A 1,153,433-nucleotide genomic window follows, 5' to 3' on the forward strand; every position below is an offset into this window, starting at 1 on the left:
CCTATGCAAAATTTCAACTAAATCGGAGCAAAAAATTGGCCTCTGTGGGCAAATGAGTGTAAATCGGGCGAAAGCTATATATGGGAGCTATATCTAAATCTGAACCGATTTTGCTGATATTTTGCAAGCTTTTCGAGACTCATAAAATATTCGGATGTACGGAATTTGAAAAGATAATGTATTTGACAGTTGTCAGATAGGGAAATTGCAAATTTTTCGTACAGCTTTCATACATGTCCTACATGTATATATCTCATTTTACATCTACAGTATTAGTATTACGGTTGCAACTCGTGCCAAAAACAATCCACTAAATTTTATGCAAATTTTACCAACAATCTACCAAATTAAAAAAAATATTTTCAAGTTGTTGATCAAATTTTTGTGGTTAGTATATGCAAAAATATTGTATTATCCGAAAGAAATGTTTTATATCGAAAATTTTTTTAAAATTGTATTTCTATATAAATTTCGTCAAAATTTTATTTCTATAGAAAACTTCGTCAAAATTTTTATTTCTATAGAAAATTGTGTCAAAATGTTATTTCTATAGAAAATTTTGTCAAAATTTTATTTCTATAGAAAATTTTGTCAACATTTTATTTTTATAGAAAATTTTGTCAAAATTGTATTTCTATAGAAAATTTTGTCAAAATTTTATTTCTATAGAAAATTTTGTCAAAATTTTATTTCTATAGAAAATTTCGTCAAAAAAAAATATTTCTATAGAAAACTTTCCGAAAACTTTATATCTGTAGAACATTTTTGCACATTTTTATTTCTATAGAACTTTCTTGCAAAAATTTATATATTATAGTAATTTCTTGCAAACCATTATTTCTACGAAAATTTTGGAAAAATTTCATTTCTAAGGAAATTATTGCAAAATTTCATGTCTATAGAATATTTCGTCAAAATTTTATTTCTATAGAAAATGTTGTCAAAATGTTATTTCTATAGAAAATTTTGTAAGAATTTTATTTCTATAGAAAATGTTGTCAAAATGTTATTTCTATAGAAAATTTTGTAAGAATTTTATTTCTATAGAAAATTTTGTCAAAATTTTATTTCTATAGAAAATTTTGTCAAAATTTTATTTCTATAGAAAATTTTTGCACATTTTTATTTCTATAGAACATTCTTGCAAAAATGTATATATTATAGTAAATTCTTGCAAAACATTATTTCTATGAAAATTTTTGCAAAATTTTATTTCTAAGAAAATTATGGCAAAATTGCATTTCTATAGAAAATTTCTTCAAAATTTTATTTCTTTAGAACATTCTTGCAAAAATTTATATATTATAGTAAATTCTTGCAAAACATTATTTCTATGAAAATTTTTGCAAAATTTTATTTCTAAGAAAATCATTGCAAAATTTCGTTTCTATAGAAAATTTCTTCAAAATTTTATTTCTATAGAAAATTTTGTCAAAATTTTATTTCTATGGAAAATTGTACCTCTTAATTGGATAGTCAATCAATAAGAGTTTTATCGTCAAATTTTGGAAAATCGGGCAACACATACGGAAATATTAAAGATCTGCATTTTTATTTTTAAATGAAAATATTAATGAATTAGTAACTATATATTAAAAAAAGCATTTTATATTATTTTTTGAATTGTATAGCATAGCATTGTATAAACATGTTTTTTATGTTATTTTTATACAAAACTGAATTCCTTAAGCTTTTATTGTTGAAATGTATAGTTATGTGTGTTAGTTTTCTGTTCTTTATATGAAATAAATACTTTTGTTTTTAAACAAAAAGCTTGGATTTAATATAATTCACATTGTAGATTTATTTGACGAGTTTTATAATGGAAGTAATGATTATGACGATTTCTTCGGAAAAATGTGGCGATTTTTCTTGAAATTTTATTGGCAGCTCTGAATCTGACCTTTAAGTTTTCTCCTAAGTTTCCTCATGTAGTGGTGACTTTGCAGTTCTCTGTGTCACGAAAAATATACTCTTTGAAAATAGCTCTCATCTTGCGAATCGTAATCATTCGCATTTAATACCCCATAAACTTTTTCATAACAGTTCAAAACTTCATTGAAATCTTGTCGACAACTTTATTTCTTGTGTTAACTTGATTTTTCACATGATTTGACACGAAATTATAAAGGGTGATTCTTTTGAGGTTAGGATTTTCATGCATTAGTATTTGACAGATCACGTGGGATTTCAGACATGGTGTCAAAGAGAAAGATGCTCAGTATGCTTTGACATTTCATCATGAATAGACTTACTAACGAGCAACGCTTGCAAATCATTGAATTTTATTACCAAAATCAGTGTTCGGTTCGAAATGTGTTTATCGACAAATTTTGTTCAGCGATGAGGCTCATTTCTGGTTGAATGGCTACGTAAATAAGCAAAATTGCCGCATTTGGAGTGAAGAGCAACCAGAAGCCGTTCATGAACTGCCCATGCATCCCGAAAAATGCACTGTTTGGTGTGGTTTGTACGCTGGTGGAATCATTGGACCGTATTTTTTCAAAGATGCTGTTGGACGCAACGTTACGGTGAATGGCGATCGCTATCGTTCGATGCTAACAAACTTTTTGTTGCCAAAAATGGAAGAACTGAACTTGGTTGACATGTGGTTTCAACAAGATGGCGCTACATGCCACACAGCTCGCGATTCTATGGCCATTTTGAGGGAAAACTTCGGAGAACAATTCATCTCAAGAAATGGACCGGTAAGTTGGCCACCAAGATCATGCGATTTGACGCCTTTAGACTATTTTTTGTGGGGCTACGTCAAGTCTAAAGTCTACAGAAATAAGCCAGCAACTATTCCAGCTTTGGAAGACAACATTTCCGAAGAAATTCGGGCTATTCCGGCCGAAATGCTCGAAAAAGTTGCCCAAAATTGGACTTTCCGAATGGACCACCTAAGACGCAGCCGCGGTCAACATTTAAATGAAATTATCTTCAAAAAGTAAATGTCATGGACCAATCTAACGTTTCAAATAAAGAACCGATGAGATTTTGCAAATTTTATGCGTTTTTTTTTTTTAAAAGTTATCAAGCTCTTAACAAATCACCCTTTAGTTATGCCCAGGCTCAGGAGAGAGACTTACACTTTCGAGACATGCTGATGTTTCTTTTGTCGTTGTTGTAGTGAGCACCTTAGAGCAAGTGAGGTGATAATGTTGTTTCTCTTATGTTGTGTGGATGTATAATTATCTGTTACTGGATAGCGGTTTCTCCACTAGATTCGCTGTTGTATATTCTAATGCTTTTGTTGTCATTAAGAAAGTTGATATATTCGTCTCCGCAATTTTAAAATTTTAAATAAAATAAATATTTCTATAAACAAAAATCGGTAAGAACCATTACAGTCATTGTATGTAGGAAAACAAAAAATTAAAAACTACGCAAATGGATTAACATTTTCTAACCAATTATAGAGAATTTTTTTCAAAATGTTACAAAATACCATTTGGAATTAAAAAAAAAAAAACATGTACTCAATTATATATTGTAGTTACAGCTCTTTCTTCAATATTTTAAGTATAATTCGTCAAAAAAATAAATCAGGTAACTTCAGATGCTCTGATAAAAATTGTAATTCGTTTTCTTTTGTCATATCAAATGATTTTATTTAAATAAAATCCATTCCCAGCCGTTTTCAAAAATTTTTATTTTTTTATGTTTCAATATTTTCTAAATATTCTTGTTTTGTTTTTTTTTTTTTTTGTTTCTTTTCCTTTTGTTATAAAATTATAATTAACATTTGTTACATTTTATGCAATAATTATTATGATTTTGTATTTATATTAAAGGTATTTATATTTCTGTATGTTGGTTGTTTTGTTTTGTTTTTATTTTCACATATACTTGTAAAATATATTTTCCTTGAAACGCATGAAAAATTTGTCTGAAATTCTCAGTTGATGATATGCATTTTTCCTACGAGTGTTTGTTTTTCTAAAATGTTCCTATGAACTTTTATGTAGTATATGTATGTGAGTATTTCTCACACAGAGATTTAGATAGGTAGGATACTGAGAGTAAGAGTAAGTATTGAGAGATCAATATAAATATGTGTTTGTTCAGAGAGAGAGAGAGGGAGTTGTAATTTTACTACAATTCTCTTTAATTGATCTACTACATTTTGTTATTGTGGAGAGTTTGTGGGGGTTTCTATGAACTCTACTACTCTACTTTGTTAATCGTTGGATATTTTATGATGATTTATTTATATTAATATGAGTATTTTTCCTTGTATATATTGTTTTTTTTTTTTATAATCCTTAATAATAATTTTCATTGTTTTTTTTCTTGATGTTTTATTTGCTAATACGTAATGGTGACTTGGATTTATTTTCAAATTCTCCAAAATATTGTTTTGTTGTTTTCACTTCACATTTATTTATTTTCAATTATTGTCTGCAATTGTAACACTAAACTTCGTGACAATTGCAATATCGATTGGGCATTATGCCTTTCTGCCATTTCTTTAAAACAAAAGGGAAATAAAAATAAATTCAAAATTTACTATAGTTTTACAAAAAATTGATTTTCTTCTTACCATTGAAAAATTTAATGACATCTGTGAAATCCATACTATTTGATAGTATTATATCTCGATACGTTTCTAATAAAGCCAATGCCAAAAATAAAACAAAATGTCCTGAGGCCACATGTTTTGCCGCCCAAATGACCTCCCATGTAGCAAAGACATCATCGTAGACCAGTTCACGTTTGAAATCCAATAAAAACCAACGATAACAGAAGTAGAAATGGGTATAATCACCATTGGAGTCCATTAAATCATACATTTCGGAATCCAAAATTTGTATGAGAGATCTGTAATAAGATGCAAATTAAAAAAAAATACAAAAAATAAGCAAATTTATGTGAAACACAATGGAGAAGAGGGAAAATATATATCCCAAATGTCTGAATCCCAAAACTATTTATCCAGCCACCATCTAATTATATGTTTAGCTCACACCCAAAAAAAAATCGCTTCTGTAACTTATACCCCAAACACATTTTGCTTCAAGCATATATATTTTCAGGATAGGTTCAAACAAAATATTGTTTGTATTGTTCAAACATATTATGTTTCACCTTAGGACATACACTGGTAGTAAAAGATTTTAATTAAATTTTCTTTGTGTGGATATATTTTTAAGGCGCCAATTGGTTACTTCCATTATTTGACTTGCAGCATACTCTCAAGGTCTCCCTTTCTAAACACATATATGTTTACAGGCTATTTCTAAATTAATATATGTTTACATCTAATCATATTATATTTAAAACAGTTTATGTTCCAAACATAATATGTTGTAACATATTAACATATATGTCCCAAACATGTTATGCTAGTTTATGAACATTATATGCTTGCACTTAAAAATATTGTGTTAAAAAATTTGAGTTCCAAACATATAATTTTCACACCCAAACATATGAAAAACAATCTTTTTCGTCCGTGCACCTCCTTGGAGTTCGACTGAAAATTGAACCAATGACCTTTTGTACGCCAGACAGGCATTCCAATCATTGGTCATTTTATTCTATTTTTAATTTTTAAGTAAATTAAGTTAACCACCATACATAGCCATCATGAGGCGGGGAAATTAGACTTTTTTACAAAATTACAAAATTCGACCTGTATATGTAGGAAATGGGGCATTATAGGCAAAGACTATGGTAGTATATGTGCCAAACACCGGCAAATTAGATCGCTAACATAGTGAGAAAAACATTAAGAGAGTTGTGAGAGATCAATATATAGGTGTTTGTGGGGAGAAATGGGATTTCACTAAAAGAAAATTAGCGAAACTGTCAAAGAGGTGAAAGCGAAAAGTAGAATGGAATGACTCAAATGAATCGAATTCACCTCGCTCTCTAGGCAATACAAATCCACATTTCTATATTTTGTGGTGAAATGTTGATGGGAACCCAACTCGTATGCATTAGCAAGGGATATGTTTTGTCATAATCTTTAATATAAAGAGTTTTCCAATACAAGGGTTGTCTTTTATATTTCGGGATTGGGCAACCCTAATGTTCCAATCTGACTACTGAAAGCTCTATCGCAGAGCTAGACATTGTAGAAATAAAATTTTGACACAATTTTCTATAGAAATAAAATTTTGATATAAATTTCTATAGAAACAAATTTTTGCATAGGAACAAAATTTGACTAAATGTTCTATAGAAATGAAATTTTGACAAAATTTATTATAGAAATAAAATTTTGTCAAAATTTTCTATAGAAAAAAATTTTCACAAATTTTGTATAGAAAAAAAAATTCACAAATTTTCTATAGAAACAAAATTTTTAAAAAATTTCCTTTAGAAATACAATTTTGACGCAAAAATTTCAATAGAAATAATATTTTGATAAAATATTCTACAGAAATAAAATTTTGACAAAATTTTCTACAGAAATAAAATTGTGACACAATTTTCTATAGAAATAAAATTTTGACAACATTTTCTATAGAAATAAAATTTAGAGAAAAAAATTCTATATAAATAAAATTTGACTAAATTGTCTATAAAAATAAAATTTTGGCAAAACTTCTGAGAACATTTTCTATAGAAATAATATTTTGATAAAATTTTCTATAGAAATAAAATTGTGACAAAATTTTCTCTTGAAATAAAATTTTGATAAAATTTTCTATAGATATGAAATTTAACACAAAATTTTCTATAGAAATAAAATTGTAACAAAATTTTCTATAGAAATAAAATTTTTAAAAATCTTCTATATATAAAATTTCCTATAGAAATAACATTTTGAGAAAATTTCCTATAGATATAAAATTTTGACAAAATTTTCTAAAGAAATAAAATTTTGACAAAATTTCCAAAGAAATAAAATTTTGACAAAATTTTCCAAAGAAATCAAATTTTGACAAAATTTTCTAAAGAAATAAAATTTTGACAAAATTTTTTATAGAACTAAAATTTTGACAAAATCTTCTGTAGAAATAAAATTTTGACAAAATTTTCTATAGAAATAAAATTTTGACAAAATTTTGTATAGAAATAAAATCTTGACAACTTTTCTATAGAAATAAAATTTTCACAAAACTTTCTATAGAAATAAAATTTTGACAAAATTTTCTATAGAAATAATATTTTGACAACATTTTCTATAGAAATAAAATTTTGACAAAATTTTCTAAAGAAATAAAATTTTGACAAAATTTTCCATAGAAATAAAATTTTGACAAAATTTTCCAAAGAAATAAAATTTTGACAAAATTTTCTAAAGAAATAAAATTTTGACAAAATTTTCTAAAGGAATAAAATTTTGACAAAATGTTTTATAGAACTAAAATTTTGACAAAATCTTCTGTAGAAATAAAATTTTGACAAAATTTTCTATAGAAATAACATTTTGACAACTTTTCTATAGAAATAAAATTTTCACAAAACTTTCTATAGAAATAAAATTTTGACAAAATTTGCCACAGAAATAAAATTTTGACAAAAATTTCTATAGAAATAAGATTTTGACAAAATTTTCTATATAAATTTTCAATGGAAACTAAAAAAAATTGACAAAAATTTCTATAGAAAGAAAATTTTGACAAAATTTTCTTTAGAAATAAATTTTTACAAAATTTTCTATAGAAATAAAATTTTGATAAAATTTTCTATAGAAATAAAATTTTGACAAAATGTTTTATAGAACTAAAATTTTGACAAAATCTTCTGTAGAAATAAAATTTTGACAAAATTTTCTATAGAAATAAAATTTTGACAAAATTTTCTATAGAAATAAAATTTTGACAACTTTTCTATAGAAATAAAATTTTGACAAAATTTACCACAGAAATAAAATTTTGACAAAAATTTCTATTGAAATAAGATTTTGACAAAATTTTCTATATAAATTTTCAATGGCAACTAAAAAAAATTGACAAAATTTTCTATAGAAAGAAAATTTTGAAAAAATTTTCTATAGAAAGAAAATTTTGACAAAATTTTCTTTAGAAATTAAATTTTTATAAAATTTTCTATAGAAATAAAATTTTGACAAAATTTCCTATTGACAAAATTTTCTATATAAATTTTCAATGGAAAATAAAAAAAAGTTGACAAAAATTTCCATAGAAATAAAACTTTGACAAAATTTTCTATAGAAATAAAATTTTTACAAAATTTGCCACAGAAATAAAATTTTGACAAAATTTTCTATGGAGATAAAATTTTCAATAGAAATAATATTTTATTAAAATATTCTACAGAAAAAAAAATTTTACAAAATTTTCTATAGAAATAAAATTTTGATAAAATTTTCTATAGAAATAAAATTTTGACAAAATTTCCTATCGAAATAAAGTTTTGACAAAATTTTCTATATAAATTTTCAATGGAAAATAAAAAAAAATTGACAAAATTTTCCATAGAAATACAATTTTGACAAAATTTCTATAGAAATAAAATTTTTACAAAATTTGCCACAGAAATAAAATTTTGACAGAATTTTCTATGGATATAAAATTTTCACAAAATTTTCTATAGAAATAAACATTTGACCACATTTTCTATAGAAATAAAATGTTGACAAAAATTTCTATATATATAAGATTTTGACAAAATTTTCTACATAAATTTTCAATGGAAAATAAAAATAAAATTGACAAAATTTTCCATAGAAATAAAATTTTGACAAAATTTTCTATAGAAAAAAAAATTGACAAAATTTTCTATAGAAATAAAATGTTGACAAAAATTTCTATAGAAATAAAATTTTGAAAAAAAAAAATTATAGTAATAAAATTCTAACAAAATTTTCTATAGAAATAAAATTTTGACAAAATATTCTATTGAAATAAAATTTTGACAAAATGTTATTAGAAATAAAATTTTGGCAAAATTTTCGAGAGAAATAATATTTTGACAAAATTTTCTATAGAAATAAGATTTTGTCTAAATTTTCTTCAGAAATAAAAATTTTTACAAAATTTTCTATAGAAAAAAATTTTTGACAAAGTTTTCTATAGAAATAATATGTTGACAAAAATTTCTATAGAAATAAAATTGAAAAAAAAAAAATTATAGAAATAAAATTCTAACAAAATTTTCTATAGAAATAAAATTTTGACAAAATATTCTATAGAAATAAAATTTTGACAAAATGTTTTTAGAAATAAAATTTTGGCAAAATTTTCCAGAGAAATAATATTTTGACAAAATTTTCGAGAGAAATAATATTTTGACAAAATTTTCTATAGAAATAAAATTTTGTCTAATTCTTCTACAGAAATAAAAATTTTTACAAAATTTTCTATAGAAATAAAATTTTGACAAAATTTTGTATAGAAATAAAATTTTAACAAAATTTTCTAGAAAAAAATTTTCTACATAAATAAAATTTTGGCAAAATTTCCTATAGAAATAAAATTTTGAGAATATTTTCTATAGAAATAATATTTTGACAAAATTTTGTATAGAAATAAAATTGTGACAAAATTTTCTCATGAAATAAAATTTTGATAAAATTTTCTATAGAAATAAAATTGTGACAAAATTTCCTCTTGAAATAAAATTTTGATAAAACTTTCTATATATATATATATATAAAATTTTAACAAAACCTTTTATAGAAATAAAATTTTGACAAAATTTTCTTTAGAAATAGAGTTTTGACAAATTTTTCTATAGAAATAAAATTTTGACAAAAAATTTTTATATAAATAAAATATGACTAAATTGTCTATAGAAATAAAATTTTGGCAAAACTTCCTATAGAAATAAAATTGTGACAAAATGTTCTCTTGAAATAAAATGTTGATAAAGTTTTAACAAAATTTTCTATAGAAATAAAATTTTAACAAAATTTTCTAGAAATAAAATTTTAACAAAATTTTCTATAAATAAAATTTTAACAAAATTTTCTATAAATAAAATTTGTAGAAATTTTCTACATAACTAAAATTTTGGCAAAATTTCCTATAGAAATAAAATTTTGAGAATATTTTCTATAGAAATAATATTTTGACAAAATTTTGTATAGAAATAAAATTGTGACAAAATTTTCTCATGAAATAAAATTTTGATAAAATTTTCTATAGAAATAAAATTGTGACAACATTTTCTCTTGAAATAAATTTTTGATAAAACTTTCTATAGATATAAAATTTTAACAAAATCTTTTATAGAAATAAAATTTTGACAAAATCTTATGTAGAAATAAAATTTTGACAAAATTATCTATAGAAATAAGATGTTGACAAGATTATCTATAGAAAAAAATTTGACAAAATTTTCTATAGAAATAAAATTTTGACAAAATTTTCCATAGAACTAAAATTTTGAGAAAAATAAAAGGCAACCCTGTTATCAAGGTTGGAATGCTTCATATAATATAAACTCCCCCAATGACTTCCATGGGTACTTACCTCATATTAGCAAAATGCATATCCATGGCACCACCATTTGGAAAATTTTCAATCATACGTTCCATTAGCTTACAGAAACAACCATAAGTCAATACTTCATCATCAAAAATTACCAATAGGGGAGCAACCAAATCGCACATGCCTTGCATATAGCCAACTTCCAAATGTTCCCAAACATAACTGCAAAAAAAAAAACAATCACCAATAGAAATTAAATTGAAAAAAAAATCTTAGTAAGAAAAAATAAACAACTAAACTCACGTGGTTATGACATTGCGAAGTTTATCCAAATTTTCATTGGCAAAATACCAATAGTTACGATCACAGCGTTGGACATCTTTCTCTATGCGATGGAGATTCAAAGCGAAATTTTCCAAAAATTCACACTAAATAAAAAAAAAAACAGAAAAAATTTAATCAACTCTCCCATATGGATTTTCCTCCTAATTCATTTACTTACACTATAAACTCCTCCATTGGAACTGGCCGGTGAGACACAAGCCGATTTAGGCTCTTGCAATGCATCCAACGAAGCCACAACTGTGATATCTTCATTCATGGGTGACATTAGACTTGTTTTGCGGGATGTTTCATCGGTGGGTTCATCAGTACACTCTAAAGCATCTATGGAAGCAGCCTCGGTGATTATGACAGCATGAGGTGTACACTCGTAATCCTTCGATTGACGTCTCAGATCTTCCACACTATGGCATTTTCGTGTTGTATTGCTCAAGTCCTCCGTATCTTCGATAGCTTCATTTGCCATCTCTTCCAGTTCTGCAGATTCATTGGCTACATTGGCCTCTTCGACAGCTGTCTCCACAGTTACATCATCTTCCAATTCCATATCATTTTCGTTCGCTGTCATTTCAATCATATCGGTAAATTCATTACCCACAGTCTCATAGGATGAAGTGGAAGGAGAACTTTTAATACTCAATAACAACATACCACTCTGATCGGGTGTTAGACCTGTTTCGGGTTCCGATTCGGCAAAGCAATTTTCATTTAAGGGCAAAGGTTCGATGTCTTCAAATGCCAATATAACATTTTCCCCAGTGGCAGCAACATTTTCTAGGGATTCCGATTTAACCGGAGGTGATGGGGAATTTTCTACCTCTTCTTCTTCTTCGTCTTGAGGAATATCCGATTGCTGCGCAATATCTTCAGCATCCTCTTTCTCACTAACCTCAATAGCTTCTTCAGCTTCCACATCATCTTCAGGTTCATGTTCACCTTCTTGGACTTCTTGAGCCTTTACCTCTTCTATATTGGCCGATATTTCTTCGTTAATTTCCTGATCGCTAGCCTCGTTCATAGCATTTTGTTCTTTCTCCTTTAGCATACTATCCATTTCATCCTCTTCTTCCTCCTCTACCAGATCATCATCATCACAATTGCCAGAATCTTTTTCCTCTTGTATGTTACCAACGAGATCATCATCGAAATCAATACCTGGATCTGAGATATCCGAAAAGTCATGATCATCGAAAACATCATTGTCCACATCATCAGCATCCATTTCGGTTTGACGGCACATATGCTTCTCATTAACTCCCATGACACCTTCACTTTTACGCTTATTCTCTGCTGATATTTTGGCCATAGCCTTGGCATTCTTTTCCTTTTCTCGTTGACGTACAATAGCTTCCACAGCCAACCATTCACTCATGGTAGTTTCGTAATAATGTTTGCTGGTATCATCCAATTTTTGGCGTTCTTCGGTGGAGGAACCAAAGCTGATCAAAAAAAAATTTAGAGAGAATTTGATGTCCAGATAGGGCAGGGAGATAGGTCAAGCTTGTTGGAAACTTACCTATAATGTCCCAAAAGATACGGCCACACTTCTTTGCGTATCTCATGGACAACCCCTCCGAAATACACCAAACGGAATACTTCTTCGTGACTGGTTATAATACCATCTTCATGTAATGCCATCCACTTTTCTTTAGTTAATCCAGATTCATTGACAGCCACTGGAAATTAAGTTAAGAGATAGATATGTTCATAATGAGTTCAGTGAATATGGAATCGTCCATATGTTACTCAAGTGGTGGTGGAAAATGCATTTAAGAACTTTGAAAACCAGAAATTTTCTTCTAGGATCGTCAACCTTTATTTTATATCTAACGAATCTACTAACTAACATACCGAGACTTGGTTATCAACTCTTGGTTCCTTGCCTAACCTGACATGGAAAGACTCATACAAAGCAGAGAATAGACCCGGTACACCGGTACCACCCGCTTTAAAAACACATCGAATACGGAATATTAATACAAACTTTTATATTTCTTCTTCTTTTTCCAGTACTTGCTTGTGAAAGAGGGTCAACAGTTGAATCATTGAGTTTATTAAAAAAAAGAAACAACAAAAAACTATATGGAACGAAGGAACGATATAAAGTCTCTAGTTCCTCTGATGGTAATAGACGACAGTGGTGGCAAATATTAAAACCGGCTCGAATTATTAGAACGAGATGGAACGATAAGTCCAAATCACTACGGTGAACGATTTTGCCCAAGCCCAGTGACGAGTGTCACGTGGCCCTTGATTGCAGATGGGTTACATGTCAGATACGCTGCTATCAACCACTGGTAGGTAGGAGTTCAGTTGGCTGTACTCGTCTGATCATAGTTGTGCCAAAACCACTCTAGTCTGTCGCAGGAGGTCTCTTTCCTCCGGTGCTACGGGCGGTGGTAAGACTCCGACAACAGGATTAACCTTATAGCAGATGGATTACATGTCAGATACGCTGCTATCAAACACTGGTAGGTTGGAATTCAGTTGGCTGTACTCGCCTGATCATAGCTGTGGCAATACCACTCTAGTCTGTCACAGGAGGTCTCTTTCCTCCGGTGCTACGGGCGGTGGTACGACTCCGCCAACAGGATTAACCTTGTAGCTTTTCACCGCTTCAACTACGGAATCCTCATGAATCCTGTTCAACTTCTGACCAATTCAGCTACAGTATCCTCATGAATCCTGTTCAGCCCTGCCTGGTAGTTGCATGATCTAGAGTCTCTCATTAGTAGCGCTGGATCTCGCGCTCTAGATGTATAACAACCCTCACATTCCTATAAGATGGTTGTTTGGATGATTTCTGCGATAACTCTGGGTTGTTGTAGCAGATACTACTTTGACAAAATATAATTGTGTCTACCCACTCGGAGGATCTTGGTCTCCAAATAAATTAGATCTTGGCGTGTGCTGTGAAGACATCATGTCGCAGTTCTAAGGGCAGCGTTCTGGCAGGTCTATATGTTATTCCATTGCGTATCACTTGACTGAAGTGTCCACAATGGCGCTGCATAGTTTACTACTGGCCAGCAAGTTGCCTTATAGGTACAGTGAAACCTTCCAGAAATGGGCACTCACGGTGGCTAAAATTTTGTCCACATTTGGGAGGTATCCACTTATGAGAGACTAATTTTAATGTGAAATGGAGTGAATGTGTCCACTTTTAGGTTAGGTTAGGTGGCAGCCCGATGTATCAGGCTCACTTAGACTATTCAGTCCATTGTGATACCACATTGGTGAACTTCTTGGCATTACTGAGAGGGGATAATCCGCCGCTGAAAAACTTACTGGTGTTTGCAAGGCGGGTATGCTAACCATATACCACGGTGGCTCCGAAGATCACAAAAGTAGACGTTTAATCGATCGCAGATGTGATCAACAATGGGCTTGGATGCCAGGATTGTACAGTAGTCCGCGTACGATACAATCTCGACGTCGTCAGGAGAGGTGGAATATAGGATAAGTTAAACATATATCACATCACATACGACTGGCGCCCGAACAGATAATTTAGAACCCAGCGCTTGGTTCCTGCTGGTAGGGACGTATTCTCGAATAGCCTGTCATGGTTGGCCATATTGAATATCTTCGACATGTCAAAAGCCATAAGCACCGCTCTGTGAAACGAATTGGGCTCATTGAGTCGTGTGTACTTCCAGTGCTCTGCTGTAGTGAATAGTGTGGCTGAGGATTTGATGACAGATCCTCAAACTTCTAGAAGTGAAATAACTGGTAAAATCAGCAAGGTTAGGTTAGGTGTAGTGCTGCCCGATATTTCTATTCAGTCCAATGTGATATCACAGTGTTGAACTTCTCTCTTATCACTGAGTGCTGCCCGATTCTTGCCATTACTGAGAGGGGATAATCCACCGCTGAAAAACTTTCTGGTGTTTGCTCGAAAGTGGATTTAAACCCACATCCCTGCGTATGCAAGGCGGGTATGCTAACCATTGTACCACGGTGGCTCCGAAGATCACAAAGGTAGACGTTTAATCGATCGCAGATGTGATCAACAATGGGCTTGGATGCCAGGATTGTACAGTAGTCCGCGTACGATATAATCTCGACGTCGTCAGGAAAGGTGGAATAGAGGATAAGTTAAACAGATATCACATCACATACGACTGACGCCCGAACAGATAATTTAGAACCCAGCGCTTGGTTCCTGCTGGTAGGGATGTATTCTCGAATAGCCTGCCATGGTTGGCCATATTGAATATCTTCGATAGGTCAAGAGCCATAAGCACCGTTCTGTGAAACGAATTGGGCTCATTGAGTCCTCTGAAAGGTCATGCAAAGCTGTCGTGGTGCTATGTATTTTATGTTGATGTTTGATGGTTGGTAGCTGGAAAATTATCCACAAATTGGGGAGGCGCAGTGCCTCAAGTGTCTTGGCCACTGGCAAGAGAAGGGGATTCGGTCTGTATGATTCACCCGTGCTCGAGTCTTTGCCTGGCTTCAGTAGTGGGATCACCCTATCATTTTCCAGATATCGGGTATAATGACTGATTCCAAAGACATATTGAGGAGTCTGGTCAAGTACATAACTTTCAATATTCGCAAATGATTCAGCTACTAGTAACCAAGTGTCTTGGCTACTGGCGAGAGGAGGGTAATCGATCTGTATGATTCACCTTTGCTCGAGTCTTTTCCTGGCTTCAGTAGTGGGATCACATTACCCATTTTCCAGACATTGGGTATAATGAATGAAAATTGAAAAGTCTGGTCAAGTACTCAACTTCCAGTATTCCAGATTCCAGATGCTTCAGCTTTAGCATAGAAATTCCGTTGGCGCCCTATGCCTTGGATGGTTTCACGCTGTTGATGACATTGGGAACTTTGGCTGTGGTAAAATGTGGTGTATCACTGGCTCGAAGACCTCGAATGCAGCGAATGGCTATACGTTGTGCTCTATCACTCGACAAACTGTCGGTTTGGGTCTGTATGGTCTCCCTTTTCTTTCTAAGGAAAGCAAATGATTGCATATCTATAGTGATATTTTTGATAATGCCAACTGATTGCGCAATATTGCCAAAAACAGTAGATGCAATTTAGCATTAAGGGCTTCTGTATGTATTCACTAATGAGACAAGCGCCACGAGCACCGTCCTTTGAAACGGCTTGGGGTGATTCAGTCCTCTATTTATAAATGCAGAAAGGGCATGCAAAGCTGTCATGGTGCTATGGACGGAATGGTCGTTGATGGTTGGCAGCTGGAAAATTAACTTGGCTACAGGTGTGAGAAGGGAAATCGGTGTGTATTATTAACCCATGGTCGAGTCCTTGCCTAGCTTCAGTAGTGGGATAATCCTACCCATTTTCCAGACATTGGGTATAATAAGTGATACCAAAGACAAATTGATGAGACTGTTGGCGCAATATCTCTAAAAGCAGTGGATGCAATGAGGCGTTAAGGGCTTCTTTATGTATTTACTAATGAGCCAAGCGTTACGAGCACCGTCCTATGAAACGGCTTGGACTGATTGAGTCCTTTATTTATAAATGTCGAAAGGGCATGCAGAGCTGTCAAAGGGCTATGCAATTTACAGAATAGTCTTTGATGCTCGACATCGGGAAAAATACTGCACAAGACTGGCTACTGGCGAGAGAAGGGGAATCGGTCTGCATGACTCACCCTTGCTAGAGTCTTTGCCTGGCTTCAGTAGTGGAATCATCCTACCTATTTTCCAGACATGGGGTGTAATAAGTGATTCCAAGGACAAATTGAGGAGACTGGTCAAGTACTCAACTCCCAATATTCTCAGATGATTCAGCTTTAGCCTGGCTTCAGTAGTGGAATCATCCTACCTATTTTCCAGACATAGGGTGTAATAAGTGATTCCAAGGACAATTTGAGGAGTCTGGTCAAGTACTCAACTCCCAATATTCCCAGATGATTCAGCTTTAGGATAGAAATTCCGTCGGCGTCCAGCGCCTTGGGTGCTTTCGCGATGTTGATTACATTGATAATTCCGGGTGTGGTCAAATGTGGTGTATCGCCGGATCGGAGACCTTGAATGCAGCGGCTATATATTTTGCTCTACCACACTCGGGATGCTCGACAAAATGTCGGTTTGGAGTCTGTGTGGTCTAGCATTAGGGGCTTCTGTATGTATTTACTAATGAGCCAAGCCCGACGAACACCGTCCTGTTAAACGGCTTGGAATGATTGGATCCTCTAGTTATAAATGCTGGATGGGCATGCAAAGCTGTTGAGGTGCTATGTTGACGGTTGGTAGCTGGAAAAATGATGCAAAAGGCTGGGGAGGAGTGGTGTCTCAAGTGTTTTGGCTACTGGCGAGGTATCGGTCTGCCACCCTTGCTCGATTCTTTGCCTGGCTTCAGTGGGGCGATCATCCTACCCATTTTCCAGACATTGGGTATAATAAGTGATTCCAAAGACAAATTGATGAGTCTGGTAAAGTACTCAACTCCTAGTATTCACAGATTCTTCAGCTTTAGCATAGAAATTCTGTCGGATCCCAATGCCATGGATGGTTTTACACCGTTGATGACATTGATAATTTCGGGTGTGGTCAAATGTGGTGTATCGCCGGATCAGAGACCTCGAATGGAACGGCTATATATTTTGCTCTACCGCTCTCGGGTTGCTCGACAAAATGTCGGTTTGAAGTCTGTGTGGTCTCCGTTATTTTTCTAAAGAAAACAAGTGGTTGCATATCTATTTTGATGTTATTGAGAATGCCAACTCTTTGCGCAATATTGCTAAAAGCAGTAGATGCAATGTAGCATTAGGGGCTTCTGTATGTATTTACTAATGAGCCAAGCCCGACGAACACCGTCCTGTGCAACGGCTTGGAGTGATTTAGTCCTCTAGTTATAAATGATGGATTGGCATGCAAAGCTGTTGAGGTGCTATGTTGACGGTTGGTAGCTGGAAAAATGATGCAAAACGCTGGGGAGGAGTGGTGTCTCAAGTGTCTTGGCTACTGGCGAGAGAAAGGGTATCGGTCTGTATGACTCACCCTTGCTCGATTCTTTGTCTGGCTTCAGTGGGGGGATCATCCTACTCATTTTCCAGATATTGAATATAATAAGTGATTCCAAAGAGAAATTGATGAGTCTGGTAGAGTACTCTACTCCCAGTATTCACAGATTCTTCAGCTTTAGCATAGAAATTCCGTCGGAGCATTGATAATTTCGGGTGTGGTAAATTGTGGTGAATCATCGGATCGGAGACCTCGAATGCAACGGCTATATATTTTGCTCTACCACTCTCGGGTTGCTCGACAAACTGTCGGTTTTTAGATCCTGTGGTCTCCGTTCTCCGTTGCATATCCATTATGACATTTTTGAGAATGCCAACTGTTGGCGCAATATTTCTAAAAGCAGTGGATGCAATGTAGCGTTAAGTGGTTCTGTATGTATTTACTAAATGAGTCTGAGATTAAAAATAAAATTTGCTGAATTACTATTCGATTGCTGAAATACATCCACTGATCCCACACTGTCTATATGGGATTTACTTCTAGACCATCTTCCTGCTATCATTTAAAATTGACATCTCCTTAATAACGAGTTTGAATTCACCATATTGAATGATCCTACGATATTTGGAAAAATCAGTCTGAGTATGCATCGTCAACCTTCAATGAGGCCAACTAGTTCCTGAAATTCAGTCTCAACATAGCTGCTCTTGAAGCTTTGAGAAACCCCTTCATACATACTTATATATATATTTGTCTCTCCACAGTCTTAGGGACAAATGAGGATAATCGTATTGCATGGAAATTCTAGCAATTATCCAAAAACTTTCCTATCATAAATAATGGGCTTTTGGTTTCAGTTTTAAACTTACAATCTGGTGTAATGCGTCCATTAACTAATCCCGATAAATGAGTTCTAACCGTAGATAAATGGCGGCAATAGGCCAACCATCCATAAAATGCTCTCGATATGATTTGTCTTCTCATGGTGGAACAGACCAATTCTATGCTAGCTGTTTGACTAGCCTGGATCTGAAAACAAAAATTACAATATCAATAGAAAAACGCTTACGTTCAATCAGATTTCTTGCCATTCACTCACCATAGGTGGGTCAACATTAATGCTTTGTTCCATGGATAAACTTTTGCTGGAGCAACCACTACTACCAGTGGTAGAGCAACTGCCTAAATGCTTGCGTCTGGGACTAGTACGGCCTAGTTCTAAAATGGGATGAGTAGCCACTAAAAATGAAAACAAGAAAATTTTACTTTGGGATCCATGATCACTCTGCAGTGCACTTACAAAATTCTTCATGTTGGCTTTTGCTAACAACTCGGAAGACATAATCGATAGGTGTTTCGTCGGCAGATTCCATTACTGAGGGTAATATACGACGTCTAACACTTTTTGGCCAGGGAAACATTTTGCCTATGCCACGTTGTGACCACAAAGGTGGATCCAATTGACCATGGGGCAAGAGACCCGTTTCCAAACAACTGAGAAACGATTGCATATGTCCACCTTCGGGAAAATGTATAGGAGGACGTTGTACACCATCTTGACCCACCAGTATAACAGTTCCCCCAGTATCTTCACCACGATTCTGATGACAATGGACATAGACAATTTCATCGACATTTATGTTGAGGGCATAGGTCCAATATGAGCTTAGATCCTGGCCATCATTATCTGTATAGCCATTCATTAATTGATTTGGTGTCCATTTAATCGTTAACGATTGAACATTCTGATGGAGGCTTAAATAGCCGGGCATGGGTTCACTGACATCTTTCTGTAAATTTGATTAAATCCAAAGCATACCTTTAAGAGGAGGAGGAGGTTTCAAAATCTTCTTGTGGCATACTTACCGGCAATACCAAAACATTATTCTTGCCATATAGCAAAGTTGTACGAGAATTTTGATGCAATGACTCTACATAATCCTTGGCAACACTGGCCGGGGAGCTTGCCTTAAAGGAGCCACTGCTGGTATCCTCTGAACTTGTGTGAAGACTACGTTTGAAATTTATAATGGGTCGATGACAGGTGGGAGGAGTACGATTGCCAGAACTAATGCGATGTCTTTGGACCTTTTTCCAAAAAAAATCAAAGGGAATCATTAGGCCCTCTTTATTCAACAATCGTTCGCACATACTTACCAATTCATCAGCTGGCGGATCTGACCAATAGTGATCCGTCTTGGCTCTGGTAAATTCCAATGCACATGGACCCACCAGTAATGAACTTAATATGGAACCATAATCCGGATCTGCGACCAGCGCATCACGATCATAGTAATTATTTGCATTGCTAACCAAATGCTCGATTATTTTCGATAAGCGTTTCTCGTATAAAGCCACCCGTATCCACAGGTACCTGGTGAGTAAAACGAGCTTGGTTAGAACAGTCCCCATTACCCGCCGACACAATAAAGCAAACATTTGAGCTGAGAAGCTGTCATTAAGCCAATAATACTCACTTAACCACCGGTCCATTTGGTGGCGATCCAGTGGACACGGTATTTATCGTTGTCACCGAACTACTACTACCTTTGCTTAGGAGTTTAGGTTTAATTATGCTATCACTACTCGAACAGGAACGTTTGCCTGCCACCGTAGAACTTTCAATGGCCACTTCAATTTCCAGTAAACGTCGACTAACATAATCGGCCTCCGGACAAGCTTTGGCGATTTTCTGTATTAAAGCTGTAGTTGAGGATGTTTTGAAGAGGCCAAGTGCTCGTCTCCGAAGACCATGACTGAGGCATGCTTCGACAACACCGCATAGAGATGTAACAGAACTGCTGTCCTCATGAATGTATTTTTTTGTAACAGCTTCTTCCATAAGCTGTTTCACCTCTTTTTTAACCGAAGCTATGAGGCGTTCTTTCAACTCGATTTCTGTAAAGAGACAGACGAGAAATATAATTTAACAACTTTAATAATCTTTATGGCAATTTTACAAATCTTTTCCATTCAGAGTGTCTAAGTTTGAGTGGTTTAACTGTATATACAATGCGAGTTATATTTGTTTGCTGTATACTCCGGGTAAGCTCGGAAAGGGCTGAACCGATTTACTTGGAAATTTCAGAGAATGCAGAAGGTGATCATGTGGTGAAAATACAGTACCCCATTTTTTGGTATCTGACCGGGAAGAGGAACCCTTGCCCGGTCCAAAGTCTTTTGCTTGAAATTTTTGGGAAAGATTCGGGGTGGTGTTTAGACAAAGATCTTCTATTTTTTCGTTATTTGATTCCCTCTCGCAGTTCCCACAGTTGGTAGGAATCTACCAAAAATGGTAGATTTTTTGCTGTTTGACAGATTGGTAGAATTCTTGATGTTTTGGTAGATTTTGCAAAATATTCTTTTTCAACTAATAGGTACTTCACAAATTTCCTCTAGAAATAAAACTTTGACAAAATTTCCTATAGAAACAAAGTTTTGAAAAAATCTATGGAAATAAAATGTAAAAAAATCTACAGAAAGCAAATTGAAAAAAAATGGTACAGAAATATTCTATAAAAATTTCCTATAGAACTAAAAGTATGAAAACATGTTCTGTGAAAATGTTCTATAGAAATAAAATTTTGACAGAATTTTCTGTACAAATAGAATTCTATAACAAACATGAGTTTGACAAAATTTTCTATAGAAATAAAATTTTGATACAATTTTTTACAATTTTGCTAACATTTTTTATTGAAATAAAATGTTGACGAAATTTTCTATAGAAATACAATTTTGACAAAATTTTCTATAGAAATAAAATTTTGACAAAATTTTCTATAGAAATAAAATTTTTAACAAAATTTTTACAGAAATAAAATTTTAACAAAATTTTCTATAGAAATAAAATTTTGACAAAATTGGCTATAGAAATAAAATTTTGACAAAATTTTCTATAGAAATTAAAGTTTGCCAACATTTTCTATAGAAATAAAATTTTGACAAAATTTTCTTTTTTTAAAGTCAGTTTTTCGATTTGCTTAAAATATTAAGAAAAGGTTAAATTGGCGTCTACACAATGATTCGTTACTTCCGATCCTCTCATTTGTCCGACTTTTTTTAAGGCAATACGTTTTTAAAATTTACAGAGGACGTGGATGCAAGCTAGGAATTTAATAGGGGCTACGTGAGTTTTTAATATTTGGAGGAGGACATCCACTGCCCGCCTTTTTAAAAATTGTACCAAAATTCTCAGATTTGCTTCAAATTTTCAGGGAACCTAGCAGTTGGTTTCTAGACAAAGGTTCGCCACTTTATCTTTCGATATTTGGTCGGGGAGGGGGACCCTCCCATGACCGACATTTTGAGTCTTGAAGAAAGGTTCCCCGAATCTTGAAAGAACAGAAAAATTAATTTTATCTATAGACAAAACACCCTAATTTGTTTTTCGATATCGGGTCGAGGAGTTGCACCTTCTCCTTGCCATTTTTTTTAAATTTAAAGTTTCAGATTTTCTTGAAACTTCTCTGATTTACTTGAAATTTACTGGGAACGATAGTGCTAGAGGCACGCCTTTTTTCCCGATTTTTGTGAAAATTTAAAGTGTGGTCATATGACGATTTTCCACAGAAGTCCAAGGTGTAGTCCGATTTATGTGAAATTTTGCACAGGGAGTAGAATTGAAATACTAAGTATGCATGTCAAATTTGGTTGAAATCGGTTCAGATTTCTATATAGCTTCCATATATATGTTTTTCCGATTTGGGCAAAAATGGCCAAAATACTCAAATTTTCCTTATAAAATCGCCACTGCTAAGTCGAAAACTTGTAAAAATGACTCAAATTTTCCTTCATTTCTAAAACATATCTATCGACCGATAAATTATAAATACACTATTACGAAGTTGCCTCAAAATTGGTTTAGATTAAAATGTTTCCCATATTTTTTTACTAACATAGTGTACAATCCCAGGGCATTAGCCGACTTAAATTTTAAGTCTATAGATTATAAATTTTGTTCAGATGTAGTCAGATTTAAATGTATGTATTTGGGACAAAACCCTTTATATATAGCACCCAATACATTTGACGGATTTGATATAGTATCGAAAATGTGGATTTACAAAGTGGTACAGGGTATAATATAGTCGGCCCCGCCCGACTTTAGACTTCCCTTATGCTATGTTCCCATCGACACGTTTTCCTCATTCGTTTTTCCAAAACAATTCACCGTTCACACCGGGTTGAGATGTTTTAGTTTGACAGTTACCATGGAAACTAGAAATTCACATTTAAGATGGGTATTAAGTTCGAGTTTAGCCGCTAAAATCGTGATTTTTTCACGATTACTTTTCATTAATAATCCATTTTAAGCAATACAAACTTTGTGAAAATTTGCTTTGGGCAATTCCCCATCAAATTATAATAAAATGTGTAACAAATATGTACAATTTTATGATTTTTTTACTGATTTAGTTTTCACTTTAGCGGCTAAACTCGAACTTAGTACTCACCTTTACTCGAAATTCACATATATGCAACATATGTCCAAATAATTACCGCGAGCGCAAAGGAAAAAAAAATTATGTTATTTTCACATGTCCATGTTCTGAAAAGCCTTTGCTTATTCTTTTTTTTCTATGAAACTTATTTCAATATTTTGAATAGGGTATGTTCCAAATTAGTTGGGCTCACATTCTAAAATTTACGTGTTTTGGACGAAAACTTGTGTTTTGAACTTGTTGCTTATAAAGGGAAAACATTTCAAACCCCAAAACATGCTTGGTGAGAACACCGTATTACTTGTTTTTATACCCTCCATCATAGGATATATTAACTTTGTCATTCCGTTTGTAACACATCGAAATATTGCTCTAAGACCCCATAAAGTATATATATTCTGGGTCGTGGTGAAATTCTGAGTCGATCTAAGCATGTCCGTCCGTCCGTCCGTCCGTCTGTTGAAATCAGGCTAACTTCCGAACGAAACAAGCTATCGACTTGAAACTTGCCACAAGTAGTTGTTATTGATGTAGGTCGGATGGTATTGAAAATGGGCCATATCGGTCCACTTTTACGTATAGCCCCCATATAAAGGGACCCTCAGATTTGGCTTGTAGAGCCTCTAACAGAAGCATATTTCATCCGATCCGGCTGAAATTTGGTATGTGGCGTTGGTATATGGTCTCTAACAACCATGCAAAAATTGGTCCATATCGGTCCACTTTTACGTATAGCCCCCATATAAACGGACCCCCAAATTTGGCTTGCGATTGCTCTAAGAGAAGCAAATTTCATCCGATTTGGCCGAAAATTGGTACATGCTGTTAGTATATGGTCTCTACCAACCATGCAAAAATTGGTCCACATCGGTCCATAATTATATGTAGCCCCCATATAAACCGATCCCCAGATTTGGCTTGCGGAGCCTAAAAGAGAAGCAAATTTCATCCGATCCGGCTGAAATTTGGTACATGATGTTGGTGTATGGTCTCTAACAACCATGCAAAAATTGGTCCATATCGGTCCATAATTATATATAGCCCCCATATAAACCGATCCCCAGATTTGGCTTGTGGAGCCTCTAAGAGAAGCATATTTCATCCGATCCGGCTGAAATTTGGTACATGGTGTTGGTATATTGTCTCTACCAACCGTGCAAAAATTGGTCCACATCGGTCCATAATTATATATAGCGCCCATATAAACCGATCCCTAGATTTGGGTTCTGGAGGCTCTAAGATAAGCATATTTCATCCGATCCGGCTGAAATTTGGTACATAATGTTGGTATATGGTCTCTAACAACCATGCAAAAATTGGTCCACATCGGTTCATAATTATATATAGCCCCCATATAAACCGATCTCCAGATTTGGCTTGCAAAGCCTCAAAGAGAAGCAAATTGCATCCGATCCGGTTGTAATTTGGAACATGGTGTTAGTATATGATCTTTAACTACCGTGCCAGAATTGGTCCATATCGGTCCATAATTATATATAGCCCCCATATAAAACGTTCTCCAGATTTGACCTCCGGAGCCTCTTGGAGGAGCAAAATTCATCCTATCCGGTTCAAATTAGGAACGTGGTGTTAGTATATGGTCGCTAACAACCATACCAAAATTGGTCCAATCACACAAAAATTGCTCCATATCGGTCCATAATCATGGTTGCCACTAGAGCCAAAAATAATCTACCAAAATTTTTTTCTATAGAAAATTTTGTCAAAATTTTATTTCTATAGAAAATTTTGTCAAAATTTTATTTCTATAGAAAATTTTGTCAAAATTTTATTTCTAGAGAAAATTTTGTTAAAATATTATTCGGTTCATAATAAAATTTTCATCATTGTCAAAATTTTATTTCTACAGAAAATTTTGTCATAATTTTATTTCAAATTTTATTCGGTTCATAATCATGGTTGCCTCTCGAGCCAAAAATAATCTACCAAGATTTTATTTCTATAGAAAATTTTGTCAAAGGTTTATTTCTATAGAAAATTTTGTTAAAATTTTATTTGTGTAGAAATTTTTGTCAAAATTTTCTTTCTATGGAAAATTTTGTCATACAATTTAGAAGATGGTGTTAGGAGGTTTTAAGATGCCTTGCCATCGGCAAGCGTTACCGCAACTTAAGTAATTCGATTCTGGATGGCAGTGTTTAGAAGAAGTTTGTACACAATCCATGATGGAGGGTACATAAGCTTCGGCCTGGCCGAACTTACGGCCGTATATACTTGTTTTTCTTAAAGATGTTATATCCAATCAAATACACCTACATACAAGTCAATGTACCAAATTGAAAAATCTTAATAATCTCACACAATGAAATTCCATATAATCCTTTCCAACATTCTATTTCCATTTCCCGCTAATTGATCTTTTGTGTGAGTTTCTTCACATTTCACACACACACAATCCAAATTGTACTTTCAATTTGGCCTTTCTTTTATACTCACAACATCCTACACATTGAAATCCATTGGTAATTTAGAGGTCGGTATTTTATTTTACACATCTGTGTCATTATCAACATTAAGCTTTTCAATGTGTGGACATTTGTTTGGCCATTTCCGTGATAAGTTTTTTTTGTTGTTGTTATAATTCAATTCATTTCATATCATATACGCGTATGTGTGAGAGAGAGAGAGAACACGCCATTCCTCTTAGTAAGTCTTGCATAAATATGAGTGTATGCGATTGGCTACATACGAGTGTGTTAGGGTAGGTTGGTTAGTTCCGAAATTGTCAATTATGGCTTTAATACCCGGACTAACATTTCTCTACTTTGTATAAAACTACGACAAGAAGTGTTACCAACTCTAACGATGTAATATTTTTGTGTGTGGAAGTGTAACCTACTAATCTTCAGAATAAATTAAATTAATAACAAATCCCACAGCATAACTAAAATCACTTCATCCCCCAAATCAAAAAATTATAAAACTTCTCCCTATTTATCCCTAAACTAAACGAGAGTACATAACTGAGAGATATTAGAGAGAACAAAGAAATATCACTTGCCTACAGATTCAACAGAACCATACGATAGCTTCTCTTTTAACATACATGAAAACGAAGATAGAAAAAAGAAAAAACACAACAGAGTAGTATACTTTAACATGAATAGGCAAGAAAAAGGGAAACTTACGAATCGCCAAGCTAAGCTTAACCACAAGAATATCCAATCATCAAGCATACATAAAAAAGAGAATTAAAACAACTCCACTAGTCTAGCATTCCAATGAATATCAATACACACCTGACTGGAAAGGAGTGAAAATATTACATAGCAAACAAAGAAAAAAGAAAAGGTATAATCTCTATAGTCTATGAAACAGCAATGTGCAGTAAAACGATAAGAAGTATAAGGCAACACCAATACAGTCTTTCAAATTAAGGGATTGGGCAGTGACAGCTCTATCGTAAATCTTGATATTGTTGATGATACATACTCAGAACGTTTTGAACTTTATTTGTGCTGTTTATAGTAACTTGAAAGATTCATCTCATCCAAAAAAATGGAATTAAATCGTGAACATTTTCGTGCGATTATTTTTTACAACTTTCGAAGTGGGCAAAAAAAATTGGAAATTGTTCCACAAACATTTCTTTTAAAGGCTCTTCATTTACATTGATGTTAAAAGATAGTTTTTTTTCACTTCCGATGCAGTCCTTTTGGACAAGTCCACAAACAAGTCTTTTAAAACGCATCCCGGATTCTTCTATCACTTTTTTCATTTGCAGTCCTTGTGGACAAGTCGTAGAAAGTACTGAATTATGCCGTTTTAAGTGAAAATTTAAGTTTTGGACAATTAAATTTCGCAAAAAGAATAGAAAATCAATAAAAAAAGTAAAAAAAAAATATTAAACAAGTATATACGGCCGTAAGTTCGGCCAGGCCGAAGCTTATGTACCCTCCAGCATGGATTGCGTAGAAACTTCTTCTAAACGTACCAGGAGGCTCCAAAACCAAATCTCGAGATCGGTTTATATGGGGGCTATATATGATTATGGACCACTTTTGGCATGGTTGTTAAATATCGTATACTACCACCACGTACCAAATTTCAACCAGACCGGATGAATTTTGCTTCTCCAAAAGGCACCGGAGGTCAAATCTGGGGATCGGTTTATATGGGGGTTATATATAATTATGGACTGATATGAACCAATTCCTGCATAGTTGTTGGATACCATATACTTACATCACGTACCAAATTTCAACCGAATCGGATGAATTTTGCTCTTCCAAGGGGCTCCGGAGGTCAAATCTGGGGATCGGTTTATATGGGGGCTATATATAATTAAAGACCGATTTCGACCAATTTTTGCATGGGTGTTTGAGGCCATATATTAACACCACGTACCAAATATCAACTGCATCAGATGAATTTTGGCCTTCCAAGAGGCTCCGGAGGTCAAATCTGGTGGTCGGTTTATATGGGGACTATATATAATTATGGACCGATGTGGACCAATTTTTGCATGGTTGTTAGAGACCATCTACTAACACCATGTACCAAATTTCACCAGGATCGGACGAAATTTGCTTCTCTTAGAGGCTCCGCAAGCCAAATCGGGGGATCGGTTTATATGGGGGCCATATATAATTATTGACCGATGTGAACCAATTTTTGCATGGTTGTTGGAGACCATATACTACCACCATGTACCAAATTTCAGCCGGATCGGATGAAATTTGCTTATTTTAGAGGCTTCGAAAGCCAAATCGGGGGATCGGTTTATATGGGGGCTATATATAATTATGGACCGATGTGGACCAATTTTTGCATGGTTGTTATAGACCATATACTAACACCATGTACCAAAATTCAGCCCGATCGTATTAAATTTGCTTCTCTTAGAGGGTCTGCAAGCCAAATTTGGGGGTCCGTTTATATGGGGGCTATACGTAAAAGTGGACCGATATTGCCCATTTGCAATACCATCCGACCTACATCAATAACAACTACTTGTGCCAAGTTTCAAGTCGATAGCTTGTTTCGTTCGAAAGTTAGCGTGATTTCAACGGACGGACTCAGAATTTCACCACGACCCAGAATATATATACTTTATGGGGTCTTAGAGCAATATTTCGGTGTGTTACAAACGGAATGACAAAGTTAATATACCCCCATCCTATGGTGGAGGGTATAAAAAGAAAAATAAAAAAATCATCCGTGCTGGGATTTGAACCTGTGCCGTTTGACTTTTTCACTTCCATGGAAGTTGTTTTGAGAAGGTATTGCAAATTACGATAATTTTAAATTTTTTGTTAATTTTTAATGAAAAAAAAATATATTTATACAAAAATATATGCCGAAAAAAAAAATAAAAACGATGTATAACATAAAAAAAAAAATTTTTTAGAAAAATATTTAATAAAACTATTGCAGCTGGTGTTTTCCAAGAAATAAGAAACACCAACCGCCGAAGACGGATCACTCTTTAACACCACAATACGAGCTCTAATACATCGGATCAAACTACTGAGTTTTTGAGCACTCAAAACATCGATTTTATGAGTCTTCCGCCGTATAGTCCTGACTTGGCACCGAATGACTTCTTCCTATTCCCGTACATAAAAACTAAAATGAAAGGTCAACGTTTGTTGATGCCAGAAGGAGCGGTTGATCCGTCTAGACATACCTCAATCAGCATGACAAAAGTGCTTCGACAAATAGTTCAAACACATGCAAAAATATGAAAAAATGTATAGATCTTTTCAAAAACAGTAAATTGATTTTCTATAATTAACTAATATTTGTTTTTATACCCTCCACCATAGGATGGAGGGTATATTAACTTTGTCATTCCGTTTATAACACATCGAAATATTGCTCTAAGACCCCATAAAGTATATATATTCTGGGTCGTGGTGAAATTCTGAGTCGATCTGAGCCTGTCCGTCCGTATGTTGAAATCACGCTAACTTCCGAACGAAACAAGCTATCGACTTGAAACTTTGCACAAGTAGTTGTTATTGATTTAGGTCGGAAGGTATTGCAAATGGGCCATATCGGTCCACTTTTACGTATAGCCCCCATATAAACGGACCCCCAAATTTGGCTTGCGAATCCTCTAAGAGAAGCAAATTTCATCCGTTCCGGCTGAAATTTGGTACATGGTGTAAGTATATGGTCTCTAACAACCATGCAAAAATTGGTCCACATCGGTCCACTTTTACGTATAGTCCCCATATAAACGGACCCCCAAATTTGGCTTACGAGTCCTCTAAGAGAAGCAAATTTCATCCGATCCGGTTGAAATTTGGTACATGGTGTTAGTATTAGTGGTCTCTAACAAACATGCAAAAATTGGTCCACATCGGTCCATAATTATATATAGCCCCCATATAAACCGATCCCCCGATTTAGCTTGCGGAGCCTCTAAGAGAAGCAAAATTCATCCGATCCGGCTGAAATTTGGAAGAGAAAAATTCATCCGATTCGGTTGAAATTTGGTACCTGAAGTTAGTATATGGTATCCAACAACAATGCAGGAATTGGTTCATATCAGTCCATAATTATATATAGCCCCCATATAAACCGATCCACAGATTTGACCTCCGGTGCGTTTTGGAGAAGCAAAATTCATCCGATCTGGTTGAAATTTGGTACGTGGTGGTAGTATATGATATTTAACAACTATGCCAAAAGTGGTCCATATCAGTCCATAATCATATATAGCCCCCATATAAACCAATCCCGAGATTTGGTTTTGGAGCCTCTTGGAGGAGCAAATTTCATACGAGTCAGTTGAAATTTGGTACATTGTGCTAGTATATGGCCGTTAACAACCATGCCTAACTAGGTCCATATTGGTCTATAGTTATATATAGCCATCAGATAAATCGATCCCCAATCACACAAAAATTGGTCCATATCATTTTTGTGTGATTGCTTCTGTGTCAATTTTGCACCACTTCCGGATCCGAAAAGAACATTTTCATTACTTTTTTGGCGACGCTTTTTTTGCTGGCATACCACGTATGGACTAACTCACAATTTAGAAAACGATGTTAAGAAGTTTTAAGATACCACAACCCAAGTAATTCAATTGTCGATGACAGTCTTTCGTAGAAGTTTCTACGCAATCCATGGTGGAGGTACATAAGATTCGGCCTGGCCGAACTTACGGCCGTATATGCTTGTTGTTCTCTAATCCCGAAAAGGCCACCGTAATTTATACAACATGACGGAAGATGATTCAATCATACACGCAAAGAAAAAAAACGTTTGCGAAACGTGTACCGAAAACGTTTTTCTTTTGTTAGGGTTTTTTGAATTGCTTCAAAAATTTTAAACTTTTATCACCAAAAAAATTCGTTTGTTACAAAATTTTTATTTTTCAATAAAAAAAGTTATTTTTGAAACAACAACACAGTCCATTTCGTTTATATCAAACACTGTTCTTTTCTGACTTTAGGTTTTTAATAAGACACATTTTACAGTTCAAAATTTAATATAGTACAATGTAATGTTCAACATTTTTTCGGAATGAACATATCTGGAATATATGTAAAAAAAAATTTTTGGTCGAAGCAGGGATCGAACCCATGACCCTTGGCATGCAAGTCGGACGTAGCAACCACTGCTCCGCGGTGCCAAACTAAATGTTTGTTTCTGTTAAATAAACTTTGTTTATTCGGTTCGTGGGCGCCGCAAGCTATGCTATATAAATATAACTTACATGGATAATTATCTATTGATGACCATAACAGGTACATAGCTCAGTGGTTAGTGTGTTGGCTTACAAAGTGCATGGTCCGCGGTTCGATTCTCCCTCCAGGCGAAAGGTAAAAAAAATTTAAAAATTTATAAAATCGTATAATTTCTTCTACATTGTTGGTATTACGGGAAAAGGTGTTAAGAACTAAAAAACCTCGTGGATGTGAGAAAGATGTGAGGGAAAATGCAATTAGCAAGAAAACAATGTTTTTTTTTTGAGTTAGTCTTTATGAAATTGTTTTTACATCCTGGAAAAGAATAAACGTTTATCACAAAAAGTATATACTTTTCTTCCAAATACACTTCCTTACAGCGAAAAGCAAATGAGAAACTAACTTTGTTTGTCTAAAAATTCGTTTGGGAGGAAATAATTATTTTTTTGCGTGTAAGTAAACATACTGTTCTTTTCGAATATTTGCTTATGTCGTTTCAACAAAGTAAATCCCTGAGGAAGATGGAAATCCCTCTCCAAATGTAGAATACAAATATGGAATAAATAATTTTTTATTTGCAACCTCCAAATGCTGGATATGATCAATTTTCCATGAATATTGCTCTGAAACGGTCAAAAACCAGTATCATTTGCACCATTCCCGTGCAATGACTGTCTTTAGCTCAGTTTTGAGCCATTTCCGTTTAATAGAAAACAATTTTTCAATGCATACACCATGTCTAAATGTTCTCTCCATCCTTATATTTAAGTGTACATTTGTTTTTTTGTACATTTGAGTTGTGTGTTCATGTGGTATTAACCCATGTCAATCATTGTCAGTGTCATCATGAGGTTGTAATTTAGCCTTGTCCAAGAGCACGTAGTAAGAGCTTTTTATGATAATCCCAATACGTGTGTGGGCCTTAGTGAGACTTCAAATCAACTTTATCAGCATTTTCTCGTCATTTCCAATGGAATAACATTTGATGTCATCTTAGCAAGGATAATGTTATTTCATGTCACCTGCCATTGTTAAAGTTTTGCTATTAATAGACCTATTCTGTTGTTGGTTAATTATACGTTTCAAGTTTTCTATTTTTATTTTACTCCAAAACCACGTAATAGTCAGGGTACAATATCATTGATCTACTAGAATATGTGCCTATCAGAAATATTGGATGTAGATCCCATAAATATATACAAATGGACCCTAAATTACCACAAAATGGCCGTGTCTCTGCTGAGTCACTATTTTGGGGAACACACCAAATACCATTCAGATGAAGACGCAATTTTGTCTTTTCAATACTGAAGCTTGCCAACATAATGTCATGATGTGTCTCTCAAATTCAATCTTATATTAGTTCCGTTCGAGTACCCAATCATTATACCCACCACCATAGAATGATGACGGGGGTATAATAAGTTTGTCATTCCGTTTGTAACACATCGAAATATAGATTTCCCACTATATAAGGTATATATATTCTTGATCAGGGAGAAATTCTAAGACGATATAACCATGTCCGTCTGTCTGTCTGGCTGTCTGTCCGCCAGTCTGCAGGCGGGTCAAGTTCGAAGATGGGCTATATCGGTCCAGGTTTTGATATAGTCCCCATATAAACCGACCTCCCGATTTTGAGTCTTGGGCTTATAGAAATCGTAGTTTTTATCCAATTTGCCTGAATTTTTTGAAATCTAAAGGTATTTTATGACCGTAAATAGGTGTGCCCAAAATGGTGAGGATCGGTCCATGTTTTGGTATAGCCCCCATATAGACCGATCTCCCGATTTTACTTCTTGGGCTTATAGAAACCGTAGTTTTTATCCAATTTGCCTGAAATTGGAAATCTATAGGTATTTTCGGACCATAAAGAGGTGTGCCAAAAATTGTAAGTATCGGTCCATGGTTTGGTATAGCCGGTCTACCGATTTTACTTCTTGGGCTTCTAGAATCCACAGTTTTTATTCAATTTACCTGAAATTTGAAATCTAGAAGTATTTTAGAACCATATAAAGGTGTGCCAAAAATGGTGAGCATCGGTCCATGTTTTGGTATGGTCCCCGTATAAACCGACCTCCCGATTTGGGGTCTTGGGCTTCTAGTTTTTATCCAATTTGTCTGAAATTGGAAATCTAGAGGTATTTTAGGACCATAAAGAGGTGTGCCGAAAACGTTGAGCATCGATCCATGTTTTGGTATAGCCCCCATATAGACCGATTTCCCGATTTTACTTCTTGGGCTTCTAAAAAACGTAGTTTTTATCCAATTTGCCTGAAATTGGAAATCTAGAGGTATTTTCGGACCATAAAGAGGTATGCCGAAAACGGTGAGTATCGGTTCATATTTTAGTATAGAGGAACGATCTTCCGGTTTAACTCCTTAGGTTTGTAGAAACCGTAGTTTTTATCCGATTTGCCGGAAATTGTAAATATTCTGGTATTTAAGGCTCTGGTATTTAGGGAGCCACCGCGGTGCAATGATTAGCATGCCCGCCTTGCATACACAAGGTCGTGGGTTCGATTCCTGCTTCGACCGAACACCAAAAAGTTTTTCAGCGGTGGATTATCCCACCTCAGTAATGCTGATGACATTTCTGAGGGTTTCAAAGCTTTTCTAAGTGGTTTAACTGCAATGTGGAACGCCGTTCCGACTCGGCTATAAAAACGAGGTCCCTTGTCATTGAGCTTAACATGGAATCGAGCAGCCCTCAGTGATGAGAGAGAAGTTGACCAATGTGGTAACACAATGGACTGAATAGTCTAAGTGAGCCTGATACATCGGGCTGCCACCTAACCTAACCTAACCTATGGCTCACAAAAACGTGTATCGGATTAAGTTTTTATCGGTCCATTTGATAATGCCTCCATATAGACCTTCTTGAGGGTATAGAAGGTACACTGATCATGAAAATTGTTTGAAACTCAATGTAAAATTTCCAGATTTTACTTCTCGGGGGAAAATCTACAGATTTAAGATGTCAAATCAAGACGTTATTTCTTACACACTTACAAGAGATGTTAATGATTCCTCTAAAGCTCAAACAAAAATGGTTCTTATAAATCCAGAATCTGATATATTCTTCATAGGTAAAATCTTTAAATTTATCTTCGTGAAGTGTACTGGTTGAACTGGTCTGCTTGATCTGTCCTCAAACCCCCTGAAATTTCAAAGGAAACCCTAATATTTGATTCATGGTGGTGGGTATTTAAGATTCGGCCCGGCCTAACTTACTTGTTTTTAATAAATATCAAAAATTTTTACTGTAAGTTGTTCGTTTACTCCGAAAAACCAGCAAAAGAGAGCCAGAGAGAGAGACCAAATTTGACATTTGAGAAGCAGAGAATTTGCTAGTTTTTCCTGGATATTTTTTTTCAACAAAAAGTTTTACAAGTTAGCACATAATTACTAGCTGCTTTTAGTCATAAACAAATCGTACATGTAATATATTTCACATTTCCTCTATACCTTGGCCCTTGTTCGCTCATTTTTACAAAGCAAGAGGCATCCTAACTAGATTCTCTCTATGTTATTGAAATCTTTACAATTCAAACCACGGTTGCCATGTATTTTATTTAACATCTCGAAAAAGTTTTACAAATGTGAACACACCGTTCACATTTGAAAAACATGTGTATAAGTAAAATGATGATCATTAAAGAATTTTCTAAAATCTTGTATTGAGCTTAAGAACAACAAGTGGCATCGATAGAGGGAGAAATTCCTTTTCTATACTACCAAAAATGGTAGATTTTTTATTGTTTGGTAGTCGTTGTAGTCTGGTGGCCGGCACTTCAGAAACCGACATGTTTAGATAAACTTCAGCGTATGGCGAGCTTATGTATCTCTGGTGCATTTAGTAAGACAGGAACAGTCTCCCTTAATGTCATGCTGCATCTATTGCCTTTAGACTTTTTGGCCAAACAGTCAGCTGCAACAACGGCTGTGCGGTTGCGCGAGCTATCGCTGTGGTCGGAAAAAATGTATGGTCACAGTTCGGTCCTCAAAGTAATGCCAGATGTGCCTAACGTAGTGGATTACACCCTGGCAAAACCACTTTTCGACAAAAAATTTGAAACTCTAATTCCCAACAGTGAGGCGTGGTGTACACAGACCCCGGGGAATAAAAGATATATAGATTTCTATACTGATGGTTCCAAATTGAATGGACAAGTGGGGTTCGGAGTATATTCTAAAGATCTGGAAATTCGAATAGCGAAAAGATTACCTAATCACTGTAGTGTTTTTTAGGCTGAAATATTGGCAATAAGAGAGGTGGTGAATTGGCTGAGAAGTAATGTTCCAACAAATATTGGCATTAATATATACTCAGACAGTCAACCTGCAATAAAATCCTTGGACTCGAAAACGGCCATAGACTGCCGCAAATCTCTCAACGAGATGGCTGAGCAGTACAATATTCACCTAGTATGGGTGCCTGGCCATAGGAACATACCGGGGAACTGATGTGTTAGCAAGTCTAGGAACTACCTTACATATTCCAGGGGAACTAGAATCTGTTGGTATGCCTCTGGCCACCTGCAAGCTCTTACTGCGTGAAAAGGCTGTTATGATGGCCAATATTCGATGGGAGAATTGCAAGGGTTGTAACGACACCAAGCAAATATGGCCCCATTTAAACTTAAACCGCACACTAGATATGCTAGTGTTCTCAAGGCGTCAGATAGCACTCCTGATATCTGCTTTAACGGGTCGCTGCCTGATAGGCGAATTTGCAAAAACTATAGGTGCCAAGTATAATGACTATTGTATAAGCTGTCATAATGTGGAGGAAAATGGATCAATTAAACACCTCTTGTGTGAGTGTCCTGCTTTTTGTGTAAGGAGCATATAGCTTTAGATTACTGGCGGACCTGGAAAACGTTAACTTAAGCAGTTTGTTAATGTTTTTGGAGCAATCTGGTTGGTTCAACAAAAGTAAATAATAGAGAAGGTTCAGTGGTTAAGAATAGAAGCGCCCATATGTAATAGGTACTTTTAGTTAAATGTGGTATCACAATGTACTGAGTAGTCTAAGTGAGCCTGAAATTTAATCGGGCTGCCACTTTAACCTAACCTTTGGTAGATTGGAAGAATTCTCGATGTTTTGGTAGATTTTGCAAAATATTTCTCTCAAACTAAGAATAAATTCCTAAATATTCAGACAATTTTTTTATATAGAAATGAAATTTTGACAAAATTTTCTATAGAAATGAAATTTTGACAAAATTTTCTATAAAAATTAAATTTTGACAAAATTTTCTTTAGAAATAAAATTTTAACAAAACTTTCTATAGAAATAAAATTTTGACAAAATTTTCTATAGAAATAAAATTTGGCAAAATTTCCTATAGAAATAAAATTTTGTGAACATTTTCTATTGAAATAAAATTTTAACAAAACTTTCTATAGAAATAAAATTTTGACAAAATTTTCTATAGAAATAAAATTTGGCAAAATTTCCTATAGAAATAAAATTTTGTGAACATTTTCTATAGAAATAAAATGATGACAAAAGATAGAAATAACATTTTGACAAAATGAAAAATCTATAAAAAATTTTAATTTTCTTGTTATTTCGATCAATTCGATCAAATTCGGCTCATTTACAAGTTAAGGGATATTTACACCCAAAAAATTGTCGCAAATAGGAGGGATTCATGCGAAAAACTTTTTTTATATAACCACAAAAAATTTAACAAAAACTTCAACAAAAGATTTTTTTAATTTGGTAGATTTGTGGTAAACTTTACTTCAAATTTGACAGATTATTTATAGCACAGGCCATATAACAACGTAATAACGAGTGGCAACCATGATTATACGTCGTAAATGTACGAGGTTTGCCTTTTATATTTCGGGATTGGGCAACCCTAGTATTGCAATTCATCTCGTCCAACAAATGGAATTAAATCGTGAACATTTTCGTACGATTATTTCTTTAAACTTTCGACGTGGGTAAACTCAACAACAGTGCTTCGATGAATTTAATTAAATTTTTGGCGATGAAGGTTTTTCAAGGACACGTGTTTATCGATGGGATAATAAATTCATCCAAAGTCGTAGTTCACTCCAAAACTAATTCCGTGGAGATCGCCCAAAATCAGCTGGTGTTCCGGAAACCATTTATGCCAACTGTTATTGCAGGATCACCACGTGACCTATCATGAGTTTGGGACAAACTTTTGGGATTAGTGGGACCAGCATTTATCGCCAATGGCCCCTAGGTTAGGTTAGGTTAGGTGGAAGCCCGTTGTATTAAGCTCACTTAGACTATTCAGTCCATTGTGATACCACTTTGGTGAACTTATCTCTTATCACTGAGTGCTGCCCGATTCCATGTTAAGCTCAATGACAAGGGTCCTCCTTTTTATAGCCGAGTCCGAACAGCGTTCCACATTGCAGTGAAACAACTTAGAGAAGCTTTAAAGAACAATCCACCGCTGAAAAATTTTTTGGTGTTCGGTCGAAGCAGGAATCGAACCCACGACCTTATTTATGCAAGGCGGGCATGCTAACCGTTGCACCACGGGGGCTCCCTGATTTAGAGTTACATTATGCTGTTCAGAGAGAACCTAAGCTCTCTATGACAGCAGCTGACTACCTTGACCTTTATGTCCGCATTGCCCATGTATGTAGGTTGAATTTAAATTTGAAGAAATTGTGGCTCGATTCTGTTGTTGCTCCTATTCAAAAATAATTTGTTATCTTATTTTCAAAATTCTTCGAAGTTTCCATAAGATTTCAGATAAATCGGATGCAAGTTTTTTATTAAAATGAAGATCCATCCAATTTTATTAAGCACTGACGCCATATTTGGTTGTCAGCTTTAAATTTCGATTAAGAAAAATTAAACATTACAAAAATTCGACGCAATTTAAACCTATAAATCTAAAAGAAAGTGAAGCATAGAAATTAACATTTTAAATCAAAGTATTTGAATTTAACACCTTACTACGTTTGTAGAAAATCTTATTGTATAATTCTTAGTTATTGCGTTGTAGAAATAACCGTAAACTTAAGAGGAAAACAAAATAAAAAATAAATAGAAACTTAGTAGTTAATGCTGTGTATGCACAATAATGAAACAAAACACACACAGAACATATAACAACGTAATAACGCTTCTCATTCCCAGAGAACCTCATTAAAACAAAATTTAACTTTGTATCAAAATCTCATTAATTATACACCCACACTCAGTATGTCACTAATTTGGGGAAGACCATCAACATCACTCTACATCACTTAATACTAAACCAAAGCAACAAATCGCGGTCTACCAATGCATTGCAACAACTATGACCAAAAACAAAACATTGTAAGGGATGACTAACATGAGTAGTGTAGAAGAAAATACCACCAAACTAATAACTCAACAACATAAACTCTCTCACACACACGCACACACCATATACTCATTTTACTCAGTTGTTAAAAACAAATCTGTAACAGTGGGTGATGAAATAAGTGTGCTGAGAGCAGAGAAAAAACCCCGAATATTGAAAAACAAGTAAACCTTGACATTCACACAATGAACGAAACCATTTAAATGGATTCATGTTGAGGAAAACATCATATAGTTTCAATTTAAGTAATTGACGTACATTTAAACATTCGCAAAACATTCATAGAAAAAGTCCATTAAGTTTATCCTCCCACATATATGTATGCATATATACTAGCATTATGGCGAGAGCCCAATGAGCACAAAGAGAACAAACGTCATATTTTTTCCATTTCATTCTTTCTATTTAAAAAAAAGCGAAAAACGTTTCATAAAACAATGAACAAAAGTAGCGGCTTTAATAACAGCTGATTCGAGCAGAAATTGTGTTATATGTGTATGTAGTGTAAAAGTAGATGAAATGTTTACAAATTTACATACATACATATATACTTAAGTTGTTTTTCTTTTTTAGATGTGGAATACTCGTGCATGAGGCTTAGTGAATTATTAATGTAGAGATAAGAAGCGTGTGTAGCTAGTTAAACCCGCGTATACAAAAAAAAAAACAAGTTAAACAAAACATTAAACCTACATTTACTATAGAAATTCATTTGATAAATTAACTGCAGTTCACGAAATTACATCCTCTCATAGCAGAAAAACTGAACTAAAAGTAATGAAGAAAATCATTGGCGCTCAATCGTAACCATTTTAACCACACAGTAATTCATTCTTAATAATTTTGGGAAATTTTCTTTTGCGTTAGTTCCTATTGAACTTATTTGTCATTGAATTTTATACCCACGTTTAGTTCATAAAATGTTTGAGACATACTTATCAAAATGAAAACTTCATTGGGCTGTTTCGATAAAAATAATAAAATCTAACTACAAACAAATAATTTTTTTGTAATAAAAAAAATTAAATTTAGCGTTAGTTTAACTACAGATTTTATATATTTGTGAGCCCAAGTTATTCCTAATTACAAATTTCATGCAAAACGAAAAAGCATGAATTGAACCACCTGGCGTATGAGTGATATATGAAGAAATCTTACAATGTTCATCATACGCACAGGAGATCCTAATATGAAAATTAACAACAGTGTTAATACCCTGGACCACTGTTTGGAACAGGGTCCCAGCAACGGTTGCCACAGTTGGTAGAATTCTACCAAAAGTGGTAGATTTGTTACTGTTTGGTAGATTGGTAAAATTCTTGATGTTTTGGTAGATTGTACAAATTATTCCAATCCATTTAAGAGGTACTTCAATTTTTTATAGAAATAAAAACCAAATTTCCAAATAGAAAATATTTTGGCGGAAACTGTTAAAAAAAAATTTGACGAAATTTTTGTTTATTTTAATGGGCTGTTTAGGTCACAGTATATAAATGCAAATAAAACAAGTTTATTTAATTTTTTCCCCGACGTTTCGTCGGCTCTTTTCCGACCTTTTCCAGAGAATTTTTTATTTGAAATATAATTGTTTTACATTTGTTTCATTTATAAATTATTAAAACTGGACATCACAAACAATAATAATAACTAAATAAATAAATAAAATGTAAATATTGCAGCAAAACTTAAAATCTATATCACATAACTATGTATGTTTGCTCTTTAAACTATTGCAATGGAAATTTCTATAGAAATAAAATTTTAACAAAATTTTCTATAGAAATAAAATTTTGACAAAATTTTCTATAGAAATAAAAATTTTAACACATTAAAATTAATCTCTCATAAATAGACGCCTCTCAAATCTGGACAATATTTTGGCAACCATGGGTATCCCCTTTTGGGAGTATCAGTGAATCCTAAATATACGACCGACCGCCCAACCATCCTAATATAAGAAGAACTAACATTTTATAGACAATTTAATCTGAAATGGCCTTAGAGAGTAAAATTGACATTCTAATGAAGAGCCCCACATTTTGTCCAAATCGGTTCACATTAAAATATATATGGACATATACACATGTGGACAGAAAAATAGGTGTAATATTTTTTTTAACAAGGCCATGGTTTTTCTATTTTATGTTTTTTATTAAATATTTCGGAGTTATTTATAAAGTGGACATATGTCGTGTATTTAAAAATTAGTTTAGAATTCAGGTCAGACTAAATAATAACTTAAAATAAATTAATTTCAAAAAAATCATCGAATTTTATGTGGACAGTAAAATAGGTGTATATGAAAAACCATGGAAATACCACAAGAATTTGTACATTAAAGTTAGTGTTGCACTAAGCATCAAACTAGGTCGCTAATATCCTGGATATTCATAGGGATTTTTAAGGACTTCTTCAATTCTCTTAGACATGGATAAAATAAACTTATGGCATATCTCGACCTGTATATTATAGCATACTTTTTGAATATTTCCCCTCAATTGTTTTTTGTACCTACAGGGAAGCTTGAAGAAATCTCTCTTGAGTTCGCCCCAAAGGTTTTCAATGCGATTGAGGCCGGTGGACTGACTTGACCACTCAACACCGTTCGATTTAGGATCCCGAAACCATTCACTCACCGACTTTGATTAGTGTTTCGGGTCGTTATCTCCAAACAAGTGGCATATTTTCCTCAGCGTATGGTAGCATAACTGTCTCCAACATATTCTAGTACACAAAATAGAATAGTTCGGAAAATTCCTTTAAACATTTAAGCAAACATAAAGAGGAGGTTGAGATTTGCTTTGGTACATAAAACAAGGTGCTGAACAAAACGAGGAAAAAAATGTGAAAAATCATTTGGATCGACGAAACTAAAATCAATCTGTTTGGTACTGATACAGAAAGGAATGTTTGTCGTCCGAAATGAAAAGAATTGCATATTAGATTTACAAAAATAAACAGTTAAACATTGAGGAGGAAATGTCTTGGTATGGGGTGGTTTTTCTTGCAAGGGAGTAGGTCCGATACATCTTCTATAAATACAATTGATGAATTTTTGTACCAGAATATGTTGGAGACAGTTATGCCACCATACGTTGAGGAAAATATGCCACTTGTTTAGAGATAACAGCCGGATAACGACCCGAAACACTAAACAAAGTTGGTTAATGAATGGTTTCGGGGTCATAAATCGAACGTTGTTGAGTGGTCTAGTCAGTCCACCGACCTCAATCGCATTGAAAACCTTTGGGCGAACTCAAGAGAGATTTCTCCAAGCTTCTCTGCAGGTACAAAAAACAATTGTGGGAAAATATTCAAAAAGTATGGTATAATATACAGTCGAGATATGCCATAAGTTTATTATATCCATGTCTAAGAGAATTGAAGCAGTCCTTAAAAATCCCGGTGAATATCCAGAATATTAGCGACCTAGTTTGATGCTTATTGCAAACACTAACTTTAATGTACAAATTCTTGTGTTATTTCCATGTTTATTCATATACACCTATTTTACTGTCCACATAAAATTCGATAATTTTTTTATACCCTCCACCATAGGATGGGGGTATATTAACTTTGTCATTGTAACACATCGAAATATTGCTCTAAGGCCCCATAAAGTATATATATTCTGGGTCGTGGTGAAATTCTAAGTCGATCTGAGCATGTCCGTCCGTCTGTTGAAATTACGCTAACTTCCGAACGAAACAAGCTATCGACTTGAAACTTGGCACAAATAGTTGTTATTGATGTAGGTCAGATGGTATTGCAAATGAGCCATATCGGTCCACTTTTACGTATAGCCCCCATATAAACGGACCCCCAAATTTGGCTTGCCGATCCTCTAAGAGAAGCAAATTTCATCCGATCCGGCTGAAATTTTGTACATGGTGTTAGTATATGGTCTCTAACAACCATGCAAAAATTGGTCCACATCGGTCTATAATTATATATAGCCCCCATATAAACCGATTCCCCGATTTGGCTTGCCGAGCCTCTAAGAGAAGCAAATTTCATCCGACCCGGCTGAAATTAGGTACATGATGTCAACATATCATCTGCAACAACCATGCAAAAATTGGTCCACATCGGTCCATAATTATATATAGCCCCCCATATAAACCGATCCCCAGATTTGACCTCCGGAGCCCCTTGGAAGAGAAAAATTCATCCGATTCGGTTGAAATTCGGTACGTGATGTTCGTATATGATATTTAACAACCAACAACCAAAAGTGGTCCATATCCGTTCATAATCATATATAGCCCCCATATAAACCGATCCTGAGATTTGGTTTTGGAGCCACTTGGAGGAGCAAATTTCATCCGAGTCAGTTGAAATTTGGTACATTGTGCTAGTATATGGCCGTTAACAACCATGCCTATCTAGGTCCATATCGGTCTATAGTTATATATAGCCCTCAGATAAATAGATCCCCAATCACACAAAAATTGGTCCATATCAAGTTCATAATTGTATATAGCCCACATATAAGCGACCCCCATATTTCAATTCTGGCTCTCTACGTACCGTGCAAAACTCCATATCGATTCGTAATTATTTGCAAACTTACCTATACATACCTTTTTTGTCTAATATATACCACGAATGGACTAACTCACAATATAGAAAACGATGTTAAGAAGTTTTAAGATAACACAACCCGATTAATTCGATTGTGGATGACAGTCTTTCGTAGAAGTTTCTACGCAATCAATGGTGGAGGGTACATACGATTCCGCCTGGCCGAACTTACGGCCGTATATACTTGTTGAAATTAATTTATTTTAAGTTATTATTTAGTCTGATCTGAATTCTAAACTAATTTTTAAATACACGATATATTTTTTAATTAAACTAATTTTTAAATACACGATATATGTATAAATAATTCCGAAATATTCAATAAACAAAAAAAATAAAATAGAAAAACCATGGCCTTGTTTAAAAAAAATTATTAACCTATTTTTCTGTCCACATGTGTATATCTTTATTGTATTTTCCATTTTTTTGTTTTTGATTAGCTTTAGTCATGCTATTTTTTGTATGCATCCCATATGCAACATAACTATAAAATATGTTCAAGTATCCATAAGACAGGCACGTCACATCTTCTAGAAATTCAACAGCATGGACATTAATCTCCAATCTAGTATAATCCCCAACTAAATATACTCATATATTTGATTTTTTTATAGTTTTTTAAATATTCCGGTATATGTATGTATGTGTACAATTTTTCTGCTATTTTGTTTTGATCCTTTCTTTGTCGTCGCACCAAAATGTCTATGTATGTGTAAAGTTTGTGTATGTTTTAGGGCATATGTATTAAACACATATGGTCTTCCATATGTATATGGGTATGACGACAGTCATACCATATGTTTGACATTAAAAAACCGTTATATGTAGTAAAAACCCAAAAGTATTTGTTATACATACACAGTATTTGCACAAACAAACACAAATTGAAAACAAAAGAAAAACGACAAAAAAGCAAAGAAACAATAGGCAAAATTTCAAAGGAAAAAAATTGAGTAAATGTCAAGTCCATTTAAATGAGTTCTTAGGAATTCTTAAGAATTCGAATGAGTTTCTTTCATATCCCATCAAATGACAAAAAAATGGGACATTGGAAATATCATTATATACATAGTACTTAGTGGGTTAGTAGTAATGCCACTTAAGAATATTAAATAGATATTAAAGCACAGACTTACCATTATCACCACCTCCAAATGTCTGCATGATATTCATCTTGAAAATATGTTGAAAATTTTCTTTTATTATGCGACGTTAATAAAAATAGCTCTTTTAATTTATTTTCTTTTGAAAAAAAAATATATATTTTTTGTAATTTTTAATATGCGTTTTTTGTGATTTTGTTTATAACAAAATTTAACTATAAAACTAAAATGAATTCGTTGTAAATTTTTCCCTTTGTTCTGGTAATCGCTTTTTGTGCCCTGTTTGCACAGACAAAGGTATTTCTTTAAATTATACACATTTTTCTCATCAAACTTGAATACAATTTTCTTTCATATTTAACCATATTTTTGGAAATATTATGGCGTAGAAGACATTTGGAATTTTTTTCTTTGGTTTACAAAATAGAATCTTCTTCTAATTGCAATTATTTACAAAATATTTTTTTGTTTTAAAAGCTTTTTTTCAATTATTTCCAGTATTATAAAAAGAAACGATTTTCACTTAATTTCACACTCTGCTGTGGTCTGCTACTGGCTAGCACTGACTCCCATATTTTTTCTGTATTTAGTAAATTGTGGTGATATCCCGTGTCATATCCTTACTCAACCAAAAAAACAGAGAAGAAGACCACCAACAACACCACAATCATATAGAGTTCTACACTCAACTCAACAGAGTACTAGTGTTCGATGTTCTGATTCGAAAGTAAAATAGCAACAATGTCAATGAAAGTCTTTTATTATTGCCATGCTTTGCTCTCTTCTCTCATACAATCTATTCTACTCGCTCTCTCCCTCTACATTAGCGGCTTTGATGACGACTACGACCCACATTCAGGTATTAGTTGTTATCCTCCGTTTTTATGACCGTTATCTCCTGCTTTCCCAACGTTACTGAAGCCAACACCATTGTCTTATATACAACATAGTACATACCATACAGCAAGCTCTAGTTGCTTGTATGTGTATTTGTACCAGCTGTTATGGTTTAGCTCTTGTTTTTCTTTTTCTTCGTCTTATCCTATGTGCTAGGGTAGAGTGTGCCAGACAAAGTTACCGTTAGCCGTTATGATTGTTTATGATGTACTTGACATTTGTTTTTGAGGGTTGATATAAATGACAGTTGGTGTTATATCGTCTCTCTTTATGTCGCTCACTCTTCCAGTCATTGTTATTGTTTTGTGTTTTTGGTTTTGTTTTGAAAAATTCTATTGACCTTTAATTGGTAATAATGACAATGATGTGAAAACTTTTTTAAAATGTTTCTTAGCGTGTGTGTGTTTGGAATGTGTGCATTTAAACACTATATAGTGTGAAAAGCTTTTCCTATGTATAAGTATTTATGTGTAATTTAAATGGGACTGAAAAGGTTAAGTGGCTACAACGAAACCGGAAATGTTCTGAGTGGCACCACAATGTCAGATATATACAGATTTTAAGGAACGTTTAGTTATATCCCGTAATATAAATGGAATCAAATTATCAGATGTTTTAACAGACTTTATGAAACGCATAATAAGATCCAGCGATATAAATATTTAGACAAAAACATATTTTTAGGGTCACTATATGGTATATCCATGTCTACTTTTACTACGAATTTTACTAAAGGCATACCTTGACTAGCGGCCAAGTTTGCCATACGATGAGGCCTTCCCCCTCATGTTTAACGGTTTGCTAGCCGTGGTGTTTTTGGAAACCTAGTCGTTACCAAGTCATTACCAGTAATGTTCTATTGCATGGAAAGCGGTTCATTTTTGTTTCATCTGACCATATAACTTATTTCCAATCTTTGTGGGCTTAACTAAACATTTTCTATTTAATAAAGATTTCAAAAAATAAAAACCCCACTTTAGTTCGAACTTTATATGCCGCATGCTGAGAACAGTAATTTCAGTATTATGTCTTTATTATCAATTAAAATAATATAACAGTCAAAGTTTATTCACGAATATAGTTAGGAACAATATTCTTGAAGACATTTCTTATTTTTATTACTGAATCATTTTTTTTAAATATTTTTTAAATGATTTTTCAATAAAACAAAATGTGAAAAGGAAATTATGTTCAATATATAATTTTCATATACATATAAAACGTTGACATCTTTAAATGCATAACGCTAGACTTTTCGCATGGCCAATCACCCATATTGATGAATGGCAACGTCATACTAACACAATGAGCTTTTCAACACGATAAGCTTTTAGGTTGAATTACACACCATGCGTCAATCCGTGCGTTGATGGAAGGGTTGATTTTTTTCTGTTTGCGGCAGACTATTCGAGTTTTTGATTTCAAAGAGAAATTTCAACTCTTCAATCATCGGACGCATTGTACGCATTGAACGTATGGTATGTAATTCTACCTTTTTACATGCAATGATAGAGCTTTCGTCTGCAAAATGTGATGACTTCGCATAGCAATAACTATCGATTTCAGTTTCAATTATCGTCAATGGTGGAAACTTCTCTTTTAAAAAATCTACGTGCTTTATGCACCGTCCAGACTATAAGGTTAAGGCCGGTATGCACCTCTAGCGAAAAATTTCATTCCCGTAAGAAATGCATTGCTATTTATGCTAACGAAATTTTCGGTAGCGTTCAACTTCGAAAGCTGGTACGCACCTCTAATGAAACTAACAGTGTTGTCAAAAGCATATTTTGGCAGCAAACATTTAATTTATTACAATCATTGTGTGCGTAAAAGTTTTAAAAGGTCTGTAAATAATAAACAATTTATTTGAGGAATATTTGGAACATATATTAACAATTTTTAAAAGCGATTAGCTGGTTTAAAATTTGTGTTCACAGCCCTGTTTCTTTTGTTGTAGACTTAAATAAATTTTTGCTACCGAAAATTTCGCTAGAGGTGCATACCGGCCTTTATCCGGACGGAATGTCTATGTTCGTATAGAATCTTACAATGTGAACGAATGCTAAGAATTGCCGGAGATAAATAAAATTTCGATAAATGAGTTATAGACACGTTTGCCACAGTTGGTAAAATTCTACCAAAAATGGTAAATTTTTTACTATTTGGTAGATTTGTAGAAATCAAAATATTACAAAATTTTTTAGAGAAAATCAAAATATTTTTTTTTTTTTAAATTTGATAGATTTTTGGTAAAATTTTCTTCAAATTTTGGTAGATTATTTTTTGGACGAGTGGCAACCGTGGTTATAAATCCCATTAACAAGCTGCAGTATCGATTATGTCTTCGAACACAACTTATGTGTCTTGCAGAGTATAAGTTTATACGGACGACAGTGGTCGTGTCGAACATACCCCATATATTGGCCAAATTATAAGTTAAGTCCAAAGACATAATCGATACTGCTGCATGTTTATGGGATCGATAACACATTTACCGATTATTTAGTCATCAACGAATTGTCGTATCGATTGGACACACCGTAAGATTCTTTAAAAACACTTATAGACTGCAAGACGCATTACGCGGACCTTACACGTTCGCATAAACACTATGACAGAGGTTCGCCTGAACACCAAAAAACGAAATTAATTGATCCAATTAATATTTTAAATGGAATGTCTTCAATCACAGAAGTGATAGTCATCTCCGACAATTCGTATCGATTGGACACACTGTAAGATTCTTTACAAGCACAAATTAAAAAAATGCAAGAAAACAATAAACATACACACATAGATGGCGTCGCTAGTATTAAATACATATTATTTTTATATATTACCAACCTTCAAATGATTCGTGTCAAAATTTGACGTCTGTAAGTCAATTAGTTTGTGAGATAGAGCGTCTTTTGTGAAGCAACTTTTGTTATTGTGAAAAAAATGGAAAAAAAGGAATTTCGTGTTTTGATAAAATACTGTTTTCTGAAGGGAAAAAATACGGTGGAAGCAAAAACTTGGCTTGATAGTGAGTTTCCGGACTCTGCCCCAGGGAAATCAACAATAATTGATTGGTATGCAAAATTCAAGCGTGGTGAAATGAGCACGGAGGACGGTGAACGCAGTGGACGCCCGAAAGAGGTGGTTTCGTCGGTAAACATCATAAAAAAAATCCACAAAATGATTTTGAATGACCGTAAAATGAAGTTGGTCAAGATAGCAGAGGCCTCAAAGATATCAAAAGAACGTGTTGGTCATAGCATTCATCAATATTTGGATATGCGGAAGCTCTGTGCAAAATGGGTGCCGCGCGAAAACAAAATGGGTGCCGCCATAAAACAACAACGTGTTGACGATTCTGAGCGGTGTTTGCAGCTGTTAACTCGTGTTTTTCCGTCGATATGTGACAATGGATGAAACATGACTCCATCACTACACTCCTGAGTCCAATCGACAGTCGGCTGAGTGGACAGCGACTGGTGAACCGTCTCCGAAGCGTGGAAAGACTCAAAAGCCCGCTAGCAAAGTAATGATTATGCGCATGGAATAATTTTTATCGATTATCTTGCGAAGTGAAAAACCATCAACAGTGACTATTATATGGCGTTATTGGAGCGTTTGAAGGTCGAAATCGCGGCAAAACGGCCCCACACACAAAAAAATTATTTTCTGGTTCAATCACGAAATTAATTGATCGAATTAATTTTTTAATTGAAATGTCTTCAATCACAGAAATGATAGTATCAATTAAAAAATTAATTGAAGGTCAATTAAAAAATTAATTGATCCAATTAAAAAATTAATTGATACTATTAATTTTTGTGATTGATTTTTGTTTCAATTAAAAAATCAATCACGAAATTAATTGATCCAATTAATTTTTTAATTGAAATGTCTTCAATCACAGAAATGATAGTATCAATTAAAAAATTAATTGAAGGTCAATTAAAAAATTAATTGATATTATTAATTTTTGTGATTTTTGTTTCAATTAAAAAATTTGTTGAATCAATTAAATTTTTAATTGAATATTTTTTAAAACTCAATTAAAATTTTAATTGGAAAAATTTTCGTGAAATTTTTTTCTGTGCATATGAAGAAGAAAAAAGTGTTGTTCCACCAAGACAACGCACCGTGCCACAAGTCATTGAGAACGATGGCAAAATTCATAAATTGGGCTTCGAATTGCTTCCCCACCCACCGTATTCTCCAGATCTGGCCCCCAGCGACTTTTTCTTGTTCTCAGACCTCAAAAGGATGCTCGCAGGGAAAAAATTTGGCTGCAATGAAGAGGTTATCGCCGAAACTGAGGCCTATTTTGAGGCAAAACCGAAGGAGTACTACCAAAATGGTATCAAAAAATTGGAAGGTCGTTATAATCATTGTATCGCTCTTGAAGGGAACTATGTTGAAGTAATCCACATGTAATAAATTACAAAGTACTTGATGAATTCCAAAATACTTTTCGCCTAGTTTTCCATTGAATGGAAGGGGAATTTTTTCTATGCTTTTTCTATAATTTTGCTTTAGATATTTCTTAAATTTCCAAGTTTTGGCAAATTTTATTATAACTTGGTGTTTGTTCCCATATCATATACATATTAGCTATGGTTAGAGTATGGTGGTGTTCACTAGGGCCGCCCCGAAATCCCGGGATTTTTCGGGATCCCGAAAAAATAATCAAATTTTTTTAATTTGCAGCTTTTTAGGATTATTTTTAATAAGTTGGTATCTTCATTCAGTATAAATGACCCTTAGACCAGTGTCGACTGTGAGAGATGTTTTTCATTGGCAATAAGATAGGACCGCGTGTGTAGGTAAGTACTACGTTCAGTTTTCAAGCTGAAAATCAGAATTAAAGAATCCCGAAATTTTCGGGATTCAATATTAAGAAATCCTGGGATTTATAAAAATCGATCCCGAATGACAGCCCTAGTCAAAGACTTTGTAATTATAACAAGACGTCCAAATTGCCTCTTGTTCTTGAATAGATAAAAGTGCATGAATTTAGGTTCGCACGCGTTCGTTATCTATTTTGCTTGTTGGAAGGTTTCTTTGAAACATTTTTCTCCAATTCCTCTTTAGCTGTGTTCGGGAGACCAATAATGTATAATAATTTGTGACTCTAAAATTTTTCGTTTAGACAATAACACGAAGAAAAGAGATAAAAAAGACAACAATTGACAAATAAAGAAGTTAAAAATGAAAACATTTTGAATTGGCCGAGTGTTTCCAAAATTAAAACTGTAAAGAAAAAATTCCTGTTTTCTCAGAAAAACTGTAGAAAACTTAACGCAGAAAGAACACCAGGGAGCATAATAGACATCTCTTAATGATTTAATGACTTAGGGTGGGTATTAAGTTCCAGTTTAGCCGTTAAATTGCCATTTTTATCATCATATAATTATAAATAAACCATATTAGTCATTATGTCTTGTATGACAATGTAATTTGTAAAGATACGGTACCAATAAAGACACAACAAAATAAAAATAAACACAATTTACTTGAAGTAGTTTCTTTTGGCATAAATGTTGAATGAAAAAGTGTGCAAAAACAGGCGTATTAACCAAGTTGAAAATTCTTCATTAGATTCGTAACATCATACCCATTTTTTTCCAACTCTCTCATACATGTATGGACCTAAACTCATGAGCCTATGGAAAAAATAGGAAGCATACCCAATAAACACAGGATGAGCGTTTTTCAAATGCAACAACTTTTCAGTTTGAGGGTAAATATAATTTTCAACATAAATTCAACTTGACTTGAAATAGCTCATCTTCAATACATCTTCAAATTGTTTGCGAATTACTTCCAATTTGCCAAAATGTTGACGAAATCTTTGAAAAGTTGTTAAAGATAATATGAGAAAACTTTGACAAAACACTACCCTAAAATGCAACGAAAAAACCATGTGGTTTTCAATACTTATTTGTGCAACGAAGTTCGTGGTCAATTGCAAGAAATAAAAAAAATGGAAAATTTTAGACAAATAACCAAATAGTTTATAAAAATAGGTAAGTGAAAATAAAAAATGAAATAAAACTTTAAGGAAGTCACTAAATGTATATCTCTTTGCAGAAAACTAAAATTATGGATTCTACGTTCGTGAAAACATTAAAAAGCTGACCGATGAAAAAATGGTGGACAATTAACTGGAACTGCTTCAAATAGTTTATAATAATTGGTACGTCAATATGAAAAATTAAATCAACACTTTAGAAAAGTCACTAAATTTAAATCTCTTTGCAGAAAACCAAAATTTTTGGATGCTACATTCTTGCAAACATTAAGAAGCTGACCAATGAAAAATGAGTGGCTTATCGACAAGAAAATGTTTCCAGAAACATTACAAGTGCAACCAATTAAAATTGTTAAAAACAACAAATTGTTGAAATCAACAACTTCTGGATGAAAATGGGCATCACATCGTCAGTTTAATTCATATGCTATTATCAGTTTAAAATGGATATTTTGTGAATTCCTTCTGCTGGAAATCAATTCTAACACGCGGTCCAGTACGTTCCTAATTTCAAATTGCCCGCTTGTTAATAAATTTTAATGCTGTTTTATGACACCAAAAGGAAGGAAAACGAATTATCAATGCAAAAGTGTTTACTAATAATGTTTAAGATATTTAAAGTTTTGTTGTTTTTTTTTTTTTTTTTTTTTTGTTCTTATTTGTTGATATGTTTAATAAGATTATTATTTATCAATTGATATTGTAGTGTATTATGTAGTGTAGTGTATTATTATATATTTTATTTTGATGAAAATGAATAAATTATACAAAATTCATAGAATTTTGGCTTTGACTTTCAATTTGAAGTGGGGATATCATTCATACAAATTTAGGTTGAAAAGTATTTGCAACGATGTTAATTTTGAATTTGACTCGCATCGAAAATTGTTTGACAAATTATTGAGTAGCGATGCATTTCAATTTAAGGATAACACTTGAGATATTATTGCTAATGTGTTGAATTTCACTGTTGAGGGTAATGTCTGTTTTTTGTTGAGAACGCGATTTTCTCAACAATTTCTCAACTTGAATATTACTCTAATCCTTTGAAAAAATGTTTGAAAAATTGTTGAAATTTAGCATTTTTCAAACGTTTGTGTTTATTGGGTATAGACATCTTGTTATTTCAGATAATCTTTGGCCCTAATGTTCACACACCTAAACAAAAGAAACAACCGACAGCCGCTATAGTTGTGTTTGCATATAAACGGATAACATAAACTATGTATAATCGATTATCCAATATTCTCTGTTATCGCGGCCACAATGACGGCGCAGTTGATATAAGTTGTTGTAGCCGCAGATAATGTTTCCTAGGTATGTTCTTCGCGCTATATGGTTTTTAGTTGTTATTTGCCTTTTGGTGGCTGAAGTTTGATTTTTTGAAACGGAAATTTGAAAACGCGGTTAGCTTTTTCTTCTGCCGGTCTCTAGAAGAGAATACAAAAATATCTAATTTATTGTTAGTGTTGTTTTAATTTATATCAAATAAAACTTAAAGGTGAGTACCGCAAGATAAGTAAATATGTAATATTGTTTGGGAATCCCACATTGTCCAAAGGAGGGGAATCTATGAATAATGCGGAATCATGACTCAAAACCATTGGAATTGTTCAATAAATTGTGTTTTGCAAAAATATATTGTCAGATAGTAATGGCTAAGGGGCAAACAAAGAGAACTTTATAGAAAATTTTCGAATTTCATTTACAGTAACTACAAAAACAACAACTAAGTTTAGTCTGTACTGATAGATGTGCATCGTCATTGTTCTGTTTCGCAAACTAAAAAGAAGGGAAAGATGACGATTGTTGCGTCTCTCATACGTCTCCTCCATTTCACACTATTCGCCGCCATCCCTTGCATGCGTTTTGTTTTTGCAAAAAGCTCAAATGGCCCCACTTACACATTGACAAACAGCCGTTTTTTTTGCGACATGGTTTTTCGATTTCTCAAACTATTGTGTTGGTCCCTCATTTTATTTGCAAATATTTGTTCCATCTCATAGCCATTGTTTGCTGCTTTATGATGGAAAGAAATTTGGGAAGTTTTAGTTTTGAAAGAAAACTTTCGACTACCTAAAAACCGGTTTGATAAAAATCTTCAAAAGTTTGATTTGTGAAGGGAAGTGACCTTTGCTAACCGGCAAGTATTTGTTGCGTAATTATTTGGGGAAGATTGACGACCATTATAGGCATACGAAAACAGTTCGAACTTTGTACTACATATAGAGTATTATGTGAACTAACAATTTCCCGAAAGGGTCATATCTTCAACACTCGTCCGTGAAACCATCAAAATTAAAAATTTGAGATGAGCACGTTTGTGAAATGTCACTCACGAAATTTTATTGAATCACGCATGACATATTGGGATCCCCCGTCGACAATGTTTTGCCAGTCAGGGACCAGAAATGAAGCCGCCGACTATTTTTTGCCGCTCGGCGCCTCGCCGAATATGTCAACTAATCTCGACTCAAATTTAGCCGCCAATTAAACTAAAATATAATTTATATCAGATAAAGTTATTAATAATTGTATTTTTGCCAAAATTTTGAACCTTTCATCCATAATTAGTATGAATGAAGTTGTTATAAGTTTGCTAAAATTCAGCTCAGAAAATTTGAATGATTTTATTGATTTTAATATTGGCTGTACAACTAGCCTCATTGCCATTCGGATAACTTCAAATTGATTTTATAATGGATAATTGTCCGCACCCGAATAGACAAATTTATATCGGCTTAGCCATTAAGCCGCCTCGCTGAAGGCAAAAATTTTGTGTCAACGGCCGCCGACAGAAACGGATCAGATTCATTTTCTGAGTGAGACATACATACATGGGTCGTGTAAATTGGAAGAAGTCACATGTACGAATGAGTTTTCGTGACTCACGATACCTCCAGTGCGACTTGCTCCATGCGACTTCTCTTTGTTTCAATTTCAAAAAAAGCCACTCGTCATACGTGTCTCGAAAAAAGACGACTTTTTGAGTTTTTCAACTTTCTCGACTTTTTTTATTTTAATTTTTATAAAGTCGAGTTTTTGCATTTTTGACTTTTTACAAACTTTTCTGGTATTGCAAACAGCGACTTTTTTTTAGAAAAAGTAAACTTTTTGCAAAATTTCGGGTTTTATTTTTTATAACTCTATGGAAATAAAATGACTCACGATACCTCCAGTAAGTCCCAACTAAATTTCCGATTAACCTGAATCACGGAAATAATTAATTCTGTAGTTCCATTTGAAATTCACATCATATTTAAACATTTGTAGATGCAAATAAATGTTGACAATTCTGTTCGTCACTGTGGTTAATAGATGGGGAATCACAGCATCATTGAACATCTATATGATGTATACTTATTGCGAGATTTATAGATATTTCAATGATTAATTCAGGCCCGTTATTATAAATAATATGGCTTTGGTTTTTCGAATTTATGGAATAAAAAAATAATGGCGTAGGTGTTACTAAATTCGTTTGTATGGGTTAAACTGTCAGCATAGTTAACATCGTGAGCATTATGAAAGCAGTAGATATTTCCCTGCAAAAAAATTGCAAACATTTCTACACACACCAGCAGATTTTTTTTTGTTGAATAACGCACAACGATTGTCTGATCTCGCAAACGACAACTAGTATCACGTGCACATCTCTAATTGAAATACGCATAATAAAAATCACAACACCCTATTGCATATTTGATTTATTTTGGAGGAGATAACATAAGTGGGTTGAATTGAAATATGAGATTGAATATAGATTATAGTCTTGTTAGTTGACACAAACAAAAAGTTCGATAACCCGCAAACATAGTTTTTGGAAGATTTTATGATTCTGGATTGTTCCATTTAGAGAAATGGTCATGATTTTATGGAGCCAAATGAAACAGTAGAAACTACAAATTTTTACTGGTTAAAGGCTCATCCGATAATCGGGTGAGGACTGAATAGTCTAAGTGAGCTTGATACATCGGGCTGCACCTAACCTAACGCCATCATTCGTCATTTTGAATACGGTTTATTTCAAGACGCTATAATTTACATTGTCAGCAAAAATGAAAACAAAAATTGAGTATTTTCTTATTCAATTTATTTTTAATTAGTATAAAACAAAAATTCATAAATTGCTTGAAAAAATATAACTGAAATTTATCATTTCATTTATTTAACAATACAGTAAGCCTTCGTGGCCAATAAATTGTATTGTTCTTAAAAATAGTAATACATTAATACTAATTGTAAAGTTATCAATACTAATCATTAATACTTAAATTACCCTACAATGCCTACCACTCCACCTTCCTCACTTTGGCCAAAGTCACATAGAAAACTAATATTAATAAAAATAAACTAACACCTACCATTGGTAAATAACAGCCACCATTAAATATATTCATTCAAACTAGTCAGTAGCAAGTTCCTAAATTGATTCTCAGGAAGCCCAAAATCCCTTAGTAGCAATAAACCCCCTCTCAAAAAGGGAACAATTTATTCGGGGTATAATTACCTGGGGATTTCTCACCCATCTGGAAAGAACAAATCCCTGAAGAAGTTCATGTAACAACCCATTTCTTTTCATCCTATGGAAAAACATTAATCTCCGTGACAAAACGTAAGGTTCAAATGAAGAACCAAGAAAATCAATTACCTTATCTGTCACATGTTCAAAAATACGCAACCCAAAAACATAACGCACTACCCTGTTCAGAATCAGAGCAATCTTTGACCTATTATATTGAAACGTACAATATACCACCTCGGTACAATAGTTAATCTGAGACATCAGCAAAGCATGGGCCAATATACGCTTGACACGCTCAGTGAAGTATATACCACAATTGTATAATTTCCTTAGTCCCAAAGTCACTCTCGCTGAGAGGGAAGATATATGTTGTCCAAAATCCAAATTCGCATCACTTGTAATACCGAAGCATTTTACCGTCTGAACAAACTGAATAACCTCACCACACATTCTGATTTGCGGATAGGTCACATTGCGATACCCCGCCTGAAACATAATCGCCGTCGTCTTACGTGCATTAATAACCAAACTATTATCAACCATCCAGGAATAAACAATATCAAGAGCAGAATTCATGCGCCCCTCCAAACTATCCGGACCTTCCATCCCACCTGTAAATACAATTTGAATGACATCCGCATACATATATACTCTAACAAAATTAGGTTCAAAGCATCCAACAAAATCATTCAGGAACATGATAAACAGGAGCGGTCCAAGTACAGAACCTTGGGGTACTCCTCAACTCAAGAATGCAGTACCCGAACTCCGCCCATTCAATTCCACGAACTGCGATCTTCCATGCAAGTATGACAGAATCAGTCTACACGCAACTCCTGAAAATCCATAGTTCGCCCTAAGCTTGTTAATTAATAATGCATGATTTAGACGATCAAAAGTCTTAGACAGGTCAAGCGACACCATAGCACAGTTCTCCCCTCGATTAAGACTACATCTCACATGTTCAGTCAAACAAAAAAGCAAAGCCGTCGTACTATAACCCCTCCTATATGCATACTGATTACTATTCAATAAATTCCTAGATGTGATATACCCCACTATCTGATACTTAAGTATATGCTCCATAACTTTAGAAAGAGCAGGAAGTATACTTATAGGACGAAGGTTTTCACATTCATAAGAGTTACCCTTTCCCAATCCCAATTTCCCAATCGACTAAAATGCAGTTTGGATCGAAAATGAAATTACTCGTTGTCATTTTGATGAACGATGACTGTCTAGGGTTAAGGATTATCTCATCAGCTTCTTCAAACATATAATTTCGACAATTCGGCTAGATTGGAAGAATATTATTTTTACTTGGGGAAGCACAGAAATATTGCATATACTACACGCTGAGTTGAGAATGTTCTTTCACAGTCTCACAACTCCCCACGTCAAATTGGGTTGCTAAGAATTGCCCCCCTCATCCAAATTTTCATGGTTTGGCTTGCTCCATGCGACTTCTCTTTGTTTCAATTTCAAAAAAGCCACTCGTCATCCGTGCCTCGAAAAAAGACGACATTTTGAGTTTTTCAACTTTCTCGACTTTTTTTATTTTAATTTTTATAAAGTCTAGTTTTTCATTTTTGACTTTTTACAAACTTTTCTGGTATTGCAAAAAGCGACTTTTTTTAGAAAAAGTAAACTTTTTGCAAAATTTCGGGAAGTCGATGGTTTATTTTTTATAACTTTATGGAAATAAAATATTCATAACAAACTACTTAAAACTAAGAATATATTAAATGTAGAATATTTACAAATTTACCAATATCCTCATTGTATTATTAAAATTTTGACTTATAACGTAAATGAATTTTCTACTATTATGAAAAGTTGATGTTGGTCAAAATTAAAGATCGATTAGTCGAATTTGAAGATTACGAAAAGTTCACTCCGATTTTTGACATATTCTTAATATTTCACCATTACAACCAGAAAAGGATCATTTTCCAGATTAAACCATAAATGAAACTATTTGCTTTCCATTTTTTAGTCTATTTGGATGTAGATAATATGAGGTTCTAAAATTTTAGAAATTTCCTGCAGAAATTAAATAATTTTTTAACAGCAAATATATTTTTAACCTTGTATATTTACGACGAAAGCTTAGTATTGCTTAATGAAAATCAATAATAATTAATAATTCAAACAATAAAAGAAATATATTTAAATTTGTTTAAAATAAATTCAATAAAATTTGCATTAGGTTGCAACGATTAAAATAAAAAAAAAACAGTTTGCAATACATTCCAATTGAACATGTTATTATGAAATGTACAAATAAAATATTGAAGGGTTTAATATCCAAAAAAGAACATATCGTGTGAGGATCCTCCCAACTTGTAAATAAAAGTGTTGTTAAAAAACATCCATTTGTTTTTAAGAAACTTTTTTTATATGATTTTTAATTCAGTTTTGGAAGAAAACAAATGAAGGAAAGTAGAGAGAGTGAAATTTAACATAATCGAAAAGTCATACATGACCTTAATATGTTTCCTTTTTCAAAATCCTAAGGATCCCTTGGGTGTTATTCCATACATTTGGAAAATATTTACTACTTGATTATTAATGTCCGTGCAATTCTTTTTTCCTCCCATTTCAGATGCCTAAATTGACAAAACCAGCTCCCCAATTCAAGGGTACCGCCGTCGTCAAGGGTGTATTTAAGGATATCTCTTTGGCCGACTATAAAGGCAAATATGTAGTGTTATTCTTCTATCCATTGGATTTCACTTTTGTTTGCCCTACTGAAATCATTGCATTCTCTGATCGTGCCGCTGAATTCCGCAACATTGGCTGTGAAGTCATTGCCTGCTCTACTGACAGCCAATATACCCATTTGGCCTGGATCAATACACCACGCAAACAAGGTGGTTTGGGTGAAATGGATATTCCTTTGTTGGCCGATAAGTCAATGAAAATTGCCCGTGACTATGGCGTATTGGATGAAGAGACTGGCATTCCATTCCGTGGTCTTTTCATCATCGACAAGAATCAAGTTTTGCGTCAAAAAACCATCAATGATTTGCCCGTAGGCCGTAATGTTGATGAAACATTGCGTTTAGTGCAGGCATTTCAATTCACCGATGAACATGGTGAAGTCTGTCCAGCTAACTGGAAGCCCGGACAAAAAACAATGGTCGCCGATCCCAAGAAGTCTCAAGAATATTTTGCTGCCGCTTCATAAATGTTGTTGTAATAATCGAATTTACGATGAACAGCAGATCCTATCACAACAACAACAACCTATACAATAATAAGATGTGATGGAAACGATTGATATGACTCACTCATCCATCATTAAACAACCTATACCAGTTTAGTTTGTTAAAAGATAACTACGTATATACATATTTAGATTTTAACTCTGGCAGTTAAACACTTTTTAAAATAGATTTTCTTTTTCTATTTGAAATTTCGAATCACACACGTATGCCCCAAAAAAACAAATAATCCTCATGTCACTACATTTTTTTCCATGTATGATGATCTTAATTTCCATTGAACACATGCAAAAAGAGGCCCTAGATAAAAGTTTCACAACTTTGTTTAGGTTTTTATCATTTTATATATATTGCAATCCATATGATTATATGTAGCGCTGTTAATCCCTATGTAATAGAATACACCTATAATAATCACCTGTATTCACCAAATCGGTGATTACATGGGTATTTGCAAAGTATATCAATAAATGCACTTATCTGTGCTTACAAAAAAAACTGGAAATATTATATCAGTGGCTCTCACATATACTACATACAATAATAAATTAAAAAATAACTACATATATTAAAACAAACAACTGGTAGTGGTTTCATTTATTCCAAGTGGACAATAGTTACTAACCAAAGGTATGCCATAAAGCCACGAGTATTGTACCTACCTAGATTGATTTTTCTCGTAGTCACTATTTCATATGTCTTGGTGTTGTTCCATTGCTTTATTACTATTGCTGAATTTATATATATTTTAAAATCGATTTGTTTTTATCGGTGAATGTGTCATTTTACTACACCCCCTTTCTAATTGATAAAAACACATTGGGAATTCTCACTTCCTTAAAGCCCATAATTTTACTATGTTTTTGATAACTCCGGGTGCCGGTTGAAGTGCACACGGTTCTGATTCTTTTGATAGGCGGAGGGCAAACGTCATGTCTCGGCATTATTAATCTTTATAATGGTTTTTATGAATGTATCGCCATCACATAGCGTGGAGTATTTAAACTTTCTAGATTTGTCATTAAACAAATGGTAATGTATTCCATTCAGTTGTTGAATACACTATGGGTATTCGCTAATATTATGCTGTTGTTGTATTACTCAATAGCGTCATATAATTGCGAAATAAATTGCTCAGTACACAGTTTCCTAGTAAATAGTTAGGAAATTCTAGTTATAAACAAGTAATACCTGAACAAAATGTTCAAAATGTCAATGATTTTTATACCCTCTACCATAGGATGGGGGTATATTAACTTTGTCATTCCGTTTGTAACACATCGAAATATTGCTCTAAGACCCCATAAAGTACATATATTCTGGGTCGTGGTGAAATTCTGAGTCGATCTGAGCATGTCCGTCCGTCTGTTGAAATCACGCTAACTTCCGAACGAAACAAGCTATCGACTTGAAACTTGGCACAAGTAGTTGTTATTGATGTAGGTCGGATGATATTCCAAATGGGCCATATCGGTCCACTTTTAAGTATAGCCCCCATATAAACGGACTCCCAAATTTGGTTTGCGATTGCTCTAAGAGAAGCAAATTTCATCCGATCCGGCTGAAATTTGGTACATGGTGTTAGTATATGGTCTCTAACAACCATGCAAAAATTGGTCCACATCGGTCCATAATTATATATAGCCCCCATATATACCGATCCCCCGATTTGGCTTGCAGAGCCTCTAAGAGAAGCAAATTTCATCCGATCCGGCTGAAATTTGGTTCGTGGTGTTGGTATATGTTCTCTAATGACCTTGCAAAAATTGGTCCATATCGGCCCATAATTATATGTAGCCCCCATATAAACCGATCCCCCGATTTGGCTTGCGGAGCTTCTAAGAGAAGCAAATTTCATCCGATCCGGCTGAAATTTGGTTCGTGGTGTTGGTATATGTTCTCTAATGACCATGCAAAAATTGGTCCACATCGGCCCATGATTATATATAGCCCCCATATAAACCGATCCCCAGATTTGACCTCCGGAGCCTCTTGGACGAGCAAAAGTCATCCGGTCCGATTGAAATTTGGTACGTGGTGTTAGTATATTGTCTCTGACAACCATGCCAAAATTGGTCCACATCGGTCCATAATTATATATAGTCCCCATATAAGCCGATCCCCAGATTTGACCTCCAGAGCCTCTTAGAGGAGCAAAATTCATCCGATCCGGTTGAAATTTGGAACATGGTGTTAGAATCTGGTCTCTAACAAACACGCAAGAATTGTTCCATATCGGTCCATAATTATATATAGCCCCCATATAAACCGTTCCCCAGGTTTGATCTCCGGAGCCTCTTGGAGGAGCAAAATTCATCCGATCCGGTTGACAATTGCAACGTGGTGTTAGTATAAGGCCGCTAATAACCATGCCAAAATTGGTCCATATCGGTCTATAGTTATATATAGCCGATCCCCAATCACACAAAAATTTGTCCATATCGGTTCATAATCATGGTTGCCACTCGAGCCAAAAATAATCTACCAAAATTTTATTTTATAGAAAACATTGTCAAAATGTTATTTCTATAGAAAATTTTGTCAAAATTTTATTTCTATAGAAAATTTTGTCAAAATTTTATTTCTATAGAAATTTTTGTCAAAATTTTATTTCTATAGAAAGTTTTGTCAAAATTTAATTTCTATAGAAAATTTTGTCAAAATTTTATTTCTATAGAAAATTTTGTCAAAATTTTATTTCAATAGAAAATTTTGTCAAAATTTTATTTCAATAGAAAATTTTGTCAAAATTTTATTTCTATAGAATTTTTTTCAAAATTTCATTTCTATAGAAAATTTTTTCCAAATTTTATTTCTATAGAAATTTTTTTCCAAATTTTACTTCTATAGAAAATGTTGTCAAAATTTTATTTTGTCAAAATTTTATTTCTATAGAAACTTTAAACTTAATTATATACGTATTTAATCGGCCTTTTTTAGTTTAATATATACGACGTATGGACTATGTGGTATATATTACGGTGTTAGGAAATTTTAAGATACCTTGCCATCGGCAAGTGTTACCGCAACCCAAGTAATTCGATTGTGGATGACAGTCTTCAGTAGAAGTGTCTACGCAATCCATGGTGGAGGGTACGTAAGCTTCGGCCTGACCGAACTTACGGCCGTATATACTTGTTTCGTTTTAAGTTCTTCCTAAGTCATTACTTTTAAAGTGCATACAAAAATACTCTTCTTGAGATGAATTTCACTGCACAAAAAGTTCTTTTGAGGTGATGTATAAAAATTCTTTTTTTTACACAATGTCCACAATAAATTTAAAATTTCTGAATTTTACTGTGTTCCATACACAGTAAGGATAAATAAAATAATGGGAATTTTTTACAAAATATTTGAAAAGAGACATGAAATTTACAATAAAATATGTACTAGTATTATTCGAAAAGTCTTTAAATATAATTAAAAATCGAAAATTTAATGTTTTTTAATTTTTGGTTTTTTAGATTAATACTAAATCTAAGGTCTCTAAATATGCAAATAAAATGATATTTTATTTCATATTTTTATCCCTTTTTTATTTTTGTTTAAGTGTATCCAATTTTTTATACCCTTCACCACTACTGTGGTACAGGGTATAATAAGTTTGTGCATTTGTATGTAACGCCAAGAAGGAGTAATCATAGACCAACCTTTTAGTATACGGATCGGCTTAGAAATTCTGAGTCGATTTAGCGATGTCCGTCTGTCTGTCCGTCTGTCTGTCTGTTGATGTATTTTTGTGTGCAAAGTACAGCAATTTTAGTCCGATTGTCCTAAAATTTGGTATAGGGTCCTGTTTTGGCTCAAAGACGATCCCTATTGATTTTGGAAAAAATCGGTTCAGATTTAGATATAGCTGCCATATATATTTTTCACCGATCTGGTCATAATTGGCGTGTATATCAACCGATCTTCCTCAAATTCCGTAAATCCGAACATTTTATGGGTCTCGAAAAACTTGCAAAATATCAGCCAAATCGGTTCAGATTTGGATATATCTCCCATATATAGCTTTCGCCCGATTTACACTCATATGACCACAGAGGCCAATTGTTTGCTCCGATTTATTTGAAATTTTGCACAGGGAGTAGAATTAGCATTGTAACTATGCGTGCCAAATTTGGTTGAAATCGGTTCAGATTTGGATATATCTCCCATATATAGCTTCCGCCCGATTTACACTCATATGGTCACAGAGGCCAATTTTTAACTCCGATTTAGTTGAAATTTTGCACAGGGAGTAGAATAAGCATTGCTATGCGTGCCAAATTTGGTTGAAATCGGTTCAGATTTAGATATAGCTCCCATATATATCGTTCGCCCGATTTACACTCATATGACCACAGTGACCAATCTTTTACCCCGATTTAATTGAAATTTTGCACAGGGAGTAGAATTAGCATTGTTGCTATGCGTGCCAAATTTGGTTGAAATCGGTTCAGATTTAGATATAGCTCCCATATATATGTTTTTCTTACTTCGACAAAAATGGTCAAAATACCAACATTTTCCTTGTAAAATCGCCACTGCTTAGTCCAAAAGTTGTAAAAATGACTCTAATTTTCCTAAACTTCTAATACATATATATCGAGCGATAAATCATAAATAAACTTTTGCGAAGTTTCCTTAAAATTGCTTTAGATTTAAATGTTTCCCATATTTTTTTTTACTAACATTGTGTTCCACCCTAGTGCATTAGCCAACTTAAATTTTGAGTCTATAGATTTTGTAAAAGTCTATCAAATTCTGTCCAAATCGAGTGATATTTAAATGTATGTATTTGGGACAAACCTTTATATATAGCACCCAACACATTTGACGGATGTGATATGGTATCGAAATTTAGATCTACAAAGTGGTGCAGGGTACAATATAGTCGGCCCCGCCCGACTTTAGGCATAACTTACTTGTTTGTTTTTTTTTTTTTTAATTTCCGTTAAAAGTCGATTTTGGTCACTATCAAGAGTCGATTATAGCATAATAAATGTATTCTCTGTGGAAACTATCGAGTCAATTGGAGGAAACTCCCATTGAAAATGGGTCTAAAATATGAAACATTCTACCCTATTTCCCCTACTCTGGCGTACATATATATGGGAGCTATATCTAAATATGAACCGATTTTAACCAAATTTGGCACACTGAACGATACTCTTAAACGTACTCCTTGTGCAAAATTTCAAGCAAATTAGGGCAAAACTCTGGCTTTTGAGGTCATATTAGTCCAAATCTGACGAAAGATATATATGGGATTTCAACCAAATTAAGCACAATTAACAATACTATTCAACGTACTCGTTGTGCAAAAAGCAAATCAGGACAAAACTCTGGCTTTTTTGGTCATATAAAGGGTGATACGGTCAAAATTTGGTCAAGGGAAAACGCGTGTAAATCGGTGAAATCGTTTATTTAAAAAATCAAATTAAATTTCTTTTTCAAGTTCAATTAGTATAAAATTCAGGAAAAATATTCAGTTAGGCTTTCGCTTTTCCAAATCCGAATTGCCGGGCCTCACGCTTGACACCTGCCATCAGATTTTGTACAGCCACCTTGTCCACCTTCTTCGCCGCAGAAAGCCAGTTTGCCTTGAACTGCTGCTCGACCTTAGCAGTTTTTTGGTCTTCTTTAGGTTCCGCTTGACAATAGCCCAGTATTTCTCAATTGGGCGGAGCTCTGGCGTGTTGGGAGGGTTCTTGTCCTTGGGAACCACCGACACGTTATTGGTGGCGTACCACTCCATGGCCTTTTTACCGGCCAAAACAGTACGGAACAACCGTGTTTCTTCAGGAAAGGCAGCAGACGTTTATTCAAACATTCTTTCACGTAAATTTCTTGGTTGACAGTCCCGGAAGCTATGAAAATGCTGCTTTTCAAGCCACAGGTACAGATGGCTTGCCAAACCAGATATTTCTTTGACAGTTTTATGTGCTTGAAAATATCTGCTACCTTTCCCCTTTCTTTTGCCGTATAAAACTCCTGTCCCGGAAGCTTCTTGTAGTCGGCTATGACGTAGGTTTCGTCGTCCATTACCACGCAGTCAAACTTCGTCAGCATCGTCGTGTACAGCCTCCGGGATCGCGCTTTGGCCGTCGTATTTTGTTTATCATCGCGATTTGGAGTCACTACCTTCTTGTAAGTCGATAGTCCGGCTCGTTTTTTGGCTCGATGCACGGTTGTAGACGATACACCCAGCTTATTTGCGGCATCTCGGAGAGAGAGGTTAGGGTTTCGCTTGAAACTACCGGCAACTCTCTTTGTCGTCTCAGCGGCTTCCGGTTTTCGATTTCCCCCCGATCCAGACTTCCTGGCTGTCGACAAACGTTCCCCAAACACTTTAATTACATTTGTAACGGTTGATTTGGCAACTTTAAGCGATTTTGCCAGCTTTGCGTGCGAGTAGCTCGGATTTTCGCGATGCGCAAGCAAAATTTTGATACGCTGCTCTTCTTGCTTGGACGGCATTTTGACAACTGAAGAGTGAATTCCAAAATCAAAATAGGAGCAACATTCTACACACACACACACCTTCAAAATGAGGGGTGTTCAGGTTTTTTAAATGCAAAATTAAAAGAAAAGTTTATATTGACCAAATTTTGACCGTATCACCCTTTAACCGATTTGGCTGATATTTTGCATATCTTACGAAAGCCCCAAAATATTTGGCTTCCGGAAATTTTGAGAAAATACTTTGATAAATACGTGAATTATGATCAGATAGGTGATAAATATATATGGCAGCTAAATCTAAATCTGAACCGATTTTTTCAAATTCAATAGCGATTGTCTTTGAGCCAATGTAAAACTCTGTGTCAAATTTGAGGACGATCGGACTTAAACTGCGAGCTGTACTTTGCACACAAAATTACATATACAGACAGACGGACGGATAGACAGACAGACGGACATCGCTAAATCGACTCAGAATTTAATTCTAAGACGATCGGTATACTAAACGATGGGTCTCAGACTTTTCCTTCTTGGCATTACATACAAATGCACAAACTTATTATACCCTGTACCACAATAGTGGTGAAGGGTATACAAATTGATTAAAAAGTCGAAAATGTGGAAAAAGTCGGAAATAAGTACAAATCTTAAAGAAACTCAAAAACCTTCATAAACTATAGAAAATATCATTATTGTCTTCATTTTAAATATGCCGGGAGAATATTTGCTGGTTGAATTCGAAGAAATGTAAATTTTTTCAATAGTAGACCTATTTCTACACACATAGAAAAAAGTTTGCTAAAAACTGCGGTATTACTATTATATTTTTGTACATTGTTATCTAGCGGATTATTCGTCAATCTTTTAGGTTCTAAAATATTAAGCAAAGAAAGAACCAAAAAAAGTTTTTTTGTATGTTCCTGCGCTTTTGTACTTTTAACCCTCTAATGCCCCAATATTTTTGTCAGCTGATTAAATATTCAATGTTAACGACACAAAAGCAAGAAAGCTAATCAAGAAAAAATTATACGGTTAAATTCAGTATATGCTACAAAGGCTCTTGAGCAGGTTCAACTAAGTTTTCTTATTATTTTATTCATTTTTGTTGTCTTAAGGTGTGTTTTACTAAAAGCTTCCTTATTTAATGAAGCCCGCCTAAAGGCGGGATTTGTCATTAGAGGGTTATAAGCTGCTAAATGCGATCAGCAAACATTTTGCTTATTGTTATTTAGGGCCGATTTCTCAATGTCTTGTTGCTATTTATGGTGTCGATAAAACAGCTGATCAATCCCAATGTTTAATAATCGGTAGCGTATCCTCCGGGTAAGCATTATTTAGAAGATGAGAAACTGGCCATTATTTTGTTACGATAGCCCCAAGTTTAGTTTTTTTCTTCGTTCCCAACTAAGAAATATTTAAAGGTAATGTTCGTTAAAAAATAGCAAGTATTTGTTGCTATTTCAGCAAACAGTGACTGCTAGCTCTTTTTCAGCAGTTTTTTTTAGCAGATTTTTCTACTAAGAAATTTCTTTGTGTTTATGAATTGTGTTTGACTTGGTGTAATTCTCTCTGGAAAAAATGCAGTAGAAATTCTAATTTTTTCTGAATATTCAATCTTCTTAACATTAGGTTTTCGCACAAGCTTAACTAAAACTAGCCACTATAGCCATATAATATCCGCGATCATTGTACTCAACTCATTCATTTGCTCTCTGACGTCGAAAGACAACGATACGACCACAACCATGTGCCGCCTGACACACAAACCCACTAAGAAGCGCACACATTTATCAGGTGCCGGTTTTCTTGGCAGTCAATGTTAAGTGCAATGTGAATGTTTCCTTGGCGGCAGCGTGCATAATTTAACAAGAGGCGAGAAGACGTAAAGCTTTCGGTATGGCATGTTATCCTCTCTTGTTTTGTGATGGGGTCTAGTCTATATTGCGTGACTAGATATTAAATTCACTTTTTATTGTGGTCTCTCTCAGAAGGTATTTCATAATCTTGCACTTTCATTTGTTATAAATCGCTGCGGAGAATTGGTTGTAATGTCACCCACCAATTATTTGAAACCGGTTTCAAAATGCGCACCTAATAGATTTTAATCTACTATGGAAGATATATTCACTGAAAAATATATTTACGTTGTAACAAAGAAAGTTTCTTTGCTTCACTGCAAAATACACCCGAAAAAAAAACAAATTCCAAAAAGATGTTCTTTCAAATGAATGGCAAACACGGTTGCCACAGTTGGTAGAATTCTACCAAAAATTGTAGATATTTTACTGTTGGTAGATTGATAGCTTTTGCAAAATATTCCTCTCCAACTAAGATATACTTAAATTTTTTAGAAATACAATTTTGACAAAATTTTGTATAGAAAAAATTTTTGACAAAACTTTTTATTGAAAAAAAAATTGATAAAATTTTCTATAGAAATAAAATTTTGGCAAAATTCTTTTATAGACAAAATTTTGACAAAATTTTGTCAAAAACAAATTGAGAAAATTTTCTATAGAAATAAAATATTGGCAAAACTTTTTAATTGAAAAATGTTTGAAAAAGTTTTCTATATGAAAAAATTTTATCTAGAAAAGAAATTAACACAATTTTATCAAAAAAAAAATTGAGAACATTTTCTAGAGATATAAAAATTATGCCAACAATTTTTATAGAAATAAAATTTTGACAAAAGTTTCTAGAGAAATAAAATTTTGACAAAGTTTTCTGTTGAAGTAAATTTTGACAAAATTTTCTATAAAAAAAATGACAAAACTTTCTATTGAAAAAAAGAAATGATAAAAATTTTATATAGAAATAAAATTTTGATAAAATTTTTATAGAAAAAATTTTGACAAAATTTTCTATAGAAAAAATTTTGACAAAATTTTATCAAAAAAATTGAGAACATTTTCTGTAGTATTAAAACTTTGGCAAACATTTTTATAGAAATAAAATTTTGACTGAATTTTCTAGAGAAATAAAATTTTTACAAAATTTTCTATAGAACCAAATTTTGACAAAATTTTCTATAGAAGTAAATTTTGACAAAATTTTCTATAGAAGTAAATTTTGACAAAATGTTCTATAGAAATAAAATGTTGATAAAATTTTCTAGAGAAAAAAGAATTTGCTGTAAAATTTTGATCAAATAAACTTCGAAATAAAAGTATTTCAAATTTGGTAGGTTTTTGTAAAATTTTCTTAAAATTTTGGTAATTTATTTTTGGCACGAGTGGCAACCGTGCTGGCAAAGCAAAAATGCAATTTTTTCACATAAATTATCAGCTGTTGATTTTATAAAAATGATATGTTATTAATTATAAAACACAATGTCAGCCAAATGACCACCATGACCACGCTTACAGGACCACATACAATTTACATAACAAATTAGCTACTCTACATAGAAAAAAAATCACGAAAAATTTTCCAAGTAAAATTTTAATTGAGTTTTAAAAAATATCAATTAAAAATTTAATTTACGGCAATTTTCATGTAGCTCCGTTATGCTTTAACTGCCAGTTAACAGAAAGAAAACTGAAAATATATTTTCTCTGGTTAACTTTAACTGAAAAAATTTGTGCAGTTAAGTTTCTAACTGGTATATGGAATATATATGCAAGATGACAGATATGTACATAGCACGGTTTAGAAGTTCGTTAGCTAACGTAGCACTAACGGAGCTTCATGAAAATGGGGGTTAATCAACAAATTTTTTAATTGAAATAAAAATCAATCAAATTAATTTTTTAATTGATCTTCAATTAAATTTTTAATTGATCTTCAATTAATTTTTTAATTGATACTATAATTTCTGTGATTAAAGACATTTCAATTAAAAAAATAATTGGATCAATTAATTTCGTGATTGAATCAGAAAACATTTTTTTTGTCTGGCTGTTGGCATAGTCTTTATGTCGCGAAGTGTCACATAAGTAACAAATTGAAGAAATAACTCATATTTGAAGAAATAAGATACAATGACTGCGCCAGACACCGCACCAAACAGTCGAACGTTGAGGCTCCATGAACGATAACTCTTGGATTTTCCTCCTTGGTAGAAATGGGCCTCATCAGCCAAGATGTCACATCGAAATATCGATTGCCGAAGACAATTTGCTGTGCTTACTAAGAAATTTCTTTGAGTGTATAGTTATTTCGAGAAACTTAAAATTTTCTTCACGTATTAAAATGTTTCACTACTTAAACCTTAATTCGAAAACTTGATGATTTTCTTTATATGACAAGTACACGATTTTAACGACTTTTTGATTAAGGTATTTAAACATTATTAATATCTTGAGGTGTTGAAAAGCAGGTTATTCATATGTATGATAGTGCAAAGAAAAACCCATTTTATTGTCATTACATTCATTAGATGAATTGATATGATTTTCAACCAACACCAAAAAGGTCCACATTTATTTCAAAGTGAATCCTCTTAATTGATTTATTAAAACAGCTTGTTAACCAAAGTATTAAATTATCCATTTAGGACACTCACATATGGCTTTAGACATTAAATAGGGGTCGTGTTCTCTGCACCACCACCCATCTTAATAAGTCAACACCTTTCCTATGTTAAATGCCATATGCCAATATTTTCCCTTAATATTGAATTGGTATTTAATTATAAATGTGCATTTTGTTTCCTATATATACCAGTATTATTCGATGATGGTTAATGGAAAACATGTTATGTTTAGCGATAAGAATGGCGGGAAATACCTATTTCGAGTACACAAAATTTATTGTTGTGTTAGTCAAGATACTTGTTAAATGCAATATTGACTCCATTCCTGAATACACTAGTATACAATTTTCCATTTTGTTATATGAACTAAATCTATCAGCACTTTTAACCAAATTGTCGATTTATATGATGATACAGGGATGGAAAATACAATTTTTAAAATAGTACAAAAAAGTTTTTTTTTGAGCGAAAAAATAATTTTCACTAAATTTCAACAAAATTGCATTGGAGGACTATTGTCAAGAGCTCCTTTAGACTGCATTTTAAAGAAGAAAAGTTTTATATCCGCTTACAAAATTGTCTATAGAAATAAAATGTTGAAAAAATGTTCTTTAGAAATAAAATGTTGACAAAATTTTCTATAGAAATAAAAATTTTACAAAATTTTCTATTGAAATAAAAATTTTACAAAATTTTCTATAGAAATAAAATTTTGACCACATTTTCTATAGAAATAAAATTTTGAAAATATTTTCTATAGAAATAAAATTTTTACAAAAGTTTCTAAAAAAATGAAATTTTTAAATTTTCTAAAGAAATAAAATTTTGAAAAAATTTTCTATAGAAATAAAATTTTGACAAAATTTTCTATAGAAATAAAATGTTGACAAAATTTTAAAAGAAATAAAATTTTGACAACATTTTCTACAGAAATAAAATTTGGACAAATTTTTCTATAGAAATAAAAATTTTACAGAATTTTCTATAGGAAGAAAATGTTGACAAAATTTTCTATAGAAATAAAATTTTGACAAAATTTTCTAAAGAAATAAAAAAGTTGTTCCTTTGGTGAGATTCGGATGCTCAACTGAAACAGGTTCTTAAGAGGATGTCCATTATTGGTTCAATAGGACCTGTCATGGGCTTGTCCAACTAAAATGCCCCAGGATGCGTGGTTTTGAATGAATTTGTACAAAATTTTCTATAGAAATAAAATTTTGAGATAATTTTCTATAGAAATATAATTTTGACAAAATTTTTTATAGAAATAAAATTTTGTCAAAATTTTCTATAGAAATAAAATTTTGACAATATTTTCTATAGAAATAAAATTTTGACAAAATTTTCTATAGAAATAAAATTTGGACAAAATTTCTATAGAATTAAAATTTTAACAAAATTTTCTACAGAAATAAAATGTTGACAAAGTTTTCTATAGAAATAAAATGTTGACAAAATTTTCTATAGAAATACAATTTTGAGAAAAATTTTCTACAGAAACAAAATTTTGACAAAATTTTCTATAGAAATAAAATTTTGACAAAATTTTCTATAGAAATAAAATTTTGACAAAATTGTCTATAGAAACAAAATTTTGACAAAATTTTCTATGGAAATAAAATTTTGACAAAATTTTCTATAGAAATAAAATTTTGACAAAATTTTCTAAAGAAATGAAATTTTGACAAAATTTTCTATAGAAATTAAATTTTGACAAAATTTTCTATAGAAATAAAATTTTGACAAAATTTTCGATAGAAATAAAATTTTGACAAAATTTTCTATAGAAATAAAAATTTTACAAAATTTTCTATAGAAATAAAATGTTGACAAAATTTTCTGTAGAAATAAAATTTTGACAAAATTTTCTATAGAAATAAAACTTTGACAAATTTGTCTAAAGAAATGAAATTTTTACAAAATTTTCTAAAGAAATAAAATTTTGACAAAATTTTCTATAGAAATAAAATTTTGACAAAATTTTCTATAGAAATAAAATTTTGACAAAATTTTCTAAAGAAATAAAATTTTGACAGTTTTGTATAGAAATAAAATTTTGACAAAATTTTCTATAGAAATAAAATGTAGGCAAAATTTTCTATAGAAATAAAATTTTGACAACATTTTCTACAGAAATAAAATTTTTACAAATTTTTCTATAGAAATAAAATTTTGATAAAATTTTCGAGTGATAACTGAAATTTTATTTCTATACCTATCCTAAGGACAATCACGGATTTTTATGCGAATAAAATCGGTTGCTTTGGCATATGTGCTAATATAAAATGTGTGAAATGTATCAATGGTAATTGAAAAGAAAGTCAATAATTTAATTATTAAAGAATTAAAGGGGGTTACATATTTGAATATTAAGGAAAACAAACAGGCACAAATAGAAATACACTAAAACGATGAGCTACTTGCTATTTAGATGACGCAAAAATATTGATTAAGCACATTATAGATATAGAATATTCAAGGAAGCATACTTACTGCTAAAAAGTTTGTAGTTTGGTGAAAGTGGTTCTATTTCTAGCTAGATACAAATTTTATATTTCATCTTTTTTGGATTTAGGTCTTAGCGAGAAGATGACAAAATAACAATTTAACAATTACATTTAATTTCTACATCCAAAATTATATTGAGTGTAACCCAAATCATTTCATTTGTGTTTTCATATATAGTTTTGGTATCAATTATGGAGGCAGTAGCATCGATACATTTTGTCTTCTATCTTCAAAGTCATTCATCACCATAACAAAGTAGCCTTATAGTTAAAAATCTTTCTGTTGGTGAAAAAGCTCAATAATTTTCTATTTGTTCACGATAATTTGACTATCATAATATGCTGCCAAATGATGTAATTTATAAAAAAAATATGTATAACGATAAAAAACAATTATTTTCCTTTGCTGGATACGATTACAAATTAACATGAATGGGTCACAAAATTAAAAAAAAAAGTTGACAGAAACAAACGAATATTATCTAGGGTTAAATACACAATGAAGAAAGCTATAGATTAGGGATATGCCTTGTTTTATTTATTATTTTTTTTTTTCAAATTCAGACATAATCGCAAATAAAATATTTCGACTACATTCAGTAGTTTTAAGGAACATTGAAGTAGACAATTTTGTTAGCCGTCAACTCTTACACATTTATGTTCGGTTGACCGACAATAATGAGGCAGCAGATATTTTGGATAAAGGATTGCCCACTTATTTATTCAGACCCATACTATTGGAATTAGTAAAGATTTTTTGAAGGAGATATTCCAATAGGTCAACGGACTTTTGTATTATAATTTATGAATAAATGAAATGAAATATTCACTATACTCTTGTGCACAATGTGGCCCGGTAGTCATTTTATCTGCTATTAAATTTAGTTTGGTAATTAGTAAATAGCATGACAATTTGCATTTAGTTAAACTCACAATGTCCACCAAATGTTGCATAGAACATAAGAAGGCCAAAATCAAGATGTTTGAGGAGTTAGTTCGTTTGTTGTTTGCTTGACTTGTTGTTAAAAGTGCTCAAAACATAAGCATAGCAATTTATCAATACTCGAGTAATAAAAGTTATAATAAAAGCAATTACTTTTACACCACTATTAAAAACTAAATGTAAGGTGTAAACGTACTTTTACTTTTACACACAGTGAACAAAATTTGTTGTGCATATTAATTCAAATGAATAAACGTTATAATTTGTATTAAAATTCAATAGTAGAAAATTAAAGCATATTTTTTGGCGAATGTATTTAATTATAGCCCAAGAATATTTTAACAATTCCTATGAGCATTAGTAAGAGAAATTACATTAATTTTTATTAAAATAAATTTAAATTTGTGGAAATTGTCACTGGCGGACCTATCACAGTACTGGTACCGTTGATCTATTTTATCGGAATTTTTAAATGTCCATATTATTTAATAAATTCTTGATATTAATTAAATGCAACTATTAACATATTCTAAAAGTTGTTCCTTTGGTGAGATTCGGATGCTCAACTGAAACAGGTTCTTAAGAGGATGTCCATTATTGGTTCAATAGGACCTGTCATGGGCTTGTCCAACTAAAATGTTCCAGGATGCGTGTTTTTGAATGAATTTTGACAAAATTTTCTATAGAAATAAAATTTTGAGAAAATTTTCTATAGAAATATAATTTTGACAAAATTTTTTAGAGAAATAAAATTTTGACAAAATTTTCTATAGAAATAAAATTTTGAGAACATTTTCGATAGAAATATAATTTTGACAAAATTTTTTAGAGAAATAAAATTTGGACAAAATTTTCTATAGAAATGAAATTTTAACAAAATTTTCTATAGAAATAAAATGTTGACAAAATTTTCTATAGAAATAAAATTTTGAGAAAAATTTTCTACTGAAATAAAAGTATGAGAAATTTTTCTACAGAAACAAAATTTTGACAAAATGTTCTATAGAAATAAAATTTTGACAAAATTTTCTAAAGAAATAAAATTTTGACAAAATTTTCTATAAAAATAAAATTTTGACAAAATTTTGTATAGAAATGAAATTTTGACAAAATTACCCGTGGGGCTAATTATACTTTACATGCTTTATTTGTAATTTCAAACAAATAAAGTATGAATATGAAACTAAAGAAATACAATTTTGACAAAATTTTCTATAGAAATAAAATTTTGACAAAATTTCTATTGAAATATTTTGGCAAAATTTTCTGTAGAAATAAAATTTTGCAAACTTAGGTTCCTTTTGTTTAGTACTATTTTCTCCAAATTACACTTGCCAACAGTCGTTTTGTTATTTGGTTCTAGCATAATTTTTATACCCACCACCATAGAATGGTGACGGGGGTATAATAAGTTTGTCATTCCGTTTGTAACACATCGAAATATCGATTTCCGACTATATAAAGTATATATATTCTTGATCAGGGAGAAATTCTAAGACGATATAACCATGTCCGTCTATCTGTCTGTTGTAATCACGCTACAGTCTTCAATAATGAAGCAATCGTGCTGAAATTTTGCACAAACTCGTCTTTTGTCTGCAGGCAGGTCATGTTCGAAGATGGGCTATATCGGTCCAGGTTTTGATATAGTCGCCATATAAACCGAACTCCCCATTTGGGGTCTTTGGCTTATAGAAATCGTAGTTTTTATCCAATTTGCCTGAAATATGAAATCTAGAGGTATTTTATGACCATAAAGAGGTGTGCCAAAAATGGTAGGTATCGGTCCATGTTTTAGTATAGCCCCCATATAGACCGATCTTCCGATTTTACTTCTTGGGCTTATAGAAACCACAGTTTTTATTAAATTCACCTGAAATTGGAAATCTAGAGGTATTGTAGGACCACAAATACGTGTGCCAAAAATTGTGAGTATCGGTCCATATTTTGGTATAGCCCCCATATAGACCGATCCCCCGATTTTACTTCTTGGGCTTATAGAAACCGCAGTTTTTATTCAATTTACATGAAATTGGAAATCTAGAGGTATTGTAGGACCACAAATACGTGTGCCGTGTGCAGAAATTTTGCACAAACTCGTCTTTTGTCTGCAGGCAGTTCATGTTCGAAGATGAGCTATATCGGTCCAGGTTTTGATATAGTCCCCATATAAACCGACCTCCCGATTTGGGGTCTTGGACTTATAGAAACCGTAGTTTTTATCCAATTTGTCTGAAATTGGAAATCTAGAGGTATTTTGGGACCATAAAGAGGTGTGCCGAAAATGGTGAGTATCGGTCCATATTTTGGTATAGCCCCCATATAGACCGATTTCCCGATTTTACTTCTTGGGTTTCTAGAATCCAATGTTTTTATCCTATTTGCCTGAAATCGGAAATCTAGAGGTATTTTCGGGTCACAAAGAGGTGTGCCGAAAACGGTGAGTATCGGTCCATATTTTAGTATAGCCCCCATAAGAACGATCTCCCGATTTAACTCCTTGAGTTTCTAGAAACCGTATTTTTTATCTGATTTGCCTGAAATTGTAAATATTCCTATATTTTAGGCTCACAAAAACGTGTATCGGATTAAGTTTTTATCGGTCCATTTGGTAATGCCTCCATATAGACCGACTTCACTTCTTGAGGGTGTAGAAGGCGCACTGATCATGAAAATTGCTTGAAACTCAATGTAAACTTTTCAGATTTTACTTCTACAGATTTGTTAATGATAATTTTACTTCTACAAGAGATGTTAATGATTCCTCTAAAACTCAAACAAAAACGGTTCTTATAAATGCAGAATCTGATATAGTCCTCATAGGTGAAATCTTTAAATTTATCTTCGGGAAGTGTCCTCAAGTCCTCCTGAAATTTCAAATATTAGGGTAGTAGGATCAAATAGGTCAAAGAAGGCGAAATATATGCTCAAAATTGTAAGTCTACCTCCAAAAATTTAAAAAAACCTCCAAAAAATTGTATCCCGAAAAGCAATCGACAGAAAATTTTTTAAAACTCATTTTCTTGTTTAGTAGGTCAATATCAAGGATGAAAAAGTATGCTAGAAACAAATAAGAGAAAATTTTGTTATTTGTGACCTAGTGTTATTGTAGGCTCGATTGGCAACTGTGCTAGACAGTCATCCTTCGTCAAAATGACGACGCTTTGCCAAACCTACCCGACTCACCACAAAATCACTCTGGACTCATCGGATCTTAGTCAGAGTTCATGGATTTGAATACAAGCTCATGTACCAAAATTAGACAGATATGAACCATCTTGATGGGTAGCCCATAACAATAAAATTACAAGCGGCACCATATAAGTAGATGAAATATTCGAACTACCATATGTCCTCCATAAACGTGATAAATTATTTGTGGGACGAAAAGAAAACAAAAAAAACTAATTTTCACAAAAGTACCCAAGGATAATGTTTTCAATATTGAAGTTTTCGTTCGATTGTTCGGGCATTTTTTAACGAACAGGGGCCGAATCCGTAAACTCGGTGAAATACGAACAATTGCAGATGTTCTTTACGGCACTTCTAATAAATATTTAAAAACACCCAGTCATATTTCCAATGTCCACCATCCAATTCTCATGGGTAGTTACAATTGATAGAGGACACTTGAACTGTATCATACTATGCGTCAATTAACCAAGATCATGCGATACGCTCTATTAAATTTGCATTGTACCAGTGATAATTTTGTAAATTCTTTCACTTAATTTTTCTTATATCGTCACTGCATTTTTACTTGGAACACCAAAGGATAACTTCATTTCGTATTTTTTTAAGTTTTTTTTATTATCCTCCTTCTATGCTTAAAATTAAGCAAAAATCACTTTATAATTTATAAAAAAATGTTTGTTTTCCTTGTTTTTGAAAAAACAAACACATCAAACACATGTTGGTGTATTGTGTTTGCTGCTGATGGACGACGCCTCCGCTTTTCATTTGAAATCAACAGAATTTAAGCGTAGATTGTGTTGAATATTGTATTATTTGTTGCTTAGAAGAAGAAGCCCAAAATTTTACCACCCAAATGTTTTCTTCTGGCTTCTTCGTGATCCATAATGCCTCCGGAGGTGGTCAAGACAACATAACCGAACTGACGAGAGGGCAACAAATTGTTGGTCCACTTTTCAATGTCGTTGATGGGAACATCGAAGCGGGGAGAGATGACTCCGCATTTGTTCAAACGACCGGTGAGGTTGACAACAATTTTGCCGGAACGGTGATCATCGACAATTTCGAATTCACCAATGTAGCCATGCTTCATCATGACAGTCAAGAACTTGATGATGACCTTGGAGCAGGGGCGGAGGAGGACCTGACGCTTACCACGCTTTTCAGCGTTGTTAATGCATTTCAAGGCATCGGCCAATACGTTCATACGCACCATGGCTGCGAAAAAAGAGAAAAATCCAAATTAGCACAATCAATTGAAAGTCTAGTGTAATAATTGACATGTAAACAAATAGCAATTTGTAAGAACCACACATTAGTCCTATATTTGAGAATATCCACTGCCACCATAGCTAGTGTCAACAAACTGTCAGCCAACGCTCTAGACAAAATGTCAGAACCAACAACAATGCAAAACCACCGGTAAACAAGCATTTGGTTTTTTGGAGGGGATTTGCAAGTATTCTCTTTAATGGCTCTCGCATAAGCAATATATCCATTAACATTATAAACCTTAACTTCATTTCAATACTTTTCATTATTTACAAAAAGAAAAACATCTAATGTCATCTACGTTTAGATTGTATAGCTTTAAGTAAATTGCAATTTTTTCACACATTCCCCATCTACATTGTGGAAATTCTATCACACTATCATAGACAACATATTGCTCAACAATTTGCACATGTATTTTTCGAAATATCACATAATTTTCACAAAGATTACCTAAGATTTATTTTGTGAAAATTTTTAACAATTTTACACGAACGCGAACGTATCGAAAAAGAGGAAGTCCATTTTACGTCAGTTGTCAGTACTGATTTTTGACATTTCGTAGCTGTCAATAACAGATGTTTGTATGGGCGACATCTATATGTGATTGTATTATTTGACAGCCCAGTAAGAACCCAATAAACAGAAGCATTGAAGAAATGTTTATATTCAATACGTTTTCAAACATTTTTTCAAAGAATTAGATTAGAATTCATACCCTGTTTCTGTATGTCGAACAAGAGTATTTCAAATGAAAAAAAATTGGGTTTTCTATGTCGAAAGGCAAGTCATTCTAATTTTGTTGTCGAGTAACAAACGAACATATACCATAAGTGTCAAGAAAAAAGTAAAAACAATTTTGGAATTCGAATCAATTCTCAAGCCAAAAATTTGAAAATACTCATTTTTGATAATCAATGTACTGTAAACGATATGAACTTTCAAAAATAGAGAAACCCAAATTGATTCGAATTCGAGTGACTGCTTTTCAGTCGACTGGGTTGTCGTTCGACATACAGGAACAGGGCATCAATTTGAGAAAATGTTGAGAAAATCGCGTTCGCAACAATTTCTCAACATATTAGAAACAACTTTTCAAACTAAATTTTATTTTAATGCTTCAAACCTATTGGAAATTTGTTGAAAGCAAGCAGTTTGCAAGGGATTCACTATCAAATTGATATGGCGTTAAGGCCGGTACTCTGTTTGTTGGTGCGAAAAAAGTTCCACTCAATCATTGTTTCGCGTTGAAAAATGATAGTGTTGACAATATATTTTGAAGGAAAAAAAAACATCCATTTTGGAACTTTTTCGCGTTTATTTCATCGAAATGTATTGACAACATCGCAAAATGTCACGAAATGATTACATATACATAGGCAACTAGTGGCTCGATTTACACACACACGCATACAAAATAAATAATTTGAAAAAGAAGAAGCAGGCGAAGTTATTTTACAAATATCTTTGGAATTATAAAAATAAATTTTACAGTGCTGCATTTTATTTTTTGGAACATAGCAATTAATTCTTGTGATTCCATTCATTGCTACCTCGGTACTATACATGTTGGTTGAAGTGCTAATGCTTGTTTTGGAACATCAATTGCTGTGCCTCCTTTTGTTTAAATTATGTTTTGTGTTTATTATCCCGATGCCCAGTACAAATGAAACGATTGTAAAATATAATTCACCAAATAAAGCTTTTATTTTGTTAACATTTGTGTTTAAATTTCATGTTATATATGTACATTATTTATATTCTACCATATAGTAGGGAGCGGCTAGATATTGTTGCTAGTTTATTATGGAAATACAACTCCATGTTATACTTTGTTTTATCAATCATCAGATTACATTTTTAAATAATAATCAGATCCACTTTTGCGTTATAAATTCACAAAAATCTGTTTAATAAATAAATTATTTCTTAATTCACATTGCAAATGGCGCCATGTTATGAAATATTGACTACGCGAGTTACGTCAGTTTTTCAACTCGAAAAAAAAAACAAAGTACCACAAATGGAAAAAATTTCGCTAGTTTTTCGCATGTTTTGGTTTTGTATGGAGTTTCAACGCGAAAACCGAACAGAGTACCGGTCTTTAAGGTAAGTACTATGTTCGCTTTTCGAATTGAAATTTTCGCGGTTACTTTATTAAAACAGTTCAATATAAAGCAGATAAATTAACTCAATTGATGCGCAGTTTCTTGTTCCTCTAAATTTCGGCAAGACTCTATGGGAATATGTTTGTTTTCATCTATAATTTTAATTGTTTCAGGAAAAGTAATCGCGAAAATACAGTGATTTTCAACTCGAAAACCGAACATAGTACTCACCTTTACCTGTGAAAAATGTTGGAATAGAAATGTTGTGTTTGTTGGAATAGGTTCCTATCGCATTTCCTATCGCATCTGCACGCGGGAAAAAGAAATTTTAAGCAGAAAGAAATTTTAAGCAGCTTGGATTTTTAAAGAACATTCAGAGTATTGTTCATCTAGCTTTTGAATTTATGTACCCCCGACTTTTTTGGACTGTTAAGAGTGTTAAGAGTGTAGATATAACAATAGCGACAGGTGGTAGGCGAAACAGTTTTTTCGGCGACAACAAATTCTATAAACTTTTGGGAAAATATTTCTTCTTTTCTTGTTTCCAAGTGTTTTCGATTATAAATATAGCAAGGTTTTCAATATTGAATAAAAAAATATCTTGAGTTTTGCTAAGTTATTTGAATGAAAGAATTTCCACGTGGCCAGATAACTACAACGCTTGGTAGTAGTTAATTAAGCGGTGGCATCACTGTCCTATTATTCGCCAAGGAATTATTATTTTATTTTGACCTCTAGCGGTCACAGTATTTTCTGGCGGAATTTGTGCTTCCCATAAAGCCTAGTACTAAGATCACGTTTTCGCACGAAAAACTGTTATACTCCATATAAAAAACGTTTCCAACAAATATTTATACAAACCTGGATTTTTCGCACGAAAAAATAAACAGGCATATTATTTCGCATAAATAAGGTAACATCCCTGTAGTGGGATTCTGTATTTCTTCACGACAATCGCATTGTTAACGTTGTCTACGAAAAAAATTGTTTGCACTAATGTTATGCGCTTTACAGACTATCAGTTATTCCGGACGGAATGTCGGTGTTTGTAAAGAATCTTACAGTGTGTCGCATCGATACGACTTGTCGGCGATGACTAAATAATCGGTTAATGTGTTATCGATCCCACAAACATGCAGCAGTATCGATTATGCCTTCGGACTTAACTTATAATGTGCACAATATATGGGGTATGTTCGACACGAGCACTGTCGTCCGGAATAACTGATTTTCTGTAAAGCGCATTATAGTGTGTCGCATCGATACGACGTGTCGGTGATGACTACATAATCGGTTAATGTGTTATCGATCCCATAAACATGCAGCAGTATCGATTATTACTTCGGACTTAACTTATAATGTGCACAATATATGGGGTATGTTCGACACGAGCACTGTCGTCCGGAATAACTGATTGTCTGTAAAGCGCATTACAGTGTGTCGGATCGATACGACTTGTCGGCGATGACTAAATAATCGATAAATGTGTTATCAATCCCATAAACATGCAGTAGTATCGATTATGCCTTCGGAGTTAACTTATAATGTTCACAATATATGGGATATGTTCGACACGAGCACTGTCGGCCGAAATAACTGATATTCTGTAAAGCGCATTAGGGTCATTCTGCAAGTAACCCTCTAAGAAAAACGGCATGAAAACGAAACGCTGGCGAAGTCATTTTTTCATACAAGACTACGAAAACGCTCCCCTTTTGCGATACGTAATTGAACCGTAAACGTTAAGATCGGAATAAGAGAATTAGACAAAAAAAAGTAGTCATTTGAATGTGTTGGTAGTACGCCAAGGCTAAGCTAAAGTGGTACGTTTACGTAACACTAAAGCAGTCCGTTTTTGTAACGCAAACGCGGAACGTATACGTATCGCTAAGGCCGTGCGTTTCTGTATCGCCAAAACGTGCAGTTTCCGTACTGAATTTTCCTATTGAAATAATATAAGCTTTTTTATACTGAATAATTATTGTTACATTTATTGTCAATGAATTATTTGGCTATTACAAAAAGTATATACATATGTATATATTAATGTACTACAAACGTATTATAAATATACTATAACCATAGTTAAATTTTAAATTTGCAGTCAGTCCATTATTTCTTTTTATCAGGTTTTCAACTCTACCTGTGAGTACTTTAAATTTAAATTTATGGTGTAATTTATGGTGTATTGTAATTTAGAATATAGTTAATATATGTGTTGTAAAATTAAAAACTAAAACTGGCAGGATTTTACTTCAACCTGATGAAATTTAATTATCACTAAAATATAATTAAAATATTAACCGTTTGTTTTGACTGTGAGTTTCCGTTGCCGATCCTTCGCATATTGGAACCACTTTTTGGCGACAGCAATAAAATCGGTGATCGTCGCGTTGGGAAATTTAGCCATTGTACATTCTGTATTAAAAAATGAATGAGACGTAATGATCAGTAATTCCGTATCACATTTAAAATTGTTTACCTTTTATTATATTCATTACTGTTAGTGCATGGACAGGTGTATTTCCATGGTGCCCAAACCAAGAAAAGCTACATGCTGCTCGATCTAGAAGTACGGCTTTAAGGCAATTCCGCACATATTTTTCTAATGATATGTCCGTTAGTCCATTTAATATCCCTTTCTAAATAATAAACGATAAAATAATTTGTTATTTTGACTTATAAAATGTAGATTCTGACATTTTCATACCAAAGCATTTTCACCGTCTTCTGTTTTGACTTGTTCTTCCAATTCTAGAAAAGACTCTGCGGTAGATCGTGGAATTTGAAGGGAAAAATTGGACTTAGTTTTTGCACCGTTGCTGGTGCAAATAGCCTTAAGCTCTTCAATTTCTCGGCGCATACATTTGTTCTCCTGCCGTAAATATTTGAGCTCTTTCAGCGTAGCCTTTAAAAGATTGTTGTTTTGAGTGAGTATTTCATCTATGGCAACTATTGGTTGTATTTGTAGTTGAGAGGAGTCACTATTATCCGAGTCCAAATACTGTTTTCCTGTGTTCTCTTCTGTTGTGAAATTATTGCTTGGGTTCTGCAGTCCTGTTGTCGCAGATGTTATAATCGTAGCATTCGGTTCCATAGATTTTAAGAGATGTTTGCTTGTACTGCTTTTGTTGTTATTTTTGTAGTAAAATTTTTTTTCTGCTATTGTTTTTGGTGTGCTTGAAATCGGTTTAGTTGTCATTTCTTGTAGTAAACGAAGAGTATCTTTCGAAGTCTTTATCTTTGAAATGTAGTAGTTCCGATAATTCTGGAATTGAAAAAAATGTTTATAGAATATTTTAGAAAGCTTGAACAAATTCAATTTGCTTTGCGACTTTTTTCAAAGGATTTTCAACATTTTCTCAAAAAAATGAATTTTTAATTGTATATTCAAAATATCTTACGGTATGCAGTTTCTTCGTCACTTGCGGTGGCCATTATCTGCAATAAGATGTGGGTGTTACAAATTTTGTAATGGTATATATACACAAATTTCTTTTAATTGTAATTTAACCACTTTGGTTTTAATTTCACTGATTACAAAACTTTCGAAATATTCACACAGTACTTCTTCATTGCATGAAAATATAGATAAGTTAGACGAAGACACAGGATAGGTAAAAAAGTCTTTTAAATTCAATACAAAGTTCCCCTTCAATATATCATTATCAAATTGTACTATTTTAGAAACTTTGTTATTGACAACACAGTAATTGTTTGGGTATATTGAACCAATATTGAAAATTTCGGTATACGTTAGCTCAGATTTTGCCTCTTGTAAGAATTCAATTGGGAATTCTTTTTTTAGAATTTTAAGCAATCCATTCCCAGCTGCTTCTGATATTCCAAATTCCACGCACCACGAAGCAATATTGGAGCACAAACTTTTATCACCAATATTATCGGTTGCGTCAGTCGTAATTTCTAAACCAACTTCACTTTCACTATAATTAAATTCTGACTGTTCTTCTTCAACATGTATTACATCTGTCCTCATGAACTTATCTATTTCTTAATTTTCAATGTTATTTTTCACATCTTTAACTTTTTTGATTGTTTTTACACAACCACTTATTTTACAAACACTTTTAATTTCCTCGTAGTATCCTTTGTTGTCCATTTTTATGTTAGAAATTACATTAATATGCTTACGTTTCAAAAAAAATTATTGATTTGCTGAAAATAAACACACTTCAAAGGTAATAAACAAAAATAATTCAAGTTTCTGTCATCATGGCGCCCAAAAACAGTTAATGCAGTCCGTACCCATTCAGAAAAATCAGTTCGTTTTCGCAACGCAAGAGCGGCACGTAAACGGGCGGTTTTCAGTACTTTAAGGTTGAAATCAGTTCGTTTCCATTACGCAAAATCACTTCGCTTTCGTACCGCAAAACCGGCAAGTTTGCGAAGAAGTCTTATTTTTACATGAAAAAATATGCATGTGTTAGTGAAATGGTGTTCCGTATGCGGTTCGTTTTCGCTTCGCAAAATACGTTACGTTTATTTTTCTTAGAGGGAATCATTGAGAATTGTTGTTTAAGCTGGGTTGCGCTTGGCAACCCTGCCACGAAAAGAGGTGGAATGAAAAAATAGCACAAAAACAGTTTGCAAAATTGGAAATTGTTTGCTAATTTAAATGAAACACACTTAGCTGGAAGAGAAAAATGGGCAATATTTTCAATCTATATAAAATTCCTTTTAATTTAAGACCATATAATCCTTTGGATTTTTAAAAGATTGCAGAAAACTCTTTTGCAATAGAAAACGAATCCATTTATTCCTATTAACAGTAACCTACATAATTAAAGACACTATTTTGCATAAATGGAATTTTCTGCTGATAACGTCAATCTATTTGAGAAAATAAACAACCAAAAAATTTTTGTTGTTTACTTATGCGCTTTACAGACTATCAGTTATTCCGGACGACAGTGCTCGTGTCGAACATATCCCATATTTTGTGCACATTATAAGTTAAGTCCGAAGGCATAATCGATACTGTTGCATGTTTCTGGGATCGATAACACATTTACCGATTATTTAGTCATCGCCGACAAGTCGTATAGATCCGACACACTGTAAGATTCTTTACAAACACCGACATTCCGTCCCGAATAACTGATAGTCTGTAAAGCGGATAGGGGCAAACGGGGTTAAATATATCAGACAATCTTTGCTCCTTCAGTACACAGTGACTGCTTTCCCCTTTTCAGCAGACTTTCTTCTCTTTTCCTACACTCATAGAAAAAAGTCTGCTAAAAACAGCAGTCGATGTCTGTTGTTATATTTTTGTACTTCAGGGCCAAATGAACAACAATTTATAAAATTTGTAGGTTATAAATTTTTCCCCAAAGCATATTTAAGAACCAAAAGTAGTTTTTGGTATATTTTTGCACTGTAATATACTTACAAGCTCCTAAATACGATCAGCATACATTTTGTTTGCTGTTATGCCTCAATTCGATAAATATTCAGATTTTTTCAAATACTATAGATATTCATAAAATATTGTTTTAATTATGTTAGGATAGCTCCTAAGTTGACATTTTTATTTGTTTTAGCCAAAATAAAACATGTTTTAGTTTAATCGAGCTTCAAAAATCGCAGGAAATGTTTGCTATTTCAGCAAACTGTGACTGCTGTCCCTTTTTCAGCAGATTTTCTGCTGTTTTAACAGACTTTTCTGCTGTCCCTACTAACAAATTTCTTTGAGTGTATGGGTAACTATATTTCTATAAAATTGTACCTTGTTATATCCCACAAAAAGAAAAAATCAAATGGATCATCATATTCTTAAGTTTATATTTCGACTTTAATTTTTTTAAATACATATAAAATCTACATATTATTTTATTTAATATTGACGAGATTTTTTGGTATTTGCGACTAAACTTATCTATTTGTTATACATACATTTATTAGCTGCGATATATATGTTGGGAATGCATCTGCATTAAAGCTGGTTGAATTGTCCTATTTTCATAGCATAATACTCATATTTGTAATAAATTTTCACATTCTGTAGTTAAGAAGATTAATATAATTTACAATGTACTAAAATTAGTTATTTAACAACGAATTTGAGCCCGTTTTGCCAGTCTCAGGAGGAGAAAACGGGCGACAGAATTACATGATGGGATCGTGGGATATACATATTTTATGACTAAATAGATGCATACAATATAACTATTTTTAGTTTAAATATTTTAAATATAAAACGTTATAAGCGTAGTAATTATGCAAAACTCTTCGCCTAGTTCATTTAGATATATATTTGGTATTATTGATTAAACTAAATCCCGGTATGCACATCTAGCGAAACTTCCCGTGAAAATGACTTATTCATCTTCATTCCTCAGATAATTTTGCGAAGTGTATCTAGAGGATTATCCTCTCATAATAAACACTTAAAACTGTGCTATCGACATTTAAAAGAAATTCCTATAGAAGTGCATACTGGGCATTTGAACCGTTGTCTAATTTGTATAATCGATAAAACTGTTGCGCCTATATAAACAATTTAGTAGCTGGTGATACTTAAATGATAATCATAGGCTGAGATAACGCTCGTAACATTCATACATTTTTAATTATAATGATTTTTATATTCTGAAACCATTTCTGTATTGTATAAATAACAAGTATGCACCAAACGCATATGCTGCACTATTAAAACATCCAAATACGCCGGCTGCAATATTTGCTGTATGACCAGGGGTATGAGGATACCCTGACCATGTTGCCAATTGAATAACAAAGGTAATGAAATACAAAAGGAATGATACGGCTGTTGCAACGAACTCCTGAAAAGAGAATAATAAATATGTTGTATGTTATTAAAGGCAAAATAAGAATTTGCAAAAAAAAAAGGATTAGTTCAGAAGCGCTGTAAACACAATTTTAAAACCGATATCAACTTTTTATAACATAATGATTAGACAAGAGATGCCAAATATCGCCAAATATTTCGTCTGCAAAAATATATACATGCATTTCTTAGAGCCAAGTATGCAGCTCTTTCGAAAATTCCCATTACATGCCGATAAAACAGTTTTCCATGTAAAGGGTGATTCTTTTGAGGTTAGGATTTTCATGCATTAGTATTTGACAGATCACGTGGGATTTCAGACATGGTGTCAAAGAGAAAGATGCTCAGTATGCTTTGACATTTCATCATGAATAGACTTACTAACGAGCAACGCTTGCAAATCATTGAATTTTATTACCAAAATCAGTGGCAGAAAATCCGCTTTTTTATCGACAAATTTTGTTCAGCGATGAGGCTCATTTCTGGTTGAATGGCTACGTAAATAAGCAAAATTGCCGCATTTGGAGTGAAGAGCAACCAGAAGCCGTTCAAGAACTGCCCATGCATCCCGAAAAATGCACTGTTTGGTGTGGTTTGTACGCTGGTGGAATCATTGGACCGTATTTTTTCAAAGATGCTGTTGGACGCAACGTTACGGTGAATGGCGATCGCTATCGTTCGATGCTAACAAACTTTTTGTTGCCAAAAATGGAAGAACTGAACTTGGTTGACATGTGGTTTCAACAAGATGGCGCTACATGCCACACAGCTCGCGATTCTATGGCCATTTTGAGGGAAAACTTCGGAGAACAATTCATCTCAAGAAATGGACCGGTAAGTTGGCCACCAAGATCATGCGATTTGACGCCTTTAGACTATTTTTTGTGGGGCTACGTCAAGTCTAAAGTCTACAGAAATAAGCCAGCAACTATTCCAGCTTTGGAAGACAACATTTCCGAAGAAATTCGGGCTATTCCGGCCGAAATGCTCGAAAAAGTTGCCCAAAATTGGACTTTCCGAATGGACCACCTAAGACGCAGCCGCGGTCAACATTTAAATGAAATTATCTTCAAAAAGTAAATGTCATGGACCAATCTAACGTTTCAAATAAAGAACCGATGAGATTTTGCAAATTTTATGCGTTTTTTTTTTTTTTTTAAATTATCAAGCTCTTAACAAATCACCCTTTATATGGAAGGAGTCTATTGCTTATTTCAGTTGTGCGTGCTTTTGTGAATTTAATAAAAACGTTTTTAATGACATCTTTACCAAATTCAAAAATTCGACACTCATCGCTCTACTTTCCTACAGAATACCCTAAATAACAATATTAATTAAAAAATAATCAATACCAACTTCATAACAATCAAATTCTATATTTGGCAATAAATTTGAGTTTCTTCGGCTCTTGAAAGTCTAGTCAAAATTTTTGTATCAATTAAACTTAATACTGTTCAAAATATAAAAAAGCACCAATAGCACTAAATGAAAATGCCAAAAAGCACCAAGTTGGTGCTTTTTTTGAAAAGGCACTAAAAATGCAATTTGGTGCTTTTTAGAAATCAAAAAGCACTAAATTTGGTGCTAAAAGCACCAAATTGGCAACACTGTTTATTGACGTGCAACAGTAATTTTCGTTAGAGCTACATACCGGGCTTATGATAAATGTATAGGAACTTTTGCTAGCGAAACTTTCGTTAAGACGATGTTATCGATCGACTGTTAAAACTGTATAGTTGTCATATGCATGCAAGTTTCGGAAGAGTTGCAGGAGGATCCTGAGATTGGGCTGTATGCGTTACACGAAATTGTGGTGATACGCAGGAATCATGTGAGTCGTGAACAAAATGCATAGCAACGTGAATGAGACTTAAATGGAAACTTTCGTTCTTGAGAGTGGAAAACATGAAAATATTCATGTTCATGAATTACACCCTCATGGTTCCCTTTTCAGTTATGTTCGTTAGTCATAGGTTAGGTTAGGTCGCAGCCCGATGTATCAGGCCCACATAGACTATTCAGTCCATTGTGATACCACATTGGTGAACTTCTCTCTTATTACTCAACAAATTTGGCAACGAAAATTCCGGCCTTTGTCATGACTAACGAAGGAACAAACGAAGGGAGCCACCGTGGTGCAATGGTTAGCATGCCTGCCTTGCATACACAAATAAAATTTTGACCAAATTTTCTATAGAAATATATGTTTGGTAGATCTGTGGTAAGATTTTCTTCAAATTTTGGTAAATTTTTTGGCATGAGTGGTAACCGCAGAGAGAATAAAAATACAAGACGACGAACATTTTTCTTCTAAAGGGTGATTCTTTTGAGGTTAGGATTTTCATGCATTAGTATTTGACAGATCACGTGGGATTTCAGACATGGTGTCAAAGAGAAAGATGCTCAGTATGCTTTGACATTTCATCATGAATAGACTTACTAACGAGCAACGCTTGCAAATCATTGAATTTTATTACCAAAATCAGTGGCAGAAAATCCGCTTTTTTATCGACAAATTTTGTTCAGCGATGAGGCTCATTTCTGGTTGAATGGCTACGTAAATAAGCAAAATTGCCGCATTTGGAGTGAAGAGCAACCAGAAGCCGTTCAAGAACTGCCCGTGCATCCCGAAAAATGCACTGTTTGGTGTGGTTTGTACGCTGGTGGAATCATTGGACCGTATTTTTTCAAAGATGCTGTTGGACGCAACGTTACGGTGAATGGCGATCGCTATCGTTCGATGCTAACAAACTTTTTGTTGCCAAAAATGGAAGAACTGAACTTGGTTGACATGTGGTTTCAACAAGATGGCGCTACATGCCACACAGCTCGCGATTCTATGGCCATTTTGAGGGAAAACTTCGGAGAACAATTCATCTCAAGAAATGGACCGGTAAGTTGGCCACCAAGATCATGCGATTTGACGCCTTTAGACTATTTTTTGTGGGGCTACGTCAAGTCTAAAGTCTACAGAAATAAGCCAGCAACTATTCCAGCTTTGGAAGACAACATTTCCGAAGAAATTCGGGCTATTCCGGCCGAAATGCTCGAAAAAGTTGCCCAAAATTGGACTTTCCGAATGGACCACCTAAGACGCAGCCGCGGTCAACATTTAAATGAAATTATCTTCAAAAAGTAAATGTCATGGACCAATATAACGTTTCAAATAAAGAACCGATGAGATTTTGCAAATTTTATGCGTTTTTTTTTTTTAAAGTTATCAAGCTCTTAACAAATCACCCTTTACAAAAACAACAAATGTCAACCGTATAGATGTCGCACAATGCCTGCAGCTTTGGTATTACCGACGTTGCGGTCGAAGCGCTGCTTTGATAAATTGCTTATAAAGGCATTGGCAGTTATAATTTCAAATTGTCTGCAAAAATTTTAATAGAATGAAAGCATTAATAAAAAATAACTTTTGTTAATACAAAGTGGGCTTTAAATCCTATTTTATTTACGTTTCGTAAAGTCGGCAGAGAACTGAACTGAGTGACGCCGACGCAAACTGTATTATAAAGGGTGATTTGTTAAGAGCTTGATAACTTTTTTTTAAAAAAAAACGCATAAAATTTGCAAAATCTCATCGGTTCTTTATTTGAAACGTTAGATTGGTCCATGACATTTACTTTTTGAAGATAATTTCATTTAAATGTTGACCGCGGCTGCGTCTTAGGTGGTCCATTCGGAAAGTCCAATTTTGGGCAACTTTTTCGAGCATTTCGGCCGGAATAGCCCGAATTTCTTCGGAAATGTTGTCTTCCAAAGCTGGAATAGTTGCTGGCTTATTTCTGTAGACTTTAGACTTGACGTAGCCCCACAAAAAATAGTCTAAAGGCGTCAAATCGCATGATCTTGGTGGCCAACTTACCGGTCCATTTCTTGAGATGAATTGTTCTCCGAAGTTTTCCCTCAAAATGGCCATAGAATCGCGAGCTGTGTGGCATGTAGCGCCATCTTGTTGAAACCACATGTCAACCAAGTTCAGTTCTTCCATTTTTGGCAACAAAAAGTTTGTTAGCATCGAACGATAGCGATCGCCATTCACCGTAACGTTGCGTCCAACAGCATCTTTGAAAAAATACGGTCCAATGATTCCACCAGCGTACAAACCACACCAAACAGTGCATTTTTCGGGATGCATGGGCAGTTCTTGAACGGCTTCTGGTTGCTCTTCACTCCAAATGCGGCAAGTTTGCTTATTTACGTAGCCATTCAACCAGAAATGAGCCTCATCGCTGAACAAAATTTGTCGATAAAAAAGCGGATTTTCTGCCAACTTTTCTAGGGCCCATTCACTGAAAATTCGACGTTGTGGCAGATCGTTCGGCTTCAGTTCTTGCACGAGCTGTATTTTATACGGTTTTACACCAAGATCTTTGCGTAAAATCTTCCATGTGGTCGAATAACACAAACCCAATTGCTGCGAACGGCGACGAATCGACATTTCACGGTCTTCAGCAACACTCTCAGAAACAGACGCAATATTCTCTTCTGTACGCACTGTACGCATTCGTGTGGTTGGTTTAATGTCCAATAAAGTAAACTGAGTGCGAAACTTGGTCACAATCGCATTAATTGTTTGCTCACTTGGTCGATTATGTAGACCATAAATCGGACGTAAAGCGCGAAACACATTTCGAACCGAACACTGATTTTGGTAATAAAATTCAATGATTTGCAAGCGTTGCTCGTTAGTAAGTCTATTCATGATGAAATGTCAAAGCATACTGAGCATCTTTCTCTTTGACACCATGTCTGAAATCCCACGTGATCTGTCAAATACTAATGCATGAAAATCCTAACCTCAAAAGAATCACCCTTTATTTGAGAAGCGCCGACAAAAACTGCATGATATTAGAGAAATTTTCCTCATGACTGCAACCTACTGACGCAGTTTCGCTTCACAGTTTCGTTCTCTTGTTTTCTTAATACTCTCTGAGTGTGCAAACACCAGTGTTGCCAGGGAAAAATTTCGGTTTACCCTACAAGAACAAAAAAGTTCCCTACTTTCCCCTACATTCCCAAAAAATTTTTCGTTATAAAGGGTGATTCTTTTGAGGTTAGGATTTTCATGCATTAGTATTTGACAGATCACGTGGGATTTCAGACATGGTGTCAAAGAGAAAGATGCTCAGTATGCTTTGACATTTCATCATGAATAGACTTACTAACGAGCAACGCTTGCAAATCATTGAATTTTATTACCAAAATCAGTGTTCGGTTCGAAATGTGTTTATCGACAAATTTTGTTCAGCGATGAGGCTCATTTCTGGTTGAATGGCTACGTAAATAAGCAAAATTGCCGCATTTGGAGTGAAGAGCAACCAGAAGCCGTTCAAGAACTGCCCATGCATCCCGAAAAATGCACTGTTTGGTGTGGTTTGTACGCTGGTGGAATCATTGGACCGTATTTTTTCAAAGATGCTGTTGGACGCAACGTTACGGTGAATGGCGATCGCTATCGTTCGATGCTAACAAACTTTTTGTTGCCAAAAATGGAAGAACTGAACTTGGTTGACATGTGGTTTCAACAAGATGGCGCTACATGCCACACAGCTCGCGATTCTATGGCCATTTTGAGGGAAAACTTCGGAGAACAATTCATCTCAAGAAATGGACCGGTAAGTTGGCCACCAAGATCATGCGATTTGACGCCTTTAGACTATTTTTTGTGGGGCTACGTCAAGTCTAAAGTCTACAGAAATAAGCCAGCAACTATTCCAGCTTTGGAAGACAACATTTCCGAAGAAATTCGGGCTATTTCGGCCGAAATGCTCGAAAAAGTTGCCCAAAATTGGACTTTCCGAATGGACCACCTAAGACGCAGCCGCGGTCAACATTTAAATGAAATTATCTTCAAAAAGTAAATGTCATGGACCAATCTAACGTTTCAAATAAAGAACCGATGAGATTTTGCAAATTTTATGCGTTTTTTTTTAAAAAAAAGTTATCAAGCTCTTAACAAATCACCCTTTATTTAAACAAAATTTACAAAATTCTACCAAAATAGAAAATTTTTTTCTGTTTGGTAAATCTCTATAGAAATAAAATTTTGAGAAAATTTTCTATAGAAATAAAATTTTTAGCAAATTTTCTATTGAAATAGTTGTTTGGTAGATTTGTGGTAAGATTTTCTTAAAATTTTGGTAGATTTTTTGGCACGAGTGGTTCAAGCCTTGCCAGCATCTAATTTCCTCCTCTAGAGCCTCTAATATGTACAAATTATTAAAAATTGTGTTGAGTAAAAAAGTCCCTACATTGTGCCCCCACGTCCCTACAATACGCTAAATATTAGAAACAAATCCATAGACTTAAATAAATAAATAAATAAAGCCTACATGTAGGGAATTCTTCTGGCAACACTGCACACAAAAAAAATTCTGATTCAATCACGAAATTAATTGATCCAATTAATTTTTTGATTGAAATGTCTGCAATCACAGAAATGATATTATGAATTAAAAAATTAATTGATACTATTAATTTTTGTAATTGATTTTTGTTTCAATTAAAAACTTTTTTGAATCAATTAAATTTTCAAATGAATATTTTTTATGTTATCGTGAGTCACGAGAACAGTTCGGAATATAATTTTTTTAGATTCGATAACATTCCCTCGTTATTTTGAAAAATTTCCAACTTAAGGACGGAAATTTCGTCGTGAAAATTTCGCAGGCACCTTATTAAAATAATTAATATTAATAGGAATTTGTTCATTTGTAAATTATTTTAATTTATTAAAGTAACGGCCAAATAGATTGATTTTCCAATCGAAAATGGAACATAGTACCGACCTTTAGTTTTAAAAGCTGCTAACTAATGTTTACAAAATTATTTTCATTTGTATTTTGTTTATTAAAAAATAAAAATTTTACAATTGTAAAAAATTGCAGTTATTAGACATACTTCGTAAAGTTATTGTGTATAATTATTAACAAAATCAAATGATCATTTCTTGATAGATCAGAATTTAACTATTAAAAAAAAAACTTTCAAAACAAATTTATTTAGAAATTAAACAAAAACTAAATGATTTTTAGTCAGAAAAAGAATTATAAACGAAGATTGAAATTAATTCTATTTAAATTATTTTAACAAAAAGATAATGATAAAAATTGTGAATTTTTTTGTTTTCGTTTTTAATTGTAACTTATTGTAAAAACTATTTTTTTGACAATGACTATGATACTGTACTCATTTCTTTGTTTGTGTAAATGTGATGTTTATTTATTACAAAATATTACATTATTCCACTTTATTCATACATTTATAAGCTTAAAACTTACAATAAAGTAATAACTATTGTGTGTTTTTTAGGTTAAGTCAACAAACAATTAAAAGTTAACAATATATATTAGGCGTTACAGAGTACAAGGTACTCTTTTTTATTTCAGTTGAGCTGTGTTTTTTAAATGTTTAAATTTTTCTTTCAAATTTTGTTCTTGATTCTTTGTGGGGTTTTTATTGATGAGGTTATCTGCATATATAATAATAATTATTGGCCACATTTAATGCGGGCATTAGGGTGTGCACGCATGCGTCGTATTTATTATAAGAATTGACGGGTTAACTGTTGCTGCTGCTGTTTTGTTTATATTTCCTCGTCTTATGTTCTTTTTTGTATGGCAGAAATTTCGAAATGTTGGCTGATTGAATTTTCACAATTGACCTAAATTGTGGCGCCACTCTTGTGTTCCAAGTACAGGAAATAGGTTCCGGCAGCATAGGCCAAAAAGTTGAATAGACCAAAAACACCTGCGGCAATGTTGGAACCATAACCGTAGCTCGCAGAGCTGTATGAGGACCATTTAGCCAATTGCACAACGAATGCAATGAAGTACAAGACTGTTGCAATGCCAGTATTAATGAATTCCTGAAGGAAAATTAAAGAAAAAAAAAAACATGAAAGAGAAATTAAAAGATAATTCATAGTTAAAGCAATATCTGTTAGGAAATTTAATGAAGTGTAAATAGACCAATGGTTAAAACTGGCTAGTATAAGATTAATTTCGGTGTTATTGTTTTTATGGAGATTCATGTATGAGTTCAAATGGTGTACACAGATACTTGGTTGGGGATATTGATGAAAAAGACGATTTAATTTAGAAATCTATTGAAACGGTTTCTTTTTTAAGCAGACAGCAGCAACAGCAATTTAACGGTCGATTTCTCTTATCACGAACGAATGCTGGGTTGGACATCGCAGTTAAGCGAAATTTCTGATATGAGAATTTGGAAGTAGAATTAATACTGATTACCTTATTTTTCGTGTAATAAATTAATAATGGATTCGTTATTATTGATGGTATACATAGTGCTCCCATAAGAAAAAACATTGCAAAACTGTGTTATTGACATGCAAATGAAATTTCTGCGGCATACCCACAGAATGAAGCCGACCCATTTTTGTCGGCGGCGGCTGACACTACATTTTTGCTTCCGGCTGCAGAGGCTTGAGAGGCTAAGCCGACATAAATTTTGATATTCGGCGTCGGATAACTAGCCCTAAAAAATCCCATTTGAATCTATACGAATGGTAACGAGATTATATGTGTACAACCAATCATACAATCAAATTTACATTTCATTCAAATTTTCTGAGCTGAATTGTTGCAAAATTATTATAGCTGCTCTATATTGATTAATTGTGGGTGGATTGTTAATTTTTTTTGGAAAAAATACAACAATTATTAATACATTTCTCTGATTTTAATCTATATTTTTCATTAATTGGCGGCTAAAATTGAGTCGAGATGAGTCGACATCGACTCGGCGGCTTCATTCTCTGGGTATGCCAGTCTTAAAGGTGATTACCGGGCTTTAGCGAACTATTTGCCCAATTTTATGCCGGCATCCACATTTAAGCCATAAGGAATGCATTGCTATATTTGCTAATGCTATGTTCCCACCGACTCGTTTTTCCAAAACATTTCACCGTTCACATCGGGTTGAGATGTTTTAGTTTGACAGTTACCATGGAAACTAGAAATTCACATATATGCAACCTATGTCCAAATAATTACCGCGAGCGCAAAGGGAAAAATTTTTTTTTTTATTTTCACATGTCCATATTCTTAAAAGCCTTTGTTTATTCTTATTTTCTATGAAACTTATTTCTATATTTTGACATATATTTCGAATAGGGTATGTTATTCGGGGTATATTCCGAATTAGGTGGGTTCACATTCTAAAATTGACGTGTTTTGGAGGAAAACTTGTGTTTTGAACTTGTTTTTTAGTATGGTGAAAACGACTCGTTTTGAAGCGCTTATAAAGGGAAAACATTTCGAACTTATCGCTCTATTGCGAAATTTTCGCTATCTCTAAATACAGAGACCATGGTTGCCACTCGAGCCAAAAATAATCTACCAAAATTTGGAGAAATTTTTACCAAAAAACTACCAAACCAAAAAAATTATTTTGCAAAAATTTTATTTCTATAGAAAAGTTTGCCAACATTTTTTTTTTAATTCTAATTCTATAGAACATTTTGTCAAAATTTTATTTCTATAGAAAATTTTGTCAACATTTTATTTCTATAGAACATTTTATCAAAATTTCATTTCTATAGAAAATTTTGTTAAAATTTTATTTCCATAGAAAATTTTGTTAAAATTGTATTTCTTTAGAAAATTTTGGCAAAATTTTATTTCTGTTGTTTTTGATTTCAGCTTAAACCAAGCACTGACTAAACTACAAGTGTAGCTTAACCAACAGAGGAGAAGTATGCTTGTCAAATTTATTTTATTCCGAATCAGCTGTACATCCAACCATCTCGCAGACTATAGGGCTTTGCCCAAATAAATTTGACAAGCATACTTTTCCTCTGTTGGTTAAGCTACACTTGTAGTTTAGTCAATGCATGGTTAAATCAAAAACAACAATAATGATTGAAGAGAAACCAATAATAACAAACAAAACGAATGAAGATAGAGGAATCACGCTCAAAAACAAACCCAGCCAACTACATTCAAATCGATGATTTGAGTTTGGCAAAGGAAAAGAGATATGCTTGCAAATTTGTTTAGGTAGTAGCCGACTATCAAACCTATTTTCGGAAAGTTCAAGTGTAGTTCACTTTGGGTTGAGTGAATTACCCGAATTTATTCCGATAATTGTTTCATAGTTTTGCTGCAAGTAGAGGATGCTGATGAGGAATGTGGTAATTCCGAAACAGCTGTACATCCAACCATCTTGCAGTCTATAGGGCTTTGTCCAAATTGCCCTACAAGTGTAGCTTAAGCTAGTTAGTAAAAAACTTTGGCAACCGTGGGCAGAGACAGTTTTGAATATAAAAATTCAGTAAGACGTTTCTATCGCCTGTTTATATTTTCCTCTCATAAGAAATACATACACAATCGGAGCAGAAATTTCCCTAGAGCTGCTTTAAGAAAGATGCCTATGGTTTTTTCCAATGTATTTTTTTAGAATAATTTCATCGATTTTTGTGTTTGAAAAAAAAACTCAGTGGGATTTTAAGAGAGTCTGAGTAGAATAACAGTATACCAGTTTTGTCTCGAGACAACGTGGTCCTAATACTTTGGTCAGTGTCTATTATAAGGTAGAATAAATAAGGATATAAAAAACGCGGCATATTTAGCATATAAAAATGCCGCGTTTATTGTAGAGAAAATTTGTTAAGCTTTCAATTATATCAAGGCATATTAATTAAAGGTAAAGTCACGAGCAAACGTGTGTACACCCCATGATATTTAGAAAGTCAAACTAAAATGACAGGTCACTTAAGTTGACATTTTGTGTATGTGTAGTGTTGTTGCATTGTAACACAATGTAAATAAAAGCAATATTTACGTACACAAAGAATGTAAACAAACCTACTAAACGTAAACAAAGCCTTTGACAAGATGAATGTCGATATTAGTCACCTGATTGCATGACTTTACCTCTTTAATATGCCTTGCAATTATATGTAGTACACATTTACACGTCATTAAAATGTCAGTCTGTATATCCTTGAAATAGTGTATCCAATTTGAAAATTTATTCCCCTTTGTGAACCCATATGAACTTTGTTAATTTTTGTATAATTATGCTCGTTGTTTTCTGTATTATTTGAAAAAAAAACTATAATTTGATATATCACAAAATTGTCATGAGTAAAATGATCCATTCTGTTTAGGTCAAATGATATCTGATAATTTCCATCCTCGTTCTGCATGGTCTAATAAGGTAAGTTATCATTAACTTTATATATACATATATGTATGTGCAAAATTTAATATCTTTAAACAAATTATAGATATAACATTAGCGACATAAAATTAGAAAATTTGATAGTAAATACACATTTAGAAATAATAATAGAAATTGATGGAAAACATTTGGTCAATTTTCATATTGATTTGTTATTTACACACATACAATTTCCCACATAAAACCATATACCAATCATGGCAAATAAAAAAAAACGGAATTTTGACCAAAACTAATAATAGCAATTTGCTAATGGAATTGCTTGAGTGCTGTTACATACCTTGAAAATGAAATCGATTTGTAAAATATTCATATCTAAGAATATAAGGAATTTAATATGTTGAACATGAAAAGAAATATAATTTTCAAGTTCTTACCTATTTTCGATATAATCCCAATGACATAAAACAACAGAAAATGCTATTATATATTTAACATTCAAATACACTTGTAATTGTTTTGAAATTTAATGGTTGGTATGCAATCTTTGACATGTCGATAAGATAGTTTTACTATGGGAGCATATATAAACAGTTGATAATCGTCATAAGGAACATTTCGATAGCAATAGTTTCTCGATGCAAGTATTGCGGCCAAAATTGCGATTTTCAGAAATTTCAGAACGTTTGGTTGTTGAGTTGTGTCATAGCAATATTGTATATTATAGCTGAAAAATCATAGCATAGTTTTCGGCGAAGCAGTTATTTGTAAACTACAAATAACTTAACCTGTTGCATGATTTTAGGCATTGGAATATTTGTTTCAACGAATGCTTAAAGTTTGCATGTGTTTTTCGTTTTTTTATCACTAATTCCTTTTTCACTATTGACTGAATCACTTTAATGAAATGACAAAATCACACAACATACATGTATATGTTATCAATCAAATCATTAATATAGAACTTTGTAAAAAGAATTTACTGATAATATGTCCCAACCCAATTTACTACTGTCGTCTACGCTCAGTATGTTGACGCAACTTCATTAATCTACTTGTACTTCCCCCAATTAATTACAATGAATATATATAAGAAAAGGCTAAAAGGTATATGATTCCTATAACAAATATCTTCTCCATATCTGGTTATTATATATCGTGTCGATAAAACAGTTTTCACATAGAAAATTTTTAGAAATCGGTAGGTTGTCTTCCAGATATGGTAAACGCCAATACGAATAATGAGAAACTGACACAATTCACTTAAATGACAGTAATTTCTGATGCTGAAAATTAAGCCGACCTATTTTTGTTGCGAATAATGAAAAATGGACACAATTCGCTTAATAAAAGCAATTTTTGATGATTTGAGAATGAAGCTGGCGGATGACACAAAATTTTCACTGTCAGCGGCGGAGGTTTGGCGGCTAAGCCGATGCAAATTTGTCTATTCAGCTTCAGTCAACTATGCCCATAAAATCATATTGAAGAAATCTGAAGCATTATGGGAGTATACAACCAATGTTACAATCAAATTAGATTGTTGAAAATAAACATAAGGATGAGCGTTTCTCATAACAATCCTCAACATATATTCAACTGGCCTTACAATCTGCTTGCCTTCAACAAGTTAAGTTCTCCAATATGTTTGAAATATTAAAAAGAAATTTCAATCTGAGTTGTTGCTAATGCATTGAATTCTACTGTTGCGGGTAATGTCTGTTTTTGTTTTGCAAACGCGATTTTCTCAACTTGAAATTTACCATACTCCTTTGAAAAATGTTTGAAAGCAGTTTGAATGCAAACATTTCTCACATTGTTTATTAGGTATACTTCTTTATTGTGCATGATTTTTGTCAAATTATTATATAAACATCGTCTTGAACAAGGTTGGTTGAATGATTTTTTTTTTTTGCAGAACAATTCAGAAGAGATGAACCGATGAAATGGAACAGACAGAACTAAATTTTTAACTCGGGCGCGGAGGATTGATATCCCAGCAAAAAAATTGGAAGTTCTTCCAAAAGCACAGCTTTAAAAGCACTTCCAAAAGATGTTATTTTTTAACTACACAGGAAGTTCTTTTTATTCAATTATTTATAACTCGCTTTTTTCTTATTTTGAATGGGTAAAATAATTTTTTTGTTTCAAAAATGTTAAAAACAGAGCAAGCATTAATAAAATCGTACAAATTATTGAAAATTTGTCGAAAAAAATTCTAAATCCATTCAAGAAATATTGCGAATTTTTCGAAATATTTTAATTCAAACGTTTCACTCAAGCGTAAGAATGCATTAAAAATCATAAAAAAATTATAACAAATTTTTCAAGTTTATTTAGTTTTTCCTTAATTATTAGCTTTTGTTTTTTAATGGGCTTTCAAGGTAACTTTAAAATGCGAATAAAGCAAGAAATGAATTATTCCATTATTTCCATCCAACGTTTCGCTGGGATTATTTCCAGCCTCATCAGGGATGATTTATTTATTGGATATGACAACAACATATGGAATTACATTAGAGCTTAGCCTATATTCTGTTATTTGCCATAAAAGTTTAACTTACACTCAATTTTCGTCAATTACTTATGCAAAAAAATATATACGTCTATTAATACGACACTATTACAGCACGACATAGAACACATATTTACTAATTGCAAGAATAATTAACTTAATCTAATATCACAGTCAAACTTGTGTTGTTATCAATTTTTATTGGACAAAATATGACATTTTTCAATTCACATCCAAAACACTGAATTCGAATCACAGCGTACGAAGTAATGCAAATTCAGTGCAAAGGCTGTTGAAATGGTGGGCATCCGTCCTATGACAAGCCCATGTTAAATTCATCGCTTCTGCGCCAATTTTGCACTACTTCCAGATCCAAAAAGAACATTTTCACTACTTTTTTGACGACGCTTTTTTGCTGGGATAAAAAGTTCTCCATTTGCGGCAGACAATTGTCGATTATAAAATAACCTGTTACTATTTTTTTTACACCATTAACTGTGTTATCGACATCATAAATAATAACCAGGTACTCTGAAAAATTATCATGAGGCCAAATATTTCTTGTCCTTAAAATACGAATGAGTTTTTGCTTAGGATATGTTAGAATATGCATTTCTCTGATAGTTTTTTTTTACCTTGTCCAAAAGTCGATAAAGTTCTCAATGATGTCTTGCAGGGATGGAAAATACAATTTTTAAGAAAGTACAAAAAAGGTATTATTTTGAGCGAAAAAGTACTTTTCACAAAATTTCACCAAAAATTCCATTGGAAGATTATTGTCAAGAGCACCTTTAGAGTGAAATTTTAAGAAAATAAAATTTTGTTTGTCGAATCCACAATTTAAAATTTTTTTTAGTATATGTCCGCTTACAAAGACTACAGTATTGTAATCACGGTTTGGTAGATTTGTAGAATTCATGGTATTTCATAAATTTTCTGTAGATAAATTGAAATAAATTTTTAACAAAATTGTATATAGAAATACAAATATTTTCTATCGAAATATAATTTTGACAAAACTTTCTATAGATATACAATTTTGACAAAATTTTCTATAGAAATAACATTTTGACAAAATATTCTATAGAAATAAATTTTTTACAAAATTTTCTATAGAAATCAAAATTTTGACAATATTTTCTATAGAAATCAAAATTATTTATTTATTTATTGTTTATTTTAATCATACAGTAAATGTATGATAAAAACAAAGAAAAGAAAGAAAGAAAAATTTAACAATAATGTAATAAGAAATTAAAATTTTGACAACATTTTCTATAGAAATAACATTTTGACAAAATTTCCTATAAAAATTTTTTTTTGACAAAAATTTTTAAAAAAATAAAATTTTGCCAAATTTTCTATGGAAATAACATTTTGACAAAATTTTCTATAGAAATAAATTTTTTACAAAATTTTCTATAGAAATCAAAATTTTGACAATATTTTCTATAGAAATCAAAATTATTTATTTATTTATTGTTTATTTTAATCATACAGTAAATGTATGATAAAAAAAGAAAAGAAAGAAAAGTAGCATTAGCTGCTAAGGCCATCAGCTATACAGATGTATAAATTTAACAATAATGTAATAAGAAATCAAAATTTTGACAACATTTTCTATAGAAATAAAATTTTGACAAAAATTTTTATAAAAATAAAATTTTGACAAAATTTTCAATAGAAACAAAATTTTAACAAAATTTTCAATAGAAACAAAATTTTGAGAAAATTTTCTATAGAAACAAAATGTTAACAAAATTTTCTATAGACATCAAAATTGTGACAAAATTTTCTATAGAAATCAAAATTTTGACAAAATTTTCTATAGAAATCAAAATTTTGACAAAATTTTCTATAGAAATCAAAATTTTGACAAAATTTTCTATAGAAATCAAAATTTTGACAAAATTTTCTAAAGAAATCAAAATTTTGACAAAAAAAAAAATAAAATTAAATTTTCCAAAAGAAAAAAATTTACAAAATTTTCTGTAGAAATAAAATTTTGACAAGATTTTTGCAAAATAATATTTTTTGGTAATATGTTCTCCAAATGTCGGTAGATTATTTTTGTCTCAAGTTTCGACCTTGAATGGTTCGTATTTTTTTAGTACGCGATCAATAACTTCTCATCTATAAAGCATTCGTGGGGAAGCGTAATATACAATCACATGCTTTTTTCGACTAAAACATTATTGAAATTCAATAAAATCGTGTTTTTGACTATGGCTTTTACAAAATCGAGATTTTATTCCCGCATGAACTTGTTTGTTTTGCTAAAATTGTAAAAGACTACTAGTAAATAAGTTTCTTAAAAACTTTCTCAAAATATTAACATATTTTGTCAAAACTAGTGTACCATAAATCTGATATCGGCTCAAAAATGTCTACACAAAAGGTACTAAATCATTCGCGGGGGTACTACGGTACTACCCAGGTTGAAAAAATATTGAAAATAGTACTATAGTACTACATTTTCCATCCCTGATTTAATCACATGAAGCATGATTACTTGATTCATTACAATTTAGAGATATGACACTCTTACACGATATGCAACCTAGCCTTGTATTTCATGCTACTAGAATTACTGCAAATCAGCGACTCTGAATGACAGATACCAACAGAGGCGTGTAGAATAATTCCCCGTACTTACAATGTCTATTTACAGTTTGGTTTTAGCGTTTTTATTGCAATAATTTGCGGTTTTATTTAGATTTTGTTTGCCAAGTACATTTATTAATATCACTGTCGTCCAACATGCATGCATAATAACAGGTTTGAGAGCTACGCTTAAATGAAACCCCACGTATAATGCAAATGTGGTCTAAAGAACCGTATTAACTGCATATAGATTTTTACTATTACAGTCTTTATTTCAAAGAACTCAATTTTGTTTTTATCGTTAAGACAAGTGGGTCTTTGCTATAATTTATAGTATAGCTAACGTATGGTTGTAGTGAACAATTATAAAATAATTAGAATTTATATTTAAATTGTTTGGATTTGGGCCTATGTGTTTGGTAATTTGTTGCTTGTTATTATAGATTTAAAATTTTTTTTTTTTTGATTTATGAATTTTGTTCTTTAAACTTTATACAGCAGAGAAGTACATTCTAATTGGATAAATAGTCTACTGACGTAGAGTATGTTTGTTATTGTGTTATTTGTTTCAAAACATAAGTAAAGAATCATATTAGAACTTACCGTGAATATCCAATTAATGGCAAAATTCAATGCTTCTCTGATGCCCAAGAAATAGGCAAAGATCCACAAAATGGTGGCAATAAATGTGACAACAGCAACGAAAAGGAAGAAAGCTGTAGCTGAAATGTAGGCAGGTGATGCGCAGGCCAAACAAATAATACCCAGGAGCTAAAAAATATAAAAAAAAAAATTATATTCAAATAATTGTATATCAACACACAAAAAAATAATTCTTTCCTACCAAACGAAATTTTAGACAAACAAAGTTCGTTCGCTCATTTGCTTTTCGCTGTAAGGAAGTGTATTTGGAAGAAAAGTATATAGTTTTTGCGATAAACGTTTATTCTTTTTCAGGATGTAAAGACTAACTCAAAAAAAAAAAAACATTGTTTTTTTGCTAATTGCATTTCCTTCACATCTTTCTCACATCCACGAGGTTTTTTAGTTCTTAACACATTTTCTTGTAATACCAACAATATAGAAGAAATTATACGATTTTATAAATTTTTAAAATTTTTTTACCTTTCGCCTGGACGGAGAATCGAACCGCGGACCATGAACTTTGTAAGCCAACACACTAACCACTGAGCTATGTACCTGTTATGGTCATCAATAGATAATTATCCATATAAGTTATATTTATATAGCATAACTTGCGGCGCCCACGAACCGAATAAACAAAGTATATTTAACAGAAGGTTAGGTTAGGTGGCAGCCCGATGTATCAAGCTCACTTAGACTATTCAGTCCATTGTGATACCACATTGGTGAGCTTCTCTCTTATCACTGAGTGCTGCCCGATTCCATGTTAAGCTCAATGACAAGGGACCTCCTTTTTATAGCCGAGTCCGAACGGCGTTCCACATTGCAGTGAAACCACTTAGAGAAGCTTTGAAACCCTCAGAAATGTCACCAGCATTACTGAGGTGGGATAATCCACCGCTGAAAAACTTTTAGGTGTTCGGTCGAAGCAGGAATCGAACCCACGACCTTGTGTATGCAAGGCGGGCATCCTAACCATTGCACCACGGTGGCTATTTAACAGAAACAAACATTTGTTTGGCGCCGTAGAGCAGTGGTTGCTACGTCCGACTTGCATGCCAAGGGTCGTGGGTTCGATCCCGGCTTCGACCAAAGTTTTTTTTTTACATATATTCCTGATATGTTCGGAAGATTCCGAAAAAATGTTCAACATTACATTGTAATATATTAAATTTTGAACTGTAAAATGTGTCTTATTAAAGACCTAAAGTCAGAAAAGAACAATGTTTGATATAAACGAAATGGACTGTGTTGTTGTTTCAAAAATAACTTTTTTTATTGAAAAAATAAAAATTTTGTAACAAACGAATTTTTTTTGGTGATAAAAGTTTAAAATTTTCGAAGCAATTTAAAAAACTCTAACAAAAGAAAAACGTTTTCGGTACGCGTTTTCCAAACGTTTTTTTTTCTTTGCGTGAATATGAAATAGAAAGTGAGTTTTTGGAAGTAAATATTGAGGTCCGGTTTCCGGAAAGCGAAATAAAAAGAAATAAAACGATTTCTCAAACTTCTATTGCCAACTATTGGCAACAAAATGAAAACTTCATTTGTCTACTTTTTTTCAATCCTTAGAAAAGAAAATAATTGTTACAGTATAACTAAAAAACTCAAAGGGTTCAATATGTCAAATCATACTTGGAAAAAGTCGCAAGGACAATCAATTTTCGATTTTTCCAAAATTTAAAAATGTTCGACTTTGGAAAAATTTTAAAATAATTTGAGAAAGTTGAAAAGTAGGTTAGGTTAGGTTGTTTGTAGTGGCAGCCCGATATTTCAGGCTCAGTTATACTATTCAGTCTATTTGTGATACCACTGAGGTGAACTTCTCTTTTTATCACTGAGTGCTTCCCGATTCCATGTTTAGCTCAATCATAAGGGACCTCCCTTTTATAGCCGATTTCGAACTGCGTTTAACCTTACGATGAAACCATTTAGAGAAATTTTGAAACACTCAACTTTACGGAGAGGGAATAATCCACCACTGAAAATCCCACGACTCTTTGTATGTAAGGCGGGCATGCTAACCATTGCACCATGTTTGTGGCGGGGAACATTAAACTGGGTATTTGAACACATCACCACTGTGGTATCACAATGGACTGAATAGTCTAAGTGAGCCTGACAATATGGGACTGTCACTGTACCTAACCTAACACATCACAATCAAAAGGCAACTAGCAAATTTTTTTTTTATTAAAAAAAAAAACAAATGCCAAATAAAATGTATTCATTATTGTCATTCAAATTGTTTTACATTTTAAACTTTGATTTTATTTTTGATAATAATTTAATAATTAATAATAATTTTCCATTTGCCAAGAAATTGTAATGAATTTTGTTTTGTTTTTCGCCTCCAACCGAATTTTTAAAGAGTTCCGTATTGGTCATCCTACATTTCAATCTATGCTCTATAAAATTAAAATTACATGCAAAGATAAAGACATTTGGAACATCGTTTGTAAGAGGGGGGCATACTAAAGTGTTTTTTTTTTAAGTCTCTTTACATCGGTTTGTGTGTGTCCAACAATGCGGTCTACAAATAGAACTGATTGGCTGTATGCGTTGCTTGTGCCGTGATGGCTATAGCGATAATTATGAAAAATTTATAAAATCGAAAATTTGCTTCCACATTTTTCGTGCCAGCTGATCAACTTATCAAAGTTTATGCACGCCCAAAAAAAAAAACGTTTGGAAAATGTGTACCGAAAACGTTTTTCGTTTGTTAAAGATTTTTGAATTTCGTTTTGTTTTGTTATTGTTGGTTATTTCCTTTAATCATTGTTGTTGTTTTTTTGATTTCAGCTTAAAACCATGCATTGACTAAACTACAAGTGTAGCTTAACGTTTCGGAATTACCACATTCCTCATCAGCATCCTCTACTTCCGAAAAAATATTTTACATGATAGCCGGCTTATGCCGAAATAAATTCATACAAGCATATCTCTTTTCCTTTGCCACCGTCAAATCATCGATTTGAGTGCAGTTGGCTTGGTTTTTGAATTTCTTCAAAAATTTATCACCAAAAAAATTCGTTTGAAATTTTATTTTTATTTTTTCAATAAAAAAAAATATTTTTGAACAAACAACACAGTCCATTTCGTTTATATCAAGCACTGTTCTTTTCTGGCATTAAGTCAACACATTTTACGGTTTCATAGTATGAAAAAGAAAACTTTTTGGTGTTCGGTCAAAGCAGGGATCGGACCCACGACCCTTGGTATGCAAGGCGGACGTACTAACCATTGCTCCACGGTGCCCAAAAAAATTTATAAAATTTTTTTAATCGCCTCGTAGGCGCCGAAAAATATGCTATATAAATATAACTGTATGACTGTTTGCGTTGCTTGTGCGTTGGTGGCTATAGCGATAATTGTCTGCTGATGACAATAACAGCTACGTGGATAGTGTGTTGGCTTGCAAATTGAATGGTCCGCGGTTCGATTCTCCGTCCAGGCGAAAGGTAATATCTAAAAAAATTATAAAATCAAATAATTTCTTCTACATTGTTTGTTTTTACATTCTGGAAAAGAATAAACGTTTATCACAAAAAGTACGTTTTAATCCAAAGATATATGAATATCTCAGATAATTTAAATATTATTTTTTAAACTAAAAACGTTTGTCTTAACTTTATGGAAATTTGCCTTCATTCAAAGACATACAACTTTAACGAAGGTACGAATGAGACAGACAGCATTACTATATAATACAAAACTACAAATTGTAACAGATCCTTCAAAATAAAAATTTTTTTCTTAATTAAAAAAAAAAAAACTTTACGATAGATGTAAAATCTTCTAAATAAGTCTTAGCCTATGTTTGAAGCCTTTTTAAAGATTATTATTATTATACTTATTTTTTTAAGATAGTAAAATTATTGTCCTTAATATTGTGTAAATTTAATTTGTATAATTAGATATTTTTTTTCAGTATATTGAGGTAATTATGAATTACAAAATAAAACATTTTTCATCACGATATTCATATCTGTAGGTGGTGATTGTGGTATTTGCATGAGTCAAAAATATAATTCAAACAGAAAACATTTATATATTTTATTTCAACAGGTGATGTAGGTGTTAAAAAAATGACTGTACTCTAGCACTTATATGTACATCAACCAGTATTTGTAAGATCAATTTTGTTTTAAATATTTCTAAAATAACAATTATAAATTTTATTATAAAAATAAATAACGATGTCTTCAACTTGACATTAGTTCATTCATAAATTGTTAATTATTTCGTTGAAAACCTGTTTCACTAATGCAATGCAATTTTATGTTTTTCAAAAAATGTTTGTGAAGATTATTTGTATTTCTTTGCTATGCATTTTGTTTTTATTGTAAAAAAATTTGTTTTTTTTTTTTTTTTGCAAAATGTATTGAATGAAAAAATAAACAAAAACTCATTAAAACCGCTGAGCTCATCTGCTGACATAAACAATGCGGGCGAATAGAAAAATATTCACCCGTCATTCTCGCCATGCATACCACGCCGCGTACATTGAAACCTAATTTTTAATCGTCGTCATCGTCGTATTGTTAACATGCTAAGAAACCAGTTTTTGTGTTATCTGCTAAAATTTATGTATGTAAACAATTGTTTAGCACTTTTTAGTCTCAGATACCAAATATCCGAAATACATTTGAGAGAAAAATATAGCACTAGTCTAGGGTTTACATTTAAACCTTATTTCGGTTGTATATTCATATGCCAGATAGGAATTTAAGTTTTTCCTTAAAGGTGGGTATTAAGTTCGAGTTTAGCCGCTAAAAACGTCATTTTTTCAATATTACTTTTCTTTAATAATCCATTTTAAGGAATACAAACTTTGTGAAAATTTGCTTTGGGCTTTTCCCCATCAAGTTATAATAAAATTTGCAACAAATACGTATAATTTCAAGCATTTTTTTGCTGATTTAGTTTTCACTTTAGCGATTTTAGCGGCTAAACTCGAATTTAATACTCACCTTTAAAGTTAACCGAAGAGAAGTTTTTTCCAATGTATTTTCTGTTAATTGACAGTTAAAGCCTAGTGAAGGTACATGGCATTTATCTTAAAGAGAATTTCACATTAATTTACACTTTTCTCATTTTACTGCTATTTAACGAAACACCAATGTTATTTTTTTATCTTACTACGAGTATCTCCAATGTCTAAAAGAGAAGAGTGTGAGTGAGTGTTTGTTTGCAAGTTCTTTTGTTGTTGGCATGAATAGTGTTAAAGTTTACGTCACACCTGTTGCACTGCGAAAATTTCATTCGTGGTGTGCTCATATTTGTTGTTGGATTTTCGGCTTCTTTGTTTTGTGCAAAGACTATTAATAAAGAAGACGTGAAATGGGCTTTGATAGTGTTAGTACTAGAAAACAGAGATTAATATCATACTTGTTGGAAAAGCGCTCCGAACTTACTGGTTTGATGCAGACAATTTTTATTTAGCTATTTTCTCCAACATTTCACGCAAATTTCTGTGTCGGTTGCACTAAATTATTAATAAAATGTTTCACAAAGTGTTTTTGTTCGTTTATGAGTTAAAAAAATTGCTAAAATAAGCGAATTAAGTTTTGTTACGAATGCAAAATGAAAAGAGAAACCGAAAAAAAGTTGCAACGTCTCATGGAACATGTATGATATTAATCTCTGTTTTTTCAAGAAAAAGAGGAAGAGCAAGCTTATCTCATGTCTTCTTTATTAATAGTCTTTGGTTTTGTGTATTGTGCCTATTCGAAACCACCTCGCTCAGCACAACCACCTGAGAAACTTGTTTAGATTATTTTTGCTTAGCTCATGACTTTTTATCTTCGATATTAATACCATTGACTGCATTCTGTTCTTTTGTGTTTTTTTTTACTTTATTTTGAAAAATTGTAGAAAAATTCATACATAGACACAGTAGTAACCAGACAGATTAAATTGAGGCAACATGTGGCGCTGAGGTACAGCATTTTGTCGCATGCGTTTATACTGAATTAAAAAAACATTAGATGCAAGTTAGAGAGGAAAGGCGCTAATAAAACCACATCCGTTGAAATCATTCTTGGGCGATTTTTTGCTTGCTTGTTTGTTATTTTTGTACTCAACCCACATCTGTGTGATTATTCTTAACGCAGAGAAAAATAAGATTTAGTGGTTTTCCTTCAAATTGTGGCTGGTACAGCTGAATTTTTACAAAAAGAAAATAATTTTTTTTTTGCATAGACAAACTTGCGTTTTATTTGAATGCTGACTGTATGTTAAATAATATTTGAATTTTTTTATTGCATTTAAAACAAACACACACATACAAAGAGACGTCAATGTATTGCACAAATTGAGGGTTTATTAACCTAGTTTGTAAACAAGGAATTTACTTTTTCATTTATTAAAACAACTACATGAAAAAAATGTTTTTTTTTTCTTAATTTCTTGAAAAGTTCAAATTTAAATTACAAAATTTGTATTTAAAAAAATTTAATATACAATTATATTATTTCCATTTCTAAAATTTGTAGTTGTTACATCGTTTGTGAAGGGTTCAACTAAAGTGATTTGTTTTCTTTAAATAAAGTTTCTTTACATCGGCTTGTGTGCACCCAACAATGTGTTCTATAAATAGACTGGTATAGCGATAATTGTCCGTTGATGACAATAAGAGCTACACATGGTTGCCAGATTTTTTCTAGAGAGATCCCCAAAATTTCGAAATTATATTCCCAAAAAATCACCAACTGAAATATGTTTCTCCATGAAAAAAACCCCAACGGAAAATTTATACGTACGTATGTAAATTTAATTCTATAAAAAAGAAAAACAATCTCAGATTATCGAATTCTTTAATAGGTAAGGTCTTCAGCATGTCTGCCAGGTGGTCAACTGTTGTAATCGATGTGTATGTTTTGCAATAAAAATTTTAGAGTTTTTTTCAAAAAGATATACTATCCCGTCTGTTCTGGTTGACGAATTCGCAAAACGCAATTTTTGATTGTCTAAAACTTCTGAACCATTTCTTAAACATAAGAACATTGTGTATAAACTTGGTGTTATATATCTTTATAGTTCGGAAAATAGATATTAAGGAAAATTTTGCGTTTTGCGAATTCGTAAACCATATCATGGAGGCATGTTTTATTGAAAACATTTATGTTCTGGTTACTTAATAAGATCGTTTAAGACCGGACAGATACACGGATGAAAAAGACTGTTTTTCATATGTTTGGCTATAAACATTATATGTTTGGAACACAATATTTTTGAGTGCAAGCATATAATGTTCATAAACTAGCATAACATGTTTGGGACATATATGTTAATATGTTAGAACATATTATGTTTGGGACATAAAATGTTTGTAAATATAATATGCTTGGATGCAAACATATATTAATTTAGAAATAGCCTATAAACATATATGTGTTTAGTAGCTTGGAGCGCTATTTAACAGGGAGCGATATTGAATTAAGTTGGTGGTTGTTGTTTGTTATTACAAAATTAACATTTTATTTTTCCTTGGGCAATTGATCAGCTACTTCTTGATCCTTACAAACTATGTGGTCCGCTGTTCGAATCCCCGTCCGGCAAAAGGTAAAATTAAAATAAAAAAAATTGAATAATTTCTTCTACAATGTTTGTATTACAGAAAAAGGTGCTAAGAACTAAAAAATCTCGTGGAACTGAGAAAGATGTCGGGGAATATACAATTGGACAGAAACAAAATTTTGAGCATTCAGGTCGAAAACCTATGTTGTTAGCACCTATATTACCTGTTTATTTTAATAATTCATTATGATTTTAAATATATAAATAAATAAATAAAATTTTGAGCACAATATTGTTAGCGATAATTTTTTTTAAGTATATAATATTTTTGGGTGCAAAATGCTTCCAAACATATTATATGGTCACATAATAACATATTGTTTTTTGGAAGACAACATTATTGAATTTGGATGCAAAAATACAAAATGTTTGGAACTTAGACTAACCAAACATATATTGTTTAGACCAATATGCTTTCAAACATATTATATATTGGAAGAGATCAAACTTATAAATGTTTGGGCAATACCCAAAAATGTATATGCTTGAAGCAAAATATGTTTGGGAGTATATGTTACAGAAGCGATTTTTTATGAGGGTGTATATAACCCCAAGTAATAATGGAAGTTATGCCTTCCCCTAATCTGACAACGCTGGAGCTACATGGCTACATACATTGCAGGCAAAAGGGCTGAGAACTAAATAAACCATGTGAATGTGAGAATGATAAGAAAAATTAGCTAGAAAATTAAAAACAAAATTGAGTTAGTCTTTGCTGCGTCTGCAAACGAGATCGTTTTCCCGTTTTCTTTTTGGAAGAAAGGAATTGAGATATTGGATACTGTGCACGGTGAACTATCGTAATTTATAAAATACATAATTGTACAGACTAATGTGATTTTATTTAAATTTGAAAAAATGTGAGAACATTTTTCTAATCTTAATTATTATTTGCTTACTTTAATGTTAACATTTTTGGAAAAACCTACATCTTACAAATTAACTTTGTAAATTTTATTTAAAATTTTTCAACTCCAATCATTTTGTAAAATATACAAATTTGTTTATAATATACTACAAAAATATGGATAATAGAATTAAATATTCTAGAATTGGTTGGAAAAGAATTGATTCAGTTTCATTTTTATTATTACACATTTAACAAATTTGGAAGCACCCCCAGAGGTTAGTTTCTTTAACAATGTGCTATTAATGATTTTATTGAAATACCAATAATAAAAAAAATCTATACGAAAACCGCAAAAATATCACAACACCTCTGTAAAATATTTCAACCACAAATTCATAAAGTCAATTAACATACACCAAATAAAATAGACGTTACCAAACATAGTTGATGTTATATGACAAATATTTTTATAATGGCTCTTAAAGGGTACAACGCTATGAATTTTAATACAAAACAAAAATACTTTGCTTAAAAAAAAATAAACGAAGCTATAAGAGCTCAAGAATTTCAAAAATTTGAATACATGTCGGCTTCTTATTGCTACAAATGGGGTTTAACATACACACATACCTCGGCTATGTTATGCTTGTGAAAAATATACACACACATACTAACAGACATATTCTGCTTAAAGCCTGAAAAGTAGTGTGAATTTAACCCAAAATATGTGAACTCTTTATCTCTCGCTCTCTCCTTCTCACTCTTACACACATATTAACTTCTCTGCTAAGCCCCAAACAAACTTAAAGATCGACTGGAAAAATGTATAGGTATAATATGCTAATTCTTTAAAATTTAAAGTTATACAAATTTGTAATATTCTTGTTTTTGAATCCAAAGTTCATAAACATTAAAAATATTCCGTAGATTAAAAAATGTTTATGGTGGGGTATTAGATTTTACCCACTTTCGATATTTGGGCATTTTAAAAGTGAAACTAACTTAAAATTATGAATACGAAATGTCTAACAATAGGTTTGTTCGCTTACATTTCCAATAAAAATGATCTAATTCGAGATTTGCGGACGACTCAAATTACAACGAACAAGAATAATTCGATATAAAAATAAGGTCACAAATAAGCACATGTTTTATTTGTAACCTTATTTTTATGTGTGTTTTGAGGAGTAAATTTAAATTTATTGGGGAGAACAGAAAGAGAGTTGGAGGGATAAATGAACTAAATCATATACATATGTTAACTATCCATCAAACTATGATTATCATTTCAGATAATTGATGATTCACAGTAATTTTGAATCGATAACTCAGCTGGATACAAATACACAATCACAAATTTTTTATTACAAATTTTAAAAGGATAAATTCAAATTTATTCACTAGTAATAACTAGAAATTTCTAGATATTTTATGTTCCGAAGTGACTATTAGAATATAAAATTAAAGTCTTTCTAAAAATCGTATAAAATACACTTCCCCTTGTTTGGCGACAATCTTGAAAAAAGATGATTTAGGGTATATAGATAATTTATAAAAAATAGTCAATGACCTGCGAAACAAATATTGTTACCTCGAGCTGAAGTTCTATAATCGAATTTGATTTTCTTTGTTCCAATCACTTTCAGAATTTTTTTTTCATAAAATAATGTTAGCCCAATATAATGGAAGAGAACACTCTTCCTTATCAATCCTTTGTTAATATTTAGGAATTTTAATCTTATCGCGACCATTTACCATTTGCATGTGAGCATATGTTTCCACTCTTCTTTTTGTCCAATTATTAACATATTATTCTTCAGCGATAATAATAAAAATCATATTGATATAAATGATTCATCCAAATTATATGAGGGGAATTAGTTTTGTTTTCGCAAATTTTTTATAAATCAATGGAATTGATCATAATCGAAAATTGAAAATTCATTTATTGTAAATGACCAAGTGATTTCCATTTCCAATATGGCATTTAGACTATCAGTATTAAAATAAAATAAAAACCCAAAACAAAACAAAACTATAAAATAATTATTAGATTTGTTTTATGTTAAAAACTTCATTCACTGAAGTTGAAGTTTAATAGAAAGAAGTAATTCTGAAAATAAACGCGTTACTAATTTGCCATTCAAGTTTTCTCAATTCTCCTTATAAGCTTATGCCATATATGGTTTATTACAGCCGTGTAAGGAAATTATTTAACTTTGACAGTGAACTTTTTAAAAAGCGAAATTAAAACAAAATAAGTTTCTTTCTCCTCCATTATTGCTATATATGGAGGGGCAGTGCGGCTATGGACATGGACAATTATTGTGTATTAAGTTTCACTACCTAAAGTTGTTCGTATTAGTAAATCAAAAAAGTAAACTGAATGAAATTAAATTGCCAGAAAATAAAAATAATACAAATAACAATATAAAACATTTGAGAAATTTTATTTGTTTTTTTATTTTAATTACAATTATTTTATGTGGGAATAATTGAGATACTAGTATATTAACCTAAAGCATTTCCCAATTCCCATTATTTTTCTTATCTTATAACTTTTATAAAATTAAATGTTAGGATTTAAGACAAAAATCAATATTTGAAGTTGTAGCAAATGTTCGGCCAATTTCGTGTCTCTCTTGCTAGGAAATACCCTTTAATATGAATCATTTATAGCCAACCCACTTTTGACGATTACACAAAAATTTACTATTTACTCTCAAACCAATTGTCATGATGGCTTCGTATATAAAAACTTCGCAGTACTTATTTTTACATTAGGGTGTAGCGTAAATTTAGAGTTTGGATTATTCGATTAACAAAATTTCGGACATCATTAACAATTATTGTAGACCATGTGAGCTAAATTAAAAATATATTAATACATTAACAGAACACAGAAAACAATTTCACGAACATTTTTCCATTTAAAGACTAAATAAATCGGGCGAAAGCTATATATGGGAGCTATATCTAAATCTGAACCGATTTCAACCAAATTTGGCACGCATTGCTACAATGCTAATTCTACTCCCTGTGCAAAATTTCAACTAAATCGGAGCAAAAAATTGGCCCCTGTGGTCATATGAGTGTAAATCGGGCGAACGATATATGGGAGCTATATCTAAATCTGAACCGATTTCAACCAAATTTGGCACGCATAGCTATAATGCTAATTCTACTCCCTATGCAAAATTTCAACCAAATTGGGGTAAAATTCTGGCTTCTGGGACCGTATTAGTCCATATCGGGCGAAAGATATATATGGGAGCTATATCTAAATCTGAACCGATTTCAATAAAATTTGACACACTTGACTATAGTACTAATTGTTCTTCTTGTGCAAAATTTTAAGCAAATTAGGGTAAAACTCTGGCTTCTGGGGCCATTTAAGTCCATATCGGGCGAAATATATATATGGGAGCTATATCTAAATCTGAACCGATTTCTTCCAAAATCAATAGGGATCTATTCTGAGCCAAAACACATACTTGTGCCAAATTTGAAGTCGATTGGACTTCACGGACAGACGGACATGGCTATATCGACTCAGGAGCCCACCCTGAGCATTTTTGCCAAAGACACCATGTGTCTATCTCGTCTCCTTCTGGGTGTTGCAAACATATGCACTAACTTATAATACCCTGTTCCACAGTGTGGAGCAGGGTATAATTAATAATAGTATCAATTATGTTTTTATAGATACTATCATTTACTTGATTGAAGACATTACAATTAAAAATTAATTGGATCAATTAATTTTTAATAATTGAACACAAAAAATATTTTTTTGAAAGGTGAAAGGTTGTACGGATCTAAAGATTTTTGCTCGTTTTTAATAATAGAGACAATAAAAAATTGGCTTAAAATATAAAAAATAAGACAATAAAAAAATTGACTTAAAATATAAAAAATAAGACAATAAAAAATTTACTTAAAATATTTTAAGAAAAAAATTTTTAAAAATTACGAATTTATTAAACCATGGTTGAGTATATAAATTATTTATCTTACATTTTAAAACTTTAGTGGTACATAAAGACCGATACTATGTTCATTCTTGCGAAAAAATGTTATAGAAATCATTATTTCACACGTAGAAAGCGGTGCTTATTTAGGTAACAGGGAGCGCTATTTAACAGGGAGCGATATTGAATTAAGTTGGTGCTTGCTGCTTGCTGTTACAAAATTAAGATTTCATTCTTCCTTGTGCAATTAATCTGCTACTCCTTTGATTCTTTGTATATTTTCGGAACAAAAATATGATCCGTGTTTGCGTTATAAACCCACAAAAATAGTTTTAATAAAAAAATTATTTCTTAATTCACATTGCAAATGGCACCATGCTCTAAACGTCAGTTTTTCAACTCGAAAAAAACAAAGTACCACAAATGGAAAAAATTTCGCTAGTTTTTCGCATTTTTTGGTTTTGTATGGAGTTTCAACGCGAAAACCGAACAGAGTACCGGCCTCAAATCGTAAAAGGAACCATTAATTGGTTAATCGTTGTTTTCAAAAGCACAATTTTCAAATATTTGTGAAGCTTCGATTAACCGTATGACGATGAAACGAATTGACTCCCTCCCTAACATTAAAGTTTATATTTTCCGTTACGGTCTACCACTCAAGCAAATTGTTGAATTCATTCAAAAATTACTTTAGTTTTTGAGTTACGTCTTGCAATTTGACACGTTTGTTACTCAAGTAGAGTTTTTATTTTTATAACCGGAGCCCTATGATAATTTACTCACTAACTAGCAAAGAAGAAAGGTAGATTTAATTTAATGATACGACACACAAGAATCATTAATGGTGGGGTACTTATAAGGCCTCAGTGATCCGTTACAGGGTTACGTTATGAAATGGTATGGGTATATGTGAATCTATTCAAGCATTACATTTTCTTTATTCGAAAAAAATATATTGTGGAAGTGGGCATAAAAGCCCTATGAAAATCTTTTTATTCTTTTTCCCTGATTTATTTTTCCCAACCTAATAGCAAAACATAATATTGTATTTTTGTCTTATTCTGACGCAAGTGCGAATACGACATTCTTGGAACAATGTCGTATTCGGTCCGAGCGATTTTCCTTCAAATTAGATTTTATGTCTTAACTAAATATAGTTTTTAACATTTTCTGTAAAAGTCGTATACATTTTTTTTAATTTTGTTATGTTATCATTTGCTTATCTCATTTTCGGCAATGAAGCATTTCTATTTTTTTAAGAAGTTTTCATAATTTAACACAGTGGAAACTCATTAAATAATTACCCTAGGTTTGAGGGATAAGTGATCGCATAAGTATACACATCAGAAATATAAAACTTGGACCAACAAAAAAATTGGTTATACAATGGAGTTGCTTAAAAATTTATAAAATATTTTTATTTGACCATAAATTCTAAATAGGCCCGTTTTTGCCTTTTACTACTTGTATGAGATCCAGTGGTGTTTCGAGAACCATAAAGTTTTTGGTATATTCTCAAAAACGTTAAACAAACAAAAATTACATTAAAAATTTCATATTCATATTTTTCAAATTACATTAAACCGATATTAAAAACAAGATAAACATCATCCCAACTTAGGAGGCAACTCTGTTTCCAATATTGTTTGTTTTTTTTTTTTTTTTGTTTTAAGCGTAGGAGCTACATTCATGTGAGTATGAATATTTTTTAACATACCCAATTGTTTGTGATTTTATTTTTTGGAATTTAGCCAAAAACATGATTCTAAAAAAGTGTATGTCAAAAAACATGAATACATAGATCTTGTGTATATTCGCTCATATAACAAAGTATGTACATAAACCACTATATAGTATAAGGAAGGAAATCAAATAAAAACAAGTGTTTGTTTTATTGCTGTTTTTAGGTTAAATTTTTGAGAGAGTACATGATAATTTGATTAAATGCATGGTCATATCAAATGATTTACATTTTATGTGGGTTATTTCAACATAAATGGGAAATCATAACAATCACGGTTGCCACACTTGCCAGAATTCTACCAGAAAACAAGAGGACGAAAATTTCTCTTCTACAAAAACAACAAATGTCAACCTTATAGATGTCACACAAATCCTGCCGCTTTGGTATAACCGACGTTGCGGTCGAAGCGCTGTTTTCATAAATTCTTTATTAAGGCATCGGCAGTTATAATTTCAAATTGTCTGCCAAAAAAATTAATAGAGTGAAAAGATTTATATAAAAGAACATTTGTTACTACAAGGTTAGGTTAGGTTAGGTTAGGCTCACTTAGACTATTCAGTCCATTGTGATACCACATTGGTGAACTTCTCTCTTATCATTGAGTGCTGCCTGATTCCATGTTAAGCTCAATGACAAGGGACCTCCTTTTTATAGCCGAGACCGAACGGCGTTCCACATTACAGTGAAACCACTTAGAGAAGCTTTGAAACCCTCAGAAATGTCACCAGCATTACAGAGGTGGGATAATCCACCGTTGAAAAACTTGTAGGTGTTCGGTCGAAGCAGGAATCGAACCCACGACCTTGTGTATGCAAGTCGGGCATGCTAACCATTGCACCACGGTGGCTTTGTTACTACAAAGTAGGTTCTAAATCCTATTTTTCTTACGTTTCATAAGGCCGGCAGAGAACTGAACTGGGTGACGCCGACGCAAACTGTATGATATTTGAGAGAAGCGCCGACAAAAACTGCATGACATTAGATAAATTTCCTCATGACTGCCTCCTACTGTCGCAGTTTCGTTCTCTTGTTTTCTTAATACTCTCTGGGTAGAATTCTTGATGATTTGGTAGATCTTGCAATGCATTTCTCTCCAAAAATTTTCCATAGAAATAAAATTTTGACAAAAATTTCACTAGAAATAAAATTTTCTCGAAGTTTTCTATAGAAATAAAATTTTGTCAAAATTTTTTATAGGAATAAAATTTTGTCAAAATTTTCTATAGGAATAAAAATTTGACAAAATTTTCTATAGAAATAAAATGTAGAAAAAATTTTCTATAGAAATAAAATTTTCTATGCACGCTCACAAAAAATCGCTTCTGTAACATATACTCCCAAACATATTTTGCTTCAAGCATATACATTTTTGGCTATTGCCCAAACATTTATATGTTTGATCTCTTCCAATATATAATATGTTTGAAAGCATATTGGTCCAAACAATATATGTTTGGGTAGTCAATTTCCAAACATTTTGTATTTTTGCATCCAAATTCAATAATGTTGTCATCCAAAAAACAATATGTTATTATGTGACAATATAATATGTTTGGAAGCATTTTGCACCCAAAAATATATGCTTAAAAAAATTCTCCCAAACAATATTGTGCTCAAAATTTTATTTATTTATTTATATACTTACAATCATAATGAATTATGAAAATAAACAGGTAATATAAGTGCTAACAACATAGGTTTTCGACCTTAATGCTCAAAATTTTGTTTCTGCCCAATTGTATATTCCCCCACATCTTTCTCACTTCCACGAGATTTTTTTGTTCTTAGCACCTTTTTCTGTAATACAAACATTGTAGAAGAAATTATTCAATTGTATGATTTTTTTTATTTTAATTTTACCTTTTGCCGGACGGGGATTCGAACAGCGGACCAAACAGTTTGTAAGGATCAAAGAAGTAGCTGATCAATTGCCCAAGGAAAAATAAAATGTTAATTTTGTAATAACAAGCAACAACCACCAACTTAATTCAATATCGCTCCCTGTTAAATAGCGCTCCAAGCTACTAAACACATATATGTTTATAGGCTATTTCTAAATTAATATATGTTTGCATCCAAGCATATTATATTTAAAAACATTTTATGTCCCAAACATAATATGTTCTAACATATTAACATATATGTCCCAAACATGTTATGCTAGTTTATGAACATTATATGCTTGCACTCAAAAATATTGTGTTTAAAAATTTGTTTTCCAAACATATAATGTTTATAGCCAAACATATGAAAAACAGTCTTTTTCATCCGTGTAGAAGATTTTTTGTTTGGTAGAATTTTCTCCAAATTTTGGTAGAAATATATATAGAAATAAAATTTTGAGAAAATTTTCTATAGAAATAAAATGTTGGCAAAATTTTCTATAGAGACAAAATTTTCTATAGAAAATTTTTTTGTTTGGTAGTTTTTTGGTAGAATTTTTTACAAATTTTGGTAAATTATTTGGGGCTCGAGTGGTAACCGTGATAACAATCCCATTTATGTTGATATTTAGAAGTACATGGCACTGATGGATAATATCCACTGCAAATCACAGCCAATACTTGATTCACAATAGTATTTGATTCACAATTTTAATTTAAAATTAAATAATTTATTTAACATTTGTAACAGCAAAAAAGAATTATTTTATTAATTTCAACATTTTGGTAAAATTTACAATTCCTTAAATTTAGCAAAATCAATGTTTCTACGATTCCTAATATCAGGCTATTGTGAATTACTATTCGCTTAAAACAAATTGAACTTAAAGTAAAATTAAATAAAGTATAATAAATTCCATACCCAGCAAAAAAAGCGTCGCCAAAAAAGTAGTGAAAATGTTCTGTTTGGATGCGTAAGTGGTACAAAATTGACAAATTGATGCCCACCATTTCAACAGCCGTTGCACTGAGTTTGCATCACTTCTTAGGATCACACCTTAAAAAGTGATGTTCAATGTTTTGGATGTGAATTATGAAATTTTGTGATATTTTGCTAAATAAATCATTTTTACATTTTTTAAATGATTTTTTAATACATTCTAAAGCTTGTCTAAAACGTTTGACCTCAAATATTTTCAAAAATTTGCAATTTTTCTAGAATGCATTTAGAATTTTGTTCGACAAAATTTGAATAATTTGTACCATTTTATTATTAATTCTTACTCTCTTTGTAACCTATTTGAAACAAAACAATTTAAAATGTCTTATTAAAAATATGAAAAAAGCGAGTTTTAAAAAATTGAATCAAAATAACTTCCTGTGTAGTTAAAATAAAGAACATCGTTGGAAGGGCACTTTTGGTAGTGCTTTTATATCGTGCCTTTAGAAGAACTTCCATTTTGGATCAATTAATTTCGTGATTGAATCAGAAAAAAATTTTTTGTGTGTGGGTATAAAAAATATTTGACTAAAAAATTATTTGATTTGATTTGAAAATTTCAATTAATTTTTTAATTGATTCAATTAGAAATTTAACTTAAGTTGACTGCAAAACACTATTAACTTTTTGAATTAAAAGGTATCTAAGTTTAATTACTTTATCTAGTTTTGTGTTTTTAGTGTAATTAAATAATGGATTGTTTGATATAAATTTTAATTTAAAAATTAAAAAATTTTCCATTACTTTTGGTAAATGACATAGTCTTCCGAGTTTGATTAACATGATAATTGTAACAATTAAGTTTTTAATTAAAAAAATTCAATCATTGACTTAATTAACTTACTGCTTCCATCTTGATTAAAAAGTTAATTGTATCAATTAATTTATTAATTGAAGAAATTTTCAACATGTACCAACATGTACCCTCCAAAAATAACATTTTGCTCTTGAAACAGCTTTGGGATGATCATATTCCTTCTCTGCGTGTTCTCCAAACCGATATAAATTTGACATCTTTTCTCTCGGTGTTTAATACAGTATATGCCGTACTTTTAAACTTTTTGCTAAGTTTTCTTGTATAAAAGTTCATTGCGATGTTGTCTAGGATGAACACACAAAATTATTAACTGCCTTATTTACTTTAATTATTGAGACTTTTTTCCAATTTAAATAAATATGATTTGAATTAATTAAATAAAAAAAAGTTAAGATAAACAATGTAAATTAATTAAAAAATATAATTTTCCTTTTCAACAGCAAATCCAATCTAACTACTTTTTATTCATGGGACAATCGATATTGAAACAAACGTCAAGACAAACGGTCTTGTTGTAATTCGTTCAGATACTATATCAGTCGGGTTCAATGCACCTTTACGCATGCGCATAGATTATTAAATATGGCATTAATTATGTGACGTTATGTAGTGTGTTGTTGATGTAAGCAAGAGTTAAGTTCAGTGATTTCTTTTTTCCCTCCGGCTAGGTTGAACGTTTTGTTATAATGAACAGTGGAGCATTGTAAATTATTTATTTGTATTCTCATATATGGTAGTACATATACATTGGTATTGTGAATGTAGACTATTATCTTTTGTTACTTTCCCATTTCACTGGTGGATTGTTGGTGTTAACGCTATTTTTGTTTTTATCAACTTTGTATTTCTTTTCTTACCTTTTTCCCCTTACTTCGATTTTCTTCTTTAGTTTTAACATTTTTATAGGTACTAATCAACAAACGGCAACAACATTTTTAATTATATACATACACACATTTACACAGGGTCACCGCTTTGTATTACAGGGTGGTTACAAATATGTGTACACAATTTATTAATTTTTTAAAAAAGAGCATTAGAATCTAAACCCCATCAGAAATTCGTGATTCAGTGCTGTGGTCTGGCAAACTTATTGTTTTGGGCAAATTTTAAAATTTTAAATTTAATACTAATGAATATAATACGATAATAAATTCTTTCATATGTAATTTTAAATAGAACATTAGAAACTAAGCCCCATCAGAGATTCGTGATTCAGTGCAAGTTACGAATTAGACCTATTGCTCTATGGTCTGGCGAACTTATTGTTTTGGGCAAAATTCAAAATTTAATATTTATGAATTACATGCGATAATAAATTCAGATATCAGAAAATATAGTCGATTATTATATACCTTAAAAATCCATTATTCTCGAAGACATTTTTGCTATTAAAATAAGAACTTTTGTTTTGGCCAAATGTTGCACTCTTTCGCCACACCCCGTTTTTTCAGTATATAGTAAATACGGTGTTTACATGCCCCTCTTTACAACCCTCTTTACATTATACCACAAAAAAGCTAACTAATCAACTAATGCTTGACACTGTCCGTTCCCATCCCATAGGCCAAAAATGGGTCAATATACAAATAATCACAATCAAGTTTTATTATTCAATATTTACTGCATTGTCATAAATTGTTTTAATCAGACTTTTCAACATTTCGTTTGTTGGTAACAAAAAAGTTTTTATTTAAGGGTGGTATTTATTGGGTGAAAGAAGAATAACTGGTACTACTATGCAAGAAATAGAAGTTAAAAAATCTTCGAACCGTTTTATGCGAAATTTGATTACCTGTCGACAAAGAAACAATACTTTCCTCCGGAACGAACAAACGAAATTCTCTTTTCATGTAAAATATTTTCTTTAAATTTAAATTTTTGGACAAAATCTTTTATAGAAATAAAATTTTGATCAAAATTTTCTATAGAAATAAAATTTTGATAAAATGTTGACAAAATTTTGTGTGGAAATAAAATTTTGACAAACATTTTTATAAAAATAAAATTTTGACAAAAATTTTTATAAAAATAAAATTTTGACAAAATTTTCTAGAGAAATAAAATTTTGACAAAGTGTTGTAGAGAAACAAAATTTTCTAGAGAAATAAAATTTTGACAAAATTTTCTATAGAAATAAAATTTTGATAACATTTTCTATAGAAATAAAATTTTGACAAAATTTTCTAGAGAAATAAAATTTTGGCAAAATTTTCTATAGAAATACAATTTTGATAAAATTTTCTATAGAAATAAAATTTTGACAAAATTTTCTATAGAAATAAAATAAAGGCAAAATTTTCTATAGAAATAAAATAATGGCAAAATTTACTATAGAAATAAAATTTTGACAAAATTATTTATGGAAATAAAATTTTCTATATGAAAAAAAAAATATATAGAAATAAAATGTTGACAAAATTTTCTAGAGAAATAAAATGTTGACAAAATTTTCTAGAGAAATAAAATTTTGACAAAATTTTCTAGAGAAATAAAATTTTGACAAAATTTTCTATAGAAATAAAATTTTAACAATATTTGATATAGAAATAAAATTTTGACAATATTTTCTATAGAAATAAAATAATGGCAAAATTTACTATAGAAATAACATTTTGACAAAATTATCTATGCAAAATTTGACAAAATTGTCTATATATGTTTGAAAAAAAAAATATAGAAATAAAATTTTCACAAAATTTTCTATAGAAATGAAATTTTCACAAAATTTTCTGTAAAAAAAAATTTTGACAAAATTTTCTACAGAAATAAATTTTTGAAAAATTCTCCTTCCATGTAAAATATTTTCTTTAAATTTAAAATTTTGAACAAAATCTTTTATAGGAATAAAGTTTTGACAAAATGTTGTAGAGAAGTAAACATTTTACAAAAATTTCTAGAGAAATAAAATTTTGACAACATTTTCTAGAGAAACAAAATTTTAACGAAATTGTATATAGAAATAACATTTTAACAAAATTTTATATAGAAATAAAATTTTGACAAAATTATCTATAGAAATAAAATAATGGCAAAATTTACTATAGAAATAAATTTTTGACAAAATTATCTATGGCTAAATTTGACAAAATTGTCTATATATTTTTGAGAAAAAAAAATATAGAAATAAAATTTTCACAAAATTTTCTATAGAAATAAAATTTTCACAAAATTTTCTATAGAAATAAAATTTTCACAAAATTTTCTATAAAAATAAAATTTTGACAAATTTTTTTATAGAAACAATATTTAAAAAAAAATATTCTATAGAAATAAAATTTTGACAAAATATTTTATAGAAATAAAATTTTTACAAAATATTCTATAGAAATAAAATTTTTACAAAATTTTTTATAGAAATAAAATTTTGAACAAATTTTTCTATAGAAATAAAATGTTTAGCAAAATTTTATATAGAAATAAAATTTTGACAAAATTTTATAGAAATAAAATTTGACAAAATTCTATAGAAATAAAATTTTTACAAAATTTTCTATAGAAATAAAATTTTAACCAAATTTTATATAGAAATAAAAAAAATTCTATAGAAATAAAATAATGGCAAAATTTACTATAGAAATAAAATTTTGACAAAATTTTCTAGAGAAATAAAATTTTCACAAATTTTTCTAAAGAAATAAAATTTTGACAAAATTTTCTATAGAAATAAAGTCTTAAGAAAATTTTTTATAGAAATAAATTTTTAACAAAAAATGTTGACAAAATGTTCTATAAAAATAAAATTTTATCAAAATTTTATATAGAAATAAAAAAATTTCTATAGAAATAAAATTTTAAGAACATTTTTTATAGAAATAAAATTTGAACAAAATATTCCATAGAAATAAAATTTTAACAAAATTTTATATAGAAATAAAATTTTGAAAAAAAAATTCTATAGAAATAAAATTTTGACAAAAGTTTCTATAGAAATAAAATTTTGACAAAATTTTTTATAGAAATAAAATTTTGACAAAATTTTCTATAGTAATAATGTTTTGACAAAATTTTCTATAGAAATAAAATTTTGCAAAATCATTTTTTTTTTTTTTGGTTTGTTAGTTTTTTGGTAAAATTGTCTCCAAATTTTGGTAATTTGTGTTTGGCTCGAGTGGAAAAGCAACACTTTTCCATAAATGGCAATGATGTGGTACAGTCCTCTATGATACAAATATTCAAGGTACTAGTACTACAATTTTGTAAAATAAGTTAAAATTAAAAAAAATTGTTTTAACTTTCTGGCCTCGAAATTAATTTCAAATGTCAAGTCCAAGGAAACATTGACCTAAATCCTATTTGTCCATATGCCGTATATTTATTTATTATATTCTAGGATTTGTCACACTTTTCCGCTCTTTAATACACCATCAGCAGACATTTGGCAACAAAAAATAATAATAAATTACAATTAATAATACCAACGAACGTAATACAGTCAGTCAGAATATTTGTTCAGGCGATTACTAAGGCCCATAAACTTAAGAAAATATAAAGCGACCCAAAAACATACATTTGCACATAAAGAAAAAATAACAATAACAACAAAAATCATACATATTTATTTAATGAATTCAGCACAATTTCAAAATTTATAAGTGGGTGTTGTGTGCGATTAAGGCAGAAACCTCCACTATTTGGTAGACATTAAAATTTTGGAGGAATATCAAAAGATCGTCATCATCTTGTCGTTGTCTACAAAAATTATGCAATGGTTAAAGTAAATATGCAAACGTTTTTTAATGTATGAATGCTTTCGACTTTATTGGTAAAAAGTTGGAAATGTTTACAATAAAATATGAAAATTATGCTAATTCTGATAATGCTAATCTGGTGCCTTTCTGTTTTTTTTTATCAGTGTACAATAAAATTAAATTAAGAATAACGAATTCAAATAATTTTTTTCTTCACCAAAATTTCATTCATGAGATGCAAAAGAAAGTTTCACTAAAATATGGCTCAGGGCTCTGTGTATGCTGTTAATTTGTGATACTTCAGAACTTAGCGAACAAAAAATTGTAAAATTTTTTAGGTTTTAAAATGTTACCCAAAGAACCAAAAATAGTTTTTCGTATTTTCCTGCGATCAGCAAAAATTTTGTTAGCTTAATTGGGTAAGTAGTCAAGTCCCTTTGTTTAACTTTTTTGTATGTTTCACTCAAACTGATGCCGGTTTTATTGTGATTGAGCTTTAAGAATAGCAGACAATGTTGCTATTTTAGCAAAAATTTAAATAAAATAACTTCATGTTTAGTTAAAATAAAGAATCTTTGGGAGAAAATATTTGAAAATGCTGTTAAAGCTGTGCCTTTGGAACAACTTCAATTTTTTCTCAAATTTCAACCGGATCGGATGAAATTTGCACCTCCGCAAATGAAATCTGGTTATCGGTTTATATGAACTGATATGTACCAATTTTTGCATGGTTGTTACAGGCCATATACTAACATCACGTCATTTAGGGTCCTCCGGAAATCATATCTGGGGATCGGTTTATATGGGGGCAATATATAATAACATAATGAACCAATACTAACCCATTTTTCAATGGTTATTAGATATCAACCGGGTCGGATGAAATTTGCTCTTCCTACACCCTCAAACCCAAACACATTTTGCTTCAAGCATATATATTTTCAGGATTTGTCCAAACAAACTATTGTTTGTATTGTTCAAACATGTTATGTTTCACCTTAGGCATACACTGGTAGAAAAAAATATGTACCAATGTGTATATATATTTCTAAAGCGTCAATTGGTTACTTCCATTCGCTTACTTGCAGTATACTCTCTACGCGCTCACAAAAAATCGCTTCTGTAACATATACTCCCAAACATATTTTGCTTCAAGCATATACATTTTTGGGTATTGCCCAAACATTTATATGTTTGATCTCTTCCAATATATAATATGTTTGAAAGCATATTGGTCTAAACAATATATGTTTGGGTAGTCTAAGTTCCAAACATTTTGTATTTTTGCATCCAAATTCAATAATGTTGTCTTCCAAAAAACAATATGTTATTATGTGAACATATAATATGTTTGGAAGCATTTTGCACCCAAAAATATTATAGGCTTAAAAAAAATTCTCCCAAACAATATTGTGCTCAAAATTTTATTTATTTATTTATATATTTACAATCATAATGAATTATGAAAATAAACAGGTAATATAGGTGCTAACAACATAGGTTTTCGATCTGAATGCTCAAAATTTTGTTTCTGCCTAATTGTATATTCCCCCACATCTTTCTCACTTCCACGAGATTTTTTAGTTCTTAGCACCTTTTTCTGTAATACAAACATTGTAGAAGAAATTATTCAATTTTATGATTTTTTTTATTTTAATTTTACCTTTTACCGGACGGGGATTCGAACAGCGGACCACACAGTTTGTAAGGATCAAAGAAGTAGCTGATCAATTGCCCAAGGAAAAATAAAATGTTAATTTTGTAATAACAAGCAACAACCACCAACTTAATTCAATATCGCTCCCTGTTAAATAGCGCTCCAAGCTACTAAACACATATATGTTTATAGGCTATTTCTAAATTAATATATGTTTTCATCCAAGCCTATTATATTTACAAACATTTTATGTCCCAAACATAATATGTTCTAACATATTAACATATATGTCCCAAACATGTTATGCTAGTTTATGAACATTATATGCTTGCACTCAAAAATATTGTGTTTAAAAATTTGTGTTCCAAACATATAATGTTTATAGCCAAACATATGAAAAACAGTCTTTTTCATCCGTGTAGGTCTCTCTTTCATAACACATATATGTTTATAGGCTATTTCTAAATTAATATATGTTTGCATTAAAACATATTATATTTACAAAAATTTTATGTCCCAAACATAATACGTTCTAACATTTTAACATATATGTCCCAAAAATTTATGAACATTATATGCTTGCACTTAAAAATATTGTGTTACAAAATTAGAGTTCCAAACATATAATTTTTACACCCAAACATATGAAAAACAGTATTTTTCGTTCGTGTAGAGGCTCCACAAGCCACATCTAGGGATCGGTTTGTATGGGACCGATATGGATCAATTTTTGATTTCATGTAAAGCACATGGCAATTGAAATCATTAGGAGGCAAATCAGATTTTGGGGAATGAATGACAAAATTTTGTATCCATTAATTTTATTTAAATTAATTTGGCATATCCCTATTTAAGTGTTTGACAGATTGATACCCAATTTCACAGACCAATATGATATGCCACAATACTGTACAATTTCTACAACAAAAATGGTCTTGAAATAAACCAATAAATACTAATTTTTTCAGCCTCATGGATGATTATGATCTACGATTTTGGGCCCTCAATTGAAACTGTTTTCCTGTGCAGTTAGTATTCACATATTGCTAACCCATTCTAATATACCCAAGATTGAATGAATGCATTTGTTGATGAATGACTAACTGATGGACAGACTGCAAATCCATGCTGATATCGCCAAACTAAACTAAAATGCAACTGATTTTGAGTGATGTAATGTGATTGCCATGAACTCATCACTTTTTTCTGGGTAGAATAAGACATATTTCACAATGTGATTACTTGAGGAATTTTTGTATATTTTTGAAAAATAATTATAAATAGTTGAACATTTTATTGCCTTTCTTGCAAACGGCATGTGAAAGTAAATTCATAATAGTTGGGAAACGGCTGTTTTGGATTTCAACATATTCATCAGTTCCCTTTATTGGATGACCTATTCATTTCATTTAAACAAAATTTGTCTGTCATCGAACTAGATGAAGAAGTGTATCGATGAAGCAGTTCCTGTTTTGAAACACTGTGACTAACGATGTCACGTTTTCTTTATTTTTGACATCATATTTTTTAAATCTCGTTATTATAGATTTGATTTTTTTTATTATTTTTCATATAGCTTCTATAATTATAAGATGATGCACTGTCCAATTGGTTAGCGAAGCATTTGGCGCTATGATGTAGTCATCTTCAAAACAAATCATAAGTATATATGTACCTATGTATATGATTAGCTGAAGGTATATGGACACAAAGCATCTTGTGAAAATTTGTCAAATTAGCTTTTGATTTCACGGTTATGCTGCTGAATAATGTTTTGTTTTATATTTTTTTTTCTAAACATTTGTTCTAACATTTCTGGTTAATATCTTTTTGTTTGTCTTGACTTCTAACATGATCTCACTGTGCCAACATGTTATTTTTCAAAATTTCAGGGTTAAAAAATAATCTGTTAATAAAATTAACCGATTTGAATTCTTCTGTAGTAACGTAATGTGTTGATATATACATATTATTTTTATTTTGTAAATAAAGACAACAATGATTTACTATTATGACCATTTATTTGTTTTTTATTTAAATATAAAAACGTTTTTGGATTGAACATCAACAAGTTTTTTATTTTACATTTTTTTGTATAATTTAATGAAACTATTTAACACTAAACGACAATATTACAAATTTTGGGTATTGTTATATATATTTCACCTAAATTTTTATTCTGCATTTTCTTAAACCACAAAAGGGCCGTTTGGAAAATGGACCCCAGGAAAATGAGCCCCGAAATGAAATAGAACCAGAAATGTGCACGCAGAGAAGGAATATAATCGCCTTAAACGTGTTTCAATAGAAAAATGTTTTTTGTTTTTGACGGGAAACATGACCCGGGCTCAAAAATATTATTTTATCGCCAAAAATAAAATGTTTGCAGAAATCAGATACATAATTTCCAAGAAAATAACATGGTTGTGACAACCGTATTACATATTTCCCATCCAAAAAAAAAAAACATTTTTCTCTTGAAACATTTTTAAGGGTGCTCGTATTCCTTCTATGGGTGTGGGACGATGCTTCAGAATGAATATGAGCCCCATGAAAATGATCCTCAACAAAATATAACTGAAGCATGAAAATCGACCCCAAAATAAAATTAGGGCCCAATTTTACTACTGATTTAAAAGGATATTGAAAATTATGATGTGTGATGTATGTAGGTTAGGTTAGGTCAGGATAGGTGGCAGCCCGATTTATCAGGCTCACTTAGACTATTCAGTCCATTGTGATACCACATTGGTGAACTTCTCTCTTATCACTGAGTGCTGCCCGATTCCATGTTAAGCTCAATGACAAGGAACCTCCTTTTTATAGCCGAGTCCGAACTGCGTTCCACATTGCAGTGAAACCACTTAGAGACATTTTGAAACCCTCAGTAGTGTCACCAGTATTACTGAGGTGGGATAATCCACCGCTGAAAAACTTTTTGGTGTTCGGTCGAAGCAGGAATCGAACCCACGACCTTGTGTATGCAAGGCGGACATGCTAACCATTGCACCACGGTGGCTCCCGTATGTAAACTGATGTAAGAAAAAATTAAGTATGTATTTTGCAAACAATTTATGGACAAACTGTATGTATTACTGAGTACGAATCTTTTGGGAATCGCTTAAGCCCCATTTGGTCTCTTTTTATAGGAAAAAGTTTTAAACCCCGAAGTTCGGCCACAAATGTGTGTATAGTTGCCAACATTGGAAAATCCGAGAAATCGTAAATAGGCCCCACGTGAAAAAGAAGGACCACCTCTAAAAGGAAATTGGGATTCATTTGAAATTTTGGGGTTTATTCTCATAATGCAAATGGGTCCCTTATATAAAATAAAGTTACTCACAAAAAAACATCAAAATTGCATGTTCTTGCTTTACTCACGGTTGCCATAGTTGGTAGGATTCTACCAAAAATGGTAAATTTTTGTACTGTTTGGTGGATTGATAGAATTATTTATGTTTTTGCAAAATATTCCTCTCCAATTACGAGATATTTCACAAATTTGCTATGCAAAATAAAATTTTGACAAAATTTTCTATAGAAATACAATTTAAAAAAAATTCTATACAAATACAATTTTGACAAAATTTTCTATGCAGCATAAAATTTTGACAAAATTTTCTACGTAAAATTAAATTTTTACAAAATTGTCTATAGAAATAAAATCTTGACAATTTTTTTTAAAGAAATTAAATTTTGTCAAAATTTAATTTCTTTAAAAATAAAATTTACAAAAATATTCTATGCAACATAAAATTTTCTCTAGAAAAAAATTTTGACAAAGTTTTATATCTATAGATATAAAATATAAATTTTCTATAGATATAAACTTTTGATAAAATTTTCTATAGAAATAAAATTTTGTTGTTGTTTTTTATTTCAGCTTAAAACCATACATTGACTAAACCACAATTGTAGCTTAACCAACAGAGGAAAAGAATGTTTGTCAAATTTATTTGGGCAAAGCCCTATAGACTGCAAGATGGTTGGATGGACGCACGTTTCGGAATTACCACATTCCTCATCAGCATCCTCTACTTGCAGCCAAACTATCAACCAATTATCAGAATAAATTCAGGCAGTTTATTAAACCCAACAAAAACTACACTTGAACCCTCCGAAAAAAAGGTTTTACATTGATAGCCGGCTTATGCCGAAATAAATTCGAAACAAACATATCTCTTTTCCTATGCCACTGTCAAATCATCGATTTGAATTCACATGGCTGGGTTTATTTTGAGCGTGCCTCCTCTTCTTTTTCCATTTACAAAAAGAAGAGGAGGCACGCTCAAAATAAACCCAGCCATGTGAATTCAAATCGATGATTTGACAGTGGCATAGGAAAAGAGATATGTTTGTTTCGAATTTATTTCGGCATAAGCCGGCTATCAATGTAAAACCTTTTTTTCGGAGGGTTCAAGTGTAGTTTTTGTTGGGTTTAATAAACTGCCTGAATTTATTCTGATAATTGGTTGATAGTTTGGCTGCAAGTAGAGGATGCTGATGAGGAATGTGGTAATTCCGAAACGTGCGTCCATCCAACCATCTTGCAGTCTATAGGGCTTTGCCCAAATAAATTTGACAAACATTCTTTTCCTCTGTTGGTTAAGCTACAATTGTGGTTTTGTCAATGTATGGTTTTAAGCTGAAATAAAAAACAACAACAATGCTTAAAGAACAAAACCAACAATAACAAAACAAAACAAATGGAAATAAAATTTTGACAAAATTTTCTATGCAAAATAAAATTTAAACAAAATTTTCTTTAGAAATAACATTTTGACATACATATTAAAAAAAATAAAGTTTTGAGAAAATATTCTATAGAAATAATATTTTGAGAATATTTGCTTCTACATTGTTTATGTACCAGAACAAACATGTTAAGAACTAAATAAACCACGAGGAAGTAATAAATATGTGAGGGAAGAAGCAAATAAATATAAAGTTTATTATTATTATTATTATTATTATTATTATTATTATTATTATTATTATTATTATTATTATTATTATTATTATTATTATTATTATTATTATTATTATTATTATTATTATTATTATTATTATTATTATTATTATTATTATTATTATTATTATTATTATTATTATTATTATTATTATTATTATTATTATTATTATTATTATTATTATTATTAATATTATTATTATCATTATATTTTTTAATTTAAGTTTAAATACTAAATTTTTTTTAGGAAGTTTAAATACCATATGGATTTCAATCTCTTTGCGGAAGCTTCCTCGGGTTATAGGGAAATCGAAACTTTGCTTTTACGATATTCCTGCCTGCTTTACTTTCTTCACCCAGGAAACAAATTTGGCACAACTTTAAAAGCACTTCCAGAAGATGCACTCCCAAAGACGATCTTTATTTTAAATACCCAGGAAGTTCTTTTAATTCAATTTTTATAACTTGGGTTTTTTCATACTTTTAATGGGTAATTTTAACTTTTTTGTTTCAAATAGGTTAAAAACAGAGTAAGAATTCATAAAATTGTAAAAATAATTTAAATTTAGTCGAAAAAAAATGCTAAATCCAATCTGAAAAAAATTGTGAATTTTTGAAAATATTTAGGGTCAAACGTTTCCGACAAGCGTTAGAATATATTAAAAATTATAAAAATTATTTATTTTACAAAATATCACAGAATTTTTTAATTTACATCCAAAACATTGAATTCACCTAAAGAAGTGATGCAAATTCAGTGCAACGGCTGTTGAAATGAAGGACTTCTGTCCTATGAGAAGCCCATGTTAAATTCATCGCTTCTGCGTCAATTTTGCACCACTTCTGGATCCAAAAAGAACATTTTCATTACTTTTTTGGCGACCCTTTTTTGGATTGGTCATAAATATAAATTTATTATATATATATTTTTTTTAAATATGTGTTAACAAATTTTCTATGTTGAACAGTGTAACTATAGACTGAAAGGTGTATACAATATTTGTCATCAATATCAACGTCATCTTTTGTGTTTGTTGTCGATGATTCAATTGTTTACTGCATTACCCTATGTTTCATGGTGTTTCGATCAATGTCGATTATTCGCATCGAAACTTCCGTTTTAACTATTGCTGAAATTGAATTCTAACCATATATGGGAAGTGGATATCGATCTATGGAAGTCTTGTTTTCGATTGTTCGCATTTCTCTTTTTCCGGTTTTGTCTTTGTGATATTCTTCTAAATAAAAGTGAAACTTGTGTTATTGTCTGTGGCCCGAGAATTTGTTTTCGTTTTTATTGTTAATATAATCATGGTTAATTGAACTGTTAACCTTAACTGAAACGAAAGAAACATCCATCGGAATGTCTAGTATCTTCATTAAATTATGTTATAATACTTCTTTTGTTTTATATATGATGATCTAATATTAAGTAATAATTGTTTGTTCGGTTTTAATAGAGATGAGATAATAGAGGATAGAATTGGAAAATGTTAAGTGATTCTTTGAATAGGGCACCCGCAGAGAAACCACAAACAATCACAAAAATAAGTAAATAATTTTCGAAAAAAAATTTAAGGAAATTTATTAGAAATAATTCATTTTCTCACGCGCTAAAAAAAGGAGAAAAAAATAGAGTTCAAAATTGCAAACATGCCCTTAGCACTATACGCTGTTCAAGATGGACGCATTTGTGGTAAAATTGTAAAAATTTTGAGAAAATTGGCTTTAGAGCCCTGTTTTTTGAGTGTAAGTAGATTTTCTCATTTTAATACATCAACCATTCACAATGGGTCTTAATATTTTATCAACATGGTATGAATCACTTAAAAAACACATATATTTCCTACAATAATCAAGCTCTCGTTTTTTAAGTATGTATATACAAATGGCAGATGTTTGTTTTCACACGTTTTTACAACGTTCATAGATATGCATAAAGGTAATCAATGTACCCCAATATGTTATATTATATGACTTATATAGTTGGAATAGGGTTCTAACAGAAAAATAGACGTGTGTTTCCAATCTGGATCTGAATTTGAATATGTTTTCAGTATTTCAAGTTTTCCGATATTTTTGGTATTTAAAGAACCTTGATGTCTGCTTATTGTCACAAGAATTTTAGAACAAAGGGCACCGTCCATCACCATAGCAAGTTTCAATGCCATGGATGGATGATTGAGAAACAAAATAGAATATAATCAGAATATCTAATAAATTAAAATTAGCCAAGTGATGTCAACTCTTAAAGGCCAGAGAAATAAGCATTAAACTTTTTCATTATTTCATGGATATGAGGCTCGTATGATGTGTTGAGTTAATTATGAAGCAAAAAATACCAAATTTAAAATTCGGGTTTTTGGTTTTCTTTACGTATTATTATTACAATTTAATATTTATTGGACATGATTGAGCAATTGATTGATTATGAAGCTATTGAAAAGAAAACGCCAGATACCAATCCACAAGCCTGACTAGGCAAATGTTTCTTTGCTGGCAAATGCAAGTTTCCATAGTCTTCATTGTAGATCTGGCGGGGTGAGAGATGATTCAATTTGTCTTATGTTATATGCTAATTTCCTAAGAAAATTACATACGAGAATTATTCCTTTCTCACACAGCTACAATTCCTTAATCGTATTTTTGATTTTTTTGATATTAAAAAAAAAAAACATGATATCGGTTTAATCCAATAAAAAGAGAGACTTATAAATTCATTTAACGACAAGGAGATTGATAGACCATTTACTCAAATGCGCCAATTATGCTGAAAAGAAAGAGAAGTGCTCGTCATCTGATGGTAGATACTATCGACTATTGAATCCAGAAGCTAGAGTGGATTATATGAAAGATATAGGAAATCTAGAGAAAACTTGGGCTTTTCATAGGACAGAAGTACTTCGTTTTCGGATACTTTGCATTACTTAAGAAGCTGAGTCTTTTGGATGAAGAAATTAAATTTTGTTGCCAATTGCGATTTTTATTTTTATCAATATTTTTATTACACTTTTTATACCACACACTGTGGAACAGGGTATTATAAATTAGTGCATATGTTTGCAACACCCAGAAGGAGACGAGATAGACACATGGTGTCTATGGCAATAATGCTTAGGTTGAGTCCCTGATTCGACCTAGCCATGTTCGTCTGTCCGTCCGTCTGTCTGTGAACACATTTTTGTGACCAAAGTCTAGGTCGCAGTTTAAGTCCAATCGCCTTCAAATTTGGCACAAGTTCCTGTTTTGGGCCAGAATGGAACCCTATTGATTTTGGAAGGAATCGGTTCAGATTTAGATATAGCTCCCATATACATCTTTTGCCCGATATGCACTTTTCCACTGATTTGCTTGAAATTTTGCACAAACATAACACTAGTCAAGTGTGAAAAATTTGATTGAAATCGGTTCACATTTATATATATATATATATATATATATATATATATATATATATATATATATATATATATATATATATATATATATATATATATATATATATATATATATATATATATATATATATATATATATATATATATATATATATATATATATATATATATATATATATATATATATATATATAATTTTCTTGAAATTTTGCGCCAGGAGAACAATAAGTACTATAGTCAGGTGTGCCAAATTTGATTGAAATCGGTTCACATTTAGATACAGCTCCCATATATATCTTTCGTCCGATATGGACTTATATGGCCCCAGAAGCCAGAGTTTTACCCTAATTTTCTTGAAATTTTGCACCAGGAGAACAATAAGTACTATAGTCAGATGTGCCAAATTTGATTGAAATCGGTTCAGATTTAGATATAGCCCCCATATATATCTTTCGCCCGATTTTCCGTCATATGACCACATAGGTCAAAGTTGTAGTCCGATTTACGCACAAGGGCGTAGAATTAAAATACTAAGTATACATGTCAAATTTGGTTGAAATCGGTTAAGATTTCTATATATCTATATATGTTTTCCCGATTTGGGCAAAAATGGCCAAAATACCCACATTTTCCTTATAAAACCGCCACTGCTAAGTCGAAAACTTGTAAAAGTGACTCAAATTTTTTTATTTCTAATACATACCTGTCGACCGATAAATCATAAATACACTTTTGCGAAGTTGCCTCAAAATTGGTTCAGATTAAAATGTTTCCCATATTTTTTTACTAACATAGAATACCATCCCAGGGCATAAGTCGACTTAAATTTTAAGTCTATAGATTATAAATTTTGTTCAGATGGGTTTGGGTCAAAAACGTTTATATATAGCACCCTACACATTTGGCGGATTTGATATAGTATCGAAAATGTTGATTTACAAAGTGGTGCAGGGTCTTTAGACTTTCCTTACTTATTATGATCTAATTATCTAATTTTTACACTTTGAAAAACTTGTTCGGTCCGACTGGGTTTTTGACACCATAAAAGTACGTCTTAGCACAGTTAGCAACAAACGCCATTGAACACAGAGCATCGAAACGTCAATTCAAATGTTTTTTTGATATGATCGTAATATGACACCAAAACATAACATTCAAACTACTTCTTGCAATGTTCTCTATTAGTATGACCAACAAAATAAAGAACACAGGTTCAAATTTCTCCAGCGGCAAATTTGTTTATCAACTATTTTTCCAAAAGAATTTCTTTATCGTTTACATCGTTTTTATTTTGTTATTTTCTGCATATATTTTTGTAAAAATATATATTTTCCCATTTAGACTCAATAAAAACTGAAAATTTTAGTAATTTTCAAAACATTCTCAAAAGAACTTCCATAGAAATGAAAAAATTTACAGGCACAGGTTCAAATCCCCGCGGGGTTGAAAATTAATACTTTCAACAAAGATTTTCTTTTTTGTCACATTTAACTGTTCAAATTTTAAATTTTGACTTTAAACGGTCAAATGGCGCATTTTCTAAGACTGATCCAAAATAACTTCATCGGAAGTGGAAAAAAATTGATAAGAGATCCCGTAAAGCTCTTAAAAAGAAATGTTTGTGGAACTACTTCCTCCTGGTACACATTTTTATAATGGTCAAAATTAAAAAAAAAATATTTTAGATAAATTCATTAAATTACGTTAATTTATATTAAAATTTAACCATTAAAAAATATAGTGCTAAATTAAATTTATTAACAATTTTACTAAGTAAAGTATCCTAGTCGAAAATATAATAAGGCCCGTCTACGCTTCTAAAATATTTTACTAATTTTAACATGATATTAACATCCCAGTAAAAAAACTTGGAAGTTGTTGCAAAGGCACAACTTTAAAAGCACTTCCAAAAATGTTCTCCCAAAGATGTTCTTTATTTTAACTACACAGAAAGTTCTTTCAATTCAATTTCTAATAACACGCGTTTTTCATATTTTTAATGAGTAAATTTAACTTTTTTTGTCTCAAATAGGTTAAAAACAGATTACGAATTAATAAATTGGTACAAATAATAAAAATTTGCGAATTTTTGAAAAAAATTGAGGTCAAACGTTTCACACAAGCATTAGAAAACATTAAAAATCATAATAAATTATAAAATTACTCATTTGGCAAAATATTATAAAATTTTTTAATTCATATCAAAAACACTGAATTTGAATCATACCTTAAGAAGTGATGCAAGAAGAGCCACTGTGGTGCAATGGTTAGCATGCCCGCCTTGCATACACAAGGTCGTGGGTTCGATTCCTGCTACGACCGAACACCAAAAAGTTTTTCAGCGGTGGATTATCCCACCTCAGTAATGCTGGTGACATTTCTGAGGGTTTCAAAGCTTCTCTAAGTGGTTTCACTGCAATGTGGAACGCCGTTCGGACTCGGCTATAAAAAGGAGGTCCCTTGTCATTGAGCTTAACATGGAATCGGGCAGCACTCAGTGATAAGAGAGAAGTTCACCACTGTGGTATCACAATGGACTGAATAGTCTAAGTGAGCCTGATACATCGGGCTGCCACATAACCTAACCTAACCTAACCTAAGTGATGCAAATTCAGTGCAACGGCTATTGAATTTGTGGACATGCGTCCTATGGCAAGCCCATGTTAAATTCATCGTTTCTGCACCAATTTTGCACAACTTCCGGATCCAAATAGAACATTTTCACTACTTTTTTGGCGACGCTTTTTTGCTGGGATGTTAATATCTTTTGTCATATTAAAGAAAGTTTACTAAACAAATATTTTTTTATGTTATTTTTTTAAGAAAAAAAAAATGGAGTTAAAAATTGGTATAATTTCTTTAGAGCTATACGAATTTCAATACAGCCACAATTTAACTAAGATGTAAGTTAAAATCGGCTATCGAAATTGATGTTAATTTTTTTTTTCTAAGGGTACTGCATATTTACAGCCTAACTTATGGATACCCCCTCTCGAATCTTTTTTTAAATACATATATTTAAATAAATACAAAAAAATGTGTATTTTACTATTGAATTTGTATGTTTTAGTAAATGAAAGCAAGCGAAAATATATACAGTAAGCAGCAAAAGTCATGGTAATTCCTCAAAAGCACACTTAAAAAATCTGTGCCTATTTTTATTATAATTATTGTCTTATATATGTAAGTGAATAAGTAAAAAATATGCACTATATATTTTTTTAAGCGTGTTTTGAAAAATTACCATTACCATTACAAAATTACTAAGCGTGTTTTGAAATGTACCATGACTTTTGCCGCTCACTGTACATAAATCTAATTTTATCAAAAAAAAGTGCTTTTGGCAGTGAGCTCATTTCGTGGCAAAAGTTACAAAACAAACGAATAGATAAAACAAAAATATACATATAAAGAACCCGACAAGTTAACACATTTTAGAGAATTTTGTCAAATGGTGAGACATGGAATTTGTCAAACCACTTTTTGTGTAAATGGTAATATGTAGTTAATATTTGCATTTAGAATAAGATATATGTATTATGGAAGTTCAAATATTTTCTTTAAATTCACAAAGAAATTATCTCTACACAATGAAAAAAAAAAACCAATATTCTTTATTAATAAAATGCCAAACACACAAAAATATATTCTATAAAAAAATAGTTTATCAAAAAATCAGTTGTATGTTATTACTAAAGCCTCAAGCTGCAAGTAAGTGTCAATCGATTGTTGGACATTTCCCGATAATCAAACCTTGAATAAAAAAGAAGGTTTGTAATGAAAGAAAGGATGGGCAATGTCCTTTGGAATGACTCCTGTCGTTTTAATGCCATTAAATATGTAGAAAACTGTTGTAGAAAATTATTGTAAACCCTTTCATATCAGGGATTTGTAAATAGGCAAAATAGAATTGTCATTGTATTGAGTATTGGAAAATAGTGATAACAATTTAAGCTTTCCATAAGAAATACTACAGCGTCGTAAAATTTTGACAAAATTTTTTATATACTCATAGAAAAAAGTCTGCTAAAAACAGCAGTCGATGTCTGCTGTTATATTTTTGTACTTCAGGCCAAGTGAACAACAATTTATAAAATTTTTAGGTTATAAATTTTTCCCCAAAGAATATTTAAGAACCAAATGTAGTTTTTGGTATATTTTTGCACTGTAATAAGCTCCTAAATACGATCAGCAAACATTTTGTTTGCTGTTATGCCTTAATTCGATAAATATTCAGATTTTTGGTCAAATACTATAGATATTCATAAAATATTGTTTTAATTATGTTAGGATAGCTTCTAAGTTGACATTTTTATTTGTTTTAGCCAAAATAAAACATGTTTTAGTGTAATCAAGCTTAAAAAAAGCAGGAGCTATTTCAGCAAACAGTGACTGCTGTCCCTTTTTCTGCAGACTTTTCTGCTGTCCCTACTAACAAATTTCTTTGAGTGTAGAAATAAAATTTTGGCAAAATTTTCTATAGAAATACAATTTTGAAAAATTTTCTGTAGAAATACAATTTTGACAAAATTTTCTGTAGAAATAACATTTTGACAAAATTTTCTATAGGAATAAAATTTTGACAAAATTTGCTAGAAAAATAAAATATTGTCAAATTTTTCTATAGAAATACAATTTTTAAAATTTTCTGTAGAAATACAATTTTTGGCAAAATTTTCTATAGAAATAAAATATTGACAAAATGTTCAATAGAAATAAAATATTGACAAAATTTTCAATAGAAATACAATTTAGACAAATTTTTCTATAGAAAAAAAAAATTTGACAAAATTTTCTATAAAAAAAAATTTGACAAAATTTTCTATGGAAATAAAACATTGGTAAAATTTTCTATAGAAATAAAATTTTGACAATATTTTCTGTAGAAAAAAAATATTGGCAAAATTTTCTATAGAAATAAAATTTTGACAAAATTTTATATAGAAATAAAATTTTGAAAAATTTTATATAGAAATAAAATTTTGAAAAATTTTCTGTAGAAATAAAATTTTGAGAAGCAAAATCTTCAGACTCCCACTCCACAGCCCTGATTTTCTATAGAAATAAAAGTTTGACAAGATTTTCTGTAGAAATAAAATATTGGCAAAATTTTCTATAGAAATAAAATTTTGGCAACATTTTCTATAGAAATAAAATTTTGGCAAAATTTTCTATAGAAATAAAATTTTGACAAAATTTTCTATAGAAATAAAATTTTGGCAAAATTTTTTAAAGAAATAAAATTTTGACAAAATTTTCTATAGAAATAAAATTTTGAGAAGCAAAATCTTCAGACTCCTACTCCACAGCCCTGATCGTAACAACTGAAATCTTCAGCATTGACAGTTGAATTAAAAAAATCCACTCCGCACTCTTTTTTTCCCTCTTGTACGAAGTATTAAGCTTTTTATAAATATGTTTCTATGCGCCCAATTAATTTAATTGAATACAAACATTTTCCGAGATATAATAACAACAAAAACTAGAAATTTATCTAATCTCTTAAATTTAATTTAATGTAAATAAAACAATAGTAACCCATTTAAAAGTTTTTAGGCGTTACAAGAGATTAAATTCTTTCAATTTTTTTAACCCAATATACATAATTGGTAAAAAGTCTAAAATACAAAAAAAAGAAGTTTCATTCAAAACCAGAGCATGTGACATCATATCACCACAATATGTCCTAAGAATATAATTTCTTTTATGGCTTAAAGCATTAAACTTTCAGTGAGATACGTATAATATGAAAAAGAGTGTTATGATTTTCAGAAATATAATTAAATAAATATATATGTATGTATGTGTTGATAGATATGATATGACGTGTGGATATCTTTAAACATGAGTGGCATCTACGGTTAATTGTAAACCCAAAGAAACTTGTTAGTGATAGCCTTGAAGTCTTCAAAAGGTTCGAACTCCGAAGGTTCAAATGGAAAAATAGAACATTATACTTTAATTATTTAGAACTGTTAAGGAAATTTGCTGTTAGCAAACCAAATGTTTGCTGAACGCATTTAGGTGTTTTTAAGGACTTTTATAAAAAAAAACTATTTTTATACACTAAACCACATAGTGGTCAGGGTATAATAACTTTGATCTGCCAAAAAATGTACCTACCAGAAATATTGATTTGGACCCCATAACATATATACCGATCGACTCATTGGTGTCCGCCCGTCTGTCCAAGTATTTGTTGTTCGCAGGATTCCGGTCGCATTTATTAACCGATTTTGATTAAATTTGGTTTAGGCCGTTTTTTTTTTTTTGGCACAGGGACTAACGCTATTGAATTTGGTAAAAATCGGATCAGCTTTAGATATAGCTCCATATCAGATTGCACTTATTTACTAACCGAATTTGCCACAAGGTAATCTAATTTACCAACCTTTAAGTGTGGCAAATTTCATCGAAATCGGTTCAGATATAGCTCCCGTATATATGTATCGCCCGATTTTCCCAAATTTGGCCATAAGTCCCTTATTTATCAACCGATCTTACACAAAGTTGGCCAAATCTAATTTTCTATAGCAGTTACTATACGTGCAAACAATCATAGAAATCGGTTCAGATTTAGCTGTAGCTCCTAAATATATGTATCGCCCGTTTTATACACATTTGGCCATTATACGCTTATTTATCAACCGATCTCACTCTAATATTCTATAGAACTGACTATATGTGCAGAATATCTTGGTAATCGGCTCAGATTTAACTATAGCTCCCATATATATGTATTGCCCGACTTTCAAAAAAATTGCCCCTAATAACCTTATTCTTGACCATGAGGCCTCATTTATTACCGATCTTTCTCAACTTCAGTACAAAGTAACCAAACCTGCAAAATATAATCCAAATCGGTTCAGATCTAGATATAGCTCCCATATATATGCATCACTTGATTTTCCCAAATTTGGCCTTAAAACAGTGGCATATCTGATTCATCTGTGGCATCTGTAGATTCAGAATCAACTACAGCTCCTAATATCAGACATTTCTGTTCAGATTGTGATAAAACTCCCATAAACATGTACACACACAGAAAAAAACATGTTTGACCATGGTTACCGCATCCATTTAATGCTTATCTAGAGTAGGTAATTGTCGCGAAAACCATGTATTTTGTCTTTGTAAAAATATTTTTCGAGCGGAGAAAAATATATGTTGGCAATAAGCATTTAAATGGTTCCCAAATGCGGCAAACAGAATAGAATTAAATGATATAAATGATAGAATTTGAGACCATTACATGGTCGGGAAAATCATGTACCTGACCATTCAAGTTTTTTACTTTTTTGCAGAGAAAAAAGTATTTTTATAGGTTACATATAGACATGTCTAGAATCATTGCATGGTCATAAAGACCATGTACATTGTTTTCGTGACCTTTTAATTTTTTATTTTTTTGCAGCGAAAAGAATTTTATAAAAACATTGAGCAGGTGTACACACGATTTTCATTTTGCGCGTCAGTCGTGTGTTGATTGGTTCTTGGAATGGACGGAGAATAGGGAATTACTGTGTTTTGTATTAATTTATTTATTCAGAAGTGGCACGTGGTTTTATGTGAACACAGAAAAGGGAAGTGTAATTGAAAAAATGTACAGATCAAAACATTTTAGGCTGTGACCATGTTCTTTTAACTGGAAGAAAAACATTTTTGGCGAATACCATAACATTTTAGATCGTGACCATTGTCTTTTAATGGAAACAAAATTCTTATTATCAATATAATAACATTTTAGATGAGGACAATTTTATTTTTCTTAGAACCGTGTTCACTGAGCCAACATGGTTGCAGGTGAAAATGTTACATGGTCGCCGCAAAAATAGCTCCTATCATATTATTTTGCTCTTCTAATATGAATGTCGCAATCATGTTTCTTCTCTGCATGTACCCCTCAATTTTCTTAAATATGGAAATACGCTTTAACTTCTAACCCTATTTCAATGATACCCAAAAAAATACGTATGTTTACTAATTCAATAGGGGTGGTTTAGGGTATGATATAGTCGGTCCCGCCCGGCTTTCTACTTTGCTTATTTGTTAATTCTTAAATAAGCTGTGTCTAAGATTTTGAAACCTAAAAACTTAACAAGTTGTCCACTAGACCTTGAAGTACAAATACAGCAGACACCGACGGTTGTTTTAGCTGAATTTTTCTATGATTGTAGGTTAACATTTCGCGCCAAAAAATAACGAAATTCGGTGATGTCTTTTTTTTAAATTATAAATTTCAAAACACTTAAAACTGTACTCTATTAATGCATTGGAAGCTTCCCGTTAAATATTTAACATGACGTTCGGAAACACACTTTACATCACGATACCTCGAAATATTTCACACTAGTGGAAAAAATTTTTACTAGTCATTATTTGGATTTCAGTTAAGAAAACTTTTTTAAGCCACAGTGACTGCGTCAAAAAAACCTCTCAATGTCTGAGATAAGGGTTGCCAGACTAGCAATCATATCGAATGTAAACAAACATCAGATATAACGGATTACCGTAAATGCAATAAATTTTTATTCCCAACGAGTCTCCTCAAGAAAGTCAAATAGTAATAATCGCATATTTCCTATTTGCAGGCATATATTAACATATGTGCAGTTATCGCAGCGAAATGATAATTGCACAAAATAATTTATACTCATAAAATTATACAAATAAAAAAAAAACTCGGTGGAGTTTAATTTTTAAAAAAATGAAAGATTTAAATCAATACATTTCTGTTTTCAATTTCAGCAGTTAAACTTACAAATTGTACAATCTTTATAATGCCTGGAACGGTTTGGAAATATCCAATGTTAATCCTTAAAGCGCTTAATCCGCCACCACCAGGGGCAGTGGTTTGTGTAGTTTGGGTGCGTTCAACGGTAATTACGGTTTCCACCATTTTGTTAATGTGTTATTATTTTAATTTTCAATAAAATTTCTTTAAAAAAATACTTTAAATGCTGCCCAGTGTGCACGAATTATGTTGAATTTAGTTTTATTTATATATTCTCGATTATTTTCTTTTGAAACGATTAAACGGCTAAATGGTTCACCCTGTTTTTTTTTTTCTTTTCTATAATTTTCTTTTCTCCCGTAAAATCCAACAAACACAACCGATGTGAGCGACGCACGTTATATTACTGGTTCGACGTTCATAGTCATTTGTCCCGTCTCGCTTGTCTGACAAAACAAACACTCAACCCTACCTATACTTTTACTACTACACAGTGCACGCAATAAAATAAGTTAACAAAATGTGGTCTCTGCCGACGTCGATGTTTTGTGGGGGCTCTAAAGATGTAGTAGTATCCCCATTACTTCTCAATTCTCTCACAACTGAAAATTACTACCGAACATTGACGACGACAACAACAACAGGTATTGCTATTTTGGATTCTCAAAATATTTTTATCTTTACTCTCTTTGAAAGTTTCAATACGATTCTCTGTTGATACACATATATTTTATATACTATATGGATCATATTAAGATAACAAAAATGTATCTTTGTTTTTTTTTCTAATTCAATGTATAGAATAGTTATCCATATTTACAGTTTTTTTGGTATTTCACAATGGGTCGAAAAATGCCAAAGACCGTAGAAAAAATATTCATTTACAATTTTACAATATAGACAAGGTTATAGGAACTGATACAGAAGTGACATCATAATCATGTAGAATGCCTCAAACAAAAATGTTTTAGTGATCTTTGAAACCACTTTCTCAATGCACCACCCTTCGTCTATTGAATGTCTACAACTTTTAATTCCAAAATGAAATATATTTAGATTCAAAGCTATACAAAATATATACATTCTCTAGATATTGGGGATACAAATTAAAAATACATTTTCTTTTCAATGATTCAGATTTTTTTCTAAAAATTTAGAATAAATTCTCAAAGATTACTTACTGCAACATACGGATACCGCGACGAAAAAGCGAGACGAATCTTTTGACTCAATCCGGGAACCGACCCAAATTTTGACTTCCTTATAAAGGTAAGTACTATGTTCGCTTTTCGCGTTGAAATTTTCGTGGTTACTTTATTAAAACAGTTCAATATAAAGCAGACAAATTAACTCAATTGATGTATAGTTTCTTGTTCCATTAGTTTTCGGCAAGACTTTACAGGAATAAGTTTGTTTTCATTTATAATTTTGATTATTTAAGGAAAAGTAATCGCGAAAATAATGTGGTTTTCAACTCGAAAACCGAACATAGTACCTACCCTAAGAATGAAAATGCTGATCAGTCAGGTCATGCGACATCGATCGGAACGAATTGTAATCAGAAGGAGAAATACCTGGGCTCTATGGCGGGTGGGGTAGGAGAGGTTAGGTTTACTGGCTGCCCTTTTATTTCAAGCTCACTTAGACTATTCAGTCCATTTCACTGAGTGCTGGCCGATTCCATCGTTAGCTCAATGACACGGGACGTATTTTTAAAGGGTGATTTGTTAAGAGCTCGATAACTTTTTAAAAAAAAAAAACGAATAAAATTTGCAAATTCTCATCGGTTCTTTATTTGAAACGTTAGATTGGTCCATGACATTTACTTTTTGAAGATAATTTCATTTAAATGTTGACCGCGGCTGCGTCTTAGGTGGTCCATTCGGAAAGTCCAATTTTGGACAACTTTTTCGAGCATTTCGGCCGGAATAGCCCGAATTTCTTCGGAAATGTTGTCTTCCAAAGCTGGAATAGTTGCTGGCTTCTTTCTGTAGACTTTAGACTTGACGTAGCCCCACAAAAAATAGTCTAAAGGCGTCAAATCGCATGATCTTGGTGGCCAACTTACCGGTCCATTTCTTGAGATGAATTGTTCTCCGAAGTTTTCCCTCAAAATGGCCATAGAATCGCGAGCTGTGTGGCATGTAGCGCCATCTTGTTGAAACCACATGTCAACCAAGTTCAGTTCTTCCATTTTTGGCAACAAAAAGTTTGTTAGCATCGAACGATAGCGATCGCCATTCACCGTAACGTTGCGTCCAACAGCATCTTTGAAAAAATACGGTCCAATGATTCCACCAGCGTACAAACCACACCAAACAGTGCATTTTTCGGGATGCATGGGCAGTTCTTGAACGGCTTCTGGTTGCTCTTCACTCCAAATGCGGCAATTTTGCTTATTTACGTAGCCATTCAACCAGAAATGAGCCTCATCGCTGAACAAAATTTGTCGATAAAAAAGCGGATTTTCTGCCAACTTTTCTAGGGCCCATTCACTGAAAATTCGACGTTGTGGCAGATCGTAAGTCTATTCATGATGAAATGTCAAAGCATACTGAGCATCTTTCTCTTTGACACCATGTCTGAAATCCCACGTGATCTGTCAAATACTAATGCATGAAAATCCTAACCTCAAAAGAATCACCCTTTATAACAAAGACCAAACGGCTTTTCACATTACGTACACGCAGAGAACACCTAGAATGAATAAACACTCCTAGCAAAAAGTTTAGGAAGTTGTTCTAAATGCACTTCCGAAAATGTTCTTTATTTTAACTACACAGGAAGTTCTTTTACGACCATTTTCATGTATCTCCGTTAGACTTTAACTCCCAGTTAACAGAAAGTAAAATCGAAATATCTTCTCTCCGGTTAACTTTAACAGAAAAAATTTAGCAGTTAAGTTCCTAACTGGCATATGAAATATATAAAAATGATGACAGACATGTCCATAGTACGGATTAAAAGTTCGTTAGCTAACGTAGCACTAACGGAGCTTCCTGAAAATGGGGATTAATTCAATTCTTTATAATTTGCGTTTTTATACCCACCACCATAGAATGGTGACGGGGGTATAATAACTTTGTCATTCCGTTTGTAACACATCGAAATATCGATTTCCGACTATATAAAGTATATATATTCTTGATCAGGGAGAAATTCTAAGACGATATAAGCATGTCCGTCTGTCTGTTGTAATCACGCCACAGCCTTCAATAATAGCGCTATCGTCCTGAAATTTGGCACAGATTCGTCTTTTGTTTGCAGGCATATAGCCCATCTTCGAACTTGACCGAATATGGGCTATATCGGTCCAAGTTTTGATATAGTCCCCATATAAACCGACCTCCTGATTTGGGGTCTTGGGCTTATAAAAACTGTAATGTTTATCCAATTTGCCTGAAATTGGAAATCTAGAGGTATTCTAGGACCATCAAAAAGTGTACCGAAAATGGTGCCTATCGGTCCATATTTTAGAGGTGTGCCGAAAATGGGGTGTATCGCTCCATGTTTTGATATATCCACCATATAGACCGATCTCCCGATTTTACTTCTTGGGCTTCTAGAAACCATAGTTTTAATCCAATTTACCCGAAATTTGAAATCTAGAGGTATTCTAGGACCTCAAAGAGGTATGCCAGCAATGGTGGGTATCGGTCCATGTTTTGATATAGCCCCCATATAGACCGATCTCCCGATTTTACTTCTTGGGCTTCTAGAATCCGTAGTTTTTACCCAATTTGCCTGAAATTGGAAATCTAGAGGTATTCTAGGACCTCAAAGAGGTGTGCCGACAATGGTGAGTATCGGTCCATGTTTTGATATAGCCCCCATATAGACGGATCTCCCGATTTTACTTCTTGGACTTCTAGAATCCGTACTTTTTAACCAATTTGCCTGACATTTGAAATCTAGAGGTATTCTAGGACCAAAAAGTGATGTGCCGAAAATGGTGATTATCGGTCCATGTTTCGATATAGCCCCCATATAGACAGATCTCCAGATTTATTTCTTGGGCTTCTGGAATCCGTAGTTTTTACCTAATTTGTCTGAAATTGGAAATCTAGAGGTATTCTAGGACCATAAAGGGGTGTGCCGAATATATTGAGTATCGGTACAGTTTTTGATATATCCCCCTTATAAACCAGCCCTCCGATTTGGGGTCCAGATTCTAGAACTACAATGAAATGTGCTGAATACTTTCGTATCCTTCCATGTTTTGATATTGCCCCTATTACACCGAACTCCCGATGTAACTCCTAGGGTTTCTAGAAATTGTAGTTTTTATCCGTTTTGCCACAAATTGAAAATATACTGGCATTTTAGACCCATAACAAAGTGTATATGATTTAATTTTATTGGTCCATTTGGTAAGGCCTGCATACAGACCGATTTCACTTATTGAGGGTATAGAAGACGCACTGATCATGAAAATTGCTTGAAACTGAATGCAAAATTTGCAGATTTTTCTTCTCGTAGTCATTTAAATAATTGGGATGAAAATCCACAGATTATAGATTTCAAGTCAAGGCGTTATTTCATCATTTTCTTGCACACTTACAAGAGATGTTTATGATTCCTCTAAAACTCAAACAAAAATGGTTCTTATAAATTCAGAATCTGAAATTTTGCCACAAATTGAAAATATACTGGCATTTTAGACCCATAACAAAGTGTATATGATTTAGTTTTATTGGTCCATTTGGTAAGGCCTCCATATAGACAGACAAGCGTTGGAATACATTAACAATCATAATAAATTATAAAATTTATTTATTTGACAAAATATCACAAACTTTTTTAATTCACTTCCAAAACACTGAATTCGGATCACACCTTAAGAAGAGTTACAAATTCAGTGCAACGGCTTTTAAAGTGGTGGACATATGACAAGCCCCTGTTAAATTCATCGCTCCTGCGCCAATTTTGCACCACTTCCGTATCCAAAGAGAACATTTTCACTACTTTTTTGGCGACGCTTTTTTTGCTGGGCTGCTAAATTACTAAAAATATTTTAAGCTGTGTTTGTTTGATCTATGGATTCTACTTTTTAAAAAGTATACACATTTCACCATATTAAATTCACCACAAATATATGCACGTTGATACGTTTTTTAATTCATTTTATTTTTACCTTTTTCTTTACATATAACTTGTAAATTTTTTTTATGAAACGGTTTTCAATTGTTTTTTGATTTTTATTTTTAGAAAAAATAATTGAAATTTAACGCCAAACATGGTGGTATTTTTTCAATTAGTTTTCAAAAAACAAAAAGATTAATTTTTATTTTTGTAATTCTTATAGGACATGGTTATTATAATATTAATAAATTGCTTAATTATTTTATATAAATATATAATTTGTTGGTTTTTTCTGTTTTTTTTTCGTTCATTTAGCTTTATAATATTCTAAACACTTTACAACATATTTTATTTTTTTATTCTTATAAGTTGTATCGTTCTTGTTTTATGCATTAATATACTAGAACACAAAAATAATTAATTTTACAAATATAGTTAAGTATTAAATTATTAGTATTAAATTTATTTTGTTAAAAATAAAGAAATAAATAAAAATAAAAAAATTTATAATAAATTTTACATTTAATGTAAAGAGGAGCAGCAGCAGTAGGAGAATATGTTATTTAAAAAAAATGCAAACTCCTCTATAAAACAACATACACACATTTTTAACGTAAATTGTAAGGCCTTGGAAATAATTTTTTGCTGTTTTTTGCAGCTTACTAAAATAAAATTTAGTACAATTAAATAAATAGGGTTATATTTCCGCTATATAAAAATGTTGCGTTTTACGGTTTCCAACAATGTGAGGGTTTCTTGACTACAAAGAAGACCTTTGAAGTAGTGAAAAAAAGAACTGTTTTGAAAATATTTGCGAGTTAAGAGTTGCATTTTTTCTTTATAGAGATAATCCTTAGCACTAAATTCATTTTTAAACTACTATTTAAATGTTGAAGACTTTTTTCCCAATAAAATCAAAGGAAGAAAGAGGGTAAGAGATACTCGCTGCTATTTTTTAATTTTAATAATAATATTTTTTTTTAAGTGAATGTGTTGTTATATTAAAAACGTGTGTTAAGAAAAAAAAGGGTTTAGTGGTTTAATTACAGTATGCAAAGTGTCTTTTTGGGATATTTGTAAGTTCATTAATAAACGGAATAAAATAAATACAAATTAGTTTTTAAAATATTGCCGTTTTCTTAAGAAAATTTATATAAAATAGCTAAGTGTTTATCATATTTTCGTTTGAAAGTTTTGGTTTTTTGGATCTAGGGGGAATGTTTAACGATTACCTTGTGAAAGTTTAAAGATAGTCTAGTTCCAAATCAATTTCCCATTATGATGGATTCATGTTTTTGTGTGAAAATGGCGTTTACTTTTCTTTAATAATTCATTTTAATGAATTGATGCTTATGTTAAGATTGTTTTTTTCAAAAAATGATTTTAGATTTAGTTTCATTCAATTTTTCAAATTTTCTCTTTTTCATTGTGAAACGTGAATTTAGTATACAATTATATACAATCTAACATTTAATTTCTTTCTATTGGGAGCCACGGTGTTCAAATAAATAGCATGTCCACCTTGTTCCTAAGGGCTGGGGAAATTAATCCCAACTCTGAAATAAATAGTAAAAAAAAAAAATTCCAAGTTCTCCCTGGTGCTTAGGATGTTCGAGGTAATTATGTAGAAATAGAAAAAACAACTTTAATCAACTGATGTGATTCATATTTTTATAACATTTTTATATAAATGTGGTAGAATATGGGTCTTAATAAATTATCGGATCTAGAAATCACCAAACTTTTTATTTTTTTATTTTATTTCGATTTATTTATTTTTTTTTTTTTTCAAAATCGACTTTTTATGTTTTTTTTTTAATTCTAAACAAATTGAACATCCTGGAATTTGAATGTTTGACACTGGCCAATACACACCCAAATAAATGAATCGCCAAAAATTGATAGCAACTTGAGTAAAAGGTTTTTTTTACATAATTATATAAAATTATTACTCCTTCAATAGATGTCGATAAACCCCTTTTGTTGAAAATCAACGAAACGTCCACAGGAAATTTGTTTTATTTGCATCTTTTAAAAACTTGACATAAATAATCCAACAAAAGAACTAAAAACATTAAATATTATAATGGTCATAGAAGAAAAATAAAACCTTAATTTGTTCCATTTTTGAAAAAGTTGACTTCAATGTACACGGACGAAAAAAAGACTGTTTTTCATATTTTTGGGTGTAAAAATTATATGTTTGGAAATCAAAATTTTTAACACAATATTTTTAAGTGCACGCATAAAAATGTTCATAAACTGGCATAACATGTTTGCGACATACATATATGTTAATATGTTTGGGACATAAAATGTTTGTAAATATAATATGCTTAGATGCAAACATATATTAATTTAGAAATAGCCTATAAATATATATGTGTTTAGAAGGAGAGACCTACAGAGTATGCTGCAAGTAAAATAATGGAAGTATCCAATTTGCGCCTTAAAAATATATCCACACAAAAAAATGTAATTAAAATTTTTTTCTATCAGTGTATGCTCTAAAGTGAAACATATTATATGTTTGAACAATACAAACAATATTTTGTTTGGACCAATCCTGACTGTTTTTCATATTTTTGGGTGTAAAAATTATATGTTTGGAACTCAAATTTTTTAACACAATATTTTTAAGTGCACGCTTATAAACTAGCATAACATGTTTGGGACATATATGTTAATATATTAGAACATATTATGTTTGGGACATAAAATGTTTGTAAATATAATATGCTTAGATGCAAACATATATTAATTTAGAAATAGCCTATAAATATATATGTGTTTAGAAGGAGAGACCTATAGAGTAAAATAATGGAAGTATCCAATTGGCGCCTTAAAAATATATCCACACAAAAAAATGTAAATAAAATTTTTTCTACCAGGCTGTACATTTTTTTGTTTTTTGAGGGTGTACATTGATGTAGATTTTTCCATTTTTTATATCCGTCACGAAAACTTTCCACTTTTGAGAAGTGTCCGGTTTTCAGGGATTTCAAGTTTGAAAAATTTCATGGTAGTCGATTTTGATTTGTGATTCTAAGGGCCAGTTTCTCAATGTCTTGTTATTATTTATCGTGTCGATAAAACAGCTGATCCCATACAAAAATTTTACTAACCGGAGGTCTATCCACCGGTTAAAATTAATCGGAGGATGAGAAACTGGCCATAATTTTTTTAAACATTTGTGAAACTGCATTTTTGAATTGATAAATAAAAATTCTAATTTCGAAGTGGCTGTGATTGGATTTTTTCGAAATCAACTGCACGACATCTACAATTATGAAATGCCGATTTGATTAAACGATATTCAACTTTTAGACCTGTACTGTAGAGTTTTAGGCTATTAAATTTATTTAGACAATGAAACTCTTATAATTTTGTATTATCATTATCGGCTACAATTTCTTCATAATTTCGAAAAAACAACATCTTCAAGATATACAGCAAAAGGTTAGGGTTTCAATCTGCCACAGTGTTTTCCTATACATTGTAATGCTGTGAGTGACCTTGTTCATTTAATAGCCCCTTCGGGTATTGAAAATCTATATTTTTTATCAAGGGCCTATTGTTAATAAAATATTATTTTTTTCGACTTGACTAAAATTTTACTAGTAATAATTTTAAGTACCGATTGGAAATATATGACGTCTATCATAAATTTCGTAGTCAACAATGAGCTTAGTTGGAAAAAAATTGTATTTGTGCAAATGTACAAAACAAAAACTACTAGCAATACACAAAATATTTAAGATATAAGGGAATTTCTATTACGGCCATTTTCATGTAGCTTCGTTAGCCTTTAACTCCTAGTTAACCGTAAGTAAATTGCAAATATCTTTTCTCCGGTTAACTTTAACTGAAAAAATGTCATCAGTTAACATAAATTCCTAACTGGCATATGGAATAAATAGGCAAGATGACATATATGTTCATAGTACGGTTTAAAAGTTCGTTATCTAACGGGTCACTAACGAAGCTTCATGAAAATGGGGGTTAATCTTAGAAAGCACACCAAGTCAATTTTTTTCTTATAAGAAAACATGTGTATTTTGTTAAGTTTCTTATATTCGTTACCCACTGTACTGAACTCTGAATATCCTATGTTAGGTTAGGTTAACATAAATTCCCGGCGATTTCAATTTGCATTATACAATTCTTGTCTTCATGAGATTTTTTCTATTTTCCAAGCATAGAATGTTTTAAAAAAAAATGTCTTCCATTTATACAAATACGTGTTTTCTATATTAATTGCTCTATGCCTTATATCAGCAATTAAAAACACGAAACATTAAAAAAATGAATGACTATTTAGTTTTAAAAAATACTTTTCTTTTTATTATTCAGCCATATTAACAGTTGTTTTTTTTATAGAAAAAGTGTTGATACCCTTTTTTCTATTCGTTTCGTTTTACATTTGTAAAGTTATGTGGACAATACTTTATAATTTGATTAAATGAGTTCTCTGTTAGACAAATATTTAATAATCAATTAATAAACAGCAAAAGAAATTAAAAGAGAAAATACTAATAAAAGAAATAAAAATTGGGGAGAAAAGGAAATAACTGAGCACAATTTTAAAAACTATTAAAAAAAATATTTATATATAGTAATAGATAACAGTTATGGAGCAGGCATTGAAAAATAATTTAAAGTAGATTAATTTTATATAAACATATGTAAAAGATTTATATAGGAAATTAAATTCATGTGGACATTTTTTTTTTGTAGTTGGTTACTTTTTCTAGTACGATTTTGGTTTGTTTATGCTTGCTAAGTATCTTTAGGTTTATGAGTAAGGTAGGCTTTAAAGTACGGATGTATAGTGTGTATACATAGTTATATAAATTGATTATGAGGATTGTTAGAAAGGCCTTAAGGATGTTCTAATATTGATTTATCTCTTAATATGTTGTTTCTTTTTTTTTGTTGTTGTTGAGTTTTCCTATGTATATAAAAGGGAATTTCTATCCACTATATTTAAAACTTCTATAATTTTGTTGATTTGTTTAATATATTTTCTTTTTATAATTTTGGGTATGTGTTGTTGTTATTTTTTTTCACTTTTTTTGTGTAACAAATTTAGGAGTATCTCGAAAATTAGTTAGTGCCTCTTCTTTTGAATGCTATTATTTCTTTTGTTGTGTTGTGTTTCTCTTTAAATTGAGTGTTGCTCTATTTTGTTGTTTTGTTATAGTGGTTTTTCTAACATTCACTTTGTGAAAAATCTACATCTTTCTTTACACTTCTCGCCAAACGATCCAATTCCGCAGCAGCATCTGTGCGTACTGATAATTTGTCGGGAGTAAGCAGGCTATCGGAACCATTAGTTCTGGGTGTGCTCATTGCTCCGGGTGGTGTGGCTGGGGAGCCAGATTTTTTGTGCAACAATGAATTGAAGAAATTTGCTAATACACCTTCACCACCAGGTGTTGCGGGATTCATTTTAACATCAGTCGGCTAAATATTTAAAAAAATAGAAAAAATAAAAATTGTGATTAAAATTTGATTATTTATAACACGATTAGAAAAATATGTTTTTTTCTTATTTAGTAACTGTTTAGTTAATCCGTTTTAAAACTATTAAAAAAAATTAAATATATGTAGCTGATACATGGGATATACAGAGTTGTAATGGATTATAAACTATTACGAGTCTTGCAGATCTCATTTTAGGTATAAAATGTCGAGAATCGATATATTATAAAACAAGTAAAAGGTGGTTAAATTGTAAGGGCCGATGTTGAATGTGAACCACACCTAACGTCAAGTTTTTCTCCGAATTTTATTTGACATTTCTCTATTTCAGACTTACTCAATTTGAACCATGGAGAGATACACAATCCAACAACGTGTTAAATGGTTCCAAGAAATGGCAATAGTGAATGATCAAGTTTCGAAGAAAATCATCTTCAGTGATGAGGCACATTTTCAATGTGCGATGTCAATTGGCCGCCAAGATCATGTGATTTGACACCGTTGGACTTTTTTCTTTGGGGTTATTTGAAAGAAAAGGTGTACGTCGATAAGCCAGCAACAATTCAAGAGCTAAAGGATGAGATAATTCGGCACATTAACGGCATAGAACCTCCATTATGCCTCAGCGTCATTGAAAATTTGGACCATCGGATGAAGGTGTGCCATTTGGCCGATATTTTGTTCCACACATAATTGAGTAATACCAATATATCATAATAAAATAAAATTAAAATAATTTCCTAAATAGTTTGTATTTTATTCAAAATCAACATCGGCCCTTGAAATTTTAACCACCCTTTATATACAGTAAGTTCGGCCGGGCCGAATCTTAAATACCCACCACCATGAATCAAATATAATAGTTTACTTTGAAAACTCTTCGTCGGTGCGGGTATCTTGACAGATATTCTCCCGAGCAGATCAATTCAACCAGTACACTTCCCGAAGATAAATTTAAAGATTCTACCTATGAAGACTAGATCAGATGTTGGATTTATAAGAACCAATTTTGTTTGAATTTTCGAGAAATATCGTGTAAGTGATGAAAAAAGCCTTGATTTGAAATCTCAAATCTGTAGATTTTTACCGCCATTTTTTCAATGATAACGAGGTGTAAAATTAGGAAATTTTACTTTTGGTTTCAAGCAATTTTTATGATCAGTGCTCCTGATATGCCCCCAAGAAGTGAATCGGTCGATCGATCAATGTCTTACATAATGGACCGGTAGAAATAAATGCGATACAAAATTTCGAGGGTCTAAAATACCCGATGTATCAGGCTCACTTAGACTATTCAGACCATTGTGATACCACATTGGTGAACTTCTCCCTTATCACTGATTGCTGCCCGATTCCATGTTAAGCTCAATGACAAGGGACCTCCTTTTTATAGCCGAGTCCGAACGGCGTTCCACATTGCAGTGAAACCACTTAGAGAAGCTTTGAAACCCTCAGAAATGTCACCAGCATTACTGAGGTGGGATAATCCACCGCTGAAAAACTTTTTGTGTTCGGTCGAAGCAGGAATCGAACCCACGAACTTGTGTATGCAAGGCGGGCATGCTAACCATTGCACCACGGTGGCTCCCAAAAAAAAAAAAAAACAGTATATTTACATTTTCAGGCAAAGTGAATAAAAAACTACAGATTCTAGCAGCCCAAGAAATAAATCCGTGGGGAGGTAGGTCTATATGGGGGCTATACCAACACATGGACCAATACTCAAAATTTTCGACACACCTCTTAATGTTCCTCAAATACATCTAGAATTCCAATTTCACACAAACTGGAAAAAAACTAGGAATTCTAGAAGCACAAGAAGTAAAATCGGGCGATCAGTCTATAAGGGGGCTATACCAAAACTTGGACCGATACGGACCATTTTCGACACACCTCTTTATGGTCTTAAAGTACCTATAGATTTCTAATTTCTAGCAAATTGGATAAGAACTACGGATTCTAGAAGCCCAAGAAGTAAATTTGGGAGATCGGTCTATAAGGGGTCTACACCGAAACAGGGACCGATACACCCTATTTTCTGCATACTTATTTGTGGTCCTAAAATAAATCTACATTTCCAATTTTAGGCAAATCGAATAAAAACTACGCTTTCTAGAATCTCAAGACCCCAAATCGGGGGACCGATACTCCCCATTTTCGACATCTATATTTGTGGTCTTAAAATACCTCTAGATTTTCAAGCAAATCGGATAGAAAATAGAGTATCTAGACGCCCAAGAAGTAAAATCGGGAGATCGGTCTATATCGGGGATATACCAAAACATGGACCGATACATCCCATTTTGTGCACACCTATTTGTGGTTATAAAATACCTCTAGATTTAAAATATCAGGCAAATCGGATAGTAAATACAGTTTCTAGAAGCCCAAGAAATAAAATCTGAAGATCGGTCTATATGGGGGCTGTACAAAAACATGGACCGATACGGACCATTTTCGACACATCTCTTTATGGTCCTAAAATACCTCTAGATTTCCAATTTCAGGCAAATCAGGTTGTAAATACAGTTTCTAGACGTCCAAGACGCAAAATCCGGAAATCGGTCTATATGGGGGCTATACCGAAACATGGACCGTTAGGCATCATTTTTGGCACACTCTTTGATGGTCTTAAAGCATCTCTAGATTTCCAATTTCAGGCAAATTGGATAAAAACTATGGGTTTTAAAAGCCCAAGACCCCAAATCGGGTGGGCGGTTTACATGGGGACTATCAAAACTTGGACCGATATAGCCAATCTTCGAACCTGACCTGCCTGCAAACAAAAGACGAATATGTGCTGTAGCGTGATTACAACAGACAGACAAACGGACAGACGGACATGCTTATACCGTCTTAGAATATCTCCCTGATCGAAATCGATATTTCGATGTGTTACAAACGGAATAACTAACTTATTTTACCCCCATCACCATTCAATGGTGGTGGGTATAAAAATGGCATCTTTTTGAAGTGCATATTGGAATATTATTTTGCCTAATTAAGCGAATTTTTATGTTGGCGAAACCTAACAGAATAATCAATTTTTAACTTAAAACAAGTGAGTAAAGTAGAAAGTCGGGCCAGGCCGACTATGTCATACCCTAAACTACCCCTACTGAATTAGTAAACAATGTTTGTGGGATATCTTATTCACGCACACTCACGCACGATATTTTTTGGTAGGACTCACGCTCAAGAAAAGAAAATTTGTACTCACGCACGAAAATCTTTTAAATGTCGTGACGCACGAAAAATGTCGTGACTCACGAAAAACCTTGTGACTCACGAATAATTTTATGAGTGATTTACCTTTAGAACCTGACTGAAAACATGAGTATGGTTAAAATCGAGTGCGTTATAAAACTCTTACCACCTAGGATGTCACTAAAAATTCGTTACGCACACTCGCGAAGATATTATGGGTAATAAATAAAAATTTGTATAAATTTGTATAAAATAAATATTTAAATAAATTTGTGAAACTTGGGAAATATATTTATGTAAGAGCTACATGTAACAATCAGCTAATACTTCAATATTAGAAATTTGAGTAGCATTAGTTAATAAATAAGTCTTATGGCCAAATTTGGGAAAATCGAGTGATGCATATATATGGGAGCTATATCTAAATCTGAACCGATATGGATGAAACTTTCCAAGTTTGGTTGATACAACAGTAGATCACCGTGTGCTAATTTTGAGTAAGATTTGTTACAAAATAAGGCTATTATGATCAGAAATAAAGTTATAAGGGGTAAATTTTTCAAAAACGAGCGATACATATATGTTGTAGCTATATTATAAACTGAAGCCAAATTTGGGAAAATCGGCGACACATATATATGGAAATTACATCTAAATCTGAACCGATTTCGATGAAATTTTGCAAACATAAAGGGTGATAAAAAGTTTACTATGTGCAAAATTTGACGACGATCGGTTTGTAAAAAAGGGCAACGTGACTACATTTGTCGAAATCAGGCGATACATATATATGGGAGCTATATCTAAATGTCATCCGATTTCTTCCAAATTCAATAGCGTTCGTCCTTGTGCCCAAAAAACACTCTGTACCAAATTTCATCCAAATCGGTTCATAATTGCGACCGGAATCCTGCGAACAACAAATACATGGACAGACGGACGGACGGACACCAAGGGCTAGATCGACTCCGGAGGTGATTCTGAGTCGATCGGTTTATATTTTATGGGGTCTAAAATCAGTATTTCTGGTAGGCACATTTTTTGGCCGATCAAAGTTATTATACCCTGACCACTATGAGTTTTAGGGTATAAAAACATATTAAAAAGTCGGTTTTGATCGCAATCTCTACATCTTGGAAGGGATTTCAATGAAATCGATTGATTTTTAAATTTTGGAAAAATTGACTTTTGGGTTAGATCGTTTATAGTATTAAACTCTAGGAATCTGTAAAAACTTTTTGTTTTTGACTAAAATCGATACAAATCTTAAGCAATCATGACAATCGATGCCATGACATAAAACCCACACTTTTTAATGGACTAAAAAGCTATTTACTGCTGGATGAATAAGAAATTGTAATTTACATAAATTGGCCGCTATGTGGCTTCAAATTACATAATGAAAATAAAATAATAAATAAAAAGAACCAGGTTAGACTGCGGACATTAAGTAAGATAAACATGTCAGAAATTTTCAGTAAACTGGTCACATTGTACTGGGGGGATTAGTACAGGTGATAAAGTTCTCCCCAAGAGTCTGAGAAAAAAATTACATTTGAGTGCTCAAATTTGCTCTCGAAGAAGGGAATTCGTGTTTCTTATATTATGTTTAAAGAAATGTCATTATATTTGCATTATTTATAAATATAAAATTAAAATAATAATAATAATAATAATAATAATAATAATAATAATAATAATAATAATAATAATAATAATAATAATAATAATAATAATAATAATAATAATAATAATAATAATAATAATAATAATAATAATAATAATAATAATAATAATAATAATAATAATAATAATAATAATAATAATAATAATAATAATAATAATAATAATAATAATAATAATAATAATAATAATAATAATAATAATAATAATAATAATAATAATAATAATAATAATAATAATAATAATAATAATAATAATAATAATAATAATAATAATAATAATAATAATAATAATAATAATAATAATAATAATAATAATAATAATAATAATAATAATAATAATAATAATAATAATAATAATAATAATAATAATAATAATAATAATAATAATAATAATAATAATAATAATAATAATAATAATAATAATAATAATAATAATAATAATAATAATAATAATAATAATAATAATAATAATAATAATAATAATAATAATAATAATAATAATAATAATAATAATAATAATAGTTACCTTTCTACTGGGTGAATTTTGACCAGCTGAGCCAGGAGTTCGAGGCATAGCTTTGCTAGCCTGTGAGCGTAAAGGCGATTCGCTACGTACTTGGCCGCCTTGTTTAATGATTTCCTGCTGTCGCGCCAAAAAGGTCTGTTCATCTTCTGTTTGAATTTCAATTTCACGATTTGAAACAGCCTATAAAAAATAAAAAAAAGATTATTTTTATCAAGTTAATATGTTTCTTATACATTTTAAAATATTAATAAAAAAATGATGAGCTTTTCAGAAGGAGACAAAATTCAACGAATTTAAGAAGAAATTTTCATTATTTAAGTCTATAACAACTAGAAAAGGATTTTCAAGCTTGGGGTTTTTCTATTCGATACAAAAAAAATGATTGAATAAAATCAAATTGTCTAATTTAAGTTTATATTTAAATACGAGTTTGTTCTTGGTTTCATATGAAATACTTGTATGGAATTGTTCCCCTAGGGGTTGTTCTGTAAGCTACTTTTCCCTTAAAAGACGGGAAATCTTTTCACGGATTTTTTAGTGGAATCTTTCTTATTTTCAAAAATAAAGATTTACATTTTGTCACGAACTTAAAATAAAAGAATTGTGCAACATATGATTATATATTTACATTTTCCTTTTCAAGTCATATGAAGTGCAGACTTTAATTTTTTGGCAAGCGATTTCGAAAAACCTAGCTTCACGGGAGACCAAGAACATCCAAAAATTTTAGGGGGGAAATTAAAGTGGAATGTGAAATCTATTTGAAGGGAAAATCCAGAACATACTCGATAGTATGCCGATAGCCTCTAGTTGCTAGAACACGTATAAATAAGTTTATTATAATTTGTAATTATAATAAATTAAACAATAAATAAATAAAATAAATAACATTCATATACATTTTCTTTCTATATATGCACACATCAGAGTTTTACGATATTTTTTATGAAAATTGAATAACATCAATGTTCTTCCACCTGAAGCACAGCTCTACTTCTCGAAACCAATCCCTATTTATTTTATTTTAATAACAACATTTTTCTTACTTTTCTGGAAGGTGGCGCCGTTATAATATCTGTGTAATAATCTTCAGCTTTACAAGAATGCATATTCTCATATAAAATACTTATTTTCTTTAAGCTATCCCAACCGGCAGGACTGAAAATATATAAAAACATAAAAATAAAAATTATGATCAAGATCTATAAAAATGGAAAACATACATTAGAACTGCATCTTTTTCAACGACTAGGGCAGGTGTACGGAATGGTAGTCCATAGATTCGATGTGTTAAATATTTATAAAGGAGATCACAGTTTTTGTCTTCTTTGACACTTGTATAGAAGAGGGAGGTGCCATGTTGTAAACAAAAACGCCTTATCCACTGTTGTATAAAATCAAAGTGCTCATCTCGATAGTCGTATTCTTTCTCCAGTGTGGTCATGTAGTCCGTCTTAAAAAGAGTATAAAATATTGTAAATATGTAATTTTTGATATGCACATATGTTTCCCGTTTGTTTTACCTTTGTAACCACTACAACAATGTCCAAACCCAAATTTGTGATTAGCGCCCCATCGGTAAGAGGCAACAAATCATCATCATCTACAGAATTATTTCTCATCGTGCGTTTTACAGGTGATCCGGGATCTAAATCATCACCAACTTCACAATAACTTTGCCATGAGGTTATTAAACGTTGGCGGGCTTCTTCTTTTTCTCCAGGTTCTAGTTTCAGTGTCTCTATGTGATCGGATAACACCTTAATCCAATGGTTAAGTTGCTCCAGCCAATACCATGGCTGTGTCATAGATACTGTTAGTATGACCAATGTGTGTGCATAGTTGGTTTCATTCAAAGCGAAATGTAAGAGATTTTTATGGCCTGGATCCCCATCTAAGACCCACACGCTTAAACGGGTCATGTCTGTAAAGAGAAAAAAAATGTTAAATAAATTTTTGTTTTATTTTCATTCAAATCAGAAACCCTAAATTGGTTTAAGAGCTAAAACTTAGTTTGAGTAACTTTTTGAATACAATACCTAATAAAACAATCACCCTCTACTTTTTCAAATTTTAAGATTTTCGACCTTTTGGAAATAATAGATTTTTCAAAATTTTGGAAATCATCTTTCGACATTTGCAATGATTGATTTTTTTAATAAATTATGATAACTACAGACATGTAAGTATATTAAACAGCCAAAAAACAAAGCAAATAAGAGAAAAAAAATTGAAAACCCTCGAATTCATGTGGGAATATGCTCGTAGCATATTCAAATGAGTACAACATTTTCATTAAATGTTAAAATTTTAGCCATATCGGAATAAACATGTACGGTTACAGAGAATACTAATGTTTTAAAATAAAAAAATAAGAATGCAAACAAACACTGCAAATATTGACGAAATTAGTATTGTAACCTTGCAAAAACTTTCATTTGATTTGAAAAGGATCACATATGACAAAAATAATCTACCAAAATTTGAAGAAAATCTTACCAAAAATCTACCAAATTTAAAAAATCTTATTTTGAAATTTTCGATACAATTTGTGTGGTTAGTATGAAAAAATGTTTTTTTTTTTTTTTAAATGTTCTATATTTTAGCACCATATTTTTTAGCTTGAACCAACAAGGGAAAGTTACTACTTCTACACAAAAAGAGAACTTACAATGGACTTTGATAGTATGACCGAAAATATAAAAAATTAAAATTTTTAAAGATATTTAATTTATAAAAAAATTTCGTAAAAATTTTATTTCTATAGAAAATTTTGTGAAAATTTAATTTCTATAGAAAATTTTGTCAAAATTGTATTTCTATAGAAAATTTTTTCAAAATTTTATTTCTAGTGAAAATTTTGTCAAAATGTTATTTCTAGAGAAGATTATCTCAAAACATAATTTCTATAGAAAATTTTGTCAAAATTTTATTTCTCTAGAAAATTTTGTCGAAATTTTATTTCTTTAGAAAATTTTGTCAACAAAATTTTTTTTCTATAGAAAATTTTGTCAAAATTTTATTTCTATAGAATATTTTGCCAAAATTTTATTTCTATCGAAAATTTTGTTAAAATTTTATTTCTATAGAAAATTTTGTCAAAACTTTATTTCTATAGAAAATTTTGTCAAAATTTTATTTATATAGAAAATTTTGTCAAAATTTTATTTCTATAGAAAATTTTGTCAAAATTTTATTTCTATAGAAAATTTAGTCAAAATTTTATTTATATAGAAAATTTTGTCAAAATTTTATTTCTATAGAAAATTTTGTCAAAATTTATTTGTATAGAAAATTTTGTCAAAATTTTATTTCTATAGAAAATTTTGTCAAAATTTTATTTCTATAGAAAATTTTGTCAAAATTTTATTTCTATAGAAAATTTTGTCAATATTTTATTTCTATAGAAAATGTCAAAATTTTATTTCTAGAGAAGATTTTCTCAAAATTTTATTTCTAGAGAAAATTTTCTCAAAACTTTATTTCTATAGAAAATTTTGTCCAAATTTTGTTTCTCTAGAAAATTTTGTCAAAACTTTATTTCTATAGAAAATTTTGTCAAAATTTTATTTCTATAGAAAATTTTGTCAAAATTTTATTTATTTAAAAAATTTTCTCAAAACTTTATTTCTATAGAAAATTTTGTCAAATTTTATTTCTATAGACAATTTCGTCAAAATTTTATTTCTATAGAAAATTTAGTCAACATTTTATTTCTATAGAAAATTTAGTCAAAATTTTATTTCTATAGAAAATTTTGTCAACATTTTATTTCTATAGAAAAATTTATCAAAATTTTATTTCTATAGAAAATTTTGTCACAATTTTATTTCTAGAGAAAATGTTCTCAAAACTTTATTTCTATAGAAAATTTTGTCCAAATTTTATTTCTCTAGAAAATTTGGCAACATTTTATTTCTATAGAAAATTTAGTCAACATTTTATTTCTATAGAAAATTTAGTCAAAATTTTATTTCTATAGAAAATTTTGTCAACATTTTATTTCTATAGAAAAATTTATCAAAATTTTATTTCTATAGAAAATTTTGTCACAATTTTATTTCTAGAGAAAATTTTCTCAAAACTTTATTTCTATAGAAAATTTTGTCCAAATTTTATTTCTCTAGAAAGTTTGGCAACATTTTATTTCTATAGAATATTTTGTCAACATTTTATTTCTATAGAATATTTTGCCAAAATTTTATTTCTATCGAAAATTTTGTCAAAAAAATTTTTTCTATAGAAAATTTTCTATAGAATATTTTGTCAAAACTTTATTTCTATAGAATATTTTGTCCAAATTTTATTTCTATAGAAATTTTTTTAACATTTTATTTATATATAATATTATAAAATTGAGCAAATAAATGAAAAATTGAAATATAATGATAATAGTATATTAACCTATATTCGAATAAAAACAAAATCATTTAAAGAAACAAAATACTACTCACCATCTCTGTATTCATCTTTGACATCAATGTAGGCATATTCCAAACCTGAACCTTTTTTGGGATTTTCTACGCCCTGCAGTTTGGCAACTAATGTCGTTTTACCAGTAGCATTATCACCCAATACTAATACCGATTTGTTCGATGGAAGTTTTGTGCTGCCTTGTTTCTGAACTTCGCTCAGAATAGAAGACCTGAAAATAAAAATAGGATAGACATTTTAAAACATTTCTATATAAAACATAATTACAACCTGTGAAATCACCATGTCATATTAATAGAACTGCCAATACCTTCGGTTTGTCTAATAGTAGAATGCTTTACCTCTTCTAGTAATTCTTTGCTATTCATTCATACCCAAACATAATTTTATTGTTAAAACTTGTCGGAGAAATAATTGAGTCATTCCACCCACTTAGCTTCTAATAAACCTTCTATTCTAGGTATACAAGGTTGTGATGGTAACACTAAGTATATTTATTTTTGTGGTCAGTTTGCAACTAACCTAAGAGGAAGGGGATAACTGTATTATTTATTATATATGAACCTCCTCTTCGTTATTTGCAATTCCATTTCAATTTCAAGACTTGTTATCAAAAACAGCAAAAAGAAATCAACAACGTTGCTCTGGCCAAGGACATAGTTTCATACATTTTTAATGGATCCATTATAATTCGCAATCCTCTATACTTACTTCCTTCTCCGTTTATCATTTTCTTCGCTTGACAATTGTAATTTGGTTATTTCACTGCGAAGCATTTGAAAAACATTTAAATCATCATTCTCGTGAGCATTTGTGTATTGTAAAGGTTGTTTGGATTTCATCATTGATACATCCAACACGCACTGACTATATCGAACATGCAAATTTTATAAGAAATATTGGTCAAAGCCCGTAATTAAATGGTTACGGGCACAATTTATTATAATTTAATTTCAATATTCAATTACTTGGAATTATTTGACCACTGTATGTCCTTGTCACAAATGGTTTTGTCATTCTCCGGCTCTGATTGTTAGGTGTAGCGTAGTTAGTAACGACCAGCCAAGATATCAAAAGGACAATGGCATAGGGGTAATTTTCTATTCACTTCCGTTTTATGACCATAGTCAGTTTTGAGTTCAACTACCCATTGAAATATTAATGTGAGTGAAATGTTGAAGACTTTTTCTAACATTATTTATCCACAACTCAACTATAATTTGGAATGTTTAGTCTACAACACATTGAGTATTTGAATTTATGGCATTTGTTTGTATATTTCAGAGTTTCAAGAAATTTGTAATTCCATTGATTTTTGCTCCAAATGGGAGTTGTTGTATAAATAATAAGAGAACACAAAATATGTTGTATACAAAATCAGTGGTGTGGGAAAATGGGTGGAATAGAAATACAATTTTCTACAAAATTTTCTATAGAAATAAAATTTTGACAAAATCTTCTATAGAAATACAATTTTGACAAAATTTTCCATAGAAATAAAATTTTGACAAAATTTTCTATAGAAATAAAATTTTGACAAAATTATCTATAGAAATAAAATGTTGACAAAATTTTCTCTAGAAATAAAATTTTTTAAAAATTTTCTATAGAAATACAATTTTGACAAAATTTTCTATAGAAATAAAATTTTGACAAAATTTTCTATAGAAATAAAATTTTGACAAAATTTTTACAATATTTTCTATAGAAATAAAATTTTGACAAAATTTTCTATAGAAATAAAATTTTGACAAAATTTTCTATAATAAAATAATAAAATTTTGACAAAATTTTCTATAGAAATAATAAAATTTTGACAAAATTTTCTATAGAAATAAAATTTTGACAAAATTTTCTATAGAAATAAAATTTTGACAAAATTTTCCATAGAAATAAAATTTTGAAAAAATTTTCTCTAGAAATAAAATTTTTTACAAATTTTCTATAGAAATACAATTTTGACAAAATTTTCAATAGAAATAAAATTTTGACAAAATTTTCTATAGAAATAAAATTTTGACAAAATTTTTACAATATTTTCTATAGAAATAAAATTTTGACAAAATTTTCTATGCAAATAAACTTTTGACAAGATTTTCTATAGAAATAAAATGTTTACAAAATTTTCTATAGAAATAAAATTTTGACAAAATTTTCTATAGAAATAAAATTTTGACAAAATTTTCTATAGAAATAAAATTTTGACAAAATTTTCTATAGAAATAAAATTTTGACAAAATTTTCTATAGAAATAAAATTTTGACAAAATTTTCTATAGACATAAAATTTTGACAAAATTTTCTATAGAAATAAAATTTTGACAAAATTTTCTATAGAAATAAAATTTTGACAAAATTTTCTATAGAAATACAATTTTGACAAAATTTTCTAGAGAAATACAATTTTGACAAAATTTTCTATAGAAATGACATTTTGACAAAATTATCTATAGAAATAAAATTTTGACAAAATTTTCTATAGAAATAAAATTTTGACAAAATTTTCTATAGGAATACAATTTTAACAAAATTTTCTATAGAAATAAAATTTTGACAAAATTTTCTATAGAAATAAAATTTTGACAAAATTTTCTATAGAAATAAAATTTTGACAAAATTTTCTATAGAAATAAAATTTTGACAAAATTTTCTATAGAAATAAAATTTTGACAAAATTTTCTATAGAAATAAAATTTTGACAACATTTTCTATAGAAATACAATTTTGACAAAATTTTCTAGAGAAATACAATTTTGACAAAATTTTCTATAGAAATGACATTTTGACAAAATTATCTATAGAAATACAATTTTGACAAAATTTTCTATAGAAATAAAATTATTACAAAATTTTCTATAGAAATAAAATTTTGACAAAATTATCTATAGAAATAAAATTTTGACAAAATTTTCTATAGAAATAAAATTTTGACAAAATTTGCTATAGAAATAAAATTTTGACAAAATTTTCTATAGAAATAAAATTTTGACAAAATTGTCTATAGAATTAAATTTTGACAAAATTGTCTATAGAAATAAAATTTTGACAAAATTGTCTATAGAAATAAAATTTTGACAAAATTTTCTATAATAAAATAATAAAATTTTGACAACATTTTCTATAGAAATAAAATTTTTACAATATTTTCTATAGAAATTAAATTTTGACGAAATTTTTTATAGAAATAAATTTTTGACAAAATTTTCTATAGAAATAAACTTTTGACAAAATTATCTATAGAAATAAAATTTTAACAAAATTTTCTATATAAATAAAATTTTAACAAATAAAATTTTGAAATTTTCTTTAGAAATAAAATTTGACAAAATTTTCTATAGAAATAAAATTTTGACAAAATTTCTATAGAAATAAAATTTTGACAAAATTTTCTATAGAAATAAAATTTTGACAAAATTTTCTATAGAAACCAATTTTTGACAAAATTTTCTATAGAAATACAATTTTGACAAAATTTTCTAGAGAAATACAATTTAGACAAAATTTTCTATAGAAATAAAATTTTGACAAAATGTTGACAAAATTATCTATAGAAATACAATTTTGACAAAATTATCTATAGAAATACAATTTTGACAAAATTTTCTATAGAAATAAAATTATTACAAAATTTTCTATAGAAATAAAATTTTGACAAAATTTTCTATAGAAATAAAATTTTGACAAAATTTTCTATAGAAATAAAATTTTGACAAAATTTTCTATAGAAATAAAATTTTGACAAAATTTTCTATAGAAATAACATTTTGACAAAATTTTCTATAGAAATAAAGTTTTGACAAAATTTTCTATAGAAATAAAATTTTGATAATATTTTCTATGGAAAAAAAATTTTGACAAAATTTTCTATAGAAATACAATTTTGCCAATATTATCTATAGAAATACAATTTTGACAAAATTTTCGATAGAAATACAATTTTGACAAAATTTTCTATAGAAATACAATTTTGACAAACTTTTCTATAGAAATAAAATTTTGGCACAATTTTTTTATAGAAATAAGATTTGGTATTTTTTTTAGAAATAAAATTTTGACAAAATTTCTATAGAATTAAAATTATTATTGTTGTTTTTAATTTCAGCTTAAAACCATGTATTGACTAAAACTACAAGTGTAGCTTAATCAACAGAGGAAAAGTATGCTTGTCAAGTTTATTTAGGCAAAGCCCTATAGACTACAAGATGGTTGGATGTACAGCTGTTTCGGAATTACCACATTCCTCTACTTGCAGCAAAACTATCAACCAATTATCAGAATAAATTCGGGTAGTTCACTCAACCCAAAGTGAAGTACACTTGAACCTTCCGAAAAAACAACAATAATGATTGAAGAATAAACCAACAATAACAAACAAAACGACTAGAATTAAAATTTTGACAAAATTGGCAAACTTTTCTATCAATTCTGGTAGATTATTTTTGGCTCGAGTGGTAACCGTGGCAATAACCCTGTAAGAGATTATTGATGAGTGCAAATTTTGTGTCTTCATGATTATGGTGGTAGTAGTTCACCATATATAACCTTTCGAGATACGCCCGATGAATGAGCCGACTTCAGACACTAAACCAATTGCTACTTTTTTTCTGAATCCTCTATTGCTTAATTTTTTGTTCTGCTGGAGCGGGCTTTTCACACAGGTTCCAAAACAAAGTACGAAAAATTGATAGGTAAAATTCAGTACATTCTGCAAAACTTACAGCTAATTCCTAGCTTTGTATTTATTTTAATCATTTTTGTTGTCTGGCGAGTTTCGTGAAAAGCTTCCCATTTTTACAAATACAGCCTCAAGGTGGACTTTGAAATGGTCTATCATGCCACTTTTCGAGGACAGCGTTAAAACATCTCCGCGTTAATTATGCGTGTGTACGTAGAACGTGTGTTAAATTTTGCGATTAGATGTCCTAGACACAACAAGAAGTTCAGGCAATAAAGGACATAAGTAAGGGCAGTGGTATAATTTAAACTTTCAATAATGCCCTCGAGATTTTAGTTTTTCAATATCATTACTTTGTTATGTTGCAACTTTCAACTGTGTATGAAAAACCTACGCCTCTGGTCTTTGCATGTTCTTAACGTTTAAGTCTTGGCTAACTGATGGAAATTAGCCTGTTTTCCAATGAGTGCATATTATCCTGGCCATAAAACTTCGAATAACGACTACTACAACGACCATGTGAGTGAGTTTATTGTGTTCATTCACTCAGTGCTCGCTATTAAAAAAGAGCGGTTGTTATGGTGCCCATAGCTAGTCAAAGTAGAACTTTACCATTAAAACGATAGAAATTTTCATTCGAAATATTTCTGTATTGGCTCTCCGAGGAAAAACAAGTAAAAACAACCGATTAGTGATATTAAGATTCAAGGAAAAATATAAATTGGTGGAATGAGTAGATTGTGAAAATTTGAAAAAGTAATTTTTTAAGCCAAAAAAAAAACGACAATGAGTCTTTTACCAAAACGTAGATCACGTAGTGAAACACGAGATATTGCAACAATTTCTGATAAAAATTCAAATATAAATCAAAACAATACAAAGAACCTATGGGGAAAAGTTCAACAAAATGTCCAATATTCAGATATGGACAATTCCATTCTAATGGGTATGGGAAAACGTCGAACTTCGGCCGAAATGATAAGTGAAGCCAGAACCTTTTTAAGTGATGTGGGCAGTGGTGGAGGCTCTACGAATACCTTAAATAACCACCACCACCAGCAAAAATACCAACAACCCCAACCAACTAAAAGTGGTAAATATGTTATGACCAAAACAAAAGACAAATATGCATTACCTTCAATGAAAAAAGAAAATTATTAATGAGTACAAATATTTCAGTGGTTGGTGGAGTCCGAATGGTTAGTACTCGTCGTCCCGTAACCCCCCGTGAACCGGGTAGGGTATTATATGGGAAAGTGGCAATGGCCGGCCGGCCTCCTAGTTCTTTTTCGTAAGTTGTGAAATCATTTGGTGAAAAATTCGCACATGCAAATCATTTTTATTTATAATGTAAATTATTTTTAGTTTGCGTTATTTGCGAAATACCGAAGCGATTGGAGGTGGTGGAGGTGGCCCGACACCACGAACACCCAATTTAGAACCCATAGCAAATGAGGAGGAAGGTAATTCTAATACTGAACAAAAAGGAGTTAAAGATTCAGGTGATAAGAAATCAGGACAAGAACAAATTACAGTATCTCCAGGAGGAAATAGCATGGCAGGAGGAGGTGCTGTGAGTTTTACACGTCGAACTCAGTCTCTTGAATCACCATTTGAAGGCAACAATAATGTAACAGCAAACACTTTGACTGGCAAAAATACCTCCATCAATAACAACACAACAAAACCATTGCCTGCAGCAAATAGCAAACCATTACCTCGCAAATTGCCGGCACTGGAGGTGGTAAAAGAGAATTCATTGAAAAAGGGTAATACCCCACTAGCTAAAAACTGTACAAACTGTAATGAGTTGATATTAATTTTTTCTATTTGTAGATAATGCCCATAATTTTCGCAATCAAATAAGAGCTAAAACTGCATCACACAATAAAAAGGATGAAGGTGGTGTTATATTGATTGATGAAAATGGGTCAAATAATAGAGCTTTAACCCTTTTGGAGACTCGTAAAATTTTAACACGTTCAAATGATTTATTGGGTCAATCCTCTTCGGAAAAGTTAATCGATATGCTAAAGGAACATTCTGGTCTGAAGGATTGTACAGAAGAAACTGCAAATCACATTAATTCGGTAAGTTATGACGTACATAAACTAATATACTTTTGTGTGAATAAATCGTGACTTGTGCTAAATAAATTTCGTACGGAAATCCATTCGCCGCATTTTGAGGCAGACAAAATAGCTTTTCCAGAATTAATAAAGAATTTTGGAATTATTAATAACAAAGTCTACTATTTTTCGACCACATTGGTTAAAATGAGAAATTTTATGTTAGTGCCACAAAAGCCAAAAATTGGAATTTCTAATTTTGAATAAATTGAATTTCCATAATATTAAAATGTTAATAATATTGAGCTTTACCTCAGCGCTAAATGCAAATATAATAAAATAAAACCACAACAAAATAAGAGTGCATGGATAATCCATAAGGCATGAGTTTCCATCACGGTTGCCACTCGAGCCAAAAAAATCGACCAACATTTGGAGAAGATGTTACCAAAAACAAATCTTATTTAATAAAATTTTATTTCTATAGGAAATTTTGTTAAAATTTTATTTCTATAGGAAATTTGTTAAAATTTTATTTCTATAGAAAATTTTGTCAAAATTTTATTTCTAAAGAAAATTTTGTCAAAATGTTATTTCTATAGAAAATTTTGTCAAAATTTTATTTCTAAAGAAAATTTTGTCAAAATGTTATTTCTATAGAAAGTTTTGTCAAAATTTTATTTCTATAGAAAATGTTGTCAAAATTTTATTTCTATAGAAAATTTTGTCAAAATTTTATTTCTATAGAAAATTTTGTCAAAATTTTATTTCTATAGACAATTTTGTCAAAATTTTATTTCTATAGAACATTTTGTCAAAATTTTATTTCTATATAAAATTTTGTCAAAATTTTATTTCTTTAGAACATTTTGTCAAAATTTTATTTCTATAGAAAATTTTGTCAAAATTTTATTTCTATAGAAAATTTTGTCGAAATGTTATTTCTATAGAAAATTTTGTCAAAATTTTATTTCTATAGAAAAATTTTTCGATATTTTATTTCTATTTAGTTTCGTTAGTTGACCTTTGGAAATTTACAATTTTGGGATTATTCGTTTGGCTTGAGGTCATGAACTTATTATTTTCTATAGAAAATTTTGTCAAAATTTCATTTCCATAGAAAAATTTCCCAAATTTTCGTTTCTCTAGAAAATTTTTTCAAAATTTTATATCTATAGAAAACTTTCTCAGCCTTGAGTTTCTATAGAAAATTTTGTGGAAATTGTATTTCTATGGAAAATTTAGTCAAAATTTTATTTCTATAGAAAATGTTAAAATTTTATTCCTTTAGAAAATTTTGTCAAAAATTTTCTTACTATAGAAATTTTTTTTCAAAATCTTATTTCTATAGAAAATTTTGTTCAACATTTTATTTCTTTAGAAAATTTTGTTCATAATTTTATTTCTATAGAAAATTTTGACAAAATATAGAAAATTTTGTCAAAATTTTATTTCTATAGAAAATTTTGTCAAAATTTTATTTCTATTGAAAATTTTGTTCAAAATTTTATTTCTATAGAAAATTTTGCTAAAATTTTATTTCTATAGAAAATTTTGTCAAAATTTTATTTCTATAGAAATTTTTGTCAAAATTTTATTTCTATAGAAAAATTTCCCAAAATGTTATTTCTGTTTAGTTTTGCTAGTTGACCTTTGGAATTTTTACAAGTTTGGAATTATTCGTTTGGCTTGAGGTCATAAACTTATTATTTTCTATAGAAAATTTTGTCAAAATTTCATTTCTATAGAAAAATTTCCCAAAATTTCGTTTCTCAAGAAAATTTTATCAAAATTTAGTTTCTATAGAAAATTTTGTCAAAATTTAGTTTCTATAGAAAATTTTGTAGAAATTGTATTTTTTGTATTTTAGAAATTGTAAATTTTGTCAAAATTTTATTTCTATAGAAATTTTTGTTAATTTTGTTTCTGTAGACATTTTTGTCCAAAATTTATTTTTATAGAATTTTTGTGAAAATTTTATTTCTAGAGAATTTTTGTGAAAATTTTATTTCTATAGAATTTTTTGTGAAAATTTCATTTCTATAAAAATTTGTATAGTATCTCTTAATGGGAGAGGAATATTTGGCAAAATCTACAAAAACTTCAAGAATTCTACCAAACTACCAAACAGGAAAAAATCTACCAGTTCTACCAATTGTGGCAACCGTGGTTTCCATACGTATTTCTTTTTCGATCTTAAGATGGGATTAGATGATCAAAAAATCTATTACGTGACAAAAATAATAATATATAGGGATGTAGGATCAAATTCCTATATATACCGATGTTCCGATGATTTTTAAATCATCGAGACTTCCATGCCAACGTTCTCATTATATCTCGTCATAGAGAATATTCGAATTCCGAAATCAAAATTGAGACTCATAGAACTCAAGAAGTAAAATCGGGAGATGAATCATTCAGTCAATCAAACTATACCTTATAGAGGCTTCTTTCGAATACTTATATTTGAGTATAATTTTACGCCATATTCTGAATGTCATGTGAATAGAATAAAAATTGAGAGTCCGATGTGAAAAGTCGCACGAGTTGAAGATAACTTTTTGAAATTGGAACATTTACCACTTTCGTGTTTATTAAAGTTGTTTCTCTTTGTCTTATGAACACTTGTTCCGATTTTGAAATCTGTATTTGTGGTCCGATTTCAATGATTCCCGATTTTAAATAATTTTACATCCAAATTGTTACAGATTGTTTTAGTGGTTAATTTAATGCTATGTTTTCGAACTGGACCTGCAATAAGCTTAACCAAACACGATTACAACAGGCGGATATTGCTAGATATTCGCTACATTCATGTGTTAAAAATTTTGTTTTAGAATTTGCCATGTGGATTCCTTGGAATTATTTTCTAACCTTTGATCATTTAAGCAATACTACTTTCTATGAAAACTTTTAGGCGAAACTTAAAAAAACTGAGAAAGATTTATATTTCTTACTGCTTTCCTATTGCCAGTGCGGATAAAGAATTTTGAGGAGGAGGAAGAGATGAATACAAGCTACTTAAATATTAACTGTCTTGTGTTTTCAGATTTTAACGGAATTATACAATCGAGTATATAAAAATGGAGATAATTTCAAAAAAGGTTTCATATTGGGAGGACTTTATGGTTTAGTAGAATGCACATCACCCAAAATTTTATTATCTGTGGCCCGAGTGGTATTGGCGGTAAGTAGTTTTTTTTATAAAACCCAATATTACAATTGATCAAATTTATTTCATTTAGCTACGTGTTTCGGGAAGCAATTTAACGGGAGCCTGTAAATTAATATTCAAAGTGGCTAGAAATGAACAAAACGATAATTTGTTCCATGAAAACGATATCTTAGAATTACTTATCGATGGCCTGGGTCGCGCTAGTCCTCTAGAAGATCCCGAAGCTTGTATCTACGGTTATGGCTCCATACGTTTTCTAACGTGCAGTACAAATCAAGAGAGAGCTGAATTAACCGCTATAAAAGATCTCAATCGTAATTGGTCAGAGAATATGGAAGTGCCACGCAAACCCAATACAGCCCCTAATTTGGGCGAGTATCCCAAAATTACCTATGAAAAAACAAAAACTGAATATGTCCAAAAGCTATCAAAGCAGGATGCATTAGTATTGCGTTTGTCACGTCATGGAGCAGTACAATTGATGATATTGCATTTACAAATGTTAAATGAAGCTGGAGCTGTAAGAAAATTGGAAGGTCCTCCACTGCATTCATTGTATCAATTATCGGCAGCTCTACGTACTTTGGCCGATGTGCGTAAAATTATTTCGTCATTGGAAAACTTGGATATTTCACGACCACAATTTGATAATACTAGTATACATTTGGAATTGGCTTGTCCACATTTGATAAAAGCTGCCGAAGTCACTATAGGCGAAGTGGAAGTACAAGCAAATATAATAAGGACATTAAGGTAAAAATGAAAATTTGCGAAAAAAGGTAATTCTTGAATAAAATAAATTTTTTATCGGTTTACAGTGTTCTCTCCGAAGACTGGGATTGTTGTCATGCCATGGAAAAATTTGCCCCACGCATTGGTATGCTATTGGGACCTTTCTGTACTGACCACAATACCAGCAATGCTGAAAAATTATTATCGATAATTAGTCGTGTGGGTTACATTTTGGGTAACATAATGACCAACTATGATTTGGCAAGAACTCAAGTGAGGAACAATTTTCAGATTATTGTAGAGTTTATAGTCAACCCTTTATAAAATATTTCAGTTCTTTCACAATGATGTGGCCATGGAATATTTGCTAAATGTTTTGGAAAATTATTCCAAGGAACCTTTAACTTTACACAATTCATTGGGAGATACTGTATTAGATGTCCTTATAAAAATGATACGTGTAGTAGCAAATATGAGTGTAGATTCAGAGGTGGGTCATGGTTTGGGAGATACAAGATCGTTGGGAGCAATTTTACTGGAAATTTTGAAAACTACACAACAACTTAAAAGCATTAAAATGGTAAGTCTTTGGGAATATTTGATAAGAGCAAAAAAACGAAGTTGTATATTTTCAGAAACAAGAACTACAGGAACTTTGCCATGCCACATTGGGTGCCCTTCATAATCTATGTTTTTACCAAGACCAAAATACAACTACCTCAAGCTCACCAGAAGAAGAAGCCAAGGGTAGCCTACGTAGCATTCTGCCCGATTTAGCCACACAATTAAGTGTTGTTTTGAAAAATAACCAAGATGAAATGTCTCAAGTTGAAGCTGCTAGAGTTTTAGGAAATTTGACAAGAAACGAGCATGCTCGCAAATATTTTTGTCGAGCCAAAGGCCTAAAACTGGTTGTTAAAATATTAAATAACCCACAGACAAGAGAATCGCATGACCTCCAAGCCTGTACCATTGGCATATTGGTGAATTTACTGGGCGATATAGAAAATCGCATGCCATTCATACAACTGAAAGGTCCACAAATTCTTTTGGATCTTTTAATTGATGCCCTAAAACGAAATGAAGATTGGTTTTTGAGCACCATCATATGTCAAGCCTATTGGAATCTGTTTATCGATACTCCCCATCTGGAGGATGTGTGTGATGACACAACCTTAGACGATTTAATTGATTTGCTAAGCGAGTATTTGGATGACGACAAACCTATTCATATGGATCAAACGTTTCATCACCATCAAGTATGGGAAGATTTCACCATGGTATCCACATATCTTTTGGATCATTTACAATCTCACTATGGCCAGCAAAGTGAAGGTCTAGAATCTGTGGATGCGAGCGATATGGAAAATGATGAAGATGATGTTTACATAGAAGGAATATAAAATAGAAGAACTTGATTTAAAAGAGAGAAAACAAAAAAAATCATCTATTGGAAAAATACATGCTGAAAGCGTGGCAATATTGTTTGTTTTATTTATACTCTCTATTTTGACTACCCCAAAATAGGTACCCCCATTACTTGCCAATATGATGTCAACACAATCATAGGTTACTCTACCTAAACAACAATAATTTATATTTATAGATATATATTTAAAGAGAGAGAAATATGAGTATTAATGGTTTCATTTGGTCACAATTATTAAAATCAATATACACAGGGCTAGACAAAAAGCAACACATATTGAAACTTGTTTCATCGTTTCTCTTTGTTATCAGCCGTTTTTACTTCAATGTCTTGTTCGCATTTGTATTTTAATGAATATTTTTTTTTTTGTCATACGCATACCATTATTGAATACTAATAAGCTTTAAAATAGTTCCAATAACTGTCCTCTTAAGGTATCTTTTAAAACTTATGGGAGGGGATTCAGATTGTAATGATTCATATTGTAATGATGCCTTTGGCTATATTGGAGTGTGAAAATAAATTCTAACATATTCATAAAAGTTAAAGCAAATGTTAAACACATTTACGACACAAAATTATTTTAATAAAAATACATAACATAATTTTGGAATAAGCTAATTTAAAAATTTTAATCAGAATCCTTAACTTTTTACCAACTTTGGTAAAAGAAAAGTCGCAGTTCAAATGGGAAAACATTTGAATACAATTGCTGGTGTAAATTGAATGAAATTCATATATTTTTTAAACTGAATAAAACCAGCTTTAATAGAATCCATTTTAATTCTAAATATCATAAACTTGGTGCAATGGGTAGCATGCGCGCCTTACATACAGACATAGGGTCCTTGGTTCAATCCCATCTTTTGATATAATTTTATTTGGTTTTGCTTTGGTCCAAAAGAGCTACAGAACACATGTGCAATATGTTCTTAAGAATTCGTCCATTCATACACAACTGCAAATAGACCTGCATTAAGCCTTGGGCGATCCATATCCATTTTGGACTCGTATGGACTTACATACGAGAATGCACCGGGTCTGCCGAGAGATGTACCCTTCTCCTCGGGTATTGCCAGTAAATTCTCCTTTCGATAAAAAATCGAATTCTCACATCGTTTTTCGTGTTCACCGCTCTTTATTTAGAATCAAAATATACCACAAAGAAAAAAAATCAAGGCTAGCCATTTTCGTTGGCAGCGGCTGGGACAAAATGTTTGCCTCCGGTGGCGGCTTGAGGCTATTCGCGGAGGACAGTTATCCATTATAAAATCAATTTTAGGTTATCCGTATTGTAATGAGATTAGTTGAAAAACCAATTTGAAAATCAAATTTACATTTCATTCATATTTGCTGCGCTAAATTTTTACAAACTTATTATAACAACTTGATACAGATTGATTGTGGGTGGAAAGTTAAAAAATTTTGACAAAAAATACAACAATTATTAATAATCTATATAAGTATAAATCAATATTTTTGAATATATTTTGCTCGGCTCCATTTTCTGAAGTGGGGATGTCTCGCACTGAAGATTATGAACATCAACACCGGCATTCTCGACCTCGATTTTTCTATCGATAGAAAAATCGACGGTCGATGGATCCACAAAATCTATATTATTCCAATGTATGTCATTCACTTATATACTCCTTGTTTTTGTAGCCCCTTGAATGTGTTGATGTGATAATCCTTATACCTTACGAGGGTTGCCTTTTATATTTCGGTTGTGGGCAACCCTAGTTGTTGTTGTTTTTGTTGTTGTAACAGTGTTTAATGTACTTTCATCCATTTTGTTCTATGCTTGTGTAGTTCAGCTGGTAGCCAGATCAAGGAACTCTGCGACAAGGATGGGGTGTCTCCAGAGTGATCTGGTAGTGAGACGGGTAGGCTTAGCTGGGCAAGCAAAAAGGTGACGAGTGTCATGTGGCCCTTGATTACAGATGGGACACACGTCAGCTACGCTACTATCAATCACTGATAAGTATGAATTGAGGCGACTGCACTTGCTTGATCTTAGTTGGCCCAAAACTACCCTTGTCTGCCGTGGGAGGTCTCTCTCCTCCGGTGCTATGAGCGGGTGTCGGACTCCGAGAACAGGATTAACCTTGTAGCTTTTCACCGCTTCAGCTACAGTATCCTCATGAATCCTGTTCAGACCTGTCTGGTATGCTGCCTGATCTAGAGGCTCTCTTTTGTAACGCTAGATCTCGGGCTCTAGAAGGTGAAGATCAACCCTTACATTCCTGGGTGGAGGTTGTCTATCCACAAGATGGTGATTCGGATGACAACTTCGATGGCAACCCAAGAGGTACTGCTTTGACAACATGTAGTTGTGTCGACGCACTGGGATGATCTTGGTCACCGCATAAAGGTGATCCAGGGGTGTAATGCGGAGACATCCCGTTGCGGTCCTAAGGGCAGGGTTCTGACAGGTCTGTATGTTATTCCACTGCGTATCGCTCGTTTGAGGTGCCCACACTTCCGCTGCATAGTTTACCACTGATCGCCTCCGCAAGGTTTCTTTGTCCGCACCCCATGTGCTGCCGGCAAGCGACTTGAGGACCTTGTTTCTACCGTGGAGCATATCACAGTCCGCATGAGCGGACGACTTATAAAGGCTGTCGAATGTGACCCCGAGAATCTTGGGGCAACCCTAGCATTTCAATCTGCCAACTGACAGCACTATTGTAAGGCTTCACATTTTCAGGTTGTACGTACTTAGAACGTTTAGACATACAAACAAAAATTCACGAAAATTTTTCCAATTAAAGTCTTAATTGAATTTTAAAAAATATTCAATTAAAAATTTAATTGAAACAAAAATCAATAACACACAAAAAATTTGTTTTTCTGATTCAGTCACGGAATTAATTGATCCAAATTATTTTTTTAATTGAAATGTCTTCAATTACAATGATAGTATCAATTAAAAAATTTATTGATATAATTAAATTGTAAAAAAAATTGTTCAATCAATTAAATTTTTATTAGCTTTTGTTTAATTATTATTTTTTAAAACCCAATTAAAACTTTAATTTGAAAAATTATCTTGATTTTTTTCGGTGCACAAAAATTAATAGTATCAATTAATTTTTTAATTGGGTCAATTAATTTTTTAATTGACTTTCCGTGATTGAAGACATTTCAATTAAAAATTATTTGGATCAATTTATTTCGTGATTGAAGACAAAAAATATTTTGTGTTGTTTACAGCAGGTTAAAAGATTCATCCCGCCCAAAAAAGGAATTAAATCGTGGATATTTTCTTGCGAATGTTTTTTACAACTTTCTGTGTGGAATAATTCAACAACAGTGCATCGATGAACTTAATTCAATGAAGAAGCTCCGTCAAGAACCAGTGTTTATCAATGGTATGGTGAATTTAACCGCGGTCGCAGTTCGTTATGGTCGTGCAAAATCTGTTGTTTCGGAAACCATTGATGCTGTGCGCCAACTGATATTGCAAGCTCGTCATGTGACCTATCGTGATATTGACACAAACTTAATTGTTAGAGGGACCAGCATATATATTACATGAACATTTGCCCGTCAAAAAGATTGTTTGCGTTCGATCCCACACAATTTGTCAATCGCTCAAAAAAGGCTCGTGTCGATTGGTAGAAAGAAATGCTCCATAAGTACGATCGCGGTGCTTCGAAACATGTTTATGACATCGTGACAGGTGATGAATCGTATATTTACGCGTATGAGCCCGAAAGCAGAATGAGACTGAAGAGGCGATTGATGCGTTCAGAATGCATATTTTGAAGATAGTTCAATCAGAGTGGCAAAAGTGTTTCGATGAATATTTTGAAAATCAATAAAGCGATTTTCGATGATTTGTAATTATTTTTGTTCTCGAATTCCGAATTATATGAAAGGCAACCGTCGTACTGTTTAATTTGATCCGGCTTCAATGTAGTGGATTATCGGGGGAGCCTATTTCTCCACGAGTTTACTGGTACCTTTAAATCAATTGAAAAGAACAGTCTTCCATGAAGAATATGCTTCACTGCTCATTTCCAATTTAAATATTAGCAACAATTTGAATTCTATAACCAGCATAACCATTTGCATGCACATTACTGTTATGGCATAAGAATTTGAAAAACGGAAATTAAAATGAATCGCATAGGCTCTCCATAAATGGGTACAAACATACTATTTTAACCTATTAAAATAAATGAGTGCTGATACAGCTGATATCTTTCACACCTCGTAACAGCAAATATTCAAAAGTATATGAACAACAAGTGGAGGGGACGGTTGTTTGTTAATGACGATAAACCCTGGCGTTCGCTCGTATCTCAAGTAGCCACGAAACAGAGAAAAGAAGACAGTATTCTTTCTCATCAACATTTTATGCCAAGCACCCAACCATCCATAACGTTTGTGGCCCAGATGCATTTATTTAGTTCACAAATTTTACTCTTGCAAAAAAATCTATCAAACAATGAGAATTCACAACAATCAGGGGGAAAATAATGATGGGTGGCGGTGGGACTACATGGGAACCTAAAAACCAAATACATTCAAAATAATCCCCATGGCCAAAAATTAGAAAATTGAATTGAGAGCAAAATAAATAATTAAACCAACATACACAAGGGTTGAAACACGAGAGTTGAAATAAAGTGGCAAGCAAGACAAACCAAAAAAAAAAACAAAATCCACTATAAACGTCAGCTCCTATAACGACAACTATGATGATCAACATCATCATTGTCGTTTTGCTGATGATGACACATCGTGCTAGGCCCGCTCTTTCCCGGCGAGAGAAGACCCCAACAAATCAAACAAATGTAGTCAACAAAAAATATGCGAGAAATGTTAAAACAACGTACTCCGACAAACAATAACAACAACAAACCACAAATTTTGGTTAGAAAGGTAAGAAATTAACAACGAATTGTGCAAAAAGAAAGAAAATATGGACAAAAGGTATTATGAAGATGATGATTGAATTTCGCTAGTGGTTGTTTGTGGCTAGTTGGGTTATATACAGATTGGTATTTTTGGGGTTAGAATTCCAGCTTAACCAAAAGAAAGAAATGAGCAATAAAAACAAAACTATCAGAGAAAACGGAAAGCCACCTCCCCTGTAAGAAAATACACCCACACAATCTGCTCTAACTTACAGCGCAGTAATAAACAAACACAGAAATGTAACGCAGAAATAATGAATGCAAAGTGCAAGTTTATGGCAAAATAGAAACAAAAAAAGAGAAACAGGTATTTCTTTTTCCCCCCATTCAAACCATCCCAATGATGAGTAATCTCTTTTTCATCTTGATGATTTCGGGCCTAACATATTGCACTAGGAAACAAGATGATCGGAAGACTTACCATAAGTTTTCTTTGTCAGCATTTGAGGCAGCATCCTTTTTCTTTGAAGTAAAGGATGATGTCAGAGCAGCATTGCTGCCATTCACTTGTATACCCATATCCAACGCCATCTTCCACAGCTATCCGAAGACGAGGATGGATGGATAAATGTGGCAAGCACTTTTTTCGTGGTCAGTAGTATTCTTCCGGTAGTGGTTAATTACAAAATTACTTTTGTTTGACGCACTGAATTCTTTTTATTCACTTTTTTCGTTCTGGTGACGATGGAAAGTCCAATCTACTGGTTACGTGTTCCCGTTTTTTGTTGCTATTTTGTTAAGGCGAACAGTGTATCGTATGCTTATTTGTTACTTGACAATTGAGCCTGGCATTAAAGGTGTAAATTTATGTAAATCTTTCAAGATAGACTATGATTTTTCAGGACTACGGACCACTTTTTCACAATTTCGTTCACAAAAATACGACCAATCTACTGGTTACTGGTTATTGTAGTCCTCCAATAAGTATTCTTGTCATTCTCTAATTCCCGACAGTTTGCTAGTGTTGTTTGAAATGGTTATATTCAGTATTAATGAACATGACCACACAAACTTCAGAAAGTGGCAGTGTTGCCAAGTGTAAACCGTCGAAGCTTATTGGGTTAGTTCGTGTTCAAAGCAATATCATTAAGCAAACAGATAAGAACTTATTTGTCAGCAAATCTCGATAATTACGAATGCTTTAAATCATGTTCAACGCGTGAAAATCCAAATTGTTCACGATTAATTTTGTGCCACTTTTTCAGTGTTTGATTTTATTTCCATCGCAACCATAAACTCTTGAGTGACACTGTAACAATTGTCAACTGCGATGGAAAATGAACCAAAAAATTGAAAGTAGTTTGCATCACTATTCGTAGAAGAGTCATGGCGTTTTCTTTTCTTATAAAAAATGCGCACTTTTTTGCATTTGTTCGGAAAATTTACTTTTTAGGTTCTGTTATAAAAAAAAAACAGGCAAAAGTACGAAAAGGCTTCGAATTCTGTTGTGAAAATAGCGCCGTGCACTGCCAACAAACGAGAGTGCTGCGATTGCCCTGTTTTCTTCTTTGAATTCTTTTCTGTCCGCTGAAATTATGGCATTTTTTTAAGTTGCTGGTAACATTTTAAAAATGCTATTTTCACAAAAACTTTTTTCAGAAAAGAAAACACCATCAGTTTGTAATTCTGTGAAATATCATTTGTAAACAACTTCAAGAACTTCTTATAAATTATATTAAGTTAATTTTATTTATTACAATATCCCTGCCAACATTTTTTGAATTTGGGGGCGCTTCTGTGAATCCCCAGTACGTCGAAAACAATCATATACGATATCAAAAACTCGTCGGAAAAGCGCCGTCACTATTGAGAAGTTGTACCACGCCAAGTTACTACAAAAAGGTTTCGCATGAGTGCAATTATTAGGTGCCTCTATAGATCAATTTAGAACGACGCCAATAAGAGACCCTCCAAACAATCAGAAAAAGCACATTTTAAGATAGTGGTAAAAGAATCATTGTGGTCGAGTAAAACACGTTTGTTTAGATATTTATTAATTTGATTAATCATTTACAAATTCTTAAAAATATAACATTTATACCACTATCACATCACATTTAACATAATTTTTTGCATTAATGATGATGTAGAGTTACAAGTAGCGAGTTACATGTTGCAGCGTCTATCAGCCAGTGTTTTTTTTCCGATGGAGGCAGCGTGTCTGTAAAATATTTGAAAAACAATCACTTTATTCCATTTGGAAAATCTAAAAATTGTTCACAATACCTTTCACAATTTTAAGCGTAAAATCTGTTTTCAGAACTTTATTTTCGTTTTTATTTAAATAAAATATAACAAGCTGGTTGCGCTTGGCGTTTCACAAAAAATAAAATGGCTTTTGTAAAAGTAGTGATGGCAAAATACATGTATGAAGTACATTTTGTACTTTATGATACGCTGCCCCCCATCACAGTAGGATGGTTGTAGTGACATTTACGAGTCTGTGGTAGCGATGAAGATGAAATGGAACTTTGAAATGCTGGCAGGGATTTAACCAAGATTTATAAAGGCTTTATTTCAACATTTCAAAATCTTCTCAAACAATTTTGGTATAAAAACAAACCAAATGCGCTGAAAACTTTATGTTTACTTTACTTTAGCATTTCATTTTAAAGAAAATGAACTTTTTCAATAGTTGTTTTGGATCATTCCCTATCAAGTTATAACCCTGCCAGCATTTCAATGTTCCATTTCATCCTCATCGCTACCACAGACTCGTAAGTGACACTGCAACAATCGCCAACTGTGATAGTATTTTGCCATCACTATTCGCATGAAAGTATTTTGCCATCACTATTGTTATAAGAGCCATTTTATATTTTGTGAAACACCAAGCGCAAGTGGATTATTATAATTTATTTCAATGAAAACGAAAATAAAGTGCTGAAAACATAGTTATTACGCTTAAAATTGTGAAAAGTAAATTGGTGAACAATTTTTGACTTTCCAAATGGAATAAAGCGGCAGTTTTTCAAATATTTTTCCAGACACGCTGCCTCCATTGGGAATAAAAGTACTGGCTGATAGACGCTACAACATTCAACTTACAACTTGTAACTCAACATCAATATCTTATTAATGCATAAAAATGTGTTAAATGTTATGTGATAGCCGTATAAATGTTATATTTATGAGAATTTATAAATGTTTCATAAAATTAATAAACATCTAAACAATTGTGTTTTACTTGACCACAATGATTCTTTTACAACTATCTTAAAATGCACTTTGTCTGATTGTTTGAAGGGGCTCTTATTGGCGTCCTTCTAAATGTATCCAGAAGGGCTCCTAATAATTACACTCATGCGATACTTTTTTGTAGTAACTTGGCGTGGTACAACTTCTCAATAGTGACGGCGCTTTTCCGAGGAGTTTTGGATATCGTATACGACTGTTTTCGACGTAGTGGGGATTCTCTGAAGCGCCCCCAAATTCGACAAATGTTGGCAGGGAATATGGCTGTTTTCTTGGTGCACTGGACACACTAAACCTTGAAGGACTAAAAGAAAACATAGTACTCTTTTATCCAGGACATCTCCATAAATATGCAACACTGTCATCAGCTGTTTAAAAATAATCACAGAAAAGAAATGAAATATTAAATTTTTAATGTACGAAATACTCAAATAGTAATAAATATTTCCTGCTATGATTATTTAATGTTTTTCCACTTTGAATTTAAAGTTTTTCGATAAATTAGTCACAACAAATTGCTATTGTGAATCGAAGAAGCGTCAATTTATCGAAATACAATCTGGTGCTACTTGCACTGATGAGATGTTCTGGATAGAACACCAGTGCAACGATGTTCTGGATAGCTCATACAAATGTTGCATCCCGTGCTAAATGAGAACAGCCCTAATTATATTTTTCAAAAGTATTTGTAAATTAAATCTTCTTTTTAAAATTATTGTCGACTGCAAGTTGGATACGATGTTCGGTTTTCGAGCCGAAAACAGATTTTCTCACGGTTACTTTTTTGAATCAACTAGTTTTAAAAGATGAAATTGTACGCAATCAAAAATGTACAACATTTCTCCACAAGTTATTAGAAAATTGCATAAAAATATAATATCCCTGCCAAAAGTTTTTAAAGTTGATTCTCACCACGTCGAAAGCAGTCGTTACGATATCCAAAACACGTCGCAAAAGCGCCGAGAGAAATAAAAAATCAGATTTCTCCCGGCTATCAATGCTTCAACACACTATAGTCCAAGTTTTGGCAAGATTTGATATAAATGTAATTTACCTGTGCAGATCGTTGTGGTTTTGTTGATTTCTAAAAATTTGTATATTTTTCCACCAACAAAAGTGTCTACCAACTTGGTTGTATTCAGATGTTAAAGTCTATTTTTGTCATTATTTGGCAATATTTATTCAATATTGGAGCGAATTTGAATTTGGTTTCCATATGATGATAGTTGGCAACTTTGTTAAGTCATATGACAGTTGAAGGCGATAAAAAAAGAAATAGAGAAAAAGTGTTTTTCCGTCACCAGTCAGCTCAGTGGAGAAAAATTCCTTGTTCTTTATTAAAAATTAGCCTCGTTTAACCACCATTTAGAGGATTTTGAAAGACAATAGATCTTGAAATCTTCATAAATTATTCATTTTTCTAAAGTTCGACGAAACTTAAAGGACTAAAGATGACTGGTTCTGGATTTATGTTCAACATTGATGGTGGTTACTTGGAGGGTTTGTGCCGTGGATTCAAGTGTGGTATCCTCAAGCAGTCCGACTACTTGAATTTGGTCCAATGTGAAACATTAGAAGGTGAGAAGAAATAATAAATATATGCCAAAAAAAATAAAATATTTTTCGGATCAGGAATCTGAGAGAAGAAAAAATACAAGGGCAAGTCATGTGATGATAATATATGTGTGTGTATGTTCGTAGGGGCAGCTTTTTGTGTGTGAATCAGTGTTGTCAGTATTGCTGATTATTGCGAATGGGGATGTAATGTTTATATTGGGGATTTGTTAGCAAAACTTGGGGAATTTTAAATAATGATTACAAATATGAACATCTTCATATATTCTGTTTTTTCTTTAATATTTCTTTAGATGTATAAATATCTAAATATACATCACTTTATTTTATTTTATGTGTTTAGTGTTACCAAAATATACATCACTTCATAGCTTTATTTTTTTGATTGATAAAAAAATACAGATCATATTTACGGACATTTTCATACTTAAGGTGGGTATTAAGTTCGAGTTTAGCCGCTAAAATCGTTTTTTTCACGATTACGTTTCTTTAATAATCCATTTTAAGGAATACAAACTGTGTGAAAATTTGCTTAGGGCAATTACCCATCAAGTTATAATGAAATCTTAAACAAAAATGTATAATTTTATGCCTTTTTTTACTGATTTAGTTTTCACTTTAGTGAAAAAAATGACGATTTTAGCGGCTAAACTCGAACTTAATACCCACCTTTAGAATTAAGTTACAGATATGGAATTAATCAAAATCTAAATTTTGATTTTTTTATACTTAAGACCGATTTTTTATACTTCAGAGTAATCGGAATACTACTCAGAAAGTTGAATGTCGGCAAAAGTTTTAAAATCGACCTTTTCATTCGACATACAATCTCTACGGTTTACTCCATGGCAAACTATTTCCCACTTCGATTTTCGGTATATAATAAACTTTTTAATAAATAGTATCTCCAAGATGGAGTAAACTTGGAGATATTTGGAAATGAAATACATAAAATAATTAGCATAGGAATGTTAATCATTATACTTATTATTTATTCTTTTATTTATATTTATCTGCACAATTGTTATCAGATTTTTTTTATCGAAATTCGTTTTATTTTCTCTTTACAGATCTGAAATTGCATTTGCAAAGTACAGACTATGGTTCTTTCTTGGCAAACGAACCCTCCCCTTTGTCTGTATCAGTTATCGATGACAAATTACGTGAAAAATTGGTTATTGAATTCCAACATATGCGTAATCATGCTGTCGAGCCTTTGGCTAGTTTCCTTGACTTCATCACTTATGGCTATATGATTGACAACATTATTCTGTTGATTACTGGTACCCTTCATCAACGTCCCATTTCCGAATTAATCCCCAAATGTCATCCTTTGGGTAGTTTTGAACAGATGGAGGCTATTCATGTAGCCGCCACTCCAGCTGAATTGTACAATGCTGTCTTGGTAGACACACCATTGGCTCCATTCTTTGTGGACTGTATTTCAGAACAGGATTTGGATGAGATGAACATTGAAATTATCCGTAATACCTTGTACAAGGCATATTTGGAAGCTTTCTATGAATTTTGCAAAAACATGGGTGGCTCAACAGCTGATGTTATGTGCGAAATCTTGGCTGTAAGTATCGATGACAAATTACGTGAATGAGAAATTTTATTTTAATCTATACTCTTTAGTTTGAAGCTGATCGTCGTGCTATTATCATCACCATTAACTCTTTTGGCACTGAATTGTCCAAGGATGACCGGGCTAAATTGTACCCCCGTTGCGGTAAAATGAATCCCGATGGTTTGGCCGCTTTGGCTCGTGCCGATGACTATGAACAAGTGAAAACTGTTGCTGAATATTATGCAGAATATGCTGCCCTCTTCGATGGTTCCGGTAATAATCCCGGTGACAAGACTTTGGAAGACAAATTCTTTGAACATGAAGTCAAATTGAATGTTTTTGCTTTCTTACAACAATTCCACTTTGGTGTGTTCTATGCCTACTTGAAACTGAAAGAACAGGAATGCCGTAATATTGTTTGGATCGCTGAATGTGTCGCTCAGAAGCATCGTGCGAAAATTGATAATTATATCCCCATCTTCTAAATTGTATTATGAGTCAAAACCTCACAAAAACAAGTGGTGTTGGCGTGAGCATGAAAATGGCCTTTAAGGAAACAAAAATGTTTTTTTGATTAAAGCCCTACAAGTTGGTTTAAAACCTTCCGTTCAACACCCGTTTCATTGGTACATTTAAGTATTTTTGTTGTTGTTTTATTTAAGTTGTATTATCATTGCAACTATCTATTTCGCTTTGATTAATTTTGTCATTGTGTCTCCCTCTTATTTTGGTCTGTGTAAACATTTTGATGGCGGTAAATTAAAATTTTTACAATCTACCATTCAACACACATTCATTTCTTAAAATGATAAGCGAACTTAATTCTCTAACTATTATAAATACATACTATAAAATAAAATTGTATACATATTGTTAGCAAATTATATTAATTATGTAAAAAATACTTAACTACTTGTGCAAATAATATATGAAATATATAAACCGTTTCCAAACATTCCTCTACACAAACAATTTTATTGATTATTTCATCGATTTGTTGCTAGTATCGATATCTAAATAAACAAGAAGGGGACCAAAGAGATGATGTGGGGTATTGTGTCTATATGAAACTCTGTTGGTGGAGTATTGTAATCAACAATATGGTATGTATGCTGTCAAACATGCTGATAAACATAATCATTTTATTTATCGTTATTTTGATGATTTTCATATCAAAAAGTAATACTGAAATTTCTTGATTTCGGCCCATCCCGAAAGCCTTATTTTGATTCTCGGCTTTTAGATGTGTTTTGAATATACATATGTAGATAATTTTTCTATTTTCGATTATTTGTTTTTGGGTCCCATTTTTGACGGATTTTAACCAAAAGAATCAGCCAATAGTTCTCATTATGGACTTTCACGAGATTTTGCGACATTTTTATTCGATTTAGTTTTAGCAGAGATGAATATATAAAAGAATTCTAGTAAATTTTTATACCCTGCGCCACACTGTGGAACAGGGTATTATAAGTTAGTGCATATGTTTGCAACATCCAGAAGGAGACGAGATAGACACATGGTGTCTTTGGCAAAAATGCTCAGGGTGGGCTCCTGAGTCGATATAGCCATGTCCGTCTGTCCGTTTGTCCGTGAACACAGTTTTGTAATCAAAGTCTAGGTCGCAGTTTTAGTCCAATCGACTTCAAATTTGGCACAAGTATGTGTTTTGGCTCAGAATAGAACCCTATTGATTTTGGAAGAAATCGGTTCAGATTTAGATATAGCTCCCATATATATATTTCGCCCGATATGGACTTATATGGCCCCAGAAGCCAGAGTTTTAGCCTAATTTGCTTAAAATTTTGCACAAGAAGAACAACTAGTACTATAGTCAAGTGTGCCAAATTTTATTGAAATCGGTTCAGATTTAGATATAGCTCCCATATGTATATCATTCGCCCGATATGGACTAATACGGTCCCAGAAGCCAGAGTTTTATCCCAATTTGGTTGAAATTTTGCACTAGGAGTACAATTAGTACTATAGTCAAGTGTGCCAAATTTTATTGAAATCGGTTCAGATTTAGATATAGCTCCCATATATATTTTTCGCCCGATTTACACTCATATGACCACAGTGGCAAATTTTTAACTCCGATTTAGTTTAAATTTTGCACAGGAGTGGAATTAGCATTGTAGCTATGCGTGCCAAATTTGGTTGAAATCGGTTCAGATTTAGATATAGCTCCCATATATATGTTTTCCTGATTTCGACAAAAATGGTCAAAATACCAACATTTTCCTTGTAAAATCGCCACTACTTAGTCGAAAAGTTTTAAAAATTACTCTAATTTTCCTAAACTAATAATACATATATATCGAGCGATAAATCATAAATAAACTTTTGCGAAGTTTCCATAAAATTGCTTCAGATTTAAATGTTTCCCATATTGCATTAGCCGACTTAATTTTTTAGTCTATAGATTTTGTAGAAGTCTATCAAATTCTGTCCAGATCGAGTGATATTTAAATGTATGTATTTGGGACAAACCTTTATATATAGCCCCCAACACATTTGACGGATATGGTATCGAAAATTTAGATCTACAAAGTGGTGCAGGGTATAGTATAGTCGGCCCTGCCCGACTTTAGACTTTCCTTACTTGTTTTTTTGTAAAGTTGTGTTTTTTGTTTTTCAGAGACATGATTTGCCCGAACTTGACTTAGGGGAATGAGAGTTGATGTTGTTGATGAGATGCGATGTCTTGGGGTAATCCTGGACAACAGGCTGGACTTTTCTTCGCATATAAACTACATAACTTCTAGGGTCATAATTACTCTGCGTAAGGTTAACTCGACTAACATCTTTCAACCACAACATATTCGGTCTAGGATTGCTTGGGCATTGCTTATGTCTCCTATTCTTTATGGAATTGAGGTGGTATCTGGAAGTACTGCTACAAATTTTTTAAAGCTTCAGCGCATATTCAATACTGTAGTTAGATATGTGTATAATTTGCGACGTTATGATCACGTATCTCAGCACGCCATATCTTTTATAGGATTTGCGTTCAGATATCTTCCTGATGTTCGCATGTTAGTATCACTCTACAAGATCATGGAAACTGGGTTTCCGCCATTATTACGTGCAAAATTTGTGTTTTGCAGAACAACCAGAAATACCCAACTGTTAGTTCCGTTGATGTCCTCTCAATTCTATGAACGATCTTTTCTGGTTCGGCTGACTAGAATATGGAATACACTTCCACAAGAATAACACCATTTTCACATTTGTATGGACAATTTCGTCGACCACTGACCACTTTTCTCATTTTTGTCATAATAAGACTATTAGTCATCATTCTTATTTGGATAAGTGCATTGTTGCCGCTTATATTTCACGATATTAAGATTCCTTTAAACATGTTATGTTTTTTTATATCTATCAACTATTGTTAAGTAAATATATAATATTAATGTATTGGCCACGTATATGGCCAAGTTCTAATTCAGAAGTCATCATGTAGTAATTGTTACCTTATCTGACTTATAGTGCGTTCCAGCCCAGATTCTAATGGTTTCCACATTTTGGTAAATTAGAGTTAGTCCTCCTAAGTTAAGATTGTAATATTTACAAAATATTGTTTTTTCATTTACATTTGATGAGAGGTGACTTTTTCATCTGCTGAATTCGAAAATGAAAGTTAAATTTGTTTTTTAGATATCCCGTTATTTTTGGTTTGTCGTCCTTTTTTCATTATACAAATCATATATCCAGCTAGAAATGTCCGATTATATCGTTGGTACTTAAATGCAAGGTATTAGGATCCCAGCGGGAAATGGAAGCGACGTGGAATCGATGATGGAAGTGCTGTTCGGGTAGCTATAAGGCCTGGGCGCTGGATTACGTGTTCATTTCAAAATAACATTGGATTGGATTGGAGACCAAGGCCTTGCCTCTCGCTTCTATTCGTATGCCTTCTAGAGGTGGTGTCGTCGATGCCATGTTATCAGGCCTTCATACTAAGTACAAAAATCATGCCTTCCAAAGAAGGTCCTAAAACAGGCCTGGACAGGAAGGCATAAAAGAAGGCGTGTAAAAATAAATATTTTGAAGGCAAGGTTGTCTATGAACTGAACATTTGCCCTCATACCTTTTACGTTAGAATTTAATTTGACTTACTTTTCCTATACAGTTTATCTTATTTTTGTGATTTTAATATTTACCTCAAGTGTATTTTTATTTTTCTGCTCCGTCGGGATTTGAACCGGGGTCCTCGTTATTGGTAGTCCTACACTCATCCACTGGCCTACGACACATTTATGTGATGTGGGCGCCAAAAGGTAAACTTAAGCTACACGTGAGGTCATTCCGCGTTCCCTTCTGTTGGAAGTGAACGTATAATGGGTATCGGATCTTTTATATGTTACAGAGAATGTCTTATAGAAGGACAAAGTTAGGAGTAACTAGACATAAGCAAATTAATAGCTTGGCAGCCAACAAAGAATGAGTATAGGATCATTGGTGGGTTCGAACAGATTCTACCATAGGCAAAGTTATAGATTTTTGTTATTATTAATTTTATTATTAATTATTTAGAAAGAATTATGTTTATTTATTTAACAGCACTATACAAATAAGTAAATACGACCGTAATGTCAGGCAGGCCGAGTGTTATGGACTATCCACCATGTATTACGAAGAAAGTTCTACTAAAGACAAGGTATCTTAAAACCTCTTAACATTGCCTTAATTTACATGGAGGTAGATGAAATACCTATATAAACAAAATCAGTTCTTGATCGGTTAACATAAAATTTCCAATTTCGATTGGATCGTATGAAATATGCCCCTGCAGAAGCGCAGGAAATCAAATATGGAAATTGCTTAGGCCGATAGCCTCTAGTTGCTACTGCCCGTATAAATAAGTTTATTGTAACATAATTTATAATTATAATAAAATAATAAATAAATAATGGAAATTGCTTTTTATGGAGGCTACATATATTTTTTGACCGATATGGGCCACTTTTGCATCGTTGTTAGAGGCCAGTTACTAACACCACGTATCACATTTCAACTGGATCGAATGAATTTTTCACCTCCAGAAAGCGCAGGAAATAAAATCGGGGGATCGCTTTGAACTAATTTTTGCCTCGTTGTTACAGGCCACGTATCAAATTTCCACCGGATGTGATAAAATTGTCTCCTCCAAGAGGATCGTGGGCTACACCTAAATGTGGTCCGATATAGCTCATTTGCAATACCATCCGACCTACATAAATGGTAGCTACTTGTACAAAGTATCCCGTCGCACAGTGGGGTATTTGACCCCCAAACTGGTATTAATTCAAGGGAACAAAACGTTTGCTCTAGTCAATAGTAGTATCTCTGTCAATTTTCAAAGAGATCGTGTCAGGTATATAAATAGCGCCCGTATATCTAATCGTCCGATTTGAGTTTATATCCCATATTACTCAGCCAATTTTTTGAAATTTTGAACAAACATTTTTTTTGAGTGGCAAGCACTTTTTCTATGTTTAGTTATATATATCTCCCCATATTGATATGTAATAAAAAAAGTGCTATACTTTCTATTTTTTTTTAATTTTATTTTTCAAAAGCAAGGGAGAACAAACTATAGTAACCATGTAGAGATAAAACTGCACATATACAAAAAAAAATTGAAAAAAGTTCATAATCTTAAATTAAAATCTATTTTATTTAAATTTAGTACACGAATCTTTGAAATGTTCGCGCCTCTATCAAAGTTATAGGACCTTAAAGTAAGGCTAATTTCACTTAATAATAATTAATAATAATTAATAATTTTTGGTTAAAAATTTATTTGAAAACATGAAAATATTTGTTGCATTAAAATGTATTTTACAATTTGGATTTTTATTCGAAATTTATTTATATATAGCTGTATACCTGTGTTGATATATCGCAAAACGTGAACGAAAATTCAATAAATGAGACCTGTATCCTAGCTTTAAATTCACAGAGCCTAGATCTAGAGCTAGTTAGCTTCCAAAAAAGTGATTTTATATTAAAAAAACAATATCTCAGATTCAATAACGAAATCCTTAAGGAAAGGTCAAAAGATTTGAAGTCAAATAAATTTTTCTGTGTGTATGCTCTCACAACAACATTACAAAACTGTGTTATAACAACAACAACTAATATAGAAGACAAATAGAAATATCACGATCAAAACAAACGTATAATGTAAAACCAATGGAAAATATGTGGGTAAATTGATCTACAACTAACTATATGTCCAACTTAATCCAAAAAAATACTCAAATTTTAAGACATCGCCAGAAACGCTGTTTCGAATACAAAACTTCACTTTTCTACTGCTTTTTTTGTTCCTATGGTGGAGGGTATAAAGATATATTCTATTTTAAATCCACTGGAAGGCGGGGAGGGATACTCATTTCCAAATTTCTGCCAAATGGATGAGAATAGCGCATTACATGCTCTAGAACTAAAATCAAGAACTAAATCTAAATATAAATAATCTTGCGAAATAACAGCAAATTCTAGTTTTGATGCAAATCGGATTAAAACCGTGTCCTGTTAAAAATGTTGATATAAATGTTTGTTTGATGATTATATAAAAAAAAAAACTCAATTTTCGTTCTTATAACAACAATGTAGGTCCTTCTTTTTCCAATTCCAAAAGAAGGCACAGAATAATGTTTGCGGGCATTTTTTAGAAAGGAAGTGCAAGGCATTTTAGCACGCATGATAGGAGAAGGCATATGGGAAGGTGTTAAGGATCCCAAAATCATGGGTTAAGAAGGCATGATTTTTGCGGTACTTCGCAATTTTCCCGCTGGGATGACGAACAAACGTCTACAGTTGGATCTGTGATAAGTTAAGTGTTCTTGCGGTCGCTAATCAGAAAATAACAATTTAAAATGGGAATAACCTAATTTATAAACTATAAAGATATACAACATTTATAGAAATAATATTTTGACAACATTTTCTATAGAAATCAAATTTTGACAAAATTTTCTATAGAAATAAAATTTTGGCAAAATTTTCTATAGAAAAAAAATTTTGACAAAATTTTCTGTAGAAATAAAATTTTGACAAAATTTTGACAAATTTTGACAAAAAAAAATTATATAACATGAATTATTTACACACCTTTCCTTATGTAAAGGGTGATTTGTTAAGAGCTTGATAACTTTTTTAAAAAAAAAACGCATAAAATTTGCAAAATCTCATCGGTTCTTTATTTGAAACGTTAGATTGGTCCATGACATTTACTTTTTGAAGATAATTTCATTTAAATGTTGACCGCGGCTGCGTTTTAGGTGGTCCATTCGGAAAGTCCAATTTTGGGCAACTTTTTCGAGCATTTCGGCCGGAATAGCCCGAATTTCTTCGGAAATGTTGTCTTCCAAAGCTGGAATAGTTGCTGGCTTATTTCTGTAGACTTTAGACTTGACGTAGCCCCACAAAAAATAGTCTAAAGGCGTCAAATCGCATGATCTTGGTGGCCAACTTACCGGTCCATTTCTTGAGATGAATTGTTCTCCGAAGTTTTCCCTCAAAATGGCCATAGAATCGCGAGCTGTGTGGCATGTAGCGCCATCTTGTTGAAACCACATGTCAACCAAGTTCAGTTCTTCCATTTTTGGCAACAAAAAGTTTGTTAGCATCGAACGATAGCGATCGCCATTCACCGTAACGTTGCGTCCAACAGCATCTTTGAAAAAATACGGTCCAATGATTCCACCAGCGTACAAACCACACCAAACAGTGCATTTTTCGGGATGCATGGGCAGTTCTTGAACGGCGTCTGGTTGCTCTTCACTCCAAATGCGGCAATTTTGCTTATTTACGTAGCCATTCAACCAGAAATGAGCCTCATCGCTGAACAAAATTTGTCGATAAAAAAGCGGATTTTCTGCCACTGATTTTGGTAATAAAATTCAATGATTTGCAAGCGTTGCTCGTTAGTAAGTCTATTCATGATGAAATGTCAAAGCATACTGAGCATCTTTCTCTTTGACACCATGTCTGAAATCCCACGTGATCTGTCAAATACTAATGCATGAAAATCCTAACCTCAAAAGAATCACCCTTTATAATGAAATTCATTGGGAGAACATTTTTGGCAAATGATGAAATGGTTCAGAAGTTATTGACAATCCAAAATTTTGTTTGTTTGCGGCTCTCTTTTGTTGGCTTTTTTCTATAAACTAAAAATTTTCTATAAAAATAATATTTTGATTTTCTATAGAAATCAGATTTTGACAAAATTTTCTATAAAAATAAAATTTCAACAAACTTTCCCATAGAAATAAAATTTGACAAAATTTTCTATAGAAATAAAATTTGACAAAATTTTCTATAGAAATAAAATTTTGTCAAAATTTTCTATAGAAATAAAATTTTGACAAAAATTTTCTATAGAAATAAATTTTTGTCAAAATTTTCTATAGAAATAAAACATTGTAAAAATATTCTATAGAAATAAAATTTTGACAAAATTTTCTATAGAAATAAGATTTTGACAAAATTTTCTATAGAAATAAAATTTTGACAAAAATTGTCTATAGAAATACATTTTTGTCAAAATTTTCAATAGGAATAAAATTTTTACAACATTTTCTATAGAAATAAAATTTTAACAAAGTTTTCTATAGAAATAAAAATTTTCTATAGAAACAAAATTTTAACAAAGTTTTCTATAGAAATAAAAATTTTCTATAGAAACAAAATTTTGGCAAAATTTTCTATATAAATTTTGACAAAAATTTTTTATAGAAATAAATTTTTGTCAAAATTTTCTATAGAAATAAAACTTTGTAAAAATTTTCTATAGAAATAAAATTTTGAAAAAATTTTTTATAGAAATAAGATTTTGACAAAATTTTCTATAGAAATAAGATTTTGACAAAATTTTCTATAGAAATAAAATTTTGACAAAAATTTTCTATAGAAATAAAAATTTAACAAAAGTTTCTATAGAAATCAAATTTTGACAAAATTTTCTGTAGAAATAAAATTTTGGCAAAATATTTTTTTTGTCAAACTAAGATTTTTTATATAACATAACTGAATAAAATAAATAAAAATTTTCTAGAAAAACAAAATTTTGGCAAAATTTTCTATATAAATAAAATTTTGGCAAAATTTTCTATATAAATAAAATTTTGTCAAAATTTTCTATAGAAATAAAAATTTAACAAAATTTTCTATAGAAATCAAATTTTAACAAAATTTTCTATAGAAATAACATTTTGGCAAAATTTTCTATAGAAATAAAATTTTGGCAAAATTTTCTATAGAATAAAAATTTAATAAAATTTTCTATAGAAATAAAATTTTGACAAAAAAATGTTTTGTTTTTATATAAGATGAATTATTTACACGCCTTTCCATACACAGAAAAAAAAATTCACAAAAACTTTTCCAATTAAAATCTTAATTGAGTTTTAAAAAATATTCAAATCACAATTTAATTGAATCAACAAATTTTTTAATTGAAATAAAAATCAATCACACAAATTAATAGTATCAATTAATTTTTTAATTGACCGTCAATTAATTTTTTCTGTGATTGTGATCATTTCTGTGATTGAAGACATTTCTATTAAAAATTAATTAGATCAATTAATTTCGTGATTGAATCAGACAAAAATTCTTTTGTGTATGGATAAGGAATTCATTGGGAGAAAATTTTGGCAAATGATGAAATGGTTCAGAAGTTATTGACAATCCAAAATTTTGTGTTTTGCGGCTCTCTTTTGTTGGCTTTTTTCTATAAACTAAAAATTTTCTATAGAAATAATATTTTGACAACATTTTCTATAGAAATCAGATTTTGACAAAATTTTCTATAAAAATAAAATTTCAACAAAATTTCCCAAAGAAATAAAATGTCAACAAAATTTTCTACAGAAATAAAATTTTGTCAAAATTTACTATAGAAATAAAATTTTGTCAAAATTTTCTATAGAAATAAAATTTTGTCAAATGTGATAAAATTTTGACAAAATTTTTTTATAGAAATAAATTTTTGTCAAAATTTTCTATAGAAATAAAATTTAGACAAAATTTTCTATGGAAATAAAATTTTAACAAAATTTTCTATAGAATTAAAATTTTGACAAAATTTGCTATAGAAATAAGATTTTGACAAAGTTTTCTATAGAAATAAAATTTTGACAAATGTGATAAAATTTTTACAAAATTTTCTATAGAAATAAAATTTTCACAAAATGTTCTATAGAAATAAAAAATTTAACAAAATTTTCTATAGAAATAAAATTTAGACAACATTTTCTATGGAAATAAAATTTTAACAAAATTTTCTATAGAATTAAAATTTTGACAAACTTTTCTATAGAAATAAAATTTTGACAACATTTTCTATAGAAATAAAAGTTTGTCAAAATTTTCTATAGAAATAAAATTTTGATAAAATTATCTATAGAAATAAAATTTTGACAAAATTTTCTATAGAAATAAAATTTTGACAAAATTTCCTATTGAAATAAAATTTCGACAAAATTTCCCATAGAAATAAAATTTTGACAAAATATTCTATAGAAATAAAATTTTGACAAAATTTTCTATAGAAATAAAATTTTGACAAAATTTTTTATAGAAATAAAATTTTGACAAAATTTTCTATAGAAATAAAATCGTTGATCGATGGAAGAACTCAGTGGAATCAAATTTTCGTAAGTATTTTAGTTAAAAAATGTGAAAAAAAGTGTTTTTAAATCTTTAGACTCCGACTCCACAGCTTTGAGTGCAATAATACCTTTGACCTTCATTGTAATATGATCAAAAAATGTAAAAAAACATGATATTTTAATTAGAATATATCCTTTATTTGCATACAAATTTTTGTTGTTATTATATATATGTCAGATAACTCATACACATATCCATACTTCAATTTATAAACATTCTTTAAAAACTATTAGTTTTTAGATTTCTACTAAAAAAACATTAAAAAAATTACTACAAATTCATTACATCCATTTTATTTCTGACTCTAGCCATTTAAATAAAATTATGATTATCTATTTGAGTGTAAAAAAAATATTATATACGTATTTGCTTTTTTGTATATATGGCAATTTAGAAAAAATTATTTAAAAATTAATACAAGTTTTATTCAATAAGGGAACTGTTTTAGAGACAAATTGGAATTGGAAACTGGAATATTTTCATTACAATTCGATAGAAATATTTTAGGGGTTATCTTGTATAGGGGTTTATCTGTTCAAACTGTGAATATTTTGCATTTTATTTGGAATATAAGTTTGGATATATATTTAGGGCCCAAGCAAATAAATTAATTAATTGGTAATTCCCTAAGTTTTTTTTTACGTTTGAATTTTTGTTATATTGTTATATTATTTTATAGTTTATCGGCAGTGAGAAAAAATAAAATGTCTCTTGAATATCATAGTTTATATTAGCCAGATTCTGCTTTAGCTTTTTTTGGGGGTTTTTCACTTTAAGTTAAAGTTAAAAAGTCGTTAGTTGTTTAATTTTCAATTTAAAATGTTTTTTTTATATTTAAAAATTAATTTGAGTAATTTACTTTATCATTGACTATATTTTGCATGTGTTTCATTTTCAAATTTAACAAATCACATTTAAGTTTTATTCAAAATTATTTTCTCTTAGATTTAATTCACATTTATTAGGGTTATCGTTGTTTTTTTTAATGGATTTAATAAAGGAGCTGGTTATAAGTATACTCGTATATTTCAAGAAAATTAATTCTAAATATTTTTTCAATTGAATTTCAGTACCATTATATATGTTTTTAGAATATTTTTATTTATGTAAAATTTTCCCAATATATATATTTTTTTAATATTGTAACCTTTAAGATTTTCAATGTATAAATGTGTATTTAAAGAAATCGAAAATATGTTTTCTTTTATATATGTATATGGATTAGGATTTTCTTCATTCTATATTTTGTTCCTTCAGTTTTTTTATCCAGTTTCAGTACATATTGTGAATATGTTCCTTTTGTTATTTGTTTCCATTAATGTGGTTTGTTCGTTGGGATATGCAGGTGCAGGTGTCATATGTGTGGGGCTAATAAAATAATTGGTTTTTATTATTTTTTTTTATTTTATGATATGGGTGAGAAGTGATTAGCTTTAAAAAACAATGTGAAAACAAAGACATATATTTTGGAAATTACAATAAAACAATACATGTTGGTTGGAACTATACAAGGTAGTTGATGTTTTACGAAAACAAGATCCAAGTACATTGTGGAGGATATTTCCATTAGAATTCTGTTATTAACCACATCCAGAGAAGGAATATGATCACCCCAAACATGTTTCAAGTGCAAAGTTTTTGAAGTATACAAATATAAGAGCAGATACTTACTGCTGTTTTTAGCAGATTTTTTTATTTATGTATACTTTAAACTCAAAGTCTTAACATGGATTATTTCGCTGTATTGAAGTACACCCTTTTTTATAAAAAAATGATAAAAACAGAAAAATAATGAAATGTTGAAATATAAAAAAAATCCATGCTGTGTACCGGCAAACATTTTAGTACTCACCTGTTGTTTTAACAATATAAAAGTCGACTCTTGAATTTTTCTCAATGGGTCCAATCTAATATATATTCACATGACAAATCACTTCCTTTCTACAGTCGAAAAAAAAAAAACGTTGTACTAAAATTTTATTTCTATACAACATTTTTTCAAAATTTTATGTATATAAGAAATTTTGTAAAAATTTTATTTCTGTAGAAAATTTTGTCTAAATTTTACTTCTGTAGAAAATTTTTGTCTAAATCTTATTTCTGTAGACAATTTTTGTCTAAATCTTATTTCTATAGAAAATTTTTGTCAAAATTGTATTTCTATAGTTTGTTACAGAAATAAAACTTTGACAAAAATTTTCTATAGAAATAAAATTTTGACAAAAATTTTCTATAGAAATAAAATTTTGACAAAAATTTTCTATAGAAATAAAATTTTGACAAAAATTTTCTATAGAAATTCAATTTTGAAAAAATTTTCTATAGAAATAAAATTTTCTATACAAATCAAATTTTGACAAAAATTTCTATAGAAATAAAATTTTAGCAAAATTTTATATAGAAACAAACTTTTCTTTAGAAATAAAATTTTGACGAAATTTTCTGTAGAAATAAAAATTTTTTTAAATCTTATTTCTATAGAAAATTTTGTCAATTTTTTTTTCTATAGAAAATTTTGTCACAATTTTATTTCTATAGAAAAATGTGTCAAAATTTTATTTCTATAAAAAATTTTGTCAAAATTTCATTTCTATAGAAAATGTTATCAAAATTTTACTTTTGTAGAAAATTTTGTCAAAATGTTATTTGTATAGAAAATTTTGTCGAAATGTTATTTCTATAGAAATTTTTTTAAAAATTTTATTTCTGTAGAAAATTTTTGTCTAAATTTTATTGGTATAGAAAATTTTTGTCTGAATTTTATTTCTATAGAAAATTTTTTTAAAATCTTATTTCTATAGAAAATTTTATTTCCGTAGATAATTTTGAATAAACTTTTATAGAAAGTTTATTCAAAATTTTATTTCGGTTGAAAATTTTTTTCAAAATTTTATTTCCATAGAAAATTTTGCTTAATTTTAGAAAATTTTGTCAAAATTTTATTTCTAAAGAAAATTTTAGTCTAAATTTTATTTCTATAGAAAATTTAGTTAAAATTTTATTATTCTATTTATTTAAAATGTCTTCAATCACGAAATTGAAATTTTGTCAAAATTTTATTTCTATAGAAAGTTTTGTCAAAATTTTAATACTATAGAAATTTTTGGTCAAACTTTTATATCAATAGAAAATGTTGTCCAAATTTTATTTCTATACAAAATTTTGTCAAAATTTTATTTCTGTAGAAAATTTTCGTCAAAATTGTATTTCTATAGAAAATTTTTGTCTAAATTTTATTTCTATAGAAATTTTTTTTCAAAATTTTATTTCTATAGAAAATTATGTCAAAATTTTATTTCCGTAGATAATTTTGTTAAACTTTTATTTCTATAGAAAGTTGTGTCAAAATTTTATTTTGGTTGAAAAATTTTTTCAAAATTTTATTTGTATAGAAAATTTTGCTTAATTTTAGAAAATTTGGTCAAAATTTTATTTCTATAGAAAATTTTGTTAAAATTTTAGTCTAAATTTTATTTCTATAGAAAATTTTGTTAAAATTTTATTTTTCTATTTATTTGAAATGTCTTCAATCACGAAATTGAAATTTTGTTAAAAATGTATTTCTATAAAAAATTTTGTTCACATTTTATTTCTATAGAAAATTTTGTTTTTGAAATTTTGCTAAAAAATTTTGTCAAAATTTTAATACTATAGAAAATTTTGGTCAAACTTTTATTTCTATAGAAAATTTTGTCAAAATTTTAATACTATAGAAAATTTTGTTTAAAAATTATTACTATAGAATTTTTTTTTTAAATTTTATTTCTATAGAAAATTTTGTCAAATTTTATTTCCGTAGAAAATTTTGTCAAAATTTTATTTCTATAGAAAGTTTTGTCAAAAATTTATTTCGGTTGAAACATTTTTTCAAAATTTTATTTCTATAGAAAATTTTGCTTAATTTTAGAAAATTTGGTCAAAATTTTACTTCTATAGAAAATTCTTGTCTAAATTTTATTTCTATAGAAAATTTTGTCAAAATTTTATTTCTAAAGAAACTTTTAGTCTAAATTTTATTTCTATAGAAAATTTTGTTAAAATTTTATTTCTCTATTTATTTGAAATGTCTTCAATCGCGAAATTGAAATTTTGTTAAAAATTTGTTTCTATAAAAAATGTTGTCAAAATTTTATTTCTATAGAAAATGTTGTTCTTTGTTTTTGAAATTTTGTTAAAAAAATTTGCCAAAACGTTATTTCTATAGAAATTTTTTGTCAGAATTTTATTTCTATAGAAAATTTCGTCAAAATTTTAACACTAACAAAATTTTTTCAAAATTTTATTTCTATAGAAAACTTTGCCAAAATTTAAATACTATAGAAATTTTTTGTCTAAATTTTATGTCTATAGAAAATTTTTATTTAAATTTTATTTATATAGAAAATTTTAGTCTAGGTTAGGTTAGGTTAGGTGGCAGCCCGATGTATCAGGCTCACTTAGACTATTCAGTCCATTGTGATACCACATTGGTGAACTTCTCTCTTATCACTGAGTGCTGCCCGATTCCATGTCAAGCTCAATGACAAGGGACCTCCTTTTTATAGCCGAGTCCGAACGGCGTTCCACATTGCAGTGAAACCACTTAGAGAAGCTTTGAAACCCTCAGAAATGTCACCAGCATTACTGAGGTGGGATAATCCACCGATGAAAAACGTTTTGGTGTTCGGTCGAAGCAGGAATCGAACCCACGACCTTGTGTATGCAAGGCGGGCATGCTAACCATTGCACCAGGGTGGCTCCCAATTTTAGTCTAAATTTTATATATCAGAAAAATTTTGTCAAAATTTTATTTCTATAGAAAATTTTGCAAAAGTTTTATTTCTATAGAAAATTTTGTCGACATTTTATTTCAGCAGAAAATTTTTGTCTAAATCTTCTTTCTATAGAAAAATTTTGGCTAAATTTTATTTCTAAAGAAAATTTTGTCAACATTTTATTTCTGTAGAAATTTTTTTTTTTAAATTTAATTCTATAGAAAATTTTGTCAACATTTTATTTCTATAGAAAATTTTGTCAAAATTTTATTGCTATAGAAAATTTTGTCAAAATTTTATTTCTATAGAAAATTTTGTCAAAATTTTATTTCTATAGAAAACTTTGTCAAAATTTTATTTCTATAGAAAATTTTGTCAAAATTTTATTTCTATAAAATTTTAATTTCTATAGAAAATTTTGGTAACATTTTAAATTCTATAGAAAATTTTGTCAAACTGTTATTTCTATAGAAAATTTTGTTAAAATTTTATTTCTATAGAAAATTTTGTCTATCTTCTATTTCTATAGAAAAGTTTGTCAAATTATATTTCTATAGAAAATTTTTGTCAAACTTTTATTTCTATAAAAAAAAATTTGTCAAAAATTGTTTTGATAGTAAATTTTTTTCAAAAATTGTTTATAGTAAATTTTGTCAAAAATTTTTTATAGTAAATTTTGTCAAAATTATTTTAATAGAAAATTTTGTTAAAATTTTCATTTCTATAGAAAACTTTTGTCTTAATTTTATTTGTATAGAAAATTTTTGTCAAACTCTTATTTCTATAGAAAATTTTGTCAAATTTTTATTTCTATAGAAATTTTTATTTAAATTTTAAGTCTATAGAAAATTTTTGTCTTAATTTTATTTCTATAGAAATTTTTTGTCTAAATTTTATTTCTATAGAAAATTTTGTCAAAATTTTATTTCTATAGAAAATTTTGTCAAAATTTTATTTCTATAGAAAATTTTGTCAACATTTTATTTCTATAGAAAATTTTGTCAAAAAGTATTTGTAGTAATCTGCATTTTTAAACTGGCATTTGTTTGTACGTAACGACTTTATTAATAAATTGTTAATAAAGAATTAATTTCTATAGAATATTTTGCCAACATTTTATTTCTATCGAAAAATTTTTTTAAATTTTGTTTCTATCGATTTTTTTTTTAAATTTTATTTCTATAGAAAATTTTGTTAAAATTTTATTTCTATAGAAAATTTTGTCAAAATTTTATTTTATAGAAAAGTTTGTCAAAATTTTATTTCTATAAAATTTTAATTTCTATAGAAAATTTTGGTAACATTTTAATTTCTATAGAAATTTTAGTCAAAATGTTATTTCTATAGAAAAGTTTGTCAAATTATATTTCTATAGAAAATTTTTGTCAAACTTTTATTTCTATAGAAAATTTTTGTCAAAAATTGTTTTGATAGTAAATTTTTCTCAAACATTTTTTATAGTAAATTTTGTTAAAAATTTTTTATAGTAAATTTTGTCAAAATTATTTTAATAGAAAATTTTGTTAAAATTTTATTTCAATAGAAAATTTTGTAAAAATTTTATTTCTATAGAAAATTTTGTTAAAATTTTATTTCTATAGAAAATGTCAACATTTTATTTCTGTTGAAAATTTTTGTCTAAATCCTATTTCTATAGTAAATTTTGTTTAAATTTTACTTTTATAGAAAATTTTGTCAAAATTTTATTTTCATAGAATATTTGTCAAACTTTTTTGCAACGGCTTGTAACGCTATGTAATGCAATGTAAGAGAAATTAATAGATGGAATGAAATGAACGGTTGTTTTGAATTTTTAATTTTTTATTAAGATGTATTTGTGTTTCGGGTTTTTTGTTTTTTGTTTCAGTTACTGTAAGGGAGGTTACTATTAAATAAGATACTTATTGTATAAATAATATTACTTATAAATGAAGTTGTTATAGTTTTTGTATTTAGCATTGTAATAAATAATTAACAATTAATTCGTTTATAGTGTATGGTGAACAAAATTAAAATAAATAAAAATTTGTATAAAACTAATTAGGAAAGCTGACTTATTATATATACAAGAATTTATCAAATATAAATAATAATAAATTTTAAATTAATCTATGGACGTATATGACATAATATCAAGCAATAATTAATAATAATCAATTTTTTATGATAATATTTAATAATTAAGGGATTTTTTTGGTATTTGTGTTTGTAGAGTGAGAATTTAAAAGTCTTTAAAACGTCTAATCAAAAATAGGAAAATTTATCATTAACTGACAATTGCATAGAGTTACTGGGTCATTCCGACGATCATATTTGTTTTTTGGTAATTTTGAGGGACTTTATTTAGAAGGATGGTACACTTGGGTACCTTGGTTTCAACAACTAATAAAATTTTTTGTGAGTTTTTCTTGTGGTTTTTTAGTTTTTTTGAGAAAATAAACCCATATGACATAGTCAGCTGATTTAGCAATGTCAATTTCATAGAAAAAAAAAATCACCAACATTTTTCTAATTAAAGTCTTGAGTTTTAAAAAATATTCAATTAAAAATTTAATTGATTCAACAAATTTTTTAATTGAAACAAAAATCAATCACAAAAATGTATAGTATCAATTAATTTTTTAAAATGATCAATTAATTTTTCATAGACTTTCAATTAAATTTTCATAGACTTTCAATTAATTTTTTAATAGACTTTCAATTAATTTTTTAATTGATACCATCATTTCCGAGATTGAAGACATTTCAATTAAAAAATTAATTGGATCAATTAATTTCGAGATTGAATCAGAAAAAACAAATTTGTGTGTTCTTATAAAATCCCACATAAATTGTGGGGAAAAATATTTTCATCGGAACCCCTTAGAGTATAATACAAAAAATTAAATATTGTTTTTCGTTAATAGGAATATATGCACAATTCCCTATTACACTTGAAAAACTATTTTCGAAATGTGTATATAAGAATCCCTTACTGCTGATGCAAGCAATTAATGATTAAATTAAAATTTTAATATTATTTATATTTTAAAGTGTATACAAAATTAGTTATTGTGTGTAGTTCTGTTTGTTTTTTTTTAGTTTATAAACTATATTAATTTTTCTTTTATTACAAAATACATTTTGGGTTTTGTTTTCTTTTTAGGCAACATAAATTTACACAAAATTAGCTCGAGTGTATTTTTATATTATTTTTTATGTTTAATTAACTAATTCCCATATAATTATCGTTATTACATATTAAGCATACAAAGAAAACTGAAACAAATATTTTCTTTATATCAATAAATATTTTATATAATTTTCTGCATTTTATTTATGTTTATATTGATAACATAAAAATGTTAAATTTCGGTTAAAGTATCGAAGACATTGGTGCGTTTTTTTTTTCTGTTCTCCTTTATACGGAAGATGATATTAAAATGCTAAACGCTTTGCCAATTCGATAATAAACTTAATAAACTTATTTTTTAATTTTTTTTATACGATATTGTTTAGAACCTAAAGAATTTAATAGATTCTGTATTACCAGTGTGGGTGTATTTTTTTGGAAACACATATTATTTGAACACAACATATTAAGAGTTTGAATTTAAGATTCTTCGTAATTTGCAAATTTCTGGGTTGCTTATAATTAAAATATATATTTTTTTTTATTATTACACACAATCCTCTTCTTTTTTACTTAATATGTATTTTATACATATGTTAAAAAATTCTTTTTCATTTTAATTTTCTTTCATAGTTTTTGTTTTTATATAAATATGTATATTTTTAATAACTTTACACTTAGAAAAAAAGAAAAAAATCCTAGAACCAAAATCCTAGAACCAAAATCTAATCAATTTCAAAGTAAATTCTAATTTAAATCGTATGAATGGATATCGTTATTACTTTTTCGATGGTGTTTTATTTAACCCATTAAGTAACGATAAACGAAATATTTTTCCGCAACAAACGAATAAAATAATACATCCCTTTATTTTCCTCACGTTTTTTATGTCACAAAAGCGTTTGCTTTATATGTCATACAAGCAACGAAAATATCGTAATTTTTTTTTATATATTCACATTTATTTCTGGTTCAACTAATGCTGCACCCAGAGAAGGAATATGATCACCCCAAACATGTTATAAGATTAAAAATGTTATTTTGGCAAGCACGTTTGCTAATTCAGCAGTAATTGTTTGCTATTTCAGTATAAAAAAATGTTTGCTGTTTCAACTAACGGATGATTGTTGAAACAACTACTTTGACTGACTTCCCTTTTTCAGCAGGCAAAAACTGCCGTTTCAGCAAATACTTTTGCTGTTGTGAATAACAAAATTGTGTTTCGACACCGATTAAGTCGGCCTATCTCGACTGAAATTTTAATTAACAGAAAGTTTATAATCTTTGATTCAAAATTTTTTCATTAAATTTAGGATACGAATATTGGGACGCATATTCCTTCGTTGATGTCGTTTGTCTTTAAAAATTTCCTTAAAGTTAAAACATATTTTTGATTTAAAGAAATCGAATTTGAATCTTCGTCTTTAAAGTTTTTTTTTGGTTTAAGATTTTATTTTATTTAATTTTGAAGTATTTGTAGTAATCTGCATTTTTAAACTGGCATTTGTTTGTACGTAACGACTTTATTAATAAATTGTAAATAGAGAATTTTGTCAAATTTTAATCTATAGAAAATTTTGTCAAAATTTTATTTCTATAGAAAATTTCGTTAAAATTTTATTTCTATAGAAAATTTTGTGAAAATTTTATTTCTATAGAAAATTTTCTCAAAATTTTACTTCTATAGAACATTTTGTCAAAATTTTATTTATATAGAAAATGTTGTCAACATTTTATTTCTATAGAATATTTTGTCAAAATAGTATTCCTTTAGAACATTTTGTCAAAATTTTATTTCTATAGAATATTTTGTCAAAATAATATATCTATAGAAAATTTTGTCAAAATTTTATTTCTATAGAAAATTTTGTGAAAATTTTATTTCGATAGAAAATTTTGTGAAAATTTTATTTCGATAGAAAATTTTGTCAAAATTTTATTTCTATAGAAAATTATGTCAAAATTTTATTTCTATAGACAATTTTGTCAAAAATTTATTTCTATAGAAAATTTTGTAAAAATTTTATTTCTATAGAAAATTTTGTCAAAATTTTATTTCTATAAAAAAATTTTGTCAAAATTGTATTGCTTTAGAACATTTTGTCAAAATTTTATTTCTATAGAATATTTTGTCAAAATTTTATTTCTTTAGAACATTTTGTCAAAATTTTATTTCTATAGAAAATTTGGTGAAAATTTTATTTCTATAGCACATTTTGTCAAAATTTTATTTCTATAGAAAATTTTGTCAAAATATTACATCTATAGAAAATTTTGTGAAAATTTTATTTCTATAGAAAATTTTGTGAAAATTTTATTTCTATAGAAAATTTTGTGAAAATTTTATTTCGATAGAAAATTTTGTCAAAATTTTATTTCTATAGAAAATTTTGTCAAAATTTTATTTCTATAGACAATTTTGTCAAAAATTTATTTCTATAGAACATTTTGTCGAAATTTCATTTCTATAGAAAATTTTGTAAAAATTTCATTTCTATAGAAAATTTTGTAAAAATTTTATTTCTATAGAAAATTTTTGTCAAAATTGTATTCCTTTAGAACATTTTGTGAACATTTTATTTCTATAGAATATTTTGTCAAAATTTTATTTCTTTATAACATTTTGTTTTTTTTTTTCAAAATTTTATTTCTATAGAAAATTTTGTCAAAATTTTATTTGTATAGAAAATTTTGTCCAAATTTTATTTCTATAGAAAATTTTGTTAAAATTTTATTTCTAGAGAAAATTTTCTCAAAACTGTATTTCTATAGAAAATTTTGTCAAAATTTTATTTCTATAGTAAAAATTATCAAAATTTTATTTTTATAGAAAATTTTGTCGAAATTTTATTTCTATAGAATATTTTGTGAACGTTTTATTTCTATAGAAAATTTTGTCGAAATTTTAATTCTATAGAACATTTTGTTAAAATTTAATTTCTATAGAAAATTTTGTCAAAATTTTAATTCTATAGAACATTTTGTTAAAATCTTTTTTCTATAGAAAATTTTGTCAAAATTTTATTTCTATCGAAAATTTTGTCAAAATTTTATTTCTATCGAAAATTTTGTCAAAATTTTATTTCTATCGAAAATTTTGTCAAAATTTTATTTCTGTGGAAAATTTTGTCAAAATTTTATTTCTATAGAATATTTTGTCAAAATTTCATTTCTATAGAAAATTTTGTCAAAATTTTATTTCTATAGAAAATTTTGTCAAAATTTTATTTCTTTAGAAAATTCTGTCAATATTTTATTTCTATAGAACTTTTTTTTTAAATTTCATTTCTATAGAAGATTTTGTCAAGATTTCATTTCTATAGAAAATTTTATCAAAATTTTAATTCTATAAAAAATTTTGTCAAAATTTTATTTCTATAGAAAATGTTGTCAAAATTTTATTCCTATAGAAAATTTAGTCAAAATTTTATTTCTATAGAAAAGTTTGTAAAAATTTTACTTTTATAGAAAATTTTGTCAAAATTTTATTTCTATAGAAAATTTTCGAAAATCGAAAATCGAAATTCAAACTGCCCTTCAAGTATAAACTACACTGAAAAAAATATAGCTTTTACCACAGAAATGATAGTATCAATTAAAAAATTTATTGAAAGTCAATTAAAAAATTAATTGATCAGATTAAAAAATTAATTAATCCAATTAAAAAAATAATTGATCCAATTAAAAAATTAATTGTTATTTCTATAGAAAATTTAGTAAAAATTTTATGTCTATAGAAAATTTTGTCAAAATTTTATTTCTATAGAAAATTTTGTCAATATTTTATTTCTATAGAAAATTTTGTCAAAATTTTATTTCTATAGAAAATTTTCTCAAAACTTTATTCCTATAAAAAATTTTGTCAAAATTTTATTTATAATAAGTTATTCGGAACAGCTGATAACTTTGAAATTGATTAGATCTAAGTTGAAAATTGTTACGTACGTATGCGTATATGAAAATTAAATAATTATTTTTTTGCAATTTGCACTTCTTTAAAATTTGAGTATATTGAATCTAAGACAAGTTTATGCATTTAATATCGCCACTATCCATGTTTTGGTTTGGTTTTGTCTTATAAAACTAAATTAATTTACTTTATTTTTTGTTTAATTTTCTTCGTTTTTCGGAATTTGTTATTATAAATATACATACAATGGTTTTTATTTTTTTTTGTAAAGGCTCTTGTGTTCTCATGTGATTCTTTTGTTAGATTTTTTTTCTGGTTTTTGTTTTTTTTTTTTGGTTTGTCTTATTTGGAAAATTTTAGAATGTGTTTTTTGTGTATTCAAAAGCAAACTAAGCCAAATTATTTTTTTTTGTAAATAATAGTTTTTTTTAAGCATTTTTCAAAAAAAGCAATGGTTGATTTTTGTTTGTTCTTAAAATTATTTCATTCGGCTCCTTCTAATTCATCTTGCATTTGTCCCTCAATTGCGCTTCTTATTTAATTTCTTTTCTTAGATTTAGGAATCTACTTCGGTGAATGGACTTTTTATGAATTTACTTGCTTAGATTTTCGATTTTCACTTTCATTTCAATTTATTTAAACATAAGTTGCCACAGCACCTGTATTAGTACCTGTTGTTGTTGCATTGGTATTTGCTCCTGCTGCTCCACCAGCTACAGTTGGAGCTGAAGGCGCTGTTGGTGTATGTGAGGCTGGAGTATTATTTGCCGGTTGTGGACTTACAGGAGGTTGCAGTTTACCCGGCACATATTGTCCAATAAATGAGCCATCTTCGGTAAATTGTCCTGGAAGAGAAAATAGAAAATGATTCGATTTGAATTATGCGCTATATATAGGAATTTGTTCATTGATTAGGGTCTTTTTAGTAGGGATTTCAACCACCAAGTTTAGTAGGATTAAATGTAATCAGATAAAAACAAGTAAGGAAAGTCTAAAGTCGGGCGGGGCCGACTATATTATACCCTGCACCAATTTGTAGATCTAAATGTTCGATACCATATCACATCCAAAACTTTTATCGTAAAATTCCATACATATCCTAGTTAAATATAAACTTTTGTACTATTTTTGGTACTTTTTGAGTACACAAAGCACCATGATACAGTATAGACTTTGCTTCCAATCTTTATGAAATGCGGAGTAACTAATTGTTTTTAATTTTGATGATGAATTTCATTCAGATTTAAGGACTATAGTAATGTTTGTTGGTGGGACCACAGTGACATAACTTCGATCATTTCTGGATTACAGGAAAATCTCTTCATGTACTTGTAAAAGAAACTTTTTTAACTTCATGAATTAAAGTTCACTCGCTAGAAAATAATAATTTATAATAATTGATCTTTTGAATAAAAGAGCCTAGCTTAAAATTGGCATAGAAACCAAATATGGGTATTATTTTCACAAAGGTGATAAAGTACCATTTGGCATGGGAAAGTACTTTTTCCTTTAAGCTATGATATTTATCATCCCTATTGTAGAACTTTTAGGGAGTTTGCCGGTATCTGCTGATATACATTAGATTGCCGGTATTTTCTGATACATTTTAGAAAAGTTCATACTACGAACAAATATATACAGCAGTAAGTTCGGCCGGGCCGAATCTTAAATACCCACCACCATGAATCAAATATTATAGTTTCCTTTGAAATTTCAGGGGGATTTGATGACAGATATTCTCCCAAAGCTTTTACCTATGAAGACAAGATCAGATTCTGGAGTTTGTTAGAGTTTTAGAGGAACCATCAACATCTCTTGTATATGGGCAAGAAACTGATGAAATAACGCCTTGATTTGAAATCTAAAATCTGTAGATTTTCATCCCCATTATTTAAATGATTACGAGAAGTAAAATTTGAAAATTTTACATTCAGTTTGAAGCAATTCTCATGATCAGTGCGCCTTCTATACCCTCAAGAAGTGATACGGGTCTATATGGACGCCTTACCAAATGGACTGATAAAAAGTACATCCGATACACGTTTTTGTGAGTCAAAAAAAATATCATAATATATAGAATTTTAGACAAATCGGATAAAAACAACGGTTTTCTAGAATCCAAAAAAATAAAATCATTTCTTACACACCTATTTATAGTCCTAAAAACCGTCCTGATTTTCAGGCAAATTGGACAACAACTACGGTTTCTAGAAGCCCAAGAAGTAAAATCGGGAGATCGGTCTATATGGGGGCTATATAAAAACATGGACCGATACTCACAATTTTCGGCACACCTTCTTATGGTCCTAAAATACTTCTAGATTTTCAATTTCAGGCAAATTGGACAACAACTACGGTTTCTATAAGCCCAAGAAGTAATATCGTCAGATCGGTAAATGGGGGCTATACCAAAATATGGACCGATACCCATTTGTGACACACCTTCTTATGGTCTTAAAATACTTCTAGATTTCCAATTTCAGGCAAATTGGATAAAAACAACCGTTTCTATAAGCCCAAGAAGTAAAATCGGGAGATCGGTCTATATGGGGACTATACCAAAACACGGACCCATACTCACCATTTTTGGCACACCTCTTTATGGTCTTAAAGTACCTCTAAATTTTCAATTTCAGGCCAATTGGGTAAAAACTACGGTTTCTATATGCCCAAGACCCAAAATCCGGAGGTCGGTTTATATGGGGACTATATCAAAACCTGGACCGATATAGCCCATCTTCGAACTTGACCTGCCTGCAGACAAAAGACAAGTTTGTGTAAAATTTCAGCACGATTGCTTCATTATTGAAGACTGTAGCGTGATTACAACAGACAGACAGACGGACGGTTATATCATCTTAGAATTTCTCCCTGATCAAGAATATATATACTTTATATAGTCCGAAATCGATATTTCGATGTGTTACAAACGGAATGACAAACTTATTATACCCCCGTCACTATTCTATGGTGGTGGATATAAAAACGATTTGTAAAGTTTAAAATTTTTAAATATGATCCAACGATTGTTCAAGGACCAAAAAACTACACTGAAAAAAAACAGTGAACCCACCAGGAAAGAAAATTTTAGTTAATTGTTGAAAAATTTGATTAATTGTAGAAAATTTTAACTAAACAGTATTATAAACGCAGATGTCGCTCCGATTTCGCAAAAACAAGTAAAAAACTTTCGACAAATTTGAGAAGATTTATCAGACAAAATTATTATTTTTCACTTATTAAAGAAAATTTCGTAGTTTGAAGGAAAAAATTGGAGTTCAAAATTGCAAAAATGTCTTTAGTGCCATACGAAGTTCATGATGGACGCATTATTCGTAAAATTTACAAATACTAAGGAATTCTGAACTATTTTGTGGGAGACACGAATTTAGTTCATCTTTATACTTCAATTGTGTATAATTTTTTCTTCTGCTTTAGTTAAGTTCACTTACGTACGCAAAAAATTGTTAATGGCATGGAAACTTTCTTAAAACGTAATTATTCCATGAACTAAAAGAGAATTAAATCAGCTTTAGTGAAATATAGGTTTCACTTTTTTTTTTGAGTGTAGGATGTTCAAATAATCGTTTTTTGTTTTTGAAAAAATAAGTTACGATTTATTCAAAAAATTATTTTTTTGAACTTAAAATAAGTCTCCTAACAATAGCAGTCGGTGTCTGCTGTTATATTTTTGTACTTCAGGGTCTAGCGAACAAGAAATCGTAAAGATTTTTGATTTTGTAGTGTTACGAAAACGGTATTTATTTTGTTTGTTGCTATGCCTAAATTATTGTGTTATTACATTTTTGTTCGTTTCAGCCAAACTAAAATATGTGTTAGTGTACTCGAGCTCCACAAATAGCAGACAATGTTTGCTATTTCAGCTAACAGTGACTGTTTTTTCCTTTTCTAAAGAATGTTTGCTGTTTTAGCAGACTTTTTAGCAGTGTGTACGTAAAAATTTTATTGGGTGTACCCATAATTGCCCAGATTTATATGTGAATAATTTTATAGGAAAACAAAAATCCTGATCAAATTTTTCTTGGTTACAATAGGAGTATCATAACCCATTCAAATATATATTTCCGACCATATAAAGTATATCCTTGATTAGGGATAATGTGAGGCTAAAGTGCTGAAGTTTATAAAGGATTTCTTCTCTGCAAGCAGTTCGAAGATGAGTAGAGGTCATGATTGCTACAGGAGCCAAAAATAATCTACCAAATTTTACCAGAAAATTACCTAATAAAAAAATCTTATTTTGCAGTGTTCGATCAAAATTTTGTGGTTATTATAAAAAATGTGTCTTAGGTTTTATTTTAATATTGTCCTTAAAGAAAATTTCGTCAAAATTTTATTTCTATATACAATTTTCTCAAAAACTTATTTATATAGACAAATTTCTCAAAATTTTATTTCTAAAGAAAATTTTCTCAAAATTTTATTTATATAGAAAATTTTGGCAAAATTTTATTTCTATATAGAAAATTTTGTAAAAATTTTATTTTTATATCGAAAATTTGTCAAAATGGTATTTCTATAGAAAATTTTGCCAACATTTTATTTCAATAGAAAATTTTGGCAAAATTTTATTTCTATAGAAAATTTTGTAAAAAATTTTATTTCTATAAAAAATTTTGTCAAAAAGTTTTTTCCAAAGAAAATGTTGTCAAAATTGTATTTCTATAGAAAATTTTCTCAAAATTTTATTTCTATAGACAATTTTCTCAAAAACTTATTTAGAAAATTTTCACAAAATTTTATTTCTATATAGAACATTTTGTCAAAATTTTATTTCTAGATAGAAAATTTTGTCAAAATTTTATTTTTATATTAAAAATTTGTCAACATTTTATTTCTATAGAAAATGTTGTCAAAATTTTATTCCTATTGAAAATTTCGCCAACATTTTATTTCTATAGAAAATTTTGCCAAAATTTTATTTCAATAGAAAATGTTGTCAAAATTGTATTTCTATAGAAAATTTTGTCAAAAAGTTTTTTCCAAAGAAAATTTTGCCAAAATTGTATTTGTATAGAAAATTTTCTCAAAATTTTATTTATATATAGAAAATTTTGGCAAAATTTTATTTCTATATAGAAAATTTTGTAAAAATTTTATTTTTATGTAGAAAATTTGTCAAAATGGTATTTCTATAGAATATTTTGCCAACATTTTATTTCTATAGAAAATTTTGGCAAAATTTTATTTCTATAGAAAATTTTGTAAAAAATTTTATTTCTATAAAAAATTTTGTCAAAATGTTTTTTCCAAAGAAAATGTTGTCAAAATTGTATTTCTATAGAAAATTTTCTCAAAATTTTATTTCTATAGACAATTTTCTCAAAAACTTATTTATATAGACAAATTTCTCAAAATTGTATTTCTATAGAAAATTTTCACAAAATTTTATTTCTATATAGAACATTTTGTCAAAATTTTATTTCTAAATAGAAAATTTTGTCAAAATTTTATTTTTATATAGAAAATTTGTCAACATTTTATTTCTATAGAAAATGTTGTCAAATTTTATTTTTATTGAAAATTTTGCCAACATTTTATTTCTATAGAAGATTTTGCCAAAATTTTATTTCAATAGAAAATGTTGTCAAAATTTTATTTCTATAGAAAATTTTGTCAAAAAGTTTTTTCCAAAGAAAATTTTGCCAAAATTGTATTTGTATAGAAAATTTTCTCAAAATTTTATTTATATATAGAAAATTTTGGCAATATAGAAAATTTTGTAAAAATTTTATTTTTATGTAGAAAATTTGTCAAAATGGTATTTCTATAGAAAATTTTGGCAAAATTTTATTTCTATAGAAAATTTTGTAAAAAATTTTATTTCTATAAAAAATTTTGTCAAAAAGTTTTTTCCAAAGAAAATGTTGTCAAAATTGTATTTCTATAGAAAATTTTCTCAAAATTTTATTTCTATAGACAATTTTCTCAAAAACTTATTTATATAGACAAATTTCTCAAAATTGTATTTCTATAGAAAATTTTCACAAAATTTTATTTCTATATAGAACATTTTGTCAAAATTTTATTTCTAAATAGAAAATTTTGTCAAAATTTTATTTTTATATAGAAAATTTGTCAACATTTTATTTCTATAGAAAATGTTGTCAAATTTTATTTCTATTGAAAATTTTGCCAACATTTTATTTCAATAGAAAATGTTGTCAAAATTTTATTTCTATAGAAAATTTTGTCAAAAAGTTTTTTCCAAAGAAAATTTTGCCAAAATTGTATTTGTATAGAAAATTTTGTCAAAATTTTATTTTTATAGAAAATTTTCTAAAAATTTTATTTCTATATAAAAGATTTTGTCAAAAATTTATTTCTATATAGAAAATTTTGTCAAAATTTTATTTTTATATAGAAAATTTGTCAAAATTTTATTTCTATACAAAATGTTGTCAAAATTTTATTTCTATTGAAAATTTTGGCAACATTTTATTTCTAAAGAAAATGTTGTCAAAATTGTATTTTTTTAGAAAATTTTGTCCATACTTTATTTCTAGGGGAGTTCAAAAGTAAGCACAGCCAAACTAAATATGTGTTAGTGTACTCGAGCTCCACAAATAGCAGACAATGTTTGCTATTTCAGCTAACAGTGACTGTTTTTTCCTTTTCTAAAGAATGTTTGCTGTTTTAGCAGACTTTTTAGCAGTGTGTACGTAAAAATTTTATTGGGTGTACCCATAATTGCCCAGATTTATATGTGAATAATTTTATAGGAAAACAAAAATCCTGATCAAATTTTTCTTGGTTACAATAGGAGTATCATAACCCATTCAAATATATATTTCCGACCATATAAAGTATATCCTTGATTAGGGATAATGTGAGGCTAAAGTGCTGAAGTTTATAAAGGATTTCTTCTCTGCAAGCAGTTCGAAGATGAGTAGAGGTCATGATTGCTACAGGAGCCAAAAATAATCTACCAAATTTTACCAGAAAATTACCTAATAAAAAAATCTTATTTTGCAGTGTTCGATCAAAATTTTGTGGTTATTATAAAAAATGTGTCTTAGGTTTTATTTTAATATTGTCCTTAAAGAAAATTTCGTCAAAATTTTATTTCTATATACAATTTTCTCAAAAACTTATTTATATAGACAAATTTCTCAAAATTTTATTTCTAAAGAAAATTTTCTCAAAATTTTATTTATATAGAAAATTTTGGCAAAATTTTATTTCTATATAGAAAATTTTGTAAAAATTTTATTTTTATATCGAAAATTTGTCAAAATGGTATTTCTATAGAAAATTTTGCCAACATTTTATTTCAATAGAAAATTTTGGCAAAATTTTATTTCTATAGAAAATTTTGTAAAAAATTTTATTTCTATAAAAAATTTTGTCAAAAAGTTTTTTCCAAAGAAAATGTTGTCAAAATTGTATTTCTATAGAAAATTTTCTCAAAATTTTATTTCTATAGACAATTTTCTCAAAAACTTATTTAGAAAATTTTCACAAAATTTTATTTCTACATAGAACATTTTGTCAAAATTTTATTTCTAGATAGAAAATTTTGTCAAAATTTTATTTTTATATTAAAAATTTGTCAACATTTTATTTCTATAGAAAATGTTGTCAAAATTTTATTCCTATTGAAAATTTCGCCAACATTTTATTTCTATAGAAAATTTTGCCAAAATTTTATTTCAATAGAAAATGTTGTCAAAATTGTATTTCTATAGAAAATTTTGTCAAAAAGTTTTTTCCAAAGAAAATTTTGCCAAAATTGTATTTGTATAGAAAATTTTCTCAAAATTTTATTTATATATAGAAAATTTTGGCAAAATTTTATTTCTATATAGAAAATTTTGTAAAAATTTTATTTTTATGTAGAAAATTTGTCAAAATGGTATTTCTATAGAATATTTTGCCAACATTTTATTTCTATAGAAAATTTTGGCAAAATTTTATTTCTATAGAAAATTTTGTAAAAAATTTTATTTCTATAAAAAATTTTGTCAAAATGTTTTTTCCAAAGAAAATGTTGTCAAAATTGTATTTCTATAGAAAATTTTCTCAAAATTTTATTTCTATAGACAATTTTCTCAAAAACTTATTTATATAGACAAATTTCTCAAAATTGTATTTCTATAGAAAATTTTCACAAAATTTTATTTCTATATAGAACATTTTGTCAAAATTTTATTTCTAAATAGAAAATTTTGTCAAAATTTTATTTTTATATAGAAAATTTGTCAACATTTTATTTCTATAGAAAATGTTGTCAAATTTTATTTTTATTGAAAATTTTGCCAACATTTTATTTCTATAGAAGATTTTGCCAAAATTTTATTTCAATAGAAAATGTTGTCAAAATTTTATTTCTATAGAAAATTTTGTCAAAAAGTTTTTTCCAAAGAAAATTTTGCCAAAATTGTATTTGTATAGAAAATTTTCTCAAAATTTTATTTATATATAGAAAATTTTGGCAATATAGAAAATTTTGTAAAAATTTTATTTTTATGTAGAAAATTTGTCAAAATGGTATTTCTATAGAAAATTTTGGCAAAATTTTATTTCTATAGAAAATTTTGTAAAAAATTTTATTTCTATAAAAAATTTTGTCAAAAAGTTTTTTCCAAAGAAAATGTTGTCAAAATTGTATTTCTATAGAAAATTTTCTCAAAATTTTATTTCTATAGACAATTTTCTCAAAAACTTATTTATATAGACAAATTTCTCAAAATTGTATTTCTATAGAAAATTTTCACAAAATTTTATTTCTATATAGAACATTTTGTCAAAATTTTATTTCTAAATAGAAAATTTTGTCAAAATTTTATTTTTATATAGAAAATTTGTCAACATTTTATTTCTATAGAAAATGTTGTCAAATTTTATTTCTATTGAAAATTTTGCCAACATTTTATTTCAATAGAAAATGTTGTCAAAATTTTATTTCTATAGAAAATTTTGTCAAAAAGTTTTTTCCAAAGAAAATTTTGCCAAAATTGTATTTGTATAGAAAATTTTGTCAAAATTTTATTTTTATAGAAAATTTTCTAAAAATTTTATTTCTATATAAAAGATTTTGTCAAAAATTTATTTCTATATAGAAAATTTTGTCAAAATTTTATTTTTATATAGAAAATTTGTCAAAATTTTATTTCTATACAAAATGTTGTCAAAATTTTATTTCTATTGAAAATTTTGGCAACATTTTATTTCTAAAGAAAATGTTGTCAAAATTGTATTTTTTTAGAAAATTTTGTCCATACTTTATTTCTAGGGGAGTTCAAAAGTAAGCACACAAAGAAATATTGTTTGTGCTCAATCACGAAAATAATTGATCCAATTAGTTTTTTATTGAAATGTCTTCAATCACAGAAATGATATCAAAAATTAATTGAAAGTCAACTAACAAATTAATTGGTCCAATTGATTGATACTATTAATTTTTGTTTCAATTAAAAAATTTGTTGAATCAATCAAATTTTTAATTGAAATTTTTTTAAAACTCAATTAAGTCTTTTATTGGAAAAATGTCCGTGAATTTTTTTCTACGAGGCAGTAATTTTATCCCTCATGCCTAACTTCAGGCTTTGTTTTTGGAAATGGAAAGGGAGGCCTTGCTTCCCTATGTTACATGGGAAGGGAGATGGAATGTGTTTAGAAGGCCTCCGGTATAGCTAAGAGGACCTGAAATAAGTTTTTACAGCTCATGAATTTTTCCCGCTGGATAAGAGCTGTACCATATAGCACCCTTATACACCGATATCCCGATTTGATTTCTTGAGAACATGGAAGCTCCAACTTCCATCCGATTTACTTGAAATTTGCAACCTACAGGTATTTTAGCTTGCGAATCTGGGGGCTAATCACGGCATTCGATATCGAATTCATAATCGTATCGAAAAAATTGTCGGTACGATTAAAAGTTTGGATCACGGGATTCGATCGAAATTTGATGCAATTACTCTAGTATTGCCAAGAGCAAAAAACGAAGTAGAACAAAATGAAATGACAAAATTAAGTTAGCGTCACAAAATAGAATGGAGATGGAATTATGTTTTTGGAGGTTTCAAAGTAAAAAGTAAATTGTATTGCATTATACCTTATGGTATGGTCACCTTTTGAAGGCTCAATGGACGATTTCAGCTGACGAAGGAGGCGTTCAAATGGAAAATGATTTTTGGTGGCATGCCAACGTCAATTCTATCGCTTTACAATTGTCTGCCGTCTTAAATCTTTTTGCGAGTGGGAGCCTTCATAATTCACTATTCTTACAAGGTGGTCCAGAAGCGTTATGTTGTCACGGAATGGTACGGTAATGGGTTGATCACAATCTCTTAGATATCGATCTAGCATGTGCACTTTATGTATGGTTCTTTGCCAAGCTAGGATGCTCGCTCCCGAACTCGACTATTACCAATTTTTGTTTAACTTTTATTGGAGTTGCATTAGTCCTAAATATTCGAAATATGTTCAATATACGTAAATTTACTACAAATTAGCAACAATTCGAACTAAAACTAATATATTTACTATTCATATATGGCGAAAACAATGTAAAAAACAAGTGAAAAACGTTTTAAGATTGCGATATCGATTCCCGTGATCCGAAAAATTTAGATTTCGATCAAAAGTTCTCGGTATCGAATGCCGTGATTAGTCCCTGGTTTATATCCTCCATGCATTTTTCATCCGTTTTGGTTGAAATCTAAAATGGTATTTTAGGTCCCTATAAGCCTATGCCAAGTTTGGTATATGTCGATTTCTATATATTTTCTAGAAGCTTCGATAGATATTAAGGGTATAAAATCTGATGTAGCAAAAATTTTATTTCGAATATCAAATTTTATTTTCAATTTTTTAAACTCAATGAAAACAAAACAAAATGGGATTGCAACAAATCGAATTAAAAAGGGTTACAAAAACTGAAAAGACAAAAAAAGAGTCTACCTTGTGAAAAAAATCTTCTCCATTAAAATTCAAAAATTAAATAGTATTTACAGGCTACAGAAAAAGAAACGAAAATGTTTAATTAAAAAGAAACAAAAATAAAAAAATAAAATAGACAATATAGGTTTTTCTCATTTTTATTTAGATTTTTACGATTTTTTGTATTTGTTTTATTTATTTTAAAAATTTATGTATATTTGTTTTTTTTTTTAATAATACGAAAAAAGAGGTACAAATTTAACTTAACTAAAGTTAAATTTACTTTATACAAAAAGGAAAACATTACACAATATGTTTTCTTTTTTGATGATTTTTGTTGTTGTTTTTCATATGATTTCTGAAGTTTTAAAACTAAAACAAAAGAATTACGTATAATGTTAAGCTTTCCATATTATATAAAAACTATATATGCAATTATATATAAAAAAAATTTATAGAAAATAAAAAAATACACATAGCATTTATACTTATTACACATAAAAACGAAGAGATTACAAAAAGAAAAGAGGATACATGGGAAGAATTGGAAATAGGGTGCGGAGAGACGGGGATTGGTATGGAAAACGAGTTTACATCTTAAATACACACAAAAAATTCTTATACAAAACAAAGAGAAAAATAAAATTATAAATAAAAAATTATATGTAATAATTACTATTATTATTTCCTTTTTTATTTAGAAAAAAACAAAACAATAAGACATACTTTTAAGATATATAAGGACGAAATTAAAAAAAAAAATTAAAAATTACATTAAAAAACTTGTTGTTTGATGTACATACATAATTACTACAGACAAAATAAATTTATATGCAATAATGATTCGTAGCTTTTAAATAATTTCTATTCGAGATTGCTGATTGAATTTCTAATTTTCAATAATATATATATATAAAAAAACATAAACAAAAAATAGCTGCTGGCAGTATTTTTTTTAATTTTAATTTCTAAATACAAAATAAACTTGAATTACAGCAAAGTAGGGAGGGGTGATGATAATTGTAGTTGATTTTTAACAATTTGGAATTTATATTTTTTTTCGTCAAATATCTTGGCGTTGGTGGTTATTCATTCACATGGGTTTCTATTGCTATTATTTTGCTTTATTTTAAGAAGAGATTTTACTTTTACAATTAAACTAAATCAAAGTTTACGTCCATATTGGCCTATAAAAGAACCATCTTCATTCAAACCTAGAGTGTTTTTCCAAAAACATACAAAATTTCCCAAGAATATTAACACATATACGACATTACAGATATAACAATAAGCCCCATTTTAATGGATCCATAGCAATATATGTTGTTGTGGGTGATATTAGCGGAGATAACCATAACGTTGAGTGAGTGTTGGTTTTTTTTTTTGGGTGGTTTATAGATGGTGATTGACAACAGAGTAGTGATTGATTTTGGTGGTGTTTACACAAGGTGAAGGATTCATATAACCAAACACGTACGCATATAAAAAATGAAAATTATATGAAAAAACAAATAAAAATAAATTATATTAAAAAATTACACAAATAAATATACATATATATAAATGATCAAAATAATTAATATCATTAAATTTTGCATTTGAGCTTAGTTCTTGTTGGTGTGGTTGCAATTTGATGAAAATGAGCTGAGTTCGTTTTAGTCCACAGTTGAGCCACACGCTTATTTTTGCTGTTTTTTTTGGGGGGAAGGATGACATTTTTTTTGTTTTTTGCTCATTGCTATTATGAATGTGGTTGATTTGATTGAGTATGACAGCCAAAAAGAAAACCAAGCATTGAAGTAGTATAATTTAATAGAAAATATGAACAAAACAAAGCCATAACATGAAATTAAATACCAAGTTGCAGTTTGCTTGATAAATATTTAGAATGGTACTTATATATATGATCCCACAATTTTACATTTTAGTTAAAACATTTTCTAAAGAAATAAAATTTTGGCAACATTTTCTAAAGAAATAAAACTTTGACAAAATTTTGACAAAATTGTCTATAGAAATGAAATTTTGACAAAATTTTCTATAGAAATAAAATTTTGACAAAATTTTCTATAGAAATAAAATTTTGACAAAAATTTTCTATAGAAATAACATTTTGACAAAATTTTCAATAGAAATAAACTTTTGACAAAATTTTCTATAGAAATAAAATTTTGATAAAGTTTTCTACAGAAATAAAATTTTGACAACATTTTTTACAGAAATAAAATTTTTAAAAAAATTTTCTATAGAAATAAAATTTTGTCAAATTTTTCTATAGAAATAAAATTTTGTCAAAATTTTCTATAGAAATAAAATTTTGACAAAAATTTTCTATAGAAATAAAATTTTGACAAAATTTTCTATAGAAATAAAATTTTTATAAAATTTTCTATAGAAATAAAATTTTGACACCACTTTCTATGCAAATAAAATTTTGTCAAAATTTTCTATAGAAATAAAATTTTGACAAATTTTTCTAAAGAAACAAAATTTTGACGAATTTTTCTAAAGAAACAAAATTTTGACAAAATTTTCTAAAGAAACAAAATTTTCTATAGAAATATAATTTTGACAAAATTTTCTATAGAAATAAAATTTTGACAACATTTTCTATAGAAATAAAATTTTCCATAGGAAAAAAATTTTGACAAAATTTTCTATAGAAATAAAATTTCAACAAAATTTTCTAGAATTAAAATTTCAACAAAATTTTCTATAGAAATAAAATTTCGAAAAAATTTTCTATAGAAATAAAATTTTCATAAAATTTTCTATAGAAATAAAATTTTGACAAAATTTTCTATAGAAATAAAATTTTGTCCAAATTTCCCATAGAAATAAAATTATGAGAAAATTTTCTATAGAAATGAAATTTTGACAAAATTTTCTACAGAAATAAAATTTTGACAAAATTTTCTATAGAAATAAAATTTTGACAAAATTTTCTATAGAAATAAAATTTTGACAAAATTTTCTAAAGAAATTAAATTTTGACAAAATTTTCTATAGAAATGAAATTTTGACAAAATTTTCTATAGAAATACAATTTTGACAAAATTTTCTATAGAAATACAATTTTGATAAAATTTTCTATAGAAATACAATTTTGATAAAATATTCTATAGAAATGGAATTTTAATAGAAAGAAATGGAATTTTGACAAAATTTTCTATAGAAATAAAATTTTGATAAAAATCTCTATAGAAATGAAATATTGACAAAATTTTCTATATAAATAAATTTTGACAAAATGTTCTATAGATATACAATTTTGACAAAATTTTCTAAAGAAATAAAAAAAAATCTGTAGAAATAAAGTTTTGACAAAATTTTCTATAAACATAAAATTTTCCCAAAATTTTCTATAGAAATAAAATTATGAGAACATTTTCTATAGAAATAAAATTTTCACAAAATTTTCTATAGAAATAAAATTTTTAAAATTTTCTATAGAAATAAAATTTTGACAAAATTTTCTATAGAAATAAAATTTTCACAAAATTTTCTATAAAAATAAAATTTTGACAAAAATTTCTATAGAAATAAAATTTTGACAAAAGTTTCGTAGAAACAAAAATTTCGACAAAATTTTGTATAGATTTCACAAAATGTTCTATAGTAATAAAGATTTGACAAAATTTTCTATAGAAATAAAATTTCGACAAAATTTGCTATAGAAAAAAAATTTTGACAAAATTTTCTATAGAAAAAAAATTTTGACAAAATTTTCTATAGAAAAAAAATTTTGACAAAATTTTCTATAGAAATACAATTTTGACAAAATTTTCTATAGAAATAAAATTTTGTCAAAATTTTCTATAGAAATAAAATTATGAGAACATTTTCTTTAGAAATAAAATTTTATATAAAAATAAAATTTTGACAAAATTTTCTATAGAAATAAAATTTTGACAACATTTTCTATAGAAATAAGATTTTAAGAAAAGTTTCTATAGAAATAAAATGTGAAAGGTTTACAACTATGAAATAATAACTTCAGCAGACTTTGTAGCAGAAGATATGAAAAAGGAAAAGCAGTTGCTGTTGATGAAATAGCAAACATTGTCTACATTTCGACAAAATTTGCTATAGAAAAAAAATTTTGACAAAATTTTCTATAGAAATACAATTTTGACAAAATTTTCTATAGAAATACAATTTTGACAAAATTTTCTATAGAAATAAAATTTTGACAAAATTTTCTATAGAAATAAAATTTTGTTAAAATTTTCTATAGAAATAAAATGTCGACAAAATTTTCTATAGAAATAAAAATTTCACAAAATTTTCTATAGAAATAAAATTTTAACAAAATTTTCTATACAAAAAAAAAATATATAAAAAAAATATAAAAATAAAATAAAATTTTGACAAATTTTTCTATAGAAATAAAATTTTGACAAAATTTTATATAGAAATAAAATTTTGAGAAAATTTTCTATAGTAATAAAATTTTGAGAAAATTTTCTATAGAAATAAAATTTTTAGAAAATTTTATATAAAAATAAAATTTTGACAAAATTTTCTATAGAAATAAAATTTTGACAACATTTTCTATAGAAATAAGATTTTAAGAAAAGTTTCTATAGAAATAAAATGTGAAAGGTTTACAACTATGAAATAATAACTTCAGCAGACTTTGTAGCAGAAGATATGAAAAAGGAAAAGCAGTTGCTGTTGATGAAATAGCAAACATTGTCTACATTTTCATAAACTCTGCCAAAACAACCCAAAAAGGTAATGCAGGGAACTATCGTTGCGATGTTCTCCTATGGGTCTTGTATTGATACAAATAATCTTGAAATTTATTAAAAGTTTAAGTGTTTAAGTGATCGATCTTGAAACACTCAACATTTTCAGCAAACTTCAGACTTTTTAAAAGTAAGTTTGCTTTAACAAAATTGTATATACTCAATGTATATAGTGGCTCGTCTACTAATGTATGTAGTGGCTCGCCTACAGCAACCGGCATTTACCGGCTATTATTATCAGAATTTTTACTTTGAGTGTAATTGGCAAAAAAGTAAAACAGAAATATCGAATGTTGTAGTTTGTGGTTGTAATCAGATTGCTTGAAATTTGAAAGTTCCATAAAATGAATATCCTTTTTAAGAACACAATAGTAAACTGATGTAGCATCAGTCGGGGCGAAGAATTAGTTTATTTGAATTGTAGAAAAATTTCGTGGTCAAACTTATTCTAAATAAAAATTAACAGCAAACTTGGCATATTATTAATGGCGGGCGGCAATAAAAACACTAATTTAATTTTTGTTGAAAAAACGCATTAATAACTCAGAAAAAATGGCATGCACAAACTCTTTCTTTACCTTGGCGATGTATTTTTTATGATTGTTTTTAACTTCAACATTAAAAAAATATGTAAATGAAAAAATACTCAGAACATGTTTACTTCTTAATACCAAAAGATGTGGGGGCGGAAGTTTCATCTATGTGCTCTGATAAAGTGGGTAAAGTTTGTTGAAGTTTACGCGCCACAGCTGAGCTCATTTTCAACATAAATGCAAAAGAAAAAGAATTTTTAAATCAATAAAGTTAAACAAAAAATAATGAAAAAAAAAACACTCAAAAAGAATAGAAAAAATTAATTAAACACAAATGGTGATCAAAGTCTTATAAAATATCGAATATCATACCTGTATCACCATCACCGTATTCGGCCATGGAATCGGTATCACTTTCCAGACCAGGTTTTGCTGAACTAACAGACTGGCGACCAGCGCTCTTATTGTCCAATCTAAAACAAAAGCAAGCGAAAAATGAATGATAATGGAAAAAATATCATCACCTAATAATCTATGCAAACTTACGGCTGCGAGTATTCATGGAAACCACCTTCATCGGGGTAGTCGCGTCTGCCATTCGCCATTTCACGATCGTGGACATCATATTTACCACCACGATTGCGACGTATGATACATATGATAATGAATAGAATGATAATGATAGCCAAGGCCAACATCATGCCGATAAACCAGCCGGCATTGGCCAAATTTTCATTGGGCACTTTAATTGGTCCCTCAACGGCACCAATATCCACCTCTCGTATATCACTTTCCCTTGTGAAATGACCATCAACGGCCACTACACGGAATTCATAGACAGATTCGGGATCTAAGCCGGCAATCTCTTGGTAGTCACGGTTTTTTTCTTCGGGAGTTTGATTCCATTCAGTTTCACCCTTAATCCTGTAAAGAAAATGGAAAATAGTTTTTTGTTTGTATTCTCTAAAAAGCAAAACTTATCACACGGAAATAGACTATATTTTAAAATTGGAAAAAGTAGTTGGTTTTTAATCGGACAATGATACAAAAGTCGAACTTCGATTTTTGTCAAGAAATGACCAAAATGGCTACACCGAATTTTTAATAGTGATCAAAATAGAATTGATTTTAATAAAAAAAAAATCAAAATGACCAATGTTTAATGAAAGAGGAATGCGAGGTAAATATTCCTATGTTGACTTCTCATGAAAAAGTCGAAAACTAAAAAAACGAATTGTATAAGTCGGCTTTTCGTATAACAAAGTCGAAAAGTACACAAGAACAAAAAAACAAAAAAAATCGACATGGGGACTTCTGCAAAACTCAAAAGTCCACATTTGAAATTTTTGAACAATTGTGTATGTAGTTTATGATCGTCCTACCGATGATTGGGGTACTAGCGGTACGTAATCTAGCAAAATTTGGAGGAAATTTTATAAAAAAAAAAATAACAAAAAAATCTAATTTTGCAAAGATTTATTTCTATAGAAAATTTTCTAAAAATTTTATTCCTATAGGAAATTTTTCAAAATTTTATTTTTATAGACATTTTTGTCAAAATTTTATTTCTATAGACATTTTTGTCAAAATTTTATTTCTATAGAAAATTTTCTCCAAATTTTATTTCTATAGAAAATTTTCTCCAAATTTTATTTCTATAGAAAATTTTCTCAAAATTTTATTTCTAAAGAAAATTTTGTCAAAATTTTATTTCTATAGAAAATTTTGTCAAAATTTTATTTCTATAGAAAATTTTCTCAAAATTTTAGTTCTATAGAAAATTTTGTCAAAATTTTAGTTCTATAGAAAATTTTGTCAAAATTTTAGTTCTATAGAAAATTTTGTCAAAATTTTATTTCCAAATTTGGAGAAAATTAAAAAAAAAAATACCAAACAAAAAAATCTAATTTCGCAAAGATGTATTTCTATAGAAAATTTTCTCAAAATTTTATTTCTATAGAAAATTTTGTCAAAATTTTATTCCAAGAAAATTTTGTCAAAATTTTATTCCAAGAAAATTTTGTCAAAATTTTATTTCTATTTCGCTTTTGAAAGCCATTTAATGGAGAAAATTTTATAAAAAAAAATACCAAACAAAAAATGTTCTCAAAATTGTATTTCTATAGAAAATTTTGTCAAAATTTTATTTCTATAGAAAATTTTGTCAAAATTTAATTTCTATTTCGCTTTTAAAAGCCATCTAATGGAGAAAATTTTATAAAAAAATTACCAAACAAAAAAATGTTCTCAAAATTTTATTTCTATAGAAAATTTTGTCAAAATTTTATTTCTATAGAAAATTTTGTCAAAATTTTATTTCTAATTCGCTTTTGAAAGCCATCTAATGGAGAAAATTTTGTAAAAAAAAATTACCAAACAAAAAAATGTTCTCAAAATTTTATTTCTATAGAAAATTTTGTCAAAATTTTATTTCTATAGAAAATTTTCTCAAAATTTTATTTCTATAGAACATTTTCTCAAAATTTTATTTCTATAGAACATTTTCTCAAAATTTTATTTCTATTTTATTTCTAAAGAAAATTTTGTCAAAATTTTATTTCTATAGAAAATTTTGTCAAAATTGTATTTCTATAGAAAATTTTGTCAAAATTTTATTTCTATAGAAAATTTTGTCAAAATTTTATTTCTATAGAAAATTTTCTCAAAATTTTATTTCTATAGAACATTTTCTCAAAATTTTATTTCTATAGAACATTTTCTCAAAATTTTATTTCTATTTTATTTCTAAAGAAAATTTTGTCAAAATTTTATTTCTATAGAAAATTTTGTCAAAATTGTATTTCTATAGAAAATTTTCTCAAAAGTTTAGTTCTATAGAAAATTTTGTCAAAATTTTATTTCCAAATTTGGAGAAAATTTTATAAAAAAAATTACCAAACAAAAAAATTTAATTTCGCAAAGATTTATTTCTATAGAAAATTTTCTCAAAATTTTATTTCTATAGAAAATTTTGTCAAAATTTTGTCAAAATGTTATTTCTATTTCGCTTTTGAAAACCATCTAATGTCGATATAGAAAGAACTTTTACATCCTCACTATACTTTGATGAAACTTGTGCTCACGACATTACCTGTATTGTGTGAAGAAATGTGTACCGGCATGACCTTCGCTATTGGGTTTCCAGTTGATGCGGAATTTAGCCAAACCATTATCTGAGGGCTCTTGTTGATATTCGAAATAGGGTACAGCGGGTTCCTTTGATTCTTCAGTAAGTGTACGTTTCTCAATGAAGTGCCTGTAAAATTACAACAAAATGTCAAATAGCAGAACTTCTTCATATATTCCAACATCATACTTACAATGTTCCCTCTCCAGCTTTGGTGGTGGCCGCAATAGAAATACGATATTTGGTATTGGGTTTCAAACCGGCCATCTTCATACTGCTGATACGTGGATCAGTGATATGGGGATCATATTCACGTCTCTCACCCACATAGCTGCCTTTAACTTCTTCATAGTAGATTTTGTAACCAGTAAGCTTGCCGTTGGGGTTTAAGGGTTTCTTCCATACCAACCAAAAGGCTGATGAACCCATGGGATAGGCATCCAAAGATTCGACGGGTGAGGGTACACCTTCAGGTGTATCGAAATCAATAACAGCACTAGCGGGACCATTGAAACGTCCATTGTAAGCCAAAACACGGGCAAAGTTCTTGGAATCGGGTTTGAATTGTGTAACCAAGACCTGATTGGAATCTTTCTTAACATGGATTTCTCGTAAACCTTCTTCGCCTTCTTTTTCAGTCCAGGTTTGTATCTTATAACCCTTGAAGTGACCACGAATGGATTCTTCATTGACAGGGTTCCAGTTCAAAATGGCCGAGGTAGCTCCAACAACCTGGGTCATACTGAAATTGGTGGGGGCTTCCAAAGGACCTATGAATTAATATAAATCTGATTAGTTACTGATTACTTAGCAAATGTTCACCTAACACTTACGATCTTCACCGGACCAGCCTACAACCTCTTGGGCAGCCACATTAGCTTGACCATTCTGATTGATGGCCACCACTTTAATGAGATAACGTACAAATGTTGGTTGTTCACCAATTACCAAACTGTCCTGTTTCCAATCGTAAATATCCTTGTTTTCCCAGCTGGCCGCAGGAATATCACGTTTCCATGATACGCGATACTGGAAGTTGGGACCATTGTGATCGATTTCTGGCATAGGAGTCCATGTAATCACCAAATTGGTGGGTTCAGTTCCCTGGCCACGGACATTGTCGGGATTTCTATAGGGCACATCGGGTTGGGTGGTACACACTTCACTATGACCCGATGGAGGAGAGGGTCCAATTTTATTAAAGGCAATCACACGGAATGTATAGTTGGCCCAGGGCGACATGTCGACGACAAACGAGGTGTCAGTTGAAGGAACCTTTTCGTAGGCCACATCCCAGGAAGCCGGAGTGAATGAGGTATTGAACTGAATGGTATAATGGAGGATGGGAGAACGATTATCGCCGCGTGGTTCCCAGGTGATGGCAGCTGTAGTAGGACGGCAATGGACTTCCTTTAGGGAAGGGGCATTTGGTACATCTTGGACAATAAGATTGGCACTGCTGGAGGCTTCATCCAATTCGGTCCTGGCAACACAAGTATATTCGCCTGAATCCAATTCGATGGTCTTGGCAATGGTCAAAGAGTTATCGTTGGTCTTTACAAAACGGGCTTCGGCTTCAAAATCAATTTGCTGGGAGTCCTTCCACCATTCAATCGTCAGATTCAAAGTATCGTCGTGAGCTTCGTTACAACGGAAAGTGGCTGATTGGCCAGCAGCTACTTCATAGTTTTGTGGTCCCTGAGTAATGCGTGTGGCTTCCTTAACCTCCAATGAGCCATTGGCTGTCTTCTCGCCAAATTTGTTTTTAGCATAACAGGTATAGTCACCAAAATCATCATGGATAACCGATTGAATCTGTAGATCACCCGAGGGCAAAACGGTGAAACGTCCACCAGTCAATTCACGGCCATTGTGCAACCATTTAACTTGGGGCTTTGGTGCACCAAATACACGACAACGCATGGTTATATCTTTACCGGCAACAGTGGCTTCCTTGCGTGGAGGTTCATCAATCTCTGGTGGCAAGGCCAATACATTTAGATAGACATCTTTGTAGACATAGCCCAAGGAGTTGGTGGCGTTACAACCGTAATTGCCTGTATCGGATTTAAGCAAATTAGTGATTTTAATGCGATTTGTTTCCACAGTACGTCTGGGATTGGGAGGAGCTTGGCTTATGGGTTTGCCATTGTGTATCCATTGAATGGTGGGTTCTGGAGTACCCAGAGCTTCACAACGGAATTCGACTTCCTCATCTTCGGCAGCATTTTGAATTTCAGGTTCGACAGTGAAATAAGGGACGGCTTGTATCTCAAGATTAATGGAATAGGATTGACCTTTGCCCACACCGTTGAAAACATCGCAAGTGTAGGTGCCAGCATCTTCAAAGGTGGCATAACGTATCACCAAAGATTTGCCATAATGACCCTGAGATATACGATCTCCCCACTGTATGGGAGCTCCATTCTTTTTCCATATGGTTTCGGGCAAAGGAGTACCACCATAGATACAAAACAATTCCACATATTTACCACGTAGAGCCACTTCATTCTTTCTGGTCACATACTGTTGGCGAGGTTCGAACTTATTCTGGGAAGCACTAATACCAGTCTGTTTAACATCCAAAAGGACACGGTTACCGATCTTATATTCATTACGGAACACTGAGGTAGCTGAGCAAGTATAGAATGTGTCTGTTGAGGCATCATCACGGGTAACATTAGAGAACCACAAGGTACCCTCGGGATCCAGAGTCATACGTGAGCTGTTGATGGTTTTGATGCCAGCATCGAAAGTATTCTGAATCAACCAATTGACGGTGGGTTTGGGCCAGCCATCGGGAGCCTGGCACTGCAACGAGAAGGGTTCACCCTCATTGGCTTCGACAATCTTCTTCTCATCCTCCTTGAACGCATTTAACTCGGCCTTGCGCACAAACACCGAGTTCGAGGTGGCAATACCAAATTCATTCTCAGCGAAACATTGATATTGGCCCAAATCTTCGTCTTTCGGCGAGGTAATGACGAGTGTACCACGACCGGGTTGTTGTAGCATACGATTATCATAGGCTTGCCAATCGAATTTTTTGCCGTTCTTAATCCATCGGTATCTGCAAAAAAGAAGGAAATACGAGTTACGGGTTAATTGCTTGTTGACCATTGACTGATAGGCAATTATAAAAATATTGTATGGTTTAAATAAATGTATACATGACTTTCCATTTTTGGCTAAATGACTCTTTGGGTTTAATTTATAACTTAAGTTTTATGTTTCCTGTTCTTAAAAAAAAAGAAATGTGTTTGGCTCTTTATGGCCAGTTAGTTGTTCGCTGGGACAGAGTGGAATGAGGTTGTGGGTGGAAAGAAATGAGGAAAATTTAAGTCGAATAATATATGCATAAAATTAATCAAATAATTTTGAGATATATCATAAATGTACGAGGTTCATTGCAATGTTGAAAAACTCCAGAAACGGGCAACCATAGTGTTTATGGCAGGGATCGGTTACACTGGTTTTGCTTAAAAAAGTCTGGCAAGATGGAGTTTCCCCTTCTGTACAAATATCAAAAATGTAAGCTCTTAGTTCCCATACAGGAACAACCCTCTACCTTGACTGCATATTTCAAGAAAATCGCAAAACTTTAAATTAAAAAAAAATCTGGCGATGCCGCTCTCTATCGTTCCCAGTAAATTTCAAGTAAAGTAAATCTGAGAAATGAAATCTTTCAATTTGCAAAAATCGGGCAAGGGGAGGTATAACTCCTCGACGAGAAATCGAAATATCACGTTCCCTATATACACACAAAATTTTTTTCTGGTTCAATCACGAAATTAATTGATCCAATTAATTTTCAATCACAGAAATGATAGTATCAATTAAAAAATTAATTGAAGGTCAATTAAAAAATTAATTGATCCAATTAAAAAATTAATTGATCCAATTAAAAAATTAATTGATACTATTAATTTTTATGATTGATTTTTGTTTCAATTAAAAAATTTGTTGAATCAATTAAATTTTTAATTGAATATTTTTTAAAACTCAATTAAAATTTTAATTGGAAAAATTTTCGTGAAATTTTTTTGTGTACACTGACCCACGTTCATTGTAAATTTCAAGTAAATCGGATAAGTTTAGATTTTGTGCTATTGCATTAAAAAAATAGACGTCCCCTTTCCCGATCGAAAAACCAACCAGAATTTTTTTTTTGTCCAGAAACAACAGTGAACTTCCCAGGAATTTCGACCAGATATCGTCACGAACCCTATGTTCATTTACTGACCCATGTTCACTATAAATTTCAAATAAATCGGAGAAGTTTAGATTTTGTCCTACTGTTTTAAAAAAGGGACGTCCCCTTTCCCGATCAAACATCGAAAAACAAATGACAAGATAATCGGGGACAGTATTGCCAGTATTGGGGATTTTCCTCCGAATTTGGGATATTTTTTCGTGGATGGGGACGAAAATTTTGAGTTGGAGACTTGGGGGGTTTGGTGGGGAAATTCCATAAATTTGGGGATTTTTTCGAAATCTGGTCAGTATAATAAACCAGGTTGCAATAATTATTTTCAAGATCTTCTCTTCAAGGGTCAAAATGTAGGACAAGGGAGGTCTAATTTTCACAAGGTCTAACGGGCAAGGTAGAGGTCCAAATATTAACAAATCAGGTACCCCATATTAACTTCATAAATTGTAAATTTCAAGTAAGTCGGAGAAGTTTAGCTTTTTCACTGCACTTTAAAAACTCGAGCAAAAGGTCCCCATCCCCGACCAAATATCGAAAAATAATATAGCGGATCTTTGTTTAGACGCCATCTTCAACCATCTCTGAAAATTTCAAGCAAATCGGATAACTAAAATCCCTACAAATATTAAAAAACAGGTACCCCATATTAACTTCGTAACCTAACCCGGCCTCTGTAAATTTCAAGTAAATCGGAGAAGTTTAATTATTTTATAGTACTTTAAAAAATGTCTGGCAAATTGGAGGTCCCCCTCTCCGACCAAATATCGACAATATTTGTCTAGACGATACTCCCAACCTTACCTGAAAATTTCAAGTAAATCTGTTCAGCCGTTTGGGTGTCGTCTTGGCAAGAATTAATGAGAGAAGATAATTAACCGTTGAAAAACTTTTCGGTCAAAACTGGGATTGAACCCATTTATTATTTGCAAGGCGGGTATGCTAACCATTGAATCACCGTGGCTAGCAGTGTTGTCAGTATTGGGTTTTTTTTTCCAAATTGGGGATATTTTTTCGTATTGGGGGTTTTTTTCCCAAATTGGGGATATTTTTTCGTGAATGGGGACTTGGTTAGGTTAGGTTAGGTTATGTGGCAGCCCGATGTATCAGGCTCACTTAGACTATTCAGTCCATTGTGATACCACAGTGGTGAACTTCTCTCTTATCACTGAGTGCTGCCCGATTCCACGTTAAGCTCAATGACAAGGGACCTCCTTTTTATAGCCGAGTCCGAACGGCGTTCCACATTCCAGTGAAACCACTTAGATAAGTTTTGAAACCCTCAGAAATGTCACCAGCATTACTGAGGTGGGACAATCCACCGCTAAAAAACTTTTTGGTGTTCGGTTGTAGCAGGAACCATTGCACCACGGAATGGGGACTTGGGAGTTTGGTGAGGAATTTCCATAAATTTGGGCATTTTTGCGATTTTTTTTTTCGAGAAATCGGTTTAATCTTTTTACCAATATTTCATTTCTAAATAGAAAATTTTGTCAAAATTTTATTTATATAGAAAATTTTTTAAAAATTTTATTTGTAAATAGAAAATTTCGTCAAGATTTTGTTTCTATAGAAAATGATGTCAAAATTTTATTTCTATAGAAAATGCCAAAATTTTATTTATATAGAAAATTTTATTTCTATAGAAAATTTTATCAAAATTTTATTTCTATAGAAAATTTTGTCAACATTTTATGTAGAAAAAATTGTCAAAATTTAATTCTAACATATGTAGAAAATTTTTGTCAAAATTTTATTTCTAAATAGAAAATTTTGTCAAAATTTTATTTCTATAGAAAATTTTGTAAAAATTGTATTTCTAAATAGAAAATTTTGTCAAAATTTTATTTTTATAGAATTTTTTTTTTTAAATTTTATTTCTATATAGAACATTTTGTCAAAATTTTATTTCTATAGAAAATGATGTAACAATTTTATTTCTATAGAAAATGATGTCAAAATTTTATTTATATAGAAAATTTTATTTCTATAGATTTTTTTTTCAAAATTGTATTTCTATAGAAAATTTTGTCAAAATTTTATTTCTATAGAAAATTTTGTCAACATTTTATTTCTATAGAAAATTTTGTCAAAATTTTATTTTTATAGAAAATTTTGTCAAAATTTAATTCTATGTAGAAAATTTTGTCAAAATTTTATTTCTATAGAAAATTTTGTCAAAATATTATTTCTACAGAAAATTTTGTCGAAATTTGATTTCTATAGAAAATTTTTTCAAAATTTTATTTCTATCGAAAATTTTGCCAAAAATTTATTTCTATAGAAAATTTTGTCAAAATGTTATTTCTATAGAAAATTTTGTCAACATTTTATTTCTATAGAAAAATTTGTCAACATTTTATGTAGAAAAAATTGTCAAAATTTAATTCTAACGTATGTAGAAAATTTTTGTCAAAATTTTATTTCTAAATAGAAAATTTTGTCAAAATTTTATTTCTATAGAAAATTTTGTAAAAATTTTATTTCTAAATAGAAAATTTTGTCAAAATTTTATTTTTGTAGAATTTTTTTTTTCAAAATTTTATTTCTATATAGAATATTTTGTCAAAATTTAATTCTATGTAGAAAAAATTGTCAAAATTTAATTCTATGTAGAAAATTTTTGTCAAAATTTTATTTCTAAAAAGAAAATTTTGTCAAAATTTTATTTTTGTAGAATTTTTTTTCAAAATTTTATTTCTATATAGAACATTTTGTCAAAATTTTATTTCTATAGAAAATGATGTCAAAATTTTATTTCTATAGAAAATGCCAAAATTTTATTTATATAGAAAATTTTATTTCTATAGAAAATTTTATCAAAATTGTATTTCTATAGAAAATTTTGTCAAAATTTAATTCTATGTAGAAAAAAAATTGTCAAAATTTAATTCTATGTTATGTAGAAAATTTTTGTCAAAATTTTATTTCTATAGAAAATTTTGTCAAAATGTTATTTCTATAGAAAATTTTGTCAAAATTTTATTTCTATAGAAAATTTTGCCAAAAATTTTATTTCTGTATATAATTTTGTCAAAATTTTATTTCTATAGGAAATTTTGTCAAAATTTTATTTCTATAGGAAATTTTGTCAAAATTCTATTTCGATAGACAATTTGGTCAACAATTTTATTTCTATAGAAAATTTTCTAAAAATTGTGTTTCCATATAGAAAATTTTGTCAAAATTTTATTTCTATAGAAAATTTATGAAGTACATCTTTGGAAAATCTACCAAAACATCAAAAATCCTACCAATCTACCAAACAATAAAAAATCACCATTTCTGGTGGAATTCTACCAACTTTGGCAACGTGTCTACCACCCAATTTTACTTGAATATATAGAAGTAAAATTTCCTTCATAAATACAAAGTGACCGAACTCCCATTTTCATATCTTCAGCATTTGGAAGACAATCATCAGTCTCTTGGTGTTGTGGTTCGAAATTGTAATTTTTAAATTATTACTTTATTTTCTTTTTTCAAAAAAAAAATTGTGAAAAATGCATTGGAGATTCTTGTGAGGAATTTAAGTGTAAATTTGGGATTTTTGGGGACGAATACATCATAATTTGGGGACAAGAACCATAAAAATACTGGCAACATTGGTGGCTAGTTCGATTTAATTAAATTGTCTTCAATATGAGACCAGTTTTCTTGATTTTAATTACAATAAGTTTTACTTACTCTCCCCTAATTGTATGGAGCCGTTATACAATTAGGGGGATTTTATAACAATTTTTTGTTAAAATTTTTATGCAGACCGTACTAGGCTTTTATCGACTACTATAACTATATAAATCAATATCTTCATTTACAATCACAATAACAGAAGAAAGTAAATTTTCTAAAAATAATATCTTTCAGTAATACTGTATTTTTCAAAAAACCGCTAAATTTAATTTGCCTTTGGCCGCAGTGATTTATCGTTGAGTGCCCCATATATACTAGACCGTTATGTTTGCCATCGCTGCTGAGCTTAGCTGTCGTTAACTATAACTAATAGCTATGATGTTTTTCTTGCCATACATAAAATTTACGGGTTAATTGGGTATGAAACTTATGGTTTAGTTACGAGTAGTGCATAGTGACCACAATTACACCACAATTCGTGGAGCACAAAAAAACAAACTGACTGGTATGACTGCTTGCCTGTTGTCCATCTTTTTCATCCATATAGAGTAAAGAGGGCGGCTGGTAAGTAATATTAAGCAATAAAATAAGTAGAATAGAAATGTAAATGAATTGCAAAAAAACAACAACAAAAATAAATGCTTGGCATACATAATGGAATATACAACATAGCCTCTTCCATGTTAGCAGCTAGTCGCTCCGGCCTGTTTTTTGTTTTATTGTTATTATCATCATAGTCATTACAAGTATTTTGGAGTGTTGTGTACTTCACGACTTTCTGTGTTTTTTTTTTAAGACGACATTGGCTAGAAAGGACGCAATGTATGGGAAGGAACCAATGACGACTATTCCTCTTATTCTATAATGGCAAAATTACCATTGTCCATCTATGTTAGGTCTATGGCTTATCATCGCGAATACATAAGGAGTGGCAATTTAAATGATCGAGTGAAGTTAACTATATTGGGGCTATGGAGTTCGCAAAGGTTAAACGTTGCCTCGAATTGTTTTTAAGTGGAATATCATGGATGCCTTGGATGGAAGATGGATGGTCTCTTTAAATATTCAATTTAACGGTTAATAAATGATGATGTTCCTATGGTCTTGTATAAGAATGAACAATAATAATTGAATTATCATGAACCATTTATGTTAGAAATATTAGCTCAATTCAGAAATACTGATTTTTTTTATGAATGATGTAGATTTTTCAGAGGATTTATATGATGTCCTAAACTAAACCTGGGCAAAACTATATCACGGTTAGACCCAAATAAAATGGATTAGGAAATTCCCAGTAGCAAATTTCATGAAAATTGCATAGAACTACCTTATCTACCTGGTGAACGATATATAAATGGATAGATGGACGGGATGTCGGGGCTAGAACGGTATAGGTATAGTGGCAGCCTGATATTTCAGGCTCACTTAGACTATTCCGTCCATTGTGATACCACAGTGGAGAACTTATCTCTTATCACTGAGTTCTGCCCGATTCTATGTTAAGCTCAATGACAAGGGACCTCCCTTTTTAGCCAAGTCCGAACGGCGTTTCACATTGCAGTGAAACCGGGCATGTTAACTATTGCACCACGGTGGCTCCCTAGAACGGTTCAGGGGTTCATTCTGAATCTTGGGGTTATAAAAACACTCCACTCTTATGAGTTTTGATATCGAACTATCGACATTTCTTTTTGCACAAACTCCATTAAATAACGTTCAACGCCGTTAAAATGAAAAATGCCAACTTTGAATTACTCTCTGATGACATAGAGAGGAGAGTGCAATTTTATTTTCTCTCCATGCCAAATTTTCCCCATTAATTGTGCTTTGAAAAACTAAATTGGCTGTTGTAAATTAACATGGACCATGACTGTGAAATGCGAAACCTCTGCAACCTGGGGCTAATGATGACTACATTTCAATTCAATTTGATCACCCCCAACAATAAACGGGATACAAAGAAAGCTAACAAATACTATTGTTACACACTCAATGCAACAACTTGAACTTTGGAGGTCTTTTTGTTCAAGCATATCGGTGTTCGGTCATTGTGCGAGTTAGTTGTTAGTCTACAAAAATTCATAGCAATCAACTGTGGCGATGAATGGGAAGAATCAACTAGCCAGGTTGTATTATTGGAAGTCATCGGCATAGTCACAAACAGGCAGGCAGGCAGGTAGGTCGAACCCAATTTAGCCTTGAGCATTTGAATAATTTATGCATATATATACAAATTTAGATTTGCATATATGTATGTGTTTAAGTATGATTCCATGTAATGATGATATAGAATTTGAGTTTAATTCCAGTAAACTTCAATACAATTGTAAATGTATGTAAATGACATATAAGTTACATGCTTACATACTCGCATTGGTAGATACACACAACAATCAAATATTGTAGAACCCCCCTTTTCTTCATCACGTTTTTAGGCTTTGTATTACAGATATACACATATGATTGGCTTTGTATTGTATTTGTCAGACACTCTTTTTTGTTGTGTTCAATTCAATTCGTATTCAAAGCCTTCAAATTCAATAGCAACACCAACAACTCTCAGTGTAAGCCACCTCAACAACATGCTCTTAGGTTTGAGTAAGTAGGTCAAGTGAAGGTGGAGGGTAGAGAAATGGCAGACACCATATGAACCCCCGCCCCCACATATGTGTACACCACATTGAGTAATGAAGTTGGCGGCTCTGTTTATTATGCCGCCAACAACCATATATACAAAATAGTATGAAATTTCGAGAGATCCCGATAGAGAGAGATATGTGAGAATAAGAGATAAATAGAAAAAGCAAACATTGTTGTTGAATGCGTAAACTAAGATTAGTCATGGGACATATTCTAAAAAAAAAAATAATTACAGCTTATATAAAGAAAAACAAAATGTGAAAATTAACACAATTTCTCCAGAACAAGAACTTGGAAATATTAAAAAATAAACAAATAATAATAATGGCATGTAAAAACAAGTTATGCCATTGCGAAAAAATGCGATGGGTTCTAAAATTTAATTTTTTGTTGTTGTTGTCCAGTTACTCAAAAAGAGGATTATTTGGCCACCGAAGTACTACGCCAACGCTACTAAAATTTAATTTAATTTAATTTCTGAGTATAGCTTGATACGCTGTTCGGATCCGACTGCTACTAGGAGGAGGGGTAAGACAGATGTTCACTACCAGTGATTAATAAGAGAGAAATTCATCACCAGATACACGTAGAGAAGGAATATAATCACCATCAAAATGTTATTTTTGGATGGGAAAAAAGCAAACTTTTTGCCGTAAAAATATCTATTTCTCTCCAAACATAAAATTGTTGTTGAAATCAGATACACATGATGTCCGAGAAAATAACATGGTTGCTACACATGTTACATTCCCACCTTCAAAAAATAACATTTTGTTGCAGGTGATAATCGCATTCCTTCTCTGGGTATAGAAGCAGACAAATGAAGTTATTCGGGTGCAAATCATAAAATATTCATAATATTAAGTAATCCCCCCAAAATACACTGGCATATATTTTTAACTCAAAATTTCAGAGTAACACAATTTTAAAAATTCTTATCTAGATTTTAAATGCATCAAAGCGTTATCGCCCATGTCCCCCTCGTTAACCATTGTGCATCGTTATTCTCACATGCTAGAATGGTGTTCCATTATATTTATTCATCCGTATTGCGTCCAGAGCATAGACCCATATTCCCAAAAACACTAACATGACACGCGACACTATGGTTGGCTGGTAATGGTCAACCACATCCAACATAAATACTGCAAGAATTACCTCATGGTGGACTTGCAAGCAAGCCTATGATTTATTTTTCCATTCATGCAGCTTGTAAGTAAGGGGATGTATGTGGTTGGTTTTATAGTACACTAGTAACATTTTTGTCCCCATGGCACAACGCCGAATTTTGCATTTTTGTATTATTTATTCAAAGATATGAATTTCACTACTGGATTAACCACCATTTAGGTTTAGAGTTTGGTTTTGAAACTTTCCCGTTCATTGTTCTGTACAAAGAGGGCCCATTGCAAATGTGTGGAATAAATCATTCGTTAAGGTTCAAGGCTTGAATGACGAACGACGCAAAGAGGCGAGTGAATGATTATCAAGGAAGATAATGAATCATTTTATTTAGGAATAGTCATCAGCAGTCGGCATTAACCACCACAGCACCACCATCAAGCCGCTGGGCTAATATTACATCTTCCGTTGTTTGTGGCTCAAACCAACTAACCACTTTTTAATGTAACCTCTGGGCGCTTGTGCTCCCTGAAGTTGGAAATCTTTTTTGTACTTTCTATGACTCTTGTTTTTTGGTTTTGGATGGTAACATAAGTCATCATCACTAAATGAGACCGACCCTCGAACCAATGTACAGACCTGAGGTTACTTTGATTTCATTCAAATGTGGTTTTACAAATCCTCTCCTCGACGGCATATTCGAATGTAAAGAAATTAAAATTTGATGCGAAATTTGAGAAGCTTTAAAAAAAAAAAAACGTTTTTACAATTAATGACGGGTGGCCCATAGGAAATCGACAGGCGTAACCTTTTAAAGGATTATATTTCATTGGTTGCCATTTGTGTTGTTTTCACTTTTATGATAGCCTATTAAAGATACTACTGGTAGTAAAACTTTTGGACTAACAGGAAAAACAAAGGGGAAGAAAGCTGGACTCAATACAAATGCTTACATTTTGAAAATTTAAAAAAAATGGAATACGTTGTAAGATATTTTATATTGAAATAAAATTTCCAAAAAAAAAAAAAATCTCCCTGCAAGCATCAAAGACTTTTCTTTGAGTCCTCACAATTTTCATAAAAAGCTTCTTCTGCATTTTTGTGAGTTAAATTAAACCTACCATAACAGTTGTCGCTAACAATTTTAACTTTATGACATTTGAATTTTTAATAATTAGTTTTATTTAGGAAATTGCGTTTTGATTTTAGTTTTTGATATCTATATATAAGTCGCATGTTGTATATCTTTTAAAAAGTAGTCCAAAATGGGTCTGAATTTATTAATAAAAATTGAATTTAAAAAAAATTGTCTATTGAAATAGAATTTTGAGAAATTGTTCTGCAGAAATAAAAATTTCAGAAAATTTTCCATAGAAATAAAAATTTCAGAAAATTTTAAATAGAAATAAAAATTTCAGAAAATTTTCCATAGAAATAACATTTTTGAGAAAAACTTCTATAGAAATAAAATTTTGCAAAAGTTTTTTTACAAGATTTCTACAGAAATAACATTTTGTTAAATTGGAATAAAATTTTGCAAATTTTTTTCAATAGAAATAAAATATGAAAGAAACTATTGGTAGTAAGACCTTTGGGCTATTCGAAGGGGAAGCAAAGCTGGATTCAATACAAATGCTTACATTTAGAAACTGGAATATGTTGTAAGAAATTTTATATAGAAATAAAATTTTCAGAAAATTGTCTTTAGAAATAAAAAATTGTGTTTTATAAATAAAATTTTCTATGGATATACAATTTTCAGAACATTTTCGATAGAAATAAAATGTTCTATAAGATCAAATTTTTGAGGAAATTTTTCTATAGAAATAAAATTTTGATAAAATTTTCTATAGAAATAACATTTTCGACAGAAAATAAAAATTGATAAAATTTCCCATAGAAATAACATTTTGACAAAATTTTCTATAGAAATAAAATTTTGACAAAATTTTCTATAGAAATAAAATTTTGACAAAATTTTCTATAGAAATAAAATTTTGACAAAATTTTCTATAGAAATAAAATTTTGACAAAATTTTTTATAGAAATAATATTTTGATAAAATTTTCTATAGAAATAAAATTTTTACAAAATTTTCTATAGAAATAAAATTTTGACAAAATTTTCTATAGAAATAAAATTTTGACAACATTTTCTATAGAAATAAAATTTTGACAAAATTTTCTACAGAAATAAAATTTTAACAAAATTTTCGATAGAAATAACTTTTTGACAAAATTTTCTATAGAAATAAAATTTTGACAAAATTTTATATAGAAATAAAATTTTGATAAAATTTTCTATAGAAATAATATTTTGATAAAATTTTTTATAGAAATAAAATTTTGACAAAATTTTTTGTATAAATGAAATTTTCAGAAAATGTTCTATAGAAATAAAATTTTGAAAAAAAAAAATATGTATAAATAAAATATTCTATAGAGATACAATTTTTGAGAAATTTTTGTATAGAAATAAAATTTTGATAAGATTTTCTATAAAATAAAATTTTTTATAGAAATACAATTTCAATAAAATTTTCTATAGAAATAAAATTTGATAAAAATTTCCATAGAAATAAAATTTTCAGAAATGTTGCTAAAGAAATGAAATTTTCGGAAAATTGTATATATAAACAAAAATTTGAGAAAATTTTCTATAAAAAAAATTGAGATAATTTTCTATATAGATAAAATTCCAGAAAATTTTCTATAAAATAAAATTTTCTATAGAGTTAAAATTTTTCGAAGTTTTTCTAAAGAAATAAAATTTTTAGAAATTTTTCTACGGAAATGAAATTTTGGGAAATTTGTATGTAAAAACAAATTTTTAGAAAATTTTCAATATAAATAAAATTGCAGAAAATTTGCTATAGAAATAAATTTTTCTATAGAAATAAAATCTTTGAGACGATTTTCTATAGAAATAAAATTTCTAAAAAAATTCTATAGAAATAAAATTTTTAAAAATTTGTTTATAGAAACAACATATTGAGACATTTTTATATAGAAACAAAATTTTCAGAAAATTTTCTATAGAAATAAAATTTTCAGAAAATTTTCTATAGAAATAAATTTTTCTGAAAATTTTCTATAGAAATAAAATTTTAAAAAATTTGTCTGTAGAAATAAAATATTCAGAAAATTGGCTTTAGAAATAAAAATTTCTGAAAATCTGCTATAGAAATAATTTTTGACAAAATTTCTTTAGGAATAAAACATTGATTGAAATTTTCAATAAAACTGATTAAATTGGTCTAGCTAAAAAACCCCTCAAATCTCCATAATTCAGTCTGGGAAATTTACATACAATTTACCCATCATTGTAGTATCTATTGCAAAAGGGTTGTTTTCCGCATTATCATGATTTTAGATTCAGAATAAATTATTTTTCGCATTACCATATTCTTGAAACCTAAATATCCTTAAATTGTAGCTTTGGGTCTGAATGTAGTTTTGTAATGTCTCGGTCTCTACGATGGTCCCAATGCACTTGCTAGCTTTTCACATATGTAAGGTATGTTCCAATAATGATGGGTTGGAATGGCCGGGGTAGCTCCCTACTATGTGATGGAATTTTGTTTTTGTGTGAACAAAAAATGTTCCTTCCAATGTTTGGGTGTTATTTTGTTTTTTGTTCTGGCTATGTGCTTTGAATTGTAAGCATTAAATACTTCGCATTATTATTATGATCACCATCATGAACATATGTGTGTGTGTTGTCCATGATAGTGAACTAACAATCATAGCAGAATGTTCCATCCAAGTTCCGAATGTTTCCGTAACCAGTCATATGGTTTGTGATGATGATACTTCAGGGAGAGACTATAGTCAGTATACAGTAGAATATTCTTTCTATATTTTGCATATGACCAATAAGGTGGTGGTGGAGTGGGCTTAGACAAAATGAGTCCATATGGACAGACCTAAGGGGGCTGACTGTCAGAAATGGAGCTGGTGCTGGTACTGGTAGTATATGCAATCATGCCAATTCCAAATATGTCTGTTAATATTTATATGCCTATGGGGGTATAACTATTTCCATATTAAATACTTTGCTTATTATTACTATTATTATTAATACTCGTAATAATAAAAACATATTTTTTATGTATTTTATGCTTATTCTTTTGTATAGCTTTCATATAGCTTTTTGTTGAACAGGCTTTGTTTATTTTATGCTGCTTCCAATGGATTTTGGGTTATCCCTATAGTTGTCGGCTATTTCTGTGAAGTGACTTTCAGGACTTGATTAGTATTCATAAATGTAAATGCCATGAAAATAATAGAAGTAATAAAAGGAATAAATAAAACCAATAAGTAATTATGAAATTGGGGATTTATTTATAGAAAATATGGAAATAATTACAATTTTAGGTGATATACAAAGAAATCGATTATATTTGCATAAAAGTCAAGGCTTTAACTTTAGTATGAACTGAAGTAGGCCAAATATGCCCCGTTTTGTTCGATATCTTGTTTCCATTTGAAAGATTTAAACCTATCTCACAAGTGTTCTTGGGGGTAAGTACTTTTCCACAGAAGTAGTGAAAATGTTTGTTTTAGATCCGTAAGTGGTGCAAAATTGGCACAGAAGCGATGATTTTAACATGGGCTTGTCATAGGACGGATGTCCACCAATTCAACAGCCGTTGCACTGAATTTGCATCACTTCCAATGATGCGAATCGAATGATTTGGATGTGAATAAAGAAATTTTGTAATATTTTCACGAATAAATAATTTTTAATTTTTTTTATGATTTTTAATGAATCGTTTGACATCAAATATTTTCAAAAATTCGCAAAGGATTTAACATTTTTTCGGAAAAATTTAAATAATTTGCACTATTTTATAAATGTTTAATCCGTTTTTAACCCATTTGAAACAATAAAATTTTAAATTTCCCATTAAAAATATGAAAAAAACGAGTTATAACAAGTATAAACGGCCGTAAGTTCGGCCAGGCCGAATCTTATGTACCCTCCACCATGGATTGCGTAGAAACTTCTACGAAAGACTGTCATCCACGATCGAATTACTTGGGTTGTGGTATCTTCGTTTTCTAAATTGTGAGTTAGTCCATACGTGGTATACATTAGACAAAAAAGTATGTGTAGGTAAGTCTACAAATAATTACGAATCGATATGGACTTTTGCACGGTACGTAGGTAGCCAGAATTGAAATATGGGGGTCGCTTATATGGGGGCTATATAGAATTATGAACTTGATATGGACCAATTTTTGTGTGATTGGGGATCGATTTATCTGAGGGCTATATATAACTATAGACCGATATGGACCTAGTTAGGCTTGGTTGTTAACGGCCATATACTACCACAATGTACCAAATTTAAACTGACTCGGATGAAATTTGCTCCTCCAAGAGGCTCCAAAACCAAATCCCGGGATCGGTTTATAGGGGGGCTATATATGATTATGGACTGATATGGACCACTTTTGGCATGGTTGTTAAATATCATATGCTACCACCACGTACAAAATTTCAACCAGATCGGATGAATTTTGCTTCTCCAAAAGGCACCGGAGGTCAAATCTGGGGATCGGTTTATATGGGTGCTATATATAATTATGGACTGATATGAACCAATTCCTGCATGGTTGTTGGATACCATATACTTACATCACGTACCAAATTTCAACCGAATCGGATGAATTTTGCTCTTCCAAATATACTAACACCATGTACCAAATTTCAGCAGGATCGGATGAAATTTGCTTCTCTTAGAGGCCTCGCAAGCCAAATCGGGGGATCGGTTTATATGGGGGCTATATATAATTATGGACCGATGTGGACAAATTTTTGCACGGTTGTTAGAGACCATATACCAACACCATGTACCAAATTTCAGCCGGATCGGATGAAATTTGCTTCTCTTAGAGGCCTGGCAAGCCAAATTTGGGGGTCCGTTTATATGGGTGCTACACGTAAAAGTGGACCGATATGGCCCATTTGCAATATCATCCGACCTACATCAATAACAACTACTTGTGCCAAGTTTCAAGTCGATAGCTTGTTTCGTTCGGATTTTAGCGTGATTTCAACAGACGGACGGACGGACATGCTCAGATCGACTCAGAATTTCACCACGACCCAGAATATATATACTTTATGGGGTCTTAGAGCAATATTTCGATGTGTTATAAACGGAATGACAAAGTTAATATACCCCCATCCTATGGTGGAGGGTATAAAAATTGACTCAAATGAACTTCCTGTGCAGTTAAACTAAAGAACATCTATGGGAGGACATTTTTGGAAGTGCTTTTAAAGTTGTGCCTTAAGAAGAACTTCCAAATTTTTTTGTTGGGGAGCTAAGTTGTAAGCGTTAGTGCGATATTAGCAACCAGTGCAGTTTGGATGAAATAAAATATTTGAGAAAATTTTCTATAGAAATAAAATTTTGAGAAAAATTTCTATGAAATAAAATTTTCAGAAAATTTTCTATAGAAATATTTTTTTTTATAGAAAAACAATTTTGAGAAAATTTTCTATAGAAATAAAATTTTCAGAAAACTTTCTATAGAAATAAAATTATTTTATAGAAATAAAATTATTTGATAGAAATAAAATTATTTGATAGAAATAAATTTTTCAGAAAATTTTCTATAGAAATAACATTTTGAGAAAATTTTCTATAGAAATAAAATAAAATTTTCAGAAAACTTTCTATAGAAATAAAATTTTTAGAAAATTTTCTATAGAAATAAAATTTTGAGAAAATTTTCTATAGAAATAAAATTTTGAAAAAAGTTTCTAGAGAAATAAAATTTTCAGAAAAAAAATTTTTGTCGACATAACATTTTGACAAAATTTCTTTAGAAAATTGATTAAAATCTTCAAAAAATTGAAGTTTGGTAGTTTATTTCTACCAAAAACGAATCTATTTGGTAGGTTTGATTAATTTTTTGTCTTAATTAATTGAAGAATTTGTTGAATCAATTCAACTTTTAATTGAATGTTTTTGAAAATTAAAATTTTAATTGGAAATATTTTGGTGAAAATTTTTTCTGTGTACATTTTATTATTTTTTCCACAGCCCAATGAAATTTTCCTTTTTCAAGTATGTCTAAAATATTTTATGAAGTAAACGTTAGTATGAAGATCAATGATCGTACACATAAGTCCAATATGAACTAAGGGTGAAGATAATATTCGTACGATTCCCAGAAATAGTACTAATGAACTACAGTTATGATTTGGAGCCAATGATTTCGTTCTTTACCTTTACTTAATTTTTTCTATGAGAGGGTGTATTTTCGTAAATTACAGTTGAAAAGTACAGCTTTGTCGAAATCTCAAAATACGGGGGAAAATTTAGTTAAATTTTCGCACGAGTTAGTTCATTCTTCCTAAAAAGAGTTGCCTCTTTTTCGGTGCATTTTGTTCTACGAAATATTATATTCGGTACATCGTTTGTCAGAAAAGAAGTGTAAGATATTTGCCACTAAGTTTTTGTTGTTTACTTTAAATTAAGTTTCTTTAAATCCTCTTGTGTGTGTATTACATATTGGTCTATAAATAGATGTATGCGCTATGTAACACATACGTATTGCTGATATTTGTGATATTTGTTTGTTTTTGAGTTGAAGTGATACATAGATTTGGTGGATAGTGTGTTGGCTTACAAAACGGACCGTCCATAGTTCGAGCTCTGTCCTGAGAATTTTGCCTCCCTACCTTCATTAGTTAAGGGGCTATATGAGTTTGTTCTGAAAACTTGATTCTTGAATTGTGACAAATTGCTTTACGAAAATAAGAGTTACTTGGCCTACAATGTTTGTCGAGAATTGATACAAAAAAAAAGAACTGAAATAATATCAGTTATAGTTTTTGTATGAATGTCCATTTACTAGAAACGGACAGTAGAAAAATATTCTCGAAATTGATTATTTCGGTTAATTATTAAAGAAGTTTATAAAAATGCAGTACCCACCAATATGGAATATTGGATTACAGCCTTATACTTTAAAATAACATCGAGAAATAAATCGAAACTAAGTCGGAAGCTAGTAAGTGCGAGTTTGGTGTCGTTTTCGAATGTCTTCTGTAGTGGGCAACGGTAGTCAAAGGGTTAAGATGTTTGCCGATAGCTCACTTCCAATTCAATCGCCACCAAACAAGCAACAAATCCTTGACAGGTAGTCAAACCTTGCTTCAGCAATAAGTCGGTTTAGTTTTCGATGATTATTTTCGGGTTAACTCGAACCTATACAACGCGAGAAAAACGCCTAAAGGCCGGTACTCTGCTTGTTCTAGAAGCCTAAGGTGTTAAATCTGGAGATCGGTCTATGTGGAGGCTATACTAAAACATTGGTCGACACACACCATATTCGGCTTACCTATTTCTGGTCAGCCGGATTCTAGAAGTCCTAGAAATAAATTCGGGAGTTAGGTCTATATGGGGGCTGTACCAAAACATGGACCAATATTCACGACCTCTTAATGTTCCTCAAATACCTCTAGAATTCCAATTTCACAAAATTGGGTGAAAACTACGAATTCTACAAGCCCAAGAAGTAAAATCGGAAGATCAGTCTATATAGGGGTTATACCAAAACATGGACCTATACGGACCATTTTCGACGGACCTCTTTATGGTCCTAAGATACCTCTAGATTTCTAATTTCCGGCAAATTGGATAAAAACTACGGATTCTAGAACCCAAGAAATAAAGTCGGGAGATCGGTCTATATGGGGGCTATACCAAAACATGGACCGATATGCACCATTTGCGACACCCCTATGTTTGATCTTAAAATACCTCTAGATTTCCAATTTCAGGCAAATCGGATAGTAAATAAGTTTATAGAAGCCCAAGAATAAAAATCGGGAGATCGGTATATATGGCGGCTATACCAAAACATGGACCGATACGGACCATTATTGACACACCTCTTTACGGTCCTAAAATACCTCTAGATTTTTAATTTCAGGCAGATCGGATAGAAAATACAGTCTCCAGACGCCCACGTAGCACAATCGGACATCGGTCTATACCCAGCAAAAACTCCTATTACCAGGTATGAGTACAAGTATGCCTGCGCCAAATTGGTAACAACTTCCTCGTACATATATCAGAAGTAATACTTTTACACGGACATGACATTGGAGGAAAGTACTTCCGTGCAAGCATACCAGAAGTCGAAAAATAAGTACTTCTTCGCAAGCTTACCAGCTCTCCAACAATAATATTTTTACCATAAATATACCCAAAAAGCGCGAACTCACCCCTGTTGTTTTGTAATCCAACAAACTATATGACGCTCCACGACATGGATCTATTCAATGATGTTATTTTGTAATATAACTTGTGTACTATACAACTTTATAAAACAAAGGTATATTTTATTGGCAATTTTTTTCTGAAATGTAATTTGGCATTACTTATCGCAACTATTAACGGTGCCCACTGTAGAGCCGAACCCGGACCTCAAGATATGATTTTGATTACCGGTATTAATAGAAAGAATCACTTTTTGCCTACCCAGGTAAGTTATTATTTTTAAATCCCAGGTAATACTGCAAGTAGTAACTTTTTGATTTCCGGTATTACTGAAAGAATCAATAGTGCTTGCCCAGTTTTCGCTGGGATATGGACGATATATCCCATTTTCGACACACTTCTTTATGGGGTTAAAATACCTCTAGATTTTCAATTTCAGGCAAATCGGATAGAAAATACAGTCTCTAGACGCCCACGAAGCACAATCGGAAATCGGTCTATATGGAGGATATACCAAAACATGGACCGATATACCCCATTTTCGACACACCTCTTTATGGTCTTAAAATACCTCTAGATTTTCAATTTCAGGCAAAAAATACAGTTTCTAGACGCCCAAGAAGCTAAATCGGGAGATCGGTCTATATGGGGGCTATACCAAAACATGGACCGATACGGACCATTTTCGACACACCTTTTTATGGTTCCAAAATACCTCTAGATTTACAATTTCAGGTAAATCGGATAGTAAATACAGTTTCTAGAAGGCCAAGAAGTAAAATCGGGAGATCAGTCTATATGGAGGTTATACCAAAACATGGACCAATGCACCCCATTTTCGACACACCTCTTTATGGTCCAAAAGTACTTCTAGATTTTCAATTTCAGGCAAATCGGATAGAAAATACAGTTTCTACACGCCCAAGAAGCAAAATAGGGAGATCGGCTTATATGTGGGCTATACCAAAACATGGATCGATGGGCACCATTTTTAGCACACCTTTTGTGGGTCCTCAAGTACCTCTAGATTTCCAATTTTAGGCGAATTGGATAAAAACTACGGTTTTTATAAGCCCAAAACCCCAAATCGGGAAGTCGATTTACATGGCGACATGACCTGCATGCAAAAAAAAAAAAACGAATCTGTGCCAAATTTCAGTACGATAGCGCCATTATTGAAGGCTGTAGCGTGATTACAACAGACAGACGGACATGCTTATATCGTCTTAGAATTTCTCCCTGATCAAGAATATATATACTTTATATAGTCGGAAATCGATATTTCGATGTGTTACAAACGGAATGACAAACTTATTATACCCCCATCACCTTTCTATGGTGGTGGGTATAAAAACGCACATTTAACAAAACTAGTGCATTTACAATTTTTCATATATTAAAAAAAAAATACAGCAATTCTTTAATCCTTAAAAAACAAATACGCAATTTCCTTTTAATTCTTTAATAAATTTCATATTTATTATTCATATATCCTTTTGATAACCTAATAAGGCTTATATTTCCCATACATCGCATATATCCCATACATCGCACACAAAAGACAAAAATCCCCAAGGATACCAAAAAATAATAATCTGGCGTTGAGTATGAGAACACACAGAAAAAAAGAAGGCTAACCAAAAAAAAAAATCCAATTAATAATAAATCATTTTTACCATCTTACTCAAAATTAGTTTCATTTCTTTGTTATGTTCATTTTTCTCCTATTTCCTTGAGAAATAAAATTAGTCTTATTTTCCGCTACTCTTCCCGGTCGCCTGCTGGCGTTTGTCGAAAAAAAAAAAGAAATCCTTTTTTCTTTGGTAATATCCTCATCTCATTGTACTCCTGTGCCTGTTCTCTATTTATTCTAATGGTATTTTACTTTGAATTGTTGATATCTGTATTTACTTTTGTCCAAAATAACAATTCGAGTGTTTTGTTATGATAATATTTTCATTTTTCCCCCAATTTATCCTTAACGTAAGCATGTCTAAGGACTTTTTTTGGGGGGGAGCCCAACATTAACACACGTGCCTGAGTAGTCTGAGAATTTTTATTGAACATCGTTCAGGCACGTGGCACCTCTCTCACTCCTTGAGATGAGAAAGAAAAGATGAGGTTGGCCTTCGAACGTGTCAGAATTGGTTAAAGAGTGCGCAACATGGTTATATTGCTTTAGCAATATGCTGCTGATATTGGTGTTGCTTACTATTCTGTGGAACGTGTACGCGTTTGAAGTACTTGAGATTATCCTTTAAAGTTGTACCTCAAGTAGGCAAATAATTGTTTTATTTCGAATAGATGAATGCCTGCAAGCGGTAGGGGGAATGCTATTGTGAAAAGGGTGAAAAGCTAAATAATGATTTTTGGAGTAGTTGGAACTTTTCAAATTTGATCCCTTTGTTGATTTTGTTATTTTTGTGTATGTTGTTTGGCATCACACAACAAAGACCTACATAGAGTTCAAACTATGATGTTTATTGCCTTTCGTGTTTGTCTTGTAGAGCAATCATCCGAAAATGCGTCAAAGTCTAATTAAAGTTGATAGCAATATGTTTAATTTTTGATGTGGCTTTTAAGCTATGCGTGATACAAACATATTATTCATTTAGAAATTTCCAAAAATATATAATATATTTTTATAAACGTAAGGGATAACGTGAGATATAGATGGCGAACATAACACAGTGAGCGAATCAAATGAGAGTGCTCTGTTCATTTTGCTATGCGTCTGTAACATGAATAATGTTCCCAAAAAATTTCAAATGTTAAAATTCAATCATAATCCAATTGTGTATTTTTCTTGTGAAACATAATATGTTTGCACACTACGAACAATTTTTTGTTTGGGAGTATATATTACAGAGGCCATGTTTTGAAGGAGCATACATCAGATTTGCATGAGTATTACCACGTACCAACAATTTTTTGTTTGGGAGTATATATTACAGAGGCCATTTTTTGAAGGAGCATACATCAGATTTGCATGAGTATTACCACATAGCAAACTTATTCGTTGTTTATTTCTCGCAAATTACATTGTTTGCTCTCATCTCCGTCTTGCTTACAATTTAGCTGATGGTAATGTTGCAAGCATGTAGCATTGGAATTCAATCGTAATTGCTCAAAAATTTTGATCTGTGTTACCCCCAAGATTATATGGCAATGAGAGTTTTTGTTGATGTTCAAAAGCAAAATATGTCGGAAGAAGACATCAAATTGGTTACCTTTGGCACGAATTATCACCTTTAAACGGCCTATAAAGCCATCACATGGTGATGGCTTTATCGGCCTTGAGAAAATAACTTGGTTGCGACAACATTTCCAAATATAACATTTTGCTCTAGGAGGTGATCATATTCCTTCTCTGGGTGTAAGAGCAGAGAGCGACCATCGGTCACACCATTACCAAAGGCGGCCTTTGAGTTCTGGTGGCTAATCAAAGGTGTAAATTGACCACTTTGGCAAGCAAACCGATTATTTTGGTTGTTCACAAACCGCTCAATTTGTTTCAAGGTTGGGGATATTTATACCCTGCGCCACACTGTGGAACAGGGTATTATAAGTTAGTGCATATGTTTGCAACACCCAGGAAACGAGATGGACATATGGTGTCTTTGGCAAAAATGCTCAGGGTGGGCTTCTGAGTCGATATAGCCATGTCCGTCTGTCCGTGAACACATTTTTGTAATCAAAGTCTAGGTCGCAGTTTTAGTCCAATCGACTTCAAATTTGGCACAAGTATGTGTTTTGGCTCAGAATAGAACCCTATTGATTTTGGAAGAAATCGGTTCAGATTTAGATATAGCTCCCATATATATCATTCGCCCGATATGGACTAATACGGTCCCAGAAGCCAGAGTTTTACACCAATTTGGTTGAAATTTTGCACTAGGAGTACAATTAGTAGTGTAGTCAAGTGTGCCAAATTTTATTGAAATCGGTTCAGATTTAGATATAGCTCCCATTTATATCGTTCGCCCGATTTACACTCATATGACCACAGTGGCCAATCTTTTGCTCCGATTTAATTGAAATTTTGCCCAGGGAGTACAATTAGTATTGTAGCTATGCGTGCTATGAAATCGGTTCAGATTTAGATATAGCTCCCATATATATGTTTTTCTGATTTCGACAAAAATGGTCAAAATACAAACATTTTCCTTGTAAAATCGCCACTGCTTAGTCGAAAAGTTGTAAAAATGACTGATGAATTTTCCTAAACTTCTAATACATATATATCGAGCGATAAATCATAAATAAACTTTTGCGAAACTTCCTTAAAATTGCTTCACATTTAAATGTTTCCCATATTTGTTTACTATCATTGTGTTCTACCCTAGTGCATTAGCCAACTTAAATTTTGAGTCTATAGATTTTGTAAAAGTCTGGGAGCCACCGTGGTGCAATGGTTAGCATGCCCGCCTTGCATACACAAGGTCGTGGGTTCGATTCCTGCTACGACCGTACACCAAAAAGTTTTTCGGCGGTGGATTATCCCACCTCAGTAATGCTGGTGACATTTCTGAGGGTTTCAAAGCTTCTCTAAGTGGTTTCACTGGAATGTGGAACGCCGTTCGGACTCGGCTATAAAAAGGAGGTCCCTTGTCATTGAGCTTAACATGGAATCGGGCAGCACTCAGTGATAAGAGAGAAGTTCACCACTGTGGCATCACAATGGACTGAATAGTCTAAGTGAGCCTGATACATCGGGCTGCCACATAACCTACCTACCTACCTTTGTAAAAGTCTATCAAATTCTGTCCAAATCGTGTGGTATTTAAATGTTTGTATTTGGGACAAACCTTTATATATAGCCCCCAACACATTTGAGGGATGTGATATGGTATCGAAAATTTAGATCTACAAAGTGGTGCAGGGTATAATATAGTCGGCCCCGCTCGACTTTAGACTTTCCTTACTTGTTTTTCTTATTTTTGGTGATCAGGGGATTTGGCTGCACTGACAAAAATATTGGCATAATATGGAAGATTATGCAACTTAAATTTTAGGACTCAAAATTTACGCAATGCTAAGGACAAAAGTCTTTATAACAATGACATTTTAATTACAATAAAGTTTATAATCCTTGCTTCAAAAATTGTTTCATTAAATTTAGGACACAAATCTTGAAATTTTGCGTCTCTCTGCTGAAGTTGTAGATCTTTGAAGTAAGGTAAATTTTCCTTTAATTCAAAAAAATCGTCTTTAACTCAACTGACATATTGAATTTTTAAATTTAAGATAAAAACGCTTCAAATATAGGATAAGACTTATTTGAAGGATAAGAAAACTGTTTTTACTTTGAAGTACCTGGCATAATTTGGATTTTGAAATTGGAATTTGTTTGTACATAAATTACTTTATTAATATATCGCAAAAAGAAAATAAAAACTTGACGAATGAGATTTGTGTCCAATTTTATTTATTTGATGATTTAAAGCTAGGGAGGTCCGTAAAAAATGTCTTTATTTTAAAGAAGCCGCATCTTTGGCTCGGAATCAATACCAAAATCCTTAAGGAAAGGTCAAAATCTTTGGATCCAAGTAAACTTTTTTTTTGAGTGTGGGGGTAAAATAGTGGTTTGGGAATTTTTCTGGAGATTTTTTATTTTCAATCACATAGTATTAAAATTACTGTAGAAAGTGAACTCATATAGGTTACGCTAAGTCACCTTCTTGTTTTCCATCATATTTTAGTAACAAATTGGAAAAGATTCAATTCCCATTGGGAAAATTAGAAAACTATTATAATTTTTAGAAAACTATTATAATTTTGTTCTAAATGTTTTCTCGTATTCTAGATTACGAATTCGCAACACATAAAATTTTGTATAGCCAAAACTCGAAAACCATTACAAATTTTTGTTAAAACTTATTTTTTTTGTTGTTGTTTTGATCTCAGCTTTAAAACCATTGTGTTGACTAAACTACAAGAGTAGCTTAACCAACAGAGGAAAAGAATGTTTGTCAAATTTATTTGGGCAAAGCCCTATAGACTGCAAGATGGTTGGATGGACGCACGTTTCGAAATTACCACATTCCTCATCAGCATCCTCTACTTGCAGCTAAACTATCAACCAATTATCAGAATAAATTCAGGCAGTTCGCTAAAACCAAAATGAACCACACTTGAACCTTCCAAAAAAAGGTTTATGATAGCCGGCTTATGCCGAAATAAATTCACACAAACATCTCTCTTTTTCTTTGGCACCATCAAATCATCGATTTGAGTGCAGTTGGCTGGGTTTATTTTGAGCGTGCTTCCACTTACTTCATTCGTGTTGTTTTTCTAATTGCAATTGTATATAAACTTTTTGTAGTTTAATTATATGGAGGGGTGAATATATTACGTTTTGCGAATTCATAAACGCCAGAATGAGCACAGAAAAAAATTCACGCAAATTTTTCCAATTAAAGTTTTAATTGAGTTCTAAAAGAATATTCAATTAAAAATTTAATTGATTCAACTATTTTTTTTTAATTGAAACAAAAATCAATCACAACAATTAATAGTATCAATTAAATTTTTATTTGGATCAATAAATTGTTTAATTGACTTTCAATTAATTTTTTAATTACTGTGATTGAAGAAATTTCAATTAAAAAATTAATTGGATCGTGATTGAATCAGAAAAAAAAACATTTTATAACTTTGTATACATTCTCATTGTAAGCCTTTTTGTAAAAAAAAACTTTTGGAATTTTGAATTCTTTATATAAAGCCGGAAATTTTTATTCAATTATTGGCCATCTGACAGACTTGTAGAAACCTTTAAAATTTCCATTTAAAGAATTCTATACTTTTTTGTTTCTATAAAAAAATCCATATACATAAAACATTTATATAAAATTTGGGATTTTACATGGGGGAAAATGTTTAGGTTGGGGTGTGTCTTTGAACATTTGGAAATCTCTCTTGAAAAAATTTGACAAACAATGCGGCGTAGATTTCGATAAAATCTGGTCTTCACTTTTCGGATGGATTCTAGTGTGGTTAACTTATTTTGTGTTCTTTTTTTTTTTGAACAAGATGCAACACTGCTGCCAGTATCACGATAACTAACTAAAGATTTATTCATATTTAAACGCTGCAAGGCTCAGAAGGTAGTCACTTGTGATGCTTTAGTTAAATATAAAGTGATCACACTATCACACTTGAATTCTATCGCGAATAACTTTTTATGTGAATGCAATAGAACAAAATGTTTTTGTAAGCTTGTAAACAATAAAATGAACTGTCATTGAAATAAATCTATCAGCTGTCATACGAGTGATTTAGAAATGATAGCAACCTTAAGTTGGTTGGAATACATATCACCTACTCTGTATTTGATTGAATTTACATTCTTTTGTCTCCCCATAAAAACAAAATTTGTATTGACAAATGGAATGAATGCCCAATGTTATATTTGTCGTAGTTTCGCAAGTTCCGTCGCAGGATAATACAATGTCATCAAAAGTCACATATGTGTTTATATTTAATGTGGAAATAGTTGAATGCTATGTAATATGGAAACACTTAGAAAGGAACATAGAAATACAATCAGATGACGTTAAAGTTTCGAATGTTTTTCTTTTTTTTTTTCTCCCACATATGAGTCAACAAAAGGACATTCAAGTTAGGTTTTCCATCCAAAAGGGCCATGCAATCAGAGAAGGTTTTCATAAAAAGAAGAACAAATATTGAATTGTAAACCAAGTTGTGAAGTTGTAAAGGCAAAAGGAACAATAGGAAAACTCGTGATGTGAAAACTCAAACATGGATATTGGAGAGTAAAGGACAAAAATGATTTTTTGCGGGACAAGAAAAGCTGTTTTATTGTCATAACTTTTTAAACGTTTAAGGATCTAAAAACTATACACTGAAAGGGAGCAAAAACAAAGAATTTTATTTCATTACTTCTCTAAACAACAAGTATAACTTCTTGAGGTCTGGAGGCATGTGGTCGTTTTTTTTTGTTTTAGTTTCTAAACCAACACTGGAAGACAATGGTGTTTCCGATGTCTGCTAGAGAGCTAGACATTTCAATGTCTCTTTGTCTTCTTTAAGAGGTCTCTATGTACTATGATGGGTTTCTTTACATATAAGATTGTTTTGTTGTTTGTCCCCTCAAAAAATAATGTTGAGATTTTTTTCTTTAAGATAAATAAATAGGAAATGCAAACGGCTGTCATATTTAAATTTGAACAATCTATTCATCATTGTCATGTTTATATGCGATTTTGTGTTTTTTTGAAAGATGATGTCACATTCCAACATAATAATAAGTTTCAAGGAATTTTGGAATCCTGTGTTTTTTCTAAGCGATTAAGCTGTCAAATAATTTGCTTTGTTTTTTTTATGATGACTTTTTTTATAAGCTTAACAGCCTGGAATAGCAGACATCAAAAATGACTAATGGATTTTTGGAAGTGATGAATATCTTTTTCAGCATAAATGCAGGTAAGCATTTATTAATTTTAAACAACAATTTAGAATCAATTTAATTATGTGAGTGAAAATAAATTCATATATGAGTATTCGTTTTAGCGCAAAATATATGTGGACAAAATTAAAAAAAAAATTTAAACTAATTAACAGGTTGGCTGATAAGTCCTCGGTCTGACACATAGATGGCGTCGCTAGTATTAAATGCATATTATTTTTATATAGTACCAACCTTCAAATGATTTGTGTCAAAATTTGACGTCTGTAAGTCAATTAGTTTGTGAGATAGAGTGTCTTTTCTGAAGCAACTTTTGTTATTGTGAAAAAAAATGGAAAAAAAGGAATTTCGTGTTTTGATAAAATACTGTTTTCTGAAGGGGAAAAAATACGGTGGAAGCACAAACTTGGCTTGATAACGAGTTTCCGGACTCTGCTCCAGGGAAATCAACAATAATTGATTGGTATGCAAAATTCAAGCGTGGTGAAATGAGCACGGAGGACGGTGAACGCAGTGGACGCCCGAAAGAGGTGGTTTCCGACGAAAACATTAAAAAAAATCCACAAAATGATTTTGAATGACCGTAAAATGAAGTTGATCGAGATAGCAGAGGCCTTAAAGATATCAAGGGAACGTGTTGGTCATCATTCATCATTGTTTGGATATGCGGAAGCTCTGTGCAAAATGGGTGCCGCGCGAGCTCACATTTGGCCAAAAACAACAACGTGTTGATGATTCTGAGCGGTGTTTGCATCTGTTAACTCGTAATACACCCGAGTTTATCCGTCGATATGTGACAATGGATGAAACATAGCTCCATCACTACACTCCTGAGTCCAATCGACAGTCGGCTGAGTGGACAGCGACCGGTGAACCGTCTCCCAAGCGTGGAAAGACTCAAAAGTCCGCTGGCAAAGTAATGGCCTCTGTTTTTTGGGATGCGCATGGAATCATTTTTGTCGATTATCTTGAGAAGGGAAAAACCATCAACAGTGACTATTATATGACGAAATCGCGGCAAAACGGCCATATATGAAGAAGAAAAAAGTGTTGTTCCACCAAGACAACGCACCGTGCCACAAGTCATTGAGAACGATGACAAAAATTCATGAATTGGGCTTCGAATTGCTTCCCCACCCAACGTATTCTCCAGATCTGGCCCCCAGCGACTTTTTCTTGTTCTCAGACCTCAAGAGGATGCTCGCATAGAAAAAATTTGGCTGCAATGAAGAGGTGATCGCCGAAACTGAGGTCTATTTTGAGGCAAAACCGAAGGAGTACTATCAAAATGGTATCAAATAATTGGAAGGTCGTTATAATCGTTGTATCGCTCTTGAAGGGAACTATGTTGAATAATAAAAAAGAATTTTGACAAAAAATTGTGTTTTTCTTTGTTAGACCGGGAACTTATCGAACAATAAATCATAAATGCACTTTTGCGAAGTTGCGTAGAAATGGCTTTAGATTAAAATTTTTCTATATTTTTTACTAACATTGGGTTTCATCCCCGAGCGTTAGCCGATTTAAATTTTGTGTCTAGAGAATTTGTAGAAGTCTAAAATTTTTTGTTCAATTCGGTATAGATTTAAAGATATGTAGATCCGGAATATAAATCTTTATATATCGCACCCAACAAATTTGAAGGTTTTGAAATGGTATCACAAAGTGTTGCAGGTTATAAAGGGTGATACGGTCAAAATTTGGTCAATATAAACTTGACGTATTTCAATTTTGCATTTAAAAAACCTGAACACCCCTCATTTTGAAGGTGTATGTGTGTAGAATGTTGCTCCTATTTTGATTTTGGAATTCACTCTTCAGTTGTCAAAATGCCGTCCAAGCAAGAGGAGCAGCGTATCAAAATTTTGATCGCGCATCGCGAAAATCCGAGCTACTCGCACGCAAAGCTGGCAAAATCGCTAAAAGTTGTCAAATCAACCGTTACAAATGTAATTAAAGTGTTTGGGGACAGCCAGGAAGTCTGGATCGGGGGGAAATCGAAAACCGGAAGCCGCTGAGACGACAAAGAGAGTTGCCGGTAGTTTCAAGCGAAACCCTAACATCTCTCTTCGAGATGCCGCAAATAAGCAGGGTGTATCGTCTACAACCGTGCATCGAGCCAAAAAACGAGCCGGAATATCGACTTACAAGAAGGTAGTGACTCCAAATCGCCATGATAAACAAAATACGACAGACAAAGCGCGATCCCGGAGGCTGTACACGACGATGCTGACGAAGTTTGACTGCGTGGTAAAGGACGACGAAACCTACGTCAAAGCCGACTACAAGCAGCTTCCGGGTCAGGAGTTTTATACGGCAAAAGGATTTTTTCAAGTACATAAAACTGTCAAAGTTCGCAAAGAAATATCTGGTTTGGCAAGGCTTGAAAAGCAGCATTTTCATAGCTTCCGGGACTGTCAACCAAGAAATTTACGTGAAAGAGTGTTTGAATAAACGTCAGCTGCCTTTCCTGAAGAAACACGGTTGTTCCGTAATGTTTTGGCCGGATTTGGCTTCTTGCCATTACGGTAAAAAGGCCATGGAGTGGTACGCCGCCAACAACGTGCAGGTGGTTCCCAAGGACAAGAAGACTCCCAACACGCCAGAGCTCCGCCCAATTGAGAAATACTGGGCTATTGTCAAGCGGAACCTAAAGAAGACCAAAAAAACTGGTAAGGCCGAGCAGCAGTTCAAGGCAAACTGGCTTTCTGCGGTGAAGAAGGTGGCTGTACAAAATCTTATGGCAGGTGTCAAGCGTGAGGCCCGGCAATTCGGATTTGGAAAAGCGAAAGCCTAACTGAATATTTTTCCTGAATTTTATACTAGTTCATCTTGCAAAAGAAATTTAATTTGATTTTTTAAATAAACGATTTCACCGATTTACACGCGTTTTCCCTTGACCAAATTTTGACCGTATCACCCTTTAATATAGTCGGCCCAGAACGACTTTAGACTTTTCTTACTTGTTTTTTTTTACTTCTGTATTAGTTTGCTATTCTTTTTTGTGACAATTAATTGGCCAAAATTTAAATTTTGATTTTAATCGGCCAAGTGATAACTCATCCAATGTAACTTCACTGGAAGTGGAGAAAAATTGATGGAGGATCCAGGGATGATCTCATACAAAAAAAAGTTTTTTCTGATTCAATCACGTAATTAATTGATCCAGTCAATTTTTAAATTGAAATGTTTTCAATCACAGAAATAATAAATTAATTAAAAAATCAATTGATCCAATTAAAATTTTTTTAATGCTATTAATTTTTGTGATTGATTTTTGTTTCAATTAAAAAATTTGTTGAATCAATTAAATTTTTCATTGAATATTTTTTAAGACTCAATTAAGACTTTAATAGGAAAATTTTTTGTGAATTTTTTTTTTTCTGTGCTTAAAAAGAAATGTTTGAGAAACAACTTTCATTTTTTTGCTGGTATATTTTTAAATATAATTAACCCCCATTTTCAGTAAGCTCCGTTAGTGCTACGTTAGCTAACGAACTTTTAAACCGTACTATGGACATATCTGTCATTTTGCCTATATATTCCATATGTCTGTTAGGAACTAAACTTAAGAAAATTTTTCAGTTAAAGTTAACCGGAGAGAAGTTATTTGCAATTTACATTCTGTTAACAGGCAGTTAAAGCCACGGAGCTACATGTAAATGGCCGTAAATGTTATTAAATTATATATTCCAAACAAAAATGTTAATACTAAAAATTCAAAAACATTTCTGGTTAATAGCAAATTTCTTTAGAACTCACTTCAAAAATAAATGGCAACGTAACCATAAAAATGACATTAATTTTGAACATCCAAAGGGAATGAATAGTAATCCAAATTCTGTATAATTATTACATCTTTTATATTCTTCCAAGTATCATTTTCTCTAAAGTTACATATTTCCTACGGGGATTTGTTTTTAATATAGTCCCTTAAGAATAATTTAAAATATAGTTAATGAGCTAAAAAATCCCATATAAAAAAATTCAATTTACCCCATCCACAAAGACCACAACATAAGATGATGGCATTTAACCACTGTAAAATGGCTAGTAACACAAATACCTGCTGCTGCTGCTATGTGGCATGTGTTGAATTGAATTGCTCCAATGAAAAACACATTCCAAGTCATTATAAACGACCATAATGAATCATTTGCAAGGAAAGATATTTACAATAAAATTAAAATGCCATTAAACAACAGCACACACTTGGGCCAAAACCATAAAACATCCACCGACACTCTGAGAGAGAAAGAGAACAAAAGTAAACAACCACCCACACCCCCCAAAAAAATTCGAATCCTTGACACTTTTGTAAATCTTTTGGGGGTGGGGCAAATCTAGAACAAATGTTACTGTGCGAAAGGAAAAATATTTAAAATTCCTTTAATGCAAGAAATAGTATATGAAACTACAAAAATGACATCACAGCTAAGGCACTTCCTCATAAAGTAAGGGCCTGGCAGAAGACCAGGAAAAAGAACATTGAGAATAGGTTCAAAAACCTAGCATGACAATAAAACCCTCATCCCTAAAAGAAGATCCATTGCCACATAGATATGTAATCTTCTCATTTTAATATGACAAAATTCACATTAAGTTTTGCGTAATGCGTTGGAATGGGATGTCGTGCATATGAAACATTCAAATGTCATAGCACAAATTCCATAGACATTTCTTTCTGCAATTCAGTCATTGTGACACAAGCAACGTTGACTGCGACAACCACAATGAAAAAGAAGGGTAATGACACGCTAACTGGTATCTGAATAAGCTACATTGGAATATGTATCTACCACCCAACATTTCGATGACATAGAAGATGATATGATATCAGGATTTAGTGGGTTGGTTGTACTATGAAGTTATGTCAGTTATTAAATTGGGTTTTCATTTCCTAGTTGAAAAAAAAAAAAAATAGTAACACTATAACAATGCTACCTACTTTTTTATTGCTTAATCTGGGTTATAACATTCGTAAGCCATTAACTATGAATCACCCAGTCTAACTGCAGAATATATAAGGGGTTCGACTTAATTGAAGGCTAGGTGATTTCAAAAACAAACAGATAAAGAATATCGGATAAACTCTTTCTATAATGAAATGTTATAGGATAAACTTGTTCTATAATAAATGCAATAAGAAAAGATACACGTTAATAAACGGATAAGTTTTTCTATAAGAAATGAGTATGAACTAATCTTTCTCTATAGTAAACGTTTATCGGATAATCGTTTTCTATAAGAAAAGTTTAGCGGTTAAACTTTTTGTATGAAATGAGTATCAGATAATCTTTCTGTATAGTAAAAGTTTATCAGATAAATTTTTTATATCATATAACCTTTTTCTATCGTAAACGTTTATCGGACAAACTATTCCTATAAGAAAACTTTATCAATTAAATATTTTTATAAGAAAATATTGAATAAACTTTTTCTGCAAGAAAATTTTATTGTATACATTTTTTTCTATGAGAAAATATAAAGGGTGATACGGTCAAAATTTGGTCAAGGGAAAACGTGTGTAAATCGGTGAAATCGTTTGTTTAAAAAATCAAATTAAATTTCTTTTTCAAGTTCAATTAGTATAAAATTCAGGAAAAATATTCTGTTAGGCTTTCGCTTTTCTTGAACTGCTGCTGGTCCTTAGCAATTTTTTTGGTCTTCTTTAGGTTCCGCTTGACAATAGCCCAGTATTTCTCAATTGGGCGGAGCTCTGGCGTGTTGGGAGGGTTCTTGTCCTTGGAAACCACCTGCACGTTGTTGGCGGCGTACCACTCCATGGCCTTTTTACCGTAATGGCAAGATGCCAAATCCGGCGAAAACGGTACGGAACAACCGTGTTTCTTCAGGAAAGGCAGCAGACGTTTATTCAAACACTATGAAAATGCTGCTTTTCAAGCCACAGGTACACCCTCACAAAAAATCGCTTCTGTAACATAAACTCCCAAAAATATTTTGCTTCTAGCATATACATTTTTGGGTATTGCCCAAACATTTATATGTTTGATCTCTTCCAATATATAATATGTTTGAAAGCATATTGGTCTAAACAATATATGTTTGGGTAGTCTAAGTTCCAAACATTTTGTATTTTTGCATCCAAACTCAATAATGTTGTCTTCTAAAAACCAATATGTTATTATGTGAACATATAATATGTTTGGAACCATTTTGCACCCAAAAATATTATATGCTTAAAAAAAATTCTCCCAAACAATATTTTGCTCAATTTTTTTTTTATTTATTTATATATTTACAATCATAATGAATTATGAAAATAAACAGGTAATATAGGTGCTAACAACATAGGTTTTCGACCTGAATGCTCAAAATTTTGTTTCTGCCTAATTGTATATTCCGCCACATCTTTCTCACTTCCACGAGATTTTTTAGTTCTTAGCACCTTTTTCTGTAATACAAACATTGTAGAAGAAATTATTCAATTTTATGATTTTTATTTTATTTTAATTTTACCTTTTGCCGGACGGGGATTCGAGCAGCGGACCACACAGTTTGTAAGGATCAAAGAAGTAGCTGATCAATTGCCCAAGGAAAAATAAAATGTTAATTTTGTAATAACAAGCAACAACCACCAACTTAATTCAATATCGCTCCCTGTTAAATAGCACTCCAAGCTACTAAACACATATATGTTTATAGTCTATTTCTAAATTAATATATGTTTGCATCCAAGCATATTATATTTACAAACATTTTATGTCCCAAACATAATATGTTGTAACATATTAACATATATGTCCCAAACATGTTATGCTAGTTTATGAACATTATTTGCTTGCACTCAAAAATATTGTGTTTAAAAATTTGTGTTCCAAACATATAATGTTTATAGCCAAACATATGAAAAACAGTCTTTTTCATCCGTGTACAGATGGCTTGCCAAACCAGATATTTCTTTGTGAACTTTGACAATTTTATGTGCTTGAAAATATCTGCTACCTTTCCCCTTCCTTTTGCCGTATAAGCTGTCCCGGAAGCTGCTTGTAGTCGGCTTTGATGTAGGTTTCGTCGTCCATTACCACGCAGTCAAACTTCGTCAGCATCGTCGTGTACAGCCTCCGGGATCGCACTTTGGCCGTCGTATTTCCGGTTTTGAATTTCCCCCCGATCTAGACTTCCTGGCCGTCGACAAACGTTCCCCAAACACTTTAATTACATTTGTAACGGTTGATTTGGCAACTTTTAGCGATTTTGCCAGCTTTGCGTGCGAGTAGCTCGGATTTTCGCGATGCGCGAGCAAAATTTTGACGGCATTTTGCTTGAACGGCATTTTGACAACTGAAGAGTGAATTCCAAAATCAAAATAGGAGCCACATTCTACACACACACACCTTCAAAATGAGGGGTGTTCAGGTTTTTTAAATGCAAAATTGAAAGAAATACGTCAAGTTTATATTGACCAAATTTTGACCGTATCACCCTTTAGTTTACAAACATTTTATCGAAGTTTTTATAAATATGGAGGTTAGAATGTTGACTCGTTGTATTCAAATAATAATTTTACTTATTTCCCATGAATATCGAGGGACATGTCAAGCCATGTTATAGTCAAATCTGAGCAAGCTTGTGTGAGTTGTCCTGATTGTGAAGTTCTCAACTTAAATTCTGAAAATATTGGCAGTAAGTATCCATCCACCTTCGTTATATTACAATTTAATAAATTATTGGTATTTTTTCGGTTACTATATTCCAATCTATTATTTTTGAAATTTGGTACAATTTGAATCCAAAAGGTACACTTTTTTATTCTTGTTGGTACAGTTTAAAAATTTAATAATTTTCCATATATAAAGTTTATCGGATAAACTTTTCCTACAACAAAAGTTCATTAGAAAAACAATTTCAACAAAAGAATTTAAATAATTGTATTTGGTTTTGGTTACATCTAATATTACGATTATGTATATGGGAGCGACGTACTCTATACGCTGTTGAACATAAAAGTGTAACAGTCTCACTATGAAGGATTTACCAACGTCAGTGAGTACCACCAACCATCCTTGAAAGCACATTCTATGTAATATGCCTAGCCCTAGCTAGGAGGACAACGATACTATTTTTACTCTTCATCCTTATCGTAATGTTTCATCATAAAATGTGAACACAATTCTAAAGTAAAGAAACATTAGTTTGTGTTTTGCCTAAATGCATGAAAATGCAATATTTTCTCACACACATTTATACTTTAGTTTGCTGGTATTGCATGTATGTACATGACACGCAAGGGGAATTGTGTAAGTAGTTTTTCTCTCATTTTCACATTATACAAATCCTTTTAAAATTATGACATTTTGATGGTGAATGCAGTAACACGGAATTCCCAAGGTGTAGTGGTGCTTCTCACTTAGTTTGAGGGAAGAAATTTGAGGACGTTGACTGTTAGTGTGAAACTATTACAACTACTTAGAAACAGTTTTCCTCAAAAGGTGAAGAACCTTTTAAAGGTAGCCTTTGTGTGTCATGTGTATGAGCCAAAGAGAGTGAGAGAAAGAGAGAAGGAATGAGCCAACAGTAGAAATCCCTCAGACCACCCAATTGAAAACCGCCAATATTTAGGTGTGCAATGAGCCACTCTTTTTTGGTGGGGAGGTTGTTATTAGCAAAATTGCATATTTGAATGTTCATGTTTTTATTTTCGTTACGTTGTTGTTGTTTTTTTTCGGTTTATTATTTTTTTTTTTCAGAGTTGAATGTTCATTTCTTTACGTTTGATTCATTTTTGACGATTTGTGGTTGAAACGGCCGCTTGGTCGGCGTTTTTATTGTGGCAAATGACAGGCTAAACATACAACTTCTTGCTAAATTGCCTTCGAGCACGGCATTGAATATAATTTATTTTGTTTGTTTTTAGGTCTTATTTCTAAAGGAATTTTCTGAAAAACGGGGACATGATATATTCTTTTCACATGTAACCATTACAAAAAAATGCTTTTGACGTGAGGCACAGCTATCATTTCCATATAATCTTGACATCTATATCAAGAAAAGTAAAAAAATTGGAGTTTTAAAAAGTAGAATTCGTGACTTCAAGGTGTATACAAATGAAAATAAAGGGACTACTTACTGAGAAATACATGAAAATTTTGCATAAAAATACTGGATAATTAAAATCAAATTGAATTTGAAAAAAAAAATAATAATAGAAATTACATAATTAAATTTAATTAAGGAAAAATTGTTTTGTTTTCAAGGGCAGTATCCAAAGAAATAAATATAGAATTGAGGGATATGAAGAGATGACGTATGTAATGATATAAAGGTTGGCCTATCATTACACAGAGAATACAGATTGGTTATGACAATCGAATTTATTGCCAACCTCCTTTTGGCAGTTATAGCAACTACCAGTTGGCAGTTGTGTCACCCGACTGATTCGGTCGACACAACTAATATCTCATATGGTGTAGGTTGGGTCTGCAGACGACATCGGTTGTTGCTACCTTCATCATTCGGTTGTGCTGCCCGAACTTAATAGTGCTCATGACCAAATTAAAGACCAATTTCTTCTCAATTAAATATTTTATTTTATTTAAATATATATAGTATAAATCGAAAAACAATGTATTTGATCAAATGTCTTGTAATTATGCTACAGCCTTCAATAATGAAGTTATCGTGTTGAAATTCTTTTGTCTGCAGGTAGGTCAAGTTTGAAAATGGGCTATATCGGCCCATAGTTTGCGTTCTTTATCATCGAGACATTGCAATTTCTATCCGATTTGCTTGAAAATTGAAATCTTAAGTTATTATAGGTTCGCAAATGTGTGTGTGGTATAAGAAGTGTATCGGTTTCGTCTAACCTCAATAAAGGCCGATCTTCCGATTTGAATTCTTGAATCTAGAAAACCGATATTTTTATCCGATTTGATTAAAATTTGAAATCTACATGTACTTTATTTTCCTGAAATTGTAAATCTAGAACCATTAATTGATATATCAAATTTGCTTTATACCGGTATGGGTTTGATATATTCCTCATTTACACCGCTCTCCCGTATTAACTTCAGTGAAAAAAGCGTACTAATCACCCAAATTGGATGTGACTAGAAGTAAAATTTCCGAGTTTAGTTTTGGTTAGATTTGACATCATATTAAGTCCAGAATCTTATGGAGACAACATATGTATAAACTTTATATTTATCTTCGGGAAGCACACCATTTGAACCAATATCTTTGGGAGAGTACCGGAACCAGCAGGATTCAAGTTAAACCACTCCTCCATGTTTGTTTGCCATACATGCTAGAAATTCGGTACATGGAGTTATTTTGAGTTATCTAAAAAAAATATTTTCAATACAAACCAATGTTTTGTTTTTTTTTTTTGTCCAAGGAAACATCCCTTTCATTATGTGTTACGATCCCATCCATGGTGAAGATTCCACATTCCTCGATTTAAAATTTCGATATTAAATATGAACATTTTTCTTCTTCAATTAATTTTAATATCATCAAATGACATTTAAAAAATATTTGAAATATCATTCGGCTGTAACTACTATATGAAAATGGTGGCTACTAACTGATACTTAAGAAATGTTTTTACGGTTGGTCGTATCAACCAATTTGAATCAAAATTATTAAAAGGAGGTAGATTTGGTTGCCACAACCATTTATCGTGTGACACGACAGAAAATTTGTTGAAAATCTCACCAAATGGTTATAAGTACGTACAAATACATGTAAATACTGAAAATTGATATGAACAACTTATATATATTTCTAAATATAGAATGTTCCTAGCTACAACCGAATTCCAACCAATCTCTTCTCTGTGTGTACACACACAAAAAAATTTTCTGATTCAATCACGAAATTAATTGATCCAATTAATTTTTTAATCGAAATGTCTTCAATGATAGTATCAATTAAAAAATTAATTGATCCAATTAAAAAATTAATTGATCCAATTAAAAAATTAATTGATACTATTAATTTGTGTGATTGATTTTTATTTCAATTCAAAAAATTTGTTGACTCAATAAAATTTTTAATTCAATGTTTTTTAAAACTTAATTAAGATTTTAATTGGAAAAATTTTCGTGAATTTTTTTTTTCTTTGTACTGGTTATTTTTATGATGTATGGTTGGCATTCATTATCTAGTAAAACAATTGCCGACAGCAATATACTGGAGTGGTGCACTTGGAAAGTAAAAATGTTTCTTCTGTATTTCTTTTTTTTGGTTTATTGGATAATTTAAAGCTTGTTCTTTGCAAGAGAAGAATGGTTGACAAATTTTGTCTAATAATTGAAATGAGTAGATTGTCCAATAAAGGGAACTGATGAAGATGTGGAGATCCGAAACAGTTTGGATAACATTTGTACGTTTACATCATAAAAATAACCAGTAATGATATACTAAAAAAAATGGGGCTCTAATGCCAATTTAACTTTAAATTAGTTCATATGAAAATTAGTTGATTTTAGTTAAATTTTACCCAATGTGACCAAATGTGCCCTATATGAATATTTTTTTTTTTTTGGTTTTTAATAACGTGAACTAAAAATGAGAAAAATATGAAATTTTCTTAAACAACAGAAAAAAATATTATTTTTAATAAATTTTCTCCAATTTGACAAAACTACGGTACACTATAAACGAACGAAAAAAGAATGTTTTTCATATGTTTGGGTGTAAAAATTATATGTTTGAAACTCACATTTTTTTAACACATTTTTAAGTGCAAGCATATCATTTTCATATCAGCATAACATGTTTGCGACATATATGTTTATATGTTAGAACATCTTATGTTTGGGACATAACACTTTTGTAAATATAATATGTTTGGATGCAAACATATATTAATTTAGAAAGAGATACCTAGAGAGTAAGTTGCAAGTAAAAGAATGGAAGTAAGCAATTGGTGCCTTAAAAATATATATACACAAAAAATGGCATTACAATATTTTTCTACCAGTGTCACATAGATACCACATGGGCCAAACCAATCTACAAACCAATCCTTTAACCGGTTGTTTTCAATCCATCAATTAAGGAGTTCAAACAGACATGTTAGGGAGATAGTCCAAAAAAGATTTTTTTTCCTTTTATTTTTTTATTATCTAATTTTTACAATTTGAAAAATTGATTTTAATTGATTCCTTTTCCTCCGCATCATGACAGCGCATACAGTAGTCATTATACCTCACACCAATAGTTTTTGCAAATTCGCCTATCAGGCAGCGACCCGTTATAGCAGATATCAGAAGTGATATCTGACGTCTTGAGAACACTAGCATATCTAGTGTACGGTTCAAGTTTAAATGGGGCCGTATTTGCTTGGTGTCGTTACAACCCTTGCAATTCTCCCATCGAACATTTGCCATCATGACAGCCTTCTCACGCAGTAAGAGCTTGCAGGTAGCCAAAGACATACCAACCGAATCTAGTTCCCCTGGAATATGTAAGGTAGTTGCTAGCCTTGCTAACTCATCTGCTTCGCAGTTCCCCGGTATGTTCATATGACCAGGCACCCTTATTAGGTGAATATTGTACTGCTCAGCCATCTCGTTGAGAGATTTGCGGCAGTCGATGGCCGTTTCCGAGTTAAGGAATACAGAGTCCAAGGATTTTATTGCAGGTTGACTGTCTGAGTATATATTAATGCCAACATTTTTTGTACCATTACTTCTCAGCCAATTCGCCACCTCTCCTATAGCTAATATTTCAGCCTGAAAAACACTACAGTGAATAGGTAATCTTTTCGATATTCGAAGTTCCAGATCTTTGGAATATTATCCGAAACCCATTTGTCCATCCAATTTTGAGCCATCAGTGTAGAAATCTATATATCTTTTATTCCCCGGGGTCTGTGTACACCACCCCTCACTGTTGGGAATTAGAGTTTCAAACTTTTTGTCGAAAAGTGGTTTCGCTAGAGTGTAATCCACTACGTTAGGCACATCTGGCATTATTTTGAGGACCGACCGTACATTGTTTCCGACCACAACGATACTACACCGTTGAAAAACTTTTTGATATTCGGTCGAATATTGGGATTGAACCCATGACGCTGTGTATGCAAGGCAGCCATGCTCAACATTGCTCCACGATGGCTCCCGTTTCCCTCTCTATTTTATTTCATGGAATTATTATGACTTGATAAAATGTGCATGACTTTAATATTTTTTTTTTTGCGTACGTTAATTAAATGAACCAATAAAAGGGAAAAATTATATACAAATGAGGCATAAAGAATTTCTAAATTCATATATCCACTGTAGAATTTCTTAAAGAAAAATTACCATAAATGCGTAGTGATACAGGCATTCGTAACACAGTGAAGTTTAAATTTTGTAAATTAAACCTAAACATTCTAAAACTAACCAAAATGTCTGTATGTCGGTTCACTGTGAACAGATAGGTTAAGTTAGGTTACACTGAAAAAAAACATGTCCGGTTCCAAAGATTTTGTCTTTACTTTAAAAATTTTGGCATTGATTCCGAGCCAAAGAAGCGGAGAATCCAAGTAAGGATACTTTTAAGAAACAATTCTCTTTAAAATTTGGGTTTTGTGTACTTGCTTCTAGGAAGCAAATTTTAAGTTTTCGCTTTTTCAGCTTTTTTTCTTCATATGCTATCAAAGTCCTTTAAAAACGAGTTAATTACAGCTTTATTTACCAAATTAAGACTTGACTTCCAGTAGAAATTATGATATGTTTCAAGTAATAAACGGCTTTAAAATAAAGTGTTGAAAAATATGTTCTATATTTGAACGATTTTTTGCTTTGTAGTAAAGATGCAAAAAGGCAACAAATTTAAAGACAATTTCATTAACCCTTTCACTACCGATGTCCACCTAGAAGGACATTCGAAAAAGACACCAAATTCTATTTTCCCACTTAGTTTCGATTTATTTCTCGACGTTATTTTAAAGTAGAGGCTTCAATCTAAATAAGCTATACATATTTTCCATATTGGTGAGCACTAAAATACATTTTTATTAACTTCTTTAACAATAAACGAAAAATACGTAAATTTGAGACAGTTTTTCTACTGTATGTTTCTAGTAAATGGGCATTTATGGGCATGGGCTCACACTGTGAAAGATATTATAGGCTAAATGTCGCTTATTTTCGTAAGGCCATTGAGTCACAATTCAAGAATCAAGTTTTCAGAAGTAATTGAGGTAGGTTCTCAAATTGACAATTTTTGTTCTACATGCTGTTAGTACAAGTAAAAACAGAAGAAAAATTAAAGTTTTTAATATAAGGTCTATTTCGGTAGTGAAAGGTTTAAATGTAAAGAATTTTTCTGAGTTATTAAAGTCAAGTTGACCTTAGCCCAAAAATTTTTTCTTTCATGTTATGATACCCATTACCACGTGAAATCACTTAATTATAAGGATAATACGACTTCATTGAAAAGTTTATCGACTTTTGGACAAGGAAAAAACTTTATGGTAGAGAATTGCGTCTTCCGTGCTAAGCAAAATTTGCATTCGTATTTTAAAGACATGAAATCTTTGACTTCACGACAATATTTTTTCAGTGTAGGTGGCAGCCCGATGTATCAGGCTCACTTAGACTATTCAGTCCATTGTGATACCACTTTGGTGAACTTCTCTCTTATCACTGAGTGCTGCCCGATTCTATGTTAAGCTCAATAACAAGGGACCTCATTTTTATAGCCAAGTCCGAACGGCATTCCACATTGCAGTGAAACCACTTAGAGACGCTTTGTAACCCTCAGAAATGTCACCAGCATTACTGAGGTAGGATAATCCACCGCTGAAAAACTTTTGGTGTTCGGTCGAAGCAGGAATCGAACCCACGACCTTGTGTATGCAAGGCAGGCATGCTAACCATTGGACCACGGTGAACAGGTACTTCAAAGTAAAAAAAAAAACGTTAAACAAAAGATGCAACATCCTCAATGTAGAACCAAGCCTATATTTGAAGTTTTTCAACTTGAATCCAAAAATTCAATATTTCATGAATTTTCACACTTTAATGGAGGGACGCAAAATTCAAAGACTCTTTTCATATATAGTTAGTGAAAAAAATTTAAAACAAATATTATAATTTTGTAATTAAAATATTTTTGTTTTAAAGAAATTTACCTTTAATATTGTGTGAATTGTCTTAAATTTAGATTGCAATAATCTTTCATATTAGGACAAAAGTGGTTTTCAGTGCAGGATCACCCAAATTCCAAGAAATGTTTGGAATTGATACAGACAAACATGGAATCAAATGATACATGGTCTCTATCTTTAGAAACGATGCAAAATCTTTGTTCTAAATCAGCATTTCCAATGCCAATTGATATTACAATAATATTAACGTTCCCCCAAATACCAACCCTCATATTTTTATTCAGCCTATTGTGATGTCTGACAATTAATGTTGGATGGATTCTAATTGAATTAATTTATCCAATGACCATAACAACATTCGACCATTGTAAATAATAAGAGCCAGTTCCATGGCATCTAGTCTCAATCAAATGTTAATGGCAGATGAAATCAACATTGTTGAACATTCCAAATAGTTTAAGTTATGGCATCACTTCATCATCAGCCCTATAATCAACAATTGATAACAATGGTAATTTGTAAAATTTACAATTTACCAATGTAGAGCCCTGGAGCCTTGGGGAATTAAATGCAGGTCATTTTATGTCTACTACCAGGCCATTTTTGTATGAAAAACATACAGATGTGGTCATCCAATGGTTATCGTCTGGTAGCAATTCATTTAATGATTTTATTTCCCAATGATCTGGGTCCACTCTTTAGTTGGATGAATAGTTTGAAATGACTTAATAAAAATTTCAATTACATTTCATTGCATGCGGTACTTCCTTCCTCCCACCCTGTCCTCACCAGAGCAAGAAACTTTGTTTCCACAGAATTTAATCTTAATATTCTTAACCAGCGCCAAATGTAAGACTTCTGTGGTTTTTCGATAAGGTCCTCTATACCGGCGCAATCAGATAAAATGTTTTCACTTGCTTTGTGGCAGGCAACAAGAAGTGATTCCTTCATTGTTTCTTTATGTTCATCAACAAAATATTTAATTATGTGCAAATTTCTTGTTAATTTTTACAAACGAGAATATTGCCTGAGAATTTAACGATTTGCTAGGGGTCCTCGTTTTGGTTTCCTTATCGGAAAAATTCCCACGGGCTTATTTGTGGTTATTGAGAAATTGAAGTTGGAAAGATGGAAGAATAGTGACGGCTTGTAGTTGGAGGGAAAAGCGAATACAAAAACTATTTTATAATATAATGACAGTAAAATCTACATCCAAATACATGTTGGCTTGAATCCAAAGAATTTTATATGTACTCCCCAAGATGGGGAAAAAGTAGTGGCTAGAGATGGATAATACTGCGATTTATCAGTCTGGTCTGTAAAAATTTTTTTCGCAGTAATTTTTCAAACATTTGAAGAAATCCTGCATTTTTAATTTCCGCTCCCAATATTATATACAAATTTAAGCTATTTCGATTTGTGAACTATAATTCCAATCACGATTTCTATTTTGATAAATTAAGGGATCGCCTGATTGGGAAGCATACCCAGCTAAGCCCTTTTTACCGAATGTCTATACTAAAACTGATTGACACCTACAAAATATAATGATTTTAGACGTGATTGAAATATCTTATATATTTAATAAATTATTATTAATTCAAGTGTGTCAACAAATTCTCTTTTTAACAACATTCCTTTATTCACCTACCTACATGTGGAATTTTTTAATGGTGGTGTTATTTTTTTAATTTTGTGTTGATGGTGGTGCTGTTCTCTACATCCGCCTGTGAACTTTAGGCGGCTTTTAACTTTTATATTTTTTCGCTCAAAGGAAATGTTTAAGTAAACTCATTTATTTCCTGGAAATTTCTTGTAATTACATTTGAAAGGCTTAAAAGCCTTTAGATTATGTGTGGTGAACATTCGATTTTAATTTTTGTTTTATTTCATTCGTTTGTAAGGTGAAGAAATGGGGTTTACTTCAGCTATAAAGGTTTTAATGGCACAGTGGGGATGGGGTAGGTTAAAATATACTGCTATTTCACCTGCAAATTGGGATCATCTCAGGCCTTTGAAATAAATGTAATGATTTTTTTTAAATGTTTCCTTATTTGAACAAAATTTTCTATAGAATAAAATTTTGACAAAATGTTCTATAGAAATAAAATTTCGACTAAAATTTTTTATAGAAATAAAATTTTGACAAAATTTTCTATAGAAACAAAACCAATAAAACCAAATTTTCTATAGAAATAAAATTTGGACAACATTTTCTATAGAAATAAAATTTTGACAAAACTTTCTATAAAAATAAAATTTTGATAAAATTTTCTATAGAAATAAAATTTTGACAAAATTTTCTATAGAAATAAAATTTTGTCAAAATTTTCTATAGAAATACAATTTCGTCAAAATTTTTTATAGAAATAAAATGTTGACAAAATTTTTTTATATAAATAAAATGTTGACAAATTTTTTTTATATAAATAAAATGTTGACAAAATTTCCAATAGAAATACAATTTTTACAAAATTTCCAATAGAAATAAAATTTTGACAAAATTTTCTATAGAAATAAAATTTTGTTAAAATTTTCTATAGAAATAAAATTTTAACAAAATTGTCTATAGAAATAAAATTTTATCAAAATTTTCTATAGAAATAAAATTTTGACAAAATATTCTATAGAAATAAAGTTTTGACAAAATTTTCTATAGAAATAAAATTTTGACAAAATTTTCTATAGAAATAAAATTTTTCAAAATTTTCTATAGAAATAAAATTTTGTCAAAATTTTCTGTAGAACTAAAATTAAAAAAAAAAAAATTCTATAGAAATAAAATTTAGTCAAAATTTTCTATAGAAATAAAATTTTGTCAAAATTTTCTATAGAAATAAAATTTTGACGACATTTTCTATAGAAATAAAATGTTGTCAACATTTCTATAGAAATAAAATTTTGACAAAATTTTCTATAGAAATAAAATTTTGACAAATTTTTCTACAGAAATAAAATTTTGACAAAATTTTCTATAGAAATAACATTTTGACAACATTTTCTATAGAAATAAAATGTCAAAATTTTCTATAGAAATACAATTTTGACCAAATTTTCTATAGAAATAAAATTTTGAAAAAAATTTTCTATAGAAATAACATTTTGACAAACTTTTCTATAGAGATAAATAGAAATAAAATTTTAACAAATTATCCATATAAAAAAAATTTTGACAAAATTTTCTATAGAAATAAAATTTTAACAAATGTTCCATAGAAATAAAATTTTGACAAATTTTTCTACAGAAATAAAATTTTGACAAAATTTTCTATAGAAATAACATTTTGACAACATTTTGACAAATTTTTATAGAAATAACATTTTGACAAAATTTTCTATAGAAATACATTTTTGACAAAATGTTCTATAGAAACAAAATTTTGTCAAAATATTCTATAGAAATAAAATTTTGTCAAAATTTTCAATAGAAATATAGAAAAAAAATTTTGACAAAATTTTCTATATAAATAAAATTTTAACAAAATTTTCTATAGAAATAAAATTTTGTCAAAATTTTCTATAGAAATAAAATTTTGTCAAAATTTTCTATAGAAATAAAATTTTGACAAAATTTTCTATAGAAATAAAATTTTGTCAAAATTTTCTATAGAAATAAAATTTTGTCAAAATTTTCTATAGAAATAAAATTTTGTCAAAATATTCTATAGAAATAAAATTTTGACAACATTTTCTACAGAAATAAAATTTTGACAAAGCTAAAATTTTCTATAGAAATAAAATTTTAACAAATGTTCCATAGAAATAAAATTTTGACAAATTTTTCTACAGAAATAAAATTTTGACAAAATTTTCTATAGAAATAACATTTTGACAACATTTTGACAAATTTTTATAGAAATAACATTTTGACAAAATTTTCTATAGAAATAAATTTTTGACAAAATGTTCTATAGAAACAAAATTTTAACAAAATGTTCTATAGAAATAAAATTTTGTCAAAATATTCTATAGAAATAAAATTTTGTCAAAATTTTCAATAGAAATATAGAAATAAAATTTTGACAAAATTTTCTATATAAATAAAATTTTAACAAAATTTTCTATAGAAATAAAATTTTGTCAAAATTTTCTATAGAAATAAAATTTTGTCAAAATTTTCTATAGAAATAAAATTTTGACAAAATTTTCTATAGAAATAAAATTTTGTCAAAATTTTCTATAGAAATAAAATTTTGTCAAAATATTCTATAGAAATAAAATTTTGACAACATTTTCTACAGAAATAAAATTTTGACAAAATTTTCTATGCAAATAAAGTTTTGACAAAATTTTCTATAGAAATGAAATTTTGACAAAATTTTTAATAGAAATAAAATTTTGACAAAATTTTCCATAGAAATAAAATTTTGACAAAATTTTCTATAGAAATAAAATTTTGAGAAAAGTTTCTATAGAAATAAAGTTTTAAAAAATTTTCTATAGAAATAAAATTTTGACAAAATTTTCTATAGAAATAAAATTTTTACAAAATTTTCTAAAGAAATAAAATTTTAACAAAATTTTCTATAGAAATAACATTTTGACAAAATTTTCTATAGAAATAAATTTTTGACAAAATTTTCTATAGAAATAAATTTTTGACAAAATTTTCTATAGAAATAAAATTTTGGCAAAATTTTCTATAGAAATAAAATTTTGACATTTTCTATAGAAATAACATTTTGACAAAATTTTCTGTAGAACTAAAATTTCAAAAAAATTTTCTATAAAAATAAAATTTAGTCAAAATTTTCTATAGAAATAAAATTTTGTCAACATTTTCTATAGAAATAACATTTTGTCAAAATTTTCTATAGAAATAAAATTTTGACAACATTTTCTATAGAAATAAAATGTTGTCAACATTTCTATAGAAATAAAATTTTGACAAAATTTTCTATAGAAATAAATTTTTGACAAAATTTTCTATAGAAATAAATTTTTTGACAAAATTTTCTGTAGAAATAATATTTCAAAAAAATTTTCTGTAGAAATAAAATTTCGGCTAAAATTTTCTATAGAAATAAAATTTTGGCCAAATTTTCTATAGAAATGTTGGTGTATTCTTCAGCTTTTGTTGATTTATTCTTCGGCATGTTCAAAATTTTTAATATTAATTATTAACTATTTTTTTTCAATGCCATACCACTGTGCCTTTGATCACTGACAAAACGGAAACATTACAAGCACTAAATAAAGTTATAAAGGTATATGGGGGGACATTCTATGTTAATTATTATGTATTTTGTTGGCTTACGCACAAGGAATATCCAAATTACGCCCAAAGAAAGTTGACATTTTCTCATGGAAATAAGCCAACACGCCTTCATAAAGTCATCCATCATTTTTTTTATTTTGGTTAAAAGACTACTTACCTGCAAAGAGAGAATGGGGAAAAAAGAACAAAAGAAACAAAATCGATTAATTTTATGCATTTTCAGCTTTAAAGAGAAGAATACACTAAGAATAAAAGCTACAAAATTACAAAAGAAGTTACACAAAAAACAGCTTAAAGCTAAATGGGATTCTTTGCATTAAACAGCCACACACACGCAGACACCCAACACTCATCCACCTGAATAAGGGATGCTTTTTGAGAGGTTTCATTTCATTTTGGTATCCTTATGTCGCATTCTCTTTTACTTTATCGTACACTAATCCAAGCGATTTATTTCTATAGGAAAAATTATACGCACCCTGTCATTTTGCTATGGTTGCAGGATGTGCGTTAAGATACAGGTGGTAGTGATGGTGGTGTTGTGGTGACATTAGAGGGTGCCAGAATTGGGTATTAAAGTGGGTATAATTAAATCATTTGTAATTACAAATTATAGTTCACTCTACGCTACTCAATCTGTAGCCAAGAAGAAGGTAATAGGATATGCGTAAATCTCACATAGGTATGAGGATGAGGTCTAGTGACTCGGATACGGATCATATCTGGAGACTTATATTTTGAGTTTTAATGGATATTGCATGACATTTTTTTTTTGTTGGACCTTTTTTGTTGTCACCTTAAGGTTCTCTATGTATATGGGATTTTTTGCAACTAATTGGTTTGTCAGGAGATATAAAAGCAATTAATTTTTGTCCATAGGCTATGAAATAGAAATCGTTAGTTAAATAAATAAAAATAAATATTTCACATAATTTTCTGAGGAAAACATATTTTATAGACAATTTTGTCAAAATCAAAATTAATTTTATAAAAATATTTATTGACTATTTTGACACGATTTTCAAAAGAAAAAATTAAGTACCATTTTATATTAAAGAAATTGACCAAATTTACTACAGAAAAGAAAATTATGACAATTTTTTTTTAAATTAAATATTAGACAACATTTGCTATAGAAAAGAAAATTGTGACAAATTTTATATAGAAAGAGAGAATTTAAAGTATGACTTTGACAAATTTTATATACAATAAAAAAATTGCAGAAAATATAATTCTACAATTATAAATATAATGTTTCTATCCATAGACTATATGGCAATATTTTCTATAGAAAAGGATATTTTGACAAAATTTTCTACAGAAATAAATATCAAGATTTTCTATAAAAAAATTAGACATTTTTTTTCTAGAAATTAAATTATGACTAAACCAACATGTTGCTCTTAATTTTTTCTCAACTTATTAGTGAGACTACGAAGCACTAAGGTCATTGAAATATGTTTATTTCTTTTGCATTGCATAAATACCCCCCTAATGCGTGCTTATCCATACTGTGAGCCGGCAATAACAACCATCTCTATACCTTGACTCGTTGAAACTTCAACCTCAATACTCTCGGTGGGTGTATGAAGAAAAACTGTGGTGAAAATGTAAAAGAAAGTTCAATGCAATGTCTGAGTTCAGTGATGGTATGCGCCCGCCACCCAATATGGAGCACCATGGCCAAATGGATGAGTCATCATGGTATACCGACGAGGAAAAAAATGAAAAGAAGAGATGATGAAACCTATGCAGGTTTTTAACCCCTTATGCAGAGTTTCAACTGAATTTTTTTGTTTTGTATACAAAAAAGGACAAGGACGTTGTGCTGCTGTATAGGATTGCATTTGTCAAGCAGCAGGAGCATCAGTTTCCGTGAAGAGTTGGCATTTACGTTTCGGTTTAGAGGTTATCCTCTATCGCAAACGAGCTAACGTGGAAATTCAAGATGTTAAGTACAGTAGATGTCGATGTAGTATTGATGCGTAGTCTTTCTCGGGTAGGTGGACTTAAAAAGGACTCTTGATAATGGAGGAGGGTAATGGGGGGATTTTTTGTATTTGTACTTGGTCGTTTGTTTTTATTTGTTTTTTTTTTTTTGTTGTATACACTTTTGAGTCTTTTTTTCTTTTTTTTTCAAAATCACTTACAAAGGATATGCCTCTAGATGATGAAACAACGTCAAAGAAATAAGGACGACATTAAATCTGTGTACAAAAAAAATAAGACTGCCGGCATTTGTGTAAAACGATTTTATTTTTATGTTTTGTAATTCCTTTGCTAACAGAATTGTAAAACATTTCGTCTGTCAGAAGACAGAAATCCTTGGCAGCACCATTCCCTATTTTGTGCCAAGGATGATGATATCGATGTTTGTGTGTAATGTTTTACTTTTGGATATTACACCAATGAACATTACTTTTTAAAATGGCTTGTAGCATAAAGCCGTAGTCCTAGTTTTATTTGGCAAATACAATGTGAAAATGTGGAAGACGTAGGAAATAAGCAGACATTAAAAAATTTTTTCTTGTTTAACTTGTACGCCAAAAGGGGAAACAACATAGCCTCACAAATGAAGAAAATTCTTTTTGGATAAACTAACTAGACTTGTTTGTTTTAAATTTATATCATATTAAAGTATTTTCGTACTCAGTGAAAATATCGTAAAATTAACTTACATTCATTGCCAAAAATGGGAAACCATTTTGTTAAATTATAGCAAGAGATTGTTCTTTTCTTTCTGTGTAAAGATCTTCCGGAAGATTTGGATTTGCAAAGAATAAAATTTAGAATGAATTATGATTTTTATTATGAATAGTTTCTTAAATGTTATGAACAATACATGACACATATGGACTTGTTCATAGTATTTTATAAGAAACGCAATAAATATATGATTATGAAAAAATGTTCTACAAATACAAGGACAGCTATCATAAAATATATGAAAAAGTTCATGAAACAAATAAACTTTAGCCAAATATAGTATTAGAAATACACAGACAATATCGTTATGTTATAAAAACAAATAAATTAAATATTTTTAATAAGAAAAGGGACTGATAGGTCCCCATTGTTAGGTTTTTTTAATTACAAATTTTAATTTCCCTGATTTGCATGGAAGTTACGGAACATCTAGAGAGATCGGGTGGACGAAAATGGGTATTTGAAGGGAAAGGTTCTTACTTGGCTTGACTTTTTGGAAAATCAACCTAAGTACCTCGATTTACTTAAAAATGTTTTTCTAGTGGTAAAAAAAATTGGTGCTCTATGAATATGGGTCCCATAAAAAAAAAACTCAAAACCTTGATGAAAAATTATACTGAACACAACCCCAAATGTTTATGTTTTTTGGGAGTAACTTTAGTATATTTTTAGGGCCCGTTTGCATTATGGAAATAAACCCCAACATTTTCAAATGAAAATTAGCTCCAATTTGCTTTTTGGGATTGTGCTGCATTTTTTGGGATCGTGCTGCGTATATTTTCACATTTTGGGATTTGAAAATGGTGGCAACTGTACACACTTTTGTTGGACAGAAAGAAGATGGAACTTAATATTATTGTGGTTCGATTTTCATGCTTCATATTCATGTGGCTCATATTCATTATGAAGCGTGGCCCCACATTTGTGGCCCTCTTTCCTTTAGTTTTTGGGTCTCATTTTTTTGGGGCCACGCTTCCTAATGAATTTGATCCCCAACAAAATGAAGCACAAAAATCGACCCCAAAATAAATTTAGGGCTCATTTTAAATTAAAGGACCGAGTGAAAATTAACCCTACCTGATACCAAAATATTGGACTTGTAAAAATAAGATTAAATATTTGTTACTGATACGAATGTTTTGGGAATCGCATTAGCCCACGTTGAACACTGTATATAGGAGAAAGTCTTAAACCCCGATCGAAGGTCTACAGCGAAAAAAGGCCGAACCTGAAACGCAATCCCAAACAGGAAATTGGGGTTCATTTTCATTTGAACTATTGGGGTTTATTTTGCAAACAGGCTGCAAAAATAAAATGAAGCTACTCCCCAAGAAACATAAAAATTTGGTGGTGTTGTTTTGCCTACAATTTTTTAGGGTTCTATTTCACATAGGCTTTGGGGCTAATTGTAATAGGGCCCATATTCATATCTCTCTTTTGTTTTTTCCGAATAGCATTACACTGCAGCAGATTTCTTTATTGCTTGACTGGGCTTTGGCTGAGATTCCATAGGAGATTTCTTTCTTCTATGGACCGAGTCCAATGTAAGATAGTGAGAAGACTTTTTCCTATAAATGTATGCAAAGTCGACTAAACCAACACCAACCTAAAACGACAAGGGTGGACGGCCCTTGGTCGGGGTGCTGTGTTTTGTCTTATAGACAGAGCCCTAATGAATGAGCTCTAATTTTGCTTTGGGACCACGGTTGCTACTCGAGCCAAAAATAATCTATCAAAATTTGAAGAAAATGTTACCAAAAAAAGTACCAAACAAAAAATATTACTTTGCAAAATTTTATTTCCACAGAAATTTTTTTTCTATAGAAAATTTTGTCCATGTATTATTTCTATAGAAAATTTTGTCCATATTTTATTTCGATAAAAAATGTCAAAATTTTATTTCTGTAGAAAATTTTGTACATATTTTATTTTTGTAGAAAATTTTGTCCATATTTTACTTCTATAGAGAATTTTGTCCATATTGTATTTCTATAGAAAATTTCGTTAACAGCAAATTTTGTAAAAATTTTATTTCTATAAAAACATTTTTCCATATTATATTTCCATAGAAAATGTTGTAGAAATTACTTCTTTTTTTTATTTCTATAGAAAATTTTGTTTCTATAGAAAATTTTTTTATTTCTATAGAAAATTTTTTATCAAATTTTTATTTCTATAAAAAAATTTTGTAAAAATTTTATCTCTCTAGAAAATTTTGTCAAAATTTTATTTCTCTAGAAAATTTTGTCAAAATTTTATTTCTATAGAAAATTTTGTCAAAATTTTATTTCTACAGAACATTTTGTCAAAATTTTATTTCTATAGAAAATTTTGTAAAAATTTTATTTCTATAAAAAAAATTTTGTAAAAATTTTATTTCTATAGAAAATTTTATCTCTCTAGAAAATTTTGTAAAAATTTTATTTCTCTAGAAAATTTTGTAAAAATTTTATTTCTCTAGAAAATTTTGTAAAAATTTTATTTCTCTAGAAAATTTTGTCAAAAATTTTATTTCTATAGAACATTTTGTCAAAATTGTATGTATATAGAACATTTTTTTTTCAATTTTTTATTTCTATAAAAATTTTTGTAAAAATTTTATTTCTATAAAAAATTTTGTAAAAATTTTATTTCTATAGAAAATTTTGTCAAAATTTTATCTCTCTAGAAAATTTTGTAAAAATTTTATTTCTCTAGAAAATTTTGTAAAAATTTTATTTCTCTAGAAAATATTGTCAAAATTTTATTTTTATAGAAAATATTGTCAAAATTGTATTTCTATAAAAAATGTGTCCATATTTTATTTCTATAGAAAATTTTGTAAAAATTTTTTTTCTAAAGAAAATGTTGTCAAAATTTTATTTCTATAGAAAATTTTGTCAAAATTTTATTTCTCTAGAAAATTTTGTCAAAATTTTATTTCTATAGAAAATTTTGTCAAAATTTTATTTCTATAGAACATTTTGTCAAAATTTTATTTCTATAGAAAATTTTTTATCAAATTTTTATTTCTATAAAAAAATTTTGTAAAAATTTTATCTCTCTAGAAAATTTTGTAAAAATTTTATTTCTCTAGAAAATTTTGTCAAAATTTTATTTCTCTAGAAAATTTTGTCAAAATTTTATTTCTATAAAAAATTTTGTCAAAATTTTATTTCTATAGAACATTTTGTCAAAATTTTATTTCTATAGAACATTTTGTCAAAATTTTATTTCTATAGAAAATTTTGTAAAAATTGTATTTCTATAAAAAAATTTTTGTAAAAATTTTATTTCTATAGAAAATTTTATCTCTCTAGAAAATTTTGTAAAAATTTTATTTCTCTAGAAAATTTTGTAAAAATTTTATTTCTCTAGAAAATTTTGTAAAAATTTTATTTCTCTAGAAAATTTTGTCAAAAATTTTATTTCTATAGAACATTTTGTCAAAATTTTATGTCTATAGAACATTTTTTATCAATTTTTTATTTCTATAAAATTTTTTGTAAAAATTTTATTTCTATAAAAAATTTTGTAAAAATTTTATTTCTATAGAAAATTTTGTCAAAATTTTATCTCTCTAGAAAATTTTGTAAAAATTTTATTTCTCTAGAAAATTTTGTAAAAATTTTATTTCTCTAGAAAATATTGTCAAAATTTTATTTTTATAGAAAATATTGTCAAAATTGTATTTCTATAAAAAATGTGTCCATATTTTATTTCTATAGAAAATTTTGTAAAATTTTTTTTTCTAAAGAAAATGTTGTCAAAATTTTATTTCTATAGAAAATTTTGTCAAAATTTTATTTCTCTAGAAAATTTTGTCAAAATTTTATTTCCATAGAAAATTTTGTCAACATTTTATTTCTCTAGAAAATTTTGTGAAAATTTTATTTCTATAGAAATTTTATGAAGTACTTCTTAGTTGGAGAGGAATATTTTCCAAAATCTACCAAAACATCAAGAATTTTAACAACCTACCGAACAGTAAAAAATCTACTATTTTTGGTCGAATTCTACCAACTATGGCTATCGTGTTTCTGATGCAATTTCATGTATCAGTTACATTTTATTACGGTCAGTTTTCATAGGGTCCCTGTTTTATTTGGGACTCATTTTCCTGGGGACTAGCCTTCTCGATTACTACTTCGGGGAGGCTATGCGATAGAGTTTGGGTATTTTAAAAACTGAAAATTCAGGATTTTGTCGAACTTTGGATTACTGAGGTTCCTGTTTGCAATTGAAATTTAAAAAAATAGTTTTGTAAAATTACATGAGCATATATCTAAATATTATGAATTTTTCATATATCTTATGTACAACATACATTGATATTATGAAATATTTCCTAAAACATTTCATAGAACATCCCATCCTTCACAATTATACTACGGGGTGGCCATGTGGACGAATTTGGGTATTTTAGAGATACTCGTAATACCTAGCTTTAATTTGTGAAAAATTGAAAGGGGAAAACAACATTGCACTGAGCCTTCGTTTTAGACTGCAACCAGTAAGGTATTGGTCTGAGGACAGAGAACTGAGGATTTTGTCTGTCTTTGAACCATTGACAATCCTGCAATTGAAATTGAAATTCAAAAATTTTTTTTAAAATTACATGAACATATTCCTAAATATTATGCATTTTTCATAAATGTTATGTATAATATACATCGATATTATGAAACATTTCATAAATCATCCCATCCTTCCCAATTATACTACGGGGGTGCCATGCGGTAGAATTTGTGTATTTTAGTGATGACAACTAACTTTACTTTTTGAAAAATCAAATCCAGAGGGCGAAACCACATTACACACTAGAGACGTCGGCCTGTAGATGAATTACTGAGCCTTTGGTTTAGACTTTAATCACTAAGGCATACGTCTAAAGACTGAAAACTGGGAATGTTGTCAGTCTTTGCTCCACTGAGATTCCTGTCAGCAAGTGAAATTGAGATACACAAATTATTTTGTAAAATTAAAAGGACATATTCGTGAATATTAAGAATTTGTTCATAAATGTTATGTAAAATATACATTGATATAATGAATTATTTCATAAAATTGTAGGACAATTTTTGTAAACTATACCAGGACAACGTCTCTCGGTTTACTTGAACTTTGTAGGAGAATGAAAGGAAAATAATTTTTGAACATTTTATAAACAGAGACTTGACTGGGCCCATGTCCGATTTTTGTTCTGAATCATCATACTTGAATAATGCAAACATTTTATATAATTTAATAAAAAAAAAAACTCGTTTCCAATAGAACAATTCTGGGTTCAAAGCAAAAATAATAGAAGTGGAAGATAAGAAATTAACAACAGAGCTCATCAAACTATTGACGGGGTTGGGTTCAAACGGGTCGTTTAAGATATTTTGTACCACAAATAAAACTAAGAAGAATTGGTGTCACTAATATTTCTCAACATAATTTTTGAGTTTTTCTGCAAAAACATTGTAAAATAAAATCAAGTTCGTTGATTGTATGTATCGAAATCCGTAAATGCAGCTTCCAATATCCTTCTCCCTCTTCTATTGTTTTTGGTTCAAACTCAAGTAATGTCGTTATAGTGCTTTTGTGGTCGTACGTTTGAATAAAGTAATCGATAAAGATGTTAAGGATACCCACAAAATGGAGAAAAATGACTATGACCAAAAGCCACAAATTATTTCATTTATAACATAAGGACCATAATGAAAATGTTGATGCCATATTACGCATTTCCATTGTTCCATTGAAAAACAAGACATCCCCATAAACAGAAACGTTTGGAAAAATTTCATTGAAAGAAATTTCCAAGAATATGGGTAAACTATTTTCAAACTGCTGAGTTTATTGGGTTGCCATTCAAACAGAAGAAAAAATTATAATCTCGATGACGGCCTCCTTTCCATTATTAATAAAGATTTGATGCTGGTCAAGTCTGAAGTCTATCCCCAACTAAATTTATTTGAAATTGAATAATTTTTCGGGGAAAAAATCTCATAATATCTGGCATTTGCCGTTTGTCTGTCTGCTTGGATATTTAATAATTGTCGACATCTGTTTGTACATTGAAGACAATTCAAAATAATTATTTCCATAAGCATTAAATCTTTTATTGGTAGTTAATTGATTTATTTCTTTTTTCGTCAATATTTTGTGGTATGCCATTTTTAATTATAAAATAAAATGATGAAATTTTTATTTTTGATTTATCCAAAAGATTTTCTTGGAATTAAATCTAGAGAGAATTTGAATCACCATATGCTTTTAATTTTGTAGAAATACAAAAATTATTTGATTTGTCATAGAATTGATTTGCAAGAACTTGAAGAGGATGTAGAAAAATATGAAGAAAGAAGATCTCATTATTTGGGACGAGATGTTATATCGTAATTACAACTAAAAATAAAGTTTTTAAATAAAATCATTTTGAACGTTGATGATATTCACAGAAAAAATATCACCAAAATATTTCCCATTAAAAAGTTTATTAAAGTTGAATAATTTTTCAATTAATAAATTAATTGATACAATTAACTTTTTAATCAATATAGAAACATTAGGTTAATTTAGCCAATGATTGAAGTTTTTTTTTTTTTTTAATTTTTAATTAAAAAATAATTGATACAATTAAGACTAACCCCCATTTTCATAAAGCTCCGTTAGTGTTCCGTTAACTAACCAACTTTTAAACCGTATTATGGACGAAGCTGTCATCTTGCCTTTATATTCCATAGGCCAGTTAGGAACTTAACTGACGAAAATTTTTCAGTTAAAGTTAACCGGAGAGAAGATATTTGCAATATACTTTCTGTTAACTGGCAGTTAAAGCCTAACGGAGCTACATGAAAATAGCCGTAAGTCAGTTAAAAAAGGTGATGGATTTTTTTTTATTAAAAATTTATTTGAAACAATCAATCTTTTAATCAAACAAACACAAAATCAGTTAAGAAAGTTACGTTTTTAACAAAAAAAAATATTGAGTTTTTCAATCAACATCAATTAAATTTTTAATTGAATCAATTAAAAAACAAGTATGGGAAGTCTAAAGTCGGGCGGGACCGACTATATTATACCCTTCACCACTATGTAGACCAACATTTGTGTTAATATCTCAACTACTTCAAATTTGCTGGGAGCTATATCAAGGTTTGCATTTTCAGATACAAATACTTATAATGGAGAAAATTTTTTGTACTTATACAAAATCTCTAGAATTCATATTTAAATCAGGAAATATGGAGCGAGAGAAATTTTAATACAACTGTACAAAAAAACATTTATGATTTATCAGGTGAGGTCATATGTATTCGAGATATAGGACAATTTGAGTAATATTTACAATTTTTGCTACTTAGCAGTGGCTATTGGTTAGATCTCGCCAAGATATGTGGTCAAGTATTGGTTGTGATATATTATTTGGTCAAGAGGGAGCCACCGTGGTGCAATGGTTAGCATGCCTGCCTTGCATACACAAGGTCGTGGGTTCGATTCCTGCTTCGACCGAACACCAAAAAGTTTTTCAGCGGTTGATATTTTGGCCATATTTGTATAAACCGGAAGAACAAATATATGGAGGCTTTATCTAAATCTGAACGAAATTATATCAAACTTGACACACTTATATATCATATTAAATATATAGTCTCTGTGGAAACTATCCAGTCAATTGGGGTAAAATTCCATTGAAAATTGTTCTAAAATATGAAACAGTCTACCATATATCCCCAACTCAGGTGTACATATATATGGGATCTATATATAATCTGAACCGATTTTGACTAAATTTGACATGCATAGCTAGAATAATAAATCTGCTATCTCTGCAAAATTTCACGTGAATGGGAGTATAACTTTGGCCCCCGTTGTCATAGGAGTATAAATCGGGCGAAAGATATATATGGGAGCTATATCTAAATCGGAACCGATTTTAACCAAATTTGGGACACTTACCGATACTATTAAACGTAGTCCTTGTGCAAAATTTGAAGCAAATCACGGCAAAAGTCTGGCTTTTGAGGCCGGGCTTTTGCAAATCGGGCGAAAAATATATATGGGAGCTATATCTAAATCGGAACCGATTTTAACCAAATTTGGGACACTTACCGGTACTATTAAACGTACTCCTTGTGCAAAATTTGAGGCTAATCACGGCAAAACTCTGGCTTTTGAGGCCGTATAAATGCAAATCGGGCGAAAGATATATAAGAGAGCTATATCTAACTCTGACCCGATTTTAACCAAATTTGGGACACATAACGATACCATTAATCGTACCCCTTGTGCAAAATTTGAAACAAATCACGGCAAAACTCTGGCTTTTGAGACCATATAAATGCAAATCGGACGAAAGTTAAATCTGAACCGATTTCCATCAAATTTGGCACATTAAACGTACCCCTTGCGCAAAATTTGAAGCAAATCACGGCAAAGCTCTGGCTTTTAAGGCCATATAAGTGCAAATCGGACGAAAGATATATATGGGTGCTATATCTAAATCTGAACCGATTTCAATCAAATTTAGCAAGCATTGGTAGAATGTCAATACTATTCTCAGTGCAAAATTTCACGAAAATTTGGAGTAAACTTTGGTACCTGTGGTCATATGAGTCTAAATCGGGCGAAAGATATATATGGGAGCTATAACTAAAGATATATATGGGAGCTATATCTAAATCTGAACCGATTTGGCTAATATTTAGCATATCTTACGAAAGCCCCAAAACATTTGGCTGCACGAAATTTTGAGAAAATACGTCAATTATGACCAGATCGGTGATAAATATATATGGCAGCTATATCTAAATCTGAACCGATTTTTTCAAAATCAATAGCGATCGTCTTTGAGCCAATGTAAAACTCTGTGCCGGATTTGAGGACGATCGGACTTAAACTGCGAGCTGTATTTTGCACACAAAATTATATATACAGACAGACGGACGGACGGACAGACGACAGATTCAAAGCCGATCGGTATACTAAACGATGGGTCTCACACTTTTCCTTCTTGGCGTAACATACAAATGCACAAACTTACAGCTTGTTTCAGTATGTCGAACGATCTCTATCGATCGACCGAAATGCATAAAAACAGCTGATTTTTGGTTATAAATTCATCTGTTTGTTTCCACTTAAGCCGATCGAAATACTGAAACAAGCTGTAATTGAAATTTGCTCATGAAATCAGTTAAATATTTAATCAAGTATTTTTTACGCCCAATTAAAATTGTGATTGATGATATCATTTTTGTGATTGAAGGCATTTTAAATAAAAAAAATTATTGGATCAATTAATTTCGTGATTGAATCAGTTGTGTGGGTTCATAAATGTATTGAACGTATGTATATATGTTGTGAGTGCATTCATAAATGTTATGAATTATTTCATAACTTTCATAAAACTTTTCTTGAATTCTGACATATGATTCATGACACTGCTATTCAATAAATTTATGATTCATTATATCTTCATTTCGTCTAAAAGTTTTATAAATTCTTTGAATATGATTAACGCGTCTATGGCTTTAGTTTTATGGCTATGTACTATAAAATATGTACATTTTTATTACATATATTTTTTTATTACATTAGCTACAATGTTGCTTCAATCGTAAAACCATTGTGTTGACAAAGTCTCGTTGAAAAAAGTGTACATAAAATCCAAAATAGTCTATGAAAGAAAATCCAGGGAAAATGTTAAGGTTACATGACTACCATGTATGCACAAACAGTTAATAGAGTTTAAGCCAGGTGTTTTTTTTTTTTGGTTTTTTTACCAAAGAGGCCATAACCCATATATAGAGATATGTGTAAATTAGAAAAGCATATAAAGGTAATTTACAAATGAATTAATAGTCTAGAAGTGTATATGATAATTGAAAAGAATAACAAACTTTGTAATTGAACTATACAAAAGTAAATTTTGCACTTTACTCCCAAGAGACGAAATAAAACATGAATGGAGACGACTTTCTAATCTGAAAGAACTGTTAATTATTTAACTTAATTTCCGGAATTAAAATAATTCAAAATTTATTATATTAAAAAAATTCAATTTATTAATAATAACAAGTATATACGTAAGTTCGGCCAGGCCGAATCTTATGTACCCTCCACCATGGATTGCGTAGAAACTTTTAAGAAAGACTATCATCAGCAATCGAATTAATTGGGTTGTGGTACACACAAAAAATTTTTTTTCTGATTCAATCACCAAATTAATTGATCCAATTAATTTTTTAATTGAAGTGGTTTCAATCACGAAAATGATAGTATCAATCACAGTTTTAATTGGGCATAGAAAAAATTCTTGATTAAAAAATTAATGGATTTTTTCAGCAAATTTTAATTAATTTTTTAATTGGTTCGATTAAAAATTTAATTGATGTTGATTGCAAAACTCAATTAATTTATTAATTAAAAAGGTAACTATTCTTAATTACTTTCTGAAGTGGCTTAGAGTTTTTATTTGAATTAACAAATGATCGTTTGAAATACATATTTAATTAAAAATTAAAAAAAAATAGCACTTTTTTAACTGTATTAATCTTCCGAATTTGATTAAAAAGTTAATTGTATCAATTAATTTTTAATAAAAAATTTTAAAATTTTCAATCATTGACTTAATTAACTTAATGTTTCTATCATGATTAAAAAGTTAATTGTATCAATTAATTTATTAATTGAAAAAATTTTCAACTTCAATTAACTTTTTAATTGGAAATATTTTGGTGATATTTTTTTCTGTGTATCTTAAAACTTCTTAACAACGTTTTCTAAATTGTTAGTTACTCCGTACGTGGTATATATTAGACAAAAAAGGTATGTGTGGGTAAGTCTACAAATAATTACGAATTGATATGGACTTTTGCACGGTACGTAGAGAGCCAGAATTGAAATATGATATGAACCAATATTTGTGTGATTGGGGATCGATTTATCTGAGGGCTATATATAACTATAGACCGATATGGACCTAGTTAGGCATGGCTGTTTACGGCCATATACTAGCACAATGTACCAAATTTAAACTGACTCGAATGAAATTTGCTCCTCCAAGTGGCTCCAAAACCAAATCTCGGGATCGGTTTATATGGGGGCTATATATGGTTATGGACTGATATGGACCACTTGTGGCATGGTTGTTAAATATCATATACTACCACCACGTACCCAATTTCAACCAGATCGGCTGAATTTTTCTTCTCCGAAAGGAACCCGGGGTTAAATCTGGTGATCGGTTTATATGGGGGCTATATATAATTATGGACCGATGTGGACCAATTTTTGCATGGTTGTTAGAGACCATATACCAACACCATGTACCAAATTTCAGCCGGATTGGATGAATTTTGCTATTCCAAGGGGGTCCGGAGTTCAAATCTGGGGATCGGTTTATATGGGGGCTATATATAATTATGTACCGATTTCGACCAATTTTTGCGTTGGTGTTTGAGGCTATATATTAACACCACGTACCAAATTTCAACTGAATCAGATGAATTTTGGTCTTTCAATAGGCTCCGGAGGTCAAATCTGGTGATCGGTTTATATGGGGGTTATATATAATTATGGACCGATGTTGACCAATTTTTGCATGGTTGTTAGAGACCATATACTAACACCATGTACAAAATTTCAGCCGGATCGGATTAAATTTGCATCTCTTAGAGGATCGGCAAGCCAAATTTGGGGATCCGTTTATATGGGGGCTATATATAATTATGGACCGATGTGGACCAATTTTTTGCATGGTTGTTAGAGACCATATACCAACACCATGTACCAAATTTCTGCCGGATTGGATGAAATTTGCTTCTCTTAGAGGCACCGCAAGCCAAATTTGGGGGTCCATTTATAGGAAGGCCTCTGGGGAGGGGGCTTAGAACCCCCCAGAAAAATTTTAGCCCCCCCCAGAATTTGAAACTCTATTTATGATTTTCCATTTTTCAATAAATGTCAATAGTTTTTTTTTTTTAATTTTTATAAAAATTAAACAAGTATATACAATCGCACAAAGTTCCGCTAAAGACTTTCATGAACAATCGAATTACTTCGGTTGTGGTAGCAGTTACCGATGGCAATGTTTGAAGTCAGATATTTATGAAATAAAGCTTTGGTTGAACTTATGATTGATTTAGTTTAGTCAATTTAATTTAAAAAATAGTAATTGATATTAAAACTATTCTTTCTTAAATTAATATCCTAATAATGCTGCGAAAAAGCGTTGCCAAAAAAGTAGTGAAAATGTTCTTTTTGGGTCTAGAAGTGGTGCAAAATTGGCGGAGAAGCAATGAATATAATATGAGCTTGTCATAGGACAAATGTCCACCGTTTCAACAGCCGTTGCAATGAATTTGCATCACTTCTTAAGGTGAGATCCGAATTCAGTGTTTTGAATGTGAACTAAAAAATTTTGTGATATTTTCCCAAATAAATAATTTTTATATTGTATTTATTTTTTTAATGCATTGTTTGAAACGTTTTTCCCCGAATAATTTCCAAAATTATCGATTTTTCTATAATGGATTTAGCAGTTTTGTGGCAAAATTTTAATAATTTGTACCAATTTATTTATTCTTACTCTTTTTTTTTTAAACTATTTGAAAAAAAAAGAAAACAATAAATTACACATTAAAATATGAAAAAATGAAGTAAAGAAACTTCCTGTGTAGTTAAAATAATTGAGGACATTTTTGGAAGTACTTTTAAAGTTGTGCCTTTAGAACAACTCACAATTTTTTTGCTGGGAAAAGTGTGGAACTACTTTTAGTTTCTTTATTATAAATTAATTGTCGAGTTATTTTGATGTCTAATTTTTTTATTCAATTTTATGAAATAAAACATTAATTGAACCTATAAGTTCAGGCTATAAATTTTTAGCTAGGGGGGCTATAGCCCCCCCAAGGAAAATTGTCTAGCTACGCTAATGATGGGGGCTATATATAATTATGGACCGATGTGAACCAATTTTTGCATGGATGTTAGAGACCATATACCAACACCATGTATCAAATTTCAGCCGGATTGGATGAAATTTGCTTCTCTTAGAGGCACCGCAAGTCATATCGGGGGATCGGTTTATATGGGGGCTATATATAATTATGGACCGATGGTGACCAAGTTTTGCATAGTTGAAATTTGCTTCCCGTAGAGGATCGGCCAGCCAAATTTGGGGGTCCGTTTATATGGGGGCTATACGTAAAAGTGGATCGATATGGCCCATTTGCAATACCAGCCGACCTACATCAATAACAACTACTTGTGCCAAGTTTCAAGTCGATAGCTTGTTTCGTTCGCAAGTTAGCGTGATTTCAACAGACGGACGGACATGCTCAGATCGACTCAGAATTTCACCACGACCCAGAATATATATACTTTATGGGGTCTTAGAGCAATATTTCGATGTGTTACAAACGGAATGACAAAGTTAATATACTCCCATCCTATGGTGGAGGGTATAAAAATGAACTAGCTTCTGAAAAATATGAAGTATGATTTATACCAATTTTGGGAGCCACCGTGGTGCAATGGTTAGCATGCCCGCCTTGCATACACAAGGTCGTGGGTTCGATTCCTGCTTCGACCGAACACCAAAAAGTTTTTCAGCGGTGGATTTGAAACCCTCAGAAATGTCACCAGCATTTCTGAGGGTTTCAAAACTTCTCTAAGTGGTTTCACTGCAATGCGGAACGCCGTTCGGACTCGGCTATAAAAAGGAGGTCCCTTGTCATTGAGCTTAACATGGAATCGGGCAGCACTCAGTGATAAGAGAGAAGTTCACCAATGTGGTATCACAATGGACTGAATAGTCTAAGTGAGCCTGATACATCAGGCTGCCACCTAACCTAACCTAACCTATACCAATTTTGAGAAAATTAACGTCTGGAAAATCTTTCTCTTGAAGATCATATATGTTACAGTCGAACTGCACCGTACCGAAAAATTACTTCATTAGATTCGGTTCATCGGTTACTCTGATAAAATGACTTATTCTAATATGAATATTTTTTTTTTGATTAAAAAAAATAGACAAACGAAATTCCCCTTTTTTATAAAATATTTTCTCCACATGTATGCTAAGTGATTCAACGATTGCAGCTAAGCTTTTTTATTTGCTTCCAAATAAATGGTTTAGCGTTAAATGAAAACTTTGCTTGTCTGAAATTTGTTTCCTCAGAAAAGAAAACTCTGCTTGCACTTGTGCACGATTTTTAAATAATGTAGAAAAGTAATAACCGCTTAATGTAACATAGAAAACCGATCATCAATATTATTTAAATTAAAATTCTATTTTTTTAATTTAATTTAATTTTTATTTAATTTTTTTTTTTTAATTGTTCATTAAATATTTAATCGTGATTGATAACAAAAAAAAATATTTTTTCCCTGAACCCATATAGCTCGAACTTGGGCAGTGGAATTTTTTTCTCAAATAAAGATTTTTACTCCACAAAGTTCTTCTTTAGTTCGCTGCTGTAAAAATTAACTTCAATGGCTTCTAAAAAAATACAGACTTTATTAAACTTAAAATATATTCATTATCAATACGATTGCAAACCACCACCACCAGCTAGCCTTCATTATGATCATCATCAGCTTGGAATGACTTTATATAAGAAATTAAAACACCAAACGCCGCTTATGGTATGGTGAATAGCAGGTGTTCGTTCGTTCATTCATTGATACTTGAACACGTTCTAAACGAGTAGTCCGACTTATTCAATAAAAACGAAAAATAAAGAAAAAATAAAAAATTCTAAACTTGAACTAAGAGAAAAAAAGCGTAGATGAAGAAGCAGAAAAAAAACAAAAGCGAAATGTATTTTGAAATTAAAACCAAGCAAATAATACCTAAACAAAAATTGGGTTAGCTGGCTCCGGAAAGTGTAGAGGGCGGCAGAAGGCCATCATGATTCATTGCGAGTGACTTTACTAACTCACGGAAAAGGGCTACGTGTTCTATCATCCCTCCTCCTTTTCTCGACAAATAAAGGCCAAGTGAAAACGTGTTGACATTTCCGTTCGGATGTTATTCAAGCACAAATTGATTTGGCACTTGAATATCCCCAGCAGAGCAAGAGCTTGTAGAGACATGTCTTATCTAAGCGTTGACACATCATCCATACTTTATTTACTTCTGGGGGGACGGGGGTTTGCATTTCAAGGAATATATGTGGCCATGACTCACATAGCTTTAAGGACTAAAAGAGTCTTTAATCCCTAAAAAGTCTAGGAAAAAATAATGAAGTGGAATAAGAAATCAAATTATCATTTTAGACGACACAAGTGTTTCGGGGTGGTGCTATTTGGCTAACTATTGCAAAGCAACCCCCAAAATTGTTGCCCCCCATCATTGGTAATATTTCCCCTGCAAACACCAAGAAAAACTTTGTCGAGCTTGCCTTTATCTTTTGTTTGATTTTCAAAATTTTTCATGGGTGTTACTTTGGTTCCACCCATTCCCCCTTTTGTGTAAGTTGGTCTTGATTGCGTTTTAATGGAAATTTAAGCTTCAGGCGAAAAATGCCACATGTTAGCCGTTTGCTATTCTGTTGTACTTTCTATGCATAAGACGACTGACTGCATTTTTTTCTTGGCTACCAGAAAATTGAGAGGGTGTTACCAAAATCCTATGGACAAATGATGTGAAAATATGTAAATGTCTGCAGTTCACTTTTTTTGTTGATTTGTGCGAATTTTTTGATTTTAGTTTATTTGGGGGGTATGATTTTTCCATTGTTCGCAAAATATATATAAATGTTGCAAAGGGCTTTGGAACTTGGAGTAGATCTATGGCATTGGATAATATTTTATTCCCCTTAAATTGGTCTCGAACTGAGAATGGGGTCCATTTCACGCTTGCCACAGTTGGTAGAATTTAACCAAAAATGGTAGATATTTTACTGTTTTGTAGATGGGTAGAATTCTTGATGTTTTGGTAGATTTTACAAAATATTCCACTCCAATTAAGAGGTACGTAAATTTTTTTATAGAAATAAAAACCATATTTCCAATAGAAAAAAAGAAATTTTGAAAAAAAAAATTCTATAGAAATAAAATTTTGACAAAAGTTTTTATAGAAATAAAATTTGGAAAAAAGAATTATAGAAATAAAATTTTGACAAAGTCATCTATAGAAATAAAATTTTGACAAAATCTTCTATAGAAATAAAATTTTGACAAAATTTTCTATAGAAATAAAATTTTGACAAAATTTTCTATAGAAATAAAATTTTGACAAAATTTTCTATAGAAATAAAATTTTAACAAAATTTTCTATAGAAAAAAAAATTTTACACAATTTTCTATAGAAATGATATGTTGACAAAATTTTCTATAGAAATAAAATTTTGCAAAAATTTTCTATAGAAATAAAAAAGTTACAAAATTTTCTATAGAAATAAAATTTTTCAAAAATTTTCTATAGAAATAAAATTTTGGCAAAAATTTCTATTGAAATAAAATTTTTACAAACATTTCTATAATAAAATTTTGACAAAATTTGCTATAGAAATAAAATTTTGACAAAATTTTCTATAGAAATAAAGTTTGACAAAATTTTCTATAAAAATAAAAATTTCTTTAGAAATAAAATTGTGAAAAAATTTTCTATAGAAAAAAAATGACAAAATTTTCTTATGAAATACAAATTTGACAAAATTTTTTTAAGAAATACAATTTTGACAAAATTTTCTATAGAAATAAAATTTTGAAAAAATTGTCTATAGAAAAAAAATTACAATTTTTTTTTATGAAATACAATTTTGACAATATTTTCTATAGAAATCTAATTTTGACAAAATTTTCTATAAAATTAAATTTTGTAGAAAATTTTCTATAGAAAACAAAATTTTGACAAAGAAATAAAGCTTTGACAAATTTTTCTATAGAAATACAATTTTCATAAAATTGTCTATAGAAATAATATTTTGACAAAATTTTCTATGGAAATAAAATTTTGTTGAAATGTTCTATAAAAATAAAAATTTGCAAAAAATTTCTATATAATTAAAATGTTAACAAAATTGTCTTTAGAAATAAAATGTTGATAAAATTTTCTATAGAAATAAAAGTTTGACAAAATATTTTATAGAAATAAAATTTTGACACATTTTTCTACAGAAATAAAATTTTGACAAAGTCTTCTATAGAAATAAAATTTTGACAAAATTTTCTATAGAAATAAAATTTTGCAAAAATTGTCTATGGAAATAAAATTTTGCAAAAAATTTCTATAGAATTAAATTTTTTAAAAATTTACTACAGAATTAAATTTTTTAAAAATTTTCTACAGAATTAAATTTTTTAAAAATTTTCTATAGAAATACAATGTGGATAACATTTTCTATAGAAATATAATTTTGACAAAATTTTTTATAGAAATAAAATTTTGACAAAATTTTCTATAAAAATAAAATTTTGACATAATTTTCTATAGAAATAAAATTTTGACAACATTTTTGTATAGAAATAACATTTTGACAAAGTCTTCTATAGAAATAAAATTTTGAAAAAATATTTTATAGAATATTTTGACAAAAATTTTTATAAAAATAAAATTTTTATTGTTGTTTTTGATCTCAGCTTTTTTAAATTTTGACAAAATTTTCTATAGAAATAAAATTTTGACAAAATTTTTTTATAGAAATAAAGATTTGACAAAATTTTCTATAGAAATAAAATTTTGACAAAATTTTCTATAGAAATAAAATTTTGACAAAATTTTCTATAGAAATAAAATTTTGACAAAATTTTCTTTAGAAATAAAATTTTGAAAAAATTTCTATAGAAATAAAATTTTGCAAAATGTTCTATAGAAATAAAATTTTGACAAAATTTTCTTTAGAAATAAAATCTTGACAAAATTGTCTATAGAAATAAAATGTTGACAAAATTTTTTTAAAGAAATACAATTTTTCTCTAGCATAAAATTTTGACAAAATTGTCTATAGAAATAAAATTTTGACAAAATTATCAAACTATTGCAGCGCGCACGATGGTACAACAAAAACTTTAATCTTTTTTTAATTTTTACAGTATTTTCAATTATAACTGATTTTCTACAGCAGAGCCTATTTCTTTATTTATTTTGTTATTAAAATACATTCGGGATTTTTGTGCAGAATTTTAATTTAAATAAAGTTTTTTGGAAAATAACATATATGAGGGAGGATGCACATTTTGACAAATTTTTCTATAGAAATAAAATTTTGACAAAATTTTCTGTAGAAATAAAATTTTGCAAAAATTTTCTATAGAATTAAAATTTTGACAAAATTTTCTATAGAAATAAAATTTTGTAGAAAATTTTCTATATAAATAAAATGTTGATAAAATTTTCTATAGAAATAAAATTTTGACAATATTTTCTATAGAAATAAAATATTGACAAAAGTTTCTATAGAAATAAAATTTTGACAAAATTTTCTATAGAAATAAAATTTTGACAAAATTTTTCTGTAGAAATAAAATTTTGACACATTTTCGATAGAAATAAAATTTTGACAAAATTTTATATAGAAATAAAATTTTCTATAGGAATAGCATTTTGACAAAATTGTCTATAGAAATAAAATTTTGACAAAATTTTCTATAGAAATAAAATTTTGACAAAATTTTCTATACAAATAAAATTTTGACAAAGTTTTCTATAGAAATAAAATTTTCAAAAAAATTTTCTATACAAATAAAATTTTGACAAATTTTTCTATAGAAATAAAATTTTGACAAAATGTTTTTTTATAGAAACAAAATTTTGCTAAAATTTTAATTTTCTTGTTACGACCAATTGTGATTCGAAATCTTGACTTTATTGCAGCTCGCACGACAACAAAAAATTTAATATTTTTTTAATTTTTACAATATTTTCAATTATTAGTGATTTTATTTAACAGAGCATATTTCTTTAGTTTTTTTTTTTTATACCAATTTTGCGAAAATATATATTTGGGTTTTTTGTGAAGAATTTTAATTTAAATTGGGAATTTTTGGGGATGAAAGCATCTTAATTTTTGGGTAAGGGCCAAAAAATACGTGCAACACTAGTCCGCCGTTCGATTATCCGTCTGGACGGAAAGTAAAATTTTAATTTGTTTTATAAAACCGACTAATTTCTTTTATATTGATTGTGTAACAGAAAAAATTGCTGAATAAATAAACCACGTGAACGTGGGAAATATATGAGTGAAGATGCAAATAGCCAGACAATTCTTTATCAAATTGTTTCCACATCCTGTAAAAAAGAGTCAAGGTTCATCGGAAAAAGTTTATACTTTTCTTCTAAACAAACTTTCTTACAACGAAAATTAAATGTTTGTTTGTCCAAATTTTCGTTTGGGAGAAAAGAATATTTTTTGAGTGTATTTTTTCTACTTACTGATCTATATATACTGGTCAGAAATTCTTTTGAACTTACCTAAAAAGAGAATAATAAAAAATATAAATTATTAAAGAACATTTTACAAAACAAATAATAATAATAATATAAATAAACAAAGTATAACATAAAATTCTTCCTTCCACTGTGTATAAATTTATTAAATGCATATAAAATGGAAATGATTTTACTAAACCCTTTCCCCAGTACATAAAAGAAATGGCTCAAAACCAAAATGGGCCATTTATTTTTATAGTTCATTCTCCTCCCTAGAATATGGTATAACACCTTATGCATGCCTTCCAAGATTTGAAAATTATTAATTTATTCCAACACGCTTGGATGTCATTAAAGACGTTTACGACAGTCTCCCCCCATACCAAAAATCCAGGCCAAAGATGTAGAGAATATGATAAAGGAAAATTTATGAGACTAACCAGCTCATATCCTTCACAAAAACGAAATGGCAAAAAAAGACAGTGAAAACGTGATGTCTATCCTTGGTAAAAAAACGGGGTTTTTCACATTGCATTTCCCCACGAACACATTTCTGCCAATTTAGCATATTCTTGGTTCGTTTTGTTTTTTATTTTTTTTTTTGCTGTAATTTTTCTTTGCATTTTTCGGAGGTTAAAATGATATCAAAAAGTCATATCTGGGTAATCATTCATTGTGGGAGGTAAATATATTTATTTAAGCTAGGCGTAAAAAGACAAAGGGACTTGCTTCCTTCCTTCCCAACATGCAAACATTATTTTTATTTTTTATCTATTTTTAACTCATTTTGTTTTACACTTGAAAAAAAAAATAACATATATTTTTAAACATGATTACAGCAATCATTCAATGTTTTCTTGAGATATGATCATATGATTTTTTTGCGAAAAGACATTGTGATGGCTCCTCTCATTGATGTGAAATATGGGAAACATTTACATTTGAAGCAATTTTAAAGAAACTTCGCAAAGTTTATTTATGATTTATCGCTCGATATATATGTATTAGAAGTTTACGAAAATTAGAGTCATTTTTACAACTTTTCGACTAAGCAGTGGCGACTTTACAAGGAAAATGTTGTATTTTGACCATTTTTGTCGAAATCAGAAAAACATATGTATGGGAGCTATATCTAAATCTGAACCGATTTCAACCAAATTTGGTACGCATAGCTACAATACTAATTTTACTCCCTGTGCAAAATTTCAACTAAATCGGGGTTTAAAAATTGGCCTCTGTGGTCATATGAGTGTAAATGGGGCGAAATATATATATGGAAGATATATCTAAATCTGAACCGATTTCAAGCAAATTTGGCACGCATAGCTACAATGCTAATTTTACTCCCTGTGCAAAATTTCAATTAAATCGAGTAAAAGATTGGCCACTGTGGTCACATGAGTGTAAATCGGACAAACTATATATATGGGAGCTATATCTAAATCTGAACCGATTTCAATAAAATTTGGCACACTTAACTACACTACTAATTGTACTCCTAGTGCAAAATTTCAACCAAATTGTGGTAAAACTCTGGCTTCTGGGACCGCATTAGCCCATATCGGACGAACGATATATATGGGAGCTATATCTAAATCTGAACCGATTTCAATAAAATTTGGCACACTTATATATATATATATATATATATATATATATATATATATATATATATATATATATATATATATATATATATATATATATATATATATATATATATATATATATATATTTATTTATGTATATTTATATATATATATATATATATATATATATATATATATATATATATATATATATATATATATATATATATATATATATATATATATATATATATATAAATCTGAACCAATTTCTTCCAAAATAAATAGGGTTCTATTCTGAGCCAAAACATATACCTGTGCCAAATTTGAAGTCGATTGGACTACAACTGCGTCTAGACTTTGATTACAACAATGTGTTCGCGGACAGTCGGACATGGCTATATCGACTCAGGAGCCCATCCTGAGCATTTTTGCCAAAGACACCATGTGTCTATCTCGGCTCCTTCTGGGTGTTGCAAACATATGCACTAACTTATAATACCCTGTTCCACTGTGTGGAGCGGGGTATAAAAAGGCCGATTAAATACGTATATAATTTAGTTTAAAGTTTCTATAGAAATGGGAGCCACCGTGGTGCAATGGTTAGCATGCCCGCCTTGCATACACAAGGTCGTGGGTTCGATTCCTGCTACGACCGAACACCAAAAAGTTTTTCAGCGGTGGATTATCCCACCTCAGTAATGCTGGTGACATTTCTGAGGGTTTCAAAGCTTCTCTAAGTGGTTTCACTGGAATGTGGAACGCCGTTCGGAGTCGGCTATAAAAAGGAGGTCCCTTGTCATTGAGCTTAACATGGAATCGGTCAGCACTCAGTGATAAGAGAGAAGTTCACCACTGTGGTATCACAATGGACTGAATAGTCCACAATGGACTGAATAGTCCTGATACATCGGGCTGCCACATAACCTAACCTAACCTAACCTTCTATAGAAATAAAATTTTGACAACATTTTCTATAAAAGTAAAATTTGGAAAAAAAATTTCTATAGAAATAAAATTTTAACAAAATTTTCTATAGAAATAAAATTTTGACAAAATTTTCTATAGAAATAAAATTTTGACAAAATTTTCTATAGAAATAAAATTTTGACAAATTTTCTACAGAAATAACATTTTCACAATGTTTTCTATAAAAATAAAATTTTGGTAGATTTTTGGCTCGAGTGGCAACCATGATTATGAACCGATATGGACCAATTTTTGTGTGATTGGGGATCGGCTATATATAACTATAGACCGATATGGACCAATTTTGGCATGTTTATTAGCGGTCTTATACTAACACCACGTTGCAAATTTCAATCGGATCGGATGACTTTTGCTCCTCTAAGAGGCTCCGGAGGTCAAATCTGGGGATCGGTTTATATGGGGGCTATATATAATTATGGGCCGATGTGGACCAATTTTTGCATGGACATTAGAGAACATATACCAATACCATGTACCAAATTTCAGCCGGATCGGATGAAATTTGGTTCTCTTAGAGGCTCCGGAGGTCAAGTCTGGTGATCGGTTTATATGGGGGCTATATATAATTATAGGCCGATGTGGACCAATTTTTGCATGGTTATGGTCTGACAACCATACAAGAATTGGTCCATATCGGTTCACAATTATATATAGCCCCCATATAAATCGATCCCCAGATTTGTCCTCCGGAGCCTCTTGGAGGAGCAAAATTCAGCCGATCCGGTTGAAATTTGTAACATGGTGTTAGAATGTGGTCTCTAATAAACACGCAAGAATTGGTTCATATCGGTCCATAATTATATATAGCCCCCATATAAACCGATCCCCAGATTTGTCCTCCGGAGCCTCTTGGAAGAGCAAAATTCATCCGATCCGGTTGAAATTTGCAACGTGGTGTTAGTATAAGGCCGCTAATAAACATGCCAAAATTGGTCCATATCGGTCTATAGTTATATATAGCCGATCCCCAATCACACAAAAATTGGTCCATATCGGTTCATAATCATGGTTGCCACTCGAGCCAAAAATAGTCTACCAAAATTTTATTTCTATAGAAAATTTTGTCAAAATTTTATTTTTATAGAAAACATTGTCAAAATGTTATTTCTATAGAAAATGTTCTCAAAATTTTATTTCTATAGAAAATTTTGTCAAAATTTTATTTCTATAGAAAATTTTGTCAAAATTTTATTTCTATAGAAAATTTTGTTAAAATTTTATTTCTATAGAAATTTTTTTCCAAATTTTACTTCTATAGAAAATGTTATCAAAATTTTATTTTGTCAAAATTTTATTTCTATAGAAACTTTAAACTTAATTATATACGTATTTAATCGGCCTTTTTTAGTTTAATATATACCACGTATGGACTATGTGGTATATAGTACGGTGTTAGGAAGTTTTAAGATACCTTGCCATCAGAAAGTGTTACCGCAACCCAAGTAATTCGATTTTGGATGACAGTCTTCAGTAGAAGTTTCTACGCAATCCATGGTGGAGGGTACATAAGCTTCGGCATGGCCGAATTTACGGCTGTATATACTTGTTTTTTTTTTTTTTTTTGTGAGTACATTTTTGTTTTTACAACTTGTCGAATTCTTAATTTCCAACAAATTATTTTAGAAGATTTTGACGCCATTCTTCCCATCTATTATGGAATTTCCCTTAGACTTTTCACTTGGAATTTTTTGCTAAAACATTTTCCTTCCTGATGGATTCACTTTGTTTTGAGTGTTGTTACTCTTTTTTTTTTAGTATATTGACATATTACCACATACCCACATTACCCCATTTGGAGTGATTGTATGCAAGCATTTGACTGAGTCATGTCCTGCCAGAGCTTTTACTATCGAAATTGTCGGCTATAAATTCAAAGTCATTATTTGGCGCCAGCCGACATTTACTTTGATGAAGGACAATGGAAAAAAAACTCGAGAGACAAAAACTAAACACATATGCATGGCAACCAAAAACACTGTGAAAAAAATCTGTTAAGGTTACAAATCAGCAAACGTAAGGATATAATTCACTGGCTACATTAATACTTTGCTTCGTAAATAAAAATGTCTGCAACTTAGGGTTATATTTTTGAATTTTATTTTTGTCTAAGGACCACAACCACAACATTATGATGTCATAAAATTTGTAATACTGCAACAGCTCCTATAAAAGTGGGATATTGGTTGCATTTAAGGCTCTTACCAACCGTCATTGGATATTGAGGTAAGAAATCGGGAGTCCTTTTATTTTATTATACTTTTTGTTTCTCTTCTTTTATGCTTTTAGCCAACTTTTATGGCCCCAAAACAAAAGCAATAAAAGTCTGCTGTGAATGTATATGGTATATCCTGAGAGTTTTATATTGTTGTTGGTTTTTTTCTCTCTCTCATTTCTTATGTTTAAGGAGTATTAAGAATTTATGAAACAATGTTCAGTAGAGTAGGTGCTTGCTCCTTAAGCATGATACAGGCGAATAGAAACAAACACACACATACAGTATATGTGTAAGTTTCGTTTTACAAGAACATGAGTGTGTATATGTTTTATATATCCTTGGGCATGGAACAAGAACAGCTGTTCAAGGATACATTTATTTCCCACATTGCAGAGAAAAATTCAAACTTTTCCTCTTGTTACCAAGCACTCAAGCTCAAGATAGTGGAGGGAAAACATGAAAAATAAATTTACCATGCAATGACGCCATCGGGATATTACAAAAAAGAAAAAAACAGACAGACGTAAAACCTAAAGTAACGAAGAATATAACCAAAAAGGAAACTGAATTGCCCCTAAAACGAAGAATCTTTCAAAGCAACAACGTCTGCGGACAATTACTTTAAGAAAATACAGAAGTAGTGTTTGCTTTTATGATACAGAATTTTTATGTTTATGCGTATCGTTGTCTCGTCTGCCTTGTTTACAGACTTTTCTTTAATGTGTGGATTATTTGAGTGAACTTTAGTTAGAAATTCTTACTAATTCTAAGGACCAACAAAGCATTTGACATTTTTGTTTTGAGAATATTTAAGTTGATTAATTCATCTTTTATTTATGAAATTTTATTTTGTTTCTCTGAGAAATGTATCCGTTTAGCACTTTGGAGCAATTTTCTACTTGGCTGCATGTCAAAAAGGATAAAAAGGAAATATTCCCAAAAATGTTATTACACACATTGAGCACATCTGGGAAATTTTAAATTACAATTTTTAAAGAGCTTAGGGAGATTTTGCAATTCGTAAATATTCTTAATTTAAATTCTCAACTCTGATAAGAGGGGTTAAAGCATATAGATACCGAAAAAAATTCGGCCGAATGTTAAATACCAATCGCCAGGGATCACATACAAGAATTTTACAGATTATAGGAAGACATTTGTTTAATTTCTAGAAGGAATCCTAAATTTCATGTTTAAGTATTCATAGGAAAATAACTCATTTTAGCTAAGATGAGGTCTAAATTCTGTAGATTAATATATTATAAGGATCCCGGAAAGTCTTCCCATTTTTTTAATTTCTTCGAAATTTACAAAATTTTTTTACAAAATTTTTATTTGTGCAATCAAAAAGACGCATTTTATCACAGTCCATTTTTATGTTTATATATGAGAAAGGCACCGATTAAAGTGGTTTGTTTTCTTTAAATAAAGTTTCTTTACATCAGTTTGTGTTTGCCCGACAAAGTGGTCTATAAATATGACTGTTTGACTGTATACGTTATTTGTGCGTCGATGGCTATAGCAATAATTGTGTGTTGATGACAACTAGAGTTAACAGGTTGGCTGATAAGTCCCCGTTCTGACACATAGATGGCGTCGCTAGTATTAAATGCATATTATTTTACAGGTCTAACAAAGAAAAACACATTTTTTTGTCAAAATTCTTTTTTATTATTCAACATAGTTCCCTTCAAGAGCGATACAACGATTATAAAGACCTTCAATTATTTGATACCATTTTGGTAGTACTCCTTCGGTTTTGCCTCAAAATAGGCCTCAGTTTCGGCGATCACCTCTTCATTGCAGCAAAATTTTTTCCTGCGAGCATCCTTTTGAGGTCTGAGAACAAGAAAAAATCGCTGGGGCCAGATCTGGAGAATACGGTGGGTGGGGAAGCAATTCGAAGCCCAATTCATGAATTTTGCCATCGTTCTCAATGACTTGTGTCACGGTGCGTTGTCTTGGTGGAACAACACTTTTTTCTTCTTCATATGGGGCCAAGTTTTTGCTTCCTCCGTATTTTTTCCCTTCAGAAAACAGTATTTTATCAAAACACGAAATTCCTTTTTTTTTCACAATAATAAAAGTTGCTTCACAAAAGACGCTCTATCTCACAAACTAATTGACTTACAGGCGTCAAATTTTGACACGAATCATTTGAAGGTTGGTACTATATAAAAAAATATGCATTTAATACTAGCGACGCCATCTATGTGTCAGACCGGGGACTTATCAGCCAACCTGTTATTTCTTTATTTTTTCAATGAGAACTTGTCAAAAATGTTGGTCAATAATTTAAATTGGGTATTTTTGGGGACGAAAACATCCTAATTTGTGGAAAAGAGCCAGAAAAATACTGGTTACGCTGGCTGGCGGTTCGATTCTCCGTCTGGGCGAAAGGTAAAATTTTCAAAATTAGAAAAAAAATCGAATAATTTCTTACATATTGGTTGTATTACACAAAATATTGCTGAGAAATAATTAAATCAAGAGAAATATATGAGGGAAAATGCAATTAGCCAGTGACTTCTTTATCAAATTGTTTTCACATCATCTAAAACAGCGTTAAAAACAGTCTATACTATTATATTTGTTTGTCCAAAAATTTCGTTTGGGAGGGAGGAATTATTTTTTTCGTGAATTTAACCACGATACAGAACTACTGAAGAACTGGTAGGAAATGTATGCACCGGATGCTTAACAGAATGACTTCCAGACTATAAGCCTGTGAATCCAAAAATTGATTTATTTTGGCTGTAAAAAGGACATTTGGAAAAAAAGTAAAGGAACTTGATCGGTTTCAAAAATTACACAAAGAATTTTTGTATTGATTCCGGGATTAAATGTCTCCGTTAATTCAAGGATTAATTTTTTAAATAAAAATGAGTTTTTTTACCTTAAAGACAATTTGCTCTATTTCAAATATATTTCTTTTAATTAAAATTTCTTTATTTTAACGAAGTTTGCTCGTAATATTGTATAAATTGCATGCCTTAAAATTTAGGTGGCATAATCTCTCTTATTCCGTCAATATATTGTTAATATATGTCTGTTTTTATCAATTCTGAATTCTTTGCTAATTTTTTTAGAAAAATGTCCCGCTATTCCTCCCATCTATTATGGAATTTACCATATATATAGAGATGTATATAACCTTGATGATTCCCTTTGCAAAACCTCAAATAAAATACCTATCTATACCTATAAGGCCCCCCTGTTGATTACTATTAAAAAAAGTCAATAAAATTATCCATTCATTTAGAAATAAGAAGCAGGTGACAATATTAGTGAGTGTCTCATGTAAAAAAAAAAAATAAATTCAAATACAATTGACTTGATTTCCATTTGTAAATACAAAACTGAACACATACAAGCATTAAATACTTGGGGAAATTTGCATATTTTGTGAACGAAACAAAAAAAAAAAAGAAAAACTAGAAATATGATAATATAATGCTACCTATAGAGTAGTCGGCTGCATGTCTATTAAAGACAACAATTGCTCTCTTAGTTTGTTAAATAAAAAAAACAAAAACAAAATAAAATCTTTTGTTTGTTTACTTAGGTGATTCAAAGATCAACCGAAAAATAATACTTTAGCCGACCGAATTTTATGTCTTAGGTGAGACGAAAAGGCTGAGTATGGCATAAGCTTAGCTTGAAATAGTGATTTTTGCCACTTTTTACATGTGCTCTTATTTTTTACCCAGTGTTACCATTAGGAAATTTCTAAAAAAAATGGCAGTGACAATAAAAGGTGGCATAGACAATTTAAAAAAAAAAGGTGGCACACGTTTTCATAAAGAAAAATCAAACTAAATTAAACATATTTAGGGTTGTCTTTTATATACCGGGATTGGGAAACCTCGGTGTGGCAATATGTCAACTGACAATTCGAGCTCTCACACATCGGCTCAAATAACTTAATTTTTGAGCTCTCAAGACATTGCTTTGATGGGTCATCTGCCGTAAAATCCTGATTTGGCACCGGATGACTTCTTTTCATTGCCGAACGTAAAAAATAAAATGAGAGGACAACGGTTTTCGGCACCCGAAGAAGCGATTGATCCGTTCAGAATGCATGTTTTGGACATACCTTAACCACAGTGGCAAAAGTTATTTGTCAATTGGTTCAAACACGTGCAAAAATGTATAGATCGTAATGGCGAATATTTAAAAAAAAGTAAAGCTATTTTATATGGTCAATATTTTTTTATTCTCTAATCCCGAAATATTAAAGGCAACCCTCGTATACCAGGGTATAAAAAAGCCCTTAGATCCTTACTAATGTAAAAATCATTTTATTTGAGTTTCATGTAAAACTATTCCTTCCAATTTAAGATTGAGAAGATTAACCCGGTATATCCACTATAGAAATAATTCTTTGCATACTTTTAGGCGGAACACTTGTCCACTGAGAACAGTACGATAGAAAAAAGAAAATTATTCGCAAATATAATATTAAACTGATAAACTCGATTTTTTTTTAAGACACAAATCATGTTCGCAATCGAATTTGAAATCAAAATGTATAAAAAAAAAACTTACAGTACAAAAGAATGTAATTAAAAAGTGGCACAATATGATGACTAGGTGGCACAAAAATGTAAAAGGTATCTTATGTAGTAGCACAACAAAAACGTGGCACAAAAGTATCTCCGCTTAAAAACAAGTGGCACAACGATAACACTGATTAACCCGGTATATCCTCCATAGAAAATGTTCTTTGCATATTTCTAGGTGGAACACTTGGCCACTGAGAACAGTATGACAGAAAAGGGGAAATTGTTCCTAAATATGATATTCGACTAGTAAACTCGATTTTTTGTTAGGACATCGGCCAGGGAAGTTTCAGATCAAACAAAAAAATCGTACAGTCCAAACTATAGGACATTTTCTTTGCATACTTTTAGGCGTAATACATGTCGACTGAGAACATTAGGACAGAAAAGGGACAATTGGTCACAAATGTGATGCTCGACTAGTAAGCTCGATTTTTCGATAAGACGTCCATCATATTCTTACACAGAAAATACTATTTTTTTTGTCTTCAATCCCGAAATTAATTGATACAATTAATCCTTAATTGAAATGTCTTCAATCACAGAAATGATAGTATCAATCATCACCAAAGTCAATTAAAAAATGAATTGCTACAATTAATTGCTGTGGTTGATTTTCCTTCCAATTAAATTTTTAATGAAATATTTTTTTTTTAATCAATTAAAATTTTAATTGAAAACATTTGTGATATTTTTTCTGTGTAATCTTGAAGGAATTTGAGATCAAAACGTATAAAAAAACTAACAGTACAACAGAATGTAATTAAAAAGTAGCACAATATGATGAGAAGGTGGCACAAATATTTAAATAGTATCGCGTTTGGTAGCACAACAAAAAAAGGTGGCACAAAAGTATCACCGCTTGTTCTTACCACTAAATGCCACAATTTTTATATTTTTGTGCCACTCTTTTGTTGTTTTGTGTGCCAATAATAAAAAGGTGGTACACAATAACAACAAAAGAGTGGCACAAACATGTAAAAAGTATCGCGTTTGGTAGCACAACACAAAAAAAGTGGCACAAAAGTATCACCGGTTGAAAAAAGTGGCAGAACTGTAATGCTGTTCTTACCACCAAAAGCCACACTTTTTACATTTTTGTGCCATTCTTTTGTTGCTTTTGTGTGCCACATTTTTTTAATTCCTTGTGTAATAAATAAATATTGCAATATTTTGGTAAAAGTAAATATTTTGAAATTACGAAAAGGTGCATAATATTTGATTTGTTTGGTTCGTGATCATAAAAAAATCGTATTTACTATAAATTTGAAAATCATTGGCAGAAAACATATGCAGAATATTTATATACAAAATATAAATTGGTCAAAAACCTTTGTTGTTAGAATCTAATTTTTTTATATATATATATTTTTTTAATGTTTTTTTTTTCAGAATTTTTTATGATTGTAAATCTTGTAATAAATAAATATAAATTATTAAAAACTATAACTTTCATAACTTTAAAATTTATGGATTCGAACGGATGATTGTGCTCACTTTTAAAACACCCCAAACTTTATTGGAGCTCATTCGCACATTCACAGATAGATCTTTGTTCTGATTCTAGGTAGCTGATTACACTTGAAATATTTGAATTTATTGATGGAACTTGTCTGATCTATGGCCATCTCTATGTGGCTGCATCATCAACGTCCATCCATTCTCCAAGCTCTCTCATCGCATATCATCGTCATTGTACAATCCGTCGACCTCTGACAATACGCCATATATTACAGGGTATCTCAGATTGCCCGTCTGTCCATTTCATACACGTTCGACTAACTGTCAGGGTGTACTAGCAGCAGCGTTAATCAGATGTCATCAACAATGACAGCATTTTGCAATCATTTGTTTAGTTGTTCAGCCGTGAATGTCGGCTTATATGACACAATTATTTTTATTTGAGTTTCGTATTTTTTTCTTGCTTCTTTTCCTCCGTAATTTTTTCCATTTTTTTTTTCTAAATTTACTTTAATTGGTGTCGTTTTTTTTTTTGTTGGTATTATTGTAGAATCAAATGGGTAAACTTGGAAAATAGAAAATGTGCATAACTATGCGTAAAAGTAGTATAATTTTATAATTAAGTGAAAATCTACACAATACGGTGGTTGTCATATTACAAGGGGAAAAGCAAAAGGGATTAACAATCAAATAGCGGAATAGTACGCCTGATTGCATGTATCGTGAATGCACTGGGGACATGGCTCTCCCATGGCCAATGGGTATGTGCTTGAGGTGAAAGGAAAGGAAAAAAATAAAATTTGAGAAAATTTTCAAAGGAAATAAAATTTTTAGAAAATTTTCTATAGAAATAAATTTTGACAAAATTTTCTATAGAAATAAAATTTTGATAAAATTTTCTATAGAAATAAAATTTTGATAGAAATTTCCATAGAAATAAAATTTGAGAAAATTTTCTATAGAAATAAAATTTTGACCAAATTTTCTATAGAAATAAAATTTTGACAAAATTTGGACGAAATATTCTATAGAAATAAAATTTCGACAAAATTTTCTATAAAAAAAAAAAAAACATTTTGACAAAATTCTCTTTAGAAATAAAATTTTAACAAAATTTTCTATAGAAATAAAATTTTAACAAAATTTCCTATAGAAATAAAATTTTGACAAAATTTTCTATAGAAATAAAATTTTGACAAAAGTTTCTATAGAAATAAAATTTTGAAAAAAAATTCTATAGAAATAAAATTTTGACAAAATTTTCTAAGGAAATTAAATTTTGACAAAATTTTCTATAGAAATAAAATTTTGACAAAATTTTCTATAGAAATAAAATGTTGACAAAATTTTCTACAGAAATATAATTTTGACAAAAATTTCTATAGAAATAAAATTTTGACAAAATTTTCTAGAGAAAAAAATTTTTGTCAAAATTTTCTATAGCAATAAATTTTGACAAAATTTTCTAAAGAAATACATTTTTGACAAAATTTTCTATAGAAATAAAATTTTGACAAAATTTTCTATAGAAATAAAATTTTGACAAAATTTTCTATAGAAATAAAATTTTGACAAAATTTTCTATACCCGTGTAAAAATTGAGAGATCTAATCATGTCTAATAATATCAAAGTATATATAATTATATCTGCTCAGATATGGTTGTAGATATAAATAGATCTATGGAGATATGTTATGTATAGTGCTATATATGATTAGATCTGATTCAAGATCTCATTATATATGTTGTTATATCTATTTATATCAGTCATATCTGGTAAGATCTAATTATATATCTTCATATATGACATCATATCTAATTATATATACTATATATAGCTCCATATCTAATTATATATATCGCATTAAATCATGAACCAGCTGTGTAACACGGATAAAAAAATATTTGTATATGTTTGTGTGTAAAAATAATGTGTTTGTTACGAGAATACTAACGTGATATACTTGGTTACAAGCACGTATGTTTGGTCGCACATCAAAACAAGTGTCTTCATGAAATGCTTAACTTTCAGACACAACTGTCTTTTTGTTTTCAAAAATGTCACCCCATAACTATCACCATTAGCAACGCCTGTTGTTATTAAATTTGAAAAAAAAAAATATATCAAATATTTTATAATGCGAGTTTCATATTTTTATTTCATTTAAAATCTCATTTTTCGAGGAAGATAAAGGAGTATGAGAAGGTAAGTTTATTGTTTTGTTCCTATTTTTATATATTGAATATTTTCTCTGTTTTAGGAGGATGAATTTGTGGTAGTCCAGGAAAAGATTAAAAGATGACAGCGGAGCAACGTAAAGATTTGTGACCAGGCCATATCCGAAGTTGCGATAGAAGGAAGTATTATCCAATTTCAAAAAGAATACAAATTTGGAGATGATTTGGATTGTGAACCGGATACATTCCCGTGCAATTTTTCATAGTATGGTATTTGGAGCTTCGCACAAACCATTCAATACAGTGCTGGTTTAAATTATTGGGTACGAGAAGCAAATTTTGGTAATTATATGTATTATTTGCAAATATATCTTTAAATATGTTAGACTGATAATTCTTCTGTATATTTTATATTTTTCAGAGTTTTCATTCCGAGTAGCCAAATAAAGGAATTACGAGACTCATTTAAAGAAATGTTTGCAGAGAGCAATGTACAAACGCCTTGGGAAATTTAAATGCCAGAACCCTTGGTGGCTATGTATATATATTTTGTTTTTGCTGTTGTTGTTGTTTTTTTTTTTTAATTCGTAGACTTTTATACCTAGACATATATATAATGTACATATGTTTGATCCAACTTATAATATTAAATACTCTTTTCATTATAAAAACATAAAATAAATCTATTTTATTAATTACTGTAATTTCACTAATTTTGGAAATTTGTAGATAAAATTATATATAATTAGATATATTAACATCTAATTATATCAAATTAGATATAATTAGATGTGGGCCAAATTTGAGATCTGGTCAGATCTAATTCCTTTAGAATTAGATCTGATCAGATATTACCATTTTTCGGATCTGTCCAGATCTGCCTACATATCTAATCAGATATGGCAGGAGATCTAATAATATCTGGCCAGATCCACCAATTTTTACACGGGTAGAAATAAAATTTTGACAACTTTTCTATAGAAATAAAATTTTAACAAAATTTTCAATAGAAATAAAATTTGAGAAAATTTTCTATAGAAAAAAAAAAATTGTGAAAAAAATTCTTGTGTAAATCAGTAACTAATCAAGCTCGAGGTCATTTCTTTGTTGTTTTTATAGTAATAATTTACTTTATTTTTTCTTTCCGATATTTCGCAATTACTTGAATTGCATCTTCATTGGGATGTACACTACAAAAATAGATAAATATTTAACCATGTAAATATCACAGAACAGATTAATGTAAAAGAAAATAATTTTAGTTTATAAGTACATGTAAACGATCACTCACATAAAAAGATGTTTACAACACAATTAACTTATTCTACAGTAGTTGCACTACTCTTGTCAAAAGTCTATATTGCACTGCTTTCTTCTATGTGTTTTTTGTGTTCGTTTCATGTTCTTTCTCTTCTCTATGAGTTGTCTATAGCTTTTAGCATTTCCTTCGATGTCGGCTTTGTAGTTGATTCTCTTTTCAGAAGGTGTATTTATGATATGTAGCATCTCTTGTGTGAATCTCTTGTTGTAGTTTGACTCTCTGGCTAAGATGCGTACATTATCAAAGTTGGGGATGTGTTTTGTGTTGCACAGTGGTTTGCTAGTGCAGTTTTTTGTATTATGTTATTTCCTCTTAATTTGTAGTCCGATTTATGTCCAGCGATCCTCGTTTTTAGTTTGTTGCCAGTTGTTCCCACGTAGACTTTTTCACATGATTGTTGATCATTGCCATCGCATTTAATTTCGTATACCAGGTTGTGCTTTTCCATGTTTGGCAATTTGGTTTTTGGATTTGTAAATAATTCTTTTAACGTGTTGTTTGTTTTGTGTGCAATAGTGAACTTCTCTTTGTCAAATATGTTTGAATTTTCTATTCTCTCTGAAACATTAGGAATGTATGTCAATGATTTGTATGATTTTGTTTTCGTCTGGTGTTCGTCAAATTCTTTATTATTCTTTTTTGAATTTATTAAATTATTCGCTAAATACTTGGGAAAGTTATTTTTGGCTAGTATCTGTTTTATCCTCTCTTTATTTTTTGCGTGGAATTCCTTATCACTGATAGTTAAAACTCTATGTATTAAATTATTGGCCGTATTTATTATTATTCTTTTCGGGTGTTTTGAATAGAAATTTATAATTCTGCCAGATGCTGTGTAAAACTCGAAATACAACATAAGGGATTCAGTGCAATTTAGGAATAAGATAAAAGATTTGACGACCGAAGAGGACGAGAAAATTGTATCCTTTGACGTAATATCCTTATTCCCTAGCATCCCAGTGGAATTAGCATTGACTATCATTGAACAAAGATGGGATGAAATTAAAGAATTCACAAAGATGACACAGAATACATTTCTTAGAATATTAAAATTCTGCATAATGGAGAATAGATATTTCCAATTCGAGGAAAAGATCTATAAACAGAAGAAAGGTCTGCCAATGGGATCACCAGCATCGCCGATTGTGGCGGATATAGTAATGGAAAAGTTGTTGATGGATTGTGAAAACAAACTAACAACAAAACCGAAAATATTACTGAAATACGTAGATGACTTGTTCGCAGTAACTCACAAAAATGCGATTATGAATATGCTAAATACCCTCAATAATTTCCATTCGAATATAAAATTCACTGTAGAAGAAGAAGATAACGGACAGTTGCCTTATTTGGATACATTGGTTATAAGAAAGAATGGAAAACTTAACCTAGACTGGTATCAAAAACCTACAGCATCTGGCAGAATTATAAATTTCTATTCAAAACACCCGAAAAGAATAATAATAAATACGGCCAATAATTTAATACATAGAGTTTTAACTATCAGTGATAAGGAATTCCACGCAAAAAATAAAGAGAGGATAAAACAGATACTAGCCAAAAATAACTTTCCCAAGTATTTAGCGAATAATTTAATAAATTCAAAAAAGAATAATAAAGAATTTGACGAACACCAGACGAAAACAAAATCATACAAATCATTGACATACATTCCTAATGTTTCAGAGAGAATAGAAAATTCAAACATATTTGACAAAGAGAAGTTCACTATTGCACACAAAACAAACAACACGTTAAAAGAATTATTTACAAATCCAAAAACCAAATTGCAAAACATGGAAAAGCACAACCTGGTATACGAAATTAAATGCGATGGCAATGATCAACAATCATGTGAAAAAGTCTACGTGGGAACAACTGGCAACAAACTAAAAACGAGGATCGCTGGACATAAATCGGACTACAAATTAAGAGGAAATAACATAATACAAAAAACTGCACTAGCAAACCACTGTGCAACACAAAAACACATCCCCAACTTTGATAATGTACGCATCTTAGCCAGAGAGTCAAACTACAACAAGAGATTCACACAAGAGATGCTACATATCATAAATACACCTTCTGAAAAGAGAATCAACTACAAAGCCGACATCGAAGGAAATGCTAAAAGCTATAGACAACTCATAGAGAAGAGAAAGAACATGAAACGAACACAAAAAACACATAGAAGAAAGCAGTGCAATATAGACTTTTGACAAGAGTAGTGCAACTACTGTAGAATAAGTTAATTGTGTTGTAAACATCTTTTTATGTGAGTGATCGTTTACATGTACTTATAAACTAAAATTATTTTCTTTTACATTAATCTGTTCTGTGATATTTACATGGTTAAATATTTATCTATTTTTGTAGTGTACATCCCAATGAAGATGCAATTCAAGTAATTGCGAAATATCGGAAAGAAAAAATAAAGTAAATTATTACTATAAAAACAACAAAGAAATGACCTCGAGCTTGATTAGTTACTGATTTACACAAGACAATTAAAAAGGTCGAATAAAATAAAGAAAACAAATTATTAAAAAAATTCTATATAAATAAAATTTTTACAAAATTTTCTAAAGAAATACATTTTTGACAAAAATTTCTATAGAAATAAAATTTTGACAAAATTTTCTACAGAAAGAACTTTTTGACAAAATTTTCTAGAGAAAACAATTTTTGACAAAATTTTCTATAGCAATAAAATTGTGACAAAATTTTCTATAGAAATAAAATTTGACAAAATTTTCTATAGAATTAATATTCTGACAAAATTTTCTGTAGAAATACAATTTTGACAAAATTTTCTATAGAAATAAAATTTTGACAACATTTTCTATAGAAATAAAATTTTGACAAAATTTTCTATAGAAATAAAAATTTTTACAAAATTTGGACAAAATATTCTTTAGAAATAAACTTTTGACAAAATTTTCTATAGAAATAAAATTTTGGCAAAATTTTCTATAGAAATAAAATTTTGACAACATTTTCTATAGAAATAAAATGTTGACAAAATTTTCTATAGAAATAAAATTTTGACAAAATTTTCTATAGAAATAAAATTTTGACAAAATTTTCTATAGAAATAAAATTTTGACAAAATTTTCTATAGAAATAAAATTTTGACAAAAATTTCTATAGAAATAAAATTTTGAAAAAAATTTCTATATAAATAAAATTTTGACAAAATTTTTGTCAAAATTCATACGAAGAAAAAAACATTTTTTTTTTATATTTTAACCACAAAACTTTGAGTAAAAACTTCAAAATAAGAAATTTCTTAAATATGGTAAATTTTGGCTTCAAAGTTCAAATTGCACCCGTGCATGAGATACAAATTAGTAACGTCATCTATTGCAAAAAAAAAAAAAATAATAAATTTCTCTTTGCCACAGATTTAATGGTATTTTATATATTTTTTTTATACTAATTTATTTTATAATACTAAACAATTATTTTAATTAGATCATATGGCAAATGTTTCTTATGCCCTTTAGCATTTTAACTGTTGCAAAATGATTTCGAATTGTCTGTCGGTGTCGCGACACTACATCGCAACTGCCTAGAAAATGTTTATTGCAATTGAATGTTGAAAAACTACTTTTGTTGTAAAAATAGTTTTATATTGACATCATGACACACTTTTCTTTGATTTTTGTTATTTTACTTTTCTGTATTTTTTTTTTTGTACTTAATGGGGGTACAGAATTTGAAAATTGCTTTTAGATTTTTTTGTAGCAAAGTTGACGGTGCAATTGTCTAGGCAACATTACGCATAAAATACCAAAATACTGACGACAGATCACATTTTTGTGGTAAAGATCAAAGTTTTTTTTTTCGAAAAAAAAAAACACTATCATTAAATTTATTATGATTAATATTTTTTTTAACATTTTTTTTTGCAGAAGAAAAAAAATGTGTTTTTAAAGAGTATATGAAATGCAATAGTAAATTGACAATTTTAATTTGTCAAATATATTATTACTGAGTAATCATTTGAGAGATACTATTAATTAAGTATTAAATGAATCACCTATCTCAATTCGATGATTACATGTTTGGACAAGAGATCATTGACCATTTATTTATTAATGTTTATAAAATGAAAAAGAATATGGCAATTATATCAATTATGAATATTCAATAAACAATAAATGTACATTATTTGAAAAAATATATATATTCAACAACTATTGATTTGTTCTCACAGCTATAACATGAACCCATCAAGGGAATTGTTTATACGAATGTGGAGGTTTCAATTCCCACCATAAAAATCGAACAAGAAACCATTTCAAAATAACAACAACTATATAAATATTTTACCGGCTTTAGTTATAAACAAATATCACAAAAAACTAGAGTTAATATCAAAAGGCTAATATAAATATGAAAAATTTTTTTTTTTTTTTGAATAATTCGAAACATGTGAACAAACTTTATCGAAGAGAAAAAAAAAAACTTGTTTCTATATTAGAAAAATAATGGCATAGGCTGAACCATCCATAACGCCAACGGAAATTCATACAAATCCAAAACTCGACGTGTGATGTGACAAGGGAAAAAGCCAATCAATGACATCATCATCGTCATCACAATAACCCATTGTATATCTATCAGTCAAACATTCTACTATGATGCCATTAAAGTTTAGTGCTTTATGGTTATTTCATGTTTTCGATTTGACTTCATAATGAATTTCAATGAATGTCATGAATATTTTAAAGAACTTGGAGAGATTTACAAAAAAAAAAAAAAAAAAATAGAGTAAAAAATATGGAATTTTAAAATATTGTTCATTAGTCTAATATTTTTTTTCAGTTATATTAGGGGATACCAGAAGGACATGACCAGCACTGAAAAAAAAAAAAATAAAATATTGTCGAAAGCACAAATACTATATGTCCCTAAAATACGAATGGAATTTTTGCAACATCCCAGCAAACAAAGCGTCGCCAAAAAAATAATGAAAATGTTCTTTTTGGATCTGCAAGTGGTGCAAAATTGACGCAGAAGCGATGAATTTAATATGGGCTTGTCATAGGACGGAAGTCCTCTATTTCAACAGCCGTTGCACTGAATTTGCATCACTTCTTTAGGTGTGAGCCGAATTCAATGTTTTGGGTGTAAATTAAAAAATTCTAAATAATTTTTATAATTTTTAATGAATTCTAACGCTTGTCGGAAACGTTTCACCTTAAATATTTTCAAAAATTCACAATTCTTTCAGATTGGCATTTAGCATTTTAGTCGACAAAATTTAAATGATTTGAACCATTTTATGAATTCTTACTCTGTTTTTAACCTATTTGAAACAAAAACAAGTATATACGGCCGTAAATTCGGCCAGGCCGAAGCTTATGTACCCTCCCCCATGGATTGCGTAGAAACTTCTACTGAAGACTGTCATCCACAATTGAATTACTTGGGTTGCGGTAACACTTGCCGATGGCAAGGTATCTTAAAACTTCCTAACACCGTCTTCTAAATTACAAGGTAGTCCATACGTAGTATATATTAAACTAAAAAAGGCCGATTAAATACGTATATAATTAAGTTTAAAGTTTCTATAGAAATAAAATTTTGACAAAATTTTCTATAGAAATAAAATTTTGACAAAATTTTCTATAGAAATAAAATTTTGAAAAAATTTTCGATAGAAATAAAATTTTGACAAAATTTTCTATAGAAAGAACATTTTGACAATGTTTTCTATAAAAATAAAATTTTGGTAGATTATTTTTGGAACGAGTGGCAACCATGAATATGAACCGATATGGACCAATTTTTGTGTGATTGGGGATCGGCTATAATTACTATAGACCGATATGGACCAATTTTGGCATGAATATTAGCGAACTTATAATAACACCACGTTGCAAATTTCAACCGGATAGGATGAATTTTTCTCCTCCAAGAGGCTCCGGAGATCAAATCTGGGGAACGGTTTATATGGGAGCTATATATAATTATGGACCGATATGGACCAATTCTTGCGTGTTTGTTAGAGACCACATTCTAACACCATGTTCCAAATTTCAACCGGACCGAATGAATTTTGCTCCTCAAAGAGGCTCCGGAGGACAAATCTGGGAATCCATTTATATGGGGGCTATATATAATTATGGACCGATATGGACCAATTTTTGCATGGTCATTAGAGACCATATATTAACACCATGTACCAAATTTCAACTGAATCAGATGAATTTTGGTCTTCCAAGAGGCTCCGGAGGTCAAATCTGGTGATCGGTTTATATGGGGGCTATATATAATTATGGACCGATGTGGACCAATTTTTGCATGGTCATTAGAGACCATATATTAACACCATGTACCAAATTTCAGCCGGATGGGATGAAATTTGGTTCTCTTAGAGGCTCCTCAAGCCAAATCGGGGGATCGGTTTATATGGGGGCTATATATAATTATGGACCGATGTGGACAAATTTTTGCATGGTTGTTAGAGACCATATACTAACACCATGTACCAAATTTCAGCCGGATCGGATGAAATTTGCTTCTCTTAGAGCAATCGCAAGCCAAATTTGGGGGTCCGTTTATATGGGGGCTATACGTAAAAGTGGACCGATATGGCCCATTTGCAATACCATCCGACCTACATCAATAACAACTACTTGTGCCAAGTTTCAAGTCGATAGCTTGTTTCGTTCGGAAGTTAGCGTGATTTCAACAGACGGACGGACGGACATGCTCAGACCGACTCAGAATGAAAAAAAAACAAGTTATAAAAAATTGAATTAAAATAACTTCCTGGGTAGTTAAAATAAAGAACATCATTGGGAGTGCATCTTCTGGAAGTGCTTTTAAAGTTGTGTCTTTGGAAGAACTTCCAAATTTTTTTGCTGGGAAACTTATTTATACGGGCACTAGCAACTAGAGGCTATCGGCCCAAAATATAAAGTGTTTTTCACATTTTGGTTTCACCGGAGTCGAAGTCGAAAAAACAACTCCGGCTCCGACTCTAGCAAAATATTCAGACTCCAACTCCAAGACCCACTCCGAACTCGAACTCCACATCCCTACTCATTACAATTTCCAGTCTTTTGTTGTTACCCAAACTCGACTAAGTAACAATCGCCTAGATGAATTTTTATAAACATAATCTACAAGTAGAAAAGCGATTTTTCGAATAATCGACTTTTTGTAATCTTCAAATTCATAAAAATGACTTTGAAAATCGACTTTTGAAGTTGACCACAATTAATTTTTTAACCTCAAAATCAAAAACTCGACTTTGAATCGAAAGAAGGACTATGATATAGAACTTTTTGTGCTCACATTAACTCATCAGAATGTCAAAGGGAAATGTCCATAAAAAATCTAATTCTCCAAACTTTGGAAAATCAAAATTTTGAAAAATATGAAAAGTCGTTGATTGAATTCTTATTTTTGGAAGTTGAATTGCGTAGTGAATTCAACAGCCGAATTTATTACCAACCACCTATTGACAGTTACTATCTATCTGTCTTCATTATTCAATACTTTAAACCTGTAAAGTTTGAGTATAAAAACCAGTAAGGAAAGTCTAAAGTCGGGCGGGGCCGACTATATTATACCCTGCACCACTTTGTAGATCTAAATTTTCGATACCATATCACATCCGTCAAATGTGTTTGGGGCTATATATAAAGGTTTGTCCCAAATACATACATTTAAATATCACTCGATCTGGAAGAATTTGATAGACTTCTACAAAATCTATACTCAAAATTTACGTCGGCTAATGCACTAGGGTGGAACACAATGTTAGTAAAAACCAGTAAGGAAAGTCTAAAGTCGGGCGGGGCCACTAGGGTGGAACACAATGTTAGTAAAAAAAATATGGGAAACGTTTAAATCTGAAGCAATTTTAAGGAAACTTCGAAAAAGTTTATTTATGATTTATCGCTCGATATATATGTATTAGAAGTTTAGAGTCATTTTTACAACTTTTCGACTAAGCAGTGGCGATTTTACAAGGAAAATGTTGGTATTTTGACCATTTTTGTCGAAATCAGAAAAACATATATATGGGAGCTATATCTAAATCTGAACCGATTTCAACCAAATTTGGCACGCATAGCTACAATGCTAATTCTACTCCCTGTGCAAAATTTCAACTAAATCGGAGTTAAAAATTGGCCTCTGTGGTCATATAAGTGTAAATCGGGCGAAAGCTTTATATGGGAGATATATCCAAATCTGAACCGATTTCAAGCAAATTTGGCACGCATAGTTACAACGCTAATTCTACTCCCTATGCAAAATTTCAACTAAATCGGAGCAAAAAATTGGCTTCTGTGGACAAATGAAAGCTATATATGGGAGCTATATCTAAATCTAAACCGATTTTGCTGATATTTTGCAAGTTTTTCGAGACCCATAAAATATTCGGATGTACGGAATTTGAGGAAGATCGGTTGATATACACGCCAATTATGACCAGATCGGCGAAAAATATATATGGCAGCTATATCTAAATCTGAACCGATTTTTTCCAAAATCAATAGGGATCGTCTTTGAGCCGAAACAGGACCCTATACCAAATTTTAGGACAATCGGACTAAAACTGCGAGCTGTACTTTGCACACAAAAATACATCAACAGACAGACAGACAGACGGACATCGCTAAATCGGCTCAGAATTTAATTCTAAGCCGATCCGTATACTAAAAGGTTGGTCTATGATTACTCCTTCTTGGCGTTACATACAAATGCACAAACTTATTATACCCTGTACCACAGTAGTGGTGAAGGGTATAAATATGGGAAACATTTAAATCTGAAGCAATTTTAAGGAAACTTTGCAAAAGTTTATTTATGATTTATCGCTCGATATATATGTATTAGAAGTTTAGGAAAATTAGAGTCATTTTTACAACTTTGCGACTAAGCAGTGGCGATTTTACAAGGAAATTGTTGGTATTTTGACCATTTTTGTCGAAATCAGAAAAACATATATATGGGAGCTATATCTAAATCTGAACCGATTTCAACCAAATTTGGCACGCATAGCAACAATGCTAATTCTACTCTCTGTGCAAAATTTCAACTAAATCGGAGTTAAAAATTGGCCTCTGTGGTCATATGAGTGTAAATCGGGCGAAAGCTATATATGGGAGATATATCCAAATCTGAACCGATTTCAACCAAATTTGGCACGCATAGTTACAATGCTAATTCTACTCCCTGTGAAAAATTTCAACCAAATCGGAGTTAAAAATTGGCCTCTTTGGGCAAATGAGTGTAAATCGGGCGAAAGCTATATATGAGAGCTATATCTAAATATGAACCGATTTGGCTGGTATTTTGCAAGTTTTTCGAGACCCATAAAATATTCGGATGTACGGAATTGGAGGAAGATCGGTTGATATACACGCCAATTATGACCAGATCGCCGAAAAATATATATGGCAGCTATATCTAAATCTGAACCGATTTTTTCCAAAATCAATAGGGATCGTCTTTGAGCCGAAACAGGACCCTATACCAAATTTTAGGACAATCGGACTAAAACTGCGAGCTGTACTTTGCACACAAAAATACATCAACAGACAGACAGACAGACGGACAGACAGACAGACGGACATCGCTAAATTAAATTCTAAGCCGATCCGTATACTAAAAGGTTGGTCTATGATTACTCCTTCTTGGCGTTACATACAAATACCCTGTACCACAGTAGTGGTGAAGGGTATAACAATTTGGAATAAATTTACAAAAGCCTATTTTGACACTTGACCTTGTCACTGAAAACCCACTGCCTGATTGCTGCTAACTTGACAAACTTATTAAAATATTGTCTAATACAATAATCGCTTACTATAAAAAAATCGATTTTTCCCCTATTAAAATAAGAAAGGAAGTACATATAGGGTAAAGGTTTTGTGCGTGAGATTCACACTAATCGTTGACAAATTTTGTATTATCCAAAATTTATGCCTTAAGGCTAAACTTTTTAAATGCCATAAAAATATTAGAAATTAACATACATATAAAATGCTATAAAAATTAATGATCCCTATATTGCTAGCTAGTCATAAACTGCAAAGCGGGCAACCAATTAGATAGAAATATTCTTCATATTTATGAATAAAAAAAAATTACACAGTGCTCATGAATGATACTCGCATAATAAAAACCGTAGACTTTAAACGCTAGCCGGGCATAGAATAAACGCCTATGAGTATAGAGAATAATTTTTCTTAAATATCTTTTTTTTCACAATGAGACATGGGTATTGGTGTAGACTAAGAGAGAATAGATTTTTTTCTTTTAATTTAGTGGGCAGAATTTAGTGGTGTCGACAAACTAAAATTGAAGGTCAATCCAATAGAAAACCAACATAAAGTGACAAGTTTATTTTTGTATTTGAAAATTACAACAAAACATTTTGGACAGATATGGTCTAAAGTTTTAAAATAAATTTTAAAAACTTTAAGTTGTAATTCTTTTGTTTGTTGCTGTAAAATCCAAGTTTTCTTTTCAACGACATGCTTCAATAACAAAACTGAACGCCTACAAACATCTTCGACAGCATCATGACTTGTTAGTTTTAGTTTTCTATTTCTTCTACTTCTAAACTAGTCTAACACCCCAGGGATTTTTAATAAATGTAAAGTTGTTTGTCTTGTTGCCAAGGCTAAATGTTACACATTTACACAGTTAAGTTTTGAGAACGTGATACGAGAAAAATATCTAAAAGGGAAAAGGTAAGAAAAACTTCAGGGTCATTAGAAGAGGTTAAGGCCTTAAGTTAAGATTTCTTTATTTCGAAAATAGGAAATCAACATGGCTATAGTATTTTGCCATGAACTTCATAATTCTATTTATCTTAGAAGAAGATTAGAGAATAAATGAAGAGAAAGTAAGGGACAAATGTGTAATATACTGCATGCAGTACTGACAGAATATACGAAAAAAATTACTTTTATTGAATTTAAATAAATTAATTTTATTTTCCGATGCAATTTAATGTAATGTCTTAGCTATTAACTTTAGAAAATTTTGTCAAAATTTTATTTCTATAGAAAATGTTGTCAAAATTTCATTTCTATAGAAAATTTTGTCAACATTTTATTGCTATAGAAAATTTTGATCAAAATGTTATTTCTATAGAAAATTTTGTTAAAATTTTATTTCTATAGAAAATTTTGTCAAAATTTTATTTCTATAGAAAATTTTGTCAAAATTTTATTTCTATAGAAAAGTTGTCAAAATTTTATTTCTATAGAAAATTTTGTCAAAATTTTATTTCTATAAAAAATTTTGTCAAAATTTTATTTCTTTAGAAAATGTTTTCCAAATTTTATTTCTATAGAAAAATTTGTCAACATTTTTGTTTCTATAGAACATTTTGTCAAAATTTTATTTCTATAGAAACTATTGTTTCGAATTTATTTCGGCATAAGCCGGCTATCAATGTAAAACCTTTTTTCGGAGGGTTCAAGTGTGGTTTTTGTTGAGTTTAATAAACTGCCTGAATTTATTCTGATAATTGGTTGATAGTTTTGCTGCAAGTAGAGGATGCTGATGAGGAATTTGGTAATTCCGAAACGTGCGTCCATCCAACCATCTTGCATTGCAGTCTATAGGGCTTTGCCCAAATAAATTTGACAAACATTATTTTCCTCTGTTGGTTAAGCTACACTTGTAGTTTAGTCAATGCATGGCTTTAAGCTGAAATCAAAAACAACAACAATGCTTAAAGAACAAAACCAACAATAACAAAACAAATTTTTTTTCTATAGAAAATTTTGTTAAAATTTTATATTTATAGAAAAATATATCATTATTTCTACAGATTTTTTTTGTCAAAATTTAATTTCTATAGATTTTTTTTTTTAATTTTATTTCTATTATTTCTATAGAAAATGTTGTCAAAATTTTATTTCTATAGAAAATTTTGTCAAAATTTTATTTCTATAGAAAATGTTGACAAAATTTTTTTTCTACAGAAAACTTTGTCAAATTTTTATTTCTATCGAAAACTTTGTCAAAATTTTATTTCTATCGAAAACTTTGTCAAAATTTTATTTCTATAGAAAATTTTGTCAAAATTTTATTTCTATAGAATATTCTGTCAAAATTTTATTGCTATTGAACATTTTGTCAAAATGTTATTTCTATAGAAATCTTTTTCCAAATTTTATATCGATAGAAAAATTTGTCAACAAACTGTTCTATAGAAACAAAAATGTTTCTATAGAACATTTTTGCTAAATTTTATTTCTATAGAAACTATTGTCAAAATTTTATTTCTATAGAAAATTTTGTAAAAATTTTATATTTATAGAAAAATTTATCAATAATTTATTTCTATAGATTTTATTCCTATAGAAAATTTTGTCAAAATTTTATTTCTATAGAATATTCTGTCAAAATTTTATTTCTATAGAATATTCTGTCAAAATTTTATTGCTATTGAAAATTTTGTCAAAATGTTATTTCTATAGAAAGTTTTTCCAAATTTTATATCGATAGAAAAATTTGTCAACAAACTGTTCTATAGAAACAAAAATGTTTCTATAGAACATTTTTGCTAAATTTTATTTCTATAGAAACTATTGTCAAAATTTTATTTCTATAGAAAATTTTGTCAAAATTTTATATTTATAGACAAATTGATCAATATTTTATTTCTATAGAATTTTTTTTTTTTTTAATTTTATTTCTATAGAAAATTTTGTCAAGAGTTTATTTCTATAGAAAATTTTGTCAAAATTTTATTTCTATAGAATTATTTTGTCAAGATTTTATTTCCATAGAAACTTTTGTCAAAATTTTATTTTTATAGAAAATTTTGCCAACATTTTATTTCTCTAGAAAATTTTGCTAAAAATTTAATTCTATAGAAAATTTTGCCAAAATTTTATTTCTATAGCATTTTTTTTTTTCTTAAAAATTTTATTTCTATAGAAAATTTTGTCAAAATGTTATTTCTATAGAAATTTTTCCAAATTTTATATCTATAGAAAAATTTGTCAACATTTTTGTTTCTATAGAACATTTTTGCAAAATTTTATTTCTATAGAAACTATTGTCAAAATTTTATTTCTATAGAAAATTTTGCAAAATTTTATATTTATGGAAAAATTTTTTATTTCTATAGATTTTTTTTGTCAAAATTTTATTTCTATAGATTTTTTTTTTTTTAATTTTATTTCAATAGAAAATTTTTACAACATTTTATTTCTCTAGAAAATTTTGCTAAAAATTTTATTCTATAGAAAATTTTGTCAAAATTTTATTTCTATAGAATATTCTGTCAAAATTGTATTGCTATTGAAAATTTTGTCAAATTTTATTTCTATAGCACTTTTTTTCTTCAAAATTTTATTTCTATAGCGAATTTTTTCAAAAAATTTTTTTTCTATCGAAAATTTTCTCAAAATTTTATTTCTGTAGATAATTTTGTCTAAATATTATTTCTATAGAAAATTTTGTCAAAATGTTATTTCTATAGAAAATTTTTTCCAAATTTTATTCCTACAGAAAATTTTGTCAAAATTTTATTCCTATAGAAAATTTTGTCAAGATTTTATTTATATAGAAAATTCTGTCAAAATCTTATTTTTATAGAAAATTTTGCCAACATTTTATTTCTCAAAATTTTCTCAAAACTTCATTTCTATAGAAAATTTTATCAAAATTTTATTTCCAATAGAAAATAATTAATCAAGCTTGAGATCGTTTTTGTATGTATTGGTTTCTTTATTTTTCAATATATCGCAATTACATTGAATTGCTTCATCAGGAGTCGATGTATGCAAAACATTCAAGTGTAACACAACAACAACAACACATAAAGCTTAAAACTATAGTATCACTACGTTCGTCTATTACTTTTATTGCACTGATTATTTCTATAGAAAATTTTGTCAAAATTTTATTTCTATAGAAACTTTTGTCAAAATTTTATTTTTATAGAAAATTTTGCCGATATTTTATTTCTCTAGAAAATTTTGTAAAAAATTTTTTCTACAGAAAATTCTGTTAAAATTTTATTGCTATTGAAAATTTTGTCAAATTTCTATAGCAAATTTTGTCAAAATTTTATTTCTATAGAAAATTTTGTTAAAATTTTGTCAACATTTTTGTTTCTATAGAACATTTTTTTTTTCAAAATAGTATTTCTATAGAAACCATTGCCAAATTTTATTTTTATAGAAAAATTTGTCAATATTTTATTTCTATAGATTATTTTGTTTAAATTTTATTTTTATACAAAAATTTTGTCAAAATTTTACTTCTATGGAAAATGTTGTCAAAATTTTATTTTTATAGAAAAATGTTGTCAAAATTTTATTTCTCAAGAAAATTTTGTTAAAATTTTATTTCTATAGAATATTCTGTAAAAATTTAATTGCTATTGAAAATTTTGTAAACATCTTATTTCTATAGCAAATTTTGTCAAAATATTAGTTTTATAGAAAATTCTATCAAAATTTTATTTCTATAGAAAAATTTGTCAATATTTTATTTCTATAGAAATTTTTTTTTACACTTTTATTTCTATAGAAAATTTTGTCCAAAAATTTTTTCTATAGAAAATTTTGTAAAACTTTTATTTCTATAGAAAATTTTGTAAATATTTTATTTCTATAGAGAATTTTGTCAAAATTTCTATAGAAAAATTTGTCAATATTTTATTTCTATAGATTTTTTTCACAATTTTATTTCTATAGAAAATTTTGTCCAAAAATTGTTGTTAAGAAAATTTAGCCAAATTTTATTTTTATAGAAAAAATTTTCCAAATTTTATTTCTACACGCTCACAAAAAATCGCTTCTGTAACATACACTCCCAAACATATTTTGCTTCAAGCATATACATTTTTGGGTATTGCCCAAACATTTATATGTTTGATCTCTTCCAATATATAATATGTTTGAAACCATATTGGTCTAAACAATATATGTTTGTGTAGTCTAAGTTCCAAACATTTTGTATTTTTGCATCCAAATTCAATAATGTTGTCTTCCAAAAAACAATATGTTATTATGTGAACATATAATATGTTTGGAAGCATTTTGCACCTAAAAATATTATATGCTTAAAAAAATTCTCCCAAACAATATTGTGCTCAAAATTTTATTTATTTATTTATATATTTACAATCATAACGAATTATGAAAATAAACAGGTAATATAGGTGCTAACAACATAGGTTTTCGACCTGAATGCTCAAAATTTTGTTTCTGCCCAATTGTATATTCCCCCACATCTTTCTCACTTCCACGAGATTTTTTAGTTCTTAGCACCTTTTTCTGTAATACAAACATTGTAGAAGAAATTATTCAATTGTATGATTTTTTTTATTTTAATTTTACCTTTTGCCGGACGGGGATTCGAACAGCGGACCACACAGTTTGTAAGGATCAAAGAAGTAGCTGATCAATTGCCCAAGGAAAAATAAAATGTTAATTTTGTAATAACAAGCAACAACCACCAACTTAATTCAATATCGCTCCCTGTTAAACAGCGCTCCAAGCTACTAAACACATATATGTTTATAGGCTATTTCTAAATTAATATATGTTTGCATCCAAGCATATTATATTTACAAACATTTTATGTCCCAAACATAATATGTTCTAACATATTAACATATATGTCCCAAACATGTTATGCTAGTTTGTGAACATTATATGATTGCACTCAAAAATATTGTGTTTAAAAATTTGTGTTCCAAACATATAATGTTTATAGCCAAACATATGAAAAACAGTCTTTTTCATCCGTGTATGGAAAATTTTGTCAAAATTTTATTTCTGATTTTTATCTCATAATCTCGGCTGTAGGTCTATAAATTAAACTCGAAATTGTTGGTTTCTAGTTTTTTATTTTCCGATATTTCGGTTGACTTCGTCAGTAGAAAACCAGACAGCGAAGTAACAAGACATCGGATAAAATCCTTGAAAACGGTCTGACGAAGTCAACCGAAATATCGGAAAATAAAGAACTAGAAACCAACAATTTCGAGTTTAATTTATAGACCTACAGCCGAGATTATGAGATAAAAATCATAAAAATTAAAATAAAAGGTCAACAATATCAACAAAAAACATAAAAAAAAAATTTATTTCTATAGAAAATTTGGTAAAAATTTTATTTCTATAGAGAATTTGGTCAAAATTTTATTTCTATAGAAAATTTTAATTCTATAAGAAATTTTGTCAAATTTTATTTCTATAGAAAATTTTGCCAAATTTTTATTTCTACAGTTTTTTTTTTTAAAATACCTATTTATAGGAGATAACTATTGTTAAATATTAAATGGGAGCCACCGTGGTGCAATGGTTAGCATGCCCGCCTTGCATACACAAGGTCGTGGGTTCGATACCTGCTTCGACGGAACACCAAAAAGTTTTTCAGCGGTGGATTATCCCACCTCTGGTGACATTTCTGAGGGTTTCAAAGCTTCTCTAAGTGGTTTCACTGCAGTGTGGAACGCCGTTCGGACTCGGCTATAAAAAGGAGGTCCCTTGTCATTGAGCTTAACATGGAATCGGGCTGCACTCAGTGATAAGAGAGAAGTTCACCAATGTGGTATCACAATGGACTGAATAGTCCAAGTGAGCCTGATACATCGGGCTGCCACCTAATCAATTTTTCTTAAAATAGAAAAAAGTTATTCCCTATACCTTAGGCCATATAATTATGGTAATTGTCACAATATGGTATATTGATGTCATTAAAAAAAAACACCAATAATTTGTATACATTTCTGTTGATAACATAGATTGTCAATTAATGTCAAGTTCACTTCAAAACATTGAAAGTGATCAATGAAATGATTCATTATTAGAATCTTTTTCCTTTAGAGATGTGATTGATTTCTGAGTATGATGCTTTGTTTTTTTTGCATCAAATTTAAAAATTAAATTGAAAAATCAAATCCATTTTGGTCTACTATAAATAAGTGACTCATGTTTACTTAAAGTGATTGTATTTGTTTCTAATAGACAATATTTTCTTTTCAATTTGTTTATTTTTATTTATTTGTTGTTGTTGTTTTTTTTTCTTGTCTTCAATGAAAAAATAATAAATGTGGGTATATTGTATAGAGGATAGAACGGAGAATAAACTTTTGTATTGTATTGTGAGGTGATGATGATGATGATTCCTTGCATTGTGTTTAAATTAAAAGCAAAACATTATTTATCAAATACCAGCTATCATCTGTAGTCAGGCATTCTTTAAACAATTCTAGAGAAGGAATAAAACACATGCTGCGAATGAACTCAATAAACCTTGTTTGTGCAGCATCATCTATTGCTAATAAATTCGATGACTAATAATAATAAATACAAATTGCACTTAAATGATATTTGGATGCACTAATTTTTATTATTTCATAGAAAAACAAAGAGGACCTACCGTAACAAATTGCAAATTTGTATTTAGAAAAACTATGGATATCAAAATATAAAATTGATTAAAATCAAACTAATGTTGATGAGTTTGGACAACCCTATTAGTGCAATCTGCCAACTGTTAGTTGCAAAGTTAATAGAATTATTCTCGTTATTGAAGATAAAACATAATCACTATATTTTTCTATTTTTTAACTTACTATCGGATATATTTAAAAATACAGGTAGCATTGTGAATTGTGAACTTACCTAAAAAGAAAAGAAGAAGAAAAATATATTAATATAATTTTAATATTAAGACATATAATTGATTTAAAGATTCGTTTAAAAATCATTCGAAAAAAATCTTGATCTAATGGTCAAAACGCTTCTATAAAAATTATTATGAGATTACCAGAATATATTTCAAACCATTCATAAATTTGCTTCTTAAACTGGCAAAACTTCAATAAACAACTTTACGTTTTCGAATTTTTCTGGTCAAATGAGGAAGAGAAAGAAAACAATATTCTCTTGATTGGATTGATTTTCCACTACAATAAATAAATTTGCCGCATTTTTCAAGCTTGGGAAAATAATTTTCCAAGTTTACAACAAATCTTGCTAAGAAAGTTATAATGCCGAAAATGTAATCTATAGGCGGCAGTTTAGGTTCACCAAATGAAAAATGGAAAGGAACCAAAGATGAAATTCTATGAAATATAAGCTAGTTGACTTTTATTTTTTTTTTTGGGGAAATTCTCCCATTGCTTGCACTTTGAGTTTTTTGCAAAGTATATTTATGAACCGAGCGACATGAGAGGTTAGGGATTTTTTTCTGTTATCAATCTCATCTTGTTTTGTGGTTAAAATACGTGAAGACTTATACCATGAAAAGCTGCAGCTACATAATAACTAGTAAACCAGACTCCCTTGAGCAATGTATTTGGTTTGCATTGCAATACAATGTTGGATTCACTACACTCAAAAAAAAGTGAACTCTCTATTTCACTAAAGCCAATTAAACTTTATTTTAGTTCATGGAATTATTATGTTTGGAGAAAGTTTTCTTTACCCTAATAAATTTTTGTGTACGTTTGTTAAATTAACTAAACCCGAGGAAAAAAATATACTCAACTGAAGCATAAAGATTAACTAAATTCGTGTCTTCCACAAAATAGTTCAGAATTTCTTAAAATTTGTAAATTTTACCAAAAATGCGACCATCATGAACTTCGTATGTCACTAAAGACATTCTTGCAATTTTGAACTCCAAGTTTTTCCTTCAAACTACAAAATTTTCTTTAACAAGTGAAAAAACTTAGTTATGTCTAATAAATTTTCTTGAATTTGTCGAAAAATATTTACTTCTTTTTATGGCATCGGCGTGATGCCAGCGTTTGTTATACCGTTTAGTTAAAATTTTCTACAAATATTAAAAATTTTATAAAATTAGCCAAAAGCTTTCTTCCTGGTGGGTTCACTGTTTTTTCAGTGTAGAACTTCTTACGTACATGGAGAAATATTTTAAAGGGGTGATTTTTTTTAAGACAATATGCAGGGTATGAATTAATAATCTTAATTGTGATATGAAGAAATTCATAACAGCCATGAACAAATTCATAGATGCTCTGATAAACTAATAGTCTTAACAAATGTTTTAATATATAATATAATGTGTAACAGATGATAAGAAACTTTGAATGTATTCATACATTTCATATCGATGAGACCTCACTAAATTCGTAGAAATGAAATATATCCATACAATTATGAACTTGATATGGACCAATTTTTGTGTGATTGGGGATCGATTTAGGGCTATATATAACTATAGACCGATATGGACCTAGTTAGGCATGGTTGTTAACGGCCATATACTAGCACAATGTACCAAATTTCAACTGACTCGGATGAAATTTGCTCATCCAAGAAGTTCCAAAACCAAATCTCGGGATCGGTTTATATGGGGGCTATATATGATTATGGACTGATATGGACCACTTTTGGCATGGTTGTTAAATATCATATAGTAAAACCGCGTACCAAATTTCAATCAGATCGGATGAATTTTGCTTCTCCAAAAGACCATATACTAACATAATGTACCAAATTTCAGCCGGATCGGATGAAATTTGCTTCTCTTAGAGGCTCCGAAAGCCAAGTCGGGGGATCGGTTTATATGGGGGCTATATATAATTATGGACCGATGTGGTCCAATTTTTGCATGGTTGTTAGAGACCACATACTAACACCATGTACCAAATTTCAGCCGGATCGGAAGAAATTTGCTCCTCTTAGAGGCTCCGCAAGCCAAATCGGGGGATCGGTTTATATTTGGGGCTATATATAATTATTGACCGATGTGGACCAATTTTTGCATGGTTATTAGAGATCATATACTAACACCATGTACCAAATTTCAGCCGGATCGGATGAAATTTGCTTCTCTTAGAGGGTCTGCAAGCCAAATTTGGGGGTCCGTTCAAAAAAGTGGACCGTAAAAGTGGACCGATATGGCCCATTTGCAATACCATCCGACCTACATCAATAACAACTAATTGTGCCAAGTTTCAAGTCGATAGCTTGTTTCGTTCGGAAGTTAGCGTGATTTCAACAGACGGACGGACATGCTCAGATCGACTCAGAATTTCACCACGACCCAGAATATATATACGTTATGGGGTCTTACAGCAATATTTCGATGTGTTACAAACGGAATGACAAAGTTAATATACCCCCCATCCTATGGTGGAGGGTATAATTATACAAAATACGTATTGTAATGAAGAATTACTTCGTTAACTCTCTTTCATATATATATTATGAACAAATTCATAGAGAATAAGAACAATTTCAACAAAAATTTGACATAAATTAATTAATTGGAAGAGTCCATAAGAATTTTGCAATCACTCATAGACTATGTAAAAATCGTAGGTGCCATAAATGATAAGAAACTATGAATATATTCATACATTTTATGACAAAAATCGTTGAGGTCATGAATAAATTCATAGAAATGAGATATGTCCAAGACATATTAGTGAAAACAAAATATAATTACTTCGTTATCTCTATTTCATAAATATTATGAATAAATTCATAGAGAATTAGACACAATTTCATTAAATATTTACATACATTAATTAATTGAAAGAATCCACAAGAATTTTGAAATCACGCCCAAATGAATATAGACACTATGAACAATTCGTAGCTGTCATGAAAAATGTCATAGAAATTATGAAAAATTCATAGACAATATGAATAAAAAATTTTCAAAATTTTATATAAATTAAATAATCAAATATGATGATGACAAACTATATATATTCATACATGTTATGATAGAAATCGTTGAATAAATTCAAATAAATGAAATATGTCTAAAATATATTTTCCAAAAACCATTTAAAAAATATATACAATACAAAAATCGTAACAAAATAAAACAATGGTTCATAAAGTATTAGAAACAATTTCATTAAATTAAAAAAAAAAATTTTTCAAAGGAAATAGTCCACAATAATTTTGAAATCACTGAAATATAAATATATTCATAGAAATTATGATTTTTTCATGAAAAATAAAAGTTAATTCAAATTTTTATAAAAAAAAACGAACCAGATATTTTAAACTTGGAAGCCATTGCATATAGCGGATAAATCAAAATATATTTTGATACGTGTAAAAATATACATATGATTAGAAGTTATGAACATATTCATAAATTTGATAATAGAAATCGTAGATGCCATGAATAAATTGAATGAAATGAAGTATGCATAAGAAATATCAGTCTATAAATCATTAGAAACAATTTGATTAAATTTTTACATAAATTACTGAAGTGGACTAGTACACAAGTAATTACACAAACAGGAATATATGAACAGATATAACAAAAAATTCGTGAACCTAGTGAAATATTTCATAGGAATTATGAAAAATTCATAAAGTATGAAAAATTCACCGAAATTACGAACAATGCATAGCAAGCATGAAAAATTGATAAAAATGATGAAAAATTCGTAGAAAAAATGCATTAAAATTTTATATAGGGTATGTAATTATGTAATTAAACAAGAAAATATGTAAATATAACAAATGAAAAATATTTAAGAAATGTTGCAAAAAAAAAACGGAACCTCGTTCTACCTCCTCAGCCCACCAAAATTAGTTCGTAATATATTTTTTTTATATAAAATTACTTCATCCCCTCCGCCCTCCTAAATTAATTTGTAATATATTTTTTTATATCCGAATTGTTTACTGTGTTTTTAGAAATATTTTTATTTATATATTATTAAAACTTACAATTTTGTCATAAGATCTATGAATGAATTCATAAGAATTGTCGGTTTTATGACAAACTTTTAATTCCTTGACCATCCAATATTAAACTATTCCAAAACCTATGAACTTTAAAAAAATATTTAGGAACAGATGCATAATTATGAAAAAAAGTTAATGCTTAAATTGAAACCGAATTTTTTAAAGAAAAATCTAAAATATAAAAAATCTAAAATATAAGAATTAAAATAAAAAAATTTGGGCATACTTTTTATAACGGAATTATTTTTTGTTATTTGCCATTTCATTCCATCTACAAGAACTTGGGAATTTTTCATGGTATCTATGAACGAATTCATAAAACTTTCTAGTTTTATACAAACTTTAATATCGATAATCTTAAGTCTTAAAAAGATATCAACGCAAAAATATTAAAAAAAAGTATAATATTTATGAACAGATTCATAAAAATGCAAAATGGTTATACCTACAATTTAAAACCAGTTTTCTAAATAAAAATCGGGTGCATAGTATATTATATTCAAAATTAGAACATAATTTTTATATTTGAATTATTTACTATTTTCTTGTGATTGTGATTCCACATGAACTTGGGAATTTTTCATGGTATCTATGAACGAATTCATATGAATTATTAGTTTTATGACAAATTGTTATAGCGATAATCCAATTTCCTAAAAAATAAACCAACACTAAATTAATCAAAACCATATGATTTTTTACATTATATTCATGAACAGATTCATAGAAATGAAAATTTGTTATTTAAAATCTATTTGTCTATTTTCTAAATTAAAAATCTCTAGGTTTTTAATCAATTTCTTCTTATGTTTGTTTTAGTATCCTATACACAAAAAAAATATTTTTTGTCTTCAATCACGAAATTAATTGATCCAAGTAATTTTGAATTAAAATGTCTTCAATCACAGAAATGATAGTATCAATTAAACAATTAATTGAAAGTAAATTAAAAATATAATTAGTACTATTAATTTTTGTGATTGATTTTGGTTTCAATTAAAAAATTTGTTGAATCAATTAAATGATTAACTCAATATTTTTTAAATCTTTAAAAATTGGAAAAATTATCGTGAAACTTTTTTCTGTCTACAACTGGCCCGAGTAATCATTCCCCTCTTGTGGTTAGTGTTTGGAGGTAAAAATAACATTCCGGTACATAGAATATAAAAAAAAAATTATTCATAAAAAGACTACAACATAATTTTTATATTCAAAATATTAACGTTTTTTACGAAATATGTTCTTTTCATATTAATTGATATAATTTCATCCATTCATAAGAACATAGGAATTTTTCATAATATCTATGAACGAATTGCACTATCTGCATTCCTATTTTCTAATGAAAAATCTAATTTTGAGATATATTTCACATAACTTATGTATATTTCATAATTTCTATGAACGAATTCATAAGACTTGACAAACTATTTAAAAACTTATTATAATATTTATGAACAGATTCATAAGAATGAAAATTTTTGATTTAATACATGTTTTCCTATTTCCTAAATTAAAAATCTGTAATTTCTTCAAGTGTTTTTGTGCTACTCCATTTGTTTTCCCCTACCAATGACCAAAGGAACCATTCTCTTCTGGTGGTTAGTATTTCGAGGTGAAAAGTACATGCCGGTACATGTCTTGGTGTTTCATAAATTGCAATGGTATAACATTTGTTTCCCATTCTCTTTCTAAGCCTGGGAGTGGCAGATCATAGAGCTCCAACAATTTTCCTCGGTTGAGTGTTTTACTCCTTTTTTTGTTTTTTGGTTTGGTGTGATTGTTTCTATATTCATTGTTGCAAGTACCTAGATGGAGTTAAGAGTATTACGCCACAACTAGGTGGAAATTGGATTTCAATGGTGTTCTTGCAATATTTCCAATTCTAAACAAGCTTTTCTATGGATGAAACACTGGGTTGGTTGGGTTCGCTGGTTGTAGAGTTAAACCAACAGCTAAGAGGTTCTATTGCAATGGGAATCCATGCTGCTTCGTACCACCAACCGAAATGAAGAGTTGTAATGGGTTTACCCCAAAGGATTTCCATTGCTACACAATCACTTACTTTTGTGGCTTAGGAGTCGTTTTGTTAAAGGTTAAATCGATAGATAACACAAACCATTAATTTGAGTTTTTTTCTCTCGTTTGTTTCAAGAGATTTAAATATCTCTGATGACTTTAGTAATTGCTGTCAAGGTAAAATAACAAAAGTCATGTTGTTTAGAATTAATAGGGTGACGTGAGGATATAATGTTGGATAATTTTTCATATGAATATGTGTAAAAAAGAAATATAAAAAAAAGCATTAGTCATATCCCAGCAAAAAATAATTGTAAATTTGGGAGCAATAAAATTATAGTGTCCATACTGTAGGCACTACTATTCCTCACAATATTTTCAGTGCAGAATTCAACGCTTCATTCTACACATATAAGACGAAAAACGTAATTAAAATATGTAAATAAATCGTGGTGCGGAAATTAGCGCAGGTGAGTTGCACTAAGATGCTTCGTCTCTCGCTTACAAGATTGCACTCCTGTAAAGAAGAATTGTTTGTGTATTTTATGACGACTTCTTACGAACTATGTGGAAAGTTACGATTTCGTGCTTTCCACATCCGTATTTTGTGTTTCTGAGAGCGTTGAAATTCATACATAGAAAAAGCGCATTTAAGTGGGACATTTAGAATTCTCAAGAAATTTTGTTCAATACTCAATCAAGACAAATTTGTTATAAAAATATAAGTATAATGTTTCTCATATACTTTCCCTGTAGGAATGTCTCGAACTCACTCAAAATCAAACTAACTTTTTACTAACTAATTTGAGGCGACTTTAAGCTAACTCATTATTTATGCAGTCTTGAGTCAGTTGAATTTTTCCCAAATTCACTTTTTCTCGATCAGCAATGAGTTACCTTTTTACTCACTCTAAGCTGATGCATATTTAAGTGAAGTAAACACTGTTAGAAAAATATGTTTTTCATATGTTCCGATATAAACAAAATGTGTTTCGCGCACAATTTTAAAACACAATATATTTAAGTGCAAACATGTAATGTTCCTAAACTAACACTAAATGTTTGGGACATCTATATTAATATGTTAGAATATATTATGTTTGGGGCATGAATGTTTCATAAAAATCATATGTGTGAATGCAAACATATATAAATTTACAAATTTCAATTAAACATACATATGTTGTGATATTTTATTGACGCTTTGTCAGAGAGAGTATAGAGAAAGAAATAGAGATGGAAACCGGGAGAGTTGACGTAAGATATCAACATAACACAGCGAAAGAATCAAAAGAGAACAATTTCTGTGAAACCGCTTGTATGTTGTTTTGGAAAACTGTTTTATGATAAGGCCAAAAATTTGATATGCTTAAGTATAAATATTATTTAATTTGAATAAAGAGAATAGACATTCGGAACCAAGAGAATAGACATTTGAAAAACAAACAGCATATGTTTTCGCCTTGAGAGCAGCATTTTATGTATGTGTGGACATGTGTTTTGTTTATCATTTTGGCATTATAGACACAATTTTTTTTCTTGGTTCGTTAAAATAAATCAGGGGTCTTCATAAAAATAACGAAAGGGCACAATACTCTTTTTAGAGTTGGGACAGTAAAATGAAATAAGGAGGAAATAGTGAAGTATAAAAACAAAGTTTAGTTCCTCTTTATTAATAAGTAGTCCACGAGGAGTTGACGGACACCTTCAAATATAAAAGCGGGCATTAAGTTCGAGTTTTGCAGCTAAAACAATTTAAAAAGTTTATTTTCTTTAAAATTAATTATTAAAGAAAAATAAAAGGCATTTTAGAGCGATGGTGTTAAATTCTAGTAAAAAACTGTTCACGCCAGTTTTTTGTTACAAAATTGTTATTTTTGCAAAAAAAAAATAATATTTTATCCAAAAATCAGTCAATTTCGTTTATATCAAGCACTGTTACTGACTATAAATCTTTAATAACCCACATTTCGAAGTTTCATTATAAAAATTTAAGTATAAATACAAATGTTATTTTTTGGGCTCAAAATGCTTCCAAACATATAATATGTTCACATAAAACAAACATATTAATGTTTCGGCAGTATCCCATAATATATGTGCTTCCTGCAAAATATGTTTGGAACATATGTTAAAGAAGCGATTTTTTTTGAGGGTGAAGTCATGGAAACAATTCAAATAAACAAACAAAAAATATGTATTGGCTTCTATAACTGTCAATTTGGATTTGGCTTTTTATATTTGTTTCAATTTAGCTTTTATTTTCAGAGAACTTTTGTAATTTTTTGTCACGGTTAGCGGTAAGTAGCATAGAAATGCATAATTCAAACGCAATTTAATAAGTAAACTTTCCTTATTTTTACTAGAACCCATCATTATCAGTGAAGGAATAAATGGAAACTTCGAATAAAAGTGTTAAATGGCTGTTTGAGGACGAAGATATTGGGAAATACACTTAAGCCTTTTGGACCTCCCTGACGAATGCCACTTCCATTCAGTGTGCGTCATTACAAAAGTAGGTACAACTCCCTCTGAGTTAAACGAGAAAATTAACACAACACTCAAACTCAAGACAAGACGAACTCAACTAATATTATCCGAATTTTTACTTACGTTATATTTTATTTTTTGTAAAATAATTTAAAAAAAATCTGAATTGTTATTATTTTTTAATTAATTCAAAATAAAATGAATCAAAAATAATAAAACAAAAACAAAATATTTTATTATCCACAAAGAGCTCACCATAAACTCAGTTAAGAGCTAACTCATAGTATGCTCATATATTATCAGCCCAAAGCTAACTCACTTAGAGCTAACTTTTGGTTAGCTGAAGCTTATGCAGGTTTGAGTGAGGACTGACTCGTTCCAATGACAACACGTGTTAAAACTGAATAGGATTTTACATGGGAAATGAGTTAGGATTTAAGTCACCTATGACTCAGTTATGATTAACAATTTATTAACTTAAAGTCACCTCAATTTCCTACAGGGTTCCCTTATACAGACATTGATTCAAATTGCAATGTATCTTTGAAGAATTATAAAAGTAAGTCGTAACTCATTACCAAAGTGATGGTAAGGTAAGTAGTATGGAAAGTGGCCAGTTCCCCAAATTGGTCTTCTTCGATGACAAGCCATTGCAAATTGAGTAGTTTGTGAACAAGCTCCAGCGGCGCCAATAGTAATGGTGAGGGCCTCCGTAACGGCCAACAGTCGCTCACCGGTTGTATTCATAGACCATGGGGTCAAACTAAATTCCCACGATTAGCGGGAGAATGCCGTAAAGACGGCCGCGGCAATAGTTATTCCAACGGGACTCGCCTGCATCGCACTCAGCACGCGCCTACCAAGAATGACTTAAAAGAGGTTTGTCGCTTCATTACTACCGCACAATGAGCGCCAAATCTCCCGTTGGGCATTTCGGAATCAGATTGGTACTAAAGAATACCAAAGTGTCGATCATTTCAAGACGGCGCTTCAACGGAAATGGACCATAATACTGCAGAGCCACTTTCATGCAGTGTGTATGGTTTTGCTGGCGGTTTGAATGCCACAAAGGTAGCTAATTCGAACAAATTTAAACTGATTCTAAAATTTTATGTTAATTCCGATACATTTTGCTTTTAAACAAAAAATTTTAACAAATATACCGCTTTACTTTGATGTTTGATTGTTGAAAATCTTAGTCTTCTGAATGAGAGATTTCCGGCAGTCTATCGCTGCCTATCATTACAAATTACTCGGAAAATATATCTAGGTAATATAACACTAAGGGCATTTGTACCTCATTTACTTTTGCATACAAAAATATGACAACTATGTGATACATAAAGGAATTTTACTCCGACGCTTGGATTAAAATCCAAGTTTTAAAGTTCGACCAATTAAAAAAATTAAATATCCTTCTAAAGTGGGATATAGTTTCACTTTCAATAAAAAATTGATTTACGTAGTGTTTCTTGCCATGAATGTTGACCCAATCTGAAACCAAATATATATTAAATCTCCAAATTTTCATGACACAATAAATGGACAAAAGAAAACAAAAAAAAAAATCATATTTATTACTATCATCAATCATTAAAAACTTTCCTCGTTTTCCTATATCTTCAGCCTTCCAACGGTTGAAGAAATTTAATATTTTCTTTGCAATTATCTTGGCTTTGCTCTCACACAATTTCCTGTTTCCGTTTCCTCTCAATGACGCACGCATTACTTTTACTTAAATGACCTCTTCTCTTATATTTGGCATTGATATTCCTCTTTGGCCTCTTAAGCTAAAATGGTTTTCTTGTTTATTTCCTTTCCTGCTTGCAGAATACTTGATTCCGTTTTTTTTTTCATTTTAATCTCGGGTACACAAGTATTTATTCTTTATCACGAAGATAAAAAGAAATAGAAGATAAAGCTAAGAAATCAATCCAGAGACAGATAGATGTATGTACTCGTATTACAAAGTACATATCTCCGTTACAATATAAGGCCATTATTCAATGTCAAACCTAGATAATGGACCAGCATTGTAAGTTTGCAAGTTACTGACTGGCCACGAACTATAGACCACAAGTTTTCTGGGTAAATATCTTGCCAATAATTTCTTTGTGAAGATAAATAAATCATTTATGTGGAAAAACACATTGGACAATAAAGTGTTCTAATCACGGTTGTTAGAATTCAACCACAAATGGTAGATTTTTTACTGTAAAAAAAAGTATTCCTCTTCACAAATTTTCTATAAAAATACAATTTGACAATTTTTTTCTATAAAAATAAAATGTTGACAAAAATTTCTATACAAATAAAATTGTTTAACAAAATTTTCTATAAAAATAAAATTTTGAAAAATTTTTCTATAAAAATAAAATTTGACAAAATTTTCTATAAAAATAAAATTTGCCAAAATATTCTATAAAAATAAAATTTGACAAAATTTTCTATAAAAATAAAATTCTGACAAAATTTTCTATAAAAATAAAATTTTCTATGGAAATAAAATTTTGCCAACATTTTCTATAGAAATAAAATTTTGGCAAAAAATTTATAGAAATAAAATTTTGGCAAACATTTACATTCACAGTAAAACAGAGTGTGAAGCTGTGCACACCAGAATAAATCCTTGAAAACGGTTTTGACGAAGTCAACCGAAATATTGGAAATAAAACATAAATAAAAACATCAATCCTATGTTTTTTAATCGACCTATAGCCGAAACTATGATAAGTATTGCTTAGAAATAAATTTTTGACAAAATTTTCCATAAAACTATAATTCTGACAAAATTTTCTATAAAAATAAAATTTTCTATAAAAATAAAATTATGACAAAATTTTCTATAAAATAAAATGGAAATAAAATGCTGCCAACATTTTCTATAGAAATAAAATGTTGGCAAAAAATTTTATAGAAATAAAATTTTTGCAAACATTTTTATAAAAATACAATTTTGACAATTTTTTCTATGGAAATAAATGTTTGCAAAATTTTCTATAAAAATAAAATTCTGACAACATTTTCTATAGAAATAAAATTTTGTCAAAATTTTCTATAAAAATAAAATTCTGACAAAATTTTCTATAAAATAAAATGGAAATAAAATGTTGCCAACATTTTCTATAGAAATAAAATGTTGGCAAAAAATTTTATAGAAATAAAATTTTGCCAAACATTTTTATAGAAATACAATTTTGACAATTTTTTCTATGGAAATAAATTTTTGGCAAAATTTTCTATAAAAATAAAATTCTGACAAAATTTTCTATAAAAATAAAATTTGACAAAATTTTCTATAAAAACAAAATTCTGACAAAATTTTCTATAAAATAAAATGGAAATAAAATGTTGCCAACATTTTCTATAGAAATAAAATGTTAGCAAAAAATTTTATAGAAATAATATCTTGGCAAACATTTTTATAGAAATACAATTTTAACAATTTTTTCTATGGAAATAAATTTTTAGCAAAATTTTCTATAAAAATAAAATTCTGACAAAATTTTCTAAAGAAATAAAATTTTGTCAAAATTTTCGATAGAAATAAAATTTTTACAAAATTTTCTATACAAATAAAATGTTGCCAAAATTTTCTATAGAAATAAAATTCTGACAAAATTTTCTATAGAAATAGTTTTTTTGTTTGTTTTGTTATTGTTGGTTTTGTTCTTTAATCATTGTTGGTGTTTTTTGATTTCAGCTTAAGCTGAAATCAGGGTTTAAGCTGAAATAAAAAAAAAAACAACGAAATAAAATTTTGCTAAAATTTTCTAAAGAAAAAAAATTGGCAAAATTTTACTTTTGGCAAACTTTTTTATAGAAATACAATTTTGAAAAATTTTTCTATGGAAATAAAATTCTGACAAAATTTTCTATAGAAATAAAATTTTGACAAAATTTTCTATAGAAATAAAATTTTGATAAAATTTTCTATAGAAATAAAATTTTGACAAAATTTTCTATAAAAATAAAATTGTTTAACAAAATTTTCTATAAAAATAAAATTTTGACAAAATTTTCTATAAAAATAAAATTTTGAAAAAATTTTCAATAAAATTAAATTTGCCAAAATTTTCTATAGAAATAAAATTCTGACAAAATTTTGTATAGAAATAAAATTTAGCCCACATTTTGTAAAGAAAAAAATTTTGGCAAAATTGTCTATAGAAATAAACTTTTGGCAACATTTTTTTATAGAAATACAATTTTGACAAATTTATCTATGGAAATAAAATTTTGACAAAATTTTCTCTAAAAATAAAATTTTTTAACAAAGTTTTCTATAAAATTAAATTCTGACAAAATTTTCTATAGAAATAAAATCTTGACGAGATTGCTTGAAATTTTCATTAAAGGTTGGGGTTGGCATCTAGACAAAGATCCGCTACTTTATATTTCGATATTTGGTGGCGGAGGGGGACCTCCCTTTTGTTCGACGTTTTTTAATGTAACATACAGTGAAAATAAAAACTGAAATTCTCTAAATTATCTGAGATTTACAGAGAACATGCGGTGAGGTTATGGAATTAATGTGGGGTACCAGATGATTTCATATGTGGACGGGGAGGGGGCCTCCCCCTTGCCCTACTTTTTGAAACTTGGAACAAAATTATGCGATTTGCGTGAAATTTTCATTGAATGTTGGGGTTGGCATCTAGACAAAAATCCGCTACATTATTTTTCGATATTTGGTCGGGGAGGGGGACCACCCCTTTGCCCGACGGAAAATTGAAATAAACTTTGTCGATTTACTTCGATAGAATTTATAGGGACCATTGAGTAGTTGTGAAATTAATATAGGGTGCATGATAGTCCGATATCAGGTCGGAGTGTAGCGAAGGTGGGGAGAGGGTTCCCTTTTGTCCGTTTTTTTTTCTTAAATTGAAAGTAGAGGGTTATCCATAAATGGGAACTCGGTACATAATTTTATGATTTTTGCACAGGCTTCTGCCACACTTCTTTTTGTAAAGAACTTAAATTTACATGAAATTGGCAGCCAACGCAGAGGGTGCATCATTTTCCAACATTTTAGCAAATGTTAATATGGTAAAATGTTTTACTACTTTTGCTTTTTCCGATTTATTGGATGGGAAACAGTAATTCTTTGTATGTTATTATAATATAGTGCTTTCAGATATGTTAGATATGGAGAAGGATACATTCCTTGACAAACCACACTTATGTTAAAATTCACAAGAAATATAGAAGATTGTCCAACTACTTGGATACAGAACATTATTTAAAAAATTTGGAGGAAAGGGTAACCCTCTCCCCGAAATTTTTTAAGATGAACCGTTTTATATATGCATATCCGCCGTATTTGTACCTATAAACGAAAAAGCAAGTAGTCCGATTTGTTTGAAAGAATTCAAATCTTTTCGAATTTGTTTTCAGCACGAAGGATATGGTTGACTAAGTTAACGCAAAATGTTCCTAAAAATACGCTTCGGAAGGCGCAGCGAAGCGGGCGGGGTTACGCTAGTTTTCTATAAAAATAAAATGTTGACAAAATTTTCTATAAAATTAAAATCTCGACAAATATTTCCATAGAAATAACATTTCTTTAAATTAAAACTTTCTATAGAAATAAAATTTTGACGAAATTTTCTACAGAAATGAAATTTTGAAAAAAATTTATAGAAATAAAATTTTACAAAATTTTCTATAGAAATAAAATTTTGAAGATATTTTCTATAGAAATAAAATTTTGAAGACATTTTCTATAGAAATAAAATTTTGACAAAATTTTCTATAGAAATAAAATTTAGACAAAATTTTCTATAAAAAAAAATAAAATTTTGAGAAATTCTCTGTTCACATAAAATTTTGACACAATTTTCTATAAAAATGCAATTTTGACAATTTTTTCTATAGAAAAAAAAATTTTGCCAACATTTTCTATAAAATAAAATTCTGAGAAAATTTGCTATAGAAATAAAATTGTAATGCGAGCTCTCACACATCGGTTGAAACAAATGTATTTTTGAGCACTGAAAATATCGATTTGATGGGTCATTTGCCGTATAGTCCTTGAACTTATTTGTATATACCCATCTTTAGTTTATAAAATTTTGGTTGGGATTAGGAAAAGTATATCGTAACATACTCGCAAAAAAAGTTTATTTGGAATCAAAGATTTTGACCAAATCCAAAATCCACTTTAACTTTGATTTTTCTTATAAAATGGGGAATTTCACTTTAGTAGTATTTATTCAAATGATTCAATATCTCAGTAAATTTAAAGATCATTTCTTTAAATTAAAAATGGAGGGATATTCATGTCTTAAATTTAATGAACAAAATGTAAAGCAAAAAAAAATTTAATTATATTTTCTTAAATTTCCTTATTGTTTAAATTGGGTATCTTACAATTTAGATTGCATAATCTTTAATATTAAGTTAATATTTTTTGTGTAGGCTGTGGTAAATTTCGGAAAAAAATTAATTAAAACCAAGTATTTGTTATAAAATGAAGCCAAATTTAGCATACATTTAACGATGATTTTGTTTTCATGGGAATATACTTTTATTTTCCTTTATATTTTTTTACATTTAAATCTGAATATAATTTGAATAAATAATTTAATATCCTCTTATAACAACAACTACACATTTTGGTTTTTTAATTATTTAAAATTTTTCAAGACACACCCTTCCAATTAATATCTTGAAGATTTGCCATTTTAAAGAATAAATATGTGAGTCATTATTCCTACATATGAGGAGGTTGATTTACTTGGCCACTGGACAACTCAAAAATGACGTAATTTTCTGACTTCATTTCTGATAGTTGTTGTTTTCTGTCTACCTACACTTATATTTCAACTCCAGTTGATTTACTGAAGCCAATAGAGTAAACCTTTTTTAACCAGAAAATTAATATATAAATTTCATGTAATATGGAGCTTTGAATAATTTAAAATTTTTTTCGATCATATAAAAATCACCAGAACCGGTTTCCTTTGAAAATATTGTCTCTATCAAATTCAAAATCAAAATCCATTCAAATCTTTGTGGAAATACAAAAAGATACAATTAAAACATAAAAGAACCTTCAAAATGATAATGACCCTGAAAATTATTCTAGTATTTAGTTTCTGTAAAGATTATCTTTTGAATTATGTGAAATGGATTCAATTGAAATTTTACAAAAAAAAAAAAAAAAAAAAAAAAAAACAACAAAAAAGATTTATTAGAAAAAGAACTATGGACGTGTTGTAGAATTGAAGAGTTTGTGTTTACATCTACATTCTATAAAGTGCTAGATTGTTTCACATCTCAAACCTGAAAACTTCAAGATTCAAATCTCAAAGTCTGAGCATAAACTTTTAGCTAAAGTGTACTCTAGTACTTAAACATAATTCTGGCAAAGACATAAATGTATCTGCACATCCATTCAACATTCATTTCATACAATGGCATAATACAAGTGCCACTGATGAGCATGGCGATGATGATGATGATGATGTGCCTCCTCCACTTATGATTACTATGGCCATAATGGCACTGTGCTCTGTTTAATGTCTGTCTACTCGGTTGGTTGTCTGTCTGCCCATCTGTCTGTCTGGCGGTTTGTTCGTTCGTCCGTCCGTCCTTAGAAAAGCCACTTGTTCGAAATTTTCAAAAACAGACATTTGCCGGTTTATAAAGTCGCTACTGTTTGCTCTGGTGCAATGGGAAATTACTTAAGGCCAACCCCTTAGGCAATGTGAGGGAGGAAGATAAATAAACATAAACTTGTGGCCAGGCATATCTGTCGATGTGACTTCTGCTGCTGTGAGACATATCAGTGAGACATTTTGAAGTTAAAGGCATTTATAATGCTCATATTTACAAGAATGTAATAAAAATCATAATCAGTACATGGTTAATGGTGGTGGAGTACTTGTTCCTTTGCATGACATTTGAGAGGAAACATAGGAATGCCCATTATTTGCAAAAGCATACACATAGAGAATATGATTATTAATATTGAAATTCTACCAAAAATGGTAGATTTTTGACTGTTTCGAAGATTGGTAGAATTCTTGAAGTTTTGGTAGATTTTCCAAAATCTACTTCTATTTTGACAAAATTTTCTGTAAAAATAAAATTTTCTATCGAAATAATATTTTGATATGTTTGTACGAATTTATTTCGGCATAAGCCGGCTATCATGAAAAACCTTTTCTCGGAAGTTTCAAGTGTGCTTCATTGTTGGGTTTAATTTAAACTGCCTGAATTTATTCTGATAATTGGTTGATAGTTTTGCTGCAAGTAGAGGATGCTGATGAGGAATGTGGTAATTCCGAAACGTGCGTCCATCCAACCATCTTGCAGTCTATACACTATTAGAAAAATATGTTTTTCATATGTTCCGATATAAACAAAATGCGTTTCGGGCACAATTTTTTATATTTAAGTGCAAACATGTAATGTTCCTTAACTAACACAAAAGGTTTGGCACACATATGTTAATATGTTAGAATATATTATGTTTGGGGCATGAATGTTTCATAAAAATAATATGTGTGAATGTAAACATATATAAATTTACAAATTTCGACTAAACATATATACGTTGTGATACTTTATTCAGAGAGCGACAGAGAGAGAGAGAGTTAGTATAGAGAAAGAAATAGAGATGGCAACCGTTAGGGTTCAATGAAAATATATCAACATAACACAGCGAGAGAATGAAATGAGAGCAATTTCTGTGAAACCGCTTGTATGTTGTTTCGGAAAACTGTTTCATGATAAGGCCAAACTTTTAATATGCTTAAGTCAAAATAGTGAAAATTATGTGAGGGAATGAATACAATGTTCTTTGGGGAATTCTTCCAAGCATATACTATTTTTGGACTCAAAATGCTGCTATGTTCACATAAAACAAACATATGAATGTTTCGGCGGTATCCAATAATATATGTGCTTCCTGCAAAATATGTTTGGAACATATGTTAGAGAAGCGATTTTTTTTTTGAGGGTGTAGGGCTTTGCCCAAATAAATTTGACAAACATTATTTTCCTCTGTTGGTTAAGCTACACTTGTAGTTTGGTCAATGCATGGTTTTAAGCTGAAATCAATAAATAAATAAAATTCTGACAAAATTTTCTATGGAAATAAAGTTTTGGCAAAACTTTCTATAGAAATGAAATTTTGACAATATTTTCTATAGAAATAAAATTTTCACAAAAGAAATAAATTTTAATAAAAATTTCTATAGAAAAAACATTTTGACAAAATTTTCTATTGAAATACAATTTTGAGAAAATTTTCTATAGAAATAAAATTTTGAGAAAATTTTCTATAGAAATAAAATTTTGAGAAAATGTTCTATAGAAATAAAATATTTGACAAAAATTTCTAAAGAAATAAAATTTTGACAAAATTTTCTATAGGAATAAAATTTTGACACAATTTTCTACAGAAATAAATCTTTGACAAAATTTTTTATAGAAATAAAATTTTGACAAAATTTTCTATAGAAATAAAATTCTGACAAAATTTTTTATAGAAACAAAATTTTGACAAAACTTTTTATAGAAATAAAATTCTGACAAAATTTTCTATAGAAACAAAATTTTCTATAGAAATAAAATTCTGATAAAATTTTCTATGAAAATAAAATTTTGGCAAATCTTTCTATAGAAATAAAATTTTCACAAAATTATCTATAGAAATAAAATTTTGACAAAATTTTCTATAGAAATAAAATGTTTGACAAAATTTTCTACAGAAATAAAATGTTTGACAAAATTTTCTACAGAAATAAAATTTTGACAAAATTTTCAAGAGAAATAAAATTTTGACAAAATAAAATTTTGACAAAATTTTCTATATAAATAAAATTTTGACAAAATTTTCTATATAAATAAAATGTTTGACAAAATTTGCTATGGAAATAAAGTTACGGCAAAATTGTCTATAGAAATAAAATTTCGACAAAATTTTCTATAGAAATAAAATTTTCTATACAAATAAAATTTTGACAAAATTTTCTATAGAAATAACATTTTTGACAAAATTTGCTATAGAAATAAAATGTTTGACAAAATTTGCTGTGGAAATAAAGTTACGGCAAAATTTTCTATAGAAATAAAATTTCGACAAAATTTTCTATAGAAATAAAATTTAAATAAAATTTTCTATAAAAATAAAAATTAAATAAAATTTTCTGTAGAAATAAAATTTTAACACAATTTTCTACAGAAATAAAATTTCGACAAAATTTTCTAAAGTTTGACAAAATTTTCTATAGAAATAAAATGTTTGGCATTTTCTATAGAAATAATATTTTGACAAAATTTTCTATAGAAATAAAATTCTGACAAAATTTTCTATAGAAACAAAATTTTGACAAAATTTTCTATAGAAATAAAATTCTGACAAAATTTTCTATAGAAACAAAATTTTGACAAAATTTTCTATAGAAACAAAATTCTGATAAAATTTTCTATGAACATAAAATTTTGGCAAAACTTTCTATAGAAATAAAATTTTCACAAAATTATCTATACAAATAAAATGTTTACAAAATTTTTTATAGAAATAAAATTTTGAAAAAATTTTCTATAAAAAAAAAAACTTTGCCAAAATTTTCTATAGAAATAAAATTTTGACAAAGTTTTCTATAGAAGTAAAATGTTTTGAAAAAATGTTCTATAGAAATAAAATGATGACAAAATTTTCTATAGAAATAAAATGTTTGACAAAATTTGCTATAGAAATAAAGTTACGGCAAAATTTTCTATAGAAATAAAGTTTTGACAAAATTTTCTATAGAGATAAAATGTTTGACAAAATTGTCTAGAGAAATAAAATTTTGACTAAATTTTCTATACAAATAAAATTTTTACAAAATTTTCTATAGAAATAAAATTTGTACAAAATTTTCTATAGAAATAAAATTTTGACAAAATTTTCTATAGAAATAAATCTTTGACATTTTCTATAGAAATAAAATTTTGACAAAATTTCCTATAGAAATAAAATTTTGACAAAATTTTCTATAGAAATAAAATTTTGACAAAATTTTCTATAGAAATAAAATTTTGACAAAATTTTCTATAGAAAAAAAATTTTGACAAAATTTCCTATAGAAATAAAATTTTGACAAACTTTTCTATAGAAATAAAATTTTGACAAAATTTCCTATGGAAATAAAATTTTGACAAAATTTTCTATAGAAATAAAATTTTGACAAAATTTCCTATAGAAATAAAATTTTGACAAAATTTTCTATAGAAATAAAATTTTTAGAAAATTTTCTATAGAAATAAAATTTTGACAAAATGTTCTATAGAGATAATATATACTACAAAACCCATTGAGAGCAAGTTATTCTTTTTTGTAGAAATAGTAATTTTCTTTTGATGGTGCAAACTAAAATCAAACGTTTAAAATTCGACACATTTACTACTATTCAAGGGATATTTATAAAGTCAAAAACCCAAAAAAAATTTTGGTTAATAAGAGAGATCAATATATATAATAAACTTCTAAAATAAACTAATAAAACACTTCTCTCGAAGAACAAAAAAATTCTTTCATACTAACTACAAAAATTTGATCAAAAACTTTAAACTAATTTTTTTTAAAGTTGGTAGATTTTTGGTAAAAGTTTCATCAAATTTAAAATTTTTTATCAGTGTTTCTATATTCTCTTGTTCATCTAACCACAGTAAAAATCATAAGATATTTGTAATGTGATACAAAATTCAACATCATTAAAAGTTCTGGCATAGCTTTCTTCTATTTGGTAGAATTTCTACCTTGCTATACCATGGTGTAGAGACGGCAGAATTCGCTGCAGACATTAGGAGAAATTAAAAATTAATGAGGTAAAAATGAAAGCAAAAAGGGAACTAAAGTGATGTGATTCACAAATTGCATTTGCAGACACTAAAGTAAATAAATAAATGAAAAGACTTGTAAATAATTACAGATTATGTATTTTGCTATGGTACCATGGGGAATTAAAAATTTTCTCTTAAAAAAAAAATATTGGAATATGTTGGGGTTGTTTGTTTTTTTCTGGAATACAAATTAATTGCTTGTGACATAGGTTAACATATGAGCTGTAATATAAATGAATTATACCTAGAAAATGAAATTTGTTTTGATATACAAAATATTGAAGATAAAAGTTTTATAATTTTCAGGGATTTTATAAATGTTGGCAACATTTTCTATAGAAATAAAATTTTGACAAAATTTTCTATAGAAATAAAATTTCGACAAAATTTTCTATGGAAATAAATCGTTGAAGAAAATTTTGACAAAATTTTCTATAGAAATAAATCTTTGACAACATTTAGTATAGAAATAAAATTTTGACAAAATTTTCTATAGAAATAAAATTTTGACAAAATTTTCTATGGAAATAAATCTTTGACAAAATTTTGTATAGAAGAAAAATTTGACAAAACTTTCTATAGAAATAAATCTTTGACAACATTTTGTATAGAAATAAAATTTTGACAACATTTTCTATAGAAATCAAATTTTGACAACATTTTCTATAGAAATAAAATTTCGACAAAATTTACTATAGAAATAGAATTTTGACAACATTTTTTATATAAATAAAATTTTGACAACATTTTTTATAGAATTAAAATTTTGACAAAATATTCTACAGAAACAAAATTTTGATAAAATTTTCTATAGAAATAAAGTTTTGGAGAAATTTACTATGGATAAAATTTTGACAAAATTTTCTATAGAAAATTTTGGAAAAATTTTCTATGGCTAAGATTTTGTCAAAATTTTCTATAGATATAAAATTTCGACAAAATGTACTACAGAAATAAAATTTTGACAAATTTTTCTATAGACATAAACATTTGATAAAAATTTCTATAGAAATAAAATTTTGACAAAAATTTTCTGTAGAATTAAAATTTTGACAAAATTTTCTATAGAAATAAAATTTTGACAAAATTTTCTATAGAAATAAAATTTTGACAAAATTTTCTATGGAATTAAAATTTTGACAAAATTTTCTATAGAAATAAAATTTTTGACAAAAATGTGATCAAAAACTTCAAAATAAGATTTTTTTAATTTAGTAGGTTTGTAGTAAATTTTGGAAGAATATTTTTGGCACGAGTGGCAGCAGTATTTACATGAGATAAAACTTCAAAAGATGAATCTTAATTTTATATTTGATTTTCTGATTTTCTACAGCAAATCATATCTTATGTTTTTTGATAAAACTATGTCAATAAAAAATAAAAAACTCTGTCAATTGGGAATTTTGGGGACTAAAGGATACCAATTGGGGGACAGGAGCCAGAAAAATACTGACCAAGTTTGGGAGGTTTGTTACTTCTTCAGACTTTTTGATGAGTACTAAGTCCTGATCTATACTTTTAGGACTACCCAATATATGTCTATCTGGTTAATTTACATTATAAAGTATATTATTTAAAATTGTTTTCCTCATCCACTAATTATTTCAGATTTTATAAAATTTTACTCTCATCTTCTCCCTCAAAACCCATACTCATTTTTAGGGGCATTTGCCTTTTTTGTGATTTTAAAAGCACCCAATTATCCTATAAATATAATTTAAACACATTTCGCTTTCTTTTTTATTGTTTAAATAAAAATAGTCAAAATGATGATGGCATACTGAATTTAAAGCGCCACCACAACACCTCTGGCCTCTGTCACACCTTCCTTGCTTTTTTACCCCATAAAGACACATTCATCTCTATTTCTCAGACACACATTCACTTTTCCCACTTTCCACAGTCTTGGCAGCTGATGTCAGGCGAAAGCCAACCCAAATTAATTTCTATGCTATTTTTCATGAGACGGCGACTAACATAATTTGTTCCCCTATTTCACAGCAAGGTGTTTGGTGTTATGGGAATTTCGGTTATTTTTAGAAGGTTTCACAATCAAAAAAAAAAAAATCCTTGTTTATTTATTTTTTAAAGTTAGGCAAATTTATGAGATGTTTTAAAGAATTTGTTTTTTTCTTCAAAATGAGAAAATATTTGTTGTGATGTGTAATTACTTACGTTGGATCTGGTGTTCCTTCGGCCTCACATTCAATGATGAATGGTTTATCACTTTCCTTTGTGGCCTGGGCTACCTTGAACAGTAGTTCATCTGTGGGGGGTTGTTTGATAATGCGGGGAGGTGAATTGACTGTAAAAAGGAGGGAAATTTATTAAGTTTTTGTATCAAAAAATTAATATTTACTTAGATAATAAAAAGAAATAAACCTATTCTAAATTAATTTAGTTTAACGAAATGAATTAAACCCTGATAAAATATAAAAACAATATTGAATGAATTCAATTTTCGAATATTTTTAAAAAATAGTATCCTTGTCACTCGTGCCAACAATAATCTACCAAAATTTGCAAAAAATTTTATCAAAAAATCTACCAAATTTAAAAAATCTTTATTTTGAAATTTTTGATTAAAATTTTGTGGTTAGTATGAAACTTTTATTTCTTCGAAAGAAATGTTTTACAATTTTATTTTAAAAGATTATTTCAGTATTTGCAATATAATACTTTTTGATTTAGTTGAGAGTTGTACCGATTTTAGCTTGTACCAACAGGGAAAATTTTATTTCTTTAGAAATTTTTGTCAAAATATTATTTCTATAGAAAAGTGTATAAAAATTTTATTTAGAAAATTTTTTCAAACCTTTACTTCTATAGAAAATTTTGTCCAAATTTTATTTCTTCACAAAATTTTTTTTCTATAGAAAATTTTGTCAAAATTTTATTTCTATAGAAAATTTTGTAAAAAATTTATTTCTTTAGAAATATTTGAAAAAATTTTAATTCTATAGAAAATTCTGTCAGAATTTTATTTCTATAGAAAAAATTGTCAAAATTTTCTTTAAATTTTGTCGAAATTTTATTTCTATAGAAAATTTTGTCAACATTTTATTTCTATAGAAAATTTTGTCAAAATGTTATTTCTATAGAAAATTTTCTCAAAATTTTATTTCTATAGAAAATTTTGTCAAAAATGTATTTCTATAGAAAATGTTCTCAAAATTTAATTTCTATAGAAAATTTTGTCAAAATTCTATTTCTATAGAAAATTTTGTTAAAATATTATTTCTTTAAAAAAAATTGTAAAAATTTTATTTCTATAGAAAATTCTAGAAAATTCTATAGAAAAATTTGTCAAAATTTTATTTCTATAGAAAATTTTGTCAAAATTTTATTTCTATAGAAAATTTTGTCAAAATTTTATTTCTAGAGAAAATTTTGTCAAAATTTTATTTGTATGGAAAATTTTGTCAAAATTTTATTTCGTTAGAAATGTTCCTCAAAATTTTAATTCTATACAAAATTTTATTTCTATAGAAAATTTTGTCAAAATTTTATTTGTGTAGAAAATTTTGTCAAAATTTTATTTCTAGAGAAAATTTTGTCAAAATTGTATTTGTATAGAAAATTTTGTCAAAATTTTATTTCGTTAGAAATGTTCCTCAAAATTTTAATTCTATACACATTTTTGAAAAGTAAAAAATTTTGTAAAAATTTTATTTCTATAGAAAATTTTGTAAAAAATTTTTTTGTATAGAAAATTTTCTAAAAATTTTATTTCTATAGAAAATTATGTCAAAACTTTATTTCTTTATTTCACAATGGATTTTGATAGTATGATCCAACAAGAAAATTAAAGATTTAATTTATTAAATTTATAGTACATTTCGGCAATAATTTATTTCTAAAGAAAATTTTGTCAAAATTTTATTTCTGTAGAAAATTTGGTCAATATTTTATTTCTATAGATTTTTTTCCAAAATTGTATTTTTTTAGAAAATTTTGACAATATTTTACTTCTACAGAAATTTTTTTTCAAAATTTTATTTCTTTAGAAATGTTCCTCAAAATTTTAATTCTATAGAAATTTTCTCAAAATTTTAATTCTATAAAAAAAATTCTTAAAATTTTATTTCTATAGAATTTTTTCTCAAATTTGTATTTCTTTAGATTTTTTTTTTTTTCAAAGTTTGAGTTCTATAGAAAATTGAGGTACCTCTTTGATGGAGAAGAACATTTTGCAAAATCTACCAAAACATCAAGATTTCTACAAGTCCACAAAACAGTTAAAAATCTACCATTTTTTGGTAGAAGTCTACCAAATAAGGCAACACTGCACTCCCGAGAAAATCTTAAACTTTATTTTTTTTTTAATTTAACTTTTGTTAATTATTTTTTATTTATTTTGTCAAAATTTTATTTCTTTAGAAATGTTCTTCAAAATTTTAATTCTATACAAATTTTTGAAAAGTAAAAAATTTTGTAAAAATTTTATTTCTATAGAAAATTTTGTCAAAATTTTATTTCTATAGACAGTTTTGTCAAAATTTTATTTCTATAGACAATTTTGTCAAAATTTTATTTCTATAGACAATTTTGTCAAAATTTTATTTCTATAGAAAATTTTGTCAAATTTTTTTTTGTATAGAAAATTTTGTCAAAATTTTATTTCTACAGAAAATTTTTCAAAATTTTATTTGTATAGAAAAATTTGTCAAACTTTTATTTCTATTCTTCACAATGGATTTTGATAGTATGATCCAACAAGAAAATTAAAGATTTAATTTATTAAATTTATAGTAAATTTTGGCAATAATTTATTTCTTAAGAAAATTTTGTCAAAATTTTATTTCTGTAGAAAATTTGGTCAATATTTTATTTCTATAGATTTTATTTCTTTAGAAATGTTCCTCAAAATTTTAGTTATATAGAAATTTTCTCAAAAATTTTAGTTCTATAAAAAAATTTCTTAAAATTTTAATTCTATAGAATTTTTTCTCAAAATTATATTTCTTTAGATTTTTTTTTTCAAAGTTTTAGTTCTATATAAAATTGAGGTACCTCTTTGATGGAGAAGAATATTTTGCAAAATCTACCAAAACATCAAGATTTCTACCAATCCAGTAAAAAACAGTAAAAAATCTACCATTTTTTGGTAGAAGTCTACCAAATAAGGCAACACTGCACTCCCGAGAAAATCTTTAACTTTATTTTTTTTTTAATTTAATTTTTGTTAATTATTTTTTATTTATTTTTTTGGATTTAAAATTTCATTAAAATTTTGGCATTTGTCATTGGTAAGGAACAATATTCTTTGAAACGAAGAAAATATTCATTAAGACTGCGAAAAGTTTCATAACTGAATAGAAAAATCATTACATTAACGAAAAGTTTCATTGTATTTATGAAATTGTTTGTCTTGGCTCAATTTTGACAAATTTCTTTAATATTATGCAGCTTTTTCTGCCATTGTATATTTCCCAAAGGCTGCCACATGATTGATGATTTAATAACATCAGTTCTAGGCACGTGCCGCCACTAAGATGTTGCACAAAAATATACACCAAAGTTAGACAACATCTGAATGTGAGGGGTATGCCTATGTCCGCGTATACTTCAACCATCCTATCAGTAAGGATTAGTGGAAACATTTAAGGATTCACACTATTACAACAAAAGAGATTAAAAGATTTCATAATAAATTCTAGGCACGAAGGAGCCACAGAAGGGGAAAAAAGAATAATGGTTGAAGTGGCAAATAGGCGCTCCATTTGTTTCGCAACTAAACTAAACATAGCATAGAGAAAAAGTAATTAAATTAGAAACAACCAAAAAGTTTATGATATAAAGACGAAACAATGTCACAAACTAATCTACATAGACAAAGGCAGATTATATGCTCAGCTTAACTTTTGACAAACTGCTGCTAGTCACGAGGAAAAAGAGAATTTGTTTTGTAAAAAGTAAAACTTAATTTACGAGGCTAACATGAAGGATATTGAAAAATATCAGAAACTTTTAGTTATCTGTAGTCTGCCATATATAACTTCTTATTCATAAATTTCACGAGCATTTTCGTAAAATTTTTTTAAGCTTAAGATGATATTTAACTTTTTAAATAAAGACGGGATTGATTAGTTAGCGAACCAATTAACATTTCACTGATATGGAAACAATTCTGTGGCGTTGTTAACCGAGCATCCTTATGAATCCATTTTCGAAATTGTTGCAGATTTTAGGCAAATCAGATTATCTCTATAGAAAATTTTGTCAAAATTTTATCTCTATAGAAAATCTTGTCAAAATTTTATCTCTATAGAAAATTTTGTCAAAATTTTATCTCTATAGAAAATTTTGTCAAAATTTTATCTCTATAGAAAATTTTGTTAAAATTTTATCTCTATAGAAAATTTTGTCAAAATTTTATATCTATAGAAAATTTTATCTCTATAGAAAATTTTTTCAAAATTTTATCTCTATAGAAAATTTTGTCAAAATTTTATCTCTATAGAAAATTTTGTCAAAATTTTATCTCTATAGAAAATTTTGTCAAAATTTTATCGCTATAAAAAATTTTGTCAAAAATCTATCTCTATAGAAAATTTTGTCAAAATTTTATCTCTATAGGAAATTTTGCCAAAATTTTATCTCTATAGGAAATTTTGCCAAAATTTTATCTCTATAGAAAATTTTGTTAAAATTTTATCTCTATAGAAAATTTTGCCAAAATTTTATCTCTATAGGAAATTTTGCCAAAATTTTATCTCTATAGGAAACTTTGTCCAAAATTTTATCTCTATAGGGAATTTTGTCAAAAATTTTATCTCTGTAGAAAATGTTGTAAAAATTTTATAGAAACTTTAATTTTTACTCAGTGTATTTTCTAAATCATAATAATCGATTTCCCTCTCGATTTTAAACTTAATCTCCATCCCAAATAAGATACAATATAAACAAGATGTTTAGACCCCCAAAACAAAATATCCCACACCTATAAAATTCTATATGCAAGACAAAAACTTGCTACATAGACAACTCCAAACTAATTTGCTAATGGGCAATGCAACAACAGCGGCAAATATTTGCAATACAGCATTCTAGACAATGTTGGGCATATCCACGACTCCCACCCATTTCCCCATTTGCCAAAGGCTGAAAATATGATTACATTACTATGGGTTATGGATGTTGCTGTCGATGATAGCTCACGAATAATAATGGTCAATGTTATAATTGCCGATTACGATGGGGTCTTTACAGATCTTAACACAAAACAGCAAGTCCCTTCAGTGCTCTTCATCCTTTGCCCACAAAATATATGCCACCCATAGGAATCTCATCCATGTAGAACTGCAAACTGCAGATGCTGTGGTCATAAATCCAATTTAAAATCATGTTGCACAAGCGAGAGATATGCATGCGATGTGTAACAGAAATAACAGAAAAATCCCAATCATCCTATGAAGAAGTGATGGATGCATCTGTCCCCGCCAGGCAGCAAGCGAAACATAAACATTTTATCAGTGTGTGGGTGATTGAATACATATCGTGTATATGTGTGTATGTGCATTTGGCTTGGGGTATGGGATTTGTCAAGAATACTAAACGTTTGCCCATTAATTGGGACCAAGGGGAACCTAGACGCAGGTATTGGCTTCATTCCTCTTGCTGTTCTTATTGTTGTTGTTATTATAGACGAGCTCTAGCATCATAGTTTGTTGATCCAAATCTATTGACACATCTGTGTACAACGATCTATAGAACGTGGCATCTTTGAGTGGCATATTGAGGGGACTATGCTCCCATTTGTTATTCTCAGTTGCGATATTTTTATTTGGTTTATTTTGATTATTGGTTTTTTTTCTGTAAGATTTGGGGATGTATTACTGAATGGGAGCATAGCAAATAGCTTTAGATACAATTTGTTTGTTCTGTTCTATTGAATTTGATTTGTAAACAATCTGTCAGATACAAATTTGCCAAATTTGAAACATGTATCTACTATCAGATCAACTTTAACAATGGTTTGAGCATTAGGAAATCGATTTGAGATTGCATTTTTGCACAAAGTCAATTCTATAGCCGATTTAATCTTATATTAGTTCATGAAAATTAATCAATTTCAGTTAAATTTTACCAACAACATTTGACAACATTTTTTTAGAAATAAAATTTTTACAAAATTTTCTATAGAAATAAAATTTTGACATTTTCTATAGAAATAAAATTTTGACAAAATTTTCTGTAGAAATAAAATTTTGACAAATTTGTTTATAAAAATAATTTTCTATAGAAATACAATTTTAACAAAACTTTCTACAGAAATAAAATTTTTACAAAATTTTCTATAGAAACAAAATTTTGACAAAATTGTTTAAATAAAATAAAATTTTAACAAAACTTGTTACAGAAATAAAATTTTGACAAATTTGTTATACAAACTAAAATTTTGACAAATTTGTTATACAAAATAAAATTTTGACAAAATTTATTATAGAAATACAATTTTTACCTAATTTATTATAGAAATAAAATGTTTACCAAATTTTCTATAGAAATAAAATTCTGACAAATTTTTCTATAGAAATAAAATTTTGAACAATTTTCTTTAAACATAAAATTTTGACAAAATTTTCTAAATAAAATAAAATTTTAACAAAACTTGTTACAGAAATACAATTTTAACAAAATTTATTATAGAAATAAAATTTTTACCAAATTTTCTATAGAAATAAAATGTTTACAAATTTTTTTATAGAAATAAAATTTTGACAAAATTTTTTATAGAAATGAAATTTTGACAAAATTTTCTATAGAAATAAAATTTTGATAACATTTTCAATAGAAATAAAATTCTGACAATATTTTCTATAGAAATAAAATTTTGACAAAATTCTCTATAGAAATAAAATTTTGACAAAATTCTCTAGAGATATAAAATTTTAACAAAATTTTTTAAATAAAGTAAATTTTTAACAAAATTTGTTAAAGAAATCGAATTTTGACAAATTTATTACAGAAATAAAATGTTTAGCAAATTTATTATGGAAACAAAATGTTTACCAAATTTTGTAGAGAAATGAAATGTTGACAAAGTTTTCTATAGAAATAAAATTTTGACAACATTTTCTGTAGAAATAAGATGTTTTCAATAGAAATAACATTTTGACAAAATTTTCTGTGGAAATAAAATGCTTTGACAAAATTTGGTACAGAAATAAAATGTTGATAAATTTGTTATACAAAATAGTATTTTGAAAATTTGTTATAGAAATAAAATTTTTACCTAATTTATTACAGAAATAAAATGTTTACCAAATTTTCTATAGAAATAAAATTTTGACAAATATTCTACATAAATAAAATTTTGACAAAATTTTCTTTAGAAATAAAATGTTTTGACAATATTTTCTATAGAAATAAAATTTTAACAAATTTTAACAAATTTTAACAAATTTTCTATAGAAATAAAATTTTGACAACATTTTCTTTAGAAATAAAATGTTTTGACAAAATTTTCCATAGAAATAAAATTTTAACAAAATTTTCTATAGAAATTAAATTTTGACAAATTTTCTATAGAAATGAAATTTTGACAACATTTTCTATAGAAATTAAATTTTTACAAAATTTTTTTTATAGAAATAAAATTTTGAAAAAATTTGTTATAGAAATAAAATGTTGACAAAATTTTCTATAGAAATAAAATTTTAACAACTTTTTCTATAGCAATGGAATTATGACAATATTTTCTATAGAAATAAAATTTTGACAAAATTTTCCATAGAAATAAAATTTTGACAAAATTTTCTATAGAAATAAAATGTTTTCTATAGAAATAAAATTTTGACAACATTTTTTATAGAAATAAAATTTTGACAAAACTTTCTATAGAAATAAAATTTTGACAAATTTTCTATAGAAATAAAATTTTGACAAAATTTTCTTTAGAAATAAAATGTTTTGACAAAATTTTCTAAAGAAATAAAATTTTAACAAAATTTTCTATAGAAATTAAATTTTGACAAATTTTCTATAGAAATGAAATTTTGACAAATGTTCTATAGAAATAAAATTTTGGCAAAATTTTTTATAGAAATAAAATTTTGACTAAATTTTCTATACAAATAAAATTTTGACAAAATTTTCTATAGAAATAAAAATTTGACAATATATTCTAAGAAATAAAATTTTGACAATATTTTCTATAGAAATAAAATTTTGACAAAATTCTCTATAGAAATAAAATTTTGACAAAATTCTCTAGAGAAATAAAATTTTAACAAAATTTTTTAAATAAAGTAAAATTTTAACAAAATTTGTTAAAGAAATCGAATTTTGACAAATTTATTACAGAAATAAAATGTTTAGCAAATTTATTATGGAAATAAAATGTTTACCAAATTTTGTAGAGAAATGAAATGGTGACAAAGTTTTCTATAGAAATAAAATTTGGGAACATTTTCTGTAGAAATAAGATGTTTTCAATAGAAATAACATTTTGACAAAATTTTCTGTGGAAATAAAATGCTTTGACAAAATTTGGTATAGAAATAAAATGTTGATAAATTTGTTATACAAAATAGTATTTTGAAAATTTGTTATAGAAATAAAATTTTTACCTAATTTATTACAGAAATAAAATGTTTACCAAATTTTTTATAGAAATAAAATTTTGACAAATTTTCTACATAAATAAAATTTTGACAAAATTTTCTTTAGAAATAAAATGTTTTGACAAAATTTTCTATAGAAATAAAATTTTGAAAAAATTGGTTATAGAAATAAAATGTTGACAAAATTTTCTATAGAAATAAAATTTTAACAACTTTTTCTATAGCAATGGAATTTTGACAAAATTTTCTATAGAAATAAAATTTTGACAAAATTTTCCATAGAAATAAAATTTTGACAAAATTTTCCATAGAAATAAAATTTTGACAAAATTTTCTATAGAAATAAAATGTTTTCTATAGAAATAAAATTTTGACAACATTTTTTATAGAAATAAAATTTTGGCAAAACTTTCTATAAAAATAAAATTCTGACAAATTTTCTATAGAAATAAAATTTTGACAAAATTTTCTTTAGAAATAAAATGTTTTGACAAAATTTTCTATAGAAATAAAATTTTAACAAAATTTTCTATAGAAATTAAATTTTGACAAATTTTCTATAGAAATGAAATTTTGACAAATTTTCTATAGAAATTAAATTTTGACAAAATCTTTTTATAGAAATAAAATTTTGAAAAAATTTGTTATAGAATTAAAATGTTGACAAAATTTTCTATAGAAAAAAAATTTTAACAACTTTTTCTATAGCAATGGAATTTTAACAATATTTTCTATAGAAATAAAATTTTGACAAAATTTTCCATAGAAATAAAATTTTGACAAAATTTTCTATAGAAATAAAATTTTGACAAATTTTCTATAGTAACAAAATTTTGACAAATTTTCTATGGAAATAATGGAAATAAAATTTTGACAAAATTTTCTATGGAAATAAAATTTTCTATAGAAACAAAAATTTCTATAGAAATACAATTGTGACTAAATTTTCTATAGAAATAAAATTTTGAAAAAAAATGCTTATAGAAATAAAATTTTTACAAAATTGTCTATAGAAATAAAATGTTTTGACAAAATTTTCTATAGAAATAAAATGATTTGACTAAATTTTTTAAAGAAATAAAATTTTGACAAAATTTTTTATAGAAATAAAATTTCGACAAAACTTTCGATAGAAATAAAATTTTGACAAATTTTCTATAGAAATAAAATTTTGACAAAATTTTCTTTAGAAATAAAATGTTTTGACAAAATTTTCTATAGAAATAAAATTTTAACAAAATTTTCTATAGAAATGAAATTTTGACAAAATTTTCTATAGAAATAAAATTTTGACAAATTTTCTATAGAAATAAAATTTTGACAAAATTTTCTTTAGAAATAAAATGTTTTGACAAATGTTTCTATAGAAATAAAATTTTAACAAAATTTTCTATAGAAATGAAATTTTGACAAATTTTCTATAGAAATGAAATTTTGACAAATTTTCTATAGAAATGAAATTTTGACAAATTTTCTATAGAAATAAAATTTTGACAAAATTTTTTAGAGAAATAAAATTTTGAAAAAATGGTTATAGGAATAAAATGTTGACAAATTTTTCTATAGGAATGAAATTTTGACAAAATTTTCTATAGAAATAAAATTTTGACAAAATTTTCCATAGCAATAAAATTTTGACAAAATTTTCTATAGAAATAAAATTTTGACAAATTTTCTATAGAAATAAAATTTTGATAAATTTTCTATGGAAATAAAATTTTGACAAAATTTTCTATGGAAATAAAATTTTAACAAATTTTCCATAGAAATAAAATTTTGACAAAATTTTCTATAGAAATGAAATTTTGAGAAACGTTTCTATACAAATAAAAGTTTGACAAAATTTTCTATAGAAATAAAATTTTGACTAAATTTTCTATAGAAATAAAATTTTGACAACATTTTTTGTATGGAAAGAAAGAATATAGAAATAAAATTTTGACAAACTTTTCTATAGAAATAAAATTTTGACAAAATTTTCTATAGAAATAAAGTTTTCCCAAAACGTTCTATAGAAAGAAAATTTTGACAAAATTTTTTATAGAAATAAAATTTTGACAATATTTTCTATAGAAATAATATTTTAACAAATTTTTCTATAGAGATGAAATTTTGACAAAATTTTCATAGAAATGAAATTTTGACAAAATTTTCATAGACTCGAAATTTTGACAAAATTTTCTATTGAAATAAAATTGTGAAAGAATTTTCTATAGAAATAAAATTTTGACAAAACTTTTTATACAAAATAAAATTTTGACAAAATTTGTTATAGAAATAAAATGTTGACAAAATTTGCTATAGAAATAAATTTTTATATAATTTTCTATACGAATGCAAATTTGAAAATGTTTTCTATAGAAATCCAATATTTACAAAATTTTCGATAAAAATAAAACTTGGAGAAAATTTTGACAAAATTTTCTATTGAAATAAATTTTTGTCAAAATTTTCTATAAATTCAATATGTCTAAGATTTTTAATTTTTGTGCTAGGACGTACTATCAAAGACTATTGTAAGTAGGTTGTCCCTTTTTCTGGAAGTAGTTAATTTCTCTTGTTGGTGCAAGGTAAAATCGTTAAAACATTTAAAATTCGGAACATTTACAATTAATATATTTTCATACAAGCTACAAAAATTTAACCATCAACTTTAAATGTAGAAAAAGTCCTACACCGACTTATGTATATACCGGCTAAAAAATATTCGTTTGAAAATAATGCAAACTGGCTAGACTTGATTTGAATTCTATGTTAATATTTCACATCAAATTAAAAACAAAAAAATGTTTTAAGAATTTCAATAAAAACAAATCAATCATATAAGTTGAATGAATTGTGATTTGCATTTTTAATTGAATTAATAAAAGTTTTATTTAAAATTGGTACGGGCGCCAAATTAAGATTTTGAATAATTAAGTAATTCGCCAGGTAAATCAATTTTTGAGGAATGGTATAGATTTTTTGATTAATAAAAGCCGACCTATAATAAAAACCTTAACTCTTTCTTACTATTTAACGGATTACATGCACGGGCGCCAATAAATTTCGTTTTAGAATTATTATTATTTATTTTTTTTATGGTACAACTGTCTACCGATCTCAAAGCCTAAAAATCTAGGTGACTTTTCCACAAATAAAATACTCAAATATTTCAAAAATAATTTTTTAAATTAAGAACTGATAATTTCTAAAGTAATTAATTGATTTATATTCATGTACTAGTCAACTTACCCAATGCTGTTGTTACGCCTAAAACGACAACCAACAGGACGACGGCCAGCGTACTAGACGACTGCCGTCCCATTTTGCTGATGGTTGCTCTTTTCTATAGATGGATGGAATGAAGTGTTATTTCAGTATTATACTGGGTCTAACAAAGATTCGCACACACACCGGCTCACACAAAACCCCTTAGCCTAAGACTGGACCTGAAGGCGGGGTGTAAATGTTATAATGTACTTTTTCAATTCCTTTGCTTACTTTCACTTTGTGCGTTCTATTTTATTCTATTTTCGTTCACTTAATAATTAAATAGGTAAAATTTTACGTAGAAAATCTGGATAGATAAACAAAAACACAAAAAAAATATAGAAAACCACATTTATTGAAGGTGAGCTGTAAAGAGACAAAAAATAAAAACAAAATTCAGATTAGTTAATTTTATTTGTAAATAGGCGTTTTTTATTATAAGGTGAGTTAAGAAAGACACATTTTGTTGTTGTAGTTCAAAGTGATCTAATTTCGTTATGATCTAATTTCTGTCCCATTGTGTGCAACAGTTGTGAAGTGACACTGTCTCTGTTAGCTAAGGCTAAAAGCCGGCCCTGCTCCCACAAAAGGTGTTAGATATATGAGACCACAAGTAACCGCAAAAGCATAGAACAATAATACAGTAGCTAACATGTGGTTTTCAAATGGGTTTTGAAACCACAGAGACGTAGTTTGATGGGGGGGTAAGCAAATGGAAATAGAGTCTCAATGGATTAGTTCAAGTAATCGTGTACCACAAACATAGAGCGGGGGACTAGTATGGAAAAGGGTTAAATTCTGGTAGTGAGGGTGAGTCATCTATATCAATTTTCAATATGGTTAGGTTAGGTGGCAGCCCGAAGTATCAGGCTCACTTAGACTATTCAGTCCATTGTGATACCACATTGGTGAACTTCTCTCTTATCACTGGGTGCTGCCCGAGTCCATGTTAAGCTCAATGACAAGGGACCCCCTTTTTAAAGCCGAGTCCGAACGGCATTCCACATTGCAGTGAAACCACTTAGAGAAGCTTTGAAACCCTCAGAAATGTCACCAGCATTACTGAATTTTCAATGTATGGCTTTATTTGTTCGTGTCTCGCATTGTATAACTCTGATCAGTTCCCCGTAGATGGAATAAGTGGGAAAACCGGATTTCGAATTTTCTATCTCTTCAACAATCACAATGAATTAACTCGAAATAAATGATGGACCGATTTTCGATCTGCGAATCTAATTTTTGAGAATTTTCGATTGCAACACAATGAGCATTTTTCCGCTAATTTGCCATTAATAGTTCTGCGACTTCGTTTTATGGTTAAAAGTGAAATCGATAGGTCAGAATCGTCGAGCTTTGGCGAGGAATTGTGTTCGATTAGGACACATGGTTTTGTCCACACACATCGTTGTGATTGGCCAGAAGGTCCGGGAGCTTCTTAACCCTATGATGACCGACCAATCCCGCCTTTAGACGTTTTTATTAGGGCAAAATAGAAGCAAATGGATTTTTCTCTCCCAATAGGCGACGAATTGTGTACGATTAGGACACATGGTCTTGTCCACACACATCGTTATGATTGGCCAGAAGGTCCGGGAGCTTCTTACCCTACGTTGGCCGGCCAATCCCGCCTTTAGGCGTTTATATTAGGGCAAAATAGAAGCAAATGGATTGTTCTCCTCCAATAGGCGACGAATTGTGTTCGATTAGGACACATGATCTTGTCCACACACATCGTTGTAATTGGGCAGAAGGTTCGGGAACTTCTTAACCCTGTAATGGTCGGTCAATCCTGCCTATAGGCAGTTTTATTAGGGCTAAATAGGAACAAAAAGATTTTTTGGCAAAACATGCGACATTAGAGGGCTAATGTTTTTTTTTTTTTTTTTTAATATAAAATGTCGATTTTTGGAAAAGGTGATTTTCGACATTTGCAATCACTATATGCAACTCAATGAGAAGTTACACCCAAAATTAGGTTAGGTATAGTCGGTGTATTGTGATACCACAGTGATGAACATCTGAGTGATGCCCGATTCAATTTTTAACTAAATGACAAGCAACCTTCATTTTTATAGCCGAGCCCGAAAACCGTTTCACATTGCCGTGAAATCACTTAGATACACAGAAAAAATTTCACGAAAATTGTTCCAATTAAAGTATTAATTGAGTTTTAAAAAATATTCAATTAAAAATTTAATTGTTTAATTTTTTAATTGAAACAAAAATTAAGAAACAAAAATCAATCACAAAAAAAATTCACGAAAATTGTTCCCATTACAGTCTTAATTGAGTTTTAAAAAATATTCAATTAAAAATTAAATTGATTCAACAAATTTTTTAATTGAAACAAAAATCCATCTCAAAAATTAAGAGTGTCAATTAATTTTTTAATTGATACTATCATTTCTGTGAAATTGAGGAAATTTCAATTAAAAATTAATTGGATTAATTGATTGAAGACAAAAAATATTTTTGTGTGTGTATGCTTTGAAACACTCAAAAATGTCACCAACATTACATAGAAAAAAAGTTCATGAAATTTTTTCCAATTAAAATTTTAATTCAGTTGTAAAAAATATTCAATTAAAAATTTAATTGATTCAACAAATTTTTTAATTGAAACAAAGATCAATCGCAAAAATTAATAGTATCAATTAATTTTTTAATTGACTTTCAATTAATTTTTTAATTGACTTTCAATTAATTTTTAATTGATACTATCATTTCTGTGATTGAAGACATTTCAATTAAAAAATTAATTGGATCAATTAATTTCGTGATTGAATCAGAAAAAAAATTTTATGTTACTGAGAAGGGATTATTTTTAAAATGTCATGGACTTTTTTTTCAATTTTTATTGATTAAAAGTCGATTCGTAACCCTCTAATGGCTGACCAATACCAAGCAAAATAAAAAGATTTCTACGACTTCGACCTTTTTGATAGAAAGTTGATTAGTGGAAATTTAATTGATTCAAATTTTCTATTTAAATTTTTTAATTGAAACAATGATCAATCGCAAAAATTAATTGACTTTCAATTAATTTTTTAATTGATACTATCATTTCTGTAATTGAAGACATTTCAATTAAAAAATTAATTGGATCAATTAATTTCGTGATCGAATCAGAAAAAAATATATATTTTGTGTGTTACTGAGAGGGAATTATATTTAAAATTTCTTGGACTTTTTTTTCAATTTTTATTGATGAACCCTTTCACTACCGATGTCCACTTAGAAGGACATTCGAAAAAGACACCAAATTCTATTTTTCCACTTAGTTTCGATTTATTTCTTGATGTTATTTTAAAGTAGAGGCTTTAATCTAAATAAGCTATAAATATTTTCTATATTGGTGAGCACTAAAATACATTTTTATAAACTTCTTTAACAATAAACGAAAAATATGAAATTTTGAGACAATTTTTCTTCTGTATGTTTCTAGTAAATGGACCTTCATACAAAAACTATAGCTGATACTTTTTCGGGATCTTTTTTGTATTTTTTCTCACACTTTGAAAGATATTATACGCCAAAAAGAGCTTATTTTCGTAAGGCCATTAGGTCACAATTCAAGAATCAAGTTTTTAGAACATGCTCATATAGCTCTTGAAGGAATTGAGGTAGGTTCTCAAAATGACAATTTTTGTTCTACATGCTGTTAGTGCTAGTAAAAAGAGATGAAAACTTAAAGTTTCTAGCATCAGGTTTATTTCGGTAGTGAAAGGGTTAAAAATCGATTCTTAACCCTCTAATGGCCGACCAATACCAAGCAAAATGAAAAGATTTCTACGACTTCGACCTTTTTGATAGAAAGTTGATTAGTGGAAATGGCGACGTCTATCTTTAAGATTTTTAGAGGCGTCGAGGACTTTAAAAAATCGACTAGAAATCCTCCCCCAATTTGCATCCCTATAAGCTGAAACAAAAATTCCCAACCAATTGGGAATTTCGCACTACATTTCATGCATCTATACTGCATGAATTGGTTGCAATAACGTAAACGAATGATCATAAACTAGTTTGATTACTCGTTTACGTTATTGCCACCGATTCATGCAGTATGGATGCAATGCCTACTTTATTGTAGATCAAAAAGCGCAACTAAAGTCTGACTGCTGAAGTATTTTTTGCTGGGAATTTATCTTGAAGATTTTTTCGACTTAAAACTTTGAACTTTTGTATGCCTATAAGCAACTTAATCAAAAATTTCCCGCGAATTTATCATTTTTTCTTCGACTTCGACCATTACAATAGAAATTCGATTTGTGGAATCGACTATTTTCCACTTTTGTATGCCTATAATTTTTTTTTTAAGATTTTTTCGACTTCAATTTTTTTTATAAAAAGGCCATTAGTGGAAATGGCGATTTTCGGTATTTGCATCAATCAAAAATTTTTCTACAATTTATCTTTAAGATTTTCAAAAATTTTCGACATTGACTTAAAAAAAAAAAATCAAAAAATTTTCGGCTTTATATACCCCTATAATTTATTTTTAGATGTCTTGGACTATATTTTATTACTACCTACACAGATAAAAATTATTTTTTGTCAAAATTAATTGATCCAATTTATTTTTAATAGAAATGTCTTCAATCACAGAAATTATAGTATCAATCACCAAAGTCAATTAAAAAATTAATTGATTCAATTAAAAATTAATTGATATAACAAATTTATGTGCACAGAAAAAAATATCACCAAAATATTTCCAATTAAAAAGTTAATTGAAGTTGAAAATGTTTTCAATTAATAAATTAATTGACGCAATTAACTTTTTAATTAAGGTAGAAACATTAAGTTGATTAAGTAAATGATTGAGAATTTAAAAAATTTTAATTAAAAAATCAATTGATACAATTAACTTTATAATTAAATTCGAAAGACTAAGTCAGTTAAAAAAACTGATGAACATTTTTTTATTTTATAATTAAAAATGTATTTCAAACAATCATTTGTTATTCCAAATAAAAACTCTAAGCCAGTTCAGAAAGTAATTAAAAATACTGACCTTTTTTAATTAAAAATTAATTGAGTTTTGCAATCAACATCAATTAAATTTTTAATTGAATCAATTAAGAAATTAATTGAAATTTGCTAATGAAATCAATTACTTTTTTAATCAAGAATTTTTTCTGTGCCCGATTAAAACTGTGATTGATACTATTATTTTCGTGATTGAAGACATTTCAATTAAAAAATTAATTGGATCAATTAATTTCATGATTGAATCAGAAAATATTTTTTTGTGTGTGATTGATTTTTGTTTCAATTAAAAAATTTGTTGAATCAATTAAATTTTTAATTGTATATTTTTTAAAAACTCAATTAAAATTTAATTTGGCAAAATTTTCGTAATATTTTTTTCTCTGTACCCCTAGTAAAACTCTACGGCTCTGTTCTAAGACCGCATTATGCTAGCATGGCTATTCCTACAATTACTTTCAGCTAGACATCCTATCACACTGCTGTGTGAATCAAAGAAACGAAAAACAGTTTTTCACATTCGATTTTCAAAAAGCGAGGGAGAAAAATAGCATGAAAATGAAAACGAAAACAACGTCAACAAAAGAAAAAACCCAGCGAAGAAGACGCTGAATAAGACCAAAAAACTGGAGAATAGAAAACTACAAAAGAAATGTTGGGAGCGGCTGTCGTGGGGGATGACGAGAACACCAACAACTTGCTAATTCAATTAGCCCCATTGACAGAAGAAAACAAAAAAATCGCACAACAACGCATCCATCATGAATGGCAAAGACGAAAATTTTGCAAAAAGTGAATCCGAGTCAAAGGGTTAGATTCACTAAAATGTTCTCAGACACGTTAGTGAACGGTAGTGGTGGTGGTGGAAATTCAATCGCTATAATTTTGGCTTTAATAATAATTTTAAATATTCTAAAAATAATAAGGCAATATTTAAAAATTCATAAAGAGCAAAATCAATAGATAGCGAACTAAAATAAATAAAAAAGAAACAAAATCAAGGGAAACTCCCCGATTAACTTGATGGTGGTATGTGGTGGTATATGAAACAAGAAGTTGATAATGGATTTTAAAAGTATATGTTCCAAAATCGATGTGGATTCAATACGAGGTGAGTGATTGGGGGAAAATCAATATTTCAAGGTTTGTGAGGGGGAGGAACCAATTGGGCCTAATGATGATAATGCAATGTGCGTGATTTGATTATTTTTTTATATAGACCTAATCAATGTCATTTGAAAGGAAGCCTTTCAAAACATTAGCACGGTCTATTCTCATACCTCCCAATCGGCTTCATCAATACAGAAAAAAATATTTTTTGTCTCCAATCATGAAATTAATTTTTAATTGAAATCATGGAAGTGATAGTACACAGAAAAAAAATTCACGAAATATTTTTAACTTAAAGTATTAATTGAGTTTAAAAAAAAAATTCAACTAAAATTTTAATTGACTCAACAAATTTTTTAATTGAAACAAAAATCAATCACAAATACTTTTTTAATTGGATTAAATAATTCTTTAATATTAAATATTTTTTTTTAACTTAAAGTCTTAATTGAGTTTTAAAAATTGTCCAATTAAAAATTTAATTGACTCAACAAATTTTTTAATTGAAACAAAAATCAATCACAAACAATTTTTTAATTGGATTAAATAATTTTTTAAGACTTTCAATTAATTTTTTAATTGACACTATCATTTCTGTGATTGAAGACATTTCAATTAAAAAATTAATTGAATCCATTAATTTTGTGATTGATCAGAAAAAAATTGTGTGTGTGTGTATCAATCACAAAAGTCAATTAAAAAATTAATTGTTCTAACTAAAAAAATAATTGCCCCAATTAAAAAATTAATTTTTCCAATTAAAAAATTTATTGATACAATTATTTTTGTTTTTTAAATAAATAAATTGTTGATCCAACTATATTTTTAATTGATTTTTTTTAAATTCAATTAAAATTTTAATTGAAAACATTTTGGATACTTTTTTTCTGTGAACCTTGATTTTTTAAGTTTTTTTTTTTTAATGTCTTGATTCTAATAAGATTTTGATTTTTTTTTCCCCGCCACCCGCCCCTCCCGACAGCTAAAATTCCACCTTTGCCTGATATGGTAACCCAAATTAAGTTACCAAAGTCAATGCCAAAGCTAAAATCTCGCAAGATATTCCGTAGTTCAAGAGATGATCTCAGTTCCCCCCATGCCAAACGTTCCAGTTCGAGAAGATCAGAGACAACCGATATAGCCCAGCAACAGCAAGCTGTCACCATACCACCCTCGGATTTCGTGGATCATACACCCAAGAAAATTTCAACAATTTCTTCATTGGTCAATCAGCCGGGCGGTAAACATCCCAGATCAGCAGGCATAAAACGTCATAATTTCGATGATGATGATGACGATGAGATTAATTCCTATCGCAGTGCTGGAGGTATAGAGGATTATTGTCCGTCCCCTCTACATAAAGAATCTTCGACGATGTTTCGTAGTGTCTCCAAGCCCAGAGTTTCTGAGGATATGTCTCCTGGTTCACGAACTGCTTCAGAACCTCAAGCGAAAAAATCCTTTTTGCAAAAGGTGCAAAAAGGCTACAAAGATGTCTCGGAGTTTCGTCTGAAACATATCTTCGTCAAGAAGACAGTGGTACGCCAGGACACCATTCAGGTGGACAATTATGTGAATACCTATGAAGAAGATCGACGTAAACAGCAACTCTATGAGGCTCGCCGTAATAGCGGTTTATCGGATGATTATGATTTTGAATTTAAAATTTCCAGCCGCAAATCTGATGAATCTTTTGGTGTTCCATCTCCCTCCGACTCACCCGATAAGCCACCAAGGCGACAGGGCAAGAAAACTCTGAGTGAACAAAGTGGTGATGAGAGTGGTATGGAACAATCACCACCCAAAAGAAAACCGGGTATAGCAGCCACTAGATTTGCCCGGGTACGCAAGGAACCCTTAAGGATGTCCTTGGATGAGGACGATGGTATTCAACAGCCTGGGCCAAAATCAACGAACCAGACTGCGATCAAAGAGAATCATGATGATCATATGCAAGAAATTCCTTTGCATCCATTGGAAAGTGCCTTGCAACAGAGATTGAGTGAGACGAGGGTGAAGTCCTTATCGCCCCAACTTAGCAAATCCAAGACGGTCAAAAAGGGTTTGGGAGATATTAAAAATACTAGCCAAGAGGAATCTTTGTCTTTGGATGACGATGATGAAGAAGAGGAAGATGAAGAATTGGAAATGGATGTTGTTATAGATAAGAGACCAGAACCTCCGAGACCCACTAGCAGACCACAACACCAACAAACCCAAAACAAGAAAAAACCTGTGGCCAATATTAGAGGTACTAGTCAAGAGGAATCCTTATCCATGGATGATGGAGATGACGAAGATGAAGTGGCCTACCAAAAGAATCCCCACAAAGGTTCGCAAATTCTAAGCCCTATTCAATCCAGTCTCTATAATATCACAGGCAAAAAAGACAAAGGATCTTTATCGAAAAATAGCAGTCAAGATGATTCTCTATCCAGTGGTTCCACTAAACGCCGTAAAGCTCCCTTGAGATCACAAAAATCTGAAGACTCCGTGAAATCTCCTTCCTCGGATAAACCCACTGCGGATAAACCCAAAATGGAAATGTTTAAAGAAAATATCAAACGTTTCCAAAAATCCATAAAATTACCTTCCAGGTCGACACAATCTGCTGCTGAATCCGATGGTGAAGATAATGCAGAAGAAAAAAAGAAACCCTCAAAGAGCCAACAATTTGCCGAAAAACTTAAACGTTTCCGTTCAGTCGAAAATGTGGATAAACACACCGAAGATGAGACGACTGAACCAAAAGCTCCCGGATCGCCTTTACAGAAACTCACCTCAAAACTTCAGGATTGGAAGAAGAGTTTCCGAAAGCCAGCAACGGATCGGGTTACCGATGATGATGAAATGAATTCGCCGCAACAGGGTAAAAAGCGAGGAACCCTAATAAAAAGACTTCAGCATATACGTATGCGTAAACAGCAAAGCACTGAAGATCCCGATGATGATGAAGAGGGAGGCAAAACTTATCGCGAAAGTTTCCGCTCTCGAGCGAGATTACAATTGGAGAAGGGTATGGCAGCGGCCAGTCAAATGCCTCAGATGACTATGGGAAAAATCAAAGAATCCAAAAAATATTTCCGCAAGCGCCAAGAGAAGGATAAGGAAAATGATGAAGAGAAGGAAAAAGAAAAGGACAAGGAGAAAGAGAAGGAAAATGCCAAAAAGATGGCCTACGCCAGTGGCGAATCCGATTTGGAAGACAGTGATGAAGAACAAAAGAAACGTCCACAAGGTAAAGCCCAAACGGCTAACCGAACTTCTCACTACTACAGTTCTGATGAAGAACGAGCTGACGATGAGGAAGATCTTACCAAAGTCACTTTGGAACCCTATCAACCGAATGTATTGGTGCCTCTTTCACGGGCCGCTTGGACTGCCAAACCCATACTCTCCGACTCCACGGGTGACGAAGAGGATGATGTGCTACCTAGGGTCTTGATACACCAAGACAACTCGGATGTCTTTGAATCCACGCTGATAATAGCTGTCACAAGGCCTGTATCCTCCAGATCTCACACTGCTTCACCCTACATCACAGAATTACCACCGGATTATCAAGAATCCCCTAGCGAATCTCCCAAAGCTTCAACTCCTGAAACTCATGCTGATAATTGGGTACCAAATCGTGAAATTATATCAGCCTTTAATGCCGTCAAACGTCCCAATGCCATGAAAAGGGATTTGTCCAAAGATTCGCTATCCTCAACAGTCAGTCCCACTGCAGGGACATATTCCCGTAATCATTCTATGGATTCGAGTTCAGATGATTCATGGATGAAAGGTGTATCGAGAGAAGAGGCATCAAATGCCATTGGCCTTATAGGTACAAGTCCTGCTGCCGGTGAAGAACCTTGGAAAGTGAATGGCGCAAAGGATAAGGCCAAAGGAGGAAATCTTTATAAGACCAAGAGTATCGATATCTTTGAGTTACACAAACAGCAGGGTGATAAGAGTTTGCATATTTTTGAAGATTTCGATGATGAGTTGAAAAACACACCGGTGGTGAAAATTCAATCGGAGGTGGAAGGAAATGCTACGCGTTCAACAGATGATGAGGAGGATAGTAGTGAGGAATATGATAATGCTGCAGATGATGACAACTCTTCGAGGATAACGAAGATACTAAGGCAACAAAGTGATGAGGACGTTAAGGTGGGAGAAGAAGTGAACAACAAAACTGATCAGATTCAGAATCCATCGGAAGAAGTTCTTCATATAACCGAAGAGCGGTCTCAAGAAAAATCGCATTCAGCAGAAACACCAAAAGTATCTGCGAGTACCCCTGATTCAAATGGCAATGTGGAGGAAACATCTCCTCAATATTTATCAACCAATACCAATGTGGAATCTTATACTTTGGGAGGCAGTAGAGAATGCCTTCTCAATGAAGAGAATACCACGAAAAATATAAAACCTCTGCACGAGATAACCCACGCTGATGCTGCAGCAACTAAAGCCAAATTGACAAATTTCCAATATGCCAATAGCCAAGAAAGCCTAATGGGTAATGTAGATCCAAATGAAACTCCCAACGATGATGGCGAAGAGGAGGAAGATGCTCCTGATTCCAGTTACAATGAAGGTGACGACGAAGAAGATGAAAGTGAAGATTTGGATAGACCACCTTCGGCAGCACCTTCACCTCCTCCCTCTAGATCACCTCCACCACCTCCACTACCAGTAAGACAAATATCTCCGAGAAAATCAATCCCTGTAACAGCAGCAAAAGAAAGATCACCATCACCGATCCCACCTGTGCCTCAGACTAAACCACCTTTACCACCCAATAGACCTGTGGGGGCTCCCCCCAAAATACCTGAAAGAACACCATCTATGTCTAATGTGGCAAGACCTTTGGTAAAAACTGCATCACTTCGGTTAGCCTATTCGGAGCAAGTAAATCCTCAGGATATAGGGAAAGTGAATAAGTTGATATCACGATTTGAAGGTAGACCACGTATAATACCCAGGAGACATTATATAAGTCAAGATTCCGAAGATACCAGTGACCAAGAAGACGATAACAAACATTCCCAGCGTAATGATAATGAGAAACCAAAAGATTTGAATAGAAATTTCATCATAGAAAATGAGCCTCAAAAGATTCTCAATATAATCAAAGATGATGATGAAGTTATTATACCATCACGAAATATATCCAGGGATAGAACTCCCACTAATCTAATCGATAGTTCGAGTCCCATAGAAACTATAGCAAAATTGAAAAATCTCGAGGATACCACCAAGAATAATAATCATCTGAAACTTCCAGCGCAAAAAGATAGAAAATCCAAGAAAACCTCTATGGCTCCAACATCTCAAATGCCAAACCCTGAAACGAGAGATCAGCCCACAACATCTCCTAAGGCCAATAGTACAACAAATTCATTTAATCAATACGATCGAAATTCGAATTATAGTCAATCGAATTCCGAATATGGTTCACCCATGGAATTTCCCTCTAGTCTAATGGGTTCCACAGAAGTTACCCCCATATCGGAACGTAGAGAAACAACAGAATTTTTGAGCGCTCACCGTAGTCGACGTAGTATGACACGAGATGATGATCGTTTCTATTCATTTGACAGTGATGATGGTAAGCTCTTCTTCGTAAATACACTGATAAAAAATAATTCTCATTTATTTTTTTCTGTTTTATCTTACAGAGAATAGTTACTATTCCATCAGTTCAACGGGTAGTAGTCGTTATGTAGTGGAATTGTAGAACTAGAGCAAACAGTAAAATGCAATATTTCCATAAAATAATTATTGTTTGTGTGTAAAATGTTGTATTGTTATTATTATTGAATAGCTGCTAAGTGTAAATTGTAAGTTTAAAATATAATATCGAAGAGATTTGAAGAAAATTGTTAAAAGAAATCGATTAAAAATTAAAGAAAAATTATGATCTTAATTTTTTATTTTATTTTAATTATATGGAATTGTAATTAGAGAGAAATAGATCTCCATCCTGGGACTCCAAGGTCGAAGCTCATTCGCGAGATATAGATCCCCATACATGGAAGAAATGTGGTAATTCAAAATCTCGTCCAGTTTAAAATCAGATTGTGATATTTAGCCGAGACGAGTAAGAGAAAACTTTCAATGTCTCGATCCTTCGACGACATAAAAGCGCATTCGCTAGATATAGATCCCCATACATGGAAGAAGTGGTAATGCAGAATCTGGTTCAGTTTAAAGTCAGATTGAGAAATTCGAAAATGAGACGAGTTACAGGGCATACAAAATATACTGTATCACAAAAGATTCTATATCCGGTCAATGTAAGCCCGTGGCACGGTTGCCAAAGTTGGTAGAACTCTACCAAAAATGGTTGATTTTTTACTGTCTGGTAGAGTGGTAGATTTTTTTGGTAGATTTTTTAAAAAAAATTCCTTTCCAACTAAGAGTTACATCACAAATTTCCTCTAAAAATAGAATTTTTTAAAAAATTGTCTGTAGAAATAATGTTTAAAAAATCCAGAGAAATGAAATTTTTAAAAAAATTGCAATAGATTTGCAAAAACAAAATATAGAAATAATTTTATAGAAATAAAATTAAAAAAAAAAATGTATAGAAATAAAATTAACAAAATAAAAATTTATACAAATTAAATTAAAAAAATTTATAGAAATAAAATCAATAATATTTTTAAAACATTATAAAATTTTTCTATAGCAATTAAATTTAAAAAACTAAATTTAAAAAAAAAATATATAGGAATAAAATTTTTGAAAACTTGTCTATAGAAATAACATTTTGACAAAATTTTCTACGGAAACAAATTTAAAAATGTTCTTTAGAAATAAAATTAAAAAAATTACAGAAATAAAATTAAAAAAAAATATAGAACAAATATTAAAAAAGGTCAGTAGAAATCAAAAAAAAAATTAAAAAATTTTCTATCTAACATGCCCGCCTTGCAAAACTGAGGTTCAAACCCAGTTTCGACCAAACACCAAAAAATTTTTAAGCGGTGGATTATCGCACCTCAGTAATGCTGGTGACATTTCTGAATGCTTCAAAGCTTCTCTAAGTGGTTTCACTGCAATGTGGAACCCCGTTCGGGCTCGGCTATAAAAAGGAGGTATCTTGTCATTGAGCTTAACATGGAATCGGGCAGCACTCAGTGATAAGAGAGAAGTTCACCACTGTGGTATCACAATGGACTGAATAGCCTAAGGCGGACTGAAATATCGGGCTGCCGCTATACCTAATCTATAGACCTTCTATAGAAATAAAATTTTTAGAAAATTTTTTATAGAAATAATATTGTTTTAAAAATTTTCTATAAGAATAAAATTTAAAAAAAATTCTATGAAATTAGAATTTAAAAAAAACTGCTATAGCAATAAAATTTTTAAATATTTTCAAAAAAAAAAAAAATCAGTAGAAATAGAATTTTTAAAAAAATTGCTATAGAAATAAAATTAAAAACATTATAGAAATAATAAATAAAATTTTAAAAAATCTACAGAAATAAAGTATTTATAAATTGCTATAGAAATAATTTTTTTTTTAAATTTCTATAAAAATACAATTTTTAAAAAATGGTGTATAGAAATAACATTCTGTAGAAAGAACATTTTTCTTTTTATAGAAATAAAATTTTCTATATAAATATTAAATTTTATTTATATAGAAAATTTTATTTCTATAAAAAGAAAAATGTTCTTTCTACAGAATGTTATTTCTATAGACCATTTTTTAAAAATTGTAAAAATTTTTGATTTTGAAATATAAAATTTTCTATAGTAATAAAATTTTTAAAAGTTTATCTATAGAAATAAAATTTCTAAAAAAAATTCCAAAGAAATAAAATTTCTAAAAAATTTTCCAAAGAAATAAAATTTCTAAAAAATTTTGTATAGAAATAACATTTGTTAAAAAATTCTATAGAAATACAACTTTTAAAAAATTGTCTATAAAATTTTGACAAAATTTTCTATCGAAATAAATTTAAAAAAAATCTTTAGGAATACCATTACAAAAATCTATAGAAAGGAAACTTTTAGAATTTTTTTTTATAGAAATAAAATTTTGAACAAAATTTTCTACAGAAATAAAATTTTGACAAAATTTTCTATAGAAATATAATGTTGACAATAGTTTCTATAGAAATAAAATTTTGACAAAATTTTCTATAGAAATAAAATTTCTAAAAAAGTTTTCCACAGAAATAAAATTTCTAAAAAAAATTGTATAGAAATAACATTTGTTAGAAAATTCTATAGAAATCCAATTTTTAAAAAATTGTCTATAAAATTTTGACAGAATTTTCTATCGAAATAATTTTTTTTAAAACAATTTTCTATACAAATAAAATTTTTAAATAATTTTCTATAAGAATAACATTACAAAAATCTATAGAAAGGAAACTTTTAGAAATTTTTTTATAGAAATCAAATTTTGACAAAATTTTCTATAGAAATTTTGACAAAATTTTCTATAGAAATAAAATTTTGACAATTTTTTTTTTTTTTTTTTTAAATAAAATTTTGACAAAATTTTCTATAGAAATAAAATTTTGACAAAATTTTCTATAGAAATAAAATTTTGACAAAATTTTCTATAGAAATAAAATTTTGACAAATTTTTTTTTAAGTAAAATTTTGACAAAATTTTCTATAGAAATAAAATTTTGACAAAATTTTCTATAGAAATAATATTTTGACAAAACATGTCTTTCGAAGGGAGGGTAGATTTTCATGTAAATATGAAAAATGTTTCGCCTATCGCTATAGTCGTTTTGCTCCACTAATAATGTCTAGATTCCTTAGATGGATGCCCAATCGGTGTTGCCAGTATTGGGGATTTGTCCCAAAAATGCAGAATTTTCTTCAGGAATAGGAACGAAATTTTTTGAGTTAGTGACTTGTGGTGGGAATTGATGGAAATCTGTTCAGTTCGGAAACCTTTCGAAAAGTAAGAGGATATTTGAAGCAGTCTAGGAAATTGAAAGTCTTGTAAGTATAGATGAACCACTTCATTTATAACATTTTAATAACATTTGTGTGCATATGTACTATGTATGTACATATATTCCCAATTTTCAAAATCATAATTTTGTCTAATGACATTATTATTGACTTCACATTTGCAATGCGATTTAAACAGATTTTTTTTTGTGTGGTAAACCACATTTCAATCACATCCCAATGTAATAATTGTCTATCGCCACAACATTGGTGTTTGTAATCTACGAAAAATCCCTTAACTGGGAAATTTGGCAAAATGGCGTCAAATGTCGTACTTCATCATCATATAGAGAGTGTTGGATTTCATCTTGTGAAAAATTCCCATATATACAAAATAAGGAATGCGAAAAATATGGCAAATGGCATAAATTCCATGTCAATTGACGATTTTGTTGTTGTTTCATGCCTTTGATGAAAGTACGTCTGTCCGTCCCTCCGGCGCCCACTTATTTTCGCAATGAAAATTGTTGCCTCATCATCGTGGTCCTTTTGTATGAAATGATGTACGCGGATGAGTGAGAGGAGTCTATATAACAGAGAAATGAAGGACATGCGAATAAAAAAAATAAAACCGTGGATAATGATAAAGTACAAGAGAAATTGCAAAAAACAAACAAGTAAATGAATTTTCATTTCATATACATGCAAACGAGAACAATCCTGGCTAAAATACAGTTCCTCAAAAGTGAGAGTGTATTCTGTGCGTGTGTGTGTGTGTGTATACAAATGTATTGGTGATAGGCACACAAAAGAGGTGCAAGGACCCGTCTGTGTGATTACATGGCATTATACTCAATTCTAGCCATTTATGAGTCATTCCATCCGTGAACAGAGAGTTTGTTTATGTTTTTATGGCTCTTTTATTTGTTTTGTACACTACCAAAAGGACCGCCAACAAGGACATACATCGATTATCACCATGCATGCCTTTGAGTTCTTTTTTATTTTTGTTTCGAGTTTTCAACCCTCTTCATTTAAGGGAGTCATCATCATGCCGGACTGTGGTACGGCATATAAAGGCACGAGTCACAAAACAAAAAAGCCTCACCACCACATCACATCATCGATGACTCTGTCATCATTGTCGTCGCAATCATCTGAAAATGATGTGAACAGCTATCGCCGTTAAATTGTCTATAATTATGTAGAATATTTTGATTGAAGTGGATATTATTAATTAATAGGGGTACCAGCACATCTGGAAATGCAATTAAATTTCAATGGATCGTAATAATTAATAGTTTTCATTTTACAAGAAGAGTGGTGAAATAAGGCTGTAAGGCGTAAAAAAACGACCATTTATGATGGTTATTGAAAATCCTAATAGTAATGAAGTAATTTTGACAAAATAATCTCTGGTATCAAATGAAAAACAATTTTCATATTGGGGTAGTCGAAAAAGGCTTTTCGTATTTTGCCTAGAGAGGTAGTTGGAATTGCCTAGCTCCAAAGCGACCAATCGCATTGTCTCATACCATACACACAAAGAAAATTTCATTAAAATTGAGCCAACGAAAATTTGTCATTGATACAACGAAACATTTTCATTAATACAATGAAAATATTCGTTAATAGTACGAAACGTTACGTTGATTATTAGAAAATTCGTTATAATAAGGAACAATTTCGTTGTATTAACGAATTTGTTTCATTGGCTCACTTTTAATGACACATTTGGTTAATATAACGAAATGGGAGCCACCGTGGTGCAGTGGTAAACATGCCCGCCTTGCATACCCTGTGTATGGGTTCGATTCCTGCTTCGACCGAACACCAAAAAATTTTTCAGCGGTGGATTATCCCACCTCCGTAATGCTGGTGACATTTGTGAGTTTCTCAAAGCTTCTCTAAGTGGTTTCACTGCAATGTGGAACGCCGTTCGGACTCGGCTATATAAAGGAGGTCCCTTTTTATTGAGCTTAACCTTATATTACGAAACTGTTTCTATTAGGGTATGGTGTTGAAAGAGAATTTCAATCTTCATTTAACCGAAAATATATATAAATTCGGAGAAGAGGGAAAACGATTACAGTTTGTACTATGGTACTTGTACTATTAATGAAAATGTTCATTGTTCAATGAAAACGTTTCCAATAAGAAAATTTCATTGGCTTAAATTTAATGAAATTTTCTATATGCATAAATAGAGTGTTAAAAAAGTTTTTCAGTTTTTTTCGGTTAAAAAAAAACGAACTTTTTTTGAAACAAAATCAACCAGATCAAACAGTTTTCGTAAAAACGTCTAATTTCGAAAGGAAAATATAATTTTGTGGTCATAAACAATCAACGAACGTACAAATTGTTTATGGAATGGAATATGGTAATTAAAGCAAAAGTTTATATCAGGACAAAAAGCTATAAAATCTTTTTGGATCCCAAAGTGGTGCAACAAAGAAGCAACGACTTTTACACGGGCTTGTCATAGCACAGAAAAAATATCACCAACATAACTTCAATTAAAAAGTTGTTTCAAGTTGGAAAATTTTCAATTAATAAATTAATTGATACAATTAACTTTTTAATCAAACTCGGAAGACTAAGATAAAAAAGCGATGTATTTTTAATTTTTAAAATTTATTTCAAATAATAGGTTTTTTTAATCAAACACTAAGAAAACAAGTAAGGAAAGTCTAAAGTCGGGAGGTGCCGACTATATTATACCCTGCACCACTTTGTAGATCCAAATTTTCGATACCATACGAAATCTGTCAAATGTGTTGAGTGTTATATATAAAAGTTTATTTCCCAAATACATACATTCAAATCTGACTCCATCTGAACAAAATTTGTTAGACTTCTACAAAATATATAGCCTTAAAATTTAAGTCGGCTAATGCCCTGGGGTGGTTAGGTTAGGTTAGGTTAGGTTATGTGGCAGCCCGATGTATCAGGCTCACTTAGACTATTCAGTCCATTGTGATACCACATTGGTGAACTTCTCTCTTATCACTGAGTGCTGCCCGATTCCATGTTAAGCTCAATGATAAGGGACCTCCTTTTTATAGCCGAGTCCGAACGGCGTTCCACATTGCAGCGAAACCACTTAGAGAAGCTTTGAAACCCTCAGAAATGTCACCAGCATTACTGAGGTGGGATAATCCACCGCTGAAAAACTTTTTGGTGTTCGGTCGTAGCAGGAATCGAACCGACGACCTTGTGTATGCAAGGCGGGCATGCTAACCATTGCACCACGGTGGCTCCCGTAGATATGTATAAGAAGTATAGGCGAATTGAAGTCATTTTTAAAAAGTTTTCGACTTAGCAGTGACCATTTTTGCCGAAATCAGAAAAACATATATATGGGAGATATATCTAATCCCACCTCAGTGATGCTGGTTACATTTCTGAGGGTTTCAAAGCTTCTCTAAGTGGTTTCACTGCAATGTGGAACGCCGTTCGGACTTGGCTATAAAAAGGAGGTCCCTTATCATTGATCTTAACATGGAATAGGGCAGCACTCAGTGATAAGAGAGAAGTTCACCAATGCGGTATCACAACGGACTGAATAGTCTAAGTGAGCCTGATACATCGGGCTGCCACCTAACCTAACCTATATCTGAACCGATTTCAACCAAATTTGGCATGCATAGTTGCAATGTTAATTCTGCACCCTGTACAATATATCACGTAAATCGGATTACAACTATATCCTCTATGGTCAGAGTTGTTGTGCATGCCAAATTTGGCATGCATATCGGGAACGTTATGCAAAGTTTCATGTAAATCGGAATAAAAGTGTGGCATCTGTGGTTATATGAGTGTAAATCGGGCGAAGGAATTATATGGGAGATATATCTAAATCTGAACCGATTTAAATCAAAATTGGAATGTGTACTCAGAAGGTTAATTCTACTTCCTGTACAAAATTTGAAGCAAAGGGCAAGACTCTGGCTTCTGGGGCAATATAAGTGCAAATCGGGCGAAAGATATATATGGGAGCTATATCTAAATCTGAACCGATTTCAACCACATTCGGCACACTTTACGCCACTATCAATTGCACTCTTTGTGCAAAATTTAAGGCAAATCAGTGTGAAATTCTGGCTTTTGGGGCCATATTAGTAGATATCGTGCGAAATATATATATGGGAGCTATATCTAAAACGGAACAGATTTCTTCCAAAATCAATAGGATTCTATTATGATCCAAAACGCATACGTGTACAAAATTTGAAGTCGATTTGACCAAAATTGCGACTTAGACTTTGATTAAAAAAATGTCTTCACAGAGAGACGGACAGACGGAGGTGGCAAGATAGACTCAGGGGTCGGCCCTGAGCAATATTGCCAAACACTCCATATGTCTATCTCGTCACCTTCTGGGTGTTTCAAACATATGCACTAACTTATAATACCCTGTACACAGTAATTAAAAGTTAATTAATTTTTTTTACATAATAAATTTTTTAATCGAACTAAAAACACAAAGAAAACAAGTAAGGAAAGTCTAAAGTCGGGCGGGGCCGACTATATTATACCCTGCACCACTTTGTAGATCTAAATTTTCGATACCATATCACATCCGTCAAATGTGTTGGGGGCTATATATAAAGGTTTGTCCCAAATACATACATTTAAGTATCACTCGATCTGGACAGAATTTGATAGACTTCTACAAAAACTATAGACTCGTGCTTTAAGTCGGCTAATGCACAAGGGTGCAACACAATGTTAGTAAAAAAAATATGGGAAACGTTTAAATCTGAAGAAATATCTAAATCTGAACCGATTTCAACCAAATTTGGCACGCATAGCAACAATGCTAATTCTACTCCCTGTGCAAAATTTCAACTAAATCGGAGTTAAAAATTGGCATCTGTGGTCATATGAGTGTAAATCGGGCGAAAGCTATATATGGGAGCTATATCTAAATCTGAACCGATTTCCAACAAATTTGGCACGCATAGCAACAATGTTAATTCTACTCCCTGTGCAAAATTTCAACTAAATCGGACCAAAAAATTGGCCTCTGTGGTCATATGAGTGTAAATCGGGCGAAAGCTATATATGGGAGCTATATCTAAATCTTAACCGATTTCAACAAAATTTGGCACGCACAGCTACAATGCTAATTCTACTCCCTCTGCAAAATTTCAACCAAATTGGGGTAAAACTCTGGCTTCTGGGACCGTATTAGTCCATATCGGGCGAAAGATATATGTGGGAGCTATATCTAAATCTGAACCGATTTCTTCCAAAATCAATAGGGATCTATTCTGAGCCAAAACACATACTTGTGCCAAATTTGAAGTCGATTGGACTAAAACTGCGACCTAGACTTTGATTACAAAAATGTGTTCACGGACAGACGGACATCGCTATATCGACTCAGGAGCCCACCCTTAGCATTTTTGCCAAAGACACCATGTGTCTATCTCGTCTCCTTCTGGGTGTTGCAAACATATGCACTAACTTATAATACCCTGTTCCACAGTGTGGAGCAGGGTATAATTAAGAAAGAAATTAACAAAATAGTTACATTTATAATTGAAAAAAATAATAGAGTTTTCCAATCAAAATTAATAAAATTTTTAATTGAATCAATTAAAATATTAATTGAATTTTGCTAATGAAATCTATTATTTTTTTAGTCAGTTTTTTGTTTATGCCAATTAAAACCATGATTAATACTGTAATTTTCGTGATTGAAGACATTTCAATTAAAAAATTAATTGGATCAATTAATTGCGTGATTGAATCAGAAACAACATTTTTTGTGAGGGCAGAAGTTACCTTTCTCCGATGCCATGCCAGTATTTCATAAAAAAAGAACGGCTTGTTTTTTGTAATTTTTCCGACTTTTATCTCTTTGCAAACGAATTTAAACTCCACAAATACTAGCAAATTTGTACGTCTTACGAGAAATGGATCGGTATTTTTTTTTTAATATTTTGTAGAAATGCCCATTATCTTTTTTCGTTGTGTTTTATGCAGAGTAAAATTTTAAGGTAAAAAATTTCATTGACATTTTAACGCATTTCTTAGGAAAAAGTTTTATAACCCCTGTAGGAAGTCTGGGGACATGTGTCTCTATGTCACCTATTATGGTGACATTGTCGATAATTTGTCTACAAATATTTCTCTGGCTTTAATGTGTAGAGAAATGTATGCCAAATGAGCGTTAATGCCTCTTCTTCATTTTCATTGTTTCGCTTTGTTATGGTGACATTGTCAACAATTTGTCTACAGGCTTTGATGTGTAGAGAAATTTATGACAAATGAGAGTCGCTTGTTTTTGGATGTGAAAACACGAGGTATCGTAATAATTGGACAATAGTTTAAAAAGAAAAGTGGGTTTTATAAGTGAAATAAAATATTAATAAAAGAAATTACAAAAGACTTGTGAAAAAGCATTTAAAATTGTACTAGGATAGAGCAAATGCTGAAGAGGAGTTAATTTCTAGAGAGAGCACTTTCAGTGATTTTGTGCTGCAAGAAGAAAATTGTGAAACTTTTGAAGATTTTGAGTTAGCTGATTTGCCCATTAAAAAGACTGAACTTTTATTTAATTTAATTAAATATACATAATAAATATGATTTTAATTTCTAATTTTACGCCTTTTTATTTGGTAAAAAAGTGTTGACAAAATGGTGATAATGGACTACTGATTCAATGTCTCCATATGGTTCCAAAAGTACCACCTAGTCAGTAGTTCTTGTGTCAGTAGTTCATTCTCAATGACAAGTACATGTTAAATGTCAATAGAATTCTACATTGTCTGGGGTATATTTGGTCAGTAGTACTGGCGACACAGTCAATAGTAAGTCAGTACTGTTCACTACTGACATTTCCTACAGGGACATGTTTCATTGTCTACTTTGGAAACAAAACTTTTTTTCGACATGGAACATCTATCTATACATATTAAAAGAAAGTTCAATAACCCTTTTTCTTATGAATTTAAAATTGAATTTTAACGAGTTTTGTCACGGTATTTGACAAAGGCAAATGCAGTTTTCAAAATTAATTTACATAATTTAACAATTCAAAATTATGACCAGCAATAACACATATGGTTCTCACTACTACTACCATAATTTAGAGGAACTGCCGACTAGTTACTTACTGCTAAGGCAAAATCTAAATAAAAATAAAAAATATCGGTCGACATTTCCAAATATATATATGGCATGTTAAAACAGGATATTTCAACAAGAACTCCCTTATGATTTGGCTTGGCTAATAAAACCATAGGGCATATGTGATCTAAACAAAATTATCACTAAAGGATGTAAAAAAAGGATAGACAGACAGACAGATAGCCAGAAAACACACCCCAAAATGCACCCTATTCTCGAATTCAATATTATCACTCAGGTATCATGAAACCAAGCGTCAGCTGTTCACTATGATATTTTGTTATGCGGAAGCCATTTGCGCCTGCGCACATAACAATCCACCACCCTGTGAGTGGTTTTGTATTTAATTTTATTCCTAAAAATTTTAATCAATCACTTAATCAAGGGCACATAAAGTTAAATTTGCAACAACCACCACCACCAGCAATAATATCGGCACCACCCGTTTGGTTTTTCTACATTTTATGAGTCATTTGGATCTACCTTGTTAAAAAGGTGTTAAGCCGTAGGGGTTGCAACTCTGGTCTATGGAAATTTCCTCCTTAGTTCGAATTGAAAAATGTCCTTATTTTAGTCTCGCTTAAACAGGACAAATGTGTCATATCCGTTTCCGCCTAACATACCATAAATAGCCCAAACGCCTATGAAAATGCACAATTAATTTAATCGACACACCTTGAAGCACGTTCTCTTGGTTGGCTATGTATTTGTATTTCCGAATTTCACAAACAATTCACAAAACTCTGAAAATATTGTGAATTTTTGGCATTAATCTTTTCGAACACAAAGAAACCAAAACCACATATGGCTGGTGTGACCTCCCACATTTCAATTTCGAATTTAAAGCACGTGCCTAATGAGGTTACCACAATAATATCGTTATTCTCTCTAGCATTCACATACACATCCTTTGTTAGGATTCCCTACCAATTGTTCTAAATTTTATGCACCTCCTGTGTTGTGTCATTTTAAAATGCATTTTATGGTTTTCAAAATAAATCTCCATTGTTCTAGTCATCATTGATGTTTGTTCAGATATGCGGCTAATATCTGGTTTTGCTAGCCTGTTTCTATTTCTAGTTGAAATCACGTAGAGTTATTGATGGCTTCTCACCGGGTGAAGCCTTTCAAATGCTTAATATTCTATGTAGATTTGTGGTTTTTTTCTTAAGATTCTATCTGTTGGCTAAGAAGTAAAAAATAAATATAGATGACAACAATGTTTATGCATACGAAAAAAATCTGTGAAGAGAATTTCTGCTTTTATAAAGTGAAGAAGATTTTTCCCATCTAAACTGGATATTAAATAACAGAATAAGAAAATTATTAGGCCTAATATTCCTGGAATAATTGTGCTTCCAAGTAAAATCAAGTTTTTTCATTTATAACAAAAAAAAATAAAACTCTTGAAATGTTCGTATACAAAAAGATTTCTAAGAATTTGAAGTTTCAAAGCTTTTATAATCTGGAAATTTTATACAGATGTTATAATTTTCATAGAGTTCATGAACTTTCAAAATTCTAATAACTTGTAAAAGGATTTTAAAATTGACACTCAAAAATATGTTAGATTGTGTCCAACGATTTTAACCCACCCTTAGGGATTTTAGTATTGATTCAGAGCCTAAATGCTGCTTCGTTAACCCTTAAATGCACACTGTATCTTTTAAGATACAACCAGAAAAAAAATTGTACGTCTTAAAATTTTGACCGAATTCTATGAAATAAAATGTGTTGCATTTAAACCACCATAAGGCTATTTAAAAAAAATATATATATATATATATATATATATATATATATATATATATATATATATATATATATATATATATATATATATATATATATATATATATATATATATATATATATATATATATATATATATATATATTATCTACTAAAATCAAATTGTTTATTTGTAAATAAAAATTTAGCTTAACCCTCTAATGCCCAATTTTTTTTGCCAGCTGATTAAATTTTCAATGTTAACGACACAAAAGCAAGAGAACTAAGCAAGAAAAAATTATACGGTAAAATTCAGCATATGCTGCAAAGCCTCTTGAATAGTTTGAAATAAGTTTTCTTTTTATTTTGCCCCTTTTTCTTGTCTTAAGGTGTGTTTTACTAAACGCTTCCTTATTAAATGAAGACCGCCTAAAGGCGGGCTTGAGCATTAGAGGGTTAATGCGCCCAGTATTTTTTAACCCATGTGTACTCCTTGGGTCAATTTGACCCAACTTTGATTTTAAAACGTAATTTTTATTCCTTAAGTTATTGGATATTTTTTTGGAAACTTTTTTATCCATTACAGGGACGAAATGTATGTTTTTAGAAGATAATAAAAAAAATAAAATATTTCCATAATCCGCTATAATAATCCGCAAGTGGAAAGGGCACTTGTCCATGGAGTGCACACGGGTTAAGATACAACCACTATTTAAATAAAAAAACACACATACGTTTTTTTTTTAACTGTGGTATGGTGATTTTGTGGGTTTAAGGGTTAAAATAGGGATATTTTCTAGGGACCTATCTAGGATACAGATGTCATTCCTGTAATTTTTATTCTTTTTCCGATATACCAATAAAGCTATGTTATTCACGTACAAACAAATGGCACTTTAAAAATCACAATTATAACAGATACTACAAAAAAAAATTTTTTCTTAATTAAAAAAAAAACTTTAAGCCAAAGATACAAAATCCTCAAAATATGTCTTAGCCTTTATTTGAAGCGTTTTGATATTAAATATAAAAAATTCAATATTTAATTTCAGGACGATTTCTTTAAATCAAAAATCTTTTTTCTTTACTTCAAGGAAATTTGCCCTAGTTCAAAGACACACGGTTTTAACGGAGGGATGCAAATTTCCAAAATTTATGGCCTAAATTTAATAAAAAAATATTTTTTTTAAATAACGATTAGAACATTTATATTAATCAAAATTTCATTATTTTAAAGAAGTTTGTCCTTAATATTGTATAAATTGCTTGTCCTAAAATTTAGGTTGAATAATCTTTAATACCAATAAATATTGGTAATAAATAAATATTTTTGTCAGTGCACGTAATAATTTTAAGGGTTTATTTGTTCTATTCTCATTAGGTCCTGAGACCTGAGAGAGAGCACAGATATGTCGTTGATTACAATAAGAATATAAAATAATTTTATAAATAAGAATAATAAATTTTTATAAAAATCATAAAATTTTATTAATATCAATATGAATACGTCGACTTTATGGGATTTTGTAAATATAGCTTTTTAGCTTCGGCCGAGTTTATATAATTTTTTTAATTTTTTATACCCTGTGCCACACTGTGGAACAGGGTATTATAAGTTAGTGCGTATGTTTGTAACACCCAGAAGGAGACGAGATAGAGACATGATGTCTTTGGCAATAATGCTCAGGGTGGGTCCCTGTGTCGATATAACCATGTCCGTCTGTCCGTCCGTCTGTCTGTGAACACATTTTGAGATCAAAGCCTAGGTCGCAATTTCAGTCCAATCGCCTTCAAATTTGGCACATGTTCCTAATTCGGGTCAGAATAGAACCCTATTGATTTTGGAAGAAATCGGTTCAGATTTAGATATAGCTCCCATATATATCTTTCGCCCGATATGCACTAATATGGACCCAGCAGCCAGAGTTTTATACCGATTTGCTTGAAATTTTGTAGAAACATAACACTTAGTCGTATAGTCAAGTGTGCAAAATTTTATTGAAATCGGTTCAGATTTAGATATAGCTCCCATATATATATTTCGCCCGATATGCACTTATATAGCCCTAGAAGCCAGAGTTTTGGCCAAATTTGGTTGAAATTTTGCACTAGGAGTACAATTAGTAGTATAGTCATGTGTGCCAAATTTAATTGAAATCGGTTCAGATTTAGATATAGCTCCCATATATATGTTTTTCTGATTTCGACAAAAATGGTCAAAATACCAACATTTTCCTTGTTAAATCGCCACTGCTTAGTCGAAAAGTTGTAAAAATGACTCTAATTTTCCTAAACTTCTAATACAAATATATCGAGCGATAAATCATAAATAAACTTTTGCGAAGTTTCCTTAAAATTGCTTCAGATTTAAATGTTTCCCATATTTTTTTTTTTTACTAAAATTGTGTTCCACCCTGGTGCATGAGCCAACTTAAATTTTGAGTCTATAGATTTTGTAAAAGTCTATGAAATTCTGTCCAAATCGAGTGATATTTAAATGTATGTATTTGGGACAAACCTTTATATATAGCACCCAACACATTTGAGGGATGTGATATGGTATCGAAAATTTAGATCTACAAAGTGGTGCAGGGTATAATATAGTCGGCCCCGCCCGACTTTAGACTTTCCTAACTTGTTTTTAATTAATTTTATTTTTTTTAATAATTTTTTTTTAAATTAAATTAAACATTAATGTATATATCGTCCACGAACCAAATTAATAAAAAATATGCATTTTTTATTTAATAAATCATAAAAAAAATAATTTATTACATTAAAAAATAATTTAAATTTTATAAATTGTAAAAATGTTCATGCTGTTGAAATTATCATATATTTTATGAACTCACTTACACATATTTTGTCTGTTCGTAGATTTTATGATTCATCGTACAAACAAAAAATTTTTTTTTGATTCAATCACGAAATTAATTAATAAATTTTTTAATTGAAATGTCTTCAATCACAGAAATGATAGTATCAATTAAAAAACTAATTGAAAGTGAATTAAAAAATTAATTAATCCAATTAAAAAATTAATTGATACTATTTAATTTTGTCTTAGATTTTTGTTTCAATTAAAAAACTTGTTGAATCATTTAAATTTTTAATTGAATAATTTTTAAAATTCAATTAATATTTTAATTGGAAAAATTTTTCTGAAATTTTTTTCACAAAAATTTTTTTCCGATTCAATCACAAAATTAATTGCTCCAATTAATTTTATAATTGAAATGTCTTCAATCACTGAAATTATAGAATCAACAAAAAAAAATAATTGAAAGTCAATTAAAAAATTAATTGATCCAATAAAAAAAATAATTGATTCAATTAAAAAATTAAAAAATATGCTGAATCAATTAAAATTTATTTAATACTTTTTATTGAAAATTTATTGAATATTTTTTAAAAATCAATTAGGAATTTAATTAGAAAAATGTTAGTGATTTTTTTTTTGTTTTTTTTTTTTTGATTACTTTTTATCTATGTAGATCCCATGAAGTTCCTTAAATTTTACATTTCGTACAGTTTATCATTTTTATATAATTTATTTCAATTTTTTCGCAAGTTTTTAAAACCTATAAATACCTGCAGTTTCTAAAAATTTGTCCAAAAAAGTTTGGGTTTTTTCACTGATACTGCCACTCTTCTCAATGTTACAAAACGACTGTCTACATTCCCTTAAAAGCAGCATACAAATAAATGAAATAAGGAATATATTCTTTGCCTGCCAACTTCCATTAGAATTAGGGTCAGGTCATTCACACAAAACAAACTAAATGACACACTCAACATGCGGAAGAATACACCCTTTAAAATGAATAACAAATAACAATAAATTAAAAAAAAGAAAAATGAAATAATGAATACGAACATACAAAAAAATGCAATAAAAAGAAATTATCTAAAAATAGAAAAAACATAAAACTCATGATCATAAGTATTTGTAGAGATATTAATGGGAATTTATATAAAATGGATAAATACTAAGTCTGTGAGTGCAACCACTATGAATTCTGCAATTATTCTAAATGTTCTCCAAACCCAAGATCTTTCTGTGAAGAGAGGGCCATAGAAAATATTTCTTTATGGTAGGTTAACAAAATTAGAAAATTCCATAAATAACATATCCAATAATTATGATTGAGCTACAAACGTACTCGCCATCCTCCCCAAAATCGACGATTCTGCCGTTAGTAGCAATTCCAAGAGTTGCGACAAATTCCTAATGACGTCGTCGATGACATATAAAGCTCATGAAAATGCCATTGATGCGGATCGAAAATTAAGAATTACTCACTTGGGTTTGATTAGAGATTGCGACAAAGCAAACATGAGGGTTCCCATGCAATTCCAATGATTCACAGGGTCCAGCCAGTACAACCATAACGGTAATGACGCTGATGATGATGCTGGCAATGCTTAATTTGTAACTTTTATTAAATTATGAGGGTCAAAAGGCAAATATGCCTCAAGAATGTGACTCTACTAGATGCATGAAACAATGCCAGCAAATATTGAATAATAAAATACTAATTAAAAACTCTTGAAAAGGCCAATGGAGTCTTTTTGACTCAGTTAGATAAAAATCAATAGTATTTTGTGTGTATAGAAGCAATTTATATTTGGCTTTACTTCAACGAAATTGTTGTTCTAGGCTAAACCGAAAATAAAAGGAAACCGCATGGTTTTGGATACATGCGGGTTAGTTTATTTAATCCTTTAAAATTTACTATATGTTCTCGTTTGCTTTAGGTTCAAGGTTAGGTATAATGTCAGTCTGTTTCAGACTTAGTTAAACTATTCAGTTCATTGTGATACCATATATGGCGAACTTGTCTATTATCACTGAATGATGCCCGATTCCATATCTAGTTCTGTGACAAGGAACCTAATTTTATTGCCAAGATCGAACGGCGTTTCTCACTACGATGAAGCTTTGAAACACTCAGAAATGTCACCAGTATCATTGAGAGGGGATAAGCCATAACTGGAAATTCTATTGGTGTTAGACCGATACTGGGATTGAAACCAAAACACACCGTATGCAAAGCAAGCGTATGCATTTTCATAATTTCTACGATTTCTTTAAATTCTATGAATTTTAATAAATTCTATAGATTTTCACAAACGCTACCAATTTTCATAAATTCTATTAATTTGTATAAATTCTATACATTTTCTTAAATTCTGTGAATTTTGTATGAATTTTCATAAATTCTATGAAATATCATAAATTCTATGAAATTTTATAAATTCTATGAATATTCATAAATTTTATAAAACGTTCATAATTCCACCAATTTTCATAAATTCCAGGAATTTTTATAAATTTTCTTAAATTCTGTGAATCTGTATGAATTTCCATGATTTTGCATAAATTCTAAGAATTTTATGAAATTTCATAATTTCTATGAATTTTTGTAAATTCTATGCATTTTCATAAATTCTATGAAATTTTATAAATTCTATGAATTTTCATAAATTTTATGAATTTTCATAATTTCTATGAATTTTTATAAATTCTATGAATTTTCATAAATTTTATAAAACGTTCATAAATCCTACCAATTTTCATAAATTCTGGGAATTTTTATAAATTTTCATAAATTCTGTGAATTTGTATGAATTTCCTATGATTTTGCATAAATTCTAAGAATTTTCATAAATATTAAGAATTTTCATAATTTCTATGAATTTCATAAATTCTATGAAATTTTATAAATTCTATGAATTTTCATAAATTTTATAAAACGTTCATAAATCCTACCAATTTTCATAAATTCCAGGAATTGACCTTTTTTTCAAATTTCAACCAGGATTTTTTATAAATTTTCTTAAATTCTGTGAATTTGTATGAATTTCCATGATTTTGCATAAATTCTAAGAATTTTCATAAATTCAAAGAATTTTCCTAAATTTTATGAATTTTCATAATTCCTATTAATTTTGTAAATTCTATGAATTTTCATAAATTCTATGAAATTTTATAAATTCTATGAATTTTCATAAATTTTATAAAACGTTCATAAATCCTACCAATTTTCATAAATTCTAGGAATTTTTATAAATTTTCATAAATTCTGTGAATTTGTATGAATTTCTATGATTTTGCATACACAGAAAAAAATATCACCACAATATTTCCAATTAAAAAGTTAATTGAAGTTGAATATTTTTTCAATTAATAAATTAATTGATACAATTAACTTTTTAATCAAGATAGAACATAAAGTTAATTAAGTGAATGATTGAAAATTTTAAATCAAAAAATTAATTGATACAATTAACTTTTTAATCAAATTCGGAAGACTAAGTCAGTTAAAAAAAAGTGATGAACATTTCTTAATCCAAATAAAAACTCTAAGCCAATTCAGAAAGTAATTGAAAATAGTTACCTTTTTAAATAAAAAATTAATTGAGGTTTGCATTCAAAATCAATTAAATTTTTAATTGAATCAATTAAAAAATTAATTGAAAATTGCTAATGACATCAATTAATATTTTAATCAAGAATTTTTTCTATGCCCAATTAAAACTGTGATTGATACTATCATTTTCGTGATTGAAGACATTTCAATTAAAAAATTAATTGGATCAATTAATTTCGTGATTGAATCAGGAAAAATTTTTGTGTGTAAATTCTAAGAATTTTCATAAATATTAAGAATTTTCATAAATATTAAGAATTTTCCTAAATTTTATGAATGTTCATCATTTCTATGAATTTTCATAATTTCTATAAATTTTTATAATTTCTATGAATTTTTATAAAGTCTATGAATTTTAATAAATGTTATAAAACGTTCATAAGTCCTACCATTTTTTATAAATTCTATGAATTTTTATAACTTTTATAAAATTTTCATAAGTTCTGTGAATTTGTATGAATTTTCATAAGTTCCATGATTTTGCATAAATTCTAAGAATTTTCATAATTTCTATGAATTTTCCTAAATTTATGAATTTTCATAATTTCTATTAATTTTTATAATTTCTATGAATTTTTATAAATTCTATAAATTTTATACAATTTTCATAAATCCTACCAATTTTCATAAATTCTATGAATTATTAAAAATTGTATATAATTTCATATATTCTGTGAATTTTGTTTGAATTTTCATAAGTTCCATGAATTTTCATAGATTCTAAGAATTTTCAAAATTTCTATGAATTTTTATCCTTTTATTTTTTTCTATTCCTAAATTCTATGAACTTTCATAAATCTTTCCAATTTTCATAAATTCTATGAATTTTTATAAATTCTACGAATTATCATAAATTCTATGAATTTCCATAGATTCCATAAATTTTCATAATTTCTTTGAATTTTTAATAAATTCTATGAATTTTTATAAATCCTACCAATTTTCATAAATTCTATGCATTTTTATAATTTCTATAAATTTTCATAAATTCTGTGGATTTTCAAAAATTTTACAAATATTCATAAATTATATGAATTTTCATAAATTTTATAAATATTCATAAGCTATATGAATTTTCATTAATTCTATGAATTTTCATAAATTCTATGAATTTTCATAAATTCTATGCATTTTCATAAATTCTAAAAATTTTCATAAATTCCATGAATTTTCATGAATTTTAAGAATTTTATAATTTCAATTTTCCTAAATTCTATGAATTGTCATACATTCTAAGAAGTTTTATAATTTCTATAAATTGTCATAAATTCTATGAATATTTACAAATTCTATGAATTTTCATAAATTCTATGAATATTTACAAATTCTATGAATTTACAAATTCTATGAATTTTCATAATTTCTATGAATTTTCCTAAATTCTAGGAAGTTTCATAATTTCTATGAATTTTCATAAATCCTTCACGTAAAAAGACAGTGAACCTACCAAGAAGAAAAATTTTGGTTAATTTTAGAAAATTTCAATTATTTTTAGAAAATTTTAACTAAACAGTATTACAAACGCTGAGATCACGCCGATATCACAAAAATAAGTAAATATTTTTCGACAAATTCAAAAAAATTTATAGTTTGAAGGAAAAAGTTGGAGTTCAAAATGGCAAGTTGAAGATGGGCGCATTATTGGCAAAATTTACACATTTTTTTAAACTAATTTATGGGATACACTATTTTAGCTAATCTTTATGCTTCACTTGTGTATAATTTTTTTCCTCTGTTTTAGTTAATTTAGCTAACGTACGCAAAAAAATATTAAAGTCATGGAAACTTTCTTAAAATGTAATAATTCCATGTACTAAAAGAGACTTAGATCGGCTTTAGTGAAATATAGGTTTCACTTTTTTTGAGGGTACCAATTTTTATAAATTCTATGTAATTTCATAAATTCTATGATTTTCATAAATTTATGGTATTTTATAAATTTTTAAATCTTTCTAAATTTAAGGATTTTTCCAAATTTCATGAATTTTTCGAAAAAGCCTTTGTTTGAGGAAATGAGACATTCAAGGATTTTTTGCTCTAAAATATCTGCAGTGTATACGCATACATTATTATGGCTACATTCCTCCAATTTTCTTTCGATTACAGCATGTTAAGGCTGCATTAGTCATAAATGTTTTTTTTTTTGTGCTCTTTTATGGTCCACCAAAAGAAATCAATAATCCTTTCGTGCTGCTTTGCTCTCAACTCGTGCCAAAACCATCGAGGTCGCATTATCAGAAGTCTGCGAGGAGCAAAACCATAGATAACTAAGCATGGCTGGCGGGCTTACTTGGTCGCCTAGCCTTGTACTCAAGGTTGATGGCATCGTCATGTGGCAGATAAAGCAGCAACATTGGGTCAAGGATTGGTTTGGATGCAGAGCCTTGTGGAATGAGAATGTTGATGACGTTACAAATGAAATTTAGCTAAAAATGCTTACATAAAAGAAAGTTTCTGTTTTTTGGTCCAAGGCTATGGGGGTAATGGAATGAAACACTGACTGGTTTTCGCAAAATCTTATTGCTTGGCAACATACTCGTACGTATAGCAAATTGGGACATTAGGCTATGGCCAACGAGTGGCGGTTTGATATTATCTATGGTCATGGATAAATTATATTCATGGAAAGCAAAAAATATAAGACCTCACTATTTTTTTTTTTCACTTATGTGATGAGTATCAATTGACCGATAAAAAAAAAATACATTACATCATTAAGCTAATGAAAATGTTCATTAATAATACGAACATTTTCATAATTTCCTAAAATATAACATGAATAACTCGCTTAATTTTAATGGTAAATTTCGTTAATAATACAAGGCTCCCGCCAGGTACTTTCCATATTAAGAAGAGTACGATTACAATTATCAGAACATGTGGGATTATAATTTTGCATGATTTCGTATTATTAATGAAAATTTTCATTAATAATACGAACATTTTCACAATTTCCTAAAATTATGTTTCATGAATATAACATGAATAACTCGCTTAATTTTAATGGTAAATTTCGTTAATAATACAAGGCTCCCGCCAGGTACTTTCCATATTAAGAAGAGTACGATTACAATTATCAGAACATGTGGGATTATAATTTTCCATGATTTTTTAGGTTTATAACTTTTTAATTTTTTATCATTGCATTTGAAAGTCACAAAGGGTATTACAACTTAACCCCCTTCGGCGTTGAAACCTACAACTTTCTCTTTCTGTACTGCACAAAAAAGAAAAAGGAACTCCTAGACTTTCAAATCTTTTCCTGTTTTAAAGTATTTCCTCCCTTCGAGGAATATTGGAAAATAAGGGTTAGTCATTCGATTTTTAATGATGTGTCAGCGGGAACATGTAAATATTTTTTCCTGGCACAAAAAAAAAATAAAGCCATTGGTTTGGAAAATACGTGACATCTGGCGAAAACTTTTTCATCTTGATTCCTATGGAATTATGACAAATCCGATAACAAAAGGCCAGGGACGACAACAATTTCATTAAATCCAGCCATACTTGAGGCGGCACTTGGTAGCAATGATGATGTTTTGTGGTGGACAAACAATTGAAAAATGCCTATGTCAGGCGGCAGCAATCAGTCCATTCTTGCATTCTTCTTCTATCACCATCCCTGGTGACTTTGAAGCTCATGACATAACACAGCTGGACGATGACAATAAAGTATCAGGATTATCAATGCCAATGGATAGATGAATAATAACGAATTTAATTTAGTCATTCAACAATGACTCCACCGTAACAAACAACATCATCATCATCAGATGCATCGACTATACATCCAAAATTGCATACAATGTCCAGTAATGAAATTTTACAAATTACCGAAAAACATAACAAATTGCTGACAAATGACTTTTCAACCCAACTGTAACAGGACTACACCCACTTTCCTGGGCTATTCAACGATGCGTCATCTATAGTCAGAATTTGTAGTTGGAGCATTTGGAGATGAATATGCGAAACAATTATTCATCCCCTTTCCTATGAGAAGAACCAGAAAATGCAATTCATTATAGTCCTAGGGCTTCGCCACTTAGGTGGATACATAAGTGGTGCAAAACTGATTTACATTTCGTTCTCTTTGAGGGAGGACAAAGAAGAATACCTTCAAGCTGTAATATCTACACGCACGAAAAAGACTGCTTTTCATATGTTTGGGTGTAAAAATTATATATTTGGAACTCAAATTTTTTAACACAATATTTTTAAGTGCAAGCATATTATGTTCATAAACTAGCATAACATGTTTGGGACATATATGCTAATATGTTAGAACATATTGTGTTTGAGACACAAAATGTTTGTAAATATAATATGCTTAGATGCAAACATATATTAATTTGGAAATAGCCTATAAACATATATGTGTTTAGAAAGAGAGATATAGAGAGTATGCTGCAAGTAAAATAATGGAAGTAACAAATTGGCGCCTTAAAAATATATCCACACAAAGAAAATTTCATTAGAATTTTTTACTACCAGTTTATGCCCTAAGGTCATTGAGCTTAACATGGAATCGGGCAGCATTCAGTGATAAGAGAGAAGTTCACCAATGTGGTATCACAATGGACTGAATAGTCTAAGTGAGCCTGATTCATCGGGCTGCCATCTAACCTAATCTAACCATGCCCTAAGGTGAAACATAATATGTTTGAACAATACAAACAATATTTTGTTTGGACCAATCCTGAAAATATATATGCTTGAAGCAAAATGTGTTTGGGGTATATGTTACAGAAGCGAGTTTTTTGAGGGTGTATATCCAGAGACGAAAGGTTTCTATTTACATCACAAATAAAAATTTTAATAACATCTCTGAATTTTCATACATTTTATGAATTAAAAAAAAATTATGAATTTTCATGTATTCTATGAACTTCCATACATATATGTTTTTTTTTTTTTTAATTAAGTCAAAGTCGACTAAAAAATCTGTTTTCGGGAGGTTCGAGTATAATACAATTGGTTGATAGCACTAGTTTACACTGAAAATGTACACTTGATGAGAGTCAACTTTTCTTATGTCTTTTGATCTAATGAATTCGAAAAAAAAAAATGTTTAAAAATCGTTTATGGAACAGTTTTTTGAGATATCCCGTTATTTTTCGCTTTCGCTCTTTTTTCACTAAACAAATTATATTTCGAGTTAGAAATGTCCGATTATATCGTTAATGGCATGAAAGGTTGTTAAATGAAAGGTATTAAGATGACAAATAATCGTGTATAATTGGATCTGTGAAAAGTTAAGTGGTTGAAAAAATATCGATGTAAAAATGTCAAATTTTCAAAAAAAAAATCGTATTTTACAATGGACCTTTTCCGCCAGAAAAGTATTTTTCAAAATTTTTTCGAATTCAGCAGATCAAAATACATAAGAAAAGATGCCTCTCATCAAGTGTACATGAATTTTATTTTTTTGTAAACTAGTGTAGTTTGAATTTTCATAAATTCTAAAAATTGTCATAAATTCTTTAAATTTCTATAATTTCCATGAATTTCATAAATTCTAGGAATTTTCATAAATTCTTTAAATATTCATAAATTCTATGAATTTTCATATATTCTATAAATTTTCATAAATTCTATGAATGTTCATAAATTCTATGAATAAATGAATAAATTCTACGAATTTCTATAAATTCTATGAATTTCTATAAATTCTACGAATTTCTATAAATTCTGTGAATTTCTATAAATTCTATGAATTTCTATAAATTCAATGAATTTTCATAAATTCTATGAATTTTAATAATAAATTTGTATAATTTCCATGAATATCATAAATTTTCGTAAATTCTCCGAATTTTCATAAATTCTATGAATTTTCACATTCTACAAATTTTCATATATTGTATAAATTTCGAATATACGAATTTTCATTAATTCTATGAATTTTCATTTATTTTATGAATTTCCATAAATTCTATGAATTTGCAAAAATTCCAGGAATTTTTGTAGAAATCATTCATTGGTAAGATTCTATAAATATTCAAATACATAGTCTATTCTTCATTTATTCTATGAATTTTCATAAATTCTATGAATTTTCATAAATTCTATGAATTTTTATAAATTCTATGAGTTTTCAAAAATTCTATGAATTTTCATAAATTCTATGAATTTTCATATAACGCTATGAATTTTTATAAATTCTATGAATTTTCATAAATTCTATGAACTTTCATAAATTCTATGATTTTTTATAAATTCTGTGAATTTTCATAAATTCTATGAATTTTTATAAATAAATTTGTATAATTTCCATGAATATCATAAATTTTCGTAAATTCTCTGAATTTTCAAAAATTCTATGAATTTTCACATTCTACAAATTTTCATATATATTATTAATTTTGAAATGATCTTGTATAAATTCTACGAATTTTCATAAATTCTATGAATTTTCATTTATTTGATGAATTTCCATAAAATCTATGAATTTGCAAAAATTCCAGGAATTTTTGTAGAAATCATTCATTGGTAAGATTCTATAAATATTCAAATACATATTTTATTCTTCATTTATTGTATGAATTTTCATATACGCTATGAATTTTCATAAATTCTATGAACTTTCATAAATTCTATGAATTTTCATAAATTCTATGAATTTTCATAAATTCTATGAATTTTCATAAATTCTGTGAATTTTTATAAATTCTTTGAATTTTCACATATTCTATGAATTTGTATAAATTCTATGAATTTTCATAAATCCTAGGAATTTTCATAAATTCTGTGAATTTTTATAAATTCTGGTAATTTTCATAAATTCCATGATTTTTGACATATTCTATGAGTTTGTATAAATTCTATGAATTTGTAAAAATTCATAGAATTTTCATAAATTCTATGAATTTTCATAAATTCTATGAATTTTCATAAATTCTATGAATTTTCATAAATTCTATGAATTTTCATAAATTCTATGAATTTTCATAAATTCTATGAATTTTCATAAATTCTATGAATTTTCATAAATTCTATGAATTTTCATAAATTCTATGAATTTTCATAAATTCTATGAATTTTCATAAATTCTATGAATTTTCATAAATTCTATGAATTTTCATAAATTCTATGAATTTTCATTTGTATAATTTGTAATTTGTATAAATTCTTTGAAATTCATAGAATTTATGAACAATTCTATGAATTTCCATTAATTTTATAATTTTTTTTTTTTAATTCTATGAACTTTTATAAATTCTTTTATTAATTTTCTTATATACCACTTTTTAAATTTTAACAAATAAATTTTTATACTCCATTGAAATGACACATTAATTCCAAAAATGTTGGTAAATAAGAACACTGTAGAATCTTTCATAACATCCAATGAACGCTCTACAAATAACTCAAGTAGATTACAAGAAAAGAATTACACTGGTAAATACCTAGCCTCCCTCCATGTGGCACAGAATAACATAATAACGAGCAAAGAGAGACAAAACTCTCCATTATCCTTTTGTTAACTCTTTGATTGTGTAAAAGATATTAAGGAAAAAGAAACTTGTAATTAGTTGGCATTTCAATGGACTTTCCACTGAAAAGCTTAACATCCCAAATATTTGGGATGTACGGTCGGTCGGTCTATAGTCTATAAAAATAAAATAAACTTTTTTTGAATGAGAAAATGTTGAAAACTCTTGCTAATATAGGTCAGAAGGATTCACTATGCCAGTGTATACTAAGATAGTATTAACATACTTACAATCAAACAAACAATTCGTTTCTATGGAAAATTTAAGGAAAAGTTTCGTGACCTGCTTATGCTTACCTGGAAATATACAAAAAGAGAAAATTTATTAAGTTTTGTGAATGTATTACAATAAATCAGAAATAAAAGGAAAATAAAACAAAACATAACAGAAGTTTATACAATATTTACAAAAGAATGTTTTTCTGGATGTATCTTAAAAGATACAGCGTGCATTTAAGGGTTAAAAGAATGGAGAAATCCATTTCACTAAAATTTATTTCAGGAGAAATTATTTTTTTCTTTGGGTGTATGTATTTACTATATAAGACTATCCTTTACGAACAGAAAATTATATTTTATTAAGATTCGGCCAGTCCCTATATTTTGGCGTATATACTTGTTTTGTAATAAATCTTCTCCATATAGCAATCAACTCATGAAAAGTTTATTCACCTCTGTGATGACATGGATCCTGTTAATTTAATTTGTTTATCGTCTTAATTACGTAGACCGGTCGGGAAATATTATATTAACAAAATCTAGACGCCACTCATGTAGTCAGCAAGTCACTAGAGATTGCTATGCTCCGAGGAAATTATAAACGAAGCTAGTTGCTCAAATAATATTAACTAGAATTCACAACAATTATTTCATTAAACTGAAATTACGACAAATTGTTTTTGTTTTTTTTTTTTTGTTACAACATAGAAAGACCAACCCACTATTCCAATTAATTTTCTACATAGTTTTTTTTTTTTATATAAAATGACTCTTCTGGCTAGATATCTCCGCTTGGTATTTTTAAACAGAACTAGAAATGTCTGTTTGTAGATATTCTTAATAACTTGTTGACCTTTCAAGAGTTCGAGTTGAATATGTAGTTACATTTGTCACAACTACATAGACTCCACATGTATCTTTTGAAGATACATTCCATTCAGTCTGAACTGGTCACATTCACCCATATGATGTTATACGACAACATTTTAAGATCCCAAGTAGTAATAGAAAAAAAAAATCAGTCAATTTATTTTAAGATCTCCTAAGACTGATCTCGTTTATTGGTCTGAATAGCAGACATCTCGGTCTATATTTTCTTTTTTAAAGACTGGCTCTCCCAAATACTTTAAATGAAGAAAAATATTTAACATTTGTTTGTCTTCATAACCATAATCAAACTATGTTTGTCTTAAGGTTCGAGTTTAGTTTTTTATTTTCATTTCGTTTCGATATTGAATTCTATCTGAACACCTAACAATGACTAGTTTAACAGACCCACCCAATTTGGTTAACATCATCAGTATTTTGCCCATGGAATTTATAATTGGAAAATAGCATAGTCACAACAAATATGAAAAAAAAACACAATACAATTGAAGAAAATTACAATCCATATATGTTATGAGATATGCTCATTGTAAAAGCATGCGAAATTGACAGCCACAATGGATTTCTTCTATAATAATAAAGCAATTAAACAGGGTGATCATTTTCTCACACTCGTAATGGAATTTCTTGTCAAAAATTTTTTTTCATAGAACATTTTTATCAAAATTTTATTTCTATAGAAAATTTTGTCAAAGTTTTATTTCTATAGAAAATGTTGTCAACATTTTATTTCTACAGAAAATTTTGTTAAAATTTTATTTCTATGGAAAATTTTGCCAAAATTTTATATTTGGTTAAACTTTAATTTCTATAGAAAATTTTGTCAAAAGTTTATTTCTATTGATAATTTTATCAAAATTTTATTTCTATAGATTATTTTGTCATAATTGTATTTCTATAGGTAATTTTGTCAAAATTTTATTTCCATAGAAAATTTTGTCAAATATTTATTTCTATAGAAAATTTTGTCAAAATTTTATTTCTATAGAATATTTTGTCAAAATTTTATTTCTATAGAATATTTTGTCAAAATTTTATTTTTATAGAATATTTGGTTAAAATTTTATATTTATAGACAATTTTGTCTAAATTTTATTTCTAAAGATAGTTTTGTTAAAATTTTACTTCTCTAGAAAATTTTGTCAAAATTTTACTTCTCCAGAAAATTTTTTCAAAATTTTATTTCTATAGAAATTTTTGTCAAAATGTTATTTCTATAGACATTTTTGTCAAAATTTTATTTCTATACAAAATTTTGTCAAAATTTTATTTCTATGGAAAGTTTTGTCAAAATTGTATTTCTATAGAAAATGTTGTCAAGATGATTATATCTATAGAAGATTTTAATTTCTATCGAATATTTTCTAAAAATTTTAATTTCTATCGAAAATTTTCTAAAAATTTTATTTCTATAGAAAATGTTCTCAGAATTTTATTTCTATAGAAAATGTGCTGCAATTATTATTGCTATAAAAAATTTTCTCAAAATTTTATTCTAAAAAATTTTGCAAAGTTTTATTTCTCTAGAAAATTTAGTCAAAATTTTATTTCTATAGAAAATTTTGTCAAAATTTTATTTCTATAGAAAATTTTGTTAAATTTTATTTCTATAGCAAATGTTTTCAAAATTTTATTTCTATAGAAAATGTTATCAACATTTTATTTCTATAGAAAATTTTATCAAAATTTTATTTCTATAGAAAATCTTGTCAAAATTTTATTTCTATAGAATATTTCGTCAAAACTTTATTTCTATAGAATATTTCGTCAAAACTTTATTTCTATAGAAAATTTTGTCAAAATTTTATTTCTATGGAAAATTTTGTCAAAATTTTATATCTAAAGACAATTTTGTAAAAATTTTATATTTGGTTAAACTTTTATTCCTATAGAAAACTTTGTCAAAATTTTATTTCTATAGAAATATATTATATATAAAAGAAATAAAATATTTCTATAGAAAATTTTGTCAAGATTTGATTTCTATAGAAAATTTTGTCAACATTTTATTTCATTAGAAAATTTTGTCAAAATTTTATTTCTATAGAAAATTTTGCCAAAATTTTATTTCTATAGCAAATGTTGTCAACATTTTATTTCTATAGAAAATTTTATCCAAATTTTATTTCTACAGAAAATTTTATCAAAATGTTATTTCTACAGAAAATTTCGTAAAAATTTTATATCTATAGAAAATTTTGTCAAAATTTTATATCTATAAAAAATTTTGTCAAAAACTTATTTCCATAGAAAACTTTGTCAAAACTTTATTTCTATAGAAAGTTTTGTCAAAATCGTATTTGTATAGAAAATGTTGTCAACATGATTATATCTATAGAAGATTTTTATTTCTATCGAAAATGTTCTAAAAATTTTATTTCTATAGAAAATTTTGCCAAAATTTTATTTCTATAGAAAATGTTCTCAGAATTATTCTTATATCAATTTTTGTCAAAATTTTATTTCCATAGAAAATTTTGTCAACATTTTATTTCTATAGAAAATTTTGTCAAAATTTTATTTCTATAGAAAATGTTCTCAGAATTTTATTTCTATAGAAATAAAATTTTGTCAAAATTTTATTTCTATAGAAATATTTGTCAAAATTTTATTTCTATAGAAATTTTGTCAAAATTTTATTTCTATAGAAATTTTTGTCAAAATTTTCTTTCTATAGAAATTTTTGTCAAAATTTTATTTCTATAGAAATTTTGTCAACATTTTATTCTATAGAAATTTTGTCAAAATTTTATTTCTATAGAAAATGTGCTCAGAATTTTATTTCTATAGAAAATTTTGTCAAAATTTTATTTCTATAGAAATTTTGTCAAAATTTTATTTCTATAGAAAATTTTGCCAAAATTGTATTTCTATAGGAAATATTCTCAGAATTTTACTTCTATAGAAAATGTGCTGCATTTATTATTGCTATAAAAAAATTTCTCAAAATTTTATTTCTATAAAAATTTTTGTCAAAATTTTATTTCTATAGAAATTTTTGTCAAAATTTTATTTCTATAGAAAATTTTGTCAAAATTTTATTTCTATAGAAGTTTTTGTCAAAATTTTATTCTTATAGCAATTTTTGTCAAAATTTTATTTCTATAGAAAATTTTGTCAACATTTTATTTCTATAGAAAATTTTGTCAAAATTTTATTTCTATAGCAAATGTTCTCCGAATTTTATTTCTATAGAAAATTTTGTCAAAATTTTATTTCTATAGAAATATTTGTCAAAATTTTATTTCTATAGAATTTTTTGTCAAAATTTTACTTCTATAGAAATTTTGTCAAAATTTTATTTCTATAGAAAATTTTTTCAAAATTTTATTTCTATAGAAATTTTGTCAAAATTTTATTTCTATAGAAAATGTGCTCAGAATTTTATTTCTATAGAAAATTTTGTCAAAATTTTATTTCTATAGAAATTTTGTCAACATTTTATTTCTATAGAAAATTTTGCCAAAATTTTATTTCTATAGAAAATGTTCTCAGAATTTTACTTCTATAGAAAATGTGCTGCATTTATTATTGCTATAAAAAAACTTCTCAAAATGTTATTTCTATAAAAATTTTTGTAAAAATTTTATTTCTATAGACAATTCAAGTGTGGTTCACCATGGGTTTAGTGAACTGCCTGAATTTATTATGATAATTGGTTGTTAGTTTTGCTGGAAGTAGAGGATGCTGATGAGGAATGTGGAAATTCCGAAACGTGCCTCCATCCAACCATCTTGCAGTCTATAGGGTTTTGCCCAAATAAATTTGACAAACATTCTTTTCCTCTGTTGGTTAAGCTACTCTTGTAATTCAGTCAACACAATGGTTTTAACGCTGAGATCAAAACAACAAATATGATTGAAGTACAAACCCACAATAAAAAACAAAACACGAAAATTTTCTTTCAAAATTTTATTTCTATAGACAATTTTGTCAAAATTTTATTTCTATAGAAAATTTTGTCAAAATTGTATTTCTATAGAAAATTTTGTCAAAATTGTATTTCTATAGAAAATTTTGGAAAAATTTTATTTCTATAGAAATTTTTGTCATCATTTTATGTTTAGTTAAACTTTTATTTCTATATAAACAATTTTGTCAAAATTTTATATTTTGTTAAACTTTTATTTCTATAGAAAATTTTGTAAAAATTTTATTTCGATAGAAAATTTTTATCAAAATCTTATTTCTATAGAAAATTATGTCAAAGTTTTATTTCTATAGAAAATTTTGTCAAAAGTTTATTTCTATATAAAATTTTGTCAAGATTTTATTTCTATGGAAAATTTGGTCAAAATTTTATTTCTATATCAAAATTTTATTTCTATAGAAAATTTTGTCAAAATTTTATTTCTATAGAAAGTTTTGTCAAAATTGTATTTCTAAAGAAAATGTTGTCAAGATGATTATATCTATAGAACATTTTTATAGAAATAAAATTTTGCCAAAATTTTATTTCTATAGAAAATGTGCCGCAATTATTATTGCTATAAAAAATTTGTCAAAGTTTTATTTCTATAGAAAATTTTGTCTAAATTTTCTTTCTATAGAAAATTTTGTCAAAATGTTATTTCTATAGAAAATTTTGTCAAAATTTTATTTCTATAGAAAATTTTGTTTTTTCAAAAAGTTACATTCAACTCCCACAATATCATAAATATCCACAAATCTTATAAGCTTAGTTGTTTCCATTTGTCATGGAATATCAAGACTATAATTATATCATTCACGTTATTAGCCATCTTTATTCGTGAATTATCTCAATTAAATCTACAACGGTTACTTTAAGTATTTGATGTATAAATGTTATCACAAAGTGCGTGGATTCTTTTGATGTTGACAACACACGCATACCCTAGAAGTGCTAAATATATTCTTTTTTGTCGTGGTCATTAGAATATGTTATTCGTTTATGTATATATGCAAAAGCCGGCATAATTAAATTTAATAGCAGAATATTTTGTTAAAATTATGATGTTATGAAGAAAATACTCTACTACTAGAACCTTATGATGTCACTTGCATCATTCATTAAGAGCGGTGATGATGATTAATTATTTTTTCAATGATTTTTTTTACTTTGGTACATTCAGAAATGTGACTCACATTTGGAATTTAATTGAAGAAAGGAAAATTATTTAAATTTATGCTTCGGCTAATATAAAATTGTAATTTTTTTAGAAAGAAATTAAAACGATACAAAATTTTTAATAATTGTCACGTTTGTTACAATACTCAGTTGTTGAGTAATTACCCTTTGTATGCCCTCTAAATATACGATTGTGTCATATTAACTCCTCTAAGAATTTTTGTTTAGAAAAAATTCTATAAAAATAAAAAAATACCATGAAAATTTTTATATTTTATTGGAAGTTGTAAATTTACATATAAAAGTCTCTACGAATAGAAATAGTTACTTAATAAATAAAGAAAAGGCATGTATTTGTTAAAAATGCTCTTTTTTTATAAGAAACAATTACGGAACCTGGATACCAATTTTTGAGATTTAAGAATTATATTTCAATAGTTTTTTTAAGCAAATCCTGATTTTTTTTTCAATTTTTTTAATTTTTTAACATATTTATTTGCAGTGAATTTTAATTCATATGTACAGAGTTACGAGATCCTGATAATATACTACAGACTTGAAGCAAAATATATTTATGATATGTTTTGTAGAAATTAATTTTGAGGGTGACAAAACAGTCTGCGGATTTCCATAAATATCCAAGTATGTTTCTTCAACAATTAGTTTATAATCCACAGAAACCTTCAGTTTCTTAAAATTGTTTTTTATTTCAATAAAAAAAATATTTTTTTAATATTCCTACACTCGAAAAATATATCCTTTTAAATATATATTAAATAAAATAAAATATTTTAAATATAGTTTTTAAGCCAATTTTGTTTTTTTTTTTACATTTCCCACAATTTTATACGTGGTGAGTTTACCTTTTTAAACAGAAAATTCAAAATACTCAAAATCAATTAATGTCTTCAACAATGAAAAGAACTATACGGAATTATAGATATTACCATTGTAAAAAAAACTTCCATTACAAGCAACTTCCCATAATCATATAATTTTTTTCTACAACAAATCTCTGCAATCGATCGAACTTTTCCAAAGTAAAAATTAAATTTAACTAGAATTGCAATATATTTTACTAGGGACAACCAAATAGGCTTGGCATTTGGTATACAATTGTATTGAAATTGTACGAAATCTTTAAACATATAATTTGATTTCGTTATGAAAACTAGGGGAGTTCACCGCCAAACGTTGGTCTATTGATTGGTAAATTGATGTGGTCTTTGCAAAATAACTACATTTGAAAAATAAGCATTCATTGAACTGAAACCAACAAACATAATCGATTTAATGCTGAGGTAATTGCTAGGGAAGAAATCCAAGTTTTGCAGTAACTTGAAATAAAAACTTATTAATAAGCAGAGAAGGAAGCACATACTTCAAAACTATGTGGAACCACGATCGTATTTTTGAATATTCTGCAAATGTTCATGAAATCTACGAATTTCTAGAAATATTCATAAAAGCTATCCAGATTTAAATCATTGCATGAACTTCCATAAAATTCTATGAACTTTCTTATATTCTATAAATTTTCATAAATTTTATGAATTTTCTTTAATTCTAAAAATTTTCATAATTTTTATGAAATTTCATAAATTCTATGAATTTTCATAAATTTTATGAAATTTCATAAATTCTATGAATTTTCATAAATTCTATGAATTTTCATAAATTTTATGAATTTTTATAAATTCTATGAATTTGCATAAATTCTATGAATTCTGAGAAATTCCATGAATTTTCATAAATTCCATGAATTTTCACAAATTCCAGGAATTTTCATAAATTCCATGAAATTTCATAAATTCTATACACTTTTATAAATTATAAAACTTACATAATTTTCCATGAATTTTCATAAATTGTGTAAAATTTCTGTGAATTTTTAAGAAAAACTTGTGTATGAATTTCCTATGAATTTTCATAAATTCTATGAATTGTCTATAAATTTTCATAAATTCTATAAATGTCGATCATTTCTATGAAGTTACATAAATCCATTACTTGAAATAAAAAATTATAGAGAAGCAGAAAAGGAAGTACATAATTCAAAACTATGTGAAACCACGACCGTACTTTTGAATATTCTGTGAATGTCCATGAAATCTACGAATTTCTAGAAATAAAAGTTTTTCTTTTTTTCGAGTTTGAGATCATATCTCATTTGGAAAATAAAGATCGGAAAAAACACAAAATTTCTAGAAATATTCATAAAAGCTATCCAGGTTTAAATCATAAAGTTTATGAATTTTCTTAAATCGAATTGGATGAATTTTCATAAATTTATTTTCAATAATATTATGAATTTTCATATATTCTATTAATTATCATAAAGTTTATGTATTTTCACAAAATCTATGAGTTTTCATAAATTCTTTGAATTTTTATAAATTTTATGACTTTTATCAATTCCATGAATTTTCACAAATTCTATGAATTTTCGTAAATTATATTTTCGTATTTCGTAAATTCTATGAATTTTTATGTAATCTATGAATTTTTATAAATTTTATGACTTTTTGTAAATTCTACACGCACAGAAAAACCATGTTTGGACATGGTTGCCGCATCCATTTTATGCTTATCTAGAGCATGTAAATGCCGCGAAAACCATGTATTTTGTCTTTGTAAAAATAGTTTTCGAGCGGAGAAAAATGTATGGTGGCAATAAGCATTTGAATGGTTCTCAAATACCGAAAACATGTTCTATCATTTAAATGATAGAATTTGAGACCATTAAATGGTCGGGAAAATCATGTACCTGACCATTCAATTTTTTTTACTTTTTTACAGGGAAAAAAGTATTTTTATAGGTTAAGTATAGACATGTCTAGAACCATTACATGGCCATAAAGACCATTTACATTTTTTTCGTGACCATTTAATTTTTTAACTTGTTTGCAGCGAACAGAATTTTATAACAACATTGAGCAGGTAGACACGATTTTCATTTTGCGCGTCAGTCGTGTGTTGATTGTTTCTTGAAATGTTAATTTATTTATTCAGAAGTGGCACGTGGTTTTATGTGAACACAAAAAAGGAAAGTGTAATTGAATAAATTTACCTGTTTTTGTTCTGCATTTTGCTATATGGTATAATTTATTTTTATTTGCAGTTACATGATGTCTGCGTTTGTACATTTGATGGGCACGATGTAAATATGGAATAATTACTTATTGTTGAAATTGAAATAAAATAGTGTGTAAAAATATATGATGTTTGCTTGAACGGCATTATAAATACAAATAAACAATGAATTAGTTTATAAATAAATAAAAACAAAGTTAATTTTGTGTTTTCTTTTCTCAAGTGGCGTCCTTTTTTCGACGATGAAAAAAGTTTTTTCATAAAGATCAAAACATTTTAAGTTGTGACCATGTTCTTTTAACTAGGAGAAAAACATTTTTAATGAATACCATAACATTTTAAATCGTGACCATTGTCTTTTCATTCAAACAAAATTCTTTTTATCAATATAATAACATTTTAGATGAGGACAATTACATTTTTCTTAGAACCATGTTCACTGAACCAACATGGTTGCAGGTTAAAATGTTACATGGTCCCCGCAAAAATAGCTCCTATCATATTATTTTGCTCTTCGAATATGATTGTGACAATCATGTTTCTTCTCTGCGTGTATGAATTTTCTCCAAATATTCATAAATTCTGTGTATTTTCTTAAATTCTATAAATGTTCATAAATTCTATGAATTTTCATAAATTCTATGAATTCCCATAAATAATATGAATTTTCATAAATTCTATGAATTTTTATAAATTCTACAAATTTCCATAAATTCCATGAATATTCACAAATTCCATGAATTCTCATTAATTCTAATTTCCATAAATTTTCATAATTTCTACAACATTTTTATAAATTCTATGAATTTCATAAATTCTGTGAATTTTCATGTAATCTATGAATTTTTATAAATTTTATGACTTTCATAAATTCGATGAATTTTCATAAATTCTATAAATTTTCATAAATTCTATGAATTTTTATAAATTCTATGAATTTTTATAAATTCTATGAATTTTCATAAATTCTATGAATTATCATAAATTCCATGAATTTTCATAAATTCCATGAATATTCATAAATTCCACGAATTTTCATAAATTCTATGACTTTTCATAAATTCTAAACAATTTCATAAATTATAGGAACTTACATAATTTTCCATGAATTTTCTTAAATTGTGTAAAATTTCTGTGAATTTATAAGAAAAGCTTTTCTATGAATTTTCATAAACTTTATGAATTTTAATATATATTATATGAGTATTGGTAAATTCTATGAATTTTCATTACATTCATAAATGTTCATAATTTCTACGAAATTTTTATAAATTCTATGAATTTCATAAATTCTGTGAACTTTCATAAATTTTCTGAATGTTCATAAATTCTATAAATTTTCATAAATACCATGAATTTTTATAAATTTAATGAATTTTCATAAATTCTATGAATTGTAATAAATTCTATGAATTGTAATAAATTCTATGAATTGTAATAAATTGTATGAATTTTAATAAATTCTATGAATTTTCATAAATTCTATGAATTTTCAAAAATTGTATGAATTTTCATAAATTCTATGAATTTTCATAAATTCTATGAATTTGCATAAATTCTACAAATTTTTATAAATATTGCGAATGCTCATAAATTCTATGAATTTTCATAAACTCTATGAATTTCATAAATTCTATGCATTTTCATAAATTTATTGTAATTTCATAAATTCTATGACTTTTCACCACGTCTCCAATTCTAAGCACATTTTATTGGAATTCATGCTTTTCAGTCTCATCTTCTTCAATTCCCATGTGTATACGAAAACATTTTTTGGGGGAATTTCCTCCCATTTTACTTTACTACAGTTTTTGTAAACATGGCTTTTTGATCAAATATTTAAGCAGACATCCAGCCAACCATTAAACTTCACAAATAAAGGGGAAACAACTTGAAAGTACAACGACGTTTGTAGTGATGACCAAAAGTCAAATACCACACACCTCTGTTTTTGGGCCAACGAACGCGCTTACTGAATATACAAACTCTCCCTTGTTTTCTTTTCAGGAACAGTAGTTCCGCGCTATGGTCACAATCACATGTTTGCCAAGAAATACGATCGAAAGAAACCCACGGAAAGAAAAAAAATTAGTTTTTCAATTAACCCCAAATGGTAGTGGCGGCTGATGATGATGATAACAGTGGCCAAGACAATGCAATTGACTGACATCCAACTTGATTGTCGACATCAGCAATACAGTGTCATCGCCATGAGCTCTGATGATTTGGTAGTCATGCAGCACTATCATCACCCTACCCTCTCGGTCCCAAACCCAATTTCAATAGCCCATATGGTTTTTCTAACTTTTCAATTTATTAACTTGGCCTCAAGGGGAAATTATAGAGAGGAAAACCAAAGAAAATGAAAGTCCCAAAAGTAAAACAAATGAAAAGGAAAACTAAAGTAAGGGAAAATAGCCAAAAACCAATGAAATGCAATAATGAAGAGTTGATACACAAAATTCCCAAACTAATGTGACTGAGGGGGAGCGCCTAATGTCATGGCATTAACCCATTGTTGACACTGGCCATATTTATTACATTTTATTATTGGAATTCTTGGGCAAACCATGACAGACACCTACACACAAAACTTTTGGCTTTGCGTAAAGCATATTCACTCAATTTTCATGCCTAAGCAAACATGAAAAAATGTGAGATATCAACAATTTACCTCCTCCCAAAGGCACAATGAAGGCCAAAATCAGGTTACGTCTTAACTAATAGGAGAGAATACGAAGAATAAAAATTTATAACAATAGTCATAAATCCCATGAATTTGTTTATTTCTTTGATTTTCTATAAGTTCTTAGAAATTGCATGCGTTTATGAATTTTCATAAATTCTATGAATATCAATGAATTCTTTGAATTTTCATAAATTCCATGAATATTCATAAATTCAATGAATTTCCATAAATTCTATGAATATTCATATATTCAATGAATTTTCATAAACACTGAATATTCATAAACTCTATATATAAATTGTGTAAAATTTCTGTGAATTTTCATAAAGAAAAAATTGCTATGAATTTCGATAAATTCTAAAAATGTTCATATTATTTTCATAAATTTTATGAAGTTTTATGAATTCTAGGAATTTTCAAAAACTCTATTACTTTTTATAAATATATGAACTTTCATTAATTCTACGAACTTTCATTAATTCTATGAACTTTCATTAATTCTATGAACTTTCATAAATCCTATCTATGAATTTTCATAAACTCTCTTAATTTTCATAAAGTGTGTAAAATTTCTGTGATTTTTTATAAATCTTCATAAATTGTCTGAATTTACTTAAAGTCTATGAATTTTCATTAAGTCTACGATTTTTTTTAATTTATGACCTTTCATTAATTCTATGAACTTTCATAAATTCTATGAACTATCATAAATTCTAGGAACTTTCATGATTTCCACGAATTTTCATAAATTCTATGAACTTTCTTAAATTCTATGAATTTTCATAAATTCTATGAACATTCATTAAATCTATGAACTTTCATTAATTCTATGAATTTTCATAAATTCTATGAATTTTCATAAATTCTATGAATTTTTTATAAATTCTATGAATTTTCATAATTTCTATGAATTTTCACAAATTCTATGAACTTTCATGATTTCCACGAATTTTCATAAATTCTATGAACTATCATAAATTCTATGAATTTTCATAAATTCTATGAATTTTCATAAATTCTATGAATTTTCATAAATTCTATGAATTTTCATAAATTCTATGAATTTTCATAAATTCTATGAACATTCATAAATTCTATGAATTTTCATAAATTCTATGAATTTTCATAAATTCTATGAACATTCATAAATTCTATGCACTTTCATAAATTATAGAAACTTACATAATTTTCTATGAAGTTTCATAAATTGTGTAAAATTTCTGTGAATTTATAAGAAAAACTTTTCTATGAATTTTCATAAACTCTATGAATTTTAATATATATTTTATGAGTATCCGTAAATTCTATGAATTTTCATAACTTCTATAAATTTTCATAGTTTTTACGAAAATTTTATAAATTCTATGAATTTTCATAAATTCTATGAATTTTCATAAATTCTATGAATTTTCATAAATTCTATGAATTTTCATAAATTCTATGAATTTTTTATAAATTCTATGAATTTTTTATAAATTCTATGCATTTTCATAAATGAGTTTTCGTAAATTCTAGGAATTTTCATAAATTCTATAAATTTTCACAAATTCTATGAATTTTCATAAATTCTATAAATTTTCACAAATTCTATGAATTTTCATGAATTTTGTGAATGTTCATAAATTCTATGAATTTTCATTTAGACATTTTTTTACAAATTTCCCTAAATTCTATAAATTCTTGGAATTTTCTTAATTTCTTTAAATTTTTATAAATTCTTTGAATCTTCATAAATTTTATAAATGTTCATAATTTCGATGAATATCCGTATGAATTTTAAAATTGCTATGAATGATTATCATCATTAAATTATCTATGAATTGGAATATATCTTTAATTTAATAACGCAACACAATTCTTTATTCTTATTCCATGCTCTAGCATGTCTATGGCCAGGGGAATCTCATTTGATTTCCCCACAAGATACAAAATGAAGAAATATGAGCAAATACAAACTAAGGCCGCGATAACTTTCCCTTATAGTAAATAAAGTCATACTACATAATTCCAGGCTTGTATGGGCCATAATAAAGTCACTCTGGAATGGCATGACGTCAACTACCATGAACTATAAGAGAAAATTTATCGATTTTATGTTCTTGTGTTTTTTCGTTCTTTCGTCTTGTTTGCTTTGCGTGTCCTTTACTTATTATCCTTTAGCTTCCAAATGGAACGCTAGTAACAAAAACAAATGTTCTCCATTCCAAAACGACAAAAAACAATTTGATTGAGGAGTTCATATGTACTTTGGCAGTAGTCGACAGTCGGCAGTTTGGCTTTTTGCCTGGCGACAAAAGGTTTATTTTCAGCATTCATTATTCCAGAGTGTCGTATTATTGTGGGAGTAAGATGGAGGTTGAATTCCGCCTTTTAACAGTCAATAGAGTAGTCACTTATATTCATTTGTATACTGAAATGGAATGACATCATCTACTTTGTTTCTATATGAAAATTCTTAGTGAAAGCTTAGCATTGACGTTGAAGGGTTTGGAGTTGAGCATATATTTAAGAATTTATGTTAATTTAAAAAAAAAACTTGGAGCCTCCAAAATTGGAAAGAAATTTAAATGTAGAACTAACTAACAAAACTTCAAGAAAAATAACATAAACATTCCAAATTTATATCGTCATATAAATTCCATTATGGTGCCCTCTGTTGGGCGCCAATTACTTAAATAATGATGTCATAAAAATGTCATTAAAAAAGCTATTAAACTTAAACTTATTGTGGTCTTTGAAGTATTGATCTCGTCAACAAGTGACACACGTTGGGCGCCAGTTACTTAAGTACTGATTAATGTGAATATTACAACATGTACAATGATACCCAATCACAGTGTGGTCAATCAGGTCTCATTCATTAATACCTTGGGCGCCGAATCTTTGAAAGTATTTTATATCGAAGAACATATTTTTTGATGTCACACATCGGGCGCCACTTGTCAGTCAAATATGACGACCAAAGACAATAGAAGAATAGAAGATGGGAAATTGGCTGCTGAGAACATCAAACCATTGACGGCTCTAGGTCCCTACTTGTCGTTTACGCTTTCAGTTCGAAATGCAAATAAAAAGAAATTAAAAGTTGGAAATATCTTGGAACAAGCGAGAAAATATTTTTTTTTTTTATTTATTGCTCAAAATTCAACATTGTTCAATTTAAAAAATTAAGTTTTTCATGAAAAAATGCAAATAAAAAAATTACTAACATGGACCTGGTGTCGTAAATGCAACATTTGATATGACTTGCGTCAATTTCCCATCTTCTAAAGTATATTGTTTTTGATGACAACCCTCTGCTATAATTTAGATCCTCATAAAAACTTTCACTAGCATATATTTGTCTGATGTTTGGCCTTATTTGTGAATGCTTACTTCGAATGCCGCGCGTTGGGCGCCACTTGTCTGTGTTTATGTAGATAGTTGCCCCATAAAATATCCATAAAAAGGACCTACTTTTTGTCACTTGTCATTGAGATAAACATACAAAACATAAGAGAAGTTCGCCACTGTGGTATCGCAATGGACTGAAGTGTCTAAGTGAGTCTGAAATATCGGGCTGCCCTATACCTAACCTTGGACGCCAGTTTCAATTTAATAGATGAGTGTCAAACTTTTTTGCCAGGAGCATTTTCTAAATATCTGAATACCATTTTTAGAAAATTCTCCTATGGTGATATACTCAATATGAGCCAAAAATGTTTGCTAGTTTGAATTTGGCAACGAATTCTCTTTTAATTTCTATCAAATATTTTCCCAATACCCTTAGTCTTTGTGATCAAGTAATAAAAAAACCTTAGGTTAGGTTAGGTTAGGTTATGTGGCAGCCCGATGTATCAGGCTCACTTAGACTATTCAGTCCATTGTGATACCACAGTGGTGAACTTCTCTCTTATCACTGAGTGCTGCCCGATTCCATGTTAAGCTCAATGACAAGGGACGTCCTTTTTATAGCCGAGTCCGAACGGCGTTCCACATTGCAGTGAAACCACTTAGAGAAGCTTTGAAACCCTCAGAAATGTCACCAGCATTACTGAGGTGGGATAATCCACCGCTGAAATACTTTTTGGTGTTTGGTCGTAGCAGGAATCGAACCCTCGACCTTGTGTATGCAAGGCGGGCATGCTAACCATTGCACCACGGTGGCTCCCAAAAAAGCCTTAGAATGGGTAATTTCGAGGGCAAATGACTATGCATAAACTTCTACCGTTGGGCGCCAGTTTTTAATTAGTAACTTCCGGTTATATGGAATGCATTTCTAAATCAAAACATATAAAATTTCGTGATTATAAATTTATACGTTGGTTTGCCATAATTTACTTCATCACTTAATATTTTATTTCAAAAAAAAGAGTAAACATCGAAACATTGTAAGAATTATGGCAACATTTTGAGCAATTATCAAATTTTTGTAATATTCATTCTAGACTACTTTTCTTTATAAAAAAGGGAAATTTTATTCTTTCCCTAAAATAAATTTCCTACTATTTCCGCATTCCGTATTATTCCCACCTTTATCAAAAACTTTCCTTTTTAAATGTAGACAAGCATATCTCCTTAGCACAGGGAAATAACAAAACAATCTCACCCTAGTTTTTCCTCTAACACAAAAATTGATATAAAATCTGAGATTTGCATAGGAAAAACAAGGTACCAGCGTTCACTATGGCAATTTAGGCGCTATTTACATAAAGCCAAAGCAATTAACCTGATTTCTAGACGCTAAGCAAAAAGGTGTTTATTCGCTGTTGTTCACTGATTGTTGGGTTTATGGGTATGAAGCGACGTTAGCATATGGTATGGAAAAGTATGAGGGGTACAACGATCAAACCCCCCCGCCCCTAGTCCAAAGTTGGTATTCATTCATTTATTTTTCCATTCATATCTACGTGGAAAAAAGCTCAGTCTTCGTCTGTGTATTGAAGAATTTATGCACTTTAAAAGTATAAACAAAGACGCTGGCGTTAGCGAATGGCTGCAGTTGCTGCCATAGTCTCCTCCCTCGGCAGCATCGGAAAATTCACAAGCATATTTCACAATACAAAGCCTAGAGCTTTTCCAGCCAGTCAACTACCATCAGTTATAGCAAATAGTTTTCAGTAGTGGTATATCCACAAGTACTTGTTGGTGCAATAACCTCTGCCGCAATAGCAGAAGCAACTATGGCACAGAAGCAACCTGCAAAAATCCACGGCTACTGTTTACCACCTCAGAGGAACACAAGTCCGAGAGGTAGGAGAATAGAACAGCGCAACAAAAAAAGTCCAGAAACCAAACAACCCAGCAACAATCGCTGGAAAATAAATATTAGGTAGTGGACATTGTTTGTTATTACATTTTTTTTTTTATGAATGGATGAATGGAAGTAGAGCAAAGAAAAAATTCATAATTGTTTTCATAGAAAGCTAAACAAAAATGTATGAATACGCAAATAGTAAAGTTTATTTTGGAAAAAAAGGAAAATATTTAATTGTTTGCCAAAGAGAGCCTATTTAGAGTTTATTCTGGCGCCCAACGCAAGAAAATAAAATCATACAAAAGGAGAAAGATAGTTAGACATTTAAGAGACTAATAATAAATTAATTGATAAAAAAAGGTCGAAGAAAATCAAAGAAAACAACATTTAAGAGACTTTCAGAACATATGTAGCTTGAAAAAGAATTCTGCTATATCTTAATTGGCGCCCAACGCGCCAAAACCCGTTTTTTAATATTTAACTAAGAAGAATATTCAAAACCTTGATTCTATTGTATTTCAATTAGTTAAATATTGAATTCAAATAATTCAATATTTAACTAGGAAGAGCAGTTGGCGTGAATCTGGCGCCCAAAGCGAATAGTCAGCGGTGTTTGATTTATCATGAAAATAAAATCCCTCACAAAAGATAGAAGATAGATTTAATGAGATTTTCTGCACACATATAGCTTGAAAACGAAAGCTGCTTCTTTCTGGATATATCTTGAACATCATGTGCTTGGCGCCCAACACGCCAAAAAACCGTTGTTTAATATTTAACTAAGAAGAACATTCAAAACCTTGATCATATTGTATTTGGAACCCAACGCGAAAATCTTATAAAACGTTATTCAATATTTAACTAAGAAGAGCAGTGTGCGTGGATCTGGCGCCCAACGCGGGTTGGCAGCGGTTTGATTTACCATGAAAAGAAAATCCCATACAAAAAGATTAGACATTTAATAAGATTTCCAGCACACATTTAGCTTGCTACTACATTTACGGCCATTTTCCAGTAGCTCCGTTAGACTTTAACTCCCAGTTAAAAGAAAGTAAAATGGATATATCTTCTCTCCGGTTTATTTTAACTGAAAAATTTTTAACAGTTAAGTTCCTAACTGACATATGGAATATATAGCCAAGATGACAGATATGTCCAAATTACGGTTTAAAAGTTCGTTAGCTAACGTACCACTAACGGAGCTTCATGAAAATGGGGGTTAGAATGTCTTGATAATATTGCACTTGGCGTCCAACGCGAGAATCTTAAAAACAGTTGTTCAATATGTATCAATATTTATCTAAAGATTTTCTATTGAACATTAAGTCGGCTAACAAAAAAAATTGTAAGTTTTGGGAGGCCAATCTAAAAGCTTGATACTATTTTCTTCGGACCTCTTTTTAGCCTTTTTGCTAAGTCATTTCGCTTACAGATGGACTTAATTTCACTTCACAAGTAGCTCTTTTGAGATGATAAATAAAAATCATTAGTTTTACGCAGTTTTCGCTATAAATTAAAATTTTCTAAATTTTACTTTAAATAGAAAACCAGTAAAGGCAAAAAAAAGGAAATTTCCAAAAAATATTTATATTTTATTACCATTTTTTATTTTTTAAAAAGAACTCCGAAAGCATCATATTTGAAAAACTAATGCGAAATTAATACATGGTATTTTCCGTCCTATGACAATATTATTTAAAATTCATTTCTTCTGAGCATCACTTCCAGATTGAAAAATAACATTATCGTTGCTAAATTTTTTGATGGGTGGATATTAGGGTGTCCAAATAAACGGGGTGTTTGTGAAAATTCGGTTTATCCGAAAATCCATTTTTTTACCGTTTTCGGGTTTTTATTTTGCTCAAACCTTCTTAGGGTGTCCAAATAAACGGGGTGTTTGTGAGAATTCGGTTTATCCGAAAATCCCAAATTTTTTTTTTACCGGTTTTCGGGTTTTTATTTTGCTCAAAACCTTCTTTCTCTCCCAACAAAAAAAAATAGACTTTCAGAAGAAACACATGACGAAGTAGATAGAAATTTCATTGAAATACAGAAAAGGTGGCCAAATCCGGTTTTTGCGGTTAACTGAAAATGCCAATTTTTCTATATCCGATTTGGGTTTGCGTAATTAAATCCGATTAACCAGTGTCGGTTTTGGACACCTTACTGGATATATGCGGATCTTTGTATGTAATTGTAATGGTTGAAATACTTCCTTTTTGGAAGGACATCACACGTTAAGAGGTGCAGGATTTTAATTCAAAAGGCACTAAAACAATATATTGGTTCTCTAAAAGGAACTGGCGCCAAACGCAAACAAGTGAGAATTTTTTCTCCAAAATTCACGTTTTAGAATTTTAGGAAATTGAGGAAATATTTGACAATTACTGGCGCCCAACGGAGCGAAACTGAGAAATTTTAAGGTAAATCGTCAAGTTACCATTTGGAAACCCTTCAAAGTACTTTTCCATTGGGCACCACAATTAATTTTTAGTACAAACGGAGCTAAAAAAATTGGTTCTCGAAAGTGGACTTTTAGGATTCAAAGGAAATATTTGGCCATTATTGGCGCCCAAGTGAGAAAATTCGCTCGCAGTTTCTAGAAAATTGACTTTTTAGAACTGAGAACATATTTAATATTTACTGGCGCCCAAATACGAAAAATATCCAACAAACAGATGGATTGGAGTTAATTCAATTAAACATTTATGCTCAGGCAACTGGCACCCAACGGAATGTAAATCGTCAAACTATGCATGGAATGTTCTCATTATTTTTATTATTTTTTATATTAAACACTACCATGATCCGCAACATCGCTCTGTCAAAAAGCAAAAATATTCAACTGTAATTCTAAGAAACCGAATCTTTGTCCATAAATTTTTAATAAATTTATATACATCGAGCAAATTTGGCGCCCAACGCAAGGTAAATCGTCAGCTTGCTAACAAAAACCCTTCAAATTATCATTCTATTGGGCGCCACAATTAATAGTAAATGTATTTTTATTATTTTTAGTACAAACGGAGCTAAAAAAAAAACAAAAGGGACTTAGAGCTCAAGGGAAATATTTGGCCATTTCTAGCACCCAACGGAGATGAACTGAATTTAGCTCGATGTTTCTTGAAGTTTGATTTTTTAGAAACTACAAAACGTAGTGGGAACTACAAAAACGAGTACCAGCAAACAAATAGATTTGAGAGAATTATAGATTTCATCAAGCATATACGTATGCTCAGGCAATTGGCATGCAAATGGTCAAACTATTCATAATATTGTTTAAATTATCTTTCTTATTTTTAACAGGTTGGCTGATAAGTCCCCGGTCTGACACATAGATGGCGTCGCTTATATATAGTACGTTTTATATAGTACCAACCGTCAAATGATTCGTGTCAAAATTTGACGTCTGTAAGTCAATTAGTTGTGAGATAGAGCGTCTTTTGTGAAGCAACTTTTGTTATTGTGAAAAAAATGGAAAAAAGGAATTTCGTGTTTTGATAAAAATACTGTTTTTTGAAGAGAAAGAATACGGTGGAAGAAAAAACTTGGCTTGATAATGAGTTTCCGGACTCTGCCCCAGGGAAATCAACAATAATTGATTGGTATGCAAATTTCAAGCGTGGTGAAATGAGCACGGAGGACGGTGAACGCAGTGGACGCCCGAAAGAGGTGGTTACCGACGAAAACATCAAAAAATCCACAAAATGATTTTGAATGACCGTAAAATGAAGTTGATCGAGATAGCAGAGGCCTTAAAGATATCAAAGGTCATATAATTCATCAATATTTGGATATGCGGAAGCTCTGTGCAAAATGGGTGCCGCGCGAGCTCACATTTGATCAAAAACAACGTGTTGATGATTCTGAGCGGTGTTTGCAGCTGTTAACTCGTAATACACCCGAGCTTTTCCGTCGATAAGTGACAATGGATGAAATATGGCTCCATCACTACACTCCTGAGTCCAATCGACAGTCGGCTGAGTGGACAGTGACCGGTGAACCGTCTCCGAAGCGTGGAAAGACTCTGTTTTTTGGGATGCGCATGGAACGGCCCAATATGAAGAAGAAAAAAGTGTTGTTCCACCAAGACAACGCACCGTGCCATAAGTCATTGAGAACGATGGCAAAAATTCATGAATTGGGCTTCGAATTGCTTCCCCACCCACCGTATTCTCCAGATCTGACCCCCAGCAACTTTTTCTTGTTCTCAGACCTCAAAAGGATGCCCGCAGGGAAAAAAATTGGCTGCAATGAAGAGGTGATCGCCGAAACTGAGGCCTATTTTGAGGCAAAACCGAAGGAGTACTACCACAATGGTATCAAAAAATTGGAAGGTCGTTATAATCGTTGTATCGCTCTTGAAGGGAGTTATGCTGAATAATAAAAACGAATTTTGAAAAAAAAAAAGTGTTTTTCTTTGTTAGACCGGGGACTTATCAGCCAAACCGTTATTTATTTATTATTCTATATGAAATGCTACCGTAATCGGCAGCATTGCTATGTAAAAATGGTCTTATTTCAATAACTCGATATACATCTAGCGCATTTGGCGCCCAACGCAAAGTAAATTGCCACGTTACTAATAAGAAACCTTTGAAATTATCATTATGTTGGGCGCCAAATTAATAGTGGATGTATTTGTAGTTATTTTTTCTTTTTCCATAAAACACTAACCGATTTGCCAAAATCCTTGCAATATCACCACATATAAAGCCCCCAAAAAATGGTTGCTATGAAACAAACCAATATATTATATCACTTCGCTTTTTTTTTTTTTTTTGTAGGAAATGATCTCAGTTCATCCTCCTCAACCCATTTCAAGACAGTCGTATGTATATACTTCAATTATCCATTAAACAGAAGAAATAGACCTACAAAAAAAAATTAAAGAACATTTTCGAGTGTGTGGTCGCTTCTCTATTTGTGGATAATTTCAATTGAAATTGTCTACATAGCCACAATTTCCCCCCAAGATGGTGGGAGGCAATAGGGTTGAGGTTGTTTAGGTAGCAAGTTAAAATGTACTGAAGTCAATTTAAAATGACATGATCTCGTGTCAACTTTCAGTAGAATTGAAGACAATCGGTAGGACAGACATTTAAGTACTTGTAGCCAGGCAAAAGGAAGATGAAAGCTAAGAGTAGTAGAAGGAAAAAGAGAATGATGAATGGTAAATGAATATAATCGCAATCAATTAAGATGGACATAGGCTTTAATGTGGTTCTTTACACGACTTGTAATTGCGGAAATAAAATAAAAAAAAACAAAAACGTGTTACAAAAATTAAGTCAATCTACAAGATCAAAAACAAACAAATCTCAATCATCCATAATGAAGTCATGAAAAAAGTGTTTTTTTTTTTTAACAAAATTCAAAATTAAGGTCATTATTTACAACAACACCAAAAAAACCGGTATTATTTCTAAACCCAAAAAAAATTGGTTCTATGGCCAACTAGCCAAAAAAAATCATAAATTTTAGGCAATATCAGATGTAAAATTGTTACGACAAATGTATGCTTTTTACTCTCGAAAATGACGTAATCTTTAGCATGGTCACAAAATGAAATACAAAAAAACTGGCGATAGACACATGGATGGACGAACAAACTGACAGACGGACATAGCGTCTACAAAAACATTTTTTTTTTTACACCATAGACTACAAAAGCAGCTGAAGCGACCATAACAAGAGCCACAACATAACCATCATCATTTTGCCATCATAAACTGATGGAGAATATGGAACTTAGAACTCAGGGTGAATGTTGCCGAAGCGATAAATTCCACATTCCGCCCAAAAACAAAATCAAAATTTTTTAAAAGCAAAAAAACGACAAGCCGCCAGCAATGAACTGAAAACTAAAGCAAAGCATCAACAAAAAAACAGAACACTTGGCTATTTCAAATAGACGAGCGACTAGCCAGTCAGTGAGTGAGATTATTGAAATTTTAAAATTAGACGCAACAAATTGTACGAAAAAAAAAACACCCAACAAAAATATATATGAAATGTCCAAAAATTGAAATAATACCAAGACCAGGCATTTCTGGGCCAGTCGACTGACCGTCCGTCCACATCGATTCATGCGTTCATAGTTTTTTTTTGTGCTCTGTGTGTGCTATGATGTTCTCAATTCGCAAGCCAATGCAGATACTAAATTAATGATGCCAAATCCAAATTTATGCTCATAGACTTGAATTATATTTATTTAGCGAGGGGTATAGGGAGATATGCTATTATAAGGTTAATGTTTACTTTTGCTAGATTTATACAACTTGATAGTAAAATCGTAATGGAAGGCATATAATTTTAGGGAAAAAAAACTTTATGGTTATTGGCGCCCAACGTGGGTCTGCGGATTTCCCTACGCCTATATCGTTTACAATTTATTTGTTTATGAAAAAGAGCAATAGAATGTTATAAAGTTATAGAACACAACATGTACAACTCTTTCATTATTACGACAATTAAAATTAATTTGGCGCCCAACATGGGCCAGGGAAATTTGATCGATTCTAATTCTTATTGTTTAAAATAAAAAAAAAAATCCAAAACCATTCATAAAGAATAGTCGCACTTATTACTAAAAAAATAAATTACGAATTTGGCGCCCAACGCACAGAACCATATGAATTAACTGAATGTGAGTTGGAACTGTGTACTAGCGAAAAATTAAGATATGTGTATGAAAGCCGATTGGTTAGAAGATCACAAAATGTTCCCCGACTTGTCAGCTAACATAAGTCATGGGACATGTAACGTAAATCGAGTAATAGTTTAACAAATTTTAGCATAGAATTTGCGAAAAATCGAAACTCAAAACTCAACTGATCGTAAAATAAACGCAAAATCGAATTTCGACAAAACACATCGATTTTATAAAATTTGATTTTTGTATAACATTTTTTTCCATGAATTTTGCTTATCAAAGAATCGAATAATCGAAAATGGGTTGGAAGAAATAATTGAATATCGGATTTTCATTTTAAAACCAATATTTGAAAAGTCTAAAAATCGATTTTGCATTGCATTACTCACACTCACAATTAAATGAAAACAGTTTATACCATTAAATTAGGTATCATTCAAATGGTATAAACTGTTTTAATTTAATTGTGAGCGAATTTGGCGCCCAACGCAGAGAACCATAAAAATAGCTTGAGCTTGAAAATAAGTACTATGTTCTGTTTTCAAGTTGAAAACCAGCTTGGTTTCACGGTTACTTTTTTAAATCAATTAATTTAGATATATAAAATGTTTCGCATTTCAATGCCTTGGGTCTTTTCTATCCATATTTTTGAAAATATTCGATAAAAATATTATCGTCTTCTCATATACAGTGAAACCTCTCAAACTTGGACACTCTGAAAACCGGACATACGTGGACAGTTGTCTGGGAACGTTTGCTATATTAACACATTAAAATTAACCTCTCATAAATGGACACCTCCCAAATGTGGACAAAATTTAGGCGACCGTGAGCACCCACCTTTCCGAAGTTTCACTGTATATTTTTGGCCTTTTAATTTAGTGTTGCGGTGAAAAAACTCACCTTAAGATAGAACTCTATACTAGCGAATAAATAAACTATGTAAAAAATATGCGTTATATAAAATGGGTAGAAGTGCACAAAATGGACTCAAATTGTCAGATATCACGAATCATGGAATACTTAGGTTAGGTTAAGGTTAAAGTGGCAGCCCGATAAAGATTCAGGCTCACTTAGACTATTCAGTCCATTGTGATAATACTTAACAAAAGGACCTTTAAATGGAATAATCGAATTTTTGCATGAAAGTCTCGAAAATTCGATATTCGTTATTGGCCTAAGAATACTCGCAAAATCGATTACTATAAAATATTTTCGAATTTGTATAATTTCTATTTTATTTTGATTGATCATTACTTCTATGACTTCCAATTATAAAAAAAATGGAATATTCCTATTTTGGTTGGTAAAAATAATCGAAAATCGATTTTTCCTTTAAAGACAATAATGGAAAAGTCGAGAAATCTATTTTTGGATTGCACTATAAATCCCTAAATTAAGGGTTTAAACTGTTTTCATTTAATTTTAAGAGTTAGAGAATTTGGCGCCCAACGTGGAGTCTTTGAATGTCCTGTGTATTTTTGACTATGGTTGGAGCCTCGACTAGACTAGACCCCTTTGGAACTGGCACTTCCGCTCGTACACTGAAAAAAATATTGTCGTTAGGTCAAAGATTTCATGTCTTTGAAATACGAATGCAAATTTTGCTTAGCATAGAAGACGCATTTCTCTAATATAAAGTTTTTTTACTTGTCCAAAAGTCGAAAAATTTTTCAATGAAGTCGTATTGTCTTTATAATTAAGTGATTTTAATTAAAAATGGGTATCATAACATGAATGAAAAAATGTTTGGGCCAAGGTCAACTTGACTTTAATAACTCAGAAAAATTCTTTAAAATTAATGAAACTGTCTTTAAATTTGTTGTCTTTTTGCATCTTGACTACAAAGCAAAAAATCGTTCAAATATAGGACATGTTTTTCAAAACTTTATTTTAAAGAAGTTTTTTACTTGAAACATAGCAAATTTCTACTGAAAGTCGAGTCTTAATGTGGAAAATAAAGTTGTCGTTAACTCGTTTTTAAAGGACTTTGATAGCATATGAAGAAAAAAAGCTGAGGAAGCGAAAAATTTAAATTTGCTTCCTAGAAGAAAGTACACAAAACCCAAATTTAAAAGAGAATTGTGTCTTAAAAGTATCTTTACTTGTATTCTCCGCTTCTTTGGCTCGGAATCAATACCAAATTTTTTAAAGTAAAGACAAAATCTTTGGAACCGGGCATGCTTTTTTTTTTCAGTGTATGTGTGATCATAAACTCATCCATATCAAAGAAGTCAAATTTGTAAAAAAAATTTATTCACAAAAAATAAATGGTAAACTGATTCGATCGGAGGAGCGAATTCAGTATGCCGAAAATTTCAAAACATGACATTCGTTTCTATGAAGGCTAAAAATCTAACTTTTTAATATTTTACTTAATTGTACTTACAATTAAATATTTCACAATAAAAACACGCATCTTACCTAGAAATAAAAAGAAATAAGAATAAAATTTAAATACATTATTTTACATATTAGTATCTTCTAATAGATTAAAGACCAAATTTTAGTGCACATTTGGATCATTTGCAATGATTCTTTTTCTTAAGGTGGAAATACTCTATTTTCTTATCCCAACGAAAAATGATATTTTCTATTTTTTCTTTAACCCTTAAGTGCGCACAATATATTTTAAGATACAGCCTGAAAATTTCTTACCTCATCAAATTTTGACCGAATTCTATGAAATCAAGTTTATTGTATTTAACTCATCATAGCGCTATTTCTAAAAATATGTTTTTTCGGAAATTTTTTTGTATTTCTGAGTAATCTGCTGTCAAAATTAAAAATAAAATTTTGATCAAAAATTAAAAAAAAAAAAAAAAAACAAGTATATACAGCACTAAGTTCGGCCGGGCCGAATCTTAAATACCCACCACCATGAACCAAATATTAGGGTTTCCTTTGAAATTTCAGGAGGGCTTGAGGACTTGAGGACACTTTCCGAAGATAAATTTAAAGATTTCACCTATGAGGTCTATATCAGATTCTGGATTTTATATAACCATTTTTGTTTGAGTTTTAGAGGAATCTGGAAATTTTACTTTGAATATCAAGCAATTTTCATGATCAGTGCGCCTTCTACACTCTCAAGAAGTGCAGCCGGTCTAAATACCAGAATATTTACAATTTTAGGCAAATCATATAAAAACTACGGTTTTTAGAAACCCAAGGATTTAAATCGGGAGATCGTTCTTATGGGGGCTATACTAAAATATGGACCGATACTCACCGTTTTCGGCACACCTCTTTATGACCCGAAAATACCTCTAGATTTCCAATTTCAAATAGGATAAAAACTTCGGATTCTAGAAGCCCAAGAAGTAAAATCGGGAATAGGTCTATATGGGGGCTATACCAAAATATGGACCGATACTCACCATTTTCAGCACACCTCTTTATGGTCCTAAAATACCTCCAGATTTCCAATTTCAGACAAATTGGATAAAAAATACGGTTTCTATAAGCCCAAGACCCCAAATCGGGAGATCGGTCTATATGGGGGCCATACCAAAATATGGACCGATACTGACAATTTTTGGCACACCTCTTTATGGTACTAAAATACCTCCAGATTTCCAATTTCAGGTAAATTGAATAAAAACTGCGGTTTCTATAAGCCCAAGAAGTAAAATCGGGAGATCGGTCTATATGGGTGCTATACCAAAACATGGACCGATACTCAGCATTTTTGGCACACCTCTTTATGGTCATAAAATACCTCTAGATTTCAAATTTCAGGCAAATTGGATAAAAACTACGATTTATATAAGCCCAAGACCCCAAATCGGGAGGTCGTTTTATATGGGGACCATACCAAAACATGGACCGATACTCACAATTTTTGGCACACATATTTGTGGTACTACAATACCTCTAGATTTCCAATTTCAGGTAAATTGAATAAAAACTGCGGTTTCTATAAGCCCAAGAAGTAAAATCGGGAGATCGGTCTATATGGGGGCCATACCAAAACATGGACCGATACTCACCATTTTTGGCACACCTCTTTATGGTCATAAAATACTTCTAGATTTCAAATTTCAGGCAAATTGGATAAAAACTACGATTTCTATAAGCCCAAGACCCCAAATCGGGAGGTCGGTTTATATGGGGACTATATCAAAACCTGGACCGATATAGCCCATCTTCGGACTTGACCTGCCTGCAGACAAAAGATGAGTTTGTGCAAAATTTCAGCACGATTGCTTCATTATTGAAGACTGTAGCGTGATTACAACAGACAGACGGACATCGTTATATCGTCTTAGAATTTCTCCCTGATCAAGAATATATATACTTTATATAGTCGGAAATCGATATTTCGATGTGTTACAAACGGAATGACAAACTTATTATACCCCCGTCACCATTCTATGGTGGTGGGTATAAAAATAAAAATTGGAAGTTAAATAATATTTACCAGAGATAAAAATAATGTCGGTAAAAAATATGTGTAGTGTAAAGATATCTCTATATAAATAAAATTGTTTATTTGTAAATTTGTAAAAAACTTAGTTTAATTTGCACCGTATTTTTTAAGATACAACCACTATTAAAAAATAACGCATAACTTTTTGTATATGATATGCAGATGTTCTTAATTTACCATTTTAAGGGTTAAAACACCGAAAAAAAATTTCTCCGTCAATCACAGTATTAGTGGAACCAATTAATTTTTAATAAAAATCACGAAAATTATAACATCACTCACTAGAGCCAATAAAAGAATTAATTGATGCAAAATTGTGCTTATAATTAAGAATGATTAATTTGAATGATTTGTAAACTTCGATAAAAATTAATTGAAAAATTTTTAGTAATAATTTTTTAGGTATGATTCTACTTCAAATTAATATATTCCCTTCAAATGTATAAAACTCTTGATTGTTTTTTTTTTTTTCATTTGAAGTTTCTTATTTTTTGCTGGGCTATTAAATTGTTGGCCTTCTTTACCTAGAAAAAATAAAGTATCGAACCATGTCCAACAAGAAAGCCACCAACTGTGCTATCAGAATAATTGAAGTGTAGAACGCAAAAAAAAAATTGAAATACGAGAGCACAACAAATTAACAATTAAAGCACGTATGCAATGTTTTCTTTAATTCATTTAAATGTTATGAAGTATATTTGCACTCAATATCTATAAATATATAGAAATTCCACAAAAAAAAATCCATTCACATAATTTTAAAATTCCAGGGAAAAAATGTGACATCATTGACCACAAATTGTCACAATATAGACTAGAATAAAAAATGGTCAACATTTTAAATAACATATGAAGAAATAATCCTTGGAAAAAAGAAGGCAGAATTTAATTTAAATAACAAAAAATTAATACTAAAAGAAATTTAAAATAAAACGTTTAAGGTTATGGTCACACTAGGCAAATATTTGACCAAAATGAAATGGTCAAATGAAAAATCAAACATTTTTCCAGAATCATTTTCCGAATATCTGGATATCGTTTTTGGATAACAATCCTACCATGATGTTATATATATCAAATATGAGCTAAAAATATTAGCTGGTTTGACTGTGGCGATGGATTCTTTTTTTGAATTTCTGTCAAATATTTGCCCAGTGTGACCACAGCATAAGGGGATTCTGTTGCTTCACATACAAATCTTGTGAAGAAAATATTGTACAGTCCAACGCGTTTATAAAGAACAAATTTTCAGGTCCCCATGATTGTTCTTGAATAGTTTTTTATTACTACTACTAATGAACTAAGGACATAACGAACTAAAATTACCGGTCAAAAGGTTTTTGTTATAACCGTATTTAATAATTATTTTTAAAGAGAATTTCTTAATATTTTTTTCACATTTCTATATTTTCAAATTGAAAATTTTTAGTATGAAATAGTTTTAATTTTATTTATTTTCATTTTTTAATTTCTGGTCACATAAATGTGCCAATATTGTTGTTAAATATAAACCGAAAAAAGAAAATTAATTATAATTAATTTGAAACAGACAAAAAATCTACAACAAAAATGAAGAAAAGCTAAATATACCAATGAATTTAAAACAAAAAACTACAGACAAAACTAAATGCAAAACAAATACAAAATACATAAAAACAAACTTATATACGATTTTTTTTTTTCAAAATTAAAATGTATTAGCCAGCAATTTTTGTGTTGTGTGGCGTAGGTATAGACAATATTTTTTTATTTTATTTATTTATTTTTTTAAAGCTGACGTCATTTTCTTTTGTGGTGATGTGAAGAATCGATACCTAAACTACTACAAAGAAGCATCTGGGATTTGATTGGTATGTTAAAAGATCACAGTTTTGTGAAACGAGGAGCACAAGCAAAATATTGGAAAACATTAAAAGAAATTGTATTGTTAGTCCGAAATTAAAATATACAATTAACACAAAGAAGAGTAAAAAATAAAACATTTTTAAGTTATTTTTAATGTTTACAAATTCAGTTTTAGAAATTCAAAAAAATTCGCTCACGATTGAAAATTCATACGCACCCATTCAAATGCATACTTATACTCACAAACAACAAAATTCTCACGAACGAGCCAACATAAGAATGATTTCTATAAAAATTTTAGGTCGACAAAGTATGCCCTCATGTCCATTTGGAAACCGTCAAAAATAATGTTCACCTATTTTAGTATCGTGAAACCTCTAAAACTTTGACAATCTGAAATTTGACAATCTGTTATATTTTCACATTAAAATTAACCTCTCGGGAATGGACACCTCTCTCATGTGGACAAACCCTGCAAACATTTTCTATCGAAAGTGTATCGAAGTAGTTTCGCCGCGGAAGATAAAACTTTCGCAGGCGATATCATCTTCTTATCGAATTAGGGTCCCCGTTCGGGAACAAATGTCCCACTACGCGATAGTGTTCTCGGGGAATCGAATCAGTGACTAAAAGTAGTTAGAAAAGCGATAGTTATTTTTTAAAAAATAAAAATGATGATCGGATGCACCGAGCATTGAACTCGGAACCTTTCGTTTTCAAGTCAGAGGCTCTCCCTCTGTGCCACCCACGCTCGTTGGTTGATAGTGGCTTTTTACACACATGTACTCTCAGAGAGGTGCTATTGAAAAATTAGCTATGTCGATGTATGGAGTCTATATTTAGATTTTTGATCGCTGTTAGAGTCGAATTTGTTTCGAAACGGAAACACCCCACGCGATAGTTGTTTTTATTGTTACTGTGCTTGAGATTTTACTGCCAGAAAACTTCCTGGCGATCCGAAATAGTGACATCTTAGCGAAAGGCGATAAAACTATCACCCAAATGTTGGCAGGGAAATTAAGGCATATGTGGATTTTTACTTCTCAGAGTTTTCACGGTAGAGCTTTTGCCACATTTCTCATACCTCCCCTTTTTATATTTTACCTAAATTCTTTTTGTCATTTTGTTACGTACGAAATAGCGGCAACAACAACAAAAAACTATAGCAACAAATACCATTAAAGTTTAGGTATGAGGGGCTCACATATATATAATCTTATGTGGGTGTATTTGTTTCTGCTTGTACTTCTCAATTTATTGTGCTAATTTCAGGGGAAGAAACCGAGGGGAAAACTTAATCATCAACACAAATAAAAATCGGCAACGTGTTTTCATATGACGGGGAGCCCTGAAAGATCAACTTAACCGCCAACAAATAAAAGCTTCAAAACAAGAAAACAAGCAAAAAAGAATGAATGAATAACCAGAGAATAAAAGAAACACACATTGGCCACATTATCATCAAATAACAACAATACGATATTCCATCATTTCTGGTATCCATTGAAGTTCATCAAAATATTTCTCTTGTATTTGAGTTTGTATATATGCACGGATGTGTGTGTGTTTGTGGAGCCATCTACAAACCATGCTTGGGGCTTTTGTGAATTGACTCTCCAAACATCGTTAGATGTTGACAGATGTTTTTGCTCATCACAATAATCATGATGACGATGATATGATGACATTTATAAATGTGTATGTGTCATTCTCTCAATACATACATAGTAATTTTTTTGTTGTCTATGGTGGGATTAATCGGGTAGCTCATTAACATTTGAAATAGAAATTCAACACAGTTTTCGCTATTTGGGCTTGGGACTTTATACTCTCTATCTTACAAAGAATGCTATGATGTTGAAGCGCGCCTGCCCCACCTTAACACTAATTGAGTTTGAATTGTTATTCATTCTCAATCTCTCTCGTTTCACCATCTCGAAAGAGAATATCTATTTTTCACTCAGATACATTATCGAAGAAGAAGAGGAATTAGACTCAAATGAATGTTTTGTTTTTTTTTTTCTTTTCAGCCTTAAGGCCAACATTAGAAGATGGAAAACCTGTTCGTTTCTTGGAATTCTAGTACTCTTTCATTTCTTTCCTTAGTTGCTTCCACCATAACAGCAAATTGTATTGTCATTTTTGTTTTGATGTTCACATTTCCAGCTCATTTACTTTATGACTGAATGAGCTATTAAGAAGATACAAAACAAAGGATGAAAAGGAAGCTGTTTCCACACAACAACTAATTCCTTGTACAACGTGTAGGTATGTTAACAGAGCTCAGTGCAAATTATTTTCATCTAACACTCTCTTTGGAAATGTGTAAATATACCACAGGCTGTTTGCAACGTTGTGTGTGCGTTTGTGTGAATCTTTTCCATTGTATTTGGTTTGCATGAAAACCACTTTAAGGCAACAACTTGTTTTACTGCTTCTGTCGCTGGTGTTGGTATTTTTGTTTTTCTTGTATTTTAGGAAAATAATTTTCACAGACTCTCTCTCGCTCACCTCACACCACACCACCTGTCAGAGTTTTCCCAATAAACCCAGATAGATTGCTATGGCCATGTGTTTGTTTGTACATGTGGGCGAATGCATGTCTGTCTTTTGCTACAAGAGGATTTATGGGAAAAATCGTGTGCCATTTTTTCGGGATTTGTTTTAAATGAATAGTAAGATTAATGTGGAAATAATTATTTAGGCTTAAATGCAAGAAGTTTATTGATAGATGGAAGTCTCACACAAGATATGAAGGAGTCTGCATGTATTCACAATCAAATGAAAGAAACAGATAATATTATCGAGGCATCCTAAGCTAATGTTTGGATTATTGAAACTTGAGGTATTTTTTGAAGCTCGGTCAAAAATTAGAGAATGACTTAACAAAATCTCTAATCGGTGGAACCGGTAGGTTTTGTAATTAAATTGACAACGAAAATATAGCAGTTTTTCAAAAAAAATTTTTTTTTGTTTCACGAAATTATGTAATTATATAATTTTTAATGGAAATTTCTTCAATCTACTAATATTGAATAGACGATTATCGTAATTTTTGTGATAGAATTTATTTATTTTGATTAAAAAATTAGTGGAATACAGTAACATCAATTTTATATTATTTTTTGATAGTAATTTCATTGTTTGAATAAATTCACTTTTCACAGTAATTTAATAATTACTTTTTAAGAGTTCAGTTACATATCACAACTTTTTAACTTGAACATATTTTTGTTTACAACGCGTAAATCTTCCAGAAAATAATGTCAAAAGAGTAAAAATTTGATTAACATTTTAAATAATAAAATATTGATGATATTGTTTTCTTTGAGGGACTAGCACTTTTTCGTACAAGTTTTATCTTAAGAGTAACGTGGGAAATACTTTTCTAGAGTAAAAATAAAAACGAAAATTTTATTATATATTTACAATTGTAATAATGGCTGACAATATCTCTGGTGCAACAAAGTTTTTGTCAAATTTTGTCAAAGAATGTCAAATTTAACGCATATTAAGATAATGTGGTAAACTTGTTATTCATTTAAATAGAATATTTTCAGAAAAATAATTTTTTTTTTATATGTTCATACTCAAATTATCCCCTAAGAAAATACTTATTATGTCGTCCAAAAATATTTTTTTTAATCCAAAATATAAATGGCAAAATATCATTCTAAATTATGGAATATTGCAGAATCACAATTTCTAAATTGTCAGCAGGGGATGAGATACAAAGGACAAATGACAGAAACTGTGTCATTCTATGATGATTAATTTAAATTTTCTAGACCACTTTCTCTATAAAACAAATAAAATCGACTTTTTCATCAAAAAAAATGTATATAGAATATTTCAAAAAAAATATTCGTCATTTCTTTACAAAAAAGAAATATTTTATTTTTTTCTGCATTAAAGGTTTCTACTAGAAATAAGAGGTTTCCTTTTCTTTATATTTTTTTATAAAAAAAAACCATGCCAACATTTTCTCTGTACCCAGAGAAGTGAACCCAGCTTGGTCCGATTAAACATTTAATTGATTTTGGCCGAAATGCTTACATGCAAACGTAATTTTTTAATTAAGGCAATAATTTTTATTATTTATTTATAACTTTTTCTTTAATACACTAATAGAAAATGTTTCGTTATATTAACGAAATGTGTCGTTAAAAGTCAGCCAATGAAACAAATTCATTAATACAACGATTTTTTTCGTTAATATAACGGATTTTCTGCCAATCAACGTAACATTTCGTACTATTAACGAATATGTTAATTGTATTAATGAATGTGTTTCGTTATATCAATGAACATTTTTCGTTGGCTGACTTTTAATGAAATTTTCTTTGTGTATAGAAATAGAAATTTATAGAATTTATAGAACTTTATTCATAATTATTTTTCCTTTATATAATTTTATAAGATTTCATACTTTTCACGTATTTTCCAATAATTTACTAGGAATTTTCTTTAGTATTAAAATATTAATTACTGAGACAATGAATATTTTGATACTATTCATTGAAAAAATTTAATAAAAAACATTATTTTTAGTTATAAATGTTCTTTTATTTGATATGGTAATTACGATATTTCATATTTTAATAAAATTTTAAACATTTTCAAAAATTTTGTTAGCCGACTTTATTTTTTAATTTGATTACAAAATACTTTTCAGCTAATTTTGTTATTGATAACGCTTGAAATCGACAATCAATTTTATAATTGGAAATATTTTGGTGATTTTTTTTCTGTGTATAAAATAATTGTATGTCTACTTTTTCCATAAAAACAATTGAAGACAAACAATTTAATAACCTGCGTTGTCAAAAAATAAGAAACTATATATATTTTTTTCTCTATTCAAGTAGAATCCTCTATCCTCTATCCTCTATAGAGGATTACTACTCTATTACACGGCCATGAAAAATTCATTGGAGACCATCCAAATGTCCACTACTTTACTATTATAGTCTGGAGATGCAAACATTTTGTTAATCTCTTATTCTATCTTAAACTTTAACTTGACATAAACATACGTTTTTTTGGTACTCACCTTTAAGAAAATTTAATTCTTTTTCCTGGACTTTTAGAAAATAAATCCACAACCACAACATTCCTATTCTCTCAATGCTTGACAATTTTTGGCACCAGAATTCGCAGAATTACGACAGATGAGAACAAGCAGAAAAAAATGACATCACAAACAAGAATCCCACACACACACCACAAACGCCAACAGCACCAATAACAACAACAACAATGGTAGAGCATAAAAACCACACACAAAACATCAACAGAGAAATGAGATGATGAAATGAAAGGCAAGCATAGAAAGTGCGTGCGCAAGTTCTCAAAGAGGTTAACAGAAATAAAGTTGGAAATTTATTTTGGAAGAAAAATATTTTATTTAATAAAATTAATTATAAAATATTTTTTAGCTCAAAAAATAGAACAGATTAATTAAAAACGAAATGAAGCAGCTGAACTCGTCTACGTTAAATCTAACACACACACAGATACTACACCTCAACTCTAAGAGAGAATGGCTCCGGTGTGCTTGTGTGTTTTACGAATTAACTTGAGAGACAAAGTCGTACTCAGGTGAGTATGAACCAAATACAAGGGTGTCCGAAGGGGAGAAGTTCATTTGTGAGAGAGAAACACTTTGAAACAGTGTTGCCAACTCCCCAAGGCCAAAAAGCACCAAAAATATATTATAAATTCTAACATACCACCTTCCGCCACAAAATCGAAAATTAAATGATCTTCCAAAAAAAAAAAAAAAAAAAAAAAAAAAAAAAAAAAACTTCCGAAGATGTATTATAGAACTTTTGTAAATTTAATTTTAATATAGTTTTCACTTTAGCGGCAAAACTCGAACATTTTGATCAGTGATGTTTTTCAACTTTCAAAATATTAATATATGGAAGGAGTCTATTGCTTATTTCAGTTGTGCGTGCTTTTGCGAATTTAATACAAACGTTTTTAATGACATCTTTACCAAATTCACAAATTCGACACTCATCGCTCGACTTTCCTACAGAATACCCTAAATAACAATATTAATTAAAAATAATCAACACCAACTTCATTACAATCAAATTCTATATTTGGCAATAAATTTGATTTTCTTCGGCTCTTGAAAGTCTAATCAAAATGTTTGTATCAATTAAACTTAATACTGTTCAAAATAAAAAAGCACCAAAAGCACTAAATGAAAATGCCAGAAAGCACCAAGTTGGTGCTTTTTTTGAAAAGGCACCAAAAAGGCAATTTGGTGCTTTTTAGAAATCAAAAAGCACTAAATTTGGTGCTAAAAGCACCAAATTGGCAACACTGCTTTGAAAACGAAGTTTGGTGGTGGAGAGAAATACGTATTTCGAGTTGAATTTTGCCATCAACAAAAACTACTTTACTACGTTTTTTTTTGTATTCTTTTTCGATTTCTTCTTTTAGTTCAGAGGAATTACATTCTCTTCCGTAAGATAATTTCAATCTTAAATTTTGTTGGTTAATGTTTGGATATGACTTGGTTATATTTTAGAAGAAAAAGAAAAAAAAACAACTTTAAAGACAATCCCAAAACTTTGTTGTTGGTAGATAATGATGACGATATGTTTGAGCTGCTTTTGTTTTTGCCTTTACTCTTTTGTGGTTACTTGTATGTGGTTATTGTTGTTGTTGTTTTTATTACTGTTGGCTTGCTATTGAGGTAAAGTCGTTCGTTGTTGCTAATGTTTTGTTGTGGTTGTTGTAATCGTAGTTGCATTGAAAAAGGTGAAAGAGTAGTACAGCCACTTGGCGAGTTTAGTTATTTTTTGTTATTTTTGTTCAGAATTTTTATTCAAAATGTTTAACTTGATTTCTATTGGTATGAGGAACATTTTTCGTTATTTAAATAATTTTGTCACTTATTTTTTTTTAATTAAAAAAATCTTAAAATTTCCCACATTTTTCATTGTAATCAAATAATTTACTTTCTCATTTTGGTTTCATATGCCTTTGCTTGGCTTTTTATATTTTCATTGAACTATTGGATGCTTTTAGCTTTCAACGGCTCTCGTCATTTCTTTTAATTTTTATTAAACAAATTTTGGGTGCGGCATTCAAATCCACTACTCTTCTAAACAACAATAAGATGATGTGTAGGAAAACGACGAACGATATCAACGGTGGCATTTAACGATTCATTAGTTTAATTAAAACAATTCAATTTTGTTTATTCTTTAATTTGCCGTTCATAATTCCCGCATATTATTGGAGGCTAAAGGAGCCGATTCCACTACAAAAACACAATCATCGTCACCAGCAGCAAGTATTCTTAACTCACTTTTTTAGTTTATTTTTCGCAAAAGCCACTCAGCAACTAATTAAATTTCTTTCGTTTGAACACATGTGTATTTTCTTGTTTATTAATAAATAAAAGAAACTAATAATTTACTTTTGATATTCCTTTCGGCGGTATTTTTGGGATCCGTCTCGCACACACACTCGACACTCGCAACCAACGCGCTCAACGGCTTTATTTCGAATGAACAAATGAAACAAGCATTTGAAATTGTAGAGAGAGCCACTCAAAGCATAGAGAGAGAGGCAGAGTGTGTGTGTGTGTAAGATTGTTGAGCTCATCATTTGCCAAATTCACCACAGTGGAGAAAATATTGTAGGGTTGTCATGCCACAATTCCAAACTAAAATCCGAATACCATATTTTTGGAAAAATTGTAATATCCTCAGAAAAAAAGATAAATTAAATAATTTTCATTAACTGAGATAATGTGAGACCATTTTCTTAAAGTTATAATAATTTATGCTTACTTTATTGACATGACCTAAAACTGAGAAAAAATACTAAATTGAAAGATTGGAAAAAATATTTAATGTTATTCTAAAATAAGTAATTATTACAGTAACTGTGTTCATAAGCTTCCAAACTCAGTAAAATTTACTTTTATTAAATACATTTTTTACTTCGATATATGAAAGCTAAACATGAAAAAAAATATTTTTAATATTTATTTTTATTAATTTTCTTTTTATTCGACCTATATCAAGATAAATTATTTCATTATATATTTTTTTTTTTTGCAAATTGACAATATGTAATAACTTATTTGTATTATGTTGCAATTAACAATATTTAAACTTTGGAACTTTACAATGGAATTTTACAACTTTGGAAAAATGGTCCAAAGACCAAATTACTAATTTTGTAAAAATCAACCTTTGGTCTTTTTATACATACGTCAATGTCGAAAAATACTTTTTTATTATGACAACTTTTATATGCCCATGGATGTGCTATTAGAAAATCGCGAAAAACATCGGTAAATTCGTTTAGTCATTAAAATCCGATTTTTATCACATCCAAAAATCGATTAGTCAATTTTCGTCAACTGCACAATTTGACTTAATTTTCGTAAAACATATGAAATGAAATTGAAGACAACTGAAATTCCATTTTATTTCAAAGATATTTTCTTTAAGAGCAAATAGACTCAAAACAAGAGTTAAAAAACGAACTTCGTTTATCTAAAGTTTCGTAACTCGAAAAAGATAAAAATATTTTTCTGTGTTTGAATATTTTTTTGTGATTGAAGACAAAAAATATTTTGTTTTTTGTGTGTAATTGCCGTGGGAGTCATTTTTGTCACTGCTACCATTATCCGAATTTGCACACAAGAATACAATTGGTTTCTCCGAAACGAACGTTCTACATGTGGCTTGTGTACTTAATAAGCACACAATCAACCTCGATCATCACGATTCCGGTGACCGACTCGTTATTTTTCGGCTTGATGAACTTACCAAGATCACATCTGGCTTGTGCACTTACTCAGGTCGCAGCCACCTGGAGTCTCCGTTGCCGTCACGGTCATACTTTATCCTGGACGTCACCAAACCGCGCTATAGCCCGTTTGGCAGTACCTTCGGCTTGCAAAGGCACAGCCATCCTCGATACTTAGTTGTCTTCTTGACTCTAGTATATCAGGTTAGGTTTCATGCATACACTGAAAAAAATATTTACGTGATATTAAAGATTACGCAACCTAAATTTTAGGATGCGAAATTTACAAAATATTAAGGACATATTTCTTTAAAATAATGAAATTTTAATTAAAAACAGTTTATAACCTTTGCTTCAAAAAATTTGTTTTCATTAAATTTAGGACACAAAGTTTGTAAATTTGCGTCCCTCCGTTAAAGCCGCATGTCTTTTTAAACTGGCATTTGTTTGTACGAGAGTACCTTTATTAACATACCTCGAAAAGAAAATGAAAATTTTATAAATGAGATCTGTATCCTAATTTTAATTTTATTGGTCCTAAATTTAAAGCCAGATAGGTCACTAAAAAATTTCTTTATTTTAAAGAATCCCTTAAGAATCCTTAAGGGAAGGTAAAAATTTTTGGATCCAAGTACATTTTTTGAGTGTAGGGGTATTTTTAGGGGTAACATTTATTTAGAGGGATTTTTAGGGGTAAAAAAAATACTTTAGACCTAGTAAAATTTAACAAATCTCTGCAAAATTCGAAGCATGAATTTGAAGAAAAAATGTTGTGGGAGGTCAGCCCAAGCAATATAAACAAGTATGCATTAGCATTACATTCGCTACATTTATCAAATGCTTCTGTTGGCAGGGCATTTTCGAAATAGTTAAAAACAAATTAAGTAATCGTATGTTAATGGATGTTAAAGTTTTACACCTACAAATGAAACGATTAATATATTTACTTACAACAAATTGTAAACTGCAACTGCAGAAGATTTAAAAATTTTTGGCTCTTTTGGCAAATAATAAATGATTTTTATTTTTTCCACTTCATAAACCGAATTATTATACCCACCACCATAGGTTGGTGACGGGGGTATAATAAGTTTGTCATTCCGTCACATCGAAATATCGATTTCCGCCTATATAACGTATATATATATATTCTTAATCAGGGAGAAATTCTAAGACGATATAACGATGTCCGTCTGTCTGTCTGGCTGTCTGTTTGTCTGTCTGTAGTAATCACGCTACAGTCTTCAATAATAAAAATCGTGCTGAAATTTTGCACAAACTCGTTTTTTGTCTGCAGGCAGGTCAAGTTCGAAGATGGGCTATATCGGTCTAGGTTTTGATATAGTCCCCATATAAACCGACCTCCCGATTTGGGGTCTTGGGCTTATAGAAATCGTAGTTTTTATTCAATTTTTAATTTATTCTCCTCGTCGTTGGTACGTTGTTTATGTGTAACATTTCTAAGGTGTATCTCTTGTTTATGTTGCTCTCTCGTTGTAACACACGAACTCTATCAAAGTTTGGATGGTGGTTAGTTGCTGCACAGTGGGTCGCTAACGCAGTTTTTTGTATTTTGTTGTTGTTACGTGTTTTGATGTCCGATTTGTGTCCGGATAACCTTGTTTTTAATTTGTTTTTGGTGGTCCCAATGTATCTTTTTTGGCAATTTTCTTCTGACTTTCCATCACACGGAATCTCATAAATTACATTTGGTGTTTCGGATAAGGGGATACGGTCTTTTGTATTACTAAACAATTTTTTCACCGTATTGTTGGATTTATGTGCCAAGCTGTATTTATTTTTATCAAAAATATCGGATTTTGATATCCTTTCTGAGATAGTTGGTACATATGTCAAGGATCTAAATGTTTTTTTGTCGTTTTCATCGTCCCTCTTTTTTGATGATGGTTTATACTCGGCTATTAAACTTTTTATAAAAACTCAACTAAAACTCAAACAAAAATTGTTCTTATAAGTCCCGAATCTGATATAGTCCTCATAGGTGAAATCTTTAAATTTATCTTCGGGAAGTGTCCTCAAGCCCTCCTGAAATTTCAAAGGAAACCCTAATATTTGGTTCATGGTGGTGGGTATTTAACATTCGGCCCGGCCGAACTTACTGTTGTATATACTTGTTTTTAAGTAATTTGATTTATACCTGCCTTTTAAATTGATATTGTGTTATTATAATTTTTGCAAATTTATTACCTAAAGCTAAATTCGATCGTCTAATATTTCGATTCGAAGAAAATAAATTATTAAATTAAATTAAAAGTTACTGTTAATGAAGAAAGGGATTGGGGTTTTATTGTTTTTGCCACAAAAATTCAGCGGATATCTTGTATTGGAAGTACTTAATTTTAACGTGGTTACAACATTTTCAAACGTGTTGGTTTACGCTTATCGATGTCGCTATGATTGTGTTTACACACATAACTGTGTAAATTGTCTCCTTTGTACTGTATACTTAATTGGACTGTATACTCACTTAAAAGACAGGGTGACCACAACAAAAATTTATATTTCAAAGTGGTTGTGGGATGAGTTTTTATTATCGACAGTCGATAAAACAATTTTTCTTTTTAAGGCATAACATTTCCAATGATGCTGTACAGATATGCAGAATATGCTCTCTACGTAGGTGTTCGCCTATCGATGTTGCTATGATTGTGTTTACACTCTTAACTGTTAAACACATGCTGTCTCTTCTGTACGGTATACCTAATTAGTACTGTATACTCAATTCGAAGACAGGGTGAGCATTACAAATTTTAAATTTGAATGTGGTTGTTGGCTAAGTTAATTATCGACAGTCGGTAAAACAAATGTTACGTTCTAAAGCCATCAAATTTCAAAAGATGTCGTACTTATGCGCCTTGCATATTATAAGTTTATCCGGACGACAGTGGTCGTGTAGAACATATCCCATATATTGGCCACATTATAAGTTAACTCCGAAGGCATAATCGATACTGCTGCATGCTTATGGATTTACCGATTATTTAGTCATCAACGAATTATCGTATCGATTGGACTCATTGTAAGATTCTTTACAAACACAGATATTTCGTCCGGAAAAACTTATATTTTGTAAGACGCATAAGATGCAGAATATCCCAGGAAATGTGATGTATCTGTAGACATATCCAATCTTATAAATTGTATTAGGGAATCTGTCGAAAATTGTACAACGCGTATTGCCAGGAATTGTGAACGTGAGCTAACACCATGGGTGAATGGAAACCTAAAAAAATTAATGAGTTATAAGGAAAAGTTGTTGAGACTGAGAAGAAGAAGACCATGCGACAGTGATGTAGCTGAGAGATTGAAGAGAATTAGCAAAGTTATTAAGAGAGCGTACAAAGAGTCTAATAATAACTATTATATCATAAAGTTATCAGATACTCGGTCTGATGCGCGTAAAACGTGGGAATTTTTGAATGGTACTCTGGGTAGAAGCCCTAATAAATTCACAACATTAATGGACAGTAACGGTGAGCCGATTTTGAGTGATGCCAGGAAGGTAGCAGTATTGAATGATTATTTTTTGGATTCTGTGAATCAGATTAAAGGGAACATCATAAGTTATCCGGGGGATGATTGTAATTCATTAGGTACATTACAAGTTAGTTCGGATATTTTTCGCTTACAATATGCTACGGAAGAGGATGTGAGAACTATAGTATCAGAACTAGTATTAGGGAAGAGCTGTGGGCATGACGGAATAACCCCTAAGGTTATTTCGGTATGTAGTGAAATTTTGTCACCCTACTTCGCAAGAATTTTCAACAATATGATCGATACTGCCACATATCCTAATATATTGAAGATTCATAAGGTAATTCCAATTCCGAAGGAGAAGCGTTCGTTAACGGTAGATAAATTTCGACCGATATCAGTACTGCCAATAATTGGCAATATATTTGAGAAGCTGATATATAGTAATCTGTTCTCATTTCTAAATAGCACTGGTTTTCTCAATGACTATCAGTTTGGTTTTCGAAGGGGATGTGGTACCGAGGAAGCAGCTGTGAATGTTATTAACTTTATATGTCGTGGACTTGATAAAGGGAACAGTGGAGTCGCTGGAATTTTTTATGACCTCAGTAAGGCATTTGATCTTATTGATCATGAGATTTTGATACGAAAGCTTAGTTTTTGCGGTGTTCGCAACAGGGAACTTTCACTTATTGGTAGCTATTTGGAGAATAGGAAACAATTCGTACAAATTAATGGAGAGAAAAGTGATTTCAGGGGTTTAAGTCATGGTGTTCCCCAGGGTAGTGTGCTAGGTCCACTTCTTTTTTTAATTTATATAAATGATATAGGTAGATTGCAGTTGTATGGGAGGATGTTTATTTACGCTGACGACATATGTCTACTATATCCATATAAACATGAAGACGGTATTAGGCCTTATATGGAGCGAGATTCCGCTCTAATATTGGAGTACGCTCGTCTTAACAGACTTTTCATAAATGCTTGCAAGACAAAATTAATACGTTTCAGGCCACGGTTTCGATTTAGTGACACGTTTAGAATAAATGTTGATGGGAAGGAATTAAAGGAGACAGGTTCACTGAAATATTTAGGATTGCAATTACAAAGTAATCTAGCCTGGGATCAACATATACGGTATGTGAAATCCAAAATTGCCCCAGCTGTAGGAATTTTGCGAAAATTTAGGAATAGATTTGACCAAAGGACTAAACTTTTGATTTACCAGGCTCTGATTCAAAGCCATTGTAACTATTTGGCTATAATTTATGCGCACAGGAAGAGTGCGGAGTTAAGGACTCTGCAAAGAATGCAGAATAAGGCATTAAAAGCAGTGGCAAATTTGCCTATAGGATACCCTACGCTTGCCCTGTATAAAGATGTTTTCCCTCTTATTTTACCAATTCACGGAACTTATAACCTTCAACTATTGTTATATGTATACAAATGTTTGCATAAAATAGGACATCATACAATTTCGTTCTTGTCCAATAGTCACAACATAAACACTCGTAATAATAATATGCTAAATGTGGTTTTATGCAGAAGTGAAACAACTAAACAAAGAATTGAATATTCTGGCAGTTTAAGATTTAATAGTTTGCCCAGTGAAATCAAGTCTGTTTCAAGTATCTCTGTTTTTAAAGTGAGAATAAAGGAATTTTTGAAAACAAACATCGATGAACTCCTAATATAATTTTAGTTCTAACCTCGAGTTTTTTTTTTTTTTTTTAAGTTAATGTATTGAATGAAAATTTAAAAATCTAAGATTATATTATATGTTGCCAACGAGCCTCTACAATGCCTTAAGGCGCTGAGGCCATACTATGAAATTTGTAAATTTATAACGTTATAAAGAAACAATAAATAAATAAAAAAAAAAAAAAAAAGATTTTGGAAGTTCTTCTAAAGGCACAACTTTAAAAGCACTTCCAGAAGAGGCACTCCCAATGAGTTTCTTTATTTTAACTACCCAGGAAGTTATTTTAATTAAATTTTCATTGGGTTTTTCATACTTTTAATGGGTAATTTTAACTTTTTTTCAAATTGGTTAAAAACAGAATAACAATTCATAAAATTGTACAAATCATTTAAATTTTGTCGAAAAAAATGCTAAATTCAATCTGGAAAAATAATTTGAAAATATTTGAGGTCAAACGTTTCCGATAAGCGTTAGAATCCATTAAAATTATAAAAATTATTTATTTGACAAAGTATCAAAGAATTTTTTAATTTACATCCAAAACATTGAATTCGGATTACACCTAAAGAAGTGATGCAAATTCAGTGCAACGGCTGTTGAAAAGAAGGACTTCCGTCCTATGACAAGCCCATGTTAAATCAATCGCTTCTGCGTCAATTTTTAACCACTTCCGGATTTTTGGCGACGCTTTTTTGGCTGGGATGCATAACAAGGACTCTAATGACTGAATGAAGCCGCCGAGTCGACGACGTCGACTCATATCGACTCAAATTTAGCCGCCAAATTATCGTTTATATCAGCAAAAATTTTGTTAATAATTGTTATATATTTTGCCAAAATTATTAATTAGGCAAAAATTTAGTGTCAGCTGCCGCCGACAAAAATATATAATGCGTCTTACAAACTATAAGTTTTTCTGGACGGAATGTCTGTGTTTGTAAAGAATCTTACAGTGTGTACAATCGATACGAATTGTCGGCAATGACTAAATAATCGGTAAATATGTTATCGATCCCATAAACATGCAGCAGTATCGATTAACAGGTTGGCTGATAAGTCCCCGGTCTGACACATAGATGGCGTCGCTAGTATTAAATGCATATTATTTTTATATAGTACCAACTCTCAAATGATTCGTGTCAAAATTTGACGTCTGTAAGTCAATTAGTTTGTGAGATAGAGCGTCTTTTGTGAAGCAACTTTTGTTATTGTGAAAAAAATGGAAAAAAAAGAATTTCGTGTTTTGATAAAATACTGTTTTCTGAAGGGGAAAAAACGGTGGAAGCAAAAACTTGGCTTGATAATAGGTTCCGGACTCTGCCCCAGGGAAATCAACAATAATTGATTGGTATGCAAAATTCAAGCGTGGTGAAATGAGCACGGAGGACGGTGAACGCAGTGGACGCCCGAAAGAGGTGATTACCGACGAAAACATAAAAAAAATCCACAAAATGATTTGGAATGACCGTAAAATGAAGTTGATCGAGATAGTAGAGGCCTTAAAGATATCAAAGGAACGTGTTGGTCATATCATTCATCAATATTTGGATATGCGGAAGCTCTGTGCCAAATGGGTGCCGCTCGAGCTCACATTTGACCAAAAACAACAACGTGTTGATGATTCTGAGCGGTGTTTGCAGCTATTAACTCGTAATACACCCGAGTTTTTCCGTCAATATGTGACAATGGATGAAACATGGCTCCATCACTAGTGAGTGGACAGCGACCGGTGAACCGTCTCCGAAGCTTGGAAAGACTCAAAAGTCCGCTGGCAAAGTAATGGCCTCGGTTTTTTGGGATGCACATGAAATAAATTTTATCGATTATCTTGAGAAGGGAAAAACCATCAACAGTGATTATTATATGGCGTTATTGGAGCGTTTGTAGGTCGAAATCGCGGCAAAACGGTCCCATATGAAGAAGAAAAAAATGTTGTTCCACCAAGACAACGCACCGTGCCACAAGTCATTGAGAACGATTACAAAAATGCATGAATTGGGCTTCGAATTGCTTCCCCACCCAACGTATTCTCCAGATCTGGCCCCCAGCGACTTTTTCTTGTTCGAGCATCCTCAAAAGGATGCTCGCAGTGAAAAAATTTGGCTGCAATGAAGAGGTCATCGCCGAAACGGAGGCCTATTTTGAGGCAAAACCGAAGGAGTATTACCAAAATGGTATCAAAAAATTGGAAGGTCGTTACAATCGTTGTATCGCTTTTGAAGGGAACTATGTTGAATAATAAAAACGAATTTTGACAAAAAAATGTGTTTTTATTTGTTAGACCGGGGACTTATCAGCCAACCCAAGGCCGTAGCCAGGATTTTAATTCGGGGGGGGGGTTCAACTTTAAAAAAAAAATATTCATATAATCTCATGTGTAGAAAATTTTATTTATGCATAGGTATGTATACAATATTTTTATACCCACCACCATAGAATGGTGACGGGGGTATAATAAGTTTGTCATTCCGTTTGTAACACATCGAAATATCGATTTCCGACTATATAATGTATATATATTCTTGATCAGGGAGAAATTATAAGACGATATAACGATGTCCGTCTGTCTGTCTGTCTGTTGTAATCACGCTACAGTCTTCAATAATGAAGCAATCGTACTGAAATTTTGCACAAATTCGTCTTTTGTCTGCAGGCAGGTCAAGTTCGAAGATGGGCTATATCGGTCCAGGTTTTGATATAGTCCCCATATAAACCGACCTCCCGATTTGGGGTCTTGGGCTTATAGAAATCGTAGTTTTTATCCAATTTGCCAGAAATTTGAAACCTAGAGGTATTTTATGACCATAAAGAGGTGTGCCAAAAATGGTGATTATCGGTCCATGTTTTGGTATAGCCCCCATATAGACCGATCTCCCTATTTTACTTCTTGGGATTATAGAAACCGCAGTTTTTATTCAATTTACCTGAAATTGGAAATCTAGAGGTATTGTAGGACCACAAATACGTGTGCCAAAAATTGTGAGTATCGGTCCATGTTTTGGTATGGTCCCCTTATAAAACGACCTCCCGATTTGGGGTCTTGGGCTTATAGAAACCGTAGTTTTTATCAAATTTGTCTGAAATTGGAAATCTAGAGGTATTTTAGGACCATAAAGAGGTGTGGTGATTATTGGTCCATATTTTGGTATAGCCCCCATATAGACCGATTTCAAGATTTTATTTCTTGGGCTTCTAGAATCCGAAGTTTTTATCCTATTTGCCTGAAATTGGAAATCTAGAGGTATTTTCGGGTCATAAAGAGGTGTGCCGAAAACGGTGAGTATCGGTCCATATTTTAGTATAGCCCCCATAAGAACGATCTCCCGATTTAACTCCTTGGGTTTCTAGAAACCGTAGTTTTTATCTGATTTGCCTGAAATTGTAAATATTCTGGTATTTTAGGCTCACAAAAACGTGTATCGGGGATTAAGTTTTTATCGATCCATTTGGTAATGCCTCCATATATACCGACTTCACTTCTTGAGGGTGTAGAAGGCGCACTGATCATGAAAATTGCTTGAGACTCAATGTAAAATTTCCAGATTTTACTTCTACAGATTTAAGATTTCAAATCAAGAATTTATTTTATAATTTTCTTGAACACTTACAAGAGATGTTAATGTTTCCTTTAAAACTCAAACAAAAATCGTTCTTATAAATCCAGAATCTGATATAGTCCTCATAGGTGAAATCTTTAAATTTATCTTCGGGAATATCCTCAAGTCCTCAAGCCCTCCTGAAATTTCAAAGGAAACCCTAATATTTGGTTCATGGTGGTGGGTATTTAAGATTCGGCCCGGCCGAACTTAGTGCTGTATATACTTGTTATAATATTAAATTGAGCCGACGGGCTTTTTGGGCAGCAAATAAATCAATGACTTCTTCAGTAGGCACATTTATTCGGCGATGAACCGACATTAATGCCAATCCTTTGAGTCTACTCTCGCTAGTCGAATTTCTAAGATACGTCTTTAATCTCTTCATTGTTGAAAATTAACATTCGGATGAGCACGTAGTAACTGCAGGGATGGAAAATGCAGTACTATAGTACTTTTTTCAAACCTTTTTCACCCCGGTCAGTACCGTAGTACCTCCGCGAATGATTTAGTACCTTTTGTGTAGACATTTTTGAGTCGATATCAGATTTATGGTACAATAGCTTTGACAAAATATTTTAATATTTTGAAAAAGTCTTTATCAACCTTATTTGCTAATAGTCTTTTACAAATATGGCAAAACAGACATGTTCATGTGGGAAGAAAATCTCGATTTTGTAAGACATAGTCAAAAACAGGATTTTATTGAACTTCAAGAAAGTTTTAGTCGAAAAAAGAATGCGATTCTATATTATAGATTTTTTATTTCAGTAGAAAATGTTGTCAAAATGTTATTTCTATATAGAATTTTTGCAAAAGTTTAGTTTTATAGAAAATTTTGTCAACATTTTATTTCAATTGAAAATTTTGTCAAAATTTTATTTCAATTGAAAATTTTGTCAAAATTTTATTTCAATTGAAAATTTTGTAAAAATTTTATTTCTATAGGAAATATTTGCAAAATTTTATGTCTATAGAAAATTTTGTCAAAATTTTATTTTCTTTAAAATTCAATCTCTTGACAATAATCTTTCCGCTCAAAAAATACCTTTTTGTACTTTCTTAAAAATTGTATTTTCCATCCCTGAGTAACTGGCAAAGTGACCGAAATTCTTAAAAGAATATGCACGTTTGGAAATATCTCTTTATTGCTTCCATCGCTGAATTAGGCAAGTTTTTTCGCAGGTTTTGCGCCATTTCATTTACACTTGTGTGTTTGGCTGTTTCGTTGTTGTTGCTATGGCCAAACAAAGCGAGTCATGTTCACAAAAAGAACAACAAACACATATAAAAAGCAGACATACATTTTCCAAAAACCAAATTTGTGGTGCGAGAACAAAAACAATTTGTTTTTTTTTTCGACCGTCGTTTGACAGGCTTTTCAACTAGTATTCTATGATTTGTGCAAGTTTTATAGGTAAGCATTTTTCAAAATAAAACCTCCAGCTTTTCTTCAACATCTTCGATAAGATTTTTCTATGCAGCTAAAAATATATATTTATTTATATCAAAATATTCATTCATTTCGGGGGGGGGGGGGGTTTGATCCCCCTCATCCCCCCCCTGAATACGGCCTTGAGCCAACCTGTTATGCCAATCATGCCTGCACGGATGAAAAAGACTGTTTTTCATATGTTTGGCTATAAACATTATATGTTTGGAACACAAATTTTTAAACACAATATTTTTGAGTGCAAGCATATAATGTTCATAAACTAGCATAACATGTTTGGGACATATATGTTAATATGTTAGAACATATTATGTTTGGACATAAAATGTTTTTAAATATAATATGCTTGGATGCAAACATATATTAATTTAGAAATAGCCTATAAACATATATGGGTTTAGTAGCTTGGAGCGCTATTTAACAGGGAGCGATATTGAATTAAGTTGGTGGTTGTTGCTTGTTATTACAAAATTTACATTTTATTTTTCCTTGGGCAATTGATCAGCTACTTCTTTGATCCTTACAAACTGTGTGGTCCGCTGTTCGAATCCCCGTCCGGCAAAAGGTAAAATTAAAATAAAAAAAAAAATCATACAATTGAATAATTTCTTCTACAATGTTTGTATTACAGAAAAAGGTGCTAAGAACTAAAAAATCTCGTGGAAGTGAGAAAGATGTGGGGGAATATACAATTGGGCAGAAACAAAATTTTGAGCATTCAGGTCGAAAACCTATGTTGTTAGCACCTATATTACCTGTTTATTTTCATAATTCATTATGATTGTAAATATATAAATAAATAAATAAAATTTTGAGCACAATATTGTTTGGGAGAATTTTTTTTAAGCATATAATAACATATTGTTTTTTGGAAGGCAACATTATTGAATTTGGATGCAAAAATACAAAATGATTGGAACTTAGACTACTCAAACATATATTGTTTAGACCAATATGCTTTCAAACATATTATATATTGGAAGAGATCAAACATATAAATGTATGGGCAATACCCTAAAATGTATATGCTTGAAGCAAAATATGTTTGGGAGTATATGTTACAGAAGCGATTTTTTGTGAGCGTGCGGCATTGTGCACCACACACAAAGTTAGTTGTTCTGGTTCACACGTGTGAACACTTTTTTCGGACTTTCAATCGAAAAATGTGACAGCTGATTTTTTCTGCAAGCCATATTATTTGCAGACAGAAATTATAAACAAAACATATTTTGCCGGTATAAACATAAAAAATTAAATGTAAGTGTGTAATTCAAAGCCATAAAATGCCTGCCCGATTTTTGTTAGCAGTGAATAATGTAAGGACAAGAGGAATTTATCAAGAACAAATAAGAAGGCGACAATTGCGTGATGCTTCAAATCTGTTTTGATTTGTTTTGTTTTTTCTATCCCTCCTCAATGTTACTCATGAACAAACGATCGCCGTGTCGTTCTCTCTTTTGTTTTCGACGGCGGAGAAGTTTTTATTTTGGTTTTGATCAAACAGTTTACAACATCCATACATTGAAGGAAATTTAATTATAGTGGGCATAATTAACTATTCTGTTTCTGTTCATTTGTATTGCTTAAATATTTACAATAATATTGCAAACAAATTTTCTATCGTGGCGGCCTCCATGTGCAGAAAGATATTGGCGGCGTTAGTTTTTTTTTTGTAATTTGCTCAGTGATTTGGGCACCAAGAACACTTTGCAGAATTGAAGATGCCATATTTTTCATGCAATAAATTTGGTAAAATTCACTTTTCTTAGCCCATTGATTTTGTAAAAGTTATAATTTAATTACCTTATATTTTCAAAAAGACCTTTGATTTGTTTAGGAAAGCGGATATTATTCACAAAAATCAAAGATAATTTTGCTTAAAACTTTTTTGTGTTAACTTTTAAAAATTGTGGCAACATTATATTTTCGAACACACTGAAAATCAGCTGATTAAAACAACCCCAAAATTTATACACCAATCAGAGGAAATTTCAGTTCAAATTTTAGATGGATTCTTAAAATCGTGGTTTCTGCCATACATAAGTGACTTTCCCAATAAAATTTGCAAATATTTATAAAAAAACATAATAAAGTTTCAGAATCTGTTATTTATTTGTTATAAAAACTTCTAACTTTGCATACGATGGCTGTACACTAAGCCTACACAAAAGAAATGTTCGTGTTCATTTTTCAGGTCTATGACGGTGTATAGTGTTGGCCAGAACACCTTTTAAGTGTGACACCACACTAAAATTGTACATGTGTGTACCAGAACAGACACGAATATATGGGATATATTCGACACGAGCACTGTCGTCCGGAAAAAACTTATAGTCTTTAAAACGCATAACATGTCGTCACGCCGTCAATATCGAGCGTGTCGGCTTCAATCACCCGCCACGTCGCTACATAAAAGCGTTCCAACCGCACCCCCACTACCGTCTTACCAATCACCGACAGGGTGTCAATGATCGTTGCTGGGCCTGAAGTATTCAATAATGAGGTGAGGATGGAACGCTTTTGAATTTAGATGTGAAGGCAGTACAAGGGAAGCAGAAGTGGATGTTTTTGAATTTAATTTTTAAATTAATTACATTACATTCTCCAAACATGGACAAACATAGTAAGAGCTACATTTTCAGTTGTTAAAAACTTTTTTGTAAACTAAATTCTATTGTTTACCATCCCTGTCAATAAGAAACAAGTTACGATTTTATTATATGCATTTTATTTCATTTAATGGATAATATTTTGCACAGGAATGAATTTTATATTCCAGGAGATATTTGTTTTTTTTTTTTTGTAATATATAATTTGTTTTATATAAAGTTGACTATGTTTTAAGTTAACCAGAATGAATCAGACACAATGGACAACTTGCTTTCAACTTAGAAAAAACACATACTTGGTCTATAAATATAAAACTAAAAACAAATTTCTTTTGGCAATTCAAAATACAAATTGTCATATATTAAAGGATGTAATTATAATTACCATTTATTTTTAAATTAAAAAATAATAATTTGAAATGCTATTGGAACTAAACGAACATATGGAACTAAAACAAATCTTAACACTAAACTCACACTAAATTTATGTCTTTTCTTAATAGTGGGTGTTTTTTTTTATTGTTTAAATTATTTATTTAATAAATAAATTGATTTTTAATTAAGTTAATTGCAAATTCGTTTTTGAATATGCCTTAACACTAGAACGTTTTAAATATTTTGTGTTTTTTAACTAGGTAGTGGAAAAGTTCTTCTTGTATGTATTTTTTGTTTAAACTAGAAAAAGTACCATATATGTATGTATGTATATAAATATCTATGTAAGTATGTTGTAGTATATATGTACAGTGGAGAGTGGTGTGTATTACATCTAGGTAAAGGTTTAGGGACGATCATAGATTGAAACAAAAGTTTTGTTTTTTTTTATATTTTTGTCGATTTTGTTTTCAAATGATGTGTAGTTTTGTGTAGAGACCTTTGACTGGATATTTTCCTGCTTGGAATCTTCTTTCACATTTGGGGTCTTGTCCAGAGTTCACTCAAATCTTTTGGTCGTATTTTACCTATATCTGCAAATAAACATAGATTGATGGAGTTTAGTAAAGTAATATATTTTCGATATATTATCAAAGGAGTTCTAATGATATTTTGGGCATTTAATATTCTTCACATCGTAAACACATGAGGGAAAGCGGTCTAATATCAGTCTAAGCCTACTACGTCCTATGCCAACTTTACTACAGACGATGTCTCGAACTTCATGAACGTGTATACGTTACAAAGCCTGATATTGATAAATTGTTACAAAGGTGGATGTTAATCATTGAAACGGATACAATGTCCTGCGTTGGGGCGCTCTAGAAATGGTGGTGGGGACCTAGACTTTGTATTACACCATTCCCTAATGATCGCTACAGGAATCCCTAAAGCAGTTCCCTTAGAGTTCAGCTCCAGTGCAGTTTGTCTTAGAAGAATTTAATGCTCACACGGTCATCTAATAAGCAATGATCAGAGGGGGAGTAAATTGACGATTCTATGTTCTGCACGTTGAACGGGGAGGCTTCCACGGCCAGTGTAGATATATATTTCCCTTCATATTTCTTTTCTTACATATTTCTCATCATTTAATTTAATTAACCCCATTCCCCCTTCGTACTACTTTACCTACTTACGTGTTCTGTGTCACTGTACGGAAGGAAAGTTACTTCCACCACTCAACGTTTATAACTTGTACGTTGGGAATTCTCATTTGGTTGCGATCGCTACCGACTTAAAAATGCGGACTTGTCGGGGCGATGGCATGAATCAATCGAAGCTTGCCGACTCGTAAATCGAGTGGCATCAACCGCCGCCGATAGCAGCGCCCGATTCATCCTAACGCGATTCGTTCACATCAATACCCTTTAGAATTAACGCGATCCGTTCGCTGGAAAATTCTCCACAAGGCTGGGGAGGAGTAATGCCTCAAGTGTCTTGGCTACTGGCGAAAGAAGGGATATCGGTCTGTACGATTCACCTTTGCTCGAATCTTTGCCCGGTTTCAGTAGTGGAATCACCCTTCCCATTTTCCAGACATCGGGTATAATGTGTGATTCCAAAGACAAATTGACGAGTCTGGTCAGGTACTCAACTCCCAGTATTCCCAGATGCTTCAGCATTAGCATTGAAATTCCGTCAGGGCCCAGCGCCTTAGATGGTTTCGCGCTGTTGATGACATTGGTAACTTCGGCTGCAGTAAATTGTGGTGTGTCATCGGCTCGGAGACCACGTACACGACGGGTGGCTCTCCTTTTCGCTCTATCACTCTCGGGATGCTCGACAAACTGTCGGTTGAAGTATTTGGCGCACCTCTTCGGATCAGTCACAGTCACGTCGCCAAATGTGACTGAAATCCCATCATCCCTTGTGGAGGGGTTCGAGAGGGCTCTAACGGTTGACCACAATTTACCAGTTCCTGTTCCTAAGTTACATTGCTTCAGGTGCTCTAACCAAGTGTTCCGCTTGTGCTCGTCGACTATCTTACTAATCTCTAGATTTAGTTCTCTGATTCTAGGATCAGCAGGGTTAGCACGACGGCGTTCATCACGCTCGTCTGCGAGTCCCGCCGCTTCGGCTGGGAAGTTGGGCCTCACTTGGGCAATTCGACCAGCGGGTATGAAGGGAGCGGCTGCTGCGTTGATGATGTCCCGGAACTCCCTCTGAGCAACATGAACATGTGAGGGGGACGGGAGCTCACTGAAGCGGCGATCGGTGTATTCTCTGAAGCCTTCCCAGTTGGCTTTCTTTTGATTAATAAACGTCCGGCGTTCAGAGGTTATGAAATCGGAGGGTCGGTTGATGGTGAGAATTATGGGGAGGTGGTCCGAACCCAATGAAATGACGGGTTGCCAGGAGACGTCATTTATCAGACCAGGCGATGCAAACGATAAATCTGGCGAACTGCTGCAGTCACCCATAATTCTCGTGGGGGCCTCTTCGTTCACCGTGCAAAATGTGGAGTCGTCTATCTGCTCTGCCAAAGCTATGCCCCTCTGGTCATTACCCAGGAGAGAATGCCAAAGTTCATGGTGGGCATTAAAATCTCCTAGAACCAATCGGTTATGCCCGCTCAACAACCACTCAATGTTTGGGCTATAACCAGGAGCACAGCTACCAACCGGCGGTATGTACACATTGTATAGCTCTATCTCGGCAGCCCCACACTTTACTGCTACCCCCATACATTCCATGTACGGGTCATTAGTGTCTAGCACAAGCGTGATAGGTCTATACTGCACGGAACGGTGTAATATGAAAGCCAGGCCACCACCTCCATTTCTTGTGCGATCCTTCCGTAGGACATTGTACCCATCACAATGTCGTAGGCTGCAGGTGGGATTCAGCTTTGTTTCCTGGATCGCCGCGACCCTTATCCTTTTCCGATTCATAAAGTCTACGATCTCACTAATCTTACCACGGAGCCCGTTGCAATTAAATTGCAAAAATGATGCACTCTCCGGAACTGGTACACCAATATTCGGTGTAAGATGCTGCGGCGGAGAATATTGTTGTGCGGGAGAAGTCGGTGGGGTCACATAATCAGATGACCCACTGCTGCTGTCATTGGCACAGCATCCTGCCACGAAGTCAGTTTGACTATACTCCCGCAGCGATGTTAGGCCGGAGCAGTTCCGGAAGTGCACCCATTCCATGCACCGGTTACACCTCACCGAAACCGAGCGATGGTGAATTCGATTTCGGCAGACGGCACAGTACCATGGTCCGGGGTTTTCCTCTATCCCGGCTCGGACCAAAAGCAGGCGGAGAAGGCTCCCCGGGATGCACCTTCTCCAACACGAAAAAACGGACGAGACAACACGTACACTGAGGTGGCAGCCGCTGGCCGATGGCTGGTATCCATCGGGTCAATCCGGTGCGTAGAACCCGCCGCCGTGGGATCGCTTCCGTAGTTCAGCTGCTTCAGCGGTTCGTCCGGATCAGCGATTCGTTAGCTTCCGCAGTTTGGCTGCTTCAGCGGTTCGTCCGCTTCCGGGATTCGTTCGCTTCAGCTGTTCGGTTAATTCCGCGTTTCGTCCGGATCAGCGATTTGTTAGCTTCCGCAGTTTGGATGCTTCCGCAGTTTGGCTGCTTCCGCGATTCATTCGCTTCAGCTGTTCGGTTAATTCCGCGTTTCGTCCGCTTCAGCGATTCGTTCGTTTCCCCAGTTTGGCTGCTTCGGCGGTTCGCCCGCTTCCGGGATTCATTCGCTTCAGCACTTCGGCTGCTTGCGCGGTTCGTCCGCTTCCGTGATCCATTCGTTCAGCTGTTCGGTTAATTCCGCGCTTCGTCCGCTTCCGGGATTCGTTCGCTTCCGTAGTTCAGCTGCTTCAGCGGTTCGTCCGGATCAGCGATTCGTTAGCTTCCGCAGTTTTGATGCTTCAGCGGTTCGTCCGCTTCCGCGATTCATTCGCTTCAGCTATTCGGTTAATTCCGCATTTCGTCCGCTTCAGCGATTCGTTCGTTTCCCCAGTTTGGCTGCTTCGGCGGTTCGCCCGCTTCCGGGATTCATTCGCTTCAGCACTTCGGCTGCTTGCGCGGTTCGTCCGCTTCCGCGATCCATTCGCTTCAGCTGTTCGGTTAATTCCGCGCTTCGTCCGCTTCCGGGATTCGTTCGCTTCCGTAGTTCAGCTGCTTCAGCGGTTCGTCCGCTTCAGCGATTCGTTAGCTTCCGCAGTTTTGCTGCTTCAGCGGTTCGTCCGATTCAACGATTCGTTAGCTTCCGCAGTTTGGCTGCTTAAGCGGTTCGTCCGCTTCCGGTATTCGTTCGCTTCAGCAGTTCGGCTGCTTCCGCGGTTCGTCCGCTTCAGCGTTTCGTTAGCTTCCGCAGTTTGGCTGCTTCAGTGGTTCGTCCGCTTCAGCGATTCGTTCGTTTCCCCAGTTTGGCTGCTTCGGCGGTTCGCCCGCTTCCGGGATTCATTCGCTTCAGCACTTCGGTTGTTTGCGGGGTTCGTCTGCTTCCGCGATCCATTTGCTTCAGCTGTTCGGTTAATTCCGCGCTTCGTCCGCTTCCGGGATTCGTTCGCTTCCGTAGTTCAGCTGCTTCAGCGGTTCGTCCGCTTCAGCGATTCGTTAGCTTCCGCAGTTTGGCTGCTTCAGCGGTTCGTCCGATTCAGCGATTCGTTAGCTTCCGAAGTTTGGCTGCTTCAGCGGTTCGTCCGCTTCCGGTATTCGTTCGCTTCAGCAGTTCGGCTGCTTCCGCGGTTCGTCCGCTTCCCCCTAGTTCTAGTATAGCCGAACCTCCTCCTTCCCTCTTATCGTTTCAGGGACCGAACCGATACAATAGTCATCCCCTTCACGAACGCAGTATGTCATCTCTGAATTCAGGTTTCATTTCGAGTCCAGCGCGTCAGTTTATTTATTTACTCCCTACAATCTTCAAATCGAAAAAACTGGCCGATTTCATAATTTCTGAAGTCCTTGATATCGGCCAAACCTAAAACCGTTTCAGTGAACTTTCTCTCATGTAAGGCTATTTTTTTATCTGTTGGTCGAATTTCAATTTTGAGTTCTAACTTCCCAGCAGAAAAGCGTGATGAAAACTTTTTGATTCCAGGGCAGGGAAACTGAGATCTCCAGGTGAATATACGAACACATACGGATCGCAGGGTTAAGACAATGAACAACAGGCTCAGGTATTAGCAAGTTATGGATCTCTGAGGGTGACCTCTGGAAACTCGTCAACTGGTACAACAGGATTTCGTTGCAATCGGGTCCACGGTCCGGGGCGAACATTTGGGTTTCAACTCTGTCCAAGGACTGAAAACCGCCATTTGGAGTACACATGTATATTTCCTGAAAAGCTCTAATATACAAACTCCAAAGGGCTACAACAACAGAATTTCAGTCACCTTTGACGACGTTATTATATCGTTACCATAACGTCGCCAACAGTGAGGTAGAGGTAGGCAAAGGCTATGTGCCTGTTGGAACAATCTATTAATTAGTGTGGTCGGTTAATGGAATGTTGTCAGGTAGTCAACCGCGGTCCGGGATCCGGCGCCCTGAAACTTATGGCTCTGATCCAGATCGGGGAACTCTGCGACTAAGGTGGGATGCGGTCAAGCGAAATAGATGAGGCGTATCATGTGGCCCTTGATTACTGATGGTAGACACGTCAGTCACGCTGTGATCAATCACTGATAAGTAGGAATTGAGGCGATTGCACATGCTTGATCTTCGATAGGAGAAAACTACCATGACATGGGTGGTCTCTCCTTCCATGCCAAAGGAGGTGCTCACATTGCGAAGTTACAGTATTAACCTTGTAACTTCTCTCCGCTTCAGCTACAGTGTCCACATGAATGATGTTAATACCTGCCTGGTATGCTACGTCATCTAGATGTCCTCCTTGCAAAGCTCTATCTCGCGTCTTAGAAAGTAAATATCAAAAGATTACATTCCAGGATGGTGATTGTTAACCCACAAGATGGTGACTTGTATGGTAAATGTGATCAATGAGTATTCTATCAATCGGTCAAATGGAAATTTTCAATAGAAAAACCTGCAGAATTTGTTTGAGCAAGTGCCTATATCTATCTATATATCTATACCAAGTCTAAACTTGCATTACAAATCGACCATGGAAGATCTTTCTCCTCTAGTGCTATGGGAGGTATTTGAACTCCGACAACAGGATTAACCATGTCAGGTCAAAGATCAACCTCCTGGGTGTTGATTGGTGACTTCGATGGTAACTGCAATAACATCAGTGAACGTGTTGCTTCGTTTGAAGAATGATTATTCGATCTATCACTCGATCAAGATCGAAACCTTCAATGAAAAACCCTACGAAATTTCTTTCGGGAAGTGCTATATTCTATAAAGTTCCATTACAAATCGTCTTTCTGCTCCACGTATTTGCCTTCAAAATAAAATTAGATCTCCCCACGATCACGATTACCTTTGGCACTTACCCATCTGTCCCGGCTTTGGTGATGGCCATACAATATCAAATCTGTGCTGCATTTGTCCTCCTTGATATGGTCTCATTGATGTGCTACGAATGAAAATTATCCATAAAATTTTTTGACCTTTTTCCCGCGAATTATTATACAAACCTGTAGGGGTGTTTAAGACAACCGTAAACCTCCCGATAACGGCCATATAGGGTACCATAAGATACTCCCAGAATACGAGCAGCCTTTTTCATTTCAAGTCTTTTATTTTTAATGGCATCCAAAACCTTAAGAGAGAAAGAATTTTGCAAATTATTTCCCAAAGATTATATGAAATTATTCCCACTACTAACCCTCCTTGTGAATGGTTCCTCCCAGAATTGAGGACGTCGACCTTTGGCCAAATAATCATCCATTTTAATAACATCCTGCCATTCGGACATTTCCTCGCTGGTTAAACGAAAATCGGCATCATTGAATTCGTCTGCTTTGATATCGCTATAGTCTTCGGCATGATTACCATTCGAAGTACTTGCACCCGTTGCCGATGAAGATGTGGGTATGGTGGCCGTGGGAGCATGTATGAAATCATGAGTCATTAGAATACCATGTTCATTGATCATATAACCATCGGGTACATATTTTCCATACTGATGCGGATGATGGGGATGATGCAGGGGAGGAGGTGGTAATGCATGATGACCATGTGACGAGGACTGATGATGATTTGAAGAGCTTGCTGTGGATGCCGAAGCACTTGAGATGCTTGAACTGTGATGATGGGAATGTCCAGAGTTGGCGGTGGCTAAAGATGTAGTCGTTCTATGATTTGCTACACTCGTAGAGAGCGATGTGGGTGTTGTGGCCGATGATCCTGTGGATGATGTGCATGGAGTGGCCCTGCCACTATTTGCGTTTGCCGATTTTTCTCCAGTCTGTTGTTTATTTTCCATTTCTTCCACCGTTTGTGGTACACTGCCAGTTTCTTCCGGCTGTAAATCATCTGGTTGTGGGCTGCGTGGGGATTTCCTTTGATCTTCATCATTGGAATCTTTACTTGGCATTTCAATGCTTCTGGCATGCTCTGACGTTGAATCCTCTGAAGGTTGTTCTGTTTTTATCTTTACTACTTCATCTTTGTCATGGGATAGTATCTCTTCCGAGTTTCCTTCATCAATGGGTAGCTTTTCTGGTTTCTCAACTTCCATTGAGCTGGTAATCCATTCGGGCTCAGTTGCTGCATCATCATTGGCGGGATGTGAATCATGCTCCCTGTGCATTTGAGATCTATATCGCATGCGATGTTTATGCTGTTGCACATGGTGTTGATAATATTCGGCTGCTGATGGAGAATTTGGTCTGGAATGTTCTGTTGGTGTACCATGGAGGAGATTGGCTGATCGTTCATCAGCGTATTGAGATGCATCCAAATAGGGCGATTGTTCACTTCGATGCGAGTATTGAGCTAATTTACGTCTGCAAATAATCATACGATTAATGGTCTAAGATGGTCCATTTGCCTAAACGGATCATACTTACACATTGAAAACATCATAGGAATCATCTAGAGGAGGTCTTCCTCTCTTTCGCTTGGGTCCCAAATAGGCATCATTTGGTGACACGGCTGCCACCACTGAGATGGCACTTGTTGTTGGTGGTATGGGTGTTAGTGTGGGCATTCGCGCATTCATTGCTATGCCATGTTTGGGTGATGGTGTTTTATTATGCTCCCCCTCGGGACTGTGAGATCTTTGTTGGTGGTCACGACCATACGGATGATAGAGGTGAGAAGATTGTCTATTGCGTGATATGGGCGGGGAATGAAATTCCGTTTGTGGAGTTGGTGGTGGTGGTCCATCATCCTCATCGCGCCATGTTACTTCAGCTAGTCCTTTGATTTTGAGATCATCGGCTGTTTTCAGGAGTGATGCTAAGTTAGCCTGGAAAACGACAGAGAGAGAGAGTACAAGTTGAGCGGAGGTAATATACTAGAGATCCTAACGCAGTGTTCTAACTAACTTTGTTAGTTCGCTATGATTTGGAATCGTAACAAGTAACAATAATGGTGAGTTGAAAAAATCGGAATCAATGGCAACACTATGTCAGTTGCTTTTGACGAATTAGAATTGGTCGTAATGACAAAAGTCGCCAGACAGCTCGGTTTTAACCCAGAACAGTCTTCCCCATGACTTTTAAAGTAAAGTACAATTTTTCTAATACTTTTCATTTGCAAATGGTTTTATTATTGATTCGGTCATTATACAAAACTATTGTTTTGTTTTAGTTAAATTAAAAGAAAATTTAATAATGCTTCCTTTGAAGTTAAATTTTAAATGCAACGAAAAGGAAGGTAGGATAGCGCCATCTATTGGAATTGAGTGCCAATGACCAGTTGGGGAGTCAGCGTTTTAACATATGAAAGCTGATGTGTGTGTGTGGCGACCACATCTATAAAAGGAGTAGCTGGGCAACATACTGGGCAGTAGGTTGACTATCGCGTAATTTTACAAACTCCTTTCCCCGCGACTTCGTCAGACAAACTGCTTCCCCTCCACGTCTACAAAGTATAATCTTCGTCAAACAAAATTTCTTCCTCCCGAGCCACCGAAATATAATCTTCGTCAGACAAACTTGTTCCTCCGCGTCTTCGAAGTCTAATCTTCGTCAGACAAACTTCCTCCGCGCCTGAGAAGTAAAACCTTCGTCAAACAAACTCCTTCCTCCAACGTCTTCGAAGTATAATCTTCGTCAGACAAACTCCTTCCCCGTGCGAGGAGTAAAATCTTCGTCAGTCGTACTGCGTTTCTGTGGACGATTTCCAGTCCAGCCTTGTCACCATCAGTAGAGACAAACCCCGAGAATTTCTATGAAATTTTCTCTAAATATAAAAATTCTATAAAATTGTCTTTAAAGAAAAAAGTTCTATGCAATTTTCTTTAAATATAAAATTTCTATGGAATTTTCTCGAAATATAAAATGTCTATAAAATTTTCTTTAAATATAAGATTTCTATGAAATTTTCTCTAAATATCAAATTTCTATGAAATATTCTCTAAAGATAAAATTTCTATAAAATGTTCTCTGAATATAAAATTTCTGTGAAATTTTCTTTAAAGGTAAAATTTTCTCCTCCTTTCCCCGCGCCTTCGAAGTACAATCTACGTCAGACAAACTGATTCTCCTCCACGTCTGCAAAGTATTATCTTCGCCAGACAAATTTTCTATGAAATTTTCTCTAAAGATAAAATTTCTATAAAACTTTCCTTAAAGGTGAAATTTCCGTGAAAATTTTTCTAAATATAAAATTTCAACGAAATTTTCTCTAAAAACAAAATGTCAATGATTTTTTTAAGCACAAAATTTCTATGAAATTTTCTCTAAATAAAAAATTCTTTAAAATTGTCTTTAACGAAAAAATTTCTATGCAATTTTCTTTAAATATAAAATTTCTATGGAATTTTCTCGAAATATAAAATGTCTATGAAATTTTCTTTAAATATAACATTTCTGTGAAATTTTCTCTAAATTTCTATAAATTTTTCTCTAAAGAGAACATTTCTATAAAATTTCTCTGAAATTTTCTTCAAAGACAAAATTTGTATGAAATTTTATCTAAAGACAATATTTCTACACAATTTTCTCCAAAGACAAAATTTTTTTCTTTAAATATCAAATGTCTATGAAATTTTCTCTAAATATAAAATTTCTATGAAATATTCTCTAAAGATAAAATTTCTATGAAATTTTCTCTAAAGACAAATTTTCTATGAAATATTCTCTGAATAAAACATTTCTACGAAATTTTCTCGAACACAAAACCATTTTCTCTAAAACGAAATATCCACAAATTTTTGCTCTATGAAATTTATTTCTATAAAATTTTATTCCAAACTTCCAAAGACAAACTTTCTATAAAATTTTCTCCAAAGACAAAATTTTTTTCTTTAAATATAAAATTTCAACGAAATTTTCTCTAAATATCAAATGTTTATGAAATTTTCTCTAAAAATAAAATTTCTATGAAATATTCTCTAAAGATAAAATTTCTATAAAATTTTCTATGAATATAACATTTCTGTGAAATTTTCTTTAAAGACAAATTTTTCTGCAAAGACAATATTGCTATACAATTTCTATGAAATTTTCTCTAAAGACAAAATTTCTATGAAATGTTCTCTGAATAAAAAATGTCTATGAAATTTTCTCGAATACAAAACAATTTTCTCTAAAACAAAATATCCATAAATTTTTGCTTTATGAAATTTATTCCTATAAAATTTTATTTATGGACAAAATTTCTATGAAATTTTATCTATGGAAAAAATTTCTATGAAATTTTATCTATGGACAAAATTTCTATGAAATTTTCTCTAAAGAAAAAATTTCTATAAAATTTTCTCTAAAGAAAAAATTTCTATGAAATGTTCTCTAAAAAAATGTATATAATTTTCTGTAAATACAAAATTTTTATGAAATTTTTTCTAAAGACTAGATTTTTATGAAATTTTCTCTAATGACAAAATTTCTATAAAATTTTATCTATGGAAAAAATCTATGAAATTTTATCTATGGAAAAAATTTCTATGAAATTTTATCTAAAGAAAAATTTCTATAAAATTTTCTTTAAATACAAAATTTCTATATAATTATATCTAACGAAAAAATTACCTTGAATTTTTCTGTAAATACAAAATTTCTATGAAATTTTCTTTCTATGAAATGTTCTCTAAAAAAATGTGTATAATTTTATGTAAATTCAAAATTTTTATGAAATTTTTTCTAAAGACAAGATTTCTATGAAATTTTCTCTAAAGACAAAATTTTTATGAAATTTTATCTATGGAAAAAAATTTAAATGAAATTTTATCTATGGAAAAAATTTCTATGAAATTTTATCTAATGAAAAATTTCAATAAAATTTTCTTTAAATACAAAATTTCTATATAATTATATCTAACGAAAAAATTGCCTTGAATTTCTCTGTAAATACAAAATTTCTATGAAATTTTCTTTAAAGAAAAAATTTTCTCTAAAGAAAAAATTTCTATGAAATGTTCTCTAAACAAAAGATTGTATATAATTTTATGTAAATACAAAATCTTGTCTCTAAAGACAAGATTTCTATGAAATTTTCTCTAAAGACAAGATTTCTATGAAATTTTTTCTAAAGACAAGATTTCTATGAAATTTTCTCTAAAGACAAAATTTCTATGAAATTTTATCTAAAGAAAAATTTCTATAAAATTTTCTTTAAATACAAAATTTTTATATAATTATATCTAACGAAAAAATTGCCTTGAAATTTTCTGTAAATACAAAATTTCTATGAAATTTTCTTTAAAGAAAATATTTCCAAAATGCATTGATCATCTTCCATAACATCATAAAAAAAAACAAGTAAGGAAAGTCTAAAGTCGGGCGGGGCCGACTGTACTATACCCTGCACCACTTTGTAAATCCACATTTTCGATACTATATCAAATCCGTCAAATGTGTTGGGTGCTATATATAAAGGTTTTTGTCCCAAATACATACATTTAAATCTGACTCCATTTGAACAAAATTTATAATCTATAGACTTAAAATTTAAGTCGGCTAATGCCCTGGAATGGTACACTATGTTAGTAAAAAAAATATGGGAAACATTTTAATCTAAACCAATTTTGAGGTAACTTCCCAAAAGTGTATTTATGATTTATCGGTCGATAGATATGTATTAGAAATAAAAGAAAATTGGAGTCACTTTTACAAGTTTTCGACTTAGCAGTGGCGATTTTATAAGGAAAATGTGGGTGTTTTGGCCATTTTTGCTCAAATCGGAAAAACATATATATGGAAGCTATATAGAAATCTGAACCGATTTCAAACAAATTTGACATGCATACTTAGTATTTTAATTCTACTCCCTGTGCATAATTTGACGTAAATCGGACTACAACTTTGACCTCTGTGGTCATATGACGGAAAATCGGGCGAAAGATATATATGGAAGCTATATCTAAATCTGAACCGATTTCAATAAAATTTAGCACACTTGACTACACTACTAATTGTACTCGTAGTGCAAAATTTCAAGCAAATCAGGGTAAAACTCTGGCTTCTGGGGCCATATAATTCCATATCGGGCGAAAGATATATATATGAGAGCTATATCTCAATCTGAACCGATTTCTTCCAAAATCAATAGGGTGATATTCTGACCCAAAGACATGATTTTTATGATTTGTTTTTGTTTAATTTTAATTTTTCTAGAAATACCAAAGTTTTTGAAATTTTCTCTAAATACAAAATTTCTAAGAAATTTCCTTAAAGGACAAAATTTGTATAAAATTTCTAAATACTCACATGCTCCACATTGATTTCTCCTTTGTACATGAATTCAATTAAACACTTGATATCGGCAAATGATATATCCTTCATGATGATAATGGGATCACGTTCATTGGAATAATTTGTAAGGATGGTATCGAAGAATGTACTACAGGCACACAAGACCACACGATGGGCCTTTATCAATTGTCCATCACAGGCCAAGGTGACATCACAAAAACAGCCACGATCCAAAAGCTGTGAGAACATAGTCTGTAAATTACTATGGTGATATTTCCACCTCAGGCAATACTGTTGCGGCAACATGATGATGGTTCTAGAGTGATGACGAAGTGAAACTGAAATGAAAACCAAAAAAGCGTCATCTTAATAAAGGGGGGTCTTTCATATTTCAGAATGTAATAAAATGAAATTGAGGAACATCACTCAGTTTAACTTCTCCTTTTTGGGTTTATACAAACCCTAGCACCTTACGTTTATATGACCAAGGGAGAAATGGTCAAAAGTCTTAATAATTTATAACCACCACTACTATAATCAACCCTTTTTCATACTAATCCCTTTGACCATATCCTGTTTGTTTTTTTTTGTTGACCAGTTTCCTCAAAATGGATATTTCCTTTTTTTCGTTATTTTTTTTTTGTTCCATAAAATTGAAAATATTTTCTTTCATTTCCTTAAAAGCAAAATAACATTAGAAATTCTCAAGATTTTTTTGTCAGTTTTTCTTTTTGAAAATAAAAACACAAAGAAAGAGTGACCATTTTTTGCCATTTAAAAGAATCCAGCCAACGACTTGCTTACATTTAACCCTTCCTTTTGCCAGCTTAATAACCATCCCCCCTCCCTATTCACTAACTAGTGATTTTGGCTATACTGCGAAAAGGATGAACACACTTCATATAAACCTCTTCTTCTTTTAGTTCCATAAAAACATCACATTTTTTCTCTGAAAAAAAAGAGAAGAGTAATAAAAAATAAACCCAAAAGGACTGGGGTAAAAATTCTATCGTAAAAATTCAGGATAAAAACCTTTTCCAGTTTGTGTCGTTTTTCTTTTAGCTGATTTTCTTTTATTTTTTATTTCCCAGAAAAAAACATTTTTCTCGTTAAAAATACAAAATGAAACATAAAAAAGTAAATGGTAATAATTTCAAAGATTGTGAAAAAGAAAACAAGATTTGAAGGCTTCGCAACGACCATGTGAAACAGACTAAAATTAAGAATGATGCTAAATATATAGCATACTTTAGGGAGCCTACAAAAATAAAATGTGGCTAGTAAATACAGAATAGGTTTTAGTAAACAAATGTATTTATTTATTTTATTTATAATTAATACTGCATTTATAGTAAATATAATATTAGTATAAAATAGAAAAAAGCATTGGCAACTGAGGCCATCCGCAATTCGTGAAAAGAATTTTATTTCCGAACTTTCGGAAAATTTTACAAATCTTTTCGCTATTCTTCAAAATTTGGAAATATTTATAAAATATTAAAAATGTTCACCTCTGTCCATTGTAAAAACATCGCCCTTTTGGATGAGCTATAAGTGTTAGCGTGAGTAAAATTTATTTTTCATAAATTTTTTTCATTTAATAAAAGAAAAGTAATAAAAAATAACCCCAAAAGGACATGGGTAAAATTTGTATCTTTTCCACTTTTTGTCGTTTTTCTTAGGGCAGTTTTTTTCTTTTTTTTATTTTCCAAACAAAAACCATTCTTTGTTGTGAATACTAAATGAAACATAAAAAAGTAAATGGTAATAATTTCAAAGATTGTGAGAGGGGTTCATGAAAAAAAAAACAAGATTTGAAGCGTGGAAGGAAAATACAATTTTTAAAAAAAGTACAAAAAATGTATTTTTTTGAGCGAAAAAATACTTTTCACTAAATTTCAACAAAAATTCCATTGGAAGATTATTGTCAAGAGCTCATTTCTACTGAATTTTAAAGAAATTAAAATTTTGTTTGTCAACTCCTCAATTTTAATTTGTATACCCTTCACCACTACTGTGGTACAGGGTATAATAAGTTTGTGCATTTGTATGTAACGCCAAGAAGGAGTAATCATAGACCAACCTTTTAGTATACGGATCGGCTTAGAATTAAATTCTGAGTCGATTTAGCGATGTCCGTCTGTCTGTCTGTCCGTCTGTCTGTCCGTCTGTCTGTCTGTCTGTCTGTCTGTTGATGTATTTTTGTGTGCAAAGTACAGCTCGCAGTTTTAGTCCGATTGTCCTAAAATTTGGTATAGGGTCCTGTTTCGGCTCAAAGACGATCCCTATTGATTTTGGAAAAAATCGGTTCAGATTTAGATGTCCGTCTGTCTGTCTGTCTGTCTGTCTGTCTGTCTGTCTGTCTGTCTGTCTGTCTGTCTGTCTGTCTGTCTGTCTGTCTGTCCGTCTGTCTGTCTGTCCGTCTGTCTGTCCGTCTGTCTGTCTGTTGATGTATTTTTGTGTGCAAAGTACAGCTCGCAGTTTTAGTCCGATTGTCCTAAAATTTGGTATAGGGTCCTGTTTCGGCTCAAAGACGATCCCTATTGATTTTGGAAAAAATCGGTTCAGATTTAGATATAGCTGCCATATATATTTTTCACCGATCTGGTCATAATTGGCGTGTATATCAACCGATCTTCCTCAAATTCCGTACATCCGAATATTTTATGAGTCTCGAAAAACTTGCAAAATATCAGCAAAATCGGTTCAGATTTAGATATAGCTCCCATATATAGCTTTCGCCCGATTAACACTCATTTACCCACAGAGGCCAATTTTTTGCTCCGATTTAGTTGAAATTTTGCATAGGGAGTAGAATTAGCGTTGCAACTATGAGTGCCAAATTTGCTTGAAATCGGTTCAGATTTGGATATATCTCCCATATTAAGCTTTCGCCTGATTTACACTCATATGACCACAGAGGCCAATTTTTAACTCCGATTTAGTTGAAATTTTGCACAGGGAGTAGAATTAGCATTGTAGCTATGCGTGCCAAATTTGGTTGAAATCGGTTCAGATTTAGATATAGCTCCCATATATATATGTTTTTCTGATTTCGACAAAAATGGTCAAAATACCAACATTTTCCTTGTAAAATCGCCACTGCTTAGTCGAAAAGTTGTAAAAATGACTCTAATTTTCCTAAACTTCTAATACATATATATCGAGCGATAAATCATAAATAAACTTTTTCGGAGTTTCCTTAAAATTGCTTCAGATTTAAACGTTTCCCATATTTTTTTTACTAACATTGTGTTCCACCCTAGTGCATTAGACGACTTAAATTTTGAGTCTATAGATTTTGTAGAAGTCTATCAAATTCTTCCAGATCGAGTGATATTTAAATATATGTATTTGGGACAATATATAGCCCCCAACACATTTGACGGATGTGATATGGTATCGAAAATTTAGATCTACAAAGTGGTGCAGGGTATAATATAGTCGACCCCGCCCGACCTTGGACTTTCCTTACTTGTTTTAGTTGTATTTCCGCTTACAAAGACTACCCAATCACGGTTGCCAAAGTTTGTAGAATTCTACTGTTTGGTAGATTGGTAGAATTCATGGTGCTTCATAAATTTTCTGTAGATAAATAATAATAAAATGTTGACAAAATTTTCTATAGAAATAAAATTTTGACAAAATTTTCTATAGGAATAAAATTTTTACAAAATTTTCTATAGAAATAAAATTTTGTCAACATTTTCTATAGAAATAAAATTTAAAAAAAAAATTCTACAGAAATAATATGTTGACAAAATTTTCTACAGAAATAATATGTTGACAAAATTTTCTATAGAAATAAAATTTTGACAAAATTTTCTTTAGAAATAAAATTTTGACAAAATTTTCTTTAGAAATAAAATTTTGACAAAATTTTCTATAGAAATAAAATTTGGCAAATTTTTCTATAGAAATAAAATTTTGACAAAACTTTCTATAGATATAAAATTTTAACAAAATTTTCTATAAAAATTAAATTTTGACAACATTTTCTATAGAAATAAAATTTGAATAAAATGTGCTATAGAAATAAAGTTTTGACAAAATTTTCTACAGAAATAAACTTTTGACAGCATTTTCTATAGAAATAAAATGTTGACAATATTTTCTAAAGAAATAAAATTTTGACTAAATTTTCTATAGAAATAAAATTTTGACAAAATTTTCTATAGAAATAAAAATTTTCTACCGACATAAAATTTTGACAAAACTTTCTATAGATATAAAATTTTAACAAAATTTTCTATAAAAATAAAATGTTGACAAAATTTTCTATAGTTTCAAAGTTTTGACAAAATTTTCTATAAATATAACATTTTTACAAAATTTTCTATAGAAATAAAATTTTGACAAAATTTTCTATAGAAATAAAATTTTAACAAAATTTTTCTATAGGAATAACCTTTTCACAAAATTTTCTATGGATATAAAATTTGGACTAAATTTTTTATGAAAATAAAATTTTGACAAAATTTTCTATAGGAATCAAATTTGGTTAAAATTTTCTATAGAAATAAGATTTTGACAATATTTTCTATAGAAATCAAATTTGGTTAAAATTTTCAATAGAAATAAAATTTTGACAAATTTTTCTATAGAAATAAAATTTTAACAAAATTTTCTATAGAAATAAACTTTTCACAAAATTTTTTTCTGGATATAAAATTTCGACTAAATTTTTTATAAAAATAAAATTTTGACAAAATTTTCTATAGAAATTAAACTTGGATAAAATTTTCTATAGAAATAAGATTTTGACAATATTTTCTATAGAAATCAAAATTTAACAAAATTTTCTATAGAAATAACATTTTAACAAAATTTTCTATGGATATAAAACTTGGACAAAATTTTTGATAGAAATAAAATTTTGACAATATTTGCTATAGATATGACAAAATTTTCTATAGAAATAAAATGTTGACAAAATTTTCTATAAATATGAAATTTTGACAAATTTCTATCGAAATAAAACGTTGGCAAAATTTTCTATAGAAATAAAATTTTGACAAAATTTTCTATAGAATTAAAATTTTGACAAAATTTTCTATAGAAATAAACATTTTCTACCGACATAAAATTTTGACAAAACTTTCTATAGATATAAAATTTTAACAAAATTTTCTATAAAAATAAAATGTTGACAAAATTTTCTATACAAATAAAGTTTTGACAAAATTTTTTATAAAAATAACATTTTTACAAAATTTTCTATAGAAATAAACTTTTGACAAAATTTTCTATAGAAATAAAATTTTGACAAAATTTTCTATAGAAATAAACTTTTGACAAAATTTTCTATAGAAATAAAATTTTGACAAAATTTTCTATAGAAATAAAATTTTAACAAAATTTTTCTATAGGAATAATCTTTTCACAAAATGTTCTATGGATACAAAATTTGGACTAAATTTTTTATGAAAATAAAATTTTGACAAAATTTTCTATAGAAATCAAATTTGGTTAAAATTTTCTATAGAAATAAGATTTTGACAATATTTTCTATAGAAATCAAATTTGGTTAAAATTTTCAATAGAAATAAAATTTTGACAAAATTTTCTATAGAAATAAAATTTTAACAAAATTTTCTATAGAAATAAACTTTTCACAAAATTTTTTTCTGGATATAAAATTTGGACTAAATTTTTTATAAAAATAAAATTTTGACAAAATTTTCTATAGAAATCAAACTTGGATAAAATTTTCTATAGAAATAAGATTTTGACAATATTTTCTATAGAAATCAAAATTTAACAAAATTTTCTATAGAAATAACATTTTAACAAAATTTTCTATGGATATAAAACTTGGACAAAATTTTTGATAGAAAAAAATTTTGACAATATTTGCTATAGATATGACAAAATTTTCTATAGAAATAAAATGTTGACAAAATTTTCTATAAATATGAAATTTTGACAAATTTCTATCGAAATAAAACGTTGGCAAAATTTTCTATAGAAATAAAATTTTGACAAAATTTTCTATAGAAATAAATTTGTATATTATGGATGTTTTTATTATATTCGACCTGTATATAGATTTTCCAATTGATAATTGTTGATAAAAACGAAAAATTCAGACAGTTCACCAAACCCAAAAGTAAACCACACTTGAACCATCCGAAAAAAGGTTTCCACGATAGCCGGCTTTTGCCGAAATAAATTCGTACAAACATATCTCTTTTCCTTTGCAACAAAGATTAAAGAAAACAAGTAAGGAAAGTCTAAAGTCGGGCGGGGCCGACTATATTATACCATGCACCACTTTGCAGATCTAATTTTTCGATACCATATCACATCCTCTGTGGTCATATGAGTGTCAATCGGGCGAAAACTATATATGGGAGCTATATCTAAATCTGAACCGATTTCAATAAAATTTGGCACACTTGACTACACTACTAATTGTACTCCTAGTGCAAAATTTCAACCGAATTGGGGTAAAACTCTGCCTTCTGGGACCGTATTAGTCCATATCGGGCGAAAGATATACATGGGAGCTATATCTAAATCTGAACCGATTTCAATAAAATTTGGCACACTTGACTATAGTACTAATATAGTACTAAACTCTGGCTTCTGGGTCCATATAAGTCCATATCGGGCGAAATATATATATGGGAGCTATATCTAAATCTGAACCAATTTCTTCCAAAATCAATAGGGTTCTATTCTAACCCAGAACACATATTTGTGCCAAATTTGAAGTCGATTGGACTAAAACTGCGACCTAGACTTTTATTACAAAAATGTGTTCATGGACAGACGAACAGACAGACATGGCTTTATCGACTCAGGAGCCCACCCTGAGCATTTTTGCCAAAGACACCATGTGTCTATCTCGTCTCCTTCTGGGTGTTGCAAACATATGCACTAACTTATAATACCCTGTTCCACAGTGTGGCGCAGGGTATAAAAACCAACAATAACAAAACAAAACGAATAAAATTTTCTATAGAATTAAACTTTCGACAACATTTTCTATAGAAATAAAATTTTGACAAAACTTTCTATAGAAATAAAATTTTGACAACATTTTCTATAGAATTCATGATTCTTTATAAATTTCCGTAGATAAATAAAAATAAAATGTTGACAAAATTTCTATAGAAATAAAATTTTGACAAACATTTGAAAATGTTATATGATTTTCGTGAATAATGTACCCAATCACATTTCATACTTGACTTTTTATAATCACGACCATAATGTTCTCTTTTCTCATCTCACCATGTTCTAATAAACTATGAACCTTAAATTTTGTTTTATAAAAAAGATGTATTTTATTATGCCTTCTAGGCTAAAAAAAATCAAAATGAAAAAAGCTCATAAAGCTCAGGCCAAATGAAAAAAAAAAAACACATAAGCACATATAAAAATAAATAAAAAAAGTTGGAAAATATAAAATGGCAAAACACATAAAAAATATTTAATATAACCAAGCTAAGAGTGAATGACATTGCTACCTTGCAACCCATTCAATCACAAAATAAACCCAACTACACCCGTCAAAAAAAAAAAACAGGTGAATCCACCATGAAGGATATGTACGTTTTAGAAATTGTTGATTTTAAAAAATTGTAACTACACGCAAAGAAGGAATATGATCACCTCAAACATGTTCCAAGAGCACAATGAGAAAATTACGTATTTCAAACAACAACAAAAATAGAGTTGCAAATTCTTAAAATATCTATACAAAGTTCAAGACAGTACTAAGATCGACTTTAGCTGTTAAAATCAAGAATATGTCTGTAAAATTATACAGAAAAAATGTCACCAAAATAGTTCCAATACAAAATTTTAAAAGTTATCAATTAAAATCTTAGTTAAATGCACATAAAAATCGATTCCTCCGATAAAATGTATAATATGCAGTATAGTAAAAAAGAAACATCTGCATAACACATTTTTATATACCCAGCACCATAGAATGGTGACGGGTAGAGATGTGCGCGTGAGTGAAATTTCACTCACACTCACGCACATTCACGAAGTCAAATATTTATTCACGCACGCTCACGCACGATAAGTGTCGTAGCCACTCCCAGTCACGCACATTCACGAAATGAAAAGCAGTAATCACGCACGCTCACGCACGAAGTACTTTTACAGACTAACGCTCACGCACGATTCACGACAATTCACGTGACTCACGACAAATTCACGAGACTCATGACATTTTCCCATCGGGAATGAGCAAGGGTAATAAAATTCATAAATAAAATATAGTTCGACAACTAAATCAATTTCAGTTAACATACGAGTAAGAATTAAATCTTAATTTTTTTTCGTGAGCGTGATTTTGCAGAAATTTTATTCACGCACATTCACGAACCGATTTTATTACTCACGCACGACATATTTGTTTTAGTCCCATTCACGCACATTCACGAGAGTTGCTTCAGATTTTATTCGCGACTCACGTAATTCACGCGTGAATCACGCGTGTCACGATAATTTCGTGTCACGCGCACACCTCTAGTGACGGGGGTATAATAAGTTTGTCATTCCGTTTGAAACACATCGAAATATCGATTTTCGACTATATAAAGTATATATATTCTTGATCAGGGAGAAATTCTAAGACGATATAATCATATCCGTCTGCCTGTCTGTCTGTTTGTCACGCTACAGCCTTCAATAATGACGCTATCGTCCTGAAATTTGGCACAGATTCGTCTTTTGTTTGCAGGCAGGTCAAGTTCGAAGATGGGCTATATCGGTCCAAATTTTGATATAGTCCCCATATAAACCGACCTCCCGATTTGGGGTCTTGGGCTTATAAAAACTGTACTGTACACTGAAATTGGAAATCTAGAGGTATTTTAGGACCATCAAAAAGTGTCTATCGGTCTATGATTTGGTATAGCCCCCCCATATGGACCGATTTCCCGATTTTGCTTCTAGAGGTATTCTAGGAAAATAAAGAGATGTGCCGAAAATGGTGATTATCGGTTCATGTTTTGATATAGCCCCCACATAGACCGGTCTCCCGATTTTACTTCTTGGGCTTCTAGAATCCGTAATTTTTACCCAATTTGCTTGAAATTGGAAATCTAGAGGTATTCTAGGACCATAACGAGGTGTGCCGAATATATTGAGTATCGGTACAGTTTTTGATATAGCCCCCTTATAAACCGGCCCTCCGATTTGGGGTATAGATTCTAGAACTACAATTAAATGTGCTGAATACTGTGTGTATACTTCCATGTTTTGGTATAGCCCCCATTACACCGAACTCCCGATTTAACTCCTAGGGTTTCTAGAAATTGTAGTTTTTATCCGATTTGCCACAAATTGAAAATATACTGGCATTTTAGACCCATAACAAAGTGTATATGATTTAGTTTTATAATTATGGACCGATGTGGCCCATTTTTGGCACGGTTGTTACAGACCATATACCAACACCATGTACCAAATATCAGCCGGATCGCATGAAATTTGCTTCTCTTTGAGGCTCCGCAAGCCAAATCTGAAGATCGGTTTATATGGGAGCTATATATAATTATGGACCGATGGGAACCAATTTTTGCATGGTTTTTAGAGACCATGTACCAACACCATGTACCAAATTTTAGCTTCTCTTTGAGGTTCCGCAAGCCAAATCTGGGGATCGGTTTATATGGGAGCTATATATAATTATGGACCGATGGGAACCAATTTTTGCATGGTTTTTTATAGACCATATACCAACACCATGTACCAAATATCAGCCGGATTGGATGAAATTTGCTTCTCTTTGAGGTTCCGCAAGCCATATCTGTTGGCCCGTTTATATGGGGGCTATACGTAAAAATGATCCAATATGGCCCATTTGCAATACCATCCGACCTACATCAAGAACAACTACATGTGCCAAGTTTCAAGTCGATAGCTTGTTTCGTTCGGAAGTTAGTGTGATTTCAACAGACGAACGGACATGATTAGATCGACTCAGAATTTCACCACGATCGAGAATATATATACTTTATGAAGTCTTAGAGCAATATTTCGATGTGTTACAAACGGAATAACAAAATTAATATGGGGGGGGGATCCTATGGTGGAGGGTATACAAATTATTTGATTTTACTAATTTTTTTATTGAAAAAGTTTTCAATCGACTTTTTAACTAGGAATATTTTTTTCTGTGTAGGTTAAACATACACATTTAAGAAAATTATCAACCATTTCTTATGAAATTTAATTAATTAGTTAAGATGTATATTTACACTCCAAACAAAAAGTGTCCTGGAATTCAAAGATTTGATATTCCCTTAAGTATTCCGAGCCAAAGATGTTGCTACTTTAAAAGAAAATCATTTTTTAGGATCTATCTAGTTTGAAATCTAGGCTCTATAAATTTAAAATTAGGACACAAATCTAATTTATCGAATTTTCGTTAAATTTTTTATATATGAGAACCAAGGTATTTATGTACAAATAAATATCTCCTTAAAAATCAGTTTTAAAATTCTTCTTTAAAGAAAATTTTCCTTACTTCAATGACGTATAACTTTACTACGGAGGAACGCCAATTTCAAAGTTCCGTGTCCTAAATTTAAATAAAAATAAAACTAAGATTATGCACTTTCTTTTCATTAAAATTTCTTCATTTTAAATAAATTTATGCTTAATATTGTATAAATTATATATTATATATACATAGGTTTTTTTTTCAGTGTACTTTGTGTAATATATATTTTCTTATTTTCAGTTCATGTTCTTGAACTAGAATAAAGTTAAATTGGTTTTGAAATTTTCATTTACATTTTTTTTTTGTGAGGGTACAATAGCAACAGCCCTTGCCTTAATAGAAATGTACCCCTACTAGTTCTTCAACATATACGGCACCCACTCATCTTGTAAAGGACCAAAAAAAAAGAAAAATTATATGACAATGGGTTACGAAAGGAAAAACGACAGGTCGAAAAAAAATTTCCACATAATTTTTATGTTTTCTCCCTCTTGCTACTGCTCCCAGACATGGGTATAAAGAAAAACTATAAAAAAAAGGGGTTGCCTCGTTGTTTTTTTTTTTTTTTTGGTTTTTTGCTTTATTACAGAAAGAAAAATTCACTGAGTAGCAACAAGGATAATGCCAGAAGAAATAAAAAAAAACATATAATAAAAACTTGGAAAGGTAAAGGGAAAAGATATAAATCCAAAAAAAAGAAAAATGTTATATGACTGCCACAAAAAAATGAGAAAAAATTTATAATAATAAAAAATAAAGCATGAAAGGACTAAACATTAATAGAAGCTGGCATTTTCTTCTGACATTCCTTGTCAATGTCCCCCTATGAAGTGAAGATGTTTTTGTAACAAATTTTTCTTTGTTTATTTTTGTATCGTTTTTTCCTCCTCTGCCAGAAATGCTGAGCTCCTGGCCTTTTGAAATATGTTCGTTGTTATTTGCTGTAGGTTTTTTTGTTTTGGTTTTGTGTGTGCTGTTTTTTTCGTTTTTAAGACAAGGATGTTCACAAAGATTACCATTTTTACTCTTCAAAAAACAAAAAAAAATATTTTTTTTTTTGTTTACTTTTTTCCCTTGTCTTGTTTATTTTAGTATTTTCTGTTCCCTTCGTTTTTGTTACTGTTTTTTTTTTTTGTCTGTTTAGTTTAAGAGGAAACGGATGTTGGCGTTTTATGACATCATATTAAGAGTTTATGGCATATATTTCTTTAAACTTTGTGTTAAATTGCGGGGGTTGCCAGGAAGGTTCAATGAAAAAAAATTTCATTCCAAGTTTTAAAAAGAAATTTTTCAAAGCAAAAACAATAACAAGCAATAAATTAAGAGCATATATGTGTGTAGTTATAAACAAACGCAAACATATACATACCCACATGCACAACTTCTACAATCAAAAATTGGAAAAATGGAAGTTTTTTTTGTTTTGTTTTATATCTCAACAAAAAAAAAAAAAAATCTAATCAAATTGTGTTTTTTTTTTGTTTCTTCAGGGCTATAATTTAAAATATATTGCCTCTTATCACAGGGGTTGTATGTTAGAATTTGAGATGAGTTATTGTCGTATAAGAAATTATGGTAGTGTGAGATTTCAAGGATATATGGAGAATGAGACATTTTTTATTTATTTTTGTTTAGCAATTTCTCAAGCTAAGGTATCCTTACCGAATACTCTTTAAGACAAAATTCTGTTTTACTCTAGTCTTAAAAATTAAGTTTACTTGGATCCAAAGATTTTCACCTTCCCTTAAGGATTTTGGTAGTGATTCCCAACCAAAAATGCGGCTTATTAAAATAATGACATTTATATGGATCTATATACACACAAAAAAATGTTTTCTGATTCAATCACGAAATTAATTGAAAATCAATTAAAAAATTATTTGAACCAATTAAAAAATTAATTGATACTATTAATTTTTGTAGACTTTAATTGCAAAAATTTTCGGGCGGGGCCGACTATATCATACCCTAAACCACCCCTACTGAATTAGTAAACATAAGCATTTTTGGGGTATCATTGGTATAGGTTTTGGAGAACATAAAGGGAGTACATGTTTATGGGTGTCTTGTCACAATCTGAGCAGAAATGTCTAATATTAGGTTAGGTTAGGTTAAAGTGGCAGCCCGATTAAATTTCAGGCTCACTTAGACTATTCAGTCCATTGTGATACCACATTTAACTAAAAGTACCTATTACATATGGGCACTTCTAGTCTTAACTACTGAACCTTCTCTATTATTTACTTTTGTGGAACCAACCAGATTGCTCCAAAAACATTAACAAACTGCTTAAGTTAACGTTTTCCAGGTCAGCCAGTAATCTAAAGCTATATGCTCCTAAAATTCGCTTACGCCTTACACAAAAAGCTCACACTCACACAAGAGGTGTTTAATTGATTCCTTTTCCTCCACGTCATGACAGCTTATACAATAGTCATTATACTTCGCACCTATAGTTTTTGCAAATTCGCCTATCAGGCAGCGACCCGTTATAGCAGATATTAGGAGTGCTATCTGACGCCTTGAGAACACTAGCATATCTAGTGTGCGGTTTAAGTTTAAATGGGGCCATATTTGCTTGGTGTCGTCGAAAACTCAAATCTCACAAAATTAACATAAAACGCATTACATGACCCAAAAACTCGTTCATCCAAAATCCCTTCGTTGTTATAAATGAGGGGTTTTTACCAAAACTATATTCCAAAAGCAAGAATATAAAAAAAATCTAATCATAAATAACATAATTTTATTTTTTGATTCAATGATATACTCTATAATTAACCCAAAAAATAGTGTCCGTCCTCTGTAACAACATTTTCTGATTCAATCACCAAATTAATTGATCTCATTAATTTTTAATTAAAATGTCTTCAATCACAGAAATAATAGTATCAATAAAAAAATTTAAAAATTGAATTGAAAGTCAATTAAAAAAATTAATGGATCCAAATAAAAATTAATTGATACTATTTGTTATTGATTTTTTCAATTAAAAAATTTGTTGAACCAATTACATTTATAATTGAATACTTTTGAAAACTCAATTAAAATGTTAATTGGAAAAATTTTCGTGATTTTTTTTCTATGAAATTATCCTTTTTGCATCCTCTGTTAATTATCCTTTTTGGGTAGAAAAATCAAAAAAAAATACAAAATTGTTTTTCTATGAAGTTATCCTTTTTGCATCCTCTGTAAGTTATCCTTTTTGGATAGAAAAATCCCAAAAAGAAATTTACAAAATTCTCAAAATTTTAATTTGTTCAAATTGACTTTTTTTTGGTTTTTGTTCAAAAATCACTACCAATAGCTACAGAGAAAAAAATTTCATGATATTTTTTCCAACTAAGGTCTTAATTGAAAATATTCAATTAAAAATTAAATTGATTCACAAAATTAACATAAAACGCATTACATGACCCAAAAACTCGTTCATCCAAAATCCCTTCGTTGTTATAAATGAGAGGTTTTTACCAAAACTATATTCCAAAAGCAAGAATATAAAAAAAATCTAATCATAAATAACAGAATTTTATTTTTTGATTCAATGATATACTCTATAATTAACCCAAAAAATAGTGTCCGTCCTCTGTAACAACATTTTCTGATTCAATCACCAAATTAATTGATCTCATTAATTTTTAATTAAAATGTCTTCAATCACAGAAATAATAGTATCAATAAAAAAATTTAAAAATTGAATTGAAAGTCAATTAAAAAAATTAATGGATCCAAATAAAAATTAATTGATACTATTTGTTATTGATTTTTTTCAATTAAAAAATTTGTTGAACCAATTACATTTTTAATTGAATACTTTTGAAAACTCAATTAAAATGTTAATTGGAAAAATTTTCGTGAATTTTTTTTTCTATGAAATTATCCTTTTTGCATCCTCTGTAAATTATCCTTTTTGGGTAGAAAAATAAAAAAAAAATACAAAAATGTTTTTCTATGAAGTTATCCTTTATGCATCCTCTGTAAGTTATCCTTTTTGGATAGAAAAATTCCAAAAAGAAATTTACAAAATTCTCAAAATTTTAATTTGGTCAAATTGACTTTTTTTTTTGGTTTTTGTTCAAAAATCACTACCAATAGCTACAGAGAAAAAAAATTCATGATATTTTTTCCAACTAATGTCTTAATTGAAAATATTCAATTAAAAATTAAATTGATTCAACAAATTTTTTAATTGAAAAAAAAATAATAGTATAAATAAATTTTGTTAATTGTATCAATTAATTTTTTAATTGACTTTCAATTAATTTTTTAATTGATACTATCATTTTTGTGATTGAAGATATTTCAATTAAAAATATATTGGATCAATTAATTTCGTGAATGAAGACAAAAAATATTTTTTGATGTGTACACAAAATATTTAACTTAGCTAAAATCGGACAATTCGTTCTTTTACACCATCCACGCAATTTAACCCAATTTTTGTCTCAACAAAAGGTTTAACATTAAAATATTTTTTTAGAAATAGTTCCAGTCAATTACACAGAAAAAAATGCCCAAAAATTTCTCCAATTATAATCTTAATTGAGTTTTAAAAAATATTCAATTAAAAATTTAATTGATTCAACAAGTTTTTTAATTGAAATAAAAATCAATCACACAAATTAGTAGTATCAATTAATTTTTTAATTGGATCAATTAATTATTTAATTGACTGTCAATTAATTTTTTAATTGATACTATCATTTCTGTGATTGAAGACATTTCTATTAAAAAATTAATTAGATCAATTAATTTCGTGATTGAATCAGAAAAATTTTTTTGTGTGTATAGCAAAATTGTATTTTTGTATTCGAAGCTCGATATCATAGACTATTTTAAACAGAAATTAGAATAAAAATCGGAGCACATTTTTTTTTGCACTGTGCAGCTCCCCCTAGCTACACACAAAAATTTTTTTTTCAGATTCAATCACGAAATTAATTGATCCAATTAATTTTTAATTGAAATGTCTTCAATCACAGAAATGATAGTATCAATTAAAAAATTAATTGAAGGTTAATAAAAAAGTTAATTGATCCAATTAAAAAATTAATTGATACTATTATTTTTGTGATTGATTTTTGTTTCAATTAAAAAATTTGTTGAATCAATTACATTTTTAATTGAATATTTTTTAAAACTCAATCAAAATTTTAATTGGAAAAATTTTCGTGAAATTTTTTTGTGTGTATACACAAAAAAATATGTTTTGTCTTCAATCACGAAATTAATTGATCCAATTAAAACATTAATTGATCCCATTAAAAGATTCAATTAAAAAATTAGTTGATCCAATTAAAAAATTATTGATCCAATAAATTTTTGTGATTGATTTTTGTTTCAATTAAAAAATTTGTTGTATAAATTAAATTTTTAATTGAATATTTTTTAAAACTCAATGAAGACTTTAATTAGAACATTTTTCGAGAAAATGTTTTTCTGTGTACGCCAAATTTTAAAATTTTAATTACTTTAATTTTTTTTCTGTGCACCCAGTGGAAAGTAAAAAAGTTTTGTATGGACCAAACTAAAAACATTTTCCAATTTGTAGTGCAAAATTGTGAAATTTTCATCACGCCCTGCGTACATTCTACGTAATTTGTTTCAATGCAACAAAAAAACGTATAAAACACATGAAAAAACACTCTTTGCAGGTGTACTATAATTAAACACAAATGAGAAAAAAAAACAAAACAAACAAAAAACGCACATAAAAAGGTACCCTTTTTTAAAATAACCAACAAGCATAGGATACGCAAAAAAAATACTCCATAAAAATGTAAAATTTTTGTTTTTGTATGATTCTCTTTTGGTTTTTTGACTTGTTGTTGTTTTTTTTTGGTTTATTATATACATGGACATAAAACATTTACACACTCACACAAACACAAGAATATATACAAATGTATAATAATGTCATCGCTTGCAGGTCCTTACAACAACAACAACAATAACACCCAACAAGGACTCGACGATGATGAAGGAAGAATGGCACATAAAAACGCTCTCAACTAAGGTGAATGAATGTGACCGTTTCTCTGTGTCGGTGTGTGTGTGTGTGCAACAGTGTTCGCTTGTAGATAGGTAACTTGGCTGAAAAAAAATATAACCATAGCAAAGAAATGAAACATTAAAATAAATTCAAAATAATTTACAGTGAAAAAAAAAAATAACAGAAACGCAAAAAATACAAAAGCAACATCGTTAAACAAGGCAGCTATGGTAAGCACAAAAAACAAACGCTACTGTTGGGAAAAAACTACGCAAAAAAATTGGTGTCCCTTTTGTGAGGATTGTTGCTTCTCATCCTCATCCGCATCCTTATCCGTTTTGCTTGCTTGTTGGCTGTTTTTTTTGTCGCTGATTTCTGGGTACTGGGAGTTGCAATAATGCAGCAGGCTGTTTGCTATGCTGGGTGAATGAACAGACAAAACCAGCGAGGACGCTTTTTTTCGCGCGAAATGAAAATAAAAATGGGGGAAAATGTTAAATTCGAACATTGACTGCAGCAGCAGAAGCTTTATCCATATCGAAGCACTTATTTCAGTTTTTTTGTTTTTTAATAATGCGGCAATTTTTTAATCCTTTTTCTTTGTATTCTTTACCATTTTTCACAGGTTGTTTCTTAATTTAAAAAAAAAGCCATGGGTTTTTTTGAATTAAAATTGAACAAGTGGAAGTTAACATAAATTTTTATTCTGGTTCAGATGTATGTGCGTGTACGGGAAAGAGAGTGTATAAACGTGTATTTGCGAGTATGAGATATTCCACGAGAAATTATGACATAAACCAGTACAACTTTGGCACCCAACATGGAGCAGGCCAATATTCTATATTAGTGTTGCCAGGGAAAATTGTCGGTTTACCCTACAAGGACAAAAAAAGTTCCCTACTTTCACCTACATTCCCAAAAAAATTTCCCTACAATTTTTTTTGTTAAATTTAAACTAAATTGACGAAACCAAAATGGTTCTATGTGCTTTATTATCTTAAAACATATGAAAATGCAACGTATGTTACGTAAAAAAAATGTATTACCACCACTGTTGGTAGAATTCTACCAAAAATAGTAGATTTTTTTCTGTTTGGTAGATTGGTAGAAGTCTTGATGTTTTGGTAGACCAAATCTCTAAAGAAATATGTTTATTTTTGAGAAATTTTTCTATAGAAATAAAATTTTTTTGAGAAATTTTTCTATAGAAACAAATTTTAAAAAAATTTCTACAGAAATAAAATTTTGTAAAAAATTTCTATAGAAATAAAATTTTGAAAACATTTTCTATAGAAATAAAATTTTGACAAAATTTTCTATAGAAATAAAATTTTGACAAAATCTTCTATAGAAATAAAATTTTGACAAAATGTTTCTATCGATATCATAGACTATTAAAAATTGAAATTAAAATAAAAATCGGAGCACATATTTTTTGCACTGTGCAGCACCCCCGTAGCTACACACAAAAAAATATTTTTTGTCTTCATTCACGAAATTAATTGATCCAATTAATTTTTAATTGAAATGTCTTCAATCACAAAAATGATAGTGTAAAATAAAAAATTAATTGATACCATTAATTGTTGTGATAGATTTTTGTTTCAATTAAAAAGTTTGTTTTATCAATTAAATTTTTAATTGAATAGTTTTAAAACTCAATTAAGACTTTAATTCGAAAAATTTTCGAGAAAATTTTTTTCTGTGTACGCCAAATTTCAAAATTTGAATTAATTTATTTTTATTTTTCAGTGCACCCAGTGGAAAGTTAAAAAGTTTTGTATGGACCAAACTGAAAACATTTTCCAGTTTGTAGTGCAAAATTGTGAAATTTTAATCACGCCCTGCGTACATTCTACGTAATTTGTTTCAATGCAACAAAAAAAAAATATAAAACACATGAAAAAACACTCTTTGCAGGTGTACTATAATTAAACACAAATGAGAAAAAAACAAACCAAATCTCTAAAGAAATAATTTTTTTTTTTTTGAGAAATTTTTCTATAGAAATAAATTTTTTTTGAGAAATTTTTCTATAGAAATAAAATTTTTTTTAAGAAATTTTGAGAAAATTTTCTACAGAAATAAAATTTTGAAAAAATTTTCTATTGAAATAAAATTTTGACAAAATTTTCTATAGAAATAAAATTTTTACAAAATTTTTCTATCGTAATAAAATTTTAATAAAATTATCCATAATTTTCTATTGGAATAAAGTTTTGAGAATTTTCATCTCTAAAGAAATAATTTTTGTTTGTTGAGAAATTTTTCTATAGAAATAAAATTTTTTTGAGAAATTTTTCTATAGAAAGAAATTTTGAGAAAATTTTCTACAGAAATAAAATTTTGTAAAAAATTTCTATAGAAATAAAATTTTGAGAAAATTTTCTACAGAAATAAAATTTTGAAAAAATTTTCTATTGAAATAAAATTTTGACAAAATTTTCTATAGAAATAAAATTTTTACAAAATTTTTCTATCGTAATAAAATTTTAATAAAATTTTCCATAGAATTTTTTACAAAATTTTCTATTGGAATAAAGTTTTGAGAATTTTTTCTACAGGGATAAAATTTTGACAAAATTTTCTATAGAAATACTTGTTTGGTAGATTTGTTAAGATTTTCTTCAAATGTTGGTCGAGTTTTTTTTTTGGCACGAGTGGTAACCGTGATTACCGCACAATGTTAAAGATCAAGCCTAGCCGGCTTCTAATTTCCTCCTCTGGAGCCACCGAAATGTAAAAGTTATTAAAAATTGTGTTGAGTGAAAAATTCCACAAAATGTTCACTGAAGTATTTCTAATAAAAATTATAATTGAATTTTCAAATCTTTTAGTTAAAAAAAAATCCATAACAAAAAAATTATAGTATCAATTAAATTGAATCAATTAATTTTTAAATTGACAATGCTGATTGATACACATAATTTTTTTTTCTGATTTGATCCAATTAATTTTTTAATTGAAATGTCTTCAATCACGAAAGTATCAATCACAATATTAATTGCTTAAAAAATTAATTGGTCTCATTAGCAAATTTCAATACATTTTCTAATTGATTCAATTAAAAATTTAATTGATGTTGATGGCAAAACTCAATTAATTTTTTAATTAAAAACATAACGATTTTCATTTATTTTCTTAACCGACTTACGGCCGTTTTCATGTAGCTCCGTTAGGCTTTAACTGCCAGTTAACAGAAAGTAAATTGCAAATGTCTTCTCTCCGGTTAACTTTAACTGAAAAATTTTCAGCAGTTAAGTTTCTAACTGACGTATGGAATATATAGGCAAAATGACAGATATGTTCATAGTGGGGTTTAAAAGTTCGTTAGCTAACGAACCACTAACGGAGCTTCATGAAAATGGGGGTTAGTGTTTTTAGTTTGATTAAAATTGATAGTTTGAAATAAAATTTTATTTAAAAATTTAAAAAATCCATCATTTTTTTAACCGACTTAGTCTTCCGAGTCTGATTAAAAAGTTAATTGTATCAATTAGTTTTTTAATTATAAATTTTAAATTTGTCAATCATTGACTTAATTAACTTAATGTTTCGATCTTGATTAAAAATTCAACTGTATCAATCAATTTATGTATTGAACATTTTTTTTTACTTCAATAAATTTTTTAGTTGAAAAATTTTTGGTGATATTTTTTTGTGTCTACTGCGATTGATGACATTTCAATTAAAAATTAATTGGATCAAATAATTTCGTGATTGAATTAAAAAATGTATTTTTGTGTGTATAGAGAGTTGAAATTAATATATATATGTCTGTTTAGTTGTATGTGTGTATAATAAGAGGGGGGAAAGTGTATAATATTGCAGGGGATTTGGCGCCCAACGTAGGATATGAAAAAAATGATCAGATATGATTTTAGTCAGATGGCACCCAATGTGCAGCAATAGTTGAATACGACTTTATAACATAAAGAATAATTCAGTGAGATTTTTATTACAGAGTCTCAACTACTTGTTTGGGAATTTTGACACAAATGGCACCCAACGAACGAGTTAATATAAAATTAACTAAAATAAAAATAAAATAGTGTCATGGGCACAAAAAATCGTTGTCATTCTCATCACTACTGTAGCAGTGAAATTGGCGCCCAACGTACACCTTGCGTGGATAGAAAACTGCATAAAATTTATTAGCTATATATTTTAATCAGATGACGCCCAATGTGAACATTGTGATGTGGTTAAATACAACTGTGTAAAGAAGTTCCAAGTAACAAAATTTGGAAGTTGTTCTAAAGGCACAACTTTAGAAGCACTTCCAATGATTATCCTCCCAAAAATGTTCTTTATTTTAACTACACAGGCAGTTCTTTTAATTCAATTTTTTTTCTTAAATACATCCTTCACTCAAAAAAGGTTTACTTGAATTCAAAGATATTGATATTTCCTCAAGGATTTTGGTATTGATATTTCAATATATTCCATACATAAAATATACTCATCTGTCGCCCAATGTGGGGCAATAGTAAAATTCCTTTAGATAATTAGATTTTGAATAACCGAGTTATTATCGTTTATTTCTTGTGTGCTCGTAACACAAATAACTGAAGTGTGTGGTAGTATTGTAATAGTATGCGTGCCCATTAAACCAATTTACTCATAACAGATACGATTTTAACAATGTGACTTTTTACTCATCTGGCGCCCAACGTGGGCCAATAATAAAATTTCTTTAGAATTTAGAAAATTTCTTGTGTACAACTTGTATCGTGAGTGTAATCACCGCCGTCCTTTTTTGGTAAGTTTTGCGAGCTCAATTTCATATCACGAATAGCATCAGTGAGTAGAAGATTATAATAGTAGACATGCCTGAACCAAATTTCATCCCAAAATTAATATATCATTGTCTCCGAAACGAAATAATTGTGTAATATATGTTGTAAGATGCAATTATTAATGGCGCCCAATGCGGGGCAATAGTAAAATGTTTGAATGAAAGACTTTTTTCGTTCATGAAGAGTAGCCATTTCATACTGGATCATGAGGATTTCTGAGCATAAACCACAAATCCATAATACGTTGCCTTAAAAACTAAACGACAAAATTTCTATGTCTCATAAATAATAAAATAAATGGGTCAAAAATAATAAAAAAAACACACTAAAATATTAGCAATTAAAAAATTTTCATTTGTTCAATTCATATAAGGATTGCTTCGTATATATATTAATGTCTGTACACGTTTATTTATTTTTGAATGAATTTTTTAAGCTGTAAAAATAAAAATTAATTTTGAAACTGGCAAGTTCCAGAGAAGTTGGAAATCGTTAATAACTTTTTTTTGGTACGGAGCAAAAAGAATGAAATGAGTTGTGAGGCAGTGGTGGTGGTGATGATGATGATGGTATTTGTGTTATTTCTTTAGGTCGTTAGCCATTGTGTGCCATATTCACGTATACTCGTACAAGTATTTATGAAATGCATATAAAATAATATACATTATATACTTTTTGTTTAATTTATATATATGTGTATATAAACATCTATCCACATACTTGCTTAACTGATGGAATGTTTCTCTTGTTTTTCTTTTTTTGCGTAATGAAAATTTTATTTAATTTTGTTGTTTTTCTTTTACCCGTTTTTTTTATAGGTTTAATATTTTTTTTATTTTTTTTTTAATTAAAGCCATGAGAAAATATTAATATTAAATTTCGTTTTGAGAAAAAAAAACAAACAAATGGCTGTTAACTATTAAAATTTTATATTGCAATTATTTAATCTATATGGGGATAAAAAAAACGTGAATTTAATGCAGAAACATTAATTAAATATTATGTTCAATGTGATTTATATATAAATGCATTAAAGAGAAATATATAATCCATATATCGGAAATATTACAGATTTATATTTCCAATATTGTTCAACGATCCCTTCTGAACCACTAAGAATTAGCATCCAACGAGGTAGAAATTTTAATAATCTAGATTTCGCGATAAAATTCTAATTTTATACAATTTTTGAATTTGAATGATTTATACATAAATTCCTTATGAAAAATTAAAGGGAAATATTGAAGAATATTTGTAAAGTCTGTAGAAAGATGTAATTCCTAGTTCTTATGTCGGAAATATTAAAGAAGTATGTTTCAGATATTTTTAAACGATTGTTTTTTAATCACCATGAACTGGCACCCAACGTGGTGCCGATATTTATAGTCAAATTTCAACATATATAAATACAACATACATTTCAACATAAATAAATAATTCTTAACGGAGGAATATTATTCAAATTTCTGTTGCAGAAAAATTTAAAATAAAGCTGGTGTCCAAGGAAATATTTTATTGAAACTTTTAAAAGAACTCTATAGGTCAGAGAAAAATTGACTTGAATAAATTCCTGAAAGATAGTAATCTTTACTACTCCATCTAATAAATATTTATATTGCAGTCAGAGTTGATACTTATCTTTTCTAATAACATATAATCTAAATAATATTTACATATGATACCTTTTTTATTTGTTGTAATTTTTATAATAATATATTAAAGTTCACACGTGTATCTTTTTTAATGAAGTTTTCTCAAACATTCTTATACAATACTTGTCCCGAATCACAAAGCTTAAGATGTCATAGCTTATCCCCCCTTTCGCTTGTAATTTACTTATAAGTATAAATATGAAATATATAAAACTGGCACCCAAATGGGGGCATTATTACAATTTTGCAGAAATTTCAAATAGCACCAATATTTATAACTAGTCAACAAAATTTTTTATTGATAAATAAATACAATTTATTCTATTTCTTTTTTTGGGCCGTTAATAACTTTGTAAACTTTTCTCACAGGACAATTTATTTTTTCCGGGGGACGTAGAAAAATACACCAAAAACCTTACAATAGGAAAATGCCTAAATATGTTCAACTAAAAGGTTTTCCAACAAAAGTTATTTCGAATTCATTAATGAAATTTAGTCAAATTTTTGTTGCAGATAGATAGATAAAAAACTAGCGCCCAACTGGGGGCATTACAAAAATTTTAAATAGCATCAACAAAATGTTTGTTAATAAATGAACACAGATTATATTTTTCAGTGGCACACTGCGAAGTGATCGCCGTAGAGGTAGAAAACTAGCTCCTGAGCTGAACATATCACGAGAACGGATGCAACACATATTTAAAAATGAGCTTGGGCTAAAGTCATAGAAGTTTCAAACCGAAGCACAAGAAAAGGCTAGAATGAAAAGAGGCAAAATGTTGCCTCGCTTGCACTAGAATGGCAAGTTATTGAATTTGGTTTTCTCCGATGAGAAGTTATTCCAAATTGAGCAGTTTGGGAAAAAAACAAAATGATCGGGCTTACTTGCCAAAGAGGTTAGATGAAAATTTACATCTTCGATTTGCCACCAGAACTCATGAATATAGGCCGTCGTAACGGTTGATTGTCCCTCGTGCTCGTTTTCATCGTCCATGGGTTCAAAATAAATACCGAATATTATCGGGGCAAATGTCCTAAAGACATTATTGATGCCCTAGGCAGATAAACATTTCAGCCGCAAATCATGGACACTCCAATGGAACTCCATCACCATTGCACTCAGGGGAAGGCACCGTCATTCAATAGTTAGCATGTTCCCCCTGCATACAAATGGTCGTGGGATCAATCCTAGTTTCGACAGAATACGAAAACATTTGCAGCGGTAATGCTGGTGACATTTCAGAGTGTACAAAAGCATCCCTAAAAAAAGGTTGTTTGCTTCAAAGTAGAGTAAGGTTGGCAGTAAACAATACCAAAGTATCGATCATCTCAAGACGGCGCTTCATCGGGAAGGAACCTAAATACCACAGAGCCACTTTCGTGTAGCTTTGAAAATTTATTTCTATAGAGAATCTTGTCGAAAATTTTTTATATCAAAATTGTATTTCTATAGAAAATGTTTGTCAAAATTTCATTTCTATAGAAAATGTGGCTCAAATTTTATTTCTTTAGAAATTTTTGTGCAAATTTTATTTCTTTAGAAAATTTTGTCAAAATTTTATTTCTATGAACAATTTTGTTAAAATTTTTTGTCTATAGAAAATTTTGTCAAAATTTTATTTCTATAGAAAATTCTGTTAAAATTTTATTTCTAAAGAAAATTTTATTTCTAAATAAAATTTTATTAAAAAGAAAATTTTGTCAAAATTATATATCTCTAGAAAATTTTATTTCTAAAAAAAATTTTATTAAATTTTTTTTTCTATAGAAAATTTTGTCGAGAATTTTTTTTGTCAAAATTTTATTTCTGTAGAAAACTTTTGTCAAAATTTCATTTCTATAGAAAATTTCGTCAAAATTTTATTTCTTTAGAAAATTTTGTCAAAATTTTATTTCTATAGAAACTTTTTGTCAAAATCTTATTTCTACGAGTATAGAAACTTTTTATCAAAAAATATTTCTATGAAAAATTTTGTCAACATTTTACTTCTATGAACAATTTTGTTAAAATTTTTTGTCTATAGAAAATTTTGTCAAAATTTTATTTCTATAGAAATTTTGCCAAAATTTTATTTCTATAGAAATTTTGCCAAAATTTTATTTCTATAGATATTTTGTAAAAATTTTATTGCTAGAAAATGTGTGTCAAAATTGTATTTCTATAGAAAATTCTGTTAAAATTTTATTTCTAAAGAAAATTTTATTTCTAAATAAAATTTTATTAAAAAGAAAATTTTGTCAAAATTATATATCTCTAGAAAATTTTATTTCTAAAGAAAATTTTATTAATTTTTTTTTCTACAGAAAATTTTGTTGAGAATTTTTTATGTCAAAATTTTATTTCTATAGAAAATTTTTGTCAAAATTCAATTTCTATAGAAAATTTCGTCAAAATGTTATTTCTTTAGAAAATTTTGTCAACATTTTATTTCTATGAACAATTTTGTTAAAATTTTTTGTCTATAGAAAATTTTCGAAAAATTTATTCCTATAGAAATTTTGCCAAAATTTTATTTCTATAGAAATTTTGTCAAAATTTTATTGCTAGAAAATGTGTGTCAAAATTTTATTTCTATCGAAATTTTGTCAAAATTTTATTTCTATAGAAAATTCTGTTAAAATTTTATTTCTATAGAAATTTTGTCAAAATTTTATTGCTAGAAAATGTGTGTCAAAAATTTTTTTCTATAGAAAATTTTTGTCAAAATTTCATTTCTTTAGAAAATTTTGTCAAAATTTTACTACTGTAGAAAATTTTGCCAACATTTTATTTCTATAGAATTTTTTGTCAAAATTTTATTTTTATTGAAAATTTTCTCAAAATTTTATTTCTATAGACAATTTTGTCAAAATTTTATTTCGTTTTGTTTTGTTATTGTTGGTTTTGTTCTTTAAGCATTGTTGTTGTTTTTTATTGCAACTTAAAACCATACGTTGACTAAACTACAAGTGTAGCTTAACCAACAGAGGAAAAGAATGTTTGTCAAATTTATTTGGGCAAAGCCCTATAGACTGCAAGATGGTTGGATGGACGCACGTTTCGGAATTACCACATTCCTCATCAGCATCCTCTACTTGCAGCAAAACAATCAACCAATTATCAGAATAAATTCAGGCAGTTCATTAAAAATTCCGAAACGTGCGTCCATCCAACCATCTTGCAGTCTATAGGGCTTTGCCCAAATAAATTTGACAAACATTCTTTTCCTCTGTTGGTTAAGCTACACTTGTAGTTTAGTCAATGCAGGGTTTTAAGCTGAAATCAAAAAAAAAAAAAAAACAACAAAAATTTTATTTCTATAGAAAATGTTGTCTAAATTTTATTTCTATAGAAAAATTTTGTAAAAATTTTAGTTCTGTAGAAAATTAGTCAAAATTTTATTTCTATAGAAAATTTTTATCAAGATTTATGTCTATAGAAAATTTTGTGAAAATTTTATTTCTATAGAAACTTTTTGTCAAAATTTTATTTCTACGAGTATAGAAACTTTTTGTCAAAATTTTATTTGTATAGAAAAAAATTTGTCAAAAATTTATTTATATAGAAAATGTTGTCAAAATATTATTTCTGTGGCAACCGGGTTTGTGGGTCATTTGATCTAATGACCCACAATTATAAAATATATAATTACCGACATTTTTTTGCTTTGAACAACAAATTAAAAAAATATCGAATGCTTTAGTTTGTTGCATTACTTTTCAGCATCCCTATAATTCAGATTCAAAAATCTCTTAATTAAATAATTAATTAGTAGTTATTAAAGTACACTGGTAGAAAAAGATTGCAATATAACAAAAAATATTTTTCATTGAAATTGAGCAAACGAAAAAAATTTGCAAAATGCAAACTTTCTGTATTGTAATAAATTACCTATTTTTATAATGATACATGTCATACCGTCAATGAATATTTTCATTGCCTTAATGAACAAATTTTGTTGGCTTAATTTTAATGACATTCTTATTTTGTGTATTTCTTAAAAATCAAAAAGGTTTTTACTAGATACAAATTTCATTCATCACAATGTTCGTTTTGTAATCAAAATTAAAATAATGTGTGCAGACATAATTCAACCTTCTTCATTTTAATATTCCCCAGTGTCAAAAATTCAAAATTAAATTCCATTATCCCATTTTATTAAAAAATATTTTTATTAAAATATTTTTCTGATTTTTCTACTTTAATACTCGTATATTCTTCATAAAGCTTCTAGTGACTATAGATGTTTTTATTACTTTGTGAAATATTCTTCTTTTTTGTTCTTTATGGGAGAAAAGGGATGGAATGGAAGAAAACTTGTATGGCATATTTCGAAAGGCAAAAATCGTCACAAAAAAAAAATGAAAATATTTTTCCCTCTAGATCAAAATTCTTTTCATATATTTTCCATTTTTTGTTTGTTATGTCCTTTCTTTTGAGTTCGTTAGTCCGTTTTATTTAGCCTAATCTCACTCCCCACCTTAACACCCAAACTCATAATATCGTCTATCCATTTAACGTTTATGGTATTTTTGAAAAGTTGCCAAAGCTGAACACAAAAATTTTTTTTTTTTGAAAATTATAAACTCAAAAAAAGCAAGAAGAAGGAGAAGAAAGGACCCCAACCAAAACGAAATAAGTAATTTTCAAAAAACAAAAAAAAAAAAACTGTGGGGAGCAGAGGCATATTTTAGCTTTGCCAAAAATGAAAGAGGAGGCCTGTTTCGAAAAAAAGAAGGAAAAAAATTGTATCCTTAAACAAATAAAAAGGCATGTCTTTTTTTAACCTAAAAAACACACAAATGCCCAAAAAACACACATACAATTGTATATATATATCCCCACACCGCACACACACACACACACTTGAAGCGACACATACATATTCCAAGGATATGCAGCAGTGGAATATTTGCCATACAAAGAATAACCACCCACAAGATTTAGCCCAATTTTTTCGTTGTCTTGATGCTGTTGTTATTGTTTGTTTGTTACGAGAATAATAAAAAAAATCCAAAACTAAAAATGTTTGCCAAAGGATTTCCCCCTCCTCTCTATATAAGGGGTAGATGGAGAATTTTTCCTTTTTGAGAACATATAATGTAATTCTTCTTTAACATCCCTTTTTTCAAAAAAAGCCTTAAAAAACATAAAAGTTTTGAGGGGTTTTGTGTGCCAAAGAATTATTGGAAATTTTAAATTGACAAGGAGAGATGTTCTATTTGTTTAAATTGGAGTTCTCACACAGAAACAAATATTTCCAATTCAAATTGGAATTGATTGAAAAAAACTGAAAATTTAATCAAATAAAAAATTGTTATTTTTAATTAAATTAAAAAATAAAGTTAGTTAGGAATTAATTAAAATATTAATTTTTAATTAAAATATAAATTATTCCAATTAACATTTTAAACAAATATTTCCAATCAAAAACAAAATATTGACCTAATATGAAACTTTATGCAGTCTAGATTTTAATTTAAATTAAATTAAAAAATAAAAACACTTAAAAAAATATTTTAAATTGTTTACGTTTTTAATAACAACAAGTAAGGAAAGTCTAAAGTCGGGCGGGGCCGACTATATTATACCCTGCACCACTTTGTAGATCTAAATTTTCGATACCATATCACATCCGTCAAATGTGTTGGGTGTCCCAAATACATACATTTAAATATCACTCGATCTAGACAGAATTTGATAGACTTCTACAAAATTTATAGACTCAAAATTTAAGTCGGCTAATACACTAGGGTGGAACACAATGTTAGTAAAACATATGGGAAACATTTAAATCTGAAGCAATTTTAAGGAAACTTCGCCAAAGTTTATTTATGATTAATGGCTCGATATATATTTATTTGATGATAAGGAAAATTACAGTCCTTTTTACAAGTTTCGACTAAGCAGAGGCGATTTTAAAAGGGAAAATGTTGGTATTTTGACCAGTTTTGTCGAAATCAGAAAAACATATATATAGAAGTTATATCTAAATCTGAACCGATTTCAATCAAATTTGGCACACATGACTATACTACCAATTGTACTCCTTGTGCAAAATTTCAAGCTAATCACACTGAAAAAACAGTGAACCCACCAGGAAGAAAACTTTAGGTTAATTTTAGAAAATTTTGAATATTTGTAGAAAATTTTAACTAAACTGTATTACAAACGTTGGCATCACGCCGATGTCATAAAAATAAGTAAATATCTTTCGACAAATACAAGAAAATTTATTAGACATAACTAAGTTTTTTCAATTGTTAAAGAAAATTTTGTAGTTTGAAGAAAAAACTTGGAGTTCAAAATTGCAAGAATGTCTTTAGTGACATACGAAGTTCACGATGGACGCATTTTTGGTAAAATGTACAAATTTAAAGAAATTCTGAACTATTTTGTGGAAGACACGAATTTAGTTAATCTTTATGCTTCATTTGAGTATATTTTTTTCCTCGGGTTTAGTTAATTTAACTAACGTACACAAAAAAGTATTAGAGTAAAGAAAACTTTCTCCAAACATAATATTTCTATGAACTAAAATGAAGTTAAATTGGCTTTAGTGAAATAGAGAGTTCACTTTTTTTTGAGTGCAGGATAAAACTCTGGCTTCTGGGTCCATATAAGTGCATATCGGGCGAACGATATATATGGGAGCTATATCTAAATCTGAATCGATTTCAACCAAATTTGGCACGCATAGCTACAATGCTAAATCTACTCCCTGTGCAAAATTTCAACCACATTGGTCCCAAACTCCGGCTTTTAGGACCATATTAGTCCATATCGGGCGAAACATATATATGGGAGCTATATCTAAATCTGAACCGATTTCAATCAAATTTTGCACACTTGACTATAGTATTATGTTTGTACAAAATTTCAAGCAAATCGGTATAAAACTCTGGCTGCTGGGTCCATATTAGTGCATATCGGGCGAAAGATATATATGGGAGCTATATCTACATCTGAACCGATTTCTTCCAAAATCAATAGGGTTCTATTCTGACCCAAATTAGGAACATATGCCAAATTTGAAGGCGATTGGACTTAAATTGATCACAAAAATGTGTTCACAGACAGACGGACGGACATGGTTATATCGACTCAGGGACCCACCCTGAGCATTATTGCCAAAGACACCATGTGTCTATCTCGTCTCCTTCTGGGTGTTACAAACATATGCACTAACTTATAATACCCTGTTCCACAGTGTGGCGCAGGGTATAATAACCATGTCCGTCTGTCTGTCTGCTGTAATCACCCTACAGTCTTCAATAATGAAGCAATCGTGCTGAAATTTTGCATAAACTCGTATTTTGTCTGCAGGCAGGTCAAGTTCGAAGATGGGCTATATCGGTCCAGGTTTTGATATAGTCCCCATATAAACCGACCTCCCGATTTGGGGTCTTAGCCTTATAGAAACCGTAGATTTTATCCAATTCGCCTAAAATTGAAAATCTAGAGGTATTTTAGAACCATAAAGAGGTGTGCCAAAAATGGTGAGTATCGATTCATGTTTTGGTATAGCCCCCATATAGACCTATATCCCGATTTTACTTCTTGGACTTCTAGAATCCGTAGTTTTTTATCCGATTTGCCTGAAATTGGAAATCTAGAGGTACTTGACGACCATAAAGAGGTGTGTCAAAAATTGTGAGTATCGGTCCATGTTTTGGTAGAGCCCCCATATAGACCGATCTCCCGATTTTTCTTATTGGGCTTCTAGAATCCGTAGTTTTTATTCAATTTATCTGAAATTTAAAATCTAGAGGTATTTTAGAACCATAAAGAGGTGTACCAAAAATGATGAGTATGGGTTCATGTTTTGGTATATCCCGCATATAGATCGATATCCAGATTTTACTTCTTGGGTTTATAGAAATCGTAGTTTTTATCCAATTTCCCTCAATTTGAAAATCTAGAAGTATTTTAGGACTATAAAAAGGTGTGCCGAAAATGGTGAGTCTCTGTCCATGTTTTCATATAGCCCCCATATAGACCGATCTCCAGATTTTACTTCTTGGGCTTATAAAAACCGTAATTTGCCTGAAATTGGAAATCTAGAAGTTTTGTAGGACCATAAAGAGGCCCGACGAAAATGTAGAGTATCGGTCAATGTTTTAGTATATCCGTAGCTTTTATCCTATTTGCCTGAAATTGTAAATATACTAGATTTTTAGACTAAAAAATAATTTAGTTTTTATCGGTCCATTTGGTAAGGCCTCCGAATAAACCGATTTCACTTCTTGAGGGTATAGAAGGCGCAATGATCATGAAAATTGCTTCAAACAGAATTTCAAATTTCCAGATTTTACTTCTCGAAATTATTTAAATAATGGTGGTGAAAAAAGAGATGTTAATGATTTCTCTAAAACTCAAACAAAAATGGTTCTTATAAATCCAGAATCTGATATAGTCTTCATAGGTAAAATTGTTTCTAAGAGGCAAATTTTTTCTTATATGCTATGAAAGCCCAGTGCCTTGGATGGTTTCGCGCTGTTCGGCTATGGTAAATTGTGGTGTGTCATCGGCTTGGAGACCACGTATGCGACGAGTGGCTCTCCTTTTCGCTCTATCACTCTCGGGATGCTGGACAAACTGTCGGTTGAAGTATTTAGCGCATCTCTTCGTATCAGTTATGGTCACGTCGCCAAAGGTGACTGAAATCCCATCATCCCTCGTAGCGGGGTTCAAGAGGGCTCTCACTGTTGACCACAATTTACCTGTTCCTGTGCCTAGGTTACATTGCTTCAGGTGTTCTAACCATGTGTTCCGCTTGTGCTCGTCGACCATCTTAGTAATCTCTAGATTCTGTTCCCTGATTGTAGGGTCAGCAGGGTTAGCGCGACGGCGTTCATCAGGCTCGTCTGCGAGTCCCGCCGCTTCAGCTGGGAAGTTGGGCCGTAACACCCTCTGGTCAACATGAACATGAGAGGGGGGCGGGAGTTCACTGAAGCGGCGATCTGTATATTCTTTGAAGCCTTCCCAGTTGGCTTTTTTTGGTTTATAAATGTCCGGCGCTCAGGGGTTATAAAATCGGAGGGTCGGTTAATGGTGAGAATTATGGGGAGGGGGTCTGATCCCAATGAAATGACGGGTTGCCAGGAAACGTCATTTATCAGACCAGACGATGCTAAAGATAAATCTGGCGAACTGCTACAATCACCCATAATTCTCGTGGGGGCCTCTTCGTTCACCGTGCAAAATGTGGAGTCATCTATCTGCTCTGCCAAAGCTATGCCTCTCTTGTCATTACCCAGGAGAGAATGCCAAAGTTAATGGTGGGCATTAAAGTCTCCCAGAACCAAACGGTTAGGTCCGCACAACAGCCACTCAATGTTTGAGCTATAACCTGGAGCACAGCAACCAACCGGAGGTATATACACATTGTATAGCTATATCTCGGCTCTATGTCGGCAGCCCCAGACTTGACTGCCACCAGTCAAGTCTGGGGCCACCAGACCAGTATCTGGCACAAGCGGGATAGGCCTATACTGCACGGAAGCCAGCCACGACCTCCACTTCCACATTGTATCCATCACAATTGGGCAAGCTACAGGTGTCATTTAGCTTCGTCACTTGGATTGCCGCGACCCTGATCCTCTTCCGATTCATAAAATCTACTATTTCGCTAATCTTACCACGGAGCTCGCTGCAATTAAATTGCAAAAATGATGCACTATCCGGAACTGGTACAACAATAGTGGGTTTTAGATGCTGCGGCGGAGAATATTGTTGTGCGGGAGATGTCGGGGGGGTCGAATAGTCTGATGACCCACTGCTGCTATCACTGACACAGCATCCTGCCACGTAGTCTGTATGACTATACTCCCGTAGCGATGTTGAGCCGGAACAGTTCCGGAAGTGCACCCACTCCAAGCACCGGTTACACTTCACCGAAACCGAACGATGGTGAATTAGGTTTCGGCAGACCGAACAGTACCATGGTCCGGGGTTTTCCTCTATCCCGGCTCGGACCAAAAGCAAACGGAGAAGGCTCCCCGGGATGCACCTTCTCCAACACAAAACAAACGGGCGAAACAACACGTACACTGATGTGGCAGCCGCTGGCCGATGAATAAAATCCATCGGGTGCAATCCGGTGCAAAGAACCCGCCGCCGTGGGATTGAGTGCATAGTCGTTTTGAGACATGTCATTATAAAAAATCTAAGAATCTACTTATACATCTTTAAAGTAAAAAAAATGGTTTTCTTAATTTCAAAAACACTTCAAACCAAAGATTCCAGATGCTCAAAGTAGAATATAACCCATATTTGAAACTTTTCTATTTTTAATTGAAAGCTGCAATATTTCAGTAAATTTTAAAACTATTTCTTTATAGCAATAATATTTTTTTCTTTATTTTAAGAAAAATCGGCCTTACTTCAAAGGCATACAACTTTAACGGAGGGATGCGAAGTTCAAAATTGTGTGTTCAAAATTTAAAGGGAAACATTTTTAAAGCTAAAATTATGAACTTTCAATTAATTAAAATTTCTTCATTTTAAATATATGTGCCCTTGGCATTGTTTAAATTGAGCATCCTATAATTTAGGATGCATAACTTTTCGTATTAGGTCAATATTTTTTATCAGTCCGGAGTTGGTTGCCATATAAATATCAGCTACGCAGTACATATGTTTGCTGCTGTAAAGAAGAACAATGTGGCCAAAATCCAATCAACATTTTTATACCCTCCATCATAGGATGGGGGTATATTAACTTTGTCATTCCGTTTGTAACACATCGAAATATTGCTCTAAGACCCCATAAAGTATATATATTCTGGGTCGTGGTGAAATTCTGAGTCGATCTAAGCATGTCCGTCCGTCCGTCCGTCCGTCTGTTGAAATCACGCTAACTTCCGAACGAAACAAGCTATCGACTTGAAACTTGGCACAAGTAGTTGTTATCGATGTAGGTCGGATGGTATTGAAAATGGGCCATATCGGTCCACTTTTACGTATAGCCCCCATATAAAGGGACCCTCAGATTTGGCTTGTGGAGCCTCTAACAGAAGCATATTTCATCCGATCCGGCTGAAATGTGGTATATGGTGTTGGTATATGGTCTCTAACAACCATGCAAAAATTGGTCCACATCGGTCCATAATTATATATAGCCCCCATATAAACCGATCCCCAGATTTGGCTTGCGGAGCCTAAAAGGGAAGCAAATTTCATCCGATCCGGCTGAAATTTGGTACATGGTGTTGGTATATGGTCTCTAACAACCGTGAAAAAATTGGTTCATATCGGTCCATAATTATATATAACCCCCATATAAACCGATCCCCAGATTTGGCTTGCGGAGCCTCAAAGAGAAGAAAATTTCATCCGATCCGGCTGAAATTTGGTACATGATGTTGGTATATGGTCTCTAACGACCATGCAAAAATTGGTCCATATCGGTCCTTAATTATATATAGCCCCCATATAAACCGATCCCCAGATTTGGCTTGTGGAGCCTCTAAGAGAAGCATATTTCATCCGATCCGGCTGAAATTTGGTACATGGTGTTGGTATATGGTCTTTAACAATCATGCAAAGATTGGTCCACATCGGTCCATAATTATATATAGCCCCCATATAAACCGATCCCCAGATTTGGCTTGCGGAGCCTCAAAGAGAAGCAAATTTCATCCGATTCGGCTGAAATTTGGTACATGATGTTGGTATATGGTCTCTAACAACCATGCAAAAATTGGTCCACATTGGTCCATAATTATATATAGACCCCATATAAACCGATCTCCAGATTTGGCTTGCGAAGCCTCAAAGAGAAGCAAATTGCATCCGATCCTGCTGAAATTTGGTACATGGTATTGGTATATGGTCTCTAACAACCGTGCATTGGTCCACATCGGTCCATAATTATATATAGCGCCCATATAAACCGATCCCCAGATTTGGGTTGCGGAGCCTCAAAGAGAAGCAAATTTCATCCGATCCGCCTGAAATTTGGTACATGATATTGGTATATGGTCTCTAACAACCATGCAAAAATTGGTCCACATCGGTCCATAATTATATATAGCGCCCATATAAACCGATCCCCAGATTTGGCTTGCGGAGCCTCAAAGAGAAGCAAATTTCATCCGATCCTGCTGAAATTTGGTACATGGTATTGGTATATGGTCTCTAACAACCGTGGCAGAATAGGTCCATATCGGTCCATAATTATATATAGCCCCCATATAAAACGTTCTCCAGATTTGACCTCCGAAGCGTCTTGGTGGAGCAAAATTCATCCGATCCGGTTCAAATTAGGAACGTGGTGTTAGTATATGGTCGCTAACAACCATACCAAAATTGGTCCAATCACACAAAAATTGGTCCATATCGGTTGATAATCATGGTTGCCACTAGAGCCAAAAATAATCTACCAAAATTTTATTTCTATAGAAAATTTTGTCAAAATTTTATTTCTAGAGAAAATTTTGTTAAAATTTTATTCGGTTCATAATAAAATTTTCATCCTTGTCAAAATTTTATTTCTATAGAAAATTTTGTCAAAAGTTTATTTCTATAGAAAATTTTGTTAAAATTTTATTTCTGTAGAAATTTTTGTCAAAATTTTCTTTCTATAGAAAATTTTGTCAAAATTTTTATTTCTATAGACAATTTTGTGAAAATTTTATTTCTGTAGAAAATTTTGTCAAAATTTTTACTTTGTCAAACTGAATTATATACGTATTGGATCGATCTTTTTTGATTTAATATATACCACGTATGGACTTACATACAATTTAGAAGATGGTGTTAGTAGGTTTTGAGATACCTTGCCATCGGCAAGCGTTACCCCAACTTAAGTAATTCGATTCTGGATGGCAGCGTTTAGAAGAAGTTTCTACGCAATCCATGATGGAGGGTACATAAGCTTCGGCCTGGCCGAACTTACGGCCGTATATACTTGTTCTCTAATTAACCTTATTTAAGAACATATTAATTGATAAAATTTTTATAAGAAAATATCTGTAGAAGTTTTTTTTTTAATCTGAACATTTAATATGACTAATTAAGAAGTTTTTACCAATCGACATTTTAATTGCTGCCTTTAATATTTGGTGAGATCTCCTCGAAAGTTTGGATATAAACAATATTTAGATCTGCTTTCATTTGTTAGTTTGGATTTCCATCTTTCAACCATAAACCTCCATGAAAAGCAAAGGAAAATTTCTATTGTTTTTTTGTTTTAACGCCAGACTTTCTTGGCGTTTTTGCAACAATCATCGTTTCCATCATCATCACCATCATCGCACTGCACTAGCAACAGCAGCATCGTCCTTCTGTTGAACAGGAGCAATACAAAGTCCTCACAAAAGCTTTTGGATTTTCATTTGGGCTCTTTTTCAACGTTTGAGAAGAAATTCTCTGCCTGACGCAACAAACAGCCAACAGACATGCCAGGGGTAACAGGATTCCATGGAAGGATCCCCACAATACAAAACAAAACAAAAATCCGAAAAAAAAACCGGAAAAATGTTACAGGGAGTGGGGTTGGATTTGGATGGATGAAGGTTTTGGTCTGCTATGTTTGGAATGGGGTGGTAGAAATTCTATTTTTTTTTTCTGTTTGGTCTTCTTTATAAAAATAAAAATACCATTCCAACAATATGTATTATGGATGTACGTATGAGTGTGTACGTATATGTGTGTGGGTGAAATGTGTAAAAAATGACAGCAACAACATAAAATATCAAAAAAGAGGAGAGATTTTTTTTTCTTCAACATTCGCAAGGAATAATTTAACGACCTTTTTTCATTATTTTGTATTTTTCGCTATAATTTCATATCGGATGTTTTTCCTGTTGCTGAGGTGATTTTTCCTCCATATTTTAACTATGTAAGCGAGTGTGTGTTTGTTTTCCGTTTTATTTTTCCTTTATTATTATTTCATTTTATTTTTATTTATTTTTTTTTTTTCATTTTTGCTTCAAGATATTTTTATGTTGAATATATATTTCTCCCCTCTTGGAAAGGTTGATGAACAAAAAACAAAAAAAAAACAACAAGCTACGCAAAAAAAAAGAAAATTTCCCATTTTTACCCTGTTTGGTTTTTTTGTTGTTGTTGTTGTTTTTTTTCCTTTACAATTTTATCCTTTTTTTCAGAAATATCGATTTTTATGTCATGTTAATATGGAGAACAAAAAACTGTTCCCCATTTTCTTTTACCAAGTAAATATACATGGAGAGAATTTATTTCATAATTTAAAATGATCAGTATCTTATAAAATTAATTATGAAGGATTTTTTTTTGCTACAATAACAAAATCTATTAAATTTGAAAATTCGCAATAAATTTCTATATAGTGTTGAGAACAGGGCTGTGGAGTCGGAGTCTTGGAGTCGGAGTCTGAAGATGTTGCTGGAGTCGGAGTCGTAAAAATTTTGCTCGACTCCGACTCCGGCTAAATCAAATTTTTTAAAACACTTCACATTTTTTTAACTAAGCAAGTTTTTACGCAAATTAGTTTCCATTGCTTTATTCATTCGATCAATGTACAGCATGATTGTAAATGAAAATCAACTTCCAATTACGGCTATCTTTTTATGTTTCCTAGAATGTTAGACTAGCAGATGGGCTGGATCGATCCATTTTAATGCTCATATCAATTTATTTGAAATATTTCGAACAATCGAAATTATTTTTTTTTAATTTTATTTTAAGGCCATATACGTATGTGGAATATTGACAGAAAATTTTTCAAAGTTGTTTTTTATAGAAAATGTTGTCAAAATTTTATTTCTATAGCAAATTTTGTCAAAATTTTATTTCTATAAAAAATTTATTCAAAATTTTATTACTATAGAAATATTTTTTTCTATAGAAAATTTTGTCAAAATTGTATTTCTATAGAAAATTGAGTCAAAATTTTGTTTCTATAGAATATTTTGCAAAATTTTATTTCTATAGAAAATTTTGCCAAAATTTTATAGTAATAGATTTTTTTATTAGAAAATTTGGTCAAAATTTTATTACTATAGGAAATTTAGTCAAAATTTTGTTTCTGTAGAATATTTTGCAGGATTTTATTTACTACACAAAAATTTTTCTAAAATTGTACTTTTATTGATAATTTTTTCAAAATTGTATTTCTATAAGAAAAATTTTTATTTCTATAGCAAATTTTCTCAATTTTTTTCTTACTGATGCTCACTGATACTCACTGCTATAAAAAATGTATTCAGATTTGTATTACTATAGAAATATTTTTTTCTATATAAAATTTAGTCAAAATTTTATTTCTATAGAAAATTTAGTCAAAATTTTGTTTCTATAGAAAATTTTGCAAAATTTTGTTCGCTACACAATTTTTTTAAAATTGTATTTCTATTGATAATTTTTTCAAACTTTTATTTCTATAAAAAATGTTGCCAAATTTTATTTCTATAAAAATGTTATTCAAAATTTTATTTCTATATATTTGGTCAAAATTTGATTTCTATAGAAAATTTTGCCAAAATTTTATTTCTATAGAAAATTTAGTCAAAATTTTGTTTCTGTAGAAAATTTAGTCAAAATATTATTTACTAGACAAAAATTTTTCCAAAATTGTATGCTCACAGATACTCATTGCTAAGTCGAAAACTTGTAGAAATGACTCAAATTTTAAAATTTTTCAATGAACGAATCATAAATGCATTTTTGCGAAATTGTCTAAACAATTATAAATATTTCCCAAATATTGACCGAGTTTTGTAGAAGTCTGATTTGAGATTTTATCAAAATGTAGATCTAAATACAAAGTTGTGCAGAGTATATTATAGTCGGCCCGCCCGACTTTAGACTTTCCTTGCATTTTTAGTTTTTGTTAAAATTGTGTTACGTCCCATAACGTTAGATTTAAATTTTAAGTACATGGATTTTGTAGAAGTATATACAATTTTGTCTAAATCGATTCAGATTCAAATTCATGCATATGGGAATATAAACCTTTATATAGCTCGCAAAAATATTTAAAGGATTTGAGATAGTATCAATAATTTTGGTCCACAAATACATATACTGTTGGTATCTTCTCATATTATGATGGGTATTTATATCATTATTTTATTTATTAAACATTGCCCTAAATTTGAAATATAGAGTTCAATTGGCATCTAATATGAAATTAAGACCTTTTTTTTGCACACATAAATAAATATGATACTTTATATCGATCTACTTACGGTACCCCCACAATAGAACTACAAATTAGTGGTATTAAAATGAGATTTAGTTATATTACCCGGAGTCGACTCCGGAGTCGGAGTCGAGCTGATGAAAAATGCTGGAGTCGAGCAAAATTGGCTCGACTCCACAGCCCTGGTTGAGAAGTTCTAAAAAGTGGCAAAACAAAAGTGTCACTTGCAATAAATGGTGGCATATTTTTCATAGAGAAAAAGTAACAACTAATCGCATTTATATCATTGTGTTTGTTTTTTTATCATTTTATTTTCATTCCATTGAAATTCAAATATTCAGGGCTTTAGCACTGTTTATTTAATACAACCAAATTTATTTGCATACTTTTAGGCGATACACTTAGGCACTGAAGGACTAAGGTTATGGTCACACTTGATAAATATCTGGATACGGTTTTTGGAAAATAATCCTACCATGATGTTATATATCCAATATGAGCTAAATATGTTTTCTGGTTCGGCTGTGGCGACGGATTCTTTTTTGATTTCTGTCAAATATTTGGCCAGTGTGACCATAGCATAAGTGAGCCTGAATCTTAATCGGGTTGTCACTTTAACCTAGGCACTGAAGTCACAATGGACTGAATAGTCTAAGTGAGCCTGAATCTTAATCGGGTTGCCACTTTAACCTAGGCACACCCAGAGAAGGAATATAGCAAAATGTTATTTTTGGGTGGTGACCATGTAACATGGTTTTCGCAACCATGTTATTTTCTCGGAAATCATGTATCTGATTTCGGCAAGCAGGTTATATTTGACGAGAAAATAACATTTTAGTGACAAACATGTTACATGGTCACCACCTAAAAATAACATTTTGCTCTTGAAACATGTTTGAGGTGATCGTATTCCTTCTCTGCGTGCACTGAAAACATTAATGCAAGAAAATGGGAATTTGCTCACCAACTAGTCTCATTTGCTATAAAAGGTGACACATTTTTCATAAAGAAAAAGTAACAATTAAATGCATTTATATCATTGTTTTACATAGAATTTTATCATTTTGTCGTCGTTTCATTGAAATTTAATATTCAGGACTTTAGCATTGTTTAATTACTATGGCCAAATTTATTTGCATACTTTTAGGCTATACACGTGTCCATTGAAAACATTAATGCAAGAAAATGGAAAATTGCTCACCAAATATTTTATTCGACTCGTACATTCGAATATTATGTACATTCCACCGTGGCATGTATTGTAAGTTAGTCCATATGAAGTCTATGTTAAATAAATTAAAACAGAATAAATAGTAACAATAAAAACGAGTGACCCCACTCGTAAGAAAAATTTTAGTTAATTTTACAAAAATTTGGTTATTTTAAGAAAATGTTAACTAAATTGTATTACAAAAGCAGATGTTACGCCAATTTCACAAAAATAAGTAAATATGTTTCAAATTCAAGAAAATGTATACGACATAATTTTGTTTCCTCTTTTTTAGTTAATTTCACTAACGTACGCAAAAAACTTATCGAAGACTCTTAATTTTACTTTAAACTTTGAATTTTGATTAAAATTTAACATTTTGGTTAATTTTAGAAAATCAACCAAAAATTAAAAATTATCGTAATTTGCAAAGCCTTCACAAAAGAACTTCCATCGAAGTGAAAAAGTCAAACGGCACAAACGGGATGATTTTTTTATTATTTTTATACCCTGCGCCACACTGTGGAACAGGGTATTATAAGTTAGTGCATATGTTTGCAACACCCAGAAGGAGACGAGATAGACACAAATGCTCAGGGTGGGCTCCTGAGTCTATATAGCCATGTCCGTCTGTCCGTGAACACATTTTTGTAATCAAAGTCTAGGTCGCAGTTTTAGTCCAATCGACTTCAAATTTGGCACAAGCATGTGTTTTGGCTTTGAATAGAACCCTATTGATTTTGGAAGAAATCGGTTCAGATTTAGATATAGCTCCCATATATATATTTAGCCCGATATGGACTTATATGGCCCCAGAAGCCAGAGTTTTACCTTAATTTACTTAAAATTTTGCACAAGAAGAACAATTAGTACTATAGTCAATTGTGCCAAATTTTATTGAAATCGGTTCAGATTTAGATATAGCTCCCATATATCTCTTTCGCCCGATATGGACTTATATGGCCCCAGAAGTCAGTTTTTTACCCCAATTTGGTTGAAATTTTGCACAGGGAGTAGAATTAGCATTGCTATGCGTGCCAAATTTGGTTGAAATCGGTTCAGATTTAGATATAGCTCCCATATATAGCTTTCGCCCGATTTACACCCATATAACCACAGAGGCCAATCTTTTACTCCGATTTAATTGAAATTTTGCACAGGGGGTAGAATTAGCATTGTAGCTATGCGTGCCAAATTTGGTTGAAATCGGTTCAGATTTAGATATAGCTCCCATATATAGCTTTCGCCCGATTTACACTCACATAACCACAGAGGCCAATCTTTTGCTCCGATTTAATTGAAATTTTGCACAGGGAGTAGAATTAGCATTGTAGCTATGTGTGCCAAATTTGGTTGCAATCGGTTCAGATTTAGATATAGCTCCCATATATAGCTTTCGCCCAATTTACACTCATATAACTACAGAGGCCAATTTTTTGTTCTGATTTAGTTAAAATTTTGCACAGGGAGTAGAATTAACATTGTAGCTTTGGGTGCCAAATTTTATTGAAATCGGTTCAGATTTAGATATAGCTCCCATATATCTCTTTCGCCCGATATGGACTTATATGGCCCCAGAAGTCAGTTTTTTACCCCAATTTGGTTGAAATTTTGCACAGGGAGTAGAATTAGCATTGTAGCTATGCGTGCCAAATTTGGTTGAAATCGGTTCAGATTTAGATATAGCTCCCATATATAGCTTTCGCCCGATTTACACTCATATGACCACAGAGGTCAATTTTTTGCTCCGATTTAGTTAAAATTTTGCACAGGGAGTAGAATTAACATTGTAGCTTTGGGTGCCAAATTTGGTTGAAATCTGTTCAGATTTAGATATATCTCCCATATATAGCTTTCGCCCGATTTACGCTCATATGACCACAGAGGTCAATTTTTAACTCCGATTTAGTTGAAATTTTGCACAGAGAGTAGAATTAGCATTGTAGCTACTCTTGCCAAATTTGGTTGAAATCGGTTCAGTTTTAGATATAGCTCCCATATATAGCTTTCGCCCGATTTACACTCATGTGACCACAGAGGCCAATTTTTGCTCCGATTTAGTTGAAATTTTGCACAGGGAGTAGACTTAGCATTGTAGCTACGCGTGCCAAATTTGATTAAAATCGGTTCAGATTTAGATATAGCTCCCATATATAGCTTTCGCCCGATTTACACTCATGTGACCACAGAGGCCAATTTTTGCTCCGATTTAGTTGAAATTTTGCACAGGGAGTAGACTTAGCATTGTAGCTACGCGTGCCAAATTTGATTAAAATCGGTTCAGATTTAGATATAGCTACCATATATAGCTTTCGCCCGATTTACACTCATATGACCACAGAGGCCAATTTTTTGCCCCGATTTAGTTGAAATTTTGCACAGGGAGTAGAATTAGCATTGTAGCTATGCGTGCCAAATTTGGTTGAAATCGGTTCAAATTTAGATATAGCTCCCATATATATGTTTTTCTGATTTCGACAAAAATTGTCAAAATACCAAAATTTTCCTTGTAAAATCCCCACTGCGTAGTCGAAAAGTTGTAAAAATGACTCTAATTTTCTTTAACTTCTAATACATATATATCGAGCGATAAATCATAAATAAACTTTTGCAAAGTATCCATAAAATTGCTTCAGATTTAAATGTTTCCCATATTTTTTTTACTAACATTGTGTTCCACCCTAGTGCATTAGCCGACTTAAATTTTGAGTTTATAGATTTTGTAGAAGTCTATCAAATTCTGTCCAGATCGAGTGATATTTATGTATGTATTTGAAACAAACCTTTATATATAGACCCCAACACATTTGACGGATGTGATATGGTATCGAAAATTTAGATCTACAAATTGGTGCAGGGTATAATATAGTCGGCCCCGCCCGACTTTAGACTTTCCTTACTTGTTTTGAGTTAGGCTTTATCACAAAACGTATATACTTTTCTTCCAAACAAACTTCCTTACAGCGAAAAGCAACTGGGGGTAAGAATTATTTTTTTACATTTACTTTCTTTACTTTTAGTTCGTTTTTTCTTCTATTAGAGGATGTAATTTCGTGAATTGCAGTTAAAAAGTACATCAGAGCATCAAAATGTCCCTTCCTTTAAAAACGCTTTGTGAAAATCTCGAAATGTGAGGTACAATTTAGTTCAATTTTCGCACCAGGTACCTGATTCTTCCTATGAAAATGTACTTTTTTCTGTACAGCGCAATATTTGAATATGTTTTTAAAAAATTATCGGTTTATTTATTTTTAATTATACATAATTAATATTCTTATTTTTGTTTTTTGTCAATGTATTGATAATACTGATATATTTTCCATTCCTTTAGCTAAATACTCCACAAAAAAAGGAAATCTGGAATTTTTCATTAAAAAAAAATCACGTTGCCAACAGTTTTTCCGTTTTTTTTTTTTGTATGAAGAATCAGTCTGATATGTATGGATGTATGGCAGTGAGGATATTGTACTACTTAAATATGTATATATTTACGATTGTAATACACATACATACATATGTATGTATATAGTGAATATTATAGTCGTATACAATAATAATAGCATGGTTAAAATGTACAAGTGTTTTTATGTGCGTATTCACATTGTTAAATGCGTTGGAATTTATATGTCAGGCAAAAGAACAACAAAAAACAAACCAGGTCCTTTATCAAAAAAAAAAATGGATCTCTGTAGCATAATTTTTATACTTATTTTTTATTAAATAAAAAAAAACATGTTCATATGCAATCATCAACGTTTTTTTGTTTGAACAAAAATTAATATTTCAACAATTAAAAATAAACAATATTAAATATTTGTTCAAATATTAAGACAGTTTTGTAAAGAAATAAAATACATATGACCATTAACATTATAAATACTTCATAGTAGGAGTATGTGGAGGAGCAAATACGTATTTTTAATAACCTTTTTGTAATTTTAAATTCAAGATGGCCATCTTTATAAATTTACAGATCTGGGTGATTGTTCAAGCGACATAAAACCGAATTTTGTAATGACTTCTTTAGTGACTATTTTAACAAAAGGACATACATTTCAAAAACGAGTATCATAATTTAGATGAGAAGAATCTGAGAAAAATGTCTTCAGAGAAACTTTTTCTTAAAATCGATTTTAGGGATGAAAAATTCAGTACTTAGTACTTTTTTCAATACTTTTCACCTTGGTCAGTACCGTAGTACCCCAGCGAATGATTTAGTACCTTTTGTGTAGACAATTTTGAGCCGATATCAGATTTATGGTACAATAGTTTTGACAAAATATTTTAATATTTTGAGAAAGTCCTTAACAAACTTATTTGCTAATAGTCTTTTAAAAATTTGGCAAACCAGACAAGTTCATTCGGGAAGAAAATCTCGATTTTCTAAAAGTCATAGTCAAAAACATGAGAATGTTTTAGTCGAAAAAAGCATGCGATTCTATATTACGCTTCCACATGAACACTTTCTAGATAAGAAGTTATCGATCGCGTACTAAAATACTGCGAACCATTACAGTCACGGTCGAAACTTGAGACAAAAATAATCTGCAATCATATCTTACCAAAAAATATAATTTTGCAAAAATATATTTCTTCAGACAGTTTATTCAAAATTTTATTTCTACAGAAAATTAAAATTTTTTTTCTTTTGGAAAATTTTATTTTAGTTTTTGTCAACATTTTATTTTTATAGAAAATTTTACCAAACTTTTATTTCTATAGGAAATTTTGTCAACATTTTATTTCTTTAGAAAATTTTGACAAAATTTTATTTGTATAGAAAATTTTCTCAAAATTTTATTTCTATAGAAAAATTCTGTCAAAATTTTATTCTATAGAACATTTTGTCAAAATTTTATTTCTATACAAATTTTCTTTTAAATTTTATTTCTATAGAAAATGTTTAATAGAACATTTTTCAAAATTCGTTTTGTTTTGTTATTGTTGGTTTTGTTCTTTAAGCATTGTTGTTGTTTTTTGATTTCAGCTTAAAACCATGCATTGACTAAACTACAAGTGTAGCTTAACCAACAGAGGAAAATAATGTTTGTCAAATTTATTTGGGCAAAGCCCTATAGACTGCAAGATGGTTGGATGGACGCACCTTTCGGAATTACCACATTCCTCATCAGCATCCTCTACTTGCAGAAAAACTATCAACCAATTATCAGAATAAATTCAGGCAGTTCATTAAACCTAACAATGAACCACACTTGAACCTTCCGAAAAAAGGTTTTGCATGATAGCCGGCTTATGCCGAAATAAATTCGTACAAACAAATTTTATTTCTATAGTAAATTTGGTCAACATTTTATTTCTATAGAAAATTTTGTCAATAGTTTATTTCTATAGAAAATTTTGTCCAAATTTTATTTCTATAGAAAATTCTGTCAAAATTTTATTTCTATAGAAATTTTTTTCAACATTTTATTTCTGTAGAAAATTTGCCAAAATTTTATTTCTCTAGAAAATTTTTTCAACATTTTATATCTATAGAAAATTTTGTCAATAGTTTATTTCTATAGAAAATATTGTGAAAATTTTATTTCTATAGAAAATTCTGTAAAAATTTTATTTCTATAGAAAATTTTGTCAAAATTTTTGTCAAAATTTTATTTCTATATTTCTATCTAATTTTGACAAAATTTTATTTCTATAGAAAATTTTCTCAAAATTTTATTTCCATAGAAAATTTTCTCAAAATTTTATTTCCATAGAAAATTTTGTCAAAATTTTATTTCTATAGAAAATTTTGTCAAAATTTTATTTCTATAGAAAATTTTTGTCAAAATTTTATTTTTATAGAAACTTTTGTCAAAATTGTATATCTATAGAAAAATTTTTAAAAATTTTATTTCTATAGAAAATTTTGTCAAACTTTCATTTCTCTATAAAATGTTATAAAAACTGTATTTCTCTAAAAAATTTTGCCAAAAATTTATTTCTCTAAAAAATGTTGTCAAAATTTTATTTCTATCTAATTTTGACAAAAATTTGTCAAAATTTTATTTCTCTAGAAAATTTTGCCAAAATTTTATTTCTCTAGAAAATTTTGCCAACATTTTATTTCTCTAGAAAATTATTTCAACATTTTAATTTTATAGAAAATTTTGTCAACATTTTATATCTTTAGAAAATTTTGACAAAATTTTATTTGTATAGAAAATTTTCTCAAAATTTTATTTCTATAGAAAAATTCTGTCAAAATTTTATTCTATAGAACATTTTGTCAAAATTTTATTTCTATACAAATTTTCTTTTAAATTTTATTTCTATAGAAAATGTTGTCGAAAGTGTGTTTCTATAGAAAATTTTTGTCAAAATTTTATTTTTGTAGAAACTTTTGTCAAAATTGTATATCTATAGAAAAATTTTTAAAAATTTTATTTCTATATAAAATTTTGCCAAAAATTTATTTCTCTAAAAAATTTTGTCAAAAATTTATTTCTATCTAATTTTGACAAAATCTTGTCAAAATTTTATTTCTATAGAAAGTTTTGTCAAAATTTTATTTCTCTAGAAAATTTTGCTAAAATTTTATTTCTCTAGAAAATTTTGCTAAAATTTTATTTCTCTAGAAAATTTTGCCAAAATTTTATTTCTCTAGAAAATTTTTTCAACATTTTAATTTTATAGAAAATTTTGTCAAAATTTTATTTCTATATTTGTATCTAATTTTGACAAAATTTTATTTCTATAGAAAATTTTGTCAACATTTTATATCTATAGAAAATTTTGACAAAATTTTATTTGTATAGAAAATTTTCTCAAAATTTTATTTCTATAAAAAATTCTGTCAAAATTTTATTTCCATAGAACATTTTGTCAAAATTTTATTTGTATAAAAAATTATCTCAAAATTTTATTTCTATAGAAAATTTTTGTCAAAATTTTATTTTTATAGAAACTTTTGTCAAAATTGTATATCTATCGAAAAATTTTTAAAAATTTTATTTCTATAAAAACTTTGTCAAAATTGCATTTCTCTAGAAAATGTCATCAAAATTGTATTTCTCTTGAAAATTTTGCCAAAAATTTATTTCTCTAAAAAATTTTGTCAAAATTTTATTTCTATCTAATGTTGACAAAATTTTGTCAAAATTTTATTTCTCTAGAAAATTTTGCCAACATTTTATTTCTCTAGAAAATTTTGCCAAAATTTTATTTCTCTAGAAAAGTTTTTCAACATTTTATATCTATAGAAAATTTTGACAAAATTTTATTTCTATAGAAAATTCTGTCAAAATTTTATTTCTATACAAACTTTCTTTTAAATTTTATTTCTATAGAAAATTTTGTCAAAATTGTATTTCGTGATAAAATTGAATTTCTATAGAAAATTTCGTAAAAATTTTATTTCTACAGAAAATTTTGTTAATTGTTTTTTTTTTTTTTTTTGGAAAATTTTATTTTATTTTTTGTCAACATTTTCTTTTTATTGAAAATTTTGTCAAAATTTTATTTCTAAAGAAAATTTTGTCAATACTTTATTTCTATAGAAAATTTTGTCATAATTTTATTTTTATAGAAAACTTTGACGAATGTTTGTTTCTATAGAAAATGTTGTCAAAGTTGTATTTCTATAGAAAATTTTGTCAAAATTGTATTAACATGAAATTTTTCTAGAAAATTTTGTCAAAATTTTATTTCTATATTTCTATCTAATGTTGACAAAATTTTATTTCTATAGAAAATTTTGTCAACATTTTATATCTATAGAAAATTTTGTCAATAGTTTATTTCTATAGAAAATTTTGTCAAAATTTTATTTCTATAGAAATTCTGTCAAAATTTTATTCCTATAGAACATTTTGTCAAAATTTTGTTTCTATAATTTTGTTTTTTTAATTTTATTTCTATAGAAAATTTTGTCAAAATTGTATTTCTTGTTAAAATTGTATTTCTATAGAAAATTTCATAAAAATTTTATTTCTACAGAAAATTTTGTCAACTTTGTTTTCTTTTGGAAAATTTTATTTTATTTTTTGTCAACATTTTATTTTTATTGAAAAATTTTATTTAAAAAAAATTGTCAATAGAAATTAAATTTTGAGAAAATTTTAATTTTCTATAAAATGTAGACAAAATTTTCTATAGAAATAAAATTTTTACAAAATTTTCTATAGAAATAAACTTTCTGACAAAATGTCCTATAGAAATAAAATTTTGACAAATTTTTTATACAAAGAAAATTTTGTCAAAATTAGATAGAAATAAAATTGTGACGAAATTTTTTAGAGAAATACATTTTTGGCAAAATTTTCTAGAGAAATATAATTTTGATAACATTTTCTAGAGAAATGAAATTTTGACAACATTTTCTATAGAAATAAAAATTTTAAACATTTTTCTAAAGATATACAATTTCGACAAATTGTCTATAAAAATAAAATGTTGACAAAAATTTTTATACAAATAAAATTTTGACAAAATTTTCTACAGAAATAAAATTTTGACAAAATTTTCTTCAGAAATAAAATTTTGACAAAATTTTCTATAGAAATAAAATTTTGACAAAATTTTCTATAGAAATAAAAAAAAAAATAAAATTTTGAAAAAATTTTCTATAGAAATAAAATTTTCTATAGAAATAAAATTTTGATAAAATTTTCTATTGAAATAAAATTTTGACAAAATTGTCAATAGAATTTAAATTTTGACAAAATTTTCTATAGAAATAAAATTTTGATAAAATTTTTTATAGAAATAAAATTTTGACAAAATTTTCTATAGAAATAAAATTATGACAAAATTTTCTATAGAAATAAAATGTTGACAAAATTTTCTATAGAAATAAAATTTTGACAAAATTTTCTATAGAAATAAAATTTTGATAAAATTTTCTATAGAAATAAAATTTTGACAAAATTGTCAATAGAAATTAAATTTTGAGAAAATGTTAATTTTCTATAAAATGTAGACAAAATTTTCTATAAAATGTAGACAAAATTTTCTATAGAAATAAAATTTTTGACAAAATGTTCTATAGAAATAAAATTTTGACAAATTTTCAATATAAAGAAAATTTTGTCAAAATTAGATAGGAATAAAATTTTGACAAAATTTTTTAGAGAAATAAATTTTTGGCAAAATTTTCTATAGAAATACAATTTTGATAACATTTTCTAGAGAAATGAAATTTTGACAAAAATTTCTATAGAAATAATTTTTTAAAAAATTTTCAATAAATATACAATTTTGACAAAATTTTCTATAAAAATAAAATTTTGACAAAAATTTTCTATAAAAATAAAATTTTGACAAAAATGTTCTATAGAAATACAATTTTGACAAAATTTTCTATAAAAATAAAATTTTGACAAAATTTTCTATAGAAATAAAATTTTCGATAAAATTTTCTATGAAATAAAATTTTGACAAAATTTTCAATAGAAATTAAATTTTGAGAAAATTTTAATTTTCGTACTTACCTCAAAAAAAATATTCAAAAACTTCAAAATAAGAATTGTTTAATTTGTTAAATGTTTGGTAAAATTTTATTCACATTTTGGTAGATTATTTTTGGTATTTGTTGTATTTGTTTTATTTTTTTCTTAATTATGTGTTATATAAATACCAGAAAAAATGCTAAATGGTCCTTGCGAGAAAATGCTCTTCTCTCTCTTGTGCGAGAAACGCTTTTCATCGCCTTTTCCACTGTCATTTGATTTCGGCTTTTCGACATGAAGACCCATTTGAAGCAAAAACTTTTTTTTTTTTTGTGTTTTTATTTACCTCAAACCGTCAGACTTCAATATGTAATTCATCATAGGAATTATATATTGAAGTAATTCCTATGATGAATTCAAATCACTTCTCTTAATTCCCAACAAAAACTAAAACATTTCAAAAATTTTAAACCTAACTGTTTCTGAAAAAATATCATTGATTCATCCATTAGCAGTCAAATGCAGACAGTTTTAACCATGGCATAAAACTGGAGATTTCTACAAACAATCAGATGTAAAAATTTCCAATGACACTTCAAAACATTTTTAGTTTTACTCCACGAAAAACAATAAAACTTTTCAAAATTTCACAAAAAAAGTATACAAAAAAAAACCAGTAAAATAACTACGAAATACAAACACATAACAAATTCTATTTGTATATAGTTAAACTACTCACCCTGAGTATTAGAACTCAAATTTACATTTTGTTTTTATAAAAATATTTACTTAAAAAACAATTTTTAATTTTATAAAAATTGTGCTGCTTTACTCTTGTTACCACCTATTAAAAGTTTGGCCGTCTGTGCATAAACACGGTTGCCAACAGTAACAATTTATTTTGATATTTTACTATCGATATATTCGTTAGAAGATCCCGTCTAGAAAATATTAAACATTTAAAGTTGAAAAACTGAATTTAAATTAATATACTCTATGCTTAGGTTATGAAATATTCTCTATATGTGAGTCATTATTCTGATAAAATATTTTTTTTTATTTTAATTTCAACGATTTATTGTTATAATTCCAAAACTCTCGAACTGCTTTCCCACTTTTTAGCCTTATTGCTCTTGATTCCCCAAACCCACAAACTTATGCAGTTGGGAATAACCCATTTGCCTTCCCAAAAAGGTAGAAATAAAATAAAATGCTTCTACTTTAGTTCAATGTTGGAAATTTCCTAGAATGGAAAAAAAAAACAAACAACGCACACTCATTATACATGACCGACCCGTTCATTCCAGAACCCTTTCCATTTGTTTTGACTACGCCAATGTTTTTTCGTTTCGTTTTTTTACAATAGGTTTTTGTAATGTTGCCAACTCTACCTTTGCCAATCAGTGTGAATTTTTTTGCTTGAAAAGTTTTACTCGTTTATTTTAGTTGCTTCACTTTTTCACCTCAGACATACTGGGGGAAATTTGAAAATGGATTTTATTTATATGTATAAACTACAAGCAGAGAAAAAATAGTTTTTCCCCAAATTAAAGGCCAGTCGTAAGCTTATTTGAAATGACATGACGCGTTGCCAAGTATTAAAGTTTGTTTACGAAAATATTTGATATTGGATAATCGTGAAAGAAGTACCAAAGGACATTTTCCAAATTACTTCAAGTAAACATAAATGAAAACACTAAGACCAATCCGTGTGTCTTTCTCCTTACAATCAATATCGATACTTTTTCGAAATCGGATGATTTGGGCATCGTACAATACTAGGAATATCCAGTCCAATTTTTGCATGGTTGTTAGAGACCATATACTAACACCATGTACCAAATTTCATCCGATCCGGCTGAAATTTGCTTCTCTTAGAGGCCTCGCAAGCCAAATCGGGGGATCGGTTTATACGGGGGCTACATATAATTAAGGACCGATGTGGACCAATTTTTGCATGGACCATTAGAGACCATATACTAATACCATGTACCAAATTTCAGCCGGATCGGATGAAATTTGCTTCTCTTAGAGGCCTCGCAAGCCAAATTTGGGGGTCCGTTTATATGGGGGCTATACGTAAAAGTGGACCGATATGGCCCATTTGCAATACCATCCGACCTAAATCAATAACAACTACTTGTGCCAAGTTTCAAGTCGATAGCTTGTTTCGTTCGGAAGTTAGCGTGATTTCAACAGACGGACGGACTGACGGACATGCTCAGATCGACTCAGAATTTCACCACGACCCAGAATATACATACTTTATGGGGTCTTAGAGCAATATTTCGATGTGTTACAAACGGAATGACAAAGTTAATATACCCCCCATCCTATGGTGGAGGGTATAAAAAAGTTTTTGCTTCAAATGGGTCTTAAAATCGAAAAACCGTAAACAAATGGCAGTGGAAACGGCGTCAAATTTTTATTCCTATAGAAAATTTAGTCAAAAAGTTATTCCTATCGAAAATTTTGTCAAAATTATATTTCTATAGAAAATTTCGATAAAATGTTTATTCCTATAAAAATTTTTGTCAAAATTTTATTCCTATAGAAAATTTATGAAAATATTACTCCTATAGACAATTTTGTCAAAATTTTATTCCTATAGAAAATTTTGTCAAAATATTACTCCTATAGAAAATTTTGTCAAAATTTTATTCCTATAGAAAATTTCGTCAAAATTTTATTCCCATAGAAAATTTAGTCAAAATGTTATTCCTATAGAAAATTTTATTTCTATATAAATTTTTGTTAAAGTTTTGTTCCTAAAGAAATTTTATTTCTATATAAAATTTTGTCAAAATTTTATTCCCATAGAAAATTTTGTCAAAATTTTATTCATATAGAAAATTTTATCAAAATTTTATTCCTATAGAAAATTTTGTCAAAAATTTATTCCCATAGAAAATTTTGTCAAAATTTTATTCCTATAGAAAATTTTGTTAAAATTCCATTCCTATAGAAAATTTTGTTAAAATTTTGTTGCTAAAGAAATTTTTGTCAACATTTTTTTCTACAGAAAATTTTGTCAACATTTTATTCCTATAGAAAATTTATCACAATTTTATTTCTATATAAAATTTTGTCAAAATTTTATTCCTATATAAAGTTTTGTCAAAATTTTATTCCTATAGAAAATTTAGTTAAAATTTTGTTCCTAAAGAAAATTTTGTATAAATTTTATTTCTATAGAAAATTTTGTCAAAATTTTATTTCTATAGAAAATTTTGTCAAAATTTTATTTCTATAGAAAATTTTGTCAGAATTTTATTTCTATAGAAAATTTTGTCAGAATTTTATTTCTATAGAAAATTTTGTCAATTTTTTTTTTATATAGAAAATTTTGTCAACATTTTACTTTTATTCGTATAAAAAATTTTGTCAAAATTTTATTCCCATAGAAAATTTAGTCAAAATTTTATTCCTATAGAAAATTTTGTTAAAATTCCATTCCTATAGAAAATTTTGTTAAAATTTTGTTGCTAAAGAAATTTTTGTCAACATTTTTTTCTATAGAAAATTTTGTCAACATTTTATTCCTATAGAAAATTTATCACAATTTTATTTCTATATAAAATTTTGTCAAAATTTTATTCCTATATAAAATTTTGTCAAAATTTTATTCCTATAGAAAATTTAGTTAAAATTTTGTTCCTAAAGAAAATTTTGTATAAATTTTATTTCTATAGAAAATTTTGTCAAAATTTTATTTCTACCGGTGTAAAAATTGGGGGATATAAGATATAAGCAGATATACCCACATATGATGAGATAGAACTAGATATAAAAGTATATAATTCCATATATTACCACATCTAATATCAGATCCAATTATATAAAGGGATAGATATAATAATATCTACGACATTAGATCTAGGCCAATATTGAGATCTTGTCAGATCTATTTCCGTAGTAATTAGATATGATTAGATCTTACCATTTTTCGGATCTACTCATATCTAATTGTATCAAATTAGATCTCTCAATTTTTACTAGGGTATAGAAAATTTTGTCAGAATTTTATTTCTATAGAAAATTTTGTCAGAATTTTATTTCTATAGAAAATTTTGTCACATTTTTTTTCTATAGAAAATTTTGTCAACATTTTATTTTTATTTCTATATAAAATTTTGTCAACATTTTATTTCTATAGAAAATTATGTCAAAATTTTATTTCTATAGAAAATTTTGTCAACATTTTATTTTTATAGAAATTTTATTTCTATTTTTCACAATGGATTTTATATAATCCATATTTAGTTAAAATTTTGTTCCTAAAGAAAATTTTGTATAAATTTTATTTCTATAGAAAATTTTGTCAAAATTTTATTTCTACCGGTGTAAAAATTGGGGGATCCAATCAGATATAAGTAGATCTCAAAGTTGGCCCCTTAAGATATAAGCAGATATACCCACATATGATGAGATAGAACTAGATATAAAAGTATATAATTCCATATATTACCACATCTAATATCAGATCCAATTATATAAAGGGATAGATATAATAATATCTACGACATTAGATCTAGGCCAATATTGAGATCTTGTCAGATTTATTTCCGTAGTAATTAGATATGATTAGATCTTACCATTTTTCGGATCTACTCATATCTAATTGTATCAAATTAGATCTCTCAATTTTTACTAGGGTATAGAAAATGTTGTCAGAATTTTATTTCTATAGAAAATTTTGTCAGAATTTTATTTCTATAGAAAATTTTGTCACATTTTTTTTCTATAGAAAATTTTGTCAACATTTTATTTCTATAGAAAATTATGTCAAAATTTTATTTCTATATAAAATTTTGTCAACATTTTATTTCTATAGAAAATTATGTCAAAATTTTATTTCTATAGAAAATTTTGTCAACATTTTATTTTTATAGAAATTTTATTTCTATTTTTCACAATGGATTTTGAAAATAGAAAATTTTGTCAAAATTTTATTTCTATAGAAAATTGTCAAAATTTTATTCCTATAGCAAATTTTCTATGTCAAATTTTTATTCCCATAGAAAATTTAGTCAAAATGTTATTCCTATAGAAAAATTTGTCAAAATTATTTTTCCATAGAAAATTTCGATAAAATTTTTATTCCTATAGAAAATTTATCAAAATATTACTCCTATAGAAAATTTAGTCAAAATGTTATTCCTATAGAAAATTTTGTTCCTAAAGAAATTTTTGTGAAAATTTTATTTCTATAGAAAGGTTTGTCAAAATTTTATTCTTATAGAAAATTCTGTCGAAAGTTTATTCCTATAGAAGATTTTGTCAAAATTTTATTCCTAGAAAAAGATTTGTCAAAATTTTATTTCTATAAAAATAATATTTTGCCAAATCTACCAAAACATCAAGAATTCTACCAATCTACCAAACAGTACAAAATCTACATTTTTTGGTAGAATTCTACCAACTGTGACAACCGTGACTATTTCCCGACAAAAATGTTTCTTATAAAGTATGTTGTATTAAAACTTTATTTTCCTACCTTGGTTAATATTTCGCTTCGATATCGATTCCACATTACTGTGCAAGGGTTTTTATAGTATAATTCCAAAAAACTATATAATTTAAAAATGGTTTCTTTCTCATCCGCTTCAACTCTATCACATGCATACTCATACAAACACCATTAATATAATTCATATTTTTTTTTTCGAAAAAAATTATCGCAAAAAAACTTATAAACCATGTTTTTGTTGCATTTGAATATGTATGCGTGTGTGTATGAGAGTATGACAACATTTATGGCTTTTTGGAAAGCGGCAGTAGGAGTGATAATGTCAGCCGCAATAACTCCAATCGCCCATAGCCCCATCAAGGTAAACAGCAGTAAAAATGTTATGAAAAAACGTGGTAAAAATAACCTTTTTTCACAGTATTTTATAAATCATTTGTATAAATTATACAGTGAGAGAGTAAAAAAAAACATAGCACATACACACTTGTTCCTAAACTTGCATATATGCATGCCGGGTATAATATGCACACACACACACATACAAACGATTGTTATGAAAACGAAGAAAACCTCAGGAAAGTTTTTGGCGAAGAGAGAAAAAATGCGAAATTAATGTCAACATAATGGAAATGTAGAAAAACTTAAAATTTTTACGTTGAACAAAAAAAAAACACGTAGTATGCAAATTTAAAAGGAAATATACCCAAGGGTTTGTTTTATTTGGAACGGTGTAATTGGAATTTTTGAATAGTGTTTTGAAAAGTCCAAGAAGTTTTTCTGGTTAACAAAAATTAAGTAGAAGTAAAAAAACTAACCCACTCCAACACTTTCAAATGAGTAAACTGACAAAACAAAAATTCATATCCATGACCTGCCCCCGATACTCTACATTGCTTTTTGCAAAAAAAAACGATGTAATTTACTATGGCGCCCGAGCAGGGAACCGTTTTCTTTACTGAATACAGAGGCCTAAAGCAATACCCCATAGATAGTGGGGTTTGAGATAGATCTTCAGCACTGATAGACCCCCGATTCGTCTTCGACTAAGTACTTTGACGGAAAAAACTGCTGGAGTACATGTAGGAACTGGCTAGTATACATAACATTATCCTTTCCATGTTATTGAGAATAATAGAAGCAACAAAAACCAATCAAGAAAACGGAGGGATAGAATCAAGCAACGATAGGTTGAGTTGAGAACAACGTATGCTACTGTGGCGCCCGAGCAGGAAGCCAAGTTCTCGACTGGACACATCGTTCATTAGCGCTATGGGTGCAGAACACCATGGATAGTGAGGCTTACCTTCAGCATTAGTAGACGCCAGAGCCGTCGTCAACTGAGTACATAAGTGGAATATCAGACTTGGAACAGCTGGAGATTATGGAGAACTGGCTACTATGTAAGCCTTCTCATGTTATTGAGAATGATACCAGAAAGGAAATTTTTGAAACTTAGTCAGTCCGTGAAGCAACAAAATCAATCAAGAACATGTATATACGGCCGTAAGTTCGGTCAGACCGAATCTTATGTACCCTCCACCATCGATTGCATAGAATCTTATACTAAAGACTGTCATCCACAATCGAATTACTTGGGTATTTTAAAACTTCTTCTAAATTGTAAGCTAGTCCATACGCGGTATATATTAAACAAAAAAGGCCGATTAAATACGTATATAATTCAATTTGACATAATTTTCTATAGAAATAAAAGTTTGATAAAATTTTCTATAGAAATAAAATTTTGACAAAAATATCTATAGAAATAAAATTTTGACAAAATTATCTATAGAAATAAAATTTTGACAAAATTTTCTATAGAAATAAAATTTTGACAAAATATTCTATAGAAATAAAATTTTGACAAAATTTTCTATAGAAATAAAATTTTGAAAAAATTTTCTATAGAAATAAAATTTTGACAAAATTTTCTATAGAAATAAAATTTTGACAAAATTTTCTATAGAAATAAAATTTTGACAAAATTTTCTATAGAAATAAAATTTTGACAAAATTTTCTATAGAAATAAGATTTTGACAAAATTTTCTATAGAAATAAAATTTTGACAAAATTTTCTATAGAAATAAAATTTTGACAAAATTTTCAATAGAAATAAAATTTTGAAAAATTTTTCTATAGAAATACAATTTTGACAAAATTTTCTATAGAAATAAAATTTTGAAAATATTTTCGATAGAAATAAAATTCTGACAAAATTTTCTATAGAAATAAAATTTTGAAAAAATTTTCTATAGAAATAAAATTTTGACAAAATCTTCAATAGAAATAAAATTTTGAAAAAATTTTCTATAGAAATAAAATTTTGAAAAAATTTACTATAGAAATAAAATTTTGAAAAAATTTACTATAGAAATAAAATTTTGAAAAAATTTTCTATAGAAATAAAATTTTGACAAAATTTTCTATAGAAATAAAATTTTGACAAAATTTTCTATAGAAATCAAATGTTGACGACATTTTCTATAGAAATAAAATGTTGACGACATTTTCTATAGAAATAAAATTTTGACAAAATTTTCTATAGAAATAAAATGTTGACGACATTTTCTATAGAAATAAAATTTTGACAAAATTTTCTATAGAAATAAAATGTTGACGACATTTTCTATAGAAATAAAATGTTGACGACATTTTCTATAGAAATAACATTTTGACAAAATTTTCTATAGAAATAACATTTTGACAAAATTTTCTATAGAAATAAAATGTTGGCAAAATTTTCTATAGAAATAAAATTTTGACAACATTTTCTATAGAAATAAAATTTTGACAAAATTTTCTATAGAAATAAAATTTTGGTACATTATTTTTGGCGATATGAACCAATTTTTGTGTGATTGGCGATCGGCTATATATAACAATAGACCGATATGGACCAATTTTTGCATGGTTATTAGAGACCATATACCACATACCACGTACGAAATTTCAACCGAATTGTATGAATATTAGGTTAGGTTAGGTTATGTGGCAGCCCGATGTATCAGGCTCACTTAGACTATTCAGTCCATTGTGATACCACAGTGGTGAACTTCTCTCTTATCACTGAGTGCTGCCCGATTCCATGTTAAGCTCAATGACAAGGGACCTCCTTTTTATAGCCGAGTCCGAACGGCGTTCCACATTGCAGTGAAACCACTTAGAGAAGCTTTGTAACCCTCAGAAATGTCACCAGCATTACTGAGGTGGGATAATCCACCGCTGAAAAACTTTTTGGTGTTCGGTCGTAGCAGGAATCGAACCCACGACCTTGTGTATGCAAGGCGGGCATGCTAACCATTGCACCACGGTGGCTCCGAATATTGCTTCTCCAAGAGGCTCCCGAGGTCAAATCTGGGGATCGGTTTATATGGGGCTATATATAATTATGGACCGATGTGGACCAATTTTTGCATGGTTGTTAGAGATCATATACTAACACCACGTACCAAATTTCAAGCGGATCGGATGAATTTTGCTCCTCCAAGAGGCTACGGAGGTCAAATCTGGGGATCAGTTTATATGGGGGCTATATATAATTATGGACCGATATGGACCAATTTTTGCATGGTTTTTAGAGACCATATACTAACACCACGTACCAAATTTCAAGCGGATAAACTTTACTCCTCCAAGAGACTCCGCAAGCCAAATCGGTTTATATGTGGGCTATACGTAAAAGTGGTCCGATATGGCCCATTTGCAATACCATCCGACCTACATCAATAACAACTACTTATGCCAAGTTTGAAGTCGATAGATTGTTTCGTTCGGAAGTTAACGTGATTTCAACAGACGGACGGTAGGCCATGCTTAGATCGACTCAGAATTTCACCACGACCCAGAATATATATATATACTTAGAGCAATATTTCGATGTGTTACAAACAGAATGACAAAGTTAATATACCCCCTATGGTGGAAGGTATAAAAAGGCAAGTATAGTCTTTGAGTTGAGTTAAGTGGACACCAGTGACTATACATTGATGTGACGTGCGTATTGGAGTAATTAAATTTTCCTCTGTATATTCTCTAGAGGATTTTTGCCGTCGTTTCACACAAAAAAATTTTTTTCTGATTCAATCACGAAATTAATTGATCCAATTAATTTTTAATTGAAATGTCTTCAATCACAGAAATGATAGTATCAATTAAAAAATTAATTGAAGGCCAATTAAAAAGTTAATTGATCCAATTAAAAAATTAATTGATATTATTATTTTTGTGATTGATTTTTCAATTAAATTAAAAAATTTGTTGAATCAATTAAATTTTTAATTGAATATTTTTTAAAACTCAATTAAAATTTTAATTTGAAAATTTTTCGTGAAATTTTTTTGTGTGTTCCATAGGAAACATAGTTTCTACGACGTATATTGGCCAAACAATGTATATTTAGCAAGGACAAACGCATAACTTGCGGCAATTTCAATTGGGGAAAAAAAGGGCAACCTTCTCGAAATTGATTGCAAAATATGAAGGACATTGTCATAGATTTTGGATATTGTATCCCTCACAATATTAAGAATTAACAGTAACTTTAGAGGGACACTATCCCGTAGGCAATGGAAACTTGATTTCCCAGATTCACCGGATGCACAACTTATGCCTTTTCATGGAATTCAAAACCAGAATATCACCGCGTGATTATTGACGAACGCGAGGGTAAAATAATTTTTATTAAAAACCTGATTCGCCAGATGCGTTGAGAACATATAGCTCACAATTTACCAAATGGTTGCTAAAACTCTTCGACGTAGACATAATTGAACGTTGTCATACTGTTCCTCGGCAATCCCGAAATATAAAAGACAACCCTCGTAAAACGTAAAACTATCAAGATTTTTGCTATGTGTTATTAATTCTTGAACTACTGTGCCATGTAAAAACGACAAATGTATCTCCGCCTTCTTACATGGATTTGCACAGTGTAGTGCTCTTCTCACACACACACACCGATGTATGTATGCCGAATTGTTTTTGTGCATAGAGTGTTAATCTCCAAAGCTCTTAATTTATTGTTGTTGTTGTTGCTACTATAATTTCTTCCGACATTCATTCGATGTTCTATGCGTACAAAGTTTTCTTTACAAAAACAGCCAGGGAAAAATTTGTGGTAATGACTCCAAACCATAGGAGGATATGGGGACATACTCCAGCCAAAGATGAGAAAAGGGAATATGAAACAAATGCGGCTGGAAAAAACGCATGTTTTTGCTAAGGTTGGATGTGGATATGCGCTAAAAGTTTAGTGTCACAGTATTTCGTCAACAAAAGGGTGTTGCAACAAAAGTTATTTCCCAGTATAACGGTGGAAAGATACACGCTTCAAAAACGCATTGAAATTATTAATCTACACTAGAAAAAAAGTTTGACAACTTTTCATTTGAAAACTCACCTTGACTGATGAGGAAACCTCTCCATCATTGCTATTTATGGTGGAGTCATTGGACTTTTCGAAATGTTTACATTCCAATTGTTCTTTTAGGGCAAAATTTTCCGGACATTGATATCTCTCGAAGAGGTGATAACAATTGTCCACCGAAATCTTGGGATTTAACGCCTCGTGACTTCTACTTTGGGGCCAAGTGATAGACAAGGTCTACACCACGAAGCCTTCAAACATAAATGAGCTATCGAGGACAGAATATTTTCCTGTAAACGTGGTCGTTTTGGGCATTTTGACAGATATTGTTTTTCATTATTAACGACATAATTTTTTCTATCATTTGATATGCATATCTACCATTTATAACAAAAATTTATTTATTTATTTATTTTTTTTTTTTTTGAATATCAATAAAACCTCTTATTGGAAATATCTTTACTTAATTGCCGAAATAGGGAAAACCGTGGTCAGTGGTGCCAACTATCTCATTTAATTCAAACTATATTTTTGTAATTAAAAAAGTTTTTCTTTATTTTAAAGAAAATTTGTCTTTCATTAATGAGATACGACGGATTCAAAGATTCACGTCCTGACTTTAATGAAAAATATGTTAAAGCAATATTTACTTTTTTTATACCCACCACCATAGAATGGCGATGGGGGTATAATAAGTTTGTTATTCCGTTTGTAACACATCGAAATATCGATTTTCGACTATATAAAGTACATATATTTTTGATCAGGGAGAAATTCTAAGACGATATAAGCATGTCCGTCTGTCTGTCTGTCTGTTGTAATCACGCTACAGCCTTCAATAATAGCGCTATCGTCCTGAAATTTTGGCACAGATTCGTTTTTTGTTTGCAGCCAGGCCAAATTCGAAGATGGACTATATCGGTCCAAGTTTTTATATAGTCCCCATATAAACCGACCTTCCGATTTGGGGTCTTGGGCATATAAAAACCATAGTTTTTATCCAATTTGCCTGAAATTGGAAATCTAGAGCTATTTTAGGACCATAAAAAGTTGTGCCGAAATGGACCGCCTATCGGTCCATGTTTTGGTATAGACCCCATATAAACCGATCTCCCAATTTTACTTCTTGGGCGTCTAGAAAGTGTATTGTCTATCCGATTTTCCTGAAATTGAAAATCTAGTGGTATTTTAGGACCATAAAAAGATGTGTCGGAAATGGTCCGTATCGGTCCATGTTTTGGTACAGCCCCCATATAGCCCGATGTCCCGATTTTATTTCATTTTATTTTTATTTCTAGAAACTGTTTTTACTATCCGATTTGTCTGAAATTTGAAATCTAGAAGTATTTTATGACCACATATTGGTGTGCCGAAATTGGGGTACTTCGGTCCATGTTTTGGTATAGCCCCCATATAGGCCGTTCTCCAGATTTTACTTCTTGGGCGTTTAGAAACTGTATTTCCTATTTGCTTAAAATTGAAAATCTAGAGGTATTCTATGATCACAAATAGGTGTGTCGCAAATCGAGTATATCGGTCCATGTTTTGGTGTAGCCCCCATATAGACCGATCTCCCGACTTCACTTCTTGGGCTTCTAGAATCCGCAGTTTTTATCCAATTTGCATGAAATTGGAAATCTAGAGGTATTTTTGGGACCATTAAGAGGTGTGTCGAAAATGGTGAGTATTGCTCAATTTTTTGGTATAGCCTCCATATAGACCGATCTCCCGACTTCACTTCTTGGGCTTCTAGAATCTGTAGTTTTTATTCAATTTGCCTAAAATTGGAAATCTAGAGGTATTTTAGGACTATAAAAAGCTGTGCCGAAAATGGCGCCTATCGGTCCATGTTTTGGTATATCGCCCATATAGACAGATTTCCCGATTTTGCTTCTTTGACGTCTAGAAACTGCATTTTCTATCCGATTTTCCTGAAATTGAAAATCTAGTGGTATTTTTAGACCATAAAGAGGTGTGTCGAAAATGGTCCGTATCGGTCCATGTTTTGATATAGAATTTAATCTAGAAGTACTTGATGACCACAAATTGGTGTGCCGAAATTGGGGTACTTCGGTCCATGTTTTGGTATAGCCCCCATATAGGCCGATCTCCAGATTTTACTTCTGGGGCATCTAGAAACTATATTTTCTATCCGATTTGCTTGAAATTGAACAAATTAGAGGTATTCTATAATCACAAATGGGTGTTTCGAAAATTGGGTGTATCGGTCCATGTTTTGGTGTAGCCCCCATATAGATTGATCTCCCGACTTCACTTCTTTGGCTTTTAGAATCCGTAGTTTTTATCCAATTTGCATGAAATTGGAAATCTAGAGGTATTTTGGGACCATTAAGAGGTGTGTCGAAAATGGTGTGTATTGGTCCATTTTTTGGTATAGCCCCCATATAGACCGATCTCCAGACTTCACTTCTTAGCCTTCTACAATCCGTAGTTTTTATCCAATTTGCCTGAAATTGGAAATCAAGAGGTATTTTAGGACCATCAAAAGGTGCGCCGAAAATGGTGCCTATCGGTCCAAGTTTTGGTATAGTTGCCTATATAGACCGATCTCCCGACTTTACTTCTTGGGCTTCTAGAATTCTTAGTTTTTACCCAATTTGTCCGAAATTGGAATTCTAGAGGTATTTGAGGACCATATTAAAAAGTGTGTCGCAAATCGGGTGTATCGGTCCATGTTTTGGTATAGCCCCCATATAGACCTAGCTCTCGAATTTATTTCTAGGACTTCTATAATCCGGCTGACCACAAATAGGTCACCCGAATATGATATACGTCGACCCATGTTTTGGTATAGCCCCCATATTGACCGATCTCCCGATTTAACTCCTTGGGCTTCTAGAATCCGTAGTTTTTATCCGATTTGCCCGAAAATATAAATATACTGGTATTTTAGACCCTCCAAAATCTGTATCGCATTTATTTTTATCGATCCATTTGGTAAGGCATCTATGTAGATCGATTTAACTTCGGTCTACATCGATTTCATTGCTCCGGAATGAAAATTTTAGACAAACAAAATTCCCCTTTCGTACAAAGTATTTTCGTTGAGAGCAAATTAATTCGAATTTTGGATAAGCGATTCAACGATTGTCTCTAAAATTTGTGTCAAAAGAAAAATTTGCTAGTCTAAAATTTCGTCCCTCAGAAAAGAAAACTCTTCTTTCAGTGTATAGCAGGCGCACTGATTATGAAAATTGCTTGAAACTAAAAGTAAAATTTCCAGATTTTACTCCTCATAGTCATTTAAATGATGGCGGAAAAAATCTACAGATTTAAGATTTCAAATCAAGGATTTAGTTCATCATTTCCACGATATCCCAGCAAAAAAAGCGTCGCCAAAAAAGTAATGAAAATGTTCTTTTTGGATCATAGGACGGAAGTCTTCCATTTAAACAGCCGTTGCACTGAATTTGCATCACTTCTTTAGGTGTGATCCGAATTCAATGTTTTGGATGTAAATTAAAAAATTCTGTGATATTTTGTCAAATAAATAATTTTTATATTTTTTAATGGATTCTAACGCTTGTGGGAAACGTTTGATTTTATGAATTCTTACTCTATTTGAAACAAAAAAAGTTAAAATTACCCATTAAAAGTATGAAAAAACCAAGTACTAAACAATTGAATTAAAATAACTTCCTGGGTAGTTAAAATAAAGAACATCATTGGGAGTGCATTTTCTAGAAGTGCTTTTAAAGTTGTGCCTTTGGAAGAACTTCCAAATTTTTTACTGGGATGTTTATGATTTATCTAAAACTCAAACAAAATTGGTTCTTATAAATCCAGAATCTGATGTAGTCTTCATAGATAGAATCTTTAAATTTATCTTCGGGAAGCGTACTGGTTGAACTGATTTGCTTTGGAGAATAGTTGTCATCAAACTCCCTAAAATTCTAGTAACCCGCTGCGATGAAGAGTTTTCAAAGGAAACTATTATATATGATTCATGGTAGTGGGTATTTAAGATTCGGAGCGGCCGAACTTACTGCTTTATATACTTGTTTTCAATTAAAATTGTTTTAGTTTAAAGAAATTTGTAATGTAAATTGAGTGTGCTAAATTATAGGCTTCAGTGTACTGGTCTTTAATAAGATATCGTTACAGATGCATGCCAAAAGGGGATCGCAGAGGATGATAGAAATGTTAAATCAGAGTTTTTAAAGTCTGTTAGTTATTTGAGGGATTGTTTTTATGTCTATAAAATCGAATTAACATTAACTAAATTCATCTTGTATCGATTCATTTGTATTTATGTATTTTAATTTAGTGGTTATTTATGTATTTTAATTTAGTGGTTACATGAATTGTTCTTAGAAATCACGTTACATTTAATATTACCTGTTAGATTTGTTTGCAATTAAAATTCCCACAGTAAAAACTAAAAGTTGTTTAGAAAAAGTACCTGAAAATAAGAAGAAATTGAATGACATTATTAATTAATTGAAAACTAAATAAATATCGTCTTAATTTAAGAAAAACTAATATCATTGTTACAAATATATTAGGATATATAAATTTATATGTATACTAAAAAATATGTGTTTAAAATCATTTTACATGTGTACATCAAACGGGAATCCAGTACACAAACAGGAAACTTGTATTGCATTTTTTTTTTTGTAACAAAATATTGCATTTGGTATTTTAAAGAAAACACCACATGTAAGTAAGTTTATGATAATTCTAATATTTCTATTTTTTATTGTAATAAAGAAAAGGTAATTGCCGATACAACCTATGATAATAAAGGGAACACCCTATTCTATATGCGCATCACAATTAGTTATTGTAGTTGTGTTTTTTTATTATTAATTTGCATGGGTATGTATGACTTGATTGATGCATTTATTTTTCAATTGAAATTAATAATGAAGGAATAGAAATCACAGAGAATGCTTCAATTTTAATAGAGACAATTATTTAATAATTAACACTGATCTATATACAGAGTGCACTAGACGTGATTTTATTATAAGGACAAATATATATTCAAAAATATATCGCGGAAAGCAAATTATATTTCTAGATAACAAAGTAAAACTCTATATTTTTATTTTTTTTTTATTTTATGTCGGAAATAAAATCAAATTTTAGTATCAGTTTAAATTTGTTCGAATTGGCAACCTTTCGTATGAATTATGGTATTCAAACGGCAGACAACATCATCACCAATTTTGCTCGACTCCGACTCCAGCATTTTTCATCAGCCTCGACTCCGACTCCACTTCTACAAAATCTATGTACTAAAAATTCAAATCTAACGTTATGGGACGAAACACAATTTTAGTAAAAATCAAATAAGGAAATTCGGAAGTCGGGTGGGGCCGACTATAATATACCCTGCAAAACTTTGTCTTTAGATCTACATTTCGATAAAATATCAAATCCTTCAACTTTGTTGAACGCTTTATATAAAGGTTTATGTTCACATTAACAAATATTTAAAACTGACTCGATTTGGACAATATTTTGTCCGATTTCTACAAAATCTTGGTTACAGCTAATGCCTTGGGCACAGTGTGGTGCAGGATATAAATATGGAAAATATTTATAATTTTTTAGGCAATTTCGCAAAAATGCATTTATTATTCATCAGTCGATAAATATGTATTAGAGGTATAGGAAAATTTGAGTCATTTTTACAAGTTTTCGTCTTAGCAGTGAGTATCAGTGAGCATAAGTAAGAAATAAAAATTAAAAAAAAAAAAATCTATAGAAATACAATTTTGAGAAAATTTTCTATAGAAATGAAATTTTGAGAAAATTTTCTATAGAAATAAAATGTTGTCAAAATTTTCTATAGAAATAAAATTTTGACATTTTTTATAGAAATAAAATTTTGATAAAATTTTCTATAGAAATAATTTTTTGAAAAAAATTATGAATAGAAATAAAATTTTGAAAAAAAAATTATATAGTAAATAAACTTTTACAACATTTTCTTTAGAAATAAAATTTTGCAAAAATTTCTATAGAAATAAAATTTTGCAAAATTTTCTATAGAAATAAAATTTTGACAAAGTTTTCTATAGAAATAGAATTTTAACAAAATTTTCTATAGAAATAAAATTTTGAAAAAAAAATTACATATATTATACATAGTAAATAAAATTTTGCAAAATTTTCTATAGAAATAAAATGTTGACAACATTTTCTATAGCAATAAAAATATAGGAATAAAAATTTTCTATAGAAATAAAATTTTTAAAAACTGTTTATAGAAATCAAATTTTGAAAAAATATAAATTGTTGAAAAAATTATCAGTAGAAATAAAATTTTGAAAAAAATTTATAAAGTAAATAAAATTTTGCAAAATTTTTTATAGAAATAAAATTTTGACTAAATTTTCTGTAGAAATAACATTTTGACAACATTTCCTATAAAAATAAAATTTTGAAAAAATAATTATATAGTAAATAAAATTTTGAAGAAATTTTCTATAGAAATAAAATTTTGACAAAATTTTCTATAGAAATAAATTTTTAAAAAAAATATCAATAGAAATAAAACTTTGAAAAAATTTTTTTATAGATATACAATTTTGATAAAATTTTCTATAGAAATAATTTTTTGAAAAAAATTATCAATAGAAATAAAATTTTGAAAAAAAAGTATATAGTAAATAAACTTTTACAACATTTTCTTTAGAAATAAAATTTTGCAAACTTTTTTATAGAAATAAAACTTTGACAAAATTTTCTATAGAAATAACATTTTGAAGAAATAAAATAATCGCCTCATCAATGCCCCCAACCTCCCAAGTTGTAATTGTATTGTGCCTAATAGAACACTTGATCATATTATGCGTGAATCCAATGACACGCGAACCATACAACATAATGCATTTAAAGGGGAAACCCCTATTTCATTTATATCCAATCCTACTACACATAACGTATCCATTTTATTAAAATTTTTAAAAGAATCAAACCTGTATAGATAGATACATCTAAGACATAACCAAAACTAAAATCTAACTTAACAACTATGTACCTAACTATATGTTAAGCTTAAGGCCTATGTAGCTATAGCTAACATTAATTAACTAATAATTTCATATTATTTGTCAATAAAGTTAAAAACAAAATAGAAATAACATTTTGAAAAAAAATTATATAGTAAATAAAATTTTACAAAATTTTTATAGAAATAAAATTTAAAAAAAAAGTATATAGTAAATAAACTTTTACAACATTTTCTTTAGAAATAAATTTTTGCAAAAATTATCAATAGAAATAAAATTTTGACAAAATTTTCTATAGAAATAAATGTTTGAAAAAATCATAATTAGAAATAAAATTTCGAAAAAAATTATATAGTAAATAAAATTTTACAAAATTTTTTATAGAATTAAAATTTTGATAAAGTTTTCTAAAGAAATAAATTTTTGAAAAAATTATCAATAGAAATAAATTTTTGAAAAAAATTTATATAGTAAATAACATTTTGACGTATTTTCTATAGAAATACAATTTTAACAAAATTTTCTATAGAAATAATTTTTCGAAAAAATTATCAATAGAAATAAAACAATTTATATAATAAATAAACTTTTGAAAATTTTTTCATAGAAATAAAATTTTGATAACATTTTCTACAGAAATAAATTTTTGAAAAAAATTATCATAATAAAAAAAATTTGACAACATTTTGTATAGAAACAAAATTTTGCAAAAATTTTTATTGAAATAAAATTTTCTATAGAAATAATATTTAAACAAAAAATTTATATAGTAAATAAAATTTTGCACAATTTTCTATAGAACTAAAATGTGACAAAATTTTTTATAGAAATAAAATTTTGACAAAATTTTCTAGAGAAGTAATTTTGTTGTTGTTTTTTGATTTAAGCTTAGAACCATGCATTGACTAAACTACAGTGTAGCTTAACCAACAGAGGAAAAGAATGTTTGTCCAATTTATTTGGGCAAAGCCCTATAGACTGCAAGATGGTTGGATGGACGCATGTTTCGCATGTTCTACTTGCAGCAAAACTATCAACCAATTATCAGAATAAATTCAGACAGTTCATTAAACCCAACAATGAACCACACTTGAAACTTCCGAAAAAAGAGATACAAACGTATCTCTTTTTTTTAATTATCAATAGAAATAAATTCTAAAAAAAATTTATATAGTAAATAAAATTTTGCAAAATTATCTAGAGAAATAAATTTTGACAAAATGTTCTATAGAAATAAAATTTGATAACATTTTTATAAAGTAAATAAAATTTTGAGAAAATTTTCTATAGAAATAAAATTTTGATAAAAATTCTATAGAAATAAAATTTTGACAAAATTTGCTATAGAAATAAAATTTTGGGAAACTTTTTATGTAGAAATAAAATTTTTACAAAATTTTCTATAGAAATAAAATTTTTACAAAATTTTCTATAGAAATAAAATTTTTACAAAATTTGTTATAGAAATAAAATTTTGACAAAATTTTTTATAGAAATAAAATTTTAACAACATTTTTTATAGAAATAAAATTTTGACAAAAGTTTTAATAGAAATAAAATTTTGACAAAATTTTCGATAAACATAAAATTTAGACAAAATTTTCGATAAACATAAAATTTTGACAAAATTTTCTATAGAAATAAAATTTTGACAAATTTTTTTATAGAAATAAAATTTTGCAAAATTTTCTATAGTAAATAACATTGTGCAAAATTTTAGTTAGAAATAAATTTTTGAAAAAAATTATCAATAAAAATAAAATTTTGCAAAATCTTTTATCAATAGAAAAAAATTAGCAAAATTTCATATAAAAATAAAATGTTGGAAAAGTTTCTATAGAAAAAAATGGACAAAATTTTCTATAGAAATAAATTTTTATATAGTAAATAAAATTATATTTATTTATTTACTATATAAAATAATTTTTATATAGTAAATAAAATTTCGAGAAAATTTTCTATAGAAATAAAATTTTGACAAATTTTTCGATAAAAATACAATTTTGAAAAAAAAATCTATAGAAAAAAAAAGTGAAAAAAATTCTATATAGTAAATAAAATTTTGAGAAAATTTTTATATAGTAAATAAAATTTTGAAAAAATTTTCTACAGAAATAAAATGTTGACAAAATTTTTTATATAAATAAAATTTTGACAAAATTTTTTATATAAATAAAATTTTGACAAAATTTTTTATAGAAATAAAATTTTGACAAGATTTTCTATAGAAATAAATTTTTGAAAAAAATATCAATAGAAATAAAATTTTGACAAATTTTTCGATAAAAATAAAATTTTAACAAAATTTTCTATAGAAATTAAACTACACTTGTAGTTTAGTCAATGTATGGTTTTAAGCAAAGACCATTAATAAAGAAGACGTGAGATAAGCTTGCTCTTCCTCTTTTTCTTGAAAAAACAGAGATTAATATCATACATGTTCCATGAGACGTTGCAACTTTTTTTCGGTTTCTCTTTTCATTTTGCATTCGTAACAAAACTTAATTCGCTTATTTTAGCAATTTTTTTAACTCTTAAACAAACAAAAACACTTTGTGAAACATTTTATTAATAATTTAGTGCAACCGACACAGAAATTTGCGTGAAATGTTGGAGAAAATAGCTAAATAAAAATTGTCTGCATCAAACCAGTAAGTTCGGAGCGCTTTTCCAACAAGTATGATATTAATCTCCGTTTTCTATTACTAACACTATCAAAGCCCAATTCACGTCTTCTTTATTAATGGTCTTTGGTTTTAAGCTGCAATAAAAAACAACAACAATGCTTAAAGAACAAAACCAACAATAACAAAACAAAACGAATGAAATAAAATTTTGACAAAATTTTCTATGGAAATAAAATTTTGACAAAATTTTCTATAGAAATAAAATTTTGCAAAATTTTATTTAGAAAAAAAATTTTTGAAAACATTATCAATAAAAATAAAATTTTGCAAAATATTTTATCAATAGAAAAAAATTAGCAAAATTTTATATATAAATAAAATTTTGAAAAACTTTCTATAGAAAAAAAAGACAAAATTTTCTATAGAAATAAATTTTTGAAAAAAATATCAGTAGAAATAAAATTTGAAAAAATTATAAATATAAATAAAAATTTGATAAAATTTTTATAAATTAAATAAAATTTTGACGAAATTTTCTATAGAAATAAAATGTTGACAAAATTTCCTATAGAAATAACATTTTGACAAAATTTTCGATAGAAATAAAATTTTCTATAGAAATAAATTTTTGAAAGAATTTTCTGTCAATATTCGACATATGTATATGGTCTTAAAATAAAAGTAAGAAAATAAAATCGATTGTTCGAAATATTTAAAATAAATTGTTATGATGGTAGGCATTAAAATGGGTCGATTCAGCCCATCTGCTAGTCTAACATTCTAGAAAACATAAAATGATCTCCGTAATTGGAAGTTGCTTTTCATTTACAGTCATACCGTACATTGATCGAATAAATAACGCAATGGAAACTAATTTTCGTAAAAACTTCTTTTACAAAAAATGTGAAGTGTTTTAAAAAAATTTAATTTAGCTGGAGTCGGAGTCGAGCAAATTTTTACGACTCCAAGACTCCGAATCCGACTCTACAGCCCTGGGAACTACGGTCCTTTCGTTATTGCCACATAAAAAGTAATTGCCACTCTGGCTTCTACTACCATAACTTTCTGATTAAAACAACTTATATATTGAAATTTATCAAAAGCCCAATTTTAATTGTTCATAATTCAATAACAAAATATTGCATGATATTTATTATGTTATTAAATTTTTAGTTTATTGTAAAAAAATACAAATGTTTATCATTTAAGTACATACTTATCGATGACCTTACATTTTCAAAAATCTACAATTTAAAAAAGATGAAAATGAAATTCATAATTACAAATTTACACTTGTGTATAAATTTTAATTTTCGAAGACATTTGTGAACATTTTTTCAAATTAGAAAATTTTTTGATATTGTTAGCAAATGCAATATGACAATTAACATGACAACACAAATATTTGTCAAATGTGTTTATCACATTTTTATTATGTTCTAACAAGTGCACAACAAATTTTTATTTAAAAAAAATGCGCAAAAAAATTAAGCACTATTTAGAAAATAAATTGATTTTTTCTTACACCAAGAGATTAGATGTAAGAAAAACTTAAAGAGTATTCAAACCATATTGGTTGAATTTCATGACTTCTGCAGTTGTATTTCTGAGTTGAATTTTTTATCCGATTCGGGGATTGAACCTATTGAGCCATTTATAAAAATTCAAAATTTACACCAGCTTAATTTTTATGAACTTTATGTTGTGATTTTTAATTTCCCCCACTTTCCATCAACTTGACCAATATAAAATTTCTTATAGCATTATTTTATTTTCAGATAAAACATTTCTTATATAGTCAATAAATCGTATTCTTTAAATTTTATTATTGTTATTGGTGTTCTTTAGTGTTTTTTTTTCAAAAAATTTTATGTTTACGGTATTTTTTGGCATTTTTATGACTTAAATATGGCAAATGGAGAATATAAAAGAGAATAACAGCGTTTTCGTTTCGTTTGTGGCTCAATTCTATTGTTGGCTTAGTGAAGTCTTATTTAGCTGTTCTTTGTTTGGTTTTGATACTGTATAGTATAGTATTTTGGCCATATAGTATTTTGGCTTTTAACCACTTTTGGCTTTCAACCAAAAAGTCTAATAAAATAGCAACAAAAATCATATGATGCTAAAAAAAAACTCATAGTTTATTTGTTTTTGGAATTGTATTTTTTGGTACAACTTATTTTTATATCAAAAAAAAAAACTTAAGTCTTAATGAAAATAGAATGCCAATAAAATAGAAGAATTAAAATCACAGGGCATTCAAGCCGAACAATAAAAAGACCGTTTAGTAGCCAACATAAAGTAGAGATTTTCGCACTTTTTGAAAAATATTGAGTATGATTTTAGAGATTTTAGAGAATGACTGAGAAAAGTAGATCAACAAAACATCTACATAGATAACATAATAGATCCAACTAATTTATAAACTGAAACTGCTGAAATTACAAAAATGATTTTGTTTTTTCAATTTTCAATTTTTATTCATCCAAAATCATCTTATTGAGAAAAATGATAGTATCAATAAATAAAGCCAATTAAAAAAATTATTTGGACGAGCTAATATCCGTTTTTGATTGTTGGTTTGACAATTACTTAAATTCCTTAAAAAACGCGTATTTTAGGAGTTCTAGATGGATGAATGAATTGGCGTTGGTGGTTTTTGATGATGATGATGACCACGATGAAGTCTCTCCCCAATATTTTCCCACATCTCACACATATTTTGCAAATGAAGTACAATACTAAAAAATTAATAAAAACAAGTATATATGGCCGTAAGTTCGGCCAGGCCGAATCTTACGTACCCTCCACCATGGATTGCGTAGAAACTTCTACGAAAGACCGTCAATCGAATTTCTTGGGTTGTGGTATCTTAAATCGTTTTCTAAATTGTGAGTTAGTCCATACGTGGTATATATTAGACAAAAAATGTATGTGTAAGTCTACATATAATTACGATTCGATATGGACCGGGATCGGTTTATATGGGGGCTATATATGATTATGGACTCATATGGACCACTTTTGGCATGGTTGTTAAATATCATATACTACCACCACGTACCAAATTTCAACCACATCGGATGAATTTTGCATCTCCAAAAGGCACCGGAGGTCAAATCTGGGGATCGGTTTATATGGGGGCTATATATAATTATGGACTGATATGAACCAATTCCTGCATGGTTGTTGGATACCATATAATAACATCACGTACCAAATTTCAACCGAAGCGGATGAATTTTGCTCTTCCAAGGGGCTCCGGAGGTCAAATCTGGGGATCGGTATATATGGGGGCTATATATAATTATGGACCGATATCTACCAATTTTTGCATGGGTATTTGAGGCCATATATTATCACCACGTACCAAATATCAACTGAATCAGATGAATTTTGGTCTTCCAAGAGGCTCCGGAGGTCAAATCTGGTGATCGGTTTATATGGGGGCTATATATAATTATGGACCGATGTGGACCAATTTTTGCATGGTTGTTAAAGACCATATATTAACACCATGTACCAAATTTCAGGCGGTTCGGATGAAATTTATTTCTCTTAGAGGCTCCGCAAGCCAAATCGGGGGATCGGTTTATATGGGGGCTATATATAATTATGGACCGATGTGGACCAATTTTTGCATGATTTTTAAAGACCATATATTAACACCATGTACCAAATTTCAGCCGGATCGGATGAAATTTGCTTCTCTTGGAAGCTTCGCAAGCTAAATTTGGGGGTCCGTTTATATGGGGGCTATACGTAAAAGTTGACCGATATGGCCCATTTACAATACCATCCGACCTACATCAATAACAACTACTTGTGCCAAGTTTCAAGTCGATAGCTTGTTTTGTTCGGAAGTTAGCGTGATTTCAACAGACGGACGGACGGACATGCTTAGATCGACTCAGAATTTCACCGGGACCCACAATATATATACTTTATGGGGTCTTAGAGCAATATTTCGATGTGTTACAAACAGAATGACAAAGTTAATATATCCCCCATCCTATGGTGGAGGGTATAAAAATTTTAGTGATATTTTTAAATATATTTAGTGATGTTTCCAAATATTTTTAGTGATATTTTTATACACTGTGGAACAGGGTGTTATAAGTTAGTGCATATGTTTGCAACACCCAGAAGGAGACGCGATACACATGGTGTATTTGGAAATAATGCTCAAGGTGGGTCCCTGAGTCGATCTAGCCATGTCCGTCCATCTGTCTGTGAACACATTTTTGTGATCAAAGTCTACACGCAAAGAAAAAAAAACGTTTGGAAAACGTGTACCGAAACATTTTTCTTTTTTTAGAGTTTTTTGAATTGCTTCGAAAATTTTAAACTTTTATCACCAAAAAAAATCGTTTGTTACAAAATTTTTATTTTTTCAATAAAAAAAGTTATTTTTGAAACAACAACACAGTCCATTTCGTTTTCTGACTTTAGGTCTTTAATAAGACACATTTTACAGTTCAAAATTTAATATAGTACAATGTAATGTTGAACATTTTTTCGGAATCTTCCGAACATATGTGGAATATATGTAAAAAAAAAGCAAACACAAAAAAACTTTGGTCGAAGCAGGGATCGAACCTACGACCCTTTGCATGCAAGTCGAACGTAGCAACCACTGCTCCACGGCGCCAAACTAAATGTTTGTTTCTGTTAAATAAACTTTGTTTATTCGGTTCGTGGGCGCCGCAAGCTATGCTATATAAATATAACTTATATGGATAATTATTTATTGATGACCATAACAGGTACATAGCTCAGTGGTAAGTGTGTTGGCTTACAAAGTGCATGGTCCGCGGCTCGATTCTCCGTCCAGGCGAAAGGTAAAAAAAAATTTTAAAAATTTATAAAATCGTATAATTTCTTTTACATTGTTGGTATTACAGGAAAAGGTGTTAAGAACTAAAAAATCTCGTGGATGTGAGAAAGATGTCAGGAAAAATGCAATTAGCAAGAAAACAATGTTTTGTTTTTGAGTTAGTCTTTATGAAATTGTGGAAAAGAATAAACGTTGGAAAATAATAAACGTTTATCACAAAAAGTATATACTTTTCTTCCAAATACACTTCCTTACAGCGAAAAGCAAATGAGACACGAACTTTGTTTGTCTAAAATTTCGTTTGGGAGGAAAGAATTATTTTTTTGAGTGTAATATAGTCGGCCCCGCCCGACTTTAGACTTTCCTTACTTGTTTTTAGATATATTTCTGTGTGCGAAGGATATGTTTCAATTCTATTTTACTTATTTCGAATTAATCCACTTCTATTAGTTTTGCTTTCAATTGGTTCAGCTCAATTTTTATACAATTCAATTTTATACAATGAAATTATTTTATATTATTTTTCAATTAATTTCATTTCAATCCAGGAAATAGACCCTCGATCTATCTATTGAATTATATTACTTTTCGTTTCATTAGTAAACTTATTTTTATTTCAAAAAGAAAAAGCTGTTCAAATATACACATAAAAGTACTAAACAAAAATTAAGTATTTGTGTCAAAAAAAAATTTTTTTTGAGTTTTTTTTTATATGAGGAACACGAAATTTTTTTTAATGAATACTCAAACACCTGTGCAAGCGAAAAAAATGTTTCAGAAATGACATAATTATATTACGATATTGATATTTATTTTAGGAAAAAAACAAACAAGTATATACGACCATAATTTTGGTCGGACCTAATCTTATGTTAAATGCCCACCGCCATGAATTAATTACAATCGTTTCATTTGAAAACTCTTCGTCGTAACGGGTTATTTAAAAATGCATATACACACAAACAATAATTTTTGAATGCAATCAAGAAATTAATTGGTCCAATTAATTTTTAATTGAAATGTCTTCAATCACCGAAATGATGGTATCAATCACTGAAGTCAATTAAAAAATTAATTGATCCGATTAAAAAATTAATTGATTGACTCTTAATTTTTGTGATTGTCTTTTTTTAATTTCAAAATTTGTTAAATCACTTAAAATTTTAATTAAGTAGTTTTTAAAATTCAATTAAAATTTTTATTGGAAATATTTTGTTGAAAATTTTTTCTGTGTATAGAATTTTAGGTGGATTTGGTAACAATAATCCCCCAGGCAAACATATATATCAAAACATGAAGCATAATAAATATAGAGATACAAAAATGGAAAATTAGTCAATTTTTTAATCTCTATAATTATTACGCTTCTCCTCCAAACATTGATCTCAACCTTACCCTATTTTTTGGTTATGATGGGATACTTACGTGAAACTGCATATATAACAAATAAATAAATAAAATTGTGAGTAAATTTTACACAATTTTTTTTTTAAATATTAAGTCGAAATTTCTGTAAAAATTACAAGGATTGTATCAAAATGTAATCAAAATAAAATAAAATAAAATTTCTTTAAAATAACGAAATTTTAATTAAAAGAAAGTTTTTTTTTTGAAAAAAAAAACTTAAAGGGTGATACGGTCAAAATTTGGTTAATATAAACTTGACGTATTTCTTTCAATTTTGCATTTAAAAAACCTGAACACCCCTCATTTTGAAGGTGTGTGTGTGTAGAATGTTGCTCCTATTTCGATTTTGGAATTCACTCTTCAGTTGTCAAACTGCCGTCCAAGCAAGAAGAGCAGCGTATCAAAATTTTGCTCGCGCATCGCGAAAATCCGAGCTACTCGCACGCAAAGCTGGCAAAATCGCTAAAAGTTGCCAAATCAACCGTTACAAATGTAATTAAAGTGTTGGGGGAACGTTTGTCGACAGCCAGGAAGTCGAAAACCGGAAGCCGCTGAGACGACAAAGAGATTTGCCGGTAGTTTCAAGCGAAACCCTAACCTCTCTCTCCGAGATGCCGCAAATAAGCTGGGTGTATCGTCTACAACCGTGCATCGAGCCAAAAAACGAGCCGGACTATCGACTTACAAGAAGGTAGTGACTCCAAATCGCGATGATATACAAAATACGACGGCCAAAGCGCGATCCCGGAGGCTGTACACGACGATGCTGACGAAGTTTGACTGCGTGGTAATGGACGACGAAACATACGTCAAAGCCGACTACAAGCAGCTTCCGGGACAGGAGTTTTATACGGCAAAAGGGGAAAGGTAGCAGATATTTTCAAGCACATAAAACTGTCAAAGTTCGCAAAGAAATATCTGGTTTGGCAAGCCATCTGTACCTGTGGCTTGAAAAGCAGCATTTTCATAGCTTCCGGGACTGTCCACCAAGAAATTTACGTGAAAGAGTGTTCGAATAAAAGTCTGCTGCCTTTCCTGAAGAAACACGGTTGTTCCGTACTGTTTTGGCCGGATTTGGCATCTTGCCATTACGGTAAAAAGGCCATGGAGTGGTACGCCGCCAACAACGTGCAGGTGGTTCCCAAGGACAAGAACGCTCCCAACACGCCAGAGCTCCGCTCAATTGAGAAATACTGGGCTATTGTCAAGCGGAACCTAAAGGAGACCAAAAAACTGCAGTTCAAGGCAAACTGGCTTTCTGCGGCGAAGAAGGTGGACAAGGTGGCTGTACAAAATATGATGGCAGGTGTCAAGCGTGAGGCCCGGCAATTCGGGTTTGGAAAAGCGAAAGCCTAACTGAATATTTTTCCTGAATTTTATACTAATTGAACTTGAAAAAGAAATTTAATTTGATTTTTTAAATAAACGATTTCACCGATTTACACGCGTTTTCCCTTGACCAAATTTTGACCGTATCACCCTTTATTTGTTATACAATTTTGAAAAAATGTGATAAAAAAAACTTAAATACTTCTTTTTTAAATGTTTCTAAATTTCATTTAAATATACAATATCAACAAAATGAAATTTTCTCTGAAAAAAGCGCATCTCTCCAAAGATAATAGAATTTACTTGCACTGAAAAAAATATTGTCGTGAGGTCAAAAATTTCATGTCTTTAAAATACGAATACAAATTTTGCTTAGCATAGAAGACGCATTTCTCTAAAATAAAGTTATTTTCCTTGTCCAAAAGTCGATAAACTTTTCAATGAAGTCGAATTGTCCTTATAATTAAGTGATTTGACTTAAAAATGGGTATCTTAACATGAAAGAAAAAAATTATAGGCTAAGGCCAACTTGACTTTAATAATTTAGAAAAATTCTTTAAATTTAATGAAATTGTCTTTAAATTTGTTGTCTTTTTGCATCTTGACTACAAAGCAAAAAATCGTTCAAATATAGGACATGTTTTTCAAAACTTTATTTTAAAGAAGTTTTTTACTTCAAACATAGCATAATTTCTACTGGAAGTCGAGTCCTACTTTGGAAAATAAAGTTGCAGTTAACTCGTTTTTAAAGGACTTTGATAGCATATGAAGAAAAAAGGCTGAGAAAGCGAAAAATTAAAATTTGCTTCCTAGAAGCAAGTACACAAAACTTAAATTTAAAAGTGAATTGTGTCTTAAAAGTATCCTTACTTGTATTCTCCGCTTCTTTGGCTCGGAATCAATACCAAATTTTTTAAAGTAAGGACAAAATCTTTGGAACCGAGTATGCATTTTTTTCAGTGTGAGAATTGATTGCTGAGTAGAACTTCTTCAGAGAATTTCGTCTTAAAGAAAATTTAATTTTATCCAAATTCAAACATATTCTTCGAAAAGCAAATTAAATTTATATTTCCATCATCATAGTAGTAAAAACACCTACCCCATTTTTATGCAAAAAAAAACAAGGTCTCATTCCTATGCAAAATTTCTAATTTAGAAAATTCAAGGAATATACAAAATTTAATTCAACTTTAACGAATATCAAATTTCTAATGAATTTTTCAAAATGATACGAAAAAAAATCATGAACACACCAGCAAAGAAGAGACAAGCTGAACCGAAAAAACGCGTATTTTAGGAGTTCTAGATGGATGGATGAATTGGCAATGGTGGTTTTTGATGATGATGATGGAGATGAAGTAGAGGTGTGCACGTGACACGAAATTGTCGTGACTCACGACAATTTCGTGCGTGAGTCGTGAGTCACGCTCATGACAACAGCGTGAGTGTGCGTGAGCGTGATTAACAAACCAAAATGTCGTGCGTGAGCGTGAGTCACGAAAATAATATCTTCGTGAGTGTGCGTGAGTAACGAATTACACTCACGAAAATATTCCTGCTCACCAACATAAAACGCTTAAGAGTTAAATTCAATTATAATTTTAGTGACACCTGGGAAGTTAAGAGTTTAATAAAAATCTCGATTTTAATAATGCTCATGTTTTCAGACACTTCGGTAATCATAAAATTATTCGTGAGTCACGATATTTTCCGTGAGTCACGATATTTTTCGTGAGTCACGGTATTTTTCGTGAGTCACAGCGTTTCCGTGCGTGAGTGTGCATGAGTACAAATTTTCTTTTCGTGATTGTGCGTGAGCGTAAGTCCAACCAAAAAATATCGTGTGTGAGTGTGCGTGAGTATGATTTTTCAGTCGTGAGTGTGCGTGAGCGTGAGTAAATTATTACTCACGTGCACACCTCTATGATGAAGTCTCTCCCCAACCATTTCACACATTTCACACATATTTTGCATAAAGCAAGTAAAATACCAAAAAATGAATAAAAAAAATTTCGAGCTTTTAGAATTTAATTTTTATAAATTTTTTTGGCGCTAACATACAATTTTAAATGTTTATTTAAGTGTATGGGCAAGTGGGAGGGAAGTTGCGAACGGCTGGCAAGCAAAAGTAAAAAATTAACAAGAAAACTTTTTTATGCGGTCCTCTTAATTCTAGGTTTTTTTTTACTTTTTGTTATTTACCAAAAAATATAAAAAATAAATAACAAGCAAAATTCTAAAAAACTAAAGTTAAGGAGAAAATATAAAGCCAACATTTAATATGGCAAAAAACGGTAGATGAGTATATCAAAAACAAAAACTAAAAACGCACAGAATTTCTTTTGAAATTAAAAAAAAAATAAAAACATAAATTCGAATAATTCTTATTATTAGCTAATTGGACAACATTATCAGAAAAAATGTATATGAATTAGGAAGCAATTTTTTATTTATCTTAGAAATGATATTGGAAGAATAAATGGTGAAATGGCCACGAACAACAATTATAAAGTTGTATGGTAAATTTTTGTGATGCAACACCCATGGCCTACATTAAAAAAAATTGGCCTAATATGAAAGATTATACAACCTTAATTTTAGTACAAACAATTTATACAAATTAAGGACAAATTTCTTTAAAATAACGACATTTTAATTAAAAGAAAGTTTATATTTTTTTTACGATTTTTTTTTTTTCATTGAATCATTGAAATTGGCGTCCCTCCTTTTAAAGTCGTTTGTCTTTGAATTAAATTAAATGTTCCTTAAATAAAGAAATACAGTTTTGATTTAAAGAAATAGTCTTTAAATTAAGAGAAATACTAAATCATTGGATTAAAGATAAAAATGCTTCCAATATAGGTCAAGATTTTGTATTTTTTATCCAATTTTTTTTATAAAAAACAAGAATATACGGCCGTAAGTTCGGCCAGGCCGAATCTTATGTACCCTTCACCATGAATTGCATAGAAACTTCTATGACAGACTGACATCCACAATTAAATTACTTGGGCTGTGGTAATACTCGTACTTAACGATGACAAGGTATCTTAAAACTTCTTAACATCTTCTTCCATATTGTGAGTTAGTCCATACGAGGTATATATTAGACAAAAAAAGGTATATATAGGTAAGTGTACAAATAATTACGAACCGATATGGACTTTTGCGCGGTAATTAGAGACCCAGAATTGAAATATGGGGGTCGTTTTATATGGGAGCTATATACAATTATAAACCGATATGGACCAATTTTCGTGTGATTGGGGATCGGTTTATCTGAGGGATATATATAAATATATACCGATATGGTTCTAGTTTGGCGTGGTTGTTAAAGACCATATACTAATTTTGCTCCTCCAACAGGCTCCGGAGGTCAAATCTGGGGATCGGTTTATATGGATGTTATATATAATTATGGACCGATGTGGACCAAATCTGGCATGGTTGTTAGATACCATCCCAGCAAAAAAATTTGGAAGTTCTTCCAAAGGCACAAGTGCTTTTACACTTCCAGAAGATGCACTCCCAATGATGTTCTTTATTTTAATTACCCAATAAGATCTTTTAATTCAGTTTTTTATAACATGGTTTTTTTCATACTTTTAATGTATAATTTTAACTTTTTTTGTTTCAAATGGGATAAAAACAGAGTAAGAAATAAAAAAATGGTACAAATCATTTAAATTTTGTCGAAAAAAAATGCTAAATGCAATCTGACAAAATTGTGAATTTTTCAAAATCTTGAAGGTCAAACGTTTCCGACAAGCGTTAGAATCCATTAAAAATTATAAAAAAATTATAAAAATTATTTATTTGACAAAATATTACAGAATTTTTAAATTTACATCCAAAACATTGAATTCGGATCACACACCCAGAAAAAAGTGACCCCTTCTTTAAGTTAAAATGAACTCATTGTGAAGAAAGTTGAACTTCGTATAGCGCCAAAGACATTTTTATTTGTTTGAACGATGTGATTTTCGTAGAAATTAGGAATAATGCATTCCATATATTAGTTAACATTTTCCTATATTTATATACCACTATACTACAGAATGAAAAAATTTAACTAATTTGAATTCATATATGGAATGATTTTATTGAAATTTTTTCATTCATTTCGACAAATCTTACACATTTGTGGTAAAACTTTTACTTCATAATTAGAACTGCTTACCTTCGTTTTTAAATACAATTTTATTTATTTCTATAAGCAATTTTATCTTCAATAAAAGACATGTTTTATTAATATATTGAATATATTTATTAAGAATCAACAGCATCGAATCTCTTTGAAATATTAGTTTATTATTCCACTATTTCCAATTTCCGTGTGATATTATCAACTGTAAAACGCACTTTTTCTTCTTCTTGTACTTTTCACTTTTAATAAGTTGCTGCCTGACGATTTTGTCCTCCTTTTACAATTTCAATACCTACAAATATAAAAAATCATAAAACATTTTTGTTGCAAAAGGTTAGCGTCACTGAATATTACCTGATAATTGAAGATTCCAAAATGAAGACAGGGTTGAAAGGGTTGTTATCCTGCTGGTGTTTTCTTTCTTTATACACTATCACGAACATTGATAGATTTATTTAAAAAAACGAAAATTTTTCTCACTAATTTAAAATAACTAATATTTTATATATTTTATTTGTTATTTATTATATTATTTTACCATATTATTTTTTAACAATCTCTCCGTATACCAAAACAACGCGATTCCAACTAAAAAAACAACCGACGCGCAAATATATCGATTACACCCACGCGCAAACACATCGATTACGATGACAGGTATCGATTACAGGTAGACAATAGAAATTTAGGAAAATTTCCTATATTCTAACAAGTGTGTTTCCTTAAGTTTTGAAAGGATTGCATACTTCTTAGTACGAATGAACTAAAATATTTTTCTATGCCAAGTGTTGTTCGTATGTATGAAAAACTTTCTATTATAAAGGAAGTCGCAATTATCATTTTATAAGAAATTTTACTAATTTTGAGGAAACTTGGTTTTAGTTCGGTTTTTGTTTATTTTTACGAATGCTTTGTTATCGGTGAATAAAATTTTCTTTTTCAGTACTAAATTCTTATACCCAGCGAAGAAAATAGTATGAGTAAAATTCCATGCCTTATTCTAGTTAATGAACTATTCCTAACTGCTTACAGTTTAGGATTTTTTTACTGAAACGAGTAATTTTTATTATTTATCACAAAAATTTACCTTAATGGAAATAAAATGGATAAACTATATTGATGAAAATTTTTTCCTTTAGTTTCGAAGGCACTTTTTTCTGGGTGCACCTAAAGAAGTGATGCAAATTCAGTGCAACGGCTGTTGAAATGGAGGACTTTCGTCCTATGACAAGCCCATGTTAAATTCATCGCTTCTGGTGTCAATTTTGCACCACTTCCGGATCCAAAAAGGACATTTTCATTACTTTTTTGGCGACGCTTTTTTTGCTGGGATATATAACACCACGTACGAAATTTCAGCCGGATCGGATGAAATTTGCTTCTCTTATAGGCTCCGCAAGCCAAATCTGGGGTCGGTTTATATGGGGGTTACACTGAAAAAAAAGCATGTCCGGTTTGTCTGCACTTTAAAAAATTTGGTATTGATTCCGAGCCAAAGAAGCGGAGAATACAAGTAAGGACACTTTTAAGACACAATTCTCCTTTAAAATTGGGTTTTGTGTACTTGCTTCTAGGAATCAAATTTTAATTTTTCGCTTTCTCAACTTTTTTTCTTTACATGCTACAAAAGTCCTTTAAAAACGAGTTAACAACAACATTATTTTCCAAATTAAGACTTGACTTCCAGTAGAAATTAAGCTATGTTTCAAGTAAAAAACTTCTTTAAAATAAAGTTTTGAAAAACATGTCCTATATTTGAACGATTTTTTGCTTTGTAGTTAAGATGCAAAAAGACAACAAATTTAAAGACAATTTCATTAATTTTAAAGAATTTTTCTGAATTATTAAGTCAAATCACTTAATTATAAGGACAATACGACTTCATTGAAAAGTTTATCGACTTTTGGACAAGGAAAAAAACTTTATATTAGACAAATGCGTCTTCTATACTAAGCAAAATTTGCATTCGTATTTTAAAGACATGAAATTTTTGACCTCACGACAATATTTTTTTGTCAGTGTATGGGTGCTATACAAAGGGCGATATTTCGATGTGTTACAAACGGAAAGACAAATTTAAAATACCCCCCATCCTATGGTGGCGAGTATAAAAATAGGTGTACCGAATAGGGTGTGTGTATCAGTCCATGTTTTGGTATAGATCCCATATATACCGATCTCCCGATTACAGTTTTTGGGCTTCTAGAAACCTGAACTTTTATTCGATATTCCTGAAATTGTAACTCGAAAGGTATTTTAGGTCCAATTTGTCCACGTTTTGGTATATCACCCATATAGACCTATTTGACTTCGTAGGCGTCTAGAAACCCCAATTTTTAATATATTTGCACTGAAAACGGATATCTATAAATATTTTAGATCGGAAAATATATGTGCCGAATGTGATGTTTATTGGTCCATGTTTTGCTATAGCCCTCTATAGACCGATCTCTCCATTTGACTTCTTAGGCTTCTAGAAACCAAAACAAATCAAATTCACTTGAAATTCTAGACACTCAAACAAAGTTTACTTCTATCGAAAGATTTTGAGCTTTTGGTATTAAGGATTTTGGTATTGATTCCGAACCAACGATGAGTATTCTTTAAAATAAAGACATTTTAGCGACCTCTCTGGCTTTAAATTTAGCATCAATAAAATTAAAATTGGGTTACAGATCTCATTCATCAAATTTTTTAAGGTAATCCGTGACGACGAAGAGTTTTCTATGGAATCTTTTATATTTGATTCATGGTGATGGGTATTTAAGATTGGGCCTGGCCGAACTTAAGGTCATTTAACAAGTGAACTTGCATTTACTTTTACGTGAATAGGTTTCTTAATATATCACAAAAAATGTCTTTATTTCAAAGAAGCCGCACCTTTGGCTCAGAATCTATTAGGTTAGGTTATGTGGCAGCCCGATTAGGTTAGGTTATGTGGCAGCCCGATGTATCAGGCTCACTTAGACTATTCAGTCCATTGTGATACCACATTGGTGAACTTCTCTCTTATCACTGAATGCTGCCCGATTCCATGTTAAGCTCAATGACAAGGGACCTCCTTTTTATAGCCGAGTCCGAACGGCATTCCACATTGCAGTGAAACCACTTAGAGAAGCTTTGAAACCCTCAGAAATGTCACCAGCATTACTGAGGTGGGATAATCCACCGTTGAAAAACTTTTTGGTGTTCGGTCGAAGCAGGAATCGAACCCACGACCTTGTGTATGCATTGCACCAGGGTGGCTCCAAGTAATGATGTTTTTTCTGGGTGTATATATTGGGTCATAATTCTGGTCGTTTTAGACAAACTGTTGCAAGTCGCATAACACTCAAATAATATTCCTTATTAACCCTTTCGACCATAAAGTTGCCTGTGGGCAACTTTTTGTGTTTTGAGACTCACTGTCAGCGTTGTTTTTGTTTTTGTTCATAAAACTGTAACGGTATCGAAAGCTACAAGTGTTTTCTTCAAGTTGAATGAAAAATCAGCTAATTTGGTTGTCAATTAGCAAAAAAATTTTCATTAATACGCACGTACCTCAAGAAAAAACTATTTGCGAATTTAAAAAGAGGTTTTTATACATGTGACTTTTTTCAAAAATTACAACTAAAATGTTGAAAGTTTTTATTAAATCTATTGTAGTACATGTCAAATAAAATATTTCTGGAAGTCAAATCTTAGAATTGCAAAAAAACAACAGATGGGAAATTTTTAAAATTGAAAAGTTGCCTGTGGGCAACTTTGGGCAATTGTGGTAGTAAAATTACATATTTTTGAGAAAAAAGGTTTGAAAAACAATGATTTTGAAAAAATTTTGAACTTCAATTGGGATGTCCCAGTCACGAGAAATGCGGCGATGATGTGGAAAACATATCTGCAGTGCAGTGGGGAAATTGGAAGGAATCGTAAAAAGGGAGGAAGCCACTTCTTGGCAACATACTAGTGGATTAGCACGAATATTGACGCTTTATAATACTTTGGTTTTTTACACCGCCAGTTAAATTGACATGGGTTAACAACAAAAAAAAAAAACAAAACATTTTCGTGAGTCACGCGTGATTCACGCGAAGCCGTGAATGAAATTTAAACGAAATCTCGTGAATGAAATTTAAACGAAACCTCGTGAATGTGCGTGAACAGGATTAAAGAAAAATGTGTGGCGCGTGAGTAAAAATCAAATTGTGTTCGTGATTGTGAGTGAGTAAACTTTCTCCAAAATCACACTCCCGATAAAAATTTACTTTCACGATCCAACCCACGCTCACGAACCAACTCACGCTCAAGATAAAATTCACGTTAACAATAAAATTCATATTTACGATAAAATTCGCACTCACGGTAAAACAGACACAAAAAGTCACTATCAAGAACAAATTCACGTTCACGATTAAATTCAAGCTCACCGATTTTAATCACCTTTACATATTTAATCACGCTTCAGATTTCAATAGTGTGAGTCACGAGAAATTTCGTTCATTACCAGAATTTTATTGAGCCACGAAAATTGTCGTGTTCCGAAAATATTCGTGACTTACGAGATTTGTCGTGAATTACGAAAATTGTCGTGAATCGTGCGAAAGCGTGAGACATAAACATTGTTCATGTGTGAGCGTGTGAGAGTATGACTTTCCATTTCGTGACCGTGAATTCCTACCCACATGGCATGCGTGAGTACAACTATTTCTTCGTGAATGTGTTTGAGCGTGATTGAAATTCCACTCACGCGCGCATCTAATTATATATTTACTGTAAAATAACAAAAAACTTAACAAAAATCCAATAAAACGTAATACGTCTATCATTACAAAACAAACTATTTTGTAGTCACAATTGCCCACAGGCAACATTCTCTACCGCCTAAACGAATGAGCGTGGCGACCCGAAATTTTGACTAGACGCTTCTTAAATGACTTCAACATGATTAAAAGTAAAAAAAAGCGATACCTATAAAAATTCGGGGTCGAAAGGGTTAATAGTTTGAGCACAATTTTGAGTACCAATTTTTGATGCGTTGGTTAAATTGAAAATCCAAAAAGAAATCCCCCACACATTGAAAAATATAGTCATGAGGCTTAATATTTCATGTCCTTAAAATATATATTTAAAAAAAATCTTTAAATTTTTTGACTTTTTGTATTTTGCTTACAAACCACAAACGCATTAAAAAATAGGAAATGTTTTCCAATACTTTATTTTAAAGATATTTTTTACTTGAAACATAGCCTAGTCTAAATGTGGAGATTTAAGTTGTCGTTTTTAAAGGACAAAATTCAAAATTTAAAGAGAATTGTGTATTAAATGTATCCTTACTTCAATTTTTCGCTTTTTTTGGCTCGGAATAAATACTGGACATACCTTTTTTCAGTGCATATCTCGGCATTTTCCCCACTGTGACATGCCTCATTATTGATTACCATAAATATTGATTATAACAAAAATATATCTATTAACATCATTACTTGGCAAAAAGAAAAACAGCAAATAAATGAGAAAGGTTAAGAATGGCTGTGATTGAAATTTCGTTTTTTATGAGATTTTATCTTATACGCATATTAAATCCAAAGCGTATATTTACACACACACAATCAATACATATGAACAGATAGTAGATAAAGGTGCATATGAGTAAAATATGATAAAAAGCACAAATAAAAAACGAAATAAATAATTGCTGTAATATTTGTATCTTTCAACTATAACGTCATCATCATCATCATTCAACCATGGTCATCGCTCTTGACTGACTAGCAGCAGCAGCAGCAGCAGAAATACCCATAAGAACCCAACCTATCCCAATAAAAAACATCTACAGCGAAGAGAACAAGATTTGAAGAATCAAAACAAAACAACATTAAAAAAGACACATCTTTTTCTGTGTCGTCATCAGCATCACAAAACAATCATGATGTTCATTCAGTTCAGTTTAGGACCCCACCCCTCACACCACATCGGCAATGTTATTTCTCTATTGCCATTACCTTATATTGCATCAATTACCCCTCTCGATCGTTATGGCAACAAACATAATATGGATGTGAGAAGCTTAACTACCAATCCTTTCTCTCTGTCTCTCTGTCTCTCAGGCTCTCTTAAACCCCTTAACTTTTTTACTCTATATCAATTTGATAATATTACGAATATGAATGCGTTTCTTGATTCGTTTCTTTTTTTTTCATTTTGAAAATAGAAACTTATTCGTACTATTCGTTTTCTTTAATTTTTTTCGAAAAAAAAAGCAAAATAAAAATGCTGTAAGGAACATAAAAAATAAATAAAAATCATGATACAAGGAAATGAAAGGAAATTGTAGCTGCAAAAAAAATGTCTGTTACTGTGTGTAATGTCGTATTGTTCATTCTAGAGAGGAGGGAGGTGTGGACTATAAATTCTATACACTCGAGGAAAAATAGCAATTGAAATAGAATCATAGACAAGAAACCTTAGGAGATAATAAAATAAAACAAGTATATACGGCCGTAAGTTCGGCCAGGCCGAATCTTATGTACCCTCCACCATGGATTGCGTAGGAACTTCTACTAAAGGCTGTCATCCACAATCGAATTACTTGGGTTGCGATAACACTTGCCGATGGCAAGTTATCGTAAAACTTTTTAACACTGTCTTCTAAATTGTAAGTTAGCCCATACGGGGTATATATTAAACAAGAAAAGGCCGATTAAATACGTATATAATATAGTTTGACAAAAAAAAAATTTTGACAAAATTTTCTATAGAAATAAAAACTTGACAAAATTTTCTATAGAAATAAACGTTTGACAAAACTTTCTATAGAAATGAAATTTTGACACAACTTTCTATAGTAATAAAATTTGACAAAATTTTCTATGGAAATAAAGTTTTGGTAGATTATTTTTGGCGATATGGACCAATTTTTGTGTAATAAGTCATCGGCTATATATAACTAAAGACCGATATTGACCAATTTTTACATGGCTGTTAGAGGCCATATATTGACAAAATGTACCAAATTTCAACCGCATCGGATGACTTTTGCTATATATAATTATGGACCGATATGGACCAATTTTTGCATGGTTGTTATATACCATATACCAAACACCATGTACCAAATTTCAACTGGATCGGATGAATTTCGCTCCTCCAAGAGGCTCCTGAGGTCAAATCTGGGGATCGGTTTATATGGGAGCTATATATAATTATGGACCGATATGGACCAATTTTTGCATGGTTGTTAGAGGCCGCATACTAACATCAGGTACCAAATTTCAACCGGATCGGATGAATTTTGCTGCTCCGGGAGGCTCCCCAAGTCAAATTTGGGGATCGGTTTATATGGGGGCTATACGTAAACGTGGTCCGATATGGCCGATTTTCAATACCATCCGACCTACATCAATAACAACTACTTGTGCCAAGTTTCAAGTCGATAGCTTGTTTCGTTCGGAAGTTAGCGTGATTTCCACAGACGGACGGACAGCCGGACAGACGGACGGACATGCTTAGATCGACTCAGAATTTCACCACGACCCAGAATATATATACTTTATGGGGTCTTAGAGCAATATTTCGATGTGTTACAAACGGAATGACAAAGTTAATATACCCCCATCCTATGGTGGAGGGTATAAAAATGAATTAAATGCTCTTGAATGGGGGTTGCGAAATGAGCAAACTGTTTGCGAAAAAGAGTCTACCATTAACAAGGCCGTATTCAGGGGGGGATGAGGGGGATCATTTCTGCTTTTTATGTGTGTTTGTTGTTCTTTTTGTGAACATGACTTACTATGTTTGACCATAGCAACAACAACGAAACAGCCAAACACATATGTGTAAATGAAATGGCGCAAAACCTGCGAAAAGAACCTGCATAATTCAGCGATGGAAGCAATAAAGAGATATTTCCAAACGTTCACATTCTTTTAAAAATTTTGGTCACTTTGCCAGTTACTCAGGGATGGAAAATACAATTTTTAAGAAAGTACAAAAATGGTATTTTTTGAGCGGAAAGGTACATTTTACTAAATTTCAACAAAAATTTCACTGGAAAATTATTGTCAAGAGACTGAATTTTAAAGAAAATAAAATTTTGACAAAATTTTCTATATAAATAAAATTTTGCAAAAATGTTCTATAGAAAAAAAAATTTTGCAAAATTTTTTCTATAGAAATAAAATTTTGCAAAAATTTCCTATAGAAATAAAATTTTTACAAAATTTTCAATTGAAATAAAATTTTGACAAAAATTTCTATAAAAATAAAATTTTGCAAAAATTCTATATAGAAATAAAATTTTGACATTTTCTACCGAAATAAAAAATCGATTGATTTTCTTCCCACATGCACATGTCTGTTTTTCCATATTTGTAAAAGACTATTAGCAAATAATATTAAAATATTTTGTCAAAGCTATTGTACCATAAATCTGATATCGACTCAAAAATGTATACACAAAAGGTACTAAATCATTCGCAGGGTTACTACGGTACTGACCGGGGTGAAAACGTTTTGAAAAAAGTACTATAGTACTGCATTTTCCATCCCTGCAGTTACTACGTGCTCATCCGAACGTTCATTTTCAACAATGAAGAGATTAAAGACGTATCTTAGAAATTCGACTAGCGAGAGTGAACTCAAAGGATTGGCATTAATGTCGGTTCATCGCCGAATAAATGTGCCGACTGAAGAAGTCATTGATTTATTTGCTGCCCAAAAAGCCCGTCGGCTCAATTTAATATTATAAAAATATTGTATACATACCTATGCATAAATAAAATTTTCTACACATGAGATTATATGAATATTTTTTTTTTTAAGTTGAACCCCCCTAAGGATTGCAATAAGAATAAGGACTAAGGATTGCAATAAGAATAAAACGGTCGACTATACGACTTAGAAAAGTCGACATTTTGAAAAAAAAAAATGTAGGCGTTGACTTCTAAAAAATTTGACCAAGGAAACAACCATATCTGTACCTTATGTCGTGTCATAGTTTTCTTCAAGCATGTGCTTACCCATAGTAGGTTAGGTTAGGTATAGTGGCAGTTTCAGGCTCACTTAGACTATTCAGTCCATTGCGATACCACAGTGGTGAACTTGTAGGCGTTTACTTTTTACGCCGTGTTCCACCGATTAAGATCATGTTACTCAACTTAGGATTCTCATCCATTTGCTCGGGCTGACCCCTAGTACGTCGGGCAGGGTATAATATAGTCGGCCTCGCCCGACTTTAAACCTTCCTTACTTGTTTTGTTTTGGAAATGAAGTACCAGCGATCATCCTTTCATACGAATGATATACATTCGTGTTCTGATCTCAACCAGCAATTCCGCAGTATACTTTGATCACAGCTAATGTTTCCTCGGGCACAATTATCATAATACGAGGCTTGCCCTTTATTTGTCAGGATTGGGCAACACTAGTATTGCAATCTGCCAACTGATAAATCTTGACATTTTTGAAGTTACTCAGAACATTTTGACATACGAGCGCTATTTTTGTTGTTGAAGGTTAAAGTGGCAGCCCGATTTATTTTCAGACTCAGTTAGACTATTCAGTCCATAGTGATAGGTTAGGTTAGATTAAAGTGGTTTACAGTAACTTAAAAGATTCATCTCTCGCAAAAAATGGAAATTAAATCGTGAACATTTTCGTGCCGTAATTGTTTAGAACTTTGAATTCTACCGATTTTGGTTCACAATCATGTGACCTATCGTGAGATTGCGACAACATTAGAACCAGTACACGCAAAAAAATAATTCTTTCCTCCCAAACGAAATTTTAGAAAAACAAAGTTCGTTTCTCATTTGCTTTTCGTTGAAAGGAAGTGTATTTGGAAGAAAAGTATATACTTTTTGTGATAAACGTTCATTCTTTTCCAGGATATAATAACAATTTCATAAAGACTAACTAAAAAAAATTTTCCTGGCTAATTGCATTTTCCCTCACATCTTTCTCACTTCCACAAAGTTTTTTTAGTTCTTAGCACCTGTTTCTGTAATACAAAATATGTAGAAGAAATTATTCGATTTTAAACATTTTTAATTTTTTTACCTTTCACCGGGACGGAGAATCGAACCGCGGACCATGCAATTTGTAAGCCAACACACTATCCACTGAGCTATGTAGCCGTTATTGTCATCAATAGACAATTACCCATATAAGTTATATTTATATAGCATAGCTTGCGGCGCCCACGAACCGATTAAACAAAGTTTATTTAACAGAAAAATACATTTAGTTGGGCACCGTGGAGCAGTGGTTGCACATCCGACTTGCATGCCAAAGGTCGTGGGTTCGATCCCTGCTTCGACCAAAGTTTTTTTTTGTTTTTTTTACATATATTCCAGATATGGTCGGCAGATTCCGAAAAAATGTTCAACATTACATTCTACTATATTAAATTTTTACTATGAACTGTAAAATGTGTCTTATTAAAGACCTAAAGTCAGAAAAGAACAGTGTTTGATATAAACGAAATGGACTGTGTTGTTGGTTCAAAAATAACTTTTTTTATTGAAAAAATAAAAATTTTGTAACAAACGAATTTTTTTGGTGATAAAAGTGTATATTTTTCGAAGCAATTCAAAAAACTCTAACAAAAGAAAAACGTTTTCGGTACACGTTTTCCAAACGTTTTTTTTCTTTGTGTGTATATATTCAATATTGCATGAACATTTGATTGTCAACAGAATTTGTTCGCATTGGACCCACGGTTGCCACTCAAGTCAAAAATATTCTACCAAAATTTGGAGAAAATTTTACCAAAAAAAAAAAACTACCAAACAAAAAAATCAATCATATCTTGCAAAATTTTATATGTATGTCACTAAAGATATTCTTGCAATTTTGAACTCCAATTTTTAGCTTTAAATTACAAAATTCTTTATCAAATGAAAAAAAAAATTATTTATGTCTAATAAATTTTCTTGAATTTGTCGAAAATTATTTACTTATTTTTGTGATACCGGCGTAATGCCAGCGTTAGTAATACTGTTTACTTAAAATTTTCTAAAAATATTCAAAAAATTCTAAAATTAACCAAAAGTTTTTTTTCTAGTGGGTTCACTGTTTTTTCATTGTATAGTAAATTTTGTCAAAATTTTATTTCTATACAAAATTTTATTTCTATGGAAAATTTTCGCAAAATTTTATTTCTATAGAAAATTTTCTCAAAATTTTATTTCTATAGATTATTTTGTCAACATTTTATTTCTATAAAAAATTTTGTCAAAATTTTATTTCTATAGAAAATCTTGTCAAAATTGTATTGCTATAAAAATTTTATCACAATTTTATTTCTATATAAAATTTTCTCAAGATTTTGTTTCTATAGAAAATCTTGTCAAAATTTTATTTCTATAAAAAATTTTGTCAAAATTTTATTTTATAGAAAATATTTCCAAAAATTTTATTTCTAAAGAAGAAAGATTCTCTAGGCGCTTTCACGCTTGGCGTCACAAGCACGATTACCACTCAATCCAAAAATATTCTACCAATATTTGGAGAAAACTGTACCAAAAAACTACCAAACAAAAAAATCATATTTTGCAAAAGTTTATTTCTATAGAAAATCATGTCAAAATTTTATTTCTATAGAAAATCTTGTCAAAATTTTATTTTTAGAAAATTTTGTCAAAATTTTATTTCTAGAAAATATTTTCAAAAATTTAATTTCTATAGAAGATGTTGTTAAAATTTTATTTGTACAGAAAATGTTATTAAAATTGTATTTCTATAGAAAATACAAATAGTTTTTGCAAAATCTACCAACACATCAAGAATTCTACTAATCTACCAAGCCGTAAAAAATTTACCTGTTTTGGTAGAATTCTACCAACTATGCCAACCGTGATTGGACCCCATGCAATTTGGCAATCGCTAAAAAAACTCGTTTCGGTTGGTCCAAAGAAATGCTCTAAAAATATGAACATGGTGCTTCGAAACACTTCATGATAATTGAGAAATCGTAGATTTACAAGTAAATAGCAGTGGACTGTATGGATATTTCAAGATGAGCCAAATCCAATAAAAGTTGCTTGCTCACGAAGCAATTCCAACCAAATGATCGCCTGTTTTTTTCGGAAAAACTGGTCATATCGCAATCGTACAACACACAAACATTCTGTTCTGAGTGGTACACAATAAATTGTTTGCCAGTTGTCTTCCAAGAAATCAGGAAAATCAACCACGGCAATCCGAGCACTTACATCAAACATCGATTTGATGGGTCATCCGCCGTATAGTCTTGACTTGGAACCGAATAATTTCTTTTTATTCCCATACGTAAAAAAAAATAAAAAGAGAGGTCAATGTTTTTCCGACACCTGAAGAAGCGGTTGATGCGTTCTGAATATTTTGGAAAAACCTGAATCAGAGTATCAAAAGTCTACCGATCTTAATGCAGAATATTTTGAAAAACAATAAAGCATGTTCGATGGTTACTATTTGTTTTTGTTCTCTAATGCCGAAATATAAAAGGCAACCCTCGTAAAAAAACTAATTGATATAAAAAATTTCTCAGATTTTTGCCATGATTCAAAATTTATTGTAAGTTTTTTTTAACCCAATACCTATTGATTCTAAATAAATTACAGTATTTTTTTCTTCGAGTGTATATCGTTTATGGTTTGTAGTTCTTTCTACGACAATCAACAACAACAACAGCAACAGATAAAAAAAATACTGACCAGTTTATTTATTGTCCGTTCTACTCCTTGTGTAGCAACGGCAGTCACTTCTTCGTATCGAGGTATTTTCCTTTCATTTGCCATTACTTTTTTTTTATAGCAACAACAGCAATAACTTTCAAAGATGTTAAATTGTATCTTTTGTAGATATCTTCTTCTTCTCTTCTCCAGCCCCTCCTTACTCCTTGTGTACCTTTTGCTGGTCAACACAATTTTTGCAATTTAAAAAAATGCCAACAACAAGAATTCTATTAAACTTTGAAAAAAACAAACATAACTTAAAGAAATCGTAAAAAAGAGCTTTTACCCATATATCCAACTTCTAATGTCCATCTAAACCATATATGGATGGGATAGCATCTATACTCGTTAATGGGGAGGAGCGGCAAATAAAAATAGGTAGTGGTGATGATGATAAAAATGGGTAGCAAATTGGAAAGGTGGCAGAATGTAAGCTTAGATAAAGTCCCATTATAGATGAGGATAGTGATGGCATGTGTTTCTTTTCTATGATATTGTTCTTCAAGATTTTTTATTAACTCTATAGTTGCGGGGGAAAATGATCAATTTTGAACTTGGCATATTGATTTTTTATGAAATCTTGTATATATAGAAAATTTTATGATTTTGAATGGATGCCACTCCAGCCAAAAATATTCTACCAAAGCTTGGAGAAAATTTCCACAAAAGTACCAAACAATTGTTTTTTTATATAAAATTTTGTAAAAATTTTATTTCTATAGAAGATTTTTTCAAAAATTTTATTCTATAGAAAATTTTTTCAAAAATTTTATTCTATAGAAAATTTTTTCAAAAATTTTATTTCTATAGAAAATTTTCTCAAATTTTATTCATATAGAAAATTTTGTCAAAATTTTATTTCTATAGAAAATTTTGTCAAATTTTATTTCTATAAAAATTTTTTCAAATTGTATTTCTATAGAAACTGTTTTTCAAAATTTTATTTCTATAGAAAATTTTGTCAAAATTTTATTTTTATAGAAAATTCTATCAAAATTACTTTTCTATAGTAAATTTTCTCAAAATTTAATTTTTATAGAAAATTTTGTCAAAATTTCATTTCTATAGAAAATGTTGTCAAAATTTTATTTCTACAGAAAATTTTGTTAAATTTTGATTTTTTTAGAAAATTTTGTCCAAATTGTATTTCTATAGAAAATTCTATCAAAATTCTTTTTCTATATCAAATTTTCTCAAAATTTCATTTCTATAGAAAATTTTCTCAAATTTTATTTCTATAGAAAATATTGTCAAAATTTTATTTCTATAGAAAATTTTGTCAAAATTTTATTTCTATAGAAAATGTTGTCAAAATTTTATTTCTATAGAAAATTTTGTCAAAATTTTATTTCTATAGAAAATTTTGTCAAAACTTTATTTTTATAGAAAATTTTGTCAAAATTTTATTTTTATAGAAAATTTTGTCAAAATTTTATTTTTATAGAAAATTTTGTCAAAATTTTATTTCTGTAGACAATATTGTCAAGATTTTATTTCTATAGAAAATTCTGTCAAAATTTTATTTTTATAGAAAAAATTTTTCAACATTTTATTTCTATAGAAAATTTTATCAAAATATTATTTCTATAGAAAATTTTGTCAAGATTTTATTTCTACAGAAAATTCTGTCAAAATTTTATTTTTATAGAAAATTTTGTCAAAATTTTATTTTTTAGAAAATTTTGTGAAAATTGTATTTGTATAGAAAATTCTATCAATATTCTTTGTCTATAGCAAATTTTCTCAAAATTTCATTTCTTTAGAAAATTTTCTCAAAATTTCATTTCTATAGAAAAATTTCTAAAATTTTATTTCTATAGAAAATTTTGTCAAAATTTTATTTCTATACAAAATGTTGTCAAAATTTTATTTCTATACAAAATGTTGTCAAAATTTTATTTCTATACAAAATTTTATTTCAATAGAAAACTATCTCAAAATTTCATTTTTATAGAATATTTTGTCAAAATTTCATTTCTATAGAAAATTTTGTCAAAATTTTATTTCTACAGAAAATTTTGTTAAAATTTGATTTTTTTTAGAAAATTTTGTCCAAATTGTATTTCTATAGAAAATTCTGTAAAAATTCTTTTTCTATAGCAAATTTTCTCAAAATTTCATTTCTATAGAACATTTTCTCAAATTTCATTTCTATAGAAAATTTTGTCAAAATTTTATTTCTACAGAAAATTTTGTTAAAATTTGATTTTTTTAGAAAATTTTGTCCAAATTGTATTTCTATAAAAAATTCTATCAAAATTCTTTTTCTATAGCAAATTTTCTCAAAATTTCATTTCTATAGAAAATTTTCTCAAATTCTATTCTATAGAAAATTTTGTCAAAATTTTATTTCTATAGAAAATTTTGTCAAAATTTTATTTTTATAGAAAATTTAGTCAAAAATTTATAGAAAATTTTTGTCAACATTTTATTTTTGTAGAAAATTTTGTCAAAATTTTATTTCTATATAAAATTTTATCAAAATTTTATTTCTATAGAAAATTTTCTCAAATTTTATTTCTATAGCAAATTTTCTCATATTTTATTTCTATAGAAAATTTTGTCAAAATTTTATTTCTAGAGAAAATGTTGTCAAAATTGTATTTTTGTAGAAAATGTTGTCAAAATTGTATTTCTATAGAAAATTCTTTTTCTACAGCAAATTTTCTCAAAATTTTATTTCTATCAAAATTCTTTTTCTACAGCAAATTTTCTAAAAATTTTATTTCTATAGAAAATTTTCTCAAATTTTATTTCTATTGAGAATTTTGTCAAAATTTTATTTCTATAGAAAATTTTGTCAAAATTTTATTTCTATAGAACATTTTGTCAAAACTTTACTTTTACAGAAAATTTTATCACAATTTTATTTTTATAGAAAATTTTGTCAAAATTTTATTTTTATAGAAAATTTTGTCAAAATTTTATTGTTATAGAAAATTCTATCAAAATTACTTTCTATAGAAAATTTTGTCAAAATTGTATTTCTATAAAAATTTTTCTCAAAATTTTATTTCTATAGAAAATTTTTTTCACAATTTTATTTCAACTGAAAATTTTGTCTAAATTTTGTTTCTATCGAAAATTTTTTCAAAATTTTATTTCTATAGAAAATTTTGTCAAAATTTTATTTTTATAGAAAATTCTATCAAAATTACTTTTCTATAGTAAATTTTCTCAAAATTTTATTTCTATACAAAATTTTATTTCTATAGAAAATTTTCTCAAAATTTCATTTTTATAGAAAATTTTGTCAAAATTTCATTTCTGCAGAAATTTCTGTCAAAATTTTATTTTTTTTTGAAAATTTTGTGAAAATTTGATTTTTTTAGAAAATTTTGTCAAAATTGTATTTTTATAGAAAATTCTATCAAAGTTCTTTTTCTATAGCAAATTTTCTCAAAATTTCCTTTCTTTGGAAAATTTTGTCAAAATTTTATTTCTAAAGAAAATTTTTTCAAAATGTTATTTCTAAAGAAAATTTTGTCAAAATTTTATTTCTATAGAAAATTTTCTCAAAATTTTATTTCTATAGAATATTTTGTCAAAATTTTATTTCTAGAGAAAATTCTATCAAAATTCTTTTTCTATAGCAAATTTTCTCAAAATTTCATTTCTATAGAAAATTTTCACTCGTTTGTCAAGATTTTATTTCTACAGAAAATTCTGTCAAAATTTTATTTTTATAGAAAATTTTGTGAAAATTTGATTTTTTTTGAAAATTTTTCAAAATTGTATTTCTATAGAAAATTCTATCAAAATTCTTTTTCTATAGCAAATTTTCTCAACATTTCATTTCTTTAGAAAATTTTCTCAAAATTTTATTTCTAAAGAAAATTTCTCAAAAAGTTATTTCTAAAGAAAATTTTGTCAAAGTTTTATTTCTATAGAAAATTCTATCAAAATTATATTTCTATAGAAAATTTTGTCAAAATTTTATTTCTATAGAAAATTTTCTCAAATTTCATTTCTATAGAAAATTTTTCAAAATTTTATTTCTATAGAAAATTTTGTCAATATTTTATTTCTATAGAAAATTTTGTCAACATTTTATTTCTATAGAATTTTTTTCAAAACTTTTGTTCTATAGACCATTTTGTCATAATTTGATTTCTATAGAAAATTTTGTCAAAATTTTATTTCTATCGAAAATTTTGTCAAAATTTTGTTTTTATAAAAAAATTTGTCAAAATTGTATTTCTATAGATAATTTTGTCCAAATTTTGTTTCTATAGATAATTTTGTCAAAATTTTATTTCTATAGAAAATTTTGTAAAAATTTTATTTCTATAGAAAATTTTGTAAAAAATTTATTTCTATAGAAAATTTTATCAAAATGTTATTTCTATAGATAATTTTGTCAAAATTTTATTTCGATAGATAATTTTGTCAAAATTTTAAGCACTTAGCACCATAACATAACCGAAGCCACGCCCAAAATGATGCAGAACAAAAACAAACAAATTTCAGCTATGATTTATCCCGCAACGTTCCTCGGAATTTCGATCCCTTTACCATCCCTGCGCCAGATGGGAATACTATGTCTTGCACCATGGTAGTTTTTAAATCGCCTTTATATATAAAACAAAATAGACAACCTGACATCGTCTAAGATAAATTTTCCTGATGCTAGAACTTTAGCGTTTATACCAACATGAAGGTATCTAAAACCCGTTCCATCTTAATAACGTTTCATCATTCCAAATAACTTGTCAAGCAATGTGCTGCTCACCAAAATGGAAACTGCCACTCAACATGAAACATTTTTTTCCTCTAGCGAAACGAAAACCCTTTGTCATCTTTTGCAAGGCAATTTATGCAATTTCTAAAATTCATTTTGTGAGAGAAAAAAAGAACTTTGTAATTTAAACATTATTTCCCTCTACAACCAAATTAGAGTGAAAAAAGAAAAACTTTTTATAGAATGCAGAACATCCACATAGGGGGAAAAAACTTCAAAATCCCCATGAGATGAAAATGAGAAAGAACAGCCATACAAAAGTCCCAAGTTAAAGAAAAATTTTCTAAGCTTACAAAAAAAAAAAACATGAAAAACATCGACGAACAAAGAATAATGAAAATTCAAAAGTGCCAAGACATAGAAAGAAGTAAGACAACAATTAAAATTCTAGACTTTTTTTCTCAAAATGGGAAATTTTTAATATTTTTTTTCCAACTTTTTTTTCTAAAAGAAAAATCCATAATGAAAACAAAAAAAAAACGAAAACAAACATAAAATTCCATATAAAAGCAAGTGGTTGAAAAAAAATATGGGGAGCTACAAGCATTGAAAGAAGAAGGAGGACAAGAAGAAGAAGAAGTGAGGACACACACACCCAGAGAATTTAACAAATACGGTATAAACTTCATAATCATTGCCATCAACATCCATCATCACGACCATGGTGGCGATATTGAAGCAGCGATTGTGATGAAGCGATAGCAATGTCAGTGGCACGGCCAAAGGCAGATCTAACGTAGCACATTGGTAATGGAATATAGATATAAAAAAATATAAAAATTTTAGAATTTTAGAATTTTTCTAAAAAAAAAATATTTTAAAAGATAATTTCGTGTAAATGAGAAAGAAATTTATTCGCGATGGAGTTCAAGCGCAATATGTATATGTGACGAAGGAATATTTGTGACAAGCCGAACATATTGTTTGTGTATCCCACTATAAATCGTTATAATGAGTATCTCATTATAAATCGTTATAATGATACTGATAGTGTTGTCAAATGATGGTGTAAATGAGAAAGAAAATTATTCGTGATTTTGCGAAAACGGCCAAAATTTGGTCAATATAAACTTGGCGTCTTTCTTTCAATTTTGCATTTAAAAAATCTGAACACCCCTCATTTTGAAGGTGTGTGTGTGTAGAATGTTGCTCCTATTTTGATTTTGGAATTCACTCTTCAGTTGTCAAAATGCCGTCCAAGCAAGAAGAGCAGCGTATCAAAATTTTGGTCGCGCATCGCGAAAATCCGAGCTACTCGCACGCAAAGCTGGCAAAATCGCTAAAAGTTGTCACATGAACCGTTACAAATGTAATTAAAGTGTTTGGGGAACGTTTGTCGACAGCCAGGAAGTCTGGATCGGGGGGAAATCGAAAACCGGAAGCCGCTGAGACGACAAAGAGAGTTGCCGGTAGTTTCAAGCGAAACCCTAACCTCTCTCTCCGAGATGCCGCAAATAAGCTGGGTGTATCGTCTACAACCGTGCATCGAGCCAAAAAAACGAGCCGGACTTACAAGATGGTCGTGACTCCAAATCGCGATGATAAACAAAATACGACGGCCAAAGCGCGATCCCGGAGGCTGTACACGACGATGCTTACGAAGTTTGACTGCGTGGTAATGGACGACGAAACCTACGTCAAAGCCGACTACAAGCAGCTAACGGGACAGGAGTTTTATACGGCAAAAGGAAGGGGAAAGGTAGCGGATATTTTCAAGCACATAAAACTGTCAAGGTTCGCAAAGAAATATCTGGTTTGTCAAGCCATCTGTACCTGTGGCTTGAAAAGCAGCATTTTCGTAGCTTCCGGGACTGTCAACCAAGAAATTTACGTGAAAGAGTGTTTGAATAAACGTCTGCTGCCTTTCCTGAAGAAACACGTTTGTTTCGTACTGTTTTGGCCGGATTTGGCATCTTGCCATTACGGTAAAAAGGCCATGGAGTGGTACGCCGCCAACAACGTGCAGTTGGTTCCCAAGGACAAGAACCCTCCCAACACGCCAGAGCTCCACCCAATTGAGAAATACTGGACTATTGTCAAGCGGAACCTAAAGAAGACCAAAAAAACTGCTAAGGACGAGCAGCAGTTCAAGGCAAACTGGCTTTCTGTGGCGAAGAAGGTGGACAAGGTGGCTGTACAAAATCTGATGGCAGGTGTCAAGCGTGAGGCCCGGCAATTCGGATTTGGAAAAGCGAAAGCCTTACTGAATATTTTTCCTGAATTTTATACTAATTGAACTTGAAAAAGAAATTTAATTTGATTTTTTAAATAAACGATTTCACCGATTTACAAGCGTTTTCCCTTGACCAAATTTTGACCGTATCACCCTTTATTAGTAGCGCGACTTCCTCTTATACTTTGCGGTATGCTGAAGTGATTCCCAGAGCAGCCGTTCTCTGTACTGAAAGCAGTTTTTTCGCTCTAGTTCATCTCTGTAGCGTCGACGCCGAGATCTCACATCCATAGAGGAGTATACTGTTAGCCATTCCCTAGAGTATATTTCCTCTGCTTGGAAAAGGGTATCCTATCTTTGTCATCAGCCTGCTCATTTGCGATGTTACCCTAGCAGCTTTTTCCGTTGCATACTCTATCTGTTTGGATTTAATTTTGAAGCCAGTCTTAGTCCCAAGAACTTGACTGACTGTTTTGTTGGGATTGTCCAGGTCTGCTTTGAACATTTTATTTCTAGAGGCAGTTACCGCCTCGTTAGTAGTAGGTTTGGTTAGGTTAGGTTATGTGGCAGCCCGATGTATCAGGCTCACTTAGACTATTCAGTCCATTGTGATACCACAGTGGTGAACTTCTTTCTTATCACTGAGTGCTGCCCGATTCTATGTTAAGGTCAATGACAAGGGACCTCCTTTTTATAGCCGAGTCCGAACGGCGTTCCACATTCTAGTGAAACCACTTAGAGAAGCTTTGAAACCCTCAGATATGTCACCAGCATTACTGAAGTGGGATAATCCACCGCTGAAAATCTTTTTGGTGTTCGGTCGTAGCAGGAATCGAACCCACGACCTTGTGTATGCAAGGCGGGCATGCTAACCATTGCACCATGGTGACTCCCTCGTTAGTAGTAACAGGTCCGTCTTTTGCATGGCTAATTATAGGGCATGCGTGTCTAACCAGTCTTTCGAGCGTATCATGGTTTGGCGAATTTTGCGTTAGATCTCTTCAGTATTTCTCACTTTTATCACATGATTAATGTCATTAGTCTAGCCAACAAGGAATGTATCGTCTGACATGGGTATCTTCAGTATCCCGTCTTTAGTTGCATTCGAGAGATCTGAAGCGACGATTGAGCCTTAGGTTAAAGTGGAAGCCCGATTTGATTCAGACTATTCAGTCCATTGCGATAAAGGATTGAGGCTTGTGCGGCACCTAAAGTTACTTCCATACTTCTTGGGCCCTGCATACACCCAGAAAAAAGTGACCCCTTCTTTAAGTTAAAATGAACTCATTGTGAAGAAAGTTGAACTTCGTATAGCGCCAAAGACATTTTTATTTGTTTGAACGATGTGATTTTCGTAGAAATTAGGAATAATGCATTCCATATATTAGTTAACATTTTCCTATATTTATATACCACTATACTACAGAATGAAAAAATTTAACTAATTTGAATTCATATATGGAATGATTTTATTGAAATTTTTTCATTCATTTCGACAAATCTTACACATTTGTGGTAAAACTTTTACTTCATAATTAGAACTGCTTACCTTCGTTTTTAAATACAATTTTATTTATTTCTATAAGCAATTTTATCTTCAATAAAAGACATGTTTTATTAATATATTGAATATATTTATTAAGAATCAACAGCATCGAATCTCTTTGAAATATTAGTTTATTATTCCACTATTTCCAATTTCCGTGTGATATTATCAAATGTAAAACGCACTTTTTCTTCTTCTTGTACTTTTCACTTTTAATAAGTTGCTGCCTAACGATTTTGTCCTCCTTTTACAATTTCAATACCTACAAATATAAAAAATCATAAAACATTTTTGTTGCAAAAGGTTAGCGTCACTGAATATTACCTGATAATTGAAGATTCCAAAATGAAGACAAATGAAAGGGTTGTTATTCTGCTGGTGTTTTCTTTCTTTATACACTATCACGCACATTGATAGATTTATTTAAAAAACCGAAAATTTTTCTCACTAATTTAAAATAACAAATATTTTATATATTTTATTTGTTATTTATTATATTATTTTACCATATTATTTTTTAACAATCTCTCCGTATACCAAAACAACGCGATTCCAACTAAAAAAACAACCGACGCGCAAATATATCGATTACACCCACGCGCAAACACATCGATTACGATGACAGGTATCGATTACAGGTAGACAATAGAAATTTAGGAAAATTTCCTATATTCTAACAAGTGTGTTTCCTTAAGTTTTGAAAGGATTGCATACTTCTTAGTACGAATGAACTAAAATATTTTTCTATGCCAAGTGTTGTTCGTATGTATGAAAAACTTTCTATTATAAAGGAAGTCGCAATTATCATTTTATAAGAAATTTTACTAATTTTGAGGAAACTTGGTTTTAGTTCGGTTTTTGTTTATTTTTACGAATGCTTTGTTATCGGTGAAGAAAATTTTCTTTTTCAGTAGTAAATTCTTATACCCAGCGAAGAAAATAGTTTGAGTAAAATTCCATGCCTTATTCTAGTTAATGAACTATTCCTAACTGCTTGCAATTTAGGATTTTTTTACTGAAACGAGTAAATTTTATTATTTTTCACAAAAATTTACCTTAATGAAAATAAAATGGATAAACTATATTGATGAAAATTTTTTCCTTTAGTTTCGAAGGCACTTTTTTCTGGGTGTAGTGTCATATATCAAAATTTGATCCCCAATAGAGTCTTTCAATATTCTCGTTAAGTATTTCGGTATGTGAAATATTGACTCTAGGGTGAATTATAGATGTCGAAGCCTGACTACCCTGTTGTGTCGCCTGGACGGCATATGATACTTCCTTGAGGGCTCCTAGTGTCGGTTTTCCAGGTCTAAAGGATGGTGTAAATGATAAAGAAACTTATTCACGATGGAGTTCAAGAGTCCTTTCTTCGAGATCAAATAAACCTGAATTTATGAGAAGCGTTGTGCAAAGCGTTCTTACAAAGGGAACACTTTAACGGCGTTCAATTTTTCTTTCACTTTGGAATTTTGTTTTAAAATGGTCATTTTATTACAATGAATTGTTAATTCTTTGTTTTTTAGAATAAAATGAGCGTTTAAACCTCATTTTCACTAATTTTTATTTTTTTTTCGGTTTTAACCGGTTAACCGGGTTTGTGTAAACAAAAAAACCGAAAACCGGGTTTTAAAAATTGTTATTCTCGGAAACCGATTTTGCAAAAAAACGGTTATTTGGAAACCCTAACCTGAAGGTACGACAGAGAGAATAAAAACACAAGAGGACGAAAATTTCTCTTCTACAAAAACAACAAATGCCAACCGTATAGATATCGCATAATGCCTGCAGCGTTGGTATAACCTACGTTGCGGTCGAAGCGCTGTTTTGATAAATTATTTCTAAAGGCATCGGCAGTTATAATTTCAAATTGTCTGCCAAAAAATGTAATAAAGGGTGATTCTTTTGAGGTTAGGATTTTCATGCATTAGTATTTGACAGATCACGTGGGATTTCAGACATGGTGTCAAAGAGAAAGATGCTCAGTATGCTTTGACATTTCATCATGAATAGACTTACGATCTGCCACAACGTCGAATTTTCAGTGAATGGGCCCTAGAAAAGTTGGCAGAAAATCCGCTTTTTTATCGACAAATTTTGTTCAGCGATGAGGCTCATTTCTGGTTGAATGGCTACGTAAATAAGCAAAATTGCCGCATTTGGAGTGAAGAGCAACCAGAAGCCGTTCAAGAACTGCCCATGCATCCCGAAAAATGCACTGTTTGGTGTGGTTTGTACGCTGGTGGAATCATTGGACCGTATTTTTTCAAAGATGCTGTTGGACGCAACGTTACGGTGAATGGCGATCGCTATCGTTCGATGCTAACAAACTTTTTGTTGCCAAAAATGGAAGAACTGAACTTGGTTGACATGTGGTTTCAACAAGATGGCGCTACATGCCACACAGCTCGCGATTCTATGGCCATTTTGAGGGAAAACTTCGGAGAACAATTCATCTCAAGAAATGGACCGGTAAGTTGGCCACCAAGATCATGCGATTTGACGCCTTTAGACTATTTTTTGTGGGGCTACGTCAAGTCTAAAGTCTACAGAAATAAGCCAGCAACTATTCCAGCTTTGGAAGACAACATTTCCGAAGAAATTCGGGCTATTCCGGCCGAAATGCTCGAAAAAGTTGCCCAAAATTGGACTTTCCGAATGGACCACCTAAGACGCAGCCGCGGTCAACATTTAAATGAAATTATCTTCAAAAAGTAAATGTCATGGACCAATCTAACGTTTCAAATAAAGAACCGATGAGATTTTGCAAATTTTATGCGTTTTTTTTAAAAAAAAAAGTTATCAAGCTCTTAACAAATCACCCTTTAGAATGAAAAGATTTATACAAAAGAACATTTGTTATTAGAAAGTAGGTTCTAAATCCTATTTTCCTTACGTTTCGTAAAACCGGCAGAGAACTGAACTGGGTGACGCCGACGCAAACTGTGTGATATTTGAGAGAAGCGCCGACAAAAACCGCATGATATTAGAGAAATTTTCCTCATTACTGCCACCTACTGACGCAGTTTCGCTTCACAGCCTTTTTATTCTCTCTGGGTACGATACTGGCAGTATTGCCAAACTAGTTGGCAAATTATGGTGTAAATGAGAAAAACAATTATTCTTGATAGAATTCGAACGTAAAAGTGAGATTTTTTGTGTATATGTCTAGAAGATAATAACGGACTATTTGTGACGAGTTCAAAAACACCTGAAAGTGAAGATAATGGTTGTGTAACCCACCAATCGTTATAATGATGCTGGTTGTAGTGTTGCCAAACTATATTATGGTGGTTGAAATAAGGCGAAAACTCGTTATTACCACAATCTACGCCATGTAGTAGCAATCAAATGGCTAACGATCTGAAAATGTCCTATGAAATCAAGCGTCATATATTGAGACACGAACTCAATGTAAGGCTTTACTTTACAAGGGTTACCAGAAGTCTCACCAAAGCAAAAAGTTGAAATCGAAAAATCAAATTGCATGATGAGAACGTGGTGAAAGTCTGATTTTCGTGTTTCCAATTGGGCAAATCTCCATAAGTTATCAAGCATGCAGGAGAATTCGATCTTCGATGGATAAGTAACCCGAAGTAATTTTCCAGCGTCTAAACGCTAGCCGCCGTTTTCAGCCCATTGTGCAACCCTGCGGCTGGTTGATGACTTTGATGGAGAACTTCAGCTACACAGAAAAAAATATCACCAAAATATTACCAATTAAAAAGTTAATTGAAGTTGAAAAAAATTTCAATTAATAAATTAATTGATACAATTAACTTTTTAATCAAGATAGAAATATTAAGTCAATTAAGTCGATGATTGAAAATTTAAAAATTTTTAATTAAAACATTAATTGATACAATTAACTTTTTAATCAAATTCGGAAGACTAAGTCAGTTAAAGAAAGTGATGAATATTTTTTAATTTTTAATTTAAAATGTATTTCAAACAATCAATTGTTAATCCAAATAAAAACCAATTCAGAAAATAATTGAAAATAGTTACATTTCTTAATTAAAAAATTAATTGAGTTTGGCTATCAACATCAATTAAATTTTTAATTGAATCAATTAAAAAATTAATTGAAATTTGCTAATGAAATCAATTAATATTTTAATCAAGAATTTTTTCAATGACCAATTAAAACTGTGATTGATACTATCATTTTCGTGATTGAAGACATTTCAATTAAAAAATTAATTGGATCAATTAATTTCGTGATTGAATCAGAAAAAAATTTTTTTGTGTGTACCATCAAGCCACCGAATAGACTCTCATCATTTCACACACCATACAACATTGGAACGCCCCCCAGTTTTTATTTTATTACCTATTCTCGATGTTGCTGCAACTTCTACGTTTTTCCCAAAGAAAAATCAGAAGCAAAAAAACAAAAAAAAACAGCAACAAACCAACGATAGAAGAAACGTAAAATAATCTTCATATGGTGAAAAGAAAATGTACATATTTACATCAAGAAAAATGTCGTTGGTTTTTTTTTTGTCAATTTGTTTTTCTAGCTTGGGAGCATCTTGTTTTCCTCCTTCTCTAGGTTGTAGAGTCCAAGTACCAACATCATCATCATCACCATATTCATCCTTCTCGTAGGTTGTGAAGCAGTAGCTATAGTTATAAGACTTGAAGCTAACAAAGGCACGTGTGTATATTACCCGCTTGATTTTGCAAAAGAAAATTATCTGGAAAAATCGTACAACAAGGAACAATCTCATCGAACAACGAAAAACCAAATAGATGCAACAACAATACGAAGAAAAACTCTAGACAACAACAAATGTTGTAAATTGAAGACTTACCAAAGGAATGGCAGGGAAATCAAGACGGAAAAACATCATAGAAAACATGACCCATTAGGAAATGATGTTAGAAATTTTTGTCGCAAGGTGAGTACATATGAGGGTTAACTTTTAACATATATTTCGATTGGAGATAAAAAAACATTAATACTCGCAAATAGCTTTATTGCTTTTCAAAATATATAACTTAAAAAAAACATTGATCAGCTATTTACATTTAAGATCAATACATGCATGCGTTTGTACCAATTGTCGAAGCGCTTTTGCCACTCTGATTGAGGTTTCTCTGCATTCTGAACGCTTCAACCGCTTCTTCATTCGGTTCCAAATCAGGGCTATATGGCGGATGAGTCATCAAATCGATGTTTTGATTGCTCAAAAATGCAGTTGCCGAAAACTGGCAAACAAATGGTTGTGTACAGGGATGGTATGTATCAATTTTTTTTAAGTTTGCGACTGTCGCAAAGTTGTATACGACGTAAATGTAGAAAAAGTAAAAAAACTTCGCAAACTCAAAAATATTCGCATTTTTTTTTAATCTAATGCTGTTATTAGTGCGCTTTGCGCTTTAAACATTCATGCCCTATTTGAGACTACAACTAAGGCTAATCTGGTTAATTACAGGCGGTTCACATGACTTCAGTCTCATTTTTCAGGAGTGTTAAAAGAAATTCCTATCAAATTTAAAACAAGTAAGTAAAGTAGAAAGTCGGGCGGGGCCGACTATATCATACCCTAAACCTTCCTTACTGAATTAGTAATCATAAATATTTGTGGGGTAACATTGATATAGGTCTGGGAGATAAACCGCAGTTGCATATTTAAGAAAATTAAGGGGTACATGTTTATGGGTGCTTTGTCTCAATCTGACTATAGCTCGTAGTCAATGTTGCCAGGGAAAATGTTCGGTGTTCCCTACAAGGACAAAAAAAAGTTCCCTACTTTCCCATACAATTTTCCCTAAAATATTTTTCGTAAAATTTAAAAAATTTTACAAAACAAAAATGGTTCTAAGTACTTTATTATCTTAAAACATGAATATGTAACGTATATAACTTAGAATATAAATTTGTATTTCAACCACGGTTGCTACAATTGGTAGAATTCTATCCAAAAAAGTAATCTTTTTTGTTAAATCTCTATAGAAATAAATTTTTGTGAGAAATTTTTCTATAGAAATAAAATTTTGACAATAAATTTTATAGAAATAAAATTTTAAGAAAAAAAATCCATAGAAATAAAATTTTGAGAAAATTTGTATAGAAATAATATTTTAAGAAAAAAATCCATAGAAATAAAATTTTGAGAAAATTTTTATAGAAATAATATTTTGACAACATTTTCTATAGAAATAAAATGTTGACAAAATTTTCTACAGGAATAAAGTTTTGACAAAAATTTCTATAGAAATATTTGTTTGGTAGATTTGTGGTAATCTTCAAATTTTGTTAGATTTTTTTTGGCACAAGTGGTAACTGTTGATACCACACATTGTTAAAGATCAAGCCTAGCCGGCTTCTAATTTCCTCCTCTGGAGCCACTAAAATGTAAAAATTATTACAAATTGTGTTGAGAGTGAAATGTCCCTACATTATAGCCCTAAGTCCCTACAAGACGCTAAATATTAGAAAAATTTCCCCTACTTCTAGCAACACTGGCTGTGTTGATATTGCACCTACGGAGTTAGTATGCCACTAATATTGAGCCCATTATTAAAAAAAGAGAAAATCGTTCAATTAGTGTGGGTAATAAATCCAAATTTGTAAAAATCGAGCAATATTCTTATGGAAGAGCTACAAGTACGTATAAATACGATCGGCTAGTACATCAAAATTTGAAATTTGAGTAACATTGGTTAATAAATAAGAGTACTATTGCCAAATTTGTGAAAATAGAGTGATGCATATATATGGAAGCTATATCTAAATCTTAACCAATGTACATAATATTTTGCGGAATTGATTAATACCACAAAAGGTTGCATTGTGCAAAATTTAAGTAAGATCAGTTAAGAAATGAGGCCTCTATGGTTAAAAATAAGGTTATTAGGGACGAATTTTTCAAAATCGGGCGATACATATATGGGAGCTATATCTACATCTGAACCGATTTCGATGAAATTTTGCACATACCGTTAGTACTATAGGGGACTGGATCTAGCCAACTTTGAGTAAGATCGGTTAATAAATAAGGGTTCTATGGCCAAATTTGGGAAAATCGGGCTATACATATATATGGGAGCTATATCTAAATCTTAACCGATTTCGATGATTTTTTGCACATATAGTTAGTGCTATAGAAGACTACATTTAGGCAACTTTGAGTAAGATCGGTTGAGAAATAAGGGTTTTATGGCCAAATTTAGAAAATTCGGGCGGTACATATATATGAGAGCTATATCTAAATCTGAACCGATTTCGATACTTTTTTGCACATATAGTTAATGCTATAGAAGATTACATTTAGCCAACTTTGAGTAAGATCGGTTGATAAATTAGGGTTTTGTGGCCAAATTTGGGAAAATCGGGCGATACATATATATGAGAGCTATATCTAAATCTGAACCGATTTCGATGATTTTTTGCACATATAGTTAGTGCTATAGAAGATCATATTTAGTCAAATTTTAGTAAGATCCGTTGATAAATAAGGGTTCTATGGCCAAATTTGGGAAAATCGGGCGATACATATATATGAGAGCTATATCTAAATCTGAACCGATTTCGATGATTTTTTGCACATATAAGTAATGCTATAGAAGATTACATTTAGCCAACTTTGAGTAAGATCGGTTAATAAATAAGGGTTCTATGGCCAAATTTGGAAAAATCGGGCTATACATATATATGGGTGCTATATCTAAATCTGAACCGATTTCGATGATTTTTGCACATATAATTAATGCTATAGAAGATTACATTTAGCCAACTTTGAGTAAGATCGGTTAATAAATAAGGGTTCTATGGCCAAATTTGGGAAAATCGGGCTATACATATATATGGGAGCCGATATCTAAATCTGAACCGATTTCGATGATTTTTTGCACATATAGTTAGTGCTATAGAAAATCATATTTAGCCAATTATTTTAGTAAGATCGGTTGATAAATTAGGGTTTTGTGGCCAAATTTGGGAAAATCGGGCGATACATATATATGAGAGCTATATCTAAATCTGAACCGATTTGGATGAAATTTTGCAGACTTAAAGGGCGGTGAAAAAGATTACCTTTTGCCAAATTTGGTGACGATCCGTTTTAAAAAAAGCACAACGTGACCCTATCGGGCGATGCATATATATGGGAGCAATATCTAAATTTGATCCGATTTCTTCCAACTTCAATAGCTTTCGTCCTTGTGCCCAAAAAACTCCCTGTACAAAATTCATCAAAATCGGTTAATAATTGTGACCGGAATCCAGTGAACAACAAATACATGGACAGACGGACGAACGGACGGACACCAAGCGCTAGATCGACAAAGGAGGTGATTCTGAGTCGATCGGTATATATTTTATGGGGTCTAAAATCAATATTTCTGGTAGGCACATTTTTTGGCCGATCAAACTTATTATACCCTGACCACTATGTGGTTTAGGGTATAAAAAAAGTAAATCTGGAGAATAAGTTTATTGCAATGGGACGCTCTAAGTCAATATTACGATGGCGCAGTGACGGACTGTCCTGGCTCATTAATAAATGAAGCAAATTTCTGCAGAAATTGCCAGTTGCCACACTAAATGAAAATTATCAAAACTCTCTGTTTTCGACAAAGCAAACACAGTAAAGCATTTTTTTAAATAAATACAAGACAATAATAAATGCAGAGTCAAACTAAAGAAAAACCAAATCGAACTTCCGTAGGAAGCTTGACTAATTTTTTTGTAATTTGCATTAATATATGTTGATATATGTATAACATATTATCAACATTATTTGGTATTGTTTATGTTCAATATTTATAAATAAAATTATGTAGAATAAATTACCTGTATATTAAAAGTAATGGATGAAATTATCATTTACCTGAAAATACAAAAAATTAAATAACGTTTTTAATAAAGAATGTTTAAATGTTGAGTCACAATATATATGAGATGCAGATATTTTAGGGCACACATCATTCGCTCTTCTGTCAGTTATTTTTATATAAGATCGAAGTCCTTCACACAAATGTTATTTTTGGCCCATCTGGCCTTAAATCTAGGATCAATAAAATTAAAATTAGGATACAGATCTCATTTATCAAATTTTCATTCTCTTTTCGCGGTTTATTAATAAAGCTATTCACGTACAAACAAATGTCAGTTTAAAAATCCAAATTATAACGGATACTTCAAAGTAGAAAATATTTTCTTTGTTCCAAAAAAAAACTTTAAACCAAAGATGCTAAATCCTCATAATAAGTCTTAGCTTATATTTGAAGCGTTTTTATCTTAAATCTAAAGTTTCAATATTTCAATTAATTTAAGGACAATTTCTTAAAATAAAAAGTGTGTTTCCTTACTTTAAGGAAAATTAGACTTAGTTCAAAGACATGCGGCCTTAACGAGGGACGCACATTTACAAAATTTGTGTCCTGAATTTTATGAAAAAAATGTTTGAAGCAAAGATTATAAACTTTATTTTAATTACAATTTCATTATTTTAAAGAAATTAGTCCTTAATATTTTGTAAATATAATAGTACGTAAATATTTTTTCAGTACACAAATTAAAATTTCAAATTTAAACTCGACTTTAATTGATGTAAAAACGTCTTTTAAAAAATCATCGAATTGAAGGACCATTTCAACAATGTTTAAAATTAATTATCAATTTTGAAAGACAAATTGACCTTAGTTCTATAGAATTAATGATACCCATATTAAATTAAAATCATGTAATATTATCCTCAATGAAAAGATTATCAACTTTTAGTCAAGTAAAAAATCTTTTTACAAAGAAATCCATCTTCTATGCTAAGCAAGCATACACCGAAAAAATTCTCTTCGTTAATTTTACGAAGAATTATTTATTAACTACACTGAAAAAAATATTTACGTGATATTAAATTTTAGGATGCGAAATTTACCAAATATTAAGGACAAATTTATTTTAAACAATGAAATTTTAATTAAAATAAAGTTTATAATCTTTGCTTCAAGCATTTTTTTCATTAAATTTAGGACAAACATTTTGCAAATTTGGGACCCTCCGTCGCATGTCTTTGAACTAAGGCTAATTTTCCTTAAAGCAAAGAAACACATTTTTGATTTAAAGAAATTATCCTTAAATTTACTGAAATATTGAACCTTTTATTGTTCGTAGATTTAAAGCCAGATAGGTCGCTAAAAAGTTTCTTTATTTTAAAGAAGCCGGCTCGGAATCAATACCAAAATCCTTAAGGGAAGGTCAAAGTCTTTGGATCCAAGTAAACTTTTTTGAGTGTATTCTTCGTGAATTCTTCATTAAAACAACGAAGTTTTCATTCATTTTCGTAAATTTTACGAATATACGAAACGTCTACAAAATATTCTACATTTACATTTTTCGTACTTTTAACGAAATTTCATGACTTTTGTGAAGAAGTTTTTACGAATATTTTACGAAACATTCTGCATTAAAATTTCTTCATAAAAACGTAGGAAACTTTTTCTTTAAAATAAAGAAGAAATTTCTTTAAAATAACGAAGAAGTTTCTTTAAAAAAACGAAGAAGTATATAAAGCGAAGTTGTTTCTTACAAACAACGAAAAATTTTTAATAACTTTTCTTCGTAAAAAGAACGAAATATTTCGTACTTTTAATGAAAAGTTTCTTTGGTTGTAAAACAATGACATATTTCGTACTTCTAGCGAAATTTTTCGTTCTTTTTACGTTTCAGTTATAATTAACCGGAGAGAAGATATTTCCATTTTATTCAGCGTTGCCACAATGAATTTTTATTTTGGACCAACATTTTTCCAAAATTCGACCAAAATTGGAACCAGTGGACCATTTATCCAAATTAAATTAATATAATTTAAAAGTTTTTTTTTTTTTTTTTGTTAATTTCTATAGAAAATTTTGTCAAAATTTTATTTCTATTCAAAATTTGGGAAAATTTTATTTCTATAGAAAATTTTGTGAAAATTTAATTTCTATAGAAATTTTATTTCTATAAAAGATCTTGTCAAAATTTTATTTCTATAGAAAATTTTCTAACAATTTTACTTCTATAGAAAATGTCGTCAAATATTTAATTCTATAGAAAATATTGTCAAATTTCTGTACAAAATATTTCTGTACAAAATTTTGTCAAAGAAAATTCTTTCGGTGTAGGATATGAAATCTTTCTGCTTACGACAAGATTTCGTTCAGTGGTATAGTATCTAGAGGTGTGCACGTGACACGAAATTGTCGTGACTCACGAAAATTTTCGTGACTCACGCGTGAGTCGTGAGTCACGCTCATGGCAACGGCGTGAGTGTGCGTGATCATGATTAACAAACCAAAATGTCGTGCGTGAGCGTGAGTCACGAAAATATTATCTCCGTGATTGTGCGTGAGTAAAGGTTTACGCTCACGAAAATAATCCCGCTCACCAACATAAAACGCTTAAGAGTTAAATTAATTTACAAGTTTAGTGAAACCTGGGATGTTAAGAGTGAAATAACGCTCCCGATTTTAATAATGTTCATGTTTTCAGAGACGTCGTTAAGGTAAATTTGTTCGTGAGTCACGACATTTTTCGTGAGTCACGATATTTTTCGTGAGTTACGACATTTTCGTGCGTGAGTGTGCGTGAGTACAAATTTTCTTTTCGTGAGTGTGCGTGAGCGCGAGTCCTACCAAACAATATCGTGCGTGAGTAAAATTTTTCCGTCGTGAGTGTGCGTGAGCGTGAGTAAAATATTACTCACGTGCACACTAGATAGGGTCACGAAAAAAAGTTTATGCGGTCACCCCCCAGTTTTGTAGCATATTCGAAGACAATTTCAGAACACCAAAACTTTTTATTTTTCGTGCACCCTACGACCCCCCGAAATACAATTTATTGTGCTGTGTCGTCATTTGAAGTCCGATCGAAAAGAAACGCATATCGTTGTTCGTGGTTGATCAGGGGCTATATTTCGTGCATTGGTCATTTTTGACTCCGACGTCAAATTTGATTTTTAATATTTTTATTTCGCTTCGTATACCCCTATAATGCCCATTTCTTATAACCATTATAAAGATCTTAACAAAATATGAAACTTTTGTTTTTGAAGTATTAAGTTATATTCATAAACAAAAAAGTTAGAGATTTTAAAAGTCAATAGGTCACCCTACACACCACCAAATAGTTTTTGATGTGTTGTCATGATGTCCGATCGAAACCACATGCACATCGTTATTCATATCTACGAAATTAATTTATAAGGCATTTAGAACACAAAACCTATTTATCTGTAAATTTCTAACGGTACCTTTGTATACATACTCGTTGTTTGCACTACGGCATTTTCTGCGTTATGCAAAGTGCATGTGTTTTTGCAAGAACAATTTGAAAGCCTACTGTTTTCATCACGTTTATTTATAAGGTTTATTATGGCCTGTTCCTGTATATCGAACGAAAGCTTTCTTTCGTAGGGGTATACGAAGCGAAATAAAAATATTAAAAATCAAATTTGACGTCGGAGTCAAAAATGACCAATGCACGAAATATAGCCCCTGATCAACCACGAACAACGATATGCGTGTCTTTTCGATCGGACTTCAAATGACGACACAGCACAATAAATTGTATTTCGGGGGGTCGTAAGGTGCACGAAAAAAAAAATTTTTTTGATGTTCTGAAATTGTCTTCGAATATGCTACAAAACTGGGGGGTGACCGCATAAACTTATTTTTTCCTTTAGGCCGTGACCCTATCTAGTGCACACCTCTAATATTATCCTCAATTTACGCCTTCAAGTTCTCCATTACCATACCATATTTTACTTTTTTTTATTTTCTTTATTTTTCTTATGGATTTTCTTATTTTTCGTTTATTACAATTTTCATAACTGAACGACATGAACGACCAACAGATATTAGCTAGACTCAAAAAAAAGGATATTAAAGAAGAGTATGGAGAATAAAAACCCACGATATAATTGAAATACCATCGATAGGAGATGCAACAACTAACTACCAAATATAACGAACACGATATGACAGCTATTGAAACCCCTTAAAATACAAAAGAAACTAATTCGACAATAAAACAAAACAAGGATCTTGATACTTATAAACGAAAATGTGTTTAAAAAATATTGTTAAAAACAGCCTTTCAAGCAATAAATTTTATTTTATCTTCAATATTTCCCCCCAGAGATAAACCTCATACCAAAAAATATTCATTATTAGTTTCTTCACCACTATTGTTGCATTCTTTTGCATTTAAACTTAGCAACATACATTTATGGAATATTTTGTTGCTATTGCTGTTTGAATTGCGTTTGTATTTTTTGTAATTTATTTTTTGTTTTGTTTTTCCTTTAACTTGGCCAAGAATCTTGACGTCAAATGCCAATGTGTTTTTTTTTAGGTTTTGCCGGTTGTTGTTGTTGTCTCAGCTATGTGTACTGTTGTTGTTGTGCGTTGGTTTTTGTGTATTGTTACAACATTTAACATAGGAGAGAGCAAACAATATTTTTGCTCTGTACAGAGAACCCCAAGCAAAAACAATAACACTCCAGCAAAAAAAAGCCCCCCAAATGACAACAACAGCAATAGCAAAAACAAAATTAACAGCCAAATAGCAGTGGTTTGAGAGTTCACAGTACACTTCAGTAGTAGTTGAGGAATTCTATAAAAACAAAGCAAAAACAAAACAACAAACTCGGTACTCGGTTCGTAACTATGACTAGAGTGGTGGATCACCACTAGTGGCGCACATAACATACATACATACATACATACATGCATATCTTCGCAAACATCGTCTTAGCCCATTCGAAGGTCTCATAAACAAACAATTTTTTGATATTGCACAGTGATTGGGGGATAGTTTTTATAACAAACATACAGTATGTCAAGAAAGTCTTTTGACATTGCCAAATATTTCAAATTCTAGAAATAATTGAAATATTAAATATTTTATTAAATTTTTAGTTCTGTGTACGTATGTATACTTTGCAAAATACATAATAAAATATTTTTTTAAAATTTCATTATATTTAATTTTGGAACAAAACATAATTTTTATCCCATTGTCAAAACACTTTCTTGACAAACTGTACATATTTTTAAAATAATTTTAATGTACACATGCATTTTAATTATTTATAGGTCTGTTTGCATGATTTTTTTAGTAAAAATTACACAAAAAAAAGCTAAGTAGCGAGTTACAACAATAACATAGATCTGTTCGCTAACATATTCAGTAAAATGATCCATTAGAGATAGAAAGCTGCACAGAAAAAGTTAAACTTTTTTATGGTGAAATATTGAACTACCTCGTACGAAAATTTAACAAAATTATACTTTGTTGACAATGCCCTGTTAAAACAAGGAAAATGTAATGACCTTAAATGCTTTTTACCAGCCATTTAAGAATTTTATAGCTACTCATAAATAAAAAAAAAAATAACTAAAATGAATAAATAAAGGGTGATTTGTTAAGAGCTTGATAACTTTTTTTTTTTTAAAAACGCATAAAATTTGCAAAATCTCATCGGTTCTTTATTTGAAACGTTAGATTGGTCCATGACATTTACTTTTTGAAGATAATTTCATTTAAATGTTGACCGCGGCTGCGTCTTAGGTGGTCCATTCGGAAAGTCCAATTTTGGGCAACTTTTTCGAGCATTTCGGCCGGAATAGCCCGAATTTCTTCGGAAATGTTGTCTTCCAAAGCTGGAATAGTTGCTGGCTTATTTCTGTAGACTTTAGACTTGACGTAGCCCCACAAAAAATAGTCTAAAGGCGTCAAATCGCATGATCTTGGTGGCCAACTTACCGGTCCATTTCTTGAGATGAATTGTTCTCCGAAGTTTTCCCTCAAAATGGCCATAGAATCGCGAGCTGTGTGGCATGTAGCGCCATCTTGTTGAAACCACATGTCAACCAAGTTCAGTTCTTCCATTTTTGGCAACAAAAAGTTTGTTAGCATCGAACGATAGCGATCGCCATTCACCGTAACGTTGCGTCCAACAGCATCTTTGAAAAAATACGGTCCAATGATTCCACCAGCGTACAAACCACACCAAACAGTGCATTTTTCGGGATGCATGGGCAGTTCTTGAACGGCTTCTGGTTGCTCTTCACTCCAAATGCGGCAATTTTGCTTATTTACGTAGCCATTCAACCAGAAATGAGCCTCATCGCTGAACAAAATTTGTCGATAAAAAAGCGGATTTTCTGCCACTGATTTTGGTAATAAAATTCAATGATTTGCAAGCGTTGCTCGTTAGTAAGTCTATTCATGATGAAATGTCAAAGCATACTGAGCATCTTTCTCTTTGACACCATGTCTGAAATCCCACGTGATCTGTCAAATACTAATGCATGAAAATCCTAACCTCAAAAGAATCACCCTTTAGAAGTATCGCGAGGTAGTTTCTTCTTACTATCTATAAGAATCGAACGAAAAAAAATTTTTTTTCTAATGTACACACAAAATAATGTTATAATTTTTGAACTTACAATAAATTGTTGTTAAAGAAAATTTTTAAGTTAAACTAATTTTTTGTTGATATAACAAAATTGGTTGTTAATATGACAAAATATTGCTGAAATCGTAATTTTATTTACAAATTAGGTTGTTGTCTCAAATATAAACGTAATTTTAATTATATTGACAAGAAAATTAATTGATAGTTTTTTGTGTGTAGTCTACATTAAATTTATTTTTTGTACAGGCATTGATTAAATTTTTGAGACACATATGGGATAAGAAAATTGCATTGGTTAACTTCGTAAAAAAAAATAAAATATTATTTTATTGAAATAAAATTAAGCTAAGTTTACCTATTTTTTTGTTTGTATAAAACAACAAACATTTTGATACTTTTCCAATAATTAATGCATAGATTTTTTTCTGATTCAATCACGAAATTAATTCATGCAATTAATGTTTTAATTGAAATTGCTTCAATCACGAAAATGATAGTATCAATCACAAAATTAATTAGAAATAAAAAATAGACCTCATTAAAAATTATTTGATTTCTTCCGGCAATTTCAATTAATTTTTTAATTGGTTCTCTTAAAAATTTAATTGATTTCGGTCGAAAAACTTAATTAATTTTGTATTTGAGGCAATCAAATGTTTTTTGTATTATAGTTTATTTATTTATAATTTTTTTTCCTTTAGATTAAATAATTTTCTTATAACTTTTCAAGAGTTAGTTGGATTTTTCTTTAGTCAAAATTTAATGAACCAATAGTATGAAAGTAATTATTTCCGAATAATATGTTCAACTATTTTTTTTATTTGAAAATATTTTTTATTTACATAAAAAGTTGATTGGTATAATTAATATTTTAATTAAATGTACACATTTTCAATAATTTTCAAAATCGATTTTATTTTTTAATTTGATTAACCCCAATTTTCTTGAAACTCCGTTAGTGTTCCGTTAGCTATCGAACATTTAAACCGAGCTATGGACATATCTGTCATATTGGCTATATATTCCATATGCCACTTAGGAGCTTAACTGCAGAAAACGTTTCAGTTATAATTAACCGGAGAGAAGATATTTCCATTTTATTCAGCGTTGCCAAAATGAATTTTTATTTTGGACCAACATTTTTCCAAAATTGGACCAAAATTCGAACCAGCGGACCATTTATCCAAATTAAATTAATATAATTTAAAAGTTATTTTTTTCATGAATTTTACTCCGATAGAAAATTTTGTCAAATTTCTATTTTTATTCCAAATTTTTATTTCTATTTATTTCTAAGAAAATTTTGTCAAAATTTCATTTCTATAGAAAATTTTGTCAAAATTTTGTGAAAATTTTATTTCTATAGAAAATTTAGTGAAAATTTAAGTTCTATAGAAATTTTATTTCTATAGAAGATTTTGTCAAAATTCTATAGAAAATATTGTCAAAATTTTATTTCTGTACAAAATTTTGTCAAAATTTTATTTCTATAGAAGATTTTGTCAAGATTTTATTTCTATACAAAATTTTGTGAAAATTTTATTTCTATAGAAAATTTTCTCACAATTGTACTCCTATAGAACATTTTATTTGTATAGAAAGTTTTGTCAAAATTTTATTTCGATAGAAAATTTTGTCAAAATTTTATTTATATAGAAAATTTTGTCAAAATTTTATTTATTCGTTTTGTTTTGTTATTGTTGGTTTAGATCTTCAATTCAATTCAAATCAATTTCAGCTTAAAACCATGCATTGACTAAACTACAAGTGTAGCTTAACCAACAGAGGAAAAGAATGTTTGTCAAATTTATTTGGGCAAAGCCCTATAGACTGCAAGATGGTTGGATGGACGCACGTTTCGGAATTACCACATTCCTCATCAGCATCCTCTACTTGCAGCAAAACTATCAACCAATCCGGCATAAGCCGGCTATCATGTAAAACCTTTTTTCGGATGGTTCAAGTGTGGTTCATTGTTGGGTTTAATGAACTGCCTAAATTTATTCTGATAATTGGTTGATAGTTTTGCTGCAAGTAGAGGATGCTGATGAGGAATGTGGTAATTCCGAAACGTGCGTCCATCCAACCATCTTGCAGTCTATAGGGCTTTGCCCAAATAAATTTGACAAACATTTCCTCTGTTGGTTAAGCTACACTTGTAGTTTAGTCAATGCATGGTTTTAAGCTGAAATCAAAAAAACAACAAAAATTTTATTTATATAGAAAATTTTGTCAAAATTTTATTTCTATAGAAGATTTTGACAAAATTTTGTGAAAATTGTATTTCTATAGAAAATTTTGTTACAATTTTATTATAGAATTTAATTTCTATAGAAATTTCATATCAGAATTTCATTTCTATAGAAAATGTTGCCAAAAATTTATTTGTATAGAACATTTGTCAAATTTTTATTGCTATAGAAATTTATCGCAAAATTTTATTTCTATATACAATTTTCTTCCTATACAAAATATTTGCATAATTTTATATCTATACAACAATTTTTTAAGTTTTTTCTGTACGAAATTTTATTTCTATAGAAATTTTAGTCAAAATTTTATTTCTATAGAAAATTTTGTCAAAATTTTATTTCGGTAGAAAATTTTGTCAAAATTGTATTTCTATAGAAAATGTTGTCAAGATTTAATTTCTATATAGATTGACGAAAATGGACCAAAATCAACCACAATTCATTTGGTCCGACCACCAGACCAAATTTCAAAATTAATAATTTTTGGACCAATTTTGGTCCCATCGGACTAAAATGGCAACCCTGATTTTATTTTCTGTTAACTGGTAGTTAAACCCTAACGGAACTACATGAAAATGTGCGCAAAAGGGTAAATTTTATTTATATAGAGATTTTTTTCAAATTTTTTTTTCTATAGAAAATTTTGTCAAAATTCTATAGAAGATTTTGACAAAATTTTGTGAAAATTTTATTTCTATAGAAAATTTTGTAACAATTTTACTTCTATAGAAAATGTCGTCAAAACCTTATTTCTATAGAAAATGTCGTCAAAATTTTATTTTTGTAGAATTTCATTTCTATAGAAATTTAATATCAGAATTTCATTTCTATAGAAAATATTGCCAAAATTTTATTTCTATAGAACATTTGTCAATTTTTTTATTGCTATAGAAATTTATCGCAAAATTTTATTTCTATATAAAATTTTTACAAAAATTTCTTCCTATACAAAATATATGCATAATTTTGTATCTATACAAAAATTTTTTCTGTACGAAATTTTATTTCTATAGAAATTTTAGTCAAAATTTTATTTCTATAGAAATTTTAGTCAAAATTTTATTTCTATAAAAAATTTTGTCAAAATTTTATTTCTATAGAAAATTTTGTAAAAATTTTATTTCGGTAGAAAATTTTGTCAAAATTTAATTTCTATATAAAATTTTGAAAAAATTAAAGATTTGACGAAAATAGACCAAAATCAACCAAAATTCATTTGGTCCGACCATCAGACCAAATTTCAAAATTAATAATTTTTGGACCAATTTTGCTCCCATCGGACCAAAATGGCAACACTGATTTTATTTTCTGTTAACTGGTAGTTAAACCCTAACAGAGCTACATGAAAATGTGCGCAAAAGGGTAATTGTATAAGATTAAATTTTTTATTGATTACGTTTTCAACTTCAATCAACTTTTTAATTGGAAATTTTTGGATGATATTTTTTCTGTAGGGTGGATAGTCCCGCAATGTAAGTCGAAGGCTCTTTTTTTTTAAATCTGTCCAACAAAAACTTACCTTTGCCAAATAATCTCGAAGATAAGTACTTCTCATTTTTGATATATAGACGGAGAGGATTATCTACGCACTTGGCCTTTTCTAAGGGTGCCTCCCCCAGGACCAACGAAAAAGTCAAATTTCTTAAGGCTATTTAAAATTGTCGTCGAAACCTATCCTGTTATAAAACCGATCATAACAAGTGGGTAACCGATTGTTTGACATTACGGGGTGCAAATGAAGGTATTTGATTTGTTTATTGCGTTATTGAACTAATTTGTCTATATCTGTGTAGAATACGGAATGCTGTCCACTGTGTTCCATTGCCAAGATTGTGCGAATTCCCTCACCTACCGCGTACACCTTGTTCTCCTCGAACTCCATGATTCTCAGCATTGAGTCATTCACTTGGCCTTATCTTCAAGATACACATACATGCCTACCATCTTGCCGGCATCAAAAACCGGGCTAAAAAAGTAGTAATATTTTATTTTCTTTTCTTTGGGCTTTTTTCCTTTTTCTCTCACCTTTTTGCACATTTTTCAAAAAACAAATTCAAGTTTTTCTTTTTCTTATAGATGTTTACGATGTTTGTCGTTGTAGTCTTTTGCCACCACCACCATCGGTCGCACTTTGCCGCCCTAAGTTCCAAAGCTCTTCAAGACTTCAAGGGAATGTAGAGGGCCGATGTGGCGGGAGATTTTATTTTGTTTTTTTTTTTTAGTCTGTTTTCATTATAGAATTTCAGCCTGTGATTTTGTAGTCAACTAAGGAGATGAGATGGTTGTGGGGTAAAAAACAAAAAATAAAACACGCGTTTTTTGCTCTATTGCTAGGCTGTCGTAAAATAACGATTATTTTATTTATTTTTTTTTTTTTTTGTGCTAAATATTAGATGGAAAAAAATAAATAAACGCCAAGAAAGCTGACTTGGAGTCTGGACTGGGTGGCCCTGTAGGGAGTAAGGGAAAGGCAAGACCCTATATGCCTCTAACATCTCCATATTAATGGCCCATGGTAGCCTTCCCTTCAATTCTTTGGAGCTAAGTGTAGAGTAGTAAGCTGACTCTGGCTGATTGCCTGGTGTTTTTGTCGTTTTTCTTATGTAGATGTTGTCTTTTAAGATTACAACTGCAATTTATATATATTTATGTACGGGATCTAGTCGGCCCAAGTGCATGGATGATATTTTTCTAGTCTCTGTTGAGAGGTTTGTTCGTCTTTTTTTCCGGGCAGATATTAGTTATGATTTTTTTTTTTTGGGAAGCCAGAACCTACGGAGATTTTTTTATTATACAATGTTACAAAAATACACCCAAAGAAAAAACATTCGGAAAATTGGTAAAATGAATTTATTAATTCTCAAAATTATTTTATGAGACGTTAACATCTGACTTTGTGATTATATATTGTAATTTTCTTTGTCTCAAAAAAATCGGGCTGCTCGATTCTTTGTTTAGCGCAATGACCAGGGACCGCCTTACATACATGGTTGCCACTCGAGCCAAAAATACCAAACAAAACAATTTAATTTTGCAAAATTTTATTTCTATAGGAATTTTTGTCAAACATTTTATTTCTATAGAAAATTTCGTCAAAATTTTATTTGTATGGAAAATTTCGTCGAAATTTTGTTTCTATAGTAAATTTAATTTTATTTTTATAGGAATTTTTTCTAAATTATATTTCTATAGAAAATTTTGTCAAAATTTTTTTTTCTATAAAAAATTTTGTCAAAAATTTTTTATAAAGAAAATTTTGTCGACATTTTTTTCTATTGAAAATTTTGTCAAAACTTTTTCTATAGAAAATGTTGTCAATTTTTTTTTCTATAGATAATTTTGTAAAAATTTTGTTTTTATAGAAAATTTTGTCAAAATTTTTTTTCTATAGAAAATTTTGTAAAAAATTTGTTTCTATAGGAAATGTTCTCAAAATTTTATTTCTATAGAAAATTTTGTCAAAATTTTGTTTCTATAGGAAATTTGTATAGAAAAATTTTTCAACATTTTATTTCTTTACAATTTTTTTCCAAATTATTATTAGTATACAATTTGTTTTTCAATATTTTAGTTTTGTTTTTTTTTGCACTTTTTTTACTGTTAAATTTTTTTTTAAATTTTTTTCAAAATTCAAATAGAAAATTTTATTTCTATAGACATTTTTTTTCAAAAAGTTACTTCTATAAAAAATTTTTTTCAAAATTTTATTTCTATAGACATTTTTTTTCAAAAAGTTACTTCTATACAAATTTTTTTTCAAAATTTTATTTCTATATAAAATTATTTTCAAAATTTTATTTCTGTACAATTTTGTTTAATTTTATTTCTATAGAAAATTTTGTCAAAATTTTATTTCTATAGAAAATTTTGTCATTCTATAGAATTTTTTTTTTTTATTATTTCTATAGAAATTTTTTCAAAATATTATTTCTATAGAAAATTTTCTTAAAATTTTATTTCTATAGAAAATTTGTATTAAAAATTTACTTTTTGAATTTTTTTTTTATTATTTCTATAGAATTTTTTTTCGAAAATATTATTTCTATAGAAAATTTTCTTAAAATTTTATTTCTATAGATAATATGTATTAAAAATTTACCTTTTCAAAAATGTGCTAAAATTGCATAATATCAAATTTGAAGACTATTGTAAAAGTATATGTATATTTAAAGGCCGATTTGGACAATTTTCTAAAAAAATCGTATTTTAGAAAATTTTATTTCTATAGAAAATTTTGTCAAAATTCTATTTCTATAGAAAATATTGTCAAAATTTTATTTCTATAGAAAATTTTGTCAAAATTTTATTTCAATAGAAAATTTTGTCAAAATATTATTTCTATGGAAAATTTTGTCAAAATATTATTTCTATAGAAAATTTGTTGAAGATTTTATTTCTATAGAAATTTTTTTGAAAATTTTATTCTATATAAAATTTTGTCAAAATATTATTTCATATTTGTTGTTTTGATCTCAGCTTAAAAACCATTGCGTTGACTAAACTACAAGAGTAGCTTAACCAACAGAGGAAAAGAATATTTGTCAAATTTATTTGGGCAAAGCCCTATAGACTGCAAGATGGTTGGATGGACGGACGTTTCGGAATTAACACATTTCTTATCAGCATCCTCTACTTGCAGCAAAACTATCAACCAATTATCAGAACAAATTCTGGCAGTTCACCAAACCCAAAGTGAACCACAAGGTCTATGATAAATAGTCGGCTTTTGCCGAAATAAATCTGTACAAACATTTCTCTTTTTCTTTGCCAATTTCAAATCATCGATTTGAGTGCACAATTTTGACATTTTCTATAAAAATAAAATGTTGACAAAATTTCCTCTAGAATACAAATTAGAAAAATTTTGACAAAAATGTCTATAGAAATAAAATCTTGAAAATATTCCCTATAGAGTAGATTGCAAGATGGTTGGATGGACGCACGTTTCACTTGAACCTTCCGAAAAAAGGAAAAGAGAAATGTTTGTACATATTTATTTCGGCAAAAGCCGACTATCATAGACCTTTTTCGGAAGGTTCACGTGTGGTTCACATTGGGTTTGGTGAACTACCAGAATTTGTTCTGATAATTGGTTGATAGTTTTGCTGCAAGTAGAGGATGCTGATGAGGAATGTGGTAATTCCGAAACGTGCGTCCATCCAACCATATTGCAGTCTATAGTGCTTTGCCCAAATAAATTTGACAAACATTCTTTTCCTCTGCTCGTAAAGCTACTCTTGTAGTTTAGTCAACGCAATGGTTTTTAATCTGAGATCAAAACAACAAATATGATTGAAGTAACATACAAACCAGAAATAACAAAACAAAAAAATATTTTTTTCAATAAAAAATTTCGTCTAATTTTTATTCAATAGGAAATTTTGTCAAGATTTTATTTCCATAAAAAATTTTCCTAATTTTTATTCTAAAGGAAATTTTGTCAAAATTTCATTTTTTATAGAAAATTTTGTCAACAATTTATTTCATTACAAAATTTTGTAAAAATGTTATTTCTATAGAAAATCTTGTCAAAATTTCATTTCTATATATATATGTGTATTTCGTCTCCTTCTGGGCATTTCAAATATATACACTATCCTTAAAGCACGTAAATATTTTTTTCAGTGTATGTATGATCATCGCAAAAAAGCGCCTTCTTCAATCTGCAAAATCTACCAATTTTCGTGAGACGATACCCACCCAGAAAAATTTTCACTACTATCAATTATTTCTTTAATTGGATCAATAATTTTTTAATTGATTTTCGATTAATTTTTCAATTGATATTATCATTTCTGTGTAAAAAAATTTTCTAATTTTTATTCTAAAGGAAATTTTGTCAAAATTTCATTTTTTATAGAAAATTTTGTCAACAATTTATTTCTACACAAAATTTTGTAAAAATGTTATTTCTATAGAAAATCTTGTCAAAATTTCATTTCTATAGAAAATATTGTCAAATTTTTACTTCTATAGAAAATTTTGTCAAAATTTTATTTCTACAGAAAATTTTGACAAAATTGTGTTTCTAACCATTATTACTAAAGACACCCTGTGTGTATTTCGTCTCCTTCTGGACGTTGCAAATATATACACTATCTTAATTATCGTAAAAAAGCGCCTTCTTCAATCTGCAAAATCTACCAATTTTTGTGAGACGATAAAATTAAAAAAAAAATAAATAAAATTTTGTCAAAATTTTATTTCTATAGAAAATTTGGACAAAATTTTATTTCTATAAAAAATTTTGACAAAATTTTATTTCTATAGAAAATTTTGACAAAATTTTATTTCTATAGAAAATTTTGACAAAATTTTATTTCTAACCATTATTGCTAAAGACACCCTATGTGTATTTCGTCTCCTTCTGGGCATTTCAAATATATACACTATCCTTAATAGAATGTAAATATTTTTTTCAGTGTATGTATGATCATTGCAAAAAAGCGCCTTCTTCAATCTGCAAATTCTACCAATTTTCGTGAGACGATACACACACAGAAAAAATTTTCACTACTATCAAATAATTTTTTAATTGAATCAATAATTTTTTAATTGATTTTCGATTAATTTTTCAATTGATATTATCATTTCTGTGATTGAAGATAACGTTTCATACATCTTTTATTATTTTTTTATTATTCTTCCATGCGATTTATATCCAGTTGTACTTTTCAGAACATTTTCTTTCCTCGAGTGTATTTCATTCTAATAAGCTTGGATACATCCACAGAGGCATGGAGGCAAACCTTAATGGGGAAAATTTTCCATTGAATAGGGCAAAAAGCAAAAAAAAAACATGTTTTTTTTGTTTCATTTTGTAATCACGAATGTGAAAACAAAATTTACCTTCATTATGAAAAAATATATATTTAAAACTTTTTTGTTACATTTTTCAACTAAAAAAAATTGCAAGAGACATGAGAAAAAAGTCGTTGATTTTTATGGCTGGAAATGAAAGCTAAATATACAACGACGATGTTGAGGGTACATTTTCCATTACGAAATATCTTTCTTGGTATTATGCTAACAATATTTTACGAATTTTAATTATTAAAATTATTAAAAAAAGGGAATGAGAGAATGAGCTAAAGTTAATCAGGACCGTGTACATGATATCCTACAATACCAAATTTCCGATTTCTATTAATTATAAAACTTGATTTAACAAAATAAAATATTGTCATATTTTTAAAAAAATATTATATTGTTTGAAAATTATTTAAAAGAAATATTTTATTTAACAATTAAGCATATCGTTCTAATAAAACGGGTATTTCTTTTGTATAAGCGGTTTTTATAAATAAATGCAAAGTCACTTAAAATTTCAACAGTATGCATTAATTAAATATCTTTCAAAAATATTACAAACCAAAGGGTCATAATTATAAATTATATTTTTTCATAAAATTTCCATTGCATTAATATAAGGCAAAAAAAAAACAATGAAATGTAAACCATATTAATAAGATTTGCATGTAATCTAACTAAGCCACAAAAAAAAACAAGGATTATTTTTGGAATTTTCTTATTGTCAACATGATTTCGAAGAAGAATATCTTCCGTAAAACCAGTCAGTAACCAAAATAAACTCAAATAAAATTAAATTTCCTCCACCTCCTACCCCCCCCCCCCTTAATATATTAACATTGAAATCTTTATATTTTTTAATGAGGAAATAACACCAGAAATTCTTAGTACACATAAACCCAATCAAATCCGGCGTATACGCCATACAAAATCACAAAAATAAAACAAAGAAAACAATCCCTCCCAAAAAGAACGTAATATCAAAATAATGATAAATCAATTAAATAAAACAGAATAATTTTTTTTTTGATTGAGCTAATCAAACAAACACAAACGCACACGCTTGAAATCTTATCGTAATTCAATTTCTTTGAAAAAAAAAAAAAACAAAAACAAAAAAATATATATTTAAATTTGGAAAATATTATTGTGTTATAAACAATTTAAAGATAATTTTTTTTTCAATTTATAATATTTTGTTTTTTTTTTTTTAATTTCAATTAAAATTTTAATTGAAGTCAATTTCTCTAGATTTTCAAAAATAAGAAAACTAGATATCGAATGCTAGAAAAAGTGGACATGGTCTTTTTTGGATATAGTTATATTATATCCCAACAAAGATAGCGTCGACAAAAAAGCAATGAAAATGTTCTTTTTGAATCCGGAAGGGGTGTAAAATTGGCGCAGAAGCGATGAATTTAACATGGGCTTCCCAGTAAAAAAGCGTCGCCAAAAAAGTAGTGAAAATATTTTTTTTATGATTTTATGAGTGGTGCCAAATTGATGCACAAGCAATGAATTTTACATGGGCTTGTCATAGGACGGATGTCCAACATTTCAACAGTCGGAGCACTGAATTTGCACCACTTTTTAAGGTGTGAGGTGAATTTAGTGTTTTGCATGTGAATTAAGGATTTTTGTGATATTTTGACAAATAAATAATTTTTAATTTTTTTTATGATTTATGTTATCAAATATTTTCAAAAATTCCCAATTTTTCTAGAAAGGATTTAAATTTTTTCGGCTAAATTTAAATAAATTGTACCATTTTATTAATTCTTAATATGTTTTTAACCTATTTGAAACAATTAAAAAAATTTCTTTTTAAAAATATGAAAAAAGCGAGTTATAAAAAAATTGACTCAAATGAACTTCCTGTGCAGTTAAAATAAAGAACATCTTTGGGAGAACATTTTTGGAAGTTCTTTTAAAGTTGTGCCTTGAGAAGAACTTCCAAATTTTTTTGCTGGGTTGTTATAGGACGGATGTCCACCATTTCAGCAGCCTTTGCACTGAACTTGCACCACTCCTTAAGGTGTGATCCGAATTCAGTGTTTGTGATGTGAATTAAAAAATTTTGTGATATTTTGCTAAATAAATATTTATACAATTTTTTATAATTTTTTATGCATTCTGAAATTTTATTTTAAAAAATCTGCAATTTTTCTGGCATTTCTTTCGATAAAATTTTAATAACTTGTACCATTTTATTAATTCCTACTCTGTTTTTAACCTATTTGAAATAAAAAAATTTTAAATTACCCATTAAAAATATGAAAAAAGTTCGTTATAAAAAATTGAAATAAAAGAATTTCCTCTGTAGTTAAAATAAAGATCTTTGATCTTTGACATCTTTGAGAGGACATTTTTTGATGGGTTTTTAAAGTTGTGCCTTTAGAAGACCTTCCAAATTTTTTTGCTGGGATAAAATGGAATTAAAAATCTATAATTGATCCAATTGCTACAATTAGTTTGTGTTTAATTTTTTTTATTTTAATTTTAAAATTGGAATAAATTAAAATTTCAATTGAAGATTTTTAAATTTAATTTAAATTTTTATTGAAAGCTATCGGTTTGGATCATTATCATTTGTTTGTCTCGATTTAATAAAAAAAGGAATTTAAAAACAAAACATCCCCCCATTAATATCATAATGTATTATGGGTTTCAATTTTTTAACAAATAAATAAAAAAATCCCCAATTATACGTTAATTACATTTACAATTTTAACCAAAATATTTCCAAATTAAAAAATTATTTGAAGTTGAAAATTTTTTCAATTAATAAATTAATTCACACGAGTAACTTTTTAATCAAAATAGAAACTTTAAGTTAGTGATTTAAGTTAATTAAATCAATGATTAAAAATATTAAAATTTTTAATTAAAAAATTAATTGATACAATTAACTTTTTAATCGAATTCGGAAGACTAATTAAGTGATAAATATTTTAAATTTTTAATTAAAAATTTATTTCGAACAATCAATTGTTAATCAAAGTAAAAACGCTAAGCCAATTCAGAAAGTAGTTGAAAATATTTATCTTTTTTAATTAAAATATTAATTGAGTTTTGTAATCAACATCAATTAAATTTTAAATTGAATCAATGTTGAAATTTGAAATTTGCTCATGAAGTCAATTAATGTTTAAGTCAAGTATTTTTTATGCCCAAATAGAACTGTGATGGATACTATCATCTTCGTGATCGAAGACATTTCAATTAAAAAATTAATTGGATCAATTAATTTCGTGATTGAATCAAAAAAAAATTGTGTGTAGTTTTTGTGACGGAGTTTTATTTTAATTAAAAAAATTAGTTGAATAAATTAAATTTTTGATTGTTTTAAATTCTATTAAATTGTTTTTTAATTTAATAAAAGTAAATTGTTAATTGACATTTCTTTAATTAAATTAAACTTTTGTAATTTATAAATACTTTTTTGTCAATTTTGATTTTTAACAAAAATCGATTTGACTAGATTTTCACACAAATCAAAAGTAATCGACTTTTGAATATTACAAAACAATATTACAAGAACATTGGTTTTGGACATTTCTTTAATTAAATTAAACTTTTAATTGTAAATAGTTTTTGTCACTACGTCAATTTTGATTTTTAACAAAAATCGATTTGACTAGATTTTCAAACAAATCAAAATTAATCGACTTTTGAATATTATATTTTTTTTGGATATTTCATTAATTAAATTAAACTTTTAATTGTAAATACTTTGTTGTCAATTTTGTCGATTTTGATTTTTAACAAATATCGATTTGACTAGATTTTCAAACAAATCAAAAGTCGATTACAAAAACATTAGTTTTTTGACAAAAGGGCGCAATTACATAGACAAAAATATTTTTTGTAATTTTAATTTTGGTTTTAATTGGAAGCAGCTTGTTGTCAATAATTCAATTTTGATTATTATCAAAATTCGATTTCGAATATTACAAACAGTCGACATGGACCTTTTTGATAAAAATCAATCATAGAATTCGTAGAATCAATCATCAATGTCAAACGAAAAACTAATTGATACAATTAAAAATCTAATTGATACCATTAATTTTAGTTATTGATTTTTGTTTTATAAAAAAATTGTTGAATAAATTAATTTTTTAATTGTATTTTTATATACAATAAAAATTTTAATTGAAAATATTAAAATTTGATTAAATCAAATTCAGTTAAAATTAATTAATTTCCATGATATTGTACTATGCCCCATGTCAGTGATGGAAAATCCATAAATTGGAGACGTTGTGAGAAGCTAAGTTTAAGATCAATATTTTTATTAAGCTTGAGATCTAATAATAAAACTATTGACATTTAGTAAAAAGAAAAAAGACCGAATAAAACACCAAGAAACATAAGTTTAAGATCTTTTAAATCTAAAAAATTTAAAAAAAAAAACTTTAAAAATCCAAATTCGAACTGAGAAGAATAAAAATCGAATATAAGCATTATCTGTCTATTAAAAGCTCTACTGACATGGTCATTTTTCCAAAAAAAAATAAATAAATAAATAAATTTTTCAGGTTTACTTCGACCAATTTTATCGGTGGCCTCAAATTCGAACAGAACACATGTTTTAATTTCATTCAATTTTGATTCTTCCCTACCCCCACAAAAAAAATCAATTGAAAGTCGAAGGTTATTGGCTAGTTTGTTTAAAAAGGTGATTTTGGAGAAAAAACACACAAAATAAAAAGCCCAAAAAATACCTGTACGGATCTTTAACTGTTACCGTTGCTGTTGCTGTTATTGGTTTTTGTTTTCATTTTTTTTTGTGAATTTTTGATTCATTATTAATAAACTATAAAAGTCAAGAAATAATGTTGATTCCATTTTTTATTGGCAATAGTCACCGCTAAAATTTAGCAATCAATCCAAAAAGATTGTGGTGTTTTTTATTTTTGTATTTCGCATTTTTTTTTTTTTTGAGAGAGAAACAGACAGACTTTAATATTTTTTACGTTTTATTATTTTTTCTTAAGTTCTGACTAAAACCTTTTGCGGTTTCACACAATTATTGTTTTATAAGAAAAAACACTCCAAAACAAAAGAACTTATACACAAACCATTCGACAAACCTCTAAAAAAATATAGCCGTCCATATAAAAGCCAAAAACAAATTCTGAAAATAATACCAAAAAATTCAATTTCGTCTAAAAAAAGAAATAAGATAAGGGAAAATTTGTTAATTTAAAATATCACAACAAAAAAAAAATACCCATAAATATGATTCATGATATTTGTTTCTTATTTGTTTGCATGTGAAGCAATAACACAGCGAGGGAAAAAAATGTGAAGAATAAGTGGAGGAAACAAGAGCAAAAAAGACCTAAATTGAATGATTGGCCCCTTTTGTAATGAAAGAATTTTAGGACAGAACCTTAATTCATACACTCAGGAAAAACACTAAAAAATTTTGAAATATATTTATGAAAAGGATGATGATTACTTGGTTTCAAAATTTTTAACCTTTCATTGAGGATTTTAATTTTCAATCCAAGACTTCTTTTAATGAAAAATATTTCCAGAAAGCAGACAAATATTAAAAGTGGGATTTATAAAACCTAAATTAGGATACAGATCTATTATTATTATCAATTTTTTTTTTATTATTATCAAAATTTTATTCTATTTAAATTTTTCAAAATGTTATTTCTATAGAAAATTTTGTCAAAATTTTATTTCTATAGAAAAATTTTGTCAAAATTTTATTTCCATAGAAAATTTTGTCAAAATTTTATTTCTATAGAAAATTTTATTTCCAAAAAAAAATTGTCAAAATTTTATTTCTAAAGAATTTTTTTCAACATTTTATTTCTGTAGATAATTTTTTCAACATTTTATTTTTTTTGGAAAATTTTGTCAACATTTTATTTCAATAGAAAATTTTGTTAATATTTTATTTCTATAGAATATTTTGTCACAATTTTCCATTATTCCATTTCCATAGAAAATGTTCTTAGAAAATTTTGTCAAAATTTTATTTCCACAGAAAATTTTGTCAAAATTTTATTTCCACAGAAAATTTTGCCAAAATTTTATTTCCATAGAAAATTTTGTCAAAATTTTATTTTCATAAAAAATTTTGTCAAAATTTTATTTCTATTGAAAATTTTGTCAAAATTTTATTTCTATAGAAAATTTTGTCATAATTTAATTTCCATAGAAAATTTTGTTAAAATTTTATTTCTTTAGAAAATTTTGTTCAAATTTTATTTCTATAGATAATTTGTCAACATTTTATTTCTATAGAATATTTTATCAAAATTTTATTTCTATAGAAAATTTTGTCAACATTTTATTTCTTTCTATAGAAAACTTGGTCACAATTTTATTTCTATAGAAAATTTTGTCAAAATTTTATTTTTATCGAAAATTTTGTCAAAATTTTATTACTATAGAAAATTTTGTTAAAATTTTATGTCTATGGAAAATTTTGTCACAATTTTATTTCTATGGAAAATTTTGTCAAAATTTTATTTCTATAGGAACATTTAATTTCTATAGAAAATTTTGTCATAATTTAATTTCCATAGAAAATTTTGTTAAAATTTTACTTCTATAGAAAATTTTGTTAAAATTTTATTTCTATCGAAAATTTTGTCAAAATTGTATTTCTATAGAAAATTTTTTCAAAATTTTATTTCTGTAAAAAATTTTGTTCAAATTTTATTTCTATAGATAATTTTGTCAACATTTTATGTCTATAGAAAATTTTGTCAAAATTTTATTTCTATAGAAACTTTTGTCAAAATTTTATTTCTATAGCAAATGTTTATTTCTATGGAAAATTTTGTCAAAATTTTATTTCTATAGAAAATTTTGTCAACATTTTATTTCTATAGAAAATTTTGTCAAAATTCTACTTATATAGAAAATTTTGTCAAAATTTTATTTCTATAGAAAATTTTGTCAAATTTTTATTTCTATAGAAAATTTTGTCAGAATTTTATTTCTATAGAAAATTTTGTCAAAATCTTATTTCTATAGAAAATTTTGTCAAAATTTTATTTCTATAGCAAATGTTTATTTCTATGGAAAATTTTGTCAAAATTTTATTTCTATAGAAAATGTTGTCAAAATTCTACTTATATAGAAAATTTTGTCAGAATTTTATTTCTATAGAAAATTTTGTTAAAATTTTATTTCTATAGAAAATTTTGTTAAAATTTTATTTCCATAGAAAATTTTGTCAAAATTTTATTTTCTAGAAAATTTTGTCAAAATTTTATTTCCATAGAAAATTTTGTCAAAATTTTATTTTCATAAAAAATTTTGTCAAAATTTTATTTTTATAGAAAATTTTGTCAAAATTTTATTACTATAGAAAATTTTGTCAAAATTTTATTACTATAGAAAATTTTGTCAAAATTTTATGTCTGTGGAAAATTTTGTCAAAATTTTATTTCTATGGAAAATTTTGTCAAAATTTTATTTCTATAGGAACATTTAATTTCTATAGAAAATTTTGCCATAATTTAATTTTCATAGACAATTTTGTTAAAATTTTATTTCTATAGAAAATTTTGTTAAAATTTTATTTCTATAGAAAATTTTGTTCAAATTTTATTTCTATAGAAAATTTTGTCAAAATTTTATTTCTATAGAAAATTTTGTCAAAATTTTATTTCTATAGAAAATTTTGTCAAAATTTTATTTCTATAGAAAATTTTATCAAAATTTTATTTCTATAGCAAAATTTGTCAAAATTTTAATTCTATAGAAAAATTTGTCAAAATTGTATTTCTATAGAAAAATTTGCCAAAATTGTATTTCTATAGAAAATTTTTTCAAAATTTTATTTCTATAGAAAAATTTGTCAACATTTTATTTCTATAGAAAATTTTGTTAAAATTTTATTTCTATAGAAAATTTTGTTAAAATTTTATTTCTATAGAAAATTTTGTTCAAATTTTATTTCTATAGAACATTTTGTCAAAATTTTATTTCTATAGAAAATTTTGTCAAAATTTTATTTCTATAGAATATTTTGTCAAAATTTTATTTCTATAGAAAAATTTGTCAAAATTGCATTTCTATAGAAAAATTTGTCAAAATTGTATTTCTATAGAATTTTTTCTCAAAATTTTATTTCTATAGAATATTTTGTCATAATTTAATTTCCATAGAAAATTTTGTTAAAATTTTATTTCTATAGAAAATTTTATGAAAATTTTATTTCTATAGAAAATTTTATGAAAATTTTATTTCTATAGAAAATTTTATGAAAATTTTATTTCTATAGAAAATTTTGTCAAAATTTTATTTTTGAAGAAAATTTTGTCAAAATTTTATTTCTATAGAAAATTTTGTTAAAATTTTATTTCTTTAGAAAATTTTGTTTAAATTTAATTTCCATAGATAATTTGTCAACATTTTATTTCTATAGAATATTTTATCAAAATTTTATTTCTATAGAAAATTTTGTCAAAATTTTATTTCTATAGAAAATTTTGTCAAAATTTTATTTCTATAGAAAATTTTGTCAAAATTTTATTTCTATAGAAAATTTTGCCAAAATTTTATTTCTATAGAAAATTTTGTCAAAATTTTATTTCTATCGAAAATTTTCACAAAATTTTATTTCTATCGAAAATTTTGTCAAAATTTTATTTCGATAGAAAATTTTGTTCAAATTTTATTTCTTTAGAAAATTTTGTCAAAATTTTATTTCTATAGAAAATTTTGTCAACATTTTATTTCTATAGAATATTTGTCAAAATTTTATTTCTATAGAAAATTTTGTCAAAATGTTATTTCTATAGAAAATTTTGTCAATATTTTATTTTTATAGAAAATTTTGTAAAATTTTATTTCTATAGAAAATTTTGTCAAAATTTTATTTCTATAGAAAATTTTGTCAATATTTTATTTTTATAGAAAATTTTGTAAAATTTTATTTCTATAGAAAATTTTGTCAAAATTTTATTTCTATAGAAAATTTTATGAAAATTTTATTTCTATAGAAAATTTTGTCAAAATTTTATGTTTGAAGAAAATTTTGTCAAAATTTTATTTCTATAGAAAATTTTGTCAAAATTTTATTTCCATAGAAAATTTTGTCAAAATTTTATTTCCATAAAAAATTTTGTCAAAATAGAAAATTTTGTCAAAATTTTATTTCTTTCTATAGAAAATTTTGTCACAATTTTATTTCTATAGGAAATTTTGTTAAAATTTTATTTCTTTAGAAATTTTTGTTTAAATTTAATTTCTATAGAAAATTTTGTCAACATTTTATTTCTACAGAAAATTTTGTCGAAATTTTATTTCTATAGAAATTTTTTTCAAAATTTTATTTCTATAGAAAATTGTGTATTTAAACATGGCGCGAAAAAGGATGGAAAACTTGATGGAAAATGAGCTTAAATTAAAGGCATAGAAGTTCAAAAAAGTTGGAAAGCTCACCGATGTACAAAAATATCCTTTCCTAAATGATAAAAGTGAAACTTTTTTTATAAATATTAATATTTTAGAATTTCATAGCATAGGAATATTTTGGAATTTAAAGTGGATTTATTATTGAAATTCACATCGACAACGACTTTCAATATGAAATACATGGAACTCAATCAATTCAAGCCCCCCGGTATAAAATGTGTGGCAGTATTGAATATTCACTTTTATGTCTATAATAGTATGTGTGTGTGTGCGTTTGTGTTTACGTTTTGTTCCATATATAATGTTTAAAATTTCAAATATGTACATGTATTTTTTTTCGCAAACTGGATTGTTTGAATTTTTTAATATAAATTTTATTCTTTTTTAATTTGTTATTGGATTTCATAATTGTTCTTGGATTTTTTGTTTGTTTTGTTTTCCAATAAATTGGTTTAACGATTTGGGAAATTTTTTTGTTCTTCGATATTTATATGGGATATATAAATATAAATTCCTTTGATGTCTAACAAATTAGAAAAAAATTATTCATCGCACCACACTCATCTCATTTAGATTAGTTCACAAATGAGCAAGGTGTTCAAATCAATTAAAAGCTATAGCTATTGATATGACATTTTGGGGCATATCGCATATTTACACCTCAGCCAAATTTTGTGAAAAAAAAAAACAAATTTTATAAGCTAAATATTTTCAAAAGATATAAAACATTTATGGCTTTTTGGGGGAAATTGAAATTAAAGAAACCAAAACACAACACAATTGAAGCACCAATCTATGAAATATTTTATCTATGTAGATATTTAGTTTCTAGGTGAATACTGATCTATGGACGTCGTATGTTTAGATTCGCATTCATTTGTTTTTTTTTTTCTTACTAATTTTATAATTTATACATTTTGAACAAAAAAAAGGTTCACAAAAAAAAACACAAACAATTTTCAATTAAAATGTTATTTATCTGCTGTCGCAGAGCAATTTATTCTGCCAACCTACCTGCTTGCCTCTTGGCCTGCCACCATTACCATGGCCGCGGTACCAGTCCCAGCAACGACCCCAGTGGCAGCACCATCAGCAGCAGCAAAAAAAGTATTAAAATAATTGCCTTGTGTAGTTGTCGTCGTTGTAGTTTTTTCTTTCTTATTTTTTAATTTCCATTTCAGTGTTTTTTCCGAAGATATTTTATCTGTTTGTGACCGTCTGTGTGTGTTTTTTTTTAAGTTTTTATATTTCTATGACATACTCTCAAGGGGATTTTAGTTGAGTTGTTTTTATTTACTTATATTTTTTTTGTTTTTGCTCCGTGAAAATTCTGAAAAAAATGTTTAATTTATTTTGTACTTTGCAATGTTTTTATTATATTTATGATTATTTGCTATAGCCCATAACACAAGAGAAAAAAGTCTGTTCAAATATAACCTACAAATGCTAGCAAGGGTTAGTGTAGTATACACAAAAAAAAAACAAATACGAAACTATTTTATGGAGAAAAGTTAATAAGCCCGGGCGAAAATTGAAATAAACTGTTGGCAAATTTTTCTATAAAAAATGTGAAGAAATTTTCTATAGAAATAAAATTTTGAGAAAATTTTCTAGAGAAATAAAATTTTTACAAAATTTTCTATAGAAATAAAATTTTTACAAAATTTTCTATAGAAATAAAATTTTGAGAAAATTTCTATAGAAATAAGACTTTGGCAAAATTTTCTGTAGGAATAAGACTTTAACAAAATTTTCTATAGAAATAAAACTTGACAAAATTGAACCTAGAGATAAAATTTTTACTAAATATTCTATAGAAATAAAAATTGACACAAATGTGCCTAGAAATTAAATTTTGACAAAATTTTCTAACGAAATAAAATTTTGACAAAATTTTCCAACGAAATAAAATTTTGACAAAATTTTCTAACGAAATAAAATGTTGACAAAATTTTCTAAAGAAATAAAATTTTGACACAATTTTGTATAGAAATAAAATTTTGAGAAAATTTTCTATAAAAAAAAATTGACAAAGTTTTCTATAGAAGTAAAATTTTGAAAAGAAATAAAATGTTTAGAAAATTTTCTATAGAAATAAAATTTTGATAAAAATTTCTACAGAAATAAAATTTTAAGAAAATTTTCTATAGAAATAAAATGTTGACAAAATTTTCTATAGAAATAAAATTTTTAGAAAATTTCCTATAGAAATAAAATTTTGATATTTTATTTGTCAAAATTTCATTTCTATTTGATAAAAATTTCTATAGAAATAACATTTGGACAAAATTTTCTATATAAATAAAATTTTTAGAAAATTTTCTATAGAAATAAACATTTTTAGAAAATTTTCTATACACCCTCACAAAAAATCACTTCTGTAACATATACTCCCAAACATATTTTGCTTCAAGCATATACATTTTTGGGTATTGCCCAAACATTTATATGTTTGATCTCTTCCACTATATAATATGTTTGAAAGCATATTGGTCTAAACAATATATGTTTGGGTAGTCTAAGTTCCAAACATTTTGTATTTTTGCATCCAAATTCAATAATGTTGTCTTCCAAAAAACAATATGTTATTATGTGAACATATAATATGTTTGGAAGCATTTTGAACCCAAAAATATTATATGCTTAAATTTTAAGAAAATTTTCTATAGAAATAAAATGTTGACAAAATTTTCTATAGAAATAAAACTTTTAGAAAATTTTCTATAAAAATAAAATTTTGATATTTTATTTGTCAAAATTTCATTTCTATTTGATAAAATTTCTATAGAAATAACATTTGGACAAAATTTTCTATATAAATAAAATTTTTAGAAAATTTTCTATAGAAATAAACATTTTTAGAAAATTTTCTATACACCCTCACAAAAAATCGCTTCTGTAACATATATTCCCAAACATATTTTGCTTCAAGCATATACATTTTTGGGTATTGCCCAAACATTTATATGTTTGATCTCTTCCAATATATAACATGTTTGAAAGCATATTGGTCTAAACAATATATGTTTGGGTAGTCTAAGTTCCAAACATTTTGTATTTTTGCATCCAAATTCAATAATGTTGTCTTCCAAAAAATAATATGTTATTATGTGAACATATAATATGTTTGGAAGCATTTTGCACCCAAAAATATTATATGCTTAAAAAAAATTCTCCCAAACAATATTGTGCTCAAAATTTTATTTATTTATTTATATATTTACAATCATAATGAATTATAAAAATAAACAGGTAATATAGGTGCTAACAACATAGGTTTTCGCCTTAATGCTCAAAATTTTGTTTCTGCCCAATTGTATATTCCCCGACATCTTTCTCACTTCCACGAGATTTTTTAGTTCTTAGCACCTTTTTCTGTAATACAAACATTGTAGAAGAAATTATTCAATTTTATGATTTTTTTTTATTTTAATTTTACCTTTTGCCGGACGGGGATTCGAACAGCGGACCACACAGTTTGTAAGGATCAAAGAAGTAGCTGATCAATTGCCCAAGGGAAAATAAAATGTTTATTTTGTAATAACAAGCAGCAACCACCAACTTAATTCAATATCGCTCCCTGTTAAATAGCGCTCCAAGCTACTAAGCACATATATGTTTATAGACTATTTCTAAATTAATATATGTTTGCATCCAAGCATATTATATTTACAAACATTTTATGTCCCAAACATAATATGTTCTAACATATTAACATATATGTCCCAAACATGTTATGCTAGTTTATGAACATTATATGCTTGCACTCAAAAATATTGTGTTTAAAAATGTGTGTTCCAAACATATAATGTTTATAGCCAAACATATGAAAAACAGTCTTTTTCATCCGTGTAGAAATAAAATTTTGACAAAATTTTCTACAGAGATAAAATGTTGACAAAATTTTCTACAGAGATAAAATTTTTACTAAATATTCTATAGAAATAAAAATTGACAAAATTGCTTTATATAGAAATAAAATTTTGAGAAAATTTTCTAAAGAAATAAAATTTTGACAAAAGTTTCTATAGAAAAAAATTTTGACTAATTTTTTTATAGAAATAAAACTTTAAGAAAATTTTCTTTAGAAATACAATTTTGACTAATTTTTTTATAGAAATAAAATTTTAAGAAAATTTTCTTTAGAAATAAAATTTTGTCAAAAATTTCTATAGAAATAAAATTTGTAGAAAATTTTCTATAGAAATAAAATTTGTAGGAAATTTTCTATAGAAGTAAAATTTTGATAAAAATTTCTATAGAAATAACATTTTTAGAAAATTGTCTATAGAAATAAAATTTTGACAAAATTTTATATAGAAATAAAATTTTGGCAAAACTTTCTATTGAAGTTAAATTTTGACAAAATTTTCTATATAAATAAAATTTTGTTGTTGTTTTTTTATTTCAGCTTAAAACCATATATTGACTAAACTACAAGTGTAGCTTAACCAACAGAGGAAAAGAATGTTTGTCAGATTTATTTGGGCAAAGCCCTATAGACTTCAAGATGGTTGGATGGACGCACGTTTCGAAATTACCACATTCCTCATCAGCATCCTCTACTTACAGCAAAACTATCAACCAATTATCAGAATAAATTCAGGCGGTTAATTAAACCCAACAATGAACCACACTTGAACCTTCCGAAAAAAGGTTTTGTATGATAGCTGGCTTATGCCGAAATAAATTCGAAACAAACATATCTATTTTCCTCTTCGACAAAATTTTCTATAGAAATAACATTTTGACAAAATTTTCTATAGAAATAAAATTTTGACAACATTTTCTATAGAAATAAAATGTTGACTATTTTTTTTATAGAAATAAAATTTTAAGGAAATTTTCTATAGAAATAAAATTTTGACAAAATCTTCTATAGAAATAAATTTTTTAGAAAATTTTCTACAGAAATACAATTTTGAAATAATTTTCTACAGAAATATAATTTTGACAAAATTTTCTATAGAAATACAATTTTTAGAAAATTTTCTATAGAAAAACAATTTTTAGAAAATTTTCTATAGAAATACAATTTTTAGAAAATTTTCTATAGAAATAAAATGTTGATATTTTATTTGTCAAAATTTCATTTCTATTTGATAAAAATTTCTATAGAAGTAAAATTTTGACAAAATTTTCTATAGAAATAAAATTTTGACAACATTTTCTATAGAAATAAATAACATTTTTAGAAAATTTTCTATAGAAATAAAATTTTGAAAAAATTGTCTACAGCAATAAATTTTTTACTAAATATTCTATAGAAATAAAAATTGTGCCTAGAAATTAAATTTTGACAAAGCTTAATATAGAAATAAAATTTTAAGAAATTTTTCATTATAAATAAAATTTTGACAACATTTGCTATAGAAATAAAAGTTTGATAAAAATATCTATAGAAATAAAATTTTTAGAAAAATAAAATTTTAATAACAATTTCTATAGAAATAAAATTTTGACAAAATTTTCTATAGAAATAAAATTTTGACAAAATTTTCTATAGAAATAAAATTTTGACAAAATTTTCTATCGAAGTACAATTTTGACAAAGTTTTCTATAGAAATAAAATTTTCTATAGAAATAAAATTTTTAGAAAATTTTCTATAGAAATAAAATTTTGAAAAAATTTTCTATAGAAATAAAATTTTTAGAAAATTTTCTACAGTAATAAATTTTTTACTAAATATTCTATAGAAATAAAAATTTTGCATAGAAATTAAATTTTGACAAAGCTTAATATAGAAATAAAATTTTGACAAAATTTTCTATAGAAATAAAATGTTGACTAATTTTTTTTACAGAAATAAAATTTTCTTTAGAAAAAAAAATTGACAAGAAAATTTTCTATAGAAATAAAATTTTGATAAAAATTTCTATAGAAGTAAAAATTTGACAAAATTTTCTATAGAAATAAAATTTTGATAAAAATTTCTATAGAAGTAAAATTTTGACAAAATTTGCTATAGAAATAAACTTTTGACAAAAATTTTCTATAGAAATAAAATTTTGAAAAAATTATCTATAGAAATAAAAATTTTGAAAACATTTTCTATAGAAATAATTTTTTTTAGAAAAATTTCTACAGAAATACAATTTTGACAAAATTTTCTACAGAAATACAATTTTGACAAAATTTTCTATAGAAATAATATTTTGACAAATAAAATTTTAATAAAAATTTTTATAGAAATAAAATTTTGACAAAATTTTCTATAGAAATAACATTTGACAAAATTTTCTATAGAAATAACATTTTAACAAAATTTTCGATAGAAATAAAATTTTTAGAAAACTTTCAGAAAATTTTCTATAGAAATAAAATTTTAACAAAATTTTCTATAGAAATAACATTTTGACCAAATTTTCTATAGTTAAAATTTTAATAAAAATTTCTATAGAAATCAAATTTTGACAAAATTTTCTATAGAAATAACATTTTGGCAAAATTTTCTATAGAAATAACATTTTGACAAAATTTTCTATAGAAATAAAATTTTTAGAAAATTTTTACAAAAATTTCTATAGAAATAACATTTTGACAAAATTTTCTAGAGAATTAAAATTTTTAGAAAATTTTCTATAGAAATAAAATTTTGACAAAATTTTCTAATAACTTCTTTATAACGCGGGAAAACTGGAAGAGTTTTTTTCTGATTCAATCACCAAATTAATTGATCCAATTAATTTTTTAATTGAAATGTCTTCAATCAGGAAAATGATAGTATCAATCACAGTTTTAATTGGGCATAGAAAAAATTCTTGATTAAAATATTAATTAATTTTTTCAGCAAATTCCAATTAATTTTTTAATTGATTCCATTAAAAATTTAATTGATGTTGATTGCAAAACTCAACTAATTTATTAATTAAAAAAGGTAACTATTTGTAATTACTTTCTGAATTGGCTTAGAGTTTTTATTTGGATTAACAAATGATTGTTTGAAATACATTTTTAATTCAAAATTAAAAAAAATAATCAGCACTTTTTTTAACTGAATTAGTCTTCCGAATTTGATTAAAAAGTTAATGGTATCAATTAATTTTTTAATTAAAAATTTTAAAATTTTCAATCATTGACTTAATTAACTTAATGTTTCTATTATGATTAAAAAGTTAATTGTATCAATTAATTTATTAATTGAAAAAATTTTCAACTTCAATTAACTTTTTAATTGGAAAATTTATTAATTGAAAAAATTTTAAACTTCAATTAACTTTTTAATTGGAAAAAATTTGGTGATATTTTTTTCTGTGTGGCTTCAAGAGAAGCATGTGAAAATTGTTTGTCCCAGTTGTTCGCTGAGAAAAATGTTACACTGAGGGAATAATCTGCGGCGAAAAAGTGGTAAATTGATCACTAAAAATAAATTCATTAAAAATATAAATACAAAAACTGAGTTGAAATACGTATGAACTTTTTCGACTACCCAATATTAGAATCAATATTTATTTTCGAGTTTAATTAGTCAATGGAAAAAACTTCACGTATTCATGTCCAGCTGTTCTCTGAAAAGTTATCTTCTGTAGTTTTTGACACCACTTTTTTTATTATTCTGATTTTTGTTTTTCGTAATGTTTTTATTCATAATAATTTCAAAAAAATTAAGGTAATTTTTTCGAATTCTTTTTTTTTGCCTTTAGTCTCTTTGTTAATGGCTTAGTTCGTTTGATGATTTAATGGAAAAGAAAAATTAATTAAAAAACCTACATAATCCTATAGGTCTTTTTGTGTTGTATATAATGATTGCATCAAGGGAGGCGTGAGTGATATAATTTTATATTTTGTAGTCATTCGTAATATTTTCATAATTATTATTTTTTTTTTTGTGTTTGTTAAATATACACTCAAAAAAAGTTTAAACCAAATTTTTGATATTTTTATTTTTAATCCAAAAATTAAGTATGTCAGTTAATTTTAAGATTTTTTTTAAATCGAAAATGTTTTTTACGTTAAGGAAGGAATTTAGTGGAAAAATGTTAAGTAAAAATTATAAATTTTCTTTTAGTTCAAATTTCGTAATTTAAAAATGTCGTGTAAATTGAGTATTCAAAATTAAAGTTTTCATAATATTTCATTAGTGTAGATATTTCTTTTCAGTGTAGACAGCTTTTCGTTGATAATTTTTTTTTCTGTGAAGTTGCTTGATTTCAAGGAAAATCTGTTTGAATTTTATAATACGAAAAAAATTCGTATAAAAACTTGATTTCCTGAAAGAGTTTTTTTCTGCTTTGTGTTTTTCTCTCTCTTTTTTTTTTTTTTGGTCTTCAAATATAAATTAAAATTATATTAAAAAAAACTGATATAAATAACTAATTCAAATCGGTTTATAAAAAAACACGATTTTAACCTTTCTTAATGTTTAAATATTTTTGTATTTGTTTGCTATGATTTTTTTTTTGTATTTGCTATACGTTTTTCCTTTCTGTCTTTTGTTTTATAATTATATCGAAACATGCAAAATTTAATTAGAATTATTTGCTTTTGTGTTTTGCGTTAACAAGTCTATAATAAATGGCAATATTTCAAATGTGTTTTTTGCTTTTTTTTTTTCGTTGTGGCAAGGTGCAAGGATTTCATGTTAATTAAATATTTAATAAACATTTTTAATTGTTCTATTGTCATAATGTTCCATTTAAGCTTAATTCTTTAGAAGAACGTACTATATCTCTATCAGGTGTTTGATGTGAAATCAACTTGAAATGTGTATAATTTATTTTCAATGAAAACTAAAAAAAATTAATTTTTATTATAGCATTGAAGCTTTAGGTTAGGTTATGTGGCAGCCCGATGTATCAGGCTCACTTAGACTATTCAGTCCATTGTGATACCACAGTGGTGAACTTCTCTCTTATCACTGAGTGCTGCCCGATTCCATGTTAAGCTCAATGACAAGGGACCTCCTTTTTATAGCCGAGTCCGAACGGCGTTCCACATTCCAGTGAAACCACTTAGAGAAGCTTTGAAACCCTCAGAAATGTCACCAGCATTACTGAGGTGGGATAATCCACCGCTGAAAAACTTTTTGGTGTTCGGTCGTAGCAGGAATCGAACCCACGACCTTGTGCATGCAAGGCGGGCATGCTAACCATTGCACCACGGTGGCTCCCGTGGTGCAATGGTTAGTACACAGTCATAAAGTATAGGGATTTTCAATACTCATGAATTTATGAAGGGTAACGAATGTTCATCACCTAATTTGTGTGTGATTTCCATTTACTAAGAGGTCCCTCCGGCCTGACACATTAATAGTCGCATTAGAAATAAATCCGTATGATTTTTGGATAAATTTTAATAATATCAATTTGAGTTTGAAAACGTTTGCTATTGTGAAAAATGGATACAAAGGTATTTTGTGTATATAAATTTTTTTTATTTTATTTATTTATTTTTTTTTTGGTGCAATGGACAGAATCAAACTATAATTCATTCCAATTTCGGGTCGTTTTTACACGTTATACTCGAGAGCACATTGTCTTATGAGTTATAGCATTGTTTTAGGAAGTAACGCAATAAAATCACGACAACCTGTATGACAAGCGGGCATGCTAACAAATTTTTTCCCAATGAAAAATGTACCTTTTGGTTTTAAAAAAAGTAATTTTTTCAAGCTGATTTAGTACAATTTCAAGAATACTATGTATCATCCCTGATTCCCAGCTTCAAAGCTGCTATTATTTAGTAGTCATGACGGGCATGGCGAAGCAAAGAGGAAAAAGCCTTCCACACAATGAAAATGGTACCTTTTGGTTTAAAAAAGGTAAATTTTCGAAGCTGATTCAGTACAATTTCAAGAATACTATGTATCATCCCTGATGCCCAGCTTCAAGGCTGCTATTATTCAGTAGTCATGTCATTATTCCAATCTGGTCATGACGGGCCTGCTAACAACTTTTCCCTGGCGAAGCAAAGAGAAAAAACCTTCAGCAAAATGAAAAAGTACCTTTTGGTTAAAACAAAAGTACTTTTTCGAAGCTGATTCAATAGAACTTCAAGTATACTATGTAACATCCCTGAGTCCCAGCTTCAAGGCTGCTATTATTTAGTAATCACCTCATTATTCCAATCTGGTAATGACGGGCATGCTAACAATTTTTCCCTGACGAAGCAAAGAGAAAAAAACCTTCAGCAAAATGAAAAAGTACCTTTTGGTTAAAAAAAGTACTTTTTCGAAGCTGATTCAATACAATTTCGAGAATACTATGTATCATCCCCGATTCCAGCTTCAAGGCTGCTATCATTTAGTAGTCATGACGATGTCCGTGAAGTTAAAGTTAACTTTATCTTAGCGGAGACAAAACCCGAGCTATGTTCAGATTTTTGGCACAGTGGCCAAAATACTAAAATCGGCCCAAAATCTGAATTTCAACTTAAGACCAAAATTTCTCAAAAACTGTTAACCAATTGAATAATCTGATTTCAGATTCGTATTGTACTCGGGGAGAGCTGTCTCCATCACTACTTGGTATATCCCCCCATGCCGATTTTTGGCACAGTGGCCCAAATACTAAAATCGGCCCAAAATCTGAATTTCAACTTAAGACCAAAATTTTTCAAAAACTGTTAACCAATTGAATAATCTGATTTCAGATTCGTATTGTACTCGGGGAGAGCTGTCTCCACCAACATAGCTCGGTTTTTGTCTCCGCTAAGATAAAGTTAACTTCAACTTCACGGACATGTCATGACGGGCATGCCAACAATTTTTCCCTGGCGAAGCAAAGACGAAAAGGCCTTCAGCAAAATGAAACAAGTACCTTTTGGTTTAAAAAAAAAAATTTCGAAGCTGATTCAGTAGAATTTCAAGTATACTATGTAACATCCCTGAGTCCCAGCTTCAAGGCTGTTATTATTTACTAATCACCCCATTATTCCAATCTGACATGCTAACAATTTTTCCCTGGCGAAGCAAAGAGAAAAAACCTTCAGCAAAATGAAGAAAGAACGTTTGCTTAAAAAAAAAGTACTTTTGCGAAACTGATTCCGTACAATTTCAAGTATACTATGTATCATCCCTGATTCCCAGCTTCAAGGCTGCTATTATTCAGCAGTCACCTCATTATTCCAATCTTGTCATGACGGGCATGCTAAAAATTTTTCCCTGGCGAAGCATAGAGAAAAAAGCCTCCAGCAAAATGGGAAAAGTACCTTTTGGTTAAAAAAAAGTACTTTTTCGAAGCTGATTCAGTACAATTTCAAGAATACTATGATCAACCCTGTTTCCCAGCTTCAAGGCTGCTATTTTTCAGCAGCCACCTCATTACTCCAATCTGGTCATGACGGGCATTCTAAAAAATGTTCCCTGGCGAAGCAAAGAGAAAAAACCTTCAGCAAAATGAAAAAGTACCTTTTGGTTAAAAAAGTACTTTTTCGAAGCTGATACAGTACAACTTCAAGAATACTATGTAGCATCCCTGAGTCCCAGCTTCAAGGCTGCTATTAATTAGTAATTTGGGACCCATGTTGGTGATAATCTGCAGGTACTTTTGGATGGCGGTCACCGCCATCTGTACTGAATGAATGAGTCGTCGCTGGATGCAGTCCATGTCCCATGTTTTGAGTGTCTTTTCCATTTTGGAAAATACAATTCAGAGCATTAAGAAGACCACGCGTTTGGGTTTTCTCAAAGTGGACAAGAACAAGTTTGTTCTTTTTTGGGGAGTAGAGTTTTTTCGCTATTAGGTTAGGTTAGGTGGCAGCCCGATATATCAGGCTCACTTACACTATTCAGTCCATTGTGATACCACATTGGTGAACTTCTCTCTTATTACTGAGTGCTGCCCGATTCCATGTTAAGCTCAATGACAAGGGACCTCTTTTTTATAGCCGAGTCCGAACGGCCACTTAGAGAGGCTTTGAAACCCTCAGAAATGTCACCAGCATTACTGAAGTGAAATAATCCACCGCTGAAAAACTTTTTGGTGTTCGGTCGAAGCAGGAATCGAACCCACGACCTTATGTATGCAAGGCGGGCATGCTAACCATTGCACAACGGTCGATCCCTTTCTTTTTCGCTATTAGGTAGATTGTTTGGAAGAAAAGTATAGACTTTTTGCGATAAACTTTTACAGGATGTGAAAGCAATTTTATAAAGATTAACTTATTTTTTTTAGAATTGTTTAGCTTATTGCATTTTTTCCAACATATCTTTCTCACTTCTACGTGATTTAATTAGTTCTGAGCACTTTTGATCAACACACGAGTAGATACAATCAAGGTCCCAGTAAAAAAAGCATCGCCAAAAAAGTTGTGAACGTGTTCGTTTTGGATCCGGAAGTGGTGCAATATTGGCGCAGAAGCGATGAATTTAACATGGACTTGTCATAGGAAGAAGACAAACCACTTTAGTTGTACCCTAACTTAAATTCGCAGTAAATACAACTTTTGGAAACGGAAATAAAGGAATTTTACAAATATTCCAAAAATGTCGTATGATTTCAAAAGGATATTCGACATTGTCTAGTACTATATTAAAAAAATCACGCCCGGTTCCAAAGATCTTGTCTTTACACTAATGAGTTTGGTATTGATTCCGAGCCCAAGAAGTGGAGAATTGGAATAAGAATACCCTAAAAACACAATTCTCTTTTAAATTTGAGTTTTGCGTACTTGATTCTAAGAAGCGAACTTTAATTTATTCGTTATTTTCCGATTTTTCCTTCATATGCTATCAAAGTGCTTTGAAAACGTGTTCCCTACAACTTAAATTTCCAAATTCAGACTTTGTTATTACGAAAATAAAAAATTCAGTAACAAAAATATTTTGGGTGAAAAAAAGTTTGAACTTTTCAAAGAAATTCAAAAACTACTGAAGCCCGTGCGTATAGCATTAGCACCATAGACAATTTTCTTTGTGGCCGGCCAAAAACTTCGACTGAATTCTTGTCAGACAGGCGTGCTATAAGCATTGCAATACGGTGGCTCTCCAAAATTGTCGTCAGGTCTAAATAGAAAACTTAATATGCACGAAACCAATATACGACAAAAAACTTGCAGAAACAATGCCTCTATAAATTCAAAACTATTACAAACTCATTCTATTATAAATAACTCTAGTTTCTAATGCGTTTTATTGAATTTTAATAGATTTTTTTTTTGTTTTTGAATTTCATATATTGTTTTTTGTTTTGTTTTCAAGGTTCCCTGCTGATTTGTATTTGCTAGTCATTTAAATTGCGTTTATGTAACTGTCAAGTTGAAATGGACTTCGACTACAAAAAGAAATGCAGAGACAAAATTGAATTTTTTACTTTATTTAATTAATTATTATTGGTTTTTTTAATTTTTTTATTTAAAGCTAGCACACAATACTACAGGCCCAATGCACCTTTTGCGAATACATATGCGAACTTTGGTGTTGTGTTTAGAATTTTTAATTTTGTTTTGTTTTTTTTCTTGTGCTTCTGCAATGGAATCATTTAGAATTTCCAATATTCATAAAATATAGAAGAATATTATATAAAGGTATTAGGAAATATTGCGAATAAACAATTGTAAAAAAACGGTTCCTACACGCAAAGAAAAAAAAAAACGTTTTTCTTTTGTTAGAGTTTTTTGAATTACTTCGAAAATTTTAAACTTTTATCACCAAAAAAAATTATGGCCTGTTCCTGTATATCGAACGAAAGCTTTCTTTCGTATTCCAAACGGAAGAAAATTGATTTTTGTTCTTTTATTTCGAAAGGCAAGTCACTTCATATTTTGTTGTCGAGTAATAAACGAACAATAAGTGTCAAGAAAAACGTAAAAGCATTGTTAACATTTCAATGAATTCTCATGTTAAAAATTTAAAAATTCTCATTTTTAATAATCAATGTATTCTCATACAAACGAATCGAACTTTCAAAATTAGAAAAACCCAAATTCATTCGAATTCGAGTGACTGCCTTTCTTTCGAACTGGTTTTTGTTCGATATACAGGAACAGGGCATTAGTTTGTTACAAAATTTTTATTTTTATACCCTCCACCATAGGATGAGATTAATTTTGTCATTCCGTTTGTAACACATCGAAATATTGCTCTAAGACCCCATAAAGTTAAATATTCTGGGTCGTGGTGAAATTCTGAGTCGATCTGAGCATGTCCGTCCGTCCGTCCGTCCGTCCGTCTGTTGAAATCACGCTAACTTCCGAACGAAACGAGCTATCGACTTGAAACTTGGCACAAGTAGTTGTAATTGATGTAGGTTGGATGGTATTGCAAATGGGCCATATCGGTTCACTTTTACGTATAGCCCCCATATAAACGGACCCCCAGATTTGGCTTGCGAATTCTCTAAGAGAAGCAAATTTCATCCGATCCGGCTGAAATTTGTCACATGGTGTTAGTATATGGTCTCTAACAACCATGCAAAAATTGGTCCACATCGGCCCACAATTATATATAGCCCCCATATAAACCGATCCCCAGATTTGGCTTGCGGAGCTTCTAAGAGAAGCAAATTTCATCTGAACCGGCTGAAATTTGGTACATGGTGTTAGCATATGATCTCTAACAGTCACGCAAAAATTGGTCCACATCTGTCCATAATTATATATAGCCCCTATATAAACCGATCCCCAGATTTGACCTCCGGAGCCCCTTGGAAGAACAAAATTTATCCGATTCGGTTGAAATTTGGTACGTGATGTTAGTATATGGTATCCAACAACCATGCAGGAATTGGTTCATATTAGTCCATAATTATATATAGCCCCATATAAACCCATCCCGAGATTTGGTTTTGGAGCCTCTTGGATAAGCAAAATTCATCCGATCTGGTTGAAATTTGGTACGTGGTGTTAGTAAATGATATTTAATAACAGTGCCAAAAGTGGTCCATATCAAGTTCATAATTGTAGCCCCCATATAACGACCTCCATATTTCAATTCTGGCTCTCCACGTACCGTGCAAAAGTTCATATCGATTCGTAAATATTTGTAGACTTACCTATACATAACTTTTTTTTTCCTATATATACCACTTATGGACTAACTCACAATTTAGAAAACGATGTTAAGAAGTTTTAAGATACCTTCCGAACATATCTGGAATATATGTAAAAAGAAAAAACAAAAAAAAGACATTTTGGTGTTCGACCGAAGCAGGGTTGAACCCACGACCCTTGGTATGCAAGGCGTACGTACTAACCATTGCTCCACGGTACCCAACTACTACTACTCGTGGGCGCCGAAAACTATGCTATATCTGTTGATGACAATAACAACTACGCAGCCCAGTCGAAAGTGTGTTGGCTTACAGATTATATGGTCCGGGGTTCGATCCTCCGTCCAGGCAAAAGGTAAAATTAAAAAAAATTAAAACCGAATAATTTCGGCCGAAGCAGGGTCGAACCCACGACCCATGGTATGCAAGGCGAACGTACTAACCATTGCTCCACGGTACCCAACTACTACTACTCGTGGGCGCCGAAAACTATGCTATATAAGTATAACTGTTTGTCTGTTGATGACAATAACAGCTACGCAGCCCAGTGGAAAGTGTGTTGGCTTACAGATTATATGGTCCGGGGTTCGATCCTCCGTCCAGGCAAAAGGTACAATTAAAAAAAAAAATTAAAACCGAATAATTTCTTTTACATTATCCAAATAGACTTCCTTACAGCGAAAAGCAAATGAGAAGCGATCTATGTTTGTCTAAAATTTCGTTTGGGAGGAAAGAATTATTTTTTTGTATGTAAAGGGACCAATAAACTAAAAAATTACCCCGCCGCGGCGTTATTACCATTTACGAAATGCATCTTTCTCGATACATGCTCCTAATAAACTTCCTTACAGCGAAAAGCAAATGAGAAGCGATCTTTGTTTGTCTAAAATTTCGTTTGGGAGGAAAGAATTATTTTTATTGTGTGTAAAGGGTTCAACTACATTTTGGGAAAAATTAACTATATCGTGCGAAAATTGAACTAAATTATATTCCAAATTTTGATTTTCATTAAATTAACGAAAATTTGCCGACATTTTTTTTAATTACCATTTACGAAATGCATTTTTCTCGATAAGAAAAAATGAAATAAAAATAAAGAAAAAATCTTAGGCGCCAGATCATTCCCATTTTATCCACGCTGTAGTTCATTCTTACTATTTTTGAAAAGTGTACGAAAAACTTCTTGTGTTTAGTTAGAATTGAACTAATTGGTATGTCATTGAAATTTGACTACCATTTAGTTCATACAATTTTTGATAAAGAAAAAATCGTTAGGCTGGAGAAAATTTCTTACAAAAATAAACTAAAACAAAATAAAACTTTTGCAACAAATAATAGTTTATTTTAGCATTAGTTTTACAACAGATCTTTTTCTGTGTAGGTTAATTTTAGAAATATTTAGCTAAGCTATATTTCAAACGCCGATATGATTAAAATAAGTAAAATTGTTCCGACAAATTAAAAAATATATATTAGACATTTCTAATTTTTAAGAAATTGCAAAAGTTTTTTTACCGACCATATGGGGCTTGAGATGGACACATTTTTGGAAAAAATTTACAAATTTTCATGAATTAAATTAAAGTTAAAAGTTTAATTAGCTTCAGTATCCTTTTTTTCAGTGTAGGGGTTTTTATGTAGGTTTCGAGTAAAACTTTTATCGCGGTAACTCCGGTAAAAGTTTTACTTTCCCATCTTTAAGAACTAAACTAAAATTAAAATTTTAATACCTGACTAAATTATCACCCAAAAATTCTTAAACAAATCAATTTTGCCTAAATTACTGCATCTTCGTTCTACCTCATAAATCACAAAGAAATTATATTTTAAAAGCATCTATAAATTAATTATAAATTCAATCACATGTCATATTTAGCAATCAATTAGTAAAGTATATTGTATTATAATTTACCATAAGCCTTAAATCTATTATATAAAATTGTAGTGAATATGTTAAGTCCAAAATATCTATGTTTAATAAATTCCATTTGCATTTTTTTTGCAGTTTTCTATTGAAATAAATTTCATTTGAATTTTTTAATAGAAAAACAAACAACGTTCTTTATTGTCTCTCCATTATCTCACCCTCTCTCGCCAGATCGTCCCACAACATTGGAATTATTTTTGTGGTCGCTGATACAAAAATGGCATAGAAAAATAAATAAATTTAAAAAAATACAAATTTCAATAATAAATCTCCACAAATGTCATTTAATAAACAATAAAATACGTAGACATAAATTTGTGCATTTACATAAGGGTGGAGTGCTAAATTTAAATGAATCAATTGGAACGAAAGATGGATGTGGTAACTTGGTCAGTAGTTGATCTTTTCTATGTAGGGCTGATGGCATTTCTGAGTAATTCGTAAGTTGTATAAATGGCGTCACATGATGTGGCGAAATCGTCTATAAGAAAGACGTATCCGTCAATGAGCTAACAAAATAGACCAGACTAGTATACAAAAATATATTTACGATTTCTTCAATTTAAATTTTAATTGAATTTTAACCATGAAAAGTCATTCTTATTTTTTGTACATTAACGTTTGACTACGATCTCTTTCAAGAGAACCAAAATTTAGTTTATTTCTCTTTTCTTCAGTTCATTTTTAATTATGATAAACAAACTTTCATAGAACGGTTGAATTATTATAACTTAAATTTTTTATTAAATTTGTTTCAAAAATTACAGTGACTTTTTGTTCACACGAAAAATGGCTAAAATTGTTTTTCGCCATTAAATATATCGCCTTCTGTATATATATGTTGTGCGACGTTATTTTGTGTGTTTAAAAATGTTATTTTATTTACCAGTGTTTATAATTCCACCACCCCAATATATACATTGCAAATTTAGTTGAGTGTTTGGTGTAATAACTAAACCCAATTGATGATGACGACTAGTGACTGCATCAGACAGCAACAGTAATAAACAACAACTAAAATTAGAGCAAAATTTTGAAAATTGAGAACATAGAGAGAGAGACTGTAGTCTTTTAGATATATATCTGCATATGAAATGCATTACTTCTCTCCACACTCTCCAATGAAAGTTCCCCCTCTTAATCAATTCCTAAAACTAACCACACAATAGTGTGTTTGAGCATGAATTTGTAAAAACACTTGTTGGTTGTATCGTTTAAATGAAATCACAATAACGACACCAACAGCAACAACATCCATACGATGGGGTAGCCCCAACAATGACGACATAACAACAACCACCCCGAATCAAACACAAGCAAATCATGATAATGGCAAAACAAATAGGCATACACACGCACACACCCATTTACTCAAAACACCCATTGACTACTTTTACTCTTGCATACAGAAGAGCGTCATTCATAGTCACTGTGGTACTCATTGGACCCCAATGCACATACGAAACGTCCAAACGCGGCCCAAAAGGCAAATGAACAGAACAACAACTACGATTAGAAAATGTTTTTTGTTTTGGTTGGTGAGTGAATGAGTATTGTTGTTGTACACTGAAAAGAAGAGCTTAATGTTATGATTTAGTTGTGACGAATTCCAATACAAATATGTTTAAGAAGAGAGCTATTAAGACTAAGAAAAAGATCTGAATTTATTTCAGTATTAATTATTTTAATCCTGCAATAACCAGTTAAAGTGCTCGATTTAATAATAAAAAATACACTACGAAAATTTAATTGATATAGATTGTATATGACAATGTATAGATCTTTATTGTCCATGTGTTATAATATATTATTAGACATATTGGTAAAGTCAATATTCAATTATTGAGATGGAGGCTCCAAAATAAAATAGTCATTTTAAATTCTATTATGAATTTAAAAACTTTTACTATGAAATACACAGTAAACAAATTGGAAAGTAAAGTCGTGACTTTTAATATAAATATGGTCACCCAAAACATGTTGCAAGAACATAAAGTTACTTTTGAACGGGGAACGGGAGACATTTTTGGCGCAAAAATATTGTTTTCTCGTAAAAATATGATAATTCCGACAAATATGAAAAATTAAAATTATGCTCATGAAATATTTTTGAAATGATCATATTCCTTCTCTGGTTGTAGATTTAAAAACATACGAATTTCCCATTGTACGTTAGATGATACAATTGTCAACCATTTGGTTCAGTGTGGTGGCTGTGCGTATCTCTGCTGCATATCTCCACTGGCGCCTTACCTTCTCCTTTTCGGCATTTATTTGCTGTTGTAATGTTGTTATGCTACTGTTGCTTCCGTTGATGAGTAGTATGTGGGGGTGTGTTTGTCTTGTAAATTGTGCCGGCAATTGATTCATGTTGTTGCTTCTACTGTTTGTGTTCATTATGATTGCGGTTTTTGGGAGCGAGTTAGATTGCGACCGCGCAATAGTAAAAGGAGGAGGTTAACTTTGATGCTTATTTTTGGACAATGAACTTGACACTTTTATTTTTACACGTTTGTATACAAACATATATGTATGTGGGTGTTTTTCAACCAATACATGTCTACCTTGTTTACATTCAAATTGCAAGCATATTGCTTTAGTTTAGCATACATGACTGAATTCACGTTTTTTTTCTATGTTTTCAATTAGTATTTTTAACCTAAAATATTTAACAACCTATTTAGTGTGATTAGGTCATTTGTTAACAATAATAGTTAGAATGGTTAGAGTTCTGCGAATGAAACTGTAGGAAAATGTCTAAAGTCATTCCAAATAAGTTGAATACTTTTCTATTATTAAATGAATAACTAACGTAGTATTCATATTTATTAAATTAAATTACACTGGCCAGATTTTTGTCACTCCACAAGCAGTGTTGCCAGTATTTACCTTGCTCTTGTCCCCAAATTGAGACGCTTTCGTCTCCAATAGTAATTAAAATTCCTCAAAAAAATCTGCCATAATTTTTTTACAAGTTTTTTGAAAAAAAATATATATTAATTTAATTTATTATTAATTTAAGAAGCGGAATTGATATTTTGTTAAAAATTACACAACAGTGAAACAAAACCTAAAAAATTTTAATATGGAAAATTAAAATGCCCCATCTTTCCCAAACGATATTACTAAAGACCACCCTCAGTAAAAATTGAACGAATTAACTTAATTTAACATTATTTTAGTCGATGAAAATTAGTCGATTTTAGTTAAATTTTGCCAAATATGACTAAATTTGTCCTACTTTAAATTGCGTTTATAAGTTTCTGAAATAAGTATAATTTTCCATAATTTGTGTCTGTCTTGAACTTCCCAGCAAAAAATAATTGTAAATTTGGAAGCAGTAAAATTATAGTAACCAAGAGAGAAGTTCACCAATGTGGTATCACAATGGACTGAATAGTCTAAGTGAGCCTGATACATCGGGCTGCCACCTAACCTAACCTAACCTAGTATCCATACTGTAGGCACTACTATTCCTCACAAAATTTTCAGTGCAGAATTCAGCGCTTCATTCTAAACATATAAGGCGAAAAACCTACTTAAAATATGGAAATAAATGGTGGTGCTGAAATTAGCGCAGGTGAGTTGCACTAGGGTAAGCGGGTGCTTCGTCTCTCACTTACAAGATTGCACTCCTGTAAAGAAGAGTGGTTTGTGTATTTTATGACGACTTCTTACGAACTATGTGGCAAGTTACGATTTCATGTTTTCCACATCCATATTTTGTGTTTCTGAAAGCGTTGAAATTCATACATATTCGATGAATTCCTTGCAAGTGTAAGTGCTGCTTGAATTTTCTTCCATTACAAAGCTGCTGACAATTCAGCAAGTTTTTTGCTGGATTCGTATACTACTAAAGACATTCTAACAATTGTTAACTCCAATTTTTTCCTTCAAAATATGAAATTTTCTTAAACAACAGAGAAAAAATATTATTTTTAATAAATTTTCTTAAAATTGCAATTAGTATATTTTAGTTAATTTTGTTTAAATAAACCTACATTTTCATTCAAGGTAGGTTCACTTTTTCTGGGCGCAGAGAATGAAGCCGACCCAATTTTGTCGGCGGCGACTTGACGGCTAAAGGCCGGTACTATGTTCATTCTTGCGAAAAATTTTTATGGAAACCATTATTTCGCACATAGAAAGCGGCGTTTTTTTAGGTAGCTTGGAGCGTTATTTTACAGGGAGCGATATTGGATTAAGTTGGTGGTTGTTGCTTGTTTTTACAAAATAACATTTTATTTTTCCTTGGGCAATTGATCTGCTATTTCTTTGATCCTTTGTATAGTTTCGGAACAAAAATATGGTCCGTGTTTGTTTTATAAACCCGCACAAATAGTTTTTAATAAATAAATTATTTCTTAATTCACATTGCAAATGGCGCCGTGCTATAAACGTCAGTTTTTCAACACGAAAAAACAAAGTATCACAAATGGAAAAAATTTCGCAAATTTTTCGCATTTTTTGGTTTTGTATGGAGTTTCAACGCGAAAACCGAACAGAGTACCGGCCTTAAGCCAACATAAATTTGTCTATTTGGCAGCGGACAATTATCCATTATAAAACCAAATTGAATCTTGTTGTTTTTTAATGTCCTAAATTTTTGCGGCGACAACCTAAATGTAAATTTGTAAATTATATATTATATAAAATCAAAAATCAAATCAAAGTTATCCGGAATAGTAATGAGATTATTTGTACAACCAATCTTACATTCCATTCAAATTTTCTGAACTAAATTTGTATAAAATTAGTGTAGCAGCTTGATATTGATCGATTATGTTATGTGTGGAAGGTTTAAAAATTTAGCAAATGTACAACAATTATTATACATTTTAAATCAATATTTTTGATTGAAGGTGAGTATTAAGTTTAGTCGCTAAAATCGCTAAAGTGAAAACTAAATCAGTAAAAAGGAGACATATTTGTTGCAAATTTTATTATAACTTGATGGGGAATTGCCCAAAACAAATTTTAACAAAGCTTGTATTCCTTAAAATGGATTATTAAAGAAAAGTAAACTCTAAACTTAATTGGCGGCTTTATTTGAGTAGACATAAAGGGTGATACGGTCAAAATTTGGTCAAGGTAAAACGCGTGTAAATCGGTGAAATCGTTTATTTAAAAAATCAAACTAAATTTCTTTTTCAAGTTCAATTAGTATAAAATTCAGGAAAAATGTTCAGTTAGGCTTTCGCTTTTCCAAATCCGAATTGCCGGGCCTCACGCTTGACACCTGCCATCAGATTTTGTACAGCCACCTTGTCCACCTTCTTCGCCGCAGAAAGCCAGTTTGGGCGGAGCTCTGGCGTGTTGGGAGGGTTCTTGTCCTTGGGAACCACCTGCACGTTGTTGGCGGCGTACCACTCCATGCCCTTTTTACCGTAATGGCAAGATTCCAAATCCGGCCAAAACAGTACGGAACAACCGTGTTTCTTCAGGAAAGGCAGCACACGTTTATTCAAACACTCTTTCACGTAAATTTCTTGTTTGACAGTCCCGGAAGCTATGAAAATGCTGCTTTTACAGCCACAGGTACAGATGGCTTGCCAAACCAGATATTTCTTTGCGAACTTTGACAGTTTTATGTGCTTGCAAATATCTGCTACCTTTCCCCTTCCTTTTGCCGTATAAAACTCCTGTCCCGGAAGCTGCTTGTAGTCGGCTTTGACGTAGGTTTCGTCGTCCATTACCACGCAGTCAAACTTCGTCAGCATCGTCGTGTACAGCCTCCGGGATGGCGCTTTGGCCGTCGTATTTTGTTTATCATCGCGATTCGGAGTCACTACCTTCTTGTAAGTCGATAGTTCGGCTCGTTTTTTGGCTCGATGCACGGTTGTATACGATACACCCAGCTTATTTGCGGCATCTCGGAGAGAGAGGTTAGGGTTGCGCTTGAAACTACCGTCAACTCTCTTTGTCGTCTCAGCGGCTTCCGGTTTTCAATTTCCCCCTGATCCAGACTTCCTGGCTGTCGACAAACGTTCCCCAAACACTTTAATTACATTTGTAACGGTTGATTTGGCAACTTTTAGCGATTTTGTCAGCTTTGCGTGCGAGTAGCTCGGATTTTCGCGATGCGCGAGCAAAATTTTGATACGCTGCTCTTCTTGCTTGGACGGCATTTTGACAACTGAAGAGTGAATTCCAAAATCAAAATAGGAGCAACATTCTACACACACACACCTTCAAAATGAGGGGTGTTCAGGTTTTTTAAATGCAAAATTGAAAGAAATACGTCAAGTTTATATTGACCAAATTTTGACCGTATCACCCTTTATTCGGCGTCGACTGGCAATAAACAGTCGGCTGAGGCGACTCGGCGGCTTCATTCTCTGTTCTTGATATTAAATCATTGTTGGTGGAAAATTCATAATTTTGCCATAATTCTGATTTAAATAAATATTTTTGATTAATTGGCGCAAAATTTGGGTCGAGTTGTCGGCGGCAACTAAAATCGGCGACAGAGAATGAAACCGCCCATATTAATTCGATACACATCTCTAATAAATTAGCAAAAGTCACGTCCAAGAGAAATAAACAAAATGTAAATTTATTTTAAAGATTGGTATTAAGTTCTAGTTTGGCCGCAAAAATCGAAAATAAAGGGTAAAATTATAACTACTTTAGTAAATTTTATCATAACTAGAGGGGGGGGGGGATGATCGATGGGGGTCGTTTCAATTAATGTTTTTCGTTGGATCAATTAATGTAATTTTAATTGGTAATGGTCACTGTTATTTTTTTGGTTGAATGAATTTCATTTTAATATTTATTGTACGTATTAATTTCGTTATTGAAAACAAAAATTGTTTTTTTTTCTCTATGTAGTGGATGAATTTCTCAATTCTAGTTTGTAGGTGTGTTCCTTTACTTTACTCGTAGTAAAAAGTAGTAAAAGAGAGAAATATTGAAAATGCTCTCAGATTTCTATATTTGTTAAATGTACAGGAACGAAAATATAGTAAAAATTGTAAAAATGTCAAATAAAAAACAAAAAAAGCATTGGGATTTGAATAAATATTTTCAAAGCAAGTAGCTAAATTAAATACTTTTATATCGAAATTTTTTTGACAAATGGCAGATTTTTTGCAGGAAACTTCGAAATCCTTATTACGATAGAAAGAAACTATGGTTTTTACTTTGTTATAAAAAGTACTCCTTTTGCAAAAATTTTAATCAAAGTAAAACTCTGGCTTCTGGGCCATAAAGTAGAGTAATAGCGCATATTATCAGTATCTTATAAAGTGGGGTTTTTCATTCCGTTTGTAACACATACAAATAACGAATTCTGACTATAGAAAGTATATATAGTCTTGATCAGGGAGAAATTATAAGACGATGTCTCTCTGTCTGGCTATCTGTTGTAATCAGGCTACTTCCTTCAATAATGAACCTATAGTGCTGAAATTTTACCAGACACGTTTTTCTTCTACATGCAGGTCAATTTTGAAGATGGAACTACTTCGGCCTAAGTTTCGATTTTGCTTCCATATGAACCGAACACCCAATTGGGGTCTTCATGACATACACATTAAAACTTTTATCCGATTTGCATGAAATTCAAAACGTAGAGGTACTTTTGGTCCATTAAAGGGTGTGCCGAATTTGGTCGGTCAATGTTTTGGTACTATTTTTCGAAACAAGTGGTATTGGTTGGGCATTGTTTTGAAATTCCAAATTGTGGAGTCTACACGTTAAATGCACAAAATTTTCCTCCAGAATACGTAGAATTTTATAAGGAATGTAGTCCTTCTAGACTCAAAATACAGACCCCACTTTGTTCAAATTTTGCAAAAAAATAAATTGTAAGGCCCTATCTCGCAAATATTAGATATATTCGCACACATACACAATCTTTTTATGGTAGTTTATAAGTTCTATCCAGCAAAGCAAAAATCATGAAAATCGGTGCATAATTGCGCGTTCTCCAAGTAACACTAAATTTCATACATCCGAGGTGTCCAACTTCCAACGTCTATAGACCAGCCCGTGAATCCACTAGGGACCTACAAACCTCTAAATATAGAGAAAAACATTTCAGCTTTGGCACAAAGAAAAAATTATGATGATATCTTAATCCATTAAAAAGTTACAGAATTATTAAAAAAAAAGCTATTTGGAACTACTTTAGTTTCGAAAATTTGAAAACAAATAATAATTTTTGTCATGACATATCTACAACATTTACTCGAAAAAATTTGTCGAGTAACTTGTAGTAAAACAATTTTAAAAGAGACATGCATTTTGACATTGTTCTCTTAAAATTGTTTACTACTTTTACTATTTTTTGGGGTTGAGGAACGGTTTCTAGTAAAAACTAGTAAAAGTAGTAACTAGTAGTACGTAAAGGAACACAACTTGTATAATATGTTCATATATCCCTTTGTCTATATTTCAAAACGGCCTTTTCATACCAAAAGGTGTTTCGATTGTACTGTGTGATATTTTGGATGTATTCGTTTCGGAAAATCAGGAAGAGAAACCAACAAAATTGGTAAGTATTTGATTAACAAAAATGGAAAATAATAAAAACATCTTAATTAAAATTATTCAAGACTCCGTAAATAATGGGATAATCCATACCCGGAAGTGGTGAAATAAAAAATTTTGCAATCAAAAAAAAAAAAAAAAATCACACAACAGTAATAAAAAAATTACTCACCTGTTTCTGTTCTTTTTGTTAATCAAGTGTTCTTTATATAGGCTCTTGATGGTAGGTTCTCGTTCTTGTGGAGAAATGTTTTACACAGGAACGTGTTGGTCTTTCTTTTATTTAAATTAAAAACTTGAATTGTTTTTTTCTCAAAATTTTGAATAATTAATATTTATTTTTCTTTCTTGGTAAAACTTGAAATTTTGGTTCCCATCGAAAATATGAACATATGTTTCACATTTCAATTTCTTTCCTGATACCTTGGATTTTCTGTGGGTTGTTTTGTTTTAGCGCCACCTAAAATTCTTGTTTGTTTGTTTTTTTTATCGATGGTGGGTGGTAACACCTAACACTTCAATGTCACCTGTTTTGGGTGAGAGTGAAAATTTGCAATTAAAATAAAACAACAAAGAAACTCATATCAAATTATGGCAAAAAAAAACACTGATAAAATCATCACAAATTTTCAGGTTTTTTATTTTATGAATTTGAACAGATGTGACTTTTTTGTCATTACTTTAATTATAAACCCAAATATTGCAACGAATTTATAATTATTGCTGTTATATATTTTGTTGTTGTTGATTTCAAATTAATTAGGTAAAGAAATGATTTAATACGCTGTTCTCCTGCACTTTCTAAGGGGCCCTAATTTGCCGACTTTATGTTTTCAATGTTACCTTCTCTTCAGTAACAAATCTACAATTCAATTCATTGATGATGCAGAATGTCATTAAACCCGGAAATGGATTTCAAAAAAAAAATGCACTCCTCACTCTTTCAGTAACAAGCCAAACAACCGCACTTACACTTACGAAGACATCCACACTCAACGAGTGGTTTAAAATCAGAAATTTAAGCGCTGCTATTGTTTTTATTGTTGTTCTGTTTTTTTTTTTATAAAAAATTCATATTTAAATTTTATGACACTTTTTACTTGAGTTTGTTTTTTTTGTTCCAAGCCTCAGTGGCAGAGACAATTAACAAAAAACCAAACAGAAATATTTTTAGCAATTTCAGTCGTTTTTTATGATATTTGCACTGTCACTCACACTCACAGCAATTGGATTGTTTAATTTTTTCTTGTTTTTATTCGTAATTTATTATCGTTTTTTATTAACGGTATATAATAATACTTCCTCTTTTGTTTTTTTTACACTTTTTTTTTAAGCTGACACAGCTTTAAATATTATTATTGTTGTTGTCAACAATCTGTAAATGGTAATTTTCTTTTTCTAAATAAGTAAATGGTGTCCACTACTTCCGTTATTACGATTTGAAAAATTTTCCTCAAATATCCGTTACCACCGTATACGTTCTTTTTCTTTTTAGAATTCTTAAGATTTTTTCTATTCTTTGGATGGCTTTCTCTTAACACCTATTTGCCTTTGTTTTTGTTCCAAACACAACACTCCTAACAAAAACAAATTCCTTCCATATGCTTTTTTTGGTTTGTTTTGCTCGTAACAAGTGTTTTTTGTTTATGTTTACTTTTTTATGCGGCGCGTGGTATTTGCTGCTGCTATCTATTGTTATTTTTGCTTCATCATTCTTATTTCCTCAATTTCCGGTTTCCGGACTACCGTTAGACAGCATGAACAACCGCAATACACAAAGTCCGAATAACAACTGTTTTTAAGATCTAATTGGAGTTTTGTTTAAGAATATTTTTCCAAAACAAAAGCTTTCCCAAAAGCTTTTATATACCAACAAGCCATCTCTTTCTTGCAAAACACTCCGTTGTATAGAAGCATAAACTACGAAGCTGATTAAACGAAGCAACGGTGTTCATACACAGGGCTGCCAATTTTGCCGATTTTTCGGCATTTTTACGATTTTTTACTCAAAATATAGCAAATGCCGATTTTCAGATTTTTGCCCCAAAAATGACGATATTAGCTCGGTTAAAAAAATTGGACTAGAAGCGGTTCGTTTACACAATTAGAGCCAGCAAAAAAGAGAATTCATTTGACAATAGTCAGATAGAAAAATTGCAAGTTTTTGCTTGAGATTTCATACATGTAGGAGCTATACCTCACTGTTACATCTACAGTGTTAGTATCACGCAGCGGTGGATTATCCCACCTCAGTAATGCTGGTGATATTTCTGAGGGTTTCAAAGCTTCTCTAAGTGGTTTCACTGCAATGTGAAACGCCGTTCGGACTCGGCTATAAAAAGGAGGTCCCTTGTCATTGAGCTTAACATGGAATCGGGCAGCACTCAGTGATAAGAGAGAAGTTCACCAATGTGGTATCACAATGGACTGTATAGTCTAAGTGAGCCTGATACATCGGGCTGCCACCTAACCTAACCTAACCTAACCTAGTATCACGCATGGCTGAACAAGAATTTTAAATCATGGGCCCATATGATTACAATTTTTTTATTCCGACCAAATTTTAAGATGTCAAAATCATATGTTTATGGTGATTGCAGCTCTCCAAATGACACTGCATAGCAAATGCATCTCAAACAAACTCGCGCATTCATAGCTGGAGAATTGTTCAAAGATGACTTGAGTATCTTGATAACATATTCCAGACCCAAAATACCACGCACATCAGTTTTTAAACTGCATCATAAACTGTTTTTGTTAATAGATGGCTGACTTCCATTTGACTGACTTCCATTCTTAACTTTGGTCTCATATCGTCGTTCCTCGGATGAATTATCCACTTTACAATAACTCATAGGTGACGCAATTAAATTTGAACCTTTATTTATTTCTGGATTTTAATTATTTTTTTCAGGACAATTGAAAGAATAAATAATTGTCACTTTTACCAATGACATACGATTCTTTTTTCAGCTGATTTTGACTTCTTAAAATTGTAAACAACATATTGAAATTTGTTGTTTTTGTTATCGTGATTCAACCTCCTTATTCAGCCATGGTATCACGGTTGCCACTCGTGCCAGAAATAATCCAAAGAAATTTGAAGAAAATTTTATCAAAAAATTCCAAATTACACAAATATCTTGAGGTTGTTGATCAAAAGGTTAGTATATACCAAATTTTTTTTTTATTCGAAAGAAATGTTTTATATGGAATTTATAGAAAATTTTGTTAAAATTTTATTTCTACATAAAAAGTTGTCAGTTATTTCTATAAAAAAAAGTTGTTTAAATTTTATTTCTATAGAAAATTTTGTGAAAATTTTATTCTATAGAAAATTTTGTGAAAATTTTATTTCTATAGAAAATTTTGTCAAAATTTTATTTCTTTAAAAAATTTTGTCAAAATTTTATTTCTATAGAAAATTTTGTCAAAATTTTATTTCTATAGAAAATTTTGTCAAAAATGTATTTCTATAAAAAAAATTTTGTCAAAATTGTATTTCTATAGAAAATTTTGTCAAAATTGTATTTCTATAAAAAATTTTGTCAACATTTCTATAGAGAATTTTGTCAAAATTTTATTTCTATAGAAAACTTTATCAAGCCTTTATATCTGTAGAAAATTTTTGCACATGTTTATTTCTATAGAATATTCCTGCAAAAATTTATTTTTATAGAACATTTTTGGCAATTATTTTCTATAGTAAATTTTTGCTAAAATGTATTTCTATGAACATTTTTGCAAAATTGCATTTCTAAGAAAATTGTGCAAAATTTTATTTTTAGTAAAATTTTTGCAAATTGTAAATTTTTGGAAAATCGGGCAACACATATGTAAATATTAAAGATCTTTATTTTTAAATAAAAAACTTACTGAAGTAAAACTATATATTAAAAAAAATATTTTTTATATTATTTTTGGCATTGCATAACATAGCATTGCATAAAAATGTTTTTTTTTTTTATACCCACCACCATAGAATGGTGACGGGGGTATAATAAGTTTGTCATTCCGTTTGTAACACATCGAAATATCGATTTCCGACTACATAAAGTATATATATTCTTGATCAGGGAGAAATTCTAAGACGATATAACGATGTCCGTCTGTCTGTCTGTTGTAATCACGCTACAGTCTTCAATAATGAAGCAATCGTGCTGAAATTTTGCACAAACTCGTCTTTTGTCTGCAGGCAGGTCAAGTTCGAAGATGGGCTATATCGGTCCAGGTTTTGATATAGTCCCCATATAAACCGACCTCCCGATTTGGGGTCTTGGGCTTATTGAAATCGTAGTTTTTATCCAATTTGCCTGAAATTTAGAGGTATTGTATGACCATAAAGAGGTGTGCCAAAAATGGTGAGTATCGGTTCATGTTTTGGTATAGCCCCCATATAAACCGATCTCCCGATTTTACTTCTTGGGCTTACAGAAACCGCAGTTTTTACTCAATTTACCTGAAATTGGAAATCTAGAGGTATTGTAGGACCACAAATACGTGTGCCAAAAATTGTGAGTATCGGTCCATGTTTTGGTATGGTCCCCATATAAAACGACCTCTCGATTTGGGGTCTTGGGCTTATAGAAATCGTAGTTTTTATCCAATTTTTCTGAAATTGGAAATCTGGAGGTATTTTAGAACCATAAAGAGGTGTGCCGAAAATGGTGAGTATCGGTCAATATTTTGGTATAGCCCCCATATAGACCGATTTCCCGGTTTTACTTCTTGGGCTTCTAGAATCCGAAGTTTTTATTCAATTTACCTAAAATTGGAAATCTTGAGGTATTTTCGGGTCATAAAGAGGTGTGCCGAAAACGGTGAGTATCGGTTCATATTTAAGTATAGCCCCCATAAGAACGATCTTCCGATTTAACTCCTTGGGTTTCTAGAAAACGTAGTCTTTATCTGATTCGCCTGAAATTGTAAATATTCTGATTTTTTGGGCTCACAAAAACGTGTATTGGATTAAGTTTTTATCGGTCCATTTGGTAATGCCTCCATATAGACTGACTTTACTTCTTGAGGGTGTAGAAGGCGCACTGATCATGAAAATTGCTTGAAACTCAATGTAAAATTTCCAGATTTTACTTCTACAGATTTAAAATTTCAAATCAGGACGTTATTTTATAATTTTCTTGCACACTTACAAGAGATGTTAATGATTCCTCTAAAACTCAAACAAAAATGGTTCTTATAAAGGGTGATTCTTTTGAGGTTAGGATTTTCATGCATTAGTATTTGACAGATCACGTGGGATTTCAGACATGGTGTCAAAGAGAAAGATGCTCAGTATGCTTTGACATTTCATCATGAATAGATTTACTAACGAGCAACGCTTGCAAATCATTGAATTTTATTACCAAAATCAGTGGCAGAAAATCCGCTTTTTTATCGACAAATTTTGTTCAGCGATGAGGCTCATTTCTGGTTGAATGGCTACGTAAATAAGCAAAATTGCCGCATTTGGAGTGAAGAGCAACCAGAAGCCGTTCAAGAACTGTCCATGCATCCCGAAAAATGCACTGTTTGGTGTGGTTTGTACGCTGGTGGAATCATTGGACCGTATTTTTTCAAAGATGCTGTTGGACGCAACGTTACGGTGAATGGCGATCGCTATCGTTCGATGCTAACAAACTTTTTGTTGCCAAAAATGGAAGAACTGAACTTGGTTGACATGTGGTTTCAACAAGATGGCGCTACATGCCACACAGCTCGCGATTCTATGGCCATTTTGAGGGAAAACTTCGGAGAACAATTCATCTCAAGAAATGGACCGGTAAGTTGGCCACCAAGATCATGCGATTTGACGCCTTTAGACTATTTTTTGTGGGGCTACGTCAAGTCTAAAGTCTACAGAAATAAGCCAGCAACTATTCCAGCTTTGGAAGACAACATTTCCGAAGAAATTCGGGCTATTCCGGCCGAAATGCTCGAAAAAGTTGCCCAAAATTGGACTTTCCGAATGGACCACCTAAGACGCAGCCGCGGTCAACATTTAAATGAAATTATCTCCAAAAAGTAAATGTCATGGACCAATCTAACGTTTCAAATAAAGAACCGATGAGATTTTGCAAATTTTATGCGTTTTTTTTTTTTAAAGTTATCAAGCTCTTAACAAATCACCCTTTAAATCCAGAATCTGATATAGTCCTCATAGGTGAAATCTTTAAATTTATCTTCGGGAAGTGTCCTCAAGCCCTCCTGAAATTTCAAAGGAAACCCTAATATTTGGTTCATGTTGGTGGGTATTTAAGATTCGGCCCGACCGAACTTAGTGCTGTATATACTTGTTTTATTTTATTTTATTTTTATACAAGACTGAATTCATTATGATTTTGTTGTTGAAATGCATAGTTGTGTTAATTTTCTGTTCTTGTTATGAAATAAATATTTTGGTTTTTAACCAAAAATTTAGTTTGGTTTTAATATTATTAACATTGCAGATTTTTTTGACGATTTTAAAATGGAAGTGACGATTATGACGATTTTTTCGGAAAAAAGTGACTATTCTTGATATTTTATTGGCAGCCCTGTTCATACATTCTCTGCTGAATCAGCGTTGCCAATTGTCTGTCTCTTTGCTAGATTGGCATTTTCAGCTACAACAATTTACATTTTTATTTTGCAAAACATAGGCCGCTACTAAATTCGTGATTTATAGTGCAAATCTTTACTTTTCTTGCAAATGGCAATGATGACTATAAAGTTAACTTTCACGAAGATTTTAAAAGATAAATCCGCCGTAAAGTTGATTTCTTACTTCCACTGATACTTTGTTGTACCAATCAATTTCAAAACACAAAATTGTTACGGAAGCAATGGGTTAGAACTTTTCCATTTAAGTTTCATCGAGGCTTCATAAACATAAAATTATCTTCATGTATATTCTTGCCTTTTTAAAGTTTTGGTGAAAAGTCATGGCCGTTTTATTAATATAGATTGTAGATGATCACGAAGAATATTCAAGATATTGATCCTTTTCCCTATTATGTCCAGAAGAACACAATATTGCCTACTACGACTATAATTTAAAATACATGACTACCTAGTCAGTTGGATGAAACTTTAATAATTACATTTTATAATTTAGTTTACACTTTGCATTTCAGAAATTTTCTCTTGTAGTACTCCAATGATGTTTACATTAATATACTCACTTATCTAAAAGGAAAAGAAATGAATTAGGACAACACGTACATTCTACCCCATCCATCATAAAACTTACCGTCATCCTTAATTCATAATTATTCTCAGCAGCAGAGATATTAATTTTCAATAAACTTGACAAACCTTCGGCGTACTTTTTCAGTTTTTCCAATTCTCGTTTTTTATAGGAGAAATAATTGCGGTAACCGGCTTTCTTGAAATCATCATTTTGACCGAAAACAATTGCATTCACTAGAAAACCTATACTCTGTATTAGAATATAAACTATTCGAATATTTTCTTCCTTAAGCAGTAACTGATCGTCCAATTCATTTAGAATTTTCATGAGTTCACTGAATTCATGGAAGCAATACATTTGAATTCTGGTTTCGGTTATCTTAAAGAGTATGGTCCAGACTAAGCATATGGCTATAGCTCTACCCGTTTCGCTGGCAGATGATAATTGATGGCAAATTGTTATTAAATTGAAAACATAATCAATGTCATCTGTCTTGAGGGCATTCCATAAACGTTTTGTGGCTACATGAAGCTAAGGAAAATAGAACAGTAAACACAATTTACAAATCCTTTATTAAATAGCAAACCATATTACTCACATGCATAGGGCTCAAAGTATCGACATACTGAAATGTTTTTTGGAGTAATTGTGATCTCCATTCATAATTTTCTGGCTTGGAATCAACAAAGTAGCACATACAAGCTGCCACAAACATCGTTGTTATCTCATCCAAATTTAGTTCTTCTTTGCGTAAAAAATTTATAAATTGTTGGCATATCTACGGGAGGAAACAATTTAATGGAATGTTTTTTTTTTGGAATTTGTATTTAATACCTCTTGGATTTCACTATCTGTCTCCACAAAACTACACTTTTCTGACAGACATGACTGCTTCACGTATTCTCGCAATGTTGCCAACGAACATCCGGGTTCAATAATTAAGTGCATACCATCATCTTTGCTTTTGAAATCATCTTCAGGAACCACAGCCAAAGGAGGAGCTACTTCTCCTTCAGAAATTGTGCCCATAGCCGCCATCGAATTTGTTTACAAAATAAAGAATGCCGAGGATTGCCATATTTTCATAATACCTTGGTTTTGCCATATTGTAATATGGGCGCCCCTTCTGTAACGGGTCGTTCGAATGGCGGAACTGTGATAACAAGGTGGCATCTCGAAACAGAAACTACCAGAGAGTATTAAGAAAACAAGAGGACGAAAATTTCTCTTCTACAAAAACAACAAATGTCAACCGTATAGATGTCGCGCTGTTTTTATAAATTCTTTATTAAGGCATCGGCAGTTATAATTTCAATTTGTCTGCCACAAAATTTAAAAGAATGAAAAGATTTATATAAAAGAACATTTGTTACTACAAAATAGGTTCTAAATCCTATTTTTCTTACGTTTCATAAGGCCGGCAGAGAACTGAACTTGGTGACGCCGACGCAAACTGTATGATATTTGAGAGAAGCGCCGACAAAAACTGAATGATATTAGAGAAATTTCCTCATGACTGCCACCCTCCCAACATTTTTTGAATTTCGGGGCGCTTCTGAGAATCCCCACTACGTCGAAAACAGTCGTATACGAGAAGTTGTACCACGCCAAGTATCGCATAAGTGCAATTAGTAAGTGCCCTTCTGGATACATTTAGAAAGACGCCAATAAGAGCCCCTTCAAATAATCACACAAAGTGCATTTTAATGTAGTTGTAAAAGAATCATTGTGGTCACGATTGTTTAGATGTTTATTAATTTTATTAAACATTTATAAATTCTCATAAATATAACATTTATACGACTATCACATCACATTTAACATATTTTTATGCATTAATAAAAGATTGTTATTTTCTGAAAAAATGATTACCCTCCTTAATGACAGAGTGAACATTTGTAAAATGTTGCAAGAAACCTAAAATATGCTGTCATTACGGACAGAAAGGAATTCAAAGGAGCAAAAGATGAACGTGAAATGAACAAATCATCATCAACAGCATATGTAACTCTGCTTTTTTGAACAATCGCAGCACTCTCGTTTGTCGGCAGTGCTGAAAATGTCCCAATTTACCATTGCTTGAGCCATTATTTTCAAATTTTTAGTAGTGTCACTTATGCGCCGTCCAGATTATAAGTAATTCCGGATGGAATATTTGTATTTGCAAAGAATCTTACAGTGTGGCCAATCGATGCGAATTGTCGGCGATGACTAAATAATCGACAAATGTGTTATCGATCCCATAAACAAGCAGCAATATCGATTATGTCTTCGACCATAACTGCTAGCGATGAGGATAAAATCGAATTCAAAAATGTTTGTATGGACATGTAATCCCCCTTATATTTTATGCGAGACAAATGCATCGTGTAAAACTGCCCTGATTTAGGTAACTTCGAATAGTATGGCAGCACTACGAGTGTCATCAAAAAACATCCCAATAAACACAGGATGAGCGTTTTTCAAATGCAACACCTCTTCAGTTTGAGGGTAAATATCATTTTCAACATAAATTCAACTTGACTTGAAAAAGCTCATCTTCAATTCATCTTCAAATTGTTTGCGAAATACAACCAATTTGGCAAAATGTTGACGAAAACTTTGAAAATGTGTTGAAGATAATTGGAGAGAACTTTGACAAAACACTACCCTGAAATGCAACGAAAAAACCACATGGTTTTCAATACTACTTTGGACAACAAAGTTCGTGGAAGAAATACAAAAATGTGGAAATTTTTTAATAATCAATTGAAATTGCTTATAATAATTGGTAAGTAAAACTAAAACACGAAATGAAAACTTTAAGGAAGTCACTAAACTCAAATCCCTTTGCAGACAACTAAAATATTTGGATGCTGATTCTTGGACACCTTAAGAGGCTGGCCGATGAAAAATGGTAGTGGCTTATCGAGAAGAGAAAGTTTCCATAAATCAAAGTGCAACCAAAAAAACTTGGTATTTATGCTTTTCCATATCAAAAACTACTGGATGATAATTCGCAATTCACAAAATAACAAATTAAACCGATGATGCGATATAAATTAAACTATCGATGTGATATAGTTTAATTTATATCGCATCATCGGTTTAATTTGTTATTTTGTGAATTGAAATTGCTGGAAATTTATTCCAATTATCTGGACATCAAGTTCCTGAAAATTGCCAGTATTTTAATAACAACAATTTTGTAACACCAACGTTTTTGAGGAAATCACGAAGTACGTGGTCAGTTGGAAGAAATACAAATTGGTAAGTCAAAATAAAAAGTGAAATGAAAACATAATGGAAATCACAAAACTCGATTGTTTTGCAGAAAACTAAAATCATTGAATGGTATATTCTTGGAAGATGTTGGCCGATGAAAAACCGATGAAGGAAACAACAAAGAAAAGTTTTCAGAAAACTTACAAAGTGCAATCAATTAAACAAAAGTGCAACAATTCCTATATCAAGAACTGCTGGATGAAAATGTGCATTACATCAATTTACATCCCGTCATCAGTTTGATATTTTGTGATTTCCTCTTGCTGGAATCTATTCTAACACACAAGCCAGCAAGTTCCTCGATAGTAATTATTTCAAATTGCCAGCATATTAATGACACTAACATTATGGAGGAAATGGAATTATACATGTAAAAATGTTTAAGATATTTTAAGTTGTATTCATAGTTTTATTTATTAATACGTTTAATAAGATAATTACATTTTGATTGGTATTATATTATTATTTTTATATATTATTAATGTTATTTTTAAGATTATTATATTTGTTAACGAAAAAATAATAAAATTTACAAAATCCCTAGAAATTTAGTATTGACTTCCAGTTAGAACTAGGATTGACTTTCATACAAATTGTGGTTTGAAAGTATTCGCAACAATGGTAATTTTTTATTTTTCTCACATTGAAAACTGTTTGACAAATTATTGAGTAGCGATGCATTTCAATTTGAGGATTACAATTGAGAAATTATTGCTATTGTGTTGAAATTTACTGTTGAGGGTAATGTCTGTTTTTTGTTGAGAACGCGATTTTCTCAACAATTTCTCAACTTGAATATTACCCTAATCCTTTGAAAAAATGTTTGAAAAATTATTGAATTTTAGTATTTTTCAAACGTTTGTGTTTATTGGGATATGTTCTGTTAATGATATAACCAGTGTTACCAATCAAATACTTTTGTAAAGGATTTTGACATAATCGATCAAGAAAAATATATTCCTCAGAAAAATATAATAAAAATATCGCAAAAGCTGGTTATTTGTCAATTCGTTGCGAGAAAAGATAAAAAAACAAGCCTTTCATAGCGTCAAATGAATAGAATACAACATGGTGACACAGGATTTAATATTTCTAATGATAGTTCCGAGGGCATATTTACCTTGGTAAAATCGAAAGATATCAGATATGGTAACACTATAAGCAATCTCAAAGGAGTTCAAAAAGGTTATCAATAATAATTTCCTATTTCTATTGGAGACGTATGACCACAAACGAAGAAAATAAAATGGTATAACATTGTTGACAGCGTGGAGCTTGCTTATCATTACGGAAGGATCCATTCAAATAATCTGCTATATGTATGTATTGAATTGAAAATCTAACACAGCTTAGAAAACATCAATTATAGAAGTTTTTTTTTGTTTAATTTTTGTCACTTTCGAATATTCTCTTGCGCGCCTACAGTTAGCATTAAACTCTGGCGGTGGATTGGTTTATACTGAGTAATCAAGGAAAATCGTAATAATTCTTGAAGACCACAATGCAAATGCCAACAATGTCTTGTTTACGTTGTATAATCCCCCTGAACGGCAACAGGGGTCTTTTGCCGGTTTTTAACATAAGCAGAGCTGTTTCCGCTAAAAATTCGTTTTCTTCGTTTTCTGCTAATGCCACAGCCTATAATTCTAAGAGAACTGGAGTTTTGTGTAAAAGTGAAACGATCGTTGGCAACTCAGTATCTCTGTATTCCAATCAGGCGGCTTTAAATCCGGTGAGTATTATTTCTTATTTTATTTATTTATTTCGGAGTTCTGTGCCATTTTGTTGTTACTGTATGTGCTATAACAAACAAACTATCATCTATTTGTGCAAATAAAATAAGTGTTTACAATTTTAGTTTACGGAATTTTTGTGCGTAAATATGTGCCGGCATTGAACTGTCCTTGAAATTGCACACATTTCTTTTACATACATACATATGTATGCCTCCACAAAAACAGCATCATGTAATCCATAGAGTATATCTTTGCAATTGTATTGCTTGTAAAAAACATGTGCTGATCGAGATGACAAGAGATCAAAACTATTTATTGACAGTCAATAATATTCTAAGTTCCATGATTTGGCGATTGGTGTTATTAATGGGCTTTCCATTTATGTATTCCCTTCAAATCCGTCGCATCCAAAATTAAATTATTTCCCAATTTTTATTTGTATTGCTTAACTTCTATGATTGAAAGTAAACGTACACCCAATGATCTATGTACCATAGCAAAGCAAATGTTTTTGGATGTAGGTAGCAACAGGTTTTTGAGTGTAAGTGGACACATGTAGTAAGTCACATTTACATTTTTTAAATATAGACTTAGATTTTGTCTAACTTTTGTAATATGGTTCACCAATTTTTTTAATTGCTAAATATTTTTCTAGGCATTTTAGCAATTTTGTTGTTGGATTAGAAGAAAGATAAGCGAAGGTTGCCAAAAATATTGGCATATTCTTTATGGGTATTTCCGGAATTCCAAGAATTTTGAATAAAAGATTTTTATAGAGAGTGAGACCTCTGAAAGGTGGACACCTACGGTCGTCTAAAATTTGTCCACATTTGGGAGGTGTTGTTGCTTTCAGAATGTCCAAGTTTGAGAGGTTTTACTGTATTTGAAGTCTCTCCCATTTGGTAGTAGATTTTATAGGTGTGCACGTGAGTAATAGTTTACTCACGCTCACGACGGAAAAATCTTACTCACGAAAAGAAAATTTGTAATCACGCACACTCACGCACGAAATGTCGTGACTCAAGAAAAATATTATGGCTCACGAAAAATGTGAATCACATGTGTGAAAACATGAGCATGATCAAAATGGAGAGCGTTATAAAACTCTTAACATCCGAGGTGTCACTAAAATTGTAAATGAATTCATTTTGCAAGCGTTTTATGTCCGTGGGCGGGATTTTTTTCGTGAGCGTATTTTTCCGAAATTCGTTACTCACGCACACACGACAACAACTATTATCGTGGCTCACGCTCGCGCACGACTTTTGGTTTGTTAATCACGCACACTCACGCCGTTGCCATCAGCGTGAGTCACGAAATTTTTCATGATTCACGACAATTTCGTGTCACGTGCACACCTCCAATAGGTTCATTACGAGATTGCCTCTCTACGGGATTGTCTTTTCACGATTACTTTTCTTTTTAATAATCCACTTTGAGGAATACAAACTTTGCAAAAATTCGCTTTGGGCTTTTCCCCATCAAGTTATAACAAGATTTGAAACAAATATGTATAATTATACCCTTCACCATTTTTTTACTGATTTAGTTTTCACTTTAGCGATTTTAGCTTCTAAACTCGAACTTAATACTCACCTTAACAGAAAATTAATAGAAAAAAGCAATGATTTTGAAATCAATTCATCGCAGAAAAAATAGTTATTTTTTGCCTTCAATCACGAAATTAACTGATCCAATTAATTTTTAATTGAAATGTCTTCAATCACAGAAATGATAGTTTCAATCACCAAAGTAAATTAAAAATTTAATACACAATTAATTTTTGTAATTGATTTCAATAAAAAAAATTGTTGAACCAATTAAATTTTTAATTGAATATTTTTCCAAATTCACTTGCAATTTTAATTGGAAAACTTTTGGTGATAATTATACCCTGCGCCACATTGTGGAACAGGGTATTATAAGTTAGTGCATATGTTTGTAACACCCAGAAGAAGACGTGATAGACACATGGTGTCTTTGGCAATAATACTCAGGGTGGGTCCCTGAGTCGATACAACCATGTCCGTCCGTCCGTCTGTCTGTGAACACATTTTTGTGATCAAAGTCTAGATCGCAATTTAAGTCTAATCGCCTTCAAATTTGGCACATGTTCCTAATTTGGGTCAGAATAGAACCCTATAGATTTTGGAAGAAATCGGTTCAGATGTAGATAAGCTAACATATATATCTTTCGCCCGATATGCACTAATATGGACCCAGCAGCCAGAGTTTTATACCGATTTGCTTGAAATTTTGTACAAACATAACACTTATAGTGAAGCAAAATTTGATTCAGATTTAGATATAGCTCCCATATATATCTTTCGCCCGATATGGACTTATATGGCCCCAGAAGCCAGATTTTTGGCCGAATTTGGTTGAAATTTTGCACTAGGAGTACAATTAGTAGTATAGTCAAGTGTGCAAAATTTGATTGAAATCGGTTCAGATTTAGATATAGCTCCCATATATATCATTCGCCCGATATGGACTAATATGGTCCTAAAAGCCAGAGTTTTGGCCCAATTTGGTTGAAATTTTGCACAGGGAGTAGATTTAGCATTGTAGCTATGTGTGCCAAATTTGGTTGAAATCGATTCAGATTTAGATATAGCTCCCATATATATCTTTCGCCCGATATGGACTAATATGGTCCTAGAAGCCAGAGTTTTGGCCCAATTTGTTTGAAATTTTGCACTAGGAGTACAATTGGTAGTGCAGTTAAGTGCAAAATTTGATTGAAATCGGTTCCGATTTAGATATAGCTCCCATATATATCATTCGCCGGATATGGACTAATATGGTCCTAAAAGCCAGAGTTTTGGCCCAATTTGGTTGAAATTTTGCACAGGGAGTAGATTTAGAATTGTGGCTATGCGTGTCAAATTTGATTGAAATCGGTTCAGATTTAGATATAGCTTCCATATATAGCTTTCGCCCGATTTACACTCATATGACCACAGAGGCAAATTTTTAACTCCGATTTAGTTGAAATTTTGCACAGGTAGAAAAATTAGTATTGTAGCTATGCGTGCCAAATTTGGTTGAAATCGGTTCAGATTTAGATATATCTCCCATATATAGCTTTCGCTCGATTTTTACTCATATGACCACAGATGCCAATTTTTTGCTCCGATTTAGTTGAAATTTTTCACAGGGAGTAGAATTAGCATTGTAGCTATGCGTGCGAAATTTGGTTGAAATAGGTTCAGATTTAGATAGTGCATTAGCTGACTTAAATTTTGAGTCTATAGATTTTGTAGAAGTCTATCAAATTCTGTCCAGATGGAGTGATATTTAAATGTATGTATTTGGGACAAACCTTTATATATAGCCCCCAACACATTTGACGGATGAGATATGGTATCGAAAATTTAGATCTACAAAGTGGCGCAGGGTATAATATAGTCGGCCCCGCCCGACTTTAGACTTTCCTTACTTGTTATTTCTGTGATTGTAGGGTGAGCTTCATTATGTAGAAGACTACTTTACTGTATTCATTAGTAGATAAAGCTAAATATATATATATATATATATATATATATATATATATATATATATATATATATATATATATATATATATATATATATATATATATATATATATATATATATATATATATATATATATATATATATATATATATATATATATATATATATATATATATATATATATATATATATATATATATATATATATATATATATATATATATATATATATATATATATATATATATATATATATATATTTGTCCTTTATGTTTATGTTGACCATATCCCACAAATACCTTCCTACCGATTTTCTGATTTTGGTGTTCTTTTTGATACGATTTTTATGCTCTTTTTGAGCCATTACTAAATATTGTAAAGTTGGTCTCGATGGTGTTCTTGCATTGTCATAATAAAGACCAATTTCAATATTTTCCTTCTTGAGTACTTAGAACCGCAGATTTACTCGGAATTACATAGACTACAAATGTTAATTTGATTTTAAGGGGTATATATCGTTCAATTTTTCGAAATGGCTCCCAATTTAGATTTTAGAACATTTTTTAGAGCCAGAACAAGAACTATAACATACGTTTTATGCTTTCGGAACACAATAGATGTACTCATAACACTAAGTATTTTTTTTGAGCTATCAATAAATATTGTGAAGATGGTAAATGTCGTTGCTATTTTAATGTAATTCTACCGTTTGTATATAGTCTATTTTATAGACCAATTTCAATATTTTCCTTCTTGAGTACTTAGAACCTAAGAATTACTCGGAATTACATAGATTACATAATTTAATTATTTATGGTTTTTCCCGGGAAACGTGATAAATAATTCTATTAATTTAGTTAATTTCCCTGCAGAAATCCCTATTTGCAACAAAAAATAATACAACAATATTTTTACACATTTCCATTAATAAGATTTCCAGTTGCTAGCTCTTTTTATTCCTAAATATTAGCATCTCATTGGTTGCTTGATTGTTATCTGTATCTGGTGTCACTGTCGTATGACCATTTTCGTTATTGTCATATATGACTTCGTTTTTTTTTTTTGTTATCAGTTATTTTTGGTACAAGCAGTACAAAATTTGTGTAATTGAATGAAATATGAAATGCGTTTGATTTTTATGATATTTTAGTGCAGAATTTAAGATATTTCTTCGAATGTTATACAATAAAATTGTTTATTTGAAATAATCGTCAAAAATAATTAGAAACGGATGTGGGTTTTTTTTTATCATTTTTATAATAATTTACATCTGGGATTCCGTCTTTAGTTTGTATGAGTATCATATTTTTTTTTTACTTTGCATATCAAACAACTTTGGCTAGTTATTATTTTGACTTTACTCTTTATAGTGAGTACTATGTCGGGTTTTTCACCAAAACGCTAAATTAAAAGTGCAAAAATATATGTGAAGACGATAACATTTTTATCAAGTCTTGTCAAATTATGGATGGAAAAGATCCTATGCATTGATTGCGAACCATTTAATATTTCTAAATTAATCGATTAAAAAAAGTAACCGTGAAAATAAACTGGTTTTCAGCTTGAAAACTGAACATAGTACTCTGCTATAGATAGGGCCGGTCGCTTTCTTCGTCGATTATTGCACTATTTTATTAAATTTAAAATTTAGTTTTCACCACATAAAAGATTTCACGACCATACATACATAGGTTTTGGTTATTTTCACCCATTTTCCAAAGATTCAATAGTGTACAAAATTTATTAAAAAATCGAATTTTCCTCTCCAACTAAGAGGTACATCACAAATTTTCTATAAAAATAAAATTTTGACAAAATTTTTTATAGAAATAAATTTTTGACAACATTTTCTATAAAAATACAATTTTGACAAACATTTTTTATAGAAATAAAATTTTGACTAATTTTTTTTATAGAAATAAAATTTTGACTAATTTTTTTTTTTATAGAAATAAATTTTTGATGAAATAAATTTTTTACAAAATTTTATGTTTTTTGTTGGTTTTTGATCTTTATTTTCAAATAAAAGTTTTTCTGTTTTTTCGAGCTTAGATCTCAAGCTCGAAAAACTTTTTACAACATTTTCTATAGAAAAAAAAGAATTTTGACAAAATTTTCCATAGAAAAGAGAATTTTGACAAAATTTTCTATAGAAAACAAATGTATGTAAAAAAGGGAGACACCGTGGTGCAATGGTTAGCATGCCCGCCTTGCATAAACAAGGTCGTGGGTTCGATTCCTGCTTCGACCGAACACCAAAAAGTTTTTCAGCGGTGGATTATCCCACCTCAGTAATGCTGGTGACATTTCTGAGTGTTTCAGAGCTTCTCTATGTGGTTTCACTAACCTAACCTAAATGTTTAGGTTAGGTTAGGTGGCAGCCCGATGTATCGGCCTCACTTAGACTATTCAGTCCATTGTGATACCACATTGGTGAACTTATCTCTTACCAATAAGTGCTGCCCGATTCCATGTTAAGCTCAATGACAAGGAACCTCCTTTTTATAGTCGAGTCCGAACGGCGTTCCACATTGCAGTGAAACCACTTAGAGAAGCTTTGAAACCCTCAGAAATGTCACCATTACTGAGGTGGGATAATCAACTGCTGAAAAACTTTTTGGTGTTCGGTCGAAGCAGGAATCGAACCCACGACCTTGTGTATGCAAAGCGGGCATGCTAACCATTGCACCACGGTGGCTCCCTAACCTAAATGTATAGAAAACAATTTTGACAAAAAAGAGAATGTTGCCAAAATTTTCTATAGAAAAAAATTGACAAAATTTTGTATAGAAATTTTTTTTTTGACAAAATTTTGTACAGAAAAAAAATTTTAACAAAAGTTTTTATAGCAAAAAAACAAACGATTTGTTTGGTTTGTAGCTTTTCTCCAAATTTGGTAGATTTGGTAGACTCGAGCGGCAACCGTGGTTGGACTACGTTGGCTTTGGTTGGATTGATTTATTCAAGTTCACAAATAACTAAAATTTCAACTGCCATTTCCACTAGGTTCATGGGTATATTTTTGGGACTACCAAGGTAGCTTTGTACGATATATAGCATGGGTTTCATCCCCAAAATGTCTGAATTAAAAGAACCAGCCACTCAAAGTGTTCTAGCACATAGTAGCCTATCTCTAGTACTGAGTATTTTTAATCAACCAAATATTTTCTGGATTTATAAATTTATTACTTTTACAGTGGATTTTTCTTATTTTTTCAATAATTCAATTGTTGGACAAAATTTCAAAACGCAAAATATTCACCTCATCAAATATAACAGGTTGGCTGATAAGTCCCCGGTCTAACAAAGAAAAGCACATTTTTTTTGTCAAAATTCGTTTTTATTATTCTACATAGTTCCCTTCAAGAGCGATACAACGATTATAACGACCTTCCAATTTTATGATGCCATTTTGGTAGTACTCCTTCGGTTTTGCCTCAAAATAGGCCTCAGTTTCGGCGATCACCTCTTCATTGCAGCCGAATTTTTTCCCTGCGAGCATCCTTTTGAGGTCTGAGAACAAGAAAAAGTCGCTGGGGGCCAGATCTGGAGAATACGGTGGGTGGAGAAGCAATTCGAAGCCCAATTCATGAATTTTTGCCATCGTTCTCAATGACTTGTGGCACGATGCGTTGTCTTGGTGGAGCAACACTTTTTTCTTCTTCATATGGGGCCGTTTTGCCCCGATTTCGACCTTCAAACGCTCCAATAACGCCATATAATAGTCACTGTTGATGGTTTTTCCCTTCTCAAGATAATCGATAAAAATTATTCCATGCGCTGGTCGCTGTCCACTCAGCCGACTGTCGATTGTACTCAGGAATGTAGTGATGGAGCCATGTTTCATCCATAGACACATATCGACGGAAAAACTCGGGTGTATTACGAGTTAACAGCTGCAAACACCGCTCAGAATCATCAACACGTTGTTTTTGGTCAAATGTGAGCTCGCGCGGCACCCATTTTGCACAGAGCATATCCAAATACTGATGAATGATATGACCAACACGTTCCTTTGATATCTTTAAGGCCTCTGCTATCTCGATCAACTTCAATTTACGGTCATTCAAAATCATTTTGTGGATTTTTTTGATGTTTTCGTCGGTAACCACCTTTTTCGGGCGTCCACTGCGTTCACCGTCCTCCGTGCTCATTTCACCACGCTTGAATTTTGCATACCAATCAATTATTGTTGATTTCCCTGGGGCATAGTCCGGAAACTCATTATCAAGCCAAGTTTTTGCTTCCACCGTATTTTTCCCCTCCAGAAAACAGTATTTTATCAAAACAAGAAATTCCTTTTTACCATTTTTTTTCACAATAACAAAAGTTGCTTCACAAAAGACGCTCTATCTCACAAACTAATTGACTTACAGACGTTAAATTTTGACACGAATCATTTGAAGGTTGGTACTATATAAAAATAATAGGCATTTAATACTAGCGACGCCATCTATGTGTCAGACCGGAGACTTATCAGCCAACCTGTTAGTTATATTTCGAAATTTCGAAGATGCTACATAATTTTACGTTTTGTGAAATCATTATTACGTCATAATTACGTCAATTTCAATTACGTTCCAGTTTATTTTTATTTTCCTATTCGACCAATGGACTAGTTAGATCCAGATTTAAATTCAATCACCTCATCTGACAAGAGTTCACAAATAATGGATTTTGACAAAGAGAACCTCCTATTTGCCTATTATACCAATAAATGCTTTATAGTTTGTAAAGAAAGTAAATAACAATTCGTTTACAATAAATTAATTTCGTCATTTATGTTTTGCTTGGAATTACGAAATCTATGTACCACCTATACCACCTATACCATCCATAATATTTAAATTTTTTCTTAATGTTACCATGTTAAATACTAATTAAAGCTTTTAGATTTCCAAAATTATTGATTCGTAGAGTCAAAGGTCTTGAATCCGTGGGATTGTTTATTCTATAGATGTTTTTCGAGAATGATAACAAGGCTATCTCTTAATGCAATATTGCTATGCATTTGAAAGATCTATTCCTTAGGTTATTAATGTTGCCATATACTGAATATCAAATTGGCATTGAAATGTACGAATTTAAATTCGACTTTTGATAAGAATAAATTCTTAATCAAATTAGAAATGTTATCAAAAACAAGAACAAAAAACATTAATCCAAAAATCTCAAATTTGGCAACATAAAATCTACTTTAATTCAGTCAAACAGCAGTAGTCATTGGGCCCGCTCCGTACCAGCAAACAGAAATTCGAAGATCTTAAGAAGAAAAGGTAGGCACAGAAGCCAAAACTTACCACATAGCGTAGCGTAGATTCAAAAAGTATGCATAAAAGCCAGGTATTATCACATAATTCAAAAGCGTAAATCAAAAACGCCTACAAATCGCCAAAGTAACGAACCCCCTCTTTTCATTATCAATATTTGCCATAATACTTTTCATCATTACATGTTGCCAATTCTCTTCTAGTGACGCATTATCACTAGACTTATCTGTGAAAATAAAACATTTAACCTATGATCTTAGATAGAGGCAAACGAGACGCTTTTCTATTCCCTTGTGTATGAAAAAAATGTGTAAAAATATTGCATCAAATCAATTCGATGTAAAAATTCGACATGGGATCCTAGCAATTATTGCACATTTACAATCCAGAATTGGATCAGTCAAGTTACTCTCATTCTCCAAAGCACACGCGAAGAAATCACTAAGCCAAAATGTTTCACAAAGTATATACGATTTTTTTTTTAAATTAAAGAGTTTAATTTTGTTTTTATTTTTATGAATTTAAAATATTTTTGTTTTTTTTTTAGAAAATGTCTGGAAATTCAAAACTTTTGGTTTCATCCATCAATGAAATGGATCCTGAATTGTTGGATTTAATCAAACATGAAAAAGGTCGCCAGACAAAAAGTCTTGAAATGATTGCCAGTGAAAATTTTACTTCGTTGTCTGTTTTGGAATGCTTGGGCTCATGTTTGCACAACAAATATTCGGAAGGTTTACCTGGAAAACGGTGAGTTTTTATAACGTAAAAGTTGTGAACCATATTTGAGATCAACTGAAAACGTTTTGCATAATAAAAAATTGATTGCGTTGGGATTACAAGTGAGCAACAAAATAGTGTTTGGGAAATAGTGTGAACCTAAATGCGATTTTGTTTCGGTGAAAATGTGTAACCCTAGTGTGACGATACTTCTTCCCTAATTTTGCTTAAGCTTAAATTACAGTGTCATCCGAAAAAGAGTTGCATAATTCCGTCAAATATTCTAAACTCAAACGCTACAGCGCAATTGTTTATATTTTGCAAACAATTTCGTAAATGTTGCACTTTTTATTACAATCGAAATTGCCACAAGTATGTACAAAAAAGTGTCCGAATGGATACTTGAAAGTCCTGTGTGTAACTTCTAAAGAAATATTGAGAATTGTTTACAACCCCTATATGTTAAAGGTCTGTTTGTAATAATTCCATTCATGAAAAATATTCTATACAAAATATTATCAATATTATTATCAATATATTTTATCAATTTTTAAATTAAATTAATTAGTGGCTGATATCATTTCCATGATTGGGGTAATTTCCATTAAAATTTAATTGGATTATTAATTTCGTGGTTGAATCAAAAATATTCTTATTTTCTAATTTCATCTATTATCCGAACTTATCCACTTATTATTTAAAAGCAAATGCTTCATGTTAGGTTGCTATTTTGAATGATATTTCAACGCTGATTAGAAATTAAGGCAATGCGATGAATATTTTGCTATTACTACTTTGTACTGATAAACATCAAGAATCAGTGATGATATAGAAACGTTGATATTTTTATTTATTTGTTTAGCGTCTATGAGTTTATGCAATTTTTATGTTGGGTGTATTGCATTGAAATATTGGCCTGATACCCCATAATGTTAGGTTAGGTTGTAGATTATGACACTAATTCTTGAAATCGAATTAGACCACTAGATGTCCATTGTGATTCCTCGAGGCAAGTTTTTCATCTTTTCTCCTGAGGTGATATTCTTTAGTTTTGCTCAAGAACAGTGGTGCCAGTATTTTTCTGTCTCTTGCCCCCAAATTATGATGCTTTTGTCCCCAAAAATCACCAACCTAAATTAAAATTCCTCACAAAAATTCCCAGCACATTTTTTTTTGAAAATAAAGAAATACACTCAGCTGTAGAAAATCAGTAACAATTTAAACAATTAAAATTTTGTCAAACCAACTTGTAAGCTGCAATAAGATAAAGATTTCGACCCACAACACCAAGACACAGGTGATCGTCTTCCAAATGCTGCATATGTGAAAATGGGAGTTCGGTCAACTTGTATATATGAACGAAAATTTACTTCAAAATATTCAAGTAGTAAAATTGGGTGGTAGAATTCTACCTGAAATGGTAGATTTTTTATTGTTTGTAGATTGGAACCATTTTGATGTTTTGGTAGTTTTTGCAAAGAGGTACTTCATAATTTTCTATAGAAATAAACTTTTTACAAATTTTTTTAGAGAAATTAAAAATTTGGAAAAATTTGCTATAGAAATGAAAAGTTGACAAAATTTTCTTATAGAAATAATTTTGACAACATTTCTACAGAAATAAAATTTTGGAAAAAAAGATTTTTTTGTTTAGTAGATTTTTTTTTGCTTGAGTGACAACCGTAGTGCTAGATCAATATTAAGGTGAATTATCTTCATCATTTTTGTATTTATCGGGACAACGAGTCTGAAATGATTTTGTAATTGTAGAAAAATATCTTAGCCAAACTGAGTAAAATAAAAAATAAAAAAAATAGCTTGGGACCCCGAAATAAAATAAGTAAATTAAAGCTGTCATTACACGTTGCATTACATTGTGGTGAGTTATAATGACTAACTTGTAATGACAATAATAAATACTTCTCGGTAAATTTCGAATTAGGTATAATTATTCACATAATTGAGCATTTACTTAAGAAACTCAAAAAGAATATGTAATGTAAATATAATTCTGAAGATTTTTCCTTTAATTTTTTTTCACAAATATTTCATACTTATCGTGTGTTAAATTAATGACATTATGTTTTAAATAATTGCTTTATTATACCTCATTCACATTACACTTCCAAAATGCACTTAAACTAGATTTCAACTGTAATTTGCCTTATAAAAAAAGGCAAATTACTATAGTAGTTTTCGAACCTCACGAATCCAACTCCCATAAACAACCAACATTTATTTCTAATTTAAGTGTGAAATTAATTTGCATGTAATCTTACTTAGATAATTTTTTAGATTTTTTTGTTTATTTCTACAATATTCGTTTCTATTCAAGAAGTGCTCATATTACAGCATTATTCGCCATATTTTGGTCCATTGTAATCGGCGAGAGAAATCAATATTTTCGATATATGTTTCCCTAAGACAATAAGTGGCTATTTTGCATGATTTGGTACATCTACGAATAAGTGATTACATATTAGGTGATTATATGCTTTAAAAGCACTACTTATTTCATGACCGAAGGTATGCCTGGGGAGAAGTACTTTCCTCCTAGGACATGCGTTTGTAAATGTAATCCGGGGCGATGCCAATTAATAAGTGGTTATTAATTTTCAAAGAGGCTTACCTATAAGATTACCGGGTAATGAGAGTTTTTACTGGGATGTGTCCGTTTCTAGTTCAAATGTTCCATTTGCAGCCTTTCGAATACCGTGGAATAAAGAGCAGCATAGTTTTCTTTTTTAAATGTTGACGAACCACCGAAATTCTTTTGTATAAATGTAGAAATTTGATGTTAATTTATTATGTTAAACCGATTTCAAAAAAATCTCCACGAAAATCCCCAATTTTATGGAAATTTCCCACCAAATCCCCAAGTCCCCAACTCTGAAATTTCGTCCCCATTCACGAAAAAATATCCCCAATTTGGGGAAAAATCCCCAGACTGGCAAGAACTTCCTTTTATTCTTTTTTTTATATTGCTTAAAAAATCTAATCAGAGGTCCTGATGAAGGCGTGTAAATTGCTTTAAGATAACGTCCCCTACATCAGTGAGAGCCTGAAAGAAAAAGAAGCCCAGTGTTTTGTTTCTTCTTAAGGATAATGCTGGACACTGGCACAGGAAGTGATACGAGTCGCCCGTAACTTCCGGGCTCAGACATAGTGTCTGCAAATGTTATCATCTTTAAGTCCTTCACAGAAAAAAATTTCACAAAATTTTTTCTAATTACAATTTTAATTGAGTTTTAAAAAATATTAAATTAAAAATTTAATTGATTCAACAAATTTTTTAATTGAAACAAAAACCAAGCACAAAAATTAATAGTATCAATTAATTTTTTAATTGATACTATCATTTCTGTTATTGAAGACATTTCAATTAAAAAATTAATTGGATCAATTAATAATTAATTTATTTATTTTATTTTATTTTATTTTATTTTATTTAAGACAATACAATAAGCCAATAAGGCCAATAATACACAGAAAAAAAATTCACGAAAATTTCTCCAATTAAAATCTTAATTGAGTTTTAAAAAATATTCAATTAAAAATTTAATTGATTCAACAAGTTGTTTATAATTGAAATAAAAATCAATCACACAAATTAGTAGTATCAATTAATTTTTTAATTGGATCAATTAATTATTTAATTGACTGTCAATTAATTTGTTGATACTATCATTTCTGTGATTGAAGACATTTCAATTAAAAAATTAATTGGATCAATTAATTTCGTGATTGAATCAGAAAAAAAAAATTTTGTGTGTAGCGCATTGCCACTATAACTAATTAATTTGATGATGCAACAAGAATTTTTGTGTGTGTATTATTACCATATGTTTCCCGAGTGTGTAATGGCCAGTTATAATGCCATAAAGCATTATAAATAAAGGCCTCAATTTCTGTCTGTTCATCGCCATCCGATTTTCGCAATTCCTACATTTCTTTTCGTCCCATATCAACTTGGTTTCCTTGCAAACCTTCCCAACGTCCTAGCCATAGTTTCTCATACTTGCCATAAATCCTGTAAAGATGTTAACCCTCTAATGCCCAAGCCCGCTTTTAGGCGGGCTTCATTTAATAAGGAATCTTTTAGTGAAATACACCTTAAGACAACAAAAATGGGCAAAATAAAAAGAAAAAATATTTGAAACTATTCAAGAGGCTTTGCAGCATATGCTGAATTTTACCGTATACATTTTTCTTGCTTAGTTCTCTTGCTGGCAAAATAATTGGGGCATTGGAGGTTTAAGACAGCGAAGGAAAACGTCCGTATTATATATTGTCTAGCTGTACAAATTTACAGGATTAAAAATTAATAGAACAAATATACAAAAAATATGGTATGAACGATGTCGAGATATATAAATTCAGCCCTTGGTTTTACGTTTGAAAAAAGTCCTGGAAAACGTTGGTCATATCATCTCTGGTCGATATGACAGTCTTATTCCTTTTCAAAGTACGCCGGGCCCAATCCACTGTTTCCGGTGTCCGTTCTTGGTGTGTATACCACGGTTGCCACTTGTACCAAAAAAATCTGCCAAAATTTACCAAAGGTTAGGTTAGGTGGCAGACCGATGTATCAGGCTCACTTACACTATTCAGTCCATTGTGATACCACAGTGGTGAACTTCTCTCTTATCACTGAGTGCTGCCCGATTCCATGTTAAGCTCAATGACAAGGGACCTCTTTTTTATAGCCGAGTTCGAACGGCGTTCCACATTGCAGTGAAACCACTTAGAGAAGCTTTGAAACCCTCAGAAATGTCACCAGCATTAATGAGGTGGGGTAATCCACCGCTGAAAAACTTTTTGGTGTTCGGTCGAAGCAGGAATCGAACCCCCTTGTGTATGCCAGGCGGACATGCTAACCATTGCACCACGGTGGCTCCAAAAATCTACCAAATTTAAAAAATCTTATTTTGAATTTTTGTCAAAATTTTATTTTTATAAAAATTCTTATTCAATCACGAAATTAATTGGATAGATTAATTTCGTGATTGAATAATAATTTTTTTGTGTGTATTATTACCATATGTTTCCCGAGTATGTAATGGCCAGTTATAATGCAAATTAAAGGACTCAATTCCTGCCTGTTCATCGCCATCCGATTTCGCAATTTCAATTTTTTAAATGAAATGTTTTCAATCACGAAAATGATACAGTTTTAATTGGACAATAAAAAAAATACTTAATTAAAAAATTAATTGATTTCATTAGCCAATTTCAATTAATTTTATAATTGATTCGATTAACAAATTAATTGATGTTGTTTACAAAACTCAATTATTTTTTTTCCTTAAAATCTTAACTATTTTCAATCACTTTCTTAAATGCCAATTTCAATTAATTTTATAATTGATTCGATTAACAAATTAATTGATGTTGTTTACAAAACTCAATTATTTTTTTTCCTTAAAATCTTAACTATTTTCAATCACATTCTTAAATGACTTAGCGCTTTTAGTTTGATTTTAAAAATTGATTTGAAATAACATTTTTAGTTAAAATTTCCCTTTTTGCTGACAAATCATTCATTACCACATAAAAATAAAATTTAGCATAAAATAATACACAAAAGATGTCTTAAAATGAAAAATTTTATTTTAAGATTTGTTGTACACTTAATCTAGGCGTTTCGGATACTTTTAGTTGGATTTTTTCGATTGCTGAGTAAATATATTTGAGTCAGCTCATATATTAAGCCTCCGGTGGCAAAATTTGTGCTAATTACCACCAACAAAATTCGGTCAGCTTCATTTTTCTTTGGTATGAAACAATTTTTGTGATTGTTTCCATAATTTTTGTATTAATATTCCTCGTTTATTGTTTGAATTACCATTTTCACGTAATGTATAGACCAACTGAACGTTTTAAAAAAAATGTTCCAATCCTCGTCGTAATCACTTTTATCATTTTTCTTTTCATAAAGATAAACAAAAACAAACAATTACATTTACCATTACCATTATTTGTATTCCTTAATAATCCAAATCCGTTTTTCATTCTAGTTATTATGGTGGCAATCAATTCATTGACAAAATTGAAGTTTTGGCTCAAAAACGTGCCTTGGAAGCCTTCAACCTCAATCCCGAAGAATGGGGTGTCAATGTACAACCTTACTCTGGTTCACCAGCAAACTTTGCCGTCTACACTGGTCTATTGCAACCTCATGATCGCATCATGGGTTTGGATTTACCCGATGGTGGTCATTTAACTCATGGTTTTATGACAGCCAACAAGCGTATTTCGGCCACATCGATTTTCTTCGAATCTATGCCCTATAAAGTAGATCCCAAAACTGGTTTGATCGATTATGAGGGTTTGGAAGCCAACGCTAAATTGTTCAAACCCAAAGTAATCATTGCTGGTGTCTCATGCTACTCACGTTGCTTGGATTATGCCCGTTTCCGTAAGGTGTGCAACGAAAACGATTCCTATTTGTTTGCTGATATGGCTCATGTTGCTGGTTTAGTGGCTGCAGGTTTGATTCCATCACCATTTGAATATGCCGATGTTGTTAGCACCACCACACACAAGACTTTGAGAGGTCCACGTGCTGGTGTTATCTTCTTCCGCAAGGGTGTACGCAAGGTTAAGCCCAATGGTGAAAAGGTTATGTACGATTTGGAAGAACGTATTAACAATGCTGTATTCCCCGGATTGCAGGGTAAGTATTTGATTTAAACTCTCAAGTTCCATGCAAATAATTAAATTACATTTTTGTTTGCTTTTGTTGTGTTTTTTCAGGCGGTCCCCACAACAACACTATTGCCGGTATTGCTACTGCTTTCAAACAAGCCAAATCCCCTGAATTCAAGGAATATCAAACTCAAGTCATTGCCAATGCTCGTCGTCTGTGCGATGGTCTGATGAAGAAGGGCTACAGCATTGCCACCGGTGGCACTGATGTTCATTTGGTTTTGGTTGATTTACGTAATGTTGGTCTAACTGGTTCCCGTGCCGAATATGTTTTGGAAGAAGTCAATATTGCCTGCAATAAGAATACAGTACCTGGCGATAAGTCTGCCATGAATCCATCTGGTATTCGTTTGGGCACACCTGCCCTCACCACTCGTGGCTTGGTTGAAACCGACATTGATAGTGTGGTCAATTATATCGATGCTGCCTTGAAGATTTGCAGTGAAGCTGTAAAGGTGTCTGGTCCCAAACTGGTTGATTTCCAAAAGACAGTCCATGAGAATGCCGATATTCAAAAGAAGATCGTAGCATTGCGTACAGAAATTGAGAAATTCAGTGAGAAGTTCCCTCTGCCTGGTTTTGCAGAACTCTAAGATACACTGTATTTATGCTTTGTTTTGTTTATTGCTAACAAATATGTCCTTGTATAGATTTAAGTGAAAATATTCATGACTAAAATTGAAGTTTCCGAGAAATAAAAAACTACTGCTTTTTATATTAAAAATATATTTTCCTTTTGTGTGTGGGTGTTTTTTTTTTTGTTTATAAATAATTATATTCGATTTATTGATCAAACGTCGACAAAATCCATTTTAATACATTCCTTGGCGGGTTTCATGTCACGATGAAATCTCGAGTTGTGTGTCGATAGAGACCATTTTGTTTTGAAGCTTTTATTGCACACGGCACAATCAAATTCTTTGCCCATTATTTTCGAATGTTTTGAGGCTATATGTCTTCGCAGGGCATTTGGAGAGTTAAGTTTACGTTTACAGAACTTGCAGAGTAAAAATTTCGCTGTAAATGAGAAAAGAAAAACAATTAACCAAACATATTATTCAGTTGGTCAAAATAACCTATGTATGGTACCAGGAACTAGCAGGTTTTAACTTGACCTTGTCTAGGCGTACTAATTTACAGGATTAAAAATTAATAGAACAAATATACAAAAATTATGGTATAAGACATATATATATAATGTTGCCCGTGGTTTTACGTTTAAAAGTCGTGGAAAATTGACCTTCACATAGCCAATGTGGATCACTCCCTATGAATCCCAGAAAACGCTGGTCATATCAACTCAGGTCGATGGGACAGTCTTCTCCCTTTTCAAAGTTAGCCGGGTCCAGTGCACTGTTTCTTGCCACGGTTGGCAATTGTACCAAAAAAATACCAAAATTTGATGAAAAATTTACCAAAACTCTACCAAATTTAAAAATCTTATTTTGAATTTTTGGTAAAATTTTTGTCAAAATTTTATTTTTATAGAAAAGTTTTGTTAAATTTTATAGAAAGTTTTGCCAAAAATTGATTTCTATAGAAACTTTTTGCAAATGTTAATTTCTATAGAACATTTTTTATTTCTTTATAAAATGTTTGTAAAATTGTGTTTTCTATAAAAGTATTTGTCAAACTTTTATATCTGTAGAAAATTTCTGCAACATTTTATTTTTATATTTTTTTTTTTGCAATATTTTATTTCGATAGAAATTTTCGCAAAATTTTATTTCAATAGAAATTTTCGCAAAATTTTATTTCAATAGAATTTTTTGCAAAATTTTATTTCCAAGCTATTTTTTAATTCTCTAGAAATTTTTTGCAAAATTTTACTTCTATAGAAAGTTTTTGTCAAATTTTTATTTTTATTGAAAATTTCTGCAAAATTTTATTTTTATAGAACATTTTTAAAAAATTGTATTTCTATAGAAAATTGTTGCAAAATTCTAATTCTATAAAAAAATTTATTTCTTATAGAATTTTTTGCAAATTTTTGGAAAATTTTTACAATTTTTTGTTTGTCAAAATTCTATTTCTATGGACAATTTTTGCAAAATTTTATTTCTATGGACAATTTTTGCAAAATTTTTATGAAAAATTTTTGGAAATTTTATTTTTATAGAAAAATTTTGTCAACATTTTATTTCTATAGAAATTTTTGCCAAATTGTTTTCTGTAAGAAATTTTTTAAAATTTGTATTTTTACAAAAAATTGAAAATCTACGAAAAAATCAAGAATTCTGCCAATCTACCAAACAGTAAAAAATTTACCAAAATTTTATTTTTATAGAACATTTTTAAAAAATTGTATTTCTATAGAAAATTGTTGCAAAATTCTAATTCTATAAAAAAATTTATTTCTTATAGAATTTTTTGCAAATTTTTGGAAAATTTTTACAATTTTTTGTTTGTCAAAATTCTATTTCTATGGACAATTTTTGCAAAATGTTATTTCTATGGACAATTTTTGCAAAATTTTTATGAAAAAATCAAGAATTCTGCCAATCTACCAAACAGTAAAAAATTTACCATTTTTGGTAGAATGCTACCAACTTTGGCAACCGTGGTGCATACACGTTGGTCCAGGATTCGTTGATTGTCACAACAAAACGCATAAACTGACTTGAACAGAGTCAAACACTAAACTGAATAGTGTCCGGGTTATACAAAAGCGACATCCGTCGGGTAGACACCTTTCTTATGCCAAAATTTCTCAAAGGATCTGACTCAAGCGATTTTTTGCAATGCAATCTCCTTGCCATCTGTGTACACGATTGTTTTTAAATCTTAATCTCGATGAGGAGGCGGTAAATCCGGCTCATAAAACATGAAAATGATAAACTCTCATCTCTAAATGCATGTGAAAATAAATTAATCTGGGGTTTGTTATAGAATAACAAAACGAGCTCCCTCTATATGTCAACATTAAGGCAAAAGCGGCCTCATCCCAAGAAAAGATTTACAACAGGCATTTTTCTTTGCTATGATTGGCCAAGACATTTCTCTAGGGGAGAGAATATATTTAAAGGAACCCCTGTCCACATCTAACCTATTGCAAATACCGGAATATGTGAGAAAATCAGTATATGAATATTCCAGCGCCACCTATATTTGAAAAATAAGTTATAGACAAATACAAAAATTTGTTCATAGAAACTGGTCAAAAGAGATAGAAAACCGAATATTTAACCGAATACACAGAAAAAATATCAACAAATGTTTCCAATTAAAATTCTAATTGAATTAAAAAGCAAAATATTCAATTAAAAATATAATTGACTCAACAAATTTTTTAATTGACACAAAAATTATTTGTATCGATAAATTTTGTAATTGAATTAATCATTTGTAAATTGACTTTGATTTTCTGTAAGCGAAGGCATTTCAATTAAAAATTAATGGATCAATTTTATTTTGGGTACACTGAATTTTTTCCATTGGGCCACAGAGGTGACATTTTTCTCGAAGTGCAGGTACTTCACAAATTTTCTATAGAAATAAAATTTTGATAAAATTTTCTATAGAAATAAAATTTTGATAAAATTTTCTATAGAAATAAAATTTTGACATTTTCAATAGAAATAAAATTTGGACAAAATTTTCTATAGAAAAAAATTTTGACAAAATTTTCTATAGAAATAAAAATTTGACAAAATTTTCTAAAGAAATAAAGTTTTGACAAAATTTTCTATAGAAAATAAATTTTGACAAAATTTTCTATAGAAAATACATTTTGAAAAAATTTTCTATAGAAATAAAATTTTGACAAAATTTTCTATAGAAATAAAATTTTGACAAAATTTTCAATAGAAATAAAATTTTGACAAAATTTTATATAGAAATAAAATTTTGGACAAAATTTTCTATAGAAATAAAATGTAGACATTTTCTATAAAAATGAAATTTTGATAAAATTTCCTATAGAAATAAAATTTTGATAAAATTTTCTTAGAAATAAAATTTTGACAAAATTTTCTATAAAAATAAAATGTTGACAAAATTTTCTATAGAAATAAAATTTTGACAAAATTTTCCATAGAAATAAAATTGTGATAAAATTTTCTATAGAAATAAAATTTTGACAAAATTTTCCATAGAAATAAAATTGTGACAAAATTTTCTATAGAAATAAAATTTTGACAAAATTTTCTATAGAAAATAAATTTTGACAAAATTTCTATAGAAAATAAATTTTGACAAAATTTCTATAGAAAATAAATGTTGACAACATTTTCTATAGAAAATAAATTTTGACAAAATTTTCTATAGAAAATAAATGTTGACAACATTTTCTATAGAAATAAAATTTTTACAAAATTTTCCATAGAAATAAAATTGTGATAAAATTTTCTATAGAAATAAAATTTTGAAAAAATTTTCTATAGAAATAAAATTTTGCCAAAATTTTCTATAGAAATAAAATTTTGTCAAAATTTTCTATAGAAATAAAATTTTGACAAAATTTTTTATAGAAATAAAATTTTGACAACATTTTCTATAGAAATAAAATTTTGACAAAAATTTCTATAGAAATAAAATTTTTACAAAATATTCTATAGAAATAAAATGTTGACAAAATTTGCTATAGAAATAAAATGTTGACAAATTTTTTTATAGAAATAAAATTTTGACAAAATTTTCTACAGAAAATAAATTTTGACAAAATTTTCTATAGAAAATAAATTTTGACAACATTTTCTATAGAAATAAAATATTTACAAAATTTTCTATAGCAAATTGTGATAAATTTTCTATAGAAATAAAATTTTGACAAAATTTTCTAAAGAAATAAAATTTTGATATAATTTTCTATAGAAACAAAATTTTCAATAGAAATAAAATTTGGACAAAATTTTCTATGGAAATAAAATGTTGACAAATTTTTTTAAGATCCAATTTTTTCACATATAGGTGGCGCTGAATGGAATATTCCTATACGAATTTATTTTCCCTCACATTATACCGGAAGCATTGGAAAACTGCTAAACTTTTATCAAAATACATCAGAAAAAAATTGTATTTTGTTTATTATTATTTGTATAAATCAAATAAACCATTAATGTTTCACTTTGTATTTGAATCCATGAAATACTCTGAATATATATATTTGGGTGTATGGTATGGAGAATTTCAAATTCTATTAAAATTGGGCAAAATACAATTTTGGGTGGAGCTTAGAAATGAACATCTGTGATTTTTTCATAAATACAATCTCTAAAATGTCATTAACAACAAAATTGATAAACTATTATTATTAGTTTAAAACTTTGCAAGTATATACAATGCTACAAACTAATTTCAAAATTTCAAAAATTATAAATTAATTTCATGATTGTATGTCTTTTTGTTTTTAGTAATTTCAGGTGTATGATGGAGGATTTCTAACGGTAAACACATATTATTAAGATTTTCAATGTTTTTTATAAAAAGAAATTTGTGAAATTTAATACATTTTTCTCAAAAAGGGAAGAATATAAATACATATATTTATAAAGAGCGAGAGAGAGATAGAGGAGGTAAAGGAGGTTAAGACTAGCTTAACAAAATTATATGCATCTAATAATATTTATATGATACATCTATAGATTATTCTTAATAGTATTTGTATATTCTATTTAAATTACTAACTTAAAATATTTTATACTTAATATACATATTGTATGTAAAATTAAATTTTGTCACTTTAGAAAAATCATTAGAAATTTTCTTTTGCGCATGTGTGTGTATGTATTTTTTGTTCTTATGAGTATGGCATTTATTTTTTTTATAAATTTATATTTTTTTATGGAAAAAGTGTGGGTTTCATGATTCATTTGTATATGTTTTTTTGTAGTTATACTGATGGCGATGTGGTTAAAGTAGTGGACTAGCTTCTTAATATGAAATATTTACATTCTTTGACTATTGATCAGTTTTCCGTTTTAAGACCCAATTTTTGTTCATGGGAAATTCGTATGTGTTCGCGAAGACTGTATTTGTTTTTGAAATTTTTATTGCATAATTCACATTTACGTGGCGGTTGGGGTGTATGCTGAGTACGAATATGTCTCCAAAGATTAACCGTTGTTATAACCATTTTGCAAAATTGACATTCTGTCCATTTATTATTGGGTAAATCTAAAAATATACAGAATAAGAAAGAAAACAAATCAAGAACACAATCCAACCAACAACAATTACAACAGGAAGAACAACATCAACTAGAACAATATCAACACCAAAAAAAAAAACTAAATTTTTAACTAAATTTTAATAGAATATAATTATATCGAAATTAAATCATAAAAATTTTATAGTGTTTTTGAATTTTGATCCATAGTAGTAGGTAGGTAGAAAAGAAGCGAACCTTGGAATCTAATAATGGTAATTTTTAATCCCTATTTTTTATGTTATTAATATATTTCTTGTTGCAATAAATCTTGATAATTTAACATGACAATTGGGCTTCTAAAATAACTGGAGCTCAAGGCAAAATATTCATAATTACTTTAAGTTACACCGCACCCATATCGAACTACAGCCCAACATTGTTGAAAATTTTAACCACAGTTAAAACAGGTTTTGGATTTTATGATTCTTTTCCAAATAATGGAAAAGTCGACCAAGGCTTTTTAAAGTTTTCTATGCTTTCATTTTGTGATCAATGAAAAAGATTAGTTCTTAACGGTTGTTTAATTCAAAATCGATAGTTATTTTCCAACACATACCATATACTATTCCTCAATCGATGAAAGAGTTTATAGAAAAAAATTCATGAAAAATTTCCCAATTAAAATTTTAATTGAGTTTTAAAAAATATTCAGTTAAAAAACAAAAATCAATCACAAAAATTAATAGTATCAATTAAATTTTTAATTGTTACTATCATTTCTGTGATTGAAGACATTTCAATTAAAAAATTATACGGATCAATTAATTTCATCTGATCGATATTTGAGAAAATATTATTACCACACAAATTATAGATTTTAATTCCAACTGTCCATATAATTTGATCAACCCTAATGGTGCTTGCCTTGCATAATTCATCTCAATTAAAATAAGCAAAAATTAATCGACCTGAAAATTCGAAGTCAAGGCAAAATCGAACTGCTTACAGTGAAGAATTCAAAATGGATGCAGCAGAAATAGGTAATATACGATTTTTTTAGGTAAGATTAAAATTAACTCAAAAATATTAAAATAAAATCCATCATCCCAGAGATAGACCCATAAGCAGATCCAAATTGTTATAACAACGGTTAATCTTGGAGATTCGGTGGGGAATTTTAATAAATTTGAATAATTTTGTGGAATTTTTTCCAAAATCACCGGTCTCTTTGGGTTGTGTTTCAAAATCTTGATCTTATTTGATCTCGCAAGCTGGTATGACAAAAATTTTTATATATTTTTAAAATTTTTAATTATTATCTACAGAGTCTATTTCTCCATTTTTCATAAAAAAATTGCCAAATATTTATTAGGGATTTTTGGGAGGAATTTTAATTTGAGATTTTTGTCAACGAAGTGTCCTAATTTGTCCATAGGAAATGTTGCTGAATGCACAAGAAAAAATTTCACAAAAATTTTTCCAATTAAAATCTTAATTAAATTTTAAAAAATACTCAATTAAAAATTTAATAGATTCAAAAAATTTTTTTATTTGAAATAAAAATCAATCACACAAATTAATAGTACAATTAATTTTTTAATTGGAGTAATTAATATTTTAATTGAATGTCTATTAATTTGTTAATTTATACTATCATTTTTGAGTTGAGGAATTTTTAATAAATTTGGATAATTTTGTGGATTTTTTTCCAAAATCACCGGAACCAGAAAAATACTAGACAACATTGTCCATAGGAAATTTTGCTGAATGCACAAAAAAATTCACGAAAATTTTTCCAATTAAAATCTTGAGTTTTAAAAAAAATTCACATTTAAAAATTTAATTGATTCAAAAATATTTTTAATTGAAATAAAAATCAATCACACAAATTAATAGTATCAATTAGTTTTTTAATTGGATCAATTAATCTTAATTAATTTGTTAATTGGTACTATCATTTCTGTGATTGAAGACATTTCAATAAAAAAATTAATTGGATCAATAATTCCGTGATTGAATCAGTTTTTTTTTATTTGCGAATAACAAATTCGTACATTTTTTAGGTATTTAAATGTTATTCAAAGAATTGTCAATAACCAAAAATTGTTTGTAAATTCCAGACCTTTAATCTTCCTTAAAGTCCCTAAATGAGATTCATAAACATTTTGTTTGTCTTAATGCCTTAATTGGAGAAAATGTCTACTATTGAAATGAAATTTATTTAAGCAGCATTAGATGAGATGAAAATCACATGCTATTATAGAAAGTTTCAACACTGAAATGTCACAAAAAAATTATTTTACAAATTGAATAAGAAAAAAAAAGGATCGAAAATATAGGGGAAAAAAGTAAAATCATAGGCAACTATATCGGTTATAAATGGTTCGTAAAAACTTTGAATTTAAAATTAGAACAACTAATATTGGCATTTTCCTTATACCGGATTTGGAAATCTATTATAGTTTTTCTAAATATTTCCATTTCAAAAGTATTTCGAAATATTTATCATTAAATCAAAAGCTAATAATTTCAACTAACAGACAATACGAAACAAAAACAAACTGGCAAATACTTTGGAGACATATTCGTTTGTCAAACATAAATGTTAACTTTTTAAGTCCACACTACTTTGAAAATATATATTTTTGTAATATAAAAAAAGGAAGCATAATAAATAAAAACACTAACACTAAATTTATAATATATCAATCACAATAATAGAATGTTAAATGAGAAAACATACCTGTTGTATTGCCACCTTTATTATCCGATTTTAGTAAAACATTAGAACTTGAGTTTGTATCGTCCATTGGATGATGAGTTCCACTTCCAGTTGATTGATTTAACAGACGTCCTAAAGATAATAATACGTATTATGGTTATACTCAAGTTAAACATCACTAATTTACTTACCCATTTCTATGGAAATTTCTGCATTATCAGAGTGTTGATATTTTTCTTCAATTTCGGACTCTGTTAATATTTCATATTCAGATGTGTATTGAGTTACATTTTGTCCTCCATTTCCAGAATCTTGATTATTTCCAGGCGTTCCATCAGTATCGGAGAGGCGATCATCAACATCACCAACAATATATTCGGGTATATCCATTTTTATGGCACCTCTTAAAAGGTTAATATCAGCAGCTAAATAAAGATAATTAAAAAACCAAATGTGCAGATGTTTTAAATTTTTAAAATTAAAATTTGTTTGATTGATTCTTTTCTATGAAGTTTTTAAATTATTGAGAACAATTTTTAAAAAGTAGTACACAATTATTGTTAAAAAAAATATATAAAAAAAAACAATGTGCAGATGTTACAAAATTGTTAAAAATTAAAACTTGTAAGATTGATTTTTTTAATTTGAAAAATGTACGTAATATTGCAAAAACTCGAAATTAAAAAAAAAACAGAAAAAAACAATGTACAGACGTTTAATAATTAAAAAAAATCAAAATTTGTTCGAACAGGTTTTATTTTAATTTGAAATTGATAAAAAACTCAAAAAAGTTGTTGCGAAAATTCGAAATTAAAAAAATAATGTGCAGATTTTAAAAATAATTTTAATTTGAAAAATATCGAGAGAATTTGAAAAATATTGCGAAAATTCGAAATTAAAAATAAAATAATATGCAGATTTTAAAAATAATTTTAATTTGAAAAAATATAGAGAAAAACATTAACAAAGTAGTACACAAAATATATACAGATGATTAAAATTTAATAAATTTGAAAACTATTGAGTAAAAGTGAAAAAAATAAGCCACGATTTTTGTTCCGAAACTCAATTATTTTAATTTCACAGTGCTGCTATTTAAAATATGATGAAATAATGAATTTATAAACTCACTCTTTACTATAGTCTGTTCATCAACAGATTCTGTCGTATAAATATTATCATCATCATCGGAAAATGTTATTTTTCGTTTCTTCATCGTTCCCGCTGTTGTTGTAGCTGAGGCGGGAAGTGTAACTATATTTGTGGTCATAGTACCCGGTTGGGTGACTTGGACTGGCTGATTTTGTGTTTGTTGTTGTTGTTGGGGAGCATGTTGTTGTATCTGTATATGTTGCTGTTGGTGACCTGTGGTCGTCACCGTTGCCGTGGAAACTTGGTGAGTAGTGACTTGATGTGTATTGCCCGTTGATTGAGTATTATGATGAATTTGTATATGCTGCATTTGGGGCTGTAAATGATGATGCTGTTGTTGCTGCTGCTGTTGATGCTGTGGAGGATTTTGTACAGTGGTTTGTAAAGGAGGCATTTGCAATTGTGTGGGTAGGAGGGGTATATCAATGGTTTGTGTTGCCGCTACGGTATTATCATTGACCGCCCGTATAGTGCTGGGTATAGACTTTAAAAGTTTCTCATCGTCAATCACAGGTGTTGGCGGTTTGGGTTTTTCCTTTTCTTCAGCTGTTAGGCCTTGGACTGCCAGCAGTTCTGCCGTTTGTAAAAATGATTGCAATGCTTCTTGTTGGACATTAACTTCGCCCTTAAAAAAGCAAATGAAAAGAAATACAAACACACGTTACAAATGTTTAACAAAAAAACCAAAAATCAGTGTCTTTGTTTTAACTTACCTGATACATAAACTCTATTATTGAATTGAGATCTTCAAATTTGATAAACTTAAAAATAATGACGGGATGCGGATGAGGATTCTCTGTGAAAATCTCCTTAAAATATGAACTACATGCTGATAATACCACTTTATGAGCCTTTATTTTTCGTCCATCACACAAGAGGCTAACATCGACAAAATCATCGTTGACCCTATGATTATCCAGTGCATAGGTGAGATGGCGGAAATAGTTATTCCATCTGAGGGAATACTGCTGTGGAGCTGTCATTATTTTCTATTTTGCTTGTTGCTAAATATTCCGAATCTAGTCAAAATTTCACATTTCTTCCACACAGCACAGATATCTTCAATTATGGTAAGTCTTGCTAAGAATATTAAAAATTAAATGCATTAGAATCAGCACGGTAAGATTTCAGAAAAACTGTGAGAGACATAGGAAGTAGCAAAAAGTACAATAAATGTATTGTCCAGAAGTTTTCGATGGATCCATACTATTGTAAATTATCAATAGTCCATCCTAAATCGTATAAAAGTGCGTTTTTCACTGCCCAGGACGCTAAAAATATGGTCACGGAGTGTATTGTGGTTACATGAAGCTTTAAATCATCGATGGCTCTGACACTTACCATGAACTCATTGAGTCTATTTAAACTGCATGTGTGCAAGAATAACTGATTTAAACTATAATATGCAATGAAAATGGAAAATGTAAACAATTGCAAATTCTTGATATATTTTGTCTCTTCTTTCTTCACTTCTTCACTCACAAATCACAAATCCAATGAAATTATGTTATCGATTTGTTATCGGCATCGTTTTTACAACAATAATGAACCGATTTTAATTACCGGTTCTTGTTTTACAACACTGACGCACTGTTTTTGTTAATCATGAACCGGTTCTCCTTCATACGACAAAAGTAACCCAATACGCACTGGAATGAGTGAGTTTAAAGTCAATTCACAACGCTGTTGTTTGTCTGCTCACCGTAGATGGCGCTGTTTCTTAATTAATGCTAAGTACTAAGATCGCTTCAAGGATGTTAGCTTATCTATGCGAAATAATATGCCTGCCTATTTTTTCGTGCGAAAAATCTAGGGTTGTATAAATATGTGTTTAAAAATGCTCAAACCAAAGATTTCGCTTTTCTTCCGCGCTAACGCTTTTTATATGGAGTATAACAGTTTTTCGTGCTAAAACGTTATCTTAGTACCAGGCTTTACACTGCCCGAACAACTAAAGGGTGATTTGTTAAGAGCTTGATAACTTTTTTTTAAAAAAAAACGCATAAAATTTGCAAAATCTCATCGGTTCTTTATTTGAAACGTTAGATTGGTCCATGACATTTACTTTTTGAAGATAATTTCATTTAAATGTTGACCGCGGCTGCGTCTTAGGTGGTCCATTCGGAAAGTCCAATTTTGGGCAACTTTTTCGAGCATTTCGGCCGGAATAGCCCGAATTTCTTCGGAAATGTTGTCTTCCAAAGCTGGAATAGTTGCTGGCTTATTTCTGTAGACTTTAGACTTGACGTAGCCCCACAAAAAATAGTCTAAAGGCGTCAAATCGCATGATCTTGGTGGCCAACTTACCGGTCCATTTCTTGAGATGAATTGTTCTCCGAAGTTTTCCCTCAAAATGGCCATAGAATCGCGAGCTGTGTGGCATGTAGCGCCATCTTGTTGAAACCACATGTCAACCAAGTTCAGTTCTTCCATTTTTGGCAACAAAAAGTTTGTTAGCATCGAACGATAGCGATCGCCATTCACCGTAACGTTGCGTCCAACAGCATCTTTGAAAAAATACGGTCCAATGATTCCACCAGCGTACAAACCACACCAAACAGTGCATTTTTCGGGATGCATGGGCAGTTCTTGAACGGCTTCTGGTTGCTCTTCACTCCAAATGCGGCAATTTTGCTTATTTACGTAGCCATTCAACCAGAAATGAGCCTCATCGCTGAACAAAATTTGTCGATAAAAAAGCGGATTTTCTGCCAACTTTTCTAGGGCCCATTCACTGAAAATTCGACGTTGTGGCAGATCGTTCGTCTATTCATGATGAAATGTCAAAGCATACTGAGCATCTTTCTCTTTGACACCATGTCTGAAATCCCACGTGATCTGTCAAATACTAATGCATGAAAATCCTAACCTCAAAAGAATCACCCTTTATGATAACAACATGAAGAAATAAGAAGAAGCATAAACATAAACAATGAAGATTGACGAAAAGTTATGTGTGAAGTCTTTTTTTAATTAAAACTCGAAGAAACAATAAATTCAAGCAGAATTAGCAATCCATCATTAATGTCATTGCAGAAATGCTTGTTATGAAAATAGATTTGTTTTTGCTAATGTTTGACGAACATTCCTTACACGTGAAGAGTTGTTCCTCCCAACCAGAAAAAAATTAAAGATGTTTTAATTTTATGTTATGCCGCAATACGCGAACATGACCTTATACCAGCGGATTTTTCGCCGCAACGTGTTGTGTCGTAGTGTTTATCCGACCGTATAAGGTCCCCTTAGGATTCTTTACAAACACAGACATTCCGTCCGGAAGAACTTATAGTCTGGACGGGGCATAAGGTGGATACTAAATTCGAGTTTAAGATGGGTATTAAGTTCGAGTTTAAGGTAGGTACTATGTTCGGTTTCCGAAGCGAAATCCCATACAAAACCAAAAATGCGAAAAACTACCGAAATATTTTTTCATTTGTGGTACTTTGTTTTTTTCGAGTTGAAAAACTGACATAAAGTGCATAGTCCCTAATTAGGTCGGCTTTAAATCCTTCCATATGTTGAGATTAGTTAGTTTCAAAACATGGCGCCATTTGTAATGTGAATTAAGAAATAATTGATTTATTCAAATGATTTGTATTAAATTAGAATACAAAAGTGGTTCGCGTTGTTATATAAAAATGCAATTAGATTGACGAAATAAAAATAACGGTGTGCTATATGTATATAACATATATAACAGCATCTGGTTCTGTAGCCGTTTCTGCCACAGTAGCATCTGCCCTCACATCCCTGACACCCACAATTGCAGCCACTACATCAGCTACAGTGAACAACTCCAACATAGCACCCTCAACACCTGCCACGACCACAGTGGCTGTGACCGCAAATATTGTATTGCAACAACCAAATACAACGGCCGCCCAAGTAGTGAGTGGTCCCATTGGGGTGGCAGCAAATACTACTCCAACATTAGCCACTATTACTAATTCTTCAAATGCAATATCGACTGTTGCTGCCGTTAGTAATACAAATGCAATACTAATGCAATGGTGGTTTCACAATCATCCACAATAGTATCACCAGCAGCTGGATCGAATCTTGTTGTTCCCACCACTACAATGGCTTTAGCAGGAGCTACCGTGGGACTTAAGTCTGGTCCAGATATTACAATGACATTGAACCGTATAAATACGGCAGAGAATGAAGTTGATGTGGAGGAATGTTTACCAGGTGATGTTGTTAAATTGGATTTTGCTGGCGAAGAAGTGGCTGGGTGAAATTTTACCCCTAAGGAATGTCTTCTAGGAGTTTCCAATCGGCGACCGGTGCCCGTTGGAAACTCCGCCTATTACAACGGTACCGTCATCGCTTCAGCCATCAGCAACAATAGCATTCCATCAGCGTCATATTGTAGAGATACAACCAGGCCACCATTTATCATCATCCCCTGCTAATTTAGAATTGACTAATGTTATGCAACATAATGTTTGCACAGAACACGAAGAAGTAGAAGAAGCTAATTGTCATAATACTGCAGATGTAATCGATGAAGATTTCTTTTTTAAAATATGCTTAAAAACGATTTCGTCTTATCTCTGTAAACCCAGTGCTTCTACATTCAACACCCATTTTTTTACAAAGAAATGAATCGTATTTTTTTTATTATTTTACCGCTCCTCGTAATTGCTCCCTTTTCTATTTGTTAAGCGAGCTCGTTTTTTGTGTGTAAGAGGCGTAAATGAATGAGAACTGAACAAAAGAAATGTTAATGCAATTTTAATTTTTAATGGAAACAACATGAAAGCTAAATATGAGAAATGATAATTAAAAATTTTTAAATATAACAATATTAATGAAAGAAAGCTGATAATCCAGAAAAGAAAACATTGTGTTCTAGGGTCTTTAATTAGTGTATAAATGTACAAATTAATAAAAACTCATAATAAAATTATAATCGAACTTGTCTTATTTTTATATACCGGGGTATAGGTAATTGGGTGGTCTTATACGTTTTATACTTTTTAATATAAAATTAGTAAATTTTTCTGAACAAAGTTATATCCAAAATAAATGTTTATAGTAAATAATTAAATAATTTTTATTTAAATAGCAAAATAATTTTCTTATATTCATTATTTGTCCAAATGGCTGGAATGAAACGATTTAATTTCGTTGTGGCTTTTAAATTTCAGTTAGCGGCATTCTTGCATTTTATCAATTCAAAACACTGGTTGAATTTCATAACGTGACTGAAATAGTTATTGGAACTTATAGATTGGGAGAGTATAACATCCTTCAGTAAACCAGCCAATTGCTTCTCAATGTATTAATTTCAGTCAACGAAGAGTCTGGTATAGAACACTAACATCCCTTTGTGACGAAATATAAGTCGGGAACAGTGACTTTGGCTTAGGAACTACCCTTGAACTTGAGTTATGGGCTTAAGTTGGTTGTTCCCCCCGATGTAACAATATTGGCAAATGAAATGGCGTTATTATCCTTTGTGGGAACTGTGGTGGTGACCACTGGAGTTGAAATTGCTAGTGAGGCGGCAACAGCATGTGCATAAGTACACTCTTGTCCACTGTTAATGCAATGCGATTATGTAGATATTGTGGACACCAACGAATTAAGTTTGTTGCTGAACGAATTATGAACCCATTGCTGCGGATGATGTAAAAGATTGCATAACACCGGAATTATATGTTTTTTTGATGTGCGTTACAAATTGACGGTATCCATTTGGAAAAGCTGAAGAAGACAATGTACCACATGTTGTAAAAGCTGTTGCAGAATGTGGTAAGACACCAGGAGTAGAGCGACTGGAGCTTTATTCTTAACAATTATTAGTGTCCAGTGCTGTATGAGATTTTTTTTGCAAAACAATCCAAAAACTGGTAGAAAAACACTTTTCAAAACAATTATCATGAATGCGTGTATCTGAACAATCAGCTGCTGCGTATGTATAATTAAAAATAGTATGACATTTGGCGATGTTGTCAATTAAATTGCGGAGAAATAAACGCGGATTAGCTCCAAAATAGCTGTTTTCTTCGGTCGAAATGTATTGTCAACACTCTCATTTTTCAACGCGAAAGAATGGTTAAGTGAAGTTTTTTTCGTGCCAACAAACATAGTACCCACCTTTAGCCGCTAAAATCGCAACTTTGTGAAAATTTGCTACGGGCTATTCCCCATCAAGTTATAAAAAAAAACTAAATCAGTAAGAAAAAGGCATAAAATTATACATATTTGTTGCAAATTTTTTTATAACCTGATGGGGAAAACCCCAAAGCAAATTTTCACAAAGTTTGTATTCCTTAAAATGGATTATTAAAGAAAAGTAATCATGAAAAAATGACGATTTTAGCGGCTAAACTCGAACTTAATACCTTTAGCCGCTAAAAACGTCATTTTTTCACAATTACTTTTCTTTAATAGTCCATTTTAAGGAACACAAACTTTGTGAAAATTTGCTTTGGGCTTTTCCCTATCAAGTTATAATAAAATTTGCAACAAATATGTATAATTTCATGCATTTTTCTTACTGATTTAGTTTTCACTTTAGCGATTTTAGCGGCTAAAATAAAACCGCGTGTTAGAATTGATTCCCAGCAGAAGAAATTCACAAAATATCCATTTTAAACTGATAATAGCATAAGAATTAAACTGACAATGTGATGCACATTTTCATCCAGAAGTTGTTGATTTCAACAATTTGTTGTTTTTAACAATTTTAATTGGTTGTACTTGTAATGTTTCTGGAAACTTTTTCTTGTCGATAAGCCACTCATTTTTCATTGGTCAGCTTCTTAATGTTTGCAAGAATGTAGCATCCAAAGATTTTAGTTTTCTGCAAAGAGATTTAAATTTAGTGACTTCTCTAAAGTGTTGATTTAATTTTTCATATTGACGTACCAATTATTATAAACTATTTGAAGCAGTTCCAGTTAATTGTCCACCATTTTTTCATCGGTCAGCTTTTTAATGTTTTCAAGAACGTAGAATCCATAATTTTAGTTTTCTGCAAAGAGATATACATTTAGTGACTTCCTTAAAGTTTTATTTCATTTATTATTTTCACTTACCTATTTTTATAAACTATTTGGTTATTTGTCTAAAATTTTCCATTTTTTAATTTCTTGCAATTGACCACGAACTTCGTTGCACAAATAAGTATTGAAAACCACATGGTTTTTTCGTTGCATTTTAGGGTAGTGTTTTGTCAAAGTTTTCTCATATTATTTTCAACACCTTTTCAAAGATTTCGTCAACATTTTGGCAAATTGGAAGTAATTCGCAAACAATTTGAAGATGTATTGAAGATGAGCTATTTCAAGTCAAGTTGAATTTATGTTGAAAATTATATTTACCCTCAAACTGAAAAGTTGTTGCATTTGAAAAACGCTCATCCTGTGTTTATTGGGTTGCAATTAACCACGAACTTCGTTGCACAAATAAGTATTGAAAATCACATGGTTTTTTCGTTGCATTTTAGGGTAGTGTTTTTCAAAGTTTTCTCATATTATCTCCAACACCTTTTCAAAGATTTCGTCAACATTTTGGCAAATTGGAAGTAATTCGCAAACAATTTGAAGATGTATTGAATATGAGCTATATCAAGTCAAGTTGAATTTATGTTGAAAATTATATTTACCCTCAAACTGAAAAGTTGTTGCATTTGAAAAACGCTCATCCTGTGTTTATTGGGGTATTATTAAAGAAAAGTAATCGTGAAAAAATTGCGATTTTAGCGGCTAAACTCGAACTTAATACTCACCTTTAGCCGCTAAAGTGAAAACTAAATCAGTAAAAAAGGCAAACAATTATACATATTTGTTGCAAATTTTATTATAACTTAAGCTGAGTACTATGTTCAGTTTTCAAGCTGAAAACCAGCTTGTTTTCACGGTTACTTTTTTAAATTAATTAAATTATAAATATAAAATGGTTCACAATCAATTCCTTAGATCTTTTCCATTCATTATTTCACAAGACTTTATAAAAATATAATCGTCTTCATATAGATTTTTGTATTTTTTATTTAGTGTTTTGGTGAAAAATACGAACATAGTACTCACCTTTAATGGGGAATAGCCCAATGCAAATTTTCACAAAGTTTATATTCCTTAAAATGGATTATTAAAGAAAAGTAATCGTGAAAAAATGACGATTTTAGCGGCTAAACTCGAACTTAATACCCACCTTTAGTCGCTAAAACCAAAAATAAATCAGTAAAAAAGGTATAAAATTAGACCTCTTCGATGAAAATGTTGTTATAACTTGATGGGGAATTTCCCAAAGCAACTTTTCATAAAGTTTATATTAGGGCTGTTTTCTTTTAGCACTGGGTGCAATATTTGTATGGGCTATCCAGAACATCGTTGCAGTGGTGTTCTATCCAGAACATCTCATCAGTGCAAGTCGCGCCGATGTTGCCAGATTGTATTTCGATAAAATGACGCTGCTTCGATTCACAATAGCAATTTATTGCGACTAATTTATCGAAAAACATGATATTCAAAGTGGTACAGTGTCATAAATAATCGCAGCAGTAAATATTTATTACTAATTGGAGCATTTCATACATTAAAAATGCAAGATTTCACTCCTTTTCTGTGATTGTTTTTAAACAGCTGATGACAGTGTTGCATATTTTTGGAGGTGTCCTGGAGAAACGAGTACTCTGTTTTCAATTAGTCCTTCACGGCTTATGGTATCCAGTACTAAAAGAAAACAAGGCTATGGTATCGTAATTTTAGTTTGCAATTAATATTATTATTTTAACCAAGTTTTCGATGTGCTGTGGATTCTAAGAAGTGCCGTCAAATTCAAAGAATATTGCTAGGATTTATAATTTTTTATTATTTATATTTATTACAACAGAAAATAGAAAGCATAAACATTTTTGCATAATAAAATAAATAAATTTATAAAAGCGGATAGTCCAATGTAACCTTTGGAAGGCATAAACATTTTTGTATAAGTATGTCATACCCTTAAATTATGAACTTGTTAAAGCTCTAAACAAATATTGAATAAAAAAATATGTTGCAAAAAATTGGAATACATAGTGAATGACTTTAATAATACGTAGACGTATACGAGTTCGCTTTGAGGCTTCCGGAGATTCCTTCAGTAAAAATTCTTTGAAGCCTCTTAAAGTGTTTTGATAATAGATCATGTGGTCACAATCACAATAATCCAGATATTTAAAAATTGATCTAGAATAGAATAGAAAAAAAAATAGGAAATAGAGTTGATCTACTCTGTTTGTATTATAGCGTTCTCTTACCGTTCTTTTGCATCAATAAGACTTTCTAAATTTCTCAATTTTGTATTATCAAACGACCACCATCTGTTAAGGAAAACATCAGTGACCATAGAATTTGCAACTATTTTTCGTTGAAGTTTTAATAATCTGTAAAATACAAATGAAAATCAAGTTTTTATACATTTATGAACTGTATATTTCCCATTTCTGAAGCTATTTTTTTACAAATACGCACATTATTGCTCCTAGTTTTAAGGTACACTTCAAGCTTAATTTTATAATTGGCTTGTTTACGCTTAGTACTGGATAACCATGCCATGGGTGACTAATAAAGGGTGATTTGTTAAGAGCTTGATAACTTTAAAAAAAAAAAAAAAACGCATAAAATTTGCAAAATCTCATCGGTTCTTTATTTGAAACGTTAGATTGGTCCATGACATTTACTTTTTGAAGATAATTTCATTTAAATGTTGACCGCGGCTGCGTCTTAGGTGGTCCATTCGGAAAGTCCAATTTTGGGCAACTTTTTCGAGCATTTGGGCCGGAATAGCCCGAATTTCTTCGGAAATGTTGTCTTCCAAAGCTGGAATAGTTGCTGGCTTATTTCTGTAGACTTTAGACTTGACGTAGCCCCACAAAAAATAGTCTAAAGGCGTCAAATCGCATGATCTTGGTGGCCAACTTACCGGTCCATTTCTTGAGATGAATTGTTCTCCGAAGTTTTCCCTCAAAATGGCCATAGAATCGCGAGCTGTGTGGCATGTAGCGCCATCTTGTTGAAACCACATGTCAACCAAGTTCAGTTCTTCCATTTTTGGCAACAAAAAGTTTGTTAGCATCGAACGATAGCGATCGCCATTCACCGTAACGTTGCGTCCAACAGCATCTTTGAAAAAATACGGTCCAATGATTCCACCAGCGTACAAACCACACCAAACAGTGCATTTTTCGGGATGCATGGGCAGTTCTTGAACGGCTTCTGGTTGCTCTTCACTCCAAATGCGGCAATTTTGCTTATTTACGTAGCCATTCAACCAGAAATGAGCCTCATCGCTGAACAAAATTTGTCGATAAAAAAGCGGATTTTCTGCCACTGATTTTGGTAATAAAATTCAATGATTTGCAAGCGTTGCTCGTTAGTAAGTCTATTCATGATGAAATGTCAAAGCATACTGAGCATCTTTCTCTTTGACACCATGTCTGAAATCCCACGTGATCTGTCAAATACTAATGCATGAAAATCCTAACCTCAAAAGAATCACCCTTTATTAGCTAGTGCGGTTATAGGACTGTTTTCTTTTGGTACTGCACGCAACATTTGTATGAACGGAGATAGGTCTATATGGGGGCTATACAAAGACATGGACCAATACACACATATTCAGCAAACATTTCAGCCAAATCAAATAAAAATTCGGGCGTATAGATGCCCAAGACCCCAAATTTGGACAACAAAGTCTGGACCGATATAGCCCATGGCGTGATAACAAAAAACAGGCGGACATGGGTATAAAAAATTCAAATCATATCATTTCACCTTATAATAGGTCTGATCGCGTACTTTTCCAGTAAAAACTAGCAAGAGAGTAAGAGTGTATTTTACTCTCTTTGATTCAAATTGCTGAAAAATACTCGAACGACCAGTAACTATTTGCACATTCAAATTTTCAACTTCTAAAATATTAAAAACAGAAAACTCAACCTCTTTTTTTAACTTCCAGTTGTAGTTGAGGAACATGTACATTGTGCTGGTGCTTTGTTTGTTATCAACAACCAGCTCGCAACGTATGCTATGGTATGCAAAATTTTACTGGGGAAAAATCTCTAGCAAAAAGCTGCAATTTCTCTATCTAACTGTCAAATGTAGTCTCTCTCCGCCTCTCTTTTGCTGGATTTTTGGTGTAAACGAACGACTTCCAGTAAAAACCTGTGATAATTATAAAAAATTATCTGGTTCTCGAACTGAGCTAATAAGTGCACTCAGATTTCAATCGATCGAAATTGCGGTAGCTTCATTATAGCGGCGAATATTTATATAGATGGCGTTGAATAAACTCAAAATGAAATTGAAGAAGAAGTACTTACATTGGAGGTTTTTGTGCTATTCTTATTAGACAATCAAAAAATATTGCCGGTATTATTTGGAATAAAAAGAACTTAAAAGAAAGAGAATTTTAAATTAGCTTTGAAATCATTGAAATAATCCACACAAAAACTCACCCTTATATAATGCCAGAGAGCATAACGAGTAATAGTACCCTCTGGAAGCCATAAAGATTTCTCTATAGGATTTTCCAAAATAACTTCTTTCCCCAAAGAAATTATATCCCCATTACTCAAATATTTCGACGAATTGCAACAGTTTAAAATGGGTATATCTGCTTCCGAACACTGGTTATTAAATGGAGTAGATGCATTCCAGGTGGAAACTATAAGAGCTTTGGCACACATATCGACAGGTATGAGGTCATGAATAATATCAGGATTGGCCAGTTTGGTACGAAGAATACCAAGTCCACAAGCTACCAATAGTGCTGTCGGTCCATTAAAATTATCAATCCAACCGGGAAAAGGTTCTTGATAGCTACCAATAACTGAAAATAGTAGATGACTGCTAACTCCTGTAGATAACTTAGATAGACTGAGTTCTTTTTTACCTATAGATGGCCGAAATATAGACACAGGAATTTTATGGCGACTTTCTTCGATTATGTGTTCAGCCAAACTTTTTGTAAATGTGTAGGAATTGGGATGTTTTGGAGCATACTTGGGAAATAATGCATTCAAGGTCTCCAGATCACATGTTTCAGCCATTTTAATGGATGTACGCCAATCAGCATATGCGGGATACATCTGAAATTGGGACAATGTAGGATTGTTAGGGTGTTAAACATGGCGTAATTTCAAACTCCAATAACGAAAACTTAAAAGTCTTAAAAAGACGTATCGTTAGTTGAGCACTTGTTTACGTGTACAGTGAAACCTCTCAGAAGTTGCCAACCACGGATGCCTTAATTTTGTTCGCATTTGAGACGTAATTTTAATGTGAAAATATAGCAAACGTCTTACGAAAGTTGTCCAATTTTGAGAGGTGTTCGCTTTTCAGAATGTTCAAGTTTTGAGAGGTTTCACTGTATTTTATATCGGATGCCCAAGATTAGGTTATTTTAGGCGCACTTGGATTATTCAGTCTGTATGCAGAGAAGGAATATGATCACCGCAAACAGGTTTCAAGAGCATAATGTTAAATAATGTTTAGGTTGATCATATTCCTTCTCTGGGTGTAGAGGCGTGCGCGTGACATGCGTGAATTACGTGAGTCGTGAATGAAATTCAAACTAAATCTCGTATATGTGCGTGAATGGGTCTAAACAAAATTGTGTCGTTCGTAAGCGTTAAGGCCGGTATGCACCTCTAGCGAAATTTTCAGTAACAAAAAAACAGGGCTGTGTACACAAATTTTAAACCAGCTAATCGCTTTTAAAAATTTTTAATATATGTTCCAAATATTCCTCAAATAAATTGTTTATTATTTACAGACCTTTTAAAACTTTTACGCACACATTGATTGTAATAAATTAAATGTTTGCTGCCAAAATATGCTTTTGACAACCCTGTTATTTTCATTAGAGGTGCGTACCAGCTTACGAAATTGAACGCTACCGAAAATTTCGTTAGCATAAATAGCAATGCATTTCTTATGGGAATGAAATTTTTCGCTAGAGGTGCATACCGGCCTTTAATGAAAACTATTTTTTTCATGAATGTGCGAGAGTACGGTTTTATCACAATAACGTGCACGATTAAATCTACGATCACGATAAAATATATGTTGACGAAAAAATTTGCGTTCGCGATTAAATTCAAGCTCACGAAAAAATGCATGTTCTCGATTAAATTCTCGCTATCAAATTCAACTATATCCACGATTTCAATCACCCTCATGGTTTATTCACTAATGGTTCCGTCGTGTGTTATATAAATATTCTTTAATTGTCATGAGTTATGAGATTTGTCGAGAATTTTTGTGAATTAATTTTCGTATCACGAAAGTTGTCGTAAATCACCAAAACTATGGGTAGTCGCCATAATTTTTCGGAAGTCGTGAGGATTGTCATGACATTTAATTCTGTCCTTTGTGGTACCACATGTTGTGAACTTCTCTCTTATCAATGCCTGCTGTCCGATGCTTTGTTTAGCTCAATGGCAGAGGACCTCCCATTTTAGAGCGAAACGCTCAATGTCGCGCCCAATGGGCTTCACAAGAATTGTCGTGTCACGTAAGTTGTCGAGAATCACGAAAATGGTTACGTCACTAGAAATTGGATGAATTTACATAAAATGTGGTGAACTTCTTTCTTATCAATGTCTGATGTCCGATTCCATATTTAGCTCAATGGCAGCGGACCTCCAATTTTAGAACCGATTCCGGACAGAGAGCAGTGGGAAGCGCCCAAAGTTTTCCGTGGTTTATCCCGTTCAACATAAGTTCCTGCGTGATTTCCACATTCATGGGACATTTTATTCTATTGCTTTTCGTATTAACCTAGATAGACATTCCAATAATTCCCATTACAGTTACAGAGCAACCTGCCTGCGAAATCTGTCATGTTCCGCCCAATACGCATCGCAAGACAACTATACACACAAGACCTGGTCGAGAAACCTACAAGGTCACTGTTCGTAAGAATATTTCAGAAATCCCCAGGAAGCCAGCCAATATAACTATTCTCCGTATTTTTCTTCTGGAAACAAAATATGACAAAAATAACCTTAAAGGCCGGTATGGAACTCTTGCGAAAAAAATTCCTTCCTATAGACCGGTATGCACCTCTAGCGAAAAATTTCGTTCCCATAAGAAATGCATTGCTATTTATGCTAACGAAATTTTCGATAAAGGCCGGTATGCACTAGAGATGTGCACGTGAGTAATATTTTACTCACGCTCACGCACACTCACGACGGAAAAATCGTACTCACGCACACTCACGCACGATATTGTTTGGTAGGACTCACGCTCACGCACACTCACGAAAAGAAAATTTGTATTCACGCACACTCACGCACGAAAATGTCGTGACTCACGAAAAATACCGTGACTCACGAAAAATATCGTGACTCACGAAAAATGTCGTGACTCACGAACAATTTTTTGAGTAATTTACCTTAGCGACGTGTCTGCAAATATGAGCATTATTAAAATCGAGAGCGTTATTACACTCTTAACATCCCAGGTGTCACTAAAATTGTAAATGAATTTAACTTTTAAGCGTTTTATGTTGGTGAGCAGGATTATTTTCGTGAGCGTAAATCTTTACTCACGCACACTCACGAAGATAATATTTTCGTGACTCACGCTCACGCACGACATTCTGGTTTGTTAATCACGCTCACGCACACTCACGCCGTTGCCATGAGCGTGACTCACGACTCACGCGTGAGTCACGAAAATTTTCGTGAGTCACGACAATTTCGTGTCACGTGCACACCTCTAGTATGCACCTCTAGCGAAAAATTTCATTCCCATAAGAAATGCATTGCTATTTATGCTAACGAAATTTTCGGTAGCGTTCAATTTCGTAAGCTGGTACGCACCTTTAATGAAAATAACAGGGTTGTCAAAAGCATATTTTGGCAGCAAACATTTAATTTATTACAATCATTGTGTGCGTAAAAGTTTTAAAAGGTCTGTAAATAATAAACAATTTATATGAGGAATATTTGGAACATATATTAACAATTTTTAAAAGCGATTAGCTGGTTTAAATTTTGTGTACACAGCCCTGTTTTTTTGCTGTAGACTTAAATAAATTTTTGCTACCGAAAATTTCGCTAGAGGTGCATACCGGCCTTAACAGGGTTGTCAAAAGCATATTTTGGAGAGATGTTGACAACTCATGGCAACAAACATTTAATTTATTACAATCATTGTGTGTGTAAAAGTTTTAAGAGGTCTGTATATAATGAACAATTTATTTGAGAAATATTTGTAACAAATATTAACAATTTTTAAAAGCGATTAACTGGTTTAAAATTTGTGTGCATTATGCTTCTCTACACTATATACACAACCCGTTTTTTGTTGTAGACTTAAATAAAGTTTTGATACCGACAATTTCGCTAGAGTTGCATACCGGCCGTGATCGTGATCTTAGTTCTAGGCTTAACGTTTTTTATATGGAGTATAACAGTGTTTCGTGCGAAAACGTGTGTGTAGAGTGTAGAAAAGCATAATGCACATAAATTTTAAACCAGCTTTTAAAAATTGTTAATATTTGTTCCAAATATTTCTCAAATAAATTGTTGATTATTTACAGACTTCTTAAAACTTTTACACACACAATGATTGTAATAAATTAAATGTTTGCTGCCATGAGTTTTCAACATATCTCCAATATATTCTTTTGGCAACCCTGTTATGGACAAAAAATTTCATTAGAGGTGGAAATTTCGTGGGAAAGAAAATTTTCGTAGGAGGTGTATAGCGTCCTTTCACAAAAACTAGAATTTAGTCGTTCTCTTTCTCTGGCACATTCGAAAACAATTTCTTTAGGAGACTCGTCAATAGTGTCCTCAGTGATTAATTTAATTTTTACCTTTTCCTCCAATAAATCTACATCCGGATGAGCGTATGTGGTCGATACATGCATTAACATCTTCAAATTTGGCAATGTTTCGGCTAATTTCACCATTTCGCGAGTTCCACGCGTATTAAGCAATAATGATGTCTTGAAATCCTCATCAAAACGTACTGTAGCGGCAACATGGAATATGATGGAAACATTTCGAATTTTATCTAAATCGAACGGAGATATTCCCAATCCTAATTCTTGGCAATCACCAGCAATGGCAACCAGTTTTTTAAAAGACTCTGGTCGTTCGGAACGTACCCGTCGGAATAATGGTATACTCAGTATATCTTCCAGTCGTTGTTGGACATTTGTAGTATTTTTACTGCGCAGTAAGATATAAATGTTCCCAACACTTGGTAGAGATCTTAAAATCTTCTCGATAAGAACTTTTCCAATAAAACCTAGGGGAAAACAGAAATTTTTGATGATAAATGTTTCTTGTAATTGCAGAAAAATATACATTTAAAATTCATAAAAAAAAAACAAAATATGTGGTGGGTGACCCTTTCTTAGAGGAGGTTAAGATTGCAATCCTGTAGTGTAATATACTGCCCAGACTATACGTTTTTCCAGACGGCAGTGCTCGTGTCGAACATATCCCAGATGTTGGCCACACTATAAGTTATGTCCGACCGCATAATCGATACTACTGCTTATTAATATGATCGATAACACATTTGTCGATTAGCTAGTCATCGCCGACAATTCGTATCGATTGGTCACACTGTAAGATTTTTTACAAACACAGACATTCTTCCGGAATAACTTATAGTCTGGACGGCGCATTAGTCTCTTCCATATTTGTATAATTCAATTACCTGATCCACCAGTTATAAAAATATCTTGATCCTTATAGAAATTCTGTATAGACATGTTTCTTCTTTTATTATTCTCAATCGGGATTTTTCAATTTTGAGTTGATTACAAAAATGCACCCAAATAGTTTATCAGATAATAAACAACTAAACAGCTAAAGATTGGAGTAGTGCCTAATGGCATGAGAGTTTGTGCATTCAAGCTACCATTTTTATTTTAAATTACATTGTCCAATAGACAAATGTATAGAATAAATTAACATTAATCTAGTCGTATTTTAATGTACAATATATGGTCTAGGGTAATGTCATCATAGATATAGAAATTAAATGCCAATGGAATGGAAATCTGTGTCAATAAAGTTTTGTTGGTGATCTTTTTTTGGAGTTTTATAAATTTATTCATTCCCAAAAGTTTATGAGTGTACGGAATCCCAACCCCTATGACTAAAATAACTAAATAAGGAGAGGTCAGCATGAAGCACTTTGCTTCCGATCAAAAACGCAGTCACTCGAACTAAAGTGACCCTTCGTTAAGTTTAAATGAACTAAGTTGAACTTCGAACACGCAAAGAAAAAAAACGTGTGGAAAACGTGTACCGAAAACGTTTTTCTTTTGTTAGAGTTTTTTGAACTGCTTCGAAAATTTTAAACTTTTATCACCAAAAAAATTCGTTTGTTACAAAATTTTTATTTTTTTCAATAAAAAAAAATATTTTTGAACCAACAACACAGTCCATTTCGTTTATATGAAGCACTGTTCTTTTCTGACTTTAACGGCCATTTTCTTGTAGCTCCGTTTGGCTTTAACTGCGAGTTAACAGAAAGTAAATTACAAATATCTTCTCTCAGGTTAACTTTAACTGAAAAAGTTTCAGCAGTTAAATTTCTAACTGGCATGTGGAATATATAGGCAAGATGACAGATATGTCTATGGTACGGTTTAAAAGTTCGTTAGCTAACGGAGCACTAACGGAGCTTCATGAAAATGGGTGTAAGTCTTTAATAAGACACATGTTACAGTTCATAGTAAAAATTTAATATAGTAGTATGTAATGTTGAACGTCTTTTCGGAACATATCTGGAATATACGAATATGTAAAAAAAAAAACAAAAAAAAAATGTTGGTGTTCGGTCGAAGCAGGGATCGGACCCACGACACTTGGCATGCAAGGCGGACGTAGCAACCACTGTTTCGTGGTGCCCAACTAAATGTATGTTTCTGTTAAATAAAGTCTGTTTAATAGGCTCGTGGGCGCCGCAAGATATGCTATATAAATATAACTTATATGGATAATTGTCTATTGATGACAATAACAGCTATGAAATTTATGAAAAGAATAACATCCTACAAAAGAATACACGTTTATCACAAAAAGTATATAAACTTCCTTACAGCGAAAAGCAAATGAGAAACGATGTTTGTTTGTCTAAAATTTCGTTTGGGAGGAAATAATTATTTTTTTTGCGTGTATAGCGTCTTAGATATTTTTATTTGTTTTAACGATTTGATTTTCATTGAAATTATCCTATCCCAGCAAAATAAATTGGAAGTTGTTCCACAAACATTTCTTTTAAAGCCCATCCCAGAATCCCCCATCGAGTATTTTCTACTTCGGGTGCAGTCCTTTTGGACAAGTCCACAAACATTTCTTGTAAAGCGCATCTTGGGATCCCCCAATGATTTTTTTTGCTTCCGATGCAGTCCTTGTGGACAAGTATTAGAAAGAACGCAATCAGGCTATTTGAAGTGAAAATTTTGGACAATTAAATTTTACAAAAAATAGAAGACTAATAAAAAAAAAACTAAAAAAATAGAAAATTAATAAAAAAGTAAAAAAATAATAAAAAAAAAATTTCATCCCCGCTGGGATTTGAACCTGTGCCGTTTGACTTTTTCGCTTCCATGGAAGTTCTTTTGAGAAGGTTTTGCAAATTACGAGAATTTTTAATTTTTTTTGTTGATTTTTAATGGAAAAAAATATATTTATACGAAAATATATGCCGAAAATAAAAAATAAAAATGATGCATGACATAAAAAATATTTTTTTAGAAAAATATTTGATAAAAACAATTGCCGCTGGTGAGATTTGAACCTGCGTTTCTTATTTTTTCGTTCATACTAATAAAGAACATCTCGAGAAGCAATTAGAATGTTATTCCTTGGTGCGTATTACGATCATATAACAAACATTTGAATTGACCTTTCGACGCTTTATGTTCAATGGTGTTTGTGGCTGAGTGTGCTAAGGCGTTCTGTTATGGCGTCAGCAAACCCAGGTTCAACCCCTGGTCGGAGCGAAAAAGTTTTTCAAATTGTAAAAATTAGATAATAGGAAAATAATTGTGTAATAAGACATATGGATGAAAAAGAGTAAAATTGGTTGAAAAAATTTTTTTTTCGCTTTTTAAATTTCTTCATTCAAATTAACTTCCAGGGCACAACTTCTAAATCAATGCAAAGGATCCAAAAAGGGAGTACTTCCGTCCTATGACAAGCCCATGTAAAATTCATTGGAGATAATCCAAGTTTGCACTACTTCCGGATCACAGATTGGGAATCCAAACTACTTTTTTGGAAGCTCATTTTTTGCTGGGATGTTGTAGTTAATATTTACAACAGAATAAAGAACTTAACTGAGTTGGATTGATATATGGAACAATTTTATTGAAATTTCTTTCATACATATGGACAGTTTCACATTTTTGTGATAAACATTTTACTTCAAAATTAGAACAGCTTACTACAGTTGTCAAATACCAACAACAACCCAGCAAAAAAATTTGGAAGTTCTTCCGAAGGTACAACTTTAAAAGCACTTCCAGAGGATGCACTCCCAATGATGTTCTTTATTTTAACTGCCCAGGAAGTTCTTTTCATTCAATTTTGTATAACATGCTTTTTTCATATTTTTAATGGGCAATTTTAACTTTTTATACCCTCCACCATAGGATGGGGGTATATTAACTTTGTCATTCCGCTTGTAACACATCGAAATATCGCTCTAAGACCCCATAAAGTATATAATTTCTGGGTCGTGGTGAAATTCTGAGTCGATCTGAGCATGTCCGTCCGTCCGTCCGTCCGTCCGTCCGTCTGTTGAAATCACGCTATCTTCCGAACGAAACAAGCTATCGACTTGAAACTTGGCACAAGTAGTTGTTATTGATGTAGGTCGGATGGTATTGCAAATGGGCCATATCGGTCCACTTTTACGTATAGCCCCCATATAAACGGACCCCCAAATTTGGCTTGCGAGTACTCTAAGAGAAGCAAATTTCATTCGATCCGGCTGAAATTTGGTACATGGTGTTAGTACATGGTCTCCAACAACCATGCAAAAACTGGTCCATATCGGTCCACTTTTACGTATAGCCCCCATATAAACGGACCCCCAAATTTGGCTTGCGATTGCTCTAAGAGAAGCAAATTTCATCTGATACGGCTGAAATTTGGTACATGGTGTTAGTATATGGTCTCTAACAACCATGCAAAAATTGGTCCATATCAGTCCACTTTTACGTATAGCCCCCATATAAACGGACCCCCAAATTTGGCTTGCGATTGCTCTAAGAGAAGCAAATTTCATCTGATACGGCTGAAATTTGGTACATGGTGTTAGTATATGGTCTCTAACAACCGTGCGAAAATTGGTCCACATCGGTCCATAATTATATATAGCCCCCATATAAACCGATCCCCAGATTTTGCTTGCGGAGCCTCAAAGAGAAGCAAATTTCATCCGATACGGCTGAAATTTGGTACATGGTGTTAGTATATGGTCTCTAACATCCATGCAAAAATTGGTCCATATCGGTACACTTTTACGTATAGCCCCATATAAACGGGCCCCCAAATTTGGCTTGCGATTGATCTAAGAGAAGCAAATTTCATCCGATCCGGCTGAAATTTGGTACATGGTGTTAATGTAGGGTCACTAACAACCATGCAAAAATTGGTCCATATCGGTCCATAATTATATATAGCCCCCATATAAACCGATCCCCAGATTTGAACTCCGGAGCCTCTTAGAGGAGCAAAATTCATCCGATCCGGTTGAAATTTGGTACGTGGTGTTAGTATATGGTCTCTAACAACCATTCAAAAATTGGTCCATATCGGTCTATAGTTATATATAGCCGATCCCCAATCACACAAAAATTGGTCCATATCGGTTCATAATCATGCTTGCCACTCGAGCAAAAATAATCTAGCAAAATTTGTCGAAATTTTATTCCTATAGAAAATTTTGTCAAATTATATTTCTATAGAAAATTTTGGCAAAATTTTATTTCTGTAGAAAATGTTGGCAAAATTTTAATTCTATAGAGAATGTTGCCAAAATTTTAAATCATTTGAAAATTTTGTCAAAATTTTATTTCTATAGAAAATTTTGTCAAAATTTTATTTCTATAGAAAATTTTGTCAAAGTTTTATTTCTACAGAAAATTTTGTCAAAATTTTATTTCTATAGAAAATTTTGTCAAAATTTTATTTATTAGAATATATTGCCAAAATTTTATTTCTATAGAAAATTTTGTCAAAATTTTATTTCTACAGAAAATTTGGTCAAAATTTTATTTCTATAGAAAATTTTGGCAAAATTTTATTTCTGTAGAAAATGTTGTCAAAATGTTAATTCTATAGAGAATGTTGTCAAAATTTTAAATCTTTTGAAAATTTAGTAAAAATTTTATTTCTATAGAAAATTTTGTTAAAATTTTATTTCTATAGAAAATTTTGTCAAATTTTTATTTCTATAGAAAATTTTGTCAAAATTTTATTTCTATAGAAAATTTTGTTAAAATTTTATTTCTACAGAAAATTTTGTCAAAATTTTATTTCTACAGAAAATTGGTCAACATTTTATTTCTATAGAAAATTTTGTCAAATTTTTATTTCTATAGAAAATTTTGTCAAAATTTTATTTCTATAGAAAATTTTGTCAAAATTTTATTTCTATAGAAAATTTTGTCAAAATTTTATTTCTATAGAAAATTTTGTCAAAATGTTATTTCTATAGAAAATTTTGTCAAAATTTTATTGATATAGAAAATTTTGTTAAAATTTTATTTCTATAGAAAATTTTGTCAAAATTTTATTTCTATAGAAAATTTTGTCAAAATTTTATTTCTACAGAAAATTGATCAACATTTTATTTCTATGGAAAATTTTGTCAAAATGTTATTTCTATAGAAAATTTTGTCAAAATGTTATTTCTATAGAAAATTTTGTCAAAATGTTATCTCTATAGAAATTTTTGTCAAAATTTTATTTCTACAGAAAATTTTGTCAAACTGAATTATATACGTACTTAATCGGCCTTTTTTTGAGAAGACAGTGGTACGAAGTTTTTTTACCTTGCCATCGGCAAGTGTTACCGCAACCCAATTAATTCGATTGTGGATGACAGTCTGTAGTAGAAGCTTCTATGCAATCCATGGTGGAGGGTACATAAGATTCGGCCTGGCCGAACTTACGGCCGTATATACTTGTTTTGTTTTAAATAGGTTAAAAACAGAGTAAGAATTCATAAAATGGCCGAACTTACGGCCGTATATACTTGTTTTGTTTTAAATAGGTTAAAAACAGAGTAAGAATTCATAAAATGGTACAAACCATTTAAATTTTGTTGAAAAAAATCTAAATCCAATCTGAAAAAATTGTGAATTTTTGAAAATATTTGTGGTCAAACGTTTCATACAAGCGTTAGGATCCATTAAAAATTATAAAAAATTATAAAAATTATTTATTTAACAAAATATCACAGAATTTTGTAATTTACATCAAAAACAGTGAATTCGGATCACACCTAAAGAAGTGATGCAAATTCAGTGCAACGGCTGTTGAAATGGAGGACTTCCGTCCTATGACAAGCCCATGTTAAATTCATCGCTTCTGCGTCAATTATGCACCACTTCCGGATCCAAAAAGAACATTTTCATTACATTTTTGGCGACGCTTTTTTTGCTGGGAATATACTCGGACATTTCTACCTCGAGTTATAGTTTTGTTTTGTGAAAAATGTTCGTAAAACTAAAAATAATGGGATATCTCCATAAAAAAAATTTTAACTTTCATTTTTGTCTTCAGCAGATCAAACTACATAAGAAAAGTCACCTCTCATGAAATATACACGAAACAAAGATTATTTTGTAAACTAGTGTAATTGCTACAATTAACTTTTTAATCAAATTAAAAATAAAAAAAATAAAATTATTGAACATGTTTAAGCTTTCAAATAAAATATTAATTATCCCAATTATAATATAATTGAAATTAATGAGAAATATTGTCAAAATTTCAAAAAATGAGAAATATTGTCAAAATGTCAAAATTTTATTTGTATAGAAAATTTTGTCAACATTCTATTTCTATAGAAAAATTTACCAAAATTTTTTTTATATAGACAAATGTGTCAAAAAAGTATGAAACTAATAATTTTCGAAATTTTAATTTGATTTAAAGGATTTATACATTAAATTATTTAGTTTTACCTCCTTTTTAAATTGATATACATGTTGAATTATTATATATTTTTATTAAATTTAATTTTTAAAGTGTATCACCGAAGTTTGGGAACCCATTTTGTACATTTTACATTCTTAAATTTTTGGGGTTTTTTGAAAAAAGTCTAGACCAAGTAAAGGGTTTTTTCTTAAAATTTGAGGGAAGATTCAGAAATCGCCTGGCAACACTGGATTGAAAGTAAATGTTAATGATAATAACTTTTAATTTGTCTGTCAGTAACTTAGTTGGCTATTTTAATATAGAACAACAATATAATCAGAGAAGAATTGTAATTGTATAAAATTGTATTCAAGTATATGAACTATATTATTTAAAACAATTTTAGTTATTAAGTCAATATATTTTTCAGCTTTTGTTTACAATACTGACACTTAAAACATTTTCAAAATAAATTTACAACTCATTTTATTGTGCAAAAACTTGGGAAAATGAACTCTTTAATAAATATCGAACAATGTAAAATGCTCCATAAAATTGTATTACATAATGAAGTATATAAAATACTCGCATCCGCATATGTGCCCCCTGAGAAGGTATAGGATTCTCATTGAGTAAAAATTCCCTAACACCACTTGCACAATTCCGATAAAATTGAATCATATCACAATCGCTGTATCCGAGAAATTTGAATTTTGACCTGTAAAGATGTGTATTTAAAATATCTGGACATAAACGTTTAGGACTCGAAATAAGAAAATTACCTTTCAGTATCGTCCAAAAGATTTTCCAACGATTTGAAGTTTTCATTTTTGAAAGTCCACGTTTTGTTCATAAATGTATCAAGAATGCTGGTAGTTGATACTATTCGCCGATTTATACGCATTAAACTGTAATGAAAGAATAACAGAATTAGATTTAGATTGTGCAAACCAGCTGATATCTTTTTTTGTATTAAAGGTTGAAACTACACTGAAAAAAATATTTTCGTGATATTAAAGATTACGCAACCTAATTATACCCTTCACCACTACTGTGGTACAGGGTATAATAAGTTTGTGCATTTGTATGTAACGCCAAGAAGGAGTAATCATAGACCAAACTTTTTAGTATACGGATCGGCTTAGAATTAAATTCTGAGTCGATTTAGCGATATCCGTCTGTCTGTCTGTCCGTCTGTCTGTCTGTTGATGTATTTTTGTGTGCAAAGTACAGCTCGCAGTTTTAGTCCGATTGTCCTAAAATTTGGTATAGGGGTCTGTTTCGGCTCAAAGACGATCCCTATTGATTTTGTAAAAATTCGGTTCAGATTTAGATATAGCTGCCATATATATTTTTCACCGATCTGGTCATAATTGGCGTGTATATCAACCGATCTTCCTCAAATTCCGTACATCTGAATATTTTATGGGTCTCGAAAAACTTGCAAAATATCAGCCAAATCGGTTCAGATTTAGATATAGCTCCCATATATAGCTTTCGCCCGATTTACACTCATTTGCCCACAGAGGCCAATTTTTTGCTGCGATTTAGTTGAAATTTTGCATAGGGAGTAGAATTAGCATTGTAACTATGCGTGCCAAATTTGGTTGAAATCGGTTCAGATTTGGATATATATCCCATATATAGCTTTCGCCCGATTTACACTCATTTGCCCACAGAGGCCAATTTTTTGCTGCGATTTAGTTGAAATTTTGCATAGGGAGTAGAATTAGCATTGTAGCTATGCGTGCCAAATTCGGTTGACATCGATTCAGATTTAGATATAGCTCCCATATATATGTTTTTCTGATTTCGACAAAAATGGTCAAAATACCAACATTTTCCTTGTTAAATCGCCACTGCTTAGTCGAAAAGCTGTAAAAATGACTCTAATTTTCCTAAACTTCTAATACATACATATCGAGCGATAAATCATAAATAAACTTTTGCGAATTTTCCTTAAAATTGCTTCAGATTTAAATGTTTCCCATATTTATACCCTGCGCCACACTGTGGAACAGGGTAACATTGTGTTCCACCCTAGTGCATTAGCCGATTTAAATTTTGAGTCTATAGATTTTGTGGAAGTCTATCAAATTCTGTCCAGACCGAGTGATATTTAAATGTATGTATTTGGGACAAACCTTTATATATATCTCCCAACACATTTGACGGATGTGATATGGTATCGAAAACTTAGATCTACAAAGTGGTGCAGGGTATAATATAGTTGGCCCGACTTTAGACTTTCCTTACTTGTTTTTAGGATGCGAAATTTACAAACTATTATGGACAACTTTCTTTAAAATAATGGAATTTTAATTATAATAAAGTTTATAATCTTTGCTTCAAATTTTTATACCCATCACCACTACTGTGGTACAGAGTATAATAAGTTTGTGCATTTGTATGTAACGTCAAGAAGGAGTAATCATAGACCAACCTTTTAGTATACGGATCGGCTTACAATTAAATTCTGAGTCGATTTAGCGATGTCCGTCTGTCTGTCTGTCCGTCTGTCTGTTGATGTATTATTGTGTGCAAAGTACAGCTCGCAGTTTTAGTCCGATTGTCCTAAAATTTGGTATAGGGTCCTGTTTCGGCTCAAAGACGATCCCTATTGATTTTGGGAAAAATCGGTTCAGATTTAGATATAGCTGCCATATATATTTTTCACCGATCTGGTCATAATTGGCGTGTATATCAACCGATCTTCCTCAAATTCCGTACATCCGAATATTTTATTGGTCTCGAAAAACTGACAAAATATCAGCCAAATCGGTTCCGATTTAGATATAGCTCCCATATATAACTTTCGCCCGATTTACACTCATTTGCCCACAGAGGCCAATTTTTAACTCCGATTTAGTTGAAATTTTGCACAGGGAGTAGAATTAGCATTGTAACTATGCGTGCCAAATTTGGTTAAAATCAGTTCAGATTTAGATATAACTCCCATATATAGCTTTCGCCCGATTTACACTCATTTGCCCACAGAGGCCAATTTTTGACTCCGATTTAGTTCAAATTTTGCACAGGGAGTAGAATTGGCATTGTAACTATGCGTGCCAAATTTGGTTAAAATCAGTTCAGATTTGGATATATCTCCCATATATAGCTTTCGCCCGAAAACACAGTGAACGCACAAAAAAGAAAAATGTTTGTTAATTTTAGAAAATTTTGATTATGTTTAGAAAATTTTAACTAAACAGTATTACAAACGCTTACATCACGCCGATATCACAAAAATAAGTTATGTATTAAAGAATATTTATTATACATAATTATTTTTTTAATTGTTAAAGAAAATTTAGTAGTTTGAAGGAAAAATTTGGAGTGCAAAATCTTGTTCATTTAACTAACATACGCAAAAATAATTAGAGCAAAGAATCTTTCTTCAAACATAATAATTCCATGAACTAAAATAAAGTTAAATTGTCTTTAGTAAAATAGAGGGTCCACCTTTTTTTGAGTGTAAGAATTTATTCAAATGTTAAGAGTGTTTTTACTTTTTTCTTAACACATATGGTATAATTTCATTTATTACTCGACAACAAAATATGAAGTGACTTGCTTTTCGATATAGAGAAACCAAAATAAATTGTCTTTACGTTGGAATACGAAAGAAAGGGCATTATATTTAGCTCGGAATCAATACCAACATAGTTAATAGAAATTCAAAATTTTTGGGTTCAAACCTTACGGAGCCATTTGAAAGAGCAAATTTCATCCGATCCGGTTGAAATTTTGTACGTGAAGTTAGTACATTTCCTGCACTCAAAAAAAAGTGAACTCTCTATTTCACTAAAGCCAATTTAACATTCGTTTAGTTCATGGAATTATTATGTTTGGAGAAAGTTTCCTCTACTCTAATAAGTTTTTGTGTACGTTAGTTAAATTAACTAAACCCGAGGAAAAAAATATATACAAATGAAGGACAAAGATTAACTAAATTCGTGTCTCTAACAAAATAGTTCAATATTTCTTTAAATTTGTAAATTGTACTACAAATGCGTTCATCATGAACTTCGTATGTCACTAAAGACATTCTTGCAATTTTGAACTCCAATTTTTTCCTTCAAACTACAAAATTTTCTTTAACAAGTGGAAAAACTTAATTATGTCTAATAAATTTTCTTGAATTTGTCGAAAAATATTTACTTATTTTTATGACATCGGCGTGATGCCAGCGTTTGTTATACTGTTTAGTTAAAATTTTCTAAAAATATTTAAAATTTTCTAAAATTAACCGACACACTGTTTTTTCAGTGTGTAACAACCTCGCCATCGATTCTCATATTTGACCTCCGGAACCTCATGGAGGAGTAAACATCATCTGATCCGGTTGTAATTCGGTACGTGATGTTAGTATGTATATAAAGGGAGCCACTGTGGTGCAATGGTTAGCATGCCCGCCTTGCATACACAAGGTCGTGGGTTCGATTCTTGCTTCGACCGAACACCAAAAGTTTTTCACCGTTGGATTATCCTACCTCAGTAATGCTGGTGACATTTCTGAGGGTTACAAAGCTTCTCTAAGTGGTTTCACTGCAATGTGGAACGCCGTTCGAACTCGGCTATAAAAAGGAGGTCCCTTGTCATTGAGCTTAACATGTAATCGGGCAGCACTCAGTGATAAGAGAGAAGTTCACCAAGTGGTATCACAATGGACTGAATAGTCTAAGTGAGCCTGATACATCAGGCTGCCACCTAACCTAACCTAACCTAGTATGTATAAACCGACTCTGAAAATCTAACTTCATGGATGATAAATTTTCATCTGATCCGGTAATATTTCCCCATTGAAAATCTGCTAAAATCAATCACCCGAAATCTACCTTGAGAAGATTTCAAGCATACGAGTAGAAAACATTGAATCTCGAAACATCCTAGCAAAAAAAGCGTCACCAAAAAAGTAGTGAAAATGTTCTGTATCCGAAAGTAGTGCAAATTTGGCACAGAAAAAATGGATGTTCGTCAATTTAACAACCGTTGTACTGAATTTGCACGTGATTTAAAAAAATTTAGTGATATTTTGCCAAATAAATAATTTTTATAATTTTTTATGATTTTTAAATATTTTTTTTAAATTTTATATCCGCTTACAAAGACTACCGTAGTATTGTAATCACGGTTGCCACAGTTGGTAGAATTCATGGTACTTCATAAATTTTCTGTAGATAAATAAAAATAAATTTTTGACAAAATTTTCTATAGAAATAAAATATTGTCAAAATATTCCACAAAAATAAATTATGACAAAATATTCTATAAAAAAAAATTTAGACAAAATTGTCAATAAAAATAAAATTTTGACAAAATTTTCGATATAAATAAACTTTTGACGAAATTTTCTATACATATAAAATTTTAACATTTTCATCAGAAATACAATTTTTACAAAATTTTCTATAGAAATAAAATTTTGACAAAATTTTCTACCGAAATGAAGTTGTGACAAAATTTTCTACAGCTATAAAGTTTTGACAAAATTTTCTTCCAAAATAAAATTTTGAAAATTTTTGGTAAGATTTTTTCCAAATGTTGGTAGATTATTTTTGTCTTAAGTTTCGACCGGGACTACACGCAAAAAAATAATTCTTTCCTCCCAAACGAAATTTTAGACAAACAAAGTTCGTTTCTCATTTGCTTTTCGCTGTAAGGAAGTGTATTTGGAAGAAAAGTGTATACTTTTTGTGATAAACGTTTATTCTTTTCCAGGATGTAAAAACAATTTCATAAAGACAAACTCAAAAAAAACATTGTTTTCTTGCTAATTGGCATTTTCTCTCACATCCCCGAAATTTTTTAGTTCTTAACACCTTTTCCTGTAATACCAACAATGTAGAAGAAATTATACGATTTTATAAATTTTTAAAATTTTTTTACCTTTCGCCTGGACGGAGAATCGAACCGCGGACCATGCACTTTGTAAGCCAACACACTAACCACTGAGCTATGTACCTGTTGTGGTCATCAATAGATAAATATCCATATAAGTTATATTAATATAGCAAGCTTGCGGCGCCCACGAACCGAATAAACAAAGTTTATTTAACAGAAATAAACATTTAGTTTGGCACCGTGGAGCAGTGGTTGCTACGTCCGACTTGCATGCCTAGGGTCGTGGGTTCGATCCCCGCTTCGACCAAAGTTTTTTTTTGTTTTTTTTTTTTTACATATATACCAGATATGTTCGGAAGATTCCGAAAAAATGTTCAACATTACATTGTAGTATATTAAATTTGGAACTGTAAAATGTGTCTTATTAAAGACCTAAATTCAGAAAAGAACAGTGTTTGATATAAACGAAATGGTCTGTGTTGTTGTTTCAAAAATAACTTTTTTTATTTTTGAAACAACAACAAACGAATTTTTTTGGTGATAAAAGTTTAAAATTTTCGAAGCAATTCAAAAAACTCTAACAAAAGAAAAACGTTTTCGGTACACGTTTTCCAAACGTTTTTTCTTTGCGTGTATAATTGTTCCCATTATTTTAGTACGCGATCCTAGTATAGAATTTGGAATCAAATGCTTTTTTCGACTAAAACATTTTTGAAATTCAAGAAAATTGTGTTTTTGACCTGGCTTTTACAAAATCGAGATTTTCTACCCGTATGTACTTGTCTATTTTGCCAAATTTGTAAAAGAATATTAGCAGATAAGTTTCCCAGCAAAAAAAATGTGGAAGTTCTTCCAAAGGCACAACTTTAGAAGCACTTCCAAAAGATGTCCTTTATTTTAACTACACAGGAAGTTATTTTAATTCTATTGTTTATAACTAGCTTTTTTTCTTATTTTTAATTGGAAAATTAAATTTTTTTGTTTCAAGTTTAAAAACGGAGTAAGCTTTAATAAAATCGTACAAATTATTGAAATTTTGTCGAAAAAATTCTAAATCCATTCAAGAAAAAATTTTCAAAATATTTTAATTCAAACGTTTCGAACAAGAGTTAGAATGCATTAAAAATCATAAAAAATTATAAAAATTATTTATTTGTCAAAATATAACAAAATGGACATCCGTCCTATGACAAGCCCATGTTAAATTCATCCCTTCTGCGCCAATTTTGCACTACTTGCGAATCCAAAAAGAACGTTTTCACTACTTGTAAAAGTAATGAAAATGTTCTTTTTGGATCCGGAAGTGGTGCAAAATTGACGCAGAATTCAATGTTTTGGATGTAAATTAAAAAATTCTGTGATATTTTGTCAAATAAATAATTTTTATAATATTTTATAATTTTTAATGGATTCTAATGCTTGTCGGAAACGTTTGTACTCAAATATTTTCAAAAAATCACAATTTTTTTTAGCATTTTTGGATTTAGCATTTTTTTCGACATAATTTAAATGATTTGTACCATTTTATGAATTCTTACTCTGCTTTTAATCTATTTGAAACAAAAGAGTTAAAATTGCCCATTAAAAGTATGAAAAAACCAAGTTATAAAAAATTGAATTAAAAGAACTTCCTGGGGAGTTAAAATAAAGAACATCATTGGGAGTGCATCTTTTGGAAGTGCTTTTAAAGTTCTTTATTTTAACTATACAGGAAGTTCCTTTAGAAGAACTTGCAAATTTTTTTGCTTGGATGTCTAGAATGAGCTCTAAGGTTAAGAAGTTTGTAGATATAAGATACAGTTGGTTTTTGTTCTATCAATACTTACAATGTAGGTTTTCTTGCCAAATATAGTAAGGCATCGAGAAATATAGCCGGAATAATTTGCATTGTTATTAACTAAATAAAAAAAAAAAAATTTAATATTACCCCCATTAATATTTCTAATGCAAACAACATACCCTCCAATAATGCCATACAGGACAAGCCGTAATACTGCCCTCAGGAAGCCATATACATTTCTCAAATGGAATATCCTTTATCACCTGTTTGCCAATATTAACAATGTCATTAGTGGTTAAAAAACTTTTTGATGAATTACAGCAATTGAAGACATCTAAATCCTTTCTATCTTTCAGTTCGTCTGACAGATGCTTAGATGATGCAATCTTATAAGCGGAAACTAGTAGGGAATTTGAGCACATATCTACTGGTATAATATCCGGGACAACATTAGGGTCAGCATATTCTGTACGCATTATTCCAGTGCCGCATGCAACAAGCATTCCTATAGGGCCATTAATATTATCTATCCAACCTGGGAATGGTTCTTCATGCGAACTAACAACTATAAATCATTGGGATAAAAGTGACATATATTACATTACCGATGAGCTCCAAATTTTCTTACCAATGGAAGGACGAAATATTGAGCCGGGAAGTTTATGACGATAGTCATAGATTATATGTTCTGCAAGGCATTTGGTGAATGTATATGTGTTGGGATGATTTGTTGCAAATTTGGGAAATAATATATTCAACGTTTCTGCATCGAAAGTTTCAGCCATCTTGATGACATTGCGCCAATCTACATCGGGGAAATAAAACTGAAAAACAACTGTTTATTTTGTGGAAAAAATCTACTCAATTTTGCAACGTTGTGTTTATTTTCAAAATGATATGTAATACAAAATTTTGCATAATACGAACGTTTACAACATTTCCTATAGAAAAAAAAATTGACAAAATTTTCTATAGAATTTAAATTTTGACAAAATTTCTATAGAAATAAAAATTTGACAAAATTTTCTATAGAAATAAAATTTTGATAAAATTTTCTATAGAAATGAAATTTTGACAAAATTTTTATAAAAGTAAAATTTTGACAAAAATTTTTATAAAAGTAAAATTTTGACAAAATTTCTTGTAGAAATAAAATTTATACGAAATTTTCAATAGAAATGAAATTTTGACAAAATGTTCAATAGAAATAAAATTTTGACAAAATTTTCTATAAAAATACAATTTTTAATGAAATGATTAGTCAAGCTCGAGGTCTTTATGTTTTTATTTATTTATTTATTTGTCGATATTTCGCCTTAATATGTAAGGCATTTTCAAGACAACCTATCAAAATAACATAAAACAAATACGTAATAAGCCAAGCATGTTTACATTCTTTTACATTGAATTCTCTTTTTTCACTTACATTAACAATAGTACAAAAAACACAAACAAAACTTAAAGTTTATTTATCAACCTGTTCGGTCTCCGTTTGTTTTGTCACTGACGTCTTCTATGCGTTATTGGACTTTGTTCATTCGTTGAACCAACAAGCGATAGTTGCTTGCACATCCCTCTATGTCTGCTTTGTGGTTCATACGTTTTGTTGTTGTTGTGTTGATGATGTGTAATGTTTCTAATGTAAGTCTCTTATTGTAATTTATCTCGTTATCTATCACTCTCACTCCTTCTAAGTCTGGCTCATGCTTTTCTCTTGCACAGTGTTCTGCTAATGCCGTTTTTTGGTTTGTATTTCTGTTTCTTAATTTTATATCTGATTTGTGTCCTGCTAATCTAGATTTTAGTTTGTTCTTTGTGGTTCCAATATAAATTTTTGGACATTGTGTTAGGCCATCGCCGTTGCATTCTATTTTGTAAATTACATTTGATTTGTCCAGTTTGCCAACTTTTGATTTGGTGTTCGTAAATAGAGATTGAAGTGTATTTGAAGTCTTGTGGGCAATTTTATATTTTGATTTATCTATACATTCTGAATTTTCAAATCTTTCCGAAAGTTTAGGTACGTAAATGACCGATTTGTAAATTCGTGGTTCTTTGTCTTTTGGAAATATCTGTATTCTTCTCTTTAGTAGTTGATTTATTGTATTTTGTGGGAAGCTGTTGTCTTGTAATATTCTGATTATTTTCTGTTTGTTTTGTTTATGGAACCGTTTATCGCTCGTGTTTATGACCCTTTCGATGAAGTTATGTGCAGTATTTATGATAATTCGTTTCGGATGTTTGGAATAATAATTCAGTAATCTTCCCGAAGATGTAGGTTTCTGGTACCAGTCAATTAGTATGTTATTCTTGTTTTTAATAAATAAATTAATAAAATACAATTTTGACAAAATTTTCCATAGAAATCAAGGCATATTAAAGAGGTAAAGTCATGCAATCAGGTGACTAATATCGATATTCATATTGTCAAATGCTTTGTTTACGTTTAGTAGGTTTGTTTACATTCTTTGTGTACATAAATATTACAATACAACAACACTACACAAACAAAAAATGTCAACTTACCAACTCAACTAGTGACCTGCCATTTTAGTTTGACTTTCTAAATATCATGGGGTGTACACACGTTTGCTTGTGACTTTACCTTTAATTAATATGCCTTTCATAGAAATATACTTTTGACAAAATTTCCTATAGAAATAAAATTTGGACAAAATTGTCTATAGAAATGAACTTTTTCTTTCATTGTGTTTTGTTATTGTTGGTTTTTTTTCCTTTAATCATTGTTGTTGTTTTTTGATTTCAGCTTAAAACCATGCAAGTGTAGCTTAACCAACAGAGGAAAAGAATGTTTGTAAAATTAATTTGGACAAAGCCCTATAGACTGCAAGATGGTTGGATGGATGCACGTTTCGGAATTACCACATTCCTCATCAGCATCCTCTACTTGCAGCAAAACTATCAACCAATTATCAGAATAAATTCAGGCAGTTCACTAAACCCAAAAGTAAGCCACACTTGAACCTTCCGAAAAAAAGGTTTTACATGATAGCCGGCTAATGCCGAAATAAATTCGTACAAAAATATCTCTTTTCCTTTGCCACCGTCAAATCATCGATTTGAGTGCAGTTGGCTGGGTTTATTTTGAGCGTGCTTCCTCTTTTTTTCATTCGTTTTGTTTTGTTATTGTTGGTTTTTTCCTTTAATTATACTTGCTTTTTTGATTTCAGCTTAAAACCATGCATTGACTAAACTAAAAGTGCAGCTTAACCAACAGAGGGAAAGTGTGCCTTCCAAATTTATTTGGGCAAAGCCCTATTGACAGCAAGACCATTGGATGGACAGCTGTTTCGGAATTACCACATTACTCATCAGCATCCTCTTGCAAAACTATCAACCAATTATCAGAATAAATTGGGGTAATTTACTATTTAAACCCAATGTAAATTACACTCGAACCTCCCTAAAAAAAAGGCTTTTCGATAGTCGGAAAGGAAAAGTGGATATATGTATGTATAAAATTTATTTTAGGCAAAGCCTACTATCGAAAACCGAGTCGAGTGTAATTTACATTGGGTTTAGTAAATTACCCGAATTTATTCTGATAATTGGTTGATAGTTTTGCTGCAAGAAGAGGAATGTGGTAATTCCGAAAAGGCTGTCCATCCAACCATCTTGCAGTTAAAGGGCTTTGCCCAACTAAAGTTGACAAATATACTTTTCCTATGTTGGTTAAGCTACTCTTGTAAGTTAGTCAAGGTTTTAAGCTGAGATCAAAACAACAAATAAGAAATAAAATTTTAACAAAATGTTCTATAGAAATAAAAATTTTACAAATTTTTCTATAGAAATAAAAGTTTACAAAATTTTCTATAGAAATAAAATTTTGACAAAATTTTCTACAGAAATACAATTTTGACAAAATTTTCGATAAAAATAAATTTTACAAATTTTTCGATAGAAATAAAATGAGATAAAATATTGAAAAAATGTTCCATAGATACAAATTTATCTATAGAAGTAAAATTTTGAAAAAATTTCTATAGGAATAGGAATAAAATTTTTACAAAAATTTCTTTAGAAATAAAATTTTGGCAAAATTTTCGATAGAAGTGAAATTTTGACAAATTATTTTATAGAAATGAAATTTTTACAAATTATTTTATAGAAACAAACTTTTGACAAATTATTTTATAGAAATGCAATGTTGAAAAATTTTACTATAGAAATAAAATTTTGAAAAAATATTTTCTATAGAAAAAAAATTTAAAAAAAAATTTTCTATACACCCAGAAAAAAGGGGCTCTAATGCCAACTGAACTTTATTTTAGTTCATGAAGATTAGTTGATTTTTGTTAAATTTTGCACAATATGAGTAAATGCTCCTTATTTGAATAATTTTTTGATAACTTTAATGACGTGAACTAAAAATAAGAAAAAAAGTTGTATACAAATATAGTGCACAATTTTACTAAAAAATAAATTAGTTCATATTTTCCTAAAATGGCAGAAGTTTGCTTAAATTGAGTTCATAAGTCTCTCAAATGAGTAAATTTTACTAAAATTGTAGCTGTCTCGAACTTCGTACAGCGCTAAAGACATTTTAAAAAATTTTAAATCCAATTTTTTCTTCCAACATATGCAATTTTCTTAAACAACAGAAAAAAATTAATTATTTTTAAAAAATTTTCTTCAATTTGACAAAAAAGTATTAACTTATTTGTAACATGTTGCAATTAGAAAACTATTTTAGTTAAAATTTTCTAAAATAAACCTACATTTTCTTCCATGGTGGGGTCACTTTTTTTGGGTGTAGAAACAAAAATTTGCCAAATTTTCTATAGAAATAAATTTTTGATAAAATGTTTCCTTAGAAATGAATTTTTGATAAAATTTTTCCTTAAAAATAAAATTTTTACAAAATTTTCTATAGATGTAAAATGTTTACAAAATTTTCTATAGAAGTAAAATTTTGACAAAATTTTCTATAGATATAAAATGTTTACAAAATTTTCTGTAGAAATAAAAATTTGAGAACATTTTTCGACAGAAATAAAATTTTGACTAAATTTTCTATAGAAATAGAAATTTGCCAAAAATTTCTATAGAAATAAAATTTTGACAAAATTTTCTCAACATTTTGGTACAGATGTATTGTCGAACTTACCATTTCGTCAACAATGTCCTTTTGCGGGTGAGCATATGTTGTTGAAACATGCATAAATGCCTGCAGTTGGGTTAAGTCCTGGGCAATTTTTACCAATTCGTGTGTGCCACGGGTGTTCAGTAATATTGAGGTTTTGAACTTTTCGTCAAATCGAACAGTAGCCGCTACATGGAAAATGACCGCAACATTTTGAATCTTTTTCAAATCGCATGATGAAATGCCCAATCCTATTTCTTGACAATCGCCACTTATGGCATATATTTTTTCCAAGGACTGTGGCTGCTCCGCTCGAACACGACGAAATAAGGGTAATGCCAAGATTTCATTCAAACGTTCATTGCAGTCTTTTTTATGTTTGGCACGTATGAGAACGTAAACTTTTCCGATATGCGGTAATGATCTTAAAATTTTCTCAATAAGAACTTTGCCTATAAAACCTGTAAAAAACTCAAACTCTCTAAAAATGAACGATTTAAAGACCAGTAGAAAATACCTGTTCCTCCGGTTATAAAAATATCCTTATCTTTATAAAACTGACTTATAGACATATTGTTGTCGAAAAGATGAAGACAAAAATGAACTGAAATATTTTAGATTGTTCCCTTAATGTTATTGGACAGCGTTAATGGCACTACTAATCGCAATCTCATTAATTGGTGGTCGGTCTATCGTTATCGTTAGCTAATTTTGGTCATGAATATTGCTTCTACTTTTAGAATTTTAAATTGATTTGAAAACATATAAATTAAGTCTAGTGCTTGGAGGCTCGGACTATATAATATCGTACACCAACCCTACTAAGAATTTGAATTTTAAATAGGAAAAATAGAAGATGCGCATGATACGAGTGTTGTGCGACAAGTACTTTTTTACCTACTTTTAATAGGCCTATACAGTGCTCCGTTCGTAGTTTTTTGGCTCTTGTCCTCAATTTTGAACGCTTCTGTCCCCAAAAAAATCCCCACTAAAATTTGGACAATTTTGATGAAAAAAATAAATAAAAAGGCTCTTTAGAAAATCAGTAATACACAAAAAATAATACATTTATTTTATGAATAGTGTTCACAAAAATTTTCCAAACACGGAATTCATAAATTATATGAAAAAATTCATAAAAAAATAATGTTTTGATTGACAATGAATGTATACATAATATGAATAGCATTTTTAATATTATACATAAAGAACATCTATTTTTCGACATTGCAAAATATGTACTTTTACATAATGTATACTACAAAGGTCATACAATACATGTAACTTTTCTTTTAGATTTTCCCCCTGATTCTTAATGCTTGCATAATTGGTCAAAATGTATGAAGCCATTTATTAAAAACCGCATTAAAGTCCAGCAAGTATAGAACATAATTTTATAGTATTTTCTATTACTTATAAACATGAGCACCATCGCTTCCAGTAAATCATGTTTTAGTTCGTCAACTTTTTACAGCAATACGAGTGCGGTTCGGAAACTTCTTAGCCTATCAATGAAAGAGAATAGTTAGTTTTTTAAAAATATTTTTATTTTTCAACATAATCTCCTGAATCTTCAATACACTTAGTCCAACGCTTTTCTAGCAATTCTATCCCTTGATTAAAATAGTTTTCCTCAAGGTCTTCACAATAGTGGTTTAACAGGTTGGCTGATAAGTCCCGGGTCTAACAAAGAAAAACACATTTTTTTTGTCAAAATTCGTATTTATTATTCAACATAGTTCCCTCCAAGAGCGACACAGCGATTATAACGACCTTCCAATTTTTTAATACCATTTTGGTAGTACTGCTTCGGTTTTGCCTCAAAATAGGCCTCAGTTTCGGCGATAACCTCTTCATTGCAGCCAAATTTTTTCCTTGCGAGCATCCTTTTGAGGTCTGAGAACAAGAAAAAATCGCTGGGGGCCAGATCTGGAGAATACGGTGGGTGGGGAAGCAATTCGAAGCCCAATTCATGAATTTTTGCCATCGTTCTCAATGACTTGTGGCACGGTGCGTTGTCTTGGTGGAACAACACTATTTTCTTCTTCATAGGGGGCCGTTTTGCCGCGATTTCGACCTTCAAACGCTCCAATAACGCCATATAATAGTCACAGTTGATAGTTTTTCCCTTCTCAAGATAATCGATAAAAATTATTTCATGTGCATCCCAAAAAACAGAGACCATTACTTTGCCAGCGGACTTTTGTGTCTTTCCACGCTTCGGAGACGGTTCACCGGTCGCTGTCCACTCATTTTTTTGATTGATATTGTACTCCGTCTTAATATTCATTTATAAGTCTTTACATGTAATGTTTTTTTTTTATTTATTTTTATTATATAATATTTTGTATTATACAATATGAAAAAAACTTAGAGAAAAATTTTGTAATTTTTGGTTTTGTTCATGTCCATAAATTCTATTATAAATTATATGTTACGTTATATGTAAGTTAAATTAATATTTTTTGTGTTTTTGTTTTTAAATATATATTTATATGTTTTAAAACTATATGAAAAAAATTTAAGAAAATTTATTTGTTTGAAATCTATATAATATCTAATATAATAAAATTAAGTAAAGTTATATATGTTAAATTATCGAATACATATATTTAATTATAAATTGCAGAAAATATGCAGAAATGAAGCTCAATTTTTTTGCCGCCTTTCCGTACGCTCCTTTGCGTGTACAACATATTGTTGCAAAACCATATTAATACGATTGTCGTCAACATTTTGAAATTTAGGATGAGTAACATCTGAAATTTTGTTTAATTAAAAAATGTCTGGAATAAATATAAAAATATATCTTTCAAAATACTAATAAAGCAGAAGTTTTTCATCGACTGTTTTTCTTTTGTTCCACGCCAGGAATATTCCTTGGTCAAGTCATCCACTAAAATTTTTTTAAACGCTTGTCTCACAAACGTTTTAAATTCTTCTCCTCCCACTTTCATTAAAATTCGCTTCTGCAAGAAAAGAACATTATAAGTATATATTTGAATATCAAACAAATTTTAATCTAAGGACATTGTCACACTATACAAAATTTTGGCCAAATAGTTTTCTTGAAACATTTTCGAATTAACGAATTAAGAAAGTTTTCGATATATACCTAGTATGTAACCAAAATGTCTCACAAATGTCTTTTGGCGTGACACTTGGTCAAATATTTGCGAAATGTGACCTACTGTAACTTACCAGCTCGGCATTCAAATCAGGGTTAGTCTGTAACTCAACGTCGAATTCTTTTAAGGCTGTTGAGGTTGAAAATGGCACTCCGATAATACAACCGATATTGTAACTCAAAAAAATTAATTAATTTGCGTTGGTCTTATAGTGTGAAAATATTTTATTCAAATGAAAAATATGTATTTTATTTCTCAAACATAAAAATTGACAATCTATAATGTACTGCGTTGATTCAAATTCAAATTTAGCACAGTGGACGTTTCTTACATTCTTTTTACAACAAAATCAAACAACAAACAATCATTTTTTAATTACAAGTGTGCTTGTTTGATGAGTGTTAGCCCTTTCTCTGTTGTTGTCGCATATGTTAATCATTAAAGAGTTCTGTGGGTGATTGTTTGACGATCGCTTTTTCAAACTAACTGGGAAAGAAAAAACAATCATATGTATGACTTTTTAATAATTCTTTTAGGCATCGTGCATATGAAAATCAGCAAATTGAAACAAAAATGATTAAGAATATATCATTTAATGAGACTCATCACGCAATCATTAATGATTAAGAAATTATTCTCCAAAATGAGTAATAAAAATCAGAACATCATATTTTGGCATAACAAAAGAGTTAATAATTACTCATGGTTATAATTAATCCATAACTGAACATCAGACAGAGTCATAAAATAATCATTCCAATGATCAATCATCCTAACACTCGCAGAATGTTTGGAGGGCTATTGAATATAAGGCATTTGTTGTTGAAATGTGTTTGTAGATGGTTGACAGAGGAAATAATTGAAATATTCTGAATTTTCAACAAATTGTTTTGTTGCGAAAATAGTTGACTGCTATCGATATGAAAACAAAAACAAAAATACAAGACTGGTTACGCGCACATCGCTGAGAACATGTACGAAAGCTAAAAGAAGTATGCGAAGAATACCGTTAGAACAAAATGAGTATGCGCACATGCACGTGTATGATAGCAAGCAAAGAGCTCATTCATCAGAGAATACAGAAAAGCATTTATAAATGTTTGTGAAAAATTTATATTTTTTAAATTTGGTAGTTTCTTAAATGTGTTTGTTGTATGAGATAATTAATAAAACCATATTAATATCGGGATTAGAGTTATTACAATTGTAATTAACTAGAATATATATCACTGGGCAAAAAGTTGTCAAAATGCTTGCTAGACCCTGGACTATTCAAATTTAAAATCGTCATACATTTACAAAACTGAGTATAGGATTTTCGACACAAAAATGTTACATGTTCCCCGTCCAAAAGTATAATTTTGGTCATATTCCTTCTCTGTGTGTACTTAACAAAATATCTCCAAAATCGTTCCGGCAATTTTGCAATTTAGGTGCAATAATTCTGTCAATTTCAATTTAAGTTTTTGTCAATACACCAATAAATTTGTTACAGGGCATTGATAGACTCCAACAAACCACATACAAATTTTTTCGTTCAAATTCAAAAATATTTGTTGAGGATTAAACGTAACGTTCAACGACAAATATTTTGTACTGTTGGATGCTCAACAAATTACTTACAAATTATGTTATTGAGAACACAAATTATTTGTTGCCTTCTGATGATAACGATTGCTAACAACTTTTTTGTAATAATGGTTATTAAAAGTACAAATTAATTTGTTGCAGGAAAATTAACAAATTTTGTTATTGGTTTTCCAACAAAAGTTATTGGTTCTCAAATTTATTTTTATCTGTGTACAATTTCTGTTGTTGTTGCTGTTTTTGGACGTCCACTACGTGGTTCATCTTCAATGCTTGTACGACCACGTTTAAATTCAGCAACCCAATTTTTTACTGTTGCATATGAAGGAGCACTTTCACCTAACACATTAACCATATTATTATGAATTTCTTGTCCCGATAAACCTTTTTTATGTAAATATTTAATGACAGCACGCATTTCTAATTTTTCCATTGTAAAAAAATTGCGGATGCGTCTTTTTTGAACACCTGAAATTTTGTACATGGTGTTAGTATATGGTCTCTAACAACCATGCAAAAATTGGTCCACATCGGTCCGTAATTATATATAGCCCCCATATAAACCGATCCCCCGATTTGGCTTGCCGAGCCTCTAAGAGAGGCAAATTTCATCCGATCCGGCTGAAATTTGGTACATGGTGTTGGTATATGGTCTCTAACAACTATGCAAAAATTAGTCCACATAGCCTCCATATAAACCAATCCCCCGTTTTGGCTTGCGGAGCCTCTAAGGGAAGCAACTTTCATCCGATCCGGCTGAAATTTGCTACATGGTGTTAGTAAAGGGTGATTCTTTTGAGGTTAGGATTTTCATGCATTAGTATTTGACAGATCACGTGGGATTTCAGACATGGTGTCAAAGAGAAAGATGCTCAGTATGCTTTGACATTTCATCATGAATAGACTTACGATCTGCCACAACGTCGAATTTTCAGTGAATGGGCCCTAGAAAAGTTGGCAGAAAATCCGCTTTTTTATCGACAAATTTTGTTCAGCGATGAGGCTCATTTCTGGTTGAATGGCTACGTAAATAAGCAAAATTGCCGCATTTGGAGTGAAGAGCAACCAGAAGCCGTTCAAGAACTGCCCATGCATCCCGAAAAATGCACTGTTTGGTGTGGTTTGTACGCTGGTGGAATCATTGGACCGTATTTTTTCAAAGATGCTGTTGGACGCAACGTTACGGTGAATGGCGATCGCTATCGTTCGATGCTAACAAACTTTTTGTTGCCAAAAATGGAAGAACTGAACTTGGTTGACGTGTGGTTTCAACAAGATGGCGCTACATGCCACACAGCTCGCGATTCTATGGCCATTTTGAGGGAAAACTTCGGAGAACAATTCATCTCAAGAAATGGACCGGTAAGTTGGCCACCAAGATCATGCGATTTGACGCCTTTAGACTATTTTTTGTGGGGCTACGTCAAGTCTAAAGTCTACAGAAATAAGCCAGCAACTATTCCAGCTTTGGAAGACAACATTTCCGAAGAAAATCGGGCTATTCCGGCCGAAATGCTCGAAAAAGTTGCCCAAAATTGGACTTTCCGAATGGACCACCTAAGACGCAGCCGCGGTCAACATTTAAATGAAATTATCTTCAAAAAGTAAATGTCATGGACCAATCTAACGTTTCAAATAAAGAACCGATGAGATTTTGCAAATTTTATGCGTTTTTTTTTTTTTTAAAAGTTATCAAGCTCTTAACAAATCACCCTTTATATGGTCTCTAATGACCATGCAAAAATTAGTCCACATCGGTCAATAATTATATATAGCCCCCATATAAACCGATCACCAGATTTGGCCTCCGGAGCCTCTTGGAAGACCAAAATTCATCTGATACGGTTGAAATTTGGTACGTGGTGTTAATATATGGCCTCAAACACCAATTCAAAAATTGGTCGAAATCGGTCCATAATTATATATAGCCCCCATATAAACCGATCCCCAGATTTGACCTCCGGAGCCCCTTGGAAGAGCAAAAACCATCCGATTCGGTTGAAATTTGGTACGTGATGTTAATATATGATATTTATCAACCATGCCAAAAGTGGTCCATATCAGTCCATAATCATATATAGCCCCCATATAAACCGATCCCGAGATTTGATTTTGGGGCCACTTGGAGGAGCAAATTTCATCCGAGTCAGTTGAAATTTGGTACGTTATGCTAGTATATGGCCGTTAACAACCATGCCTAACTACACTGAAAAAACAGTGAACCCACCAGGAAAGATAACTTTTGATTAATTTTAGAAAATTTGGAACTTTTTTAGAAAATTTTAACTAAACGGTATTACAAGCGCTGGCATCACTCCGATATGGCAAAAATTAGTAAATATTTTTCGACAAATTCAAGAAAATTTATTAGACATAACTAAATTTTTTCAGTAGTTAAAGAAAATTTTGTAGTTTTAAGATAAATCTTGGAGTTCAAAATTGCAAGAATGTCTTTAGTGACATACGAAGTTCATGATGGACACATTTTTGGTAAAATTTACAAATTTAAAGAAATAATGAACTATTTTGTATGAAATACGAAATTAGGAAATCTTTGTGCTTTATTTGTGTATAACTTTTTCCCGTTTTTTAGTTCATTTAACTAACATACGCAAAAAATTATTTGACTAAAATAAACTTTTTCCAAACATAATGATTCTATGAACTAATATAAAGTTAATATGGCTTTAGTGAAATATAGAGTTCACTTTTTTTTGAGTGTAGGTCCATATCGGTCTATAGTTATATATAGCCCTCAGATAAATCGATCCCCAATCACACAAAAATTGGTCCATATGAAGTTCATAATTGTATATAGCCCACATATAAGCGACCCCCATATTTCAATTCTGACTCTCTACACCCAGAAAAAAGTGACCCCTTCTTTAAGTAAAAATTAACTCATTGTGAAGAAAGTTGAACTTCGTATAGCGCCAAAGACATTTTTATTTGTTTGAACGATGTGATTTTCGTAGAAATTAGGTAGAATGCATTCCATATATTAGTTAACATTTTCCTATATTTATGTACCTCTATACCACAAAATGAAAAAAGTTAACTGAATTGAATTCATATATGGAATAATTTTATTGAACTTTTTTCATTCATTTGGACAAATCTTACATATTTGTGGTAAACTTTTTACTTCAAAATTAGAACTGCTTACCTTCGTTTTTAAATACAGTTTTATTTATTTATATAGGCAGTTTTATTTTCTTAAATAAAAGACATGCTTTATTAATATATTAAATATATTTATTTAGAATCAACAGCATCGACTGGCCTTGAAATGTAAAAACACATTTTTTTCTTCTTCTAGTACCTTTTACTTTGAATAAGTTGCTGCCTAGCAATTTTGTCCACCTTTTACAATTTCAATACCTACAAATATAAACAAAAAAATCCTAAACCAATTTTTTCACAAAAGGTTAGCGTCACTGAATATTACCTCATAATTGAAGATTCCAAAATGAAGTCGAATGATGGGGTTGTTATTCTGCTGGTGTTTTCTTTTTTTATAAACCAATTTTCAAAAAACCAACATTTTCTCACTAATTTAAAATAACAAAAATTTTATATATTTTATTTGTTTTTTATTATATTATTTTACAATATTATTTTTTAACAATCTCTCCGTATACCATAACAACGCGATTCCAACTAAAAAAACAACCCACGCGCAAACACATCGATTACATCGATGACAGGTATCGATTACAGGTAGATAAAAGAAATGTAGGAAATTTTCCTATATTCTAACAAGTGTGTTTCCTTAAGTTTTGAAAGGATTAAATACTTCTCAGTACGAATGAACTAAAATATTTTTCTATGCCAAGTGTTATTCGTATGTATGATAAGCTTTCTATAATAAAGAAAGTCAGAATATCATTTTATAAGAAATCTTACTAAATTTGAGGAAACTTGGTTTTAGTTCGGTTTTTGTTTATTTTTACGAATGCTTTGCTATCAGTGAATAAAATTTTCTTTTTCAGTAGTAAATTCTTATACCCAGCGAAGAAAACAGTATTAGTAAAATGCCATGCCTTATTCTAGTTAATGAACTATTCCTAACTGCTTTCAGTTTAGGATTTTTTTACTGAAACAAGTAAATTTTATTATTTCACACAAAAATTTAACTGAATGGAAATAAAATAGCTAAACTAAATTGATGAACATTTTTTCCTTTATTTTCGAAGACACTTTTTTCTGGGTGTACGTACCGTGCAAAAGTCCATATCGATTCGTTATATAATTATTTGTAGACTTACCTATACAGTAATCCCTCGATTTACGTCATCTCGGTTTACGTTGTTTCGATTTACGTCGTCAAATTTTTTGTTCCATCAAATTTCGCTTTACGTCGCCATTCGATTTACGTCGTTGAATTTTATCAGAAACGCCTTCCATAAGTAAAATAAGTATCAACGATGGTTACATCGAAACATTTTTTTTTCTAAATTCTTACCGAAATTACTGAATTACCTTTATTTTTGAAGTTTTTTATTATGTACACGCACATACATACATAAATGGTCTTAGGAGTAAGTATGAGCAATTTTTAATTCGGTTTACATCGTTTCGATTAACGTCGCCAAATTCCGGAACCAATCACGACGTAAATCGAGGGATTACTGTACATACCTTTTTTGTCTAATATATACCACGTATTGACTAACTAAAAATTTAGAAAACGATGTTAAGAAGTTTTAAGATACCACAACCCAATTAATTCGATTTTGGATGACAGTGTTTCGTAGAAGTTTCTACGCAATTCATGGTGGGGGGTACATAAGATTCGGCCTGGCCGAACTTACGGCCGTATATACTTGTTTTTGTCTCATATTATATGTAATGCTTGTAATGTATACATATGAAAGTAACTTTATGTTGTGGCTCTCTCACGCTAATAGAAAGTATTTACGAAAACAATATATTACAGTGTACGTCTTTTTTATGAAAAAGTGCAAAAATTTATAAAAATTTACAAATTTATAAAAAATTACAAATTTATGAACAAATTCATATGTTAATTTTTTGTATGAACATCTTACAAATTGAAAAAATAAAATAACATTTTTGTTATACCAGCTTTCGAAACGCAACAACAGGACACCGGTGATCGTTTTCCAAATAGGGGTTCTGTCACCCAAAATAGGGGTTCGGAGACCATATACTAACACCATGTACAAAATTTCAGACGGATCTGATGAAATTTGCTTTTCTTAGAGGCTCCGCAAGCCAAATCTGGGGATCGGTTTATATAGGGGCTATATATAATTAAGGACCGATGTGGACCAATTTTTGCATAGTTGTTAGAGACCATATACTAACACACCCAGAAAAAAGTGCCATCGAAACTAAAGGAAAAAATTTTCATCAATATAGTTTATCCATTTTATTTCCATTAAGGCAAATTTTTGTGAAAAATAATAAAATTTACTCGTTTCAGTAAAAAAATCCTAAACTGTAAGCAGTTAGGAATAGTTCATTAACTAGAATAAGGCATGGAATTTTACTCATACTATTTTCTTCGCTGGGTATAAGAATTTACTACTGAAAAAGAAAATTTTATTCACCGATAACAAAGCATTCGTAAAAATAAACATAAACCGAACTAAAACCAAGTTTCCTCAAAATTAGTAAAATTTCTTATAAAATGATAATTGCGACTTCCTTTGTAATAGAAAGTTTTTCATACATACGAACAACACTTGGCATAGAAAAATATTTTAGTTCATTCGTACTAAGAAGTATGCAATCCTTTCAAAACTTAAGGAAACACACTTGTTAGAATATAGGAAATTTTCCTAAATTTCTATTGTCTACCTGTAATCGATACCTGTCATCGTAATCGATGTGTTTGCGCGTGGGTGTAATCGATATATTTGCGCGTCGGTTGTTTTTTTAGTTGGAATCGCGTTGTTTTGGTATACGGAGAGATTGTTAAAAAATAATATGGTAAAATAATATAATAAATAACAAATAAAATATATAAAATATTTGTTATTTTAAATTAGTGAGAAAAATTTTCGTTTTTTTAAATAAATCTATCAATGTTCGTGATAGTGTATAAAGAAAGAAAACACCAGCAGAATAACAACCCTTTCATTTGTCTTCATTTTGGAATCTTCAATTATCAGGTAATATTCAGTGACGCTAACCTTTTGCAACAAAAATGTTTTATAATTTTTTATATTTGTAGGTATTGAAATTGTAAAAGGAGGACAAAATCGTTAGGCAGCAACTTATTAAAAGTGAAAAGTACAAGAAGAAGAAAAAGTGCGTTTTACAGTTGATAATATCACACGGAAATTGGAAATAGTGGAATAATAAACTAATATTTCAAAGAGATTCGATTCTGTTGATTCTTAATAAATATATTCAATATATTAATAAAACATGTCTTTTATTGAAGATAAAATTGCTTATAGAAATAAATAAAATTGTATTTAAAAACGAAGGTAAGCAGTTCTAATTATGAAGTAAAAATTTTACCACAAATGTGTAAGATTTGTCGAAATGAATGAAAAAATTTCAATAAAATCATTCCATATATGAATTCAAATTAGTTAATTTTTTTCATTCTGTAATATACCACTATACTACAGAATGAAAAAAATTAACTAATTTGAATTAATATAGGAAAATAAATATAGGAAAATGTTAACTAACTAATATATGGAATGCATTATTCCTAATTTCTACGAAAATCACATCGTTCAAACAAATAAAAATGTCTTTGGCGCTATACGAAGTTCAACTTTCTTCACAATGAGTTCATTTTAACTTAAAGAAGGGGTCACTTTTTTCTGGGTGCACCGTGTACCAAATTTCAGCCGGATAGTATAGAAATTTGCTTCTTTTAGAGGCTCCGAAATCCAAATCTGGGGATCGGTTTATATGGGGACTATATATAATTATGGACCGATATGGAAAATTTTTGCACGGTTGTTAGAGACCATATACTAACGCCATATAAAGGGTGATTCTTTTGAGGTAGGATTTTCATGCATTAGTATTTGACAGATCACGTGGGATTTCAGACATGGTGTCAAAGAGAAAGATGGTCAGTATGCTTTGACATTTCATCATGAATAGACTTACTAACGAGCAACGCTTGCAAATCATTGAATTTTATTACCAAAATCAGTGTTCGGTTCGAAATGTGTTTATCGACAAATTTTGTTCAGCGATGAGGCTCATTTCTGGTTGAATGGCTACGTAAATAAGCAAAATTGCCGCATTTGGAGTGAAGAGCAACCAGAAGCCGTTCAAGAACTGCCCATGCATCCCGAAAACTGCACTGTTTGGTGTGGTTTGTACGCTGGTGGAATCATTGGACCGTATTTTTTCAAAGATGCTGTTGGACGCAACGTTACGGTGAATGGCGATCGCTATCGTTCGATGCTAACAAACTTTTTGTTGCCAAAAATGGAAGAACTGAACTTGGTTGACATGTGGTTTCAACAAGATGGCGCTACATGCCACACAACTCGCGATTCTATGGCCATTTTGAGGGAAAACTTCGGAGAACAATTCATCTCAAGAAATGGACCGGTAAGTTGGCCACCAAGATCATGCGATTTGACGCCTTTAGACTATTTTTTGTGGGGCTACGTCAAGTCTAAAGTCTACAGAAATAAGCCAGCAACTATTCCAGCTTTGGAAGACAACATTTCCGAAGAAATTCGGGCTATTCCAGCCGAAATGCTCGAAAAAGTTGCCCAAAATTGGACTTTCCGAATGGACCACCTAAGACGCAGCCGCGGTCAACATTTAAATGAAATTATCTTCAAAAAGTAAATGTCATGGACCAATCTAAGGTTTCAAATAAAGAACCGATGAGATTTTGCAAATTTTATGCGTTTTTTTTTTTTTTTAAAAAGTTATCAAGCTCTTAACAAATCACCCTTTACCAAATTTCAGCCGGATCGGATGAAATTTGCTTCTCTTAGAGGATCCGCAAGCCAAATTTGGAGGTCCGTTTATATGGGGGCTATACGTAAAAGTGGGCCGATATTGCCCATTCATCAATAACAACTACTTGTGCCAAGTTTCAAGTCGATAGCTTGTTTCGTTCGCAAGCTAGCGTGATTTCAACAGATGGACGGGCGGACGGACATGCTCAGATCGACTCAGAATTTCACCACGACCCAGAATATATATACTTTATGGGATCATAGAGCAATATTTCGATGTGTTATAAACGGACTGACAATGTTAATATCCCCCCATCCTATGGTGGAGGGTATAAAAAATGAAATTGGCGAGATTTTTTTCTTTTTTTTTAAATTTCATTCAAATGAACTTCTAAGGCACAACTTCTAAAGCAATGCAAAGGATCCGAAAAGGATCCAGTAGTTTGGATCCCCAATTTGTGATTCGGAAGTAGTGCAAACTTGAATCATTTCCAATGAATTTTACATGGGCTTGTCATAGGACGGAAGTACTCCATTTTTGATCCTTTGTATTACTAAAAAACAAATTTTTTCTCCAATTTCACTTTTTATTTTTATCAGTATTGTTTATACTTTTATTTTCTTATTCCCCTCATTTTTACAAATTGAAAAACGTCTTCGCTTCCACCGGGGGTTGAACCTGCGTTTGTTGGCACCATAACATAACGTTTTAGCACATTCCATTGAACACGATGCATAAAAACGTCAATATGTTTGCGATATGAACCTTCCTGAGATGTTCTTTATTATTATGAATGAAAAAAATAAAGAACGATGATTAAAATTCCACCAGTGTCAATTTTTTATCAAATATTTTTTATAATTGTCGTTTTTATTTTGTTATTTTCGGCATATATTTTTATATAAATATATATATTTTTTTTCAATTAAAAGTCAAAAGGCACTGGTTCAAAATTTAAATTTTTTACTTTTGTGCTTTTTTATTGATTTTCTATTTTTTGTGTGAAATTTAATTGTCCAAAACTAAAATGTTCACTTAAAATAGCCTAATTGCGTACTTTTTAATAGTTGTCCAAAAGGATTGCATCGGAAGGGGGAAAATTGCCCAAAAAAAATCTCTCACGGTGGACACACACGGTCGCCTAAATTAGAGTAAGAAAAAAATTTCAAATCAAAAGAAGGGTAAATGGATCAACAGGGTTTGTACAGAACATTCCACTGCTGTGTATGGACCTGTCCCAGTTTTGTTAAAAAATTTTTTTGAGTATAAGATGAATAATTGTTGTTTGGAAAATATATATTTATTTATTTACTTCTATTTACTGTTTGTTTATTTTATTTATTAAGCAATAGAATATTTCATTTGCATATTTTGATTTTATTTAAACAGTCGATGATTGTTATGCTTGTTCTATGTAAATTTGTTTTATTTTTTTGTTTTGATTTTATTACATCACAGCTTGGTTATTTAGTAATACAAAAATATGTCTCTTTTCTTGAATACAAATTTAAAGAATACAAAGTACGAAAAATCAATACAAAACGAAAAACAAAGTATTCATTGGTCATGAGCAAAGGTCAATGTTAATTATTAAAACAAAAAATTTGGTTGATATCTACCGTAAAGGCACAATAACAATAAATGGATATGTTGCAAACCGAAATTAAATATTCTGAGAGTTGACAGAAAGGTGAACTAGCATAAGTAATGCATATACTTATGCCGGTATATCTATAAGAAACAAAAGTTTATTTGATCCAAAGATTTTTAACCTTCCTTCCTTTTGGTATTAATCCCGAGCCAAAGAAGCGGCTTCTTTAAAATAAAGAAATTTTTTGGGGACCTATATAGTTTTAAATCTAGGACCAATAAAATTAAAATTTGGATATATGTGTTATTTATCGAATTTTCATTATCCTTTTGCGATATATTAAAAAATACACAGAAAAAAATTTTCCGTAGTTCAACTAACGCCAAATTTAACTTATTTTTAATGCAAAAAAATAGTTTTTTTGTAGTTATTTTTTGCGAAATTTTCAACAGCCCAATGAAATTTTCATTTTTTTAAGTATGTCTCAAACATTTTATGAACTAACCGTGGGTATAAAGTTCAAAGACCGTACACATAAGTTCAATATAAAAACTAAAACTAAAAAAAAAACAAGTAAGTAAAGTAGAAAGTCGGGCGGGCCGACTATATCATACCCTAAACAACCATTACAGAATTAGTAATCCTAAGCATCTGTGGGGTAACATATAGGTCTGGGAGATAAACCGCAGTTGCATATTTAAGAAAATTAAGGGGTACATGTCTATGGGTGCTTTGTGTCAATCTGACTATAGCTCATAGTCAATGTTGCCACGGAAAATGTTCGGTTTACCCTACAAGGACAAAAAAAGTTCCCTACTTTCCCATACATTCCCAAACAATTTTCCCTACTATATTTTTCGTTAAATTTAAAAAATTGTAAAAAAAAATGGTTCTAAGTACTTTATTATCTGAAAACATGAATATGCAACGTATATAACTTAGAATATAAATTTGTATTACCACCACGGTTGCCACAGTTGATAGAATTCAACCCCAATTAGTAATCTTTTTTGTTAAATCTCTATAAAATAAAATTTTGGAAAAAGTTTCTATAAACAAATTTTTGTGAGAAATTTTTCTATAGAAATAAAATTTTGACAATAAATTCTATAGAAATAAAATGTTGAGAAAAAGTTCCACAGAAATAAAATTTTGAGAAAATTGTTTATAGAAATAATATTTTGCAAAAAATTTCTATAGAAATACAATTTTGACAAAATGTTCTATAGAAATAAAATGCTGACAAAATTTTCTACAGGAATAAAGTTTACCACACATTGTTAAAGATCAAGCCTTGCCGGCTTCTAATTTCCTCCTCTAGAGCCACCAACATGTAAAAATTATTACAAATTGTGTTGAGTGAAAATGTCCTACATTGTGGCCCTACGTCCCTACAAGACGCTAAATATTAGAAAAACCCTACATATAGGGAATTTCCCCTACTTCTAGCAACACTGGCTGTGTTGATATTGCCCCTACGGAGTTAGTATGCCACTAATATTGAGCCCATTATTAAAAAAAGAGAAAATCGTTAAATTAGTGTGGGTAATAAATACAAATTTGTAAAAATCGAGCAATATTCTTATGTAAGAGCTACAAGTACGTATAAGTACGATCGGCTAGTACATCAAAATTTGAAATTTGAGTAACATTGGTTAATAAATAAGAGTACTATGGCCAAATTTGGGAAAATCGAGCGATACATATATATGGAAGCTATATCTAAATCTGAACCAATTTGCATAATATTTTGCTGGTTTGATTAATACCACAAAAGGTTACCTTGTGCAATATTTGAGTAAGATCAGTTAAGAAATGAGGCCTGTATGGTCAAACATAAGGTTATTAGGGGCGAATTTTTCAAAATCTGGTGATACATATATGGGAGCTATATCTACATGTGAACCGATTTCGATGAAATTTTGCACATATAGTTAGTACTATAGAGGACTGGATCTAGCAAAATTTTAGTAAGATCGGTTAATAAATAAGGGTTCTATGGCCAAATTTGGGAAAATCGGGCTATACATATACACAGTCTCACACAAGTTTACATACGGTTAAATAATTTACATTTTCATTAAATAATAAAATTTTAAAAAATATGCATATATATCCCTTCGTTTTAGTAAATTAATTTGAAAATCAAAGTAATTGTTCATTTCCAGAAGATTTTTTTGGTATGGATTATAAACAACAACAAGAAACATGTTTAGTTAAGAGGTAAAAAACTCAGGGGTATGTAAACTTATGTGAGACTGTGTATATGGGAGCTATATCTAAATCTGAACCGATTTCGATGATTTTTTGCACATATAGTTAGTGCTATAGAAGACTACATTTAGTCAAATTTGGGTAAGATCGGTTGATAAATAAGGGTTTTATAGCCAAATTTATAAAAATCGGGCGGTACATATATATGGGAGCTATAGCTAAATCTGAACCGATTTCGATGATTTTTTGCACATATAGTTAGTGCTATAGAAGATTATATTTAGCCAACTTTGAGTAAGATCGGTTGATAAATAAAGGTTTTGTGGCCAAATTTGGGAAAATCGGGCGATACATATATATGAGAGCTATTCAATAGCGTTCGTCCTTGTGCCCAACAAACTCCCTGTACCAAATTTCATCAAAATCGGTTAATAATTGCGACCGGAATCCTGTGAACAACAAATACATGGACAGACGGACGGACGGACACCAAGCGCTAGATCGACTCAGGAGGTGATTCTGAGTCGATCGGTATATATTTTATGGGTCTAAAATCAATATTTCTGGTAGGCACATTTTTTGGCCGATCAAACTTATTATACCCTGACCACTATGTGGTTTAGGGTATAAAAATGTTTCTTAATTCCGAAGATAAAAAATGCTCAAAAATATATCTTAGCCTATATTTGAAGCATTTTTATCTTATATCTAAAGATTCAATATATCAGTTAATTTAAAGAGATTTATTTTTCTTATTTAAAAAAAAAAATTCTTTGTTCACAGTTATATAACATTGAGTGAGGGACGGAAGAATCGTGTTCTAAATTAAAAGTTTCATAAAGTTTCATAGTAAAAATTTATCATACACGGACGAAAAAGACTGTTTTCATATGCTTGGGTGTAAACATTATATGTTTGGAACTCAAATTTTTTAACACAACATTTTTAAGTGCATGCATATAATGTTCATAAACTAGCATAGCATGTTTGGAACATATATGTTAATATGTAAGACATATTAGGTTTGGGACATAAAATGTTTGTAAATATAATATGCTTAGATGCAAACATATTTTAATGTAGAAGTAGCCTATAAGCGTATATGTGTTTAGAAAGAGAGACCTAGAGAGTATGCTGCAAGTAAAATAATGGAAGTAACCAATAGACGCCTTAAAAATGTATCCACACAAAGAAAATTTCATTACCATTTTGTTTTCTACCTGTTTATGCCTAAGGTGAAACATAATATGTTTGAACAATACAAACAATATTTTGCTTGCAAAATGTGTTAGGGGTATATGTTACAAAAGCCATTTTTATACCCACCACCATAGAATGGTGACGGGGTATAATAAGTTTGTCATTCCGTTTGTAACGCATCGAAATATCGATTTCCGACTATATAAAGTATATAAAGGGTGATTCTTTTCTTGATCAGGGAGAAATTCTAAGACGATATAAGCATGTCCGTCTGTCCGTCTGTCTGTCTGTCTGTCTGGCTGTCTGTTGTAATCACGCTACAGCATTCAATAATGGAGCTATCGTCCTGAAATTTGGCACAGAATCGTCTTTTGTCTGCGCGCAGGTCAAGTTCGAAGATGGGCTATATCGGGCCATGTTTTGGTATAGCCCCCATATAAACCGACCTCCCGATTTGGGGTCTTTCGCTTATAGAAACCGTAGTTTTCATCCAATTTGCGCGAAATTGAAAATCTAGAGATATTTTGGGACCTTGAAGAGGTGTGCCAAAAATGGTGAGTGTCGGTCCATGTTTTGGTATAGCCCCCATATAAACCGACCTCCCGATTTGGGGTCTTTCGCTTATAGAAACCGTAGTTTTCATCAAATTTGCGCGAAATTGAAAATCTAGAGGTATTTTGGGACCTTGAAGAGGTGTGCCAAAAATGGTGAGTGTCGGTCCATGGTTTGGTATAGCCCCCATATAAACCGACCTCCCGATTTGGGGTCTTTCGCTTATAGAAACCGTAGTTTTCATCCAATTTGCGCGAAATTGAAAATCTAGAGATATTTTGGGACCTTGAAGAGGTGTGCCAAAAATGGTGAGTGTCGGTCCATGTTTTGGTATAGCCCCCATATAAACCGACCTCCCGATTTTACTTCTTGGGCTTATAGAAACCGTAGTTTTTATCCAATTTGCCTGAAATTGGAAATCAAGAGGTATTTTTGGGCCATAAAGAGGTGTGCCGAAAACGGTTAGTATCGGTCGGTATTTTAGTATAGCCCCCATAAGAACGATTTCCCGATTTAACTCCTTAGGTTTCTAGAAACCGTAGTTTTTATCCGATTTGCCTGAAATTGTAAATATTCTCGTATTTAAGGCTCACAAAAACGTGTATCGGATTAAGTTTTTATCGGTCCATTTGGTAATGCCTCCATATAGACCAATTTCACTTCTTGTGAGTATAGAAGGCGCACTGATCATGAAAATTGCTTGAAACTCAATGTAAAATTTCCAGATTTTATTTTTCGGGTGAAAATCTACAGATTTAAAATTTCAAATCAAGACGTTATTTTATAATTTTCTTGCACACTTACAAGAGATGTTAATGATTCCTCTAAAACTCAAACAAAAATGGTTCTTATAAATCCAGAATCTGATATAGTCCTCATAGGTGAAATCTTTAAATGTATCTTCGGGAAGTGTCCTCAAGCCCTCCTGAAATTTCAAAGGAAATCCTAATATTTGGTTCATGGTGGTGGGTATTTAAGATTCGGCCCGGCCGAACTTACTGCTGTATATACTTGTTTATAGAGTAGTAGCGAGTAATGTCAAACATTTTTCGGAATCTTCCGAACATATTTTATTTGGAATATATTAAAAAAACTTTTTTGTGTTCAGTCGGAGCAGGGATTGAACCCACGACTCTTTGTATGCAAAGCGGACATTGTGCCACGGTGCCCAACTAAATGTATGTTTTCGTTAAAAAAATTGTTTAATCGGCTCAAGGGCGCCGAAAACTATGCAACATAAATATAAGTGTGTGACTGTTTGCGTAGATGACGTAGATGGCATAGATGGCTATAGAGATAATAGTCTGTTGATGACAATAACAGCTACGTAGCCCAATGGATAGTGTATTGGCTTACAAACTGTATGGTCCGCGTCTCGATTCTCCATCCAGGCGAAAGGTAAAATTTAAAATAATTAGAAAATTTTATAATTTCTTATACACGTTTATCACAAAAAGTATATACTTTTCTTCGAACTAAACTTCCATACAGCTAAAAGCAAATGGGAAACGATCTCTGTTTGTCTAAAACTTCGTTTGGGAGAAAATATATATTTTTTGGCGTGTGGTGGTCTCTAACAACCACACTATCAAAAAAAAATCGCGTCTATAACATACTTCCAAACACATTCTGCTTCAAGCATATACATGTTCAAACCAAACAAAATATCGTTTGCATTGTTCACACATGTTATGTTTCACATTAGGCATACATTGGTAGGTAGAACTTTTAATGAAATTTTCATTGTTTGTGTATATTTTTAGGCGCCAAACATACAAACCGATCCCCAGGCTTGATTTCGGAGCTTCCTGGAAGTGCAATGTTAGTATATATTTTCTACAAATCATGCAAAAATTGGTACATATCTATTCATACCCTACGGGAAATGGATCAACCACAGTCCCAGTTCTGGTCAAAACGTATGGAAGGGACCGGTCACTTTAAAATGGGCTTGTCATTGACGGGGTAAATTTAAATTTTAGGACATGTCCTGGGACAATTTAGCAGGAGCACCCCATAGACAGGTCCTCAAGAACCAGTCTCGGACAAACTCTTAGAAATCTGTTTAAATTTGGGCATCCCAATCGAACCCGAAATGAAAATGGATCTAAGATTTTAGTATCAATCGAGTACGGAAATAAATAAATTACGACTATTTAAAAATTGCTACTAACTGGAGCACAGGTACCAGTTCTGTGATAGGTCCGTCAGTGCCAATTTGCACCAATTTCCCATAGGGTTATTATATATAGCCCCCCCCCCTACAAACCGACCGACCCAAATTTGATTTCTGGAACCTTATTGAGATAAATATATAATAATCATGAACATGGATGAAAATATAATAATCAAAAAATATAAAATAATTTATGTTTTTGCAATAAAAATAAGTTATATTTATTGTTAGTTTATCTACGGAACTTTTTTTCAGTGTAGATTCCATATGGACTAACTTACCAGATAGCCTGGTCGAACTTACGGCTGTATATACTTGATTTTATTGGTATTGTAGTATATGCACGCAGAGGAGGAATATGATCACCTCAAACATGTTTCAAGAGCAAAATGTTATTTTTGTATGGTGACCCTGTAACATGTTTGCCACTAAAATGTTATTTTCTCGTCAAATATAGCCTGCTTGTCGAAATCAGATACATGATTTCCGAGAAAATAACATTGTTGCGAAAACCATGTTACATGGTCACCACCCAAAAATAACATTTTGCTCTTAAAACATGTTTGAGGTGATCATATTCCTTCTCTGGGTGTGATTTGATTGTTTATAAATTATACAAAATACCTAGAATTTAGGTAATCACTTTTACCTTTTATACAAATATTGTTTGAGAAATATTCGCAACAATGTTTATTTTCAATTTCTCTCACAATTTGTATTTCGTTTATTTATGGAAATATGGGATTTTCAACTATATAAGATATACAAGATCCAAAATATGAATACAACGATCTTAAAATAAATCGTGCTATATAAAATATTCCCAGAAATTGAATAGAATAATGCAAAATCTGGAATATACGTTGACGAAGTTTAGCCTGTGGAGAGGCTTCAGGATTTTCCTTGAGTAAAAATTCCTTGGCACCTTTAATGCCATTCATTATAAATTCTTCGGCATCAATATGGACATATTTTAAAAATTCGAAGCATTTTCTGAAATTAGATAGAAGACACAAATTAATATGTAATAATAATAATTATATTATGGCCTATATATTTAAATTCGCCTAATTAAACTTAATAAAGAAATCCTCGAGCATTAGATAACGGATATAGTGTGTAAATATAACCATAGCGATAGGCAGTAGGTGAACACTTGTCTACGTGGTTTTCTTATGGAAAGCTCAATATCCGTGACGGAATACCGTTGCGGCTACACCCTCAAAAAAAATCGCTTCTCTAACATATGTTCCAAACATATTTTGCAGGAAGCACATATATTATTGAATACTGCCGAAACATTAATATGTTTGTTTTATGTGAACATTAGACCTGTCCAGATTTCCAAAGTTCACATTTTTTAATGAGCACTTACAGTTTTAGAATCTCTCAATTATTGTAATAAGAGCTATGAAAAAAGATTTTGAACAACTTTTGCCAAAAAGTTGCTCAACGCGGTTGAAGTCAGGATTTTGGCAATTTTCGAAAATTTTAAAGGTATACGTACAAACAAAATTTTAAATAATTTATTAATAAATATAAGAAATATCTAAAAGCGCAATTTTTGAGCTAAATGCTCAAGCAAATAATAAAAAAATCAAAACGTGAAATTTATTGAGCCATTTGCTTGCTGTAGCCTCTGGAAATCAAAATATGCAGAAAATTTCCGCAATTTTTTTTTCAATGCATTATATGTTTTCGAAAAAAAAAATTATATACGTGTGCATATTTTTTATATATTCTTGGAACAATAAGGTATAAAAAAAATTTAGATTAAAAATTTTTAGATGTGTCATTAGTCGCTAAAAAATTAATTTCTTTATGAAAGTCTCACTTAACCCATATGTGTTATTGTGAAATATCAGTCTATGAGCTAAAAGTCAAATCAATAATAAGATAGATTAAAATTTTTAAAAAGTGCCACATATAACTAAAAGTAAAATATTTAAGTGAGACCTTTCATAAAGAAATTAATTTTTTAGCGGCTAATGACACATCCAAAAATTCTTAATCTAAATTTTTTTATACCTTATTGTTCCAAGAATATATAAAAAATATGCAAACGTATATAAATTCTTTTTTTCGAAAAAATATAATGCATTGAAAAAAAATTGCGGAAATTTTCTGCATTTTTTATTCCAGAGACTACAGCAAGCAAACGGCTCAATGAATTTCACGTTTTGAATTTTTTATTATTTGTTTGAGCATTTAGCTCAAAGATTGCGCTTTTAGATATTTCTTATATTTACTAATAAATTATTTAAAATTTTGTTTGTACGTATACCTTTAAAATTTTCGAAAATTGCCAAAATCCTGACTTCAACCGCGTTGAGCAACTTTTTGGCAAAAGTTTTTCAAAATCTTTTTTCACAGTTTTTATTACAATCATTGAGAGATTCTAAAACTGTAAGTGCTCATTAAAAAATTTGTGTTTTGAAAAATCTCATACATTTCCTGGACAGGTCTAGTGAACATATTATATGTTTGGAAGCATTTTGAGCCCAAAAATATTATATGCTTGGAAGAATTTTCCCCAAAAAAGATTGTGCTCATTCCCTAACATAATTTTCACTTCCACGAAATTTTTAGTTCTTGGTACCTTTTTCTGTAATTCAATTCAAAATGTGTGTCCATAATGCCAAAATGATAAACAAAACATTTGTCCACACATACATAAAATTCTTCTCTCAAGGCGAAAACACATGCTGTTTTTTTTTAAATCTCTATGCTCTTGGTTCCGAATGTCTATTCTCTTTACTCCGAATACTCATTCTAATATTCAAATTATATAATATTTAGACTTAAACATATCAAATTTTTGGTCTTATCATAAAGCAGTTTTCGGATACAACATACAACTGTTTCACAGAAATTGTAAACATATATATGATTACTCGAAATTTGTAAATTTATATATGTTTACATTCACACATATTATTTTTATGAAACATTCATGCCCCAAACATAATATATTTTAACATATTAACATATGTGTCCCAAACATTTAGTGTTAGTTTAGGAACATTACATGTTAGCACTCGAATATATTATGTTTAAAAATTGTGCCCGAAACACTTTTGTTTAGATCGGAACATATGAAAAACATATTTTTCTAACAGTGTAGCGGCGTGTTGCCAAATTAAAATCTATTCTAATTGATTGGCGGGAAATGGTAGAGTGTTGCCATCGCTTATCAAGTTTTTGCACTCACCACTAAAGATTGTTGTTGCTTGGTCACGCGGAAATTCTTTTTGTTGTATTCTTTTTCGAGGAAAAAAATTTGGCATTCCGCCATTCATACAAAGCTTAACTTACCCCTCTTCTTCTTCCTTGGGTACAAGATTCTCCAGTTCAATTAATTTTTTATTGATAAATTTCCATTCGGTATTAATAAAGATATATAGACAACTGCTCGTACCGTATATACGCCTTTGAAGTTTTAGTAAACTGTGGAAAGAGAAGACGACAAAAGTTAGAATAGTTTTGATTTAAGAAATTGTGATATTCCAAACAAACGAAAGTGTTACAGCATGTATTTAGGTTAGAAGGAAGCCTCTAAGTACAATGCAATAAAAATATCTTCAACTCTGACAAATTTTTGAAAATGAGATGGGTTCAGATGGGAGGACATAAAAAAAGCTAATTTGCTATTTTGTTATGGAAAATTTCATGGTGGTGATATTTTGATGGACCTGGTGTTACTAGATGCATATATTTTCGCCCAGTTAAAACTTGCAAATATTTGTAGTATCAGCAAATATTTGTAGTATCAACGAGATAGTAGCCAAAGCGAAGTGGTCCATAGAGTCCCCGGGACACATGAACGAACACTACTAGTTGACCACAATGGAAAAAGGTGTGGAAAGAATGGAATGAGCGGTAATTTGAGCCGTGACAGGGCGCTTGGTGTTGACCGCACATCTATCTCGTGAATGTGTATAGGGAGTGCTGATAGGATAAGGCGATCTTGGAGCACTACCTTTCTCAACCCATTATTATTAACTAATACGAGCCAAGAAGCCTCGATACTCTTATTAACATAACCTAGCTTTGCCTGCCCCCGCCACTGTAATTTGTGATAACTTTCAGGGTAAACAATCCTCAAGATACTTGCAGACAGTACTTGGAGACCGGGAAAAGAAACATAGATGGTTGACTATAAGCCCATTTACGGGTCAGTGGTAAGCTATGGGCCGCTAGTGAGGACACTTCAGACTAGAGATACGCAGTGGAATATACAGACCCGCCAGAACACTGCCTCTAGAATCGCTACAGGACCCAAGAACACCGCTTGATCATCTTTATGTGGAGATCAAGCTCTTCCCGTGTGTAGACACAATTATATGTTCACAGTATCGTAGGGAGTGCTGATAGGATAAGGCGATCTTGGAACACTACCTTTCTCAACCCATTATTATTAACTGATACGAACCAAGAAGCCTCGATAATCTTATTAACATAACCTAACCCAACCCTTTTCCACAATAGCTTTGCCTGCCCACGCCACTGTAATTTGTGATAACTTTCAGGGTAAAAAATCCTCAAGTTGCTTGCCGACAGTACTTGGGGACCGGGCAAAGAAACATAGATGGTTGCCTATAAGCCCATTTACGGGTCAGTGGTAAGCTATGGGCCGCTAGTGAGGACACTTTAGACTAGAGATACGCAGTGGAATATACAGACCCGCCAGAACACTGCCCTTAGAATCGCTACAGGACCCAAGAACACCCCTTGATCATCTTTATGTGAAGATCAAGCTCTTCCCGTGTGTAGACACAATTGTATGTTCACAGTATCGTAGGGAGTGCTGATAGGATAAGGCGATCTTGGAGCACTACCTTTCTCAACCCATTATTATTAACTAATACGAGCCAAGAAGCCTCGACACTCTTATTAACATAACCTAACCCAACCATTTTCCACAATAGCTTTGCCTGTAATTTGTGATAACTTTCAGGGTAAAAAATCCTCAAGTTGCTTGCCGACAGTACTCGGGGACCGGGCAAAGAAACATATATGGTTGCCTATAAGCCCATTTACGGGTCAGTGGTAAGCTATGGGCCGCTAGTGAGGACACTTCAGACTAAAGATATGCAGTGGAATATACAGACCCGCCAGAACACTGCCCTTAGAATCGCTACAGGACCCAAGAACACCCCTCGATCATCTTTATGTGGAGATCAAGCTCTTCCCGTGTGTAGACACAAATATATGTTCACAGTAACCATCCAAACCACCATCTTTTGGGTTATGTTAGGTTAGGTATAGTTACAGCCCGGTATTTCAGACTCACTTAGACATTGTGATACCACACTGGTGAACTTCTCTTATCACTGAGTGCTGCCCGATTCTATGTTTATCTGAATGACAAAGGATTTACTTTTTATAGCCGAGTCCGAACGGCGTTCCACATTGAGGTGAAACCACTTAGAGAAGCTTTGAAACACTCAGAAATGTCAACAGCATTAATGAGAGGATAATCCGCTGAAAAACATTTTGGTGTTCGGTCGAAACTGGGGTGGAACCCACGACCCTATATATGCAAGGTGGACATAGGTTATGTTAGGTAAGGTGGCAGCTCGATGTATCAGGCTCACTTAGACTATTCAGTACATTGTGGTACCACAGTGGTGAACTTCTCTCTTATTACTGAGTGCTGCCCGATTCCAGGTTAAACTCAAGGGATCTCCTGTTTATAGCCGAGTCCAAATAGTGTTCCTAATTGCAGTGACCACTTAGAGAAGCTATGAAACATTCAGAAATGTCACCAGCATTACTGAGGTGGGATAATCCACCGCAGAAAAACTTTTTGGTGTTCGGTTGAAGCAGGCTAGCCATTGCACCACGATGGCTCCGAATAATGTAACGTTTGATCTGCATTATCTAGACCCCGAAATCCAGCTTTACAAAACATAGCCTTTAGATCAGGCAGCTACCATGCAAGTCTAAACGGGATTCACGAGGATACCGTGGCTGAAGTGGTGAGAAGCTATACAGTTATTCTTGTTCTTGCCACAGTGGTGAACTTCTCTCTTATTACTGAGTGCTGCCCGATTCCAGGTTAAGCTCAAGGGATCTCCTGTTTATAGCCGAGTCCGAACAGTGTTCCTCATTGCAGTGACCACTTAGAGAAGCTATGAAACATTCAGAAATGTCACCAGCATTACTGAGGTGGGATAATCCACCGCTGAAAAACTTTTTGGTGTTCGGTTGAAGCAGGCTAGCCACGGTGGTTCCCAATAATGTAACATTTGTTCTTCAATATGTAGACCCCGAAATCCAGCTTTACAAAACATAGCCTTTAGATCAGGCAGCTACCATGCAAGTCTAAACGGGATTCGCAAGGATACCGTAGCTGAAGTGGTTAGAAGCTATACAGTTATTCTTGTTCTCGGAGTCCTCACACCGCCCATAGCACCGAAGGAAAGAGACCTCCCGCGGCAGGTAAGTGCTGCCGCCTCAATTCCTACCTATCAGCTCTTGAAATGTGATATATGCCAAGCTTCGCTGCTTTCAAGAGCTGATAGGTAGGAATTGAGGCGGCTGCACTTACCTGCCGCGGGAGGTCTCTTTCCTTCGGTGCTATGGACGGTGGTAGGACGCAGAGAACAAGAATAACTGTATAGCTTCTCACCACTTCAGCTACGGTATCCTTGCGAATCCCATTCAGACTTGCATGGTAGCTGTCTGATCTAAAGGCTATGTTTTGTAAAGCTGGATTTCGGGGTCTAGATAATGAAGATCAAACGTTACATTATTCGGAGCCACCGTGGTGCAATAGCTAGCATGCCCGCCTTCCATACACAAAGTTGTGGGTTTTATTCCTGCTTCAACCGAACACCAAACATTTTTAGGCGGTGGATTATCCCACCTCAGTCTTGGCATATATCACATTTTCGCTTGTCCTGCAAACTTATCCGACTCACCAGAGTTCCTTGATCTGGATGCAAGCTGATATACCAAAAGCGCAATACTGAAATGGATGATAACACAAGACAACAACAAAAATAACTTTACCCTAACCGCAACCGGAGCAACCTACCAATATTACATAATGTTAGGGCTGTTTTCTTTTAACACTGGATGCAGCATTTGTATGGGCTATCCAGAACATCGTTGCACTGGTATTCTATCCAGATATCATCAGTGCAAGTCGAGTCGGTGTTACCACATTGCATTTTGATAAAGTGACACTTTTTAGATTCACAATAGCAGTTTATTGTGACTAATTTATCGAATATCGTGAAATTCAAAGTGATACAGTGTCATGAATAATCGCAGCAGTACATATTTATAACTATTTGAGCATTTCATACATTAACAATTTAAGATTTCACTTGTTTTCTGTGATTGTTTTTAAACAGCTGATGACAGTATTGCATATTTTTTGGAGATGTCCTGGATAAATGAGTACTCTGTTTTCTTTTAGTCCGTGACTGCTTAGGGTATCCAGTGCAAAAAGAAAACGGCCCTATTATACTTACAATGGAGGATATCGAGCCAATTTCATAAAAAAATCTAAACATATGGCAGGAATAAGTTGCAGTAATATAAGCTGGAAATTTGAAATGAATTATTAGTCATTGTTGGTGAAAAGAGATCTACATATGAACGGTACTTACTCTGATATAATGCCAGACAGCACATCGTGTAATATTTCCCTCTGGCAGCCAAATACCTTTCTCAAATGGATTCTTCCATATAGCTCGCTTGCCCAACTCTATTATTTGACCTGTACTAATGCTATTCATATCTGAGTTTGAGCAATTAAATACTTGTAATTCATTTTCACCACACAAAGATTTAGATTCAATGCCGATTTTGTAGGCACTTAGTAGTAGGGTTCTAACACAAAAGTCCACCGGTATAAAATCGGAAACAACATCGGGATTGGAATGAGTGGTTCGCATAATACCAACACCACAGGCTACCAACATGCCAATGGGTCCATTGAAATTATCAATCCATCCGGGAAAAGGTTCTTCAATTGTTGAAATGACTATGAGAAGGAAAAGAAGAGCATTTGAAAATATGAAGCAAATAATTTAACTAGACACTGAAGAGACTTTCAAAAAGTTCGGAAAATCAAAGTGGTGAAATGGTACAGACGCTATAAAAGAATTTCATTATGAATTGTCAAGTAGAGGGATAAGTTGTCCTCCACAATATTACACCTAAGTATTCCAGTTCTCGCCATATCAATACCGCCTCGTGTGCTTTGACATCTACTAATCTTCTCCCTCTACTTTGGCTTCCCTAAGGATTCCAGTCGAGTATTGTCCGTGTTATGTCATCGTGATGTTTCCGCAATGTATGTCCAATCCATATCCATTTTCTTCTTCGGATTTCTTGTATTATTGGTTGCTACTTGGTGACCAGCTATAGGTCTTGGTTTGTGATAGTGTTTGGACAAAATATTCACACTATTTTATTAAGTAGCACGGACTTTATAATCGGGATTGAAGATTGTGTTCCTTGATATGTACGTTGAGAGCCTTACCTTCTGCATAGACGCGAAAGCGGCTAGATCGTCGGAGGTACCACCTTTTGATGTAATTATGCTTCCCAGATAGCAAAATGTATTTACAATGTCAATTGGTTTCCCATCTACTGCAATTATGTCGTTGTTGCTCGCAATTCGTGGATTTCCGTACACTTATGCGCAAGAAAGCAAATGTCGTCGGCGTAGTCGAGGTCGCAGATGTTTCCTTGAAACCCCCAGGTTATTCCTCTTTGACTCTGAGAGTGATGAGAAGACACAACCTCGGTGTACGCCTATCTCGGGGTCGGTCACTTATGCGCTTTACAGACTATCAGTTATTCCGGAGGACAGTGCTCGTGTCTAACATATCCCATATATTGTGCACATTATAAGTTAAGTCCGAAGGCATAATCGATACTGTTTATGGGATACATGTTTATGGAAAAAATGCAGCAGTATCGATTATGCCTTCGGACTTAACTTATAATGTGCACAATATATGGGATATGTTCGACACGAGCACTGTCGTTCGGAATAACTGATAGTCTGTAAAGTGCATAAAGCGCATTACCCATTAAAAAATCAAAACAACAGTTTCCGAACCGCCATTAGATAAATTGTACAACCAATCTTATAATAAATGTTAAAGTTAAAGTGGCAGCCCGATTTATTTTCAGGCTCAGTTAGACTATTCAGTCCATTGTGATAAATCTTCTTGTAAGCTTTTCGAATTTAAAAATATATTTTGATTAATTGACGGCTAAATTCCACTCGAGATTAGCCGAATGGTTCGGTGTCGACAAGAATTTAAACTTCTATCGTTGCCAGTGAATTTGTAATTCTATTTCGTTATAAAAATCGACTAATTAACTGAAATTTTTTTTACATTACCTATAGATGGGCGTAAAATTGCCACTGGTAGTTTATGGCGATGATCATTGATTATATGTTCAGCTAGACTTTTTGTAAATGTGTACGAATTAGGCTGATTCAAACTGTACTTCGGGAAAAAGATATTCAATGTATCCGTATCGAAGGTTTCCGCCAATTTAATCGTTTTGCGCCAATCTGCATAAGCTGGATAAATCTGTGAAAGGAAAAAATATGAATAAGTATGAAAAATTTACCAAAAATATTGTCTTAACTATCAAACTTTATTGTCTTCACTATACGAATGTGAAGGCATTTTGTGTTTTCGTTAACTATATTTAAATTGGTTTCCGTTCATTTGTTTCTCACTCTTTTAAACAACCCCTTTGTTTAAGATCCAACATAAAGTCTTCTCTTAACACAGAGTTAGTACAAGCAGTATAGTGGATTTGGAAAGAGGTTTTGTTGAAATATAGAGACATACTTTGATAATTCACCATGGTTTTGTTTATTTGCAGTGCACAGTCATTCCACTCAATTGCGCTGTCAAGTGACTCAATTTCTTTATGGAAAACGGGAATAAACGTACGAATCAATCAATTTGAATTACAAAATGTGTGGATGTATAGAATTTTATATGCTTTTACAATATTTGGTGTTTCGTCTAGAAAACAAATTAAAGCTAAATTAAACAAGTATATATGGCCGTAAGTTCGGCCAGGCCAAATCTTATGTACCCTCCAACATAGATTGCGTAAAAACTTCCACTAAAGACTGTCATCCACAATCGAATTACTTGTGTTACGGTAACACTTGCCGATGGCAAGGTATCTTAAAACTTTTTAACACCGTCTTCTCAATTGTAAATTAGTCCAAACGGGGTATATATTACCCAAAAAAATGCCGATTAAATACGTATATAATTCATTTTGACAAAATTGTCTATAGAAATAAAATTTTGACAAAATTTCTTATAGAAATAAAACCTTTACAAAATTTTGTATAGTACTAAAATTTTGACAACATTTTCTATAGTAATAAAATTTTGGTAGATTTTTTATGGGGATCGGCTATATATAACTATAGACCGATATGAACCAAGTTTGGCATGGTTGTTAGCGGCCACATACTAGCGCAATGTACCAAATTTCAACCGGATCGGATGAGTTTTGCTCCTCAAAGAGCTCCGGAGGTCAAATCTGGGGATCGGTTTAAATGGGGGCTACATAGAATTATTGACCGATACGGACCAATTTTTGCATGGTTGTTAGGGACCATATAGTAACACCACGTACCAAATTTCAACCCGATCGGGTGAATTTTGCTCTTCCAAGAGGCTCCGGAGGTCAAATCTGGGGATCGGTTTATATAGGGGCTACATAGAATTATGAACCGATATGGACCAATTCCTGCATGGTTATTAGAGACCATATACTAACACCACGTACCAAATTTCAACCGAATCGGATGAATTTTGCTCATCCACGAGGCTCCGGAGGTCAAATCTGGGGATGGGGTCTATATATAATTATGGACCGATGTGGACCAATTTTTGCATGATTGTTAGAGACCATATACTTACACCATGTACCAAATTTCAGCCGAATCGGATGAAATTTGCTTCTCTTAGAGGCTCCGCAAGCCAAATCTGAGCGTCGATTTATATGGGGGCTATACGTAAAAGTGGCCCAATATGGCTCATTTGCAATACCATCCGACCTACATCAATAACAACTACTTGTGCCAAGTTTCAAGTCAATAACTTGTTTCGTTCGGAAGTTAGCGTGATTTCAACAGACGGACTCAGAATTTCACCACGACCCAGAATATCCCAGCAAACAAAGCGTCGCCAAAAATGTAATGAAAATGTTCTTTTTGGATCCGGAAGTGGTGACGCCGAAGCGATGAATTTAACATGGGCTTGTCATAAGACGGAAGTCCTCCATTTGAGCCGTTGCACTGAATTTGCATCACTTCTTTAGGTGTGACCCGAATTCAATGTCTTGGATGTAAATTAAAAAATTCTGTGATATTTTGTCAAATAAATAATTTTTATAATTTGTAATAATTTTTAATGGATCCTAACGCTTGTCTGAAACAAAAAAAAAAGTTAAAATTACCCATTAAAAATATGAAAAAAGCATGTTATAAAAATTGAATGAAAAGAACTTCCTGGGTAATTAAAATAAAGAACATCATTGGGAGTGCATCCTCTGGAAGTGCTTTTAAAGTTGTGCCTTCGGAAGAACTTCGAAATTTTGTTGCTGGGTATATATACTTTATGAGGTCTTAGATCAATATTTCGATGTGTTACAAACGGAATGACAAAGTTAATATACCCCCCATCGTATGGTGGAAGGTATAAAAATCACTCAATTGGTCTATGAAGCCAGTACAAGCCAGCTGACATCAATATTGAAATCTATGAGGATTTCGGCAAAAAAATCCCCTACACAGTGATGCCAATTTGGTGCTTTTGGATTTCTAAAAAGCACCAAATTACCTTTTTGGCGCCTTTTCATAAAAAGCACCAACTTGGTGCTTTCTGGCATGCTTTTTTTCATTCTGAACAGTATAAAGTTTAATTGATACAAAAATTTGGATTAGACTTTCAAGAGCTTAAGAAACTCAACTTTATTGCCAAATATAGAATTTGATTGTTATGAAGGTGTTATTGATTATTTTGTAATTAATATTGTTTAGGGTATTCTGTAGAAAAGTCTAGCGACGAGTGCCGAATTTTTGAACTTGATAAAGATGTCATTAAAAACGTTTGTATTAAATACACAAAAGCACGCACAACTGAAATAAGCAATAGACTCCTTCCATATATTAATATTTTGAAAGTTTAAAGACATTACTGATCAAAATGAATTGGATGAAAGCATTAAAACTTAACTTGAATAGCGGTTCATAACTTCATAAAATTTCAAATTCAATACACAAAATTTATATAATACATGTTTTTTTTTTGTAGAGCATTTGATTTTCGATTTTGTGGTGGGAAGTGGTATGTTAGAATTTATTATATATTTTTGGCGCTTTTTAGCTTTGGGGAGTTGGCAGCACGGCCCTACACACAAACATTTTTTTTGATTCAATCACGAAATTAATTGATTAATTTTTTCATTGAAATGTCTTCAATCACAGAAATGATGGTATCAATTAAAAAAAAAATTAATTAAAAGTCTATTAAAAAATTAATTGACACTATTTTAATTGAATTTTTGGAATTTTTGATTCACAGTACCATTTTAAATATTGTTGTATGCAATCGTTTATTCCACCTTTGATCTTAGATAAATAATAACTTATTGTATTTTAGTTGTTCAAAACAAATATGCCTTGAACATGGGATCTCTGAGGGGTTCTAATCAAAACAAATTTATGTGGAACAAATACGTCCTATGTACGTAAGTATCAAAAAAATACTCAGTGAGTTTGTAATCATCATCAAAAAAATAAAATAAATTGTTTGGTAACAAAAAATAATAAAGACTATAAAATAAAATATAATCAGCACCGCCACATCGACAGGATAATTTGAAAACAAACATTTAAATAGAAGGAAATAAATTGAAATCCTTATAACAATGATTTTTGGTTCATATATATAAACTGAGATTTCTCCCGTGGCTTTAACAACGAATTAAACAAATAAAATATAAACAACATTATAACCAAGATGGAAATCGAGACGAGGAAAGAAAGAATAAGGATACTTATTCGGAGGATGCGGAAATGTATAATGGATTTAGAGCATACCGATAGTAAAATTTTGCTAGAAGAGGCAAGAAGATCCTGGGAGGTGCAGATCGAAGAAATCAATGACTTGTACTGGAATCTAATGATGAATCATACTGGGAAGGAATATGATCACCTCAAACAGGTTTCAAGAGCATCATGTAACTTTTTCACGGCGCCTATATAAAATTTTTGTTACAAAAATATTCTTTTCTCGTTAAACATAACATACTTTCCTAAATCAGATATGTAATTTTCGAGAAAATAACATGGTTTCGCCAAACATGTTACATGTTTGCCGTGAAAAAGTAACAGTTTGCTCTTGAAACAGGGTTGGGGTGATCATATTCCTTCTCTGCGTGTATAAAAATATCAACCAGGATGTTGAAGCGTTGGAGAACTTTTACGAGCAAAATAAATCTACGCTTATATGGGAATTAGAGAAGAATGAAGAAAGCGGCAAAGAAGGAATTGCGGAAAGCGGTCGCTTTTTTGTCGCCGGCAGCTCCTCACTTTGGAGGACACTGTAAATTGGTGAAATCATCAACCGAGGGACCCGCAAATGACAAAACCCCATCCGTGGCACCAAAATTGGTAGAAGGATCAAAAACAGAGAGTATAAAAGGTAAATGAGAGAATGCCAACAAATCGCTGTTAGAGTAACGAGTAGATACATCTCACTTGTCGCCAAAGTGATGGATGTGAAGGAAGGATGTCAAACCTCCATTAGCAAAACAAAAAAAAAACAAGTAAGTCTAAAGTCGGGCGGGGCCGACCCTGCACCACTTTGTAGATCTAAATTTTCGATACCATATCACATCCGTCAAATGTGTTGGGTGCTATATATAAAGGTTTGTCCCAAATACATACATTTAAATATCACTCGATCTGGACAGAATTTTATAGACTTCTACAAAATCTATAGACTCAAAATTTAAGTCGGCTAATGCACTAGGGTGGAACACAATGTTAGTAAAAAAATGGGAAACATTTTAATCTGAAGCAATTTTAAGGAAACTCCGGAAAAGTTTATTTATGATTTATCGCTCGATATATATGCATTAGAAATTTAGGAAAATTAGAGTCATTTTTACAACTTTTAGAATAAGCAGTGGCGATTTTACAAGGAAAATTTTGGTATTTTAACAATTTTTTCGAAATCACAAAAAAACATATATATGGGAGCTATATTTAAATCTGAACCGATTTCAACCAAATTGGCACGGATAGCTACAATGCTAATTCTACTCCCTGTGGAAAATTTCAACTAAATCGGAGTTAAAAATTGGCCTCTGTGGTCATATGAGTGTAAATCGTGCGAAAGCTATATATGGGAGATATATCTAAATCTGAACCGATTTCAACCAAATTTAGCTCGCATAGCTACAATGCTAATTCTACTCCCTGTGCAAAATTTCAATTAAATCGGAGTAAACGATTGGCCACTGTGGTCATATGAGTATAAATCGGGCGAACGATATAAATGGGAGCTATATCTAAATCTGAACCGATTTCAATAAAATTTGGCACACTTGACTACACTACTAATTGTACTCCTAGTATATATATATATATATATATATATATATATATATATATATATATATATATATATATATATATATATATATATATATATATATATATATATATATATATATATATATATATATATATATATATATATATATATATATATATATATATATATATATATATATATATATATATATATATAAAAAAAGCAAGTATAAAAAGCACTGGAAAGAAGACGGATGGTGATGTGCTGGTGCAGAAAGAAGAAAGAGCCAAATGAGTCCGATTATTTAATTGTTTTTATCAATATAATAACATTTTAGATGAGGACAATTATATTTTTCTTAGAACCATGTTCACTGAGCCAACATGGTTGCAGGTGAAACAGTTATGTAACAGCTTCAAAATCCTACTATTAAATTAAGTTTATAAAGAGTCAACTACATACGCCACTATACTCACCAAAATAATGCATGTAAACAAAATTCATATTAAACAAAAGTTAATACACCCAGAAAAAAGTGACCCCTTCTTTAAGTTAAAATGAACTCATTGTGAAGAAAGTTGAACTTCGTATAGCGCCAAAGACATTTTTATTTGTTTGAACGATGTGATTTTCGTAGAAATTAGGAATAATGCATTCCATATATTAGTTAACATTTTCCTATATTTATATACCACTATACTACAGAATGAAAAAATTTAACTAATTTGAATTCATATATGGAATGATTTTATTGAAATTTTTTCATTCATTTCGACAAATCTTACACATTTGTGGTAAAACTTTTACTTCATAATTAGAACTGCTTACCTTCGTTTTTAAATACAATTTTATTTATTTCTATAAGACATTTTATCTTCAATAAAAGACATGTTTTATTAATATATTGAATATATTTATTAAGAATCAACAGCATCGAATCTCTTTGAAATATTAGTTTATTATTCCACTATTTCCAATTTCCGTGTGATATTATCAACTGTAAAACGCACTTTTTCTTCTTCTTGTACTTTTCACTTTTAATAAGTTGCTGCCTAACGATTTTGTCCTCCTTTTACAATTTCAATACCTACAAATATAAAAAATCATAAAACATTTTTGTTGCAAAAGGTTAGCGTCACTGAATATTACCTGATAATTGAAGATTCCAAAATGAAGACAAATGAAAGGGTTGCTATTCTGCTGGTGTTTTCTTTCTTTATACACTATCACGAACATTGATAGATTTATTTAAAAAAACGAAAATTTTTCTCACTAATTTAAAATAACAAATATTTTATATATTTTATTTGTTATTTATTATATTATTTTACCATATTATTTTTTAACAATCTCTCCGAAACAACGCGATTCCAACTAAAAAAAACAACCGACGCGCAAACACATCGATTACGATGAAAGGTATCGATTACAGGTAGACAATAGAAATTTAGGAAAATTTCCTATATTCTAACAAGTGTGTTTCCTTAAGTTTTGAAAGGATTGCATACTTCTTAGTACGAATGAACTAAAATATTTTTCTACGCCAAGTGTTGTTCGTATGTATGAAAAACTTTCTATTATAAAGGAAGTCGCAATTATCATTTTATAAGAAATTTTACTAATTTTGAGGAAACTTGGTTTTAGTTCGGTTTTTGTTTATTTTTACGAATGCTTTGTTATCGGTGAATAAAATTTTCTTTTTCAGTAGTAAATTCTTATACCCAGCGAAGAAAATAGTATGAGTAAAATTCCATGCCTTATTCTAGTTAATGAACTATTCCTAACTGCTTACAGTTTAGGATTTTTTTACTGAAACGAGTAAATTTTATTATTTTTCACAAAAATTTACCTTAATGGAAATAAAATGGATAAACTATATTGATGAAAATTTTTTCCTTTAGTTTCAAAGGCACTTTTTTCTGGGTGTACAGTCCACTAACGCAGAATGTTCAAAATATATGGTATATGGAACAAATTAGTTCTACATATCAAAAATTACACAACTTGTAGCAAACACAAACACTTCATGTCATAAAATCTGAAACAATTCTTCAATATTAATGAAATCGACTTTAACCCTTTTACTACCGAAATAAATCTGATGTTAAAAACTTTAATTTTTCTTCTACTTTTATTTGTACTAACAACATTTTGAGGACCTACCTCAATTAGTTCAAGAGCTATATGAGTTTTTTCTGAAACTTGATTCTTGAATTGTGACCAAATGGCCTTGCGAAAATAAGGGCTATTTGACCTATAATATCTATCAAAGTGTGAGAAAAAATTAAAAAAAAAAATTCGAAAATATGAGATATAATTTTTCTATGAATGACCATTTTCTAGAGAACATACACTAGAAAAACTGTTTCAAAATTTCGAATTTTTCGTTTACTGTTAAAGAAGTTTATAAAAATGCATTTTAGTGCTTACCAATATTGAAAATATTTATAGCTTATTTAGATTAAATCCTCTACTTTAAAATAACATCGAGAAATAAATCGAAACTAAGTGGCGAAGAAGAGTTTGGTGTTGCTTTCGTATGTATTTCTAAGTGGACATCGGTAGTCAAAGGGTAAAATACGATGAATTTTTGTGCTTTCACCCTTATTCCTGAAGTCGCCCTCGCTCTCGCCGTCGCTTTTTGTCGTCTGTCGCTTTTAAGTCGTCTTGTCATTCATTTGGTATTCCTGCGAAGTGGCGACGGCGACGACGACGATTACTTTTTGTACCAATTACAATACTCGGTAATAAAAGACCGATATCACTAGAAAACAATCAGCTGATGTGTAAAACTGAATTTTAATTATTTGCGTTTAAAATGCTGTTTGTTTGTAATCCAATGTTGACTTGGAAAATCAAAATAAATGATAAATTTGACTCGGGAAATGATATAGATATCTACATTAGGACAATAACAACATCCGGCATATACAATTGGAACGACGTTGACATTATGTGTCCAAGGATCATTCAAAGTTCGACACAATTGTTATCTAAGTTTGGTGCTAAATAAAATACATTGGCCTTGAAGGATTTCTATTAAAAATAAATGGATTTGAAAATCAACACGTTTACTTTAATTGTACAGTGTTAGGTTAGGTTAGGTTATGTGGCAGCCCGATGTATTAGGCTCACTTAGACTATTCAGTCCATTGTGATACCACAGTGGTGAACTTCTCTCTTATCACTGAGTGCTGCCCGATTCCATGTTAAGCTCAATGACAAGGGACCTCCTTTTTATAGCCGAGTCCGAACGGCGTTCCACATTGCAGTGAAACCCTCAGAAATGTCACCAGCATTACTGAGGTGGGATAATCCACCGCTGAAAAACTTTTTGGTGTTCGGTCGTAGCAGGAATCGAACCCACGACCCTGTGTATGCAAGGCGGGCATGCTAACCATTGCACCACGGTGGCTCCGTGGTGCAATGATTTGCTATGATTTGAATGTGATGACCATAACTGCTATATAAACTTTCCCATTTTTTTGTAATTGTTGAAGATTAGTCACTTTACCTCTTACCAATTTCCATTTTTACATTTATTTTTCAATTGTTCGATTAATAAAGTCTAAAAAACTTCTTCAAAAATTAAACACTAAACTCGTCGCTGGTAAATTTAAAGGCGACAAAAAGCGACAACAGGAATACCGATTTCCTTCGATAGCAGAATACATCGAGGAACGGAATACCAATTAGTGGCGACTGACGAAAAGCGACGACGAGGGCGACTTCAGGAATAAGGGTGTTTATTTTTACTTCAAAAATTACATCATTTATACTTGATACATCGTTTGAATTTTAATTTGAGGTTTACATTCTCAAAAGTTGACAAAGTCTATAGTAAAGATTTATTTCCCAATATCAGGTAAGCGAAACCTACCTTGTAATTCGTCGTAATCAATACCACAAACACCAACTTTTTTTCAGTGTCCGCACACAAAAGTTCAATGGCTTACCTTTTCATCCAATGTATGCTTGTTCGGGTATGCATATGTCGTCGATACATGAATGAAGGCCTTCAAATTCACTAGGGTTTCGGCGATTTTCACCAACTCATAAGTTCCACGTGTGTTCAGTAATATTGCTGGCTTCAAATGATCATCAAAGCGTACACTGGCAGCTGCATGGAAAATTATCGAAACATTTCGAATTTTTTCCAGATCATTGGGTTTTAAATTCAGACCCAATTCTTGACAATCTCCATCGATAGGAACAACTTTTTGAAATGCTTGCGGTTGTTCTTCCCAAGCCCTTCGAAATAAAGGATCTCGCAAAATATCCTTTAATCTCTCCGCGGAGGTTTTGCCTTTTTTGCTGCGAGTTAATATATACAATTTGCCAACATTTGGCAAAGAACGAATAATTTTCTCTATTAAGACTTTGCCAATGAATCCTAAGACGGGAGGAAAGTATTTAATTAGAAGTGCTATAGTATGTAAAATATCATCTCAGTTGGTTTACCTGTTCCACCTGTTACAAGAATTTCTTTGTCTGCATAAAAACTGGATATTGACATTTTTGTACGCTTGAATTTCCTATTAGCGCTATCACACCGACCACCGAATTTAGACTAAATGACATTAGCAATTATTTTGTGTAACTATGTCATTGTATACGTTTAAATTGTTTTATTTTGCATGTATCAAAGTCGAATTAATACCATTGATATCCAAAGAGGAAATAAATTCACTTAAACGTTACATACATATATAACATACACAAAACAAAAAAATTGCTCATTTCCACTATGATAACAGTTCCCTTCAGCAACAAAAAAAAAAAATTGTATCGTAAACAGAGCAAAACCATCCAAGGCGCTGGGTCCCGACGAAATTTCTATGCTAATGCTGAGGCATCTACACGCAGAGAAGGAATATGATCACCTCCTAGATTAAAATATTATTTTTGGTTTTTGCAGCAACAATGTTGTTTTCTCGCCAAACATAATGGTTGTCGAAATCAGATCACGGTTGCCACAGTTGGTAGAATTCTAACCAAAATGGTAGATTTTTTACTGTTTGGTAGATTGGCAGAATTCTTGATGCCTCATTGACAAATTTTCTCTAGACAAAATTTACTATAGGAATAAAATTTTGCCAAAATTTTCTATAGAAACAAAATTTTGTATAGGGTAAAATTTTGAAAACATTTTCTCTACACGGATGAAAAAGACTGTTTTTCATATGTTTGGCTATAAACATTATATGTTTGGAACACAAATTTTTAAACACAATATTTTTGAGTGCAAGCATATAATGTTCATAAACTAGCATAACATGTTTGGGACATATATGTTAATATGTTAGAACATATTATGTTTGGGACATAAAATGTTTTTAAATATAATATGCTTGGATGCAAACATATATTAATTTAGAAATAGCCTATAAACATATATGTGTTTAGTAGCTTGGAGCGCTATTTAACAGGGAGCGATATTGAATTAAGTTGGTGGTTGTTGCTTGTTATTACAAAATTAACATTTTATTTTTCCTTGGGCAATTGATCAGCTACTTCTTTGATCCTTACAAACTGTGTGGTCCGCTGTTCGAATCCCCGTCCGGCAAAAGGTAAAATTAAAATAAAAAAAATCATACAATTGAATAATTTCTTCTACAATGTTTGTATTACAGAAAAAGGTGCTAAGAACTAAAAAATCTCGTGGAAGTGAGAAAGATGTGGGGGAATATACAATTGGGCAAAACAAAATTTTGAGCATTCGGGTCGAAAACCTATGTTGTTAGCACCTATATTACCTGTTTATTTTCATAATTCATTATGATTGTAAATATATAAATAAATAAATAAAATTTTGAGCACAATATTGTTTGGGAGAATTTTTTTAAGCATATAATATTTTTGGGTGCAAAATGCTTCCAAACATATTATATGTTCACATAATAACATATTGTTTTTTGGAAGACAACATTATTGAATTTGGATGCAAAAATACAAAATGTTTTGAAATTGACTACCCAAACATATATTGTTTAGACCAATATGCTTTCAAACATATTATATATTGGAAGAGATCAAACATATAAATGTTTGGGCAATAGCCAAAAATGTATATGCTTGAAGCAAAATATGTTTGGGAGTATATGTTACAGAAGCGATTTTTTGTGAGCGTGTAGGAAAAAATGTTCTCTAGGAACAAAATGTTGACAAGAATTTCTCTAGGAATACAATTTTGACAAAATTTTCTATATGAATAAAATTTTCACAACATTTTCTATAGAAATAAAATGTTGACAACATTTTTTTATAGAAATAAATTTTTGACAAAAATTTCCATAGAAATAAAAATTTTACAAAACTTTTCTATATGAATAAAATTTTCACAAAATTTTCTTTAGAAATAAAATGTTGACAAAATTTTGACAATTTTGACAAAATTTGACATAGAAATAGAATTTTTACAAAATTTGACATAGAAATAAAATGTTGACAAAATATACCTAAAATGTTGACAGCATTTTCTGTAGGAATAAAATTTTGACAAAAATTTCTATAGAAATAAAATTTTGACAAAATTTTCTATAGAAATAAAATATTGACAAAATTTTTCATAGAAATAAAATTTTGACACAATATTTTGACAAAATTTTCTCCAGAATAAAATTTTGACAAAATTATTTCAGGAATAAAATTTTGACAAAAGTTTCTATATGATTACAATTTTGACAAAATTTTCTATAGAAATAAAATTTTGACAAAATTTTTTATAGAAATAAAATTTTAACAAATGCTTTTATAGAAATAAAATTTTCTATAGAAATCAATTTTTCCCAAAATTTTCTAAAGTAATGCAATTTTGACAAAGTTTTCTATAGAAAAAAAAATTTGATAATATTTTCTAAAAAATCAGAAACTGCAAGATAAAATTTTTTTATTTGGTAGTTTTTTAGTAAAATTGTCTTTAATTTTTGGTACATTATTTTTGGATCGACCAAACAGTTTGGCCCAATTAAGATCAGGCTAATGCAGCCGCCTAAATTCCTACCTATCAGTGATCGATAGTAGTGTAGTTGACGTGTGTCGCATCTGTAATCAAGGGCCATATGACACGCTTATCCAGCCAAATGTAGCCGATTCACCACCAGATCACTCTGGACTAGAGACACGTGACTCGAAATTGTCGTGACTCACGCGTAAGTCGTGAGTCATGCTGATGGCATAAATGTGCGTGATTAATAAACAAAATGTTGTGCGTGAGTCACGAAAAAAAATTATTCGGAAGTGTGAGTAAGTAACGAATATCGGAAAAAATAAGCCCACGAACATAAAACGCTTACGAGTTGAATTCATTTACATTTTCAGTGATACCTGCGATGTTAAGGGTTTAGTAACGTAACGTAATCATAATCTTGTTTTTCGACACGTCCCTAAGTTAAGTTACTCATAAAATTATTCGTGAGTCAAGTTATTTTCCGTGAGTCACGACTTTTTCGTATGTGAGTGTGCGTGGGTAAAATTTTCTTTTCGTGAATATTACTCACGTGAGCACCTCTTCTCTGGACCCATCCTACCTTAAGGCCTGAACATCGATAGGTTAGGTTAGGTATAGTGTCAGTCCGATATTTCAGGTTTACTACTCAGTCCATTGTGATACCAAAGCAGTGAACTGCTCTCTTATCACTTAGTGCTACTCGATTCTATGCTTTGCTCAATGACAGGGGACCTCCTTTTTAAATCCAGTTAAAATGTATCCAGTTAAAATTTTCTGAAATAAACCTACTTTTTCTTTCATGGTGGGCTCACATTTTTTTGGGTGTACACAGCATATATGAATGGATCGAAAGATTTTGGGTATAAAATTTAATGCAATGACCATTGAAATTAGTAATCAAAAACAAAACAAATGTTTTGCTCAGTTCTGACATTACTTATTATTATGTTAGAAAAAATAAGTTTTTGGTTCTATTTAATATGTCAAAAAAAAACAAGGTTGAATGCATAATTGCACTCGCAAACAAGTAAGGTACTTGTTTTCTCTTGTTAAAGATGTTTATTAAGGCCAAACATTTTTAAAAGTATAAAATCGGTCATACTCTTTATGTTTCTTCTCAGATTTTTCATGTGTAACTTTATCTCGTCGGATAATAAGGGGTGATTTTTTAAGAGCTATGGAAATATTAAAATAAAGTTCAGAAAAATACACTATTCAACTGGAAGCGATATTGAATTAAGTTATCACACGCAAACACTCACATACCCCTAGCCCTTTTTTTGAAAAAGAAGAAGGATATGCATTTCTTTATTTTAGAAAATAATTTTGTTATTGAAAAAATACAATACAAATCTACAAATAAGCATTACTATATTTATTAACATTTATTATAATAAATACATATTTTATTGCACATGTATACTTCACATTCAAATCAAGGCATATTTAGAGGCAGTTTCTTGCTATCAGCTGATTACATATTTTTCATTTGAGCAGAACTTTGATTGTCGATATTTGCTTAATGGCATAGGTTTATGGTTTTCATCTCCCCCTACCAAATACCATCGAGTATTTCTTCAAACTATCCCAGCAAACAAAATTGGAAGTTGTTCCACAAACATTTCTTTTAAAGCGCATCCCGGAATCCCCCATCTATTTTTTTCCACTTCCGATGCAGTTCTTTTGGATAAGCTCACAAACATTTCTTTTAAAGCTAATCCCTGGGTCCCCTATCATTTTTTCCACTTCCGATGCAGTCCTTTCGGACAGGTCTTATGCTATGGTCACACTGATCAAATATTATGCTTAGTACTAAGTTCGTTTCTGCGAAAAACGAATATCTTCATATATCTCCGCAAATAGGGTCTCAAACCCAGATATGTTAACTTATTTATGCGAAAAAATATACCTGCCTATTTTTTCGTGCGAAAAGTCAAGGGTTGCATAAATATGTGTTTGAAAATTCTCAATACAAAGATTTCGCATTTATTTCGCACAAAGGTTTTTTTATATGGAGTATAACAGTTTATCGTGCGAAAACGTGATCTTAGTACTAGGCTTTAGAAAGAAATCGAAAGAGAATCTGTCGCCACAGCCAAACCAGTAAACATTTTGAGCTCATATTGGATATATAACATCATGGTAGGGTTATTTTCCAAAAACCATATCCAGATATATTGAAAATGGTTCTGGAAAAATGTTTTACACTCATTTTGGTCAAATATTTGCCTAGTGTGGCCATAGCCTTAGCAAGTACGGCAATAGGCCGTTTTAAGTTAAAATTTAAGTTTTGGACAATTAAAATTCGCGCACAAGAATAGAAAATCCACAAGGAAGTAAACAAAAAATAATAAAAAATAAAATCAAATAATTTATCCCCGCTGGGGTTTGAACCTGTTCTGTTTCACTTCCATGGAAGTTCTTTTTAGATGGTTTTGCAAATTACGATAATTTTAAATTTTTTGTTGATTTTTAATGGAAAAATATTTTTATACACAAATATTTACATTTGTTTCGGCGATCCTGAACATCGTTGCACTAGTGATCTATCCACAACATGTCATCAGTAAGTCGCGCTGGTGTTGCCAGATTGTATTTTGATAAAGTGATGCTTCTTCGATTCACAATAGCAATTTATTGTGACTAATTTATGGAAAAACATGAAATTCAAAGTCCCTGCCAGCATTTCAAAGTTCCATTTCATCCTCACCGCTACCACAGACTCGTAAATGACACTAAAACAATCGCCAACTGTGATGGGGGAAGCATATCAAAAAGTACGAAATGTACATGAAAGTATTTTGCTTTCACAATTAGGGCTGTTTTCTTTTAGCACTGGATACCCTTAGCCGTGAAGGACTAAAAGAAAACAGATTACTCGTTTATCCAGGACAGCTCCAAAAATATACAACACTGTAATCAGCTGTTTAAAAACAATCACAGAAAAGAAGTGAAATCTTGCATTTTTAATGTATGAAATGCACCAATTAGTAATAAATATTTACTGCTGCGATTATTTATGACATTGTATCAGTTTGAAATTCATTTTTGTCGATAAATTAATTAGTCACAATAAATTGCTATTGTGAATCGAAGAAGCGTCACTTTATCAAAATACAATCTGGCAACATGGCACGACTTGCACTGATGATATGTTCTGGATAGAACACCAGTGCAACGATGTTCTGGATAGCCCATACAAATGTTTCATCCAGTGCTAAAAGAAAACAGTCTGTTGTGATGGTTTAATTAAAACACGATTAAATTAGTTAAATGAGAGTTGAGTTTTATTATGCGTGCTTCTTTGAAGAGATGTTAAACAAGAGAGAGACTTAAAGCGGAAGCTGAGATCAATGACAATTAAAGTAGTGATGACAAGTATAAAAGTAAATGTCAAAAACAAGGATATAATAATAAATAGTATGGCCAGATTTTTCATACCAACACAGTCCTATTGTTACAAAAGCCATTTTATATTTTGTGAAACACTAAGCGTAAAAGGTATATTGGTGAAAATTTTTTGACTTTCCAAATGGAATAAAGTGATTGTTTTTCAGATATTTTACAGACACGCTGCCTCCATCGAGAATAAAAACACTGACTGATAGACGCTACAACATGTAACTTGCCACTTTTAAATCAACATCATTCTATTATTAATGAAAATTCTATTATTACCCAATAAACACAAACGTTTGAAAAATGCTAAATTTCAACAATTTTTCAAAGGATTAGGGTAATATTCAAGTTGAGAAATTGTTGAGAAAATCGCGTTCTCAACAAAAAAACAGACATTAACCTCAACAGTAAAATTCAACACATTAGCAATAATATCTCAAGTGTTATCCTCAAATTGAAATGCATCGCTACTCAATAATTTGTCAAACAATTTTCGATGCGAGTCAAATTCAAAATTAACATCGTTGCAAATACTTTTCAACCTGAATTTGTATGAATGATATCCCCACTTCAAATTGAAAGTCAAAGCCAAAATTCTATGAATTTTGTATAATTTATTCATTTTCATCAAAATAAAATATATAATAATACACTACACTATATAATACACTACAATACTAATTGATAAATAATAATCTTATTAAACATATCAACAAATAAGAACAAAAAAAAAACAAACAACAAAACTTTAAATATCTTAAACATTATTAGTAAACAATTTTGCATTGATAATTCGATTTCCTTCCTTGGTTCCTTCCTTTTATTAACATGCGGGCAATTTGAAATTAGGAACGTACTGGACCGCGTGTTAGAATTGATTTCCAGCAGAAGGAATTCACAAAATATCCATTTTAAACTGATAATAGCATATGAATTAAACTGACGATGTGATGCACATTTTCATCCAGAAGTTGTTGATTTCAACAATTGGTTGTTTTTAACAATTTTAATTGGTTGCACTTGTAACGTTTCTGGAAACTTTTTCTTGTCGATAAGCCACTCATTTTTCATTGGTCAGCTTCTTATTGTTTGCAAGAATGTAGCATCCAAAGATTTTAGTTTTCTGCAAAGAGATTTAAATTTAGTGACTTCTTTAAAGTGTTGATTTAATTTTTCATATTGACGTACCAATTATTATAAACTATTTGAAGCAGTTCCAGTTAATTGTCCACCATTTTTTCATTGGTCAGCTTTTTAATGTTTTCAAGAACGTAGAATCCATAATTTTAGTTTTCTGTAAAGAGATATACATTTAGTGACTTCCTTAAAGTTTTATTTCATTTTTTATTTTCACTTACCTATTTTTATAAACTATTTGGTTATTTGCTGAAATTTTCCATTTTTTTATTTCTTGCAATTGACCACGAACTTCGTTGCACAAATAAGTATTGAAAACCACATGGTTTTTTCGTTGCATTTTAGGGTAGTGTTTTGTCAAAGTTTTCTCATATTATCGTCAACACCTTTTCGAAGATTTCGTCAACATTTTGGCAAATTGGAAGTAATTCGCAAACAATTTGAAGATGTATTGAAGATGAGCTATTTAAAGTCAAGTTGAATTTATGTTGAAAATTATATTTACCCTCAAACTGAAAAGTTGTTGCATTTGAAAAACGCTCATCCTGTGTTTATTGGGTAATGATATAAATATTATATAAGAATTTATAAATGTTTAATCAAATTAATAAACATCTAAACAATCGTATTTTACTTGACCACAATGATTATTTTACAATTATAGGGATGTTTTCTTTTAGCACTGGATGTGCTAAGCCGTGAATGACTAAAGGTGGGTATTAAGTTCGAGTTTAGCCACTAAAATCGTCATTTTTTCACGATTACTTTTCTTTAATAATCCATTTTAAGGAATACAAACTTTGTAAAAATTTGCTTTGGGATATTCCCCATCACGTTATAATGAAATATGCAACAAATATGTATAATTTTATGACTTTTTTGCTGATTTAGTTTTCACTTCAGTGAAAATTAGCGGCTAAAGGTTAGTACTATGTTCGTATTTTTCACCAAAACAATAAATTAAAAGTACAAACATCTATATGAAGACGATTATATTTATAAAATGTCTTGCGAAATAATGAATGGAAAAGATCTAAGGAATTGATTGTGAACCATTTTGTATTTATAATTTGAGCTTAACATGGAATCGGGCAGCACTCAGTGATAAGAGAGAAGTTCACCACTGTGGTATCACAATGGACTGAATAGTCTAAGTGAGCCTGATACATCGGGCTGCCACATAACTTAACCTAACCTAACCTTGTATTTATAATTTAATTAATATAAAAAAGTAACCGTGAAAATAAGCGAGTTTTCAGCTTGAAAACTGAACATAGTACTCAGCTTAAACTCTAACTTAATACCCACCTTTAAAACAAAACAGAGTACTCGTTTATCCAGGACATCTCCAAAAATATGAAATACTGTCATCAGCCGTTTAAAAACAATCATAGAAAAGAAGTGAAATCTTGCATTTTAATGTATGAAATGCTCCAATTAGTAATAAATATTTACTGCTGCGATTATTTATTACACTGCACTACTTTGAATTTCATGTTTTTCGACAAATTAGTCACAATAAATTGCTATTGTGAATCGATGAAGCGTCCCTTTATCTAAATAAAATCTGGCAACATCGGCGCGACTTGCGCTGATGAGATGTTCTGGATAGAACACCAGTGCAACGATGTTCTGGATAGCTCATACAAATGTTGCATTCAGTGCAAAAAGAAAACAGCCTTTATCTTAAAATGCACTTTTTGTGATTGTTTGAAGGGTCTCTTATTGGCGTAAAGAAATTGGGATTTTTCTATAGAAAATTTTGTCCAAATTTTCTCAAAATTATATTTCTATAGAAAATCTTCTCAAAATTTTATTTCTATTTCAATATTTTATTTCTATAGAGAAATTTGTCCAATTTTTATTTCTATGGATAATTTTATTTTAAAATTTTAATGCTATAGAAAATGTTGTCAAAATGTTATTTATATGGAAAATTTTATTTCTATAGAAAATTTTGTCGAAATTTTATATCTATAGAAAATTTTGGTCAAAATTTTATTTCTATAAGGCCGGTATGCACCTCTAGCGAAAAATTTCATTCCCATAAGAAATGCATTGCTATATATGCTAACGAAATTTTCGGTAGCGTTCAATTTCGTAAGCTGGTACGCACCTCTAATGAAAATAACAGGGTTGTCAAATGCATATTTTGGCAGCAAACATTTAATTTATTACAATCATTGTGTGCGTAAAAGTTTTAAAAGGTCTGTAAATAATAAACAATTTATTTGATAAATATTTGGAACATATATTAACAATTTTTAAAAGCGATTAGCTGGTTTAAAATTTGTGTACACAGCCCTGTTTTTTTGTTGTAGACTTAAATAAATTTTGCTACCGAAAATTTCGCTAGAGGTGCATACCGGCCTATAGAAGATTTTGTTAAAATTTTGTTTTTATAGAAAATAATGTCAAAATTTTATTTCTAAAGAAAATTTTATAACAATTTTGATTTTATAGAAAATTTTATCAAAATGTTGATTCTATAGAAAATTTGACATATATATAAAAAAGAAATTTGTCTTTGGAGTTTACATATAAAGTTTTCGGTTAATTAGTACGTTTTCTAATCTAAGTTTGTACCTTTTCATCGAACCTATTTATCATCACTGATGGAACACTTTTAATGAGAACAGTAATTTTTGCAAGCAGTGTTGCCAATTTGGTGCTTTTAGCACCAAATTTAGTGCCTTTTGATTTCTAAAAAGCACCAACTTGCCTTTTTGGTGCCTTTTCAAAAAAAGCACCAACTTGGTGCTTTCTGGCATTTTCATTTAGTGCTTTTGGTGCTTTTTTATTTTGAACAGTATTAAGTTTAATTGATACAAAAATTTTGATTAGACTTTCAAGAGCCGAAGAAACTCAAATTTATTGCCAAATATAGAATTTGATTGTTATGAAGTTGGTATTGATTATTTTTTAATTAATATTGTTATTTACGGTATTCTGTAGGAAAGTCGAACGATGAGTGCCGAATTTTTGAATTTGGTAAAGATGTCATTAAAAACGTTGTATTAAATTCACAAAAGCACGCAGAATTGGAATAAGCAATAGACTTCTTCCATATATTAATATTTTGAAAGTTGAAAAACATGACTGATCAAAATGAATTGGACGAAAGCATTAAAACTGATCAAAGTGTATACTTAAATAGCGGTTCATAATGGTGAGTACTAAGTTCGAGTTTTGCCGCTAAAGTGAGAACTATATCAGTAAAAACGGTATAAAATTATGCATATTTGCTGCAAATTTTAATATAATGGGGAATAGCCAAATTTTCACAAAGTTTGTATTCCTTAAAATGAATTATTAAAGAAAAGTAATTGTTGAAAAATGACTATTTTAGCAGCTAAACTCGATCTTAATACCCACCTTAACTTCTTAAAATTCAATTCATAATTCATCTTCGGAACTTTTTTTTTTTTTAGTAGAGCATTTAATTTTCGATTTTGTGGTGGAAGGTGGTATGTTAGAATTTATAATATATTTTTGGTGCTTTTTGGCCTTGGGGAGTTGGCAACACTGTTTGCAAGAAATGAGAAGACATTGGAGAAGAGAATATTTTGATTACCGGAGGATTATTATGGCCGGAAAATAAATAATTTTGAAAGGTAAAGTGTTTAGCAATACACTTTGGCAGTTAATCGGTTATTTTTAGGATAAAACTGAACATGGACGGTAGGCAAAATGTGTTTGCGCGCAAATTTCCAAGTGACAAAGTTTTATAAATTTCACGTTGTAAAATTCGATATAAAATTTTGTAAAGGGATCATATTTTTTTCTGGTTTAAAATATTACAATAGTAATACGATTTAATTTTGCAGATACATCATTTTCCATGGAATCATCAAATACCTCTCCAGGCAGAAAGAATGATCGAAAATCGTCTACCACTTACGATACATTAGAGGAAGAAAGAATATGCAAGGCTGTGTCCACTCTTGTTGATGAATTCTCATTTGATATCATTGATGACGGTCCCGATAGAAGTTCTAATAAAATGGAAATTGGCGATGAAAGACTGATTGAAACTAATAGCAATTCTGGTCTTCGTGAGGATAGTATGGTACTGTCTACAAAGGAAAAATCTTCAAACCAGGAAACAAATTTGCCTTGTCGCAATACTGAGAAAGAAGCTACGATGGTAACGAAAGAAGTATCTAAAGATGAACTCAAAATTACCCCATCCATGCCAAAAAATTGCGTAGAACATACAAAATCATCTTCTGATAGAAATGTGAAAAGAAGCTATGATTCTATTATGGATGAACATATTGGCGACACCTCGACCGAGGATAGCGAAGACGATGTCATTTTTATTGAAAACAATAATAAAGAAGTATTGGTTGTCTCATCTGATGATGATGAAAAGGGAAAACCTCCTGCCAAAAGAGGAAAGTTGTGTTTTCGCATTAAACCACTTTTGGGTACCATAACAAATAACAATTTATCTGAACAGCTTAGTTCCGAGCTTGAACTTCAACATAATGAAACAAATGTTGTGAAAGCATTGGGAAAAACTAATTCAAAAGAGGTGAACAAATCAGAACTTTTGAAATCCAGTCAAGTAAATCAGCCGAAAGGCCCAGAACTTGCCATTAAGACGACTACGACTGGTAAGAGTGCAGAAAATGTTCCAAAAATAGTTTCTAAGAACCCAATAAAACGCGAAGAAACAACAGTTCCCTTGAAAACAAAACCTTTAGTTCCCCAAAAACAAAATACAAATTCTTCAAAAGCTGACCTCCCAAAAAATAATACATCAGTACCATCAAAAAATTCTACGAAAGCTTCATTGAAAAATAGTGTTCAAATTCCTCAAAACAACAAAAATCTCACGGCCTCGTCTAAATCCTCTAGAGCTGATTTATCGAAAGCTACACAAAATGATCTTACAGAAACCACTAAAGCTAAATCATCTGAAACACCAATAAGTTCTTGTGCCAATCTACGAGAACAATTATCAACAACTCTGACAAAAAATGGTATAAATTCTCAATCCAAAAACTCGGCAACATTTCCATCAGTTTCGCAAACTGCATCAATTTCGCAGACTAGTCCTTCAATAACCTCTGCTGTATCTACCGCAGCGCCAGTAAAAAACAATCTTCCTGCTTTACAAAAATCTACAGCAACGTCAACAAAACCTCCGATCGCTAAATCTTCTACCGTAGAACCGAAAAGTACCAGCGTTGTGCTTTCGAGACGTAAATACAAATCGCAAATGCAATTAGAACAAGAAAGCAAATGGTATGAACGATATTCTGGCTACTGCAAATTTTTGAATGATTTTAGTAAAAACTCTAGCTCAAAAAAACTCGACGTAACTGAGAAGAAAAAAATACTCAGGTATATAAAAAATTTTGAAATAAGAAATCCAGATAAAATTCATGAATTGTCTCCCAATCGAAAGGATGATACGACAAAGAAAAAACCTGAGAGTAATAGTAGTACAACTACATCTTGTGATATCACTAAAGAAGACAAAAAAGAGACACCTGCAATCGATGACAAAGAAAAAAGTAGTACAACGGTGATTGTAACAAATTCGAATGCCATAGAGAAAACTATTCCAGTATTAATCTCAAGTATCAATAAAAGTCCCGATGTTCGAAAAATACCTACGAAGCAACCACAACCTGCAGTTAATTCGGGCATTTCAAATATAATACCACCATTACCACAACCTCAGTACAATGGGCCTCAGTCTTTAAATGTAAATACTTACCAAATTCCCTATAACCATATGCAAATGCCTCAAGCCATGATGCCTCTACCAACAAACGCATATAATGACTATTGTATCCAACAGCCTACAACAAATTGTTTTAATATGCCTCAACCCTATATGGGAGCTATCAATGTAAATAACCCCAATGCATATCCAATATCTCAATATTCGGGCTGGAACCCGATAAATTTGGGTAATAGTATACATCAACCATCAATAAATTTGAATCAAGGCCAGAAACCAAGGCAAAACCCATTACCAGTGCCATTGCCAAGTCCAATCTTGTTAACAGATTCCTCAGCCAATGCTTCGGAGGGCAAATTGGATACGAAAATTACGAAAGATATAGAAGAAGAAAAACCATGTCACTCAGCTACCACAACATCCCGCAAAATAAAAGTCAATATAATAGATCGTAAAGATCCCATGGGAAAACTTTCTCCACAATTATGGCCTCAAATTGAGGAGAAACTTTTGGAAGCCCTAGTTAATGAAATTAACAATGATGCCATGAGTGATATATTCACTGCATATAATGGTTTCAAATGGGATAATGGTATTTTAGGCATAGAATGTGAAAATCGTAAGGCTGTCAAATTTTTGGAGGACTCTCTCCGGAATATGGGTACCATCGCTCAAGATATTACCGTAGTACCAAAGTATTATGATTTAGAACGTACTGCCATCCATGTTTTCGTACCCCCACCACTTCTCAATAAAGATGATATACTTAAGCTATTGATAAAACAAAATAAAAATTTCATATCGGATAACTGGACCTGTGTTGAGGCTTCGGTAGAAGGAGATAATATGAAAATGCATCTGGAAATAGCTCCCGCTAGTGTATATTTAATAAAGAAATGCGAAAATAAAATAAGATTTGGCATGAACAAATTGGATGTAAAATATCCCGAAGTGAGAGAAGGAAACAAATGAAAGTTTTCGAAATAATTACTAAGGACCTTGTAAAAAAGTAAGACAAAAGGACATTGTAAAAACAAAATAGATATTGGTCCAAGTAATCCTGTAATTTTTGTAAATATTGTACAAAACTGAATATGTAAATAATTTCTATAGGCTTGCATAGAAGTTCGCATTAAGTTTTTTTTTTATATTTTAATAACTAATCTATCAGACTATTGTTAATTATAATTCAACAAAGAATATATTTTTATTTTTTTTTTGAAATTGAAAGTAACTAAAGTTAGTTGGAAATTTAATTTGACCTTCAAAAGATAATTTTTTTAATTATTCCTTTATCCGGGTATTTTGAATGAAGTTCTACAAGAAAATGTTTCAAAGTCAAAGATTATTTCATAAATTATTTTAAAATATTACTGCTGTTTGGATTTGTATGTACCATGTGAAATATCTTCCTGAGTTTCATCTCAAAGAAATTCCCATTAACCATAAGTTTATGTATTAAATTAATTATATTTCATTGTGCATGAAGGAGGAAAAATCTCTTTCCATATGATTGAAATATTTTCGTACACTATTCTGAATTTAAGAAAATTTATAACAGATAAACCTCATATTATATGAAATGAATTCTAAAATATAATATGGCATCAAAACAAGAAATTTGTTTGTTATGTACCATACTATGTATGGTATAAGTATGGAATGTATTTCACTAGTGTTTAAATAAATGTGAAGTTTTAATAAAACAAAATGTGGTTTATATCCAGGGTGTCTAAAAAAAGAGCAGAAAGATTAAAAAAATAATAAAATAATATTATTTTATATCTATAGGAAATTGTGTCAAAATTTTATTTCTATAGAAAATTGTGTCAAAATTTTATTTCTATAGAAAATTTTGTCAAAATTTTATTGCTATAGAAGATTTTATTTCTATTACAAAATTTGGAAACATTTACAAAATTTGGCAAAATTTTATTTCTATAGAAAATTTGACAAATTTTATTTCTATAGCAAAATTTTATTTCTCCGCTTCGGAAGAAATATAACAAAATTTTATTTCTATTACAAAATTTGGCAAAATTTTATTTCTATAGAAAATTTGACAAATTTTATTTCTCTAGCAAAATTTGATTTCTCCGTTCCGGGAAAAAATTTATCAAAATTTTATTTCTATTACAAAATTTGGCAAAATGTTATTTCTCCCCTCCGGAAATTTGGCAAAATTTTATTTCTATTACAAAATTTGGAAACATTTACAAAATTTTATTTCTATAGAAATTTTGACAAATTTTATTTCTATAGCAAAATTTGGCAAAATTTTATTTCTCCGCTCCGGAAAAAATGTAACAAAATTTTATTTCTATTACAAAATTTGGCAACATTTTATTTCTCCGCAAAATTTTATTTCATTTCATTTTCATTTTTATTTATTTATATGTTATACTAAGCCTACAAGACCAATAATTAAAGTACAACTAGTCTTAAAGCCTAGGCAAAGAAATATAATCATAATTCTAACAACAATAATAATAATAAATGCAAATATGAATATAATCATAGTTATAAATGTAACTATCAAGATTGTTGAAATTTTGTTTGAAGGGCCCCCACCCCAAAAAAAAAGAAATGCAACGAGTCATTCGTATGGAAGTATGTGTCCTAAACAACACCAATAAATCCTAACCATTAATCAGAATGGGAAACAAAAAAATTATATATTTTCAAGCGAAAAGCATTATTCGTATGAGAAAAAATCCTTAAGTCAATTGGAAGCAAGTTCCAGCAACGAGCAATGCGAACAAGAAAAGAGCGCTCATACAATGAGCACGTTATTCTAGGTATAATTATTTGAGTATTCCTTGTCGAGCGAGTAAAATTAAAGGCCTCACATAAAGCTCTAGGTGTTCCACTTCTCATGACCTTATAAAAGAAGAATAGATTGACACAATCAACAAAACTAGAAAACGGTATGCCTAGAAATTTCACGACAAACTCTGAAATGTGGTCTCGCCGTCGAACATTATAAACAAATCTAACAATAGAATTTACAGCACGCCTCAATTTCAAGAAGTGAGTGGCCGTTATACCAGACACTATCTCAATGCCATATTTCTATAGCAAAATTTGGAAAAATGTTATTTCTATAGAAAACTTGTGAAGTACCTTTTAGTTGGAGAGGAATATTTTGCAAAATCTACCAAAACATCACGAATTCTACCAATCTACCAAACAGTAAAAAATCTACCATTTTTGGTAGAATTCTACCAACTGTGGCAACCGCGATAGGAAGTGGCACGAGTCTTTCTTAACTTACGGATCCAGATACCGTCTGCAAATTTCATTATCTTTGATGCCAATTCTTATCATATGTTTTCCAAGTGTGTTATGTTCAGTTACAATTCCAATTAAAGAACTCAACTCCTGTCTGTTCATTGCAATCAGAATTTCCCAATTCCTACGGTTCTTTTTATCCTATATCATCTTGGTTTACTCGCAGCTGAAGAAATTCAAGTTTATGCAATTCAGGTCTAAGTCTATTGATGTTCGATTTAGTATTGTTGCGTGACCAATTATATTGCGACCCAAAAGGAAGGAAGAATCGACGTGAGGTTCCCCTCCAGTGCAAGAAATTCTTTTTTTTTTGTTTACTTGGGGGGTCTCCAATGCCACACATTGTCCCGGCCCTGTATTGGACAAAGTTGTGGGAGCTGGAGGGATGGCTGTGGTTATGTTGCCATGTTGGCTTGAAAAATGTTGTGCATTCCTATGCCTGAAACGGGTGACGAATTTGGGGATGTGAGTGTTGGACTCCCCTGGGGACTTCAGCGGTAAGAAGTCATCGCGGAGGCCTAACACAACATCTGGCCATTTCGTTACCACGTGGCAGGGTGCCCTTGGAATGGTGCAACTTTGCTCTCCATGATTCCAGTGCCTGAGACATGTGAAACATTTGGGGGATTCATGTTCTGGATCTATCCAATGTTTTCTTCTCAAAGGAGAAAACATTGGAAGATCCCGAACCGAATCTGGCCGGTTTCTCACATGTCTCAGGGTGCCCCAGGGAATTTAGAAGTATAATTTATTTTATTTTTTTTGGCTTTTGTGTGTGGTTGGTCAGGTTGCGAGAAATGCGCGGATTAATTGAAACAGCTGTTGAAGATTATCGATTGCTATTGGCGAGCGGCATTGCCAGATTAAAATTGGTAAAGTACACTACGCTACACCAAAATTGTTGTTGTCATGATGATACCAGATAAAGCTGTTTTCATTCATAGTAAAACGTTGCGAGGGAATTTGAATTGAGTGAAAATTGTGGGGAAAAGACAAGGACGCATTGAGGATACTCGACGCAAAAGAAAAATGTAGTTACAACAAATTAAAATATGGCTACAGGAGATTGAGCTGGGAAGAGATTATAAAAGGGGGTATTTGGCTGAGTTTCGCGAATAGTCTGCTTCAAGTAGCGTGTATCGTGCACAGAATTATAACGAGGTGTGGTGTGCTTTATTTTATAATTGTCAACGTGAGTGGTTTTGGTTTAAAAGAACAGTTGAGTGAAAATTAATTTAAATAATTTCGGTTTTGTAGTGGTTATGCAGAAATTTTACTCGATTTCCGGTAGATTTCACCTTATTAATTTCTATGAATTTTAATTGATAGTGAGGAGAGAAAAATGTAAGTTGAAATTGGCATACTAGTGCTTTGAAACATATGAGAAAGTGCTATTCTCTTTTCTATAGATAGAAAAACCTCCTAGACGTCAGGAGGCTTGGGGTTTTCTTCAGGAAATCGAGACCGTGATTGGAAAGTATTTCAAGACTGTGTGTAAGACCCATTGCATCAGAGAAGTTCTGGCGAAGGTTGCACGGTACTACGAAAGATTGCTTAGCGATACGTCTGACTATCGAGTGACGAAATTGGTCAGCACCACACAACAGTATTCCACACCAGAAAGAAAGGTAGGACGGTATAGTTTTTATTGCATAGTCGCGGAGGCGCATCCCCAGAACATTGTGTTTTTGAAAGAGGAAAACGGTTGAGCTAGTAAATCGATTCCTGATTGTGTGTCACCCAGTTGGGTTGTGGCTCCATCTAGATCCAGTGCTGAATCGCCCGTAACCTGGTCGTAGAATTATAAGGGGGAAACCAATACGATATCTGTTGCTAAGGGGTATTACGGTATTAGCGCCTTAAATCATCAACAAAAAAAAAAATACAATTCACTATATGAACCCCTCAGAGAAGGGACACCAATACATTGATATTTGAATATTTTGATTTGTTTGGTGAACTTTGCAAATCAACCATTGTTTAAGTTTTTTTTATCATATTTAAAGTTTTGATATTTAATTATTTTTTTTATATATAATTTGATATTTATTTTGTTATTAGATTATTATATTTTATATATTATATTGTCAAAGGTGTTCCAATATTCCGTCGTCGTGGTGTTAAAAAGTCATTTTTTAGTCTGTGAGTTGCAAAGTTTTATTTGTCTTTACGTTTGTTTTTGTGGTCAGTAACAGTCTAGGCATGTTCCTTCTCTATTTGAGCTCATTTAGGTAGGATGTGGCTAGGGTTTATGAATTGTCGACCAAGTCGTATAAAGTGATGAATGATTAAATTATTTACAGATTACTTTGCAGTTTCCCGATTAAGTAATGATTCATTGCAAAAGACCGGAATACATTTAATTAAAAGAAAGAAAAAAAAAGAAAGATGTTCGGTATTGTTGAAACATTTTTTTTGTGAATTATTTATTATGTATGATTTTGGTTGGTTAAATGTACTGGATAGGATTTAATGGTTTTCGATATTTTCTGTTTTTTTTATTACTTACAATTGTTACATATATTAATTAACATAGTATATTGTTCAATACAGTCCAACGGCGGTTTAGGTATAAGGAATTAAATGTGTTTTTGTTTCTTTTTTTAGGATTTAGGTTTTTTTTGCTTTTAATTTAATAAATATGTTTATGTCTTGAATTGATAATACAATCATGATGTGGTAATTCTTTAGAACAAAGGAGGATTAACGTGAGGTAAGTGGTAAGGGTTTGAGCGGATTTTAGGGGTCATGATGAATGGAGGGGAATCCTCATGACCATGGCAGGGCGGGCGACTGGAGGTTTCCATCCACCTCCCACTTTAAGGAATCTGTTGTTGTTTGTTATTGTTGAGTTTTGGAACATTTGTGTTTATTGATACGGGCCTAGGGCTGAAATGACGGGATGGACCACCTTGAGGGAGAAACCACTAGAGCTAGGCGGAGCTGATGGTCATTCCTGGGCCGCATATAGGCACACGTAACAATATGGCGCCCAAACGAAAGGTTCCAGCATATATCATGCTGGGAAAAGAAAAGTTGTGTAGGTCATCTAAACACGAGAAATAGCCTAATAGATTTTAAATAGTCCAACATGCTTCTTGTATCCGTGACTAAAAAACTTGAACACTTCATAACCGTTTTGAAAGATATTCAGAAGTCCGAGATATGAACATTCGATAAGTGGAAACTCAGGAGCCAAGTAAGCATGAATAATACAAAGCAGAAAAGGGTAGTGTCGTACAGAATCCAGTAGAATTTTCAGTATTAGCATCCAGACTGTAATAGGAAAATTGTTTAGTTTCAGTTTGATTGTTTGTGGGGACCAGATTTACCTGAATCTAATATCCGCTCTAGATAGAATATAGGGGTCCGATGTATTAGGCGAATTGAATCTGAGACTGAGTTATATGTGACGTATAATCAGTGCCCCGAAATAATACGATTGTAGAGTAAATTTTTATGACTGATACAGATTCCTAGAGTGTTTCAGCGAGTCAATTATATATATTTACAGAGATAAAAATCCGCTAAACCACCAACTCACGTTTAAAACTCCTTTATGCTATATATTTATTGAAGTCCATTTATTGTTGCATTGCGTAGAAGGTGATGAGTGTAGTAACACGACTGCAAGCTAAAAAGAGAGATAGGCCAGAAATTTTTGATTTAAATAGATCGTTTATTATTAATGAGAAAAAATTGAGAAGTGATAATACCAACCTCGCTATGGCAGGGGAGAATACCGAACCTCAAGATTCGGTTACCGATTTGTCGGGATCCATAACGTCAGGGACACGAAATGTGGGCTCAGCCACGAATGGTAACGTTCTAGTCCCCGGAGAAGTATTGAGACGACAGAAGGTGTTAGAGAATAATGTTGCAGTGGTCCAGAATCAAGTGGGAGATATAAGAAAAGTTATGAGTGAAATGTCAACCGCTATTAAACATCTGACTGAACTTACTATGAATCAAACACGGGAACGTTCGACATTGGACTCCAGTTCAAGGGCATCTTCGGGAAACGGTAGAACTGATAATGGAAATTCGGAATCGATGGGCAATAACGACGTTGCCCAGGGTATTTCGAATGCCGCGAATCTTAACAGGGATAATCTACGAATTAGAATAGATAAATTAGGATTAAAGTTTGATGGGAGCTCACAGGGTTTAGGAGTCGAGGAGTTTGTGTACCGACTTGAGTATTTTCAGGAGCAATATCCCTGCCAACATTTTTTGAATTTGGGGACTCTTTTGAGAATCCCCACTACGTCGAAAACAATCATATACGACATCAAAAACTCGTCGGAAAAGCGCCGTCACTATTGAGAAGTTGTACCACGCCAAGTTACTACAAAAATGTTTCGCATGAGTGCAATTATTAGGTGCCTTTATAGATCAATTTAGAACGACGCCAATAAGGGACCCTCCAAACAATCAGAAAAAGTGCATTTTAAGATAGTTGTAAAAGAATCATTGTGGTCGAGTAAAACACGTTTGTTTAGATATTTATTAATTTGATTAAACATTTACAAATTCTTAAAAATATAACATTTATACCACTATCACATTACATTTAACATAATTTTTGGCATTAATGATGATGTTGAGTTACAAGTAGCGAGTTACATGTTGCTGCGTCTATCAACCAGTTTTATTCCATGGAGGCAGCGTGTCTGTAAAATATCTGAAAAACAATCACTTTATTCCATTTGGAAAATCACCAAATTGTTCACCAATATACCTTTCACAATTTTAAGCGTATAATCTATGTTTTCAGAACTTTATTTTCGTTTTTATTTAATTAAAATATAACAAGCTGGTTGCGCTTGGCGTTTCACAAAAAAATGGTTTTTTTAACAGTAGGGATGGCAAATTACTTGCATGTACTTTTTGATGTACCTTTTCATGATGGTTGAAGTGACATTTACGAGTCTGTGGTAACGATGAGGTTGAAATGGAACTTTGAAATGCTGGCAGGGATTGTATACCGTGGTCAGAAATCTTAAGGGACTTCCCACTTATTATTTCGGGGCCCGCGGAGTCGTGGTACTGGTTGTCTCAGAAGACCAATACGTATCCAGATTGGGAGCATTTGAAACATGGCCTGTTGAACCGGTACCAATCTTCGAAATCGAATTTCGAAATTCTTACCGAATTGGCCCAAAGGAAGCAACAAGTCAATGAGACGATAGATATGTTCTTCCAACATATGGGCCAAATAAGAACTAAATTGATGCAACCGATATCAGAGTACGATACGATAAAAATCATGAAGAAAAATGTTAAGGAAAGTATTGGGAGGATTATTTACCCAATACAAGTTTCTTCGGTGGAGCAATTGAGAATGGAATGCAACGAAGCGGAAAAGAATTTCCCCAAGCGCGACATTAGAAATATTCCTCCACCATCTCGTCCAATGAGGCAAGTAAATGAAATTTATGTGGAAGGTTCGTCCGAGGATGATTATGAAATGTCTGGTTACGAGGAAATATCAGCAATTCAGTATCGACAGACTAGAGGCCCTTTGCAGTGCTGGAACTGCCAGAAGATGGGGCATGGTTTCAGAGATTGCGACTCTACTACCAGGGCACTATTTTGTTACAAATGTGGTAAGCCTGGTACAATAACACCGAAATGTCCATCATGTCAGCAGGGAAACCTGAACAAGGGCGTGAGCAATACGGGGGAGACACGCCCACGGCCAAATCACCCCGCCCCGGAAAATTGAAGGATAGGGAAATGGGATTGCCTGCAAGTAAAACAAATTTTGAAATTTTGCAAGCAATGTTAGATTCAAACGGAATAGGAAATTGTTTTGAACCCGGATTGAGACATTATATGTCATTAGGGGTACGTCAGGAAAATTATAATAAAGTAAGATCTAGGATTTTTGGAAATGGAGGCGATAAAGATGCAAGGACTGTGCCCAAGGTGAGAATTAAATTTGCGGACAAGAAAAGGAAGTTTAAGGCGGTTGTGGACTCGGTTAAAAAGCTAAGCAATGGGACAGATCCTCGCGTTTTCGCTGAGGTTGAAGTTGAAGGTATAAAAATGAAAGGATTATTGGATACTGGCGCAACGGTTAGTATATTAGGAAAAGGATGTAGAGAATTTATAGAAAATTTAAATTGTAGTTTTAAGGAGATATTTTCTAAGGTTAGAACGGCTGGAGGTGAGGAACATATAATTTTAGGAAAGGTTAAACTAGAAATAATATATAATGATATGAAGAATAATATGGAATTTTACTTGTGCCCGAAGTTGGACCAAGAATTATATCTTGGTATTGATTTTTGGAGAACATTCGCACTGGCACCAGACATTATAAAAGTTGATAGTATCGATTTGGCGAAAGTCCAGAAGGATCTGGTAGAGGACGATGAGGAATATAAATTGAATCCTCATGTTTTAGAGGAAGGTCAAAAGATGAGACTCGAGGAAGTTATATCTGAATTCGATACTTTTGAGGAAAAGGGACTGGGTCAGACAAAGATGGAGAGGCACACGATTAAACTCGTAGAAGGGGCGGTACCCTTTAAGGATAGGCATTATCCAATATCTCCCGCGGTTCAGGCCCTAGTGTACGAGGAAGTTGATACGATGCTCAGATTGAATGTGATTGAGGAGAGTAATAGTCCCTGGAATAATAGAACGACAATTGTACGCAAACCGGGAAAAAATCGATTCTGCCTGGATGCCAGAAAATTGAATAGGCTTACAGTGAAGGATGCATATCCTCTTCAGAACATTAATGGCATCCTGAGCAGAATCGATGAAACGCATTACATAAGTAGTGTTGATTTGAAATACGCCTTCTGGCAGATTGAATTAGACGAGGAAAGTAAGCCATACACAGCGTTCACGGTGCCGGGACGCCCTCTTTATCAATTTCGGGTAATGCCCTTTGGGCTATGCAATGCGGCCCAACGTTTGTGTAGACTTATGGACCGAGTCATACCCCAACGGCTGAAGGATAACGTATTTATATATTTGGACGACTTATTGGTCATATCCAGCAACTTTGACGAACATTTGCGAATTTTAAGGGAGGTTGCCAAGTGTCTTAGGGATGCAAATCTAACTATTGGTATGAAGAAGTCTCGGTTTTGCTTCAGGGAATTAAAATACTTAGGGTTTATTATCGGAAACGGGGTATTGAGGACGGACCCTGATAAGGTGAGGGCCATAAAGATGATAAGGATTCCGAAAACCCCCAGGGAGGTAAGGAGTTTTCTAGGGACCGCAGGTTGGTACAGGAGATTTATTAGGGATTTTGCGACTATTTCTGCTCCATTGACGGATACTTTGAAAAAATCAAAGAAGTTCGAAATGAATGATCTGGCCATTGGAGCATTCGAGGAATTGAAAAGGGCATTGACCTCCGCTCCGGTACTCCGTCACCCAGATTTCTCTAGAAGATTTTACATTCAATGCGATGCATCTGAATATGGCATTGGGGCCGTACTTTTCCAGTTGAGTGAGGATGATAAAGAACATCCCGTGGCTTTTTATTCCCAAAAGCTCAATGCATGTCAACGCAACTACAGTGTAACGGAAAAGGAGTGTCTAGCGGCGGTAATGGCCATCAAGAGATTTAGGCCCTATGTGGAAATGATGCCATTTACCGTCATAACCGACCACGCCAGTCTTAAGTGGTTGATGACACTCAAAGATTTGAGTGGTAGGCTGGCGCGGTGGTCACTCCAGCTCCAACCATATAATTTTGAGATAGAACACCGAAAGGGTTCTGAAAATGTAGTTGCGGACATGTTGTCGAGGTCACATCAATATATCATAGTTAATGAGCTGGTACAATCGGATTTGTTGGACTTTGAGTCCGCTGAATTTAAGGGAGATGAGTATTTGGAACTTATAAGTACTATTACTGAGAATGGGAACAGATTACCGGACCTGAAAGTGAGCGAGGGATTAGTTTTTAAGAAAACGGGATTTGATCAGGACGTAATTGAAGAGTGTAAATGGAAATTGTGGGTCCCGTCCAGTATTACGAGTGATATCATTGAAAAGGCTCATAGTTCGCCCATTGCCGCTCACGGCGGAATTTGGAAGACCATTGAAAGAATTAAAAGATTCTTTTACTGGCCAAATATGACAAGCCAAATAAGGCAATATGTCAGTAATTGTCAAATCTGACGTGAGACCAAGCCATGTAATAGGGTATTAAAGCCAGGGATGGGACAAGAAGTTGTGACGGATAGACCCTTCCAGAAACTATATATCGATTTTTTGGGGAAGTACCCCCGGTCGAAAAAGGGGAATGCCTATATTTTCATAGTTATGGATCACTTCACCAAATTTACTTTTTTAAAGGCCATGCGAGAGGCAACGACAAATAATGTTATTGAATTCCTTGTACGTGAGATTTTTCATAAATTTGGTGTTCCAGAAGTGATCCATAGCGATAACGGGGCACAATTTACGTCGAAGGGTTTCCAGGATATGATTGATAAATATAAGATAAGACATATGAGGACCGCGGTTTACTCTCCCCAATCGAACGCATCGGAGAGGGTAAACCAATCAGTAATTGCGGCCATCAGGGCTTATTTGGATAACGATCATCGGGATTGGGACTTTTACCTATCTGAGATTGAATGTGCCCTTCGTACGTCCATTCATTCCTCCACTGGAGTTACCCCATTTTTTTCGTTATTTGGATACCATATGTATACCAGTGGTTTGGATTATCACTTGGCTAGGAAACTCAAATCAATGTCTGACCACGAATTACAACAATTACAGAGACCTGAGAGGCTCGAATTAATTCGTGAAAAGGTTAGAGGGAAATTACATGAGGCTTACCAGAGAAGCTCAACTCGCTATAATAAACGAACTGGCATAGTTAAATTTGTCCCAGGACAAGAAGTTTATAGGCGGAACACGGTTTTATCCGACTTTGCAAAAGACCGAAATGCGAAGTTTTGCAAAAAGTTTGTGAAATGCCGGATAGTAAAACCAGTAGGAAATAACATGTTCGAGCTCGAGACATTGCAAGGGAAATCTTTGGGGGTGTATCATGTCAAGGATATTCAGGCATAGAATTTTCAACAACTGTGATTCAATAGTCCAATAGTAGGATAAAACAAATTTGTGATAAGATATCGTTCCGCGTTTGTATTTGTCCCATTATGTGCAAGAGTTGGTTCGAATCTATACACAGAAATAAAATATTTCTAGAAGGTTTCGACTTAAAATTAAAAAAAGTAATGATCTATTTCGATAGATCGAACGAAAACCCTTTCGATAGGTGGAAAGTCACTCGAATTCGAACGAATGTCTTTTTTTCTTATTTTGAAAGTTTGTGTCTTCATGAGAATACTTTAATTATCGTAAATAAATAATTTCAAAATTTCGGCCGGAGTAATGGTAAAAATGCGTTTACTTTTGTCGTGACACTGATTGTATACAAAAAAAAAAATTTGTTTTGATTCAATCACGAAATTAATTGATGTCATTAGCAAAATTCAATTATTTTTCTTCATTGATTCAATTAAAATTTTAATTGATGTTAACAGCAAAACACAATTAATATTTAAATTTAAAAAGGTTACTAATTTCAATTACCTTTTGAATTAGCTTAGAGTTTTTATTTGGTTTAATAATTGATTGTTTGATATATATTTTTAATTAAAAATTGAAAAAAAATTCATCATTTTTTTTTTAGCTGACTTAGTATTCCAAACTTGATTACAAAATTAATTGTATCAACTATTATTTTTTTTATTAAAAATTTAAGAAATTTTCAATTATTGACTTAATTAACTTAATGTTAATATCTTGATTAAAAAGTTAGTTGTGTCAATTAATTTATTAATTAAAAAAAAAATTTTCAACTTCAATTAACTTTTTAATTGGAAATATTTTGGTGATATTTTTTCTGTGCATAGGATCAGGTATTACTCGACAACGAAATATGACTTGCCGTTCAAGATAGAAGAATTTTAATCAACTTTCTCCCCTTTGGAGTACGAATGAAATCTATCGTTCGGGATACAGAACAGGTCATAAGTTTAAGAAACATTCGGTTAACGGTTTTGGAAAGAAATTCCTTGTTTAGAACCAGTTAATGTTTCAATTTGTGTTGTCAAAACACAGAAAGAAATATTTCTTGTCTTCGATCACGGCATTAAATGATCCAATTATTTAGTAATTAAAGCGTCTTCAATCACAGAAATAATAGTGTCAGTCACCAAGTCAATGAAGAAAATAAACGGTTACAAACAAAAACAGACAAAAATGATACAATTGATTTTCGGGTTGATATCTGTTGCATTTAAAAATTTGCCGAACTAATTTCGTTTTTTTAATTGTATAGTTTTTATAATTCAATTAAAAGTTTAGGTGGGAAAATGTTGGTGAAATTTTTTTGTTGTGTATATACCAACATTGTTATGGTTTAAGTAGCTTCAAATTAATTATACCCGTAAACGTAACCAAAGAGGTATTTTTGCTCTGGATAATTTGCGAATTATCCTTTCTGTGATATATAGATATACCAAAGTACCTGATTTTTCATGAGTTGATTCCATAAGGATGTATGACTGTTTATTGGTAGCAAGTATACGGGTCGATGATCGGGGATTCAAAATAGGCGTACGCGTGCTTATAACGACGAAGGAAACGTACAGGAATTAATTACATCCAGCGAATGACACGGGAGATCTGGAACAATATAGAATAGTCACAAAGTAAATTTTCCTATGACATGGTCTGTTTTACTTATACTTCCCTAATAGAGATGCTATGCACGGCTGTGATGCTCAGGGTGTGGGCGTTCCCCACGTTGGCACACAGATTTACTACCTGACTGATTCGCGGTGGATCACGCACACCAGTCCTTTCTGCGATTCCTTGTAAGCCCGGGTGTATTGTTGCGTGACCAATTATATTGCGACCCAAAAGGAAGGAAGAATCGACGTGAGGTTCCCCTCCAGTGCAAGAAATTCTTTTTTTTTGTTTACTTGGGGGGTCTCCAATGCCACACATTGTCCCGGCCCTGTATTGGACAAAGTTGTGGGAGCTGGAGGGATGGCTGTGGTTATGTTGCCATGTTGGCTTGAAAAATGTTGTGCATTCCTATGCCTGAAACGGGTGACGAATTTGGGGATGTGAGTGTTGGACTCCCCTGGGGACTTCAGCGGTAAGAAGTCATCGCGGAGGCCTAACACAACATCTGGCCATTTCGTTACCACGTGGCAGGGTGCCCTTGGAATGGTGCAACTTTGCTCTCCATGATTCCAGTGCCTGAGACATGTGAAACATTTGGGGGATTCATGTTCTGGATCTATCCAATGTTTTCTTCTCAAAGGAGAAAACATTGGAAGATCCCGAACCGAATCTGGCCGGTTTCTCACATGTCTCAGGGTGCCCCAGGGAATTTAGAAGTATAATTTATTTTATTTTTTTTGGCTTTTGTGTGTGGTTGGTCTGGTTGCTGGTGAGAAATGTGCGGATTAATTGAAACAGCTGTTGAAGATTATCGATTGCTATTGGCGAGCGGCATTGCCAGATTAAAATTGGTAAAGTACACTACGCTACACCAAAATTGTTGTTGTCATGATGATAGATAAAGCTGTTTTCATTCATAGTAAAACGTTGCGAGGGAATTTGAATTGAGTGAAAATTGTGGGGAAAAGACAAGGACGCATTGAGGATACTCGACGCAAAAGAAAAATGTAGTTACAACAAATTAAAATATGGCTACAGGAGATTGAGCTGGGAAGAGATTATAAAAGGGGGTATTTGGCTGAGTTTCGCGAATAGTCTGCTTCAAGTAGCGTGTATCGTGCACAGAATTATAACGAGGTGTGGTGTGCTTTATTTTATAATTGTCAACGTGAGTGGTTTTGGTTTAAAAGAACAGTTGAGTGAAAATTAATTTAAATAATTTCGGTTTTGTAGTGGTTATGCAGAAATTTTACTCGATTTCCGGTAGATTTCACCTTATTAATTTCTATGAATTTTAATTGATAGTGAGGAGAGAAAAATGTAAGTTGAAATTGGCATACTAGTGCTTTGAAACATATGAGAAAGTGCTATTCTCTTTTCTATAGATAGAAAAACCTCCTAGACGTCAGGAGGCTTGGGGTTTTCTTCAGGAAATCGAGACCGTGATTGGAAAGTATTTCAAGACTGTGTGTAAGACCCATTGCATCAGAGAAGTTCTGGCGAAGGTTGCACGGTACTACGAAAGATTGCTTAGCGATACGTCTGACTATCGAGTGACGAAATTGGTCAGCACCACACAACAGTATTCCACACCAGAAAGAAAGGTAGGACGGTATAGTTTTTATTGCATAGTCGCGGAGGCGCATCCCCAGAACATTGTGTTTTTGAAAGAGGAAAACGGTTGAGCTAGTAAATCGATTCCTGATTGTGTGTCACCCAGTTGGGTTGTGGCTCCATCTAGCGCCAGTGCTGAATCGCCCGTAACCTGGTCGTAGAATTATAAGGGGGAAACCAATACGATATCTGTTGCTAAGGGGTATTACGGTATTAGCGCCTTAAATCATCAACAAAAAAAAATACAATTCACTATATGAACCCCTCAGAGAAGGGACACCAATACATTGATATTTGAATATTTTGATTTGTTTGGTGAACTTTGCAAATCAACCATTGTTTAAGTTTTTTTTTATCATATTTAAAGTTTTGATATTTAATTATTTTTTTTATATATAATTTGATATTTATTTTGTTATTAGATTATTATATTTTATATATTATATTGTCAAAGGTGTTCCAATATTCCGTCGTCGTGGTGTTAAAAAGTCATTTTTTAGTCTGTGAGTTGCAAAGTTTTATTTGTCTTTACGTTTGTTTTTGTGGTCAGTAACAGTCTAGGCATGTTCCTTCTCTATTTGAGCTCATTTAGGTAGGATGTGGCTAGGGTTTATGAATTGTCGACCAAGTCGTATAAAGTGATGAATGATTAAATTATTTACAGATTACTTTGCAGTTTCCCGATTAAGTAATGATTCATTGCAAAAGACCGGAATACATTTAATTAAAAGAAAGAAAAAAAAAGAAAGATGTTCGGTATTGTTGAAACATTTTTTTTGTGAATTATTTATTATGTATGATTTTGGTTGGTTAAATGTACTGGATAGGATTTAATGGTTTTCGATATTTTCTGTTTTTTTTATTACTTACAATTGTTACATATATTAATTAACATAGTATATTGTTCAATACAGTCCAACGGCGGTTTAGGTATAAGGAATTAAATGTGTTTTTGTTTTTTTTTTAGGATTTAGGTTTTTTTTGCTTTTAATTTAATAAATATGTTTATGTCTTGAATTGATAATACAATCATGATGTGGTAATTCTTTAGAACAAAGGAGGATTAACGTGAGGTAAGTGGTAAGGGTTTGAGCGGATTTTAGGGGTCATGATGAATGGAGGGGAATCCTCATGACCATGGCAGGGCGGGCGACTGGAGGTTTCCATCCACCTCCCACTTTAAGGAATCTGTTGTTGTTTGTTATTGTTGAGTTTTGGAACATTTGTGTTTATTGATACGGGCCTAGGGCTGGAATGACGGGATGGACCACCTTGAGGGAGAAACCACTAGAGCTAGGCGGAGCTGATGGTCATTCCTGGGCCGCATATAGGCACACGTAACAGTATATGTGGCTCGATTGTGTTGTTGATATGACTATTGTACTTGATCGTGCACAGAAAAAAATTCACGAACATTTTTCCAATTGAAGTCTTAATTGGGTTTAAAACAAGTATATACGGCCGTAAGTTCGGCTAGGCCGAATTTTATGTACCCTCCACCATGGATTGCGTAGAAACTTATACTAAAGACTGTCATCCACAATCGAACTACGTGGGTTGTGGTAATACTTACTTGCTTACTTACTTGCCGATAGCAAGATATCTTAAAACATTTTAACATCGCCTTCTAAATTGTAAGTTAGTCCATACGTGGTATATATTAGACAACAAAAAGCAGATTAAATACGTATATAATTCAATTCTTGACCGGTACATATAGGGAAGTCTACAAATAATTACGATGTGATATGAACTTTTGCACGGTAATTAGAGTGCCAGAATTGAAACATGGGAGTCGTTTTATACGGAGCTATATACATTAAAGAACCGATATGGACCAATTTTTGTGTAATTGGGGATCTGTTTATCTGGGGGCTCCATATAACTATAGACCGATTTGGACCAAGTTTGGTATGTTTGTTAGCGGCCATATACTAGCACAATATACCAAATTTCAAACGAATCGGATGAATTTTGCTCCTCCAAGAGGCTCCGGAGGTCAAATCTGTGGATCGGTTGATATGGGGGCTATATATAATTATGGACCGATATGTACTACTTTTTCATAGTTGCTAGAGACTATATACTTACACCACGTACCAATTTTTTTTTTGTTGTTGCCTAAAATTTAACATTGTTTCGTTAAGAAAATTAAATTTTTCATTTAAAAAATTTAAACTAAAAACAACTAAAAGATTACAAACATGTATTAAACTAATCTGGTAAATGCAACATTTGGTATGACGCAAGCCAATCTGCCATCTTCCTCAAATCTTTAATCTTTGTGCAGACCGACCAAAAAATATTTTGAGACATATTTTTTTAATACTAATAACAACAAGTTGAAACAGCGACTGGTATAACCAAACTGACTTTAAAAATGTATCAATGTTTCCCAGAATTTTAATAGCCACTTCATTCATAATTCACAACCGATTCTAGGATTTCGTTGTTTGCTGATGATTTGAAGATATTCTTATAAAGGGTGATTCTTTTGAGGTTAGGATTTTCATGCATTAGTATTTGACAGATCACGTGGGATTTCAGACATGGTGTCAAAGAGAAAGATGCTCAGTATGCTTTGACATTTCATCATGAATAGACTTACTAACGAGCAACGCTTGCAAATCATTGAATTTGATTACCAAAATCAGTGGCAGAAAATCCGCTTTTTTATCGACAAATTTTGTTCAGCGATGAGGCTCATTTCTGGTTGAATGGCTACGTAAATAAGCAAAATTGCCGCATTTGGAGTGAAGAGCAACCAGAAGCCGTTCAAGAACTGCCCATGCATCCCGAAAAATGCACTGTTTGGTGTGGTTTGTACGCTGGTGGAATCATTGGACCGTATTTTTTCAAAGATGCTGTTGGACGCAACGTTACGGTGAATGGCCATTCTATGGCCATTTTGAGGGAAAACTTCGGAGAACAATTTATCTCAAGAAATGGACCGGTAAGTTGGCCACCAAGATCATGCGATTTGACGCCTTTAGACTATTTTTTGTGGGGCTACGTCAAGTCTAAAGTCTACAGAAATAAGCCAGCAACTATTCCAGCTTTGGAAGACAACATTTCCGAAGAAATTCGGGCTATTCCGGCCGAAATGCTCGAAAAAGTTGCCCAAAATTGGACTTTCCGAATGGACCACCTAAGACGCAGCCGCGGTCAACATTTAAATGAAATTATCTTCAAAAAGTAAATGTCATGGACCAATCTAACGTTTCAAATAAAGAACCGATGAGATTTTGCAAATTTTATGCGTTTTTTTTTAAAAAAAAAGTTATCAAGCTCTTAACAAATCACCCTTTAATTTGATAGCTCAGGCGAGTTTTTTTCCCTACAAGATTACCTATGGATGCCTTTATAGTTCTGCGTTTCATTAAGCTCTGCGCAAAAGAATTAATTGGGGATATTCCATAAGTGGATTTTGTATATACACAGAAAAAAATATCAAGAATTAAATTTTTAATTGAGTTTTAAAAAATATTCGATAAAATATTTAGTTGATTCAACATTTTTTTTACTTGAAACAAAAATCAATCACAAAAATTAGTTTTATCAATTAATTTTTTAATTGGATCAATTAATTTCTAATGGACTGTGGTGATTGATACTATTATTTATGTGATTGAAGACATTTCAATTAAAAGTTAATTGGATCAATTAATTTCGTAATTGAATAAAAAAATATTTTTTTGTGTATAGCATTAAATTCTAATGATTCTAACGATTAGAACATCCCCTGTAGAAAATCGTATCTGCTGTTTTTGTATTTCATAGTCTAGCGTGCACATCATATAAATAAAAGCAAATGTCGTGAAATTTAAATCTTTATTAATCCGAATTTCTTATTCTCTTCCAGATATAACCAAAAGATTTTGTTTAAAAATTACATAGTTTCTTTCGTTTTTTTTTCTGTATATAATTATATACATATACATAAATATTAAATTAGAAAAGACATATAGAGTGAAAAATTATTTCACACAAAAATTACTTAGTGAGAAGTTTTCGAAAATCTGCATTGCTTTTTGGAGCTTCTGTGCTATTAGATGTTGTTTGCGTTTGTGTTACAGATGTTGAATTCGAAGCTGCACTATTATTTAAATTCTTCCGAACTGCCATGGGTATGAGTGACATACGCGGTTTCTGTTCGAAAGCTTTACGTTTAGTAGATAGACCTAACATTTTCATTGGATTAACAGTAGCACTGGTAGAAGGTTTTGGTGGAGGGGCAGAAATAGCAACAGATATCTGTAAATAAATGGAACAAAACAAATGGTTAAATTAAATCGGTTATATACCAAAAATCTATAAACTTGCCGAATGTCCTCTTAATTCTTTGCCATTCAATGCTAAGACAGCTTTACCTGCCGACGATTCTTGTAAGTATTCCACATAAGCGATTTGTTTAAATTTACCCGATCTGTAATGAAATGATATATTTGTTTAGTTCTAGTTATTGACTCTACACGATGTTACAGTGATAAAGATTGTTTTTTTTATATATGTTTTTTTTATGATGTTATTTAATATCTACATATTCCACTTACTTGTGATAAACTAGTCGAACATCCTTTAATGGTCCATATTGTTTAAATAAATCTTCTACTTCGGTTTGTGTGGCATCTGTTGGTAAACTTTTTACAAACAGTTTTTGAAGTTCCATTTCGGCTGGAAAAGCATAAATAGAAATTTAAGAGCTTCTAAGTTATCTATTCATTATGAATTCTATTATATTTGATTCAGATAGTCGCAGTTCAAGACATCGGCCATGACACTTTTCAAAATTCGCCGTGGTGAAATTCTAAATCGATCTTTCACAAATAGGAAAACAATACTGCTAAAACTGACGGTGTTTTCTGTCATCTAACGAACAAAAATCCGTGAAATTTAGAGCTTTCAAAAGGTTATCCAAAGTAATTTCAAGAACCAAAAAAATTTTTTGTTGTATATCCTGTAATATCCCAAAAAGTTATTTAATGGGACCCGCTTAGTCTTCAAAAATCCCCAATCCCCAATAATAAAATTTGGTGGTAGATCAATATGAATGTCAACCACCTTCATCATGGGATATATTGTCTAAATCAGAGAACAAACACTGATGTGTGGGCAAATTTTAGGGCAGAGTCCTCTCACGTTGTTGTTGTAACAATTTATAATGCAGTTTCATCCATTTTGTTCTATGCTTATGTAGTTCAATTAGTAGCCAGATCAAGGAACTCTGCGACAAGAATGGGGTGTGTCCAGAGTGATCTGGTGGTGAGACGGGTAGGCTTAGCTGGGCAAACGAAAAGATACCGAGTGTCATGTGGCCCTTGGTTTCAGATGGGACACACGTCAGGTACCCTGGTCCGCCTAGGGAGGTCTCTCTCCTCCGGTGCTATGGGCGGTGGTCGGACTCCATAGCTTCTCACCGCTTCAACTACAGTATCCTCATGAATCCTGTTCAGACCTGTCCGGTATGCTGCCTGATCTAGAGGCTCTCTTTTATAACGCTGAATCTCGTGCTCTATATGTTAAAGATCAACCACCCTTGGTGGAGGTTGTCTATCCACAAGATGGTGATTTGGATGACTGCTTCGATAGCAACCCAAGAGGTACTGCTTTGATAACATATAACTGTGTCGACGCACTGGGATGATCTTGGTCTCCGCATAAAGGTGATCCAGAGGTGTACTGCGGAGACATTCTGTTGCAGTTCTAAGGGCAGCGTTCTGACAGGTCTAAGGGCAGCGTTCTGACAGGTGTCGCTTGAGGTGTCCACACTACCCCTGCATAGTTTACTACTGACCGGCCAATTGGCTTATATGTAGTCAACAAGGTTTCTTTGTCCGCACCCCAAGTGTTGCTGGCAAGCGACTTGAGGACGTTGTTTCTACCGCGGAGCTTATCACAAATTGCAGGCGGAAGACTTAAATAGGATGTCGAATGTGACTCCGAGAATCTTGGGGTAATTTGTGGTCGGAATTATTTCGCCGTCAACTGCCTGCATACTTCCGCCGTCCATGTAGTGAATAGTGTGGCAAGATCAGCGAGGTAGATGTTCAACCGATCGGATGCCATAATTGTACAGTATGATACAATATCGACGCCGTCAGGAGGGGGTGGAATCGAGGACAGGTAGAGGTTAAACAGTGCCAGAGATATCACCCCACCCTTGGGAACTGCCTGTTTAACCCTACGGGGTTTTGACTTCTTGTCCCTGAATTTCACGTACGACTGGCGTCCGCACAGATAATTCAGAACCTAACGCTTGGTTCCTGCCGGTAGGGACGTATTCTCGATATCCTCGAATAGTGTGGTTGACCGTATCGAATGCCTTCGATAGGTTAAGCGCCACGAGGACTGTCCTGTGACACGGCTTGGGCTGATTGTGTCCCATATTGATGTTTGCTGAAATGGCATACAAGGCTGTCGTCGTGCTATGTACCTTGCTGTGTAAAAAAAAGCCTGATTTTTTTAGCGAACCAATTTCTAAAAACTCCTAAAATTTATGGAAAATCCCCAACTACGCAACTCAAAATTTTCGTACCCATCCACAAACAATTATCCCCAATTTGGGGAAATCTCCAATACTGGCAACACTGGGAAGTAGTTACATCAATAATTACCTGAATACTTAAATTTCTGCCTTTGCTCTTTGTCTCTTAAAACGCTAGATATGAATACAGGTCTTCCACCCACATCTTTGCGATCCAAAGATAAAGCTTTTTCAACATCCGTCTTAAAAGTACAAAAGAGAAACAATTAGACAATGATGTGGTATTGCAAAGGGCTAATTTTACCTCACTTGCCAATTCGGCATAACCAAAGCCTCGACTTCGACCATTTCCTGAACGTATCAATTCGATTGATACAATATTTAATTCTGGCAAATGTCCACGTATATCATCCTCTGATAAATTATAGTCCAAATTGGAAAGGAATATTCGTAAATGATCTTTGGATTTATCTATTTCTTGATTCTCATGTTCTTTGAAAGCTACTTGATGTTCTTTCTTAGAACCAGCAGCCTTGGTTTTCTCTTTATCTTCGGAAATTTTGACTTGTTTTGTAGGAGGAACACTATTTTCATTTTGTGATGCTGATTTTCGTTTGGATCCTTTAGGTTTTTGATTGGCAGAATTGTCGTTGTAGTGTAGCTTAAAACGATTGCAATCCTTCAAACAATTGTTTAATGTTTTTCTTGTGCCATTACATCGTTCAAACCGTTCCCAGGCAGAAGCAATTACCATGGGATTGTCTATACCTGGCGTATTTAAAGCTTTGCTAAATAATCTAAAATAATAAAAAAAAACGTTTTGAAATTATAACAATTTTTATGTAACACCATTAATGTAAGATCCATTACTTTCTAGTTGCCTCCAAGTCTCTTCTCATTTCCAATAGGGCGAATTCTATCCAAAGACCTGATTTGGTAGCATTATCAGCACTCTCTAGAAGAATAAAATAATAATTAACAGGTGAAAACGTTAAAAATTCATTTCCCTAAATTTAATATATATTTTTAAGACAATGTCAATGTCCAAGTTAGTCAAATTGCCATCATTTCCAGACACTTAGTAGTAGGAATAGCTGAACTTGTCAGATCTTAGTTGTGTTAAAATTCTCGCAAATAACAAAATATCATTATCGTAATGCATTTCCCAACTCACCCATTACTGTAGTCCACAGCTCTTTACCCTTCTTTGGATCTTGTAACGGACCATATTCTAAACGACCCCAGAATTGAAGAATTTCACAATTACAATCGGCTAGAACGCCCCATTGTTGACCGAGTATCGTCCATGCCAAATTGAAATTCTTTCTCACTATATCACATTCGTCCACATCCGACCAGTCGGTGTGACGTCTTAAATATGTCAGATATTCCAACCAGACAGCAACTGCTGGTTCTGGCGATTGAAAGCCTGCTGCTGCAGCACTTTCCAATACCTCTTGGACAGCTGTTTTTGGTTGATCTGATTTTTCCAATAATTGCATACGCTTTATATACAACTCCGAAGACCAGGTACAATTGCGTAGAGCTCTTTGACAGATATCATCCGGTGTTTGTTCATATAATGGCAAACTCTGGAGATCCTTTGGTCGTCCAAACTCATCACGATAATCGATGAAATCAATATATTTTAGCCAACATTCAGGATTTAGGCAACAATCAGCCACCATACGCTCATATAAGGTCTGCAGGATGTTTTCATCCAGATACTTGTCTGAATCTTTGATATACTCATAGTATACTTCGCATTTTTCACGATATGAATTGGCTGGTATGGTTTTCAGTTTTTCCTCGTACGGTAAGATTTTCTTCAAATGTTCTTTGGCCTTGAAATATTTGGCATCTATTAGCTCCCAATCAATATCCAACGATGACAAAATCTCCTTGTTTTTCTCATAATACACTTTAAATTCTATATATGTTTCTTCCATGTGATAGAGAGGATAGCGAAGCTCAAGGAGGAAACTTTTAATGTATTCCTCTCGATTGACATCCTCGGAAAAAAGTTTGCGATATAATCGGAAAAACTGTTGGCCATGGAAGCAACTAAGACCATATGTTCCCAGTAACTCACGCCAAACATTAGCAGCATCAGGACTTCGACTTGCAAAATTTGCATATGCCAAGGCCAGGTCACAGGCTAATGAAAAATATTTCAGTTATTATCGAACTGAAATGTTCGGAGTTTTCTTACTTACAGTAGTAGTCGCCAAGAGCTTTTCGAAACAGTTCAAGTACTTGTTGAATTTCACTATCAGACTGGGCTAAAGTTTGTTCCACTCCAATATACCTTTGCCATAGTTCTGGGGTTAGGGGATACACATTAGAAAACATAGTATAAGCTGTTCTAATGTTATCCAAGTCTCCCGTTGTGCTGGAAAAGAAATGTATTTCATACCATTTTTTTTATAGCTTTCATTCAACTTACTGTGATAATTCACAAAGGCGCACATATTTATCATAGGCATACTGATTACTTTGCAATTCCTGTAATATTGTTTGGAATTCCTTGAGAGATTTAATTTCCTCATCTTCTTCCTCCTCATCATCATCCTCATTCAAGTCGCTGTCATCATCTATAACGCATCCATCCACCACATCGGCGATTTCCTTATCTAGAGACATGTCTTCATCATCGCCATTCCCCAATTCTAAAGGTATTGGTCCATTCAATAGAGAGTTATCCTCAACTAATTCAACCACAGATGGTGGCCGTAACACAGAAAGTGATACATTTGCCTTTGGTCCATCATTTTCATCATCGGATTTAAGTAAAGCTTCCTCCTGAAAAATGAAAGTAAACGAATGTCGGTCCATGCATCCTTTGCGTTCTTATTAACTCACCTCAGCCTCATCAATTTCCAAGTCAATTACTTTGTTATTTGTGTCTGCGACATCCATCTCTCAGTCGTGTTTTCTTCCAAAGAGATTGTTTATATTTGCTTGGGGATTTTTGTGAATCTCACCTGGACCATATATAAACACAATATAATCTGTCAGTTAACACAATGGTGACGACAAACAAGTCCACTGTGTTATTGTTATTGGATTCAGTCGTCTACCGCTGTAGCTAGTTGTGTTTTGAATATCCGACATTATGTTTGTATATACCATCCAATGGCATGCTTGTTTGACAAATATTTGAATTTAACATGCTTTCAAATATAATGCAAACATATATTAATGCATGTATTTCTCAGTGTTTTTAATATAATTGAATTCAAAAGGGTTCCAAGGTTAATGCTTAGCAATCCATAACCGGCGCACAGCTAGAAAATTAGAAAGATATCCAAGTGGGTGCCAAGGGATAATATGTTCTAAATTTCAATTTTGAATTAAAAAGCCAAAATCACATCAACAGTAAATGGGTCGTATATTGAAGAAATTAATTGAAGTAGACAGACAAAATTTACCAAAATAATTCCAAATTAAAAGTGAATTGAAGTTTAAGAAAAATGAAAAAATAAAACAGATACAATGAAATTTTTAATCAAATTCAACAATTAATTGCACAAAAATATTTTTCTGATTCCATCACGAAATTAATTGATCTAATTAAATTTTTCATTGAAATGTATTTTTCATTGAAATGTCTTCAATCACAGTTTTAATGAGGCATGAAAAGAATACTTGATTAAAAAACGAAATTGATTTCGTTATTTTTAATTGATTCAAGTAAAAATTTAATTAATTTTTTAATTAAAACGTAACTATTTGACTTTTCATAAAAATACGTTAGATAGTACTATGGGCATATCTGTCATCTTAAGAAATTAACTGCTGACATTTTTCAGCAGTTAATTTAATTTTTCAACTGACTGAGTCTTCCGAGTTTGATTAAAAATTTAGTTGTATCAATTACTTTTTTAATTGAAAACGTTTTCAGTTTCAATCAACTTTTTAATTGGAAATATTTTCATGATATCTTTTGTGTATGAAAGTGCCGAAAAAATCAATTAATTTTTTAATAAAGTATAATTTTTGATTTATAATTAATTCTGGTTTTGATATTTCATTTTCATGATTGAAGCCATTTCATTTAATTAATTTCGTAATCGAATCAGAACAATGTTTTCTGTGTAGAACTTCAAATTGGTTAAAGTTTGGTTTTATTATATACTAGCGCCACCTATGAACTAAAGTCTACAAGACAGTATGACATTTTGTAGATTGTTGACGGTGGTTCACGTCCATGCTTAATTGAGAAATAACATCCCAAACAGGGCAACACAAATTGTAATTATATAGCATTGAGACGAATATTTAAATATATCCCAACAAATACAGAAAAATGTAAACATTCAAAACGGCTGGAGCTTAGTAACTCTACAGTATCATAAACTTTCCTTGGATTGGCTTGTTATACCTGAAGTTTGTAATGGCTAATCCATTTGCGATCGCTGAAAATTCTTGGGATTGAGTGGGAGATAAGGAGGTACAATTCTGAAGGAATGTTGCTGTGGAATTTAAGCTTTCTGTAAGAAATTTTTTTGAAGCCGGTGGTTTTCAACTTGTAATTTTAAATGAGGACAGGTAAATTGGCTAAAAAAATTAACATCAGTACAATGACTCTGAGCACTTTCAATCAATTCGTTTTACCCAAAAACTTGAAGCATGTGTGTTTCGCAAACTCAAGAAAAGAAAACAACGAAAAACGCCTTCAAACTTTTGCTCAATATGTCGTGGACACCAAAAGTGGTTTTCATATAGAATCACCATGGAAGATGCTGTCTATATGTCAATGACAAATAAAGGGAGGAGGGAAATGCCCTCTCACCGACGTCGAGACTCAAGCAAGATCATTACGCACAAATGAAGTAAATGCTTCAACGAAATGTCAACAATGAGTTCTACAATGGCCAGCTGAACCATGTAAAAATGAGGCTATACGCAAAAAGGAAACGATAGACTAGACCTAAACATTTCGCTCCTGTGGGCTGTGACAAAGGTAGTTTTCATCATCCTTAAAACACGCCCTATATGCGTCATTCTGCTCCAAGTAGGCGCACACAAATGTACTCTCAATTCTAGGTGCTCGGTCAATATTCCCATGGCCCTTTTGAATGTCGTCCTACTCTCTTTGAGTAGTTCTCCAGACATTTTCTTGTCTAGGTCACCCCCATAGTATCTCTCTTGTGCGCAGACATCTAAATCGGCCCGCGTTGCCTCTATGGGCTTTGCCTTATCGCTTTTATCGCCAGTGAACCGGCACCAATATGATGCGGATCCTGCCGTATTCCGAGTATTCGTTGATCATTCTTTTGAATTCTAATACGATTCACGATCGAACTGTAATGTCTGTGATTGCCTTCATCTATGAAAATGTTCACGTTTTGTTGCCTCGTATTATTTCCGAGCCAATTAATACATTCCGTTAGGACACGCACTTTTACCTGCAGGACTGTCATGTGGTTCGGTAATCGGTATAGGTACTCGGTATCTGGGTCCTCAACATATACGTACAGTCCCGTTCTCTCACCTATTTTCGATCCATGGTTGTAGCAATCTTAGGCAATAGCCGGTAGGTGTAGATTATTGGGTTTACGAAGAAATCCACACAATTGCTGAAATTCAAAGAAATTTCTCATGCATTGTCTCACCATATCCACATTCTGCCGAAGAATACTTCTATGCGTCCCACTGAAGGACAACCCACTATCACCAAGTCCTCTCTCTCTGTCGAACCAAATGAGGGGTGTTATCTTCTACCCAAGATCGGCAAATTTTTAGCGAAACCGCAGCAAGAAATTGCTCGAGAGGGAGTCGTATATAGTAACGGAGAATTTATTTGTTCAAATAAAACTCTACTTATTAGACATACCCAATAACATGAAGGTGAAGATTAGTTTCATATGACTTCAGCTCCACGTAGTAGGTTTTTTGGCCTCGCATTATTTCCGAGGCAATTGACACATTCCCCTATGATATGTGGTTCGTTAATCGGTATAGGATCTCGGTGTCTGGATGCTCTACATATACGTCCAGTCTCGTCCTCTCACCAGTCGCATCAAGGTGAAGATTGACATCACATGATTTTTGCTCCATGTATTATTTAACCGGATTATGAAAGACTCTATATAATTGAAGCCCGAATATTCCTTGAGACGATTTGGTGGCAATGAAATTTCTCATGAAATGTGTCTCACTCCAAGAGCTCAAATGCGAGATTCTTCAGCATTCATCATACTATCCGGATCTTGTACCTATACAATATCACCTTATCTTCGATGGCGGAGATGATTTTCAAATTTGGTTCAGCAACTTCTTTGACCCCAGACAAGTAAACATTTTTGGGGAAAACTCTATTTACTAGACATAGCCAAGAAGGTGGGATTTGTATCATATGTATTCAGCTTAATGTAGTGCTTAATTTGGTTATGGAGGATTCCATACATTTACAGAAACTGGACATTCCTTGAGACATTTCTCTAACGACTTGGTGGTAAATAAATTTCCAATGCACTGTTTAACCATATCCATTTTCTTTCGAGGGATAATTCCCTGTGTCCCATTGCATTTGAGGTACTCACGGTATGTCACTTCTATGACAACTGCGCCAATGTGCCCATCCATCCATGACGAATGAGACCGATAGTATTGCTAATAATTATGATGTTACATAATATGATTATGTAAAACAACACCCGATAAATGGATGAACAAAAGTATTGGGCGGATGTATACGCCCGCAATTGTAACGGAAATTCTAGTTTTATCCATGAATATTGCCTAACTGGTGCAGCTAATGAAATGATCCAAGGACGTTGGTCGCTTCTTATAAGCCGGAAATGGTCTGATAGCGAGTGAGTTTGCTCTTATCTCACTCGATGGCCAAGTACCCTATCCAGGGATATGGGGGTGAATACGCAAAAAACAAGAAATACAATCACGTGCAGAGAACATCGAATGTCACGTGTCGGCACGTGTCATCTTTAAGATAAATGTATCAGGACTGTGGCGGAATGATGTTGTTTTGGTGACATGGCAAACTGAGATTTGAAATTTCTTTGGCGGGCTACAGAGAGGGAGGGTATAGCAGCATAGCTTGGAGAGTGGCCAATTTTTGTGAAAACTTGAAACGTGTGTACGAGTAATGCACGACTTCACTTGCTATCTTGATTTTGCCAATGGGTGATAACTACTAACTGGTGACAAAACCAGAAGATGGTAGGTATGGCCACGCAACCCATCTATGGCTTGGTGGCTTTCTATTCCATTTTCTGTATTTTGTGTTTTTGGGTTGATGCTGTTAATGTCACAGCAACAAAACATCTTAATTCGAGCATTGTGTTTTAAGCAGCCCCAGTGCTTGGTGCATAGCACACTTTCTGATATTGGCGGCATGCGGTCACACTTCTGCTTTTGACAAGTGGGTGTCACCATCTGTGGGAATTTCCTGTATTCCCTTCATTCATTGCATTTGATTGTGAGGTAATTGTTGTAATTGACATGAAACAGATTTCATTCGATTTCATTTGATTCGATTTGAGTATAGGAATGAAGGTCGTATTCACAGGGCAAGACATTTTGGGTAGTAAACTCAGTGACTACCATGATACCATGTTTGGGAAAGACTTGGCATCAGATGTAAATTGGCAGAAGAGTTAGTGATATAATACTGCATAATCGGAGTATGTAGGAAGGAATGAGTCATTGTTAACTTGGTAATATTCAAAGAGGAAAATTATAGACTTGGTCAGGATTTCTGACCCAGGAAGGATTCGAATCTGTCGGTTATGAAATCCATTTTATAATATTCCTTCAGGACCTAAAAGTTTCTGCATAGAATCATGGCTGAGCAACGAGGTCAGGTAGAGCCAGAAAGCCATGGTGCCCTCGAGAGTTTACGAAGACCGAGTTAGTGGAACAATACAAAGGTCGGAAGAGAGAGAAAATATTGCGAAGTGACCAAACAAGAAATAAACTGGAGAACTACTCAAATAGTGTGGGATAACAGTCAGAAGGGCACGTCAGAGGATGAAGCAGCAGATGGTTGTTGCATGCAGGGTGCATTTTAAGAAGAATGGGATAACAGTCAGATGGACCCTAGAGTTGAAAGCACATCAGTGCCGAATATAAGAAGAGGATGGAGCGCAGATGGGTGGTGTATATAGGGCGCGCTTAATGCGCCGTCCAGACTATAAATTTATCCGGACGGAATGCCTGTGTTTCTAAAGAAACTTACAATGTGATCGACTGCTAAGAATTGTCCGAGTTAATTAAAATATTGATAATTGTGTTATCAATCCCATGAACAAGCTTCAGTATCGATTATATTTTCGAACATACTCGTAAAGCCGACCTTACACGGTCGGATAAACACTACGACAGAGGTTCGTCTATTTGTTGTGTGTCCGTTCAAGTTTTGCCCTTACACTGCACGAACAAATATGATGACAATATGAAAAAAATAAGGAGAAGCATAAACATAAACAATAAAGATGTACGAGAAGTTATGGTTGAAGCCATTTTTTACTAATGAAATGGAAGAAAACAATAAAAATCCTGGTATATGTGGCAATACAATGAATGCTGAAGTACTCCACATTTAATATATTACAAATTACTTGATGAAATTCAAAATACTTCTCGCCTGGATTTCCATTGAATGGAAGTAGAATTTCTCTACGTTTTTGCCATAATTCTGTTTTAGATTTCTTAGATTTTCAATTAAAATTGGCGATCCATCATTAATTTCATTGCAGAAATGCCTGTTTTTAATGTAACAATAAATTTGTTTTTGATAATGTTTGTCGAACATCCCCTTACACCTAATGATTTGTGCCACCCAATCAGACAAAATCAAAGTTGTTTTGATTTTATGCCAACACGTCCCCGCAACACGCGAACATGACATTATACTATCGGATTTGTCGCCGCAGCGTTTGTGTCGCAGGGTTTATCCGACCATATAAGGTCCCCTTAACTTATAATGGCAAATATTTCGGATATGTTCGACAAGAGCACGTCGACCGGACAAACTTATAGTCTGGACGTAGCAATAAGGACAAGGATACATTAGAATACTACTTATTTTTCTATGCTATTTTTACGAATTCCTTCTGTGGGTGAGACCTTTCCAGTTTTTTCAATAAATAGATAGTGAACTATGAAACAAATTTTGAATCAGAGTTTGAAATAAAGTCGCCCGAATTAAAATCAGTAAGCACCAAATTTCAACCAGAACGGATGAAATGTAATGCACCGGAAATCAATCAGGATATCGGATTTTACAGGGCTATGCCTGAAAGCTATACCATCCGACCTACATTAATGAAGAGTCTGAAATAATGGCGGCAACCAATAATGGCTTAAAAGGGAGATCCTTCGCTTCATTTCTACCGCACAATGGCCACCAAAATATGCTGTATCAATCAGGGCTGTGGAGTCGGAGCCGAAGTGGGAGTCTTGGAGTTGGAGTCTGAAAATTTTGCTGGAGTCGGAGCCGGAATCGTAGAAATTTTGCCCGACTCCGACTCCGGCGAAACAAAATTTGAAAAACACTTCATATCTTTGTAGCTAAAGAAATATTTCGAAAAAAAATTTTAATCGAACAACGAAAAACGAAGTAGTGGATTTCAGGTCACTCAAAGTGTATTTATATGGGTGAAATTTCACGGTGATATAAAAAGTAGGTTTTACTAGAATATGGGCTTAATTGATTGATCAATTGTATTGTCCATTTTTAACATATTAAAATATAGATTGTTGACCCTGTATATACTATTGATAAAGGTACAATTTTAAGGCAATATAGCAGTATAACCTAAAGTTTTGGCAGGCGTGTCGAGTTCGAAGATGGGTCATACCGGACAATTTTGTGATATAGCACCTATATATAAACCCAACTTCCGATTTGTTTTAAGAAATTTTTTTCCCAGTCTAAAATTTTCATAGGATTTGTCAGAAATTTCGAATTTAGAGTTATTTGAGATCCATAAATAAATGCGGAAATTTCGCAGATTTTGAGATAGCCCTACATATTTACTTGAGAAATCTCCTTATACACCCGATGTCCTTGGAAGCTGTAATTTTAAATTAAACCTCTGCCAACGTGATTTATTTTTTTATAAAATGCGTACATAGACCAATACCAGGATTTTACTTCTTAAACTTCTGGAAGCCTAATTATTTTTTGAAATTTTGTGGTTTTATAAATATATATTGTTATAGCCATATTTTGATGTGGTCTCTATATAGTTTTGTGTTGTATTTTCATTTATTGGCCTGAAATTAAAATGTACGAGTTCTTTACATCCCGAAAATACTGAGATTTGTCGTCGAGTCATATCAAAATTTAAAATTAGAGTTCTTTTGGACATATAAACATATATGCCAAAATAGAACACTTATATCGGTCTATTTTTGGAACACTACACCTTAAAATTACAATTGGAATACTGTAAAATGATATTTAGGTACACCACCTAGAGTCGACTCCGGAGTCGGAGTCGAGCAAAATTGACTCGACTCAATCACGGTTGTCACTCGAGCCAAAAATAATCTACCAACAATTTGGAGAAAATATTACCAAAAAACTACCAAAAAGAAAAATCTTATTTTATTTCTATAGAAAATTTTGTCGACATTTTATTTCTATAGAAAATTTTGACGAAATTTTATTTCTATAGAAAACTTTGTCAGAATTTTATTTTATATAGAATATTTTGTCAGAATTTTATGACTATAGAAAATTTTTTTCAAAATTTTATTTCTATAGAAATTTTTCTCAATATTTTATTTCTATAGAAAATTTTATTAAAATTTGATTTCTATAGAAAATTTTTTTAAAATTTTATTTCTATAGAAAATTTTATCAAAATTTTGTTTCCATAGAAAATGTTGTCAAAATTTTGTTTCTATAGAAAATTTTGTCAACATTTTATGTCTATAGAAAATTTTATCAAAATTTTATTTTCATAGAAAATTTGCCCTAAATTTTATTTTTTATGACTATAGAAAATTTTCTCAAAATTTTATTTCTATAGAATTTTTCTCAATATTTTATTTCTATAGAAATTTTTCTCAATATTTTATTTCAATAGAAAATTTTATCAAAATTTGATTTCTATAGAAAATTTTTTTAAAATTTTATTTCTATAGAAAATTTTACCAAAATTTTGTTTCCATAGAAAATTTTGGTAAAATTTTATTTCTATAGAAAATTTTGTCAACATTTTATGTCTATAGAAAATTTTATCAAAATATTATTTTTATAGAAACTTTGCTCTAAATTTTATTTCTATAGAAAAGTTTGTCAGAATTTTATTTTATATATAATATTTTGTCAGAATTTTATTTTATATAGAAGATTTTGTCAAAATTTTATTTCTATAGAAAATTTTACCAAAATGTTTATTCTATAGCAAATTTTGTCAAAATTTTATGTCTATAGACATTTTCTAAAAATTTGATTTCTATAGAAAATTTTATTTCTATAGAAAATTTTACAAAAATTTTGTCAACATTGTATGTCTATAGACAGTAATGCTGGTGACATTTCTGAGGGTTTTAAAGCTTCTCTAAGTGTCAATGTGGAACGCCGTTCGGACTCGGCTATAAAAAGGAGGTTCCTTGTCATTGAGCTTAACATGGAATCGGGCAGCACTCAGTGATAAGAGAGAAGTTCACCAATGTGGTATCACAATGGACTGATAAGCTAAGTGAGCCTGATAAATCGGGCTGCCACCTATCCTAACCTAACCTATTTATGTAGAAAATTTTGTCTAAATGTTATTGCTATAGAAAATGTTGTCAAAATGTTATTTCTGTAGAAAATGTTGTCAAAATGTTATTTCTATAGAAAATATTGTCAAAATTTTATTTCTATAGAAAATTTTGCCAAAATTGTATTCCTATAGAAAATTTTGTCAAATTTTATTTTTCTATAGAAACTTTTGTCAAAATTTTATTTCTATAGAAAATTTTGACAATATTTTATTTCTACAGAAAATTTTGTCAAAATTTTATTTCTATAGAAAATGTTGACAAAATTTTATTTCTATAGAAAATATTGTCAAAATTTTATTTCTATAGAAAATTTTGCCAAAATTGTATTCCTATAGAAAATTTTGTCAAATTTTATTTTTCTATAGAAACTTTTGTCAAAATTTTATTTCTATAGAAAATTTTGACAATATTTTATTTCTACAGAAAATTTTGTCAAAATTTTATTTCTATAGAAAATGTTGACAAAATTTTATTTCTTTAGACAATTTTGACAAAATTTTATTTCTATAGAAAATTTTGTGAAAATTTTATTTCTACAGAAAATTTTAGCCGAAACTTTATTTCTATAGAAAAATTTGTCAAAATTTTATTTCTATAAAAATGTTGACAAAATTTTATTTCTATAGAAAATTTTGTCAAAATATTATTTCTATAGAAAATTTTGTCAAAATTTTATTACTATAGAAAATTTTGTCAAAATTTTATTTCTGTAGAAAATTTTGTCAAAATTTTGTATCTATAGAAAATTTTGTCAAAATTTTATTTCTATACAAAATTTTGACAAAATTTTATTTCTAAAGAAAATTTTGACAATTTTATTTCTATAAAAAATTTTGACAAAATGTTATTCTATAGAAAATTTTGACAAAATTTTATTTCTTTGTATTATTTCTTTGTAAAAATTTTATTTATATAGAAAATTTTGTCAAACTTTTATTTCTATTGAAAATTTTTCAACATTTTATTTCTATAGAATATTTTGACAAAATTTTATTTCTATAGAAAATTTTGTCAAAATTTTATTTCTATAGAAATTTTTTTCAAAATTTTATTTCTATAGAAAATTTTGTCAAAATTTTATGTCTATAGACATTTTCTAAAAATTTGATTTCTATAGAAAATTTTTTCAAGATTTTATTTCTATAGAAAATTTTACTAAAATTTTGTCAACATTGTATGTCTATAGACAGTAATGCTGGTGACATTTCTGAGGGTTTTAAAGCTTCTCTAAGTGTCAATGTGGAACGCCGTTCGGACTCGGCTATAAAAAGGAGGTCCCTTGTCATTGAGCTTAACATGGAATCGGGCAGCACTCAGTGATAAGAGAGAAGTTCACCAATGTGGTATCACAATGGACTGAATAGTCTAAGTGAGCCTGATACATCGGTCTGCCACTTAACCTAACCTAACCATGTCTATAGAACATTTTTTCAAAATGTTATTTTTATAGAAAATTTGCTCAAAATTTTATTATTATAGAAAATTGGGCAAACATTTATTTTTTTTTAGAAAATTTGTACCTCTTAATTGGAGAGGAAAATTTGGCAAAATCTACCAAAACATCAAGAATTCTACCAATCTGCTAGTTCCTATATTTGTTGTTTTTGAACAATGAAATAAAAAAAGAAAAAAGTATAGCACTTTATTTTCTTGTATACCATATCATCTCCTATTGGCTTCCATCATTGTTTCTTTATAGAACTATTGATCAACTCTAATTCGTAAATTCAAAAATAACGAAATATCTGAATATTACATCCTAATTCATCCCCAAATATTATCCAAAATTTTTATAACATACGTATAATAATAATTGCATACAAATAACTATTTTGATTTTTCTGTTCAAATTGTTTGTGAAATTTTTATGAAGCTCATCATTATCATCAAACAAAGGAAGGCTCATATGTCAGTCAATCCAAGAGCAAAAAAACCGTCATTCACCCAATAATCGTTCTGTGGAAGTTACAAGAAGAGCTCGTGTTGCATTGAAGAGGACTATGCAGTTGATGGAATGACTACCCCGAAATCCTCAATTTGTTAGATGACACCGTCGTCAACATGTTTAAATTGTCGTGCTCTGGTTTCTCACTGGGCCTCATAACAAAATTAGAAATACCCAAAATACAGGGTAAATCTTGTTAAACCGATTCACAATGAAATTAACCACAAATTCACCATTTGACTTGAATCACCAACAACTATACAGACATAAAAAAACAGAACGTGAATATAAAAACTAACCCAACAACAACAACCACAAGGAGAGGGATAATCATGGATAAATCGAGGGCATCTTCAAAAGTGATAAAAACATATGACACCATTTCCCAAATGAGAGACGCTGAGGCTAGAGCTAGCCATAAGGGAGTTGGTTGTTAGGTTGGTTGATGTACGATAGATTTGTTGTTTGACATTTTCTCTAACACTGGATCAGGAGAAATACAATAACCATTGGGAACGCTAGCTATAGGTATTGTCCTCAATCTATCTCATTGCCATAGGAAAGGAAAAATCGAAACAAAAGCCAAAAAGGACCTTAAAACAATCACTTCAGGGATATAAGCAACCCTTAACGGATGCTCCTGTTTCTATCCCATTGATGTGACAGGACTTAAATTTGGTTACTTGTTTCACACGCAAGGATTATGTAAATAAAACAAAATATACACAAACTATGGAAATCTTAAATGGGAATTGGATAGTTTGGAAATTGGTCTGTATTGTAATGGTTATGACATCGAACATTTACTAATACGCCATTGAGTTTTATCTTTGTTGTACTTAGCGGTAGGCTCTACAGTATGATGCTTAAGAATAACCGCTGTAATCCATTCGGTAGGGTAATTATGAAATGTATACCATATACAATGGAAGCCTACGATCCCGCCAGAAAAACTTGCTACTGTAACCCAGCAAAAAAGTTGGATGGTGTTCCACAAGCATTTCTTTTAAAGCGCATCCCGGTATCCCCCATCAATTTGTTTCCACTTCCGATGCAGTCCTTTTGGACAAGGCTTAGAAAGTACGGAATTAGGCCGTTTTAAGTGAAAATTTAAGTTTTGGACAATTAAATTTCGCAAACAGAATAGAAAATCAATAAAAAAGTAAAAAAATAATAAAAAAATAAAAAAAAAATTATTCCCGCTGGTATTTGAACCTGGGGCCAAATCACCGCATTCGTCATCGAGTTCTGTTTCGTATAGAGAAACATTTCGATCGCATTAAATTTTTGGATCACCGCATTCGATCGTAATTTATTTTGTCTACTACTTTTTTTTACATTGCTGTAAACATATGGTAATAAGAAATTGAAAGAGAGTAGAATTTAAAAATAATGTTTTGTTATCAAATTATGTTATTTCTGAGATATTTATATTGTTTTTGTGTGTTAAAATATATGTGTAAAAATATATTATGAATCCAAGTGTTTTTTTCTCGTTTTCGGATTCAGACGATGACTACAAAGTCATCGTCTGAAACACAAAAGGAAATTGTGTTTTTAACATCCATAGATTTAAAAGACGTTTTCATATGTCAAAAGCAGCTTTTAAATATGTTCTTGAAAAAATAAGTTTTTTTGAAGCGGCTACTGAGCATTCCTTTCTTTGATCCGATTACCTAAATGCAAGTAATATTATATTTTCTTAAATGTATTTTGCCAAAATGGAATAATATTTACATTTTCACCAACTTTTTTCTTTTTGTTTACCTTTTTTCTGCTCAAAAATCACTACATACTTCGTTTTCGATAGCATGCTACCTATCGTGCTCAACTTCGAGTAGAAACAATTCGATAACGACTGCGGTGATCCGCGTAAACTACATTACGAAGACGAAGTACTCGATTTCGACTGCGGTGATTTGGCCCCTGTTCCGTTTGACATTCTCACTTCCAAGGAAGTTCTGTTGAGACGGTTTTGCAAATTACGATAATTTTTATTTTTTTGTTGATTTCTAATGGAAAAAATAAATTTATACAAAAATATATGACAAAAAAAAAAAAAAAACAAAATAAAAACGATTTATAACATAACGATGGTTAAGCTACACTTGTACACGCTCACAAAAATCGCTTCTGTAACATATACTCCCAAACATATTTTGCTTCAAGCATATACATTTTTGGGTATTGCCCAAACATTTATATGTTTGATCTCTTCCAATATATAATATGTTTGAAAGCATATTGGTCTAAACAATATATGTTTGGGTAGTCTAAGTTCCAAACATTTTGTATTTTTGCATCCAAATTCAATAATGTTGTCTTCAAAAAAACAATATGTTATTATGTGAACATATAATATGTTTGGAAGCATTTTGCACCCAAAAATATTATATGCTTAAAAAAATTCTCCCAAAACAATATTGTGCTCAAAATTTTATTTATTTATTTATATATTTACAATCATAATGAATTATGAAAATAAACAGGTAATATAGGTGCTAACAACATAGGTTTTTGACCTGAATGCTCAAAATTTTGTTTCTGCCCAATTGTATATTCCCCCACATCTTTCTCACTTCCACGAGATTTTTTAGTTCTTAGCACCTTTTTCTGTAATACAAACATTGTAGAAGAAATTATTCAATTGTATGATTTTTTTTTTATTTTAATTTTACCTTTTGCCGGACGGGGATTCGAACAGCGGACCACACAGTTTGTAAGGATCAAAGAAGTAGCTGATCAATTGCCCAAGGAAAAATAAAATGTTAATTTTGTAATAACAAGCAACAACCACCAACTTAATTCAATATCGCTCCCTGTTAAATAGCGCTCCAAGCTACTAAACACATATATGTTTATAGGCTATTTCTAAATTAATATATGTTTGCATCCAAGCATATTATATTTACAAACATTTTATGTCCCAAACATAATATGTTCTAACATATTAACATATATGTCCCAAACATGTTATGCTAGTTTATGAACATTATATGCTTGCACTCAAAAATATTGTGTTCCAAACATATAATGTTTATAGCCAAACATATGAAAAACAGTCTTTTTCATCCGTGTAGTTTAGTCAATGCATGGTTTTAAGCTGAAATAAAAAAAAAAACATCAACAATTATTAAGGAAAAAAGCCAACAATAACAAAACAAAACGAATGGAGAAAAGAGGAAGCACGCTCAAAATAAACCCAGCCAAACTGCACTCAAATCGATGATTTGACGGTGGCAAAGGAAAAGAGATATGTTTCTACGAATTTATTTCGGCATAAGACGGCTATCGTGTAAACCTTTTTCGGAAGGTTCAAGTGTGGTTTACTTTTGGGTTTAGTGAACTGCCTGAATTTATTCTAAGTGGAGGATGCTGATGAGGAATGTGGTAATTCCGAAACGTGCGTCCATCCAACCATCTTGCAGTCTATAGGGCTTTTCCCAAATAAATTTGACAAACATTCTTTTCCTCTGTTGGTTAAGCAACACTTGTAGTTTAGTCAATGCATGATTTTAAGCTGAAATCAAAAAAAAAAAAACAACATAAAAAAAAATTAGAAAAATATTTAATAAAAAATTGCCGCTGGTGAGATTTGAACCAGCGTCCTTTATTTTGTCATTCATAATAATAAAGACCATCTCAAGAAGTAGTTAGAATGTCATGCCGTGGTGTCATATTATGTTCATATCACAAAAATTAGAATAGACGTTTTGATGCATCGCGTTCAATGGCGGAGTGTGATAGACGTTTTCTTATGGTGCCAACAGACCCAGGTTCAACCCCCGGTAAAAGCGACGAAGTTTTTCAATTTATAAAAATTAGATAATAAAAAAATGAAATACTTATAAAAATAAAAAGTCAAATTGGAAAAAAGTTTTGTTTTTTAGTTTTTTAAATTTCTTCATCCAAATGATCTTCCAAGGCACAGCTTCTAAAGCAACGCAAAGGATCAAAAAATGGAGTACCTCCGTCCTATGACAAGCCCATGTAAAATTCATTGGAGATGATCCAAGTTTGCACTACACAGAAAAAAAATTTCCGTAGTTGAACTAGCGCTAAATTTAACTTATTTTTATTGAAAAAAAAAATTATTTGCTTGTAGTTGAATTTTATTGTTTTACTAGCGTAACCCGGCCCGCTTCGCTGCGCCTTCCGAAGCGTATTTGTAGGAACATTTTGCGTGAACTTAGTCAACCATATCCTTCGTGCTGAAAACAAATTCGAAAAGATTTGAATTCTTTCAAACAAATCGGACTACTTGCTTTTTCGTAGAATCGAACTACTTGCATATGTAAACCGGTTAGTCTTAAAAACTGTCGGGGAGAGGGTGTACCCTTTTCTCCAAATTTTTTTAATAATGTTCTGTATTCAAGTAGTTGGACAATCTTCTATATTTCTTGTGAATTTTTTAGTGGTTTGTCAAGGAAAGGTATCCTTCTCCTCAACATATCTGAAAATTAAATTATAATAACATACAAAGAATTACTGTTTCCCATCCAATAAATCGGAAAAGCAAAAGTGGTAAAAAATTTTACCACATTAACATTTGCTAAAATATTGGAAAATGATGCATCCTCTACGTTGGCTCCCAATTTCATGTAAATTTAAGTTCTTTACTAAAAAGAAGTCTGGCAGAAGCTTGTGCAAAAATAATAAAATTATGTACCGAGTTCCCATTTACGGACAATCCTCTACTTTCAATTTAAGAAAAAAAAAAACGGACAAAAGAGAAACCACCTTCTCTCCACTCCCACCTGATATCGGACTATCACGTACACTATATTAATTTCACAACTACTCAATGGTCCCTATAAATTCTATCGAAGTGTCGATTTACTTCAATTTTCCCCTTCCCCAACCAGATATCGAAAAATCATATACTAATTTAAAAATCATGTATAAATTTAATCACCTCCTCCCACGTTCCCTGTAAATTTCAAGTAGATCGGAGATGTTCAAATTTTGCTCTATTGTTTTAAAGGGACGTCACTTTCCCCGATACAATATCGACAAACACCGTAGTGAATAGCACCCCTAAATTCTTGAAACTTTCCTTCAAGTGTGGGGCAAGGAAGGTTGCCTCTTCGTTCATAACTTTCCCCCACTGCTTTTGTAAATTTCAAGAAAACTTAAGAATTTTTGTTTTTTTTTTTGCAGTTTTAGAGGAGGACCTCCTCCTCGACCAAATATCGAAAAGTGATGTAGTGTATCTTTGGTAAAAGTCCCAGAAAATGTCAAGCAAATCATAGGCCTAAAGGGGAGAGGCCGTCCAAATATCACAAATTCAGGTATCAACTATTAATATCGTAACCTCTCCCCAGTCCTCTGTAAATTTGGTAAAGTTTAATGGTTTCTCTGTATGTAACATACTTAAGAGAAGCGGATGTCTCCCTATGCCCTTTTATTTTTCCCCGACCAAATATTAAAAAATCAGGAACCTGATATAAATTTCATAACCTCACCCATTTTTTCCGTAAAATTTCAGTCGGAGGAGTTTAGTACTGTTTTCACTGTACTTTAAAAAAAAGTCGGGCAAATGGGTGGTCCTCCTCCCCGACCAAACATCGAAAAATAATGTAGCGGATTTTTGTCTAGATGCCAACCCCAACATTCAATGAAAATTTCAAGCAAATCGCATAATTTTATTCCAAGTTTCAAAAAGTAGGGCAAGGGGGAGGTCACCCTCCCCGTCCACATATGAAATCATCAGGTACACCATATTAATTCCATAACCTCACCGCATGTTCTCTGTAAATCTCAGATAATTTAGAGAATTTTAGTTTTTTCACTGTACTTTAAAAAAAGTCGAACAAAGGGGAGGTCCCCCTCCACCACCAAATATCGAAATATAAAGTAGCGGATCTTTGTCTAGATGCCAACCCCAACCTTCAATGAAAATTTCAAGCAAATCGGTCAACTTTGGTACAATTTTCAAAAAGTCCGACAAAGGGGAGGTCCCCCTCCGCGACCAGGTGTAAAAAAATGAGGTACCCTATTTTCACCACATGAACGCCCCCTACGATCTCTGAAAGTTTCAAGTAAATCGGTTCAGTCGTTTTGGAGCCATCTCGGAACATACAAATAAACAAACATAGATTGAATTTTATATATATAGATTATTATTTTTGTCGAAATTTTCCACAGCTTAATGAAATCTTACTTTTTTTAAGTATGTGTCAAAAATTTTATGAACTAAACGTGAGTATAAAGTTCAATGACCGTACACATAAGTGCAATATGAACTAAATCTATGATTTTCTTCTTTACTTTTAGTTAATTTTTTCTTCTATGAGATGATGTAATTTCGTGAACTGCAGTTAAAAAGTACAACAGGGCATTAAAATTTGTTGGTTTTAACAACGCTTTGTGGAAATCTCAAAATGTGGAGTAAAATTTAGTTTAATTTTCGTGCGATGTAGTTCATTCTTCCTATAAAACAGTTCACTTTTTTTTCGGTGTACTTCCGGATCACAAATTGGGGATTCAAACTACTTTTTTTGGAAGCTCCTTTTTGCTGGGTAACATATACTTCCAAACAGATTCTGCTTCAAGCATATACATATATTATCAGGATTGTTCCACACAAAAAATTGTTTGTATTGTTCAACCATATAATGTTTCACCTTAGACATACAATGGTAAAAAAAAAACATTTAATGAAATATTCTTTGCATCTTTAAGACGCTTACTTCGATTTGTTTACTTGCAGCATACTCTCTCGGCATCTCTTTCTAAACACATACAGTGAGCAAAAAAGTTGTACACCAATATGAAATTAATTGTGAAACGAATGAATAGAAAATATGAAGTATGAAAACCATATGAAAACCATATCGTTTCACAAGTTATTTCATATTGGTGTATAACTTTTTTTGCGCACTGTATATGTTTATAGGCAATTTATAAATTAATATATGTATGCATCCACACATACACTAATAGAAAAAAATACGTTCCATTGTCGTGAACGGACGGTGACAAAATGAAACGGAAACGTTCACAAAAAATCAAAACGGAATGTTCACAATTTCGTCCACGGGCGTTCACGATTTCATGAACGGTATTCGTTTTTCTTTGGCCATGAAAAGTCTTAAAATAATCGTTAGATGTTATTATGGCAACTCCCTCGCTGGTGCAATGTGCTAAGGCAACTGTTAACGAGTATGGTGCAGAAAACACCGGTTTGAGTTAGGGTAGCGGAAATCTTTTTTTAATTCTGTTTATAAATTCGTGACCATAACGTTTTCAGATGGTGAACGCTGGTTGTTATTTCGACAACGCATGGTGTCATTTTGTCGTTGTCAGATTGACACCGCCTGTTCTCCATTCAACAACACATGTGTGTTGATTCACTTTCATGAACGAATCGTTTTGAAATGAGCACGCCGTGCATGATTTTTTCTATGAGTGTAGGCTAAGACTTATTTTGAGGATTTAGCGTATTTGGTTTAAAGTTTTTTTGGAATTAAGAAAACATTTTTTACTATGAAGTATCCGTTTTAATTTGGATTTTTAAACTGATATTTGTTTGTACGTGAGTACCTTTATTTATAAACCGCAAAAAGAGAATGGAAATTTGATAAATGAGATCTGTATCCCAATTATAATTTTATTGGTCCTAGATTTAAAGCCAGATAGGTCGTTAGAAAATTTCTTTATTTTAAAGAAGCCGCATCTTTGACTCGGAATCAATACCAAAATCCTTAAGAGAAGGTCAAAATCTTTGGATCCAAGTAAACTTTTTTGAGTGTAGACACCACATGTGTGTTGATTCACTTCCATGAACGAATCGTTTTGAAATGAGCACGCCGTGCATGATTTTTTCTACGAGTGTATTATGTTTAAAAAAATGTTATGTCCGAAACATAATATGTTCTAATATATTAAAATAGTATATGTCGCAAAAATGTTATAATGTGCTAAAAATTTGAGTTCCAAACATATAATTTTTACACCGAAACATATAAAAAACAGTCTTTTTCGTCCGTGTAGCCAAGCTGTATAAATTAGCACTTGAGCCCCCAACAAAAAATCCTGTCCCCGTTTCTAGTCCAAACAATTCAGTTGCACCCTTTTGTATGCCGTGGAATAAAGAGGAGCAATTTGTATGTTAGTCTGATATGAATGCAGGCTGGTCTCAATATCTATTCGAGCTTAGTGGACAAGAAGATTAAGGGAATTGATAATCAAAAGAAAATGCCATATTCCAATCTTACAAGTAAAGTTTTCTTTTTTGTTTAATTTGTCTCCTTTTTAATATTGTAGGAATAAAAGGAACTTCATATAAACCATTATTGGAAGCCTGATTTATTATACTGAAACCATTTCGAAAAAATATCCCCACAACAATCCCAAATTTGTAAAAATTGCCCACCAAATCCCCAGACCCAAACTCAAAAAGTTCGCCCCCTTCCACAAAAAAATATCTCCAATTTGGGAGTGCTTAACATAAATGAAATGGACTGTGATTTTGGAAAAAAAAATATTTTTTAATTGCAAAGATAAAAAGAAATAAAAAAACTGTAACAAAAGAACAACGTTGTCGATACACGTTTTCCAAACGTTATTATACCCTCCACCATAGGATGGGGGGTATATTAACTTTGTCATTCCGTTTGCAACACATCGAAATATTGATCTAAGACCCCATAAAGTATATATATTCTTGGTCGTAGTGAAATTCTGAGTCGATCTGAGCATGTCCGTCCGTCTGTTGAAATCACGCTAACTTCCGAACGAAACAAGCTATCGACTTGAAACTTGGCACAAGTAGTTGTTATTGATGTAGGTCGGATGGTATTGCAAATGGGCCATATCGGTCCACTTTTACGTATAGCCCCCATATAAACCGATCCCCCGATTTGGATTGCGGAGCCTCTAAGAGAAGCAAATTTCATCCGATCCGGCTGAAATTTGGTACATGGTGTTAGTATATGGTCTCTAACAATCATGCAAAAATTGGTCCACATCGGTGCATAATTATAAATAGCTCCCATATAAACCGATCGCCAGATTTTACCTCCGGTGCCTTTTGGAGAAGCAAAATTCATCCGATCTGGTTCAAATTTGGTACGTGGTGGTAGTATATGATATTTAACAACCATGCCAAAAGTGGTCCATATCAGTCCATAATCATTTATAGCCCCTATATAAACCGATCCCGAGATTTGGTTTTGGAGCCTCTTGGAGGAGCAAATTTCATCCGAGTGAGTTGAAATTTGTGGATGACAGTCTTTCGTAGAAGTTTCTACGCAATCCATGGTGGAGGGTACATAAGATTCGGCCTGGCCGAACTTACGGCCGTATATACTTGTTTTTCTTTGTGTGAAATACTGACGTTATACCACTTTTATCGTTCGTTTATACTTTGGCATTACTAAATGGCATACATTTTTCACTTTTGTACAACCTTTTTTTGCCATGTTGTGCCACTTTTTAATCATTTTTGTATCACAATATCATTTCTAAAATGCTTCTCAAATTCCATTAAATATACGGATGTGATCTGTGTCTATAATAAATAATGGAATTTACGCGTCCAATACTATATTTGTATTTGTGGGTACTTTTCCCTTCTCATATAATGACCTTTTGAAGCTGAGACACGTACCGCCTGAAAGTATGCTATGATATTTTTCTATTGTGAGTAAACTAACCCGGCAAAAAAGAGCTTCCAAAAAAGCAGTTTGGACATGTGACCCGGAGGTTGTGCACATCGATGACCTTTTCATGGACTTGCCATAAAATGGAAGTACTCCGTTTCCAGATCCTTTGCATTGCTGTAGAAGTTCTAACCCGGAAGTTCATTTGGATGAAGAAATTTAAAAATTAAAATTAAACCAAAAAAATCTCCCCCAATTTCACGTTTTATTATTACATTTTTTATACCCATAGGATGGGGGTATAATAACTTTGTCATTCCGTTTGTTACCATCCATCGAAATATTGGTCATTTTTTCTCCAATATTTTTTCAGTGTATTTATGTCGCATTGGAACATTCGCTTGTTTCATTCCTAAATTTGTTTTTCCGTATTTCAGAATTAATCGGATTGAGGCTCATTACATACTATGATATGTTTAAACGAAACCATTTTGGCTTTCTCGCCATCATCCAAATCAGAGCAGAACATTGAACAAAATGGTTTAGATTATTTAAATTTTTTATTGCATACCTCTAGGGGTTCTCAATAAAACATACAGATGGACGGACTTATGTCATCCTCGAAAGAAACACACAAACAATCCCAATCCCAACAAATCTGTTGAAGGTAAACATCACAGCTCCTAAAGTACTTCCAACAATTGCAGCAGCAACAACAACAACAACAAGAATAAAATCACCTTTTATGTGAAACAATAACAAAAAAAAACTAAATTGTTACCTTTTCCATAACAACGATTACAAATCTAATGACAAGGACACTTTCAGTTAAACGTGGTGGTGAATGGTTGATGGAACTATTTTAAATAAATGATATGCGTGACATGTTTACGAGTGTATATGCTTATATCCTTAGAGCAATACCTTTGAGTGGATGTGACAACAACTAGTCCATGCCAGAGTCCCAACAATCCAAAGTGAATGAGAGCCAAAGACCCAGAGAAAACGAATCCTTTTTTGTTTTGCTGCTGTCAGATATGAACTTTCCACCCAACCAAAGGTTAAATGTGTCATTGAATGTTCTGGTTTTCGGAGTGTAGCTGGTAGTGGCGGTGGTGTTTGTACTGAAGTACAATAACCGACAACATCGTTTAGATTACACTTTATGACTGGCACTAACTGCATCCTGGCATTCTGCCAGCAGCCAACCAAGCACCAAATAACAACCCCTTTTTTCTGTTGCTCACTGTGGAATGATTCTAAAATACGCCCAAATGTGCAATTTATCATTTCCACACTCATCATGCCCCCTTGTCCTCATTACCATGCACATTTACCATAACCGTAGGCTTGGAATACCGAGAATAAGGTTGTTATTGCTGTGCCTGATGTCGCCGCTGCTGCTGCTGCTGCTGGTGACATTGAAAAATTCCCAAAGTACCAGTTTGTGATAAGCACTTGTACCTTATCTCGTTCCTGCCACTCATACCGTTATAACACACAACCGTCACACACAAACAGTCATGAATATATGAACACACACACACACATAGTTTCATAAGCTATAAAGCAACCCTTCAATGAATATGAGGAACATTTGAGGTCCTATGGCTCATACTATTGACTTTTGCTTGAATGAGATTTGCGATAAGGATTGGAATCCGGTTTAGTGGTCATGCAAAAATTTAGGTGATGTCAAATCAATATTTAAAGGAATTCTTCTATTTCATAGCGATTTGGTAAAACTTCACTATTAGGGTCAAAATTTTTGATTGACATATAATGTATTTCCCAAGAATTAATCGCCGTACAATCGAATCAGAATAAGGGTTCGAGTTCATTTAGCCTACGTTGTCCTTTCCGCCCTCGTCTGTTAGATTTAGTTAGGTATAGTGGCAACCCTTTATTTTAGGGCCCCATACACAGACGAAAAATAAGGTTTTTCATATGTTTGTGTGTAAAAATTATATGTTTGGAACTCAACATTTTTAACACAAAATTTTTAAGTGTAAGCATATAATGTTCATAAACTAGCATAACATGTTTGGGACATATATGTTAATATGTTAGAACATATCATGTTTGCAACACAAAATGTTTGCAAATATAATATGCTTAGAAGCAAACATATAATAATTTGGAAATAGCCTATAAACATATATGTGTTTAGAAAGAGAGAATGCTGCAAGTAAAATAATGGAAGTAACCAATTGACGCCTTAAAAATATATCCACACAAAGAAAATTTCATTAAATTTTTTTACTACCAGTGTATGCCCTAAGGTAAAACATAATATATTTGAACAATACAAACAATATTTTGTTTGGACCAATCCTGAAAACATATATACTTGAAGCAAAATGTGTTTGGGTTATATGATATAGAAGCGATTTTTTTGAGGTTGTAGACTATTCCCCAGAATTAATGGCCCTACAATTGGCATCGAATCTCAATAACTTGTTTGAATCCATTTAGCCCACGCTGTCCTTTTCGCCCTCCGTATGTTAGAGTACACCCTCAAAAAAAAATCGCTTCTCTAACATATGTTCCAAACATATTTTGCAGGAAGCACATATATTATTGGATACTGCCGAAACATTAATATGTTTGATTTATGTGAACATATTATATGTTTGGAAGCATTTTGAGCCCAAAAATATTATATGCTTGGAAGAATTTTTCCCAAAGAAGATTGTGCTCATTCCCTAACATAATTTTCACTTCCACGAAATTTTTAGTTCTTGGTACCTTTTTCTGTAATACAAATAATGTTGAAGAAATTATTCAATTTTATAAATTTTTTAAAATTTACCTTTCGCCTGGACGGAGAATCGAACCGAGGACCATACAGTTTGTAAGCCAACACACTATCCACTGGGCTACGTAGCAGTTATAGTCACCAGTAGACAATTGTCGTTATAAGTTACATTTATATAGCATAGTTTGCAGCGCCCACGAGCCCATGCAAACATAACATTATTTAAAAGAAACATACATTTCTTGGCCACGTGGAGCAGTGGTTAGCATGTCTGCCTTGCATGCAAAGGGTCGTGGGTTCAATTCCTGCTCCGACCGAACCAATTTTTTTTGTAATTTAGACATTTATACTATATTAAATTTTTATAATGAAACTTCGAAATGTGGGTTATTAAAGATTTACAGTCAGAAACAGTGCTTGATATAAGCGAAATGGCTTTTGAATAAAATATTATTATTTTTTTTTTTGCAAAAATAACAATTTTATAACAAAAAACTGTTTTTGGTATAAAAGTTTGAAATTTTGGAAGAAAATCAAAAACTCTAACAAAAGAAGAGTATAAACATAAATAAATAATTTTATAATGTACACATAAATTTATTTAGGCATGAACCGTTTTTTACTAGCATTTAACAAAATTTTAAATGCCTGTAAAACTTATCGTGTTATTTGTACTTAATTTCATTTTTACCTTTAAGGCCGTTAAAAAATGTGTGTCCATAATGTCAAAATGATAAACAAAACACTTGTCCACACATACATAAAATTCTCCTCTCAAGGCGAAAAGACATGCGGTTTTTTTCAAATCTCTATGCTCTTTACTCCAAATACTCAAATTAAATTCAAATTAAATAATATTTAGACTTAGGCATATCAAATTTTTGGCCTTATCATAAAGCAGTTTTCCGAAACAACATACAACCGTTTCACAGAAATTGTAAACATATATATGTTTACTCGAAATTTGTAAATTTGTATATGTTTACATTCACACATATTATTTTTATGAAACATTCATGCCCCAAACATAATATATTTTAGCATATTAACATATGTGTTCCAAACATTTAGTGTTAGTTTAGGAACATTACATGTTGGCACTTAAGTATATTGTGTTTAAAAATTGTGCCCGAAACACATTTTGTTTATATCGGAACATATGAAAAACATATTTTTCTAACAGTGACTTATACATAACAGGTCACTTATACCATTCACTCCATTGTGATTCCACGTGAGAAACCTTTATGAAGGCGAGTACATTCCTCGCATTGCAGCCTTGCAAATCTCTTATAGTCTGATAATGGTGCCACTGTGACCAGTGAATTTTCCACTTTTTTCGTGCGTTTATATTTTTGTGCAACTTTTTAGTTGTGGCACTGAATGCCATACTTTTTCCAACTTTATACCACTTTTTAATTCATTTATTTTATGTTGTAATATTATTTCCCAAAATCCCATTAAAAATCACTTTTCCGTTCTCATATAATGGCCTTTTCAAGTTGGGATATGCACAGCCTGAAAGTACGCTAAGATTAAAGGCCACTCTGTCCTTTTCGCTCTCCATCTGTTAGGTTAGGTATAGTAGACAGCCCGTTATTTTAGAATCACCTAGACAATTACAGGAGAGCCACCGTGGTGCAATGGTTAGCATGCCCGCCTTGCATACACAAAGTCGTGGGTTCGATTCCTGCTTCGACCGAACACCAAAAAGTTTTTCAGCGGTGGATTATCCCATCTCAGTAATGCTGGTGACATTTCTGAGGGTTTCAAAGCTTCTCTAAATGGTTCCACTGCAATGTGGAACGCCGTTCGGACTCGGCTATAAAAAGGAGGTCCCTTGTCATTGAGCTTAACATGGAATAGGGCAGCACTCAGTGATAAGAGAGAAGTTTACCAATGTGGTATCACAATGGACTGAATAGTCTATGTGAGCCTGATACATCGGGCTGCCCCCTAACCTAACCCAGACAATTACATTGTCCATTGTAATAACGCACGTCGTGAACTTCTCTCTAATGAATTAATGCTGTCCGATTCTATGTTTAGCTCAACGAAAAGGGACCTCCTGCTTGTGGATACAAAGCGAATCTGTGCAAATTCCAGCATGATTTAGTGATTATTGTAGGCTGTAGCGTGATTACAACAGAAAAGCCTACAGTTCAACCACTGAGACCTTCGGCCCTACAGTTACCGCACTGACACCTCCGGGCCTACAATTTCATCACTGAGCCTTCTGGCATACAATACGTTCGTAAACATGCTAGTAGTTGTGTTAGTAGGTTGGTCGGTGTCGGCCTGAGAAACCTTGCCATTATCAATGGCCATAGAATAAATGTTGGGTTTTTTGAGCCCAAAATGATTCTATTTAACATCTCTTCATTGAAAATCTACAACATATTGGCCAAATTGGATAATCGATATTGATTATCCAATTTGGTTGGTAGGGAGTAATCTAAATATCGAAGCCGGAAAAATTAAAAGTTAAGAATTTCTTAAACGTGCCATTTTTTACAAAGTGTGGCACACTGCTTTGAACAAAACTTGCATACTTTTTTATAGAATAGTGAAATCACTTTTATCTAACGGCCCTTTTATTTAAGAATGCTCCTTCAAATTCGCAGTGTGAGGGAGTATCCCGTAGATTTTGCCACAGTCGGTAGAATTATACCAAAAATGGTAGATTTTTTGTTGTTTGGTAGATTGGTAGAATTCTTAACGTTTTGGTAGATCTTGCTCAAAATATTCCTCTTCACAAATGTTCTATAAAGATCCAAATTTGGTCAACTTTTCAATAGAAATAAAATTTCCAATAGAAATAAAATGTTGGCAAAATTTTATATAGAAATGAAATTATGACAAGATTTTCTATAAAAATCAAAATTTAGGAAAATTTTTCCATAGAAAAAAAATTCTGACAAAATTTTCTATGGAAAAAAATGTTGACAAAATTTTTTATAAAAATACAATGTTGACAAAATTTTCTATAGAAATAAAATTCTGACAAAATTCTTGCTCAAAATATTCGTCTTCACAAATTTTCTATAAAGATCCAAATTTGGTAAACTTTTCAATAGAAATAAAATTTCCAATAGAAATAAAATTTTGGCAAAATTTTATATAGAAATGAAATTATGACAAGATTTTCTATAAAAATCAAAATTTAAGAAAGTTTTTCCATAGAAAAAAATTCTGACAAAATTTTCTATAGAAAAAAAATTTTGACAAAATTTTTTATAAAAATACAATGTTGACAAAATTTTCTATAGAAATAAAATTCTGACAAAATTTTCTAAAGAAATAAAATTTTGGAAAAATTTTTTATGGAAATAAAATTTTGACAAAATTTTCTATAGAAATAAATTGTTGACAAAATTTTCTATAGAAATAAAATTCTGACAAAATTTTCTATAGAAATAAAATTCTTGCTCAAAATATTCCTCTTCACAAATTTTCTATAAAGATCCAAATTTGGTAAACTTTTCAATAGAAATAAAATTTCCTATAGAAATAAAATTTTGACAAAATTTTATATAAAAATAAAATTATGACAAAATCTATATATATAAAATTCAATCTATGTTTGTTTATTTGTTTGTTTGATTGTTTGTTTGTATGTTCCGAGTTGGCTCCGAAACGGCTGAACCGATTTACTTGAAACTTTCGGAGATCGTAGGGGGCGTTCATGTGGTGAAAATAGGGTATCTAATTTTTTGACACCTGGTCGCGGAGGGGGACCTCCCCTTTGTCGGACTTTTTGAAAATTGGACCAAAGTTGAAATTTTCATTGAAGGTTGGGGTTGGCATCTAGACAAAGATCCGCTACTTTATATTTCGATATTTGTTGGCGGAGGGGGACTTCCCCTTTGTTCGACTTTTTTTAAAGTACAGTGAAAAAACTAAAATTCTCTAAATTATCTGAGATTTAAAGAGAACATGCGGTGAGGTTATGGAATTAATATGCGGTATCTGATGATTTCATATGTGGACGGGGAGGGGGACCTTCCCCTTGCCCTACTTTTTGACACTTGGAACAATTTTATGCTATTTGCTTGAAATTTTCATTGAATGTTGGGGTTGGCATCTAGACAAAAATCCGCTACATTATTTTTGATATGTGGTCGGGGAGAGGGACTACCCGTTTGTCCGACTTTTTTTAAAGTACAGTGAAAACAAAACTAAACTCCCCCGACTGAAATTTTACGGAAAAAATGGGCGAGGTTATGAAATTTATATCAGGTTCCTGATTTTTAATAAAAATAAAAGGGCATAGGGAGACATCCGCTTCTCTTAAGTACATACAGAGAAACAATAAAACTTTTCCGAATTACTTGAAATTTACAGAGGACCTGGGAGAGGTTACGACATTAATAGTTGATACCTGATTTTGTGATATTTGGACGGAAGAGAGGCCGCCCCTTAAGGTTTATAATTCGCTTGACATTTTCTGGGACGTTTACAAAAGATACGCTACATCACTTTTCGATATTTGGTCGGGGTGGAGGTTCTCCTCTAAAACTGAAAAAAAATTCTTAAGTTTTCTTGAAATTAACAAAGGCAGTGGAGGAAGGTTATGAACGAAGAGGCAACCTTTCTTGTCCCACACTTGAAGGAAAGTTTCAAGAATTTTCATTTTATATGTCCAAAATATCTACACCGGAAGTTCTTTTTATTAACTCTTTTATAACTCGTTTTTTCATACTTTTAATGGTAAATTTTAATTTTTTTGTTTCACATAATTTTAAAACAGAGTTGTAGCTCATACACATTTGACTCGAAATATATTAAAAGTTGTTTGAAATCCCTTATATATAAGGCAAATGACAATTGAAATCTAGTTAAAGTGGATTTGTTTAATGTGAATTAGCATTTATATTATAATACAAATTATAATTATATTATAATACAACTTATTTAAATTTTGTCGAAAAAAAATATTAAAATCTATTCTAGAAAAATTGTGAATTTTTAAAAATATTTGAAGCCAAGCGATTCAGACAAGCGTTGGAATGCATTAAAAATTGTAAAAAAATTACAAAAATGATTTATTTGGCAAAATATCAGATTTTTTTTTAATTCACATCCAAAACTCTGAATTCGGATCACACCTTAGGAAGTGTTGTAAATTCAGTGCAATGGCTGTTGAAAAGGTGGACATCCGCCCGATGACAAGCCCATTTTAAATTCATCGCTTCTGCGCCAGTTCCTGATCAAACAAAAAAAAATATTTTTACTACTTTTTTGCTGGGTGGCACAAAAGGGCGGAAAGGTGGCACACATATGTAAAAAGTATGAAATTTAGTGGCATAACGAATAACATTCTCATAACTGAAAATATTATTGAATTTGAGCTTGCGAAAGTCGAAAATCGTTTGACTTTGCGAAAATCTTTATCCTGAACAAAAATTTTTTTGAAAAAGAAATGGAGAAATTGAAAGGTCGACTTTTTGATTCTGATTACAATTTCAACAATCTAGCTCCAATATTTAAATTTGTTTTAAATTTATCAGAAATTGTTACACAATTTACAACTACCAAAAATTTAACTCTATTAGAAACAAATCAGCCAAATTCCAATACCTTCCCAATGTTTATTCTATAAAATGTGACCATATTTCTCGCCTTGTGGTAATAGCTTGTTGCCTGAAAGTTGCAAGCATTCTAGCATATAATTTTGTTATCCACCCCCATCCTTCTCGAGACTCATCATTATATTGATGATAGTTAGTCGCTAAGGGAATGAATGTCTTTTGAAGATTCATCTACCTGGGGTCGAATGACTGAATGTTGATGTTGTCAGACACCATCCATAGCAAATTGCAAAGAAAACGCAATTCTATCGGGGAAAGTGTGAACAACATTTTTCATAAATTTAACGACGACAACAACAACAACCACACAGGGACAATAATAACTCTCATCATAAAGAAAACCCTAATCGATGTTGTTACCACCAGTGGGGGGCCGTATGGGCTGGCAGTTTGTTTTTGAACTTTAGCAAAGGAAATGGCAACAAACTGACGAGTAGGCAGGCAGGCAGCCTTGAAGGCAGGAGTATATGTAATAACATTAAAAATAAAAAGTATAACAAGTCAACTGAGGAATATCGTCCTCATCATCATCATAATCGTCGTTGTTGTCGTCCTCGTAGTTATCAAATATTATAAACTTGCCAAAGTTAAGGGTTCATCCATTCATATCTATCCTTATGCGTCCTTTTGCTCCCCAGCATTCGATGTAAACAAGAAAACGTCTCCTGAGGCTGTTTGTTAGAGTCCTGTCATATATTATTCAGCAGGCAGGGGTGAACTTTGGCCAGAAATTGTAGCTTGTGCCTACCTATTGGCAGAGATGCCATTCAAGATTGGAATTTGTAAATTAACTTTGGAAGAAAATTTCCTGAATTAAAAAAAAAAATAAATATAAAGCATAACACAAAATAATACAAAAAGTATAGACTTAATATAAAAAAGTATACTTTGCAACTTTTTCAAAAATTGAAAATGTTTTCCACTTTTTGAGTTTTGTAAAAGTTGACTTTTTCAAAATTTCAAGGAATCGATTTATTTAAATTTTGACCAAATCTACATTTGACATTAAGAATTTCGATTTTTTGAAGAGTGGTCTGCATAAAAAGTCCTACTCTCCTCTCTACTTTTCTATTTCTTCATTAAAAGTCGATTTGGTCATTATCAAAGTTCGATTAATGGGTTTGACTCGATTTTCAAAAATCTAAAATCTATATGTGGAATTTGAATATAGCTTTACGACTTTTTAGACAAAAAGTCGATTAGTCGAAAGAACTATTTTGCATCTAATTTGCAGCTGAAGAAAATACATAACTTTTCTCCATGTGCTTTGTATTAGTTCACACCTTCCGCCCCTTTACAATCTAATTGGGCTACGAAACACGGTTGCTACTCGAGCCATAAATAACATAATGTACCAAAAATTTAGGAAAATTTGGCAAATTTAGGAAAATTATGGAAAATTTGTCAACATCTAATTTCTATAGAAAATTTTGTCAAAATTTTATTCCTATAGAAAATTTTGTCAAAATTTTATTCTATAGAAAATTTTGTCAAAATTTTATTTCTATAGAAAATTTTGTCAAAATTTTATTTCTATAGAAAATTTTGTTGTTTTTGATTTCAGCTTAAAACCATGCATTGACTAAACTACAAGTGTAGCTCAACCAACAGAGGAAAAGTATGCTTGTCAAATTTATTTGGGCAAAGCCCTATAGACTGCAAGATGATTGGATGCAAGATGATGGATGATTGGATGTTTCGGAATTACCACATTCCTCATCAGTATCCTCTACTTGCAGCAAACTATCAACCAATTTCAGAATAAATTCGGATTTTTTTTTGAAAATTTTATTTCTATAGAAAATTTTTTTCAAGATTTTATTTCTATAGAAAATTTTGTCAAAATTTTATTTCTATACAAAATTTTATTTCTATAGAAAATTTTGTTAAAATTTAATGTCTATAGAAAAATTGTTTAAAATTTTATTTCTATAGAAAATTTTGTTAAAATTTTATTTCTTTAGAAAATTTTGTCAAAATTTTATTTCAATAGAAAAATTTGTTAAAATTTTATTTCTATAGAAAATTTATTAAAATACAAAATTTTGTGAAAATTTTAGTTCTATACAAAATTTTGTCAAGATTTTATTAGTAAAAATTTTATTTGGGTAGAAAATTTTGTTAAAATTTTAATTCTATAGAAAATTTTGTTAAAATTTTATTTTTATAGAAAACTTTGTTAACATTTTATTTCTATAGAAAATTTTGTTAAAATTTTATTTCAATAGAAAAATTTGTCAAAATTTTATTTCAATAGAAAAATTTGTTAAAATTTTATTTCTATAGAAAATTTGTTAAAATTTTATTTCTATAGAAAATTTGTTAAAATACAAAATTTTGTGAAAATTTTAGTTCTATACAAAATTTTGTCAAGATTTTATTAGTTAAAATTTTATTTGGGTAGAAAATTTTGTTAAAATTTTATTTCTATAGAAAATTTTGTTAAAATTTTATTTCTATAGAAAATTTTGTCAAAATTTTACTTCTATAGAAAATTTTATTAAAATTTTATTTCTATAGAAAATTTTGTTAAAATTTTATTTCTTTAGAAAATTTTGTCAAAATTTTATTTCAATAGAAAGTTTTGTCAAAATTTTATTTCTATAGAAAATTTTGTTAAAATTGTATTTCTATAGAAAATTTTGTCAAAATTTTATTTCCACAGAAAATTTTGTCAAAATTTTACTTCTATAGAACATTTTTTCAAGATTTTATTTCTATAGAAAATTTTGTCAAATTGTCATTTCTATAGAAAATTTTTTAAATATTTTATTTCTTTAGAAAATGTTGTCAAAATTTTATTTCTATAGAAAATGTTGTCAAAATTGTATTTCTATAGAAAATTTTGTCCAAATTTTATTTCCATAAAAAATTTTGTCAAAATGTTATCCCTATAGAAAATTTTGTCAAAATTTTATTCCTATAGAAAATTTTGTTGTTTTTGATTTCAGCTTAAAACCATGCATTGACTAAACTACAAGTGTAGCTCAACCAACAGAGGAAAAGTATGCTAGTCAAATTTATTTGGGCAAAGCCCAATAGACTACAGGATGGTTGGATGTACAGCTGTTTCAGAATTACCACATTCCTCATCAGCATCCTCTACATGCAGCAAAACTATCAGAATAAATTCGCATTTTTTTTGAAAATTTTATTTCTATAGAAAATTTTTCCAAGATTTTATTTCTATAGAAAATTTAATTAAAATTTTATTTCTATAGAAAATTTTGTTAAAATTTTATTTCTATAGAAAATTTTGTTAAAATTTTATTTCTATAAAAAATTTTGTTAAAATTTTATTTGTATAGAAAATTCTGTCAAAATTTTACTTCTATAGAAAATTTTTTCAAGATTTTATTTTTATTTTATTTATATTGAAGGAGGTATTAGAATTAGGATTTATATTATAATACAAATTATAATTATATTATAACACAACTTATTTAAATTTCGTTGAAAAAAAGCTAACCTATTCTAGAAAAATTGTGAATTTTTTAAAATATTAAAATTTTATTTCTATAGAAAATTTTGTTAAAATTTTATTTCTATAGAAAATTTAGTTAAAATTTTATTTCTATAGAAAATTTGGTTAAATTTTTATTTCCTTAGAAAATTTTGTCAAAATTTTATTTCAATAGAAAAATTTGTTAAAATATTATTTCAATAGAAAAATTTGTTAAAATTTTATTTCTATAGAAAATTTTGTTAACATTTTATTTCTATAGAAAATTTTGTCAAAATTTTATTACTATAGAAATTTTTTTCAAGATTTTATGTCTATAGAAAATGTTGTCAAAATTTTACTTCTATAGAAAGTTTTGTCAAAATTTTATGCCTAGAGAAAAATGTTCTCAAAATTTTATTTCTTTGAAAAATTTTATTAAACTTTTATTTGTATTGAAAATTCTGAAATATCTCTTATGTAGAGAGGTATATTGTGCAAAATCTACCAAAACATCAAGAATTGTATCAATATACCAGACAGTAAAAAATCTACCCTTTTTGTAGAATTCTACCAACTCTAGTAACCGTGGATGGAATATGTGCTAAACATGAAATAACATACATGGGTCCATTTTTTTCATGTAGCCCAAATATTCCTTCCCCTCAATCTTGTGGATCGGAATTTTGAGTTGGTGTTGATCCACTAATAGATGTCATTAAGATAGCATTTTTTTATTTTTTGATATATTGATATCTTGCAATGGCATCCCTAATTGGTAGTATTTTTTGGATTCAACGCTCAAAGAACGTTTTGATGGGATGGATGGTTGGTTTGTTGATCGTTCGCTTAGTTTGGTTTGGTTTGGCTTGGGTTGATTTGCTTTGGCTTCAGTTTCACTTTTGGGATGGATGAGTTGAAGGACAAAGAGAGTGAGAGAGAGTCGTTTGGAAGGGGGGAAGAGGAGGTGGAGGAATTCTGAATTGTAGATGTTGTGTTGTGTTTACTAGACCGCGGCAATGCAATAACAAACCAATTACTGTTAGATTGGCCACATATTAAAAGTTGAATGGGAAACACATCTGTCGTGTCTGTCAGAGAATAAACAAAAAAACAAAAAAAAAAAAACACAAGGACAACATCGCCCCAGCACCAGCAAGGCTCATCCACAATACCAAAAAAAAAAGGATACAATCGCTGGTAGTTGTTTGTTTTTATACAAAAGAGAACTATGCTTTTTTCGCAACTGTTGTAAAAAATGGAAAAAATCCACCGATTGACAGACGGGTAGCTATTCCGCCTGCAAGCGTAGATGGAATATAGCCCAGAGCATTGCAACAAAGTTTGGATACCGTTTTAATTTTAAAGTTGTGAGCTTGTTTTAAGTCTCGTAGGATATATTCTATTCTGAACGTGGATATCGGAATATATCACCCGCCCATAATACTGATATGGTGTTGCGCCATAGTAATTCTCGGGGTTTCAAATCCTTTTCGTAAACAGAAAAAGTAAATTAAACTAGTGCTAAAATTAAATGTCTATTGTAAAAAAACAATTGTTTTAGTTAATTTAAAAAATTTTTTTAAGAAATTTTCCCAGGTCAATAGTCTTACAAACCTAATATAGTATATAAGGCAAACAAAAATTATAAAATTGATATCATCGAATTTTATAATAAACCTAAGCAGTTTATATTCGTCAAATCAACAATTACCGTTCCAGTATTTATAAGTATAAACCACCGCTGAACCAAGTGATAGTGTTGGGCCAAATGTGAGTCCCTTTAACAACCATGCAAAAATTGGTCCATATCGGTTCGTTTTTATATATAGCTCCCATATAAACCGATTTCAAGATTTGATCTCTGGAAACTGTTGGAGGAGTTAATTTCTTCCGAACTGGTTGGAATTTGATACTTAATTTTAGTAAATGCCTTCTAATAGATGCGCAAAATTTTGTCGACATCGGTATATAATAATATATAGCCTCCATATAAACCGACCCCCCAATATTGGACTTTTGATCCCTCGTGAGGGAAAAAAATTGACCTGATCCGTTTGAATTTTGGCTCAATAATTGAAGTTGAATATGTAACCAATTACAAAAATAAACTGATACAATTAACTTCTTAGTCAAATCGAAAAATATTATTACATTTTTAATTAAAATATTAATTTTCGTAATTAATATTTTAATTAAATAAAAAACAATTTTCAAATAAAAAACAAAATTTAAAATTTTACTCGGAATTATTAGTTTTAATACTAATCTTTGGGTCATTTAATTGTGAGTCAAATGTTATAATAATTGGAAAGCTCATAAACACTTATAAAATTACAAGAAAATTATTTCATTTAAAGGAAAAATAATTATAAATAAATAAACAATAATACCCCTACGGTAAATGGATCAACCACAGAACCGGTACAGGACTAGTCCCTGGCGTGTATGGACCAGTCCCAGTTCTGGTCGAAACGTATGGAAGGGACCGGTCACTTTAACATGGGTTTGTCATTGACAAGGTAAATTTACATTTTAGGACACGTCTTGAACTCATCTCAAAGGACACGTCCTGGGACAATTTTGCAGGAGCACCCCATAGACAGCTCCTCAGGAACCAGTCTCGGACAAATACGTAGAAATCTGTTTCAATTTGGGTATCCCAATCGAACCCGAAATGAAAAAAAAAAAACTTTTGAAATATGTCGAACAAAAGGTTATTCTGATAATTTTATTTCACTAAATGTGAAAATGCTTGATATTAGAATCTTAATGGATCTAAGATTTTAATATCAAGCGAGTAGGGAAATAAATAAATTACGACTACTTAAAAGTAGCAATTTGCACCAATTTCCCATAGGGACAATAAATAATTTATAGGCACGATAAATAACAGGTTGGCTGATAAGTCCCCGGTCTAACAAAGAAAAACACATTTTTTGTCAAAATTCGTTTTTATTATTCAACATAGTTCCCTTTAAGAGCGATACAACGATTATAACGACCTTACAATTTTTTGATACCATTTTGGTAGTACTCCTTCGGTTTTGCCTCAAAATATGCCTCAGTTTCGGCGATCACCTCTTCATTGCAGCCAAATTTTTTTCCTGCGAGCATCCTTTTGAGTTCTGAGAACAAGAAAAAGTCGCTGGGGGCCAGATCTGGAGAATACGGTGGGTGGGGAAGCAATTCGAAGCCCAATTCATGAATTTTTGCCATCGTTCTCAATGACTTGTGGCACGGTGCGTTGTATTGGTGGAACAACACTTTTTTCTTCTTCATATGGGGCCGTTTTGCCGCGATTTCGACCTTCAAACGCTCCAATAACGCCATATAATAGTCACTGTTGATGGGGTTTTCCCTTCTCAAGATAATCGATAAAAAATTATTCCAAGTGCATCCCAAAAAACAGAGGCCATTACTTTGCCAGCGGACTTTTGAGTCTTTCCACGCTTCGGAGACGGTTCACCGGTCGATGTCCACTCAGCCGACTGTCGATTGGACTCAGGAGTGTAGTGATGGAACCATGTTTCATCCATTGTCACATATCGACGGAAAAACTCGGGTGTATTACGAGTTAAAAGCTGCAAACACCGCTCAGAATCATCAACACGTTGTTGTGTGTGGTCAAATGTGAGCTCGCGCGGCACCCATTTTGCACAGAGCTTTCGCATATCCAAATATTTATGAATGATATGACCAACACATTGCTTTGATATCTCTAAGGCCTCTGCTATCTCGATCAACTTCATTTTACGGTCATTCAAAATCATTTTGTGGATTTTTTTGATGCTTTCGTCGGTAACCACATCTTTCGGGCGTCCACTGCGTTCACCGTCCTCCGTGCTCATTTCACCACGCTTGAATTTTGCATACCAATCAATTATTGTTGATTTCCCTGGGGCAGAGTCCGGAAACTCATTATAAAGCCAAGTTTTTGCTTCCGCCGTATTTTTTCCCTTCAAAAAACAGTATTGTATCAAAACACGAAATTCCTTTTTTTCCATTTTTTCATCTCACAAACTAATTGACTTACAGACGTCAAATTTTGACACGAATCATTTGAAGGTTGTTACTATATAAAAATAATATGCATTTAATACTAGCGACGCCATCTATGTGTCAGACCGGACTTATCAGCCAACCTGTTAATTTATTGAGTTTCTCCACCAAAATCAATTAAATTTTTAATTGAACCTATTAAAAAATTAATTGATTTTTATTTCTTATTAAATCTTTGAAATAAATCTAAAAACAAATTTATTTGTAAAGAAAATTTTGTTAAAATTTTATATCTATAGAAAATTTTGGCAAAATTTTATTTCTATAGAAAATTTTGGCAAAATTTTATTTCTATAGAAAATTTTGCCAAAATTGTATTTCTATAGAAAATTTTGTTAAAATTTTATTTCTAGAGAAAATTTTGTTAAAATTTAATTTCTATAGGAAATTTTGTTAAACTTTTATTTATATAGAAAATTTTATATTTCATGTTAGCCTGATACCGAAACAGGCAATTGACGTCCAAATGCATTATATCTAATTATACAATTATTTTTCGAGCTTTATGGACAGATATAGATTAAGGAACATGGTCAATAGAGCCATTGAAAAGAAAACGCCAGATACAAATCTATACACGCCTGGACTGTACATGTTTCGGTTCGGGCGAATGAACCTTTCCACAGCCTTTAGTATAGATCTGGCTGGGAGAGATGACTCATATTTGGGCCCTTTATGCTAACTCCTTATGGAGAAAACCATGTTCCTTAATCTATATCTGTCCATAAAGCTCGAAAAATAATTGTATAAGATATAATGCATTTGGACGTCAATTGCCTGTTTCGGTATCAGGCTAACATGAAATAAAGGGTGATTCTTTTGAGGTTAGGATTTTCATGCATTAGTATTTGACAGATCACGTGGGATTTCAGACATGGTGTCAAAGAGAAAGATGCTCAGTATGCTTTGACATTTCATCATGAATAGACTTACTAACGAGCAACGCTTGCAAATCATTGAATTTTATTACCAAAATCAGTGTTCGGTTCGAAATGTGTTTCCGCTTTTTTATCGACAAATTTTGTTCAGCGATGAGGCTCATTTCTGGTTGAATGGCTACGTAAATAAGCAAAATTTCCGCATTTGGAGTGAAGAGCAACCAGAAGCCGTTCAAGAACTGCCCATGCATCCCGAAAAATGCACTGTTTGGTGTGGTTTGTACGCTGGTGGAATCATTGGACCGTATTTTTTCAAAGATGCTGTTGGACGCAACGTTACGGCGAATGGCGATCGCTATCGTTCGATGCTAACAAACTTTTTGTTGCCAAAAATGGAAGAACTGAACTTGGTTGACATGTGTTTTCAACAAGATGGCGCTACATGCCACACAGCTCGCGATTCTATGGCCATTTTGAGGGAAAACTTCGGAGAACAATTCATCTCAAGAAATGGACCGGTAAGTTGGCCACCAAGATCATGCGATTTGACGCCTTTAGACTATTTTTTGTGGGGCTACGTCAAGTCTAAAGTCTACAGAAATAAGCCAGCATTTTTTTTAAAAAAAAGTTATCAAGCTCTTAACAAATCACCCTTTATAATAAGCAACGATGAGCCCGTCGTAAAACTAGGAAAACACGACTAATGTACGCGTTAGAATTGTTGTTGTATTCTGGAAACCAGTTTCTGTAAGTTGTCACATGTTGATGTAGTTGACTGTAGAAACAATAAGCATTGTTCGACTGTTCACCACTTAGGTGAATTCTAACAAAGTAGCTTTCTAAAAATAAATTTCGTGTTGTTGCATTACTTTGTAACAAAACGAAATAAAAATTAGATTAAGGGGCTTGTAAGTTATATGAAAAGATGATGTACAGTGGGAGAAAAGATGATTAAATTTGTAAGAGGAAATTTCCCAAATGTTTTCTCCATAAGGAGTTAGCATAAAGGGCCCAAAATTGAGTCATCTCTCCCAGCCAGATCTATACTAAAGGCTGTGGAAAGGTTAATTCGCCCGAACCGAAACATGTACAGTCCAGGCGTGTATATATTTGTATCTGGCGTTTTCTTTTCAATGGCTCTATTGACCGTGTTCCTTAATCTATATCTGTCCATAAAGCTCGAAAAATAATTGTATAATTAGATATAGAAAATTTTGTTAAAATTTTATTTATATAGAAAAATTTGTCAAAATTTTATTTCTATAGAAAATTTTGTTAAAATTTTATTTCCATACAATTTTTTTTTTAAATTTTATTTGTATAGAAAATTTTGTCAACATTTTATTCCTAGAGAAAATTTTGTAAAAATTTTATTTCTATAGAAAATTTTGTCAAATCTTGTTTCTATACAAAATTTTTTTAAAATTTTATTTCTATAGAAAATTTTTTAAAAATTTTATTCCTATAGAAATTTTTTTAAAAATTTTATTCCTATAGAAAATTTTGTTAAAATGTTATTCCTTGTTGTTGTTTTTTTTTTTTTTTATTTCAGCTTAAAACCATGCATTGACTAAACTACAAGTGTAGCTTAACCAACAGAGGAAAAAAATGTTTGTCAAATTTATTTGGGCAAAGCCCTATAGACGGCAAGATGGTTGGATGGACGCACGTTTCGGAATTACCACATTCCTCATCAGCATCCTCTACTTGCAGCAAAACTATCAACCAATTATCAGAATAAATTCAGGCAGTTCATTAAACCCAACAATGAACCACTTGAACCTTGAACCGAAAAAAGGTTTTGCATGATAGCCGGCTTATGCCGAAATAAACTCGTACAAACATATCTCTTTTCATATAATTATATAATATATAATTCAATATTTGTTTTATTCGCATTCAAAAATGACCTTGAAAGCCCAGAGAAAATACATACAGAGAAAACAATAATTAGAAAAAAGGTCGATAAACAAAATAATCTTATAAACATTATTTTCCTCTGTTGGTAAAGTTACACTTGTAGTTTAGTCAATGCATGGTTTTAAGCTGAAATCAAAAAAAAAAAAAAAAACAACAAAAATAAATTTAAAACAAATGTGCTATAGAAATAAGATTTTAAAAAAATTTTCTATAGAAAAAAATGACAAAATTTTCTATAGAAATAAAATGTTGACAAAATTTTCTATAGAAATAAAATTTTGAAAAAAATTGTATGGAAATAAAATGTTAACAAAATTTCTATAGAAATAAAATTTTCACAAATTTTTCTATATAAATAAAATTTTAACAAAATTTTCTATATAAATAAAATTTTAACAAAATTTTCTATAGGAATTAAATTTTAACAAAATTTTATTTCTATAGAAAATTTTGCCAAAATTTTATTTCTATAGAAAATTTTGTAAAAGTTTTATTTCTATAGAAAATTTTGTAAAAGTTTTATTTCTATAGAAAATTTTGTTAAAATTTTATTTCTATAGAATTTGTTAAAATTTTATTTCTATAGAAAATTTTGTTAAAATTTTATTTCTATAGAAAATTTTGTTAAAATTTTATTTCTATAGGAAAATTTGTTAAAATTTTATTTCTATAGAAAATTTTGTTAAAATTTTATTTCTATGGAAATTTTGACACATTTTTTTCTATAGAAATAACATTTTGATAAAATTTTCCAGTTTTCTTCAAATTTTTGTAGATTATTTTTGACGCCAGTGGCAAAACAAGTATTAACCCATTGTGACACTATTTATGTTTTCCATCTTGAATTTTTCATCATAGTTGTATGATTATTAAACCCCTATATCACTCTCTCGAGTAAATGCACTGTTTCTTTATTTTTGGAATTTATATTCTCGTTATCCTTAGCCTGACTATTTCTGCATTCGGGGCAATGGATGTGGGCATATGTGCTGACAGTGAATGTATGATTGTCCAAACAATGCGACAGGAGTCACTGTGTTATTCCTTGTTAACAGATATCCACCATGGCCAAAGGATAAAGAGACACATTTCCAAATTTTTATTATTGTTGTTGTTCGTTCATTCATTCCAATTTGCCTGTGGAGAAGATTTAGACAAACTTACCCTTCTCTGGTGACAACACAACACAAAGGTGAAGATGCTCATGGCTGGCCAGGGGGCGTCAGAGCGGGATGGGAGTGTTGACGCCCCTTGTTGGCTCTAGGGTACGCTTGCCAAAAGCGACAAAAAAGGTGGAAAACATGAAAGAGATATGAACGTAAAAATATGATTATGAAATGATTATTATAATTACTGTTGTTAGTTACTTTGTGCTACAGTTTCATCTTTTGTCTTGGTTTTTGGTCCTTCGATCTGGTGGCGGAACTTCCATTTTGTGTGTGTGTGTGCATCGCATACCATGAAAAACCTGCTATAGAGAGCGATAGAGAACTCATGGTGGGGGTTATTATTGTTTTTTTCTTTTTGGTTTTTTCTACACAGATGTTTATTTAGTTAACGGGTCCTGCCGTGTCCCAAAGCATTTCCTTGTTCGAGCTACATGGGCCAGGGCATTTGTTTTATTCGTTTATTCATTGAAGCCATTTGGCTATGAAAAGAAAGAGACCAGCATTCAGGCAGACAGACAGAAGCGCCATGAAGAGCTGGTTAATAATGACCAAGAAACATGCAATTAGGGCGTTTGTTAGCATTTATGCGTTTTAGGTTTCTGTTTTGTGTTAACGTACCTTTGTGGTATTTTCACTCTTTAGCCAACAAAGATGAAGGCGTTAATAAATCCCGTAAGGATGTCTTTTGGGATGCATGAATATCGTTAACTCAAATGGAGCAGGCTAATAAAAATATTTGTTTGAATTGTATTCTTATGTTTAAGGGGATATCTTTGTGATGATGTGTATGGCGAGGGGGGATACTAAATTTGTCATGCCTTTAAAAAAACTGCTATGAAAAATAAACAAACAAAGCAAAAAAATTGTAAGACTTACGGAAAATGATAAATCGTTCAAAATTTTTATAAAAAAAAAATCCAAATTTTATATGAAATAAGTTGCATTTGATTTTAATTTTATTTCTCTATAAAAATGGTCGGAAATAACATCAAAGTCATCGTAAGACATTGGTGGAACCGGTGTTTTCAAGTACTCAACAACTTGCTTTCGATTTTTATACCCTCCACCATAGGATGGGGGGTATATTAACTTTGTCATTCCGTTTGTAACACATCGAAATATTGCTATAAGACCCCATAAAGTATATATATTCTGGGTCGTGGTGAAATTCTGAGTCGATCTGAGCATGTCCGTCCGTCCGTCTGTTGAAATCACGCTAACTTCCGAACGAAACAAGCTATCGACTTGAAACTTGACACAAGTAGTTGTTATTGATGTAGGTCGGATGGTATTGCAAATGGGCCATATCGGTCCACTTTTACGTATAGCCCCCATATAAACGGACCCCCAAATTTGGCTTGCGAGGGCTCTAAGAGAAGCAAATTTCATCCGATCCGGCTGAAATTTGGTACATGGTGTTAGTATATGGTCTCTAATAACCATGCAAAAATTGGTCCATATCGGTCCATAATTATATATAGCCCCCATATAAACCGATCCCCCGATTTGGCTTGCGAGGCCTGTAAGACAAGCAAGTTTCATCCGATCCGGCTGAAATTTGGTACATGGTGTTAGTATATGGTCTCTAACAACCATGCAAAAATTGGTCTACATCGGTCCATAATTATATATAGCCCCCATATAAACCGATCCCCGATTTGGCTTCCGAGGCCTCTAAGAGAAGCAAATTTCATCCGATCCGGCTGAAATTTGGTACATGGTGTTAGAATATGGTCTCTAACAACCATGCAAAAATTGGTCCACATTGGTCCATAATTATATATAGCCCCCATATAAACCGATCACCAGATTTGACCTCCGGATCCTCTTGGAAGACCAAAATTCATCTGATTCAGTTGAAATGCAAAAATTGGTCGGTATCGGTCCATAATTATATATAGGCCCCATATAAACCGATCCCCAGATTTGACCCCCAGAGCCTCTTGGAAGAGCAAAATTCTTCCCATTCGGTTGAAATTTGGTACGTGATGTTAGTATATGGTATCCAACAACCATGCAGGAATTGGTTCCTATCAGCCCATAATTATATATAGCTCCCATATAAACCGATCCCCAGATTTGACCTCCGGTGCCTTTTGGAGAAGCAAAATTCATCCGATCTACTTGAAATTTGCTACGAGGTGATCGTATATGATATTTAACAACCACGCCAAAAGTGGTCCATATCAGTCCATAATCATATATAGCCCCATATAAACCGATCCCGAGATTTGGTTTTGGAGCCTCTTGGAGGAGCAAATTTCATCCGAGTGAGTTGAAATTTGGTACATTGTGCTAGTATATGGTCGTTAACAACCATGCGTAACTAGGTCCATATCGGTCTATAGTTATATATATTCCTCAGATAAATAGATTTCCAATCACACAAAAATTGGTCTATATCAAGTTCACAATTGTATATAGCCCCCATATAAGCGACCCCCATATTTCAATTCTGGCTCTCTACGTACCGTGCAAAAATCCATATCGATTCGTAATTATTTGTCTAATATATACCACGTATGGACTAACTCACAATTTAGAAAACGATTTTAAGAAGTTTTAAGATACCATAATCCAATTAATTCGATTGTGTAGACAGTCTTTCGTAGAAGTTTCTACGCAATCCATGGTGGAGAGTACATAAGATTCGGCCTGGCCGAACTTACGGCCGTATATACTTGTTATATTTTCACTATAAAATTGCTAATTTAATTTTGAGAAACACATTTGGGTATTTGAATGAAAAGCCATGAATTGAACATAAATGCAACGTAAATTTGAATTATAAAAAAAAATTTGCCCAACTTTTAATAAATTATCGAAACAGTTTTTTTTCGTTGATTTTTTGTGACAATAAAATTAGGGTTTCCTTTCAACATTACGTTGAAACCCGATTTTTTGATCACCCTACTTAAGATGATCGGTGGCCGTTTTTAGTAGGAATTTGGAATTTATTTTGACCCCATGGTCTATGAATACAAGCGGGAGCGACCATGGTCTATAACAGAGGCCCACACCATTTCCATCGGCTTTGATTGAGTTCTGGTGACCACGAAGGTCATTTTCAGCTGACCTTTTTGGCAAGTAAATTCAATTATTTTGTTTGTTCGCAGAAAACCAAATTTGGTATTGGGCCACTTTCGTGTGTTGCCAGAATGAGGGATTTTCCCCCAAAGTGGGAATTTTTCTTCAGGAGCTGGGACGAATGTTTTGAGTTGGGAGATTTCATGGAGAATCTTCAAATAATTGGTGGTATTTGTGGGGATTTTTCGTTTGAAACTTGGCACAAACAATTTCTTATTGGAGTAAGTCGACAGATATTCCATATATGATATTTGGACCAACAATAAATGAAGGCTTTATTTTCGGGACTCAAACGCAAATTTATACTATGCTTGGTCAAGATATTTTTATACCCACCACCATAGAATGGTGATGGGGGTATAATAAGTTTGCCATTCCGTTTGTAACACATCGAAATATCGATTTCCGACTATATAAAGCATATATATTCTTGATCAGGGAGAAATTCTAAGACGATATAACCATGTCCGTCGGTCTGTCTATCTAGTCTCCATATAGACCGATCTCCAGATTTTACTACTTGGGCTTATAGAAACCGTAGTTTTTATCAAATTTTCCTAAAATTGGACATCTAGAGGTATTGTAGGACAACAAATACGTGTGCCGAAAATGGCGTGTATTGGTTCATGTTTTGGTATATCCCCCATATAGACTGATCTCACGATTAAACTTCTTGGAATTATAGAAACCGTAGGTTTTATAAAATTTGCCTGAAATTTGAAATCTAGAAGAATTTAAAGGGTGATACGGTCAAAATTTGGACTAATACGGTCCCAGAAGCCAGAATTTTAAGCCAATTTGGTTGAAATTTTGCACTAGGAGTACAATTCGTAGTGTAGTTAAGTATACCAAATTTTGTTGAAATCGGTTCCGATTTAGATATAGCTACCATATATATTGTTCGCCCGATTTACACTCATATGACCACAGAGGCCAATTTTTAACTCCGATTTAGTTGAAATTTTGCACAGGGAGTAAAATTGGCATTGTAGCTATGCGTGCCAAATTTGGTTGAAATCGCCTCAGATTTAGATATAGCTCCCATATATATGTTTTTCTGATTTCGACAAAAATGGTAAAAATACCAACATTTTCCTTGTAAAATCGCCACTGCTAAACTTCTAATACATAATTTAATTATTTAAATTCAATTTTAAGGAAACTTCCCAAAAGTTTATTTATGATTTATCGCTCGATATAAATCATAAATAAACATTTGGGAAGTTTCCTTAAAATTGCTTCAGATTTAAATGTTTCCCATACTTTTTTTCTAACATAGTGTTCCATCCTAGTGCATTAGCCGACTTATATCAAATTCTGTCCAGATCGAGTGATATTTAAATGTATGTATTTGGGACACCCAGAAAAAAGTGCCTTCGAAACTAAAGGAAAAAATTTTCATCAATATAGTTTATCCATTTTATTTCCATTAAGGTAAATTTTTGTGAAAAATAATAAAATTTACTCGTTTCAGTAAAAAAATCCTAAACTGTAAGCAGTTAGGAATAGTTCATTAACTAGAATAAGGCATGGCATTTTACTCATACTATTTTCTTCGCTGGGTATAAGAATTTACTACTGAAAAAGAAAATTTTATTCACCGATAACAAAGCATTCGTAAAAATAAACAAAAACCGAACTAAAACCAAGTTTGCTCAAAATTAGTAAAATTTCTTATAAAATGATAATTGCGACTTCCTTTATAATAGAAAGTTTTTCATACATACGAACAACACTTGGCATAGAAAAATATTTTAGTTCATTCGTACTAAGAAGTATGCAATCCTTTCAAAACTTAAGGAAACACACTTGTTAGAATATAGGAAATTTTCCTAAATTTCTATTGTCTACCTGTAATCGATACCTGTCATCGTAATCGATGTGTTTGCGCGTGGGTGTAATCGATATATTTGCGCGTCGGTTGTTTTTTTGGTTGGAATCGCGTTGTTTCGGAGAGATTGTTAAAAAATAATATGGTAACATAATATAATAAATAATAAATAAAATATATAAAATATTTGTTATTTTAAATTAGTGAGAAAAATTTTGGTTTTTTTTAAATAAATCTATCAATGTTCGTGATAGTGTATAAATAAAGAAAACACCAGCAGAATAACAACCCTTTCATTTGTCTTCATTTTGGAATCTTCAATTATCAGGTAATATTCAGTGACGCTAACCTTTTGCAACAAAAATGTTTTATGATTTTTTATATTTGTAGGTATTGAAATTGTAAAAGGAGGACAAAATCGTTAGGCAGCAACTTATTAAAAGTGAAAAGTACAAGAAGAAGAAAAAGTGCGTTTTACAGTTGATAATATCACACGGAAATTGGAAATAGTGGAATAATAAACTAATATTTCAAAGAGATTCGATTCTGTTGATTCTTAATAAATATATTCAATATATTAATAAAACATGTCTTTTATTGAAGATAAAATTGCTTATAGAAATAAATAAAATTGTATTTAAAAACGAAGGTAAGCAGTTCTAATTATGAAGTAAAAGTTTTACCACAAATGTGTAAGATTTGTCGAAATGAATGAAACAATTTCAATAAAATCATTCCATATATGAATTCAAATTAGTTAAATTTTTTCATTCTGTAGTATAGTGGTATATAAATATAGGAAAATGTTAACTAATATATGGAATGCATTATTCCTAATTTCAACGAAAATCACATCGTTCAAACAAATAAAAATGTCTTTGGCGCTATACGAAGTTCAACTTTCTTCACAATGAGTTCATTTTATCTTAAAGAAGGGTCACTTTTTTCTGGGTGGACAAACCTTTGTATATAGCCCCCAAACACATTTGACGGATGTGATATGGTATCGAAAATTTAGATCTACAAAGTGGTGCAGTGTATAATATAGTCGGACCCGCCCGACTTTAGACTTTCCTTACTTGTTATCGTTCCATTTGGTAAGGCCTACATATAGACCGATTTCCCTTCTTGAGGGTATAGAAGGCGCACTGATCATGAAAATTGCTTGATACTAAATGTAAAATTTCAAGATTTTACTTCTCGTAATCATTTAAATAATGGAGGTAAAAATCTATAGATTTAAGGTTTCAAATCAAGGCGTTATTTCATCATTTTCTTGTACACTTACAAGAGATGTTAATGATTCGTCTAAAACTCAAATAAAAATGGTTCTTATAAATCCACAATCTGATATATTCTTTACTAGCGTAACCCGGCCCGCTTCGCTGCGCCTTCCGAAGCGTATTTGTAGGAACATTTTGCGTGAACTTAGTCAACCATATCCTTCGTGCTGAAAACAAATTCGAAAAGATTTGAATTCTTTCAAACAAATCGAACTACTTGCTTTTTCGTAAAATCGGACTACTTGCATATGTAAACCGATTCGTCTTAAAAACTGTCGGGGAGAGGGTGTACCCTTTCCTCCAAATTTTTTTAATAATGTTCTGTATTCAAGTAGTTGGACAATCTTCTATATTTCTTGTGAATTTTTTAGTGGTTTGTCAAGGAAAGGTATCCTTCTCCTCAACATATCTGAAAATTAAATTATAATAACATACAAAGAATTACTGTTTCCCATCCAATAAATCGGAAAAGCAAAAGTAGTAAAACATTTTACCACATTAACATTTGCTAAAATATTGGAAAATGATGCATCCTCTACGTTGGCTCCCAATTTCATGTAAATTTAAGTTCTTTACTAAAAAGAAGTCTGGCAGAAGCTTGTGCAAAAATAATAAAATTATGTACCGAGTTCCCATTTACGGACAATCCTCTACTTTCAATAAGCCGAAGCTTATGTACCCTCCACCATGGATTGCGTAGAAACTTCTACTGAAGACTGTCATCCATAATCGATTTACTTGGGTTGCGTAATATATACCACGTATTCCATACGTGGTATATATTAAACTTAAAATGGCCGATTAAATAGGTATACAATTAAGTTTGACAAAATTTTCTATAGAAATAAAATTTTTACTAAATTTTCAAAAGATTTAAAATTTTGACAACATTCTCTATAGAATTAAAATTTTGACAACATTTTCTACAGAAATAAAATTTTGCCAAAATTTTCTATAGAAATAAAATTTGACAAAATTTTCTATAGGAATAAAATTTCGACAAATTTTGCTAGATTATTTTTGCTCGAGTGGCAAGCATGATTATGAACCGATATGGACCAATTTTTGTGTGATTGGGGATTGGCTACATATAACTATAGACCGATATGGACCAATTTTGGCATGGTTATTAGCGGCCATATATTAACACCACGTTGCAAATTTAAACCGGATCGGATGAATTTTGCTCGTCCAAGTGGCTCCGGAGTTCAAATCTGGGAATCGGTTTATATAGGGGCTATATATAATTATAGACTGATATGGACCAATTTTTGAATGGTTTTTAGAGACTATTTACTAATATCATGTACCAAATTTCAGTCGGATCGGATGAAATTTGCTTCACTTAGAGGATCCGCAAACCAAATCTGGGGATCGGTTTATATGGGGGCTATATATAATTATGAACCGATATGGACCAATTTTTGCATGGTTGTTAGAGACCATATATTAACACCACGTACCAAATTTCAGCCGGATCGGATGAAATTTGCTTCTCTTAGAGCAATCGCAAGCCAAATTTGGGGGTCCGTTTATATGGGGACTATACGTAAAAGTGGACCGATATGGACCAATTTTTGCATGGTTCTTAGAGACCATATACTAACACCATGTACCAAATTTCAGCCTGATCGGATGAAACTTGCTTCTTTTAGAGCAATCGCAAGCCAAATTTGGGGGTCCGTTTATATGGGGGCTATACGTAAAAGTGGACCGATATGGCCCATTTGCAATACCATCCGACCTACATCAATAACAACACCTTGTGCCAAGTTTCAAGTCGATAGCTTGTTTCGTTCGGAGGTTAGCGTGATTTCAACAGACGGACGGAGGGACGGACGGACGGACATGCTCAGATCGACTCATAATTTCACCACGACCCAGAATATATATACTTTATGGGATCTTAGAGCAATATTTCGATGTGTTACAAACGGAATGACAAAGTTAATATACCCCCCATCCTATGGTGGAGGGTATAAAAAACGGACAAAAGGGAAACCACCTTCGCTCCACTCCCACCTGATATCGGACTATCACGTACACTATATTAATTTCACAACTACTCAATGGTCCCTATAAATTCTATCGAAGTAAATCGACAAAGTTTATTTCAATTTTCCCCTTCCCCAACCAGATATCGAAAAATCATATACTAATTTAAAAATCATGTATAAATTTAATCACCTCCCACGTTCCCTGTAAATTTCAAGTAGATCGGAGATGTTCAAATTTTGCTCTATTGTTTTAAAGGGACGTCACTTTCCCCGATACAATATCGACAAACACCGGAGTGAATAGCACCCCTAACCTTCCCAGAAAATTCTTGAAACTTTCCTTCAAGTGTGGGGCAAGGAAGGTTGCCTCTTCGTTCATAACTTTACCCCACTGCTTTTGTAAATTTCAAGAAAACTTAAGAATTTTTGTTTTTTTTTGCAGTTTTAAAGGAGGACCTCCTCCTCGACCAAATATCGAAAAGTGATGTAGTGTATCTTTGGTAAAAGTCCCAGAAAATGTCAAGCAAATTATAGGCCTAAAGGGGAGAGGCCGTCCAAATATCACAAATTCAGGTATCAACTATTAATATCGTAACCTCTCCCCAGTCCTCTGTAAATTTGGTAAAGTTTAATGGTTTCTCTGTATGTAACATACTTAAGAGAAGCGGATGTCTCCCTATGCCCTTTTATTTTTCCCCGACCAAATATTAAAAAATCAGGAACCTGATATAAATTTCATAACCTCACCCATTTTTTCCGTAAAATTTCAGTCGGAGGAGATTAGTTTTGTTTTCACTGTACTTTAAAAAAAAATCGGGGAAATGGGTGGTCCTCCTCCCCAACCAAACATCGAAAAATAATGTAGCGGATTTTTGTCTAGATGCCAACCCCAACATTCAATGAAAATTTCAAGCAAATCGCATAATTTTATTCCAAGTTTCAAAAAGTAGGGCAAGAGGGAGGTCCCCCTCCCCGTCCACATATGAAATCATCAGGTACACCATATTAATTCCATAACCTCACCGCATGTTCTCTGTAAATCTCAGATAATTTAGTGAATTTTAGTTTTTTCACTGTACTTTAAAAAAAGTCGAACAAAGGGGAGGTCCCCCTCCACCACCAAATATCGAAATATAAAGTAACGGATCTTTGTCTAGATGCCAACCCCAACCTTCAATGAAAATTTCAAGCAAATCGGTCAACTTTGGTACAATTTTCAAAAAGTCCGACAAAGGGGAGGTCCCCCTCCGCGACCAGGTGTAAAAACCACATGAACGCCCCCTACGATCTCTGAAAGTTTCAAGTAAATCGGTTCAGCCGTTTTGGAGCCAACTCGGAACATACAAATAAACAAACAAACAAACAAACATAGATTGAATTTTATATATATAGATAGGTAAAATATTTAAATTTATCTTCGAGAAGTGTACTGGTTGAACTGCTCTGCTTGGGTGAATATCTGTCATCAAACCCCCCTGAAAATTCAAAGGAAACTATAATATTTGATTCATGGTGGTGGGTATTTACGGCCGGGCTGAACCTTGTTTTAAACTCATTTAAAACATTAATTGGAAAAATTTTCGTAATTTTTTTTTCTGTGTGGGGAAGTCTATAAATAATTACGAACCAATATGAACTTTTGCGCGGTAATTTGAGAACCAGAATTGGTTCGCTTTATATGAGGGCTTTAAAAAATTATTAACCGATATGGACCAATTTTTGTGTGATTGGGGATCGGTTTATCTGGGGGCTATGTACAACTATGGACCGATATGGACCAAGTTTGCCATGGTTGTTAGCGGTCATATACTAGCACAATGTACAAAATTTCAACCGAATCGGATGAATTTTCCTCCTCCAAGAGGCTCTAAATGTCAAATCTTGGGATCGGTTTATATGGTAGCTATATATATTTATGGACCGATAGGAACCAATTTTTGCATGGTTGTTAGAGACCATATACTTACACCACGTACCAAATTTCAATCGGATCGGATGAATTTTCCTCCTCCAAGGGGCTCCGGAGGTCAAATCTGGGGATCGGTATATATGGGGACTATATATATCTATGGGCCGATAGGGACAAATTTTTGCGTGGTTGTTAGAGACCATATACTAACACCACGCACTAAATTTCAATCGGATGAATTTTGGTCTTCCAAGTGGCTCCGGAGGTTAATATGGGGGCTATACGTAAAAGTGATCCGATATGACCCATTTGCAAAACCATCCGACCTACATCAATAACAACTACTTGTGCCAAGTTCCAAGTCGATAGCTTATTTCGTTCGGAAGTTATCGTGATTTCAACAGACCGATGGACGGATCAACTCAGAATCTCACCACGACCCAGAACATATATACTTTGTGGGGTCTTAGAGCAATATTTCGATGTATTACAAAGGGAATGACAAAGGTAATATACCCCCATCCTATAGTGGAGGGTTTAAAAATATTAATAGTTTCAGCTACCCTGTACTAAAAATATCGTTTAAAAAGGAATAGTACGTAATAATTCAGATGAATATAGAATCAGGGTTCACTCATTGATATGAAAGAGATTCCGCCTTAAGCCCTCTGGAAAATACCATACATATCTATAGTCAACGAACTCCAAGTAAAATGTTGCACAAACCGAGAAATATGAAAACTCATTCGCGTATTAAATCCCCCCAAAAAAATCTTCTCTTATCTTCTATGAAAAATAAGTCATCTTTGGAATATGAAATGGGAATTTATTACAAATCCAATGACAAACAGCAAAGGCAATGAGAAAATCACTTGCATTACAAGTACAGGCAGAAGTCTTATGTCTCAGTAACTCATGAATGAACTTATCCATGTTTTAAAGCTTCATAAATCCCCATCTAGCATCCACGTCCTCCGCTCATTCCCCAAAGGGAAGAACCTCATTATGAACATTCCATCTAGGCACAATGCTACGAGTAGAGTGGATGTTTGTATAGCAAGTGTTTGTACGTGTGCCAGCAGATATATATCCTACTTAAAAAATACTTTTGCTTCCCTAGCTTTATCATTCCAATCGTATCAATCAACTTCCAACCAAAAGAGGCAACAACACGAAAAAAGCTAAAACAGAAACAAACCTCATACCAAAAATAAGGCATTACCAGTAAAACCAAGTCAACTGGCAACTGGGGTCAGAGGAGGAATGAAGTGCTGGACAAGTGATGTTTAAAAATAGAGAGACATTAGATGACAGTCATTCATTCTCTATGTCCGTCCATTTGCCTGCCTGTCCATCCATCCATCTATGAGTTGGTTGGCTATATTTGATGGAGACATTGAATGGGACTTTGGATTTGGTTTGCTTTGCTTGGTTGGTTGGTTGGTTGAATGTTTTGCCATTATATCAACGGTGGCAGTGGCACTGCAATAACAGAAAATGGCAAAAATGTAAAACCCACAGCCACAGATTTGACATGGATCAGTAACCTAATGCCAGATTATAATTCAGCAAACGAAACATGGAGAAGAAACGTTTGTTTTCGTTCGTCTCGCTGATGTTCTGTTTGTTTATGGATTGTAGCAGCTCCAAAATTTTTAAATAGTATTGAATACACTGAGAAAAATTGAGGATAGAAAAGGAACTTTTATGCTCAGTTGAAAAAAAATTAAAAAAGAGTTACCAATTCGGCGGCCTGTGACATAACGCGTAAGAGTGTGCAACTCATAATGAAAAATAAGCTTGAAATTCAAATAGTGCAAAAGCTCACTGACCATAGACATTCCAACAGTACTCAGAACCAATGCGCTCAGCACTCTTCAACCAAGAATGTATTAAAAGGAAGATTACTCGCAACCGAACGACTTCTTTTTATTTCTGTACGTAAAGGATAAAATGAGAGGTCATCGTTTTTCGACACCTGAAGAAGCGGGTAATGCGATTAAAATGTATATATTTGGAGATACATCAATCAAAGTGGCAAAATCGCTTCGACAATTGGTTCAATGGGGAATATTTTGAAAAATGATTTTCGATGATTAATATTTGTGTTCTCTAATCCCGAAATATAAAAGACAATCCTCATAATTTCTCTAGCGAAATGTTTTTATTCAATTTTATTTCACAAAAAAATTGTTTTGAGGTGGTATATAAAAATCTTTGTTTTATGCAATATATTAAAATTCTGTATTTATATATTTTCTTTTTTATAGAAACAGAAACATTTTTTTTCATAGTTTTTTTTTATGAAAATTGAAATACTGAAGCATCTGAAGAATTATTGCATAATCAATGTTTACGATGACATCCGCCCTATTACAAACCAGCGTAATTTGTTTCTGATCCGATTTTGAACCAGTTCCGAACACGGTTGCCACAATTGCTAGAATTTTACCAAAAAAGGTTCGATTGTTTGGTAGACTGTTAGAATTCTTGATGTTTTGATAGATTTTGCAAAATATTCCTCTCCAACTAAGAGGTACTTCGGAAATTTTCTATAGAAATAACATTATGAGAAAATTTTTTATAGGAATAAAGTTTTGAGAAAATCTTCTCTAGAAATAAAATTTTGACAAAATATAAAAATAAAATTTTGAAAAAATTTTCTGTAGATATAAAATTTTGACAAACTTTTCTATAGATACAAAATTTTCACAAAATTTTCTATGGAAATAAAATTTTAAGAAATTTTTCTTTAAAAAAACAGTTTGAGAAATTTTTCTATAGAAATAACATTTTAACAAAATTTTCAATAGAAATAAAATTTTAAGATAAATTAATTGTAAACTAAAATTTTCTATGGAAATAAAATTTTGAGAAACTTTTATATGGAATGAAATTAAAAAAAAATCTATAGAAATAAAATTTTGAGAAAATTTTTTATAGAAATAAAATTTTGAGAAACTTTTATATGGAAATAAAATTTAAAAAAAATTTCTATAGAAATAAACTTTTGACAAAATTTTCTATAGATACAAAATTTTGACAAAATTTTCTATAGAAATAAAATTTTCTATAGAAAAAATTTTCTAAGGAGAAAATTTTCTATAGATATAATATTTTGGCAACATTTTCTATAGATATAAAACTTTGACAAAATTTTCTATAGAAATAAAATGTTGACAATTTTTTTCATAGTGTTTTTTAATGAAATTTGAAATACTGAATCAACATCACATCTGAAGAATTATTGCGAAATCAATGTTTAATAAGATGACTTCACCCCTTCGACAAGCCCGTGTAAATTGTTTCTGATCCGACTTTGCACCAGTTCCGAACACGGTTGCCACAATTGATAGAATTTTACCAAACCAGGTCGATTTTTTACTGTTTGGTAGATTGGTAGAATTCTTGTTATTTTGATGGATTTTGCAAAATATTCCTCTCCAACTAAGAAGTACTTCGTAAATCTTCTATTTTCTAAAATTTTCTTTAAAAAACAATTTGAGAAATTTTTCTATAGAAATAACATTTTGACAACATTTTCATTAGAAATAAAATTTTAAGATAAATTAATTGTAAACTAAAAATTTCTAAAGAAATAAAATTTTGAAAAACTTTTATATGGAAATGAAATTAAAAGAAAAAAATTCTATAGAAATAAAATTTTGAGAACATTTTTTATAGAAATAAAATTTTAAGAAAACTTTCTATGGAAATAAAATTTTGACAAATTTTCTATAGGTATACATTTTTGACAAACTTTTCTATAGATACAAAATTTTGACAAAATTTTCTATAGATATAAAATTTTGACAAAATTTTTTATAGAAATAAAATTTTGACAAAATTTTCTATAGACATAAATTTTTGAGAAAATTTTCTATGGAAATACAATTTTGAGTAAATTTTCTATGGAAATAACATTTTGAGAAAATTTTCTATAGATATAAAATGTTGACGAAATTATGGAAATGAAATTTTTAAAAAAAATTTCTATAGAAATAAAATTTTGAGCAAATTTTCTATAGAAATAAAATTTTGAAAAAAATTTTCTATGGAAATAACATTTTGACAAAATTTTCTATAGATGTAAAATTTTGACAAAATTTTGTATAAATATAAAATTTTGACAAAATTTTGTATAAATATAAAATTTTGACAAAATTTTCTATAAATATAAAATTTTGACAAATTTTCTATAGAAATAAAATTTTGAAAAAATTGTCTATGGAAATAAAAGTTTGAGAAATTTTGCTATAGATATAAAATTTTGAAAAAATTTTCTATAGAAATAAAATGTTAAAAAAATTGTCTATAGAAATAAAATTTTGTCAATTTTTTTTCATAGTCTTTTTTTTAAATGAAATTTGAAATACTGAATACGAAATCAATGTTTAATAAGATGACTTCACCCCTTCGACAAGCCCGTGTAAATTGTTTCTGATCCGACTTTGCACCAGTTCCGAACACGGTTGCCACAATTGATAGAATTTTACCAAAAATGGTGATAGAATTTTACCAAATTTTTTACTGTTTGCTAGATTGGTAGAATTCTGGAAATTTTGATAGGTCGATTTTTTTGATGGTCGATTTTTTACTGTTTGCTAGATTGGTAGAATTCTTGATATTTTGATAGAATTTGCAAAATATTCCTCTCCAACTAAGAAGTACTTCGTAAATCTTCTATAGAAATGAAATTTTGACAAAATTTTCTATATAAACAAAATTTTGACTTTTCTTAAAATGTTATTTCTATAGTAAATTGTCAAATTGTCAAAATTTTATTTCTATAGAAAATTTTGTCAAAATTTTGTTTCTATAAACCAATTTTAAGATGAGATAAGATGAGAAAACTTTCCATAGAAATAAAATTTTAATAAAATTTTCTTTAGAAAAAAAAAATTTGACAAATTTTTCTTTAGAAATAAAATTTGTTTATAGGAACAAAATTTTGACAAAATTTTCTATAGAAATAAAATTTTGACAATTTGACAATTTACTATAGAAATAACATTTTAAGAAAATTTTCTTTAGAAAAAAAGTTGTGACAAAATTTTCTATAGAAATAACATTTTAAGAAAAATTTCTATATTAATATCATTTTAAGAAAATTTTCTATAGCAATAACATTTGGGGAAAATTTTCCATAGAAATAAAATTTTAAGAAAATTTTCTTTAGGAAAAAAAACATCTTGACAAAATTTTCTTGAGAAATAATTTTTTTATAGAAATAAAATTTTGGCAAAATTTTCTATAGAAAGAAATTTGTGAGAACATTTTCTATAGGAATTACATATTAAGAAATTTTTCTTTAGAAAAAAATTGTGACAAAATTTTCTATAGAAATAAAATTTTAAGAAAAATTTCTATAGATAAAAAATTTTGAGAAAATTTTCTATAGAAATAAAATTTTGACTAAAAAGTTTTGAGAAAAATTTGTATAGAAATACAATTTTGGGAAAATTTTCTATAGAAGTAGAATATTTAGATAAATTTCTATAGAAGTAAAAAATTGAGAAAATTTTCTATAGAAATACAATTTTGCAAAATACGATTGTTTTTTTTTGTTTGGTAGTTTTTTGGTAAAATGTTCTGCAAATTTGGTAGATTATTTTTGACTCGAGTGACAACTATGGTTCCCCACCCAGAAATAAAATTTTCAATGCTATTGGGCTATTTTGCTATTTTGGTCTTGGTAAAAGGGCGTATCATAGAAAAAATTACAATTATTATTAATAATTCTATAAAAAAATATATGTCTGTCGAAATTAGTTATTAGTACTGTATAAATTTCATTTCCTAAAGTGTTAGTTGCTTAACCCTCTAATGCCCATCCCCTCCTTAAGGCGGGCTTCATTTAATATGGAAGCTTTTAGTAAAACACACCTTAAAACAACAAAAATGGGTAAAATAAAACAAAAACTTAGTTTAAACTGTTCAAGAGGCTTTGCAGCATATACTGAATTTTAACGTAAATATAATTTTTTCTTCTTTAGTTTTTTCGCTTTTGTGTCGTTAACATTGAAAATTGAATCAGCTGGCAAAAAAATTGGGCATCAGAGGGTTAATATTTGCTATTGAGTCAATATTCTTTCCATTTACTCAGTTTGGTTGTGCTACACTTCATAAAATGTTACCGCTTCTACTCAATTTCACCTCTTCTTCGTCACCTGTTATTTTTTAGCTTCCAAACTCTCAGTGTATTGCGGCCTTCTACTTGTTTCGGGACTACCTTGTTACTTATATTTTTGGTAGGATAAACATGCACACACACACATACACACATTCATCCATGGATCCACTTCACCACTCATAGTTAAGGATTCAGAATTCACGATTTCGTTGGTACGTGAACAAGTCGGGGTGAAATGTATCACTCAATGGTGGCGGCAGCTACGACGACTGTATCATCGTCGTCATCTTGAATATCCTCATCATCATCGTTGTCAGCACCGTTGTCGGTTGCCCCAATGGTTGTGGATGTTTTGTGCCTTCGGCCTACTACCCACTTTGTTGGGGATATATTTGAGTGTGGGGTGGGGGTGGTGGTAAAGAGAAGACCTGAAGTAGAAAATCCCTTACTATTTCACCTAACAAATAACAATTCACTATGGAGTAGTGGTGTGGAGAGAGGCTGGTGGAGTGAAATAGAATGAGTCAATGTGGTGGGAGGATTATAAATGACCCAAAATAAAATATACCTTTGTGCGTGTCAATGTGTATCATAGTATCGGTGTACGAGTATTTGAGAGATTGTATCTGTTAGTATGACTAGATGTGTGTGTGTGTGTGTGTGCATATTATGATGTTTGAGTCTGTATGTGGGTGTGCGCGCATTACATACATATCTTATGATTATTATGGATAAAGTAAAACTCTTCAATTTAAAACCTCCCCTTTCACAAACTTTTTCTTGATTTTTTTTTTGCTTTTTCTCTTGTGGCATAAGCTTGCTGGCTAGGAGAATGAGAAAAGACCCACCAAAAAATGAAAAAATAAAATAAATATGAAAAAGCCTTCTGGTTCTGTGGAAAAATACTTTCATACAACAATTCACCAACCTGCCCATTTTTCAACTTGCCTACCTATCTAAGTTCCAGTCATTTGTGCACTGTGGAGAAATTTCTTGCCAAATTGGTAGCAAAAAAAAAAGATTTTAAATTTGTAGAGTTTGGAAATGAAACTCATATAATAATACACCTGTCACAATTCAAGTGTGCCATCGATTTTTTTCATTTCTCATAACAGTTGTTAAAGTAAATTTGATTGCGCATAGCGATTCACCTTTAATGTATTCAATAGACTCAACGGTTTCCACTCCAAGGAAAACATAAACATTTTAAGAAAATTTTCTATAGAAGTAACATTTTGAGAAAATTTTCTATAGAAATAACATTTTTAGAAAAGTTTCTATAGAAAAAAAAAAATTGACATAAATTTTTATAGAAATAAAATTTTGACAAAATTTTCTTAACAGTTTCCACACCAGTGAAAAAATTTTGCGTTGGGTAGATGATGCATTTCTACACTGAAAAAAAAAACAGTGAACCCTCCAGGGAGAAAATTATTGGTTAATTTTAGAAAACTTTGAATATTTTTAGAAAATTTTTACTAAACAGTATTACAAACGCTAGCATCACGCCGATATCACAAAAATAAGAAAATATTTTTCGACAAATTCAAAAAAGTTTATTAGATATAATTAATTTTTTTCACTTGTTAAAGAAAATTTTTTCTTTTCAATGGCTCTATTAACCATGTTCCTTAATCTATATCTGTCCATAAAGCTCGAACAATAATTGTATAATTAGATATAATGCATTTGGACGTCAATTGCCTGTTTCGGTATCAGGCTAACATGTAAGAAAATTTTGTAGTTTGAAGGAAAATATTGGAGTTCAAAATTGCAAGAATGTCTTTAGGGACATACGAAGTTCGTGATGGATGCATTTGTAGTAAAAGTTACAAATTTAAATAAATAATGAACTATTTTGTGAGAAGTACGAATTTTAGTAAATCTTTATGCTTAATTTGTGTATAATTTTTTCCCATATTTATACCTTGCGCCACACTGTGGAACAGGGTATTATAAGTTATTGCATATGTTTGCAACACCCAGAAGGAGACGAGATAGACACAGGGTGTCTTTGGCAAAAATGCTCAAGGTGGGCTCCTGAGTCGATATAGCCATACACGCAAAAAAATAATTCTTTCCTCCCAAACGAAATTTTAGACAAACAAAGTTCGTTTCTCATTTGCTTTTCGCTGTAAGGAAGTGTATTTGGAAGAAAAGTATATACTTTTTGTGATAAACGTTTATTCTTTTCCAGGATGTAAAAACAATTTCATAAAGACTAACTCAAAAAAAAAAAATTTCTGGCTAATTGCATTTTCCCTCACATCTTTCTCACTTCCACGAAGATTTTTAGTTCTTAACACCTTTTTCTGTAATACAAACAATGTAGAAGAAATTATACGACTTTATAAATTTTTAAAATTTTTTTACCTTTCGCCTGGACGGTGAATCGAACCGCGGACCATGCACTTTGTAAGCCAACACACTAACCACTGAGCTATGTACCTGTTATGGTCATCAATAGATAAATATCCATATAAGTTATATTTATATAGCATAGCTTGCGGCGCCCACGAACCGAATAAACAAAGTTTATTTAACAGAAACAAACATTTAGTTTGGCACCGTGGAGCAGTGGTTGCTACGTCTGACTCTCATGCCGAGGGTCGTGGGTTCGATCCCTGCTTCGACCAAAGTTTTTTTTTTTACATACATTCTACATATGTTCGGAAGATTCCGAAAAAAATGTTCAACATTACATTGTACTATATTAAATTTTGAACTGTAAAATGTGTTTTATTAAAGACCAAAAGTCAGAAAAGAACAGTGTTTGATATAAACGAAATGGACTCTGTTGTTGTTTCAAAAATAACTTTTTTTATTGAAAAAATAAAAACTTTGTAACAAACGAATTTTTTTGGTGATAAAAGTTTAAAATTTTCGAAGCAATTCAAAAAACTCTAACAAAAGAAAAACGTTTTCGGTACACGTTTTCCAAACGTTTTTTTTTCTTTGAGTGTAGTCCATCTGCCCGTGAACACATTTTTGTAATTAAAGTCTAAGTCGCAGTTTTAGTCCAATCGACTTCAAGTTTGGTACAAGTATGTGTTTTGGCTCAGATTAGAACCATATTGATTTTGGAAGAAATCGGTTCAGATTTAGATATAGCTCCCATATATATATTTCGCCCGATATGGACTTATATGGCCCCAGAAGCCAGAGTTTTACCCTAATTTGCTTAAAATGTTGCATAGAGTAACAATTAGAACTGTAGTCAAGTGTGCCAAATTTTATTGAAATCGGTTCAGATTTAGAGATAGCTCCCAAATATATCGTTCGCCCGATTTACACTCATATGACCACAGTGGCCAATCTTTTACTCCGATTTAATTGAAATTTTGCACAGGGAGTAGAATTAGCATTGTAGCTATGCGTGCCAAATTTGGTTGAAATCGGTTCATATTTAGATATAGCTCCCATATATAGCTTTCACCCGATTTACACTCATATGACCACAGAGGCCAATTTTTTGCGCCGATTTAGTTGAAATTTTGCACAAGGAGTAGAATGAGCATTGTAGCTATGCGTGCCAAATTTGGTTGAAATCGGTTCAGATTTAGATACAGCTCCCATATATATGTTTTTCTGATTTCGACAAAAACATTTTCCTTGTAAAATCGCCACTGCTTAGTCGAAAAGTTTTAAAAATTACTCTAATTTTCCTAAACTTCTAGTACATGTATATCGAGCGATAAATCATAAATAAACTTTTGCGAAGTTTCCTTAAAATTGCTTCAGATTTAAATGTTTCCCATATTTTTTATACCCACCACCATAGAATGGTGACGGGGGTATAATAAGTTTGTCATTCCGTTTGTAACACATCGAAATATCGATTTCCGACTATATAAAGTATATATATTCTTGATCAGGGAGAAATTCTAAGACGATATAACGATGTCCGTCTGTCTGTCTGTCTGTTGTAATCACGCTACAGTCTTCAATAATGAAGCAATCGTGCTGAAATTTTGCATAAACTCGTATTTTGTCTGCAGGCAGGTCAAGTTTGAAGATGGGCTATATCGGTCCAGGTTTTGATATAGTCCCCATATAAACCGACCTCCCGATTTGGGGTCTTGGGCTTATAGAAATCGTAGTTTTTATCCAATTTGCCTGAAATTTGAAATATACAGGTCTTTTTTGACCATAAAGAGGTGTGCCAAAAATGGTGAATATCGGTCCATATTTTGGTATAGCCCCCATATAGACCGATCTCCCGATTTTACTTCTTGGGCTTATAGAAACCGCAGTTTTTATTCAATTTACCTGAAATTGGAAATCTAGAGGTATTGTAGGACCACAAATACGTGTGCCAAAAATTGTGAGTATCGGTCCATATTTTGGTATAGCCCCAATATAGACCGATCTCCCGATTTTACTTCTTGGGCTTACAGAAACCGCAGTTTTTATTCAATTTACCTGAAATTGGAAATCTAGAGGTATTGCAGGACCACAAATACGTGTGCCAAAAATTGTGAGTATCGGTCCATGTTTTGGTATGGTCCCTATATAAAACGACCTCCCGATTTGGGGTCTTGGGCTTATAGAAACTGTAGTTTTCATCCAATTTGTCTGAAATTGGAAATCTAGAGGTATTTTAGGGCCATAAAGAGGTGTGCCGAAAATGGTGAATATCGGTCCATATTTTGGTATAGCCCCCGATTTTACTTCTTGGGCTTCTAGAATCCGAAGTTTTTACCCTATTTGCCTGAAATTGGAAATCTAGAGGTATTTTCGGGTCATAAAAAGGTGTGCCGAAAACGGTGAGTATCGGTCCATATTTTAGTATAGCCGCCATAATAACGATCTCCCGATTTAACTCCTTGGGTTTCTAGAAACCGTAGTTTTTATCTGATTTGCCTGAAATTGTAAATATTCTGGTATTTTAGGCCCACAGAAACGTGTATCGGATTAAGTTTTTATCGGTCCATTTGGTAATGCCTCCATATAGACCGAATTCACTCCTTGAGGGTGTAGAAGGCGCACTGATCATGAAAATTGCTTGAAACTCAATGCAAATCAAGACGACAAGATGTTAATGATTCCACTAAAACTCAAACAAAAATGGTTCTTATAAATCCGGAATCTGATATAGTCCTCATAGGTGAAATCTTTAAATTTATCTTCAGGAAGTGTCCTCAAGTCCTCAAGCCCTCCTGAAATTTCAAAGGAAACCTTAATATTTGGTTCATGGTGGTGGGTATTTAAGATTCGGCCCGGCCGAACTTAGTGCTGTATATACTTGTTTTTACTAAAATTGTGTTCCACCCTAGTGCATTAGCCGAGTTAAATTTTGAGTCTATAGATTTTGTAGAAGTCTATCAAATTCTGTCCAGATCGAGTGATATTTAAATGTATGTATTTGGGACAAACCTTTATATATAGCCCCCAACACATTTGACGGATGTGATATGGTATCGAAAATTTAGATCTACAAAGTGGTGCAGGGTATAATATAGTCGGCCCCGCCCGACTTTAGACTTTCCTTACTTGTTTCAGTGTAGGATCTATAAAATTAAAATTTAGAAAATCGAATTTTCATTCTATTTTCCCGGTATATTAATAAAAATCCAAATTATGACGGATACTTCGAAGTAAATAATATTTTCTTAATTCCAAATAAAAACTTTAAACCAAAGCTGCTAAATCCTCAAAATAAGGCTCAGCCTATATTTGAAGCGTTTTTATCTTAAATCTAAAGATTCAATATATCAGTTAATTTAAGAACAATTTCTTTAAATCAAAATCAAAATGCGTTTCTTTACTTTAAGGAAAATTTGCCTTAGTTTAAAAACATGCAACATTAACGAAGGGACGCAAATTTTCAAAATGTGTGTCCTAAATTTAATGAAAACATATTATAAATTTTCTTTTAATTAAAATGTCATTATATTAAGGAAATTTGTCCTTAATAGTGTGTAAATTGCGCATCCTAAAATTGAAGTTGCGTAATCTTTAATATCACGTAAATATTTTTTTCAGTGTGTGTAGATAAAACTGTTAAGTTTATTGTAATAAATATTTAAATATTGTACTACCAGGTAATGGAGATTTTTGGAAAACTTCATACTTGACCTGCCCCAATGTCCCCACACGGGGACACATTTTTTCTAAAAAGTGTTGGGTTTTTATTTAAATCTTTTTATTTAGTCGTTACTGAGTTAATAAAAACCCATAACATCATTTTTTTTGGCAGTTTCATTTTGGGCGTTAATGGGTTAAGTTGTCTCTTGACGCCGAAAGGCGAGTTGTGGCGGTATAGCGAAGACGATTCTTCGGTCGAGTTGTAGTGTACTTGCTTTATTACTAAAATTTATTAAAAATATATCAAAATAAAAATTTCGACAATTGAAAAAATATATAGTGTGGTCAAAGAATTTCAAATCGTAAGCATTTACCATTCCTGTGTTCTAAACAATTCTCATCAAGAGTCCGTCATTTTGATAATCCTTATTTTTGTGACAATATCATAGCCTTTTGACTGACACTATTTCAATGGAAAGCCACCTCTTATATCTACATTGTTGCGTAAGTAAGCAAAAGGGCAACGGCAACATTGAACCTTTGTTCCACGGTGGTGGACCGATGTTATCAAGCCATAGCTGTCTTGGGCTTTATGTGGACTTTGAATGGAGGTGAATGGTTAGTGTGAAGTTAACTGATGTTGTAGCTGCCATGTTTGTTATCCATGTGTCTGTCCGGCTCTCCCATTGTACTTTATCGTGTGACTCTAGATATTTGCTGATGCTTCCACTATGGTACCCCAGGATGTCTCTACGACTACCACTTTAAACATACCTACGAACTTTTTCTTCTACTGAATACCAGTGTATAGCTTGGGTCCTTTATGATGCCCATGTACATAAACTAGGAACGGAAGGAATATTTGTTTGTAAATTGCTGTTGTTCTGTTCGTGTTGTTGTTTTGGCTTAAATTATATTGCTGTTGTTGGCTTCCAGAATCTTTTGTTTTTTTTTTGGCTCTTCACTTCGCTGTGGAAGATATTGTCTGTTGTTGTTGTTTTTGTGTTTTTCTCACTCTTATATTTGGTGTGCTTTGCTTTTCGTCAGCTTCGTTGACGAGACAACGAAGAATGTGTCTCTGGGCTGTCATTTCCATTTCGATTTATATCTCCATCCATCCCAGTATGTACTTTGTATTTTTCGGAACGTAAAATCATCAGGATGTCATCGTAGAAAATAGCCTCATTGTAATGGTTCGTCTCATCAACACAGTTAATGTCATGGGTATCATAGACTTTTGGATGGATAAATGGATAGGTTGTTTCGTTTTGATGGAAAAATGGCCACTTGACTATTTGGATGGGTATAGATATAGAGCTGTGGTAGGAAATATTCATGTTTTTTTTTTGCAAAATTTTCTCAAACCCATTGAAAAAATCGGAAAATATTCCCATTGAAAAAAAATTGAAAAAATATTGGAAAAATAAAAGTTCCATCTTTAATTATACTCGGGATTACATGAACTAGTCAGCTTTATTGAAAGCTCACTATCTGTCAAAGAATACATAATCGTGGCGTTTCTAGACATCGAAGGGGCGTTCAATAATGTCCATCCGAGCTCGATAGTAAATGGACTGACAACTCTGAATGTTGATCCATGTATACTTAGGCTGTTAGACGAACTTCTAATGAAGAGACGTATTTCAGCCACACTACACGCTCACAAAAAATCACTTCTGTAACATATACTCCCAAACATATTTTGCTTCAAGCATATACATTTTTGGCTATTGCCCAAACATTTATATGTTTGATCTCTTCCATATATAATATGTTTGAAAGCATATTGGTCTAAACAATATATGTTTGGGTAGTCAATTTCCAAACATTTTGTATTTTTGCATCCAAATTCAATAATGTTGTCTTCCAAAAAACAATATGTTATTATGTGAACATATAATATGTTTGGAAGCATTTTGCACCCAAAAATATTATATGTTTAAAAAAATTCTCCCAAACAATATTGTGCTCAAAATTTTATTTATTTATTTATATATTTACAATCATAATGAATTATGAAAATAAACAGGTAATATAGGTGCTAACATAGGTTTTCGACTTGAATGCTCAAAATTTTGTTTCTGCCCAATTGTATATTCCCCCACATCTTTCTCACTTCCACGAGATTTTTTAGTTCTTAGCACCTTTTTCTGTAATACAAACATTGTAGAAGAAATTATTCAATTGTATAATTTTTTTTTATTTTAATTTTACCTTTTGCCGGACGGAGATTCGAACAGCGGACCACACAGTTTGTATGGATCAAAGAAGTAGCTGATCAATTGTCCAAGGAAAAATAAAATGTTAATTTTGTAATAACAAGCAACAACCACCAACTTAATTCAATATCGCTCCCTGTTAAATATCGCTCCAAGCTACTAAACACATATATGTTTATAGGCTATTTCTAAATTAATATATGTTTGCATCCAAGCATATTATATTTAAAAACATTTTATGTCCCAAACATAATATGTTCTAACATATTAACATATATGTCCCAAACATGTTATGCTAGTTTATGAACATTATATGCTTGCACTCAAAAATATTGTGTTTAAAAATTTGTTTTCCAAACATATAATGTTTATAGCCAAACATATGAAAAACAGTCTTTTTCATCCGTGTAGGACAAGCAAACATACAAAGGTATGTGAACAGAGGCACTCCCCAAGGAGGACTTCTATCACCTCTTCTTTGGAATGTTGCTATAAATAACCTTCTGGTTACCCTAGAAAAAGAAAGGATAAAAATGGTAGATGATGTGGCTCTAGCAGTCAGGGGAAAATTCTCATCCACAATCAGAGATATTATTCAGAGGGCCCTCCGGATGACTGAGAAGGATTTACCCCAAGACAATGGTCTTGCAATCCTGCAAAGACAGATCTGGTCATGTACTGCAAAGATCGCAAAACTCCCACGGTTAGGCCCATTTCCTTAGGGGGTATTGTAATTTACTTTTGGTGAGTGTGCAAAATACCTTGGCGTTATTTTGGACAGGAGCAGAACTTTAAGCTTAATATTGAAGAAAGGGCGAGAAAAGCAACGGTAGCTTTGTACTTGTGCAAAAAGGCAATAGGAAACAAGTGTGGACTTAAACCAAAAATTGTGCATTGGCTATATACGGCAGTGGTTAGATCTATAATGCTATATGGTGTTGTAGTCTGGTGGCCGGCACTTCACCAGCCAACAAGTTTAGACAAAGTTCAGCGTATGGCGTGTTTGTGTATCTCAGGCGCATTCAGCAAGACAGGAACAAATTCCCCTAATGTCATGCTGCATCTATTGCCTTTAGACATTTTGGCCAAACAGTCAACTGCAACAACGGCTGTGCAGTTGCGCGAGCTATCGCTATGGTCGGAAAAAAGTTACGGTCACAGTTCGGTCCTCAAAATAATGCCAGATGTGCCTAACGTTGAGGATTACACTTTGGCGAGTCCACTTTTCGACAAAAAGTTTGAGACTATAATTCCCAACAGCGAGGCGTGGTGCACACAGACCCCGGGGAATAAAGAATATATAGATTTCTACACTGATGGCTCCAAATTGGATGGACAATTGGGTTTCGGAGAATATTCTAATGATCTGGAACTTCGAATAGCGAAAAGATAACCTAATCACTGTAGTGTTTTTCAGGCTGAAATATTAGCAATAAAGGGTGATAACGTCAAAATTTGGTCAAGGGAAAACGCGTGTAAATCGGTGAAATCGTTTATTTAAAAAATCAAATTAAATTTCTTTTTCAAGTTCAATTAGTATAAAATTCAGGAAAAATATTCAGTTAGGCTTTCGCTTTTCCAAATCCGAATTGCCGACGCTTGACGCCTGCCATCAGATTTTGTACAGCCACCTTGTCCACTTTCTTCGCCGCAGGAAGCCAGTTTGCCTTGAACTGCTGCTCGTCCTTAGCAGTTTTTTTGGTCTTCTTTAGGTTCCGCTTGACAATAGCCCAGTATTTCTCAATTGGGCGGAGCTCTGGCATGTTGGGAGGGTTCTTGTCCTTGGGAACCACCTGCACGTTGTTGGCGGCGTACCACTCCATGGCCTTTTTACCGTAATGGCAAGATGCCAAATCCGGCCAAAACAGTAAGGAACAACCGTGTTTCTTGAGGAAAGACAGCAGACGTTTATTCAAACACTCTTTCACGTCAATTTCTTGGTTGACTGTCTCGGAAGCTATGAAAATGCTGCTTTTCAAGCCGCAGGTACAGATGGCTTGCCAAACCAGATATTTCTTTGCGAACTTTGACAGTTTTATGTGCTTGAAAATATCTGCTACCTTTCCCCTTCCTTTTGCCGTATAAAACCCCTGTCCAGGAAGCTGCTTGTAGTCGGCTTTGACGTAGGTTTCGTCGTCCATTACCACGCAGTCAAACTTCGTCAGCATCGTCGTGTACAGCCTCCGGGATCGCGCTTTGGCCGTCGTATTTTGTTTATCATCGCGATTTGTAAGTCGATAGTCCGGCTCGTTTTTTGGCTCGATGCACGGTTGTAGACGATACACCCAGCTTATTTGCGGCATCTCGGAGAGAGAGGTTAGGGTTCACTTGAAACTACCGGCAACTCTCTTTGTCGTCTCAGCGGCTTCCGGTTTTCGATTTCCCCCCGATCCAGACTTCCTGGCTGTCGACAAACGTTCCCCAAACACTTTATAATGGTTGATTTGGCAACTTTTAGCGATTTTGCCAGCTTTGCGTGCGAGTAGCTCGGATTTTCGCGATACGCGAGCAAAATGTTGATACGCTGCTCTTCTTGCTTGGACGGCATTTTGACAACTGAAGAGTGAATTTCAAAATCAAAATAGGAGCAACATTCTACACACACACACACCTTCAAAATGGGGGGTGTTCAGGTTTTTTAAATGCAAAATTGAAAGAAATACGTCAAGTTTATATTGACCAAATTTTGACCGTATCACCCTTTAAGAGAGGTGGTGAATTGGCTGAGAAGTAATGTCCAAAAAAATGTGGGCATTAATATATACTCAGACAGTCAACCTGCAATAAAATCCTTGGACTCTGTGTTCCTCAACTCGAAAACGGCCATCGATTGCCGCAAATCTCTCAATGAGATGGATGAGCAGTACAATATTCACCTATTATGGGTGCCTGGCCATAGGAACATACCGGGGAACTGCGAAGCGGATGAGTTGGCAAGGCTAGGGACTACCTTACATATTCCAGAGAAACTAGAATCTGTTGGTATGCCCCTGGCTACCTACAAGCTCATGCTGCGTGAGAAGGCTGTTATGATGATGTTCTATGGGAGAATTGCAAGGGCTGTAACGACACCAAGCAAATATGGCCCCATTTAAACTTAAACCGCACACTAGATAAGCTAGTGTTCTCGAGACGTCAGATATCACTCCTTATATCTGCTATAACGGGTCGCTGCCTGATAGGCGATTTTGCAAAAACTATAGGCGCGAAGTATAAGGACTATTGTATGAGCTGTCATGATGCGGAGGAAAATGAATCAATTAAACACCTCTTGTGTGAGCGTCCTGCATTTTTTGTAAAGCGCAAGCAACTTTTGGGAGCATATAGCTTCAGATTACTGGCGGATCTGGAAAACGTTAAGTTAAGCAGTCTGCTAATGTTTTTGGAACAATCTGGTTGGTTCAACAAAGAAAAATAATCAAGAAGGTTCAGCGGTTAAAACTAGGAGTGCCCATATGTAATAGGTACTTTTAGTTAATGTGGTATCACAATGGACTGAATAGTCTAAGTGAGCCTGAATGTTAATCGGGCTGCCACTTTAACATAATCTAACCTAATTTATACTCGGGATCACTATGTGAAATAGGCTGTTATAAGTTCGTGGGGAGCCTCCGTTGTGCAATGATTAGCATGTCCGCCTTGCATACACACTGTGGTATCACAATGGACTGAATAGCCTAAGTGAGCCTGAAATATCGGCCTGCCACTATACCTAACCTAACCTAGTGCTTATTAGAGGTATGCACGTGAGTAATATCTTACTCACGCTCACGCACACTCACGACGGAAAAATATTACTCACGCTTGATATTGTTTGGTAGGAGTCACGCACACTCACGAAAAGAAAATTTGTACTCACGCACGAAAATGTCGTGACTCACGAAAAATACCGTGACTCAAGAAATATGCCGTGACTCACAAATAATTTTATGAGTAATTTACCTTAGGGACGTGTCTGAAAACATGCGCATGATTAACATCGAGAGCGTTATTAAACTCTTAACATCCCAGGTGTCACTCAAATTGTAAATGAATTCAACTCGTAAGTGTTTTATGTCCATGGGCGGGATTATTTTCGTGAGAGTAATTTTCCGAAATTCTTTACTCACGCACACTCACGAAGAAATAATTTTCGTGAATCACGGAAATTCTCGCGTCAAGTGCACACCTCTAGTGCCTATGTTTACAATACCCAGAGAGACGAGATAGACACATGGCGCCTTTGGCAATAAAGCTCAGGATCACTTCCTGCGTCGATTTAGCGATGTCCAACTGTCCGTCTAAAGACGCATTTTTGTAATAGAAATACTTGAAATTTGGTAAAACACTATTTTTGGGTTAGAAACGATCCCTGTTGATTTTGGTGGAAATCGGCTCAGATTTAGATATAGTTCCATGAAGATTAAAGAATTGGTATTATTAAGCTATTGAAAAGAAAATGCCAGATACCCATCTCACAAGCCTGACTATACATATGTTTCAGTGTCGGCCAATCCACATTTCGATAGTCTCTAGTAAGATCTGGCTGGGTGGGATGATTCAATTTGGGTCTTATATGCTAATTTCTTATGAAAATTACATACGATAAATATTCTCTCCCACGTTCAGCTAAGATGTCAAGAAAGCAAACGTTAAAGAAAAATTTAATTTATTAATATTTAATAAGAATAAAGAAAAAACAAAACAAAAATAATTTTAAAAATAGAGGGTCTCAGCAGGATTCGAACCCGGACCTCAAGATATGATTTTAATTACTGGTATTAATAAAAGGAATCACTTTTGGTCTACACAGGTAAGTTATTATTTTTAAATTCAAGGTAATACTACAAGTAGGAAGTTTTTGATTACCGGTATAACTGGAAAAATTACTAGTGCTTACCCAGTTTTTGCTGGGTAGCTTTTCGTTGTAATGAAGTTTGTTTGGAAGAGAAGTATTTACGTTTATGTGATATAAGTTGACTCTTTTAGACGATGTGAAAACAAATTCATAGAGATTAATTTTCCGGCTAAATACATCCTCGTTTACTTATTTCACAATTCCACAAGGTTTATTTAATTCTTAGCCCCTTTTTTCTGTAATACAAACAATGTGGAAGCGATTATTCGATTTTATAAAATTTTACCGTTTTCCCGGACAGAGAATCGAACCGCGTACCATACAGTTTGTAAGCCAACACACTATCCATTGGGCTACGTAGATGTTATTGTCATCAATAGATAATTATCGCTATAGCTATCAAACCACAATCAACGCAGTTTTATTTATAGTGCATAGTTTTGGGTGCCTACGAGCCGATGTAAAGAAACTTTATTTAACAGAAACATACCCAGCAAAAAACTTGCTGAATTTTCAGCAGCTTTGTAAGAGAAGTCAAAGTCAATCAGCGCTTGCCTCTGCGTGGAATGCACTGATGAATTTGTAAGGAAATGTCCCAGTAATATGCGCTTCTTCTTTGTGTAAAATTCAGCCCTTTCAGAAGCAGTATATTTATATGAGGAAATCATTGCAACTTTAGTGCGCTTAAGAATGCACATAATATTTTTAAATATTGGAACAATTATAGCGCTAAAGTACTACCAGATAGTGGTAATATACTTTCCTTAAAATTTATTAAATGAACACACATTTTTAACAGTCTTCCTTTTTTATAATTATACCTTTTTTATAATTATACTAATTATACTAGCTGATCGCAAGAGTTATTGTTACCTTGAACTAAATTCAACAATACACAAAACAAAAGTAGACAAAGTGAATTGAATCGTCCGAAAAATACATCTGCATTCTTCAAACACAGTACATCAACTGATTTATTTTTACTAATATGTCTTCGTACAAAATCAAGCGTTAGAATGCATTAAAAATCGTAAAAAATTATAAAAATTATTTATTTTGCAAAATATCATAAAATTTTGTAATTCACATCCAAAACACTGAATTCGGATAACAACTTAAGATGTGATACAAATTCAGTGCAAAATTTTATTTCTATAGAAAATTTTTTCAAAATTATATTTGTATAGAAAATTTTGTCAAAATTTTATTTCTATAGAAAATTTTGTCAAAATTTTATTTCTATAGAAAATTTTTTCAAAATTTTATTTCTATAGAAAATTTTGTCAAAATTTTATTTCTATAGAAAAAGTTGTTCAAGTTTTATTTCAATAAAAAATATTGGCAAAATTTTATTTCTATAGAAAATTTTATTTCTATAGAAAATGTTGTCAAAATTTTATTTCTATAGAACATTTTTTCAAAATTTTATTTCTATAGAAAAAGTTGTTCAAGTTTTATTTCAATAGAAAATTACGGCAAAATTTTATTTGTATAGAAAATTTTGTCAAAATTATATTTGTATAAAAAATTTTGTCAAAATTTTATTTCTATAGAAAAGTTTGTCAAAATTTTATTTCTATAGAAAATTTTTTCAGAATTTTATTTCTATAGAAAATTTTGCCAAAATTTTATTTCTATAGAAAATTTGTCAAAATTTTATTTCTATAGAAAATTTTGGCAAAATTTTATTTCTATAGAAAATTTTGTCAAAATTTTATTTGTATTGAAAATTTTGTCAAAATTTTATTTCTACAGAAAATTTTGTCAAAATTTTATTTCTATAGAAAAAGTTGTTCAAGTTTTATTTCAATAGAAAATTTTGTCAAAATTTTATTTCTATAGAAAATTTTTTCAAAATTTTATTTCTATAAAAAATTTTGTCAGAATTTTATTTCTATAGAAAAGTTTGTCAAAATTTTATTTCTATAGAAAATTTTTTCAAAAGTTTGTCAAAATTTTATTTCTATAGAAAATTTTTTCAAAAATTTATTTCTATTGAAAATTTGGTCAAAATTTTATTTCTACAGAAAATATTGTCAAAATTTTATAGAATAATAGAAAAAGTATTTATAGAAAAAGTTGTTCAAGTTTTATTTCAATAGAAAATTTTGTCAAAAGTTTATTTCTATAGAAATTTTTTTCAAAATTTTATTTCTATAGAAAATTTTGTCAGAATTTTATTTCTATAGAAAAGTTTGTCAAAATTTTATTTCTATAGAAAATTTTTTCAAAACTTTATTTCTATTGAAAATTTGGTCAAAATTTTATTTCTACGGAAAATTTCGTCAAAATTTTATTTCTATAGTAAAGTTTGTCAAAATTTTATTTCTATAGAAAATTTTGTCAGAATTTATTTCTATAGAAAAGTTTGTCAAAATTTTATTTCTATAGAAAATTTTGTACAAATTTTATTTCTATAGAAAATTTTGTCAAAATTTTATTTCTATAGAAAATTTTGTCAAAATTTTATTTCTATAGAAAATTTTGTCAAAATTTTATTTCTATAGAAAAGTTTGTCAAAATTTTATTTCTATAGAAAATTTTGTCAAAATTGTATTTCTATAAAAAATTTTGTCAACATTTTATTTCTATAGAGAATTTTGTTAACATTTTATTTCTATAGAAATCTTTCTCAAGCCTTTATATCTGTAGAAAATTTTTGCACATTTTTATTTCTATAGAATATTCTTGCAAACATTTATTTCTATAGAACATTTTTGGCAATTTACTATAGAAAATTTTTGCAAAATTCTATTTTTAATAAAATTTTTGCAAAATTGTATTTCTAAGAAAATTTTGCAAAATTTTGTTTTTAATAAAATTTTTGCAAATTGTCAAATTTTGGAAAATCGGGCAACACCTATGTAAATATTGAAGATCTTTATTTTTATTTGTAAATAAAAAACTTACTGAAGTAAAACTATATATTAAAAAATATTTTTTATAAAATAGTTTTGGAATTGCATAGCATTGCATAAAAATGTTTTTTTTTATTTTATTTTTGTACAAGACTGAATTCCTTATGATTTTGTTGTTGAAATGCATAGTTGTGTTAATTTTTTGTTCTTTATATGAAATAAGTATTTTTGTTTTTAACCAAAAATTTGGTTTGGCTTTAATTTTATTAACATTGCAGATTTTTTTGACGATTTTTAAAATGGAAGTGACGATTATGACGATTTTTTCGGAAAAAAATGACGATTACTCTTGAAATTTTATTGGCAGCCCTGCATCCGTCCTATGATAAGCCCATGTCAAATTCATCGCTCGTGCGCCAATTTTGCACCACTTCCGGATCCAAAGAGAACATTTTCTCTACTTTTTGCTGGGATATTCTGGGTCGTGGTGAAATTCTGAGTCGATCTAGCCATGTCCTTCCGTCCGTCATTTGAAGTCACGCTAACTTTCGAACGAAATAAGCTAACCAAGTATGTAGATCGGATGATATTGCAAATGTGTCAAATGGGATTACTTTTAGGTATAGACCCCATAAAAACCTACCTTCAGATTTGGCTTGCGGAGGCCCTTGGAGGAGCAAATGAAATTTGGTATGCGATGTTGGCATATGCCCTGTAACAACCATGCATAAATGGATCCATAACTATATATAGCCCCCATATAAGCTGAATCCCAGATTTGGCTTAGGGAGCCTCTTGGAGGAGCAAATTTCATTTCAAATTTAAATGTGTCCGTTGTTTTTGCAGGAATGTTAAATCTACTTCTTTCTGAGGGAAGATTTTCGATAGCTGTTTTCCATAATCTTTAGTATCTCCTTACAACTTTGTAGGAAATTCTTTCAAGTTTTAGAAGCCATTGAGTATAAAAAAAAAATAAAATTAGCAATTTGCCATATTTAGTCAACCATAACTTCCGACTATCGATGGCTATTAGAACCCCTCTCCACAATTGACATAAATTTGTTAAAATTATTACAACATCTTTCGTAAATAGCCCTATATCGTTTTCATCTTTGGTGAAGATAGTGATCTAAATTTACTTGTCATAAATAATATCTAAATCGCCAAGCAATGAAAGCAACGACCGAAGAGAAATGGAATTTATCGGAAATGATTTACATGATGGCATTTTGCTGACCATATACTCCCGCCCCACACCCCTCCCAACATATCTTCACCCATATGACCATTTCGATTTTGCTAAAACTCCACAGCAGGGTTCATCATTCGAGGACTTTGAAGTTTTCTGGGTGGTTGATGAAATTGCCCAGTAATATAATTTAAGCAAGTAAATCCAATAACATTGAACTCTAATAAAAATCAAAGGCAAAGAAGATAGTAAGCGAAGGAAAAAAAACAACGATGAGTTCGACAAATATGGTTTGGGGTGGGCTCACAAAGAGGACACAATAATAATACAAATGTATAGAGTGTCGCCCTTATGGCAGTTAATCGTAACGAAAGTAACAGACGCCCGGCGATGTACACCACTATAATTAGATGATCCCAAAATCAGCCGCTAATTTTTCCGCAATTTGCTTAGTAATGCAATATAAATATACAAATAAAACCATAAATATCATAAAACACTAACACACACACTGAGGGGAATCCCCCTTCTTTCGATATTTGATATTCCACCCATACTTATACACCCCATTGCTTGACAAACATACAATTTCCGTATCCGCAGGACACTATATTGAGGGGATTTTCCTGTTGTTGTGTCTCTTTGATTTTGGTCCAAAGCAGATACAATAACCAAAAAATTCCCTTTTTTCTGGTGTATTTGTATAGACACAAAGGACTTTGGTTTTTTTTGTCATCTTCATCTGATGTCCTCATGTTGTTTTCCAGGAGCAAAGTGAGCCAAAGCCCAATGAAGGCAACAAGAAAAAAAATTGCCAACCAAAAATATTCATAGCCTTGAGTGTATGAGGTGCACATCGTTCTTTGCTTTGAACTTGTCTCTGTTTTTGTTGGTGTTGTTGTTGTTTCCTTTGGTTAGCATAGCATTTTCTGGCCATGGATTGAAAGCAACAACAACAACAACACCAGCAGCAGTAGTCAGCTTGTCAACCACCCATGCCGGGCCATCCATGTTCGACTGTCACACAGCCAGTCAACCATGTCAAGCCCACCAATGTGATATGTAGTTGTCTTTGTGTCTCTATATGCTTGCCTGCCTGCTTTGGTTTGATGAAAACGAAGCTTTTGGGAGCCCAGTGTGTGAGGGCTAAAAAGGAGGTTACACTGGCCTGGCAGTGGAAGTGAACATATTGTCAGTACAGTATTCGCCCCTGTGACCCCAGCGGGAGTTTGCCAAATTCGAAATCACTTCAGCGATATGTGTGTATGTATGCACACACACACACAACCACATATTCACAAATGTTGCAAAAGAGACGATTACTCCTTGAAGGGTGTCCGTTTATTCCTGCCAGTTGTATGTGTTTGCCATAGATTTTTCTGTGGTGTTTTCATTTTGTTGCCAAACAGTGACACTGGATTTGGGGTTGATATTTTTTGAGTTGGAATTACAAAGAAAAAATGCACAGTGGTATGACTACTTCTTGTGGACATCACCGATTGGTGCAAGTCCACCATAAACTTTGGCCATCTCTCCTGGGTAATGACCAGAGAGGCATAGCATTGGCAGAGCAAATCGATGGCTCCATATATTGCACGGCAAACGAGGATGTCCCAACTAGAATTATGGGTGAATGCACCAATCTGACCAATCCCTCCCAATAATTCTCTCCATTGACCGATGCTCCGATTTCATTATCATTGATTATTATAGGAAGTTAGTCTAACAAATGAAATTCAAGTGGGAATGATTCAGAGAATATAGGGATCGCCGACCTTCATGTTCATTTTGCCCATAGTGTGGTCCGGTACACCATCAATGCAGCAGCCGCTCGATTCATACCAGATGGTCGAATTGCCCAGGTGAGACCCAACTTCCCAGCAGTACTAGAGGGGGTACGCTGACAAGCGTGATAAGCTCCGTCGTGCTAAACCTGTTCATCCTAGAATCGTAAAACGGAATCTATACACATGGTCAGAGCACCTGAAACAATGTAACCTACGTACTGGTAAGTTGTAGTTAGCAATAAAAGTGCTCACGATCCTTAAAAGGGATGTTGGGATCTTAGTCACCTTTGAAAGCATTCTATACGATCAACTATGCCAGACTATTCAAGGATATCGAAAATACATCGCTATCGACAGGAACCAAACTTTGGGTTCTTAATTATCACCGTGGATACCAGAGCCTAGACCTAAGCTAATCAACGTAATATTGGCTTTCATATATTCATACCGTTCCGTGCAGCATAACAGGTTGGCTGATAAGTCCCCGAACTAACAAAGAAAAACACATTTTTTTTTGTCAAAATTCGTTTTTATTATTCAACATAGTTCCCCTCAAGAGCGATACAACGATTATAACGACCTTCCAATTTTTTGATACCATTTTGATAGTACTCCTTCGTTTTTGTCTCAAAATAGGCCTCAGTTTCGGCGATCACCTCTTCATTGCAGCCAAATTTTTTCCCTGCGAGCATCCTTTTGAGGTCTGAGAACAAGAAAAAGTCGCTGGGGGCCAGATCTGGAGAATACGGTGGGTGGGGAAGCAATTCGAAGCCAAATTCATGAATTTTTGCCATCGTTCTCAATGACTTGTGGCCCGGTGCGTTGTCTTCGTGGAACAACACTTTTTTCTTCTTCATATGGGACCGTTTTGCCGCGATTTCGACCTTCAAACGCTCCAATAACGCTATATAATAGTCACTGTTGATGGTTTTTCCCTTCTCAAGATAATCGATAAAAATTATTCCATGCGCATCCCAAAAAACAGAGGCCATTACTTTACCAGCGGACTTTTGAGTCTTTCCACGCTTCGGAGATGGTTCACCGGTCGCTGTCCACTCAGCCGACTGTCGATTGGACTCAGGAGTGTAGTGATGGAGCCACGTTTCATCCATTGTCACATATCGACGGAAAAACTCGGGTGTATTACGAGTTAAAAGCTGCAAACACCGCTCTGAATCATCAACACGTTGTTGTTTTTGGTCAAATGTGAGCTCGCGCGGCACCCATTTTTCACAGGGCTTCCGCATATCCAAATATTGATGAATGATATGACCAACACGTTCCTTTGATATCTTAAAGGCCTCTGCTATTTCGATCAACTTCATTTTACGGTCATTCAAAATCATTTTATGGATTTTTTTGATATTTTCGTCGGTAACTACCTCTTTCGGGCGTCCACTGCGTTCACCGTCCTCCGTGCTCATTTCACCACGCTTGAATTTTGCATACCAATCAATTATTGTTGATTTCCCTGGGGCAGAGTCTGGAAACTCATTATCAGGCCAAGTTTTTGCTTCCACCGTATTTTTTCCCTTCAGAAAACAGTATTTTATCAAAACACGAAATTCCTTTTTTTCCATTTTTTTTCAGAATAACAAAAGTTGCTTCACGAGAGACGCTCTATCTCACAAACTAATTGACTTACAGACGTCAAATTTTGACACGAATCATTTGAAGGTTGGTACTATATATAAATAATATGCATTTAATACTAGCGACGCCATCTATGTGTCAGACCGGGGGCTTATCAGGCAACATGTTATGGGTGAATGCAGCAATCTGACCAATCCCTCCCAATAATTCTCTCCATTGATTGATGTTCCGATTTCATTATCACTGATTATTATAGAAAGTTAGTCTAACAAATGAAATTCAACTGGGAATGATTCAGAGAATAGAGGGATCGCCGACCTTCATGTTCATTTTGCCCATAGTGTGGTCCGGTACACCATTAACGCAGCAGCCGCTCGATTCATACCAGATGGTTGAATTGCCCAGGTGAGTGCCAACTTCCCAGCAGTTGTAGAGGGGGTTCGCTGACAAGCGTGATAAGCTCCGTCGTGCTAAACCTGTTGATCCTAGAATCGTGGAACGGAATCTAGACATTATCAAGATAGTCTACGAGCACAAGTAGAATACATGGTCAGAGCACCTGAAACAATGTAACCTACGTACTGGTAAGTTGTAGTCAGCAATAAAAGTCCTCACGATCCATAAAAGGGAAGTTGGGATCTCAGTCACCTTTGAAAGCATTCTATAGGATCAACTATGCCAGACTATTCATGGATATCGAAAATTCATCCCTATCGACAAGAACCAAACTTTGGGTTCTTAATTATCACCGTGGATACCAGAGCCTAGACCTAAGCTAATCCAACGTAATATTGGCTTTCATATATTCATACCGTTCCATGCAGCATATATCTATGCCGCTTATGTCAGACACTAGTGGCCCCAACCTGGAATTTGTGCGGTTAGCAGTCAAGTCTGTGCCCGACTGCCTGCCGAGATAGGGATATACAATTTGTAGATGCCGCGGGTAGGTAGCTGTGCTCCAGGCTATAGTTCACACATTCTGCGGCTGTGGGCATACTTGGTGCTACGACACTTTAATGGGCTTTAACCCTAAACAGCTTTTCTACGTCTGAGAGACGCATGCGTTTTTTAGTTTTTCGCTCTCTCTCATGAAAATGAGCACGGAAAATGTGATTTCTTTGTTACACAATAAATAAAAGACAAAAACGTGTTTAAATGATAAAGATTTGTATATAGATCGATGTAAGTACAAAAATTTAAAATAAAAATTCACAAATTTGGTCCACGTGATGACAAACTATGATACGTCCAACAGACGTTTGTTTAGCTTATCCGTGACTTTTAATAGGATAAGCTTTGTAGGGTTAATGCCAGCTTTTGCATTCTCTACTGGGTAATGATCAGAGAGGCTTAGCTTTGGCAGAGCAAAACGATGACTCCAAATTTTGCACGGTGAACGTGGAGGTCCCCTCGAGAATAATGCGTGATTGCAGCAGTTATATCTTTAGTGTCTGGTAAATGAGGCGTTCCATAATTCTTTCCGTTGGCCGAGACTTCAATTACATTACACTTGAACGTCGAATGTTTATCCACAAGAAGAAAGCCAACAGTGAATGTTTCAGAGAATACATCGTTTGCCCTCCCTCATTATCATGTTGCTCGGAGTGTGTTTCGATAGTTATTTGAGCATCCAGAAAGTGATAGAGCGAAAGGGAGAGATATTCGCGGTTTCCGAGCCTGCGTCACCCCATGATGTACTTAAGCCGACGATATCAATGTTATCAACAGCGCAAAACAATTCAAGGCGCTGAGGACCGACGGAATTTGAGAATACTGGAAGTTGAGTACTTGACCTCACTCGCTAATTTGGTCTTGGAATCATTGGCCGGTTGTCTGAAAAATGTATGGAGTAATTCGACTACTGAGACCAGCTGCAGATAACAGTAAGAGTCCTCTAGAACCCTACAAGGGATGATGAGATCTCAGTCATCTTTGGTGGCGTTAACCCTCGCGTTTCTGTAAAAGATACGCGAGGATTTTAAACGACAATTCATTGAGCATTCCGAAAGTGTTAGAGCGAAAAAGAGAGAAATTCGTGGTCTCTGAGCCACCGACACACGGAAATTTACCTCAGACAAAGATTCAATGTCATCAACAACGCAAAACCATAACAGGCACAGGGCCCCACGGAATTTGAGAATACAGGGAGTTGAGTACTTGATCACACTCTTCAATTTGTCCTTGGAATCATTCATTATACCCGATGTCTGTAAAATAGATTGAGTGATTCCACTATTGAAGTCAGGGAAAGAAACTTGAGGCACTACACCTCCCCAACCTTTTGGAATATTTTCCACTGAACCATCCTCGTTGCTCTTGACCTATCCAAGTCATTCGGTGACCCTGCCATGCCAGGCTGTTCGAAGTTCTATATCCTCGAACAGAACACGTCCCTACTGGTAGGGACCAAAGTTTGGGTTCTTAACTACCTGTGTGGGCGCCAGTCGTACGTAGAATTTAGAGATAAAAAATCGAACCCTCATAGAGTGAGTGAGTTCTCCAAGGTAGAGTGATATCTCCTACACTGCTCAACCCCAATTCCACCCTGACGGCGTTGAGTTTGCATTATATTCGAGGCATCCGGGCCCCTTGTTCAGGACATCTGCTATCGGTTAAATATCTACCTTGCTGATCTTATTAGTTATTTCACAAACAGAAACTTGACGATATCTCTCAATCACCAAATCCTCAGCCGCACTATTCGCTACATGGACCGAGGAATTATGCAGGTACTAAATGTTAGAGTCTAAAATTCCGACAACGAACAACTTCAAGATTCTCGGGGTCCGATACGACAGCCTTCACAAGTCGTCTGCCACGTCATTGCAACGTGCTAAGCTCTACAGTAAAAACATGATCCTCAAAGAAACCTTGTTGACTACGGCATTTTGTCGGTCAGTGGTAAACTATACGCAATGTAATAGCATACATACCTGTCCGAACATTGCCTTTAGAACTGCGGCAGAGTTGCTCCGCAGTACTCCCCAGGATCTTTGGTATGTTGTCAAAGCAGTATCCCCTGGTTTAATATCCCAGTAACCATCCTATTCACCATCATGGGGATAGACAACCATCATCTCGGAATGTAAGGTTTGATCTTCACCTTCTTGAGCGCGAAAACCAGCGTTATGAAAGAGAGACCATAGATCAAGCAGAATACTAGGCAGTTCAGATGACAATTCATGAGGATATTGTAGCCGGAAGGGCGCGAACCTACAAGTTTAACCAGATTCCCGAAGACCCACCACCGTCACTACACCCAGAGAAGGAATATGATAACTTACTAGAGCAAAATGTTATTTTTGGCAGTGGACGTGTAACATGTTTATCGCAAACATGTTATTTTCGAACTGATGTTCTCGGACTGATTTCGTCAACCATTTTATGTTTGGCAAAAAGAAAAAACATTTTGCGGCAAAAATGTTCTACGCTCCCTCCCAAAATAATATTTTGCTCCCATGGAAGACCAGCTTTGGCCTAACTAAAATTTGACCAGTTTTGCCACCGCGTCAATATGGGGGCTATTCCAAAAATTGGACAGATTTCAACCCAATTTAAGAAATATCTGTACAGACATCTGGATTTCCGATAAAAATGTGCCGCTTAGATGCTCCCCATTTATTTCACTGTATGACAAGACTACTGTGCCCTAACAGGTACTTTATGAACATGCCACATTTTACACACATATGCGCGCCACAGAGGAATGATGAACATATTCATATTCCTGTTGTTTTGATAGCTCTTGTCTTTAATTTGCGACACATCCTCATCCTGGCCGTAGCACTTGAACTCACTCATTCTCCTGAGTGAGTGAGGGTGTGCTGTATGTTTGTGTATGTCGCCCCGCTCACTCAAGGACGAAAACACATTTGCCTTTTAAACGTGATTATCTGACGATTTGATTTGTCGTTGAGTGCCGAAAACAAATACGAAATCATTTGAGAGCATAAACGGAAATAGGAAGCAAATGGCTTACAAGAAATTAACAACAAGGACTAAGGCCCACACATACACACCATATACAAGTATACACTCAAAGGAAAATAACAAAATGTAACCATCCATCTATTCCCCAAGTCCCTGGTGTTGTTCTCGCCAATACACGCCTTATGTTCCATGGCACAAATTCTACTCTTCTTCCTTTTCCTCGCCTAGTGTCAGCCAACCGAAATGAGCCTATGGAAATTTTGCCAACTCAAAATTTAATATGATTCTTTCGTTTAATCTCATAGTCGGATTAAACTAAGAAACCATCACCAGGATGGAAAAAACAAGGTGGCAAGTGTGTTCCTTACTAATAACGTGTTGAAAAAAAGGAGATCCTTAACATCTCCATGACTGGCTGGCTGGCTGTTGGCTTTGGATGAACGATTTTCAAGTGGGTGGTGGTTCTATGATATTGAATTGAAGTCTCCGAATAAAATACCAGGAAATTTTTCTCCAACACCTGCCTCTGTGTGGAGTAAGTCTGTGGGGAATTTCTTATTTTTCGGTCTCATAATCCACTACATTGTTTGCTCTAATAACTATTTTTGGATAAAAAAATAAATGGGTAATCCTCTTTGGTAAGAAAAATTGTAACAGGCTATAGGCAGAAGGATTGTCAATTTATATTAAAGCTTTAAGTCTTTAGTATTTTGCCGGGTATCAATAAAAAAAATTAAATTATATTAAATTTCCCCAATAGATTTTGTAAATTCTTTTCCTCTACACTGTTCCCTAATATTAATGAAAATTCATCATTAAAATTGAGTTAAAGAAATATTTTCATAATTGCAATTTTAAATTAATGATTTAATTTTGTAATTAATAAAATTTCATACTATCACAGAAAAGTTATGGTTTGGTTTTAGTCACGAAATTTATTGATCCAATGAATTTTTTTTAATTTATTTACAAATTTAATTGATAAAAAAATTGTGTAATTAACCATTTTATATTTTAAACGCAAATTTTTTCAGTTTCAATTCAACAAATTTAATTTTCAAAAAGTTATGTGAACTGTCGTTTTATTTTCCTTTTTTCTACCCTGGTGAAAAAAATTTATAAACCAAAGATTTTCTTTGTATATTTTTCTGCACTGAAAAAAACTATTTACGTGATATTAAAGATTACGCAGCCTAAGTTTTCGGATGTGTAATTTACAGAATATTAAGGACAAATTTCGTTCGAATAATGAAATTTCAATTAAAATAAAGTTTATAATATTTGCTTCAACAAGAAAAAAAAAATAATAATACTAAATTTAGGGCACACATTTTGGAATTGTGCGTCCCTCTCTTAAAGTGTTGTCTTTGAACCTTAAGATAAAAAACACATTTTTTATTTAAAGAAATCGCCCTTAAATTCACTTAAATATTGATTCCTTAGGTTTAAGTTAGGTTAGGTTAGGTGGCAGCCCGATATATCAGGCTCACTTAGACTATTCAGTCCATTGTGATACCACATTGGTGAACTTCTCTTTAAGTTCTCTTGGTTTAAGTTAAAAACGCTTCAAATATAGGCTAAGACTTATTTTGAGGATTTAACATATTGGGTTTAAAGTTTTCTTTTTGGAATTAAGAAAACATTTGTTACTTTTAAATACTCTTTGTACATGAATATCTTTGTTAACATATCGCAAAAAGAAAGTTAAAATTCCACTGGTAGAATTCTATCAAAAATGCTAGATTTTTATTGTTTGGTAGATTGATAGAATTGTTGGTGTTTTGGTAAATTTTGCAAACCATTCCTCTCAAACTAATAAAATGTTGGCCAAATTTTTTTTTATAGAAATTAAATTTTGAGAATATTTTATAAAAAAATAAAATTTTTAGAAAATTTTCTATAGAAATAAAATTTTGAGAATATTTAATAAAAAATAAAATTTTTAGACAATTTTCTATAGAAATGGAATTTTTAGAAAATGTTCTATAGAAATAAAATTTTGAAGATTTTTTTTATAGAAATGAAATTTTTAGAACATTTTCCAGTTAATAAAATTTTGAGAAATCTTTCTATAGAAATAAAATTTTATCAAAATTTTCTATAGAATTTAAGTTTTGATGAAATTATTTTATAGAAATGAAATTTTGACAAAATTTTCAATAGAAATAAAATTTTGACAAAATTTTTTATAGAAATAAAATTTTGACACAATTTTCTACACAAATAAAATTTTGACAAAATTTTTTATAGTAATAAAGTTTTGACAAAGTTTTCTATAAAAATAAAATTTTCACAAAAATTTTCTATAGAAATAAAATTTTGACAAAATTTTATATAGAAATAAAATTTTAAATTTTGAGAAATCTTTCTATAGAAATAAAATTTTGTCAAAATTTTCTATAGAAATTAAGTTTTGATAAAATTTTTTTATAGAAATGAAATTTTGACAAAATTTACTATAGAAATGACTTATTGGCAACATTTTCTATAGAAATAACATTTTGACGAAATTTTCCATAGAAATAAAATTTTACAAAACTCTATAGAAATAAAAATTTGACAAAGATATATAAGCAGCCACGGACTGCTGTTGTTTTTCGCTGATTTTTTTCTCTTCAATCATTAATTGTTGTTTTTGATTTCAGCTTAAAACCATGCATTGACTAAACTACAAGTGTAGCTAACCAACAGAGGAAAAGTATGCTTGTCAAATTTATTTGGGCAAAGCCCTACACCCTCACAAAAAATCGCTTGTAACATATACTCCCAAACATATTTTGCTTCAAGCATATACATTTTTGGGTATTGCCCAAACATTTATATGTTTGATTTCTTCCAATATATAATATGTTTGAAAGCATATTGGTCTAAACAATATATGTTTGGGTAGTCTAAGTTCCAAACATTTTGTATTTTTGCATCCAAATTCAATAATGTTGTCTTCTAAAAAACAATATGTTATTATGTGAACATATAATATGTTTGGAAGTATTTTGCACCCAAAAATATTATATGCTTAAAAAAATTCTCCCAAACAATATTGTGCTCAAAATTTTATTTATTTATTTATATATTTACAATCATAATGAATTATGAAAATAAACAGGTAATATAGATGCTAACAACATATGTTTTTCGACCTGAAAGCTCAACATTTTGTTTCTGCCTAATTGTATATTCCCCCACATCTTTCTCACTTCCACGAGATTTTTTAGTTCTTAGCACCCTTTTCTGTAATACAAACATTGTAGAAGAAATTATTCAATTTTATGATTTTTATTTTATTTTAATTTTACCTTTTGCCGGACGGGGATTCGAACAGCGGACCACACAGTTTGTAAGGATCAAAGAAGTAGCTGATCAATTGCCCAAGGAAAAATAAAATGTTAATTTTGTAATAACAAGCAACAACCACCAACTTAATTCAATATCGCTCCCTGTTAAATAGCGCTCCAAGCTACTAAACACATATATGTTTATAGGCTATTTCTAAATTAATATATGTTTGCATTCAAGCATATTATATTTACAAACATTTTATGTCCCAAACATAATATGTTCTAACATATTAACATATATGTCCCAAACATGTTATGCTAGTTTATGAACATTATATGCTTGCACTCAAAAATATTGTGTTTAAAAATTTGTGTTCCAAACATATAATGTTTATAGCCAAACATATGAAAAACAGTCTTTTTCAACCGTGTATAGACTGCAAGATGGTTGGATGGACGCACGTTTCGGAATTACCACATTCCTCATCAGCATCCTCTACTTGCAGCAAAACTATCAACCAATTATCAGAATAAATTCGTGTAATTCAAATTTTGATAAAATTTTCTATTGAAATAAGATTTTGTCAAAATTTTCTCTAGAAATAAAAGTTTGACAAATTTTTCTATAGAAATAAAATTTTCGTTTTGTTTTGTTATTGTTGGTTTGTACTTCAATGATATTTGTTGTTTGTAAAAACCATTGCGTTGACTAAACTACAAGAAAAGCTTATCCAACAGAGGGAAATAATGTTTGTCAAATTTATTTGGACAAAGCCGTATATAGATGGTTGGATGGACGCACGTTTCGGAATTACCACATTCCTCATCAGCATCCTCTACTTGCAGCAAAACTATCAACCAATTATCAGAACAAATTCTGGTAGTTCATCAAACCAAAGTGAACCACAAGGTCTATGATAGTCGGATTTTGCCGAAATAAATATGTACAAGCATTTCTCTTTTTCTTTGCCAATTTCAAATCATCGATTTGAGTGCAAAATTTTGACAAAATTTTCTATAGAAATAAAAAATTTTAATTTAATTTAATTCAACATTTTATTTCTATAGAAAATGTTGACAAACTTTTCTATAGAAATAAAATTTTACCAAAATTTTCTATAGAAATAAAATTTTGACAAATGTAATAAAATTTTGACAAAATTTTCTATAGAAATAAAATTTTAACAACATTTTCTATAGAAATAAATTTTTGACAAAATGTCTACAGAAATGAATTTTTAAGAAAAAAATTCTATAGAAATAAAATTTTGACAAAATTGTCTATAGAAATACAACTTTGACAAATTTTGACAAAATTTTCTATAGAAATAAAATTTTGACAAAATTTTCTATAGAAATAAAATTTTGACAAAATTTTATATAGAAATAAAATTTTGTCAAAATTTTATATAGAAATAAAATTTTGACAAAATTTTATATAGAAATAAAATAAAAAAAAAATATTTTAATAGAAATAAAATACAATTTTGAGAACATTTTCTATAGAAATAAAATTTTGACAAAATTTTTTATAGAAATGAAATTTTGAGAACATTTTCTATAGAAATGAAATTTTAACAAAAATTTTCTATGGAAATAAAATTTTGACAAAATTGTCTATAGAAGTACAATTTGGACAAAATTTGGTGGTAATAAAATTTTGAAAAAATGGTCTATAGAAATAAAATTTTGACAAAATTTTCTATAGAAATAAAATTTTGACAAAATTTTCTATAGAAATAAAATTTTGACAAAATTTTCTATTGACATAAAATTTTGACATAATTTCTATAGAAAAAAAATTTGCACACAAATTTTCTATAGAAATAAAATTTTTACAAAATTTTATATAGAAATAAAATTTTAACAAAAATTTTCTGTAGACATAAAATTTTGAGAACATTTTCTATAGAAATACAATTTAGACAAAATTTTTATAGAAATGAAATTTTGAGAACATTTTCTATAGAAATAAAATTTTATTTGATGTTTTGATCTCAGCTTTAAAACCATTGTGTTGACTAAACTACAAGAGTAGCTTGAGATGAAAACAACAAATATGATTACAGTACAAACCAACATTAAAAAACAAAACACGAAATGAAATTTTGACAAAATATCTATAGAAATGAAATTTTAACAAACTTTTTTATAGAAATAAAATTTATACAACATTTTCTATAGAAATGAAATTAAAAAAAAAATATGGAAATAAAATTTTGACAAATTTTTCTATAGAAATAAAATTTTGACAACATTTTCTATACAAATAAATTTTTGACAAAATTTTCTATAGACATAAAATTTTGACAAAGTTTTCTATAGAAATAAAATTTTGACAAAATTTTTCTGTAGAAATAAAATTTTGAGACAATTTTCTATAGAAATAAAATTTTTACAAAATGTTCTATAGAAATAGCGTTTTGACGAAATTTTCTATAGAAATGGCGTTTTTTAAATATTGGATTTCTATTATTGGATTGGATATTTTTAAAAATTTTAATTTTCATGTTGTTTCATACCCAAAAATTTGCCGCTGATGGAATGGGTCATTCATTCATTCGAAGGAAAAATACATTTTTCATACCAAAAAAGTTGATCAAAGACTTCAAAATACGTTTTTTTAATTTGGTAGATTTGTGGTAAAATTTTCTTAAAAATTTGGTAGATTATTGTTGACACGAGTGGCAGCCGTGTCTGTATTCTAATTTTAGTTTTATTGATCCTAGATTTAAAGCCAGCTAGGTCGCCTAAAAAGTCTTTATTTTAAAGAAACCCCATCTTTGAGTCAGAATCAATACCAAAATCCTTAAGAGAAGGTCAACATTTTTGGATTTTGCGTGTTGGCATATGTTCCAAAAAATTTTTATATTCAATTGTGGACCTGAATTGATTTTTTGGACCCGAATTCGATTTTTTTAAGTTTACAAATATTTTGAGTTTGCAAAGAATCATTTTTGCAATTTGTTAAACAATTTTGCCTTAATTTCATATATTAAACAAAAAACTCATTTAGTTCTTCAATTTTGGGATTTAGAAAAGGATGAAAGAAAATACAATTCACAATCTGTCTGTAAATGAAATTTTATGATGAGACACACGTGTAAACGTGTGTTCTCGTGCCTTTTTATTTTTGAAAGGCAACATGAAATACTATTGAGTGTGAGTGCTTGGCCTATTGTAAACTTTCGCTAAGAACATGAAGTGCGAGAGAAAACTCCCTTCCTATGGCTATACCCCAACCACACAAACTATTCATCGATCAGGCGATGAATACGCTGAGGTGTCAAAGTGCCAAACAGTCACACATTTCAGTTCATTTTCGAAAATACATTCAGAATTTATGTTCTTAGTTAATGTCGTAAACAAAAACGAGAGACGTGTGTTGGCGCTACTGCCACCTAACCAGCCAACCTCACACACCATTAAGGATTCCACTTAAAAAAATCGAAAGCGAATTTACTACAATAACATTAAAGGTGAGTGAACAGGCGGCGAATAATATCAATTCACATTCGAATAGACATGGTGGTTTCGAACACGATAGATAGACGTACGAATGGACGGCGGAAGGACATAAAGACACTCACTAGCGTGTGTGTGTGTGTGCAGTCAAATAAATAAACCATACGAGGAGCATGTAAGCGGGAGCATCAATACAAATTTATTTATGAAGGACACTTGAGAACATTGCATGGGACACGCAAACATTAAAGTGTTCCACATGAATTTTCTAATTTACATCAAGGTGTGTGTGCGTGTGAATGTTCTCATGGGTACTGTATTGTTTTGCCTCTAGGGATGTCATAAGAGAAATATCCAAAATTGTTCATAGAGAAGAAAATTTTAAGTCGATAGCTTTAGTGTCTAATTTTTTTATGTATTGTAATTTTTAATTATAATAAATAAAAGAAAATTATTTCAGAAGTGTCCAGAAAGTCAAATTACTTACTTGCTTATACACTGAAAAAAAATCATGTCCGGTTCCAAAGATTTTGTCCTTACTTTAAAAATTTTGGTATTGATTCCGAGCCAAAGAAGCGGAGAATACAAGTAAGGATACTTTTAAGACACAATTCTCTTTTAAATTTGGGTTTTGTGTACTTACTTCTAGGAAGCAAATTTTAATTTTTCGTTTTTTCAGCTTTTTTTCTTCACATGCTATCAAAGTCCTTTAAAAACGAGTTAACGACAACTTTATTTTTCAAATTCAGACTCGACTTCCAGCAGAAATTATGCTATGTTTCAAGTAAAAAACGTCTTTAAAATAAAGTGTTGAAAACTATGTCCTATTTTTTAACGATTTTTTGCTTTGTAGCCAAGATGCAAAAAGACAACAAATTTAAAGACAATTTCATTAAGAGTAAAGAATTTTTCTGAATTATTAAAGTCAAGTTGACCTTAGTCCAAAAATTTTTTCTTTCATGTTATGATACCCATTTTCAAGTCAAATCACTTAATTATAAGGACAACACGACTTATCGACTTTTGAATATAGAAAAAAACTTTATATTAGAGAAATGCGTCTTCTATACTAAGCAAAATTTGCAACCGTATTTTAAGGACATGAAATCTTTGACCTCACGACAATATTTTTTTCAGTGTAGTTTGCCCATATTTAGGTATTAAGTATTAATACTGAAAAATTCCATGGGCAGTTCCAAAGATTTTGTCTTTGCACTAATGGCTTTGGTACATGGTTGTCATTTTACCAAAAAACTGCCCAACAAAAAATAACTTTTTTTTTGCAAAATTTTATTTCTATAAAAATTTTGTCAAAAATTTATTTCTATGGAAAATTTTGTCAAAATTTCATTTCTAAAGATAATTTTGTCTATATTTGATGTCTATAGAAACTTTTGTCAAAATTTTATTTCTATAGAAAATTTTTTTAAAATTGTATTTCTATAGAAAATTTTATCAATATCTTATTATACCCTCCACCATAGGATGGGGGGTATATTAACTTTGTCATTCCGTTTGTAACACATCGAAATATTGCTCTAAGACCCCATAAAGTATATATATTGTGGGTCGTGGTGAAATTCTGAGTCGATGTGAGCATGTCCGTCCGTCCGTCTGTTGAAATCACGCTAACTTCCGAACGAAACAAGCTATCGACTTGAAACTTGGCACAAGTAGTTGTTATTGATGTAGGTCGGATGGTATTGCAAATGGGCCATATCGGTCCACTTTTACGTATAGCCCCCATATAAACGGACCCCAAAACTTGGCTTTCGAGGCCTCTAAGAGAAGCAAATTTCATCCGATCTGGCTGAAATTTGGTACATGGTGTTGGAATATGGTCTCTAACAACCATGCATAAATTGGTCCACATCGGTCCATAATTATATATAGCCCCCATATAAACCGATCCCCTGATTTGGCTTGCGAGGCCTCTAAGAGAGGCAACTTTCATCCGATCCGGCCGAAATTTGGTACATGGTGTTAGTATATGGTCTCTAACAACCATGCAAAAATTGGTCCACATCGGTCCATAATTATATATAGCCCCCATATAAACCGATCCCCCGATTTGGCTTGCGAGGCCTCTAATAGAAGCAAATTGCATCCGATCCGGCTGAAATTTGGTACATGGTGTTAGTATATGGTCTGTAATGACCATGCAAAAATTGGTCCACATGGGTCCATAATTATATATAGACCCCATATAAACCGATCCCCCGATTTGGCTTGCGAGGCCGCTAAGAGAAGCAAATTTCATGCGATCCGGCTGAAATTTGGTACGTGATGTTAGTATATGGTCTCTAACAACCATGCAAAAATTGGTCCACATCGGTCCATAATTATATATAGCCCCCATATAAACCGATCACCAGATTTGACCTCCTGAGCCTCTTGGAAGACCAAAATTCATCTGATTCTGTTGATATTTGGTACGTGGTATTAATATATGGCCTCAAGCACCCATGCAAAAATTGGTCGAAATCGGTCCATAATTATATATAGCCCCCATATAAACCGATCCCCAGATTTGACCTCCGGAGCCCCTTGGAAGAGCAAAATTCATCCGATTCGGTTGAAATTTGGTACGTGATGTTAGTATATGGTACCCAACAACCATGCAGGAATTGGTTCATATTATATATAACCCCCATATAAACCGATCCCCAGATTTGACCTCCGGTGCCTTTTGGAGAAGCAAAATTCATCCGATCTGGTTGAAATTTGGTACATGGTGGTAGTATATGATATTTTACAACCATGCCAAAAGTGGTCCATATCAGTCCATAATCATATATAGCCCCCATATAAACCGATCCCGAGATTTCGTTTTAGAGCCTCTTGGTACGTTTAGAAGAAGTTTCTACGCAATCCATGGTGGAGGGTACATAAGCTTCGGCCTGGCCGAACTTACGGCCGTATATACTTGTTTCTATAGATAATTTTGTCTATATTTGATGTCTATAGAAAAATTTGTCAAAATTGTATTTCTATAGAAAATTTTGTCAAAATTTTATTTCTATAGAAAATTTTATCAAAATCTTATTTCTATAGATAATTTTGTCTATATTTGATGCCTATAGAAAATTTTGACAAAATTTTATTTCTATAGAAAATTTTGTCAAAATTTTATTTCTATAGCAAATTTTGTCAAAATTTTATTTCGTTTTTGTTTGTTATTGTTGGTTTGCATTGTTATTTATTGTTTTGATTTCAGCTTTAAAGCCATTGCGTTGACTTAACTAAAAGAGTAGCTTAACCATCAGAGGAAAAGAGTGTTTGTCAAATTTATTTGAGCAAATCCATATAGACTGCAAATGGTTGGATGGACGCACGTTACGGAATTACGACATTTCTCATCAGCATCCTCTACTTCCAGCAAAACTATCAACCAATTATCAGAATAAATTCGGGTAGTTCACTAAACCCAAAGTGAATTTTATTTCTATAGAAAATGTTATCAAAATTTTGTTTCTATAGAAAATTTTATCAAAATTTTATTTCTATAGAAAATTTTGTCAAAATTTTATTTCTATAGAAAATTTTGTAAAAGTTTTATTTCTATTGAAAATTTGTCAAAATTTTTATTTCTATAGAATATTTTGTCAAAAGTTTATTTCTATAGACAATTTTGTAAAAAAATGTATTTCTATAAAAAATTTTGTTGAAATTTTATTTCTGTAGAATATTTTGTCAAAATGGTATTTCTATGGAAAATTTTGTCAAAATATTGTTTCTATAGAAATTTTTCACAATATTTTACTTCTATTGAAAATTTGTCAAAATTTTGTTTCTATTGAAAATTCTGTTAACATTTTATGTCTATAGAAAATTTTGTTAAAATTATATTTCTATTGAAAATTTTGTCAAAATTTTATGTCTATAGAAAATTTATTTCTATAGAAAATTTTATTTGAATAGAAAATTTTTCAAAATTTTATTTCTATAGACAATTTTGTCAAACAATTTTTTCTATATAAAATCTTGATAAAATATTTTTCCTATAGAAAATTTTGTTGAAATTTTATTTCTGTAGAAAATTTTGTCAAAATTTTATGTCTATAGAAATTTATGTCATTAAATTTTAAATTTTTTTATTTCATTCTTTTTGTTTTTTTATTGTTGGTTTTTTTCCTTTAATCATTGTTGTTCTTTTTTATTTCAGCTTAAAACCATGCATTGACTAAACTACAAGTGTAGCTTAACCAACAGGGGAAAATAATGTTTGTCAAATTTATTTGGGCAAAGCCCTATAGACTGCAAGATGGTTGGATGGACGCATGTTTCGGAATTACCACATTCCTCATCAGCATCCTCTACTTGCAAAAAAACATGTCAACCAATTATCAGAATAAATTCAGGCAGTTCACCAAACCCAAAAGTGAACCACACTTGAACCTTCCGAATAAAGGTTTACACGATAGCCGGCTTATGCCGAAATAAATTAGTACAAACATATTTCTTTTCTTTTGCCACCGTCAAATCATCGATTTGAGTGCAGTTGGCTGCGTTTATTTTGAGTTTGCTTCCTCTTTTTTTCATTCGTTTTGTTTTGTTATTGTTGGTTTTTTCCTTTCATTGTTGTTTGTTTTTGATTTCAGCTTAGCCGGCTATCATGTAAAATCTTTTTTCGGAAGGTTCAAGTGTGGCTCACTTTTGGGTTTGGTGAACTGCCTGAATTTATTCTGATAATTGGTTGATAGTTTTGCTGCAAGTAGAGGATGCTGATGAGAAATGTGGTAATTCCGAAACGTGCGTCCATCCAACCATCTTGCAGTCTATAGGGCTTTGCCCAAATAAATTTGACAAACATTTTCTCCTCTGTTGGTTAAGCTACACTTGTAGTTTAGTCAATGCATGGTTTTAAGCTGAAATCAAAAACAACAACAATAACTTTTTATTTCTATAGAATATTTTGTCAAATTTTTATTTCTATAGAATATTTTGTGAAAATTTTATTTCTAAAGACAATTTTGTAAATAAATTTATTTCTATAGAAAATTTTGCCAAAATGGTATTTCTAGTGAAAATTTTGTCGAAATTTTCTATAGAAAATTTTCACAATATTTTATTTCTATAGAAAATTTTTCAAAACTTTGTTTCTATTGAAAATTCTGTCAACATTTTATGTCTATAGAAAATTTTGTTAAATTTTTTTTTCTATAGAAAATTTTTAAAATGTTTATTTCTATAGAATATTTTGTAAAATGTTTATTTTTATAGAATATTTTGTAAAATTTTTATTTATATAGAATATTTTGTCAAAATTTTATTTCTATAGAAAATTTTGTTGAAATTTTATTTCTGTAAAAAATATTGTCAAAATGGTATTTCTATTGAAAATTTTGTCGAAATTTTCTATAGAAAATTTTCAAAATATTTTATTTCTATAGAAAATTTGTCAAAACTTTGTTTCTATTGAAAATTCTGTCAACATTTTATGTCTACAGAAAATTTTGAAAATGTTTATTTCTATAGAATATTTTGTAAAATTTTTATTTCTATAGAATATTTTGTCAAAATTTTATTTCTATAGACAATTTTGTCAAAAATTTATTTCTATAGAAAATCTCGAAAAAATTTTATTTCTTTAGAAAATTTGTTGAAATTTTATTTTTGTAGAAAATTTTGTCAAAAATTTTTTTCTGTTAAAAATTTAGTCAAAATTTTATTTCTATAGAAAATTTTGTCAAAATTTTTTTTATATAGAAAAATTTCTCAACATTTTATTTATATAGAAAATTTGTGAATTGTTGAAGAGGAACATTTTGCAAAATCTTTTTCGGAGGTGTTTGAAAATTTGTACATTTAGGTACAAACCGTATGAAATAATTTCATTCCATTAAAACTCGATTAGAGGAACTATAAACATTATTTTTCTCCAAAATGTTTTGCTACGTAAAAACTTCTTTAACGAGGCTAGGTTAGGTATTATTGCAGCCCGATATATCAGGCTCACTTAGACTATTCAGTCTTTAATGAGAGTGTATAATACACCATTGAAATTTTTTTGGTTGTTTGGTCGAAACTGGCCTTGGACCATTTGTATGCAAGGCGGGCATGCTTACCGCCTCATCAGTGTGGCTTCTTTAAAAAAGAGAGCAATGGTTGCAGTCCAACAATACAGGTATTTGTCGGCTTGGACTTGATTGTCTAAATCAATACTGACATCCCTAGATAGAATATCCCCACAACTGGCCAAAAACGTTTTGGGCTGAATGTTTGTCTCTCTGCCCATTGCCTGCCAGAGTGATTGTTATGGGACTTTTGTATTTATTCCGATTGCAACAGTGAAACTAGAAAGTTGTAAGCTGCGACTGCTGTATTTATGATTCAACACTTATGAAAAAAATAAGTTTGGACTAAAGCCATTGAGGTTATATAACGGACTGGAAAGAGCCAAAGAGTTGCTAAAGAAATTTTTTGCTTTTGAACAATAAATTAAATTAATAAATTAAAGCAAGTAAGGAAAGTCTAAAATCGGGCGGGGCTGACTATATTATACCCTGCACCACTTTGTAGATCTAAATTTTCGATACCATATCACATCCGTCAAATGTGTTGAGGACCATATCACATCCGTCAAATGTGTTGAAGGCAATCAAATTTGGCACACATGACTATACTACCAATTGTACTCCTTGCGCAAAATTTCAAGCTAATCGGGATAAAACTCTGGCTTCTGGGTCTATATAAGTGCATATCGGGCGAAAGATATATATGGGAGCTATATCTAAATCTGAACCGATTTCTTCCAAAATCAATAGGGTTCTATTCTGATCCAAAAAAGGAACACGTGCCAAATTTGAAGGCGATTGGACTTATATTGCGACCTAGACTTTGATCACAAAAACGTGTTCACAGACAGACGGACGGACATGGTTATATCGATTCAGGGAACCACCCTGAGAATTATTGCCAAAGACACCATATGTCTACCTCGTCTCCTTCTGGGTGTTACAAACATATGCACTAATTTATAATACCCTGTTCCACAGTGTGGCGCAGGGTATAAATATAGCTCTTTACTTTGTTGCATTACATATCAACCCCCTTTTATGTATAGTGTCATATTAAGCGAACTCAAACTTTTGCTCTCAACTGTATCATGCTTAGTATTTGAAGCAAAATGGTTTGATGTCAAACCCTCTATATGAAATGTATGGACGAGTGTATCACTTTGGAATCGGTAGCAACAAATGCATGTGGTTTTTATTCCCTGATATTCGTCATTACCCATGTGTGTGTCCCTCAGATACATGTGAGCCACATTAACAACAATGACAACAGCATAGCAGTGGTCCTTCCCACTGCTTTAGATCAGTGGCAAAACGTACTTACTTACTTGGACCATCAACAGCAGTTGTATGGTGTAGTAGCAACAAACATTCAATAGTCCGTCAACATTGTTGTCGCTTCTGTTTGGACGCTTGTCGTGTGGGCTGGGATAGTTGGTTAGGTTGAAAGGTTCACTTCACCCATTGCCGAAAATAACACGTGTTACCTGCTCATGGCTACTGGATGTTGGTGGATCTGACTCCTCCTATGGCCATTCGATAAACGAACGATAACCGGAAAACAGGGAACAATTGGCGTCAAAAATCACAAAAAAGGGCTATGCGTGTTGAACGAAACCCTGTGCATGTCCTGCAATTTGACAGGTTGTGAGACGCATTCATGTCCTAGATTGCGTGCTATGCTTCTCCGTTTTTGTTTCTTGTTGGTGGTGATTTGGTGTAACTTTGTGTAACACCGGTATAGTCGTTCGTTCCAAAGATTATACGACTGGGTAAGTATCTCTAGTTGTTGTTTGTTTGTTTGTTTTTTTTATTCGATTCGCCTTAATTTTTGAAGTTCAGTGGAACTGTCGTCGTTTAAAGATAAATTCGAGTAACTAATTGGTTATGTTTTTTGATAGTTTAAGGTTTGACATTTACCGCATAATTGTTTAATTATTTGTTTATTGTGGTTAGGATCTACGTTTCACACTTTTCTCTATTAGCTGAGCTTTTTTTCCGGGCAATGAAAAAAGTCCTGGCTAGGAAAGGGATAGAATAGAGTTAATTATGGGGGATATGTGGTTCGAAGTGACAATGTTTATTGTATTTGTACAAATACATAAATTCCAAGAAAGCACCTAAATATACTTGAGATTACACTGATAAAAAAGAGAAGTTTCGCAAAAAATATGTTGTCTTGGTGTTACACTACATTTTCCCTCATTCCATTTTCGACCAAATTATAGTGTCAGTTATTGTTAATTCATAATAATGTAAGGGATGCAGGATCCAAAATCTATGACAGTATCCTTTATATTTAGCAATCAATTTCGAGAATGTTGCACCTTTTTGCCCAATCGAAATCGCCATAAGTGAGCCTGATACATCGGGCTGCCACCTAACCTAACCTAACCTACACTGATAAAAAAAAATATTGACCTTATATGGAAGATTATACAGCCTAAATTTTAGAACATTCACAATATTAAGGACGGATTAATGTAAGATAATTAAATTTTAATTAATAGAACGTTTATAATCTTTGCCTTAACATTTGTATACCCTGCGTCACACTGTGGAACAGGGTATTATAAGTTACTCGAAGGAGACGAGATAGAAACAGGGTGTCTTTGGCAATATTGCTCAGGACGGGTCCCTGAGTCGATCTAGCCATATCCGTCTGTCCGTGAACACATTTTTTTAATCAAAGTCTAGGTCGCAATTTAAGTCCAATCGACCTTAAATTTGGCAGAATAGAACCCTATTGATTTTGGAAGAAATCGGTTCAGATTTAAATATAGCTTCCATATATATCTTTCGCCCGATATTGACTTATATGGCCCCAGAAGCCAGAGTTTTAGCCCAACTTGGATGAAATTTTGCACTAGGAGTACAATTAGTAGTATAGTCAAGTGTGCTAAATTTTATTGAAATCGGTTCAGATTTAGATATAGCTCCTATATATATCTTTCGTCATATGACGACAGAGTTCAAAGTTGTAGTCCGATTTACGTGAAATGTACAGAGAGTAGAATTAGCATACTAAGTATGCATGTCAAATTTGGTTGAAATCGGTTCAGATTTCGATATAGCTTCCATATATATGTTTTTCCGATTTGGGCAAAAATTGCCAAAATACTCACATTTTCCTTTAAAAAAATCACCACTGCTAAGTCGTAAACTTGTAAAAATGATTCAAATTTTCCTTTAGTTTGCTTTCTACTGTATCATGCTTAGTACGAGTATTTGGAGCAAAATGGTTTGATGTAGAGGTGTGCGCGTGACACGAAATTCTCGTGCCATGCGTGAATCACGTGAGTCGTGAACAAAATCCAAAGCAAATCTCGTGAATGTGTGGGAATGGGACTAAAATAAATATGTCGTGCGTAAGCGTGCGTGAGAAATAAAATCGGTTCGTGAATGTTAACTGAAATTAATTTATTTCTCGAACTATATTCTATTTTTGAATTTTGTTACCTTTGCTGATTTCCGTTTGGAAAATGTCGTGAGTCTCGTGAATTTGTCGTGAATCACGAAACTTGTAAAAATGATTCAAATTTTCCTTTATTTCTAATACATATTTATTGACCGATAAATCATAAATACACTTTTACGAAGTTGCCTCAAAATTGGTTCATATTTAAATGTTTCCTATATTTTTATACCCACCACTGTCATTCCGTTTGTAACACGTCGAAATATCGATTTCCGACTATATAAAGTATATATATTCTTGATCAGGGTAAAATGCTAAGACGATATAAGCATGTCCGTCTGTCTGTCTGGTGTAATCACGCTACAGTCTTCAATAATGGAGCTATCGTCCTGAAATTTGGCACTGAATCGTCTTTTGTCTGCACGGAGGTCAAGTTCTAAGATGGGCTATATCGGTCCAGGTTTTGATATAGCTCCCATATAAACTTATCACCCGATTTGGGGTCTTCGGCTTCTAGAAACCGTAGTTTTTATTCGATTTGCCTAATTTTTTTTTTTATTGTAAGTACGCAAATGGGTGTGCCGAAAATTGAATGAATCGGTCCATGTTTTGGTATAGCTCCCATATAAACCGAACCCCCGAATTTGGGTCTTGGGCTTCTAGAAACCTTTTTTCTATCTGATTTGCCTGAAATTGGAAATCTAGGGTTATTCTAGGACCATAAAGTGGTGTGCCGAAAATGGGGTGTATCGGTCCATGTTTTGATATAGCCCCCATATAGACTGATCTCCCGATTTTACTTCTTGGGTTTCTAGAATCTGTAGTTTTAATCCAATTGGCCTGAAATTTGAAATCTAGAGGTACTCTAGAACCCTAAAGACGTGTGCCGAAAATGGTGAGTAGCGGTCCATGTTTTGATATAGCCACCATATAGACCGATCTCCCGATTTTATTTCTTGGTCTTCCAGAATCCTTAATTTTTACCCAACTTGCCTCAAATCGGAAATCTAGAGGTATTCTAGATTTCCGATCTCCCGATTTTACTTCTTGGGCTTCTAGAATCCGTAGTTTTTATCCAATTTGTCTGATATTTGAAATCTAGAGGTATAGGTTAGGTTAGGTTAGGTGGCAGCCCGATGTTTCAGGCTCACTTAGACTATTCAGTCCATTGTGATACCACATTGGTGAACTTCTCTCTTATCACTGAGTGCTGCCCGATTCCATGTTAAGCTCAATGACAAGGGACCTCCTTTTATAGCCGAGTCCGAACGGCGTTCCACATTGCAGTGAAACCACTTAGAGAAGCTTTGAAACCCTCAGGAATGTCACCAGCATTACTGAGGTGGGATAATCCACCGCTTCAAGGTGGTAGCATACGTGGATGACATTGTGATACTGGTATCGGGAAAATTCCTGGATTCTATTTCGGATGATCTGAGCGGGTCTTTGTAGTATGTTTCGGAGTGGACTCAGGAATGCGGATTAGAGGTGAACCCCTGGAAAGATAGAGCTAGTACTTTCCATCAGGAGGAGAAAGGTTATCCCCTGAATTCCAGGCCACGAAGTTGAGCCTCTCGAAATCAGCAAGGTACTTGGGATTCCAAACTGATTCAGAACTGAACTGGATGGAAAATACTGCGGATCGCATAAAGAGGGCTTATGCGGCATTATACGCGTGTCAGAAATTGGTGGGGCAAAGATGGGGAATGAGGCTTTCTCTTTTTGTTTGGCTTTATACCGCGGTTGTAAGTCCTGTGGACACATAGGTTAGGTTACGTGGCAGCCCGATGTATCAGGCTCACTTAGACTATTCAGTCCATTGTGATACCACAGTGGTGAACTTCTCTCTTATCACTGAGTGCTGAGTGGCCACATATGGTTGTCATGTTTGATGGACAATCGTGAGACACCAAAATCATATGTCGAGAATAAATGGGATAAATAGGACTGCAATTATTTATATGACAGACGCTATGAGGACCACAACCACTGTCGCTTTGGTGGTACAGATAGAAGTTATCCCACTCGATTTACACGTAAAGAAGATAACAGAGCTGACACTTATGAGACTTAAGAGCTTGGACACGCTGGAGAGGACTGCCTGCAGTCATACTGAAATTCTTGCCGGGCATTATAGAGAGACGGACTATAGGCCACGGATCATGTTTATCATCACAAACTGACACACATTAAATCAAGTATAGAGGAGTGGGAAGACAGGAGGATACCCTTCGGAAACCTGAACATGTGTATACGGACGAATAAACGATGGAAGAAGGAACGGGCAGCGGTATTTATTGAACTGGGAATAAGGGGATCTTACACGCAGTATTTTTCAGGCTGAGATTTTTGCGATCACAAAGGCTACTGATAAGGCCGTTATTCAGAAGCGATATCAGCTTCTTCATCGACAGTCAAATAGCTATTACATCATTGTTCAATGCTGACATAAGGTCTACGGTAGTCAGCCGCTGTCGTAGAGATCTCAAGGTTCTCATTGAACAGCATAATATAACTCTGTGCTGGGTACCTGTGCACTGTGGTATAATAGGAAATGATGAAGCGGATGTGCTAGCTAAGGAGGGCTCTTGTGGAACGAATAATGTTCTAGCGGACGTTTTCCGCCACTATCTTCTTATCATTACAGGATAGAGGTCAAATATGATGAAGTATGGCGAAGACCCTGGGTCTCTTCGGATGGTTGCGAGCAAACCAAAATGACAAAAAGAATCGAAGGAACTGCGAAATTTTAATGTCGATGACCAGAGCTTTGTTGCCAGAATGCATGGTTTTACGTTTTATTGCCATTCTGACGACTATTCATAGAGTCTCAATTGTAAGCGGATAAAAATTGGTCTGCGTCGATCCCCCATCCATCGATCCATCAATTCGACACAATAGCCAAAAATGATTTTTTTATATTTAAAGTAGTATTTCGTAATATAATGAAACGTTTTCTATCAGTGCATTAAATACTAAAATTTAAATTTAGTTATGGCTTTCGACAATTACTGTACGTATTTTCCTTTTTCATCTTTTGCTTTTCAAAATAGCTTTGCGTGTTGCTATCTGAAGATTATAAAAACAGTGTTCGGTACGACATATTCGATCATTTTGAGATGATTGAAGATCTTTGAATTTCTTGATGATTAACTTGTGGCTTGTGATTCCATGCATTGCATGTTTGCATGCGATGGCAAAGTGTGTGGTCCATTAACAAAGTCATCAATGAATAAATATAGTTATTTTGTTGAGGGCTACTTCAAATCAGTTCATCAGTTCATCATTGAATTAAGCAATTTTGAATAAAACAAAAATGCCCAGGTATACCATAATAAGGACCATCTGTTCTACAGGAAGTGTAGATCATCACGAATTTAGGATATGAATTTTGAAGGTGATAATTACTTAATAAGCATATTTGTGTGCTTGCACCCAAAGAAAAAATACTTTCCTCTGGAACGAAATTTTAGACAAATTCCGAAATTCCGTTTTTTTAAGTATTTTCTTTTGGACCAAACATAGCCAAATTTATCATATGCGAATGAACGATTGTCTCCACTTCCTTTTATTTGCCTTTAAAGAAAATTCTTTAGCATCAAAAGAAAACTTTGCTTGTCTAAAACATTGTTCCTCAGAAAAGAAAACGCTTCTTTCAGTGTAGTTTATAAAACATTTGGTCTCCCATATTTAGTTCCCAATATGTTGAGAATAATAAGCGGTTCTTGGCGCATATTATTCCCTTGCCAATGTAATCACACCTTTATTCTGTCTTTTGCAAAGTGCATGTGAGTCATTACCCATGTACAGATTCAATTTCAAACACCTCGAATAATTTTCATGGCGCCTGAATGGCATATAGCTTCTTCATGCATGGCTTGCTGATATACGAATCAAATATAAAATTGATCAAAACTCAAATCAAATCCATATCTGGTATGGAAAATCCAGTTCACAATAGCCAGAAGTTGTAAGGAGATATTTGCAGGCATACATACAACCACTGAAAGTAGAATTATTTGGACAAATTATTGGACATTTTAGACGAACTAAGTTTTATTTTGTTAATAAGAAATTTTCTTTAAAAGTAAATAGAAATTATTAAATAACATGGAAGACAAAAATGTTCCAAATTCCCCGATCAGAAAATAACATTTTGCTCTAAGAAGTAATCATATTGCTTCTCTGCATTTGACAGCTCTATCGATGAATTCAAGCGAGGTCGTAGTTACAACTCCAAAACGAATTTCGTGAAGGTCGTCCAAAATCAGCCTCCGGAAACCATTGTCCGCCAACTGATATTGCAAGATCGTCATGCGACCTATCGTGTGATAGGTAGGATCAGCAAACATTCAATATTGCATGCACAGAAAAAAATATCACCAAAATATCCTAATTAAAAAGTTGATTGCAATTGAAAACTTTTTCAATTAACAAATTAATTGATACTATTAACCTTTTAATCAAACTAAAATGAAAATGTTTGTTTTTTTCAATTATAAAAGTAATTGATACCACAAACTTTTCAATCGAATTTGGTGGGGTAAGTCATTTAAAAAATTATGGATATTTTTTTAAAATGTTTAATTAAAATTTTTTTGAAACAATCAATTTTTGAATCAAACTAAAAAAGGATTTAAAATAGTTATAGAAAGTGATTGAATTATAGTACAGTGATTAATGGGTGATACGGTCAAAATTTGGTCAAGGGAAACGCGTGTAAATCGGTGAAATCGTTTATTTAAAAAATCAAATTAAATTTCTTTTTCAAGTTCAATTAGTATAAAATTCAGGATAAATATTCAGTTAGGCTTTCGCTTTTCCAAATCCGAATTGCCGGGCCTCACGCTTAGGTTAGGTTAGGTTATGTGGCAGCCCGTTGTATCAGGCTCACTTAGACTATTCAGTCCATTGTGATACCACAGTGGTGAACTTCTCTCTTATCACTGAGTGCTGCCCGATTCCATGTTAAGCTCAATGACAAGGGACCTCCTTTTTATAGCCGAGTCCGAACGGCGTTCCACATTCCAGTGAAACCACTTAGAGAAGCTTTGAAACCCTCAGAAATGTCACCAGCATTACTGAGGTGGGATAATCCACCGCTGAAAAACCTTTTGGTGTTCGGTCGTAGCAGGAATCGAACCCACGACCTTGTGTATGCAAGGCGGGCATGCTAACCATTGTACCACGGTGGCTCCCTCACGCTTGACACCTGCCATCAGATTTTGTACAGCCACCTTGTCCACCTTCTTCGCCGCAGAAAGCCAGTTTGCCTTGAACTGCTGCTCGTCCTTAGCAGTTTTTTGGTCTTCTTTAGGTTCCGCTTGACAATAGCCCAGTATTTCTCAATTGGGCGGAGCTGTGGCGTGTTGGGAGGGTTCTTGTCCTTGGGAACCACCTGCACGTTGTTGGCGGCGTACAACTCCATGGCTTTTTTACCGTAATGGCAAGATGCCAAATCCGGCCAAAACAGTACGGAACAACCGTGTTTCTTCAGGAAAGGCAGCAGACGTTTATTCAAACACTCTTTCACGTAAATTTCTTGGTTGACAGTCCCGGAAGCTATGAAAATGCTGCTTTTCAAGCCACAGGTACAGATGGCTTGCCAAACCAGATATTTCTTTGCGAACTTTGACAGTTTTATGTGCTTGAAAATATCTGCTACCTTTCCCCTTCCTTTTGCCGTATAAAACTCCTGTCCCGGAAGCTGCTTGTAGTCGGCTTCGTCGTCGTAGGTTTCGTCGTCCATTACCACGCAGTCAAACTTCGTCAGCATCGTCGTGTACAGACTCCGGGATCGCGCTTTGGCCGTCGTATTTTGTTTATCATCGCGATTTGGAGTCACTACCTTCTTGTAAGTCGATAGTTCGGCTCGTTTTTTGGCTCGATGCACGGTTGTAGACGATACACCCAGCTTATTTGCGGCATCTAGGAGAGAGAGGTTAGGGTTTCGCTTGAAACTACCGGCAACTCTCTTTGTCGTCTCAGCGGCTTCCGGTTTTCGATTTCCCCCTGATCCAGACTTCCTGGCTGTCGACAAACGTTCCCCAAACACTTTAATTACATTTGTAACGGTTGATTTGGCAACTTTTAGCGATTTTGCCAGCTTTGCGTGCGAGTAGCTCGGATTTTCGCGATGCGCGAGCAAAATTTTGATACGCTGCTCTTCTTGCTTGGACGGCATTTTGACAACTGAAGAGTGAATTCCAAAATCAAAATAGGAGCAACATTCTACACACACACACCTTCAAAATGAGGGGTGTTCAGGTTTTCTAAATGCAAAATTGAAAGAAATACGTCAAGTTTATATTGACCAAATTTTGACCGTATCACCCTTTAAAACCAGTTCCTGTTTTAATTAAAACATTAATTGAATTTAGCAATCAACATCAATTATAACATTTAATTGAATCAATTGAAATATTAATTGAAATTTGCTAATCAAAACAAATAATTCATTTATTTTTGTTGATGCCCAATTTAAACTGTGATTGATACTATCATTTTCGTAATTGAAGATATTTCAAATAAAAAATTAATTGGATCAATTAATTTTGTGATTGAATCAGATGTTTTTTTGTGTGAACATTTGACCGTAAAAAAATTGTTCGCGTTGGATCCCACACAATCGCTCAAAAAAAGGCTCGCGTGTATTGGTCTCTGGAAATGCTCCAAAACTACGATCACGGTGCTTCGACACGCGTCTATGACATCGTGGCAGGTGACGAATCGTGGTTTTATGCGTATTAGCTCGAGAGCAAATAATCGCAAGTTCGACATATGAAGAAACTGTTAATGCGTTCAGAATGCATGTTTTGGAGATACATCAATCAAAGTGGCAAAAGTGCTTCGATCTATAGATCTTATTGAGGAACATTTTGAAAACCAATTAAGTGATTTTCGATAATTAAATTTTTGTTCTCTAATCCGGAATTATGAAAAGCAAACCTCCTGTTCCTTCTCTGTGTGTACTTCAGATTCAGTATTTATGAGAGCCATTTTTGTGGAATATTGATTTTGAGATGATTTGAGAACTAAGTTAGGTTAGGTTGGAAAGAGGATTCAGGTTTACCTTTCTCATGTCGGCAGTATTCGTCTTTATGTGCGCTTTAATTTCTTCTATACATCGTATTTAGTCGGCCCCGCCCGACTTTAGACTTTCCTTACTTGGTTTTGTCTTGGAATTGGCATTTTTTAGGTTTATGACTTTAATGATTTGATTCATGATTATCTAAGAAATTCTGTTCAAGTTCTTTTTCTATTATTTTCCCAAAGTCAGTTCGAAGTAATCCCATATTTTACTGGACACATAAATATGCTGATGGGAATGTCTTCTTCTAACCAAATATATTCAATAACAAACTCATCGTTATTCCGCAATGCAGGAGATTTCTGTGTGCGTGTGGAATTCTAAAGCCACCATAATCTTCCATGTTGAGCAAATGTCATTATGTAGATGAGGCTTCTCATCTCTATCTTCATTCAAGCATCCATCAGCATCTTCATCATATCTCTAAAGCGTTGTGCCATTTTCGTTTCATTTGCAACTGATTGCTAAGGTCTCGCTTGAGTTCTTGGGAGTCAGCCCACCATGGCAATGCAGTTGCAATCTCTTGCAAAGTTGCAATAGAGATGGTAGCAGTGATCACCATGAATGAATGAATGTATGGATGGATGGATCATTTGCATTAAATAAGACAAAGTTCAGGCAGCAAAACGAATATTGGAAGGGGATGGAAGCATCCAATGAAGAAAATGTATTTCCCAAAGAAATAACAGAATGGCATGATGAAAAGGAGAATTCTTTTTTTTTGGAATATGATATCCAGGTTTTGAATATTATTTCTCTTGTTTGGAACTTCATTTATTTGTACTACAGTATAGCAGACACGAAATGTCATATCAATAATCGTGAATCGTATTTCCATTTTTATTATCAACCGCTCACGAAAGTAAATCAACACAAATATCGTATTAAGCGATGAACAGACGATGTCAGTCGTCCGGGAATCATAGTCTGGGTATCGGTTTATATGGGTCTACTAGCGTAACACGGCCAACTTCGCTTCGTCTTCCGAAGCATAGCAACAATTTGCGTTAACTTAGTCAACCATATCCGTCGAGCTGAAAACAAATTAGAACAAGTATATACGGCCGTAAGTTCGGCCAGGCCGAAGCTTATGTACCCTCCATCATGGATTGCGTAGAAACTTCTTCTAAACACTGCCACCCACAATCGAATTACTTATGTTGTGGTAACGCTTGCCGATGGCAAGGTATCTTAAAACCTCCTAACACCATCTTCTAAATTGTATGTAAGTCCATACGTGGTATATATTAAATCAAAAAAGATCGATCCAATACGTATATAATTCAGTTTGACAAAGTAGACATAAAATTTTGACAAAATTTTCTACAGAAATAAAATTTTAACAAAATTTTCTATAGAAATAAAATTTTCACAAAATTTTCTATAGAAATAAAAATTTTCACAAAATTTTCTATAGAAAGAAAATTTTGACAAAAATGTCTGCAGAAATAAAATTTTAACAAAATTTTCTATAGAAATAAACTTTTGACAAAATTTTCTATAGAAATAAAATCTTGGTAGATTATTTTTGGCTCGAGTGGCAACCATGATTATGAACCGAATAAAATTTGAACAAAATTTTCTATAGAAATAAAATTTTGACAATGATGAAAATTTTATTATGAACCGAATAAAATTTTAACAAAATTTTCTCTAGAAATAAAATTTTGACAAAATTTTCTATAGAAATAAAATTTTGGTAAATTATTTTTGGCTCTAGTGGCAACCATGATTATGAACCGATATGGACCAATTTTTGTGTGATTGGACCAATTTTGGTATGGTTGTTAGCGACCATATACTAACACCACGTTCCTAATTTGAACCGGATCAGATGAATTTTGCTCCTCCAAGAGGCTCCGTAGGTCAAATCTGGAGAACGTTTTATATAATTATGGATCGATATGAACCAATTTTTGCACGGTTGCTAGAGACCATATACCAATACCATGTACCAAATTTCAGCCGGATCGGATGAAATTTGCTTCTCTTAGAGGCTCCGCAACCCAAATCTGGGGATCGGTTTATATGTGCGCTATATATAAATATGGACCGATGTGGACCAATTTTTGCACGGTTGCTAGAGACCATATACCAATACCATGTACCAAATTTCAGCTGGATCGGATGCAATTTGCTTCTCTTTGAGGCTTCGCAAGCCAAATCTGGAGATCGGTTTATATGGGGGCTATATATAATTATGGACCGATGTGGACCAATTTTTGCATGATTCTTAGAGACCATATACCAACACCATGTAGCAAATTTCAGCCGGATCGGATGAAATATGCATCTCTTAGAGGCTTCACAAGCCAAATCTTCGGATCGGTTTATATGGGGGCTATATATAATTAAGGACCGATATGGACCAATTTTTGCATGGTTGTTAGAGACCATATACCAACACCATGTACCAAATTTCAGCCGGATCGGATGAATTGTGCTTCTCTTAGAGGCTCCACAAACCAAATCTGGGGATCGGTTTATATGGGGGCTATATATAATTATGGACCGAAGTGGACCAATTTTTGCATGGTTGTTAGAGACCATATACCAACATCATGTACCAAATTTCAGCCGGATCGGATGAAATTTGCTTCTCTTTGAGGCTCCGCAAGCCAAATCTGGGGATCGGTTTATATGGGGGCTATATATAATTATGGACCGATGTCGATCAATTTTTGCATGATTGTTAGAGACCATATACTAACACCATGTACCAAATTTCAGCCGGATCGGATTAAATATGCTTCTCTTAGAGACTCCACAAGCCAAATCTGGGGATCGGTTTATGTGGGGGATATATATAATTATGGACCGATATGGACCACTTTTTGCATGGTTGTTAGATACCATATACCAACACCATGTACCAAATTTCAGCCGGATCGGATGAAATATGCTTCTGTTAGAGGCTCCACAAGCCAAATCTGGGGGTCCCTTTATATGGGGGCTATACGTAAAAGTGGACCGATATGGCCCAGTTTCAATACCATCCGACCTACATCGATAACAACTACTTGTGCCAAGTTTCAAGTCGATAGCTTGTTTCGTTCGGAAGTTAGCGTGATTTCAACAGACGGACGGACGGACGGACATGCTTTGATCTCAGCATTTCACCACGACCCAGAATATATATATACTTTATGGAGTCTTAGAGCAATATTTCGATGTGTTACAAACGGAATGACAAAGTTAATATACCCCCATCCTATGATGGAGGGTATACAAAATTTGAACTCTTTTAAAGAGTAAGCTCAGGGCAAGTGGGTGTTCCCTTTCCACAATTGTTATACCCACCACCATAGAATGGTGACGGGGGTATAATAAGTTTGTCATTCCGTTTGTAACACATCGAAATATCGATTTCCGACTATATAAAGTATATATATTCTTGATCAGGGAGAAATTCTAAGATGATATAACGATGTCCGTCTGTCTGTCTGTCACTTGTAATCACGCTACAGTCTTCAATAATGAAGCAATCGTGCTGAAATTTTGCACAAACTCGTCTTTTGTCTGCAGACAGGTCAAGTTCGAAGATGGGCTATATCGGTCCAGGTTTTGATATAGTCACCATATAAACCGACCTCCCGATTTGGGGTCTTGGGCTTATAGAAATTGAAGTTATTATCCAATTTGCATGAAATTTGAAATCTAGAGGTATTTTAAGACCATAAAGAGGCGTGCCAAAAATGGTGAGTATCGGTCCATGGTTTGGTATAGTCCCCATATTGACCGATCTCCCGATTTTACTTCTTGGGCTTATAGAAACCGCAGTTTTTATTCAATTTACCTGAAATTGGAAATCTAGAGGTATTGTAGGACCAGGGATCCGGAGCGGTCCATTTTTTTCGCTCCGCTCCGCTCCCGCTCCGGAGAAAAAAAAAACCGCTCCGCTCCGAGAAAAAAAAATCGCTCCGCTCCACGCTCCGCTCCGCTCCTCTTCGAGAAAATTATAGCACAAACATTGTATTATTTGTTCAATTGAGTTTTATTTTATTTAGAAAAATCGGGCGGTACATATATGGGAGCTATAGCTAAATTTGAACCGATTTCGATGATTTTTTGCACATATAGTTAGTGCTATAGAAGATTACATTTCGCCAACTTTGAGTACGATCAGTTGATAAATAAGGGTTTTATGACCTAATTTGACAAAATCGGGCGATACATATATATGGGACCTATATCTAAATCTGAACCGATTTCGATGAAATTTTCAGACTTAAAGGGTGATACAGAAGATTATTTTGTGCTAAATTTGACGACGATCGGTTAGTAAAAAAAGTGCAACGTGACCCCATTTGTCGAAATCGGGCAATACATATATATGGGAGCTATATCTAAATTTGATCCGATTTCTTCCAAATTCAATAACGTTCGTCCTTGTGCCCAAAAAAACTCCCTGTACCAAATTTCATCAAAATCGGTTAATAATTGCGACCGAAATCCTGTGAACAACAAATACATGGACAGACGGACGGATGGACGGACGGACACCAAGCGCTAGATCGACTCAGGAGGTGATTCTGAGTCGATCGGTATATATTTTATGGGGTCTAAAATCAATATTTCTTGTAGGCACATTTTTTGGCAGATCAAACTTATTTCGATGATTTTTTGCACATATAGTTAGTGCTATAGAAGATTACATTTCGCCAACTTTGAGTACGATCAGTTGATAAATAAGGGTTTTATGACCTAATTTGACAAAATCGGGCGATACATATATATGGGACCTATATCTAAATCTGAACCGATTTCGATGAAATTTTCAGACTTAAAGGGTGATACAGAAGATTATTTTGTGCTAAATTTGACGACGATCGGTTAGTAAAAAAAGTGCAACGTGACCCCATTTGTCGAAATCGGGCAATACATATATATGGGAGCTATATCTAAATTTGATCCGATTTCTTCCAAATTCAATAACGTTCGTCCTTGTGCCCAAAAAAACTCCCTGTACCAAATTTCATCAAAATCGGTTAATAATTGCGACCGAAATCCTGTGAACAACAAATACATGGACAGACGGACGGATGGACGGACGGACACCAAGCGCTAGATCGACTCAGGAGGTGATTCTGAGTCGATCGGTATATATTTTATGGGGTCTAAAATCAATATTTCTTGTAGGCACATTTTTTGGCAGATCAAACTTATTTCGATGATTTTTTGCACATATAGTTAGTGCTATAGAAGATTACATTTCGCCAACTTTGAGTACGATCAGTTGATAAATAAGGGTTTTATGACCTAATTTGACAAAATCGGGCGATACATATATATGGGACCTATATCTAAATCTGAACCGATTTCGATGAAATTTTCAGACTTAAAGGGTGATACAGAAGATTATTTTGTGCTAAATTTGACGACGATCGGTTAGTAAAAAAAGTGCAACGTGACCCCATTTGTCGAAATCGGGCAATACATATATATGGGAGCTATATCTAAATTTGATCCGATTTCTTCCAAATTCAATAACGTTCGTCCTTGTGCCCAAAAAAACTCCCTGTACCAAATTTCATCAAAATCGGTTAATAATTGCGACCGAAATCCTGTGAACAACAAATACATGGACAGACGGACGGATGGACGGACGGACACCAAGCGCTAGATCGACTCAGGAGGTGATTCTGAGTCGATCGGTATATATTTTATGGGGTCTAAAATCAATATTTCTTGTAGGCACATTTTTTGGCAGATCAAACTTATTATACCCTAACCACTATGTGGTTTAGGGTATAATGACTTTAAAACAATGTGTTGAAATATTTTATTAATTTTGAAGATTTTTTCAGAAATATTAAATCCATTTTGACTTCATTACAACGAAATTTGCATTCATGTTAGGATACACATTTTTATGTCGAATCACTTAGCTACAAGGACAAACAGACTTCATTGAAAAGTTTAGAGACTTTTAGACAAGGAAAAACTTTTTTTCAGAGAAATACGTCTTCTATTCTAAGCAAAATTCGTATTCGTATTTTAAGCATGTGAAATATTTGGCCTACCGACAATATTCTTTGCGGTGCACCATCTACTATTTAATATGTGATAGAAACCAAATTTATGAAAATGGACCAAATTCTGTTTGGTCTGACCATCGGACCAAATTTAAAAATTAGAAATCTTTTGGACCAATTTTGGTCCGATCGGACCAAAACGGCAACGCTGATTTGAATTGAAAGTCTATACACAGAGTAGAAGTAACTACTCTCCGAAAGTTTTTTTTTTGTTTTGCAACAGACGTAGAGAAGAGGTTTTGTTATATTTGTAATGTGTGTGTGTATGTTTATGTTTGCAACAACCTCCATCGACATCAGTCCGTGGTATACCTACGAATATTCTTACTCAGATCTAGTGTTACCTAATTTCGCTTTTTTCCCCTTTATTGTATAATAAATGTATATGCGCACATTTTTCAACCAAAATTGAAACTATCCATAATTTTAATTAAATTTTCGAGAACTAATATCAGAAATAAGAGAATGCTAGGATATAGTACAATAGTAAAGCAAATATGAATGTCCTTACACTGAAAAAAGCATGCCCGGTTCCAAAGATTTTGTCTTTACTTTAACAGTTTGGGTATTAATTCCGAGCCAAAGAAGCGGAGAATACATGTAAGGATACTTTAAAGACGTAATTCTCTTTTAAATTTGGGGGTTATGTAATTGCTTCTAGGAAGCAAATGTTAATTTTTCATTTTTTTAGTTTTTTTTCGTCAGTTGTTATCAAAATCCTTTAAAAACGAGTTAACGAGTTATTTTTTTTTCCATATTAAGACTCGACTTCCAGTAGAAATTATGCTATGTTTCAAGTAAAAAGCGTCTTTAAAATAAAGTGTTGAAAAACATGTCTTATTTTTTAACGATTTTTTGCTTTGTAGGCAAGATGCAAAAAGGAAACAAATTTAAAGACAATTTTATTAATTTTAAAGAATTTTTCTTAATTATTAAAGTCACGTTGACCTTACCTCAAACATTTTATCTTTCATGTTATGATACACATTTTTAAGTAAAATCACTTAATTATAAGGACATTACAACTTCATTCAAAAGTTTATTGCTTTTTGGGCAAGAAAAAAAACGTTATTTTAGAGAAATGCGTCTTCCATGTTAAGCAAAATTTGCATTCTTATTCTAAGGACATTGAATCTTTGACTTCACGACAATATTTTTTTCAGTGTAGAAAACTAAAAAATTAAATATAAATAAGATCGTTTAATTGCATTTATTTGACGTTCATTACAAACATCTTTGTAGTAATACGGGATGAAATTGATCGAAAGTACTGTTGTTACTTTTACAACACATACTATATATATATTTTGACATTTGCCGTTTTTGAAAACAATTACTAAAAAACACGTTGTGTTTTCCCCAATGTACGTACGTACAAAAATACATATCGTACATTTTAAACGTTTACTCACACTACGCTAAGTACTAGCTAAATTTGAAATTACCTACACAGTGTAATTTCAAAGTTACACATTTCATTCAAGTAATATTTTATTCGGAGCGGAGCGGTTTTTCATTTGGAAACCGCTCCGCTCCCGCTCCGCTCCGGATTTTAGAAATGCCGCTCCCGCTCCGCTCCCGCTCCGGCAAAAAAAGGGCTTGCTCCGCTCCGCTCCGGATCCCTGTGTAGGACCACAAATACGTGTGCCAAAAATTGTGAGTATTGGTCCATATTTTGGTATAGCCCCCATATAGACCGATCTCCCGATTTAAATCCTTGGGCTTATAGAAACCGCAGTTTTTATTCAATTTATCTGAAATTGGAAATCGAGAGATACTTTAGAACCGTAAAGAGGTGTGCCAAAAATGGTGAGTATCGGTACATGTTTTGGTATGGTCCCCATATAAACCGAACTTCCGATTTGGGGTCTTGTTTTTATCCAATTTGCCTGAAATTGAAAATCTAGAGGTACTTGAGGACCATCAAAAGGTGTGCCGAAAATGGTCCGTATCGTTCCATGTTTTGGTATTGCCCCCATATAGACCGATCTCCCGATTTTACATCTTGGGTTTATAGAATCCGTAGTTTATATACAATTTGCCTGAAATTGGAAATCTAGAGGTATTTTCGGGCCATAAAGAGGTGAACTGAAAACGGTGAGTATCGGTCCATATTTTAGTATAGCCCCATAAGAACGATCTCCCGATTTAACTCCTTGGGTTTCTAGAAACCGTAGTTTTTATCCGATTTGCCTGAAATTGTAAATATTCTGATATTTTAGGCTCACAAGAAACGTGTATCGGATTAAGTTTTTATCGGTCTATTTGTTAATGCCTCCATATAGACCGACTTCACTTCTTGAGGGTATAGAAGCCGCACTGGTCATGAAAATTGCTTGAAACTCAATGTAAAATTTCCAGATTTTACTTCTCGGGTGAAAATCTACAGATTTAAGATTTCAAATCAAGACGTTATTTTGTACTTTTCATGCACACTTACAAGAGATGTTAATGATTCCTCTAAAACTCAAACAAAAATGGTTCTTATAAATCCAGAATCTGATATAGTCCTCATAGGTGAAATCTTTAAATTTATCTTCGGGATGTGTCCTCAAGTACTCAAGCCCTCCTGAATTTTCAAAGGAAACCCTAATATTTAGTTCATGGTGGTGGGTATTTAAGATTCGGCCCGGCCGAAATTACTGCAGTATATACCTGTTGTTGCTGTTTTTGGACGTCCACTACGTTGTTCATCTTCAATGCGACCACGTTTAAATTCAGCAACCCAATTTTTTACTGTTGCATATGAAGGAGCACTTTAACCTAACACATTCACCATATCATTATGAATTTCTTGTCCCGACAAACCTTTTTTATAACAGCACGCATTTCTAATTTTTCCATTGTAAAAAAATTGCGGATGCGTCTTTTTTGAACACCTGTTTCTATGTGAAGGAGTTGCCAGATCGAAACAAAATTTAGCATGTGTTCATAACAGAGATGGAAGTTTCCAAAACACTTAACTTGTTTCTGTTTATACCGCGCTTTTTGTGCTAGGCTAAGAAGATTCCGAACTGCCCTCGTAATATCCTTCAAAGTGTGAGAAAAATTACAAAAATGAACCCGAAAAAGTATCTGCTAACATAACATACAGTTTTTGTATGAAGGTTCATTTACTAGAAACATACAGTAGAAAAATTTTCTCAAATTTTTGTATTTTTCGTTTATTGGTAAATAAGTTTATAAAAATAAAATACAATATGGAAAATATTTATAGCTTATTTAGATTAAAGCCTTTACTTTAAAATAACATCGAGAAATAAATCGAAACTAAGTGGAAAAATAGAATTTGTTGCCTTTTTCGAATATACTTCTAAGTGGTCATCGGTAGTGAAAGGGTTAAAGGTTTTATATTTTTGAAAGTTTGTTTCATTTGTATGAGGATACATTGATGATCAAAAATGATTTTTTTTTTTGCTCTGATTTTAAAAATGCTATTTTTTTATATTTGGATTCTCATTAAAAGTAATGGCTTGGAAATAACTTACACATTTCTTTTTGCTGGGATGTTTGTCAAAAAGTTCTCCATCTCAGCTTATTTTCGATTTGTATCCATATGATATTGAAGATACTAAAGCATAAGTGATTTTGTTAAATTTCTTAAAATTCAAGACAAATTGGTCATGACGGCTTTTTTTTATTTGGTATTTAATGGTTAATGAAGTATGGGCCAAACGAAATCGTCAGCATAAAGATTGTGAACAATAACTTCATTTCATTGGTGACCAAACGCAGCATAACAATGCATATTAATATAAACCATGAAAACCTCCTATAATACCATACTACTATGCAAGCAATACCATATTAAATCCTCTTATAATCCAAACGATTTAAAATTGAGACTCCACATATTATTACAAATGCCTAAAATTTTCTTAAAAGAAAAATCATTCAAATGAGTTCATTGGAATTGAATACCGAAGTACATTTTGAAAGAGTTTACAAATTAGCAAATCGTAAGATTTATTTGGACTATTTGTTATGGAGAAGAATGCTCACATAAATCTTAAGCCATTAATCGCATTTAGCCATCGTCACTCACAGAGGCTCTGCACTGTATAATGCCGGACATGGTTCATTTGATTTACTTGCATTTCATGGATTTGAATTGGATCACTTGCTAATGCCACATGTGGGAGTTGAAACTTGCACCGGCATTTACGTTGATGACTGGCCTTTGTATATGGGCTTATCGTCTTAAATATGAGCTTTCACAAAAAATAAAGGTAATGTGATAGTAGGAGTCAGATTTAAATGTAAATATTGAGTGATATTTGATTGCCAACACAGTTGATTTAATATGGTGATAATTTTAGCTACTCTGAAAAAAAACAACAACTATTATACTCATATAATCAATTTAAAGCTTTTAATCACCAGAGGTTGGAGATATACTAAACTTCTCATTCAGTCTGTAATGCATTGGAGTGTTGACTGAATCCCAGTCACGGTTGCCACTAGACACAAAAATGTGCTACCAAAATTTGAAGAAATTTCTACCAAAATTTACTAAATTTAAGAATATCAAATTTAGCAGTTTTTAGTCAAACTTAGTGGTTGGTATAAAAAAATTTTTTTTTTCCAATGAAATATTTTATTGATTATTTCATCAAATTAAATGAGCATAAATGTCTCTTGAATTGTCGAAATTTTTAAAGTTCGTTTTAAAGGGTGATACGGTCAAAATTTGGTCAATATAAACTTGACGTATTTCTTTCAATTATGCATATAAAAAACCTGCACACCCTCATTTCGAAGGTGTGTGTGTAGAATGTTGCTCCTATCTTGATATTGGAATTCATTCTTCAGTTGTCAAAATGCCATCCAAGCAAGAAGAGCAGCGCATCAAAATTTTGCTCGCGCATCGCGAAAATCCGAGCTATTCGCACGCAAAGCTGGCAAAATCGCTAAAAGTTGCCAAATCAACCGTTACAAATGTAATTAAAGTGTTTGGGGAACGTTTGTCGACAGCCAGGAAGTCTGGATCGGGGGGAAATCGAAAACCGAAAGCCGCTGAGACGACAAAGAGAGTTGCCGGTAGTTTCAAGCGAAACTCTAACCTCTCTCTCCGAGATGACGCAAATAAGCTAGATGTATCGTCTACAACCATGCATCGAGCCAAAAAGCGAGCCGGACTATCGACTTACAAGAATGTAGTGACTCCAAATCGCGATGATAAACTGTACACGACGATGCTGACGAAGTTTGACTGCGTGGTAATGGACGACGAAACCTACGTCAAAGCCGATTACAAGCAGCTTCCTGGATAGGAGTTTTATACGGCAAAAGGAAGGGGAAAGGTAGCAGATATTTTCAAGCACATAAAACTGTCAATGTTCGCAAAGAAATATCTGGTTTGGCAAGTCATCTGTACCTGTGGCTTGAAAAGCAGCATTTTCATATCTTCCGGGACTGTCAACCAAGAAATTTACGTGAAAGAGTGTTTGAATAAACGTCTGCTGCCTTTCCTGAAGAAACACGGTTGTTCCGTACTGTTTTGGCCGGATTTGGCATCTTGCCATTACGGTAAAAAGGCCATGGAGTGGTACGTCGCCAACAACGTGCAGGTGGTTCCCAAGGACAAGAACCCTCCCAACACGCCAGAGCTCCACCCAATTGAGAAATACTGGGCTATTGTCAAGCGGAACCTAAAGAAGACCAAAAAACTGCTAAGGACGAGCAGCAGTTCACGGCAAACTGGCTTTCTGCGGCGAATAAGGTGGACAAGGTGGCTGTACAAAATCTGATGGCAGGTGTCAAGCGTGAGGCCCGGCAATTCGGATTTGGAAAAGCGAAAGCCTAACTGAATATTTTTTCTGAATTTTATACTAATTGAACTTGAAAAAGAAGTTTAATTTGATTTTTTAAATAAACGATTTAACCGATTTACACGTGTTTTCACTTGACCAAATTTGGACCGTATCACCCTTTAGCTTGCATCATTGAACGTATCACCCTTTAGCTTGCATATCCTTTCTAAACACATATATGTTTATAGGCTATTTCTAAATTAATAAATGTTTGAATACAAGCATATTATATTTACAAACATTTTATGTCCTAAACATAATATGTTGTAACGTATTAACTTATATGTCCCAAACATGTTATGCTAGTTTATAAACATTGTATGCTTGCACTTAAAAATATTGTGTTAAAAAATGTGGGTTCCAAACCTAAAATTTTTACGCCCAAACCAATGAAAAACAGTCTTTTTCGTCCGTGTAAATTTCGACTGTTCTTTCCCAGAATCACCAATTTGGATTAAAGTGACTCTGCATTGAAGTTAACTTGAATCACAGAATGATTCTGCATCGTAAACACAGAAAAAAATACGTAGTTAAACTAAAGCTAAATATTATTTATTTTTCTTATTGCAAAAAATGATTTGTTTATAGTTAAATTCTATTATTGTTATCGAAATTTTCCAAAGCCCAATGATTTTTTTTTAAGTATATCTCAAACATTTTATGAACTAAACGTGGGTATAAAGTTTAATGAACGTACGCAAAAGCTCAATATGAACTACAGCAAAAGAAAATTTTCAAACGATTCCCAAAAATAGTAAGAATCAGTGATGCCTGGAAGTATTTTGAAAATTCCCTACGCGGCTCCTAAAAATTCCCTGTTTTCCCCCACACCCAAAAATTTTTCCCCTGCATTTTTTCTTATTTTGCAAAATTTTATTTCTATAGAAAATTTTGTCCAAATTTTATTTCTGCAGAAAATTTTATAAAAATTTTAGTTCTATAGGAAATTTTGTCAACATTTTATTTCTATAGTAAATTTTGTCAAAATTTTATTTCAATAGAAAATTTTTACAGGAAATTTTGTCAAAATGTTATTTCCATAGAAAATTTTGTACAATTGTTATTCTATAAGAAAGTTTGTCAACAATTTATTTCTATTGTAAATTTTGTCAAAATTTTATTTCTATAGAAAATGTTGTCAACATTTTATTTCTAATAAAAAATAAAAAATAACATTTTATTTCTATAGAAAATTTTGTCAACAATTTATTTCTAAAGTAAATTTTGTCAAAATTTTATTTCCATAGAAAATTGTTTACAATTTTTATACCCTGCGCCACACTGTGGAACAGTGTGGCGCATATATTATAGAAAAAAATTTATTCTTATAGAAATTTGTGTCAACAATTTATTTCTATACAAAATTTTTTTCAAAATTGTATTCCTATTGGAAATTTTTTTGAAAATTTTAAGAAGTACCTCTACAAAAATCAAGCATCTAATCTACCAAAATCAAGCATCTACAAAATAGTACAAAATGTACCATTTTTTGTAGAATTCTACTAATTGGGGCAACCGGCTCAGGGGCCAGCTCTAAGCATTATCTCCTTCTGGGCGTTTCAAAAATATACACTATCTCATAATACTGTGTGGCGGAAAAAATCACATTCCTCTCAAAAATATTGAGTTCTTGAAATTAAAGCTAAAATAACCTCATTTTGAAATTTATTTATTTCTTTAATGTCTGCTATTTATAACTTTTAGAGTTGAGTTGATATCTGAGAAACGTTCACATTTAGCACAGAATAACTCTATATAGAGTAATTGTGATGAAAAACTACCAAATGGCTCACGGTCGTGGCACGGTGCTTTTGGCAGTCGAAAAGTATCAAAAGCACAAAAGTATCAATTTTATCAACACTGCGGCAAACAAACGACTAATTTCAAACAAATATGATAAGAAAATAACAAATATTTTATATTGACTTCAATTGCTTTAATGGTCAGTGCCACTATATCCTTCAATAAAGGGACCAAATGTTCAATAATATGAATACCGACATTCTTAATAGGATTTTGAACTTTGCAACATCATTGCTCACTTTTTAACACTACCAACATTATCTTGTGGAATTTAATCACCTCTTTATGGACCTAAATGGAGGCATCCTGCAAATTGAGCTTTTCTAAATATAATTATAATAACATCGTTGACGATGACTTACGTATTCAATTAGTTGAAGCTATCTACCATATATTTTGGATCTTCAACTATCTGAAATATAAGGAAAAAGTACTCTTCTTGTTGCAAAATGTGGTAAATTCAGGAAATTGAAAAAAATCCCCACATTTGTAGAAAAAATGAAAATCTTACTCCGGCAAGTTTTTACGCAAATTAGTTTCCATTACGTTATTCATTCGATTAATGTACGGTATGACTGTAAATGCAAAGCAACTTCCAATTATGCAGATTATTTTATGTTTTTTAGAATGTTAGACTAGCAGATGGGCTGAATCGATCCATTTTAATGTCCACCACCATAACAATTTATTTGAAGTAATTCGAACAATGGATTTTATTTATATTTATATTTTTTAAAAATTTTATTTCTATAGAAAATTTTTTAAAAATTTTATTTCTATGAAAACATTTATTAAAAAAACTTTTTTTCTATTGAAAATTTTGCAATTTTTGTAATATTTAAAGATTTTTTCCAAAGGTTTGTTTCTATTGATAATTTTTTCAAAAATTTATTTCTATAGAAAAATTTGTCAAAATTTTATTTCTATAAAAAATTTTGTCAAAATTTTATTTCTATAGATATTTTGGTCAAAATTTTATTTCTATGGCAAATTCTCTCAAAATTTTCTCAAAATTTTATTTCTATGGCAAATTCTCTCAAAATTTTCTCAAAATTTTATTTCTATAGCAAATTTTCTCAATTTTTTTCTATATAAATTTTTTTCAAAAGTTTGTTTCTATTGATATTTTTTTCAAAAATTTATTTCGATAGCAAATTTTCTCCAAAATTTTTTTCTATATAAAATTTTTTTCAAAAGTTTATTTCTATTGATAATTTTTTCAAAAGTTTATTTCTATAGATATTTTGGTCAATATTTTATTTCAATAAAAAAATTTTATCAAAATTTTATTTCTATAGCAATTTTTCTCAAAATTTTATTTCTATAGCAAATTTTCTTAAAATTTTATTTCTATAGCAAATGTTCCCACATTTTTTTTTCAATATACATTTTTTTCAAAAGTTTGTTTCTATTGATAATTTTTTCAAAAATTTATTTCGATAGCAAATTTTCTCAAAATTTTTTTTCTAATAAAATTTTTTTCAAAAGTTTGTTTCTATTGATAATTTTTTCAGAAAGTTATTTCTATAGATATTTTGGTGAATATTTTATTTATATAGCAAATTTTCTCAAAATTTTATTTCTATAACAAATTTTCTCAAAATTTTATTTCTACAACTAATTTTCTCAAATTTTTTTTTCTGTATACATTTTTTGAAAAGTTTGTTTCTATTTATAATTTTTTCAAAAATTTATTTCTATAGCAAATTTTCTCAACAATTTTTTTTCTATATAAATTTTTTTTCAAAAGTTTGTTTCTATTGATAATTTTTTCAAAAATCTATTTCTATAGATATTTTGGTCAATATTTTATTTCTATAGAAAATTTTATCCAAATTTTATTTCTATAGTAAGTTTTATCAAAATGTTATTTCTATAGCAAATTTTCTCAAAATTTTATTTCTAAAGCAAATTTTATCAAAATTTTATTTCTGACTGATTCTCACTGATACTGACTGCTAAGTCGAAAACTTGTAAAAATGACTCAAATTTTCTTTTATCTCTAATACATATCTATCGACTGATGAATCATAATCATCAGGGTATATTATAGTCGGCCCCGTCCGACTTCAGACTTTCCTTATTTGTTTTTTACTAAAATTTTGTTTCGTCCCATAGCGTTAGATTTAAATTTTAAGTACACAGATTTTGTAGAAGTATATACAATGTTGACTAAATCGGTTCAGATTCAAATTCATGCATATGGGAATATAAACCTATTCCCATATGCATGAATAATTTTGGTCCACAATGTGTTGAAGGGTGTAATACAATGAGTCCCGTCCGACTTTGAACTTTCTTTACTTGTGTATAAACACATATACTGAAGACTGTTGGTAAAAAGTAACAATGACATTATTTTATTTTCATGAGCGAAACACAAACTTAGTACCGACCTTACATAGTATTGTCCTTGAAAGAGCATTTCTAGAACATTGAAACATTTGTAATAGAAATCCTAAGTGAACTATAAATGGATTTTTAGGTGCATATTCTTGGACATTGGCAGTAAATGTAGACACTTGAAAATTGTGGTAACCTTTCATGAGCCAATTGTCATTGAAACCACACGAAGAGGGTACACATGAATGTTCAAGAATTCAGCAACCACAAAAGTATCCAGGTTTCGATTACAATGCTCATCGATACCTTTTGCATTTCCACTAACAATTCGAAGTGCAAAGGGCCATGCCAGGGGTGGTGACTAGCTAGTCAGCCGTCTTGTATAACATACAGCAATTTATAGGATGCTGGGTGACGACGACGATGATGATGAGGACGAGTGATGATTGATGGAAATCGAAACCAATACAACACCCTCAAAAATCCTGAATACTGGGACAGTGTGAAGTCACAGTGAAACGAACGGACTTGTGGTTGAAGGATACTTCATGCTTCGAATGTCCTGGCCTGCAGTGACTGACATTAGTTTTTGGATTGATTGGGAAATGTGGGTTTGCTTTTTGGCATGTGTGTGATGTTATCATCTACATCACCATCATATGGTCATATCCCATAGGGTTCTCTACTCTTCAAAATATTCCCTATGATGACTATGAGAATGTTGATGATGTTCATGTGTCATAGTGCCATACAAGGGGGCATGATGGAGTTGTTGAAACTATTTCCCAACTATAGTCTAGAGATTTCACATATGTGGCTTCCTGCTTCCCCTACCCCACGGGGAACAATCCAAATGTTTCGAATAGTTCAACTTTGGTCGAGAATTGGCATTGGCAAACGTTTTATTTTTACTTTTTCATCTTCATCATCGTCATAACCATCAAATGGTGTTAATGTTCCTGTCGATGTCATTCACTGGGAATGAGACAAGTAAGTGAGTGAGCAAGCGAACCACAGTTTATATTGATGCTAGATGAAGTGTAGATTTCAATGATGGTCATTACAATTTGTATCCGTCCATATGCAGTTGATGTTTCTCGGTTCATCTCTACATGGGATAGTAGCATGATGTGGCGGTGATTTACGAGCATTAGGAATAGGGTATTCGAATACCTAGCATTCTGTTTGGAGTTCAGTTTATGGACTTACTCGCACATTTTATTGCTATTTTTTCTCGATGTTATTATATTTCCCTGAATAGCAACATTGTAATGGCTTTGAAGTGGTTATTCACTAGAGAACAGAAATATTCATCCACCTTGTGATTTTAATTTTTAAGAATTTGGAAATTATCATATCGATGTCCTCATTCCAGAGGACGCTAAGCCGACTTAGAATTTTTTGATGGAGTTCGTTGTTTTTTATTCGGATTGATTTGAATTGCATCCTTTTAAAAGTTCGAATTTATTGGACACTTCTATCAAAAGTTAGGGTTAATATTGTACGTGGCCTTTGACTAAAGTTTTAAAAATTTCATTTTCATTTTTACACTCAAAAAAAAGTGAACTCACTATTTCACTAAAGCCAATTTAACTATATTTTAGTTCATGAACTTATTATATTTGGTGAAAGTTTCATTTACTCTAATATTTTTTTGCGTACGTTAGCTAAATGAACTAAAAGAGAGGAAAAAATTATACACAAGTTAAGGATAGAGATTTACCAAATTCGTATTTGCCATAAATTAGTTCATTATTTCTTCAAATTTGTAAATTTTACTACAAAAGCGTCCATGATGAACTTCGTATGTCACTAAAGACATTCTTGCAATTTTGAACTCCAATTTTTTCCTTCAAACTACAAAATTTTCTTTAAAAAGTGAAAAAAATTATTTATGTCTAAACAATTTTCTTGAATTTGTCGAAAAATTTTACTTATTTTTGTGATATCGGCGCGACGACCAGCGCTTGTAATACTGTTTAGTTAAAAATTTCTAAAAATATTCAAAATTTTATAAAATTAATCAAAGGTTTTCTTCCTGGTGGGTTCACTGTTTTTTCAGTGTACCATGTTATATTATCACTATTTTGAATTCGTACATATGTTATTAAAAAAATCTACAATAAACATGATTTTAAGACAGAAAAAAGTGAATTTATATCTTATACGGTTTTTGAGAAATTCCAAAAAAAAAAACTTTGAACTTGTTTCCTGGAAAATTCACTTTTTACACCTAGCCACCGTGGTGCAATGGTTAGCATGCCCGTCTTGCATACACAAGGTCGTGGGTTCGATTCCTGCATCGACCGAACAACCAAAAGTTTTTTTTTTTTCGTTCGGAATCGGCTATAAAAAGGAGGTCCCTTGTCATTGAGTTTAATATAGAATCGGGCAGCACTCAGTGATAAGAGAGAAGTTCACCACTGTGGTATCACAATGGACTGAATAAGCCTGATACATCGGGCTGCCACCTAACCTACACTTAGCGTACTTTGGAATGGAGACATCGATATGCCCTACTTTGAAAGGGAATCACTTGACTCAACAAGTGATAGCCTGTGAAATGGTTTACTAAAGTTTTGGGTTTCTATTGGAAAATATGTCAAATTTGTGGAAATTTCAATGCAAATGAGTGCTGAAAGTGCACTATGGTGCTAAAAGTTAGCAATGTTAAAAATTATATGAATCGGAATTATTTTCTGACTCCAGATCTGATTTGGATTATCTGTCTGTAGGAATTTTTGGTCTGTTAGCCAAGATGTGATTATACACTCAGAGAAGGAATATGATCATCTCAAACATATTTTAAGAGCAAAATGTTATTTTTGGGCGGTGACCATGTAACATGGTTTTGGCAACCATGTTATATTTTCGGAAATCATGTATCTGACTTCGGCAAGCAGGTTATATTTGACGAGAAAATAACATTTTAGTGACAAACATGTTACATGGTCTCGATACAAAAATAACATTTTGCTCGTGAAACATGTTTGATGTGATCATATTCCTTCACTGCGTGTATGTTAAGATCCATGGGCAAGGGCATATTTTTCAAATAGTATCCAAGTCCGAATAACGTGTAATTAGCGTTATCCCATTTTCGATGGAACGGTAGAACCGGTGTTTTAAATACCTCAAAAACCGGCTTTCGCGTTTTTGCCATTTTACAATAGAAATGTGTACAATAGATGCAAATAAAAACAGTGTAATTGAAAAAATTTTGTTCAACTTTTAATAAATTATGGAATTATTTTTTTCGTTGAGTTTTTAGATTTTTTCAAAATTACGTGTTTTTATGAAAACCGGTTATGCCGGGTTTGAATCCGGTTATGCCGGGTTTGAAACCGGTTATGCCGGGTTTGTTTGAAAAAACACCATCCACCGGTTTTGGGAAAAATCTGTTTTTTTTAAACCGTCAAAAAAGGGGGTATGGTAACCATTGCCCCCCGCTGGCTACGGTATACGAATCGTTTGCCTTACTGGAAAGAAGAAACCATCGACCTATCGATATCTGGTACGAAATCTATAGACTCAACATTTAAGTCGGCTAATGCACTAGGGTGGAACACAATATTAGTAACAAAATATGGGAAACATTTAATTCTGAAGCAATTTTAAGGAAACTTCTCAAAAGTTTATTTATGATTTATCGCTCGATATATATGTATTAGAAGTTTAGGAAAATTTGAGTAATTTTTACAACTTTTCGACTAAGCAGTGGCGATTTTACAAGGAAAATGTTGGTATTTTGACTATTTTTGTCGAAATCAGAAAAACATATATATGGGAGCTATATCTAAATCTGAACCGATTTCAACCAAATTTGGCAAGCATAGCAACAATGCTAATTCTACTCCTGTGCAAAATTTCAAATAAATCGGAGTTAAAAATTGGACTCTGTGGTCATATGAGTGTAAATCGGGCGAAAGCTATATATGGGAGATATATCTAAATCTGAACCGATTCCAACCAAATTTGGCACGCATAGCTACAATGCTAATTCTATTCCCTGTGCAAAATTTCAATTAAATCGGAGCAAAAAATTGGCCTCTGTGGTCATATGAGTGCAAATCGGCCGAAAGCTATATATGGGAGCTATATCTAAATCTGAACCGATTTCAACCAAATTTGGCACGCATAGCTACAATGCTAATTCTACTCCCTGTGCAAAATTTCAACTAAATCGGAGGAAGAAATTGGCCTCTGTGGTCATATGAGTGTAAATCGGCCGAAAGCTATATATTGGAGCTATATCTAAATCTGAAACGATTTCAACCAAATTTGGCACCCAAAGCTACAATGCTAATTCTACTCCCTGTGCAAAATTTCAACCAATTGGGGTAAAACTACGGCTTCTGGGACCGTATTAGTCCATATCGGGCGAAAGATATATATGGGAGCTATATCTAAATCTGAACCGATTTGGCACACTTGACTATAGTACTAATTGTTCTTCTTGTGCAAAATTTTAAGTAAATTATGGTAAAAAGCTGGCTTCTGGGGCCATATGAGTCAATATCGAGCGAAATATATATATATATATATATATATATATATATATATATATATATATATATATATATATATATATATATATATATATATATATATATATATATATATATATATATATATATATATATATATATATATATATATATATATATATATATATATATATATATATATATATATATATATATATATATATATATATATATATATATATATATATATATATATATATATATATATATATATATATATATATATATATATATATATATATATATATATATATATATATATATATATATATATATATATATATATATATATATATATATATATATATATATATATATATATATATATATTGGAGCTATATCTAAATCGGAACCGATTTCTTCCAAAATCAATAGGGATCTATTCTGAGCCAAAACACATACCTGTGCCAAATTTGAAGTCGATTGGACTAAAACTGTGACCTAGACTTTGATTACAAATATGTGTTCACGGACAGACGGACAAACGGACATGGCTATATCGACTCAGGAGCCCACCGTGAGCATTTTTGCCAAAGACACCATTTGTCTATCTCGTCTCCTTCTGGGTGTTGCAAACATATGCACTAACTTATAATACCCTGTTCCACAGTGTGGCGCAGGGTATTAAAAGCAATTAATTGAATCGAATCAAATCAATTAATTATTAATCAAGTATTTTTTATGCTCAATTAAAACTGTGATTGATATATATCATTCTCGTGATTGAAGACATTTCAATTAAAAAATTAATTCGATCAATTAATTTCGTGATTGAATCAGATTTTGTTTGTGTATGTGAAGGTCGAAGCTTGTACCAGGTTAGTGGCAAATTTTCCAATTTCTTCAAGCGTTTGTGCCACTAACGGCCAATTTCTTGCAGCTCCGTTTGGCTTTGACTGCCAGTTAACAGAAAGTGAATTGTAAATATCTTCTCTCCGGTTAACTTTAAGGCCGGTATGCACCTCTAGCGAAAAATTTCATTCCCATAAGATATGCATTGCTATTTATGCTAACGAAATTTTCGGTAGCGTTCAATTTCGTAAGCTGGTACGCACCTCTAATGAAAATAACAGGGTTGTCAAAAGCCTATTTTGGCAGCTAACATTTAATTTATTACAATCATTGTGTGCGTAAAAGTTTTAAAAGGTCTGTAAATTATAAACAATTTATTTGAGGAATATGTGGAACATATATTAACAATTTTTAAAAGCGATTAGCTGGTTTAAAATTTGTGTACACAGCCCTGTTTTATGTTGTAGACTTAAATAAATTTCGCTAGAGGTGCATACCGGCCTTTAACTGAAAATTGTTCGGCAATTAAATTTCTAACTGGCATGTGGAATATATAGGAAAGATGACACACGCAAAGAAAAAAAACGTTTGGAAAACGTGTACCGAAAACGTTTTTCTTTTGTTAGAGTTTTTTGAATTGCTTCGAAAATTTTAAATTTTTATCACCAAAAAAATTCGTTTGTTACAAAGTTTTTATTTTTTCAATAAAAAAAGTTATTTTTGAAACAACAACAGAGTCCATTTCGTTTATATCAAACACTGTTCTTTTCTGACTTTTGGTCTTTAATAGAACACATTTTACAGTTCAAAATTTAATATAGTACAATGTAATGTTGAACATTTTTTTTCGGAATCTTCCGAACATATGTAGAATGTATGTAAAAAAAAAAAACTTTGGTCGAAGCAGGGATCGAACCCACGACCCTTGGCATGAGAGTCAGACGTAGCAACCACTGCTCCACGGTGCCAAACTAAATGTTTGTTTCTGTTAAATAAACTTTGTTTATTCGGTTCGTGGGCGCCGCAAGCTATGCTATATAAATATAACTTATATGGATATTTATCTATTGATGACCATAACAGGTACATAGCTCAGTGGTTAGTGTGTTGGCTTACAAAGTGCATGGTCCGCGGTTCGATTCTCCGTCCAGGCGAAAGGTAAACAAATTTTAAAAATTTATAAAATCGTATAATTTCTTCTACATTGTTTGTATTACAGAAAAAGGTGCTAAGAACTAAAAATCTTCGTGGAAGTGAGAAAGATGTGAGGGAAAATGCAATTAGCGAGAAAAAAATTTTTTTGAGTTAGTCTTTATGAAATGGTTTTTACATCCTGGAAAAGAATAAACGTTTATCACAAAAAGTATATACTTTTCTTCCAAATACACTTCCTTACAGCGAAAAGCAAATGAGAAACGAACTTTGTTTGTCTAAAATTTCATTTGGGAGGAAAGAATTATTTTTTTGCGTGCAGATATGTCCATAGTACAGTTTAAAAGTTCGTTAGCTAACGGAACACTAACGGAGCTTCATGAAAATGGGGGTAAATGTCACACTATTTAAATTTTTGTTTTATTTAATTAGTTTAATTTTTTGCACATTTTGATTACTGGTATAACCGGTGTCGTACCAAACGCTCTGACTATATCAGTGGGCATTTTTCGTGTTTACCCAAAAGTATGCAATAAAAAAAACCAACAAGGAGTCCATTTCTTTAAAAAAATATATGCCACAGTCTATGGTGACACTTTTTATAAATTCTCAACGCTGGTTTGGAATAATGTATTCAATAATTTCATCGTTGTATGGGGCAACTGGAGCGAAATTTATTTCTTCATTTTAAAGAAGCAGCATCGTTGGAGCGGAATCAATAGCAAAATCCTGAAGACGATGTCAAAATCATGTATTTTTTTTCAACGTAATATTTCATTTTTGAAAAAATAATTTATTTGTAGCATCTTAGTCCTCAATTTGAAACTTACCTTTTAAATACAGGCATACTCCCATAAAAATAGAACATTTCAATTGATTTTTAGATAACAATTTCTTTATTAATTTTTTTTCTCTTTGATTTGTTGGTTGATTCTTTTATTTTTCAGTTTTTTGTCTTTATATGATAAATGGTTTTTGTTTGTTTTTGTTTTTAATTATTTACTTCAACTTCCTCAGCATCATCTTATTTTATTATATTATAATAGTAATAATGGCTTACAGACTAGTCTAACACTAAAGTTTGGGGTTTTCATGTGTGTTTTTTTTTATATTTGTGTGGTTAAACTTTATACAAGGAGGGTTGTGTTGTTTTTTTTTCTATTATTATTAATATATGAATTAATTTATTATTTTAATAATTATTTATTTAAATAGTTGTATATATAGATTTAGATGTCTATTTGCATCGTCATTCATACATTCATGCAGCATTACACATTTTAGGGTTGATGAGGGGCGTGGGGGGTTAAAGTTTTTCATTTAAAGTTTGCATTTGCAATAAAGATAATTTTCTGATTTTTTTTATACATAACTGTGAGGGATTTAAATTAAATAAGTGTTACAAAAAAAATCTCTGAAAATATACTTTTCCCTAGATCAGAAAATATTTTTTTAAACAAAGTTTTAATGTACATAACAAAAATTTTAACAATGAGAGGAGCTATGTATATAAGAGAGGGGGAAACAAAAAAAGAAAAAAACCAAAAAAAATGTTGTTTAACAACATAGATTTTTTAAACATTAATAATATAATCTTTTTTTTGGGAGGGATTATAAATCAATTTTAAATTAAGTGGTTATAAAATGCTTAAAGAGAACTAGTAGTAACATAAAATTCAAAACTTTTTTTTACAAATACTCATTCCACATTTTTATATATTTGAGCAATTTTTTTCGGGCTCTCCCAGACATCTTTAACACATTGTTTAAAAATTATTTAATCAATTCCAAATTACATTAGTGTGTTCGAAATAAAATTAAGAATCTTTTTAATTATTTTTAATAAAAGTTTTTTTTTTTTTTTAATTTGCCTTCGTTTCGATTTTATAAAACAAAATTTTTAAATTTTAAAAATTATTTTGGAAAAACAATTGTGAAAAATTATTAATTAATTTAATGAATTAATAATTAAAAAATTATTAATTAACAAAAATTAACAATCAAGTTAATCAATTCCAAATCGTTTTAATTTTATTTCAGTTTTTTAATAACATTTAAGTTATTTTAAAATTAAATTTTCTGGGACTTGGTTTTTACAAAATTTGCGTTAATTTGTATTTTATAAAATATAATTTTTAAAATGTGGAATTTATGTTTTTTAATAAAATTTAAGTTATTTTTTTTAAATTAATTTTTCTGAAACTTTTTTAAAAAATGCCTCCATTGTTATTTTATAAAATGAACATTTTAAGAAAGTGTTAAAATTTTTAAATGTTAAAAACAATTAAAAAGAATAGCTAATATTTTCGAAAAAATTAATAAATAATTTAATCGATTTCAGATTATTTTAATATAAGATTTTTTTAATAAAATTTTCTTTTTTAACATTTTAAAATTTTTTTAGAATAAAATTCAGAAAATTAATTTTTCCGCAAAATTAATAATTAATTTAATCAATTTCAGATTATTTTAATTTTATTTCAGATTTCTGTTTTAATAACATTTAATTTTTTTTATTTGAAAAATAAAATTTTTAGAAGGCTTTAAATTATTTATATTTTAAAAATAATTAATATTTGCGAAGAATTAATAATTAATTTAATCAATTCAAATTATTCCAATTTTTTTAAGGATTGTTTTTATTTTTTATTTACAAAAAAAATTAAAATGTTTCAGAAAATTAATTTTTCCGCAAAATTATTAATTATTTTAATCAATTTCAGATTATTTTAGTTTTATTTCAGATTTTTGTTTTAATAAAATTTAAAGTTTTTTATTTAGAAATAAAATTTTTAGAAGGCTTTGGATAATTTATATTTGAAAAATAATTAATATTTGCGAAAAATTAATAATTAATTTAAAATAAAATGTTTCAGAAAATTAATTTTTCCGCAAAATTATTAATTAATTTAATCAATTTCAGATTATTTTAATTTTATTTCAGATTTTTGTTTTAATAAAATTTAAAGTTTTTTATTTAGAAATAAAATTTTTAGAAGGGTTTGGATAATCTATATTTGAAAAATAATTAATATTTGCGAAAAATTAATAATTAATTTTAATTTTATTTCACATTTTTGATTTAATAAAATTTAAATTTTTTATTTAAAAAATAAAATTTTTAGAAGGCTTTAATTATTTATATTTTAAAATTAATTAATATTTGCGAAAAATTAATAATTAATTTTATCAATTCAAATTATTCAAAATTTTTTAAGGATTGTTTTTGTTTTTTATTAAAAAAAAATTAAAATGTTTCAGAAAATTAATTTTTCCGCAGAATTAATAATTAATTTAATCAATTTCAGATTATTTTAATTTTATTTCAGATTTTTGTTTTAATAAAATTTAAAGTTTTTTATTTAAAAAATACAATTTTCAGAAGGCTTTAAATTATTTATATTTTAAAAATAATTAATATTTGCAAAAAATTATAAATTAATTTAATCAATTCAAATAATTTACATTTTTTTGTAAGGATTGTTTTTTTTAATTTAATTTTTTTTAATTAACATTTCTTAAACTTTCCCTTAGTTTTTAGTTTACACAATTTTTAGAATTTTTTAAAATATTTAAAAATGATTAAAATTTTGGAATTTAATATTTCCGATAATCATCATAATTTGGAACCAATTAATAATAAAAACATAATATGTTATTAACATCTTACCATAGAATTTTGCCCTAATATGTTTTGGATTTTCTAGATAATTTTATTTTTTGTGAAAATCTGGAATTTTATGTGGTTGGGATTTTTGTTTTGTTTTTCTTGTTTCATCTTTGTTACACACAGACATTGATACATACATGATAGGTAGATTGTGTTTAAATGGTAAATAAATAAATATTTATATAAATTCAATTTACAATTGTTTCAATTTATTTAAATCGGTCATTTTCTTAAAAAAATGAATGTGGTTGTTTTTGTTTTTTGAGTGTTACTGTAATTTTAAGTTTTTTGTTTAATTTTTAGTTGCACTTCAGCACAATAATATCAAAATTTAAGCAGCCATTAATTGTTGTGGTTGTTGTAGTTTTGAGTTGATTTTGGACTTTGGACCGCGGCCATAATGATCTCAAATCATATTTTTCAAGATCTATATTTGAATAAGCCTGTTTGTTTTTACTATAAGAATAAGGTCCCAATTTTAACTCTCGTTCTCTCTCTCTCTCTCTCTCTCTCTCTGTATATCGCCTCAATCCTCCTCTTGCTGATGCTGGTATTCAGCCAATGTTTTCAAAAACAGCAACCGTGTTGCCAACTCTTTTGAATATTACCAAACAAGCGTTTCATTTTGCATATTTTGAGGTTCACTGAAATTCCCCGCCGACATAAATTCCGGTGATGCTGAACGCGGGCCATTCTGTTGCTGGGATTGTTGTTGAGCTTGCTGTTGTTGCTGCTGCTGTTGCTGTGCGGCTAGTAAATGTTCCGGAGGTGGTTGTGGTCCGCTCGCTGATTGTATATTCATGGGAGGCCCACCAGTTTGACTAAGGAAATTTGATTCAGGTGTTAGGCCAAATTCATTGACCATAGGTATCGGTCCCGTATGATCCATTGGTCCACCTACAAAAGGTACAATAGCTGTTATTAAAAATGGGGTTAATATGTTTTAGTTGTTCTCATTGAAGTGGGAAATCTGTTACTAACCTGGTGCATTGAAAGGCATAGGTCCTCCAGGATGGCCGGGGAAGAAGGGTCCATCGTGAGGATGAAAATGGGGGCCATAGCCAAATTCAAATTTGCCTTCGGCAGCAAAATATGGGAAACCGGGACCATCATCCATACCAGGTGATAGATTCATGGGGAATCCTCGCATTTTTCGCGCTCCGCCAAAGAATGGTGGTCGACCCATACTGGTGATTTGTTTCATGCGACGTTCCTTCGAGCGTTTGTTTTGAAACCAAACCTGTTGAATAGAAGATAAGGAAGCTAAAGTATTAGCGATATATTTTTTTTTATATATAAATATGGTATAGTATTTATTTTTTGATATATTGATGTTGTGAACATATACTCTCTTCTAAAAAATATTATTTTATAGAGTCTTTTATAAAGCAAAATATTTTTTTTTATTTTGAGATATTTATCTTTTTTTTTTAAGATTTCACAATTTACATTGATTGCCTTCCTCAAGGTTAGTTGATTTTTAAAATATAGGATATTTATTACGTATAATTTTTTATAAGAAGTCAGAGGAATATGGTTGGTTTATCAAATTAATTACGAAAAATAATTCCAAGTAAAAAAATTGGCAATTCATATAGTTTCCAGTCCATTTCATTGCCAAAAAAAGAGTTTTGCTATAAACTCGACTATATATCTTTACATATATATGTTTTAACTATTAGGCAAGCAGTAGATTATTTATAATATATTCAGCAAAATAAATTTAGTATCAATTCGTTTAATGATTCAGGAATAGATTTCTTATGTAGTAGATGCTGCTATAAGGGACAACATCGTTGCTAAAGTACTCAGTAATTGTATTTTCTGCACACATACACATATTATTTATTTTGGTTTTACAAAATAGGAATAAAAACATATGCTACTAATGTGAAGTCTGTATCAATTCGTTTTCAGATTCAGCAAACAATAATTTAAAGATTCGTGATTTTGTCGTAAAATAAATAATCGAAATAATAGTGATGAGTATTGCACACATGCATGTCCATTACATTTTCGAACGCATCAAATCAACCATAAGTGAGTGCTTGAATTGGTGGAGCTATATCAATTAGTTTTTATTATTATATATAAAAATATAAAGAATTATATTATTATTAAATTGCTCCTAGCTTGTATCCATAGCAAATCATGCCACTTTTTTTCTTACTAATTCTTAGTATTAGTGTTTTAAAGTTATTATTTGGAGTAGGCATACATAAGGTTTGCTAATATAGAAAGTAATAGTACACGTAAATAAAAATTGGTTTCCTCCACAATGAAATATAAGACAAACGAAACAAGCCAATAAAACCGTATTTATTACAAGCGTTGCAACGATGGTTTGTCATCATTTTTTTTTTTTTTTTATATGCTTAGCGTCAAAAGAAAACTTCGTTTGTGTAAAATTTCATTCTTTTAATGTAGCTTTTCAGTAACTATATGCTAATTTCAGATATAGGCAGCCGCACACATGAAAGTCTGTAACCCTTCGTAATAGCCGTAGTCAAGTCGCAGTACTTGCTGATGTCACAAATTATATATCAATTGGTTTAATGTTTCAGGAAGTCATTTTATATGAGGTATAGATACAATTCTTTCAAAAATATTTTATAGAAAGAAGAGAGTTTTATTTTAATCCATGCAAATGTAAAAGAAAATGTTATATATTTTTTACATTATAAGACATCAAATTTAGCATCTAATGGCGTTTTCTTTTCTTGTAAAAAATGTGCACTTTTTTTGCATTTTGCCCGGAAAATGTACTTTTTAGGTTCTTTTCTAAAAAAAAACAGGCAAAAGTGCGAAAAGGCTTAGAATTCTGTTGTGAAAATAGTGCCACGCATAGAGACAAATTACGGGCATTTTCAGCACTGCCAACAAACGAGAGTGCTGCGATTGCCCTGTTTCCTTCTTTGAATTTTTCTGCCCGCTGAAATGATAGCATTTTTTTAGGTTGCTGGTAACATTTTAAAAATGCGCATTCTGTACAGACAAAATGACGGCAAAGCACTTTTTTCAGAAAAGAAAACACCATAAGCTAACAATAGTTTTGCACACATATATGCCTCAGCAAGTTTTTAGCGGGCAAAATAAAATACAAAACCTCGGAAGTACCATTTAACCTTTATCAATTCGTTTGATACTTAAGAGAGCAAACGTTTTCAAATACTCAAAACATATATGGAAAGTGGTTTAAGTTAATAATAAATATGTAAAAAAAAATTAAATTAATTTTTAATTTTAAATAGTAACTTTGGATGATGATTACTAATTGAGAAATAATGTTTACAAATATATATGCACACATGGAGGTCTTTGCTTGTTTTGAAATACTGAGACCATTGGAAAACAACGTCTGCCCATAATTTTTTAAATTCAATTCGTTTACTGCTTCAGGAATGTATTTTTCTGGAATATACCAGTTTGATGGATGTATTTGTTCAATATTTCCCAAAATGTTTACTTTAAAAATAAATTCAAAACCATTGATGTGACAGTCATTTTTGCCGGGCAAAATAAGATACAAAACCTCGGAAGTATCATTTAAGTTTATCAATTCGTTTGATACTAGAGAGAGCAAACGCTTTCAAATACATATATGGAAAGTGTTTTAATTTAATAATAAATTTGTGAAAAAAAGATTTAATTCATTTTAAGTTTTAAATAGTAATTTTGGATGATGATTAATAATTAAGAAGCAATTGAAACGCTGTCAGCAAAACGATAATAATAAATATGCACACACAGACACCAGTAGCAAGGGACGATAATTGAGGTAAAACTACAACACCTGTTTGTCTCAATAATACTGTAGCAATTCGATTAAGATTCCAGATGTTATTTTTTATGGACAACTAATAATCAAATATTTTAAAGTGTAGATAAACATATATATAATTTGTTTTTCTTAAATTCTTTGATTTAAGATACGATTTTTAGGTAATAAAATTAATTTTGAATTATTTTCTTTTATGTATTAAATATATGGAAGATGTTGTTTTGGCAAAGAAAATAAATTCCATTTTTTAAATATTAAAAATCAATAGATCGCTATAGTAGTATTGACCAGTTAAAATCCTATGAATACAATAAAATTTAAAATATTAGTGGCTAAATTATTCGAAAGAAAATCCATTCCACTCAATCATGAATCTGCAAACACTTGACATTTAAATTTTGCTAAAGTTTGCATATGATACGAGTATATAAAATTTTATTGGTTGTCTACAAATTGTCCCCTGAGACTCTTAAAAGAGAATTACAACTGAAATAAAATTTGTGGTTCCTGTGGCATATTGCATAAATTCTAATATCCACCCAATGACATTTAAATATTTTATATATTTAGTCAATTCGTTTTTCTCTTGCTTTTTTTTTGTGGTGTTACTCTCCTTAACTGCCAAACAATAAAAATGCTCAAAAACAACAAAAATAAATGGCAAAAATCAACCGCATTCGCTTGGTCATAAACGAAAGCTAAACGTCTGAATGACCGGTAATAGCACTTTTATGATGATCCACATCATCAACGCTCGTAAGATTATAAAAATATTTTTTATGATCTCTTTTCGATCTTGATGATTTGGGTTATGCCGCTTTAAATGGTCTCACGCTTGAAACGGTATGGGCACTAGGAGAAAAAAAACTATTAAAAAGTCCATGGTCCAAGATATCGAGAAGAAAAAAAAAACACAAAAACATATCCCTAAGAATAAGAATAAAACCACAACCATAGCATGTTTACAACCAGACAAATAGCCCATGTGTCAGTTTCTTTGGTCGAGGGTCAAGAAATCTCTAACAAAAAAAAACACAAATTTTGCATACAGGACACGTTTGCTGACAGGGAGATGCTGGAGTTAATGACATCGCTTTGTTGGTCTTTGGTGGCGGTTGCGGTGTTGAAAATTTATGTTAAATTTACCCATAAAATTTTGAATGCCATGGGTGAGCTTAACTGTTGTGTTACGTTTTACGATATGCGCCAAAATTCTACTATAATATCAGCCATGAATGGTCAGATGCAAAAGAGTTGCGAAGGCCTACTAACAGCAGTCAGATTGTCTGTCTGGGCAAAAGGTGTCCATTCTTCTACGCTTCATATGTTTCACTTTCGTCTTGAGTTTCTCTGGGAATTTGCAGTGGTGAGTTAAATGTTTTCTTCTTAATTTAACAAAATTTTGACAGTTTTGCTCAATGAATTTTGATTTATAACTAATTTGCTGGCATAAAATTTGAGATGAGCTGTGCGTATGTTTCTTTGATTTTACTGTGAAATTTATAAATACTTTTTCATTGGAAATTTAGAAGAAAATAACTGGAGAGAAAATAATATTGGTTTGTCGTAAAGTTGGTAACAGAAAAGTCTTTAAAAGAATTAAAACTTTTAAATTTAAAAATTAAAAAAATAAAACAAAACAATTTTGAACTATTTAAAGGAGTTTTTTGTTATAAATTTTGCAAAATATATTAAATAGTAAATGTGATAATAGTTTCTACCCGAATATGACTAAATTTAGACAAAAATACTTATTGAATTCCCGAGATATTAAATACAACTGCACACATGGTATAGACCACTATTTAGTAAAAGTGTAGAATATAGTAAAACACTCTTGCGAAACCATTTTTCTAAAACAATTCATTTGGTGTTTCAGGATTTGATGAGTTTTGATGGGGCCAATTTACTTGAAAAATAATGAAAATTTAATATAGAAAATTTTTCAATATTTACCTGGATGGATATTACAAAATTATTTTTTTATGGTAATTGAAACTTTCAAACTTTTACTTTTGATTTGCTCGTGAAAGCATTGGAAAATTAGTATCCATTAACATTTTTTGAAAAAATTAAAAAAGAAAAATGTAAAAAGAATCGATCTAAGTTTATAATAAGGATGCCTGTGCACACATAAAATCCATTCCCTATTTTGAAATACGGAGACTATTGGAAAACACCACCTACCCATAATTTTCTAAAATCAATTCGTTTACTGTTGCAGGAACGTATTTTTCGTTTTTTTTATATAGTGAAATTTATTTGAATAGAATTAGAAGAAATATATATTGGATAATACATACATGAAATCACCTTACATTTGCTACATATATAAGGAAAATCCACTATTAGAGCTTTTTATTATTGTACTATAAATGTTGATGGATATATTTGTTCGGGATTTCTCAAAATGTTTAAAAATATTTTTTGTAGTGTGCACACATGGAGGCCTTTACTTGGTTTGAAATACTGAGACCATTAGAAAAAAACGTCTACCCATAATTATTTAAAATCAATTCGTTTACTGTTTCAGTAAAGCATTTTTCTGGAATTGGTAACATGTTTTCTTTTGATTTGCTCGTGAAAGCATTGGAAAATTAGTATCCATTAACATTTTTTGAAAAAATTAAAAAAGAAAAATGTAAAAAGAATCGATCTAAGTTTATAATAAGGATGCCTGTGCACACATAAAATCCATTCCCTATTTTGAAATACGGAGACTATTGGAAAACACCACCTACCCATAATTTTCTAAAATCAATTCGTTTACTGTTGCAGGAACGTATTTTTCGTTTTTTTTATATAGTGAAATTTATTTGAATAGAATTAGAAGAAATATATATTGGATAATACATACATGAAATCACCTTACATTTGCTACATATATAAGGAAAATCCACTATTAGAGCTTTTTATTATTGTACTATAAATGTTGATGGATATATTTGTTCGGGATTTCTCAAAATGTTTAAAAATATTTTTTGTAGTGTGCACACATGGAGGCCTTTACTTGGTTTGAAATACTGAGACCATTAGAAAAAAACGTCTACCCATAATTATTTAAAATCAATTCGTTTACTGCTTCAATAACGTATTTTTCTGGAATTGGTAACATGTTTAAAAAAAAATTAATTTTATTGTATAAAACTTTAAGATATATATTGTGGACAATGCACACATCACCTTATCATACATTTGGTAAATGTATAAGGTAAGAGCTTTTATTAGGGCTTTTCGGTGTTGTCATATCAATCCGTTTACTGGTTTTACGGATTTCCCAAAATTTATACTTAAAAAATAAGTTCAAAACCAGAAATGCATTAATATAGTCTTCATAAAAAAACGAAACGAGCTGCACACATGTAAGTGGTTTACTTTTTTTTGTAAGTTGGATTTTTTTAGTGTAATGCTTTTTATTAGAATATATCATTTAATTAATAATGTGTGGGAAATCATATCTACATTAGTCTGATATCGCCAATAAAAATTGTTGTAGGGATATAAGAATACCTCACCACTAACATTAATATGCTACAAAAAAAAATTCTTACCGTTTTATGCAGATTTATATGGACTAAATTTCTTGTCGTTATGTATGGGCAATAATTATTTGGAGATAAACATAGTTTTAATATTCCTGTTTGTGTATCTCTGGATTTCATTCAGTTTCCAAATTCAAAAAACTTAGGCCTTCGTGTTTTTTTGTGAATGTATAACCCAGCGATTCCCCTATGGTAAAAAGCCAGGAAGACTGTTAACAATCTCCAACTGTGTGAAGTGGGTTAATATCGAATTTTATGAGTTTTCAAATGATTTGCACTTTTATGAGCCTGTTTTTGGATTCTGGAAATGGTGGCTTTTGAACATTTAACAAACAAATATAAATGTCAGTGGTTTAGTTTATTTTTCTTAAGAAAATCTATATGGCTTTTTTTAGAGTTAGTTCTAAGAGTAAACAAAAAAATAAAAAAAAATCCTATTTCCCTAATAAATAAATTTCTGTCCTGTGGCTCATTTATGTTTTTTTTTTAAGTTTAGTATTGCGTTGAAATTTGCAGTAATTTGTCTCAAATTTCATTTGGAAAATATAAGACTTGGTTGGAAGATGTTATTTCCTAGGTAACGGCCCGCACCTATAAACATTGATTCGTATTTCATTCCGTTTTCTACAAAAAATTAAAATAAATTTTGAAAAAAAGGAAATAAAAAATCATACAAACTAGAAATATTTTGTAATTAAATCACCTAATTAAACAAAATTAATCAACTTGATTATAGGTTTCTTAAAGAGAGAAAGTTCAGGGAGAAGAAAATTAAAATATTTGTCAAAAAACAAAAATAATAATTTTTATGCAAAAAGTGTTGCACACATATACCAGTTTATAGTTTTCCAAAAGAAAACTTTTCAATAAAGTACTCTGCATTCAAAATTTGGAGAAATCAATTCGGCATTTTATTTAAGAATAATATATTTATTTTTCATTAAATTGTATTTTTTTATATATTCTTATACTATTTTTAGATAAGAGTTGCACACATAAATAAGATGTATGTTTCCTGGAAGGATAAGTTACTCTAAAGCATAGTATATTAAGAACTAGTTGGAAACAATTCGCTGCCGGGTTTGAAAGTAAATGCTGCACACATAAACATTTTTTATGCCTGCTTAAATAAAATATTCCAACACGGCCCTAGCGATTTTTAATATGGCAAAATCAGTTCAGCTTTTATTTCAGGAATGGAAAAGTAAAATTTATAATACTATCATTTTATTTATTGTTTACTTAAGATTTGCCCATGAAAATTGCACACAAAGATTCGATTTGCTTTTTCTTGAAGAATATACCTCTTTCTAGTATATTCTGTTTGAAGCTAGTCAAAATCAATTTCCTCATTTGATTTATGTTCCGAAATATACTGGAGTTTAAATCTTTAACATTTATTATTTTATTTCGTTTATTTACGTAAAATGTTTTAATACAAACCTAAGTAAAAGAGTGCTGCACTCACTAACCTCTTTGCCGTTTTCTCAAAGAAAACACTTCTATAAAACAAACACTGTACAAAGTTATATTAAATCAATTCGCTTTTTGTTTTAGGCTTTATTGTTGTAGGAAGATTTATTTTTAAATACATTTAATAATCAAGCTTAAATTTCTGTACATCTTTTATTTCATATCATATTTTTTACTGAACTTTCAACTCACGGACAAGACCATCAGTGTCATCTTTTGTTTCCATGATAACTGGACGACAGTCTGGTTGTAAGGATAACAAGATAAAAAATAACAATGACAATAACAAAACAATGATGAGATGATGAATAGTTGAATGGTTTGACCAACAGGGATTTTTGGTTTTTCACTACATTCAAAGAATAGCTATGCATGGAAGGGAACAAACCTTAGCACATGCATGTGTATGATAATAATGAATCAAATATATTACCCCTGGTTCACATTTTGATAAAATTTATAGCTTTTATGAGAAACTATACATGTGAACGTAGGAATGTCGGAAAATCGGCTAAAGAAAAAATAATTTTAGCATTGAGTTAAGTTTTGGAATTGGCCAAAAATTGATTGGTGAGGGAAAAATGAAGGAAGTGGTATCTTAAAGTGTGGATGGGAGCCACCGTAGTACAATGGTTAGCATGCCCGCCTTGCATACATAAGGTCGTGGGTTCGATTCCTGCTTCGAACGAACACCGAAAAGTTTTTCAGTGGTGGATTTTCCCACCTCAGTAATGCTGGTAACATTTCTGAGGGTTTCAAAGCTTCTCTAAGTGGTTTCACTGCAATGTGGAACGCCGTTCGGACTCGGCTACAAAAAGGAGGTCCGTTGAGCTTAACATGAAATCGGGCAGCACTCAGTGATAAGAGAGAAGTTCACCCCAGTGGACTGAATAGTCTAAGTGAGCCTGATATATCGGGCTGCAACCTAACCTAACCTAAAGTGTGGATGAGGCTGTGCACCAACACTTCATATTTGCGATAAAATGGCTGCACACATAAAAGAGTTTTACTTTTTCTTTAACAAAAGGTCTTTTGGAGCTATATCTAAATCAATTTGCTATACATTTCAGGATTCGATTGATTAGAAAGACTTAAAAATTGCGTTGGACTATGGAAAATTTCGAAAAAAAATAGTAAACTGTAAATAATTCCAAATTTCTTTTGCATTAAAAATAAGCTAAATTAAGTATCACTTTAACGATTTGTTTTTTTTTTTTACAAAGAAATGTGCCGCACACATGAGAGTGATATATTTTAAAGACAAGAACATGTCTTGGAAGGGTAGCTTCTTCAGTCAAATTCATAAAATCAATTCGTCTTGTTTTGCCGAGTTCATTGCGAAGGGGAAAATGATATAAATTTAAGTTTTGAAAATTTGTATATAAACAAGATATGCTCATATTAAAATAGAGGCATATATTTAAAAATTTTAATTTTACTTTGACTTGCATAAGGAGGAAAACTTTATTTTGTATCAATAATTTTTTTCTTTTAATTTTCAAAACCCATTCTGTTTATGAATATTTACCTTTGCTTCCATTTTTATTAGAGTGATTTTTTACAAAGAAATGTGCTGCACACATGACAGCCGTATATTTTAAAGACAAGAACATGTCTTGGAAAAGTAGTTTCTTCAGTCAAATTGATAAAATCAATTCGTCTTGATTTCATTGAGTTCATTGCAAAGGGGAAAATGATATAAATTTAAGTTTTGAAAATTTGTATATAAAAAAGATATTCCAATATTAAAATAGAGGTATATATTTAAAAATTTTAATTTTACTTTGACTTTCATAAGGAGGAAAACTTTATTTTGTATCAATAATTTTTTTGTTTTAATTTTCAAAACCGATTCTGCTTGTGAATATTTACCTTTGCTTCCATTTTTATTAGAGTGATTTTTTACAAAGAAATGTGCCGCACACATGAGAGCGATATATATTAAAGACAAGAACATGTCTTGGAAGAGTAGCTTCTTCAGTCAAATTGATAAAATCAATTCGTCCTGATTTCATTGAGTTCATTGCAAAGGGGAAAATGATATAAATTTAAGTTTTGAAAATTTGGATATAAAAAAGATATGTCCATATTAAAATAGAGGCATATATTTAAAAAAAAATTAATTTTACTTTGACATGCAAAAAGAGAAAACTTTATTTTGTTTCAATAATTTTTTTGTTTTAATCTTCAAACCCTTCCTATCCTTCCTATGGATATTTACCGTTGCTTCCATTTTTATTAGAGTGATGTTATTTTTGATATTTCTGTATCTCGTATGAGGAAAACCGGGATGATGGACAGAAAATATCCCAGTGTCATTGCAGATCTGGTTAGAAAGAAGACCTTTGGTATCATCTGAGGTTGAGAACTGAATACATAGATTTTCATATTATCTCCTTGTGCATACAAAAATCTATGTCTCATAATTGCCCGTTTTCCAATCAACAAATAATAAAAAAAGAATAGAATAAAATTAACTGATAAATGTAGTAGTTGAGGAGAAAATGACATTGCATGCATGTCCACTATGTTGTTAGAATAGGAACAGTACGTGGCCAATAAGTTTTATGTTCACACAAACTACGTGTATACTTCTGTCATCTAAAGGATATTTAATATTCAAAAACTGGTTAAATTAGCTTCATTTCATCGTTTTGGATCGTATTGCCATAGTTTTATAGTTTTTTTTTTCTGTGATAAACGACAGTGGGAAATAAAATAAATTATTAACGTGAAATATTTTTAATAAAATTTTTATATACGTATAAACTAAAACCTATCATTACCCAACAATATATATATATATAATACAAATGCACACATAGAAATTTTTATACCCTTCACCACTACTGTGGTACAGGGTATAATAAGTTTGTGCATTTGTATGTAACGCCAAGAAGGAGTAATCATAGACCAACCTTTTAGTATACGGATCGGCTTAGAATTAAATTCTGAGTCGATTTAGCGATGTCCGTCTGTCTGTCCGTCTGTCTGTCTGTCTGTCTGTCTGTCTGTTGATGTATTTTTGTGTGCAAAGTACAGCTCGCAGTTTTAGTCCGATTGTCCTAAAATTTGGTATAGGGTCCTGTTTCGGCTCAAAGACGATCCCTATTGATTTTGGAAAAAATCGGTTCAGATTTAGATATAGCTGCCATATATATATTTTTCACCGATTTGGTCATAATTGGCGTGTATATCAACCGATCTTCCTCAAATTCCGTACATCCGAATATTTTATGAGTCTCGAAAAACTTGCAAAATATCAGCCAAATCGGTTCAGATTTAGATATAGCTCCCATATATAGCTTTCGCCCGATTTACACTCATTTGCCCACAGAGGCCAATTTTTTGCTCCGATTTAGTTGAAATTTTGCATATGGAGTAGAATAAGCGTTGTAACTATGCGTGCCAAATTTGCTTGAAATCGGTTCAGATTTGGATATATCTCCCATATAAAGCTTTCGTCCGATTTACACTCATATGACCACAGAGACCAATTTTTAACTCCGATTTAGTTGAAATTTTGCACAGGGAGTAGAATTAGCATTGTAGCTATGCGTGCCAAATTTGGTTGAAATCGGTTCAGATTTAGATATAGCTCCCATATATATGTTTTTCTGATTTCGACAAAAATGGTCAAAATACCAACATTTTCCTTCTAAAATCGCCACTGCTTAGTCGAAAAGTTGTAAAAATGACTCTAATTTTCCTAAACTTCTAACACATATATATCGAGCGAAAAATCATAAATAAACTTTTTCGAAGTTTCCTTAAAATTGCTTCAGATTTAAACGTTTCCCATATTTTTTTACTAACATTGTGCTCAACCCTAGTGCATTAGCCGACTTAAATTTTGAGTCTATAGATTTTGTAGAAGTCTATCAAATTCTTCCAGATCGAGTGATATTTAAATGTATGTATTTGGGACAAACCTTTATATATATAGCCCCCAACACATTTGACGGATGTGATATGGTATCGAAAATTTAGATCTACAAAGTGGTGCAGGGTATAATATAGTCGGCAGGGTATAATATTGTGCTCCACCCTAGTGCATTAGCCGACTTAAATTTTGAGTCTATAGATTTTGTAGAAGTCTATCAAATTCTTCCAGATCGAGTGATATTTAAATGTATGTATTTGGGACAAACCTTTATATATATAGCCCCCAACACATTTGACGGATGTGATATGGTATCGAAAATTTAGATCTACAAAGTGGTGCAGGGTATAATATAGTCGGCCCCGCCCGACTTTAGACTTTCCTTACTGGTTTTGATTGTCTTTGAGAAGATATTACTGTTAAGTTTATGTTGTTGAAAGATTTTCAAAATCAATTCGGAGTTTACGGTTCGTGTTATCTCTGCAAGAGATAATCACAATTAACCAAAGAAACCTTGTGGTTTAATACTTTTTTGCGAAGCCAAAGGATCAGGTGAAAGATAAGGTCTCCTCCATCAGCCCAGCGTCCATTCAAGACCTCAAAGGTAGAATTAATGAGGATATAACATAGCGCCGCCACAAAATTTTATGAAAAGGATATGATGGCTATGTGGTAATTTAGCTGATAAAGACTTTTTTAATTAAACTAAATTTGCTTTTCATTGTAAGCCATATATTTTGCTATTTATTATTAAATGACCATCCAATCATTTGTCTCAAAGAATTAACTTTTTCTTTGAATTACAAACTAACACCTCCTATTGGAAAGCCTTTGTTATAAATTTATATGACAGATACTAAAGGGAAAATACGAAGGGAATTCATTGAATAATAAGAGTTTTGTAAGAGGCAGCTCTGTTACATTTATTTACAAATAAAAAATATTATTTTTCAATTAATAAATTAATTGATAATTGTAACTTTTTAATCAAGACGGAAACATTAAGTTAATAAAGTCAATGATTGAACATTTTTAAATTTTAAATTAAAAATTTAATTGATATCAAATCATCTCGGAAGACTAAGTCAGTTAACAAAAAAAAAAACAAGTATATATGACCGTAAGTTCGGCCAGGCCAGAAACTTATGTACCCTCCACCATGGATAGCGTTGAAACTTCTACGAAAGAATGTCATCCACAATCGAATTACTTGGGTTGTGGTATCTTAAATCGTTTTCTAAATTGTAAGTTAGTCCATACGTGATATATATTAGACAAAAAAGGTATGTGTAGGTAAGTCTACAAATAATTACGAATCGATATGGACTTTTGCACGGTACGTAGGGAGCCAGAATTGAAATATGGGGGTCGCTTATATGGGGACTATATACAATTATGAACTTGATATGGACCAATTTTTGTGTGATTGGCGATCGATTTATCTGAGGGCTATATATAACGGATGTGGACCTAGTTAGGCATGGTTGTTAACCGCCATATACTAGCACAATGTATCAAATTTCAACTGACACGGATGAAATTTGCTCCTCCAAGAGACTCCAAAACCAAATCTCGGGATCGGTTTATATGGGGGCTATATATGATTATGGACTGATATTGACCACTTTTGCCATGGTTGTTAAATATCATATACTACCACCACGTACCAAATTTCAACCAGATCGGATGAATTTTGCTTCTCCATAAGGCACTGGAGGTCAAATCTGGGGATCAGTTTATATGGGGGTTATATATAATTATGGACTGATATGAACCAATTCCTGCATGGTTGTTGGATACCATATACTAACATCACGTACCAAATTTCAACCGAACCGGATGAATTTTGCTCTTCCAAGGGGCTTCGGAGGTCAAATCTGGGGATCGGTTTATATGGGGGTTATATATAATTATGGACCGATTTCGACCAATATTTGAATGGGTGTTTGAGGCCATATATTAACACCACGTACCAAATATCAACTGAATCAGATGAACTTTGGTCTTCGAAGAGGCTCCGGAGGTCAAATCTGGTGATCGGTTTATATGGGGGATATATAATTATTGAACGATTTCGACCAATTTTTGCATGGCCATTAGAGACCATATGCTAACACCATGTACAAAATTCCAGCCGGATCGGATGAAATTTGCTTCTCTTAGAGGGTCTGCAAGCCAAATCGGGGGATCGGTTTATATGGGGGCTATATATAATTATGGACCGATGTGGACCAATTTTTGCATGGTTATTAGAGACCATATACTAACACCATGTACAAAATTTCAGCCGGATCGGATGAAATTTGCTTCTTTTAGAGGATCGGCAAGCCAAATTTGGGGGTCCCTTTATATGGGGGCTATACGTAAAAGTGGACCGATGTGGCCCATTTGCAATACCATCCGACCTACATCAATAGCAACTACTTGTGCCAAGTTTCAAGTCGATAGCTTGTTTCGTTCGGAAGTTAGCGTGATTTCGGGCGGACGGACATGCTCAGATCGACTCAGAATTTCACCACGACCCAGAATATATATACTTTATGGGGTCTTAGAGCAATATTTCGATGTGTTACAATATTCGATGTATTACATCCTACGGTTGAGGGTATGAGAAACTATGGAAAATTTTTTTAATTCAAAATTTATTTCAAAAATCAATTTTTTAATCAAACTAAATACACCAAGTCAGTTAAGAACGTAATTGAAAATAGTTACATTTTTAAAAATTAATTTAAAAAATTATTTGGGGTTTGCAATCAAAATTAACTTTTTAATCAATTAAAAAATTAATGGAAATTTGTTAATGAAATCAATTATTTTTTAATTCAAGTGTTTTTTTTTTTTGCCCAATTAAAGCTGTGAAATACTATCATTTTCGTGATTGAAGACATTTCAATTAAAACATTAATTGGATTAATTAATTTCGTGATTGAATCAAAAAAAAAACATTTTGGTGTGTTCTTTTATTTCTAGGAACTCATTTAAGCAAACTTTTCGTAATATCTTCCACTGTGCTCTTGTCCGTCACATAATTTTTTTTGTTATTTACTTTTTCTAACTGATTCCATATTTTTTCACAGTTAAACCTCATATACATATACCACACATAGGTATTCACCAGAATAAGCACTGAAATATAGAAAAAAAAATTGAACAGAATCCATTTGAATATGGCAATGGCCAATGGCCATATATGCCATTTTATATTTGTCTCATTGTAGTAGAATGTGATTTGGCGAGAACAAACCTACATAGCTATGTACACATATGTTGAAATGGTTATTTTTATTTAAATTCATTTTTTTCTATTGGCATTCACTGGCATTCTTTGTTTTTTTTTCCTTTCTCCAAGTTAGGGGGGAAACTCTTTTTGCTCCAATATTATTTTGCATTTATATGAAAGAGGACATAAGCAAGCAAGCAAAAAAAACGAAAACAAAAAATAAAACTACAGGACTTCTGTTTTTCAAATGTTCGAATGAAAAATAAACAAATATATTTGTGTTTGGCCGAAGTGAGGGGGAGGAGACACAATTTCTATCTACATCATCACCCACGAACTTTTATTCTCTCTCATTCTGAACACCCACTAGTCGCTGTTTATCTACTCATGCATTCATTTATGCACGTACATAACATATCTATGTAGGTACTACAATGCTAACACACAGCTACACCTCTACTCTACTACTCAGCCATGCATATCCGTTTCCTGTTCACCATGAGCTAGCGCGAATATTCAATGCAATCGTCGTTATACGAAGAGCATCATCACTGGTGAGAGTGTTTGCCTGATTCAAAATTTAAATCAAATTATATTAGTGTGAGTGGGTGGTGTATGCAGAATATAATCACTATACATACATGCATCCTTTCACATTTAAATGTAGAGGTGTATGCAGTAGTAGTGTATACAATGATTTTATTATTTCTATTTTTGCTATTTGTTTATGTTTTTTTCTGTGCTATTATTGTTGAATATTTGTTTGTTTGTTTGTTTTTTTCCACTGCTTTTCTTTCCCTATAAAGTTAATGTCAATGTTGTTGTGAGTGTGAGAATTTGTTGTTTTGTTTTTTGTGCTCACGCTAGCAACAATATTGGAATTTATAGTCATGTATTCGCATACGTATAAAAATCAACATGGAATAGTTATTTTTTTTTTTTTTTGCTGCATATAAATGTGAATGCATATGTGCCTTCAAGCTAACAAGAGCTGGGATTTTTTTATATCGACTACATTTTACTTTTCCATGTTTAAATTGTGTGGAAATTTAAATAGATTTATTTAAAAGAAATTTAAAATTGTGCAAGAATAAAACTTAACGAGAAATCAGAATTAACGTAATTAAGAAATGATCTCAAAAGACCGACGAATACAATTTATGAAGCATTAAGAAATTGACGAAACCGCAAAAATGATTTCAGAATTCAGAAATGAATGCATTTAATTTTATTTAAATTAATTTTATTAAAATTCCTTTCATTTAGTTTTAATTTAATTTTACACACTTTAATAATGAAATAGTCAGAAATAAGGCTGAATATAAAACGGATTGATGTAAAATATCGAATAGACGATTTTTGAGTTATACAAAATCGACTTTGACTTGAACTTGAGTAAAAATAAAAGTCAAAATTTTATATACTAACGTAAATGGCTTATAACCAAAAACCACGGTTGACAAACAGACTTTCTGATGCATTTGAAAAATTCTGATAGATTTGGAAAAATCATTTCAAAATTCAGAAATTAATAAATTTAATTTTAATTTTTATTAACTTTATTTTGTTGTCATTTAATTTGGTAACCTAATGTGTGGATGGGACTATGTACAAAAACATAACATTTTTGTGATAAAGTGGCTGCACACATGAATGAGTTTTAGCTTTTCTTTAACTTAAGGTCCTCGTAAATTATTTTCGTTTAGAGCTTTATCGAAATCAATTTGCTATAGATTACAGAATTCGATTGATTAGAAAGACTTAATATACCTATAAGATTGCTTGAGATAACGAAAATTGCATTGGACTATGGACAACTTCAAAAAAAAAAAAATAAACTGTAACTAAACCTAAATTTCTTTTGCAATAACATTAAGTTAAATTTAGCATCACTTTAATGATTATTTTACAAAGAAATGTAATGTACACATGAGAGGGATATATTTTAAAGACAAGAACATGTCTTGAAAGAGTATTGTCTTCAGTCAAATTGATTAAATCAATTATTTCAGAATTAAGAAATTAATAAATTTAATTTTTATTTTTAGTGACTTTATTTTGTTGTAATTTAATTTCACAGAATTTAAGACTGAAATAGTCTGTAACAATGTTAAAACAACTGATGTCCAATGAAACAGGGGTGGCCTATATTTGAGATTGAAGTGATAACCAAAAAGCCATAAAAACTTTTTCAAAATTTGGAGGAGGCAACTTTGTTTGCTATATATATTTGCAAAATTTGGGAAAGCAATTTTTTTTATAGATCGATTTTTTTAAAATAAAAATTCATCTTTTTGCGTATATTGAAAAGTCGAATTTTGAATAAAATGAGCAAGAATAAAAGTTAAAATTATATATATTAACGTAAATCGGTCATAACGAAAAAGGACAGCTGACGAACAGAATATCAGATGCATTTGCAAAAATTCCAGTGCATTTCCAAAAATTTCTACGGATTTCTAAATTAATAAAATTAATTTTATTTAAATTTAATTTAAAGTTATTTTACTTTATTTTAATTTAATTTCACAGAAGTCAAGACGTAAAAATAGTCAGAAATAATGCTAATTTTATGGAATGGTTTGTTGGTAAGGCTTATAATTGTCAAAACTTGGAAAATTTTTGATAATTCGATTTTTACCAAAAGTCATTCGATTTTTTGATTTCGACTTTTTTCCAAATTTGGGAAAACAATTCTTTTTTGATAGTTCGACTTTTTCAAAAAGAAAAAGAAAAGTCGATTATATCGCTCATATCAAGCAAGCTCCAAATTGTTTTATACACCGAAAAAAAGTGAACTGTTTTATAGGAAGAATAAACTACCTCGCACGAAAATTGAACTAAATTTTGCTCCACATTTTGAGATTTCCACAAACCGTTGTTAAAACCAGCAAATTTTAATGTCCTATTGTACTTTTTAACTGCTGTTCACGACAACCTCGCATAGAAGAAAAAATTAACTAAAAGTAAAGAAGAAAATCATTGGGGCCAAATCATGACCATTTTAACCATACGGTAGTTCATTCTTACTATTTTTGGGAATCGTACTAAAATTTTCATTTGTTTTAGTTCATATTGATCTTATGTGTACGGTCATTGAACTTTGTACTCATGTTTAGTTCATAAATTTTTTTTTGAGACATACAACTAAGATTTCATTAAGCTGTGGAAAATTTCGATAAAAATAATAAAATTTTACTACTACCAAATAAATTTTTTCCAATAAAAATAAGTTCAATTTAGAGTTAGATTAACTAGGGAAATTTTTTTCTGTGTATAAGATCGATTTGTTCGCTATTACAATTTGATTACTAGGTTGTGGCCAAAATCAAAGTTCGGTTAGTCCATTTGAAAAAGTCAAATGTCGTTAAGTCGATTTTTAAGATTGGAAAAATCTGCTTCTTTTTTTTGACAAAAGTTGGTTAATAGAAAATTCGATTTTTAAGATTGGAAAAATCTGCTTCTTTTTTTTTTGACAAAAGTTGGTTAATAGAAAATTCCTTTATATCGCTCAGTTCAACAAAGTTCGTGATTTATTTAAAATTATGACAAATTTTAATTTATTCTGTAAAGCTCTTGCACACATACATGTGATTTATCAAATCATAGAGCTTATACTATTTCAAAGCAATTATGTGGCTTAGATTTTCAATATCAATTCATTTGTGTTTGTTTTTTTTAGACAATACTGATAACACTAACTCACGGTCACTGGTTTTTGGAGAGAAGTTCACCAATGTGGTATCACAAGGGACTGAATAGTCTAAGTGAGCCTGATACATCAGGCTGCCACCTAACCTAACCTAACCTAAGGTCACTGGCTTCAAAGTTTTTTTTTTAGTTATTTCATCTTTTAAACTTTTCTTTAATTTTCAAATGAAACAATTACTATTAGCTTTTGTGACCAATTATAAATTTTCAGAGAAATAAATTAAGGAACATGTTGGCAATAGTTTTAAATTCTATCTAAAATTAATGGTTGTATTTTTAAAGATACTAGAGGCAATTTAGGGTTAATCTATTTATTTTTAAGAAAACTATCTTGAATGGTGTGGGACTGTGTGATACAGTACAAATATCATCAGTGCTAAATATCATCATTAAATCGTATGTATAGACTAATTTATTCTATGTAATTCACGATGTATGCACTCAAAAAAAGTGAACTCTCTATTTCACTAAAGCCAATTTAACTTTATTTTAGTTCATGGAAGTATTATGTTTAGAGAAAGTTTTCTTTACTCTAATAATTTTTTGTGTACGTTAGTTAAATTAACTAAACCTGAGGAAAAAAATATACTCCAATGAAGCATAAAGATGAACTAAATCCGTGTCTTCCACAAAATAGTTCAGAATTTCTTTAAATTTGTAAATTTTACCAAAAATGCGTCCATCATGAACTTCGTACACAGAAAAAAATTTCACGAAAATTTTTCCAATTAAAATCTTAATTGAGTTTTAAAAAATATTCAATTAAAAATTTAATTGATTCAACAAATTTTTTAATTGAAATAAAAATCAATCACACAAATTAATAGTATCAATTAAATATTTAATTGGATCAATTAATTTTTTAATTGACTGTCAATTAATTTTTTAATTGATACTATCAATTCTGTGATTGAAGACATTTCAATTAAAAAATTAATTGGATCAATTAATTTCGTGATTGAATCAGAAAAAAAATTTTTTGTGTGTATGTCACTAAAGATATTCTTGCAATTTTGAACTCCAAGTTTTTCCTTCAAACTACAAAATTTTCTTTAACAAGTGAAAAAACTTAGTTATGTCTAATAAATTTTCTTGAATTTGTCGAAAAATATGTACTTATTTTTATGACATCGGCGTGATGCCAACGTTTGTAATACTGTTTAGTTAAAATTTTCTACAAATATTCAAAATTTTCTAAAATTAACCGAAAGTTTTCTTCGTGGTGGGTTCACTGTTTTTTCAGTGTGGTTATCCTGAAATCATCTGTGCTATTATACACATGCCTTTTTGTAGGTAACTGTTGCACACACACTTAAAACCTTTGGATTCAATAAGCCCACATTATAGCTAAACAATCTTGAGCCTTTGATTTCCGATATCAATTCTAATGATCTTTTAACAATATCCTTTTTTCCACCATCTGTGTGCTAAAAAAGATGTTAAAACTCCTCAAATGATTTCCTTAGAATTATTTTACTCACCTATATAGAATTACCTTTAAATAAGACAAGAAAACATTGTCTTTAAATTTAGAGCATTTAACCCCCAACCCTCTCGCCAGCCCCTTTGCTAAATTATAGTTTATAGTTTGCTTTCTGTTTAAGAGCGGTTATCTAAATTATAGGTTTGAATTTCGCTTCAACCGAAAAAGGACTTTTATGTTTGACTTAATATCGCTAATTGCTGTGGCGCTGTTTGGTGTAAGGCTTATTTTTGTTTCTCTTTGCAGTTTCAAAACATTTTGCGTATAATTACGGTAATTTCTTGAGGGCATTTCTCGCTTAGATTCTATGGTTGTTCGGTCAATTTGAGAGATTTCTGGTGGTGGCTTCAAATTATGGTAAATTATTTTAAACGACGACACACACTCCTGGTTCAGGGATAACTGCCATGACGATCAGCCTCTTTGGACAGGCCTACTTTCTTGTCTTAGTATCATTAGGAGGATTGAATGGAGGATTGTTTTCGGGGCGGTCATTGGGCATGTGTTGATTGAGCCTTTTTTTTTTTTGGTTGAATGAAGCATATAATTTGCAGTTTACATATAGAGATGGGTTATGATTTTGAACCCTATTGAAGACAGCCTAAATAACACCAGAATATCAAAAGTAATAACAATCAAAGAGAAGAAGATCATAAGGTTGGTAAGTAGATCAACAAAAACAAAAAAAAAAAAACAATATATCAATGAATGATATTCTTTATACATTGAACGATTGGATGAATGAACTGGAAAAAAGATATAGAATTGAATTGTTCATATTTTTGTTTTGGGGGAGCCATAAAATGTCACGTTTTAGTAAATCAACCTCTGTGTTTCGTTTTACGTTGGATATTTCCAATCATTGCCATTACTTTGAATCCAGGAAGATGTTAACAACAAAATGAGGCATTTATCGGTAATTTAGAAAACCTGGATACTTTTAGCAATTTACGAACTGTTTGCCAAAGATCAGTATGGAGTTGAATCAAGAATTATGTTCATAATCCATAAAAGAAAAATAGGGTTGTCATTTTTAGATTTTTGAACCTATACCTAGAGAAGATGTATAAGATTCGATATATAAATATCGAATGGACCGAAACATATTTAGCAAAAACATGGAAGTTGTTCCACAGCATTGATTTTATATGAATATGGTATATAAGGAATTAAATAAAAAGTGGTATAAAATGACAAAAAAGTGGCACAAATATGTAAAAAGTTTCTCATTTAGTAGCACAAAAGTATCAACGCTTCAAAAAAGTGGCAAATTGGACTCTAAAGATGCCCAACGGTAAAACTCTTTGTATTTAATTAAATAATTGTTTTCAACTCCACAGGTCATTATTCTACAATGGAATGGTTTTTGCTGAAGCAAATCCCTATTTCTCATACTCGTTTTTTGAAGTACAAACCCTCATAAAACACTCACCAAAATATTAGTACAACAATCAATGTTGATCATACCATTATTGACAGTCAACATGTAAAAGGCGGCTCTGAACATAAAAAACCTCAATGAGGCAAACAACAATGGCTTCGATCTTGGACCAAGCAGGTTTCAAAACCAATGAATTCGTGGTAAATTGTATCGCTAACCATTGACCATTTGAAGTTGAGGGGATAGGGTTATTATTTGAAATTTTGCTTTGATGCTGCTGTTGCTGTTGCTACTATCATTAGATGGTCACTATCTGGTCATGTTTTTGAAAGGGAAGTGTAATTGTTGGGATAAGAAAACAAGTGAAATGGACCACAAGTATTAAAGATTTTAATGCTATGATATAACGATGTTCGTAGTTTGCTAGACAAGAATTTGAAACTTTTTTAAAGATTTTGAAACTTTGCTATTTGTTTGGCAATTAGGTGAGGAAAGAGAAATGTAAACAAAGTGTGATAAATGCAAAGACATTTTTATATACCAATTGAAAGTATATATTAACCAGGTTTTACATGTTCTTTTTAAACGGAATAGTTTCAAAATTTCTCGTTACAGGTTTACTAAACTTTATTACAAATATAAATCGAAATCTAAAAAAAAAAATACAAAAAGTCTCTTCGACTATCCAATACTTTTTTAGGAATTTATTTTATACAAAGAAAATGCTTGCACACAAATATAAATTTAAACGTGTGCTATTATATCAATCATTACAAACTATAGCATGTTCTTAGTTTAACAAAATCAATTGTTTACTTTATAAAAATTGACAAAATAATATGAGTTGATTTAAAGAAATAAAGATAGGTTTAATTATGCTTGTGAAAGCTGCACACATACAAATCTATTGCAGTGAGTCATAGCGCAGAACTCACGGAAACGTTTTGTATATTCAGTATATCAATATCAATTCTTAGGTCAAATCTAAAAATCATACATGAAATGTTGAAGAAAATTTAATTTGGATTTTTCAAACAAAAAGAAAACAAAAATATTAACATAATATTCATAGCAAAGCAATTTTCATTTTGATTTTTTCCTAGTGTTCTCTAGTTCTTAGTTTAACAAAATCAATTGTTTACTTTATGAAAATTGATAAAAATAATATGAGTTGATTTAAGGAAATAAAGCTAAGTTTAATTTAATTTAAGGTGAAAGCTGCACACATACAAGTCTATAACAGTGAGTCATAGCGCAAAACTCAGGGAAACGTTTTCTATATTCAGAGTTTCAATATCAATTCTTAGGCCAAATCTAAAAATCATACATGAAATGTTGAAGAAAATTTAATTTGGATTAAAAAAAAAAGAAAACAAAAATATTAACATAATATTCATAGCAACACAATTTTCATTTTGATTTTTTCCTAGTGTTCCCTAGTTCTTCTTGTACCCTCCGATATGTTCGTTACACTTATAAAACTATTACATTTTGAATTCAAAGAGATGTATATTCTATCTTTAATTTACCCTTACAGGTGCTATGTTATATCATTTTCTTCTAAGTTTATTTTAAATTCTCTATAATAAATCGTTTTGCTTCAAGTATCCAAATTTCAATCATTTCCAACGACGCCAACAACTCATTACTCATTTATCTTGTCGTTAAATCTGTCGTCAAATCTTAAGAGAAAAAAAAACATGAATTAAGTTTCAAATTTCAATGGATGAATTGACATATTCGGCTTTTTGCTCACAGCCAGCTACCATGACTAATTTCCTCTGATTCTAATGAAATACACAAAAAAACAAACATTTTTGGAATCGAAAAACAGCCAACTAGTGAAAAAAATTAAATTACCATAAATCCCACAAAACTGAAAAATAAAACTGTACAGCAGTTTGTTGTGATTTCTCTTTGCTGTTTTGCTTGGTTTGCTCCATTTATGGCACTTATTCTTTAAGCTTAAGATGCTGTGTGCTGAAATACTGGCCCAGCTTGGCGCCACCCAAAAACAATTCGACTTGAGAACAGCGCCCGCGGTTTCCCTTTCCTATTGTCATTAACCCCAAGTTCAGAAGAAAAATAAAAATAAAATGAAAAATCACCAGCAATAACAAAAATCTTCAAAGCTGAACATATTCACATTTATTCAACGCCTTCCCCATACAAATGAACATATGCGAGATTTGTTTTTTTTTTTAATGTAAATTTTCGATATGTTATAGACAATAAAGACATTGCTTATAATCTATAGACAATGAGATACAGACAACGTATTAAAATTCCATAAATTTAGATACTTTTGTTGCCATTCGCTTGAGAGAGCTGTTATTCCTGCAGCGTAATGTTGGACCTACGGTCTTTTTGATATGTCACCAGCTTATTTGGGTTTTAGGAAATTATCACAATTCTTTGGGAATTACGAGTATTCTTAGATTTAAGCTGATTTTATTTTTTTTTTTGGTTTCTGTTTATCGGTAGATTTTTTATGATACCTTGGCAAAAGTAACGACAAAACTGACCCCCTCAGTTAAAAAAAGGCGTTGATATGAAATTTGTTTCAAGTTTTTTTGTGTGTTTTTATTAGCCATATTGTCTAAGTTGTGGGAGGTATTTGTGCTAAATAATTATACGTTTTGCGATAATTCAATCTTGGGTGGATTTGGCGCCGGGATTTTTTATTCAAAAAAATATATTGCAGTTAACATTATGAAATCAAAAACAAGCTATTACATTTAGATAAGAGAAATCTAGTTGTAATTTTCGTTACCATTGAGAATTTATAAAAAGTGGCATAAAAGGTGCCACTCGAAGCAAAAGGTGGGACAAAACGTTGCATTCTTTTTATGTAACAAAATATATGAACTAAATCCTCTGCAAGAACCGCTGCTTTCGCTAGCAACCTAGTCCTCCTTTGTGGAAGATTATGCTGTGTTAATAATATCCAGTGTGGCTGATATGTATTGCAACCAATTTCAGATACGTTAGAACCCTCAGCATTTAAATGTGAATAAATCGTTTGTTTCTTGTACCATAACTCGTTATCGTGAATCTGGCAACACAAACCGGAAAGGAGTGGCTTCGCTTGCACGAAAGTGATCAGTTAGTGAATTTGGTTTATTCCGATGAGAAATCATTCTCATCGCCGCTACTCATCGTCAACCAAGAATTGATTAAAAAGGAGGTTCCTCGCTTAATTTCTACCACACAATGGCCATCAAAATATCCGGACTTGTGCAGAGTACGGTTGACACTAAAAACTACCTACTTTTGTCAAAATTCTATTTCTATAGAAAATTTTGTCAAAATTCTATTTCTATGGAAAATTTTGTCAAAATTTTATTTCTATAGAAAATTTTGTCAAAATTTTATTTCTATAGAACATTTTGTCAAAATGTTATTTCTATAGAAAACTTTGCCAAAATTTAATTTTTATACACAATTTTGTCAAAATTTTATTTGTATAAAAAATTTGGTCAAAATTCTATTTCTATAGAAAATTTTGTCAAAATTCTATTTCTATGGAAAATTTTGTCAAAATTGTATTTCTATAGAAAATTTTGTCAACATTTTATTTCTATAGAAAATTGTTGTCAAAATTTTATTTGTATAGAAAATTTTGTCAAAAGTTTATTTCTACAGAAAATTTTGTCAAAATTTTATTTCTATAGAAAAGTTTGTCAAAATTTTATTTCTATAGAATATTTTGTCAAAATTTTGTTTCTACAGAAAATTTTGCAAAATTTTATTTCTATAGAAAATTTCGTAAAAATTTAATTTCTATAGAAAATTTTGTCAAAATTTTATTTCTATAGAAAATTTTGTCAAAATTTTATTTCTATAGGAAATTTTGTCAAAATTTTATTTCTATAAGAAATTTTGTCAAAATTTTATTTCTATAGGAAATTTTGTCAAAATTTTATTTATATACAAAATTTTGTCAAAATGTTATTTCTATAGAAAATTTTGTCAAAATTTTTCAATAGAAATATTTGTCAAAATTTTATTTCTATAAAAAATTTTGTCAAAATGTTATTTCTATATACCAAAATTTTGTCAAAACTTAATTTCTATAGAACATTTTGTCAAAATGTTATTTCTATAGAAAACTTTGCCAAAATTTAATTTTTATACACAATTTTGTCAAAATTTTATTTGTATAAAAAATTTGGTCAAAATTCTATTTCTATAGAAAATTTTGTCAAAATTCTATTTCTATGGAAAATTTTGTCAAAATTTTATTTCTATAGAAAATTTTGTCAACATTTTATTTCTATAGAAAATTGTTGTCAAAATTTTATTTGTATAGAAAATTTTGTCAAAAGTTTATTTCTACAGAAAATTTTGTCAAAATTTTATTTCTATAGAAAAGTTTGTCAAAATTTTATTTCTATAGAATATTTTGTCAAAATTTTGTTTCAACAGAAAATTTTGCAAAATTTTATTTCTATAAAAAATTTCGTAAAAATTTAATTTCTATAGAAAATTTTGTCAACATTTTATTTCTATAGAAAATTTTGTCAAAATTTTATTTCTATAGGAAATTTTGTCAAAATTTTATTTCTATAGGAAATTTTGTCAAAATTCTATATCTATAGAAAATTTTGTCAAGCACTAGGACATTTTGTCACCATTTTATTTCTATAGAAAATTTTGTCAAAATTTTATTTTTATAGAAAATTTTGTCAAAATTTTATTTATATACAAAATTTTGTCAAAATTTTATTTCTATAGAAAATTTTGTCAAAATTTAATTCTATAGAAAATATTGTCAAAAGTTTATTTCTGTAGAAAATTTTGTCAAAATTTTATGTGTATAGAAAATTTTGTCAACATTTTATTTGTATAGAAAATTTTGTCAAAATTTTATTTGTACAGAAAATTTTCTCAAATTTTCATTTCTATAGAAAATTTTGTCAAAATTTTATTTCTATAAAAAATTTTATCAAAATTTTATTTCTATAGACAATTTTGACAAAATGTTATTTCTATAGAAAATTTTTGTACACAATTTTGTCAAAATTTTATTTGTATAAAAAATTTTGTCAAAATTTCATTTCAATAGAAAATTTTGTCACAATTTTATTCCTATAGAAAATTATGTCAACATTTTATTTCTATAGATTTTTTTTTTTCAAAATGTTATTTCTATACACAATTTTGTCAAAATTTTATTTCTAAGGAAAATTTTGTAAAAATTTTATTTCGATAGAGAATTTTATGAAAAGTTTATTTCTATAGAAAATTTTGTCAACATTTTATTTCTATAGAAAATTTTATCAACATTTTATTTCTATAGACAATTTTGTCAAAATTTCATTTCTAAGGAAAATTTTGTCAAAAGTTTATTTCTATAGAAAATTTTTGCCAAAATTTTATTTCTATAGAAAATTTTGTAAAAATTTCATTTCTATAGAAAATTTTGTCAAAATTTTATTTCTATAGAAAATTATGTCAACATTTTTTCAAAATGTTATTTCTATACACAATTTTGTCAAAACTTTATTTCTACAGAAAATTTTGTCAAAATTTTATTTCTTTAAAAAATTTTGTCAAAATTTCATTTCTATAGACAATTTTGTCAAAATTTCATTTCTACAGAAAATTTTGTCAAAATTTCATTCCTATAGAAAATGTTTGCCAACATTTTATTTCTATAGAAAATTGTCACAATTCTGTTTCTATAGGAAATTTTGCCAAAATTCTATTTCTATAGAAAATTTTGTCAAAATTTGATTTATAAGAAAATTTTGTCAAACTACTAGAAAATTTTGTCATTCCTATAGAAAATATTGTTAAAATTCTAGTTTAGTTTTTCAAAAGTTTAGCAAAAGTAATTTTCACAATTTACAAAATTTAGACAAGCAAATAAACGACCTCAATTTTATGTAAAATCGTTTCAACTGTGTCGAGATCCTTACAGCATATTGTAGTTTTTCCTAGGTGATCTTCAACAATTAGTTTGTTGCTTCTAGTGCTACACAGTTTTTTCCATATCTCTTCTTTTCCCCCCACCATCTTTATTATGAACCCTGGCAAAGTTTCGTTTGAATAAAATTTTTCGAAATCATTCAAGTGTGATGTTTAGCTGTCAACAAATCATCTCAATATCATCACCTCATATATGAAATGGTTTTGCTTCGTCTTCGTCTCCTCTTCTAGGGTCCAGAAGCCGACTAAGTCCATAAAACTATAAAATAAAATTTCCATGAATTATGGATAAGCAACATCTGGGACACCAGTATCACCGTAGCTAACAAAGCAAGAAAACTAATAACCATAGCAAAACAACAAATGGACTCTACAGGAGTGGCTATGACGACTTATGGTGAAGGCGGCGGCGGCATTTCAAAAAAAAAAAAATACAAAAACAAAAATCAACACATTCTATAAGTAGATGACAATAGGAAAAACAACAAAAACAATACCAACAATAGCACTGTAGCCATTTGAGTATGTTTTGCCATTTGATACACTTGTGGAATGAGCAATATGAGAAATTGGAAACAAATTAAGATGGGAGCAGCATCAACATTACCTCAAGAGCATCAAACAACCGTATCAAGCATCTCAACTATTCTCGAACTACTGAACAATCAAGAGGTCCATGTGTGTTCACACTCACACACACTCATATGTTATATACGAGAATTTGAAATGGTTGAAGATCGCTTGACATCTTCAACACCTTATTTATGAGTAATCCCTTCAAACGAGAATAAACGCACACACACACACACAACCACATAAATCCCCCAAAACGACCTTATAAAAAGGGGCCATCGGCAATCTTAAGAGAACAAAAAAAAAAATGACAGCAAAACCCCCCGAAAAAAAAAATTCAGAAAAAAAGAGTAGAATTAACAGAGACATCAAGCGGATAATGACAGATTGTTGACACTTTCAAACATGCATGATGTTCAACGAATGCGACATGTCATCCTGGAGGACAGACAGACGGACGGACGACCTCGTATGTGTAGTTGATAATAATCCCCAAGGCAAGTTGTTTAGCAATGCATTTCATTGATCTTTTTGAAGTTGCCACTTTAACTTCTGGAGGAAGCTGTATAAAGGCGGCGAAAAATTCTCAACCAACAATGATGTCAACTCTGGCCAAAGATTTTTCAGAACATCTTAAGGCATGCACCAAAAAGAAAAAAAATCCCCAGAAAATCCTTTATATTATGCCCCTCTTTAAAGGGCTAAATGTCAGCTTCATTTCGGATTTGCAAAGCCAGCCGGTTCTTCTCCAGGGAATTTGTAAAAGGGAAAAATTAAAATAAACAAAAAATATTTACTGGTGCAAATATGGTAAAGGTTTTTGACTTGGTAAGAGCTTGCTCTCCATAATGTCGGGTCAGGTGTTGATGATGGGGAATGGTGCAAAAACACCTGTATCTTTAAGATTCATTTGTGGACAATATACAACACCTTAAAATGGATTAAAATGTATTGGATATAATTTTTTTTTTCTTTTTTTGGAATGAGTAACGAAATAAATTTTTAGAACTTTTGTAATCAGACAAAAATAATGATGATTGCAATTTTTATATAATAATGGTCGATAAAGTCTTCTTTGTATTTCTAATAAAAAATCAACTCAGGTTTTTATACCTTGCACAAAGATTTTTTTGTTCTATTTTGGAATGTGTAACGAATGAAATTTTTAGAATTTTTTTTTATGATCAGGCAAAAATATTTGTGGTTGTAATTTTTATATAATAATGGTTGAAAAAATCTTCTTTGTATTTCTAATAAAAATGCAACTCAGATTTTCACACCCTGGACCATTGTTAAGAAGACGAGATTGACACGTGGTGTCTTTGGCAAAAATGCTCAGGATCAGCACCTGACTCGATCTAGCCATATCCGTCTGTGAACACATTTCGGGAATCAAAGTCTAGATCGTAGTTTTAGTTCAATCGATTTCCGATTTGACACAGCTAAATATGTGGTTTGGATCAGAATATAACCCTATCGAATATGGATGGAATCGCTCCCGTTTTAGATATAGCCCTCATATATATCTCCTATATGAACTTATATGGCACCAGAAGCCAGAGTTTTACACTCATCTGACCACAGAGGCCAAAGATTTACTCGTATTCCCGTGACATTTTTCAGGCAGAAAATTTAGTTTAATTTTAGAAAATATTAACTAAACTTATCACAAAAACAAGTAAATTTTTTTTGGACAAAATTTATTGGACATATTATTTTTTTTAACTTGCTAAAGAAAATGTCATAGTTTAATGGAGAAAATTGGAGTTGAAAATTGCAAAAATGTCTTTATCGTCATACGGGAGCCACCGTGATGCAATGGTTAGAATGCCCGCCTTGCATACACAAGGTCGTTGGTTCTATTCCTGCTACGACCGAACACCAAAAAGTTTTTCAGCGGTGGATTATCCCACCTCAGTAATGGTGGTGACATTTCTGAGGGTTTCAAAGCTTCTCTAAGTGGTTTCACTGGAATGTGGAACGCCGTTCGGACTCGGCTATAAAAAGGAGGTCCCTTGTCATTGAGCTTAACATGGAATCGGGCAGCACTCAGTAATAAGAGAGAAGTTCACCACTGTGGTATCACAATGGACTGAATAGTGAGCCTGATACATCGGGCTGCCACATAACCTAGCCTACGTAGCCATCGTCATACGAAGTTTAAGATGGTCGCATTTGTGATAAAATTTATACAATTTAAAAACTTTTGGACAAATTTGTGGGAAAATTTATAAAACTCTTCAGGCTTCATCTGTATATAATTTTTCTCCTGTTTTTGTTCATTTGAAGAAACTTTCTCACATTGGAGTGATTTCATCTAAAACATAATAATTTCCATGACCTAAAATAGAGTTAAATTGGCTTTAGTGCCCTGGAGAATTAAATTTTTTTGTGTAGGCACTACACTCTGTTGTAATCTTATTTATATGTTTTTTTGTGACAAAGCTAAAAATTTTAGTTTAAAAATTCGAATTATAATAGATACTATAAAGTAAAACAAATGTTTTTTTTTAAATTTCAAATAAGGAAATATTAGCCAACAAATATTAGGCAAAATAAGTCTTAGATTTTTATATTTTAACCAAAAATTCTATATATCATTTAATTTGAAAATTATTTCTCTTAAATTAAAATGTGTTTTTTTTTAATTTAAAGAAAATTGTCTTACTTCAAAGACATATGACTTTAACGGAGGGCCACAATTTCAAAGATTCCTGTCATAAATTGAATAGACAAATTTTTTGAACACAGAAAAAATAGCATAAAAATTTCCAATCAAAAAGTTTATTGAAGATGAAAACTTTTTCAATTAAAAAATTAATTGATACAATTAACTTTTTCATTAAACTCGGAAAACTAAGTCAGTTAAAAAAACGATAGATTTTTTGCAATTTTCAATAAAAAATTTAATTAAATTATTAAACAAATTAAAAACACTAAGTTAGTTAAGAATGTTATTGAAAATTTTTGCGGTTTTAATTTTAAAAAATACTTGAGTTTTGCCATTAATTTTTAAATAAAATTTTAATTGAATCAACTAAAAATTTAATTGAAATTGGCTAATGAAATTAATTAATTTTTTAATCAAGTAATTTTTTATACCCAATTAAAACTATGATTGATACTATCATTTTCGTGATTGAAGACATTTAAAAAATTAATTGGATCAATTAATTTCTTGATTGTATCGGAATTTTTTTTCTGTGAAGCAAAGATTACAAACTATCTTTCAATTAAAAATTCATTATTTTAAAAAAATTTTCCTTAATTTTGTAAAAATTGTTTGTTCTGAAGTTGAGGTATATAGCCTATAATATTATATTGGTAACACGACTCCAATGACATCTACTGACAATATGCGAAAATACTTTTTCAACCACCCAATATTATTTTTTTCAGTTTAATTTTACTGGAGTAAACATTTCTGCATTTTTATGGCATTTTGGTGTTTTGCTTTAAAAAAAATTATATCACATAATAAAATGAATTTTCCAATTGGTTTTTGTTTTCTAATTAAGTCACAGCGATGACAAAAATTCATGACTACAGATAGTTAAAATTGTCTTGTAAACTATTTTCAGGGGCTAAAAACTAATTAACTTTAAATGAAATAGGAAAAATTAGATATCAGTTACCAGGTACCAGTAGCAATATGTACATCCAGAGAAGTTAAAGACCAAAAAAAAAAAAAACGGGTTGAAGGGAATGTTAACCAGAGGGAGCCAGGGTAATGAATATGCGGTTTTATCAGCAGCAAAAAAAACCGCCATAGTGAAACAATGGCTCGGTAATGTTTTATTTGTTTACCTTAAATGCCTGAGAATGACTTGTAGTTTTGTTTGATTTGGTCGTATCAGTGGTTGGTGGTGGTTCTTACGATGCTAATTCCAAGGCATTGTTATTTTCTTATATTCGGGTACTCCTAAAAGTTTTGCTCATTTCATAGCTCATTTTTAAAGTCACGCCTTTTGCGTATCTCGTGTTGGTGGTGGCGGCTGCGGACCTAAATGAGTTCCTCTTGTAACACTGAACATGGTCATGTTTTTATTTTCCGCTGACTAGCCATGATCAAAGAATGTTGCGCTCGCCTGGTAGCTATGAAAACACCACTTCGACAAGTAGGATGAAAAGTAAGTAGTGAATTTTGAGTAATTTGATGGTGGTTTAAATATCAACACTTAATAGTTCATTGATGAGTTGTTGAAATTTTCTTTTTTTGATTGCTCTTCTTTCGAGACCACCTCTCTCTCACCCTTCCCGTGTTTGTTTTTTTTTTAATTGTTTCCATTGTTGGCTTATAGAAGTTGCCGCATAATTACCTGGCGCTTAACTTGCGGTTAATATTCATGTTATAAAGAAAACCTAATTTTTGTTATTGTTGATGTTGTTGTATCTTTCTACTGTTGAGTTTTAAAATAAACTATTCTTTTTTTGGGGGTATCATGAAGGATGATGTTGTGAAAAGATAATGATGTGTTTTTATTACCAAATAATCAGTTTGGCAATTATTTTGTGGTCATATCGTGATTTGATAACTTGGCCTTAGTTTGATCTTAGTGAAGTTTATTATATGGGAGACGAGAAGAGATGAGAAGAGACTCAGGTCTGATTCCTTAAAATTTTACCCCATTCCCTTAACGTTTCAAAATTTATAGTAAATAGAAAAAAAACTATTAAAATTTAAAAGAAATTTGATATCAAGATTCTATAGACATATATAGACATAATTCAGTTAGCTTAACAATTTTGTATGAGAAAATGTATTTAGTCACCATGGCTGAAGAATTAAAATCGCGGTCTATATGAGTGATTTGCCCCAACAGACCTACGGACATTCTCTCAGATTTAGATTTTTTAGATTTTTGATATCTATAGAAAATATGAAGTTTCGACTAAGGCAACATTTGGAAAAGTGGAAAGGCCGACTTTTGCAAATATAGAAAAATGGAAAGCGATATATTTTTTTTTTGTTTTGAAATTTTTAAGAAATTGAGAATTTGGTAAATGGGTCTCAAAATTCAAAACATTCCCTAATGCGAATATTTTCAATATCAAAAGTTGATTTATCGATCTTGATCGAAAGTCTAATAGCCGACTATAACCAGCATCGCAAGTTATCTAATAAATTTGTAATAGATTAGTAAGGGTTACAAAAAAGTCGAATTTCATTTTTATACCCTAAACCACATAGTGGTCAGGGTATAATAAGTTTGATCGGCCAAAAAATGTGCCTACCAGAAATATTGATTTTAAACCCCATAAAATATATACCGATCGACTCAGAACTTTAAGAAAAAATATTCATATAATCTGATGTGTAGAAATTTTATTTATGCATAGGTATGTATACAATATTTTTATACTATTGAATTGAGCCGACGGGCATTAGCGTAGCTAGACAATTTTCCTAGGGGGGGGGCTATAGCCCCCCTAGCTAAAACTTTATAGACTGAACTTATAGGTTCAACTAATGTTTTATTTCATAAAATTGAATAAAAAAATAGACATCAAAATAACTCGACAATCAATTTATAATAAAGCAACTAAAAGTACCCTGCGGGAAATTGGTGCAAATTGCCACTGACGGACCTATCACAGAACTAGTACCTGTGCTCCAGTTAGTTGCAATTTTCACATTTAGTGAAATAAAATTATCAGAATAACCTTTTGTCCGAGATATTTCAAAAGTTTTTTTTTTCATTTCGGGTTCGATTAGGAGCCCAAATTGGAAGAGATTTCTAAGAGTTTGTCCGAGACTGGTTCCTGAGGACCTGTTTATGGGTTGCTCCTGCTAAATTGTCCCAGGACGTGTCCTTTGGGATGAGTCCAAGACGCGTCCTAAAATGTAAGTTTACTCCGTCAATGACAAACCCATGTTAAAGTGGACGGTCCCTTCCATACGTTTTGATCAGAACTGGGACTGGTCCATACACACCAGGGACTGGTCCCGTACCAGTTCTGTGGTTGATCCATTTCCCTTAGGGTAGTTCCACACTTTTCGAAGCAAACAATTGGGAGTTGTTCTAAAGGCACAACTATAAAAGCACTTCCAAAAATGTCCTCACAAAGAAGTTAACTATTTTAACTACACAGGAAGTTTTTTTACTTCATTTTTTTATATTTTAATGCGTAATTTTTTGTTTTCTTTTTTCAAATAGTTTAAAAAAAGTTTAAGAATAAATAAAATGGTACAAATTATTCAAATTTTGCCACAAAAATGCTAAATCCATTAAAGAAAAATCGATAATATTTGAAAAAACGTTTCAAACAAGCGTTAGAATGCATTAAAAATCATAAAAAGTATGAACATTATTTATTTGGGAAAATATCACAAAATTTTTAATTCACATTCAAAACACTGAATTCAGATCACACCTTAAGAAGTGATGCAAATTCATTGCAACGGTTGTTGAAACGGTGGACATTCGTTCTATGACAAGTTCATATTCCATTCATCGCTTCTCCGCCAATTTTGTACCACTTCCAGACCCAAAAAGAACACTTTCACTTCTTTTTTGGTGACGCTTTTTTGCAGTATTATTAAGATATTAATTTATGAAAGAATAGTTTTAATATCAATTACTATTTTTTATTCAACTATATCATAAGTTCAACCACAGCTTTATTTCATAAATATCAGACCAACGTAATTCGATTGTGCATGAAAGTCTTTAGTGAAACTTTGTGCGTTGTACGAGTATATACTTGTTTAATTTTTATAAAAATGTAAAATCGTAAATAGGTTTTCAAATTCTGGGGGGGGGGCTAAAATTTTTCTGGGGGGTCTAAGCCCCCTCCCCAGAGGCTTTCCTACGCTTATGCCGACAGGCTTTTTGGGCAGCAAATAAATCAATGACTTCTTCAGTCAGCACATTTATTCGGCGATGAACCGACATTAATGCCAATCCTTTGAGTCTAATAGTCGAATTTCTAAGATACGTCTTTAATCTCTTCATTGTTGAAAATGAACGTTCGGATGAGCACGTAGTAACTGCAGGGATGGAAAATGCAGTACTATAGTACTTTTTTCAAACCTTTTTCACCCCGGTCATTACCGTAGTACCCCCTCGAATAATTTAGTACCTTTTGTGTAGACATTTTTGAGTCGATATCAGATTTATGGTACAATAGCTTTGACAAAATATTTTAATATTTTGAGCAAGTCTTTATCAACCTTATTTGCTAATAGTCTTTTACAAATATGGCAAAACAGACATGTTCATGTGGGAAGAAAATCTCGATTTTGTAAAAGACATTGTCAAAAACAGGATTTTATTGAACTTAGTCGAAAAAAGAATGCGATTCTATATTATCGATTTTTTATTTCGGTAGAAAATGTTGTCAAAATTTTATTTCTATATAGAATTTTTGCAAAATTTTATTTTATAGGAAATTTTTGCAAAATTTTACTTCTATAGAAAATTTTTTCAAAATTTTATTTTCTTTAAAATTCAGTCTCTTGACAATAATCTTTCAGTGAAATTTTTGTTGAAATTTAGTAAAAAGTACCTTTCCGCTCAAAAAATACCTTTTTTGTACTTTCTTAAAAATTGTTTTTTCCATCCCTGAGTAACTGGCAAAGTGACCAAAATTTTTAAAAGAATATGCACGTTTGGAAATATCTCTTTATTGCTTCCATCGCTGAATTAGGTTCTTTTCGCAGGTTTTGCGCCATTTCATTTACACATGTGTGTTTGGCTGTTTCGTTGTTGTTGCTATGGCCAAACAAAGCGAGTCATGTTCTATGATTTGTGCAAGTTTTATAGGTAAGGGTTTTTCAAAATAAAACCTCCAGCTTTTCTTCAACATCTTCGATAAGATTTTTCTATGCAGCTAAAAATATGTATTTATTTATATAAAAATATTCATTCATTTCGGGGGGGGGGGTTTGATCCCCCTCATCCCCCCCCCTGAATACGGCCTTGGCTCCCATATATATGTACCGCCCGATTTTTCTAAATTTGGCCATAAAACCCTTATTTATCAACCGATCTTACTCAAAGTTGGCTAAGTGTAATTTTCTATAGCACTTACTATATGTGCAAAAAAACATCGAAATCGGTTCAGATTTAGATATAGCTCCCATATATATGTATAGCCCGATTTTCCCAAATTTGGCCATAGAACCCTTATTTATTAATCGATCTTACTCAAAGTTTGCTAGTTGCAGTCCCCTATAGTACTTAGGGTATGTGCAAAAAATCATCTAAATCGGTTCAGATTTAGCTCCCATATATATGTATCGCCCGATTTTGCCAAATTTGACCATAATAACCATATTTTTGACCATAGAGGCCTCATTTATTAACTAATCATAATCAAATTTTGCACAAGGTAACCGTCTGTGGTATTAATCAAACCCGAAAAATATTATGCAAATTGGTACAGATTTAGATATAGCTTCCATATATATACATCGCTCTATTTTCCCAAATTTGGGCATAGTACTCATATTTATTAACCAATGTTACTCAAATTTCAAATTTTGATGTAGTAGCCGATCCTATGTATACGTACTTGTAGCTCTTACATAAGAATATTGCTCGATTTTTACAAATTTGGATTTATTACCCACACTAATTGAACGATTTTCTCTTTTTTAATAATGGGCTCAATATTAGCGGCATACTAACTTCGTAGGTGCAATATCAACTACAGCCAGTGTTGCTAGAAATAGGGGAAATTCCCTATATGTACTGTTTTTCTAATATTTAGCGTCTTGTAGGGACGTAGGGCCACAATGTAGGGACATTTTCACTCAACACAATTTGTAATAATTTTTAAATTTAGGTGGCTCTAGAGGAGGAAATTAGAAGCCGGCAAGGCTTGATCATTAACTATGTGTGGTAACAATAGTTACCACTCGTACCAAAAAAAAAATCAAACAAAATGTGAAGATTACCATAAATCTACCAAACAAATATTTCTATAGAAATTTTTGTCAAAACTTTATTCCTGTAGAAAATTTTGTCAACATTTTATTTCTATAGAAAATTTTGTCAAAATTGTATTTCTATAGAAATTTTTTTTCAAAATATTATTTCTATAAAAAATGTTCTCAAAATTTTATTTCCATGGAATTTTTTCTCAAAATTTTATTTCTATAGAATTTATTGTCAAAATTTTATTTTTATAGAGATTAAAAAAAGAGTACTATTTTGGGTAGAATTCTACCAACTGTGGCAACCGTGGTGGTAATACAATTTTATATTCTAAGTTATATACGTTGCATATTCATGTTTTAAGATAATAAAGTACTTAGAACCATTTTTGTTTTGTAAAATTTTTTAAATTTAACGAAAAATATTGTAGGGAAAATTGTATGGGGAAGTAGGGAACTTTGTTTGTCCTTGTAGGGTAAACCAAACATTTTCCCTGGCAACATTGACTATGAGCTATAGTCAGATTGAGACAAAGCACCCATAGACATGTACCCCTTAATTTTCTTAAATATGCCACTTCGGTTTATCTCCCAGACCTATATCAATGTTATCACACAAATGTTTATGATTACTAATTCAGTAAGGGTGGTTTAGGGTATGATATAGTCGACCCCGCCCGAATTTCTACTTTACTTACTTGTTCAAAATCAAAATCTTTTCTTTTGGTTTGATCTATTAACTGACTTTTTATAAGTGATTTTTTTTTTCTTTTTGAAAAATTGGAATAATTGAAAAGTTTTCCAGTTCGAAGTCGAAAATAGAATTTTGCAAATGTCGAACGTTTTTTTTTTTTTGCTAAAACGAATCAAATCGACTAAAGGACAAAATAGATTAATTGATTTGATATTAGTGGCCATTTTTATTTTTGAAATAAAAAATTTAACAATTTAAAGTCCAAAGTCGAGTTTTTCAAAAAGTCGATTTTGATATTTTATAATCTTCAAATGTCGATTGTTTTGAAATTGAGTCACATCGCCCAAACGGCTGTTGATCGATCAATTAATTGACTTTCTTATTAGTAATCTATTTTGTTTTTGTCAAAAGTCCAATACATGAAAGTCGACTTTTTGCCAAACACATTCGAAAAGTTGAATTTTTGATATTATTATTTCTGTGATTGAAGACGTTTCAATAATAAAATCAATTGGATCAATTAATTTCGTGATTGATTTTTTTTGTGTAAAAGGGAGATACTCTTCTCACAGTAATACTGGTGACATTTTTGAGATTTTTAAAATTTTTCTAAAGAAATTCACACTATGTGATGACATGCCTTTGGCTCGCTTTAAAATAAAACTGCAATAAGGATAAGAGAAAAATTGCATCCTATGTGGCAATACCACATACATTGTAGTCTCCCAATAACCGTAGACATCAATTTCACCTAACCTATCTTACTTCGATGGTACTTTAAATTAAAGTTTTCAAAATCTGAAGTTCGTTTTTTTTTTCCTAAAATAAGGCATCCCCTTGGAAACACTTGCCTTGCCTTACTAGTATATATGCTGTCATGAAATTTAATGATGTTTTCAGTTTCAACAAAAGACATACAAAAAAAACAGTTTTTGATTAATTTTATGAAAGTGAAAAATATTCACTTGGGACTTCTACGTTTAACTTTATTACCTGACTTCTAATGTCTCGAGTGGGCGTTTCCGGGCTTAATTTATTTTCTCTGGTTACTGCTGTCTTATTTTATATTTCAGACTTTTTGAACACAACAAAACAAAAAAATCCAATATAACCAACCATCAATATGCAAAAGAAGCTGAAGCTTCTGCAGCCGATAATGATGATCATGATCATTATCATGGTCATAAAGAGGATGTGGTGGGATGGTTTGCCAGTGGTATGATGATGTCTACTGTTTAATGCGTCGCACAACATTTAACCAATTCAAGTTGAATAACTTCCGTTTCAAAAAACAGAACAAAAATATTTTTACCATCTTCCAACAAGACAATAACTTCATACCATGGAGAGAAGGCATTACTAACAAATTCTGGCATCAACAAAAAAAGCCAATGAAGGTTTCAACAAACCATTCAAGCATTTCGAAAATCTATAAAAATACCCAACCACACACAAAAATCCAAAGCCATCTATATAGAATTCTTTCAGAGCCTAAGTTTTGCCAAAGGAAAACTTGCAACTGCAAATGTCTATCAGTCTTATGGACTATATAACCTCCACTTCCATTCACATATTTCATAGTAAACGGTGAGGTGAGTTTTTAACACAGTTCAAAACTTTTCATATGCCTATGAATATTGATGTTCGCAACATGAAAACAAAAAAAGTTGGAAAACCATTTTTTTCACGTATTTTGTTTTTGTGCAATTTAAAGATTTATGCGCTTTTTATGCTGATAAATGGCATATAAAAAAAAGAACCAAAAAAACATTTACGCCTCCCATCCTTTTTGTTGTTGTGCTTCATTGGTAATGTGGCCTAGCTTTAGAAAACGCTTAAAGTTTTAAGAGTAGAAAATTATTCTTTGGCTGTAACTGACAACTTCAGCCACATTTGTCAGTTACGGTTGACCACAAGAAGCTCAAATGCGATTGCGGGCTGTCAATTGTAATGTATGGCATGCAAAAGAGGGTGGTATGATATGGTGGGAATATACAAATATTTAAATAAAAATAATTTCTTTATTTAGTCTAGAATTTTTTGCCCTAAAACTTGTCAAAGGTGGATTTTACATTTTTGTTTCTTTATAAATTTTTCCGAATTAATTTCTATTTTTGCTAAACATATTTATTTTGTAATTCATAGCTTTTTTTGGAAAATATTTAATTTTAAATTTTTTTCATAGTAGTTTGGGACAGTAGGAATCTTGCATCTTATAAGAGAAATATAAAACCCTGTTTACAACGATAATTTAGGAAGACGATATCAAACACTTTATCAATTTTTCCGAATTAAATTCTATTTATTGCTAAACATATTTATTTTGTAATTCATAGCTTTTTTTGGAAAATATTTAATTTTAGATTTTTTTCATAGTAGTTTGGGACAGTAGGAATCTTGCATCTTATAAGAGAAATATAAAACCCTGTTTACAACGATAATTTAGGAAGAAGATATCAAACACTTTAAAAATGTTTAAAAATGTATAAAAAGCCGCAATGACTATAAATAGTTTATATTTCATTCGTAATTTAATTAATATTAGGCAATAAGGATATTGCCACAAATTCCAAAAAAGTTAGAGGGTCGTCATTTTTGTTGACAAAATTTTAATAATAATTAATCTTAATAATAATTTAAAAAAAATATATATATTGGGTAATTTTTTTTTTGTAAACAAAAAGTTTGATTTTTTTTCGTAGTAGTAGGGGACAGTAGGAATCTTGCAACTTATAATACAAATATAGGACCATATTTATAACCATTATTTACGATATTAGACATTAAAAATAATTCAAAAGTTTTTAAGCAGCTGCAATGAATAAAAAATTTTTTATACTTCATTAGTAATTTGTATAATATTGGGCAGTTCCTATTGGCTTAAAAAAATTAAAAGCTAGCGATTTTTTTTATTATTGTCACCTATTTTCTTACAGCTGTAACCCTTTTTCAATTGATATGAATTGAAATCTTGTTATGGGTTAACATATTTATATTGTAGGTTTTGTAATATTAGATTTTCTTCATAGTAATAGGGGACAGTAGGAATCTTGCAACTTATAATAAAAATATAGGAAATATTTACAACGATTATTTACGAAGAAGATAATATAAAAAAATGTTTAAAACATTATAAGGAGTCGCAATTGATATAAGTAGTTTATATTTTATTTTTATATTTTTTGTAATATTGGGCAGTAGCAATATTGCCACAAAATCCACATTATTTTTGCAAATTTTTAAGAATCAATATTAAAAAAAATCAATAATATTTTAATAATAATAATATTTTTTGTTAATTACATTTCTTTTGTAAGTCATATGTTTTTTTTTGGAAAAACAATATTTGATGGTGGTATGGGACAGTAGGAATCCCGCAATTTATAATACAAATATAGAACCACGTTTACAACGATTATTTACGAAAAAGATATTCAAAGAATGTTTAAAATGTTTAATATTTCATTAACGACAGTTCCTACATCTGTTATATTGGACAGTAGGAAAATTGCCTTAAAAAGTTAACAAATGCATCGAATTTGAATTTCTGTATTATTGTCACTTATTTTTAAACAGCTGTAACTCTTTTTAAATTTTTCCGAATTTAATTCTTTTGTTGGGTAAACATATTATTCAAGGAAAAATATTTGATTTTCTTCGTAGTAGAATGGGACAGTAGGAATCTTGCAACTTATAATACAAATGTAGGACCCTAGTTACAACGATGATTTACGAAGATTTTATACATTAAAAAAAAAAGGTTTGGAACTTTTCAGAGATTCGCAATGACTTTAATTAGGTTATATTTCATTAATACTTTCAGGAATATGGGGCAGCAGGATATTGTAACAAAATAAATATTTAGAGGGTCATCACGTTTTTTGATAAATTTTTAACAATCAATATTATTTTTAATATCGGGTATTTATTTGTTTTTTTTTTGTGAACATATTTTTTTTTTTTGGAAAAGTAATATTTGATTTTTTTCCTAGTAGTATGGAACAGTAGGAATCTTGCAATTTATAATACAAATATAGGACCCTGTTTACAACAGTCATCTACGAAAAATATATTATACATGCAAAAAAATATTTGACACTTTATTATAGTCGAATCATTGTTTTACTATATTCAAGGAAATATAGTCATGTATTCCTTAATTTCTAGGACTATGCCTTTCTTCCAGTAATCATTTCCCCTCAAGTACTATATGCTCTATAAAATATCTGCCATCCTATGGTGCATACATGAAATGTTTCTATCGAAAACTCTAACCAAAAACCATTAACCATCAGTATCAGACAGTCGCAAAACGCATTCATCCATCCATGGCATTTGTCCATTTGCCTCTCCCTTCGGTGAATATTGCTCCCCCTCCAATATACAACAAAATAGTTATGTCTAACCACAAAATTGCCAAGCCATGCCATTGAATATTCTCCGACAGCAGCTTTAACAACAACAACAAAATTATATCGCAAAAAAACGAAAAATTTAAGCGGATTGCCTGGAGTTTAAATGTGGCTTCAATATTGGTTGGACGAGCTTACTGTTGATGTGTGGATATGATGATAGTCGGTTGGTTAGCTGCTGGTTGTTGTTGTTGCTGTTCGGTTACTTGCTTGATTTGCTGTTTCTGACTGTGTTGTGGCAAACATAAACGGGAGCAACAACATCAACCCAAGTTTCAAAGTTATCTGCTATCGGTTTGAGTTGTGGCTAAGCCGCAACATGCCTTACATTTTGCGTTTATCCGTTTGGAGAGTTGTGGAAACTGCTAGAGATGTAATGTTTCTAACCATGATATTCGAATATTCTTTTCCGATTTTTTTAGTAAGTATATTTTTCATAGTAGTAGGGAACTGTAGGAATCTTGCAACATAAGGAATCATAGATATTAAAAAATAATTAATTAAAATTTTATTATTTTTTTTTAGATTTTTTTTTTTAAATTAATATTTTAATAAAAAGTAATGGCCTCAGCGCCAACTATAGGCATTCATGTGTCGAACTGTCCTTTTCTAGCCAGCCTTTGTAAGTGGTTCCAAATAGTTTGATGATGAATATTTAAGTCCTTGACGGTTGTGGTCAATCTTTTCTATAATTTCTAATTTTCAATGAGTGGTCGACCAGAGCAAGGTGCATTTTCCACACAGAAATTTCCTAGTAAACCACGTATTAGACCAACTGATATATCATCATCTTCGTAAACTTCAAAATTTTCATTATGAGTGGCATTCTCCCTTATTTAACAAAAATTTTGCGAATTTCTTTATTGTTATATATTATTATTCGAAAAATAATATTTGATTTTTTTTTCATAGTAGTACGGGTCAGTAGGAATCTTGCAACCTATACTACTAATATAGGACCATGTTTATAATGATCATTTACGACGAAGATATTATACATTTACAAAGTACTTTATAAGAATCGCAATGACTATAATTAGGTACTATTAGTAATATTGGGCAGTAGGAATATTGCCACGAAATCCACAATTGGAGGGTCATCATGTTTTGCAAAGAATATTTCTTAAATAAATTGGAGTAGTTTTAATAATCAATATATTGGGTAATTTGTTTTTCCTTTGCTTTTACAGAATATTTTTTTGTAAGGCATTCCTTTTTTGAAAAATTAATATTTGATTTTTTTTCATAGTAGTAAGGGACAGTAGGAATCTTGCAACTTATAAATTCTAGTTAATATCTATTTTTAAATTCTATTTAATTTCAATGTTAAAAATTGTTTGATATTAAAAACACATTTAGAGAAATTGGCCAATAGTTTGTTTTATTTAAAAATATACGCACTATTTCAAATGCATATTGCATTCCTTTAAATCTTTAAAAATTAAAAAACTCCATTTAAAACCTGCATTAAAACCTCACAAAACGATCAACTTCTTGATAATTGCTCCTGTTTAAAAGCCTTTAGGGTTCATACATCGATGCATCACTCACTCATTCATTCGCAGGCATTCACATTTCATTGATAAATAGCCTGCGAAAACAGACAGACAGCGAAACAATCAATGTTATCGACACGCTCGTAGCGAAAACTACAAAACGCTGACACCTTCAATATAATGGCATGCCATGAGACTTTTGAAAATGAGCGTACGTTCAACGTTAAATCGTAGGATAGTAAGTGAATGCTGGGTTGGCTGGCCAAAGTGACTGGGTTGGTTGGGCTTTGTTGCTGCAAACATCATTAACGTGGTTCAAAAGACAAATAAAAGCCGTCGGCTAATTTTGACACCCAGAGAATATGGAACTATAATTTCCTAGGAATTTGTACGTGTATATATACGATGTGAACAGACAAGATGATATATAATGAAAGCATCTTATTATGTATAGTGTTGATGTGATTGTCAGCAGGACATAGACACTATACACTTGTTTAAATCCTTAAATGTTTTTAAATGAGACTTTAAAAATTCTGGATAATTTAAGTTCATAGACTAAAAGATTAAAGCAATAAATAAAAAATAAAACTAAATTATGCAAAACTCACAGGTGGAATTTTTTTATGATATTTGAAAATTTGTAATCACTAATCTGGTGATAATAAAACTGAAACCTTATTATTTATTAAAGTACTACATTATTTTTTAGTTTGTCTAATAGTAGTATGGGACAGTAGGAATCTTGCTTGTTTGGAGGTGGACTTTATACTCCTTTATTAATAGACCTCATAATTTAAATTCATAAATTAAAAGATTGAAATGTTATTTATATTTGATAATTCGTTGTGAATTATTTTTGTACGATCTAAATATTTTTCAAAAGTTTGCAATTTATTTAATAAAAAAATTAAACCTAAATTATACAACATTCGCAGATGAAATTTTTTATGATTTTTGAAAAATGTTAATCACTAATTTGGTGATAATAAAACTGAGACCAAAATTTTATTTTTTTTTTAATTTTGTAATAGTAGTATAGGACAGTAGGAATCTGGCTTGCTTGGAAGTCCTTATTTCCTATCTCTATTAATTTCAACGAATAGTACAATATTTATTAAAAATAAAATTTTTATTTAAGACATATGAAGCATATACATCCGTAATACTAACTAGTATGCCTATATAGCTGGCACATACTAGAAAGTATTATATGAACAAATTATTGTCGATGGGCTTGTTGGAAGGACAAAGTCCCTAGTCTTTAAATTCTAAAAAAAATCGCTTGAAATTTTATGTCCTTAAGAAATTACTTATTTATGATATATTTATATAAAACAATTAATTTAATTGCAAAAAATATATATTCTTAATAATAAAAGTAACATTTTATAAGTGACACTTAAATATTTTGAAGATCTTTAATATCTAGTTTTGTGATAATAAAACTGTAACCATAGTTTTTTTGTAAGGCATTCCTTTTCCGGAATTTCCTTTCATGGTAGTATGGGACAGTAGGAATCTTGCTACTTATAATAAATTTAAAATGATCATTTGCGAAGAAATATTACACATTTTTGGACTACAGTGTACTAGACTGGTATTAACAATTTTCTTTTTTCTATAAAATATCTTTGGATTCTCCAATAAAATCACGAAATATTGGATAGTAGCAACTCCATATATTATATTATGGTTTCACATAATTTTCCCTATATAAGTATTAAGCAAAAATCATCCGCTACCCTAATTGAGGTAAAGAAAAGTTGTTTTCTTTAACAACAACAAGCATATGAAGCTAATAATCCAATTATGAAGCATATGATCACTGCTTTACAAACAGTGAAATATTCAATACAGCCAGAAAACTTTATTTTACTTCTTGTTAATATGAAGTCATAACTTATACATGGTCGATGGATTTGACTTTAATTCATCTGAGATTTCATCAGCTTAACTATTTTTTTCTGGGGAGAAATATATATTGGTGGCACAACATTGTTTGAGCGATGATTATGATGATGCAGTGATTTGAAACTGAACTGGTTTCCACAAATCACTTTTTTTTGAATGAGCATTTGTCTGAAGGTATATGAATAATCATGCTTAGTCCATTGACCATTTGGCCATAGTGGATGGCAGGTGATCATCAAATGATTATCGTTAATGGAAATGTTGCGATCTTCAACCGGAAAATGATTACGTTGGAGTTTAGTTTATAGTCATACCAATTAGATAAATGATTGGTAGTCAATAGATGAATTTGTTTTATGATCATTGAATTTGGTATTTTTAACTATGGATAAAGTTAGTTAGTCTTATTGTGAAACTGCAAAAAGAAAGACTTTATATGTTTCCATGAAAATATTGTTGAGATATTTAGCAAAAAACGATTTTTAATGTTATCTATATATAAACGTTTAAATATTTTTCTATTAATCTGGCGCCCAACGTGTGCGAATTTACAATCTCTTCAAGGCGGTGAGAAAACAAAATCATTTGTATTATTTTCTATTTTAATAAATACATAGAAACTAGAATGAAAATAATTAACGCCTAACGCGGAGAATAGATTTTGATTTAAAAAATCTTAATCTGGCACCCAACGTGTGCGAATTTATTTTTTATTTTTTATAGAATACTACTATTAAAGTTCTATACTATATGTTAATTAGCACCCAATGTGCAGTATCGATTTTGTGTGTTTTAAGTGGGTTTAATACTTTCTCCTATGGACAGAGATTCGTACTCAGTATTTTTTCATAAAACTTGATACTTTTTCCATCAGTTAGGGTTCATTTTTATACCGTTTTTTAAATCAAAAGGGGAAATGAGTCTTAATTTTGTTTTGGAATCGATTATTATGCTTTAGATACATTTTGTTGGGGCTCATATTCATTATTAAGCTCACATTTGCGGTTCTGTTTCATTTTGATTTTGGGGCTTATTTTTCTAGGGCCCATTTTCATACCGCCAGCCTGAATCAAAATACTTCACGATGCTATTTGTGTAAAGAAATAGTTTAGGTAAAAGACATCCATAATGAAGGAAAAGAAGGCATATGGTGTATTTAAAGTTTTAAGGGAAGATTTTTCCTTTATTTGCCTGCGTTTTCCTTCAGCCCCAACCTTCAGATGTTACTTATCATTTAATCGCCCAAATTAAATAGAAAACGATTTAAGCTGTAACTAAAATCTTATTATGGAACACTGATTTATCATTTTCCTGTTAGAAATTTTGGGGAGTTATTTAATGTATATCTTTTTTTATATTTTTTATATTTCATTTATATTTTTTTTTGTATATTTTGACGCTCTATTTCATATCCTGAAATAGGGACTTTTTTCTTTGAGGAATAAGACCCCAATTTAGGGGTCTTTGTTCAATATATTTCATAGAATCTATATTCTATGGGGTTTGCTTTGCTAGAGCCGCTCACAGTTACAGTGATAATAAAACAGTGATAATAAAACTGAGACCAAAATTTTATTTTTTTAATTTTGTAATAGTAGTATGGGACAGTAGGAATCTGGCTTGCTTGGAGGTGCTTATTTGTTGACCATGAAATCCTATCTCTATTAATTTCGACGAACATATTGTACAATATTTATTAAAAATAAAATTTTTAATTAAGACATATGAAGCATATACATCCGTAATACTAACTAGTGTGCCTATATAGCTGGGACATACAAGAAAGTATTATATGAAAAAATTATTGTCGATGGGCTTGTTGGAAGGACAAAGTCCCTAGGAAAATTTAAGTCGTTAAATTCTACAAAAATAGCTTGAAATGTTATGTCCTTAAGAAGTTACTTATTTATGCTATATTTATATAAAATCTTATTATGGAACACTGATTTATCGTTTTCCTGTTAGAAATTTTGGGGAGTTATTTCATTTATATCTTTTTTATATTTTTTTATATATCATTTATATTTTTTTTTATACGTTGACGCTCTATTTCATATCCTGAAATAGGGACTTATTTCTTTGAGGAATAAGTAGCCAATTTAGGGGTCTTTGTTCACATATTCCTTTAGAATCTATATTCCATGGGGGTTTGCTTTTCTAGAGCCGCTCACAGTTACTGTATCCTGAGCACGTAGAGTTGTAGGATATAAAAATAAATTTGCTGGTAGCCGGACGTTGGGCGCTACTTTCACACCCATAATTTTTCCCAAGATTCAACGAGCCTATGATGTAGTTTTCAAGAGAAATAGATTTTTTGTGGTTTTATTATGAATTTCTGATATTTCCCACAAAAAAATTATCCTTTCTGTAAACTGTCATGGTGGGTTGGGCGCTAGTTAGTATTTTGTTATTTTCAGCACATATTTGTGAATAAATATTTTTTTGTGTAAATATATTAAAAATCAAAAAAATCGTAATTTGCGAAACCTTCCCAAGAGAACTTCTATGGAAGTGAAAAAGCCGAACAGCAGAGGTTCTAATCCCAGGGAAGATGATTTTTTCTTTTAGTTTTTTTTTTATAGATTTCCTTTTTTTTTGCGAAACTCAATTGTCGAAAACTTAAATTTTCACTTAAATGGACTAATTCCGTACCTTCTAAGATTTGTCCAAATGACTGCATCGGAAGTGGAAAAAATCGATGGGGATACCAAGATACGCTTTAAAAGAAATGTTTGTGCAACAACGTCCAATTTTTTTTTGCTACACAAAAAAAAAATCAATGAATTTTGTCAATACAATTACAATTATGTTTAAATGTTTGTGCAACAACTTCCAATTTTTTTTTTGCTACACAAAAAAAAAATCAATGAATTTAGTCAATACAATTACAATTATGTTTAAATTTGAGCTAACAACGTAATTTCTAAACACAATTACGATTTTTGTAATATTTTGTCACATTAGCAACTAATTTTGTTATACCAACAAAAATTTTCTTGAACTTAATAATTTTGTTAAACTTAAAAATTTTCTTTAACAACAATTTATTGTAAGTTAAAAAATTATAATATTATTTTGTGTGTTGGTAATTATTGCCAGGATTCAATGAGCATATCATATATTTTTTTTTAATTTTTTTTTATTATACAGTGCTGAAGTTTCCCACAATCATTACCAACCAACTTTTTAATCATTGTTGATGCTAGTATGAAAATATAATAATTTTATTATTTTTTTTATTTTTTAACGTTTATAAATGAACATAGAAATTACTCATGAATCTCTCCAGGTTTCGACGAATTTTTATTTTTTTTTAGTTTGAAGTTTCCTACACAAAGTGTATCTTCCAAAATTCATTTAGAAAAAAATATTTTATTCGTTTTGTTTTGTTATTGTTGGTTTTGTTCTGTAGGCATTTTTTTATTTTTAAAATTTATAAAATTTCATATAAATCTCCCTAGGATTCGACGAGCATATAATATATTTTTCAAAAGAGTTTTTTAGTTTGAAGTTTCCCGCACAAAAAATCTTTATCTCTTTTAACACTTTGTTGATGACTTGGGCGCCAGTTTGAGAATATCACATTTTTTTTAATTTTTTACCTTTACACATTTATGGATATAATGACAAAATATTTTTTTATATTCCACAATTATTCTTTCTACTATTTGGTTTAAGTTAGAAAATAATTTTATTTTTTTTTTATTTTAAAGCCAAACGTTGGGCGCCAATTTTAGCATATCTCACAAAATGTTTCTTTTTGGTATTCTTGTGCCCATGCCTATGTTCACATCATCAAAATTTATCAATTTATCATAGATTTATTAATGATTAATCAAAATGCTAGACATAGACAACACTCACCTGTATCACCCGCATCGGCAGGCCGGTCTCTTTGGCCAACTGCTCTCTGATGTGGCGTGTCGGTTTCGGTGTTTGGTTAAATGCTGTTTTCAGTACCTCCAATTGTTTCGCTTTGATCGTTGTGCGCGGACCCCTTCGTTTTGAACCGTTGGCATCGTCAGGACTTTTGTTTTCCGCTTGAGAATCACCTCTCGCATCAGGATCACCATCTAAGGAACCCTGTACAGACAAACAGATAGACAGACAGAACAGAGACCAAAAAAAGTGTTAAAATGAACATATGTGAGATTATTTGAGAGAAATAGAAATAAGTTGGAATCAATGGCAGACAATATTGAAAGTGCTTGTCTGTTTTTTTGTTATTGTCGATTTTGGTCAAAAGTGATGATAAATAAAAATCAAATTTGTTTGGTAATTGTTTGGCAAATATCATTAATCATTTTGGTGAGGAGAGGTAAGAGGGTAGATACGTAGATGATCAATTTCGCTTTGACTTTGCACACCCAATATCATTGGGGAGAAATGCATTTGAGAAACCACAAGTAGTGGTTGTAGTATCTGCTTCATCTAGAGCCTTTTTATGGGATTTTGTGTTTTTTTTTGTTTTTGTTTCATTTGCGCCTGACTTACCTGATCCGAATCGTCATGGGTATTTTTGCTGTCGGTGCTCATGCTTTGTACTGAAATATCTGATGCTCCCAATGGTCCACCTGCTGAGTCTGGACCATTAGGTCCCAGCATACCCAGACCCAGAGGGGGTCCGCGTAAATGTGGCGGATCATCATCATCGTCTTCATCTTCACTTGCTGAACCCATTATGGAACCTGGAAATATGAGAAAACAACAACAACACTGAAATAAATATCTTCCGTAATGGACTAAAATTCGTTTTTTTTTAGGATTTTTTAGAAAAGGATCAACTCAACTATCATTGGCTACCATGACTAGCCGTAATATTCATGGGAAATAAAATATTGTTGAAATGAAGCTGTTCCATAATTGTTTAACAAGCTTATGTTCCATAGACACCCAAGCAACCAACAACACCCGCCGCCGTCTTTCATTCACATTTTTGGCCACATAAACTCACAGATATTGCCATGGATGGTTTCAAGTTATCTATATTCTCTTAACCATTCATTTGAAAGTGCTTTTGTTGTTTACTGGTAAACGTGTGCTACGCGAGTACACTATTCTTTATGGCCTAATGTTATGTTAAGCTAATCTGGAACGCCTGTCTGTCATTCATTTGGATTATGATGCAGTGTAGTGTAGAATTTCTGTGAATGGCTTGTGTGCGGCCTTTTTATCTAATGTAAATCAAATTTATGGATAGTGGGTAGCCCAATCGTTTTCGGTTTTTGGTGACTGAATGTTGTTGCCTTTTGCCCAGTAAGTGCTTAAACTGCAAGCCAGTTAAGATTTCGTCTATTTATCTTTAATACCAACACGTGTCAATGTGGCAAGGACATTGTTGGGATATACAGTGAATGCAAAACAAATTGAATAAATGAAATGTCAATTATGGGAAATTTTTATAGGGCTGTATATTTACATTGGGCGCCACTTATTTTTTAGTAACAACGATTTCAAAGCTCCAGAGTTTAGTTGTTTTTTTGATAATTTTCAGTTTTTCAACTCTAGTTTTAAGATTTTCGTTTTAGAAATGAGTAATAATTTATATTTATTACCATTCTACAGGGTTGGGCGCCAGTTTTTGTGTATTAACAAATCTTTCAATCAATGCAACGATTTAGTTTATTTATTATTCGATCACTTTAAGCTTTTCGTTTGGTTTCTAATTTTAGAAATGAGTAATAATTTATATTTATTCCTATCACGCAGCGTTGGGCGCCAGTTTTTTTTGTAGTAACATAAATAAAGTTGTTTCTTAAAGTCAACAGGTAGAGACAGCCAATTTAGCCAAACACTTCGGACTCGGCTATAAAAATGAGGTCCCTTGACATGGAATCGGGCAGCACTCAATGATAAGAGAGAAGTTCACCAATGTGATATGACAATGGACTGAATAGTATAAGTGAGCCTGATACATCGGGCTGCCACCTAACCGAACCTAACCTAGCCAAACACTTCACTTTTTGTGTAAGTATCCAGTTTTACATTAGTAAAAGATCCGTGTGGTCTCTTATTTTGGATATTAGATTGTATGGCAGTTAATATAAGATATGAATCATGAAAAATTTATGCTTCGTTAAGAGGGGTGCCAAAAAGTCATGCATGATAATTTCCTATTAATAAATATATAAAAATAAATAAAATACATAAATAAAGATGGGACATAAAGAACTTGTTTTTTAATAGCCCAACCACTCAGTAAACTGTCACCAGTTCACTTTCAATTTTATTCTAAACATGATTGGTTTGTGATATTTCTTTCAAATGCCCCAATTTTAAAGGAATTTCTTGTGCCATTTTGTGAAAAATTCCATAAGTTGGTCGTTATGTAAAATTCCATATGTTCTCAAATTAATTAGCTTTCTTTATTGAACCTACTCAAAAACTATTTTGCTTATTTTCTAATTGTTGGGAGCAATTTTTATCGTATTTGGTATTAAAGTACGCCATGGTATACTTCTTGACGTTGGTATTTCGAAAATTTCCTACGTTTGTTGAACGTTTTCTGAAATTAATTAGCTCTCTTTATTGCCGTTGCTTTCGCTCATCTGGATTTCGTTTCCTCTTATATGAGGAAAATGACATCCAATTTCATTCTTAGAACAGGTCGATTATTAGGTCAAAAATATTATTTAGTCGATGTATAAAATTGTCCATGTTGGGCGCATTTATCGCTTTTATCTTTGCCTCATCCGAATTTCTCCATTCGAAAACATTTCGGCCTACTCAAAAAATGTTTTTCATTTCTTTGATTAGTTGGGCGCCATTTTCCTCTTATGTGATATAAAAGCACGCTTTCGTATTTATACTTCTTTATACTGTCATTTTGACATTTATACTGTCAATTTCATTCTTAGAACAGGTCGATTATTAAGTCAAATTATTTTTTAGACAATTTGTAAAACTTTCAGCGTTGGGCGCCACTTTTAACCACTCTCTCGCTATACTCATCGTTAAACTTTTAATGGTTTTATAGGTCTCTTTATCGCTTTAGCTTTGTCTCATCCGAATTTCTCCACTCAAAAACATTTCGGCCTACTCAAAAAATGTTTTTCATTTCTTTGAATCGTTGGGCGCCATTTGCCTTTTATGTGAAATAAAAGCACGCTTTGGTATTTATACTTCTCCATGTTGGCTGGCAATTTCGTTCTTAGAACAGGTCGATTATTAAGTCAAAATTATGAAATTGTCGATTTATAAAATTTCCCACGTTGGACGCCACTTTTAACCACTTTTTCCTTGTTTTGCTATTCTCAGCATTATCCTTTAAATGGTTTTATAGGTCTCTTTATCGCTTTAGCTTTGTCTCACCCGAATTTCTCCATTCAAACAAGCTTTCAGCCTACTCAAAAAATATTTTCCATTTTTACGAATCATTGGGCGCCATTTTCCGCTTATGTGATATAAAAACACAACTTGGCATTTATACTTCTTTATGTTGGGCGCCAATTTCATTTTTAAAACATGGTTTTAGTAATTATTATTAAAAAATTGGTTTTTCGATTTATAAAATCTACCACGTTGGGCGCCACTTTTAACCACTGTTTTCTTGCTTCAACATCGCTATACTCAGCGTTAAGCTTTAAATGGTTTTATAGGCCTCTTTATCGCTTTAGCTTTGTTTCATACGAATTCCTCCTCTCAAACAAGCTTCAGCCTACTCAAAAAATATTTTCCATTTTTACGAATCATTGGGCGCCATTTTCCTCTTGTGATATAACAAGATTGGTATTTATACTTCTGTATGTTAGGCGTCAATTCTACTTTTAAAACATGGCTAATTATTATTATAAAAATATGATTTTGTCAATTTATAAAATTTCCCACGTTGGGCGCCACTTTTAACCACTTTTCCTTGTTCTGCTATTCTCAGCATTATCCTTTAAATGGTTTTATAGGTCTCTTTATCGCTTTAGCTTTGTCTCATCCGAATTTCTCCATTCAAACAAGCTTTCAGCCTACTCAAAAAATATTTTCCATTTTTACGAATCATTGGGCGCCATTTTCTGCTTATGTGATATAAAAACAAACCTTGCTTTTTATACTTCTTCATGTTGGGCGCCAATTTAATTTTTAAAACATGGTTAATTATTATTTTAAAAATATGATTTTGTCGTTTTATAAAATTTCCCACGTTGGGCGCCACTTTTAACCACTGTTTCTTTGTTTCAATAGCGCTCGGCTCAACGCTTAGATTTAAATGGTTTTATAGTGATTTTGTTTGTTGGCCCAGACAAAACAAAAAGGAAAACTTCAAACACAGATAACTACGACAATCTCATGCATTCGTAAGGCATGGCATTTGCCATGACACGTGTCTCCTTTTTCCCAGACATTCCATTTTATTGAGGCAGCCAGCTAGTCACTCATTCATTCATTCATTTGCTTGTAATCGTTATATAATTTGATTCATGGCAGGGATTTGTAGAAACTGTAGAATGAGGGGGACGTTGGACTTTTATGGCACAAGGCTAACAGACACACGTTATCAATTTGTGCCAGCCTTATATTTGGCCAATATGCAAAACAAGCGATGACACACGTTGGAATTTGTAACGCAGTCGTTGGCAAAAAAGTACTTTTAAATTACATTAATAAGAAAAATATTTAAAGACAAGCGACGACCTTACTTTTCATGAATAATGTTAGAAAAAAAACTCAATCCCTAGGGATCTTAGATAAAAATAAGGATTCCTAATCGGAGGGGTTAGAAGAAGAAGAAGGTTATCGTTATACTGATTTTGGGGAAATTTTAAATCACTAACAAGAAATTATGATGATGAAATGTCAGTTTATTTTAAAGTTTGCGAAAAAATATTGTGCTACTGCACACAGGAGAAATAAAGGAAATGCAGTTACAATGAAGGTCCTTTTTCGATAACAAATTTCTTTTTCTCTCCCTTTTGTCATGGATCACACAATTTTGTCATCCATCATGACGCTACTAAACGAAATGTTGGTCATACATTTTTTTCAAACGAGTTCAACACACACACATACTCAGAAATTTACACCATACTAACTCATAAATAATTGATAACGTATGTCTGTGAATCCACTTGGTCGTGAATCCTCGGTTTGCTAAAGAGTACATTGAGGGTTTTTTTTTGTTTTTAACTGGTGCGCTGTTTTTTTTTTTTTACTGGGGGTAATACAAGGATATATCGCACCAACCCTGTTACACTTACCAATGAGTCTCATCTGTTGTGGATTAGATTATGTATCATAAAGTGTAATTTATTGTGTTCGTAGTCTCTGGAGAAATGGAACTTTTGAGACTCGAGTGTCAAGAGATGTAAACAAGTGTGATTTGCCAAATGTTCCAAAAACGATATAAAAATGCAAGGGATTGAATTGAGGAAAAGTTTTTATTTTATAAGGCATCCTTAAAGTTATACTCGTTGAGCGCTCGCCGTGTAGGGCGCACAATGCAAAGGTTAAATGTTGCTTTTCAGTTTGTGTTCCTTACAAAAAGTCCCAGGAGTATTTTTCTGTGTTTTGCAAACTGTCTAGAGAGTTGAGATTTCATTAAAGTCCTTGTGATGATAGATGTATTCTTACAATTAAATGTTTATTTTTCCTTCCAAGTATCTTTTTGTACATTCAACTAGGCCAGATTTTATGTCACAGGTGTTTGCATTTGTATTGGGGTAATAAGGTTTAAGTTGAAAGGGATTATATGGAGAATGGTAACGATTTAGTTTTGAAATTTTTGTTTGTCATATGTGGTTACATGAGCTACTACAACATCTGTGGTTCTATGGAAAACTTTAAATCATAGTAACCTTGATTGGAAATAACATAAACAATCGTGAAGAATGAAAGCAATAACAATTAAGTTATGTTTGTTTGTTAGTTGGTTGATTTCGCATTACGTTGGGCGCCAAAAAATTAATGGACAGATTTTTTGCTTCTTTATTCATATTGGCCGCCAACTAAATCATAAGGCAACATGTTTGAGTTAGCCGAAAGAGGGGTATAATGTGTCTTGCCATACCGTCGACACTCGCTTTCGTTGGGCACCACTTTAAACCAAAATTCAAATTCGTGTAATTAGGAAGATATGACTGCTTTCAATTTTGGCAAGACGGCGACCATACGTAGACAAAGAAAAGAATTAATAATTTTCTATAAAAATAAAATTTTGAAAAATTTTCTTAGAAATAAAATTTTGACAAAATTTTCTATAGAAATAAAATTTTGACAAAATTTTCTATAGAAATAAAATTTTGACAAAATTTTCTATAGAAATACAATTTTGAGAAAATTTTCTATAGAAATAAAATTTTGAGAAAATTTCCTATAGAAATAAAATTTTGAGAAAATTATCTATAGAAATAAAATTTTGAAAATTTTTTTTATAGAAATAAAATTTTGACAACAATTTTTTATAGAAATAAAATTTTGACAAAATTTATTATAGAAATTTTGACAAAATTTTCTATAGAACTAAAATGTTGACAAATTTTTTTCTGGAAATACAATTTTAACAAATTTTCTATAGAAATACAATTTTGACAAATTTTTCTAAAGAAATAAAATTTTGACAAACTTTTCTATAGAAATAAAATTTTGACAAAATTTATTATAGAAATAAAATTTTGACAAAATTTATTATAGAAATTTTGACAAAATTTTCTATAGAAATGGAATGTTGACAAACTTTTCTATAATAATAAAATTTTTAAAAATTTTTTATAGAAATAAAATTTTGACAACACTTTTCTATAGAAATAAGATTTTGAATAAATGTTCTATACAAATAAATTTTGAAAAAATTTTCTGTAGAATAAAATTTTGACAAAATTTTCTAAAGAAATAAAATGTTGACAAACTTTTCTATAGAAGTAAAATTTTTAAAAATTTTCTAAAGAAATAAAATTTTGACAACACTTTTCTATAGAAATAAGATTTTGACTAAATTTTCTATAGAAATAAATTTTGAAAAAATTTTCTGTAGAATAAAATTTTGACAAAATTTTCTATAGAAATAAAATTTTGAGAAAATTTTCTATAGAAATAAAATTCTGACAAAACTTTCTATACAAATAAAATTTTACGAAAATTTTCTATAGAAATAAAATTTTGTCAACATTTTCTATAGAAATAAAATTTTGACAAAATTTTCTATAGAAATAAAATTTTGACAAAAGTTTCTATACAAATAAAGATTTAAGAAAATTTTCTATAGAAACAAAATGTTGACAAAATTTTCTATAGAAAACAAATTTTAACAAAATTTTCTATAGAATTAAAATTTTGACAACATTTTTTATAGAAATAAATTATTGACAAAATTTTCTACACACAAAAACAATTTTTTCTGATTGAATCACCAAATTAATTGATCCAATTAATTTTTTAATTGAAATGTCTTCAATCAGGAAAATGATAGTATCAATCACAGTTGTAATTGGGCATAGAAAAAATTCTTGATTAAAAAATTAATTGATTTTTTTCAGCAAATTTCAATTAATTTTTTAATTGATTCAATTAAAAATTTAATTGATGTTGATTGCAAAACTCAAACAATTTATTAATTAAAAAAGGTAACTATTTTTAATTACTTTCTGAATTGGCTTAAAGTTTTTATTTGGATTAACAAATGATTGCTTGAAATACATTTTTCATTAAAAATTAAAAAAAAATCAGCACTTTTTTTAACTGAATTAGTCTTCCGATCTTGATTAAAAAGTTAATTGTATCAATTAATTTTTTAATTAAAAATTTTAAAATGTTCAATCATTGACTTAATTAACTTAATTTTCTATAATGATTAAAAAGTTAATTGTACCAATTAATTTATTAATTGAAAAATTTTCAACTTCAATTAACTTTTTAATTGGAAATATTTTGGTGATATGTTTTTCTGTGTATAGGAATAAAGTTTTGACCAAATTAGTTTATAGAAATAAAATTTTGATAAAATTTTCTATAGAAATAAAATTTTGATAAAATTTTCTATAGAAATAAATTTTTGTCAAAATTTTCTATAGAAATAAAATTCTGACACAATTTTCTATAGCAATAAAATGTTGAAAAAATTTTCTATAGAAACAAAATTTTCTATAGAAACAAAATTTTGACAAAATTTTCTATAGAAATAAGATTTTGACAAAATTTTCTATAGAAATACCATTTTGACAAAATTTTATATAGAAATAAAATTTTGACAATATTTTCTATAGAAATAAAATTTTGACAAAATTTTCTATAGAAATAAAATTTTGTGAAAATTTTCTATAGAAATAAAATTCTGACACAATTTTCTATAGCAATAAAATTTTGACAAAATTTTCTATAGAAACAAAATTTTGACAAAATTGTCTATAGAAACAAAACTTTGACAAAATTTTCTATAGAAATAAGATTTTGACAACATTTTCTATAGAAATAAAATTTTGACAAAATTTTCTATAGAAATAAAATTTTGTGAAAATTTTCTATAGAAATAAATTTTGACAAAATTTTTCAATTGCGTTGGGCGCCAGTTTAAACAGTTTTACTGTACTTGCATCTATATTAAACACATTAAAATTGTCTTAAGTTTCACGAAGACATTGCATATGCCACTTAAATGACAAACGATTCATTCAAGTTTAGCATATATTTCACATCTCATTCTTACAAAGATTTTTCATAACTTTTTTTTGTAAAGCAATTTTTTGTAAACTTGGTTTATGTCATAGCAGAAGCGCACGTGTATTTGCGACAAAATTTTCTATAGAAATAAGATTTTGACAAAATTTTCTATAGAAATAAAATTTTGACAAAAGTTTCTATACAAATAAGATTTTAAGAAAATTTTCTATAGAAATAAAATGTTGACAAAAAACAACTTTTGACAAAATTTTCTATAGAAATAAGATTTTGACAAAATTTTCTATAGAAATAAGATTTTGACAAAATTTTCTATAGAAATAAAATTTTGACAAAATTTTCTATAGAAATAAAATGTTGACAAAATTTTTTATAGAAATAAAATTTTGACAAAATTTTCTATAGAAATAAAATTTTGACAAAAGTTTCTATACAAATAAAATTTTAAGAAAATTTTCTATAGAATTAAAATGTTGACAAATTTTTTTTATAGAAATAAATTATTGACAAAATTTTCTATAGAAATAAAATTTTGAAAAAAATTTTCTATAGAAATAAAATTTTGACAAAATTTTCTATAGAATTAATATTTTGACAAAAATTTTCTATAGAATTAATATTTTGACAAAAATTTTCAATTGCGTTGGGCGCCAGTTTAAATAGTTTCACTGTAATTCCTTCTATATTAAATACATTAAAATTTTCTTAAGTTTCACGAAGACATTGCATATGCCACATAAATGACAAACGATTCATTCAAGTTTAGCATATATTTCACATCTCATTCTTGCCAAGATTTTTCATAACTTTTTTTTTGTAAAGCAATTTTTTTTAACTTGGTTTATGTCATAAAAGAAACGAACATGTATTTGCGAAATATAAACTTGTCTTGGTTCACTTGTAAAAGATGGATGTTGAAAGAAAATCATTGTATATGATAAAAAAAACGCAAATGGAAAGACAGACGAGGTTGATGTATATCAACCAGTTTTTTCCCCCAAAACAAAACTAAAAACACTCGTAAATGTTGCAAGTAAGGAATTAACCTAATTTTTTACAACACCACCAGCTAACGTACAAAGATGACGATAACTTTGCCATCAACTCGCCAACAGTCAAGAGGATTACACTGGGAATGCAAATGACAGCGAACTTCACCAGAAGTTATATGGAAGAGATATGACAACGTAACATTTGTGATAAAGGCCCCAGAATGCATTGAGGTGGAAAATCCGTTGATCTGTAACATCATCAATGGAAGCACTAGGACCAGTATGGTGAAATAACTGCAATCACTTCACCACCAAAGTTCCAAACAGAGACCATCATTCCATTTCAATTCTCTAAGACCATACATCCATCCGGGTGGTATTTGAATTCAGACATTTAGTGATACGCGTTTGCCATTCTTGGTCCAGACATTTCAACTCACATTTTAGTCTACACCTGAGATGTATGGCAAATACTTTGCGTTCCGCTTACATAGCACCTTCATTATTAGTTTACTTATGGAATTTGGAATACATTGCAGAAAGCATTCGAATAAGAACAATTCACTATCAGCATTACCTCAAGTACCATTGACGTTAGGAGTGTGAGTGTGTGTGGCATTTAATGGATACCCATAAAATGCTAAGTGACATGGGTGTATGATACGCATTCACCTTTAAAATTCTCTTTCTTTCCTTGTGGAAACGTAGGAAACATCCAACACCCATGCGTTGTATAGCTGATATGAACTTTGAGACAATTGGTTACTCACTAGATTTTATGGTGGGACTATGAACCTGACAAATATCCACAACGTGTTTAATAGCTTTCGTCGTCATCGTCACTATCGTTGGTCCTTGGTTCATTGGTTTTATGTGGAAATTGGGCTTTGTATGATCGTGGGAGCATAAACGTTTGTGGAAATACAGTGGTAAAATTTCGAACGAAGACTGATAAAAACTAATAATGTATTAACTAAAACTCAAAGCATTTATGAAGCGAAAAAAATATTTAAAAAAAAAATTTTTTTTGAAATAGCAAAAAAAAAAAAAACACAAAACTGGTAAAATTCAAAGAACAGAATTCCGGAATATTAATTTATGCAAATTCATAGAATAAATGAAAAATACATTCATGTTAATTTCGAAAAAATCCTGAAATTTGCACAAAATCCTCCCACTGTCCTCATCCGTCTGTCGTAGCCTCATATTCGTATAGTTCAACATGATTTTTCTGCATCATGGACCACATGATGCAAAACTAATTCGAAATTAATGTGAGTATGTCAACGTTGTGAATGCTCAAATACCAAATAAAGACAAGAACAACGCAACACACACATAGCCCAACCAACCATTTGCAGTCGCAGACCTTTCGTCCACCACACACACACACTCAAATAACTAAATTTCATTTCAGGGTGAGTTTAGAAGATTTGTTTAGCAATTTTCCTTGTATACAATGGGGGATGATAGGTGAATCTAGTGGATCAAGTTTGCGTGTCCGTGCACACCTTATTGTGTGTATGAATGGATTTCTCCGTTTGCCATGCATGCTGAATGCAACATTACGTTCCCCAACAGCACCAGCACCAGCCCCAACTAAGTAAGCTTTCTAGATGTAGAGATACGAGTTTCACAAACTCACGGGCTCAGTCTTAAAGCCCCTTTGTTAGCTGCTTCCTTTTGTTTGGCCAACAATTTCAAGTGTTTGCTTAAAACACATTGGACGATGCAATGGCATCATAGTGGCCACTTGTTCCAGCCGTCGCTATTCAATTCAGCTTCACCTGCGCACGACGGTTATTTTGAGTTAGCTTTGTTTGGTTATTCGAGACAAGTCGAAATTTCGGGGTAAAATTGATGTTTATCCATCTCACTTGTAAGGCAAACACAACAAGGATAACAATAACAAAAACACAAAGGATGTGTACTGAGTGTACTGTCGTGCGCCACGCACTCACGCACAATGAAAACGACAAGCGTCATTGTAGCTAACAAAAAAAAAAGAAACTGTGTGAACAAGTGAAGTGAACTTGATCTAGCAGGGTTGGGGGAAGGGTGAGTACGTACTTCATGAATTGGTTCAATGGTTGCCATGCTGTTTGCTATGCAAAGGAGATGGGATGTGGGGTTTATTTGTTTGGCTGCGTTCGCTTTCACAGCAATATTTTGCACTTGTTCGTCTTCCAATTGTATCGAGCTTTGGAAAACAAACAAGGCTAGAGCTCGTGCTATATGTAGGGATGCCATAATGGGTACATTTTGGGATATTCATAGAATTTACGAAAATTTTAAGCGTGTATAGAATTTCATAAAAAATGACTGAACTTCTTCGAATTTGAAAAAATCTTTAAATGATGAATCATCGAATTTATGAAAATTCGTAGAACTTATGTAAGATCAAGAATTAAAGAATATTCATAGAATATATGAAAAATACGTAGAATTTATGAAAATTCATAAAATTTATGAAAATTTTTAGAATTTATTAAAATTCGAACAATTTTATGAAAATTCTTACAATTTATTAAAATTTGTAAATTTTATGAAAATTCTTAGAATTTATTAAAATTCGTAAATTTTATGAAAATTCTTAGAATTTATTAAAATTCGTACATTTTATGAAAATTCGTAGAATTTTGTAGAAAAATTCGTAGATAAATTTATGAAAATTTATAGAATTTATGAATATCCATAAATTTTTTAAAACTGAAAATTTGTAGACTTTATGAAAAATCTTAGAATTTACGAAAATTCGTAGAATCTATTTAAATTCGTAGAATTTATTAAAATTCGTAGAATTTATTAAAATTCGTAGAATTTATTAAAATTTGTAGAATTTATTAAAATTCGTAGAATTTATTAAAACTCGTAAATTTTATGAAAATTCGTAGAATTTATTAAAATTCGTAAATTTTATGAAAATTCATAGAATTTATTAGAAAATTTTCATTCGTAGAAAAATTTATGAAAATTCACAAAATTTATGAATATAAAATTGGTAGAATTTATGAAAATTTTTAGACTTTATGAAAAATCTTAAAATTTGCGAATATTCGTAGAATTTATTCGCATAATTTATGAATATTCTTAGAATTCATGAAAATATAAATATTCTTAGAAAAAAAAATATTTTTTTATAAAATTTATAAAAAATTAAAGAATTTATGAAAATTCGTAATATATATGAAAATTCGTAATATTTATGAAAATTCGTAGAATTTATGAAAATTCATAAAATTTTTCCAAAAATTCGTAGAATTTATGAAAATTCATAGAATTTATGAAAATTCATAGACTTTATGAAAATTCATAGAATTTATGAAAATTCATAGAATTTATGAAAATTCATAGAATTTATGAAAATTCATAGAATTTATGAAAATTCATAGAATTTATGAAAATATGTAGATTTTATGCAAAAATCTTCAAATTTATGAAAAATTAAAGAATTTATGAAAATTCATAGAATTTATGAAAATTCTTAGAATTTATGAAAAATCATAGAATTTATGAAAATTCTTAGAATTTATGAAAAATCATAGAATTTATGAAAATTCATAGAATTTATGAAATTTTATAGAATTTATAAAAATTCGTAAAATTTATGAAAATTCGTAGTATTTACAAACATTTAGAGAATTTTACAAACATTTACAGAATTTTCGAAAAAATCGTAGAACTCGTGCTATGTTCAGGGATGCCATATAGGGAATATTTTGGTAAATTCATAAGCTTCACGAAAATTTTAATCATAAATACAAATTAGTAAAAAATTTACAAGGATTTTTCGAATTCGTGAAAAGTTATTAATAATGAATTATAGACTCAAAGTTCGTAAAATTGACGTAAGTTCATAAAATTTAAGAAGATTCTTAGAAAATTCGTAGAATTTACGGAAAATTATAGAAATTATGAAAATTCATAAAATTTATGAAGAATTCGTAGAATTTATGAAAAATTTTAAAATTTATGAAAATTGGTATGTTAGAATATATTCGTATATTTTATGAAGACTTTATGAAAAACCAAACAATTTATAAAAATTCCTCAAATTTATGAAAATTTAAAAAATATTTTTTTTTTTTTAAATTAATTTTATAAAATAAAATAATCTATGAATATTCTTAAAATTTATGAAAATGTGTAGACTATAAAAAAATCTTAGAATTTATGAAAAATCAAAGAATTTATGACTATTCGTAGATATTATAAATATTCGTAGAATTTAGGAAAATTCGTAAAATTTATGAAAATTCGTAGAATTTAGGAAAATTCGTAAAATTTATGAAAATTCGTAGAATTTACAAACATTTACAGAATTTTCGAAAAAATCGTAGAACTCGTGCTATGTTCAGGGAAGTCATAGAGGCGACATTTTTGTAAATTCATAAGCTTTACGAAAATTTTAAGCATAAATATAAATTAGTAAAACTTTACCAGAATTCTTCGAATTTGGAAAAATTTATTAATAATGAATCATAGAATGATTCATTCATTTACGTAAGTTCATAAAATTTAAGAAGACTCATACAATATATGACAAATATGTAGAATTTATGAAAAATTTTAGAATTTATGAAAATTTATAGCATTTATGAAAATTCATAAAATTTATGAAGAATTTTAGACTTTATGAAAGTTGGTGGAATATGTTCCTATATTTTATGAAGACTTTATGAAAAACCAAACAATTTATAAAAATTCGTAAAATTTATAAAATAGACTTTATAAAATAAAAGTATTTATGAATATTCTTAAAATTTATGAAAATTTGTAGAATTTAAAAAATCTTAGAATTTATGAAAAATCAAAGAATTTATGAATATTTGCAGAATTTTTGAAAATTCGTAGAATTTATGAAAATGCGTAGAATTTATGAAAATTCGTAGAATTTATGAAAATTCGTAGAATTTATAAAAATTCATAGAATTTATGAAAATTCATAGAATTTATGAAAATTCATAGAATTTATGAAAATTCGTAGAATTTATGAAAATTCGTAGAATTTATGAAAATTCGTAGAATTTATGAAAATTCGTAGAATTTATGAAAATTCATAGAATTTATGAAAATTCATAGAATTTATGAAAATTCATAGAATTTATGAAAATTCATAGAATTTATGAAAATTCATAGAATTTATGAAAATTCATAGAATTTATGAAAATTCATAGAATTTATGAAAATTCATAGAATTTATGAAAATTCGTAGAATTTATGAAAATTCATAGAATTTATGAAAATTCGTAGAATTTATGAAAATTCGTAGAATTTATGAAAATTCGTAGAATTTATGAAAATTCATAGAATTTATGAAAATTCGTAGAATTTATGAAAATTCATAGAATTTATGAAAATTCGTAGAATTTATGAAAATTCGTAGAATTTATGAAAATTCGTAGAATTTATGAAAATTCATAGAATATATGAAAATTCATAGAATTTATGAAAATTCATAGAATTTATGAAAATTCATAGAATTTATGAAAATTCATAGAATTTATGAAAATTCATAGAGTTCAAATATTCGTAGAATTAACAAACATTTAATATCTCGTTCTATGTTTAGAGATGCCATAGAGGGAACATTTTGGGAAATTCATAGACTTTACGAGAATTTTGAGAATGCATTCAAATTCGCAAAATTACTAAAATTTTACGAATTTGGAAAAACTTATTTATGAATTATAAAATTTATGAAAATTTGAATTTATTAAAAATTCGTATTTACGAAGAATTCGCAGAATTTATGAAAAATGCTTAAAATTTATGAAAATTCGTTGAATTTATGAAAATTCGTAGAATATACGAAAAATCAAAGAATTTCGTAGAATTTAGAAAAATTTACAGAATTTTCAAAAAATTCGTAGATCTCTCAAAACTTTACGAGAATTTACGAAAATTTTTATACTTTAAAATAATAAAAAAAATTTAATTCAATGTATTTCAATTTCCTTAATGTCTTATCATCACTAGTGCCTAGCGGCAACATCTGTTATGCCATCATTATCATATTCATCATTATGATATCCTTTCACTTTGGCCTGGGAATGAGTAAATGAAATGAATGGAGCGTACTCGTACATGAGGAACTACAAGTACTTCTCCAAAATGCGAATTCAAGTGTATTTACAATAGGCAAACAATAAAATATTTCCCCAAGTGTCGTTGTCGACATGGTCGTTGATGTTGTTTGTCTAAATTTTATATGGACGTTTTTTTTTTCTAGATGTTTTGAATTGTTTGTGTTTCCTTGGTCCTTGTTCGCTTGTTGATGATCCTGGATTGATGGACTGTGGTGGCGGCTGGTTTGCTCGCTAAGGCCATTCACTACTACGGGTGGCATCAGTTTCAAGCAGCATTCATCGTCCCCTGCTGGCACTGGGAAATCGATGGCTTTTGTTCCTTCTTCGAACAGTGTGGAAAATATTCAGTTTCTTTTGTATGACCATAATTGCTATTTTACCCAAACAATGTGAACGAAGAATACACAAAAGTTTAACATGAAATTATGTTTCAAATCGTTTTTGCGCCTTGGTTTTTTTTGCCATCACCCACCAACCTCACCCAATGCCACCACCAAGGACATGAACATCCTTGTATGTTGTACATTGTCGATAGCTTTGCCAGTGGTCCTTATAAACAAAGTCTGTTGCTGTTTGGGGTGGTAAACAGGATATTCTATGGGTGGTGATGGAAGGGCCATGTTCCTGTTCTAGTCCTTCTGCTAATATGGTTGTTGTTCTTGTTGCTGTTGTTGAACTTGTAGCAATAAAATAAAGTGTTGCTGAATGGTTATTGAAGTTAATTTAAGTGATGCTTAAACAAGTGCTCCTCAATATGAACATGTGTTCATTGAAACAAATAACCAGCAGGAGCAGGCATCAATGCTTCCCCCTTCATTCAAACAAGGACAAAAATTGGGTTATTTTTATTTTACAATAAACTCGGGCGGGGGTTGTTCGCTTTGGTTTTGGTTATAATTATCCTTACTTTGTGGCCAATTGAAAATGCATTTAGGAAGTTCCTTGAGCTTGGCCTTTCAATGTTCATTCACTCAGAAAAAAGCCTTGAGATTTCCCCCTTTTTGTTTTAATCAGTGTGGGAATGCTTTTGGATATTTCCGTTCCAAAGGAGTTAATTGTTTGAGAGAATTGGTAAACATTTTCAAGTGGTTGGTTAAAATTTAAGACAAATTGGAAAATTGTTAAGGGATATCCTCTACTAGGGAAGAAGATAGCTTAAAGATTTGAAATATTAAGAAAGTAACCTACAGAAATTAGATTTTATAAAAATCGTTAGAATTTATGAAAAATTGTGGATTTTCTAAAAATTCATAGAATCTTCAAAAACATCATACACTAAAAAATAATGAATCCTCCAGGGTTTATTTTTATTAATTAATTACAGATTCCTTGAAAATCTAAAAATTTGGAGGATTTATAGAATTTAAGGAAAAATTAAGAAAATTCATAAAAAATTCGTAGAATTTATGAATATTTATAGAATTTATGAAACATCGTAGAATTTATATGGATTCCTAGAATTTAAAAAAATCCATAGAATTTAAAAAAATCCATAGAATTTATGAAAATTCATAGCAATTCGTACAAATTTATGATTTCAGATTCAATGATGAGAAAAGTGAATAGAAATAACTCTATGTACACCGCTTTAAATTTAATTCACTTTACCCATAAAAAAATCGCAATATAAAATAAACCAAAACAACGGGGAAAAAGTAAAACCACAAAGGGCTTGGTTAAGAGGTTGAGGATATTGCGAATTGCGTTATTTATATTTTCTTTTTTTTTTCATTTCTTTTTATTCCTTTGATGTCGTTTCTTAGTTCATTCACTACAATGGTGGCTGACTGGGTTGTTTTGGTATTTTTCCAAAGTTGAATTATGTTTGCAGTGAAAACCTACAAAAGCCAAAACTGTTTTTGACATTTCCAATGTTGAAATGTCGTTTTTGGTTGGCGTTGCCATTGCCGTTGAGCATGAATGGAATGGAACCACACAATTCCATGCTTAGAAACTCAATTCACCCACTACAGCGCGTTTAAATGCCTTAGAAATTTTATTTGAACTTTTAGTGGCAACCAAGCATTTTCTCATTCATTCAAGTCGTTGCAAATGTGGAACCAAAGCATCATCGAAAAATAGGAAAAGTTCTTAGGATTCCTCTTTATTTGCATGACATTATTTGGATTGCTTGTGTTCTTGGTTTTGTTTTTTTTTTTTTCGTTGTATTATATTTTCATGTCGTTTGTCATGCTTGAATGAAATCAAAAAGTAAAAATAACTACGAGAAGAAATAAACCAAGAACAAAAAAGAAATTCTAATTTTCTGTGGGTGGGATTAGTTAAAAGAATAGTCATGGAAAAGTTTTTATAGAAATAGTCACATTTTAATAGAAGTAGTCAAATGTTCAATTTTGCATCAGCACAGCAAAAAAAATTGGAAGTTCTTCCAAAGACACAACTTTAAAAACACTTCCAGAAGATGCACTCCCAATGATGTTCTTTATTTAACTACCCAGGAAGTTCTTTTAATTCAATTTTTAATGTCTTGGTTTTTTTGTCATACTTTTAATGGGTAATTTTAACTTTTTTTGTTTCACATAGGTTAAGAACAGTGTAAGAATTCATAAAATGGTACAAATCATTTTAATTTAGTCGAAACAAATGCTAAATCCAATCTGAAAAAATTGTGAATTTTTGAAAATATTTGAGGTCAAACGTTTCCCACAAGCGTTAGAATCCATTAAAAATTTTAAAATATTATAAAAATATTTTTTTGACAAAATATCACAGAGTTTTTTAATTTACACCCAAAACATTGAATTCGTATCACACCTAAAGAAGTGATGCAAATTCAGTGCAAAGGCTGATGAAATGGAGGACTTCCGTCCTATGACAAGTTAAAATTAACCATTAAAAGTATGAAAAAACCAAGTTATAAAATATCGAATTAAAAGAACTTCTTGGGTAGTTAAAATAAACAACATCATTGGGAGTGCATCTTCTGGAAGTGCTTTTAAAGTTGTGCTTTTGGAAGAACTTCCAATTTTTTTGCTGGGTTTTTAATATTAATATTTTATATTAAAATTGAAATTTATATTAAGTTTTTTAGCTTATGGCCTTAGCAGCCAATGCTTCTTTTCTCTTTTTATCATACATTTACTGTATGATTAAAATAAACAATAAATAAACTATTAATTTTTATTAAATTCAAAATTACAATTAACATTAAATGCTAAATTTTAAATATAACGTATTAAATATTCAAAATATTTGATATTAATATTAAAATATTAAATATTAGTATATAATATTTAATATTTATTGTAGAATTCTACTAAAAAGAGTAGATTTCTTATTGTTTGGTACATTGGTAGAATTAATAATTTGATAGAATTTAAAATTTTAATAGAATTTGCACAATATTCCTCTCCAACAAAGATGTACTTAATTTTTTATAGAAATACAATTTTGACAAAATTTTCTATAGAAATCATTTTTTTCTATAAAAGTAAAATTTTGACTAATTTTTCCCTAAAAATAACATTTTGACAACATTTTCTATAGAAATAAAATTTTGACAAAATTTTTCTATAGAAATAAAATTTTGAGAAAATTTTCTATAGAAATAAAATTTTGACAAAAAATTTTATAGAAGTAAAACTTTGACAAAATTTTCAATAGAAATTTTTTTTCTACAGAAATAAAATTTTGAGAAAATTTTTTATAGAAATAAAACAAAATTTCCTATAGAAATAAAATTTTGAAAAAAATTTTTCTATAGAAATAAAATTTTGACAAAATTTTCTATAGAAATAAAATTTGAGAATGTTTTCTATAGAAATAAAATTTTGACAAAATTTTCTATAGAAATAAAATTTAGACAAAATTTTCTATAGAAATAAAATTTGAGAATGTTTTCTATAGAAATAAAATTTAGACAACATTTTTTATAGAAATAAAATTTAGACACAATTTTCTATAGAAATAAAATTTAGACAAAATTTTCTATAGAAATAAAATTTAGACAAAATTTTCTATAGAAACAACATTTTGACAAAATTTTCTATAGAATTAAATTTTGACAAAATTTGCTATAGAAATAAAATTTTGACAAAATTGTCTATAGAAATAAAATTTTGACAAAATTTTCTATAGAAATAAAATTTTGAGGAAATTTTCTATGGAGATAAAATGTTGACAACATTTTCTATAGAAATAAAATTTTAACAAAATTTTCTATAAAACTAACATGCTCGCACAAATTTTCTATAGAAAAAAAAATTTGACAAAAATTTCTATAGAAATAAAATTTTGAAAAATTTTGAGAAAGTTTTCTATAGAAATAACATTTTGAGAAAGTTTTCTATAGAAATAACATTTTGAGAAAGTTTTCTATAGAATAAAATTTTGAAAAAAAATTCTACAGACATAAAATTTTGACAACATTTTTTTATAGAAATATATCAAAAATTTCTACAGAAAAATAGTTTTGACAAAATTTTCTATAGAAACAAAATTTTGACACAACCTTCTATAGGAACATAAATTTTCTATAGAAATAAAATTTTGACAAAATTTTCTATAGAAATAAAATTTTGAGAAAATTTTCTATAGAAATAAAATTTTGACAAAATTTTCTATAGAAATAAAATGTTGACAAAATTTTCAATAGAAATAAAATTTTAACAAAATTCTATAGAAATAAAATTTTGAAAAAAATATTATATAGAAAAACAATTTGACAAAATTTCATATAGAAATAAAATTTTGACAAAATTTTCTATAGAAATAAAAATTGACAAAATTTTCTATAGAAATAAAATTTTAACAAAATTTTATAAAAATAAAATTTTAACAAACTTTTATAGAAATAAAATTTAAAAAAAAATATTATATAGAAAACAAAAAATTACAAAATTTCCTATAGAAATACAATTTTGACAAAATTTTCTATAGAAGTAAAAATTTTGACAAAATTTTCTATAGAAATATAGTTTTTTATAGAAATGAAATTCCATATTCTATGGAAATAAAATTTTGACAAAATTTTCTATAGAAGTAAACATTTTGACAAAATTTTCTATAGAAATATAATTTTTTATAGAAATGAAATTCCATATTCTATGGAAATAAAATTTTGACAAAATTTTCTATAGAAATAAAATTTTGATACAAATTTCTATAGAAAAAAATTTAGACAAATTTTCTATGGAAAAAAAATTGACAAAAAATTCTATAGAAATAACATTTTGAAAAATGTTCTATAGAAATAAAATTTTGACAAAATTTTCTATAGAAATAACATGTTTCTATTTAAAAAACATGTTCATAAAAAAATGTTGGTATAGAAATAAAATTTTGACAAAAATTTCTATAGAAATACTATTTTGAAAATTTTTTATAGAATTAAAATTTTGACAAAAGTTTTTATAATTTTGGCAAAATTTTTTATAGAAATAAAATTTTGACATTTTCTTAAAAAAAAAAGTTTGACAAAATTTTCTGTAGAAATAAAATTTTGACAAAATTTTCTGTAGAAATAAAATTTTGACAAAATTTTCTATAGAAATAAAATTTTGACAAAATTTTGTATAAAATAAAATTTTGACAAAATTTTCTATACAAATAAAATTTTGACAAAATTTTCTGTAGAAAAAAAATTTTGACAAAATTTTCTATAAAAATAAAATTTTGACAAATTTTTCTATAAAAATAAAATTTTTACAAAATTTTCTATAGATATAAATTTTTGAAAAAACTTTGTATAAAAATAAAATTTTGACAAATTTTTTGGCAGAATTTTTTATAGAAATAAAATTTTGACAAAATTTGCTAAAGAAATAAAATGTTGGCCAAGTTTTCTAAATTTGTTAAATGTTTTGTAAATTTAACTTAAAATTTTGTTAGATGATTTTCGGTACGGGTAGCAACGGTGCTAATCTTCCGTTATTCATTAAAAGTCAAAGTAGATGGTTTTTAAACTTTAAATTGAATAATCCATTTTTCATAAAATCGCATAAATCTGAATCTTATTCAATATTATTTTTAATTTATTATATAGACTTTTCGAAATTTATATTTTTAATTCTAATTAAATTAAATTTTTTTTTAAATATTATTCTTAATTTTGTCTATATACTCTCTAATATAATAGAATTATTATCTACAACCCAGACATTATATACTGAACATTTATTTATATACCAATCGCAAAAATCCTCTCGACCAAACCATAATGTTTTGTAAAGCCTTGCCTTAAAAAAAATATTTCGTAAACGGGCAAATGTATTTTAATGCCTAAGGTTATATAAACAATATCACTAACGTCATAATAAGCAAAAGCAGAAAATATATTTAGCCCTAGGATGGTATGGAATTGAGCTGTATTTCTCAATTCCAAAAACACAGGGATTAACAATTCTCACTGGCATATACAACACAGGCACATATCATCCCCAAGTCATAGTTTGATATGGGCAACAAAACGGAAAAAAAGGATTTTTTGCAGAGGATTACCTGAAATTGATATTCCTGTCGGTTGTGTTGCGCCATCATTTGTTATTCGTGCCATAAGAACTCAAGCGTAAAGGTGCTGTTGCTATATTTATGCAGAGATACAGAGAGTGAATGAGAGAGGGAGCTACCCAATGAGAGTACCGAAATCTTTGTTTATGTTGGCATCATTGTTTCTTGTCTTTGAGTATTGTTGTTGTTTTTATTTTGTTTTTCTCTGGCCTTTGTTGTGTGAAATATACACGACTCTGCCACTTAATGCTCATTCAGCCTAAACCTCACTCCTGTTTGTAGGCTTAAACGAGTCCTTTCTCCCCTTTTTGTGTTTTTATTTTGTCTTGTTTTTTTTTTTTTTTTTGAAGGAATCATAAAAAATACAATGTTTATGTTTTTCTTTCATTTCAACGCTTCCATATAAAAATATTATTTTTCTTATTGTTGATGGAGGCATGTTGGAAAAAAAAAAGAATTTGAGATTTCAGTTTTTTTGAGAAGGGTAATGCCTTGAGGAAAATTTAACAAATATTTTTGAGGTTTTGTATGTTTTGCGAATATTCTATATAGAAATGACAGAGATCCATAATCTATTATTAATATCAATCATAATTAAGGATTTGAACTTGTTTGATAATATGTATCATGTTAAATGTTTATACATCTGCTTTCATATCGATTTCAGGATATTGCAAATGTTGCTTAGCCTGGAATCATGGCAGGGTTTTATCATAAAAATTAGGCAAAATTTTTTTAATAAATGATGATAGTTATCCGTATCTCCCGGAGTATATAAGCCACCATGACATTACCGAGGATCTAAAAATCATCGAGGATCATTTAAAGAAGCTGAGCTACAAAAACATATTCGATTTGATATTTTTATATTTTTTTTTTAATATTTATCTACCTATAATTCTTAGACTTAATACATTCCACACTTTTTTCTCTTCTCTCGATTGCCAAAGACTTTACAACCCAAATCATGGATTCAATTGCCAAATACTGGTCGAAACTTATTTGGACTAAAACTGGGTAGGAAGTTTGCCAACTTTTAACCTGGTACTACTTTCCCTTAGCCTTCCCATAGATTTATTTGGGCATGAGGTTAAGTTAAGTTTTGCACACATATTTCTAAGAAAAAACTACTGCCATTGCTGTGGTTGAATTGGTTGTTAGGTTTGCTTTTGTGTGAAATATTTTCCTTGATAAGTTCTTTCGTTGCACTTCACTGATTTCTGGGAAGTTTAATGCGCTGCAACATAACCAACCTCTCCCTTTCTACGTTATCTCTAGGAGAACCAAACCAAAGAAACTAAAAACAAAACTTTATTTGGAAAAAAAATCGGAAAAGAGAAACTTTGCCAAACATGCAAAGGGCAAAAAAGTTTTTTCCAGCGAAAAAGAGAGAGGATAAACTATTAAGTCTTTTTTTTGCAAGGAGTTTTGTTTTTATTAACCACAGCAACAACAACAAAAAATATGGAAAAGTTAAAAAAAGATGACAAGAAAACTTTTTTTGTGTTCTCTTTTAATTTGTGTTAAGTGTAAACTAAGAATGAAAAAAAAAACTAACTTTGGTTTATAAAAATCAAACACTAACTGTAGTAAAAGAAAAACAGAAGAAAAAAAAACGAGATGGAAAGAAAATGTAACTGATTGACTGGTAGATTCGGTCAAGGACAATTATCTTGCAGATTTTGATGATAATTTTAAGGAAAAGAGAAGAAACTATGTTAATAATGTCCTCATATCTATTTGATGACCAAAAAGCAGTTCGATATTAAGTACAATGCTAAACAGATGTTTCCAATTTCTCTCAAACTGTGGTTTCCATTCAAGCATAATAAAATGGGAATTAAACATTAACAGCCACCCGAAGTTAAACCACAAGTACAACAACTCCATAATATTTACTTCAAATTAAAAAATATACCGTTTCACGATATCTTAATAGTGATTTAAAGTCCGTGTTCGTGGAGTGATACTACGATAATAAATAGCATAATATAATATATTAATTACACTACTGTAATAATTTAGCCATGCCAGTCCAGTGCTATAATTTCTAAAATGGTATCCCGTTGTACTGGAAATATTTTTGAAGAAATAAATAAAATACATAAATATGTTAAATACCCCAAAAATTAAAGAAAACCTTAGACCTACAACTACAATTTTAACTCCTTCGGTAAACCGTCCATAATTTTTTTAATATGGATATCATGCATATCATATTATATTTTATAATTAAAGAAAAATACAAATTCTTTAACCATATATAAAGTTCTGTTAGACTTTATAGTAGTTTGAGAGGAACTGAATTTGGACTAAAGGGTAACACAAAATAAAGTAAGTTTCATCATAATAATACGGGCTGATATCTTTGGCTATATGAATAATCAATAGGCAGATTTGATGTACAACATTAAAGAATTTCATATGGAATCGTCTCATTCTCTAACTATAAATGTCCTTCCAATCTTTCTCAAACTGTATTATCCGTTGCTGCAGAATAACCGGCAAATAGAAAAACAATAAACAACCATAAAATTGAAAAATCAACTGAAGAAAAATATAATTTAAATTTTGTTTCTTTGGTAGTGTATCGCAAACGCAATTTCCCAGCAAAAAACATCCACAAACATAGTTTTTGGAATTTTAGAAAAACATTATTGGAGATGACCCACTACTACCAAGATCACAAGTTTGGCATTCAAATATATTTTTGTGGAAGCTCAATATTCGCCGGAGTTCTCTTTAATTACTATTTAAAACATTTATTTACATAAAGTATATTCCCATTATTGTCATTTACATTCACTCACTCTTTGCTATAAATTTTCTCCAAATCCTTCTACAACTGTATTTCCTTCGTCAACATAAAAGAAGCCAGCACCCACTCAAACTAAAGCAAAAATCATAAAATTTAATATAATTAGTATTTCTGCACAGATTTTTTTTGGATTGAATAATGAAATTAATTGTTTCAATAATTTTATTAATTGAAATTGCTTCAATCAACAAGATTTTTGTATCAATCGCAGAGTTAATTGTAAATAAAAAACATTATTGATTAAAAAATTAATTGATTTCTTTGACACATTCAATTAATTTTTTTAAATTGGTTCAAATTGGCCAAACACAATATAATTAATATTATTTTTAATTAAAATTTCAATCATTTTATTAACTGATTTTATTTTTGAAATTGTTAATTGTATCATTTAATTTTTTGATTGATTACATTTTCAACTTCAATCAAATTTGTAATTGGAACTATTTTGATATTTTTTATGTGTGTATTATAAAAGCAAACACCCCGTCAGATCTCCACAAAAAGTCGCTGTTATTGTTATATATTACTCTCACTCAGTCTCTCTTTCCCTATACACCACTCCCAATCTTTCTCATAACATACTGTAAAGCAAAAAAAAAAAAAAAACAACAACAACAGCCTCTCAAACTAATGTAAGAACTCACCACAAACTAATGTAAGAACTAACCTCAGTAATGCTGGTGATATTTCTGAAGATTTCAAAGCTTCTCTAAGTGGTTTTACTGCAATATAGAACGCCGTTCGGACTCGGCTATAAAAGGGAGGTCCCTTGTCATTGAGCTTAGCACTCAGTGATAAGAGAGAAGTTCACCAATGTGATATCACAATGGGCTGAATAGTCTAAGTGAGCCTGATACATCGGGCTGCCACCTAACCTAATGTAAGAACTACAAAAAATTTTTCTGATATATTCCCTCAAATTAAGAAAATTAAAATATTCTCCGTTTTTATATAAATTTTCTTTCAATCAATGCCAATTCTATATGCTCCAATATATTTGCGAATTGCAAAGATTTATTAAATTAAATTATAACACCTGACAAATCCATCTCTTATAGTGAAGTTTGAGAGGGACTGAATTTAAATAAAGGGTAACACCAAATAAATTATTTTTCATCAAAACATTTGGCCATATAAGTACTCAGAAAGTGAGATCTTCTGCACAATATCCACATTTGGAATGCTTCCGAAAGTACAAAAACGATTAAATACATTTATCGATAATATGAGAAATTTATATTTTATAAAATATATTGTTTTTTTTTACATTCTTCATTTCATTAAAACACTTGTCTTCGCTCTATAATCTACGATGAAACAATTTTCTCTTTAATGGACAGTCATAAAAATAAATATATTTTTTTTAATATCTATTAATTTTGCAACAATGTAGGGAGAACTTGTATTCATCGTGGACATTATTATATAGTACTCACCCCAAATAAGGATAATGAAATGTAGCCATAATATTTTAATACACATAATTAGCTGCATTCATATAAATGCAGACCATGAATGACTTTCAAAAATTCAAGTCATGCTTTCGAGTATTCTTAAAAAAATATAGGACAAGCATATCGACAATTTACGTTTTTTAATAGACCCATAAATGTTTCTCGTTTCTTGTGAGGTCACACTAAAACATTAATAAAATTATTTACACGGTATAAAATGAACTCTCCAACGCCCCCTTTTTCTCGCTTTTGGTAGAAGGTATATTAACTTCCCTTATTTTCTTGTGACGAGAACGAATTTCAAGAACCTCTTATACAGGGAACAAGTGGTGGTCTTACAATCGTCCTTCATAAGCTGCTGCTGTTGCTGCTGTTTCTACTGTTTGAAGTAAATGTTTCATAGTAAATTTATCACGCTATACCTTCCAACTGGAAGGTAATGAAGTCGTATCTATAGTACATGAACATTAATGGGCAAGTGGAAATGGCAAGTTATAAGAGAGAGAGAGGGGGAAAGCAAGAGAGACCATATTCAAGTACCATTTACAGTATAAAACAGTATTTGGTAGGAAAATATTCCATAATTTTCTGGGGTGTATAAAATTAAGTATCATCGATTCCTTCCCCAAAATGCAATTCTTTCCACCATAATTCGCCCCTGTCACAGTAACATCAATTACTTTGGCATGGGGAAGCATGCATTACATAGCAAGAATGTTGCTGTTGTCCCTTGGTAAGAAATTCGAGAAAACGGGAAATAAATGGAATGCGTAAATTCAGTTGTGAATACGTTACGTTTTGATGTGATTTGCAACGCATCAACCAACCAACGAACCAGTCATCCAGACAAGCCAACCAATGTTCCATCAACAGTGAACCGTGGGCCAACCACCTCAAAGCTGTCTCTGTCAGTCTACTAACATTTCTTATATTAACTGACAGGTTTACGATAGCCATTGCTGTTTGGAAGTCTTGGAGGGGAGACCACGTGTATTACGTGCATGGATGGGATGTATGGATGGGTGGTCAGACGGACAAATTTTCCACATAGACATTCTTGGAATAATCTTGCAGTCAGAGTCATTCATTTCACACTTGATTTAAGAAACAAATGTATGGTCTGCGTATAAGTTATCAAAAATTTGTCTAGGGTTGAGTAGCCAGCTACGATAGTCTAAGCTCGTGCCAATTGCCATACTAGGAAATTCCATACGAGTCTCAAGTGCACGTGAATTAGTTCCCGTAAAAATGGAACTAACATTTTTACAAAAGTGAAGTATTTCGAACTATTCTATATTTTACTGTTCAAAAAAAAAAAAAAAAAAAAACAATAACAATAACAATAATAATTTCACAATAATTAAAACTAATGGCCTGTTCCTGTATATCGAACGAAAGCTTTTTTTCGTATTCCAAACGAAAGAAAATTGATTTTTGTTCTTCTATTTCGAAAGGCAAGTCACTTCATATTTTGTTGTCGAGTAATAAACGAACATATACAATAAGTGTCAAGAAAAAAGTAAAAGTATTGTTAACATTTGAATGAATTCTCAGGCCAAATATTTGAAAATACTCATTTGTGATAATCAATGTATTCTCATACAAACGAAACGAACTTTCAAAAATATAAAAACCAAAATTCATTCGAATTCGGGTGACTGCGTTTCTTTCGAATGGGTTTTCGTTCGATATACAGGAACAGGGCATAATAATGAACATTTATTGAGAAAAAAATGAATTGAGTTTTCGACACTTTCTATTAATTTTTAAAATTTTTAATTAAATAAAATTTTTTGCCGCAAAACTCAAATATTTTTTTTTTAATTTGCTAATTAATTATTTATTATATTTTTTTAGATAACATATTTTTCTTGTAATCTTCGTATGATTTGGAGTTTTTTTTAACCCTCTAATGCCCAATTCCGCCTTTAGGCGGGCGTCATTAAATAAGGAAGCTTTTAGTAAACACACCTTAAGACAACAAAAATGGGCAAAAAAACTCAGTTGAAACTGTTCAAGAAGCTTTGCAGCATATACTGAATTTTACTCTATAGTTTTTTCTTGTTTAGTTTTCTTGCCTTTGTGTCGTAAACATTTAATATTTAACCAGCTGAAAAAAAGTTGGGGCATTAGAGGGTTAAAATTTTTTTTCTTTGAAGTTGATCCAAATTTCAATAATTTAATAATAATATTTTCCTAAAATAAGTGAAGTTTAATTGGGTTCATAAGTAACTATCTCTTAAATTGTGTCTGTCTTGAACTTCATATAGCGCTAACTACATTTTTAAAATTGTTAATTTTTTTTAAATAAATTTTCTTCAATTTGACAAAAATTAAACGTTTTAGTTAAAATTTTCTAAAATTAACCTACATTTTCTGATGGGTACACTATTTCTGGGTCTACACTAAAAAAAATATTTACGTGATATTAAAAATTATGCAACCTTAATTTTAGGAAAATATTAAGGACAAAATATTATAAAATATTAAGGACAAATTTCTTTAAAATAATGGCATTTTAATTAAAACAAAGTTTATAATCTTTACTTTAAAATTTTGTTTCATTAAATTTAGGACACAAATTTTGTAAATTTCCGTTAAAGCCGTATGTCTTTGAACTAAGGAAAAATTTGCTTAGAATAAAGAAACACATTTTTGGATGTAAAGAAATCGTACTTAAATTAGCTGAAATATTGAATCTTTAGATTTAAGATAAAAAAGCTTCAAATATAGGCTAAGATTTATTTTGAGGATTTAGCATCTTTGGTTTAAAGTTTTTTTTTGGAATTAAGAAAATATTTTTATTTTGAGGTATACGCTATAATTTGGATTTTTAAACTGGCATTTGTTTGTACGTGAATAGCTTTATTAATATAGCGCGAAAAGAAAATAAAAATTCGATAAATGAGACCTGAATCTTAATATTAATTTTATTGATCCTAGATTTAAGGCCAGATAGGTTGATAAAAATGTTTTTATTTTAAAGAAGCCGCATCTTTGGCTCGGAATCAATACCAAAATCCTTAAGAAAAGGTCACAATCTATGGATCCAAGTAAACTTTTTTTTGAGCGTATAAACTAATTATTTCCGAACATATGTTTTTATTTCAAAATATTGTTTAATTTAATTAAAATTTTAATTAGCATCATTTGTATTTTAATTCAAAAAAAAATTTAATCATTTCCTTCATTGACTTTATTTTTTTTAACTTGAATTACATTATTAAAGTTAATTGCATCAGTCAAATTTTTTAATTGATAACGGTTCCAACTTCAATCCTATTTTTATTTTTTTGTTTAGCAAAATAACCATGACCCTTTTGTTTTCTTTGAAGTTGAGCCAAATAATAATAATTTAATAATAATAAAAACCATATTTCCGAAAATATGTTTTTATTTGGAAATATTTTTTTGATTTAATTTGTTTATTTATTTGTATATATTTATTTGTATTGTATGATAAAAAAGGAAAAGTAGCATTGGCTGCTAAGGCCACCAGCTAGATTTATTTTAAATTCGAATTAGCTTTAATATTATTTTAATTTAATTTTTCAATAATTTCCTTCATTGACAGAATTTTTTTAATTTGATTAAAAAGTTAATTCTATCATTTAATTTTTTAACTGATAACGTTTCGAACTTGAATGAAATTTTTATTTTTTCTGTGTAAATTTTTTTTCTGAGAGAAATAAACATGACAAGTATTTTTTGGAGAACACAAAAAAATGGTTTTAAAACACCGTTTTATTTAATCATTAAATAAAATAACTTAAACTAAATAAAATTGACTGATGCTAAATTATTTATTTAAAATCGAATTTTATTTTAATTTAGTTTTAAAAAATATTATTTTTTAATTGGGTTCATTTTTATTTTCTAATAAAAAAAATAAAATTAAATCTAAAATAAATAAAATTAAATTTAATTATATAAAAATAATTGCAATTATGTTGAAATCAGATTGGCAAAAAGTGCTTGGTATAGATTTTTAATATTATTTAAATAATTTCATTAGTTTTTTTTCGGCTTTTAATAATTTTTTTTATTGAATTTACTTTTTTTTAGCCTTCTCTTTTATTGTAATCCATTGTACAAGAGATTGGTCTATCCCATAAAAATATTGATATTCATATGACTGAGTGGGTAGGTTTCGGTAAAGATAAGAAAGTACGAAAATACTCTGACGACATTGATCCACAAATCCTCTGCAGAATATGTAATGAAAAGCTAAAAGAATTAACTGCTAAAATTGTGGTGATTTTAATGCTCTACATAATGTTATAATAGATTTTTAAAATCGAAAAGTTATGCAAAAATAACAAAAACTAAAAGTAAAAAGTCTTACATACCAAAATAGGGGCGATTTTAATTTAAATGAAAAGTTTTGAAATCTTCACAACAAAGCCCAATATTAAAATTAAATCGATTTGAATTTTATTTAGTGTCAAAAATTTTGCAATCTTTACATAAAAGCGCACTATTAAAATTAAGTCATTTTGCATTTTATTCAGTGTCATATGTGGTTTGATGCTTATAACTGATATTCATACGAGTACTATCTAGCCCCATATATGAGATTCAGAACCATGCAGGGTATTCATAACCAACCAGCAGTTTGTCTGTCTGTCTGTCTGTCTACAACAATAAGGTAACCTATTGTTGTCCCTGAATGAAGATCATAGACGACTTTAGGTGATATAGTCATTTTGTTGTTGTTGCCTTTGCCGTTTGGGTGAAAATGTTGTCGATCTGTTGATTGATCTTTGACTAATACAACGGCCATTGTATGAATGAACAATGAAATTGACAGAGCGTATAATTTCTGATGTTTTGGGTGACAAAAGCATTGTGGTGGTTTATTTTTTGTCACACAAAAGCCAAGGCACCACACACGCATGCGCAGATGGCGCATAATGAAGAATGTGTTATAAGTGAGTGAGAGTGTGTATTTACTTACCCAACACACTAAAATTGCTTTCCAACAATGCTTAAGGGAAGAGGCTCACGCTCACGTATATTCAGCAAGTACACAAGATTTATTTAAGCAGTGTACTTCATGTGAGGTCTGTGACAAAGATTATCTAAGGATTAACAAATTGCTTTGGTCTGGTTTTCACAAAAAAAAAACAGAAACGATGAAAAAAAAAACGAGCTCACAACAGATGGGTGTAGGTTTCAATAGGCTTATGAGTGAGTATTGAGACCTAGGGATTTGAATAATTTTTATTGACTTAACTGAGTGGAAAGGAAATCCATCATTCGAAAAGTGTAACATTTATTCGAATTGAATTTTTTTATGATCAACCAACTAAATTATTTGACTTGAAAATTGGTTTATCAGCAACCTATATAAATTTAAAATTGTTATTTGTTATCATATTTCATATTAGTTTATATTTTTCTTTTAATTAGTTTTGAGTCTGGTTTTATTGTTTGTGTAATATTATATTTCAGTTTTTTCTTACACTTATGCAATAAACTATAAAGGGATCGCATATTTTATATTGAGTTTGTTTTTAATTGTTTTTAGATTTTCATTTTGTAATTACTTTTAAAATAGTAAAACTGTATTTTTATATGATCTAATTTAATTTACTGTAACAATTTTTTATATTTGTAAATATATTAAATAAATTACAACACACACCCAAAATAAAAGTGAACCAACAATGGAAGGTTAGGTTAGGTATCGTGGCAGACCGATATTTCAGGCTCACTTAAACTATTCAGTTTATTGTGATACCACAGTGGTGAACTTCTCTTTTATCACTGAGTGCTGCCCGATTCTATGTTAGGGACCTCCCTTTTTTATAGCCGAATCCGAACGGAGTTGCACATTGCTGGGAAACCATTTACAGAAACTTTGAAACCCTCAGAAATGTCACCAGCATTACTGAGGTGGAATAATCCACAGCTGAAAAACTTTTTAGTGTTTAGTCGAAACTGGGGTTGAACCCACGACCCTGTGTATACAAGGCAGGCATGCTAACCATTGCACCACGGTGGCTCCCAACAATGGAAGAAAATGTAATTTTAGAAATTTACAATTTAAGAAAATTTTTATAGAAATAAAATTTTGAGAAAATTTTCTATGGAAATAAGAGTTTGAGAAAATTTTCTATAGAAATAAAATTTTGAGAAAATTTTCTATAGAAATAACATTTTGGGAAAATTTTTATAGAAATAAAATTTTGAGAAAATTTTTATAGAAATAACATTTGTGGGAAAAATTTTTATAGAAAAAAAATTTTGAAAAAGAAAATTATCTATAGTAATAAAATTTTGACAAAATTTTCTGTAGAAATAAAATTTTGAGAAAACTTTTTATAGAAATAAAATTTTTGCGAAAAATTGTTATAGAAATAAATTTTTGAAAAAAAAATTATCTATAGAAATAAAATTTGACAAAATTTTTCATAGAAATAAAATATTGAAAAAAATTTTTTAGAAACAAATTTTTGAGAACATTTTCTATAGAAATAAAATTTTGAGAAAATTTTCTATAGAAATTAAATTTTGAGAAAATTTTCTGTAGAAATAAAATTTTGACAAAATTTTCCATAGAAATAAAATATTAAAAAAATTTCTGTAGAAATAAAATTTTGACAAAATTTTCCATAGAAATAAAATATTAAAAAATTTTCTATAGAAACAAATTTTTGAGAAAATGTCCTGTAGAAATAAAATTTTGAGAAAATTTTCTATAGAAATAAAATTTTGAGAAAATTTTCTGTAGAAATAAAATTTTGAGAAAATTTGTATAGTAATAAAATTTTGAGAAAATTTTCTATAGAAATAAAATTTTTGAGAACAATTTTTATAGAAATAAAATTTAAAAAAATAATCTATAGAAATAAAATTTTGACAAAATTTTCCATAGAAATAGAATTTTGACAAAATTTTCCATAGAAATAGAATTTTGACAAAATTTTCCATAGAAATAAAATATTGAAAAAAATTTCTACAGAAACAATTTTTTGAGAAAATTTTCTATAGAAATAAAATTTTGAGAACATTTTCTGTAAAAATAAAATTTTGAGAAAATTTTCTGTAGAAATAAATTTTTTTAGAAATTGTTTTTATAGAAATAAAACTTTGAGAAAATTTTCTATAGAAATAACATTTTGAGAAAATTTTCTATAGAAATAAAATCTTGAGAATTTTATAGAATTCCAAAAAAAAATATAATTTTGACAATTTCTATAGAAATAGATTTCTTTTCAAATTTAATAGATTTTTGGTAAAATTTTGTTCGAATTTTGATAGATTAGTTTTGGAACGAGAGGCAACCGTTTTCCACTGGTTCATTTTTACCATTTTGTATACTATATATTTTTTTTTGAGGAATCGGTCTTGTGCATTTAAGGGTTGAGAAAAATATAAACTATTTGGAGCAAAATTTTAGCTAATTAAATTATATACTTCATTTGTATAAAAATGTTTCTCTTAGTTTTAGTTCGTGTAATTAAAGTAAACAATGACTAATTTAAAAAAAGAACATGTTCTTATATTTGTTAAAATTTAATTAAAAGCAACTCATTTTAATGAATTAAAATAAAGACATTTCCATTGACTTTTTCTGAGGTTACATATATATATATTCTGTATCTTTTGAATAATCTTGCATCCTTAAATGGCGTTTAGAACCACAGTTTATAGAAGAAAACGTTTTAATTGTCTATAAATGTCAAAGACAATCGAAAAGACCTATAAATTAGTACACAGGGTCATACTTAAATTTAGGTCATAGTCATTTTACACTTTACAACAAATTTATGTAACATTAAATTTTCTCTACAGAGGTTATGTAGATAGATCTCCAGAGAAAAAGACCCAACAAAAAAAAACAAAAACATATCAAATTTCCATTACAATTTCACTGAGATTTTCTTTCGACCTCATTTAAACGTTTAAATAAAAATGTAATAAAACATTTGTGTTTTTTTCCAGTTTACAACCAAAATACACATAAGAGTATCATATAAAGAATGCAAACAATAATAATGACGGAGGGAAAAAACACCATAGAAGAAGAACATCAAAAAAACTGAAAACAAATCAAAATAAACATCAATCACAGTTTTACAACAAGTAAGGGAATAATTTTGTAGAAATCAACGATTTGAGTTCCCAAAAACAGAGAGTGGGAAGAATGGTTAGATCAGGGCCCAGAAAAATACTAACAACAAATGTCTACATTATGTTTTACGAGACTTCCCAAAATATCAATAAAAATGTTGTAAAATCTTTTCACATTCAAGGATTCTCCCTTTAAAGACTTACACACTCGCATTACACACTTAAGGGCCTGAAATAAATAAAAAATTACAACTTTACAGAGAAAGCCACATTTTGAGATCTCTATACATGTATGTATATAAGGCTGCATTTATTTGTAAGCTTATCTAATAAAGTTAACATCAAGTTTAAGTTTATAGAGTTCAGACACTTGACTACCATTACCTTTCGTTTTGAAAAGGCATTGGGGAAATATTTAACATTTTGTGAGACCGAGAACGTGCGTATATGTTTACATTTGAAAATATTCATGAAATTTCCTCTCATATGGCTATAAGCTCTTAAGAGTACGGGTGTTGTTTAAAGATAAAGGAAACGGAAATGGTTAAAACACCCAGACCCAGACCCATACCCTATAACTGCGTATCAGTGCGTATTCGATTGAAACCACAATTGCCTTATGTGCAAGTAAATAATTTTTTATGTATTTTTGCACGCGAGTTTTCAACGAAATTAACATAGATAATAAAAATCATAAATATTTACATGGTCTTAAAAAAAGAATTGGATAAATTTTGTTATATACCCTGAAAAAAATTATTGCCCTAAGGACAAAGATTTCATGTCCTTAAAATACGAATCCCCACAAAAAGGTCCTTGTTTTGTTACACTTTAAAGTTTTACTGGAGATGGGAAAAAGCCTTTGTTTGTTAGTTTAAAACTTTAGGATAGAATAACAATTCCCAACTACTAACGTTCACATTCTGTTCCACTATACGAGTATCTCTAACTTAATATTCTTTCAAATAAAATTTTATTTTATACAATGTATATTGCATTGTTATCATTAATAATAAATCTATGCAAAAATGATTTTAGTTTTTGGCCAAAATAAAAACAAAATACCCTACGAAATGTCACAAAAATGTATATATGCAGCAATCAGATGCCATGCAAAAGCCTCAATAATGGAAAACCGAAATAGTATTGGTGAGAAGAGTTGAAATGCATAAATAGAATAGAAATTTCCCCCCAAATAAGCAATGACTTGCATACTGTATGGATAAATTAGCTGTTACATAAATTTATGCAGAGCTTTATAACAGATATCTGATGAATATATTACTGGAATTGTAGTTATGAAAATATTGATGTTGATTTTATGCATACAATATTACAAAATATCATTTTTAGATATAACAATAGGAAATATTAGAAAAATGGGATTATGAAGGTTGTAACCTAACATAACAAAAAGAGTTTTAGTATTTTGAAAGTCTGGGCTAACCAAAATGTATAACTTCTTGTAATTCGAATCTATCCATTATATAATTTCTTATACTGTATCATCAAATCTAGATCTATTATTCAACTTCAACGAATTGATATAGAAAATATAAGATGACTTTGTGTTTTCTAGAAGTTAAGACTTTTATATGGTTGAAACCAGGTTTATGTGTGCATACACACAAAAAAATTGTTTCTGATTCAATCACGAAATTAATTGATCCAATTAATTTTTAATTGAAATGCCTCCAATCATAGAAATGATAGTATATTAATTGAAGGTCAATTAAAAAGTTAATTGATCCAATTAAAAAATTAATTGATACTATTATTTTTGTGATTGATTTTTGTTTCAATTAAAAAATCTGTTGAATCAATTAAATTTTTAATTGAATATTTTATAAAACTCAATTAAAATTTTAATTGGAAAATTTTTCGTGAAATTTTTTTGTGTGTATGATAAACAAACTTAAGCAAATAATTTTAAAATTTGGAATTTGTGAAACTACTAATTAAAGTCGAGAAGCCTCATTGTTTTAATAGAATTGATTCAGCAAATATAAGGCAACCGAAACAATTAATGTTTTCAAAAACTACTATACTTTTATATAATTTCTTATATTCTGCCATCAAAACTAGATCTATTATTCAACTTCAACGAATTGATATAGAAAATGTAAGATGACTGTGTGTTTTCTAAAAGTAAGGGCTTTCATATGGTTGTAGACTGGTTTATGTGTGCAGATGATAAACAACCTTTAGCAAATAATTTTAAAATTTGGAATTTGTGAAGTTACCAATTAAAGTCGAGGACTCTGGTTGATTTAATGGAATTGATTGAGGAAACATAAGGCAACTGAACGTTTTCTGACAATTAAGGCTTTCAGATAATACTATACTTTTACGTGTGTGCAGACAATAGCCATATTTTAGTTACATCGACTGCATGTCGATAATTTCAATGTCACCAGAAATTATAGAAAAATTTCACTAAAATCATGGAGAGTTAAAGATTGTTTGAAACCCAATTTGCAATCATTTAGATGGGGCTGGATAAGAAGCTCGATGTATAAGCGGCATACGAGTTAACGAAAAAAATTTTATTGATCGAATTTCCATCTGCTACAAAAATAAAACAAATCAAAAAGTATAGCGTATTTTCTCTTGTGTCGTTTTTTACATACGCCCAAACAAAAATTGTCACAAAAGCTTTGTTAAAACGAAATGCCATATTTCTAACTGTTGGAGACTCAATCGACTTTGCATAATTTACTTTACAATTTAATTTATTATATGCACATAATAGGCATTGATTTTACATTCTAGTATATTGTCAATTGTAGATAATATTTTTCATACCCAAATAAAATTTCGTGCTGTTAAATTTGAGTGTGTTCTTAATACTTCAATTACATACATAAAAGAGTTTCCAATAGGTTATGGGCCTTTCGATACAAGGATAATGTATAATCGACGGTCAAAATCAAGTCCTCCCAGGTGGACATCGGTAGTGAAAGGGTTAATTTGTGTTTTTTTTTTTTTTAATAAAATTTTATTATTTTGTTGTTATGAACTGTTGTGATAAAATTTTTGAAACTTTCAGCCTGTTAATAGTTTATGCTATATTGGTCTATGCATTATTTCCATGTGTGCAGATTATTTTATAAATATAATTACCCTTTATGAAACAAAGAAAATATATCCTTAACCCCTTTTTTATAAGGTTATCTCATAATAGTTTTATAAGTTGTATAAATATAAATACATTTTCACTTAAGCAAAAATGTATATAAAAATTTGATCAACTGGATTTTCCTATGCTTTAATATGTTACGAAAATATGTTAAATTGTATGATTTAAAGATCTGACTCAATTTTAATAAGATATTTAATTAATTGAATGAATTGATGTAGTCAAGTTGTGAACAACCTACAATGGCATTTAGTCTATACTATGACATGATGATAAGAATATTTATGTGTGCAACTTTTTTTTAGTTTTTTATTTTAGTTTAATTTTTTCATTTCTTATTTCAGTTACACTGTCTTAATGTCTAAACATCATAATCGGTTTGTTGGGTAGTATTAAATTTAAAATAAGGCTTAAATTGATATAGAATTATGGTTTAGATGACATAGCACCCACACATACATTTGAATGATATACATATGTATTTTTGTTTGCATTGTCGAATGTCTGTAGGTGTTATCGTTTGTATTACATATGCAAATATAAAAGTAGAAGAGTCAAAAATCTGCATAAATTCCCAAATCAAATTCCCAAAAGCAAAAAAATAGTAGACAAACCAAAAACTCAACTGAATAGAATGTATGAATACATTATATGCATTGTAGATGAATCCTCACAAAAAAAATATAAAAATCCTTTTTTTTTGGCAAACCAAACCAAACAAAAAAGGCACAGCCAATCGATAAAACCCATTTATGATAGATAAAAATTCCAAACAAAATGGAAAAATGCTGGTTCAAATGTTCATATTCTGAGATATGAGAATAAAACATAATTCAACATTCATAAATTGTAGAAAGGAATATAGGAAACCAGTATGTAAAGAGAAGCCACAAAAAGGAATATGAAATAACGAATGTATGAATAAAAGAGGAAACAAACAGGCAGTTGTTAGAGATGGTAGGATATTTTATTAGAAAATGTTTGAAAGAAATAAGAAAGGCACATTTTTAAATCAAATTCAGTTCCACTGACTAATATTTGTAAAAAAATATTCTGAGATACGAATTTACCCTATTACACGTTTAGGTGTAAGGGTAATATTTTCCAAATTAAAATTTTTTTCTTCAATTATTACACTTCCTGAATCCGTTTCATCTTTGCATAACAATGTTATTTTTTTTAATGATTTTCCAATGTTTTATGAGAAATTCTCTAACACTCACACATAAAACTCAGCAATCTTTTATATCCAACAAATATCCAATAGGAGTATCTCAAGCAATAATCACTAACAACAGACCAATAATAATATTCTTCACATAGCAATGCAAACGACAAATGAAAGAACCAGAGCACATCACGGAAACCACAACAGACCAACAGTTAGTTATCATATCCTTCATCTTTTTGAATCATATGTATTTGGAAGTACTGCATTATGGTCTGATGCCATTAGTTGTTGTTTTTCCGTTTTTGTTGGTTGCTTTGGTTGCTTTTGTTGCTACGACAAGACCATCTGATGAAAATCCTTTAGGATTTTCTACAAGTCATGGCTCATGGATATATGTACAATGTAGATATAAAGTATATATGACTATGGCATACATTGAGGAAATATAAATAACAGTGTCTCATAAGAACATTACACTGAAAGAAAGTTTTTTGTTTTGTCAAATTTAGGTTTGGTTACTGAAAGCTGTAGCCAAGGAAACATTTTCTTAAAAAGAAATTATCTTTTTGAAGAATTAGCATATGCCCAGAAAAGGAGGCAAAAATCTCTGAACTAGGCTTCTAATTGTTTTTACATCCACCGCATTTTGAAGAAATATTTTCGGAAAAAGGTTTGATCCCTTGGAGAGGTTTTCGTAGAAGTTGTGGCTTATTTTGAATAGTCCTAGAACAATGTTACAATTTTGTGGGGTGCTATAACTAGATTAGAAAAAATGTTTAAAATCAAAATTTTAGTATGAGCAATGCTGCTAGTATTTTTCTAGCTCTTCTCCTTAAATTGGGATGCCGAAAATTCAAAATTTAAATTAAAATTTCTCACAAAATTCTCAATTCATTTTTTACACGTTTTTTTATAAAAAAAAATTAGAAACACACTCTGCTGTAGAAAATCAGTAATAATTTAAAAAATTGAAAAAATATAAAGATCAAGATTTCTAAACACAAATCCACACGGAGAAAATTTTCACAAAGACATTTCCAATTAAAATTTTTATTGAATTTTCAAAAATATTCAACAATTTTCTTAATTAAAACAAAAATTACTCAGAAATTAAAAATTAATTATTAATATCAATTAATCTATTAATTTTGTAATTGACTTTGGTTTTCTGTGATTGAAGACATTTCAATTAAAAATTAATTTGTTCAAATAAATTTCGTAATTGAATCGAAAAACAAATTGTGTGCAGCAGACCATCTTCCAAATGTTCGAGTCCACAAAAAAACCCCAATTTAAATTAAAATTCCTTACAAAAATTCACAATTTTTTTTTGGCACATATTTTATAAAAAAACTAAATAGAAAACATGTAAGGAAAGTCTAAAGTAGGGCGGGGCCGACTGTATCATACCCTGCACCACTTTGTAGATCTAAATTTTCGATACCATATCACATCCGTCAAATGTGTTGGGTGCTATATATAAAGATTTGTCCCAAATACATACATTTAAATATCACTCGATGTGGACAGAATAGGCTTTTACAAAACCTATAGAGTCGAAATTTAAGTTGGCTAATGCACTAGGGTGGAACACAATTTTAGTAAAAAAAAATATGGGAAACATTTAAATGTGAAGAAATTTTAAGAAAACTTCGCAAAAGTTTATTTATGATTTATCGCTCGATATATATGTATTAGAAGTTTAGGAAAATTAGAGTCATTTTTACAACTTTTCGACTAAGCAGTGGCGATTTAACAAGGAAAATGTTGGTATTTTGACAATTTTTGTCGAAATCAGAAAAACATATATACGGGAGCTATATCTAAATCTGAACCGATTTCAATCAAATTTGGTACACATGACTATATTACTAATTGTACTCCTAGTGCAAAATTTCAACCAAATTGGCCTAAAACTCTGGCCTCTGGGGCCATATAAGTCCATATCGGGCGGAAAATATATATGGAAGCTATATCTAAATCTGAAACGATTTCAATCAAATTTGGCACACATGACTATACTACCAATTTTACTCCTTGTGCAAAATTTCAAGCTAATCGGGATAAAACTCTGGCTTCTGGGTCCATATAAGTGCATATCGGGCGAAAGATATATATATGGGAGCTATATCTAAATCTGAATCGATTTCAACCAAATTTAACACGCATAGCTACAATGCTGAATCTACTCCCTGTGCAAAATTTCAACCAAATTGGGCCAAAACTCTGGCTTTTAGGACCATATTAGTCCATATCGGGCGAAAGATATATGTGGGAGCTATATCTAAATCTGAACCGATTTCAATCAAATTTTGCACACTTGACTGTACTACTAATTGTACCCCTAGTGCAAAATTTCAACCAAATTCGGCCAAACATCTGGCTTCTGGGGCCATACAAGTCCATATCGGGCGAAAGATATATATTTGGGAGCTATATCTAAATCTGAACCGATTTCAATCAAATTTTGCATACTTGACCATACGACTAAGTGTTATGTTTGTACAAAATTTCAAGCAAATCGGTATAAAACTCTGGCTGTTGGGTCCATATTAGTGCATATCGGTCGAAAGATATATATGGGAGCTATATCTAAATCTGAACCGATTTCTTCCAAAATCAATAGGGTTCTATTCTGACCCAAATTAGGAACATGTGCCAAATTTGAAGGCGATTGGACTTAAATTGCGACCTAGGCTTTGATCACAAAAATGTGTTCACAGACGGACGGACGGACGGACAGACGGACATGGTTATATCGACTCAGGGACCCAACCTGAGCATTATTGCCAAAGACACCATGTGTCTATCTCGTCTCCTTCTGGGTGTTACAAACATATGCACTAACTTCTAATATCCTGTTCCACAGTGTGGAGCAGGATATAAACAGATTCAGCGGTATACCGGTATACTATAGAAAATCAGTAATATTTCTCAAAATTAAACAATATACAATTTTTGCCATACCACCTTGTAAGCTTCAATAAGATCAAGATTTCTTCCGACCATCTTCCAAATACTCGAAAAATAATAATAGAAATTCGGTTAGTTACTTCCAAATACTCTAGTCATAAAATTGAGTGGTTGATCAATATGAAGGTGAACCATTTTCCTTCCTGTCTATATTTATGGGATATATTTACAAAATCAGTGATGAGAGGGCCACATTTAGGCCTGAGTCCTCACGAATTGTTGAAAAAATGTCTTAGCCATTTCGTACTATCGTATAACTACAAAGGATATAAAATTATGTGCTCATAACGCGTCTACCCATATAAATGCAAAAAAAAAACCAATGTCCCAAATTTCCCCTCTCAATCATACATAAACGATATCAGAGATGTGAAAGCTGATATACCTACAAAGACAACAGTCAACGACTGCCTGCCTGGCTGTTAGAGGATAGATATTCATTCGCAGGCATAGATAACATAACAAGTGTCTATGGTTTTCATAGAGAACATTTTCAACAGTGCAAGTGAGTATGTGGTGTGAGTTCGCTCTCTTTCACTCTCTCCCTCTCCCGAAACACCGTCAAGTATATTGTAGTTCGTTGATGTTTTTATTGTTGGTAGTGTTGTGTTGTTAAAGCTCCACTGCTGGAAATAGTGGTAGTAGTGGCCATAAAGAAGCAAACAAACCCCACCAGAGTACACGTTTACAATACGGTATTCTTCTTCTTCTTTTTTTGAATTGCTTGTGGTTCGGTTGTGTGTTTGGTCTTTCGCTTCGTTTCGTTCATTTGTTTATGTTCTTCATTCAGACAATTTTTGTTGGTGTTTTTATTCTGTGTTGTAGTTGCTGTTGTTCTTGTTGTTGTTTTTTTTTATGAATTGCCATTGAAGAGGCAAGTACACAAACAAGCAAAAGCAACCAATGGCAAAGATCTCATGCTGAGATAAAAGAAATCGCATATAACCAAACCGCCACCACTACCATCATCATCATCCCAGCACCACATCGTCATCGCCATCAAAAACAGCCCTAGCTCCATTTCTTTGGCTATAACAGCAGCACCACCACCATCATTATCATCGTCATAACCATAATCAGAGTATCATCGTTCCACATGGAATCGTATGGCATTTCTTCAATCCCCCCTCCTACCTTGTACACATTTACAATTTTCCCTTCCTTCCTTTTTCCTATAAATAACAAAACGTAAAAATGTGCACACCAAGCAAAACTCCAAACATGAATACCGCCACAATCTTCAAAGTGGAAGAAATATAACTTCCAACTTAAAGACAATGATTGTTGCTTTTTCATGTACTCCTCCTCCTCCATGCCACCAACGAGCACTACGTATAGAAAGAGGCCTCTTTTTAGTTAAGCTTACAAATACTCCAGTAATATTTTGTTTCTTTAAAAGGAGTTGGTTGATTCGATAGAAGCCACATTTTATGGAGCACGGGTAGGCTGAGAAATGCTACAGGAGACTAAGAAAATGAAATGACATCAAAACTGTAATAAAACAAACGGACAGACAGATGAAAGAATGAATCTGAATTTTGTAAGTAGGGAAGACCTGCCAGATGAGTTTTGGCAAATGGGGAAGGTTATATGAAATATTTTTGTGGGGTGTTTATTTCAACAAAACCATATTTGTTAATGTAGTCTCATGTTGAAATTTATTTCATAGTCGAGTGGAGCTTATCCATCCTATTGTTCTAATTGCTTTGCAAGATGATTCTCAAAGGAGTTTCATAATTTTTTACCCTACTTACCTAGAAGATAATATCACCAATAATTTTCAAAATAAAATTTTAATTTAATTAAAACAAAATTCCAATTAAACATTTAATAGATTAAAAAAATTTTTAAATTTTACAAAATAAAAACCAATCTGAAAAACAATTTTTTTAACTGAGTTTGGTGATTTTTACTATAATTTCTGTGAATGAAGAAGTTTCGATCAAAAATTAATTTGATTTTTAAAATAATTTAAATTGAAATAAACGCTTAGGATCCCTCATAAACAGAATATTGAAATTAAGATAAATATTAAAATTAAATGAATGGTAAAATTAAGCTGAAAATTTCAAATTGAAATACAATTTAAAAAAATGTTCTTAATTTAATTTAAAATCGAAAATTAAATTAAATTTAATATTTTAAATTAAATTGAAATAAAAGACTAAGATTCCTTTTTGTTTCATTATTTCCTTTAAAAATGTTTTAAAATCGTTCTGTTTTTAATTTATTTAAAGTCCCCCAAAAATTCGTCATGACGTTCATTTATAAAGCAGGACTTAAATTGAAATAAAAGACCAATATTCTTTATTGTTTCCTTATTGCTTATTGAATTGTTTCAAATTCGGATTTTAATTTATTTAAAATTCAAAAAAAAAAAAACACAAAAACTAAAACACGAGTTTATGTTAGTCCTTAGCCTCAAATTCAAATTGGAATTGAAATTAAAATGAATATTAAAGTTCAATTAAGATTAAATTATTAAATTAAACTTTAAATAAAAATAAACATTTAAATTAAATTAAAAATCGAAAAGTGAATTAAATATAATATTTTAAATTAAATTAAAATGATTTCTTTATTATTGTGTTTTAAAATGTTTTAAATTCGGATTTAGAATTTATTTAAAATACAAAAAAAACGTCATGACATCTCCAAACAGGAATTTATGTTAGTCCTTAGTCTCAAATTAAAATTGGAAGTGAAATTAAAATGATTATTAAAACTAAATTAAGATTAAAATATTAAATTAAAATAAAATAAAAATAATTAAATTTAAAATCGAAAATTAAATTACATTTAATATTTTAAATTAAATTGAAATGAAATGAAATAAAATAAAATAAAAGAATAAGATTTTTTAATGTTTCATTATTGTTTATTATTTTTTTTTACACTAGAATTTTAATTTATTAAAACCGTAACCTCAAATTAAAATTAAAATCAATATCAAAAATAATATCAAAAATTTTAAATAAAAATTTTAATTAAATTTAAAATCGAAAATTAAATTAAATTTAATATTTTAAATTAATTTGAACTTTTGAAAAAACTAAGATTCAATATTTATTCATTTAATTAAAAATTTAAATTAAAACTTAGTTTAATATGTTAAATAAAATTGATATAAAATAGAGTAATGATTGTTTAATCATTGCTTTTTAAATTCGGGGTTTTTGTTAAAAATCCCCAAAAAATTCGGCATGACATCCCCTTATAAAACAGGAATTTATGTTTGTCCTTTCCTTGGTGGATACAGTCCAGATCTATTAGATTTCATAGTATTATTGCCTGTATGTTATAATAGTGCCACAGCAATGTCAGAGCCATCATCGACAAACAGTATTAACTATCATCGGCTTCATAATCACCAATGGAAGTTGTGTTTTTTCTTTTGGTTTGAGCCATTTCCCCCATTTTATACCAGCTAAGGCAAAAAATATATCACCACCCACTAAAGTAGGATCATAAAATAAAATCCCCCACATATATTCATGTTCCATAGAAGAAGATATCTGCCCTAGACAGTTATGCTTTGACATTTGTCTTTTGACGTTTTACTACGTTCAAAGAATAATAGCCTAAGTCCACATAGACCACAACTAGAAACAAAGACATTCAAAATCTAGAAATTTTACATTTTATGTCATAACAATAATTTTCAACAAAACTTTTACTTATGGAAAAAATTGACATAGTCTGATTTTGCTCTTAGCCTATTATGATATGGCCCCTGGATAAAATATCCTAAAGGTAATAGCATAAGAAATTTCTGTTTGTGACTCTTGTCTGTTTTTGTAAAGCTCAACTGATGTTTCTGTCATCATTGCCACCGGCGCCATATTTGTTAGCCTGTCTTTTCTACGCATATTCAATACATCAACAAGGATGTTTTTGGATTCGACATGTTTCGACCTGCCTTTTGGGGGCGAGTTTATTGATGGACATTGTATGTACTATGAATACATAAATATGTATCTATGGATGTGACTGTGAAAATACCAACAAAATTCCAAACATTTTCCACAAACTCACAAAGATGGCTGATTTGTTGCGAACACAAGTCTGTCTCTGTTCGATATGCTCCAGAATTGTTGTTAGGTGGCATTATAGTTGGCAATTTCTGATTTTGATGATTTTTATAATGGCAGATTGCTATTCATTATCATCAAAGAAGAGTGAGTTTTCAGGTGTTATGGTTGTTGTGTTAATATTGAATGAAATTAATTATTTATTTATGTAAGTTTTAAATATTTATTCTACAATGTTTATTTGGTATTTAATGGAGTTTTTTTTGTAGGAGAAGAGGAAAAAATATACATTTGAATAGGTGTACACCAAAAAAAAAAATGACATATTTGGAGACACACATAAAGCATTCATAGAGAAAATAATATTATCACAAATTAATGGTTATAGTTACGGTCGAAAACATCACAATCTCAAAGAAATTTTATAAATAATTTTCAAAAAATTTATGAAATTTTGTATGAAGCAAATGTCTTTAAAGGAAGGGCGCAAATTTCAAAAATTATTAAGTTTCTTTTAAATCATTTTTTGTATTTTAAAATTTCTTTAACATTTTTCTTTTAAAATTGTATTTTTTTTAAATTAAGCACACCCCTTGTTGATAAATGCTTCCCTGCTTTAAATGTAAGGAATTAAATTTTTGATATTTTAAAAATTTCATTAAAAATGAAAAATTAAATTATTAAAAAAATTAAAAAAAACATCCCTGATGAAGCTCGAAATAATCCCAGCGAAACGTTGGATGAAAATAATGGAATAATTCAATATTTGTTTTCTTCGTACTCATAAATGCCCAGAGAAAATATATACAGAGGAGTCAAAAATCCTTAATTTTAGGACACTAAATTTACATAAAATGTAATGAAAAATGTAAAGAACTTAAATTAAAATTGTAAACGTTATTTTAATAAACAGTTTTTTATTTAGTTTTTATTTTTTTTTTTCAATTTATATATAATGATAAATTTAAAGAACTAAAATTTTGAAACTTTTTTTAAACTTTCGTTTAATTAATATTTTTTTCTATTTTAAAATAAAATGAAATAAAATAAAATTAAAAAACTAAAATGTAAATTCAAAGAACTACAACTTTAAAACAAAAATTATAAAGTTTCTTTTTAAATATATTTTTTTATTTTAAAAATTAAACAAAATATTTTTATTAAAATACGGTTTATAATTTTTGTTTTAATATTTAAGTTCTTTTATTTTTCTCATTTATATGTAAATTTAGTGTTCTAAAATGGTGTTCTAAGATGGTTTTTATTTTGTTTGTTTTACATTTATATTTAAAAATAAGAAATTTAAAGACCTAAAATTTTAAAACAAAAATTATAAACTTTCATTTAATTAATTTTTTTCTATTTTAAAAATTAAATACAAAAAATTATTAAAATAAAGTTAAAGAACTAAAATTTAAATTATTTTAAAATAACATAAAATTTTAAAACAACATTTATAAAGTTTCTTTTTAAATAATTTTTTTCTTTATTTTAAAAATTAAACAAAATATTTTAATTAAAATACGGTTTATGATTTTTGTTTTAATATTTAAGTTCTTTTAATTTTCTATTTTAAAAATTGAATAAAAAGTGTTATTAAAATAAAATTAAAGAACTAAAATTTAAATTTAAAGCACTACAATTATAAAACAAAAGTTTAGTTTAAATATATTTTTTTAAATTTTAAAAATTAATTAAAAAAATTAAAAATAAAAAAATGTTATTAAAATACATTTTATAATTTTTGTTTTAATATTTAAGTTCTTTTAATTTTCTCATTTATATGTAAATTTAGTGTCCTAAAATTAGGGATGTATGTACATCATCAATTTTTCATGTAAAATATAGTTTTTATTTTTTTTTTTTTTTTTTTTTAAATTTATATTTCAAAATAAGAAATTAAAGACTTACAATTTTAAAACAAAAATTATAAACTTTCTTTTAATTAATTGTTTTCTAATTTTAAAAATTAAATAAAAAATTTTTTTAAAATAAAGTTAAAGAACTAAAATTTAAATTTAAAGAACTACAATTTTAAAACAAAAAAATTATAAAGTTTATTTTAAATATATATTTTTGTTAATTTAAAAAATTAAACAAAAAAATTTTATTAAAATACAGTTAAATTTTTTTAGTTTTTAATATTTAAGTTCTTTTAATTTTCTCATTTATGTAAATATAATTTAGTGTCCTAAAATTAAGGATATGATGTACATTCAATTCTTCATCTAAAAGATGGTTTCTATTTTTTTTTTACATTTACATAAAAATAAGAAATTTAAAGACCTAAAATTTTAAAAATATAAACTTTCTTTTAATTATTTTTCTTTTATTTCAAAAATTAAATAAAAAATTTTATTAAAATATAATTAAAGAACAAAAATTTAAATTTAGAAACTAAAATTTTAAAACAAAAATTATAAAATTTCTTTAAAATAATTTTACTTTTTAATTTATAATTTTTATTTTAATATTTAAGTTCTTTACATTTTTTCATTTATACACAGTCTCACATAAGTTTACATACCCTTGAGGTTTTTACCTTATAACTAAACATGTTTCTTGTTGTTGTTTATAATCCAGACTAAAAAATGGACAATACTTTGTTTTTCAAATTAATTTACAAAATCTAAAGCATATATATGCATAGTTTATTATATTTTAATAATTAAAGAAAATACAATTTCTTAAACCGTATGTAAACTTGTGTAAGACTGTGTATGTAAATTTAAAATTAAGGATATATGTACATAATCAATTTTTCATGTAAAAGATGATTTTTATTTTTTTTTTTAAATTACACAAAAATTAGAAATTTAAAAAAACTAAAATTTAAAAACTTATAAACTTTCTTTTAATTAATTTTTTTCTGTTTTAAAAATGAAATAAAAAATTTTATTAAAATAAAGTTTGAGAACTAAAATTTAAATTTAAAGGACTACAATTTTAAAACAAAAATATAAAGTTTATTTTAAATATATTTTTTTTAATTTAAAAAATTAAACAAAAAAATGTTATTAAAATACAGTTTATAATTTTTGTTTTAATATTTAAGTTCTTTTAATTTTCTCATTTATGTAAATGTAAATTTAGTGTCCTAAAATTAAGGATATATGTACATCATCAATTCTTCATCTAAAAGATGGTTTCTAGTTTTTTACATTTACATAAAAATAAGAAATTTGAAGACCTAAAATTTTAAAAATATAAACCTTATTTTAATTATTTGTCTTTTATTTCAAAAAATAAATAAAAAAATTTATTAAAATATAATTAAAGAAAGAAATTTAAATTTAAAACTAAATTTAAAAAAAAAAAAAATAAAAAATTTCTTTTAAATAATTTTACTTTTTACTTTTTAATTTATAATTTTAATATTTTAGTTCTTTACATTTTCTCATTTATATGTAAATTTAGTGTCCTAAAATTAAGGATATATTTACATAATCAATTTTTTATGTAAAAGATGATTTTTATTTTTTTAATTTACGCAAAAATAAGAAATTTAAAGAACTAAAATTTTAAAACTTTTAAACTTTGTTTTAATTAGTTTTTTCTGTTTTAAAAGTTAAATAAAAAAATATTAAAATAAAGTTAAATAACTAAAATTTAATTAAAGAACTACAATTTTAAAATAAAAAATGTATAAAGTTTCTTTTAAATATATATTTTTTTAATTTAAAAATTAAATGAAATAAAGTTTATAATTTTTGTTTTAATATATCTTTTAATTTTCTCATTTATATATAAATTTAGTATCCTAAAATCAAGGATATATGTACATCATCAATTTTTCATTTAAAAGATGGTTTCTATTTTTTTCTATTGACATAAAAATAAGAGATTTAAAGAACAAAAATTATAAACTGTCTTTTAATTATTTTTTTATTTTAAAAATTAAATACAAACATTTTTATTAAAATAATGTTTAAAATTTTTGTTTCAATATTTTAGTTCTTTAAATTTCTCTTTTCTATGTAAATTTAGTTGTCTTAAATTAAGGCTATAGGCAAATCATCAATATCCCATGCAACAAATATTTCACATTTATTTTGTGGTCTATTTCATATCGCAAAAAAATGTATTCCTTTATAAAAATAAAAATGCAAAAAGTAAAAATATCAGTCATGCATATTTCCCAATTCTTTTGTTTCATCATTATCGAAATATAAGAGGGACCAGGAAGGAAGGACTTCATTTTACCATTTCTCGGTTTTGTATATTTAACCTTATTTCGTATTCAGTTGGCTTTATATGTTGTCATGCCTTGAAGTTCAATTCAACTGTGCTGATATGGCGAGAGCGTATAAAAAAAAAACACCAGAGGAGGTAAAATTTGCAACTAAGACTTTGATAAAAAAACAAACAACATTGACTCTTTCCTATTACTCAGAATTTTTTTTTATTATTATTATTTTTTTTTTAATTTTCCTTTTACCAACCACCCACACTTTTCCTTTTTTGCAAAAATTTTTTTCGTCAACAAAAAAATTTTGTGGCTGTCTGTTTTTCTTCTACTTCTTGTGTGGCTTAAAGCCTTCAAGGTATCATCATAGCGCTAGCGAGACAAGGGTATTTTTATCTGACAAAAAAGTGGCAAATGTATGCGAATCCCTGGTTTTGGGTTTGGTGTGTGTGTGTGTGGTTCATACCTTAACTTTGACATCGACAGTTGGATTTTTTCCTTCAAGTTTCGTTTGGATTGTGCCACGACATAACAACTGCCATAGCCACAAACTCTGGCATCCAGCATCCATTTTCACGTTCATATGCGGATTTGCAAGCCATCGTTTCTTCCACCCCCCCTCCCCCTTTGAAAAGTTTAGGCAAAAAGCCTGTGGATTTCTCACCCACACACACACATTCACCAACAAATTCTCTACCGGCGCCATTAAACAACGAGGCCAACCCTACTAACAATGTTTGTGTGAAGGCATAGTATTCGCATAATCCCTCCCCACAATTTGGGCTTTCCCCTCAGCCCATTTTTGCTCATGGGGGAGTACATATATAAAGTAACCCAGCCATAAGTACTACAGGAATTATGGTATGGCATTGGTGATGGTGGATATTGGTGGAGGTCCTTGTTGGAAGGAAAAACAAAAAAAAATGAAAAGTATAGAAATCCTACAAACGTAGACAAAAAATGTTTTACCAACACACACATACAATATTTCTACATTCATACAAAACGATTCGGTAGATTCGTAGAGCTTTCATTGTAGTATTTGTTGATATTTATATGCAAGTGTGTGTGTGGGTGATCTATGCCATACCATTCTATTGTGAATTTAGGTTTTTTCCCCTCTAGATTTTTTCCACTTCATATCCTTTTTGTTATGTTTTTTAGGTTGGTTGTGTGCGTGTTCAAAATGGATGCTGCTTCGCCTGGTAGAGGGGATTTTAACTTTTCTACTGTTTTTGAAATATGACACGATTGCAGAATTTGTTTGGTTGTATTTTTTTTCACGTTCTTATGTTGGAAACATTTGGAGCTTTATACAACTACAAAAAAAAACACACACACACACACACTCGCACACAGTTCAAAATATAAACTTTAAGGATCTTTTCTTCTTAGGGTAAATTTTATTTGCTTTGACTAAAAAACGAAAACAAAAAAAATATTTCTAAGAAATATGAAAAGCTAGCTAAAGAAGTTTCCTTGGAGCTCTTAATATTTAGTTAGCTACCAAAATGGATATTTCGTTGTAAGAGTTTACTTTTCTTTGGAAATGGTGGACAAGCTCTCTGCCTCTCTCTCTCTCTTTGGCGAAAGTAAAGACGTATTATTCGTTTACCATTTAAGGGAAAATATGAGTTTGTTGAATTAAAGTCCTTTTCCCCAAGCTATATGGAATTACTTTTGCCATTTTTTTTGGCATTAGTTTCATTTCATCGAATTGGATTGGAACATATTATTTCTTTCGTTTAGCTAGAAGGAATTTATTACAAAAAGCCTTAGGGAAGCCTTGGTGACCAAAGAGCTTATGGTTTGCTAGAAAATAAGCTTTAGAGCTGGCTAGAAAAGGCAATGAATTTCAATAGGGAAAACGACTTAAAGGTAAAGACAATTCTCGGAAAAAATAGCCTTAAGAAATATAAGCACCTAAACGAATGGAAACAAGTAAGGAATCTCGGGTGGGGTCGAGTATATTATACCCTTCTCCATTTTGTAATTTAATAAACATCACTAATATCACTTAAAAAAAGTTAAATAGAATTTAAAGATTTGGAAATTCCCATAAAGTTGTTGGTGTTAATTCCGAGCGAAATATGGTTCCTAATTTCAAAAAAAAAAAAAAAAGAAAACAAAAATAAAGATCAAAATCATCAAAATAAATATTGGCCTATTTTTGATTTTTTTATCTTTTATCGATTAATTCTTTATTTCCAAAATGTTTCTGTTTACTTTAAGAGAAATTTGCCTTATTTTAACGATATCTGAATTCAACGAAGGGGCCCAAATTTCAAAGATTCATGTCCTAAATTTATAGAAAACACTTCAATAAAACAAATTTATTTATTTTTAAGAAATATATCTTTAATAATGTGTGAAATGCGTGTCGTTAAATTTAGGTTGCATAATCTTTCATATTAGGTCAATATTTTCAGTCAGTCTTCTATAGATATAAAATTAAAAAAAAAAATTCTATGAAAATACAATTTTGACAAAATTTTCTATAGAAATAAAATTTTGACAAAATTTCCCACAGAAATGTAATTTTAATAAAATCTGCTATAAACATAATATTTTGACAAAATTTTCTATAGAAATAAAATTTTTTGAAAACTTTCTATAAGAATAAAATTTTGGCAAAATTTCCCATAGAAATAAAATTTTAATAAAATCTTCTATACAAATAAAATTTTGACAACATTTTCTATCGAAATAAAATTTTGGGAAAATTTATTCCTATAGAAATTAAATTTTGACAAAATGTTATAGGGAATAAAATTTTGACAACATTTTCTATAAAAATAAAATTTTGACAACATTTTCTATAGAATAAAATATTGACAAAAATTTCTATAAAAATAAAATGTTGACAAGATATTCTATTGAAATAAAATTTCGACAAAATTTCCCATAGAAATATAATTTTAATCAAATCTTCTATATGTTAAAAATAAAATTTTGACAAAATTTACTATCGAAATAAAATTTTGTGAAAACTTTCTAAGGAATACAATTTTAAAAAAATTAAATAATGTTGTCAAAATTTTATTCTATAGAAAATTTAGTCAATATTTAAATTTTAAAATATTTTATTCCTATAGAAATTAAATTTCTATAGAAATAAAATGTGGAGAAAACTTTCTATAGAAATATAATTTTTATAAAATTTTTGATAGAAATAAAAATTTGACAATTTTTTTATAGAATAAAATTTGGAGAAAATTTTCTATAGAAATAAAAATTTCCATAGAAATAAAATTTTGACTAAATTTTCTATAGAATAAAATTTTGACAAAATTTTCTATAGAAATAAAATTTTGATAAAATTTTCTCTAAATATAAAATTTTGACAAAATTTTCTATAGATATAAAATTTTATAAAATTTTCTATAGAAATAATATTTTGACTAAATTTTCTATAGAATAAAATTTTGACAAAATTTTCTATGGAAATTAAATTTTAATAAAATTTTCTATAGGAATTACATTTTGACAAAACTCTGTATTAAAATAAAATTTTGACAAAATATTCTATATAAGTAAAAGTTTGACAAAATTCTCTATAGAAATGAAATTTTGCGAAAATTATCTATAGAAATAAAATTTTGCCAAAACTTCCTATAGAAATAAAATTTTGACAAAATTTTCTATAGAAATAAAATTTTGGGAAAATTATCTATAGAAATAAAATTTTGACAAAATTTCCTATAGAAATAAAATTGAAAAAATTTCCTATTGAAATAAAACTTTGACAACATTTTCAATAGAAATAAAATTTTGACAAAATTTTCTATAGAAATAAAATTTTGACAATTTTTTTATAGAATAAAATTTGGACAAAATATTCTATAGAAATAAAATTTTGACAAAATTTTCTATAAAATTAAAATTTTGGGAAAATTTTCTATAAAAATAATATTTTGAGAAAATTATCTATATAAATAAAATCTTGACAAAATTTTTTATAGAAATAAAATTTTGACAAAATTTCCTATTGAAATAAAATTAAAATTTTGAGAAAATTTTCTATCAAAATAATATTTTGAGAAAATTATCTATATAAATAAAATATTGACAAAATTTTCTAGAAATAAAATTGACAAAATTTTTTATAGAAATAAAATTTTGACAAAATTTCCTATTGAAATAAAATTGTGACAATATTTTCTATAGAAATAACATTTTGAGAAAATTATCTATATAAATAAAATATTGACAAAATTTCCTATAGAAATAAAATTGACAAAATTTTTAATAGAAATAAAATTTTGACATAATGTCCTATTGAAATAAAAATTTGACAAAATTTTCTATGAAACTACAATTTTTACAAAATTTTTTTATGAAAATAAAATTTTCTAAAAAAAAAATAAATAATAAAAAAAAATAAAAAATAAAAAAAATAAAATTTTGAGAAAATTTTCTATAGAAATAAAATTTTGAGAAAATTATCTATATAAATAAAATATAGACAAAATTTCCTATAGAAATAAAATTGGCAAATTTTTTTATAAAAATAAAATTTTGAAAAATTTTCTATAGGAATAAAATGTTTACAAAATCTTCTATAGAAATAAAATTTTGACAAAATTTTATATAGAAATAGAATTTTGACAAAATTTCTTATAGAAATAAAATTTTGACAAAATTTCTATAGGAAATTTTTGACAAAATTTTATATAGAAATAGAATTTTCACAGAATTTCCTATAGAAATAAAATTTTGACAAAATTTCCTATAAAAATAAAATTGACAAAATTTTCTATACAAATAAAATATTGACAAATTTTTTTATAAAAATAAAATTATGACTAAATTTTTTATAGAATAAAATTTTGAGAAAATTTTCCATAGAAATAAAATTTTGACAAAATTTTCTTTAGAAATAAAATTTTGAGAAAATTTTCCATAGAAATAAAATTTTGACAAAATTTTCTATAGAATAAAATTTTGACAAAAATTTCTATAAAAATAACATTTTGACAAAATTTTCTATAGAAATAAAATTTAAATTAAATTTTTATCGAAATATGTTTTTTTTTTGAAAATCTAATCGAATCGGCTTTGATATTGATATAAATCGACTTTAAAACAAATCTAATAGTCAACAGCAGAATGTCAAAAATCGAATTTTCTATGATTGCAAATTTGCAAGTGGATTTTTTAGAGATTTAAAAAATCTCTAAAAAAATCCAAATTTGGCAAAAATTGACTTTTTCAATTTGATGTAAATAATCTATCTCGATCTAATTAATTCCAGTAGATCCCTATGATCCTGGGTAAGTATGTTAATACAACAGAATACTTTAGTAGACTCGGCCACATATACCATTCAACATTATTTATTAAAACGTTACTTGTAATGTTTGTGATATGAACGTAGGTTGGTTTTTATTTAGTTTTTTTTTTTTTTATAAATATTTGTTTTTCATTTACGATCCAGAAAAAAATGGATAATTCTCTTAATTTGACAAAAAAAAAACATCCGTGGAAGTAAATTTCCTTTAATTTTATTTAAATTACTTTTATTTCCTATTTATACAATTTTTATTTTATTTTAAAGTAATTTAAAAGTCCAAAAGTTAATTTGCATTTAAAACTTGATCAAGAGAACTTCAAAACAAAATGGATGAAGGATCCGTGGATACTTTTAAAGAGTAATGTTTGTGGTACAATTGAAATTTTTTGACTAAGTAGTGAATCATATTGAGAGTTTCCCAAACTGTTTGGAATACTTTTTTTTGCCAAACTTTACATTTGACCTATCAATAACAAACAAAAACAACTAGGAATTAAATCTGGAATTTATTACATATGAATCCTATAGCAACTGGATCTCTTCTCTAAATCTTCTATAAATGACATAGATAATCCCAAACAAATGACATGATTGAAGATTTATGACCATAATGTAGTAAAGATAGTACATGTGGAGTAATATCAAGCAAAACCTCACTCAAAACAGAGTATCAATAAATCTCTATTTAGTTTTGTGTTAATGATCCTTTTATTGTCATTTAAGTTTCCTCATCGAACAGGGAAAGAAAATCGAAACAAAAAACATGAAATTCCTAACAAATAAAGCGTTAACATTAACGCATTTGATTGACATCATCAGCACCACAAAAATTTATTTTTATTTTGGGGTAAACGTCAATTTTTATGAGGCTACTCACTCACTCGCTCACAGGTCAGTTGCAACAATTGGAAAGATTTATGGTTCTCGAAATACTCAAACTGTATGTGCCATCGTGGGTTTTGGGAGTTAATGTCGAAGAGTACTTAAAAATAAATTAAAACTCTTAAAATTGTTACAGTTACGATTAGAGATGGAAATTTCATAGGAGCCACCCCCTCCCCCTTTGTTTTCCCTAGCCATCTCTCCATCTCATCTAGCGTGTGTATAAAATTTAGACTGTCGACAAAGTGTCGCGGTTTGGTTTCTTATTTTTTTTTATGGGAATTGAAACACCTTTTCTAAGGTCTTAAATATTGCTTTTGGGGTACTTTAAACTTTTGCCATAAATACACCTGAAGTGTAGAGAAATGACTCAAGTTTTTTTATCATTTCAGAGCATCATTCTAAAATCGCTCGATGGGCTAAAGTGTTTGGCAAGCAAGTCAGCCAGCCAGGCAGTCATAGCGGCAATCGTCTGTTGTTAGCCGACCCATAATGCATACTCCAAATCTAGGAAATACTAAAAAAGGTGGCCGGCCAGCCATTAGGGCAATACTAAAGGTTGATGCATATACTCTTTTATGCTTAACCATAATAAAATTGATGGCTGAAAAAAAAACCACTATGGTAAGTACCACCATGGTTCTATGGAGTTTTTGCTGTCCACACATATAACAAAATTCCTTTTTTTTGCTCTCTTTTGTATTTTGAATTCAAAACCCATTCATATGACAAACTCGAGTATTACGCTATGGCCCAATAGGACAGACCTTTTAACCAAGTAGGAGAAGAAGAAAAAAAAAACAACGTATCAGATTTATTACAAACTAACTTTTACAACAGAAAAATAGCTTGAAATTTATGACCTCCAGCATGAAAAATCCGAAAAGTTGTTCATGATGACAAAAAGAGGAGAAAAATATCGCACACACACGCTCACAGCTCACCCATTATGGCAAAAGGAAAGTAACCAAAGTTCTATGTTAGCCAACGAATAACCTAGAAACTCTTGAAACTGGAATGAAGCCCATAGTCTAGGTTTAGCACATTTTTCCAAGTATCTTTTATGTGAAATGGTCTAGAATAGAATAACCTTCTCTTTTGCAAAAAAATGAAACCCAACCCACTCTTCTTGACCAAACCAACCGACAAATGCCCATAAAACAAAATACTTGAACAAATGTCAAATCAAGTTTATTATGTGGCGAAGAACCAACCAAACCGAATACATGTATATGCACTACTTGATCCTTTTTGGGGGGACCAAATGGTCACCTACCTAACCATATATCAGGGATTTGAGTTAAAATAACAGTGGTTTCACAATAACTTCAAAGGATAATATTTTATTCGTAGCTATCGATATTTTGAAATTAATCGATAATATAAATTTAAAAAAATATATATTAATCGATAACCAAGAAATTATTATGTTAAATAAATAATTAAATTACGAATAAAGGCATACTTGAGCCTTTTTGGCAAAATGGCTTCAATTAAATATAAAAATATAGTTTTTTTGCTCGCAATTATTGATATTTTAAAATATATAAATCGATAAAAAATTTAATAAAATGTTAATCGATATATTAAAAAATCGATTATATATTAAATATCGTCCAAATTATTTTATAATTAAAATAATTTATGGGTTCATATTTAAATTAGCGATAACAGTAACTTGTTTCTGATTTTGAAAGATTTTTATCGCTATATCGATAATTATTGATTTAATCAATTTATTATAACCACTTTGGTTCTCTAAATGTCATAAGCAGTTACATGAATTTTTCGATAACGGATTTATTTATAAAACATAGATTATAATATAATAATTAATAAGGATTTATTCCAAGCATGTTATCGAAAGCTATAGATTGCTATTAATTATTTTTGTTTTAGTATGAGTAGAATTTTTAACATTATTAGAACGAAAAGTTTTAGGTTATATTAAAATCCTTAAGGGTCTTAATAAGTATGGAATTATAGGAATTCCTCAGCCATTTTGTGATGCAATTAAATTAATTAATTGTATTCCCTATTATTTTTCTCCTATTTTTTCTTTATTTTTCTATCTATAATTATCGATATAAATTTAATTTAATTTCCAAAAACTTAATTCCATAAAAGCACAGTTAATTTCTGCCCCCATCGAATACACCTAATAGTGTTCAAAAATTCCAATTCGACCCATGATCATTGTGACCCTTTACGACATTTAAGCATCTGACCTAACCAAAAAAACCACAAGAGAGTGCGTTTATATCCCAAAGTGTGGGCATGGGGGCTACTGCCAATGTTGATGGTCATGTGTATATGAGTATGGCTTGATGGTATGAGCTAAAGCCACTGATGAAGATGATCATGATGAAGGGGGACGAAGAGTAAAGCTGCTTGTGTTTTTGGGGGTCACAACAAATGGTCAGTCATTGTGGCCCTTGGGCCGCAAACTACAGGGTCAGCTCCTACAACAAAAATGGTTTACTGGATATTTATATATAAACCTGGTAAGTCTATGTGTGTCAGCCATAAATGTTACATTATTGCAAATACATATACACCCACACATACATAGATTTTTCTCTCATACTATCTGCTGCATAATGTAAACAGTTGCCGGCCATAAATGTCCAAGGTATGGATGGTATGGCTGTAACAAATGGTTTGGTTTGCATGAATGTTTCTTCATTGGGCTGTTTGGTGTCCAAAGTTGGTTTTGTTGCCACAGAAAATAAAAATGCCATGACAGGACACAGATGAGGAGGCATCAGTTTGAACACTTTACCACATTTGGTCCCCCCAAAATAAACCTCAGAGACTCTCACCCGCACACATACAATTACCTTAGTTGAGTAATATACGGATAAAATGGGACTTGGTGAAGGGATGGAGGTATTACTGGCATTGTTGGAAGCTGTTGTGGTCATTCATCCATCGATCCCAGCCATCTATCCATCCATACTTTCATTCATTGTGGCCATTGTCAGCCCAGAACGAGACCTGAACACCATGGACAAGCAGTAGCTTTCTGTTGATAATGTGCGTGTGTGTATGTGTGAGTGTTTGCATGTGGGTGTATTGGATCCATTATATTGCGTATCTCTGTTTGGTTGTACAAAATGTCTGTCCATCTCATAGACTGCCTGGCTGCCTGTCTGTCTGTCTGTTTGCCCATAAAAGTTTATGCCTTTAGTTTTGGCAACATTTACAACAGCAATGACTACTACAACGGCAGCCACATCAACAACAATAAATGCCAAAAGCAACAATATTTTGTTATTGCTAGAAAAGAATGAGGTCCATTCACAATAATATATACATAAACACCGATAATATATACTCAAAGAAAATGTGTAATAAGCTTAAGGACAAAGGGGTTTAAATATAAATACGTTTTTTTTTTTGGAGAATTTAGTATAATTTGGAAAAAAGTATATATTTTTGAAATTTTAAGAGAGTTTAAGAATAATTGTCCTAATTTACAAAAAATGCGCTTCTTAAAATTATGGGTTTATTATATATCATCTAAAGGAAAAATTTAAAGTGCCACAAATAAAAATAAATTAATTTATTAATCACATATATTTTTATTTCTAATTATTAATGTATGCAATATACATTTCAATTAAAAAATTATTTTTTTTATAAAAAAAAATCGACCAAAATCTATTGATTTTTAAAATTCAATTAAAATTAAAATTTTATTCAAATGGTTTCAAATTTTCATTTTTTTTTTTAACTCAGCAAAAAAACGCGCTGCCCAAAAAGTGGTGAAAATGTTATTTTTGGATCCGGAAAAGGTGCAAAATTTGCGCGGAAGATTTCCACCATCAGTCGCTGCGTCACTTCTTACACAGAAAAAAATATCACCAAAATGTTTCCAATTAAAATTTAAATTGAAAAGAAAAATATCACCAAAATTTTTCCAATTAAAATTTTAATTGAAAAAAAAATATCACCAAAATTGTTCCAATTAAAATTTTAATTGAAATTAAAAAAAAATATTAATTTAAAAATTTTGTTAATTATATCAATTAAATTTTTCAATTGAAACAATTCATTTTTTTAATTGACTTTGGTAATTAATACTATCATTTCTGTGACTGAAGAAATTTCAATTAAAAATTAATTTCTTGATTGAAGACAAAATATAATTATTTCTGTGTAAAGTGTGATCCGAATTCCGTGTTTTGAATATGAATAAAAAAATGTTGTGATCTTTTGTCAAGTACATAATTTTTATAATATTTTATGATTTTTAATGCATTCTAAGGCTTGTTCGAAACGTTTGACAGTAAAGATTTTTAAAAATTTGCAATTTTTCTGGAATGGATTTAGCATTTTTTTGCGACAAAATTTAAATAATTTTTATCATTTTATTAATTTTTTACTATGTTTTATTTGAAAAAAATTATGCATTAAAAATATGAAAAAAGAGAAATATAAAAAATTTAATTAAAAGAACTTCCTGTGTAGTTAAAATACACACATTTTTCCCCAATTCAATCACGAAATTATTGATCCAATTAATTTTTTAATTGAAATGTCTTCAATAACAGAAATGATAGTATCAATTAAAAATTTAATTGAAAGTCAATTAAAAAATTGACTGGATCAATTAAAAAATTAATTGGATCAATTAAAAAATTAATTGACACTATTAATTGTTGTGATTGATTTTCGTTTAAATTAAAATTTTTTTTTGAATAAATTAAATTTTTAATTTAATATTTTTTAAAACTCAATTAAGACTTTAATTGGAAAAATTTTCGTGAAATTTTTTACTGTGTAAAGAAAGAAAAACTTCTTTTGCCCATATCTCCTAAACTAAGCGTCCTAGAGCGAGAAGGACTTTAATTCGTGACCACCCCCAAAAAATTGAAAAATCCACCCAAAACCTAAAAAAAGAAATTTGTACATTCAAAACAACTTCCAAATTTTTGTACTGGGAAGGCATGAGTTTTGCATATGTTTTTTTCTATGACTTAATAAAAATTTTCTTTGAGTGTATATGCCACCGTCTTTACACATTTGACCTTTACTGTATATGCATTTATATATCTCTCTCTCTCTCAAACAACAACACCGCTCCCATTGTGTATGTTTTTAAGTATGGGCCGAAAAGAGTTTATAATCCCCATAGCTTTAAACAAATGCCTGTGTGAATTTCGAGATATGGGTGGTTTTCATGGAAAATTCTTATCGAATTTAACTTAAATCGTTGGTTGTTGTTTTTCACCTTTAGTTTATTTTTACACACATTTTTTTTTTGTTGGATTTAAGTGAGGCATAAATATTTCTATAGCCTGACTCAAGCTAAGCCCACAAAAAAACAAAAATAAAATAAACTTGTATACCACAAAAAAGGACCGTTTAACTATACAATTGACAACAATGAGTATGAGAAAAAAATCGCATAAGTGCAACCTTTTAGTTGCTATACCCACATTTTGTCCCCTATAATTTTTGTGAATGCCAATATTTATGCGACAGCTAGTAGTAAATCTTTAAGATATCTACCACACATACACTCGAAAAAAATACTCCATCAAACATGAAAGAAAATGTAGAAAATTTTAAATACAATATTATACCTACGACAATTTGTTATAATTTTATTTATTTTTTAATTTATTTCTTATTTAATTTATTTCTTCATTTTTATTTTTCCCCCCAAAACTTTCCCCCTAGGGCCTCGTATTTTCGGCATGCCATTGTAAAGGCATACATTCAGTTGGTCTTTACACTTTTGCAACTGTGCAACATTTTGACAGTTAAGTTGAAAAATGGTGCATATGTCAAACTGATACAATGGCCGTAAATATGCCTAAGTGTCATACAACAGAGGCAACAATACCGAAATATACCATAATTTTCCTTACAGCCATTGCGAAAAATACAATAAAATATAAAACATTGTTCGACTATTGAATATTAACTGATAAACATTGAATCGTAACAATGTATCAATGGTTGGTAGTGGTATAAAAGAAGCCAATAACATGGGCAAACTAAAAAATAAAAAACAAACAACCAAGAGCTAATAAACAATGTATACCGACGGCATATGAAATGGATCATATAAAAGTGAACAAGTAAAATAAATGTTGGAAATGAGGAGTGTAACTAAAAATCTATGGAAAAATTATGGAACAATATTTGTGCAGGGAATATAAAAAATCTAGGATTCAAGACGAAAAAAAATAATTCTTTTCTCCGACACGAAATTTTAGAACAACGAAATTTTCTGTAGCTGGTAAAAAACAAACAAAAACAAATAAATCATTGATTATGGTATCCCTTATCATGGTTGTGCCCAACGAATTTTGTTTAGTCTGACAGTGTAAATTTACACTTTTAAGGAATATGATAAAATTTTGGTAGCAAAAATTTGTTTTCATGGAAATTATATAAATTATTTGATTATTTGAACAAAATATCCCATTACAAAGTTTATTGAAGTAAATTAACTGATACAATTATTTTTTTAATAGAATTCAAAAAAATAACTCAATTAAGAAAACGATTGAATTTCTTTATATTTTTTATTAAATTAGTAATTATTCTAATTCACATTTTAGTTAAATATAACAAATATTTTCAAATAAAAAGTATTTGAAAATTTAATTCGACAACAAATAGTTTCAATGTAATTCAAAAGTTTAAAAGAAAAATCCACATATTCATCTAAATGAAAAATAAAAAACCATAAATATTTTTTTATTTTTTTATCTCAATTAAAAAATAATTGAATATTTGAATGGTTTTGCTCGACAAACATATCCATATTTTATATGAACAAAAAATATTCCGTAATATATGAAAAATTATCTAACCTAAATTTTGGGATATGGACAAGGGCTAAATTATTAAAAAAAAATTAATTTTAATTACAAGTATATACGGCCGTAAGTTCGGCCAGGCCGAATCTTATGTACCCTCCACCGTAGATTGCGTAGAAACTTCTACGAAAGACTGTCATCCACAAATTTCAACTCACTCGGATGAAATTTGCTCCGCCAAGAGGCTCCAAAACCAAATCTCGGGATCGGTTTATATGGGGGCTATAAATGATTATGGACTGATATGGACCACTTGGCATGGTTGTTAAATATCAGATGAATTTTGCTTCTCCAAAAGGCACCGGAGGTCAAATCTTACGATCGGTTTGTATGGGAGCAATATATAATTATGGACTGATAGGAACCAATTCCTGCATGACTGTTGGATACCATATACTAACATCACGTACCAAATTTCAACCGAATGGGAAGAATTTTCCTCTTCCAAGGTGCTCCGGAGGTCAAATCTGGGGATCGGTTTATATGGGGCCTATATATAATTATGGACCGATATCGACCAATTTTTGCATGGGTGTTTGAGGCTATATATTAACATCACGTACCAAATTTCAACTAAATCAGATGAATTTTGGTCTTCCAAGAGGTTCTGGAGGTCAAATCTGGTGATCGGTTTATATGGGGGCTATATATAATTATGGACCGATATCGACTAATTTTTGCATGGGTGTTTGAGGCCATATATTAACATCACGTACCAAATTTCAACTGCATCAGATGAATTTTGGTCTTCCAAGAGGCTCCGGAGGTCAAATCTGGTGATCGGTTTATATGGGGGCTATATATAATTATGGACCGATGTGAACCAATTTTTGCATGGTTGTTAGAAACCATATACTAACACCATGTACCAACTTTCAGCCGGATCGGATGAAATTTGCTTCTCTTAGAGGCTCCGCAAGCCAAATCGGGGGATCGGTTTATATGGGGGCTATATATAATTATGGACCAATGTGGACCAATTTTTGCATGGTTGTTAGAGACCATATACTAACACTACACAGAAAAAAATATCACCAAAATATTTCCAATTAAAAAGCTAATTGAAGTTGAAATTTTTTTCAATTAATAAATTAATTGGTACAATTAACTTTTTAATCAAGATAGAAACATTAAGTTAATTAAGTCAATGATTGAAAGTTTTAAAATTTTTAATTGAAAAGTTAAGTGATACAATTAACTTTTAATCAAATTCGGAAGACTAAGTCAGTTAAGAAAAAACGATGAACATTTTTTTTTAAATTTTTAATTAATTTTTTTTTTTCAAACAATCAATTGTTAATCCAAATAAAAATTCTAAGCCAATTCAGAATGTAATTGAAAATAGTTACCTTTTTTTAATTAATAAATTAATTGAGTTTTGCAATCAACATCAATTAAATTTTTAATTGAATCAATTAAAAAATTAATTGATATTTGGTAATGAAATCAATTAATTTTTTAATCAAGAATTTTTTCTATGCCCAATTAAAACTGTGATTGATACTATCATTTTCGTGATTGAAGACATTTCAATTAAAAAATTAATTGGATCAATTAATTTCGTGATTGAATCAGAAAAAAATTTTTTGTGTGTATGTACCCAATTTCAGACGGATCGGATGAAATTTGCTTCTTTTGGAGTGTCTGCAAGCGAAATTTGGGGGTCCGTTTACATGGGGCTATACGTAAAAGTGGACCGATATGGCCCATTTGCAATACCATCCGACCTACATCAATAACAACTACTTGTGCCAAGTTTCAAGTCGATAGCTTGTTTCGTTCGGAAGTTAGCGTGATTTCAACAGACGGACGGACGGACGGACATGCTCAGATCGACTCAGAATTTCACCACGACCCAGAATATATATACTTTTTGGGTCTTAGAGCAATATTTCGATGTGTTACAAACGGAATGACAAAGTTAATATACCGCCCATCCTATGATGGAGGGTATAAAAAGGAATTTCACAATCATTAGGTTTGGTTAGGTATAATGGCGGCCCGATATTTCAGGCTGATTTAGACTATTCAGTCCATTATGATACCACAGTGGTGAACTTCTCTCTTATGACTGAGTGCATGTTAAGCTCAATGATAAGGGACCTCCTTTTTATAGCCGAGTCCGAACGGCGTTCCACATTGTAGTGAAACCACTTAGAGAAGCTTTCAAACACTCAGAAATGTAACAAGCATTTCTGAGGTGGGATAATCCACCACTGAAAAACTTTTTGGTGGTTGGTCGAAACTGGGTTTGAACCCACGACTCTGTGTATACAAGGGGCATGCTAACCATTGCACCACGGTGGCTCCCAACAATCATTGCTTCAAACATTTTTTCTTTAAATCTAAGACTCCAATCTTAGAAATGTGTGTCCCTTTTTTTTAGAAAAAAAAATCCCAAAAAAAATATATTTTTATTTTTAGTTTAAAGAAATAACCTTTAAATTAACTGAGATATTGAATCTTTGATTTAAAGAAAAAAAAAACTTCAAATATATGCTTAGACTTGGTGGATATTTTTTAATTAAGAAAATATTTTTTTTTTGCTATGAAATATTTATTATAATTGTTTTATTATTATATCGCAGTGGAATTTCGATAAAAAAAAGTATTGACCTATTATAAAAATAAGACAAACAAAATTTTTGGCCATTTCCTGTTTTTCCTTAAAATAAAAATCAAATGTTTGTTTTGTTTTAAAGAAATAATCTTTAAATTAACTGAGATATTGAATCTGTGGATTAGAGATAAATAATCTTCAAATATAGGCTAAAACATAATTTATCGATTTCATATCTTTGAGTTTTTCACATTAAGTAAACGTTTGTTTTTTTTTTTAATTTTTGGGTAAATTTGTTTTTTTTTTTAACTTTATTTGCAAAAAACAAATGTTCACGTATCCAAAAATCTATAAGTCGGAATTTTTTCTATATAAAAATTCCTTGAAAGTTGTCTCTCTCGCATTACTGGCCAGTGGCATTTTTATAAATTTTGGTTTACTTGCTGTCAATTTCTGTGATATAAAGACAACTTTTTATTTAATTTCTAATTTTTTAAGAATTTTTTTTTTTCATCTACGGTAACAATATTTTTATTTTGTTCATTTACCGTCGGCATTTTCTCAACATCACATTCAACGGCATGTGTTTTTATTCCTTTATTTCGTATGATCACCAAACACTTCGTTAATTTTTCCAGGCTTGTAGGCACTCATTTTTTTTAGTTATTGCTTATTTTTTTTCATTAATTTTTTTACAATATTTCATGAATGTATTTCAAATTTTAATTTTTTCACCCTATAATGTTTGTTTATTTAATTCAAAGCTTTGATAAAGAAAGCTACAATGAAGTTACAATAAAGAATCCGTGGCACGTAATTAACGCAATTAAAATCAAAACATTAATGACCTTATGGAGTACATATAAAAAAATGAACACCTTCTCGACTAATTATGTTAATTGTAAATATATGTATGTATGTATGTATGCATATACACACAGACAGATATACGCATAAATTCTTATATATACATATCTATGTCTGCTGCCCCTCTTTAATATATGACCATATGTGTTTTCATGTAAGTGTATCTGGAGAAAACTTACTTTAGTCCATATATCCTTTGCTGGGTGTTTCATTGCAAAAAAAAAACACACACAGATAAGCTTACATAGTGTCCACATATACATGTAAACATTTCTATGGGTCCTTTGGAATATAATTGAACTCCCTGAGTAGTTGAGAGAAAAATGTATTCACATTTGAAGAGGACAACCTGTGTTTTTTTTTTATTGAAAATAACTCAAGAATCCACGAGATGAATGGAGAGAGGAAGAGAAAACAACTCGAGAAACTTGAGTGGAATAATAATTGCAAATAATACTCTAAATAGCAAAAACAATTCTTACAAAAGATTCTCTGAAAATCGAAAAAAAAAGTACATTTACTCTCCAAGTCCTATGACAACACAATCAGGGAGTAGAATAGAAAAAAGACAGCCATTTTGTTTAATCCAACATACAAATAAACTCACTTGAAATTCTCCGTTCCATAGACTCTCTTTGGTCTGTAGTATTCTCTCATCATAGCAAAAAAAAAAAACAGCTGAGTGAAGAGAATTATCTACCACATAAACCACCCACATAAATTTACTAACCCATAAACCATACACACACACATAAACCATATTCTAATTATAATAAGAGTAGAGTTATTTCCGTTTCCCACTGAGAACTCAGGGGGAAATCCACTGTGTTTCAATGCGCAAACTCATTTTAATTTTTCAGTAAATGCGCAAAATCTTCTCCTATAATTTGCTCTTCCAAATTGAGAGCTTTGAGGATGCTGAGCTACCTCAGTTATTGATGTCAATTGTATATGTGTTTTTTGGGGGTTTATTTTATTTCCCCTCCCCTCCTCAGCAGTTTTGTGCTTAACCTTTAACAAGCTTAAATTATTCTGAAAAATTGTAGTACTTGTCGTATTAAAGTTGGTCTTCTCGGCCAAATGTTCATGTTTAAGGACTATTTTAAAGCAAGCAATATCAACAATATTGGCTATAGCAACAGAAAATATTCTGTTGTTGTTGTGGTTGTTGCCATTTTTATATGGTCCTTATGTATGTATGAGTGAATGTGTGTATTTGTCAAAAGTATGGCGTTTATATGTCCTTTAAAAATGCCTTTTTAAAGTTCGACAAAAAGTGGATTTTGTTTTGTGTTTGTTTGTTTGTTTGTATGAAAAGCAAACAAAAGCTAGCTGGCAGCAGCACAAAATGACAGCAGCCGCAACAGCAAAAGTTGCCAAACAAAAATCCTTTGGTCCACCACAAAGAATGAATAAATTGACATGTGATAATTCCTCAAAGGGAAACAATTCTTTCTAAAAGCCTTGGGCAAAGACAAGAAATGTTACACGTACATATATATGTATGTATATTTGTGGAAAAATATATATTTATATAAATATTTTTAAATAATGTGTGTTTATGTCTATTATTTAAAAACAAACATCTCACTTTATTTATCAAGGCTAAGTTGAAAAATTAATTTTTGATTGATGTTCATATCAAATTGACAAAATTAGCTGGGGAAGAGAAAACAATTTTCAGCTGTAGTTAGTTTTGTAGGAAATATAATTAAAAAAATAAAAAATTAAAAAAAAAAATAAAAATAAATATTTTTTTATTACCTTTTATATATTTTTTTTTTTTAAATAATTTCAGTACACAGAGAAAAAGTTCTTCATATAACTTAATGATGATAAACTGTACTAATTATTTAATTTAAAGATATCTTGCATATTTTGCGCTTAAAAATTCTCTCAATATTCTGCTTGAAATGTTACATACCACGAGCTATTTAAGATAATTAAATATAATTACACGCAAAAAAATAATTCTTTCCTCCCAAACGAAATTTTAGACAAACAAAGTTCGTTTCTCATTTGCTTTTCGATGTAAGGAAGTGTATTTGGGAGAAAAGTATATACTTTTTGTGATAAGCGTTTATTCTTTTCCAGGATGTAAAAACAATTTCATAAGGACAAACTCAAAAAAAAAACATTGTTTTCTTGCTAATTGCATTTTCCCTCACATCTTTCTCACATCCACGATGTTTTTTAGTTCTTAACACCTTTTCCTGTAATACCAACAATGTAGAAGAAATTATACGATTTTATAAATTTTTAAAAATTTTTTTACCTTTCGCCTGGACGGAGAATCGAACCGCGGACCATGCACTTTGTAAGCCAACACACTAACCACTGAGCTATGTACCTGATATGGTCATCAATAGATAAATATCCATATAAGTTATATTTATATAGCATAGCTTGCGGCGCCCACGAACCGAATAAACAAAGTTTATTTAACAGAAACAAACATTTAGTTTGGCACCGTGGTGCAGTGGTTGCTACGTCCGACTTGCCTGCCAAAGGTCGTGGGTTCGATCCCTGCTTCGACCAAAGCTTTTTTTTTTTTTTTACATATATTCCAGATATGTTCGGAAGATTCCGAAAAAATGTTCAACATTTCATTGTAGTATATTAAATTTTGAACTGTAAAATGTGTCTTATTAAAGACCTAAAGTCAGAAAAGAACAGTGTTTGATATAAACGAAATGGACTGTGTTGTTGTTTCAAAAATAACTTTTTTTATTGAAAAAATAAAAATTTTGTAACAAACGAATTTTTTTGGTGATAAAAGTTTAAAATTTTGGAAGCAATTCAAAAAACTCTAACAAAAGAAAAACGTTTTCGGTACACGTTTTCCAAACGTTTTTTTTCTTTGCGTGTATGAAGTGCCCGTTAAGCTTTTGATTAGTTTCCCTCTACGTCCAGACCAAATAAAGGGGAAACCATAATTTTTCTTAGTGCCGTAGAACACTGCATGTTTCCCCAGATATTAAAAAACCAATTTAATTTTAACAAATTTAATTTCAAAAAAAAAAAAAACTTTAAGCCAATGAAACAAAATCCTCAAAATAAGACTTAGCCTATATTTGAAGAGTTTTCATTTTAACTATAAAGAATAAATAAATAAAAATAAAAATAAAATAAAAATAAATTTTCAGTTAATTTAAGGGCGATTTCTTTAAATCAAACAAGTATATACAGCACTAAGTTCGGCCGGGCCGAATCTTAAATACCCACCACCATAAACCAAATATTAGGATTTCCTTTGAAATTACAGGAGGGCGTGATGACTTGAGGACACTTCCCGAAGATAAATTTAAAGATTTCACCTATGAGGACTATATCAGATTCTGGATTTATAAGAACCAATTTTGTTTGAGTTTTAGAGGAATCATTAACATCTCATGTAAGTGTGCAAGAAAATTATAAAATAACGTCTTGATTTGAAATCTTAAATCTGTAGAAGTAAAATCTGGAAATTTTACATTGAGTTTCAAGCACTTTTCATGATCAGTGCGCCTTCTGCACCCTCAAGAAGTGAAGTCGGTCTATACACACAAAAAAATTTTTTTCTGATTCAATCACGAAATTAATTGATCCAATTAATTTTTAATTGAAATGTCTTCAATCACAGAAATGATAGTATCAATTAAAAAATTAATTGAAGGTCAATTAAAAAGTTAATTGATCCAATTAAAAAATTAATTGATACTATTATTTTTGTGATTGATTTTTGTTTCAATTAAAAAATTTCTTGAATCAATTAAATTTTTAATTGAATATTTTTTAAAACTCAATTAAAATTTTAATTTGAAAAATTTTCGTGAAATTTTTTTGTGTGTATGGAGGCATTACCAAATGGACCGATAAAAACTTAATCCACACACGTTTTTGTGAGCCTAAAATACCAGAATATTTACAATTTCAGGCAAATCAGATAAAAACTACGGTTTCTAGAAAACCAAGGACTTAAATCGGGAGATCGTCTTATGGGGGCTATACTAAAATATGGATCGATACTCACCGTTTTCGGCACACCTCTTTATGGTCATAAAATACCTCTAGATTTAAAATTTCATGCAAATTGGATAAAAACTTCGATTTCTATAAGCCCAAGACCCCAAATCGGGAGGTCGGTTTATATGGGGACTATATCAAAACCTGGACCGATATAGCCCATCTTCGAACTTGACCTGCCTGCAGACAAAAGACAGTACGATTGCTTCATTATTGAAGACTGTAGCGTGATTACAACAGACAGACAGACAGGCGGACATCATTATATCGTCTTAGAATTTCTCCCTAATCAAGAATATATATACTTTATATAGTCGGAAATCGATATTTCGATGTGTTACAAACGGAATGACAAACATATTATACCCCCGTCACCATTCTATGGTGGTGGGTATAAAAAGCACTTTAGCTTAAAAATATACTACTTTAATGGACGGACGTAAATTTCCAATATTGGTATCCTAAATTTAATGAACAAAATATATTTGAACCAAAGATTAATTAAAATTTCATTATTTTAAAGAAATTTGCCCATAATATTGTGTCTCTTTAATATTACGTAAAATAAAATTATCGAGAATGGAAATGGATACTCTTTTAGATTCGTTTAGAATATCAAAGAAGTTTATTAGGATTCAAATATTTTGACCTTTCTTTAAGGATGGTATTGACTAAGCTCTATAAAATTTAAATTAGTTTACAGATATCATCGATTTTTTTTGCGATTAATTAACAAAGCTATTCACGTACAAATAAATGTCAATTAAAACTACATAACACAGTTATAGCACATATAAAGAAAAACAAAAAAAATTAAACCAAAAATGAAAAATCCTAATGAAGCTTTTTTATTATTAATCCACAGATTATTTTGCAATCAAAGGAGAGACTCCAATTTCAAATATCGTTGTCCTAAATTTAATGAAAATTTTACCAATAAAACGTCCCTCTTGAACTTCGTGTAGTACAAAAGATATTCTTGCAATTTTGAATTCCAATTTTTTCCTTCAAACTACAAAATTTTCTTTAACAAGTGAAAAAAATTAATTATGTCTAATAAATTTTCTTGCATTTGTCGATAAATATTTACTTATTTTTATATCGGCGTGATGTCAGCGTTTGTAAAATTTTCTAAAATTAACTAAATGTTTTCTTCCTGGTGGGTTCAATGTTTTTTTTTTTCAGTGTATATAGCATTCACATTTTTTTGAGTGTTTGAAACCAAATATTGTTTTAGGGAATTTAGTCATAGTTGAGACGGGTGAAGTTCCTGAGACAGTTGATATTTACTAACATTTTATATCCCGAAATTTTGAACAAGACGAAGTCACGGATGCCAATTTTACATGCACCAAGAAAATGTATTTTTCACACAAATCTAAAAAAGTTCGAATATTATCAGCTTAAAAGCATTGAATTAAAACAAGAATTTGGGTGAAAAATAAATAGCCAAAAAGGTTTTGTTCTTTTAACACTTTTTGGATGATATTCCTAGATATTTTTAAATACTTTTCTGTTTGGTCTTGCATAAGGATAAGGACCAATTAAATGTTTTTCTTAATTTCTATGAAAAATATTTAAATCCCTAAAATGAAATTTCCTTAAAAACTGCTTAAATCTAAAACTTTAAATCCAACATATTTCCGCCCCATAATTTGGGTTTAGCAATGTTTGCTTTCTCATTGGTTTGTTTGTTTATCAGCATATTTTTTTGCTCCCCATCAAGCTTTCATAGACTATTTGAAAATCATCAATTTCCATATCCTGAAGTAATATGTTTTTTTTTGCTTGCTTGCCCGCCTGCCTCCCAGCATACATTTACGAACATTTGCACATGAACTCAAAATACGCTACATCCTTAACCATAAATTTTTGCACAAAATAATGTCAAGAGAGTATTTGAATATCATTTCCGCTTTAATAAGTTTATAGTCATATCTATGTGTGCAACAGCAACAACAAACTAACACATACATTCCCATACCCATACACCCAGCCATAAGCATTTGAATATACAAACTGTTAAGGAATGGTACGTGTCTATCTTTGAATGAGAATATCTCGCCGCCCCGTGTTATGGGCGAGATATCTTTGTAGGCAAACAGAGTGTTTGTGTGTGGGTGGCTGTTTGACAGTGTGTACTTTTCTGTTTATGCATTTCCGTTTCTTTAACTTTGTGAAATACAAACATAACAGCATCTATCGCTCAGTGTGTTTGTCTACATCATCTGCCAAATAAACTCATACCATTTAGCCTTAGCTTTAGCCTTATTCCAAAGATACTATACAAGAATTGGTATTCCTTTATTTTCTTTGCTTCTTAGTAACCTCAATGTCTTTGGCACACTCGCATAGTATTCGTTGCATTGCATTTTCCACTCTGAAGCCATTTCTCTATCGCTTTGTGCACTCTCGTAAACATAAGCTGGCAAATATTTAGCTTCTTAGAGTTCATCAGTTTGTCACTATGTCCTCTGTGCCTCTGTTGAGGTCCATCTTGCCTTAAATATTGGCATTTTATTATAGAGAAGAAGACACAGATTTTGAATTTTTCGGTCTCTTTGTTGTTAGGTCTCTCGCCCTCTCACTCTCTCCATATATCTCTTTAATTCTTCTAAGGTTTCTATTAAGGCTAGGGAGTCTAAGAACTAGGAATACAAGCACCTAGTAGAACTAGTATTAATGGAGAGTATGGAGTAGAGAAAGAGAGTATAGGGGGGATATATTTGAATATTTTCCAAATGCTCACACACACAAACTAGCAATGAGAACAAGAGACAAAGTCTTTACTAAGTCCACACTAGAGTTTTTATATGCTAAGAGGTTGGGAAGAGAGTATATATTCTCTAACTGTATATTTGCAAGGAGAAATATGTTGAATGCCTTTAGTATTTTGGGGGAAGTAAGTACGTGTGCGTGTGTGTGTATGATTGTGTTTATGGCAAACTTTTACTTTATTGCCTTAATAGCCGGAATACACTATTAAAATTGTAGTACTTATACATATCACATATGTTTGGATGGGAGTGTGTATGTGTGTGGGTGTGTTGCTGTTGTTGTTGTTGAAATGAAAACACTTTATAAACAAATATGTATGTATACACAAGGTAGTTTAGATGAATACTAACCAACCAAGAAAACCAAGACCATTCATAGGCATTGAGATGGTGATGATGCTGATGATCCTGGTCATATACCATACGTATACAAGGATATATGAAGACCTGGTTGCATATGTGGGATTCATGTGCATTTGGCCATTAAGCAAACAATGTGATATTTGTGTTATCTTTAAAGTGTCTTTGACATAAATTTAAAGAAATATTATTTTAAGGAATTATAACAAAATATTACATTTTTCAGAGGAAGTACTTCGAAACGACGTAAGGCACTGGATAATGGATGTAAGAATGTCAATTTTTATATGAGTTTTTTTTTTGTTATAGGCAATTATTGTTTACAAAAAAATATTTATGGACATTAACAATTTTTTATTGGAATTTATTTCATAAAACAATTGATTTTTGAAAAAAAAAACAAAACATTAAAATCTTGCTTTTAGTTTTACAGGATAATAAAAATATTAATAAACATTAAATGACTTCATTCTAACTTGAAAAAATAAATTAAATGAAAACTAATCTGTTTGTACATTTAAAAATATAAGGTTCCATATCTATTTGATGAAACGCAGGCTTTTTTCGCGTTTCCTAGGCTAAAGACAACATGAAGTTAACTTAATCAATTTATAAAATTAAATTATTTAATAGTAATAATGGGGGCACACTGTTTTAGAACACGAATGAATTACTTCGTGCGAAAATTGAACAACATTATACTCCAAATTTTGAGATTTCCCCAAAGCGTTGTTATAACCAGAAAAATTTAATGCCCTGATGTATTAATTACAATTTAATTAATTACAATCCTAGAAATTACACCCTCTCGTAGAAGAAAAAAATTATTAAAAGTAAATAAAAAATCTTTGGCGTCAAATCATGACCCTTTTAACCATACAGTTTTTTGCTCTAGTTCATATTGAACTGATGTGTACGGTCGTTGAACTTCATATCCACGTTTAATTCATAAAATGTTTGAGACATACTTAAAAAAAAAAGAAAATTTAATCGGGCTAGGGAAAATTTCGAATGGAAAATAAAAATATAACTAAACATTAAATGACTTCATTCTGTCATTAAATAAAAATAAATTAAATGAAAAATAATAGATTTGAATATTTTAAAATTAAATTATTTAATAATAATTATTAGGGGATGCTGGAGGAAAAATTTTTTGTTAATTTTAGAATATTTTAATTAAACTGTATTACAAACGCAGATTTCACAAAACTAAGTAAATATTTTTCGACAAATTCAAATAAATATTTTTCGACAAATCCATGGTTTTCAGCTGAAATCAAAAACAACAACAATGAAAAGTAAAAATATAAATAAACATTAAATGACTTCATTCTGCCATTAAATAAAAATAAATTAAATGAAAAATAATAGTTTGAATATTTTAAAATTAAATTATTTAATAATAATTATTAGGGGATGCTGGTGCGTCTTCTCAACAGGAGGAACATTTTTTTGTTAATTTTAGAAAATTTTAATTTCACAAAACTAAATAAATATTTTTCGATAAATTCAAGTTAATTGATTAGACATATTTATTTTTTTTCACTTGTCACAGAAAATTTCGAAGTTTGAAGGCAAAAAAATTGGAATTCAAAATTGAAACATAAATTATTTTGCAAACTAGCTAATCCCTTTACCTAATGCCCTACTAAAATCTAAATCATTTAAATTTTTTGTTTATTTAATGTATTGGCAATTTTTATTTTTAACAAATTATATTATATTGATCATAATAAATCACTTGTATAATAAATAAACACACTTGCATTTAATAGAATAATCGTGATATTTATTGTTGAAAAGATGGGAAAGATAAATATATTAATTTTTCTAAGGTTGCCTTAAAATGTTCTTTGAATACCAAAAAAACCGAATGCAAAACAATTAAATACACTGAAACAATATTTTTTGAGTTCTATTATGTAATAAATTAATCTAGTTAATTTTTGTTTGAAATTTCTTTTTTTCGCCAGCTTAAAAATTTAAAAAAAATGTATTGATTCAATTTGATTTATGTGTATTTATTTATTTATTTTTTTTATAATCTTTATTTATTTTTTTATAATCTTTATTTTTTTTTTTTATAATCTTTACATCAATGACATCATTTTAAAATGAACATCAATTTGATATTTAAGATTTCCTTCATTGGTTAGGAATTTTTCTTTCATGGAAAATATACCCTTGGTTTCCTAAAAAGTAGACCAAGAGGACCATTCCAACAAAAAAAATAAAAAATAAATACAAAAAAAATAAAAATTTCATTATTTTAAAGAAATTGGTTCCTAATATTATATAAATTGCATGTCTTTATCATTTATCCAATTTTCATTGTCTCTCTGATATATATATATATATTAATGAAGCTGTTCATTTACAAATAAAAGTCAGTTTAAAAATAAAAAAAAAAATAAATAAATAAATAAATAAAAAATTAACAATTCAAATACTCAACTTAGGATGTTTATATTTAATCGAACTGTTAACTTAATGATTATTTCATTAACTCAAAAATATTTTTCTTTACTTTAACGAGAATTTTGCCTACTTCAAAGGCAAAGGAGATTAACGGAGGCACGTAAATACCAAGGATTTGTGTCCTAAATTTATTGCGAATTTTTTAAGCGAAAAATATAATATTTTTAAATTTAAAAATCTTTATTTTAAAGAAATTTCTCATAATTTTGAAACTTACAAAATTTTCATATTAGGACAATATTTTTTATTATTTATTTATGTTGTTTTTTATTTCAGCTTAAAACCATGCATTGACTAAACTACAAGTGTAGCTTAACCAACAGAGGAAAAGAATGTTTGTCAAATTTATTTGGGCGAAGCCCTATAGACTACAAGATGGTTGGATCGACGCACGTTTCGGAATCAGCATCCTCTACTTGCAGCAAAACTATCAACCAATTATCAGAATAAATTCAGGCAGTTTATTTATTTTTTTACAACCCATTTTTGTGTTCCAAATTATTTTGCACTTCATAGTGTTCCAAATTATTGTTTTTATTCAGTGTATACCAATTAGTTGCTTTTTTAAGTTCAAAACCACAAATAAATTATTAAATTTTTCCACGACTTGTTTAAATATTTTAAGTGGTCCCCTTTGTATGTACCCAGCAACAACAACAACAACAGCAGAAAAAAAAACAATCATTGTTCATCGAAAATCATCATAATTAACTCTACTTATCTAACAAATATTTTCCTCTATGGAGCCCAGGCAAATAGAAAACCGATGCCTATAACAGCCCTAAATTGTGTAGATATTGAAATGGTAATGCCCTGTGATAAGTGGTTACAGAAGTGCATGCAAAAGTGAATGATGTTGCATCAACGCATATATATATAGATACCCCCAGAATAAATGGATCGCTTGTGGTTTGTCCGGATGATATAGTAGTAGTGCATTCAAGCAATTGTTCGATATTCACTAACACCACACATACACACACACACACAAACAATCACTCTATGGCTAAAGTGAATTATCAAAACAGAGAGTATGTACGACGAGTATGATGAGTTAGTTCATGTACGATGGAGGACGATGTAATTGCAAATATGTAATTTGTTGTTCTTTCTATATACATGAAGTTGGCCACATGTTGTTGGTGTTGTTGCCACTGTTATTGTTGCTGATAAATATTCCCCAAGTGTTATTTAGTGAAATTGCTTAAATGCGATTTAGCCTCGACTAAATGCATTTTGTCATAAAACTAAAGCTAAACAAATAATCCGAAACAAATACAGACAAACAAACACTTATACCATACCACACCATAACACAATACATACATATGTATTGTGCACTTCACACGCACATGAACTCTTGTGAGTGCAGCATACACAAATGGACGGACGATGTTGGCACGCATATTTGCGATAAACTGGATAATGTGTGTACATTTTGTATTGGTGCACTTTGCAATTTAAAGTTGATGTTATTATTATTGTTGTTGTTGTTGTTGTTGTAGCCCTTTGGAGTTGGTATTTTCGATTTTTTCGGGAAATAAGCATACTCCAAATGGGGGTTTGCAGTCCTTGGACAGGGTTGAAAACCCTGTGTCCGCCCCGGGCCGTAGACCCGACTGCAACGAGGGCGGTTATTGTTGTTGTTGGTGGTGTTGGTGTTATTTATGATGCCATAGATGATGCACTCTTTAACACACACACACACACTCTCTCACAGATTTTCCAAATATTTGAGCCACAAACAACAAAAGTATTCGGTAGATGAACAATAATGCATCCATCACACTATGTGTGAATGTTTGTCGATATGCTTATGTGCATACAAATATGCAAATTATATGTATGCATGTGTGTGTGTGTGTGAATGTGTGTGTGTTTGAGTGCGTGACTGCTAGTTTGTGTCATGTGAAGTTTATATCCACTTTGCAAATATCTATCGTTTCTGTTGTTGTTTCTGGTGTTGTTCTTATTGCTGGACACTTGTATATTTAATAGAAAACAATGGCTTGGGCCAACAGCATTTGATTTAAATTATTAGTTTGGTAAATGTTATAGAATCTAAACAAAATTCACTAAATATTTTAAGCACACACACACACGCTCACACTCACACATATATAAACAGAGATAGAGTTCAGCGAATAAACAACAAAATAAAGAGTCGCTATCAAGCACAGTGGTAGCTCTCAAAATATCAAACATACAAAAATTTTAGGCATGAAGTTTATAATCAAAAATTGTATTTCATTTTTTTTTTTTGGGAAACAACATTTTGGACTTAAGAAGCTTATTTTGGTTTTTAAAATTGTTTCTTCGTCAGGTTGAACGAAATTGGTTGGGAACAAAATTCTATCAAAATTTTATTTCTATAGACAATTTTGGCAAAGTGTTATTTCTATAGAAAATTTTGTCAAAATTTTATTTCTAAAACAAATTTTATTAAAATTTATTTCTATATAAATTTTATTCAAAATTATATTTCTATATAAAACTTTTAAAAATTTTTTTTTATAGAAAATTATGTCAAAATTGTATTTCTATATAAACTTGCAAATTTAACAAAAATTGCCAAAATTTGACTCCTATAGAAAATTTTGTCAAAATTTTATTTCTATATTAAATTTTGCAAAATTTAAAAAAAAATATTTCTATAGAACAATTTGTAGAAATTATATTTCTATACAAAATTTTGTAAAAATTTTATTTCTATAGAAAATTTTGCCAAGATTTTATTTCTATAGAAAATTTCGTAAAAATTTTATTTCTATAGAAAGTTGTTGTCCAAATTTTATTTCTATAGAAAATTTTGCCAAGATTTTATTTCAATTCAAAACGTTGTCAAAATTTTATTTCTATAGAAAATTTGGTAAAATTTTATTTCAATAGGAAATTTTGTCTAAATTTTATTTTTAAAGAAAATTTTGTCAAAATCTTATTTCTATAGCAAATTTTGCCAAAATTTTATTTCTATAGAAAATTTTGTCAACATTTTATTTATTTTCGTCAAAATGGTATTTCTTCAGAAAATTTTGTCAAAATTTTATTTCTATAGAAAATTTTGTTAAAATTTTATTTCTATAGGAATTTTAATCAAAATTATATTTCTATATAAAACTTTGTCAATATTTTATTTCCATAGCAAATTTTGTCAAAATTTTATTTCTATAAAAATTTTGTCAATAATTTTATTTCTATAGAATATTTTGTCAAAATTTTACTTCTAAAGAAAACTTAATCAAAGTTTTATTTCAATAGAAAATTTTGACAACATTTTATTCTTATAGAAAGTTTTATCAAAATTTTACTACTATAGAAAATGTTATCAAAATTTTATTTCTATAGAAAATTTTGTCAATATTTTATTTCTATATAAACTTTTGCAAATTTAAAAAAAAAAACAAAAACTCACCAAAGTTTTATTCCTATAGACATTTTTGTCAAAATTTCATTTCTATATAAAATTTCGCAATTTTTTTTTTCAAAAAAAAAAAAGTGTCTTAAATATTATATACATTTTATTTCTATAGAAAGTTGTTGTCAATATTTTATTTCTGTAGAAAATTTTGTCAAAATTTTATTTCTATAGAAAATTTTATCACAGTGTTTTTGCTATAGAAAATTTTATCAAAATTTTATTTCTACAACAAATTTTCTCCAAATTTTATTTCTATAGAAAATTTCGTAAAATTTTGTTTCTATAGGGAATGTTGTCTAAATTTTATTTCTATAGAAAATTTGTAAAAAAATTTATTTCTTTAGAAAATTTTGTCAACATTTTATTTCTATAGAAATTTTTGTGAAAATTTTATTTCCGTAGAAATTTTAATCAAAATTATATTCCTATATAAATCAATATTTTATTTCTATAGAAACTTTTGTCAAAATTTTATTTCTATAGAAAACTTAATCAACATTTTATTTCTATAGAAAATTTTGACAACATTTTATTCTTATAGAAAGTTTTATCAAAATTTTACTTCTATAGAAAATGTTATCAAAACTTTATTTCTATAGAAAATGTTGTCAATATTTTATTTCTATATAAACTTTTGCAAATTTAAGAAAACAAAAAATTACCAAAATTTTATTCCTATAGAAATGTTTGTCAAAATTTCATTAGAATTTTTTTTTTCAAAAAAAAGTGTCTAAATTTTGTTTCTATAGAGAATTTTGTAAAAGTTCTATTTCTATAGAACAATTTGTAAAAATTTTATTTCTATAGAAAATTTTGTAAAAAAATTTATTTCTATAGAAAATTGTTGTCAAAATTTTATTTCTGTAGAAAATTTTGCCAAGATTTTATTTCTATAGAAAATTTCGTAAAAATTTTATTTTTATGGAAAGTTGTTGTCAAAATTTTATTTCTATAGAAAATTTTGTCAAAAATTTATGTCTATAGAAAATTTTGTCAAAGTGTTTTTGCTACAGAAAATTTTATCAACATTTTATTTCTACAGCAATTTTTCTCCAAATTTTATTTCTATAGAAAATTTTGCCAAGATTTTATTTCAATTGAAAACTTTGTCAAAATTTTATTTCTATCGAAAATTTTGTCAAAATTTTATTTCTATAGGAAATTTTGTCTAAATTTTATTTTTAAAGAAAATTTTGTCAAAATCTTATTTTTATAGAAAATGCTGCCAAAATTTTATTTCTATAGAAAATTTTGTCAAAATTTTATTTATTTTTGTCAAAATTGTATTTCTTTAGAAAATTTTGTCAAATTTTTATTTCTATAGAATTTTTTTTTTTAAATTTTATTTCTATAGAAATTTTAATCAAAATTATATTTCTATATAAAACTTTGTCAATATTTTATTTCTATAAAAACTTTTGTCCAAAATTTATTTCTATTGAAAATTTTGTCAAAATTTTTATTTCTATAGGAAATTTTAACAACATTTTATTTTTGTAGAAAGTCTTATCAAAATTTTGCTTCTATTGAAAAATGTTGTCAAAATTTTATTTCTATAAAGAATAAAATTTTATTTGTAGAAAATTTTTCTATATAAAATGTTGCAAATTTTTTTTCTCATAAAAAAGTTTGTCTAAATTTTATTTCTATAGAAAATTCTGTCAAAGATTTATTTCTATAAAATTTCTAAAATTTTATTTCTATTTGTAAAAGAATTTATTTCTGTAGAACATTTTGTCAAACTTTTATTTCTATAGAAAATTTAATTAAAATTTTATATTTATAGAAAATGTTGTCAAAATTTTATTTTTATAATGAATTTTGTTAAAATTTTATTTTTATAAAAAATTTGTCAAAATTTTATTTCTATATAAAATGTTGCATTTTTTTCAAAAAATTTTTTGCTGGCCTCCTCGTTGGGCGCCAGTTATGATTTAATTGGAGAAACCTACTCCATGACTTTAACTATTACTTGTGAAAAATAGAACCTACACTAAATATTAGATTTTGCTTATTCTCACTTGCTTCAAGTTGGGCGCCAGTTGTTAAACTAGCAATTTTGTAAAAAAAAACATCAATTTCTTGTCAAATTATTTATGGAAAACTAATACTACATTTTTAACAAATGCCAAACTCTTATACCACTGCATGACTAAAAGTTATTACTTTGTTTACCTCAATGCAATTATCAACTATTGCCATTACTACAGCTATTAAGATTAAATTGAATTTTTAATCCTTTAAGACCACTGTCGAATAGTAGTAATGGTACATAATAATAATGAATGGAAAATGGCATGTTATGGCTTGGCTTAGCAGATGATGACTATGATGGCATGCCATCATACATCCATCCATCCAATCCATCCATCCATCCATCTATCCATGGCATCGTCCATGGCATGTAAGTTGAGTGAGAATTGTATGTCGTCTCGTTTTGTGGATGCATAAATGACTGACTTTGTAGTACAGAATTGTTTCGGTTGAATGGTATGGCTGGTATGGCAAACAATAGCATGGAATATACATAACATGCCAACACTTTGATATGAAAATATTTACTAGTTCTGCAGCTGCCGCTGCTCTTCTTCAACTTTGTACATTTCACCAAAATCTCCTCAAAATCTCGTTTACATTCAAACACGCAGAGTGAATGCGAGATGTAAATACTGGCTTTATTAGATATTAAGATTTGTATTAACTAATTAGCATAAGATGTTCAACATAATCTCGAGCAGCATCGTATCAGACGATTGACTATGAGAGGATATGCGAAGGCAATGTTTGAGGATTGACTTACCGCTTAAGGAATTATGGCCACATATCGACGGCGCCTTGCCCAACAAATAGTCATCTTTGCAGATATATTTGTTCTCGTCCAGCACATAAAGCTGTTCGCCTGTGCTGAGCTGTTTATGGCAGATACAACATGTAAAACAATTGAGGTGAAACACCTTATCACGAGGTTTCCTAACGAGATCGGAGGGAGCAATGCCTTGGCCACAGCCACTGCATTTCGTACCATAACGTCTGAAAGGAGAAATCAAAAGAAAATTAAATGTAGTACGAAACAAAAGATACGAATGATGCATAGTTATATGGAATAAAATCAATCATTGGTCCTTTGTCCTGTTGTCATCAGCACTTGCTTCCATCAGCACTGACCATTTGCTAAAAACTTTTTTTTTAGAAATCACGACTTCAAATGCAATCAAATCCTTGCGAATAAATTAGAAAGCAGAGACCAGTTATTTTTCTTTGTCATGCGTTTTTTTATTTTTCAAAACAGGTATCAACGATGACAATGTCCAGTGGTCTGCTCGAGATATATATATACTTGGGGAAAAAATGGAAGACCGCAGTCATATGGTCCTGCATTGCTAGTCCATAGGTATTGTTCGTATATTTTTTTGTTTGGTTTTTCATTCTTAGTTATTGTTAGTATTTTAATTGATTTTTGTTTTTTGCAGTTAAATTGAAAAAATAAATCACTTAACCAATGGTTTGAGTAAATATAGTCATTTGTTTTACTGAGAATAAATACAGACAACATCATATGCTGGAGCATATTACTAGAAAAACGAGAAGGTTTAATTTGTAATGATATTGGGTTTCTGTTGGGCGCCAAATTTTAATGTAAGATCTGCAAGGATTTTCAATGAAGATTTGCTTGGCACAGACAAAAGACTTAAGTTTCACTAAGGAATTGATTAAACTAAAGGTATTTAAAATATGTTAATCGTTGGGCGCCAGATTTGTAACTAATATCTACAAAGATCAACGAAGATAGAATTGTGTCGAAAAGACTGAGGCAATTCGCTCTTGATCAGACTAAAGGGTGATACGGTCAAAATTTGGTCAATATAAACTTGACGTATTTCTTTCAATTTTGCATTTAAAAAAACATGAACACCCCTCATTTTGAATGTGTGTGTGTGTAGAATGTTGCTCCTATTTTGATTTTGGAATTCACTCTTCAGTTGTCAAAATGCCGTCCAAGCAAGAAGAGCAGCGTATCAAAATTTTGCTCGCGCATCGCGAAAATCCGAGCTACTCGCACGCAAAGCTGGCAAAATCGCTAAAAGTTGCCAAATCAACCGTTCCAAATGTAATTAAAGTGTTTGGGGAACGTTTGTCGACAGCCAGGAAGTCTGGATCCGGGGGAAATCGAAAACCGGAAGCCGCTCAGACGACAAAGAGAGTTGCCGGTAGTTTCAAGCGAAACCCTAACCTCTCTCTCCGAGATGCCGCAAATAAGCTGGGTGTATCGTCTACAACCGTGCATCGAGCCAAAAAACGAGCCGGACTATCGACTTACAAGAAGGTAGTGACTCCAAATCGCGATGATAAACAAAATACGACGGCCAAAGCGCGATCCCGGAGGATGTACACGACGATGCTGACGAAGTTTGACTGCGTGGTAATGGACGACGAAACCTACGTCAAAGCCGACTACAAGCAGCTTCCGGGACAGGAGTTTTATACGGCAAAAGGAAGGGGAAAGGTAGCAGATATTTTCAAGCACATAAAACTGTCAAAGTTCGCAAAGAAATATCTGGTTTGGCAAGCCATCTGCACCTGTGGCTTGAAAAGCAGCATTTTCATAGCTTCCGGGACTGTCAACCAAGAAATTTACGTGAAAGAGTGTTTGAATAAACGTCTGCTGCCTTTCCTGAAGAAACACGGTTGTTCCGTACTGTTTTGGCCGGATTTGGCATCTTGCCATTACGGTAAAAAGGCCATGGAGTGATACGCCGCCAACAGCGTGCAGGTGGTTCCCAAGGACAAGAACCCTCCCAACACGCCAGAGCTCCGCTCAATTGAGAAATACTGGGCTATTGTCAAGCGGAACCTAAACCAAAAAAACTGCTAAGGACGAGCAGCAGTTCAAGGCAAACTGGCTTTCTGCGGCGAAGAAGGTGGACAAGGTGGCTGTACAAAATCTGATGGCAGGTGTCAAGCGTGAGGCCCGGCAATTCGGATTTGGAAAAGCGAAAGCCTAACTGAATATTTTTCCTGAATTTTATACTAATTGAACTTGAAAAAGAAATTTAATTTGATTTTTTAAATAAACGATTTCACCGATTTACACGCGTTTTCCCTTGACCAAATTTTGACCGTATCACCCTTTAAAGGTGTCTAAAGCCTACTAATAGTTGGACGTCAAATTTGAATCTCAGATCAGCAAGCATCATCAATGAAAAAATGGTTCGATCAGACCAAAGCTTTTCATCTGGGATTTGAGTAAAGTGTGTAAGGTCTAGTAATCGTTAGGCGCCAAATGTGAATCTAAAATCAGCAAGATAAGTAGACCTTATCTTTCGATTACAATTCAGCGCCCAACGCGCAAAAGACTTTAGACACCTTTAGTATTATCAATCCCATAACGAAGAAGCTTCAGTCTGATGTAAGCATTTGTCTCATTGATGATGAGATAAATGCTTAGATCAGACTGAAGCTTGATGATGAGATAAATGCTTGGATCAGACTGAAGCTTCTTCGTTATGGGATTGATAAGACTAAAGGTGTATAAAGTCTATTGCGCGTTGAGCGCTAAATTGTAATCGAAAGATACGATCTACTTATCTTTGGGCGCCAAATTTTAATTTGAGATCAGCAAGGATCATCGGAGAGAGAATTGCTTCGATCAGACTGAAGCTCCTTCATCATGGGTTTGACCAGACTAAAGGTGTCTAAAATTTATTACTCGTTGGGCGCCAAATTTTAATTGAAGATATCCAAGAATCGTCACAGAGCGAATTTTTTCGATCAGAGTGAAGCTTTTTCTTCATGGATTTGATGAGAGTAAAAGTATCAAAAATCTATTACCACATTGTGGGTGCCACATTTTAATCTAGCAAGGATAATCAAAGAGAGAATTGCTTCGATCAGACTTTTTGTTATCAGGGATTTGAATATGACTAAAGGCATCTAAAGTCTATTGCACGTTGGGCGCCAAATTTTAATCTAAGATTAACAATGATGATCCATCAAAGAGAGTATTGCTTCGACAAGACTCAAGATCCTTCATCATGGATTTCAGACTAAAGCCTAGGGCACGATATTTTGGCTGGGTATTTTGGTCGCCACTTGAGCCAAAAATAATCTACCAAAATTTGAAGAAAATTTGGTCAAATTTTTGTTGTTATTATGAAAAAAAAAAATGTTTCTTCAAAAGAAATATATTATTATTTTATTTTAGAAGTTATTTTTTATTATTTTTTGTCATAATTTATTAAAGTGTAAAAATATCTCTTGAATTGAAAATATGGCGAAGTTTTAAATATTTTTGGTTTGCACCAACAAGTGTAAGTTACAACTTCCACAAAATGGAGACTTTAGAAGTATGGCCTAAAATAAACATTTTTATATATATATTGGCTTTATAAAAATTTTTGTCAAATTTTTATTTTTATAGAAACATTTGTAAAATTTTTGATTTTTTTCTGCAGAAAATTCTGTCAAAATTTATTTCTATAGAAAAGTTTGTCAACATTGTATTTCTTGAGGAAATTTGTGAAGTAACTCTTAGTGGGAGAGGAAATTTGTGATGCAACTCATAGCCAATCTATCAAAGAGTAAAAAATGTATCATTTTTGGTAGAATTGTATCAACTGTGACAACCGTGATCAGAAGTCGATTTTGAGCCAACTATTGATTTCTCATTTTTATAACTTTAACGGCCATTTTCATGTAACTCCGTTAGGCTTTAACTGCCAGTTAACAGAAAGAAAAATGGAAATATCTTTTCTCCGGTTAACTTTAACTGAAAAATTTTCACCAGTTAAGTTTCTAACTGGCATATGTAATATATACGCAAAATGACAGATATGTAGATATCACGGTTTAAAAGTTCGTTAGCTAACGTAGCACTAACGGAGCTTCATGAAAATGGGGATAAATATTTAAAATATTTTCTCCATTCCATTTATTTTTTTTTTATAATTTCTTAACTTACCTAAAGAAATCATTCCTGCAGTAAAGTTTTGATTCTCTACTAAAGCATTTATCCGTTAGAGGTTGAAGGCATTCACAGCAGCGCACACATGACGCATGCCATCCACGTTCTAAAACATTTAATAAAAATTTATCTAAAATTGGTTTATTACAACCGGCACAGGGATCGCCAACACCGACCGGCGGTTCACTGCGACCTGCAAAAAAAGAGAAGAGGAAAAACGAAAAAATATTACTAAAATGAAATATAATTATATTACCATCATATTTAAATAGTAATACATACAACTCATTTGCAGATATAAATAAATATCACAAAAATATATTTTAAATTATAAAATGCATAGCTTTCAAATTTAATAAAATATTTTTATTTATAATCAATTATTATTCGAGCTTTATGGACAAAGAAGATTGAGAAACATGATGTATTGAGCCATTGAAACTGCCAAATAAAAATCTATACACGGCTGACTGTACCTATCTCGGTTCGGGCGAATGGAATTTTCAGTTACAATTAATTGTAAATGTAGACCGCGAAATAGAAATAGAATTTGGAACAGTGGTATCACAATGAATTGAATAGTCCAAGTGAGTTTGTAATAAAGGCCTAAATAGTACTATTAAAAAAAATAATAAAAATTAAATAAAATACACTTTTTTATATCCCAGCAAAAAAATGGAAGTTGTTCCAAAACATGTCTTTTAAAGCTCATCCCAGAATCCCCCATCGAGTTTTTTCAACTTCCGATGCAGTCCTTTTGGATAAATGCACAAACATTTCTTCTAAAGCGCATCTTAGGATCCCCCAATGATTTGTTTCTACTTCCGATGCAGTCCTTGTGGACAAGTATTGGAAAGAATGCAATCAGGCTTTTTTAAGTGAAAATTTTGGCCAATTAAATTTTACAAAAAAAAAAAAAAAATAGAAAATTAATAAAAAAAGTAAAAAAATAATAATAAAAAAATAAATTTCATCCCCGCTGGGATTTTAACCTGTGCCGTTTGACTTTTTCGTTTCCATGGAAATTCTTTTGACCAGGTTTTGTACATTACGAGAATTTTTAATTTTAATTTTTTAATTTAATTATTTATTGGAAAAATATATTTATACGAAAATATAAGCCGAAAATAAAACAAGTATATACGGCCGTAAGTTCGGCCAGGCCGAAGCTTATGTACCCTCCACCATGGATTGCGTATAAACTTCTATTGAAGACTGTCATCCACAATTAAATTACTTGTATATATTAAACTTAAAATGGCCCATTAAATACGTATATAATTAAGTTTGACAAAATTTTCTATAGAAATAAAATTTTTACAAAATTTTCAAAAGATTTAAAATTTTGACAACATTTTCTATAGAAATAAAATTTTAGAAAATTTTCTATAGGAATAAAATTTTGCTAGATTATTTTTGCTCGAGTGGCAAGCATGATTATGAACCGATATGGACCAATTTTTGTGTGATTGGGGATCGGCTATATATAACTATAGACCGATATGGACCAATTTTGGCATGGTTGTAGCGGCCATATATTAACACCACGTTGCAAACTTCAACCGGGTCGGATGAATTTTGCTCGTCCAAGTGGCTCCGGAGTTCAAATCTGGGGATGGGTTTATATGGGGGCTATATAAATTTATGGACCGATATGATTTTTGCATGGTTGTTAGAGACCATGTACCAAATTTCAGCCGCATCGGATGAAATTTGCTTCTCTTTGAGGATCCGTAAGACAAATCTGGGGATTGGTTTATATGGGGGCTATATATAATTATGGACCGATGTGGACCAATTTTTGCACGGTTGTTAGAGACCATATACTAACACCATGTACCGAATTTCAGCCGGATCGGATGAAATTTGCTTCTCTTAGAGCAATCGCAAGCCAAATTTGGGGGTCCGTTTATATGGGGGCTATACGTAAAAGTGGACCGATATAGACCAATTTTTGCATGGTTGTTAGAGACCATATACTAACACCATGTACCGAATTTCAGCCGGATCGGATGAAATTTGCTTCTCTTAGAGCAATCGCAAGCCAAATTTGGGGGTCCGTTTATATGGGGGCTATACGTAAAAGTGCACCGATATAGACCAATTTTTACATGGTTGTTAGAGACCATATACTAACACCATGTACAAAATTTCAGCCGGATCGGATGAAATTAGTATCTCTTAGAGCAATCGCAAGCCAAATTTGGAGGTCCGTTTATATGGGGGCTATACGTAAAAGTGGACCGATATGGCCCATTTGCAATACCATCCGACCTACATCAATAACAACTACTTGTGTCAAGTTTCAAGTCGATAGCTTGTTTCGTTCGGAAGTTAGCGTGATTTCAACAGACGGACGGACGGACATGCTCAGATCGACTCAGAATTTCACCACGACCCAGAATATATATACTTTATGGGGTCTTAGAGCAATATTTCGATGTGTTACAAACGGAATGACAAAGTTAATATACCCCCATTCTATGGTAGAGGGTATAAAAAATAAAAACGATGCATAACATAAAAAAAAATAATTTTTTAGAAAAATATTTTATAAAAAAAATTTCCGCTGGTGAGATTTGAACTTGCGTTTCTTATTTTTTTTTTTCGTTCATACTAATAAAGAACATCTCGAGAAGCAATTAGAATGTTATACCTTGGTGTCGTATTACTATCATATCACAAATATTTGAATTGACCTTTCGATGCTTTATGTTCAATGGCGTTTGTTGCTGAGTGTGCTAAGGCGTTCTGTTATGGTGCCAACAAATCCAGGTTCAACCCCTGGTCAGAACGAATAAGTTTTTCATATTGTAAAAATTAGATAATAGGAAAATAAGAAATGGATGAAAAAAAGCGAAATTTTTTGAAAATTTTTTTTTTTTTGCTTTTTAAATTTCTTCATTCAAATTAACTTCCAGGGCATTGCAACTTCTAAAGCATTGCAAAGGATACAAAAAGGCAGTACTTCCGTCCTATGACAAGCCCATGTAAAATTCATTGGAGATGATCCAAGTTTGCACTACTTCCGGATCACAGATTGGGGAGACAAACTAGTCTTTTTTGGGAAGCTTTTTTTGCTGGGATCTTAAGTAAAAATTAAAAATAAAGTAAAGCAAAAATCATTTTTTTTTTGCAATAAACATTATATAATTTTATCGCGTCATATCTTGGACTTTATCAAAATTTCTTAAATATAAAAACAAAAAAATATTTCTTTTTTTAAGGATTTCCCTAATAGTTCATTTCATTCATCCCATGAGGCTTTTGAAACATAAGAAAATTCATTAGCATAATAGCTATCATCTTTGCAATGGCATTGTCGAATTTTACACTCCTATAAAATGTGTGTTAGTGTTTCTGGCCATAACACCTTAAATACACGTTAATGAGGATCCATTATATTTTGAGGATTGCCAATCGACCAGACTAATTTCCCTTTTTGCTCAATAGCACAATAACAACCAACAAAAGAAATTTCAAAAGAACAAAATTTTTCATTGAAGTATGCTGGTGATTTTGTTTTGGTTTGGGATGAGGTACCCTAATTAGTGGCTCTTATGTCGCCAACACCTCTGTAGCCCCCCCCAGAGGTTTCTTGATTTAATCACCATAACAAGCACATTGGCATTTGCAACCAGGAACTCATCATCATCGCCATCACCATCATTGCCCGAATAAACAGTAGCTGCTGTTAAGTGTTACGCAAATTTATACTTAGTACCATTTGAACATGTAACAACAACACGAAAAAGGAGCCAAGCCAAGCCAAAAAAAAAACACAACACCAAAAAAATACTGCAATTACCTTAAAATACAGAAAACGTTTAATTTATGCCATGGCTTGAAGCTATTCACAAAACCCAAAACTGGCAACTAAAAGTCAAGCATATCAACAATTTGAAATTTCATTCATATAGCAGTCATACTTCGGTCCTCTATATGTCTGTCCTTTCAGATGTCCATCAGAGCTTGTATTCATTCATCCATTCGCAGGTACCTTGGCCCAGGCATTCATGCTTATAAAATCATTTTAAATGCCAACACCTTGACTTGAGCATAGTTTTGGGTATTCAAATGCTCCAAGAGTGTGGCAATCCGGGGTGAATGCATGTGTGAGGGTGTATGGTAGTGCGTGTTTGGGAGGGATCCTTAAATAATCACCATAAGGATGCATTTCAAATAGTCAAACAATGAGCAACTCCGACAAGAAACCCCCAAGCTATTTAATAGGATACCTACTTACTACTTCCACAATGGACTCTGGGCTTTGGTATAGTGATCATAGTGGTCACTTTTATATGTTGATTAATCCCCCCTTCACACCCACTTGACTTGGGGAGGTTCTAGTATTTTTTTTCTTTTTGGATAAAACACATCCCAAAAGTGCAACCGTATAATGATATAGTGTCAAATACTTTATTTGGCTTCAACCCTCTCTCGCAGCCTAAAACCATACTCTTTGGCTATGACTATGGCTGGCTTCTTCTGTTTCATCTCACAATACTCTCTGGAGTATTGAAATGTATATGTTAGGTTACCTGAATTTTAAACTTTTCATATGGCAAAGAGGCAAAAGAAGCCAGGAGACTTAAGACATAAGCAGAGCTATCGCAAAAAACCCCTAAGGGTAGTTAATGACAGCGTTGAAGCTATTATGTTGTTTTTGTGGAGAGGACTTTTGACAACCAGCCAAGTGGCTATGGTTTTCTACCACATTAAGGGAATGCAAATAGGGACCTAAGGGGGATTAATGGAGGATTGTGGATGGTTTGATAACATACGTAAAAATATATATATTTTGGAAAAAAATAGCATCGGGCATAATTTTATATTTGAGAAATTCCACAAAGGTGGCATAAAAGGTGTCACAAACTTTTAAAACATTGGCTTACTTTTTCATAAAACAAACGTCATAATTTAACATATTTATATCGTGTTTTATATACAATAATGAACAAAGATTTTTTCTCGATTTAGAACCTATCTTACAATGGGTTTTGTTCCCATTTCAATACCTTGACATTTAATATTAAGAGTATTTACCAAAATATAACCAAAATATTTCCAATTAAAAAGTTCATTGAAGTTGACAATTTTTTTTAATTAATAAATTAATTGATACAATTAATTTTTTAATCAAGATAGAAGTATTAAGGTAATTAATTCAATGATTAAAAATTTTTATTATTATTTTTTGTTTCATTAAAAAATTAATTGATACAATTAATTTTTCAATAAAACTCTGGAAATTTTTTAATTTTTAAATAAAAATTTATTTCAAACAATCACTTTTTAAATCACACTAAAAACTCAAAAACAGATAAAAGTAATTGAAAATAGTTACACTTTTTATTCAAAAATTTAATTTAAAAAAGTGATGGAAATTTTTTAAGTTTTAAATAAAAATTTATTTCAAACAATCACTTTCTTAATCACACTAAAAACTACAAATCAGATAAAAGTAATTGCAAATAGTTACACTTTTTATTCAAAAATTTAATTGAGTTTTGCAATCAGCATCAAGTAAATTTTTTAATTGAATCAATTAAAAAATTAATTGAAATTTTCAAATCAAATCAATAAATTTTTTAATCAAATATTTTTTTATGTCCAATTAAAACTGTGATTGATACTATCATTTTCGTGATTGTATCAGAAAATTGCTTTGTGTGTTATATCACGTTTGTACCGTGTTTAAACTATTTTTTACTTTTTTCTGATCCTTATTAACAGTTCTATTCAAAAAGTACACAAGTGTATTTTTTAGTACATTAATACATATTGACATAATCAAATATTATCAATTTTTGTTGTTGTATTGAATTTAATTGTTTTTTACTACTTCGTACATTATTGTACATATATATTATTATTTTAATTTATTATTATAATAAATAACGTTTGACATAATAGGTAGCTTTATTTAGTACCTTAAGGTAGAATAACTTTTTCCAACAATGTAGAGAAAATTTTACTATTTAGTATATATAGTGAAATGTTTTTGTATTTTTTAGCCGCATTTTTCGAATTACATATTTGTGAACAACATTCACTCAAAATTGACATCCCTATCGAAGATCTCTAAGCCTCCATCCTCAAGTCAACTACTACAACCTGCTGCTAACATCCATAGTCATAATTTAAAATATTTGTATGCCAACATTTTCAGTTTTATCGTTTTAACTTTTATTTCACAGAAATTTATGATAAAACTTGGAAATTAAAGCACCTGAAGAAGAAAGACCAAAGTAAACTCCTTTGAACATTTTTCATTCAGTTTTTTTTGGGAACTTTATTTTTTTTCTTTGAAAGGAAATCATCTAATATAAATTTCGTTCAGTTGGTGTTTTTTTTATTCTTCTTTGTTTTAAGTTCGTATAATCGAAGTTATGAGTTTGGTGGTTTTGAATTTTTTTGCATTTAGTCAAAGAAATTTGCAAAAAATATCCAACAAACAGAAAAGGCGGTGACCCAATAATATTGAAGTTGCTAACTTAAAATAAACATCCGTTCAGCGTTATGAAATGATGGTGATGCTTAAACATCGTTGAAAGTAATTAGAAGTGTATGGCAGACAACCATACCTGACTGAGAAAAATATCCACTGAATTTTACCAATAATCGGTGCAATGAAAAAGACACATGGGCCAACTGTTAAAGAAAAATTGCCATAAAATTTATCAATGAAGCACAGTGGGTAGAGAAGACGACAAAAAAAATAGAAATAAAAATTTTTACGGTCTATTCTTTAGATTCGTCTATGGGAAATAAGTTCTTTACCTTAGAAATAATAGGTAGCACTGCGGATTTTTATCAGTTTGTACAATAAAACAATTTTCGATGAAACACGTACAACTTTGGACGTTGAAACTTTAACAAAAATGGTTGCCACTTGTGCCAAAAATAATCCACCAAAATTTAAAGAAAATTTTACCAAAAATCTACCAAATTAACAAAAAAAATATTTTGGAGTTGTTGATCTAATTTTTGTGGTAAGTATATAAAAAAATGTTTTATATTGAGTTTGCAGAAAATTTTGTCAAAATTTTATTTCTATAGAAAATTTTGTCAAAATTTTATTTCTATAGAAAATTTTGTCAAAATTTTGTTTCTATGGAAAATTTTGTCAAAATTTTATTTCTATACAAAATTTTGTCAAAAATTTATTTCTATAGAAAATTTTGTCAAAATTTTATTTTTATAGAAAATTTTGTCAAAATTTTATATCTATAAAAATTTTTGTAAAAATTGTATTGCTATAGAAAATTTTGTCAAAATTTTATTTTTATGGAAAATTTTGACAAAATTTTATTTCTATAGAAAATTTTGTCAAAATTTGATTTCTATAGAAAATTTTGTCAAAATTTTATTTCTATAGAAAATTTTGTCAAAATTTTATTTCTATAGACAATTTTATCAAAATTTTATTTCTATAGAAAATTTTGTCAAAATTTTATTTCTATAGAAAATTTTATCAAAATTTTATTTCTATAGAACATTTTGCCAAAATTTCATTTCTATAGCAAATGTTGTCAAAACTTTATTTTTATAGAAAATTTTGTTAAAATTTTATTTTATAAAAAATTTTGTCAAAAATTAATTTCCATAGAAAATTTTGTCAAAATTTTATTTCTATGGAAAATTTTGTCAAAATTTTATCTCTATACAAAATTTTGTCAAAAATTTATTTCTATAGAAAATTTTGTCAAAAATTTATTTTTATAGAAAATTTTGTCAAAATTTTATATCTATAAAAATTTTTGTAAAAATTGTATTGCTATAGAAAAATTTGTCAACATTTTATTTTTATGGAAAATTTTGTCAAAATTTTATTTCTATAGAAAATTTTGTAAAAAATTTATTGCTATAGAAAATGTTGTCAAAATTTTATTTTTATGGAAAATTTTGTCAAATTTTTATTTATGTAGAAAATTTATCCAAATTTTATATCTATAAAAAATTTTGTAAAAAATTTATTTCTATAGAAAATGTTCTCAAAATTTTATTTCTATAGAAAATTTTATTTTTATAGAAAATTTTGTCAACATTTTATATCTATAAAAAATTGTGTAAAAATTTTATTTCTATATAGAATTTTGTCAAAATTTTTTTTCTATAGAAAATTTTATAAAAATTTTATATCTCTAGAAAATTTTGTCAAAAATGTATTTCTATAGAAAATTTTGTCAAATTTTTTATTTCTATAGAAAATTTTGTCAAAATTTTATTTCTATAGAAAATTTTGTCAATTTTTTTTTTTCTATAGAAAATTTTGTCACAATTTTATTTCAATAGAAAATTTTGTCAAAATTTTATTTCTATAGAAAATTTTGTCAAAACGTTATTTCTATAGAAAATATTGTCAAAATTTGGCTTTTTTAGAAAATTTTGATAAAATTTTATTTCTATAGAAAATTTTGTCAAAATATTACTTCTATAGAAAATTTTGTCAAAATTTTATTTCTATAGAAAATTTTGCCAAAAGTTTATTTCTATAGAAAATTTTGTCAAAATTTTATTTCTATAGAAAATTTTGTCAAAATTTTTTTTTCTATAGAAAAATTTCTCAAAATTCTATTTCCATAAAAAATTTTGTCAAAATTTTATTTCTACAGAAAATTTAATCAATATATTATTTTTTTATAGAAAATTTTGTCAAATTTAATTTCTATAGAAAATTTTATCAATATTTTATATCTATAGAAAATTTTGTCAAAATTTTATTGCTATAGAAAATTTTCTCAAAATTCTCTTTCCATAAAAAATTTTGTCAAAATTTTATTTCTGTAGACATGTTCGTCAAAACTTTATTTTTATAGAAAATTTTGTCAAAATTTTATTTCTATTGAAAATGTTGTAAAAATTTTATTTGTATTGAAAATGCCAAAATTGTATTTCTATAGAAAATTTTGTCAAAATTTTATTTGTATTGAAAATTTTGTCAAAATTTTATTTGTATTGAAAATTTTGTCAAAATTTTATTTTATAAAAAATGTTGTCAAAATTTGATTTCTTTAGAAAATTTTGTCAAAACTTTATTTCTATAGAAAATGTTGTCAAAATTTTATATTTATAAAAAATTTTGTATAAATTTTATATTTATAAAAAATTTTGTATAAATTTTATATCTATAAAAAATTTTGTAAAAATTTTATTTCTATAGAAAATTTTGTCAAAATTTTATTTCTATAGAAAATGTTCTTAAAATTTTATTTCTATAGAAAATTTTGTCAAAAGTTTATTTCTATAGAAAATTTTGTCAAAATTTTATTTCTATAGAAAATTTTCTCAAAATTTTATTTCTATAGAAAATTTTCTCAAAATTTTATTTCGATAAAAATTTTTGTTAAAGTTTTATTTCTATAGAAAATTTAGTCACTATATTGGGAGCCACCGTGGTGCAATGGTTAGCATGCCCGCCTTGCATACACAAGGTCGTGGGTTCGATTCCTGCTACGACCGAACACCAAAAAGTTTTTCAGCGGTGGATTATCCCACCTCAGTAATGCTGGTGACATTTCTGAGGGTTTCAAAGCTTCTCTAAGTGGTTTCACTAGAATGTGGAACGCCGTTCGGACTCGGCTATAAAAAGGAGGTCCCTTGTCATTGAGTTTAACATGGAATCGGGCAGCACTCAGTGATAAGAGAGAAGTTCACCACTGTGGTATCACAATGGACTGAATAGTCTAAGTGAGCCTGATACATCGGGCTGCCACATAACCTAACCTAACCTAACCTAGTCACTATATTATTTTTTTATAGAAAATATTGTCAAATTATATTTCTATAGAAAATTTGGTAAAAATTTTATTTCTACAGAAATTTTCGTCACAATTTTATTGCTATATAAGTTTTTGTTAAAATTTTAGTTCTATAGAAAATTTTACCTCTTAATTGCAGGGTCAATCAATAAGAGTTTTGTGGTAAAATTTAGGAAAATCGGGTAACACATACGTAAATATTAAAAATCTTTATTTTTATTTTTAAATAAACATCTTACTGAATTATTAATTATGTATTCAAACATTAGTTTTTATATTATTTATTATACATTGCATAAAAATGTTTTTTTTTATTCAAAACTGAATTCATTATGATTTTGTTGTTGCAATGCATATTTATGTATGTTAATTGTCTGTTCTTTAAATGAAATAAATACTTTTGTTTTTAACCAAAAAATTAGTTTGGTTTAAATATTATTTAATTGCAGATTTTGTTGACGATTATTAAAATGGAAGGGACGATTATGACAATTTTTTTTGGAAAAAAGTGATAATTTTTTGTATTGGCAGCCCTGCCAGGCATATCAAACTATTACTGAGAGTAAATGAAGCACCAACGAAAACCTTAAAGGCCTCCGGACGAAACAGGACTCTATTATGCTTATACCAGACGGACCATGGTTTTCGTATTAACTTTTCCACGCTTAAAGGTATCCATCACTAAATTGTATACTCTACGAACCTATTTTAGATTTTTTTCCCGTTTTTTTTCATCCCACAGTGCTACTATCATATTTTTTTTTTTGTTTGCCTGGTTATCGCTGGTTGAAATTTGCCAAAAATAAAAACTTCAAGGAATAATAATGATTAAACACTCTATGAATGATTTTTCTTCATCAGTAACGTTGGACCGCCATCGTTTCGGTTCATGGCTGTCATGGTCGATCCATCCCCCAGTTAGTCTGTTGCAACCACAGCCGCCAGCAACCAATGCAAGAAGCTGTTGTTATTTTTCTCTACATCATCTCGTAACTTTTGCTAAAAATGTCAAAATTGACGGATGTCATCAATCAAAATATATTTTTCGGTCAATCCTCACCAGGCTAAGCCTACATAATTGCCCGTCTGCCAATTGACCAGACAGTGGTTATTGAGGTAACATTGACGTACTCACACTTTTGGATAGGATACAGGGTTAAATTTGTTTAAGCCAAAATTTAATTTTCAAGGTTAACTGATGACACAGAGAGACCTAATGTAATGCTTTATAAGTTTTAGAAAGATGCATATAGAAACATTGAGAGGGTATACAATGTTGATAGAAATAAAACAAATATTTTGAATTATTAATATTAATTAATTAATTATTATTACAATTATTAAATTAATTAAGAAAAAAAAACTTCACAAAACGTGAGAAAAATGGGATATTATTGATTGATTTTTATAAGCGAGATATATCAGCAAAAAAATTTGGAACTTCTTCCAAAGGCACAACTTTAAAAGCACTTCCAGAAGATGTACTCCCAATGATGTTCTTTATTTCAACTATCCAGGAAGTTGTTTTAATTCAATGTTTTACAACTTGGTTTTTTTCATACTTTTAATGGATAATTTTAACTCTTTTTTGTTTCAAATAGGTTAAAAACAAAGAATTCATAAAATGGTACAAATCATTTAAATTTTGTCGAAAAAAAATGCTAAATCCGATTTGAAAAAATTGCGAATTTTTGAAAATATTTGAGGTCAAACGTTTCCGACAAGCGTTAGAATCCATTAAAAATTATAAAAAATTATAAAAATTATTTATTTGACAAAATATCACAGAATTTTTTAATTTACATCCAAAATACTGAATTCGGATCACACCTAAAGAAGTGATGCAAATTCAGTGCAACGGCTGTTGAAATGGAGGACTTCCGCGCTATGACAAGCCCATGTTAAATTCATAGCTTCTGCGTCAATTTTTCACCACTTCCGGATCCAAAAAGAACATTTTCATTACTTTTTGGCTATGCTTTTTTTGCTGGGATGTTATATTCATCGCTTCTGCGTCAATTTTTCACCACTTCCCGAAAAGAACATTTCCATTACTTTTTTGGCGACGCTTTTTTTTTGCTGGGATGTTGTATTGATCTTATACGAGTAAGTATTGACTTTTCTAAATTTTGTTTGGAATTTGGTTCAAATTTATATACGAATATATATGCGATTTTTCGCTAAGGGAAATTGTTTCTATTGGATTATTATCAAAAACTCGTTTTGCCTTATATTTTGTTGCCTGTCCCTATTATTCAAAGAAAATGTCAATAAAAATTGAGCCAATGATATAAAGATAATTGTTCATGTAAACAATGAACGTTTTCATAACTATTACGAATTGTTTCCCTAATAAATATAAATTTCATGACATTAACGTAAAATTTCATTAAAATGTATGAAATTGTAATTTTAGCTAAATTTTAATGAATACTTTACCAAAAACATTTTCCGTCAGTGTGCCACAGTTATCTCTCCATACATTATTAATTTTAGCTGGAAGGCATGATAAACATAAAATTTGTCGCTTTCGCTACCATCCAGAGAAAAACATACAACAAAATTTCAATGCATAAATGTTGCAAACTAAACGAGAAAAAAAATAAAAAAATTTACATATTTTTTGGGCTACCGTTTGACGAGAGTATTTCTTGCAAATTACCATCATATCACATAAAAACCCCCGGGGTCAACGGAAGCCCAAGTGGAGAGTGATAAATTTCCACAAGAAGGCAACATAAAAATATGCAATAATGCAAGTTGAGATGCAACTCAAAAGCCAAAGGAAGGCAACACAGTGGCAAAGAAAATCTCCATGAGACATTTGCCAAAAAAAAAAGCATCTCATATTAGGGGAATATTTTCACCTAATGCCCATAAATGCCCAACTGTCAACACATGCTACAAATGGTTAATTCCTCAAAGAAAAAAAACGAAGAAAAACAAAAACCAGGCTACAAAGGAATTTTTGGTAAAAAGACCATAGAAGAAGGTTCTTTTGCAAAAACCTCCAAAGACAAATAGTTGAACATGGTGCTGGAGTGGAGTACGAATGGAAAAAAGCCGGAAAAAAAGAATTATGTAATTAATGTTTTAAAGCTACCAGTCATCATAGTTGAAAATAATGGCCTTCACCGGGAGATAGCCACGAAATGTTGGGCCATAGAACCAAAGGCATTCATTACACCCAACGACAACAACACCAACTACCATGGAGTCTTGCATGCTTCTCATCATCATTTGCTAAAGTTTTAGCTGATGAAGAGCTTGCCTGCTTGCTTGCTTGCTTGGTAGGTAGGTAGGTATTTGGCTCTGGAAAAACTTTGATGTGGTCTTGTGTCGTGTGAAAAATCTTGCTACGCTGCCTTTTCATGAGGAAAGTCATAATTCAACAACAAAGTCTTCCACGGTCTCTGAGAACTCAGGTTTCGTATTGAGAAGCCATCAGAAGGACGGACTCCCATTGAAGTTTAAGATGCATTTGTTGTTTGTTGGCCATAAACAATCTCAAGTTCATGATCTTTATGTCGTTGTTTTCTATGGTTTTTTTGTAATGTTGTTGTTGTTGTTGTTGTTTTTGTTTTATACTTGGACTCCTCCTTTATTCAGGCGGCTATGCTTCTGTATACAAGATTCAGCGCAAGTCTTTTCCTTTTACGATTTTTTTTCTTTTCCGTCGATTTGGTTTGGTTTGCGCCCCTTGACCAGAACACGTACCACGTACTATAACCATGAACATTCACATGCATCATCATGTTTATGGCCAATGGAGGAAGCAGCAGCAGCACCAGCAGTCAGCCTTTTGCCTTGAATGTTCCTTGGTTACTTGGTTTGGGAGGATTGTATAGCGGCCATATTTTGTCAGTGTGGAGCCAATGTTGTTATTTGTTGGCTGCCATTACAATGTGAACCCATCGCACGAACTCCAACTCTAGATTTCATAATACAGTCAAGGGGGGGAAAGGAGAGGTTCAAGAAATGTTGATGATGATAATGATGGTCATTGCTGCTACGTTCAATTGTTCATCTGTCCGTCCGCCCGGTCTTTCGCCCCCTTGCTATTACCATCCATTCAACCATTCTTCCTTCATGGTTATTACATTTGGGGTTGAGTTGGTTGGTTGTTTGGCTCATAGCCTTCTGATTCCTTTTGAGATTTGTTTGGTTTGATTTTTCTTTGGCATTCTTTGTTGCCATTGCCATTTCCATAGCTGGTCGGTCGGTCGTTCCTTTGTCCATAGGTCCATGAGCCACTAAAATATACGGCAGCTTCAGAAGCAGCTTCTTTACGTTTTCATATCATATCTCGAAATGTTGCCATCGATGCTGTTGTTTTTCCTTGATTCATAAGAATCCTAGCATGGAGTCAACCAAAGAAACCAAAAAAAAAAAATTGTAATGTAATCCACCCATTTTTTCTGCCCATAACAACTCCTCGTCTTCATCTTTTAGTTGATGTTGTTGTTGTTGGGTATCAACATCTTTCATTTTATGGTAAAATTATTCTAGGCTCCCTTCCCCTATCCACATTACCGCCTTCTATTGATAGGACACTCGCAAAAAAGGCAAAGAAATAGAGAAATTTCGGGGATTTCAGCTACATGCCATATTACAGTCATTAACTTTTGACCAGTCATATATACCCTTAATGTCATATTGTATTTGTTGCCTTTTAGGACAATGTGGTAAAAGAGCCTGCTGCATGGCCAAAGTTGGCCGCTATGACTTTTTTGAGAAATTTGGCAAACATATATGGAAACTTTTCCCCTGATGTCATGTTGTATTTATTGGCTTTTTGCCAGCTACATATACTCTTAATGTCATACTGCATTTGTTGCCTTTTTGACCAATGCGTACAGAAAAAAATTTCACGAAAATTTTTCTAATTAAAATTTTAATTGAGTTTTAAATGATATTCAATTAATAATTTAATTAATTCAACAAATTTTTTAATTGAAACAAAAATCAATCAAAAAAATTAATTGGGTCAATTAATTTTTTAATTGGATCAATTAATTTTTTAATTGACCTTCAATAAATTTTTTAATTGATACTATGATTTCTGTGATTGAAGACATTTCAATAAAAAAATTAATTGGATCAATTTATTTCGTGATTGAACCAGAAAAAATTTTTTTTGTGTGTGGTAAAAGAGCCTGCTGCATTACGGAAGTTTTCGCCATGACTTTTTTTGAGAAATTTTGTTAATAAGTATAAGAACTTTTGCGGATTTATGCTACATTTTCCCCTAATGTCATATTGCATTTATTGGCTCTGGGATAGCTATATATACCCTTAATGTCATATTGCATTATTTTATTCCAAAAAGCCGTATGCCGCATTAGGTTTTTTTTTTTGAAAAATTTAACCAAGACATATAGAAACTTTTGCGTATTTCAGCTACATATACCCTTAATGTCATATTACACTTATGGTCTTTGGCTATTGTGATAAAAAAAGCCTGCTGTATTACGGAAGTTTTCGCGATGATTTTTTTGAGAAATTTAGAGATATTGGACCTTTTGAGTATTTCAGCTAAATTTACACTTAACGTCATATTGCATGTATTGTCCTTTGGTGATTGTGGTAAAATAACTTGCCGCATTACGGAGGTTTCAGCAATGTTTTTTTTTCGGAGAAATTTAGAGATATAGAAATTTTTTATATTTCAGCTACTAAACCGTTAATGTCATATTGCTCTTATTGTCTTTTAGCTATTGTGGTAAAAAAGCATGCTGCATTACGAAATTTCTTTGTGGAAATTTAGCTAAAAATATAGAAACTTTTGCATATTTCAACTACATTTACCCTGAATGTCATATTGCATTATGATAACTATGGCAAAACAGCCTGACAAATTACGGAAGCTCTCGCTATGGTTTTTTTGAAAAACCTACCTAAGAAATATAGAAACTATTACGTTTTTTTTGCTACCAAAACCCTTAACGGCATATTGCAGCTATTGCCTTTTTGGCCATTGTAATAACAAATTAATAAATTCAAGGAAAGTTTTCCATATTGGAGAAATTTTAACTAAACCCACATACCACCTTCTTTTGAGAGGGCACTTAGAAAAACTTTGAGAAATGCTTTGCGGATTTCAGCTAAATTTACACTTAGTATCATATTGCATTTATTGGCTTTTGACCAACTACATTTACTACCTTTTGTCCATTGTGGTAAAAGATCCTGCCGCATTACGGAGGATCTTGCTATGACTTAGAGAAGTAGATATTTGTGTATTTCAGCTACATAAACCCTTAACGTCACATTGCATTTATTGCCTTTTTGCCATTGTGGTAAAACAGCTTTATGGAAATCCACATTACGGAAGTTGTGGCTAAGGCTATATTGAGAAATTTAGCTAGGAGATATAGAGACGTTTGTGCATGTCAGCTATATATACCCTTAATGTCATATTGCATTTATTGTCTTTTGATTGTTGTGGTAAAACAGCTAACTGCATCACACCATGTTTTTTATTCGGAAAATTTTATCTAAAATATATAGAAACTATTGGGTATTGTAGCTACCTGTTCCCTTAATGTCATATTGCATTTATTGCCTTTTGGTTGTTGTAGTAAAACATGGTGGCGTTTATGTCTTTTTTTTTAGAAATTTAGCTAAAAGATATAGAAATTTAGATATAGAAATATATTACAACTATATTTACCCTTAATGCCATATTACATTTACTGCCTTTTGCCTATTTGCGAAAACTAATATTGGAGGAATTTGAACTAAAACAAAATATCTTCCATGAACTAAAATAGAGTTAATTTGGCTTTAGTGCCCTGAAGGGTTCACTTTTTCTTTTAGGAACTGCTGTAATACAAATTTTATTTATTTTCAATTAAAATTTCCTTAAATTTAGTCCATAATTTATTGTGAAATATTAATTTTTCCCCAAAAAAATATTTTCTGAAAATCTCTAACATTTTTCTGAGTGTAGTTCTTATATATATATATATATTTTTTTTTTTTTGGTTTACTCCTTGACCACCCCTGCCATTCTGCCATCATTGTGGGATTTGTTGCCAGCCCCACATCCACTTGAATGGATTTGAACGACTACTGCTGCTTGAATGAGGCGTAAGAGTAGAAGATGGAGCAAAAATGTATATCAGCAGAAATCAACATTACGTGCCATTATTTTTTCTCCTGTTTTTTGTTTTTTTGGTTTCTTTACACAATTCCAAGACCATGATGCTCATTCGACTGGGTATTGGACTCCAGTGAAACGTGACTAAAATGTAAAAGCCAGAATTTCACCAGACAACAACTACTAAGCAAAAGGAGCATGGGCAGCATCAGCCATTGCTATGCCAGCTTTAGTTACGCTATCACAGCACCATCAGACCAAAATAAGAAAAGCCAACAGAACAAAAAAAAACAAGAAAACATAACACCAGAATACATTCAAGCATATCCATTCAAGTCCTTTGCATTGTTGTCTCACAGGCTCCTCTATAATGGTGGCAGCCACATCCATCTGTTCCATCCATTTTCGACTATGCTAAACATGGAAGCATGGCCAGAAATGGTTTGATGGCTACCATCACCACCAACCATTCGACCAACCAACCAACCAACCAACATACGTTGCATACCAATCACTGGGAAATTCTCATTATCTATGGACGACAACAACCATCGACTGACAGACGGACCGACGGACCGACGATAACTGCTGACCAGCAACAACAACCAAATCCAATGAAATGTTATTGGAAAACAATTCTGGCCATTGATGGCAACAGGAAAACCAGTTCAATAGCAAAATCGAGAATTCATAAAAACTGAAACTGTCAAAAGATTGTCTCTTGTCCAAAATGGCCCATATATATTTTTTGTTTTTGTGAAATATGACTTAAATGCTGGAAAAATTGCTTTGAATCTAAGATGTTAAGAGGTGGACATCAAGTATTTTATCCAACTGACCGCCCATTTTATATGCCTTCTGTTTACTTCTGAAAATTACTCTACTGACAGAGAACATCAGTCATGGATAGGAGTCACTTTAAAGGCCAACCGAAAGATATTAAACTAAAACGGAGATAATCGGAAACAACACTGACCAACAACTATTATTAAAAGTGATAATGGTGATGGGAAATGCATGGAAGTTTTTTAAGTGTTAAAAAAATTTTTGCTAGTTCAATGTTTTAGAATCCCCAAAATAATATAGCTCGGAGTACAAAATAAAAACCCCAATATGGGCAAGGGGAAGATTAAAAAAGTTTTTTTTTTTTAATTTTACAAAAAAAAAAAATATTTTTAAGTTAGGAAAAAAATCATCAATAGACAAAATTTCATATAAATCATCAATAGACAAAATTTCATATAAAATTTCATATATATAGGACAATAATTCTTTTATGGAATTTTGACCAGAAGAAAGGTGTCAACGCAATGGATGCCGTGTTGGTCCACTAAAAAGTATTTTTTTTTTTAATTTTACAAAAAAAAAAAAGTTTAAAGTTAGGAAAAAAAATCATCAATTGGAAAAAATTTCATGACGACGATGGTATTGGACAATAATTCCTTTACGGAATTTTGACCCGAAGAAAGGTCTCGACGCAATTGATGCCGTGTTGGTCCACTACGTATTTCAAACGAAGGAATTTCAAAGTCGATTGTACCTACCAGAGAGCAAGGCAGTAAGAGAACTCTTTCTCTTTGATAACACAACGAGTCATTTCTCTTTAAAGGCAGCAAAAAAAATTGTCGACTCAGGGATTGCAATTCATTTGAATTTCAGAGATTAGAGTTCACCGCTCAAAAATAAAATTTTGCTGTAGGAGCAAAATTTTCTGGGTGCAGAGGCCATATTTCTATCTCGATGATCTGGACTGCGAATGTCAGCAAAAAATTTGTAGATCAGGTATTGTAATGAGAATCAAAAAGTCGATAATCAAACGACTATTTTTAATTTTGAAAAAGTCTGCCTTTACGAATAGTCGAAGTTGACTTTTTTAAATCGCTTTAAATCTTCTAATCTACTTTTGATGTTGGTCGAAACCTATTCATCGAGTCCGAACGGCTTTCCATATTACAGTGAAACCATTTAGAGAAGCTTTGAAACCCTCAGAAATGTCACCATCATTACTGATGTGGGATAATCCACCGCTGAAAAACGTTTTGGTATTCCGTCGAAGCAGGAATCGAACCCACGACCTTGTGTATGCAAGGTGGGCATGCTGACCATTGCACCACGGTGGCTGCCTAAAAAAAAAATAACGCCAATTGAATTCCAATTTTTTTATTTTGTTCATAGTTGACTTTTCGATTATTTTTCTGAATTCAATGTCGACTTCTCGGGTTTTCCAAATTTTGTAAATGTCAAATTTTGTCAATTCGATATTAGAATTTTTCGATGAAATTTCAGCAATAAAATTTCAGCTCTGCGATTTTTTCGTTAAAAGTCAATTTTGGTCCCTTAGAAAAAAAATCTATTCGATGATTTTGACTAGGTATAGAAATGAGAATCAAATGTCGACTATACGGCTTTTGGACTTCTTCCCAATTCCCAAGTAAAAGGAGACTTTTCGAAATCACCACTTTTAAATTTTTGATGAGTTGTCTTCAAAAAAAGGCCATTCCTTTCAAGTTTTCTTATACAAAATAGATTAGCTGATTTTGGTCACCAAACCAAAGTGGATTAGTCGATTTAATTAGATTTGCACAAATATTAAAATTCGATTAGTCGAATTTGATTTGATTTATTTAAATAAAAAAAATTAAATTTTAAAAAATTTTAAATTTTAAAAAATTTTAAATTTTAAAAAAATTTAAAATTTTAAAAAACATTTAAAATTTAAAAAATTTTAAATTTTAAAAAAATTTACATTTTAAAAAATTTAAAAAAATTTTAAATTTAAAAAAATTTTAAATTTTTAAAAAATTTTAAATTTTAAAAAAATTTTAAATTTTAAAAAAATTTTAAATTTTAAAAAAATTTTAAATTTTAAAAAAATTTTAAAAAAAATTTAAATTTTAAAAAATTTTAAATTTAAAAAAATATAAAATAAATAAAAATCATTTAAGTAAAATTTAAATAAAAAACATTTAAGTTTAAATAAAATCAATTTATGTTGAATAGTCGAAAAAGTCAACAGAAAAAAATCAACTCTTTTCATCTTTTCGATTTTTTTTTTCAAAAATTAGAATAATCGGGTTTTTGTTACTATACAATTTGATCGATTTGAGCATAGTTCAAAAATGTTAAAATTGATCAAATTTATATATTAAAAACCCTCAACATTGCCTTTGGTATCACAAATTTTGACCAATTTAAATTAGTCGTTTTAACATAAATCAAAAATTGATTCGGCACAGTTTAAAATAACAAAAGTCGATTCGATTAAAAAAAAATAAATTTTAAAAAATTTTAAACAATTAAAAATTTAAAAAAAAAAATTAAAATAAAATCCATTAAAGTAAAATTTAAATAAAAACCATTTAAGTTTAAATAAAATCAATTTATGTTGAATAGTCGAAAAAGTCAACAGAAAAAATCGACTCTTTTCATCTTTTCGATTTTTCTTTTCAAAAATTAGAATAATCGGGTTTTTGTTACTATACAATTTGATCGATTTGAGCATATTTCAAAAATTTTAAAATTGATCAAATTTATATATTAAAAACCCTCAACATTGCCTTTGGTATCACAAATTTTGAACAATTTAAATTAGTCGTTTTAACATAAATCAAAAATTGATTCGGCACAGTTTAAAATAACAAAAGTAGATTCGATTAAAAAAAATTAAATTTTAAAAAATTTGAAACAATTAAAAATTAAAAAAAAAATTAAAATAAAATCCATTAAAGTAAAATTTAAATAAAAACCATTTAAGTTTAAATAAAATCAATTTATGTTGAATAGTCGAAAAAGTCAACAGAAAAAAAATCGACTCTTTTCATCTTTTCGATTTTTCTTTTCAAAGATTAGAATAATCGGGTTTTTGTTACTCTACAATTTGATCGATTTGAGCATATTCCAAAAATATTTAAATTGATCAAATTTATATATTAAAAACCGTCAACATTGCCTTTGGTATCACAAATTTTGACCAATTTAAATTAGTCGTTTAGTCGCAGTTTAAAATAAGAAAAATATATTCGATTTTTTTTTATAAAATGTCGACTTTTTAAATCGTCGACATCCCTGAACGACTTAGACTAAGAACTGCTGCCCAATGAACCGCTGACGCTTGAGTTGGTACCATGCGACTTGGTTTTTTTTCCAAACATCAAACTCACGACCAACTATAGTCCTATGATCGAAGTTAATGATGGCAAAATAGTGGTGGCCAACAGTTCTAAGCCACCCAAAAGTAAATGTTCCTAAATTCTCAATGAAAAAAAAAACTTAAATTACGGTCACACCAATGCCAATATGATTTGCTGCTGAGGTTTTTTTATTTTATTTTATTTATTTGTTTTTTTTTCTTTGATAGTGGTACTCCGTGAATTTTTTTCTTGCCATATCCATGTAGATTGGTTACCTTATGCTATATACCATTCAATTTTCCATCATAGATCTTCAATCAACAAAACATGGCAAACAATTGCCCACACTCCGAGACTTTTGTTTTTTTGCTATATTCAGTGAATGCTGATGGTGGAGGTAACCAATTTGGCATTGGTTCAGCAATAAATGAACTCTTTTGCCACTGTTGAGCCTGTAATTCATTTTTTTGTACCTTTCTAAAAATAAAGAAACCAATGCAAATAAAATAAAAGGGAAGAGAAGAGAAGAAAATGTAAACAAGCAGCTAGAAAAAAATTTCTAAGGTACACGAAAAAAAAATCGATTTCATGGAAAATAAACGAAATAAGGGGAAAATTAATTTTTGTTGTTATTTTAATACAGATAACAGAAATTTAAGAAATATTTAAGAAAATAAAAAATAAAAATAAATTTGCGAAAAAACCAAAATTTTTAGGATAAGCTAATTTGCTTTGGTTGAACTTTTGGAATCAAATGACAGTGTGAAAATACTATCCAATAAAAAGGTTGTAAATTTGGAAGCGCTGAAATTTCAGCAAGTGGTTTGCTGGGTAAAATACAAAATAATTAAAAGAAATAATTTACGTTTTTTGTAACTTCTCTAGAGTATGAAAATTCATTTTTCTCAATGACTAATCAGAAGGTCATAAAACATAAGCTCAATACAAAAAATAATATAAACAATATTTTTTTTTTTATAAAGTTAGGCATAGAAAAGTTTAACCACGCTTACTGAAACCAACGACAGACATTTAAAACACATCTGTCTACTTGACAATACCTCCATTGAGGAAATGAATATTGGTGCATTTAAATTATAAAAAAGTAGAAAACTTCCATGCTAGCTGTCTTCTGTTTTCTGTCGCCTGTAAATGTCCTTATCCCATTAACTCGCTTCTAAGTTTGTATATGTGTGAGTTTTTTTTTTTTTTGTAAAATCCATTGAAGAAATTCATGTTTTCATTACGATAAGAATGGTATGAAGAAACACCAGTTTGTGTACATACCACAAGTAACAGTTGAAGAAGATCCTTAGAACTTAGAACACTTTTTGCAAAAATAAAAGTACGAAATACAAGGACGAAAGTAAACATTTAGATGGTTACAAGAGATATAGAGTGTTTAAGGTAAACGCAGAAAATGTAAAAAATAGCGAACTACACTGGGAGACATTTTTCGAAGATTAAGTGTGAAAATAGGAATGACGGTTTTGATGAAATGAAAAAAAAAAACAGAAAAATTGGCAGGTGCTATTGGAAAATATCAGAAATCAAACAAAAAATTACAAAAAATCGACTTAGTTTTTTTTTCGATTTTTTTGACAGCAGAAAATTGTAACTAACCTGTACTACAAACGCCGAGTCATGCGGATTTTACACAATATTTTTCGATAAATTCTAGAAAAGTTATTAGACATAATTATTTAATATAATTATAATTATGTCACAATAGTAAGGTAAAGTGTATTTTACTGTGAAAACGGTTGCCACTCTAGCCAAAAATAATCTAACAAAATTTGAAGAACACTATACCAAAAACCTTACAAACAAAAAAAAATCTTATTAAAATTTTGTTTCTATAGGAAATTTAATGGGTAAGGATAATTTTGCCAAAATTTTAGTTTTGGCAAAATTTTATTTCTATGGAAAATTTTGTCACAATTTTATTTCTACGGAAAATTTTATTTCTATAGAAAATTTTGTCAAAATTTATCAAAATTTTTTTTTGGAAAAATTTTATTTATGAAAAAACTTTTGTCAAAATTTTATTTCTTTAGAAATTTTTGTCACAATTTTATTTCAATAGAACATTTTATTTCTATGAAAACTTTACTTCTAAAGAAATTTTTGTCAAAATGTATTTTTTTCAGAAAATTTTGTCAAAATTTTATTTCTGTTGAAAATTTTGTCAAAATTTCATTTTTATGGACTTTTTTTTTAAGAATGTAATGTTCTTAAAGGAAAGGAACATTTTGTTAAAAGTTTATTTCTATGGACAATTTTGTCACAATTTTATTTCTATGGAAAATTTTGTCACAATTTTATTTCTATAGAAAATTTTATTTCTATAGAAAATTTTGTCAAAATTTATCAAAATTTTTTTTTGGAAAAATTTTATTTATGTAAAAACTTTTGTCAAAATTTTATTTCTTTACAAATTTTTGTCACAATTTTATTTCAATAGAAAATTTTGTCAAAATTTTATTTCTTTAGAAATTTTTGTCACAATTTTATTTCAATAGAAAATTTTGTCAACATTTTATTTCTATGAAAACTTTACTTCTAAAGAAAATTTTGTCAAAATGTATTTTTTTCAGAAAATTTTGTCAAAATTTTATTTCTGTTGAAAATTTTGTCAAAATTTTATTTTTATGGAATTTTTTTTTTTTTTATTTTTTGTTAGGAATGTAATGTTCTTAAAGGAAAAGAAAGGAAAAGTTTATTTCTATGGAAAATTTTGTCAAAATTTTTTATTTCTATAGAAAATTTTGTCAAAATTTATCAAAATTTTATTTTGCAAAAATTGTATTTATGTAAAAACTTTTGTCAAAATTTTATTTCTTTAGAAATTTTATCAAAACTTTACTTCTAAAGAAATTTTTGTCAAAATTTTATTTCCTTAGGAAATTTTTGTCACAATTTTATTTCAATAGAATATTTTGTACAAATTTTATTTCTGTAGAATTTTTTGTCAACATTTTACTTCTATGAAAACTTTACTTCTAAAGAACATTTTGTCCAAATGTAATTTTTTCAGAAAATTTTGTCAAAATTTTATTTCTGTTGAAAATTTTGTCAAAATTTTATTTCTGTTGAAAATTTTGTTAAAATTTTAGTTTTATGGAAAATTTTATTTTTTTTTTTATTTTTTTTTTTTTTAAGGAATGTAATGTTCTTAAAGGAAAGGAAAATTTTATTAAAAGTTTATTTCTATGGAAAATGTTGTCAAAATTTTTTATTTATTTTGCAAACATTTTATTTATGTAAAAATTTTGGTCAAAATTTTATTTCTATGGACAATTTTATCAAAACTTTACTTCTAAAGAAATTTTTGTCAAATTTTATTTCCTTAGGAAATTTTTGTCACAATTTTATTTCAATAGAATATTTTGTAAAAATTTTATTTCTGTAGAAATTTTTGTCAAAATTTTATTTTTATGGAAAATTTAGTTTTTTTTATCTTTTTATTTTTTTTAAGGAATGTAATGTTCTTAAAGGAAAGGAAAATTTTGTTAAAAGTTTATTTCTATGGAAAATTTTGTCAAAATTTTTTATTTCTATCGAAAATTTTGTCAAAATTTATCAAAATTTTATTTTGCAAAAATTTTATTCATGTAAAAACTTTGGTCAAAATTTTATTTCTATGGACAATTTTGTCAAAACTTGACTTCTAACGAAAATGTTGTCAAAATTTAATTTCTTCAGAAATTTTCGTCAAAAATTTTGTCAAATTTAATTTCTTAAGAAATTTTCGTCAAAAATGTTGTCAAATTTTTTTATTTCTATAGAAAATTTTGTCAAAAATTATCAAAATTTTATTTTGCAAAAATTTTATTTAAACTTTGGTCAAAATTTTATTTCTATGGACAATTTTGTCAAAACTTTACTTCTAAAGAAAAATTTGTCAAAATTTAATTTCTTCAGAAATTTTCGTCAAAATTTTATTTCCTTAGGAAATTGTTGTCACAATTTTATTGCAATAAAATATTTTATAAAAATTTTATTTCTCTAGAAATTTTGTTAAAAGTTTATTTCTATGAAAATTTTGTCAAAATTTTATTTCTATAGAAAATGTTGTCAAAATTTATCCAAATTTTATTTTGCAAGAATTTTATTTATGTAAACACTTTTTGTCAAAATTGTATTTCTTTAGAAAATTTTGTCAAAACTTTACTTCTAAAGAAATTTTTGTCAAAATCTTATTTCCTTAAGAAATTGTTGTCACAATTTTATTTCAATATAATATTTTGTAAAAATTTTATTTCTATAGAAAATTTTGTCACCATTTTATTTTTATGGAAAATTTTGTTAAAAGTTTATTTCTATGGAAAATTTTTTCAAAATTTTATTTCTATAGAAAATTTGTAAAAATTTATCTAAACTTAAAAAACTTTGCGAACATTGAACATTTTGTCAAAATTTTATTTCTGTGAAAATTTTTCTAAAATTTTATTTCTATAGAATATTTTGTCAAAACTTTACTTCTAGAGACAATTTTGTCAAAATGTCATTTCTTTAGAAAATTTTGTCAAAATTTTATTTCCTTAAGAAATTTTAAAAATTTTGTTTCTGTAGATTTTTGTCGCAATTTTATTTCAATAGAATATTTTGTAAAAATTTTGTCAAAATTTTATTTCTATAGAAAATTTTGTCAAAATTTATCAAAATTTTATTTTTCAAATTTTTTTTATGTAAAAACTTTGGTCAAAATTTTATTTCTTTAGAAATTTTTGTCAAAACTTTATTTCCGTAGGATATTTTTGTCACAATTTTATTTCAAACGAAATATTTGTAAAAATTTTATTTCTGTAGAAAATTTCGTCAACATTTTATTTCTATGGAAAATTTTGTTAAAAGTTTATTTCTATGGAAAATTTTGTCAAAATTTTATTTCTATAGAAAATTTTTGTCAAAATTTTATTTTGCAAAAATTTTATTAATGTAAAAACTTTGGTCAAAATTTTATTTCTATGAAAAATTTCGTCAACATTTTATTTCTATGGAAAATTTTGTTAAAAGTTTATTTCTATGGAAAATTTTGTCAAAATTTTATTTCAATAGAAAATTTTTGTCAAAATTTTATTTTGCAAAAATTTTATTAATGTAAAAACTTTGGTCAAAATTTTATTTCTATGGACAATTTTGTCAAAACTTTACTTCTAAAGAAATTTTTGTCAAAATTTTATTTCTATGGAAAATTTTCGTCAAAATGTTATTTCCTTAGGAAATGTTTGTCACAAATTTATTGCAATAGAATGTTTTGTAAAAATTTTATTTCTGTAGAAAATTTTGTCAAAATTTTATTTCTATGGAAAATTTTGTTAAAAGTTTATTTCTATGGAAAATTTTGTCAAAATTGTATTTCTATAGAAAATTTTGTTAAAATTTATCAAAATTTTATTTTCCAAAAATTTTATTTATGTAAAAGCTTTTGTCAAAATTTTATTTCTTTAAAAAATTTTGTCAAAACTTTACTTCTATAGAAATTTTTGTCAAAATTGTATTTCCTTAAGAAATTTTTGTAACAATTTTATTTCAATAGAATATTTTGTTAAAAGTTTATTTCTATGGAAAATTTTATCAAAATTTTGTTTCTATAGAAAATTTTGTCAAAATTTTATTTCTATAGAAAATTTTGTCAAAATTTATCTAAACTTAAAAAACTTTGCGAACATTGAACCTTTTGTCAAAATTTTATTTCGGTAAAAAATTTTCTAAAATTTAGTTCTATAGAAAATTTTGTCAAAACCTTACTTCTAGAGACAATTTTGTCAAAATGGCATTTCTTTAGAAAATTTTGTCAAAATTTTATTTCCTTAAGAAATTTTTGTCGCAATTTTAGTTCAATAGAATATTTTGTAAAAATTTTATTTCTGTAGATTTTTGTCGCAATTTTATTTCAATAGAATATTTTGTAAAAATTTTACTTCTGTGGAAAATTTTGTCACAATTTTATTTCTATAGAAAATTTTGTCAAAACTTTATTTCTGTAGAAAATTTTGTCAAAATTTTATTTCTATAGAAAATTTTGTCAAAATTTTATTTCTATAGAAAATTTTGTCAAAATTTTATTTCTATAGAAAATTTTGTCAAAATTTTATTTCTATAGAAAATTTTGTCAAAATTTATCAAAACTTAAAAAACTTTGAGCTCATTGAACATTTGGACAAAATTTTATTTCCGTAAAAAATTTTCTAAAATTTTATTTTTATAGAAAATTTTGTCAAAACTTTACTTGTAGGACAATTTGGTCAAAATTTTATTTCATTAGAAATTTTTGAAAAAAAAAAATATATTTCTATAGAAAGGGTTTGTCAAAATTTTATTTCTATAGAAAGATTTGTTAAAATTCTATTTCTATAGAAGTTTTTTTTTCAAAATTTTGTTCCTATAGATTTATGTCCAAATTTTATTTCTATACAAAATTTTGTCAAAAATCTATGTATATAGAAAATTTTTTCAATATTTTATTTCTGTAGAAAATTTTCGCAAAATTTTATTGCTATAGAAGTTCTGTAAAAATTTTATTTCTATAGAAAATATTGTCAAAATTTTATTTCTATTGAAAATTTTGTTAAAATTTTGTCGATATTTTACGTCTATAGGGAGAAAGGGAGCCACCATGGTGCAATGGTTAGCATGCCCGCCTTGCATACACAAGGTCGTGGGTTCGATTCCTGCTACGGCCGAACACCAAAAAGTTTTTCAGCGATGGATTATCCCACCTCAGTAATGCTGGTTTCACTGGAATGTGGAACGCCGTTCGGACTCGACTATAAAAAGGAGGTCCCTTGTCATTGGGCTTAACATGGAATCGGGCAGCACCCAGTGATAAGAGAGAAGTTCACCACTGTGGTATCACAATGGACTGAATAGTCTAAGTGAGCCTGATACATCGGGCTGCCACATAACCTATCCTACGTCTATAGAAAATTTTGTGAAAATTGTATTTCTATAGAAATGTTGGCAAAAATGTATAACAAAAGAAAATTTTTGTCAAATTTTTATTTCTATAGAAATCTTTTTCCAAAATTTTATGTCTATGAAGAAATTTGTCAAAATTTTTAGTGCTATAGAAAATTTTGCCAACATTTTATTTCTATAGATTATTGTCAAAATTTTATTTCTATTGAAAAATTTGTGATAATTTTATTTCTATAGACAATTTTTCCAAAATCTTCTGACTGTTAAACATTTGTAAATTATTTTTTACAATAAAAGTCTGCAAAATAAAATGTTTGTTATAAAAATCTATGTTAATGAAGTGGTAAATATTTTTCATACTTACTATTTTTTTGAATTTCTAATTATTATTATTTTCAATATGAAATAAAATTTCATGTTTTACTTCCAACTGATATATCCATGTAGTATTTACTATTCCATTTACCCTTTGTTGCATGAAATAAAACTTGAGACAAAGTAGCAAAAAAAAAAGAAACGCACAGGAAAGGCGTTACATTTGTGGGCATGTAAAAGCAAGCAAGAGATCCTTGTATATTTTCCCTCGACTTGATATTACGCTGAACAAACAAATGGCAATTGAAGAGAAGGTTCTATCGAAGAGGAAAAGCAGCAACAACAGCAGGAGATTTTTTTAGTGGTGGAGGAGATGGCAATGATGGCGGATGGATGGTTACAACTGCCACGCAATGTTCAACGGCCAAAGGCATATTTGCCAAACGATACTTAACGACAACGAAGAGAACTTTGCGAAAACGTTTTCGTTGGTTTTCTTAAAGTATACTCTGTATACTCCTTGCAATGTCGTGGTGTGTGAGGGATTTTTTTTTATTTCCACAAAAAAAAAAAAATACAAGAAACTAAAGAACATGTATCCCAAGAAATATGGTGGCAGCTCAGAAAAGTTTCTTGTATGCGATAAGCTTTGCTGCAAAAAGTAAACATTTAAACAAAAGGAGCGAATGGAACATTCAAGGCACATACGAAGACAAGACGATTTCCTACAATCACACAAACACACACAGACACAGTTTCATAGCAACACATAGCTATATGGATATTTTATCCTTGCTTGAGAGACACACTGTCAAACACATGCCTAAGTACACTTAAGCAGTCAGAGATATAAAAACTTTGTGTTGTTTTTTTATTTTCTGTCGTTTTCTTTTTTTGTTAACAAAGAACAAAAAGAAATTACACATGCAACTATACAAGAAAGACAGATGGACGGACAGAAAAATGGAAAATACGAATGAAAAAGAGGACAAATGGACAGACATTTCAGGCAGCCTCAATAAAACCGCAAAAGCTAAAATGTCGACAATCGTTGTTGTTCTTAAAAAACATACACACAGACACACATATTTTGGTGTATGAGACAATGTGAACTTTTTTGGGGGGAAATAAATAAAAGGCAAAGAGGCGTAACAACAAGACCATATACAAGAAACAAGTCCTTTGTATTAACACACACACACGCATACACATGCACACACTAACACCCATTATGAATGCCTATAGTCATACTATATGCAATAAAGAAATCCATTTGATATGATTTAAATATAAATTCATCTTCAGCCATTCATGGCGATGCCATCTTCTTGAAAAAGCCCAATACTTGGCAAGTAGACAGATAAATAGACAAAACTACAGACATTGCCAAGCCAAATAAGAGACAGATGGATTTTTATAGACGGACAGACAAATGGGATTTTTATTTTTTATTCGCTTTTATGCAAAAACTTTTTTGATTCATCATCATTTAGTACAAGTGTCATGTTTGTATACAACAACTTTGATATTTATATTTATTTATATATGTATGTGCATATTTATTTTCTTTGTCAAATTTACTCTTTTGAAAGTTATTAATAAAATAAAAAAAAAAAAACAAATTTCGATGTATATTAAACATGAAGTAAATGCATTTGTAAAATAACTACGTTATCTATGGCCTTGGTAGTTCGATAATATGTCATTTTTATATGAATATTTCGCTTATAGCCGTTTTAATATTTTATAAGCGGCTTAGTTGATGGCAACCAATGAATAAATGAAAATATGTATTTTTTCATATATGTTACGCAAGTTTTGCGATTTTGTTTTAGTTCTAAAAAAATTTTTTTATTTAAAAAATAAATATATATTCAAAATTAATTAATTTTATAAAAATATAAATAGAAACCATCTAGATTGATGTACAGTTGGATGGAGTAAATTTTAGTGTACTCGAAGCCAGTATTACCAGTATTTTTTTAGCTCTTGTCCCCAAATTATCCCAAATTAAACTCATAAATTCACAATTTAAGCTGAGTACTATGTTCAGTTTTCAAGCTGAAAACCAGCTTGTTTTCACGGTTACTTTTTTTAATTAATTAATTTAGAAATATAAAATTAGTTGCAATCAATTCCTTGGATCTTTTCCATCCATTATTTGGTAAGACTTGATCAAAATATAATCGTTTTCATAAATATATTTGTACTTTTAATTTAGTGTTTTGGTGAAAAAACCGAACATAGTACTCACCTTTAAACTTAAATTCCTCACAAAAATCCCCAATACATTTTTGACAAGGTAAAACAAAAAATAAAGCAAAAGACTCTGCTGTAGAAAATCAGTAATAATTTAAAAATTATTTTTTTTTTTTAAATCCAAAAACCTGCAATAAGATCAAGATTTCGCCAACCACAACATCAAGAGACTGGTGATCGTCTTCCAAATGCTGGAGGTATGAAAATGGGAGTTCAATCACCTTGTATTTATGAACGAAAATTTACTTCTAAATACTCAAGTACTAAAGTTAGGTGGTAGACTTCATAAATTTGTTATAGAAATAGACTCCTGACTAAATTTTGTATATAGAAATACAATTATGAGAAAATTTTCTATATAAAAAAATTTAGAAAATTTTCTATAAAACTAAAATTCTGACAAAATTTCCTATAGAAATAAAATTCTGACAAAATTTTCTACATAGAAATACAATTTTGAGAATATTTTCTACATAGAAATACAATTTTCAACAATTTTTCTATAAAGAAAATTTGAGAAAATTTTCTATAAAACTAAAATTCTGAAAAAATTTTCTATAGAAATAAAATTCTGACAAAATTTTCTACATAGAAATGCAATTTTGAAAAAAATTTCTACAAAGAAATAAAATCTTAAGAAAATTTTCTATATAGAAATAAAATTTTGAGATAATTTTCTATAAAATAAAATTTTGACAACATTTTCTATAAAAATAAAATTTTGACAAAATTTTCCATAGAAATAAAATTTGGAGAAAATTTTCTTTAGAAATAAAATTTTGACAAAATTTCCCTACGGGTAATGGATCAACCACAGGACGGGTACAGGACTAGTCCCTGGTGTGTATGGACCAGTCCTAGTTCTGGTCAAGGCGTATGGGAGGGACCGGTTACTTTAACATGGGTTTGCCATTGACGGGGTAAATTTACACTTTAGGACACGTCTTGGACTCGTTGCTAAGGACACGTCCTAGGACATTAGTAGTAGCACTCCATAGACACGTCCTCATGAACCAGTCTCGGACAAACTCTTAGGAATCTGTTTAAGTTTGGTTATCCGAATCGCACCAGAACAACTTTTGAAATAGGTTCAACAATAGGTTATTCTGCTTCACTAAATGTGTAGATCCAATTAGATTTTTACATCAAGCGAGTATGGATTTTAAAAACTGCGACAAAGTGGATCACTTCTACCAGTCCTGTGATAGGTCCGTCAGTTGCACTATGCACCAATTTCCCGTAGGGTTTCTATAGAAATAAAATTTTGAGATAATTTTCTATACAGAAATAATATTTTGAAGAAATTTTCTTTAAAAATAAAATTTTAACTAAATTTTCTATAAAAATAAAATTTTGTGAAAATTTTCTATAGAAATTAAATTTTGAGAAAATTTTCTATAGAAATACAATTTTGTGAAAATTTTCTATAGAAATAAAATTTTGAGAAAATTTTCTATAGAAATGAGATTTTGACAAAATTTTCTATAGAAACAAAATTTTGAGAAAATTTTCTATAGAAATAAAATTTTGAGAAAAATTTCTATCGAAATAAAATTTTGACAAAATTTTCTATAAAAATAAAATTTTGACAAATTTTTCTATAAAAATAAAATTTTGTGAAAATTTTCTATAGAAATAAAATATTGTGAAAATTTTTTATAGAAACAAATTTCCGACAAAATGTTCTATAGAAATAAAATTTTGGTCAAACTTTTCTATAGAAATAAAATTTTGGGAAATTTTTGTATAGAAATAAAATTTTGAGAAAATTTTCTAAAGAAATAAAATTTTGAGAAAATTTTCTAAAGAAATAAAATTTTATCTAATTATACAATTATTTTTCGAGCTTTATGGACAGATATAGATTAAGGAACATGGTTAATAGAACCATTGAAAAGAAAACGCCAGATACAAATCTATACACGCCTGGACTGTACATGTTTCGGTTCGGGCGAATGAACCTTTCCACAGCCTTTAGTATAGATCTGGCTGGGAGAGATAACTCAATTTTGGGCCCTTTATGCTAACTCCTTATGTAGAAAACATTTTCATATAACTTACAAGTCCCTTAATCTTATTTTTATTTCGTTTTGTTACATAGTAATGCAACAACACGAAATTTATTTTTATGGTGATGTACAGTGGGAGAAAAGATGATTCAATTTGTAAGAGGAAATTTCCCAAATGTTTTCTCCATAAGGAGTTAGCATAAAGGGCTCAAAAAATCAATTGCCTGTTTCGGCATCAGGCTAACATGAAATATAAGAAATAAATTTTTAACAAAATTTTCTATAGAAATAAAATTTCGATATCGTTCTCTATACAGAAATAAAATTTTTTATAAAAACAACATTTTGTGAAAATTTTCTATAGAAATCAAATTTTGTGAAAATTTTCTATAGAAATGGAATGTTGTGAAAATTTCCTATAGAAATGGAACGTTGTGAAAATTTTCTATAGAAATAAAATTTCGAAAATATTTTCTATAGGAATAAAATTTTGTGAACATTTTCTATATAAATAAAATTTCGACAAAATTTTCTATAGAACTAAAATTTCGACAAAATTTTCCATAGAAATAAAATTTTGGGAAAATTTTGTATAGAAATAAACTTTTGAGAAAATTTTCTATAGAAATAGAATTTTGATATAATTCTCTATACAGAAATAAAATTTTGACGAAATTTTCGATAAAAATAAAATTTTGACAAAATTTCGTATAGAAATAAAATTTTGACAAAATTTTCTATAGAAATAAAATTTTGTAAAAATTTTCTATAGAAATAGAATGTTGTGAAAATTTTCTATAGAAATAAAATTTTGTGAAAATTTTTTATAGAAATAAAATTTCAACAAATAAAATTTCGAAATAAAATTTTGATATAGTTCTCTATACAGAAATAAAATTTTGGCAAAATTTTCGATAAAAATAAAATTTTGACGAAATTTTCCATAAAAATACAATTTTGACAAAATTTTCTATAAAAACAACATTTTGTGAAAATTTTCTATAGAATTTTGTGAACATTTTTTATAGAAATAAAATTTTTAACAAATTTTTCTATAGAAATAAATTTTTTAACAAATTTTACTATAGAAATAAAATTTTGGTAAATTTTTTTAAAGAAATAAAATTTTGACAAAATTTTCTATAGAAACAAATTTTTTAACAACATTTTCAATAGAAATAAAATGTTGAGAAATTTTTCTACAGAAATAAAATTTTTTGCAAAATTATCTATAGAAATAGAATTTTGATATAATTCTCTATACAGAAATAAAATTTTGACGAAATTTTCGATAAAAATAAAATTTTGACAAAATTTCTTATAGAAATAAAATTTTGACAAAATTTTCTATAGAAATAAAATTTTGTAAAAATTTTTTATAGAAATTAAATTTCGACAAAATTTTCTACAGAAATAAAATTTTGTGAAAATTTTCTAGAGAAATAGAATTTTGTTAAAAAATATTAAACCGATTTCTCAAAAAAAATCCCACAAAAATCCCCAAATTTATGGAAATTCTCCACCAAATGCCCAAGTCCCGAACTCAGAAATTTCGTTTCACGAAAAAATACCCCTATTTGGGGGAAATCCCCAATACTGGCAACACTGCTCGAAGGCAACCCTACACATAGAATAAATTGCACGAAAATTTTTCCAATTAAAGTCTTAACAAAAATTTTAATTGAATAAACAACATGTACAGTCCAGGCGTGTATAGATTTGTATCTGGCGTTTTCTTTTCAATTCTCTATTAACCATGTTCCTTAATCTATATCTGTCCATAAAGCTCGAAAAATAATTGTATAATTATATATAATGCATTTGGACGTCAATTGCCTGTTTCGGTATCAGGCTAACATGAAACAAATTTTTAATTGAAACAAAAATCAATTAATTTCGTGAAAAAAAAACATTTTTTGTGTGCACTCAAAAAATACTGACTTAATACGACAGATATATTTTTATAATTTTTGGAGAATTTTTGCATTAAACTTAGTATAATAATTTTTGAAAGTTATTTTTTTTTTTAGTTTTATTATTGATATATTTGAAACAGTAAAGAATTTTACTTAATTTAATTAAATTAAACTCATGTCAATCATAGCAAATAGTATGTTAATTTCCAATCCATCCTTATAATCTCATTTATATGGATATTTATTAACATATCTGGAAAAGTCGATAAGGATTTTGTGACATCGCCTTGTATCTGACATATGCGATAAACATCATCGCATGGGTTGTACATAACAAAAGAAAACTGCATTTAACACTTTCCACTTGAAAGGTGTACATAAATCAACATTTTATATAGCAAAGAGAAATTGTTTGCATATTAATTGCTTAATTATATTTATCATTGATAAATGACTAAACACCCACAACATTAAGGCAACTACCACCATGTGGCATCAGAAAGACGCATGTGATAAAGGATATTAAAACATTCATCAATGCGATGAAGACATAACAAAAGATCGATCGAATGTAAATAAATATGAAATACGAAATTGGTTTTAAATTAAAGAAAATTAGAATTTTGATTTAAAATAGCATGAATCGGAGAATAGAAAAATTCCCCCCTTATGGAAAAAGTTAAAGTTAACTGTCTTTGGCAAACTGCCCCCAAGTTTTGTTTTGTATATGGGCAATAACGAACGAGATCTATCCTGTAAACAACAAATATAGGGACCGACAAACTGACAGATATACAAGCTAAGCTGACTGGAGGTGATTCTAAATCGATCAGTAGTTTTAAGATAAGCTTTAATGTCAATATTTGCAGTGGACACAATTTAGGCAAATTAAATGTTTTACACTCTGACAATATTTTTTCTTGGGGTATAATAAACATCTACTTCAAAAGAACAGATTTTTACGAAAACAAAAATTGATTTCAAAGACCCATAATTTTAGTGTATCTCCCAACAGGCTAGACTATCTAAGAAAATAAGAGACCTTCATGTGTGCAATTCATAACCAAAAAAAATTATATGTGAAAATTAAAAAAAAAATTTATAAAAATATGATCCAGATAATATGCTTTAGTTTTTTTGTATAATTCATAAAATTTTAATATCTTATTATAAGTACGCTGCACTAAAAAACACATAACCGGCTCCAACGATTATGCCTTTACACTAATGATTAATTCCGAGCCAAAGAAGCAGATATTTGAAGTAAAGATGTAAAGAGACAATTCTCTAGGAAACGAATTTTAATTTATTCTTTTTTCAATTTTTTCTTAGTGTGCTATTAAAATCCTTTAAGCACGTGTAACTGACAACTTAAATTTACGAAATCAAACTCAACTTCAAGAGCAATTATGCTATGTTTCAAAGTAAAAAATATCTTTAAAATAAAATATTGAAAAATATCTCCTATACTCGGACGCATTTTTGCTTTGTGGTGAAGATTCAAAAAGTGTACAAACTTAAAGACGATTTGATTAGTTTTAAAGAATTTATTTTAGAATTAATAAAACCAAGTTGACCTTAATTAAACGAAATTTTCTTTCATGATAAAATACCCATTTTTCGTTTCATTAAAAATGTCATCGATTTGTGGACAGGGGAAAAATATTATACAAGAAAAATGTGTTTTTAATGGACAATTTGCATTCGTGTTTTAAGGACATGGAATCTTTGGCTTCACAATAATATATTTTTCAGTGTGATTTCCAATATTGAATTTTGCCATAAACCAAAATTTGTGATAGTTGCATATTTAGGCACATGTTAGTTTATGGTGTTATTAGATTTTTTTTTGAAACCCCCCTTTGGAATATACCTTGTCAATATTTGATTTTACACATATAGAATTGATATTGAAACCTTATAACGTCTGTGTATCACCTTGAAGTATAGACTATCTAAACAATTAAGAGAAATTCATGTGTGCATTTTCTACCAACATAAATAATTATTTTATTTGAAAATACTCAGTAATAGCAAGAAAACTATTTTTTAGCCAATAAAGTAATTGATATGGGAAAACTATGACAGCGTGCTAGTTAACCTAAGTATAATTCTTCAAATTCAATTAATTACGTTGTTGTGTGCAATTTATTTATTTTTATATTTCCAATTTAATTACCAAATTATTTGAGCTTAAATTTAATTTAAATTAAATTGTGGAATGGTAATACGACTTCTCCTCGTATCTATGCTAAACAAAAGCTTTTGGTAGAAGCTATATGGAATATTATATTAGTTTCATTCGCATATTTTGGCATAAGAATAGTTTTTAGTTTTTTTTTATCCTGATATCAATGCAGATTGGTTTTTACCTAAATTAATTATTCTTCATATTATTAATATTTTCATACGAGCTTATTGGACCTAAAAATGAAGGAATTGGTAATAAGTTATTGAAAAGGAAATGCGAGATAACAATCTACACAAGCCTGGCTACACATGTTTCATTGCTGGCTAATACGAATTTCCATAGTCTTCCATATTAAAGATCTGGCGGGAAGTGATGATTATTTTTGGGTTTTACATCAAAACTTCTTATGGAAATTACATACTCGAATTATTCTTCCTATTTTTTTTTAATTCCTCATGTGTTTTATTCAGTTTCTAAAAATAAAATATACTAATATTTAGGTCAAAAACCTTTGGTACCTTCTCAATTTTCTATTATAATTTATTATGGTTTTAAATTTTGTTTTTTTTTTTTTTTATAAATATACTCGCCATTACCGGTAACTACAATTGATATTAACATTTTATATAAATCTCATATTAACTGCAACTCTTTACTTCCTCGCATATTCAAAAAAGATTATGTGTGCAAGCTCTATACAAATAAAAAATATTTTCTTTAGAAAAATTTACTATTATCATGTAAATAACAGGTTGGCTGATAAGTCCCCGGTCTAACAAAGAAAAACAAATTTTTTTTGGTCAAAATTCGTTTTTATTATTCAACATAGTTCAAGAGCGAAACAACGATTATAAAGACCTTCCAATTTTTTGATACCATTTTGGTAGTACTCCTTCGGTTTTGCCTCAAAATAGGCCTCAGTTTCGGCGATCACCTCTTCATTGCAGCCAAATTTTTTCCCTGCGAGCATCCTTTTGAGGTCTGAGAACAAGAAAAAGTCGCTGGGCGCCAAATCTGGAGAATACGCTGGGTGGGGAAGCAATTCGAAGCCCAATTCATGCCATCGTTCTCAATGACTTGTGGCTCGGTGCGTTGTCTTGATGGAACAACACTTTTTTATTCTTCATATGGGGCCGTTTTGCCGCGATTTCGACCTTCAAACGCTCCAACAATGCCATATAATAGTCACTGTTGATGGTTTTTCCCTTCTCAAGATAATCGATAAAAAAATATTCCATGCGTATCCCAAAAAACAAAGGCCATTACTTTGCCAGCGGACTTTTGAGTCTTTCCACGCTTCGGTGACGGTTCACCGGTCGCTGTCCACTCAGCCGACTGTCGATTGGACTCAGGAGTGTAGTGATGGAGCCATGTTTCATCCATTGTCACATACCGACGGAAAAACTCGGGTGTATTACGAGTTAACAGCTGCAAACACCGCTCAGAATCATCAACACGTTGGGGTTTTTGGTCAAATGTGAGCTCGCGCGGCTCCCATTTTGCACAGAGCTTCCGCATATCCAAATATTGATAAATAATATGACCAACACGTTCCTTTGATATCTTTAAGACCTCTGCTATCTCGATCAACTTAATTTTACGGTCATTCAAAATCATTTTGTGGATTTTTTTGATGTTTTCGTCGGTAACCACCTCTTTCAGGCGTCCACTGCGTTCACCGTCCTCCGTGCGTATTTCACCACGCTTGAATTTTGCATACCAATCAATTATTGTTGATTTCCCTGGGGCAGAGTCCGGAAACTCATTATCAAGCCAAGCTTTTGCTTCCACTGTATTTTTTCCCTTCAGAAAACAGAATTTTATCAAAACATGAAATTCCTTTTTTCCATTTTTTTTCACAATAACAAAAGTTGCTTCACAAAAGACGCTCTATCTCACAAACTAATTGACGTACAGATGTCAAATTTTGACACAAATCATTTAAAGGTTGATACTATATAAAAATAATATGCATTTAATATTAGCGACGCCATCTATGTGTCAGACCGTGGACTTATCAGCCAACCTGTTATTATCTTCATTAAATTAAAACAATTGATATTGAAAAACTGCTACATGTTTTCACTTTATCTAAGTATGAGTCTTTAAATCCTTTCTACAATATATGTGTGTGCAATAAAATAGACCATCTTTACCTTTAGTTTGATCATAAAAATGCTAAATATTGTCATTTACATTTATATATAAATATAAGTCTCATTTATTATTTATTAAATGTAGTCCTTTCGTGTAGATTCTTTAAAAGCGTCAAGTGTTTTGTTTCATTCATGCAAATCGTAAAGTATTTTGACACATTTGATTGCATAAGTAATCAACAAAGTGAATTTATAAAATCTAATAAATTTCAATTTAAAACACATTGACATCGAACACCATAGACAAACATCTGTTTCATTATATACATACATATATATATAATTTTTATATAGATATACTATATGCAAATAAATATTATTCAGACATATTGTATTGATTTATGTTTATTTGCTTGTCTGCATGCATTTATTTACAGTCATCAATAAGTTTATGCAAATTGTTCATCAACAATAATATGCAAATGTGACACTAACGTTGAGTTTTTTTCTTTCTTCATATTGTGTTTTTTTTTTTCTGTAATTTTCTCAATGTATATATTTGGTTTTTATGTCAACGCCTTTATCATTTGTAAAATGTTTAATAGATTTTTGTTTTAATTTTAAAAGTTTTTGTTTATTTGAGAAATTTTACAGCTGGACATTTTTATAAACACAACAATGACTTATTTACTTGATGTAATAAATTATACAAAAAAAATTCAAAGGAAGAAATCTATTTTTTTTTATTACAGGTAATTTAAAGAAGAGCTAAAATTGAGCAAAAACCAAATAATTACAAAACAAAAAATAAATTTTCTCTAAAAGTGTTTTCTCATCTCATATCTCACTTTATGAATACACCTTTCCTTTGTAAAGCTTTTCATTAAATTAATCCAAGCATATAAATGACTACATCAACAAAGTATGCCTGGGACAAATGTGTGGAAAACTTTTTTTCTTTGCTGGGATTCCCATGCGGCACATAGAAGACAGCGTTGATAATGTGATACCTTTTGAATACGATTAAATATACTTAACAAGAACAAATTTTATAACATATACCATATACGTATATGTTTGTATGTATTTACACAAATACATGTATGGCGTATAAAAATATTTATATCTGCACAAAATAAATTTGCACATATACAAAATATCGCATTTAACACAATGATGTCTGTGCAATAAACTTTTAATCGTATTATAATACTGCTTTTAGTACTTATGGTGAATATCAGACTCGCATATATATCTATGGATATTAGGGTATAGCCGTTTGTGAATATTTAAATTGAAAAAAACTAAAATCTGAAGCCCTCTATACACAGAGATTTGGCTAAGCGGTTTCTATAGAAACGTACAAAATTAAGAAATGCTAATGTATGCTTACTGATCCATGAAAAATAAAGATGCTTAAATCCCACACAAAATATTAAAGTATAATATTCTTCACGTATAATATTCTTCAAAAAAGAAAATTCGAAACACGCATATGTTATATAAAACTTTAGGAGACATTTATATATACCTTCGGAAAAAATACTTATCTGCGGAACGAAAATTTAGACTAACGAAATTCTCCTTTCTTAATTAGAACTTTCCTTAGAAGCAACGATTGATTCTATTCTCTTTTATTTGCTTGTAAAGAAAATTTGTTTCCGTTATAAGATAACTTCGCTTGTATAAAATTTCGTTTCCCTGAAAAGAAAATGTTCTTTCAATGTACCAAATATCATTGCAGCCACAATAGCATAGAGTAAAATTTTCTCACTTCCCCCCAAAAAACAAGGTAACAAAACCTTCAAACCCCAAAAAAAAATCAAGCTTATGCATTATTTCAGTTGTCCATCATAACCATTTATCGGACGTGAAATCAAATCTTTACGGTAGAATAATAGTTCTCACACCACTTTCCTATGGTAACTTGGCTGTGGATTATGTGATGCGTTATCATCAAACTGGGTATTATTTTTGAAAAAAAAATATTCAAGGGATAGGTAAATATATTGAATTTACATAAATTGTAAGCTGCGTTAACTTGAAGTTTATTATTTAATTTCTATGTTCTGCCCGTAATGTTTTTTTCAGTAAGCAAAAGAATTGATATAATGGTTTTATGACTTTAATATTTTAGCCAAAGTTATCTGTTGTCATCACTATAAACACTTCTCCATGTGTGCAGTTTCTGGAGAAACGTATAACCTCTTTTTCCTTTCCCATACATTCTACAAAATTTTCTAATTCCCAACATCTTAAAAAACAATTTTGTTCATGTTGAATATTTAAACTTTCTTTGATCATAATTAAATATATATTTTACTCTTAGTTAACATTACCCGGAGAATTGATATGGGAACTATGGCTAAATCTTAGTACAGATCGTATATGGTACAATTGTAAAATATACAGTTTTTTCTTGTGTGCAGGCAATTTAGGATATTACAACACGTTGTTGTCCAATTGGTGTCCTTAACATAATATATCTAAAAAAAAACGCAGTTTTAAGTGATTTACGGAATTGTTATAAAAAAACCATTAAGGCAATATGTTAGAATAAAGTTTCAGCTTTCTCTAGCTATAGCATGGCTTCATGTGTGCAGCCATTTAAATTTATTTTTTTTAATCTCTCCATCTCAATAAAAAAAATACAAGGGAGAGTAGATCAAACCATGATATTTTCAAGTTTTATCTGGTTTAGATAAAACTCGGCAAAAGATAACTGATATGATGAGAGAATGTCTAAAACATGTGCTACGTCTTGCACAATCTAATAAAGTCATCTTTTTAAGTGAGCAACAAAACTGATATAACAAATATATTCAAGCGATCAGTTGGGCTTATAATCTTATTCTAACAAAAAGATAAAAAAAATTATGTGTGCACTCATCAAGGAGAATTTTCAAGTGTTCAATACAATAAAGCTTTCAAAGTAAACTATCATGTATTATGAAGGTTTCCCAAATGAGTATAAATTTTTATACAATTTTTTTACAAAAAATTTGATTTGAAAAACTGATTTACTTTCACTTAGCTTTAGCCATCACGAAATATCATATATATTTATAATGTGTTCACAGACTCTATGGATTTTTACTTTCTAAATAAACAAATTGTTTTAATTTTAAGGACAATTGATGTAAACAACAAAGTCTCAATTTTATGTCATAGCAAAAAGTTTAGAAAAGCGTTAAAATTTATTTAATATTATTCGATTTATTACAGGAAAGAAATTGATTTTGAAAAACTTTTAGATCGCTTTTATTCCACTTAGATTTGACTATGATGCATTACCAAATAACTTTATGTGTGCAGATATTTTGTGAAGATATTGTATTTTTTTAGGAAAATGTTTATATACTGTAAATTTGTTTAAGGATTTGGATTTTTATCTATATGAACAATTGATATCGGCAATTTGTTAATTTCATATGTAAGCAAACAGTTTCAACAATAACGAACTGCTACTAGCTTCTATGTGTGCAGCTAATAATTATTTTTAGTAAACAATAAAACTAATAGTGAATCATGTCGCGAATGAACTACAATTAACAGGTTGGCTGTTAAGTCCCCGGTCTGACACGTAGATGGCGTCGTTAGTATTAAATGCATATTATTTTTATATAGTACCAACCTTCAAATGATTCGTGTTAAAATTTGACGTCTGTAAGTTAATTAGTTTGTGAGATAGAGCGTCTTTTGTGAAGCAACTTTTGTTATGGTGAAAAAATGGAAAAAAAGGAATTTCGTGTTTTGATATAATACTGTTTTCTGAAGGGAAAAAATACAATGGAAGCAAAAACTTGACTTGATAATGAGTTTCCGGAGTTGATTGGTATGCAAAATTCAAGCGTGGTGAAATGAGCACGGAGGACGGCGAACGCAGTGGACGCCCGAAAGAGGTGGTTACCGACGAAAACATCAAAAAACTCCACAAAATGATTTTGAATGACCGTAAAATGAAGTTGATCGAGATAGCAGAGGCCTTAAAGATATCAAAGGAACGTGTTGGTCATACCATTCATCAATATTTGGATATGCGGAAGCTCTGTGCAAAATGGGTGCCGCGCTAGCTCACGTTTGACCAAAAACCACAACGTGTTGATGATTCTGAGCGGTGTTTGCAGCTGTTAACTCGTAATACACCCGAGTTTTTCCGTCGATATGTGACAATGGATGAAACATGGCTCTATCACTACACTCCTGAGACCAATCGACAGTCGGCTGAGTGGACAGCGACCGGTGAACCGTCTCCGAAGCGTGGAAAGACTCAAAAGTCCGCTGGCAAAGTAATGGTCTCTGTTTTTTGGGATGCGCATGGAATAATTTTTTATCGATTATCTTGAGAAGGGAAAAACCATCAACAGTGACTATTATATGGCATTGTTGGAGCGTTTGAAGGTCGAAATCGCGGCAAAACGGCTCCATATGAAGAAAAAGAAAGTGTTGTTCCATCAAGACAACGCACCGTGCCACAAGTCATTGAGAACGATGGGAAAAATTCATGAATTGGTCTTCGAATTGCTTCCCCACCCACCGTATTCTCCAGATCTGGCCCCCAGCGACTTTTGCTTGTTCTCAGACCTCAAAAGGATGGCCGCAGGGAAAAAATTTGGCTGCAATGAAGAGGTGATCACCGAAACTGAGGCCTATTTTGAGGCAAAACCGAAGGAGTACTACCAAAATTGTATCAAAAAATTGGAAGGTCGTTATAATCGTTGTATCGCTCTTGAAGGGATCTATGATGAATAATAAAAACGAATTTTAACAAAAATATTAGTTTTTCTTTGTTAGACCGGGGACTTATCAGTCAATCTGTTAATAACCCAGACATATTGAATCAAGAAGAATATTCTTGAATATTATTCACTCATGTGAAATATTTCACACCAGAGTAAGTGACATTAATATTCTCAATAATATAATCAATTTTAAAATATTGTTTTTATATATTATTTTAATAGCAATTTAATTTAATATATATTAATTTTAATCTAATAACATTTAACCATAAATTTAACTCCTGTACTATAATTTATAAGCTATTATCTGGTTGTACTGGACATTACTATTGAATAAAAAACTATAAATATAAATAAAATAAAAACAGGTTAAAGTATGTATTTTTTGCTACCATTTTCCCAAAAAAGAAATTCCTTTAGAAAAACTTTTAATATTGTGAATTTCCACCAAGATTTGACTACCATTTATTATGGAAAAATATTTTGTACACGGACTATGTAACCTTCTTGAAACAATATTTGATGTAGTGTATTTGGATTAACCAAAAATATTAAATTGACATAATTGTTTGTTTGTGAATAAAAATGGTATATGTTACATTATAGACTTCCTTTCCACTAAACGAATTGATTTTGAAAAACCTTTAGTTTGGTATATTTTCTTATGTATTTGGCTTTCCCTAAATGCTATGTAACTCTTTGTGTGCAAAAATGTTATAGAATTTTCCTTTAAGTTTCTTTAAAATTTATGTATACTGCACATTTTTTATATAAGTTACATTTTTATATTTATAGGCAATTGATATGGACGAATTATATACTTCAAATTTTTGCAAAATGTTTCCACTACAAGCAGTCGTAGATTGCTTTGATGTGTGCAACTTATTTTTTTTTGTTTTTGTTTTTGTTTTTACAAACATACAAATTTGTAGCGATAAATGAGTTACAATATACACTTCAATGATGATGACATAAAATAAATATTTATAATATTGGTCTTGGAATGGAATGTTTTCGAAGATTCATTAAATAGCTAAAATTGTTGTGTGTCCATAGAAAATAATATTATAACTTTTGAGCTAACAATAAATTGTTGTTACAGAAAATTTTTAAGTTCAGCAAAATTTTTGATGATATAAAAAAATTGGTTGCTAAAGTGACTAAAATCGTAATTGTATTTACAAATTACGTTGTTAGCTCAAATTTAAACATAATTTCAATTGTATTGACAATCAAATTAATTCATATTTTTTGTGTCTACTTTTATGGAACATAATTTTACCAAAAATAACACCAGTTCTTTTTCTTAATTTCCGACTAAATGCATTTCTTTTTTTTATAGAAAAAAAAAATATACTTGATGACATATCTTATATTTTTTTTTCGTTTTTTCTATGAGATTATATTTTGTTAAGTAAAATGATATTTTATAATTATTACCTTATCAAAACACCCTTAACTCGTAGAGGATTGGATTACAAAAAAAACCGAGATTTGTTTTTCTCACTCTTATCATTCATCATCAAAACCTAGACCAAAAGTGTGACACAATAAAAGTTCACATCGGCAGTGTGAACTTCACCACCGTACCAAATCTCATTACAGCAACAATAGCATAGAGTAAAATTTTCTCACTTCCCCCAAAAAAACAAGGTAACAAAACCTTCAAACCCAACAAAAAAAAACTCAAGCTTATGCATAATTTCAGTTGTCCATCATAACCATTTATCGGACGTGAAATCAAATCTTTACGGCTGAATAATAGTTCTCACACCACTTTCCTATGGTAACTTGGTTGTGGATTATGTGATGCGTTATCATCAAACTGGGTATTATTTTTGAAAAAAAAAATATATTCAAGGGATAGGTAAATATCTTTAGATGTTTTTCAGTATATAGTTTATTAGAGTTAGGTGGATGTGTAAGTGAGTACATGTATGTGTATGCTTCTGCATAGGGAAAAGTGGTCACATTTAAGCCGTGTTATCAGATGTTGCATAAAACGCGTAAATCTCCTGCTCTAATGGCCTCGTTTTCGTTAACGTTTTTCTCCTTGCATTTTTTTGTCCTTTGGTCCTTTCTGGTATTGTTGCTGTTGTCTTTGTCGCATGTCGTTCAGAACTGTTGTAATGTGAATTTGGCTTAGGGTTGACATTTTGGAAATTAAGGGATTTCAACAAATATAAACATCACTTAGCTAATTTGGAATAAAAAGAGCGAGAGGGGTGTGGGGGGGTCGATGTATATGCATACGCGAGTAAGATCAAAAATTTTAATTTTACAGTTTCAGTAAAAATATTTTTGGAATTTTTGTTAATTATAAAAAACTTTAAAATTTCTCCTAAATTAAGCGACCAAAAGGGAACAGGACTTTCATCCGTGACCAACCCCAAAAAATTTAAAAATCCACCCAAATACAGTGAAACCTTTCAAAATTGGACACTCTGAAAACCGGACACCTCCCAAGAATGGATAGCTGTCCGGGGACGTTTGCTATATTAACACATTAAAATCACCCTTTCATACCTGGACACCTCTCAAAGGTGGAGAAAATTTAGGCGACCGTGGGTGTCCACCTTTTAGAGGTTTCACTGCACCCAGAGAAGGAATATGATCATCTCAAACATGTCTTAAGAGCAAAATGTTATTTTTGGACGGGAAACATGTAACATTCCGAGAAAAAAACATGATTGCGACAAAAATGTCCAAAAATAAAATTTTCCTCTTGAATCATGTTTGAGGTGATCATATTCCTTCTCTGCGAGTGTACTATAAAAAATTAAAATTTTTATATGAAAAACCTATTTTGGGCATATCTCCTAAACTAAACGTCCTAGAGTGAAAAGGACTTTAATTCGAGACTTCCCCCAAAAATTGAAAAATCCGCTCAAATCACAAAAACATTTAAATTTTTACATAAAGAAAACTTTTTTTGACAATATCTCCTAAACTAAGCACCAAAAAGCGAAAAAGACTTTAATTCATGACTACCTCCAAAAATTGAAAATTCCATCCAAATCTTAAAACAATTTAAATTTTTATATGAAAAACTTGTTTAAATATAAATGAAAACTTGTCTTCTTTTGGCCATATCTCCTAATCTAGACCGAAAAGGACTTTAATTCGTGACCACCAACAAAAATTGAAAATTCCATCCACATCTTAAAACAATTTAAATTTTTATATGAAAATCTTGTTTATATGTCCTAAACTAAACGTTCTAGAGCGAAAAGAACTTTAATTCGTGACAACCTCCAAAAATTGAAAATTCCTAAAAAAATTGAAATTTTTATATGAAAGTCTTCTTTTGGCCATATCTCCCAAGCTAGACCGAAAAAGACTTTAATTCGTGACCACCACCAACAATTTTATATTCCATCCAAATCTTAAAACAATTAAAATTTTTATATGAAAAACTTGTTTTGACCATATTTCCTAAAGTAAACGTTCTAAAGCGAAAAGGACTTTAAAACAAATAAATCCTAAAAAAATGAAATTTTTATATGAAAAAAACTTCTTTTGGCCATATCTCTAAAACTAAGCATTTTAGAGCGAAAAGGGCTTTAATTCCTGTCCAAAAAATTCTAAATTTCCAAAAATTAAATTTTTATATAAAAAACTTCTTTTGCCCATATCTTTATACCCTTCACCACTACTGTGGTACAGGGTATAATAAGTTTGTGCATTTGTATGTAACGCCAAGAAGGAGTAATCATAGACCAACCTTTTAGTATACGGATCGGCTTAGAATTAAATTCTGAGTCGATTTAGCGATGTCCGTCTGTCTGTCTGTTGATGTATTTTTGTGTGCAAAGTACAGCTCGCAGTTTTAGTCCGATTGTCCTAAAATTTGGTATATATATTTTGGAAAAAATCGGTTCAGATTTAGATATAGCTGTCATATATATTTTTCACCGATCTGGTCATAATTGGCGTGTATATCAACCGATCTTCCTCAAATTCCGTACATCCGAATATTTTATGAGTCTCGAAAAACTTGCAAAATATCAGCAAAATCGGTTCAGATTTAGATATAGCTCCCATATATAGCTTTCGCCCGATTTACACTCATTTGCCCACAGAGGCCAATTTTTTGCTCCGATTTAGTTGAAATTTTGCATAGGGAGTAGAATTAGCGTTGTAACTATGCGTGCCAAATTTGCTTGAAATCGGTTCAGATTTGGATATATCTCCCATATAAAGCTTTCGCCCGATTTACACTCATTTGCCCACAGAGGCCAATTTTTTGCTCCGATTTAGTTGAAATTTTGCACAGGGAGTAGAATTAGCATTGTAGCTATGCGTGCCAAATTTGGTTGAAATCGGTTCAGATTTAGATATAGCTCCCATATATATGTTTTTCTGATTTCGACAAAAATGGTCAAAATACCAACATTTTCCTTGTAAAATCGCCACTGCTTAGTCGAAAAGTTGTAAAAATGACTCTAATTTTCCTAAACTTCTAATACATATATATCGAGCGATAAATCATAAATAAACTTTTTCGAAGTTTCCTTAAAATTGCTTCAGATTGAAACGTTTCCCATATTTTTTTACTAACATTGTGTTCCACCCTAGTGCATTAGCCGACTTAAATTTTGAGTCTATAGATTTTGTAGAAGTCTATCAAATTCTGTCCAAATCGAGTGATATTTAAATGTATGTATTTGGGACAAACCTTTATATATAGCCCCCAACACATTTGACGGATGTGATATGGTATCGAAAATGTAGATCTACAAAGTGGTGCAGGGTATAATATAGTCGGCCCCGCCCGACTTTAGACTTTCCTTACTGGTTTTTATATTTATATATTTTTTTAGATTTTTTATCTGAAAACGTTTTTGAAATCCTTTTCAATAAACTTCACGTCCAATAAGCTCTTATTAGAATTGTAATAATATTTAAAGTAATTGATTTGGACTAAAAACCAGCCTGAATTTTTATCAGGCTGAAATAAAAATTGAAAAAATTTTTGTTTTTTATAACGAAAATTATCGAATTCTAGAAGAACTTATTTTTAGCGATTTTTCTAGATTATAACCAAAAAAATCAACAGACGGACGGATAACACCTTCTTATATTGCTATCATGGTATGACATCCCTAACCCTACCCTCTTGATTGTCCCTTTTAGTTTCACAGCCAAATATTATCGCATACCCAGCAAGTAACACTGTCACCTTCAAACAATGAAGCTTTACTCAGAGCTCATAAAATGCCTTCATCGACCGGAATCACCCTTTTTTCGGTTGTTGGTGTGGCGTTTTTATTTCCAGCTTAGGAGGTTTATGCTTGTGTTTCCTCTTTTTTTGGTCTTGTGGTTGTTGTTGTTGCTTTTTTTTGGTCCAGACTAACGGATCTTTGTGTTAAATAAATCCCCCTGCCTCATCGGCATCTAGTCAAGTTTCACACGGTCCAATGTTGCTTCAGTTCAGTTGAGTTTTTATCGTCGTCAGATTGCCATTTGACCGAGAAAAAAAATCCTAAAACTTCAAACTAAACGACCACACCAAAATGTTGCATCCCGATTGTGGAATGAAATGAATGGGTGATGAAGTGCCAGCAGCAGCATCAACTTTAGCCATCGCTGTGTGTGTGTGTGTGATCTGAGATTGTGTTGTTGTTGTGTTTTTTGTGGGGTTTAAGGTTTTCGGATTTGGCCTCCTTTCCCCTGTGTATCTATTCCTGAATGTGTGCAAAAGTCAACTTTCTTATCGGTGACATTAAATCTCTTTAACTACAATTGCGGCGGCTCAACTGCTGTTGGCTGTTGCTGCCGGCGCTGGTGATGGTGATGTTGATGTTGATGGTGATTCTGCCTCTGGCTATATTCCCTTCCTTCTAATTTTTGTTTGATGGTTTTGCTTTTGGCATTGTCGTCATTTGATTTGTTTTATGCTCTTGGTATTGTTGGTCTTTGTGTTGTTGTTTTTGTGCTCCCCCTCTTTGGTTGTTTTCTGTTCTTGACAAGAAATCCAACACTACTTCAAAAGCGGCTATGCGACAAACAAATGGACAGACAAGGCTACCAAAATTCGCCCTGAGTTATAGGGTGATGCTATGTGTGTTCATACTGATGAGTCTGACACTGCCACTGGTGTTACCCGGTGCTATTGATAATGTCCCCCAATCTGGTGGGGAGTTCTTAAATCAACGTGAAAGATTTTTCTATGAAATTTTAGAGGTAGAGAAAGTGATGATTTTCTTACAGAACTATGCCACAATTCTCTAAATTGTGTTAAAAATTAAAAAAAAAAACCATTATTGAAATTCCTTTCTCCTTTTTTTCGAAAAACTAAAAATTTCTTAAATTTTATAATTTTTTAAATTTATTTTTTTTTTTCATTTTTTTTATAAACAGTTGATGAAAAAAAAATTAAATTTCTTGTTGAAAAAAATATTTTTTTATTAATAGAAATATTTTCTAATAATAAATAGTAATAAAACTTATTTGGATATGTTATATGTTAATAATGTTATAATTATATGTTCTTTTAAATTTATTTCTTATTTCTGCGTGAAGTCCTTTTTAAATAAATTTCTTTATTTATTATAAAATATTTTTTAATTAAATAACAAATAAAAACAAAAAGTCAACTAAATTAAGGACATTATTAATTTTTCAGAAAATAAATATTAATATTATTATTAAATGTAAACATTGAAAAACGGATTACAAAAGAAACCATTTTTCTTAAATTGTTTACAAATGTCATGTTTAAAAAATATTAAAAATGTCAACTATTTGGTTTTAAAATTTTTTGCACTTAAAAACTGGCAATGATGTTAAAATGTATAATTAAAAAAAAACAGAAAAAAATGTAACAAAAAAAAATTGATTTGGAAAGAAACCTTTTCTTGGGCACGGAATTTTCAAACTTTTACTAATTTGTTTTAACAAAAAAATCTTATTAAAAAAGAAGCCCGTTTTTGAAAATGGAATTGCACAGAAACAAATTTCACCAACATTTTTCCAATTAAAGTCTTAATTGAGTTTTAAAAAATATTCAATTAAAAATTTAATTGATTCAACAAATTTTTTAACTGAAACAAAAATCAATCACAAAAAATAATAGTATCAATTAATGTTTTAATTGGATCAATTAATTTTTTAATTGACTTTCAATTAATGTTTTTAATTGATGCTATCATTTCTGGGATTGAAGACATTTCAATTAAAAATTAATTGGATCAATTAATTTCGTGATTGAAGTCAAAAAATATTTTTTTGTGTGTGGCAAGAGTTTTATTAATTAATTAATAAAATAGTATTACAATTTTCCAAAAAATAAAAAGTACACACTTTTGCGAATTCTCGATATCTTGTTAAAAAAACATTTGTTCTATGTATAACTTATCCTGTATTTAAAAAATCATCACTTATTTAAGAAAATATCGATTTGAATTGCATGAATACTTTAAGAAAAAAAAAATAACAAATAAGATATTTTTGTTTTTTTTTCGGATAATATAAAATTCGTAGTAAAAGGGAATATATTCTCCTTGGTTTAATTTGAAATAAAAAAAGTTCTCATTTGATTCTAAAAATGATAATGTTTAAGAAAATAAATATTAATACAAAAAATAAAACAAAAATCTAATGAAAAGCAAAGCAAAAATTTGAAAAATAATAATTATTTTGAGAAAATAAATATTAACAGAAAAAGTAACAAAAATCTCATGAAAAGCAAACCTTTTCTAGAATACAGAATTTGGAAAAAATGCATAAATATTTAAGAGAATTAATATTGTATTTTGCGGAAAGAAAAATTTTAAACAAAAATCTGATTCGACGGATATTCTTCGATATTTAGATTTTTTATAGAAAATTTTGTTTTAATATATTTTGAGAAAAGCAAGTGCGATACATATCCAGGTCTATATTTCTGATGGCCAAGTTTTCAGGACAATCAAAATTTATTTTGCTTCATCCTACACACAAAAAAAATCTGTTTCACTCACGAAATTAATTGATCCACTTAATTTTTTTAATTGAAATCACAGAAATGATATAATCAATAAAAAAAATTAATTGAATGTCAATTAAAAAATTGTTTGATCCAATTAAAAAAAATTAATTGATACTATTAATTTTTTTGATTGATTTTTGTTTCAATTAAAAAATTTGTTGAATCAATTAAAAATGCATAAATATTTAAGAGAATTAGTATCGTATTTTGAGGAAAGAACAATTAAAAAAAAAATCAGTTTCGACGGATATTCTTCGATATTTAGATTTTTTATAGAAAATTTTGTTTTAATATATTGTGAAAAAAGCAAATGCGATACATATCCAGGTAATAATAGGGGTCTACATTTCTGATGGCCAAGTTATCAGGACAATCAAAATTTATTTTGCTTCATCCTACACACAAAAAAAATTTGTTTCTGTTTCACTCACGAAATTGATTCAATTAATTTTTTAATTGATATCACAGAAATGATATAATCAATAAAAAAATTTATTGAAGGTCAATTAAAAAATTATTTGATCCAATTAAAAAAATTAATTGATACCATTAATTTTTGTGATTGATTTTTGTTTCAATTAAAAAATTTGTTGAATCGATTAAATTTTTAATTGAATATTTTTTAAAACTCAATTAAAATTTTTATTAAATTTTTTCTGTGTACAATGTTTCTCTTTAACACCAAAATAGTGGTATCATTTGATTTATAAAAGTTTTTATTTGATTTGAAATATATTTTTAAGAAAATAAAAATTAATAAAAATAGCAAACACCTGATTTGAATTAGAAACATTTTTTAGATGATGGAAATTGGAAAAATCTTTAATGTAATACTTTAAATGTAATACTAGTATTATTTGTTGAGAAAACAAAATTCAAAACAATTTTTTCGTATTCCACGGCTATTTTTCGATATTTTCATTAAAAAAAAATAAGTATGGAAAACTTCATTACTTCTTTAAAAAAAATATTGATCTAATTTAAATAAGTTTCTTGCAAAAAAATAAAAAAATATATATTTTTTAATTTTGGTAAATATGGTAAAAATTCTCCCCTTTTTCATATTTCAACATACATTAACACATTATTGACATGATATACAAGAAAAACACCTTCCCATTTGTCGTTCTGTTATGGCTCTTGCTATGTTAACTTTCATATTTACATGAGAATAGCATGTAATTGAGTTGGGGGAGCTTACCTTAGGACTCACTTTCAACGCACATTTAACCTGTTAACATGAGTTTTATTTGTTGTTTTTGTTGGTCTTTTATTCAAATTACATACAATTTGAATTGTTCTACTCAACAACAACTTTATTCATATGGTAATTCAAATTTAAAAAAAAAAATTATTCCTTTTTGTTCACCAAAGAACAAACTTTACCCAACACCTATCTATAGCACTAAGCATGCTTAATACTCTCACGGACACAAACACAGATGGATACACACAGAAAATTCAACACTCTTTTTAAATACAGGTTTGTCCATAGATGCGTGTGTTATGCTTTTTGTGTTAAACTGACTACTATTACCACAAATTATGACCCCCCACAAAATCTCCCCAACCACTTTGTCTTTTGCATTCAAGAATAACTATGAACAACTCTCTTACTCTCGTTAATTATGACACCGATGAATATGAGAATGGAAAGGAAACAGTAACAACAGAAAGCCGTGGTGTGCATTGTGGCCAGTTAGTAGTTTTGTTCTTGCTGCTGCTGGTATTTTGTTTGTTTTTTTTTTATTGGCATAACGCCACACAACCAAAAGCTCAAGTGACATGCCACGCAATTAATGCCAAATCATAAAATTACTTAATTGATATTTTTACAACTTGTTGAATGCCCCACTCATAACAACAAGCGGGCGATTTAGTAAGCTAGTAAGCCTGGTTGACTAGTAAGCTAAATTTCTTACGAAAAATATAATGCCCACGCTTTTCAGTAACGTAATTTGACGACATAACATAATTTTACGCAACGGTACATAGAGTGTGTAATTCAAGATGTGGCTGGCTCAATTTGATAAAATTCAATGATGTTTGTAAATATTGGATTTTTAATAATACATGGATAAAAGTTTCGACTAAGCACTGACGATTTTACAAGGAAAATGTTGGTATTTTGACCATTTTTGTCGAAATCAGAAAAACATATATATGGGAGCTATATCTAAATCTGAACCGATGTCAACCAAATTTGGCAAGCATAGCTACAATGCTAATTCTATTCCCTGTGCAAAATTTCAACTAAATCGGAGTTAAAAATTGGCCTCTGTGGTCATATGAGTGTAAATCGGGCGAAAGCTATATATGGGAGATATATCCAAATCTGAACCGATTTCAACCAAATTTGGCACGCATAGTTACAATGCTAATTCTACTCCCTATGCAAAATTTCAACTAAATCGGAGCAAAAAATTGGCCTCTGTGGGCAAATGAGTGTAAATCGGGTGAAAGCTATATATGGGAGCTATATCTAAATCTGAACCGATTTGGCTGATATTTTGCAAGTTTTTCGAGATTCATAAAATAAGCGGATGTACGGAATTTGAGGAAGATCGGTTGATATACACGCCAATTATGACCAGATCGGTGAAAAATATATATGGCAGCTATATATAAATCTGAACTGATTTTTTTCCGAAATCAATAGGGATCGTCTTTGAGCCAAAACAGGACCCTATACCAAATTTTAGGACAATCGGACTAAAACTGCGAGCTGTACTTTGCACACAAAAATACACCAACAGACTGACGGACAGACAGACGGACATCGCTAAATCGACTCAGAATTTAATTCTAAGCCAATCCGTATACTAAAAGGTTGGTCTATGATTACTCCTTCTTGGCGTTACATACAAATGCACAAACTTATTATACCCTGTATCACAGTAGTGGTGAAGGGTATAAAAAATGAAACTTTTTCTTCAATGAAACTCATATCGGCTGGAAAGATGATGATTCTTCAAACATTTTTCAAATCGAATTAAAACATCAGCATTTCAAGCGAAACCTTTTTCAATCGAATTACTTGGGTTGTGGTAACACTTGCCGATGGCAAGGTATCCTTAAGACTCTTAACATTGTCTTCTAAACTTTTCAATCAATGTTTGGGATCATATAGTAATACCACGTAACAAATTCCAATCGAATCGGATAAAATTTGCTCTTTCAATAGGGTCTGCAAGCAAAATCTGGCGATAGGTTTATATGGTGGCTATATATAATTATGAACTGATATGGACCAATTTGTGCATGAATATTAGGGACCATATAATAACATCACGTACCATATTTCAACCGAATCGGTTATAAGTTGCTTTTCCAAGAGCGTCCGCTATACCTAAAAGTGGGGGCTATACCTAAAAGTGGTCCGATATGGCTCATTTGCAATACCATCCGACCTACATCAATAACAACAATTTGTGCCAAGTTTCAAGTCGATAGCTTGTTTCGTTCGGAAGTTAGAGTGATTTTCAGAGACGGACGGACAGACGGAAAGACGGACGGACAGACATCGATGGATCCACTCAGAATTTCAGCACGACCCAGGATATATACAGTGAAACCTCTGAAAAGTGGACACCCATGGTCGCCTATATATAATTATGAACCGATCTGGACCAATTTTTGCATGAATATTAGGGACCATATACTAACATCACGTACCATATTTCAACCCAATCGGTTATAAGTTGCTCTTCCAACAGCGTCCGCAAGACAAATCTGGGGATCTGGGTTTATATGAGGGCTATACCTAAAAGTGGTCTGATATGGCCAATTTGCAATACCATCCGACCTACATCAATAACAACAACTTGTGCCAAGTTTGAAGTCGATAGATTGTTTCATTCGGAAGTTAGAGTGATTTTCACAGACAGACGGACAGACGGACATCACTGGATCCACTCAGAATTATACCACGACCCAGGATATATACAGTGAAATCCCTGAGAAGTGGACACCCATGGTCGCCTATATATAATTATGAACCGATCTGGACCAATTTTTGCATGAATATTAGGGACCATATACTAACATCACGTACCATAGAGCGTCCGCAAAACAATTCTGGGGATCTGGGTTTACATGGGGTGAAACCTCTGAAAAGTGGACACCCATGGTCGCCTTATTTTGTCCAACTTTGGGAGGTCTCCAGTTATGAGAGGTTAATTTTAATGTGTTAATGTAGCAAACGTTCAAACTGTCCGGTTTTCAGAGTATCCGAGTTTGAGAGGTTTCACTGCATATTTCGTTGTGTTACAAACGAAGTGACCAAGTTAATATACCCCCCATCCTATGGTGGAAATTATGCAAAAAAAAAATATTTATAGGCAAAGTTTCGTTTAGGATAAGATACAAAACTGTGCCGAAGCACATATAAATATTTTCTTAAATATTGACATCAATTAAAACTTTTTGGGCCTAAAAATGGGTTTCTTTATTTAATTTTTTATTTTTAATTTAATTTTATTTATTTTTAATTTTTTTATTTATTTTATTTTTTTTTTAATTAAATTGTAATATTTTCACGAAGATTACATAATTATTATTTTATTTTTTTTATTTTATTTATTTATTTATTGTTTTATATTTTGTTTTTATTTTTTTTTTCATTTTAAATTAAATTTTAATATTTTCACGAAGATCACATAATAAGTATTGTTTCTGGAAACTCATGTGTCTAATGTTAGATACCAAACCAGCACTTTCAGCTTTGGTTCAACAGCCCTCGCTATTTTAGGAGACACTACTGAGTATTTTAGTCAGTCATCTCACCCGTGGCCGAATATTCAGCTTGGTCTCATCAGTATGAACTTTTCATTGTTGTGATGAAAATTCATTTATTGCTCCTAAACTTTAATTTCTTTTCGTGGAAACCATATATGCATATCTCTTCTAAACATTTTTGTTAAGAATTTTTATTCATTCTTTTTTTTTCAAATTAAAAAAAATACAATTACATCTGCATTATAAAAATATTGTGTCATATTCATAAAATCTATTTTTCTCCATCCTCATTTTTACCGTAAAAAAAACCAAAGCACTTGCCAACCATTGTGATTTTTCAATAAACAAATAAACTATTAGGCATTATTAATTTGCAATTATGGCCCCAAGCAAAAATCAAATTTAAAGAAAACTAAAAAATTCCACAAACCATTGACCACCAAAGAGCACCAAAGAGCACTACACAAAAACACAACGTTGAGCATATCAAACAGAGAAAGGACATTCATTTGCATCTCTTTCGCCTTTGATCTTTTACGCAAAAACTTGGCCAAAATGTCAGTGATAACAATAAAATTAAAAATTGTCCACTAATAAAAATGCATGACAAATGGCTCTGACCGGGCCGAGAGAGAAGAGAAGAAGCTTAACAAAAACCAAACACAATGCTTTAGCCAACAAAGCCCCACAGCGCCAGTCATTTACGCATGCGCAATGGTCTGCTAAACTACAAAAGTTTAAATGAATTCGTAAAACCGCTAAGCGGTGTTTTGATCATGTTAAGGATACATGTTTTTGTTTTGTTGTTGTTGTTGTTGTTCTTTTTCAGCCTACACTTGATTATGAATTGCTAGTGTCCAGCGTCTGTCCGTCTATGGTTGGTTGACTAGGCTGGTGGTGGTGGCTAGGCTGGCAAGACTTCGATTATATGGATTTTTATATGAAACCGCCTGCTGATGCTGCCGCGGCCAGGCAGCCTATAAGCGAGAATTGTCGGCATCTTTTGGCCTTTGTCTTCTCTGGGTTTGGTTTTTGTTTTTTGGTGGGGGCCAAGCTGGGAAAAAAGAAAGGTCGCCTGATCATTTGCCGTTCACCGGTCTCGGTCTCGGTCCCGGTCGTTTTGGTATTACACGCATCATTATATTGACAATGAACAACAGCGGGCCAGAAACATGATGGACAGACAGATGGACGGCATTGATGATCTCCACACACACACACACTCGCCCATATTTATTGCTAGCTAACAGATGAAGGTGATGATGAGCCATCTACAACCGCATCTCCAACTGATCAACGGTCGATGTCGATCATCTAATGTGGCTTTGATGCTCTTGACGCTTTTGTGCTAATCGTATTCTGGCCACAAGATTTTCTAAATGATCATTGATGGTGATGATGAGAGAGTTAATTGTGTTCCCCCGGATAATGATGTTCACTGACATCTTAACGACAAATTACGTTTATGGTGAATCTTGGATGGTTGATCATTGGGTTTCTCTAGTCGATCGATGGTCGATCTGGTTGTATCCTCAACCATCTGTGGACTTGTCGTTATGCATGAAGAGGATTACGTTTTTTCGAAGCAAACCAAAAAAAAAAAAAGCGAGAACTACTGCTGTGCCTTGACGCGATTTATAATTGTTGTTGGTGTCGTTGTCGTCGTTGCTGGTGTTACCGACAATATTACTGATGTCCAACAACAACAGCAACCATAACGAACAATGAATATTTCATTGTTCAGTGTCGAGTATACGTAACGAATTGCATTTCGTTGCGGTCATCTGTGTTTTTTGTTTGTGTTGTGTTTTGGTATTTTGGGAAATGGGAAGCGCTTGAGTCCAATCTTTGGACCTAATCAAACTAACCCATAACATAGCAGTCAGTCAGTCAGTCAATCAGCCACTCACTCTGTCATCCATCAAGGGGGTTTAATATTTCTTGGGGTTTTTTACCAACCAATTGCTTTCCACCACATCGTTGAGTTGGTTCATCCTCATTAGCGTTAGGCAATAGCTTTGAAATTTGAAGTCTTCGATGTGGATGAGCGTTTCCATTCTCCATAAACAACCTTTTCGATCTTTCAAACTGACTACTGTTGTAACCACTATTGCCACAGTTGCTAGAATTCTACAAAAATGATAGATTTTTTATTGTCTGGTAGATTGGTAGATTTTTTTAAGTTTCGGTAGATTTTACAAAATATTCCTCTCCAACTAAGAGGTAATTCATTTGTGTATAGGAATACAATTTTTACAAAACTTTCTATAGGAATAAAATTTTGAGAAAATTCTCTATAGGAATCAAATTTTAAGAAAATTATCTGTAGAAATAAAATTTTGAGAAAATTTTCTGTAGAAATAAAATTTTGAAAAGAATGTTCTAGAAATAAAATTTTGACAAAATTTTCTATAGAACTAAACATTTTTACAAAATTTTCTATAGACATAAAATTTTGAGAAAACTTTCTATAGAAGTAAAAATTTTGAAAGTTTGCTGTAGAAATAAAATTTTGAGAATATAGAAATAAAATTTAGACCAAATTGCCTATTTTAAGAAAATTTTCTATATAATTAAAATTTTGAGATTTTGGACAAAATACAATATAGAAGTAAAAATTTTATATAAAAGTAAAAAATGTGGACAAAATTTTATATAGCAGTAACATTTTGACAATATTTTCTATATAAATACAATTCTGAGAAAAAATTCTATAGAAATAAAATTTTGACAAGATTTTCTAAAGAAATAAAAATGTTGACAAAATTTTTTATAGAAATAAAATTTTGAGAAATTTTGTGGAGATGGAAAATTTTTGAGAAAACTTTCTATAGAAGTAAAAATTTTGAGAAACTTTGCTGTAGATATAAAATTTTGAGAATATAGAAATAAAATTTTGACCACTTTGTCTATTTTGAGAACAAAATACTATATAGAAGTAAAAAAAATCTGGACAAAATTTTATATAGAAGTAAAATTTTGACAATATTTTCTATATAAATACAATTCTGAGAAGAATTTCTATAGAAATAAAATTTTGACAAAATTTTCTATAGAAATAAAATTTTGAAAAATTTTCTATAGAATTAAAATTTTGACAAAAATTTTCTATAGAAATAAAATTTTGACAAAATTTTCTATAGAAATAAAATTTTGACAAAATTTTCTATACAAATAAAATTTTGACAAAATCTTCTATAGACATACAATTTTGACAAGATTTTCCATAGAAATAAAATTTTGAGAAAATTTTCTATAGAAATAAAATGTTTACAAAATTTTCTGTAGAAATAAAATTTTGACTAATTAATAATGTGATTAATACTATCATTTTCGTGATTGAAGACATTTTGATTGAACCAAACAAAATTTTTTTTGTGTGAAGAAATGAAATTTTGACAAAATTTTCTATAGAAATAAAATTTTTGAGAACATTTTTGGGCAAAATACTTTATGGAAGTTAAAATTTTCTATAGAAGTAAAAAATATTGACAAAATTTTATATAGAAGTAAAATTTTGACAATAGTTTCTATATAAATACAATTCTGAGAAAAATTTCTATAGAAATAAAATTTTTACAAAATTTTCTATAAAAATAAAGTTTTGAAAAATTTTCTATAGAAATAAAATTTTGAAAAATTTTCTATTGAATTAACATTTAACATTAACAAAAAAATTTCTATGTAAAACAAATTTTGAGAAAATTGTCTACAAAAATATAATTTTGAGAAAATTTTCCACAAAAATAAAATTTTGACAACATTTTCTATAGAAATACAATTGTTGACAAAATTTTCTATAGAAATAAAATTTTGACAAAATGTTGTACAGAAATAAAATTCTGACAAAATTTTCTATGGAAATAAAATTTTGACAAATTCTTCTATAGAAAAAAATTTTAAAAAGTTTTTCTATAAAAATAAAATTGTCGGAAATTTTTCTATAGGAATAAAAGTTTAAGAAAATTTTCTATAGCAATAAAATTTTGGGAAATTTTTCTATAAGATTAAAATTGTGATAAAATATTCTTTAGAAATCAAAATTTTGAGAAAATTTTCTATAGAAAATAAACTTTTGAGAAAATTTTCTATAGAAATAAAATTGTGAGAAATATTTCTATAGAATTGAAATTTTGAAATAATTTTTTATAGAAATAAAATTTTGAAAAAAAAATTATAGAAATCAGAATTTTGAGATGAGAAACTTTTTTTGACAAAATGTTCTATAAAAAAATTTACACCATATTCTATAGCAATAAAATTTTGACAAACTATTCTTTAGAAATCAAAATTTTGAGATAATTTTTCTTTAGAAATTATTTTTTGGGAAAATTTTCTATAGAAGTAAAATTTTGACAAAATTTGCTATAGAAATAAACTTTTGATAAAATTTTCTATGGAAATAAAGTTTGCAAAAAAATTTTCTATAGAAATAAAATTTTGATATCAATTTCTATAGAAATCATAATTTTGGGAAAACTTTCTATAGAGATAAAATTTTGAGAACATTTTCTATAGAAATAAAATTTTGTGAAAATAATAATATTTGGTCTGTTTGGTAGTTTTTTGTAAAAGTTTCTCCAAATTTTGGTTAATGATTTTTGGCTCGAGTGACAACAGTGCTGATTTAAAAAACAAAAAAGTAATGGCTATGTCTATTGACTCTCAAATATATGTGGAAATGTCCTTCCATACAAATGATGATGAATGTAACAAAAACACAGTAGCCTCTGTTAGATTTTCAATGTCGTGTTGCATCTCTAAAATACAACCAACAACCAAGCAGCCGCCATGTCTTAATGGTAATATTTTATTTAGGCAACTACTACGATCACAACGCCAATGCCAATGAACCAAAAGTTAGGGAATTGTTTTTGACACTTGATTTCAACTAAATGTCGCAAACTTTTGCTAAACAATTTTGAACAACAAACAAACAAACAGCAACAGTAGCCGCAGCAACAACATCAGTATCAGTAAGTAGTGAGGTATCAGTAAAGGCTGTTGTTGGTGGTTGGAAAGTTTGTACATCATTTGTGAAAATTTTTACGAAGGATATGCGGTCGACTGGAGGCATATTCATTTGGAAATATTTTCATGTGGGGGGTTGTGAGGGGTCGTTTTACCAGAATAATGCGATATTTAAAATGGAAAATAAAATTGTATAAACTCATTGATACATGGAAATTCTTAACTTAAGATCTTCATTTTATTCGAATAATTATTCCCATAAAAATATTTCTTTTAATCAAAACAAAAAAGAAAATATAATTACATTAATTTATTTAAACAATTGCATTTCAAATAATATTTTTTAATGGATAAATTTAAAAGATTCTTGTTGTAAATTTAATGAAAAAAATTTTAGTAAATATTATGACCTTATTTTTCAATTAAAATTTATTTATTTTAAGAAATTTTTCCTTAATATTCTTAAATTACATGTCCTAAAATTTAGGTTCTATAATATTTTACATAAAGTCATTAGGTTTTTCAGTCTACACTCCACATCATTGAACACCTGTTGCACTACATTGAAATTTATTAAAATCTCAACTACAACTAAAATATATGAGACATAAACACAAAATAATAACCCCGGGGCTTGTCACCTAATCAATAGCGCTAATAACCACTTTATTGGCCATATATCATTAGTAAACCTCAATGACATTCGAATTTATTGTACGAACACCACAAACTCGGTTATCATAGAATGCAAAACTTGTCCCATGAGAAAACCACCAAGAAAATTTTATTAAAACTCTAAACAAAAGTAAACTTTTACAAGTACATAAAGTAGTAGTTAACACCTGGACAACTCTACCAACAAACCAATGGTGGTCATCATCTCATATGGAAGATGAGAGGTAATTTCCACATTAACCTCCAGATGACCAAAACCCAAAAATATAAATTTTTGTTTTTATTTTCTGCTACCACAAAGAATCAGTGGAACCTTTCAATGGCACATATTGATCTGAGGGAGAGAGAGAGGGAGATAAATGGCAAACACGGTTGCCACTCGTACCAAGAATGTAAACATTTTTACTTCTATAGAAAATTTCACAAAATTTTAATTCTGTAGAAATTTTTGTCAAAATTTTATTTTTGTACAAAAATTTTCTCAAAATTTTATTTTTGTAGAAAATTTTCTCAAAATTTGTTTTATATATCGATTTTTTTTCAAAACTTTACTTCTACAGAAAAATTTTCAAAATTGTATTTTGCCCAAAATTTTCTCAAAAATTTTATTTCTATAGAAAATTTTGTCAAAATTTAATTTCTTCACACAATAATTTTTTTGATTCAATCAAAATGTCTTCAATCACGAAAATAATAGTATCAATCACATTATTAATTGGTCAAAATTTTATTTCTGTAGAAAATTTTGTAAACATTTTATTTCTGTAGAAAATTTTGTAAACATTTTATTTCTATAGAAAATTTTGTCAAAATTTTATTTTTATGGAAAATTTTGTCAAAATTTTTTCAAAATTTTATTTCTATAGATAATTTTGTCAAAATTGTACTTCTATAGAAAATTTGGTAAAATTTTATTTCTATAGAAAATTCTTTCAAAATTTTATTTCTATAGAAAATGTTGTAAACATTTTATTTTTGTAGAAAATTTTCTCAAAATTTGTTTTACATAGAAAGTTTTTTCAAAATTTTATTTCTATAGAAAATTTTGTGAAAATTTTATTTCTATAGCAAATTTTCTCAAAATTATGATTACAATAGAAATTTTTCTCAAAATTTTGATTTCTACAGAAAGTTTTGTCAAAATATTATTTCCATAGAAAATTTTCTCAAAATTTTATTTCTATAGAAAATTATCTCAAAATTTTGATTTCTATAGAAAATTATCTCAAAATTTTGATTTTTAAAGAATAGTTTGTCAAAATTTTATTCCTATAGTAAATGTTGCAAATTTTGTCAAAAAAGTTTGATTTATAAAGACAAATTTCTCAAAATTTTATTTTATAGCCAAATTTCTCAAAATTTTATTTCTGTAGAAAAATTTCTCATAATTGTATTTCTGTAGAAAAATTTCTTAAAATTTTATTTCTATAGAAAATTTTCTCAAAATTTTGATTTCTATAGAAAATGTTTTCATAATTTTATTTCTATAAGAAATTTTCTTAAAATTTTATTTCTTTAGAAAATTTTCTCAGAATTTTATTTCTATAGAAATATAGAAAATGTTGTCAATATTCTACTCTGATAAAAAATTTTGTCAATTCTTTTTTTTATAGAAAATTTTGTCACAGTTGGGACAATTTTGTCATAATTGTCCCAACTGTGGCATCCGTGATTAGGAGAGGGTTAACTATACTTGAAAATTGCGATCTGTAGCATAGCTAAGCGAAAATTTAAAATAAATACACCTAAAATGCTGCTTATTTAATATAATTTTATAGGAAAAAATTTTTGGTTTTAGATTTTATTATTATTTTGTAAATATTCAATATAAAGTCTAGTTTTGTTGTAAAATGAATTTCGAAATTTTTGGTCATTTGTATTAGAATCAAATTCACCATAGGACACAATTTTAAAATAAGTTTTACATAAGCTTCGAATATTTTTTACTTTTCAATATTTTATTACTTTTTATATATTTTATTACTTTTTTTACTTTTCTCTAAATAAATAATAAATTAAAATTAATAAATAAACTGAATAAGGCCTTCGATAATCTTATGTTAAATTTCATACATTTTTATAGGGAAGAATTATTTGTTTTAATTTTATTTTATTATTTTTTTCCAAATTTTCCACAGTCTAATACAAAGTTAATATTTTACGAGTACAATCAATTTCGAAAATATTGTTATTTTTATTAGAATTAAAATCGTTATAAGACACATTAAAAACATTACACAAGGTTGGAATGCTTGTTACCAATGTCAGAGATTAAGCGAACAAACTTAATTTTTTTCAGTGTTCTCCCACCACTAACTCAGACAATTTTTAAATTTTTTCGTTTTTCTTCAAAATTACAAGACTTTACGAATAAGAAAACCACTCAAATAACTAAAAACTGTAAAGCGATGACAATTCAAACATAAGAACCAAACAAAAGTAATGACAGAAGCATAGAATGATGATTTAAGACCATGTTGTAAACGTTGCCTTTTCTATGTTATACTATGGTCCACCGTAGTACCCTTTTGGTCTTTGTTAAGAAGCTCTTAAATACCTTCCATAAATATTTAAAAAATATGTATATATTTTCCTGACGAAAAAAAAAAACGTACAAATTTATTGCTCAACAACAGCAGCAAGGCCAGCATACATCTTTGGGCTTTGTCCAGAATTAGAGGTAGTAAAACCTTAAAATTTTGCTAACTATTTTTAAGAGGTAATAAATAAATCCTCATGGTAACCACACATTTGAACATAAATCCCTGCAGAAAGGCTTTTCATAGATTATTGAATGTTTAAAAGAAGCTGTTTACCTTCGTTGGCCCCTCTCTAAGTCATACACTCACTCACACCTTAAGGCTCGGACCTTAACTGGTTAAGCTTATATTGCTGTAAAAATCCCTTTTTTGAAGTGAAGGACTATAAAAGATTTTGCATTGGACTTTTGAGTATCCGTGGTTTCGCTTTGTTGCTACAATTTTATGACCAAGGGAATGTAAAAAAAAACAGCAAACATTTCTTTCATTCTTTTTGAATATTTGACCATGAAAATGAAAAAGTGTAAAAGCTTAAAATGGAAATGAGATTTCGTCAGTTTCATTGTTACGTCTTCAACTTTACAGAAAATGTTTAAAATGGTTTCCGAGTTAAGAGAGTAAGAGATTCTTCTTTCCCACAAATTATTACTATTTAGTAGATAGGGACAGTAGGAATCTAGTTAGGGTGAGACAGACTGAATCCCGTTAGGTTAAGAGAGTAGGTAGCTCGTTAGGTTAGGTTAGATTCGGTGACTTTCTATTATTTCATAGAAACTTTGACAATTCAATCCATTGTGATTCCACAGGTGGTTAACTCATAATGTCATCAATGAAAGCTGCTCAATTCTATTTAACTCAATGACAAGCGGTCATCTTTCTATGGTTTGGGAATTCCTCTGATGCCAGAAATTGTTTAACATAGTTTAAATATGAAAGATTCTTCTTTCCCACATATTATTACTATTTAGTAGATAGGGACAGTAGGAATCTCGTTAGGTTGAGGCAATAAGGACCTCATGGGGTTAAGACAGTAATTTCTACTGTCTTCAGGATAAGTCAGTAAAGCTTACTGTCTCCTTATATTAGATTAGGTGACTGTATATGATTTCAGGTTAACTTAGACTATTCAATTCATTATGATACCACAGGAGGTGAACTCTTAATTGCATCAATGAGTGCTACAAGATTTTATGTTTTCTGGACTTAATTTTTCAATAGTAAAAATATTATTTTATTTTTCCCATAAATTTTAATTGGACCCAGCAAACACAGTAATTTTTTTTTTTCAAAGAATATTTGACGAAAATTTTATATTTTCCAATTTTCTCACAAAAAAATTTCAGAATATACAATAATTTTGCAAAAAATTTTGAAAAGTCCAAAAATCACGATCGTCCTTATTTTTACTAAAGTGCTATTAATGACCACAGAAATGCTACGGTTAACATTTACGCCTTGTATAAAAAAGGTCACATGTTTCACCCCAAGTGCCGGACGGACATCAAATACACTTTCAGTTGTCATTTATTATCACTCAGTGATACTGATGACATTTAGGAGTGTTTTGAAGGTCCTATAAGGGGGTTAACTCATAGAAAATTACACTTTTCGGACTAGCCTATAAGAAGTTAATCAATAGTAGATAAGAACTGTAGGAATTTCGTAAAGTTTTGCACTATTTTTTTTATAAAAGAAAACTTCTTTGTTTTTTTTTTCCTTATAGAAAATGCAATTAATTCCCATATAGAAACCATGTGGATCAATCAGAAAAATTTAGTCATTCACTAAATGAGATATTTGTACTATTGTATATTTGTGTCCTATCGTTAGGTTGGGTCTGGGAGGTCAAACACACAAATGCTCTTCGATTGTCACATTGAATAAACCAGTAATACTGATGGAATATGTGAACGTTTCAAAGTTCTTTTAAGGCGGTTTATTTAAAATCACACAAACCCACAAAATATTGGAATAGTAGTTGGGAACTGTAGGAATTTCGTTAAATTTTGCATTATTTTTTATTTAAAGCAATAAGTTATTTCTTTTTCCCATGAAAAAATATAGAATAGGATCCTGTGCATGTGGTTAATTCCAAAACATGTATACTTCATAAACTTTAAATTTCGCATTATTTTTTATTTAATTTAAATTTTACATTATTTTTATTTTATTTAAATTTTGCATTATTTTTTATTTAAAACAATAAATTATTTCTTTTTCCCATGAAAGAATATAGAATAGGATCCAAAATTCCAAAACATTTACACTTCATACACTTTATGAGAAATTTAGGGAACAAACTAGTTACGTAATTTAATTTTTTAACATTGACTAAATTGTTTACTCCTTGCAAAGTGTACTAGACTAAACTCCCTTGCAAATACATATATAAAAAAAAATTTCCTCAATATTGTTCTTCAGCAGGTGCTAAAGGGATATTCCTAATTCTGTTTGAGTATCAATCCAACCAAACAATCTAGCAACTAAAAGGTGATAATAAAACTGCCTAAGCCCACATGCTTACAAATAATCTATCTCCAAAGCCAGAGGGTTTAATCCAAATGTGTATTACCAGTAGAGGTGATGAGAAGAATTAACTAATCTCCTAGGATCTTCACCTCAATGTGGTTAAGAATTATAGATTTTAAGTACAAATCACCTTCAATCAAAAATAATTAATATACAAAATCCAAGGTAAAAGAAAATTAAAGAATATTATAAAAAAAAATTATTTTTTTTTATTTTGCCTAAAATTCAAATTCAATTTTAATATAGTAAAAAAATTAAACGTAAATTCTTTATTATTTTTATAATTAAGGTCCGTACTATCATGTATGCAATTTTTCTTTTTATCCAGTGAAAATTTAATAGTGCTGTCTGTATATTTTCCATTGCACTCATATTTTTCTAACAAAACTCACAACTTTTTCTTATAGTTTGGCAAAAAGTCAATGGCCGTTGTATGGCTTCATTTCTGAATAACTTCACAATAAAAAAGTTAGCGCTAACAAGAAACAAAAGGAAGCCTTTAAGAAACATTAAAGTCAAGTTCAAAAGTTGAATAACATTTCACTTGAGGAAAAAAAAGACAAAATAAAAAAAGTTTGCTATATCAATGGAAGGTTTGAAATGATGGAAAAAAATCAATAAAAATAGGGCGTTAGCGATAGGAATATGTTACAGGGATTATGAAGTAGAAATTCGAAGGCTATGAAACCCTATTTCAAGGACATATTTTAAAAACTTTCTTAATATTAAAAAAAATAGTAGTGCATACTTTTATGATTGTTAATTATTTATTTTCACCAAAAATTTTAAAATTTAAAGGAACTTATATCGATATTAACCCTCTGACAGACACATGAGTCTGGCCAGACCTTTTTCGATTCTAATTGTAATTAAAATACATTTATAATATAGCTAGAGACTTGAAACTTCAGATACCCTCCTATTACCTATCGATGTGTGAAAAAATCAGGACAGAAAATACGACAGTAATATACATTAAAATACATAGTGGGTCTAGCCAGGCCTCATGTGTTACGAATGTGACTATCGAAACATGTGTATGTCGGAGGGTTAAAACATTCTATTTGAATTTAATTTCATTTGAATTGGTACTCAAAAAAGACCAGGAAAGAAAAAAGTAGGTTAGTTTTCGTTCGAATTTGAAACTTTTAACTAAACTATTTTACAAACACGATATGACAAAAATAAGTAAATGTTTTTCAACCAATTCATTAAATTTATAAGACAAAATATTTTTTTTGTGACTTAAAAAAAAATCATATTTTTTCTTAAAACCTAACCTACTTTTTCTTTCCTGGTCTTTTTTGAGTACCAATTCAAATGAAATTAAATTCAAATAAAATGAAATGAAATTCATATAGAATTTTTTAATATCGCTATAAGTTTCTTTCAATTTTAAAATTAGTGAAAATTAGTTAGTGAAAATAAATAATAAACAATCATAAAAGTATGCAATAAAGTTAAAAATTTGCAATGTCCCATACGAAGTTCAAGATAAACCCATTTTTGGCGATCATTTAGGGTCCCCTTTTCTGAGTTTATTGTAGTAAAAAAAAATCTGAAGCAGAATTGCAGTATGGGGGTTTTGAACCAAATTTGGGATTTTTCGTGGTTGTTGACGAAATTTTTGTTTAGGGGACTTGATGGGAGATTTCCAGGATTTTTGGGCTCAAAATAGGCCTACCTACCAGGAAAGAAAAAGTAGATTAGTTTTGGTTCGAATTTGAAACCTTTAATTAACCTATATTACAAACACCGACATGACAAAAATAAGTAACCAATTAAGGAAATTTATAAGACATAATATTATTTTTCACTTAAAAAAAAAAAGATATTTTTAAGAAAAAATGGATTTAGAAATTGGAAAAATGAATTTTTGGTAAACATTATGACAAAATAATTAAAGCATCACAAACAGAAGAAATTATTTTTCAACCAATTCACGAAATTTATCACGAAGTTTATTAGATTTTCAACTTTTAATTTATTTTTAACTTAAAAAAAATATATATTTTTAGGGAAATCATGGAGGGAATTCGAAATTGAAAAAAAAAATATTTTTAGTTCCATACGAAGTTCATGACAAACGCATTTTTGGAAAACATTACATATTTTTGTAGATTCTGAACTATTTGGTGCAAAATTAAAATTTATTTTTATTTTTTTAATTTTTATGTGTATGACTTTTTTAACTTTTTAGTTAATTTAATTAAACACAGAATTATTAAAGCGAAAAAAAAACAAATTGGAAAAATGTATTTTTGGTAAACATAATGCCAAAATAATTAAAGCATCACAAACAGAAGAACTTATTTTTCAACCAATTCACGAAATTTATTAAATTTTCAACTTTTAAATTTTTCAACTTAAAAAAAATATTTTTTGGGAAATCATGGAGGGAATTCGAAATTGAAAAAAAAAATTTTTTAGTTCCATACGAAGTTCATGATAAACGCATTTTTGAAAACATTACATATTTTTGTAGATTCTGAACTATTTGGTGCAAAATTAAAATTTATTATTATTATTTTTTTTTTTTTTTAATTTTTATGTGTATGACTTTTTCAACTTTTTAGTTAATTTAATTAAACACAGAATTATTAAAGCAAAAAAAAAAACTTTCTCATTAACTAAAATATAGTTAAATATAATTTAAGGTCCCCTTTTCTGGGTTTATTGTAATAAAATAAAATTCTGAAGCAGTGTTGCAGTATTTGAACAAAATTTGGGATTTTTTGTGGTTGGGGACGAAATTTTTGATTTGAGACTTGAAAAAAAAAAATAAAATTTATTATTTTTTTTAATTTTTATGTGTATGACTTTTTCAACTTTTTAGTTAATTTAATTAAATACAGAAGCGAAAAAAAAAACTTTCTCATGAACTAAAATAAAGTTAAATAGGATTTAAGGTCCCCTTCTCTGAGTTTATTGTAATAAAAAAAATCTGAAGCAGGGTTGCAGTATTGGGGATTTTGAACAAAATTTGGGATTTTTTGTGGTTGTTGACGAAATTCTTTGATTAGGGCACTTGATGAGGGATTTCCATGATTATGGGGTGTGGAAATTTTTCGAAATATATCAGGTTTCTAATAATAGTTTAAATTAAATATTTTTTATCTTAAAAAAGGGCTTAAAGAAGCGCAGTTTATCCTAAAAATATAACAAAAAAAAACATTTGAATTAGAAACGAATGCAGGATTTTGTTTCGGAAGTCCAAATACTAATTTATATTTTACTCTGCTTGGCCAAGACATGTTTCTACTATTGCGAAATCATTGCAGGGGACCAAGGTCTATATGTTGGCCCCTAGTCTAGATTCACAAATGTGGTATCACAATGGACTGAATAGTCTAAGTGAGCCTGATACATCGGGCTGCCACCTAACCTAACCTTGACTACATCGCTACACCCTCAAAAAAAGTTAATTCTCTACGGCACTAAATGCAATTAATTCTATTTTAGTTCATGTTGTAAAAAAGTTTCGTTAATTTTATTAATTTTATGCGCAAGTTAGTTAAATGAACTAATCACTTAATTTACTAAATTCGTGTCTCCCACAAAATAGTTCATAATTATTTTAAGTGTTTACATTTTACCACAAATGTGCCCATCGAAAACGTTATATGGCGCTAAAGAGTTTTTTGCAATTTTGAACTCCAATTTTTGCTTTGAAAAGTGAAAAAAATGGTTTACGTCTAATAGTCTTGATTTTTTGGAAAGCTTTCCAATTTGGGAACAAGTGTAAGAAAAATACCGGTAACATTGTACTGGACAAAAAAAATGGACATTTGTTAAGACACAGGCCACAAGCGTAATTTTTGTATGATTCTGAATCGAAAAAATAGTTTTAAGGTGTTTTACTTCCTCTAAAGAAAACTGAAATTTCTGAGCGTTTCAATGTTTCCCTAAGTTGGCTATTAACAGGAGGTCCCTTGTCATTGAGCTAAACATAGAATCTTTCAGCCTTAACAGGGAAATTCGCAAAATTTGCAATTTAAAAACTAGCGAAAAAATTTGGATTTTATTCTAAAAGAAATTATTTAAATTTTGTCGAAAAAAAATGCTAAATCCATTCTAGAAAAATGAGAATTTTTTTTATATTAGTTCAAACGTTTCAGGGAGGCATTAAACATTTTTAAACTATTAAAAATTATTTTAATAGTTTTTTTTTTAATCACATCCTAATTCCGATCACACCTTAAGTAGTGATACACATTCAGTGCATAGGCTGTTGAAATGGTGGACATCCGTCCTATAGCAACCCATCAAAAAAAGCGTCGCCAAAAAAGTAGTGAAAATGTTCTTTTTGGATCCGGAAGTGGTGCAAAATTGGCGCAGAAGCGATGATTTTAACATGGGCTTGTCATAGGACGGATGTCCACCATTACAACAGATGTTGCACTGAAATTGTATCACTTCTTAAGGTGTGATGCGAATCCAGTGATTTGGATGTGAATAAAGAAATTTTGTGATATTTTGACAAATAAATATTTTTAAAAATTTTTTATGATTTTTAATGCACTATAATGCTTGTCTGGAACGTTTTTAAAAATACGCAATTTTTGTAGAAAGGATTTAGCTTTTTTTTGGCAAAATTTAAATAATTTGCACTATTTTATTAATTTGTAATCTGTTTTTAAGCCATTTGAAATAATAAAAATTTAAATTTCCCATTAAAAATATGAAAAAAGCGAATTATATAAATTGTACTAAATTAACTTCCTGTGCAGTTAAAATAAAGAACATCTTTGGGAGGACATTTTTGGAAGTGCTTTTAAAGTTGTGCCTTAAGAAGAACCTGCAATTTTTTTTGCTGGGAAGCCTATATTAAATTATTTTAATTGCCTTAAGGTATTTATTATTCCACAGGAACGAAATTTTAGACAAACGAAATTGTCATTTCTTATAAAGTATCTTATTTTAATGCAAGTAAATCCGAAGTAATGATGGACGATTTACCAATAGTGTTTAAACTTTTTTGATTTATATTTAAAGGAAATTGTTTTGCGTCGAAAGAAAACTTCGCTTGTTTAAAATTTCGTTCCTCGGAAAAGAAAAACCTTCTTTCAGTGAAGGTAAAATTTTTCTTACCATAATATAATAAATAATTGGCTCTAATCGACTTTTTATCAAACGAAATTCCTTTTTTTTTGTGAAATTTACTTAAATATTATTTTGTAAATGCGTTTGCGGCAGCAACTGTAACAATGACTAACCCAATCTATTTTATTTGCAGTGTTTTAGTTTGATACAAAATATTTTTTTTTCAGTGTCCATTTATTTCCTTATGCAAATGTTTCGGCTATTCATTTGGCACATTCATATCGTAAAATTCCGGTGGTACTCACCTATATTGTGCTGATTGTTGTGTAAAACTGAACCAAACGCCATTAGATCTTTAACCGGCGGTGCTCTCGTACTGAGGGCGGCGAAGCCGTCGCCCAAAAATGACGCCAACGCGACAGCCCTAAGGGGCGCTTTTGAGACTTCGGTGAGAATTTTGTGGTTGTCGAGAATGGCGGGTTTAATTAAAATATCCAAAGTGAGGCTTGTTGATGTAAGGGCCAAAACAGGCAAAAAGGGTTCAAATACCCCAGATGTCAGCAAAGAAACACAGAATTTATAGGAAAATATTTGTTTTTATTTGTTTTTTTTTTCTGTTTTATAAAATTGCAATTTATGTTTTACAAGTACCCAATTTTTTAGGATTTCTTTTAGTCACACTTTTTATTTTTCGCACTCATTAAAATTTTTCTTTTGATTTTCAAAAAATTCTCTAATGTTTTCAAATTGCACGCATTTGGTTTTTTTTTAAAGAAATTTGTTGTTGTTGTTTTTATTTGCTACCAACAGGTCTTCCCAAAAAGTTGCAATGTCGTCGAAGTCTACTGCGGCGGAACACGAGATTTCTTTTTTTTTTTCAAAACATAACAGTTGAGGAAATAAACGGAAACTTTTTGACGTTAATTAGCGCGCGCAAAAATGTTCAGTAGCGTCGGTGGCAGAATTAGCAGCAGCAGCACCAGGGTACACTTATATCTTAGTGGGCGGGTGGGTGGTTAAACCTAAATAGCCTATAACTCTATGTGCACTGGCCTCTATTGTTGTGGAAACTTACGCGGAGGGGCTTTGAAGGAGTATTTGGGCTGCGTATTAATGTGCATAGAGAGCGTAATTTAATTGTGGCGCGTCGATGAGTTGTTGCATTGGATGTTGTTGGCGATGGTGTTGGTGAAACACGTTTGATTGGGGGGTGGGGGTCAGTTACAGCGGCTTACAGAAAGGATTAATGACTTAATTTCTTGTGATCTATCTCCTCCAGAGACAAAAGCCGGTTGTTGGTTTCGTCTACTAATAGAAAATACACATGGAGCACTTATACATACATACACACACATACATACACAGGGGCTAACAACTTGCGAAACGCACCTACGGCGTTTTGTAATTTTTCTCCCACAAAAGGTCTTTGTTTTGTGAATTTAAAGAGGGTGGGGGTATTTTGGCGGTTTGTTATGATTTACACTGGCACTTGCACTTTCACTGGCTGGTAGACAGACAAATAAACACTGGCTTGAGGGGTTATTAAGTGCAACACAAACACACACAGGCACATAGACTTTAGGGAGCTTCTTAAATTTTGGGGATTAGGGGGAATTCATTATTGCCAATCATAGCGACTTAAGAGAGGGGTCACCAATATTTTTTGGGTTTTTTATGTAATCCAATAGAGCTTTCAAGAGATTAGGTCACTTATTTTTTTGGTGGAAATTTTCTTATTATTCAGTTTACAATTCACGTAAAAATTTAGTTTCGATTTTTTTTTGGTTTCAAATTTTCTTCTTTTCTAAATTTCGTATCTTTCCGCTACGCATTGAATCACCACGTAACCACTGAGCGAACGTCAAACGAAAACTAAACACGCGAGACAATGTTTGCTAGCCATACACACGGATGGATGGATGCCTTAAGCAACGAACGACATAAACACACTATAAAACTAACAAAAACTCACTCGTACTCTGGTGGCTGCTGGTGATGAATGGATGGGAATGTGTGTGTGTGTGTATGGGTGTGCGTTTGTGTGATTGCCAAGTCTGCTCTCCTTACGAGAATCAGAATAAATAGCAGGTATAACAACGCAACCGGTTTGTATTGACAAAATCATACGCACACACACACTCACACTCAGTAAGAGCCCTCGAAAAACACACACCTATTGTTACTCTCGCTCTCTCTCTCTCAGCAAAAGTTAAAACCACCCATTATAATACAAGCTCTCAATTAAAATGGTTAACCTTTGCTTTCCTAGTTTAGCATCTGTTGTAGAGGCAGTTAGAAAGAGAAAGAAGATTTACATTTCCCCTCAAAATAAGTAAACTCTCTGAGAGAGCACAAATCTTAGCCCATATGCTACAGAAGAGAATAACTATATTCTATAAAGAAATTGTTTCTCTTTCTAACAATTGAGTTGACTCTCTTTCCCGTTAGCCATAAAATCGCAATGGAGTCTGTTGATGACATTTTCAATTCAAAAATTGACTTGTCTCATATGTTACGGTTACATCTGCCCAAGACGGAGTCATCATTTCTGTGGTTAGAGGGCGTTGCTAAGCAATGGGGCTCTTAGTTTTGAGCCAGTATGAGTGTATGTCCAGGAGTGAAGTAGCCAATATTTCCCCCCTCTATAAAATAGAGTAACAACTTGTTTTTGTATGTTTGCCATTGCTCGAATGTGGTTGTTTGTTGTGTGTGATATTTGTTTTTTGGTCTTGTTCTTCTCCATTGATGTTCTCTCCGAGTAGCGGAAAAAAACACACACACAATACCAATAACACAGAGCATTTGTATTTCAAAGGTATGTCTCTGCGTTTGCCTTGGCCAAAAAGGAGCTTCATAACTGTGTACAAGTGTGTGTGTGTGAGTATTCTGTTGCATGAAAAAAAAATGGTGTGAGCAAAGTTGGGTTATTTTTCGCTGGTTGTGTGTGAGTGGAGTAACCAATGGCATTTCAAAAAGTGACATTTTACTTGCTGCTGTGTCTGTCTATCCAAATTTGCGGACATACAGATTTCTTCCTTTTTGGCACATGCTAAGCTATTCCATTCGATTGTCCACATAACATTTCTTTGTTTCTTTTTCTGCTCTACAAGATATTCGAATAGGATCCTCAGAGAGGCATGGAACCTGGTAAAATGAATGAATGGATGTTTCTATACACAAAAAAAAATCGTAGCAAGGAAAAAAAGTTTAGCCCCAATCTGAGTGAAGTGTACGAGTGTTAATGTTTTGCTGATATTGTTCTTTTTTCTTTGACTTGTTGTTGGTGGGGTCTGTGTGTGTGCGCGAACTTTTGTACGTGTGGCTATGTTTTTGTTTTATTATTGTTGTTTGTGTTTTGTTTTTGTTGGTGCTAACTTTTGTCATACTTTTTTTTTGTTTTTTGTTACACTAGATTTTATTTTTGTTGGTTGCTGATGCTTACTTGTATTCAAGTATAAATGTGTGTGTGTGTGTATGTTTGTAAGCTTTTCCAAGGTAAAATGTCAAATACTTTCTGTTGTCTGTCATTTTGTGTTATTTGGTTGGCTGCTTGCTTGGTTGGTTGGTCGTTTGTTTGGTTCAAGTGCAAAACAACAAAGATCTCATTTTTGCTTTGGCTTTAACTTTAAGTGTTGATGGTTTCGTTTGTGTTGTTCGAAATGCGAAAGACTTCTTCAAAGTAGCAGGGTTAACAAAGCAGTTGAAAAAATAACAAATTTATAATGGGATTTTAATTTCAAATTTCATAAATTATTTTTATTAAATATTTAAATTTTCTTTGTCGCAGAATTTTTACTGCAAACAGAGACCCATTTGAAAACGTAACACAATGCAAAAATGAAAATTGGCTCATTTGAAATATTGGGGTTTATTTTCATTATGCAAACAGGTCCCAAAAATAAAATGAAGTTACTTCTCATGAAACATTCAAATTTGTTGTTGTTCTTGTTTTCAATATAATTTTTTGAGTTCCTACTTCATTTAGGTTTTGGGCCTAATTTTCATGGGACTCATATTCATAGAGCCATTGTAAAAATAAAAAATAAAACAATGTACTAGCGACGTAAACAAAAAATTTTTGGTTTAAAAACCAGAATTTGTAAAATTAAATGATATTTTATATCCTAGGATTCAAACATAGGCTACGGCTACGGACGTAGCGATATCACAAAATTTAGTAAATAGTTTTCGACAAATTCAAAAAATTTATTTATTTTTACCTTGTTATGGAAAAATTGAAGAAACCATTGCAGTTCAAAATCGCAAAACTGCCAATGGTTGCCAAACAAAGTTCAAGATGGATGTATTTGTGGTAAAATTTAGAAAATTCGGAACTATTTTGATGGGAAATACGAATTTAGTAATTTTTTATATTTCATTTGTGTATATATTTTGCCCTTTTTAGTTCGTTACACATAAAATTATTAATATCAAGGGATATTTCTTATATTGTAGAAGTTTTAACTAAAGAATAATCATGACCATGATGTCATGTACGGTTCACTTTTTTTTTGTGTTTTATTTTTTTTTTAATTAAAGTATTTAGATTTCTCAAAGTACTTTAATTTTAAAAAATCAATACCTATATCAAACTCTAAATAGAAGTACAAAGCCTCCGAATCCAAGCAAAATATTATTCGTATAGGATAAGCTCCACTGAGAAAAAGGAAATATTTAATAATTCGATAATGAATAATGGCTCCCAAAAAAATAATTTTGTCCATCAAGAAATTAATTGATTCAATTAATTTTAATTTAATTCATAAATTTTTGTAACTGATCTTTGTTTTGATTAAAAAATTTTGCTAATTTTTGTTGAAAATGTTCCTACACTGAAAAAAACGGTGAACCAACCAGGAAGAAAACTTTTTGTTAATTTTAGAAAAATTTGAATATTTTTAGAAAATAGCTAGCATCACGCCGATATCACAAAAATAAGTAAATATTTTTCTACAAATTCAAGAAAGTTTATTAGGCATAACTAATTTTTTTCACTTGATAAAGAAAATGATAAAGATAAAGAAAATGATAAAGATAAAGAAAATTTGTAGTTTGAAGGAAAAAATTGTAGTGAAAAATTGCAAGAAAGTCTTTAGTGACATACGAAGTTCATGATGGACGGATTTTTGGTAAAATTTACAAATTTAAGAAAATAATGAACTATTTTGTGAGAAGTACGAATTTAGTAAATCTTTTTGCTTAATTTGTTTTTTAGTTCCCGTTTTTTAGTTCATTTAACTAACGTACGCAAAAAATTATTAGATTAAAGGATACTTTCTCGATACATAATAATTCTATGAACTAAAATAAAGTTAAATTGGCTTTAGTGAAATAGAGAGTTCACTTTTTTTATACCCTCCACCATAGGATGGGGGGTATATTAACTTTGTCATTCCGTTTGTAACACATCGAAATATTGCTCTAAGACCCCATAAAGTATATATATCGGGTCGTGGTGAAATTCTGAGTCGATCTGAACATGTCCGTCCGTCTGTTGAAATCACGCTAACTTCCGAACTAAACAAGTAGTTGTTATTGATGTAGGTCGGATGGTATTGCAAATGGGCCATATCGGTCCACTTTTACGTATAGCCCCCATATAAACGGACCCCCAAATTTGGCTTGCGAATCCTCTAAGAGAAGCAAATTTCATCCGATCCGGCTGAAATTTGGTACATGGTGTTAATATAGGGTCTCTAACAACCATACAAAAATCGGTCCACATCGGTCCACTTTTACGTATAGCCCCCATCATTAGCGTAGCTAGACAATTTTCCTAGGGGGGGCTATAGCCCCCCTAGCTAAAACTTTATAGACTGAACTTATAGGTTCAACTAATGTTTTATTTCATAAAATTGAATAAAAAATAGTCATCAAAATAAATCGAGAATCAATTTATAATAAAGCAACTAAAAGTACCCTACGGGAAATTGGTGCAAATTGCCACTGACGGACCTATCACAGAACTGGTACCTGCGCTCCAGTTAGTTGCAATTTTCACATTTAGTGAAATAAAATTATCAGAATAACCTTTTGTTCGACATATTTCAAAAATTTTTTTTTTCATTTCGGGTTCGATTAGGAGCCCAAATTGAAAGAGATTTCTAAGAGTTTGTCCGAGACTGGTTCCTGAGGACCTGTTTATGGGTTGCTCCTGCTAAATTGTCCCAGGACGTGTCCTTTGGGGTGAGTCCAAGACGCGTCCTAAAATGTAAGTTTACTCCGTCAATGACAAACCCATGTTAAGGTGGACGGTCCCTCCATACGTTTTGATCAGAACTGGGACTGGTCCATACACACCAGGGACTAGTCCTGTACCAGTTCTGTGGTTGATCCATTTCCCGTAGGGTAGTTCCACACTTTTCCAAGCAAAAAATTGGGAGTTGTTCTAAAGGCACAACTTTAAAAGCACTTCCAAAAATGTCCTCAAAAAGAAGTTAAATATTTTAACTACACAAGGAAGTTTTTTTACTTCATTTTTTTATATTTTAATGCGTAATTTTTTGTTTTCTTTTTTTCAAATAGTTTAAAAAAAGAGTAAGAATAAATAAAAAGGTACAAATTATTCAAATTTTGCCTCAAAAATGCTAAATCCATTATAGAAAAATCGATAATATTTGAAAAAACGTTTCAAACAAGCGTTAGAATGCATTAAAAATCATAAAAAAATTATTTGTTTGGGAAAATATCACAAAATGTTTAATTCACATTCAAAACACTGAATTCAGATCACACCTTAAGAAGTGATGCAAATTCATTGCAACGGTTGTTGAAACGGTGGACATTCGTTCTATGACAAGTTCATATTACATTCATCGCTTCTCCGCCAATTTTGTACCACTTCCAGACCCAAAAAGAACTTTTTCACTTCCTTTTTGGCGACGCTTTTTTGCAGCATTATTAAGATATTAATTTATGAAAGAATAGTTTTAATATCAATTACTATTTTTTATTCAACTAAATCATAAGTTCAACCACAGCTTTATTTCATAAATATCAGACTTCTACCACAACCCAAGTAATTCGATTGTGCATGAAAGTCCTTGTGCGTTGTACGAGTACATACTTGTTCAATTTTTATAAAAATTTAAAATCGTAAATAGGTTTTCAAATTCTGGGGGGCTAACATTTTTCTGGGGGGTCTAAGCCCCCTCCCCAGAGGCCTTCCTACGCTTATGGCCCCCATATAAACTGACCCCCAAATTTGGCTTGCGAATTCTCTAAGAGAAGCAAATTTCTTCCGATCCGGCTGAAATTTGGTACATGGTGTTAATATATGGTCTCTAATGACCATGCAAAAATTGGTCCACATCGGTCCATAATTATATATAGCCCCCATATAAACCGATCACCAGATTTGATCTCCGGAGCCTCTTGGAAGACCAAAATTCATTTGATTCAGTTGAAATTTGGTACGTGGTGTTAATATATGGCCTCAAACACCCATGCAAAAATTGGTCGAAATCGGTCCATAATTATATATAGGCCCCAAATAAACCGATCCCGAGATTTGGTTTTGGAGCCTCTTGGAGGAGCAAATTTCATACGAGTCTGTTTAAATTTGGTACATTGTGCTAGTTAGTTAATTAACAACCATGCCTAACTATGTCCATATCGGTCTATAGTTATATATAGCCATCAGATAAATCCATCCCCAATCACACAAAACTTGGTCCATATCAAGTTCATAATTGTATATAGCCCCCATATAAGCGACCCCCATATTTCAATTCTGGCTCTCTACGTATTGTCTAATACATACCACGTATGGACTAACTCACAATTTAGAAAACGATGTTAAGAAGTTTTAAGATACCACAACCCAAGTAATTCGATTGTCGATGACAGTCTTTCGTACAAGTTTCTACGCAATCCATGGTGGATTCGGCCTGGCCGAACTTACGGCCGTATATACTTGTTTTCAATTATAATTTTAATTGGAAAACTATTGATAATATTTTTCTCTACGTGTTATAAATGTGTATAACCCTGCCCTGAACTATGACTTATTACACAAGTTATATTGATTTAAAACTATTTGTAGTCTTTGTTTGAAAGAATTTTAAAGACAAGAAGTCTTTAAAATTTCCCGCCCGAAATATTTAAAAGGCAAAAAATTTCGTTTTGTTTGTTATTGTTGGCTCCTCTTCAATCGTTATTGTTGTTTTTGATCTCAGCTTAAAGCCATGCATTGACTAAACTACAAGTGTAGCTTAACCAACAGAGGAAAAGTATGCTTGTCAAATTTATTTGGGCAAAGCCCTATAGACTGCAAGATGGTTGGATGTACAGCTGTTTCGGAATTACCACATTCCTCATCAGCATCCTCTACTTGCAGCAAAACTATCAGAATAAATTCGGGTAATTCACTCAACCCAAAGTGAACTACACTTGAACCTCCCGAAAAAGGGTTTGATAGTCGGCTACTGCCTAAACAAATTTGCCAGCATATCTCTTTTCCTTTGCCAAACTCAAATCATCGATTTGAATGTATTTTTACTTTGCATATAGGAAAACGGCATGATAAATATTTGCTGTAGAGATAAAGATCAAAAATAAAGGAGATTGATTAGAATAAAATATTGTTGCAATAAACTGGGTTATTTGTTAAGGTGGAAAACTGCCCAGCAAAAAATATTGGAAGTTGTTTCAAAGGACCAACTTTAAAAGTTTATTTTAACTACACAGATAGTCCTTTTAATTGAATTTTTCATAACTCGATGTTTTCATGTTTTTGGGCAAAGTTAACTGGTTTTATTTTAGATGGGCTAACAATACAGTAAGAATTAATAAAATGGTACAAATTATTAAAATTTTTGTCGAAAACTGATAAATCCAAACCAGAAAAATTGCGAATTTTTTAAAATATTTGAAGTCAAACGTTTCAGACAAGCGTTAGAATGCATAAAAATCACAACAAATTATAAAAATTATTTATCTGGCAAAATCAGTCACAACATTTTTTAATTCACATCCAAAACACTGACTTCGGATAACACTTTAAGATGTAATGCAAATTCAAAGCAACGGTTGTTAAAATTGTGGACATCCGTCCCACGACAAGCCCATGTTAAATCCATCGCTTCTGCGGTAATTTTGCGCCACTTTCGGATCCAAAAACCACCTTTCTCACTACTATTTTGGTGAATCCATTTTCCTGGGGAAGTGAATGATTTATAGATTTTTAATAAAGTATGGTGGCATTTAAAGGAAAATGAAAAGTTCGATGAGATCGCTATTCAATAGCAATATCGTTAGATCAAAATCAAACTATTTAGATTCAAATATTTTTTTTTACTGCTAATTTTAACAAAAATTTAGAGAATTTTTGTTATGATAGCTTTGAATTTGAATTCCTGCAATTCATGTAATTTCCTCCTCTCACATCAGACTATTTTGTACTCTTTTATGTTGCCCTACTAATATACCCATTAGATGGCATCCCTTGTGGTGAGTAAAAATCTTCATTTATTTTTTTTTTTCTCAACTTTGACTCTTTGGTCGTTTCTTAGGTGACAGGCGAGAAAAAAAGTCTCCCCTTCGGCACTTTTTTCGCGTAGACTTTAATAAGAAATGGTGCACAGTTCACTTTTCTAGATTTTATTTCTCTTGTCTTGCGATTTTTTTTTTCCAGTTACCATCGTTATCCTTGTGCCATGGTATTTCTTTTTCTGTTTTTTTTTTTCATCGTTCCTCTATGGAGTTAAATTTATAGAGAAGTGGATGAATGGGTGGCCCTGAAGCATTAGTAGGCAAGAAGGTGGCCGGAAAGGCGATTGTTGCCACACAGTTCGTGCTCTACATGACACGGTAATAAGCCAAAGATCAAACCTTAAATATGGACAAAAATATGAATATACCTAAGTAGAGAGAGAGAGGGAGTTGGTGTTGTATATAACTTTTTTGTATCTATCGAAGAGATGTGTTTGTGTGCGTGTGCTCTACGCGAAATATGGGAATGTTCTCAAGAAATCCCCTTACCCCAGTAATTCGTTGTATGTGAATGTTGTGTGTATGCTTGTATGTTTATAGAACTAGAGATAGGTGGACAAGCCCTCCCATTTTGTATTAGCTTAAGCTTAGTTGTGGGTGGGGATATTGAGGTCTTTCGACGAAAAAAATGGCTCTTGCTTTATTTTTATAGTCAATGTATCAACGTGTGTGAGGCGAGAGTTAGTCTGAGTGAGTGTCATGTGTCTGTTAGACAGACAGTTAGACAAATGAACGAAAGGCGAACTAGTGAATGAGAGAGTGAGTGGGTGGTTGGTCGTTTGGTTACTTGTACAGACGAATCGTGAGGACTTAACTTGGGGAGAGTGAGCTGAGTTATTGTGTGTGCGAGTGTGTGTTTGACTGTGTCGTGTACTTGTTGGTCGTTCGATTCACACCGTTTGTTTGGATGTAAGTATGTCCTCTTGTTTGCTCGGGTTGTCAGTATTTGTCTCTTGTCTGCCTTTTCGGGTGCTTGTTCCCATGATTTCCCCCTCCCTCCCCCAACCGACCAATTCCAACCCATAACATTTTGACATACAAAATATTGCACATCAGAGTGTTAAGCTGTGAAGTGTGTTTTGTTTTTGTTGTTGTTGCTGCTTTTACTGTTGGTAGAGTCTTTGGTCCATATTGATGTTGTCGTTGTTGTTTCTTTCGGTTCCATTCCATGTCATTCACTACTGAGCCCTCTTCACAAGTCTTACCGTGGTGGAGTACTTTATGTCGAGCAATGTTTTTTTTTTGTTTTTGTTTTTTTTTTTCTGTCGTCCAACTTTATTTGCTTTCGTTGACACAAACACACATCCCCAATAGTGTGCCTATTGCAAAGTTTATGAGAGAGTTGATATGGGTGGGTGTGTGAGGAGTTTGTATTTAAAGCTACTGCTACTACGTATAATCCACAAAGATGGATATTTCCTCCATGCTCAATGGATGTGTGAGTGTTTGTCAGTATTACCATTCCATGCTATAGTTTTCCATGTTCTTTAACCAGCCAACGAATCAGCCACAATCACTCTTCCAAAGGATACGGAAACGATGAACAACACCGGAATTGTTGCTTTAGTTTTTCCTTTACTTCAATGGTTTGAGTTTCTTTTGCCAAGAACACATACCCAGAAATACCAATGCGAATGTATTCTAGAACTGCTAGGACTATAACAAAAGAAAATCTTTAATTCCACTTTAAAACAAATAAAAAATATTGCTATTAAGTTCAGATTGGTCGAATATAATGTGCCGTGCACTATGGGTTGCATAGCCGTAAAAGTCATTAAAATCGAAAATTTTTGGAATTTTCGCAGTTTTGGCAGTATTGGAGATTTCACCCAAATTTGGGATATTTCTTTTAACGCATCGTTATTTTTTGTAGAGTAACGTCAATCTTCGTCATTTTGATTACGGCCTATTTCAAGGCGCTTTAAATTGCATCCTGAGCAAAAATAAGAACGAAAATTTTGTTAATTTGTTATTCAGTTTAAAATATTAAACAAAAATTCATAAAATCTTTGAATTAGAATAATTTAAATTTGTATTTTGCCAATCGACAAATACCAATACAGTTTAGATCGATAGTAAAATTAAGCATCGTCATTTTGACGAAGGACGACTGCACTCAAAAAAAGTGAAATCTCTTTTTCACTGAAGCCAATTTAACTTTATTTTAGTTGATGGAATTATTATGTTTGGAGAAAGTTCCATTGATCCTAACAACTTTTTGCGTACGTTAGTTACATGAACTAAAAACTGGAAAAAATTATACACAAATGAAGTATGTTATAACCATGCAATGGTTAGCATGCCCGCCTTCCATACACAAGGATGTACTTAAAATCCCAGCAAAAAAAGCATCACCAAAAATGTAATGAAAATGTTCTGTTTGGATCCGGAAGTGGTGCAAAATTGACGCAGAAGCGATGAGTTTAATAACATGGGCTTGGACGGAAGTCCCACATTTCAACAGCGGTTGCACTGAATTTGCATCATTTCTTTAGATGTGATCCGAATTCAATGTTTTGGATGTAAATTTAAAAATTGTGTGATAATTTGTCAAATAATAAAATTTTATAATTTTTAATGGATTCTAACGCTTGTCTGAAACATTTGACCTCAAATATTTTTTTCAGAATGAATTTAGAATTTTTTCAACAAAATTTAAATGATTTGTACCATTTTATGAATTCTTACTCTGTTTTTAACTTATTTGAAACAAAAAACGAAATGAATGAAAATAACTTCCTGGGTAGTAAAAATAAAGAACATCATTGGGATTGTATCCTCTATAAGTGTTTTTAAAGTTAGGTTAGGTTAGGTTATGTGGCAGTCCTATGTATCAGGCTCACTTAGACTATTCAGTCCATTGTGATACCACAGTGGTGAACTTCTCTCTTATCGCTGAGTGGTGCCCGATTCCATGTTGAACTCAATGACAAGGGACCTCCTTTTTATAGCCGAGTCCGAACGGCGTTCCACATTCCAGTGAAACCACTTAGAGAAGCTTTGAAACCCTCAGAAATGTCACCAGCATTACTGAGGTGGCTTCCGTGGTTAAAGTTGTGAACTTCCAAAAAAAATTGGAAGTTGTGAACTTCCAAATTTTTTTGCTGGGTTGTTATAGAAATACAATTTTTCTATAGAAATAAAAATTTGACCACGATTTCTATAGAAAAAATGACAAAATTTTCTATAGAAATAAAATTTTGACAAAATTTTCTATAGAAATAACATTTTGACAAAATTTTCTATAGAAATAAAATTTTGACAAAATTTTCTATAGATATAAAATTTTGACAAAATTTTCTATAGAAATAAAATTTTGACAAAATTTTCTATAGAAATAAAAATTTGATAAATTTTTCTATAGAAATATAATTTTGAGGACATTTTCTATAGAAATACAATTTTGAGGACAGTTTCTATAGAAATAAAATTTTGACAACATTTTCTATAGAAATAAAATTTTGACAAAATTTTCAATAGAAATAAAATTTTGACAAAATTTACTGTAGAAAAAAAATGTTGACGAAATTTTATGTAGAAATAAAATTTTGACGAAATTTTATATAGAAATTAAAATTTGATCATGTGATCAAAAAAATTTGACAAAATTTTCTATAGAAATAAAATTTTGACAAAATTTTCAATGAAATAAAATTTTGAAAAAAATACATATAAATACAATTTTGACACAATTTTCTATCAAAATAAAATTTTTACAAAATTTTCTATATAAATAAAATTTTGACAAAATTTTCTATAAAAATAAAATTTTGATAAATTTTTCTATAGAAATAAAAATTTGATCAATTTTGCTATAGAAATGCAATTTTGAGGACATTTGCTATAGAAATACAATTTTGAGGACATTTTCTATAGAAATACAATTTTGAGGTCATTTTCTTTAGAAATACAATATAGACAAAATTTTCTATAGAAATAAAATTTTGACAAAATTTTCAATAGAAATCAAATTTTGACAAAATTTTCTATAGAAATAAATATTTTACAAAATTTTCTATAGAAGAAATAAAATTTTGACAATTTTTTTCTATAGAAATAAAAATTTGCATTTTTTTTTATAAAAATAAAATTTTGAGGAAATTTTCTATAGAAATAAGATTTTAACAAAATTTTCTACAAAAATACAATTTAACAAAATTTTCTATAGAAATAAAATTTTAACAAAATTTTCTATAGAAATAAAATTTTAACAAAATTTTCTATAGAAATAAAATGTTAACAAAATTTTCTATAGAAACAAAATGTTGACAAAATTTTCTATAGAAATAAAAATTTGACAAAATTTTCGATAGAAATAAAAATTTGACAAAATTTTCATTAGAAATAAAATTTTGAAAAAATTTTATATATAAATAACAGTTTGAGAAAATTTTCTATAGAAATACAATTTTGAGAAAAATTTCTAAAGAAATAAAAATTTGACATAGAATAAAATCGACAAAATTTGAGGACATTTTCTTTACAAATAAAATTTTGACAAAATTGTCTATAGAAATAAAATTTTGACAAAATTGTCTATGGAATTAAAATTTTGAAAACAAAAATCCATAGAAATAAAATTTTAGCAAAATGTTCTTATAAATAAAATTTTGACAAAATTTTCTATAGAAATACAATTTTGAGGACAATTTCTTTACAAATAAAATTTTGACAAAATTTTCTATAGAAATAAAATTTTGACAACATTTTCTATAGAAATAAAATTTTTACAAAATTGTCTATAGAAATAAAAATTTGATAAATTTTTAATAGAAATAAAATTTTGACAAAATTTTCTATTGAAATAAAATTTTGACAAAATTTTCTATAGAAGTAAAAATATGATAAATTTTTCTATAGAAATACAATTTTGAGGACATTTTCTATAGAGATAAAATTTTGCGAACATTTTCTATAGAAATAAAATTTGGACAAAATTTTCTTTAGAAATAAAATTTTGACGAAATTTTATATAGAAATAAAAATTTGATCACATGATCAAAAAAATTTGACAAAATTTTCTATAGAAATAAAATTTTGACAAAAGTTTCATTGAAATAAAATTTTGAAAAAAATCCATATAAATACAATTTTGACAAAATTTTCTATCGAAATAAAATTTTTACAAAATTTTCTATATAAATAAAATTTTTACAAAATTTTCTATAAAAATAAAATTTTGATAAATTTTTCTATAGAAATAAAAATTTGATCAATTTTGCTATAGAAATGCAATTTTGAGGACATTTGCTATAGAAATACAATTTTGAGGACATTTTCTATAGAAATACAATTTTGAGGTCATTTTCTTTAGAAATACAATATAGACAAAATTTTCTATAGAAATAAAATTTTGACAAAATTTTCAATAGAAATCAAATTTTGACAAAATTTTCTATAGAAATAAATTTTTTACAAAATTTTCTATAGAAGAAATAAAATTTTGACAATTTTTTTCTATAGAAATAAAAATTTGCAATTTTTTTTTATAAAAATAAAATTTTGAGGAATTTTTCGATAGAAATAAAATTTTAACAAAATTTTCTACAAAAATACAATTTAACAAAATTTTCTATAGAAATAAAATTTTAACAAAATTTTCTATAGAAATAAAATTTTAACAAAATTTTCTATAGAAATAAAATGTTAACAAAATTTTCTATAGAAACAAAATGTTGACAAAATTTTCTATAGAAATAAAAATTTGACAAAATTTTCGATAGACATAAAAATTTGACAAAATTTTCATTAGAAATAAAATTTTGAAAAATTTTTATATATAAATAACAGTTTGAGAAAATTTTCTATAGAAATACAATTTTGAGAAAAATTTCTAAAGAAATAAAAATTTGACATAGAATAAAATCGACAAAATTTCTTTAAGAAATTAATAGTGTCCTTCAAAATATGAGTTTTCAAATTTAGTAGATTTTTTGTAAAATGTTTTTAAAATTTTGGTAAATTATTTTTGGCACGAGTCGTAACCCAGTTTCGAGCAAACACCAAAAAGTTGTTCATCGGTGAATTATCCCACCTCGTTAATGCTGGTGACATTTCTGAGTTTTTCAAATCTTCTCTAAGTGATTTCACCCGTTCGGACTCGGCTATAAAAAGGATGTCCCTTGTCATTGAGCTTAACATAGAGTCGGGCAGAACTCAGTGATAAGAGAGAAGTTCACCACTGTGTTATCACAATGGACTGAATAGTCTATGTGAGCTTGAAATATATGGCTGCCACCATACTTAACCTAACCTAAGTATAGAGATTTACTAAATTCGCATTTTTCACAAACTAGTTCATTATTTCTTTTACTTTGTGCATGGGACATTCTTCTTTTTTCTTTTTTCCTTCAAACTACAAAATTTTCTTAAACAAGTTAAAAAAAATTAATTATGCCTAATAAATTTTCTTGAATTTGTGGAAAAATATTTACTTTTCTTTGTGATATCGGCGTGATGTCAGCGTTTGTAATACTGTTTATTTAAAATTGTCAAAAATAATCTAAATTTTCTAAAATTAACCAAAAAATTTCTTCCTGCTGGGTTCACTGTTTAGCTTTTTTAGTGTAATATAGCGTAATTTTAGGTTGCATAATCTCTTATATTTGGTCAATATTTTTATATATGCTTCATTATAGTATAATTCTATTTTTTTCTTAAATATCCGACTTTAACTCAAGGAACCTTAATTTTTCATTAAATATTTTTAACTTTTATTTAAAACATGTGTAATAAAAATATTTTTGCATCAAACAAATTTGTCCTTTGTATACATTTTATGTTCTTAAATCAATCTGACATAATTTTTCATATTGAATAAAATTTTCTTTGTATCTTCTATGTTCCCGCACCTTGTTCACAATACTAATGTAGGTAGGGTACTAAAATCACACATTCATACACACACACAAAACACAACCATTGCAGTACTTCCGTTTCCCTCAAAGTTTTGTCGCTTTAAAGAACACCACATTTATAACACGTTACGTTACGCAGACACGCAATCTTTTGTTATTTCCCAAGAATCGCAGATAACGAGTCAACCATAAGTTCCCCGATGCCTTTGTCCATCCATCCGTTCACTGCATTATCCATATCCATGTTCACTATTTTAACCATATTGGAATTGGCTGTAGAAAATGGTTTACGTGTTTGTGACTCTACCCAAATGACAATCGTATCACAGTCATCACATGTTGCCAGAGTCATTGTGACCCTTTATGTGACTGACTTTGGTGTTTTGCGATAACAAGTGTACGTGCACGTTGGATTTTCTGTCCCATTCAGCCACCATACCATAACAAACCTGATGGGGATATACGAGTAAAGTATCCTTTATAGTTAAAGGATATGTCGTTGTTTTTTTTTCTGTGCTTGTGTTCGTGTTATTATGGCGCTTTATTGAAAGTGCTAAAAAGTTTTCGTGTATGTTTTGCAGCCAACTTGGAATTTGTCAATGTGCAAAACTATTCACGATTGTCATTGAATTCATGATTAGTAATTGGTCTCAATATTTTCGAGTTTTGGGGACAAGCGATTACATGCGATAAGGTTAATGTGACAAAATATTCTCAGTGGCTTATGAACTCCACGGGAAATGGATCAACACCAGGACCGATACAGGACTAGTCCCTCATATGTATCGGATCAATCCCAGTTCTGGTCAAAACGTACGAAAAGGAGCCAACCACTTTAAAATGTCTTTATCATTGACGGAGTAAATTTACACTTTAGGACATGACCTTATGAACCAATATGGGACAAACTCTTAGGAACCTGTTTCATTTTGACCATCCAAATTGTATTGTAGTAAATGTGATTTTAATATCAAGAGAGAATAAAAAACAATAAATTATATGGGAAAGCTTGTTGACAGCTTATGATACATAATTTTGTAATGATGGGGGTAACATATATTAGTGTTGGGAAAGTAACGAGTATTTGATTACAAGTACTCGTTATTGACTAATTTTTGAGTACTCGTTACTAGTAAAAGAGTACTCAATATCTTCAATGCCAGTTTTTTTCTTCTGACGTTAAGTAAGTTGGCGGTTTGGAAGTAAAATTCTTGACTTCTTGGAATATATTAATTGAAGTTCTCGAAAATCGTTTTATCAGTTAAAATAACACGAAAAGGATATATGGCTTACCCTTTGAAGAAAGTGAAAAATTTATGTGATTTCTTAAAAACGTTTGCATTTGAAAAAATTTGCATTGGGTGTAGGTGGGAGCTATAATTTAAAGCATCACATGGATCACGTCTCATGCGAATAGTATGAATAATAATGTCGTTGACTTCAGCTGGTTCAATCCAATTGTTTTCAGAGAAGGTACCCAAGCTTATTCAAAAACCCTTGGAAAATTCAACATTGGGTCTCACGATAAAAATGATCGCTAAATATTTTCATCCACTGTCAATCGTGGAAAATGGTGGATTTAAAAAGTTTGCAAATTGTAAGCATCAGCAATACACAATGCCATTTAGATATACCCTGACGAAAAAATACCAAATAGTGAATACGAAATTGGCTCTAAAAATTTGAATGATTGGTGAAAATCTTTTTCTAACGAGACCCATATATCTACAGCACCACATTTTATAACACTACACAGAAAAAAAGTGTCTCGTAAATTTAAGAAGATTTTTACAATAATTTATTACAAGAATTTTCCAAAATTTTAGTTCATTTTTCGTATCTTCAACGAAAATTAACTACTCGAAAGGAAATTTTACAAATTCTAAGTAGCAATCGTTTAGTTCATGGCCTACAAAATACGATGGAAATTTCCTTAAAAAAATTCTTAACTGGTAGTTGAAAATTCGTTTGTCATGCTATAAATCTACTTGTGAAATGTAAAGTACTTTCTAAATAATAAGTGCAATTTACTATAAGATTTTTTTGTATGAGAAAATATTTTTTACGAAAAATGAACTTGAAAGTGGATAGCAATATCTTACTGACAATTCTTATAGTTAATAATTGTTGGTAAAAAATTACCCAATGAAATATTTTTAGTTCACATGTAATTAAATTTATAGACATTTTCGTCAAAAATGGTAGATAACATTTCTTGAAAATTTTGCAAATTTTAAGTTAAACGTTTCATCGGTCATAAACTGGTGTGCCTTTACGAATATTATTCTTAGAGTAAATTTTCAGCAGATGCGATGAACTAATGAATAGTACAGAGATTTTTATCGGCATAGTGGAATGTGATTAATGTAAAGATGATGTTACTTGAGTTTTGTTGTGTATACATGAGCGTGGGTTGTTTTTATTTTTGTTCATTTAGTGGTTTGTGTGTGTGTGTGTTTATTGTGTGGATGGTTTATTTGGCTGGATGAGGTGTTGTTTTCAATAAAGGCACATGTGTTTTTGTTGTTGTAGGAATGTTTTGGCTTTGCTTGGTTTTGTTTGTCATGCTTCAGTTGTATATTTGGCGTTGGCGTGGACTGTTGCATCTTTTAAGTAGGTATGCAACAAGGGAATATAAAGGCATGGAATATTTTGGATTTTTGAGACATATATTGGTGTTTGTTTATTAAACCTTTTAAATGAAAGTTATTAATATTTTATCGGTAGTTTAGAAAAAAGTTATTACGAATATTTAGGAAAATATGTTCAAAGTGTATTGAAATTTTTAGTATTCTATTAATTAATATTCAATTCCAGATGAATTTGGAAAATTTTTATTATATCTCAGCGTATAGTTTATTCATAAATTGGTAAGTATTTTTTTAACATGACTTTCTTTTAAAAAGAATATTTTTTATGTATATTATTATTTGTTAATTATTTTTTTTGGAAACCAGTTTAATGTTTTTCTTTGTTGTAAAAACAATATTTAATTTCAGAGCAACTCCAGATGGATTCGGACAAATTTAAAAAATAGAGAATTGGTAAGTTTTCTTTTAAAAATTGGCTTTATTTCAACTAGAATATTTACGTTTTTGTGACCTTTTATCATCAAAATTACAGGTTTTTAATGCCTTATTTTAGAATTTTTTAATCAAATTTTTTGGAAACCAATGTAATATTTTTAATGTAAAAACAAATATTTAATTTCAGAATAACCCCTTAAAAATTTGGACAAATTTTTAGTACTCCTTTGCCTCTAATTTAATAGTGAATTGGTAAGGATTCTTTAACTTTCTTTTAGCCCTGGACAGTCATCCTTATTTTTTGTACTTAACGTCATCCTTCGTCATTTTGACTACGGCTCATTTCAAGACGCTATAATTTTCATCGTGAGCGAAAAAGTGAACAAAACTTGAGTTTATTTTCTTATTCAATTTGGTTTTAAGTAGTATAAAACAAAAATTCATAAAACGGTCGAATTAGTATAACTTAAATTTACCATTTCCCAATGGACTAAAATGCATTTTAAATCGAAAATGAAATTACGTGTCGTCATTTTGACGAATGATGACTGTCTAGGGTTATCAAGAATATTTGGTTTTTTATGCATATTATTATTTTTTTCATTAAATTTTTTGAAAACTTATTTAATAATTTTATTTAATATTTAATTTCAGAGTAACCCAAATAAATTTGGACAACTTTTTATATTTCCCCTCAGCGTACAATTTAATAGAGAATTGGTAAGTTTTATATTAAAACTTTGGCTTTCTTTCAACTAGAATATTTATTTTATTATATCCTTCACATCGATAAAAACACAGTTTTATGAGTTTATATAGAATACTTCATTATTTCTCTAATTGTTTCAGGTACAAATTTTATGAGATACGTTTTCCAAAGAAAAGTTGAATTCCTTACACCATTTGATAAAATGCCCCCAAATATGGTAAGTTACAAGCTAAAATAAAGATTTAAAAAATTATATTTCATTACATGGTGTTAATTTTTAACAATTTTCATCATTGCTTCCATTTTTTTCCAGCAAGATATGTGAAAAAATTACCTACGATGAATAAAACAAGGATAAGTCAAAATGTTCAAACAGCGAGTTCAAATGAACTACTCTCTGTTCCATGTGGTCATAATTTTTATTCACAAAAAACATTGTATTAAGAATTTTCATCATAAGTTTTTATAATAAAGTACTTTTGCTTAAAGAAAGTTTAATTTTAATGTATGAAAATTTTCATAATAGTAAAACAGTTTGTTGTTCCTTTAATTATTTAATTTCTCTGTACTGTGGAATGATTGATTTAAAAATAGTTTAGTCGTCGACATTTTAAAGAGACTGTTAACCAATTTTTATTATCGGGTTTCCCAAAAAATAAGCAAGTAAAACAAAATAATACTGACTTTTTAACTTGGTAGTGGTATATAAATCTTATGGCGTTGTAAAAATGAACTAAAATACAATGTTATAGATGAACTAAAATTTAAGAGAATTATAAACTAGACAAGTTGAAAAAAAATCTTAAGGGCTAAATCATGGTCAATATTACTACAGTTTAGTTCATTTTGCAATGGAAAAGGGTTCACTGTTTTTTCAGTGTAGAAATAAAAGGTTGACAAAATTTTCTATAGAAATAAAATTTTGATAAGATTTTCTATAGAAATACAATTTTGACAAAATTTTCTACAGAAATAAAATGTTGACAAGATTTTCTATAGAAATAAAATTTTGACAAAATTTTCTATAGAAATAAAATTTACCAAAATAAGATTTTTTTTTTGTTTTCTATAGAAATAAAATTTTCTATAGAAATAAAATTTAGCAAAATAAGATTTTTTTTGTTTAGTAGGTTTTTGGGAAAATTTTCTCCAAATTTTGGTAGATTAGTTTGGCAGCCGAGTGGTTGCAATCTACCAATGATACACCCATAGAAAAAAAATCATGAACGGGGTGTACGTTTCAAAACGATTCGTTCATGAAAGTAAATCAACACGCATGTGGTGCCAAATGGAGAACAGACGGTGTAATAAAGGGTGATACGGTCAAAATTTGGTCAATATAAACTTGACGTATTTCTTTCAATTTTGCATTTAAAAAACCTGAACACCCCTCATTTTGAAGGTGTGTGTGTGTAGAATGTTGCTCCTATTTTGATTTTGAAATTCACTCTTCAGTTGTCAAAATTCCGTCCAAGCAAGAAGAGCAGCGTATCAAAATTTTGCTCGCGCATCGCGAAAATCCGAGCTACTCGCACGCAAAGCTGGCAAAATCGCTAAAAGTTGCAAAATCAACCGTTACAAATGTAATTAAAGTGTTTGGGGAACGTTTGTCGACAGCCAGGAAGTCTGGATCGGGGGGAAATCGAAAACCGGAAGCCGCTGAGACGACAAAGAGAGTTGCCGGTAGTTTCAAGCGAAACCCTAACCTCTCTCTCCGAGATGCCGCAAATAATCTGGGTGTATCGTCTACAACCGTGCATCGAGCCAAAAAACGAGCCGGACTATCGACTTACAAGAAGGTAGTGACTCCAAATCGCGATGATAAACAAAATACGACGGTCAAAGCGCGATCCCGGAGGCTGTACACGACGATGCTGACGTAGTTTGACTGCGTGGTAATGGACGACGAAACCTACGTCAAAGCCGACACAAGCAGCTTCCGGGACAGGAGTTTTATACGGCAAACGGAAGGGGAGAGGTAGAAAATATTTTCAAGCACATAAAACTGTCAAAGTTCGCAAAGAAATATCTGGTTTGGCAAGCCATCTGTACCTGTGGCTTGACAAGCAGCATTTTCGTAGCTTCCGGGACTGTCAACCAAGAAATTTACGTGAAAGAGTGTTTGAATAAACGTCTGCTGCCTTTCCTGAAGAAACACGGTTGTTCCGTACTGTTTTGGCCGGATTTGGCATCTTGCCATTACGGTAAAAAGGCCATGGAGTGGTACGCCGCCAACAACGTGCAGGTGGTTCCCAAGGACAAGAACCCTCCCAACTCGCCAGAGCTCCGCCCAATTGAGAAATACTGGGCTATTGTCAAGCGGAACCTAAAGAAGACCAAAAAAACTGCTAAGGACGAGCAGCAGTTCAAGGCAAACTGGCTTTCTGTGGCGAAGAATGTGGACAAGGTGGCTGTACAAAATCTGATGGCAGGTGTCAAGCGTGAGGCCCGGCAATTCGGATTTGGAAAAGCGAAAGCCTAACTGAATATTTTTCCTGAATTTTATACTAATTGAACTTGAAAAAGAAATTTAATTTGATTTTTTAAATAAACGATTTCACCGATTTACACGCGTTTTCCCTTGACCAAATTTTGACCGTATCACCCTTTATGACACCATGCGTTCATGATCTGAAAACAGCGTTTATGATATGGAAACAAAATGGTTACGAATTCAAATCACAAAATCAAAATCAATCAATCAAAATCACATTATTTTAAAGAAGCCGTATTTTTTTAATTAATTAATAGGAAGTTCATAATCTATGCTTTAAGAGTTTTTTTTATTAAATTTAGGACACGGAATTAATTGATCCAATTAAAATTTTAATTGAAATGTTTTCAATCACAAAAATGATAGTTCCAATCGCAGTTTTAATTGGGCATAAAAAAACGTGAATAAAAATTAATTGAATTTATTAGCTTAATATTTTAATTGTTTCAATTAAAAATTTAATTGATGTCGATGGCACAACGTATCTATTTGGCTAAAAACTTGATTGTTTGAAATAAATTAAAAATTTAAACATTTCCATCACTTTTTTAACTGACTTAGTCTTCCGAGTTTGATTAACATTTAATTCTATCAATTAACTTTAAATTAAAAATTAAAAATTTTTCTTAATTAATGTTATATTTCTTTCGTGATTAAAACTTTAATTGTATCAATTAATTTATTAATTTCAATTTAATTAACTTTTTAATTGGAAATATTTTGGTGATATTTTTTTCTGTGTGGCACGTGAATAGCTTTATCGCAAAAGGAGAATGAAAATTTATTTTAAAGAAGCCGAATATTTGGCCCGGAATCAATACCAAATCATTAAGATAAAGTCAAAATCTTTGGATCCAAGATTTTTTTTTTGTTGTCGAAATCAATGCCAAAATCCTAGTAAACTTTTTTTTTTGAGTGTGTAAAATCTTTTTTTTTTCAACATACTCCCTATTACGAATAATTTCAAATAACTTTTTTTCAGCAGCTTCCTGCCCGCCTTCTAATTGCAAGAAAACGATCGCAAGGTAAGCATGTACACATTAGTTGTGGTTTTCAACTTCAACTTCAAGATGTTTCCAGTAGTGAGTGAGCGCAATGATTCTGTTATTAGTTTATAATCATGGATGTAGTTTTTTCTTCCATCAGTTTTTCCATCTTCCTCTGTGTAAAGTATTCATGGTCTTCCTTTGTGATGTTCAATTTTTATGGCATTTATTTTTAGGCTTTATCATCATCACATCTTGGCCAGTGTGAATTCTTCTGTACGCATTTTTGTGATATACCTTGGTTTTGGTGTATATTTCATTTCAATTTCTTTTTTTTTGTGCTCTCCTCAAAATACATTACGATTCTTATGTTCTTATTTTCACTACCTGGCAGTTCATCATATTTTTCTGGTAGTCATTTACTTAGTCATGCAGCTTGGCATTGCTATTCATCCCCCCATTCATTTTCTCATTTATTTGAGCTTCCATCACAAAATGGGGGCCAGCCTTTCTTAGACATATTATTTACTGATCTACTGTCGGAGATTTTTTTTAGCTGCTTGCTGAAATATTTCTGTCCATCAACCCAACTAGATTTCAATGGCTTTGATTTATTATTTTCAACTGCACAATTGTTGGCATACCATCAAGTTAATCTTGGCGAATATTATTGGTCCACTTGGTCATTAGCTGATACTTTAAAATTATAGCCAACGTTGTAGTGAAATGCATAGTTAGCCTAGTTTTCAAAGGAATTTCGAAAAGAAATGAAAAAAGTAGGATAAAATTCAGTTACATAATTTCTAGCATTGTATTGAAATACATATTTTTGATCCAATTACACATATAAATTTTGCATGTGTTGATCCCGAAATCTTTTTAAATGCTATAAATATGAGGGTTGTCTTTTGTATTTCGGGATTAGATAACAAAAGCACATATTAATCATTGCGATTTTCGCTTTATTGCTTTTCAAAATGTTCCCCATAAGTTATAAAGGTGATACGATAATTTGGTCAAGGGAAAACGCGTGTAAATCGGTGAAATCGTTTATTTAAAAAATCAAATTAAATTTCTTTTTCAATTCAATTAGTATAAAATTCAGGAAAAATATTCAGTTAGGTTTTCGCTTTTCCAAATCCGAATTGCCGGGCCTCACGCTTGACACCTGCTATCAGATTTTGTACAGCCACCTTGTCCACCTTCTTCGCCGCAGAAAGCCAGTTTGCCTTGAACTGCTGCTCTTCCTCAGCAGTTTTTTTGGTCTTCTTTAGGTTCCGCTTGACAATAGCCCAGTATTTCTCAATTGGGCGGAGCTCTGACGTGTTGGGAGGGTTCTTGTCCTTGGGAACCATCTGCACGTTGTTGGCGGCGTACCACTCCATTTTGTCAAAATTTTATTTCTATAGAAAAGGTTGTCAAAATATTATTTCTATAGAAAAGGTTGTCAAAATTTAATTTCTATAGAAAATTTTGTCAACATTTTATTTCTATAGAAAATTTACACAAATTTGTTTCTATAGACAAGTTTGTCAACATTTTATTTCTATAGAAAATTTTGTCAAAATTTTATTTCTATAGAAAATTTTTATCAAAATTTTATTTCTATAGAAAATTTTGTCAAAATTTTATTTATATATTTTGTCAAAATTTTATTTCTATATTTTGTCAAAATTTTATTTCTATATTTTGTCAAAATTTTATTTTTATAGAAAATTTTGTCAAAATTTTATTTTGTAGAATATTTTGTCAAAATTTTATTTCTATAGAAAATTTTGTCAAAATTTTATTTCTATAGAAAATTTTGTCAAAATTTTATTTATATAGAAAATTTTGTCAAAATTTTATTTCTATCGAAAATTTTGTCTAATTCAGTTTTTGTAGACAATTTTGCCAAATTTTTATTTCTATAGAAAATTTTGTCAAAATTTTATTTCTATAGAAATTTTTGTCAAAATTTTTTATTTCTGTTGTTGTTTTTTGATTTCAGCTTAATACCATGCATTGACTAAACTACAAGTGTAGCTTAACCAACAGAGGAAAATAATGTTTGTCAAATTTATTTGGGCAAAGCCCTATAGACTGCAAGATGGTTGGATGGGCGCACGTTTCGGAATTACCACATTATTCATCAGCATCCTCTACTTGCAGCAAAACTATCAACCAATTATCAGAATAAATTCACGCAGTTAATTAAACCCAACAATGAACCACACTTGAACCTTCCGAAAAAAGGTTTTACATGATAGCTGGCTTATGCCAAAATAAATTCGTACAATCATAACTCTTTTCCTTTGCCACCGTCAAGCCATCGATTTGAGTGCAGTTGGCTGGGTTTATTTTGAGCGTGCTTCCTCTTCTTTCTTTCATTCGTTTTGTTTTGTTATTGTTGGTTTTGTTCTTTAATCATTGGTGTTGTGTTTTGGTTTCAGCTTAAAACCATGCATTGACTAAACTAGAAGTGTATCTTAACCAACAGAGGAAAAGAATGTTTGTCAAATTTATTTGGGCCCTATAGACTGCAAGATGGTTGGATGGACGCACATTCCCACATTCCTCACCAGAATCTTCTACTTGCAGCAAAACGATCAACCAATTATCAGAATAAATTCAGGCAGTTCATTAAACCCAACAATTTTTATTTCTTTAAAAAATTTTGACAAAATTTTACATCTATAGAAAATTTTGACAAAATTTTACATCTATAGAAAATTTTGTCAAAATTTTACATCTATAGAAAATTTTGTCATTATTGTATTTCTGTAGAAAATTTTGTCAAAATTGTATTTCTAAAGAAAATTTTGTCAAAATTTTATTTCTATAGAAAATTTTGTCAAAATTTTATTTCTATAGAAATGTTTGTCAAAATTTCTTATTTCTTTAGAAATTTTTGACAAAATTTTATTTCTATAGAAAATTTTGTCAACATTTTTGTTTCTATAGAAAATTTTGTCAACATTTTATTTCTATAGAAAATTTTTTTAAAATTTTGTTTCTATAGAAAATTTTGTCACAATTTTACATCTATAGAAAACTTTGACAAAATTTTATTTCTATAGAAAATTTTGTCACTATTGTATTTCTATAGAAAATTTTGTCAAAATTTTATATCTTTAGAAAATTTTGTCAACATTTTATTTTCATAGAAAATTTTGTCAAAATTTTACATCTATAGAAAATTTTGACAAAATTTTACATCTATAGAAAATTTTACATCAATAGAAAATTTTGACAAAATTTTACATCTATAGAAAATTTTGTCAAAATTTTACATCTATAGAAAATTTTTTCAAAATTTTACATCTATAGAAAATTTTTTCAAAATTTCTATAGAAAATTTTATTTCTATAGAAAATTTTGTCAAAATTTTACATCTGTAGAAAGTTTTTGTCAAAAATTTACATCTATAGAAAGTTTTTGTCAGAATTTTACATCTATACAATTTTTTTTAAATCTATATATAATTTTGTCAAAATTTTTTTTCTATAGAAAATTTTGTCAAAATTTTATTTCTATAGAAAATTTTGTCAAAATTTTATTTTGATAAAAAATTTGGACAAAATTTTATTTTTATACACCCTCACAAAAAATCGCTTCTGTAACATATACTCCCAAACATATTTTGCTTCAAGCATATACATTTTTGGGTATTGCCCAAACATTTATATGTTTGATCTCTTCCAATATATAATATGTTTGAAAGCATATTGGTCTAAACAATATATGTTTGGGTAGTGTAAGTTCCAAACATTTTGTATTTTTGCATCCAAATTCAATAATGTTGTCTTCCAAAAAACAATATGTTATTATGTGAACATATAATATGTTTGGAAGCATTTTGCACCCAAAAATATTATATGCTTAAAAAAAATTCTCCCAAACAATATTGTGCTCAAAATTTTATTTATTTATTTATATATTTACAATCATAATGAATTATGAAAATAAACAGGTAATATAGGTGCTAACAACATAGGTTTTCGACCTGAATGCTCAAAATTTTGTTTTTGCCTAATTGTATATTCCCTCACATCTTTCTCACTTCCACGAGATTTTTTAGTTCTTAGCACCTTTTTCTGTAATACAAACATTGTAGAAGAAATTATTCAATTTTATGATTTTTTTTTTATTTTAATTTTACCTTTTGCCGGACGGGGATTCGAACAGCGGACCACACAGTTTGTAAGGATCAAAGAAGTAGCTGATCAATTGCCCAAGGAAAAATAAAATGTTAATTTTGTAATAACAAGCAACAACCACCAACTTAATTCAATATCGCTCCCTGTCAAATAGCGCTCCAAGCTACTAAACACATATATGTTTATAGGCTATTTCTAAATTAATATATGTTTGCATCCAAGCATATTATATTTACAAACATTTTATGTCCCAAACATAATATGTTCTAACATATTAACATATATGTCCCAAACATGTTATGCTAGTTTATGAACATTATATGCTTGCACTCAAAAATATTGTGTTTTAAAATTTGTGTTCCAAACATATTGTTTATAGCCAAACATATGAAAAACAGTCTTTTTCATCCGTGTAGTTAGAATATTTTGTCAAAATTGTATTTCTATAGAAAATGTTGTCAAAATTTTATTTCTATCGAAAATTTTGTCAAAATTGTATTTCTATATAAAATGTTTTCAACATTTTATATCTATAAAAAATTTTTGAAAATTTTTATTTTCCTAGAGCAAAAATATTTGTTGTTTTGATTAAAACCATACGTTGGCTACAAGAGTAGCTTAACCAACAGAAAAAAAGTATATTTGTCAAATTTGTTTGGGCAAAGCCCTATAGACTGCAAGATGGTTGGATGGACAGCCGTTTCGGAATTACCACATTCCTCATCAGCATCCTCTACTTGCAGCAAAACTATCAACCAATTATCAGAATAAATTTCGGGAAATTCACTCAATGTAACTCAATGTAAATTACAAAAATTTAAATTAAAATTAAAAATTAAAAAAAGTTCTATAGAAATAAAAAAAATATTTCTATAGAATTTTTCGGCAAATTTAATTTCTAGAGAACTTCTTGCAAAATTTTATTTCTATAGAAAATTTTTGCAAAATTTTATTTCTATGAAAATTTTTCAAAAATATTATTTCTATACACTGAAAAAACAGTGAACCCTTTTCCATTGCAAAATGAACTAAACTGTAGTAATATTGACCATGATTTAGCCCTTAAGATTTTTTTCAACTTGTCTAGTTTATAATTTTCTTAAATTTTACTTCATCTATAAAATTGTAGTTTAGTTCATTTTTACAACACCATAAGATTTATATACACCTACCAAGTTAAAAAGTCAGTATTATTTTGGTTTACTTGCTTATTTTGTGGGAAACCCGATAATAAAAATTGGTTAACAGTCTCTTTAAAATGTCGACGACTAGACTATTTTTAAATCAATCATTCCACAGTATAGAGAAATTAAATAATTAAAGGAACAACAAACCGTTTTACTGTTATGAGAATTTTCATACATTAAAATTAAACTATCTTTAAGCAAAAGTACTTTATTATAAAAACTTATGATGAAAGTTCTTAATACAATGTTTTTTGTGAATAAAAATTATGACCACATGGAAAAGAGAGTAGTTCATTTGAACCCGCTGTTTGGACATTTTGACTTATCCTTTTTTTATTCATCGTAGGTAATTTTTTCACATAACTTGCTGGAAAAAATGGAAACAATAATGAAAATTGTTAAAAATTAATACCATGTAATGAAATATAACTTTTAATTCTTCATTTTAGCTTGTAACATACCATATTTGGGGCATTTTATCAAATGGTGTAAGGAATTCAACTTTTCTTTGGAAAACGTATCTCATAAAATTTGTACCTGAAACAATTAGAGAAATAATGAAGTATTCTAAATAAACTCATAAAACTGTGTTGTTATCGATGTGAAAGATATAATAAAATAAATATTCTAGTTGAAAGAAAGCCAAAGTTTTAATATAAAACTTACCAATTCTCTATTAAATTGTACGCTGAGGGGAAATATAAAAAGTTGTCCAAATTTATTTGGGTTACTCTGCAACTAAATATTAAATAAAATTATTAAATAACTTTTCAAAAAATCTAATGAAAAAAATAATAATATGCATAAAAAACCAAATATTCTTGATATTCCTAGACAGTCATCAAAATGACGACACGTAATTTCATTTTCGATTTAAAATGCATTTTAGTCTATTGGGAAATGGTAAATTTAAGTTATACTAATTCGACCGTTTTATGAATTTTTGTTTTATACTACTTAAAACCAACTTGAATAAGAAAATAAATACAAGTTTGGTTCACTTTTTCGCTCACGATGAAAATTATATCGTCTTGAAATCAGCCGTAGTCAAAATGACGAAGGATGACGTTAATGTACAAAAAATAAGGATGGCTGTCCAGGGTTAAAAGACAGTTAAAGAAAACTTACCAATTCACTATTAAATTACAGGCAAAAAAGTACTAAAAATTTGTCCAAATTTTAAGGGGTTATTCTGAAATTAAATATTTATTTTTACATTAAAAATATTACATTAGTTTCCAAAAAAAATAATTAAAGAAATACTAAAATAAGGTATTAAAAACCTGTAATTTTGATGATAAAAAGGTCATAAAAACGTACAGTATGTCAAGAAAGTCTTTTGACATTGCCAACTATTTCAAATTCTAGAAATAATTGAAATATTAAATATTTTATTAAATTTTTAATTCTGT

General features: G+C 30.4%; 20 protein-coding genes and 8 long non-coding RNA genes across 43 annotated transcripts in view; 9 read left to right on the top strand and 19 right to left on the bottom strand.

Annotated features, from left to right (window-relative positions):
- Positions 1-3,595: 3,595 nt before the first annotated feature.
- LOC142232181 (small G protein signaling modulator 1-like) lies at positions 3,596-43,932 on the bottom strand. Its single transcript, XM_075302899.1, has 13 exons — positions 43,822-43,932; positions 20,122-20,542; positions 19,802-20,018; positions 19,511-19,732; positions 18,945-19,434; positions 18,744-18,883; positions 18,514-18,673; positions 12,211-12,370; positions 10,855-12,133; positions 10,656-10,780; positions 10,395-10,574; positions 4,547-4,824; positions 3,596-4,472 (listed from the first exon to the last, which is right to left on the bottom strand). The coding sequence occupies exons 1-13, from the start codon at positions 43,856-43,858 to the stop codon at positions 4,384-4,386; spliced, it is 3,798 nt and encodes a 1,265-aa protein (XP_075159014.1). The 5' UTR covers positions 43,859-43,932; the 3' UTR covers positions 3,596-4,383.
- Positions 43,933-50,770: 6,838 nt separating this feature from the next.
- Positions 50,771-51,247, top strand: LOC142231981 (uncharacterized). The gene is made up of 2 exons (XR_012720982.1): positions 50,771-50,872; positions 50,938-51,247. It is a non-coding gene; the product is annotated as an uncharacterized LOC142231981 (long non-coding RNA).
- Positions 51,248-52,066: 819 nt separating this feature from the next.
- Positions 52,067-59,040, top strand: LOC142232183 (peroxiredoxin 2). The gene is made up of 2 exons (XM_075302900.1): positions 52,067-52,208; positions 57,838-59,040. Exon 2 carries the CDS (start codon positions 57,838-57,840, stop codon positions 58,420-58,422), a length of 585 nt encoding a protein of 194 aa, XP_075159015.1. The 5' UTR covers positions 52,067-52,208; the 3' UTR covers positions 58,423-59,040.
- A 17,634-nt stretch (positions 59,041-76,674) lies between these two features.
- Positions 76,675-77,853, bottom strand: LOC142232184 (small ribosomal subunit protein uS8A). Its single transcript, XM_075302901.1, has 2 exons — positions 77,751-77,853; positions 76,675-77,243 (listed from the first exon to the last, which is right to left on the bottom strand). The coding sequence occupies exon 2, from the start codon at positions 77,239-77,241 to the stop codon at positions 76,849-76,851; it is 393 nt and encodes a 130-aa protein (XP_075159016.1). The 5' UTR covers positions 77,242-77,243; positions 77,751-77,853; the 3' UTR covers positions 76,675-76,848.
- Positions 77,854-81,616: 3,763 nt separating this feature from the next.
- On the bottom strand, positions 81,617-83,402 carry LOC142228975 (uncharacterized). Its single transcript, XM_075299503.1, has 4 exons — positions 82,893-83,402; positions 82,116-82,673; positions 81,888-82,047; positions 81,617-81,823 (listed from the first exon to the last, which is right to left on the bottom strand). Exons 1-4 carry the CDS (start codon positions 83,400-83,402, stop codon positions 81,705-81,707), a joined length of 1,347 nt encoding a protein of 448 aa, XP_075155618.1. The 3' UTR covers positions 81,617-81,704.
- Positions 83,403-85,187: 1,785 nt separating this feature from the next.
- Positions 85,188-144,881, bottom strand: LOC142232190 (CKLF-like MARVEL transmembrane domain-containing protein 4). 2 transcript variants are annotated; one of them, XM_075302911.1, is made up of 3 exons: positions 144,457-144,881; positions 103,093-103,260; positions 85,188-86,208 (listed from the first exon to the last, which is right to left on the bottom strand). In XM_075302911.1, exons 1-3 carry the CDS (start codon positions 144,592-144,594, stop codon positions 86,008-86,010), a joined length of 507 nt encoding a protein of 168 aa, XP_075159026.1. In that variant the 5' UTR covers positions 144,595-144,881; the 3' UTR covers positions 85,188-86,007. The 2 variants fall into 2 exon arrangements, with proteins under 2 accessions (XP_075159026.1, XP_075159024.1); XM_075302909.1 differs by lacking the exon at positions 85,188-86,208 and adding an exon at positions 93,353-94,089 and having other exon boundaries at positions 144,457-144,860.
- An 8,946-nt stretch (positions 144,882-153,827) lies between these two features.
- Positions 153,828-182,812, bottom strand: Dlic (dynein light intermediate chain). 2 transcript variants are annotated; one of them, XM_075302914.1, is made up of 7 exons: positions 182,279-182,812; positions 164,868-165,058; positions 161,937-162,337; positions 161,637-161,866; positions 161,460-161,571; positions 160,414-160,593; positions 153,828-154,977 (listed from the first exon to the last, which is right to left on the bottom strand). In XM_075302914.1, exons 1-7 carry the CDS (start codon positions 182,386-182,388, stop codon positions 154,723-154,725), a joined length of 1,479 nt encoding a protein of 492 aa, XP_075159029.1. In that variant the 5' UTR covers positions 182,389-182,812; the 3' UTR covers positions 153,828-154,722. The 2 variants fall into 2 exon arrangements, with proteins under 2 accessions (XP_075159029.1, XP_075159028.1); XM_075302913.1 differs by lacking the exon at positions 182,279-182,812 and adding an exon at positions 165,559-165,689.
- Positions 170,148-176,980, top strand: LOC142232191 (armadillo repeat-containing protein 2). Its single transcript, XM_075302912.1, has 9 exons — positions 170,148-170,614; positions 170,701-170,812; positions 170,887-171,290; positions 171,358-171,611; positions 174,643-174,780; positions 174,839-175,521; positions 175,587-175,773; positions 175,835-176,080; positions 176,136-176,980. Exons 1-9 carry the CDS (start codon positions 170,308-170,310, stop codon positions 176,901-176,903), a joined length of 3,099 nt encoding a protein of 1,032 aa, XP_075159027.1. The 5' UTR covers positions 170,148-170,307; the 3' UTR covers positions 176,904-176,980.
- Positions 182,813-183,814: 1,002 nt separating the features above from the next.
- Positions 183,815-184,333, bottom strand: LOC142232182 (uncharacterized). The gene is made up of 2 exons (XR_012721052.1): positions 184,084-184,333; positions 183,815-184,018 (listed from the first exon to the last, which is right to left on the bottom strand). It is a non-coding gene; the product is annotated as an uncharacterized LOC142232182 (long non-coding RNA).
- A 1,994-nt stretch (positions 184,334-186,327) lies between these two features.
- Positions 186,328-188,836, top strand: VhaAC39-1 (V-type proton ATPase subunit VhaAC39-1). Its single transcript, XM_075302915.1, has 3 exons — positions 186,328-186,630; positions 187,698-188,206; positions 188,266-188,836. The coding sequence occupies exons 1-3, from the start codon at positions 186,504-186,506 to the stop codon at positions 188,680-188,682; spliced, it is 1,053 nt and encodes a 350-aa protein (XP_075159030.1). The 5' UTR covers positions 186,328-186,503; the 3' UTR covers positions 188,683-188,836.
- A 22,287-nt stretch (positions 188,837-211,123) lies between these two features.
- On the bottom strand, positions 211,124-443,317 carry Nrg (Neuroglian). 4 transcript variants are annotated; one of them, XR_012721055.1, is made up of 10 exons: positions 443,193-443,317; positions 367,764-368,088; positions 356,137-356,266; positions 230,800-233,036; positions 230,160-230,736; positions 229,931-230,095; positions 227,386-227,763; positions 227,212-227,312; positions 226,885-227,055; positions 221,698-222,769 (listed from the first exon to the last, which is right to left on the bottom strand). XR_012721055.1 is itself a non-coding variant. In XM_075302930.1 (9 exons), exons 2-9 carry the CDS (start codon positions 367,834-367,836, stop codon positions 211,284-211,286), a joined length of 3,870 nt encoding a protein of 1,289 aa, XP_075159045.1. In that variant the 5' UTR covers positions 367,837-368,088; positions 443,193-443,317; the 3' UTR covers positions 211,124-211,283. The 4 variants fall into 4 exon arrangements, 2 of the variants coding, with proteins under 2 accessions (XP_075159045.1, XP_075159044.1); XR_012721056.1 differs by having other exon boundaries at positions 443,082-443,227; XM_075302930.1 differs by lacking the exons at positions 221,698-222,769; positions 226,885-227,055 and adding an exon at positions 211,124-211,492.
- Positions 314,527-315,138, top strand: LOC142231596 (uncharacterized). The gene is made up of 3 exons (XR_012720839.1): positions 314,527-314,611; positions 314,667-314,925; positions 315,005-315,138. It is a non-coding gene; the product is annotated as an uncharacterized LOC142231596 (long non-coding RNA).
- On the top strand, positions 373,565-379,800 carry PIP82. The gene is made up of 3 exons (XM_075302926.1): positions 373,565-373,881; positions 374,863-379,482; positions 379,553-379,800. Exons 1-3 carry the CDS (start codon positions 373,833-373,835, stop codon positions 379,609-379,611), a joined length of 4,728 nt encoding a protein of 1,575 aa, XP_075159041.1. The 5' UTR covers positions 373,565-373,832; the 3' UTR covers positions 379,612-379,800.
- A 14,223-nt stretch (positions 443,318-457,540) lies between the features above and the next one.
- On the bottom strand, positions 457,541-634,523 carry LOC142232210 (uncharacterized). 5 transcript variants are annotated; one of them, XM_075302938.1, is made up of 8 exons: positions 633,701-634,523; positions 632,901-633,255; positions 470,575-470,897; positions 465,769-466,169; positions 464,583-465,705; positions 464,392-464,516; positions 464,235-464,330; positions 457,541-458,364 (listed from the first exon to the last, which is right to left on the bottom strand). In XM_075302938.1, exons 3-8 carry the CDS (start codon positions 470,863-470,865, stop codon positions 458,355-458,357), a joined length of 2,046 nt encoding a protein of 681 aa, XP_075159053.1. In that variant the 5' UTR covers positions 470,866-470,897; positions 632,901-633,255; positions 633,701-634,523; the 3' UTR covers positions 457,541-458,354. The 5 variants fall into 5 exon arrangements, with proteins under 5 accessions (XP_075159053.1, XP_075159050.1, XP_075159049.1 ...); XM_075302935.1 differs by having other exon boundaries at positions 457,543-458,364; positions 464,248-464,330; positions 633,707-634,523; XM_075302934.1 differs by having other exon boundaries at positions 457,543-458,364; positions 464,248-464,330.
- Positions 634,524-639,773: 5,250 nt separating this feature from the next.
- LOC142232211 (uncharacterized) lies at positions 639,774-640,959 on the bottom strand. The gene is made up of 4 exons (XM_075302939.1): positions 640,731-640,959; positions 640,495-640,674; positions 639,957-640,427; positions 639,774-639,892 (listed from the first exon to the last, which is right to left on the bottom strand). The coding sequence occupies exons 1-4, from the start codon at positions 640,932-640,934 to the stop codon at positions 639,818-639,820; spliced, it is 930 nt and encodes a 309-aa protein (XP_075159054.1). The 5' UTR covers positions 640,935-640,959; the 3' UTR covers positions 639,774-639,817.
- Positions 640,960-642,342: 1,383 nt separating this feature from the next.
- LOC142232214 (uncharacterized) lies at positions 642,343-643,707 on the top strand. The gene is made up of 3 exons (XR_012721059.1): positions 642,343-642,666; positions 642,732-643,145; positions 643,210-643,707. It is a non-coding gene; the product is annotated as an uncharacterized LOC142232214 (long non-coding RNA).
- A 626-nt stretch (positions 643,708-644,333) lies between these two features.
- On the top strand, positions 644,334-661,818 carry Shmt (serine hydroxymethyl transferase). Of its 2 annotated transcripts, XM_075302940.1 has the most exons (5): positions 644,334-644,479; positions 644,586-644,892; positions 654,214-654,416; positions 660,404-661,062; positions 661,143-661,818. In XM_075302940.1, exons 2-5 carry the CDS (start codon positions 644,662-644,664, stop codon positions 661,685-661,687), a joined length of 1,638 nt encoding a protein of 545 aa, XP_075159055.1. In that variant the 5' UTR covers positions 644,334-644,479; positions 644,586-644,661; the 3' UTR covers positions 661,688-661,818. The 2 variants fall into 2 exon arrangements, with proteins under 2 accessions (XP_075159055.1, XP_075159056.1); XM_075302941.1 differs by lacking the exons at positions 644,334-644,479; positions 644,586-644,892 and adding an exon at positions 653,979-654,129.
- LOC142232213 (uncharacterized) lies at positions 661,804-672,557 on the bottom strand. 4 transcript variants are annotated; one of them, XM_075302943.1, is made up of 7 exons: positions 672,398-672,539; positions 672,264-672,327; positions 671,770-672,136; positions 671,036-671,681; positions 670,096-670,329; positions 669,926-670,036; positions 661,804-662,111 (listed from the first exon to the last, which is right to left on the bottom strand). In XM_075302943.1, exons 3-7 carry the CDS (start codon positions 672,037-672,039, stop codon positions 661,885-661,887), a joined length of 1,488 nt encoding a protein of 495 aa, XP_075159058.1. In that variant the 5' UTR covers positions 672,040-672,136; positions 672,264-672,327; positions 672,398-672,539; the 3' UTR covers positions 661,804-661,884. The 4 variants fall into 4 exon arrangements, with proteins under 4 accessions (XP_075159058.1, XP_075159057.1, XP_075159060.1 ...); XM_075302945.1 differs by lacking the exon at positions 672,264-672,327 and adding an exon at positions 666,984-667,208 and having other exon boundaries at positions 661,905-662,111; positions 672,398-672,556; XM_075302942.1 differs by lacking the exon at positions 672,264-672,327 and having other exon boundaries at positions 672,398-672,557.
- A 5,168-nt stretch (positions 672,558-677,725) lies between these two features.
- LOC142232267 (uncharacterized) lies at positions 677,726-678,648 on the bottom strand. Its single transcript, XR_012721070.1, has 3 exons — positions 678,106-678,648; positions 677,936-678,041; positions 677,726-677,870 (listed from the first exon to the last, which is right to left on the bottom strand). It is a non-coding gene; the product is annotated as an uncharacterized LOC142232267 (long non-coding RNA).
- Positions 678,649-680,021: 1,373 nt separating this feature from the next.
- On the bottom strand, positions 680,022-687,796 carry LOC142231446 (fatty acyl-CoA reductase wat-like). Its single transcript, XM_075302054.1, has 7 exons — positions 687,742-687,796; positions 686,888-687,324; positions 682,949-683,144; positions 682,512-682,885; positions 682,377-682,447; positions 680,313-680,438; positions 680,022-680,241 (listed from the first exon to the last, which is right to left on the bottom strand). Exons 1-7 carry the CDS (start codon positions 687,794-687,796, stop codon positions 680,022-680,024), a joined length of 1,479 nt encoding a protein of 492 aa, XP_075158169.1.
- A 6,863-nt stretch (positions 687,797-694,659) lies between these two features.
- Positions 694,660-707,593, bottom strand: LOC142232219 (fatty acyl-CoA reductase wat-like). The gene is made up of 7 exons (XM_075302948.1): positions 707,436-707,593; positions 706,943-707,379; positions 702,443-702,638; positions 701,994-702,379; positions 701,861-701,931; positions 694,973-695,098; positions 694,660-694,908 (listed from the first exon to the last, which is right to left on the bottom strand). The coding sequence occupies exons 1-7, from the start codon at positions 707,488-707,490 to the stop codon at positions 694,677-694,679; spliced, it is 1,503 nt and encodes a 500-aa protein (XP_075159063.1). The 5' UTR covers positions 707,491-707,593; the 3' UTR covers positions 694,660-694,676.
- Positions 707,594-709,559: 1,966 nt separating this feature from the next.
- Positions 709,560-710,272, bottom strand: LOC142232215 (uncharacterized). The gene is made up of 3 exons (XR_012721060.1): positions 710,120-710,272; positions 709,740-709,887; positions 709,560-709,677 (listed from the first exon to the last, which is right to left on the bottom strand). It is a non-coding gene; the product is annotated as an uncharacterized LOC142232215 (long non-coding RNA).
- A 17,657-nt stretch (positions 710,273-727,929) lies between these two features.
- On the bottom strand, positions 727,930-746,524 carry LOC142232221 (putative fatty acyl-CoA reductase CG5065). The gene is made up of 7 exons (XM_075302949.1): positions 746,366-746,524; positions 745,861-746,297; positions 736,660-736,855; positions 734,909-735,285; positions 734,771-734,841; positions 730,602-730,733; positions 727,930-728,279 (listed from the first exon to the last, which is right to left on the bottom strand). Exons 1-7 carry the CDS (start codon positions 746,418-746,420, stop codon positions 728,015-728,017), a joined length of 1,533 nt encoding a protein of 510 aa, XP_075159064.1. The 5' UTR covers positions 746,421-746,524; the 3' UTR covers positions 727,930-728,014.
- Positions 746,525-756,890: 10,366 nt separating this feature from the next.
- LOC142232222 (uncharacterized) lies at positions 756,891-760,798 on the top strand. 2 transcript variants are annotated; one of them, XM_075302952.1, is made up of 2 exons: positions 756,891-757,003; positions 757,217-760,798. In XM_075302952.1, the coding sequence occupies exon 2, from the start codon at positions 757,231-757,233 to the stop codon at positions 760,057-760,059; it is 2,829 nt and encodes a 942-aa protein (XP_075159067.1). In that variant the 5' UTR covers positions 756,891-757,003; positions 757,217-757,230; the 3' UTR covers positions 760,060-760,798. The 2 variants fall into 2 exon arrangements, with proteins under 2 accessions (XP_075159067.1, XP_075159065.1); XM_075302950.1 differs by having other exon boundaries at positions 756,950-757,070.
- Positions 760,799-766,851: 6,053 nt separating this feature from the next.
- Positions 766,852-767,338, bottom strand: LOC142231856 (uncharacterized). The gene is made up of 2 exons (XR_012720943.1): positions 767,120-767,338; positions 766,852-767,062 (listed from the first exon to the last, which is right to left on the bottom strand). It is a non-coding gene; the product is annotated as an uncharacterized LOC142231856 (long non-coding RNA).
- An 11,160-nt stretch (positions 767,339-778,498) lies between these two features.
- Rnp4F (RNA-binding protein 4F) lies at positions 778,499-784,185 on the bottom strand. Its single transcript, XM_075302960.1, has 10 exons — positions 784,028-784,185; positions 783,612-783,967; positions 783,382-783,557; positions 782,340-783,323; positions 782,036-782,120; positions 781,470-781,962; positions 781,296-781,407; positions 779,235-779,355; positions 779,005-779,107; positions 778,499-778,935 (listed from the first exon to the last, which is right to left on the bottom strand). The coding sequence occupies exons 1-10, from the start codon at positions 784,082-784,084 to the stop codon at positions 778,675-778,677; spliced, it is 2,748 nt and encodes a 915-aa protein (XP_075159075.1). The 5' UTR covers positions 784,085-784,185; the 3' UTR covers positions 778,499-778,674.
- Positions 784,186-914,302: 130,117 nt separating this feature from the next.
- Lim1 (LIM homeobox 1) lies at positions 914,303-1,125,033 on the bottom strand. Of its 2 annotated transcripts, none has more exons than XM_075302961.1 (7): positions 1,123,437-1,125,033; positions 1,051,214-1,051,409; positions 1,047,056-1,047,285; positions 965,265-965,458; positions 964,635-964,853; positions 915,371-915,629; positions 914,303-915,286 (listed from the first exon to the last, which is right to left on the bottom strand). In XM_075302961.1, exons 1-7 carry the CDS (start codon positions 1,123,477-1,123,479, stop codon positions 914,994-914,996), a joined length of 1,434 nt encoding a protein of 477 aa, XP_075159076.1. In that variant the 5' UTR covers positions 1,123,480-1,125,033; the 3' UTR covers positions 914,303-914,993. The 2 variants fall into 2 exon arrangements, with proteins under 2 accessions (XP_075159076.1, XP_075159078.1); XM_075302963.1 differs by having other exon boundaries at positions 914,303-915,304; positions 1,123,437-1,123,724.
- Positions 1,125,034-1,153,178: 28,145 nt separating this feature from the next.
- Positions 1,153,179-1,153,433, bottom strand: part of LOC142228655 (uncharacterized) — a 902-nt gene continuing 647 nt past the window's right edge. Inside the window, exon 4 of the long non-coding RNA XR_012720235.1 lies at positions 1,153,179-1,153,213. This is a non-coding gene — a long non-coding RNA (uncharacterized LOC142228655). The remainder of the gene's footprint in view (positions 1,153,214-1,153,433) is intronic.

This window comes from Haematobia irritans, chromosome 3 (genome assembly GCF_050003625.1).
Source record: "Haematobia irritans isolate KBUSLIRL chromosome 3, ASM5000362v1, whole genome shotgun sequence".
In the NCBI taxonomy this organism is placed as follows: domain Eukaryota; kingdom Metazoa; phylum Arthropoda; class Insecta; order Diptera; family Muscidae; genus Haematobia; species Haematobia irritans.

Coding starts and splice junctions, on each gene's coding strand:
- LOC142231446 (XM_075302054.1), bottom strand. CDS start 687,796: ATGTCTATACAGAATTTCTATAAGGATCAAGATATTTTTATAACTGGT. Junction 680,439..682,376: donor ATAGCACAAAAACCTCCAAT/GTAAGTACTTCT, acceptor TGTATTTTACAG/ATTATTAAAACTTCAACGAA. Junction 680,242..680,312: donor CTTATTGATGCAAAAGAACG/GTAAGAGAACGC, acceptor ATTCTATTCTAG/ATCAATTTTTAAATATCTGG.
- LOC142228975 (XM_075299503.1), bottom strand. CDS start 83,402: ATGAGGACAGATGTAATACATGTTGAAGAAGAACAGTCAGAATTTAAT. Junction 82,674..82,892: donor TACAATTAAAAGAAATTTGT/GTATATATACCA, acceptor TTTCAATTCCAG/AATTATCGGAACTACTACAT. Junction 81,824..81,887: donor AGTAATGAATATAATAAAAG/GTAAACAATTTT, acceptor TTTTTAATACAG/AATGTACAATGGCTAAATTT.
- LOC142232213 (XM_075302942.1), bottom strand. CDS start 672,039: ATGACAGCTCCACAGCAGTATTCCCTCAGATGGAATAACTATTTCCGC. Junction 671,682..671,769: donor TAATAGAGTTTATGTATCAG/GTAAGTTAAAAC, acceptor TGCTTTTTTAAG/GGCGAAGTTAATGTCCAACA. Junction 670,330..671,035: donor TGAACAGACTATAGTAAAGA/GTGAGTTTATAA, acceptor ATCTTTATTTAG/CTGCTGATATTAACCTTTTA.
- LOC142232183 (XM_075302900.1), top strand. CDS start 57,838: ATGCCTAAATTGACAAAACCAGCTCCCCAATTCAAGGGTACCGCCGTC.
- Nrg (XM_075302930.1), bottom strand. CDS start 367,836: ATGGGACGGCAGTCGTCTAGTACGCTGGCCGTCGTCCTGTTGGTTGTC. Junction 230,096..230,159: donor AAAGCTGGAGAGGGAACATT/GTAAGTATGATG, acceptor GTAATTTTACAG/GCACTTCATTGAGAAACGTA. Junction 227,764..229,930: donor CATTTCTTCACACAATACAG/GTAATGTCGTGA, acceptor TTTTCTTTACAG/GATTAAGGGTGAAACTGAAT.
- LOC142232219 (XM_075302948.1), bottom strand. CDS start 707,490: ATGTCTATAAGTCAGTTTTATAAAGATAAGGATATTTTTATAACCGGA. Junction 702,639..706,942: donor AGGACATTGTTGACGAAATG/GTAAGTTCGACA, acceptor GTTGTTTTTCAG/TTTTATTTCCCCGATGTAGA. Junction 702,380..702,442: donor AATATTTCGTCCTTCCATTG/GTAAGAAAATTT, acceptor AATGATTTATAG/TTGTTAGTTCGCATGAAGAA.
- Rnp4F (XM_075302960.1), bottom strand. CDS start 784,084: ATGGATGTCGCAGACACAAATAACAAAGTAATTGACTTGGAAATTGAT. Junction 783,324..783,381: donor AGCTCTTGGCGACTACTACT/GTAAGTAAGAAA, acceptor ATTTTTCATTAG/CCTGTGACCTGGCCTTGGCA. Junction 779,356..781,295: donor GCAGAAATTTAAGTATTCAG/GTAATTATTGAT, acceptor ATGCTTTTCCAG/CCGAAATGGAACTTCAAAAA.
- Dlic (XM_075302913.1), bottom strand. CDS start 165,689: ATGAAATCCAAACAACCTTTACAATACACAAATGCTCACGAGAATGAT. Junction 161,572..161,636: donor GAAAAAGATGCAGTTCTAAT/GTATGTTTTCCA, acceptor ATATATTTTCAG/TCCTGCCGGTTGGGATAGCT. Junction 160,594..161,459: donor CGGCGCCACCTTCCAGAAAA/GTAAGAAAAATG, acceptor TATTTTTTATAG/GCTGTTTCAAATCGTGAAAT.
- LOC142232210 (XM_075302935.1), bottom strand. CDS start 470,865: ATGTTGCCGCAACAGTATTGCCTGAGGTGGAAATATCACCATAGTAAT. Junction 466,170..470,574: donor GAGAAATCAATGTGGAGCAT/GTGAGTATTTAG, acceptor GTCGTTTTCCAG/GCTAACTTAGCATCACTCCT. Junction 464,331..464,391: donor TGTCTTAAACACCCCTACAG/GTTTGTATAATA, acceptor TTTCATTCGTAG/CACATCAATGAGACCATATC.
- LOC142232211 (XM_075302939.1), bottom strand. CDS start 640,934: ATGGCGGCTATGGGCACAATTTCTGAAGGAGAAGTAGCTCCTCCTTTG. Junction 640,675..640,730: donor CAGATAGTGAAATCCAAGAG/GTATTAAATACA, acceptor TTCCTCCCGTAG/ATATGCCAACAATTTATAAA. Junction 640,428..640,494: donor ATACTTTGAGCCCTATGCAT/GTGAGTAATATG, acceptor TATTTTCCTTAG/CTTCATGTAGCCACAAAACG.
- Shmt (XM_075302940.1), top strand. CDS start 644,662: ATGCAAATGCCAACAATGTCTTGTTTACGTTGTATAATCCCCCTGAAC. Junction 644,893..654,213: donor ATCAGGCGGCTTTAAATCCG/GTGAGTATTATT, acceptor TTTTTTTTTTAG/AAAATGTCTGGAAATTCAAA. Junction 661,063..661,142: donor TGTATTCCCCGGATTGCAGG/GTAAGTATTTGA, acceptor GTGTTTTTTCAG/GCGGTCCCCACAACAACACT.
- LOC142232181 (XM_075302899.1), bottom strand. CDS start 43,858: ATGAATATCATGCAGACATTTGGAGGTGGTGATAATG. Junction 19,733..19,801: donor ATCCGCCAGCTGATGAATTG/GTAAGTATGTGC, acceptor TTTTGGAAAAAG/GTCCAAAGACATCGCATTAG. Junction 12,371..18,513: donor TGGACGCATTACACCAGATT/GTAAGTTTAAAA, acceptor CTTAATTTCCAG/TGGCTGTCAATGAATCTGGA.
- LOC142232221 (XM_075302949.1), bottom strand. CDS start 746,420: ATGTCAATATCCAGTTTTTATGCAGACAAAGAAATTCTTGTAACAGGT. Junction 736,856..745,860: donor AGCATACATTGGATGAAAAG/GTAAGCCATTGA, acceptor TTCCTTTCACAG/ATTTATCCAGCTTATGCAGA. Junction 728,280..730,601: donor CCCAAGGAAGAAGAAGAGGG/GTAAGTTAAGCT, acceptor ATCTAATTTCAG/AAAATGCTTCGAATTTTTAA.
- LOC142232184 (XM_075302901.1), bottom strand. CDS start 77,241: ATGGTGCGTATGAACGTATTGGCCGATGCCTTGAAATGCATTAACAAC.
- LOC142232190 (XM_075302909.1), bottom strand. CDS start 144,594: ATGGTGGAAACCGTAATTACCGTTGAACGCACCCAAACTACACAAACC. Junction 103,261..144,456: donor TTATAAAGATTGTACAATTT/GTAAGTTTAACT, acceptor TATATTTTTTAG/CTCCTGGGTATTATTTGTTT. Junction 94,090..103,092: donor CCATTAATTGGATATTCACG/GTAAGTTCTAAT, acceptor ATTTTCCTTCAG/GAATTCATTAATACTGGCAT.
- PIP82 (XM_075302926.1), top strand. CDS start 373,833: ATGGATTTTAAAAGTATATGTTCCAAAATCGATGTGGATTCAATACGA. Junction 373,882..374,862: donor CGATGTGGATTCAATACGAG/GTGAGTGATTGG, acceptor CCCTCCCGACAG/CTAAAATTCCACCTTTGCCT. Junction 379,483..379,552: donor TTCATTTGACAGTGATGATG/GTAAGCTCTTCT, acceptor TTTATCTTACAG/AGAATAGTTACTATTCCATC.
- LOC142232191 (XM_075302912.1), top strand. CDS start 170,308: ATGAGTCTTTTACCAAAACGTAGATCACGTAGTGAAACACGAGATATT. Junction 170,615..170,700: donor ACCCCAACCAACTAAAAGTG/GTAAATATGTTA, acceptor CAAATATTTCAG/TGGTTGGTGGAGTCCGAATG. Junction 174,781..174,838: donor TGGCCCGAGTGGTATTGGCG/GTAAGTAGTTTT, acceptor TATTTCATTTAG/CTACGTGTTTCGGGAAGCAA.
- Lim1 (XM_075302963.1), bottom strand. CDS start 1,123,479: ATGGCGTTTGGTTCAGTTTTACACAACAATCAGCACAATATAG. Junction 964,854..965,264: donor CCCATGACGATTCGGATCAG/GTAAGTCAGGCG, acceptor TTGTCTGTACAG/GGTTCCTTAGATGGTGATCC. Junction 915,305..915,370: donor TATGCCTTTCAATGCACCAG/GTTAGTAACAGA, acceptor TTTTAATAACAG/CTATTGTACCTTTTGTAGGT.
- VhaAC39-1 (XM_075302915.1), top strand. CDS start 186,504: ATGACTGGTTCTGGATTTATGTTCAACATTGATGGTGGTTACTTGGAG. Junction 186,631..187,697: donor CCAATGTGAAACATTAGAAG/GTGAGAAGAAAT, acceptor TTCTCTTTACAG/ATCTGAAATTGCATTTGCAA. Junction 188,207..188,265: donor TTATGTGCGAAATCTTGGCT/GTAAGTATCGAT, acceptor TATACTCTTTAG/TTTGAAGCTGATCGTCGTGC.